The 1,148,492-nt window shown below is 41.3% G+C and overlaps 11 protein-coding genes, 5 long non-coding RNA genes and 5 pseudogenes across 59 annotated transcripts; 11 read left to right on the top strand and 10 right to left on the bottom strand.

Annotated features, from left to right (window-relative positions):
• The first annotated feature begins 45,062 nt into the window (after positions 1–45,062).
• Positions 45,063–111,515, top strand: LRIG2 (leucine rich repeats and immunoglobulin like domains 2). Of its 12 annotated transcripts, XM_027536125.1 has the most exons (21): positions 45,454–45,543; positions 49,100–49,278; positions 52,843–53,087; positions 53,221–54,138; positions 84,857–84,922; positions 86,295–86,369; positions 86,524–86,658; positions 87,200–87,343; positions 87,467–87,610; positions 88,075–88,218; positions 88,425–88,568; positions 90,780–90,860; positions 91,590–91,661; positions 91,800–91,868; positions 96,357–96,520; positions 98,086–98,406; positions 99,361–99,642; positions 100,754–101,203; positions 101,805–101,954; positions 104,850–105,170; positions 106,421–111,515. In XM_027536125.1, the coding sequence occupies exons 6-21, from the start codon at positions 86,299–86,301 to the stop codon at positions 106,645–106,647; spliced, it is 2,919 nt and encodes a 972-aa protein (XP_027391926.1). In that variant the 5' UTR covers positions 45,454–45,543; positions 49,100–49,278; positions 52,843–53,087; positions 53,221–54,138; positions 84,857–84,922; positions 86,295–86,298; the 3' UTR covers positions 106,648–111,515. The 12 variants fall into 12 exon arrangements, with proteins under 12 accessions (XP_027391925.1, XP_027391924.1, XP_027391927.1 ...); XM_027536126.1 differs by lacking the exon at positions 52,843–53,087 and having other exon boundaries at positions 45,064–45,543; XM_027536130.1 differs by lacking the exon at positions 52,843–53,087 and having other exon boundaries at positions 49,100–49,228.
• A 37,633-nt stretch (positions 111,516–149,148) lies between these two features.
• LOC113890473 lies at positions 149,149–149,706 on the bottom strand (annotated as a pseudogene).
• A 191,258-nt stretch (positions 149,707–340,964) lies between these two features.
• Positions 340,965–348,786, bottom strand: LOC113889444. The gene is made up of 3 exons (XR_003510262.1): positions 348,521–348,786; positions 347,999–348,316; positions 340,965–343,036 (listed from the first exon to the last, which is right to left on the bottom strand). It is a non-coding gene; the product is annotated as an uncharacterized LOC113889444 (long non-coding RNA).
• A 113-nt stretch (positions 348,787–348,899) lies between these two features.
• Positions 348,900–608,107, top strand: MAGI3 (membrane associated guanylate kinase, WW and PDZ domain containing 3). Of its 6 annotated transcripts, none has more exons than XM_027536106.1 (22): positions 348,900–349,779; positions 495,952–496,068; positions 512,712–512,831; positions 522,132–522,341; positions 527,738–527,912; positions 531,365–531,444; positions 547,713–547,770; positions 551,789–551,883; positions 555,538–555,726; positions 558,375–558,980; positions 560,201–560,232; positions 562,524–562,680; positions 564,192–564,283; positions 575,205–575,397; positions 577,813–578,001; positions 583,369–583,554; positions 594,676–594,778; positions 595,519–595,645; positions 596,587–596,730; positions 603,538–603,676; positions 604,480–604,570; positions 605,186–605,271. In XM_027536106.1, exons 1-21 carry the CDS (start codon positions 349,464–349,466, stop codon positions 604,527–604,529), a joined length of 3,378 nt encoding a protein of 1,125 aa, XP_027391907.1. In that variant the 5' UTR covers positions 348,900–349,463; the 3' UTR covers positions 604,530–604,570; positions 605,186–605,271. The 6 variants fall into 6 exon arrangements, with proteins under 6 accessions (XP_027391907.1, XP_027391906.1, XP_027391902.1 ...); XM_027536105.1 differs by having other exon boundaries at positions 527,735–527,912; XM_027536101.1 differs by lacking the exon at positions 604,480–604,570 and having other exon boundaries at positions 348,902–349,779; positions 605,186–608,107.
• Positions 603,859–687,022, bottom strand: PHTF1 (putative homeodomain transcription factor 1). Of its 9 annotated transcripts, none has more exons than XM_027536110.1 (24): positions 686,495–687,022; positions 686,105–686,179; positions 685,446–685,502; positions 658,076–658,145; positions 657,499–657,657; positions 644,141–644,297; positions 642,801–642,935; positions 641,406–641,565; positions 637,287–637,460; positions 637,098–637,187; positions 635,291–635,512; positions 632,121–632,249; positions 631,330–631,602; positions 630,212–630,343; positions 629,624–629,710; positions 617,745–617,900; positions 616,582–616,677; positions 615,754–615,879; positions 609,159–609,900; positions 608,879–608,936; positions 606,173–606,283; positions 605,450–605,553; positions 605,255–605,362; positions 603,859–604,515 (listed from the first exon to the last, which is right to left on the bottom strand). In XM_027536110.1, the coding sequence occupies exons 2-19, from the start codon at positions 686,147–686,149 to the stop codon at positions 609,868–609,870; spliced, it is 2,301 nt and encodes a 766-aa protein (XP_027391911.1). In that variant the 5' UTR covers positions 686,150–686,179; positions 686,495–687,022; the 3' UTR covers positions 603,859–604,515; positions 605,255–605,362; positions 605,450–605,553; positions 606,173–606,283; positions 608,879–608,936; positions 609,159–609,867. The 9 variants fall into 9 exon arrangements, with proteins under 9 accessions (XP_027391911.1, XP_027391912.1, XP_027391915.1 ...); XM_027536111.1 differs by lacking the exon at positions 608,879–608,936 and having other exon boundaries at positions 609,159–609,333; positions 609,788–609,900; XM_027536114.1 differs by lacking the exon at positions 608,879–608,936 and having other exon boundaries at positions 609,159–609,333; positions 609,800–609,900.
• LOC113889440 lies at positions 678,269–680,400 on the bottom strand (annotated as a pseudogene).
• A 43-nt stretch (positions 687,023–687,065) lies between the features above and the next one.
• Positions 687,066–691,287, top strand: LOC113889445. Its single transcript, XR_003510263.1, has 2 exons — positions 687,066–687,213; positions 691,105–691,287. It is a non-coding gene; the product is annotated as an uncharacterized LOC113889445 (long non-coding RNA).
• On the bottom strand, positions 689,079–732,317 carry RSBN1 (round spermatid basic protein 1). The gene is given in 8 exon segments (XM_027536107.1): positions 689,079–693,740; positions 694,358–694,466; positions 695,816–695,983; positions 703,539–703,681; positions 704,236–704,373; positions 721,095–721,768; positions 731,611–732,214; positions 732,216–732,317. Coding segments are annotated over 8 exon segments (2,412 nt in total). The 3' UTR covers positions 689,079–693,266.
• On the top strand, positions 695,833–702,590 carry LOC113889446. The gene is made up of 2 exons (XR_003510264.1): positions 695,833–695,948; positions 700,789–702,590. It is a non-coding gene; the product is annotated as an uncharacterized LOC113889446 (long non-coding RNA).
• A 3,022-nt stretch (positions 732,318–735,339) lies between the features above and the next one.
• Positions 735,340–792,407, bottom strand: PTPN22 (protein tyrosine phosphatase, non-receptor type 22). Its single transcript, XM_027536108.1, has 21 exons — positions 791,402–792,407; positions 774,868–774,976; positions 774,530–774,606; positions 774,304–774,399; positions 773,833–773,871; positions 772,654–772,725; positions 772,478–772,537; positions 771,766–771,908; positions 771,206–771,272; positions 766,919–766,996; positions 763,561–763,647; positions 752,828–752,904; positions 751,877–752,694; positions 749,019–749,102; positions 748,753–748,862; positions 747,312–747,339; positions 743,805–743,888; positions 743,446–743,561; positions 741,869–741,899; positions 737,839–737,916; positions 735,340–735,587 (listed from the first exon to the last, which is right to left on the bottom strand). Exons 1-21 carry the CDS (start codon positions 791,486–791,488, stop codon positions 735,523–735,525), a joined length of 2,406 nt encoding a protein of 801 aa, XP_027391909.1. The 5' UTR covers positions 791,489–792,407; the 3' UTR covers positions 735,340–735,522.
• A 15,198-nt stretch (positions 792,408–807,605) lies between these two features.
• Positions 807,606–808,198, top strand: LOC113889442 (annotated as a pseudogene).
• A 312-nt stretch (positions 808,199–808,510) lies between these two features.
• BCL2L15 (BCL2 like 15) lies at positions 808,511–814,088 on the bottom strand. The gene is made up of 4 exons (XM_027536119.1): positions 813,029–814,088; positions 812,597–812,718; positions 809,554–809,778; positions 808,511–808,655 (listed from the first exon to the last, which is right to left on the bottom strand). The coding sequence occupies exons 1-4, from the start codon at positions 813,150–813,152 to the stop codon at positions 808,638–808,640; spliced, it is 489 nt and encodes a 162-aa protein (XP_027391920.1). The 5' UTR covers positions 813,153–814,088; the 3' UTR covers positions 808,511–808,637.
• A 2,586-nt stretch (positions 814,089–816,674) lies between these two features.
• LOC113890472 lies at positions 816,675–818,141 on the top strand (annotated as a pseudogene).
• A 1,489-nt stretch (positions 818,142–819,630) lies between these two features.
• AP4B1 (adaptor related protein complex 4 subunit beta 1) lies at positions 819,631–832,077 on the bottom strand. 5 transcript variants are annotated; one of them, XM_027536097.1, is made up of 11 exons: positions 831,851–831,953; positions 831,358–831,545; positions 829,482–829,706; positions 828,908–829,038; positions 828,233–828,380; positions 827,177–827,673; positions 825,749–825,832; positions 824,186–824,289; positions 823,219–823,426; positions 822,515–822,796; positions 819,631–822,269 (listed from the first exon to the last, which is right to left on the bottom strand). In XM_027536097.1, exons 2-11 carry the CDS (start codon positions 831,468–831,470, stop codon positions 821,842–821,844), a joined length of 2,220 nt encoding a protein of 739 aa, XP_027391898.1. In that variant the 5' UTR covers positions 831,471–831,545; positions 831,851–831,953; the 3' UTR covers positions 819,631–821,841. The 5 variants fall into 5 exon arrangements, with proteins under 5 accessions (XP_027391898.1, XP_027391899.1, XP_027391885.1 ...); XM_027536098.1 differs by lacking the exon at positions 831,851–831,953 and adding an exon at positions 831,993–832,077 and having other exon boundaries at positions 821,460–822,269; XM_027536084.1 differs by lacking the exon at positions 831,851–831,953 and adding an exon at positions 831,749–831,850 and having other exon boundaries at positions 821,460–822,269.
• On the top strand, positions 832,072–839,285 carry DCLRE1B (DNA cross-link repair 1B). Its single transcript, XM_027536099.1, has 4 exons — positions 832,072–832,556; positions 833,367–833,532; positions 834,013–834,195; positions 837,163–839,285. Exons 1-4 carry the CDS (start codon positions 832,368–832,370, stop codon positions 838,251–838,253), a joined length of 1,629 nt encoding a protein of 542 aa, XP_027391900.1. The 5' UTR covers positions 832,072–832,367; the 3' UTR covers positions 838,254–839,285.
• Positions 839,286–848,208: 8,923 nt separating this feature from the next.
• Positions 848,209–861,293, bottom strand: LOC113889407. 3 transcript variants are annotated; one of them, XR_003510255.1, is made up of 3 exons: positions 861,023–861,293; positions 850,546–850,684; positions 848,209–850,333 (listed from the first exon to the last, which is right to left on the bottom strand). It is a non-coding gene; the product is annotated as an uncharacterized LOC113889407 (long non-coding RNA). The 3 variants fall into 3 exon arrangements; XR_003510258.1 differs by lacking the exon at positions 861,023–861,293 and adding an exon at positions 851,625–851,664; XR_003510254.1 differs by lacking the exon at positions 861,023–861,293 and having other exon boundaries at positions 850,546–851,131.
• A 265-nt stretch (positions 861,294–861,558) lies between these two features.
• On the top strand, positions 861,559–915,405 carry HIPK1 (homeodomain interacting protein kinase 1). Of its 4 annotated transcripts, XM_027536069.1 has the most exons (17): positions 868,808–868,830; positions 872,380–873,457; positions 882,889–883,012; positions 892,122–892,241; positions 893,017–893,103; positions 894,043–894,227; positions 894,593–894,755; positions 895,547–895,772; positions 900,353–900,474; positions 901,419–901,553; positions 904,145–904,287; positions 904,687–904,869; positions 905,346–905,552; positions 907,187–907,428; positions 909,442–909,572; positions 910,280–910,384; positions 910,670–910,761. In XM_027536069.1, exons 2-16 carry the CDS (start codon positions 872,382–872,384, stop codon positions 910,370–910,372), a joined length of 3,237 nt encoding a protein of 1,078 aa, XP_027391870.1. In that variant the 5' UTR covers positions 868,808–868,830; positions 872,380–872,381; the 3' UTR covers positions 910,373–910,384; positions 910,670–910,761. The 4 variants fall into 4 exon arrangements, with proteins under 4 accessions (XP_027391861.1, XP_027391870.1, XP_027391854.1 ...); XM_027536060.1 differs by lacking the exons at positions 868,808–868,830; positions 910,280–910,384 and adding an exon at positions 861,559–861,700 and having other exon boundaries at positions 910,670–915,405; XM_027536053.1 differs by lacking the exon at positions 910,280–910,384 and having other exon boundaries at positions 868,809–868,830; positions 904,148–904,287; positions 910,670–915,405.
• A 1,548-nt stretch (positions 915,406–916,953) lies between these two features.
• OLFML3 (olfactomedin like 3) lies at positions 916,954–920,005 on the top strand. Its single transcript, XM_027536076.1, has 3 exons — positions 916,954–917,188; positions 918,120–918,405; positions 918,714–920,005. The coding sequence occupies exons 1-3, from the start codon at positions 917,075–917,077 to the stop codon at positions 919,532–919,534; spliced, it is 1,221 nt and encodes a 406-aa protein (XP_027391877.1). The 5' UTR covers positions 916,954–917,074; the 3' UTR covers positions 919,535–920,005.
• Positions 920,006–926,570: 6,565 nt separating this feature from the next.
• LOC113890302 lies at positions 926,571–927,098 on the top strand (annotated as a pseudogene).
• Positions 927,099–1,013,955: 86,857 nt separating this feature from the next.
• Positions 1,013,956–1,084,643, bottom strand: SYT6 (synaptotagmin 6). Of its 7 annotated transcripts, none has more exons than XR_003510226.1 (8): positions 1,080,089–1,084,643; positions 1,067,323–1,067,671; positions 1,065,368–1,065,923; positions 1,027,513–1,027,633; positions 1,022,650–1,022,821; positions 1,021,336–1,021,465; positions 1,017,473–1,017,541; positions 1,013,956–1,015,505 (listed from the first exon to the last, which is right to left on the bottom strand). XR_003510226.1 is itself a non-coding variant. In XM_027536012.1 (7 exons), exons 1-7 carry the CDS (start codon positions 1,080,249–1,080,251, stop codon positions 1,015,434–1,015,436), a joined length of 1,584 nt encoding a protein of 527 aa, XP_027391813.1. In that variant the 5' UTR covers positions 1,080,252–1,084,643; the 3' UTR covers positions 1,013,956–1,015,433. The 7 variants fall into 7 exon arrangements, 5 of the variants coding, with proteins under 5 accessions (XP_027391813.1, XP_027391817.1, XP_027391824.1 ...); XR_003510225.1 differs by having other exon boundaries at positions 1,021,315–1,021,465; positions 1,080,089–1,084,642; XM_027536012.1 differs by lacking the exon at positions 1,017,473–1,017,541 and having other exon boundaries at positions 1,021,315–1,021,465.
• Positions 1,073,197–1,144,651, top strand: LOC113889347. Of its 5 annotated transcripts, XR_003510234.1 has the most exons (6): positions 1,073,197–1,073,290; positions 1,109,255–1,109,356; positions 1,122,201–1,122,377; positions 1,132,491–1,132,560; positions 1,142,927–1,143,091; positions 1,144,337–1,144,651. It is a non-coding gene; the product is annotated as an uncharacterized LOC113889347 (long non-coding RNA). The 5 variants fall into 5 exon arrangements; XR_003510232.1 differs by lacking the exon at positions 1,132,491–1,132,560; XR_003510241.1 differs by lacking the exons at positions 1,109,255–1,109,356; positions 1,122,201–1,122,377.
• The last annotated feature ends 3,841 nt before the right edge of the window (positions 1,144,652–1,148,492 follow it).

Genomic DNA, 1,148,492 nt, shown 5'->3' with positions numbered 1-1,148,492 from the left:
CACTTTCAATCGCAGACCTATCACAGACCAGAGTTCTCTGTGCTATATAGTAGGACATAGTTTCTCCATCATATATATTAATATAATAGTTTGAATCTGCTAATCCCAATTCCTGCTCCATCCCCCCACACACTTGGCCACCACAAGTCTGTTCTCTATGTCTATGAGTCTCTTTATGTTTCATAGATAAGTTCATTTGTGCTATCTTTTAGATTCCACATGATATCATATGGTATTTGTTTTCCTTACTTCACTTACTATGATAACGTCTAGGTCCATCCATGTTACTGCAAATGGCATTATTTCCTTCTTTTTTGTGGCTGAGTAATGTTCCATTTTGTATATGTACCCCATCTTTTTATCCACTCATCTGTCAATGACATTTAGGTTCTTCCATGTTTTGACTGTTGTGAATAGTGCTGCTATGAACATAGTGGTTCGTGTTCATAGTGGTTCATTTTTAATTATAGTTTTGTCCAGATATATGCCCAGGAGTGAGATTACTGGATCATATGGGAACTCTATTTTTAGCTTTTAAGGAACCTCCATACTGTTCTCTGTAGTGGTGGCACCAACTTACATTCTGACCAACAGTGTAAGAGAGTTCACTTTTTTCCACACCTTCTCCAGCATGTGTTATTTCAACAATCTTTTCTAAAGTACATATTAAGTGCTGGCAGAGAATACCATCCAGAGTAAAACATTGCACCTACCCTTAAGGAGTTAACAATCTAAAAAATGGAAAAAAAAAATTATAAAGAACCTTAACCTCAGGCAGCAAATGATAAATTTCAAATGAGGGAATGTGGAGGAAATAGGACAGGATTACAGGAAGTCCCTCATGCTCAGTTGGTAAAGAATCTGCCTGCAATGCAGGAGACCCTGGTTCAATTCCTGGGTTGGGAAGATCTGCTGGAGAAGGGATAGGCTACCCACTCCACAGCCTTGTCTAACTCAATGAAACTAAGCCATGCCGTGTGGGGCCACCCAAGATGGGCGGGTCATGGTGGAGAGGTCTGACAGAATGTGGTCCACTGGAGAAGGGAATGGCAAACCACTTCAGTATTCTTGCCTTGAGAACCTCATGAACAGTATGAAAAGGCAAAATGATAGGATACTGAAAGAGGAACTCCCCAGGTCAGTAGGTGCCTAATATGCTACTGGAGATCAGTGGAGAAATAACTCCAGAAAGAATGAAGGGACGGAGCCAAAGCAAAAACAATACCCAGTGTAGATGTGACTGGTGATAGAAGCAAGGTCCGATGCTGTAAAGAGCAATATTGCATAGGGACCTGGAATGTCAGGTCCATGAATCAAGGCAAATTGGAAATAGTCAAACAGGAGATGGCAAGAGTGAACGTCGACATTCTAGGAGTCAGTGACCTAAAATGGACTGGAATGGGTGAATTTAACTCAGATGACCATTACATCTACTACTGTGGGCAGGAATCCCTCAGAAGAAATGGAGTAGCCATCATGGTCAACAAGAGTCCTAAATGCAGTACTTGGATGCAATCTCAAAAATGACAGAATGATCTCTGTTCGTTTCCAAGGCAAACCATTTAATATCACAGTAATCCAAGTCTATGCCCCAACCAGTAACGCTGAAGAAGCTGAAATTGAACGGTTCTATGAAGACCTACAAGACCTTTTAGAACTAACACCCAAAAAAGATGTCCTTTTCATTATAAGGGACTGGAATGCAAAAGTAGAAAGTCAAGAAACACCTGGAATAACAGGCAAATTTGGCCTTGGAATATGGAATGAAGCAGGGCAAAAGCTAATAGAGTTTTGCCAAGAGAACGCACTGGTCATAGCAAACACCCTCTTCCAACAACACAAGAGAAGACTCTACACATGGACACCACTGAAATCAGATTGATTATATTCTTTGCAGCCAAAGATGGAGAAGCTCTATACAGTCAGTGAAAACAAGACTGGGGCTGACTATGGCTCAGATCATGAACACCTTATTGCCAAATTCAGACTTAAATTGAAGAAAGTGGGGAAAACCACTAGACCATGCAGGTATGACCTAAATCAAATCCCTTATGATTATACAGTGGAAGTGAGAAATAGATTTAAGGGGCTAGATCTGATAGATAGAGTGCCTGATGAACTATGGAATGAGGTTCGTGACATTGTACAGGAGACAGGGATCAAGACCATCCCCATGAACACACACACAGAACACAGAAGTCGCTCAGTCGTATCTGACTCTTTGTGACCCCATGGATTGTAGCCCACCAGGCTTCTTGGTCCATGGGATTTTCCAGGTGTGAATACTGGAGTGGGTTGCCGTTTCCTTCTCCAGGGGATCTTCCTGACCCAGGGTTCGAACCTGGGTCTCCCGCATTGTAGGCAGACGCTTTACCGTCTGAGCTACCAGGGAAGTCCATCAAAAAAAAGACTAGTAGTAAGTTTCAAAAGGATGACATCCCCATGGAAAAGAAATGCAAAAAAGCAAAATGGCTGTCTGGGGAGGCCTTACAAATAGCTGTGAGAAGAAGAGAAGTGAAAAGAAAGGAGAAAAGGAAAGGTATTCCCCGCCGCCAAAAAAAAGATATTCCCATTTGAATGCAGAGCTCCAAAGAATAGCAAGGACAGATAAGAAAGCCTTCCTCAGTGATCAATGCAAAGAAATAGAGGAAAACAACAGAATGGGAAAGACTAGAGATCTCTTCAAGAAAATAAGAGATACCAAGGGAACATTTCATGTAAAGATGGGCTAGATAAAGGACAGAAATGGTATGAACCTCACAGAAGCAGAAGATATTAAGAAGAGGTGGCAAGAATACAAAGAAGAACTGTAAAAAAAAGATCTTCACAACCCAGATAATCATGATGGTATGATCACTCACCTAGAGCCAGACATCCTGGAATGTGAAGTCAAGTGGGTCTTAGGAAGCATCACTACAAACAAAGCTAGTGGAGGTGATGGAATTCCAGTTGAGCTCTTTCAAATCCTGAAAGATGATGCTGTGAAAGTGCTGCACTCAATATGCCAGCAAATTTGGAAAACTCAGCAGTGGCCATAGGACTGGAAAAGGTCAGTTTTCATTCCAATCCCAAAGAAAGGCAATGCCAAAGAATGCTCAAACTACCGCAAATTGCACTCATCTCACACGCTAGTAAAGTAATGCTCAAAATTCTCCAAGCCAGGCTTTAGCAATATGTTCAAGCTGGTTTTAGAAAAGGCAGAGGAATGAGAAATCAAATTGCCAACATCTGCTGGATCATGGAAAAAGCAAGAGAGTTCCAGAAAAACATCTGTTTCTGCTTTATTGATTATGCCAAAGCCTTTGACCATGTGGATCACAATAAAGTGTGGAAAGTTCTGAAAGAGATGGGAATACCAGACCACCTGACCTGCCTCTTGAGAAACTTGTATGCAGGACAGGAAGCAACAGTTAGAACTGGACATGGAACAACAGACTGGTTCCAAATAGAAAAAGGAGTACGTCAAGGCTGTATATTGTCACCCTGCTTATTTAACTTCTATGCAGAGTACATCATGAGAAACGCTGGCCTGAAAGAAGCACAAGCTGGAATCAAGATTGCCAGGAGAAATATCAATAACCTCAGATATGCAGATGACACCACCCTATGGCAGAAAGTGAAGAGGAACTAAAAAGCCCCTTGATGAGAGTGAAAGAGGAGAGTGAAAAAGTTGGCTTAAAGCTCAACATTCAGAAAACGAAGATCATGGCATCTGGTCCCATCACTTCATGGGAAATAGATGGGGAAACAGTGGAAACAGTGTCAGACTTCATATTTTGGCGTTCCAAAATCACTGCAGATGGTGATTGCACCCATGAAATTAAAAGACGCTTACTCCTTGGAAGGAAAGTTATGACCAACTTAGACAGCATATTAAAAAGCAGAGACATTACTTTGTCCTCAAAGGTCCGTCTAGTCAAGGCTATGGTTTTTCCAGTGGTCATGTATGGATGTGAGAGTTGGACTATGAAGAAAGCTGAGCACCGAAGAATTGATGCTTTTGAACTGTGGTGTTGGAGAAGACTCTTGAGAGTCCCTTGGACTGCAAGGAGATCCAACCAGTCCATTCTAAAGGAGATCAGTCCTGGGTGTTCACTGGAAGGACTGATGTTGAAGCTGAAACTCCAATACTTTGGCCACCTCATGCAAAGTGTTGACTCGTTGGAAAAGACTCTGATGCTGGAGGGATTGGGGGCAGGAGGAGAAGGGGACGACAGAGGATGAGATGGCTGGATGGCATCACTGACTCGATGGACAAGAGTTTGAGTGATCTCTGGGAGTTGGTGATGGACAGGGAGGCCTGGCGTGCTGCAATTCATGGGGTCTCAAAGAGTTGGACACGACTGAGTGACTGAACTGATTGACTGACCCACTCCAGTATTCTTGGGCTTCCCTTGTGGCTCAGCTGGTAAAGAATCCACCTGCAATGCAGGAGACCTGGGTTCGATCCCTGGGTTGTGAAGATCCCCTGGAGAAGGGAACAGCTACCTACTCCAGTACTCTGGCCTGGTGAATTCCAGGGACTGATAGTCCATGGGGTTGCAAAGGGTCGGGCATGACTGAGCGACTTTCACTTCACTTTAGGGGAAGTTTCAAAGGGAGAAGCAGCCCTGAGATAGGAAATAACAAGAGGACATTCTTGAGTAAAGAAGAAAGAATAAAGAAAGATGCAGAGGAAGCAGAGCTCAGAATAAGTTCAGAGGACAAGGAGTCAGCAATCTGGTACGTGTCAGGGAGCCATGGTGGTAAGTTGGATTAATATTGGAGATTCGAAGTCTATATTAAAAAAAAAAAAGGAAGAAGTCTATACTTAATCCTGTAGGTGTCACAGATGTTTAGTTGAGGAGAGACGAAAATAAAGTAGTGCTTTAGGGCAATTACTGTGGTGGCTAGGGTGGGGAGGGATAGCATGGGGGTAAAAGGAACAGGTGAGGGTGATGGCAGAGCATCACAAAAATCTTCCCTGACCCACAACGAATCTCTGCATCACACGCAGTAAAGAAAGAACTTCCCTTCTAGCACTTACATATTCAGCATTTTCTCTTAGCCCAATTCGGTTTTGGTGAGCCTCTCTTTTCCAAGCATGACTCCTGGCTCCTCATCTGGCCTGGAGAATTCCATGGACTGTATAGTCCATGGGGTCACAAGGAGTCGGACACGACACAGCGACTTTAACTACACTTTGCTGAGAACAGGGCCTTTATTTGTTCCTTTCCTCTTCCTCCTCTCTGTGCCAGCAGCCCAAATGCCCTCTCTGCTATGGCCAGCCATAGTCCTCACTCAGGGTGGAAAGACTGGAACTTTCTGCTTTTGTTTAAGCACTTTTCAACATCAATCTAGGACATCCACTTAATTCAGAGGGTTAAAAAAAAAAAGGAAAGAATTGATAAGCAGATGAGGGAGGAGGAGATGTACCTGTGTCATAATGAAAAGCCAAGCTTCAATTATGATCCTTTAAAGAAAAATGCAAGACAGCATTCGTTGAACATTATTATATATCTTGTATTTCACATGTGTTATCTCATTGCGTTCAGTTGGCAATCCTATGAGATAGTTACTGTTATTTACAGGTGAGAAAACCACACAGAAAAGTTCAATAATTTGGTCAATAGTCCATAACAAGTGACAGAGTCAGAATTTGAATGACGTCTCTCTGCCCATAATGTTAACCTTGTGGACCTAGATGTTGTTGTTTAGTCGGTAAGTCCTTTCCAACTCTTTGCGACCTCATGGACTGTAGCCCACCAGGCTCCTCTGTCCATGGGATTTTAATTCCTCAACCTGAACCCTTCTGCAACACAAAGCCACTGTTGCTTAAATGTCTACTGAAGGAGTTGATCCCATCAGGGTAAGACTTTGTTCAGTTCAGTTCAGTCACTCAGTCGTGTCCGACTCTTTGTGACCCCATGGACTGCAGCATGCCAGGCTTCCCTGTCCATCACCAACTCCCAGAGCTTACTCAAACTTATGTCCAGCGAGTCGGTGATGCCATCCAACCATCTCATCTGTCATCCCCTTCTCCTTCCGCCTTCAATCTTTTCCAGCATCAGGGTCTTTTCAAATGAGTCAGTTCTTCTTCACATCAGGTGGCCAAAGTATTAGAGTTTCAGCTTTAGCATCAGTCCTTCCAATGAATATTCAGGACTGATTTCCTTTAGGATGGATTGGTTGGATCTCCTTGCAGTCCAAAGGACTCTCGATAGTCTTCTCCAACACCACAGTTCAAAAGCATCAATCTTTTGGTGCTAAGCTTTCTTTATAGTCCAACTGTCACATCCACACATGACTATTGGAAAAACCATAGCTTTGACTGGATAGATCTTTGTGGGTAAAATACGTTGGTCATAACTTTTCTTCCAAGGAGCAAGTGTCTTTTAATTTCATGGCTTCAGTCACCATCTGCAGTGATTTGGAGCGCCCCCCCCCCCCAAAAAAAAAAAGTCTGTCACTGTTTCCATTATTTCCCTTTCTATTTGTCATGAAGTGATGGGGCTGGATGCCACGATCTTAGTTTTCTGGATGTTGAGTTTTAAGCCAACTTTTTTGCTCTCCTCTTTTACTTTCATCAAGAAGCTCTTCAGTTCTTCTTCACTTTCTGCCATAAGGGTGGTGTCATCTGCATATCTGAGGTTATTGATATTTCTTCTAGAAATCTTGATTCCAGCTTGTGCTTCATCCAGTCCAGCATTTCTCATGATGTACTCTGCATAAATAAGCAAGGTGACAATATATAGCCTTGACGTACTCCTTTCCCAGTTTGGAACCAGTCGGTTGTACCATGTACAGTTCTAACAGTTGCTTCTTGACCTGCATACAGATTTCTCAGGAGGCAGGTCAAATGGTCTGGTATTCCCATCTCTTTCAGAATTTCCCACAGTTTGTTGTGATCCACACAGTCAAAGGCTTTGGTGTAGTCAATAAAGCAGAAGTTGTTGTTTTTCTGGAACTCTCTTGCCTTTTCAGTGATCCAACAGATGCTGGCAATTTGATCTCTGGTTCCTCTGCCTTTTCTCAATCCAGCTTGAACAGCTGGAAGTTAAGCATTCTTTGGCATTGCCTTTCTTTGGGATTGGAATGAAAACTGACCTTTTCCAGTCCTGTGGCTGAGTTTTCCAAATTTGCTGGTATATTGAGTGCAGCACTTTCACAGCATCATCTTAGGATTTGAAATAGCTCAACTGGAATTCCATCACCTCCACTAGCTTTGTGGTGATGCTTCCTAAGGCACAATTGACTTTGCTTTGTTACTGGGGATTAAATTGTAAAGCCCTAATATTTTCAATGCTAAATAGCTCTCAGGTGGAAAGATTTTAGCCTGACAGACAAATTTCATTTTTAATTAATTCCATATCATAGAAGACAACCAGACCTCCTACATTGAGTTGATGGGACTTCAGACAAAAACAAAGAAATGTGAGTGACCTAAAAAAAAATTGACAATTTCTATTAGGCTTATTTGAAATAGAGAGGGGAATTCTCAGGTCTCCTTGGAGCCTCAGTGTAGTGCCCTGAAGAGTAGTAAAAATTCTGTTGCTTGAGTGTCTGGCATTGTCTAAGATTTGATAGGAAGGGAGCTAAGAAAGGGAAGAGAGTGGGGCGTCTGAAGTATGAGGGAGGAAGGGATGCTGAAAGGGAGGGAAGGAGAAATTAAGGGGAAGAGAGATTTTCTGGGTATTCTGCCTTGAGAATGATGCTTTTAGCTTTTGGTGAATTAATTAAGTTAGAGTCTCCTTTGGTTCAGTTGAGAAGGCAGTATGATAGGATGGAAAGATCGTGGATTCTTAAGGGAGGCATGTTTGGATTTCAAGTCCTGGTTTTCCCACTGCCTGCATAACTTCTGAGTCTCCTGAAATAGCTAATTTTTTTAGGATTGTTTTATAAATATATGAGAGGGTGAGAAATGGAATATTTCCTGCCATATCAGTAAACAAAGGATTTCACAGTCATCAGAGATTGCAACCCACCAAACTGAGCCCCTGAGTCTAAGGAAACTCAGAAAAGAAAATACCCGCCACCTATCAGCCATCAGTCTGCAGCCACTCCCTGCAGTCACTCCCTAGGGTAAGTGTGATGTCAAAATATAAGATACTGACCCCAGATAGCATATCAAAAGAATAATTTCAGTGAGCCCAGATTCTTACATCTTTCCATACAAAGAAAAGCACTAAATTCCTTAACTTGGATTGTCTGGTTTTCTTTACTTAACAATCATTTTTTGATATTCTGACTACCTGCTCTTCATTCCAAGACTTCTATAGAGCCCCTGGCTCCTCCTCTTGGCTCCTCAGAGCTGGTTTCTCAGGATTACTTGAGATGCTGCCTCCGGGCTTAAGTCCTAAAAATTCCCACTGAGTGAAACCTAATTCTCCACTTTTCAGTTCAGTTCAGTTCAGTCTTTCAGTCGTGTCCGACTCTTTGTGACCCCATGAATTGCAGCATACCAGGCCTCCCTGTCCATCATCAACTCCTGGCATTCACTCAAACTCAGGTCCATCGAGTCAGTGATGCCATCCAGCCATCTCATCCTCTGTCGACCCCTTATCCTCCTGCCCCCAATTCCTCCCAGCATCAGAGTCTTTTCCAATGAGTCAACACTTCGCATGATGTAGCTAAAGTATTGGAGTTTCAGCTTCAACATCAGTCCTTCCAGTGAACACCCAGGACTGATCTCCTTTAGAATGGACTGGTTGGATCTCCTTGCAGTCCAAGGGACTCTCAAGAGTCTTCTCCAACACCACAGTTCAAAAGCATCAATTCTTCGGTGCTCAGCTTTCTTCAAAGTCCAACTCTCACATCCATACATGACCACTGGAAAAACCATAGCCTTGACTGGACATACCTTTGTGGACAAAGTAATGTCTCTGCTTTTTAATATGCTATCTAGGTTGGTCATAACTTTCCTTCCAAGGAGTAAGCGTCTTTTAATTTCATGGGTGCAATCACCATCTGCAGTGATTTTGGAACCCCAAAAAATAAAGTCAGCCACTGTTTCCACTGTTTCCCCATCTATTTCCCATGAAGTGATGGGACCAGATGCCATGATCTTCGTTTTCTGAATGTTGAGCTTTAAGCCAACTTTTTCACTCTCCTCTTTCACTTTCCTCAAGAGTCTTTTTAGTTCCTCTTCACTTTCTGCCATAAGGGTGGTGTCATCTGCATATCTGAGGTTATTGATATTTCTCCTGGCAATCTTGATTCCAGCTTGTGCTTCTTCCAGCCCAGTGTTTCTCATGATGTACTCTGCATATAAGTTATATAAGCAGGGTGACAATATACAGCCTTGATGTACTCCTTTCCTATTTGGAACCAGTCTGTTGTTCCATGTCCAGTTCTAACTGTTGCTTCCTGTCCTGCATATAGGTTTCTCAAGAGGCAGGTCAGGTGGTCTGGTATTCCCATCTCTTTCAGAACTTTCCACACTTTATTGTGATCCACACAGTCAAAGGCTTTGGCATAGTCAATAAAGCAGAAATAGATGTTTTTCTGGAACTCTCTAGCTTTTTCCAGGATCCAGTGGATGTTGGCAATTTGATCTCTCATTCCTCTGTCTTTTCTAAAACCAGCTTGAACATCTGGAAGTTCATGGTTCACATATTCCTGAAGCCTGGCTTGGAGAATTTTGAGCATTACTTTACTAGCTTGTGAGATGAGTGCAATTGTGCGGTAGTTTGAGCATTCTTTGGCATTGCCTTTCTTTGGGATTGGAATGAAAACTGACTTTTTCCAGTCCTGTGGCCACTGCTGAGTTTTCCAAATTTGCTGGCATATTGAGTGCAGCACTTTCATAGCATCATCTTTCAGGATTTGAAATAGTTCAACTGGAATTCCATCACCTCCACTAGCTTTGTTCATAGTGATGCTTTCTAAGGCCCACTTGACTTCCCATTCAGGATGTCTGGCTCTAGGTGAGTGATCACACCATCATGATTATCTTGGTTGTGAAGATCTTTTTTAAACAGTTCTTCTGTGTATTCTTGCCACCTCTTCTTAATATCTTCTGCTTCTGTGAGGTTCATACCATTTCTGTCCTTTATCGAGCCCATCTTTGCCTGAAATGTTCCTTTGGTATCTCTAATTTTCTTGAAGAGATCGCTAGTCTTTCCCATTCTGTTGTTTTCCTCTATTTCTTTGCATTGATCACTGAGGAAGGCTTTCTTATCTCTCCTTGCTATTCTTTGGAACTCTGCATTCAGATGCTTATATCTTTCCTTTTCTCCTTTGCTTTTCTCCACTTTTAGGTTGTGAATATTTTTTAAGTCCACAAGAATATAAGTTTTTAAAATTCTTGGTGATAGTACGCATTAAATGAAGGCCCATTTATTCAAAGTCTTGAAAACTGCCATCTTGTAGTAATTTAAGAGGCCTCAGAATTAAACAATTTGCATAATTCACACCTTCTTTTGGAATATCAAATCTGTTATTGCTAAGAAATAATGGTTGAATTAAACTAGAATGACCTCAGATAATTTTAGTAGATGATAGTGGCCATCTGAAACAGGAACAACCTTAATGAATTTGCTGATCCATTGGGAAGAGAGAATGTTGGTGAAGTCACCAAATTGTCAGGATTTTTCATTTAGCTTTTCTAACATCATCTCGATCAGTTTTAGAGCAAAATATAATTATTTCCAACATAAGAATCACCAAGAATGTGCTAAGTTGCTTAGTTTCAAATTCGATCTTGAGCCAAGATGTGTTTGTGGGTGTGTGTTGCTGTGCAGGGTGGTTTACAGGATCGTGGTACCCCAACCCAGGGTTGAACCTGGGCCCTCAGCAGTAAGAGTGTCGAGTCCTAACTACTGTACTGCCAGGGAATTCCCCCCAATTTTGTTTATTTCTGTTTTTAAGAGTTCTCTTTCCAGGATCTGCTGGGTTGGAAGCTTGATACTTCAAGGGTCTAGTCTTAGCTTCGAAGCTTTTCCCTGACTTTCCTGTTTTGTTTTCTTGCCTGAGGCCAGATGCTGAGCTCTAGTGCCAGGGTCTTATCCAAACAAATGACCCTATCTCTCCGATCTCTGTGGGAGATGTTGTGGGGCGCGGGGTAGGAATGGGGTGGGTGTGGAGGGCTGGCTCTCCAACACTACTGTAAGTGCCTCTTAAGCAAGGCTATTGTGTTGGGGGGGGGGGTGTTTTTGTTTTTATAAATTATCCCCAAGTAATGACAACAGTTGTATATTCAATAGATATTCTTGCTGGATTTCTGAGTTCCTTAATTTCAGAAAGTGTAAAAACAATGTGCTTCCATTGTAACCAATTTCAAAATTCAGGGAATGAGCAAGATAGGTGTGCATGCTGTATCTTTTCCCTGCCCAACACAGAACTGGTTTGTGGGGGAGGGGTGCGGAATAGAGTAGGGAGGAGGGGGTAGATATCTTTCTCTCTTCAGTTCCAAGTATTATCCAGAGATGGAAGTTGAATATCAATGCAATTTGTCAGATTTCCCTGAAATTAGGAATCCGATGTGTTAATGCAAGAAAACAGCAAGACTGTCACAGGCTCTGGCAGGATTTCTGCCTGAGGCTGCCTCCCTCACTTTTTCATTTGGTTAGAGTCAGCTCAGCCACCACTCCTCAGGGAAATCTTTCCAAATTTTCCAAAAAAAAAACACCTCTCCAAATACTATAGGTTAGGGGCTCAAACTTCCTTTTTACACTGTCTTCACCTCTGTGTAACACTCTCAGTCATTGATTACAAGTTGATTGCCTTGCCAGAGCATTTGTTTCTCAATAGATTTTTTTTCACTCCATTTGTACAAAGTAGTGGAAGATCTGGTATATGATAGGCATTTGAGAACACTTCGCTCATGAAAGGAAGGAAGGGGGGAAGGGAGAGAAAGGGGGGGAGGGAGAGAGGGGAAGAGGAAATTCCATTCATCTTTGTCCTCATTCTCCACCTCACTTCTCTCCCTACCCCTACCCTCTACCCTGCTCTGCTTGATGAGGTAACAGTTTCTACCTCAGTTACCAGCAGAGATCCGCAGTAGAGGTTCTGTGCATTAACAGGAAAGGAAGGAAGGAAAAAAGAAACAAAATTCATTTTGCATTCCCAATTAATCAAAGTTTCTCCTTTTACTAGGTCTCTTCAATCTGGCACTGAATAATTGAGAATGGCAGAAAGCCCACACAAAAACGGACAAGACTTTCATGCACCAAAATAGCAAACTTTAAGAATTCTCCCATTCCAATCAAACCTTTTGTTCATAGTCACATCTAGCTAGCTTCCTGCAAGAAAAGAGTTGTGAGTTCTAACTTTGGTTGTGATGGGAGTGGTGATTTGGGTTTTCCTTTTGTTTCGGTTTGTTCATCTGTAAAATGAGTCTGTATTTCAAAATGTGAGTTGTAATTCATTAGTAAATTATTTTATCAATTTGGTGGGTAGTGACTGGCAATAAAATTGAAACCAGAGTGTAATGATTTGGGTAAAATAAGGATTGTTTCATAAAACATGGTTTTGGTTATATTGTATATATACTAGAGGGTTCCTGGGTGGCTCAGACAGTAAAGAATCTGCCTGCAATGCAGGAGACCTGGGTTCGCTCCCTGGTCAGGAAGATCCCCTGGAGGAGGGCATGGCAACCCACTCCAGTATTCTTGTCTGGAGAATCCCATGGACAGAGGAACCTGGTGGGCTACTCTCCACAGGGTTGGAAAGAGTCAGATACGACTGAGCGACTGACACTATAATTGTGTATACTAGAGGTACTAGATCATGGCGTAAAATGTACTTCTTAACTGTGTCATCAAAGTCAAAATTTAAAAAAACTGGATTGTATGATAAATGAAGCCCCTCTAATCTTAATCTGTGTGAATTTGGCAGGGCTGCAGTGTAATTACTCTAACAGAGGGGAAAGAGGGACTGGCAAGAATTAAAGAGAGATCAGGACAGTTTAGAACAGTAAACAGACTATAAGAACAGGAGGAACCGACAAAAGAGCACCATAAAGTTTCAAAATAGAAATCCTTTACAAAATTGTGCAATTGGGCCCTTCCCACCTTCTGAGTCTTAAATCTCTGACCTGTCTGTTACTTTTATTTAATGAGTTGGGAAGAACAGTGGTATTTTCATAAATTGTTCCTTCTGGCCCCACCCCTACTGTTCTCCTCTGCTTATATATAACTCATCGTTCTTCCCTCTTGGCAACCCCCCCTCCATCCCATCGCCATGCTCCCACATACATGTGCTCACACCTCTTTCAATTCATGTTTGTTGGTCAGTTGCATGTACCCCACATGGAGCCAAGAAGTGTGTGTCAGTGTCAGAATGTGGGGTCTAGACACATGTCGGGTGGGTAAAGAGGTGGAATGATTCCCTGCAGCATCCTGAATCTTCCCAAGGACACAGATCAGTATAAATTCAAAACACATATGTAAATCCCAAACACTGTTTCAATTCACATTAAAGGACTATATCAGTATTTATTATTATTAATTTTTAATCAAGAAGCATTATGAGCTTTAAAAGTTTGAGAATCACTGGTCAATAGAGTCAAAAGTGCTCCCCTCTCATTACCCAGTAACTCCAATCACCTGTCTTTGTTTCAGGGTATTAAGGCCAGCCAGCATCAAGGAGATCCAACTAGAGAGAGATGGAAGTGGGTCTTTGAAACCCTAGTGCAGAATGACTGGTGGGAAGGGTTTGGGCCACAAAGCAAGGACTGTCTGATTTCTAAAGTCCCTCCTAGTTATTAGACTCTTAAAATCTAAGATTTCCAGCATTTAATGGACAAATGAGAAGTGATAGGAGGTTTTAGCAAGTACCTACGTCTGTTTTGTGATTAGGGGGTCGAGCCGTAGGACAAGGAGACAAGAGAACTTTGTGTATAAGCTTTGGCTCCCTATTGTGGCTATGGATGCTTCTGGACAATGCTTAGCCGAAACCTGTGAAAGAATGGATTGTTCTCAATGTTTGTGTCAGGAAAAGGTGTTAGGAACCTTTGCTCCAGGTTCTCTAGTAAGCTCTGAGTCACTGCTGGAAATTAGAGGTGGGTGGGCCATATCCTGGCTTCCCAGGGTTTCAGTTCTTTGTAGCTGACCAATCAGATGACCTTTGACATCTGGCTTGACCTCTGTTTCTCATTCCTTTTTTTTCCCTGTTAAATGAGTACGTTTAAAAGTAGTGGTAGTAGTAGAAAAAGTAGTAGAAATGGAAGAAGCAGTAAATATTTTTCTCATTTTACAAATTAGAAGAGAGCTGATGCACAGAAAAGTTAAATACCTTGCCCAAGGGTACCTGGGTATTCATGTACGTGACTGAGTCTGCAAACGCCTGAGTCTGTGTGACTTCAAAGTGAGTCATTGGTATTGGTTGCTGGGAGCTGGGGTGAAAGGGTCTGAGGAGAAAGCTGAAGATTGGTCTGGCCCCGCCCAATGAGTCTTGGAATGGTGCTGAGTCACAGCCCTTCTAGGTTACCACTCTGAAAATGTCTATAGCCTAGAGCCAAAATCCTCAAATGTTTTTGCTCCTGTATCTTTCTGAAGGAGGTTTGAAAAACCGTATCTCTTAATATATTTTTTTCTTTTTCAGTCTCTTAGTCGTGCCTGCATTTTGTGACTCAACTGCCTGTAGCCCGCCAGTCTCCTCTGTCCATGGGATTTTCCAGGCAAGAATACTGGAGTGGGTTGCCATTTCCTTTTCCAGGGCGTCTTCCCACCCCAGGAACGAACCTGAGTCTCCTGTTTGGCAGGCAGATTCTTTACTACTGAGCCACCAGGGAAGCCCTCTCTATATACATTTTAAACTTGACATCTAACATTTATCATTGTAAGCTTAAAGAGTTGTGACTTAAGGGCTTAGTTGCAATGTGGCATGTGGAATCTTCCCCAACCAGGGATCAAACCTGTGTGGGAGGCAGAGTCCTATCCACTGCACCATCAGAGAAGTCCTGAAATCATATTTTGATCCCTCTTTTTTTTTTTTCCTTAAAAAAAATATGATTATTTATGCCCACATAGCAATGAAGACCAAGCACAAAAATAAATGAAATTAATTTTTAAATGTATTATTTATTTATGTAGTTGCACCAGGTCTTAGTAGCAGACTGTGGATCTTTTAGTTGTCAAACTTGGGCCCCTGCATCACTGGACCACCAGGGAAGTCCCAACCTTGTCTTAATATAATTTGGTAACAAAGTATTTTATTGATGCTCTGTTATACATACTTTTCTGTCAGAAAAAAAATACATGAATTGACATTCATTTTATTTTGTTTTATTTTTCATTTTAAAATATTTCCAATGACAGAAGGTTCTAATTGTTTAAAAAGTAGTGCTGTTACTAGTAGTAGCATTTATCAAAACAACAGATATTACAACTCTTTATAATTAGTCAGCATTATTTCACTTCTTAAGAAGTGAAATTAGCATTATTTCACTTCTTAAGAAGTGAAATTTTATTGGGAATTTGTCTCTTCGGGAGATGAAAAAAATGGGGAGGTGTTTATGGCTCCTTGGATTAAAATAATTGTGGGATTGTCCCTTTGAAGTCCCAGAGGATTTTATACACTGGAGCAATGAATGCATCATTTAACAGGATTAGGGAAAAGGGAGAGGTAAAATTTTTTTTCCTGTAAAATGGCAAGAGGGCAGTTTCGAAAGAGATAGGAAAAGAAAACCAGGGTTGCAGATGCCCTCTGAGGCACGCCAATTTTATGGAAGAACACGAATGAAAAGAGTGGAAATTGAGTCCTTCAAAACAATCTGTGGTCCTATACCCTTCTTAAAGGATTACCATGCTGGAACCCCTAGCAGCCCTGCCGGTCTCCATGTTAATTGGATCCCCTCATGAGCCCAGGTGAAGAAACTGGGTCATGGTAGCAGTAACCAAACAGGGCTCTTTGTTCCCTACTCCAGGGAAATGGCACCTCACTCCAGGGTTCTTGCCTGGAGAACCCCAGGGACAGAGGAGCCTGGTGGGCTGCTGTCTGTGGAGTCACACAGAGTCGGACACGACCGATGCGACTCAGCAGTAGCAGCAGCCAGGGTCTTTAAACAACCTAACCTCTCCTTCGTGATCCTCCTGAGTCATTCTGGAGTCGCTGGGAGTGGCTTTCTTGTGCTCACAAAGCGATCTTCTGGGCTCTTTTGTAGTTTCTGCGCGTTTGCTAATCTGCTATAGCCTGGCACAGCCAGCTGCTAGCCCTTTAGCTGCCAGAGCCAAGTAAAGGGTCACGCAAGGAAGCTGAGCATCAGTCCTCTAGACCCATCGATCTCCTCTGGCTCACACAGTGGCCCCACCCCAGCCCAGTGTCTTCCCGGGGAGCCAGAAGGTCTCAGCAGGGAAAGTTCCTCCAGCTGACAGTTATTAACAGGAGTTTGTGAAATCTAATCTTCCCATTTGGTCTCCCTTTTGGTTCTGGAGTGGTGATAAATGCCCAAAGTGGGCTGCAATACCAGGTGCTCTGAAAGAGGACCCTCATCCCAGCCTGCCTTTTATATTTCAGCATTTCCCATCCCAAGCAGATGGCTCTTGCCCTTGACTTTTTGTCTCCTTGGTGAACTCATACTGACCCTTCCCATCTCAGTGCAATCTCTCTTATTTCAGGATGACTTCCCTTTCCTCTGATGGCTTCAAGGTTTGTTTGTTTGTTTTTTGCTATCTCTCTGCTCATTTTGGTACATTTGCTCTCACATATTACACTTCTTTCTCTCCTATGGACCTATGGGCTCCTTAAGGACTAGGACTGGGTTTGCTAGACTTTTCTCTGTCTTGTTATCTTTTGGTGCAGAAACAGAAGCCAGTGGCTCTCCTTAAGACACTCTAAGTGTCTTTGAGTGCTCAGCTATCTGGAGAATAACCGGCTTATTCCACAAACCTCTGAGACTATACAGAAGTTTGAAGGATGCTGAAGGTAGGGGTCAGAGGCCTCTGGGCCACAAGCTGTTGAACACAGCCGTGGTAGAGACAGCATGCAGACAGAATCTCCATTCCCTGCCTACTGTGAAGCACGGCCTATGGGATCTCCTGCTTTTGGGGATGAGATAAACAGTTAACGGAGAACCAGCCTATTATTTGAACTCATCCCCCTCCAAACAATGCTCTGCTTGATAAAGTCTCTGATCCTTTTCCAAGGGGAGGCAAGGGCAGGAGGCTGAGCGATAAGATCTTCTGGCCTGGATTTGGAAGGATCTGGACTGTTCTAGGGGAATTCACCTTATCAGGATTTTATTCAAAAAAGCCCCTGACTCAGATCTGTAGAGTCTATTCACTGCATTTGGTGTACAACAGTGCTACTCAAGATGTGATCTACCACTAGCAGTGTGAAAATATCTTGGGAGTATGAAGAGTGTAACTGTTGGGCCCCTCTCCAGACTTACAAATCAGAATTCCTGGGTGAGGCCCAGGAAGCCGCGTTTTAACAAGCTCTCCAGATGATTTTTCTGTATACTGAAATTTAGCAAGTACTTGTATTGGATACACACACACATTCCTTCTCTGGCTCTCTCTCTCACACAGACACAGACACACAGACACAGACATAGACACACACACACACACACACACACAGAGCTGCCTATAGCTGCTAATGCCACTTGGTCATTTCCCTGTGGTTTCCCTCATCAGGGCCCTGGGATTTGTTTTTCTCCACTGTGGACCTTGTTCATTTCCTGCAGCTTCCCAGAGGTTGGGAGAGGAAAGCGAGACAGCCTGAAGGCAGGAGGAAGGGGGAAGGGGTTAGCTGAGGCAGTGAGCTTTCTCGAATGAAAAGGAAAATGCTTAGTGACAATGTTCCTTTGTGAAGAGGTAGCTTTATGTTGATGGAGCTGCAAGTCATTAGCGATCTGGGTGCATGCGAGAGGTGGGAGCTGACCCGGTCATTCTCCAGGGACAGATCGCCCTCTGCTGCCGACGGATAAATAATACTCTGGGACTCTAGGGCAGCCAAGGAAAAGAGAAAGAGTCCCTGGGGCTGGGGTGGGAGAGAGGACGTGACTAAGGCCAAGAGGTCACAAAGTCAGCACTTCAGGCAGTAGATGAATCTTGTTCCAATCTTGTTTGCAGGAAGGACGAAGAAGCCAATTCAGTGCGCGTTTCCAGGACCCATTCAACAAATAGCCGAGTTCTGCCAAGATCGCTGCTGGCTCCCATGATTCCAAGCTCTCAGCTTGACTTGGCTCAGTGGACACTCATTCCCCATTACCTCACCTTGAAAGGAAAAGAAGGGGTGTTTAAAATAGGAAGAGGGATTACAAAAAGAAGAAGTTTTTGTTTTTTTTTCCCGGTGAGGGCATCTAGGGGGAGTCATTCAAGCCTCAGACTTTTTTCTAAAAATCTCATTTTCTCAGAATCTCTCATTTCCTTTTGTCTCCACGAAAGCATTATGTCTCTCCATCTTTCTTCTCTTAGGAGGGAACACTTACCCCGCAAATGTGGAATCAGCCCTTCTTTATTGCTCCATTTTATTGCTGTTGAGAATTATGGGTCATGTGGGTCACTGGTGAAGAGAGCAAAGATTTGTTCCCAGAATAAAAGCTCAGGCACAGCAGTTGCTCCTGCCAAGCACGGGCAGTGACCCATTTCTTCCAGGTTCTTGTTTTTGCCATTTCCCAGCTGTGACTGGAGCTGGGCACCAGTAGACCATCAGCCCTGTATCCCCAAGTCTTGGAACTTCTATAGACTATAGGACTCCTGCTGGGGAGATACCATGAGGGTCTGGTCTAGAAAGTTACTTAAACTGCCCTAAAGGGGTTAAGGTGGAGTGGAGGAAGGGAGGAGAAGGAAAGGGTGGGAGACTGGGGAGATGAAGGGTGGAGGTGAAATGAGAACAGCAAAATTTTCAGAATGTTCTGGTATCATGAAACATTCTGGCTTTTCCTCAAAACATCTATGTGTAGAGTAAGTCTGTGTAGTTCCAAATCCCTCAACCAAACCATGTCTTAGGTAAACTTGGTTGTTTGCTTGGTTTTTGGTCTGTGCTGTGCTTAGTTGCTCAGTACTGTCCAACTCTTTGTGACCCCATGGAATGTAGCCCATCGGGCTCCTCTGTCCGTGGGGATTCTCCAGGCAAGAACACTGGAGTGGATTGCCATGCCCTCCTCAGTTTTTGGTCTGCTTGGGACCAAATATCTTTTGTAAGTCGCTCGACCCTATGGACTGCCAGGCTCCTCTGTCCATGGGATTCTCCAGGCACAAATACTGGAGTGGGTTACCATTCCCTTCTTCAGGGGATCTTCCCAACCCAGGATGAAATATGCGTCTCTTATGTCTCCTGCATTGGCAGGGATGTTCTAACGCCACCTGGGAAGCCCCGTCTGGATCTTTAGATAACCACATTTGGATGATCTGATCTGTATGACCCCCAGATATACGCTGGTTATCTATTCATATTAAAATCAGAGCACCTTATACACTGCCTTGTGGTTATGGTACTTGGCGGACGGACATAAGTGACCTACTTTGTTGTGGGTAAGGTTGGATCTCTGGAACAGTTTTGTGCCTGGAGTTGGACCAGAACTCCAGGTACAAGGGGCATAATCATAGACACTTTGGGTGGTGAGAGTGATCTGGTCTCTGCAAACATAGGCAGGTCGGGAGTTTGGGAGAGTAATGGTTTATAGAGGGCGTGATTGTAACAACGTATGGTGGTGAATTGTAACCAGAATTATTGTGGAGATCTTTTCACAATATGTACAAATAGTGAATCATTATATTGTATACCTAAAATAAATATACTGTTATATATATGCCACTTATATCTCAATTAAAAAGTAGAGAGTGTAAGTAGCTACATAATTTGCAAGACTCAAGGCAAAATGAAAATTCAGGGCCTCTGGTTCAAAACTGTATTAAGAATTTCAAGATGGAAACAATAAACATAACATTGTAAAGCTCCAACATTGTAATACTCCAACACAAATTACTTAAAAAACCAAAACAAACAAACAAACAAAGAAGGCAACAGCAGAACATTAAATGTGGGGCCCTGGTAAGCATGGGGGTCTGTGTGATTGCACAAGCTGAAGGCCATGGAGCCAGCTCTGATAGAGGCTCCCCCTGTGAGTGTGTGGACTCACAAACTCAGAAAGCTGTGATATGTCCTTTCCAGTTTAGGAGTCTCTCCATTTCAGTGTCATGACTCCCATGAGACTCAAATCTTCTGTCAGACATTTTTTGGACACTCACATGCTGGTCTTCTCTGTGCTTTGGGGAGGGAAGGATGAAGCCTATGTCCATGTTGGGGAGACACGCCTTGGGGAGAGCAGCAGCAGTATCCAGCGTCAGGGAGGAGACAGTCCAGTCCTGGGATGGCATCTCGTGGTCTGGGAGATGTGGAGCAGCGGCAAAAGTGGCAAGTGTACCTGGGGAGGAAATTGCAAATGTCAGGATCATGTTGGGTTTCTTCTGTGATTCCTGCTACCAACAAACAAGAAAGAAAACTAAGATCCAGTGGGAATCAGCTACTCACATTCTAGAGAAGATGACTTCGAGTCATGGTTCGGTTCAGTTCAGTCACTCAGTTGTGTCCAACTCTTTGCGACCCCATGAACCGCAGCACGCCAGGCCTCCCTGTCCATCAGCAACTCCCAGAGTCTACCCAAACCTATGTCCATTGAGTCGGTGATGCCATCCAACCATCTCATCCTCTGTCGTCTCCTTCTCCTTCTGCCCTCAATCTTTCCCAGCATCAGGGTCTTTTCCAATGTAGTCAGCTCTTTGCATCAGGTGGCCAAAGTATTGGAGTTTCAGCTTCAACATCAGTACTTCCAAAGAACACCCAGGACTGATCTCCTTTAGGGTGGACTGGTTGGATCTCCTTGCAGTCCTGGAGTCATGGTAACATGTATATTAAAGAGGTGTGACTTTATAGTTTTGGGCTAATGAAATCTTGGGACACTTTGGGTTGCGTAATCAGACATAACTGGTCTGACATGCCTTGTAGCTTAGTCTCATCTTTTTTTTTTTTTTTAGTCTCATCTTTTAATTTTCTACTTATTGAGAGAGTCAATTCCTAGGCAGGTTGAAAGAAGTCCGGGGTCCCCAAGGAGGAGAAAGGGGTCTGGGGCTCTCCAAGCAGAGATAGGGGGCTGGAATTCTCAAGGAGGAGGAAAGGCAAACATCTTTTTTTTCTCTACATTCCTTAGTCACATAAAACGTTTTTTTCTTTAAGTCCAGAACTGATGATTACACAACAAACAACTCAGTTTAAACTAAGGATTATATAACAACATGGAGAAGGCAATGGCAACCCACTCCAGTGTTCTTGCCTGGAGAATCCCAGGGACGGGGGAGCCTCGTGGGCTGATGTCTATGGGGTCACACAGAGTCAGACACGACTGAAGTGACTAAGCAGCAGCATATAACAACAATGTATCCTGCTTGAGGACAGTTTCTCCTTCCTGAAAACCTTCTGGCTAATCCTGTTATTTTAAAATGCAAATTATGGGAGTGAGTCTAGTAAGATCTTTACTGCATTCTTTTGATGTATTGTAATAACTAATTTAAAAAGTATCTCTCTTGCTAACACTAGTGAGGGGGGCACTCTCTGTCCCCCTTCTGATGTCTATGTCAGAAGCTTTCTCTGTCCTTTTTCTTACTTTAATGACACTCTGCTTCACAAAAGCTCTTGAGTGATCAAGCCTGGTCCAGAGATCATGAATCAATGACTTCGTTCACTGTAAGCTATCATTACCACCTAGCCCCCAACTGCCTTTAGTGGTGGGAAGTCCAGTATCTCCTTGGAGACCTTCCCATCTCCCTTTGGAATTGTTTAGGAATAGGGGGCTCCTGCAGGTCTGGCCAGGTCCTTGCTTGGAGGGAGAAATAGCAACTGGGAGAACTTGAGAGAGTGGAGGAGGAGATGCCTGGTCATTCACTGAAACCAAGGAAGCAGCACCCCTCAAGTTCTACTTGTGATTTCCTTCCCCTCTTAGGCAGAATCGGGGCTGTATCTGTGGGTGAACGAGCCAGTTACATCCTTCTTCACTTTTTCTCCTCAGAATTAGGATACCCAGATGAGTTTTCAAAACCTCACTTTTCAGTGACATCAGACTAATTAAAATATCAAGACCTAAGCAACACACTGATGACATTTCATATTAAGGAAGTTAATAGAATATATTAAAATATGTTTAAAATGTGTGTTTTGAAAATGAAAGTGTTAATCTCTCAGTCGTGTCCCACTCTTTGCAAACCCATGGACCGTAGCCTGTAGCCTGCCAGGCTCCTCTGTCCATGGGATTTCCCAGGCAAGAATACTGGAGTGAGTTACCATTCCCTCCTCCAGGGGACCTTCCCAACCCAGGGGTCAAAACTGTGCCTCCTGTGTCTCTTGCATTGCAGGGAGATCCTTTACTGTCAGAGCCACAAGCATAAGGAAGTTAATAGAATATTAACATATTAAAATATGTTCAAAATGTGTATTTTAAAATGTGTTTAAAATATGTATTTAAAATGGTTATAAGTCTCAGTAATTAAAATTGCAGTTTGGACTGATAATTGATTGTTACAGATTCTTTCTTTTAAGGAAGGTAACAAAATGCGTATTGATAGGGAAATGAACCTCTACCTTGATTCCTGATTTTCCCAGGGGCTCTTGGGGAATACGAAGAGAAAAGAGCTCTCTAAGTGTCCCTGAAAGGTTGGCTCTGGGGAGAATGCTCACTGGTTAGCAGAGCACAGTCAGGAGTCTGTCTTTGTAGAGAAGGGTTAGGGTTGAGTTAGCCGGTGAAGAGGTCAGCTGTTTTGCATAACAGAGATAGGGGAACAGCGTTTCTGAGAGGTCAAAGGAAGGGGAATGGGGTTTGAAAACTGGATAAGCAAGGAGGCTTTGGGGAAGAAATGATGATCAAGTTCAGTTTGTTTTTCTATAATGGCTCCTCAAGTGTTCAGTAATGTCTACTACACACATGCATGCCTTGGGCTAACAATGAAACAACAGATAATACTTGCTGTGTATCACATACTATTCTGAGTACTTGACATATACAAACTTATTTAATCCTCACAATAATTGTATGAAGCCAGTACTGTTATCCCATTTTTATGGATGAAAAAACTGAAGCACAGAGAGGGTAAACAAATAGCCTAAAATCATTCATGGTTATTTTGAAATTTCACTAGAAATTAATATGCTTTTATTTATTTAAATGCAAGTAATTCAAAAGGTTCAAAAATTATACATCAAAATACCTGATGAATGAATTTTAAGTTATCAAGTTTAAAATTAATGGAGAGATGTAATAAGGATGAGTGTGGGCCAGGACTGACTTTTGTTGATTTGGCTGTTTTCTGTTTTTCTTTCTCACACTAAAGAGGCACTGAGACCACAACTCTAGACACACAGACACTGTAAGGTAAAAGGAGCTAGTGTAGCAAGGATAAAGACATGAACAATGCTGTGAAGAAACTGAAGTCAGAGCAAGTAAGGAGATGGTAAATGAGCTTTTAAAAAATGTTCCTCCCAAATTTCTTTTAAAGAATGCCCCCCAAATTTCTGGGCCCAGAGAATTATATTCCAGTAGTAAAATAATTTGTTGATGGTATCACGGATCTACCAGCAATTTTTTATCTTTGAGCATAAAGTTATAAATATTTAACTTTAAAAGAACCCTTGAGAAGTTGTGGCAAAATGAAAGGGTGTCAGAAGGCAGGAAACATGAAAACATCAATTCCATAAATGAGAAAGGGGCAGATTTCAGAACCTCAGTAGCAGGATATTGATCACAGGAAAAAATAAATCTCAGAATAGTGTATTCAATCGTTATATTGACACTTCATAAAGAAAGATGTTATCACTTGGAATGAGTTTTCTAGGAATATTTCCTATCAAATTGTCTATTTTATTTTATGATTAAGTTACTAGATGTGTGAATTCGGGTGATGCAATAGTTTTGCTCTATCTTGATTTTAGCAAGACATTTACAGAGTTCATTGATATTATCATGGAAATGATGAAAAATGTGACAAGATTCTAATATGGTGTGCTAGGTTGTATGGGTTAAACAGCTCATGTCAATGTGAACTGATTCAGGGTCGTTGGTCCTGTCCTCCTTGGTATTTTCATCAAGGGCTTAAGAAAGTGTTTTTATTAAATTGGTAGATAACAAATTTGGGAACAGTATCTAATGAATTAGCTAACAGGGCCAAGATTCAAAAAGATGTTGTTATTTTGGAATAATTACCCCAAATCAATGAGAATATTGCATCCTGTAATTAAGTCTAGAAACAGATTGAACAGGTATGAGACTTTGAATGAATGATTCTAAAGAAAATCCTGTGGAAAACCCTGAGGGGAGGGGATCTTCATTATTTTTAGTATGACTACTAAAAACAGACGAAAAACAAAAGAATTATTCCTGGAGTGGCCATATCTGGAGCCTTGCATGTGGTTTGGTGGATGTTCGTTTAGGCAAATCTTTAAAGAACTGGAGGATATTCCATGTTAATAACACTGTGCAAGAGGCTTTAGTATATTTTCTTGTTTAATCCTTGCAACAGTCTTATTTGATAGCTCTTACTATCTTCATTTCACAAATGAAGAAACTGGGACATAATAAGAGTAAACATTTGTGCCATATCACACAGCTATAATTAGGATTGAACACCGATCTGGCAGGTTATCCCACACATACACTTAGCCACTATGCATGCTGATTTTCAGAATGACCAGGTCAGTGTGGTCTTAAGTTAAACTGTGACTTAACACAAATGGTTAGTGAGTCTAGGTCTGTATTTTCAAATATTTTTTCGTTTCATGTGGAAAACTTGGCTCCAGAGGGCATAATTAAGACAAAAAGTGTAGTCAATATCTGCTATGCATAAGGAAAGACTTTATAATCATTAGAACTGTCCAAAAATGAAATGAGCTACTTAGAAAAAAATATTTTGTTTGTGTGTGTGTGAGAGAGAGAGAGAGAGAGAGAGAGAAAGAGAGTCCAGGCTCTAGGTGCTGGAATATGGCAATGATCAAAATTCCTACCCTGAAGGAGTTTCTTGTCAGTGTTTCATTCCTTGCACAGTGTATTCAGGATGACTGGTGCCTGTCCAAATTCTTCCCAGAAGTGATGGTGTTTGAGTTGGGTCTGTACAAGGTGGGAACTTGGGAACATGGACTGGTGAAATCAAAGTTTGCAGTCAACTCAATGATTCTTATCTGTAAATGTTTAGATAATTTGATGCTTAGGATTTTATGCAAATATTAGCTAAACATACTAAAAAGAAACAGTATTTTGAAAAATATTTGAAAATGCAGACTCAGACTCTTTAACCATTTATGTTAAGGCACAGTTTAACTTAGGACCGCACTGACCTGGTCATTCTTCTGAAAGATAGCATGCATGCTGGCCAAGCATATGTGTGGGATAGCCTGTCAGATGTGTGTTCAATCCACATGTCACCACGATCACTCACGGTTGTTGCTGTTGTTGTTTTAACAGTTGTTCAAATCAGACTGGCTTTTATGTCTACACAGACTTGTACACAAACGTTCAGAGGAGTTTTATTTGTAATAGAAAAAAACAGGAAATATCTCAAATATCCATCAATAATGGATGGATAAATATATTGAGATACATCTATAGCATGGAATATTACTCAGCAATAAAAAGGAACAAAATATTGATGTATACAATAACCTGTGGGATCTCAAAATAATTATATTGCATGGAGTAAGCCAGATTCGCACCCCCCCAAAAAAAAAACAGAGTACTTTTTGTCCTATTTAATTACTCTAGAATATGTAAGCTAATCTATAGTGATAGAAGGCAGATCTGTGGTTTCCTGTAGACAGGGCTGGGGAGTAGGGGAGTGAGGGATGGATTACTAAGGAACAGAAGGAAATTTAGGGAAAGCCATGGACAGTACATTATCTTGATCATGGTTATGGCTTCACAGGTATATATGTGTGTTAAAACTCACCAAGTAGTAATCTTTAACTAAAGGCAGTTTATGATTTGTCAGTTACACCTCAGTTAAAGCTGAAACTAAAAAAAAAAAAAAGTGTGAAAGGAAATACAGGAAGCAATAAGCAATAATTACCTCTTAAGTTAGGACTAGGGAGGTGATAATTTATTTTCTCCTTTTTGTGCTGTTTAAGTTGTTATATTAAAAAAAAGGAACTTAAAATGTTTGAAAAATAGGACCACACAAGCCAAAAAAAAAAAAAATCAGGCTGTTTAGAGCCCAGAAATTAATGGATTTGGGGAGACCTCAAAATGGTTACATGCAGAACAAAACGGGCCACTGTAAGAAGCTGTTCAGAGGTGGCCTAATTACTAGAACTGCAAAGGCTGAGCCATATAAGCTCCCTCAGGGGCCTCACATTCCTCTTCCCTTGGGGTCAAAGTCTTTGGGATTCAGCAGTAATCAGAGAATAGCATTCTGCCTCTCTGGGATTAAATTAAAGGTCTTTAAGAAATCTGACTATTGTTCACTTTTTGGGAAAAAAAAGTTATTTATCTGGCTGTGTTGGGTCTTAGTTGTGAACTCGGGACCTTCACTGCATCCTTTGGGATTTTTCTTTGCTGCGCACAGACTCTTTAGTTGTGGTGCATGGGCTTAGTTGTCCCAAGGCATGTGGGATCCTAGTTCCTAGACCAGGAATCCAACCCAAATCCCCTGCATTGCAAGGTGGATTCTTAACCATTGGACCACCAGGGAAGTCCCTATTGTTTACTTTCAAGACTGTGCTTAGAACATGCAAGGGACTGGATGGTACTAATTGTCTTTGCTGTTAGTTGTAACCATTGTCATAGCTAACCTGTGCAAAGCCCTCTGCCAGAGGACTTTGTTTAATTTTAACAGTCATCTATGATATGGATATTATTTTTAAATCCCCATTTTACAATGAAGAAATTGAGGCAGAGACTCTTTTGTCCAAGGTAATATAGCTAATAAGAGGAGGAGCTGGGATTTTAAAGTAGGCAATGTCCCTCTAAAACCAGTTTACTGAACCACCAGTTTATACTGCCTCTTTAGGGATATTGAGATGAAAAAGACAGAAGCCCTGCTCTTGAGGTGCCACGGCCTCGTGGGGAAGACTGGCACAGAAACACTGGACCGTAGCATGTGAGAAGCACTATGATGAAGGTGTGTACAATGGAGTGCCGCAAAAAGACCAAGGAAAGCCTCCCTGCCCTGCCTGAAAATGGGGGCAGTGGCCCTTGACTTGCACCTTGAAGGTGGATTTGCCATGTAGAGGAGGGAGAAAAATATGGCAGGCAAGGGGAACTGCTTGTGTATAAGGTACTGGCGAATGGAGCATGAAAGCACTTTGGGTTTGCATGTGTGCTCATCGTGTCTGACTCTTTGCACCCCATGGACTGTAGCCCACCAGGCTTCGCTGTCCATGGAATTTTCCAGGCAAGAATACTGGAGTGGGTTGCCATTTCCTACTCCAGGGGATCTTCCCCATCCAAGGACTGAACCCATGTCTCTTGTACTTCCTGCATCAGCAAGCAGATTCTTTACCACTGCACCACCTGGGAAACCCCATATTGGATTTGGAGAATAGCAAATAGTCTGACGAGAGAATAGGGTAGTGCAGAGGGAGATGAGGATAGAGGCGAGGCGGCTTGTTAAGGGTCCTTAACGGGTGTTCAGGAGCCATGGAAAGTGTATGAGCAGTGTACTGGGGTCCGAACTGTGGTGGTGATGCTGGTGTAACTGCCCCTCAACAGCTTAACAAGGAGAACCTAAGACTTTTGCCATGGGTTCAAGAGACCTGAGTTCAAATTGGTTATGACTTTGAAAGAAGAGTTTTTGCTCTGTTTGTTTATTGTTTATTTGCTTTTGCTTAGAGAAGCCTACCTTGGGCTATGCGTTCTAGAAAGAGAAGGAAGAGGCTCTAGCAAAATACTTGTTATTTTCTTGTGAAATAGGAAGAAACACTAGACATTCCTTGTCCATTGTTATTGCTACCTATATAAGAAATACTTTTCTGGAATGCTTTCAAACAGAAAAAATAGGCTTGAATAAGGAATTTATCAAGAAAAGACCCTGATGCTGGGAAAGATTGAAGGCAGGAGGAGAAGGGAACAACAGAGGATGAGATGGTTGGATGGCATCACCAACTCAAAGGACATGAGTTTGAGCAAGCTCTGGGAGATGGTGAAGGACAGGGAAGCCTGGTGCGCCACAGTCCATGGTGTCGCAAAATTCGGACACGACTGAGCCAGTGAACGACAGCAACAGAAGAATTTATCAGTTCATGGTGTTAGAAAGTTCAGAGGCAACTTGTTTTAATTATTATTTTTTATTTTTAAAATTTTGGGGTATACCATGCAGCATGTGGGATCTCAGTCCCCTGACCAAGGATTGAACCGACATCCCCTGCACTGGAAGGCGGATTCTTAACCACTGGACCTCCAGCTGCTGCTGCTGCTGCTAAGTCGCTTCATTCGTGTCCGACTCTGTGTGACCCCATAGACAGCAGCCCACCAGGCTCCTCGGTCCCTGGGATTCTCCAGGCAAGAACACTGGAGTGGGTTGCCATTTCCTTCTCCAGTGCATGAAAGTGAAAAGTGAAAGTGAAGTTGCTCAGTCGTGTCCAACTCTTCTCGACCCCACAGACTGCAGCCTACCAGGCTCCTCCGTCCATGGGATTTTCCAGGCAAGAGTACTGGAGTGGGGGTACCATCGCCTTCTGGGACGTCCCTAAATCCTTGATTTTCATATAACCTCATTCATGGATTTTAGTAGCCTCCAAACCGTCACACTCATGGCAGCCTCTGTTTAAGGTGTGATTCTTAACACCTTCAGAGTTTCTGATTTCATTGGCCTAGACATCAGTAGTTTATTTTCAGCTTACCAGATGATGATTCTAGTGAGCAGCCAGGGCAGCAATGGAGCATCATTATACTAATCTTCGTTATTGCCACTTCTTCCGTCATAGGCTTTAGTTCTTTGTGCAGCTGAACTATGTTGAATATAATAAGAAGAATATAGGCAAACATACAAGAATTAATAATAACTACTCTTACTGAGACTTATATGTTCCTTATAAGACTTATAAGATATTTCATAGTATTATCTGATTTCATCCTCTCAATAGCAATCCTATGAGATAGAGACTTTTATCTCTTTATCACAGATTAAGAACCTGAGGCCCAGAGAACTGAACTTGGAGTCCAAGGTCATGCATCTAGCATGTGGTTAAGTTAGGACTTGAATCCAGATGATCTGATTCCAAAATTCCATTCACTTAACCCCTGTTACACATCGTTTGTTCCAGAACTGTGACTGTAAGCAATCTTATTTAGAGTTCCTTTCCCAACTCTTTTTAGTCTCTGACATACTTTTTTTTCTCCCAGTTTTATTGAGATATAATTGACATATAGCCCTGTATAAGTTTAAGGTTATAGCATAAGGATTTTATTTATATATATCATGAAGTGATTATCACAAGAAGTTTAATGAACATTCTTTATCTCATATAGGTACGAAATTAAAGAAATAGGAAAAACATTTTTGTTGTAATGAGAGCTCTTAGGCTTTATTCTCGTAACAACTGACACATGTAACACACAGCAGTGTTATTTTGTCATGTTGTAGTCCCTGACATATTTTTGTCAGGAATTTGTCAGGGCTTGCCAGGCGACATTTAGGTGGGGTTTTATTTTTAAACCACCTCTTAGTGTCTCCTGAACACAATATATATAAAATCTATTACATTTTATAAACGTTGTATCAGTATTATACACATAGAGATTATACCTAGTATATGTCTGTTGGTATAAAACAGGGTGTGATCTAAATATGTGCTCACAAATTACACATTGTGCACATATTGTTCATACACACACACACTTATATTTTATTTACACAAATATAAAAATCGTGGATGTGGCGTAAGAGGGAGAATACTGATTTAGAGTTCCACTTTTGACTAGCACTGTGACCTTAGGCACATCGCCCAAATTTGTTAGTCTCCTTTTTATCAGCTCTAAAATAGGGAGATAACACTTGCTTTTTTAAACTGCATGATTATCTGATGATTGAATGAGATCCCAAACGTAGCAAGAAGTCTTGAACATACTTTTTTTTTTTTTGGTCGGTCAAAAAGCTGTACATTTGAACTCTAGTATAGGTGATGGGTTGACATAACGTTTTACAGAGGATTGCATCTCTGTGTATGCCAGTTGATGAGCCATAAAATCCCCCTCCCTTTGTTTTTTCATTGGCTGACAAACCTTTGAAATTCTGTAATGTGCATGGGTCAGAGGTTGTGAATTTAATGGAAAGTAGGTGAAAGGACAGGTTTCCCAGATGGTGCTAGTGGTAAAGAACCTGTCTGCTAATGCAGGAGACATAAGAGAGGCTGGCTCGGGTCAATCCCTGGGTTGGGAAGATCCCCTGGAGGAGGGCATGGCAACTCACTCCTAGACAGAGGAGCCTAGTGGGTCTGTGGGTCGCAAAGAGTCGGACACGACTGAAGAGACTTACTATAGCACAGCACAGATGAAAGGACAGAAGGAAAGGAAAAAAGTGGGAGAGGTTTTTTTGGTTTTGTTTTTACTTTTGGCTGCACCATGCAGCATGTGGGATCTTAGTTCCCTGACCAGGGATAGAACCCAAGTTCTCTGCAGTGGAAGCTTGAAGTCTTAACCTCTGGACCTCCAGGGAAGTCCCAGGAGAGATATTTTTACTGTTTACATACTAGCACTTTTTTTCACTACAAAATAAGTCACTGTTGGCTAGGATGGGAGGAAATGTACTCATTTATACACTCTTGGTAGGAGGGTAAATTGGTATTGAATTTTGGAAAGCCTGTTATCAAGTTGAAAGTCAACATATCCCTCCCATTTTATATTAGATAATAAAAAATTTAAAGTGTAAGCTCATAGTTATGCCAAGATTTGGCTGAAAAAGATATGAAAAGATAGACAGCAAATAGCAGTCGTGAGTGGGAGATCTGGGAAGAGGAGTTTCAATTTATACTTCAGTTTATACTTTATATTCTCCCATATGATTTGAACTTGCCTTGTAAGCATTTATTTTTTGCAAAAAAAAAAAAAAAAAAAAAAGCCCAGAGCAGAAGATTAGCTAGACATGCACACATCAGCTGTGCTCCTGTGTCTCTATTCCTTGGCTCCTATCAGCAAGACAAGGCCCTCAGTCCCGGGAGGGCACTGACCCCTGCCTGCCAGGCCCTCCTCATGTTGTTTTTGCAGTCCATTACCAGCTGCTTAAGCAGCAGGTTCCCAGTGGCTGGTCAGCTGGAACTGCTTCAGAAGGACAAACAGGAAGGACACAGCTACCAGTGCAGATTATCCTGTTAGCCTTGTGGACAGCAAAACATTTTTTTTTTTTTAGATCTTAAAATGTTGAGGAAAACTTCATGCTGTTAGCAACTCCCTCAAACCTCTGCCTGGAGAGGGCAGTGAGCCGGATTTAGCTTGTCCTGAAGGAACCCTTGCAGTTGCATCCAAATAAGCTTCTAGCTCCAGGTCCTGGCGATTTATCCCCTAGGCTTGCTTGGTTAGGCTTCAGCTCCACAGGCTAAAGCTCAGGGCTATCCTTATCTTCTATGTCAAACTGTAGTTTCCACTAGAGAATAATGACGTCTCACCATTTCTGCAGCTAGCCTTCTTTTAGGTAAGATGCCTGCAGGAGCTTGGAGCAAAGAGAGATTAAGGGAGGCAATGAAAACTGTTCTCCCCCTACCTGAGATGTGTGCTCAGTCACTCAATCGTGTCCGACTTTTTGCAACTCCACGGACTGCAGCCCGCCAGGCTCCTCTGTCCATGGAATTTTCCAGGTAAGAATACTGGAGTGGGTTGCCATTTCTTCCTCCAGGGGAAAAATGAATGCAAGGAATTCCCATCTCATATGGCTCTTGTGAAGATTAACTGAAATAATGTTCCTAAAACAATCAAGTAGGGACTTCTCTGGTGGTCCAGTGGCTAAGACCCCGTGTTCCCAGTGCAGGCGACTCAAGTCCAATTTTCTAGACAGAGAACTACATCCCACCCACCACAACTAAGAGTTCACATGCTGCAACTAAAGATCCCATATGCCACAAGGAAGATGGAAGATCCCATGTACAGCAACTGAGACTCGACACAGCCACATAAATATTAATAACAAACAAGCCAACGATAAAGTGCCCAGAGCACAGGCTTTTAGGACATGGGATGGTACAACTTGCTGATGAAAATGATCATGTTCCCTATAAAAAGTGTGAGGCTTGTAAAGCCACTCTTCAAGTCCCTGCCTGCCCACTCCCTAGATACACAGAAAGTGAGTTGCTGGTTCCAGTTTGAAATCTTGTCCTGAACTCCTGTGCTGTAGATGTTCCTGTCTTTATCACCTTCCTTCTTACTCTTCCAGCTTCTCTTTCTCTCCCTGCCTAAGCCTCTCATTAGTCCAGTTAATAAACTGTTGTTGTCATTGTCCTGTCAGTTCAACACCCCCCCCGCCCCCCCCCCCCCCCCGCCCGAGGAGCAGGGTCCTCTAGGGATGTGCATCAAGCTGGGGAAGGGAGGTGGAAGGGGAGCTGCAGGGACATCCTCATTTCCATGGGGGAGTCGAACAAGGAATCGGAGTTGGCAGCAGATGGATCATCCTGGGCCCTAGTCTTTTGGTACATCATCAGGATAATCAGGGAGCACTTCATTATACAGAGAGAGTCTGGTTGTTTGGAAGAGTCCCATTAAGGGACTGAAAGGTTCTGGCCTGGAGATAATGACTACCCGGAAGCCTTTAGCTTTCTTCTGTGCACTGGCCTTCGGCTGCCCCTCGGCACGTGCACACGCACGCGCACTTTCTCATACACACACACACAGAGTTCCCTGGGCTTTTAGTCAGCTGAAGAGTTTGTGGGTGCATTCCAGGCCTGGAAGGCTGGTGAGCAGAGTCAAGCTGGAGGGGCCAGATACGCACGACTGCTCTTGCTGATTGCTGAGAATATGCAAACCCCCAGGTTCCCAAGGACCCATTAAACCGTCACTAATGCCTCACCCAGGCTTCCCAGGTGGCGCTAGTGCTAAAGAACCCGCCTGCCAATACAGGAGAGGTAAGAGACTCGGGTTCAATCTTTGGATCTAGACGATCCTCTGGTCCCCTGGAGGAGAGCATGGCAACCCGCTCCAATATTCTTGCCTGGAGAATCACCACGTAGGAGCCTGGCGGGCTACAGTCCGCCAGGGGTCGCAAAGAGTCAGACACAACTGAGTGACTTAGCAGGCACATGCAGTGCCTCATCCAGAGTGGGAGTGGGCTCCCTCCCGACCTGGGAAGGATAAAGGAGCAGACCTGGGGAGTGGCCCCGCCAGGTGAAAACAAGAAAATGGACTAACAGCTTACCTCAGAAGTTCCAGCAGCCCAGGGACAGTTGGTTCGTTGGGTACACACAACGGAGTCAGCATTTTCAACTCCCTCCCTCCTACCATCAGGGTGTGAAACTAGAGTTTATTCTGAGGATGGGGAAGTGGGGACAGTGCGGGTGGGGGGTAGGGGCTCATGGGGAGGGGGCATGGTTTGATGGGAAGTCAGTCAAGTTACTTTCTCAACCAGTTACATCATACCTACCTGTTCGGGCATATATTTAGGGAAAAGGGAATTCAAGTCAAGCTCATTCCCCTGACGCTTGGCTCCTACTGCTGCCCTGTCAGCACTACTGTTCTCCACCTAGAATTATGAGCTTCCATGCTGGCCTCCGCCCAAGGTGAAGGTGGAGAGCGCCGCACTTTCTTTCACTGCTTTGTCTCCTAATTCCCCACAACCACAAAAACACATGTACGGTGTAAGACACACTTTACTGTAGGTCTCAAAGTGTGGCCCACGGACCAGTTACTTCAGCATCACCCAGGAACTTGTTAGAAAAGGAACTTCTCAAGTGTCAACCCACACCTACTGAATCAGAAACTCTGGGATTTGAGTGTTAACAAGCCCTTCAGGTGGTGCTGATACTTGCTGAAATGCAAGAACTGAAGCTATATGTTTGTGTATAACTTGAAAAAAAAATTACAATGTAGAAAGGTGACTAAATTAAAACAGAAATGTAAGTAGGACTGTTTGCAAGACTATGGGATTATATAAAGGGTCTTTCATGAAGTTTCACTTCCCTCTCAGGTGGCCCGAATGTAGAAGTTAAAATGTTGCCAAAATCTTTTTGTCGTGTCTTTTGTAAATTCAAATTTACTATAATGTATTAAAATTTACTGTTCTTGTATTTATGACTTTTTTTTTCATTTTAAGATATAATTTTGTACTCAAGTGAAAAAGATAGTCTTTACTATTCTCTTCTAAAAGAGTCTTGATTTTGCTTTTCATTTTTAGGTCTTGAATTGATTTTTGTATTGGGTTAGCCAGAAATTTTGTTCAGGTTTTTCCATGGCATCTTACCTCTTAATCCCCTATCTCTACTTTGTCCCTCTCCCCTTCACTCTCCCTACTGGTAACCACTAATTCGTTTTCTATATCTGTGAGTCTGTTTCTTTTTGTTGTATTCACTAATATGTTTTACTTGTTAGATTCCACATGTAAGTGATATTATCCAGAATTTGTCTTTCTCTGACTTACTTCACCTGGCATAATGCCCTCCAAGTCCATCCACATTGTTTCAAATGGCAAAGTTTCACTCCCTTTTTATGGCTGAGGACTATTGCATTGTATACACACACCACATCTTCTTTATCCATTCATCTGTTGATGGACACTTAGATTACTTCTGTATCTTAAATGTTGTAAATTGTGCTTCTATGAATATTGAGGTGCATGTATCGATTTGAATTAACTCTACACTTTTTTTTTGGTCTTGCTGTGAGGCATGCTGGATCTTAGTTCTCCAAACAGGGATCAAACTCATGCCCACTGCAGTGGAAGTGTGGAGTCCTAACCACTGAACCACCAGGGAATTCCCCCCAATACTACACTTTTTAATCACTACTACTTTAAAACCTATTTTGAAATTTGGTAAAGCAAGTACATATATACAAGACTTTTTTCATTATTATTTTCCCCTTGCAATACCATGTACATTTGGGAATTTTGAGGAGATTGTATTAAATCTACAAACTGATCTGAGGGAATTGACATCTTTATAATAACCATTCTTTCAGTGTAAATGCATAATGAAAAACTCTCCATCTGCTTAGGTCTTTTAAAAATGGTTTTCAATATGTTTTATAATATTTGGTACATATGTATTCTCTTGCACTTCTTTGTGTGATCTAGTTATCTCTCAGCTTATCCTAAGAATCTTTTCATTTTTATTGCTATTACAAATGCTATCTTTTGAAAATTGTATTTTATTATTGCTGACTTATTAGAACAATATTTGTTTTAGTATTTTGATCTTGTAGGCACAACTTTGTTGGAATTTTTTGCTGATTCCAACAGATTACCTGAAGATTTTTTGGATTTTTTTTCTTCAGACATTCTTATCCTCTGTGAGTAAGGGTAATTTGTTTCTTCTTTTAAAATCCTTATTTCTTTATACTGGCACAAGAAAAGGGATGCATAGATCAAAGGAACAGAATAGAGAGCCAGAAATAAACCCATGCCCTTACGGTCAATTAATCTATGACAAAGGAGGCAAGCATATACAATGGAGAAAAGACAGTCTCTTCAATAAGTGGTGCTGGGAAAACTGGACAGTTGCTTGTAAAAGAATGTGATTAGAAAATTTCCTTATGCCATATACAAAAATAAACTCAGAAATAAAAGGATTCATGACCTAATGTAAGCTTTTGGACAGCAAAGTAAACCATTAACAAAATGAAAAGAAAACCTACTGAATTGGAGGAAATATTTGCAAATGATGTGACTACCGGGGGTTAATATCCAAAATATATAAAGAGCTAATACATCTCAATACCAAAAAACCACAAACAATCCAATAAAAAAATGGGCTGAAGATCAGAGTAGACATTTGCCCAAAGAAGGCATGCAGATGGCCAACAGGCACATGGAAAGATGCTCAACATTGACAGTCATCAGAGATATGCAGATTAAACCCATAATGAGACCACTTCACACCTGTCAGAATGGCCATTATCAAAAAGACCACAAATAGCAAATGTTGGCAAGGATGTGGAGAAAAGGGAATGAAAACTGTTGGTGAGAATGCAAATTAGTGCAAGCACTATGGAAAACAGTATGGAGGTTCCTCAAAAAAATAAAAGTAGAGCTACCATATGACCCAGCAATTCTACTCCTGGGTATCTATCCAAAAAAAAAAACCAAAAAACAACCCACAAAACACTTAATTTGAAAAGGTACCTGCACTGCAATATTCATTGCAGCATTATTTATAATTACTAAGATATGGAGGTTACTGAAGTGCCAACCAACAGATGAATAGATACAGAAGTGGTATATACAAACCACTGAAGTCGTTCAGTTGTGCCTGACTCTTTGCGACCCCCTGGATAGTAGCCTGCACCAAGCTCCTCCATCCATAGGATTTTCAAGGCAAGAGTACTAGAGTGGGTTGCCATTTCCTTCTCCAGGGAATCTTCCCAACCCAGGGATCGAACCCAGGTCTCTCACATTGTAGACAGACACTTTTACCATCTGAGCCACCAGGGAAGTCCATATCCATACAATGGGATATTATTTAGACCTAAAAAAGAATGAAATTCTGCCATTTGCAACAAGGCGGATGGAACTAGAGAGTATTATGGTTAGTGAAATAAGTCAGATAGAGAAAGACAAATATTCTGTTATCACTTGTGTGTAGAATCTAAAACATTAACCAACTAGAGAATATAACAGAAAAGAAACAAACGTGCAGATATAGAGAACAAACTAGTTGTTACCATTGGGAGGCGGGAAGTGAGAGGGACAAGATAGGCATATGGGATTTGTTGCTGTTGTTTAGTCCCTAAGTCACGTCCAACTCTTGCGACCCCATGGACTGTGGCCTGCCAGGCTTTTCTGTCCACGGGATTCTCCAGGCAAGAATACTAGAGTGGGTTGCCATTTCCTTCTCCAAGGGATCTTCCCAACCCAGGAACTGAACCTGGGTCTCCTGCATTGCAGGCAGATTCTTTACCGATTGAGCTATGAGGGAAGCCCTGTGTAAAATAGATAAGCAGCAAGGACATGTTGTACAACACAGGAAAATATAACCATTATTTTGTAATAACTTTAAACAATTATTCATGTGTTTTTGGCTGTGCTGGGCCTTTATTGCTGTGTGTGGGCTTTGGGCTTCGGTAGTTGCTGCACGCCTACTCGGTAGTTGTGGCATACAGGCTTAGTCGCCAGTGGTGTGTGGGCTCTTCCCAAGGATTGAATCTATGTCCCCTGCCAGTGGTGTGTGGGCTCTTCCCAAGGATTGAATCTATGTCCCCCGCATTGGCAGGTGGATTCCCAACCACTGGACCACCAGGGAAGTTCCTGTCATAACTTTAAATAATCTATAAAAATATGGAATCACTATGTTGAACACCTGAAACTAATACATATTATTGTAAATCAGCTGTAGTTCAATTTAAAAATCCTTGTACCTTTAATATTTTTGCTTGTATCTGTTAGGACCTCTTTCTGTACTTGTTACAACCTCTAGTACACTGTTGTATAGCAACAGTGATAGGCATCCTTATCTTGATCCTAATGTAAAATAAATATTTTTTAATATTTCACTGTTAAGTATGAAGTTTGTTGTTGCTTTTTGGTAAAGGCCTTTTATCACTTTAGGGAGGTTCACATATTCCAAGCTGGTGAAGAGTTTTATAATGAATATGTCTGGAACATTACGCTTTATACACATATGTGATACACCTCAGGCTCCCCAGGTGGCACTAGTGGTAAAGAACCTGCCTGCCAATAGAGGAGACGCAAGAGACACAGGTTTAATCCTTGGGTGGGGAAGATCCCCTGGAAGAGGGCATGGCAACCCATTCCAGTATTTTTGCCTAGAGAAACCTATGGACAGAGGAGCCTAGTGAGCTACAGCCCATAGCATCACAAAAAGGTGGACATGACTGATGTAAGTGACTTAGCTCACACATAGATGATATACCTCATATAGTAGATGTTTACAAGTATCTTAGATGGTATATGTGACTTATATCATATATCATATACTAGGATGTGTGTGTGTCAAAATTTCAGTACATATATCTCTGTACTGAAATAGAGACAATGGGAGATGTAATGGGAGATAGATATGGAAGATGGGGCAGCTAAATTTTAACAAGGTGGTGTTATACAAAGGTCTGGAACAAGGTAGCCAAAGTAAGCAGTTTTATTTTTCTTTTTTAAAATATTTATTTATTTGGCTGTGCTAGGTCTTAGTTGCAGCAAATGGGATCTTTAGTCATGGCATGTGGGATCTAGTTTCCTGACCAGGGGTTAAACGGGGGCCTCTTGCATTGGAAGCTCAGAGTCTTAGCCACTGGACTACCAAAAAATCCCAACCTGTTTTATTTAGGAGTCTGGAACTGAGTTATCTCTGCTTGTAGATCACACTGAACTCTAAAGGTACTATGGCACCCAAGGATTAATTAGATAATTCTAGAGCAATGAATACAAAACTCTTTATTCCATTTTTAATGAGAAGTGAATCACTAAACTCTTTATTAAAAACATGCATTTGCTAAATCTACTTGGTTGCATGGGGGGTTATACTGTGATTCTCTTTATTTGGAGTTTTTTCACACTAAAATAGTTTCAAAAGGAAAATTTTCTTTTATTTTTTAAAGGTTTATTTATTTAATTTATTTACGGTTGTGCTGGGTCTTTGCTGCTGTGCTCAGGCCTTCTCCAGTTGTGGTGAGCTGGGCTTACTCTCTAGCTGTGGCGCACAGGCTGCTCACTGCAGTGATTTCTCTCGTGGAGTGTGGGCTCTAGGCATGCATGCTTCAGTAGGCACTGGGCTTAGTTGTCTCGCATCAGAGATCGAACCCATGTCCTCAGCCTTGGCAGGTGGATTCTTTACTTGAGCCCCAGAAAAATGTTTAGATGACTTTATTAAGTAGAGTGTAATCTCATCATCTAGTCATTTATCAAACATTTATTGAATGTTTATTATGTGGCAGTATCTGTGCTAGTCCGTATGGGAGTATAAAGATATATAAGGTACATATAAGTGCTATCAAAATGGAAAAAATAATGTGCAGAAGAAATTAAGAGCTGGGAGGGACACCTTGCGGGTGTGACCTGCACCACTTATTGGAAAAGACACTGGCTAGAGAGCCCTTTAGTACGTCTAAAGGGCCCATGGGGAGCTTTGAAACTATAATGCACAGTGGTACTAAGATGCCTCATTGTTTTTTTCTTTTTTTTTGTGGGGCTCTTTTCTAGGCCCAGTTTCTTAGTTGAGGTTGTTAAGCATTCTCAACAGCAGGGAAGTGAGGCTAAGAGCAAGTTTCACTCTGCTCTCTTGGATTTTTAAGTTTAGTTTGCATTGGAGCATTGGATATGTCCTTGAGTCCAAGAAATATTTCAATATTAAGAAACAGAAAAAGGTCCTTAAAACCATAATTGTGACTCCAAACCTGCCATGGGAAGATTGATTTTTATTACTTTCTAGGACAACTCTATGACCTAGGCATTATCATTCACTTTAACCTGCTCAGGTTTTTAATTTACAAGTCAGAAAACCCACAGTAATGCCAGCTTGCCTCTGTTTCTGGCTAAGTTAGTTTAACCTCTCTGGGCTTGTTTCCTCAACAGTAGTAACTGTCTTGCCAACTTCATAGTAGTTGAGAGATCAGACCATGTAACTGATGTAAATGCTCCCTGAAGAGCATAAAAGCACTATATGTAAGTGGACTATCACTATTATTCTTAACGTCTATTCATAATCTTGGGTATAACATATGACTGAATGAATATAAGGCTGTAATCAAGCAGGACCCTATGGGGCCTTCCCTCATATCTTCTGCTTTAGCTCCTGTCTGAAGTACCTAGATAACAGTATTTGATGCACATTTCCTGAGTTGTTTTACATATGTGAAAGTTCAGTTCAGTTCAGTTCAGTCACTCAGTCATGTCCAACTCTTTGCAACCCCATGGACTGCAGCACGCCAGGCTTCCCTGTCCGTCACCAACTCCTGGAGTTTACTCAAACTCATGTCCATCGAGTCAGTGATGCCATCCAACCATCTCATCCTCTGTCATCCCCTTCTCTTCCCACCTTCTATCTTTCCGAGCATCAGGGTCTTTTCGAATGAGTCAGTTCTTCGCATCAGTTGGCCAAAGTATTGGAGTTTCAGCGTCAGCATCAGTCATTCCAATGAATATTGAAGACTGATTTCTTTTAGGATGGACTGGTTGGATCTCCTGGTTAGACTCTTCTTTCGAGTCTAAGGGACTCTCAAGAGTCTTCAAAAAAATCAATTCTTCGGCACTCAGCTTTCTTTATAGTCCAACTTTCACATCCATTCATGACTACTGGAAAAACCATAGCTTTGACTAGATGGATCTTTGTTGGCAAAGTAATGTCTTTGCTTTTTAATATGCTATCTAGGTTGGTCATAACTTTCCTTCCAAGGAGAAAGTGTCTTTTAATTTCATGGCTGCAGTCACCATCTGCAGTGATTTTGGAGCCCCCCCAAAATAAAGTCTCTCACTGTTTCCACTCTTTCCCCATCTATTTGCCATGAAGTGATGAGACCGGATGCCATGATCTTAGTTTTCTGAATGCTGAGTTTTAAGCCAACTTTTTCACTCTCCTCTTTCACTTTCATCAAGAGGCTCTTTAGTTCATCTTTGCTTTCTGCCATAAGGGTGGTGTCATCTACAAATCTGAGGTTATTGATATTTCTCCCGGCAGTCTTGATTCCAGGTTGTGCTTCATCCAGTCCAGCATTTCTCATGGTGTACTCCACATATAAGTTAAATAAGCAGGGTGACAATATACAGCCTTGATGTACTCCTTTCCCGATTTGGAACCAGTCAGTTGTTCCATGTCCATTTCTAACTGTTGCTACTTGACCTGCATATGGATTACTTAGGAGGCAGGTTAGATGGCCTAGTATTCCCCTCTCTTTAAGAATTTTCCAGTTTGTTGTGATCCACACAGTGAAAGGCTTTGGCATAGTCAATAAAGCAGAAGTAGTTGTTTTTCTGGAACTGTCTTGCTTTTTTCATGATCCAATGGGTGTTGCCAATTTGATTTCTGGTTCCTCTGCCTATTCTTTTTTTTTTTTTTTCCTCTGCCTATTCTAAATCCAGCTTTAACATCTGGAAGTTCATGGTTCATGTACTATTGAAGCCTGGCTTGGAGAATTTTGAGCATTACTTTGCTAGCATGTGAAATGAGTGCAGTTATGCAGTAGTTTGAACGTTCTTTGGCATTGCCTTTCTTTGGGATTGGAATGAAAACTGACATTTTCTAGTCGTGTGGCCACTGCTGAGTTTTCCAAATTTTCTGGCATACTGAGTGCAGCACTTTCACAGCATCATCTTTTAGGATTTGAAATAGCTCAACTGAAATTCCATCACCTCCACTAGCTTTGTACATAGTGATGCTTCCTAAGGCCCACTTGACTTCACATTCCAGAATGTCTGGCTCTAGGTGAGTGATCACACCATCATGATTATCTGGGTCATGAAGATCTTTTTTGTATAGTTCTTCTGTGTATTCTTACCACCTCTTCTTAATATCTTCTGCTTCTGTTAGGTCCATATCATTTCTGTACTTTATTGTGCTCATCTTTGCATGAAAACTTCCCTTGGTATCTCTACTTTTCTTGAAGAGATCTCTAGTCTTTCCCATTCTATTGTTTTCCTCTATTTCTTTGCATTGATCACTGAGGAAACCTTTCTTATCTCTCCTTGCTATTCTTTGGAACTCTGCATTCATATATGGGTATATCTTTTTCTCCTTTGCCTTTTGCTTCTTTTCTTTTCTCAGCTATGTGTAAGGCCTCCTCAGAGAACCATTTTGCCTTTTGCATTTCTTTTTCTTGGGGATGATCTTGATCCCTGTCTCCTGTACAGTGTCACAAACCTCTGTCCATAGTTCTTTAGGCACTCTGTCTATCAGATCTAATCCCTTGAATCTGTTTGTCACTTCCATCGTAAGGGATTTGATTTAGGTCATACCTGAATGGTCTAGTGGATTTCCCTACTTTTTTCAATTAAGTCTGAATTTGGAAATAAGGAGTTCATGATCTGAGCCACAGTCAGCTCCCAGTCTTGTTTTTGCTGACTGTATAGAGCTTCTCCATCTTTGGCTGCAAAGAATATAATCAATCTGATTTCAGTGTTGACCATCTGGTGATGCCCATGGGCAGAGTCTTCTCTTGTGTTGTTGGAAGAGGGTGTTTGCTATGACCAGTGCGTTCCCTTGACAAAAGTCTATTAGCCTTTGCTCTGTTTCATTGTGTACTCCAAGGCCAAATTTGCCCATTACTCCAGGTATTTCTTGACTTCTGCATTCCAGTCCCCTATAATGAAAAGGACATCTTTTTTGGGTGTTAGTTCTAGAAGGTCTTGTAGGTCTTCACAGAACCGTTTAGCTTCTTCAGCATTACTGGTCGGGGCATAGGTTTGGATTATTGTGATATTGAATGGTTTGCCTTGGAAACGAACATTGATCATTCTGTCATTTTTAAGATTGCAACCATACTGCATTTTGGACTTTTATTGTCTATGATGGCTATTCCATTTCTTCTAAGGGATTCTTGCCCACAGTAGTAGATATAATGGTCCTCTGAGTTAAATTCACCCATTCCAGTCCCTTTTGGTTCTCTGATTCCTAAAATGCCGATATTCATTCTTGCCATCTCCTGTTTGACCACTTCCAATTTGCTTTGATTAATGGACCTAACATTCCAGGTTCCTATGCAATATTGTTCTTCATAGCATCGGACTTTACTTCCATCACCAGTCACATCCACAATTGGGTGTTGTTTTTTTTTTGGCTCAGTCTCTTCATTCTTTCTGGAGTTATTTCTCCACTGATCTCCCATAGCATATTGGGCATCTATCAACCTGGGGAATTCATCTTTCATGGTCTTTTCTTTTTGCCTTTTCATGCTGTTGATGGGGTTCTCAAGGCAAGAATACTGAAATGGTTTGCCATTCCCTTCTCCAGTGGACTGCGTTTTGTCAGAACTCTCCACTATGTCCTGTCCATCTTGGGTGGCCCTATATGGCATGGCTCATAGTTTCATTGAGTTAGACAAGGTTGTGGTCCATGTGAACAGATTGGTTAGTTTTCTGTGATTGTGGTTTTCATTCTGTCTGCCCTCTGATGGATAAGGATAAGAGGCTTATGGAAGCTTCCTGATGGGAGAGACTGATTGAGGGGGAAACTGGGTCTTATTCTGATGGGCAGGGCTGTGCTCAGTAAATCTTTAATCCAATTTTCTGTTCGTGGGGCTATGTTCCCTCCCTGTTATTTGACCTGAGGCCAAACTATGGTGGAGATGAAGTTAATGGCAACCTCTTTCAAAAGGTCCCATGCAGCACTGCTACACTCAGTGCTCCCGACCCTGCAGCAGGCCACCATGAACCCACGCCTCTGCTGAAGACTCCTGGACACTCATGGGCAAGTTTGGGTCAGTCTCTTGTGGGGTCACTGCTCCTTTCTCCTGGGCTCTAGTGCACACAAGGTTCTGTTTGTGCCCTCCAAAGTGCCCAGTGCCCAGTCCTGTATAAGCTCTGGTTGCTCTATGGTGGGGTTAATGGAGACCTCCTCCAAGAGGGCTTATGCCATGCCCAGATCTGCTGCACCCAGAGTTCCTGCCCCTGCATCAGGCCACTGCTGACTGGTACCTTTGTAGGAGACACTCAAACACACAGTTCTGGCTCAGTCTCTGTGGGTTCTCTGGGTCCTGGTATACCCAAGGTTTGTTTGAGCCCTCTGAGTGTCTCTGGTGGGTATGGAGTTTGATTCTGAATGCGATTTCGTCCCTCCTACCATCTTGCTGGGCTTCCCGGGTGGCTCAGAGGTTAAAGCGTCTGCCTGCAATGAAGGAGACCTGGGTTCGATCCCTGGAGAAGGAAATGGCAACCCACTCCAGTATTCTTGCCTGGAGAATCCCATGGATGGAGGAGCCTGGTGGGCTCCTCCAGGTTAACCCGGTGACACCACCCTGTTACCTCACTGTCAGTCAGAGAACTGTGCCTGAGTTGATCACACACTCTGTGACCCCTTCCCTCACTTGGCCTTTTTGTAGCTCAGCCGGTAAAGAATCTGCCTGCAGTATAGGAGACCCACTCCAGTATCCTTGCCTGGAAAATCTCATGGACGGAGGAGCCTGGTGGGTTGCAGTCCATGGGGTCGCAAAGAGCTGGGCACAACTGAGCGACTAACACTTATTTACTAAAACCTTTTTTGTGTGCCTGAGCCACCAGTCTCTCTGCATGACCCTCAATAAACCTTTCTCTTCTCCAAACTCTTACATTTCAGGTTGTTTGGCCTTACTGTGCCTTGGTCATATGAATTCACACTAACAAAGTGGCCAGACTTCACTGTTCTTGTTACATTTTCCACAGGCTCTGCTTTAGAATAAAAAAAATTCCTCACACCCAAGCCTTTTCTTTGTTGACAGTTCAACAGTCTCTGTCTATATGTCCTGCTTGCTTCTGTGAGAGTGAGTGTAAATACACCACAGCATTCTCCGAATCAGAGGAAAGAGGAGTATTTTCCTTAAACACATGCCTTGCAAGTGTGGCCCCATCAACATTTACTGAACTCCAAGACAGAACAGAAGCTGGAGGTACACAGATGAATAAATAGGTTGTCTGCTCTGATAAGAGTAAGAGTCCACCAACGGATGGGGCTTCCTTTTAGGAGACTGGGAGTTGCCTTGCATTTGCAGGAGCCATAGACGAGCAGGATTTGCAGAGGAGGCCCAAGCTTGGCTCTGGAGTCCAATGGGCTGATGAAAGCTCCCGCACCCCCTTAGTGTTTGCCACTCGGAGGCACCTCTTCTGCCATTCCCCTTACTTGATGCCCAGAGACGATTAAAGATCCTTTTCTAGTACCATAGCGGATACATTGCAAATCAGGACTTCGGACTTCAGCGCTTCTGCCCTCACTCCCTCCTAAGGAGCCACTGCGCCCTCCAGCGGAGAAATGGCAGTGGAACTCCAGGGGCCGCCCCCAAGCTCTGGACACCTTAAAGTCCTCCTTAAGGAGCTCGCTGTCTCCGACACCTCCCCTCGTGGAGTCCCGCCCCTACGCGCCTCGTCCTGTGGCACCGATTGGTTGGCTCCTGTGCGTGAAGACGTTGCGTCGTGGGGCGGGGCGAAGCAGCGTTGACCACAGGGCCTGTGTTCTGTGTCCTCGGCCGCCGCCCCCGCTGCCGCGCTGTATCCGCCCCTCGCCTTCCTTTAGAGGGTACAGGCGACCGCCGTTTCTCTGGGTGGTCGCGCAGCCACCAGACGTCTCCGCCGAGCTGCTTTTTCTAGCTGGCTGCTGTTCTCTGCTGGGTCCAGGTCTGGGGGGTGGGGAGTAGGGAAAAATGGCGCCGGCGCCCCAAGGCGTTCGGGAGGAGCCGCTGCTGGAGTGTGGGTCAAGATTGCTTTCCCGACTGCTCTTCCTCGCTCAGGCAGTGGTGCTCCTGCTGCCAGCCGCCCGTGCAGGCCTCTGCCCCGTGCCCTGTTCCTGCCGCATCCCGCTGCTGGACTGCAGTCGCAGGAAACTACCAGCGCCCAGCTGGAGGGCGCTGTCGACCTCGCTGCCCCCCGATGCCGTCAGCCTGTGAGTAGAGTTGCTGGGCGGGGACCAAAGGAAAGCAGGGGAGAGTGGGTGGGTGCTCCCCCTCCCAGAGGGGCAGGAGAGAGATGCTTGGCCGGAGGGTGCGGCCGGGAGCCCAAGTTCTGAAGGGAAATGCCATTGCGATGTTGTGAACTTTTCGGGAGGATGGTGGGAGCCTGAAATCCTGGTGTTAAGGTTCTGGAGACTTGTATGAAGACCACAGTTAAAATTCTCGGGATCAGGGAATATGTGAGTCCTGGGCTGGGAGGAGTTGGGGCGGGATGCTGTTAAGGGCTCGCTGGTTCTGGGCACCGGCATTGGCTCTGAATGGTTGGGGCTCCTCGGCCACTTTGGGCTGCATCATCCAGTGCATCAGCTTGAATGATCCCCAGGTATGTGGTTTTATATCCTTTTCATGAAGATTTGTCTACTCTTTTTTTGGCTGCCGTTCACGTTTTGGCAGGTTTTGTGCTGTTTTTGATATTTAACTGGGTTAAAACTTCGTGTGTTACTACATCCAGTACTACCTCGAACAAGCATTTTTATAAATAGAATTTTTGTTCTACTTTAAGAGTCATTGTCTGCCATCTATGGGGTCGCACAGAGTCGGACACGACTGAAGCGACTTTGCAGCAAGAGTCATTGTAAAGAAGAAGACTTATCCTTGACAGAATTAAGTGATGTGCATTTCCTTGTGGCAAATAACCTAAGAATCAGTACTCTTTGTTTATGTATAAGAAGCAAGTACAGTGGTTGGATGAATTCTTCTGGGGACTCCATTGCTGAGTCCTCGTCTTGACAGGCCTGTGTTAAGACAGTGGCACCTGGAGAGTTCATTAGTCTGAGTCAGCCTGATGGCATTAGGAACAACAGTAGGTATTAAATGCTGCAATTATGGAGCTTCTTAACCACTAACATACAGTTATTTTCCTGCCACTAACTGAACAATGTATTTATTAATTGACAGACTTCTAATAGAGTCGTCTCTGAAAAAAGTCCTGTCACACACATGAAAAATAGCTGGAGGTGTGACTAAAAATAGCTCGAGGGGCTGTTGGATGTTTGACAGAAAACAACAAAATTCTGTAAACAATTATCTTTTAATTAAAAAATTAAAAAAGAAATGGAATACAAATAGAATGTCTCTGTTTGCAGTGGTTAAAGCATTTATACATTTGTAAATAGGTTATGTTAGGAAAGAAAGCTACCTTGTAAATTCCTTGAGGAAATTCATATTAACAACCAAGTGTTGTCATAGCATAGATCTGCAGTGTAATAATATGGTGTTTTCTGTTGTTTTATGATAGTGACACCTTTAACTAATTCTGATTCTGTTGACACAGATAAAAGGTAAAAATTTATATCAATGTGCAGCATAGTCTGAATTAAACCTAGCATGCTGCTGCTGCTGCTGCTGTAATGCAACAAGTACCTTTTCCTAAGAAATTCTTGAAACAGCTATCTGATTATGACAAACTAAATCTGGTGCAGGTTTAAAAACAACACAACTTCATTTAGCTGTAATTGAAATAAATGTGGCCTACTTTTCAAGCTCATCCATTGGTAGATACACAATAATTAGCAGTGGTTTCATGTCGGGTACATTTATTTTGTGTTGAGGTTTGATTTTTGTGTAATGAAGACAAATTGCCCAAAGCCAAATAAAATTCAAAAATTTTGTGTCCTCTAGTGAAATTGACATTTTCAGTTGAAGTGAGATGCCTTGGAGAGCAGTTCTCTTGAAGAAATGTAACTGGAGGGAAGTCTTACATTAGCAAAAGAACTCTTAGGATATTAAAAGATGGGATTGTGCTATTTTAAACTGAGAAGTGTAACATTAAAAAAAAAAATCAGTTGCTTTCAGCTATGAAACCACCAGTGTACATGGGTTTATGTATTTTTGAATCTTTAAAACACATGCAGTGCTTTAAATTATTAATGATTCAAACTCAAATGCTCTAACTTGTAGTCATCAGAAAGTTGGCAGACAAAATTCATTAATCCTGGGTTCTAAAATATGTATCTGTCCCCAGTTACAGGCTTCCCAGGTGGCTTACTGGTAGAGAATCCACCTGCCAATGCAGGGGATGCAGGTTTGATCCCTGGGTTGGGAAGGACCACTCCAGTATTTTTGCTGCGAAAATCCCATGGACAGAGGACCTGGCGGGCTACAGTTCATAGATTCACAAAGAGTTGGACATGATTTACTGACTTAATATAAATGCCCCAGTTACTGACACAGAGCCCCTGAAACCCTTGTAATTTCCAAAGTGATAGGAGAACTAGGAGCGCCTTTCATTTTTGTGTTTGGCCTTTGACCCTGATTCCTGACATAGAACTCATACATCTCTTAGAATTTTCTGGATGATAGGAATGTCTTTTGACCAAATGAAGTGACTTTTAGTTGGCTCCAGGATGGCTTCAGGATGGGGGCTGGTCACCAGAAAGACTAAGCTGTGATTAGAAGCTTGGAACTTTCAGCCCCATCTCCCCTCCCCATCCTCCTGAAAGAGGAGAGGGGCTAGAGATTGAGGTAGTATTTGATCATGCCTGTGTGATGAAGCCTTCATAGAAGTCCTAAAGTATGGAGTTCAGAGAGCTACTAAGTCGGTGAACACATCCACAGGGCGTTATGCTGTGAGGGTGGTGCCTCCCAACTCCATGGAGACAGAAGCTCCTGCACTGGACCCTTCTGGATCTCACCCTCTGTATGTCTCATCTGGCTCTTCATGTGTGTCCTTTATTGTATTTTTTATTATATAGTAAACCGGTAAATGTAAGTGTTTGCCTGAGTTCTGTGAGCTGCTTTAGCAGGTGGTTGAATCTAAGGAGGTGGGTCTTGGGAACCTCCAATTTATACCAGGTTGACGGAAGTTGCAGGCAACGTGGGGACTTGTGATTGGTGTCTGAAGTGGGAGGCCGTCTTGTGGGACTGAGCCCTTAAGCAGTGAGGTCTGTAGTAATGCCAGTTAGTGTCAGAATTGAATTGAATTGCAGAATATCCAGCTGGTGAAGGAGAATTGGTTGGTGTTGGGGGGAAAAAGCGCACATCTGGTGTCAGAAGTACTGTATGTGTGAGTAAAGGAAAAAACCATTGACAAAAATTTTTTGCTTGACCAAACTTCAGTCAGGTTCCTGAACCTTATCCCAGACCATTTCTGCACATTCTTGTAAAATGTAGTTTTAGCAGTATCTCTACTGAGTCAGTGTAGTGGGAATCCCCCATCCTCAGTGTCTGATCAGATTCCTCCACCTATACCACCCCCCAGGTGATATTTGATTACCCTGGCCTGTCTTCAGCAAGAATCCTGTTGGATCTGTTTAGTTAAAAACCCCCTTACCTTGATGTTTACTCTTAGTAATTTTCCATTCACCAACCCTACTTTGCTCCTTAGCTGTGAGTTTCCTCTTATTCATGGAGTATTCAGAGTTAAGCCCACTCTCTTTTCCCCAACTTCAAAACTTCTTTGCAGTGGTTCCTATATGGAGAAAGCATCCCCAAAAGTCTTCCTTATCATGCTTTAACAAGTATCATTGAATATTTCTTTCCTTTTAACAGTTTGTGGTGCCACAACTCGGGATAGGATCAGATTCATCATTGGACCCCCGGACCTCTCACCCAGGACCCTAAGTGCATACCTTTGAAGTCTTTATCTTCACTCCTGACTGATTGATCGGGGATCCATTGGTGAGTCCGACTCCTGAACCATTGCACCGGACAAACATCTGTGGAAGCTGGTAAGGACAGATTTAGATTTTTAAGAGTCTGAGTACAGTTGACCTTGAACAACATGGATTTGAACTGTAAATAAATACTCCAGTACTACACAGTCCATGGTTGGTTGAATCCACAGATGCAGAACCTTGAATACAGAGAAACCTCATGTTTGGAAGGCAATTACAAGTTACCTGTGGATTTTTAACTTTGCAGATGGTCGGTACCCCTAACCTTCATCTTGTTCAGAGGTCAACTGTATGCTCCAGAAAATGGGATAGAGTCCTAAATAAACACAGGCTGGGTTAGAGTCCCAGATTCTGTGTTTGTAAGAAAGCTCAGTTAGAGTCCTAGGCTTCTTTGAACCGTACTTACTGGCCTGGAAATCTCTTCTTCCTAGCTCTGTTTTTCCTGAGTGGGGATTATTCCTTGACTCCTTACACTGGAAATCTTTCTTCCTGGCTGTCTGTGAGGCCTCTCTCTCTCTTGGGTCCTACTTCTTCCATGAGAACTCATCAGATGGCCCGAACCCCCTTCTTGAATCCCTGCTGACTCTGTCTGCGTCCATTCTTGTTGTCATGCTTTTATTGAGGATAATGTGGAATTTCACTGACTTCTTTGGGAAACTGGAGATCTTTCTACACTGACTCCTCTAAGCCCTCTCCTTTCTCTTTGCTTCTACTCCTCCTCTGCCCTCTCACCGCCTTCAGTCTTTCTTCCAATTCCCTTGAATCCTATGATACATGTGTGCGTGCTAAGTCACTTCAGTTGTGTCCGACTTTTTGCAACCCCAGAGACTGTAGCCTGCCAGGCTCCTCTGTCCTTGGGGTTCTCCAGACAAGAATACTAGAGTGGATTGCCATTTCCTTCTCCAGAGGCTCTTCCTCACCCAGAGATTGAACCCATTTCATGTATCTTACATCTCCTGCATTGGCAGGCAGGGTCTTTACCAGTAGCACCACCTGGGATATGTCTCCCTCAAAATCCCTTCATCCTTCATCCGTATGTCCACCCTGCTAAACCTTTTTCCACCTCCATCTTTATAGTCACTTGAACTTTGGACCTCCTGCTGTCCACTGGAGACTATAAAGAAACTTAGGGACCCCCAAAAACAACTGAAAAAGAAAAAGGCTAATTGGAAATACTCTGGATGTTTTCACCAGTTGAATGGGCTTTGGAGACATCCATATAAGTCTCTTGATATCTCCTCAGTCAACACCTAAAAAATTTGGTCCATAGTCTCCATATGATTACGTATTAGGGCAAGGGAAGGTGGTCTGTACAAAATCGGTAAACAGATAACCTTAACTTGTCCCATTTGCCATAAACACAACTCACATAAAAATACAGTGAAAATGCAAGAGGTTATTATTTTATGTAAACCAGTAAGTTTATATTTCTGTGTTTACTAACTTATGACTAAAATTTTCCATTGAAAACTGAGATCTCTTAGAATCTGTATGTTTATATAGGTCTGTAGATATGTTGTAGATACGTGAATTTTTCTATTTCTAGATGATATTACCAAATTAATTTATAAAATCCAGGTCTGTTCAAATTGGCTTAGAGATAAATGAGCGATTACATAAGTATTCCTGATGCAAAACTAGAATCCCAAAGTTTTATTGGATTATTGATCCGCTCCTTTTAAGATCTGCTCAGTAGTTGTGGTACGTGGGCTTAGTTGCCCAGTGGCATGGGGGATCTTCCTGGACCAGGGATAGAATGCTAGTCCCCTGCAAGTGGATTCCTAACCATTGGCGCACCAGGGCGGTCCTTCCTGTGCCTTTGCCTTCTAAGTAATCTTTCTAGGAAACAAAGATTTTGTATCTTATCAAAATAATTTCCTGTATTTCATGTTGTCTTTTTCAGATCTTTGATTACTTTAAAAAATTGAGTTGTCTCTTATTAGAAGAGCTATTTTTTTTTTAAGGAACTGTGAGCCTTTGAAATCTTTTTCCACTTTGTTTAAATGGATAACTACGTATTATTTCACAATGACCTGTGATCTTAGTCAGATTTTTAAAACTTTTTGATATTTTTAACATCACAAAATCAAATTCTGAATGGAATCTGTTTGATTTCATACTAACTTTGAGACTTTCCAGAGGGTCCCTGGAAAATCTCAAAGGATATGTCTCTGACCTTGTAAAAGGATCAGATCAGATCAGTCGCTCAGTCGTGTCCGACTCTTTGCGACCCCATGAATCGCAGCACGCCAGGCCTCCCTGTCCATCACCAACTCCCGGAGTTCACTTAGACTCACGTCCATCGAGTCGGTGATGTAAAAGGATACGTTAAACTAATTAGGTTTATTTGATATTTTAAATTGCATGAGAAGCATAGTAAATAAATGAGGACAAACCTTAGGTTATACATGTATGGATATAAGTTACTAATATAGGTGTTTCAGAAAAGTTACGAAGTTCATAGAGATATGAAATAGCCTTGTTGTCTGGTTGTTAGGTTGAAGTATTGTATGCCACAGAGGTAGATAATTTTCTTTATCAGATGCACTCTCATCAGAACTTTAATCATAGCCATTTTAAGTCTTTTTTCATTCACGAACAAGTTGTTGTTTTACTCTCCTTCTCTGAAAGTACAAACAGTCAGCCACAGGCAAGACTGCTCCATGATGGCATCAGGAAGGCCATGCCACAAGACTGAGGATTTCCGGAAGTAGTGAGGCTGATGGATGGGTAAAACTGTTAACCCGAGATCAAGTAGAATAAGAATTAATTACATCAGACTGATAAGCTGATGAGAATGGTTATAATTTTTTATCACTCTTTATTTGAAGCAGTGCTGGTTCTTTAATGTTTTTTCATTCAAATTTAAATAACCTTTTTCTTTTCTGTTGTGTTATGTATAGCTTACAACAGTAATACCTTTGTGAACAAAGAAGAAACAGTTACTTTTTCTCCCTACCTGGTTCCTCCAGAATTCAGAAACTTTTAGCTAGTACTCTTATTTTCATGACAATGTAGTAATTTGAATAAGTTCAGTAATATGCTCTTGTAACAGGATTGAACTTGGAAATGATTGATATATTACCATGGCTTTGGTTGAAATGTTATATTGAAGAGTGAACTGTGTATGGAATCTGGTTTAAGCTACCAAGGTTGAGGTCATGGACCAGTGTTCTTGGGAAAACTGGCCTGGTATCTGGGTGATAAGGTTCCCAACCCCATAAATGAGTAAAGAAAGTTGCTTCTGGGCTGGCTCAGGACCCGTAGGATATCTTGGGGACCCCAAGAAAAGCGAAATTCTCCTGAATCTTTAGGAGTGGGAGATAAAGTCTGGTGGCTGCTTCCTGAGCTGTCTTCCTAGCCTCGAGAGGCTTTTAAAAGCCTAATCTGAGTTTTCTTTCAGCAAGTTTCTTATATGGCCTACTTATATGGTCAGTCACTATTCCTGCTGCACTTATGTAAATAATCAGGACAAATCTAATGAGATCGGAATTTGTAAGCAAGAGTTAAAAGGTTGACTGTAGAGAGAAAGTTTTTTGTTTCAGTATAAAACTGTAATGCAGTCTTGTGAATTCTGTCTTGCTCATTGGCCAGTCCTTACCACATTTTCAATTCTAGTTTCCTCTGATATCTGGCTATGACGCTCCAAACTGATGTTTGCAGTTTTTCTCCCACCCTCCTGACGCGGCATCCCTGAGAACTAAAATTGCTGTTTTCCTGAAATTGTGCAAGATGAAGCTGGATGACTTGGTATAAACTTGAAAAAAAAGACCACGACACCTTGCATATGGGCAGCCTCTGGGCCTGCTGAATACTTAGTGCCATCACCACAGACATTCAAACTGCAAACCAGGAAACTTCAGGTGACCACTGCCATCCTCACTCTACCATTAAAAGATGCTTCAAGCTCAAAATCTAAGAATCCCAACTGGCTGCGTCTGGGTTGAGAAACTGGGTCTCTAGCTATTAATTTTGGTTTCTCTTTTATTTTCATAGAAACTGCCATTATTAAATGCTTGACTGCTGGCACCATTGAGCAAATATCCACTAAAACCAAGTCTCCACAGAAGGTTTACCCTGGTCCTTCATGAGCAAAAGACCACTGAATGAGAAAACAGACTTATGTTTCTCCTTTCTTTGAACAGAAAGGGGCCTGACAAAGATTCTTTGACTACATTTTAATTGGACTCCTGAACCACTTTCTATTAGGCTCATCTGTATACTTCCTTGTAAGATGCAGTTTTAGCAAGAATCCTGCTAAGTCAGTTTAGCAATAAACCCCTGATATCTGATCACCCTTGACCTATGATCTGGTTTCTCATCTTCTGCCACCTCTTAGGTGATGTCTGATCACCATGGATCATCTTCAGCAAGAATCCACTTAGGTCTATTTAGCCAGAACCCCCCTTACCCTTGTTGTTTCCAGTTTTCCATCCATTGACCTTGTCTGTCCACCCTGATTCATGGCTATGAATTTGTATTAGCCCATGCAGTATTTGGAGTTGAGCTCAATTTCTTCCCCCACTGCAGAATTTCATCATTTTAGTCCCTGTACTCATAAAGATAACCTGCATCACCTTGAATAAAGTCTTTCTTACCAGGTTTTAACAAGTGTCATTGATTATTTTTTCTTTTAGCACAGGGAGTTTTTCCTGGACATTTGGTATCACAGGAGTGAGACTTGCTAGAATGGACCTGGCTCATGGAAACATGGTTTGGGAAGAGAAAGGATAAAAGGCAGGGGATACAGAACCTTTGATTCCTGGGAGAGCATGTGGTCACCCATGGTATGGAGCAGCAGCTTTGCTGCTCTCAGTTACTAAAGGTGAAAGTTACCAATGGAATTTAGAGATGAATCCAATTCCCAGCATGTTGGTCCACTGGATGCATAAGGACATGGAAACTAATAAGAAGGTGAAATGTTTAATCTCTTGGTTGTTGTGATAACCAAATTATAATAGTTGACATTGAAATAATGTAATATAATGCTTCTGCTGCTGCTAAGTCACTTCAGTTGTGTCCGACTCTGTGCGACCCCATAGACAGCAGCCTACCAGGCTCCTCCGTCCATGGGATTTTCCAGGCAAGAGTACTGGAGTGGGTCGCCATTGCCTTCTCCAATGCAGGAAAGTGAAGTCATTCAATCGTGTCCGACTCTTCGAGACCCCATGGACTGCAGCCTACCAGGCTCCTCCGTCCATGGGATTTTCCAGGCAAGAGTACTGGAGTGGGTCGCCATTGCCTTCTCCTTGTAATATTATGAGTAAGAGCTAAAATTGAAATTAAAAGCGAGTCCTGAGTCAGACCTTGATATTGGACCAAGGTCAGATTTCACTAAGTCAGAGCTTTGGTCATTGGCCCAAAGCTGCCCAGCAAGGAAAAAATTATGCAAGGACAGCAGAAAGCCCTCTTAGACCTCTGGTCACCAAGAATGTAGCCAGGGTGGGAGGAGAGGAAAACCAAGAAACTACTGAAATCAGGCAGTATAGTGTGAAGAAGACATTTGCTTTTGTAGATCAGTAATACCAGCTTACTGAAGACCAAGGCATACCCTGAAGAACCTTTATTAAAATGGATTGTGGAGTAATTAGGAACAGTATCTGGTTTTAGATGCTACAGTGGAGAAAAGCATGTTTGAGTTGATGAAGGACCCACAGCTTAGCGTGAAACAACCACTGATGGCCATATGTGATTCAGACACAAAGCAGCTTATTCCTGAGGGAACAGCCAGCCTAATGGATTGGACAGAAGCCACTGTAACATCTCTTTATGCCTGAAAAAGAGGACTGCCCACCTCCTCCAATAAATATTAAGTGAAAACAAACAGTGTGTTTCGTATATAAGCCATGTGGGTTTATCTTTCCGATAATTGAGATGGTCAGCTGCTGAATAGTTACCCAGTCCATGGTAAATGCTGTGGTTGAGGGGGAACTCTTATATGGACACCCCATATAACCTTGCTGATGCAAAGCCAAGGGACAGATGGGGAAGCCTTTTGCATTTGCTGCTTCAGCTTGTCCTTTGGATCTTATATAAGTAAGTAAGTGTTAGTTGCCCAGTCATGCCTGACTCTTTGCAACTCCATGGACTGCAGCCCACCAGGCTCCTCTGTCCATGAGATTTTCCAGGCAATGATACTTGAGTGGGTTGCCATTTCCTTCTTCAGGGGATCTTCCCAACCCAGGGATTGAACCCAGGTCTCCTGCACTGCAGGCAGATTCTTTACCGACTGAGCTACAAGGGATCTTACATAGATGCCAATAGAAACATTAGGTTAGTAATAATGAGGAAAGGCAAAGGAGAGAGTCAAGGAACTGATCTTAGCAAGGTGAACATTTTTAAACAGGTTTTAGAAACGTGGGGAATAAAGCAAATATTTTTAGCAAAACGAAACCGGGAACAATCATGGGATCCAACCTATGGAAAGCAGAATAGAGAATGGAAGGCTTTAAGATGACTTTTAAGAAATGGGATGAATAAAACGGACTTTAATGGGGTTGAAACAAAGGCTTTAATACTGCACTATCCAAGGCTAGGCAGGCTGAAGGGACCTCTTCCTGATCCCCGGAGAGTAAAGGGCCTTGAATCTGCTCTGTTTAATAGTTTGAAGAAGTCTAAAAGTCCAAAGACTGAGAGTGCAGTGAAGAACATGACCAGCAAATGCTTGAGTCATTGGTTAGGCAGATTAAATGGGATAAAAACTGACCCAAAGGGGGACTTCTCAGGCAGTCCAGTGGTTGGGATGCCACACTTCCCACTTCTACTGCAGGGAGTGTAGGTTTGAACCCTGGTCGGGGAACTAGTATCCCGCATGCCTTGTGGCATGGATGAAAAAAAAATTGACAAAGAGGACCAGGGTCCCTTGGCTCAGCCTATGGTGGGAGTACCGTGAAACCTTTTGCAGTAGAGTGGATAATGGTTAGAAGGCAGAGAATTTGCCAGGATTTTTTGATAGGAGAGCATCTTGCCCTCTGGTACCAAAACCATTTGTGAAATCTGACGCAGCTGAGAACATAAAAATATGAGTTGATAAGTAGGAATGTTTAAACAGGCTTTATGTAAAAAAGCTGTATCTTCTTTATCTGAATATTTTATGGGAATGGGTGTTACATCTGGGGATTGCTTCTCTTACTTAGTATTGTAAAATGAAAACCTGTTAATATCAGCCCTAGTGGAGACTACAGTTAAGAATGTAAGGTTAAAGTTTGTAGGAGAATGATATGTTTGATCAGACTTTTTACCTGATTATATAATGAGGACAGACATTGTATCTGATCAGGGAATGTTTCCTCTACCACATAGTATCATAAAACAGAAGGCATGTAAATCTACCCTTCGAGCAATATTAATTGGACCTGCTAAGTGGGAGCCAATCAGATGGACCAGGCCCACACATCATAGGGTAGAAGCTGGAGTGTTGGTATGAACAAATTCTCTGTGTGATATCCCTGTGTGTACCTGAATGCCTCCCAGCAACAACTACTAGGACTTCAGACTGCAGAATTCCCAGTTGAAGGGTAGCTGTTGGCTTGCTACCACACATTCATTGAAACTGCCACTATGACTAAAACTCATAAAGTAATCTTGAAATATGAAATAGTCATGATGTGTTGCATAATGTCTGATAAACACTCCAGGGGAGGGCAGTGCCCAGAAGAGTAATAAAGTGGAAATGGTTTACACAGGATCATACTGCCTGGGGAATGTGAGGAGGAGATCCTGAAGAGTAGGGAGCCTCTTTTCCCCTAGGACTGGCTCTGAAACTGTGTGAAGAGCTGCTGGGTTCTCTTGTCACCTAGCAGTGTCCTATAACTGACCAGCAAAGAGTTGCTTAGTTTTTGAATGACAGTTGCAAGGTGAATGGACAGCATTCTATTTGGAAGGTCACCACTGATTGAAGAAGGTAAGGACATGAGCTAATTGGGTTGAATTGCATGCTATTTTCCTAGAGTTCTCTTCTTTCCTAGAGTAGGAATTGAACAGTGGTAAAAGCCCTGTGTTTGAGTTTGACTCATGGGCAGTGGCCAGGCCATATGGTCAGGCAGAAGAGCAGTGAAAACCTGGCCTGTGTAAGGAATGCCCTTAAGGGGCAGAACCCTGTGGGAATTACTGTGGGAATTTGAAGGGTGTATTAAAGTGGGACTTTCTTGATGCCCACCAGGAGAAGCCCCTTCTAGGTTCAGAAGGTGAATAGGATCAATAAGCCAATACGCCTGTGTACTTTCTTGAGGTGGCCACCTGGGTCCCTGAATGAGTAGATACGGGGACACTGCAGGAATGCAGAGATAGTCTGAATCTGTAGACATAGTTGTCTTGTACCCCTGAGGCACGAAATGATGGTAATCATTGACAGAATAATGTTCTGTCTTCAAGTGAAAGAGACGAAGACAGCAGGTGGTTGTGTCAGATTGCTCTGGTGGAAAGGCTTGAACATAGCTGGTAAATGAGCCTGGTGCTGGTAGGCCTTAGGGGCTACAAATGAGTCCTGATAGAGTAGATACTGACATTGGACCAGGCTTTGTTTACTTGATGGTAGATGCCAATGTTCAAGGGTGCTTTAAAAGAACCAGAAAGTGAAAATTAAGTCGCTCAGTCGTGTCCGACTCTGCAACCCCATGGACTGTAGCCCACCAGGCTCCTCTGTCCATGGGATTCTCCAGGCAAGAATACTGGAGTGGGTTGCCATTAACCAGAAGAGAAGATAATTGTACCAATTTAGATGGTTGACCGCCATCTCTTCACATCGAAGTATATACCTTATAGCCCATAATGTCCCAACAGTGCGCAGAGAGAGATCCTCCTCAGGGTACTAGTTTGATGGAGAACTGGAATGGGCAGTTAAAACATTGGTTATTTAAGATGGGGGAGATAAAGACATGAAGGGCTGGCTTATTATATACCATCAAAGTGTACTCACAACATGGGGTGTGGTTAAAGGAGTGGCCGTACTCTATAGGTGAGTCTGGGGAAGAGGGTATGGAATGACTGTGCACTTCTTACCAAGGGAGAAGAATGCTGGTGTAATAACTATACTTTTTTCTTTCTTCCCCATATCATATCAGCTTTTTTCACCTGCTTGATGCAGTGGTTACCAGGACCAGGGCTGCAAATATAAGTGCTGGAAATGGATGATTTTTTAAGCAAGAAACTAACTCTAATTTAAAATTTGGGGTCAAGGTTCCTAAGTGTCTAGTTGGGTATGTTGTGCTTTCATTCCATCTCGCAAAATTGAGGTCAACAGTGAATGTCTCTATATTGCCTGGTGGTAGAAATAGCCCAGTAGTTCTGTACCTGTGTAACCTTACCCTAAATGAATGAGTGGATTGAAGGGGAGGAACTTGCTAAACTAGTATTGTTGTTTGTTATCTAGATCAGCACAGTGGCTGAACCTGATGTTCCTTCTAAAGTTGGAAGAGTTTGGGTTGGAAGAGCTGAAGATAAAGAAATAAATGGGTGGTTATAGTGAGGGAAATCCAATATTAACACCTCAGAAGGGCTCAGAGTAGTAGATGATATCATATCTTAGTTCAACCAGACAACTAAAAGAATGAAATCGTATGTTTGCCTAGACCATACCTGCATTTGGAACCTGACAAGATTAACTGGAAGCGTGCAAACCCAAGTGGCCTTGCCTGGAAATTTATTTTTCATATCATATGATGACGGATGGTCCAGTTATTAATGACTGAATGGGATTCTAACAATATGCCAGTGTCTTTTTTGAGTTGTGTGTCATTTTGCTGTAAAGGGGGTTGGCCAGAGACCAAGAGTGTGAAGTAACAAAATATGTGAATTGATCTCTGCCCCTGGTTCCTGGCACAAAGCTGAAACCCTTGTGATTTCCAAAGTGAAAAGAGTATTTGGAATGCGTACTGGTCTAATATTTGTTTTTAGACCTTTGATTCCTGACAAAGAGCTCCTACATCTCTTGGGATTTCCTGGGTGATAGGAGTGTCTTTTGACCTAATAAGGTGACTGTTAGTAGGTTCCAGATAGCTTCAGGACGGGGGCTGGTCACCAGAAAGACCAAGCTGTGGTTAGAAGCTTGGAACTTTTCAGCTGCATTCCCCTGCCCCCTCCATCCTCCTGAAGAAGGAGAGTGGGTAGAGATTGAGGTAGTACTTGATCATGCCTGTGTGATGAATCCTCCATAAAAATCCTGAAAGTATGGAGTTGAGAGAGCTCCTGAGTTGATGAATACACCTGCTGGTAGGTATGCTGTGAGGGGGGTTCATCCCAACTCCATGGAGACTGAAGCTCCTGCTCTGGACCCTGCTGGATCTCCCCCTGTGTGTGTCTTCGTCTGGCTGTTTATCTGAGTCCTTTATCATATTTTCTTATTTTATAGTAAACTAGTAAACATATGTGATTTCTTGAGTTCTATGAACTGTTCTAGCAGGTGTTTGAATCCAAGGAGGGGGTCATGGAAACCTCCAGTTTGTAGCCAAGTCAGACAGAAGTGGGTAACATGGGGACCTTCTATTTGTGATTGGTGTCTGAAGTGGGGATGGGGGCAGTCTTGTGGGACTAAACCCTTAACTTATGGGGTCTGCACTGACTCTAGTTAGTGTCAGAATTGAATCGCAGGATATCCAGTGGGTTTTGGAGAATTGGTTCGTGTGGGGGGGAAACCCCAAAATATCTGGTGTTAGGAGCATTGTGTGTGTGAGTAAAGATAAAATTTTTTTTCCTGGACAGAAACTTTATTTATTTTTAGGTACTGTCTGTAAAAATTTTTTATATTGACTTACAGTGTTGTGTTAGTTTCAAGTGCACAGCAAAAGGATTCATTATATATATATATATATATATTCATGTATCTATTCTTTTTTAGGTTCTTTTAGCATATAGATTATTACAGAATATTGAGTAGAGTTCTCTGTGCTGTACAGTAGGTCCTTGTTGATTATTTTATATATAGTGTATATTTTGCTAATCCCAAATTCCTAATTTATCCTTCCCTCCCATGTTTCCCCTTTGGTAACCATAAGTTTGTTTTCAAAGTCTGTGATTCTTTCTGTTTGTAAATAAGTTCATTTGTACTTTTTTTCCTTTTTTAGATTCCATATGTAAGCAGTATGTGATATTTGCCTTTCTCTATCTGATTTAGTATGATAAATACTTCACTTAGTATGACCATCTCTAGGTCCATCTATGTTGCTGAAAATGGCATTATTTAATTCCTTTTTATGGCCGAATAATATTCCACTGTGTATATGTACTACATGGTCTTTATCCATGCTTCTGTCAGTGGACATTTAAGTTGCTTTTGTGTCTTGGTTGTTGTAAATGGTGCTGCAGTGAACATTGGGATGCATGTATCTTTTCAAACTGTGGTTTTCTCTGGATATATGCCCAGGAGTGGGATTGCCGGATCATATGATAGTTCTAGTTTCAGTTTTTTAAGGAATCTCCATACTTTTCTCCATAGTGGTTGAACCAGTTATAGGTTCTGGGTTTTTTTTGGTCATGTTACTTGGTTTGCAGGATCTTAGTTCCCTGACCAGGGATAGAAGCCAGGACCCTCAGTGAAAGCATCGAGTCCTAATCACTGGACTGCCAGGGAATTCCCTAGATACTGTCTTTGCATGTCAGAAACTTCTAAATTTTATTCGGTTATTTAAAAACTGACTGGATTCTTCATGAGTGGTGAGGGCTGTATCACACTGTTCTGATTTTACACCTCTACCACCCCCTATACACAGAGAATTGAAGGACCAGGTGTATTAGTTAATTTTTTGTTTGTTTCAAGTAAGGGCATTAGAACCCCTCTTCTCCAACATTTGTTTTTATGGTCATGATTACTGTGATACTGAATGGTTTGCCTTGGAAATGAACAGAGATCATTCTGTCATTTTTGAGATTGCATCCAAGTATTGCATTTTGGACTCTGTTTACTATGATGATTACTCCATTTCTTCTAAGGAATTCTTGCCCACAGTAGTAGATATAATGGTCATCTGAGTTAAATCCACCCATGCCAGTCCATTTTAGTTCACTGATTCCTAAATGTCGATATTCACTCTTGTCATCTCCTGTTTGACCACTTCCAACTTGCCTTGATTAACGGACCTAACATTCCAGGTTCCTATGTAATATTGCTCTTTACAGCATTGGACTTTACATCCATCACCAGTCACATCCACAATTGGGTGTTGTTTTTGCTTTGGCTCAGACTCTTCATTCTTTCTGGAGTTATTTCTCCACTGATCTGCAGTAGCATTTTGGGCACCTACTGACATGGGGAGTTCATCTTTTAGGGTCCTTTTTGCCTATTCATGCTGTTCACAGGGTTCTCAAGGCAAGAATACTGAAGTGGTTTGCCATTCCCTTCTCCAGTGGACACATTTTGTCAGAACTCTCCACCATATCCCATCCGTCTTGGGTGGCCCTACATGGCATGGCTCATAGTTTCATTGAATTAGACAGGGCTGTGGTCCATGTGATCAGTTTGATTAGTTTTCTGTGATTATGGTTTTCATCCTGTCTGCCCTCTGATGGGTAAGGTTAAGAGGCTTATGGAAGCTTCCTGATGGGAGAGAGTGACTGAGAGCAAAACTGGGTCTTGTTTTGATGGGCAGGGATATGCTCAGTAAATGTTTAATCCAATTTTCTTTTGAAGGGCGGGGCTATGTTCCCTCTGTGTTGTTTGACCTGAGTCCAAACTATGGTGGAGGTAATGAAGATAATGGTGACCTCCTTCAAAAGGTCCCATGCATGCACTGCAGCACTCAGTGCCCCTGACCCCACAGCAGGCCGCTGTCAACCCACACCTCTGCAGGAGACTCCTGGACACTCACGGGCAAGTCTGGGTCAGTCTCTTATGGGATCACTGCTCCTTTCTCCTGGGTCCTGGCACACCCAAGGTTCTGTTTATGCCCTCCAAGAGCCTGTTTCCCCAGTCCTATGTAAGTTCTGGCAGCTTTATGATGGGGTTAATGGTGACCTCCTCCAAGAGGGCTTATGCCATACCCAGGTCTGCTGCACCCAGAGCTCCTGCCCCTGTGGCAGGCTGCTGCCGCCCCATACCTTTGCAGGAGACACTCAAGCACAGTGCTAGCTCAGTCTCTGTGGGGTCTCTGGGTCCTGGTGTGCCCAGGGTTTGTTTGAGCCCTCTGAGTATCTCTGGAGGGTATGGGGTTTGATTCTAAACGTGATTTCACCCCTCCTACCGTCTTGCTGGGGCTTCTCCTTTGAAGGGGCTTCTCCTTGAAGACTGGAGATCCAGCATTCTCCAGTTGATGGTTGTTTAGTAGCGAATTGTAGTTTTGGAGTTCTTACAGAAAATGAACACAGATCCTTCTACTCTGCCATCTTATGCCACAAAATGGTATAGACCTAAAGAAGCAGAAGAGGTGGCAAGAATACACAGAAGAACTATACAAAAAAGATCTTCATACCTCAGATAACCACGATGGTGTGATCACTCACCTAGAGCCAGACATCCTGGAATGCAGAGTCAAGTGGGCCTTAAGAAGCGTCACTGCAAACAAAGCTAGTGGAGGTGATGGAATTCCAGTTATGCTATTTCAAACTCTAAAAGATGATGCTGTGAAAGTGCTGCACTCAATATGCCAGAAAATTTGAAAGATGCAGCAGTGGCCACAGGACTGGAAAAGGTCAGTTTTCGTTCCAATCCCAAAGAAAGGCAATGGCAAAGAGCGTTCAAACTACTGCACAGTTGCACTTACTTCACATGCTAGCAAAGTCATACTCAAAATTATGCAAGCCAGGCTTCAACAGTAGGTGAACCATGAACTTGCAGATGTCAAGCTGGATTGAGAAAAGGCAGAGGAACCAGAGATCAAATTGCCAACATCCATTGGATCATCGAAGAAGCAAGAGAGTTCCAGAAAAACATCTGCCTTTCACTGTGTAGGTCACAACAACTGTGGAAAATTCTTAAAGAGATGGGAATACCAGATCACCTGACCTGCCTCCTGAGAAATCTGTATACAGGTCAAGCAGCAACAGTTAGAACTGTACATGGAATAACAGACTGGTTCTAAATCGGGAAAGCAGTACATCAAGACTATATATTGTCACCCTGCTTATTTAACTTATATGCAGAGTACATAATGTGAAATGCCAGGCTGGATGAATCTTGGAAACAAGATTGCTGGGAGAAATATCAATATCAATAACCTCAGATATGCAGATGACACCACCCTTATGGCAGAAAGTGAAGAAGAACTAAAGAGCCTTTTGATGAAAGTGAAAGAGGAGAGTGAAAAAGTTGGCTTAAAACTCAACATTCAGAAAACTAAGATCATGGCATCTGGTCCCATCACATCATGGCAAATAGATGGGGAAACAGTGGAAACAGTGTCAGACTTTATTTTTCTGGGCTCCAAAATCACTGCAGATGGTGATTGCAGCCATGAAATTAAAAGACGCTTACTCCTTGGAAGGAAAGTCATGACCAACCTAGACAGCATATTAAAAAGCAGAGACATTACTTTGCCAACAAAGATCCATCTAGTCAAAGCTATGGTTTTTCTAGTAGTCATATATGGATATGAGAGTTGGACTATAAAGCTGAGCACTGAAGAATTGATGCTTTTGAACTGTGTGTGGTGTTGGGAGAAGATGCTTGAGAGTCTCCCTCAGCAAGGAGATCAAACCAGTCAATCCTAAAGGAAATCAGTCCTGAATATTAATTGGAAGGACTGATGCTGAAGCTGAAATTCCAATACTTTGGCCACCTGATGCGAAGAACTGACTCATTTGAAAAGACCCTGATGCTGGGAAAGATTGAAGGCAGGAGAACAAGGGGACAACAGACGATGATAATGTTGGATGGCATCACCGACTTGATGGACATGAGTTTGAGTAAGCTCCAGGAGTTGGTGATGAACAGGGAGGCCTGGTGTGCTGCAGTTCATGGGGTCGAAGAGTTGGAAATGACTACCAACTGAACTGAACTGATGGTCATGATAACATCAAAAGATTAGGAAATACATGTTTTTAGAGTTAAGGGCAATTTTGTAGATTAAGTATATTTAGCTTCATGGAAAACTTGTAACCTTGACTTTATTTTCATTTCTTGTTGACTGGTGGAAACTTCATCATGTAGTTGGGAACCACTGCTGGACTAGATTAATTGGATTTCATATACATTCTTTCGTTCAGTCACTCAGTCGTGTCAGACTCTGTGACCCCAGGGAATGCAGCACTCTAGGCTACCCTTTTCTTCACTATCTCCCAAAGTTTGCTCAAACTCCTGTCCATCGAGTCGATGATGCCATTCAATCATCTCATTCTTTGTTGTTCCCTTCTTTTGCCGTCAATCTTTCCCAGCACAAGGGTCTTTTCAAGTGAGTTAGCTCTTTGCATCAGGTGGTCAGAGTATTGGAGCTTCAGCTTCAGCATCAATCCTTATTTATTTATTTATTTTTTTAGCATCAATCCTTCTAATGACTATTCAGAGTTGATTTCCTTTAGGATTGACTGGTATGATGTCCTTGCTGTCCAAGGGACTCTCTAGAGTCTTTTCTAGCACTGCAGTTCGAAAGTGTCAATTCTTTAGCATTCAGCCTTCATTATGGTCCAACTCTCACATCCATACATGACTACTGAAAAAACCATAGCTTTGACTATATGGACCTTTGTTGGCAAAGTGATGTTTCTGCTTTTTAATATGCTTTCTTGGTTGGTCATAGCTTTTTTTCCAAGGAGCAAGTGTCTCAATTTCATGGTTGCAGTCACTATCCACAGTGATTTCAGAGCCTAAGAAAGTACAGTCTGTCACTATTTCCATTTTTTCCCCATTTATTTGCCATGAGGTGGTGGGACCAGATGCCATGATTTTAGATTTTTGAATGTTGAGTTTTAAGCCAGCTTTTTCACTCTCCTTTTCATCTTCCTCAAGAGGCCCTTTTTACTTTCTGCCATTAGGGTGGTGTCATCTGCATGTCTGAGGTTATTGGTATTTCTCCCGGCAATCTTGAGTCCATCTTGTTCTTCATCCAGCCTGGCATTTCACATGATGTACTCTGCATATAAGTTAAATAAGGAGGGTGACAATATACAGCCTTGATGCACTCCTTTCCCAACTTTGAACCAGTTCATTGTTCCATGTCCAGTTCTTACTGTTGTTTCTTGTCCTGCATACAGATTTCTCAGGAGGCAGGTAAGGGGGTCTGGTATTCCCATCCCTTTAAGAATTTTCCACAGTTGTTGTGATCCACACAGTGAAAGGCTTTGGTGTGGTCAATAAAGCAGAAGTAGACGTTTTTTTTTAATTCCCTTGCTTTTTCTATGATCCACAGAATGGTGGCAATTTGATCTCTGGTTCCTCTGCTTTTTCTAAACCTAGCTTCTACATCTGGAAGTTCTTGATTCACATATTGAAGCCTAACTTGAAGGATTTTGAACTTTACCTTGGTTGCATGTGAAATGAGCATACTTGTAGAGTAGTTTGAACATTCTTTGACATTACTTTTCTTTGGAATTGGAATGATAACAGACCTTTTCCAGCCCTATGGCCACTGCTTAGTTTTGCAAATTTGCTGGCATATTGAGTGCAGCACTTTAACAGCATCATCTTTTAGGATTTTAAATAGCTCATCTGGAATTCCAACACCTCCACAAGCTTTGTTTGTGGTAATGCTTCCTAAGGTCCATTTGACTTTGCGTTCCAGGATGTCTGGCTCTAGGTGAGTGAACACATTATCTGGGTCATTAAGACCTTTGTATAGTTCTTTTGTGTGTTGTTGCCACCTCTTAATCTCTTTAGCTTCTGTTAGGTCCTTGCCATTTCTGTCCTTTATTGTGCCTGTGTTTGCATGAAATGTTCTCTTGGTATCTCCAGTTTTCTTGAAGAGATCTTTAGTAGATCTCTCTAATTGTTTTCTTCTATTTCTTTGTATTGTTTACTTAAGAAGGATATCTCCAGGGAGATTTCCTCTCCCTCCTTGCTGTTTTGATTTACCATCTAAACTTGTTTTGACACTGAGAGTGCCTTTCTTATTACACTTTCCCTGGCATTGATTATCATCATCTAAATTATTTTTTGTTAATTTGGTAGGGGAAAATCATATTGGTTTAATTGCTTTTCTTTATATAATTTGATTCTCTTAATATTAACTTTGCTTCCACTGCTTCCTTTGTCCTGAATGGCACTTAATTTTAGGTGTTAGAACCACTTGGAAAGAGGAGAGTAGTGTGCTCAGTATCAGTTAAGTTCAGTCGCTTAGTCGTGTCCGACTCTTTGCGACCCCATGAATCGCAGCACGCCAGGCCTCCCTGTCCATCACCAACTCCCGGAGTCCACTCAGACTCATGTCCATCGAGTCAGTGATGCCATCCAGCCATCTCATCCTCTGTTGTCCCCTTCTCCTCCTGCCCCCAATCCCTCCCAGCATCAGAGTCTTTTCCAATGAGTCAACTCTTCGCATGAGGTGGCCAAAGTACTGGAGTTTCAGCTTCAGCATCATTCCCTCCAAAGAAATCCCAGGGCTGATCTCCTTCAGAATGGACTGGTTGGATCTCCTTGCAGTCCAAGGGACTCTCAAGAGTCTTCTCCAACACCACAGTTCAAAAGCATCAATTCTTTGGCGCTCAGCCTTCATTAGGGAGATGCAAATAAAATCCACAATTAGATACTACTACTTATCCACTGGCATAACTAAAATTTAAAAAGGTCACATCAGATCAGATCAGTCGCTCAGTCGTGTCTGACTCTGCGACCCCATGAATCGCAGCACGCCAGGCCTCCCTGTCCATCACCAACTCCCGCAGTTCACTGAGACTCACGTCCATCGAGTCAGTGATGCCATCCAGCCATCTCATCCTCTGTCCCCTTTGGTCTTTTTGACAAGCTCTTGCTGGGCAAGGGAACAGTAGTTAAGAGATGAAGACAGACAGACAAGGCTACTGCTGAACAGTGGTAAGGAAACCTAGAGTCATTTTACCTTGCTAGACTCCCCCGCGGGCAAAGTCGCTTTGGTTGTGTCCAACTTGTTGCAACCCTATGAACTGTAGCGCACCAAACTCCTCTGTTCATGGAATTCTCCAGGCAAGAATACTGGAGTGCGTTGCTACACCCTCCTCTAGGGGATCTTCCCAACCCAGGGATCGAACCCACCTCTTATGGCTCCTGCATTGTCAGACAGGTTCTTTACCACTACCACTACCTGGGAATCCCATTGACTCCCCTACCTAAACCTATTTCCTGACTCTGTTCTCCAGTGAGATATCCAAGGAGCTATCCAAGAATCTACTAGTATGTCTTGCTGTGTTTATCTAAGACCTCACTTTTAAAATCTAATTTTAGAAAACATGCATAAAGTATAAAAGGGTATATGTTCTTATTAAAAGAAATAAGCAAAACAGAGGTGAATTAATTAGAAAAGCATCCATCCCTTCTTCTACCCCTTCTATCCTAACTTCCTGTGGTACAAATAGGGATTTATAGGAATTTCATCTTGATAATGAATACTGTTTAGTGACATTTTGGTGTCAGTGAGACTTTATATTAAAATGATCCTGTAAACTCCAAGAGGGATTGTATAACTCCTTTAATGCCTATTTTATTCTGTGCTACTTAGTGCAGTGCCTGGCATATGGTTCAGTTCAGTTCAGTCACTCAGTCATGTCCGACTCTTCGCGACCCCATGAATCGCAGCACGCCAGGCCTCCCTGTCCATCACCAACTCAAATATTTGTTGACAGGTTTATTGCAGAGCATCCTTTTGGGTATTAGATTTCTGGAGAAGCGCAGTGGCTCTCAGCCCTGGCTGCAGGTTAGACTACTTGGAGAACCTTAGCACAATACCAGTGGTTGGGGCGCACACCCCAGTGATTGTGCTTTGATTGGTCTGAAGGAGACCCCTGCATCAGTGTTTTAGATATTCCCTGGTAATGCTGATGTATAGTGGTGGTGAAGAACTGCTGAACCATAAATGGTTGTTGCTTACTGAATGTTAATTGAAAGATCTGTGCTTTACTTAATTCTTTAAAAGTCCTTTATGCTTTGGAAGACACTTTTATTTTTATAGAGATTGTTGTCCTAATTATGTTTCATTATATTAAAAGTATTTTGCGTTTGCTTATATACAACATATATAATCAGCATGTGAATGAATAATCAAAGAATTACTTGTACATTAAGATAATCATTTGGCTTCCCAATGCTAGAAAATACATTTCCCTCATCTTAGGTTCATGACATTTTATGTAGTATACTTTCTTTATTAAGGACTCTTTAATCATAATGGAGGACTGGCATTTAAGCAGTAGAGAAAACAAATCATATTAAGAGATTAGCAAAAATGTTTAAAAAAAATGCATTTGTATGTTGTATTTTCTTTTTTATGCCAAACTAAATGACACAGCTTGTTTTTTCTGTATTATTCAAGTCATCAAAAATGTTAAGATGTTCTGGTAGTACAAATAAAAAACAAAAGCAATTTAAGTAATTAGATTCCATCCAAATTATTCATTTCATATTTGGAATAAAAACCAGAATACAGCATTTAATGCAAGCTTTTTTTACTTTGCTGTAAACCTTTTTTTAAGTGTGTGTCTTCTTTTCCTCTGCTTCTCTTGTTGTTCCCTAACTTTTCCCCAAAAAAGAGACCATAACTATGTTGTTTGTAATAAACTTAAATAACTATCAGAATTACTAGTAGTGAAGAATAGTTTAGACGTTAAACCATAAAAAGTGCAACATTAATGAAGTGTGGTGTAAATAAATTTGTTGCTAAATGCTTCTTAACTTTGGATTTCTCTTATATGTTTTTATTTTTTGTATTTCCTTTTCAAAATCACTCTGACATCCTGCTTATATAATAAAAATCTTGGCAGGTTGTAGCCTGAAAACCATAGCCAACCCTGAGCATAATTAGGCATATTTGAGGAGATACTAGACTTGGTGCCAGGTTAAGCTACATGAGTATTAAGGAATGATGGATTATGTTAATAATGAGAAACCAGCTGATGCTTGGCTTTGATTAGACCTGCCTTCTCTGCCAATATTGTGACAAGATAACTTATATTAAACTTATTACATATCTATTCACTTCCCAAAATCTTTACAGTAACTTAATAATTTTTAGGTTGGTGCAAAAGTAATCCCAGTTTTTCATTATTGAGCTTTGCCATTTGATACTGGAATACATTCTTAAATAAATGTGGTTATGTTATACATAATTTTAATACACATTTCTCCCTTTTTCTTTTTTCAACTGCTGCTAAGTTGCTCAGTTGTGTCTGACTCTGTGCTATCCCAGAGACGGCAGCCCACCAGGCTCTGCCGTCCCTGGGATTCTCCAGGCAAGAACACTGGAGTGGGTTGCCATTTCCTTCTCCAGTGCATGAAAGTGAAAAGTGAAAGGGAAATCGCTCAGTTGTGTCCGACTCTTAGCGACCCCATGGACTGCAGCCTACCAGACTTCTCCATCCATGGGATTTTCCAGGCAAGAGTACTGGAGTGGGGTGCCATTGCCTTCTCCATTTTTTTTTTTTTCTACTAATGGCTTGTATTTGCTGTTTATATTTATTTTAGACTAGGAAAATGATGTTAGACAAAAGCAAATTTGAGCGATATTCTTATTTGACTTCAAAATGGGTCGTAAAGCAGTGGAGACACTTGCAACATCAACAACGCATGTGGCTCAGGAACTCCTAACAAACATAAGTTGCAGTGGTGGTTCAAGAAGTTTTGCAAAGGAGATGAGAGCCTTGAAGATGAGGAGCATAGTGGCCGACCATCTGAAGTTGACAGTGACCAATTGAGAGGATCATTGAAGCTGACCCTCTTAAAACTACATGAGAAGCTGTTGAAGAACTCAGCATCAGCCATTCTACAGCCATGCGGCATTTGAAGCAAATTGGAAAGGTGAAAAAGCTCAGTAAGTGGGTGCCTCATGAGCTGACTGCAAATTGAAGAAGTTGTCATTTTGAAGTGTCATCTTATTCTACACAACAAAAATGCACCATTTCTTGATTGGATTGTGGCATGAGAAGATCGGATTGTGACTGAGAAGAAACTCCAAAGCACTTAGCCAGACTTGTACCAGAAAAAGGTCATTGTCACTGGTGCTCTGCTGCCAGTCTGATCCCCTACAGCTTTCTGAATTCCAGCAGAATCTTTACATCTGAGAAGTATGCTCAGCAGGTCGATGAGATGCACTGAAAACTGCAGCACCTGGAACTGGCACTGGTCAACAGAAAAGGCCCAGTTCTCCGTGACAACACCCACTGCACGTTGCACAGCTGGTGCTTCAAAAGTTGAATGAGTTGGGCTATGAAGTTTTGCCTCATCCATCATACTCACATGACCTCTCACCAACCGACTACCACTTCTTATAGTATCTTGACAGCCTTTTGCTTCTACAACTAGCAGGATGTTTTCAAGAGTGTGTCGAATTGCAAAGCACACATTTTTATGCTACAGGAATAAACAAACTTAGTTCTTGTTGGCAAAGATATGTTGAAGATCATGGTTCCTATTTTAATTAATAAAGATGTTGTTTGAGCCTAGTTATACTCATGTAAAATTCATCGTCTGAAACCACAAAGTTATGTTTGCACCAACCTAATATAGGAGGAAAGTTATGACCAACCTAGATAGCATATTGAAAAGCAGAGATATTACTTTGCCAACAAAGGTCCCTCTAGTCAAGGCTATGGTTTTTCCAGTGGTCATGTATGGATGTGAGAGTTGGACTGTGAAGAAAGCTGAGTGCTGAAGAATTGATGCTTTTGAACTGAGAAGACTCTTGAGAGTGCCTTGGACTGCAAGGAGATCCATCCAGTCCATTCTGAAGGAGATCAGTCCTGGATGGGTGTTCATTGGAAAGACTGATGCTGAAGCTGAAACTCCAATACTTTGGCCACCTCATGCGAAGAGTTGACTCACTGGAAAAGACCCTGTTGCTGGGAGGGATTGGGGGCAGGAGGAGAAGGGGACGACAGAGGATGAGGTGGCTGGATGGCATCACCGACTCGATGGACATGAGTTTGAGTGAACTCCGGGAGTTGGTGATGGACAGGGAGGCCTGGCATGCTGAGTTTCATGGGGTCGCAAAGAGTTGGACATGACTGAGAGACTGAACTGAACTGAATATAATAAAATATAGTCTGTCCAAATATAAATATAAAATAGTCCGATACACAGATGTGAACCCATTTGATACCCAGAAACTGATGATGGAATGTATCTTACCTTTTTGTATATTTTCATATATAAGCAACAGCCTTTGTCCTGCTGTTGCTGAATTATTTTTTATTTTATTGAGTAAATGGAAAAAAAAATTGAAAACATGGGATTACTCTGCAATGACCTAGATGGGTGGGGTGAGGGGAGGTGGGAGGGAGGTCCAAGAGGGAGGGGACGTATGCATACATATAGCTGGTTCACTTTGTTGTACAGCAGAAACACAATATTGCAAAGCAGTTAATATCCAATAAAAATAAAAGCATGGGATTAGTATGCCATGGTTTTGTACTGCTTACTAAAAATTCAGCTGTTCATTGGCTTAAAATTTGAGGGCCAGACACTGGGATATAAGGTGCAATGCACTGTTTCATAAGTCAGTCCAAAAACTAAGTCTAGTATATATGTATTTACCACTCTCTTTCTGAGGTATATTACTAATTAGGAATACAAAAAACATCTGATTATTATTTTTTCCTTTGTCCAGTGTCATAATTAACCTTATTGGGTCAATTTAGGGCATTATTCTGAAGGAGATTCCTAATCTCTTTGAAAAAAAAACAGAATTAAAATCTTCTTTCCCAGTCATATCTTGGGCTAAAGATAGGTTTTATGTGTGAGTTTATTTTTAAATAATATTTTCCTCTGGTAAACTATTAAAAAAGTACAGGAGCATAAAAAATAGAAAAGTGAAAAGTTCTTTTGTTCCATCTAAGGAAGGCTCACTGTTAACTGTTTCTTGGGTGTACTTCCACAAAGCTTTACATATATGGCTTTTCCTTTTTTTTTGGTCACAAATCACAGGGATTCTTTTATTTTTGTGGCTGAATAATATTTGTATATGTATGTTTATAATACAGATATATACATATATAATTATAAATTATATATTATATATAAATATATAAATACAGATATATGTGTGTATATATATATTCACACACATATACATATATTCTTATATTTCCTTTTTCTATCCATTCATCAGTGAGCACTTAGTTTCCACATCTTGGCTATTTTAGATAATGCCACATTGAACACAAGGGGCCAGTATCTCTTTAATGATTTCATGGGACGTTACTTCAAGGTGGCGGAGTAGGAGGATGTGCACTCATCTCCTCCTGCTAGTGTTGGAAGGTCTCCCTTGGAGGCACGGGTTAGCAGTGGCCTGCCTTAGGGATAGAGGCATTGGCAGCAGCAGTCTTAGGAGGTGCCCCCTGGTGGAACCTTCCTGGAGGTCCTCCCGTTTCTTTAAGCAACCCTCCCCAATGCTGTTCTATGTACTATGTATAAACATCTCTTATTCTTTTGTTTTTTAAATTGAAATATATAGTTGATATACAGTAGATACACAGTATTATGTTCATTTCAGGTGTGCTACATAATGATTTGACACTTGGATACATTGTGAAGTGACCACCATGATAAGTCTGGTGTCATGATAACCATCTGTCTCCATATAAAGTTATTACAATATCATTGACTATATTCCTGATGCTGTTCTTTTTACTGGCTGCAGAGATTGCCACTGTATGGAACTTTCATGAGTTATTTAATTGATCATGTTTTAATGGACATTTAGGTTTCTTTTTATTTTATGGTTTTGCTATTATAGTAACTTCCTGGTTCAGTTCAGTTCAGTTGCTCAGTCATGTCCGACTCTTTGTGACGCCATGAACTGCAGCACGCCAACCCTTCCTGCCATCACCAACTCCCGGAATTCACCCAAACTCATGTCCACTGAGTCGGTGATGCCATCTGACCATCTAATCCTCTGTCGTCCCCTTGTTCTCCTGCCCTCACTCTTTCCCAGCATCAGAGTCTTATTCAAATGAGTTAGCTCTTTGCATCAGGTGGCCAAAGTTTCAGCTTCAACATCAGTCCTAAAGTGAACACCCAGGACTGATCTCCTTTAGGATGGACAGGTTGGATCTCCTTGCAGTCCAAGGAACTCTCAAAAGTCTTCTCCAACACCACAGTTCAAAAGCATCAATTCTTCTGTGCTCAGCTTTCTTTATAGTCCAACTCTCACATCCATACATGACCACTGGAAAAACCATAGCCTTGACTAGACACACCTTTGTGGACAAAGTAATGTCTCTGCTTTTGAATATGCTATCTAGGTTGGTCATAACTTTCCTTCCAAGGAGTAAGCGTCTTTTAATTTCATGGCTGTAATCACCATCTGCAGTGATTTTGGAGCCCCCAAAAATAAAAGTCAGCCACTGTTTCCCCATTTATTTGCCATGAAGTGATGGGACTGGGTGCCATGATCTTAGTTTTCTGAATGTTGAGCTTTAAGCCAACTTTTTCACTCTCTTCTTTCACTTCGATCAAGAGGCTCTTTAGTTCTTCTTCACTTTCTGCCATAAGGGTGGTGTCATCTGCATATCTGAGGTTATTGATATTTCTCCCAGCAATCTTGATTCCAGCTTGTGCTTCCTCCAGCCCAGCGTTTCTCATGATGTATTCTGCATATAAGTTAAATAAGCAGGGTGACAATATACAGCCTTGACATACTCCTTTTCCTATTTCGAACCAGTCTGTGTTCCATGTCCAGTTCTAACTGTTGCTTCCTGACCTGCATACAGGTTTCTCAAGAGGCAGGTCAGGTGGTCTGGTATTCCCATCTCTTTCAGAATTTTCCACAGTTTATTGTGATCCACACAGTCAAAGGCTTTGGCATAGTCAATAAAGCAGAAATAGATGTTTTCTGGAACTCTCTTGCTTTTTCAATGATCCAGTGGATGTTGGCAATTTGATCTCTGGTTCTTCTGCCTTTTCTAAAACCAGCTTGAACTTCTGGAAGTTCACGGTTCACGTACTATTGAAGCCTGGCTTATTTTACTAGTGTGTGAGATGAGTGCAATTGTGTGGTAGTTTGAGCATTCTTTGGCATTGCCTTTCTTTGGGATTGGAATGAAAATTGATCTTTTCCAGTCCTGTGGCCACTGCTGCATTTTGCAAATTTGCTGGCATATTGAGTGCAGCACTTTCACAGCATCATCTTCCAGGATTTGAAATAATAGCTCAACTGGTATTCCCTCACCTCCACTAGCTTTGTTCGTAGTGATGCTTTCTAAGGCCCACTTGACTTCACATTCCAGGATGTCTGGCTCTACGTGAGTGATCATACCATCGTGATTATCTGGGTCGTGAAGATCTTTTTTGTACAGTTGTTCTGTGTATTCTTGCCACCTCATCTTAATATCTTCTACTTCTGTTAGGTCCATACTATTTCTGTTTTATCGAGCCCATCTTTGCATGAAATGTTCCCTTGGTATCTCTGATTTTCTTGAAGAGATCTCTAGTCTTTCCCATTCTATTGTTTTCCTTTATGTCTTTGCACTGATTGATGAAGAAGGCTTTCTTATCTCTCCTTGCTATTCTTTGGAACTCTGCATTCAAATGAATATTTCTTTCCTTTTCTCTTTCGCTTTTTGCTTCTCTTGTTTTCACAGCTATTTGTTAGGCCTCCCCAGACAGCCATTTTGCTTTTTTGCATTTCTTTTTCTTGGAGATGGTTATGATTCCTGTTTCCTATACAGTGTCACCAACTTCCATCCATAGTTTATCAGGCACTTTATCTATCACATCTAGTCCCTTAAATCTATTTCTCTGTTCCACTGTATGGTCATAAGGGATTTAATTTAGGTCATACCTGCCTGATCTAGTGTGTTTTCCCCAAACTCTTCAATTTCAGTCTGGATTTGGCAATAAGGAGTTCATGATCTGAGCCACATTCAGCTCCTGGTCTTGGTTTTGCTGAGTGTATAGAGCTTCTCCATCTTTGGCTGCAAAGAATATAATCAGTCTGATTTCAGTGTCAACCATCGGATAATGTCCATGTGTAGAGTCTTCTCTTGTGTTGTTGGAAGAGGGTGTTTGCTATGACCAGTGCATTCTCTTGGCAGAACTCTATTAGCCTTTGCCCTGCTTCATTCCATACTCCAAGGCCAAATTTGCCTGTTACTCCACGTGTTTCTTGACTTCCTACTTCTGCATTCCAGTCCCCTATAATGAAAAGGACATCTTTTTTGGGTGTTAGTTCTAGAAGGTCTTGTAGGTCTTCATATAACTGTTCAACCTCAGCGTTACTGATCAGATCAGATCAGTCGCTCAGTCGTGTCCGACTCTTTGCGACCCCATGAATTGCAGCACGCGAAGCCTCCCTGTCCATCACCAACTCCCGGAGTTCACTCAGACTCTCGTCCATCGAGTCAGTGATGCCATCCAGCCATCTCATCCTCTGTCGTCCCCTTCTCCTCCTGCCCCCAATCCCTCCCAGCATCAAAGTCTTTTCCAGTGAGTCAACTCTGCACATGAGGTGGCCAGAGTACTGGAGTTTCAGCTTTAGCATCATTCCTTCCAAAGAAATCCCAGGGCTGATCTCCTTCAGAATGGACTGGTTGGATCTCCTTGCAGTCCAAGGGATTCTCAAGAGTCTTCTCCAACGCCACAGTTCAAAAGCATCAATTCTTCGGTGCTCAGCCTTCTTCACAGTCCAACTCTCACATCCATACGTAACCACAGTAAAAACCATAGCCTTGACTAGACGAACCTTTGTTGGCAAAGTAATGTCTCTGCTTTTGAATATGCTGTCTAGGTTGGTGATAACTTTCCTTCCAAGGAGTAAGCGTCTTTTAATTTCATGGCTGCAGTCACCATCTGTAGTGATTTTGGAGCCCAGAAAAATAAAGTCTGACACTGTTTCCACTGTTTCCCTATCTATTTCCCATGAAGTGGTGGGACCGGATGCCACAATCTTCGTTTTCTGAATGTTGAGCTTTAAGCCAACTTTTTCACTCTCCACTTTTACCTTCATCAAGAGGCTTTTGAGTTCCTCTTCACTTTGTGCCATGAGAGGGGTGTCATCTGTATATCTGAGGTTATTGATATTTCTCCCGGGAATCTTGATTCCAGCTTGTATTTCTTCCAGTCCAGCGTTTCTCATGATGTATTCTGCATATAAGTTAAATAAGCAGGGTGACAATATACAGCCTTGACATACTCCTTTTCCTATTTGGAACCAGTCTGTTGTTCCATGTCCAGTTCTAACTGTTGCTTCCTGACCTGCATACAGGTTTCTCAAGAGGCAGGTCAGGTGGTCTGGTATTCACATCTCTTTTAGAATTTTCCATAGTTTATTGTGATCCACACAGTCAAAGGCTTTGGCATAGTCAATAAAGCAGAAATAGATGTTTTCTGGAACTCTCTCGCTTTTTCCATGATCCAGTGGATGTTGGCAGTTTGATCTGTCGTTCCTCTGCCTTTTCTAAAACCAGCTTGAACATCAGGAAATTCACTGTTCACATATTGCTAAAGCCTGGCTTGGAGAATTTTGAGCATTACTTTACTAGTGTAGAGAAAACCACTAGACCGTTCAGGTATGACCTAAATCAAATCCCTTATGATTATACAGTGGAAGTGAGAAATAGATTTAAGGGCCTAGATCTGATAGATAGAGTGCCTGATGAACTATGGAATGAGGTTCGTGACATTGTACAGGAGACGGGGATCAAGACCATTCCCATAGAAAAGAAATGCAATAAAGCAAAATGGCTGTCTGGTGAGGCTTTACAAATAGCTGTGAAAAGAAGAGAAGCAAAAAGCAAAGGAGAAAAGGAAAGATATAAACATTTGAATGCAGAGTTCCAAAGAATAGCAAGAAGAGATAAGAAAGCCTTCTTCAGCGATCAATGCAAAGAAATAGAGGAAAATAACAGAATGGGAAAGACTAGGGATCTCTTCAAGAAAATCAGAGATACCAAAGGAACATTTCAGGCAAAGATGAGCTCGATAAAGGACAGAAATGGTATGGACCTAACAGAAGCAGAAGATGTTAAGAAGAGATGGCAAGAATACACAGAAGAACTGTTTAAAAAAGATCTTCATGACCCAGATCATCACGATGGTGTGAACGCTCACCTAGAGCCAGACATCCTGGAATGTGAAGTCAAGTGGGCCTTAGAAAGCATCACTACGAACAAAGCTAGTGAAGGTGATGGAATTCCAGTTGAGCTATTCCAAATCCTGAAAGATGATGCTGTGAAAGTGCTGCATTCCATATGCCAGCAAATTTGGAAAACTCAGCAGTGGCCACAGTACTGGAAAAGGTCAGTTTTCATTCCAATCTCAAAGAAAGGCAATGCCAAAGAATGCTCCAGCTACCGCACAATTGCACTCATCTCACATGCTAGTAAAGCGTTTGTTACTGGTAGGTATCTCTTAATAATTATATGGCTGTATATGTAGAATGGTTTCTTAGAAGTATTACTGGGTTATTCTAAAACATCTTGTGATATAGGTTTCTTGCTCAGGCGTGTCTGACTCTCTGAGATCCCATGGACTTCTATAGCCTATCAGGCTCCTCTGTCTATGGAATTTTTCAGGCAAGAATACTGGAATGGGTTGCCATTTCCTCCTCCAGGAATCTTCCCGACACAAGGCTCAAACCCTTGCATTGGCAGGTGGATTCTTTACCACTGAGCCACCCGGAGAGCCCTTGTGATGTAGGTTTATACCTCAATAATTTGACCAAATCTTTGATGGACTGCCTTATTACTTACATTTTTCTCATGAAATTGGAATTCAGAAGCAATATATAGTTTATTAACTGTAATAAACTAATTTAAGGGAGTAGTTCCAGTTAATTAAAATTTTGCCTGGACTTCCTTGGTGATCTAATGGTTAAGACTCTGTGCTTCCAATGCAGAGGGTTCTATCCCTGGGATGGGAAATAAGATCCCACATTCTGTGGCATGACCAAAAAAAAAAAAAAAGATTTTACTTTGGGGAATGGATTATGCCTTTGTATACAAAAAAATAAATACTTAGAAGAGGTGATAGTGTTGAGCCACCATTCTATTTCAAATCTAGTTTTCTTGGGCTCCAAAATCACTGCAGATTGTGACTGCAGCTATAAAATTAAAAGACGCTTTCTCCTTGAAATAAAAGCTATGACAAACCTAGACAGCATGTTAAAAAGCAGAGACATTACTTTGCCTACAAAGATCCATACAGTCAAAGCTGTGGTGGTTCCAGTAGTCATGTATGGATGTGAGCGTTGGACCATAATGAAGGCTGAGTGCTGAAGAATTGATACTTTTGAACTGTAGTGCTGGAGAAAACTCTTGGGAGTCTTTTGGACAGATAGGAAGTCATACCAGCCAATCCTAAAGGAAATCAACCCTGAATAGTTATTAGAAGGATTGATGCTGAAGTTGAAGCTCCAGTACTTTGGCCACCTGATGCAAAAAGCTAACTCACTTGAAAAGACCCTTGTGCTGGGAAAGACTGAAGGCGGGAGGAGAAGGGGACGACAGAAGTCGAGATGGTTGGATGGCATTATCAACTCAATGGACATGAGTTTGAGCAAGCTCCAGGAGATGGTGACGGACAGGGAAGCCTGGCATGCTGCAGTTCATGGGGTCACAAAGAGTCGGACACAACTGAGTGACTGAACAACAATTATGTGATTACCTACAGTTTACACACTGACCTGTATTCTAAACATTTTATCTGTATTCTTTTAATCATCTGAGCCATCCACTGAGGTTGTTACTATTAATAGTATCCTTATTTAATGGTAGATAAGACTCAAGTTTAGAGAAGTTAAATGAGTTGCCCCAGGTACAAAGACTGGGTATGCAGAAACTCTATTCTTAAATGTAATTATAGAATTTGTATTTTTTGTTTTGTTGTTTGGTCCCCACAATGAAGCAATATTTTCAGTCATTAAGATCTCTGAGAAAGATAATGGAAGAAAATAAGATATGCCTCTTATTCTTAAAGTTAATGCTCCCATTTTCCTACCACCTTCATCTTTTTATATTCATGGAGAAGGCAGTAGCACCCCACTCCAGTACTCTTGCCTGGAAAATCCCATGTACAGAGGAGCCTGGTAGGCTGCAGTCCATGGGGTCGCTAAGAGTCGGACACGACTGAGTGACTTCCCTTTCGCTTTTCACTTTCACGCATTGGAGAAGGAAATGGCAACCCACTCCAGTGTTCTTGCCTGGAGAATCCCAGGGACAGCAGAGCCTGGTGGGCTGCCGTCTATGGGGTCGCACAGAGTCGGACACGACTGAAGCGACTTAGCAGCAGCAACAGCAGCAAAAAGTGTTACACAATGTATTGCAAATAAGTAATGCAAATGATGGATAGAAACTTTAATTTGGAGTAGCATTATGTTTCATGCCATAATACAGTCTTATTTATACTAAAAGATATTTGCCCAATATCTCCAGCCTTGCCTTTTGTTGTCCAGTTGCTAAGTTGTGTCCGTCTCTTTGCTACCCCATGGACTGCAGCACCCTAGACCTCCCTGTCCCTCACCATCTCCCAGAGTTCACCAGAGTTCATATCCATTGAATCAGTGATGATGCCATTCAACTATCTCATCTTCTGTCATCCCTTTCTCCTGTCTTCAGTCTTTCCCAGCATCAGGGTCTTTTCGAATGAGTTGCTCTTCACATCAGGTGGCCAAAGTATTGGAGCTTCAGCATCAATCCTTCCGTCGAATATTCAAGGTTGATTTCATTTAGGATTGACAGTTCAACCAAAAAAGCAAAAGTGCTTCCAGGAAGCACTTATTTGTAAAGGAGCTTCTATAGTCTCACACACATCTATCTCATTTACTCCTGTTTCAGACAGTTCTAAGACGCACTGGGTTTTCTAGCCTGTGATAGTTGATAAGAATCAACAAATTAGAAAAAAATGCAAGTAGTACTGTTAGAGACAGGAAGACTGACAATTCCAGGAAAGGATAGCTTTGTATACAGCCGTTAGTGGTAAACGAAAAGTAAACCTAAAAGCAGACAGCATTTCGAGTTGTTTTGGAATCTTTGTCTTTAGTGTACTCCAAGAGCCCTTAAGGCTGATTGAACATCAGCCTGTTAAATCATAGTGCTACAATTTACCAAAATGATAATCCTGAGTTTTATTTTTAAAAATAAATTATCCTGGATACACTCTAATTAGCAAAACAGGGATTTCCATTTACAGAAAAAAAAAGTGAATTATACTGAATAAATACATAAAGCATTGGCATACCCAAACTATTGGACTTAATATATATTGTTACTATCTTATAACTTTTGCAAAGAGCCCCTTTATCAGAAATTTTATTATTGTTGAAGTTCACAGTTCAGAACTATTAGTGCTACATATTCTGAAAAACAAAAAATACTGATGATGGCTCAAAAATGTACATATATGACTGGACAGAAGAAAACTCCAGTGTCTCCAGTGCTACAGGACTTCTTTGCAATTAGTTTGCAGAACTTGATTCTCCTCAGACTGTTGTGATTGCTCTGCACATCCTATAAATTATTTACACCCTGATGATGCTAAATGGCTGCATTAATGGCACCTCTGGCTCCACATGATATCAAGAACTTAAATAATTCATCTTTTATTACAGCTGCATCCCAGTAGATTAGCATGAGTGAGAGCTGAGTATAACACTGAGCTAAGGCCTTTGCTCAGGTCTTTATTCTCCAAATATCATATCAGTAAATATTCAGATATTAGTGCTGTTAAAAAATAAAGATTATTGACTGTTAGAAAGCTAGACTCTTTAGGTTATGTTTATGAGGCATTAAATTGCTTCACCTATTTAAGTGCATTTTAAGGATACTTCAAGAGGAAAATCTTCGAAAGACAGTTCTCCATTTTAGGACTTTCACTTAAAAAACAAACTAGCATTAGTTTTACTGAATTAAATGAAATTAATGACTGGCTATTGGCAACAATAGTGAGAGAGACCTTAATTTTGAAAACTATTCAAATTGTTAAGGGTTTTTATATCTGATATTTGAAGTCTTCAAATTTGTCTTCTGTGGGCTTTATGGAGTACTTAAAAAAAAAAGAAGGAAGGCATGCTTATGGAGAGCAAGTGTGTGTGTGTATATGTATGTGTGCATGCATGCACACACACCTCCATATGCCTGTGGGTGTGCTAAGTTGCTTCACTCGTGTCCGACCCTTTGCAATCCCATAGACTATATAGCCCATCAGGCTCCTTTGTCCATGGGATTCTCCAGGCTGGAGAATGGTTACCATGTTCTGCTCCAGGGGATCTTCCCAACTCAGGGATCAAACCTGCATCTACTTATGTCTCTTGCATTGGCAGGTGGGCATTTGCCACTATGACCACCTGGGAAGCCCCTTCACATGCCCATGTAACATTAAATGCCAGAGTGAAATTAAGATATAAAAAAGCTAATTTACACCTTTTCCATGAAGGCTAGTAGCTGAGTTGATGTTGGATTCATGTTTACTCTTTTGAAGTGACTCCACAGAGTACTATACATGCTGCTTTTGAAAAAGACAAAAAGATTACTAAAGTTGACAGTGGTTGTAACCTTAGCACTTGCACAGTACCTGGCATATGGTTCAGTAAACGCTTATTGCATAAATATCTGATGATCAGATCAGTCCGTATAATTGTAGTTACAAACCTGGTATTTTGATAGAGCAGCTATATGATTTATATGATTTATGGCACCCCACTCCAGTACTCTTGCCTGGAGAATCCCATGGATGGAGGAGCCTGGTAGGCTATAGTCCATGGGGTTGCTAAGAGTCAGACACGACTGAGCGATTTCACTTTCACTTTTCCCTCTCATGCATTGGAGAGGGAAATGGCAACCCACTCCAGTGTTCTTACCTGGAGACTCCCAGGGACAGAAGAGCCTGTTGGGCTGCCGTCTGTGGGGTTGCACAGAGTCGGACACGACTGACGCGACTTAGCAGCAGCAGTATATAATTTATACTAGTTGCTTTATATGATAGTACTACTTCGGGGAGTGAATTTCAGTTTGCTGTATTTTTTAATCTGTACTATGTGGATTTGTGGCAGAAAAGTCCAGAGAGCCTCATTATATGGGGTTCTATGAGCCGTATATTCTTAAGACAGCATTAGTCTGTAGAGAGGCTCCAGAGTTTTTCAGGTATCTTTTGCGTTCCACTGAAAATCCTTAGAAGTTCTTCAAACATACAGAGAAAATTATTCTTTACTCCAGTCAAGACACTGGACAGTTTTCGCTGATACTGAATACATAGTGGTTTATACTATATATAAGTTGAGTTTCATTTGATTGCTTTAGATTTCTTTAATAATGGTTTTCTTTAAAACTGATTGTCTGATCATCATTGACATCCATGAGAGAACTGTAGGGGATAGTACAGCCAAAAGTTATAATGTCAAGGAGATTAGGGTTTGGAAAGGCATTAGAGGCACTGATTAAAATGAAAGCCCTTAATCTGTAAAAGGAAAAAAACCTAATTTCCAGAAAGCATGAAATATAAAATTAAATCATACTGTGGTAGCCTACTATACAGATGATGTTAGCTCTCTGTTTGCCAGACCAGCCACCTTGAAGCAGAATATGGAGTATCTAACTTAAATTAGAACAGTTGAATTTCTCCTTCAGTTGAAGCACCACAATAAATAAATATCTTTTCGCTTGTATTAATATGAAATTCTGTGTTTATTGTTCAGTAACAAGTGTGAATTGGATGAAAGTGTCTGCATAAGGGCAGCAAGAGACACACAGATGTAAACAACAGACTCTGTGGGAGAAGGCTAGGATGGGATGATTTGAGACAATAGCACTGAAACATGTATATTACCATATATAAAATAGATGACCAGTGCAAGTTTGATGTGTGAAGCAGGGAACCCAAAGCCAATGCTCTAGGACAACCCAGAGGGAGAGGGTGAGGAGACAGGCGGAAGAGGGGTTCAGGATGGGGGAACACATGAATACCCATGGCTGATTCATGTCGATGTATGGCAAAAACCATCACAATATTGTGAAGTAATTATTCTCCAATTAAAATTAAATAAAAGAAAGTGCATATAAGATTTTTATGTGGAGTGAATTCATATTTTTATTTCTTAACATTTTCTAGCACATCCCTCCATTCATGAGTGTCTTTGAGCTGATATCTGGTGCCACGTATCTTAGAATATAGATTTTAGAACTGTATGAAAAAGGCTTTAAAACTATGTGAAAAAGTGATGGTTGGATCTAGCCTTAATTACATTATGGTGTAAATTAGGCTCTTACATGAAAGTGGCTAGGTTTTACAGATGCACAGACAGGAATCTAGCTGAGAACAAATTGTTCTGCTGTGATAGAGACATCGTTCAAACTGCATGCATCTGTCAGCTGCCCATGGTGGCACAGTGAGATAAAGTGATCTGTAATGTGTCTCTAGTGTGTCCCATTGCTAGCCATATTGTAATGTATAATACATCTCTTGGGCAGACAGCTTGTGTGGGCTGGATTCCATCTCAGCCTTGAAAAGATGCCAGAAAGCATCAAGGTGAATTTTTAAGCCTATTTAAATATTTAGACTCATGACTAAATATCAGTGAAATCTCTGCTGTATCTGATTGAAGTGAGATGGAATTTCAAGAATACAAGAAGTGAGATGGAATTTCAAGATTACAACTTCCTCACTTATTAGCTGTGTGACCTTGGATTGCCAAATTATTCATTTCTCCATCTGTTTCTGTGTTGGGAAAGTGAGGATTGTAAAAGTATTTGCCTCATAAGGTTGTTGTATGGATTTAGACAGTTAATATGTATAAAGTGCATAGAAGAGTGCATGGCAGTTTAATAAATGTTAGCTGTTGCTGCCACTACTATCATCATCATTAAGGTAACTTGGAGTGAGATGAATTCCCCTTCTCTGAAGCTAGATTCCCCCCCCCCCCCTTTTTTTTTTAAGGAAGACTGCATCTCTATCAGGGATGTGGTCAACCTCAATTCTAAAATAGAAACTCACTGTCTTGACTTGTGAAATCCAGTCCATCTGCAAGTTTATCTATAATTAAAGTGTAATACATATGTGAAGTTTATATTACTTTAGAAGTATGTATTTTTATTCTTTAAAATGTGTATTTCTTTCAGAAGTATATAGAATAAGAATATAGTTCATTATAATAAAAAAGTATAATCACTAGAAGGGATGAAGAAACCATATCACTGAAATGATCTACAAGATGTATTGTTAAGTGAAAAAGGCAAGAGGCAAAATAATGTGTAAATTATTCTACCATTTGTATAAAATTTTTCTGGTATATCTGACAGGCTATAAAAAAATGGTATTAATATATTTTTCACTTGATGTTGGGGAGGAAGGTTGAATGACTGGAGAAGAGTGTGGGAGACTTGTTACTGTGCATCCTTTTATAACTTCTTGATTGTTGAACCACTTGAATGTATTTCCTAGTGAGTAAAAACAAAAATTAAAAAGCCCTCAATAAAACTGAAAAAGCTGTTTTGAAATCTAGATGAATTTTTATTCATCCTTTGTAAACACTTTTTTATCTGTGCTACTCAGATTCATGTTTGGTAGTGCTTTTAGATTCCTATTTTAGTTTCATTGTTTTTTCTTTCCTTTAAGTGTGATTCCCAACATTAACCTAAGAATGGTCTTTTGTCCTCCATTTAGGGATTTGAGTCATAATCGGTTGTCTAACTGGAACATCAGCTTGGAGTCTCAAACATTACAAGAAGTGTAAGTTATTTTTATTTACTTAAATTTACATTAAATTCTTTGAGGTGATTTGTTGAATTAGGAATTACAGAATATTCAGTCCAAAAATGTCACCAAAAGAAATTTGAAGGAAAGAAAACCTTAGATTAAAATATGTTTAAAAACCTAAACTTATGTTTAGCTTTGTTACTATCACAAACTCTTTGGGTATTATGCCATTGAGTTGATGATTTCAAGTTGTAAACTACATAGCAATACTGTTCTACTTCCAAGGGCCCTAAAGTAAGATTTCTCCCCTCTTTAGAGTGATGAGTGTGTGTGTATATATATATATATTTTGCTAGAGTTTTAGCCTTAAAACTCTCTGTTGTGTAAATTTATTTATCTTTTACCCTTTGACTTGTCTGAGGTGGAAGTGTCATGTCTGAAGTAAATTTATATGAAATACAATATTTTTGGTATCATGTGAAGTATGTTGTTTAATGTAATTCAATATTCTACTTCACTGACATTTTTCCTTTAGTACTGAAATGTATTATTACTTAGTTTTTGGAGAGGATTTTCTAAAATATTATTAATGTAGTTATTGCATTGTGATATTCTCAGAGGCACAACTGTTTACCTCTATACTAAACACCCCCCAGAATCTCAGATGAGTTTTTCTTTTGAATATTTTTGTGACAGAGGGTACTTTGAGCTCTCATTGTCTCTGCATTCTCTTCTTCCTTGCCTCAAATTGACCACCTCTAATCTGCTGTAGACTGAATGAACAATTAACAAGTTTATTAGCTGCAAGAGTAGGCCCTGAGGAAAGGAAAATGCTCAGTGGGAAGTGCATGAGCTTTATTATATATTGCATGGACTTCGTTACTTCATTTGGTTGATTGGAGGCATTTTACTCCTGGCTTCTTTTCTGTATTCTAGATTGTTGAGGTTGCTGTATTCTAGATTGAAAACCAGGTTGGTGAAATGTGATTGCATTAGATTTGCTACTAAAACAACTGAGATAATCTGTTAGGTCTGTGGTCTCAAACAGCTTTCCCTAACTTGGAGTAACTTAAAAAAAATTGGTGTGTGTATATTTTAAAACTGTATTTAATAACTTACATAACTATTGAAAGAACCTTGCTGGGAATTAAAAATACATACTGTTGCAAAATATTTCCCAACCTTTCAAATGTTGGTATCAAATTATAGTTCTATACTAGGAAAACTTGTTAATTAAAATTTCTAATTTCTCAGTAGAATACATTTAGTCTGACTCATTCTCGGTCATAGGCTTTTTTTCCAAATGTGGTGTCTATTCTAAAGAATATGTATTAGCTAGAAACTAGAACTCGAGAGGTAACATTTCCCTCACTAAATTTTTAAATCTATTTTTCCTCCTATCCAGGAAAATGAATTATAATGAACTAACAGAAATCCCGTATTTTGGAGAACCAACTTCTAATATTACTCTCCTCTCATTGTAAGTAAATAAGATGTCAGGTCTTCTACTTAAATTGTGAATAGTACACGGTTTTTTAATTTTTGTTTTAGGGATCCTTGTTGTTAACCGTAGTTATTTTTGTGCTCTAGGGTGGATCCCTGGCAATAGCTTCAATGTAATCTTTGTTTTGTAGAGTTCATAATATAATCCCAGAAATAAATGCAGAAGTGTTCCAGTTTTACCCTGCTCTCGAGACTTTAGATCTCAGCTCAAATCAAATATCAGAAATCAAGACATCTTCATTTCCTCGCATGCAACTTAAGTATCTGTAAGTAAAATAAGAGTTTCAACTAGATTTACTTTGAAGTGCATGTTTATTATTCATTGGTACCCAGATATGTCTGTTGTTTATTGTGATTTTGCTTGTATGAAACAAACTTAGGTTAGATTTTTTTGTTTTTTTCCGTGCCCTTGAAGAAAGAGTACCCTATTTACAGAAAATATTAAGTATCCAGGGCAGGTTTTGAGATTTAATTGTGGATTGTGTTTTACTAACAGTTTTGTAAAAGATAAATGGTAGTGGTCTGTTAAATAGGCGCTTACTCTGTGTGATGATGATGATAATTAGTATGTATGCTGGTGTTTTACAGTTTACAAAACATGTTCACACTGTTTCAGCCCAAATGAAGTAGGTATTACCCTTGTTTTGTGTTGAAGAAGCACAAAAGCAGTTACATGATTTGTAAAGTTGTTTACAGTTGCTAAGTGGTAGAACTGGGACTCAGTCATAGACTTGGGGCGGCTTTCTGGTGGTAGAATGTTTATTTAGTTTCATTAAATTTTTTTTGTCGTTACCTTGTTCATTTTAGGAATTTGAGTAATAATAGGATAACCGTCTTGGAGGCTGGTTGCTTTGACAATTTGTCAAGTTCCTTATTAGTGGTGAAGTTAAACAGGAACAGAATTAGCATGATTCCACCCAAGATCTTCAAGCTACCTCACCTCCAGTTCTTGTGAGTAACTGAATAGATCGATTATAAGAAGATCGTTTTTTTCTTACAGTGTCTGTTTGTATTTATTATTATTAGGGCAAATCAGCAAACCGGTTTTCTGACTGTAAAACAATTTTTTTAAAGGGAACTTAAAAGAAACAGGATTAAAGTTGTGGAGGGCCTCACATTCCAAGGGCTTGACTCCTTAAGATCTTTGAAAATGCAACGGAATGGAATTAGCAAACTTAAGGATGGAGCTTTTTTTGGCTTGGATAACATGGAAGAATTGTAAGTACTGTGAACTAGAATAGGAGATTGTTAGGAAAGGAGTCTTGGACTTTTCAGTGCTAAACAGCTAGGATAGTAACTTTAATTATAACAAAGTATTTTAGCTTTTACGTGAAATAAGTTAAACTTTAAGCTTTGTTATCTAACCAGTATTTTTGTTATCATTTTTCCAAACATTTCATCTAAAATGTGTATATTCCCTTAATGTTTGGTAGGTGAAAATTATCAGAATTTATCTAGAACCAGGTATACTATATCTTTTGGTGAGTTTGTTTTATAGATACATTTTAGACAGTCTCACCACTTTCTTGCACTAAATCTAAAGTAACATTTATGAAAAGAATTTGTTCACTTGGGTTGAGCAAAAGTGTATGGCTCTCTGTTCAAGCATTAATGAAGATTTTGGAATCTCCCATTGCAGTGCCTTGTTTAAAACATATTTCCTCCTTTCTCAAATTCTGCAGAGAACTAGAGCATAATAACCTTACAGAAGTGAACAAGGGGTGGTTGTACGGCTTGCGAATGTTACAGCAGCTCTATGTGAGCCAGAATGCTGTTGAAAGAATCAGCCCTGATGCGTGGGAGTTCTGCCAAAGACTGTCTGAACTGTGAGTGTGGGATGGGATTTCAGTGGGGGCTGTGAGACTAGAGCAGATTGAGTAAGTCATTCCCATGGCTAGTAATGAGATCTAATATCCCTTTTTATTAGAAGTTTGAAAGCCCTAAATCTATCATGTAAGTAGAGTAAGAATATGAAAGTTGAACTGAAAGAGAGTGAATTCTTTACCTTGTTTACCATGTTTCCTGTGTTTAGTGATTTGTCCTATAACCAGTTGACCCGTCTGGATGAATCTGCCTTTGTGGGTCTGAGCTTACTGGAGAGATTGAATTTAGGGGACAACAGAGTCACTCACATTGCTGATGGTGTATTTAGGTTTCTTTCCAATCTACAAACACTGTAAGTACATCTGTCCTTTTGGGGTTTTTTTTGCTGACTTTTTTTTTAAAGCAGTGAAGCAAAATAACTAATGAATCTACAAATTTATGTATGTTAATATTTGCAGTTCTTCTCTCCTATGTCGTGGGGCAAGAGAGTCTTGCTTATCTCTATCCCTGTACATAAATTTTACTTATCTCTAGTGATTTCAGCTTGTACTTGAATTCTGAGTTAACTAAACAACAGAGCATCTCTTACTGTGGAATAATACACAGTTGCTAGTGTCAAGAACGCACATTTTCTTACTCTTCTGACCTTCTGCTAATAGTAGTATTCCAGAACTACCGCTTCCCATTCAGAAGAATGCAGGATATGTTATGGGAACATTTCTGGCAGGAGACCTGCTACTGTTAACAATTTGCTGCATGATTTTGGACAGAAAAAACTAACATTTATTAATGATCTGATATGGGTTAAGGGCTTTCAGAGTATTAGGATATTACTGGTCTTTTCCATATTGGGGGACTGAAGTTCAGAGAGATTAAAATGATTTATTTAAAGTCATATCCCTTGTAAATGTTTGGGCCAGGATTAGAACCCAGGTCTTTTTTATACTAAAGCTCGTGTGATTTTTTTACTTTACTGCCAGACAAATGGAATCACTTAACCTTTCCTGGGTGTTATTTTTTTCTTTATCTTTTTGTTCAGTGAAGGATGGCCATAGGATTAGATAGTTGGAAAAGGCAATTTCAACTCTGTGGTTCTGTAAGTTGAATGTTTTATCTTTATCATGGAATATAATTGAATGAAGAGATATTTTAATGAGATACAGTAATCTCAAACATAGAGCATAATAAAGTAAGAGTAATTAGTAGAATTTGTAGATTGTTAAGGTTCTTCAAGAACCTTAGGGGACTCTCTGGTCATCAGGTTTAGTTGATAAATGGACTTAAAAAAGAGGCAAGTTCCAAACCTGGGGACCTAACCATCAGTGACAAAGCATGATGATTTTGTGAAGGCGTCTGTGGGTGCACAAGTATGTGTTTGATTTTTTTTTTAACTTAATGAAATAGTCCTCCTTTAGATTTGACCTTGAAAAATTAAAAATGCTTATTTTTTCTACATTATCAGAGGTTAAATTAGATCAGTGCAATCTCAGGAATTTATTTCTTTAGGAATTTATATTAGAAGCAGCTGTAGCCTTTTGGCAGTGCATGGGATGGCAGACAGGTTCTTTTAGTACAGCACTGATTATTACTTTTAGTATTAAAGCTTAGGAAAGTAATTGCAGCAGTAATAACTAATGCTACAAAGATAGTTAAGGCAGAATTAGGAACAGATCTGAAATATTCTGGCTTTGGATCAATGCTCTTGTCAGAGTAGATATACTTGTTACTCACTTTGGTGAGTGAGTTCTGCGGAGGAATGCAGAGTGCTGCAGAGTTGAGCCATCAGTTGTTTATTCTTTGGTAAAATAAGAAGATCTTTTGTAGCTTTCACTTCAAGTAAAGACATAGCTAAATGGGAAGAGTGATCTATCTCTTTACTGTTATTCACATAACTTTACATATGTCTTACAAAGCAAAAAGCTTTGTGCTTTGTTCTGAGATGACTTAAGGAACAAAAGTGACTAAATATCTTTGACTGGATTTCTTCCATGAGGACAAGGTGCAGTGCAGTTGTACCTTCTGAGAATGGAAGAATGAATTTTTAAAAGACTCATATTTTTTCTTTTAAAGAAAGCAGAGTGATCACTCTAGCACATGGGTATATCATTGTTACTTCCCAGGGGTCGTGTTTAATTGCTTTTGAGCTGTGAAGCTCTCTATTGACATTAGTTTTTGTCAGGTTTGAGGTTTCAGGGGAAGGTGTGGGTCACCCCAAATCCCATCAGTCTGAAATCAGATTGGTAAGCCATACACCTTGCATCTTGAATTCCTCCTGCTTTTTGTAGGTCCTTGATTAATTTCTAATAAACTAACACAGTTACAGGCTATTAACTAGGAAGATTAATACTCTTAGGGGGTTGCTTAATGTATTTATCAAGGTTGGCTTAATTCTTAGCTTATGAGAATTAGCGCTTACATGCTTATCTCAGTATTTTTCAAAAAGAGGAATGTTTATCATAAATAACCTTTAATATAAGGGTCAAAATTAGCATTCAGGATGATGCCTGATGGTGTGATGGTCATGCTGACTAAAATAATCTGTTTATCCTTGACATTTTTGCAGAAACTTAAGAAACAATGAAATTTCATGGGCCATAGAAGATGCTAGTGAAGCCTTTGCTGGACTCACAAGTCTCACTAAATTGTATGTATTTTTCACATTTATGTATGTTTACAAAGGTCAAGAATCAGTTGTAAATGTGATTGGATTGTATCTATTTGCTATGGCTAGAAAGTCAGCCTTCTGACTCATCCACTAAAGGAAGAAGCTTTGTTGTTTATTAAGGTTTTGTGTTTTGGTTTGTTTTTCTTTCTTTCTCTCGTGTGTGTGTGTGTGTGTGGTGGGGCACTTTCTTCTCTGAAAGAGCATTGCTAAGGTCACTTAAAGAGAAGTTATTTGTGGAACTAAAATTTCAATTTAAGTAAAAGAAATGCACTGAAACCACAATTGAACCAGTGATCTTTTTAATCATGTGAGATTTATGAGTAATTTAACCAACAAAAGAGAATTCTCTCAAGTGAGATTTTAGATCTCCCATTAACAGTGTCTCCAAGGCTTCACACTTGCCTGAATTTCTTTGACTGAATGATCTTTTGCTGAGAAGGGAGAAACTGGGAATATGATCCAGTTTATTATTGAAAACCACAAGTGTTATCTGTGGTCAGGATAGTTGTTTACAGGTACCTCACTGAGTACCAACATATTAATAGATGCCTTTATTCTATGCTTTGCATTAGTTGATAATAAAGATTCACAACTTTCTTAAAAATGCATGTTAAGTTTATTTTCACTTTTTATAGGTAAATGTTTATTTTAATGAACTTAATTTTGTTTAGTGGAGAGCTTTATTAGAAAGGTTTGTTTGTATTTCAGAATCTTACAAGGAAATCAGATTAAGTCAGTTACAAAGAAAGCATTCATTGGTCTTGAGTCCCTTGAGCATCTGTGAGTATTTATCATTCATTTTGATTAGTATATAAATAATCTTTGCTATTAGCAGAGGTTTTCATGACCATTTAAAGTGTTTATATAACTTAATTATAGAAGTGGTGACTGGGAATGTTTCATTTCTCTTCATTTCAGAGATTTGAACAACAATGCTATAATGTCTATCCAAGAAAATGCTTTTTCCCAGACTCGCTTGAAAGAATTGTAAGTAACTTAAGTCTTTTTTTGTCACTAATTAGATAGTTATCCATGCTTGTTGTGTATGTGTGATGAATGTGACCCAGATATTTCCCAAAGCACACAGTTCAGGCAGGAAAAAAGAAAGTGGTAACATTCAGTTATTTTGGTGGTTGGATGTAATTTAAAAATAACTCAACATTGAAAAGCCCAGTGTGTGTGGCTCCAAGACCTTCTGTTTCTTTTCCTATGCTGCTGATGCTTATAGTTAAAAGAGACCTTAGCGCTACTCCTTATGCTTTCTGTTTATCCTTCTGTTCCTTTTTTATTCCTTTCTTCCTTTTTGGACTGTTGGAGACATGTGTTCCCTTGGGGTGGGTTACAGTTAAGATATTACATAATTTTTTGGAGGTGATCTGAAGGCAATGGCAACCCACTCCAGTACTCTTGCCTGGAAAATCCCATGGGTGGAGGAGCCTGGTGGGCTGCAGTCCATGGGATCGCTAAGAGTCAGACACAACTGAGCGATTTCACTTTCACGCATTGGAGAAAGAAATGGCAACCCACTCCAGTGTTCTTGCCTGGAGAATCCCAGGGACGGGGGATCCTGGTGGGCTGCAGTCTCTGGGGTCGCACAGAGTCGGACATGACTGAAGTGACTTAGCAGCAGCAGCAGCATAGCACTTTCATTTTAACGGTCAGAGAGGATGTCTGTAATCTATTCAAACTACTAAAATGTTCCAAAACTATTGAATAGTTATGATAGAAAAATACATATCATTTTAACCATTTTTTATTCATGATTTTTAAACAATTATTCTTATTTCCTAGGGGGGTATTTCCCAGGGGAAGGGTGGTTAGTCGGGAACTGCTATTAATTTTAAGCTCTGGTGATTTGAATATTTAGCCACTGGTGAGAATCAATGGGGTATATCAACTTATCTACCTCAAAGGGAAGTCTGTGGATTCAGAATGGATTCATGACGAGATAAGGACAGAAATTCAGAACACACGGTTTTAGAAACTTTAAGAACAATTTGACATTACTATGATACTTTTGTTGAATTTTATAAAAGTATTGATCAAAACAGATTGAGAATTTAAAAAACTGGTCCTTCTCCACATATAGTTTGCAATACACTGGAAGTATGTGAGTTCAAGCTGTCTAGGTTTGGATTCTTGTTCCGTTCTTTATTACTATGTATTTAGTCTGAGACTCAATTTCCCTTCTCAGAATGGGAATAGCACTGTCCTCAGGGTTGTGTGAGGATAAAATGAGATAATTTGTTTGTTTGAGAAATATTTATTGTCATTTGGTATGTAGGATACTGTTCTAAATGCTAAAAATGCAGTAGTGAACAAGACAAAGCCTCTGTCCTCACAGCATGTTGCAGTGAATTCTAAAGGGAAATAAATTGTGAACAAGTAGGCATATGATGTCTCATCAGGTAATGTTCTGAAGAAAAAACTGGGTCAAAGGTGGTACAGAGTGACAGGGGTTGTTATTTGAAATAGTAAGGGAAGGCTTTTCTGAAGATAACAGCCTTAGAGCCAGGCCCTTAGTGAGATGACATGGCAAGCCATTTTATACTGGGTGAGGGGCTGTCTAGGCACAGGGAAGAGCAGGTGAAAAGATCCAGAGGTAGAAACTTGCTTTTTGTGCTTGAAAAATGGCAGACACACTGGTGTGGCTGGAAGACAAGAGCGAGGGGAAACGTGGTAGGAAATGAGGCAAAGAGTTAAGCTGACCTGACCATGTAGGGCCTAATAGGCCGTGAATAGTTAGGATTCCCCCCACAAATGCTTTAGAAAGCTTTTGAGAAGATGTTTGACGCAGAGCTTGGCACACAGAGATGAATAAGATAACAGCAAAAGTTAAAATATGGAGATCATTTTTTGTTACTTTCTGCCAGATTTTTAAAGTGGCTTTTTTTTTTTGTTTTTGGTCTCTTGACATATTTTGAGTTATTTCTCTTAAGGCTTACTTGAAAAGGCACAACTTACTGCATAACAGTATATCAGTATTACCAGTTTTTGGTTGTGATAATCTGAGGGCCAGCAAGAAAGTTTTAATTCTAAAGAGAACTCTGTTTTAAATATAATTTATATAGTAGGTGAAAGCAAATACTGTAGTTTCATTCTTAAGAGAGTAATTTGGTAATTTTGTGAGTTGGTTTGAATAGGCTGCTAATGCAGGAATTCTAATACTGATTTTTTTTACTGAGAAGTTTTAGTTGCTCTTAAATTTAAGTCATGATTATAATACTGAGTTCGACATCACCATTTGTTAAAATATCTCTTGATACTTTTTTGTATCCTTCACAGTGCTTTGCGAAAATTTTGAGGGGAGATGGGAGAGTCAAATATAAATTAAAAATTGTTTTGCATTAAAGTTACATAATCATGGTAGAAAATTTGATAATTAAACCAAGGGAGAGAAAGACCCTGAATCCTCAGTACTCCAAAGACAACCACTGTTAGTATTTGACGTATATCTCTCCATATACTTGTGGAGAGAACACAGGGTGTACTCCGTTGGTGAGACAGGGTTCATTAGCTTGTGAAGAGTGGAAAGATGCAAAAGAAGTAGAAGTGAAGTGAACTACTGTGGATTCTGTAGTATCTGTGGCCAGGCACTGTGCTAAATGCTTTATTCAAAACAATCTTTGAGGTAGGCACTGTCAATCCCATTTTTCAGAAAAAGAAACTGAGATTTTGGAGGCATTCAGTATCTTGCCTAAGATAAGTAGTGAAATTAGGATATGAGTCCAGGTTTCATGCGCCAACTTACATTATACCTAAGAAAGCATAAATCAGACTGTATTATTCCTTTGTTCTTTACTTTCCAGCGTATTCCAGCACATGTAGGAAAAGAACAACTTAGCTTCTTTCCTAAGTTTATAAAGCACTTGTATGGCCTGGTCCTTCTTGCCCAGCTCTTGGAGCTCATTCCCATCCTTGTCCCTCACTTTCTGTGCTCTGCCGTCAGCGACCCCCTTTCTTTTCCTGGAGCTTTTCCTGGTAGATGCTTTTCCAAAGCATTGGCCTCAAAGTGTTGTGCAGTTTCCTCCATTTGTGACACACTTACCCCAGATCACGTGATTTGCTTTCTTTCTCTGACTGCTTTATCTAAACTCATAGCTGCTGTCTCTAAAGTGGTAGCTGCTTTCCTTCTGTCTCTGCCCAGCTTTGTTTCTCCTTGATAGGACTTAACTTTGTAACTCTACTTTGCATTTGTTTGTTTATTACTTGAGTCTAAATATGCAAGCTTTGTGAGGGCGATAGTGCCACAGCCTAGGACAGTGCCTGGCATATAGTAGTCTCAAATATTTCTCTGTGAATGAATGCATATAGCATAAGAATTCTTAAATGCAGAAGGTAGTCTTTGGCCTGCTTACTTAAAATTGCCCTTAATAAACTGTGGCTTTTGGGGTACCCTTAAAGACTGTTTGAAACTTCTTTGGAATCAGATCTTAGGTATTTTTATACCGAACTGTAAAACTACTTGAGGATTTTAGAGATGCACACAAAGCAGGTTATAATATTGTCAAAATCACTTGCTTTCCCTAGTTCCAAGGGGATGGGACATTTAAGGGTGATTAAAAGAAAACACTGACTTTTCAAATGTATTTTATAGGCCTATTATGACCACAAACCATTTTTCAGTGGTTCTTAGTTTAAATTGTAGTACATGTTGCCACAGGGCTGAAATGTTTTTAATCTTGATGAAATAATTTGAGAATAATTATGCCCTCTCCACAACAAAGTTGTCTCTTTGTTCTAATATATATAGTAAGCTCTTCCCCAAATTTCTTTGGGAAAATTTTTAAACCTCAAAAATTTAAAGGAAGGCACAGTGAACATCGATATTCTGTTTACCTGGATTCATCAATTCAGAACTATTTGCTAAGTCTGTTACATATTTTTCTCTCTCCCTCCTTCCTTCCTTTTCCCTCCCTTTCTCTCTGTCCCTCTCCTTCTTTCCGCACACACTCATATACATATATATATTATTACTTTGTTTAACCAGTTGAAAGTAAGCTACAGACATATGACATTTTACTCCTAAAATATCTTAGCATGTATTTCCTATGTAAGGTTATTTTCTTGCATAACCACAATACTATTATCACACCTAATGAAATTAACTTTGATAAAATAATATCTAATATGCAGTCGATGCTTAGATTTCCCCAGTGTCCAAAAAAATGTCCTTTGTAGATATATTTTCTGAATGAAGTTTCTCACTCTACATTTGATTGTAATGACTCTTTAGTTTCCTTTAGACTAAAAATAGATCCCTTACCCTTATTCCCCAACACCTTTTGTTAGCGTCTTTCATCACGCTGTCATATTTCAGGAAACAGTTGACCGCTTGAATTTGTTTTCTTATGGTTAGAGTCAGGTTAGGCATTTTTTTGGCAAGAAAAGTGAATAGATATGTAGTAAGCTTAAATGCTGGAGAAACTTGGAATGAAAAATAAAGAGCATTTATTTTCCTCTTTATTTCTACAGGATTCTGAACACAAATAGTTTGCTTTGTGACTGCCATTTGAAGTGGTTGCTTCAGTGGCTGGTTGATAATAACTTTCAACATTCTGTGAATGTAAGCTGTGCACACCCTGAATGGCTTGCAGGGCAAAGCATCCTGAATGTGGATCTGAAAGATTTTGTCTGTGGTTTGTATTTTTGTTTTAAATTTTGTATCTTATTCCTTACTGTCTTAACAACAGAATTAAAAAAATTTAAAGTAGAATACTTTCCCACTAGCCTGTTTCCATTTCTTTACTTTTTTCACTAATATTGTAATTGTAGCTTAAATTTTGTGTTCTTTGACTTAATATAACTTAGGAAGTCTTTTTTCCTCTGTGTATTCTTAAACAATCATTTAAAATAATGTCAGTATAATAGCGTCTTTGTGAATGTAAGCCTTTTCTTTTTAGGGGATTGTTAGCCGTAGAATAAATATCTAGTAAGATTCCTGCATCAAAAAGTATGAGTTTGTTTGTCTATGAATTCATTCAGAAGTATGATTTTATATTTAGTAGATCTTGAAAAAGCACTCCCAGGCGTTTGCAAACAGAGAGCACTGGTTTATGTGGTCACTAGCAATGTATGATGTACCAGTTTCATTTGTTTTCTACTTTTAATACATTTTCTTAAGACAAAGGCAGCAAGGTTTGGCAGTTTTTTGGAGGACCAGAGGGAACATAGACAAGTTGTGGTAGACAAGTCGTCTTAATTCTAACGCTTAATCGTCATTTCAAGTATACATCTGTATTCTCATTTTGGAGATTTTTCTTTTACACTTACATTTCCTTTAAAGTAGTTAGTTCTTAACTTTTACACGATGGAACTGTTAGGTCAGTGTATCTGTGTTGCTAGTGGCATTTAGATCCCTGTATATTGCCAGAGCACTTAAAAATGCTTAGGACATTTGGAAGTTCAGGTGCATAAAATACTTAACATGTTTTTACAAATTTAAAATTTGTAAAACAAATTTTAAGGAAGAAAGCAAAGAACCTAGTTATATTACCGTGAATGCCCTTCTCACTTTACTTAGTTTTAAATGTGTAAATATACCCTATATATGACACAGTGAAATGTTACTGAGTAAAGACATTTCGTTAAAAATTCATTTACCTGCTTCTCTGAATCAATTCAATAATATATTATTATTTATGAATCTATATTTATTAGCCAGTCCTAAGCCAGTCTTCAGTTGGACTTCGGACATATTTTAAATTTTTCACTATTTTAGTTGAAAGTTATGCACAAAGTACTATCAGATAGTATGTTTTATTAATAGAGTATCTATTTTTATATATGTTATATATACACATACACATACATACAAAGGGTAATAGAATTAAAGCTTGTTTTAAAATTCTAATTTAAGTTTTTGCTTTTGCCAGTAACTGGTAATACTTAAGATAGTGCATTCTAAGCATAAGTGACAGTAAGGGAGGGTGGAAAGAATACTAACCCCTGAAGTTTGAAAACCCGGGTTCCATTCCAGGCTGAGCTGCTGATTTACATATCTTAGAGCAAGTCATTGACCCTCTGGGCATCATTTTCCTCATGTTGAAATAAGGGAATTGGGTTCTAGTTCTGTAGGCCCTTTCAACCTTATGACATTTTGTCAACAGAACATGCAGTTTTATATTATTTGTTTTAAAATTGAATCTGTAGAAGCAAAAATAAATAAGTGACTTGGCTCCTGCCCTGTATTTTTTCCTCTTAGATGATTTGCTCAAGCCACAGATAAGAACTCATCCTGAAACCACAGTTGCTCTGAGAGGCGTGAATGTGACTCTGAGATGCACTGCGGTGAGCAGCAGTGATTCACCCATGTCTGCTCTGTGGCGCAAAGACAGTGAAGTCTTGTATGATGCTGATATTGAGAATTTTGTTCGTTATCAGCAACAGGCTGGAGAAGCTCTGGAATATACTAGTGTCCTACATCTTTTCAATGTGAATTTCACAGATGAAGGAAAATATCAGTGTATTATTACTAATCACTTTGGTTCTAACTATTCTCATAAAGCCAAACTGACTGTGAATGGTAAGAAATTATGCTCCCTGATGGTCTTATAGTTAGAAGGATTTTTCATGTTTAATTTTTGAACTTTTGACCAAGAAGATTACATTAAACCTGACACTGGGTGAGGGTCCTTACTGTTTCTGTCTTTAGGGTTATAATAGTATACAGGCTGGATTGTTAATTTACCCACTTGCTGTCCCTAATTAGTGTTTGACTGAGGGGTAAAGGTGAATTCCATGGTTTCAGGAGATGAACTACTCTCTTTTGTGTTTTTGAAAAAAAAAATTATTTTTAATTCTCCATTTTCTTTCTAGAACTGTAATTCTGCTCTAAAAACTATAAAATTTATTCCTGACACTGTTCCCAGGGCCGTCCAGTAACTGGGAGTATTAACATTTCTGGGACCATTGATCATTATCATTGTCTAAAGGTAGTCAATGAAACCATTTTTGAAAATAATGCTCTTTTTCTTTGTGTCTGTTGAAAAAATATACAACAGCTCGATTGGTCTGTTGCCTATTAGATTGAATAACTACAGCACTTCAGGCTTTGTGCAACGAAAGATGTACATGTGTCTTGCTTCCGGGCTGTTTTATGAGCTGTTTGAAGGCATAAAATTTTTTTTTATCATGCATCTCTTAAGTAAGGAATAGTAAATATTAAATGCTAAAATATAGGTTCAGAAAAGTTTACGGCCTCAGCTTTTTCTTTCCCTGTCAAGGAGATCAGATAGATTTGTCATGCATTCTGGAAGAGTTAGTCATCACTGTACTCCACGCTCTGAGATTCTTAGAGAAAAGATGGCCTCTGCAGTTGTATTTACTGTCAATGCAGAGAGCATGTCTTCTCAAAAAAATGGAGCAGCACAACAGTTGGTATTTTGCCTAGTAGATTCTCCCTTGTGTGTGTGTGTGTGTGTCTATGTATATATATTTTTCCCCACCCACTATCTTTTGGTGATCTTTTTTGGAACAGAGATGCCATCTTTTCTGAAAACTCCAATGGATCTAACTATTCGCACTGGTGCCATGGCCAGATTAGAATGTGCTGCGGAGGGGCACCCTGCACCTCAGATTTCCTGGCAGAAAGATGGTGGTACTGACTTTCCTGCGGCTCGAGAGAGACGCATGCATGTCATGCCTGAGGATGATGTTTTCTTCATTGCAAATGTGAAAATAGAAGACATGGGGATCTATAGCTGCATGGCACAGAATATAGCAGGCGGTCTCTCAGCAAATGCCTCGCTCATCGTGTTAGGTATGTTTACTGCTTTGTGGATCCATACTTTTGTGGGAGTCCTTTTATTGTGGATCAACTCTTGGTCTTAATGGCAAGAAAAATCTCAAGTTAGATTTCAGTTGGGATCATTGTTCTGCCAATTTATACAGGTATGTGTCAAGCTTGGATATTAGTGGAACAGTTAACTGGAATCTGGAGAAATTTTGAGGGCAGAATTGGAGATTTTTATCCCATGAATTGAAAATTCAAATCCCTTTACCCTGTTCTGTTCATCTCTGTCAGTTTTCTGCTTCATGTATATGTTTCTTCTACGATTCAGTGAATTTTCATCATACTGCTTCAGAGAACTTGAGACAATTTAACTTTTCCCCCTTCATTAAAAAAAAAATTTGTAAAAGATGAAAAGATCTGTCTTCTGGTTAGATTTCCTATTTTCCTTCCAGTGTGCTCCTATTAATCCTGTGCTCTGGTAAAATGTCTTTTCCCTGTAGATTTCCCCTGATAAGCCAGTTTTTTTTTTCTTATTAGAACATTTGTCTTTATGGAACTCAAATCAAGGCAAATTCTTTTTGCCTCCAGATGTTAGGGTTTTTAAAAATGTTGGTTTGTTTAACTACTTGTGTAACCAGGAAAATAAATTTATTGTTTAAAAATTTTAAGATATGCAGAAAATTTGAAAAAAGGAAGGTCACTCAAACCCTGTTTAGATTTTGACATATTCTGGACTTTTTAAAATTACTCATCTTCATGTGGTTATGTATACCTACTTTTTTCCACTTAATATTGTATCACAGGGTTACATTGTCATTAAGTCTTCATGAAATATGTGACTGTACTGTTAAATTACTCATTTTTCTGCTAGATTTTTTCATCTTTAAAAATTACAATTAATTTTGTAATAAACATTTTTTGTATATGAATCTTGACTTCTTCACCTAGGATCGCTTGCTCTAGGTAGAATTCCTAAGAGGAAATTTAGATTTTTTGAGGCTTTTGCTTTTCTGAAAAACTTCTGATCTTCCCATGAGCTTATGAAAATGCTTATTTCATCATAACCTCGTTAGTCTAATTCAGTAGAATTTTAAGGATAAAATTGCCTGATATTTTTTTTAATGCATCTTTCTGTTAGAGACACCCTCATTTATTAGACCCCTGGAGGACAAGACAGTAACTCGAGGTGAAACTGCAGTATTACAATGCATAGCTGGAGGGAGCCCCGCCCCTCGCCTCAACTGGACCAAAGATGATGGACCTTTGCTGGTGACAGAACGGCACTTCTTTGCTGCAGCCAACCAGCTTCTCATCATCGTAGATGCTGGGCTAGATGATGCTGGGAAATATACCTGCATTATGTCAAACACCCTTGGGACAGAACGTGGTCACATTTACCTAAATGTGATTTCATCCCCCAATTGTGACTCTTCCCAGAGTAGCATTGGACATGAAGATGATGGGTGGACCACAGTTGGCATTGTGATCATTGTTGTGGTCTGCTGTGTAGTGGGAACCTCTTTGATCTGGGTCATTGTTATTTACCACATGAGAAGGAAAAACGAAGACTATAGTATCACGAACACAGGTAAGTGGTATCCGGTTGACCACTGTGGCTTGTGTCTGAGTCAGAATGTAGTGAAGAGTTTTGATACTTTATGTGTGATAGAGGGAGAGTTTTTCTGTTAAAATGTCCTACTTCCTTGATGTGATAGAACCTCTCTAGTGAATAATTTTAAGAATTTCTAGACAGTCCCCCCAGACTTTGCTCTTATAAACAGTTGCAGTGCACCTTCTTTCTTTAATTCCTAAGGCTCATTTCTCTTGTAATTTTCCTGTGGGAAAGAATGGAATCCTTATGACAGAGGTTAGTCTTTGACACTTCTCACTCACCCTGAAGTCCTGTGAGAGAAGAGATACAATACAGCCAGATAGATTGTGAAAGTGCGTCTGTGGATTTCAGACTTTAGGTTTTGTTTCTTTTGCTAATACTTTTAAAATGAAGCTTGGGGGAGAATTCTAATAAGAAATAATTTTAAGAGAAAATTCTAAGAGCTCTTGAGTTCCTGGGTACATAACATTTTTTTGGTCATTAGTAGAGAAGTAGAATACATTTGCAAAATAGTCTTCTGAGTTAGGTAAATAAATTACCTAACTTTATTTGAGAGTTACAGATGTCTCTTTTACAGAGGAACTCAACCTGCCTGCAGACATTCCCAGCTACTTGTCTTCCCAAGGAACGCTGTCTGAGCCACAAGAAGGCTACAGCAACTCGGAGGCAGGCAGTCATCAGCAACTTATGCCTCCTGCCAATGGATATTTACACAAAGGCACTGATGGTAATGACTCTTCATTGTCTGTGCTTACCGTTTCAGCCTACCCGGTTGGGTTTAGTTTTCAGTGGATAGTCTTCCCCACTAACTTGAAGCAGTATTTTAAAATAAGATACACAATGAAAACATTTGGATCCATGCAAAATAGGATGAAAATTGACTAGAGTCCTAACAGAGGAGAAAATCATTTGACAGAAAGGAGGAACACTTTCTTCTTATTTTTTTTTTCAAAAAGAAAAATAGTTAACATTTATTGAATGATGTTTACTATGTATCAGAAACCATTTAAATATTTTTACATGTGCACACTCAGTCCCCATGACAGTCTATGTATTCAGTACCAGTATAATCACTAGTGCACTGATTAAAAGACTGAGGTACAGAGAAATTAAGACATTTATACAAGACTACACTTAGTGATCATTTAGAGGGAGAAAAAATTCAAACCTAGGTGATCTATTTCTACAGCCCATATCATTAGCTAATCTACTACATGACAAATATATTATAAATTATAAGCAGATAAAGAGAAAATGACACATATACAGTAATTATTTCCTTGTGTATGTGCTAAGTCATGTCCAACTCTTTTTGACCCAATGGACTGCAGCCCCCCAGGCTCCTCTGTCCATGGGATTGTCCAGGCAAGAATACTGGAGTGGGTTGCCATTTCCTATTCCAGAGGAACATATTCTTAAACAAGGGATTGGCGAACACAGCAAAGGCTTCCAAACCAAAGTATTGTTATGGGAGAGAGATGTTCTAGAAACTTCTTTCAGGTGTCTTTTATCCTTTTCAGGCATGAGCACCCTTCAGACCATGTCCAGGAAGTTTGGTCTGTCTGCTGACAGGTAGACATTCACTCAAGTTTAAAGGGCATTGATGATTCTCAGTATATATTGGAGAGTATCAGAGAGAGAGAAAATAGTTAAGATATAAAATAATAATTAAGAGATATAAAATAATTAAGTTCTAAATAATTAAGAACCTAACTTCTCAACAGTACTTTTCTCCACTCCACCCTTCCCATGGGGAGTTACAGAGCACAAGGAGGAGAATTAAGGGATTGAATTGGGTTTGACTCAGTTCTTCTTTCCAGCCATGTGGCCATGAACACGTTATTTAAAATCTGAGCTTTAATTTCTTCATTTTAAAAATAAAGCAACAATATTTTATAAAGCATTTCTCTCAAGATTCTTTTTTTTTTTCCTAATTTTATTTTATTTTTAAACTTTACATAATTGTATTAGTTTTGCCAAATATCAAAATGAATCCGCCACAGGTATACATGTGTTCCCCATCCTGAACCCTCCTCCCTCCTCCCTCCCCATACCATCCCTCTGGGTCGTCCCAGTGCACTAGCCCCAAGCATCCAATATTGTGCATCGAACCTGGACTGGCAACTCGTTTCTTACATGATATTTTACATGTTTCAATGCCATTCTCCCAAATCTTCCCACCCTCTCCCTCTCCCACAGAGTCCATAAGACTGTTCTATACATCAGTGTCTCTTTTGCTGTCTCGTACACCGGGTTATTGTTACCATCTTTCTAAATTCCATATATATGCGTTAGTATACTGTATTTATGTTTTTCCTTCTGGCTTACTTCACTCTGTATAACAGGCTCCAGTTTCATCCACCTCATTAGAACTGATTCAAATGTATTCTTTTTAATGGCTGAGTAATACTCCATTGTGTATATGTACCACAGCTTTCTTATCCATTCATCTGCTGATGGACACTGAGGAAACCAGAAGGGAAAGAGACACGTGTACCCCAATGTTCTCTCAAGATTCTTAAAGATTCTTTGAATGAATCTGTGTAGTACTTCAAGTACTAATCAAATGGAAGGTCTGTTTCATTTCTACAGAGATTTTTTTTAGACTGGATGTTACTAGAACTTCTGTGTAAATCAACAAATTGGATTTTCTTTTGGCTTTCCATGAAAAGGAAGGTATTTCTAGCCTTTTTTTGGCTGCACTCAGCAGTTTGTAGGATCTTAGTTCCCTGACCAGGGATTGAACTGGGGGCCATGGCAGTGAAAACATCAAATTCTAACCACTGCACTGACAGGGAAGTCCTGGCTGTTTAAAGAATACTTAAAAGCCTCTACTCTTTGCAATTTGTAGGAAATAATACTACTTTCTGGGTTAAACTTAATTACTTCAGTTCTTTTCCGAGTCTAACAATTCTGTTGCTTGATCATGAATAAGTAACTCACTCTCTAGTTCTCACTTTCCTCTCTTTTATCATTCAGTTTTCAAACACTTAATGGTCCAGGGAGCTCATTAAACTTCTACTTCTACCACACACACACTTGTCAGGCAGGACCCTTGACCGTCAGAAACTTTCTCTAGGAATCCTTTTAGCAATTAGTGTTGCTTAACCTCTTGACTTGTGAAAGTCATAGGGGCTTTTGTGAAGTGAAGTCATCCTAGCTGCTGCTTCTCTGCTTTAGTTTGCTTAAGCCAAACGTGTCTTGTAGCACAGTGCCAACCTTATCTTGGCTCTCTTGATTTTAACATGACTTTATTTAGGCTGGACAAGGATGATTTAATGTACTATTCAAGAGCGTGCGTGCTGAAGTCAGAGGACCAGAGTTTAAGTTTCAGCTTTCCGCTGGGCAGTATGTCTTCGGGCAAGTTACCCAGCCTCTCTGTGTTGTAATTATTCCGTGTGTAATATAGCAATAATAATTAGTACTTACCTCATAAGCATATTATAAGGATTAAATAAGTTAATTCACAGAAAGACCTTGAAACTTCATCACGTTTATAATGTAAGTTTTGAACAAATGCCAGCTGTGATGACAATGATGACAGCTGTTAGAGAAAACTAACGATAGGCAAAACTGAGTCCTTAACTGAAGGATGTTTGGTTTCTTTCCTGGGTTGTATTAGGTGGCGCTGGCACCAGAGTTATCTGCTCAGATTGTTATGACAATGCTAACATCTACTCCCGGACCCGAGAATACTGTCCATACACCTATATTACTGAAGAGGATGTTCTGGATCAGACACTGTCCAGCCTCATGGTCCAGATGCCCAAAGAGACTTACTTGGCACATCCTCCCCAAGATGCCACTACCCTGGAGAGCCTGGTGTCGTCAGCAGAGAGAGAGAGATGTGCCTTTCCCACCAACCATGAGAGGATGAATGAGAAGAAGCCTTCCTCCACGCGGATGAGCAGTGGTAAAGGGCACGGCGTTGTTTGTTGTTTTGGTTTGTTTTCACTTTCACCTACTTGATTTTTCCTTCGATCATGTCCGTGGCACTCTCATTTGACAGAAACAAACAAATTGGTATACTGTAATAATTAGCTACTGTTAACTTCTATAAACTAGAGCCAGAGATTTTTATGGAAAGAAGTCTGAAGTTGTAGGATGAAAACAGTTTTTGTGGGAGTAGCAAGATCTTATTTCTAAAGATTTAGGAAAAGTTACAGAAAAAGTTCCTATAAAAAAAGTTTCACATAGGCAGTACTTTTTTCTTCCATATTTATTTAAATAATGGAGACCTGAAATACCAAGGATACAATAATTTGGGCATAATTTGGTGAATATTTTCACTTCTGTGATTTAAAAACATTTTATTTGGTTGCTGTTCTATCAGGTAAATGTTGAATGTCAGTATGACTTGGCAGGTGTTTGCTTTCAGTTGTGTTGTGCAGATGAGGAAGAGGAACACAGGTTGTATTGTGAAGATGGGGCATTTGAAACAACCCAGTAAAGCAAATCAAAACAAAGCCAAATGAAACTTTCTAGACCATGAAGATGTCTTCTTCTCCATCCAGGCTCTTCATCAGCTCTCACCCTCTTGTCAGCCTGGAATGGGAGAGCACTGGAAGTAGGGTGGGGCTGACCACTGCAGGTCTCCAGTGGAAGACGTTGTGTAGTGGTGATTCCAGGGATGGTTCTGGCTGGAATAAATGGAATAGCATGGACTTTTGCTACGTGCTCTGTTGTTCTGTTAACTGATTACTGGCATGTTAGAAGCTGAAGAGGAATGGTTGCTTATTTTTAAAATGATTTTTTAAAGATATTTGTTATTTAATGATATAATGACTGCTTAGTCCATGTTTTTTTCTGTGTATTACGCAACTTTCATTACTATTTGGATACTAATTGTCTTTTAGTCTGTTCCCATGTGTGTAAAGAGTTTAAGCTTTCATTTTTATAGTAGCAGAAACACCAATAATAGGTGAAAGTAGACGACATGTAGCATGATTTCAGTAATTAATTGGTGAGGTTGTTGGTTAGAAGGGTTTGAAAGACCATAGTTCCAGTTTTTGTTTTCTTTTCTTTTTTTGGTTGTTGCAAGAAAAGTGGCAAGTATACATTTGATCTTAACGTCCTTATTTAGGAATATTGGGCATCTTAATTTCTTTGAAGACTTGGGTAGAAGAAAATTAAGTCTTAGAAAATGTAAACTTGCGTTCACCACTGGTAATTATTCCTGTGTTTCATTCTCAGAAACCTTGCAGCGGCCTCTGTGGAACGTAAGCAGAGAACCAGGTATGCCTCATCCTCCTTTTCCCCAGCAGTCAGTCCTTGAGTCATCACAACTCCATCAAAACGAGGGCCTGGCAGAGAGTGATCCAGACTGTTCCACTAGCCCCACGCCCTGTCACAGGTTACACGACCACACTTTTGATTTTAGTAGGACTCGGAACGTTCACAATGGCAGTGAGGGCACATGAAACTCACTCTAGGATGCAGTTTCAGCAGACTCAGATTAATTGATTTTGTATTTACTACCTCAGTGTTCAGAAGAAACCCCAAAGTCAGCATTTGCTTTACTTACATCTACAGTTTTATCTGACCACACCAAGGTAGGCCAGGCATTCGTTTGGCTTATACTTGATGAAGAAAGGGTAACGGCTGACAGAAATGGGTACATCTAATAAAAAATGTGCAACCCGGGCAGAGGAAGATACAGGACAGAGTGCTTTGTGATGGTTCTACCGGGATGTGCCCAGGTGTGCATAGCCTCTTAGGAAGACTCTCCTTGCTGCTTAACACCTTGGATTGTCTCAACCTGCAGAATGACCCTGAATAAACAACGCCATTTTGTTTTGCCTTCCAAGGACAAGAAATAACTTTGGAGGCCCCTGAGAAGTGTGCCTGGGATTCTGCAGTGATTTTAAACGTATAGTTGAGAGTGGGGCTTTGATATTCAAGGTCGTCGACAGGAATCCCAGACTTGACCAACTATGACCAGGTCAAGAGTTTTGTATTCTTGTGAATCTCTCTCTCTTTTTGGTCCCTGTCATCCAGGGGTCTCATTGTAAACATATGTGCATTTATAAATAACTTTTGTATTCATTGATCATATGTGTTGCAATGTAAATATTTTTGATATGCTAAAATTGTATATATAATATCCACGTATAATATTGACAACAGCTTCTCAGACCACAGATTTTGTACAGCTTGGTTTAGTGAATCCAAAGATTTCGTTTCAAGTTTTGAATACATACTTGTTAAGAAGTATAATAAGTACAGAAGCACGGTACCTAGTGATTGCGTACACACAAACACAGTCTTGGTGTAATTAACCACTTTCTTGGTACCTAAAGATTCATGCATCTAATCATTTGTCATCTGTTTACAAGTGCCAGGTAATATAATCTTTCTAGCATAAAAAGACTTTCAAAAGACTAGTAGTCTTGTTATTGCCATATACACACAGATAAAGGAAAACTTGCTTTGGGAATATCTACTGTGAGCAAAGTACTTTGTTGATGAGGAAACCAAAGAATGCTTTTTTTCTCTGTGTGTGTTTGTTTTAAACAGTTTAATATGTCTTCTACTAATGCACAGTATATCTTAAGGGGATATTGCTTTGGGGAAGAACATGCAGAAACTCATAAAACTTCAGCATGGTCCTTGTTTTGTACAAGTGATTATTTAAGCCAAAACGTTTTCTTGAATTTCTGATAGGAAAAAGCTTTATGTTAACAAAAGACTTAGTGCTGTAATAAAGTGTAATGAACTAAAGCTCTTCTTTCTTTCTGCTTTCAGAAAGAAAGACTGTTGGATTCTGTCCTCTGAATTTAGTGAGGAGTAATTATGTACTAGATGAATCCAGTCACTTAAATGAAAATATCAGTTTTTAAGTTATTGTACATTTCAAGAGTTTTAAACTTTATGTAATTTCTCAGCTCTTTGCCAGGAAGTTTGGCTGAATTTCATACTAGTTTTCAATCCTAAGTTTTTGTCTCATAGGCAGCAGCACTTTTTTAGCTGTTTTATACCACCATGTCTGTCTTTTTTTTTTTTTCTTTTAAAATAGCCTCATTCATTTTCATTTTGAACTTCTTAAGTACCACTATTTTCCTCTCCTTTCAATTTTGGATCCCTCTTCCTACTTACTAGGTTGAATTAATAGTGTAGCTTGTACTGGGCTGACTTAGAATCAAGAAACCTGATTTAGTTTTAGCTCTGCTGCTTAAAAGTTGTATAGTCAAAGGCAAGTCTCTCTACTTCTCAGCCTGACTTTTTCATTTATGAAACAACGTTTTACTAGATGCTCTAAAGCCCTTTCCAGCTGTAACGTTCTATGAATCTGTGGTCCCTCCAGGAATCAAGGAGGATTATCTACTCTAATAAAAAGCTGCTTTCATGAAATATTTGTTAGAGTAGAACAGGAATGATGCTGCTTACTCTGACTTGAGCCAGATTTATTTCCTCTATAGCAAGAGTAATGCTATAAGAACCTTTCACGAGGAGAAAAAACCTTCAGCTTCTAAAACAGTATCAGTAAACGTGAAGAATCTTGATTAGATTGAGAACTACCCTTGGTGTGTTACAGCACACCAGAGTATCCGAATCTGTTGAGAGGTATGCCACTGCTAATGTGTGACCAGTTTATGACTCACCTTTCTAATGTATTCAAGGTCATTCTTCTAATTATAGTACTCTGACTCACATTCTGAGGGACTTTCTTCAGTGAAAAAGGTGGAGTTAGAGCAAGGCTGCAAAGAGCATCAGCTGTTACATGGGAGAGGACAAAACCAGTGCTCTAGAAAACTTCAAATCTACCATCGCTGCCTCTCCTTCAGCAGTGGTCCCTCTGCTGCCACTGGTGTCAGGCTGCTAATCTACAGCCAGGTTCTCTGTCGTGTCAGCTGGTTGAGATGTCCTCCCAGATATTGCTAGCTTTCCTAAATAAAAACACTTGCCTGAAAAACTAGTCAGGAATTTGATTAAATGGGGATAGTCTACCCCTGGTCTTAAAAATAGTAAATGTAATAAATTCTAATCTTAGGAGGTGGAATTCCTGAAATTTTTCATTATTGCATGTTTTTGACCAAGCAGATGCTCTGCTGTAAACAGGATTAGTGGCTCATCATTGTTTCTTCTCAGCAGTGTAATGTCTGCCTGCCACCAGTTTAATCAGAAATGTTGTAAGAGCAAGGCAAACAAATGCCGAGAGAAATCCTCTGTCTCCCACCCAATTACCACTTCATATCAGTAGGGATGCATAAATTCTCTTCATTTGTTTGTGTCCCTCTGAGACTGATTCTGTAAGTCTACCTTGAAGAAGAAATAATGTTTTCCTTGTACTTCAAGCTTCCCTGCCACAGAATCGACAAGTGGACCCCATGAGCTTTCTGTCGTTCAGCCTCTGATGTGCTTTCCCTAGATGCAAGGGAATCTTTAGAACAGGAGGTACCAGAAACCCAGCCCAATGTGCTGTCCCCCTAATGTGCCATCTTACAATGCTCTAAATGTGTATTTTTCTGTAAAGTAAATGTTGTGTTTAAAAACAGTTGCCTTCATGTTGCCCATTGGGAGGTTTTGTAAAAGAAACATTAAGATGTTAAGCAACTTAAGAATCTTACCCATTTTCCTAAGAAGAGGGAGAGAAAGTCTTTAGTTATGTAGAGGGTTGTCATAGGAAACAAGGATTAGATGCACTCGTCTTCCATTGGACGGGTCATATCAGTGGGACAGAAGTTACAGGGAAATAGAGTATATATACCTGCCAATAATTCTATGTACCCTAACACTCTAAAAATTAGATTTATCTGACAATAGGAATCATCAGCCTTTCATGGGAGAAGTATGCACAGAAGCTAAGTAATCATCTATTAAGAGCATTGGAGAAATTTCTGTACTGAAATGGAATATGGACAAGATGACCTAAACCCTGTTTCAGTTTTATCATTGGAATTCTCCAGAAGCAGTCAGACAATCTAAAATCTTCACCCTATAGAATCCTTTGTATACAGTAAGTTTACTGTATAATTTAAAAATTTATTTTTAACTAAAAGATTATGTTCTTTGGTTGACAAAAGGAGCCTGTTCTGTGTTAATAATGGCAAACATGAAACTGGGCTTATTCTTTTGAGAAAATCCATAATGTTCCTAACCCAAATGGCATTACCATAATAAAAAATGTTATAGCGTATAACCCTTTTACTCTTTAATTTTTATTCCTGTTTCTTTTTTTTTTTTATTCCCCACCCACCACCATTTCTTTTTTTGTCAGTGGGATTCCATGGGAATGGGAATGGGATTGTGCTGTTCAGTTTTGTAGCCAGTGTTTTACCCAAGTGTGTTGTGGCCTCTTCTAATCATGTTAATAGCCCCAGAAATGCCAAAAGAGTGGCGAAGTAACAGAGGTAAATTGGCTGTCATTTTATGCTATGTCTTCCATTTCTTACTTTGCTTCTGATGCAAATTATAGAAGTAATTGTGAAGCAATTGGACCTCAGAAAGTTGAGTTAAGATTACTAGGCAACCTGTTAGTAACGTTTCATTTTTCCATTACGTGGTCTCTTTCCTAGTTCAGTGTGGCAGATGCTTTTCCCTCTTGCTTCTAACCTAAAAATTTTGTTTGGAGTACAGTCTAAGTCAACATCAGTTAAGCTTAATTTTCTTCCTTCTTCCTCTCTCTTTCCTTTCTCCTTCCCTTCCTTCCTTCCTTTCCTCAGTTCCTTTTACAGCTGCTTGGTTTGTTGACAAAAGTAACATGTTCTGAATTGAGATATGTTACAAACTTCTCTTAACAACACCTGAAAGCCCGTGAATCACCTGGAGATTTTGTGGGTAGTGAGGGACGTGTGTGTGTGTGTTTGTGTGCATGTGTGAGGAGTGATACTTGGACCTGCTCTCTCAAGGTTGTATGTTGAGTGTTTCCTAGCAGTTCTGATAATCTCTACCAACAGGTGGGGTGAAGGTAAAGAAACAGCTTGATTTGAACCTGTTTCCAAATGTAAGGAGTAAAGTGATCTTTGTCAGCTCTAATTGATCAGCAGGTGGTCAAGTGCTCTTTGGATATCTCTTGGCTACCTAAAGTGGCCTCTTGATCCACTGAGACACTACTTCTCCCCTCTCCTTTCCCCTTCTCCCTTTTTACCCGTCAGAGGATGTCAGTCCGAGCAGCCATGGTACTCGATGTATGTAAAGAGAATTATAAGCCAAGTTGTCGTTCAGTGTGGCCCTTCCCTAGTATCTATTTATATTTTCTCACACATGAGAATGTATATTTTATAAAGCATGTGTTTGTCTACTTGTTTGTCTACTGTAATGTCTTCAATAAAGCTAAAATACATGATGATGTTCTGGTCTTTTCTTGCCTAAAGGACAGGAATGAAATGGTGCATTTTAAAGTTTGTGGTCCTTTCGAGAGGGACTCCAAGTAGCTGTACATGTTAAAATGGGGAAAAGCCACTCTCCTGTAGTCCTGCCATGTTTAGCAGTCACACACAGCCTCCAGCCTGCCTCGGGTGCAGCCTGCACTGTGAGTTGCCCCAGGCGGGCACTGCTGGTTCTCCTCTTCCTCCTTACGCTACCCACTGTGGTGCTGTATGCCTGGTGGATGGAAAGAAGCACATCTGACAGTTTGTTAGAAAATAAGCGTGCTGGACTTCCCTGGAGGTTCAGTGGTAAAAAGTCTGCCTGCCAATGCGGGAGACTTTAGTTGGCTTCCTAATCCAGGGAGATCCCACATGGTGCAGAGCAATTAAGCTCATGTATCACAACTTCTGAGCCCGAGCTCCAGAGCCTGAGAGCCGCAACTCCTGAGCCCATGTGCCTAGAGGCTGTGCTCCACAACAAGAGGAGCCATGGCAATGAGAAGCCTGCACATTGCAACTAGAGAGTAGCCCCTGCTCTCTCCAACTAGAGAAAGCTGGTGTACAGCAATGAAGATCCAGGGCAACTAAAATAAGAGTGCTTTCTGCATCAAGAATTTGAAGACTTTTCTAATCTGGTAAATCTTTAATAAGATATTTGAAGAATGTCGGTATTCTGGTCAGCCTCCTTGCTGTACGGTTTTAGGGGCTATTTCCTCTGAGTTTGTCAACTGTTTGAAGGCCGAGCTCATAATACTGATCCCATTATCACCTCTGTTGCTGTTTATTCTTTGAGGCATGTTCCGCAAACATTATTTTGTTTGACTCACACAGTACTCCTAAGATGTAGATTGGGCAGAGGATTTTAATCTCTCCTTTTTTGTAGTTACCAAAAATGGCTCATTGAGATCATCAAACAGTGTTAAGAAGTTTTTAGGCAGTAGAGCCAGGATTTGAATTCAGAACTTCTGATTCATGTTCAGGATTTTTCCCACTGTGATATTTTCCAGTTCTGAAGAGTGCTTACAGTCTTCACAAACATTGGATAAAAACCTTCTGGGCATTGATCACTTTCAATATGGTCAAAGTCTAGACTGGAAATGTACAGTGGCAGCTGATTTTTACTTTATTCCTGATAGGAAAACACACTGTCATTGTCTTCTCTTATTAGGTGGAATGAAGAAAAATGCCATGATTTTTTCATTTTTTTGTCTTGAAGTGTGATGTACTAGGGCCCAAGTAATAGTCCTGCTGAGTTATGAAAGGTATTTGTTTGTACTCAGCTATTTGGAAGCTTGTAACCCAGTGCTGAAGCTGTCTGTGTTGCAGGGCCAGTTGCTATGACCTACATGTTTGTAAAATACACTAAGCCTTGTGTAATCAAGGCTCTATAGGGAATGTTCCATCTGCCACCTCTGCTGCTTTTTTCAGCCAATCAAGAAATCTTGAACTTTCTAAGGCCAAGTTTGGTCACTTTGTTTATTTAGGTCATAGGCCAACATCAAAGCCAGTTTCCAAAGCTCTTGACAAAAAGAGACAAGTAAAAAGCACAGTTGTTCAGTCTCTAACTCATGTCTGACTCCTCATGACCCCATGGACTGCAGCTCACCAGGCTTTCTTGGTCCTTCGCTATCCCCTGGAGTTTACTCAGACTCATGATCATTGAGTCAGTGATACTATCTAACCATCTCATCTTCTGCCACCCCCTTCTCCTTTTGCCTTCAGTCTTTTTCAGCATCAGGGTCTTTTCCAATGAGTCAGCTCTTGGCATCAGGTGGCCAAAGTATTGGAGCTTCAGCATCAGTCCTTCCAATGAATATTCAGCGTTGATTTCCTTTAGGATTGACTGCTTTGATCTTCTTGCTAAGGGACTCCCAAGAGTCTTCTCCAGCACCACAATTCAAAAGCATCAATTCTTATAGCACTCAGCCTTCTTTATGGTTCAACTCACATCTGTACATGACTACTGGAAAAACAATAGCTTTGACTATACGGACCTTTGTTAGCAAAGTGATATCTCTGCTTTTTAATATGCTGTCTAGGTTTGTTACAGCTTTCCTTCCAAGGAGCAAAAGTGCCTTTTCATGACTGCAGTCACCATCCACAGGTATTTTGGAGCCCAATAAAATAAAATCGGTCACTGCTTCCATTTTTTCCCCTTCTATTTGCCATGAAGTGATGGGACAGGATGCTATGATCTTAGTTTTTTGAATGTTTGCATTTTAAGCCAGCATTTTCACTCTTCTCTTTCACCCTCATCAAGAGGCTCTTTAGTTCATCTTTGCATTCTGCCATTAGAGTGGTATCATCTGCATATCTGAGGTTGTTGCTTTTTTTCTTGGCAGTCTTGATTCCAGCTTGTGATTCATCCATGTGACACTTCATATGATGAACTCTGTGTGTAAGTTAAACAGGGTAACAGTATACAGCCTTGTCTTACTCCTTTCCCAATTTTGAACCCATCAGTTGTTCCATGTAAGGTTCTAACTCTTGCTTCTTGACCTGCATACAGGTTTCTAAGGAGACAAGGAAGGTGCTCTGGTAGCATTAATCAGTTACTGCTAGGAACAAATAATGCAGTTTTAGCAAACATATTCTGCCACCCCTTTCAGGTATCATTAAGTGCTTTACATACTCAGCACTTCATCTTCACAACAGTGGTTTGAGGAGGGTTTTTTAAAATTTTATTTACTTTCGGCTGTGCTGGGTGTTCATTGCTGCTTTTTTTTTAGTTGGGGTGAGTAGGGAGTACTCTCTAGTTGTGGTGTGCAGGCTTCTCACTGTGGTGGCTTCTCTTGCTCTAGGCACGCAGGCTTCAGTAGTTGTGTTTCACGGGCTCCAGAGCACAGACTCCTTAGTTATGGCATATGGGGCTCAGCTGCCCCACAGCAGAAGGGATCTTTCTGGACCCTTGCATTACAAGGCAGATTCTTAACCACTGGACCACCAGGGAAGCCCTGCAGGAGGTTTTCACAGATGTTGAAACAAGAAACTTAGCCAAATTCACATAATTAACATGCAATAGAAGCAGGAGTTAAAATGAGCTTCATGATTTCAAAGCACAGGTTCTTACCCCATGCCTAGAAAGGAAAAAATAAACTTTTTATCAAGGCCTTACTTTGTCATTTAGTCTTTGTTATGGGCTGAATTCTGTGCCCCACCTCCCTAACCCCCAGATTCACATGTTGAAGCCCTAATCTCCAGTACCCCAGAATGTGACTGTGTAAGATCTTCAAGAGTAATTATATTAAAGTGAAGTCCTTAGCGTAGGCCCTAATCCAATGTAACTGGTGTCTAACAAGAAGAAATCTGGGCACCAGACTTGCAAGTGCACAAAGAAAAACCACGTGCAAGAAGGATGCAGCGAGAAAGCAGGCCAACGAGAGGCCTCAAAAGAAACCAGACCCGCTGACATACTGACCTTGGACTTCCAGACTGCAAAATTGTGAAAAAATAAGCTGTCATTTAAGCCACCCACTCAGTGGTCTTTGGTTATAGTAGCCCCAGCAAACTAATTCAGGCTTTCAGTAACCCAGCCAGGTTGGTAGACTTACCTTACACCTCAGGCTAAGTGAATTGTGCAGTCACGTGATCCGAAGCCCATGGTCTTCTACTGAGCTGCTGCTGCTTCTCTGCTTTATCTACTGAAATGTAGAGAGACTGGAAATGAAACCGGTGAACACTGGCTGGCATGCTTGGAGTTCTGAAGTATCGCACATCGCCAACCTCACAGCGGTTGCAACAGTTACTACGGTGCTGAACGATGCTTTGCCAGAACACAAAAAAGTGACACGTGTTTACGGCATAAATGATTGTATGTTGAGTGCCTCTGGAACCAAAAGCAAGGTATTTGAAGCATTTAGAAGTGAGTGCTTTTAAGCTTCTGTTTTATTCTTCTTTCCAAAGGAGAGGCCAGGTTTTTAAATCAATAAGTAGAATCCCATATGTGGAATGACTGGCTGCTTTTGAGTCATATGCCAGATCAAGTAGTTTAATTTTTGTCTTTTTTAAATGTGCCATCAAAGGCTGTGTGAATTCCTCTCTTTCAAAAACAGTAGGCATGTGGTTAAGGTCGGCAGTGCTAGAGGCTAGCTTGAATTATTTATTCTTCTGGGCAAGCTCCAGAGACAAGTGCATGAGTATATGTTCCATGCTAGGAACAATTAGTGCAGAGAAGAAATACAATTATCATCAAACTGAATTACTGCTTCCAGGGCCCTGTTTTCATATGAGTAATCTGGAGGTGGCATGGGGACCACACAGATGAGCTCTTACTGAAAAGGAACTTCAGGTTACGACTCAAGTGTGTAATGTTGAGGACTTTGGACTTTTGGAGAAGCGCAGAATAAATCACAATGAGTTGCAGGTTTGGGGAAAAAGCAATGCATCCTGTCGGCTGGAGTTTTACCTCCCGGGCCTCACTCCTCCACAAGCACCAGTTTTGTCTGGCCCCTTAGTCAGCTGTCTTACCTGTGAATATGTACCATTTTTGGAAGGTCCTTTGAGGTGGAAAGACTTTAATACTCAAGGAGGGAAGAAGTTTGAAAACTACCTCCTTGTCTTCCTCTGTTGAAAGTCTCAATGTTTCTTCCTTTCAGCCTTAATTTAGAGAAGCCCTTAAGAACTGGCTGGGTATATTACTTTCTTTACTCCAGGAAAGGAGTCTATAAAGGCTCCCTTTGTTTACTCCCTCTGTAAACTTCCAGTTTACAGAGATGACTGGTTGATTTTCCCCAGAAGTCTTTCCTTGTGTCTAATTCAAATTCTAGCAGATGCAGGATTTGTTAGTGAAATGGCTACTGAGGGTAGTGACAGAATTTAAGAATGGCATAGGTAGGGGGGGGCAGGGGAGGGCTTGAAAAATAATAATAGAAAGAATGGCACAGAATTTCTTTTGTAGCTCTTGAAGGCGGAGTGGGCTTTTAGAATACCTTTGGCTTGGGAAGATCCCCTGGAGGAGGGCATGAAAACTCACTCCAGTATTCTTGCCTGGAGAATCCCATGGACAGAAGAGCCTGGAGGGCTACAGTCCGTAGGTTCACAAAGAATTGGACACAACTGAAGTGACTTAGCAAGCACACCTTGGCTTAGAAAGCAAACCTGTTTCCTTTCTGTCTCCACTAAACCTCCAGTCCTGAATGTTCCCTTCCGTATTGCACATCGCACTCTTCTCTCATGCGCCAGTAAGAGAGTTTGGGCAGAAGAAGCAAAAAAAACTAAATTTGTAAGTACCCCATTTGCCATCCTTGGTGGAAGTACCCTCTTTCAGGCTCAGTAGAGCTGTGCTTTTCTCCAGGGACAACTGACTGGTATGTGAGGATTTCTTATGACCAACAAAATTTTAAGTTTCCCTGGGCCCTGAATTAACCATACAGTTTTAAAGTCAGTGATTTGAAGCACGTCTTTAATGTAGAACAGAGCTGTTCCAGTCCTGCCTTCACCTCTTACACATTGTGAAAGCTCAAGTCTTGTGCCTTGTTCTCATTTTCTGTAAAGTAGAAAGGATCATGCCTACCATATCTGGTTGTTGTGAGGAGGTAATGCATTTAAAGTACTAAGCACAGTTCCCAACAAACTGTGGGGGAAACTTCAGCTATTAGCTATTGTTATGGGCACCCAAGAACACTCCCCGCCCCTCCCCTCCTCTCCTGTCCCTGCTCTCCCCATCCCATCTCCATCCCATCTGAAACAGCTCAAGATAAGGAATGTCAGGTTTCCCTCAAGAGTCATTTCAAGGGTATCCCTAGAGATTTGGGTTCCTAGTTGGATTTTATTTAGAAACAAGATACAATCTCCTGAATCTATGGTTAAATGAAAAAGTGGCTTTAGCTAGAAATCAAATGGACTGACATTCTGATCAGCTGTGCCACACGCTGACCTTGTGATCTTGGAAAGTAGCTTAACTGCTGGGTCTTGATATCATCTGCCAAGAGAGCATTTGGAATGCCATCAGATGCTCTCAGAGGCCCCATTCCAGCTCTGAAACACTGGTTTTTCTGGGCACAGAGACCCATCCTCACCACTGTCCCTATTGTGTCTTCATTTCTTCCAGTTACTGTTCAGTGGTTCTTCATTCTTGGCTAGGGCTGCAAGGTTTGGGCCTGGCCTGCTGAGATAGCAAGCTAAAGGCTTCAGGTTTTGTCCCCTTGCATCCAGCTGGCCCCACCCAGTCTCCCAGCCCCAGGAGGGAACTCACTTTATCAGAGAATAATAATTACAACACTTGCATGGGATTTTATAGGGGGCAAAGAACCTGTCTAGCTTAAATGAAAGGAATGAAGTGGGAACCAACATCTAAAGAAGTCTTTTTGTTGGAGAAATATTGATCCTCCCAGAAAGTGTGTTGTATGAACTGACCTCCAGTGACCCTGAATGAGGGTCTACAAATTCCACTTACTGTGTAGTACTAATGACTGTAAGAATTCTTGCAACAATCTATGGCAGACTGAATTGTTTTTCATAACATTCTTTTCAGTACTTAATACGTTGACTTCATGCCAAGAGAGATGCTGACCTTGGGACAACTGGAAGCAGAACACTTGAGTTCGAATCTTGGCTACTTCACTTATAGGAAAATTATGCAGTTTCTTTTAGCCTCCGTTTCTTTCTCTGAAAGACAGCAATGATAATGATACTACTCATCTCAAGATCTCACGTCAAGATTGCTGTGAGCACTGAGTGAATTGTTGCTACCAGGAGAAGCAAACTGGACTTACTAGATATAGCGTGTGTGTGTGTTCAGTTGCCCAGTCATGTCCAACTCTTTATGACCCTGTGACTGTAGCTCACCAAGATCCTCTGTCCATGGAATTGTCCAGGCAAGAATACTGGAGTGGGTTGCCATTACCTCCTCCAGGGGATCTTCCTGACCCAGAGGATTGAACCCAAGTCTTTTGCATCTCCTGCACTGGTAGGCAGATTTTTAACCACTGTACCACCTGGGAATTTAGTTCATCCACCTTAGTTGAGAGTATAGGTGAAGGGAAATGGCAACTTCACTTCCTCTGGCCCCTTTGGCCAGTCAGTGGACTGCACTTTATCCATGACAAACAGCTATAGCTTTTTAAAAATAGATTCGAAACATCATTCTAGTTTACCTAAGGCTCTTCAGGGTTTACCCCATGTTTGAATTGTCCTTGGTGTGAAGAACAACCAGAAGCTGCCTGCAGGCAAAGATGTATTGTCTCTGTGGGCATCCATGGATACTGCACATAGTGCTATCTCCAAGCAGCTTGAACTAGGACACTTTGATGGATAATGGGAGCTTGGATATTTTATGTATCTTGTTTTCCAATTATGCTTGAGTTCAAAAAGCTTAGTAGTAGGAAACTAAATTGCAGGTCTGGCAAAAGATTGAAGAGAAAAACCTAAAGTAAGAGTGTTTAAAAAAGGGATCCTTGCTCAGTTTGGGAGCTTTGGCTTACTTTTCTTGATACTCTACTACCATCTGGCTTGGATTTTCTTCAGGGAAAAAAAAAAAAAAAACTCTGCTGATTTTGAAGTATTGGCTTATCTTTGATGCCTCTGTAGATTCATCCAGCTACTTCTGAATAAATGGCCCACGATAAATGTGTGTTCATGCTCTGCATAGGGTAGCTGATCCCAGAAATATAAGCAGCATCAGCAAACTCTCCCTAAGAGGAGGGCTATTCCGCTGAAAAACTATTTTCCCAAGCTCGACAGAGAGTCTAAACTTTGGGGTAGGAGAGGAGGAGCAGATGGACTGGGGTCTAGGCTGCAGGGCAAACTGGAGGGTTTTCTTGGCCTGTTTGCTCTTCGGATCTAGAGTTTACAGTATGTGAGATACAGTGACATTCTCACACTGGTCCCTAGTCATAGAGGAAACCCTGTCCATTGAGAAGCTGAGACATTTCAGCCCTTGACTATCTCATCAGCAAGTGACAGGGGGCCTGGTGGAGGAATGATGGGGTCCTCTTACCTGTCACCTGCCGTTTTCTTGCCTTTTAGTCCTTTGAACATTTCTTTTCCACGTTTTCTGGGCCGAGGCAAATGGTGAGACGAACCCACACAATCGTTTGAGCTAGCGCTGACCTCTAGGTGGCGCATTAGCACAGAGAATGGTAGTAACTGGCATTGCCTAGGGCCTATGTTTCTTGGGGATATTCATTATATAAGGGGATTCGTGGGAATTGGGCTTCATGGGCTGCACAATAGAGGGGTGACCTGGCCTTTGTCACGTTCAAGCTACGACCCAGAAGACATCGTGGGTGGCGCAGTGCCACAAAATCACCTAGTCCCTGGCAACATCATACAGGTTTAGGTTCCTGCCTGGCAGAGCCCAGAGAAGCTTGGCCAGGTTGCAGGGTTTGGGCTCAGCCTGCTGGGACAGAGACTCAAGGGCTTCAGGTTTGGTCCCCTTGCATCCAGGAGGCCTCACTCAGGTCCGCAGCCCCAGACTGAGCACTCTTGGTCAGCTGCCTGCCCACGGTCTCCAGACACTGCAGACAGTTCCTGGGTTACATCCCTTCCCTCCTCCCTGCGCACCTCATTCTCCCACTCTGTTGTTTACCAAGCGCTTTCCGCGGTGTGATCTCATTTGCTGCTCACTGACTCCCAGGGAGGAGGGGCAGGGTGCGGCCCTCCAGAGTGGGGCCTTCCCTAAGACCCCTTTCCCTGTCTGTCTCTGCCAGTAAATAGACCTTTGGGGGCCAACTACTGAATCCAACTTGGTGATTTCAGAGTTTAGCATGTGGTACTTGGCACAGAGAGGTGCTCAAAATTGTTTACTGAATGAATAAATGTTTACAGTTGAAGAAACCAAATCAAGGGACAGTAGGTAGTGTAGAGTCCAGTGCAGAGAGCAGGGTTTCAGGCTTCTAGGACCAGCAACATTGCTGCACTACTAATTACATCACATGTTTTTCTAGTAAAAAATATAGGTTGCTTTTACAGGGACCCATGCAGATCTGTCTCCATGTCTGGCGTTAAAGAACATGAACACTATAATCTGGCTCAGGCCCTGGAGCCCCAGTCGACCATCTGTCAAGGGCACACCAGCAGATCTGAGTGAGTCTAGGGGAGTGACTGGCCCTCGTGTGTCCTTCCTTAGGAGCGTGAGGGCATGCTAGGCACTCTGAGCTTCCCATCTATCAAAACCCTTCTATCAGGAATTCCCTGGCAGTCCAATGGTTAGAACTCCACTCTCTTACTTTGGAGGGCCGAGATTCATTCCTTGGCTGGGGAACTAAGATTCTGTAAGTTGCACAGCACAGCCAAAACAAACAAACAACAACAAAACAAAACAAAAACACCTATTTTTGGCTGTGTCAGGTCTTAGTTGAGGCACATGGGGTCTTTGTTCTGTCATGACAGATCTTTCATTGCGGCACACGGGCTCTCTAGTTGTGGCCAATGTGTGGGCTTAGTTGCTCCATAGTATGTGGAATTTTAGTTCCCAGACCAGGGATCAAACCGGTGTCCCCTGTATCGCAGGACGAATTCTTTACTGGGAAACCAGGGAAGTCCCCAAAACTTCTATCTCTGACTGACAGAATATCTTGGGGTCAAAAACCCCATCCAGTTATTATCCACCCTATCCCACTCCAATCCATGAATTAACACTTTCTTTGTTGTTTAAATGTCCATATTTCAGGTAGTTTAGGAGTCTACAATGAGAGCTACATAAGTTCAAGTCCCGACTCCACCACCTTCTTCCTAGTTGCTGACCTTGGGCAAGTCATTTAACCTCTTGTGCCTCTGTTTCTCATCTTTGGAGTGATGATAATGAGCTATTTAATTCAGAGCATTATTGTGGGGATTTAGAGAGTTAATATGTATAGAACAATTTAACAGTCCCAGGTAATAATTAAAGGCTAGAAAGTATTCTGCTGACCTCTCTCAGTTGTATTCTGGATTTGAGACTGTTTTGTATTCACCCTATGTTCACCTCTTCATGATTTTGTGGAATCCCTGGAATTCCTGCGTTCTAGCTGCCAGGCTCTCAATTTGCTCCCACTCAGTTACAGCTCCTTTGAGATCTAAAGAAGAGAGAACGTAACTTGAAATGCACTTTTCTGCTGATCTGCGCAATGCTATTATCTTTGTCTCGACAGAGCCTCCCCTGGTGACTCCTGTTTGCAGTTCAAATGCTTTCCATAGCGGGGCTCACCCGATAGCACATAGTAGTAGTTTAATCAGCACTTTTGGCAGGAGGACAGGCAGGAAGAAACCATACAGAGGATAGCATTAGTACCCAGTAGTTTATATGGACAAGGTCCCTATGGAATTGACACTTGTCCCCTAAGACCTACTGACTAAGCATGAAAATCACCAAGGAAATGTGATCAGCTTGGAGGAGAAGGAGGGGGTGGAGGAGAGAGAAGAAACTGGAGCAGCCTGCTATCTGACCAAAGATATCGGTGTTTCCAATGATGATTTTTCCATTGGTTCAGGCCAAATTGAAAACCTTGCCACTGCTCAGGGACATCAAAGGCATCTCCAATTGTTCTCTGCCCCAGAGATTCATCTTTCTAGAGGTAGTTTATTATTTGTTTCATAGCCTCTCAGGTGCTACTTTTAATCACAAGAGACCAGCCAGCTCACCAGACATTTCTGTGGGTCTTGGCAGGAGGAGAGGGGAAGTAGACAATGCCCCAAGACAGTTCTTAGTTGAAGCCCTTCTGACCTTGGCAATCTTATTTCAATTCTTATGCCAAATGAGACTTCTAATAGAGCCTCCCCCACAGCCCAGATCCTCCAGCCTCAAAGATTGGAGTAGATAGAATGTAACTAGAGACTACTCTAGTTTAAGTTTCCATAAGAGAGTTGAAACTGAAACTCATCAGAGCTTTTCTAGTAAACACATTAGCCATTTAATCAACTAGGTCATTGATGGTAAGTAGGACTGTCTCAACTGGCAAGCCAACTTTGGTTGATGGATAATACCTGCTTGGGGAAGAGTGTTGAAAAGTCTGAATCTACATCATCACATGTGGGGCTTGGGAGCAAGTTCTGTGATCAGTCAACAGCATCCATTGTAGATGTGGGAAAGGGGAGTAACCCCAAGAGAGGTAGGTATGTACCTGCTAAAATTTTTCATTAGAAGAGGAGGCTGTTTATTAGGAAGTTGGAAAAACAAAAATGGTGGAATGGTCACCTATGCTCATGTAAGTAAATCAAGATGGACCTTGAGAAATTCAACTCTGGGGGGAAATGTAGTACCAGCTCAAGAAGGAAGGCATAGGAGGATTAAGTATGGGGACAGAATAATGTTCTGGCTTCATGTCTTTGTAGAATCTTGATGGTATTCAAAAGCAGCCAGATGGACAGAAACCTGTCATGTCAGATGGCGTGACAACCTTAGCAGTTGTTCTGAGTTGGAGTTCAAGACCTGGGCAGACCCCAGAGTCAAGCTATTGATAAGCAGGTGGAAGCGCATAGGGAGTGTTTCCCAAATTGAGTTCCATGAATCACTTGGTATCTATGAGCTGTTATCAGTATTTTGCCACAAAAAACAGGCAGTAGTGGGGAAATAGAGTTCCACAGTATTCAAGTCTGGGGAACTTTCTGTCAAAAATAGTCAAGATAGTCAATGGTAGCCCAAGAGGACTCTTGGCCAGAGGGGTGTTATGGAAGAGAAATGCAATTAGCTACAAATGCAAAAATGTGGCTTGGTTTTGAATCGGAAAGGCCTTGAATGATTGGCTGAATTAAGGTTTGATTGGTAGGCATTGAGGAGAGTGGGTGGGGCATGTAATGCAATCAAAATTGGGGTTAGGAAAATAACTTCTGGTGCCATGAAGGAGAGATTGAAGACTGGGGAGACTGAAGGGCAGAAGATTAGCTGAGAAGCTGTTATATGGTCCAAACAAAAAGAATTAACAGCCTACAAACTAGGACATCAAGAACAGAGAGAAAGGGCCCGAATCAAGATCCATCTCCCCAGTGGTATTGTTAGGACCAGGCTAACTTCAAGCAGCACTCAAGGTCGTGCAGGGTGTGGTGAAGAGCACCAACTAGCCCTGCTCTGCAACTGTGGGAACAAAACCTGCAGGGTGGGAGGCAGATTGCCAAGACAGAATGTTTGATTAGACAGAAAGTATAACTTCTCACCTCTGGGGATGGTTAAACCCTGGGAGAGCACCAAGGGCACTAGCCTTATTCTTCTGGAACTCTCTCACAGGCAAGTGGCCACTCGCTCCGGGCCCCTAAGGTGTATGATCACTCCAATCTCCATTTGCTCCAGGAGTCTGTCGTTTTAATTTAGCACATGAATATTGGAAAGGGCCTTCGAGGTTATCTAGTCAATAGCTTTCCAACATGTCTTAACAGCAGATTCTCCAAGGAGCTTATTAAAATGCAGATTCTCCGTCTCCCTTTCCAGACTCCCAAGTCTGGGAAAGTCCTTTCCCAAACTTGCTGTAGCCTGGGAATCTGCATTTTATGATGTCCTGAAGAGAAGCAAAAAGCAAAGGAGAAAAGGAAAGATATACCCATTTGAATGCAGAGTTCCAAAGAATAGCAAGGAGAGATAAGAAAGCCTTCCTCAGTGATCAATGCAAACAAATAGAGGAAAACAATAGCATGGGAAAGACTAGGGATCTCTTCAAGAAAATTAGAGATACCAAGGGAACATTTCATGCAAAGATGGGCTCAATAAAGGACAGAAATGGTATGAACCTAACAGAAGCAGAAGATATTAAGAAGAGATGGCAAGAATACACAGAAGAACTGTACAAAAAGGATCTTCACAACCTAGATAATCACAATGGTGTGATCACTCACCTAGAGCCAGACATCCTGGAATGTGAAGTCAAGTGGGCCTTAGGAAGCATCACTATGTATAAAGCTAGTGGAGGTGATGGAATTCCAGTTGAGCTATTTCGAATCCTAAAAGATGATGCTGTGAAAGTGCTGCACTCAATATGCCAGCAAATTTGGAAAACTCAGCAGTGGCCACAGGAAAAGGTCAGTTTTTATTCCAATTCCAAAGAAAGGCAATGCCAAAGAATGCTCAAACTACCACACCATTGCACTCATCTCACACGCTAGTAAGGTAATGCTCAAAATTCTTCAAGCCAGGCTTCAGCAATACATGAACTGCGAACTTCCAGATGTTCAAGCTGGATTTAGAAAAGGCAGAGGAACCAGAGATCAAATTGCCAAGATCTGCTGGATCATTGAAAAAGCAAGAGAGTTCCAGAAAAACATTTACTTCTGCTTTATTGACCGTGCCAAAGCCTTTGACTGTGTGGATCACAATAAACTGTGGAAAATTCTGAAAGAGATGGGAACCAGACCACCTGACCTGCCTCTTGAGAAACCTATATGCAGGTCATGAAGCAACAGTTAGAACTGGACAAGGAACAACAGACTGGTTCCAAATAGGAAAAGGAGTACATCAAGGCTGTATACTCTCACCCTGCTTATTTAACTTCTATGCAGAGTACATCATGAGAAACGCTGGGCTAGAAGAAGCACAAGCTGGAATCAAGATTGCTGGGAGAAATATCAATAACCTCAGATATGCAGACGACACCACCCTTATGGCAGAAAGTGAAGAACTAAAGAGCCTCTTGATGAAAGTGAAAGAGGAGAGTGAAAAAGTTGGCTTAAAGCTCAATGGTCAGAAAACTAAGATGGCATCCGGTCCCATCACTTCATGGGAAATAGATGGGGAAACAGTGGAAACAGTGGCCGACTTTATTTTTTGGGCTCCAAAATCACTGCAGATGGTGACTGCAGCCATGAAATTAAAAGACACTTACTCCTTGGAAGGAAAGTTATGACCAACCTATACAGCATATTAAAAAGCAGAGACATTACTTTGCCAACAAAGGTCCGTCTAGTCAAGGCTATGGTGTTTCCAGTAGTCATGTATGGATGTGAAAGTTGGACTATAAAAAAAGCTGAGTGCAGAAGAATTGATGCTTTTGAACTGTGGTGTAGGAGATGACTCTTGAGAGTCCCTTGGACTGCAAGGAGATCCAACTAGTCCATCCTAAAGGAAATCAGTCCTGAATATTCATTGGAAGGACTGATGCTGAAGCTGAAACTCCAATACTTTGGCCACCTGATGCGAAGAGCTTACTCATTTGAAAAGACCCTGATGCTGGGAAAGATTGAGGGCGGGAGGAGAAGGGGACAACAGAGGATGAGATGGTTGGATGGCATCACCGACTCAATGGACATGAGTTTGGGTAAACTCTGGGAGTTGATGATGGACAGGGAGGCCTGGCGTGCTGAGGTTCATGGGGTTGCAAAGAGTCGGACATGAGTGAGCAACTGAACTGAACTGAAATGATGTGGATGCATGGTCAAAGTCAGGAATTACTGAGTCCCTTCTCTTCATTTTGCAGGTGAGTAACTGAGGCCCAGACTAGAGCAAGGATGTGCCCAAGGCCCTAGGCCCTGGCACCAGGGCACTAGTTAAGTGGCAGGTCTGGACTAGTGCTCCATGCTTAGGGCTCCTCCAGTGTATCATGAACTAGTACTTGGTCCCATAGCTTGTCTCCAGGCTGAGGGCTACACAATGATTCAAAGGTTCAGAAATCTTTTCGTGTCACCTCCCTGCACTGTGAGCCCCGCCAGGAGATATATTGCTTGAATCTAGGCTATACACAGAAGAGTGCTGAGGGCAAAAATAAAAATAATAGTAATAGTAGTGAACATTTACTGTATGTCAGGCACTGTATCTCTAAGAACTTCATGTGTAGAACTCTTAATCGTCACAATAACCCCAGGAGTCAATATTATGCCCATTTTACAGAAGAGGAAACTGAGGCACAGCAAGGTTAAGAGGGGATGGAGCTGCTTTCACCGCTTCCTGTTCAGGTGACTGTGTTCCTTTGCCTTGGGGGCACTCCTAGCCTCTACTTCTTTTATTCCACACACACAGCTGGGTCCTTCCCCTGCTTCCTTGTCCCCAGGGAGTCACTCAGAATAGCACTGGGGGAGTTTGGCTATAGTGCTGCCCCCAGTGCCAGGCTGCTGTGGGCCTCCCTTCACTGAGGGGCTACAGTCAGAGAGCCAAGCCATCGACATGGTTTCAGCAGCTGGCAGCATGTCCTAGCCATCAGTCCTGTAGTCAGCCTGGAAGGGGGCCTGCAGGTCAGCTGAGTAGGCAGTGGAGAGAGCCTGCTTCTCCTGCCAGCCCCAACTTGTGCTTAGAGGGGCAAGCAAATGCAGGGAAGGCATTCGAGGTAAAGAGGGGCGGGAGCAGAGGCATAGAGTTGCATGTAGTGTCTGAGATGAGTTTTTGTTCTAGCTGAGGCACATGTTATATGGCCTCAGAACTCCTGTTGAAACGTTGTCTAACTCTGTTACTCAAGGCCCTTGTGTTAAGACTCACTTGGTAAAAGCTCCTCTTGGGTTTCGTGAACAAAGTTTATCTCATTTGGAAGTTGGGAAAAGAAAGATGGTTGGATGGTGAACTATGCTCACTTAAGTAAATCTAGATGGATCTTGGAAGTCCTGGTAGTGAGTTCTCTTGGCTATGTTTTTATTTTTGCAGTGGCTGCTAGGAAGCTCGGGTTTCTATTTGTTGCTTAAGAGAATACTCTACCCAGTTTTGAGTTCTTGATGAAATTAACTTCCCCCTGTCTAGTTGTCCCTCCAATTTTAAAGTGTATTAATCTCTGAATCAATTTTTTTTTAGGTCATGCCATGCGGCATGCAGGATCTTAGTCCCCAGCTAGGGATCCAACCCATGCCCCCTGCATTGGGAGCATGGAGTCTTAACCATTGGACCACCAGGAAAGTTTCATCTCTGAATCAATTTTAATTTGTCATGCTTCTAACTACAATATATGAGACTATCACTTTCATCGCCTCCTCTATTAATCTGACATTTTTAATAAGTTGTTTTTTGGTTGGTATTTAAATTGGTTTATCTTTATTGAGCACTTTTTCATGTTATTTTCTCCTATAAATTTTTGTGCTTTATGTCCTGTCCTCATCAATCTAAGTGGTATTAGTGCTTACTTATTGATCTGTATGATTTCTTTAAATATAAAAATTACCCTTGTGTTGTAAAAAAATTTTTTTAATTGCCCAATAGAGTGTGTGCTTTTATTTTAAGCTGCTTCAAATAGTTTTCCAGAAATAAGCAGGGCAGAAAATGAATGAACTAATTAAATTTCTTATTTTGTACTACAGTAAGTGTTCATGGAGCAGTCTTTTTTGATATTCTACTTTATCTGCTTTTGGTTTCTGGTGATAAGAGCAATAGCATTTATTGAGTGGTTATTACGTGCTAGACACTATTCCTTACACATATTATTTCATAACAATATTCTGAGATAGATATTACTATTATCCCATTTTACAGATAAGAAAACTAAGGCCTGGATTAAACAAACTGCAGTGCTCACGCAGCAGCCAATGATAGAGCCAAGATTCAAGCCTGAAGCCTTGAAGCCTATACAGCAGTGGTTCCTAATCAAGGACCAGTCTTACCCACCAGGGTACATAGGAAATGGTTTGAAACATTTTTGGTTGTCACAACTGGGGAATTGCTCACTACCACATAGTGAGTAGAGGCTACAGAAGCTGCTGAACATTCTACACAACACAAGGCAAAGAATGATATGATTCAGATGTCAGTAGTGCCAAGGTTGAGAAATCCCATGTAGATCAACCATTCCACATCATCTCTTTAGGACTCCCTGAAAACTCTTACCTGGTTCTTTGATCTGCTTGTGCAGCTGAAATGCCTCCCAAGAGGGTGGGCCACTATATTCATCCTGGAGGGCACACCTGGCTCTCTGGGAGCCTGAAGGGCAGAAACCTCCTGGGGAAAGAATGCTGAGTGCCAGAAGCAGAAAACAAAGAGCATTTAGGTCCATAGTCATTGCTGGTCCCAAAGGGCAGAGGCTGCGGAAGGAGTTCGTGGGCTTGTTACCGTAGGAAGGAGTGCCCCCGTCCCCTGACAGGAACCAACCAAAAAGTCCCAGGTCACTGAAGCCCCCGAACACAGCATGTCACAGGCCCTGCATACCTGCACCCAGCCACCCCGCCCCGGTACTAACCCTGTATCTTACCTCATCCAGACCTCGGAGAGCAGGTCCTTCTTACCCTCTCCATCTCATCTAGATACTGACCCAGCCACCACTGGAAGGATCCTGGGATAGGACGAGTCCTGTTCACCCAGGAATGCTCTCACCGGCTCACTGCAGAACCCTTGTACAGAAGTCCCAGGTTCATCTTTCCAGAGGATACAGAAGGGAAGAATGCTCCTAATCCTGGCAGCTTAGACATCCTCTTTGGAAGGCAGTGCTGCTGTGGAAAGAATACCACGCAAGGAATTGCCAGACTTAGGCTGGTGGATCTGTGTACCCAGGAGCCTGGCATGGGACTCAGCGCAAGCCTGAGTTGCATTTGTCTCCTCCACAGTACCTGGCACAGGACTTTGCATGGGGTTGACTGTCAACAATTACTTGTTGGGTAGAATAAATGCATCACTGCTCAGCTCTGTTCTCTGATCTGGACAGATCAAAGCCATTTCCACAGATGGACCCAGGTGGCTGCAGCCGTCTGCTCCATGGCAGAGGATGTGGGATCCATGTCGATCCACGTATGGTACACGACTGAAGGCCGTACCAACCTCCTCCTGCCTGCTGTGCAGGCGCTGGGACACAGCGGTGAGTCCTGCTCTTGCCTGTGGGCTTGTCTCGGCCCACCTCATTCCCCGTCCCAAACATACGCACCTAGGCTAGAGGACCTTTGAGGTGAGGGACTATTAGTGAATTGAACTTATAATTGAGACTTATTAGGGGCCTGTGTGTGTTTAGTTGCTAAGTTGTATCCAACCCTTTGTGACCTCATGCACTGTAGCCCACCAGGTTCTTCTCTCCATGGGATTTCCAAGGTAAGAATACTAGAGTGGGTTGCCGTTTCCTTCTCCAGGGGATCTTCCCAACCCAGGGATCGAACCAACATCTCCCGCATTGACAGGAGCCGGGCCTACTCTGTGCCAAATGCTGGGTCTAGTGTTCAGAAGCAGCAATGAATAAGAAAGACATGGTCCTTGACTAGTGGGGAACAGGGATTTTGAACAAGGAAATATTAGTGGGATGTACATAATGAAGGAAGTACAGCAGAGTTTGTTACTGTTTATTACTATTATAGAAAAATGATAGAAATTTGATGGATATAGTTTTCATCCCAGAAGCCACATTAGTGTCCCATTCCTTCTGTGCTGTTCCAGCCCTTAGGCAAAGGTGATGGTTATGTCTAGGGCATGATTTAATGGCAACTGAGAGTTACATCCACCCCAAATTATCTGACCCAATAGTCTTTTATGATATAAAGAATACAGGAATTTTGAAACGATCTGGATTTGAATCCTGTCTCTTCTGAGACAGTCTCCCCACTCTGTAAGATTAGATTAACAATAACCATCTCCAGCATCTCAGGAAGTATCCCTTGAGTGGCCTTGGGACAGCCTTCATCCTCTCTGACTGGAAGTTCCCACAACCAGAGCGAGGGATGGCCACAGGACTAGGCCACGTCCTAAGAGGCAATAATTAAAAACCCATGTAAGCTGAGAGAGGAACAAAGGCAAGGCCTGGTCCTCTACCCAGTGGGCTGGTTTGTTAGACGAGCCTTGAAGACCCCAGTCCAGGATCCCCAAATGGTAGGAATCAGACGGTGACGTGGGGAGTGAACACTTCTAAATTTACCACCTGATGTTGATTGCAGTGTGTTTTGGGAAAATGCAACCAGCACAGCAAATGCATGATTTTATCAATATTTTTGTCTAGGCTGATGCTAGGTTTTAAAGAATGCATTTATTTAAAGAACCAGGTAAATAATCCTTCAGCTGACATAATAATAATCGTGAAGATGGCTCACGAATGACTCAAGTATGGGAAACACTGATCTTATAAGCCCCCTCTTGTTACCGCTGAAAACACAGAGGTCCAAAAAAGTGAAGTTTTAGGTTGTCAAGAAGCAGAACTGGGTTGAGAAGTGAACCCTCCAGAACCCAGGGTGGTGGTCTTCTTAGGAGCCCAGGCCACCTTCCCACCTTGAGCTCCTTGCACCAGAAGGCATTTTTTTTTCTTTTTTTTAACCAGAAGCTATTTTGATTAGAGCTCTTTTTTTTTTTTTTCAAATAATTTTATTTATTTATTTTTGGCCATGCTGGGTTGTGCACAGGCTTTTCTCTAGTTGCAGTGAGCGAGGGCTGCTCTCTAATCGCACGCAGTGCATGGGCTCCTCATTGCGTGGTTTCTCTTGTTGTGGAGCACAGGCTCTAGGGAGCACAGACTTCAGTAGATCCTGCGCCCTGGGTCCAGAGCATAGGCTCAAGTAGTTGTGGCACATGGGCTTAGTTCCACGTGGAATCTTCCTGGACCAGGGATTGAACTCATGTCTCCTGCATTGGCTGGTGGATTCTTTACCACTGAACCAAGAAATCCTCAGGGCTCTTTTGTTTTTAAATAATGCTTTATTGTAATATGACTCACATACCATAAAATTCACCCTTTTGAAGTGTGTCATTCTATGGGGTTTAACCAACAGCATGGTCAATATTAGGACATTTATCACTATCAATATCAGTACATGAGTGTGTGGTCAATCAGTCGTGTCTAACTCTTTACGACCTCATGGACTGTATAGCCCACCAGGCTCCTCTGTCCAAAAAGTTTTCCAGGCAAAATACTAGGTGGGTTGCAATATCATATCCATTGGTAATCACCTTCCCCCTCAAGCCCTGTCAACAACTAATCCACCTTCTGTCTCTATAGGTTTGCCTGTTCTGGGGCTTTTACATAAATGGAATCACATAGTATGTGGTCTTTTGTGTCAACTTCTTTCACTTAGTGTATGTTTTCAAAGTTCATTCGTGTTGCAGCATCTGTCAGCACCTCATTTCTTTCATGGCTGAGTAGTATTCCATTGTGTGGATATACTACATTTCAGTTACTCATTTATCAGTTAACGGACTTTTGAGTCATTTCCACTTTTGGCTGTCATGATGAATGCTGCTAAGAACACTGGTGTACAAGTTTTTGCATGGATATATGTTATTTCCCAAAGGGCAGCAATATGAAGTTAAAGTTGAAGGGAATGATGGATACCCCCTAAAAGACAAACATCTACTACAACATGGCCAGATTTTGAGAGGGAAAGTCCAGGACTCCTGGAGTAGCAGAACCGGTCAAACCTAGGGCAGGAAGAGGAGGCTGAATGAAATGCAGAGATAGGAGGAGGCGAGGAGAGCAGGTGAGAGAGGCTCAGCCATAGGATGGCCCAGGTTGGGGCCCAGACTAATCTGCCCCTCTATTCCTGCCATCTTAACTTTTCTTCCTTTCTCCTGTCTGGCTCAGGAGTTGTGGTGCACAGGCTTAGTTGCTCTGTGGCATGTGGTATTGAACTGTGTCCCCTGCATTAGGAGGCAGATTCTTAACCACTGAACCACCAGGGAAGTTTGAGACTCAAAATTTTAACCTTGTCCAAATAAAGGATGAGTGTTCCAAAGAGACAGAGTGACTACACATATGACAGACTCTGCCACAAGATTGGCTCCAGTTTGAGAAAATGAGGCCCAACAGCATTGTTGGTTGGAATCTCTTAGGAAGAATCTTCCTCATTTATAAGACAGACACAATAAGAGACTTTCTTTTCCTCTGGACATTGTGATGTGTTGGTTGGAGGGCAATAAATAATTTTTGGCATGGGAGAAGCCAGCCTGAAAATGAAGCCAGTGCACAGATGAGGAAAGAAACAAGAGAGGGGCAGAGTGGACAGAGTCACAGTCCTTGGCTCCTACCAAAGACATCCAACCTCTGCGTTTCCAGTTATATGAGCAAGTGTTGCTTGGCTTTTTGGTTGCTTGCAGCCAAATGGATCCTAACCAATACAGTAGTGATAATACATAAAAAACTACTAGAGAAACCAAAAGGCAAGGGCATCAGTGAAGACCTGGGTCCTGTCCCATTTCTGCCTCGCGCCTCTTAGCCAAAGCATTTAATACCTGAGTCGCAGTTTGCCTCTTTCACAGAGCTGCTGCAGAGTGAAACCAAGGGTGGGAGATCCCTGTATAGACTAGCCTAAGCCGACGGATTTTCATTTTTCCCACAGACTCTTGTAATCAAATGAGACAGGGGCAAGAGTATGGTGATAAATGAACAAACAAACAGCTGTTTTCTCAAAGGCTTTAACATCCCAGGTTCCCACTTGGCCTAAGTTTTCATGAATTCTCTATGCTTGGCAGCTGGGTGGGAGGCAGTGGGAGGTAGGAAAGAGAAGGAAAGGCTTTGAAGTAGAATTAGGTCAAAGCGGATCACTAAACTGCATGTAGATGTGTTCTTAAAGATGCATTGAGAAAGCTATGGGCTCTTGTTCAGGAGGGAGGGAGGAAGGCTGTCTGATGTGCCAAATGTTTTATTTTCTTATCCTCCTAGCAGCCCTTGGAGGTAGGGATATTTGCTTCTGTTTTTAGGTGTGGAAATGCCTTAGCGAGGTCAAGTCACCAGTGCTCGGCATGAACTTGAACTTAGTCCTATCAGATTCCAGACCGCATGCTCTGTTCTGTATCCCTCACCAGCTCCTAGGAAAACATAAAAGCATACTCCATTGTATCTGAGCTCCAGAAGTTTAAAACTGAAGCTTAGAGAGGGCTGAGGGGAGGCACTGTTTCTTCCGGTTAACTTCAAACATTCTTTTTCCCTGAAGGCTACACCCTCAGGGAAATATGTGTAAATACCTAGGGTATCTCTGAAGGACACTCAGGAACTGGTCAGAGTGGGTAATGGTCAGAGTGGGTAATATGAGGCTGGCAGGGAAGGGAACTGGGGGGTGGTGAAGAGAGAGGCTTTAACTCTTCACTGCTGACCTTTTCCTTGGTAAACACTGTCCTATGTGTATGTTACCTACTGAGAAAGTAAATTACATGATTTTTGGCGTTAGGTCTTAGATCTGCTGCTTTTCACCAGCAACCTGGTTTAGTAACTCTTTAATATTTTCTCATTTGTAAAATAGGGATTAAAACGTCTACTATTCAGGCCTCCTCAGAAGATTAGATCATAAAATGCACAGGGAAGGGTTTGGCACTGAGTAAACTGGCAACCCACTCCAGTATTCTTATCGGGAGAATCCCAGGGACGAGGGAGCCTGGTGGGCTGCTGTCTCTGGGGTCGCACAGAGTCAGACACGACTGAAGCAACTTAGCAGCAGCAGCAAACACTCAGTAAATGAAGGCTGCGTCTCAAAACTGCAAAGGTCTAGCCACATGAAAATTGTAATTAATAAGTCATTATTGCTTGTTGTTCAGGGCATTTATACAAATAGTTTTGAAATATTTAAAGTTTCAGCCTGAACTGCTTCTTGGGCTTTAAATAGTTTGGCAAGTTGACGATGAGAATAAGCTGTATATTACAGGAGAGAACATAGGTGTGGAGTCAGACAGATCTGACTTCAGAACCTGAGGCTGTGTAACCCTGGGTGAGGCACTCAAGCTCTTTGAACTTCAGCTCCCTTTTCGCACTGGGACAGCTGAATCCTCATGGATGGTCTTTGTTCCTCATCAGATTCCTACTGCCCAACCAGATCCAACTCAATAACATATTAGCCAGAAATCTTTTGCGGGGGGACATAGGGAAGAAGACACAGATCACATACTGGAGTGGGTTGCCATTTCCTTCTCCAGGGGATCTTCCTAACCCAGGGATTGAACCAGCATTGCAGGTGAATTCTTTCCCTGAGCTCCCAGGGAAGCCCACACACATACTACATAATAGATACTAAATCAAATTCTCCATCAGACACCTTTTTAAAAAAAATTTTAATTGAAGGATAGTTGATTTACAATGTTGTGCCAATCTCTGCTATACAGCCAAGTGACTCAGTTATATACATATTTATATATTCTTTTTAATACTCTTTTCCGTTATGGTTTATCACAGGATTATTCCATATAGTGCCCTATGCTGTACGGTAGGACTTTGTTGTTTATTCATTCTAAACGTAATGGCTTGCATATGCAACCCCAAACTCTCAGTGCATCCCTCTCCCTCCCCCTCCCCCTTGGCAACCACAAGCCTGTTCTCTTTGAGTCTGTTTCTGTTTTGCAGATAGGCTCATTTGTGCCATATTTTAGATTCCACATGTAAACGATATCATATGATGTTTAGCTTTCCCTTTCTGACTTACTTCATTTAGTGTGATAATCTCTAGTTTTATCCATGTTGCTGTGAGTGGCATTATTTCATTCTTTTTTATGACTGAGTAGTATCCCATTGTATATATGTACTACATCTTCTTTATCCATTCATCTGTTGATGGACAGTTAGGTTATTTCCATGTCAGGGGTGCATATATCTTTTTTAATTATAGCTTTGTTTGGGTATATTCTCAGGAGTGGGTTGCTAGATCATATGGTAATTCTATTTTTAGTTTTCTGAAGAACTTCCACACTGTTTTCCATAGTGGCTGTACCAGTTGACATTCCTACCAACAATGTATGAGGATTCCCTTTTCTCTACACCTTCTCCAGCAATTGTTAATTGTAGACTTTTTAATGATGGCCAGACTGACTGGTATGAGGTGGTACCTCATTATAGTTTTGATTTTCAGTTCTCTAATAATTAGTGATGTTGAGCATCTTTTCACGTGCCTACTGGCCATCTGTATGTCCTCTTTGGAGAAATGTCTGTTAAGGTCCTCTGCCCATTGTTGATTGGGTTATTTATTTAATTTTTGTTGAATTGTATGGGTGTTTGGATGTTTGGAGCTTAAGCACTTGCATCACACATTTCTTTCCCACCTACCCTCCCAAATTCCTCTTCCCTGTCAATCATTTTCCTGCTCTCTCCTTTTCACCTTTATATCTTCTTAAAACTCTCCCTGTTGTTGGGAGTAGTTCACCTCTGCCTTCAGTGGGTGTGCCCCACTCAGCAAAACAAAGACCAAGAAGAAGCTATCCTTCTAGTTCTCGAGTGTATCTCTTTGGAGAAGGGCTGGGGCAGCCTCAGTCCATCCTGCCATGCATAACTGGGGGATAATTATACTTATCTTGCAAGGCCGTTGTAAGGATGAGCGGAGCTAGAATTCAAGTCCAGGTTTTCTGACCTCAAGTTCAATATCCCTCCCCCCAGCTACAACAGAATAATATAGAATCTTGTTTGCTGGAAACTCACCTAACGATAGGTTGGTTACCAGAAACTCACTAGCTCTCTATCTAACTGCACTTTGTTGTTGTTATACACTCAAATTTTAGAAGAGACAAAGAGCTAGTCAGGAATGTGAAAATAAAAATTCAATTTCCAGAATAAGTGCTGAGGTCAGTATAATTTTATGCCAATATTTTATTTTCTCTCTATCTGTGATGCCAACCAGGGAGACTTGAATTTAGAGTGAGACCCTTGAGGCAGAGCAACATCCTCTCTTGTCAATGAACCATCTTACTGTGTTCACTGACCTCCAGTTAGGCAAGAAGGCAGACTACGATGTTTCAAAAGTCATCCACAAGACTTGAGATATGATGAGGTTTTCTTCTTAGGCTGACTTCCCACTTTGTAAACCTACTAGCCAGTTGGGATTTCACTGTATTGACCTCTCAGAAAGGGAAGGGAACCAGGGTGACCAAGCCTATAAGATGTCCAGCAGAGAGGCAATCTGGCTGAGGCAGGCACCAGTGGGGCCTGGAGTAGAGTGTGTATAAGTTTCTTTGGGCAGCTGTAACAAAGTATTGCAAACTCAGTGACTTAAACCAACAGAAATTTATCCTCTCTGGAGTTCTGGAGACTGGAAGCCCAGAATCAAGGCGTCAGTAGGGCTGCTCTCTCTGAAGGCTGTACGAGAGTGTCCTTCTTTGCTTCTTCCTACCTTCTGGCATTGCTGGCAATCCTTGGCACAGCTTAGCTGGTAGATGTATCAATGCAATCTGTGCCTCTCACTTCACATGGTGGTCTCCCTGTGTGGCTCTGTGATCTATTCTTATTTTCTTTCTTCTTTTTTTTTATTGAAGTGCAATTGATGTATAATGTTGGGTTAGTTTCAGTACAGTAGGTCCTTGTGATCTCTTCTTATAAGTACACCAGTCACTGGATCAGGCCTGCCCAATCCAGTATGGCCTTATCTTGACTATTTTCAAGACCCTATTTTCAAATAAGGTCACATTCACAGGTCCTGGGGGTTAAGATTTCCCAGAAGATTTCTCATCTTCTACTCATATAGAACACTTCAACTCATATAGAACACTTCAACTCACAGTGTTCAACACTGCTGACAGTGCTCAACAGAGCACTGTTCTTATCTTCCAAGTCTGTCAGCCACGGTACCTGCTGAAATGATTCAAAAGCTAGGACACAACTAACAGTGACTGAAGGGAGGAGGCTGGTGAGAAGGTGAACTTGTGAGCATTTCCAAAAATGGGGCAGCAGAGGCCTTGAGTGCCCACTCAGTTCTTAATCTCTTCCCCCAGCCCTGGTGGAGGCACAGTTTCATAACATCTGAAGTGTAGGATACTCTTCTAGCCTTAATCTAACCCATAACTTCAAAATTAATGCTGACAAATTGACTCCGTCATCATTTATAAGACAGAGTTTCACATGATGGTTAACATCCCCTTTCAAGATAGATGTGCATGTAATTCATTCCAGTTTTTAAGAGACATCTCCCAGAATTTTGCTCAGATTTATTGTCAAATAACCATTCCAAATAATTGCATCTGATGCTGACTCAGGCCTGGTGGGGACAGTTGCCACCAGCACTGAGCTCTGGCATCGATTTGTGACTTCCCAGCAGGAGAACCCCAGGGGTCGAAGCCCACAGGCCTGATTGCCCTCTTCGATTAATATTTAATAGAATGGCTGCCCCCACCCAGCCTGCCAGCCTGGATCGGTGCCACAAGTCAGTGTTTGGCCTTGCCACGCACAAGGGCGGTGAGGAAGACTTGGCAAAATTTTAATTAACTGAGATAAATAAACATACAGAGGAAGCGTGAGTCCATTAGCTGGCACCACCACCCAGGGAGGAAAGGCCTCACTAATCACACACCACAGCAGGTGAAAAGACCTGCAGACCAGCAGCATCCATTTACTTTCAAATTAAAAACCATTTTTTCAAAACGAATATGCGTGGGGATCTCTGTCATATTGTTTCTCCTGAAAAGCAGGAAAGCTGGGATATTAATGAGCAACTGTTTTCAATATTTCAGCCCAGGAAAGCTGAAAACATGAGTGCAGCAAAACAGGCTGGAAGGCCCTTCCCTTGGAGGGGAGAGAAAGGGGAGTTGTTCCAGAAGCCAAGCGGAGGCAATCAGAAATTGAGGATCCCACTCCGAGGGAAAACACAAGCAACACAGTCAGACCAGACTGGATCTGCTGAATTCAGATGTGGCAGAAAATCAGGTGCGGCAGAGGTATGTTGTTTGCTCAGAGTCGAGGAGTCAGCAAGGTTAGATTTTGGGTAGGCCTGCAATTCACCAACCTTGGTTTGGATTGCAAGATGAACAAGAGACAGGGCTGGAGCTTCAGTTTACAACACTCTAGAAGGATGATTTTATATAATTTTAGAACCATGTCAGAAAGAGGTACTTCATTTACTCATTATATGCTCATATATTTATCACTTGGTGTGTAAAAGTCAGAGAAGGCAATGGCACCCCACTCCAGTACTCTTGCCTGGAAAACCGCATGGACGGAGGAGCCTGGTGGGCTGCAGTCCATGGGGTCACCAAGAGTCAGGCACGACTAAGTGACTTCACTTTCACTTTTCACTTTCATGCATTGGAGAAGGAAATGGCAACCCACTCCAGCGTTCTTGCCTGGAGAATCCCAGGGACGGGGGAGCCTGGTGGGCTGCCGTCTGTGGGGTCGCACAGAGTCGGACACGACTGAAGCGACTTAGCAGCAGCAGCAGCAGTGTAACAAGTGCTCTCTGGGTCTGGAGGTTAACGAAGTCTCTGTTCTTATGAAGCTTACGTTCCAGTTGGAGGAATTGAATGACAAAACCAGAAAAGATCATGTGGCAACTAAATGAAGAGACCTGAATGGCAAGAAAGAGTTGGCTGTGGCAAGATCTGGAGAGCATTCCAGGGAACAGAAGTGGAAGGTCCCCAGGGAGATGGGAGCTTGGTGTGTGGGAGGAAGGGCTAGTGTTGTCGAATGTTCGAAACTCAGTGAGAAAGGAGATGAGCAGTAGAGGAAAAGAATAGGCAGGGCAAGGTAAGGAGATTGGATTTTGTTCCAAGTGCAATTATTTATACTTATTTACATGACCACCTGATGCGAAAAACTGGCTCATTGGGAAAGACCCTGATGCTGGGAAAGACTGAAGGGCAGGAGGAGAAGGGGACGACACAGGATGAGATGGTTGGATGGCATTACCAACGTGATGGACATGAGTTTGAGCAAGCTCCAGGAGTTGGTGATGGACAGGGAAGCCTGGTGTGCTGCAGTCCATGGGCTCACAAAGAGTCAGACATGACTGAGCAACTGAGCCGAATTGACATGAAAACAGTCATTCCCACTGGATTACAAACTTCAAGAGAGCAGAGACTGTATCTTTCCTATATGCTTACTCCATACCTCATTTGCATTCTAGGGCATGTACTGCTTGCCTTTTCTTCCTTCCTTTGTTGTTCTCTTTATTCCTTCCTTCCTTCCTTTCTCTTCCTCCTCCTTCCCCTTCCCCTTCCCCTTCTGCTGCTGCTTTTCTCCTCCTTCTCCTCCTCCTCCTTCCTCTCCTCCTCCTCCTTCTTCCTCCTACTATTACAAGTATGTAAGATTTCTCTCCCCCATCTCCTACCAACTAAGTTGCAAACTACTTGATGGCTTGAGTCTGGTCCTCCTCTTCTGACGCTCCTATAGTGTGGTGGGCCAGCATCCAAGGTGACCTCCAATGATCCTTGCCTCCCTTCATGGTCCTCTTTCACACTGAGGCAGGGCTGTCCCTGTGTGATGCCAGGGTATGACATTCAAGGCTAGGCTAGGGCATAAAAGTCATTGCAGCATCTGACTTGGACTCTTGGTTTCTTGCCTGGGGGAGACCAGCTGCCACGCCACGAGGGCACTCAAGCAGCAACATGGAGAGGCCCAGATGGAGAGGAACTGGGTCCCCCTGACAAGAGCCAGCAGCAATTCAGTAGTCAGGTGAGTGAGCCTCCTTGGAAGTGGATCCTCCTGCCCCAGCCAAGCCTTCAGATGATCGCAGCTCCAGCTGATGTATGACTGCAATCACGTGAGAGATCCTGGGCCGGAACTGCCCTACTGAGTCCTTCTCAAGTTCCTGACCAACAGAAACTGTGAGAGAGAATAAATGATGTGTTTTTTTTTGTTTGTTTGTTTGTTTTTAAGCCATTAAGCTTTGGGCAACTTGCCAGGCAGTGTTAGAGAACCAGGGGGCAGAGCGTAAAGTCATGCATGAAGTAGTGGGGTGAAAACACAGCTATGAGGAAGTCCCTTTTTCTGTGGGACAGAGGGTCAGGGAGCACTTGAAACAAGCGGAGAGCTAATGCTGTGCCTAAGGGCATCTAAGAGTCAGGTCTGAAAGAAGACCACTGATGAGACCACTCAAGAATAAATGTGGAAGGCAGAATCTGTCAGTTAATATCTCCTGCAAAAAAGACAAAAGCCAGGAGAGCCAACCAAAATACACCTGCAAGAATCTAGAACCTGTGGAACCTCCCGAAGTTTGTTGTTTTTGCCACTCTGGTCTAGTTTTACAGAGTGGAAAGCTCTTGAATGTTTGTTTAGGGCAGCACGTCACAAAGAGTCGGGGAGTGGGGAGAGACAGTGCCCCACCCAAAGCTACTTGGAGGCAGCTACCAGGAAGAGAGGCAAGTGAGTGAGGCCCTGGGACCTGCTGAGGGAATCAAGTTAGGACAGAGCCCTGCTGAGCCTGAGTCAGGTCCCCGGGGCTTAATAGTTGAAAGTCCCCTGAACATGCATATTGCACGGAGTGAGGATGTTTCATTAACCTCATGGGGCACAGGCACGGCTGTTTCCAAATCTGCCCTCTTCCTAAGACCCTTCTCCTTGGTCAGAGCTGGCACCTCACAGGTGAAAATGTGGAGTCATCAGTTAGCTGTGTGAGGCATGTGCCCAGCAAATTATTTCTCCTCCAACAACCCCCTCCTGACGCATTTGTCTGGCTGCTTATTTGTGTAATTAATTTGCATCGTGCAGTTGAAGTCTGTTGAATTATTTAAAAATAAATTTGATCTGGAATTCCCATGTATGAAGCCATTGAAAGCAGTGCTGTTGCGGTTAGGGTGGGGATGGGAGGGGGTGCTGGGGCCTGCCTCCCCCCAGTGTCCCCTTGCTTCCCAGGAGCCCTAGTGTTCTCAAGATAGTAACCTGAAAGCCGCGGATCAAGGGTATTCTAGAGTCTGCCACATAGTCTTATAATGATCTGCCATTTGTGATTATTTATGCTGCTCTTTTCTTCCAGGACTGAAAATAAATAGATTAATCTTCCTCAGATACCATCTCATCACATACTTCCCATGCTTCACACCTCTGGTGGGATGTTGCTTCTCAGAAGTTAAAGTGTAGATCGTTTGCTTGGTTTTTGCCTCGGCTTCTGGTAACTGAGCTCCTTCTCCAGTCACACTCCCTCTTCACAGTCCTGTGTGTCCCCTCCTCCAGGCCCCCTGTTTGCAACTCCTCCCCCATCCGCACGGGCACTGCTTAGACCCCATTGCCTGGAGATTTTCCCTCCCCGACTCCCCTCCATCTAGAGATTTCCTTCGTCAGCATTCTGTTAGCAAGCACTATCTGGACCAGCTGTTGACCCTTAAATTACTACAGGTCAAGAGTCACAGAAACATGAGGGTGGTCAGGAGCCTGAGGGCTGGTCTAGTTCAAGCCCTTATTTCACAGATAAAGAGAATAAAGCCCAAGAGTTGAAGTAAGTTGCTCAAGGTCACATAGCTAATTAGTGCCAAAATCACACACAGTCCAGTTCTCCAGGCTAGGCTCAATTCTGCAGGAGCCTCTTGAAGGCCGAGACTTGTGTTTTCTATTTCTTTGAATTCCCTACATGTAATAATGAATGTGTGTGTTCAATTACATCTGACTCTGTGACTCCATGGACTACAGCCCACCAGGCTCCTCTGTCCATGGGATTCTCCAGGCAAGAATACTGGAGTGGGTTGCCATTTCCTCCTCCAGGGGATCTTCCTGACCCAAGGATCAAACCCAAGTCTCCTGTGTCTCCTGTGTTGGCAGGCAGATTCTTTACCACTGAGCCACCTGGGAAGTAGCAGGTGTTTAGCTAGTCTTGGTGACACTATTGATTGGTGGTCAAGGACGCCTCTTCACCTTCCCAGTTAACCAGAAGCCAGCACTGAGGATGGAGGTTTAGTGGTCGTGAGTGCAGAAGAGTGTTTGTTACCCAAACTATAAGTGCCTTCATCTGGAGGGCACACATAAAAGAAGGGCAAAGAAGTGTCCCTGACCCTGAAACTGTATTTCTCTGAATGCTAACCTCCTGGTCTGTCAAATCAGGATAGGATAAGGAAAAATTTATGTAAAGCACTTGGCGAACCTCGGGCATCAGTAAATGTTTGGTATTTTTAACGAATCACACTATTCTTATTTCTCCCATTTTATTGTGACATTTTTCATACACATAGCAAAGTGGAAAGAATTTTACAGGGAACAGCTGTCTACTAGCCACCTAAACTCTACCATTAACATCTTACTAAAATTGCTTTCTCACGTATTTATCCATTTCTGTATCCATCCATGAACCCGTTTTATTTTAGTGGCGCTTTTCACTGTAATTTGTAGACGGCAGAACACTTTTCCCTAAATACTTCAGCATGCATATCATTACTAAAGCTTGGTCTTTGTTTAGATTTTTCATTTGATGTAAAATTTAGATACAATGGCATGCCCAGATCTTAAGGGTACTTTTGCTGAGTTTTGACAAATGTGAGTGCCTGTGTAATCCGAACTCCCATCAAGATGCAGAGAGCATTTCCATCATTATAGAAAGTTCCCTCGCATCCCTTCCCATCTTTCCCCAACCCCCAGAGGCAAGCGTTGTCTGGACTTTTTCCCACCACAGACCACCTGTTAGAGAGCATAATACTAATGGAACCTGTAGTGTGCACTCTTTCATATAAGGCTTCTTTCACTCAGCATAATGTTTCTGAAACCCATCCCTGATGACGTGTGATTAGTGGCCCATCTTTTTTGCTGTCGAATAGTGTTCCATTGTATGAATATACTACTGTTTATTTATCCACTATCCTGCTATGAGGTTTTAATAAATGCTAGCAAGCTCCATTCTTTCCTTACAGTGGCTCATTTTCAATGAAATCAACCACCATAAAACTCAGCTTGAAGAGAATCGGCATTTCTAAGATAGAAAAGGCCCTGGGATAGTGGGAAAAGACACTTCTCACAATGAGTCTTCAGCTAATTCTTTCCTGGCGTAAATCAGCACATAGATTGAGCATCATTTTGGTTGAAGAGTCTATTTTAATTTCCTCCCAGGAGATCTCTCATCCTGTCTTATTCTTATTCAGTGCATTTTTCCTAGCTTCCTCCACCATGAAATGAGTTGGAGCCAATTAAGAGCCTTCTGCTTCCTCATCAGTGATATTTATGACTATGGAAATATTTATGATGCATGGAGACGGTTTGGGTCAGAGAGGAGATCAAGATTTTGCTGTCCTTACAAATGGGATTTGTCTCCTGCCTACTTTTGTCAGGGTTGTAAAAAGGAAGAGTGGGAATCATATAGTTTAGGGTTGCCTTTTTTCCCCCCCGCTTCTAACCTTTGCATTCAGGCTGTGGATTAAATGCTTTTTTATTACTGACCTCCGTGCTTGGAATGAAAGAGACATTTTGGTTTTCTGGGCTCATTGGTAGTGTTGTTTAGTGTTATCTCCTTTTTCTGAGCCTGCCCTCAAATGCCCTGTCTAGGCTAGAGCTATAATGTTCTAGGGTAGACATTTAAAATCTAATGACAGAAATCCTGCATTCTATAAGAGGCTCAAGAGCTTCTGACATCCATCAAAATGACTCTGCATAAATAAAGAGTCAGAGTTATTTCATGTTTTTGGCAAACTTGCTAGGGAAGCCATCCCTTCACTGCAAAATATACATTTTTTCCCACCCTCCCTGCATGCCATCATTCCTGTCTTCCAGGAATGTTTGTTTCTTGACCAAGTCCAAGAGCCCCCACCTGGAGCTCATGTTCTCCTATCCAGACCTGGCTTGCCTGCATCTTCAAACACTCCACTGCAAACAGTTCTTCCACCTCTGCCAACAAACTGTTTCTGTCTCCCCTATATATTCATATATATTTATAAAAATAAATATACATATTGATTACACATTTTTATAAATAGATATATTTAAGGAATGCCTCCTTTGTGCCAAGCTGCCCTTTCATGGGACTGCCCTCTCTTTCCTTCACTTCTGAAATTCTTGGAAACTGCACTTGCTGCCTTACTTTGCTGACTTGCTGGCTTCTTGCAGCATGGCCCACCCTCAGCCCTGTACCACGAGGACCCATAAAGGCACCTTCAACTCCTCAGCTGACCTGTGGAGCAGCCCCTCTTCACTCCCGCGTGCTCTGGTCCTGGTGACCTGTCCCCTCCCTGCCGACTTCTGTGAGTCAGCAACATTCCCATGAACTCCCCCAAGCCTGTCACCCTGTCTTTTCCTCAGTTGGGCATTATATTTCCTCCCACATCCTGATGGTGGTCATTTTTTCAGACAATGTCATAGCTTCTCCCACCAGTGTCAGCTCTCCTGTGGGTAGCTGCATCCCAAATCTGTGTCAGGCTCCAAACTCCTCTCTCCTCCTCAGACCCACATTCCACGTTGATCTCCAGATGCCTCTTCCTGAGTCACCTTACACCTAAATTTCACCTTGTTGTGGTTCTGTCGCCCAGTTGTGTCCAACTCTTTGTGATCCCATGGACTGCAGCGCACCATGCCTCCCTTCACAGATCACCGCCTTGTCATGGCAAAGGGGCTTGTGTAACCCAGTGAAGCTATGAGCCATGCCGTGTAGGGCTACCCAAGACAGATAGGTTATAGTGGAGAGCTCTGACAAAACCTGATCCACTGGAGGAGGGAATGGCAAACCACCCTAGTATACTTGTCAGGAGAACCTCCTGAACTGTATACAAGGACAAACTTCACCTTCAGTTCAGTCAGTTCAGTCGCTCAGTCGTGTCCGACTCTGTGCGACCCCACAGACGGCAGCCCACCAGGCTCCCCCGTCCCTGGGATTCTCCAGGCAAGAACACTGGAGTGGGTTGCCATTTCCTTCTCCAATGCGTGAAAGTGAAGTTGCTCAGTCATATCTGACTCTTAGCGACCCCATGGACTGCAGCCTACCAGGCTCCTCCATCCATGGGATTCTCCAGGCAAGAGTACTGGAGTGGGGTGCCATTGCCTTCTCCATAAAGAGGTATAAAACATGGGTTCTGCCCTCTGGGAGCTTATGATTTACTCAGAGACACACAGCAGGTTTGGAAATGTTCTAGAACAAACCCTCAGAGTTAATATGAAAAGTGATGCTATAACAAGAGTCACACCACATGACAAAATACTACATGAGCCATTGTTGCTCAGAGTGGGGAGAGGCTGAGGGCATAGTGACCTGCTGACCTTGGCTCAGCACGTCCAGGAGGGAGGGACAGAGAGGATGTAAAGAGCTGGGCTAGGACCATTCAGGACATTCTTTCCACCTGCATTCAACCACACAGGTCACAGTGCTTCTTAACCTGAGGTGGTACAGCTTACCCTGAAGTAGTACTGCGCCTTAGGAAGATTTTGGAGTTTTTTTTTTTAATTGTCACAATGACTGAAAGGTGCTATTAGCCTTTAGTACCTGGAAATCAGAAATGATAAATGTCCTGCTATGAGTAGGTTAGTCTCATGCAAAGATTTGTCCCTCAGTAGTGCCAAGGTTGAAAAACACATGCAATGCAATGGGGAATTGACTCCTCCTCACTCCTCCTTGCCCCCTCCATCTTTCCAAGATGACAAAAGAGGGGGAGGTTTACCCTACCCCGCCCCCACCTTGGCTTGACTTTGTCAAGTCAAACTAGTAAAATCCACATAGAGTGAATGGAATTATTCTGCATCATGGAAACCATCGCCCAACAGAGGAAATACATGCCTGGGATCCTACTAAACTGAGAAACAGGAAGAAACATAAGTACAGCTGTAATGAGTTTATTCATATTTTTGCAGGCAAAAAATCTAGAAGAAAGTTGCTTTTAAAATTTTTAGCAATTGTTAGATCAAAAAATAAAATGTTATTTTTATTTTCATGTGAAGTCAGTCCTTGTGTACTTAGCAGTGCTTAGGGCCAATGAAGACATTAATTGGGCCCAAGGAGTGTTGCACATGAATATTATACATATATGACTGAGGAGTTGTCATATATGAATGGGAAATAATTGTGATGCTGATGAGATGCTTCTCCAAGAGGTAAGACTAAATCTGTAGCCTAATCATTGGTGCTCTATCTTGTCTAGCGGAAAACGACAGTCCAATTGGTTGGTCCGTTGGTCGACAAAAAGCTACCCAGTAACCACTAGGTCCCAGGCACCGGGGTAGGTGCTGGAATAAAGCAAGAACGGGGCAACATCCTTGCCCCCCGGGGGTGGGGAGGGAGGAACAGACAAATACCAGAGACTGAGACACATGCCAACTGAGCTATCAAAAGACGCGTGCTCCTTGGAAGAAAAGCTCTGACCAGCCTAGACAGCATATTAAAAAGCAGAGACATTACTTTGTCAACAAAGGTCCATCTAGTCAAAGCTACAGTTTTTCCGGTAGTCATTTATGGATATGAGCTGGACTAGAAAGAAAGCTGAGCACCAAAGAATTGATGCTTTTGAACTGTGGTGTTGGAGAAGACTCTTGAGAGTCCCTTGGACTGCAGAGAGATCCAACCAGTCAATCCTAAGGGAGATCAGTCCTGAATATTCATTGGAAAGACTGATGCTGAAGCTGAAACTCCAATACTTTGGCCACCTGATGCAAAGAACCAGGTCATTGGAAAAGACCCTGATGAGAAAGGAGATGAGAAGTAGAGGAAAAGAATAGGCAGGGGAAAGGTAAGAAGATTGGATTCTGTTCCAAGTACAATTATTTATACTTATTTACATGACCACCTGATGCAAAAACTGACTCATTGGAAAAGACCCTGATGCTGGGAAAGATTGAAGGGCAGGAGGAGAAGGGGACGCCAGAGGAAGAGATGGTTGGATGGCATCACCGATTCAATGGACATGTGTTTAAGCAAGCTCCAGGAGCTGGTGATGGACAGGGAAACCTGGCGTGCTGCAGTCCATGGGGTCGCAAAAAGTCAGACATGACTAAGCGACTGACCTTGACACATACACCTTGATAGACATGAAGGTTACAGGTCAGCAGGGAGCCTAGAGGATGGTGAGTCTGAGAACAGCAATTGGGCAGGTGTAGTCTGACCTCTCAGGGAGGCAGGAAGGGGCCTTGGCCACTAGTCATTTGATGACTGACTCCCCAGGTCTCCTCAGTGATGGAGGAAAGCCCCAGGGACTGAACAGGGCAGGGACGGGCAGTGCTAGGGAAGTCCTGAGAGTCAGAGCCATGAATCAGAGATGAATTTCACACTGCGGGAGGAAACTGGACTTGACATGGGACAAAGTGCACAGGAAGATGATGGTTGGTCACCAGGAAAAGAGTTGAAGGTATGATCTTGGCCTTATTGGCTGCCGGGCTTATGGGGATGTGGTCTGATTCAAAAGCTCTTACCAAGGTGTGGATGAGACATGCGGAAACCAAGAGATGTTGGGGTGATTGTGCCATGGGTCAGTGGAGCTGTAACCTCCCTAAGTCCTAATTGAAGGGGAGGGAAGTGAATACTGAAACCAGGGAGGGGGAAAGTAGAGATGAGAAGGCTGTCCCGAGAGAGACTGAAGGGCATAACTAGCCTGGGTCCTTCTCTCAGGGAGGCCACAGGGATTAAATACTGTGACCTTTTCCCCCCCGACCTCCAGTCTTCTGTTAGCTCCCATTGGCTGAACCCAACGAGAAGTCAGAGAAAAAAGAGCAGGATCCGAGGAGTGAATGAAGATATGGAACCCAGTGTGACCAGTAGGACACAGGCAGCCCTGATACTGGAAAGAAACCTTCCACCAAAAACAAGAGACTGGCTAGCTTCCTGAAGGAAGAGGAACTAGGAACAAGCATGGCTCCAGCCCCTGTTGTGATTCTTCTTCCTTGCTGATCTAACTGCATCAGGTACCATAACCTTCCTCTAGGGATCTCTCTATGTCTCCCATCCCCACTGTCACTGCCTCTGGCCACCACCTTCCCTTGCATTTCTCCAAGTTTCCTGCTTGGTCTTCCTGCCTTAGCCCCTATCCAGTCCCCTCTTCACCTGGCAACCAAATCTTTCTAATGTACTGATCTGAGCATGCCATTTCCTTTGCTAAAACCACCTCACCAACATAAAGTCCGAACATCTTACCATGACTTATGAGGCTCTATCATGATCTGGCTCTGGTTTACATGTCTAACCTCATTTCTTGCCGGTTCTACTTTTCCATCTTCCCTCAGCCAAACTTTCCTTCCTAAATCTAGCACGCTATCTGTCCAGCCATACAGAACTGCTTTCTAATCTCTAATCCCAGGGCCTTTGCACATGCTGTTTCTTCTCCTGAAAGCCAGGAAGTCAATTTTAACCCAACTTTTGCTTATTCCTCATTACTTCATTCCAGCTGCCCTTGGCAAGGGTTCAGCGCCTCTCCTGTGTGCTCCTATAGCACTATGGCCCTGCACAAATTGTAGCATTTATTTTAAAAGTTAATTCAAGAGATATTTACTGAATACCTGTCATACATCAAACCCTTACCATCCCAGAATGATGAGTAAAGACTCATGCTGTTCTTTCTGCTTGCCATGTTCTTTTTTAAAAATTCTTCGTTTGACCAACTCTTTTTTAAAAGTTATTTATTTATTTTATTTTTGGTCGCTCTGAGTCTGTTGCTGTGCATGGGGTCTCTCTAATTGCAGTGAGCAGGGGCTGGTCTTCGTTGCGGTGTGTGGGCTTCTCATTGTGGAGGCTTCTCTCGTTGCGGAGCACAGGCTTCAGGCACATGGTCTTCGGTAGTTGCAGCCCGCGGGCTCCAGGAGCTGTGGTACACTGGCTTAGTTGCTCCACAGCGTGTGGAATCTTCCTGGACCAGGGGTTGAACCTATGTTTCCTGCCTGGCAGGCAGATTCCTGTCTACTGTCCCACCAGGGAAGTCCATCTGAACCACTCCTAACCTTTGGGTCTCAGCTAAAATATTTCCTATGAAAACTTTGCTTCCTTATTGTCTCTCACAGCATGCTGTGTGATTTAGCTTCCTTGACAGTGCTGTCTCCCTCTCCACACCCAGGAAGATGCCGTATCTGCTCCATCGCCCACCGTGCGCCTGCCCAGCCCTAGCTCTGAACCGGGTACTCAGTGGGCATTGGTCACACACATGTGGAGCAAGGGAAGGCAACTGTGCTCTCTCATCAGACTATGAAAGGGAGTAAACCATGACTGGATGCTCCAGGGATGTCTGTGGGACCCGAAACTTAAGACAATTTGAAGGACCCTCTTTAAGAAAAATAAAAAATTACAAATCCAAAATTGGGTGTGAAAGTGGATATTTGCTTAGATTGAGAAAAATGACAACAAACTGTAGGACTCTTTTTTTTTTTTTTGGTTGTCAAATGATCCTTTATTTTTCTTTTTCCTTTGCAGTTCTTAACTAGCGGGGCACTCCACTGTGCCACTGTTGATATCATCTATGATGTCGTGAGGGTGGTGGCCTACGGACTGGGTGGTCCCCAGGATCTCTTTAATGGTTCCAGAAAGTTCTCTAGCTAGAGACCGATGCCACATCTGCCGGGCAGTGTTGATGATCTCATCAAAAGTGATGTTTCCACTGTGCTTAATGTTTTTCTGCTTCTTTCTGTCCCTTGGTGGTTCCTTGAGGGCTTTGATGATCAGGGCAGAAGCAGAAGGTACCACCTGAATCTGGGCTTGTCTGTTCTGAATGGTCAGTTTCACTGTAATCCTCAGACCCTTCCAATCACCAGTTGCCTTGGCGATGTCATCACCGACTTTTTTTGGAGACAGACCCAGAGGGCCGATCTTGGGGGCCAGGGCAGACGTGGCACCGACTTCCCCACCGGTGCACCTCAGGTACACGACATTGATCTCGTTGGGGTCGAATTTAGGCGGCATGGTGGAGGCAGCTGGTGTCGGATGAACCTGGATTTGGGACGACCGAAGAAAGTTGCACCTTTGCCTCCTCCCAGCTGAAAGCTGAAAGCTGTAGGACTCTTGAAGTTGAAATATTTCACAAATATCACAAGATACGGAAAAGTAATACAATGTTTTTATTAATTGCCTAGCACACTGCTGCAATACTTTTCTTCCTCTGCAGTTTTTGTTTGAATACTCTTTTCTCACCTCTTTATATAACAACAGTTTTGTCATCTTTTCTATATAGAAAAAGGAAAGTGAATTAAGTCTTTCCTCCAGCATAATAAAAATAAGATTTATTGTTGATGATTGGGATGCATAAAACATGTGACTTCACAACCAGACATACTGGCTGTTTGTAGGGCTGCTACAGTTTACAAACATATTCTGATAAGTCCTATTTGGCATAATTGTCACCAAAAAAGAAAAAAGGTATAGGATAGAATTGCATCACTGTATTATTACTGAATATTCCTAGTATATATGACTTGGTGTCTGTGAGAACTGAATCCTGCATTTAGAATTTTACACATAGAAGATTTTCCCATAGACTAGCTTTTGGCTCTGTACAATTCAAATCTTGTTTCTCCTCCACTACCCACATACTTCCACTGCCAGTTTCTGTAGGATGTATTCAAATCTGATACGAACTCTGGCCCTGCTCCTTAGTGCCACATGCCAGAGGAGAAGATACCATGGGCAATAGGAGGGTTCCTGGCAGCTACTTCCACACTGAGATGGCTACAGAAGTTTATTTAAAAAGTGACTGCAGGACTTCCCTGGTGGTCCAGTGGTAAAGAGTCTGCCTGCCAGTGCTAGAGACACGGGTATGATTCCTGATCTGGGAAGATCCCACATGTCGAGGAACAACTAAGCACCTGCGCCCCAACGACAGAGCCCACGCTCCACAGCAAGAGAAGCCACTGCAACGAGAAGCTCACGCGCTAGAACGAGAGAGCAGCCCCAGCTCCCCGCAGCTGGAGAGAGCCCACGAGCAGCATGAAGACCCAGTGCAGCCAAAAAAATCATAGCAAAGAAATAACGTTTTTAAAAAGTGACTGCAAACCACCTAATACACCCCCGCAGAATGCAAACCTAATCGTATCCCCTACTTACTTGCCCTTGGCCAGATTCCGTCAATGCCACTTCGTTGATGCTCTACCCTGGGGGAAGTGTGACAGAGTCTAAGCAGAAAGAGACCGCATTCCTAACTGAGTGTGGTTAAACTAACTTACTTTTTCAAAGTTGACCAAAACATGAACAGCATTGCTAGCATCCCTTTCAGGACTTGTGCTGATGGGACGCCCTAAAGCTTAAGCTTCCTTCATGTCATGGTAAGTTTGTATCTTGGTTGTTATTGCATGTTGCCCCGGCACCTCTCCTGGCCCAGAGTACAGTGGTCCCCCTAATCTTTTTGTTTTCTACAGTTTCAGTTACCCTGTAGTCAGCCATGTCAGAAAACATCAAATGGGAAATTTCAGAAATAACAATTCATAAGTTTAAAATTACATGCTATTCTTAGTAGCCGAAGAATTGATGCTTTTGAACTGTGGTGTTGGAGAAGAGTCTTGAGAGTCCCTTGGTCTGCAAGGAGATCCAACCAGTCCATCCTAAAGGAAATCAAACTTGAACATCCATTGGAAGGACTGATGCTGAAGCTGAAGCTTCAATACTCTGGCCACCTGATGCGAAGAAATGATTCATTAGAAAAGACCCTGATGCTGGGAAAGACTGAAGGCAGAAGGATAAGGGGATGACAGAGGATGAGATGGTTGGGTGGCATCACCAACTCGATGGACATGAGTTTGAGCAAGCTCCAGGAGTTGATGATGGGCAGGGAAGCCTAGTGTGCTGCAGTCCATGGGGTCGCAAAGTCGGACATGACTGAGTGACCCAACTGAACTGAATAGTGTGATGAAATCTGAGTGTCCTGCTTCATCCCACCTCCTCCCACTGAGACGTGAATCATCCTTTCATTCAGGATCTCTCTCCCATTAGCATTTAGTGGCCATCTCAGTTACTAGCACGACCATCATAATATTGTGGTACTTGTGTTTGAGTCACCTTTGTTTTACTTAATAATGGCCCCAAAGTGCAAGAGTTGTGATGCTGGCAATTCGGACACGCCAAAGAGAAGTCACAAAACACTTTCTTTCAGTGAAAAGGTGAAAGTTCTACATTTAATAAGGAAAGAAAAAAATCCTATGCTGAGGTTGCTAAGATCTATGGTAAGAATGAAACTTCTGTCTGTGAAATTGTGAAGAGGAAGAGAAATTCATGCTAATTTTTTTTTGTTTATTTTGTATTGGGGTATCTCCAATTAACAATGCTGTGATAGTTTCAGATGAAGAGTGAAGGGATTCAGCATATACATGTACCTAATCTCCCCTAAATTCCCCTTCCATCCAGACTGCCACACAACACTGAGAAGTTTGTGCTAGCTTTGTCGAAGCTCAGACTGCAAAAGTTAATGCCACAGTGTGTGATAAGTGCTTAGTTCAAATGGAAAAGGCATTAAATTTGTGCCATAAGATATTTTGAGAGTGAGAGAGAGGGAGGGAACATGTTTATATAACTTTTATTCTAATATATTGTTATAATTGTTCCATCTCTTACTGTGCTAATTCATAAATTAAGCTCTTTCACAGGTATGCATGTATAAGGAAAAACAGTGTATATAGGAGACTACAGTCTCAGTCATCCACTGGGTGTCCTGCAACATATCCCCTTGGGTAAGGGGGACTGTGGTAGTTTGCTTAATAAATACAGGCTGAGTGAGAAAAAGTGTTGCTTGGCCTCATTATCCAGGAGATATTCTTTTCCCCAGTAGATCTCATTGCCTTGATTTAAAGCTGGTGCTCAAGAAATAGTTCAGTAGAGTTGTTGGAGGCCATGGGAGGGGGGAAGAGGGGACCGCTAGGCAGGGTGAGTTTCCCATCCCCTCCTCACTGGGCAAAGAAGCCAATGCCAACACATCATTTGCCCTCATTAGCGGCCACGCTGCCCTGGCTGCCCTCTCTGGGTAATTCTAATTGGCTCCAATCAAGGAGAGCCGAGTCCAGGCTTTATTAACACTGACAGCAGCTCCTCTGTTAGAATCGCAGGTAGAAAGGTCACATTGGAAACACCATTTCCGAACGCAGAGTAATTACGGACAGAACTCATTCTGGCTTTCACAGCTATGCTGAAGAATCTTTATTTATCCAGCCCTGCTGCTGGGGGCCTTCTGTGTCCTGCTTCTATTTTCTTCCTTGTTGTGAGGAAGGTTGGCCTTACGAGTCACACCTAAGTTTTTTCTTCATGGCTGAAGGTCCAGCAAACAAAACCAGTCTGGATCCCCAAGGGGCTCCACGGGGTTCCACTGCTGAAGAATTCGAGTCTAAAATTCCAGGGAAAGGAGAATGGGCCGCACTTCTAGACAAAAGATGGCAGGTCCTTGGTGCTTGTGTGCTAAGCAGCTTCAGTCGCGTCTGACTCTCTGTGATCTTGTGGACTGTAGCCTGCCAGGCTCCTCTGTCCATGGGGTTCTCCAGGCAAGAATACTGGAGTGGGTTCCCATGCCCTCCCCCAGGGGATCTTCCTGACTCCGGGATTGAAGCTGCATCTCTTGTTTCTCCTGCACTGGCAGGAGGATTCTTTACCACCAGCGCCACCTTTACATGTATTGGTGTATGAGAACCAAGGACACTTCACACTTTCTTGCAGCTGCTTAGTATGTGCAGCTCATCTGCGACACTTAGGTGAAATCTTCCCTGATCCTCAGGCAGTGAGTCGCTCCTCTCTTTGTGCCCCCACAGCATCTGGCTCATGTCTCGATTACAGGACTCGTCCCACTGTATTTTATTTATTTGCTTAGCCATCTGTCTTTCAAGATGGACTGCCAACTCCTTGAGGGCACTGACAAAATCATTCGTATTTATATTCTTGGTTTATTCCCTAGCTCAGGCCCTGGCACTTGGTAAATATTTATTGTATGATTCTCCAAATGAAGGGAGTGGAAGACTGATAATATTGTGAACCAGTGTGGGCATAGAGTTGTACAGTAGAAACAGCATGTCAGAGTGGTTAATTTGGGCCTTTGGTGTCAAACTGGTTTAGATTCCAGCTCCACCACTATGTTAATTAGGATTAGGTTTGGCTGTAAATGACAGAAAACCCAAAATAATGGTGGTTTAATCAAGCTGGGTGTTTATTTCTCTTTCATGTAAAAGTTGAGACGTGGTTACCTCAAGATGGCTGAGTGGACTTGGCTCCATGGAGTCCGTGGAAACCCAGGCTCCTTCTACCTCGTGGCTCTGCTATTTGTGGCCTTGGTCATGTCACGGCTCAAGCTGGCACCCTTCCAGCTCCAGCTCTCAGGTCAGCATTCCACCAGCAGGAAGGAGGAAAGAAGACTGACGTTTCCAGGAAGTTGCACATAGCATCTTTTAAACTTTTTATTTTGTACTGGGGTATAGTCGATTAACAAACAATATTGTGACAGTTTCAGGTGAACAGCAAAGGGACCTAGCCATACATGCACATGTATCCATTCTCTCCCAGACTCCCCTCCCATCCAGGCCACCATACAACACTGAGGAGAGTTCCCTATGCTGTACAGTAGGTCCTTGTGTACAAAGCATTTTTGCTTACATCTTGTTATCCATGATTTAGTCACATGGACTTGAATAGCTTCAACAAAATCTAGCAAATAAATATAGTCTTGATTCTAGAAGGCCACATATTCAGCTAATAATGGGAATCTATTATTCTACAAGGAGAAAATGGATTTTAGAGGATGTGGTTGTTTAGTCGCTAAGTTCGTGTCTGACTCTTTGCAGCTCCATAGACTATAGCCTGCAGGCTCCTCTGTCCATGGGATTTTCCAGGCTAGAATACTGGAGTGGTTTGCCATTCCCTTCTCCAGGGGATCTTCCAGACCCAGGGAGCAAACTTGCGTCTCCTGTGTCTCCTGCGTTGGCAGGCAGATTCTTTACCATTGAGCCACCAGGGAAGACCTTAGAAGAAAATAGTCCCTGTCATACTTGCTTACTAATCATGTGACTTTGGGGAAGTGAATTAACCTCGCTGATTCTCTGTTTCCTCATTCAAGAGTTTGAGGAATGCAAGCAGATGCCTTAGCAAAGCACCTGGGACTTAAATGGTTCAGTTTAATGATTATTATTACCGTGGTGCGGCTAGGCTGGCAAAAAGAGGCGTCCCTAGTGGGGAGCTTGTGCACTCCAGTCAGACTGTCTGAATCTGGTCTTAACTAATACCACTTACCTGCTATATGACTTGGGGTTAGTTACTTGACCTTTCTGAGCCTTTTCTCATCTATAGAATTTCTCATCCATAGAATGGGGGTAATAATACTCCTTTCTTCATAAAGTTATGTGGATCATTTGAGATATTTATGTAAAGCATTTTGCTTAGTACCTAGCAGTAAATACTCTTCATAGTTGGCTTCTTCTATTGTCAGTCAGGGCAAACCCTGAATGACCTTTGGATGGGCCATGAAGAGGATGATGGAGAAAATTCCATAGGATTCTGCCCAGCCACCAGACTCCAAACTCAATTCATTCTAAGGGGGAGGGACCATTGCTGTAACCACGAGGCAATACATTAACTTGGTCAACAGCGACTGCACGAGTACGCTTGCATTTTGAATTGCCTCCAAATGGAGCTGACTTTCAATGCAATGAGAACGTCCTCTATCTTCCTGCTTGTTTCTATTTCCCAAGGCTGTCAGTAGTTCTCACCAACTGGGGGCTTTTCCCAAAGGGGTCAGGTAAGAAGCTCTGGGAGGAGAAGTGTGGAGAGCCAGAAGGGATTTCTGGCTGGAGCAGGACTGAGGGGGGTTGTGCATTTGGGTTGGGACTTCTGTCCCTTCAGGCAGAAGTTGCAGGAAAGCAGAAAATATGCCAGGATCAGGTTAGACAGAATGCAACTTGATGAAATGAGCAAAATCCACCATATCACTTCTGCTCAGCCTCCTGGGATTAGTGGTTAGGTCCTCCAAGTTGCCTGAGTATTTATTATCAGGAGACCCAGTGCTCTGCAGCCTGGGAAGAGCCAAAGGCACAGAACCTTCTTAGGTAGCTTGTTGTTGGTTTGGTTTTTTACGGCAGCCAAAATGGGACCCTCTGTCATTTACCCCCTGTGTTCACAGGCTGCTTCCTACCTCAGTGCTAGCTGAGTAGCTGCCAGGGGTCCCTGAGAGGCAGGAAAGTCGGTGGGAAAATGCATGATCCCGCCTGACTCTAGCTCGCTGGCTCCCAGCCCTTCCTCCCCACCCAGCCTTCCCTCTGTGCTGACCTCTCCATCAGTCACCACAGCCTCAGGGTGATTCCTGGGCACCCACCTGTAAACGGAACCACTGTTTGATACCAGAAAACTCCCAGGTAAATCAAGAATCAGCCGCTTTTCTGCAGTCTGCTAAAGAATGGGTCATTTGAAGTGAAAACTTGGAAACAACCTAATGACTAAGGAAAGGAGGATTGTGCAAATGAGGGCTCCATCACTTCAAGTGATCTTATGCGCCATTAAAAAGATTATTGTGATGATTATGTGGCAATGTGAGAAAATGTTTCTATTATGTTAAATGAAAATATAAAATCTCATCTTTGCATAACTGTAAAAATTACATGCATATCTGGACAAAGAAACAAAGGAACACCAAAAGAAAAAATTGAGGTGATAGGGTTATAGGTATCAATTTGTCTTTCTTTTATGTATTCTGATATCAATTCTTGCTATTTGCACCTATCACATACTTCTGCCCCACCCCCAAAAAGGAAAAAGAATTCAGACCACTGGAATTTGCTAGTCTGGCTCCTTTGCTTATTTTGATATCAACTTTTCAATGTTCTCAGGAAAAGACACGACTATTTTAAGTTGAAAGCAAACTCCAGATGAAGCCTCTTCAATTCTCCTCCCAGTAGGTGGTAAACGATGAAAGCAGATCCTTAAGGGCCAAATCAATCCCGCCCTTGCACTGAGGGCTGTTAACAACGGGGTGGGGGGTCGGGACCTCAGGTGCTGAGCATCTGAATTCCAGGATTGCCTTCAGCAGGCTCACCTGAAGTAGGAGTGAGAGGCAGGGCCAGTTACTGTTTGGATCTGGGAACAAAACCACCCACCCCAAAGCTCCTGACTCTTTGAGTTTGGCTGAGTGAATAGGAGAAATAAGAAATCATCACTTAACAATGACCCAGAATTTCAGGAGCTGCTTTAATACCATTCCTGCCACCAACTTATTGTGTAAACTGGAGAGAATTGCTCAGCCACTCTCCAGATTAAGGGGCCAATTGTAACCTGTCTCTAAATGGCTGATGGTCAGAAAAACAAATGACAACAACGGCACCAAGCACTCTGAGAACAAAGCAAGTCTATTGGAAAGAACATGGGGTCTGGAATCAGAAACTCTGGATTCAAGCCAAGGCTCTGTTACTCTTGAGCAGTATGACTTTAGGCTAATAGCTTCTTAGGCTCAGTGTTTCATCAATAAAATGAGGATAATACTCTCCACTCAGTTGGATTGTTGTGAAAATTAAGTGAGCTCAGGTATGAGAAAACAGCTTTATAAATTGTAAAGCACACGTATTAGTTTGCTAGGGCTGCTATAACTAGATACCATGGACTGGGTGGTTCAAACAACAGAAATGTCATTTCTCACAATTCTGGAGTCAAGTCTGAGATTAGGTGTCAGATGAAGCAGTCATTTCTTCCTGAGGCCTCTCTCCTTGCTTTATTGAGATGGCCATCTCTCTCTATCTTCATCTTGTCTTTCCTCTTGTGTTGTCTCTGTCCTGATCGCCTCTTCTTATGAGGACAGCAGTCATATTGGATTTGGGCCCACTCTAATGACCTCAGTTCAACTTAATTACCTCTTTAAAGACCCTGTCTCCAGATATAGTCACATTTTGAGGCATGGGGGGTTAGGACGTCAACATGTCAATTTTAGGCAGATTCAGCCTGTAACAGTACTATATAAATAATTTTCTGGACCTACCCAGGACTGCCCATGATGGGCCTTTAGAACATAGTGGAAAAGAGCCTTGCTGGTCATTTTCTATTATGGCATCAAGGCAAGAGGCAGTCAGAGACACCTGCCAAAACTCTGAGTGAGCTTCTCTCGCTGCAGGGCCAAAACCTTCTCAAGCTCTGCTGCCACCAGTCTTGTTCAGCAAATAAACAAGCCGTCTTCCCTTTGGGTTCAGGATGCTTTTTTGTAGGAAAGGAGTTATTAGTACTTAATAGCTTCTAACTCACGGGGAAACAGGTTTGTGTGGGCTGTGGGTGTTCGTCTCTTTTTACTTGGATGGGTGTCTTAGAGAACAGCCCATCCAGGTCTTTTAAGGAGCTCTCATCTGCTGATGGATAAACCACAAATAGGGAGCCCACGTCATTTTTCAAAAGTACTTACTCTGACCTGCTGGGAAAAGGCCTCAGCAAACATTTATCAGGTGCCTCGTTGGTGCCTGGGGCCAACTGAGGAGTGGGGGGTAGTTTGGCTCACTTAGCAAACACTCTGCTTGACCCACGAGGAAGAGAGGAGACCTGTCGCAGTGTCAGGAGCTGGGACTGCACTTCTGTGGACACTACAAGCTGAAGGTAAAGCGAAGCAGAGGAGGGTCCGGTCAGGAAGTCCGGCTGTCTGGGCTGTTAGGTTATTTTGGTCTTTTAGGGAGATCAGGAAGAGACATGTCTGGCTTACCCACGAGCCCTCCCTGAGTGGCACAGAAGCTGGTCCCGCCAATTTTACAGTCACTCTGGGTCCCTGGGTTTCCAACATGGTGTGGGGAGGAGAGGGCTCAGTACTCTTCATGAGAACCTGATTCCAATTTAAGGCCAATTGACTTGCTCTCCTTCCAAATATCTAGAATTTAGTCTAGCGGATAGAGGCTCTAGCTATATCAATTTGGACCTTGGCCCACAAATGGTTCTATCCTATTGACCAGAAGTCGAGGACTTGTGTTGTTTTTGCCTGCCCAGCTTACCCTCCTTCTAGAAATAAAGCCACTCTTTTCTCCATCACACGTGGTTCAGGTGCCACTGCCCTCACCTCCCCCAACACAGGGAGGTACCTGTCCTCAGTCTGGCCAATGAGAATAGACCTCTCACCCTTGACACCAATGATTGGCACAGGGTCGGGCACATGATTGAAACACAGGTAATCAGCATCTGTTTTAGTCATTGTTAGGAAAGCCAGAGGAGAGAGGCTCTGCCTTCCTTTTGGATAATAAGCCTTGTTCTGAAGCTCCACTCAGCCATCTCCACCAGTGTTGAGGGGTATAGGAAACCACACCATCTGGAGGAAATAAAGCCAATGAGCAAAGAGAAACACAGCTGAGAGATGTAAAGGTAAAGGGAACCTTAAAGTCACAGTTTGAGCCCCTGAATCCACCTCTTCCCAGGAGCCAGTAAATCTCCTATTCTGCTTATCCTCCTTTGAAGTGGGTTTCTGCTACTTGCCATGGAAAGAAAATCCTGATTGTTGTAACAGGGTTATACCAAGGCTTGTACCAGGCCTCCATGGAAGTAGTCCGATTTTCTCATGCTCAGCCTATCATGTTCCCCTCTGGCTGGAGCCCTGATTATTATAAAGCTAATTATGGGCAGAGTATGGGGGCCAAAATCACTCAGGGATTGTCTCACCAGTGATGGTAACAGTTTACATTTGGGTTTGGTTTGGGGCGGGGGCTTTTGTTTAGGCTTGCAAAATGCAAGCCCATTCTGACTCCAAGGCCTCACTGAAGCCTTTCTGACTCAATTTTCAGGTGTCACCCTCTGAACATTTGCTCTGCATTAACCTCTGTTTCCTTCTGCACAAAGTACTTGAATTGTCTCTCCTCTCAAACGTAAGCCTGACAGCTTGGGTTTCTTTCCCTGTTGTGTGACGGTGTGGGGGTTTGGACAGGAGTCTGATGGTGATTCTTTTTTGTTGTTTTTGTTGCTGTCAAGTTATACCTTCTTAAAGGTCGCCTCTTGTCCTTTGAAGCAGATTTTTTTTTTTTAAAAGTGGCTATGTGTCTTATGCCCTACATGTATAAAGAGCCTTTTATTATTGATGAAGATATATTATTCCAGGAGACTCTCAGCTTATCCAAGTCAAGAGCTGGGCACCTTTCTCCAGACCGTGTTCAGCCTCTAGTCCCACAGTGATTTGAATACAAAGCAGTCTTCACTGCAAGTGTTCAGCACACAGGCCTAAACTCAGGCACAGTGTATGGCATGCAAAAAGAGGCCCGCTCTCTGGAATGGATGCATGAACATGTATGGCTCAGTCCCTTTGCATTCACCTGAAATTATAACAACACTGTTAACCAGCTATACCCCAATAGAAAATAAAAAGTTTTTTTTATTTTTAAAGAAGAGGTCCACTTTCTGCTTTAGCTTCTGGGATGCTAGTTAACTCAGAGAAGGAAGACCAGGGAGAGAAGTAGTACCCCTACATTCTATCCCTTTATTTCTCTGAAGATTGATGATGATTATAATTTGTTGAGGATCTGCTAATGTGCCAGATACTTTAAGTAAGTGCTTGGCATGTTATCTCAAAAAAAAAAAAAAAAGAAAAACAACTCAAAAGAATTGTTGTATGGGGTAGAGTATTATTCTCATTTTATAAGTTAACAAACTCAGAGATGTTAAGAGACTACCTGAAAGAAATGGAAGGGCTATTCTGAAGCTAGAGGCGGCCCTGGAGTCTTGAGGGCTGGCAGGTGGCCAGCACACAGGTGGGAGCTGCCGGGTGGTCTGTAGGCCCCCAGAAGATACAAGACGGAGATCCTGGACAGGCTCCAGGACGGTGGGCCCTGTGTAACCCCCCAACCCCCAGCTCCCACCCACAAAGCCAGACACATCCCCCAGTGGGGTGGCAGGTGAGTGGCTGTATCATCTTCCTGAAACACTTGCTGACTCAATGTTATATTTTGTCATTTTGTTGATTACATTTGTTAATATAATCTTGTGAGTGGGTCTTATAAGATGTGGACCTGAGGTAAACCATCATTTGGTTTATTGTACCAGTTTTCCCCATGCATTTCACATACTAAGCAAAGCAAAGTGTTTATAAAATTCTTAATCTGAGACCCTCGGGCCAGTAAGCAGAGGTTATAGTTCTTTCTTGGTCCTACTGGTGAGTTAAATTCCTGAGTAGCTCTGAGTTATCTGTGTCAGTAAAACGTGGGTCAGGCAGAGTGAGAAACATGTTGCAGTATGGACTCTCAGATGCTAAAGCCAAAGCCCTTTTAAATTGTTTTGCCAAGGGTAGCAAAGCCAGTAAGTAGGATCAGGCATGGGAGGGCCAGGGATCGCCACTGATCTTTATTTTTCAGATTTGAGAGTCTTGTGGCCTTTACAGAATCCATTCCCCATTCTCTCTACCCACAGAATTCATATCAGAATTGTGCAAACGGAAATGTCCAAGAAAACAACTATAGTCCCAGGTTACCTGGTTGGTAGCTGGTACAGTGGGGCCAGAGCCCACGCACAAGCATTTCCCAGGTAAGTGTATTCTTGTGAACTGGTGATGCTGATTCTTCAATGTGGGAGAAGGCGAGGCTGCTGCCTTCCCCTTCACAAGCATCTGCCTTACCTGATTAGACTCTGATGTGTCTAGAAATGAGGCCAGTGAAACAACCAGAGTGCAAGGCAGCGTGACACATGTTCTTCAAAATCCTTCTTGTCTTTCCCCGTGGAGCAGCAGTGGTTACCCTTTCTCTTCGTTTTAGCCCCTGGATGTTTTTGGCTCTCTTTTTCGTAAGGGACACACTTGGGCAAGGATTTGAACAGATGTCTGCCGCTGGGGGCTTTCATAGCTTTTCTGGCTGTCCTTTGTCTTCAGCCTTATTTCTCGCTTTCATCTTTCATTGTACTTTTAATTCTCACTGGCACGTGGAAGACTATGCACATTAGAGGAAGAAGCCATCTCTGGGCAGGTGTAGCCTGAGCTGGGCTGCATGGCTTGGGTGAGATGGACTGGATTTTAGCCCCCAACTTCCTCTTCAGTGGGTGTTTTTGTGCAGTGAACACCCTGCACAACTGGATGTGGTGGCTCTACTGAATCTTGCTGTGTTCTTACATCTTTGTTAGCTTCAGAGCAAGGCCAGGTGTAACATGAATGGATGAATGAGACATACATGAGTAGGCTGGTTCCCCACTGCTAGGTTGAGAGGAGCAGGTGCTCATAGAAGAGTGTTGTGTACATCTGGTGGAGAGAAGAATGAGCAGTGATGGAGGAGGCTGCTTGAAAAATGCGGATTCTCTGAGCAGAGTTGGCGCCCGGAGTGAGCGTGAGCCTGGCCTAGACAGGCATTCAGACTGGAATTTGAGAAACCTAGATGTGATGATTTTGGAGCAGGGGCAGTGATGTGATTTGATGCCAAACAGCAGCTGAAATATACAGCAAGAGTTGTCATTACCTGAGCCGAGCCAGTGCCTTAGGAAAGGCAGGAGGGAGAGGAGAGGCTAGGAGGATGATAATCATGGACTATTTCCCAAGGTCTGGGGGGATGTATTCTACCTGTGCTGACTATATTACAATTGCTTCCCTCCTCTGTTGGATAAACATTTGCTGAGTTTCTCCTATGTGCCAGGCATTTTGATATAGAGCTCATAATGGAGAATACACACATGTAAAGCAACAATGGCTATTGGTCTAATATAACAGGTGCTATTAGCCAATAATGAGTTAATAACAGGGAAAGGAGAGGGATGACTCTGTTCAAGTAATTATGTGCATAAGAGTGTTCTTTGCTAAGATATGGAACCCAGGCACCACAAACTGAGAGGAACAATACAAAAGAAGCAAGTTTGCTGAATGTGAGAATAGTTCAGTAGGTTGCACTTGAGGTGGGACCTCAAGAAATAGGCCATAGACAGATATGTTCCAGGAGGACAGGGCTTTCTGCCTACTTTGCCCAACTCTGCAGCCCTCTGGCACATGTCAGGTGCTCCATGGATATCTGTGGAAGGGCGTACAAGTCAGACAGGGGTATCCCTAGGGAAGACATTCCCATTGCCCTACTCGCATCTTTATTTATTTATTTATGTCTGCACTGGGGCTTCCCTTACGGCTCAGTTGGTAAAGAATCCATCTGCAGTGGAGGAGACCTGGGTTTGATCCCTGGGTTGGGAAGATTCCCCTGGAGGAGGGCATGGCAACCCACTCCAGTATTCTTGCCTGGAGAATTCCCCTGGACGGAGGAGCCTGGCGGGCTACAGTCCATGGGGTCACAAAGAGTCAGACGCGACTCAGCACAGTACAGCACATGTCTGCTCTGGGTCTTCATTGCTGCATGGGCTTTCTCTAGTTGTGGCAGCAGAGGCTGCTCTTTGTCGTGGTGCGCAGGCTTCTGACTTCGGTGGCTTCTCTTGTTGCGGCTCACGGGCTCTAGGGTGCAGGCTTCAGTGCTTGCAGCTCACGGGCTTAGCTGCTCCACAGCGTGTGGGATCTTCCTAAACTGGGGATCGAACCCATGTCCCCTGTGTTAGCAAGCAGATTCTTAATCACTGGACCACCAGGGAAGTGCCCCTATACCCATCATGATGCTGCCCTCACTCTGCGACTCTCACCCTCAGAGCCCACTTCACAGTGTATTAACTGACTGTCACATAGGAGGTGCTCAATAAGTATTTCTTAATGATCAGTAGATATGATAATGCATTATTAATATATCCATTAATCTAACAGATACTGTATTCATAAAAAATAGACATTATATATAGATTAACAGATAATATGCCAAAGATTTCAAGGGGAATTAGGCTATAATAATGACATTGTCCACCAGACAGCAGAAACATAGTTTCTTCATTCCTGCTTCCTCTTTCCCTTCCCTCATGAGCTCTCTAAACTCTCCCATTAACTGAGGTGTTCCTCTTTGGCTCCCAGCTGGCACCCCTCAGCGAGCATAACAAAAGCCTGGTCGTCACCCAGCAGAAGTCTTCAGGGCTTCTCTCTGTGGACCAGTTCAACCTGCCACAGATGGAGCTGGGGCTCAGACGAGTCTGGGCAGGAAATATAGACTCAGAGCCAAGGGGAGAGGGAGGTGGATGCAGAGACAGAGGGAGAGAAGGAGCTGAGTCGAGACCTTGTGAAACCCTGAAGGTGTGGAGGGAGAAAGAGGAGCCTTATGTGTACCTGGGTTCCATCAGCTCACCTTCCCAGCTTCATGCACAGTGTGTGTTGGGCCCATCACTGCAGCGTTAGATAGCAGCATAGTATCAGGAACAAAATAAGCAATAAATAGTTTTTGAATGAGGAAAATTCCTGCACTTCCCATCAAAATGGACCCCTTGCTCTAGTAATTCTGAAGTAAGTTCAGTTTCCAGAACATGTCATGTTCTTTTTTTATCTGTTTTCATCCATTCGTCCATCCACTTATTTATTCACTCAACAGGTCCAATGCCAAAGCCATTCCCACATTTAAGGGTTTTGTTATGGCAGCAGTCCACTTCCAGGTACCAGAAATATGTGGGTATACTTTAAATTTCCTGCATATCCCACCAGACTGAAAGCCCCTTGAGCACAGTGAACTGAGTTCGCCTCTGCCTTGCCCTGAAGGCCCCGCCCTGACCGGACCCTGGCCCTGTCTGAGACACAACAGTTACAGGCCTGCATCAGCTCTTCAGGCATCGCCTTTTATCCTGGTATCATGATGCAGTTCAGACAGCTTAACAGCCAAATGGGCAGCTAAAGAAGAAGTACTCCTCCAAAGAGGTGACCATCAGAAACCAAGGGGGAAACAATGGCTGTCTGTAAACCCTCTTGGGAATTTAAAAGGCTACTTGAAATTGGTCCAGTGATCGACTACAGAACCAACTTCAGGATTCTCATCTGGACGGAGAATTTTTTAAATATTAATTTTTTGTTGAAATATAGCTGCTATATAATATATAAATTACAGGTGTATACTATAGTTAGTGATTCACAATTTTAAAGGTTATACACCATTTATAGTTATAAAATATTGCCTATATTCCCCATGTTGTACAATATATCCATGTAGCTTATTTTATACCTGATAGTTTGTACTTCTTAATCCCTCTTCCCTATATTGGCTCCCTCCCACTGATAACCACGTGAGTCTGCTTTTTTTTTTAATTCTGTTCATTAGTTTTTGTATTTTTTGGATTACACATGTAAGTGATACCATACAGTATTTGTCTTTGTCTGTCTGACTTTTGCACTTGGTATAACGCCCTCAAAGTCCATCCATGTTGTTTCAAATGGCAACATTTCATTCTCTTTATAGACTACTACCTGGAAGTGGACTGCTGCCATAACAAAACCCTTAAATGCGGGAATGGCTTTGGCATTGGACCTGTTGAGTGAATAAACAGGTGGATGGATGAATGGATGAAAACAGATTAAAAAAGAACATGATATGTTCTGGAAACTGAACTTACTTATATAGCTGAGTAGTGGTATTCCATTGTACATATACACCACATTCTCTTTATCTGTTCATCTGTTGGTGGACACTAGGTTGCCTCCATTTCTTGGCTACTGTAAATAATGCTGTAATGAACACTGGGGCACATGTATCTTTTCGAATTAGTATTTTCATTTCTTTTAGATATATACCCAGGAATGGAATTGATGGGTCCATACTCTTGCCTGGAAAATCCCATGGATGGAGGAGCCTGGTAGGCTGCAGTCGATGGGATCTCGAAGAGTTGGACACGACTGACCAACTTCACTTTCATTTTTTCACTTTCATGCATTGGAGAAGGAAATGGCAACCCACTCCAGTGTTCTTGCCTGGAGAATCCCAGGGACGGGGGAGCCTGGTGGGCTGCCGTCTATGGGGTCGCACAGAGTCAGACACGACTGAAGCGACTTAGCAGCAGCAGCAGCAGCAGTTGGTAGGTCTATTTTTAGTTTTTTGATAAACCTCTGTAATGTTCTTCACAGTGGCCATACCAATTTACATTCCCACCAACTGTGTAGGAGGGTTCCCTTTATAATTCAGGGGCTCCACTGGGAAGACATTCCTCTGTCTCTCTGTTCTCATACTTTCTCTCCGCTTACCTCACCCATCTCCTCCAAAGACATCACAGTTATAAAGTCATTCCTGACCTGTAAGATTTTTTGGCTCTTGAAAATATAAATATCTCTGGGAGCAGTATATACTAGGCCCTATCAGAGTCAGAGGGAATTCACCTACCAAGTCCTTTGCTAGGGCAGGTTTACAGAAGATGAGGAAGCCATTGTGAGGATGTTCAGAGCAAGAGTAGGAAAGATGCTAGTTGGAAGGGACAACAGGGGAGTCCCTTCCAGGAATTTGGGAAAAAACAGCCAGGAATTTGGGGATTTCAGAAAAGCCAATATTCTGTTTTTGTGAATATGGCAGAGGCTGGCTGAGTGCTGCCACCTGCTCTGGGGCTTCTTGGCAATAACTTTGCCTGTTGCTCAGTTTACGGTCAGCAAAAATGTGGCTGCTTCACCCATCCAGCAAGGACTGTGGCTAGGTCAGGCAGCACCAGGGGCCATGGACACTCGGACAGACCTAGATGAAAGGACCAAACATCTGTCACTCCAGAGATCCAGGTCGAGCTCGAAGCTGCCCTCGCCCTAGGCCACTTGACCAGTTTGGGAAGTGCACAGGCTTTGTGGTGGGACAAAGCTGAGACAAACGCAGACCGGCTCCTCGCTAGCCCTGTGGAGCTAGTGCTTATTGCCCTAGTGCTGTGTGATCTTGCACATGCTTACTGCCCTCTCCGAACCCTGGCTTTCCCCCTTTGCAAAGTGAGGATCAGCATAATTAATACAGAAGGTTGGTATGAGAATAAGTGAAAAGAAGTTTGTAACCTGCCTGAAATAGGGTCTGGGATGCAGTAGATGCTCCAAGACAGCTGTGCTCCTCCCCCTCCCCAATCAACTCTGTCTTCTTGCATTTCATTAGTCTGATCCCTGTTGTTTTCTTAGACCATCTCTGACTGTGAAGCAATCATGACTGAAAACCCAGAAGGAGGGGTCAAATGTGTAATGAGGAATTTCTAGGGACATAAAAGTGATATCATTTCTGTATGCTCATGTAACTATCAATCAGCTTTAGTGACAACCGGGCTTGCATAGCTGAGTGGACACCACCAGCTTTCTGCTGCTTCTCCAGACTGAATTTTATTTTTATTAAGAGCAGAACAATGAGTCTGATTTTTCTGCTTGGGTACTAAAGAAGACAAATTAGCCAAAGGGAAATTCTGCTGAAACTGTATTTCATACTTGAGATCCTGGGTCCTCAGTTGGAGCCGTCAGTGTGACCTTGAGAAGCTGTGGACACGCTCACAGCTGGATCTGTCTTATGTTGTCACAGCTGGGTCAGCAGTGGGGGAGCCTCAAGGCCGTGCTGGAGCCTGGTCAGCAGGGCAGCCAAGCAGCACATGTAAAATGAGAGTGACCCTGCTCCTTGGTAAGACACAGATCTGCTTGAGCTGCTTGGGGACGCACTGCCACAACATGTTGTGAGAACTGTCACCCACACTGGCCCAGTTCAAATCAACAAGCAGGCGCTGAGAGCCTGCTGTGTGCTGGGCATTGTTGGATGTGGAGGGCATGGGCTACACAGTCTAGACCAGGGCTGCTTCACTTTCTGGTGCCTTAGGTAATCAGTGAAGGTACGGACCTCTTCTTAGAATAATGTTTTTAAAATGTGTACAACGGGGACTTCCCTGGTGGTCCAGTGGCTAAGACTCCCTGCTCTCAATGCCGGGGCCCGGATTTGATCCCTAGTCAGGGAACTGGATTCCATGTGCCCCAATTAAGACCTAGCACAGCCAAGTAAATTAATTAAAAAAAAAAAAAAGGGGAAGACACTAAAAATGTGTTAAATGAAATAAGATAAATCAATTTGATCAAAACATAGGCAGTCTCAGGCACACACAGAGGAATGTACTGTTGCTAATATAGATGGGTGAGCTGATCATAATGGTGGTGGGTGTCTGGAAACTTGTAGAGGGGATGTTACAGACTTCCGAGGACAGAGATGGGGAAGAGCATTCCGTGGGGGTGGGAATGGCATGAGCAAAGGCTTGGTAACAAACGTATGCAGGCGGTTGAAAGTGAAAAGTGAAAGTGAAAGTTGCTCAATGGTGTGTGACTCTCTGTGACTCCGTGGACTATACAGTCCATGGAATTCTCCAAGCCAGAATACTGGAGTAGGTAGCTGTTCCCTTCTCCAGGGGATCTTCCCAACCCAGGATTGAACCCAGGCCTCCCACATTGCAGACGGATTACTTTACCAGCTGAGCTACGAGGGAAGCTCATGCGGGCGTGTTAAGGAAACAAAATTATCAAGTGGGTAGGGGAGCGCTGATGGGAAGCACTGACCCCTTGTAACTGAGTCTTCTCTCTGAGCCTTAGCCAGTAACAGTGGTGGGCTAGGTTTACAGTGAATTACCCATCCTTCTCTTGGGCCATTAATAATGCGGAAGTGAGCCCTTGGCATCTATCCTGTAGCAACAATCTGCTAAGGAAGTTCAGAAAATCAGACAGAGGTGAGGGAGGCAAGGAAGATCTGGGAAGAGAGCGCTAGGCAGCAACTCCATTTTGCCCCAGAAGGACCGCGTGCAGGATTAGAGATGGACCTCTGCAGCAGCTGAAGTTCCCCCAGATGACGCTCATTCACAAGCTAGCCACTGTCATTCTGTTGAAACAAGTTTCTGGCAGAACTGTCAGAAGGAAAAGGTTCAAGTCAACATTGATTCCATGAGCATATCAGCCCTATGTTATTTTAGGTTCTAGGGGAGACTGGAGTCTGTCCACAGATGAGGCTTGTGTCTAAATTGGAGACTTCCTAGAATCCAGGCGAGCCCAGAATGACCACAGCCCTGCTGAGAGGGAGGGCCAGCCAGGGCTTATGCAGCTGCCTCGGGGAAAGTATTTCCCAAATGCAGGGCTGAGGACACAAGTGTGGTTTAGACCCAAAGGCCTGGCCAACAAGGGAGGGTGATTTTGAGTTCTGCCATTAGATGGGCCTCAGAGACCAGACTGAGGGGCTGTAGCAGCTCATGTTGTGTAACACTTGGGCAGCACCAGGCATGGGTTTCCATTGTTAAAGCCAAACCACCACCAGGTATGCAAGAAAGATCTCCCTTTTCAGGTAAGGAAACAGGCTTAGAGAATCAGGTCACTTGCCCAGGGGAACACAGCTGCAAACTGGTAGAGCCAGGCAGGGCCTGGGGCTTCTCTGCCAGGCTCTTCCTCTGGGCATGAGTACTGGCAAGTAGAACAGAAGAAACCAGAACACACAACAGTGTCACTGAGGCCAGCTGCTGCTAGTGGGCAGTTTGTGCAGTGAGGCAAGCCAGACTCCAGTGGGCTCGGCTGCGTCCACGGACCAGAGGACTGGAAAAAAGGGGAAGGATAGGAAGGGTTAAGGAGAGGAAAGAGAGGGCAGGGGAGAGAGGTCAATAAAGTCTCTTGTTCCTTACCTGGTTGGGGCACTCTGGCCAGTTGTCTGCATCGGGAGGAGACCAGGGACAAAAGGGTCCCAGCTGCGGCTGCTGGGTCTGGTCCATTGGCAGGCAAGCTGGCCCCTGAGTACCCTGAGTGGTTGGGGTATCAAGAGTCCCCGCCAGAGTCGCCATTTTTTGCAGGAAGGGGGACCCTTTCCAGGTCCTGAAATCCGGCTCTTGTCCAACACTTGGAAATGAATTGTCCGAGGAGACACATGTGCTGACAAAGCAAGAGATTTTATTGGGAAAGGGCAGCCGGGCGGAGAGCAGCAGGGAATCCAGGAGAACATGTCACATGGCTTGCAGTCTCAGTTTTATGATGATGGGATTAGTTTCTGGGTTGTCTTTAGCCAATCATTCTGACTCAAGAGTCCTTCCTGGTGGTACACGCCTTGTTCAGCCAAAAAGAATGCCAGAGAGAAGGATTCTGGGAGGTGGGCAGACATGTGGTGTCTCATTTTGACCTTTCCCGAACTCTTCCAGTTGGTGGAGGCTTATTAGTTCCGTGTTCCTCACCAGGACCTCCTGTCATAAAACAACTCATGCAAATAGTTACTGTCGTGCCTGGCCAGGGTAGGCGGTTTCAATCAGTGTGCTTCCCCTAACACCCACCCTGGGCTCTGAGCCTGGGCACCAGTGAATGGATGCTCCCCACGGTGAGCATGGGGAGCCCATGTGGATGCCTCAGTGCTGCTGAGGGGGAAGCATCTCTAGTTTTCAGATCATTCCAGACACCAGCAAAAGACTTCAGGACCACGTAGGGAACTAATGCTATACAAGTAATCTTATATCATAGAAGATGGGTTACATCATAGAAGAAGAAGTTCATGGGTACAGGTGAAAGATCATGCATAGGTGCTTGAATCAGGTGGGTGTGATATCCAGTAAATCATTTAACTGCAAAGAGCCTGTTCTCTCATCTATGAAATGAGGATGGTAATTCTAACTTCCCTTCTTGGCTCTGAGGATTAAGTGAGATGATGTTCATAAAGAAGCTCAAGAGAGTTCTTGACAAACTCCATGTGCTCAATATACATTTTTCTCCCTTTTCTCTTTCAGAAGAAGTTTCGGAGACTGTGTAGATTTTTACAGCTTTATGTAAATTTATGTGAGGTGACATTCAGTGAAATCGCTCATCTGTATGATCCCTTTAATTCTACCTGCAGCTTCAGTAAAATTGAAATTTAAATCATACATTTAACTTAATGGTACAACTTAGATGTCAGGGGAAAGAAAAACCACTCTGTTTAAGAAGAAAAGACCTTAGCGCTAAAAATAACTATTGAGGGACGAAAGAGCTTTTGTTCAATGGACTCTTATCTGTAAAAAAGAAAAGGCCAAATTTTAATCCAAAGATTTAGATTCAAGTCAGGTTTTGAAAGAACAAATGGCCTCAGTGTGGGGGTCTGCCATTTCATATTAAAATTCCTTTGTCTTATGATTTTTCCCTCAGTTTCTCATGTATCTTATTTTTCTCAGTTGCTCTTATTTTACTACATGTATATATTAAAGGCCAAGTGTAATGATTAATATTACAAAGCAGAACCGTTGGGCCATTCTGAAAAAATTATTTCGGGCTTTTAAGTATTAAGAGAAATGATGTCCATCTATATCTTTTAAACTATTTTTTCCCCAAACTAACTGATTTAATGGATTAAAATACTTACTGTAAAAAAAAAATTAGTAGTACAGAAGACTATATAGAAGAAAGTAGAAAGTATCCCTAATCTCACTATCTTGATAGTAGGATTGAGAAGCAAGTTTTATTGATTTAAAAAAGCATTTTGTACTTTGAGGATATTAACCTTATGTGGGAAATAATGTAATTTCATAATTTGTTCTTTATCACTCAACCTTTTATTTTTTCAATTAATAAATTTTATTTACTCAGTAAAACTTGAAACACAGTATAAAATTATATCCAAGATACAATAAACAGATGAATATCAGAAAAAATAAAAATATTTCAATATAGTACTGATGGTGGCAGTAGTTCAGTCGCTAAGTCATGTCTAACTCTTGTGACCTCATGGACTGTAACTCACTAGGTTTCTCTGTCAATGGGATTTCCCAGGCAAGAATATTGAAATAGGTTGCCATTTCCTTCACCACACTCAACCTTTTAAATGTACATTTCTTTTTGGTGGCAGATGTATAGAACAGTCTTTTGGACTCTGTGGGAGAGGGAGAGAGTGGGATGATTTGGGAGAATGGCATTGAAACATGTATAATATCATATAAGAAATGAATCGCCAGTCCAGGTTCGATGCATGATACAGGATGCTTGGGGCTGGTGCACTGGGATGACCCAGAGGGATGGTACGGGGAGGGAGGTGGGAGGGGGTTCAGGATGGGGAACACGTGTACACCCGTGGCAGATTCATGTTGATGTATGGCAAAACCAATAAAATATTGTAAAGTAATTAGCCTCCAATTAAAATAAATATATTTAAATTTAAAAAAAAAGAAAAAAACAATTGCCAAGGCAAAAAATCACTTGCCAAAAAAAAAAAAAGACTTAAATTTTATATTGAAAGTCTACCAGTACTTCCTATTCTGAATTTTTTAGTGTTATAAAAGTCTCATTTCTTCTGTAAGGCAATTATCCTTCAATAAAAAATGAATTTAAAAAAGTCTCTTCATCTCCAAATTATGAAAAATTTATTTTCTATTATAATTTTATAATAATAAAACCATTATTATTTTATGGTTTATTTTCAATATGAACTTTTGATGATATTTCTGGATTTTATTTTTATATAAAAAATGAGATTTTGATCCATGCATACTTTTTCCAGATGGCTAGCCAGTGTTTTTTACCACCATTTATTGAATAATCCATCTTCTATTGATTTGAAAAGTATTACTTTTATAATAAACTTATTCCCATATATATTTGGAACTGTATGCCAGTTTTATAGTCTTTATGTCCATGATCAAGTCCATCTAATCTTATTGCTTTAACAACTGGAACTTTAAAAATACCTGGTTAAGTCAGTTTTGTGTATTCTCTCTCTCTCTCTCTATATATATATATATATATATGATATCTATATGTATATATATGTGTATATATAGGCTTCCCTGATGGCTCAGATGGTAAAGCGTCTGCCTGCAATTAGGGAGACCTGGGTTCGATCCCTGGGTCTGGAAGATACCCTGGAGAAGGAAATGGCAACCCATTCCAGTACTCTTGCTTGTAAAATCCCATGGACAGAGAAGCCTGGTAGGTTACAGTCCATGGGATTGCAAAGAGTCAGACATGACTGAGCTACTTCATATGGTCATGTGTGTGTGTGTGTGTATATATATATATAAAATAAATGTCTTTTTTATAAACAAAGAACTTTACAAAACAATGCTTTAAAAAAAATAAAAACTGCTGCCTATAGGAGGGAAGAAAGGAAGATCAGGAGGGAGGGAAGGAAGAAGAGGAAGGGAAGGTAGAAAGAGGAAGGGAGGAGAGAGAGAAGAAAAAGAGTAAGAAAGGGAAGGATTCTTTTTCTGTGATTAAGGCAATGAGTGTGGAAAGCACTGCTTTTAGCTGGTCTATATCAGAAGTACTAACTAAAACTGACTTAAAGCAAAATGAAAACAAGGGAAGGAAGACAAATGTCCTTTAAGTTGCAATATAATGTTGAGGAATTGGCACAGTTCTTCCCTGAAGAAAATTGTCCCTTCTGAAAATAAAGGAGCTAAAGTTTTATGTAAGAGTGTAGAAGGAAAAAAAGGATTATACCACAAAAGAGAGTCATTTGGGAGGTCAGGCCTCTTCCCAGGAGCCAGATGCTCTGGACCAGTGGCAATTCCATTACTTATTGACCAGCCCTGAAGTGTTTGGATGGAAATGTCATTCTGCAGACAAGTGTGGGGCACACATCTAGATTCTCACCTCCAGTGAATGCCATGGAGACCCAAGCTTGCCCGAGCTCCTGGAGGCTCATTGTGTGCAGCCAGGGGCCCAGGATTGTGGGAACAAGCCAAGAGTGGAGAGGGGCCCACAGTTCTGTTAGCACAGCCAAACAGAACTGAACTCCACGTTTGAATAATTTGCTCAGCAAGCAACCTCACAACTCATTCCCTGAACACTGTTTTATCTTCTGAAATGATGAAGGGTAATCTTTCCTCTCTGGCTTATTTACTTCTAACTCAAAAATGTCAAAACTGAATGCATTTAATAAGCAACAAGTCCCTACTGTGTAGCACAGGGAACTATATTCAAAATCCTATGATAATTCATAATGGAAAAGAATATATATATATAAAAATCTCTTTCTGGTAAAGCAGAAATTAACACAACATTGTAAACCAACTACATTTCAAAAAAACAACCCCTCCAAACAATGCATTTCCCCTCTGTGTGAAATGGAGACTTCTTGGGGTGAGTTGGACATAGTGAAGACTTTGATTAGTAACATGGTCATGATTCTCTGACAGTTAGTTATTAAGGGGAAGATATACTTAGAAGGAAAGTCCTTTTGATGTGGGATCAGAAGATCTGGGTTGAGATTCAGCTCTACTACTTAATAGTTGTGACTGTGGACAAGTCATGAATTGAGTCTGTTTCCTCATCAATAAAAAGGCATTACAGAGCCTGCTTTGCCTGCTTCCCATGCCCAGAGTGAAAGCATTCACTTAGCAAATTTATGTTGAGTGCCAACTGTGTGCCAGGTACAGTGGTTAGACACTGGGGCTACCACAGCTAAATGGGACAGACAGGGTGTAGGTCCTTATGGAGCTTATAGTCTGGAGGAAGTCATATTAAACAGGTGCTGTGATGTGCTCAGTCACATCCTACGTTTTTCGACCCCATGGGCTGTAGCCCACCAGGCTCTGTCCATGGAAATGTTCAGGCAAGAATACTGGAGTGGGTTGCCGTTTCTTACTCCAGGGGATCTTCCTGACCCACGTCTCTTGAGTCTTCTGCATTGGCAGGTGGATTATTCCCAGACACCACCTGGGAACTCCCATGTTAAATGGGTAGCCAGAGGTAAAAGAGGAGAGTAATTACTATGGGGAGCACAGAGTACGTTAAAGCATGGAGTTTCACAAAACTGAAGAAATGTGAATGGTGAAAAATTCTGTTAACAGTTTTCCGTGAGTTAGGATAAGAAAGGACTTTAACTTTCTAAGTTATGTATTTATATATTATTTAAGTATTTTACTTTTGTAAATTACTTTTTTACTTACAAAAATAGACATTAAAATTAAAATTGGAAAAAAGAACAGTATTTAAATGTTCTCAAGAGTATGAAAATACTTGGTTTTGGGTGTGAGTTTTCATGTTGCGATTTATTTTTTGCTCCATGACTTGAGGAAAATAAAGGATGAAGTATTTCAACAGAAATCAGGACTGCTGCTGCTGCTGCTAAGTCGCTTCAGTTGTATCCGACTCTCTGCGATGCCATAGACGGCAGCCCACCAGGCTCCCCCATCCCTGGGATTCTCCAGGCAAGAGTACTGGAGTGGGTTGCCATTTCCTTCTCCAATTCATGAAAGTGAAAAGTGAAAGTGAAGTCTGGCAGCAAGGGTACCCCCATGGACTGAAGGAAGTGTTTTCTGAAGACCTCACAGCATCCTTCCATAATAGTCCTACATCAAGACTGGCAAGGTCTGACACAACAGGAGTGACAGTGAGTGAAATGAAATCAGCAAAAGGGATGGCAAAGATGATAGGGGCTGCTGCTGCTAAGTTGCTTCAGTCATGTCCCACTCTGTTCGACCCCATATATGGCAGCCCACCAGGCTCCCCCATCCCTGGGATTCTCCAGGCAAGAACACTGGAGTGGGTTGCCATTTCCTTCTCCAATGCATGAAAGTGAAAAGTGAAAGTGAAGTCGCTCAGTCGTGTCCAACTCTTTGTGACCCCATGGATTGCAGCCCACCAGGCTCCTCAGTCCATGGGATTTTCCAGGCAAGGGTACTGGAGTGGGGTGCCATTGCCTTCTCCGGATGATTGGGGCAGCAGACCACAAATCCAATGGCCATTTTTCATAGAGAACTGGTGGGAACTCTGAGGGCTGGACTTGGGGCCTTCTTCCCTGTTCATTAAGTGTCTTCTTCATTAGTAGAAAAGTTCCGCAAGGTCAGCGTGCACAATGCAGAACTCCTCACGCCCTGTATTCCTGGTCGGCGCACGCTGCTCTGTGGTCAGCCTTTGTCAGAGGCATAGAGCTCACAAGCCACAGCTCTTTGTTTTAAAATGAGAAAGCCAGGGCTTTCCCCCTCCTTTATTTTCTTTTTCTGGCTCTGAATAGGTCTGTGCGTACACAGCAGATGGCTTTCTGACGAGGCTCAAATTCATCCCATCTTTGGGGAAAAAAAACTACAGCAAGAAGGACTGCTATTCCAATCTGATAAGGTTTTCTATTTTCAGCTAGAAAAATGAGTGTCTGTAAGTAGAAAAGGAAAAAAATTAATAGGAGAGTGAAAGGAACAAAAGCAGTCAGTACTTAACCCGAGACATGGATTTAGGGAGTTTTCAGTTGTGGAGCTCTTTTCCGCCTCCACACATGGTTCTCACCGGTAGCTTCGAAGCCACTTGGAAGATAGTTCCAAATAGGAAATATATACCCGAAGGTGGGTATGCATCAGCTTCAGGACAGTGGTTACATCTGAGGAAGGCTGGAAGGGACCGGAACCAGAAAGAGTTAAAAAAGGAACGTCTACTTTCTATAAGTTTTTTCCCTTTAAGACATTTTTTCCTTCAAAAAATAAATGTGTCCTTTCCTCACTCCTTCTCCCCACTAGTAACCACTAGTTCTCTTTATCTCTGATTCTGCTTCTTTTTTGTTATAACCACTAGTTTGTTGTATTTTTTAGATTTCAGATATAAGTGATATTATACAGTACTTGTTTTTGTCTGATTTAATGCCCTCCAAACAAAAAAAAAAGATGTCCTTTTCATTATAGGGGACTGGAATGCAAAAGTAGGAAGTCAAGAAACACCTGGAGTAACAGGCAAATTTGGCCTTGGAATATGGAATGAAGCAGGGCAAAGACTAATAGAGTTTTGCCAAGAAAATGCACTGGTCATAGCAAACACCCTCTTCCAACAACACAGGAGAAGACTCTACACGTGGACATCACCAGATGGTCAACACCATCACACAGATTGATTATATTCTTTGCAGCCAAAGATGGAGAAGCTCTATACAGTCAGTAAAAACAAGACCAGGAGCTGACTGTGGCTCAGACCATGAGCTCCTTATTGCCAAATTCAGACTTAAATTGAAGAAAGTGGGGAAAACCACTAGACCATTCAGGTATGACCTAAATCAAATCCCTTATGATTATACAGTGGAAGTGAGAAATAGATTTAAGGGCCTAGATCTGATAGATAGAGTGCCTGACGGACTATGGAATGAGGTTCGTGACATTGTACAGGAGACAGGGATCAAGACCATTCCCATAGAAAAGAAATGCAAAAAAGCAAAATGGCTGTCTGGGGAGGCCTTACAAATAGCTGTGAAAAGAAGAGAAGTGAAAAGCAAAGGAGAAAAGGAAAGATATAAACATCTGAATGCAGAGTTCCAAAGAATAGCAAGAAGAGATAAGAAGGCCTTCTTCAGCGATCAATGCAAAAAAATAGAGGAAAACAACAGAATGGGAAAGACTAGGGATCTCTTCAAGAAAATCAGAGATACCAAAGGAACATTTCATGCAAAGATGGGCTCGATAAAGGACAGAAATGGTATGGACCTAACAGAAGCAGAAGATATTAAGAAGAGATGGCAAGAATACACAGAAGAACTGTACAAAAAAAATCTTCACAACCCATATAATCAAGATGGTGTGATCACTGACCTAGAGTCAGACATCCTGGAATGTAAAGTCAAGTGGGCCTTAGAAAGCATCACTACGAACAAAGCTAGTGGAGGTGATGGAATTCCAGTTGAGCTATTCCACATCCTGAAAGATGATGCTGTGAAAGTGCTGCACTCAATATGCCAGCAAATTTGGAAAACTCGGCAGTGGCCACAGTACTGGAAAAGGTCAGTTTTCATTCCAATCCCAAAGAAAGGCAATGCCAAAGAATGCTCAAACTACCGCACAATTGCACTCATCTCACACGCTAGTAAAGTAATGCTCAAAATTCTCCAAGCTAGGCTTCAGCAATATGTGAACCGTGAACTTCCTGATGTTCAAGCTGGTTTTAGAAAAGGCAGAGGAACCAGAGATCAAATTGCCAACATCCGCTGGATCATGGAAAAAGCAAGAGAGTTCTAGAAAAGCATCTATTTCTGCTTTATTGACTATGCCAAAGCCTTTGACTGTGTGGATCACAATAAACTGGAAAATTCTGAAAGACATGGGAATACCAGACCACCTGATCTGCCTCTTGAGAAACCTGTAGGCAGTCAGGAAGCAACAGTTAGAACTGGACATGGAACAACAGACTGGTTCCAAATAGGAAAAGGAGTTCATCAAGGCTGTATATTGTCACCCTGTTTATTTAACTTATATGCAGAGTACATCATGAGAAATGCTGGAGGAAGAAACACAAGCTGGAATTAAGATTGCCGGGAGAAATATCAGTAACCTCTGATATGCAGACGACACCACCCTTATGGCAGAAAGTGAAGAGGAACTCAAAAGCCTCTTGATAAAAGTGAAAGTGGAGAGTGAAAAAGTTGGCTTAAAGCTCAACATTCAGAAAACGAAGATCATGGCATCCGGTCCCACCACTTCATGGGAAATAGATGGGGAAACAGTGGAAACAGTGTCAGACTTTATTTTTCTGGGCTCCAAAATCACTGCAGATGGTGACTGCAGCCATGAAATTAAAAGACCCTTACTCCTTGGAAGGAAAGTTATGACCAACCTAGATAGCATATTCAAAAGCAGAGACATTACTTTGCCAACAAAGGTTTGTCTGGTCAAGGCTGTGGTTTTTCCTGTGGTCATGTATGGATGTGAGAGTTGGACTGTGAAGAAGGCTGAGTGCCGAAGAATTGATGCTTTTGAACTGTGGTGTTGGAGAAGACTCTTGAGAGTCCCTTGGACTGCAAGGAGATCCAACCAGTCCATTCTGAAGGAGATCAGGCCTGGGATTTCTTTGGAAGGAATGATGCTAAAGCTGAAACAGCAGTACTTTGGCCACCTCATGCAAAGAGTTGACTCATTGGAAAAGACTCTGATGCTGGGAGGGATTGGGGGCAAGAGGAGAAGGGGACGACAGAGGATAAGATGGCTGGATGGCATCACTGACTCGATGGACTTGAGTCTGAGTGAACTCTGGGAGTTGGTGATGGACAGGGAGGCCTGGCGTGCTGCGATTCATGGGGTTGCAAAGAGTCGGACACGACTGAGCGACTGATCTGATCTGATCTGATCTGAAGTCCATGTATGTTGCTGCAAATGGCAAAATTTTGTTCTTTTAATGGGTAAGTAGTATTACAGTATGTGTGTGTGTATCACATATATATACTACCTATATATGTATAAATACCACATAAATAGATATATAGATAGATAGATACCATATTTCGTCTATCTGTTTATCTGTTGATGGACACTTAGGTTGCTTCCGTATCTTGGCTGTTGTAAGGGAACTTGTAGTGCTGCTGTGAACGTTGAGGTGCGGGCATCTTTTTGAATTGGTGCTTTTGGTTTTTTTTGGATATATAACCAGATTGGGATTGCAGGGTCATGTGGTAGTTCTGTTTTGGGATTTTTGAGAAGTCTCCATACTGTTTTCCTCAGTGACTGCACCAATTTACATCCCCACTTGCCAGAATTTGTTATTTGTGTTCCTTTTGATGATAGCCATTCTGACTGGGCTTCCCAGGTAGAGCTAGTGGTAAAGAACCCACCTGTCAATGCAGGAGACATAAGAGCCACAGGTTCAATCCCTGGGTCAGGCAGATCCCCTGAGGGAGGGCATGGCAGCCCGCTCCAGTATTCTTGCCTGGAAAATCCCCATGGACAGAGAAGTCTGGTGGGCTACAGTCCATAGGGTCTCAAAGAGCTGGGCACAACTGAAGCGACTTAGCGTGCACACACTCTTACGGGTGTGAGGTAATATCCCTTTGTGGTTTTAATTTGTATTTTTCTGATGATTAACAACGTTGAGCAGCTTTTCATGTGCATGTTGGCTATCTGTATGTTTTCTTTGGAAAAATGTCTACTCTAGTTTTCTGCCCTGCCCTTCCCTGCCCTAAAAGATAGGAGTAGGGGATTAAGAGGCGTAACGTATTATATATAAAATAAATAAGCTACAAGGATACATTGTACAACATAGGGAATATAGCCAATATATTGTAAAAACTATAAATTGAGTATAACCTTTAAAAATTGTGAATCACTCTGTTGTATACCTGAAGCTTATATAATATTGTACATCAACTATACCTCAATGAAACAAAACAAAAACATACCCAAAAAAGTGATGTTCACTCTAAAAAAAGAATAAAAATAAATGTGGATACTGGGTACCTGAGCATCATTCGTTGTTAAGAACAAGGTTTATGGAGCTTTCCTGGTGGCTCAGTAGTAAAGAATCTGCCTGCCAATGTAGGAGACACAAGTTAGACCCCTGGTCCAGGATGATCCCACATGCCTAGGAACAACTAAGCCCCATGCCACACTCCTGAGCCTATGCTCTAGAGCCCAGGAACCACAACTGTTGTGCTCACATGCAGCAGTTACTGACACTCATACACCTAGAGGCTGTGCTCTGCAGCAAGAGAGGCCACTGCAACGAGAGGCCCATGCACCATGACCAGAGAGTAGCCCCCATTTGGCACAACTAGAGAAAAGCCCATGCAGCAACTAAGACCCGTCACAGCCAAAAATAGATAAAATTATATATATATATATGTATACAGAACAAGATCTATGGAACCTGCTGGGGTTAGGATACCAGCTCTTCCACTTAAAAGTTGTGTAAACTTAGCAAGTTACCTAACTGCTCTGTGCCTCAGTTTCCTCTTTAAAATGGGAACAGTGATAGCAAATATCTTATGGGGTTGTGGTGAAGATTAAATGAGTTCATTTCCTCATTCAGCAAGTATTTATTGAGGCCCCACTACCTCCCAAGTAGTGTTCTAGGTGCTGAGATACGTAGCAATGATCAAAGCCCACAGAAACCAGTGTCCTCAGGGAGCATATATTCTGGAGAGAGAGAGAAGTGAGAAGCTAGATAAAGAAAAATATAGGATATTAGGTAGGGATGAATACTAAGCAGGAGAGACTTAGAAAAGTCAGGGGGTTTTCCTCTTAGAAAAAGTGGCCAGAGAAGGCCTCGCTGAAAGGGACATTTGAACAAAGTTCAAACAAGCTGATTACTATAAAATCCCTAGAGGAGTACCTGATAATGTTAATAAATGTAAGCTTTTTAAAAAATCTGTATTTGAAATATACCCTATTTTTATGTTAATAATAAGACTTTTTAAATGGCCAAGAATAAGGATATGTGGCCATATTGAAATGACTGGAATAAATAGCAGAACCTTCATAACATTTAAGAAACGTTGATCAAGGAATGCTTAGTTGTATCTAGAAGCCTTGTCACTAGGTGATACTGACCCACAAAGGGAAAAAAGACAGCCAAGAAACAAAGGAGTCAAAAGTAATTTATGTTTTAAAGAGAAAGACATTAATAAGACTTCAGTCATCTTCTTTGAAAATTGAGAACAGAAAACTACTGAATGTATAGAACTGGAAATGGACAACTATTCAGTATTACAGAGGAAAAATGTAGATGCTAGAAAAATTCGATTTTAACCTGTTAAAGAGGGAAAGAAGGGTAGAAAAAACTAATGGGAAAGAAAAAATCAGGAGAATGAAATTGGTACATAGAGTGAACGATAGAAATGGACAAGCTGACACCTACCCAAAAATAGAGAAGGGAAATATGAAATGGCAGAAACACCATCAAAAAGAGCAGGAAAAAGGCAGAGAATTTCATGGAGCCTAATCCCCATCTTGGATGTTACCATTAAGAACTAAAATTAGTGCTGTATTTGTGTGACTTCAGATGTTAAATGGTGCCCACTATTGGTGGTACTTTCTTTACTGGAAGAATAAATGGAATTAAGAACACAGGGGGCCCCCACCCATGAGAAAGCAATCAGGCTTGTTCAGAATTAGGCTTTAAATGTGGTAGAATATTCTTAGATTCCACCTGTGTCTGGAACTAGAGAGGGTGAGCCCAGGTACCCGAAGACCTCTTTCCTTCCTCCCCCAAACTACTCAAAACTAGTCTATTTTCACTCAAATAGACAGTGAAAAATGTAGCAGCCTGAGCATTTTCCTCTGCAAATTTTTGGTAGACAGATTATATTTATATACAGAACTCATCGAGTTTTTAAGCAAGCTCTCTTTTAACTGAGAGTACACCAACAAAATCATAGGCAGATTTAGTCATGCAATTGCCTAAGAGATTCTGAGACAGACTAATAAGACTAAGGCACAGATATTCATCCACCAGCAAGTAGATGAACAGAAAGAATATCACAGCATAAGCTGTAGAGGTAACAAGGCTGAGAAGCAAAGGACCAGAATCCTGATGAAGCTTCCTATACAGAAGAGCCAAAATGGAAATTCAGGCTAAATGCAAAATGCAAAACGTTATTGGAAGGGAGCCCTGTAATAGTGTTTCAGAAGTACATTCTGATCCTGGTTGCATGAGCTCAGAGCAAGAAGCTGATTCCCCGAGGCCCAGAGGAGCTATGTGTGGGGAACAGCAGCCAAATAGAAGGAAAATCAAACAGAACTGAGGACCACTCTTCAAGGAGAAGCGATGTAAGAGAAAGTGGAGCATCCAGAGAGAGGGTGGCTCACGGTGACAGAGAAGAGAGCACTTCCATGAACCTCTGCCAGAATGTAAATCACGTGCGAGGAAGTCCATGCAAAGCTTCTTCACATTGTTCATGTTCCTAGGTCCAGCAGGTCTTCAGGTAGTGTTTCATTTTAAGGAAATGAATAATATAGGCAAAAATGTGCCTGTAAAAAAAAAAATGTGCCTGTAAGGTAAGGTTAAGTAAATTATGGTATACCTACATACAAGAGTTATTATGCAACCATTACAAATACTTATTTTTTAAAGTATTTTAAACAGAATATGGGCACTCCTAGTTAAAGGTGACAGACTGAACATCTACACCCTTGGAAAACCCTATAAAGTTCCATTAAAAGTCTCAACAAGACAAAAGCCCAGAAAGGTGAGGAATAGGAGGAGACAACAGCACATTGGAGATATTGGCAAAATTTTTGAAGCTTGAAAGCAAACAGAAGAGCAGTGACTGACTTGATGCACCAAAAAGATGACCACTAGGTGCCCAGGGGTCACGGGGCCATGGCAGCACAAGAGGCAAGCCAGTCTCTTCCTTAGAAATGAGGCAGGTGGCAGCAGGTACCAATGAAGCTGAAAGTGTGGGATGATGGAAAGATAAAAGCTCTCTAGACCCTAAGTTACCTTTTCCCAGCCATGGGTATATCCCTTCTCTTTATTTCCACACCAAGCAAGCCCCGAGGGTCCCTCCTGGGAGGTGCTGAGTGTGCCCACCATAAATGATGGCTCACCAGGCACAGGCAAGGATGGGAGAGGCTTTGAGATTTTGCTTTTCACTTTTGCCTACTTTGTGGCTTCCCAGGTGACACAGTAGTAAAGAATCCACCTGCTAATGCAGGACACGCAAGAGACGCAGGTTCAATCCCTGGGTTGGAAAATCCCCTGGAGGAGGGCATGGCACCCCACTCCAGTATTCTTGCCTGGAGAATCCCATGGACAGAGGAGCCTGGTGGGCTAGAGTCCATGGGGTCACAAAGAGTTAGACACAACTGAGCAATTGAGCATATACACACACATTTCTCTATTTTACAAATTATCTACAATAAATATTCACTACTTGTAATCAGAAAATATATTTTAAAATTATAAAAGTAATATGAAAATGTTAGTCATCTCCAACTCTTTGCAACCTCATGGACTGTAGCTCTCCAGGATCCTCTGTCCATGGGATTTTCCAGGCAAGAATACTGGAATGGGTAGCCATTCCCTTCTCCAGGGGATCTTCTTGACTCAGGGATTGAACCTGGGTCTCCTGCTTTGCAGGCAGATTCTTTTACCATCTGAGACACCAGGGAAGCTTAAAGGTAATATGTTCCTATGGTAAAACAGAATTTTAAGAGTGCTGAAGGGAGCAAAGTTAAAAGTCCCCTCTTGCCCATGCTGTGTAGGGCCACCCAAGATGAACATATCATGGTGAAGAGTTCTGACAAAATGTGGTCCACTGGAGAAAGGAATGGCAAACCACTCTAATATTGTTGCCTTGAGAACCCCATGAGTGGTATGAAAAGGAACAAAGATAGGACACTGAAAGATGAACTCCCTAGGTTAGGAGTCCAATATGCTACTGGAGAGCAATGGAGAAATAACTCCAGAAAGAATGAAGAGATGGAACCAAAGCAAAAACAACACCCAGTTGTGGATGTGACTGGTGATGGAAGTAAAGTCCATTGCTATGAAGAACAATATTGCATAGGAACCTGGAATGTTAGGTCCATGAATCAAGGCAAATTGGAAGTGGTCAAACAGGAGATGGCAAGAGTGAACATTGACATTTTAGGAATCAGAGTACTAAAATGGTCTGGAATGGGTGAATTTAACTCAGAGGACCATTGTATCTACTACTGTGGGCAAGAATCCCTTAGAAGAAATGGAGTAGCCCTCATAGTCAGTGAAAGAGTCTGAAATGCAATACTTGGATGCAATCTCGAAAACAACAGAATGATCTCTGTTCATTTCCTAGGCAAACCATTCAATATCACAGTAATCCAAGTCTATGCCTCAACCAGTAATGCTGAAGAAGCTGAAGTTGAATGGTTCTACGAAGCCTTACAAGACCTTTTAGAAGTAACACCAAAAAAGATGTCCTTTTCAGCATAGGGGACTCGAATACAAAAATACAAAGTCAAGAGCTACCTGGAGTAATAGGCAAATTTGGCCTTGGAGTACAGAATGAAGAAGGGCAAAGACTAGAAGAGTTTTGCCAAGAGAACGCACTGGTCATAGCAAACACCCTTTTCCAACAACACAAGAGAAGACTCTCTACATGGACATCACCAGATGGTCAATACCGAAATCAGATTGGTTATATTCTTTGCAGCCAAAGATGGAGAAGCTCTATAAAGTCAGCAAAAACAAGACCAGGAGCTGACTGTGGCTCAGATCATGAACTCCTTATTGCCAAATTCAGACTTAAATTGAAGAAAGTAGGGAAATCCACTAGACTATTCAGGTATGACCTAAAGCAAATCCCTTACAATTATACAGAGGAAGCGACAAATAGTTTCAACAGATTAGGTCTGATAAACAGAGTGCCTGAAGAACTATGGGTGGAGGTTCTTGACATTGTACAGGAGGCAGTGATCAAGACCATCCCAAAGAAAAAGAAATGCAAAAAGGCAAAATGGCTGTCTGAAGAGGCCTTACAAATAGCTGAGAAAAAAAGAGAAGTGAAAGGCAAAGGAGAAAAAGAAAAATATACCCATTTGAATGCAGAGTTCCAAAGAATAGCAAGGAGAGATAAAAAAGCTTTCCTCAGTGATCAATGCAAAGACATGGAGGAAAATAATAAAATGGGAAAGACTAGAGATCTCTTCAAGAAAATTAGTGATACCAAGGGAACATTTCATGAAAGATGGGCTCAATAAAGGACAAAAACTGTATGGACCTAACAGAAGCAGAAGATATTAAGAAGAGGTGGTAAGAATACACAGAAGAACTATACAAAAAAGATCTTCATGGCCCAGATAACCACGATGGTGTGATCACTCACCTAGAGCTAGACATCCTGGAATGTGAAGTCAAGTGGGCCTTAGGAAGCATCACTATGTATAAAGCTAGTGGAGGTGATGGAATTCCAGTTGAGCTATTTCAAATCCTAAAAGATGATGCTGTGAAAGTGCTGCACTGCATATGCCAGAAAATTTGGAAAACTCAGCAGTGGCCACAGGACTGAAAAATGTCAGTTTTCATTCCAATCCCAAAGAAAGGCAATACCAAAAATGCTCAAACTACTGCACAATTGCACTCATCTCACTTGCTAAAAAAGTAATGCTCAAAATTCTCCAAGCCAGGCTTCAACAGTACATATACCATGAACTTCCAGATGTTCAAGGTGGATTGGGAAAAGGCAGAAGAACCAGAGATCAAATTGCCAACATTTGTTGGATCATCAAAAAAGCAAGAGAGTTCCAGAAAAACATCTATTTCTGCTTTATCGACTTTGCCAAAGCCTTTGACTGTGTGGATTACAACAAACTGTGGAAAATTCTTCAAGAGATGGGAATACCAGGCCACCTGACCTGCCTCCTGAGAAATCTGTATGCAGGTCAAGAAGTAACAGTTAGAACTGGACATGGAACAACAGACTGGTTCCAAATCGGGAAAGGAGTACATCAAGGCTGTATACTCTCACCCTGCTTATTTAACATGTATGCAGAGTACATCATGGAAAATGCTGAGCTGGATGAAGCACAAGCTGGAATCTTGATTGCTGGGAATATTGCTGGGAGAAATATCAATAACCTCAGATACGCAGATGACACCATCCTTATGGCAGAAAGTGAAGAAGAACTAAAGATCCTCTTGATGAAAGTGAAAGAGGAGAGTGAAAAAGTTGGCTTAAAGCTCAACATTCAGAAAACTAAGATCATGGCATCCGGTCCCATCACTTCATGGCAAATAGATGGGGAAACAGTGGAAACAGTGGCTGACTTTAGTTTTCTGGGCTCCATAATTACTGCAGATGGTAATTGCAGTCATGAAATTAAAAGACGCTTTCTCCTTAGAAGGAAAGTTATGACTAACCTAGACAGCATATTAAAAAGCAGAGACATTATTTTGTCAACAAAGGTCCATCTAGTCAAGGCTATGGTTTTTCCAGTAGTCATGTATGGATGTGAGAGTTAGGCTATAAAGAAAGCTGAGCGCCGAAGAATTGATGCTTTTGAACTGTGGTGTTGGAGAAGACTCTTGAGAGTCCTTGGACTGCAAGGAGATCCAACCAGTCGATCCTAAAGGAAATCAGTCCTGATAATTCATTGGAAGGACTGATGCTGAAACTGAAACTCCAATACTGTGGCCACCTGATGAGAAGAACTGACTCATTAGAAAAGACTCTGATGCTGGGAAAGATTGAAGGGGTTGAAAGAGGATGAGATGGTTGGATGGCATCACCGACTCAATGGACATGAGTTTGAGCAGGCTCTGGGAGTTGGTAATGGATAGGAAAGCCTGGTATGCTGGAGTCCATGGGGTCACAAAGAGTCGGACATGACTGAGCGACTGAACTGAACTGCCCATGCCTTCTTCCACAGAGATAACCTCATTTTATAGCTCCTTTGTATATACGCACAGACAAAAAAGTTTTAAAAAAATTAAATGGAAGCAAGGCAGAAAACAAGATGGGATGAAACCAGCAGATTTCTGTTTTGTAAAACTCAGAAAAGAGACAGAGATTAAGACTTCTTAGAGATTCTAAGAAGAGGCTCCATAGCAAGGAAGGGGTATGGGTGTGGGGGGTGGGGAGGGGAAGGAGACAGGAAATGAATTCTGTCTTGTCTTCAAAGATGTTGGTGGAGGTAAGGGGGCCCTCATTTTTCCATCATTAAAGAAACAACCGTTGGTACAAAAATAAAATTACAGAAATGATGAATTGCTCATCTCTTCCCTGTGGTCCATACATTTGCCCATAAGATTCTGACTTCCTTGGGTTTTTAATGAAAACTTTCTGCAGAACCATTTTTGTTGCTGTTAACAATTTATCTACACAAGTGGCTAAATGTCATAGCAAAAGAGAGAGGGAGAGAGAAAAATAGGAGAGAAGATCCTAAAACAGAGACTGTTTACAAACTGTATTGTGTGGTGAAAAGATTGCTCGCTGGCTCTACTTCTAGTAATTAGATTTGGGGATTGCACCCAGCCCTTGTTCTGCCGCCAGAGTAAAATCACAGTTCTTCTTGCCTTATGCAAATACACAGATTTGGTTTCATCTGTCACTGCTGGCTATCTTGCCAAGGTGAATAATCTAGATTAAACTAAGAATTCCCCAGGTCTTTGTACACTTAAGGAAATACACCACCTATGAAGAGGAGGTGTGAAATGCCTTCTATATGGGCTAGCCAGGCTATTTCTTAAATCGAATTAGCAAGTTCAAAATGCTTTAATATGCCAAGCGGTTTCCCTGGGACTTCGGTACTTGAATCATGATATTTGTTAAAAGGAATGATGGAATGGACATAGAAAAAATTCTTATTATACATGGAGCTGTACTTTAGATCATTTTTCTTATAATGTTCCTAAGAAATGTTTTTAATATACTCAAGAGCCTTGAGAGATTATAGAAGATAGGGAATGCAAGGTTAACCTGAAATATCACAGATGGCTTTGCTCTTGAATGTAAATCAAAGCCAGGGGAATTTGGGGGCCTGTTAAGCATATTTGTGTTTTACCAGAAGGCAGCAAATCCACTCAGACAATCCACTGCAGATCATCACTAGATTGCTCCATGGTTTGTTTGGAGGGCTTTGCCTTAGAATTTCTGAGACGCATAGGCTTATTTCCACCAGACACATTGAATGTTAAAGCTCTTTTCTTTAGAATTTGTTGCACATTCTCTTGCTTATTGAGATTCCACAGGCTCCCACATGAACGTGTAGGGAGTGAGCTAGAGTGTTTCGTCAGGAACTTGCAGGGTGCGGTAGGCACAGCCCTTCACTTGTTTCTCAGGGCCTGAAGAGTACTCCGCAGCTCGCACTTTATTTTGAGAGGAAGGTTGCATTGCCCAGTTCACCCCTCTGTGTCTGTGACTTGCTTCCTCTCTTCTACCTCAAGCTTTTTTGCTTCCTTTTACTGAAGTCTGGTGAATTTCCTCTCTGCCTCTCTTGGCGATACCTAAGAGAATGTCGCTTTTTGTAAAATAATCCAAATCTAGAACAAACTAAAAGACTCTTTGGTCTAATAAGATGTGAGGGAATCAGAATGAGGTTAAATTTAGTAATGAAATAGGTCTGCTGGTCTTTTAAACACTCCATTCTGAGGCCAGACCGCTGCAAGGGTCTCTACCCTTCTTTCTTTCAGTTTCATGATCCGAAGCTCTTTACTTTCTTCCTCCCGCTTCCGGTCACAGGATTAAAATGTACTGAAGTGACCAGTAACTGGGGTAGAGCCTGGGTGGGGACTGGAGACAAAGGGACTGAAAATGGCTAAGGGAGTTGGAGAAGGGAACTGAGAGAGGGGAGGGACATGAGAGTGTTGTCAAGGAATGAGGGGCTGGTTATGGCTGAGGGATGATGACCTTGTGGTACCTGCCAGGAATCTGGGAGTAGAGCCCCACCCTCATGCACCAAGAAAGAAGGGTCAAGATCTTAAGATAGAGATGAGCCACTATGAGTGCCCCAGCGACCACAGTGTGAGGACTGTATCTGTTGGAGAGGAGTACAAGCCTGACTGAATACCCCCCAGGATTCCATGTGTGTGCTCACAAAGCTAAAATTACACCTTTTGTTTATTTGGTTTTTTAGACTGTATGCCCTCTTCCTTCCTTCTGTGATAAAGGGTATAAAGATGGTGTAACACAAGTACTATAAGTTATTAGCAGCAAAATCAGAAAATACAGGTACGTGGGGAAAAAATTGTAACATATTCTGAAATCTCAGCATCCTGTCAAGTCCACAATTTAAGACTCTGGTATAGAGACAACGGGGCTTCACTGGTAGCTCAGAGATAAAGAATCTGCCTGTAATGTAGGAGATGTAGATTCAATCCCTGTCAGATCCTCTGGAGAAGGAAATGGCAACCTACTCTAGTATTCTTGCCTCGGAAATCCAATGGATAGAGGAGCCTGGTGGGCTATAGTCCATGGGGTCGCAAGAGTCAGACATGACTTAGCAACTAAACCACCACCATAGCAACGACTAGATATTTTCCCATGAAAATGGGTACAAAATTAGCTAAGAGCACAGCAGATTCATACTAGAGCTGGCAGAGAGTTCCAGGAGGGATGTCACCTGGGAAAAAAATTGAGCTGAAGTTTCCTAGTGTGTTTGACCACATTGAGGGGGATTTCACAGTTTTGACAGAATCTAGGAAGAACTGGTACTAGGTAAAAAGCAAATCAAAGCAAATAAAATATGAGGCAACTTTTAAATCTAGAGGAAAAACGTGTCACACAGAAAGAGCTGTAGTCATAGTATACTATGTGTTTCAGCTATGAGCTGTATTTAGACTTTATAATATAAATACCATGTATTATTGTTTCTTTAAGATTTATTTTATTTTTGGCTGTGGTGGGTCTTTACTGCAATCCATGGGCTTCTCGTCATGGTGGCTTCTCTTGTTGCAGAGCACGGGCTCCATGCATGAGGCTCAGTAGTTTTGGCTCACAGGCTCTAGAGCTTGGGCTCAGTAGTTGTGAGAAACAGGCTTCGATGCTCCCCGGAATGTGGGATCATCCCAGACCAGGGATTGAATCGATGTCCCTTGCATTGCAAGGTAGATTCTTAACCACTGGACCACAAGGGAAGCCCTATGTATTATTTTTTAAGTGTCTATTTTATAATGATTATAGATACACAAGAAGCTACAAAGACAGTGCAGAGTTACCACTGATCTTTCAGCTGGTTTTCCCAAATGGTTATATATATATAACTATAATCCAATATCAAACAGGAAATTGACATTGGTGCAATGTGTCTGTATTAATTGCATGCCATTTTATCACATGTAGATTCATGTGATCACCCCTGCAATCAAGATATAGAACCATTCCATCATCCCAAATTTCCCTTATGTTGCTCCTTTATAGTCTACTGCATACCCCACTCCCTCCATCCCTAACATTACCCTGGCAACCAGGAAGCTATTCTATCTCTGTAATTTTATCATTTGAATAATATTATATAAACAGAATTACACAATATATAACTCTGTAAGATTTGCTTTTTTCATTCATCATAATACCCATCTAGTTGTTGCATGTATCAAGCTGCTGCTGCTGCTAAGTCATTTCAGTTGTGTCCGACGCTATGGACAGCAGCCCTCCAGGCTCCTCTGTCCACAGGATTCTCCAGGCAAGAATACTGGAGTGGGTTGCCATTTCCTTCTTTGCATGTATCAAGAGTTTGTTGCTTTTTATTGTTGAGTAATATTCCAACTAAATATATTTTTGATAATGAATTTTCTTTTTTAACTTTTTGTTTTATATTGGGGTATAGCTGATTAACAATTGTGATAGTTTCCAGTGAACAGTGAAGGGACTCAGCCATCTACATACAGGTATACATTCTCCCCCAAACTCCCCTTCCATCCTGGCTGCCATATAACGTTGAGGGAGTTCCATGTGCCATATAGTAGGTCTTTGTCGGTTACCCGTTTTAAGTATAGCAGCACATACATGTCCATTTCAAACTTCCAAACTATCCCTTTGCCCTAGCGACCATAAATTCATTCTTAAGTCTGTTTCTTTCTGTTTTGTAAGTTCATCTGTGTCATTTCTTCTTAGATTCCACATATTAGGGTTGTCATACGATATTTCTCATTCTCTGACTTACTTCACTCAGTATGACAGTCTCTAGGTTCATCCATTCCAACGAAATATTATTTTAAACAAAAATTGTAATGTAATACCTGGCCATCCAGGACCAGTAATGATAACACCTAGCAATTATTGAGTCCTTAAAATTTGCCAGACACTGCTCAGTGCTTCATCTGCATTATCTCATTTAATCCCTACAATAGCAACAACAGCAATGACTTTTAGTATCTTATCTTACAGACAGGAAACTGAGGCTCAGAGAGGTCAGGTAGCTTTCTCAGGGCTAAACCGCTAATAAGCTTAGTCTGGCCCAGAGTTCAAGCTCTTCTCATGAACATATACTGAGGAAAGAGTACAGCATTTTATTCCTAGGCCTCAAAAGGCGAAAAGCCAAAGGCTGTAACTGCCGTATTATCTCCCTGCAGGAGACGTGCTAGCTGGCCCAGCCCTCCTCTAAGTAAAGGCTGGACAGCACAGACTCTCAAAGCTTAGAAACTCAACTTCCGGTATTAAGCCACTAAAATTAGATTTATCTTTACAACAGAAGTAGACCAACTTATAGATGGCCTCTTAGCTTTATAACTTCACCAAAGACTCCAGGATCCTTCACTAAATGGAGGCCATTAAGAGGGTGTAAGTGGCAATATGAAGATTTAATATGTACATAAATATAAAAATCAAACTCAGAGCCAATTTTGAGACAAATGCCTTTAGGCCCTAAATAAGCCTGAGTGGTTTTTTACAAAACCTTATAAAATGCTTATCATGATAAATGAGCAACCAAATGTTCTGACTATAGGGTTAAATTACAATAATTTACTAACTTGCCAAAACCAGAGGAAGAATAAACATGTTTCTAATAGAAGTTCCCAAAGAAAAGGCATCTTAGACTAGAGATGAGCTGAAGGGGCACCATTTAACCCTCTCTGCCTCCTAGAACTCTTCCTGGGAGAAGCATGACTGCTCAGGTCCCCAGATGACCTGGGCACTTGCTTTGCTGATTCAAGCACCAGCTCCTGCGGTCTCCCACCAGCCCTTTCTGCAGACAGATTGACGATGATGGACATAAGCATCGGCAAGAAGCGCTAGGCAGAAGGATGGGTCTCCTTCTTGGGAACAACTCTGTTGATGGCTGCAGTAAGCCCGAGGTAATGACAAAATCTTCTCAGCATCCTTGTCCTGTGTCCTCAGGGTGCTGGTGATGAAAACCTTGCTCTAACAATGAAAATAAGGATAACGGCTCACATCCCTGAAATGCTGGCATATTTATGTGTGTCATTTCCTTTAGACTTTACGAAAATTCTGAGTTAGGTAATACGATCATTCTCCAACTTCGTTGGAGACATGAGATGACCATGGTCGCTCAGCTGACCTCAGTGATGCTGAGGTGAACCAAACAAGCTGATTTTCTTATATGAACCTCGGGGTCACCAAATAGCTGACGGTGACCCTCGGTGTTTTCTGACATTGTTAAAAACTCAGTCAAACATTACATACTGTTAACGCCACCTATGAAAGGTTGCCAAAGAAGGAGAGCTTGAATCTGATTAAGCCTCTAGGTGTAATGACCAATTTGTATGAAATAAAAAGAATAGAGGAACATGTTAAAGAAATGAGGGGATGTAATCAGCAAAATATAGTTTGTGGGAAACTCCATAGGATAAAAAAATCTAATTTCTCCAACAGAAAAATTGTAAGAAAAAGAAAAAAGACTTGGAGAGCAATTCTATAAATTACAAGATACTTAGGAGACATATTAAACAGTAGGAATATATGAACCTCATTTAGATATCCATTCCAACAAATAAGCCAGTAAACCAGAAGACTGTTTATCGGCCAGTTGGGGAAATGTGAGAACTGACTGGGCGTATGACACTCTTAAGGAGTTGTTAATTTTGTGGGGAGTGTGATTGATGGAATGGAGATTATTTTAAGAAAGAAGTCTACAGAGGCACACCTCGTAATTGATGTGATGACTAGGATTCACTTCACAATAATCTATGAAACTAATTCATTTTATAACTGTAAGTTTGTACTTGTTAATCCTCTTCACCTATTTTGCCCATCCTCCCACTTCTATCCCCCGTGGCAACCACCAGTTTATCTGTGAGTCCTTTTCTGTTTTGTTGTGTTTGTTCTTTTGTTTTTCTCTTCCTACATATAAGTAAAATCATAAGGTATTTGCCTTCCTCCGTCTGACTTCTTTCACTTATGTATCACTTAGCATAACACCCTGTAGGGCTGGTCTTGTTGTCATCAGTTCAGTTCAGTTCAGTCGCTCAGTCATGTCCGACTCTTTGCGGCCCCATGAACCACAGCACGCCAGCCCTCCCTGTCCATCACCAACTGCTGGAGTCCACCCAAACCCATGTCCATCGAATCGGTGATGCCATCCGATCATCTCATCCTCTGTCGTCCCCTTCTCCTCCTTCCCTCAATCTTTCCCAGCATCAGGGTCTTTTCAAATGATAAGATTTCTTTTTTTTTTTTTTAATAGCTGAGTAATATTCTCTTCTATGGATGAGTAATACCACATCTTTATCCAGGCATTGATGGACACTTGGTTTGCTTCCATATCCTGGCTATTGTAAATAATGCTGCAATGAACATTGGGGTGCATAAATCTTTTCAAACTAATAAGTGTTTTCATTTTCTTTGGATAAATACCCAAAGTGGAATTTCTGGGTTGTATGATAGTTCTATTTTTAATTTTTTGAGGAAATTCTATACTGTTTTCCATAGTGGCTATACCAGTTTACATTCCCACCAACCGTGCACAAGCTGACAGATGTGAAATGTAATGTATGTGAAATATAAAGTAATGAAATGTAATTCTGTATTGACTACAAAATGTAGTCAATAATATTGTAATAACTTTGTATGGTGACAGATGGTAACTAGACTCATAGGGGTGATCATTTTGTAATGTATAAAAATATCAAATCACTATGTTGAACATCTGGAACTATTATATTGTAAGTCAACTATACTTCAATAAAAATAAATAAATAAGAGCAATATATGTATCACTTTATAAGAAAACCCACACCCCCTCCCCCAAATAATCTTGAGAGCCAAAGACTGGGAGTCTAGGACAAACAAGAGGCTATGAGTTAATCGCTGTTGAAGCTTGGTGATGGACACATGGGGCTTTGTTGCACTATTTTCTCTCCTTGTATACATGATTGAAGTTTTTTCATAACAAAAGTTAAAAAATAAAAGAACTCTCGGAGTAGCCATAAATGAAGGAAGAAGGAAAAACAGGGAAAGTGTAATATCCTAGGATCCAAGAGATGCTTCAGGAAGGAGAGAGTGTTGGGTGGGGCAGCTGCAACTGATGGTCATGTAGCTGAGCACTGAGGGTGACGCCAGGCCTTCTCTCGCATCAGAGTGAGTTCCATGCTACCCAGGACAGTGTTATGGGGCAGGGGTTTCCTTAGTCTCCTCCCTTGCTGACCTCATCCCTATTTACCCAGAACACTTAGAGATCCTCCTGCAAGTACTCCTCCTGCAGGACTCCTTAGAGTCCTATTTACCCAGAACACTTAGAGTCCTCCTGCAAGGACTCTCAGAGTCCTTGAGGCAGCTGTGCAGGTGACACCGTCCACCTCGCCAGTGGATGCCATGCCAGGGCTCTTTTTTTTTGTTTGCTTGTTTTGTTTCTCTTTCCTTAAAATTATACTTTTCTTCCACTCCAACTCTCAGTAGATGATTGTTTTACTAAATAAAGGAGATTATTTAAGCAACTATCTCTTCACTCTTAGCAGTGTATTTCTTTTCTAATTTCTTTTGGCCATACCATGCCACATGCAGGACTTCAGTTCCCTAGCCAGGGATCAAATCTGCATCTCCTGCATTGTAAGCACAGACTTTCAAACACTGGACTGCCAGGGAAGTTTCCCAGGGGTCAGTTTTAAAAGATCTGTTGATAGGATGGTCAAGGGGGACTTAGTGAAGCCACCATGAGCATGCAAATTTAGTTTCCAGAGTTAAGACCAAAGGTTCTGCTAAGTCACTTCAGTCGTGTCCAACTCTGTGCGACCCCATAGACAGCAGCCCACCAGGCTCCCCCGTCCCTGGGATTCTCCAGGCAAGAACATTGGAGTGGGTTGCCATTTCCTTCTCCAATGCATGAAAATGAAAAGTGAAAGTGAAGTCGCTCAGTTGTGTCCGACTCCTCGCAACCCCATGGACTGCAGCCCACCAGGCTCCTCTATCCATGGGATTTTCCAGGCAAGAGTACTGGAGTGGGGTGCCATCGCCTTCTCCAACTGACTTGTTAATTATAATCTCATAAAGAAGCTCTTATTTGTTTCAAGATTACCTCAATCATGTTTTAGGTTTTGGTAGTGGTCTTATTCTTAGAAGGAAGAAAATTTGCAGGAGAAGATATTAACTGCTTGGGCCACATTTTCCCAATTCTGTTAAATAGCCTACCTCTCTCTGGCCATCTTTGTTGCCCCACCCCACATCCCTCTTTCTCCCTTTCTGTTAACTGTCTACTGTAGGCAGTGAATGTGGTGTCTGGAAGTTTCTGGCTTATAGCCCCCCTGGTTCCTTTTTAAAAAATTTTATGTTAGAGTATAGTTGATTAATTTCATGTGTGCAGCAAAGTGATTATTACACATATACATATATTCAATTCTTTTTCAGATTTTTTCTCCATATAGGTTATTATAGAATATTGAGTAGACTTTCTTGTGCTATACAATAGGTCCTTGTTGATTATCTTTTTTATCTTTGTTTTGTTGTTCACTCGCTCAGTTGTGTCCAATCCTCTGTGACTCCATGGATGGCAGCATGCTAGGCTTCCCCGTCCTTCACCATTTCATTTAGCTCAAACTCATGTCCATTGAGTTGATGATGCCATCCAACCATCTTATTCTCTGTCACCCCCTTCTTCTCCTACGCTCCATCTTTCCCAGCATCAGGGTCTTTTCTAGTGAGTCAGCTCTTCACAGCAGGTGGCTAAAGTATTGGAGCTTCAGTAGTAGTGTATATCTGTTAATCCCAAGCTCCTAATTTATCTGTTCCTCCACCTTTCCCCTTTGGTAGCCATGAATTTGTTTTTGAAGTCTGAGAGTCTGTTTATGTTTTGTAAATAATTTCATTTGTATCACTTGCAAAGATTCTACATCAAAGTGATATCATATGATATTTGTCTTTGCCTGTCTGTCTGTCTTCACTTAGTATACTAATCTCTGCTGCTGCTGCTAAGTCACTTCAGTCATGTCTGACTCTGTGTGACCCCAGAGACGGCAGCCCACCAGGCTCCCCCGTCCCTGGGATTCTCCAGGCAAGAACACTAGAGTGGATTGCCATTTCCTAATCTCTAGGTCCATCCAAGTTGCTTCAAATGGCATTATTTCATTCTTTTTTTATGGCTGAGATAAGAAAGCCTTCCTCAGTGATCAGTGCAAATAAATAAAGGAAAACAATAGAATGGGAAAGACTAGAGATCTCTTCAAGAAAATTAGAGATACCAAGGGAACATTTCATGCAAAGATGGGCTCAATAAAGGACAGAAATGGTAGGGCTATCAGAAGCAGGTGATATTAAGAAGAAGTGGCAAGAATACACAGAAGAACTGTATAAAAAAGATCTTCATGACCCAGATAATCATGATGGTGTGATCACTCACCTAGAGCCAGATATCCTGGAGTGTGAAGTCAAGTGGGCCTTAGGAAGCATCACTACAAACAAAATTACTGGAGGTGATGGAATTCCAGTTGAGCTATTTCAAATCCTGAAAGATGATGCTGTGAAAGTGCTGCACTAAGTATGCCAGCAAATTTGGAAAATTCAGCAGTGGCCACAGGAAAAGGTCAGTTTTCATTCCAAACCCAAAGAAAGGCAATGCCAAAGAACGTTCAAACTACCGCACAATTGCACTCATCTCACGCACTAGTAAAGTAATGCTTAAAATTCTCCAAGCAAGGCTTCCGCAATGCGTGAACTGTGAACTTCCAGATGTTCAAGCTGGTTTTAGAAAAGGCAGAGGAACCAGAGATCAAATTGCCAACATCTGCTGGATCATCAAAAAAGCAAGAGAGTTCTAGAAAAACATATATTTCTGCTTTATTGACTATGCCAAAGCCTTTGACTGTGTGGATCACAATAAACTGTGGAAACTTCTGAAAGAGATGGGAATACCAGACCACCTGATCTGCCTCTTGAGAAACCTGTATGCAGGTCAGGAAGCAACAGTTAGAACTGGACATGGAACAACAGACTGGTTCCAAATAGGAAAAGGAGTACATCAAGGCTGTATACTGTCACCCTGCTTACTTAACTTATATGCAGAGTACATCATGAGAAATGTACTGAAGGAAGCTGGGCTTCGCTGGGCTGAAGGAAGCACAAGCTGGAATCAAGATTGCTGGGAGAAATATCAATAACCTCAGATATGCAGATGACACCACCCTTATGGCAGAAAGTGAAGAAGAACTAAAGAGCCTCTTGATGAAAGTGAAAGAGGCGAGTGAAAAAGTTGGCTTAAAGCTCAACGTTCAGAAAACTAAGATCATGGCATCTGGTTCCATCATTTCATGGCAAATAGATAAGGAAACAGTGGAAACAGTGGCTGACTTTATTTTTCTGGGCTCAAAAATCACTGCAGATCATGATTGCAGCCACGAAATTAAGACACTTGCTCCTTGGAAGGAAAGTTATGACCAACCTAGACAGCATATTCAAAAGCAGAGACATTACTTTGTCAACAAAGGTCCATCTAGTCAAGGCTGTGGTGTTTCCAGTGGTCATTTATGGATGTGAGAGTTGGACTATAAAGAAAGCTGAGCGCCAAAGAACAGATGCTTTTGAACTGTGGTGTTGGAGAAGACTCTTGAGAGTCCCTTGGACTGCAAGGAGATCCAACCTGTCTATCCTAAAGGAGATCAGTCCTGGGTGTTCATTGGAAGGACTGATGTTGAAGCTGAAACTCCAGTACTTTGGCCACCTGATGCGAAGAGCTGACTCATTTGAAAAGACCTTGATGCTGGGAAAGATTGAGGGCAGGAGGAGAAGGGGATGACAGAGGATGAGATGGTTGGATGTCATCACCGACTCAATGGACATGGGTTTGGGTGGACTCTTGGGAGTTGGTGATGGACAGGGAGGCCTGGGGTGCTGTGGTTCATGGGGTCGCAAAGAGTCAGACATGACTGAGCAACTGAACTGAATATTCCATTGTACATATGTACTACATCTTTATTCATTCCTTTGTCAGTGGACACTTAGGTTGCTTCCATGTCTTAGCTATTGTAAATAATGCTGCAATGAACATTAGAGTAGATGTATCTCTTTGAATTATGGTTTTCATGGGGTATATGTCCAGTAGTGGGATTACTGGGTCATATGTTAGTTTTGGGTATTTCCCTCATAGCTCAGCTGGTAAAGAATCCACCTGCAATGCAGGAGACCCTGGTTCAATTCCTGAGTCAGGAAGATCCACTGGAGAAGGGATAGGCTACCCACTCCAGTATTCTTGGGCTTCTCTGGTGACTCAACTGGTAAAGAATCCACCTGCAATGTGGGAAACCTGGGTTCAATCTCCTGGGAAGATTCCCCAGGAGAAGGGAATGGCTACCCTCTCCACTATTCTGGCCTGGAGAATTTCATGGATTGTATAGTCCATGGGATCACAAAGAGTCAGACACGACTGAGTGACTTTCACTTTCATGGTAGTTTTATTTCTAATTTCTTAAGGAAACTCCATGTAGTTCTTCAGAGTGGATGTACCAGTTTGTAGTCCCACCAACCATGCAGAAGGGTTCCCTTTTCTCCACACCCTTGCCAGCATTTATTTTTGGTAAACTTTCTGACGATGGCCATTCTGACTGGTATGAGATGATACCTCATTGTAGTTTTGATTTTCATTTCTCTAACAATTAGTGAGGTAGAGAATCTTTTCATGTGCTTTTTAGCCATCTGTATGTCTTCTTTGGAGAAATGTCTATTTTTGATTGGGCTACTTGGCTTTTTTGATATTGAGCTGCATGAGATGTTTGTATATTTTGGAGATTAAACCCTCATTGGTCACATTATAGCAAATATTGTCTCCCATTCTGCCAGTTGTCTTTTTGTTTATGGTTTCCTTTGCTGTGCAAAAGATTTTAAGTTTACTTAAGTCCTGTTTGTTTATTTTTGTTTTTATTTCATTACTCTAGGAGGTGAATTGAAAAAGATATTGCTTCAGTGTAAGAGTGTTCTGCCCATATTTTCCTGTAATAGTTTTATAGTATCTGGTATTTACATTTAGGCCTTTAATCCATATTGAGTTTATTTTTGTGTATGGTATTAGAAAATGTTCTATTATATATTTTTTTTTACATGTAGCTGTCCAGTTTTCTCAGCACCACTTATTGAAGAGACTGTCTTTTCTTCATTTTATATTCTTGCCTCCTTTGTTGTAGATTAATTGACCATTAATTAATAGTTTTGGGCTTCCCAGGTGGCTCAGTGGTAAAGAATCTGCCTGCCAATGGAAAAGATATGGGTTCAATCCCTGGGTTGGGAAGATCCCCTGAAGAAGGAAATGGCAACCCACTCCAGTATTCTTGCCTGGAGAAGCCCATAGAAAAAGGAGCCTGGCAGGCTACAGTCCATGGGGTTGCAAAGGGTCAGACATGACTGAATGGCTAACACTGCCCCTTGTTAGAGCCCGGTTTTCTGGGTTTCCTGGCCATTCTGTGATCTCTCTCCCTGATCCCTTCAGTCATGGCCTGTTTTTGAGATGAAGACCTGATTAATTTATCCCTGGATACCTAGCACTTGGATGTGTTGTTCTCACCTTGTTGTAGCCACATGTTCTAGGAAACAAACTCACTCAGAAGGACAATGCAGATAGTGGAGTGCAGTTTATTACACCAGCGGGCCCAAGGCAGAGTCTCCTCTTAGCCAAGGACCCCAACCAGCATTTGTGAAAATCTTTTATACGCCATATGTATGTGTCTGAACCCACCACTCCAAATTCCTTGAGACTTACATGCTGCTGCTGCTGCTGCTAAGTCGCTTCAGTCGTGTCCGACTCTGTGCGACCCCATAGACGGCAGCCCACTAGGCTCCCCCGTCCCTGGGATATTCCAGGCAAGAACACTGGAATGGGTTGCCATTTCCTTAAACCAAGGAAAATAAAATCCCAATAACCCCATCATTCACATGCTATGTGCTCATGTGCTCAAACAGTCAAACAATTAGCCAATAATCAATAAACCCGAGGTTACACTCCGATAGATACAGAAAAATTTATGGCCTGTCTGGAGGAAGGGGTGACTAGTGTATGTTTTCTCTTAGGCAATGAGTAACCTAGATACGATCTTCAAGGTTCCCTTGTCTGGAGGGGGTCTTATCCTTCTGTTGTTGTTTTCATAGGCACTAAACACAGAGTTCAGAGTCAATTGGAAAGGTGGCCGAGCATGATCAGCATGAACAGGCCTAAGATGGAGTCCAGGCCCTATGAATTCCTTCTTCAACCTACCTTAGTCATTCATCTTGCTGCTTAGTTTTGCTTATCATCTTTCCCAGTCCTTCTGATTTGATCCATTCCTTTGCATTCCTTGCGGCAACCCTGGCTCCCTTTAAGGCTGGCCTCTGCTTCTCTATTCCTGCAGAACACTCCGGGAACAGTGGCATCACTTGGCTGGATGGCGGCCCCACCTGCCTCTCCTCTGTCTGTTGTGTGAGTCCACAATAATGTTTGCAGAATCCCTGGAGGCCAGCTTTGAGTCATGTGTGATGCACAGAGAAGATGTGTATCTACTGTTTTCAGACCTTACATTGACCGCCTTGTGGTATAAGATGAATTGAGAGGACCTCCATCATGCCTTGCTAACCTCTGTGGAGATAATAAAGGATCAACTGAGTCACATGCTCTACAGTCACCAAGAATAGGTGAGCTGCATCTTGGCCTCAGGTTTGGCTCGTTTCTGTAACCATCTGCTGCTAATCGCTTTCCTCCCTGCGGGGCTCCCATGGGAGCAACTGTCCAGCTGTGCCTCTTTACAAAGACTATTGTCTCCTGGGAATGATCACACCCCTGCCCTCCCCCATATGGTGCTCCCCTTACACACCCACATACACAAACCCACATAACCAGGACTTGTATGTAGGTTGTAATCACTTAATTAAAAAAAGAAACTTAGCAGGACTCAAGAGCTTTCTTCTGATTGTTTTACATTTTCATCTTGTAAGCTTCGTTTCTGTGTTGATGGGTTGACTATTCAAGCTATATTAGGATGCTGGTCCTGTATTTTCCATAATTATCTTTTCTTCATACACACTTGTCTTTTGTGTTAATTCTGACTTTAAGTGTCTCCATTTCCAATGCTGTTATTTCTCTTGTGTGATTACATTGTTTGTGTTTTTCTGTTTGTGCAGAATCTAAAATATATAGGAAGTTACACCAACAACTCAGCTCTCAAGAAATTGATTTTTGTAGTTAGCTTCTTTCAAGTGGAAGACACAGAGACTCACTCAAGTTGCCTCGAGAAAACTGGTGTTGGGAGTTAAGATCCACATAGAATAGGACATTCTGTCTCTATCTCCTACAGAGCACCTCTGCCTCACTCCATGCATTTACTTCTGTTTCCTCCTCCTTCTAACCAGCTTTCCTAGAGATTCTGCTGCCTCATCATTTCAGATGGCTCATGATGCATCACAGCCTCATGCACTGCAGCTCAACCTCATGAGCTTTTTGTTTCAGATAGCACCTCTCATTTACTTGCCTCAATATGGTTTTCAGGATTGGATGGGTATATCTTTTTTTTAAGTTGACAGTTATGGTGACCATGAAGGGACCCAGAGTGGACTTCCTTACTTCGATTGGACTCCACAAGGAGCCAGAGCTTTGGTACCAGCAGTGGCCCCTTGCACCCATCCACCTCCTCCGGGAGTGCAGACAAATTTGGCTCATACCCAGTGAGATTGAAGGGAAATTGACTCTTGAATTAAATCCCACTTCCAAAGGCCCCTAAGCTGGACTGGTCTATAGAGAGGTCTGCTGACCTCAAGCTCACCTTAAAACAATGCTCAAACAGAGGAAACTACACTACACTAGGACGAAAAGACAACATCAGAAGTAGACAGCTTGCCCAAGATGCTGATCTGACTTGTATTATCATTTATAACATTTTCTTGATTCCTTGGACCTATGCCTATCAATCAAATGTTTTCTATCATGGACATGATTCTATGCTAGTTTAAAACTCAATCCAATTGTTGCATTGTGGCCAATTACCTGTCTCTAGTACTTCTGGGTTACTTTGGTGGATTTCTGTTCTCTAGGGCTCTGATTTGATACCCCCCAGGAAATTTATTTAGAGAAGGCAAAGGCACCCCACTCCAGTACTCTTGCCTGGAAAATCCCATGGATGGAGGAGCCACATGGGCTACAGTCCATGGGGTCGCTAAGAATCGGACACGACTGAGTGACTTCACTTTCACTTTCATGCATTGGAGAAGGAAATAGCAACCCACTCCAGTGTTCTTGCCTGGACAATCCCAGGGATGGGGGAGCTTGGTGGGCTGCCGTCTCTGGGGTCACACAGAGTTGGACATGACTGAAACGACTTAGCAGTAGCAGCAAACTCAGCTTATCTTTTTATCATGGTTGTTGGCCAATCTGTGGTCTGGTTGCCCTTGGGTCTGGTGCTCTGCCTATCAGTATCATGCAGTGCGTGTGGCTGGGGAGAGACCATGATCAAACGGGCAAAGCATAACCCCCAAAGAAGCCATAGGCTGTGGCTGATGACAGTTTCCTTTAAAGGAGGTTGTTGGGGAGGTGTACCAATGAATATGTCTAGGATATTGCTTAACTAACAATCTCTTCAATTATTGACCCAGAGAATCAGAAAGTTAAAATAGATATTTTAAGTTCTATTCATGAAAATTCATGTTTCCTACGCACTAGAAATCCTCTCAGTCATTAAGTGAGTATTTACTTTTTTTCCCCAAACAAAACAGGCCTAAATATCTTGGTTTCATATCCGCCACAGATAACTAGTAGGAAATCTAATAGGGTAAAGAAAGACTAATGCAGACAGATACTAATAGCACCGAGAGTCAGTAACCAAGAGGCTGACCGCATGGCAGGAAATCTATGAAAAGCAGACACAAGAACTCAAATAGTGTGGCAGTCTGGGACCACTTGAAATGTAGGTTAAAAACAGCCATATGTACTTCAACAGTCCCGAGGGCATAGCTGTCTTAGAGCCTCGCTAACTGCAGCTAATGTTCACATTGTTGAACCTAGAATATATAAGGAAAGGCTAAAGGCTAAATTATGTTTAGAATATCTAGCTTAAGAAGGCAAAACATTATATAACACACTTAAGAAAATTTTCCATGCACATTTAAAAATCGGTGTTTAAATTAGTAAGCCCTCAGCTATTGGAAGCAAGCCATTTCCTAAGTGTTGTCGCATACCCACAGTTGCAAACATGTGCCCTTTTAATACTGGCTCTCAGGAATAAGGATGGTAAAGTGCCCTTATTTCTTCAAGCTGCCCAGAAAAGACTATCCTATTATCTCTCAAAACCAAGATATATAACAGGAGGCAGTGAGGTATGGGAGTTAAGAGCACGTGCTTTGTAGTTCACTTAGTCTGGGTTTGAATTCTGGGAGCTCGACACAATCTCTTGACAGGCCTGAGCCTCCATTTCCACATCAGGAAAAATGGACACAATAATACATCTCTCAAAGAATCGTGAGAGTTTAATGTTTAATGTCCATAGACATTTTTACCTTCTTTGGAATTTTTATGTAGTCTTCTTAATAGATAAAACAATGAAATTCATTTGCTTTTAATTTATTTGGTTCTCAATTATTTTTTCCCTATAGGATAGTGGCTCTTAATAGAAAGAGACTACAGTAAACCTCAGCTCAAATCTGTTTATAAGATTAGATGAGGAATCACATAGTTTTTCTAGGGGTTAGGACAGAGATGGGAAGCTCTAAAACAGGGGAGGGAAAAGTCGGCTTCAGTGTCTAAGTGGAAGCATGAAGACACAGAGTTTGTTAGTTTGTTTGGAAAACGGAAGGAAGGAAAGCTGGGGGGGGGGTGGTTTGAAGGTGAGAAGGGACACAGGAGAGCAGCTGAGAGATGGAGAAGATGGTTCTTAAAGATCTCAGAAATATTCCTAGGGTTACTGCCTTGGCTAAATTATGATTTTTTAAATGGTCTCAAATAATATGAGAATTTTAGTCAATATAACTTTTCCTTTTTGTCCCTACTCCTGTCCTCTTTAGTAGGTGACTTGATTCAGAGTTCAAAAACTCACCATGAAAGATTAAGTTGACTGTGATGTCTTCAGAATCTTTACAGTCTTGAGTTAGAAAGTGCCTCTGACACATGGTTTGCCTGCCTGCCCAGGAATTCAATCACCTTGGTCAATTTTCTTCAAATAACCATTATTACATTCCTTTTTAAAAATAAACAACTTTTGGCTTCTCAGAATCCCTGATAGATGAGAGAGAGAAATTTAACTGTCAGTTGCAAGGTGAAGACATCAAATTCATAAACAGAAAATTGAAAAAGAGAGGGCATATTAACCTCATGCTCTTCCCTAGACCTGGTATAACAATGTGCATTGAACAGACTTCAAAACAATACATGTACCAACGTCCCCTTTCACCATCTACTTGACTCATCCAACTAAAATTAAGGATTCCACCTCTGAATCATCCTATAAAATTGACAATCTTCAATCACAGACTGGACATACGGGTCCATCTCATCATAGTAGTCTTCTTTCTTTTTTAGGGATTCTTCCACTGTTTTCTTTAAGGCAGTTTAACATTTTTCTGATGTTACTGGAGATTTGGGTTTGCTTGTTTTTGATAAAAATGTCTTTTGGCACCAGTAGATTGCTATTGTTGTTTTATAGCCAAATTCTCAAAAGTCATGATAAAAAGATCCCAACCATATTCATCTACAGAGCTAATAGAACAGAATTTTTGCAAATAGGTACTGTGTGCACCTGATTAAACAGTAGATGAGACCTTCTGTCTGGAAATTATCCAGTGAAAACCAGCCTCTCTCATAAATAAAAAGACTGACGATGGTGAAGAGGTTTCAAATGGTGTGCCAAGCCAAATCAGGTAATTGTCAATGCATTTTGCTGAGTGCTTTGTTGAGAAGGGTTTTAAGGCTGGATCCCTGCTCATCAAGAAAGAGTTCTGTGATGAATTAGTGATGTCTGCCTTAGGTACAGGTTAGGAAGGTGATTGCATGTTCACCACTTATTTACCACTTTGGTAAATCTTTGACATTAGAAATTTAGAAATTGTCATTTTGGCCATTTAGCAGCTTTCCTGAAGAATCTATGATGTATAGTAGTTTGCAGGTTTTATTGGAGGATAAAGTTTATATATATTTGAGCAAAAATTCTATTCCACTTATATTTTAACTACATAGCAATTATTCCAAAAGCTTGTGGCTTAAAATAGCAATTTTATTATGCTTATGTGTTCTGTGGGTCAGAAATTTGGAAAGGGCACAAGAACACCTTGTCTCTGTCATACAAAGTCTGTCTCCTTATTTGAAAGGACTGGAAGACTGAAGGCAACTCAATGGCTGAAAACAGAAACCACCTCACTCACATGTCTGGTGGTTAATACTGCCTTTCAACTGAGATCTCAGTTCCTCAACTGGGCTGTTGGCCAGAATATTTACATATGTGGCTGCTTGTGCTTCCTCACAGCATGGTGAATAGGTTTCAAGAGAACCAGGAGGAAGCTATATTCCTTTTATGACCTAACCTCAGGAGTCACATAATTTAATTTGTGCCATGGCCATAAACTCTCCCAGATTCAACTAGAGGGAGCATAGACCCCACCTTTCAATGGAAGGAGTGCCAAAGTCACATTATAAGAGGAGCATATTGGATAGAGTATGTAGGATGCAGTCATTTACAGAGAATACAATCTGCTGTAGTCACCAGTTTGGTAAATAAGCTGGCCATTTTATCTCAACATGCTTTGCAGTTTTTCTTCTCTTCTCTCAATAAGTTACTTGTTTTGAGTAATAAAAACATTATTTATTTGTGGAACATGGTTAACAGCAAGAGATCAAACATTAAGGACAGTTTTAAAAATTGTAAATCACGGTATAAAAACCTGTGCATTGAGCCAATGATAAGGAAATAAAATTTAGAAGAAAGTCATTTGCCTTGATATATATTGTAATCTTTGCAAATACTAGGTTTGTTAATGGTCTTTGGATGTTACCCTAGATAATATCCTAATGTTGACAGACCACAGATATCTATCTAATTCAGGATTCTCATTCTTAGCACTCCTGACATTTTAGGCTGGATCACTCCTTGTGTGTGCATGTGGAGGGGTGCTGTCCTGAGCACTGCAGGATGTTTAGCAGCATCTCTGGCCTCTACCCTCTCCCTTCCAGTTATCAAAACCTAAAATGTCTCCAAAAATTGCAACATGTTTCCTGGGAGGCAAAATTGTCCTCAGCTGAGAACCACTGATCTAACTAACTTCACTATATGGAGTTGCAAAAAATATTCTTCAGAATCCGTTTCCTAGGCTACTCTTCACAGGTTTGCATGGGCTTAGGCCGTAGAAAGCACTACAGTTGACAATCATTTTGCATGTTTCTTTCATTCAAGATATTTAGATGTATGTTCAATAAAATGAATCTTTTCCCCATTAATAGTATTCATTCTGAAAAGCAGAAATCCCTCCTGTACCGCTAAGACTGAAGAGTTGAATCAGGCTGGAAAATTTCAGTGAAAGGAAGAGGCTTGCCATGTCCTGGCTCCCCCTACTGGAGAATGAGTGGGCGCGCCATGGGGTGGGGGCTGTGAGCACAGCTGCACATTCTCTTCCCTGTCACCCACCTTTAACAACCTACCCCTCCCACATTCCAGGGAGATGTGAGTGGGAAACAACTCTCCTAAGAAGTGGTGTGGTGACTACTCTGTTTCTTGCATTGACAATGTGCTGGGGGCTGACAGTGTGTGCTGAGAGGAAGGTGTGACATTGAGGAGCAGTTTCCGCCCTGAGGTGTTACAGCACCGAGCTACAAGGCGCAGGGTGGAGTGCAAAAATCACTGCGTTACCACAGGTGGAGGGAGGTGGTGGAATCAGTGAACCTGAACTCTTTCCCATATACCCACCAATATATGGACATGCTGGGATGAGGGGCTGGCTGACCATAGGGGCGATATGTACAGGCAGGCAGTTCTCAGCTTATGAATAATTCTTAAGTAAATTAGTTAAAATTTGTGATATATATCCCATAGGAAAACAGTGTTATATATGCTAGTTATGCCCACAGATTGGTTGGCAAAAGCCTACTTAACTCCTTCAGGGCCACATCATGGTATCAAGCACATAATCACCATGATATGACAGCACTTCTAGGAAAAGTTGCATTCAGATTGCCAACGTGGGCAGTCAGAAACAAATCTTCCCTCACTGCAGACCAGTCACCTGGCTCTCCCTCCAACTCCTCTTCAGTTTAGCAAGGTTTCACTGAGCATCTTATGTGCCAGGCAGGATGTAGGTGCTGGGGGTTCAAAGGAAAACAAGTCTCTGCTTTGAAGGAGTTTAATTCCCAGCCCATGCCATTCATAGTTCCTGTACACACCTTGTAAGGAGGGAGAGCAAGGACTCCCTTTCTGACCTGGAGGTGACCTCTATGGTGGCTGGGGTTGAGGCTCCCGCAGGAGGAGGTAAGGAGGGGGATGGATCTGGGAACTCAGCTTGTATTTTCTGTTTTGGATCAGAGTCCCTGACTAGTGTTCCTATTCTTCCTAATAACCAGCTACTACAGAACAGATACAGCATGTGCACTTAGTCATGTCCAACTCTTTGTGATCCCATGGACTGTAGCTCACGAGGCTCCTCTGTCCATAGAATGGACAGAAGGTAACTTCACAGTTTCTCCCCAGACATCCAGTCCTTGAAAAACACAGTCAAATATTTTTGGAAAGTTTTATAAGTAGAAGAATAAAACTCAACCCAGTGATGGGGTGGAGCATTTTAATCCCCATTACTCCTGTTCCCATGCCCACTGCCCATAGAGAATAAGAAAAGATGTGGTCTAAAGTATAGAAAAATGTCATTGCAAAGCTGACGCTAGATGTTTGGACATTGCAGTGTGAGAAATTGCCTTATGCAATGGTACCCTCCAAGTCCAATAACTGATAAGCTATCTCAGGTCAAGGAAGAAAAGGCGCATATATCCGATGAAGATACTCCAATAATACAGTTTATTGAATCCATTTAAAACATAAGCAGGGGAAACAAGGCAGGTTAGCACACTTGTGGCAGGGTGCAAGTGGAGTGGAAGGGCCACTCTGTCTGGCTCCTGCTTGTGCAATGCTCACAGTTCTGTCTCTTTCTCAGCTGCATCAGCCTTGCCCAGTGATGGTGAAGTTACAAGAACCAAAGCTGAAGTTTGTGATAGTTAATTGTATGGGTCGACTTGGCTAGGCTACAGTATTTAGATATTTGGTCAAACACTGTTGAAGATATTTTTGTGAAGGTATGTTTTGGGGGAGACTGGAAAATCCCATGGATGGAGGAGCCTGGTAGGCTGTAGTCCATGGGGTCGCTAAGAGTCGGACATGACTGAGCGACTTGACTTTCACTTTTCACTTTCATGCATTGGAGAAGGAAATGGCAACCCACTCCAGTGTTCTTGCCTAGACAGTCCCAGGGATGGGGGAGCCTGGTGGGCTGCCGTCCATGGGGTCGCACAGAGTCAGACATGACTGAAGCGACTTAGCAGCAGCAGCAACATTAACATCAGTAGACTTTGAGGAAAGCAGATTGTACTCCATAATGTGGGTAAGCCTCATCCAGTTGTTGAAAGCCTTAACAAAAAGACTCACCTTCCCAGAAAGAGAGGGAATTCTGCCAGAAGACTGTCTTCAGACTCAAAGTGCAACTTCTTCTGGATGTCCAGACTATTAGCCTACTCTGAAGATTTTGGACTTGCCAGCCTCTGTAGTCACATGAGCCAATTCTTTAAAATACGTCTCTCCTTCTACCCACATGGTGGTTTAGTCGCTAAGTTGTGTATGACTCTTGTGACACCATGGACTGTAGCCTGCCAGGCTCCTCTGTTCATGGGATTCTCCAGGCAAGGATACTGGAGTGAGTTGCCATTTCCTTCTCCAGGAGATCTTCCTGACCCAGGGATCGAACCTGGGTCTCCGGCATTGCAGGCAGATTCTTTACTGACTGAGCTGTTAGTGCTACACGTATATACACATCTATATATCTACTGTATATAAAATGCATATATATACACACACATTTTATTGGGTTTGTTTCTCTGGAGAACCCTGACTAATTCGAAGTTCAACACGGGGCCTCAGCCTGGAGCCGACTCACACCAGGTGTCACAGGTCCAAGGACACCTGGCCAGTAGATACAGCTCACTGATCAGCCTGCTCTGTGGCCAAGGCTTTTGTCTTCATTTCTAGGGCAGAGCACACAAGAGGCTGAAGTGGGACCAACACAGGAGTCTTCAGATTGGCCAGTTTGGAGATGATTTAGCTATCAGCCTGGCATGCTTTGCGCCATATGACCTGGTCTCTCCATTCCTTTCTATCTACAAGGAACACTCTTCTTTAGTCTATGTTTATGGATTCCTTACTGTTTTTAACACATCGCATGCATTTTGCTCACAGTTCAAAAGCGATTTGCTTTTTATCTCTACTTAAGACTTCTTATGAGTAGTAACCATCCTGTTTGTTTCTTATCTTCTAGAGCAGAATTGAATATTATCACATAGTACCTCAAAGTGTATTTTGATTTCTGTCAGCCCAGAGGCACTGCCTGGACGCCAGGCTCAGGGTGGGGGAGCTGCACCAGAGAGGAACACTGCTCTGTTTACTAATTGCTGGATCCATCCATTGTGGGCAGGGATCTATGCAGATTACGCGACACTTACAGCAATGATTGCCTCCCTTGATGTGGATCTAGATGGTACCGTTTCTGAGAATTAAAGCTTTTCTTTAGGAGATGTATTTGTATTTGAATGACAGTTACCCTACCAATAGAAGGAAGAGCCCCTCTTTTGAACACGGGCTCTCAGATTCAGCTGATGGGGTCACCTGTTATTCCTTCCTACAGCCCTACCCGCTTCCCAGTTCTAGGATTAACATAGGGGGGACCAAGCACATCAGTTCAGTTCAGTCACTCAGTTGTGTCCAACTCTTTGTGACCCCATGGACTGCAGCATGCCAGGCCTCCCTGTCCATCACCAACTCCCGGAGTTCACTCAAACTCATGTCCATTGAGTCGGTGATGCCATCCAACCATCTCATCCTCTGTTGTCCCCTTCTCCTCCTGCCTTCAATCTTTCCCACCATCAGGGTCTTTTCAAATGAGTCATCTCTTCGCATCAGGTGGCCAAAGTATTGGAGTTTCAGCATCAACATCAGTCCTTCCAATGAATATTGAGGACTGATTTCCTTTAGGATGAACTGGTTGGATCTCCTTGCAGTCCAAGGGACTCTCAAGAGTCTTCTCCAACACCACAGTTCAAAAGCATCAATTCTTTGGCGCTCAGCTTTCTTTATAGTCCAACTCTCACATCCATACTTGACTACTGGAAAAACCATAGCTTTGACTAGATGAACCTTTGTTGGCAAAGTAATGTCTCTCCTTTTTAATATGCTATCTAGGTTGGTCATAACTTTCCTTCCAAGGAGTAAGCATCTTTTAATTTCATGGCTGCAGTCACCATCTGCAGTGATTTTGGAGCCCCCCAAAAATAAAGTCTGCCACTGTTTTCACTGTTTCCCCATCTATTTGCCAACCAGGCACATCAGACTTTGGCAAAAGACCATAAGGAATTACCATGTCCATCTAGAGAGAGGAAGAGGACACATTCTAGGGTGAAACCAACTGTGTGGGTCAGAAAGCAGACTTCCTAAAGAGGAGAGGGCTTCCCTGGTGGCTCAGAGGTAAAGCCTCTGCCTGCAATGTGGGAGACCCGGGTGTGATCCCTGGGTCAGGAATTCCCCTGGAGAAGGAAATGGCAACCCACTCTGGTACTCTTGCCTGGAAAATTCCATGGGCTAAAAATCCATGGGGTCACAAAAGAGTTGGACATGACTGAGTGACTTCACTTTCACTAAAGAGGAGAGTGGATATTTGCCCTGTGGCCTGAAAGAGGGGAGAGCTGAGGGTAGCAGAGTAAAACGAGAAATTCGAGAGTCCCAGTGAGGCTTCCTTATGCAAGGTTGGACTTCTGTGATGCTTTACTCTTGGATCAGGAGCAGAATCATATGAAATGGACAAACTTTCCCCTCTGCTGTAATAATTCTCTCTGTTTATCCTCAGCCATTCAGCTAAGTCTGACACATCAAGGAGCGCTGGCGCAGTCATGTTATGGGGAGTGAGGTGGAGCATCAAGCAACAGGATGCAAAAGGGAAGGGCAGTCTGCCTCACCATCATCCCACGGGACTGCCCTGGGGAGGACAGATGTTCTATCAAGGGATTGCTGCCTGGGAGACCCAGGCACAGATGTCAGCAGAAATGTGAGTGGAAGAAAAGGCAGCTGCCAGCTGGACATCCCTGGGACAAAGGGAGACAAATGTCCTCATTCTTGAAAGCAATGAACTTGACTGCAACACATTTTGAGTTTCTCCTCAGGCCAACTCCTTTATCCCTGTGCCTCCCAGAACCTATAAAGAAAAGGAGAAAACAAAACAAAACATGCAAAAGCCAATTGCCTTTGGTCTAGATTATACAGAGGGCTGAAGTGGGATTCCTCTGTATATCTGAGGAATGTCAAGCTCACTGGGATTGCTAGGCATTTTGGCATACAAAGAAGATGAGGCCTCATGTTGGTGGCCTTCCCCTCTGCCCTGCTGTCATCAGTCCTTCCACAGATGGCCCAGGCCTGCTTGTTCTCCTCCCCTCATCCTGGAGTAGAAACACACATTCATTCCCTTCATCTTAGACTGCAATTACCTGATTCCCATCCATCTCCCCGACTGCCTTGTGGTTTACTTGAGGTCAAGGAGCAAGACTTCCTCACCACTCGGTGCAATGCTTAGCACATGGTCAGCACTCAAAAAAGATTTGTTGAATGAAACAAATAAATGACCCAGCAGTGGACCCGCCAGGCCTGTGGCTGGGATCTCCAGGCAGAGTTAAAGTCAGCGGTGGGGTAAGGAGCAAAGGAAAGAATCTCCCTGCTTTCCTTTTCTTTATAGAATCTTCTTTTCTTTAAAGAATCTCCCAGCAAGGCCTCTGCAAATGTAACAGGCATGTAGATCACGTTGGAGGCTACCTCTATCAGAAAATAAAAATTCTAACACTTATGTGAAGAGGCAGGCAAACTTATTAAGCAACCAAATGTCAGATCTCAAATATTTACACACGGTCTTGCCATGAAACATGTTTTTCCACCAGGGAACCTAGGGAAACTCTGTTCTCCCAAGCACACCGTTGCCAGAGAGATAGTCCTGAAGCCTGCTCAGAAGCCCCAAACACAGAGTTTGTTTACTGTTTGTGGTCACAACATTTTTGAGGATCTGATGAAAGCTATGGGTTTTTTTCCTAGAAAAACATACCAAAGTTTGTATGCAATTTTGCAAAAATTTGCAATTATAGAGGTGGTGGTTGTAGCCCACCTCCCCCTCTGGTGGTCTCCCATGGCCTTGGATAAGACCTATCCCCTGAGCTGGGCTTCCAAGACACGGCCCCCACCCCACCCCACCCTGGCCCCTCTGCCTCTGCCTTCCCTGCTTGCTCACTGCTCTGGCCACTCTCTGTTCTCATTCCCACACCCTAAACACAGCTTGTACTTTCCCACCTTTGAACTTGGAGTCAGAGGTCCTGAGGTTCCTAAGGCGCCAGGGGGACAGGAGCTGGGCCCCCACTCCCCCACAAAGCCCAGGCCATCAAAGGCGGAGGAGCCGCCACAGCCTGCTCTGCGGCACCCTCCCGCCCCACCCACCTGCTCTCACTTGGTGTGGTCTCTCGGGCTCTCTGACTCACCTCTGTCCTTGGACTAGCATTTCCTGCTCTCCCCAACCCCTCATGGCTCAGATTCCTGGAAATTCCTGCCGTCAGAGCAAATAGGATTTGACCCTTCAGCCTTTCCTCCTCGACCTAGTTATTTAATGAAGAATGAGTCAGGCGTGGCTGGGAGTCCCTGTGCTCCAGGGAGGCAGGAATGCAGCCGAGAGGTAGACCTGGGTCCTGCCTCGGAGCTCAGTCTTGGAGTGGTGGCAGGCACCCACACCCCAGGAGTCACGCCAGAGACCCAACCACCTGGTGCTGGGCGGGAAGGAGGTGACTTCTAAGATGAGGCCTGAAGGACAAGGCCCAGAGGATGTCCTGAAGAGAAGAAAGTCAGTGGGAAACATCTGAGGCCAGAAGAGAGAGGGCAGCGTGAAGGTGTGGGAAGGAATCCAGGACATCCGGCTTCCAGAGGACTGGGGGTGGGGGTAGGGGTGGGGGAGGTGGGGAGTAGAGATTGTGATTCTGGAGAAGATTGAGGGTGGGATGAAGGGCTCTGTTCCCACTCTACCCTGAGGGCAGGAGGAGCCACAGAAGCAGAGGTGTGAGGTGGATCAGAGGCCTCCACTCAGGCCAGCCGCTCTCGCTGCAGGTGCTGGGGTCTTGTTAACAGCCCCCCACGCCTCCCAGTCTGTCCCTTTAGCTTCGGGCCCTGCAGCACCAGTTACAGGCCCTCCCATCTCCTTGCTGCTCCCGCAGACAAACACAGAAGTCTGCATTGTTTAAGAGCCTGATGTGTTTTTTTTTTTAAACTGCTAATCCCTAAACAGAGTCAGAAAAGGATAAAATAATAACCTGTGGGGTGGGTGGGGCCCGTGGTGGAGTGACAGATTCCAGCACCTTCCACACCCAGGCCCTACCCCTTGTCTGGATTCTCTTGGTCATAAAAACTCTCCCTTCTCTTTTGTTCCTTGCCTGTTGTCATTTCAGTCCTGCCAGATGCCTTGCGACGCTATGGACTGTACCCCACCAGACTCCTCTGTCCATGGGATTCTCTAGGCAAGAATACTGGAGTGTGTTGCCATTTCCTTCTCCAGGGGCTATTCCTGGCCCAGGGATGGCACACACATCTCTTATGTCTCCTGCATTGACAGGCAGGTTCTTTACCACTAGGACCACCTGGGAAGCCCTGGCTGGGGGGTAGGGGGGTGCTTAATAACTACCCCCCCAAACCTCATTCTCTCACACACTACAGAGAAGTGGCTCAAAAAGTTTTTGACTTCTGACCCTTGAAAGATATTTTATAGCATGACCCAGTAGACGGATATACACACACGCACACACATACACACTTAAGCAAAATAAATTTCCTGGAACAGCATTATGCTTTCTAAAGATGATGCCTTCTGATCTATTCTAGTTCAGTTTATTTCTTTTGAGGGGGGAGAGAGGGTCGGTCATGACCTGCTCAATTAATTTCGATATCCACTAAGTAGGCGCAGCCTGCAGTTTGAAAAGCATTGCCTACCAAAGGACATGCTGAGACCTTCCCTAAGAGACCCTCTCTCTAGCCGAGGCAATACAGATGCAGCCCCAAATGCCCCCTGGCTTCAACAGTTATTTTGAGTTTTGAGCTGCTTCCTGAGCCTCTGCTAGCTGAGGAGTGTTCCTCTTTGGTCATTGCCTCGAATGGTACAGATCCTATAAAAGTGTTAATTCTGGTTCCACCCATGGTCTGCTGGTAGGGGATGGTACAGGGGAAAAGGAGCAGGCTGTGTTGTTCCTGCCTGCTAGCAACAACAACAGCAGTGGCAACAGCAATAATAGTAACAACAACATCTGCTGAGGTTGACCAGATACTGACTGTGCTGGGCTTTGTCTCACTCAGTCCTCACCACAACCTCTAAGTTCAGGTCAGTTCAGTTCAATCGCTCAGTTGTGTCCAACTCTTTGTGACCCCATGAATCGCAGCACGCCAGGCCTCCCTGTCCATGACCAACTCCCGGAGTTCACTCAGACTCACGTCCATCGAGTCAGTGATGCCATCCAGCCATCTCATCCTCTGTCGTCCCCTTCTACTCCTGCCCCCAATCCCTCCCAGCATCAGGGTCTTTTCCAATGAGTCAACTCTTCCCATGAGGTGGCCAAAGTACTGGCGTTTCAGCTTTAGCATTATTCCTTCCAAAGAAATCCCAGGGCTGATCTCCTTCAGAATGGCCTGGTTGGATCTCCTTGCAGTCCAAGGGACTCTCAAGAGTCTTCTCCAACACCACAGTTCAAAAGCATCAATTCTTCAGTGCTCAGCCTTCTTCACAGTCCAACTCTCACATCCATACATGGCCACTGGAAAAACCATAGCCTTGGCTACACGGACCTTAGTTGGCAAAGTAATGTCTCTGCTTTTCAATATGCTATCTAGGTTGGTCATAACTTTTCTTCCAAGGAGTAAGCGTCTTTTAATTTCATGGCTGCAGTCACCATCTGTAGTGATTTTGGAGCCCCCAAAAATAAAGTCTGACACTGTTTCCACTGTTTCCCCATCTATTTCCCATGAAGTGATGGGACCAGATGCCATGATCTTCATTTTCTGAATGTTGAGTTTTAAGCCAACTTTTTCACTCTCCTCTTTCACTTTCATCAAGAGGCTTTTTAGTTCCTCTTCACTTTCTGCCATAAGGGTGGTGTCATCTGCATATCTGAGGTTATTGATATTTCTCCCGGCAATATTGATTCCAGTTTGTGCTTCTTCCAGTCCAGCGTTTCTCATGATGTACTCTGCATATAAGTTAAATAAGCAGGGTGACAATATACAGCCTTGACAAACTCCTTTTCCTATTTGGAACCAGTCTGTTGTTCCATGTCCAGTTCTAACTGTTGCTTCCTGACCTGCATACAAATTTCTCCAAACCTCTAAGTTGGATATTATCTCCATTTTACAGGATGTGAAGGGGCACACAGAGGACCCAGCAAGGTGATAGCACTAGTGGGAGGATTAGCCTAGATCCATTGGACACTGGAGCCCGGGATTTGACAAACCTGAGAATTCTACAGCACCCACTCATCTTAAGGTATGGGGGAGACCTGTCACCTCTAATTTCATTTAGAATGTTGTGTTAGTCTGTTAAAGCTGAAGTGACAAAGCAGCATAGACCAAGTGTTTATAAAAAGCAGAAGTTTGTTTCTCACAGTTCTGGAGGGGTGAGATCAGGTGCCACCATGGTTGGGTTCTGGAGAGGGCTTTGGGCTTTCTTCTGGGTTGCAGGCTGACCCTTGTTGTCTTCTCACATGGCAGAAAAAGGGCCTGAGAGCTCTCTGGGGTCTCCTATACAAGGGTACTAATCCCATTTGTGAGGGCTCCACCCTTATGACCTGATCACCTCCCAAAAACCCCACCTCCAAATGCTATCATATGGCAGGGAAGGGGACCAGGGGGCAGGGGGTAGTGGGGAAGTGTTAGAACTTCTACATATGAGTTTTAGGAAGACAAAACATTTGATCCATAGTTAAGTGTATATGTTTCATATGTTGCCCTGTCTTGGGGATTCCGAATGTTTCATTCTCAGAGGGTTTGTGGGCCCTTGAGATCATGGAACAAGACCTTATGTGTGTGTTTTTCTGGCTAAGTTCTCAAAGTGGTCCTTGACCCACTGACCTGTCTTGCTGAACTGAAGGATCTGAGTGAAAATACATTTGCTCAGCAATGATAGATTCAAGTGTGTGTATGGCAGGGAAGGGTTTCACTGGTGGCTCAGACAGTAAAGAATATTCCTACCATGCAGGAGACTCAGATTCAGTCCCTGGGTGAGGAAGATCCCCTGGAGAAGGGAATACCTACCCACTCCAGTATTCTTGCCTGGAAAATTCCATGGACAAATGGGCCTGGCAGGCTACAGTCCATGGGGTCCCAAAGAGTTGGGCATGGCTGAGTGACCAACACAATCACTTGAGGAGAAGATCAGAACAATAAGAGATTGTGTGTAGATCCCTGTGGGATAGGAAATTCACATGGGAAGGTGATGTACGCAACTGCAGTGAGTGGGTGAACAGGGAAGACCCTGCCCAGAGAGGGGTTGGGGGGCTGGGCAGAGCTGCTTCCTGGTCTATAAATGAGGGATTGTTCTCGACTGGACTTCCTGCAGAGTTTCCTGAGGCTCTTCAGGCTCTTACCAGCAGGTGCTCGCTCCTTGTGCTTTGGGGGAAAGGAGATAGCTTTTACTACTACAAAAACGTTGGTGGGGAGGAAGGAAAACATTAGACCAGTCTAAACTGAAGGACATTCTACAAAATACATGACCAGCACTCCTCAAAATCGTCAACCTCAGCCATAACAAGGAAAGTCTGAGAAATTGTCACTGTCAGGAGGGCACTAAGGGAGCGTGTTGACTCAATGTGATGGGAGATCCTGGCTAGGATCCTGGAACAGGAAAAGGACAGTGGGTAAAATCTAGGGAAATCTGGATAAAGTGTGGGTTTTAGTTAGTAATAATGTATTGGCTTTGGTTAATTAATTGTTCATGAGTGGCACCACCTTTCTCCAGTCACCTGTGCCAGACAGTCATCCCAAAGCCTTCCCCTTCTTCACCTCCCACACACAATCAATCATAGCATCCTGAGGATCGCTCGCCCTGTATCGCTGGCACCCACCTGCCCTGTCGATCTTGCCTCTCCAACTGCACTCTTGTAGTAATAACCAGTAGTGTCCAGTTGCCGAGTCTTCTAATCCAATCTTTACAAAATATTGTGATGTAGATTCACAGGCATAGAAAAAGACTTATGGTTGCCAAAAGCAGAAAAGGGTGGGAGGGAAAATTTGGGAATTTTGGATTAACAGATAACACACTGCTGCTGCTGCTGCTGTCGCTTTAGTCGTGTCCGACTCTGTGCGACCCCATAGACGGCAGCCCACCAGGCTCCCCCGTCCCTGGGATTCTCCAGGCAAGAACACTGGAGTGGGTTGCCATTTCCTTCTCCAATGCATGAAACTGAAAAGTGAAAGTGAAGTCACTCAGTCGTGTCTGACTCTTAGCAACCCCATGGACTGCAGCCTACCAGGCTCCTCTGTCCATGGGATTTTCCAGGCAAGAGTACTGGAGTGGGGTGCCACACACTACTATATATAAAACAGATAAACAATAAGGACCTACTGTATAGCACAGGGAACTATATCCAATACCATGTAATAACCTATAATGGAAGATCAGAAAAAGTATGTGTGTATATATATATAACTGAATCACTTTGCTATACATGTGAAACATTGTAAATCAACTACATTTCAATAAATTTTTAAAAAAGAAATTCATGCTAACAAATATGGGATGTTAAAAATAAAACAATTAAGAAAACAATTATGATTAAATATATCAGGCAAACCAAAAAGTACAGATAATAATGTGACAAACCCACTTCCTAGCACAAGACACAAAACCTTACTGATAAAATAAAGCTCTCTGTGTACCCAAGTCTGACTCACTCCCCACCCTCCAACTTCTGGCTTTCATATTCTCATATCTCTTAGCTTTTTCTTTCTCAACATGGCCTTCTCTGACCACCTGACCTAATATTGCAATCCATAACCCTTCTTCCCAGTATCCTTGACCTCCTTTAATTCCGCTCTTTTTGTTTCATAGCGTTTTGTCACTTTCTAATATACAATGCTGCTGCTAAGTCACTTCAGTCGCGTCCGACTCTGTGTGACCCCATAGACAGCAGCCCACCAGGCTCCCCCGTCCCTGGGATTCTCCAGGCAAGAACACTGGAGTGGGTTGCCATTTCCTTCTCCAATGCATGAAAGTGAAAAGTGAAAGTGAAGTTGCTTAGTTGTGTCCGACTCTAGTGACCCCGTGGACTGCAGCCTACCAGGCTCCTCCGTCCATGGGATTTTCTAGGCAAAAGTACTGGAGTCGGGTGCCATCGCCTTCTCCGATACAATTAATTTATTTATTGTACCTATATAAGCCTGTAGGGACTGCCACAACAAAATACCATAGACTGGGTGTCCTAAACATCAGAAGTTTGTTTTTTCACAGTTCTGTAGGCCGAGATAGTCTAAGATCAAGGTGTCAGCAGGTTTGGTGTCTCCTGAGGCCTCTGTCCTTGACTTACGGGTAGTGCCTCTCTGTGTCCTCTTGTGATTTTCCCTTTGTGCCCATCTACTCCTGGTGGCTCTCTCTTTTTTTGGGGGGGTGGGGCAGGGGGAGGTGTTGCACTGTTTGCCTTGCAGAACTTCCCTGCACAGAGATCAACTTGTGCCCCCAGCAATGGAAGCACGGATACTTAACCACAGGAAAGTCCTCTGTGTCTCTTGTGTGTCCAGATTTCCTTTTCTGGTAATGACACCAGTCAGTTTGGATTAGGAGCCCCCTAACCCTCATATAAGAGTTGGACCATAAAGAAGGCTGAGCACTGAAAAACTGATGCTTTCAAATTGTGGTGCTGGAGAGGACTCCTGAGAGTCCCTTGGACGGCAATGAGATCAAACCTGTCAATTCTAAAGGAAATCAACCCTGAATACTCATTGGAAGGACTGATGCTAAAACTAATGCTTCAATACTCTGGTTACATATTGTAAAGAACTGACTCATTGGAAAAGATGCTGAAGGCAAAAGGAGAAGGAGTGTGGCAGAGAGATGGTTAGATAGCATCACTGACTCAATGGACATGAATTTGAGCAAACTCTGGGAGACAGCGGAGGACAGAGGAGCCTGGTGTGCTGCAGTCCATGGAGGCACATAGAGTGGATATGACTTAGTGACCGAACAACAACAAAACCCCCATTTTAACATAATTACCTCTTTAAAGATCTTATTGCCAAATATAGTCATACTCTAAAGTACTGAGGGTTAGGGCTTCAACATATGCATTTGGAGAGGAACATAATTCAGCCCATAATAATATCTATTGTTTATTTTCTGCCTTTCATTACTACAGCATATACCCAGTGTTGTCTCATCTGTTTTATTCATTGGTGAAGTTTGAGAGCCTAGAACTGCTCCAGGCACATAGTAGGCACTTGATAAATTTTTGTTGAACAGAATTTTCACCTTGACTCTGACTTTCAAAACAAGGCTAACTTGAAACAATTATATTAATAGAATTTACCTTTATTTTCTTTCTGACTCCAGTGGAAATGGTTTTAGAGTTTGACCATTAAGTATGATTATGTTTGCTTCAGGCTTCCCTGGTAGCTCTGATGGTAAAGAATTTGCCTGCAATGCAGGAGTCCTGGATTTGATCCCTGGGTTGGGAAGATTCCCTGGAGGAGGGAATGGCTATCCACTCCAGTATTCTTGCCTGGAGAGTCCTATGGACAGAGGAGCCTGGTGTGCTGCAATCCATGGGGGTTACAAACAGTTGGACATGACTGAGCGACTTTCACTATGTTTGCTTCAGTATTTCAATAGCTGTACCTTTTATCAGATTAAGGAAGTTCACTTCTATTTCTAGTTTGCCGAGAGTTTTAATTTGAATTTTATTGAATGCTTTCTCTGCGTCAGCTGAGATGGTCTTGTAGTTTTTTCCCCCCCTTTAATCTGTTAATATGGTGTTTTACAGAACCAGATATCCTTGCATTCCTGGGATAACATTGCAGGGTTTTAATCAGGCGATTAACATGATCTGATTTACATTTTGCAAAGTTCACTCTGGCTGCTGTGTGGAGCAGGCGTTGTAGGGAGTGAGAGTGAAAGCAGGAAGATCAGCCAGAAGGCTATTAGAGTAATCTGGGCCAGAGAGGATGGTGAAAGTGGAAATGGAGATACGGGGGAGGATTAGGAATGTATTTTAGAGGTAAACCCAGCAGAACTCAGTGATTAGAGGGAAGGAGGGAAAAGGGAAAAGGATCGAGGATGACTGCTAGGTTTTGCTGTGTGTCACTAAGTGGTCCCGTTTTACTTAGTGGAGAACATAGTGAGGGTAGGAATCAAGGATTCAGATTCCTATTGGACACCCCTTTGTGGATATTGAGCAGATGGTTGAATGTGCAGCTCAGAGGCAAGTCTGAGCTGAAGATAGAGATGGAGGAGGGATCACATAGACGTGGCCCTGTAAGCCATGGCCACAGATGCCTGTCACCAAGGGGGAGGGTGGCGGAGAAAACGACCAAGCTCAGGGCTCTCCTAGCCAGTCAGGCAGTGAGCCAAGGGCCAGCAGGGGAGCCTGAAAAAGAAGACGACTGTAAGGTGGGAGGAGAAGCCCAGAGAGAACAAGGGCTAAGACAGGACTGGCCCGCTCTGCGAGTGCTATTGCGAGGTGGTAGACAGTAGGGGCAGACGAGGGTCCAGCAGCCACCAGTGGATTTTATTACATGTTGTTATTTTGTGTACTCAGCTATGTGAAGGAAAAACCAAAGGCTATTTGCACAAGGTACTGAATAAGCCACACGTGTCCTCAGCCTCAGAGAAGGAAATGGCAACCCACTCCAGTATTCTTGCCTGTAGAATCCCATGGACAGAGGAGCCTGGCAGGCCATGGTCCATAGGGTCGCAGAGAGTCGGACACGGCTGAAGCGACTACGCACGCATGCACGCACGCACATCCTCAGCCTCAGGAAGGGTGGTTTTTCTACGTTCCTCCTCCTGGAAAGAGCATCTCTGGGTTCATTCCAGGTCAGCGGTTCTCAGCGCTTCTGTCGCTGTGACACAGTGCGTCGAGTTTGATTTTGCTTGACTCACAGAGCTGTGAGTGCAAGTTTCTACACACACTGGACTCATCCTCTCAGTCAAGCACCCTGCAGGGCAGTGGAGTTCACAGAAGGGAGCACCACCTCACCTCTGCCCTGAAGGTTTGTTTTAAAAATTTCAACCAAATTTAAATCACCTTCATAGAGGCAGTTTCATGACACACCCTTTGAGATAACATTTACAAATAACATTGGGAATCCTTGTTGGAAGATGCCAAAACAATCTCTGTCACGGGTCCCCTGAAGGCACACAGGTTGCAGAGTCCAGAAAGACAGGATGTTAATGCCTTAACTGGGTGCCATTGGAGCTTCACATTTCTGCCTTTGAGATTCATGTTTGGCCTCCTCTCAGTCACTCTCATTTTGTTTGCAAAAAGCCCTTCCTCCCAATTGCAACAAGCCCTCCCTTTCTTAAATAACCAAGATGATTCTCAACAAAGGTAATTTTCTGCTTCTCTGGTTCAATTCAATTTATCTTTTTTAAATCAATTAATATCCCTTTAGAATTCTTTTATGCCTGACTAATCGTGCCTTAGTTCATGAGTTAAAGCTTCTCTCTATTCTTTTAGGCAACTACAGTAGTATCTAATTAAAGTCCAGACCAGACAAAAATGCATGTTTTGGATAACATACTATCCTTAGCTTTTTAAGTATTTAAATTTCCCCCAGTTGGGGAGTGGGGAATCTTTATTTTAAGGCATTCTTGAGAAGGGTGTATTTCCATTAACTGAATATCAGAATAATTGGAAGCTAGCACAGCTAGAGAACTTAAAGTAAGCCTTAGGAAGCATTACCAAGAACAGAGCTAGTGGAGATGATGGAATTCCAGCTGAGCTATTTCAAATCTTGAAAGATGATGCTGTGAAAGTGCTGCGCTCAACATACCAGCAAATTTGGAAAACTCAGCAGTGGCCATGGGACTGGTAAAGGTCAGGTTTCATTCCAATCCCAAAGAAAGGCAATGCCAAAGAATGCTCAAACTACCACACAATTGTGCTCATTTCACATGCTAGCCGAGTAATGCTCAAAATCCTTCAAGCCAGGCTTCAACAGTACGTGAACCGTGAACTTCCAGATGTTCAAGCTGGATTTAGAAAAGGCAGAGGAGCCAGAGATCAAATTGTCAACATCCGCTGGATCACAGAAAAAGCAAGAGAATTCCAGAAAAACATCTGCTTCATTGACTATGCTAAAGCCCTTTGACCAGGTGGATAGCAACAAACTGTGGAAAATTCTTCAAGAGATGGGAACACCAGACTACCCTACCTGTCTCCTGAGAAACCTGTATACAGGTCAAGAGGCAACAGTTTGAACTGGACATGGAACAATGGACTGATTCCAGATTGGGAAAGGAGTACGTCAAGGCTGTATATTGTCACCTTGCTTATTTAACTTCTCTGCAGAGCAAATCATGCAAAATTCCAGGCTGGATGAATCACAAGCTGGAATCAGGATTGCTGGGAGAAATAGCAACAACCTCAGATGTGCAGATAATACCACGTTAATGGCAGAAAGCGAAGAGGAACCAAAGAGCCTCTTGATGAGGGTGAAAGAAGAGAGTGAAAATCTGGCTTAAAATTCAACATTCAGAAAACTAAGATCATGGCATGTGGTCCCATCACTTCATGGCAAATAGATGGAGAAAAAGTGGAAACAGGGACATTTTATTTTCTTGGGCTCCAAAATCACTGCAGATAACAATTGCAGCCATGAAATTAAAAGATGCTTGCTCCTTGGAAGAAAAGCTATGACAAACCTAGAAAACGTATTACAAGGTAGAGACATCACTTTGCTGACAAAGGTCTGTATAGTCAAAGCTTTGTTTTTTCCACCAGTCATGTATGGATGTGAGAGTTGGATCATAAAGAAGGCTGAGCTACAACCAAGAACTGATGCCTTTGAATGTGTGCTGTAGACCACTCTTGAGAGTCCTTTTGAGAGCAGGAGATCAAGCCAGTCAATGTTAAAGGAGATCAACCCCGAATATTCATTGGAAGGACTGATACTGAAGCTGAAGCTCCAATCCTTTGGCCTCCTGATATAAAGAGCTGACTCACTGAAAAAGACCCTGATGCTGGGAAAGATTGAAGAGAAAAAGAGAAGGGGGCGACAGAGGATGAGACTGTTGAATGGCATCACCAATTCAATGTACATGAATTTGAGCAAGCTCCAGGAGATAGTGAAGGACAGGGAACCTGGTGTGCTGCAGTCTGTCACTCACAGAGAGACAGACACGACTTAGCAACGGAACAACAAGAGAACTTAAATATGCATTAAGAAAAATTCCACTACTCATTGGAAACTAGTTGGTAGGCCCCAAGGTATTAGAAACACCAGGTAGCTTGTATTTTTCCTTTGTAAACCACACTACTTATTTACCTAAGCCTTGTAAGGCAATCTGGACTCACCAACACACTGACCCTATTACACCAGCCTTTTGACACTGTAGACAGCTTTAGAGATGTTCCAGGGGTTGTGGAAAAACAGCTGGTCCTTGGACACTTTGTTTCCAGAAGAGAGACCAGTTGAAAGAGAATTATAGAATAGAATAATCTTTACAGCTCAAATAATCTTAGGACAAAGTCACCTGTATAATTTTATAGGCCAACAAATTCATTAGTGGCAAAGGCAGGATTTGAAGTTATTATTTGGGGCCTTCCCTGGTGGTCCAGTGGCTAAGACTCTGTTCTCCTAGTGCAAGGGGCCTGGGTTCGATCCCTGGTCAGAGAACTAGATCCCACATATCACAACTGAAAGACCCTGACGCTGGGAAGGATTGAGGGCAGGAGGAGAAGGGGGTGACAGAGGATGAGATGGGTGGATAGCATCACCAACTCAATGGACACGAGTTTGAGCAAGCTCTGGGAGATAGTGAAGAACGGGGAAGCCTGGTATGCTGCAGTCCATGGGGTCACAAAGAGCTGGACAGGACTGAGCGACCAAAAAGCAACAGCTGCAACTAAAAGATCCCATGTGCCACAACTAAGACCTGGCACAGACTAGTACATAAATAAATATAAACATTTTTTTTGAAAGTTGATCATTTTATTCCCAGCCCATTGGTCTTCTCTCTAGAGTGGTGGTTCCGAACCCTGCAGCGCTTTGGAGTCACCTGGGGAGTTAAAGCAAAAACAAAAACAAAACCTTCCCCAGAGATAGAGATTTAATTGGTCCAGGGAGCAGTCTGGGCACTGGGATTTTTAAATATTCCTTTCCCCCACCCTGGGTAGTAAAGAGAAGAAGAAAAAAGCTACTGAGTAGCAGGGCACTTACTGTACATATTTGCACAGTATCTGCTGTGATCCAGTTGACCTCACGTATCACTGGGATGAATTCCCGAGTCAAAAGAGGCTCTTACTTAAATTCAACCCACAGACTTCCTTTTCAATTTACAACATATAGCAGTCTTTCCTTCTTTAAGTTAGAGAGGGCCTGGAACAGATTTCTCCTTGGCTCCTGGGCTGGAGTGTTCATTTGGTAAACAGAGAATGGTTTGCAGAAATCTAGAGGTTGTGGGAGCCAAAAGAATCATCTCATCTCCTAGGATCCAATTAGGATTCCAGTATGGCAAAACTCCCATTTAAAAAAAAAAAAATTCACAAAACACTGTGAAGAGGCACACTCAGAATTACTCTGGAACTTTCCACCGTAGAGGTGAGGGCAAGAGGCTCTGGGCCAGTTTAGCAGAGAGTTGGGCAGCAGCCTAGCACTCAGTGATGAGAAGAGATGGGGTGACCACCAAAATCCAATCCCATGACATAACCCATGGCAGCGGAGGCACAAACAAACACAATGGATTGATTTTGGCAGTGGTTCCCCATTATTCCTTTTATGTCAGAAGCCACTTGAAAAACTATTGGCTGCCCAGGTCTCAAGTTGAACTGATACCTGGTGGGCACCCCCTAGACCTCTCTCTCAATTCTGTCGCCTTGCCTCTGTTGGGGGATCCAGTCTCTTGACAAAAGGATGAAGAGCCATGGAAGCTAAGCCCCAGCTTCTAAGCTTTCCCAACAGTTCCAGGTAAACCATTCACCTGATGAAGTTGAAAGTTTCCTCTGTGAGAAAGAAAAAGAAACTCAACCTGCCCAACTGGTTCTGAGACCTGCAACTCGTCCAGCGCCTTTATGTAATGCATAACCCAGGATGCCAGTCCCAGCTCCACTCCACTCCCTGTTCACAGCAACAGCCCACAACACACAGCTTCTCCCCAGAGAGACGTGCCTCTCTTTAACAAACCCTAAAGATGTTAGTGTTGCTCATTTTTCTTCAGGATCCATAGGAAAGCAAGCAATTTTCAAAGAAGCGTTTTGTAGTAACAAAGAACAGGGAAGTGTGCCTAAGTGAATGACAATCATAGAAACAGCCAATTAACTGGTAAATCCCTGTAGTCTGTGAGCTGAACCAGGAATGAGTGCAGGAGGAGGAAAAGCAGCTGCAGCCCAATTACTCAGTAGCTCAGGTGCCTCGGGAGGATTCTCGAGTCTGGTTTACCTAAACAGATCTGCTTTCTTAGATCTTGGGGGACCTCTGTACAGCAGCACGGGCTCTGATGATTTCCTTCTTTATTGCTGTTGGTATGTGAACTAAACTATGCATCTGAGAAAAATGGAGGATGGAAGGGTTACCAGCCTCAAAAAGCATGCTTTTCTTGGCATCTGGGAAGGAGAGAAAGGGAGACCACTGAACCCTGCAACTCACCACACTGAAGAAACTGTACCTATGCACAGCCCAACAGCTGGGGGAAAGAGAATTGCAGAATTGGCACCCACTGAGGAAATCTTTGGACTCCAACTGATCCTTCAGTTAATGAGTTTGGAGCTTCCAGAATGGCCTGTGATAAAATGGGCTCCTACAGAAATGATGACAGTATGAAACCCTAGGAGGTGGGCATCTGGTCAGGTCCGAGAAATACTTCATTTTGCAAGTTCTTCTCACATTTGATCTTTCCCATGTTTTTTTCCATATGGAAAGAATTTTCCAGCTTCAATTCCTGATCAAAAGCAGTCTATCAATAAATATCCACTGAGGGTTTGTTTACTACCTGGAGTAGTGTAATACTAAAGCAGATTCTTTCAATGTGGTCCTAGACTCTCTGGGTCAGAACCAGCTGGGCTGCTTGTTTAAAAGACCTCCAGGCTAGAATCAAAATCTCCTTGGTGCCCCCAAACCTGCACCATTTTTTAATTAAAAAAGATTTTTAAAACTGTTTCTCACGAACAGTTAAACATACACAGCATTATAGAGAACAGTATAACACCTCATATACCCAGCTATCACTCATCTTCAATAACAATATTTTGTTTTTCTTGCTTCAATTCAATTTACTTTTTGGAGGAGGTGGGGCAGCAAATTTAAAATGAATCCCAGACATCTTATCCATTACCAGTGTGCTCCTCTAACAGACACAGATTTTTGATTTTTAAAAAAAAAATTATTTACTTATTTTTGGCTGTGCTGTGTCTGTTGCTGTGGGGACTTGTCTCTAGTGGGGCAAGCAGGGCTGCTCTCTAGTTGCAGTGCGTTGGCTTCTTGCTGTGGTGGCTTCTCCTGTTTCAGAGCATGGGCTCTGGGATGCGTGGGCTCAGCAGTTGCAGCTCCCAGGCTCTAGAGCTCAGGCTCAGAGGTTGTGGCGCACATGCTTCTTTGCTCCGCGGCATGTGGGATCTTCCCAGATCAGAGATAGAACCCATGTCTTCTGCCTTGGCAAGCTGATTCTTAACTAGTGGACCATCAGGGAAGCCTGGGACTTTCAATTTTTAAAAAACATAACCACAATGCTATAATCACACTAAACATTAACTATAATTTTTTAACATGACCAAATTTCAGGTCCTTGTTCAGTTTTCCATAGTAGTCTCAAAAATGTCTTTTTTTCTATATTTGGTTTGTTCAAATCAGAATCCAAAAAGATTTACATGTTGTGTTTGGTTGGTATGTCTTTTTAAATCTGTAGCAGGCCTTCTCCATTATGTTAATGCTATTTATTTGTTGAGGAAATTGTATTATTTGTTCTATAGATTTTGCCACATTCTGGGTTTGAGTGAGTGTATCCTTCTGGAGCTATTTTAAAAAAATATTTATTTTTAATTGATTGATTGCTTTACAATATTGGTTTGATTTCTGTCATACATCAACATGAATTAACCATAGTTACACATGTATCTCCTCCCTCTTGAATCTCCCTCCCACCTTCCACCCATCCCACCCCTCTAGGTTATTACAGAGCCCCAGTTTGAGTTCCCTGAGTCATATAGCAAATTCCCACTGGCTATCTATTTTACGTATGGTAGTGTGTATTTTTGACACATTCCCCCATCTCTCTTATTTTCTATAAGTGGATAGTCAGAAGCTTGATTAGATTCAATATTTTGGTAAAAATATTCCACAAGTGAAAAAATTATAGTTGGCTGTTTCACTTTTAGTTAAGATGCTCAACAGGTTTAAGTGTTTTCAGTCTGATCCATCTATTTTGAAGTTCTGCATCAACATTTTATTTAATGGTTTTAGCAATAAATTTGATCATTGCCTGATTCTACTGTTTCATTAGAGGTTACAAAATGGTGATTTTTTTTTTTTCAGTTCTTTCCTCCTGCATTTATTAGCTATGATTCTTTCATATAAGAGGAAATTTCCTTCACAAACTATTTGGCTATCAAGAAATATAATCTATACAGAGCAGGCAAGATAAAAACCTTATTCTTTCCCTTTATTTATCATTTTTATATTTATCAGAATGATTGATACTCTAGTATTCCCAAAAAGATGACAAATGAAGTTTTCTTTCTTGTTTGGAGTTAGGAGGGGAAGGGAAATTATGGGCTCATAGATTTTTATATATAGGATGTGTCTTATTTATTTATTTTTACTTTACTTATTTAAATTGAGGTATAGTTGCTGTATAATATTGTAAAGTTACAGGTGTACAATATAGTGATTCACAATTTTCAAACGGTATGCTAAATTTATAGTTATTATAAAATATTGGCTATGTTCCCCATGTTGTACAATATAATATTTGATATATTTTAATCCATTGACGTTATTATTCTTTTTCAAATTCCAATTGTCCTAGCATTGGCCAATGGGAACCACTTCAAGTTGGGTCCTATATTGCTGGGTTTTTTTATTGTGACCCCATAGTCTGCATAATTTTCTTTCTTTCAAGTATAGCAAGATGCTCCAGGCTTATCTACCTCAGAATCGTAGTTAGCTGTTTCTCTAAGGAGTCCTGATTCCTTTTATTGGGAAAAGGTATGTAGAGATTACAATCTAGGGTCCAGGGTACTAGTTGCTCATTAATCCTGGGCAAGGAGTTCCCATATATCCAACATCCAGTTTCCCCTATTATTAACATCCTGTGTTAACGTGGTACGTTTCATCACAATGAATGAACCCATATTGGTACCTTATTCAAGTTCATGCTTTATTCAGACTTCTTTAGTTTTTACCTAATGTCCTTTTTCTGTTTTAGGATCCCACTCAGGACTTCCCATTACATTTGTTCACCATGTCTCCTTAGGCTTTTCTTGGCTGTGACAGTTTCTTGGACTTTCCTTGTTTTTGATGACCTTGTTGGCAGTTTTGAGAAGTACTGGTCAGGTTTTTGTAGAAAGTTCCTCAACTGGAATTTGTCTGATATTTTTCTCATGATGAGATTAAATGATATGTTTTGAGGAGGAAAACCCACAGAGGTAAAGTGCCATTTTCACTGTGCCATGTCAAGGATATCTACTAACCACATGATTTATCACTGTTGATGTCAACCTTGATCACCTGGCTGAGGTGGTGTTTGTCAGATTTCTCTGCTATAAAGCTACTCTTTTTTTTTCCCCTTTCCACACTGGACTCCTTGGAAAGTGGTCACTACTCAAACCTTTGCTTAAGGAATGGGGAGTTATGTATGCTCCATCTTCTTGAGGTTGAGTATCTACCTCAAATTATTTGGCATTCTTTTACATGGGAGATTTGTCTCCTCTGTTTGTTTTTATATTTAATTAACCTCACATTATATTTATTCATTTTATACTTTACCCTGTAATCCAGTTCTGCTTCACTAATTTTGTTGCTCATATTGGTTCCATTTTGGCCACTGGGAGATCGTCAGTTGGCTTTTGTGTCTTTCTAACATACTTCTATAAATTTTTATGCCCTTTCCTTACTTTCTGGCACTACTGGATGCTCCAGGATTAGTTTCTATCCTTCTCACCCTAGTCCTAGAATTGGCCATTTCCCCAGGGAGCCTTGGTTCCTTCTGTTAGAGAATAGTATTAGGAACCAAGATCTGGGTGTTAGGTCTGCTTGTTGCTATTGGGGTGTCATTGCTTCAAAGTAATTGACAAGCCAAGGAAATACAATGCATGTGTACTAATGTGTGTATATACACAGATCTATAAATACTTCTACTTATAACGAGTTGTATCTATATTGAGCTAAATATGAGTTTACACTGATGTCTCCAACTCTAATTTATTACCACAAGGATAATTCTGGCTTCCTCCTCTTGCTTATTTGCAATCTTCCATTCAAACAGTGAGAAACCAATTGTTCCATTCCTGTAAATAAAAATATAAATAAGTAAATATATATGTGTGTGTTTGTGTAGGTAAAGTAAGTAAGTGTTAGTTACTCAGTCATGTCTAACTCTTTGCAACCCTGTGGATTGTAGCCCATCAGACTGCTCTGTACATGAAATTCGCCTGGCAAGAATACTGGAGTGGGAAATTATTCCCTTCTCCAGGGTATCTTCCTGGTGCAGGGATCAAGTCTGGGTCTCCTGTACTGCAGGCAGATTCTTTACTGTCTGAGCCACTAGGGAAGCCCATACATGTGTGTATACACACACACACACACACACACACACACACACACACACACATTTCAGTTTGCTTCTAATATTTTCTTTTGGCTTACTCTTGTTTTGGAATCATGTAAAATACTTGGTTTCAGGGTTAAAACTATAAAGCAAGGTGCATTTAGGGAGATCTACCTTCATTCCAGTGTCTTCTCTATTGATTTCTCCCCATGAGAGATAACTATTTTTTTTAGTGCTTAATTTATTCTTCCATTGTTTCCTTTTGAAAAAATAAGCAAATATATAAATAGTCATACTCTTACCTTTCTTACAAAAACAGTAGTGTATTGTACATATTTTTATTCACTTTGCTTTGTTCACTTAACAATAGATTCTGGAGATCATCCAAAGCACCCTTATCCATTCCTCCTCATTCCTACACAGTACTCTTTTTATATGAATGTACCAGAGTTATTCAACCAGGCCTCTGTTGATTGACATTGGTTTTTCTCCAGTCGTTAACTTTTACAGATATTACTGCAAAGTATAGCTTGGAACATACTGCATTTCAGATTTTTGCCAGTGTATCTTTAGGATGAATTCACAGAAGTGGGATTACTGGGTCAAAAGGGATGCACATGTAATACTGCTTGGCTGCCAAATTTCCTTCCATGAGTGTTGTGTCATTTTGCACTCCCATTAGCAATGTATGAGAGGTCCTATTTTCCTACAGCCTTGGCATCAGAATATGTTGTCACACTTTTGGATTGCTGTCTCTCTGACAGGTGATAAATAGTAACTCGGTGAAACTTTGTAAGTTATTTATTATAACGAGGTCCAGCATCTTTTTGCACATTTAAGTGTCATTTGCATATCTTACTCTGTAAGCTGTTCTTTGCTATCTTTCTGTACTAAAGTTGCAGAAACTGCCCTGGTGAGTACAAGAATAGGCCTTTTACTTTTTGTCTGTACCTCAAGGCACAGTTCACTGACCAGGGATCGAACCTGCAGCCCCTGAATTGGAAGTGTAGAATCTTAACCACTGAATTGCCAGGAAGTCCCAACAGGCCTTATCCTTGAAGGAACTTGCTTATCCAAATGATACGCCCAAAATCATTATAGGGAAGCAAACAGCATGAGTTCAAGTTTTAAAGTCCTTGACATGGAGTAAATGTTTTGAGAGCTTGGATAGTGGAGATAACTGAAATAATTAGAGAAGGCTTCACAGCAGAGGAAGAATTTGAGCTGGAATTTCTGGCATAAGCCGAGGAGAGGTGGGTAGGGGGATATGCCAAAAGTATATTGAAAACAAAGAGTATATGTATCTAGAGAGAAAGCAGTATGTTTAGCTGTCAGGATTTTGAGCTCTGGAGTTAGGCTGCCTGGATTCCAATTACAGCCTTACCATGTATTACTTTTTTCAAATCCTTCATCTGTAAAATGGGGATAATAACATTATTATTATTAATGATAATAATGCTTATTTCAAAAGATTGTTTTTAGGGTTAAATGGTATAATGCTTAGCATAGTGAATGTCCAATGAGTATTAACTGGTATTACAAAACACAGAACACCAGACTCAAGTCAAGTGTTCTATTTGGAATTGTGGGAGGTTTAGTTAAAAAATACATGTGAGCTCAAGTCATAGAGGACATCAAACTCTATTCTTAGGAGTTTGAATTTAATCTAAAAGGCAAAGACATTGAAGGATGTTCTTAAAGCAAGAGAATGTCAAAGTGAAAGCTTCTTTCATCTGTGCGCAACCGGAATGTTGAACTTGAAATGTAATCAGAAAGAAACTTTGTTTTGAACTCCCACTGTGTCTTAAAAATGGGGCAAGTTCTGCTAAACCTTAGAGTCTCTTAAAATCATAATCACACTTCTGGCTCAGTAATTAATAGTGTGCAGGTCATGTAATAATCAGGCTTCCCAAGTGGCACAGTAGTAAAGAGTCCTCCCACCAACTCAGGAGACACAAGAGACGTGGGTTTAATCTCTGGGTTGGGAAGATCCCCTGGAGGAGGAAATAGCAACCCACTCCAGTATTCTTGCCTGGAGAATCCCATGGGCAGAGGAGCCTGGTGGGCTACAGTCCATGGGGTCACAAAGCATTGGACACATCTGAGCACCTGATCATGCTAGCATGTAATAATCAGAATTTCAGAGTTGAGCCTCCTCCTATTTCCCAGCTGACCCTTCTGCGGAAAGGAGATGGAGGGGTCTACTGTCTCTTTTGTCACCTCCTGCTCGCACCTTTCCTCACCCTTGTAGCTAAGTGTAATTTCCGGCCTCTGTGAGGTTGAAAGTGAGTAGGGGATAACAGCTAAAGGAAGCAGTGAGGTTCCTACTTGACTAGTACTACTCCAACATGGTTTCACTGTTTGGGGACCTATTTTATTTTGTTTTTGTTTATTGTGTGTTTATTTGACTGCGTCAGGTGTTGCGGTGCATGGGATCTTCATTGCATCATGCAGGATCCTTCCTTGTGGTGCGTGGATTCTCTAGTCTGGGAGCATGTGCTCCATAGTTGGCAGCATGCAGGCTTAGCTGCCCTGTGGCACGTGGGATCTTAGTTTTCCCATCAGGGATGAGACCTGCGCCCCATGCATTGCAAGGTGGATTCGTAACCACTGGACCACCAGGGAAGTCACAGGCAAGACCTATTTTAAAGCTGACTCTCTTCTGGGCCTTTTAAGAGGTTCTTGGGAGGCTTCATTGGGAAGATGCAACAGCATTGCCTGTGACACAGATGATGCAATTTCCTCTGAATGACACCCTCCCCAGCCCCAGTTTCCCAGCAGCCCTTGCTGCACAGACCTCTGGGTGGTTTTATTGGGCAGAATTCAAAATGGCTCCAAGCTAGCCCTCATCCCTACATGATCCAATTCCATGAGAAATAGCCTTGCATTCTTGGCCCCTACACTCCCTGCTTGGGCAGGCTGCCAATGCAGTCACTGCTGCTCTACCTTGGCCATCAGAACAACTAGCCAGCCCATCTTTACCTTTTAGATTTTCCAGGCAGGAGTCAGTCACCAGACTATGATGCCCCCTAACCTTGCTGCTTATGCATCAAACTTGCTAAATGATTCCCTGAAGCCCTTTACTCCTGATCTTACATGAAAGGCAAGAACCTTCTCCCTTTCCTTGGTAGGAACAGGATTCACAGCCAGGTCACACATTGTCCTTTGCACAAAATCTCTCAATCTCCACCTTCAACTCATGTTTTAAAGACATGGACAAATATGTTTAAGGATTTTCTAAGCTGCTAACTATGAAAATTCTGCATGATAGTATTTTAAAGGTATAGCACCTCTTGTCTTCTTGCCTTGACAAACCTGAAATAGAAAAATCCAATTTTAGCACCTATTACATATCATTTCCCAGGACAATGCCTAGCCCTAGGTGGTTAATAGCTGGTATAGTAGGAGGATAGATCGAGCTGAATTTTGCATGATAGACTGGTGTGGGGTTGAAGGAAGACTAGCTTGAATCTGCAGTGATCCAGGAATAAGAAAAAAAATTAAGTCAGGGATCTTTAGCCTAAAGAAGAGAAAACCTAGAGGTATATAATAATTCTCTTCAACATAAGTAAAGGAAAGGCCTGTCATGTAGAAAAGAGGAAAGAATTTATTTTGTTGAAGGAGAAGAACTAGGATGAAAGTAAATTTGCAGGGAAACATTTGACTCAATATAAGACTCTTCTATAATCAGTGGCATGAGACCCTGTCTATGCAGTGATTGTCCCATTATTAGGAATGTGCAAGCCACACACTAATCAATCCCACCCCAGACTTCCCCACTCCATGAAATAACATCACTGTCCATCCATTGCTTGTGCCCAAACCTAAGGGTTATGCTTGCTGCAGCTGCTGCTGCTAAGTCGCTTCAGTCGTGTCCGACTCTGTGCGACCCCATAGACGGCAGCCCACCAGGCTCCCCCATCCCTGGGATTCTCCAGGCAAGAACACTGGAGTGGGTTGCCATTGCCTTCTCCGTTGTGTGAAAGTGAAAAGTGAAAGTGAAGTCGCTCAGTCACATCCAACTCGTAGTGACCCCATGGACTGCAGCCTACCAGGCTCCTCCATCCATGGGATTTTCCAGGCAAGAGTACTGGAGTGGGTTAGTTCTTCTCATTCCTTTATCCCACACCCAGCCTATCAATGCATCCCATAATTTCCGTCTCCATGATACTTTGAACATGTCTTTGTCCAGTTGCCTCCACCTACACTGCTCTCACATAGTCAGACCACCATTGTCTGTCAGCTGGCCTCCTGCAAATGCCTCCTGATTGTTCTCCCTCTCATCAGTAGCCCTCTTCTAAAATGAAAACAATTCACATCACCGCCTTAACCGTCCTATGGCTTCACAATGAACCCAGAATAAAGTTCCAACTTCTCAACCTAACCTAAAAAGCCAAGATCTGGCCTCAGCTGCCTCTCCAACCTCATCTTTTATGGTTCTTCTCTTAACTCAATGCAGTTGAGCCATATCAGCCATTTTTTCCCTCCCCCTAAACGAGCCGGATTCATGCCCAAGGGCCTTCACACCAGATGTACCCAGCCTATTTACCCCTGGTGCTCAGCAAGACTATCTCCTTTTCATCACCTGGGTCTGAACTGAAATGTCACTTTCTCAGAGAGGACTTCTGACCATTGAATCTAAAAAATTCCATGCTACCTCCTCCAACCTCCCTTTCTCCTACATTAGAGTGTGTTTTGTTTTTCTCTACCAGACTTCAGTATCTGAAATGATTTCATTTATCCACTCATTTGTAATCTATCTGCCTGACTATAATATACACTGTATGAGAGCAGGAACATTACCTTCTCTGTCCGGTGCTCTGTTCCTGTATGCATAATAGATTCTCAATAAATAACTGTTGAATGAATGAACGATTGAATCATCTTCGCCAAGAGGATTAGAGAGACTTCCTCCTCCTCATAGGAGGAAGGGGAAACTAGACCTCTGACATCACTTCAAAGTCTGTATCTTGGGTGGATGAAACAATAGGAATGATGAAGAAGGAATGTATCTGTGACGTGCTTGAAAGATGAAACAGATGAGACACATCATGTGTGGAGGATAAAGGTAGGACACCATGAACGTTAGCTCCATGATTGGTAGCATGGTGAACTCGAGAATAATAAAATCCAAGTTTGGAAACTGGAAAGGGGTTTTTTTTTAACTATGGAAAAATACTCATGCCATTAAATTTTTCCAATTTGACTAGTGTAAAGTGTAGAGCTCAGCAGATTAAGTACATTCACTGTGTAACCGTCCTTCCACGGAACTCTTTCACCTTGCAAAACTGAAACTCTGCATCCATTAAACATTAACTCCTATTCTCTCATCCTCCACCCCCCTGGAAACCACCATTCTGCTTGTCTCTATGAATTTGACTACTCTAGGCACCTAATTTAAGTGGAATCATTACATTTGTCCTTTCACGACTTGCTCACTTAGCGTAATGTCCTCAAGTTGTGTGTATGTTGCATGCGTGTCTGTACTCAGTTGTGTCCGACTCTTTGCAACCCCATGAACTGTATGAACTGTAGCCTGCCAGGCTCCTCTGTCTGTGGAATTTTCCAGGCAAGAATGCTAGAGTGGGTTGCCATTTCCTCCTCCAGGGGATCTTCCCAACCCAGGGATCAAATGCATGTCTCCGGAGTCTCCTGCATTGGCAGGTGGATTCTTTACCAGTGAGCCCCCTGGGAAGCCAGCATCCATGTTGTAGAATGTGCCGTAATTTCCTTCCTTTTTAAGGCTAAATAATATTCCATTATAATGTATATACCACATTTTATTTATCCATTCATCCATCAGTGGGAAGCAACTTGGACTGCTTATATTAATACCTTTTGGCTGTTGTAAATAAGCTGCTATGAACAGGGATGTACAAATACTTCTTTGACTCCCTGCTTTGTTATTTTGGAAATATACTCAGAAGTAGGATTACTGGATTATATGTTAACTCTATTTTTAATTTTTTGAGGAACCTAAAAGTATTTTTGCAGGAAAAATTTTGAGCACATTTTTGAATATGATGATTTTGGAAATATGACAACAGAATCTGGGAGAGAGAAGTTTGGACTAAAATATATTTGGGAAATCTTATACCAAGTGTTGGTCATTAAGCTGGGAGGCAGTGTTCACTGAGATAATTAATGACAGAAAGATAGTTAAGTCTCCTAAGGCTTAGGCCAAGAAATGATCTGGAACTGTTTGTCGGTGCCCACAATGAGAGACCAGGAGCTACAAGGAAGGTAAATGTCACTGTGATCAGAGAGGTAGGAAGACAGTCATAGCAGATCAACACCCAGCAAGTTAAGAATGAGAGGTTTTAGTTTTGTTTTGTTTTTTAAATTTATTTAGTTGTGTCAGGTCTTAGTTTTGGCATGCGGGCTTTCTAATTGTGGCTTACGTGCTTAGTTGCTCTGTGACACATGGGATTTTAGTTCCCAGGCCAGCGATTGAACCTACATCCCCTGCATTGCAAGACAGATTCTTAACCACTGGGCCACCAGGGAAATCCCAAGAACAAGAGTTTTAAATGAGAGGCGGAGGCAAAAAATCAAGAAGCCTTTACATATACATACAATCTAAGACAAGCATAGGATGAAAATTGTAGGTGATCTTTAAGAGAAATTTCCATAATATGATGGAGTAAAATCAAATGGCAAGAGATAAAGGAATGAGTAGAGGGAATATAGAAAAGCAGATGGAGAAAGTGCCAGGTGTTTAAAGATACAGATGGAACATAAGACAGGAAAATGACTGAAACAGGGCTGTCATAAGGCATTTTGTGGTTTAAAAATTGGAAAGCTGTTGGGAATTCCCTGGTGGCATAGTGGTTAGGACTTGGTACTTTCACTGCGGGGTCCCAGGTTCAATCCCTGGTCAGGGAACTAAGATCCCACAACCCAGGTGGTATGGCCAAAAGAAAAAAAATTTTTTTTAATCTGTGCATATTTAAGGAGAGTAGGATTCAGTGTGGGAGATCCTTCAGCAACGGTAAAGAGTGGGGTCCAGAACATAGGTAAGGAAGTTACTTTCAGAACGAAGAGGGGTTTCTCACCAGAGATGGGCTCTCTGTGCTGCCAGCTCCTCTCCTCTTGTCCTAAGGTGACTTTCCCATACTTCTCTCAAAAGATGTTCCATACCTTCTCTTCTCGCCTCAGGTGCCCTTCCCCACCCACCCTCTGTCCTCACACATGACTTGGATTCTCACTTCATGGAAGAGAATGAAGGCCTTGGACTCTCCCCCTCAACTCACTCCGTCCTGCTTCCACTCACACCTGCTTCCCCTAGGATCTGAGGGATGCGGCTCACGTCACTCCGTCTCATCTCTTTCACAGCACTGGTATCCATGTCTCTATCACTGTCTTCATTCAAGGTCACCCAACTCCTTCAATGACAAGATGGGATGAGTTAACTCATTAATAAATTAAGAATAAGATCAATCTCACCATCTTAAAAAAAAAAAAAAAAAACAGCCTTAAAAAATACAAATCAGACCTTTTAGTTTTCCTGCCTAAAATGCTCCCCCAGCTTCCATCTAGACTGGAAATCAGCCTCCTTATCATGACCTAGAAAGTCCCACATCCTTGGCCCCTGGCTATGTCTCCACTCATCCCCCCAACCCTCCCCCTTGCTGGCGACACTCCAGTCACACCAACCCTCCCACTGTTCTTCCAACCCGTCAAGCTTGTTCCAGCCTGAGGGCCTCTGCAGTGAAAGCTTCCTGCTTGCTGTGCTGACACCCACACCTTCCCTCTTTCAGCCCCTGCTCAAATGTCCTTCCTCAGGAAGGCAGGGCTACATAATTTGCAGGGCCCAGTGCACCGTAAAAATGTGGAGCAGAGCCCCTGTTCAAAAAGCAGGATGACAATCTCTTCCCTTCCATGGTCTTTCTTGACCTGTTGTGGTGTTTTGCTTGCCAATTGATGCCATGCTCCTTTGGGCACAAGGATACTCGTGGGTTAAGTACAGGCCTTCATAAGTACCCTACCTATGCCGCCCTCACTCTTGCTGTTCTCGCAGCTGGGCTCCCACTGAGTCAGAGGGTGTCTCCAGCTGCTTGGAGCCGGGAGAGCAGGCAGCCAAGGACCCAAGGGAGGTGGCAGGAGGAATGACCCTGAAGGAACTGAAGCTCCAAGCCCAGGGCACATGCTCCGTTGTGAGCATGAGTCTCACAAGTCCCGTGAGACTTCACCTGCAAATCATGAACTCAAAAATAATGTTATTTAAATTTTTAAGATGTCAACTGCAGAGGATGAAACCCCAGGCACAGTGGCTGAATGTGGTAGTTTGTGCAGTTGCACTGATAAACATACTCATGAAGCTGCCCTGCAGAGGGATGTTCTTGACTCGTGTATCCCAGTAGGTTCTCTTTATCTTCATTCCCATCTTTCTCTGTTACCTGGATCTGCTTTGTTTTCTCATAGCACTTACAACTGCCTAAACCTGTATCTGTTTCTGATCTTTCCTACTAGAGCGCAGGCTCCGTGAGGACAAGTACCTTGTCTGCCAGGCTTGTAGCCGATGCTCATTAAATAGCTGTTGGATGAATTGAATGAAAAGTTTGCAGAATCAATTCACGTGTTTCATCTGCTTTCAGTCACATGTTACATCACCTCATAGAACCACCATGAACTTTAAAAAAATAATAGTAATACCATATTTGGCATATTTTGCTGCACTGGAGCTAAAAGAGGAAACTTTTTAATGTTTCAGATCTAGAATATGTTGCATCTTTGCTAAGTCCTCACTTTTATCTTTCAAAAGAGATTAAAAACTGAAGTTTTATCTCATTGAGGAAATAAGGACAAGGACAGTCCATATTTCCTGTTTATCAAGCAGTAACAGGACATCAGCAGACAAGCCAAGGAGAATAATTCCCTCTCTTGTTCTTGTCCATGGGGTTACCATGTTCACTTTTGCTCTGTCCTACATTGCAGCCCAGTGTTCAGGATGAGACTCAGGAAGGCTCACGCTGCAGGAATCCATGCACAGGCCCACAGCACATCACCCATAGAGCACTGCACAGTCATAGGGTCAGAACCACTCATTCACATTCCTGTCTTCCAGCTCCACTGGAAGCTTTTGAAGAAAGAGATCCTACTACCTCCCACACCCCAATATACCCCCATCCACACTTTGTTAACTCCTTTGGTTCTCAGCTTAAGCATCACTTGCTGAGGGAAGCCTTTCTCAAGGGCTCAGACCAGCCAGACCCTCATCATACTTTCTCACAGCATCTGTGTATCTCCATCGATTTCTCCAATTTCAATGAGTTACTCAACTGTGTGATTATTTGTTTAATGGCTGTCTTCCTTGCCAAGCCATAAGCTCTATGAGAGAAAGTGCTGTAGACTGAATGTTTGTGTCCCCTTAAAATTACATTTGTTGAAATCCTAACCCTCAGTGTGAATGGTGAAGGAAGGGGGTCTTTGGAAAGTGATTGGGTCATGAAGGTGGAACCCTCATCAGCAGGATTAGTGCCCTTATAAAAGGGACTCCGGAGCGCTCCCTCATCCCTTCCGTCGCGTGAGCATATGTGAAAACAGACATCTACAAACCAGAAGTTGGCTCTTAGCAGATACTGAATCTTCTGGAGCCTTTATCTTAGACTTCTAGCCTCTAGAGCTATGAGAAATAAATTTCTGTTGTTTATAAGTCCCTACCATCCCAATCTATATTTTCATTATGGCAGCCTGAACAGACTAAGATAGAGGGATTATCTTGTTCATCACCGTGTCCCCAGTACGTAGTTGTCTGATAAAGAGCAGGCACTCCGTAAATATTGATGCCTGGACGTGGATCTCCTAGTGCCTAGTCATGGTATTTGATAGAAACCTATAGGCATTTATGGAATTATGTTGGGAAAATATTTTTTATCTCACCAATTACGACTTGCTTAGAATGGGTTGTTTTCCCTTATTTTCAAAATAAAAGACAGCTGGAATAATTAAGCCGTTTCCACCCCCCCCCCCCCCCAACACACACACCAAAAACAAAAAAAGGTTTTTCTTAACAGGAAGACTAGGCTGTTAAACCACGTGGAGATAATAAGTGAGCAACTCTTGGGAAAGGTGCAAAGCTCTAGAGTGGACCCAAGTGAGAGCATTTTCCTTCTCTTATTCGTAGCATCGCAGACTCACCTTTCTCTGCTCCCAGGCACAGCCGGTTGTGTACTATATTCAGATTATCAGAGGCCAGGCTTTGCATCTCTCAAAATCATTCTGTTCCAGCTTTTAGAATCATTTGAAACTGAAAGCAATTATAGGCAGGCTTCTGAGACAAAAGCCTAATTCCTTTATGGTTTCTCTTATCAAAATAAAGACTCTGAAGGTAAGGATTCAAATGAGACTGAAAGTTGCAAATTGTATTGTGAAGGAGGATAAATCATTCTTTGTCACGGCTGTGGGGGCTTGTCCTCTCTCACAGGCAGAATCAATAGTGACAAATGGCGAAGCCAGAAACAAATGCTTTGCTCTAGTGACCGGGCCTTGTGGTAAGTCCCAGTAGATTTACCTTTTTTTGGCGATTGTGATTTCTGCAGGTCTTTTATGTTTTAATCTATCGATTCTCTATTTAGTAATAATGCAACACGGCACTGATAAATAATGCATGTCAACAACAATATCCAGGACTGAGATTAATGCTTTTCTGCAGGGCTGGGTAGTTTGGTTTTCTAAGCTAGGCAGGTGTCATCCCCTGGCGTGAAGTCTGCGAGCACTGGCCCCTCAGGCCAAGTGCCGAAGGGGTTGCTGCCTCTGCTTTCCCCTTGTCTCATTTGCTCCCACCCCTCCTTTTCTGTTCACCTTCATCACACCTTCCCTGGTGTGACATTAATCACAGTGTGCCTTGCCAAGTGGCTTTGTGCAGAAACCACTCTATGAAACTTAATTTATGGCCTTAATCCTGTTAACCATGTGGCATTCTTTGCGCTCTTACAACTGATTAGGCAGCAGCCATAATGTGATTTGAGAGAGAGAGAAGGATGGGGGTGTGGGGGGAGAGGGAGGGAAAGAGAATGAATGAATGAGACAACTTATTCTCACTTGCCTTTCCATTTTATCAAGGTGAAATGAATCATTCTCCTCATCAAATGCCAAAAAAAAAAAAAAAAAAGTGCCCCACCCCCCGCCTCCACGACCAAGATATATTTAAGCAAGTTTCCCTCTTTTGAAAGGCTCATTTAACAGTTTTCCTCTGATTCAATATCTAGATAATGGAGCCACAGATGAAAGGTTCAAGGACCTTGGAGGTGGCAGTTTGTGATGAGAGAGATTGAATCTGAGCTCAAATCATCTTGTTATGAGAACTGAAAGACTTCAGTAAACATCATTAGCCTTGTTTTGGCTACTCCCTGAAGGTGACAGCAGAGTCAGTTGACAATAAGGATGTAATATAATTTGGGCTGGAAGGGGCTCTGAAATGAAAAGCATTGATGTGAGAACAGGTGATGCTGAGTCCTACTTAGGAATCGAATCCGGGTTTAAAGAACTCTTCTCTCCACTGTAATAGACTCGGGCTATAGCATTGTCCTTCACAATTCTGCCCAGAGACCGTTTCACTGGTGCAAAAACCAGGCAGTTCCTTCACTATGTACAATTCTTATTAGCACATACCATCTAGAAATGTGCTTGTTTGTTTTTATAATCTCTCTGCTCCTACTAGCTTTTGAGCTCTGGGAAGGAGCAGCCTCTTTATGGCCTTATCCTGCTAGTCAAGGTGCTCAGATGGAAGCCACATGTTTACTGATAAGCAGATAGGTACCATGGAAGGGTTTCCTTGAAGAGTTGGCCTTTTAAGTTTTTGTCTCTATTTAAGAAATGTTTTATTATGAAGAATTCTGCAAATACACAAAAAGTTTCTGTTATACTATACATTGGGCTTCCCTGGTGTCTTAGACTGTAAAGAATCTGCCTGCAATGCAGGTAACCTGGATTCGATCCCTGGGTCAGGAAGATTCCCTGGAGAAGGAAAAGGCAATCCACTCCAGTATTCTTGCCTGGAGAATTCCGTGGACAGAGGAGCCTGGCAAGCTATAGTCCATGGGGATCACAAAGAATCGGACATGATTGAGTGACTAACATTTTCTTTCACTTTCATACCGTCCATCAATTTCATACCTACCTGTGGCTAAGCTTAACTTGTTTAGTCACTAAGCCATGTCCGACTCTTTTGTAACCCCATGAACTGTAGCCTGCCAGGCTCCTTTGTCCATGGGATTCTCCAGGCAAGAATACTGGAGTGGGTTGCCATTTCCTTCTCCAGGGCATCTTCCCCAACCAGCGGTCGAACCTGCATCTTCTGCATTGGCAGGAAGATTCTTTACCACTGAGCCACCTGGGAAGCCCAAGGTTAACTAATCACCACCTTATCCTCTTTTCCCCTCTGTGTATATGTTTCCATGCTACTCTCTCCATTTGTTCCACCCTTTCCTTCCCACCCACCCCATGTCCATTAATCTGTTCTTTATGTCTGTGAATCTATTGCTGCCTGCAAATAGGTCCCTTAGTACCGTCTTTCTAGATTCCATATATGTTTGTTAAAATACAAACATATTTGTATTTGTTTTTCTCTTTCTGACTTACTTCACTCTGTATAATAGGCTCTAGTTTCATCCATCATTAGCACCTACTCATATGCATTCCTTTTTATGGCTGAGTAAAACTGCTTTATTGACTATGCCAAAGCCTTTGACTGTGTAGATCACAATAAACTGGAAAATTCTGAAAGAGATGGGCATACCAGACCACCTGACATGCCTCTTGAGAAACCTGTATGCAGGTCAGGAAGCAACAGTTAGAACTGGACATGGAACAACAGACTGGTTCCAAATAGGAAAAGGAGTACGTCAAGGCTGTTTATTGTCACCCTGCTTATTTAACTTCTATGCAGAGTACATTATTAGAAATGCTGGGCTGGAGGAAGCACAAACTGGAATCAAGATTGCTGGGAGAAATATCAATAACCTCAGATATGCAGATGACACCACCCTTATGGCAGAAAGTGAAGAAGAACTAAAGAGCCTCTTGATGAAAGTGAAAAAGGAGAGTGAAAAAGTTGGCTTAAAGCTCAACATTCAGAAAACTAAGATCATGGCATCTGGTCCCATCACTTCATGGCATATAGATGGGGAAACGGTGGAAACAGTGGCTGACTTCATTTTTCTGGGCTCCAAAATCACTGCAGATGGTGATTGCAGCCATGAAATTAAAAGACACTTATTCCTTGGAAGGAAAGTTATGACCAACCTAGACAGCATATTCAAAAGCAGAGACATTACTTTGCCAACAAAGGTCTGTCTAGTCAAGACTATGTTTTTTCCAGTGGTCTTGTATGGATGTGAGAGTTGGACTATAAAGAAAGCTGAGCACAGAAGAATTGATGCTTTTGAACTGTGGTGTTGAAGAAGACTCTTGAGAGTCCATTGGACTGCAAGGAGATGCAACCAGTCCATCCTAAAGGAGATCAGTCCTGGGTGTTCATTGGAAGGACTGATGTTGAAGCTGAAACTCCAATACTTTGGCCACCTGATGCAAAGAGCTGACTTACTGGAAAAGACCCTGATGGAAAGATTGAGGGCAGGAGAAGGGGACGACAGAGGATGAGATGGTTGGATGGCATCATCGACTCGATGGACATGGGTTTGGGTGGACTCTGGGAGTTGGTGATGGACAGGGAGGCCTGGCATGCTGCGGTTCATGGGGTTGCAAAGAGTCGGACACAACTGAGCGACTGAACTGAACTGAATATTCAATTGTATATATGTATCACAGCTTCTTTATCTATTTTTCTGTCAATGGACATCTAGGTTGCTTCCATGTCCTAGCTATTGTAAATAATGCTGCAATGAACATTGGGGAAAGTGTGTCTTTTTTAGTTATGGTTTTCTCAAGATATATGCCCAGTAGTAGGATTGTTGGGCCATATGGTAATGTTATTGCTAGTTTTTAAAGGAATTTTCATACTATCTTCCATAGTGGTTGTATCAATTTACATTCCCACCAACAGTTCAAGAGGGTTCTCTTTTCTCCACAACCTCTCCAGCATTGTTTGTAGATTTTTTGATGATGGCCAAGTTACATGTTCTTATAGTTTGAATCAGGATCCAAATAAAAAACACGCATTGCAATTGATTGATGTGTCTCTTAAATCTTGTTTATGTGGGAGGCCCAGGTTTGATCCTGGGTTGGGGAACTGTATTCCACATGCCACAACTAAGACCCCGTGCAGAAAAAAAAATTTTTTTAAAGCGTGTGAGAGAGAATGCCATATAAATCATACAGTAGGTAAACTTTTGAGATTGGCTTTTTCCCCCACTCAGTGTAATGCCCTTGGATACATCTAAGCTGTCATGTATATCTGTAGTTTAGTTTTTCCTTTTTATTGCCAAGTAATGTTCCATGGAATGCAGGTACCAGAATTTGTTTTACTGTTCACTCAATGAATGACATCTGGATTATTTCCAGCTTTTGTCATTTACAAATAAAGCTTCTATGAGCACCTGTGTACACATTTTTGTATGAAGTTATTATTTCTCTAGAATGAATGCCCAAAACTTCAGTTGCTGATCTATTTGGTAAGCACATGCTTTATAAGAAAGTGTCATACATTTTTCCAAATGGGTGTACTATTTTACATTCCCACCATGTAATATGAGTGACCCAGTTTTTCTGCATCCTCATTAGCATTTGGTGTTATTGTTATTTTTAAGACATTTTGATAGTTGGGCAGTAATATATTTCCTTTCAAAAATGTTAATATTAGCATATGTATATTAGCTCTTTTTTCCCCTAGTATAAAATCTTATTACAAAAACCATAGAAAACTAGACAATTATAAAAAGGAAAATAAAAATCACTCATATTCTCTCTACCCAGACATATATAGATCACATTGGTATGTATCTTCTGGGAGTTTTTTCTTCTAAATATCAATATTTATCTGTCCAGCAATCTATATTTTATAAAACCAAAAACATAGGACAGATACAGTTTTGCATCTCACTCTTTTTCATAATGGTATATGAGAAAGTTTCCTATGAAATACTTTTTGAAAACATATTTTTAATGGCTATTAAATGGCATCACATGGAGTTAATTTTTAATCCATTTTAGATTTTTGAACACTTACTTTCAAGTTTTTGATATTATAAACACTGTGTTATCCACGTATATATATATATATATATATATATACACACTACATACACACACTACATTTCTACTTATTTCTTTATAATAGATGCCTAGAACTGGCAATACTAGGACAAAGCATATAAAACACGTTTAAGACTTTTGATACCTGCATACAGTATATACAAAGTGCTTTCCAGAAATATTATATTTCATACTCACCCGGAAATCAATCTTACTAGACCCTCAACAACACTGAACATTATGTATATTTTTATCTTTGCCAAGTTGATAGAGGAAAAATATGTTCTCATTGTTTTAATTTACATCTCTTTGATAATAAATGAAGTTGAAATGTATTCATAGGTTTTCTTTGCTATTTGTATTTCTTCTTTAATTGTCAATGTTTGTTCTTTGCCTGTTTTCCATTGTTATTTCATATTTTTCTTATTATTTGAAAAATATATTTATAGATTATGGGGAATAATCATTTCTTGTATTTGTTGAAAATAGGTTCCCCTGTCAGTTACCTTATTTTTGACTGTGGGTTTTTTAATCCATTTGTTCATTCTGTAGACATTTATTATGTGTGTGTGTATGTATATGTATATACATATTATACATATTATATGTGTATGTAGCCAGACTGTATAACATGAGAGGTCTTCAGTTCAGTTCAGTCACTCAGTCGTGTCCGACTCTTTGCGACCCCATTAATCGCAGCACACCAGGCCTCCCTGTCCATCACCAGCTCCCAGAGTTCACTCAGACTCACGTTCATCGAGTCAGTGATGCCATCCAGCCATCCCATCCTCTGTTGTCCCCTTCTCCTCCTGCCCTCAATCCCTCCCAGCATCAGAGTGTTTTCCAATGAGTCAACTCTTTGCATGAGGTGGCCAAAGTACTGGAGTTTCAGCTTTAGCATCATTCCTTCCAAAGAACACCCAGGGCTCATCTCCTTCAGAATGGACTGGTTGGATCTCCTTGCAGTCCAAGGGACTCTCAAGAGTCTTCTCCAACACCACAGTTCAAAAGCATCAATTCTTCGGCACTCAGCCTTCTTCACAGTCCAACTCTCACATCCATACATGACCACTGGAAAAACCATAGCCTTGACTAGACAGACCTTTGTTGGCAAAGTAATGTCTCTGCTTTTCTTGGTTCACTGAATTTGATTAGGTATCAAATTCATGTTCCCTGCAGTGGAAGCACAGAGCCTTAACCACTGGACCTCCAGGCAAGTCACTAGATATATTTTATATAGCAAAGAGCATACTAATCATAGAATGTTTTTTAAAAATTGAATATCAGATTTTATGTCCTCAAGGAAATTGGAGTTTGTGAGAAACATAAACATGTAAATAAATGTTTGCACTATGCCATTTGATAAAGTAATAGCAGAGAAAAATACATGGCCCTCTGACTTCTTCCAAGAGGTGATGTTTGAGTTGGACCTGAAAGGATGACTAGGAACACGGTGCAGAGCTGGGAGCCCCACAGGAATGCCTGCCTGGGCTCCTTCCCTTCAAACAAGAGGGCCTCGGTCATTTTGACAGTAGACAGTCTTAAAAGCACATACCTGGCAGTCCTGGGTCTTCCCTCTTTACAGTGAGTTATGTTTTCAGAGCGGAGAAGGCAATGGCACCGCAGTCCAGTACTCTTGCCTGGAGAATCCCAGGGACGGGGGAGCCTGGTAGGCTACCGTCTATGGGGTCACACAGAGTCGGACACGACTGAAGTGACTTAGCATAGCATGTTTTCAGAGAGCTTTCATTCTCAGGAATTTAATATCAGGATGTCAGTTGTAAGTCAGTGGAATAGAAAGTAGAATAGAAAGACAGCTGCACTGAGATCAGGGATTTAAAAAATAATCTAGGGTCTTCAAAAAATTTTTTTTGACTTGAGTTTCCTCTTGAAATAAACTTGGCTGAAAACAGAGTCTCCTCTCCTGGAATGCTGTTTCATGGTGGAAATGAGCACTCAGGATTCTTTCACGAAAATATAGATAGTAAGTAGAACACCACCACCAGCTCTGAAGTGAACATAGTAATCCACCATGTTGGTATTTCAGAAACTACTGAGAAAGACAATCTGGGCTGAAAAAAGGAAGAGAAATAGGATGAAAGTCATTGTAAAAAGTCAGAGAGCAACTATATGCCAGGTACTGAATACCAGTGATTTCAATTCCTCCTACGGCATGCCAGGAGGAATCAATGATCCCATTTTACAGAGGAAGAAGTTAAGGTTCTAAGAAATAAAATAACTTGCTCAGTTTCACACAGCTAGAAGTGTTGAGGCAAACCTGGGCTCACTTTGAGTTCATGACCAGTTTCTCCTGCAGGTGAGGAGTCAAGGAGAGTGGAGACTTAGTACAAACACTTGTATCCATTTCTATTTCTTTTTTATCTGGTTGCAAAATACATTTTTATTTTGTAGTAGAGATGAAGTGAAATTTTAACAGAAATAAGATTTTCAGAGCCAGAAGCCACCTTTTGTTCTACGTGTAGCAATAGCAAATTCAAAATCCATTTTAATTTTTAAAATTTATCTTTTTATTTCCCTATTTCAATGATGAAGACAAGCTATTTCCTCTTCCTCTTCTCAACAAAATTCTGAAAAGCCCAAGAAGAAGGTCCTATTATCCCACCCCCATCCCCCCAACTACAATTTCTGAATAATGTCAGGGAAAGTTACCTGTCAATGCTAAACCACCTTCATTTGCCCTAAGCTCCTTGGGAACAATATGATTTGTATATGTCAACCCTACATATTTTAAAAGAGGACTTAACCCTGGATAGTTATAATCTTCATTTTATCTTCAAAGCACTTTACAGTATTAACTAATTAAACCTCAGCAACACCCTTGATTAACTCCTTTTTATAGATGTGGGAAAAGAGGGAAAGAAATAATTTTTAAAATGCCCTTGGTCATGATGGAATCAGCATTCCAAGGTAGGATGTAGGATTAGAATTTGAAATTTCCTGTCTCTACCTTTCATAAAACCAACAGACCAGCCTCCTACCTGGATGCTGTGATGAAAGAATGTGATTTGGCCATCCCAAGCCTCATATTGTTTTAATAAGAGAACTTTCTCAAAAGTGCCTATCATTTCTCCAGGGCTCTTCACTGTTTATTCTGTAAGGCATTATGCCATGACTTTATTCACTTCTTAAATCAAAAGAGTTATTGGAAAAAGTGAACAAAATGCCCAATTCTTATGGTTCCACTCTGCTCTCTTGCATCTCCCCATGGAGTCTATTCTTAGACATACCATCCGTTCAGGAATCCAAGGTAAGCCAGTTTTATCTGGCAACATCCCCAAAGAATTCTTCTTTCCATATGTTCAGACAGAAAGCTAAGCAGTAATTCAAAGACAAAGAGGTCAGCCATAACCATTTTCACAGCTATCAGGCAGAAACTCATTGTCAATTTCATCTTCAACACAATTTCTCAATCTTTTTAACGGTGGAGGAATTACCTGAAATGTGAGATTTATAGGTGGCTGTTCCAGCCAGGTGAAAATCTTGCTGACAGGTATCAGACTGTTATTAGCATTCTATGTTCTAAATGAAAGGAGAAGACTTATTTCTGAATGTATACCCTAGCCTTGGAAGGTTGATGGGAGTAAGATGGTCATTGGAATACCCAAGTCAAACAAACACTTGGCAGAGACTAAATAACCTTTAAGAACCCGCTTCTCTAAGAATTTATTATTCACTGAACTTGATAGCTTTGGTATACTTCAAGTGGGATCATCATTGTGGCAATAAGACTCTTACATCAAAGCCCAGTCCAGTATATCCATGGCTGATTCATGTCAATGTATGGTAAAACCCACCACAATATTGTGAAGTAATTAGCCTCCAATTAAAATAAATAAATTAACAACAACAACAACAACAAAAAACTCAGCCCAGTCCTAAAATTTGGTGCTTGGAGATTGTATGACTGGCCCCCTTTTCTCCCCACTCCGACCCTACCCTCTATCTAAATCAGAGTCAGCAAGTTCAGTAGAAACTTGGACATAGAAAACCTCAGTATGAGTTTGGACTCTGCTACCTACTAGTTAAAGAAGGCTGAGTGCTGAAAAATTGATGCTTTTGAATTACGGTGGTGGAGTAGACTCTTGAGAGTCCCTTGGTCTGCAAGGAGATCAAACTAGTCAATCCTAAAGGAAAACAACCCTGAATATTCATTGGAAGGACTGATGCTGAAGCTGAAGCTTCAATACTTTGGCCACCTGATGCAAAGAGTTGATGACTCATTGGATAACAGGGCAGGAGGAAAAGGGGGCAGTGGAGGAGGAGATGGTTGGATGGCATCACCAACTCAATGGACATGAGATTGAGCAAACTCAGGGAAATAGTGAAGGATAGGGAAGCCTGGTGTGCTGCAGACCGTGGGGTCACAATGAGTCAGACATGACTTAGTGACTGAACAGCCATAATGCTACTAGTTACGTTAATCTTGCTGAGCTATGGTTTCCTCACTCCAAGATGGGAAAATAATAATAATAATCCTTACCTTACATAGTTTTTAGGAAAATAGAATAAAAATATTTTCTGCACTCTAAAGAAATTTTATCAATTTTAGTTATCAGTGATAATGGCCAATATTTACTGAGCCCTTACCACATGCCAGACATAGTGTGTGAGGGGTGCTTTTATGTACATTGTCTTATTTATCCTCCCAACAGCCCTGTGAGATAAGTACTGCACTTATATCCCTTTTCAGATGAGGAAACTGAGACTAAAACCACCCATCTAGTAACTGGAGCAGCCACGATGCAAACCCAGCTGGCCAGACCACTGCGTGTGACCACCACATGATATTGTTTTTACTCTCCTGTTACCTGCTGGACATCTCTTTTCATATACTGTGCAGTTCTCTCAAATGTAACCAGTGTCAAAGTTCACTATCTTCTCTCAAGCTACAGTATTTCATTAACTTTTTTTGTCAGAGTTACCATTTTGCCCTCCCTGACTTAAAATCTCTGGGTCATCTGTGTCCTCCTTTCTACCCGAGGAAGAAACTGCCATTCAGTTTCATCCTCAAGGTAGTTCCCTACCCTTTCTTTCCAATTCCCTTTGTCACTCCCATGGATGAGGGCTCATCCCCTCAGACCTCGGCTGTGTAATAGCCTCCTCACTTGTCTAATCTGAGCCTGTCCTGCGGATTATTCCTAAAATGTCATCTTCAACAGTTACTCCCTTAGTCAAAACGTTCAGCTGCCTGGGCGGGGAAGTCCATGCTCTGGAGCCTGACACGGCCTTTCATGTTCACAGCCTGGCCCTGCGAACTCTCACCCCTTCAGGCCCCGAATGCCCTGTGTTTTCTTGCCTTTGCACCTTAGCTCACCATCTTCCTCTTCTCCTTTATGTCCTTATTCTTCCTCCTCTCTACTGAGTGAAGGACGACTCTCCAAGATCTAAGTCAAATTCTTCCTTGACTCTCACCTCTCTTCTCCCAAATCCATGCAAGTATCCATACGGGCCTCTGATTATTACCACACGTCACTCATTAATTTTTCACAAATAATGTGTGTATCTGATTGTACTTTTTTCTTTTTAAAATTTATTTTTGGCTGTGCTGGGTTTTTGTTGCTTTGCACGGGCTTTCTCTAGTTGAGGCGAGCAGGGCTGCTCTCTAGTTGCGATGTGGGGGCTTCTCACTGTGTGGTGGCTTCGCTTGCTGCGGAGCACGGGCTCTAAGTGCTCGGGCTTCAGGAGTTGCAGCGCACAGGCTCGTTAGTCACAACACACAGGCCTAGTTGCTTGGCAGCACGTGGAATCCTCCCAGACCAGGGATCGAACCCGTGTCCCCTGCACTGGTGTGCATGCGAAGCCGCTTCAGTTGTGTCCAACTCTTTGCAACCCAATGGACTGTGTGGATTCTTATCTACTGTGCCACCAGGGAAGTCCTTACTGCACCTTTCTGATAGGAGGATAGCAGGGATATGAAACATGCTTTGTATTTCTCTGCCTCCCACACAGCACCAAATGGGCACCTACTGCATGCCAAGCGCTGTACTGCTTACTGGGAAAACTGAGAGGAAAAGACACATTGGGAGCTCACAAGCTGATAGTACAGACATGTAAACACACCATCGTGGCTGGTATGAAACGAGCTGGAGTGAAGGATTTGGGGAGAGCAGAGAAGGGCACTAACAACTAGCAACTCCCTGGAGAAACCAGGGGTGGCCTCCCAAGGTGACCCCAAGTTGACCCTTGAAGGATGAGTAGAAAAGGGGAGCTCTCTAAGCCGAGAAGCAGAGAAAGCCTTCTGAGGAGCAGAGACCACCACATTCACAGCACCTCAGACAGCTACTGTAGGTGCGAGGCCTGGTGCGGTGGGAGAGCAGAGCCCAAGGGAAAGGGCCCGGGACGAGGCTGCAGAAGAAGTGAGCGGCGCCCAGATCAGAAGGCCTTGGTCGTGGAGGGAAGATGGGCGTGTATCCTACAGGCAGGGAGGGGGCCATGGAGGTTTGCAAGCAAGAAAACGACTCGGTCAGATTTGAATTTGAGAACATTAGCGCTGGCAGTGGCATGTGAATAAACTGCAGCAGGAGAGTCTGAAGGATCTCCAGGAAAGATTTTGAGGGCCTGAGCCTAGGCCAGATTCATGGGGATGGTAAGGTTTGTTAATCTGAGGTATGTGAAGGAGGAGGATGAATGGTGGGACTTGATAGATGATTGGTTGTGGCAAGAAAGTCAGGAAGACTCATGGCAGAGGTTTTTCCCTCCAGGGACTAGGGCAGGTGGAGAATTGAGAGGTAAGTCCTTCTGGCTGTTGTGTGCTGTTATCGTTCCTTTTGTTCAGGTGGGGCGGGAATGAGATAATGGTGGGTGTTTTAAGTTAAAGGTGAGGTTGAGCAGCAGGTAAATATTTCTAGTGCCTCTCAGTGCCTGGTGCCCAGGGAGTGCTTAACACATGTTTGTGGAGAAATGAAGTGAGGACCGTACAACGTAGGCATGAAGCCACCATGAGTGGATTGAATATCCGTGTGAGACGGTGCCCTTATTCTCAGCAACAAAGAAGGCAATATGTACCAGTGCTTCTGGTGATGTGAGATGGCCCCAAAGACATGCTGAGGGTCCTCAAGTAGGTCAGTGCGTGGCCTGGTTGGCACCGCTGCCCGGCCTTCCCTGACAGACCGTCACCCTCAGGACAGCAGGAACCGGGGGGCCTCAGACAGCCATGCTCAGACGTGACATTGATGTACGGCCGCATGAATGTCGCACAGGGCCTGTGAGGTCTGCCTCAAAGACACTGAAAACTGTGGATTTCAAGGACGATAAATGTAGATCTCACATGAATATTTAAAATGAGACATGGGTATTTAGTACATTTGGGGTATTTTTTTCCCCTAAGAAATATGAAATATATCCTGACAAATTATAACCTGTTCCATATGTATAAACCTTTTTTGATCTCTTATGAGTAACATTCTCAATTAATCCCAGGAAACTGGGAGTAAGGTAGGGGAGAAAGATGGAGGGACTGAGAAAGGAAGGGAAAGAGAGAGAAAAAAAAACACGCCCAACAGCGAGAGACTTGAGAAACGGCCTGATCCACCTCAGAGATCCAGGACTTTCAGCTTAAGTCAGCAGAGATGAGTGATGTCCTGGGATGTGGGATTTTAAATATCAGTGGACATGTTTCAGTAGTACAGCACAAAGCCATTCATTTCCTTGGCATTTTCAGTATTTTATTGCTGCTAAGCATTCCCAGTATGTTAAAGTTAATAGAAAATTTGCAAGACAAGAATATTTTATGGTTGCTGAGCTCTAGTTAAAACACACAGTACTGGGCAATATTTATAAAGGTATCGGCTACATTCACACAGGTTCAACAAAAGCTATTTAAAAGGTGATAATGCACTTTCTCACTTTAATTGCTTTTTTCCTACTAGATTCAAATCACTGTACCAATATCATCATGCTCAAGGGCACATTTTGACCCATGATGTAAATGGCATTCAAGGTGATTATACACATTTACTATCCACAGTGATGCGGAAAGGAAGAGATAATATGTACTTATAGTGGGCACTCAATACATTTTATTGAGTTGATTGTAAGCATGGAAAGCAGTTTATCTGGAAAGACCTGTTTTGCTTCAGAATATTAGAAGGCTTCTACTCCCCCATTATTCTCTTAAAATCAGAATTATAGGCCACAGATAGATATTATGTTCTAGCAGACTCCCCCATCCTGTAGATGAAAAATCTGATTAGGGATGTGTCATTAGTACTCTCTTGGTGGCAAGTGACAGAAAATCTAACCCAAATGGACTTAAGCAAAAATGGGATATATTGGCTTCTATAAAAGAAACATCCTGAGGGGTAAGCATAGGTTTGGAGGTGGCTGGATTCACATCTCAAGCAATGGTCCATATGATATAGCCATCTTCCTCCTCTGCACAGGATAGGAAGCAGCAGCTGCAACCGTCAGCTTCCTTCAAAACAGAGCACATGTCTCAAGCCCAGGCATCTCGTTGGCTCTGGTGGGGTCATGTGTTCATCCTTGGTGACTAGAATGTGCCTGTGGCTTAACCTAGGTCACATTTCCAACCTGGGAGCCATTGTGGGAACAGCGTTTTACTCAAGGATATGGGCTGTGGGAAGTGGGGGGCGGGGGTTGGGGGCAGAGGGAGAGAGTGGGGAGGTGGCTGCCTCAATGCAGAGCTGAGGTAGGATGACATAAAAGGCTAGTGAGCCGGGATTGCTGCTGCTGCTGCTGCTGCTAAGTCGCTTCAGTCATGTCCGACTCTGTGCGACCCCACAGATGGCAGCCCACCAGGCTCCCCCGTCCCTAGGATTCTCCAGGCAAGAACCCTGGAGTGGGCCAGGATTGGGGCACAATAAATGGCCCTGATACCCTTGTATTCTTAAAATTAAATTTTAAAAATAACCTTTAAATCCCTCCAGGTAAAAATCTTCCCTTCCTTCAAGGAGGTGTCCCAATAGAAAAAAAAAATTGATAATTATAGATAGTGATTGTTTGAAGAAAGCTAAATGAAGCTGAAGTGTTTTCCCCATTTGTGTCTCTACTCTACCCTTCCATTCCCCTCTGTTACCACCACCATCAACTCAGTTCCCCTTGATGCCTTCTTCAGAACAAAATATTTAACAAATATTTCATTCTGTTCCCTATGGGGATGTTATGGAGTCTTGGCTTCCTTACTGAATCCTAAACATTTTATTTATGTTGCCACCTCCCCCACCCATAGTCTTGACAATTTTGGTGTCACCTTAATCTAAGAATACAACTCCCTTCCCATTTTGCCTGCTTTTCTGTTTGGGAAAGTTGCTGAGTATTAACGTTGTTTACTTTTTGACCTGTTGAGCTAGAACCACATGGAAGGCCGAGACTTTTGTGGGCTCTCTCTGCTCAGAAAACATCCATTTCTTTTGTTTCTCATCATTATTTTGAGTCCTTTAGACTCTTTTAGAGTAAATTCTCCCTTCACTAGTCATAAGTAGAGGTGATGCAGCCATAGGCCTCAGCTGTGTCCCCCAGATTCTCCTCAACCACTTGGTTACATTCCTTTGCCAGGTGAAAGTCCATGTTCTCCAGAAAGTGCTGAAAATGCCTGTATGATCATATGTATTAACCGTCAGGGGCAATGTGTCCTGTGCACTCACAGCATGATGTCAGGGAGCTATTCCCAGGAGCCTGGCGTGTCCTTGCTACCAGAAAACCTCTCTCTGTTTCTCTCTCTCTCTCTCTGCCACTCAGAAATTCTCACTCTGCTCAGGTGCAGGTTTCATCATCACACTTCGAAAATCACAGACTCCACTTCTATTCTTATTTATCTAGCATCAACTAAAATGAATAAATGGGCTTTCTGGACTTGCCCCAGTGAATCTCATTCTTTTATCAAGCAGTAAAATGCTGTGTTTATTCTTGCCTTGCTTTGCTAGAAATACATTAAAGAGGCTGAAAATGTCTGCCACTGTATTTATAAATTTTAATTTCAGTTATATCAGTTATCCATTGCTTTGACAAACCTACCCAGCACCTAGAGGCTTAAAACAACCACTATTTTATTTCCTTACTATTCAGTAGGCCAACGATTAGGGCTGAACTCAGCTGGTTTCTTCTGGGCTCTGTTTTGCCCAGGGCTGTGCACAGGGCTGTGGTTATCTGACAACTCAGGTGGGACCTGATGACAATCTAAGATGGCCTCACTCTTAGGTGTGGAGGTTGGCGCTGGCCTTCAGCTAAATCTTTAACTACAGTAGGCTAGCTTGAATTTCTTCACATGGTGCCGAAAGAGTCCCAGGAATAAGAGAGAGTCAGGGACTTCCTCAGTGGTCCATCAGTTAAGACTCTGTGCTTCCACTGCAGGGGACATGAGTTCAATCCCTGGTTAGGGAACTAAGATCCCACATGCTACAGGTGTGCCCCCCACCCCCCAAATAAAAAATTTTTTAAAACACAAAAGCCAAGTCCAGCCTGCTTCAATCATCAGCTTGGATCAGATTTGCTAATTTCCTATAGCCAAAGCAAGTCATACGCTGTGGGCAGGCACCTCACCCAAAGGTGTGAGTCTGGGGAGGTGAGAGCCACTGAGGCCATTACTGTAAAGGTCTTTCACACAGGTAAACATCATTTCTTTAACTGAAAAATGAGATTTACCTGGGAAGGTGTCAAGTCAAACCCATTACCAGGAAGAAAGTCTGTCAGAGATTTATAGCTACAGAGCAGTAATATAAACCTCTTACAGATCAATTAGCCCTGGAAAAGCATGGCCAGTGTACTGAAGCATTATCCCAAAGGTAAAACCAAGCATACTTCAAAAATGAGCCTAGGCCTGCATGTGGGGCCTGTCAGCCGCGTTTAGGGCCCTTCCAAAGGACTCCTGCTAGAGGGGAAGGTGAGGCCTTTATTGGGTTAAATAAATCGGGTTGGTCTTTCCAGTCCTGACAAGTAGGAGACACTAAGGCAGCTCTGACAGTCTTCAGAGTAGCTAGCATTGCCTGAGTGCTTGTTCTCAGCCACTGGGTATGGGCTTCTTTTCTCTAAGCCTTGAAAAACTGTGAGTTGGGTAGTAGTCTTGTCTCCACTTTACAAAAAGAGGGAACTGAGGTTCAGAAAGCTTACCTTACCCACGCTCACACAGCTAAAAGAGAAGGGGCTTGAGCCCTGTCTGTCTCTGGAGCCTCAGCAATACACAAGGTGATGTTCCTTGCTCCATCACATGGGCCAGATAAATGGAGTCCATGAAACGATCTCTCTCCCAGGCCCATCGATCCAGATGTAAAGTCCTGTTGTTGTCTGCTGTCCTTTTGGGAACGAGTTCCTTGCCCTGGACTTCAAAGCCATCCACAGGGAATTGGGAGAGTGCGTGGGAGGGAGGTGGCTTCCTTAGTCCTCACAGCATAAGATTTGTTGATGATGGGATTGATTGCTTCCTAATTAAGCTCTGGGACCCTTTCCCAGTTAAATTATTCCTGCAGAGAGCACTTTCAGATTGCTGCAACTGAATTCTGCTTGAGAGAAGTCAAACCCATTTCTCACTTGACCCAGTTCTATGGTGTTATCCCTTATGTTTCTCAGTGAAGTAGCTGCAAGCCTAGCATACCTGGGTTTAAGGTATAAACAATCCTCTGTTTATGCCAGTTCCTTCCCATCAAATAGCATAGTTGAAGCCTGGAGATTTAGAGTGACTGCCCTCCAATACATCCTAGTAATGGAGTTATTCTAATAATATGATTATTATTAGATGATTGTGAAGAGATAAGGGGGTGAGGAGTGCTATTCTGGAATTAAGTCAATTTCCCTATACACATTAAAAAAACGTCACAGCAATATAAGTAAATTTAGTCCTTCTCCTTCTGTGCTCTCTTCCCAAGTCCCCACCTCCAGCCCCAGGCAACTTGGCCTCTATTGTTTAATCTTTCCTCCAACATACCTTGAGCTTCATCCAGATGTTAAATTGGATTTTTGCAAAATGAGGCCCCGGATTTTTTGCCATCGTCCAGTCGTATATTTTTTTGGCAAAGAGGAGGAAAGAAGCAATAGCACGTGTCAGACAAGAGCTCTTACATCTGCCTTTGCAGGGGGATTGATGTAATGGAAGGGAAGGCAGTGTTTAACTAATTTTGAAGAAGAATAAATGTATTAGATGGTATTCAGTGGAGCATGATTTGCATAGCATGTAAATTGTATAGAATTATAATGCAGAAAACTCAGAGCTTTCTGATGGTGAATGGGTCTAATTTATAGCTATTTCTAGAGACCAAACATTCTGTAACAATAACTGAAAGATTTACTTTCCATTTGATCATTTGTAGAAAACACAACATAGGTTGCTGCTAAGCTGCTAAATCGCTTCAGTCGTGTCCGACTCTGTGCGACCCCATAGACGGCAGCCCACCAGGCTCCCCCGTCCCTGGGACTCCCCAGGCAAAAGTACTGGAGTGGGGTGCCATTGCCTTCTCCAATGCATGAAAGTGAAAAGTGAAAGTGAAGTAGGGTCTTCTTTTTTCAAAGCTATCCTCTTGACTAATAAACTGCAATTTAAAAAACAAAATGCACTAGTTTTTCTTCTAGTTCCACACTGAAGATGTATATATATCATCTGCCTCAATTTTCCAGATCTTGGTTTATATTTGTGTACTTACAAAGTTTGCTGTTTCTCCAAAGTAGAAGACATCCTAGAAAAATTAATTATTTAATGAGTTCCAATATTCAGATTTATGGTTGTTTGCTAAGAAACAGACTATGAATTTGGAGACACATTTAAATTTTAACCACAGCTCAATGCAAATTAATACCCACATGGGCAATGCAGTCAGATAAAAAAGGATGAAAAGGATGTCTTCAAAGATTGTAGGACAGAGAGTCTTTTTCACCATAAAGCCTGCCGTTTAGACTCAGTGACAAAATGAAGGTACGAGGCAAGAAGGTCTAGATTCTGATGCCAAATCCAGACTTTAAGGTGCTGTTCTGAAGAAGAAGTGGGGAAGAGGGCATCTGGAATGCCATTTAACGAGAATTTACAGGACGTGGAATACAGGATACTCTCAGAATATGTAGACGAAATAGACACAGTCTTGGGCCTCAAGAAATGAACTCTCCGATGTGGTAGATAAACATCTACCAAATATGAGGCAAAATGTACTGTATGTTTGTAACTTGATAGAGTTGATGGTTGTGCTGCTTTGCAGATGTCATATTAATACATATCACTGGATTGTACACTTAAAATTTTATTTATTTATTTTTGGCTGTGCTGAGTCTTTGTTGCCTTGTGTGGACTTTCTCTACTTGTGGCAAGTGGGGGCTATTCTCCAGTTATAGCACGAATGTTTCTCCTTGTGGTGGCTTCCTTGTTGTGGGGCACAGGCTCTAGGGCACGCAGGCTTCATCAGTTGCAGCTCATGGACTTTAACTGCTCCGTGGCATATGGAATCTTCCTGGGTCGGGGATGGAACCCACGCCCCCTGCAGTGAAAGCAGAGTCTTAACCATTGGACCACCAGGAAAGTCCCTAAAATGGTAAATTTTTATGTTATGTGAATTTCATATCAGTTTTTTTAAAATGTGCTGTAAAGAGGCACACAGCAAGAAAGGAGGAACCCTATGTTCTTGGGAATCTTTGTTCATCATTCCTGAAGAAAAGGCTAATGCTTGGAAAGGAAGGGGCATCTGGGGGCTGAAATTAGCCATGAGAGTAACTCAGCCCTCTTGTTTTATTAGCAGACATTTGGTAGTTTGAAAATTCTGCCATTCTCTGGCTGTTCTGGGTTAGGACACAAGTCCAGCGAAGAGCAGTTTCACTGGAAAGGTATTCGGTAACAGCTGGGAACCCCACGGGCTCTTCTGACCAGAACACCAGTATATGAACGAAGGAGCATTAGATTTAAAAACCAGCTCTGCCCCCACTCACAGGGTAGCCTTGGGACAGTTCAGGTATTTAACCTCTCTGAAATTCTGTTTTCTCACTAGCAAATTGAGAATCGTTAAAAACTACCTCACATGGTTTTGGAACAGATTATTACCACACGCACTGTGTCTTACACAGAAGAGACACGAGTAAATGCTAATGCACTGTCTTCCTTCCCCATTTCCCGGCCCCCTCACCCTCGCCCTCTGACTTGACTTGAACTTATCATAGAAGTCATTTCCTACGAGGTAGCAGCAACACTGGCCTAAGAAACAACTCTCATTCGGTTGTGGTCACACTGGTACATAATCTTGGACGGAGGGCATTAGAAAGTGAAGTGAAGGCTGCTAGGAATCAGAATGCGGCCAGGAATCAAGGAATAAAGACCTTCCTTTTCTAGACCCAGAGAATGTCAGGAACATTGTCATAGACCAAAAAATGTTAGACTTGGCTCTTAAAGACCACTTAACCTTACCTTTTCATTTTATGGATGCGAAGCTCAGGTTCCTAAAAGAACGGAATAGTCCCACTTCCCTTCTCTTCTTAGCATCTCTCTGGTTGGTTCCTGTTAGGGGATGGGCTGGAAGTTGTCCAGTTTTCCTAGATCCAGTCTCTACCCTACCACACCTCCTGCTCCACCTGGGAGGCTCACCTGTCCAGACATCAGTGGGCTCTTTTGCCCTCTGGTTTCTAGTTATGTTTGGCTAACAGGAAGCACCAAGTGTGGATCAAAAGACAAAGTGTGTGAAGTCAGAATACTGATATGTGTCCTGGGTTGCCTCACTGCCAGGTCACCACAGCTTCTACGTGACCCTCTACTGAAAGGCCATGCTTCTGTGGGGCAGGCTTCTCCAGGATAGTTCTTCTCTCTGGATCTAAGAGAGACTCCTTTCCTTGCCAAATCAGGCCTCAGGTGGGAAAAAAGTTCAGTTCAGTTCAGTTCAGTTCAGTCACTCAGTCATGTCCGACTCTTTGTGACCCCGTGAATCGCAGCACACCAGGCTTCCCTGTCCATCACCAGCTCCCGGAGTTCACCCAGACTCACGTCCACTGAGTCAGTGATGCCATCCAGCCATCTCATCCTCTGTCGTCCCCTTCTCCTCTTGCCCCCAATCCCTCCCAGCATCAGAGTCTTTTCCAATGAGTCAACTCTTCGCATGAGGTGGCCAAAGTACTGGAGTTTCAGCTTTAGCATCATTCCCTCCAAAGAAATCCCAGGGCTGATCTCCTTCAGAATGGACTGGTTGGATCTCCTTACAGTCCAAGGGACTCTCAGGGGTCTTCTCCAACACCACAGTTCAAAAGCATCAATTCTTCGGTGCTCAGCCTTCTTCACAGTCCAACTCTCACATCCATACATGACCACAGACATTCCCAATGTCGTCATCCCCAGGGTACTACATTGTCTCTTGTTAGTTTCCCTGAACTCTGCCCATACCTTGGTAAGAATCCCATTTTTAAGTTTTCCCCAGGTGCAGAGTTTGAATATATCACCTGCAGAGACCCTGATTCACACAAGGAGGAACTCATCTCCTAACTTCATATTTTCTTGTGGAAGGACTTCCACTTGGCAAGTCCTTGCAGACCAAATCCAGCCCACTGCCTGTTTTTGTATAGCTGTGAGCTAAGAATGGTTCTTAGTGTTTTTTAAATAGTGAAGCATAAATCAAAAGAATGTTTTGTTACACTTGGAAATTCAAATTTCAGTGTCTATAAATAAAGTTTTATTGGAACACAGCCATATTCATTCATTTATGTATCGCCCATGGCTGCTTTCACACTACCACGGCAGAATTGAGTAGTCGCAACAGAGACAAAATAGCTTGCAAAGTGTAAACTATTTACTCTCTGGTCCTTTTACAGGAAAATCTGTGACCCCTGTCCTAGACACCATTCCTGGCCTTTTCCTTTACTCTTTACTCATTCTTAGTTGGCAGCTGAATCTCTTGATTGAGTAGATCCAGTCTATTAAAGACTGAAAGATTTCATCCTCTTTTCTGTTTCTTCTTTCCTTAGACCACTGAGTCAGTCAGTCAGTTCAGTCGCTCAGTCGTGTCTGACTCTTTGCCAGGCCTCCCTGTCCATCACCAACTCCCGGAGTTCACTCAAACTCATGTGCATCGAGTCGGTGATACCATCCTGCCATCTCATCTTCTGTCGTCCCCTTCTCCTCCTGCCCCCAATCCCTCCAAGCATCAGAGTCTTTTCCAATGAGTCAACTCTTCACATGAGGTGGCCAAAGCACTGGAGTTTCAGCTTCAGCATCAGTCCTTCCAATGAACCTATATCTATATCTACTCTTCAGACCCTGACTTGCCCTGGGAGGGGTTATCCCATGGTCTAGCCTGGGGGAGGAGGATAGCAGGGCCCAGGGGATTTGAGGAAGCTCTTCTGGCAGCAGATGTAAAGCCGTATTCTCTGATGGGCTGTCTCTGTTCGACCCGTGTGTCCATTTCTTAATTGGTTCTGAACTTAAGAGGGAAGAGGGTATGATTCACTGACTCCCTAGAACTCCAGGATTCCGTTTCTCCACAGCCTAGCCCCTTAATTTGAACCCTTATCATCTCTCATCTGGATCACTAAAACATCCTCCCACCTAGCCTCCCTGCCTCCAGCCTCACCTCCCTCCAACCCCAAATGGCCAGTCTTTCTGAAACACAAATCTGTCCTATTTCTTCTCTGCTGTGAAGATGGATTACATTAACGACCCAATCTTTCAGGCCTCTCTTTGCCCAGTCCCTTCCCATACTGATCTAGACTTAGGCACATGACGTGCTTTTGCCAAGGGGATAATGACAAACTTGCCACAGCAGAGACTTCAAAAAGCACTGGTATATTTCCTTCTTCCTGGACCTCTGTTAGTGTCATAAAAAACATGCCCATACTAGCTTGCTGAGGGAGGTGAAAGACATGTGGAGAAAGACAAGTTGTTTTGATCAAGGCCATCCTAGATGAGCCAGGCCCCAGCCTACCTGCCAGCTGCCTATATACATAGCAAGCCCAGCCCAGGGCAGCATAGTAGACTTGTGGGGAAAAAGAGTTTTAAATCTCTAAGCTTTGGAATGTTTTGTTACTCAGCAACAGCTATCTCATGAACCTACTTAAAAGTCTTCAGTGCCTCTAATTGCCTCCACAATGAAGCCAAAACCCCTTAACTTATGCATAAGGTCTTTCATCATCTTCCTGAGCTCCATACATCTAGACTAACCAGCCCACTCGCATGATGCGCAGCTATCATGGTAAAAACTGCTTCCTGACACCCTTGTCTGGTTCACCATTGATCCCCTAAGATTTGTACCTTGTTTCTTTCCTGATAATTTCCTGGTTTCCTTTGCTCTTGTTGCCCCTCTGAATGACCATACTTCCATCTTTGACCGTAATTTAAACTCACCTTTTATTTAGACCAGTGGTTTTCCAAATTTTGAATAACAACTTATTGGGTCATGAGATAAGCTTAGAGAGCCATGACTAGCATTTTTTTTAAGCTGAAATAGAAAAAAAAAGAACAGAATGAAGTAGAAAATATCAGAGTGAATTGTGTGTGAGAATAAATTTTTAATGTGTATATATTGATTTGCCATGTCAAATATTTTTACACACATTTCACATTTCATTATTCATAATTTCATTATTACACACACTTCATTATTTCACATTTTTCTGTGAAACACAGTCAAGAGTTAGAAAACATACCGCTTCAGAATATATCTTCTTCCGGCTCCTCTGAGTATATACTTCCCCAGGTCCACCCGGGTCCTCACGCCCTACCCCAGGCTGAGCACTCATTGGCAGCTCTGCCCTAGGGCTTGCCCTCCGCCCTGACCTCATCAGTCTCTCCACCCACATGGCCCTCTACTCCCCAACACACCACCATGACCCTAAAGCACCAGCTCTGCTTTTGCAATTGTTTTTTCCTCTATTAAGAACAACCTTTCTTTCCTCATTTATCTGGAAAATTCCTGTTTGTTACAAGTGCTGTAAGTGCTGCTCCATTATTTAATCTTTTTAATGAAAAAAAAAATGTATTTAGGCTGTGCCGTGTCTCCGTTGTTGCTCAGGCCTTTCTCTAGTGGTGAGGAGCTGGGGCTACTCCCTGGTTGTGGTGTGTGGGCTTCTCCTTGCCGTGGTTTCTCTTGTTGCAGAGCACAGGCTCTAGGCGGGCAGGCTTCAGTAGTTGTGGCACATGTTCTCAGTCGTTGCGACTCGCAGGCTTTAGAGTACAGACTCAATGGTGGTGGCACCCAGGACTAGTTGCTCTGCTTCATGTGAGATCTTCCTAGATCAGGAATGGAACCTGTGTCTCCTGCATTGGCAGGCGGACTCTTTACCACTGAACTTCCAGGTAAGCCTCATTATGTAATCTCAGTGTGTGAAAGAGCCAACATGCTCAAATAGCATATTCTCTGGGAGACCACTCCTTCTCTTCCCGCTGCTTCCGATTTCATCCTCACTTTTACACCAAAGTGTGGAATGCATCAAAGCTAAGGAGCTTGCTTTTTAAACTTTCATTTCCCATGTTTCCATTGGAAAATCATCCATGTTCCTACATGCTCCCATAGCCCCATGCATGCAGCTGTCATGACCCTTCATGATTGCTGAATTCTGATTGTTGAGTGTGTGTGTGTTTCTTACACACCAGGTTGGGAGCTCCTTGAGATTAAGGCCTGAGTCTGTTTATCTTTGTATCGCCAGCACCTAGAGCAGGGCTAGGCACCCATGTGAGCTGAAACTGTCCCCTTGTATATTTGGGACAGCACAAGGGACCTTGGGTGTGAGATGCAGAACCACTAGGTCTCAGTGGGAGGATGATGGACAAGGAACAGGAGGGCAGACTCTAGGCTGGGGCACCTGTGGAGGGAACGTGTGAGCCAGCAACCAGGTCCACATAGCCGCCTTACAAATTTGACCAGCCCTGTTCTCCAACACTTGAAACAAATCGGGATCAGAAAGCCCAAACCTACATGGTGTTAAGCAGGAAAACACCGCACAGCCTTGTCTGATGAACTTTGTGTGTTGCAATGCAGGAGATTAATAAGATAGCACACAAAGTAACCAGAGATAAGGAAAAACCCATGAAAGACACAAAACCTCAGTGCTGGGCAAGGATGGGGCTGCTCATGACTGTGAAGAGGGAGAGATAAGAGCGGAAGTTGAGAAGGACACGGAGATGGGTGTGCAAGGAGCCCCGACAAATCAGGAGAAAAACATTTCTCTCGGATTATATAAAGGAACAGAAATGAGCAGGGAAGTAAAGAGAGCTTCAGAGAGACCAGGGGGAATAATCTGGTTACGTAAAAAGTACACCCTGTAGAAAACTTAAATGAATTCTTTACTCTGCACTGCATCTGCACAGGTACTATTGTGGGTTTTTTCCAGGTACCTCTTGCCCTAGATACCAAGTTTCCAATAAATGGCTCTGTGGTGGCCATTGTTAATTAATTACAGCTCCAATGAATGGTTGCTGGGCGCCAAATGGAAAAAGTTAGTGCTGGAAGCATTGACAATTTCACCCTAAATTATACAAATCAGAAAAAGGGAAATTAATTTATATTCAGGGGTTATAAACAAGTCTGTACCTAGTACAGTGGCTGGCACATCTGAAGGAGGGAACAGCTGAAGAGGAGCCAATGAATCATTTTATAGTTCTTTTACTTCTTCTAAAGCATCCAAACCATTTTGGTTTGTAAGAATAGCATTTCCAGAAATAGCCAGGATATCTTTAGAAGGCTGTGTTAACCTGGCAATGAGGGGCAGAGAGGAGAAAGTGAGGAGGGGGGGGGGGAGGGTGAAGGGAGAGGAGGAGAAAAAGTTCAATTCTCTTTCAGGCCACATCAGCCAATTTCAAGGAGAAATTTTTCTATATGAATGTATAACACAGCCAACTCAGTCAGATTCAAAGGGAAATAAAGAAGGCAGGTGAAACCCAGAGCCAGGAAGAGTGGAAGTGATTTTGGACTCAGAATTTGCAAATAGGTAAGTCCAAGAGAACATGAAATCCCTGTCAGTTTCTTGTAGCAGAGCCAGCTTCCTGCTTTTTTAATGGCTTGTATCGTCGACTTGGGACATACAGGAATTTGAACCAGATGATGGATCAATTACCCCAATGAGATAAAATGCCCAAACTCCACGAAGGCATCAGGAAACAGAAACAACAGAAAGACGCAGTCAGGTGACTTACGAGAAGCAGGTTGAGCAAATGCCCTGATATTCATCTCATGGACCAAGCTTGGGGTTCACAAACTCTTCCTATGCACCCAGCTCCCAGCAGTGCCACATTGCAGGCTGTTGCTTAGGCCAAGACAACAAGCCACTGCCCCTAAGTAAATAGAGGGTACTAATAAAAATAAGAAAAGAGATAGTGGGAGCAACATAGAAGGGAAAAGGGATCACTCAGGTAACCAGGGGTTAGACAAGGTAACCTAGGACCAAAGAAGGAAGGAAAGAGTAAAACTAGTAAGAAGACATTTGAGTGTGGAGAACTGGGGCTTCCACTACATGGGCTGCTGTAAGAAAAAGTTCATTTTATATCAGACATCTGTTGACTACTGCCTTTAAAGGGGGTTCCTAAGAACCCCAGGCAAGTCCCAGGACAAAAAGCTCTCAAGTAACTCAGGGAACTGAAAAAAGAACAGGAATACTACAGGACAATAATTTTAGAATAAGAGAGCACCTACAGAGAGAGAAGGGATGCTTAGATTGAGTCACAGTGTTTATACCTTTAACACAGTTTGATATGTAAAATTCTATGTGAGTTGTAAGCTATCAGTTCAGTTCAGTCGGTCGTGTCCGACTCTTTGAGACCCCATGAGTCGCAGCACGCCAAGCCTCCCTGTCCATCACCAACTCCCAGAGTTCACTGAGACTCACGTCCATTGAGTCAGTGATGCCATCCAGCCATCTCATCCTCTGTTGTTCCCTTCTCCTCCTGCCCCCAATCCCTCCCAGCATCAGGGTCTTTTCCAATGAGTCAACTCTTCGCATGAGGTGGCCAAAGTACTGGAGTTTCACCTTCAGCATCATTCCTTCCAAAGAAATCCCAGGGCTGATCTCCTTCAGAATGGACTGGTTGGATCTCCTTGCAGTCTAAGGGACTCTCAAGAGTCTTCTCCAACACCACAGTTCAAAAGCACCAATTCTTCGGTGCTCAGCTTTCTTCACAGTCCAACTCTCACATCCATACATGACCACAGGAAAAACCATAGCCTTGACCAGACAAACCTTTGTTGGCAAAGTAATGTCTCTGCTTTTGAATATGCTATCTAGGTTGGTGATAACTTTCCTTCCAAGGAGTAAGCGTCTTTTAATTTCATGGCTGCAGTCACCATCTGCAGTGATCTTGGAGCCCAAAAAAATAAAGTCTGACACTGTTTCCACTGTTTCCCCATCTATTTCCTATGAAGTGATGGGACCAGATGCCATGATCTTCGTTTTCTGAATGTTGAGCTTTAAGCCAACTTTTTTACCCTCCACTTTCACTTTCATCAAGAGACTTTTCAGTTCCTCTTCACTTTCTGCCATAAGGGTGGTGTCATCTGCATATCTGAGGTGATTGATATTTCTCCTGGCAATCTTGATTCCAGCTTGTGTTTCTTCCAGCCCAGCGTTTCTCATGATGTACTCTGCATAGAAGTTAAATAAGCAGGGTAACACTATACAGCCTTGACGAACTCCTTTTCCTATTTGGAACCAGTCTGTTGTTCCATGTCCAGTTTTAACTGTTGCTTCCTGACCTCCATACAGATTTCTCAAGAGGCAGGTCAGGTGGTCTGGTATTCCCATCTCTTTTAGAATTTTCCACAGTTTCTTGTGATCCACACAGTCAAAGGCTTTGGCATAGTCAATAAAGCAGAAATATATGTTTTTCTGGAACTCTTTTGCTTTTTCCATGATCCAGCGGATGTTGGCAATTTGAGCTCTCATTCGTCTGCCTTTTCTAAAACCAGCTTGAACATCAGGAAGTTCACAGTTCACATATTGCTGAAGCCTGGCTTAGAGAATTTTGAGCATTACTTTACTAGCATGTGAGATGAGTGCAATTGTGTGGTAGTTTGAGCATTCTTTGGCATTGTCTTTCTTTGGGATTGGAATGAAAACTGACCTTTTCCAGTCCTGTGGCCACTGCTGAGTTTTCCAAATTTGCTGGCATATTGAGTGCCGCACTTTCACAGCATCATCTTTCAGGATTTGAAATAGCTCAACTGGAATGCCATCACCTCCACTAGCTTTGTTCATAGTGATGCTTTCTAAGGCCCACTTGACTTCACATTCCAGGATGTCTGGCTCTAGGTCAGTGATCACACCATCGTGATTATCTGGGTCGTGAAGATCTTTTTTGTACAGTTCTTCTGTGTATTCTTGCCACCTCTTCTTAATATCTTCTGCTTCTGTTAGGTCCATACCATTTCTGTCCTTTATCGAGCCCATCTTTAGATGAAATGTTCCCTTGGTATCTCTAATTTTCTTGAAGAGATCTCTAGTCTTTCCCATTCTGTTGTTTTCCTCTATTTCTTTGCATTGATCGCTGAGGAAGGCTTTCTTATCTCTTCTTACTATTCTTTGGAACTCTGCATTCAGATGCTTATATCTTTCCTTTTCTCCTTTGCTTTTCGCTTCTCTTCTTTTCACAGCTATCTGTAAGGCCTCCTCAGACAGCCATTTTGCTTTTTCGCATTTCTTTTCCACAGGGATGGTCTTGATCCCTGTCTCCTGTACAATGTCACGAACCTCAATCCATAGTTCATTAGGCACTCTATCTATCAGATCTAGGCCCTTAAATCTATTTCTCACTTCCACTGTATAATCATAAGGGATTTGATTTAGGTCATACCTGAATGGTCTAGTGGTTTTCCCTACTTTCTTCAATTTAAGTCTGAATTTGGCAATAAGGAGTTCATGATCTGAGCCACACTCAGCTCCTGGTCTTGTTTTTTTGACTGTATAGAGCTTTTCCATCTTTGGCTGCAAAGAATATAATCAATCTGATTTCGGTGTTGACCATCTGGTGATGTCCATGTATAGAGTCTTCTCTTGTGTAAGCTATATATATATGTTATATTTCTATATTAAGTGTATATATACACATGTCCTGGTGTATACATGCCACTCTGCAAGCTGTGCCTGGCTCCTAACTCTGCTACTGGTCACAATCTGGATAGCTAATCATTTAGATCCCTACTGAAGCTTAGCCCTTGCTCTCATAAGTGTGACCAGCTCTGACCTCAGACAACAGGGATTTCTGGAGCTACAACCCAGCCTCCCGGAATGAACCATCAGATCATCCAACCACAAGCATAGCCCTGGCCCTGTGCCCACATTTGGATAACTAGGCTTTTTGTATTACTTAAAACACCCCTATCAGCTCCTTGTACTAAAGGGTACAGGGATTGCTAATGGGTTTCTACCTCAGGAACAGTCTGCGTGAGATCTTGTCCAGATAACCTGAACCAATTTTTCTAAAATTGGACTCTAACAAGCCCCACTCACCCCCATTCTGTCCCAACTCCACACAGGCATGGAATGCAAGGCTTTTAGGTGTTCAGCAACAAATGCATGCATGAAGTAGCTTCAGTCATGTCTGACTCTTTGCAGCCCCGTGGGCTGTAGCCCGCCAGGCTCCTCTGTCCATGGGATTCTCCAGGCAACAATACTGGAGTGGGTTGCCATGCCCTCCTCCAGGGGATCTTCCTAAGCCAGGGACTGAATCTGCAACTCTGACATCTCCAGTATTGGCAGGCGAGTTCTTTACCACTGGTGCCACCTGGGAAGCGACGAAGGACAGAACCAAAAGGGAGGAGAGCCCGGCAGCAGCTGCCAGCCCCCAGCAGGGGAGCAGGGACCTGGACACAGGAAGCCAGGGCCGAGTGTGAGGAGGGAAGCTGGGTGGCCCAGTCAGCATCTTAGGCCTTGTTTCAGAGGTCCCAGTGAGTGCAGGGACAGAGCGACATAGGGGCATTTGTAGGGAGGTGATCCAGTCTTCACTCACAAGCACCGGTGCTGCAGACAGTAGGCTTGGACCCTAGAAACAAGACTGGATCCCAGAAAATGGGTCTGGCAAGAGTTCTGCAAAGCATCAATCAAAGGGGTTCTCATCCTAGAAAGAAGAACTAAAATCCCAGGCAACATAATTGAGCACCAAGGGGATGTGTCGATCAAGATATACCTCATGGAGAAGAAGGATACCAGACAGACCAGCAAGCTAAGTCACGTGCTCGTGTCTCAGGCTTTTCCCTGCCTCCAATCTGGCCATTTTCAGTCGGCCCTACCTCTTACATTCAGACTGGATTTTCTAAAACCCAGCTTCAGCGGGTCATTCCCTGTTCAGGCTCTCGGTCAGATGCTTGCTCATGAGCAGGTATTTGTGTCTTCAGCTGTCCAGCCCATCAACTGTCATGAATCCTGCAGAACAGGACGGTTTGGTGGCATCAAAGCCATGGTCAGAAGTGTGCTATAGAGAGGTTTACGAGCCGAAAATTGAAAATAGACAGGTGTATTTGGTGCCTGGAAGGCTGTTGGAGACTTTTAAGTGAAGCATTTTTATTGCAGTTTTGAGAATGGATGACAAATTATGAGGCACTGCTGGAAAAAAAAAGAGAATAGGAACTGGGTTTTGATCAGCTGAAGAGAAAAAGACTAATAATGCTTGGTGTTTGGTGAAGTTATATGTGGTCCATAAGTTTTTTTTACACTGTGCTTTATCTGCCTAATATTTATTCATTTATCTCACACATATTTGTTGAGTACCTTCTCTGTGCAGGTGCTGTAGTAGAGAAGACACAGTGGTAAATAAGATATACATAGTTCTTGGGCATATACCCTGCGAAAACCAGAATTCAAAAAGACACATGTACCCCAACGTTCATTGAGCGGTATTTACAACCAGGATATGAAAGCAACCTAGATGTCCATTGACAGATGAATGGACAGAAGTTGTGGCACTTATATACAATGGAATATTACTCAGCCATAAAAGGAGTGAATTTGAGTCAGTTTTAGTGAGGTAGATGAACCTGGAGCTTGTTATACAGAGTGAAGTAAGTCAGAAAGAGAAAAACATCATGTATTAATACATATATATGGAATCTAGAAAAATGATACTGATGAACTTATTTGCAGGGCAGGACTAGAGATGCAGGCAGAGAGAACAGACCTGTGTACACGGCAGGGGAAGGGGAGGGTGGGATGAATTGAGAGAGTAGCATTGAAACACAGACATTACCATACGTAAAATAGATAGCCAGTGGAAAGCTGCTGTATAACACAGGGAGCTCAACCCCATGCTCCGTGACGATTTAGAGGGGTGGGAGGGAGGGTCCAGAGGGAGGGGTCATATACTTATGGCTGATTCACACTGTTGTATGGCAGAGGCCAACACAGTGTTGTAAGGCAATTATCCTCCAATTAAAAAAAGATATACACAGTTCTTCCTGCAGATCATTACAAAGAAATGACTAGTGTGACCAAAGAAGAGGAACAGTGTGTTACAGGAGCACACACAGAGGGCATGTAACCCTGACTTTGGGATCCCTTGGGTCTGAACTGCTATTGTTCCCACTAGCCAGATTGTTTCCACCCATTTCCATGCACACGTCCTACATATTCCTGATGTCAGGTCTGGGCTTATACTTTCACCCAGCCTACTCAGGCCTATAAATTCTTTCTGGCCTATCCTGTGTCTCAAATTCCCCCTGAAGAGGTTTCTAGTGAAGATGGTATGCAAGCTTACACTTTTAGGTCCACACCCTGTCCCTGGGCTCCCAACACAAAACAAAGCAGATACAAATATTTTCAAAGACACCTAAACACAAATGGCCACGTTGAGAAACATAATAAGTCTTTTTATGGACCAAAGACAAAAGAAAAACGCAAAATCATAAACAAGGCTGAAGTCATAGGCAGACAGGTGTGAAGGCAAGCACAGGCTGTGAAATGTCAGTATCTGTGTGGTAATAGGGACCAGACGTGTGCTATGAGAGGTGGGGAAGAGAGCCAGTTTCTTTGAATGAAACTGTCCTTCTCTGGACTCCTCCGCCCGTAAAAGAAGATGAAAAATATGCAGTGGACTCTTGCCTAGAGCAGTGGAGCATATGAAGCTGAAAGGTGGGAATTAATGGTTCTCACCTTGAAGCAAGAAGATGGGTTCAACAGCTCACTGGGTTGGTAACTAGATTGTTTTAAAATTTTAGTGAGACAGAAGCTTCTGAACTGGAAGGAAAGCAGGAAGGAAAAAAGGGAGGGGAGGGAGAAAAGGGAGAGAAAGAGGAAAGGAGAGAAGGAGGAAAAGAGGAAGGAAGAAGAAAGACTGAGAACTACACTGAGACTTGAGGGGCCAGGATAAAGCAACCACAAAATTATCAGACCTTGGGAAAACAGAGAAAAACAATAAAACCTCCTACCTGTGATGTACCTTCAAATTCAAATTCCAAAACACATGGAGAAAAGTGAAACAAAAGATATAAATAACTAGGAGATATATTTACTCCAGGTGAGATAAAAATAAGAGATTAATATGAAAATGTCTGAAACAGGAATGTTTAAGATCATTACCAGAGATAAAGGAGAGAATCAGATCAGATCAGATCAGTCGCTCAGTCATGTCCGACTCTTTGCGACCCCATGAATCGCAGCACGCCAGGCCTCCCTGTCCATCACCAACTCCTGGAGTTTACTCAGACTCATGTCCATCGAGTCAGTGATGCCATCCAGCCATCTCATCCTCTGTCGTCCCCTTCTCCTCCTGCCCCCAACCCCTCCCAGCATCAGAGTCTTTTCCAATGAGTCAACTCTTCGCATGAGGTGGCCAAAGTACTGGAGTTTCAGCTTTAGCATCATTCCTTCCAAAGAAATCCCAGGGCTGATCTCCTTCAGAATGGACTGGTTGGATCTCCTTGCAGTCCAAGGGACTCTCAAGATTCTTCTCCAACACCACAGTTCAAAAGCACCAATTCTTCGATGCTCAGCCTTCTTCACAGTCCAACTCTCACATCCATACATGACCACAGGAAAAACCATAATCTTGACTAGATGAACCTTTGTTGGCAAAATAATGGTTCCAAATAGGAAAAGGAGTATGTCAAGGCTGTATATTGTCACCCTGCTTATTTAACTTATATGCAGAGTACATCATGAGAAACGCTGGACTGGAAGAAGCACAAGCTGGAATCAAGATTGCCGGGAGAAATATCAATAACCTCAGATATGCAGATGATATCACCCTTATGGCAGAAAGTGAAGAGGAACTAAAAAGCCTCTTGATGAAAGTGAAAGTGGAGAGTGAAAAAGTTGGCTTAAAGCTAAACATTCAGAAAACGAAGATCATGGCATCCGGTCCCATCACTTCATGGGAAATAGATGGGGAAACAGTGGAAACAGTGTAAGACTTTATTTTTCTGGGCTCCAAAATCACTGCAGATGGTGACTGCAGCCATGAAATTAAAAGACACTTGCTCCTTGGAAGGAAAAGTTATGACCAACCTAGAAAGCATGTTCAAAGGCAGAGACATTACTTTGCCAACAAAGGAGAGAATAGTACTCCTAAAAAACAAGAACAAAAATTTCTGAAACAAAACAGTCAGATGAAACAAGAACAAGTGGATATAAAAAATAATAATAACTAATTGGAAACCCTACGAGTAAAAAGTGCAATCATTGAAATAAAAATCAAAAGAAATAGGATTAACTCTAGACTGAACATATTGGAACAAATAAAGAATTGGAAAATAGTGTTGAAAACCCACCCAGAAGGCAGTATTGAATGGTAAGAGATTAAAACTAAGAAGTGTCAGCTAGAAAACAGAAAATAGGTGGGACAGCTCCAACTTAATAGGAGTTCCTGAAAAAGAGAAGGAGCGGGGGCAGATGAGACGTGTTTGCAGAGACAATGACTGATGGTTTTCTGGGCTTGAAGACAGATAAAAGTGTGCGGCCAGTGCTGAGTGGGATACCTTTGTTTGTAGTGCCTTCCATGCCCTGGCTCCTTCCAGCTCCATGACTAGTCTTCCATTGTTTCTTCCTCACTTACTTTGCTTTAGTCATACTGGCCTCCTTGCTCATTCTTGGACAAAACAAACCCCTTTTACCTTAGAGCCTCTGGCTCTTGCTCTTTCTGTTTAAATGCTTTTCCCCAAGATGGTCTGCATGGCTTGTTCCCTCATTTTCTATTTATCTTCAAATGTCATCTTATTAGTGAGACCTTGCCTGATACAAGCAAATGGATGAAAGAATGAATAGGTGGGTGGATGAATACTGTCCTTTCTCTACCTCACCATCTTACCCACTCACTCACAGCAATGTTAGGTACATGGATACAATCCAAATAACATTTGGTTTTGATAAATTCTATGCAAAGCCCTGTCTATATCCTAAAAACTGACATCTTTATGTGTGCATGTGAATTAATATTTAGAGGCAGATATGATCAATCTATTTTCCCTAAAGTTTATCCCTGTAATAGGAAAATTAAATCATGGAATTATAAAGTTTATGAGAGCTTTGAGCTCATTAATTTCTTTTTTTTTAAATTTTATTTTATTTTTAAACTGTACATAATTGTATTAGTTTTGCCAAATATCAAAATGAATCCATCACAGGTATACATGTGTTCCCCATCCTGAACCCTCCTCCCTCCCCATTCATTAATTTCTTTTTTATTGAAATATAGTTGATTTACAATACTGTGTTAGTTTTGTTTAGTCATTAAACCATGTCCAACTCTTTGCGACCCTGTGGACTGTAGCTCCTCTGTCCATGGAATTTCCCAGGCCAGAATACTGGAGTGGGTTGCCGTTTCCTTCTCCAGGTGTTAGTTTTAGGTGTACAAAAGAGTGATTCAGTTATGCATATACATATATATATTCTTTTTAAAAAATCATATTTATTTTTATTTATCTATTTATGTGGCTGCACCGGGTCTTAGTCGTGGCACACAGGATCTTTGATCTTTCTTGCAGCATGTGGGATCTAGTTCCCCAAGCAGGGATTGAACCCAGGACCCCTGCATGGGGAGGGCAGAGTCTTAGCCACTGGACCATCAGGGTAGTCCCTATATATACGTATTCTCTTTGAGAGTTCTTTCATTACAGATTATTACAAGATGTTGAATACAGTTTCCTGTGCTATACAGCAGGCCCTTGTTGTTTATCTGTTTTATATACAGTGGTGTGTATCTGTTAATCCCAAACTCCTAATTTATCACTCCCCTTTCCACTGTGGTCCATAAGTTTGTTTTCTATGTTTGTGAGTTTATTTCTGTTTTGTAAATAAGTTCATTTATATCATTCTTCAGATTCCATATATACATATTCCATATATACATACGTATGTACATATAAGTATGATAAGTATGATATGTTTGAATAACTGACTTCACTTAGCATAATTATCCATGTTGCTGCAAATGGCATTATTTCATTTTTATGGCTGAGCAATATTCCATTGTATATATGTACCACATCCTCTTTTATCCATGCCTCTGTTGATGGACATTTAGGTTGCTTCCATGTCCTATTGTAAACAGTGCTGCTATGAATATTGAAAAGCTCATTAATTTCAACTTCTGCATTTTACTTGTGAAAAACTGGGACCAAAAGAGGTGAGATAGTCACACAGACAAGCAGTTTACCAGGGCCATGGCTAAAAATCAGCCCTTGACTGAGTCCAGTGTCTTTTTATCCCACTATACGTCTTGTTCGTTCTACTTACATTCAGAGAAATTGGGGCATAAATAATCCTGTTCCCTCAACGAACATCTTAACCTCTCTGTATATGTGGTTTGTTTCTATGTAACAATAGATTATCCCTACTTGCTTTGGAGAAGTTGGGACTTCCAGGTGCCACTTCATTAAAAATGAAATTTTAACATGTTTTTATTTCTACAGCTTCTTGTCATTAAGAGCCTATAATTAAAATAATTAGAAGAAGAATCTTGCCTGTTAATCAGTCTACATTTCAATAAAACATTTAAAACATCACAGTCCAAAGCTGTTACCTTATTATTTAAGCATGAATTCTATTATATAAATTGTCACCACAGCCCTGCCAACCAGTTATTTATAGAAAAAAATCTGTTAGCTTTTCCTTGGTATACCAATGTCGCTCTATGCTGAAGTTATTGAAGAAATTACAGGAGACGGACGATGGGTGGGTTTTCATCCCCCCATTGTAACTGGGCTCTGGAAGACTTCCAAAGCCTCTTTTGGATACAGTGTACGTCAAGATGCTGGAGAAGGAGCAGTTTTGCAGCAGCAGTGAGAATTCATAGTGCTAAATTTTGAGTGTCATGCATACATATATATATACACAGAGACATATGCAAGTGGTAATATGAGGGAAAGATTTTTTAAGCTGCTATAATTCAAGCAGGCTACATTCCAATGGTACAGTGGGGTTTGAGACACTAAAAAGCAATGAATTATAACTTGTAGAACCAATTTCTCATTGTAAGTATTATGTTCTCTGTTTACTGTAAGCCTGCACCTTTAGGTATCCAGAAGCCTTGTGCTAGAGCCGTTCTGTAGGGCTTCTCTGCTCGCATTTCCCATAGAGTAATTCTCTGCTTGGGTCTGGATAGAAGGCTGGACTGGAAGGCTACTAGAACTGGAAGGCTGGACTAGAAGGCTACTAGAACTGGAAGGCTGGACTAGAAGGCTACTAGAACTCATACACAGAGTTTAGAACTAAGGCCATATATTTGTTTCTGACCCTGCTAATCCCACTAAATAGACACTTCCCTGGGGTGCTACAGGTAATGACTTTATCTCCAGAAACAAGATGGTAATGCAACTAATAAGAATTAAGGCCCAAGTATTAAGAAATAATACTCTTTTTTTTAAACATCTGGCAAGAGATAAACATCTCAGTTGGGATTAAAAATTTTTTTTTACTCATAAGGCTTTTTCTTTTTTAGTCATTTTATTTACTTATTTTTGGCTGTGCTGGGTCTTGGTTCCTGTGTGGGCTGTCTCTAGTTTTGGTGAGGGGGGCTACTCTCCAGCTGTGGTACATCGTATTCATACTGCAGTGGCTTCCATGTTGAAGAGCACAGGCTGTAGGGCACATTGGCTTCAGTCGTTGTGGTTCAGGGCTCTAGAGCACAGGCTCGATAGTTGTGGCACACGGGCTTAGTTGCTTCACAGTGTGTGGGGTCCTCCCAGACCAGGGGTTGAAGCAGTGTCTCCTGCATTGGCAGGCAGATTCTTTACCACCAAGCCACCAGGAAAGCCCTATAAGCCTTTTTCTGACCTTGGACAAGCAGCTTTATGACAAGTTGATGGAGCTGGTAGAAATACAAAGGAAAACACAGAACATTTGACATAACTTCCTATAGCTAATACTAAGAGGTACCTACCACCTTTTATCATTCACATCCTGTGTAATCCTATCCCCTGGAATATGAGAAAGGTCTGTGACTTGCTTCTAAGCAACAGAATTTGGCAAAGGTAGAAAGGTCACCATCATGATTATGTTGCCCATGATCATAACTTCCATCTCACCAGCAGACTCCCTGTTGACTCTCTCCATTCATGGCTTCAATCAAGTCAGCTGCCACAAGGAAAGGACCCACATAGCAAGAAACTAAGGGCAGCCTCTGGTTGACAGAGCTGGTCAGGAATTGAGCCACTCAGTCCAGCAACCCTCCAGGACCTGAGTGCTGCCAGCAAACATGTGAGCTCTGAAGCAAATCCCTCCCCAGACAAGCCTTTGATGAGATGCCACTCCTGACTGACACCTTGATTGCAATCTTGTGAGAGACTTTAAAGTGGAGGAACCAGATAAGTCATGCCCAGCTAACGTGTGTGTTGCTTTAAACCACTATGTGGTAATGTGTTATATAGCAATAGATAACTATTAAACTCCTCAATGATAAATATGAGGAGGGCGTCACGCATTCCAAAGAAAGAAGAAGATGTAGGAAGTTGCAAAGAGCATGGACTTAGATAACAGATAGCCCTGGGTTTGAGTCCTGGCTCTACCATTTAGTGTCTGTGTGACCTGGGGTTGGTTCCATGTCTTCACTAAACCTCAGTTTGCATATCTCTGTGCTGTGTGCTAAGTCACTTCAGTCTTGTCCAACTCTTTGCAACCCCATGGACTATAGCCTACCAGGTTCCTCTGTCCATGGGATTCTCCGAGCATGAATACTGGAGTGGGTTGCCACGCCCTCCTTCAGGGGATCTTCCCAACCCAGGGATCAAACCCACATCTCTTAGGTCTCCTGCATTGGCAGGTGGGTTCTTTACCACTAGCACCACCTGGGAAGCTTGTCCACATCTCTAACGTGAAGACAATATTTTCTATTTTATGGTGCTGCTTGTAGGAGTAAACAAGATATAGTATTTGGTAGAGCTAGCTAACCACATAAACAATGTATGTGGCAGGTAGGAAATGTTTCATAAGTGCTATCCGTTGCCATGGACCTCACCTAAGGGAATAATTACACCTTTCACTCTGCGGCCTTTTAGAAGGGTAAAGAAAGCCAGTTGGTTTTGCTAACTTTTTTGTTCCCGCCAGTTAGGACGTTATGTTTCATGGAGACTGCATGACCTTCCATTCAGACCTGAAAAGGTTTTACTCTCATGAGTATTATAAATATTCTCTTCTCTGTATGTGACTTGATTATCTAATTTATTTTTGTCTGAAACAAAACTAGGGAGATATGAGAGTGATGAGGTATTAAGAATACTTCTTCAAATAAGGAGCCAGATGACATCTCCTCAGTGATAGGAATACTTGACCTGAGCCTTGGTACATGAGGCAGCTGTGCGTGAGAGAGAGACTTCATTAGCTGGCTGAGAGCACCGGGCTGTCAGTCATAAATTTCCAGCAACCTTTTGCTTTCTTCATTGGCATTAATGTATTAGAAATTGTGAAATGTTTATCTTCCACTTAAATGGCATGAGTAAATGCAATAATAAAACAGTTCATAACGTAGAGGTTTCTTAGATTCTGACTACACGTATCAGTTAAAGACAAACTATAATTTGGTTTGAGCACCCTGCCCTTGTGATTCAAACCAGTGATGCTTTGTATTTAAAAGTAGTTGGTTTTGGAAACCCAGGAAAAAGGGGATCTGTTCTGCAATCATGCAAAGGATGTCTGCATGACAGGAGGGCTGTGTTGATCCTTTCTCAAGGAGAACCCATCCTTTCCTTCATCGAGAATTATGTGAAGGTGCTCTTTTCCATCCTCCTCTTCCCTAACCCCAAACTTGCCTTTCCATATCTTACAAAGACAATATGAAAACATATTCTTGTCACCACTTTGTGTATACATTGATGGAGTCAAAGAACTGGGTTCAAATCTTGACTCTGCCGCTTAGTCATTTGTGCTCTTGGGCAAACCATTTCATCTCTCAAGTTCTTGGTTTTCTTATATTTATAGTAAAATGAGGAGAACAATAACAAATAACCGTCTCAAAGGGTGGGTATAAAGATGCAATGAGATGAGATATGTGAAAAGGCCAAACTCGATCATTTTCTTCTCCGTATAGATATTAGGGTACAGAAACAGTTCCAGGGAAAAAAAGTTTTAATGCTTCTCTTTTTCTGTATATGCTAAATTTACAATGTTCAGAGATGTCTACTCTGTCCTAAGACACATTGTACATCAAAAGGTTTGCTTATGATTCCTTTTAATGGAGATAACAATACATAATATTTAATCAAGCACTGGCTCTTGGCTAGTGCTTCACATGTATTAACTCACTCAATCCACAGGAAGGCCATGAAGAAACTGAAGCCCAGAGAGGTTAAATAGCTTGCTAAGGGCCATGCAACTTGATGGGATTAGGGATGAACCAGTTATTGGAATTTGGAGTTCACATCACAGTGCCCACAGAGCACTGCCATGTGCCTCATGCAAATGTTCATTTTTTGAGCACGAATTCTCTAAGCCAGCAGAACTGAGGAAACGGCAGAGTGTAAGTGGCACCTGGGGACAGTGGTCCAGCCACATGTTCACCTTGCTTCTCAGAGACCTGATTTCTGACTTTAGGGGAAAGACTCCCATTTATTAGTCCTGGGTTGGCACATACAACAGGCCTGTGGCTCAGGGGTGAGAAATCTACCTGCCATTGAGGGGGACTCAGAAGATGTGGGTTCAATCCCTGGATCGGGAAAATCCCCTGGAGAAGGAAATGACAACCCGCTCCAGTATTCCTGCCTGGAAAATCTCATGGACAGAGGAGCCTTGTGGGCTATAGTCCATGGGGTCGCAAAGAATTGGACACAACTTAGCCGCTGAGTCTGCAAGTGGCACATATAGTGAGAAAGGACTTGTGGTAAACCTGATGCTCTGTTCTTTGATCTTGCAGCCTAACTGAAACCTTCAAGGATGAGTGGGTTCTTAGTAGAAAGTGATAACCATAACGCCCACTTGTTATACATATACTCTTATGAGAAATATATTACCAATTATAGAAGAAACCATTTAAATGGCATGGCCGCTGAATAGCTTTACCTCCGCCTGCTTCTGAAAAATTGCGTAACCCATTTGAGCAGCATTATAAATAAGCAGCTTTATATAGTTTTATTTTCTTATTTTCCTTCAGAATCACTGTGATCCATGAGTCTTCCAAAGCCTATCCTATCCAAAGCATCCGTAATAAATCATAAATATTTATAGCATTTAATCATGAGGCAGCTAAAGAACTAAAGCAGTATTATATTATTCAGCAACTCATTAAGCACCCAGCATGCTTATAATCCAGCGGTGGGTCTGTGAGTGGCTTCTTCTGTCGCCAGTCGTCCTCCTCCTCTATGGGAAAAAGTCACTAATGCTCGCATAGGCCTAAGTTGTAGCAGGTGTGGACCAAAGTCAATTAGACAACACCACCCCTGATGTCCTAGAAATGTATAATTTAACAGAACAACAAAATGTATCCTCTTGCCATGCCATTACCGAGGAAAGAAGGGAAAGACAGGAGGTGGGCTGGGGGTGGAAGGGAGGAAGATAAACAATTACCAGACCCTCCTGTGAGCTCGGCAATAATAGTTGGAACATCACATTTACATTATTAATGACTCTTTCATTTGCATTCCTGTATTCCCTTTGTTTTATTATTTCTGAAGGGAAAATATCAGATACGTTACTCAGTACACAGGAAGAACTAATAATAGGATCCATTCAAATGTGGACTGGGCGGGTTCCCTCAAGAGATAGGAGTCTTATCTTGAATTGTGTTCCAACAGAGGTGAGATGCCCCCATTCAAATGTGGAGTGGGGGGGGCTTCCCCCAAGAGATAGGAGTCTCATCTTGAATTGTGTTCCAGCAGAGGTGAGATGCTCCTTTGTCAGGGGTTTTGAAGAGGGGATTTCCTATCAGAAAAAAAAAAAAGTGACCTGGATCACTTCTTTAACAGAGATGCAAACCTCTCTTGCTTCTCTACAATAGAAGTTTGAAGGTTAGATCTCCCACTTTCCCAGACTCAGTTGAAGATAGGAGTAGCCACATGACCCCGTTCTGGCCAATGACATGTTTGTAGAAGTCTCTGGGGTGGGGGATGGGGTGAGAGAGGCTTTTGAGAAAGATTTTAAAAGAGACAGATTCATTGAACCTCTTGTACTCTGCTGGTAAGATTGTGAAATGATGTGACGACTTTGGAAAACAGTTTGGCAGCTTCTCGAAAAGCTAGAACATTGAGTTACCGTATGTTCACATAAAAGCTTCTATGTAAATATTCATAGCAGCATTATTCATAGTAGCCCAAAGTAGAAACAACTCTATATACCAATGTGTTAGATCCATACCATGGAATATTATTTGATCATAAAAAGAAATGAAGTACCGATACTTCCATTCAGTGGGTGAGCCTTGAGAATATTATGCTGAATGAACAAAGCCAGACCCAAAGGGATCCAGACACAAAAGACCACACATTGTATAGTTTCATTTATGCAAAATGTCCAGAACAAGCACAGAAATGGAGAGTAGGTAGTGGTTGCTAGTAGCTACAGAAAGGGAGTGGAGGGGAATGGGGACTGGCTGCTAACAAGTGTGGCTTTCCTTTTGGAATGATGGAAATGTTCTGGAATTGGATAGCAGTATACTAAAAACCATTGAATTATACACTTTAAAGGGGTGAATTTAATGGTATGTGAATTATGTCTCAATTAGAAAGGAAAACAGGGAGACTCAGCTGGCTTACCAGTAAGGCCTCTTTCCTGATGTCCTTCGCCCACTCCTCTTCTGATCTGATGTGCAGAGGAGAGGCCCAGGTATGGGGCCCCATTATGATAATGAAGACAAAGGCCATTTGCTAAAGAGGATGAATGGAAGTCTTCAGGGCCCAATAAACCTCTTACTTTTTTAAGCTACTGTTTGTCAAGTTTTTTGCTGCTGGTAGCTGAAAGCAATCCTCTAAATGAATATACCTCCCAACTTTAAGATTTTATGCAAAGCCAAGCGCTGTTAAAATTGAAAAGAATCGAGTTATGAAATGCAGTACCTAGAGAGCAATGGGAGAATAGTTCTTCATAAGGTGCCATTTAAAGAGAATCTCCCATTTTATTGAGCTATTTAGTACTTGTGCATAACACAAAGTGGTTTCATGTTTAAGTTTATGATGCTGCATTATGACACAGAGTAATGAAATGTAAAATATGCATTCAAAGCATCTTTAAGGAAAAGACAATAAATATGAATAATTACCAGTATAACTATTCCATTAAGACATGCTATGCAGTCAAAGATAAAGAGTCTATTTTTGTATCGTTTCCAAAATGCCTGAAAGGAAAGCTCATATAGTGGGTCCTTGTTGTATCTAGATAAGGCTAGCCTTATCTAGATAAGGCTGAAGACATTTAAACACTACAATTTGTTAAGTAATAAACAGCCATAGTTTGAGGACAGGGGAGATATTATGAGTAAAGGCAATATAAAATATGCTTCCATTTACAATCTTCTTTTAAGATATTAGCATGTTCCCATGCCATTCTAAACCAACTTTCTGAAATCTATACTCATAAATTTTTGTCTACTCTCACATGTTGTCATTGAGTGAGCAAATATCCCTCTATTACTGATTTTCTACCCTGTCCCAGTATTAAAAAATTCTGAGATTCTGAACTTAAAAATCATTGACCAAATGAATATTTTGTGCTTAGATTTATTTAAGCTGAAATGAAATTTGATTCCTGTGTATTGCTCTCTCAGAAGTCATTCATGTAAAAAGATGAGTGGCCCCAATATCTTTCAGTCACCAGACATTTTAAACTATCAAAGATTTTGTTCAAAGACTGAAAAATCAAATTAACCACCTAGTTGCCTGAACAAATAAATAGCATGACAATTATAGCATGAATTCAAACAATGCAGATGAATCCAGCAACAACATGCATTAAAACAAGACAAGCCAAGACAGTTGTTTCCTCAATTAAAATTTGGGATGAACTAGAAATAGAAAGAATATGACAGTCTGGTTAATATTTCCCCAAATCTCTTCTCCATTTTGCTCCTGAAGACTGAGTCTTAATATTTGTCTTTATGGTAATGTAGACATCTCACCGTTTGGAAAACTGGACTATTTTTCCCAGGTCATGTCTTGAGAGAAATATGCTTTTCATCTATGCTTGTGTGGTTTCAAATTCAGATCCACAAAGAGCAAACAAGAACATGTGAAATCCCTTTGAAAAGTCTAAGGCATTATAGGAATTTAAGGAGTTATGATGAAGGAAATCAGTCCTGGGTGTTCATTGGAAGGACTGATGCTAAAGCTGAAACTCCAATACTTTGGCCACCTCATGCGAAGAGTTGACTCATTGGAAAAGACTCTGATGCCGGGAGGGATTGGGGGCAGGAGGAGAAGGAGATGACAGAGGATGAGATGGCTGGATGGCATCACCAACTCGATGCTCTTGAGTCTGGGTGACCTCCGGGAGTTGGTGATGGACAGGGAGGCCTGGCGTGCTGTGATTCATGGGGTCACAAAGAGTCGGACACAACTGAGCGACTGAACTGAACTGAACTGATGATGGTGGTGTTATAAGTGATCTTTTATAGCTAATTATTCTGTTAATCTTTCATTCTTCCCACCACGTGGGTGAGTCAGCTCTAAAACCACATCCTCTTCTGCAGGTTTTCCTTTGGGAAAATGCTCAGTAAAGAAGCCATATTTAATATAAACCTGTAAAACTGTAGAGAGTATTTTTAGGGGCTAAAAATGATTTTTAAAAATCTATAATATCTATATTTACTACTTCCTTCTGTTGCAGTATCAGTTCATTATGGTCACCTGTAGCTTATTGGCTATAGATTGTGAGCCCAGGAGTTCCCCCAAAGGTCAGATGAGGATTTTTATCAACTCTGGTGCTAACTGTTTTCATTCAGCTCCATCTGGCTTTCTAGAACAGATACAGAGAAGAGAGAACTACTGTTTCACAGACAGCAGAGCAGTGGGAAGAAAGGTAGTTCGCCTTTTGTGGAAAAAATACGAGAGCACATTTCCTAAGTATAGGTAGAAAACATATGGAATTTCTCCAAGGCTTGAAATGCTTTTGAGGGAGGTAAAGAGAAAAAGAGAAAATGAATGTGTTTAACTCTAAAGGAGACTTTGCTGATGAAAATAATCACAATAATTAGTCATTGCATCAAAATGTATTGTGGAGAGTTGCTCTACTGGAACAATTACTAATCTCCATCCCACTGACCTTTTAAGGAGCTTCATCTTGTAGTTAAATTTCATGTTCATCTCCCACGTCGTAACCTCAGCCACTTTCAAGGGATCAGTGGTGACGCATGTTTCTGTGCTGAGACAAGTTTATAAATATACACAGATGTGATAACAGGAGAGTCATTAGATTCACATCAAATGCTACAGCTACTTTAAATAGCAATGCATTTCTATTACATACTCTTTCATGAGTGGGATGCATGATTTGTTTTTAGTTTTACTTTTGCGTGATTTGCTTTTAGCTTTTCTAAGGAGCCCTGATGTAAAGAAGGCTCCTCCAGGAACTTGGTATGTGTTCCTTATCCATGCCTGGAAATGCTGGTAACTTCCAGCTTGGGGCAGGGATCAGGATCTGATCCCAGAGGGTCTTGTGGACAGAACACTGTCCCTCACCTTTGTGTCCCCCAGGCCTCTCACAGCTTAATCCCCAAATCAACCTGAGTGATCCTAAAAGGAATAGGAGACTCATTCTCCTACTGAGGACTTCAGGGCTCTCAGACTGAGAAGCCAGTAAAGTAACATTAACAAAATCAAGGATGATGATGACGATGGCTGCTTTAATGATAGTCACATTGACTATTTTAAAGAAATTACCCCAATACTAAGGCTATTAAGATGTAGGGTCCTATCAAGGAAACAGAAGTGGTATGAACTTTCTGAAAGGAACTGAATCTTTAGGAGAAAAAGATCACCTTTGGCAAAATCATCTGACTGACTTGTTCTATTTTTCATTCATTGTGGGATATTTTTATTTTTATGTTTGTTATGATAAAAGATTTTTTTCTCCCCCTTATTAAATCCTAAAGAATGAGTCAACTCTTCTTCCATCACAGAGCTTTTAACCTCTAAACATCTAAATTTTTTTTCGAATTTTTACGTTATGTTGGAGTACAGCCGATTAACAATACTGTGATAATTTCAGGTGGACAGCAAAGGAACTCAGCCATACATATACATGTCTCCATTCTCCCCCACCTCCCATCCAGGCTGCCACATAATATTAAACAGAATTCCTTGTGCTGAATAGTAGGTCCTTGTTGGCTATCCATTTTTAATATGCAGTAGGAAACATCCGCAGTTTATGGTGGTATGATTTGCAAAGTGATTTTCTAATATGCCAAACTTCAAAGGAACTTTGAAATCTCAGAATGTGGGATCCAGCCCAGTGTTAATCCACCAAAGCACCATTTAGCAGCCTGATCAGGTTTTTGTTTTGATGGGTCTTTAATAAGCAGTCAAGCGCTGAAGGTAGCATTCTGAAAAACATATACCTCTTCACTCTCTCACCTCTCTCTCTATGAAGTTGTCATGTTTTATAACACCAAGAGCCCAGGGAGCCTACGGTTTTCATCTACATCTGCCATCACCTCCCTGTCCCCTTAGGATCACAGCATGGAGATTCAGATCTTTCCTTCAGGCTGAGAGTGACTCTAGCCACACACCTTGCTGGGTGGAAGAGAGAATGTGAGCAACTTTTCTCCCCTCCGTTTTATTCTTTCTTACTCCTCTGTGGGAGAAAGAATGGCAGAACAGGCAACAAAAATGAAACAGCTGCTACAAATCCCACCTTCAGTGCGTAGGCTGCTGGGACAGGATGAATGGTCTGCCAGCTTCAAAGGGAGTATACCTCTTATCACCTCCCTGAAAAGCCGTGAATAATGACGTTAATTGTGGTTTCTCTATGGCCCTGCCCCACCTGGGCTACATGCCCTTTGCAGGCACGTGTGCCTGGACTAGAATGTGTTTGGATGGGGGCCCAGTAAGTAGGGGATGAGACGGAGAGAAAGATTCTACCTTTTCTAGCCTGCATGAAAGAGCATTTCTCTAACAGCTCCGCTCTCATGTGTATATAAAATCTCCTAAATGGAAAAAATATCCATTAAATTGTTCAAGGTTCTTTATGCAAAAACCTCTGTGACAAATTATTTTCAGACTGAGTGTCAAAAAAAGGTTTGTCTCTCCTGAATAATTGGCCTGTTGGCTTCTACTAGAAAAAAAAGAAGTTATATAACTCATCATATTTTCCTCTTTGCCTTGGTTACTAGGAAGCTAAATTTTGCATGCAAACACTATCCCTTTCTTCTTCCATGTTTTTGCTAAAATATAATTTTCATCTCTCTTTCCCCTCCCTGCCTTTACTCCTACTAAATCAGACAGATCCAAATGCTATTTAAAATTTGCAAAGTTTAAATAACTAAGAATAACAGTAGTCATTCATGTGAAATGTTCTATAATATTTGATCTGTATAGTTTTCAGACTTCTTACCTTTTTTTATATAGTTACAGACTTCTTACCTTTTTAATAATAATTCCTGCCCTATTCCTCCCCACCTCTTAACCCAGACCTCTTTTATTAAGCAAAGACAAATCAGAAAGGGGGGCCAATGCCTTTACTGGGTCACAAGATTCAAAAGGAAATTCTGAGATCATCACTTGATGATAAAGGGGTGTTTTCTATTGTATCTTTTTCTCTTCATTTTAATTTACTAGATTAAATAATAGATAATAGATAGAAAATACTTTTGCTTCATTAAAGCTGGTATTAGCCAAGTTGCAGATGCACTTTCTGCACTTAAAGTTGAACTCTGCTTATAAAAACTGGCCATTTGTGGGTTATCTGTGTCCCTAAGTCCTTGATCATCAGGGACTTTCTAGATTTCAAATATTCTGATTCTTTCCCATGAAAAAAAAAAGTCCCAGAAATTCCAGTAATTTGGTGTCCACAATATAGCTCACAAGGGACTTCCCTGGTGGCCCAGTGGATAAGAATCCGCCTTCCAATGCAGGGGACTCAGTTTGATCTCTGGTTGGGGAACTAAGATCTCACATGTCCGCGGGGCAGCTAAGCCTGAATGCCTCAAATAGAGATGCCGTCGCGCCACACTGAAGACCCAGTGCAATCAAAAACATATATATATATATATATATATCTCACAAAAATGTCTATTTGTTAAACTTGAAATATAATTTACTTACAATGTTGTATTAGTTTCCAGTGAATAGCAAAGTGATTGATTCAGTTGTGCACATGTGTGTACAGATTCTTTTCCATTATAGGTTATTACAAGATATTGAAGATAGTTCCCTGTGCTATATAGTAGGTCCCATAAAATATCTCTTATACTTGGTCACAGCACAAAAGTCCCAGGTCAAACTACATATCCTAGTTTAGAATTTAGAGAATGTGGCCATTAGAGATCCAATTTTTTTTTTTTAATTTTTTTTAAGGCATAGTTAGAGGAATTTGGGGAAGCAAACTGCTGTAAGAAATGGCTAGACCTGCCACAGGGTCTCCTGTATTGGTGATGAAGCCTCAGTGTTCATAGTCATCCACTCATAGGACAGCTGGGCCTCTGTATCCTCAGGTTTTGCATCAAAGGATTCAGTGAACCGAGGATAGAAATTTTGACCCTCAGTTGACTGCAGTTGGTTGAATCCATGGATGTGAAACCCATGGATAGAGAGTGAACTGTGTATTTATTGGGGAAAAAAAAATCCAGGTATAAGTGGACCCATGCAATTCAAACATGGATGGTTCAAGGATCATCTGTATTTTCTTATTAAGACCAGTACTAATTGAGAATGTATTCTTCCCCATAGAATCATTCCAAGGAAATCTGGGGTCCAGTATAAGACAAAGTATTTTATAATGATGATAATGCTTTCTGTGCTATCCGTTCATAATTAGTCCATTCACAATTATGATGTTAAAATTGTTTGTTCTGGTAACATATCTCTATAGACTACTATTCGCATTGTATAGACAAACAGAAGCTCAGAGGTATCCAGTGGCCTGTGCCAGGTTGATTGTTGGTTTTATATCTCCTTCACCAGTGCTCTGCCTCTCCTCTGTAAAAAAGAATAAGGTGGCTTTTGTTTTGTCACTCACCATGTAGCCTGTAAAGGTCAGCTAGACTAATCTGCCTTAAGTGATACACAAGCAATGGGTGTGTATATGGGTGTGTATATACAAATGAACAGTCACATACCAAATAGTCATTAGCCTAGGTATACTTGAAAAAGAGTGCTCTAGGAGGATTTTGTAAAGTTAGGGTCCAGAAGCAAAGGCTTTATGCAACAGTCCTATTAAAAATCTACAAAATTATTTCAACTGATTATGTCACTATAACATATTGCTGAAAATACAGAGGAAGCTAATAATTTTGCAGTGATTGCTACTGCCCACGGAAAGCAATTGCTGAGGCAAACAGTGAACATTGTTTTAGGCTTTCTGAATAATCATTAATAGATCTATGCAAAGAATACAAAAAGCAGATTTGGGATTTTTTTTTTTTTTTGGTTTGAATTGTCCAACTAATTATCTCTAATTTCATTTTTTCGTATGCAGAAAAGCTGGATGAAGAATTGAAGATGATTTTAAAAATTTCAGTTAAAAAAAATTCTGTTTCTCATTATTGGTCTTAATGAGAGCATTTTTCAAAGTAGAAGTCCAGCTGATGTTTTTGTTAATGAAGGCAAAGCAGGAGAGGGAAACCTGCTCTCTGGAAGCCAGCAGCAGGGGCGCTGGCTCATCACTCAATGAAACATTCTGCCCCCTTCTTGGCCCCTGTTCTCTCTCATAATTTTCAGGATCTTGAGCCTATTGTTGAGTAAGAAACCCTTCCTTTTCTTCCAAAGCTTCCTTTAAAGAACTGGTGCTTTTGCTCAGTCTTGTTCTTCCCATGCTCTGTTTTTCATGTGAGAAAACAAGGATTGTTTGCATTTCAAATTCCAAGGGTTTGTGTGGTAGAGATGAAGCTCTTGCTGCTTTTTTTTTTCTTTCAATAATAAGAAGACTGGTTTGTATCTTGTGCAGATGTCCTTCTTATTCATTAAAAGATATGTAATTGACTGTTCAGAAACAAGAGTCCTCAGTCCTTCAAACGTGTGACCTGTTTGGATCTTCAGACGCCTGAGAGCTGGACCAGCCTCTCTTGGCTGATGAGTTACTTATTTCCATTACTCTTGGCCTAGGTGTATTCCCAGGAGCAAGCGCTTCATCTTTAGATTTCAAACATTTCGTCCTTGATCCCACATATTATTTCTTTAAAAATTCAAGATGACTTTATTAAGCGGCTACTGAGCTGCTGTTACTGAATACAAGTTCGTGTGCCTGACACACAGTGAGGCCAAAGAAACTGAAACTTCAGAGTCTGGAGCAGAGAAATGTTTGTTGCAGGGCCAAGCAAGGAGGATAGGTAGCTTGTGCTCAGAATGCCCCAAACTTCCTGAAGGGTTTCAACAAAACATTTAATAAATAATTTTTTATTGAAGGATAATTGCTTTACAATTATCCTTCATGTTGGTGGGTCATGTTGGTTTCTGCCATATAACAACATGAACCAGCCATAAGTATATATATGTCCCCTCCCTCTTGAACCTCCCTCCCACCCCCCATTCCATCCCAGCCCTGTAGGTAGTTACAGAGCACTGGGCTGAGCTCCCTATATTATATAGCCTTTTCCCACTAGCTATTTATTTTATGTGTGGTAATATATATGTTTCAGTGCTACTCTCTCAGTTCATCCCACCCACTCCTCCCCCTGCTGTGTCCAGAAGTCTGTTCTCTGTATCTGCATCTCTATTCCTGCCCTGCAAGTATGTTCATCAGTACCTTTTTTCCAGATTCCGTAGATATCAGCAGAGCATTTTTAAAAGCCAGGAGTAGGGGGTCTCAGGGTATGAGATCAGCTTGTGGTTGATGTTGAAGTAGTAGGGCAGCGGTGTAGTGGGGTTTAATATTGTCAGTCCTTAGGCACAATAGGTCTCATGCTCATCAAGTATCAATAGTTAATTTCTTCCATTTAGTGATGATTTTAGCATCTATAAACCAATTCAGGAAATGTGCATCAGATACTATTATCTAGGTACTTCACAGAGGAGCTAAAGCAGAGGTAATAGGGAAGGGTCTGTCCTGGGAAGGCCCCATAGGGTCCCGCTAAGTTACACTATCTTGTGGATATTGCCAGTGGGCTAGACTTTCTTTCTAGAATGAAATAGTAGTGCTACTCTTGGTGCCTTGGGACAATTCCTTTTCCTTCATAATGTTAGGGTGGCCTCGCTACTTGATCTCCCTAACAAGAGTATATTTTAAGGAAACTGCTGACTGTTTATATTTAGGTAATAGGAAGAGATGTTTGAGAGGGAGAAAACAAGCTTCACACCCATGAGGAGTTTATTAACTAGATGTAACAAAGACAACATAAATGTGTCAAGTGAACAATTATATATGGAATCATAGCAACTGGAAGGATTTATGTGGCTTGTTCACTATTATATCCCCAATGTTTAGACCAGTGACTGGTATATATCAGTCACTTACTGAATATTTGTTGAATACATGATGAATGTCACTTTGCCTTCTGCAGTTTCCAAAAATACATATGACCCACATATACTCACTCTCCACATGGCAACTCTTCAACACATGAAGGCAGGCGCTACATCGCCTCTAAATCTCCCAGGGTCCAGAGCTATGTAGCTTTCACATCGGTGACATTTTGCATTATTCCCTTAGGCCAATGACTGATCATCCTCATAAGGTGGAGCCAGGACTGGTACCCAGGTGTTCTCACTCCTCATGAATGCTCTCTTTTCTTTCAATCTTGCTTCTTGAACTGTTGAGATTAGAGAGGTTAACATGGAGAGACTGAAGAGTTAGTAGGGAGGAAGAGGATGTACCCAATGGAGAATCTTGGGAACTAGTCTCAGAATTTATTTTCTCCAGTTAACCGGCTTTATTGAGAACCTATTCTGTTCCAGATTTGGTGCAAGTCACTTAAATTGCTTTGCATGGTGGTTAAGAGGCAGATTTGATACCTGGTTTGAATCCCAGGTCTGCTACATCCTCCAGTCCTCAAAATGTTCACATTTTACATATGAAACAACAGAGACCAGTGTAGGTTAAGTTGCACAAGGCCACATAACTAGCAAATGGCAGAGATAGCTCAAGCCTATGCCTCTCTGATGCTCTTTCTACTATACAGAAGAGCCTCGTGGTTAAGAGAAGGGATTTGGCTTTGAGGTCCACACCTTCTGGCGATACGATCTTCAGTGAGTTGCTTAACTTTCTCCGTAGTTGTTTCTATTTCTCAAAATTATAGAACTCACCTCCTAACTCTATGGTGCACACAAAGCAGCACAATGCCTGGTACGTATGAAGTAACCACACATGTCAGTTGTGTTTATTATGTCCCTGAGTTGCTGAGATGTAATGGAAAAATGTTTGTGAAAACTCTTCTCGACAGCTGTACAGAAGAACTGCGGTAAAGGTAGGGAAGAGGCTATTGCAACAACCTAGGCTTGAAAGGGTGAGAACTTGGCCTAGGATGCTGGCTTTGGCAGGAGCGCAGGCAAAGAAAGAAAACAATGAGCTCCCAGCAGCATGAGTAGAAATAGTGAATGTGGCTGCTAGAAGCTTTAGAATTACACAGTTCTATGTCTTTTAGTCTACTCTATAAATTATGTGTGTTTTTAGAGTAATTGTATATTTCATCAAGCATTTTAAGATTTATTTTTAAGTGCTACTCAATAAATCTTGGTAAGAACAACAGTTCTTACTTTATTTCATGACCCAGGCCTTGAACTTTTAGTCTACTGATGAAATTAATATGAATTATGGACATTTTTTAACCTGATGGTTTTGGAGCTTAAGTCTACTAATTCAGTTAAGACTTTAAAACTCAACTACCATTATAACTAGGCTTCCCTGATAGCTCAGTTGGTAAAGAATTTGCCTGCAATGCAACCATCAACCAGAATTATAACTATCAATCATAACAACCATTGGCCAGAAATCCATGCCTATCAAGTAGAATCATGATGCAACAAAAACTCCGTCAGACACAATAGTCCTAGTCTACAGAGTTTAAGCAGGGAAGAATGATGCCCAGTTATTTGTTAAGAATTGATGGCTAGCTTTTGGCTTTCGCCTAGGAGGAGACCAAGGTGCAGCTTTTTCCATCATTCCAAACCCAGGTTCATCTGACACCAGACACCAGACACCCCCACCATGCCTCCTGTTTGACCCCAAGGAGATCTACATCTTATACGTGAGGTGCACTGGTAGGGAAGCTGGGCCACATCTGCCCTGGCCCCGAAGGTCAGCCCCCTTAGTCTGTCTCCAAAATAGTTTGGTGGTGACACCTCCAAGGCAATTGATGACTGCAGTTTATACATCTGAGGGAACAATGAAAGACACATATTGTTTTCCCTGAAGCAGAACAAAAGAATTATGAAAGGCTTGGTTTAATCAGGTTGTTTTCTTCTCCTAATACATTAACTCTAGGAATTAATTGGCTAATATTGCCTCTTTAGTAAGACTATGACATAAGCAATACATTATCTGGTACAAGTATGAAAAATAATTGCCACCTGGACTAGGAGAAGAAAACACATTATATAGGGATCATTTGAAATAGGGAGTCTATTCTAACCAGACCAAAAGGCCGTTATTAAGGGGTGTCTTGTGAGAGACTGAATACAAAAATAGAGAATGGCCAGACCATGTGAAAAAAGAACTCTAACCCACAACCTGCAGCCAACCTGCCCAGGAAGCCAACCACTTATCCATAACAGACAGCCCAGGAAAGCAACTCTATCAGAAGTCAGACCTGTATGAAGTCAGATGACTATCTCTGTTACCATCCAGGAAGCTAAATAATGACCTCTGTAACAGTCAGCCCCAAATAGTCAGGACATAATTAATCACTGAGAGCCTCCCTAACTTTTGTCTCTACTTCCAGCTTGGGACCAACCAGAGAAAACCAAATAGGGCCCCCTAACCAATCGCATAGGATGCCCCCCTTCTCGTTGGCTTGCCTACAGCTTCCCCAGGCCAGCAGCCTCCCAACAAGGCACATCTGAAGCCTTCCTTTTCCCACTATAGAGCTTTCCTACTCCTCTGCCTGTCTTTGAGTCTCTGCCAAAATGCTAGTGATGGTAGCTGACTCCCTTGCTTAGAATAAATAGCCTTTGCTTTTCTCATCTGGTTGTTCTTGTATTTATGTCCACAATTGAGAACAAAGAAATAATGGTAAGACTCTCAGTTTTAATAGTATCAATATAAGATCCTTTACCTTTAATATCAGTTGCAGTTGTGGATTGTATAAACAAGGTTAGAGACTATGTCCAAATGAGTATTAGCAAACAGCAGAGCAGATGCAGGGAGGGTATAAACAAAGAATATAGAACTTGGATAAAAAGAAGCTACATGGGAAGAGGTGGCAAATAATATGATTCTCTTTCCAGCCATAGTTCTCTTTTTCCCTTGAGAACAGGTTGCTTCTGCTTCACTATTAGTAACGAGAAAGTGCGTTACATTGACTGTTTCATTTGTTCCCTCCTCCCTCTATTTCTTTTGGTTCCTGGGATTGCCTTCTTCAGCCAACTTGATAGGAGCCTTTTGCTTAGAGCAAAAGGAGCTGCTTTTTCATCAGGTACTTCAGTAGTCTGCAAGACCAGCTACATAATTTGTAGGCCCTAGTGAAACATGAGAACATGAGGTGCCTGGTTCAAAAAGTATCAAGAATTTCTAGACAGTGATGGGGTAGAGCATTAAACCAAGTATGAGACCCTTCTGAATGCAGGGCACTGCACGACCACTCAGTCACATGGCCGCCCAGGAAGCCAGCCCTGCTAGGCCCAACGATAAATACATGTTAGGAAACCTTTTTCCCCTTTCTGTTTTGTTTTCTCTTCGCTTTGCTAAGGGAATAATCTCTGAAAAATGCCATCCTTTTTATAACAATTAAACAGAAAGCAGATGAGCAGAATTCTTCCCTTGACCTTTCTATCCCATTAACCCTGGTTTGTATTTTGGAGGGACTCTACTCCTGGGGATAAAAGTCTATTTCCACGTTCCCTCTGGTCTACACTTGCTGCACTCTGCTCACTCTTGAGATTTGAGATCCTAAAACTTAAGCACCTGGGACCTTCAAATGGACTTCCAAGAGGCTGAAAGGCTACATAAAGGCAAGGCTGATGCCTTCTTTTTCAGAATAAGCAGAAATCTGTCAGCGATAGATTAAAAATTAGATACTGGACATTTGTAAACTGGGTTAAATGAATCATTAGACAGCTTGCTATTTGCCAAATATAATAAAAACACACACTGAATAGCAAGTGGCCATGAATATTTAACCACCACATTCCTTTTTTAGTGTACAGTATATTATAGCTATTATGATGTCCAGCAAAGAAGGAATAGTGAAAAAGCACTGCAGACAAAAAAGGGGATTCTTTTCTTTTTACTGTCAAGAGTCAGCTATTTTTTTAATTAGAAAAAAAATGAACCTATGTTGTCTCATGGTTTTAGAATACCAGCCTTCAGCAACTGAGACCAACCAGATGATGCGTGTAAGTATTGTTATCAAACAAAAAAATCCATTATTCGTCCTCCTCCAGAAAATTTACTGGCATGAGGTTTAGTGTAGATAATTTCAGAGAAGACCTGAAAACTTTTCAGAACAGGGTTTACCTAGGACTATAGTCTATAAAACTAAATTAAAATGTGATGTTAAATTATATAATATGTAAAACTCAAGCACCTTTGAACTTCAGCCTGACTTTTTTTTATCATCACAGACCTCGAGATTCATGAGATTTGTGATCTAACAAAATTAGTGCATTTTGGACTTATTTTATCTTTGTTTAGGATCTCGGGCCATTGGAGGCTAATGCACTCCCAGGACAAGACACCATGGTTTGGTTATGCCTTCCTCAGTTCCATGTTCACACATTCATCCAAAATCAAGTTCAAGTCCTTTTGCAAAACCTTTAAAGGAACTAGTATAGTGAACAGACCAAGGGTATGCTGACAGCCTTGAGTGTGAATCCTGTTACTGTCAGCTGCCAGTCTTAGGACCTTGAAAACAATCATATAATCTGTCTGAGCCTCAGTTTTCTCATCTATGAAGCTGGGAAGTAATAGAGTTTTTGGAAGAATTCAGTAAGATAAATAAAGGGCCTGGCATAGAGTGGGTGTCGATGAGTCAGTTGCCTTCTCTGATCCTCCGTATCCCAAATCTCATTGCACCTCGCTTTTCCATGGCATGACCCTCCACTTCAGTTTATCCATCACTCACTCACCAGCCCCTGGACACTGTCATCTCACAGTTCCCCTTTTCTTAAATGTTCTCCTCAGACCAGGGTGCCCTTCCCAGCTCTCCTCCCCTAGCTAAATCCTACTCATTCTTAAGATCCAGCCCAAGCCCCATTGCTTCTCTACAGCCCTCCCAGGACCACTCCCCCATGCTTTCCTGAAGCACTGTTATCTGTGTCATAGAGTTAGCAGTCCACTCTGTTATTAAACCTTTCATGCTTGTTTTACTTCCTCAAAGGTGCTGTAAGCTGCTTGGGGGCAAGGATGGACCCTTCTTTCCCTTGTATGATTACAGTGTGACATCCATGACAAGTGCTCATAATAATTACACGCTAAGTATACAAATGAGTACTGTAGCCTATTGCATTTTGTTAAATTATATGTGGATGCCTGGCAGGTTGAAATGTGAGAAAATGACACTGCTGTTTCTTCTCCTTCTGATGCATATTGCTTTTTAAAGTATTATCTGTCCAAGTTTTTTTTTTTAACTTACAGTATTTCTTCTCCAATATTTCAATACACCACTTAAAATTTGGCCTGAAAGAAAGTATTAAAGTGTGTGTGTTTCAAATGGAAGAAAAAAGCACCAGCTATGACTAATGTCTTCAATTTATAGTGTATCCAATTTGGAGAAGACCATGCTTTTTCATAAGGTTGCGTAACTACTAACAAAAACATTCTCAGCCACAGGATGTGTTTTGGAAGAATTTAGCCCTTTGTTAAACTGGGAAAAATGTAAAAAATCAAGGGCACAGCTTTCTTTGACATACATCTTACCCTACATAGAAAAGACACTCAAATATTTGTCAGATTGAGTAGTGTGTCCTCATAGACTTTTTGATAGTGGACAGAAAGTAGATTAGGACATTCTCTATAAAAATGGCTCATTCTAATTCTAGATACTGTGTTCTTATTAACTATGTAGGTGTTGCCAACGATTGAGTATTAGCATCAAGAATTGTTAAAGGGAATGAGTGAAAGATGACGTGTATTTCTACTTCCATCATTCTGGATTAAACAATCAAAACAAAGAGGCCTGCATATTACTCATCTTATAACACTTCGGAGGTATAGTAATGGTGAATAGTTAATCCACTGAATCATGAGTTCTAGAACGCCGGTTAACTTGCTGACTGCAGACATGCTGGAAGTGAGGCCCAGAGGTGGATAATAGGTGGCACTGTGATTATCTCTAGTTTACACTATACTTTGGCAGTCTTTTATTTATTTATTTTAATTGGAGGATAATTACTTTACAATATTGTGTTGTTCTCTGCCATACATCAACGAGAATTAGTCATAGGTATACATATGTCCCCTCCCTCTTGAACCTCGCTCCCCTCTCCCATTCCATCCCACCCTTCTAGGTTGTCACAGAGAGCAGAGTTTGAGCTCCCTGAGCCATACAGCAAATTCCCCACTGGCTGTTACATATGGTAATGTAATGTGTATGTTTCCATATAATGTGCATGTTTCCATGTAAGGTGTATGTTTCCATGCTGCTCTCTGGATTCGTCCCACCCTCTCCTTCCTCCTCTGTGTCCACAGTCTGTTCTCTATGTCCGTGTCTCCATTGCTTTGGCAGTCTTTTCTACTTTCACATGTGAGAATATAAAATCTGGGCCAGACCAAGATGTTGTATGAGTCTAACTTAAGAAGGAACTGAACACATTCTCTTTAAAATGCACAAAAACAACACTCTAGAATTTAATAATTCTAATGTATCAATAGTCCGATAGAAAAGTATAAACTTCTGGTTGCACAATTCTTTATTTTTCAGTGTGTAAAAAAAATATCAAAAAGTAACAGTATCTGACCCTGTTGTCTATGTCAACCTAATAAGAACAAATTTTAAATTCTAAACTCTTTCTTTCTTATCTTGAGGATTCAGTTTGCAACTGAAATAGATGTGAGAATTAAGATTTATAAAACTGAATTTTGAATCAATCATCAGAAGCAAAAAAAAAAAAATGTTCTTAAGGACAGGAATGAATTTTGACATTTTAAATACAAGCTCTGTGTAAAGTTTGGTGATAGAATGTGAGCTCTGAAAAATTGTTATTATGTTGTCATTATGAATTAATGACTATAAAAGAAATCAGTTTTGAGTGGTAATGGCAAATTACAGAGAAAAACTTATGGAATTGCTTTCTATCTCCTGATGTACCTGGAGTATTCATCATAATTCGCTTGATTAAAAAAATCCAAACAGTGGAAAAATACAGAGGCATAGATTTTTTTTTTAATGGATTATATAAATATAAGGCAGCTTTTCTTAGCAACTCGGAATGTTCACCAAAATAGCATTTGTAATGTTAAAAAGCTAAGTGCTTAACAATATGTGAATGAGTAAGTAAATACAATAAATTTAATTAGTGGTTTATGCAATTATTAAAAATTATAAAGACAAAGATTATATCAAAATTTAAAATATAAATGATGTAAGATTTTAAATTTTATGTATGCAAACATTTATGTACAGTATGACTATAAACATGTAAAATATGTACAAGAGGAAATAATGGGAGGGAATGTATAGAAATAATCACAGAATTTATATTTATGTGGTGAAATTACAGATTTTTCCAAATATCACATAATGTTTTAAATTCTATTTAAAGTTTTAAAAAATTAATTTCTATTTGTAAAGCCCTACAATATGTTGGGATATATATACTGTATGAAATTGCTAATTTTCCATCATTTCTGACTTAATAATAATTGCAATATTTGGTTAAACCTGGAGAAGGCAATGGCAACCCACTCCAATACTCTTGCCTGGGAAATCCTGTGGACAGAGGAGCCTGGTAGGCTGCAGTCCCTGCAGTCGTGAAGAGTCGGACACGACTGAGCGACTTCCCTTTCACTTTTCACTTTCATGCATTGGAGGAGGAAATGGCAACCCACTCCAGTGTTCTTGCCTGGAGAATCCCAGGGACGGAGGAGCCTGGTGGGCTGCCGTCTATGGGGTCGCACAGAGTTGGACACGACTGAAGCGACTTAGCAACAGCAGCAGCAATACTGTATTATCATTGTCTAGCTAACAAACTGAATCCTTTTTTGGAATAAAAGTTGCTAATTTCTATTTTAAATGTTCATTAAGCTTCTAAATAAAGTCTAACTTTTTGAAAAATTTTAGTGAGATAAATTACTTGAAAATCACATTTGCAACTACAACTTGAAAATACAAAAGTTTTTGACATTTTTAAGAAAAGTTCAAACTGTTCTGAATTGATGCAGAGCCATTGCCATTGCATCTATTTTTTCATCTTTGAAATTGTGTCATGTGTATTTTTTAATTATTCAATGACCAGTAAAAGTAAAACAGTCATAATTTAATGGGTAAATTTGCTTCTAACCTGTGCTGAAATGACATTTAAATTGCTTCATACTCTGTAATTACTAGGGATAATTAGTCCTCTAAATATTACTGTAATGAAAACCGTGGGCTTAATGAACTGTACAAACTCAAACCAAATAGAATCTTTACTTCTTTGCTGAATATTTAAGTTCAGCATAAAAATTGTTTAACGATTGGTTAAAATTTTTTAAAAATAGTTTATGGCAAGCCGGGCCATAAAAGTATGAAGCAAAATTAAAGGTATTCATAGGAATTTGTCATAGCAATCATAGAAAAAGGTCAGTCAACCTGGATTTGAGGGGAAGGCAGACTTCACCTTTGCTATACAACTGCTATTTTAGTATTTAATATTAAGGATCATTGTTTCTGAAATTTCAGAGAAGCATTTTATAGTCTCTTATGATGTATTTGTTAATAACTGCAGAAATATGGACTACTTGAAGAAAGAGACAATAGAGTCTGTGTGTGTGTGTGTGTGTGAGTGGGTAATGTTTATAATTGTATCAACACCAAGCACAATGCCTGGCACATGGTAGATAATCGATAAAAGTTTAATAAATAAATACCTGAGTTGGTTGAACAAGTATATTAGAAACAAAAGTACAGAGAAAGTGCTTGTAGAGAGGTCATTTGTAGACCTTCACCTTGGTTGCTAAGTCTTATTTTCAGTAACTTGGATAGAATTATATGAAATGTATTAAACAGATGCTTTAGATCATACAAATTTGGTGGGACTCATCAATGACATAAAGAGGCTATGTTATCTCAAACTTGGAATGATGCGTTAAAGGCTGAATGATGAAATTTCAAAGCAATAAATGCAAAGTCCTCTATTTAAGATTAAAAATAAAACACCAGTCTCACAGATACAGGTTGACAGTGACTGGACTTGATAGTAAGTTATGTGTTAGGAACTGGAGAATTCATGTGACCACGCACTTAACCTGACCCAACAGTGCTTTCTAAAAACTTGTAGTTAGGAACTGCCCTGGTGGTCTAGAGTCTAAGACTGTGCCCCCAATGCAGGGGACCAGGTTTGATCCCTAGTCAGGAATCTAGATCCAACATGCTCCAACTAAGATTTAAGATTCCTCATGCTCCAATTAAGACCTGGTACAGCCAAATACGTTAAATAAATAAAGAAAGAAATATTTTTTAAAAAACTTGTGGTTAAAAAACAAAATTTACCATCTTAACTTTTTCTAAGTATATAGCATGGTAGTGTTACTATATGCACAGTTGTGCAGTAGATCCCCAGAATTTTCCATCTTGCAAAACCGAAACTCTACACCCATTGAAAAACACCACCCACTTCCCGCTCCACCTCCAGCCTGTGGTGACCACAATTATGTTTTCTGTTTGTAAAAGTTTGACTCCTTTGGACACTTCATGTTAGAGGAATCATATAGTTGTCTTTTTGTGACTGGTGTATTTAACTTAGCAGAATGTCCTCAAGGTTCGTCCATGTTATAGCATGTGACAGAATTTCCTTCTTTTTTAATGTTGGATTAAATTCCATTGTAAATATATACCATATTTTGTTTATTTGTACATCAGTGGACATTTGAGTTGCTTCCATCTCTTGGCTATTGTGAATAGTGCTGCAATAAATATGGGTGTATACATATCTCTTCCAGATTCTATTTTTAATTCTTCTGTATATTTACCCAGAAGTAGAATTGCTGTATCATATGGTAATCCTATGCTTCATCTTTTGAGGAACCTCCATATTGTTTTCCATAGTGGATATACCATTTTACATTTTCTTTTTTTTTTCTCATTATTTTCTCTTTATTAGAAAGTATTTTTTTATGGCTTCCCCTGAAAAAAAATGCAAACAGGTTTTAACCCTAAAAGTTAAGGGTAACATAGGCATCCTTATCTAGGAGTGATATGCTTATTTAAAGAAAGAAGTATACTTAAATCTATTCATCCACAATCACTCTAACCATTTTACATTTTCACCACCAATCCATAGAAGTTCCAAGTTCTCCACATCCTTGCCAACACCTGTTATTTTCTGTTTTGTTTTTTTTTAATAATGGTCATTCTAACATAAATGAGGTGGTATCTGGTCATGGTTTTGCTTTGCGTTACCCAGATGGTTAGTGATAAATAGCATCTTTTCATCTATTTTTTGGCCATTTATATATCTTCTTTGGAGAATTATCTATTCAAGTTCTTTGTCATTTTAAACCAGATTGGTTTTTTTGTTGTTGTTAAGTTTTATAAGTTATTTATTTATTCTGCATATTAATCCCTTATCAGATATATGATTTATAAATATTTTCTTTCATTCCATAGATTGCCTTTTTTCTCTGTTGATTGTTTCTTTTGATGTGCAGAAGTTTTTAAGTTCAATTTGGTTTCATTTGTCTATTTTTGCTTTAACTGCCTGTACTTTTGTTGTCATATCCAAGAAATCATTGCCAAATCCAATTTTGTGTAGATTTTCCCTCGTGTTTCCCTTTAAAAGTATGACAGTCTCAGTTGTTACTTTAGGTCTTCATTCCATCTTGAGTTAATTTTTATATATGTAAGGTTAGGGTCCTAAGACTGATTTTTAATTTTGAAAATTTTTAGATTTTTTTACAGCGTTAACAATATTATCATTCAAATAGAAATAAGTCAACTTAAACTCATTTGGACTTTAAAACAAAAGTAACAAAAGAACATATAGTTGATTTGTTATGGTAAGGATGTCAGGAGTTTTAGTGCATGTTTGTTACAAAAATGGGCATTGCAATCAGACCAGCCTGAGTTTGAATCCCAAGGCACTACCTTTTGTGGGCATTTTAGGCAAGTTCTTGATCATGACTTTTTGTGAGGGAGAAAATGGAGTTTCTCCCATAAAGGGATCCAGTGCAGCCTCACCAGTTCTTGACAGGTTTAAATGATATAATGTGCTCATAGTGTCTGAAATATAAAAAAGCATGTTTTTAACAGTAAGTTGGCTTTTATTATTACTATCATCACATGTTGATTTATTTAAGAATTTTAGTTCCTTCTGACTACCTCAAGATTTAGAATTTATTTAAGAAAAAAACTGTTGAACTTTGAGAACGTCAAATTAGAAGGTCTAATTTTGCTTGATTCTGGATATGTGATGGGAAGGATTTTACAGAAAATGCTCCCAGAAATTCTCTGTTTAAATGTTACTTGCTCTGAAAATGTAACTCTCTACAAATTGGTTAGGACTATGCTTTCATAATACTCTGGCTTGATGGCTCATCTATTTAACACTTTCATGGGGATGTCTGTAACTTGTATCCACCCTTATTCTGGAAATTCATTTTTTCCTGGGGAATTGTCTCTCCCTGCCACATGCAATCTTGATGGGATTATTAGTGAAGCTACCTGGTACTCCCTGGCCAAGTAATGGGGATGTGATCAATCCTGACCAATCAGATTCTTCTGGAATTTGCACTGCGAGTGATTGACACAATGTTGGGAAATGATGGGACAGATTTATTCCAACTGTGATGCCTTGAAGAGGCTCTCTATTCTTTCTCTTCTCTGGATCCTTGGAGTTATTCAAGTTTCTTTTTCTTTTGAGGTCCTGCTTCCTCACCTTTTCCTTAAGTTTTAAGAGCTGCCTCATACACACACACACACACACACACACACACAATTTCCCCTAAGACAGCAGATTATCCTATGTTACTTACACCCTAAGAGCCTGAATGGATTCAGCACTTATCCTCCCCTAGCATCATGTTTCTTGGTATGGGAACTGTGAAAATTACAACAATGCATTGCCAATGCAGAGACCCAAAAGTTGTTTAATTAGGAGAAACCATTCACAGTCTTATATTTTATTAATAATCAGTTCAGTTCAGTTCAGTCGCTCAGTCGTGTCTGACTCTTTGCGACCCCATGAATCGCAGCACACCAGGCCTCCCTGTCCATCACCAACTCCTGGAGTTTACCCAAACTCATGTCCATTGAGTTGGTGATGCCATCCAACCATCTTATCCTCTGTAATCCCCTTCTCCTGCCTTCACTCTTTCCCAGCATCAGGGTCTTTTCAAATGAGTCAGTTCTTCTCATCAGGTGGCCAAAGTATTGGAGTTTCAGCTTCAGCATCAGTCCTTCCAATGAACACTCAGGACTGATCTCCTTTAGGATGGACTGGTTGGATCTCCTTGCAGTCCAAGGGACTCTCAAAAGTCTTCTCCAACACCACAGTTCAAAAGCATCAATTTTTCGGCGCTTAGCTTTCTTTATAGTCCAATTCTCACATCCATACGTGACTACTGGAAAAACCATAGCCTTAATTAGATGGAACTTTGCTGGCAAAGTAACATCTCTGCTTTTTAATATGCTGCCTAGGTTGGTTATAACTTTCCTTCCAAGGAGTAGGATGTTCTATATTTGGCTAATTTTTTGGTCAGCTTCGTGATACTTCAAATTGAAACAATTAAAAAACATTTAAAACTGTGTGACTCTTGCCGATCCCTGGATTCTCCCCTTCCCCCCTATACATGTCTCCCCCTTTACCAGAAAGATAACAAGAGTAACCAGTTGAGCAGTTAGAGCCTATGAAGTTCTTACATCAGCTGTCCCGGTCTACAGCTTTTTACAAGCTTTTGTTCTCTTAGGGGAGGGCTCTCCAGAAGTTCTCTTCTTCTTTCCATATAGTTAGCCAAAGCCAAGAGGGTCTTTTCCTTTGATGTTGCCCCTCCTGTCAATCCAAAGAAGCTATTTATTCTTATTATAAAATCCAGTGAAATACTCAGCCTTGCCTTGCAGAGGGTAGTGTGTATCTCTGAAGACCTCTGTGCATGGTGTAACCCAGTTTTGCCATCAGAAGATTTCCCTGGAGCATGACTGCACAGTGACTATTGTAAATAAACTATATGACCTATTCTGGTTCATCAGTTTATTCATGTATTCACTCACTTAAGAAATATTATTATTATTGAGAGTCCACCTTGCTCCTGCACTCTGTACTAGGCATTCAGGATAGAATGGTGAGCAAAAATGGAAAAGGATCATTTCTCATGGAGCTGACTGTCCTCTCAGAGAAAAAGGACAATGACAGGCTGTATTAAAGGACATACAGGAAATATTCTCAGTGCTGTGACATCGTAATAGGTGACCCCTCCTAGTTTCAGCAGTCTAGGAATGTATATCCAGGAAAGAGGATTGGTAAATATGCTAACTTCCAAATACCTGGGTTCTGTATCATACTAGGATAATAGTTGCTCTTATGACCTTAGGCACCTCACTGAGCCTGACTTGACCTCATTTACTTCATCTATAAAATGAGAAGTTTTAGACTGGGTGATCTCTAGGTCCTTTCTATTTCTAACATAGCTTTTTAAAAATGTTATTCTTATTAGTAGCTTTGTTGAGGTATACTTTATCCATTGTATATACTTTATATATATTTCACAAAACTCATTCATTTTCAGTGTATGATTAAATGACTTTTAGCATATTTACAAAGCTGTGCAGCCATCATCACAGTCTGATTTTAGAATATTTTCATCACCAGAAAAAGAAATCTCATGTCCATTTAGTCACTTTCCATTCCCACCCCCAGTCCTAGGGGAACCACTAAAGTATTTTCTGCCTCTACAGATTTGCTGTTTTAGATATTCAGCATAAATGGAATCCTGTAATATGTGTTCTTTTGTGCCTGACTTCTTTGAACAAGATGTTTTTGAAATTCATCCATGTTGTAAGGATCATCCGTGTTGAAATGTATCAGTACTTTGATTTTTTTTATTGGTAAATGATATTTCATTGTTCCATTTTTTTAATCCAGTCACCATTGATGGACATATGTGTGATTTCCACTTTTTGACTATTGTGAATAATATTGCTATGAGCATTTACACATGAGTCCTTGTGAGGACATTTGTTTTCTTCTTCTTGGCGGATACCTAGGAATAGAATTTCAGGGTCATGTAGTAACTTTATATTTACATTTCAAGAAACTACCAGTTTTCCAAATGGTTGTACCACTTATGTTACTATCAGCAATGTATGAAGGGCATAATTACTCCATATTCTCACCAACACTGGTTATTGTCTGTCTGATTGATTACAGTCATTCTGGGGAGTGTGATGTAGTATCTCATTGTGATTTTGATGTGCATTTCCCTAATGGTTAATAATTGGAGAAGGCGATGGCACTCTACTCCAGTACTCTTGCCTGGAAAATCCCATGGACGGAGGAGACTGGTAGGCTGCAGTCCATGGGGTCATGAAGAGTCAGACAGGACTGAGTGACTTCACTTTCACTTTTCACTTTCATTCATTGGAGAAGAAATGGCAACCCACTCCAGTGTTCTTGCCTGGAGAATCCCAGGGATAGGGGAGCCTGGTGGGCTGCCGTCTATGGGGTTGCACAGAGTTGGACACGACTGAAGTGACTTAGCAGCAGCAGCAGCAGCAATGATTAATAATATTGATCATTTTTTCATATATTTAGTGGTTATTTATATATTTTCTTTAGAGAAATGTCTATTCAAATTCTTTGCTCATTTTTAGATTTAGTTGTATTTTTATTACTGAGTTGTAAGACCTTTAATATATTCTAGATATATGTCTGTCCCTCATTGGCTATATAATTTGCAAATATTTTATCTAATTCTGTAGGTTGTCTTTTATAATTTTCCTGATAGTGTATTGTTTTATTAAATCTAATTTATCAATTTTTCTTTTGTTGCTTTCCTAATCCAAGGTCATAAAGATATTCTCCTATGTTTTTAAAAGTTTTAATTTTATCTCTTACATTTAGATTTTGATCCATTTCAAGCTAATTTTTGTATATGGTATGAGGAAAGGGTTCAAATTTATTTTTTTGCTTGTGCATATCCAACTGTCTCAGCACAATTTGTTGAGAAGACTATTCTTTTTCTACTGGTTTTTCTTGTTACTTTTGTCAAAAGTCAATTGACCATAGATGTATATATGGGGGCGCTTAATTCTATCCCAATGATCTTTACACCAGAATCACATTGTCTTGATTACTGTAGATTTGTAGTAAGTTTTAAAGCTGGAAAGTGTGAATTCTCCAATCTTTTTCTTCTTTTTCAGGATTGTTTTGGCTATTCTGGGCCCTTGTAATTCCATATGAATTTTAAGGCCAGGTTGTCAATTTCTGCCCCCTCAAAATGTAGGCATTTTAGAGACAGAAAGTTATAATGGTGGTTTCCAGGGCCTGGGGGAGGATAAATGGGGAGTTATTGTTCAATAGGTATAGAATTCAAGTTTTATAAGATGATAAGCATACTGGAGATGAGTGTGGTAATGGTAGAATAAAATTATGAATATATTTAATACCACTGCCCTAAACATTTAAAAATGGTTAATTTTATGTTATGTGTACTTTACCACAATTTTTTTAAACTGAGGAAAAAATCCAGAAAGTATCAATAGAATAGTGGTTTCCAGGGCTGGGAGTGTGGGGATAGAAGCAGGAAATTGTTCAATGGATATAAAATTTCAACTTTGCAAGTTGAAAAAAATCCTAGAGATCTGTTACACAACAGTGTATATACAGTTAACTCTCAGTTCAGTTCAGTTCAGTCGCTCAGTTGTGTCCGACTCTTCGCGACCCCATGAATCGCAGCGGGCCAGGCCTCCCTGTCCATACAAACTCCCAGAGTTCACCCAGACTCACGTCCATTGAGTCAGTGATGCCCTCCAGCCATCTCATCCTCTGTCGTCCCCTTCTCCTCCTGCCCCCAATCCCTCCCAGCATCAGAGTCTTTTCCAATGAGTCAACTCTTCACATGAGGTGGCCAAAGTACTGGAGTTTCAGTTTTAGCATCATTCCCTCCAAAGAAATCCCAGGGCTGATCTCCTTCAGAATGGACTGGTTAGATCTCCTTGCAGTCCAAGGGACTCCCAAGAGTCTTCTCCAACACCACAGTTCAAAAGCATCAATTCTTTGGCGCTCAGCCTTCTTCACAGTCCAACTCTCACATCCGTACATGACCACTGGAAAAACCATAGCCTTGACTAGACGGACCTTTGTTGGCAAAGTAATGTCTCTGCTTTTGAATATGCTATCTAGGTTGGTCATAACTTTCCTTCCAAGGAGTAAGCATCTTTTAATTTCATGGCTGCAGTCACCATCTGCAGTGATTTTGGAGCCCCCCAAAATAAAGTCTGCCACTGTTTCCACTGTTTCCCCGTCTATTTCCCATGAAGTGATGGGACCAGATGCATGATCTTCATTTTCTGAATGTTGAGCTTTAAGCCAACTTTTTCACTCTCCACTTTCACTTTCATCAAGAGACTTTTTAGTTTCTCTTCACTTTCTGCCATAAGGGTGGTGTCATCTGCATATCTGAGGTTATTGATATTTCTCCCAGCAACCTTGATTCCAGCTTGTGTTTCTTCCAGTCCAGTGTTTCTCATGATGTACTCTGCATATAAGTTAAATAAGCAGGGTGACAATATACAGCCTTGACGTATTCCTTTTCCTGTTTGGAACCAGTCTGTTGTTCCATGTCCAGTTCTAACTGTTGCTTCCTGACCTGCATACAGATTTCTCAAGAGGCAGGTCAGGTGGTCTGCTATTCCCATCTCCAACTGGAGACTTTAAAATGGTTAAGATGGAACAAAATTTATTAGGCAATTCATTATCACTGAATCACTCTGCTATACACCAGAAACTAGCCCAGCACTGTAAATCAACTATCTTCAATAAAATATATTTTAAAAAAGATTAGACAATTCATGTTTCCAAGAAAGAGACATCTTCAAATGTTGTTATCAAAGAAACTGATGCATCCTCGCAGATTACTCCCTTGGTATTATCTCCATGTGAAAAGAATAACAGAAATAAAATTCATATGATGTGTGAAACTTAAGGCTCTGTGGAGACTCAGGCACCAGGCCCGGAGAAGAGAATGGCAACCCACTCCTGCACTCTTGCCTGGAGAATCCCTTGGACAGAGGAGCCTGGTGGGCTACAGTCCATGGGGTCACGGAGAGTTGGACATAATTGAGGTGACTTAGCATGCATGCAGGCACTAGATCTGAAGTGACCTAATCAGGAGTAGGTGTTATATGTTGTTGTTCAGCCGCTAAGTCATGTCCAACTCTTTTCATCCCAGAACTGTTATATGTTGTCAGTGCCATATTAATGAAGAGAATGAACAAATTCAAAATGGTAAAATATCATGACTTTGTCTACATGTATCTAAATACAAAATAGCAATTTGCTTTCCTTTTTAGGTACTGGTGTATTAAAAACTGTTGAATGAGCAGCCTCTTTCATCTCAACCAGGAGTTTTACATATTTTCTTTTTCTGTAGGAATGGCTTCTTAGGTAGTAAGGTTTGCATTTTTTAAAAGAGGTTTAAAACTTCACCTAGTTTGAAAGAGGAACTCCTTCAATATTTAGAAACTACATTTCAGCATTTGAATCATTTGCAGCTTTCGTTACCTCCTCAATTTAATTGCAAACACCTTCAACAGAGTGATAGCAAACTAATTAGCAATTCCTTTTCCTTAAAAAAAAAATACTCCTAATCAAGGTAGATAATCATTTTTGATTAAACAACAGCCAGAGTTATCAAATGTAAATTTGCAATTGATTACAGAAAAAATATAGAATGTGCTTTTCCTCTTAATAACGGTAAAGCATTATTTCTTCTCCACTCAGTTATATTTAGTTTCTAAGATTAATTTAGGCTGATCCATCTCTTTGGATGGTGTACTCACTAGGAATGTCTATATTATTTCCCAGAAGAATTATCCCTATGCAAATAAAATATCCAGATGTAAAATATGCATGTGATAAGAAATCTGGCAGTTGCCCAAATATTTTAATAATCTGGATGCTGCTAACCTACTATATTTCAGTCTTTCAAATCCTTTAGGGAATAATAAGGTCATAGAGAATATCTAGACCTAAAAGCCTCAAAGCTGACTGTCTCATCTAGAAAAGAATTCAGTTTTTCATCCATTTATTCATTCATCCAGTAAAAATGTAATAAGAACCTACCATGTTCTGAATACCAACCAAGGCCCTGGACTCAAAGAGTGGACAAGACACAGTTCCTGCCCGTAGGGAAGTTCACCTGCTGATAGGGAAGACAGGCAAACTAACAGGCAATTGCAAATAAACAGGACATGTGCTCCCAGTGGGAAATTAGCAAAGTAAGTCAGATTATTATGACATTGGTGGAGTTAGGAAGCCCAGAAAGAAGTGCAGTGTTAGTTTAGCCCTGAAGGACAGTAAGAGAAACAAAGATCAACATATGCAGAGTTTCAGAGGTGAGAAAAAGGATATCTTTGAGAAGACCTGAAGTTCAGCATGTCTGGAATACAAACGAGAAGAAAAAATGGTGAGAGAAGATTTGAAATGGTAAAGAAAGGACAATTTTATGAAGAACAGAATGCACCTTCTGAAGAAATTTGTGTGCCATTCTGAATGCTTCCCTGGTGGCTCAGATGGTAAAGAACCCACCTGTGGAAGACCTGAGTTCCTTCCCTGGGTTGGGAAGACCCCTAGAAAAGGGAACAATTACCCACTGCAGTATTCTTGCCTGAAGAATTACATGGAAGAGGAGTCCATGGAAGAGGGCGACAGTCCATTGGGTCACAAAGATTTGAACATGACTGAGCGACTTTCACTCTCACCGAGAGCAACAAAGACCTACTATACGATCCCTTTTAGTAAATTTCTTATTATTCACACAAATTAAACTTGTCTTTTGGGTCCCATATGTACTATACTGGGTTGCAAACTAGATCTGTCTCTGGTTCAAAAAATGCTGGTTAAAGACAGAATATGGGGACAGTTAAATGTTGCTCTCAAAGGTGCACTTAATGTCAGTTTATATGAATAGAAGATACAGGAATGAAGAAAGCAGGGTAACCCCCAGACTTGAAATTGTCTTCTGAAATGTAATAGGAAAAATGACAAGTAATAAGATTAACTGTATTAATCCATAACAGGGATAGAATTTGAAACAGTTTTTAAAAGAGATTCTCCTTGGACAAATGGTAAGACATTTCCCCTATGTTAAAATCAAAACAAAAAATTCAACAGGAAACCCCCATCTTAAATTACCAACGGGCAGCTACATTGCTTTGGGAAAACACAAATTCTAATCCCAGTGGCAAGATGTATTGTCAAAATAGCGAGACTGTACTCGTAGGCAACACAAGTGCACCGAGTTTTAAATCCTGATTCTGCCACTTTCTGTCACTTTCGCCTCTCATTCCTCACGTCTGGTTTTTCCCCAGTGCTGTTGTGCGAAAAACAAGCTGTCTTCACATCAGATTCTAGAAGTGGGACTTTAAAAAAAGCAGCTGATGACATAGATCCTTTGATTATACGTAGGGAGATAAGTAAACAGCTTATTATTTTAGTTGAGCAAAAAATTTTAGTATAGAGCATGTTCTTTTCCACACAAATGACAACAGTGAAAATGGGTTTCAGGATGTCATCGTGGCTACAATATCCTGAGAACGATGGACTAGGAAAGCATTCTGTCAGATTTACTGTAAAAATAGCCCAGTGTCTAGATGGATGATTGATGACAGACAGATGGATATTGACTCAGTGCAATAACCATGTAATAAATGCCTACTATGCTCAGAGGGAATACAAAAGGCAATAAGAAGCATGTGGTATGTAACCCTCAGTGGGGCGGCAACCATATCCTATTATCAATTTGGCTTTGAAAAGATTAAGTAAAGTATCTATAGAACTGAATGCTAAGGCAGAAATTTTCTGGTACAGGAGAGGTTCAATCTAAGCATTGTGAAGGGTGTAGGATCACTTTTCGTCAGAGGGTTCAAAATGGTTTTATGGAGGAAGATGCATTTGAGATGGTTTTTGAAAGATGGGAAGAATTTTTATCAGAGGGGTACATGCATTTCAAATAAAGGAAGAGCTTGGGTTTTGGAAACAGATGAATGGGTTCATATTGAGATCTGTCACTTAATAGCTATGTGATTTAGGAATGCCTATAACTCCCTATAACAATATTTTTGTCTGTTAAAATTGGGTAATAGTTCTTACCTCATTCTGTTGTTCAACTGATGAAGCGTGAAGTGCTTAATGCAGTGCCTGGATGTAGTGCCCTATACATTGTAGCTATTACTGCGATTACTAAAAGCAGAAAATCTCACAAAAGGGGGAAAGTATATAGTCTGTACTAGTTGAAGGGGAGAACACTAAAGACTGGAGTTAAATGTTCTGATCATGTTATAGGCAATTTTGGATGTCAGGCTGAGGAGTCTGAGCTCACACCAGTAAGCAAACAAATCTTTGATTTTGCCTTCTTCCCCTCCTTCTCCTTATTCTTCTCTTCCCCTCTCCCTTTCCTTCCCTCCCCCTTCATTTTATTTCTTCTTCTTTTTTCTTCTTTTTCTTTCTAGATCAAAATTGACTTTTACATTAAATAAGCCATATGTGGAGTAAAAAATGGGTTCAGAGTAGGAGAATGAGAGACTTGCATCAAGATGACTAGTTGGTATGCATAAAAATAATTTGGAGAAAGAAATGAGTTCCTAAGTGTGGTGCAGTAGGAAAGGATATGAAAGATAGGGAGTTGCTCTTAGGCCTTTGAAATACTGAGCATAGTAGGGTCATTGTGGAGACATGGAGACACAAGTTGGAGGAACAATGGCTTAGGAAAGAAAATGGGGAGCAGACCCTGCCCCCAGCCCACTGAGTCAACAGGAGGTAGGGAAAGGAACAGGGTCCAGAAAGAATTGCAAGGGAGGCCCTGGAATCTTAAGACTGAATACATTTTCCCACAGTATGTTGGTTGGAAACAAAAGTCAGAGGTGTTGGGGGTGAGGGAGAAAGGGCAAGTGAAGGGAATCTAGACTGAGACAAGGCTGAGCTACTAATGGGTGATTTGGTGGAAAGAGATAAGGATGGGGAGGCGTGTGCCCACATTAGTGAAACAGCAGTGTCAAAGCTACCGAGATTGTTTAAAGGATGTGTTAGAACCGGGAAGGGGGTCCTGTCAATGCAGTAGAATTTAGTCAACAGAGAAGTTTGCAACTCACTTGCCATAGGGTTCCAACTACTTTATTTGTATCCACTAAATTCCTTCCTCTAGAGATAGATGGTGGACATGATTAGATGGCTGATTCACAGTTTCGGCTGGTCTGGGTCCCACCTTTGTTGAATCCCTTCACTGGAGTTATGATGTCATTCACCAGTCTGCTTTCAACTCTCTAGAGACTGCTTTAGGTTTTCTAAGTTGTTCCACTTCTCTTGCAAATGAGGTCAGAAATAGAAGCCACTAAACACCTCAACAACATGAGAAGATAGAAAAGGAGTGGCCCCTAGAGAAATAGGTCAGTAGATAACAGACACCAAGAGGTAATAGATATTTGCTGTAGAATCAGGTCATTTGTGAGAACCCACGTTGAACCAACAGGAAAGACACTTAGTAAATTTGCTCACAACTCCTCAGAACCTATTAGTGATGTAGAACCCTGGACATCACAGAATTCTCCAATGTATGAACTCTGAATTCTGGTGCATACTGTAGTGACAGACATCTGTAGAAAGAAAGGGATAAGAAAATGACTTTCTGTATATTTTAATTAATAGGAATGAAATAGATTTTATGTATCAAGCACTGTGTTAGATTCTGGAGATACGAAATATTTGTAAGTAAGAAATTGTCTCCATTCTTTGTAGCTTCCATTCTGCTGGGCTTCCTTGCCAAATGCAGAGAGAGAGAGCAGAAACAAAATCACCACCAATATAAGCAAAGTTACCTTTAAAGAAAGAAAAACATGGAACCCATGAAGAACCAGGCCCTGCATCAAATACAGATCAAGGAGTACTAGGTTTACAGTGAAGCAGAACTGCTCTCTTAGAAGCAGGAATGTTTTGCATGTAAGGAAATATATCCACATGGAGAGCTGCTTTTTAAGGTGACACAAATGAGTCTTAATGTAAGGAAAATCAGGCACATCTTGTTGGAGATAGCAGCTATTTGGCATTTCAACAACTGAACAGAAGTTCTGAAGTTCTTCTTGCCTGCAAGGTAAATACTGCCATTCTCTGCACCGGGCACAGCAGGCGTTGTCCTAGAGCCCATCCTAAAGAGCAGAGCCAGCAACACCAGTGAGTTCAAGTCTTTGAGGCCAACTTTCTGGTGGAGGCTTGCCCTATTGCCCAGGTGACAGGGGAGGGAGGGAGGGAGGAAAACGAAGGAAGGATGGTGAGCTTTTTCCCCCTTGTCCTCAGAAGTCTTTTCTCCCTCCCATTATGCTTGAGCACAGGGAGCATCAGATAGGAAGAAAGCTTTTGGAAAACAAACAGCCTGTCTTTCAGTATCCTACCCTCTTTGGGGGGTCAGGCTCTAAGGAATCCTGATGTCCTGACATTCTGTACTTTTGATTGTCACTGTTTGTCCTGGTCCAAAGAGACGTTGCTCCTTCACTGTATCTCTACTGAGAATCAGGTAACATTTGTTACTTGAATCCACAGCAAAATAAGGCTTGTTATTGCAACACTTTACCTAGTGGCAAACTCAATGAGTTTGTGATTTTCAGGAGGTATCTGTAATCCTCTCAGCACAGTGATGAATGAATCTTTCAATAATGGATGTGATATGAAAGCATTCTTCTTGATACATATGCAGAAAACACAGTAGTTCTTGAAATTTTTCCTTGAAAAAAAAAATATAGGTTAACCCATGATATTAGTGTTTGCAAATGTATGACAAGGATTAAAATCCATTAAGAGTAGTGGTAAAAGGTAAACTGGTAATAAGGAGCAAAATTCACTTATAGGACTATTAAAATTAATCAAGAAGAAATTTTACAATAAGAATGTAAACTAGCCTCCCAAAGGCAGTAATAAAATTATATTCTTGTAAACATTCAAGAATAGTTAGTCATGGTATCGTGAATATTCAGCAAGGACAATCCATCACCGAGGAAACAAGGATGGGATGGAGAATGCTATGACCTAGTCTTCTGATCTTCAGTTTTAGGATTGTATCAGCTTTTAAAATGGCATCTCCTTTGCTCACATTTAAAAGAAGTCAGCAGCCAAATTCTACTCAAAACCAAAGCAAAACAAAAAACTTGAAACGCTCAGATATTCTTTCAGAGGGTACATGTAGGCTGCAACCTTGTTATCACTATCCAACAAAGCATAGCTCTCCCCAGAGGGTAACAGTAGTTTAGGACTTTACACTGATAAGAGGATATAACTTTTCCTGAGAAAAGCATAAACACAGAAATTACTTGTATTTAAATGGAATCACAATACAGTGCAATGAATTTGTATTATCTTGGCACTGTTTCCAAAGCTTTCGATTTTCTTCAAGATTTCTGTCTCCTGTCTTAAAATTGCTTTTTCCTATACACGTTCTCGTCCATTTCACCAAACAGCATTGTTAACCAGTGCTCCTGGATAGAATGCAGCACAAGACAGCAATGGCAGAGAGTGTCTGTCTGCTGTGTGTCAGTGGCAGAAGAACTGAGATTTTAAAAAATAAACTCTTTATTTTGCAAATCTAATATTTACAGAAAAGTTTCAGAGATACTACAAAGTTGTCATACCCTTCACCGGGCTTCCCTTATTGTTAACACCTTCCATTTCCACAGTGCATTTGTTAAATCTAAGAAACCAATGTTAGCACATTACTATTAGCTGAACTAATGGCAGCCCACTCCAGTACTCTTGCCTGGAAAATCCCATGGATGGAGGAGCCTGGGGGGCTGCTGTCTATGGGGTCGCACAGAGTCAAACACGACTAAAGTGACTTAGCAGAGCAGAGAGACTTTGTTTGGATTACACCAGTTTTCTGTCCATGTCCTCTTTCTGATTGAGGATCCAATCCAGGGAATGACATTGCACTTAGCTTTCATGTATGCACTGTCTCTTTTCATTGTGACAGTTTCTCAATCTTTTCTTGTTTTCTAACCTTGATGGCTTGGGGAGTTTTGGCCAGGCATTCTGTAGAGTTCCCCTTGGTTTGGCTTCATCTGACTTTTTTAAATGATTAAACCGGAGATACAGGTTTTGGAAAAGAGTCCCACAGAGGTGAAGTGTTCTTCAGTGATCCTTACAACATCTCTGAAGCTGTTAATCTTCATCACTTGGTTAGGATGATGTTTGCTGAGTTGCTCCACTGTAACGTTACTATTTTCCCCTTTCCATACTCTATTCTTTGAAAGCAAGTCATTAAATCTAGCCCACATTCACGGGGAGAAGGGGGTTTGTTTTGCAAATACATTCTTTATATGAAAAATTTGAATGTAATATAGCTCCTATCTTTCATTCAAATTCAATTCAATAAACTTTTAGGATACCACAAAGAGAAATATTTCAGAGATTTATATAGCAACAATTGTAATGCCTAGAAGTAGCGGTGGGTATTACCATCTTATGGAAAGACACAAACCTTAATCCTTGTAATGATTATAGATACTAAGAGATTGTTATCTTTACCTTACCTGAGTTGTTATTAAAACAATTGCTTATTTTTCTAAGCTCTTTTTAACATCTGATGAAATCCTCATATGAATTTTCTTCTGAGATTGAACATGCTACAATGCAAATTGTACACAAGCTCAAAATTCATCTTCATAAAATCGTACTCTGGGGTCACACAACATGCAAATGCACAAGCCAAGAAAGCTGTTTGTCTGCATAAATGAATTACTCTCTTTCAGTGGTCAAGTATTAATAAATTTTCTCAGAGGCATCCAGCTTACTAAATAGCTTGCTACCTTACGTGTAAAGGCTTTCTGGTTTATCATTTTCATTAGGATCTCTGGCTTCAAGCTATCTTTCAAAGTGTTTTTATTTTCAATTACTGGTTGTTGTTTTTTTCCATTCTACTGCCTTTCCTTAACTTTTGAGTAATATTTGAGTTGGCACAACTTACATAGCAGGCAACAAGATGAAAATGTGTTCTGTTTAATTTAAAGGAATTATGTGACCATCTTGCAGATCTGTAATTAAGGTCTTAGATTAGTTGCATTTTCCTAATTTGGTATTTTTATCTATCTTTTCCTCATCAAATTATGTCATTATAAAGATATAGTTATAGCAATTAGAAATGCAAATAAACAAGATAAATTTTTTTACTCAGGTTTTATTTACTCTTTTTTGCCCCAACATTTACTGATATCTTAAGACAATATGCTAGATGTTGGGGGAGGAGAAATGATGAAAGTTTACTATCTAGTAAAGAAGCTCAAATGTGTATAAAATTTATTATAAGAAAGAAAACATTACAGAGAAGAGGTACAAATAAAAAAGTATCAAAAACAGAAAGCAGTGAGAAGCCATGGGAGGTTTTTAATAAGCAAACGGCAAAACCAGAGATGTATTAATGCTTTAGAAAAATTAATTCAGTAGCATTGTATTGGATGAGTTATAGTGGTAGGAATAAACAGAAGGAGGGTGGAGAGGGGAGAGGCTGGGGCAAAGAGATGAATAGGAAACTATTAATTTTAAAGAGATCACATGAACTAGGGTTGGCAGTAGAAATAAAGAAAAGATGTGGATCCAAGAAATACTGCAAAGGCAAAACTAAGTCATGGCTACCAACTGAATATGGGGAATGAGGGATGGGAAAGATTCAAATGAAATTTTGATTCTTCAAGAAAGGAAATGTGGGGCCAGCAATAAAAACATAGAAGGAGCATTTTCTACTTTTTATTTGTATTCCTTTGCAACATTTTTTTTCACAACGTATTCTATATGCATTGAAAGCTAGCCTACTACATTAGAAGATTTTCTTGTCTTTATGTTTCTCTTATGATTCACTCATTATAGCAGCCTCTACTTCTTTCTAGAATAAGTTGCAATATAAATAAATGAATATGCATTCATTATACTTGATTATATAATTGTGCTTCCCTCTCAGCAAATGTCTCAAGGTAGTAATGTAATGGCTTCTCATCATAACTAGAATCTAGGCTTTTTTTTTTGAAGGAATTTTTTTTGTTATTCTTTTTTATTAATTTTTTTATTGAAGGATAATTGCTTTACAGAATTTTGTTTTTTTCTGTCAAACCTCAACATGAATCAGTCATAGATACACATATATCCCCTCGCTTTTGAAGCTGAAGGAATATTTTTTAGTTATATTGTGTTTATTATACATTTTATAACATTTAATGATTTCTTAGAGTTAAGAAGTAGCTTTAGGGAATTCCCTGGTGGTCCAGTGGTCAGGCCTCTTCCATGGAAGGGGGCACAGGTTTAATCTCTGGTCAGAGAACTAAGATCCCACATGACATACAGAATAGCCATAAATAAATAAACAAATAAAGATTTTTTTTTAAAGTGGCTTCCGACAGAAAGGAATTTTCTCATTTTAATTTGGAGTCAGACTAATAAGTATCCTATTTTCTTTTAAACAAGTATTAGTGACATTTTTCAGGAACCAAGCCATGATTGATACTTATCCCTTTTAAATCAAATTGCTTCTCATTTCTGTGCTAACATGGTATGAAATTTTTAATATCAGTGATAACAACACAAGCACCACTAACACTTACTGAGCATTCATTATGTTCAGGGCATTGTTCCAAGTGTCTTTAACTCCTCAGAGTACCCCTTTGTGGTAGGTGCTTTTAGAATCTCATTTTACAGACAAGATACAAAGAATTAAAGTAACCTATACAAGTTTACATGATAAGTAACTATAGGAACCAGAATTTGAACTCACGCAGTCTGCTTGACAGCTCTGTCCTCCCCACGTTGCCTGTGTGTAAAAGTCAAGTTAGCCCAGCCTTACACGTCTCTTAAATTTTCCTGAAGTTGGGTCTATTTCAGTAGGGAAAAGAAAAAAGCCTCTAATGGCCACTGGCATTCTCAGAAACCTTAATCATCAAGAGTCTGCAAAAACATAATTCCCTACCCACCAAGACATTTGATTCAATAATTTTAAAATACTTACTTCCTGTGGATAGCTATAGGAAAGAAGAGTTCTTTATGTGTATTTAATCTGAAAGTAATAGAAAGGGAAAATAAATGAGGATGAGTTGATTTTCAAGCAATAAAGCTATTTGAGCGTTAGAAAGGTAAATCAGATGTCTGAGTTTCATTACCACAGCAAAGTGGAATTCTGGGTGATGTGAGTCCATTGTTTTGGAATGAGGAATGGGAGGGTCAAATCGATGTTTGTGGAAACATCGATCTTAGTAAAGGTTTTCCAGGATGGAATGTTGACAGCTCTCCTCATGGATACCTGGAAGGAACATAAATCATTCTCTAAATTCAAAAATATGAAAGCATGGAATTATTTCTGAAGATACTGAAGTCTGGAAGTATATTTCATCAGAAACTCATTTACCAAATGCCTTTATGGAAAATCTCTTCATAGATCACATATGCTGAAAAGATTACCTAACATATCAAAAATTCATCAAGTAAATGGGCCCTGAATCATGGGATCTTCATCTTTTATGCTTTTTTGCTTATTTTGTGCAGTTTACTGAGTTTAGACCATGAACCCAAGCAAAGTTAACACACTCATACTTGTGTACACACTCACACACACACAAACACACATGAATTATGTTTCTGAATTTTGGACAACATTAGGTAACTTAAGATGATTTTCCCAGTGGAACAAGATTAAATCTTTATTTCTAGTTTTTATTTTAATTTAAAATATACCCCTTTATTAAATCGGATATGTCTGACACTTTTTTCCTCCAAGGTTCCTAAAAGCTAAACAACTTTAAATGAAAATTATATTTTATTGAATATATACACAAACACAGAACAGGTTTAAAAATGGAAGTATTGCTCTATTATTTATCTGGAATCAGTCCTACTTAGAGATATCTAATTCTTTTGGCATTTTGCACATGGGTCAAAGGTCATATTACTTTGAAAGTAGGAACTTCTCCATCTAAAGCTGCCAAAGGATTTCATCCCAAGATAAATTTTATCCAAATTCCCAACTTTGCTATTTTCTGCAGTTCTCAAGAGGAGAGTGTTGAGGGATGGCAGAGTGGAACCTTGTGTATTTTGGAAATTGCTTTAAAAGTGATGGACTCACGAATTAAATAAAACCAGTGAAGTGTCTTGCAGAGTCTTGTTCTAGGACAGTTAGTGGAGTACAAAAGCTGGTCTCTGCATCACCAAAGAACTTGCTAGAAATGAAAAATCTCAGGCTGCACCAGATCTTCTGAATCAGAAATTCTAGGAGTGGAGTCTGGCAATCTGGTATTTATTAACTCGTTCAGGTGATTCTGCTTAATGCAAAAGTTTTGGGGCCACCAGACTAGAATCATCTATATCAGAATCACCTGGGGTGCTTTTTGTAGGAAAAAAAAAAAAAAGCCTGCAGGTTAAAGCTTTCTACCCCACACTAGAATCTCTAATGGTGAAACCTGGGAATCCATGAGTTCAACAAGTTTTCCAGGTGACTCTTATGCATGCTCACATCTGTGGATCATTGAACCAGTAGATAAATCACTTGACGAGTTTGTGGGTGTAATCTCAAGCAGCTTTCTCTAGAGGCATCCTCATGCGCTGGGAAGAGCACTAGCTTTAGCGCTGTGCAAACTTGACTTTGATTTCCAGGTACGCCTTCTACTGCTTATGTGATTTTTGACCAGTTATGCAAACTTTCTGTTTCCTCTGCCTTATCTATAAAATGGGAATAATTATACCTAGCTTGTTCTGTTTTTGAGAGGGTTATGTAAGATGGGGTATATACTCTGCATAGTGTCTCTTACACTTTAACAGAGATGAATCTCTTTCTTTTCTATACATCCTTCTGTTAAAGATGTTCTAGCTCATTCCTGGAGAAGGCAATGGCACCCCACTCTAGTACTCTTGCCTGGAAAATCCCATGGACGGAGGAGCCTGGTAGGCTGCAACCCATGGGGTCGCTGAGGGTCAGACACAACTGAGCGACTTCACTTTCACTTTTCACTTTCATGCATTCAGTTCAGTTCAGTTCAGTCGCTCAGTCGTGTCCGACTCTTTGTGACCCCATGAATTGCAGCACGCCAGGCCTCCCTGTCCATCACTGACTCCCGGAGTTCACCCAGACTCAAATGTCCATTGAGTCAGTGATGCCATCCAGCCATCTCATCCTCTGTCGTCCCCTTCTCTTCCTGCCCCCAATCCCTCCCAGCGTCAGGGTCTTTTCCAATGAGTCAACTCTGCATGAGGTGGCCAAAGTACTGGAGTTTCAGCTTTAGCATCATTGCCTCCAAAGAAATCCCAGGGCTGATGTTCAGAATGGACTGGTTGGATCTCCTTGCAGTCCAAGGGACTCTCAAGAGTCGTCTCCAACACCACAGTTCAAAAGCATCAATTCTTCGGCACTCAGCTTTCTTCACAGTCCAACTCTCACGTCCATACATGACCACTGGAAAAACCATAGCCTTGACTAGATGGACCTTTGTTGGCAAAGTAATGTCTCTGTTTTTCAATATGCTATCTAGGTTGGTCATAACTTTCCTTCCAAGGAGTAAGCGTTTTTTAATTTCATGGCTGCAGTCACCATCTGCAGTGATTTTGGAGCCCAGAAAAATAAAGTCTGACACTGTTTCCACTGTTTCCCCATCTATTTGCCATGAAGTGATGGGACCAGATGCCATGATCTTCGTTCTCTGAATGTTGAGCTTTAAGCCACCTTTTTCACTCTCCTCTTTCACTTTCATCAAGAGGCTTTTTAGTTCCTCTTCACTTTCTGCCATAAGGGTGGTGTCATCTGCATATCTGAGGTTATTGATATTTCTCCCGGCAATTTTGATTCCAGCTTGTGCTTCTTCCAGCCCAGCATTTCATGCATTGGAGAAGGAAATGGCAACCCACTCCAGTGTTCTTGCCTGGAGAATCCCAGGGACAGGGGAGCGTGGTGGGCTGCTGTCTATGGGGTCGCACAGAGTCGGATACGACTGAAGTGATTAGCAGCAGCTCATTCCTGTTATGGTGCCTGGTAGTTTGCTCAGTAATGTTTGCCAAATAGACGCAAGGCCCAGTGCAAAATTTGGGAATTAGAGTCTTATCTCCACCACTTATTAGCTATGAGATCATGAGCGAGTTATCTGACCACTCTGTGCTTCAGTTTCAGTATCTTTAAAATGGGGATAAAAATAGGGTTTACCTTCTAGGCTTCCAGTGAGGATTAACTGAGTTAATACATGTAAAGCACTTAGAAGCTGTGTCTGGAACTCTGCAATTCTCAATTATTATTAAAAGAGAAAAATTCCTTACAAATGTACTTCTAAGCTTCGAAGGGTTTTACTCTCAGAGAAATAATGCGATATATTCAATGATTTTCCCCCAAGCATTTAGACATAATGTCGCAGGCTCTGTGTGAGGCCTTGGGGACACATAGACTCTGTTCTCATGGAGCACGGAGACTGGAGGGAACGTCAGACATTAATCACATAATCATGTAAATGAGTATGTAATGACAAAAATGAGAAACGGGTGCGGGTGCATAGGGAAGAACAGCTTGTGTGGCTGGGGCTCAGGGAGGCAAGGGGAAGAAGATGGAGCAAGGTGAGCCGTGGGTGAGAGGAGAGGGGAGGCCAGATCAAGCAGGCCCATCACCCAGTGTGGTGCATTTCCAGAACAGAAAGTCTTGCAAAGATTAAGCCAGAAGGTGACGTTAACAGGTATGTATTTCAGAAGATTGTTGTGGTGAATTCATGGAGATGAGATTGGAGGAGGCCCAGAAGGGTGCAGGGAAGAACAATTAGGAAGTTTTAACAATAGACAAGATACGAGGCTGAGGTGGAATGGAAGCAGCAGAAATGGAGCTTTTTCTTTTTTTGTTGAATTATGTGTTTTATTTGGCTGTGCTGGGTCTTGGTCACTATACATGGGCTTTTCTCTAGTTGCGGTGAGACAGAGCTATTCTCTAGCTGTGGTGCACAGGCTTCTCACTGTGGTGGCTTCTCTTCTTGCTGAGCATGGGCTCAGAGCACTTGGGCTCAGTATTTGTAGCGCCTGGGCTTAGTTGCTCTGACAAAGATTGTGTGGAATCTTCCTGGACCAGGGATCGAGCCCATATTCCCTGCACTGGCGAGCAGATTCTTAACTAATGGACCACCAAGGAAGTCTGGAAATGGAGCTATTTAGAATTTGAGAGCTTTGTTCGAGAGGAAGTGGACAGGATTCAAAGATGATGCAAAATGGGAGGCGAGGCAGCAGGAGGAATCTAGGATGACTACTCTGTGCTGTGAAAGGACTGGATTGGAGGGAGACGACTGTGAGTGTGGCGCGGGATATATTTAGTTTGCCATCCTTGAGAGCTATCCAGATGGAGGAATTGAGTAGCTGCACATACTGTTTTGGGGCTCAGTCAGAGGTCTGGGCCACAGAAACAAATTAGGGAGTCATAGGCTTATGGATTGGAGAAGGCAATGGCAACCCACTCCAGTACTCTTGCCTGGAGAATTCCAGGGATGGCGGAGCCTGGTGGGCTGCCGTCTATGGGGTCGCACAGAGTTGGACATGACTGAAGTGACTTAGCAGCAGCAGCAGGCTGATGGATGGAAACTCTGCCAGGGAACGAATGAAACTGGGAGCGACCATGGAGTGAGGCCTTGGGCCCAGCCCTGCAGGACTCCTGCTCTGGAGGACCAGGGGATAGAGGAAGACAAGCCTGCAAATGAGGCTGATGTGGCAGGATTGTCTGGAAATATTAATTTTTGTTTTCACTCATATTTTCCCCTTTCCTCCCATTTTAAACTGATTGCCTGGTTTATTATTCCTGGTTTCAGGGACCTTGGCAGGGCCTAAGGTAAAAGGATCCTAAAGTTAAAGCATCTTGCAGTTTTTGGTAAAGGTCCAGAAGACAAAGAGAAACCATGAGGCAAGGGGAGAGAGGCCTGAAGGGTCTTGAATTGAAGTCTTCAGCACCCAACCTTAGCAAAAGTCCCAGGACCTTTCAGAGACCTGAGATGCAGCAGAACCTGTGGTCCTGAAGACCCTGGTGGACCTGGGCAAGCATGTTTTGGAGGTAATGAGAATTGATGGCCAGTGAGCAGAAGGCCCTCTCCTGTACACTAGGGATATAAATAAATGCTTCCAGATCTTTGGCCAGTTCTCTGATGGGAAACTCCAAAAATAAAAAGTTTAAATTTTTCACCAGGCTGGTGGGATAGGGGGCAAAAGTCTGAACTTGGGTTTAAAAGGAGAATAAAATGCGATTATTTCTTGAGCGTTCCCTGATGTGTCCTATTGGAATCTGAGACAAGGGGAAACATGATGTGCCCTTTGCTGATGCAAGTTTTTAATGTTCAAAATTCAATCAATATGACTCATTATATTTATAGAATAAACAATAAAAATTATGCAATCATTTCAAGAGATGTAGAAAGATCATTTGGTAACATTCAACAAACATGGCAGACAGGCCCTGAACCCAGGCACAGCAGGGCTCTGAGTACTACTTTGTGAATTTTTTTCTATTTTTTTTGTCTAGTTTTTTAATTGGAAGATAATTGCTGTACAATACTGTGTTGGTTTCTGCCATGCATCAACATGAATCAGCCTTGTGTATACATATGTCACCCACCTCCCATTACTCTCCCCACCCCTCAAGGTTGTCACAGAACACTGGGCTGAGCTCACTGTGTCACACAGCGAATTCCCACTGGCTATCTAGTTTACATATGGTAATATGTTTCCATGCTATTCTTGCAATTGGTCCCACCCTCTCCTTCCCCCATTATGCCCACAAGTCTATTCTCAGTCTCTGCATCTCCATTGCTGCCCTGCAAATAGATTCATCAATACTATCTTTCTAGATTCCATGTATGGAATCTAGAGTATGCAATATCTGTGTTTCTCTTTCTGACTTACTTCACTGGCTCTATACTGGCTCTAGGTTCATCCACCTCATTAGGACTGACTCAAATGTGTTCTATTTTATAGCTGAATAATATTCCATTGTGTATATGTATCACAATTTCTGTATCCATTCATCTGTGGACAGACATCTAGGTTGCTTCCACATTCTAGCTATTGTAAAAATGTTGCAATGAACATTGGGGTACATGCGTCTCTTTCAATTGTGGTTTTCTTAGGGTATGTGCTTAGTAGGGGATTGCTGGGTCATGTGGGGTAGGTTTATTCCTAGTTACTTAAGGAATCTCCATACTGTTCTCCACAGTGACTTTGTCAATTTGCATTCCCATCAACAGTGCAAGAGGGTTCCCTTTTCTCCACATCCTCTCCAGCATTTGTTTGTAGATTTTTTAATGATGGCCATTCTGACCAGTGTGAGATAATACTTCATTGTAGTTTTGGTTTTCATTTCTCTAATAGTGAGCTATGTTGAGTATGTTTTCATGTGTTTGTTGACCATCTGTCTGTCGTCTTTGGAGAAAGTCTGTTTATGTCTTCTGCCGATTTTTGCATTGGGTTGTTTGTTTTTCTGGTGTTGAGCTGCATGAGCTGGTTGTTGGTTTTAAAGATTAATCCTTTGTCAGTTGTTTCATTTGCCATTATTTTCTCCCATTCTGAGGGTTGTCTTTTAATGTTGTTTATGGTTTCCTTTGCTATGCAAAAGCGCCCTTAGCTTTAAAGGAAGCAAACTTGCCAATAATATTTTTGAACTCTACTACTTTGATTATCTTACTTTTCAAATGAGATAACAGAATTGCCATGTTAAAATTTCTTTTGACCAGTTGACAATCTTAAATGAGTTTTAATTAACTTGAAGTCAAATCATAATCAATTCTTTTGAGGGGGAATATTTGCATTTTTTTTTCTTTGCTTTTTTCCTTTATTTTTAATAGAAGGATAATTGTTGTATTTCTGCCATACATCAATTTGGATCAGCCATAGATGTACATATGTCCCCTCCCTCTTGAGCTACCCTCCCACCTCCCACCCTATCCCACTCTCTAGGTTGTCACAGAGCATTGTGACAGAGTTCTCAGTAAATCCCCACTGGCTCTCTGTTTTACATTTGTTAGTGTATATGTTTCCATGCTACTCTTTCCATTCGTTCAACTCTCTCCTCCCCACCCACCCTGTGTCCATGAGTCTGTTCACCATGTCTGCGTCTCCACTGCTGCCCTGTATATAGGTTCCTCAGTATCATCTTTCTAGAGTGCATTAATATGACATTTGTATATGATATTTGTTTTTCTGGCTGACTTCACTCTGTATTCATCCACATAATCATTTCTTTTTTGGTATGAATATATTTAAACTTAAAATATGTTACTACATTTACTTTTCAAATTTTCAATACTTTCCCAACATTCTAATGTTCAGGAAACAAACTGTTACAAAATACATAATAGCCTGTTGATAGAGGCATGCATTTTTTCCTTTGCCTCAGGCTCCAACCTGAATCGGCATAGCACTGGCCTTAGTTAAAATTTTTTTATTTTGCTCAATGTGGATTTTTTGGCATTAATTGAATTTTTTAAAATCTTGCATTAAATGTTATTTCTTATTTATGGAGTTATTTGTCACCCCTTTAAATTTTGCACCTGAGTGAGTGAGTCTGGATGTCTCGCTTACCTCATCCTGCTTGGGCCCTATTTCTTGAACACCTAACTATGGACTCAGAATCATTCCTCCCACATAGAAAAGAAGTAATCATGTAAGAAGAGATCCAGAAAGTGTAGTGCCATTAAAAAGGAGTATTTCCAAAAGGGAGAGGATCAGAGAGGAGTTTCAAAAGCCTGAAACATTTGTTGAGTGGCCTGAGGGTGGTTGCAGCTTAGTGTAAGCCTAGGTGGTTTGATGGGGGTGGAATTGGGCTGAGACCATTGAGGAATGAGTAACAAGCAGGGAAATTGCAACTTTGACTGTGGACAGATCTTCCAGGAAGTTTGGTTCAAGAAGAACAGAATGATAGGCAGTAACTGGAGGGGGGAGGGGGGTGGACGGAGGTGGTTGTATTGTGAGGGAGAAGGTTAAAATATGAGAGGAACTATGGTCAGTAGTCGGAGAAGGCTGTGAGAAAACTGAAAGGAGATAGACGGGATCCTTATCACAGATGAAAGACTTGGCATTAAACAGGAAGTGAAAAGTCTCTCCTGTTGCAGCATGAAGGGAGAAGGTGCACAGTGTAGATGTAGGTGGGTTTTAAAATTTGATAACAGGAATTATCTGCTGGAGATAGTGAAGGACAGGGAAGCCTGGTGTGCTGCAGTCCATGGGGTCACAAAGAGTTGGACACGACAGTGACTGAACAACAGGAAATTGAGGAGGCTCCTTCTGAAGGCCTCGATTTTCTCTACTGAGAGGGAGACAAAGTCCTGAAGAGAAGCCAGTGGTAGGACACTGGACATTGTGGGGAAGAGGAAGGTTTCAGAGCCGTATCGAGGGACTTAACTCGTGGCTGGAAGGCAGGACTCATCAAAGCTCCCCTGCATCCCAGTAGGTAAATGATGCTGCTTCTACGCTATGGAATTTTATGCAGTTATAAAAAACATGAAGAAATACTCCAGAGGGGAGCTTATCGATGTCCTATATCTCTAGGATATACTAATTAAAAAGAAAAAAGATATAGTGCATCTAGTATAATACCTTTTGTATAGGACAGAAGAAATATAGGAATATAGTATATAGTTAGCTTAGCTTATATTTACATTAAGAAACAGAAAGAAGAGATAAATAACTAATAAAAAGTGACCTGGAGAAAGCAGGGGCTGGCTTCCCAGGTGGTGCTAGTGGTAAGGAACCCACTGGCCAATGCAGGAGACTTAAGAGATGCGGATTCAATCCCTGGAGAAGGAAGATCCCCTGGAGAAGGAAATGGCAACCCACTCCAGTATTCTTGTCTGGAGAATCCCATGGACAGAGGAGCCTGGTGGGCTACAGTCCAAGGGTCACAAAGAGTCGGACATGACTGAAGTAACTTAACACGCACTCATGAGAAACAAGGTGAAGGGGGATGGATGGCAAAGAGGCTCAATATTGAACCTTCTTTATTTTTGAATCATGCAAATATCTTACCTATTAAAAAAAAATAATGTGAAAAGTGAAGTTCCTATACAAATAAGTATTCATACTGAACTCAGAATCTTTTTGCAAGTTCAAGCTATCAGGCATCCTAATGTTTTAAAATGGTTATTCTGTCAATAGGCTTATTGCATTTCTACATCCTTCTGGAAAGGTGTTGTTAAGGATCATCAGGGTCATAAGAAAAGGGAGTTATTATTGCTTTCACACTTGAAGCTGGTTAGTTCTTTCTCCCACTGTCTGGAGTACATGGAGGTCACCCCAGGTTCTTCCTCTAATGCTCCTTACCTCATCTACTCCCTCTCAGTCAGTGATCTTGTTCCCTCCCCCAGCTCCAACTTAGAAACATCTCTTCCGAATTCTAGACCTGAAATCACATAGCCAGATCAACATGGTATACCACTTAGGGTCTCAACAGGAAACAGATGGCATATGCAAATTGGGATAATTCCAGGAGGGATTATTTACCAAGAGACTATTTACAAAGGTTTGGGGGCAGAGGAACTGTAGGGGGCTAGTGAGAGCTGGGCTTTCACTGGCTCTAAATCCCTAGGGGTGAGGAGATGGAGCAGTTTCTAAAACCTAGAGTGGTGGAGAGCAGACTGCCTTGAGAGAATAGTAATTGGGTTTCCTGATAGTTAAAATGGTAAAGAATCTGTCTACAATGCAAGAGACCTGGGTTTGATTCCTGGGTCAAGCAGATCCCTGGAGAAGGGAATGGCAACCCACTCTAGTATTCTTGGCTGGAGAATTCCATGGACAGAGGAGTGTGGGAGGCTACAGTCCATGGGGTCACAAAGAACTGGACACAGAACTGAGCAACTAACACTTTCACCCAGGGATGCAAGCAGCTCAAAGTGGTCTTATTGGTTAAAAACAAACAAACTAGAGAAGTAAATACCCAGACCTTACTCTCCTCCTTCCTTCCTACCTCCTGCTCAATTCCACATTGGCCAAACTCAAAAGCTAGAGGAAATGGCAGGCTGTGGATATTGTTCTTCAGATCTGTATCCCTGGAGCCCAGGGCAGAGTAGGGGAAGATGAAACGCAGATCTGGAGGGGGAATTCCCCAGCGGTCCAGTGGTTAGGACTCCGTGCCGCCTCTGCAGGGGGCACAGGTTCGATCCCTGGTCAGAGAACTGGGATCCCATATGCTGAGTGGTGCAGCCAAAAAAAAAAAAAAAAAAACTGATCTGGAGGGGCAAACCAAAACATGGTTTGGTTGATGTCAAACTCAATATTTTCCAAAGCAACCACATAGACTTTCATTTGTTAGCATGACCTGACTTTTCCTCTGGATTCCTTAGTTACTTTGTCATTCCCGACTCCACCGCTTTTGCCCTGTGGGTGCACATATAGGAACACACACAGTCTTTCTTTTCTACTAGATTGTGAACTCCTGGAGGCAGGGCCCTTGAACCTGGACTCCACAAATGCTGCATGAAGAGGAACAACATCTAGCATTTACTGGGCACTTTCCATATTAAGATGACTTCATTTGGATTGTCTCAAATAATCCCTCAAAGCCTCCATAAGGTGGATCCTATTATTATTCCCACTTTATAGATTAATAAATTGGGGCTGAGAGAGGTTAAGTAACGAATGCAAGGTCACATTTTTAAAAAGAGGACACAGGACTCAGGAATTACCCTGAAGCACTACAACCTTCCCTCTGCCTTTCCCGTTTGAGGTTGAATCAACCACCCACAAGGACAGCAGTGCTTTGCCTGAGGGCAAAAGGAGGCCAGTGTTGGCCAAACAGCAGACTTCAGAGACAGAAAGGGTTGGAGGTAGGTCTTGAACTTGCTGAATTTTGATGGCAGAAGGGAAAAGGATGTGCCAGGCAAGAGGGCCAAGGAACTGCTGGGAGAGATGTCTGTGGGCTTGTGTAGAGAAGAACTTGACCAGATCAAAGAAATAGAATATTCAGAACCAAAGAAGTAAGATTGAGAAGGATGGAGGGGAATCTGGATTTGAAGTGATGGAGCTGCTGAACCTCCCCTAGAGGAGGATAATGAAAGTGGTATTTTGGGAAGAGTCCACTTACAAAGTATGTAGGATGAATTGGAAATGGAGGATCATGTGCTGATGGAGGGACCAGCTGGAAAGCTGTTCTAATGGTCTGTGGATGAATCAGAGAAGGCTGGACAAGAATGAGGCAATGGAAATGAGAAATAAACTTCAGATACAATAAATATTTCAAAGCAAAAAACCCACCCACAGCACTTGTTGATGCATTGCTATGCATATGAAAGACTTGTTTTTGTTTTAGTTGCTAAGTCCTATCTGACTCTTTGAGACCCTATGGACTGTAGCTCCCAGGCTCCTCTGTTCATGGGATTTCTCAGGCAAGAATATTGGAATGGGTTGCCATTTCCTGCTCCAGGGGATCTTCCCAACCCAGGAATCAAACTTCTATCTCCTGCACTGGCAGGCACATTCTTTACCACTAAGCCACTTGGGAAGCCCTGAAAAAGGCCTGGACTTCAGTTAAAATGACTTTAATGTTTAGCCTTTCCAGTGATCTCACCATTGATCAAGAAGCTGGCGTTGGGTGAGAGAGAAAGGAGAAAATGAGTTCAATTTTAGACATACTGAGTTTGCTGTGAGGTACTGACTGACCTGTTAGTCACTCCCAATTTTGCCCATTTAAAGGTGTAGGTCTTCCTGTCCTAAAAGGGACAAGAGTGGTGGGTCATACATCAATTTTTTTAATTCCTATTGTTCCGATTTTCCCGATTTTTACCTTCTAAGAAACTTGTTTCTTAACTTTTCACCTTTTCAATTTTGCTCTCTATTAATTTTCAGTACACATCTAGCCTCTGAACACATCTAGTCCTGCTGTGATATGTGTGCTGGGGCGGGAAGTAGGGTATAGCTTTGGGTATCATAACACACCAGGGTACTGAAGCCCTGTGATTCAGGACTAACATGCTGGGGCTCTAATTGATAATATTTTCTGCTTCACAGTAGCTGGGCTGAATTGCACAGACTTGGAGGGGTAAATGAAAACAAGTGTTTTATGGAACAACAGGCAAACCATTTTAATCTATAACTACTATGATTATGTTTCCGGCTTCCTTGTCTACAACAGAACGTAAATGGTGTCTATGAGCCATATACCAACATTTCCTTTTATGTTTGCAAATAACACTGCAAATGATATTATATCCTTGCTCTAGCTCACAGGAGACTTAAAGGGCTGAGTTGACAAAGCAGGAAAGCTAAATCATTTATGGGAATATAGACAACCAGCTTTTCACCACCACTGCTGGAATATGAAAAAGTTCGTAGAAACCATAAATACTGATTTTTCTGGTCACAAAGACTGAAAGATGAATACCTTAAAAAAAAAAAAAAGGAAGAATAAAGACTTCTCTGAATTGCCCATCAAGTTTTTCCATCCCTAACATATATGGGTGAACTTATTGTTTAACCTTAAAAATAAGAATTATATATAAATGCTCCTAGAGTTTGATTATGAACATATCCATTGAATTTACAGTTTATTTTAAAACTTCAACTGAGAACAAAGACTAAGTGTATTAGCAGATATCTGCAGATACTTATGTTGTTTGGAATAGAACAGCAGCATAAATAAAGGACTTAAAAAGATGACAGGACAAGTTTCCACTAATGGGTCATAAAAACAGGTAAAGAGGAAAGAACTACAGTTCTGCCTGACAGATTTATGCTACAAAATAGCCTTTTTTCTTCTAAAGTATAGTACACTAACTTCATAAATTACCCTGTCCTGGGACTCTGTTTATTTGATTAGTTATGCTGGGTTATGCAGCAAAACTGCTCAAATAAGAAGGCTTTGGTGGTGGTGGTGTTGTTTTAGTATAATTAATGCTAGAACCCTCTTTCACTTTCAGAAGTGTCTGGATTTAGACAAAATACAGTTACCTATACATAGGTATCATGGGTGTAATACGCATTTAAGACAAAAAGCCAGAGCTCTTAACTTTAATTCAAAAATTATATATTTCTTTCCTATGTGCCAGGAATGATGTTTGAGCTACAAAGATGAAGATAATTGTCCTTGCCTAAATGGAGCTTGTGTAATACAATCAGAAAACTGCCCTTAGTAAAAGTATAATAAATACAGGTTTGGTTCTTTCCTGGGTAACAACTGTGTGTGTGTGTGTGTGTATGCTCAGCTGTGTCAGACTCTTTGTGATCCCATAGCCTGCAGCCTGCCAGGCTCCTCTGTCCATGGGATTTCCCAGGAAGGAATACTGGAGAGCGGGTTGCCATTTCCTTCTTCAGAGGATATTCCCAACCCAGGGATCGCAGCCGAATCTCTTGCACTGGCAGGTGGTTTCTTTACCACTGTGCCACCTGGGTGACAGCAATACAGTGGCCAACTGAACATGATGTTGTTGGGTCAGCCAGAACAGTATAATGGTAAGAGTGGGCACCTTGTTTTCTTGCTTATAAAGTGAGGGGCTCTAGTACCTCACTTTTTTTTTTAAAACTATGATGGGTCTTTGTTGTTGCACAAAGATTTTCTCTGGTTGTGGAGAGTGGGGGCTAGTTTCCAGTTGTAGTGTGAGGGCTTCTCATTGTGGTGGCTTTTCTTGTTGTGGAGCATGGGCTCTAGGGCATGTGGGCTTTAGTAGTTGCGGTCCCCAAGCTTTAGAGCAGAGGCCCAACAGTTCTGGCTCATGGGCTTAGCTGTCCCTCAAGGCATATGGGATTGTCCCGGTTCAGGGATTAAACCCGTGTCTCCTGGACTTCCCTGGTGTCTCAGACGGTAAAGTGTCTGTCTACAATGTGGGAGACCTGGGTTCGATCCCTGGGTCAGGAAGATCCCCTGGAGAAGGAAATGGCTATCCACTCCAGTGCTATTGCCTGGAAAATCCCATGGACCGAGGAGCCTGGTAGGCTACAGTCCATGGGGTCGCAAAGAGTCGGACACAACTGAACGACTTCACTTTCACTTCACTACTGCATTGGCAGGCAGACTCTTTACCACTTAGCCACCAGGGAAGCCCTGGTACTTCACTCTGAAACAGTAATTTCTTTCCAGTGGTGGTTTTGAAGTTTGGGAATTTTCTATTTGTTTAGGGAGGTGGCGGGGGAGGCAGGGAACCTAAGTGAGTTTGTTACTAGATTGCCTGAGTTCAAATTCTGGCTCCATCACATGATGGCTGAATGGTCTTGGGATCCTTACTTATTCCCCTTTACTCTTTGGTGTCTCTATCTATAAAAATGAGTAAATCGACTATAGTAGTAGAGTAGTAGAAACTATCTCATTTGTGTCCAACTCTTTGTGACTCCATAGACTGTAGCCTGCCAGACTCCTCTGTCCATGGAATTTTCTAGGCAGGAATACTGGAGTGGGTTACCATTCCTACTCCACGGGATCTCCCCAACCCAGAGATCCAATCCACATCTCTTATGTCTCCTACATTGGCAGGCGAATTCTTTACCTCTAGTGCCCCTTGGGAAAACTTTAAAAACCTACTTCATAGAGTTGTTGCCAGAATTGAAGAGTTAATGCGTGTAAGGACTGAGAACAGTGCTGGTGTACACTTCTTATGGTTTAGGTATTATTTAAACACACACATGTTCAGTATTTCTCACGTGTGGTGGGGAGAAAAAAATTAAGAATCACTGCTTTAAAGGTTAGAAAAATCTTGGCTCCCATGGTGTTAAGGGAATAGTGCTACTTTGTTAAGGCTTAGACTACAGGACAAAAATGTCCCTCAAGCAGAAAGGAGGTGTTATTTATTACTTAACATCTTGCTAAGATGTATGAAAATGAAATGAAGGTGCCATTGTAGAATATGCTAAGTTCTATCCAGTAAGAACTGGCTGGAAATTTTTACTTAAAACATTCACAAAGAACCTGAATATCTCCTAAAATGAAGGATCCTCAGGAGAAGGGTTACCTACTGGGTGGTGGTGGTTCAGTCGCGTCCTACTCTTTGAGACCGCACGGACTGCAGCACACCAGGCTTCCCTATCCTTCACCGGAGCTTGTTCAAACTCATGTCCATTGAGTCGGTGATGCCATCCAACCATCTCATCTCTGTTGTCCCCTTCTTCTCCTGCCTTCAATCCTTCCCAGCATCAGGGTCTTTTCCAACGAGTCAGCTCTTTGCATCAGGTAGTCAAAGTATTGGAGTTTCAGCTTCAGCATCAGTCCTTCCAATGAATATTCAGGACTGACTTCCTTTAGGATGGACTGGTTGGATCTCCTTGCAGTCCAAGGGACTCTCAAGACTCTTCTCCAACACCACAGCTTGAAAGCATCAATTCTTCAGCACTCAGCTTTCATTATAGTCCAACTCTCACATCCATACATGACTACTGGAAAAACCATAGCTTTGACTAGATGGACCTTTGTTAGTAAACTAATGTCTCTGCTTTTTAATACACTGTCTAGGTTTGTCATAGCTTTTCTTCCAAGAAGCAAGCATCTTTTAATTTCATGGCTGCAGTCACCATCTGCAGTGATTTTGGAGCCCAAGAAAGTGAAAGTCTGTCACTGTTTCCCCATCTATTTGCCTACTACGGCAAGATTTTAACACTGACAGATCTGTTTTGTTTTAAAAAGCAGATTCATTTTTAGACCGCTTACATATTTTCGTTTACTTAATGTGTTTTTAATATCTTCTCCACAAGTCTCAAGATGGTAGCCCCCACAGTAGTCCAGGAATTGCTTCTATATAAAATTGGCTGTTAGCTTAACCTTTATTTCTTAAAATAATTGTTCACCCATTGAAAGGAAACAGAGCACCTTGAAAGATAGGCTGATTTCAGACCTGTGGCAGGAAATTAAGAGGAGTCTGGACATCTTGCTGTGCTGGAAAGCAAGGAAGCTATCAGGAACTAAAGGGTCAGGTCAGAAAGACACAGGAACCAGCCAGGTTAGGATATTGAAACGGGAATAAAAGGAAAGAAAGAGAGAGAGCAAATATGACAACCTTGATCATTGTTTAATTTGGGTAACTGTGGGATTCATCTTACTATTCTTTCTTCTATTTGTTTGAATTTTTTCAGTATAATCACATAATTTAGGCCTTGTTTTATGCAAAGCAACACATATGTATTATTAATAAAATTAAGTAACAGATAAAATAAAAAGCATTGATAATTCCATCACATAATTACTGAATTACTGTTAATTTGTTGTGATGCCTTCTCAATAATCTTTACTACATATGTGAGTTAAAAAAAAAATTTCTTCAATTTCTCATTTCTTCGGTGGCCTAAAAGCATCATTTTGGTTATACTATTGCTCTGCTTTCTAATCCATTAGGACTTTCCACAGTTACCAGGGACAGTCAAGCCTCTTTGACATTCAAGGTCTTCCAATATTCTTCCCAGAATTCTTTCTACTACCTTGTCGTCATAGACCCTTCCATCCCTCAATACTCCAGCCCCTCGGGATCCCCTATGTTTGATTTCAGATTGGTTTGTGTATAAATGTCATAATGTATCATCGGAATGAATGCTCAAGAACTTTAAAATAATTTATTTGGGGATTTCAAAGTTTAAGACTCTTGATACGACTAGCAACTTGTCCTGGCACAGAGCTTAATTTTTGTGAAAAGGCCAAGCTATGACATAAGCATTGTGCTGAGAGTCATGCAAAGAAATCAAGAGCATGCATCTCAGCCTGTAAGCCATCGTTGGAAAACTAATTTAAGGTGAGTCTGTGCCTCTAAGAGTCACAGCACTTCTGCGATATTTGTTTCTTGTCTCAAGTGGTGTTGGAAGAAGCAATAGTCGACCTCTTGCTGAGTACAGGAGTGTGAGGCTCCCCAAAGGACCAGGGTGTCACACACTTCCAGAACTGGGAATTCGGATTCTAGGAGTAAGCTTGTCCTTGGTTCAGCTAATGCTGAATTCACTGCATTTTGCAACTTGGAGAGGTTATAGTTTTGGTCAGAAAAAATATAATTCCAATGTTTCTAAACTTCAACAGTTCTTGTATGTCAATTATTTTGAGTAGATTTTTTTTTAACAGCTGGAAAGACTCATTCATGATAGATGAATATTGTCCTTTTTTTCTTTATACCAAGTTTCTAAAAGTCATCTTTTTTTTTCTTTTTTGAGTTTGATTTGTTTTCAGCTAACACAACTTTGGATGAACAGGACTAGGACCCAAGTAAAAACCTAGTAACTATGTTTCTTCCACTTTCTACTGCACAGGTTTGCTAATACTTCAAAGCAAGACATATGATATCCCTCAAAGATTACTTTGAAAAATAGAATATTTGTCCCTTCATCTGAGTTATAGGATGGAGAAAAGGAGGGGTTGTTTAAGCTTCTGTGTTCCCCAATATCTAAGCAAGCCCATCATGGTAAAATTCTCTTGTAGAGCCTTAGTCACTAGAGGAATTGGAAGACCCTTGTTCTTATATATTTAATTTTTCAGTTACTTAATGATTAGTCTAAAATATATATTTCACTTTATGTTGTTGAAAATGGCACAAGTCCATCTCCCTGCATTAGTAGGCAGTAAGTGATTTTTAACTCCTCCAGGTGCACAAATCTGTGAGCTTATGTATTGTTCTCTCAGATAACTGGCTTTCTGTTGTCTTGTGGTCACCACTCAGAACAACTGTTCTCAGTGTAGTGCATCACTGATGCAGAGAGTAAGGGACTGGTTAAATTTCTTAGACTTGGAATATTCCAACTGATTAGTTGGATTTTTTTAGAATACTCAGTGCCTAGTGTCTACTTTTTTTGAGACAATTGTGGCAAGTATGTGGGACAAGCTGACACAGACAGTACATTGTGAGTTTCTGGGTTGGTTTGTTAAATCTTCAAAAAAAAAATAAGTCATATATATATATATATATATATATATATATATAGATGTACACACACACATAATTAACCCAGTTTTCTCTCTTACTCTGGTGAATTTTACATGATCATTTTTAAATCAGCAAAGGCTGTAAAACTGTTTTGGTTGTGACAAAAAGATCTAAGCAAAAAGATCATTAAAATTTTTTTTCTAGTTTTATCGTGATAATTGACATACGACATTGTATTAGTTTGTGTACAACATAATGATTTGATATACGCATATATTGTGAAATAATCACCACAGTGATTAACATCTGTCACCCCACATAGTTATGAATTTTTTGTGTGTGATTAAAAACTTGATCTACTCTCCTAGCAACTTTCAAATATGTAATATTACTGTTAACCATACTATAACTATTATATCCCCATAACTTAGTTATCTTCTATCTGGAAGTTTATACCTTTGACCACCTTCATTCATTTCTCTGACCCCTCACTCACCTCTGGTAACCACCAATCTGCTCTGTTTGTATGAGGTCAAGTTTTTTTTTTTTTTTTTTAAGATTCCACATATAAATGAGATTATACAGTACGTCTCTCTCTCTCTGTCTGACCTATTTCAGTAATAGCAGCCAATCTGACACTAAATACATTAAAAAGTAAATTCCTGAGACTTTTCCAAGTTTTACTACCTCTTTTCATTGGCTATTGCTCTATTGTGTGGGTGTGTGTTAGTTGCTTAGTCGTGTCCAACTCTTTGCAACCCCATAGCCTGCAGCCCACCAGGCCTCTCTGTCCATGGGATTCTCCAGGCAAGAACACCAGAGTGGGTTGCCATTTCCTTCTCCAACAGGAACTATAGAAAGAAAGAAAAGGTGAAGTTGCTCAGTCGTGTTCAACTCTTTGCGACCCTATGGACTGAAGCCCACCAGGCTCCTCCATCCATAGAATTTTCCAGGCAAGAGTACTGGAGTGGGTTGCCATTTCCTTCTCCGATTGCTCTATTAATATTCTGTAAAAACTTTGCTAAAATTCACATGAAAATGGCTTCCTTTTGGTATAGATTAACCCCCTAGATCAAGAAAAACACGGCAAGAATGCTCTCTACAAGCCATCCCCAATATGGAAATCAGTTGAGCCTTGAATCTCTTCCAAAACTAATACTGATGACATTTTTGCCAGGTCGTCTTCTCCTAGTAACCTCTTTTTTTCAATTCCAGCTTTTAATTAAAATGTAATTAAACAGAAAGTAAAGCTATTCATTTAAAACATTTTTTTAAATTGCTGCTGCTAAGTCACTTCAGTCGTGTCCGACTCTGTGCGACCCCATAGACGGCAGCCCACCAGGCTCCCCCGTCCCTGGGATTCTCCAGGCAAGAACACTGGAGTGGGTTGCCATTTCCTTCTCCAATGCATGAAAGTGAAAAGTGAAAGTGAAGTCGCTCAGTCCTGTCGGACTCTTGGCGACCCCATGGACTGCAGCCTATTTTTAATTGCTAGAAGCACCAAAATTGGCACATATAGAGTTGTTGAATTGTCTTAGTGACTTCTAACATGTCTATCTCTAGTTCAGATTTGTAATGTGCTGCTTTGGGATAATAGTGTTTTTCCACCAATGTTGATTTGCCCTGATCTCATCTAGAGTCAGTAAGTACTTGGTAAAGTTTAATTTCTTACTAGAATAGACTATCTCTAAGAACCAGAAAATTCCCTGGCTCAATTATCTCTTGGCCTGAGTTGTCTGGTTTTAAAAGGTTAATCTGAGCTTGGATGAGATTCAGGATTGGTAGAGTAGATTCAGGAGTTTTATTTACTCAGCATCCTCTGTGTCAGACATTGGGCTATGCCACATGGGGCAGGCAGAAATGCAGGTCTTGATAATTTTTCTTTGTCCTCAATTACTTCCTTTCCCTCCCCTCCTCCCTCTTTTTCACTTCACTTCCTTCTCTCCTTTAAACATAGTACTTCTATTTTTCTTCTTTTTTTTTTAAAGTAATACATAGACTTTGTAAAAGTAATAATTTATAGGGCAAAAGGATATTTAGTGAAAAGTGTTTCTCCCTTTCACCCTCCCAGTCTTACTGCCCACAGACAACTACAGCCATTAATTTAACTCTGTGTCCTCCAGAGGATATAGGCCTATAGGAGTGTGTGCAAGTATCTATTATACTCCTCCCCCTTTTTAATCCAAATAGGAAGTACATCTGTATCTTTAAAAATATATATCTTAAGGAGCTTTCCAAAACAGTAGATAAAGTTATAACTTATTCTGCACAATATTCGATTGAATGTATATTTCACATTTCATTTAACCAGCCTCTGTTGTAGACATTTTAACAGCATACAGTGCTGCAATATACTTATTAGTACATAAGTCTTTGAAAATTCCTAGTAATGGAAGTGTACTGAAATTTAAAAAATTCAGATGGTAGCATATTACCCACCAAAATATTCTAATTTATAGAATTTCAGCAAGATCATATTACCAAACCTTTGTTCTTTGCCTAATAGGAGAAAAATGGAATTTTATTGTTGTTTAAAAATTGACACCTTTTCATATAAAGTCAGTTTATTATCTTTCTATAATCTAATTTAGCCTGTCTTTCCAATGGACTACTTATTTTTTTTGCCTAGCTTGCTTATTAATTTATAAGAACTTCCTTTATAAGAAGGAAATCTGCCTTTGTCAATAAATAGTGTAAATATTTGTGCCAGCACTGTATTTTTAAAGTTTGTTTATGGTAATTGTTTTGCCATGCATACTTAAAATTTTTTGTAGTCAAAATTTTTTAATGAAGTATAGTTGATTTACACTGTGTTAGTTTCTGGTGTACAGAGAAGTAATTCAATTGTACGTATGTATACATAGATTCTTTTCCATTGTAGTTTATTACAAGATATTAAATAGAGTTCCCCATGCTATTCAGTAGGACCTTGTTTATTTTATACATCATTTATACCTGCCAATCCCAATCCTAATTTATCCCTCTCTCTCCCTTTCCCCTTTGGTAAGCATACATTTGTTTTCTGTGATGGTGAGCCTGTTTCTGTTTTGTAAATAAGTTCCTTATATTATTTTTTAGATTCCACATAGAAGTGATATATTTATCTTTCTTTGTCTGACAATCTCTAGTCCAACCATATTCTTCCAAATGGCATTATTTCATTCTTTTTTATGAGTAATATTCCACTGTATATATCTACTACAACTTTTAGTTGGACATTTAGGTTGCTTTGATGTCTTGGCTGTTGTGAATTGTGCTGCTACAAATTTTGGAGTGCATGTATCTTTTTGAATTAGAGTTTTCTCCAGGTATATGCCCAGGAGTTCGGGATTGCAGGATCATATGGTAACTCTAATTTTAGTTTTTTAAGGAACCTCCATAGTGGCTGCACCAACCTACATTCCCATCAACAGGGCAGAATGGTTCCCTTTTCTCCACACCCTCTTCAGCATTTGTTATTTGTAGACTTCCTAATAATGACCATTCTGACCAGTATGAGGTGGTACCTCATTATAGTTTTGATTTGCATTTCTTTAATAATTAGCAATATTGAGTAACTTCTCATGTGCCTGTTGACCATCTATATGTCTTCTTTGGACAAATACCTATTTTGCTCTTCTGCCATTGTTTTTGGTTGGCTTGTTTGTTTTTTTGTGTTGCATAAGCTGTATATCTTGGAAATTAAGCCCTTGTTGGTCACATGGTTTGCAATAAAGTGTATAGTCTTCAGTGTACAGCTAGATTAATTCATGCGTATATTTACATCCTTTAAAGGGCTTCCCTGGTGGCTCAGACAATAAAGATTCGCCTGCAATGCAGGAGACCTGGGTTTGATCCCTGGGTTGGGAAGATGATCCCCTGGAGGAGGGCATGGCAACCCACTCCAGTATTCTTGCCTGAAGAATCCCCATGTACTGAGGAACCTGGTGGGGTCACACGGGGGTCCATGGGGTTGCAAAGAGTTGGACACGACTGAGCAACTAAGCACACATACCCTTCAAACATACCCTTTTAAAACACTACCCAGATCTAGATAGAGGACATTACCAAGACCCTAGGAAGTCCTTTTGGCCTCTTCAGGCTAATATTCCCTCAAAGGTAATCATTATTCTGAACTTAATCATCATATATTAGTTGTGCCTGTTCTTGAAATTCATATCAGTGGAATCATATAGTGTGTACTATTGTGTATGTTTGCTTTTGCTTAAAATTATGCTTGTGACATTCATCCATTTGTTGTGTTGTACTTTTTTCTCCCATTGCTGTATGGTACTCTAAGAATGTACCAGGATTTATGTGGCCATTCTAATCTTAATGGACATTTGGGTTGCTTCCAGTTTAGGGCTATTATGAATAATTTTTGTATAGATCTTTTGGAGAACATACATACGTGTTTCTGTTGGGTATACACCCAAGAGTAGAATTGATGGATCCTAGGGTATACATTTGCTAACTTTATTAGAACCTACCAGTTTACCAAAGTGGTTGAACCAATTTACATTCTCATTAGCAGTGTGTAAGTGTTCTCAGGTGTCTGTTTTTGTCAGCAATTAATAAGATCAGTTTTTTTTTTTCCATTTTAACCATTCTGATGCAGTTGCACTAGAGACCACTATTTTTAAATTTGAGTATTTTAACATATTGTTCCACAGGAAAATTTCTTAGAATGATCACCACAGTATAGGAAAAAGAGTATAGATGTGGAGAGAATATCTGTTTGACTGATGTGTAATGTTGAAAAATGTGTGGATGACTATCGTAAACTTTCTGACCCACTACTGAATAGGAATATGCATGGCAACTACTGCACAGGATTATTTTTAAAGACTGCATTATTTAAAATTATTGTGAAGATTAAATTACCAAGCATAGTTAATATATCTGAAAGAACTCTGAAGGGAAAGCACTTGAGCAAACAAGTATTATTTGAGTCCAAACTATTAAGCTAGGTGCTATTCTAGGCACTTTGAATAAATCAGTGAACAAAACAAAGACCCCTGCCCTCATGAAACTTATATCTTAGGGCTGCTGCTGCTGCTAAGTCACTTCAGTCTTGTCCGACCCTGTGCGACCCCACAGATGGCAGCCCACCAGGCTCCGCCGTACCTGGGATTCTCCAGGCAAGAACACTGGAGTGGGTTGCCATTTCCTTCTCCAGTGCATGAAAGTGAAAAGTGAAAGGGAAGTCGCTCAGTCGCGTCTGACTCGTAGTGACCCCATGAACTGCAGCGTACCAGGCTCCTCCGTCCATGGGATTTTCCAGGCAAGAGTACTGGAGTGGGTTGCCATTGCCTTCTCCTATCTTAGGGCAGAGGCAGACAAAAATAAGAGACATAATAAGTGAATCATATAGTATATCGGAAAGTTGTAAATGCTGTAGACTAAGGTAAGAAAAGAGAGAGGAGGGCATGAAGGTTTAGTAGTTGAGGGAATGTCACATTTTTAAATAGTAAGGTCAAGTGGAGTCCATGCCTAAGTGGCACTTGAGCCAATGTCAAGAGGAGGCGAAGGAATGAGTCAAAACACCCCTGTAGGAAAAAGCATTTTAGGCAGAGGGAGATCTAAGGCAGGAGCATTTTTGGCATGTTGAAGGAATTGCAAGAAGGCTAGTGTAGCTGGAGTAGAGTCAAGTGGGAGGGAAATCTCTCTTCTCAAGAGGCCACCAATCCTATTGAATTAGAGCCCCACCCTTATGACTTCACATAACCATAATTACCTCCTTAAAGGTCCAGTTACCAAATACTGTCAAATTTGGGGTTAAGGCTTCATATGAATTGGGGTGAGGGGGACACTGTTCAGTCTATAACACCTTGCAAAGGTGAAATTTTCAACCTATTAACATTCTCTAACACAACAAGACTGAAGTGGTAACCTTGAACATTAACCAAGTATTTTTTGTATTAGTGCTTCTGAAAGCTTGTTATTGATATAACCAGTTGCTCTTTGTCCTTTGTGCCCACCAAACTGTGAACGGACAGTTGTTTATTGTATAATTGACATATAGCATTATATAAGTTTCAAGTGTAGAGCATAATTTAATATATATATGCATATGTTGCAAAATGAGCACCACGATAAGTCTAATTAACACCCATCACCACACAGTTACAATTTTTTTTCTCTTGTGACGAGAACTTTTCAGATATACTCTCTTAACAGACAGCTATTACACATTTAAATGTGCCAAGATTAACTTTAGGTTCTCTGCACAGAAACACTTCATCAGAACCCATACTATCGAGCATGTTGCCCCTGCTGCTGAACTGACACTCAGTCTTTCCCTCCCTCCCTCACCCCAAATCCAATGAGGTTACTCTCCCTTTCTGAATAAAGGGGAATAGAGATTTTATTTTTATATTTTTGTTAAGTATAAGAAAGGCCACAGTACCCGGTTTTTGAATGTAATGTGTTTATTTTAAGCTCATGTGGTGTGTTTCCAATCATTTTTACTGTGAAATTTGGGAGTGTGCATTTGGAAACGCTTCACCTAATCTCAGCCAAGTAAATGAGAGTTTTCCTTCTGTTGAAGACAGGGAACTTCACATAGTGTGTTGTATTGGAATCCACCAAAGGCACTGTTTGTTAGCTTTCAGACTGCAATGAGAAAATAAGACTCAAGGGCCTGAAGTTCTAACTAGTCAAAGAACCTAGACTTTGTATGATGGGAAAGCTCTTTTGAAACCCAAGTTTGTGAGCTCCTTTTTAAGCTAAGAAACAAATGTCACTTCTTATAACAACACACCCAATAGATGGAAAAAAAACAATATATGTTGTTTCATAAGCATCATATGCTTTGAGTGGATGCTACCTTCCTAAAATGAAACAAAAACCTTGAAATTAATATTCCATCTCTCTGGATGCTCTTCTCAATAAACATAATAAAAGAACCTGTATAAATTTAAACTTAATTAAGAATTTCTCCCACTTTGTTTTCTAACTTCCTCCTTATCTTACTGTGAAGGGACATTTCAACAAAGCAATTACATTCCACAAAGCTGCTTATTAAATACAATTGTAACATATTTCTTTAACTGTGATCAGTCTAGGAAATTAAAACTATAATTTCTGATTTCCACAGCGCATTCAACACGTTTTCATCTTCATTGTTTCTACGCTGCATGCCACGGTCATCTATCATGGGGCATCTATACCCGGTTTCTCTCTGACTTCCCTGCTTCTACTGTCACCTCCGTCCTTCTTTCTGTAGCGATCAGAGCCATCAGTCTACTTCTTTCCTTAACACTCATTGTGCTCTGAATAAAATTTAAAGTCCTTGCCTTGGCTGAAAGGCCGTATGTGATCTTGCCTCTAGCATTCCTCTCTGAATTCTTTTTCTACCACTCTCTCCTGGGTAACCAGGCTCCAGCCACCTTAGCACTCCTCTGTTCTTCAATTTCAGACCCAAGGTCTGAAATTGGCCTGGAATTCTTGGATCTCAGGTCCTCAGTTAATTTCCCCTTGCTTGTCATTCAGGTCTTGGCAAACTGTAGCCTTCTTAGCCAGACGTTCTCTGTGACCTCTGTCTAACATAGCCTCTGTCCTTTCCTGATCACCCATCACTTATATTTCATCTTTTAGTTATAGTACTATTAATAATGAGAGGCAGGGGTGCCCCAGGAGGCGCTAGTGGTAAAGAATCTGGCTGCCACTGCAGGAAACAAGGAGACACGGTTTGATCCCTGAATTTGCCTGCCACTGCAGGAGACACGGGTTTGATCCCTAAGTCAGGAAGATCCCCTGGAGAAGGGAATGGCAACCCACTCCAGTATTTTTGGGAAATCCCATGGATGGAGCAGCCTGGCGGGCTACAGTCCATGAAGTTGCAAAAAGTCAGACACAACTGATTGACTAAGCACCACCATCACTACTACTACGGGAAACTCACTTGATCATTTACTTGTTTTGGGTTTGCTGTTGATGGGATTCAGGAAATGATACCCCAAAATATGGCCATTTGGCACACTGAATATTTTAAGCTGAAGGAATCTGAAGAAACTGGCAGAAGTGGAAGTTCTCTCTGTCCTCCAGTCCTTCATCCCCGAAGCCACTTGTGGCCCTCAGGTGAGAGGAATTCTCCCTTTGCCTGCAGGAAAGAAAGAAACATCCTCATATCCAAGATGGACAGATAGTGGGGAAAAATCTGAGCAAACAGGCCTTGCTAAATTCCCTCAGTTTACTACACTTAGCTCATCCTCTTTATCATATCTTTCCATGTCTTTCCACTCTTTGTCAGTAGCATAAAAACACTCAGGGTTACCATTTCTTCTGGTCTTCATTTCTTTATGAAGGCTCTCATGTCACATACAACTTATATTACATAAATTTCTATACTTTCCCCTGTTAATCTGTCTTTGCCAGTCTAATCTTTGGACCCAGCTAGGGATCCCAAGTGGCTTGGGGAAAACTTTTTCCTCCCCTACACTGTCGTCTTCCCAACGAAAGGAGGGACCTTGTAAGTCTGTTCACTGCTGTAAACCAGCACCTAAAACCGGAGAAGGAAATGGCAACCCAGTCCAGTATTCTTGCCTGGAGAATCCCATGGACAGAAGAGCCTGGAGGGCTATAGTCCATGGGGTTGCAAAGAGTTGAACACAACTGAAGCGACTTAGCACACAGCACAGCACCTAAAACAATGCCTGCTCATCACAGGTACTTCCTGTTATTTGAACAAGGGAATGCTCCCTAAAGACAAAGCGCTCAACTGGATGGAGGATACACCACTCAATCAAAAAGGGACCATGTTCTCAAGGACCTTGAGGTCTACTGGAAAAGTGAGACAACATGCTATTGGTTTTGGAGAAGGATGAGACGACATCCTGCTGTGGGAAAGCAAAGCTGGTCTTGAGTAGGAGGTTATAGTTAAGCTAAAAGATAAAAGATGGGTATTTTGGTATTTTCGCTTTTATTCAGTGTTCTCTGTCCTACTTCGTCTGGAAAACCTGACATCTGACTGCTTAACTAACCTCTTTGAAAGCATGTTGGCACTGCACTTGGTTCTGAATGTTCCTACTGTTCTGTGAATTTGGGCTTGATGCGTTTGGTCATTTGCAGGCAAGTGCACCTACGGGCAAAAATGCACATTTATGTATAAACAGTGATACAGATTTTGACAATAAATTAGTTTGTCTAACTGAAATAAAATTTTCCATGTAATTGCTTTTATAAGTGAGCATATTTTAGCATTAGCATACAAATGAGCCCACAGGCCTAGGCAAATAAAAATGCTAATAAAATGTAAAGATAAAATAGAATATTAATCCTGAGTTCAGTTAGGTTATTAATGTTAGGCTGAATTACATATATCATTTCCACAATACAGGTAAGCATGAACATTTTCTAAGGCAGTGAAAGATTTTGTGGATCAGAATTTTTAAAATCCAAGATGATTTCATTATCATCTGTGGAAATAAAAGCAGGATAAATGTTCCTGTATTCTGCATAGAAGGCAAATATTTGTTTTTATTTTTCCACTCCATTTCTCCCCCATGCTCTGCCACTTTAATACTTGAGAATGACTTCATCATGAATATGATGATTTGATTTACTGTTACTAGAAATTCAGGTTTCCATGAAAGGAATAGTGAGAATGTAAAAATAAATAAAAAAGTTCTCCCTACACTTGCTTTGCTTTGGCATAGAGCCATGCACTCTCCAGGGGAACTATTCAGGGGAGAGATGCCCCTAGAGTTGTTGGCACACAAACCTCAATATGATGCATCTCTGTACAATGGAGTAAGCAAGCCTGGGTCACTTGAGAGAATTTGGGAATTTACACTTGCCCTTCTGAAGTTTTCCGCTTTAGTGAAAGTATTAGTCAGCGAATACTTAACTTTCATTAGGAACACTCAGTATTATACAACAGAATAAACTTTCCACCTTGTCAGAAAACATGTATGTGAGTGTGTGTAGTATACTATGTGTGTGTGCTCAGTCTTATCTGACTCTTTGCGACCCCATGAACTGTAGCCCTCCAGGCTCCTCTGTCCATAGAATTCTCCAGGCAAGAACACTGGAGTGGGTAGCCATTCCTTTCTCCAGTGGATCTTCCTGACCCAGGGATGGTACCCAGGTCTCCTGCATTGTCGGGCAGATTCTTTACCGTCTGAGCCACTAGGGAAACCCATATGTAATATGTATGAGGAGCAAATCAAGCAATCTCTCCTCTTCAGATTTGCTAAGAGACCCCTTCCCTGCCTAACTATGTTCAGATATTATGCAGCCATGCAGTTTACAAAACACTGGATTCCTCTCTGAGCACTAGAAGGGGAAACTGGATAAAAGTATTTCACTACCCTTCGCCTCTTTGATTCAGGAAAGGGCATCTGGGCAAGTCCAACCAATGAGACAGAGGAAAACCGTTGCTGGGGCCTTTGGGGAAAAGTTTCCTTGATCAGGAAAGGAGACACACTTCCTTCCTGTCATTGGATGTTGTTATTTGGAGCCACTGCAGCCATTGTGGGGCCCAATACATGAGTTCTGCATATTGACACACATCTATGTTTGTTTCCATAGATTAGATGGATAGAGGTAGCCCCAAGAAACCTTGGAGATAATCATATTCAACTATATCATTTGTTTTTGTTAAGCCAGATTCCATATTGTTTCGCTTCTAATATTCCCCAATGGAAATCACAGCTATTAAGCCAACCATTAGGTTTGGGAAATAATGATCAATATGGATATGATCTGATTATTTGGTTAGGTGCCATTTTAGAGAGAGACATTTGCAATGTGACTTCTTTAATTATGCAGTAACTTCCAGACTAGTGTCCTACCAGAATTAATTCACTGGGGTTTGCAGTTTATTTCTAGACTATTTTAAAACTGAACCTAAACTTTTTAAGAGGGGTGAATCAAATAGAGAGTTATAAATGTGATTTAGCAATGCTTTTGGCCTTGTCATAGATATTATTATTTAGCCAAATTAAAATAACTTGAGTGTTTGTTTATAAGACCATATGTTAAGTGCTTGCTTGACTCAAATAGCTTCATTCAGTTCTGACAACTCAGGTAGGTGAGTATTGTTATTATACCTATTTTGTGGATGAGGAAACCAAAGTTAGACAAAAGTTTACTCAAGATCTCAGACCTAATAAGTAGAAAAGCTGCGATTTCCAGTCTGACTCCAGAACTCAAGTTCCTAATTACTACAGTTTTCTGTTAAGGGTCAATATAACTTATCTGTGGTTGAGGCATGTGGCAGATACTGTTGGGCATGTACTGAACAATCATTCTCCCTTTCTCCTCAAGAAGCAGAACCCCAATTTTGCTCAGAGTGACTCATGAAGTCACTGAACCATGGCAATTCCATTTTCTTATCAGTGACTGGTCTGCAGTGGGCATGTGACCATTTTCAGGCTAATAAGGGAGATTCTATGGCAGGTGTGAGGGCAGTCTGGGAAAGATTTTTCTCCTTCAGAAAAATGGTAGCAGCAGGGCCTTTCCTTCCGTTCCTGCTTGTACAACCTTCCCTTCCTGCTTGACCTCTGAGGATGTGATGTCTGGAGCTATGGCAGCCACATTGCAATCTAGAGGTGAAAAGCCCAGAGATAAAACCCAACATGAATATGATTTTAGAGGGCAGGCACAAAAAGAGCTTGGGTCCTCAATGATGTGATTGTACTGCTGAACTAAGCCCAAGACTACTTTCATTTGAACATCATGTTAAAGATGTAATAAATAACTCCACGCTTTAAGTCACTGTTAGATACTCCATTCGTTGTGGCTAAAGATATCCTGATAGATACAATCTGGGCAAGAAAAGATGTCTTCCCAGAATTGCTGCAAAAATAAATCAAGTGGAGATTATTAAGACTTCATCCAGGAATCTGTTAGTGTAGGTAGTAGTTCAGACAAAAATACTCCAGCTATGTCTCAGATCTGTGTAAATCTGACCAATCCACATGATCTCTCTGCGGGTTATTTTCCCTTTTTCTCTCTGGATGTGCTGCTTCCTCTTCTCTGTCTGATTGACTGATAGGGACTTTCAAAAGGCTCTCCTGCTCTCTGGCTCCTGGTTGGATCTGTCTATTGGGATGCACAAGCAGGAGGATGGAGGAGAGAGGTGAGAGAGAGAGAAATCCTCTGGCTTTGTCCTTGGGTGATTACTTAGGCTGACTGCCTCTCTGTTTGAAGGTCATAGGCTCCTGTCAGGCTGCCCTTTCTGTGATGAGTTTTGGTTCTGTTCCTTTCCCCTTGCTTTTTACAGATGGAGCAGCTTGTAGCCTCAGGGTTCCATTTTCCCTTGTGGTTTCCCACACCTTGCCCATATCTTTGTAAAGTACCATTTGTTTCCTGCGGAGGCCCTGACTGATATAATGGTGTGAACAAAATTACTGCAGCTGTTGAAGCTTGGGCCAGTCTATCTGAGACGTGGTGAGATTGTGGAGTTATTCATAGTTTAAATAAGGGTTTTCCCCAACCATTAAAGGAAGACAGGAGACTATATAAATGTCTTACTGCAAAAGTGAGAGTATCCTAGCTCAGAGGAAACACTTTCCACCTGAGGACAAGGTGACCTGGAAGAGATGGCATTTGGGCTGAGGATGGATAGGATTGTTTTAAATAAAAAGACAGGGGAGAGTGTGAGCCAAATCAGGGAGAAGAGAAAGCTTAAGAGGTTGTGAAAAATTAGTGCTGGATGGGCCTAACATGTCCTTTATTCACTGTAAGTTCTCTCTCCACCTCCTTTACAGGTGAGTGAACTTGAAATTGAGATTTGGTCAAGGTCAGATAGCAAGTAAGTAGCATGCCAGGATGCCAGCCCAGGTTTGCTAGCTGGTTCCTAATCCAATTATAGCCCATCTTCCTCCCCCACCCCCGCCCTGCCCCCATCCCCTCCGCCTCCCCCCGCTCCCCCGCAGCAGTCTTGTCAGTCTCTCCTACTAGACTGTGATCTCCTTGAGAACTGCACTTCCGTTTTCCTCACTCTTGAACCCCAGTATTCTAGCACAGTGTCTGACATAAAGTCGTCCTCCTCTTCATCAGCAATTAAATGGTAAGAAGTACCTACTCCCTGCCAGGCACTATACTATTTTATAGGTACCTCATGTAATCTTTACAACAACTTCCGTTCAGTCGCTCAGTCGTGTCCCACACTTTGCGACCCCATGGACTGCAGCACGCCAGGCTTCCCTGTCCATCACCAACTCCTGGAGCTTGCTCAAACTCATGTACAACAACTTGGGAGGATATAATTATCTCCACTTATCAGCCGAAGATGCTGTGGCTTAGAGAGGTTGTCCAATTTGAGGTCACACAGCGGTATGGAGGACTCTGTTTTACGTTCCATCAACCAGACTCCGGAGTCTCTGCCTCAAAGGATAATAACTTTTGCTGAAGAAATGAACGAGAAACGTTGACTCTGAAGAAATGAACGAAGAAGAAGAAACGCTGACTCACTTTAAGTGGTAGGCTGTAACTGTCTACCCCGAGGCTCTGCCACCTCTGTCCACGGACTTAGCACGACGCCTGCCCTCCAAAGTACCCCAGCTAGTCTCAGTGCCCCGAGAAGACAGGCGCCCAGGCTCCGCCCCTACTCCACCCAGCCCGCTAGCCATGCCTCCACCTCGGGGAGTTCGGCAGCTCTTCTATCCGAGTTTTCTCCTTGCTCCGGCCGCCGCACCGAGGGCCTCTCTCGGCCCTGCGTTCTGGAGCCGGTCCCACTCCCCTTGCCCCTCCTTCTCGCTCTCCCTGACTCTTCAAACTTTCTTCCACCCTCTTTAAACTTCAGTCATCCTAGTGCCCGCCTCCTTCACTTCCATAAGCCAATCGGTCGTTAGCGTTCTCGTCGGGGATCCGCCCCCTTTCCTCCGAGGGCCAATCTCCAGCTAGAGTGTCGAGTGCTTGGGCTCTTTCCCAAGCGCCTGGCCCGTGACGGCAGCGCGCCGGGCGCCGCGCGGCGGGAGGGGGCGGGGCTCTGGATGAGGGATGGGCGAGGGCGGGGGGAAGGGAAGAGGGAGGAGGAGGAGGTTGCGGCGGGTTTGAAAGCGGCAGTTTCCTGGCAGCTTGGGCAGGCGTTGGTCTCCGCGATCCAGCTCCGCAGCGGCCACGATCGATCCTGCGACGGGTCTACGCGCGCTTCTGCGCGCCCCCGACGGATTTTTCCCGGTTCCGGCTCTCCAGCTTCACCTCCCCGCCCCCCTGCTTCTGCCTTTCCCGCCGCTCCCGCGCGGAGCCTGGGGGCCAGCCGTCGGCTGTGACCCCGCCCGAAACCCCTCTGGAGCCGCCCGGGGACAATCCCCTTTTCCTTTCTTCAGCCTAACCCGGGTGGCCCTCGCGGAACCCGGTCAGACCCGGAGATCGCCGCCGGGAGAGGTGTCCGAGGGGCGTCTCGGGGTTCGGAGCGGCCCGGCCCCCAGCGGGCTGTGGTCGGCGAGGGGGACGCCGGAGCGGCGAGGCCCCCCTCGCCGGGCTGCGCGGGCCGCCCGGGGCCCCCAGGCTGAGAGGGGGCCAGAGCGGCGCCCCCGCCGCCCGCGCGGGGTCTCCCCCATGGTGCAGCGGGGTTCGTGATGTCGAAGACGTTGAAGAAGAAGAAGCACTGGCTCAGCAAGGTGCAGGAGTGCGCGGTGTCCTGGGCCGGGGCCCCGGGCGACTTGGGCGCCGAGATCCGGGGAGGTGCGGAGCGCGGCGAGTTCCCCTACCTGGGGCGGCTCCGCGAGGACCCCGGCGGGGGCACCTGCTGCGTCGTCTCGGGCAAGGCGCCCAGCCCCGGGGATGTGCTGCTGGAGGTGAACGGGACGCCTGTCAGCGGGCTCACCAACCGGGACACCCTGGCTGTCATCCGCCACTTCCGCGAGCCCATCCGTCTCAAGACTGTGAAGCCAGGTACGCCGGCCCTGTCTTTCTGTCGCGGAGTGGGGCGAGTCCGGGGTGGGCGTCTGAGGAGCGGCAGCCCCACCCCACCGCTTATCATCCAGGGTAATCCTGAACCTCTAGGGTGTGCCGGACTCCCTGTCAACGGGGAGGGGTGGCGGTGCTGATTCCCATTTTTCGGGTAGGAAAACTGAGCTCTGGCTTGGGCGGGCTGCTCTGCTAGCTGTCACAGAATTGCCACCAGAAGCTGGGTTTCCTTAGTTCGTAGCTCCATCTCCCGCCGCAGTTTTTGACTAGAGGAAAACCCAGCGTTTTTCTGTTCTCCTTTGTGGACGAGGTTCTCAGGATTGTAGCATATTCTTTGGAACAGTCTTAATGCATTTTCTTATAGAGGAAAAGATCTTTATTACTAAGGCACTTGGTGCCAAGGTTACCACCTAGTGTACCTGAGAGCTTAGCTGCTTCAGTGTTTCTTGTACACTAGCAACACCTCGGAGCTGACAGCCTAACTCGTCAGCTCAGGTGGTTCAGGTGTCTGTGTACCGATGGTGTACAATATGCGATTGTGGCAGAATGGTGTATTTTTTCAGGGAGCTGTTGAGTAGTCTGGGTTTCGAAGGAAGGTCTAGGTGCCTCCCGGAGTAAAATCTTTTGTAAATCTTTGATTTTACGGAATTTTGTTGAAGGGGTGGGTTGCAAAGGCCCCCGTTGCCCTGGTATCTTTTATGCTACTAAAATCTGCTGCAAAGCTCGTTACGTTTATGGCATACTTGGCCAGTTTCTAAGCATTGATCAGACTGCGTACAGCGTACAGTGAAATCTGATAGGAAGTAATAGCCCTCATTGTATTTGTTGTCGATAACATCGCTGGTCATTTCAGCATTGGTGGAATGTGGTTTTGTTTCCTCAGATATTTGAAGGGGAGAGAATTATGACTATAACGTTACTAGAAATTAAACTGTTTTTTTTCTGAGTGTGTTCTACTGAATATACAGTGAATCAAATTATAATGGTCTGCTTAATAATGACTTGGGATGGAAAAAATCAGTCCATCCCTACACTGCAAAATGCTGGAAAATTCTGGAGAAAAATTTAACATGTCTCCCTCACTTTTTTCCCAGCAGCTCACTTTGGGAATATCTTTTTAGTATTCTTTAGGCTTAATGGAAACTGATGGTTTGTGGTGCAGTATCCATATGTGTATGTATTGTGGATGTATACACACACTCACATGTGGGTGTGTGTATACATGCGGTCTTAATTAAGATTTTCTTCATATGGTCTGTTCCATTACGTTCATTTTAAACTTATGGGTTTATGTGAGATTTTCTTTTTATTGTTAATTAAAAAACTTTGGCAGACTTTAAACATCTTACAGCTTTTTGAGTTAAAAAAAATTCTTGATTCAAACTTCTAGAGCCATTGGTGAAAGGTAGAGGAAAGGCTTTGGAGACAGTAATTCAGCCAGTCAGGCACTCTCTGTAATATGCAAGATACTATATATACAGTATTATTGGTCTAAGTGCCATTTAGTTCATATCCATGAATCGGGGAATATTGAGAACATTTGCATCATTGCTTTGTGTTTTGTTTTGATTAATTAGGGGTATATATAAAAGTGTTACTTATTTTCTGAAATAGTTAAAAAAATGATTGAAGAGGAAGTTGTTATAAACTCAAGTTATTGTGATTCTTTTAGAAGACTGGGAAATTGTGTCTTTCATTGCTATTAGTCTAGTCCACATGTTATTAATTTCTCAGCCTTTATATAAAATTTATGAAAATAATTCAAAAGTTTAGAGTGTATTCAGTGATGTTAATTAACTTTAAAAAAAAAATCACATACCCCAGAATGTAGTTGACATTTTTGTAGTAATAAAAATTTTCCCTCTTGCGTACTGTCTTAAATGTTTAGCAAAAATAAGGTGTACTGGGTATAACACATTTTGTAATCACTAATGATAAAGTTCCGAACACTGTATTTATTTTTTAGAGATACACTCTACTTCATTAATTTCTAAAGGATACCACTATATGTCATCTGAGATTAATATTCTTCTTTCTAAGCAAGTTGTTGATTTCTTTTAAAAAAGAGTGGGTTTTTAAAATTTCCTTAATAGCCTTTGTTGTTGTTTAGCTGCTAAGTCACGTCCGACTCTTCGCAACCCCATGGATTCTAGCCCATCAGGCTCCTCTGTCCATGGGATTCTCCAGGCAAGAATACTAAGAGTTGGTTGACATTTCCTCCTCCAGGGGATCTTCCTAACCCAGGATCTAACCGAGTCTCCTGTGTCTCCTGCATTGGTATATGGATTTTTTTTACCACTGAGCCATCTGGGGAGCCCTAGCCTTATGTTAGGCATTGTATTAAATTGCTTTCTTAAATGGCTTTACATAAACAACATTTACTATAAAATAGCAAGCTTTTTGTAGTTTAAGCACATGACTTTAAATGTTAGATAGAAACTAAGAACTTGAAGAGGTTATTTGTAAAACTTTGAGTGTGATTAAAGCAGCATATATATTATCTCCAGAGGAGACAAAGATCCTTTCCCGTTAGGATTAAACTTGAGATATGAAAATACAGAGTAAGGGAATTTTTAAAAAATTTGCTATTCACATTGGGATCTTTTCCCCCTCCTTTTAATCTAAACTTTGTGAGAAATGCATTTTTCAATGTAATAAGGTATTTTAAAATGTATCTTGTCTCTTCTCTTGATTTAACTTTATTAAATCTTATTACATTGTTTACTATTAATCTTATTTGTTAACCTGAACTTTATTAAACCGTGTTTCTAACATGCCATTTAGAAACTAGCACAATGCAAGAGTGGATTCAGCCATTTCTGTAAGATGTATTATTAGTAGGGAGTGACCTCATATTGTCTTCTGACAAAGTCCATGGTGGGAGAATGAGCCGGACTGTAGGCTATGACTGACCTAGTGCTGTTTCTTTCTTGATTTCTCCTTTCATCTGGTAGGTGTTAAAGGGAGCTCAGCCAAAGCCAGTACCATCACCCAGATGACTTAACAACAGTTTTATGGCACTGTCTGTCTTTAGCTTTGTCTTGGGTTTTATATATTTTTTTCTGTTCTAATCTTTAATGGAGATTTGAAAGTAATTCTTTTAAAATATGGCTCCTAATCTGAGAGTTTTGTAAGAGAAATAGGAAATTTCTTACTGAATTTTTACTATTGATGTGGTATTTAGCATTCAGGACTGTCCTGCTCCACCTGATTCTTGGGCCAAATCGACACCTGTTTCTTAACTACGACCTTGTCATTTATTTTTCTGCAAAGAGATAACTTTTCATTTGAATTTGAACTTTGTATTTTCCTGGTAGTAAAGGAAGTTGAACTTTGAACCTCCAGTGGAATTGTTTCATGGTATTGTCCTGTGACCAGGATTAGTTTCTTTGATTTTACTTCAAAGTATATTTTTAAACAACTGCTATTCTGATTAATGATAGAAGTAGTTAATTTTATTCTAAAAAATTTCCATTTCCTAGTCTATTATTGTACAGAGTTTTATGGTATGTCTGCTTCATGTACCTTAGACACATATCCCAGCAGTTGTAAATTATGTGGACTTTATTCTAGAAATTATATATTGACAGATACAATAAGTACATGAAATCCTTGTCTACTGCATTATCATGCACACAGTGCCTTACAGCTACCTTGTCAGTTACTATATCTGGAAATGAAAATCATGAGGAACAGTGTTTTGGTTTGTTTGAAAAGAAGCTAATTTGAAACAGATCTTATTTAATGCTAATCAAATGTAGGTAAAAGTCTTTACCACTGACTCTTGAGACATCCAGTTTATAAGAGAATTTTGTTAAAATGAGCACATTCCTAGAAATACTTTTCTCATCGGTGAAGAAACATTACTAAATGCTTTTAAGTAAGGATGTTTATGTTATGCCAGTAGTGAATAACTCTGCCCCTTTAGTCTCTTTACTTTTGAATCTTTGTTAGTCTTTTTGGCTTAGTGGGTAATTTGGGACATACTGTGAATTTTGTTTAGGTGGTTGTAACATTTAAAGAAGGGAAATGTGAGAGAAACATTGCTAGCCTTGCTAGCCTTTCAAGTTTGCAAAACAAAAAATTTCTTGTTTCTTTTTCTAAAATAATAGAAACAAAAGACTGGGCTGGGCAGCCCCTATTTTAGGGAAAATAGCATCAAATTTTGATAAACTTTAAATTAGAAACTTTGCTGCTTTCTGAAAGTTTGGTAACAATTTTGTGGGTCTCAAGTTGGTTTTAATAACACAAGATTTGGGTTCTGAACTGTATTCATTGGTACCTTCAATTCATATTGGGCTTATACCACCGTGGTAGAACAAACTCGTTAACATTTGGCTTTCACTTTTCACATGGTTTTTACTTTATTCAGTTTAGTGCTAAAACTGATTTTTATGCAAGGGAATTGTGTTTTATGCAACATAACTCTGTGTTTTTCTTCTGAGATCCTGGAATTCTCTTCATAAAACCTCTTGTAAGAGACAGATTTCAGTGATTTTTTTTTTCCTCCTCCTGGTCTATAATTTATAAATATATGTATGTATACACACACACACACACGCATATATATATATATACATATATGGTGTGTAGATATATATGATAAAACAAATCTCCATCATGTATGTATACACACACACACACACACACACACACACATATCTATACACATATGGTATATAGATATATATGGTAAAACAAATCTCCATTCGTTCAAGTATCTGACTTATGAAGTCAGTGCATAATCTTCCTGGGTGAATAGTTTCATATAATGTCTTTACTATATAACCCTAAAGTGCTCTGTAAATTTTGTGGGCACTTAGTGTTTGGGGAGTGCATTATAAGAGAATTTCATTTTTATGACGCACTTCAGTGTTACCTGCCAATTTAAAACTTTGCCAGTTTCAAACTCTACCAATTGCCAAGTCAGTTTCTGGTTGGTTGTGATTTGACAGAGGACAGCTGTTCGGGTATTAAAGACTAGAGCTATGTCTCCTTTAATTAGTTAATTATTTTTGTTTCTCTTCTAAAATTTTTAGATATAATCTTCTGGCAATACTACATTTCGGTAGAGAGAATGAATGCCCTTAATCTAAAACTGTTCCCAAGGGTAAGATTTTCAGTAGCTCAGAGGGTGGTGTTGTGAGAGACTAGGTTGTACGAAAGGAGGCAAGTTGATTGCTCTTCTTCTCCTTGAACAAGTATTATTCAGAATGCTTTCTCCTAAAGTGCTTATTCTTTATAAAGAGAAAAAGGAAGAGTTCTATTACTGGCACACATTCAATGCTCCTCAAGCATTTAGTGGTGAACCTACCTTGTGAGCTAGCACTAATGATAGAAAAACATAAAATGTAAAAATGAGTCAAAAATGGTCTCTGTCTTTAGGAACCTCACAAGTTATTGGCAGCGTCCTGATTCATTGGTAAGCAGTACCTGTAGTAAGGATTTTACCTTTTCTACTTTTCTCCCAATACTTAAAACTCTTTAGGTAAGTTTTAGTATGAATTTTGGTGGAAACTGGGGTCATTAATTGGCTATCCAGAATGCTGTTCTAAAAAGTGTGGAGTTGCATCTTAGAAAGAGTGTTTAAGTCATGACAAAAAGAGGGAAATCAAATATAAAGTTATCTTTTGCAAAGTCCTCAAATGTAAATTACCCTTAAAAGACATTGCATTTATATTCTGTTTACAATGCATTTTATACTACAGTTTGTAGTTTATGTTACAGTGTATTTTATACCTTGTGTGTGTATTATACCCATTTTCAGGAGGAGTCTTACATGCCACTTTTCCAGCCGTGCTAGAGTCAGTTCCTTTATTTTGGTTGAATAACAGATGAGGTAGTTTGCTTGAATTAAAGAGGTATGTTTTACAAAAAAATACCTATCTTTTAATTCAGAAAAATCCTTACCTGGGTGTGCATAGTGAATTATAAAAGTTAAACGTATATATATGAGGTGGAAGGATGGTTTCATTCTTTTTTAATGTCTTATTAGAGTCCTTACCACCAGCTCTTATTTTCTGACTTGGATGGTTGGGGAGGGAGTTAGGAAGAATTTTGAACTCAGCCTGGCTTTGAAAGATGGATATGGTTTGGTTGAGTGGAATTGAGATGGTCTCAGTATCAGGTAAGAAGCAGAAGAGGAGCAAAACACAGGACAACAGTGTTCAATACAGAAAGGTCTACAGTATAGTCCATATCAGTAGTTTTTGTGTGTGTTGTGTGTAGTTTTTAAAGGAACCTCCATACTGTTCCCCATAGTGGCTATATCAATTTATATTCTCACCGAAGTGCAAGATGCCCACTCCCAGTTTCAGACATCCTGGCATGGCCAGGGGAGCACCGACTACATTTCGAGGACCATAATTTGACTTGTGACATCTCTAAATAACAGAGAAAGGAGAGACTATGCTCATAAATTGTGCATTGTTTTATTAACATGGTAAAGAATCTGCCTGAAGTATGGGAGACCCGGGTTTGATCCCTGTGCCGGGAAGATCCCCTGGAGAAGGAAATGGCTATGCACTCCAGTATTCTTGCCTGGAGAATCCCATGAACAGAGGAGCCTGGTGGGCTACAGTCTATGGGGTCGCAAAGAGTTGGAGGCAACTGAACAACTAACACACACACATACTGGACATATCGTTTGAGAGACTCAGTAAGAATTATAGAGAGTTAAACTTTTCTGTTATAATTTATTTGGGCTTTAGGTTTTTAATATTATGGAATGGGAAATGGAAAGATTTTTCTTCAGAGTTAATAATTAGGATCCATTCTTTTTAGAGTCTTCTCTTCTTGTCTTGGGTATGAAATATGAACAGTAACTGATCTATTTAATTAAAATTTTCTGGCATCTTAGGCCCTTTGCTCTATTTTTTTTTTTTTGCAGAGAATTTTAAACACATAATTATTTTCCTTGCTTCAGGGAAGTTTGTGAGAGGTTACTCTGTATTTCGTTCTGATTGGGAATTACGTGTGACTGTGAAAAATGGGATTTTACTATACATGATGACATTTAACAAGTAGTTTTATGAAATAAAAATACTCTAAAAGGGAGGAAAAATAAGCATTTATTAATAAATGCTCTATTTCTGAACTTAAATAGAACTATGTTAAACTGTCTTAGAGGAAAAAACAAAGAAAATAACTTCTAAAAAATCCACTGTAATACTGAGAGAGTATGGAGAAAAGGGAATCCTCTTACACTTTGGTGAGAATGTAAATTGATCTAGCCACTATGGGGAACAGTATGGAGGCTCCTTAAAAAACTAAAAATAGAACTGCCATATGATCCAGCAACCCCACTCCTGGGCATATACCCAGAGAAAAAAGATACATGCACCCCAGTGTTCATTGCAGCACTGTTTACATTAGCCAGGACATGGAAGCAACCTAAATGTCCATCAGCAGAGGAATGGATAAAGAAGATGTGGTGCATATATGCAGTGGAATATTGCTTAGCCATAAAAGGGAAAGAAATTATGCCCTTTGCAGAGACATGGATGGGCCTAGAGACTATCATACAGAGTGAAGTAAATGAGAAAGAGAAAAACAGATATTGTATATTAATGCATGTATGTGGAATCTAGAAAAATGGTATAGATCTTATTTGCAAAGCAGAAAGAGGTGCAGACATAGAGAACAAATTTATGGATATCATGGAGGGAATGGAGGTGGTGGGATGGATTGGGAGACTGAGATTGACGCAAATACACTATAGACAACTAAGGAGAACCTCCTGTATAGCACAGGGAACTCTATTCAGTGCACTTTGGTGACCTAAATGGGAAGGAAATCCAAAAAAGAGGGGCTATATATGTATACATCTTGCTGATTCACTTTGCTGTGGAAACAGCAAAAACTAACACACATTGTAAAATAACTATATTCCGATTAAAAAAAAAACCCACTGTAATGAAGTAGTCCTCACATTACTCTTTGGCTATGGTTATCAGTTTGCAACAGATATCTTGTGGTATGTAGCTTAGATTTCCACAGAAAAGGGAAAAAGAAATTCGAATTTACGTCAGTTTCTGTATTAGTAAGGAGTTTGTACTGAGAATCTTGACAGAAACACTACTGAGATTAATTTCGGCTAAGAAGAAATGTCTTGGCTTATGTGCATGAAAACCCAGGCACTGGACAGTAAGAGTTTAACTCACGTTCTCAAGGGCCATTACCTGACTCTCCTCCAGGTTGGCTTCTTTCTGAGCTCGGCTCTGGGTGGGAAAGGTGGCTCTCACTCAACTCCCCAAGTCAAACAGAGCCCTTAACGCTTGTCATCTTTATTTTCTGGACTCCAGTAATAAATCAGATCTCATGCTCAGACTTTGATTGGCTTTGTGCCCATCACAGACTACTTGTGGGGACAGGGCTATGGGGTAACATGATTGGTCAGGCCTGAGTGACATGTCCACTTTTGCAGTTGGGTATAGAAAGCACAGTGTGATTAATAACTAGACAGAACCCCAAGAGATAAGGGAGGGGTCGTTCCTCAAAAAGATGGATGCTATGGGGACAGCACTGCAGGAAATGGCCTCTCTTAAAACATTCAATTTCTCCTATTTTGAAGCCAACAGCAGTACACAGTTGTCATAAAACTCTCATTTTTAAAGACCAGATATTGGCTGTAGACCATAACTGAAGCATTGATTTTACTCAAATATTTTCCTTAAATATATCAATTTTGATGTTTTTATCTAAAAGCTGCTTTATGTAAATGCTGGCTCTTTTAAAAATTACAATGCTGATACCTTAAACGTGCACAATTTAAAAGTGCTGCTTGTGTTTTTCTTACATTTTCTTTGAATTTTTTTTATACCAAATAAAATTTTCTAAATCAGTGCTGCTTGTTAGGTAGCTAGAATACTTCGGAGGATCATTTCATTATGTTTGACATTGAGAAAATGATTATTAGTCCAGTTAATGCAGTTTTTAAAGCTTAATGTACAATTTTGAAAATGAAATTCTAAACCAATTGCTTTCTAAGATGTTTCGCTTTTAAAATAATGGTCTTTTTAAGCATAAATTTAGATAACTGTTATTGTGTTATTTCCAAGGGCTCCCTAATAATACTTTGTAACCATGATCTTATAGAAGTCATACATAAAGAAGCTACTTCACTGACTCTTAAGTTTGAAACACTACTTAAAGAGTGAAATGTGAATCTGTTTAATCACCAGAAAGGTTACTAGCATTTGTAGGATCAAGTCTGACAATCTTTGTTTTTTCCTGCCTTTACAGTGGTACTTAGAGGTGGAGGGTTGAAAGAGAGGGGCAGGTACTCTGAATATCTTTTCATGCTATTTTTATATTCTAATTACTGTAGTAATATCTTCTACGTTGCCATAAAAAAATCATCCTCTTTATGATGACACACACAGTAGGAGTTTGCAGTTTTGCCACGTGTTTGGTAGTTGAACCTTAGGGAATGTTAAGTGTTAGGAGGTTATTGGTGAATATGCTCACTGCACAGAAACAAACATTCATGGAATTGGGTGTGATTTGTCAATGAGAATCATCGCAGGGGCTTTGATTTTTAGATTAGCTTATGTCCCTCTTGGAGTATCTTTAGACTACTTGGAAAATTACTGCTCCTACTCCAGAAGCCTGTCACAATCAGAGTTCTCCAATATTAATTCCATATATTGATTAAGTCATGGAATCTGTTAAAATAATGTAACCTTCCTCACAAAGCTATCTCTTAACCTACTTCTGAAGCTTTTGGCAAAACACTCTGTAATGTATTAATTTTAGCAGTGAATGCTATTCACTAATGTCAGTGTTTAAGTTAGAGTGTACATGCTAATGACGGATTCGGTTCCCTTTAAACAGAGTTAGATTTGCTAAGAGCTTGGCTGGTGGTCCACTGGCTAAGAATCCCCACTTTCACTGCAGGGGGCGTGCTTTCGATCCCAGTTGCCACATGTTGTGGTGCAGCCAGCTAGAGTTACCTCAGTGTAATGTTGATGAGTGAAGTGACACCTCAGCTTCCCTTTGGTGGCGACTCAAGGTTGTCTCAGTTGGCAACCTGGCTCTAAGTCTAGTAGGAATATTCTAACCTGGGGACTTTTCATGATAACACTAACTGCCATTTACTGAGTAACTGTCTGATGTCAGGACATTGTCTCATTTGGTTTATAAGAATGTGTATGTTGGCAGACGTATATTCCGGTAAAAAGTTCATATATTGTTATTCTTCATGAGCCAGGGGTTATCTTCTCCCTTTTACACATGAGGAAACCGAGGTTTGGAAAGATTAGCACGCAGAAGGTCACCCAGACTCAAAGGAGGACTATGAACTGACACAGTTTTGAATCTTCCTTCTTTCCATTCCAGATAGAATAGTATTTCATTATATCTGAAAAAATCTCTCTTCCCCATTCTCTCTTAAAAGGAAAAACCCCACAATTCTGAATTGTTTGAGTGGGTGTTAAATGCGGTAAAACTCTGGCCAAGTCCTTAAAATAAAAGCTTCATTGCTTGGTTCTGTTTCTAAACAAAGTTGTGGCAGTGCAGATTAATCTTTACAGTTCAAGTTGTTCCCAAGAATTCCTAATCAAACAGAAGGTCAGCCTTAATTCTGGCTACCTTTGTCAGAGAATATTTTCAGCAAGTGTGAGTAAAAGCCCAGATATTTTAGGATAAAATATACTTGTGAAAATCGTATACTTGATATTGGAAATGTTATCTTGTTCTTGTGTTTGCTTTTCACTCACTCTGAAATTCCCTCTCTGGGAAGGTGTGTGGTAGCACCCTTATCTGGAGACAGGTTGCCTAGAAAATGGTCTGAGGAATGCAAGAGTGCATTTTGGAATTAGGAATTTTTAATAAATATGCAGACTCTTAGCCAAGCTAGGCAGAATTACTCATGGTGTTGAAGTCAGCCTCTCTTCTTCCAGCCTTCAAGTACCGCACAGTAAGGAGGTTCCTTTGAAGAGGCAGTTAAAGCTGGCTGTGGAGTGCGGGCACCTTTTATTCTTCAAGTGTTTGTTCTGTTGTTTTCTTTTTGGGCTCAAAATCACTCAACTGAAAGGAACCAGAGTGATCCAACCTATACCCTTTGATGACAAATAAGTTGAGGCTTAGAAATGGCAGGTGACTGTGCTGAGCAGGTGGAGAAGGCAATGGCACCCCACTCCAGTACTCTTGCCTGGAAAATCCCACGGACGGAGAAGCCTGGTAGGCTGCAGTCCATGGGGTCGCTGGGAGTCGGACACGACTGAGCGACTTCACTTTCACTTTTCACTTTCATGCACTGGAGAAGGAAATGGCAACCCACTCCAGTGTTCTTGCCTGGAGAATCCCAGGGACGGGGGAGCCTGGTGGGCTGCGGTCTATGGGGTCGCACAGAGTTGGACACAACTGAAGCGACTTAGCAGCAGCAGCAGCAGCAGTGCTGAGCAGGAAGCTGGCAGAGTGGATACTTGAACTCAGGTTCCTCTTGTTTTGGATTCTGGCAGAATTTCTGTAAGAAACTTGTGAAAAAAGAATTAGCCTTGTTGACATATTCTGTCTCTTTATGAAATCTGCATTCTTTTGGAATTAAGTATAGCATGCTGACTCAGTTTGTTAGGCCATCAGCATGCATGAGTGTTGTTAGAGGCTGCGGTAATTCGAAAGCTGGAGCATAATAAAGAATTGCAATCATTATATGCTTCAGGTCTTTAGGGCAATTTTAGCCTTCCATAATGCTGTGGTTGGAGAAGGAAATGGCAGCCCACTCCAGTATTCTTGCCTGGAGAATCCCATGGACAAAGGAGCTTGAGTCCATGAGGTCGCAAGAGTCCAACATGACTTGGTGACTAACGGGTTTAGTTGCTAAGTCGTGTCCGACTCTTGCAACCTCATGGACCATAGCCTCCATGGGATTCTGCAGACAAGAATACTGGAGTGGGTAGCCACTCTCTTCTCCAGGGGATCTTCCTGACTCAGGAATTGAACCCCGGTTGCCTGCATTGCAGGCAGATTCTTTACCAATTGAGCTACGAGGGAAGCCCACAGCTTGTGGTTAAGATTTAAATAGTCAGAACATTCTTAGCTGGTGTAACCACTGAATACTTAAGTATTTTTTTGCCCTTAGTTGTTTTGGTTTTGAAAAATTTCTTTTTCTTACCAAAAAGATTCTTCACAGTGCTTTCAGGAGAGTCCTTCTGAATGGGAGCTTCTGTGTGGTAGACTGCTGCTGCTGGCCTCTCCTTGCCCCTACCTGGAGGGGTGATGAATTCCTCTGATTTAGAGCCAGCTATACTTTGATTTCTTGTTTTCCTCTGACTAGGGGGAGCAGTGGAGGAAGATGAGTTTGGGGGCCAGAGGTGTGGTGGATGAACCAGTGGGGCACTTTGGATTTAGGGTCCTTGAGCTCGTCTGGTTTTAATGAGAGTTGACATGACTGCCACGGCTGAGGGACTGTGTGCTCCCGCTGGGTTCAGGGCAAGCAGATGTCTCAGGTCATGGAGAGCTGGCCACGGCAGAGGCGAAGGTATCATCCGTATGAGGCAACACTGAAGAAAGGGGCTTGAGGTGGCCATTCTGGGGAGACTGATGGGAATGGTGTCATCTCCCTTGAGCCCTTTGTGTGAGTCTGTGGAAAAACAGCATGAGTGCAGACATAAACAAAACCTTTCTAACAAAGTCATTCCCCATGTACTCCTTTGCAGTATTAGCCAGAGTTCAGTGCAGGAAATGGAGGGGATATAATACAGGGAATACATTGCTTGGGGAATCTTTGGAAGAGCTGGAGGGCTGGGCTCCAGGCCAGGCCTCTGAGAATGTGACTTCCAGGACACCTTGGAACAGGTCGCCACAGGAGCTGCCATCTCTGCCAGTGTCAGGAAAGTGGCAATCAGGAGGCTGCCCATTGAAACCACAGCAAGAAAATACCTTTGTCGCTGTGATCACGGGGAATCACAGCAGCCACGGCTGTTGCCATCATAACTGCTTGAAGTTTGAAATTTAGTGTTTGGCCACTGCTGTGACAACTTCTCCTTGATGCCTGTGAACTAGTGACGACTAGAAGCAGGAATGCTCAGTCTGGCACTACTGCTTCTGCCACTGTCCCTCAACACCCTCGGAGTTGGAGCCTGGACACTGACGTGTGTGTGTGGCCTTCCTTGCTAGCTGAAAGCGGCTACAGGCTCTCGGCTGATCCGGCTCTGCCTCACTGCTGCCGTCTGCATCGTGTGTCATGCCTCTTAGGGGCAGACTCAAATTCTCATCCTGATTACTCGCTGTCAAGGAGCCTGGAGAATGTAGTTTTTGATTTCCCAACCTCTGCGTTTCAGGAAGGCGTTCTGGAAGGACGTGGATGCTGAATGCATCTTATTAGATGTAGTATGTTAAGTACAATATAACCCTTCCTTGATAACTCACTGTCGTTTCCGTGAGCGTTTCTTTCTGAAGTGGCCCGTAGGTGGAATGATCTAGGGCCGATGAATTTTTAACATCTGTAGTGATCTCCTGTACGAGGTTAGCTTGTGTCTGTCCTACCTGCCGTCTCTGCTGCTGTGACATCTGTGTTTTCTATCACTTGATCTCAACCTCCTCTGCAAGCCGCAGGCATTCAGGCCAGGGAAGGCCCTCAACTGAAGCAACTAATTCAGAGGCTGGTCAGCAGCATATGATTTCTGTGGCTTAAAAAGATGAATGGGGCCAGTAAGAATCTTTCCTGGGGATATGAACTAAGACAGAAAGGAAAGAATTTTCAGTTGGGATTGAAGCCTCAGCTGAGAGGTTTTGCAGTGATTCTCTGAGTTGGCTGTATTCTTTTTGTAAGATTAGTTGTTAAATTTTCAGGAATTTTTAAAGTTGGTTGTCCACCACAGCCGTTAAAAAAGGTAAGTTGTATAAAACGATTAACTAAATTATATTTAAAACAGGTACTATTCAAAATTAATCATTTTCATATGATGTTTCAGCTTCAGTCAGGTATGATTCACAAATTTAAGGTGAACAGTTGTGATGATTTGATATGTGTGTATAATGTGAAAGGATTCTCACAACTGAGTTAATGAACATGTCCATCACTCTACATATTTACCTTTTTTGGGGGTTGAGAATATTTAAATTCTGCTTTCTTAGCAAATTTCAGTTATACAATATAGTATTAATCAGCTTTGGTCACCATGTTATACATTAAGTCCTCAGACCTCATTGATCTTACAACTGAAACTTTGTACCTTCTTACCAATCTCTGCCTACTTCCCTACTTCTCCCAGACCCAGGCAGCTACCATTCTACTGTTAAGAGTTCAACTATTTTTTTTTTTTTAAGATTCCATGCCATTTCCTAATTATTTCACTATGTTTTACTCCTATCTGTGCTCTCCAGGTCCTTTACATTCATGCTATCTGTATGGCAGAAATACTATATAATGGTGTGTGTGTGTGTGTGTATATAGTGGCATTTACTTTCCCAGCTGTTTGCACTGTTGACACCGCTGTGGTGGGAAGTGTTCGCATTTACCAAACACACTCCTGATTGTGGGGGTGGAGAGGGAGAGTCAAGGTTGGAAAGGCCACGCTGAACCGTATACAAACTGAAATTATGGGAGAAGAAACTATGAGTAATCAGAAAAAACTGACGCATGATGTAACGCTGACTGGTGTTAATAGCAGAGCACTGGAGGGGAAGGGCTCCACACTCCTCTTCACAAGGCCCAGAATTATTCTGCAATCATTGTACAGCTCCAGTCTCCTAGAGATCCAGCCCTATTTTACTGCCCCTTCTTGGAATTATGCAAAATTGTGAGTTTCTGTATTAGCAACCTTAATAGAACACACTGAAATTTTATTTTATTGCATTTATATGCCTTTTTCTCAGGAGGAGGAGACAGCAGTGTTAAAATTTTGGGTTCAGGTTTCCTGGGATAGGGATGGAGGTAAGGAGAGAGGTATGTGAATGTATAAGCATTTCCTGGGTAGGGGGCGGTGGGTTGGTCCATACCCTTTCCCCCAATACGTTTTACATTAGAACAAGGTTGAAAACTCCATTAAGGGATGACTATTATAAATATATATATTCATATAAATATATTAAAATATAGTCTGTGGTATTTTTCATGTGTAAACAACGTGCAGACTATTGTAGTTGTTGTTCATAGAGCGGCTTGTTATTGTTTAAGTGCCCTAAGCCTCAGGGCTTCCCTGGTGGCTTCGTGGTAAAGAATCCACCTACCGGTGCAGGAGACACAAGAGACTCGGATTCTGTCCCTTGGTCAGGAAGATCCCCTGGAGAAGGAAATGGCAGCCCATGCCACTATTCTTGCCTGGAGAATCCCATGGACAGAGGAGCCTGGTGGGCTATAGTCCTTGGGGTGGCAAGAGTTGGTCACAATTTATGGATTGAGCATGCATGCCTAAGCCTCAGGACCATGCCTAAGGCATAGGCGGTGTCGTTCTCTATTCAGGTAGCTCCTGCCTGTGCCTTCAGTAACTGCTAAGATGCCCACTCTAGATCTGAATTGTCTGTGTCTGTAGCTCACCGCTTCAGTCTCAGCTCAGCTGCCTTTGATCGGCTGCTCTCTGCTCATTGTTCCAGTTTTGTTTTCTCTTCACTCTGGTTGCTTCTCCCATGCTTCTCTGCTTTCCAAAGAAAGAACCCAACCTTGTATAGATCCTGCCAGCCAATTGCAGTGCCCCTTAACTTCTTGGTGGATTATCCAATCGCACAGGGTCAGGTGTAAACCTAGGGTGGTATTCCTTTATCTTCTGTTGTTTGTCCTTGCTGCTCTTTACACGAAGAACATATGTGTATATGATTGTTTTGATTTTTTCCCAATTTCTGGATTTGGACATATTCCAGAAGCCTGGCCTCTAGACAGATATTATTTTACTGTTTATTTGATAGCCTTGTTTTAGAGGTTCAAACTGAACTGCTTTTACGTAAACCAAACTATCTTTTTAAAAGTCATTTAAAAAGTAGTGGTTGGAAATAGATCTTTGAAAGGCCAATAGTTAAGCTCTTGGGATAATTAAAAAATTGTGTTGTTCTTGTTCAGTTGCTCAGTCGTGTCTGACGCTTTGCGACGCCATGGACTGCAGCGCTGGACTGAAGCCAGGCTTCCCTGTCCTTCACCATCTCCCAGAGCTTGCTCAAACAAATGTCCATTGAGTTGGTGATGCCATCCAACCATCTTGTCCTCTGTTGTCCCCTTCTCCTGCCCTCAATCTTTCCCAGCATCAGGGTCTTTTCTAATGAGTTGGCTCTTCGCATCAGGTGGCCATAGTATTGTGTAATTGTAGCATATTAATCCACTATCACAGTGTTGCAATGCATATGGGAATTTCATCAGTACCTTTAATTTATTAAGGACCCTCTATTGTAAGTAAATATTTCGTTTTGGAAATACTAAGTGGGAATATGTAATTTTTCTTCTTGCAGATTGCAAACTTTTTACCTCTTGAGATAGTTTTTCTCCATCATGGTCACAGGTAGTGATTGAAGAAGAAGCATCTGTGCAAATTATATTAGAAGCTCATAGCTCTTCTGTGAGCCTTTTCTAACTCTGAGGGCCTGACTAGATGAGGGGACATGATCAGAATTTCTTCTTTGTGTTTATGTGGATCCCCCTCTCTTTAAGCAGTAATGTAGACTCAGCAGTAAAAAGAATCTGCCTGGGTGGGGAAGATCCCCTGGAGAAGGAAGTGGCAACCCACACCAGTATTCTTGCCTGGAGAATCCCATAGATAGAGGAGCCTGGCGGACTACAGTCCACGGGATAGCAAGAGTCAGGCACGACTTGGTGACTAAACCACCACCACCACCACAGCCTCACTGAGGTATTCGTTTATTGCTCAGAATGGTTTTCCTGAAAGAACAATTGTGCTAGAGTGTAGTCTGTGGGTCCCACTTAGTTCCCTTCTTGCCCAGGGTTTTTACATCAAGTTATTATAGAAATCTTTTCACCAGGGGGAACAAGAGTACCTGTGTGTTGTTGCTGCTGCTTATTTGTTTTTAAAAAATAATTAAATAAATAAATACAGGATCTGATACATGTGCATTTACTTTATGCATCACAGTTTAGGACTGATTATTATATTAATAGAGATAATAGGAGAGGAGAAATTATAATCTCCAGACCATCTTTTGGCCAAATAAATCCAACTGGATTTTTAGTGAAGTTTAATGGAATTTCATTATTATTTTATTCATGATTATTTGTTTAGCCTATAACAGGTTTAGAGTATTTATGCTTTGAGATCACTGACCTAATTATATTTCTCATACTTAGAAAGCTGTTAATTCACCTGTATAGATAACACAGTCCTGGAGAACTGAAACCGGAAAGAATATGGCCCTTCTTTTATTTATTTATTTTTAAATTTATTATTTAATTGAAGGATAATTGCTTTACAGAATTTTGTTGTTTTCTGTCAAACCTCAACATGAATCAGCCAAAGGTATACATATATCCCCTCCTTTCTTTTTTCTTTTTTTAATTATTTTTTAATTGAAGGTTAATTGCTTTACAGGATTTTGTTGTTTTCTGTCAAACCTCAACATGATTCAGCCATAGGTTACCTATATCCCCTCCCTTTTGAATCTCCTTCCCATCTCCCTCCCCATCCCACTTCTCTAGGTTGCTACAGAGCCCCTGTTTGAGTTTCCTGAGACATACAGCAAATTCCCATTGGCTATTGGCCCGTCTTATTAAGCATCAGACTTCAGAAATATACTTGTGTCTATCTTAAGGATAAATAATATCATGACAAGTTGAAAGTTTGTAACTTTAGGTAATAATGTGGTATACACCTAGGTGTATGTTATATGTTAATTATGTGCCCCCCAAAGTATGAAGTCCTAACAGCCAGCACACTACAGTTGGGAAGTAGGGTCTTTGTGGACATAATTAGTGAAGATGAAATCCTCCTGAGTAAGGCAGGCCCTGGAGAACAGAAGAGACACAGGAACACGAGGGGAGAATACCTTATGACTATGGAGGCAAATTGAAGGGCTTCAGCTATAAGATGAGTGCCTGGGATGGATGGCCACCAGCAGATACTAGGAATAGGCAAAGAAGGATTGTACCTGGAGACTCAGAGCATGCCCTGCTCATACTTTGATTTTGGACTTCTGGCCTCCAGAACTATGAGAGAATAAATTTCTGTTGTTTTCGTCACCTAGTTTGTGGTGGTACTTTGAAATTAATATATGCATTTTTCTACATATTGTAATGATGAATATATCCATGTTGTTATTTAAGAAACATCTCAGTTCATTAACATTATCATCTTTTTAGCGTATTAAATTGTGGATTCATGTTCTTTGGGTAGCCAAATAATTTTTATTCTTTCAACAATTAGTATGATAGATAACAAAAGCTTATTATAGTATAAATTCCCTGAGGCTCAAGGGCTACAGTATTATAGAGAAGGTGATGTCCTTTCTTAGAACAGTTTTCCTGCTCGCTCCCTCTACTCAGCACCATCACTCCAGTTTAACTTGCCTTTCCATGTACTTCTAAGAAGGGTGATATGTATATATTGTACTTTTGTTATGAAAATGAACAAGTGAGAGCATTTTTCAACCTATCTTTTAATGCTTTAGCTAACATAGGAAAGAAAAGGAAACTGGCTCATTTTCTCTTTAAACAGCTTAATTTTTTTTTTTAAATGAGAGGAAGTTTTAAATCATAAATTGAGGAATTTTTAAATCACAAATTAAGAAATTAATGGAATCTCTAATATTCCATGTTTATCTTGCTTTTTATCTTCATTTCTTCCAAATAACTTCTGGAACTTAAGCAAAAGAAAAACTACATTGTAAGTAGGTTTTTACTGAGGTGCCAATGAAGTAATACTATGATCAAATGTAAGAATCTAGTAACTTTTTAGCAAATGTTTAAAAGTTACTTGAGCATCTGCTAAGTGCTTGATAGTGTTCTAGACATTGGAGATATAATAAACAAGGCAAATAAGATCTCTTATGGGGTTAACATTTCATTGGGGGTATAGATGTGTGCTCAGTTGCTTCATTGTTTCCAACTCTTTGCCACCGAATGGTCTGTAGCTCACCAGGCTCCTCTGTCCATGGGATTCTCCAGGCAAGAATACTGGAGTGGGTTGCCATTTCCTTCTCCAGGGATCGAACCCACGTCTCTTGTCTCCTGCATTGGCAGACAGGTTCTTTACTGCTGGCACCACCTGGGAAGTCCCATGAAATATAGATAATAAACAAAAATATAAAAAATGCCATAGCAAAAACTTCACTAGCTCTTATTATGTGCCAGTGACCCTATTTCCTTTTTTACAGATGATCAAACCAAGGCACAGAACAGCTAAGTCACAAAATTAGTAGACAGTTAAGAACTAAAGAGCTGGACTCTGAATCCAGGCAGTGTGACTGCAGATTCAGTACCTCATAAGTGAGGTACTCTGCTGCTCTAAAACAAATATATCAGGATGATGAGATAGTGTCTTGTCTAGACTGGGTGGTCAGGAAGAGCCTCCCTGAGGAGGCAAGCTGAGTGACTAGAAGGAAGGAGTCTGCCATTTGAAAAATTTGAGGAAAAAAGTCCCAAAGAGATTTGTAAAGTACAGGAGCTTAATGTAAGAACTTAGTGTGCCATTGGAATAGAAAGGCCTCTGTGACTGGCACCTAGTAAAGGGATGGGTGATAGGGATAGGGATGAGAACAGAGAGGTAGATAGGCCCCAGCAAGGGTCTGTAAGCCATGGTTAGGGGCTTGGGTTTATTTATTCTTAGTGCCACTGGAAAGGGTAAACCTAGAGAATGATTGGTGTACATTTCAAAAAGTCATCATTTATGATTTGGGAGGGGACAGGAGTGGAAGAAAGGAGACCTTTTAGTTCAGATGATAGACGATGATGACTTGGACTGCTAGAGTAGTGACAGGGAAATAGAAATGCATGGACTTGACATGTTTTGAAGGAGGAAGTAATAGGACTTGCTGATTGACTATAGGTGAGGGATGAAGAGGCATTCAGGATAACTTCTAAATTTTTGCTTTGATCAACTGGTACCGTCTCCAGGTATCAGAAGAATGGGAGTTTGGGAGGATTGATCACGTTTTTTTTCTGTAGAGTAGATATATCTACCACCTAGATTATCTTTTTAACTTTTCTACTTGCTTAATTATATATTTATCTACCTATTACTTATTGTAATTTTTTAATTTGTTTCAAAGGAAATTACAGTCATCAATATATTTCTTCAAAGAAAACTTTTAAATGCCTGTTCCTCATTTTATAGATGAGAATAGTGAGGCTTGGACAAACATGGTATGTTCAAGATCCTGATGGATCTAGGCTAGCATGCAGGTTATCATTAGTCTAGGGTTATGATTTGATTGTATATTTTAACGTATAAATAAGAAAAGTAAATTTTTGAAATGAGATAAGTTTTGCTGCCAACTGGTTTATGTGCTAAAAAAAAATACTTGGATCCAAATTTCAAAGACCAAATACAGAGGATGTTTGTACTACCATTGCATTTGATTGGATTACAGACCTAGTACAATATGATGTTGTAGAACTGCGAACATTTTCAAATATTTGGTCCAGGAATGTAGCTTGGGAGTCTTTCAAGCATTAATCCTCTAGTTGGCAAGCCTTTGCATTTAATTAGCAAATGTTCCTCACATGCCTACTATGCACTAAACCCCATGCCAGACTGAGATATGGGAGGGAACGATTCAGTTCCTTTCTTTCAAGGAATTTAGCCTTTGACTTCTGGTTCAGTTTCCTAAAATCTCCATCTTTTGCTGTATGTTTGTGTAAAAATGTAATAAAAGCTGAAGTTTGAAAAGGTAAAGAAGCTGATTCAATCTAGGAAAAATTTTTAGGCTCTGTGGTAAAAGTTATATGCATATAGACATAGGCTGAAGATTTTTCATTTGCTTTGTATGGGCACCTTATTTTCTAAGGAGTGAGAATATACCTTAGAATATTTTCTAAGGAGTGAGTTTTAGTTTTTGTCTGATGGTGTTAACTAGCTTGGTTACCCATTAAGTCGGCATCAAAGCTGGAAGTAAATAATATTTGAAATTGGTACTGAAATAGGTGTGTTTGTCCTTAAAAGTCAAACTAATTATATTTTATATTGATGTTGTTTTTCTGCTTTCTTGTCAAATAAACAAATTCACTATTTATTGACTTCCGGTCATTTGGATTTTAAGGAAGTTAACCCAAGAGAGCATTGTGTTCTTTCCTTGCTGTGGTTTGTCTCTGTTCTGGCATTTAATATCCTCCAACTCTCTTTCTCTCTACTCTATGCAAATTCTTTCCTAACTTATTTTGTTAATACCCTCTGTGGATACTCCATTATAGCCAAACTGAAGTATTTGCCATACTTGTTCTAAATCAAGTGCTAAGATTATTTCCTTCAGAGATTTTTCTAGGATTAATCTATGGCCATTTTATTTCTATGTTTTACAAAACCCCAGGATACTTAAGTATTTCTGTACTCTGCCATTATACATTATTAATTTTAACAGCTCTTTAGTCCAGTAATTTAGACTCCACCCAGCAGGCTATGATGATAGAATTGGTCTATTACCAATGTTGAGAAAATGTTCAGAAAATGTTCAAATTCACATTAATCAATGAAGCACTTTCTAGCCTGGAAGGAAACTCTGTACCTTTGACGAGGTTCATCTTGATGGAAAGGTTCCAGAGGAGTACATAGTTCACTCTCTCGGATTTGACGTGGAAAAAGAGAATGAGTGGAATTTAACTCTTTGTTAGTATAAATTAGGAAAGTATAGGGGGAAAAAGAAGCCAGAATTGATAGCAGTTTGAACTTATTTGGGATACATGTTTAAGCTTGGAATTGACTTTCTAAAACCTTTCCTCTTAAAAAAAGCATGCTATGCTAGGTCACTTCAGTCGTGTCCGACTCTGTGCGACCCCATAGATGGCAGCCCACCAGGCTTCCCTGTCCCTGGGACTCTCCAGGCAAGAACACTGGAGTGGGTTGCCATTTCCTTCTCCAATGCATGAAAGTGAAAAGTGAAAGTGAAGTCGCTCAATCGTGTCCAACCCTCAGCAACCCCATGGACTGCAGCCCTCCAGGCTCCTCCATCCGTGGGATCCTCCAGGCAAGAGTACTGGAGTGGGGTGCCATTGCCCTCTCCGAGCATGGCATGAACATAAAATGAGTTTACTCTGTTGAATTAAGCAAGTAATGTGTCCTTTTTTTTGTTTTTCCACTTAAGCTTTGGAAACAAAGTACAGTAAGAGAAAGATGTAACATTGCTTTCTATATAGTTCTCCATAAACACTATAGACATGGTTGTATAAAGTATGAAATTATCATATGAATTTTTTCTTTGATATCTCTAATTTATTCCCAGTGAAACATTTATGAATTCTTTATATGTAACACAGGAAGGCTGGATAATTTGATCATGATTAGTACCAGTTTCATCAAACTCAAGTAGGATGTCTGGGATAAGACTTCATTAACAGCATCATTTGTATTAGGGAGAGGTAGGGCTTAGGGCTAGACATAGGTAGGATTATAAAGTCAAATTAACATTTGGTAACCCCCTATCCCTCCCTTTTTCTTCTCTTATCCCATCCTCATTTTTACACTCTTAGTGTTATTTTCAGTGTTACTTCCAGTGTTTGTACCCTGTCTCCTGACTGTCTGGTCTCAGCATCCTCTCCTTGGTTGGCACTCCCCACTGCTTGGCATTCTTCCATTATATAACAGGTGTCAGGAAAGTTATTTGATTAACCTGTTCTATACTCACTTTTACTAAACTGATGTGATTGCTGAACCCACTCAGGGATATTCCCCCCTTAACCTCCTACATGACTCAGAATAAGAAAATTTCAAATGATGCTGTAAGAACTTTTACTCGAATTACCCTATTAAACTTATTCTGGGATTCCCTGGTGGCTCAGTGGTAAAGAATCCACCTGCCAATGCAGAAGACTCAGGTTTGATCCCTGGGTCAGGAAGATCCCCTGGAGAAGGGAATGGCAACCCACTCCAGTATTCTTGGCTGGGCAATCCTATGGACAGAGGACCCTTGGTGTCCATGGGGTCACAGAGTCAGACACGACTTTGTGACTGAACAACAAAACTTATTCTGCCGAATTTAACTGAATCCAGAAAGTGGAAGGGAGGTATCTGTGGTTCCTAGCTCTATTTTATCACCACATTTCTCAGACAGTTCTACCTCTCTTGTCTAAGGGTTATCTTCCTGGTCTGTCTGCTTGCCAGATTGCTTTTGGTAACAGTATTTTGTTGTTCCAAGTAAGTTAGCTGAGGGAGTTCCCTGTATTTTTCCAGAGTCTTTGTAAGAATTGAAATGTAAGTCAGCTTCATCTTTCTCGAGTAACAGTCCTTTGGTGGGGTTGACAAAGAGGTCTAGTGCATGGGTTTTTTTTGTTACTAGATCTAAATTTGAATCCCAGCCCTACCACAATTCTATATTCAGAAGTTCCATAGAGCATAAAGAATCAGGACAAAAAACAACTGCTAATCACTTACCACCCAGAAGCAATCACAGTAATTACTTTTTCTTTCACTATTTTAAACTTTGGCTATGACATTCTTAGGCATGGGATTACTTGGAGGTCAAAAAATGTGAACAGTTTTTGGGGATCATGGTAACAGGTTGTATCTTTCTGGTTCTGGGACTGATATTTTCTTAGAATACTATATTATTTCAATATCTTTGGAGTTTTATTTTCTGTTTTAGACAAATGTCAGATCTTTTTGGTATAAAGAGATTCTTTCCTGTTTTGGTTCCAAAGGTCTTCCATTATTTTGGATTATTTGCTAAATTATTAACTGTACAGGAAAACTCCAGCCTTACCTCACAGGATTATCTGTCATACTTGATAAACAATCAGGATGTACCAGGATATTAGCCCTTCCTAGGTAGTTAAATGGCCCAGTAAGGATGCTAGTACTTATTAGTCATTGATTATATTCTGTCTTCTACACCTGAAGTTTTGCCACAGGTAACTGCTTGGACCAACTCAAAGTACGGTCCATTTTTCCATATGTAAACATCTCTAATTTGCATCTCTGGAATTCAAACCCTCCCTTAGATAGCCAGATGGATCTTGTGTAAAAGCAGAAGTAACCCTGGCTATACAACCATTAAAAAAATTGAATCGGTCTTAAATTTCAAGTCAGTAAGTAAATTAAAAACCAAAGCCAAACCTGGGGTAAACTGCCAATAAATTGCCAAAATATTTCAATATACAAACCTGACAAATATAAAATCATCATATATATAACTGATATATTATAACTCTCAAAAACTTAATCTCCTCTTTGATGCGTGGTAATGTTTCAATATTAAAGCTGAGCTCTTTGGATACATTGACCTTAATCTACCACTGAAAAAAGTAGGCTTTTAAATTGACACATACACAGCCTTCATCTTGGTATTCACAAAATGCCTTATTTTTAAATTGTTGTTTTTAAACCTCAATTTTCACTTGCTACTTACGATAGCATGAAGTATTTAGGCATGTCTGTTGTATCTTTTGTCAGAAGGCTAATTTATGCAGAAGGCTGGTTTCCATGTGTATCCTTGTACATGGGTGAATTACTGCCTCTGATAACTTTTCCATAATCTATTCTGACCTCAAGTAAATATCTAAAAGTGATGTTTTAAGTCACGATGATTCTTGAAAAACTGAGTTAAATGAGTTATACATTTTGTTGGGAATTAAACAAAACTGACTTTTTGAAGGGAATTGATTATTCATTGCTTTCCTCTCTGAAACTTCAGCAAAAAATAATTTTTAAAGAAGTTGAATTTTCTATTTAATATCTACATAAAAATAAAAATATACATGTAGTTCTACAAAGTAACTTGTTTCAATCCAAGTTAACATATATTACTGAAACATTCAAATAATGACTCTACTAGTTGCTATAATTAAGACTTGAGTTTCTTCCCTATTTCTAACACTAATTTCGATTGTTGTGTGAAACTTGATGTATCGTTTTCTTAATGAGATAACATTATTATTATGATTACAGGTTTTCTAATATTTAAGTAAAGGTGTTACTAGGCCAAATAATGAAAATCTGAAGCAAACCTTTGGTATTTTCAAAAAATAGGGCAAGTTTTAATCCTAGATTCTATTCCCTATTATGTTTTTAGGTAGCTTTCTTCTAAATGCTTAGTTAGTAGGTTTTTTAGGAACAGAAATAATACTAATAGCCAAAATAAGCAATTATAATTCAAGTAATTTTCTGCCAAAAGGAGAAAGGAATTTTGGGTGTTTCTATCTAGGTTGTTGCTTTCCAGATTGGTTAAAATTAACAGAAGTTATTCAAATATTGTGTGGCTGAATTTTTAGAAACCACGCTCCCCACCCCCACACAGATACCTGGCGGGACACATAACACTGTCTGACGGGTCCTTTTGGGAAGTTTGTATATACCAGGAATAGCTGATAATGAGTAGTGTCTCCTTGCTCCCTAACTTTTGTTCTCCTATTCAGTTTCATTTCACTTTATGCTGAGACTGTTTACAATGGCTGTGATCCTACTTTTCCTCTGCTTTCTATTTCGTACCTTCACCATCACATCCTGTATTCTGCTGCTGCTGCTGCTAGGTCGCTTCAGTCATGTCCGACTCTATGTGACCCCACAGACAGTAGCCCACCAGGCTCTGCCGTCCCTGGGATTCTCCAGGCAAGAACACTGGAGTGGGTTGCCATTTCCTTCTCCAATACATGAAAGTGAAAAGTGAAAGTGAAGTAGCTCGGTCGTGTCCGACTCCTAGCGACCCCATGGACTGCAGCCCACCAGGCCCCTCCATCTAAGGGATTTTCCAGGCAAGAGTACTGGAGTGGGGTGCCGTTGCCTTCTCCATCCTATATTCTAGCATCCATAAATAGAAGTGTTAAAAGCCTTTGTGTTTGTAAAGTAAATCATGCTATAGGTACAATGTTCAGTGCATTTGTCAAACATGTTATTATTTTGCTAGAAGTTAATCTTGACAGATAAAAACTATTATGTGTGTGTGTGTCCTCAGTTCCTCAGTCATGTCTGACTCTTTGCAACCCCATGCCTTCCAGGCTCCTCTGTCCATGGGATTTTCCAGGTAGGAATACTGGAGTTAGTAGCAAATTCCTTCTCCAGGGGATCTTCCCGAACCAGGAATCAAACCCACGTCTCTTGTGTCTCCTGCATTGGCAGGAGGATTTTTTTTTTTACCATTGTGCCACCTGGGAAGCCCCAAAGCTATTATATAACCATTTAAATATTTTGTAAAACATTTGGCTACACTAATACTGTACTTTTGTTTAACTACTTTTTATCATAAATTATACAATTTGTGCTTCCCAGGTGGTGCTAGCAGTAAAGAACCCACCTGCCAATGCATGAGACATAAGAGACGAGGGTTTAATCCCTGGGTTAAGAAGATCCAGTGGAGGAGGGCATGGCAACCCTCTCCAGTATTCTTGCCCAGAGAATTCTATGGACAGAGGAGCCTGGCAAGCTATAGTTCATGAGGTTGCAAACAGTCGGACACGACTGAAGCAATTTAGCAGCAGCATACAATTTGTATGATAATTAAACATAAATGTAGAGGTTAGGAGGCACAGTATTAGGAAATATTAGTCATATACATAATATAGGGAGCTTTTACTTTTTAATTTCTGCAGTGGTTTTACTAACAAGGAGTTATATGACTAGATGTTTCAATTGAGAAGTCATCTATATAATCTCTTAAAATCCTAATACATGGGGAAGAATTTGTGACTTCTCCAGGAGAATGAGGAGGAGGAATAAGGCCTTTTAATCTTCTAGATTATCAGACCTGTTGGGAATTCTGAATGATTGTTTACTTTCAACTTATTATTTATTGGAGCAATTGCCCTTGAAATGAGCTTGGTAAAAGCAAGTGGACCAAGAGGATGTGGCTTTAGACATCATTGCTGGAGAGAAAGTTGAGAGCTATTTTGGGCCAGGAGAATAGGGTATATGGATACGTCAAAGGAAACATGAGATTTTTGACAGAAGAGAGATTGGGAATGTCTTGAGGTGAGACTTGAAACTGTTATTTGAAGAGTGGTTAAAGAAATCTTTTAGTTTGGAAAGAGAATGAGTCTCCCTTAGTTTCCTTCTGTTGCTATAACAAATTATTACAAATTCAGTGGCATAAAGACACAGATTTATACTCTTAACAGTTCTAATGGTCATAAGTCTAAATGTGCATGCATGGCTGCACTCCTTCTGGAGGCTGTATGGAAGAATCTATTTTCTTGCCTTTTTTAGCTTCCAGAGTTTGCCTGCATTCCTAGGTCCATGGCCCCTTTCTCCATCTTTAAAGTGCATCACTTCAGTTTCTGCTTCCTCAGATCTACTTCTTTCTCTCTGATCCTCCTTCTTGCCTCTTATAGGGACCCTTGTGGTTACACTGGATTCACCAGGATAATTCAAGATAATCTCTCCTTCAAGATCTTTAATCACATCTTCAGAGTCTCTTCTCTGGTAGGTTTTGGGCTTCCAGGTGGTTCAGTGGTAAAGAATATACCTGCCAGTGCAAGAGATGCAGGAAGATCCTTTAGAAGAGGCAATGGTAATCCACTCCAGTATTCTTGCCTGAAAAATCCCATGGACAGAGGAGTCTGCTGGGCTACAGTCCATGGGGTCACAAAGACAGGGCTGAGCACGAGCTGGAGCTGATAGGTTTTGGAGATTAGGACACCAGCGTCTTTGGGGGAACCCGTATTCAGCCTCCCACAACAGTCACGGGAGACTTGATAACTGTATTCAGATCTTTGAGGGGCTGACAATGTGGAAGCTGGAAGAAGGATTAGGCTTCTTCTGTGTGGTCCCAGGGGATAGAATTAGAACTTGTGGGTGGAAATTACAGAGAGACAGATTTGTACCCAACTGTAAGAGAACTTCATAACAGAGCTGTGAGGATGGAGTGGGCAGTCTCAGAAAGCAACATGTCCCAGGCACTGGCAGTGTTGAACAGAAGATGAACCATCTCATACAGGAATTGTTACAGGTAGAATCTAAGCTTTGGCTGGATCTAGACAAGACTTAGACCTTTGGTAGCCCTGAGATTGAGTGCCTCTCTTTACATAGTCCAGTGCTGTCAGCATTTGGGTGTGAATGGGCTCTATCTTAGCAATTGGACTTTGAGTCCATTAGTTGCTTTATTGCTTTGTCGTCACTCTTTCAACACTGTGGCAAGGCCTAAAAGATTGAAAACAAGGGCTACAGATTTAGGAACTCACTGCTGAGACAGTGACCCAACTCTATTTGGTAAAAATTCTTATGGATTAAATATGTTTTCACATATTTTAATAATGCCAGTTATTAAAAAATCATCCTAATCAGGTAAAAAAAGTCATCCTAAAAAAAAAAATAACCCAGAATAGATGGCATTCCTAAAGTTATATTGAAAGGAGTTTGAATTTTTAATTCTGCAGTTTTCCTAACAGGAGATAAAATTTTTTTAGAAATCATTGGTCTCGTGTGAAGACTCAAGGTGAGGCATATAGTAAGATAGAGGCAGTTTATCCATGCTAAATATTTTATGGTTTCAATTGCAGGATCTAGTAGTTCACTTTCAGATACACCCAAAGGCTATAATGCAGCTCAGCGAATCTAAGATAAAGGTGTGTATACTGGGGAGTAGCTTTTTGCTGCTGTCAGTGAAGATTGCATTGGGAGACCTGAAAAAGTTTGTGTGCTTTTGTACTTTTAGACATCTCATGAATGTTTTATACCAAATTTCCTTCATACGTTTTTAATAAGTGTTATAGATTAGAACTTTTGGGGTGGGGTGGCGGGGGGTAGGGGCTGCTGCATTTGCTTTGAGGAGTGTTTTTGCTGAAATTGAGCTAAATTGAGCCTAGTTTCTAACCAGTCCAGCATAGTGCAGCATCATGACATTTACCTTTTTTCCTGAAGCAGCTGTGCCTCCTATTATCCAGTGATCTTGTGACTGTATTAAGGATCCACAAAAGATTTCCATAGTTTCACTAGCTTCCTCCTTATATATCAGACCTCAGTTTGTTGTTTTTAGTCGCTAAGTCCTGTCTGACTTTCTTCTGATCCCTTGAACTGTAGCCCACCAGGCTCCTCTGTCCATGGGACTTCCCAGGCTAGAACACTGAAGTGGGTTGCTGTTTCCTTCTCTAGGGGATCTTCCCAACCCAAGGATTGAACCTGCGTTTCCTGCACTGGCACGTGGTTCTTTACCTCTGAGCCACCAGGGAAGCTCATTTCAGACCTGTCCTGGATAGTAAATATGCTTAAGTATCCTGTTAGGTAAACCAAATGCTCAGTTAAAAATTCTGTGCCATTACATATGATATGGAAAGGGAGGTAATCCCGTCCGAGGCTGTGACTGGGGTATAAATCAGTAAATTATAGCATTGGAAAGGACCCTGAGAAATTCTTATCTTACCATCTAAAGAAACAAATGACCTAAATTGCTAGAGTAGGTTTCTCAAGATGCATAATCTAAAGCTAGGTTTTGTAAATTCTGGATTTTAGGGCCTTCAAGAACCCTCTGAAGCTGCAAAATTTCTGTAAATGTGTCTTTTTAATGGCACAAGGGTCCATGGAAAGTGAAAGTGAAAGTCGCTCAGTCGTGTCTGACTCTTTGTGACCCCATGGACTGTACAGTCCAAGGAATTCTCCAGGCTAGAATCCTGGAACAGGTAGCCTTTCCTTTCTCTAGGGAATCTTTCCAATCCAGGGATCGAACCAGGTCTCCCGCATTGCAGGCGGATTCTTTGCCAGCTGAGCCACCAGGAAAGCCCACAAGGGTCCATCAGTTCAGCTCAGTCGCTCAGTCGTGTCCGACTCTTTGTGACCTCATGAATCACAGCACGCCAGGCCTTCCTGTCCATCACCAACTCCCGGAGTTCACCCAAACTCATGTGCATCAAGTCGGTGATGCCATCCAGCCATCTCATCCTCTGTCATCCCCTTCTCCTCCTGCCCCCAATCCCTCCCAGCATCAGAGTCTTTTCCAATGAGTCAGCTCTTTGCATGAGGTGGCCAAAGTACTGGAGTTTCAGCTTCAGCATCAGTCCTTCCAATGAACACCCAGGACTGATCTCCTTTAAGATGGACTGGTTGGATCTCCTTGCAGTCCAAGGGACTCTCAAGAGTCTTCTCCAACACCACAGGTCAAAAACATCAATTCTTCGGCACTCAGCTTTCTTCACAGTCCAACTCTCACATCCGTACATGACCACTGGAAAAACCATAGCCTTGACTAGACGGACCTTTGTTGGCAAAGTAATGTCTCTGCTTTTCAATATGCTGTCTAGGTTGGTCATAACTTTCCTTCCAAGGAGTAAGTGTCTTTTAATTTCATGGCTGCAATCACCATCTGCAGTGATTTTGGAGCCCCCAAAAATAAAGTCTGACACTGTTTCCCATCTATTTGCCATGAAGTGATGGGACCAGATACCATGATCTTAGTTTTCTGAGTGTTTTGCTTTAAGCTAACTTTTTCACTCTCTTCTTTCACTTTCATCAAAAGGCTTTTGAGTTCCTCTTCACTTTCTGCCATAAGGGTGGTGTCATCTGCATATCTGAGGTGATTGATATTTCTCCCGGCAAAATTGATTCCAGCTTGTGCTTCTTCCAGCCCGGCGTTTCTCATGATGTACTCTGCATATAAGTTAAATAAGCAGGGTGACAATATATAGCCTTGAAGTACTCCTTTTCTTATTTGGAACTAGTCTGTTGTTCCATGTCCAGTTCTAACTCTTGCTTCCTGACCTACATATAGGTTTCTCAAGAGGCAGGTCAGGTGGTCTGGTATTCCCATCTCTTTCAGAATTTTCCACAGTTTATTGTGATCCACACAGCCAAAGGCTTTGGCATAGTCAATAAAGCAGAAATAGATGTTTTTCTGGAACTCGCTTGCTTTTTCGATCCAGCGGATGTTGGCAATTTGATCTCTGGTTCCTCTGCCTTTTCTAAAACCAGCTTGAACATCAGGAAGTTCACAGTTCACATACTGCTGAAGTCTGGCTTGGAGAATTTTGAGCATTACTTTACTAGCATGTGAGATGAGTGCAATTGTGTTGTAGTTTGAGCATTCTTTGGCATTGCCTTTCTTTGGGGATTGGAATGAAAACTGACCTTTTCCAGTCCTGTGGCCACTGCTGAGTTTTCCAAATGTGCTGGCATATTGAGTGCAGCACTTTCACAGCATCATCTCTCAGGATTTGAAATAGCTCAACTGGAATTCCATCACCCTCACTAGCTTTGTTCATAGTGATGCTTTCTAAGCCCACTTGACTTCACATTCCAGGATGTCTGGCTCTAGGTGAGTGATCACACCATCATGATTATCTGGGTCGTGAAGATCTTTTTTGTACAGTTCTTCTGTGTATTCTTGCCACCTTTTCTTAATATCTTTTGCTTCTGTTAGGTCCATACCATTTCTGTCAAGGGTCCATAGACTTTTATTAATTCATTCATGAATTAGTCCCTCTCTCCTTTCTCTTCTATAGTAAGTATTATGTGTTAAGTTTGTACTAGGCATTGGACTTTGCTTTTAATATAACTACTAACACTCTTGGCTTTTTGATTTATATACAGACTATAGGAAGTGACCAGGTCTTCCCTGGTGACTCAGATGGTAAATACGCTGTGTGCAATTCAGGAAACCTGAGTTTGATCCCTGAATTGGGAAGATCCCCTGGAGAAGGAAATGACAGTCCACTCCACTATTCTTGCCTGAAAAATCCCATGGACAGCAGAGCCTGGCGGGCTACAGTTAGTGAGGTCGCAAAGAGTCAGACACTACTGATCGATTAACACTTTTCACTTTCTTTTATAGGAAGTAACCAACCTTAAAACAGGAAACTGTAGTGTACTATAATAATGGATGCCAATACTTGTAGTTAAATAGATCTCACAGGCTGTTCTGATTATTTTAGGAAAAATCTCAGAAGTGGACAGTATCTGTGGGCAGTAAGCCAGATATAAAGGACTGTTGACTTTGTAATTACTCCTGGTCCTTTGCTTTGTGATGTGTGTCTGGTCTGCACCTGTCTTGATTTCTTGTTATACTCTAGTGCCTGTAACTACCTTGGCTATTTATATTTGGCCTTGCTTGGTGATTGTCTGGTATAGGGTTTGGTGACCTGGTTACCAGACTGTGTGCTTCCTAGGAAGTTCTTGTTTTGGAATTTCCCTCCTACCATAAGTGTGAACTGATTTTATAGCTGCAGATGAAACATGACCTGTCCGACTCTCTCTACCCTTTTATTGTCAGTAAGGGAGTGAACTTAGCAATTACTGTTTTTTGATGAATTGAAAATTTTTGTTGAGGGAATTGTAAATTTGCATGTAGTTGTGGGAAATAATAGAGAGATCCCATGTGCCTCTTCGCCAGCTTTCTCCAGCGGAGCAGCTTGTACAGCTATAGTGCAGTATCACAGTTGGGAAGGATCTCAGTGTTGACCCAGTCCATCAGTCTCATCAAATGTCCCCAGTTTTACTTGTATCACTAGGCTCCCTCCAGTTGCCCTTTTGTAAACACACTCAACTCCTCTGGCCCCTCCCTCTTCCTAACCCCATAACCATGACTATTTTCCATTTCTATAATTTTGACAGTTTAAAATGTTATATAAATGCAGTCATGAAGTTTGAAACTTTTGGGGATTGACTTTTTTCATTCAGCATAATTTCCTGGACATTCATCTAAGTTGTTGTATGTATTGATAGTTCATTCCTTTTTATTGCCGAGTAGTAGTCCCTGGTTTGTACGTGCCGCAGTTTAACCATTTGCCTGTTGAAGAACATCTGGACTGATTCCAGTTTTGGCTGTCATAAAGCTTGTATGAACATTCATGTATATGATTTATTTTGAACATAAATGAAAAGGTAATACTGACCTCATAAAATGAGATGGGAAATGTTTCTTCCTTTTCCATTTTTTAGAATACAATTCCTGATATTAGAATTAATTACTATTAGAATTAAATTACAAATTATTAATATCAGGAATTAAATAGAGGGTAACACTACAGATACTATAGCCATTAAAAGGATACAAGAACTATTATGAAAAATTTTATACTCATAAATTCAAGACTTTAGAAGAAATGAATTATTCTCTTTATTAGTCTTTGCAGGTGGAGGTTCAGTTCAATTTCAAAGATTTTTTTTTTTCCCCCTGAAGAATTAACTTTTTATTTTCTCAGTTGGCTGTTTCCAATGTCATTGATTTTTGCTTTTATCTTTATTTCCTTCCTTCTGCTTGCTTGCTTTGGGTTTATTTTTATTTTTTCTAGTTTCTTAAGGTGGTAACTAAGATTATTGATTTGAGACCTCTTGTTGTTTTTAATGTAAATATTTAGTACTACACATTTTCCTGTCAGTACTGCATTAGCTGCTTCCCATGTATTTTGGGATGTTGTATTTTCATTTTCATTTAGCTTTATATATTTTTAAAAGTTCCATTGAGATTTCATCTTTAACACATAGATTATTTAGATTATTTCAAATGTATTGCTTGATTTTTCACATGTTTAGATATTATCCTTTTGTCTTTCTGTTATTGATTTGAATTTAATTCTGGTATGATCAGAAAACACACTGTATATGATTTTAATTTTTAAAAATTTGTCAGAATGTATAGCCTCTATGTGAATGTTCCATGCATTGAAAAAAAATGTGTATTCTGCTGTTGGATGAAGTGCTCTATTTACTTAAGTCAGTTAGATCCTGGTTAATTTTGATTGTTCAGATCTTCTATATCCTTTCTGATTTTCCTTCTGGTGGCTGTCAGTTGCTGAGGTAGGGTATTCAAGTTTCCAGTTATAATTGTGGATTTTTTCTGTTTCTCTTTTCAGATGTCAGGTTTTGCTTCCTAATTTTGAAGCTCTGTGGTTTTTTGTGTGTGTGTGTGTGCATGCACATTTAGGCTCATTATGTTTTCCTGGTAGATTGATATTTTTATCTTTATTTAATATCCCTTTTGATATTTTTGTTGCTCTGAAGTTCTCTTCATCAGATATGATATAATCATTATTGCTTTTTAAAAAATTAATGTTTGTGTAGTATAACTTTTCTTATCCTTTTACTTTCAATCTGCTTTCATTCTAAGACATCTCTTGGGCTTGCAGGCAGCTGCCATGTTGCTGTTTGCTCTTATGACCTCTTTGTGTGTGGATAGAAAGAGGGTGGAACACTCTATGGTGTTTCTTCTTATAATAAGGACACTGATCCTATTGGATCAGGGCCCCACCTCCCCACCCCCAGCCCCCTTTTTTTTTTAACCTCATTTAAGCTTAGTTGGGCTGTGAAGAAGGCTGAGCGCTGCAGAATTGATGCTTTTGAACTGTGGTGTTGGAGAAGACTCTTGAGAGTCCCTTGGACTGCAAGGAGATCCAACCAATCCATTCTGAAGGAGATCAGCCCTGGGATTTCTTTGGAAGGAATGATGCTAAAACTGAAACTCCAGTACTTTGGCCACTTCATGCGAAGAGTTGACTCATTGGAAAAGACTCTGATGCTGGGAGGGATTGGGGGCAGGAGGAGAAGGGGACGACAGAGGATGAGATGGCTGGATGGCATCACTGACTCAATGGACGTGAGTCTGGGTGAACTCCGGGAGTTGGTGATGGACAGGGAGGCCTGGCGTGCTGCGATTAATGGGGTCGCAAAGAGTCGGACAGGACTGAGCGACTGAACTGACTGAACTGAAGCTTAGTTGGAGAAGGAAATGGTAACCCACTTCAGTATTCTTGCCTGGAGAATCCCATGGATGGATGAGCCTGATGGGCTACAGTTCATGGGGTCGCAAAGAGTCGAACACGACTGAGCGACTTAACTAACTAACTAAGCTTAGTTACTTGCTGAAGGCCCTATCCCCAAATAGGGCTCCATTCATATGAATTTAGGGGTTGGGGGCGTGTGTGTGTGCGTGCATGCACGCACGCTAAGTTGCTTCAATTGTGGCTGACTCTTTGTTACCCTTTGGACCATAGCCCACTAGGCTCCTCTGTCCATGGGATTCTCCAGGCAAGAATACTGGAGTGGGTTGCCATTTGAGGGGAACACAATTCAGTCCATAGTAGTAATTGTCAAATTGTTAGAACCAAAGTCTGCCATTTTATTATTTGTATTCTGTTTGTATCCTCTGGTTCTCATCCTGTTTCTCTTGTCATGTGGGTGGAACATAATATATAGCTTTTGTAGTGGTTGCTCTGGATACACATATACATATATGTATTCAGTCTCCTGGTATCAACATTTTACCACTCTGAGTAAAGTATGAGTAACATAATAACATGTTACACTTTTGACTTCCATTTAGGTTCCTCACTTTTAAGTATTAGACACCAGATGGCATTATAATTTTGTTTCAGTCCTCAAATATGATATGTAAAACTCATAAGGATAGTCTATTGTATGTACCCAAGTTTATACTCTTTCTGTTACTCTTTTTCTTCTTGATGCTCCAAGATTCCTTTATTTCTTTTTTATCATTTCCTTTCTGTTTTGAGAACTTCTTTTCAGTTCAGTTCAGTCACGTCTGACTCTTTGCGACCCCATGAATTGCAGCACGCCAGGCCTCCCTGTCCATCACCAACTCCTGGAGTTCACTCAGACTCACGTCCATTGAGTCGGTGATGCCTTTTAGGGTATACCTGTTAGTGGCAAAGTCTTTTAGAAAAACTTTTTGATTGACAGTATCTTTTTCCCCTTTCATTCCTGAAGGATAGTTTCTCTGGATATAGAATTTGTGGTTGCCAGTTCTCTTCCTGCAGTTCTTGGCAAATTATGTGTATTCCTTCCTTTTGGTCTCCATGTTTTAGATGAGAAATACACTGTCATTCAAACTGGTGTTCCTTTTTAGATAATGCATTGTTTTCTCTGGCTGTTTTCCAAGTGTTTTCTTTGTCTTTAGCTTGCAGAAGGTCAATTATCATTTGTTTTGCCATGGATTTCCTTTGGTTTATCCTGTTTAGTGTTTACTCAGTTTCTTGCCTCTGCACATTTAGTTTTTTGTCAGTTTTGGCCTTTCTTTCCTTGAATACTCTTTCATTTCTGTTGTCTTTATATTCCTCTCCTTCTGGGACTCTGCTGTTAGTTCTTTTATTAGAGTCTCATAGGTTCCTGAGGGTTTGTTCAGTTGTTTTTAGTCTGTTTTCACTGTTCTTAGGTTGGTTAAATTTTACTGTTCTTTTTTCAAGTTTAGTGATTCTATCCACTGTCATTTCCACTGTGCTATTGAACCCATCCAGAGAGTGTTTATTTCTGTCACTGTGTTTTTTGGTTCCATGATTTCCATTTAGTTTTCTTTTTATAACTTCTACTTTCTCATAATTTTAAAAAATTGAGGTATCATTGACATAAAATGGTTTATTAATTTCAGGTGTACAATGCAATGATTCTATATGTGTGTACACTGAGAAATGATCATCAAAATATCTAGTTAATATCAGACATCTTACACATCTTTTAACCAATGTTAAAAAAATTATTTTTTCTTGTATAAGAACTTTTTAGATCTATTCTTTTCTAACAACTTTTTCAAATACGCAGTACAGAATTATTAACTGTTGTCCCCATGCTATACATTGCGTCCCTGTGACTTATTTATCTTTATACTGGAAGTTTGTACCTTTTGACCCCTTCACCCATTTCTCTGACCACCCCCAACCTTTCAGCTCCTGGCAAGCACTGCGTTGTTTCTAGGATCTTGGTGTTTTTGTTTTTAGTTTCCACCTGTAAGTGAGATCATCCATTTTTTGTCTTTCTCTCTCTGACTTAATTCAATTATTATAATGCTCTTGAGGTTCATCCATGTTATCACAAATGGCAAGATTTCATACTTTTTTATGACTAAATAATATTCCACTGTATACGTACACCACATTTTTTTAATCCATTCATCATTAATGGATATTTAAGTTGTTCCCACATCTTGGCTGTTGTGAATAATGCTGCAATGAATGTAGGGGTATATATATCTTTTTGAGTTAGTTGTTTTGTTTCCTCCAGATAAATACCCAGAAATGGAATTGCTTGAATGTGTGGTTCATGGGGTTCTCAAGGCAAGAATACTGAAGTGGTTTGCCATTCCCTTCTCCAGTTCAAAAGAATTGATATTTTTGAACGGTGGTGTTGGAGAAGACTCTTGAGAGTCCCTTGGACTGCAAGGAGATCAAACCAGTCCATCCTAAAGGAAATCAGTCCTGGAAGGACTGATGCTGAAGCTGAAGCTCCAATACTTTAGCCATCTGATGCAAAGAACTAGCTTGTTAGAAAAGACCCTGATGCTGGGAAAGATTGAAGGCAGGAGGAGAAGGGGACGACGGAGGATGAGATGATTGGATGGCATCACTGACTCAATGGACGTGAGTTTGAGCAAGCTCTGGGAGTTTGGTGATGGACAGGGAAGCCTGGTGTGCTGCAGTCCATTGGGTCACAAAGAGTGGGACACTACTGAGCGACTGAACTGAGAGTGTATGATAGTTCTGTTTATTATATATAATGTGAACAAATGAATATAATCCCAATGTCTGATTCACCTTTGTATAGATGGCACCTTATTGTCTTTTCTCATGTGAATTGTGATGTTTCTGTTTTTGCAATGACAGGTGATTATTTTTATTGCATTCTCACCTTTTTGTATTTGGGTATTTTGAGTCCTATTTAAATATTTTGTTTTAATGGATAGTTATCCTGTCAACGTTTAGCATGGCATTTTGCTTTCTCTTCTGGTCCTTGATTCTAGTGACGGTTAGAGTCTTTGTGGTGTTTTTTGTTCTGCTTATCTGGTACCAGTGGGGTTCCCACTGGTCCCTGCTGGTTCTGCTAGAGGAGGTGGGAGGACTTTCCCCGTACTAGGCAAACTCGTGTCTCTGTATAGAAGAGGGAAGTTTCAGGCCCATGGGGCCAAAGATACTCTCCATGTTGGTCACTTGTGGTGAAATTTGTCTTGCCAGTGCCCTTTGGACATCTTGTTATCTCTCAGTAGAGCAGAGAAGTCTCAGATTTTGAGAAGGAAACTGCTTCCCCTGCTTGCTGCCTCTTAGTGGGACTCTCAGTAATAGCCCCGTTGCTTTTGATGGTGGCTTACCTGGTACTGTTGGAGAGATTCTTACTGAATCCTGGAGAGGAGTGAGCCTGCCTGACCGCCTTCTATGCTGGGTTGGGGATTAGGATGTGCCAGGACTGGGTTATAGTCTTCTGTTGAGTGAGAGGCACCTGGCATCTAAGATGACCTTTCTGTTGTCTTGGGGTCCCAAAACAATATGCCTTCTTTTTACTACCTTCCAGAGTATCTTTTGATTGTCTTCTTATTTTTAGGTTTTACAGTTGCACTTAGAAGCAGGGAGAAACTGGTCTAAGCCATCTTATCTGGACTGAAGGTCCCAACTATGTTAGTTTTTTTTTTTTTTGAGGATGTGTATACTTATATATTGACTCTAGCAATGATCTTATGTGATAATGTAAATGTTGATTTTATGTACATTACTTTTACTTTGAATACATATAAGTGTTTCTTAAGTGAATCAACATTGGCTAAACAGAATTTTTTGAATGGGTAAACTTAAGTTGAAACAGGAAAACAATGGTCAAATATTGAGATATTAGGGTATATACAATGGATATGTTCTCTGTGTGTGTGTGTGTGGCACAATCATCTCTCTTGCATGTATTAGCCCTGCTCTAATGCTTTTTTCCAACTCTCGCTTGTCTTTTCATTATCTTAGTGCTCATTATCTTAGGACTCATTTCTTTCGATGCGAAGAAGTTCTTAATTTTTGTTTAGCCCAATTTGTCATTTTTTAAAAGCGATTAATCTATTTCATATCCTTAGAAATCCTTGCCTAGCCCAGGTTGATAATCTTTGTTTTTTTCTTCTAACAGCTTTATAGTTTTGACTTTCACATTTAGATGTACAGTCCAGCTGGAATTGATATTTGTTTATTATGCAAAGGCTCAAGATTCCTTTTTTTCTTTGTATGGATATTCAGTTCACTCAACTCTATTCAAAAGACCATCTTTTCCCTGCCACGCTTGCAATATAATTTTTCTTATAAATCTGGTATCTTGGGACTTCACTGGTGTCCAGTAGCTAAGACTCCACTCTCCCAGTACAGTGGGCCCAGGTTCAATCCCTGGTCAGGGAACTAGATCCCACATGCCACGACTAAGACCCAATGCAGCCAAATAAATAAATGTTTAAAAAAAAAATCAGGTATCTATAAGTGAGTCTTTTTCTGGACACATTATACCAGAGCTAATAATAGATGCATAATTTAAGTCACAAATGTGAGCCATATGTGTAACTATAAATTGTCTAATAGCCACATTAAAAAGGCAAAAAGAAACTAATGAGATTTATTTTTACAATATATTTTATTTAATCAAATATACAAAAATATTGAGAAGTAATAAATATTAAATTATTGAGGTATCTTACATTTTTTGGTACTATGTCTTTGATATCTGAGATAGTTTTTACAGCAGATCTCTTTCAGGCACAAAGTTGGTCTTTGTTTAGGTTTCAGAAAATTTGCAGTCGAAAAAGTAGCTTCACATACCTCAGTTGGTCCAAGCCGTGCTTAAAAGTTTTCCAGTAACTGAGTCAGTTGTTAGTTCTTGAGTTTAAATTCATTCAGATAAGAGAAATTCAAAATTTAATTCCTGAATTGCACCACCCACATTACAGGTGCTCAGTAGTCATGTGTGTCTGGTGGCTACCTGTATTGGACTGTGTCTGTTCTGTTGTTCGTCCTTGCTCCAGTTATGTATTGTCTTAATTACTCTAACTGTGTGATAAGTCTTGATGTGCTGTGCTGTGCTTAGTCACTTAGTCGTGTCCAACTCTTGCGACCCCATAGACTATAGCCTGCCAGGCTCCTCTGTCCATGGGATTCTCCAGGCAAGAATACTGGAGTGGGTTGCTGTTTCCTCCTCCAGTCCAACTCTTTAGGACTCCATAGACTGTAGCCCTCCAGACTGCTCTGTCCGTGGAATTTTCTAGGCAAGAATATTGGAGTGGGTTGCCATTCCCTTCTCCAAATAAGTCTTGATATCTGGTGGTACAAAGTCTTCCAGCTTTATTCTTGGCTATTATTAATCCTTTAAATTGGCATATACATTTTAGAATCACCTCGTCAACTTCCATTAGCATTCTTTCCCCACAGTTACTGCTGTTCTAAATGTCATCTGTATATGTGATAACAAGAGAAACAGAGCATATTAAGATGTGGAGGTTGGCAGGTTAGTTGCTCTGGTCTTTCCTAGCTAAAGCAACTAGTTCTGAAGCATCAGCATTGCTGTTCCTGCCAATTCATTATCTGCACTTCTGCAAAATTATAAAGTATATGAGGTGATGTGGGCTTTTCAAGATCATTGTGAATATCAGTTATTCAAGCCACGAATCAGATATAATTTTAAAATATGCTGCTGCTGCTGCTGCTAAGTTGCTTCAGTCGTGTGCGACTCTGTGCAACCCCACAGATGACAGCCCACCAGGCTCCTCTGTCCCTGGGGTTCTCCAGGCAAGAATACTGGTGTGGGTTGCCATTTCCTTCTCCAATGCATACATGCTAAGTTGTGTCAGTCATGTCCAACTCTGTGCGACCCTATGGACAGCAGCCCACCAGGCTTCTCTGTCCACAGGATTCTCTAGGCAAGAGTACTGAAGTGGGTTGCCATTTCCTTCTCCTAAAATATACTGAATACGAAAATAATTAACTATTTCCTATTTCCTCTTATTTTATTAGAGAGTGGAGCCTAAGAAAGTGTAAGGACCAAAGAAGAGGTGAGAGTAGTTTGCTGGTATTGGAAATTGCACACTTCTGTATACTATTTCTAGTGCTAAGTACAGTTGGGCATTCAAATATTTGAATAAATACATGGAGAAAATATACTTCAAACTCTTCGATCAGATGTGGAACCATTGTATTTGTTCATAAGCTAGGCCTTCTGCTACTGCAAACTGACTTTTTGTTGTTGTTGTTAAAATGGCAAAGTAATATTATATAAAGTAATATATGGCATTTAGGCTTTGTGGCATTTCTTTAAAATGTGAAAAGAGGTGTTTGGGGACATAATTATAACAGAATTACTGTGTAATTTGGTGTAACTCATGATGCATGATGTATGACTAGAAAGTGAATTGCCCTGATTTGAATAGAACACTATTAAAGTAAATCATCTCATGTTTTTTTAAATAGTTCCCAAATTGTAGTCACAGAAGACCAGTTATGTGGGTAATTGTTCTAATCCAAACATTGCCACATTTAAATCTTTGATTTCATCACCACTCTTGTGAACTAACTTACTAAATTCTTATTCCAAAGAAATTTTTTCCATTGGAATGTATTCTAAAGTAATGTCCACACAGTTCTTTTAAGTTAGAAAATGTTCTAAAACTCAAGATGGCTGTGGTATTAGGTTGAGCAGTCAAGAAAACATCTATTGGATTTCAGGTTGAGCAGTCAAGAAAGCATTCGCTGAATTTCTTTTTCTGACAATATGACTGCCTGAATCTTTAAGTCATAAAACATGCTTGATTTTTTTTTTTTTTTAAAGCATGACAACAGAAAGTCATTTTAAATGAATGGATGACTTTGCCAACAAAGGTCCATATAATCAAATCTTTGGTTTCCCCAGTAGTCATGTCCAGATGAGAGAGTTGGACCATAAGGAAGCCTGAGCACCAAAGAATTGATATTTTTGAGTTGTGGTGCTGGAGAAGATTCTTTAGAGTCCCTTGGACTGCAAGGAGATCAAACCAGTCAATCCTAAAGGAAATCAATCCTGAATATTCATTAGAAGGACTGATGCTGAAGCTCGAATATTTTGGCCACCTGATGCGAAAAACTGACTCATTGGAAAAGACACTGATGCTGGAAAGATTGAAGGCAAAAGGAGAAGAGGGCAGCAGAGGATGAGATGCTTGGATAGCATCACTGACTCAATGGACATGAAATTGAGTAGACTCCAGGAGACAGTGGAGGACAGGGGAGCCTGGCTCTTTGTGACCCTGTGCTGCAATCCACAGGGTCACAAAGAGTTGGACAGGACTTAGTGAACAACAATAACAACAAAGAAAAAAGAAACAGAAAATGTGAGAAACAGAGCACAAAATAAAATGGTAGAAATAAATCCAGATTATCAGTAATCAACTTAAGTATTAATGGATTCAATTCTTAAGTTAGAAGACACAGGTCAAACTGAAAAGGAAAATAGAATATAGCTATTAATACATGCTGTTGATAAGAGAACACCTAAAGAAGGATAGAAAAATGTTAATGGTAAACAATGGAAAAAATAGGCAAATACTAACCAATATATTTCATGTACATTGATGATATTGTTAGGCTGAATAGATTTTGTGGCAAAAAAACTTGTAGATGATAGCATTGTCTACATAGAAAATTCCAGGGAGTCTGAAGAAAAATTATTTACGTTTCTAGATGTAAAGTGAAAGTAAAGTCGCTCAGTCGTGTCGGACTCTTTGTGATCCCATGGACACCAGGCTCCTCTGTCCATGGGGTTTTCCAGGCAAGAGTACTGAAGTGGTTTGCCTTTTCCTTCTCCAGGGAACTTCCCGACCCAGGGATCGAACCCAGGTCTCCTGCATTGTAGACAGACGCTTTACCGTCTGAGCCACCAGGGAAGTCTTCTAGATGTAAAGGAATGACTAAAGTGAATAGCATTTAAATAAGCCAGAAAAAAAATTTTTGAAGACAGCATTTATAATTCCACAAAAAGACATGTAGGTATAAGTTAAACAGAAATACAACCTTTACAGAGACTGTTAGACTTCATTGAATGAAAATAAAAAGTTATAAATAGATCATGTTTATGGATAGGGAGGCTGAATAACAAAATTTAGTTTCTCACATTGACTTGAAAATTCATATTGCTTTGTTCAAAATTCCGAAAGCTTTTAATATGAAGTTTGAAAACTTATGTTAAAATTTATAAGGACGAGTTATCCTAGAAACATGAAGAATAAGTTGGAACAGGGCTTGGTCTACGCTGCATAATTTAATAATTAGTGTCAATAATTTGTAATTTGATAGTACAGTGGCAGCACAGAGATAGATAAATAGACCAATGAAGCAGAAGAGAGGAATGGAAATAGACCTTTATGGGAACTTAATATATGTCAGAGTGACATTGCACATTACGGGGGAAAGGATGAAATATTCACTATATATTGCTGGAATAATTGGTTATCTATATGGGAAAAAATGAAATGAGATCTCTTCCTCATTCTTTATACATATCAAGTTCAGGCAGTTTAAAGGCTTAATAAAAACAGCTAGTACTTATGTAGTGCTTAGGATACACTTGACCTTTTTCTAGCACTTTACATACATTGACTTCTTTGATCACTACATTTATCTTTAATAGTAGGTGCTATTTTTATCTCGTTCTTTTTTACATGAGCAAACGGGTGAGCACAGAGAAATCAAGGAATTTGGCCAGAGTCACAGTTAGCAGAGCCATGTTTGAACCCAGGTAGTCTGGCCCTGCTGTCTCTGTTTTTAAACACTATGCTATACTGTTCCCTTCACTTAAATGTGCAGTACAGAACTCTGAATTTTTCAGTATAGAGGCATGTCTTTATGACCTCAGGATATGGAAGGATTTTTTTCAGGAATAGTTTTATGTTTATCATAAAGGAACAAAATCAATAAATTTGGTTACCTTACAATTAAGAACTCCTGTTTGTCAGAAGATACCATAAAGAAAGTGAAAAGCCAAGTGGAAGAAGATATTTGTAATACGTCTAACAAGAAAGGATTGTATAACCATAAGTATAAAGAATTCCTGTTGTGTCTAATGTTTAAGAGTTTTGTTGCTCTGTCTTTTCTTCCGTGATTGGAATGTCTTGTGATCATAATGGTCATAAAATGGTATATTAGTGGTTTTAATTTGCAATCTTTGATTTTTAGGATAAGCGCTAATTCCCATGTTAATGGTCATTTGTGTGTGTGTGTGTGTGTGTGTTTTATTTTAATGAAGAGCCAGTAGGAGATGAGACATGGAGCTGACCAGTTGATACTTTGGGGAGTATGTTCTACCTCCAGGCACTTCTCAGTCTATAAATTGTATCAGAGAGGCACCCGTGATCGGATCTGCTTATCTGGCTGATGTTTTTATTTATCTTTATTTCAGACTATACTCTTAAATCATTTGCTAGAATGCTGAGTTTGTTGGTATAGTTTATAACATTTGAAAGGATTAACATTTGATTTATTCTCTCTAAATCCACAGCTATTAGGAAATAACCTAAAACTTCAGGATTTACTTTGCAGAAATTATTTCTTTCTAATGTATGCTCTTTCAAAGGAATTCAGAATCCTGTTACATAAGAGGCTATACAGCTTTAATCCCATCCATTGATATTTAGTGACCAGTTATACTTCAAAAAAAGTTAAAAATTTCCCTAATTTTCCAAGTAATACATACTCATGAAAAACACTGGGGGAAATACAAACATGTAGATGGTAGTAACCTACAATTTAGACAACTGTGACCAAACAATTGTGGCGTATTTCTTTATAGTCTTTGGTTTTTATACCTTTATGTATAGTTAAGAACAATAGTCTCAATTTAAAAGAAGAGCTTTAACTTCTTATGCTAAAAAAAGTAGTAATCATGATTGTTTAGAAATTTAATTACATAGAAGTTGAGGCAAAATTTGTGGTACAATTTTGATTACTGTATATCTTCCTATTTTATCTTTGGTTTTCCTGGGAAGTGATTTTTTATTTCTTTAAAGTTATGAGAAACAAACTGTGAAAACATGTGCCAGTTGTCAAATCCACCTTCATCGCACTGGTTTGTAATCCTGGAACTGAACCCTGAAACATTTCTTCTTTGCCAGCTGGCATATTACTGAGTTTTGTCAGTCGAGGTTGCTAGAGTGAACACTGCAGGACGAAGGGATTTTTCTTCCCGGTTTGCTGATACTTTCCTCCTCCTCGCTTTTTGGCCCTCAGCCTACATGGGATGGGGGTTGGGGGGGAGCAGCAGCAGAGAGCTCACCTCCTTGAGAGTCTCAGCATCATCCCACAGGTGGTCCTGTGCCCTAGTGGGTGATTTTGGCTTGCCATTGACTGACCATGGCACTTCTGTCATATAGAGGACTAAAGCTGCACAGTCTCCAAAGAGCTTTGAATTTCTGCCAGTGGGCGGGAGAACTGCAGGGGAGGAGTTAGAGGATCGTTCTGTGCGTTATGAAATGTATAACATTGTGCCTGGTGTCCCCCTTCTAGGGGCTAGTAGCACACCCTAACTCCTGAGTCATGACTCTCTCTTCATGGACTGCAGCCTGCCAGGCTCCTCTGTCCATGAAGTATCCCAGGTAAGAATACTGGAGTGGGTTCCATTCTGTTCTCTGGGGAATCTTCCCAACCCCGAGATCAAACTCGAATCTTCTGCGTTGCTGGTAGATTCTTTACTGACTGATTCACCAGGGAAGACAGAAATGTCTGCAGGTATTGCCAAATGTCCTTCTGGGGACAAAACCACCCTGGTTTAGAACCTGAGGTATAAAAGAACACTGTTCCTTCTAGATCATGTTTTCTTCTCTTGATCTTGGCATATCACTTCTCTTGGTTTTCTGTCTTTATACTTAGTGCTCCTCGTCACTCTGCTTTGCTGGTTCCTCTCTTCCTGGCTTCTTAATGTCCACACTGCTCCCCTGAGCTCCACACTCATCTATCTACATGATTGTTAAACATCTTCATTAGATCTCTAGTCGATGTCTCAAACTTAGTATGTCTACAAATGAACTCTTGATCTCTGTCATCCTCTCACCATTTCCATCTGCAGTCATCTTCATTTCATTTGATGGCAGTCCCTGTTAGCAAGGCCAAAATCTTACAATCTTGTGACTTGCTTGTTTCTCTCAGACCTCAAATGGAATCATTGGGAAGTCCTATTGGCTCTTCCTTTCCAATTTATTCAGAATCTAACCTTTTCTTTCTCTCTCCCCTGCTGTCATCATCATCTCTTGCTCAGTTTACTGTGGGAGCCTCCTAACTGGTCTCCCAACTTTTGCCCTTCTGTCCTTAATCTTCTCATCACAGCGCCCGAGTGACCTTTTAAAATGTTAAATTATATCATCACTCTCTTCAGATCTCTGCAGTGGCTCCTGCCTTTTGTTCAGAATAAAAGCCAGAGTACCTGGCGCATAATAGGTACTCCAAAAATATTTGTTGAATGAATGAAGTGCTAAATCAAATCCATCCAAATGCATTTTTTTCCTCCTTCTCTCCCTGATGCTTTATACTTTTGACTACTCCTCCCTGTTTCTTGAACTCTCTCTTCCTTCAGATGTAGGTATTTCCTCTTGGCTCTGGTTAATTCTGTCTTCTTCATGGCTCCACTTCTATATGTACAGTCATGTAAATCCCTATTAAAATCCTTGGTCCTCTTTTTCCTTTCTGTACTCATTCTTTCTTGTTGATTTTAGTCACACTAGTGGCTAAACTGGAAAAGGTCAGTTTTCATTCCAATCCCAAAGAAAGGCAATGCTAAAGAATGTTCAAACTACCACATGATTGCACTCATCTCACAGGCTAGCAAAGTAATGCTCAAAATTCTCTAAGCTGGGCTTCAACAGTATCTGAACCGTGAACTTCCAGATGTTCAAGCTGGATTCAGAAAAGGCAGAGGAACTAGAGATCAAACTGCCACCATCTGTTGGATCATAGAAAAAGCAAGAGAGTTCCAGCAAAACATCTACTTTTGCTTTATTGACTACCAAAGCCTTTGACTGTGTGGATCATAACAATGTGGAAAATTCTTAAAGAGATGGGAATTCCAGACCACCTGACCTGCCTCCTGAGAAATCTATATGCAAAACAAGAAGCAACAGTTAGAACTGGACGTGGAATAACAGACTGGTTCCAAATCGGGAAAGGAGTATGTCAAGGCTGTATATTGTGAATCTGCTTATTTAACTTATATGCAGAGTACATCATGTGAAATGCCAGGCTGGATGAAGCACAAGCTGGAATCAAGGTTGCCAGGAGAAATATCAATAACCCCAGGTACACAGATGACACCACCCTTATGGCAGAAAGCGAAGAGGAACTAAAGAACCTCTTGTTGAAAGTGAAAGAGGAGACTGAAAAACTTGGCTTAAAACTCAGCATTCAGAAAACTAAGATTATGGCATCCAGTCCCATCACTTCATGGCAAATAGATGGGGAAACAGTGAAAACAGTGAGAGACTTTGTTTTGGGGGGCTCTAAAATCATTGCAGATGGTGACTGTAGCCATGAAATTAAAAGACATTTGCTGCTTAGAAGAAAAGCTATGACCAACCTAGGCAGCATATTAAAAAAGCAGAGACATTACTTTGCCAACAAAGGTCCATCTAGTCAAAGCTGTGGTTTTTCCAGTACTCATGTATGGGTGTGAGAGTTGGACTATAAAGAAAGCTGAGTGCCAAAGAATTGATGCTTTTGAGCTGTGGTGTTGGAGAAGACTCTTTGAGAGTCCCTTGGATTGCAAGGTGATCAAACCAGTCATCCTAAAGGAAATCATATTTGGTCCTCAATATTCATTGTAAGGACTGATGCTGAAGCTGAAACTCTAATACTTTGGCCACCTGAAGTGAAGAACTCATTGGAAAAGACCCTGATGCTGGAAAAGATTGAAGGCAGGAGGAGAAGGGGATGGACAAAGAATGAGATGGTTGGGTGGCATCACCAACTCAGTGGACATGAGTTGGAGCAAGCTCCGAGAGTTGGTGATGGACAGGGAAGCCTGGCGTGCTGCAGTCCATGGGATTGCAAAGAGTCAGACACGGCTGAGCAACTGAACTGAACTGAGTGGCTAAACTGGCACTTCTATGTTGATTCTTCTCAATTGTATAATAATGTAACTAAGAAGTCTTCTCCTTTAAAAAATTTTTATCCACTGAATATGAGCTTCATGAAACCAGGGCCTGGATCTTTCTGGTCAGCTACTTTATTTCCAGGTTCAAATATGATGCTGTTGCAGGAAGGGGACACCTTCCATGGCCTGAGAGTGGGCTCTTGTCTAACACTCGGAAGTGAATTGTCTGAGGAGACACACGTGCTGACAGAGCAAGAGAGTTTATTGGGAAGGAGCATCTGGGTGGAGAGCAGGAGGGTAAGGGAACCCAGGAGGACTACTCTGCCGCGTGGCTTGAAGTCTCAGGTTTTATGGTGATGGGATTAGTTTCTGGGTTGTTTTTGGCCAGTTATTCTGACTCAGGGTCCTTCTGGTGGTGTGTGCATTGCTTAGCCAAGATGGATGCCAGCAAAGAGGATTCTAGGAGGCCGGTAGGATACATAGCGTGTTTTTCTGACGTTTCCTGAATTCTTCCGGTTGGTGGTGACTTATTAGTTCCATGTTCCTTATCAGGACCTCCTGTCATAAAGTAACTCACACAGATGGTTACTATGGTGGTTGGCCAAGGTGGGCGGTTTCAGTCAGAGTTTTTTCTAACAGTTCTGGTACATTTAGTATATGTTTGTTGAATGAATGAACTTTAAATCTGGTTTTCATGGTGCTTTTTATAGGACATCTTTGACTGGATGTCTTTATACCAATACATAATATTTAGTATGCCCCCAAACCAAACTCTATTTTCCCCACAATAAACCTACTCCCTCTCTTTTCGCTTTGCTTTTCAGTACCATCCACACCATTGTTAAAAATTTAGGTTGTTTTTTTTTTTTTTAGATTTCTCCCACTTTCTTTTTTTGTTTGTTTTTTTTAGGACAGCTAATCAGTTGCCAAACCTTGCTGATTCTGTTTTAAAAAACAGCTTTATCAAAACCAAATACTAGGTAAGAAACCTGTAGGGGAAGTGAGAAAACATGTGCGACATAATTGGAGATGTCAATGCCTGCGTCTTTTGTTACATGATTTTGGCTTTGAAAACATAAATGTAGTATGTAATTTAAAAATTAAAAGGAAAAAAAATCCGTAAAATAAAAAACTTCAGGTGGAAAAAAAATAAAAGCAGCTTTATCAAGGTATGACTTATTTTTATGTCATAAAATACACCTGTTTAAGGGTACATTTCAGTCAATTATAGTGTATTTATAGAATTATACAGCCATCACTACATTCTAATTATAAAATTAGTTTATAAAATCTAATTATAAAAACAGTTTCAACATCTTGAAAAGAAAAAAACCTACCCATTTATAGTCACTCCCCATTCCCACTCCTACCCCCTTCCTATGCAACCATTAATCTACTTTTTGTCTCTATATTTGCCTGTTTTTGTTGTTGTTTTTAAAGTATTTCATGTAAATGGAATAAAACAATATATTTTTTTCTGTCTGGCTTTTTTCACTCAGCATATTGTTTTTTGAGATTCATTTTTTGAACTTCATGTTGTAGTTTGTATCAGTACTTTATTTTTTATCGCCGGGTAGCATTTCATGGTATGGATATGTGAGGTGTTTCTAACACAGTCACCAGCTGATTGGTATTTGGGATGTTTCTAGTTTTGGGCTGTTGTGAGTAATTCTGCTGCGAACACCTATGTGTGGGTCTTTGTGTAGACATATATTTTCATTTCTCTTAGATACCTAAGAGTAGAATTGCTGGGTCATATGGGAAATCTGTGTTTAACTTTTTAAAGAAAGAACCAAACTGATTTCCAAGGTGGCTGTTCCATTTGATATTCTCACCAGCTGTGTACACAGGTTCCAGTTTTTCTGTAGTCTTGCTGATACTTGATATTGTCTTTTTGATTATAGTGGAGGGTGAAAAATGATATTTCATTTGGTTTTTATTTGTATCAATATTTGACATGTCTTGTATTTGATATGTGTTTGATATGACTAATTATGTTGAACATCTTTTTGTGTGCTTATTCGCCATTTATATATCTTCCTTTGCCCATCTTAGAGTTGAGTTGTCTTTTTGAGTTATAAGTATTCTGTATATTCTAGATGCAAGTCTCTTACCAGATATGATTTGCAAATATTTTCTCCCAATCTGTGGGTGGTTTTTTCACTTTTTTCTTTTCAAAAACTTGGGATGTAATTCGCATCTTTCACCTCTTCGATGTATGCAATTCAGTGGTTTTTAATATATTTCCAGGGTTGTGCAATCATTACCACTATGTAATTTCAGAATATTTTCTTCACCTCAGAAATAAACTTAATATCCATTAGCAGTCACTCCCCGTTTCTCACTCCATCTAGACCCTGGCAGCCACTTACCTTCATTTTATCTCATGGATTTGCCTGCTCTGCCTTTTACTTTCTTGAATGCTGTCTTTTGATGCACAAAAGTTTTAAGAGTTTGATTAAGGTCAGTTTATCAGTTTTTTTCATCTTGTGCTTTTGGTGTCATACTTAAGCAATCCTCGCCAAACTTACGATCATAGGGATTTACTCATATATTTTCCTGTACAGTTTTTATAATTTAGTTCTTACATTTAGGTTTGTGGTCCATTTTGAGTTAATTTTTGTGTGTGGTGTGAGACAGAGATCCAGATTCGTCTTTTTGCATACATATAGACATCCAATTCTGTAGGCATTACTTATTGAAAAGTATGTATTTTGGGATCTACAGTGTGTCATTTGCAGACAGCATTATGGTTAAAGTGTTAATTTTTTTTTCTTTCTTTTTTTAGCTTTTTATTTTATATTGGAGTATAGTCAATTACCAATGCTTTGTTAAAAGTCTTGATTTTTATCCAAATGAGTCTTTGCCTAAAATCGATTCTTCCTCAGAAGTCCTTGACTTTTCTCCTTGTTTTCTTTTTATTTTCCCACTGCCTTTGTCCTTGTCTAGAATGTCAGAGGCCTTTCAGATGTTTTCTTACTTTCCTGGGGTATTCCCTTCCACCATTTTCACATCTCTTTTTATACTGATTGCTTCACTCAGTTAATCTGTTGGCCTGGCCTTGTGGACCTTTGAGTTTTTAAATCCTGGCATAAACTTGTCATGTTCTGATACCTATAACTCTTCTATGCATTATTTTATTCACTAAGTTTTTAATGTCTACTAAGTCACATACACTGTTTTAGGTACTAAAGAAAGAGTGTATGTGCACACACGCTCAGTCGCTCATTCATGTCTGACTCTTGAGGCCCTGTGGACTGTAGCCTACCAAGCTCTTCTGACCATGGAATTTTCCAGGCAAGAATACTAGAGCAGGTTGCCATTTCCTACTCCAGGTGATCTTCCTGACCCAGAGATCAAACCTGCATCTCTTGCATCTCCTGTATTGACAGGTGGGTTCTTTACCACTAGTGCCACTTGAGTATATCTGTAAGCTTTTGATGATTAACTCACTCTTAAATTGTAGTAGCAAAAAACATCCAACGTTCATTTAGCTCTTGACTGTGTGGGTTGACAGTTGTACTGAGTTCAGTGTGTAGTTCTTTCTGTCTTGGCTGGACTCAGTCATGCATTTGCCATTAGGTAGACAGCTTTGCCTCTGGGGATTGGTTGACCTTCATCTAAGGCAGGTACCTGTTAGATATTTATGACCCCAATTTCTGTATAGACCCTCAGCTAAGAATGGTGTTTATAGTTTTGAACAGTTTTAAAATAAAAAAAGAAAAATATGTGGTGGAAATGGTATACTGTTCTCAAAACCTAAAGTTTTTACTATCTGTCCCTTTATAGAAAAAGTTTGTTGATCCCGGGTCTAAGATGATAGGTGTTGAGTGGGCTATGTGTCTTCATCATCAAATAGGCTAGCCTGGGCTTTTCACATGATAGAAATAGGGTTCCCAAAGAGGGTCGAAGAATAAAAACTTTCAAGGCTTAAATTTGGAACTAGCATAATTCGCCTCTGCTATATTCTGTTGGCAGAAGCAAGTCACAAAGCCATCTGAAATTCAACAGATGGAATAAAGACTCCATTTTTTATTGAGAGAAACGTAGACTCACATTTCAGGAGATGTAGATAAAAGGAGGAGACAAATTATGGCTGTTTTTGCTGTTTGCCACAAGGAGTGGACAAACAGACAAAAAGCTTCCTGCCATTGTGGAGTGTGCCTTTTGTCAATAGCAATAAACTCTCATGTTTTACCATACCCCCCAAAGATAGCCCTTTATTCAGCCATACTGCCTTGGTTGTATGTCCCTGAATGCTAATTGATTTTTCCCTCCCTCTACTTTCAGCCATGCTTTTATAAATGTTATGAAATGAAAGAATAGTGTGACTTCCCTCAGTTGCTTAACTCCATTTCCCTTCACGCCCGCTCACCTCTTCCAGGTGTTTCCTATCATTGTGCTCTTTCTCTGTGTTCACTACCATACCGTGGTACAGCACTGCTTCCTGATGAATTGGATTAGTAATTTTGTAACTCCTTACTTAATAAGATTCTTGAGGAAATGATTGGTATCTTTGGTATTTTGTTGATATATTTCCATTCAACAAATGTTTATTGTATTTCTACTGTGTCGAGCACTGTGCTGAGTGCTAGAAGCAAGCAGAATAGACAAAGAAAATTCTTGCGTTCATGTTGTATGTAGGTAGGGCTTCCCAGGTGGCTCAGTGGTAAAAGAATCTGCCTGCCAATGCAGAAGCAGCAGGAGACGAGGGTTAGATCCTTCAGGAAGATGCCCTCATGGAGGAAATGGCAGTTCACTCCAGTACTCTTGCCTGGAAAATCCCATGGACAGAGGAGCCTGGTGGGCTATAGTTCATAAGGTCTCAAGGAGTCAGACACATCAGAACACACACACACGGATAACACAGTACAGGTAGTATTTTTACTGCTTTTTAACAGGATTAGTGTATATATATATTTTTTTTTAAATTATGTCTCCAAACTATGTTTAATCCATAGATCTTCTCATATGTATTTATTTATTCTTGTGAAATTTAACCTTTAAGGCATTTAGTATATACTTTTGATTTTTACAGTTGCATCTTTAGTTGTTATGCAATGTGTGTTATGAAAACTAAGTGTGCTAAAGTCTTTATGTTGAAATTCAAATACTATTCTGATTAGTAGTTCACTTTCTTCTTGGTTATTCAGTTTTTTTTTTTTTTTCTTGATATTCAGTCTCCAGGGACAGTATGTCTTACACATTTTAGAATATAGGTTTGAGGTTCTAAATTATTTTTCCTTGAAGAAAATTAGATTTTAGAGTTTAGTGGCAAATACATAAGGGACATTTGTTCATGGTAATAGCCTCTTTGGTTTTCTGTTTCATTGAATTTTACCCAAGATAATTATTCTTGACTGACTTTTAAATGGCTAAATAAATTCTTGACCTTCAGTATCATAATTATAATAATAGCTTTTTTCCATTATGAATCACAATGGTACCCACTTTTTCTCTTCTCTCCTTATTTGACTCTTAAAAATATTAGTGTGTAAATTTGGAAATGTCTCTATTTCACAGTAGCTAACCTATTAGAAACATTTTGAAAATATGCATACAATTTTATAAATTAATACCTCCAGAAATGAAATTAAGGCCAATTTAGAGAAGGGATTCATTACCTTAGAAGGATTAATAGTATAATTCATCTTAAGAGGTTATTGGATAGTCATTTATTCTTTCATTCTTGGTTCAGTCATTCATCCACCTTAAACATTTTTTGAGTGCTTACTATATATACATTTCACTGTGCAAGATGCAAAGATATAAAGAAGGATTAAACACAGATGATAATGTGGAGGAAGGTCTTTATATTTAAATCTAATATTTGGAATATTATAGGAGGCTAGAATATAAACATCTGGTTGAAAAGGGAAAGAAGAACTTCATGGAATTTTAGCCTATCGACTATCTTGTAAGATGTAGCAAAAGATATTCTGATAATTGGATTGAAAGCAAAAGACTATAGATCTTTTATAAACGAAGAATTTTTGGAAATGTTAATTTCATCTAGTTATTAGTCTAAATCTTTAAGTGTCTTATAGTTGTTGCAGTGAGTTTGTGTGGATTCAGTTAAATGTTTGCAAATGATTGTTGAAAATGTGCATATAAATATATCACCTTATGAAAATTGATGTTTTGAGCTTTCTGAGCTATTTGAAATGATGCATAATTGTTAGAATTATTATAGAGTAATATAAGTTGTTTTGATTGCATATTTAAAGAAGTTATAAATCATTTTCCTTTTATTAACCTCTGTAATCCCAGTGTGCTGTATAAGGCAAATACTGTAAGTGAAATCACATTATTGCTTTCAGTATTATATTTTGTAAAACCTGTAGAAGGCCAAATCAAGATATGAAGACATTAGAGAGATAAAAGCAGATTTCTCTAAAGGTCATTTGGTTTATAAGGATGGGGAATAGGCTACACAGCAGCACATACATTTACAAGCCTAAGTGATTTTTATTCTGTTTTTATTTACATATGACTAATAAATTAATCCGTGGTCTATGGATCAGCATGAAGATTTAAAATATTCAAAAATTGAAAGTGGGGTTATTTTGGAGGGTTAATTTTTTCCATTTAGTTAAAGTGGAAAGGATATTATCTAACCATTGATTTGGGTAATATTAATAGTTCACAGGGAATGTGAAATACTTTTTCCGCTTTGGTACTCCTTTAGTAAACAAATACCACTTTTTTGTGTGTTGCTTAAAATCTTTGGGAATGAAATGGTAGTTGTACCTGTTATATTAAAGCAAGGTCATTCTTAAAATTCTGGTATTTTGGAAAATTTTATTGAAAAGCTGTCTAAACAAAGTCATTTGAAGATTCGTTTCTATTTTTCATGATAAGAGTTTCTATACTCAAAAGTATTCCTTAGAAAAGGGGGAAAATAGTCACTTTACAGTGGAAAAACCTGGCAGACGCTACCTTAACCAAGTGATCAAGGTTAACATCACTGGTGACGTCAGGTTAATATCTTCTACCCCTAACAGGATGTGATAGGAGGCCCTTTACCTCTTCAGGGTTCTTCCTAAAAACTCATTACCCCGCTCTAATCACGAGAAAAAGACCAGAAAAACCCTTCCTCTGGATGGTTTGTAGATTGGGTGACATTCTACAAAATACCTTATAAATATTCCTCAAAATCATCAAGGTCATGATAGACAAGGGAAAACAGAAACTATCACAGACTAAAGATTGCTAAGGAGACATGGTGACTGAGTCAAGGCAGTGTCCTGGAAGGGCTGGATCCTGGAACTAAAAACAGCTGGAATCCAAATAGAATCTAGAGCTTAGTTAATAATATACCAGTGTTGTTTTCTTAGTTTTAACAAAGCATCATGGTAATGTAGATGCTAACATTAGGGGAAACGGGTATGGATATGTAGGAACTCTGTATTTTATAACTTGTCTATGAATTCTAAAATTATTTCAAAATAAAAATCTGTTACTAAAAAAGTATTCCTTGGAAAGGCAATGATGATGTATTATCCTTTTTACTTTGACCAGATGAGTTAGATACTAGGTCTTATTTAATCTCTACTTCTGTATATCTGTCCACATATTCAGTTCAGTCTCTCAGTGAAGTGAAGTCACTCAGTTGTGTCCGACTCTTTGCGACCCCGTGGACTGTAGCCCACCAGGCTCCTCCGCCCATGGGATTACCCCAGCAAGAATACTGGAGTGGTTTGCCATTTCCTTCTCCACGGGATCTTCCCGACCCAAGGATCGAACCCAGGTCTTCTGCACTGCAGGCAGACGCTTTAACCTCTGGGCCACCAGGGAAGCCAGTGTGCAACTGTATGAGACCCCATGGACTGCAGCACACCAGGCTTCCCTGTCCATCACCAGCTCCCAGAGCTTGCTCAAACTCGTGTCCATCAAGACAGCGATGCCCTCCAACCATCTTATCCTCTGTTGTCCCCTTCTCCTCCTGCCTTCAGTCTTTCCCAGCATCAGGGTCTTTTCTAATGAGTCAGTTCTTCACATCAGGTGGCCAAGTACTGGAGTTTCAGCTTTAGCATCAGTCCTTCCAGTGAATATTCAGGACTGATTTCCTTTAGGATGACTGGTTGGATCTCCTTGCAGTCCAGGGGACTCTCAAGAGCCTTCTCCAACACCACAGTTCAAAAGCATCAATTCTTTGGTGCTTAGCTTTCTTTGTGGTCCAGCTCTCACATCCATACGTGACTACTGGAAAAACCATAGCTTTGACTAGATGGACCTTTGTCAGCAAAGTAATGTCTCTGCTTTTTAATATGCTATCTAGGTTGATCATAGCTTTTCTTCCAAGGAGCAAGCGTCTTTTAATTTCATGACTGCAGTCACCATCTGCAGTGATTTTGGAGTCCAAGAAAATAAAGTCTGTCACTGTTTGCATTGTTTCCCCATCTATTTGCTATGAAACTACGGGCTGGGATGCCATGATCTATTCCCATATGTCTGTCCACATATTACACTGTGTATATAAAGCACATGTATGCCTGTCTGTCTGTATTATAATGTATATAAAAAGAAGTGCATAGGTACTTCTCCCCATAAGACATTCCAACTTTTATGAAGAGGTATATGCATCTATAGAGTTATTTGGACATGACATTAGTAGGATGTCAAGTAAGAACATCAGTATCGTACCAGTATTTGTAAGGTTGTCTTAAAATGAATTTGTTAGAAGTAACAATCTCAGAAATCTTATTTCTTTGATTTTCTTCCCCAGTCCCTTGCTTAGCCTAGTTTTTATGTAACTGTTTTATGCTAATATTGTATAAATTTTAATATTTGTTTTTTAGTCTTTTCTTTTCTCCCTTCCCACTTCTGTTTGGAATTGAACTACTCCTTAACTATTAATATTTAATAAGAATAGTAAAGTTGTAATTAGAGCAAATGTGTAGTATCTTTTAAATTGATTATTACTTCCTTCATTCATAATTAATTGTGTATCTTGATTTTTCTAGATCCTTGCTTTCTTCTTTTCTGTCTCTTGCTGTCTTGTAATTAATTAGTGTTTCTCCCCTGCCCAGTAACAGAAAGGAAATGAAGGTAAAACTTAAGGATTACTTGATTTTCATTCACTTATTTATTTAACTATGTTTGCCACTGGCAGGACTATTTCTCTACTGCCTTTGTCTGTGTTGAATAATACATTAAACTACATGTATTCAGTTACTCTTTCCCCAAAGATATAGAATTAATCATTTTTCTGCTTGTATTTAGAGCACTATCGTTTATAGTTTAGAAGCTCAGAGCCTTGTTGCCTTATATTTTCTAATTGTATACTACTATTTTTGATTTTTTGAACAATTCTTCTCCAGTATCCAATATCCTCAACCCGTGTTGCAGTCATTGTTTTTTGTTTGTCCCTTCCTTAACTCTAGCCCCTTCTCTTGGCACTTCCTAATTATTGGCCCCAACTGTGCTGAATTATGTTCAGTTCCTGACATACAGCTTTTCTTTTCCACTCCCACTCCCCCGCCCCGTCCCTTTGCGTGTACTATTCCCTCTACTTGGAGTGGTTTCCTTCTGTTGCCCCCCGCCCCTTTCTTGTCACCTGGCAGTCTGCTTTCAGCATGTTCACAGATCATTTCCTGGAGTCAGTTCATGACGTTTCCTGCCGTCTGTGCTTCCGTAGCATCCTATGTAAGCCTCCAAGGTTACTGCACTCTATTGCTTGTCACCTCTCTTGGCTATGAGCTCTATGAGAGCAGAGTCTCCTTCTTCTCTCTTTCTTTATGCTTTGCACAGAACTGAATGAATTCAGTTGCCACAGTGATTTCTGTAGAATTTTGTTAGTACTTCCATTTTATAGTTCAGAAAGCTTGAAGTCAGTTTGCCCAGTGATAACGGTTAATAAGTGGTGGAGCCAGGATTTGATCCAGGCCTGTTTGACTCCACAGTCTCTGGTTATTTCATTTTACCATGCTGCTTCCTCAACCATACAAATGTAATAATTGATGATGGACAGTAGTACAACTGTAGTGTAAAAAAACATGGATTTGGACATAGGTAGATATTGGTTTAAATTCTAGCTTGTCATTTAGCCAGCTGTTGGCAAATTTCATAATCTCTATGAATCTGTTTTCCCTTTTGTAAAATTTGGTTAATAGCATTACCTGGAGGATTGCTGTGAGAATTAAATGAAATAATATATGAAGATGCTTTTGTGTAATGCTTAGCTTATGATCGACTTTATAGGCTATGATAGTTTTAGATAAGATATATAGCTATGAGCAAAAGGAGGATTTATTAGCAAAGGCTTAAACCAACAACAAAAAATTAAATGGCTTGACATAATGTACAGTCTGGAGGTAGTCTTCAGTGACTTAAATTTCCTGTCTTTCTCATAGTTGCAGGATGTCTGTGAAGTCTCAGCTATCATGTCAAAAGCTGGACAAAGTGAGAAGGCATGAACTCCAATAATAGCTTAGCTGCTCTCCTAATCATAGTGTTGCCATTATCCAAGTTCTAGGACAGACTGGGAAAGTCAAGAATGGGTAACTGTGCTTTGACCCGCAATCATTCTTGAACTAGGGGTGAGAATATTGTAAGTATCTTCCACAGTGGTTGTGCCTCTGCTGCTGCTGCTTCTGTGTGATGACATAGCCCTGAACACTGTCACAGGGTATGCTTATCACTTAAATAGCCTGGCGCACCTAATAGGTAATCATTGGGCTTTGTTGTAATACATGTCAAGTTAAAGGTAAGAGTAGTGGATTAGCTGTGTCCTTATTATCTTATTATTTAGGGGCTGATATTTTGCAAAACTAACTCTTTAGCCATTTTCTTATCTCATTTGTTTAAGAATGCTTGCAAAAAATTTTTACCACTCTGTCCACTTACCCTGCAGCCAGCATGTGAACCACCACCAGACAGACAACAGCAAAGCCTCATAACATCACTGGAGTCCCTCTGATAGTTTGATGGCTACTGCCTTTTTTTGAGAGAGACCCAGAGTTTTAGCTTCAGCTGCCCAAAGGTCATGGCATTCTTAAAGCCACTACTTATCCCCTAGTATCTCCTTTTTGGGATTTCCCCTGCCACCCTCATCAGGTTCAGTGAGAACAGTGGGATCTCCTGTACTTCTGCCTCCTACCACCCAACTTCCTGTTGTTGGAATCTTTCACAGTTATAAGGCCTCCTTTCACCTGCTCTCTCTGTTGATTTTTGGCTGATTGGGAGAGAAAAGGAAAGCAGTTCTGTGTAGCTCTTGCTACTTTGCCAGTGATTGGGAGGATATGTTACTCAAATGCTCATTTGGATTCTAGAATGAATTTTGCTGTAGAAATAGTGGTGTGAAGGATGTTAGGATTGTATTCTATTTATTGTAAATTCTCTAGTTTAGTTACATTTTGGTTTCTGAGGAATGAGATCTCCCTGCCATTATCCATAATTCCAATAGGGAAATATTTTATGACTTCCAACCAGTTTAAAAACAAACATTTGGAACAGAATATGTATCATGAGTTGAATGGCCTATGCTTGGGTTTACTGTCTTGGTAGCATGCAGAACTAACACTCATCCCAAGTGAAAAAGCAGGAGGAGAAGCTAAGGGAAATAGGTAATTCATATGCTGGTTAATTGTTCCTTCTATAATAAAAAGTAAAGTATATAGAAAATCTGAATCTTTGTTGCAGAAGGCAGTATGTTCTTTCCTGTGGGTACGTCTTACATTTTTTTCATTTTAATATTTATATTTTGAAGCTTCATTTATTTTTCCATTAAGTCTTCACTCAGAGAGCTTAGTGATATGTATATAAAGAATAATATCTGATTGTTGCGTGACTCCTACTGAGTTTCATTCTTAGGCTCAACTGTGTTGTTTTACTAATTGATGTTAATGCCAGATTTTCTGGAACTTAGATTCACTGTACAATTTTCAGTTATTCAGAAGCTACTGATAATTTAGTACAACGGTAAACATAATGATGATTATCAAATCCCAAACATTGAGAGGCATATATGTTTTACCGTAACAGCTTTTAGAAAAGGTTTTGAAGTAGATGAAGCAAAGCAGAAGATATGTTGAGAAGCAGATGTTGTATGACTAAAGTACCCAGCTGTATGCTAACAAAATGAATCTCATGCCGATTAGTTAACAATTCTTTGGCAGTCAGAGACATATGTAAAGCGGTAAACACAGCGTGGGGAAATACAAAAAATTAAAAACATTTTCTAAGCTTAAAACATTGGCAGTGTCTAGTCTACCATCTGTATTGCTGAGAAGTTGGTTTTGTTATGGGTAAGTCATACCAAGGTCACTTACAAAAAAAAAAGATTAACCCATTACTGTCTTCATTCTCAGCTATTAACATTACATATCTTAGCACTTGAATTACTGAAAAAATCTTATTTCAGTAAAATAAATTCCATTTGGTGTATATAAATCTGAACACTTAGTGTTTTTGTCTGTCATGAAACAGATTTTTTTCAGTTCTTGTTTGAATTCTTTCCTGTCTAAACTATTAATTAAAATTTTTCTGTTGAAATGCTTCTTTGCCCAGTTAGGTATATGACCATTTAACTACAGAGTAGAGTATTATTGACCTTTACCCTCATGATTTTCTTTAAGAAGAGGTAGAGCTTTCTCATCCTACAGACCTTTCCTCTTTGATTGAGTAGGTGGTAAACGCTTTATAGAGTGGCCTATTTAGGCTAAAAGTACACTCTTCGGTACTTAAAATAATATTCCATTCTATTTTCCCTTATAGGACCCCAAATTTAGAATTCATATTATTAATTTCAATAAATTGAAAACACTTCTACTTTGATTTTAAAACTTAAGTGAAGATAGAAGTTCTTATAATACTATGGATCAGAAAAGAGATTCTTTAATTAGAGTGGTCAAGTTTCTTTATATGTAACTTATTTTTAAGCTGAGGATCTGTGGGTCTTGGCATCCCACATAATTTATAACATTGTTCTGGTTATGGTGTCTTCATTCTTTGGCTGGTCTTACCTTTGCCTATATAGCTCTGCTTTTGATTAGAGTTAAAAATATTTTATGCATGTAATGTAACTTCTGCCTCATTTAGTGCTGAAAATCTTTTGGTTAAGCACCAATCTGGCAGTACCATATGAAACGTAGGGAATGGACAGAGAGGGAGAGCCACATGCAGTGAAAAGAGTGAATGATAAAAAGGAAAAGGAAAGAGTTTGAGGGAAAAATAATAGTCATTATTGGCATTTAGAGACTTACTGCACAGCCCTCTAGATACTCCATTAATTCATGCAGTGTCTTTGTGATCTGGGGTCTTACTGAGGACTCTAGAAAGGAAGCTTCTTGTAATAGTTATTGTCTCTGTAGTTATGTTTCCCAAAATAAAGGAATCAGATGTTAATTGATTTCTGTAACAAATTTTAGGAATTATATTTACTTGATTAAAAACATATTTTAAAAATTATTAAAGATTAATTTACATACTTTAAATCTATCATGTCATCAGTAAAAGAGGCAGCCCTCACACATGGAAGGCATTTGAGTTTTCATAAAATTCTGTAGTTATTTTTTTTTAAGCAAGAGGTTTAATAATATTTGTTGAAAACCTTCATTATAACCATCACTACTAGATTATATTAAATCTTTTCAGTTCTTATCTCGGTCATTTCAAATTTTCCACTGTCTTAAGGATGGAGGTTTTGTGTAAGCACTCAGAGTTTTGTTAAGAAATTGAAGACTATGCATAGCACTTAACGTATTAGTGAGCTCATACTGTGTATGTCAGTGGTTGGTGTGAGATTTGGGATGTTCCTTCATCCTGTGGGTCTTAGTTTCCTTATCTAGAAAGTAAAAGGCATGGTATAATAGATGAGCTCTGCTGCTGCTAAGTTGCTTCAGTCGTGTCTGACTCTGTGCGACCCCATAGATGGCAGCCCACCAGGCTCCCCCATCCCTGGGATTCTCCATGCAAGAACACTGGAGTGAGTTGCCATTTCCTTCTCCAGTGCATGAAAGTGAAAGGTGAAAGTGAAGTCGCTCAGTCGTGTCCGACTCTTAGCGACCCCATGGACTGCAGCCTACCAGGCTCCTCTGCCCATGAGATTTTCCAGGCAAGAGTACTAGAGTGGGTTGCCATTGCCTTCTCCAGATGAGCTCTAAACTCTGTATTTAAGAGACAGTAAATTCATTTAATTCAAATCCTATAGTATGGTATTCAAGGCTTTCATAGATAGAAATGTTTAGTTTTATTTAATTTACTTTCACAAATCATTTCACCGTTCTCTAGGATTATAAATCCTATCTGTTGGCCCCTAGTTAATCTCTACCCTTCTCCCCATTTACAGTTCTTCCTGTAGTTTCCTTTTTAAAATTTTTATTTTATTTTATTTTAAAGGTGTTTTTATTTATTTTTGGCTGTGCTGGGTCTTTCTTGCTGCGTGGGCTTTTCTATAGTTGCAGTGAGCAGGGCTACTCTAGTGCAGTGCACAGGTTTCTCCTTGTAATGGCTTCTCTTGTTGCAGAGCATGAATGGGCTCTAGGGAGCATGGGCTTCGGTACTTGCGGCTCCCTGGCTCTAGAGCATGGGGTTAGTTGCTCCGTAGCATGTGGGATCTTCCCGGATCAGGGATTGAACCTGTGTCTCCTACATTGGCAGGTGGATTCTTTACCACTGAGCCACCAGCAAAGCCCTTTTCCTGTATTTTCTGTTGTGGTCAGTGGGATCAGAGTTTACCTTGTCCTATGTAATGGGCACTGTGCTAAGTGCTTTACATGCGTTCTTTTCTAATTTAGTCCTCATGATAGTAATATGATATGTAGGTACTCTTGCCATCTCCATTTTACAGAGGAGATGGAAACCTATGGTGATGAAGTCATTGTCTAACATACACAGTTTGGAAGGAGTCAGAGGCAAATCTCTAACCCAGGGTTTTTGAAGCCTATACAAGCCTTATCTTCTAGATAGTATTGCTTCCTGTATATGGAGTCACTCAAGTTCCGCTGATTTTTACCTCCTGAATATGACTTGAGACTCTTTATTCAGCTGTCCTTCTTCTGCCATTACTTTAATTTAGATTTTTCATCATCCTTATCTAGTGCTGACTAAAAAAGATGTACAATGTGAGAGCTGCAAATTAGTTTTACCTGGGGCAAAATGAGGACTATAGCCTGAGAGACAGCACCTCAGATACTTCTGAGAAACCACTCTAAAGAAGCAGGGGGCCGGGGGGTGCGGGTAGGTCATACCTATGTGATTTTGGTGAAGGGGGGAGTACATGCAATCAAGCAAATATTTCCTTTGCAGAAGGTTTCTGCTAGTCATGAGGAGCAGGCATCACCATGAAGGATTTTAGTGCTTTTCTAGATAAGAGAACAGCTTGGTACTCTGTGATGACCTTGAGAGGTGAGGTGGGAGGGAGGCTTAACAGGGAGGGGGTGTATATATACTTATGGCTGATTCACATTGTCAAATGGCAGAAACCAACACAACATTGTAAGGCAATTATCCTCCAATTTAAAGAATATTGTAAACAAAATAACTGCTCAGCCAATAGTTGTTGACTTAATGAATGAAGTAGCCTCAGCAGGTTCTTGGCTTGGCAATTAAGTATACTTTTCTAGAATTAAAATGAATTAATCTGTGCAACAGGAATAATAAGATTATTTTAGTATATTAACAGTTCACACTTTTTTTTATTATAATAATAAGTCATACAGTCCTCCAGTAATATTAATTTGAATTAATATGATTTTAAGCTACTACATGCAGTTCTGCATTCCTGTAGAATTGTCTTTTATTTTTTTTTTAGAGGGGAATTAGCAGACTTGAGACACAGCAAGAGAGAAATTCTAGGTTTGGGACATTAATTGTGGTACAAAATAAAAACAAACAGTCGTTGTCTCCTTGTTAGAAATTTGACTCCTCGTCAAAGATTTATAAATTTTACCTGGTGTAAATAAGTCTGTAATCATAATCATTTATGATGCTCAGAATATACCAGTGATTCATATGAGCCACTCTGAGGGAATCATGTAACTGGTATAAATCCATACTTGACTTTATTTTAATTTGCAACTTCTGTTTCTAAGTCTTTTTGATGGGCACACTGAAGCATGGTAAAAGGTTTTGACAGTGTGACATGATTTTTAACAAAAATGTTTACATTGTAAAAGCAAGTTTCTTAGAGTTATTAGATGGATTAGATTTCATAATAGATGAAATATTTAAAATATGCTTCATTTAATATCTAAGTAAGTTTCACTAAATACAGATTTTGTGTTCATTCTTTTTTAAAATTGAGGTATAGTTCACATACAATAAAATTTAAACTGTTTTGTAGTGTACAACTCAGTGGCTTTTCATGTATTTACAAAGTTGCCCAACTATCACCAATCTATAATTACAGAACATTTTTATTGCCCCCAAAGAAATCTATGCTTGTTTGCAGTCACTTCCTTTTCCTCTCTGCCTAGCCCCTGGAAACCACTAATCTTCTTTCTGTCTCAATGGATTTGTCTATTCTAGAGATTTCATATATTTTTATACAACATGTGGCCTTTTGTGTCTGGGCTTCTTTCATTTAGTATGTTTTTAAAGATCATACCCGTTGTAGCACATATCATTTTCACTGCTTTTTATAAAGGAATAATAATTTCATTGTATGAATATACCACATGGTATTCATTCATCAGTTGATAGACATTTGAGCCGTTTCCACTTTTTTACTGTTTTGAATAATGCTGTTATGAACATTTGTATACAGATTTTTATGTTGATATATGTTTCCTGTCTCTTGGGTATATACTTAGGAGCAGAATTGTTTAAATAGTATGTAACTCCATGTTTAATCATTTGAGAAACTGCCAGACTGTTTTCCAACATGACATCATCTTACATACCCACCAGCAATATATGAGGAGTCAAATTTCCCCACATTTTCACCAACACTTGTTATTATTTGTCTTTTTGTGGGTGAGAAATGAGCTCTACAATAGTGAGTTTCCTTGTAACATAGTGTAAAGTAATATGAAGGTAATAATTATTTTCCAGTTTACTGAAAAAAAGTACTTACTCTTTCCTTCTATAGCTGTTATTAAATAATTGAAGTGAAAGAAAATGAAAGTTGCTCAGTCATGTCTGACTCTCTGCGACCCCATGGACTATACAGTCCATGGAATTCTTCAGGCCAGAATGCTGGAGTGGGTAGCCTTTCACATCTCCAGAAGATCTTGCCAACCCAGAGATCGAGCCCAGGTCTCCCTCATTGCTGGTGGATTCTTTACCAGCTGAACCACAGGGGAAGGCCATTTCAGTTCAGTTCAGTTCAGTCGCTCAGTGGTGTCCGACTCTTTGCGACCCCATGAATTGTAGCACGCCAGGCCTCCCTGTCCATCACCAACTCCCGGAGTTCACTCAGACTCACGTCCATCGAGTCGGTGATGCCATCCAGCCATCTCATCCTCTGTCATCCCCTTTTCCTCCTGCCCCCAATCCCTCCCAGCATCAGAGTCTTTTCCAGTGAGTCATCTCTTTGCATGAGGTGGCCAAAGTACTGGAGTTTCAGCTTTAGCATCATTCCTTCCAAAGAAATCCCAGGGCTGATCTCCTTCAGAATGGACTGGTTGGATCTCCTTGCAGTCCAAGGGACTCTCAAGAGTCTTCTCCAACACCACAGTTCAAAAGCATCAATTCTTCAGTGCTCAGCTTTCTTCACAGTCCAACTCTCACATCCATATATGACCACTGGAAAAACCTTAGCCTTAAATAGACAGACCTTTGTTGGCAAAGTAATGTCTCTGCTTTTGAATATGCTGTCTAGGTTGGTCATAACTTTTCTTCCAAGGAGTAAGCGTCTTTTAATTTCATGGCTGCAATCACCATCGGCAGTGATTTTGGAGGCCCCCAAAATAAAGTCTGACACTGTTTCCACTGTCCCCATCTATTTGCCATGAAGTGATGGGACCAGATGCCATGATCTTCGTTTTCTGAATGTTGAGCTTTAAGCCAACCTTTTCACTCCCCTCTTTCACTTTGATCAAGAGGCTTTTTAGTTCCTCTTCACTTTCTGCCATAAGGGTGGTGTTATCTGCATATCTGAGGTTATTGATATTTCTCCCGGAAATCTTGATTCCAGCTTGTGCTTCTTCCAGCCCAGCATTTCTCATGATGTACTCTGCATAGAAGTTAAATAAGCAGGGTGACAGTATACAGCCTTGACGTACTACTTTTCCTATTTGGAACCACTCTGTTGTTCCATGTCCAGTTCTAACCGTTGCTTCTTGACCTGCATATAGGTTTCTCAAGAGGCAGGTCAGGTAGTCTATTTAACCTACGATTAATTACTTATGCTGGCTCTAGATACACAAAATTATGTACTTTTAAAAAATTACACATGTAAATGTTTCATATGTGTTTCTGGTACTCAGTCACCTAAGTGAATTTGAGATACTGCTTTTATATATTTAAGGCATAAGTACTTACGTTCATAGAATGTTGTATTTTCTTTTATTGTGCATGCCAATTATGAAAGAACGATTGATGTACAGTCTAGTCAGTATATTCACATTGATTCTAATAGAAGTGTATTTTAAATAATATTTTAAGCCTTCCCTTTCAAGTATGTGCAAATGGTTCATTTTAGTAGGATTACACAAATGGGGAGTAGAAGTTTAAATGACAAAAAATGAGAACAAGCTATAATATGAAAATATGTTTTGTGCTAGTTTTAGTAGAGTTCACTCTATTTTAAGTAGATAACTTGTGAAGAAGGAGCAAAGAACGGTTTGAATTATTTTCTTCAATTGGGCTTGCTTATAGTCAAGAAGTTTCTTTAAAGGCAATATTGTATGGAGAAGGCTATTAGAGTGCCTTAAATAGTTTTCCATGGTGAAAGTCATACCTGGGGTTTTTTTTTTTTTCCTATATGAGCATATATACCTTATTTGACCAATTTTTCAAATATTTCTTGTGGATGTATATAAGGATAAGGATAAAGTTTTAGTATTAGAATAGGGTTTCATCCCTGGGTCAGGAAGATCCCCTGGAGAAGGGAATTGCTACCAACTCCAGTATCTTGTCTGGAGAATTCCATGGACAGAGGAGCCTGGTAGGCTACAGTCCATGGGGTTGCATAAGAGTTGGACACAACTGAGCAGCTAACATACTCACATACTTACATACATACATAAGGCCTTCCTTTGTAGGTAGAGTAACATGATTGCTCTACTAACTATCTTTTCTTTATCCAAGCTATTGCTTGTGGGTTGGAGTAACCCAACAAGAGATCGCAGTCTGTTTTCCTTTTACATTACTTATCATCAGTATTCCTGAGGCTATAAGAGCTGAATTGCTAGATGTTCTTTTATATAATGAGTAGGAAAAGTTGTGTTTATTGATAATCTGTTTATGGTAGTATATCTGTATTCTTTCCTCATCTGTTGATGGGGATGATGTCTTACAAACTAATATCCTAGCTCTTTGGTGCCTGTGACATGCCTGCTCAAAAATAATAGTAATGTTTCTTCTTATAGGTAACCATACTTTTTTATAAAGTAGTAATTTATGATATTATGACCCAAATGCCTTTTTAATAATTAACTTCAAAGAAAAAGAACATTTCTCAGTATCAGGTGGCAATTATGTGATATACTGGATGGTAAAGGATCAGCACCAATGACAAGGATGCCGAGGCTGAACAAAAATGGATAAGAGAGGTGATCATAACTGATAATGAGACTGACATCACAGTGGCAACTTGAGTAGTGCAAGAGTCCTGAATTCCCTTATTCAGTTTTATGTCAGGGCAGGGAACAAATCCTTTTTAAATGTTGTGTTACATTTGGGGTGTGTGTGTTTGAATCCTGAAGTCATATAATGTTAAGAAAAAATAAGATAATTTATCTATCAAATTTTGTGGGCTGTATCTTTATTTTTCATCATTGTAACATTTTTGGATTATAATTTCTAAATAATTGGAAAGGCTATTCATCCAGAATAACCTGGATATTCTGAGTAAATTATCTGCAAATAAATTTCTTTTCAGTCAATTAAGTTAATATCTACATACAACTTGCTGAATTTTGAAAATAAATCTAAATTATTTAGCATTTTTATTCTTTCCTAAACAATGTAAATAGTTTAATATACTTTATTCATTATGTACCCTATGTACAAATCTTATTGTTATTAGAATATTAATTTTTTCAGAAAAACACTAACAATAAAACAGACTGTAGTTTTATAATTTATCAACCTCTATATTTACTATTATTTCCCTGTGGGTTCACTTTCCTTCTTGCTGGATTGTATCTTTAGTATTTTGTTCAGTGAAGATCTACCGATGCCTTTTATCTTTGTATGTCTGTAATATCTTTATTTTGCTATGACTCTTGAAGGATAGATTATCTGGGTATTAAACTGCACATTAACAGTTTTCCTTTGAAAATTCTTTTTCTCATCTGTTTTTATTGATGAAAAGTCTGTGATCAACCCACTTGTCATCCTTTTGTAAAAATCTGTATTTTTTTCCTAGGAACTTCCTTCTCCTTATATTCTGGAATTTTTACTGAAAAATATCTAGAGACTAGTTTTTTTTTATTCATGCTGCTCGGTACTCATAGTGTCTTTTCAATCTCAGAGCTCACCTTTCCTCACTGAATTTTTTTTTAAGAAAAGTACATCTGCATAAGCATTTTTGTTAGTGGCAGCAATTTTTATTAAGTTTTGTTATCAAAGTTCTATCACTCTGTAGAGTGAGCTGATAAACTTCCTGTAAGGATTATGTGTTATTTTAGGCTTTAACTTCTAGAAATCATCTTATCCTAAATGACTCTTAGGCTATATGGATAATTGACTATTTTTTTTCCAATCTCTTGGACTTCCCTGATAGCTCAGTTGGTAAAGAATCTGCCTGCAATGCAGAACAGGAGACCCTGGTTTGATTCCTGGGTAGGGAAGATCCCCTGGAGAAGGGATAGGCTACTCACTCCAGTATTCTGGCCTGGAGAATTCATGAACTGTACAGTCCATGGACTGTATATGTCCACAAAGAGTCAGATACAACCAGATGACTTTCACTTAACTTCACTTCACTTTCCAATCTCTGCCTTGGGCCTCTTCAGATATTCTTCATATTCTTGAATGATTTTTGGTAATTTATATTTTCTAGAAAATAGTCACATCATTGTAGGTTTTTAAAATTTTATACAGTGTTACATATTAAAACTTTTTTCCACATATGCAGTCATGTTACTCTTTTATGATGCTCCATAGGTTCATTTTTTGATACCAAGTATTCCTAAATGTGTTATAATGAATATCACTGCAAGAGCAATTTTATACTTCATATTTTTGTCTCTCATAAAGAAATAGACATCAGTTAAGGAGGGCTTTTTTGAGGTGGAGTTAGGCAGCACAGTCAGGCATTCCTTGGGGAATGGAGCATGAACTGAAGAAATAAGCCAAAATATTAATAGTTTATTCTCTATGAAAGGATCGTGAATGGTTTTTATTCTCTAACATTTTCTTCTTAATTTTTGTACATTTTCTACAGAGAAAGTAAACATGCAGTAGAAATAAACTATGGCACCGTGCCATGTATGTACACATTTATTTTTTAAACGCAGTGGCACTGTGTCAGTATGTACACGTTAATTTTTCCTTCTACCCATCTATCTGCCATTGCCAATTCCCCAGCCAGTTAAGAAAACATGAGCATGGATGGATAATGTGTTTCTTGATGATCACTTCCTTAGCGCTTAACAGCGATTATGAAGTATTCCATTTCACAGAAATAGGCGATTACAAACATACTGAAATGACCACCTTTTGCTTTAGAGGGATAGTCTTTGCTTATAGAGAGAAGAGTGAGAGCACAATGTCTTTCTTTCCTGAGCAGTAGACATGTGACTTGTTGATCCTTCTTTTTCCTGCAAAAGGAGGATCTTGCTTACTTTTTCTAACATCCTCTACCAGGAAGATGAAAGAATGAGAGAAAGGTGAATGGAGCATAGTTAGCATTAACTGCAGTAACATTGCTATCCTCGAAATCTAGTATAATTTTTAGGACAATATTCCATTTGTATTCTATATTCAATTAAAGTGCAGTGAAGTCATTTAACACTAACTCATTTTTGGAGTTTTGAGGCAGTTGGCTGCCTTGTTGCAGAATTTTATTCTGAAATCTGTTGTGAAGATTGATGACCTCTCTAAAAGATCTCTCTGTAACTATTCCATTAGGACATCAGATTTAGCCAAGTATTGATGTGTTAATTCTGTTGGATGAGTTTCTATGCATACACATAGCACTACACACTGAAATCTTACATTTCCATAAACATTTTATTTTAAATTATTTAACCTTTCTCTATACTATAATGGAAATCATGGAAATGTAATACTGTGTGTTTGCATGGACAACAAAGATATTCTCATTTTTCTTCAATCTTTAAGAGTATGTCAAAACCTTTTGTGATGACTTATGATTCAGAACAGTCTCTTATATGCAACTGCTTTAATATTTTATAGCGACAAAAGGAGAGTCACAAACACAGTAGCTGTGTTCTGTAGTTTTTTCCTCTGTGATTTGAGTAAGATTGAATCACCTCTGCTGCTGCTGCTAAGTCACTTCAGTCATGTCCGACTCTGTGCGACCCCATAGACGGTAGCCACCAGGCTCCCCCGTCCCTGGGATTCTCCAGGCAAGAACACTGGAGTGGGTTGCCATTTCCTTCTCCAATGCAAGAAAGTGAGAAGTGAAAGTGAAGTCGCTCAATCATGTCCGACTCTAGCGACCCCATGGACTGCAGCCCACCAGGCTCCTCCATCCATGGGATTTTCCAGGCAAGAGTTCTGGAGTGGGGTGCCATTGCCTTCTCCGGAACCACCTCTAGGGTGAATCAACTATTTAGCACACAGTAAGGTTAAAGTAAGATGAGGGAGAAACAAGGAAAATACAACAAAAAAAACCCCTCAAGATTGGAAAGATTTGATGAAAAAATTTTACTCAAAGTCATGAAAGGGTTTTCTTCCTCACCAAACCCAAAGAATATAGCTGAAATTCTTACTTTTATTCATTATCAAGCAAGTGAAAGTGGAATCGATAGATGGTTGGCAAACTGATAAATTCTGCCTTGCAGGTACAATCAGGACCTTATAAGTAGGCAATTGCATGTTATAAATTATAAGTGTGTAAGCATAAATATTGGTATACATTATAGATTTCTTAAGAGAAGGCAGCCCGGTATTGCTTGAATATTACCTGGTGCTCTTCTGTATGTCTAGGATATGAGTGGAGCCAGCAGTTGATTGATGAATTGAAAATGCTAGTTAGAGAATTACAAATTGATATATACATTCTATAAACATTTTGTTTTTAAATTAAAGCATATATTATACATTAGTTTCAAATCTTTTGAAGTAAAGTTCAGCTTTGTTTCATTGAGTATGGGTCTAATGATTGGAGACTGCTGTAATCTTTCTTCCATAAATAACCTACAATATCTATCTATTATAATAATTCCAATTCCAAGTTCCTTGAGGTAGAACAGGAACTTACACATGTGCATATCAAACTGGTATGGAATCCTACTTGATTTTTTATTTTTAAAATAATTTCTCTTTTCTAATTTTTAGAGGCTTTCCAAAGATTTCAGCGTTTTCCCAAAACATTTATCTTAGTTTTCATAGAAACACTCTTTTTTGTATTCACATCACAATATTTAAATGTTATGTAATCACAAAGTGTCATAAAAGGGATGAGAATTTTAACTTGGGGAGATAGAATGTGACAGTATATTGCTAATGGAATACTGTATTTGAGTCAAGCATTTAGTTTGCTGCAAACAGAAGTGTGTTTTAAAGAAGACATGTAAAGCTGGCAGATAAATACTGTGGTGACCAGCCCACTTGGCAAGTGCCTGCTGTGTTTGACTTAGTTGATGCCTATATTCTTCTGTAGGTACAGTTAGCTGTGATAGGTCCTTATGGTTAAGACCTTTAACAATGATCTTTGGTGCAGAGAGCTGCTAAAGAGCTATATATACACGTTAATAAGAGAGCAGCAGGCAACATGATTTTGGAGCTCACTGTGCACTCACAGCGTCCCCTTTGTGGGAGGTATTAGCATATTCTATGTCCAGGATACTTCAACTAGATAAGAAAGAAATGATGCAAAGAAAATAGTATAATAATTTTGACTTATTCTCCATATTAAATGAACTGAAAAACACTTTACCATCTTTTCAAGTATCTCTGGAAGAATTACTGAAACTGATCTTCTGTCAGGATAGTGGTTTATTACTGAACAGACATTATGCAAACCATTTATGCAGACAAAATCCAAATAGAAATATGAAATAACACTTTAAAAAGCCCACTTGGTTGATGATTGTTATTTAGGAGGGATATTTTGCTTGTTTTAGATTGCGTGTCAAAGTCGTCTTTCTTGTGGGGGTGGTTTAGCCCAGCCTTTGGCCTGTTCAGTTCCTGAAGAGAAGGAAGTATCCTACCTTCTACCCAGAGGCAATAGCTTAGGCTCTGAAGTCAGTCTAACATGTTATGTTCAGCCCACGCATTTTTATTTTACTTAGGAGCTGTGAGAGACTATGGGCAAGTTGCCTAGCTTTCTTGTCTCGTTGACATCATTATAAAATAGGAATTAGTATCTGTCACACAGTTTCTATAAAGATTAAATGAATGAATTCATGTAAAACTCTTTGAACAGTGCCTGGTATATAGAAGTGCTCAATAAATGACAGCTACCATTATCCTTATCATCTTTGGAAAACGAGAGGTTGTTGAAAATGTGCCCAGAGAGATGACCTTCAGATATGCAATACTGGCAATTAAGTACAGAAATAAACAAGAAGTAGGAGAACCAGGGAAGGCATACATGAAGAAGTAGCATGTTGTCTACATTTGCCGTCATAGGTTGGGGCTCTACTTCTTGTTCATTAAAAGATAAATGCTGTATCAAGCTAGAAATGAAACATAAACTGAAAAAAACGAAATACTAAAAACAAGGGAAATTTATAGGTTACAGAATAGGAATGTAGTGGGATAAATATGAGAAAGACCATTAAACATGTTTTCCTGGCTTTATTGAGGTATAATTGACAAAAATTATATATATATTAATGGTGTACAATGTGATGTTTTGATATATGTATAGTGAAATGATTACTACAGTCAAGCTAATTAACATATCCATTGCCTCACATGATTATAATTGTGTGTGTGTGGTGAAAAACATTTGAGATTTACTCTCTCGGCAAATTTCAAATACATGATACAGTATTATTAACTTCCTACTTCTCCCCACCCCTTGCCCTTACTCTCTTAGCTCATGGACTCTAGACATATTGATCTTTCTGTTTATCTGCTAAACACTGCCTTCCTTCACACAGGACGTTTCCACATCTTCTTGGTTTTTCCTGGAATGCTGTTACACTTGTTTTGAACAGTTAATTTCTATTTTTCTTTAGGTTTCAACTCAAAATTTCACATCGATGGGGAAACTGTTCCATAATCTTCAGACTGTGTTTGGATTCCCAAACCATCTGTTCTTCTAGATTCTTATTTTTCTTAATACTTAGCACTGTTAGCCATGATTTCTGAGTATTTGTGTCTCTTTTCCCTCAACTAGAACATACTCTTTTTCAGGGTAGCTTTGAAGGCTATTTTGCACACAATGTAATTCCAATGCCTAGTATGTAGATAGGTACTCAATAGATCATTGCTGAATAAATAAATAACTATAGTCAAATAACTTTTCCATTTCTTCTTTACTTATGAAAATTATAAACCCATTCTCTCAAATGAAAACATATCCAAAATCTGAAAGGTTTTATTGACACATTCTTTCAAGCTTTCTAGAAAATAATTTTCTATATTAAATGGTTTCATAGTGTACATATACAAAGATATCTAGTTCATTTTGTCCCAATATCAAACTTGATAGACTACCAAAAGGTACTATTATAGATTTGGTGCAGTCATGGGAACAGCCAATATAAACTTTCAGCAAATCAGACTCAACAGAATATTAAAAGACAGTATGTCATAATCAGATTGAATTTATCCATTGAATAAGAAATCTTGAGTGAATATGCGGTCAACTATGAAAAATTACATGGTTGCCTTGACCACTGCCAGAAAAGAGCTTGATAAAATTCAATATTCCTTCTTTATTAAGACTTTAATAGGATGAAGTCTAGTTTAATTGGGGAAAAGAAAGAATTTCTATTTAAATCAATAGCCAATACCATGCTATATGATGAAACGCTAGAGACATTTCTGTGAAAATAGAATAAGACAAATGCTCACTGATCCCACCACTAGCTTTTTGTACCAAAACATTTTTTTGTTGTTGCCAAGTTCTGGACAATGCAATAAAACATAACAGAAGTAAAAATGGGACTTAGGGGTAAGGCTCTCATTATAGGCATACCTCATTTTATTGTGCTTCACAGATATTGCAGTTTTTTACAAATTAAAGGTTTGTGGCAACTTTGTGTTGTCAGATGATGGCTAGTATTTTTAGCAATAAGGTATTTTTTGATTTACCAATCCCTGGGTTGGGAAGATCCCCTGGAGAAGGGAATGGCAACTCCAGTATTCTTTCCTGGAGAATCCTATGGACAGAGGAGCCTGGCAAGCTATAGTCCAGGGGTTTGCAAAGAGTGGGAAACGACTGAGCAACTAACATACAAACACATTTTAAAATTACGGTATATGTACATTGTTTTTTGTACATGAAGCTTTTGTACTTTATATTGTTAATAGACTACTGTATACTGTAAACATACTTTCATATGCATTAGGAAAAAAAATGCTTGACTCACTTTTATTGAGTTCAGTTCAATCTCTCAGTTGTGTCTGACTCTTTGTGACCCCATGGACTGCAGCACGCCAGGCCTCCCTGTCCATCACCAACTCCCAGAGCTTGCTCAGACTCATGTCCATCGAGTTGGTGATGCCATCCAACCATCTCATCCTCTGTCGTCCCCTCTCCTCCTGCCTTCAATCTTTTCCAGCCTCAGGGTCTTTTCCAATGAGTCAGTTCTTCACATCAGGTGGCCAAAGTATTGGAGTTTCAGCTTCAGCATCAGTCCTTCCAATGAATATTGAGGACTGAATATGATTTCCTTTAGGATGACTGGTTTGATCTCCTTGCAGTCCAAGGGACTCGCAATTGCCTTCTCCAGCACCACAGTTCAAAAGCATCAATTTCTCGGCACTCAGTTTTTCTCTATAGTCCAACTCTCACATCCGTATATGACTACTGGAAAAACCATAGCTTTGACTAGATGGACCAAAGATGTGAGTGCTTTCAAAATTGGTTGATATTTGTTGGGCTAAATTCTCAAAATATTTCTTTTGAAATTTGACCCGAAAATTTATGCTTTCTTGGAAGAATAGGCAAATGATAAAGATAAAATTTTCAATGACTAGTAATTAGGAGTAAATAGCATTAGCAATACTTATGTTTTGTAAAACATATTAAACAGCATGATACTAAAGAATAGACAAAAACAACTGAATAAGCCCAGAAACAGATTTCATTGTATGTAAGAAATTAATACATACTTTAAAAAAGAAACTTAAATAAAAAGAAACTTAAAAACCAAGCCCTTATCTTCATAAAATAAAATATATAGGAAGGCCAGTAAGCATATGAAAGGGTGATCAATGTCATTAATCATCAGGCAAATGCAAATTAAAATTACAGTTAGATACTACCTCCATATACTCATTAAGAATGGCTAATCAAAAGCCTGTTAATACCAAGTGTAGACAAGGATGTAGAACTTTTCATAAATTATTGTTTGAAATGTAAAATGTTACAGTTGCTTTGGAAAACTGTTCAGCGTTTCTTGGTCCAGCATATACCTAACCATATAATCCATCCATTTCATTCTTGTATACCCAAGAGAAATGAAAACATATGTTTACTCAAAAACTGGTCCACAGTTACTCATATCAGCTTTACCCAATTAGCTCCTACTACTAAGATATGTCATTTTTGATACCAAATGTGGATTTTCCACATCAAGCAATTTTGTAATTCTCTGGGGACACCAGATGAATATCCTACAATTTAATTTGATTCTGACACTACCTACCTAAAGTTAGTGCAAACCCCAGGTTAAGGGTTCAGTCTCATAAGACCACCCCCTACTTCAGATGCCAAATGTAGTGGATCCCCAGATTAACCACACTTCTGTCCAACTTGGCTACAATTCGGGGTTTCTTGACCGCCTCCTTAGGTTGTGTAATTTGCTCTATAATGGCTCACATAGTTCAGGGAAACACTATGGTTTATTATAAGGAATACAAATGAATAGCCAGATGAAGAGATACATATAGCATGATCTAGAAATGACCCAAATGTAGGAGCTTCTGACCCCAAGGAGTTTGGGTTCTTCACCAACCCAGAAGCTCTCCACACTTGTCTTTTAGGGATTTTGTGAAGGTTTCATTTTGTAAGCATGACGGATTCAATCATTGACTCTTGGTGATTGCACTCAATCTCTAGGCCCTTAGGTAAGGGCTGAGGCTGAAAGTTCCAGTTCTCTGGTCAAATGGTTGTTTGCTCTGAAAATCAGCCCCTGTCCTGTAGCCCATGACAGTCATCTTATTAACATAAACTCAAGTTATGGTTGAAAGGGGTTTATTATGACTAACAAAAGATGGTCGTCTTACCCTTGTTGCTCAGGAAATTCCAAGGTTTTAGGAGCTCTCTGCTGGAACTGGGAGGTACACACACACATGTTCATATTTGTTTTAAAATTGAGATATAATCGACAGTTAACATTGTATTAGTTTCAGGTGTACAGTATAATGATTTGATGTTTGTTACATATTGTAAAATGATCACAGTAAGTCTAATTAATATCTATCACCACACATAGTTACAGTGTTTTTTTTTTCCTTGTGATGAGAACTTTTAAAATTCTTTTAGCAAGTTTCAAATATACCATACAGTATTTTATAACTAAAAGTTTTCACTTTGACCCCTTTCCCTCATTTTGCCCACCACTAGTCCCTCCTCTGGTAATCACCAGTCTGTTCTCAGTATCAGTGAGCTCAGTGTTTTGTTTTTATATTCCACATATAAGTGAGATCATACAGTATTTGTCTTTCTCTGACTTATATTACTTGGCATAATGCCCTCAAGGTCCAGTCCTATTGTTACACTGTCAAAGGTTCCTTTTATGGATGAATAATATTCCAGTGTATAGCATCCCTTGATGGACACTTAGGTTGCTTCCATGTCTTGAAAATATATTTTTTATATCAAAATATCACAACCCCAAACTGAAAACAACTCAAATGTCCATCAACAAGGAAACACATTACAAAAAGTGTTATGTCTGTATAGGGGATATACTACTACTCAGTAATAAAAAGGAATGATCCACTGGTATATGCAGCAGTGTAAATAAATCTCAAAATCATTATGTTCAATGAAAGATGGCAGACACTAAAGAAAGCCTTTATACTATAATATTCCATTTATGTAAAATTCGAAGAACTGCAAACTGATCTGTAGTGAAAGAGAGTAGATCAGTGTTTGGGGACGGAGAAGGAGTGTGAGAATTGGAGGTGAAGGAAATGATCTGTATAACTGATTGTGGCAGTAGTTTCATAGGTATATACATCTGTCAAAACTCTTTGAATTGTGCACTTTAAATGGATGTAGTTTATTATATATCTATGTTTGTGTTGTACATATGTATTATACATTTGTCTGTATTTCTCTCATCTACTAGATTCCACTTTTCAGCACATTCTGTTGGCTATACTTTCAGAAAGTATCCAGAACTCAACGCCTTTTTGTTATTCCTGCTGCCACCATACTAGTCTAAGCTTCCATGATCTTGGGAGAAGGCAATGGCAACCCACTCCAGTACTCTTGCCTGGACAATATCATGGATGGTGCAGCCTGGTGGGCTGCAGTCCATGGGGTGGCTACGAGTCAGGCACGACTGAGTGACTTCACTTCCACTTTTCACTTTGCTGCATTGGAGAAGGAAAGGGCAACCCACTCCAGTGTTCTTGCCTGGAGAATCCCAGGGACGGAGGAGCCTGGTGGGCTGCCATCTATGGGGTCGCAAAGAGTCGGACACAACTGAAGTGACTTAGCAGCAGCAGCAGTCATGATCTTTTGTTTGGATAATTGTTCTAGAGTTTAACTAGTCCCACAGTGCCATACCCGGCTTCAGATTAACGGGGTTCTAGAGTTATCCTGTTTAATCAGAGGTCATATCACATCACTCTTCTGCTTAATACCTTGTGTGATATACATACATCCTGTTTAGAGTAAGTCCATCTTACTCTGTTATCTTTACAATGGCTTATAAGAACTTATACACCTGGCTTCCTGATACCTCTCTGACTCCGCCTCACACATTCCAGCTGCATTATCTTCCTTGCCTTTCCTTGAGTGAGCAATCTAGGCAGGCCCTTACTTCAGAGCCTTTGGCCTTGCTATTGGCTTCCCTGTGGTATTTCCCCTAAAGACAGCTACATGACTTATTCCCTTATCTTCTTCACATCTTTACTTACATATCCCATCCCAGGGATCCTTCCCTGGCTACTGTTTTTAAGTCGCTGCCAGCTTTGAACCTACTCCACATCTCCCTTTCCTGCCTTGTTTTCTCCACAGCACTTGCTACCAGTTAACATACTATGTTTTACTGTTTCTTTTCTTTCCTTTCTCTGTCGCCTGTCTGGTCGGTAAGTTCAATGAGGGCAAAGAATCTGGTACATCTTCCCAGCCCAGCTATTTTGCCATGGTTGGTGCTCAGCATATATTTGTGGAATGAATGAAATCCTTTCACTTGTACTCCATGTAGATCAAACTCAAAATCAAACTCAACTGGGATAAGCTTCTGAAACAGGTTACTGTAATATTTCTGTTCCTTAGATTGTCCAGTAAATATTCTTCATCTAAAATATGGAATTTAAAGGATTTGCTATAAGGGAATTAGCTTAATATGTAGTACTTTGAGTTTCCTTGTTTGTAAAAGGAGGTAGATAGATAGATAGACTGACTAATTCCTAGAGTGCCTTTTTCTTTTCAAAGTCTGTGACCCTTTTAACCGAAACCCTTTTGGTTTGGGAATGTTGAGAAACTCCGTTTGATCTCTTTATAGACAGAGATATGAGTGTTTTTATTTACTTCAGTCCCTGTTCCTTTTAAAAATCCTAGGAGCTCTGGAACCCAGAGTTTGGCAAGGAAGAGGTTAATACAAGAAACAGGGTAATAATTCATGGGACCAGAGTTCATCTTAGCAGCTGGTTTGGGAGGGGGTAAAAAACAGCTTCAAATGACTAAGAATGGCCAGAATGTAATCTTAAGTAAGAATCTGGACATACATTTCTTTTGTGCCCTAATTGAGGAATTTAATGGAGGTTATGCCCCCAGAAATTGATTTCAAATTCTGGTCGTAAGTCAGGAGAGAAAGTAGAGTTTGGTATATTACATTCTGTAGATAGCAATAGCTTTGTCCTATAAACAGGTGGATTAAAAATTTTTATATTATGGCTGAATCTCTTTGCTGTCCACCTGAAACTATCATAGCATTGTCAGTCGGCTATACGTCAATATAAAATTTAAACATTTAATGGCATTTTTAAAAAGATGCAGAAGCTGCCACTCTTTTTCCTTTGGACCTATCTAAAAAAGAAAATTGTGCTTAAGAGAAAGAGTTCTTTTATGGAAAAGTGTGGAGTAAAACAAAAACTATGATAAAATGTTTTCATTATCTAAAAGTTCTTTTTATGGTTTTAAATTTCAATGTAGTACTGACATTTCATTTATAGCTGTTATAAGTTTTACCTCTGCTTGCTTTTAAGGATGTAATAACTAATTTCTTACATTTATCAGTTCTTGCTTCAATAATTTAGGGAAGCATGCGATGCTGGTGTTGATGATGGGTTTTAATTAATGAATCAGTTTTTATGAATAGGCTTCATAGGATTTATACTGCTCTCCCATCAAGGGTTCAGAAGAATAACTGGATATTTTAGCATACTATTCCAATACTTTGGCCACTTCATGCGAAGAGTTGACTCATTGTAAAAGACCCTGATGCTGGGAGGGATTGGGGGCAGGGGGAGAAGGGAACGACAGAGGATGAGATGGCTGGATGGCATCACTGACTCGATGGACTGAGTCTAAGTGAACTCCAGGAGTTGGTGATGGACAGGGAGGCCTGGTGTGCTGCGATTCATGGGGTCACAAAGAGTCATACACGACTGAGCAACTGAACTGAATATGGTTTTGTTGAAATACCTAGGTATTTGTAACTGCTACTGTTTTAAAATTAAAACCATAGTAATGACAATACCACTTATTCACAGTCAGCAGAGCACATGCTGTAAGTTGTTTTTTCTGGTAATGCAGATGGTTTGGAGCTGATATTTTGAAAGACTTTCCAAGCCCTCTTGTACTTCCTGGATTTTGTTTGCTGAAAGTTGGCTCAGAGGGGAGGAGAAGGAGCCTGACCAGCCCCTACAATATTCTGAGTCATATTTCTTTTCGATGGAACTAAACCAACATGAATGCTGAGAGAGATCAAAATTTGGCAGCTTTTCATTTGCTTGATATTTGTAAACAGGCTTTTCTTTATGGAAAGGAGTTTGGAGGAGGGCAGAGATGTCATTCTTTTTTTAAAATATATACTTGTGTAATTTCCTACTTGACCCATACACATGAAGCATATTAATACTGATAGACTATTTGAATTCGAGACTATAGATAATGCTGGATTGATTTACAGACATTTCTGTTCCTTATTTAGTAAGGAATATGGCATCGCATTCCAGTACTCTTGCCTGGAGAATCCCATGGACGGAGGAGCCTGGTAGGCTGCAGTCCATGGAGTCGCTAAGAGTCGGACACAATTGAGCGACTTCACTTTCACTTTTCACTTTCACGCATTGGAGAAGGAAATGGCAACCCACTCCAGTGTTCTTGCCTGGAGAATCCCCGGGACAGGGGAGCCTGTGGGGCTGCCGTCTATGGGGTCGCACAGAGTCGGACACGACTGAAGCGACTTAGCAGCAGCAGCAGCAGCAGGGGAGTGGAATTGACCTGTACACCTCTCATTTTGTCTTCAGCAAGGAGTATATGGCTACTTCATGGATTCCCTTTTGTTACATGACTGATGTTTATTAGTGCTTATTAAGTGTCTGGACCCTGTTCTTGGTGATAGAAATGCAGTGGTGAACTGGAGAGTAGTTTCTACTCGTAAGAAGATTGTAGAGGTGGATAGATAGATAATAAACCTGCACATAAGTAATTCAGTAAGATAAACTCGATAAACATGGAGAAGATAGATCAGGTATTAGTCTATTGTGAAGGCGTGGAGTATGGTGAGAGCTGTTTAGTCAGAGAAGCCTTCACTAAAGGGGTGATATCTGGATTGAGACCTGAAGGAAGAGAAGAAGAAACCATGGGGTGACTTGCTCTAAGATCATTCCCTCAGAAAGAACCACACAGTGACAGTAAATCTGGTATGTTCAGAGACAGAAAGGAGACCACTGAGGCTGAAGAACAGTGAGCCAAGCAGGGAAGAGCAATCAGACATAAGGTTGGAGCCGGAGGCCAGGTCACGTAGACACTGGTAGGTCACAGGAAGGAGTTTGGATTTTTTTCAAACATGAGGTTTTTCAAAGTGAGGTATTTATAATTTATGTTGAAGACAGACAAGAGGAATGGAAATGGAAGCAGGAAGACTAGGTAGGATGCTGTTGCTGTAGTTTCGTGGGAAGATGGTGGAAGCTTTGATCAAGGTGGTGGTAGTGGGATTCAGGGTATATTTTGTTGATTTTAAAGCTAGTAAAACTTGATAGATAGATTGGAATGGTATAAAAGAGTCAAAAATGATCTTAACTTTTTTTTGGTCTCAGTAATTAAGTGCATAGTGATGCTATTTGCTGAATTGAGCAAGTCTTGAAGTTGAATGTGAAGGTTTGGAGTGGTGAGAACACTTTCTCTGCTTGGGTCATATTGACCCTCAGTATACCAAGGAAAACAGTCATCATTATTTGCCATTTTAATCCATTGCATCCTTTTTACTTTAAATTTTTTACATTTTCAGTTATTTTACAAATAATTTATAGAAATAAGTGTATAGGAATAATGAAAACTCTACTAGAAATTTTAATAAGAATTTAAATATAGCAAATGCAAACTCAATTTTTTTTAAATACTTCTTTTTAAGAGCAGTTTTTGGTTCACAGTAAGATCGAGAGGATGGTATAGAGTTCACACACACACCCCTGGTCCCACACGTGCACGGCCTCCTCTGTGAAACCATTTCCCACTGCGTTGGTACATTTGTAACAACAGATTTATAAACTTCAACTAGAATGATCAGTCCAGTGAGTTTTTTCATTTCTTCATCATCTATTTCCTTCCATACACCTTTGTATAAGTACCTGCCTTCAGCATTTATCCACCTTTGAACTTTATTAACTAAAATTTGCTGCACAATCATAAAAGATGAAAGGATACGGTCACACATCTCTTTAGGTAAGTGGGATAGTCCAGATTCTTTATTTTATTGATTTACAATGTTGTGTTAATTTCTACTATAGCACTAGTTAATTTCTACTATAGCAAAGTGCTCACATATGTACCTCTTTTTTATATTCTTTGTATGTTTATAATCTTTGTTCTTTGGGAGACCTGTAAAAAAAAAAAGTCATAAAATATCAATCCTTACAAACGGAACTGTTCAGAAAAGACATTTAAAAATAAAACTTGGATCTAGTAGATCCTGATGATATTAATTAACAAGGGTTAAGTTTGAAATGCTTATTAGACATCCTAATGGAGATGTGTGGTAGTGGTTGTCTCTGTGAATCTGGAACTCTGGCAAGAGATCCAGGCTGGAGATTTCAGTCGGAGAGTCATCAACACATATATGGTATTTAAAGCATTGGGTCTAGACAGGATTGCTTGGGAAGGGAGTATAAACTGAAAACAGTAAAGAGCCTGGAATAGGCTTCTGTGGAACTCCAGGTTTTAGAAGTCTGGTGAAGGAAAAAGCTACAGAGAGAATGCAAACAGTGAGACAGGAACCTAAGCTCTCATTTAAAGAAGAGTGTTTTATGTTTTAAGTAATCAATCGGATCAAAGGCTGCTAAGAGCTTTTTGTTTTTGTTTTCCAGAGAGGTCAGAGAGGTTTGGCCATTGGCTTTTTCAAAAATAGGGATCATTGATGACCTTGAGAAGAGCTTTTTCATTGAAGTGATAGAACCAAAAGCCTATTTGTAATGGATGGAATTGAGAAAGAAGAAATAAAAAGTAGAAGCAGCTCATTTAGTAGATTTTGCTGTAAAGTCAGAAAAATGGTAGTTGGTAGGGGTTTTTTTTAATACACTTTAGGGGACTGAGAGGAGTTGGTTGAGTACCTAGAATTGGGGTTGTGAGCCAGGGAGCTATTAGTACCTTAAATCAACATATTAAGGCTCTATATTAGTATTTTCAGATTAATACTCTCCAGGAAGAAGCAGAACAGCTCTTGGTCAGGTTCTCCCCCCTCGCGCCCCGTCTTATTCAAGCTAAAAATTTTTGCTGGGATTTTTACTTACCTTTGCCAGTTAGAAACAAAAACACTCACTGAATATTGGCTTGACTGTGTGAGTTTACAATGCAAATCAAAAGAAAAAAATGAAATCTTTGTTAATTAAATCCCAGTTTTTTGGTATACATTTAAGTGACATTTATCTGCCAGCTAGATCCCCATGTCTTTTAGGACGTGTTGAATTGTAGCAATTGCTATCTAAATGATAAGACAAAATGAAATAGCATTTTATTTAGAATAGTGTAGAATTCACATTTAGCTTTTTTTTTTTTTGGCCTGAATGTTGCTTGCAATTATGAAGAACAAAGGTTCTGAAATATATTTTATGTTTTGAGATAGAAATAATTAAAATGGAGGCCAAGTGTTGTAAACCTTTACTGTAGAGACTGATTAAATGAATATCTATTGAATGGACCAGTTTGGAGCACTTAGAACTTATGCTTAAAATACTAGTTGAGTATTATTCAGTTTCATTAAAAAAATTAATGTTTCTCTAGAGAATGTTAGGGTTGTATCTAGTGATGCTGACTCTGAATTTGACTAATTACACAACTTTTCTCTCTATCTGCTTTACATTTAGAATACGGTTTTTGCAAAATGATTATTTTAGATATGCATTTGTGCCACCTTCATTATTTTCTTTTTTAAGGAAATCAAAATGTCTTCTTTGCAACTTTTCATTTTAATTTTGCTTATTATGTGTTAAAATGTTAATCCTCTGTGTTATATGTGATAGCTCAATATTGTACAAATAAGACTTTCTGGAACAATTCCAGGTGATATTCCGGGAACTCAGTGGCAGTTAAATAGTACAGATATCTTTTGGCTCTTGGTATTTTCATGATTGGCTTCTACCATATGAGGTTGTTGGATGCAGAAATTATTTAGCATCATTGTCAAGAGTCCCTTCAGACCAGTTTCGAAACTTAGTTTCTAAAACTTTCCAAAGAAGCAAGATCTCAAAATTTCTTAATATTGACAATTTGAAAATTCTTTGGTGTTAATGATAAAATGCTGAGTTAAACTTACTTGAGGTAATATTTGCCAAACAGTTATTTTACATGTTTATGCTCATAAATTTTGTATTTTAACATTTACAATTTACAGCCTCTTAGACTGAAGATACAGCTTGTTTGGTTCTCCCCCTTTTCCTTCTCATAATACTGATTTCTTTCTTCCTTAATTTCACCATAAGTTTAGGGAGGAAAGGCTTCCTCCAACACATCTCCAGTATCCTGCCTTGTTATATCATGGGGTGTAAAGCGCTTTAGGATTTGGTCCTTGCCCAAGACCTGGCCTGTTTCAGGTCCTCAGTGATCTTGTGCTATTTACAGGCAGCGGTAAAGAACCCGTATGCCAATGTAGGAGATGCAGGTTTGATCCCTGAGTCAAGATGATTCCCTAGAGGAGGAAGTGGCAACCAACTCCAGTATTCTTGCCTGGAGAATTCCATGGACAGAGGAGCCTGATGGGCTACAGTCCATAGGTTCAAAAAGAGTCAGACAAAACTGAGCAACTAAGCAACAACAACAATAAATGCTCTGAAGCTTCTAGGCCATTTCTCATGGTTATGTTCCTTTTACCTGTAATATTGCCTCCTACCTTGTCTGTCTAGCAATTTCTATTTATTCTTTACGTCTCAGCTGATAGTTCACCTCCGCTGTTATGTGTTTCCCTTGGGCCGACTTTGGTGCTACATTTTATGTAAAATTTTTTTTTTATTATTTATTTTATTTTATGCCATGCCACATGGGCTTGTGGGATCTTAGTTTCCCAACTAGGGATTGAACCCATGCCCCCTGCAGTGGAGGTGCAGAGTCCCAATCACTGGACTGCCACAGAATTCCTGGTGATGCCATTTAAATGTTCCTGCTATACGGCAATGGCACCCCACTCCAGTACTCTTGCCTGGAAAACCCCATGGACGGAGGAGCCTGGTGGGCTGCAGTCCATGGGATGGCTAAGAGTTGGACACGACTGAGCGACTTCACTTTCACTTTTCACTTCCGTGCATTGGAGAAGGAAATGGCAACCCACTCCAGTGTTCTTGCCTGGAGAATCCCAGGGACAGGGGAGCCTGGTGGGCTGCCGTCTATGGGGTTGCACAGAGTCGGACACGACTGAAGTGACTTAGCAGCAGCAGCAGCATGCTTTGCCAGTGCTTCCTCTCTAGAAATCATGGGTGTAGCTGTTGCGCACTAGTCATCTCTCTAGACCTTCACTAGCCACTAGCCTCAAGTGCTACTGAGCACTTAAAATGTGGCTCCTACAACTGAGGAACTGAATTTTCTTTTTTTCTTTACTTTAAAAAATTTATTTTATTCAAGTATAGCTGATTTACAATGTTAATTTCTGCTGTACAGCATAGTGATTCAGTTGTACATATATATACATTCTTTTTGTATTTTTTTAATGGTTTGTCACAGGATATTGAATATATGTCCCTGTGCTATACAGTAGGACTTTGTTGTTTATCAGGAACTGAGTTTTAAATATTATTTAATATATGTGTGTGCATGCATGCGCAGTTAGTCTTGTCCATCTCTTTGCAATGCCTTGTACTGTAACTCAACAGACTCCTCTGTCTATGGAATTTTCCAGGCGAAAATACTGGAGTGGATTGCTATTTCCTACTCCAGGGTATCTTTCTGACCCAGGGATTGAACCTAAGTCTCTTGCATCTCCTGCATTGGCAGGCAGGTTCTTTACCAGCTGAGCCACAAAGCCAGTTTAATATAAATCAAATATAAATAGCCACATGTGGCTAGTGGCTACTCTGTTGGACAACATGGTTTACAGCTTTTGTAGTGTGCCAGTAGAATGAATAAAGAAAGACATGGGTAAAAATCCGTGTTTCCAAGGAAATTTTAGCATCTGAATTAAGAGGTGCTATAAGGATAAAATATACACTGAGTTCTGAAGACATAGTACCAAAAAGAAAAAAAAAATTGTAAATTTGTCACTAATAATTTTTTCATATTGATTATCTATTGAAATATAGCTTGAATATAGTGGGTTAAATTAAATATATTATTTAAAGCAATTTCACCTATTTCATTTTAGTTTGTTTTTTAAGTGGCCACCAGAAAGTTTACAATTTTACACATATCACCTTTGTGGCTCAAATTATATTTCTTGGGACAGTGCTATTCTGAGAAAGGACTCTGTGTAGGAAGGAACTTATCTTTTCATTGTTATCACAACTATTACCATGTTTTCTACATAGCAAGTGCTTAATATCTAGTTGTTGAATTAATGAAATAAGTAGTCTCTCGAAACTAGTACCCGTGAGCCTTTTGAGGAATTGAAGCTTTAGGTTAAGGCAACTGATTTTGCAGGTCTATAGGTGTATGTCTGTTTCACAGTATATTTCAATATATGATTGATAAATAATAAAAAAACACCTGCACATAAAAGTAAAAAGTTTAAGAGACCTAGGAAGACAACAGTAATAACACTTGTTCGGAGTACTTAATCTAATTGAATCATTAAGCCCTCATAACAGCATCTGTGAGCCAGGTTCTATTTATAGTCCCCATTTCAGGAAACTGAGGCAGAGAAATTAACTAAGACACAAAAATATTAACTGGTGAGTCCATGCTGTGAATTCTGGCAATCTGGTTTCATAGTTTGTACCTGTCACCACTATGCTAAGGACATGTAAAGTAATATAGTAATATAATTATAGTCACCCATGATTATTTAATTACTCTTGTCAACTTAAAAAATGTACAACATGAAAGTTGTGAGTGAAATTTTATTTTTGGCAAAATGAGGGCTGCAGCCTAGGAGACAGCATTTCAGAAAGTTCTGAAAAACTGATTCAGAGAGGTAGGAGGCAAGGTCAGTATATATGTGATTTTGATCAGGGCTGAGTACATGTAATCAAGCACATATTTTTTGCAGATTTCTGCTAGTCATGAGAACAGTCATAACCATGAAGGATTTTAGTGCTTTTCTAGATATGAGGAGATACAAGAATTGAGCTCATAAATGAAATCAAGCTCCTGAAAATATCTAACTATCTGAAGACCTGTCCTTCCAGTCGTCCCCACTCCCTACCCTCTTGAGCACAGATTGCCTCATTTTTGCTCTCCACCCTGAACTCTTTTCAGAGGGTGTTGAAAATCTGCAGCTCCAGCAGCACCTGATTTAATCCTTGTAGGGATATTAATATAATGGCAAGTGCTAATTTGTAGTTGACACTCTCAAGGTATGAAAGAATTTATGTGAATGAGTCCTGGATAGCATTGGGCTTGGGGAACTTTGCTCTCCTGAAATGAGGAAAATTTGTTTAGGAATTTCAGTCTAATTGCTTTAAGATTTATTAAAGCTCAGCAATTACAGTTTTTGTTTTAGTTCATTTGGTATGAACTCATACTGTTTTTTAGTGACTTTTTTTTTTTTTCAACTCAGAGAAGAGCATAAAACTTGTCACTGGTCGGGCATAAGTGAAAATTATCATTTGGCTTCTGGGAAAACAAAACAAGATGGTTACTTATTTTGGGGTCCCAGGAATCAACTGCCCAATGACAGACATAAGGTATTTTGGGAGGAAGCAAAAAAGCAAGAATGTGTTTATTTTTCCTCAGCTTTCTATTAACATTTCCCGCTGAAAATTTTATTTCATATCTAATTGAAAATTCAGTATGCCATTATTCTGAATAAATCTTACCAAATGAATAGTCATGAAGCAGCGGGGTAAAATGTCCAAGGGAAAAAATTATATACATATATTTCATTTTTAATATGTTGCCACAAATTCCCATATATACTAAGTTTTTTTTTTTTCTTGTTCACATGATTCTTTTCAGTAGTAACATACCTTTTGAGAATTCATACATTTGTAAGGGTATTCTGGAAAACTTCCCTCGTGCCTCAGATGGTAGAGAATCCGTGTGCAATGCAGGAGACCTGAATTCGATTCTTGGGTTGGTAAGATTCCCCTGGAGAAGGGAATGGCAACCCACTTAAGTATTATTGCTTGGAGAATTCCGTGGACGGAGGACCCTTGAGGTCTTCAGTCCATGGTGTCGCAAAGAGTCAGACACAATTGAGGAACTTAACACTTTAACTTTCTGGAAAACTTAGCTTGAAAAATATGCTGTCAAAAGATTCAGGTGTATTCTAGGTAATACAATGAATATACTTGTAGGCATTATCATTTTGCACGCAGAAAATAGGTTTATTTCTCTTGCTTACATGAGTATGGGTTGGCAGGCAGTTGAGTTGGCAGTTCTGAGTTGGGCAGCTCTGTTCCACACTGTCACCCAGGGATCTCATTCTTTTTATCTTGTTCCACCACCCCTAAGGAAGGTACTGCTCTTATCTACAAAGATAAAGCTGAATCACTACCCCCCACATTGGCATTCTGGTCTGTAGGACAAAGGAGAAAACAAGTGGAAGGCAAGTAGCTTTTTGAAAAATACAGTATGTGAGGTAGAAGTTATATTCAGCATTTCATGTCCATATCCCATTGGCCAGAACTTAGTCACATGGACACATCTGTCTGCACATGAGACCAGGAAATGTAGAGGCTATGTTTTCAAAAGAAAGAGGAATGCCCATTGGAAGATGATCTGCCATATGAATAATTCCCATTTGTTCATCACCTACTGTATGCTAGACATTGTGCAAGGTGCTTTATCTGTTATCTCATTCAGTGTTCATGACTGAGATGCAGAGGGGCTAGATCTCTCAAGCTGGGTCATCCAGAAAGTAAATAGAAGACCTGGAATTTGAAGTCAAGGTCTGTCAGACTTCAAAGACCATATGGTTTCTATCACAAATGCCTGAGAGATTCAGTTCAGTTCAGTTGCTCAGTCGTGTCTGACTCTTTGCGACCCCATGAATTGCAGCATGCCAGGCCTCCCTGTCCATCACCGACTCCCAGAGTTCACTCAAACTCATGTCCATCGAGTCGGTGATGCCATCCAGCCATCTCATCCTCTGTCGTCCCCTTTTACTCCTGCCCCCAATCCCTCCCAGCATCAGTCTTTTCCAATGAGTCAACTCTTTGCATGAGGTGGCCAAAGTACTGGAGTTTCAGCTTCAGCATCATTCCCTCCAAAGAAATCCCAGGGCTGATCTCCTTCAGAACGGACTGGTTGGATCTCCTTGCAGTCCAAGGGACTCTCAAGAGTCTTCTCCAACACCACAGTTCAAAAGCATCAATTCTTCGGCACTTAGCTTTCTTCACAGTCCAACTCTCCCATCCATACTTGACTAGTGGAAAAACCATAGCCTTGACTAGACAGACCTTTGTTGGCAAAGTAATGTCTCTGCTTTTGAATATGCTATCTAGGTTAGTCATAACTTCCCTTCCAAGGAGCAAGCGTCTTTTAATTTCACTCTCCTCTTTCACTTTCATCAAGAGGCTTTTAGTTCCTCTTCACTTTCTGCCATAAGGGTGGTGTCATCTGCATATCTGAGGTTATTGATATTTCTCCCGGCAGTCTTGATTCCAGCTTGTGCTTCTTCCAGCCCAGCGTTTCTCATGATGTACTCTGCATATAAGTTAAATAAGCAGGGTGACCATATACAGCCTTGACGTACTCCTTTTCCTATTTGGAACCAGTCTGTTGTTCCATGTCCAGTTCTAACTGTTGCTTCCTGACCTGCATATAGGTTTCTCAAGAGGCAGGTCAGGTGGTCTGGTATTTCCATCTCTTTGAGAATTTTCCACAGTTTATTGTGATCCACACAGTCAAAGGCTTTGGCATAGTCAGTAAGGCAGAAATAGATGTTTTTCTGGAACTCTCTTGCTTTTTCTTTCTTTTTTTAAAAATTTTTTGTTTATTTTTGGCTGCACTACATGGCATGTGGGATCTTAGTTTCCCAACCAGGGATCGAACTCTCACCCCCTACAGTGGAAGCACAGTCTTAACCACTGGACCACCAGGGGATTCCCTCTCTTGCTTTTTCGATGATCCAGTGGATGTTGGCAATTTGGTCTCTGGTTCCTCTGCCTTTTCTAAAACCAGCTTGAACATCTGAGAGATTAATTAGATTAACTAGAAGAAGGGATCGAGATTTTTGACCCAAGCAACTGGGGAGATGGTGCTGTCATTAACAAAGACAACAAAATCAAACAATTTTGTGTGGGGGATGATCAAGAATTTACCTCAAGGTATTTTGAATTTAAGATACATGTTAATATGCAAGTGAAGATGGAAAGTAGATAATTGTATATGTGAGCCTTGAATCCAGGGTAAATGGTTTGGCTGAAGACATTAATTTGGTAGCTGCCAGTTAACAAATGATAGTTAAAGCAATTAAGGGAAAGGGCTCCAAGACTGAACCCTGGGCCATTTCTTCCTTAAAAGATCTGGAAGATGAAGAATTAGAAAATATTGCTCTCATACATGAATTCTTATTCCTCTCATTAACATTCTCAGGGGGTCTTCCTCTCTGTTGTTTGCACACAAAAGCAGGATGTTGCACTCTCTACTTGTTAATGTAACTTTTGAATCCACCCTAGCAGACCTTTTACCATTCTAGGAATCATGAATATATTTAGCCATTGTCTTTGAGATTGGTGGCATCACTGGAACTACCTGGCCCAAGAAAGTCAGGAAAAAGTGGTTCCATTCTCAATATGCTATTATTTCATAAAATTAGAATCTGAAAGTGAGCTCTTAACCTGTTTTTGTATTGTCACTCCCTTCATCCATATTAAGTAATATACATCTTGTTTCCTCTTTCCTTTTCTGGCATTGTTCTTTCTGGTTTCTTGCTTGTTTTGTTGCAGGAAGGGGGACCCCTTCCAGGGCCCGAAACTGGGCTCTTGTCTAACACTCGGAAATGAATTGTCTGAGGAGACACGTGCTGACAAAGCAAGAGATTTTATTGGGAAGGGCACCTGGGTGGAGAGCAGTAGGGTAAGGGAACCCAGGAGAACAGCTCTGCAGCGTGGCTTGTAGTCTCGGGTTTTATGGTGATGGGATTAGTGGTCTTTAGCCAATCACTAATTCAGAGTCTTTCCTGGTGGCACAGGTATGGCTCAGCCAAGATGGATGCTAGCAAGAGGGATTCTGGGAAATGGACGGACACACGGTGTCTCCTTTCAACCTTTCCGGAACTCTTCCGGTTGGGGGTGGCTTTTTAGTTCCCTGTTCCTGATCAGGATCTCCTGTCATAAAACAGCTCATGCAAATAGTTACTATGGTGCCTGGCCAGGGTGGGTGGTTTCAATCAGTGTGCTTCCCCTAAAAGGTTTTTGTTTTGTCTTTAATTTTCCTAGTTTCCTTCAGTATTTTTCTAGAAAGTAATGCATATTACTTTCTAGAAGTGTGCATCTCAGCAAAGAATACACAAGGGTTCAGAGATACTTTTTAGAGAATCTCTACTTAGTTTATCTCTCAAAGCTTGTAAACTTATAAGCCTACTTAGGCCTGTCTTTGTAGTTTACTGTTTAAGTCTGTTTCTATATATCTTGATAACATAATGAACACCACACACTGAAACAAATGAGTTTCACAACAGATACATTCAATTATGTAAGCAATTTAAGTCACTTTATAAAACTTGGAATTTTGAACTAATGAGGACTGTAAGTTTTTGAAAAAGGGAAGCAAACTTCTGTCTTGCTCTTTGAGTCTTTCATTTAATGTGTGTGAAGTTGGTGGCATGCACTTTGTCATCGTTATTTGGCAAATTCCTCAATTTTATGATATATATAACCCAAATATCTCATTCCTATTTTTTTCTAGATTAAACCTGGTGTTTTCCATAGAATCCCATTAATTGCTACCCTGGTGGCTCAGTGATAAAGAATCTGCCTGCAGTGCAGGAGCCACAGGAGCTGCAGGTTTGATCCCTGAGTTGGGAAGACCTCCTGGAAGAGGGTGTGGCAACCCACTCCAGTATTCTTGCCTGGAGAATCTCTTGGACAGAGGAGTATGGCAGCCTACAGTCCACAGGGTTGCAAAGAGTTGGACATGCCTGAAGTGACTTAACATGCACAGTAAAGCTAATTCTTTATTTTAGTTTTAAGTTGCTGCTGTAACAAATTATCACAAATTTAGTGGCTTAATTTATTATCTTTCAGTTTTGTAGCTTGGAAGTCCAACACAGGTCTCACCGGAGTAAAATCAAGGTGTCACAAGGCTACCTTCCTTTCTAAAGACTCTAGGAGAAAACCCACTTCCAGGTTGTTTAGGTGTTGGCACAATTCAGCCCCTTGGCACCCCACTCCAGTACTCTTGCCTGGAAAATCCCATGGGCGGAGGAGCCTGGTAGGCTGCAGTCCATGGGGTCGCTAAGAGTCGGACATGACTGAGCAACTTCACTTTCACTTTTCACTTTCATGCACTGAAGAAGGAAATGGCAGCCCACTCCAGTGTTCTTGCCTGGAGAATCCCAGGGACGGGGGAGCCTGATGGGCTGCCGTCTATGGGGTTGCACGGAGTCGGACACGACTGAAGCAACTTAGCAGGAGCAGAGGTTGTGGGACGGAGATCCCATCTTCTTGCTAGATGTCAGATGAGAGCTATTCCCAGCTTCTGTAGACTGCCCACATTCCTTGGCTCATGGCCACCTTCGTTCATTTTCAAAGCCAGCAACCGAAGGTTGAGTAGCTCTCAGGCTTTGAAATTCTTCTCAAGTTTTATTTCTTTCTCCCCTAGCATGGTAAAGTTCTCTGCTTTTACAGACTCATGCAATTAATGTGGGCCCATAGGATAATCCAGGGCAGTCTCAACATCTCAAGGTTCATAATCACATCTACAAAATCCCTCTTGTCATGTAAAGTAGCATATTCCCAGGTTGATGGAGGAGGAGAAGGAGTTAGGGTATAACATCTTGGCTGGGGGACATTATTCTGCCTATTATACTATTTCTAATATTTATATATGTCTAAATAGAAAAGAAAATATGATTTGGCTTTCAGCAATTACAAATAATTTTGACAAACTCTCATTTCTCTATATAGCCCCTCAATTCCTTTAATGTGATTTGAAATTTAGTTTAGGATTTGGAAAGAGATTAATCTATGTAACAGGAGACTAAGTCTCATTATAATAATTTTATATAAGTCATAATATTTCCAATTCTCTATTTATTTATTTAACTGTGATACTCAGGAGACAGGAGAGAAAGGTTTTAATGTTGGCAGTGACGGTGATGGTGATTATGATGCCGAACCTTTGAGGGTCTCAGTTTCCTTTTAATACTTATGAAAGCTCTCTTGTAGTCTTTTGAAAATTATCTTAATTGCTTAGATGTATGAGAGTTTGGTTTTTAGTTTAGATTATTCTATCCTTTCTGTAACCATATTCTCTAACTTTTGCAATTTATATGGGAAAGAATTATTTATTTGTGAATTAACAGCATGGCTATAAGCATGAAGTCTTTTCTGAATTGCTTTGTCAGTGTCAGAAACAAGAATGTCTAGGAGCCTTTTCTCATACTTTCCTTACCCTTTTAAAGATAATTGGAATAAAGTTTAAGTGGGTTTCATATTTTAGTATATGCAAATTCCATTTTGATATGAAAGCAAGCTGATACTGACACTTTCATATGAGAACTGTCCATAGTAACTGACTTCTGATGTTATGTCTTTTTAGGGAAGTTTAGGTAAATTCTATTCTGCTGCTAAATAAAAGTGTCAGCTCCAAAAAGCTAAGTGTTTTTAAAGAGTATCCAGAAGATCTGAAGGCATGAAGTGAATGTTGTTGGTGTTGGGATGGGCTTTGAATATATTCATTTATTTTTCTCCAACTTATTATTTTGGAAAAAATCAAGCCTCACCTCAGTTGTACCTGTATTCATTGATAATTAATATTTTGCTGCATTTGTGCACATGCTCTTTTTCTTTTTTACATATATGTGTGTGTATATAAGTATATATAGATAGATAAATACAGATTCTTCTCATTTTGAATTATTTCATAGTTGTTTGCAGACATTTTACTTTCAAATAAGTCAGCATGCATCTCAGGAAATTTAACATTGATGCAATACTATTATATATTATATAGTACATATTTCCCCAGTTTTCAGATTCTGAAATAGCCAATGATTTTAAAAGGGCATGTGTTACTTTGCAAATTTGAAAATCACTTTGAAAAACAGTTTTAAAGATTTATCATGTGGAAAGCATAGCCAATTCTAAAAGAATGTGCTGCAGTACCGTTCTAAGCCAGAGAGAATTCAAGTTGTGAATTTTCGATAGAGTTTTGGACATCAAAAATATTCATAAATGATGTGAGGTCCTAAGCTCTTTGTACTGTTGATGTTTTCTAATAGTTCACATACTTTCTTGAGAAGATTAAAAGCAGGAGGTCTCTGAAGTCTTGAGACTTGGAGAAGGTTTCCTGTTAAGTTCTGTTCTAAGAACTATCAATAATTTAAAATAGATATTAACCGTCTATTAAACATGTAACATTGTGCTGAGCGTTCTAGGAAATGTGAGGGTAACCCTTTATCTCAGAATTCAAGGAAAAATAAATTGTACACAAAGAAATGAATGAAAGTAAACTGTATGTGAAGAACACTAAGATATTAACAAAATGCAATGAAAATTGAAAAACTGAAGAAACTGAGCTGGACGGATGGAAGAGAACAGATTGGGTTGTTCAGTTCAGTTCAGTCGCTCAGTCGTGTCAGACTCTTTGCGACCCCATGAATCGTAGCACGCCAGGCCTCCCTGTCCATCACCCACTCCCAGAGTTCACTCAAACTCATGTCCAACGAGTCCGTGATGCCATCCAGCCATCTCATCCTCTGTCGTCCCCTTCTCCTCCTGCCCCCAATCCCTCCCAGCATCAGAGTCTTTTCCAATGAGTCAACTCTTCGCATGAGGTGGCCAAAGTACTGGAGTTTCAGCTTTAGCATCATTCCTTCCAAAGAAATCCCAGGGCTGATCTCCTTCAGAATGGACTGGTTGGATCTCCTTGCAGTTTAAGGGACTTTCAAGAGTCTTCTCCAACACCACAGTTCAAAAGCATCAATTCTTCAGCTCTCAGCTTTCTTCACAGTCCAACTCTCACATCCATACATGACCACTGGAAAAACCATAGCCTTGACTAGACGGACCTTTGTTGGCAAAGTAATGTCTCTGCTTTTGAATATGCTATCTAGGTTGGTCATAACTTTTCTTCCAAGGAGTAAGCGTCTTTTAATTTCATGGCTGCAATCACCATCGGCAGTGATTTTGGAGCCCCAAAATTTGGGTTGTTAATATTTGTTAATAGAAATTCAGGTTTTCTACTGTAGTTTCCCATTTATAATAAAAATTTTACTGAATTAATAGCATTAATAAGCACAAGGCAATGTGTAACTCAGACTAACTGAACGAAATAGGGGACAACTCACATGATATATTGTAAATAAAAATTATCATAATTTTTAATGAAAAGAATATATTATAATTAGTTTAAGTATAGAAAGATAGAAATTAAAAAATATCATCTAAGCCACCTCATTCAAAGATAATCCTACTGACATTTCAGTCTGTTTTCCTTCTGTAATTTTTCTCTGTTATATATTTACATTTGATCTTGCCAAATATAAATTGTAGTAGTCTGCCTCAAATGATAAAATAATCTTTTTAACTGGCTACATAATATTACATTGAGTAGTTGTGGCATTTATTTAATAAAACATTACCCTATTGTTGAGCAAAAGAATTCATTCCATGTAAGAGTAAACAACTGCAGAAATAGTAAAGTTATGATAAAGAGACAAACTTTTCCTTGAAAGGATCTACCTAAATTTTTTATCCTGATAAATTCATCACATCAAATATTTTATTTATTATTTCTCTTGCTATTTTGTGGCTATGTTAACTGATCACTGTTAAATTATTTTAACTTTTCATTAGATCTAGTCTAAAAAGTTCAGTGCTTCATGGTCTACTGGGATGAATTATTCTATACATAATTTCATTTTTATAAAATATTGATATGGAAAAAGGCATAAGAAACAAATGAAAAGTGGTTGACACATTGGGAAAATTAGAATTTTATTACACCTACTAAAAATCTAGAAAAATTTAAATTTTGTTTATTTAATTGGTAGTTCATACATATGGTGCTGGACAGAAAAATGTCTTTTACCCTCATCACTTCCCAATTCTCTTTCTAGTAGGTAGCTATTGTTACTGGATTCTTGTGTTTTTTTATAGAATATTTGGTGAAGATACAAAGCACATGTTCAGACACAGTCACATGTGAAAATATTATTAAAATTAATGTAGTAGCTGCCTCACACCTATTAGGATAGCTACTGTTAAAAAGAAAATGCAGAACATAACAAATGTTGGTGAGGATGTGGAGAAATTGCGAACCTTTGTTTACTGTTGGTAAGAATGTAAGATGATATAGCACCTGTGGGAAGGTTATGGCAGTTCCTTAAAATATTAAACATAGAAATACCATAAGGTATAGCAATCCCATATATATTCAAAATAATTGACGGTAAGATCTTGAGGTATTCTCACACCTGTATTCAGATTAGCATTATTCATAATAGCCAAGAGGTGGAAACAACACAAATGTCCATCATTGGATGAATGGATTAGCAAAATGTGGTATATGCATACAATGGGATATTATTCAGCCTTAAAAAGAAAGGAAATTATGACACATGCTGCATCATGGATGAACTTTGAGGACATTATGCTAAGTGGTCTAAGCCAGGCACAATAAGAGAAATGCAGTATGAGTCCACTTACATGATTTGAAGGAAATGGCAACCCACTCCAGTGTTCTTGCCTGGAGAATCCCAGGGATGGCGGAGCCTGGCGGGCTGCCGTCTCTGGGGTCGCATAGAGTCGGACACGACTGAAGCGACTTAGCAGCAGCAGCAGCAGCAGTCAAATTCATAGAAACATGCTAGAATGGTGGTTGCAGGGACTGGGGGAGGGGGAAATGGGGAGTTTTTTTTAACGGGTATAGAGTTACACTTTTGTAAGATGAACTGTTCTGGAGATCTGTTTCACAACAATGAAAAATCTAACACTACTAAACTGTACACTGAAAAATGGACAAGATAGTAAATTTTACATCATATATTTTTTATTATGATGTGTAAAAGATGTAAAAAAAATAATACTTGGGAGCATCTCCAAATTTATCTCTCTGAATTCAGCCTTCTTAAACTCCTTACTTGCCATCTCTACCTGATTGTTTTCCAGGCGTCTCGCTCATCACATGCTAAAACAGGACTCTTGATTACATCTTTCTACCCAACTTATTCCTTCCCAAGTGTTTTCCCTCTATTGTACACAGCAGCTCCATTTGCTGAGTTATTCAGGCCAAAAATTAGACTTGTCTTTGACTTCTTTCTTTCTCTCACACTCCACATCTAATCTGTCAGCAAATTCTGTGGGTCTAATTTCAGAATATCTGGTGTCTGACACCTTTTCACCACCTTACCGACCCTAGTCAGAACTTACTTTTCTCCTAGAGTTAGACTTAGTCCATTGTAGTGGCTTCCTGATGATCTCCCCTGTGTCTGCTCTTATCTCTTTAAAGTCTCTTCTCCACAGAGACTTTACAACTCTTTTAACAGCATTAACAGGTTGTCTCACTTCCCTGCTCAGAACTCTCCAATACCTTCTCATAACACTTTGGATAAAATATGAAGTTTATATGCTATGTAGTTTTCTGACTTCTACTTTCTGATGACAGAAACTAAATTGCTCTTTTGAAGGCAATGCTGCTGCTGCTGCTGCTAAGTCGCTTCAGTCGTGTCTGACTCTGTGCGACCACATAGACGGCAGCCCACCAGGCTCCCCCGACCCTGGGATTCTCCAGGCAAGAACACTGGAGTGGGTTGCCATTTCCTTCTCCAATGCACGAAACTGAAAAGTGAAAGTGAAGTCGCTCAGTCATGTTCAACTCTTCACGACTCCATGGACTGCAGCCTACCAGGCTCCTCCATTCATGGGATTTTCCAGGCAAGAGTACTGGAGTGGGGTGCCATTGCCTTCTCCGTTTGAAGGCAATACTTTACTGCTTTTAAGTTTCTCCACCTCTTTTTAGCAGTTTTTACTCTGCTGTGCCTAAGTGTGGTTTCTTTTGTATTGTTAGTTATTCTTGATGTCCATATTGCTTCTTGAATCTATAGCTTGATGTCTAAGGCTAGTTTGGGGAAATTCTCAGCTGTTGTATCTTAATATATTGCTTCTTCTAGAATTTCTCTTCTGGGACTAGAGTTACAACCCCTAGACCTTTTCACCCTGTCACATAATGCTCATACACTCATTGCCCTATTTTCTAACCTTTTTCAATCTGAGCTTTAGTTTGTGTACTTTTTTCTGAATTCTCTTCCTGTACAGTGATTTTTTTTCTCCTGTTGAATCTGCTTGTGGATCCAATCCACTAAGTTCTTAATTTTAGTCACTATCTTTTTCACATCTAGAATTTTCATGTAAGTATTCTTTTCAAGTTTTTATTGTGAAAAATTTTCAAAATTTAAATAAGAAAACAATCATTACTTGTATACTCTCTATCTGAATTTATCAGTTGAATACATTTTGCCATATTTGTTGTATCACTATATAAATTCTTCTTGCCCCTTGATCATTTGAGAATAAATTGTGACTTTTTCCTCCTTTTACCACGTAAACACAATGTAGTTATCAAACTCTAGAATTTAATATGGATATAACATTTATATAATATAAAGTCCATATTTCAGGTTTTCAAATGTCCCAATAAAATTGTTTATGGATGACCCACCCCTGGTCAAGGATCACACATTATTTTGTTGTCATGTCTACTTGCTTTCCTTTAAATTAGAATAGTTTCTGAGCTTTTTTTTTTGATGAGGGGAAGTAAAGGTGGTCTTCCTTGGCATTGACATCTTTAGGTTCTAGACTAGTTGTTTTGCAGAATGTTCCTCACTTTGGATTCATCTAATTCTTTCCTCATGATTAGTTTTGTATTAAACATTTTTGGCAAGAATACATCAAGAAGTCAGGAAGTGAGTTTGTCTCATTGGTAATGTTATGCTTGATCATTTGGTTAAGGTGAAAATGTATAAAAATTACAGTCTCTAAATTAGTAATAGTTCATACATGTTAAATGATATATCAAAGTATCTCTGAAATATCTGGCAGACAACTCAAATAATTTTCTAGTACTAGAGTATTTCAAAGGGAAGGATTTATAAGAACTGTTAACATTTTTATGTCTGAGTCACTGACGACTCACTTAACATGTCCACAAACTCAATTTTAGTTATGGGGTCTTTTCTCTTTTGAATTTTGATTGGTCACTTAAAGGCTCTTTAGTGAGAGCCAATGTGAATGCCTTCTTACACTCGATACAGATTAATTGGTTTGTTAATAGTGATTTAAACTAGCTAGATTTTGTTTACTTGTTTTTGTTATTTTTAAGAATAACTGATTTTAGTCTGCTGTTCTAGCTTAGCTTAGATATATCCTCAAAGTAAGGCTGTGCATTAAAACAACAAAACCACAACAAGACATGTGTGTTGGAAAGAATCGTCATAGTTTTTTTTGTTGTTGTTAGTACTTTAAGTTTTCCATGTTTTCATAGGGCTTAATTCTTATAAAGTATCTCTTGGACTATATTATCTGTAGGCAGTGCTCCGTTTACTTAAAGAGGTGCAAAGCAATTGGAGCCAATATAACTGCTAAGTGGATAGGCACAATAATAAAGCTAAAGATTAAGAAAATCATTGAGGATCTAAATATTTTTAGAACCTATTTGCCAGGCTGTCATATAAATATAACTTAATAGGGCAAGCCCCACATGCTTTTTTAATATTCATGATTTCAAGATATTTAGCTTGTAGACTTACAAAGAATATGCCATTTTATTTTGGTATAGGATTTAAAGATATTGCACTTTTAATGCTAGCTTAAAATGCATATTTGAATTCATAACTTCCTAAGTCTATGAAGGTAAGATATACATTATTAGGAAGTATACTGAGGGCTAAAGTTTATGATTGTATTTAGTTCAGTCACTCAGTCATGTCTGACTCTTTGGAACCCCATGGACTGCAGCCTGCCAGGCTTCCCTGTCCATCACCAACTCCTGGAGCTTGCTCAAACTCATGTCCATTGAGTTGGTGATGCCATCCAACCATCTTATCCTCTGTTGTCCCCTTCTCCTCCTGCCCTCAATCTTTCCCAGCATCAGGGTCTTTTCAAATGAGTCAGTTAAGAGACAGAGGTGTAGACAAACACTTCCAATGAAGTGTATATAATAATGAATCATAGCAAATACAGAAACACACAGAAAACTCAGCTAACTACCATATTAAAGTGGAGCTGTATTCTGACTACATAAATCAAAACATCTGACACCATTAGACTGCTGTGGTTATAGTCTGTCTTTGGCAAATAGTTGTGCTATCCTACAACATGCCTAGATTTTCTTGAATATGCTCGATAAACCTGACTCATGGTTTTGAAGCTTTTAGTGGCTAAAGTCTTTTTATCAAATTTATTTATCTTAGCCTCATAAACTGATAAAGAAATTCTGCTTTAATTTGCTGTTTTTTTGCCTGTTGTTAATGCTTTTATGATTTTCAAGTATTTTACCTTTAATATTGAACAACAAACATGTTTTCATGTAGACATTATACTTTGATTACTATTCCAATTTAAAATTTGCAGAAATTTGTCTTTGCCAAGGGTGAGGTTTCTGGTCAATATAAACTGAACTATTTTGTGTATTTGTTCCAGAAAGGTCTCATGTTTTTGAATGTGAGGTTTGACTTAGGAATTGGTTGTGTCAATTGATGGATGGATAGATGGATAAATGCTTGCAGTAGCTTACTGCCTATAAAGTCCACATGCATTTGTTAAGTGTGACTGTACACACTGAGTAAATCAGTAAGCAAACTACTCTCCAACCCCAAGTAAGGGTTTGCAAAGTCTCAGAATGTCATAGAAGTCAATCCCTGCCTAGATGGAATAAATATTGGTAAACAGTTTTTTGTGTGTTTTTCTAGCTTTCTGTTTAGTTTATGTTTAGTACATCTTCATTTCTTAGTATTAGCATGATTCCATTTTATTGGAGATTTTTTTTAAATCTTGGTTTTTTTAATCACATTAAACCAATGTCCAATTGTTGAAATTTTCAAGATGTTTATGAAAAGATGCTCAACATCACTCATTATTCAGTTCAGTCAGTTGTGTCCAACTCTTTGCAACCCCCATGGACTGCAGCACACCAGGTTATCCTGTCCATCACCAATCAAAACCACAATGAGGTGTCATCTCATACTGGTCAGAATGGCTGCAATCAAAAAGTTTACAAAATATAAATGCTAGAGAAGGTGTGGAGAAAAGGGAACCCTCTTACACTATTGGTAGGAATGCAAACTGGTACAGCCACTATGGAGAACAGTGTGGGGATTCCTTAAAAATCTAGAAATAGAACTGGCATATGACCCAGCAATTCCTCTGCTGGGCATACACACTGAGGAAACCAGAATTGAAAGAGACACATGTACGCCAGTGTTCACTGCAGCACTGTTTATAATAGCTAGGATGTGGAAGCAACCTAGATGTCCATCAGCAGATTAATGGGAAGTTGTGGTACACAATGGAATATTACTCAGCTATAAAAAAGAATGCATTTGAGTCAGTTCTAATGAGGTGGATGAAACTGGAGCCTATTATACAGAGTGAAGTAAGTGAGAAAGAGAAACATCAATATAGTATATTAACACATAGTATATAGAATTTAGAAAGACGGTAATGATGATCCTGTATGCAAGGCAGCAAAAGACTCTGTTCTTTACACAGATGTAAAGAATGGACTTTTGGACTATGTGGGAGAAAGCGAGGGTGGGATGATATGAGAGAATAACATTGAAACGTGTATTACCGTATAGAAAGTAGATGACCAGTGCAAGTTCAATGAATGAAGCAGGACACTCAAAGCTGGTGGCCCTGAGATGATGCAGAAGGATGGGGTGGGAAGGGAAGTGGGAGGGACGTTCAGGATAGGGGAACTCATGTGTACCCATGGCTGATTCATGTCGATGTATGGCAGAAACCACCACCATATTGTAAAGTAATTATCCTCCAGTTAAAGTTAATTAATTAATTAAAATTTTTTTCAAAATGTTGAAATATTTGTGTTTTTCAAAGTTTTACTTAATCTTGGGATAGTACTGATTACCAAAGAAAACCTGAACCATAATGAGCAAATGAATTTGCAAGCTGCATGCTTTTTTAAAAATTAATTTTTATCTAGGCCAGATTATTTTTCAAGATATGTGATCTGTTGCCTGGAGCTTCTTAGATCTCTTATAAAATACGTTATATTGCCTGACATGAATATTATCTAGCTAAGACAATATAATTAGAGCTTAATTGATTGAACCAGTTTCAAGAAAACAGTGCTAAATTTTAATTTTCTCTGTACTGTAAATATCTTTTTTCAATCTTCAGCTTGGTTAACTCCTTTAATATGCAGTTATCCCAGTTATCCAGTTATTACCAAATATATGCACTAGAATTCCTTAAAATAGATCTTGAATAGCATTTTCACTATATAGTAGTTTTTTTCCCTAGGCATAATTCATTTATATATTTACAATATGCATATATAGGTATAATATATATTGCTACTCTTCCATGACCTTAAGGTCAGAAGCTATATTTATCTTTGTATTTCTAATAGTTGACATAAAGAAGGGGAAATGGAAAAGGCAGTGAATAATCTTCAGGTGCTAAGAATGTCACAGTTAAATTACCAAGACTGATTTTCATTCTCATATATTTGCTTAGTTTGGTTATTTCAATAGGAATATGAAAAATGTAGATGACTCAGGATGAAATGAATAGAAACTCCTGGGAAGTGAAATGGTAAGGTCTAGAGAAGTAATAAGTATTTCATCATTGGAAATGAGCAACAGAGGTTATGGTTTGACAGAGCTGTTGCAGAGGAGAGTCCCTGTAATAGACAGAAAATTCATAATTATAGTGTCAACAGTTTGTAATATAGTAACTAGAGAGTCAAAAGAACAAGATGCAGAAAAAAAGTGGGAGTGGTTCTTAAAGTATAACTTAAAGAGGATTTTTCATATTTTATGTGAAGAAAAATTTCTCATGTTTTATTCTTTGGTATTTAAGTAGGAATCATTCTCTGGAAGCATTTTTTATTAAACAGGACATCTAGGAGCTGGACAAGGTGGAAAAAAAGAATTTTGCCTATATAAAAGTTTAAATTTATTTGGCAAAACAGAACATGATCAAAATTAATAGTCCACAGCAAATTTGAAAACTAAAATATTTGCAACAGAGGTGTCAGATGAAAGGGTTTGTATCTGTAATATTCAGGAAGCTCTTAAATTTTGATAAGAAGGCAAACAACCAAATAGAAAAATGGGCAAAGGATATGAATAGGGGATTTCAGGGGAGCAAATTCAGATGGTCAATAATATTTCAAAGGATGGTCAGACTTACAGTCAATGAAATACGAACTATCACTTTACATCCGTGAGACTGGCAAAAATGAAAATGATTAAAAACACATGTTACTTGGGATGAGGATGTGAGAAGTTATTTGAATACTGCTGATGGAAATATGAGTTGTTATTGCCTTTTTTGGAAGGTAATCTGGCAATAACTATTAAAATTGAAAATAGACATATTATGCCCTAATGATTTCACTTAAGGGAATCTGCTCCTAATAATTAAAGCAGTGGTATGCACAAGGATGTATATTTCAGCACTGTTTATAATATCAAAACTTAAAAACAAAATCGTTTTTATTAATAGTGGAATGAGTAAATAAGTTATAGTATATCGCAATATGGAACATTGTGTTGCCATCAAAAACAGCATTATATGAGCCAACTTGGCAGGACTTTCACTGATGTAGTATTGAATGAGGAAAGAAATATATACAGAAGTATATGTTAATATATCCTATTCTTTTGTGGAACAATGACCAGAACACCTTTATGTGGGTTTATGTAAGAGTATGTGTACCTACATATGTATATATTCATATGATATACTATTAGCTTTTAACAACATAGAAGAATGCATACTAAAGGGTTAACATGTTTCGGGGCAGTGATAATAAGGCAATAAGGAATAAAAAGAAGAAAGTGGGGTGCATTACCAGGCAATTAGATGTGAGACTAGAACTCAAGGAAGGAATCAAGATTCAAGATCTAAATTTGAGAGTCCACTGTGCTGCTGCTGCTAAGTCACTTCAGTCGTGTCCGACTCTGTGCAACCCCATAGACGGCAGCCCACCAGGCTCTGTTGTCCCTGGGATTCTCCAGGCAAGAACACTGGAGTGGGTTGCCATTTCCTTCTCCAATGCATGAAAGTGAAAAGTGAAAGAGAAGTCGCTCAGTTGTGGCTGACTCTTCCGACTCCATGGACTGCAGCCTACCAGGCTCCTCCATCCATGGGATTTTCCAGGCAAGAGTACTGGAGTGGGTTGCCATTTCCTTCTCCTGAGACTCCACTATAGAGGTAATATTAGATGCCAGCAGAGACCATGGCTAACCTCTTAGCATTTATCTATTTTTTAAAATGTATTTTATTAGTATCTGCTTCACCTTAGCAAGACAGGAGTTCAGCAGTAGATTTTATATTGTCTGCTTCAGTCAGCTTATATAGCGGGTATTAATTGATGTTTGTAAGAAGTTTTTATTTATTCAACAAATATATATTGAGCACCTGTTTTGTATCAGACAATGTTATAGGGCCTACAGTGATAAGGCATACGAGGCCCCTGTTAAAATAAACACATATATAGTTCAGGTCACATAACTACAATGGAGAAAAGGGATAAAAAGACATCAGGGAAGGTGAAGGAAGGAGAGGTGACTATATAAGATGAGATAGTCAGGAAAGGTTTTTCTCTGAGGAGGTGAATTTGACAAAAGATCTAAGTGAAATCAAGAAACTGGCCAGGTGGGAATATGAAAAAGGCCATTTCAGCCAGACAAAAGTCAGAAGGCCCTGAGGCCAGATTGGTTTGGCCTGTTCTAGGACCCGGAAGACCACAGTGGCTGTAGTATAGCGAAGGGAGAAGGAAGCTGGGAATAGATGACCTGGACATAGTTACTCATGTAAAGACCCTGGATCTTAGTCTGGTCGTGATGGAAAGTGATTGGAGGGTTGTGAGCGTTGGAGGCTGTACTCGTTTGGATGTGGGAAAACTCAGTCTGCCTGCTGTTGTGGAACACTGACTTTAGGAGATAAGAGCAAGAAAGACTACTGCACTCCTGAGGGAATCAGGAGATGGTGGTGTCTCATTTAGCGAGATAGTAATAGAAGTAGTGAGCAAGGGGTCAGATTTCAGATATGTTTTGAAGGTAGAGGGAATGGAACTAGAAAATCATGAAAGACCTGATATACTTTGAGTCCACTTTGAATCACACGGAACAAATACTTTAGAATTTGAATATACTTTAGTATCCTTAACCTTTATAAAGCAGAAGTGTTTAGGGTATTAGAAAAGCAAAGAGGTGCATTGAAAGGGGGGAAGTGATTAAAAGCTTTATTTTTTTCATTTAAATCTCAAAGACTTCATAGTCTTTTGTGATAATGGATGAAGATTGCTTTCCAGTGTTTGCTATTGAATTCTTTCAGAAAATGCTTGGACCCTCAATTTTGTTATTTTGTTGTAATGGCAGTAAGCCTTAGGGCTACAAAACTGCTTATTATTTATAATATGCAAGCTATTCAAGTGTTTTTCATATATTCTTTCTTTTTCAAATAACCCTTGAGGTAGCTACTATTATTGTTCCTGTTGTACATATAGGGAAGCAAGCAGCATATGGGTATTTAGTTGGTATCAGATAAACTCAGTATCTAAGCATTTCCATCATATTTTATGGTATCCCCAGTCCTACTTGTGAGGGGATAGCATTTTTATTTTCTTACTTCAGTTCAGTTCAGTTGCTCAGTCGTGTCTGACTCTTTGTGACCCCATGAACTGAAGCACACCAGGCTTCCCTATCCCTCACCAACTCCTGGAGCTTGCTCAAACTCACGTCCATTATCTCATCTTCTGTTGTCCCCTTCTCCTCCTGCCTACAGTCTTTCCCAGCACCAAGGTCTTTTCCAGTGAGACAGTTCTTCGCATCAGGTGGCCAAAGTATTAGAGTTTCAGCTTCAGCATCAGTCCTTCCAATGAATATTGAGGACTGATTTCCTTTAAGATTGAGTGGTTTGATCTCCTTGCAGTCCAGGGGACTTTCAAGAGTCTTCTCCAACACCACAGTTTAAAAGCATCAATTCTTCAGCACTCAGCTTTCTTTGTAGTCCAACTCTCATATCCATACCTGACTACTGGAAAAACCATAGCCTTGACTAGACGAATATTTGTCGGCAAAGTAATGTCTCTGCTTTTTAATATGCTGTCTAGGTTGGTCATAGCTTTTCTTCCCAGAAGCAAGCGTCTTTTAATTTCATGGCTGCAGTCACTATCTGCAGTGATTTTGGAACCCAAAGAAATAAAGTCTGTCACTTTTTCCATTGTTTCCCCATCTGTTTGCCATGAAGTGATGGAACCAGATGCCATGATCTTAGTTTTTTGAATGTTGAGTTCTAAGCCAGCTTTTTCACTCTCGTCTTTGACTTTCATCAAGAGGCTCTTTAGCCATAAGGGTGGTGTCATCTGCGTATCTGAAGTTATTGATATTTCTTCTGGCAGTCTTGATTCCAGCTTGTGCTTCTTCCAGCCCAACATTTCACATGATGTACTCTGCATATAAGTTAAATAAGCAGGCTGGCAGTATACAACCTTGATGTACTCCTTTCGCAATTAGAAACCAGTTTGTTGTTCCATTTCTGGTTTTAACTGTTGCTTCTTGACCTGTATACAGATTTCTCAGGAGGCAGGTCAGGTGGTCTGATATTCCCATCTCTTTCAGAATTTTCCACAGTTTATTGTGATCCACACTGTCAAAGGCTTTGGCATAGTCAATAAAGCAGAAATAGATGTTTTTCTGGAACTCTCTCGCTTTTTCGATGATCCAGTGGATGTTGGCAATTTGATCTCTGGTTCTTCTGCCTTTTCTAAAACCAGCTTGAACATCTGGAAGTTCATGGTTCACGTATTGCTGGAGCCTGGCTTGGAGAATTTTGAGCATTACCTTGCTAGCATGTGAGATGAGTGCAATTGTGCAGTAGTTTGAGCATTGTTTGGCATTGCCTTTCTTTGGGACTGGAATGAAAACTGACCTTTTCCAGTCCTGTGGCCACTGCTGAGTTTTCCAAATTTGTTGGCATATTGAGTACAGCACTTTTACAGCAGCATCTTTTAGGATTCGAAATAGCTCAACTGGAATTCCATCACCTCTACTAACTTTGTTTGTAGTGATGCCTTAGGGCATCACTTCCTTACTTCACTAGTCTTTTTTTATTCTTATATTTTGCACGGTGTTGAAAAACTGTAACTTGAACATGTAAGGGCCAGTTGATACATTTGAATTACAGCAAATGTGAATTTTACCTTCTTCTATTATACTTCCAACTTTGGATATCTTAGTGATTGTTTTTTCCTCTTTAACTATCCAAATGTCTTAGAAGTTAGCATGTTTTTGAATTTAAAAAATCTGTCTCTAAGATTACATCTCACATCCAGAAGTTACATAAAAATCTTTCAACAGATAATGTCTTGATTTTTGATTCACAAGATACAGTCACCATACTGCTTAGTTTTTCTGTCTCCAGTGCCCAGCACAACACTTAGCACACAGCAGCTTTTAGTAAATGTTAAGTGAATGACTGAATGAAGAGACCCAGTTTCTCTTTGTAATGTGATATCATTTTTATCTGCTATAGATAGGTTTGTTGTACGAGAGAGGGAAAATATGACTACTGAGTTCCCCTGTTTGACACCCCAGAGGACAGAGAGATTTCCTGTCTTCTCATAGTTATTTACATTCAGGCTTATTGGAGGAACCTGACCCTTTTGGACTTGGTTAATACTCCCAAAAGACGACTGGCCAAGCCTAGGCCAAGGAGGCTGATTCCATTCCTAGAAGGGAAAGTATAGGGAGCTTGAGCAAACCAAAATGGTAATTTTCACTGTCCACCACAAAGAGTAACTAGAATTTAAGTTTCCAAACAGGTCTCCAGTCTTTAAACCCTCCTAATTTATGAAAAAATACAAATTGAAAAAAGAAACATGGTGTGTAAACATAGGGAATGTACGTCTCAGTATTTTTTGTTAAGGGGAAAAAGAGATTCTGTGAAGTGATTGCAAGGAGTAAATCTTAAAAGCAAACACCCCACTTTCCAAGCGAGGGTCATAATCTCTTGGTCAGAGGATTAGAATCCATACTGTTTTTGGAGGCCTGGCTCATTTTCCTCACATATACCCAAAGGTCCATTAAAATAGTAAATAAATGCACCTTGACGTGATCACAACTCACCTTGTTTAGCTGTTCTTGCTTAGGGCAGTTATCACAGTTCCTAGTCTGCCAAGCTGGTTCTAATAGCTATGGGGGAGGTGTGAGAAGAGCTGGACCTCCCCCTGTGTCCATAGGTCCACTCTCTATGTCTGTTTTTCCATTGCTGCCCTGAAAATAAATTCACCAGTGCCATCTTTCTAGATTCCATATATATTTGTCAGTATACGATATTTATATTTTTGCCGCCTTGTTAATTCTTTCGGCTGAAGTCACAATAAAGTTTCAGTCATCACTAATGCATGGTATTCAGTTATCTTCATGCAAATTATGTCATTGTTGCACATGTGCACTTTCTGTGTGTGGGAATGAGCAAAAGTGATTCTTAAGAAAATAATTATTCAAAGGTTGCCTATGAATTGTATTTTTTATATCATTGTTTATCAATTATGGTCCCTGTTTTGTCTCAGTGAAAGTGAAGTCGCTCAGTCGTGTCTGACTCTTTGCGACCCCATGGACTAGATTTTAAAAATGCAATTAAGTTTTTTTAAAACCAGATATCTGTAAACCATAGCCTCCTGTGTATTGTTAGTATTGTAACTGCTACTTAGGTAATAGAAACTCAATAAGTACTTGATAAAGAGCAATAAACTGCTAAGATAAACAGAGCTATAAAATAAACTTAATCCTGAGCCTTAATTAACATGTTTGTTTTTACGTTTGGGTGGGATGATATCATCTACCCTCATAGCATTTCAAGTGTGTAAACGTGCCCATGATTCAAATCACAAATATGTGTTTTGTGTTTTCAGTATAATTCTTGAGTCTATCCCTTCTGCTAATAACTTTCTTTCACTAAGACTAAAAAGAAACTTTAATTAGTTAATTTTTTAATGTTTTATTAAATAGTTTGTTTAATATTTTTATAGTTTATTTTAATAGTATTTAATATTTTATTTATTGTTTATTTATTTAATAAATAAATAAACTTTAATGGTTTATTTAATATCTTCCTGAAGTGCTTCTTTGTTTCTCTTCTATGCTGTTGACAGATTACCTTCCTAAACAGAGTCATGGTCACATCACACTCCTGCTTCAATGTCTGTAATGTCTCTCTGCTGAGGAAAAATTCTAGGCCCTACCCTGAGCCTGGGCTTCCCAGGTGGCGCTAGTGGTAAAGAACCCAGCGCAGGTTTGTTCCCTGGGTCGGGAAGATCCCCGGGAGGAGGACATGGCAACCGACTCCAGTATTCTTGCCTGGAGAATCCCATGGACAGAGGAGCCTGGCGGGCTACAGTCCTTAGGGTCACAAAGAGTCAGACACGACTGAACTGACTCAGCACGAGCATGACATATAAATCCCTCAATGTTCTGGCCTCAGCCTAATTTACTGGTTTCATACTCTTCACTATGATCCTCCCCCAGTCATCAAACTGTATCGAATTGCTTGCCGTTTCCAAACTTGCCTTCCTGATTCCATCTTCACTTAACGTTGTTTGCCCTGAGTGTCATTCTCTTATTATTTTGCTTTTCAAGCGTCTTTTGATTTCTCTAGGACTCTGCATCGTAGTAAAAGGTGTTTAGATCTCTGTTATTAACGTTTCGTTACAGTTGTTTATGTCTTTCGCACTAGATTCAGTTCAGTTCAGTTCAGTAGCTCAGTCGTGTCCGACTCTTTGCGACCCCATGAATCGCAGCACGCCAGGCCTCCTTGTCTATCACCAACTCCCGGAGTTCACTCAGACTCACATCCATCGAGTCCGTGATGCCATCCAACCATCTCATTTTCTGTCGTCCCCTTCTCCTCCTGCCCCCAATCCCTCCCAGCATCAAAGTCCTTTCCAATGAGTCAACTCTTTGCATGAGGTGGCCAAAGTACTGGAGTTTCAGCTTTAGCATCATTCCTTCCAAAGAAATCCCAGGGCTGATCTCCTTCAGAATGGACTGGTTGGATCTCCTTGCAGTCCAAGGGACTCTCAAGAGTCTTCTCCAACACCACAGTTCAAAAGCATCGATTCTTCGGTGCTCAGCCTTTTTCACAGTTCAACTCTCACATCCATACATGACCACTGGAAAAACCATAGCCTTGACTAGATAGACCTTTGTTGGCAAAGTAATGAAAAAAAAAAAAGCTTTTCAATATGCTATCTAGGTTGGTGATAACTTCCTTCCAAGGAGTAAGCGTCTTTTAATTTCATGGCTGCAGTCACCATCTGCAGTGATTTTGGAGCCGAAAAAAGGACTTTCAAAGTGTAGACTAGTCATTATTTTTGTAATCCTCCTTTTTGTGCCCATGTGGTGCTATCCTGTAGGGATGTTTCCTGTGCCTTTGGATGTTGAACTAGGTACAATTATAGGGCTTAAGCTGGGGCTTCCCTGGTGGCTCAGTGGTAAAGAATCTGCCTGCAATGCAAAAAAGCAGGGTTTGATCCCTGGGTTGGGAAGATCCCCTGTAGGAGGGCCTGGCAGCGCACTCTAGTGCTCTTGCCTAGAGAACCCCATGGACAGAGGATCCTAGCAGGCTACAGTCCAAAGGGTTGCACAGAGTCAGACACAACTGAAGTGACTAAACAGCTTTTCTCTCTGAAAGAATTTTTTCATTTGTAAAAAGATCTGAGGAATACAATATCTCTTTTCCATCCCATTCTTTCATAGTAGGACCCATTCAGAATATTCTGGTAATTTATTTGTAGGTAGGGGGAGGTATCTTTAAAGTATGATCTATAAACCTTAAAATTTGCCTGGTAATGAATATTCAAAACTGAGTTAACAAATATTACAGGAGAGTGATCATATACAAATACAAGTTGGGAAAGAATGCAGGAGTAGTCATTTTTTAATTGTGCAAACTCTCAAATTATGTCTAACTTTGTGCTTGTCCAGGTTATTGTGTATTTTGTTTTTGCTTGAATAGATAATAGTGGTCAGATCAGAGTACCACATGTTGGTTACTTGGAAGCTGGTCAGTTGAGGCAGCTGGAATTTTCCCTTCTAAGCATGTGCATGCTTAGAGGGAGGAAAAAAAAACATTTTTGTTTTATATCATCTGGTTTGTTGTTTCCCTTCTTTCAGTCAGCAAAAAGTCAGTTTTACATTTTAAGTGTGACTGAACTTTGTATTTGCTATGCAAATCTTATAGGTGTGTAACTTCATTTTTATGTCTCTAGGTGATTAGTTTAGATTTTGATTCATGAAATGGCAGGTGTCTTCCCTGCCTCCACAAGGTAACTATTTACAGATTTATTACATTTTTATGTTCTTCTGTCTGCATATTTGCCTATCACTGCATAAAAATTTGGTATATAACTACATTGAATAATTGCATTTGTCAGGCAAATGTTTATCCTAATAGTAACCCCCACTCCCAGAAAAAGACTGAAACATCTTCAGTAAAATCAAGTTAAATTGAATGTGACAAATAATATTGAAGGAAAAAAGGAAATGACTCCCAGCATGAAATATATATTGAAGAGCTCCAAGAGTAGCTTTATTCTGTTGCTATGGACATGAGAACTAGTTGTCTTCACCTCCTGTCACAGGGCCTGGCATAGACTGGGCACTCAATACATGTTTAAATAAATGGATGTCTGAAAGCTGAGATTATTTTAGTAGCAGAAATCCTGTTCCCACTTACCATCTCCCTAGTTTTTGCTAAAGTCTAGGGGTATTCTCTGATCTGAAGTCAAGTTAGAATAGTTTTGTTTTTGTTGTAGTTGCTTTGCTCTAAATACTTGTAGGCTTCTAAACCCTGTTGTTAGAATTTATAATTGTACTAAGTAGTAACAGGAAGTGAAGTGAAAATAATACATAAGAAAGTCATGTATATATATACTTTCTAGGCAGACTTACCAGTCCTTCATCTTCCCTGTGCCTCAGTTTCTTTATAGATTTAAAGAACTGAATCAGAAATCTAATTCTTTTTTTTTTTTTTTTTTTTTACTGTAAGTGGCTAGACAGTAGCTTTATGAAAATTAGTAAGAAAGGATATTTAATGAAGCTGATATTGGGCTATAACTTAAATGGTTTTGACCCAATTGAAGTTGAAATAGTTGAGGAAAAAGGCACCTTTCAGGAATATTGCTCTCAGTTCAGTTCATATCAGGTGCTGAGTCGTGTCCGACTCTGCGACCCCATGAATCGCAGCACGTCAGGCCTCCCTGTCCATCACCAACTGCCGGAGTTCACTCAAACTCACGTCCATCGAGTCAGTGATGCCATCCAGCCATCTCATCCTCTGTCATCCCCTTCTCCTGCCCCCAAACGCTCTCAGCATCAGAGTCTTTTCCAATGAGTCAACTCTTCACATGAGGTGGCCAAAGTACTGGAGTTTCAGCTTTAGCATCAGTCCTTCCAAAGAACACCCAGGACTGACCTCCTTTAGAATGGACTGCTTGGGTCTCCTTGCAGTCCAAGGGACTCTCAAGAGTCTTCTCCAACACCACAGTTCAAAAGCATCAATTCTTCGGTACTCAGCTTTCTTCACAGTCCAACTCTTACATCCATACATGACCACTGGAAAAACCATAGCCTTGACTAGACGGACCTTTGTTGGCAAAGTAATGTCTCTGCTTTTGAATGTGCTATCTAGGTTGGTCATAACTGTCCTTCCAAGGTGTAAGCATCTTTTAATTTCATGGCTGCAGTCACCATCTGCAGTGATTTTGGAGCCCAAATAAGTAAAAGTCTGACACTGTTTCCACTATTTCCCCATCTATTTCCCATGAAGTGATGGGACCAGATGCCATGATCTTCGTTTTCTGAATGTTGAATTTTAAGCCAACTTTTTCACTCTCCTCTTTCACTTTCATCAAGAGGCTTTTTAGTTCCTCTTCACTTTCTGCCATAAGGGTAGTGTCATCTGCATATCTGAGGTTATTGATATTTCTCCTGGCAATCTTGATTCCAGCATGTGCTTCTTCCAGCCCAGCGTTTCTCATGATGTACTCTGCATATAAGTTAAATAAGCAGGGTGACCATATACAGCCTTGACGTACTCCTTTTCCTATTTGGAACCAGTCTGTTGTTCCATGCCCAGTTCTAACTGTTGCTTCCTGACCTGCATATAGATTTCTCAAGAGGCAGGTCAGGTGGTCTGGTATTCCCATCTCTTTGAGAATTTTCCACAGTTTATTGTGATCCACACTGTCAAAGGCTTTGGCATAGTCAATAAAGCAGAAATAGGTGTTTTTCTGGAACTCTCTTGCTTTTTTGATGATCCAGCAGATGTTGGCAATTTGATCTATGGTTCCTCTGCCTTTTCTAAAACCAGCTTGAACATCTGGAAGTTCACAGTTCACGTATTGCTGAAGCCTGGCTTGGAGAATTTTGAGCATTACCTTGCTAGCGTGTGAGATGAGTGCAATTGTGCGGTAGTTTGAGCATTGTTTGGCATTGCCTTTCTTTGGGACTGGAATGAAAACTGACCTTTTCCAGTCCTGTGGCCACTGCTGAGTTTTCCAAATTTGCTGACATATTGAGTGCAGCACTTTCACAGCATCATCTTTCAGGATGGCAGCAAATTGGAGCTATAAAAGTAGCATGATTACAGTGATGTGTAAACTACTGTTTTACATGTTATCTGTAATTAATGAAGTATAAGTATGGAAGAAGATTTCATTATTTGAAATGTATTGGAGTTCAAGTTACTATCTCCATTACACCCTCCCCCAACCCCCTCACCTAACTGTAGTAGGGGTTGAAATTCCTAGCTTTGTTTTATATGGGCGATAAATTTTAAAAATAAAAAAGTTTCTCCTTTAGTAGTCTTTATTTCTCTTTAAATTTGATGATCATTTAGTTCTTTAAGGGGGAAAAGACAGTAACTTTAATTTGAAAATACTAAATGGAAAAAAGAATGACATATTTAAAAATCAGTAAAATCAATCTTGTAGCTCAGTTGGTAAAGAACCTGCCTGCAGTGCAGGAGACCCAGGTTTCATTCCTTGATTGGGAAGATCCTCTGGATAAGGAAATGGCAATGCACTCCAGTATTCCTGCCTGGAGAATCCCATGGACAGAGGAGCCTGGCAGGCTACAGACCTTGAGGTTGCAAGATTCAGACAAGACTTAGCGACTTAAGCACCACCACCAAGAAAGAGTGGGCCAAAATGCTTCATATATATTTTTGGGACTAAGGGAATCATAAAGAAAAAAACATTTTCTTGTATGTCAGGCGTTAGATTTCTAAATCAGAGTTACGCTGTGTCTTGTAGATGTTTAAGCATTTTAATCTTCCATTCTGAAAACTGAAAGACTTAAAAATGAAATGTTAAGATCCCTATTTGGCTTTAATTGTAAATTGCAGGCCCTGAAGAGAGCATAATTAACTCTATTACTGCAGCAAGCACTTAAAGATCTAAATACTTTGAATGTTCAATTTGAAGATGACGGAGAAAACTGCTACTAAGCAATCCATAGCTCTATGTTCTTTTTATTCTGTCTGCTTAGAAAATTATATTTGTTACTTTTGTAAGAAAGAAGAATAAAAAATATTCACCTCAAAATATGTAAGGTGTTTATACCCTGTTCTTTTTATTCTGTTCTCTTCAGAGTAGTCTGCTTAATGATGCAAAACATTTGTACTCTTGTAGGCGTCTTAAGCCACAGATCCAAATCTCAAACATAAAATTTACCTCCAGGATATGAAAGATGGCAAAGAATAATGCTAAAATGTAAAATTTGAAGAACAAATAACAGAAATTTTCATACTGTAATACATTTTTGACATCTAGTAGTTCTGGGTCAGTGCCCTGACTGCCAACCTTTGCCAGATAGTTCAAAGCAGATATTATGTATCTTTATAAGTAAATCTGATGTGGATACTATGGAGCTTTTCAGATAGGTGTTGATTTAGGGTCTCCTTTGAGTTTGTGAGCTCTTTTCCTTATAGCCCTGAAGGGTCACTGTATTCTAATGAATGCATGGCATGATACAACTAATCTGAGCTTCTTATAAATAAAGTTTGTATTAGCTGTTTATATAAAGTTTCTCGTTAGTTGAACTTCACAGTGGCAAAATAAAAGTATGAAAAGAGAATTTTTTTTTTTTTTCCAGTAAAAATGGCAAAGAAAATTGTGAAGTCTTTGCACCAGACTCTCAAGGCCACTGCTTTGACAAAATATCATTTTGTTGTGATATTTGACTGATATGAGTAATGATTGGGACTATTTGATTTTTGTGAAATGACACTTACTGAAATGGGATTTGTAAAGTGGTAGCATGGCTGGATGTAGAGTTTCGATTAATAAGAATGAGAGAATGAAAACTAAAAAGTAAATTTTACTATCTCCTCTTAAATGTCTAAAATTAGTCAAGAACTTCATCCCATGAAGAAACAAATTTTGCAACCTAACATTGTTTTGTATTTATATATGACCTCCAAATGTGACTTGACTCTGAATGTATACTTTGTGCTAGTGTGTGAAACCTTTTACGTGATTATCTCACTATCTCATTTAATCCTTAAAACAACCCTATGGAGTAGGTAATATCTTCATTTATAGATAAGGGAGTGAGGGACCAAGGTAGCTTACAGAACTGTAAATAAACAATGGAGGCAAGATTCAAAGTCAGGTTTTGTCTCATTCCTCCCATTGTTTCTCTGCTTTACAAGACAAATGTAAAACAGAAATTTCATCTTTCCAATGCCCTTTCTTGTAACCCTTTAATGGTTCCTCATTGCCTGCCAGGAAGATTTCCTTCTCCTATCATATCCTTTAGTACCTCTAAAACGGACTACTTCGTCTTTTGTGACCCCAAATCGATCTTAGTGGCTTCTGTAATAACACCTGTAGCGCACCTCCAGTATTGCTGGTGGAGTGCAAAGACAACATTTTTCTGTCCCCAGTGAGAGTTCTTTCATGTTGATTGAATAAGTGAATGAATGAAGTTTTAGATTTATTGCTGCTGTTTTTATTTACTGTGTTCAACTTGGCTTGTTCCCTGTGCTTTGATGTCTTACAGTATGGCTTTATAAATTCAATAGTAGTAATTTTTAAATTTATGTAAGCAGTGGCTTTCCAATGAACAATATGGTTGGCCTTATACTTAATTTCAGGATAGTAGTTGGGAAAAGGAGAGTAGTTAAAATCATATCTCTAGAAAGAAACTTTGCTGTGCCTTTTCTTACATGTCTGCACATTTGTTGTTCAGTCGCTCAGTCTGTCTGACTCTTTGTGACCCCATGAACTACAGGAGTCATAAGAGTTCTCAAGAGTCTTCTCCAGCACCACAATTTGAAATCATCACTTCTTCAGAACTTAGCTTTCTTTTATGGTCCAGCTCTCACATCCATACGTAACTGCTGGAAAACCGTAGCTTTGGCTATAGGGACCTTTATTGGCAAAGTGACGTCTCTGCTTTTTAATGTGCTGTTTGTCAAAGCTTTTCTTCCAAGGAGCAAACGTCTTTTAATTTATGCCTATATTTGTTATTGTTGCTCAGTCGCTCAGTCATGTCTGACTCAATGACCCCATGGACTGCAGGACGCCAGGCTCCCATGACCTTCACCATCTCCCTGAGTTTGCTCGAACTCATGTCCGTTGAGTCAATGATGCCATCCAACCATCTTATCCTCTGTCATCCCCTTCTCCTCCTGCCCACAATCTTTCCCAGCATCAAGGACTTTTCCAGAATCGTCTTTTCACATTAGGTGGCCAAAGTATTGGGGCTTCAGCATCAGTCCTTCTAATGCTTATTCAGGACTGACTTCCTTTAGGATTGACTGGCTTGATCTCCTTGCAGTCCAAGGGACTCTCAAGAGTCTTCTCAGCACCACAGCTCAAAAGCATCAATTCTTTGGCATTCAGCCTTCTTTATGGTCCAGCTCTCACATCTGTACTTGACTACTGGAAAAATGATGGTTTTGACTAGACAGACCTTTGTCGGCAAAGTAATGTCTCTGCTTTTCAATATGCTGTCTAGGTTTGTCATAGCTTTTCTTCCAAGGAGCAAGCGTCTTTTAATTTCAAGCCTGCAGTCACCATCTGCGGTAATGTTGGAGCCCAAGAAAACGAAGCCTGTCACTGTTTCCATTGTTTTCCCATCAATTTGCCATGAAGTGATGGGACCGGAAGCCATGATCTTTGTTTTCTGAATGTTGAATTTTAGCAGAATTATGTCAAAGTGAAATTACCATGGAACTTGTTATGTCAAATACATTTTCCTGTGATAAGTAAAAGTGAGTATTGTGTATTGTCTCTAAAGACCTTAATCTAACCATTTTAATTTAAAAAGTAATTTATTTAGTATGTTATCTTATGTATTATATAAAATATGCCTATTCTAAGGGAATGAAGATCTAAGAATTCTTGTAAATGCTTATATGTAAATGGAAATATACAGTGCAGGAAGCAGCTAAATAATTTTTGAATATATACTATCTCCAAATTTTATTTTTTCAGAGGAATGAATAATAGTTTGTTTTCTCCATTATTATTGTGAGCACCACATCATTGTAGGAGAAAAAAGGGAGAAGTGTTGATACTTTCTGACTTAACCCTAATCCTATTTATGTAAACAGAAGCAAAAGCATCAGGAATTTTTCTTTTAAAATGTAGTCTTTGAGTGCCAGAAAGTTGTTCTAGAGGTATGTCTTTTGGGCTTTTCTATGAACTTTGGGAGGGTAGGGAGAGATGGAAATGAGATTTTTTAAGAATAATGCCATTACTTTGGAGGCTTGAGATCTGGTTCATAACTTAAAGTACAATTGACTTTCTCATAATTAATAATCTTTTGCTTCCTTATCCCACGAGGGAAGCCTGTATTAACCATGGGATATAAGTACTTATTGGAAGACACAGTCCAAAGTAAAAATCTTGATGATTTCTCTTAAATTTCTTTTCTCATTGCTTTTTATGGAAATGTGTTAAATCTTTAATAATGTTCCTTATCCCAAAATAATGAGGCTACTATCTGACGTAGCATGTTTGTGTCAGGGTCTTCAAGAGCACTTGCAGGTTTGGTGATTTGTTGGGAGGACTCTCAAGACCGAGTATAGAGTCCAACTCAGAGCTATAAATTTCCTCCTGCAAAAATGGAAGGGCACATGGTTCAGAGACTGAGGAATCCTGGTTCAAGCTCCTGGTGGAATCACACTGGATGCCCTTAATTTCTCTGGCACTGAGTTGTGACAACATGTGTGAACTATTGTATACCAGGGAAGCTCTTTAGATTTTCTTTCTTTCTTTTTTTTTTTTTAATTTAAATTATTTATTTGGCTGCACTGGGTCTTAGTTGCAGCATGTGGTATCTAGTTCCCTGACCAGGGATCGAACCTGTGCCTCCCTATTGGCAGCACAGAGTCTTAGCCACTGGACCACCAGGGAAGTCCCAGCTCTTTAGATTTTCAATGCCTGGTTTTTATGGGAGCTGGTCACATAGGCATCCTCTGCAAAACACCTCCCAGAATTCTAGACTCCAAGAGGAAAAGCAGTAATTCACTGTGCACCACATTTTTTTTTTTTAAACAGTTTAGGCACAGTGAGGCATTCTTATCAGGGAATTGTGGGTACTCTCTTGACATCCAAGTTCCCAAAAGAACTTGGGAACAGTCTTCTAAGGATAGCAGTCTCAGATCTGCTATATTATTAACTCTTTTCTGCACACATGCAATGTAACTTGAGTGGTTGTAGGTAAATTTTGTCTATCGTAATCATTATTGCTTTGAAAGATGATAGTAAATTCATGCCTGTTTTATGATAGCTAATATCTATGGTTTGAAACATGGTCAGTTCAGACTTCAAGCCATTCAACTTTTGGATCTGATGTTGTATTTTTAATACATAAAAATGATACGTTACAAAATGATCACAATATGAATCAACATATTGAGACTTTATTATTCCTAGTTCTTCATGCATAAGGTCCATGCACATGTGTAAGTTCCACAAACATATGAATGCCTGTTGTGTACCTATTTTAGGTATTTGGGCTATAGAAATGAACCATCAGGCATGGTTCCTACCCTGAAGAAGTCCATGTTCTAGCAAAGGTGATAGAAATGTAAACAAATAAACATAGGTAATGTTATTTTATTGAATTATATTTCATAAGATATTTTAAAATGTTTCCTTATGCTACTATTTATATGTCTGTGTATTCTTGTAGACACTACTGTGTAGTCTTAAGATTGTTATTTTAAAAAAAAATTTTAGTGTCCTGTTCTGAGTTTGGATTTTTGTGCTAGAGAAGGAGGGACTATATTTAATTATATAGTTTTAGGGAGTGATAAACCACTGTACTGGAACCTATTTATGTTCTACCTGCTTACTAACATTTTAGTAACTAATAATTTTAGTAATTTTAGCTTAACATTTTTGCATCTAGGGCTAACCAGGGATCGAACCTGTATCTCTTGCGCCTCTTGCATTGGCCAGCAGATTCTTTACCACTGAGCCACTTGTGAAGCAATATTCAATACTAGTCATAATTAAAATTTGATTTTATACAAACTTTTATTTGAAAAGAAGTCAGTTATCATTGTTTTCTGTTTCAGCCTGTTATTCCACCTCCATGTCATCAGCCTTTTATTCCACCTCTACTCCTGCACTGACAGTGAAAGTCACTCAGTCTTGTCCGGCTCTTTGGTTCCATGGACCGTAGCCCACCAGGCTCCTCCGTCCATGGGATTTTCCAGGCAAGAATACTGGAGTGGGTTGCCATTTCCTTCTCCAGGACGTGTTCCTGACCCAGGGGTTGAACCGGGTCTCCTGCCTTGCAGGCAGACTCTTTAACATTTGAGCCACTAGGGAAGCCCTAGTTTTCATCAGTTTTGCTTTCTCTCCTATCATTTCTCTTTTCGGTTTCACCACCTTAATATAATAGAATTTGTCTCCAGTCTGTGCTTCTCTTTAAAAAATGGTTGTTCCAGTCTGTTTTCTAACTGGATGTCAGAGTCTTTTATTATGTCTGTAGCTGCACAAAAGTACACAAGATGGAAAACCAGGAAGCATGGACTCTGGATTTGAACTTTATTGACTCTTTTTTTTCCCTTTAAATTCCTGCAGTGCCATATGTGCATCTCTTGGTTTATTGTATATTTCTTTATAGTTACTTGTGTGCATATCTTCACCTTCTGTCCTCTTAAGAGCCTGTTTTGTGTGTTTATTTTTTATTTTTTGGCCACATAGATACAGCTAGTTTTAACTTTGGGTAAATTACTTAAATGTCTTAATGCCTTAGGCTACTCATCTATAAAATAGGGATGATACTAGTAAGTCCTATAGTCTTAACTGTCATCACAGGACCTGTGATGATTAAGGGAGTTAATAATGTAAATATTTTAGAATGGTGTCCAGCCCATATTAATTACTCAGTAAATGTTATTTATTCCCAACTTTTTTTAAGTTGAAACCTAAAAAATGGAAAAAGAAGAGTCAGTGAGTATTTGCTTTTCACTTAGATTAATTTTTAACCTATCCCAAATTTGCATTTTCTTTCTTCTGTGTGTATATGTATTTTTTTAGGTAAATTACTTGAAAGCAAGTGGCATGCATCATTGATACTCATGATATTTCACCATATACCTCCTAAGAATAAGTACATCTGCATAATCACAATACCATTTTTATAGTCAAGAAATGTAAGAATGAGAAAAGTGCTTAATATATAGGCTGTGTTCAGATTTCCCCAGTTGCTCCAAAAATGTCCTTTTTAGCGTTTTTCTTTTCCTTTTCTTTCTTTCTGGAAATCTAGAGTCCAGGCAGGAATCATTTGCTTTACTTGTTCTGACTCTTCAGACCGTTAATTTGAAGCAGGCTTACTGCTCTTTCTTGCATTTCTTTTTCTTTTCATTCTTTCTCTCTCATTTTTTGTTCCTTTTCATGACACTGACATTTTTGAAAAGTCTAGTAGGGTCATTGCCTTGTAAAACGTTCTTTTGAAAACTGCATATAGAGATTAAAAGATAGCACGATTTTGTAAAGCTGTATTTTAGCTTTATAATTTTAACTATTATAGTCCCAAGTTTCAAGAAGAAAAATGAACAATGGAGATAATGTGAGTAATGTGGATGGTTATTAACAATAAATGTTTTGAGTAGAATATTCCAGATGATAAGATTTATTAGATTTATAAAGAAAAATACAATTAGATCAAGAAGGTTATTTTATTTGACAAAGGCTTTAAGTTGTTCTGTTGCATTTTATTAATTCTTCAGTATTTTTTGAGCTTTTGTTTTTGGTACCTTGTCCCTGTTCTCCTAAATGCTCTCAGTCTAGGAGTGAGACAGACAAGTAATAGACTGTTATAATTCAGTGTGAAACATATGGGTGTATATATTTGATAAAAAATGTTATGGCGCCCTAAGGAGTCAAATACTGCCTAACTACTAAGGCAAGTAGCTTAAGAGTTGGGAGATCAGGAAAGCTCTAAAAAAAATGACATCCATGTCCATGAATGTAGATATAAAGATTAAGAAATAGACAGATCAGAGGTTGGAGGAAGAGTATTTCAGCTAGACAAACTAACATTTGAGGAATGTAAGAATTACAGTGGTAACAGAGTATGGAGAGGAAACTACAAAGGAATTGAGGGTGGAAAGAAGGCTGAAGAGGAAAGCTGGAGGCTCTGTTAATCACATTAATGGATTTGAATGCTATTCGGAGTTCAGTTAGAAACCGTTAAGTTTCTCTGTGAAAGCAGAGGTGTGATGTAATCAGCTTTGTACTTCAGGAAAACCATCCTGGCTGCTACATTGGAGACCAGGGATGGTAGCAGGAATCCAGGTAAGAACTATTGGTTTCATCAGACAAAAGATGGTGGTGACCTGCATTAGAACAGTGGTTGTTAAAGTGGAGAGAATTGAATGAGTTTGAGAAATATTCCGAAGATGAAATCAAATACTATTTGGTGATTGAGGGGGAGGTATAGTGTATTAGTTAAAGAAAACAGACTCTAGAGCCCAAACACCCAGGTTCAGATCCTAACTCTACCACTTGCTGCTGCTGCTGCTGCTAAGTCGCTTCAGTCGTGTCCCCGACTCTGTGCGACCCCATAGACAGCAGCCCACCAGGCTCCCCCGTCCCTGGGATTCTCCAGGCAAGAACACTGGAGTGGGTTGCCATTCTTTGTAAAGTTTGGCAGATTGCAGAACTTCTCTGAATCTCATTTACTCATTGTAAAATGAAAAGAAACACAATACTTATCTCATAGTATTGTGTGAGGATTAAATTAATTAATGTACAGAGTGTAGAACTGTGGCAAGTACATGGTTAGTACTATGTAGCTGTTAAGTACTGTAATAATTATCTTTGCAATTTTTTTAGCATTATTATTATTAATTTGATATCTCATTGAGGTGTGAGAAGAACCAGGATTGATGCCTAGGTTTCTAATTTGGCTTCTGAGACAAATTGTGGTAGATTTTTTAATAGGGGAGGAGGATGATGACTTCTCATTTAGGCTTGCTGTTTCAGAGGAACTTTGGGAACACCTTGGTGAAAACATTCAGTAGGCAGAAAAGTATGGAAGTAGGGAGAAAAGATATGAGTTCGAATATCCTTTGGGGAATTGTGAGAATATAGGTGAGCAACAGCAGCAGCAGGTGATCCTTACAAAAGTTGTAAGAGTAGATGAGACCAGTGAAGAGCATGCAGAGTAGGGAGGGAGGGGCCTAAAAGGCTGTGCTGTCTTTAAGAATGTATGATTTAGGTCATAAGCCAGGGTATAATACTAGGTGCCAAGTGGAGGGTTTAGAAGATTTTCAGCATTCAGTATAACTTCATTCACATTAACTTGGGCTTCAGAGGACTTTGAGCTAAGATGAAGTGGCAGTCAGGTAGAAGAAAATTCTTCCTCTGTTGAGAAAATCTAAAATTGTAAAGAAGTCAATTTACTAAGGTAAGGAAGATGTTTCTGACTGCTGTTTTGCTTCTGTAAAAGATATAAGATTGTTTCCTGATTGGCAGAATGGCAGAGAACATAGAATGAGTTCTTATGTCTTTTTGTGAATAATGTGCCCTATTGAAGTACATATTGCTTGGATTAGTTAATAAATACTGTGTTGACAAGAATTCTGTTTTTTTCAATTTCTGGTTATGAAAATTTTCAAACCTACACCAAACTTAAAAGGAATTGGCCAGTGAATACCTAGGTAATGTTACCATTACCATACTTCCGTACTCACCTTTGAGTATATGTGTTTAGTCAAATCATTTCAAAGTAAATTACAAACTTTATGATACTTCATTCCTAAGCTATTTAGCATGTATTTCCTATTATACCTTATTATACCTTTCAATACCATTATCACATGCAAGAAAATTAGCAATAATTTGTTAGTATCACTTACTATTCAGGCCATATTGACATTTGCTGATGATCTTAATGTTTTATAGATTTTTTTTTTTTGCCTTCCTTAAAAAGAATCCAATCAAGGTTCATGTGTTGCCTTTGGGTGTTATGCCTCTTTAGTCTCTTTTATTCCAGAGCTTTTTTTTTTTTTTTTTTTGGAGAGGAACATTTACTTTTTAAGAAACAGAGTGTTCTAAACTCTGTATTTGTCTGATTGTTTCCTCAGAGCATCATTTATCTTGTTCCTCTATCCTTTGTAATTCCTGTAAACAGGAAACTCAGTTTAAAGGCTTGGTGTAATTAGATGAAAAATTTGGGCAAGGATATGTCATAGGTGATATATATTTCATATTGTGTTACCTCAGGAGGATGTCAGATCATCACACTGTTAATACTAAGTTTGATCTTCTGTGTAATAATATAATTTTCCCCTTTGAAATTAGGAAGTAATCTGGAAGGTAATTATTTCATTGATAGTTATATCATTCCTTCTACATCTGTTAGCTGGCGTTCTAAGGTAAAAAACTTTTCCTCTTCCATTGGGGATGAACAGCAGTTCTTTCCCCAAAAGGCAGAATAAACGCTTGTTTACTTTTAATGAGAAGTTTTGAGAACAGGAAGTTTGGTGCTGTAGTCCCCTCTGCTGATTACAGATGAAATGCTTTTTTTCTCTTTTTTTAGAGTATTATTATGGACTCATGGATTTTTATTTGTTCAATTTGTTGTCAGTTATAACTGTTATTCTTTTTAAGACTTAAATTCTCTCAGATGTCTGGCGAGAGCCTCTCAGAGTTGGCTCTAGTGCCCTTTTGACTGCCCTTCATTAGTTTTTCCCTTTCTAGAAAAACATAATGACCTAGTAGACTCACTTATATTATCCCTACCTCAGATCTAGAACCAGTCATTTCTCCAGGAAGCTCTGGTTCCTTTTAATGGAGAAGAGTATTTAGAAAGCACAGTATGAACATTAGAGATATTCATTACTTGTATCTTTTGTCTTTCATGGAACATTTTTGTCTGAAATAATATTTACATAATTACCTATATTTTTTATCTGATAGTGCAAATAAAATAGGTTCAAAATTATAAAAACTAATATTAATATTGTAACCATTATGTAAGAAGTGTGAGATTTCTTTGCAGTTTTTAATATTTTTAGAATATACCCCAGTAAGGATGCAAGTCAGAGTACTATGTTCAAAAGTGACTTGAAATATTATTTTTGTCTTCATATGGTTATATTACCAATTTGATATGCAATTAAGTTCATTTATTTCCATTTGTTTTCAGTGTAAGGTTTGCTAACTTAGGTTTTTAAATTTAGTTTTATTCTCTTGAATGTATAAAGCATTTGTCTAGTTCAGAAGTCAAGCTATACTAACAAGTATACTTTTGTTTCAATTTTCTACATCTTCCCCTTGCCTCAGTCCTTTCACTTCCTCCATCAAAAGTAACTATTTTTTAATTTCTTATTTAGCCTCCTGCTGTTTATGTTTGTTATTATATAGCTGTAACTCTAACTGTCCCCATTTTTTCTTCTATGCTGGTTGTATCATTTTATACCCTACAGGGACATATTTAGTGTATTTGAGCATAGAGCAGGTAGTTATTTAATATTTCTCTCTTCTATATTATAAAGTTATTTTCAGAAATGACCATGAAATAAAATACCGTATATATATAAATATTTATATTTACTGTATATATATATACAGTAAATATTTCCTTTTATTGAACATTTGAGTAGACAATCACACTAGTAAAAGTAAATTTTAAAATAGAGTACATTATAGAAAATGTTTGCTAACATATCTCCACCAGAAAATTCATCTTGAATTTTTATTGCATTTAGTTAAAAGAAAAAAAAAAAAACAAACTCCTGAAGTTTTTCAACAAAATCAAGAGAAGATGGTGGAATGATAGTGAACATGGACACTGTTTGATCCACTAATTAATAACCAGACATTCAAATAAGCATTGCCCTTTTGGTTTCTTCTAGTAATCTAAGAGCAACATCTTTTGGTGTCTCTCCTAGCATCCTTCAAAATTTGATTCTTTTTCTAAGTGTCCATTTCCTGTGTTTTATTGTTGTATAGTTAATGACCTTAACCACCGTTTCCATGCACTATTCTTTAACTAACTGTTTTTAAAGCTTTGTGCTTTACTAGTCATTGTTCAAGGCTAATTCCAGCTGTCTGCAAGTATTTTTGTGTCTGATTAACTCAACTAAAACCTCCCACCAGGGAAAAAGATAACCTAGAAAAGAGAAATAGCTTACAGCAGTCATTGTTTATTTGGAATCTATTGTTTTAAATGCAGGAGTAGGTAATATAACACAGGGGCTAGAGAAGGAAATGGCAAGCCACTCCAGTGTTCTTGCCTGGAGAGTCCCAGGGACGGGGGAGCCTGGTGGGCTGCCGTCTATGGGGTCGCACAGAGTCGGACACGACTGAATCGACTTAGCAGCAGCAGCAGCAGCAGAGACAAACTGTGCTCGAATGGAGTTTGGACCATTTGAGAACATTACAGATTTAACTTCCGAAATGAATGTGTAGAACTGAATCCATGTATATCAGAGGCCCAACTGGGAGTTCTTCAAATTAACTTCATGTGTAGTTCAGTGTTTGAAAAATAAGTAATAAAATGTTGAATTTGAAACTTACATACATGTTATTAAAGCTCAACAACAACCACAACAATTATTTAAAATTTGGAAAAACTAAAAATTTTTTTCAGAGAGCATTTTATTGTTGACATTTAGAAAAATTGCCGTCACCTGATGGTAAGGAGCAGATCGAGTTTTGGTTTATAAATTCTCTGTGGACAGTATACCTCCTTATTCTGGCACCGGACACAGTCTGTGTCCATCACCCCCTCTTGGTGTGCCACTGCACCCGTCAACGCTTTATGCTAGTGCTTTTTCTCCACAGCCTCGCCAAGGCTGTTCATTTGTTTTATCAGTTGATGGGTGAGACGTGGTATCTGTGTTGTTTTGATTAGTATTTATCATATTAGTGAAGTTGAGGTTATCATGAGTGAAGTTAAATATCTTTTTCTGTGTTTACAAGTCATTGCATTTCTTTGAATTGTCTAGTCATTAATTTTTGCCTTTTTCTTTTCTAGTGGTTTTTCCTCCTCTCTTTTCATTATATAAAAAATTAAGTACATTTTAACAAATGTGTATTGGAAGAAAAAAAGAAAGCAGGGCACTATCACTGACTAAACTGACTATACTTTTGGGAAGCCTTATAATACATAACATGGTATTAACAGAAATCTCTGTTTCCCCCTTTAAGGTGACTGATGAGGATTGCAGCTATATTGAGGTACTAAAACAACCTCCTGCATATTAACCTGGTAAACCTCTGACTGGTGAAGCAATGTTTTTCAAACTGGACTCAGCAGTCTTATCTGTTTTTGTACATTTAAATTCCTCATAAAATTTCTTTGAAGGTACAATTCTGTTCTTATAAGCATTTTTTTTAAAACCTCTGCTATAAAGTAAGAGTTGTTATTGTTCAATGACAGACACATAATTATAACTCAGACAATTAGTAATCATTAATTTAACAAATGAAATCAGTTAAATTGGTTCTTCACTGAATCGACTAGGTAATTTGATTAAAATTATTATCACATAAATGTAGCCTTACTGCTTAAAGATTTTCGTACTTTGTAAGAAAAATTATGTATTTCATTTTTGTAGAGTCAACTGTGAATCTTTTTATATGTCAGTTTTTCATAAAATTTTTGTATTATAAATGTACATAGCTGCCCAGAAATAGAAATGAACATTAAACTTTATTTCCATGTCTGCAAATTCCCTTTCATCAGTATTAATGTGTATATCTTTGTCTTTATAGTTATAAGTAAAATATACCTATGTTTTGTGTTGAGAGTTATCTAGTTTTGTTTTATTTTGAGTTGTAAAAATTGTAACAACATTTAAGACAAAATTTAAGCCAAGGCATAGTAACCCATGATCTTATCACTAGCAAATATTTAATTTTTTGCCAATTCATCTTATTTTTTTAAGATCTTATCTAAAATCCTTACATCTGACTCTTCAAAAACCCTTGATAACTAAGAGTACTTTTTAATGGTACTTTTTGTCATCTACTAGTCCTTCTTTTAAATAGAATAGTTTTCTTCAATAGTAGCAAAAGTGCTCTGTGGTTTTGAATTTTATTTTTAAAATTTAATAAAGAATTATGTGAAGTTTACTGAGGTTAAGGTACAAATGAATCATGTTATGTCTTGAGAGTTTAATTCTGTGTATTTTAGAAGTGCCTCATAATGTGAGTAGGTGATACAATCATATAATATATGAAGGTGTATGTTTTTGAGGAGCTTCAAAGAATTGATGTTAGTCTTGAACTTACCACAAACTTTTTCCAACCTAATTGTGATTAATTTATATTTCTCTGTGAAGCATTCGTTTCTGACTTTCCACCATAAAAAACAGGGTAGCTTAGATTGTGCTTGCTTCCCGTGTCTGCTGGTCTTGTTACCTTGCCTGTGTATCATTTCTCTCTCATGTGTCATCTGTTTATTTTTATCACAGTAACAGTATTATATAGTATTTGCATATAGCAGCTTTAAAGTATAGTACTTTTTTAAGCTTCAGTCATAGAGCTCTGGATCATTCATTGCTTGCTGAAGAAAAGGTAGTTAAATGGAAGAAAAACCCACTTTTTTCTTTTTTTTAAACCGCCACTGCCACCACAAGTCTGAAAGACTTTTTGTTGCCAAGCAAATGGAGCATGGGTATTATATCATGTTTTTTTACCATGGAGTTATCATCTTAAACTCTCTTGATTTTGACTCTTTAAATAATATCTGGTCTTATTCTGAGAAACTTAAGGAAATACCTAAAGAATTTAAATTTGTATTTTTATGTTGCTCTTGTTTTTCTTTCTTTTTCTTCTTTTTGAGACATGGTAAACTTTTCAATTTCTAACTTCTCTCCTTTAAAATTTTTCACTTTCCTTCAGCTGCGCTATTTGTTTATTTATTATTTATTTCATTCTCCTTTTCCTTCAAGGATTCCTGTCATTTAAGTTTAAATTAGAGCACTCTGCAAATCTGTGAGCATTCACTTCTTTGATTAAATTATTATTTTCAGTTTATGTTTCTTGAGTTGCCTCCTATTTCACCAACCCAATTTTCTGCTGTGTTGATTCTTCTAATACTGCTTCTACTGCCAGTATTAATGGGTTCGTGGCTAAATTTATTCTGTGCTGGTCTTGGTGCCCTCCAGTTGTTCTCCTTGTCTCCATAGGCCACAGTGTTGCCAGAATTATCCATCTGAAACACAAGTCTGGCTGTGTCAAGTGAAAGGTGCTCAGTCGTGTCCCACTCTTTGCAACCCCGTGGACTATAGAGTCCATGGAATTCTCCAGGCCAGAATACTGGAGTGGGTAGCTGTTCCCTTCTCCAGGGGATCTTCCCAACTCAGGAATCAAACCCGTGTCTCCCACATTGCAGGTGGGTTCTTTACCAGCTGAGCCACCAGGGAAGCCCAAGAACACTGGAGTGGTAGCCTGTCCCTTCTCCAGTGTATCTTCCTGACCCAGGAATCAAACTGGGATCTCCTGATGCAGACAGATCCCTTACTAGCTGAGCTGCCAGAGAAGCTTGGCTGTGTCATTCTCCTGGTAATAAAAATCTTAGTAACTTCTTCACTACAGAGTTATGTTCTAACCATTTAGTGACATAAGTAAAGCCTTCTGTTACCTGAGCTCCTGCATCTCTCTAGTCTTATAATCTACCACCGCCCCGCCACTGTGCTCTTCCCCTTACCTGAAATGCCCGTGGTAGTCCCAATCCTGTCCTCCCATCCATACTTCCAGCCTAGATTAACTGGTTTTCCCCTCTAAACATAGTTATTTATTATCTTTTTAGCTACATGCTCTCATGTACCTTGTACATGCTTTTTCACTGGTTTTAGCAGTTGTTTATACTTGTTTGTGACACCCCAACACCAGGGCAGGTACTATATTATGATTTTTATAGCTTCAACACTAGCATAGTGCCTGGCGTTTTGTTTTATTACCCTCCTGTCTTTTGGTTTTGTTTACTTTAAGGGAGAGGCTGAGCTCTATCATATAATCTCTCTCTCCTTTTTTTCTTTCTCATGGGAAAATATTTTCAGTGGAGTCAAGCTATCAAAAATTATTTTTCTCCAGTCAGTGTTTTCATATACATAACTTACTAATCCTGAAGATGTGGCCTTACAGTTGTTCAGTCTTTCAGTTGCGTCTGACTCTTTTCGACCCTACAAACTGCAGCTCATCAGGCTTCCTTGTCCTTCAGTATCTCCCAGAGTTTGCTCAAACTCATGTCCATTGAGTCAGTGATGTTATCTAACCATCTCATCCTCTGCTGTCCCCTTCTTCCGCCTTCAATCTTTTCCAGCATCAGGGTCTTTTCCAGTGAGTCGGCTCCTCACATCAGGTGGCCAAAGTATTGGAGCTTCAGCTTCAACATCAGTCCTTCCAATGAATATTCAAGGTTGATTTCCTTTAGGATTAACTGTTTTGATCTCCTTGCAGTCCAGGGGACTCTCAAGAGTCTTCTCCAGCTCTACAGTTTGAAAATATCAGTTCTTTGGTGCTCAGCCTTCTTTATGGTCCAGCTCTCATATCTATACATGACTACTTGAAAAACTGTAGCTTTGACTAGATGGTCATTTGTTGGCAAAGTGATGTCTCTACTTTTTAATACGTTGTCTAAGTTTGTCATAGCTTTTCTTTCAAGGAGCAAATGTCTTTTAATTTTGTCTTACAGTAACTTGTCCTAAATCACATTATAGTACTTGCTCCCTGGATCAGGGTTTAGCAACTAGTTTTGGGAGTGACCTGTTAAACACCGAGTCACTACTGATTTCAGTAATCAAATTACAGGCTTAAGGTCAAGCAGGACTGACTTCTCTAGCCTAATTGTTTGGTTTCAGGCCTGGGGTAGTGGTCCAGTTCAGCCAGGGTGGTCTTCTTTTCCTGTTTTTATTATTTACCTCCAAGGTTATATTGTGCTCCAACTCTTAATGAAAAAAAGAGAAAAATGCTTTATGGATTGCTAAAATATGGTATGCTGTTGTTGTCATCTTAAATCTCTCAAACAATATAGAATATTACAAAGTTGAGGGTAAAATTCTTCAACATCTTGTCACTCAGAGATGAGCATATTTAGAATATATTCTTGCATAAATACATATAGGAAAAGTGTACCAATTTCATAAATGACATCTTGCACTGAAAGTTCCCTTCTGTATCTCCCTCTGGATTTTCCAGGCAAGAATACTGGAGTGCATTGCCGTTTCCTTCTCTAGGGGATCTTCCCCACCCAGAGATTGAACCTGGGTCTCCTGTATAGCAGGCGGATTCTTTACCAACTAAGCCACCAGGGAAACCCTTTTTTTATTCAACAACATGTTAAAACATACCTCAGTAATTGAAGATGTATTTTATCATTGATAATTTACTCACCAGTTATAGTTGGACATTTAAATTCCTTATAAATAATGCTGTGGTAAACATCCATCTATTATGTTTTGTTTTGTTTTTTACATTTTTGTGTGACTGTAACTTCAGTAGAACTCTTCTGTCAGAAGACATGCAAGTGTGTGTTAATAGATATTGCCATAATGCCTTCCAGAAAAGTTGTTCCAACTTATATCGCCCCACATCTCTACCAAGGCCAGATTTTTATTGTGAGTTAAAGACTCCCAATTTACAGCTCTAAATTCAGATCCATTAATATTTTCATATGGTATCTGTCTCACTGCCACCTCAAATAACATGAGATGTTATCATACTGATTTCCTGCCTCAATTCTCAAAATCTGTTTCTTCCCCTTTCTATTTCTTTTCTTTAAATGGAACTTAAATTTCCTGGTTTTTCAAGTTAGAAGTCTGATGTGATCTTTACTGTTGTCTCTTTCCCCCTGAATCTTCTTATCAAATATATTGCTAAGGCTAATAGATTCTATTTATAATATCATGAATATCCAGATAGGAGAAGGTCCTGTAGTTAAGTTTATGCTGTCCCACAGTTTTTTTAAAAAGATACTTAAAAAAACACATACTGTTTTGATTAGGCAGTCTGAATGTAAGCTTTTAGGGATATAATCAGATTTCTACCTCTAAAATTTAATTAACGTATATTTAAAATGAAATTTAGAAATACTGTTTTCCCACTATTTCATGTAAAAATTTTGTTCAAATTCTTCAACTTACATCTTTAGTATTTTGTCAACACTGGAATGAGTCACCTAACAACTTCCCAGTTCACTTCCTCCTCCTCTCTTCCATCTAAGCTGCTTGAGACATTGTAGTTTTAAAATCTGTATGTAATGCTGTCCCTGCCACAAGTACAATTCAAGCAAAATGTTGGCGTATGTTCGTGATCTCATAACCTAAGTATGGACTGAATTGCTTTTTTCAAAAAGTGATCACCAGGGAGCTCCCTCGTGGTCCAGTGGTTAAGTCTCCGCACTTTCACTGTCAAAGGCACAGGTTCAATCCCTCGTGGGGAAACTAGAGCCTACAAGCTGTGTGGCTTGACCAGAAAAAGGCACCCCACTCCAGTACTCTTGCCTGGAAAATCCCATGGACGGAGGAGCCTGGTGGGCTGCAGTCCATGGGGTCGCTAGGAGTCAGACACGACTGAGCGACTTCACTTTGACTTTTCACTTTCATGCATTGGAGTAGGAAATGGCAACCCACTCCAGTGTTCTTGCCTGGAGAATCCCAGGGACAGAGGAGCCTGGTGGGCTGCTGTCTATGGGGTCGCACAGAGTCGGACATGACTGAAGCGACTTAGCAGCAGCACTACCTTTAAAACAAACGAGTAAAACCTGGTCATTGAAAGATTGCTTAACAATGACATTGTCACATGCAGTTGTGAAGTAATCTCCCAAGAAAAAACACTGAATCTTCTCACTTTATTTGTTCCCCCCTACCCCCACCCCTAACCTCCAGCAATTGTGTTAGATTATCTCTTAAACTGTTTTGTTGGTTCAGGCTAACATGTTTTCTTCAGATAGTACCTTGTATTTTTCAAAATAAAATAACATAGATCATTCTGTAATCTGAGACTTTGTAAGGCTCAAATATCAGATGACAACCTATTCTAGAAGGATAGTGTTTGGTATTGAAAAATTTTACATATATATGTGCATGTACTGCTGCTGCTGCTGCTAAGTCGCTTCAGTCGTGTCCGACTCTGTGCGACCCCATAGACAGTAGCCCACCAGGGTCCCCCATCCCTGGGATTCTCCAGGCAGAAACACTGAAGTGGGTTGCCATTTCCTTCTCCAATGCATGAAAGTGAAAAGTGAAAGTGAAGTCACTCAGTTGTGTCCGACTCTTCGTGACCCCATGGGCATGCACAGTGAATCTCAAATCCATCTACTTTTCCACTACGAATACTGACCTGGACAATGGCCCTCACATTTTAACTGCATGCCTCATAGCTATTCTTGGCTCCCTCCTCTGTTTATTCTATACACAGAGAAGTTACCTTTTCACAATGTCAGTCTATTAATGCTTTTTATTGACTATTGTTCCTGTTTACCTGGATAACCCTTACTGTTCCCATTAGCATATGAACTCTCCAGCTTGACGTGGAAACATTTACCCTCTATTAATACTTAGTAATTCTGATATCCTGGGGGTAGGGAGTTAGTGCCAGGGACAGCTACATTTTGGAAGTTTTGTCTCTATTTCTCTCTGAATGCTTGTATCTCCTGCTTCTAGGGATTGGGAACAGCAGTTCATATACCCTTATTTTGTAGATAAATATATACATTCAATGTATCAACATTTTGTACTGAAAAGAGTCTGCAAAATGTGCTGAGTTTAAAAGCTAGGGTGTTATGTGTCAGCTTCTGGCATTTTTTCAGTGTGATCCAAAATGTTTTATAGTCTTTGGAGTTGGTATTTCAGTGGACAAAGAGTAATTTTTTTTTCTTCTATTTTTTATTATTTCTCTTTGTTTTGTTCTGTATTAGAGAGCCTTTTATAAAAATGATTTATGTTGTCACATTGTCCAGACAACTCCCTTTCAATTCTTAGACCTAAATTCAGGACTATCAATCTGATCAGGCCATTTAATACCTTTGATTGTGGTTTTTATTATGTAGTTTCATAGTATTCAATAATTGATATTGTAATTTATAGAAATTCCCATTGCCTTTTGAAACATTGTTTTCTTGCTGTTGGTTTAGTTTAGGGGTACGAATACCCTCCTTCCCTTACTTCCTCCCTTCCTATCCTTCCTCCTTCACCTCCCCACCCTACCCCCCCCCCCTTTTTTTTTTTCGTGTTCTTTTATTTGTTCAGTTTAGTCACTCAGTCGTATCTGACTCTTTGCAACCTCGTGGACTGCAGCACACCAGGCTTCCCTGTCCGTCACCAACTCCTGGAGCTTACTCAGACTCAGGTCCATTGAGTTGGTGATGCCATCCAACCATCTCATCCTCTGTCGTCCCCTTCTCCTCCTGCCTTCAATCTTGCCCAGCATCAGGGTCTTTTCCAGTGAGTCAGCTGTTCACATCAGGTGACCAAAGTATTGGAGTTTCAGCTTTCTCCTTCCAATGAATATTCAGGATTGATTTCCTTTAGGATTTTTTTTTAAGACCCTTTAAAAGGGAAATGGGAGACTAGAGATCTTCTGACAGTATCATTTATATTGACATTTTCTGAAAGGTCCTCAATCTTTCAGCCTTATAGTTGAAGTGAGTTGGAGGGAGTGGAGGAATTTGGGGAAGGGGCTATGCATAGAAATGGTTATTTATTTCTAAAATTGAAGTTCTGACATTTTTTGAAAGGATAATTTAAAAAGTCCTTTTAAGTATGTTCCTGATTTAAACATAAAGATTAGAAATGAAAATGGGAAATAGATTATTTTGTAATGAATGTTGACTCCAGAGATTCAGATCACTTTTGATGTTTAATATAGTTTTTAGGACCTTTAAATTATCTACTTTAGAAAATTTCTAAGGATTAGTATAAATCTATGTTTTTAAAAGCTGTCAGACAAATAGAAGCTATTAAATTCCTTCTTTAATAGTGGTTAATTCTATCAGCCTACTGCCTGAACCTGGAGGTTGAGATTGTTGTTTACATAATGATGCATCTTAAAATACAATCTGAGTTCTCTAATAGTCATTTTTTTTTCCCAGTTAGACTTCTAATCAAGCACATCTGTATTCCTTTTCAGCTGTCTTTTTATTAGCTGTTATAATGAACATCAGTAACAAATCTTCTACCTCAAGTCCTGGACGTTCTGCTGAAGTATATAACTTTGATTTGCAAAGACCACTGAACCCAGTTATTTCTGTTTTCAGGAAAATGACAGGGCACAATAGATGGCTTTGTACCCTCTTGTCAAAAGGATGAAGCATTAATACTATGATTCAGATATTGGTGTGCCATCCAGGCACTGGTTATCTGGCATTATGACAGGTTTGCTAATGATTCCTGATGTGAGTGCCAGAAAGAAAAAAATTGTGAATCGCCTCAGGATAGCACTTGAGAAATACTGTTTTTCTTCAAGTACTAAATCTACATGATCCCATCAAATAAAAGCTTTGAAAAGAAAAAGACCCTCTTTTGATAATTTCTTATTTTTTCTACTCCTTTTTGCTAGAAAGGTTCACCTTACTGTGCTCTTCCTGATACATGACTTTTAAAGGGACAATTTGGTAATTTTGTTGTGTTTTTTCCAGAATGTGATTTTCATTTTATTTTTAAAATAGAGATTTTAGTATTCTATAGCTTATCAGTTGAGCATTTTAGTTAAAAATAAATGGTTGGAATTTAACCTTACTATGGGGAAAATACTATCAATACTTATTAAAAATAAAGAACTAAAGGAAAACCTACACAAGTAGTATCAGCTTTTACATAGAACTTTTCAAGTTTTTTGTCATACTGCTCTGCTAGGTCAGGCTTTTTTTTTTCCACAAATGACCTTTGAAGGGCACAGATTTTTGAAAGTATGGTTTCTAGTTTTTAAAAGTTTTTCTCATCGTAGTAGTAGATTTTCATTGTAGAAAATTTGAAAATTCAGAACCATGAAGATAAAAGTTTTAAAAAATCACCCAATAAATTAAAAAATCACCTGCAATAATATTTAAGTGTTGCTAACTATTTAATAAGTATGAGTTTATATATGACGCTTACCTTTTAAAAAATTGCATATTCTCAGATATGTTACAATTTGGGGGGGGTCACACTGAATGTTCTGTTTTGTGCCCTGCTTTTCATTTAAGATACGTTATGAGCACTTGACCACATTGTTATAATCAAGACATTACTTTTAATAGTGCTGCTTAATGAAAGGATTTTTGTGAGGATTACAGTAGAAATGTTTTTCTCAGATGAATTCCATTTAAAACTCGTATCAGTATAGCAATCACATTATCAAGTGTCTTTTTGGTTGGCTAACCAACAGGGTCCTACTATATAGGACAGGGAACTCTGCTCAATGTTATGTGGCAGCCTGGATGGGAGGGGAGTTTAGGGGGAGAATGGATACATGTGTATGTATGGCTGAGTCCCTCAGCTGTCTACCTGAAACTATCACAGCATTGTTAATTGGCCATACTCCCAATACAAAATGAAAGGTTTAATTTTCAAAAAGTATCATTTTGGAGTGTTTAAAGAATGTTTACTCAGTGCTGTGCTAGGTGTCTTGGAGGACAGATACATAAATGAACAAAGCATAGTTCCTGGCTTCACACAAGCTTAAGATCCAGCGAGGGAGGCCACCATGTACCCCAGTGTTTGTAGCAAGAACCAGCAGGGAGGAGAGGTGAAACAAGAGCTCCTTAATGTGGACCTCAGGGTTCTGAGTGTTGGCTTCAAAGAGTAGGTGAACAGATGGTCATCGCGCAGGCCTTTTGCTCTAACCGTATTTATATGTCCACAACTCTGTGGGGCTCCAGGTGGAGTAGATACAAAACTGAAACCAGTAGGGGAAAGAGTTGGGTGTGGAGGTTAGAAGGGTAGGACAAGATGCCTCAGAAGTAAGGAGAAATACAGACACAACAGAATTTTCTTCTGGGCCATCAACTTTTTATTTATAACTCAGATCCCTGGCCACGCATCAGAATTTTTTTAGAGAAATGATTGTTATTTGGAAATACATTCTACACAGAAAGACTTGGTTTACTTTAGCAAAAAATTTAAGCAAAAACACTAAAAAAAAAAATCTTTTTTCAGAAAAGTATGCTGCTGCTAAGTCGCTTCAGTTGTGTCCAACTCTGTGCGACCCCATAGACGGCAGCCTACCAGGCTCCCCCATCCCTGGGATTCTCCAGGCAAGAACACTGGAGTGGGTTGCCATTTCCTTCTCCAATGCATGAAAGTGAAAAGTGAAAGTGAAGTCGCTCAGTCATGTCCGACTCTTCGCGACCCCATGGACTGCAGCCTAGCAGGCTCCTCCATCCATGGGATTTTCTAGGCAAAAGTACTGGAGTGGGGTGCCATTGTCTTACAGCATTAGAATTGGTTTTATTTATACATAATGTGAATACAATGAAGCAATTTCAATGCTGTATAATGTTGAATTCTACGTGTAGTAAATAGTGTTTGACTTTTGGGCTTCCCTGGTGGCTCAGGTGGTGAAGTATCCACCTGCAATGCAGGAGACCTGGATTCGATCCCTGGGTTGGGAAGATCCCCTGGAGGAGGGCATGGCAGCCCATGCGGGTATTCTTGCCTGGAGAATCCCCATGGACAGAGGAGCTAGGGATGCGTATATTTAGTTTGGTGTAGTTCAGGGATTTTTCAGATATATAGACCACCTAAACCAAAGAGTTCTTTCTTTAGCTGTGCTCCCAGTTCTTCTGATGATAAATGCATTAAAAATAATAATCAAGGAAGGGAGGGAAGGAAGGAAAGAAAGGAAGGGAGAAAAGAAAACTTTTCTCGGGTGTGCTGGGCAAGGACCAAGGGTGCAGCGGCAAACTTGACGTTAAACTGGCAGTGATGTAGGACCCAGGGCAGTAGATGAACTCTGACCGATGTGTTTATGAGGACTGCTTCCGGGAACCAGTGGAGAATGGACATTCCCATTTTAATGTGTACTCCTGCCCTAGCTTGTAATACAGACAAAGAATGTGACCTCCAGCAGGCAAAGACAAAACTGTATCTTCTCATTTACATGTAGAATGTAATAGCGATAGAAACAGAAACTCATATTCTCATAGAAATAAAGAGCAGAATGGTGGTTTTCAGGGGCTGGATATAGGGAAAATGGGGAGATGTTGGTGAAAGGGTACAAACATACGGCCCTAAGATGGCTAAGTTCTGGGGTTTTAACGTACAACGTGATGACTGTAATACCAGATTACATGTGTCAAAGTTGTTATCTTAAATATTATCACTGTACATTCATTAAATGGTAAGTATGTGAAAAAGTGGGGTTGCAAACTAACCTTGTTATGGTACTTGTCTAGCAATATGTACATGCATCAGGTTTCCCAGCTGGTGCTGGTGGTAAAGAGCCTGCCTGCCAATGCAGATGTAAGAGACGTGGGTTCTATCCCTGGGTTGGAAAGATCCCCTGGAGGAGGTCATGGCAACCCACTCCAGTATTCTCACCTGGAGAATCCCATGGACAGAGGAGTCTGGCGAGCTACGGTCCATAGGGTTGAAAAGAGTCAGACATGACTGAAGCGACTTAGTGCCCATATACAAGTATCAGATGGTCACATGTATACCTTAAACTTACATATATGTCAGTAATATTTTAAAAGGCTGAGGAAAAAAAGAATGTGCCTTCTGTGAGTGGGAGACTTTCCCTAACTACTGAGGTGGAATCTCAGTAGTTCATCTCTTCGGTCTGTGATTTTTCATACTGTAACTCAAAAGGGTACTGAAAACTGCCCAGTTTTAAACACTTAAGTGGCTCAGGAGACTCCAGAAGATATAGTGCTTTTCAAATTTGGGACAGAATAAGAATTTAGTTATACAAATTATTTAAAAAATGCATTAGGTTCCACTTGCCTGTAATGAGAGTGGCATACTTAAACAGTTATATTGGTAAGGATCATCCAGGTTTATAACTTTGAATATGCTTTTACAGATAAAAGAATAGAAATAACAAGGTGGCATTTGGACACAAGTATGAAATATAGATGTGGCCAGGAAGAATATATCTGCAAGTTGTTCGCTGATAACAATTATGAAGGGCCTAGGCGTCATACCTGAGTTAGTTGAAGTTCTTTTAAGTTGTTGTTACAAGGTTCTGCTCAACCCGCTGGCCCTTGGAACCCTTGTCTCAGCTTGTGTGAACGCTCCCTCGCTTTCTAAGAACCAGCTATACTGGATTTCTCTCAGTTTCTGTCAGCACAGTGTTCTTTCCCGTCTCAAGTAAACGCCTTCACATGTACCACTCACTCTACCAACACCCCCCTCCTCCTTTTAAATTTGGTTGTCTCCTATTTATCCTTCAGTTTTCAGCTCCAGTGCAGTTCCTCAGTGGTGTCTTTGGAGATTCCCTAGACTTAGGATCTAGGCTGTAGATTCCCACAGTGGCTCAGTCATAATGCTCTCATGTCTGAATTTCTTTCTCCGTGTTCATCATCCCTGTGAGACTTTTAGTTCCTTTGGGTGCACTCTCTTTCACTGCCTTACCCCTAAGAGCTTCAGGAAATCTCAGGGCTCATTAAATCTTTTTTTTTTTTTTTTTTTTACACAATAAATGTGACTGTTTTAGGAAAAGTGAGCTCTTATTAAAGATGGTCTTCTAAGCTTGTATTCTTATACCTTTATACAAGAGAAAAAATTCAGCAAAAGATAGGAAGGTAGGTGGATGAATGGAAAAAAGGGGAGAGAGAGAGGTATTCTAGCACAGTGCTTATTGTTCAGATTCTAGAGCCAGTTTAACTGGGTTCAGATCCCAGGTCTGCTACTTCCAGTGATATAACCTTGGCCAAGTCACTTCTCTATACCTCAGCTCCCTACCTATTAAATAGTAGTAATAATAATATATACCTTAAAATTTTCATGAGGTGTAAGTGAAAACATAAAGCATATATGTGAAAGTGAAAGTCGCTCAGTCATATCCAGTTCTTTGTGACCCATGCATGGTCTATACAGTCCATGGAATTCTCCAGGCCAGAATCCTGAAGTGGATGGCCTTCTCCAGGGGATCTTCCCAACCCAGGGATTGAACCCAGGTCTCCTGCATTGCAGGTGGATTCTTTACCAGCTGAGCCACCAGGGAAGCATATATGTACAATATAGTAATTATCATTATAAAATAGCAGTCCTAGTCATCATTGTTCTCTATTTCTTTTTCTTTTCATTCTTATATTTTACATTCAGAAAAAGGGTTTGGGTTTTTTCCCCTACCTCTAGACTTGCTATCCCTGGTGGAGCTAGAAGACAGTAGACTTTTTAAAATTTAGCCTCATTTTGTATTTCAGGAGAGCTAGATAGCATTTTATGAACACATTTAAACACATTAACAAAGAAAATAATTTGAGGAATTGGCATTAAAAACTATCATTAAAACTTACTTTTAAAGACATGGAGCTTGCTGTATCAATGAAGAATTTACTTTAGCATTTTGAGAGAGTCCAAATAAAGTTAATTTCATTATTTAAGAAGCACAGTTTGAAATAAAGTTTTGTATAGACTATTGAATACTCTGTCAGTTGAGTATTCTAAAATTTCACGTATTCGATGATGGAGAGCATGAAATAAACAATAAAAAATACAAAATTAAGCTGATTCACACATTCTATGTGCTTGATCCTGGGATTAAATCTATAAAACCACGGCTTTGCCCCTAAGATAGTAGACAAACTTCTATGTTTAATAACCATACAAGATATTTTAAAATAACTTTTGTGCTATAGAAGGTGTTTTATTATGAAATGTATAGATACTGATTGCCTAGAGAAGATTACAGTTTCACAAACAAATGGACTGCAGTTTGGCTTATTTTGTCTTAGAAAATGCCTGACTTTAACCAAGGAGCCAGTTTGGAATTAAGCTTATATGTATCTTTTTCATTGATTTCATAGAGCTTAGGAGGTAGAGGAAGCAGTGAAATGCTTTGCTCTTGAGTCTGGGTCTAATGGGAAATGACTAGTGAGTAACATCATTTGTGTTGAGCTAGTTAGATTGAACTGTTTGGAGAATTTCACCAGGCTATCTTACAGTCATCATAGTTAAGAAGAAGAGTGGGACATGGTTATGCCTGTACTTTGCCTCTGAGGAAAACAGATTTTTTTTTTTTAAGTTTATGGTATCTATAGGTGTGATTCTAAGACTAGAAATTTCTAAAAGATAAGTTATGTGATGAAATTCTTATAGGTACAAAGAATGTTCTGAGCAGCTCAAGATTTTTAAAAGATGTATATGATTAATAATTGGATGGAACACATAATCACATTTGTAAAGTGCTAAGTAGACCAAGAAACATTGAAGAATTTCCTGAATTGCCAAAGCTCAAAAGGAGTTTAGATACTTTGGAGAGCTCAAAGAGCTTTTAAGTTTGTGTTTGGAGCAAGAGCGATGAGAAGGAACAGGTAGGCTTACTGTGAGAAGGGGTTATTGGTAGTTCTTTATAGGCAGAAATCAGTTCTATGTCATTCTACTTTGTGTCTGTAATCTTGAACTGGAAGAATTACTTTTCCAACAGTAAAAGATAAACAACTTCAAGTGAGGAAAACTAAATTTTAAAAAGATGAAGAGATCATGAGCATATCATTCACTTTACATGAAACTAAATTTTCAAGACATAGTTGAGTTGCCCTCCCAGGAGTTAAAGGGACTCTCAGATGTGATCTCAGGGTGACTGTCAGTATTCTTTATGAAACCATGAATGTGGGAAGTACCAAGAGACTGAGGCGAGACAAATGTTCCAGTTTCCAAAAAGGCATAGATTGTGAAAATGCAAGTCCACTTTCCTGACTTTAAGCTGCGACAACGTTTGAAGAGATTGTAAACAATACAATTAATAAAATATTGGAAGTGTTTAGAAAAGAATGGGATGATCTCCATGAATCAACGCAAATGTATAAGAAAAAGACATGCCAAATTGACCTCATTTTTTTCTTCTTTTCAATTGCATAATTACTACTGGATTAGACAATACTAAAGACTTCTCATATCTTGACTTTGGCAAGTGATTGACAAAGTCTCCTAGACAATCTTTATGGAAAAGACAGTAAGATGTTGGCAGTTGAATTGGTTTACAGCTGCTTGCATGGCCCATGCCAGCATGCAGCAGTGTTTACCTAAATAATAACCAGTGACTCTCTACACTGATTCCTTAAAGAGTGAAGAAAGTGAAAGTGAAAGTCACTCAGTTGTGTCTGGACTGTTTGTGAGCCCATGGACTGATACAGTCCATGGAATTCTCCAGGCCAAAATACTGGAGTGGGTAGCCTTTCCCTTCTCCAGGTGATCTTCCCAACCCAGGGAACAAACCCAGATCTCCTGCATTGTGGGCATATTCTTAACTAGCTGAGCCACAAGGGAAGAAGCCCAAGAATACTGGAGTGAGTAGCCTATCCCTTCTCCAGTGGATCTTCCCAACCCAGGAATTGAACCGGGGTCTCCTGCATTGCAGGCAGATTCTTTACCAACTGAGCTATCAGGGAAGCCCCCTTAAAGAGTAATGGTAGTGAATATTAATTGGCATAGATTCAGAAAGTATGAATTTGAGTCATGAGTTCTTTTGATTATTGATTTATTCATGTGATTGAGAGTTGAGTTATAGACTTTTCCTCTCCTAAGCTGTATTTTTAAGATTTATAGATCTGTTTTTAAGTTTCATATAAATCAATTTGACTTATAAGTCACTTAAAAGTCAAAGAATAGTCTTAGCGCTTTGAAGCAAAGGCTGAGTAAAAATGCAATTATGAACAGTCTTTTTTTCTCATTTGTTTAACGGCTGCATTAATCCCAAATAGATGTTTTTCATACTCTTGAAATGTCAAGTTTCTGTGAAACTTTCTTAAAAGGCAGAAGTTCATATATAATTCAGTAATATAGATAATCTCTCCATTGTCTCTGTGAGCTAATGTTTCTGTTGGCCTTCTGGTAATTCCATAGCCACCTGCCTATTTAGGATATTTGTACTTTAAAAAAAAAAAAACAAAACAAATTTCCTGAAACTACATCAAAGAGGGAAGCGTAATATTCCATCCCCTTAACGAAAGTTTTTTTGGTTTCTTGAAATAAGGACATTCATGATGACTGCTATATCCAATATATTTTATTATTATTATTTTAAAGAATGCCAATCTATATAATTTGTTAATCTTTTATCATTGACATTTTGTGATGTTTGTAATATTTTTTCCCAACATCAGAGAAATGTGATGACATCTTTGAATACTTTTCATACTTTAAATAAAATATCCCATTTATGAAATTGTACTTCACCCTTTTCTTTGCAGCTGTTCATCTCAGTGTTGTATCCAGAGTCCCTGTAGAAGTTGAGGGTGAAGATTAGGAAGCAGTTTCTACTCTGATAAATCTAGGTGTCATTCCTTAACTCTTTCTGCTTTACCGATTCTCTCAGTCTTAAGATCTTGTGGGCCCTTGAAACAGAAATTGAATTCATTTCCCCTGTTGAGAGCCCCTCATGCTGTAATTTGTGATCCATGATTTTTATTATGGCTTTGTCTTTAATTACATCTAATTCAATGGCTGTTGTTTTTATAGATTGGTAGATTAAAACTCAATGTGAGTTTTTAGCATTTTATAGTTATCTCTCTGAGTCATGCCATATTTTATAGTAAAGCTTCAAAAACTTTTTTAAACCTTGAATTTAAAAAGTGTTTACTCAGATTGTGTTTTTTAATAAAACAGGCATTATCCTTTATCTAGATTATATCTATTTTTGAAAATATGTTGGATAGCAGGTTTTGAAGTCTATATAATTTATTTTAGGTTGAAAAAACTGATTCGTTCTCTGTCTAGTCAAAACCCTAGCCGAACCTCCACAAACATCACTAAACACTTTCAAGCACTTATGTAACAATCCACCAAGGCTTTTGTATAGTTATTATTACAATGCGATCAAAACACTTTTTACCTAGTTTTCAAAATATTTAATAAACTTGTAATTGGGTATGGTTTTGTTCAATAAGCAATGTGACTGTACAGTACTGATTATGAATTGGGTTTTTCTTCTACCCAACAATGAATAAGTACTGTAATAAAAAAAATGAAATAATATGAATCCATCTAAATTGGACTTTGGTTGGTGGGGCCACTAAATGTCCTGACAAAAGCAGCCTCAGCCACAGATTGTTCAGTGTTATCCTTGTAAATATCCTTCAGGTTTTCTTCTTTGATCACAAGGTTTCCCTCTTCCTCAGTGTCTATTTTTGACAATGCAAAACAGGGACTTCTTGGTTTGTGTTTATTAGTTTAGAACATGAATGTTATCTCCAAACTTTAGAAGCACTCTGATTTCCTGCTTATTTTAGTACTCTCTCATACAGGTTATGCTTATGTATTTATGTGAGAAAAGAGAGGATTCGAAATGCTATGTTATGAAATAACAGTTGAAAGAATGAACCAATCTGTAGTAACCTTTTAAATTATTTAATTTGGCCGTAACTATATTGTTTGAAGTAAAGCGTATATTTTAATCAACCAGTCATTTCTTATTCAGTAACATAATCTGTTTTGTTTTAGCATTGCTCTTTTTGAGTTACTGAAATCTTATCTAATGAAAGTGTTTGTATTGCTTGGATAATCATTTTAAGTTCAACCATTATTACAAATTCACTGCTACCAGATTTCTGTAGCTCCCTATTTTTCTGCTTATATTTTTTTGATACCCCTAATATTCCTCTTTTTAATCTCCCGTTTTCGCCACAAATAAGGAAGAAACCTTTCATTCTTACTCATTTACGTGGCATCTAGGAGTCAAACAGATGGACAGAGAATGCCTGTTCCATCTAGTGATAGGCAGAAGGTTCTGAATAGGACCCATTTGGCCTATTAGAGATGAGAAAGATGGACTTGTGGGCAGAACATAGTTTGAGAGGGGGAAGGGTGGGTGAGTTTGGGTCCGAGATGGTCAGAGCTGGAATATGTAGGGCTTGCTAGGCCCTGTTTAGAAGTCTGAATTATATTCTAAGAGTAGCAAGAAGTCATTAGGTGGTTCTAAACAGAGTATCGATTATCTGACTTATGTTTTAAAATCTCATTCTGGCTTCTTTGGGAATGGTGGAAGCAGGAAGGAACCAAAAATGGGTGCAGGGGAATGAATTAGAAGGCTTTTGCAGAATTCCAGGTGAGAAATCATGGTGGATTAGTTTAGGGTGGTAGCAATGGAAATAGAAGTAGGCAGTTATGCGATATGTGTTGAAGGGAGAACTGACAAAAATTGCTAATTAATTGCATTGAGGGATAGAAGTAAAAAGAAGAAATTGAGGCTGACTTCTAGGTTTGGGGCTTGTTCTGTTGGGTTGTTGTTCTTCTTCAGTGGACTGCAGCACGCCAGGCTTCCCTGTCCCTCACCATCTCCCAGCGTTTGCCCTAGTTCATGTCCATTGAATCAGTGATGCCATCCAGCCATCTCATCCTCTGTCGCCCTCCCCTCCTTTTTTTTTTTTTTTCCTCCTCCTGCCTTCAATCTTTCCCAGCGTCACAGTCTTTTCCAGTTAGTCAGCTGTTTGCTTGAGGTGGCCAAGGTATTGGAGCTTCAGCTTCAGCAGCATTGTGGTAATTTTCTAAAACAGAGGACATGATTTTCTAAGATTAGAGGAGAGAAATGTAATGGAACAGGATAGAATTAAGAGTTCTGTTTTGGTCATCTGAAATTTATTTATCTGCAATATAGATGAAGGAGTTTGATGCATTTGGAGTCTGGTGGAGTCAGGTCAGGAATAGAGACGTGATAAGAATTTGAAACTTACCTGTTTATCGATTGTACTTAAAGTCATGGGATTGAATGAAATAACTTTGGATATTTGTCGTACTCTCTGACCCATACCTCCTCCCTCTCTTGCCATGTAAAATTGTACCCACATTGTATATTACAGGTGTGTATTTTAATTATAGTACCTATAATAGTTTGGTATAGTTATGTTATTTTGAATAAAATACTCTGATTTCTTTTATCCTATTTATGGCTAAATGGTTTAAGGGTAATCATTAACTAGCATTGATATTTAACTGGAAACCTAACAATTATTTATTTTGTCTTATTTTTTTTTTGTTGTTGTTGTAGGCAAAGTCATTAATAAAGATTTGCGACATTATCTGAGTCTTCAGTTTCAGAAAGGATCAATTGACCATAAACTGCAGCAAGTGATCAGAGATAATCTCTACTTGAGAACCATTCCATGTAAGTATAAGATAGAATCAAAGAAATGTGGCCAAGATATCTTTATTTAATCAAATATCTAGAAATAATTCTCTTGAGAATCTCATATGAAACTGTGAAGATTAAGCTGGGGCACTGGAATGAAACAAAAATTGGATAAAGAGAAAATTTTTCAGAGGACTTTCAAGGGTTTGGTTTTTAAAAATAGAAGAACTAGCAGATTCTATATTGTGACTTTTAAAAAAATTCATTAGACTTTAAGAATTTAATGATATAAATATACATGTTGCTAACTAGATTTTTTCCCTATAAATCAATTTCTAAAACCTATACAGTTAAGACTTTTTGCTCTCCATGCTTGTATGCTGAGAACAAACATTTTATATTAATTATTAGGATATTACTGATTTTAAAATCTGGCCTTTCCCCAAAGGAAAACAGGAGGAAGCGTGCAGTGCCTGCCGCCTTTGAATTTTCACCTAGATGTTGGTGTATTGATTCCAGTTTTAATAGTTTTCATAGGAGCTGATTGTTGTTGTAATTGTGTTTTTGGCTTTTTTTTTTTTTAAGCACATAATAAATCATAAACTTGGTTTAATTACTGTAGGTCTGGGGAAGAAGAAAAGCAGTAAATAAAAGGGCCTATAAGGACATCTGATTTGTTTTACTTCTCAGTATATTTGTAACTCCTTGTGGATACTAGCTTTTACACCATCTCTGGAATTCTTTATATCTTTATCTTGTTATTTAATCTTACACAATGTCCAGTTCATCACCAAGCCTTCCTAATTATGCTTCTGAAATACCTCTCTCTCTGCACTATCATAGACCCTCCCTCTTTCTTACTTAGACTTTAAACAACAACAACAAAAATTTGCCATTATGTAGTTGCAAAGAACTAAGTAAAACTGACTTAAAAATCTTGATTCTAGCATTATACTAGTTGGTTCACTTGGGCAGATTATTTAAACTTCCTAAGGTTTCAGAATCTCCATGTATAAAATATGAAATCATAAGGCTCGCTTCATATAGCTACTAGAATTAAAGCGAGAGTATAATTGTAAACCACTTGATCTGAAGTAGGTACTCAGCAGTGTTTGTCCCCTTGCCCCATTCTAACTGTATCCCCTGCCTCCCGTGTCCCCTCAGTCTAGTCCATCTTTAAAGTATACATCTGATTTTTTTTGTTTTTTAAGCTTTAATTTCAAACTTTAATCATTTTTCTGGTTAAAGTTAACAACACTATTATGAGGTTTATAAGATATACAGAAGTATATAAAATGAAACTATCTGCAGACACAAGTAACAGAGAAACAAACTGAAAGGGCACATCTGATTCTTGCATATCTGTAGTTTATCCTTCAGAGGGTCCTATTGACTACATGTTAGTCTAGACATGTTAAAAATGGTATAAAACTTTTTGTTTTAAAATATGACCCCTTATCTATGCTATCCTCCTATAAATCTACCTTATCAGATTTCAGAATTGCAAGTCCTGCCTTTTTTGCATTTGCCTGATAAATCTTTTTATTCTTTTATCTTTCTGAATCTCACTCTGCTTCCCTGGTGGCTCAGATGGTAAAGAATCTGCCAAAAAGAATAAATCTTCCTATTCTTTCATCTTTCTGAATCTGTGTTTTATAAATAGTGTTGAACTTTGTACCCAGTGTGAAACTTTATATTTATTGACTTGATCAATGCCTTTCATCTCAGCTTTGTCATGTTTTTGTATTTTGTAGCCAGTGTGAAACTTTATGTTTATTGATGTGATGCCTTTAGCCCCAGTTTTGTCATGTTTTTCCATTTTACCTATATGCATGGGTGCGTGCTACGTCACTTTAGTTGTGTCCGACTCTTTGTGACCCCATTGAGTGTAGACTGCCAGGCTCCTCTGTCCATGGGATTCTCCAGGCGTGAATACTGGTGTGGGTTGCCATGCCGTCTTTTAGGGGAGCTTCCTGATCCAGGGGTCTCTTGCTTGGCAGGCAGGTTCTTTACCACTAGCATCACCTCGAGATCCCCATTTTACTTATATACAAGTCGTATACAAAAAAGCCTTTCAGTGTGTAATCTATTTTATTTGATTTCTCTTTTTAGGAAGAGTTATATCTTTATTCTAATGGCTACCTTTATATAGTGCTCTGTTCCTCCTCCCTTTTATTTGGTCCTACTATGAGTAATACTAAAATTATATAGTCATTTCTTCTTCATCCTTCTTTCTCCCTCTCCCATCATCTGACCTGAGGGAATCTTTTATTCCCACAAATATAAGGTAATCAGCAAGTTTACTGTCCTTTGCATATTCTTTCTGCGTCCTCCCTGTTTTTTGATCCTGGATGTATATCTGTATTGGTAATTCAAGCAACCATTATGTACTGCACTCTCCCCTTTATAATCATTTATTCTCCATTCTATGCTTGCTGCTGCTGCTGCTAAGTCACTTCAGTCATGCCCGACTCTCTGCGACCCCATAGATACATATTTAACCAAACTACCAACCCTGTGTTGCCTTTTCTTCAATAATTCTGGTTGTCTGAAGCTTGTTCTCTGCCAGATTTCCATGAAGGGTTCACAGAATCATTATATCAATTGTCTATGATCTTTATACTTTGAAAGTTTGTGTGGATGGATATGAGATTTTTGGCTCATAACTTCTAGCCCTGTCTTAATTCTCTAATTGTCTTTTGGCATAAAGCATTGCTCTTAAATAAAAAATATCTGAACACAATCTGAGCTTTATTCCCTTATAAGTAACTGGGTATTTTGCCCACATGGAGTTTCTCAGGGCAGCGTTTTTAGTTTCGTAGTTCTAGAGCTTCCTCTTTCCTTGTTAAAGCAAGTTAATAAAAATATGTACTTGTACTTTCTGCTGCCCTCTGCCACTTTTACTTGAATCTTCTTTTTAACTTACATTTATTGTCCTAGTTTTGCAGTTTCTCCCCAGCGTGAGGTTTTGCCCTAGAAAGGAGCTCTAGTTTATTTGTTTTAATTCATAAGTTCCAAACGGCTATAGTCATTTCAGATCCTAATAGGAACTTCTGACTTACAAATTGAACTGTATAAAACCCTTCCAAGAACCTAGAAGCCCTTATGCATCAGTAGCAGTTAGCAAATTGAATGGTCACATCTGGTCTTTAAATGTGATTCTTTACTGTAAGATACCAGATCTTTCTGGAGAAAATTCTGATTCCTAGCCTAGAGTAAGGAAAGTGCAAGGTGAGGTTGGAGTGTCCAGTTGTACTGGAAAGTATGTTTAAAAAATTTGGGGAACATATCAGAGGAACATTTAGGAGAAAAGCCACCTAGTAGGGGTGCCCACTGACAAAACCTGAGACAATTTAAACAATGAAATTAATGAGAGAGACTTCTACGGTTGTCAGACATTCCACAGAGCACAACTGTGATCCCTAAGAGAACAGGATGGAGATTGCACACAAAAGAATCCTGTAATTTCATCAGCTTTCTGCCTGGAGGCACTTTTGAGGCTATAACACGTGGAGGAAGAGCCTAGGATGAGTTTAGCAAACTCTGAGTTGACGGTACAGAAATATGTGTTCAAGAATTCTGAAATATTAGAAATTTGCAGAGCTCAGTATCAGAGAGGAAGAGATATGAAGAAAGCTGAGGCAAACTGGATAGGTGCCTTCTTGGATTTATTGCTGAATACCAAGCTGAGAACGTGACTTCACAGAGCAGGCAAAGAGCTCTCTGTGAGCTGTAAGGTTAGCAATTCCCAGAGTTTACACAGGGCCAAGAGTAGTTTGAGTTCTAACCAACCTGAGTGGAGAGACCCCATAAGGGTCATGGCTTACTAGTAGTGTTAAAGAGCCCATAAATTTAGACCCACTTTAACAAAGTTTAATTTAAAAAGTCCCAAAAGGATCAAGTGAATATGCATGTAACTTATCTAGTTAGCAAAAATAAAGGAAGAGAGGGAGGAAAAATGGGAAAAATAAGAACTCTTTGAAGGAAGACAAAAAAATCTAGACACTGAAAAGCATCATATTCATAATGTCTAGTGTCTAACAAAAAATTACTAGGCATAAAAACAAAAAAAAAATGTGACTCATAATTAAAAGTGAGCTGATTAAAGAAAAAAAAAGCACAGAAATGACACAGATAATGACCATACCAAACATTTTAAAGTTATCTCATAAATATGCTCAAGGATTTAAAGGACAAAATGAACAGAATGAAGAGAAAACAAGATACATATTTTAAAAAGGAACTATATGGAACTTCAAAAACTTACTGGATGAGTTTAACATATTAGATTAGAAACTGCAACTGAAAAGATTGCTGAACTGGAAGACCTAATATAAATTAATCAAACAGAAACATGGAGACGAAACAGAATACAAAAGTGAACTTTTAAAAAGCAATCAGTCAGTCAGAGAGAGAGGGACAGTTCTACTTTTGCCACAAAGCACTTCCTCATACTGGGTTTACCCTCTTATTGTAAATAATTGGGCAAGATATCTATAACATCTGTTTTCAGACCTTGGATTACAGACAGAACATGACTGTGATCTCTTCATATTGACCTATGGCACACTATCAAGCCAAAGTGCGGGAAGCAGAACAAATATTTGAAAAAATAGTGGCTGAAATGTTTCCAGGTTCAATGAAAACTATAAACCAGTAGATCTAAGAGTATCAACAAACCTCAAGCAGTAGAAACATTAAAAAAAAAAAAAGTCAATGTACATCGTAATCTAATTGCTGAAAACCAGTAATAAAGAGAAAATGTGAAAGGCAGACAGAAAAAGAGATCATACAAGGAATATAAATTAACTATAGACTTATCAACAGAAACAGTACAAGCTGGAAGCCAATCAAATGTTATCTTCAAAATGCTGGAAGGAAAAAGATGCCAACCTAGATTTGTATACAGTAAAAATATTCTTAAAAATAAAAAGAAATAAAATTTTGAGAGAAAAAGGATGAGGGAATTTTTCTCCAGTAGATTTGTACTATAAAAAATAGTAAAGAAAATTCTTCAGATGGAATGGAAATGATATGAGAATGAGAACTAAAAGGAAAATAGAAAACTTCATAATTACATTCAAGATGTCAATACCAGCTTTAGAGAAAGTAAGCAAAAAATCAACAAGATTATAACATGAATAACACTTTCAGCCAGCTTGACCTAACTGTTACTTGTTAGAGCATGCCATCTAACAACACAGGAATATACATTCTTTAGTGCACATGGGCAGAGAAGGCAATGGCACCCCACTCCAGTACTCTTGCCTGGAAAATCCCATGGACGGAGGAGCCTGGAAGGCTGAAGTCCATGGGGTCACTGAGGGTCGGACACGACTGAGCGACTTCACTTTCACGCATTGGAGAAGGAAATGGCAACCCACTCCAGTGTTCTTGCCTGGAGAATCCCAGGGACGGCAGAGCCTGGTGGGCTGTCGTCTGTGGGGTCACACAGAGTCGGACACAACTGAAGCGACTTAGCAGCAGCAGTGCACATGGGACATATACAAATATAGATCATATTCTGGACCATGAAACAAGATTCTGTACATTTAAGAGGATTTCAATCATGTAAATACATTCTCTGATCCTAATGGAATTAAATTAGAAATCATTTACAGAAAGATATATAGAAAATCTCCAAATATTTGGAAATTAAGTTGCTACACTTCTGACTTGTGAGTTAAAGAATAAGCCACAAGAAAAATTAAAAGTATCACACATTTCACTACAGTATATCAATTTGTGGGGTGTTGCTAGAGCAGTATTTAGAGGGAAATTTATAGTAATGAATACTTACTTTAGAAAATAATAAAGATCTCTATCGATGATCTAAATTTCTAGCTTAAGAGCAAAGTAAACCCAAATTAAGTAGCAGAAAGGAAATAATAAAAAGCAGAAATCAATAAACTAGAAAATAGAGAAACAATAGAGAGAAATCTGTGAAATTCAGAGCTGCTTCTGGAAGATTAATAGAAGTGATAAACATTAATGGGAAGGAGAGATAGTATCACTGAAAATCCTACAGAGGTTAAGTGGATAATAAGGAATTTTCTAAACTGCTTATGCCAGTAAACTCAACAACTCGTATGAAATGTATAAACCCCTTGGAAGACAAAAACTACCAATGCTCACTTAGGAAGAAATAGAAGAACTGAACAGCCTTGTATCTATTAAAGAAATTAAATTTGTAGTTTTTAATTTTCCCGTAGAGAAAACTTCAGGCCCAGATGGTACTAGTAAATTGTTCCAAATATTTAAAGAAGAAATAATGCCAATTCTATACAGCTTCTTCTGAAAATTAGAACATTTCCCAATCTCACTCCATGATCTGAGCATTATCCTGATTCTAAAGCCAGATGAAAACATTAAGAGTATTAGACCAAAATTTTTCATGAACATAGGCTCAAAATCCTTTATTTTAGCAAATCAGTACATAGCAATATAGAAAAAGGATAACACATTTTGACCAAGTGAGATTTGTCCCAGGAATGCAAGGTTGGTATAACATGTGAAGATTAATATAGTAACCAACTAGAAAAGCCATATGATCTTCTCCATAGGTGCTGAAAAAACATTTGACAAAAATTCAACTTGAGTTCATGATGTAATCTCTCAGAAAACTAGTCTGCCAGTTTATTACTCACAGCCTCTTGGCTTCAAATCTACTCTTTTTGCCTACTTATGATATTGTCACATTTTCTCCTTACCATCTGGCACAATGTTGAGCTTTGTCAGTAGAAGGTGTAGGAAGGATACTGGAGAAAAAAAGAGTCTTCTTTTCCTGGCTTCAGTGTGCCTTTTTCTTTTTGCTTCTGCCTGCAAAAAGATACTCAGTTTCAGCAGCGCTCTAGCAGTCAGCTACCCAAGGGCAAGTTCAGTGGTACACATGGGTAGGGTAGGGAGGGGAGTGAGGGGTAGGAGTGGGGGGAGTCCCAGCAATGAGTTCTGGAACAGGCTCACATAGGTGGCTTCATAAATTCCACCAGTGTGCCAGCTGAGTTCTTCACAGTTTCCTGATGAGTTCTGTGGGGAACCCAGCAGGCTCCCCAGATTTCAGCAAAATCTCTTGCAAATGTTTTTCCAGTGGGTTTCCAGCAAACCCAGGCAGTTTCCCAGCTGATTTTCTAGTAAGTCCAAAACACCCCACTACATGTCTCTTCCACTCAAAGCAGTTTGCTGGTGAATTTTATTGGTACTCCAGCAGACCCTGCTCACTGATAGTGAACCAGCTCTGTCCCAAGGCCGCCCAGCAAACTTTTCTACCATCCAGTGGGCTGCTATGCACCTTCTCCAAAAAGGTCTGAATCTCAGACTTTGAGAGCATCTCTTTCTTCCAAGTTTTTTCCTTACTTGAGTATTCTTGTTCAACTCTAGGATGATACTCTTTAGAATTCTCTTTTATTTCGCCTTAGTTAATTCTTTATAAATATTTAATAATTCTTTACAAAAAAAAAAAAATAATTCTTTACATAACGTTGTCCTTGTTCAAGTTACCATATAGTTTCTTCCTCCTGCTTGGACCCTGGCTGTTAAAGGATTGGTACTGGTAGCAGTCCCAGGAGACAGATGCTCCAAGAAGGGATTTTAAGATTGCTTTTGGATGTATACTTGGGCTTGAGCACAGAGCCAAATTCCTTCCAGCGGGAAGTAGGTTGCTGATAATTTGTGTAAGTGATATTGTCATTTAATCTTAATATAATCTGTGGCTGATTGTGACGAAGTACCAGTTGAGCCAAATACCTTGCGAACCCTAATGACTGCTACACTTGACCATTAGAGCAGTAATAATGGCTCTGAACACTGAGGTGTGGGATGGTTTCTCCTGAGTGCACCAAGTGCTTAAAGAGAGAAAATGACAGCATAAAATCAAATGGTTTAATAATATTAAAAATTAATATAACAAGATTTTGATAACATTTTTAAATGGTCTCAGCCTGATACAGGCATTTGCTAACAAAGTCTTAAAAGAATGAACACTAACACAAAATAAATGCCAAATAAAAATCATCTAAAAGTTTGAAAGATAATACTTCACATATTTAATATTTGAGTTTTGCACTCCTGAAATGAAAATTTGAAGCACGTAAAGTATCAGTTGCATTATCTGATCACCTTGATCTTTGGTAACAAATATTCAGACATAGGAAAAAATATTTCATTTTGCACTGATCATTCATATAAGCTTGTTTCCTTTTTTAATGCTGAAAGTACTTGTTTTCTTGCCCTGATTGTTTGTGCCATTGAAGTCTATGTTGCTTTTACTTCAGATTGTAGACTAGTTTCTGATTTCAGGCTGAAGTGTTCTACAACAGCATTCACTTCTTGCACTTCTCTTATTTACAAAGCTCTGCAACTTGTAGCAAATATCAAATGGAGGAAAATATCAGAGAACATTGTTGAATAGTGTTCAGGTAACATTCAGATGCCCTGACCAGTGTTAAAAACATTACACAGAATCATGTTGAAGCTGCCAACTTAGGGTCTTATCTGGCCTTCAGTATGATATTTGTAAGAACAACCCACTGTTATCATCAGAGCCCTGACCAGGCACTTCCAGCATGGGAACAGCTGCAGGTAAGGCTGATGGATAGATTGTGACTGCTGCTCTCCGCTATGCTTTTGTCCTAGTCCCTGGAAATGTCAGCGTTAACATTTCATTCTGCTTTCAGTGTTTCCTGCTCTTGCTTTCAATGGATATCAATAGATTCTTTCAAACCAGTAGCATCTCTATGTTAAATTATTAAGCTTTAATTCTCACAGTAGAACTATATATTTTTTCCTCTTCATTTTCCCTTTCAACTCATTTTTCTTGGGATTTAGAAAAAGTAAATCTGTCAGGAAGCTCCAGAAAGGAATTCCTACATGGAAACAATAATGTAAAACAGCTATAGCTCTTATATATTGTTTGTGGGAATGCAAAATAGTATGTCTACTTTGGACTTTTTCTTATAAAGTTAAGCATACACTTATCATGACCCAGCAACTCTACTCTTAGGCATTAACCCAACATAAATTTAAATATAAATCTACCCAAAGACTTGTAAATGTACAACAGTTTTTTATATAGTATCTAAAACCTGGAAACAGTCTGAATGTCCACCAGCAGTGAATGCAAAATCAAATTTTGGCGTATCCATACAGTGGAATTGGAATACCCCTCAGTAATAAAAGGATATTGAACAAAAAACTGGATGAATCTCAAAAGCATCATGCAAAGTGAAAGAAGCCAGACACAAACCACTACTGAAATCAAATTAATGTGTGATTTCATTTATGTGAGCGCCTATTAAAGGAGAACTATAGTGTCAACAGGCCAGTGGCTGCCATGGGTGGGAGACTGCAGAAGGGCACGAGGAGACTTTTGGGGGTGACAGTTCCCCAAATTCATAGGACTCTATCACGAGAATTAGTGAACTGCATTATGGGCAAATTATACCATTAGAATTAGTCAATTTTATTATAGATAAGTTATGTAAAGTGACCAAATCAGCTCCCATAATTCTATTCCTTCATACTATCAACAATTAAAAAATAAAAATTTGTAGAAAAATACCATGTATAGCATAAAAATAGCATAAAAACCGTTGAAATACCTACTTCATCTCTGAATATAAAGGGTAAAGATCTCTATAAGGTAAAATTAATGGACATTAATCTAAATATTTTGACAGAGATTTATTGTTCATGGAGTAAAGACTCAATATGGTAAAGATTTCAGTTCTCCTCAAATTGATTAATAGATTCAATCTAATTCAATAAAAATTTCAGCATTTTTAGCCTGATTCTAGAATTTATATAGAAAGGCTATGAATAGAAAGAAAACAAGAACTTTTTCTGCTATATCTCAAGATTTATCACAGCACTGTAATAATTACAACACTGACAAAGGTGCAGGAAGGGCCAGTAGGTAAATGGGATGTAGACAGTCAGTCTCATATGGGCATTTCTGTATAGGATTCCTGTGACAGGAGTGCCATGGCCGATTAGAGGAGAAAATACTGATTTTTTTCAATAAATCTTATTGAATAAGCATTTGGGGAAAAAAAGGAAATTGGGCTACTACTTCCCATCAAACCAAAAAAAAAAAAAAAAGCTTTAGTACATTAAAGGTACTAGGTGTGAAAGGCAAAGCTGTAATGCTTTTTTAAAAAGAATGTAGAATACCTCCATGGCCTTGGAAAGGATTTCTAAAGCAGAACACAAAACCATTAGCTCTAAAGGAAAGAATTGATAAATTTGACTACATTAAAATGAAAAACTTCTATCATCAAAGGACTGTTTATTTAAAAAAAAAAAAAAGGTGAAAGGAAATCACAGTGAGAGAAGATTCTGTTTTGCAACGTTTCAATAATGCAGGTAAGTAGGTAGGAGAAAGATGTCAACTGAACTGAGAAGTACCATTGGTTCCTATTGCATTTTCTCTGGCCAATCTTGTGTATCATCAAGTAGCAGCAAGTAAACACAGAATATGCAAACACAGCTGAGTGTTGCTTTTGTTTCACTGTGTATGATGCCTGTTCATCTCAGTTTGGCCTCTCTCCTCAATTTGAACTTGTACTTTATCTTAAAGTTATTGATTTTACCTTTTGCCTTGTCTTTATTATTCAGTGTCCTCAACCCTCTGTACCTTTCTGTCAAGCTACCTTTTCATAGAAAATTTTAAAAACAAAGTATTTTATTTACTTTAGTGTTTTTTATTAGGAACATAAAATCTACTAAATTGTATTAATATTTTTCATTGCGATTGTTATTGGCTTTACCAGTGCTCTGTTTACTGAGTTGCAGTAGAGTTTAAGAGATCAACCCTATCCTATTTTCTCCGTAAGCTTTTCTTATTTTTGGTGTCTGATTTTGCAGAAAGCACTATTTGAAGAAAGCATATTTCAAAGCATATTTCTGTAGCAGAAACACCCCATTTGCAACCACATATATCTGGCAAAAGACTGCAGTGCTGAGACACAATTATTTCACATTTTAGCCTCTCCAATTGGAATGCATCTTGCAATATGTGAAATATTTCAATTATAATTGCCAGGGTTTTTTTTCTTTTTTAGGGTAAAATAATGGTATATTTTAGAAGCTGTTGATTGCTTAGATTTGATGAAGTAATGTAGTATCTAGAATGTAAAGAACTATGATTGTAAAAAGACAGGCAGCCCAACAGAGAAGCGGCAGACTTGAACAGCCACTTTACAACAGAAGAAATCTCTGTGGCTAGTAAATATATGAAAAAGAATGTTTACTCTTTTAAAGTAGTTGCACATTAAATACAACGTGAGATACCTTTATATACTTAACATGTTGGCAGAAGTTTAAAAACATGGTAAGTATTGATGTGGACACAAAAGGATGCATGTGGTATGATTCCAATCCCATCAAGTTGCAAAGCAGGCAAAACTAAGCTATGTTGGTCAGACATGCATTACTTAGTTGCTAAAAACATTTTTTTTAAAAGAAATCATTATCACAAATGTAAAGATGATGGTCACGTTGCGGGCGGAGGGAGGGGGAGATTTGTAGCCGTACGAGGGGGCTTTTGGCATTGTAGTGGTGTTCTATTTTTTCATCTGGATGAGTTTGCTTTGTTATTGCTTATTACTACTAAACTTTATTTAAACTTATAAATGGCTGTGAAAAGAGAAGCAAAAAGCAAAGGAGGAAAGGAAAGATATAAGCATCTGAATGCAGAGTTCCAAAGAACAGCAAGGAGAGATAAAAAAGCCTTCCTCAGCGATCAATGCAAAGAAATAGAGGAAAACACCAGAATGGGAAAGACTAGCGATCTCTTCAAGAAAATTAGAGATACCAAGGGAACATTTCATGCAAAGATGGGCTCGATAAAGGACAGAAATGGTAGGGACCTAACAGAAGCAGAAGATATTAAGAAGAGGTGGCAAGAATACACAGAAGAACTGTACAAAAAGAGATGTTCACAACCAAGATAATCATGATGGTGTGATCACTCACCTAGAGCCAGACGTCCTGGAATGTGAAATCAAGTGGGCCTTAGAAAGCATCACCACGAACAAAGCTAGTGGAGGTGATGGAATTCCAGTTGAGCTATTTCAAATCCTGAAAGATGATGCTGTGAAAGTGCTGCACTCAATATACCAGCAAATTGGAAAACCCAGCAGTGGCCACAGGACTGGAAAAGGTCAGTTTTCATTCCAATCCCAAAGAAAGGCAATGCCAAAGAATGCTCAAACTACCGCACAGTTGCACTCATCTCACATGCTTGTAAAGTCATGCTCAGAATTCTCCAAGCCAGGCTTCAATAGTACGTGATCTTTAAGCTGGTTTTAGAAAAGGCAGAGGAACCAGAGACCAAATTGCCAACATCCTCTGGATCATGGGAAAAGCAAGAGAGTTCCAGAAAAGCATCTATTTCTGCTTTATTGACTATGCCAAAGCCTTTGACTATGTGGATCACAATAAACTGTGGAAAATTCTGAAAGAGATGGGAATACCAGACCACCTGACCTGCCTCTTGAGAAACCTATATGCAGGTCAGGAAGCAACAGTTAGAACTGGACATGGAACAACAGACTGGTTCCAAATAGGAAAAGGAGTACGTCAAGGCTGTATATTGTCACCCTGCTTATTTAACTTCTATGCAGAGTACATCATGAGAAATGCTGGGCTGAAGGAAGCACCAACTGGAATCAAGATTGCCGGGAGAAATATCAATAACCTCAGATATGCAGATGACACCACCCTTATGGCAGAAAGTGAAGAGGAACTGAAAAACCTCTTGATGAAAGTGAAAGAGGAGTGAAAAAGTTGGCTTAAAGCTCAACATTCAGAAAACTAAGATCGGGCATCTGGTCCCATCACTTCATGGGAAATAGATGGGGAAACAGTAGAAATAGTGTCAGACTTTTATTTATTTGGGCTGCAAAATCACTGCAGATGATGACTACAGCCATGAAATTAAAAGACACTTATTCCTTGGAAGGAAAGTTATGACCAACCTAGATAGCATATTCAAAAGCAGAGACATTAGTTTGCCAACAAAGGTCCATCTAGTCAAGGCTATAGTGTTTCCAGTGGTCATGTATGGATGTGAGAGTTGGACTGTGAAGAAAGCTGAGCACTGAAGAATTGATGCTTTTGAACTGTGGTGTTGGAGAAGACTCTTGAGAGTCCCTTGGACTGCAAGGAGATCCAACCAGTCCATTCTAAAGGAGTTCAGTCCTAGGTGTTCATTGGAAGGACTGATGCTAATGCTGAAACTCCAATACTTTGGCCACGTCATGGGAAGAGTTGACTCATTGGAAAAGACTGATGTTGGGAGGGATTGGGGGCAGGAGGAGAGGGGGATGCCAGAGGATGAGATGGCTGGATGGGATCACCGACTCAATGGACTTGAGTTTGGGTTATCTCTGGGAGTTGGTGATGGACAGGGAGGCCTGGGGTGCTGCATTTCATGGGGTCGTAAAGAGTTGGACATGACTGAGCAACTGAACTGAACTAAACTTTACATATATGTTTTCTGTACATTTCAGAATAAAACAGAAAAAGGAGGGAGTGATCAGTTATGTCAAAGGTTGTTGATTTGCCAGGTTATGGACTGAACCTTCACCAGTGGGTTAAGCAAAGTGAGAGTTCTGATGCACAGATTGTCTCAGTGGGGCCGGTTGGGGCAGTTATCTGATTGGAATGGGCTTGAGAAAATGAGAGGAGAGGAATTGGACACTGAGGAAGAAGAACTTGGAGGAATTTTTATGTAAAAAGGAGCAATATAATGTTGATTGGAGGGGATGTACAAAGCTTTACATTAAGTGTTAGAGAGTATCAAGAGTAGAAAGGTAAATTTTCTGGAGTGCTGAGGGCAGTGAAGTTGGATAGGGGAAGGTAGAAAACTTTTTATGTGTATGAGAGTACATTATTTGAAGGGAAAAGTGAAAATTTATAATACATTTGTAAAGAGAATTTACATTCAAGTTACTTTGTAAGTCTTGGAAATATATATGCTAGAATCACACATTTTATGTTTATTAATGGAAAGAATCATGATCACCATCTTGCTCAGTGACACTTTGCAGAAAGAGAACCAAGCCCAGGGGGATTTAAGTGCTTGCTCAAAATTTTACCACTAATGATTATCCTAGACTAAAATGCAGAGTTGCTCCTGCCTCTTGGGTCAGTGCCTTTTTTTTTTTTTTTTAAATAAAATAGTATTATCTTTAGTATGATTTGCTTTTAAATTGGATTTTATATAGTCATTATGTTTATAGTAGAGTTTATTTAGATAATGTTTCAATTAGCCTTTGCCACATAACAGACTACCCTAGAACTTAATGGCTTAAAATAACTATCATGTATGATTTCTCATGATTTCATGAGTTTGCTGAGCTCATCTGGACCCACTCATGTGGCTGGTCATTGACAGGTAAGCTGGCGTTAGAGGGGCTAAACTGGCCTCTTTCATATCTGGGCCTTGGTGGTGTTTATTGAATGGGATTCTCCCTCATCATTCAGTAGTCTTGTCTGGACATCCGTACATGTTGGTGAGACCATTCCAAGGAGGCAAAGACAGAGGTCTAGACTCCTGAACTTGTACAACATCACACTAAGTTATTCAAAGCAAGCCTTAAGTCCAGTTCAGATTCAAGAGGTGAGGCAACAGGCTCCATCTCTTGATAGGAGGAGGTGTAAAATACATGGTCATGTCTTCCATCTATCACAGCTGCTAATCATAAATTTACTTTCTAAGATTAACTTTTACCTAATGTGGAACTGAAAGCTGTTAATTTGGGAACTCTAACAATGTAATTTTAATCAGTATATGAGAAACAAAAATTTGATATGAAAAAAAAAGTTAAAAAGGGAAGTTATGTTTTAGAGATTTTATATCCTCTGTGATATAAAACAGATAAGAAATGCAACAGTCTTTGTTACTTAGAATGTTTCCTTAATCATTATTTTCTGAGATTATTACCATTAATCATCATTGTGGGTTTTTTTCACATTACAAGATATAAAAGCAATTAATAGCTTCCCATGAATTAATTTATAATATGATAGCGTATTTCCAGGGCCTGTGATGATTACATTTGTATAAAATTTTACTTAATTTATCTGACAACTATCTCATGAGTGCCTGCTATGGGATTTACACTGTGCAGAGACTTGGGGTATTGCTCTGAACCAAACAGATGAGGTTCCTGCATATTCCCATACCTATATGGGAAAGTTCTCTAAAGAAGCTTTCTCAGTCAGAAGCTGAAGGATGAGTAGGAGTTAACTGGGGTAAGAGGGAAAGGGTATAGGAAGTCTTCCAAGGAGAAGAATGGCTTGGCAAAGGCCTTGGAGATAAGCAAGTATGAGGAACATTAAAAGAATTGGAAAAAAAAATTGATTATGGCTAAAGCCTAGAATGTGAAAGGGGTGAGGAAAGAAAGAAGCTGGAGAGGTAGAACCTGAATTTTGTATCAAGGATCATGGGAACCATTTAGAGGGTTTTTTGCTCAGATGGTTTTAGAAAAGTCACTGATTGCAGTTTGGTTAAGGTCTGTAGCTAGGATGAAGACAGGGTTGAGCTCAGGAGACCAACAATATAGCCCATTGATACTGATATGGATTAAGTGGATGTAAGAATGAAGACAAGTATATAAATCCTATAGGTGTTTAGGAGATGGAATCAACCAGATTTGGTGACTAGGTGTAGAGTAGAAGGAAGAGCCCAAGGTTACTTCTCGGGTTTCTGCCTTGGAGTGCTGTTAACAAATAGGTAGCATAAATAGAGAAATGGGCTTGGGAAGGCATCCTTGGCAGGACAATATCCTAACTGTTTCCAGGCTAACTACCTGGATATCTTGTTTGTATTTTCTGGTATTTGAAGTGACATTTCCAATTTCAGTTAAAAAACTATTGATTCTTGTCCGTGAAATTCAGTAAAGTACAGCACTGCTGCCATAGCTTGAATTTATATCCTGGATCTGAAGATTTTACTTTGGCGTTGAGTCCTTACTAGATAGAAATTTAGTGCTCAGTTGCTGTAGTGAATTTCATTAAGCAATTTGCTTGTGGCTTAATGTTTTGAAATTACTTGAAGAGAATAATGACTAAGCAGCAATATGTATAAAATTACATTTTGTGAATTCATACCTTAAGCCCTGAGCCCTTTATTAAGGAGTCTAAAAATAATTGCGTGGTTAATATTTGTTCAGGTTTTTTCAGTGGGGTTTATTAATAAAACAATTTTGAAAAGTTGTTTCTCTTTTTTATTGTCTTACAACTCTAGTAAGTAGAATATTAGTTTACATTTCTGCCAAGGAAAAAAAAATATGTACAGTAGCTACATGAACCTGAAGCCTTTCCTTGGTGGATTTACCTCTCCTTTAAATGTTAAGCATGAGAATTAAGGTTTAAAAGAATTAACTGTTGAGTCTTGGAAAGTTAAGCTTTCTTGGACACTAACATTTTAATCTTTGTAATTTTGAATTTCATAGCTATCTATAGATTTTATTAAAATATATTTACTCATCCTGTAGTATTATCCTACTTTGACCTAGGAATGTTAATTTGCCTCAATGTCTCTTATCACTCTGGATACAATATATTCAATAGTGTTTCCCATGTGTTCTCTATAAACTGAATTTTCGATTATTTTCAATATTTTGTAAGTTTAAAAGCACTGTACAACCTATTTTTTTCTTTTTTTCTCTCCTTAGGTACTACAAGGGCCCCCAGGGATGGGGAAGTACCAGGGGTGGACTATAATTTCATTTCTGTTGAACAGTTCAAAGCACTGGAAGAGAGTGGAACATTGTTAGAAAGTGGAACGTATGATGGTATGTCCCCAGATATTGACAACAGCAGCCCAGAAAACTGTCTGATTGATCGGAATTATTTCAAATGGAATTTGATCAGTAAAATACCACTTTTTTAAAAAGTTTTTTCTATTAGTCTTTGAGAGGTTTTTCTTTTGATTAGGCTATTTGTAATTTACTAATTAAGATGGGAATAAATGCATTCTGTGTTATTCTAAAGTTGATTGTAGACAGTGTACTAAAATCATTAAAGGTAGCTAGTTTGCAGTATTTCATAATAATTCACGTTCATTGTATTCACTCAAGCATTTGTGAGTTCTGTTTGTGGTTGGAAATAAAAATACTGTACCCTTTAAAAAATCTATTTACACTTTGGCTCTCTTGGAGAAACAGAGTATAGATTTGAAGAGGAAAATAATAAAAAGAGAAAAAATGGTTTTCTTTTCATAACTGTTTTCTCTACTCGATTCTAGGGAGTACTAATTTAAGATCAATTTCAACTTTTGAATGATTCTTTGTTAAATCTTTTTTATTTTCTGTATCTAACAGTTCTTCACTGGCAAACTTGTGCACTCCAATAGCACCCTGTACTTCTCCATCATTGCTTTATCATGCTATTATAATTGCCTTTTTCACAAGCTCTGTGAAAGCAGATGTCATGTCTTTCTTAATGTTATCTTCAGTTCCTAGAGATAGCGTTCAATAAATATCTGGTTGTGAATTCATCATATCCAAATATGCATTTGTGCTATCGAAAAGAGTAAGTCTTCATAATTTCTCTTTTTAGCTTTAGCAAGAGCTCAGGACAGGGAAGTCTTCATTTACTTCCTTCTTTTTCTCAGCAGTTTCATCTAGTCTGTTACCAATTGAATCTTTTCTTCCTTTGTAGCATCTTTCACACTGCCTTTCTTTATGCTTTCATCACCTCATTGTAGGCTCCCTGCACTGACTCATGCTGGCTCTGAGAGTTGATCTCATGTGTTCCAGTTTCTTCCCTCCCGCCAGTCCACCCTGCTCGTTGCTACCATACTAGTCTTCCTTGTCAAGTGCGGTTCTGGTCATTTCTCTTTCCTTCAGAATCTTTAATGATTTCCTCTTGCCTGCTAAGTTTGACCTAGCCACTCTTCCTGAGATTAGCATCCATGACTCATTCATTCATGTGTTATTTATTTGACCTTCTTTTATACTTTGTGCCAAGCACTACGAGAGGGACTAGAGATGCTGTGCTGAGCAACACTGAAATGATACTGACTTCATAAATCCTGTATCTTAGTGGGCAAGGCAGTCAGAACACAAACAAGATAACTAAATTGAGATGTTATGAAGGAAACAAAAGCAAGGGATTTTTAAAGAAAATAATAGGAATGTCTAATTTAGATAAGATAGCCAGTGGAGACTTCCCAGAGAAAATGACAGCTGTTTATTTTTTATTTTTGTGCAAATAGCCTTCTCTCATTCACTTCCCTCTTATAGGCAACCATTCTGATGTGTTTAATGTATATGTTTTGGTTTATATGTGATCTTGCAACATATGTATTGTGTCTTGTGTACATGTTTTTATTATTTACATCTGGACCATGTTCTGTATCTTACTAGTTTTAAACTGCTTTCACTTATTACTGTTTTTTAGATTCATCTGCATTGCACACATATGTAAATACATGTAATTCACTGTTTGGTAACCATTGCACGGCACTCCATGTTGTGAATCCATTACCTAACGTTTCTCCTATTGACGGACTTCCAGTTTGCCTCCAACTCCTCATCACCACAGATCAATCTGCAGCATCCTCATACCTGTCTTCTTACAAACCTATGTGAGAATGTCTGTGGCATATATATCCAAGAGCAGATTGTTGGGTTATAAGGTAAACATATAGTTAATATGATGAAGTTGTTTTGGGTAGCTCTGCAGTCTCTTTTCCCCAAGCAGGGCCATGGGGAGTTGTAGTGGCTTTAGTAATGATTCCACATCCTTACCAACACTTGGCACCATCCAGCTGTGTAATTTTGCCAGTCTGACAGTTATACAAGTGGTGTCTCATTTTAATTTTAGTTTCTCTGGTAGTCAGAGAGTTTGAGCATCTTTTCATATGCTTGTTTTTTGAACTTCTGCAAATTGTCTATTCATTTGCTTTGTCCATTTTATTTTTAAACTGGGATCTCAATAACATTTCTGTTTGTAAATATTTATATTAGATACTAATTTCTTATTGGATATTGATATTTTCTCCCATTGTGTAACCTAATAACCTTGTTCTGTGTTTCTTCATTAAACCAAAATCCTTAACTTTTGTCAATCAGAGTTACCACTGTTTTCCTTATGATTGGTGTTTTGAAATTTCATTTAAGAAGTCATTGTCTTTAATGACTTAAATTGAAAAGATATTCTATGTTTTCTTCTGTTAAGAACATGGTATATGACAAAGTGGTATTTTCCATATTATTAATTACTACCTGGTCAATTAAGAGGAAAAGCAAATTGAAATAACAGTTACCCACCATTCCACATCCATCAGATTGATAGAAATTTTAAAGTCTGATAATTGTGGTAAATGGAAATCCACATATACAACTGGCGAGGGTATAAAATGATGTAACAATCCCTTAGGAAAGCATCTTGGCAATACCTAGTAAATTTAAAGATGCACCTAATTCCGACCAAGCAGTTCCCTCTGTGGTTGCCTACTCTAGAAAAACCCCGTCGATGTGGATATGCAGACAAGTACCTGAACAGTCATTATCAATTCAGTTCAGTCACTCAGTCGTGTCTGACTCTTTGCAACCCCAAGGACTGCAGCATGCCAGGTTTCCCTGTCCATAAACAACTCCCAGAGCTTGTTCAAACTCATGTCCGCTGAGTCAGACATGCCATCCAACCATCTCATCCTCCATCACTCCCTTCTTCTCCTGCCTTCAGTATTTCTCAGCATCAGGGTCTTTTCCAATGAGTCAGCTCTTCGTAGCAGGTGGCCACTGTACTGGAGTTTCAGCTTCAGCATCAGTCCTCCCAATGAGTATTCAGGACTGATTTCCTTTAGGATTGACTGGTTGGATCTCCTTGCAGTTCAAGGGACTCTCAAGAGTCTTATCCAACACCACAGTTCAAAAGCATCAGTTCTTCTGCGCTCAGCTTTCTTTATAGTCCAACTCTCACATCCATACATGACTACTGGAAAAACCGTAGCTTTGACTAGACAAACCTTTGTTGGCAAAGTAATGTCTCTGCTTTTCAATATGCTGTCTAGGTTGGTCATAGCTTTTCTTCCAAGGAGCAAGCGTCTTTTTATTTCATGACTGTAGTCACCATCTGCAGTGATCTTGGAGCCCCCGAAAATAAAGTCTGTCACTGTTTCCATTGTTTCCCCATCTAATTGCCACGAAGTGATGGGACAGGATGCCATGATCTTAGTTTTTTGAATGTTGAGTTTTAAGCCAACTTTTTCACTTTCATCAAGAAGCACTTTGGTTCCTCATCGCTTTCTGCCATAAGGGTGGTGTCATCTGTGTATCTGAGGTTATTGATATTTCTCCCGGCAGTCTTGATTCCAGCTTGTGCTTCATCCAGCATGGCATTTTGTATAAGGTACTGTGCATAAAAAGTTGGCTTAAAGCTCAACATTCAGAAAACTAAGATCATGGCATCCAGTCCCATCACTTCATGGCAGATAGATGGGGAAACTATGGAAACAGTGGCTGGCTTTATTTTTCTGGGCTTGAAAATCACTGCAGATGGTAACTGCAGCCATGAAATTAAAAGACGCTTACTCCTTGGAAGGAAAGTTATGACCAACCTAGACAGCATAATAAAAAGCAGAGACATTACTTTGCCAACAAAGGTCCGTCTAATCAAAGCTGTGGTTTTTCCAATGGTCATGTATGGATGTGAGAGTTGGACTATAAAGAAAGCTGAGCACAGAAGAATTGATGCTTTTGAACTGTGGTGTTGGAGAAGACTCTTGAGAGTCCCTTGGACTGCAAGGAGATTCAACCAGTCCATTCTGAAGGAGATCAGTCCTGCGTGTTCATTGGAAGGACTGATGTTGAAGCTGAAACTCCAATACTTTGGCCACCTGATGAGAAGAGCTGACTCATTGGAAAAGACCCTGATGCTGAGAAAGATTGAGGGCAGGAGGAGAAGGGGACAACAGAGGATTAGATGGTTGGATGGCATCACCAACTCAACGGACATGGGTTTGGGTGGACTCTGGGAGTTGGTGATGGACAGGGAGGCCTGGCGTGCTGTGGTTCATGGGGTTGCAAAGAGTCAGACATGACTGAGTGACTGAACTGAACTCTGCATATAAGTTAAATAAGCAGAGTGACAATGTACATCCTTGACATACTCCTTTACCAATTTGGAACCAGTCCATTGTTCCATGTCCAGTTCTAACTGTTGCTTCTTGACCTGCATACAGATTTCTCAGGAGGCAGGTCAAGTGGTCTGATATTCCCATCTATTGACAAATTTTCCACAGTTTGTTGGGATCCACAGTCAAAAGCTTTAGCATAGTCAATAAGGCAGACATTATTGTTTTTCTGGAACTCTCTTGCTTTTTCTATGATGTAACGATGTTGGCAATTTGATCTGTAGTTCCTCTGCCTTTTCTGAATCCAGCTTGAATATCTGGAAGTTCTTGGCCCATGTACTGCTGAAGCCTCACTTGGAGAATTTTGAGCATTACCTTGCTAGTGTGTGAGATGAGTGCAATTGTGCGGTAGTTTGAGCATTGTTTGGCATTGCCTTTCTTTGGGACTGGAATGAAAACTGACCTTTTCCAGTCCTGAGGCCACTGCTGAGTTTTCCAAATTTGCTCTCATATTGAGTGCAGCACTTTCACATCATCATCTTTTAGTATTTGAAATAGCTCAGCTAGAATTCTATCACCTCCACTAGCTTTGTTCATAGTGATGCTTCCAAAGGCCCACTTGACTTCATACTTCAGGATGTCTGTCTCTAGGTGAATGATCACACCCTCATGGTTATCTGGGTCATGAAGATCTTTTTTGTATAGTTCTGTGTATTTTTGCCACCTCTTCTTAATATCTTCTGCTTCTTAGGTCCGTAATATCTTCTGCTTCTTAGGTCCGTACCGTTTCGGTCCTTTATTGTGTCCATCTTTGCATGAAATGTTCCCTTTGTATCTCTGATTTTCTTGAAGACATCTCTAGTCTTTCTCAGTCTATTGTTTTCCTCTACTTCTTTGCATTGATCACTGAGGAAAGCTTTCTTATCTCTCCTTGCTATTCTTTGAAACTCTGCATTCAGATGGGTTTATCTTTCCTTTTCTCCTTTGCCTTTAGCTTCTCTTCTTTTCTCAGCTATTTATAAGGCTTCCTCAGACAACCATTTTGCCTTTTTGCATTTCTTTTTCTTAGGGATGATCTCGATCACTCCCTCTTGTACAGTGTCACAAACCACTGTCCATAGTTCTTCAGGCAGTCTGTCTGTCAGATCTAATCCTTTGAATCTATTTGTCACTTCCACTGAATAATCGTAAGGGTTTTGATTTAGGTCATACCTGAATAATCTAGTGGTTTTCCCTGCTTTCTTCAATTTAAGTCTGATTTTTGCAATAAGCAGTTCATGATCTGAGCCACAGTCAGCTCCTAGTCTTGTTTTTACTGACTGTATAGAGCTTCTCCATCTTCAGCTGCAAAGAATATAATCAATCTGATTTCAGTATTGACCATCTGGTGATGTCCATGTACAGAGTCTTCTCTTGTGTTGGAAGAGGGTGTTTGCTATGACTAGTGCATTCTCTTGGCTAAACTCTGTTAGCTTTTACCCTGCTTCATTTTGTACTCCAAGGGCAAATTTGCCTGTTACTCCAGGTATCTCTTGATTTCCTACTTTTGCATTCCAGTCCCCTGTGTTGAAAAGGACATCTTTTTTGTGTGTTCTAGAAGTTCTTGTAAGTCTTCATAGAATAGTCATTATAGCATTATTTGAAACAATAAGGGAACGAAAGTGTCTTTTATTAGGGGAATTAATAAAATTTATTTTAATTTGTTTATAAAAATGGACTGTTATAGATGATTAGAATCTACATGTATCTATAGGAATAAGTCTTAGAAATACAGTTGTACAAAAAGAATGTTACAAAAGGATATGGACAGCATACTGTTGAGAAAAAAAGATATGAAATGTTATAAACACTCCATGAAGCTTTTATTAAAACAGTAGTATTTATATGTTATGCTTCCCTTGTGGCTCAGATGATAAAAAGTCCACCCACAATGCAGGAGCCCTGGATTCTATCCCTGTTTTAGGAAGATCCCCAGGAGGAGGGCGTGGCAACCCACTCCACTATTCTTGCCTGGAGAATCCCATTGACATAGGAACCTGGCAGTCTACAGTCCATGGTGTCACAAAGAGTTGGACACAACTGAACGATTAAGCACATTTATATGTTATATATGCATATACATATGTCCTAGATGTATATAACATGCCAGGAAATGACATATACCAACATTAGGGTAACTCAAGGAGAGAATGGGAAGGACAGACAGGAAATTAGGACTTGAATTATATATATGAGTGAATATGTATGTCATTAAGGAGGGGGAAAGGGAAGACCTGAAAGGAATCTGGCACCAAGTTAGTATCTGGGTATGTGTAAATAAATTTCTAACTAGTCTAACATTGTTGTCCTTGATTTTATATGGGTTTAAAATATTTAATGGTCTATCGTAAAAATGAAAACACTTCAGAAAAGAAGAAAGAGAAAAAAGAAAAAACTCCAGAGTAGCTTCAAAAAGATGAAGAGCTTTTTTGTGAATAACTGTCGTTGGGGTTCACAAACTTTGTAATTCTATACCTTTCAGTATCTGAAATCTTGTATTTACCAACAACTCAAGAAAAATAGATCTAATTTACTTATAAGCAATGTTAGCTTTCTTTTTTTTCACCTAAGCCAGTAATTTTTTAAAATAAGGCAACTTCCAGAATTTATTATGAAGTTCTAAATTCTTGTCAGTGATTATGGATATAGCAGTCATATCCTGAATTTTTTTATAGTTTTCATTCTAGAAAAAAAGTTAAACCTAGAATTAGATAAGAGTTACTAACAGTATGTAATATGCAGTAAAAATGTGTTTTTAGTATTTCCTGTAAAACTACCATCCTTAGAAAAGTGGGGGGAAAAAAAGGACTTTCAACTTTCTCATAGTACATCCGGATTCCTTGGTAGTGTGACTGTTGGACATAATGAAGGGAAAAATGAGATCCTAGGGCATCCTATTCCCCAACCAAACCTCTTTTTGAAGAATTTCTGTGCCTTCTGTCCCAGAGAAGTGTGAACTGGATTTTTCATTGTCCCTTGCTTTACTTATGGGCCAAAAGTTTACAGAGATCCTTAGTCTGTTTTACTATTACTCTTTGCATACATTTGCATGATAGGATTAACTCCATTTCAAACCTAGATTTGGAAGCCAAGTTCAGTTCAGTTCAGTCACTCAGTCGTGTCCGACTCTTTGCGACCCCATGAATCACAGCATGCCAGGCCTCCCTGTCCATCACCAACTCCCGGAGTTCACCCAGACTCACGTCCATTGAGTCAGTGATGTCATCCAGCCATCTCATCCTCTCTTGTCCCCTTGTCCTCCTGCCCCCAATCCCTCCCAGCATCAGAGTCTTTTCCAATGAGTCAACTCTTGGCATGAGGTGGCCAAAATACTGGAGTTTCAGCTTTAGTATCATTCCTTCCAAAGAAGCCAAGGAGTAGTTGAATTGAGAGAGGGAAGATGTGGTTGAAAAGTATTTTTAGTTTGATTTCATTGTTTTGTCTTGAGCATTTTAATGACAATTCACACACAAAGTCAGATTTCCAAAGAAGTTATCTTAATACTTTCCCCCTCAAAGCATGCACGGCAAGGTAAACTTTGTAGATTTGCCTCCCGTGGTTCCCTGGTAGCTCAGTTGGTAAAGAATCTGCTTGCAATGCAGGAGACCCTGGTTTGTTCCTGGGTTGGGAACATCTGCTGGAGAAGTGATAGGGTACCCACTCCAGTATTCTTAGACTTCCCTTGTGGCGGGAGACCTGGGATAGGCTACCCAGTCCAGTATTCTTAGGCTTCGCTTGTGGCTCAGCTGGTAAAGAATCTGTGGGATCTGCCTGCAGTGCAGGAGACCTGGGTTCGATCCCTGGGTTGGGAAGATCCCTGGAGAAGGGAAAGGCTACCCACTCCAGTACTTTGGCCTGGAGAATTCCTTGGACTGTATAGTCATGGGGTCACAAAGAGTCAGACACGACTGAGCAACTTGCACTTTGCCTCCATGATATGGTGAATAACTTTTTATGCTTTTGCTTCATCTCAGAAAAGTAATCCATTTTATACCCTGTTAATTTACCTTATATGAGTAATCATCTCCTTAGGAGCCAAGGAATTTGGAGATTTTTTTTTTTTTAAATAAAAGAAGAGCATGAATATTTTACTCCCTGTCCTTGTTTATCTTTCTGTTACATCAGCAGAGTGGTTGATATAAGGTCAGAGCTAGCAGGAGCCACAAACTGCTAACATAGCTAGACTCACTGAATGATTTCCATCGTGTGTGGCTGCCTATTGGGGACTACATGGTAAACTGAGAAGGTATTCAGTTGTTCTCAATCTATTCTAGAATGTTCATTGTTACTGTAAAAATTACTGATTTTTAAGACAACATATTAAAGTATTTCTTGCTTTCCTGAGAGTAAGCAAATATTGAATTATGCTAATAACGTTTCTATTTGTTCAATAAGTTTTCAGATAAAACAATATAATTAAAATGCTTAGAAAAAATTTTTAAAATTATGTTTGCATAAGCAGCCTACATTTCAGAACAGACTGGTAGGTGCTTAGTTTTATCCTTTGCCTGCATATTTCCTTATTTTACTGAAATAACTCATTATGTTACATATCAGAACAAAATTATTTGAGTTAGTTTTCTCCTCCTTTACTCCCACTTTTTATGCCAATTAGTCTTACACGAGAGCATTGATGCATTTAAATTCACAAATTAGGCCCTAATATAAAACCCATGCAAAGCAAGCCCTGTAGGAATAAATAACCTACATATGTAAAGTCAACTTCCTGGCCTTAGTACAAATAGTCTTAGAGTGTTAGATAAGGTTAGGTAATATATGGTGACGAGCACTTGAGAAATTAGTTCTTTCTGGTCTATCTCCTCCGCTTCCAAGAAAAAGTGCTTTCAGCTCCTTTTGGCCAATGGTGGGTGTTCAGAAACTTCAGTATAACAGGGCAGAGACACAGTAAGCCATATTGTTCTAACTCTCAATTCAACATTCAGTGCTTTCAGCTGCTGTTATTTGTCCTCAGGAAACTTCTATGGAACTCCCAAGCCTCCAGCAGAGCCCAGCCCTTTCCAGGCAGATCCAGTTGATCAGGTCCTCTTTGATAATGAATTTGACACAGAGTCCCAGAGAAAACGGACTACATCTGTCAGCAAGATGGAAAGAATGGACAGCTCTCTTCCTGAAGAGGAAGAAGATGAAGACAAGGAAGCTGTTAACGGCAGTGGAAATGCAGGTTTGTAAACAGATGAACAACTTCTGGCTGTTTCTCCTGGTTGACTTTAATATGACACTGAATTGGAAGTAGTAAAATTTTTCCCACAGCATAGGAACAGCAAGTGATGGGATTCTGAGTTCCTTTTAAAGTTTTGTGTGAAATTGTGTATCTCTGTTGACCATTTTGTAAGCTGAAGTTAGTTGTCCCAAGTGGCGGTTTTGGTAAATCAGTTATAAACTATTAGTACTAATATATGCCATTACCCCGCTGCTTAAAAGATTTGAGATTCATTTCTGATGCTTGAATGAATCTTGTTGACCTAAGTCCTACTTTACAGAATTGGAGCAAAATATAGACGTTTTAAGATCTAGCCTTCAACGAAAACAAAGATTTAGAAATATGCTGTTAAAAGTTATCTGAAAGGTTTTTAGCAATATTTTGAGTTTAAATTCTGAGTCACTCAAAGAAAATTTCCAAATTTGACTGTTACATTTTTCATTAAATGCCAAACCAATATAAATTTAATGACAGAGAATCTTCTGCCTTTGAGTGTCCCTAAATAACATAGTGATTCCTTAGAAGATTTTTATACTTCTCATTAATCACAGCAGAACTCATTTCAGTGCTATTTATTGTAATAATTTCATTCAAAACTCTAGAATATAAGCTTCATAAGGATTGAAGTTTTACTTCTTTTGTTCATTGTTGTACTCCTTAAGCCATAAACCATGCTTGGCATGTAGTAGAACCTTAAAAAAATATAATGGTGGCTCAGATGGTAAAGAGTCCACTTGCAGTGTCGGAAACGCGGGTTCAATCTTTTGGTCGAGAAGATCCCCTGGAGAAGGAAATGGCAACCCACTCCAGTATTCTTGCCTGGAGATTTCCATGGGCAGAGGAGCCTGGCAGGCTACAGCAAAGAGTCAGATACAACTAAGTGAGTTTCACAATCACCAATAAATCAAAGCATTTGATTATAACTCCAAATTTGCAGAATCTATTACCATATCATTTTCCCCAAGCATTCTGATTTTTTCCTTTATCAGTTATTAAAATTTACTATTATCTGTCCTTGTATTACATTCATTGCTGTGTCCCCCTTCAGAGGGCGAGTTCTATTTTATGGTCGTATCATCTTACATTGTTATGTCACATATATGCTCAATGAATTACAGCAATATATTTTGCTGAAAGCAGGTCTAAAAAGGTTTAGGTGAATTTACATCTAAGTCTTTAGGGGTTGTTAAGGAAAATCATCATATCCTAGAGTCTTATGATGTTGATGTCAACTGTGCTCTCCCACAAATTTACATCTGTTGACGTTTTTCAATGTTTAAGACATGGAATTAGAAACCATGACTCTGTCCCCAAATGGGAGTTATATGTTCTTAATTTGAAGGAAAAGAAAATGCCTTTTTTTTTTTTTGAACTTCCTAATGCAAAGCCTCTCTGTGAGCCCTGCAGTTCCCTTAGAGGTACACCTATCTGTGAGTTCCGTAGTTTATGCTTGTCATGTAAGACGGTTGTTAGACTAGAGGTTGCAGTCTCTTTGATATTAATATTTAAAGGAAATGTATCCAAGAGGGTGTGGGAGGAAGTTTGTATTCCATCTCTTGTGTGTAGGTACCATAAGACTCTTCCACATATATTTCTTTATAACAGAAACTATTCAGACTGTTTTAAGGAAAAGTAAATACAAGACATGGCTGAAAGCCCTTGGTCTTTTCTGAGTAAGTACTAACCACAGTTGTTAACTTTATTTAAACTTGCTTTTTGTATTGCTTTGGGGGACTGGAATTCCTGTCTTGAAAGATCAGAAAATTGTTGGGGATGGAAGCAGTAGATGGAGGTTTATTTTTATATACAAGTATGTATATTATTTTATATCTTGTTGAGAATTAACACAAGAATGCTACTATACCCCAATAGGATGACATATGTTATATAATAATGATAAAATTTTTTCAAAGAGTTAGTGTTATATGAAACAACATTTTCAAATTATTGGCTGTTAAGTGAACTTCTTTATGCAGTCTTTTGAAATTGTATTCAGAAAAGTATTATTGCTCATATAGTTGTTTCCACTTTTCTCTAGTATATACATCCCAAGAATGTAATTCCCTCCCAGATTGATTTATACATGGGGTACCTTTTAATTTCTGTCACTTTCTCTACATAGGGAATAAATCATATGTTTTATTGAAATTATTCATTCAACAAATATCTGTTGAGCACCTGGTAGACTACTAAGTGCTAGGCATTGTTCCAAAAGCTGGAAATAAAGCAGTGAGCAAAACAGACAAATCCCCTGGCTTCATGAACCTTACCTTCTGGTGGGAGAGGCAGAATTATCCAACATAAATGAATAACATGTAGTTAAGTTAGATAGTGCTAAAGAGAAAAAGCCAAGGAGGGGAAGGATAAAAAGTAGCGATGGTCAAAGTTGCAGTTTTAGATAGAGTATCAGAGAAGACATCACCAAGAAGGGGATGTTGAAAGAAGTGTGAGAGTGAGCTCAAAATATCCTGAGGAAGAACGTTCCAGCCAGAGGGAATTAATTATACTGTACAAATGCCCTGAGGTGGGAGCATCCCTGGATTATTCAGACAAGAGCAAGGAAACTAACGTGGTTGGATACAATGTAGACAATACATTATATGTGGTTGGGGCAGACAGAGTGCTGAAAGAGAATAGACTATAATAGTAACAATGAGGTCAGTTGTTGACCTAAATAATGGTGGCTGTGGGAGTGGTGGAAATGTGTATTATATAGGATCTTATAGGTCACTGGAAGAATTTTGCTTTTTATTCTGAGATGAGAAACCATCATGGTATTAAGTAGAAGAGTACCATGATAAAACAGGTTTTAACTTAACAGGCTCATTCTGGCTGCTGTGTGGAGAAAAGGGAGTAGGAAGGCATGGGCATATACAAGGGTATTAGTTAGCAGGATATTACAGTAACTTAAGTGAAAAATGACGACTTATACTCAACTTACACTCAGGGCTTCCCTGGTAGCTCTGCTGGTAAAAGAATCTGCCTGCAATGCAGGAAACCTGGGTTTGATCCCTGGGTTGGAAAGATCCCCTGGAGAAGGGAACAGCTACCCACTCCAGTATTCTGGCTCAGAGAATTCCATGGACTATACAGTTAATCGGGTTGCAAAGAGTCAGACACGACTGAGTGACTTTCACTATACTCAATGAAAGCATGAGAGGTAAGAAGTGAATCGCTGCTGCTGCTGCTAAGTCACCTCAGTCGTGTTCCACTCTGTGCAACCCCGTAGACAGCAGCCCACCAGGCTCCCCCGTCCCTGGGATTCTCAAGGCAAGAACACTGGAGTGGGTTGCCATTTCCTTTTCCAATGCATGAAAGTGAAAAGTGAACATGAAGTCACTCAGTCATGTCCGACTCTTAGTGACCCCATGGACTGCAGCCTACCAGACTCCTCCGTCCATGGGATTTTCCAGGCAAGAGTACTGGAGTGAAATGCCATCACCTTCTCCAAGAAGTGGATTGAGTCAGTAACATTTGCCAACAGACTGGATATCAGGTATGAGAGAGTAGTCAAAGTAATCTCGGAGGGAGAGCAGTGAGTGGTCCTGAAGAGAGATCTTAGTTCCCTGCCCAGGAATTAAACCTGGGTAAAAAGCCTCTTGATGAAAGTGAAAGAGGAGAGTGAAAAAGTTGGCTTAAAGCTCAACATTCAGAAAACGAAGTTCATGGTATCTGGTCCCATCACTTCATGGGAAACGGATGGGGAAACAGTGGAAACAGTGTCAGACTTTATTTTTCGGGGCTCCAAAATCACTGCAGATGGTGACTGCAGCCATGAAATTAAAAGGCGCTTACTCCTTGGAAGGAAAATTGTGACCAACCTAGATAGCATATTCAAAAGCAGAGGCATTACTTTGCCAACAAGGGTTCGTCTAGTCAAGACTATGGTTTTTCCTGTGGTCATGTATGGATGTGAGAGTTGGACTGTGAAGAAGGCTGAGCGCCGAAGAATTGATGCTTTTGAACTGTGGTTTTGGAGAAGACTCTTGAGAGTCCCTTGGACTGCAAGGAGATCCAACCAGTCCATTCTGAAGGAGATCAGCCCTGGGATTTCTTTGGAGGGAATGATGCTAAAGCTGAAACTCCAGTACTTGGGCCACCTCATGCAAAGAGTTGACTCATTGGAAAAGACTCTGATGCTGGGAGGGATTGGGGGCAGGAGGAGAAGGGGACGACAGAGGATGAGAGGGCTGGATGGCATCACTGACTCAATGGATGTGAGTCTGGGTGAACTCCAGGAGTTGGTGATGGACAGGGAGGCCTGGCATGCTGCGATTCATGGGGTCGCAAAGAGTCGGACACGACTGAGCGACTGAACTGAACTGAACTGAAGTAGGGCAAGGATGGGGCTGAGAAACAGGGAAAGGTAGTAAGTAGTAAGATTAAAGCTTTATAGAACTTGGTTGAATAAAGGATGATTGGAGTGGAAGTACTATAAGGATGACACATAATTATATCTAGGGCCTCTTCTAAGGATCTCTGATTCTGAGGCATTGCCTGCAGTGTGGAATTATTACAGATATATTATCTTTTAAGTTCTAGAAACAATCTTTAAGTATGTAAATTGTGAACTCCCTAGAGAGTAACCAAATTTTAGTATTCTTACCTACATTGTGAACTTTGGGATTCTCAAAGGATTTTAATATCATCAAGAGACAATTAAATTCAACAACAGGAAGTCTATTGAGTTTAATTTTTAAAAGCCAGTATTATTTTAAAGGCCTGTGTTAAATGTGCACAAGGCAGCTTGATACATACAGCAGTTAAGGCTGTGGGCCATTTAAATTCAAATCCTGGCTTTGCTGTTATTATCTGTGTAACCTAAATGAACTTAACTTTACTGGGCCTTAGTTTCTTCATCTTGAAATGGCAGTAGTGATAATATATATGCACAGGTTTACTATGAGGATTGTGAGTTAATATATATAAAGCAGTTAAAATAGAGCCTGACCATGAACTGTAAAGGTGCTGCTGTGGCTATTATTGTTAGTGTAATGGTTTTCTTTTTAGTGTTTTTTTAGTTTTGTTATTTTTTTTTTGTTAGTATAATATTTATTGATACATTTATTTATGTATTATATTGACATAATATTTATATATTTAGTGTATACAGAATTGATTCTAGTGTTGATTTTTTGCTTCTTTCCCAGACTAGCTTCAGAGGTGCTGAACAGAGTTAATGTCAGCAGCAAATGAAAAAAAATCAGTATATTTGTTTTTTCAACAGTTATAGCAGAATATGGACATAGCAGACAAGGAAATTTGCAGTATATATTTGGGCATTTTGTTAGAAATAGGACTGTTTGAAGAGAGTGTAACTTCTATCTCCTTTTCACACTCTTCTGTTTGAATAGCAGAAAATAGAGAGAGGCATTCTGAGCCGTCTGATTGGATAAAGACCGTCCCAAGTTACAACCAAACAAACAGTTCAATGGACTTTAGAAATTATATGATGCGAGATGAAAATCTGGAACCACTGCCCAAAAACTGGGAGATGGCCTACACTGATACAGGGATGATCTACTTCATTGAGTAAGCGAATGTTTGTGTCTTTTCCAATGTGCCCTGTCACTGCGCGGCTTGCCTTTACATTTTTGTAACCTAATTTTACAAGACTTCCATTTCTTTTTTCTTTCTTTAAAAATATTTTTCATACAAATTACAGTTGATTCTTAATCTGTTTCCCTGGATGGTATTTCATTTTATTTGATATGGATAAAGAAATAATATGTTTGATGTCTAGTTTTATAAAGGTAGAATTAAAAACATTTATCACTAATAATGAAAAATGCAAGGAATAAAGGGTATTTTGCTTTGCCTTTTGTTTTTGAAACCTTTTGGATGAATTGTCCACCTTAATGAGCATTTCACAAATTATCATCGTTTGGAAGGAGGCCGTGTTTATTATCTCAGCTAAATATTTTCAGACCTAGATTTTGAGGTTGATGTATTCAGGTGATATAGTTAAATAATATAGGAGGAAAATATCACTGATCCTCAGAGCAATTGGTACAATATAAATTCACAAAAAATAAAACTATTGTATGAAAAAGCATTATTAGTATAAGTACATTTTTTGGTTTGTAAGATACCATATGTATTTGATCAATCTAAGATTTTATATTTGTACCTGAGAACAAATATTATAAATAATTATGCAAATATATAACATGAAGTATTTTTATGTTGCTATGCAGATATAATTCTCTTTAAAGTTCTTTGCCCAGAGGTAGAATATGAATGTAGTAAGGTAATAGACTATAACAGTTAAATAACAATTAAAATACTGCAGCTGAATTACACTCAAAAAATATGTATTTACTCAGAAAGGAATTAGAGGTGGGAGACTGAAACCAGTTGACTCAATATGTTCCAAATTCCACAGCTTTCCCATACAGTGAGCACTGTACTATACCAAGTGAGATTGTATTGTTTAAAAGATGTATATTTTATGTACAGTGTTCTTTTTTTTTTTTTACCATATGTGGTACTTTATTGATTACATTATACATTTATATAGGCATTAATGACCAGGATTATACAAAAATGGACAAAATCAGGTACGCTCTTCTCTGTGGACAATTTAAGGGTTTTTTTTTAAGGGTAATTTAGATTTTTGTCTTTCATATTAACTTTAAAATTAAACCCCCAAATACAATGTAGAGTCACTGAAAGAGGCTAGGATGTCTTTAGAAGCACATTATGAGATAGAATCTGACAGTATTTCATCCTGCAAACAGAGGTAAGTTAGTACTTTCTGGGGGCAGAGGGGAGAATTTATAAAAGAAATGTTTTTGTCAGTAATCATTATTAAAATGTATTAAAGGCCTCAATGTAAGATCTGAAGCAATAGAAGACATAGGGGAAAAGCTCCATGACATTGAATTTGGCAAGGCCTTCTTGGACATGATACCAGAGCACAGGCAACAAAAGCAAAAATAGACACGTGGAACTATTTCAAACTTTTAAACTTGTGTGCAGCAAAGGGAAGCAATCAACAGAGTGAAAAAGCCACCTATGAGATAGAAAATATTTGCATACCATATATCTGATAAAGGGTTAATATCTAGAATATATTGAATATTATGTGCTGCTAGATAAAGCTCTTGTTTGCTGTAGCTAATGTGATTGGTCTGTGTTACTGCTGCTGTTAAATCATGAATTTGCAAAAAGAGACTATTAATATAGGTCTATAGTCTTTAGCTATTTTGTTTTGCGTATAATAGACCCCATGAGTGTTTCTTTACTTTGGGGAATAATGAGTAAAGTCCTAGCAGGTCACCTCCATCTACTGATTTAGCAATACAAAGGTTGGGTCTTTGGAACCAAAGTTAAGCTTTTCTCAAGTAGCCATTTTGAAATGGGTTTAGCTAGATATGTCCATGATTTTTTTTTCCTCTAACAATCTACATGCTCATAGGCAACTTTAGAATCCTGATCATTTTCATTTTGCTTAAACTGATTTTACTGGTTTAGCTTTGGGGAAGTTGTCTCTTTGACAGAATGGGTAACACAGACAATCTTGATTTCTCTTACTTAGATTATCTATTATTCAGCATACAAAAAAAGTATTCCACTGTCTACCAACTAGTATCTGACCTGGCAATGTGTAGGAAGTGACTGCATAGCTAGCTCTGTAAGTAGCTCAGGAGTTAGGAAAAGCATAGGAGGTGTGATTAATTTCTTGAAACCACTGGCTTCATTTCCTAAAAGTGGTCAACATAGAGATTAGTGAGCTAATCTCTCCTTTGATCACATTGTTCTTCTTCCTCTGCTTTGATGAGCTTTAATTTGTATTTTATTGCCTTCCTAAATATTTTCTTCCAGGATTTTTCTTTCTTTAATATCCTCATATTTCAGATACTTAAACTATAACTCTGTCTACTCAGCAGTATTATAGCTTTGTTTTAGCATTAGTATTTACTGCATGGCGACCTGGGTCTGAAGCTAACTGATTGTGGCCTATAATGAAATGAAACAGACGTCGCTCTTTGAAAGCATCTGTGCCCTACTTCAAAAGGGACGAGGAGGATCTTTTTGTTCTTTTTTTTTTTCCTGTTAAATATGTGGTCCAGACTGTTGAGAGGGCTTCCCTGATAGCTCAGTTGGTAAAGAATCCGCCTACAATACAAGAGACCCGGTTCAATTCCTGGGTTGGGAAGATCCGCTGGAGAAGGGACAGATTACCCGCTCCTGTATTCTTGGGCTTCCCTGGTGGCTCAGCTGGTAAAGAATCCCCCTGCTATGTGGGAGACCTGGGTTTGATCCCTGGGTTGGGAAGATCCCCTGGAGAAGGGAAAGGCTACCCGACTCCAGTATTCTGGCCTGGAGAATTCCATGGACTGTGTAGTTCATGGGGTCACAAAGAGTCGGACATGACTCAGCGACTTTCACTTTCACTGTTGAAAATTAGTTTTGTAGAGTTGAGTTTTACGATACCCGTGATTTTTACTTGCATGTTACAGAAACAGATACTTTAAAACTTTTTACATTATTTCACCTTTTTATTTTTAGTGAGTCCTGGTGAAGGAAGAGGCTCTATCTGATTGTTCATCTCTTTATTCCCAATCCCCACACATCACAGGCACCTAAGAAATAGTGTTTTTTGGAAAGAGGAAGGAATTCAGCCGGCAAGAAAGCAGGCCTTTCAAGGGCAGCTTTTTAGCACAGTATGGGGCCATGTGCCCACCCTTTGAAACATTTTTGATTGCTTAGATAAACATCTGTTATTATGCACTTGGCATTTTATCCCTTCTTTAGAGCCTTCATTCTCAGTTAGTGCCTCTAGCATCACCTTTCCTTTATGACTTTTGAAGTAATTGTCTGAGAACAACAAGACTATTGAATCAGAAGTATACAAATGAAGCCTAGAGGAGATAAGTGTTCAAACATCATATACCTTTTATTCACTTTTTATCTTTGCTTTTGAAATACTTTTCTCCCTCTTTACTTTACTGTTTCTAATTGAAATCTTTGTTCTACAGCCACAATACCAAGACAACCACCTGGTTGGATCCTCGTCTTTGTAAGAAAGCCAAAGCCCCTGAAGACTGTGAAGATGGAGGTAGAGATTTAGAAACCTTTTATGCCATATTATTCTCTTTATCCCTTCTTCCTCCTCCTGCTTAGATAATGAATTTTCCAAAACCCTAAACAAACCACAATGTGCATATGCCCATAAGCAGTGGGGAGATATCAATCATTCTCAGCTGATTCTAGTCATTTTGTTATTGCATCTATTTTTATAAGTCTTTGATTTTTGAGAAATATACAATTAAATCCTTTAAAGAAAATCTTGATTAAAAATAAATTTGCCATTTTTTAGACATTTGTTTTTAAAACAAACTTTAAAAATTCTAAATAAAATTTTTAGTAAGTTAGGTACATTCTGAATCACAGAGTAACCTCATAATGCCTGGTACTCCCTCAAAAATATATTTAATGAAGTATCACTAAGATAGATATGCCAGTATCTATAATCCTTAGCCATTTAGAGCAGCAATAGAAACTCAATGAGAGTTTCTAATATACCCTCCACCCCGCACACAAGAAAAATTATTTCTCTGAGAATCTTTATAATAATAATGCTTATATCTTATATATATATAAGATATAAGATATATAATAATATCATATATAAGATATAATATATATCTTATATATAATCATGCTTGTATCTTATATATTATAGGTTCTGTTTAATGGTATGGTCTTACAAATAAGTATAGAATTTACCCCAACCAAAATGTTTGCTATGCCTTCTTGAATATAAAGTTTATTCATTTATGAATAAAATTTGCATTCCTTTTGTATGACTCTCAGAAATTTTATACCTTAGTTTAAAAAAAAAATGGGTGGATTAGGATGAGATTCAGATAGTCCTCCTAAAGATTAAATTTTGATCTGTGAAAAAAAATTTAAGCAGAATTTATACATATTTTTTCAGCATGAGAGAGTTTTTCTAGGAATAAGTAGAAAATGAAATGTTTAAAATGTATTTGTAATTATATAAAAAAAGGATACCTTAGAGTAAATCTATTGAAGGATGTGCAGTCCTCTACACTAAAAGCTATAAAACATCACTGAAATAAATCAGTGAAGACCTAAAATAATTTATGCAATATATTGTGTTTATTGATATACAATATAGATAGGATGACACACATTATTAATAATGATGTTCATTCTCCTTAAATTGATATCTAGGTTCTGTACAATCCCAATCAAAATTCTAAAAGTCTGTTTTTAAGAAACTGACAAACTGATTCTAAAATATATATGAAAAGGCTTCTCTGGCTTAGTGGTAAAGAATCTCCCTGCAAATGCAGGAGATACAGGTTCAATCCCTAATCCTGGAAGATGCCACAGAGCAGCTAAGCCCATGCATCACAACTATTGAGCCTGTGCTCTAGAGACCAGGAGCTGCAACTACCGAAGCCCTCACGTCCTGGAGACTGTGCTCTTCAAAAGGAGCCACCACAGTGAGAAGCCTGCACATCGCACCTAGAGAGTGGCTCACTGTCCACAACTAGAGAAAAGCCTGTGCAGCAGCAAAGACCCAGCTCAGCCAAAAATAAATTTAAAAAATTAAGTTACTTTAAAATATATATATATACATGGAAATAGTGTACAAAGGCTTTAGTTAGCCAAACAGTCTTGAAAAAGGACAAAGATAGAGGACTTAGGCTACCAGGTTTGAAGGCTTACTATAAAGCTACAGTAATCAAGAGTGTTATCTATCCATAGGATAGACAAATGGATCAGTGGAACAGGGTAAGAGAATCCAGAAATAGATGCACACATATGTGATCACTTAATTTGCAGCCTAAGTGCCAAGTCAGTTCAACAAGGGGAGGAAAATCTCTAACAAATGGTGCTGAAACAGCTGGCTCCTCAGAAGGAGAAATGAACTTCAACTATACCTTTACTCCATATACAAAAATTAATTTCAGATGGCTCAGTGATCTAGTCACAATAACTAGAAGCCTAAAGCTTCTAGAATAAAATACAGGAGGGTATCTTCAGGACTTTAAGATTAGCAAAGATGGAGGAAAAACTATAACTGTTGCATATTGCTGGGCAGAATGTAAAATAGTACAACTGCTTTGAAGAACAGTTTGGCAGCTTCTTGAAGGGTTGAATATAAATTTGCTATATCACCTAACATTTCCACTCCTAGATATCTATCCAAAAGGAATGAAAACGTATGTCCACATAAGCACTTGAATGTAAATTTTTATAGTGGCACTATTCCTGATAGCTAAAAAGTGGAAACAACTCAGTTGTCCATCAAACAATGAATGGAATATTATTCAGCAAGAAAAAGAAATTAAATACCATGTATACTATGACATGAATGAACCTCAAAAAATGTTATGCCAAGTGAAAGAAACTAGACACAAAAGATTAGCTATTGCATGACTTCATTCATATGAAATGTCTATAATAGGCAAATCTATAGAGCCGAAGCAGATTAGTGGTTGTCCAGGGCTAAGAAAGGGGATAGAGATTAATCGTAAATAGCACAAGGGATCGGCTTCCCAGATGGTGCAGTGGTAAAGAATCTGCCGACCAGTGCAGGAAACTCAAGAGACTCAGGTTCTATACCTGTGTCAGGAAGATCCCTTGGAGTAAGAAATGGCAACTCACTCCAAAATGCTTGCCTGAAACATTTCATGGACTCAGGAGCCTGGTGGGCTACAGTCCATGGGATCGCAAAGAGTTGGATATGACTGAACGACTGAGCACGCACCACAAGGAACCATATTGGGGTCATGAGAATTTTCCAAAACTGGATTATGGTAGATAGCTGCAAAACTCAGTAAATTATTAAAGTCAATGAATGGTACATTTTTTAAAACAGAAGAGTTTTATATGATGTGTAAATTATACCTCAATTAAGTTTCTTTTTAAAATGACCAAAGAATTTGAACAGATGGTTTACAAAAGACAGAGAATAGCCAATAAGAGCATGAAAAGGTATGTACATCAACTATACCTCAATTTTTTTTTTTAAAAAAGCATTAAAAATGTGCTTATCATTAATCATCTCTGTGATTTATTCACACACCCTAGAAGGGCTAAAGTCAAATACACTGACAATACCAAACTTTGGTGAGATTGTAGAGTATATGGATTTGTACATGTTGGTAGGAATGTAAAATTATGTAAACACTGGAGAAATTTTGGCAGTTTCCTATGAGGTGTTATATCAAGAAAAATGAAAATAATATTCCCCCAAAGACTTCACCTGAATGATCATGACAGCCTTATTCGTAATAGTTCCAACCTCAAAACATCCCAAATATTCAACAGGATAATGGATAAACAGTTTGTGGTTTATTCATGCAATGAACTACTACTCATCAATACAAAGAAAAAGCTGTCGATAACATTCAAAAACATGGATGAACCTCAGAAACATGTTGAATGAAAGAAGCCAGATCCAAAAGAATGGGTACTCAATTATCCATTATTTAAAGTCCAAGAACATGAAAATTAATCTATACTGATAGAAGTCAGGAAATGATGGGGAAGGAGGGGAGAATGGTGAATTGAAATAAATATTCTCTGTAATGATGGACATCCTTTCCATCTTGTTTGGGGTGATGGTTATATAGGCAGCTGCAGTTGCCGAAGTTCATTCTTTGTACTTGAACAAGCACGTAAATTGATATTTTAATCATTGCATGAGCACTTAAGGTCTGTGAATTGTGGTGAATACAAATTATACCTCAAATAATTTTTAAAATAACTTTTTATAACATACTTCCCTTGTCCCTCCCTAAGGCTTTTCACAGTAAGTTTCTTAAGGTGAAATTAGTCATTGTGAAGGTAATCTAGAATATGTAATATTATAGAATTGGACTTTTTAAAGATTATGAATGTGGTATTAGTCTTTTCAGGATGTCTCTTTTGCCAGGCTCTGTTCCTTTTCTTTTTCTAGGGCTTCCCTGGTGGCTTAGATGATAAAGAAATCTGCCTGCAAGGCAGGAGATCCAGGTTTGATTCCTGGGTCAGAAAGATCCCCTGGAGAAGGGAACGGCAACCCACTCCAGTATCCTTGCCTGGAGAATTCCATGGACGGAAGAACCTGCTGGCTACAGTCCATTGGGTTGCAAAGAGTCGGACATGACTGAGTGACTAACCCTTTCGCCCTTTTGTTCATTTTCCTACCAGCTGATGGTTTCAGTTCAGTTCTCTGCCTTTTCCTATTTTCCCTTGTAGAATGTATTTATTTTCATAGCCTTAACTACCAACTTACTGTAGCTAGTCTCCTTGTCTAAATCTCTAGTGTTGTCCTCTGTTCTGAATCCTGTTTCTGTATTTCCTACTACTTTTGAGACTTTCTTTTTGATTGCCCTACTGGCACTTCAGATAAACATATTTAAAACTGAATTTAGCATCTTTCTCCCACAGTCCCCACATTTTGCTTTCTCTCTTAGGTACCATCCTTATAATCATCTGGGCCAAATCCTTTGAGTCCTATTTGCTGCTGCTTCTCCTCTTGCTCTGTCCCCTATATAGTTTCCAATCCCTGCTGCTCTTTCCTTTTTCTATATTTTGGCAATATATTATTATGAAAAATTTCCAACATATAGAAAAACTGAGTTTTCCAGTGAATACATATATTATAATGATCATTTTGCCATGTTTGCTTTTTCATATAGCTCCCTATGCTCCCTATTCTCTGTTCATGCTTTTTTTTTTCTTTTTAATATCATCCTCTCCTTTCCTCTAACTACCACACATTTGGATTATTCTGGTCTCTTTTTTTCCTACAGTTCTCCTCCAATGTATCTTTTATGCCAGTGGTCTGTAAAATAAATGATGGCGTTCCAACTATTTGGGTACAGGAAGAAAATGTCAGTATCATGCTCTACTATTGTACATACAGATTGGCAGTGGTATTCTACTTCATTCTCTTTGTCAGATTATCATATACCCTCCTCAGTCTTAAAGGAAGAATGAAGCCGACTCCTTTGCTTTTGTCAGGAGCCCTGTAAAGTTTTTCAGTTTACTTGTGTACACTTAAGTGGATTTATAGACCATAGTACATAGTTTTTAATTTACACAAAATTAAAATGTGACTTAAAAGGATTTCTATAAAGACACTGGTGATTAAAGGTAATACAGATATGCAAGCCCAAGGTAACAGTGAGAAAATGGTGGAGCTGACACTTCTCATATACCTCATAAGAGCTCTTTTCAACCGCATGGAGGTGAAATTGGGATAATTGTTTATTTAGTCTTTATCTCCTTTTTAAATGTCTATTTTGTATATGCTTTATTATGTATATGTTAGTAGATTAGTATATCTATGTCTATGAATATATAAGTCTCTTGGAAGTACATGGTCAGATTTTTTTATTGATAAGACTACATGATCAAAAAAGTTTAGCTACATTATCCATTAATCTTTCTAAAATATAACTGCCTTCATAGCTCTCCCTTGCTCAGGTTAATGGCCATTTTAGTTAATGGCTCCCTACTATCAACAGAATAAAGTCTAGACTCCTTGGGAAAGTATTAAAGATTTTTTGTAAATGAACTGTATTCTTTATTTCTTTCTCAAAATGTTTTCATACCATAAATATGACATATTTTTATCTTTGCCACAGGCCCATTTCTTTTTTTTTTTTTTTTGACACTTTTAGTTCTTTTATTTAGCAGTAGCGGCTGTAGATTGATCAGGAAGCTGGTAAGAGTCTTTCATACATACACACACACACATACACACAAGTATGCACTTGGTTGGAACCAAGATGCCCTCATGAATTCTGTATCTCCAGTGGCCTTTGATTCCTGGCGTTGTTAAATCTGCATGTCTTCATCTTCCTTTTCTTTGTTCTTTCTTTTTGTTTTTCTTCCCACTCAATTACTGCTTGGTCAGCCTTCCTCCGTTTTAAATCGGAATGTTTGAGGCATAGATTTGGTTAAGTCCTCCTCGGCAATAACAGAAATTCACTCCAATACGAGTGTCCTGTGCTTCCAACAGCAGTTCTGTCTCAAGGACCTTAACCGGAGGTCTTCTGGAATCTGAGACTGGGCCGCGTGAGCTTTCTGCTGAGTTTGTTTTTCGCTGTCCCAGTTTTCAGCACAATGGGCCTTCCCCTGCACTGGGTTTCTTCGCCTTCCGCTTCTAGCGCGGGAGCTTCGCTGAGTTGGGCTCCTGTTGTGCTTGGCCTCTTCCACGTAGAGGTTGTTTCAGCCAGGTTAAACCCGAGTCATGGCACCATGGCACCAACCTTGTTCCCTGTGTCCACTTGGCTTATATCTGCTTATCCTTTTAAGCTCAAACGTATAATTTTTGTAGCCTCCTCTGTTTTTCTCTTCCAGGTCAGGATTAGGTGTTCTTGCCTCTGTGCACAGCATGTTTCTATTGTAGCACCTATGGCATTGCATTGTTACTAGATACCTATACTCTGTAAGAGCAGTAATTTTGTCTTATCTATTTATCCCTTCAGTTGAGACTTAAATGTTTGGAAGGAAAGGAGGAGGTAAAGAAAGGAAGGAAAAGAAGGAAAGAAGCCACTCTATCCTTCGGGCATCCTTCTTGAAAATAATATTTAATCTCCTTAGGGTTCTGGGGGAAGCAAAAAATAATAATTCTACCTCAGGACTTCCCTGGTGGTCCAGTGGTTAAGACTCCACACTTCCAATGCAGAGGGCAACCATTCAATCCCTGGTGTGGCAGGTGGGGATCCCACATGGCTCATGGCCAGAAAAAGAAAAGAAAAAAATCTATCTTCATTCATTAGTGAGGAGTCAATAGAGAAATAAGACATAGGAAACAAAGATGAGATTAGAATACCATCTGATGAGTGAACATGGCTTTAGCGCCACACCTATATTGGGCTTACTGATATTGCACCCCTACCAGAGGGAGACTTAAGCACTCACTCTCCAGCCTCTGTATTCAGTTGTTTGGCTCCTCCCACAAGGCAGATATGGCAAAAGATCAGATAGCACCCTCTCTGCAGTCAGGCTAGCATCAGAAGCCGCAAGAGGACCCAGAAGGCCCCAAGCCCAACACACTGAATTCATTCTCTAAAGGTCAGCTGTCAAGTAAGACATTCTTTCTTCCTTGGAGAACAAAGTAGAGGGGCTCAGGAAATTGAAAATGATTCTCTGCACAAGTGTGTTGTTCCCCTAAAGCTCTTTGCATTATGGGTGACTGTATGCCTTGGTTCAGAGAAGGCAATGGCACCCCACTCCAGTACTCTTGCCTGGAAAATCCCATGGACGGAGGAGCCTGGTAGGCTGCAGTCCATGGGGTCGCTAAGAGTCAGACACGACTGAGCGACTTCACTTTCACTTTTCACTTTCATGCATTGGAGAAGGAAATGGCAACCCACTCCAGTGTTCTTGCCTGGAGAATCCCAGGGACGGGGGAGCCTGATGGGCTGCTGTCTGTGGGGTCACACAGAGTCGGACACGACTGAAGCGACTTAGCAGCATGCCTTGGGTGGTGAGGGACTAATCCTTCTTATTCCTACTGTCCCAGTATAATTAATAATAGGGTCTCCTTTTACTCTTAAAAGTGGAGAATACATTACATGGTGATCTTAATTGTATCATTCTTAAGATCAGTTGAGTTCAGTTCACTCGCTCAGTCGTGTCCAACTCTTTGAGACCCCGGAACCACAGCACACCAGGCCTCCCTGTCCATCACCAACTCCCGGAGTTTACCCAAACTCATGTCCGTTGAGTCGGTAATGCCATCTAACCATCTCATCCTCTGTCATCCCCTTCTCCTCCTGCCCTCAATCTTTCCCAACATCAGAGTCTTTTCAAATGAGTCAGCTCTTCGCATCCGGTGGTGAAAATATTGGGAGTTTCAGCTTCAACATTAGTCCTTCCAATGAACACCCAGAACTGATTTCCTTTAGGATGAACTGGTTGAATCTCCTTGCAGTCCAAGGAACTCTCAAGAGTCTTCTCCAATACCACAGTTCAAAAGCATCAATTCTTCTGCACTCACAATCATAGACAACTAGCCAATCTGATCACACGGACCACAGCTTGTCTAACTCAGTGAAACTAAGCCATGCTGTGTGGGGCCACCCAAGACGGATGGGTCATGATGGAGAGGTCTGACAGAATGTGGTCCACTGAAGAAGGGAATGGCAAACCACTTCAGTTCTTAAGATAGAGCAACCAAAATTGCACTCAGGGATGTACAAAGTGTTTTAATCCAAGAGGTACTCCCCAACCCCTATTACTGGAGATGCCTTTGCAACATTACCTGTATTTCTCTATGGTGGTGGTTTAGTCATGAAGTTGTGTCTGACTCTTGTGATCCCATGGACTGTAGCTTGCCAAGCTCCTTTGTCCATGGAATTCTCCAGGCAAGAATACTGGAATGGGTTGCCATTTCCTTCTCCAGGGGATCTTCTGGTCCCAGGAATCAAACCTGGGTCTCCTGCATTGCAGTCAGATTCTTTACCAACTGAGCTACATAGTAACCTGTATTTCCCTTTCAGTTCAGTTCAGTCACTCCATTGTGTCCAACTCTTTGCGACCCCATGAATTGCAGCACGCCAGGCCTCCCTGTCCATCACCAACTCCCGGAGTTCACCCAAACTCATGGCCATTGAGTCGGTGATGCCATCCAGCCATCTCATCCTCTGTTGTCCCCTTCTCCTCTGGCCCCCAATCCCTCCCAGCATCAGGGTCTTTTCCAATGAGTCAACTCTTCCCATGAGGTGGCCAAAGTATTGGAGTTTCAGCTTTAGCATCATTCCTTCCAATGAACACCCAGGACTGAACTCCTTCAGAATGGACTGGTTGGATCTCCTTGCAGTCCAAGGGACTCTCAAGAGTCTTCTCCAACACCACAGTTCAAAAGCATCAATTCTTCAGCGCTCAGCTTTCTTCACAGTCCAACTCTCACATCCATACATGACCACTGGAAAAACCATAGCCTTGACTAGATGGACCTTTGTTGGCAAAGTAATGTCTCTGCTTTTGAATATGCTATCTGGGCTGGTCATAACTTTCCTTCCAAGGAGTAAGCGTCTTTAAATTTCATGGCTGCAGTCACCATCTGCAGTGATTTTGGAGCCCCAAAAAACAAAGTCTGCCACTGTTTCCACTATTTCCCCATCTATTTGCCATGAAGTGATGGGACGAGATGCCATGATCTTTGTTTTCTGAATGTTGAGCTTTAAGCCAACTTTTTCACTCTCCTCTTTCACTTTCATCAAGAGGCTTTTTAGTTCCTCTCACTTTCTGCCATAAGGGTGGTGTCATGTGCGTATCTGAGGTTATTGATATTTCTCCCGGCAATCTTGATTCCAGCTTGTGCTTCTTCCAGCCCAGCGTTTCTCATGATGTACTCTGCACAGAAGTTAAATAAGCAGGGTGACAATATACAGCCTTGACGTACTCCTTTTCCTATTTGGAACCAGTCTGTTGTTCCATGTCCAGTTCTAACTGTTGCGTCCTGACCTGCATATAGGTTTCTCAAGAGGCAGGTCAGGTGGTCTGGCATTCCCATCTCTTTCAGAATTTTCCACAGTTTATTGTGATCCACACTGTCAAAGGCTTTGGCATAGTCAATAAAGCAGAAATAGATGTTTTTCTGGAACTCTCTTGCTTTTTCGATGATCCTGCGGATATTGGCAATTTGATCTCTGGTTCCTCTGCCTTTTCTAAAACCAGCTTGAACATCTGGAAGTTCACGGTTCACGTATTGCTGAAGCCTGGCTTGGAGAATTTTGAGCATTACTTTACTAGCGTGTGAGATGAGTGCAATTGTGTGGTAGTTTGAGCATTCTTTGGCATTGCCTTTCTTTGGGATTGGAATGAAAACTGACCTTTTCCAGTCCTCTGGCCACTGCCGAGTTTTCCAAATTTGCTGGCATATTGAGTGCAGCACTTTCACAGCATCATCTTCCAGGATTTGAAATAGCTCAACTGGAATTCCATCACCTCCACTAGCTTTGTTCGTAGTGATGCTTTCTAAGGCCCATTTGACTTCACATTCCAGGATGTCTGGCTCTAGGTGAGTGATCACACTGTCGTGATTATCTTCGTGATGAAGATCTTTTTTATACAGTTCTTCTGTGTATTCTTGCCACCTCTTAATATCTTCTGCTTCTGTGAGATCCATACCATTTCTGTCCTTTATCGAGCCTATCTTTGCATGAAATGTTCCCTTGGTATCGCTGATTTTCTTGAAGAGATCTCTAGTCTTTCCCATTCTGTTGTTTTCCTCTATTTCTTTGCATTGATCACTGAGGAAGGCTTTCTTATCTCTCTTTGCTATTCTTTGGAACTCTGCATTCAGATGCTTATATCTTTCCTTTTCTCCTTTACTTTTCACTTCTCTTCTTTCACAGCTATTTGTAAGGCCTCCCCAGACAGCCATTTTGCATTTTTGCATTTCTGTTTCCCTTTGGGGACCCCAAAATTTGGAACCTGGAGCCTGTTTGTTTTATGCCCAGCTGGTTGTTACCACATTTGCCATATACTTGGTCTCTTCTCTGAACAGGGGAGAAATAGCCCCACAATCGGCTATTTGCAGAATAGACTATATCTAACTTACATTGTAGTCTCCATAGTACCTTGCACAGAGTAGATGCTAGTAAAGGGGATAGTAATAACAGTATGTTAAATGTAAGTTTTTATAGTTTAAGATATTGTTTACCTTCTGCTGAACATTTAAGATCTAGAAAAACTTTATAGTTCCTAAAACTTGCCCTTTTCCCCCCAGTCTTCTGCTATTCATAACCTGTGTTTTTACACCATATCTGATGCTTTAATGAGTGTACATGTTTGTCTTCCACTCAAAATAATTAATGTGTTAATTAAATGGTCATCTTAAAAATTCAACATCAGGAATCCATTTTACTTTCAACTCACTCTACTTTTCTCTTATGATGAAAGAAAGATTAAATTTTTTACTAAAGACATTTTTATAAAATGTGTTCATGTTGATACCTTTATAGAGAATGGTAAAAGAAAATTATCAGTTGAATAGAGCTCCACAATGAGAAAACAATTATAATTTATATATTTAAATAAGAAAATTGCTATTTAGAGAAGAGGAATGATAAGTTCATGGGCCTTAGAACTAATCAGTGGCTTTATATGCCAGAAATAGTTTTGCTTTTTGAGTCAACTTTTGGCACGGGGAAGGTGCTTTAGCTTTTAAAATAGGAAAATATGGTTAGGTCTTTCCTATTTTCTCTTCCAGAGTTCTCAAACTGCTTTTTTTTTTTTTTTTTTTACAACTGAGTTTCCAAAACAAGAAGGCTATTTCTCAAGGACTCCACAATTTACTCTTTAATACCCCAGTATGCTGAACTTTGTCCTCTACCTTTCTCGTGAAACTGCTTTTCGTAATGTTACCCATAACCACCGGCCTGATTGCCAGATTTAGTGGACTCTTTTTAGCCCCTATCTCCAGTCCTGACAGCTTTATAAAGCATTTGCTCGTGTTGACCACGCTGTCCTCGTCTGTCTTCTTTGACTCCATTCCCCCTATTCTTACTTACTCCGCTCCTTAAATTGTTAATGCTCCTAAGCTTCTATTCTTCATCTTTTCTATTCACAACTTACCTCAGTAATTTTGTCTACTGCCGTAGCTTTAATTGCAGTGCCTCCCAGATCTTTTATCTTCCTCTGTTTCTCTTCTGAGGACAGGACCAGGTTCATATTTCCAAGAAATTATTAGGTATCTCTACAAGGATGTTGCATAGTCCCTCAAATGCAACACCTTCCAAACTGAGTTAAATCTTTTGTATACCTGCACTTCCTGCTGTCACCAACTGACCTTACATCCTCCCAGTTCTGTGAGCCTGAAACTGGTTATCGTCCTCAACTTTTCCTCACCCTATCTTCATTGCAGCAAGTATCAAGTCCTATCAATTCTGACTTTAAAAAAAACTGCCATCTCTTAAGTGTCCAGTGCTGCTCATCATTTTTTTTTTTTCTTATCTGTCTCCTGTGCTGTCTCAGTCACTTCAGTCGTGTCCAACTCTTTGCCAACCCATGGACTGTAGCCTGACAGGCTCCTCTCTCCATGCGATTCTCCAGGCAAGAATACTGGAGTGGGTTGCCATTTCCTCCTCCAGATATCTGTCTCCTAAGTGCCTCTAAATCCAAATTAACACTTCTTTCCTCTTCTCACAGCTGTTTCCATAGGTATCCAATAAATATTTTATAATGTATCATATTTATGCTTAAACAGCCATTAACCTGGATATCATCTTGACCTCCTCCCCTCCCACAATCTTCGTGTTAGTCATTAATTTCTGTTGCTTCAACTTGTTTGTCTCTATTATCCATTCTATTTATCTCTATATCCATTCTTTCTATATTTCTATATTCCCACTACCAGTGCCTTAGCACCAGCCTTCATAATTTCTTATCTAGGCTATTAATGATTTTCTTATTTGCCTGCCTTTATTTTCACTCCACTCCATCTATTTCATCCTTTATTACTGTTACCCATAACTTCCCCAAATGTAATTTAATCATGTCACAGTCCAATTTAATCAGTTTCATCATCATCATCAAAATAAAGGCCAAACTCCTTAACCCAGCATTCCAGAAATGTGTTTTGGTTCCTATTATAAGACAAGCCCCCTGGCATATGTACCTCACTCTAGTCCTATCAAATTTTTGTAATTACTGAAAATGCCAGCCATTTTTAATCCCTCAGTGCTCCTTCATCAGTGAAATGGCCTCCCTCTCACCAATCCCAACTCATTCTTTAAGACTGCTCAAATACACCGTCTTCTAGAATACTTTTCTGATACTTGTTTTACCAAGCAATTGGTGGTGGTTCTCAGCTCTCCCTCAAAAGCATGTTTGTTTCATTATTATGCTTCCCTGATAGCTCAGACATTAAGAGTCTGCTTGCAATGCAGGAGACCCAGGTTCGATTCCTAGGTTGGGAAGATCCCCTGGAGAAGGAAATGGAAACCCAGTCCAGTATTCTTGCCTGGAAAATCCCATGGATGGGGAAGCCTGGCAGGCTGTAGTCCATGGAGTTGCAGAGTTGGACACAACTGAGCCACTAATGCCGTCACACTTTATATTTCGCTATATCGTTTCTCTCTTCTGTCTTCACTTTTCGACTGTGAACTCCTTGATGTCAAGAACTGTGTTTCTAATTTTTATTTTTGCATAAGGAAGGAGAGGGGAGGAAGAGGAGGAAGAAAGGGAAAAAAAGGAAAGAAAAGGGGGAGAAATTCAGTAAATGAATTGACTCACTGGATAGTGTATAAAATTGCTAGGTATTTTAGTCTAGGTTTTATTACCTTTAGTTTAATAGGGCAAGTAATAATCACTTCTTTAACTGCATGAATCTACCCTGCAAAAACCTGTCTGATGTTATCACATGTGAGGGTTTAAAGTGATTCCTAAGAGTAATCCAGAAGATAAATTACCGATTTGTTTACTCGCCTAAAGAAAAGACTGTACTTTATCTGTTAGTTGCTTCTTTAAGTGCTAACTAAAATGCTGACTCAACTTCCACATTAACACTGCAATATATTTGTTGATCTTTTTTCTTATTAGGCATTAATACATCCTTCTTAGTGAATTTTTTAGGGAGCAAATGGAATATTTCAACTATCTCTATAGTTGCTTGATTCAGTTCAGTTCAGTCCCTCAGTCGTGTCCGACTCTGCGACCCCATGGACTGCAGCACACCAGGCTTTCCTGTCCATCACCAACTCCCGGAGCTTACTCAAACTCATGTCCATTGAGTCCGTGTTGCCATCCAACCATCTCATCCTCTGTCGTCCCCTTCTGCCTTCAATCTTTCCCAGCATCAGTCTTTTCAAATGAGTCAGTTCTTTGCATCAGGTGGCCAAAGTGTTGGAGTTTCAGCTTCAGCATCAGTCCTTCCAATGAATATTCAGGACTGATTTCCTTAGGATGGACTGGTTGGATCTTATTGCCGTCCAAAGGACTCTCAAGAGTCTTCTCCAACACCACAGTTCAAAAGCATCAGTTCTTCAGCACTCAGCTTTCTTTATAGTCCAACTCTCACATCCATACATGACAACTGGAAAAACCATAGCTTTGACTAGACAGACCTTTGTTGGCAAAGTAATGTCTCTGCTATTTAATGCTAATCCCTTGAATTTATAGTTGCTTAAATTCTCCAAAATTCTCACAGAGCATAAATCCAGATGTGGTACCATTGTAGAATTCATCCTTATATAGCACAATTGAGTTCTCATGCTATTTCAAGAAAATTTCTATTAAAGAAAATTCTTTCTCTCTCATAGGAAATTCTCCATGATATTGCTTTGGTAATATTATTATATAGAGCATTTTTCACAGTTTCATTGTTCATACAATCCAATAAATACTTTTATTCATGTAGCAGTTGCTTGGTGTTGACTTGAAGAAAAACACACAACATGAAGGAGAGTTGTGAGCTTTGTTATTTAGGGTCTAACTAAGGACCATGCCCCAGGAAACAGGCACTCAGTAACTCCGAGGATCTGTTCCAAGAGCTAGGAGAGGAGCCAGGATGTATATGAATATTTTGGTTAGGAAATCTATGTAGTCAAGCATACATTTTAGTAAAAGATTACTGCTAATCACAAAGAACAGATAGATATCTCAAGTTAATGGTCTTAGTATTTTCCTGTGTATGGGAAGAAAAGTCACTGGGGTCATTGAAATTCTTCCTTCAATAATCTAATTATCGAAGACCCGTTTATCCAAAGCACAGAGCACCTCATCCTGTTTTATTTTTTCATCCCGAATTGCTTTCAGGATGCACTGGGTTGCAACTTAACCCTTGTAGAACTGGGTGATGAGTGATGCTCTTTGTTCTTTTTTCTGTTCACATGAGTCATAAAATATTGTACTTATTGATGATTGTTTGCCTTGTAGCTGTGGAGGATCAAAGTGAACTGAAGTATATCCCAGTTCTCAGTTGTTTTGATCTGTTTTCACATAGTAGTTACTTTTCAGCTATTCTCATCTTTTCCATCTCAGACATTTCAACCAGATTTTTTCAAAGGAAAACCGCAAAAGCTCACCAGACTTCAAAACTACCAGTTAATATTATATACATAGGCAGAGCACTATGTATATAGGAGAAAAAGGGGTGGAGATGATTCAGAGCTTTTCATTAAGAAGCTGGTCATCTATTCTCTTCTTTTTTCCTGAATGTGGAATAATACTTTTTATTAGAGCGTAACGGTTTGTACTTTTTATCAGGTTCAATGGGATTTTTTCTTACAAAGTGGATACATTGTACTGCAGCTTAATGATATGAAATTAATAAGTTCTTTGATATTTTCTAAGCCTGTTTGCTGCCTAGCCTGTGTCATTTGTATATGTATGTATATGTGTCTGTGTTTCAGTATAGCAGAAACACAGTCTACAAGAAATGGAAAATCAAAGAGTGGTCATCATGGAGTACAACTGTAGATTTTTAAAAAAAACTTCCTTCTTGCTGAGCACCTGTGTATAATTGATAGCAATAAAAACCACCTGCTAGGAACACTCCTGCCAACTTAAACCATGTCTGACTAATAAAAAGATTCCTCAGCAGCCTTACCTTGGAAAACAGACAGAGTGGGAGGGAAAGAGGATTGATTCTAAGGGTCAATTTATGTTAAAAAGACCAGAATTTTTTTCTTTTTTAGCTATCAGAAATTCAACTACCTTTAATTTTTCTGATTATATTTTATTGGTCACTTTACTTGCAATAGTACATAATAATTATATGTAAGATATTTCCTTGTGACCATTCACAAATAGAGATTCTACACAAGGCACTGCGTAGTTTTCCTTCAGACACTTAGATCTTGTTATTTCAAGAGAAAGTAGGTATTTTCTTAGATTTGAAGCAAATCTAAATTACCCACTTGAAATGGTTTAAATCCAAGACTGGACTTTCCTGTGGAGAGAAGTAGGTTAGAATGTGATAACAGAAATAATCGACAATTCCTTTGCATCATAGTGAAAAAATTAACAAGCAGCTGCTGCTTGTTACTGACTTGCAGGCTGTGTCTCACATCAGTGCTATAAAGCTATTTAAATGAAATAACTATACCAGGTGATTTTTTAAATACCTAGCATTTTTATGACTCATGATTCAAATAACACCTTCGAGTTTAATGTTGTCTTTTGTTCTCTGTTTCTGATTACTTGCTGAGACATTTACTAGTTATTGAAGAAGCCACTCGAGTCAAACTGTGTTTGTATTTTGAAAGTGAGTTCTTACCTTATCGTCTCCCAGATATCAGTGTAATGAAATAAACGACAGGAATTCACTTGGTAAATTCTTTTCTTGTTGGTTTTGAAACTGGCATTTCACTCAATTCTTTTTTTTTTTTTAATTTGCAGAACTTCCTTACGGCTGGGAGAAAATAGAGGACCCTCAATATGGGACATACTATGTTGAGTAAGTTTGTATCTCAGTTTATGCTTTCCCAAAATGTTTCCCTTTCATTGCACAATTTTAGGGAGTGAATGAAGTACCTTACACTTCTGCAATCCCGCTTCCAGGTTTTGCCACCAGGGGAATGAGAAGGTAGGGACAGTGGGCATTTACTTCACTGATTCTGTGCTCCCTAGAAGTTGGCTTTGAAGTAAATATAGAGAGCCAAGGGTAAGTTGCTCAGATGACTAATAGCTGGAGATGTCATCAGTACTACTGAGGCCTCTAGAAAGAGAAGGAGTGGATAGAAAGCGAAAGGTGAACTAGTAAGGTCGCTTTCAACACCACACCTGCATGATTCTGAAGGCAGTGAAAGCACTTGAAGGGCATTGTATCATAGCGATCCAAAGTTTTGAAGTACATGATTACAACTGTTCTCTTTTTTAAGGAGTTAATCAAGGAAAACTTAGTTTTCTTTTTAGAGGTGAAAGTTGCTTCTGACACAGCTGTTATAGTTAAATTTAAACATAAATCTGTGTTGGAATAGAGGATCAAACACCTGCCTATGTTAGCCAGAGAAATTAGGATAACATCAACTTCTGATTTTTCTTTCCCTTTTCTTCATTTATCTAATTGCTACATTGTTATGATCATTGAGATTGCTTTCTTTCCAGATGATATAGATAGAATTTTGATCTCAGTCATCTACTACCAGGCAAATAATTACATCAGAGAGGTTACTGTTAACTTGGGAACTAGGAGTCTGCACTATCTGCCAAGGTAGTGAAGGCAAAATATTATTACCTGGAAAAATGGTGAACATGAACATCTTCTATTTTTATGATTGCTAATTAGTTTTTCATCATTTTCTGGCATAAATGAATGCCACTTCCCTAAAGTGAGTAACTGAATCCTGTTATAATGCTAGTTCTTATACTAGTGTGTAGGATGTTACTTGAGTCACTGTACTTAGAGAGATTTTTGGAATGATTTCTTAAAGTCTAACTTATACTCTAAGAAAAATAACTCAGTTTGACCCTTAGATCTGTAACTTAACAGCTCCACTGAAAGGTTATGTTAATTTTATTTCATATCTTTCCAATACTATGATGTGAGAAGTATATAGCAGCTCTTTTGTTACTTTTTTCTAAAGTATATTTAGTTAAAAGAAAAAAAATAACCATTTTTCAAATCAAAGGAATATTTGAAGGCTAGCTGAAAAGAATTTGTGGTAAATTTCCCCCTAATAGTTAGTCTGTTCAAATTGGGCTTCCATCAACTATTATTTGCCATTAACACTGCTGAACATTTCTGAGATAATGATTCTCATTCTCTTAGTATCCATTCCAACAAATGTGAATGCATGGTCAAGAGGTGAAATTCATTTGCCTGTTATAAAATCTTGCGCTAAATGATCTGGTTCTCATTAAACAAGGATGTACTAATATTGAAGCAACTTCAGGGCAGTCCTGAAGTGACCTGCTCCCAGCTGTCATGGAGGCATGTGAAACAGCCTGATTAGAAGCAGCAGCAATGGCACCGATGTGATTTTGTATGATAGTTCCCAGACGAGCTCATTCTACTGGAGGGTAATTTATTAGATTAAGAAAGAGCAGGCTGTACTCAAGATGCACATTAGTATGGAATCAGCCGAGTTCTGAAGTGTGGCTTGATTCCCAGATTAGTTAGGCTTTGAATCTCAACTATAGTAATCTGCAGTGAGTTTACTGATGGAGATAAAAAGCTGTTACTTGAATGGCTACTCTCTGGCTCTCTCAGTTTGTCAAACCAGATGGCGCAATGATTGCTCTTGGCAAGAGCCTTATAGTAGTAACACCAACTGCAATGGCAGGTTTTTGGGGTTTTTTTTTATTTTAGAAAATGAGATTCTGAAATGGATTAATTTATTTTTGGAAATAAAATTGTTCCCAAAATTTAATGGCAGGCCTTCCATAAGAATGCACATATCTTTAGAAATGTTGTCTTAATGTATTCTTTAATTGCCTTCCTACAGTTTGGTGACACAGTGAAAATATACATCTGCTTTTCATATCTTAACTTTTCATGAAGGATAATGATTTTGTTTGTGGAAATGAATTCTTAAAATTCATACATTTACACAAAATTTTAATAGAGATGAAATTTCAAATTATAAATTATCTGTTTAAATCAGGCTTGTTTGCTACTCTTGTTTACTTTTTCTGATAATCTATTATGTTCTCTTCTCTTCCCATAACTAGTTTTACAGAAAACAAAATTTGTTACATGTTAATAATACTATGGGTATAAGTAACTAAAGGAAAAGGAGAGTGTTTTTACTATTTTGTTTTTTGGTTGGCATTTTAATCTAGGTCGTCTAAGGTGACAGATGCAATTACTCTTTTTTCTAAAATCTTACACTCTTTTGTCAAAGACTTTTCAGGAAAGGGATTACTCATTTGCATTCTTCTACTCTCTTCTCCCACACATTACAAAGAGTATAAATATAAATTACTCCTTTTTATGTATTAATGCCTGGGCGGCAAAGTGAGTCATTCTAACTGATGACGTTCAAGTAAGCCAAGGTTCTTTCTAAACAGGTTTATTCTTTTCGAAATGTCAGTTTCTAGTTTTGTTTTTTCAAGAATATGTAAATTATCAGTATATAATAAATAACTTTAAAAACGGTACCTAACTTAACACCGAAGATTTTCATTCTCATGGAAGGTTAAACAGTTAACTCAGTTGATAAGGTCCTTTCTCATAGTAAGAAGCAGAAGCATACTTGAATTTTAGTGAAATCAGAACCCAAAGAATGTCACGTAGAGCTTGCCATATTTGGAGCTCTGAAACTGAATACCTTCATCTGTTGCAGGGTTGCTAATGCACTAGAAGCCTGAAAGGCATAGAGAGGCATACTCGGAAGCGAGGGTACCTTGCTGTAAGGGTTTTTTTTTCTCCCTGTTGACCCCTCCTCCATCCCCATTAATGGTCACAAGTGGCAAAGAAAATATCCAAGTTGTATGACTATTTGTGTATAGATTTTGTAATATTCAGCTTATCTAAAGACAGTCTTAATCTGAAATTCTCATGATTTAATGTTTAATTATTGATATTTAGTAATGTCACTTCTTGTTAAAATGGTTTCTGCTGGAAAATGAATTTCAATTGGCTGAAATGTGTTTGTAGTGTAGAAGTATTAGATATAATTCCCCCTTGTTTCTGTGTTAGACCCATTTGCAGTCTTAAACATCTTTCGTATAGTAGTTGCATTCTTAATCCACCACAGTTAACTGGCTTGCCAGGATAACCAATGCTCAGTTCTTCTGTGAAACACGCTTTCACCGTAGTGTATTGAATACCATCATCTAATGGCCTGCCTCTCGTCTCCCCATACTTTCCTGATTTCTACCACAGGCTTGTATGCTTTCAAAGAGTTAGTTATGATTGTTCCTAAATTGTCAAAAAGAGTTGAACGTATAATTATGTAATTAGTTATTATATAATTTTGAAGCTTAACTGTAAAAGAGTTGGTCTGTGATAACAGTTTGATAAAAGCAAGTCACTTTGCTTTTTTTTGATGTAAATTGATGTGGGTGAGTCAGTTGGAAAAATAATAGTAAAATTCTAGAAGACATCTGTACTCAGATTTCTTCAAAAGTGTCTTCACAGCTGCTTCACTTCAGAGAAACTTAAAACCTTCCTACTATTAACTGCCTTTAAAAAAAAAAAACTTAACTGATTAATTGCCAATAGTTCTAGCTATATCATATATGAGGGCTTCATTTATAGTTTTGAAAACTGTTGTTAGCAATATTAGAAACGATTATAGAGAAGCTGTATGAAACATTTCAGCAACTTTGACTTCTAGGCGTCTTCTGTGGGTCATTCTTTAGCTGTTGAAAAGCTCTTCCTCCATGACTTGTCAGCATCTCTGGGTTCCATAGCGTAAGGATACATGTTTGTCCCTTAACGTGTGATGATGGAATGATACGAGAGTCTATTTTAAAATATGTAACTCTTTCACATTAAACTGAAATGCATATTTGTCTACATTTTACAGTCACCTTAACCAGAAAACCCAGTTTGAAAATCCAGTGGAGGAAGCCAAAAGGAAAAAGCAGTTAGGACAGGCTGATACTGGGTCTTCAAAACCAGGTAGAACTTTTACCTCTATCTTCTAAGAATAACTTGTGACATTTATATGCTGAAATAATAAAAGTGAGTTTGAACTTTGAAAATCAACAGAGACTGTCTAATTTTTGTCACTGTAAAGATATGAATAATCTTAATAAAACATCTGGCCATTTTGAAAATGTTGAGGTTTTTTTTCTCTTGCTGCTTATATAGAAAGTGTGAAATTGTTGGGAGAAGGGATTGAATAACTTTGTTATGGGTGCAAGGTTTTAATTTGTAAATTGGATTGTTTTCTAGTGTTTAAGGCCAAGTCAGTATTAGATCTTTGATTTATTATGAGCTTCTCCCAAGTTGATTGCTTAGATTTAATAACATCAGTGACCATTCAGGATTCTTTATTAACTGATATGAACAAATACTAAGCAAATCCACTATTATTGTTTGCCTATATCATTGATTCTCAACTGGGATAGTAGGGTATTAGTAATATCATTTGATATTTGAGGAACATTTTTAAAATGCATAGGTCCTGAGATTTTGATGAGCCTAGCCATGTGTATTTTGTAAAAGATGTCCAGGATGTTCCATCCTACTCATCCCTCATTGCCTCCCCCTTCTCTGTCATTAATAAGATGTTTATCATCATAATCTAGTAGATTCTTCCCTCAGTTGCTGATGAAACAGTTTTTTTTTTTTTATAGCCCCTCTTCAAAAACATAGTCCCTTCCCTTAAGTTTTACATTTGATTTAGCAAATATTTTTAGATTAATAAATATTTTGGAGCACCTTCTGTATGTGTAGTGCTTTCCTTGGTACCTGGTATTAAAAAATGATTAAGAGTAAGACAGGTCTTACCCTCAAAGTTTACAGTCTAAAACAGGAAACTAATGGTTATAATATATGCTGGTAGATGCCATCCTGTGTTAGTAGTTAAATGTACAGGGAGACAGAGCAAGTTTGAATCCCAGCTGTGTAACCTTGGGTGAGTTTTTTAAATGTTTGTTTTCTCGTCTGTTAATACAAAATATGAATGGTAGTAGTACCTACCTCTTAAGGTGGTTCTGAGTATGCAAGTTAATACATGTAAAGTGCTTACAAATACATGTCTGGCACATGGTGGCCAGAAAATGATAGTTTTCATTGTTATTAATAAAGACGTACAAGTTTCAGTGGTGGTGTAAAAGAGGGAGTGCTCACCTTTGCTTTAAAGGAGGAAGTTGAGGGGCAGGGGGACTTTCAAACAGAGGACATATATTTGAACTGGGTCTTCAAGTGTCAGTAAAAGCTAAATCAGGCAGATTAAAAATTCAGAGGAGCAAGATGGCATACTGAGTAGATGGAACAGGATATATAAAATCATAGCAGCATGAAGTGGTGGTTCAGGGGTCAGAGAACAGATACGAATGACCAGAGCATAGTAGAAATAAGAAATGACGTTGCAAGGATAGGCAGCCATGAGAAGAAGCCCGAAATAGCTGACTTTTTTTTTTAATGTCAAGTGCTTGTATTTATAAGAGATCAGTAAATCTGAGAAGAACATAGCAAAGAAAGTAGACCTACTCCTACCCCAAACCTGCCTTTGTCAGTATTTCCAGAATAGCCCTACTGCTTGCAGTAGCCGTGTGCACACTGCACAAGCCATGCAGCCATACAGAGCAGCCCCCAGGACTGCTCTTTTCTAAGACCCGGTAAGCTTTAATGCATGCTAAAAGGGGCAGCAGCAGATACACAGAGATAACTCTGGGCTTGATAGTAGTGTGGTCTCAATATGAAACAAGTCAGCCTTGTGAATTTGAGTCATTAGGGAAATGAGCATCAAAACCACAGTGAGAGACCGCTCTATGCCTACTAGGATGGCTGTAACCAAAAAAAAGCAGACAGTGACAAGTGCTGGCAAGGATGTGAAGCAGTCAGAACCCTCAAACCTTGATGGTGCAGTGTAAAATGGTGCAGCCACTTTGGAAAAGTTTGGCAATCCTTCAGAACATTAAATAGTTATAATATTAATACATTCATGGTAACTGCTGCATTTCCATTCCCAATATGTACCTAAAAGGAATGAACGTATTTGCCTACACAAAATCTTGTACATGAGTGTTCACAGCAACATTACTCATAATATCCAAGAAGTATAAACAACCCAACAAATCAGTGAACAAATAAAATGTGATATATCTGTATAATGGAATATTATTTAGTAATAAAAAATGAATAAAGTACATGCTACAACACAGATGAACCTCAAAAAATTATGCTAAGTGAAATAAACCATTCAACAGACCACATATTATATAATTCCATTTATATTAAATGTCCAGATTGGGCATGTCTATAGAAAGAAAGTGGCTTAGTCATTGAGGTTAGGATGTGAGGGCAGGTTGGGGAGAAATGAGAAGTGACTGCTAATGTGCACCAAGATTTCTTTGGTGTGTGCTTGGGGAGACAGAAACTGTGCTAAAGTTAGATTGTGGTGATGGTTACCACGTCATTGACTTGTATAATTCTGTCATATGTGGATTATGTCTCAATAAAGCTGTTAAAAAAGAGATTTGTCAGAAAAATTTAAACCGTATTTTGAAAAGCTAACTTAAACAGTGTTTTTTAAGTTATAAATCTGTACAGTTTGATCCCCACAGTTTTCCTAAGTGCCCTAATGGCAGCCAGGTGGAGCGAACTTTCTGGAAAAGAGAAGACAGGTATTGCTTGCAAATGTGGATCACTTTTAGTGCTAGGATCATCTGAGGAAACCTCTAAAAATAGGCTTTTCGGTGAAACTGCTTTTTGTCTTCCTGAAGTTTCCACTAAGCACAGGTATAAGGGAAAGAAGCACGAAGCCCTTTGCTAGTAGTGCAGGGGCTCACGCCACTCATCAAATGGAAGTTAGAGGCTGCAGAAAGCCTGAGTCATGGGTTATACAAAGTTCTCAATGTAGTCTCTCTTATAAGTTTGTGACAGTTGCCTTCATCTTCCTAGAATAGTGTTTTCTACGTAGAGCTCCAGTAGCTGCTTATTCAAATGAAATATACATCCGAATGAGTGCCCAAGGCTTTCCTTCAGGTGTGTCATTCTGACTTCTATCTAAAGGACTCTTTGCGATTAGAAAAAGTAAGTACAGACAAGGCAATGAGAAGGAGATGAAATAGATGTTTTTTTACCTTCCAAAGGAGAAGGCAATGGCACCCCATTCCAGTACTCTTGCCTGAAAAATCCCATGGGCGGAGGAGCCTGGTAGGCTGCAGTCCATGGGGTCGCTAAGAGTCGGACATGACTGAGCGACTTCCCTTTCACTTTTCGCTTTCCTACATTGGAGAAGCAAATGGCAACCCACTCCAGTGTTCTTGCCTGGAGAATCCCAGGGACGGGGGAGCCTGGTGGGCTGCCGTCTCTGGGGTCGCACAGAGTCGGACACGACTGAAGCGACTTAGCAGCAGCAGCAGCAGCATACCTTCCAAATGACGTAGAAGAGTCCTGTAAAAGAATGAGAAATGATTCATTAGCTAAGTTTTTTTTCAGTGATTTAATATATGAATTTAAAATCCAACTGTTGTATAACATTGGATTCTGTCTTATTTTCCTTCTGTTATGGTTTGTTGTATTTAAATTATATAGACTATCTTGGAAATTAGCTTTGAGAAGTATATTCATTGTAATTATTCTGTTTCTCATTTTTTGCAGATACAGAAAAATCGCACTTCACTCGAGATCCATCCCAGCTTAAAGGCATCCTTGTTCGAGCATCATTGAAAAAAAGCACAATGGGATTTGGTTTTACCATTATTGGTGGGGATAGGCCTGATGAGTTCCTACAAGTGAAAAATGTGCTGAAAGATGGTCCTGCAGCTCAGGATGGGAAAATTGCACCAGGTAACAGGTTTTTCAGAAATACTTAAAAGGGGTCTTCCCTGGCGGTCCAGTGTTTAAGACTCTGCTTCCACTGCAGGGGGCATGAGTTCCATCGCTGGTTGGGGAACTAAGATCCCACACGTGTCACATGGCGTGGCAAAAAATATTTAAAAAAAGAAAAGTACTTAAAGAGTTGTGATCCTATAACAAAGATTATAGTGAAAATGTTTTATATATATATATACACCAAATATATAATAGCTATATAAGTATATATCATATATGTATTTTGTGTGTTTATATGTGTGTCTGTGTGTGGAGAGAGAGAGAGAGAAAGAAATTACACAACCAGGAGGTAGATTCCTGTATTAAAATAGTTTATCTTCTAAATTAAGTACATGGTAGTTTTGAGGGAGGGTCATTTATTAATATTTTGAATAGTTTGTATAGTTTGAGATAACCCTTTGGCTATACTAAGCTAAGGATTTATTAACCATCTCAGAAAATTATTTGACTGTCTGATTTTCTCTGATTACGTAGGGTACTTTTGGAGTTATTTAACATTTACCTGTAGTCTTTTTGGAAAAGTGATTCATTGTGATGTTTACAGTAATACTGAACAAATTGGTATACCCCACATTTTTTCACCAGGTTGGACCCTTTCCTTTGTTTTTTGCTTTCTTAGTGGCTATTAGTAAAGTTAAGCCACTATGTTAAGAATTATAGACAATAAAGCTAAAAAGAGGAAAAAAGAATACAAAAAAAAATGAAAAGAATGGGGAAAAAAGAATTATAGACAATAAGGTTGTTATTTTTACAGAGCTGTATGAATTTGTCTTTTATGTAGTTTTCTCAACATCTTTACTTGGTGATTGTTACATATTTTTATGTGAGCGACTGTTTATGGCTATAGGTTAGAGGAAGTTTAAGACTAGTTACTGATTATGAGAAAGGTTTAAATGCTTTTTTTCCAGAAAGATTTTAATAATCCACTGAGGTTGCTTCTTACACTATTTGCTAGGCTTTTCTAATCCTCTGTTATTTCACATACTATGTGTAAATACATTCTCCATTTGGATGATTCAATTGTCATATTACTTTTGATGGCTGCTATCAACTTATTTTCAATTAGAATATGGGATCTCTCATATTATACTTCCCGAATTAGGTGATAGAAATTTAAACTAGAAAACTTAAAATAATTAAAAGTTATATATTTATAAACAAAATTATTTTTCTAATTTATTAATTTATAAAATCAGCAAACTCTGGAGATTAAAATTAAGGTTTTGTCCTAAGTCCTCAATTTTTACTTTTTAAATATTGTTGTCCCTGAAACACATCTCAAAACTATTATATATGCTGTCAGGATTTTATGATGTAGATTTAGATTTGTCTAAAGGTGTTATTAATTTGTAAAGCAATAGGATACTTCCATAAAAATTCAGAGAACTTTGACTAGGGGAGGAAAAGTCAAAGCTTTGTTTCTAATTAGTTTAATTTCTTTATCTTCTTGAATTTTGAAATGAATTTCCACAGGCTAACATTTGTTTTTAAATAACGTTCATGTTGATTTTTTAAAGCCTACATGCAATCAGAACAAATTGAAGCACCTTTATTTGGCAATAACCTTTTAAATAATCATATTCAAATAAAAGCAGCAAATGCATGAGACATCAGAGGACAAATTTTAAAAATCAAAACTGCATTTAAAAAACACACAACTGATGAGTGGCAAAGACCCTACAACCAGAGTGGGTCGTAATGATGTAAAATCAAGAAAGTAAAACCAGCTTTTATAAGGATTAATTCAGCTGAATTTTCAGCATCTTAAGTAATATATTCTTTACTTGTATTGAATTTTTTTGTTGCTCATTTCTCTTTTTGATAACTAAATTACACTAAATTGAAAGTCTCTCTAAAAAGAGAAAGATATGAAAAGAAAATACACTCATAAGCTATTATTCTAATCTTTAACCTTACATTGTTCAAACTAGAATGAATTTTGTAATCAATGGCTACTTAAAAATCATGAAATAAGATGTATTTAAAGAATGTCTGTTTTGTCAGTTTGTATAAGTAGCCAGTGGAGTTGTGCACCGCTTGTCTATGTACTGAACACCTACAACAATGTACCTAGCTTTGTGTACCCACTTAGGTGTCACTCAAAGGATATACTAACAAGGATAATAGGAATTTTTTTTAAGATTCGCTTGAGGTCGTAACTGTTTGCCACTAAGCATACATTTATATGGCTTCCCAGGTGGCTCAAGTGGTAAAGAATCCACCTGCCAATGCAGGAGACGTGGGTTCAGTCACTGGGTTGGAAAGACCCCTGAAGTAGGAAATGGCAACCCATTCCAGTATTCTTGCCTGGAGAATTCCATGGACAGAGAATCCTGACAGGCAGTCCACGGGATCGCAAAGAGTCATACACACACACACACACACACACACACACATGTTTATATATTCTTTTTAGGGAGGAGTCACCGAAGGGAGAATGACATGTCTGTGTTCAAAATCTATTTTTTCAGTAGTTAATGAATAGTAAGAGGTTTCCAGAATTGAAATTTAGATGCTAAATTTCAGTTATTTTTATCTCCCCCAATAAAAGATCAATTTATTTGATGGCTTTAACATTTTTAATGTGATTTATGTTTTACCAGGTGATGTTATTGTAGACATCAATGGCAACTGTGTCCTTGGTCACACCCATGCAGATGTTGTCCAGATGTTTCAATTGGTACCTGTCAATCAGTATGTAAACCTCACTCTATGTCGTGGGTATCCGCTTCCTGATGACAATGAAGATCCTGTTGTGGACATTGTTGCTGCTACTCCTGTCATTAATGGACAGTCGTTAACTAAGGGAGAGACTTGCATGAACACTCAGGATTTTAAGTCAGGAGCAGTGGTGCTGGACCAGAATGGAAAATCGGGACACAGCTTGATCAGTGATCGTTTTAATGGAGCATCAGATCTGAGTGAACAGAGAGCGTCTATGGCATCGTCAGGCAGCTCCCAGCCAGAACTAGTGACTATCCCTCTGATCAAGGGCCCTAAAGGCTTTGGGTTTGCAATTGCTGACAGCCCAACTGGGCAGAAGGTGAAAATGATATTGGATAGTCAGTGGTGTCAAGGCCTACAGAAAGGGGATATAATTAAGGAGATTTACCATCAAAATGTGCAGAATTTAACACATCTCCAAGTGGTAGAGGTGCTAAAGCAGTTTCCAGTAGGTGCAGATGTACCATTACTTATCTTAAGAGGAGGTGAGTAAAAGCACAAGGAAAAGTCGTCATTGTTCATGCATTTATATCTGTGAATTGCCCTTCCTTCCAGGTCAGAATATCTCTTTGCCAGAAGACTTAACTGGTAATTAGTGTGCATTTTCCTTAAGTTCTCTCTGACTGCTTCCATAAGCAGTATCTTTTGTAGTGGTTGTTTTTTTGTTTTTTGTTTTTTTAGTTATTAGTGGTTTCATTTGTGTCCATTATGGATTTCTTTCCCTCTATGTTCTTTTTAAAATCTGATTTATGACTTTAATGATTAGATAGAGTCATAGCATTGTCCTACTTAGGATGAAATATATCCTCTTAATTTCATTTTCTCTGTTGATGGCAATAATAGAAATGGACTCTTTCAAGCAGTGGTACTTCATCTGGACCTCTGTAATGTACCAAGGATGTTTTGAAAGAGCTAGCATCTCTGTGAATAAGTAAAAATGTTGGATGGTGTGTTAATCTGTTCTGTAAAAGCAGTCATGGTAGCTTGTGCTCGTAAAACTTTTATCTTAAGCTTTAATATCTGTCAGTAAATGTTAACTAAACCCCACAATGCTCATTTGAGAGAAATATAATTTTATTTTCCAAGGTCATCAACTGACTTGAACTGCTCCCAGACATAAATGCAGTTCCAAGGACTAATCAAAAAGTTATATTTTAATGGGCTTTCTTAAATCCATACCAATGAATGACTAGTATTTTAAAGAATAAAATTTAGCCCTTCACATGTATCTCACTGGCTGTTAGTTTTCATTTTTGAGGCAAATGAACAATTTAACTTCGATTCTCATTTCTTTGAACTGTTTTTGTTTTTTCTCTGGGTGATAATCTGCTCAGAGTAAGTGCAGATCTCTTTGTGGGGGCTGGAGAGTCATCCAGAGTTCCAACAGATGTGAGTGTCTAGGGTTCTGTGTCAAACAGGTTGGGTGTCAGTTTCCTGCCTAGTTGCTGGTTGATTCCACAGTACAGGAAAGTAATATTAATCTATTTGAGTCTTGCTTTACTTTATCTATAAAATGGCAGTAACATGTATGCCTTAGGATTGTCATAAAAAATGAAATGTGTGTATAAGGCCTGGCATGTAGAACATGTTGGATATAATTTACTAGCCTACTAAAAGTCGAAGCTAATTTTATCATAAACATTAGCAGTATTTGTAGTCTGGGAATCCTTCCTCTGTTTTTAAAATGTGGCTCATTTTTTTTAAGGTCCTCCTTCACCAACTAAAACTGCCAAATTGGTGAGTATGCAGTTGTCCTCAAATTCTTCTTTCCAACACACAGAGAGAGATGCCGCGTTTCCCTCCATGAGGGCTGCTCATGGGGTGGGTGTTTACAGACCGGGAGGAGTCAGAAGACAGATTGCCCTGGGCTTGGAACAGAAACTCAGGGAAATGTGCAAGTTAGAAAAAGCCATCTATAGAGGAAGTGTGCTCTGCTGGTTAAGTATTTCTGTTGAAGAAATGTTAGGGACCTGTAGTAGTCTGATCTTCTACATAGTAAAACATGGACCCATTGAGGTGCCTACTGATGGGTCCTTTGGCTTCAGAGGAGCAGGGGTAAGGAGTAGCAAGCCATTTGCGCAGATGTCTTGCTACAATTAGAAGATGCAGTGGATTCCCACGAGTACATGGGGACTGTCATTACCCACATTTAGCCAACCTTCTGACGTTTAGGGCTAGAGCAGTTGCGGCCTCTCGGCTCAGTTTGCTCGTTATCAGACCAAGAGGCTGTCAGACTTGGAACAGTTTTTTTTGTGGTGTTCTTCTGAGTAACTGACTAGCCTATTTTAGGACCTGTGTAAAGACTAAGACCTAAACAAAGGACGTACCAGATAATGGTATGAAAGAAACTGTGCTAGGTACGTGTGTAGCTCCTTAAATATTTAAGTTTACAATTATATGGATATGAAGGCAATTAGGTATATAATCCTATTAGCTCTAGTTTGCTTGATTTGGAGTGTATCATCTTATAGTTAAAAGATGGTCTTCCATAACCATAAACCATAGGCTGCTAAACAAAAGATCATCAGATACAAAACAGATTAATTCTTTATAGCCCACTGAAAGTGATCTGCAAATTTGCCATTTTATGGGTCAGAAGGAAAGAAACCCCCAGCATTTTTATAGACTGTACCACTTAGGTTCAGTGTGAACAGAAATTCTTTTTACTTGTTCAGTTAAAATTATGCTGCATTTTTCTTCATTCCTCTGGTCCCTCTAGTAATTGTTTTTAACTTCTATACTACCCTGTGTTTCATAATAGATGCCAGTGCAACCACGGGGGCCCTGATGCTTTATAATTGACAGGAGTTTCTGATGACCTCTCACTGCTTCTGACAGAATCCTAGACAAGGGGGAGAAAGAGGAAAAGGCTACTCTTATCTCCTAGGCATCTGACTGGGTCTTGGTCAGTGAAGGGTCCCTTCCGGCACAACAATTTATGGCCACTGTCCCCTGAGTCCTCCCTGACAAGCTCCTGCTCCTACATCATAGTCACTTTAATTATTTTATCACAAATGTCTATAATCTCCCTCTCCTAACCATAATTCAGGGTAGCAAGCTGTTCTCTAAACCATAATATTTATTTTCTGAAGCTATTTATTGGATTTCATTTTTAAATTTTATTAAAGAAGCCATTTTGCTGAGCTATTTTTCTGGGCAAGTTCATTCTGAATGGGAGCAGATGAGTATACCCCTTATCTGATTCCTAGGCGGAGCATTTTCATGATCTATTTGAATTAACCATGCCAGTTTTCACAGTGTCATCATTACAACCTAAATTAGAGTTAACACTTTGTATTTCATTTTCTTAGAAAGAATATTCCTTAAACATCTTTACTGGAAATTAATTCAGTGAGTGGGGAGGTGAGGTTATCAAGAATTAAATGGAGGTACTCTCTGAGTCTTCCTCCTGCTTTGCTTAGAAGTGCTGTCTTGTATCGGAGAAGGCAATGCCACCCCACTCCAGTACTCCTGCCTGGAAAAACCCATGGACGGAGGAGCCTGGTAGGCTGCAGTCCATGGGGTCGCTGAGGGTCAGACACGACTGAGCGACTTTACTTTCACTTTTCACTTGCATGCATTGGAGAAGGAAATGGCAACCCACTCCAGTGTTCTTGCCTGGAGAATCCCAGGGACGGGGGAGCCTGGTGGGCTGCTGTCTGTGGGGTCCCACACAGTCAGACACGACTGAAGTGACAGCAGCAGCAGCAGCAGCTGTCTTGTATGTCTTCTCAGAGTCAGTTTGTGTCTTGGTGGTGGAGAAAAGGGCAAAATTCCTTAACATAGGACTACTTAAGGCCCTTTGATTGATATCATTATAAACATGTTCTAATTTAAGTGAAATATGTTTTAATCAAATACACATGACTGTGAAAGTGAACTCCTCTAAGACTGCAAACATGCTGTGGCTTTGACCCTGCTGCTTACGCAACTGTAATCAGTTGACATACTGGTTCAGACAACAGTTTTTTGCACTAATCAACCATCTGGCTTTTTGAGATACTAAGTAAGGCCCTTTTCTATTTCAGAAAACAGATAAAAAGGAAACTTCAGAAAGTTTGGAGGCCATAAATGAGCCTGTTCCCCAGCCTATGCCTTTTCCACCCAGCATCATCAGGTCAGGATCCCCGAAACTGGATCCTTCTGAGGTCTACCTGAAATCTAAGACTTTATATGAAGATAAACGTAAGTAGCTGTGGGATATTTCAGGAAAGCATGCAACAACATTAATTTGAATTTTCTTAAAAACTTGATTTTTCTATCTCTAAAAGCCAACATGTTGAAGTTATTCATTCCCATTTTAATGTAGCTCTGGGCTTCTTCCATTTATACTCAACATTCATTCATTTGTTTTCTTCAAAACCATGTTTTGAACTCTGGTTTTGAAATGTGCCTCTGTCTACCCAACATCATAGTAGGTAATGGGAATACAGAGGTAATAGGTTACATAGACGCTGCATCCAAAGAGATGGTTAAACCTAAATGGAAAAGACAAAGAAGTAGTCAAGTACATATACAAATAAGTCCCTAACAGGTACAGTAATAGAAGGATAGGCTGGATCAGTTGGGATCCAAAGTAGAAAACGGTCGGTTTTACTGCTGTTGGTAGTAGGAAGTATCATATACTGCTTCATATAGGAAGTTAAGCTGTAAGACAAAGAAGTAGTTGCTTATAAGATAGATAAAAGGGAAAGAAGGATAGCATTCGCACTGCGTGGCCTTAATTGTGCAATTAGTTTCAGTTTAGCTGGGTGTGGTCGGCAGTGGATACCAGAGGGGAGGGCAGGAGCAGCTGGTGTAGAGCGGATTATGCCAGTCTGAGGAAGCTGGAGACAATGACATACATGATAAAGAGCCACAGAATGGTCTTAACTATAGGGATGAAGTTATTGGGCTTGTGTTTTTAAAAGATTTTTTTTGGCAGGAATACAAAGGATGATGAATCAGAAGGGTATGTAATCTGAGGAGGAAACCAGAGAGTGGAGTAGACTCCTTAGAGGAGTCCAGTGGACATATGATGAGAAGAGAGTGTGCATAAGGCAAAAATTCATTTTCATACTAATTTACCAACTAATGGTAGTTTTTTTCTGAAGCACAATTGTAGATTTAAGTGGTTTAACTTTTGAAATGTATTTATTTTTAGAAATAGATCTAAGCATCTTCCCTGGTGGCTCAGAGGGTAAAGTGTCTGCCTACAATGTGGGAGCCCTGGGCTCGATCCCTGGGTTAGGAAGATCCCCTGGAGAAGGAAATGGCAACCCACTCCAGTACTCTTGCCAGGAAAATCCCATGGATGGAGGAGCCTGGTGGGCTACAGTCCACGGGGTCGCAAAGAGTCAAGACACGACTGAGCGACTTCACTACCTTAGAAAAGATGCACAACAAGTAGAAATATATATATAATTGATTTCATACTTATTTAACCAGTCACAGTTTATCTTGATAGTCCCAGGCCCAGACTTGATAGTCCCATTTCGGAAGATGAAACATTGATTTGAAAGCATCAAGAATTAATGGCAGTATAATACTGATTGTATGGAAATGGGAATAAATATTCCTAACCAATCTTGATTCAGTTTGAATTAAAGCACAAAACAAAGATTTATGATTGAGTTTTTCTATAGTGTTAAACTTTTTAAAATAAAGTGTATATTGTGTACGTTTGTTTGTATTTATTATTTTCTGATTTTTCTTAGCACCAAACACCAAAGATTTGGATGTTTTTCTTCGGAAACAGGAATCAGGGTTTGGCTTCAGAGTACTGGGAGGAGATGGACCTGACCAATCTGTAAGTTTAAATATGTTGTCATTTGGCTATTCCTGTTAAAACTTTTAATAGAGATTTGGTAGAATATGGCGCTTTTGTTTTGCGTTCTACTTTGTTGGTTTTTTAAAAGATTTCATTTTCTCTAACAGTTTGATTAATATGACGAAGAATTGCCGTGCTAGTGGTGTCATAATACCTCAGTTACCTTGATATGTGAAAGTGAAAGGGTTAGTTGCTCAGTTGTATCCGACTCTTTGTGACCCCATGGACTGACTGTAGCCCTCCAGGCTCCTCTGTCCATGGGATTTCCCAGGTAAGAATACTGGAGTGGGTTGCCATTTCCTCCTCCAGGGGATCTTCCTGACCCAAGGATTGAACCCAGGTCTCTGGTATTGAGGATAGATTCTTTACCATCTGAGCCACCAGGGAAGCCCTAACTTGGAATAGCTGAGGCTAAAACTGTAGGTAAAAGCTGAATAAGTCAGCCATAAATTAGAGCATAATAACGGGTTATATTTGCAAGGCATTTCAATCTAGAAATTTATTTATGTAGGATTCTCACTCATACTTAGAGAACAAATATAGTGGGTTTATTTTTGTTTTGCCCTTAGTTTGACAAAGAAGTGATGTGCTTCTTAGAGTTTAAGAACATATTTAAAGCTTTTTTGTATAATATGAATGACTACATTATCATGTTTGGAAGTTAGGTGAATAATAATATTCTTTTAAAATTATAGGCTTCTTTCTATTCTGACTAGAACATTTGATTTATAGAGTATAAATGTGTTCTAATTAGCCATATTGGTTACAGTTAAAATAATTATCAGAGACAAATAAAGCTTAAGGTAGGTTGCCCTATGTAGGGCAAATATGAAGTCCCTTGACTGTTTCTTTTCCTTTTGAATTGAGCTATGATTGATGTATAACATTATATTTGTTTCAGATGTGCAGCGTAATGATTCAATGTTAGTATACACTGCAAAATGATCGTGACAACAAGCTTAGTTACCATCCGTCATCATACAAAGTGACAGTTTTTTTCTGTGATAAGAACCTCTAAGAGTTACTCCCTTGGCAACTTTCAATTGTGCACTCCAGTATTATTGGTTATAGTCCCCATGCTGCAGCATTACATCCCCATGACTTATTTATTTTATAACCGAAGTTTGTACCTACCTCCTCCCAATCCCCTTCCCGCTGTCAACCATCATTCTGTTCTTTCTGAGTCTTGTTTTGTTTGTTTACTTTGTTTTTTAGATTTCAGATATAAGTGAGATTATACAGCATTTGTCTTGGTCTGTCTGACTCTTTGACTTAGCATAATGTCCTCAAGGCATTTTGTTGCCTTGGAAAGATTTGTTCTTTCTAATGTAGTTTAATCTTTGTGATTAAAATTACATTGTGATTTTCCCAATTTTCTTCTTGTAATGGATTTCTAGTTTTATACCATTATGGTTGGAAATGTGTGATATAATTTCAGTTTTCTTAAATTTATTGAGGCTTGATTTGTGGCTTAACGTGATCTGGCTGAGTAATATTCCATTGTATGTGTAAGTGGGTGTGTAGGTGTGTGTATGTATAAAGAAGATGTGATATGTTTGTTTCCTTGTTTATTTTCCTTAATTGCTATGGCTTAGACTTCCAGTACTCTACTGAGTAAAAGTGGTGGAAGTGGGCATCCTTGCCTGTCTCTGATCTTAGAAGGAAAGCTTTCAGCATTTCACCTTTGAGTATGATGTTAGCTGTGAGCTTGTCATTGTTGTTGGTTGTCGTTTAGTGTCTAAGTCGTGTCCAACTCCTTACAACCCTGTGGACTGTAGCCCACCAGGCTCCTCTGTCTGTGGGATTTTCCAGGCAAGAATATGGAAGTGGGTTGCCATTTCCTCCTCCAGGGGATCTTCCTGACCCAGAGATTGAACACACATCTCCTACATTGACAGGGAGATTCTTTAGTACTGAGCCGCCTGGGAAGCCTGGGCTTGTATGGCCTTTATTATGTTGAGGCTTGTTTCCTCTACTCCCTTTGTTGAGAATGATTATAAATGGATGCTGAATTTTGTTATGGATGGATATTATAAATGGATGCTGAATCTTTCTGTATCTGTTGAGATGATCATATTTTTATTCTTCATTTTGTTAATTTGGTGTATCACATTGACTGATTTGTGGATGTTGAAATATTCTTGCATCCCTGGAGTAAATTCCACTTGATCATGGTGTATGGGTCCTCTTAATGTATTTTTAAATTTAATTTGCTAATGTTTTGTTGCAGATTTTTGCATCTGTATTCATCAGTGACATTGACCTGTAATTTTCTCTTTTTGTGTTATCCTTGTCAGTTTTGGTATCAGGGTAATGCTGCCCTAATAGGATGAGTTTGGAAGTGTTTCTTCCTCCTCAGTTTCCTGGAAGAGTTTGAAAAGGATAGATATTAATCTTCTTTAAATGTTTGCTAGAACTCACCAGTGAAGCCATCAGGTCCTGGACTTTGATGTACTGGGATATTTTTAATTACTGATTCAACCTCCTTACTAGTAATTGGTCTATTCAGATTTTCTACTTTTCATGATTTACTCTTGAAAAATTGCATGTTTCTAGGAATTTATCAGTTTTTTTCTACGTTGTCCAGTTTTTTGGCATATAATTGATCATAGTAGTTTCTTATGATTCTTTGTATTTCTGTGGTATCAAAGGTAACTTCTCTTTCATTTCTGATTTTATTTTTGAGCCCTCTTTTCTTCTGGTGAATCTAGCTAAAAGTTGTCAGTTTTGTTTATTTTTTCAAATAGCCTGCTCTTAGTTTCATTGATCCTTTCTATTGTCTTGTTAATCTCTATCTCATTTATTTCTGCTCTGATCTTTGTTATTTCCTTCCTTCTACTAACTTTGGACTTCTTTCATTCTTTTTCTAATTCCTTTAGATGTAAAGCTGTTTGTTTGAGATTTTTCTTATTTTGAGGTAGACCTATGTTACTAGGAACTTCCCTCTTAGAACTACTTTTTCTGCATCCCAGAGATTTTGCAAGTTGTATATCCATTTTCATTTGTCTCAAGGTATTTTTAAATTTTTCTCTTGATTTCTTCATTGACCCATTGGTTGTTTATTAAGATGTAGTTTAATCTTCACATTTTGTGATTTTCGCAATTTTCTTCTTCTGATTCCTAGTTTTATGTACTTGTGGTTGGAAAAGATGTTTTATATGATTTCGGTCTTCTTAAATTTATTGAGACTTGTTTTATGGCTTAACATGTGATCTGTCCTGAAGAGTGTTCCATGTACACTTGAGAAGAATGTATTTAATATGCTACTTTGCATAGAATGTTGTGAATATATATAGAATATATATAGAATGTTCCAAATATATAATCTGTCATCTATCTATATATAACGGTTATTCATTCTAATGTGTCATTTAAGACCCATGTTTCCTGATTGGTTTTATGTCTGCATGATTTTTCCATTGATGTAAATAGGGTTGTTAAAATTCCTTACTATTATTGTATTGCTGTAAATTTCTCCCTGTAGGTCTGTTAATATTTGCTTTACATATTTAAGTGCTTCTATGTTGGGTGCATAAACATTTACAAATGTTATATTTAGTTGACTCCTTTATCATTATATGATGCCCTTTTTGTCTTTTATTGCAGTTTTTGTTTTAGAGTCTATTTTGTCTGATGTAGGTATAACTGCTTTAGCGTTCTTTTGGTTTCTGTTTGCACGGAACAGCTTTTTCCATGCCTCTACTTTCAGCTTTATGGCTCCTTACATCTGAAGTTAGTCTCTTACAGGCAGCATATAGATGGGTCTTGTTTGTACATTTGGCCACTCTAAGTATTTTCATTGGAGAATTTAGTCTTTTACATTTAAAGTAATTATTGACCGGTATGTCCTTACTGTCATTTTGTTCTTTGTTCTCTGGCTGTTTTGTAGTTCTTCTCTGTTCTTCTTCTCTTGCTTTCTTCCCTTGCAGTTTGATGACTTTCTTTAATATTATACTTAGATTCTATTTTTATTATATTTTGTGTATCTACAATAGGTTTTTGTTTGAGGTTACCCTGAGACCAACATATAACAGTTTATATACATATATCTATCAGTCTAATTTAAGTTGATAGCAACTTAAGTTTGAATGCATTCTAAAGCTACATTTTTACTTCTTCCACCACATTTTATATTTTTGATATCACATTTCACATCTTTTTATTTTCTGTATCCCTTCACTGAGTATTCTAGTTGTAGTTATTTTTACTACTTTTGTTTTTTAACCTTTTTATACTAGTTTGGTAAATGATTATATTTATCTTGCCGTGAGATTTATACTTTCATATGTTTTCTTATTACCACTCAGAGCCTTTTCTTTTCAACTAAAGACGTCCCTTGCACATTTCTCATAAGGCCAGTGATGAACTTCTTTGATGTTGCTTGTCTGGAAAACTCTCATCTCCTTCAGTTCTGAATGATAATTTTGTTGTGGTATAGAGTATTCTTGGTTGGACATATTTTTCCTTTCAGCACTTTGAATATATCATTCCACTCCTTTCTGGCCTGCAAAGTTTCTGCTGAAGAATCTGCTCATAGTCTTGTAGGAGTTCCTGCTATATAACAAAGGCTTCCCTGGTGGCTCAGACAGTAAAGAATCTGCCTGCAATGCGGGAGACCTGGGTTTGATCCCGGGGTTAGGAAGATCCCCTGGGAGGAGGGAATGGCAACCCACTTCAGTGTTCTTGCCTGAAGAATCCCCATGGACAGAGGAGCCTGGTGGGCTACAGTCTATGGGGCCACAAAGAGTCGGACATGACTGAGCAACTAAGAACAGCACACAGTGTGCATTTAATGATATTATTTCTAATGTGCTGGAATTTTTGGCTTCCCTGATACCTCAACTGGTAAAGAATCCACCTGCAATGCAGGAGACCACAATTCGATTCCTGATTCAGGACGATCTGATGGAGAAGGGATAGGCTACCTACTCCAGTATTCTGGCCTGTATAGTCCATGGGGTTGCAAAGAATCAGACAGGACTGAGCGAAACTTTTACTTTCTTTTGTATGTAATAAGTTGTTTTTCTGTTGCTGTTTTTAAAATTCTCTCTTTAACTTTTGACATTTTAATTACAATGTGTCTCTGTATGGATCTTTTGGGAATTCTTTGGGCTTCTAGAATCTGCAATTCTGTCTCTTTTCCCACGTTAAGGAAGTTTTCGGCCACTATTTCTTCAAGTTAAATTTTCTGCTCCTTTTTTCTCCTTCTGGTACTCCTATAATATGAATGTTATTCTGCTTGAAGTCATTCCATAGGTACCTTGGGCTATCTTTGCTTTTTTCTTCTTCTTTTTTTTTTTTACTTTTTGCTGCTCTTATTGAGTCAATTCCATCCATATTGTTTAAAGTGGCAAAAATTCATTCTTTATATGCCAGTGTGGTATTCTATTGTATGTATATGTGTGTGTATGCCACTTTTTAGTTTTTTGAGAAACCTCCATACTGTTCTTAACAGTGGCTGCACCAATTTACATTCTCACCAACAGTGTACAAGAGATCCCTTTCCTCCACATCCTTACCAATATTTGTTATTTGTAGATTTTTTGATGATAACATTTCTGACAGGTATGAGGTTATACTTAGTTATGGTTTTGATTTCCCTGGTGATTAGTGATGTTGAGCAACATTTCATGTGACTGTTGGCCGTCTGCATGTTCCCTTTGGAAAAATGTCTGTTCACATCTGCCCATTTTTTAATTGGGTCGTTTGTTTTTTTTTGGATATTAAGCTGTGTGAGCCTTTTTATATTATCATTGTGATTTCTGAGATATTTACCTGTTTGGTCTTTCTTTTGTTATTTTAAAAAATCTTTTGATTGAAGTATAGTTGATTTTCAATGTTGTGTTATTTTCAAGTGTACAGCAAAGTGAATCAGTTTTATATATGCACATGCACACTCACACACACACCACAGGTCTCAGTTCAGTTCAGTTCAGTCGCTCAGTCGCGTCCGACTCTTTGCGACCCCACGAATCGCAGCACGCCAGGCCTCCCTGTCCATCACCAACTCCTGGAGTTCACTCAGACTCACGTCCATCGAGTCAGTGATGCCATCCAGCCATCCCATTCTCTGTTGTCCCCTTCTCCTCCTGCCCCCAATCCCTCCCAGCATCAGAGTCTTTTCCAATGAGTAAGCTCTTCGCATGAGGTGGCCAAAGTATTGGAGTTTCAGCTTTAGCATCATTCCTTCCAAAGAACACCCAGGACTGATGTCCTTTAGAATGGACTGGTTGGATCTCCTTGCAGTCCAAGGGACTCTCAAGAGTCTTCTCCAACACCATAGTTCAAAAGCATCAATTCTTCGGCACTCAGCTTTCTTCACAGTCCAACTCTCACATCCATACATGACCACTGGAAAAACCATAGCCTTGACTAGACGGACCTTTGTTGGCAAAGTAATGTCTCTGCTCTTGAATATGCTATCTAGGTTGGTCATAACTTTCCTTCCAAGGAGTAAGTGTCTTTTAATTTCATGGCTGCAGTCACCATCTGCAGTGATTTTGGAGCCCTAAAACATAAAGTCTGCCACTGTTTCCACTGTTTCCCCATCTATTTCCCATGAAATGATGGGACCAGATGCTATGATCTTCGTTTTCTGAATGTGAGCTTTAAGCCAACCTTTTCACTCTCCTCTTTCACTTTCATCAAGAGGCTTTTTATTTCCTCTTCACTTTCTGCCATAAGGGTGGTGTCGTCTGCATATCTGAGGTTATTGATATTTCTCCCGGCAATCTTGATTCCAGCTTGTGCTTCTTCCAGCCCAGCATTTCTTATGATGTACTCTGCATAGAAGTTAAATAAACAGGGTGACACTATACAGCCTTGATGTACTGCTTTATCTATTTGGAACCAGTCTGTTGTTCCATGTCCGGTTCTAACTGTTGCTTCCTGACCTGCATATATGTTTCTCAAGAGGCAGGTCAGGTGGTCTGGTATTCCCATCTCTTTCAGAATTTTCCAGTTTATTGTGATCTACACAGTCAAAGGCTTTGGCATAGTCAATAAAGCAGAAATAGATGTTTTTCTGGAATTCTGTTCCTTTTTCCATGATCCAGCAGATGTTGGCAATTTGATCTCTGGTTCCTCTGCCTTTTCTAAAACCTACTCTTTTTTAAATTCTTTTACCATATGGGTCATTACAGAGTGTTGAGTAGAGTTCCCTATAGTATGTATATGTCAATCCCAATTTCTCAATTTATCCTCTTCCCCTTTCCCCCAGTAATAATATGTTTATTTTCTTTTTTTTTTTTGTAGTTTTATTTATTTATTTATTTATTTTTGGCTTTTTATTTTATTTTTTAATTTTTTTTCCAACTACAATTTTATTTTTTTTTTAAACTTTACAAAATTGTATTCGTTTTGCCAAATATCAAAATGAATCTGCCACAGGTATACATGTGTTCCCCATCCTGAACCCTCTTCCCTCCTCCCTCCCCATACCATCCCTCTGGGTCGTCCCAGTGCACTAGCCCCAAGCATCCAGTATCGTGCATTGAACCTGGACTGGCAACTCGTTTCATACATGATATTTTACATGTTTCAGTGCCATTCTCCCAAATCTTCCCACCCTCTCCCTCTCCCACAGAGTCCATAAGACTGTTCTATATATCAGTGTCTCTTTTGCTGTTTCGTACACAGGGTTATTGTTACCATCTTTCTAAATTCCATATATATGCATTAATATACTGTATTGGTGTTTTTCTTTCTGGCTTACTTCACTCTGTATAATAGGCTCCAGTTTCATCCACCTCATTAGAACTGATTCCAATGTATTCTTTTTAATGGCTGAGTAATACTCCATTGTGTATATGTACCACAGCTTTCTTATCCATTCATCTGCTGATGGACATCTAGGTTGCTTCCATGTCCTGGCTATTATAAACAGTGCTGTGATGAACATTGGGGTACACGTGTGTCTTTCCCTTCTGGTTTCCTCAGTGTGTATGCCCAGCAGTGGGGTTGCTGGATCATAAGGCAGTTCTATTTCCAGTTTTTTAAGGAATCTCCACACTGTTCTCCATAGTGGCTGTACTAGTTTGCATTCCCACCAACAGTGTAGGAGGGTTCCCTTTTCTGCATACCCTCTTGTTTATTTTCTATATCTGTGGCTCTATTTCTGTTTTGTGGGCTTCCCTTATGGCTCGGCAGTAAAGAATCCGCTTGCAGTGCAGGAGACAGAGGTTCAATTCTTGGGTTGGGAAGATCCTCTGGAGGAGGGCATGGCAACCTACTCCAGTATTCTTACCAGGAAAATCCCATAGACAGAGGAGCCTGGTGGGCTATGGTCTATGGGGTTTCAAAGAGTCAGATACAACTCAAAGGACTGAACACACATGCATACATTTCTGTCTTGTCAGTAAGTTCATTTGTACTATTGTTTTTCCATTCCACACATAAGCAATATCATATGGTATTAGTCCTTCTCTGTCTGACTTACTTCATTCAGTATGACAGTCTTTAGGTCCATTCATGTTGCTGCAAATGGCATTGTTTCGTTTTTTATGGCTGAGTAATATTCCAGTGTATATATTTACCACATCTTCTTTATGCATTTGTGTGTTGACAGACATTTAGTTTGCTTCCATATCCTGGCTATTGTAAATAGTGATACAGTATTCACTGGGGTGCATGTGTCTTTTTGAGTTGTGGGTTGTTTTTTTTTTTTTTTCCAGGTTTATGCCCAGGAGTGGGATTGCTGGATCATATGAAAGCTCTGTTTTTAATTTTTTAAGGAACTTCCATACTGTTCTCCATAGTGGCTGTACCAATCTGCAATTCCACCAACAGTCGGTGGGGGTGGGGGGGGTCCCTTTCTCCCCATCCTCTTCAGCATTTATTGTTTGTAGATTTTTTGATAATGACCATTTGGACCAGTGTGAGGTGATACCTCATTGTAGTTTTGATTTGCATTTCTCTAATAATAAGTGATGTTGAGCATCTTTTCATATGCCTCTTGGCCATCTGTATGTCTTCTTTGGAGAAATGTCTATTTAGATCTTCCATCCATTTTTTGATATATACATATTTTTTTAATTAAGCTGCATGAGGTGTTTATATATTTTTGAGATTAAACCCTTTTCAGTCGCTTTGTTTCCAAGCATTTTCTCCCATTCTGAGAGTTGTCTTTATTTTGTTTATGGTTAATTTGCCATGAAAAAGCTTTTAAATTTATCTCTCATTTATTTTTGTCTTTATTGTCATTACTCTAGGAGACAGATCTAAAAAGATGTTGCTACAATTCATGTCAAAGAGTGTTTGTTCTACCTATGTTTTCCTCTAGAAAGTTTTATAGTATCTGGTCCTACAATTAGGTCTTTAATCCATTTTGAATTTATTTTTGTATATGGTGTTAGAGAATGTTCTAACCTTCGTTCTTTTTATGTAACTATCCAGTTGTCCCAGCACCACTTATTGAAGAGGCTGTCTTTTCTCCATTGTATGTTCTTGTCTCCTGTGTTGTAGATTAATTGACCGTAAGTGTGTGGGTTTATTTCTGTGCTCTCTATTCTATTGCATTGATTTATATATTCCTTTTTGTACCAGTACCATATTGTTTTGATTACCGTAGCTATGTGTTATAGTCTGAAGTCAAGGAAAGCGATTCCTCCAGGTCTCTTCTTCTTTCTCAAGGTTGTTTTGGCTATTTGTGTTTTTTTCTGTTTCCATACAAATTTTACATTTTTTTTGTTCTAGTTCTGTGAAAAATCCCTTGACATTTTGATAGGGATTGCATTGAATCTGTAGATTGCCTTGGGTAACATGGTCATTTTACCAATGTTAATTCTTCTAGTCCAATAACATGATATATCTTTCCAGCTGATTGTGTAATCTTTAATTTCTTTCATTAGTGACTTATAATTTTCCAAGTACAGGTCTTTTACCTTGTTAAGTAGGTTTGTTTCTAGGTATTTTATTCTTTTTGATGCAGTGGTAAATAGGATTATTTCCTTAATTTAATGTATAGAAATACAACACATTTCCGTAGATTTTTTTGTATCCTGCAACTTGAGCAAAATCATTGATGAACTCTAGGAATTTTCTGGTGATGTCTTTAGGATTTTCCACATATAGTCACATCATCTGCAAACAGTGAGTTTTACTTCTTTCTTACCAATTTGTCTTCCTTTTCTTTCTTTTTCTCATCTGATTGCTATAGCTAGGACTTCCAAAAATATGTTGAATAAAAGTATTGAGAGTGGGCGTTTTTGTCTTGCTCCTGATCTTAGAGGAAATGTTTACACTTTATCTTCTCTTAAATGTCAGGTTATAACAGCTCTGGAACTAGTCAAAATACTTAGGATTACCAATTATAGGATTCTAATTGCAGCAAAGGAAATGAGCAAGATCTATTCACCTAGTTGGAAGTGAATCTTAGGTCACTCTGTTCCCTTAAAATATATACTGCTTTAGAATTTAGGAACAAGAGATGTTCCTCTTTTGTATATACTAAACTTGAACTGATAGCCTTATGTAATGGGAGTATTGTAAGAATTATCCCAGTTGCTATGAACAGTATACAAAAAAAAAAAAAAACTTTCACCATGGCATTCAATGGACTTTACTTTTAGTAGCTACTCCATAGAATTGCATTTTCTGAGTTTAATATTTTTGTTCTGTTGTAGTGACGGAAATGATAGTGGTACTTTCGAAGTTAGTGAATTACTTTGTATTTCCTGTCTTCCTTGTGCCCAACCCAAAGAATCCAGAAGAGATTACATGGTGTGGTTATGTGAAGTGCCATTTTGGAGACAGGTCAATTTCATTGACTGTTTTCAGGTTGAACTGCAAAAATTTGTTGGTATGCATAGTTTTGAGTCAGAAAGTCCTTGACTTAGTAGTTAAGAAACTTAGTAAGTCTTAGTAGACTGTATAGAGCAACCCACACTTTATATCTTATCAGATATACATTGGAGCCATCATTCCTCTGGGCGCAGCTGAGAAAGATGGTCGGCTCCGTGCAGCTGATGAGCTGATGTGCATTGATGGAATTCCTGTTAAAGGGAAATCACACAAACAAGTCCTAGACCTAATGACAACCGCTGCTCGAAATGGCCACGTGTTACTAACTGTCAGAAGAAAGATCTTCTACGGTGGTACGTGAACCTGTTTTTGCTCTGATAAGTTAAAAAAGAAAAATGAGATTTAGTCCACTTTTTTTTTTCAGATTATTTTATTATGTTTAATAGCGTATGAGAGGCTATGCTAGCCCTCTGCAATGGCCCACACTGTGTCTGTGAAATGTTTCTTTGACTAAATCCACTTCTTACCTAAAACAATGACAACAAAAATAGTGTATGAGATAACTTATTTGGTGTGATCCTTGCATGTGGAAGGCCAGTAAGTTGAAAGGATTCATAAATACTGCTACTACTATCAAAAAAGAGAAATAAATTTTGGGTCTCTACATTAAGATTATATTAGTATATCAATGAATTTTGCCAGTGTGATATTATAGTCAGAATATCAGGTTAAATCTGTTTTCTGAAGAACAAATACAAAGTTGTTTAGTCATACTAAGAGATCCCATTAACTGAATATCAAACAATTTTGGATCCTGATGAAATTCTAAATATTCAGAGGACAAAATGTTTCTACTTCAGAAGTTTTAGTATGACATTTATTGAGTCTCAGACATGGATTCTTTTACTTACTCTTTACAGAACCATGATGGTAAACACTGTTATTATTCTAGTTACTCACAGAAAGGTTGAGAAACACATAGCTGGTAGGTAGTAGGACCAGGATTGAAACAGATAATTTAATTACAAAGCCTGAGGTCTAAACCATTACATTAAGAGATGATAATATCCTGTATTTTTATGTTAGTAGCTCTGTGAATGTTATGTAGAACTTTTTTAAAGTGAATTCTTGTCACTTAAAAATGTTTTAAAGACAACCCTGTAGCACCACAAGAATGTAAACTTCATGAAGGATGGAGTTTTCATCCATTTAATTCTATGCTGTGTACCCAGTACCTAGAAGAATGACCACATGGCACAGAGTGGGCATTCAAAAAATGTGTGACTTGATGAATATTTACATCACTCTTAAAAATGAGGCCCTGTGTTTTTGATTGTAGCATCCAAAGTAAAAGCCCACCTCCCTTCATAAATATGAGGCATCTGAGATGCATGGGGATTCTAATGCTGTGTTGCTTCCATTTGGTTTGGTGTCAGAACATAACTATGTAGAGTAAACAATGGGATGCTGTACAAATAGAGATTAGCTCCCTCCTGAAAAGCATCATAAAGATGTTTCATAGTAGTTTGATATTACTGGAGACATTTTAGCTAATTCATTCTAACCATGCATTATATCAAAAAGAGCCTTTTTTTTGTTGGTAATTATTGGAAGTTGTTGACACTTTTGTTGAGGTTTAAAAACACATCCTCAGAGTCCCATAGATTTTGATACAGAGAGACCTTATAAATGCCTGTTCATCAATAACAGCGTGTTGTGGTGGTTGTTTATGATGTTTTGTGTCAAATTATGGCACAAAATTTGCCCTTTTTTAAAAATCAGTTATGACTAACTTTTGTCATTCTTTCTCAAATTCTGATGTTATTCTTAAATAGAAGAAAAGGGTGTAGGTTAACTGCCCATTTGCTAGGAATTCCATGTGACCTGATCTGTGGCTAGGAGAGTTTGCCATTCATGTGGACAGCTTGTATTACCCATCAGAAAACTGCAGTTGTAAAACACATTGTAAAATATGAATCTGTGTAGGTGGCAAACTGTTCTCAAGCTGTAATGGGAGGTATCTCTGTCCTGATGCAGTGACCTCCCAGACGTCATGAGTGTCCGTCACTGCACCAAATTATGTATTTCTATTGATGTTTATTTATTTAGCTGCTCTGAATCTTAGCTGTGGCATGTAGGATCTAGTCACGTGACCAGGGAGTGAACCCAGGTCCCCTGCACTGGGAGTGTGGAGTCTTAACCACTGGACCTCGAGGATTCAGTGTGTGTGTTTTGGCGGGGCAGGGGGGTGATGCTCAGTTGTGTCCAGCTCTTTGTGACCCCATGGACTGTAGCCAGCCAGGCTCCTCTGTCCAGGGAATTTTCCGGGCAAGAATACTGGAGGAGTGCCAGGGAAGTCCCACTAAATTGTATTTAAAGGTGATTTTAAGAGGAAGTTTACTATGTTGTTATTCACTATTAACTTTAAAAAAAATTGCTTGTCCAGGTTCAAAACCTTGTTGGAATTAAAATAATTTCAAGAAGAATTTTTTTTATCATCAAATTTCACAGAAGCTTTGAAAAACTTCCCTTAGAAGTGAGATAACATCTTGTCGTTTTCCAACTATGTACTTAATGAGCATTCAAGAAGTCCACTGGATGGGCTGCAGCTACCTCTGCACTCAGATGGTGTCCAGAGCACTTGGGCAGAGACACTGCTTTTCTTTATATTAGAAACTCAGTGTTCTTGTGAAGAGCTTAGCACAAAACACTTTAGTTATCAAGTTACGATGTTCCAGAAATATCAAAATTGCTCTTGTTTATTACAGAGAAACAACCTGAGGATGACAGCTCCCAAGCCTTCCCTTCAACACAGAATGGATCTCCCCGCTTGAACCGAGCAGAGGTCCTGGCCAGGCCTGCTCCCCAGGAGCCCTATGATGTTGTCTTGCAACGAAAAGAAAATGAAGGATTTGGATTTGTCATTCTCACTTCCAAGAGCAAGCCACCTCCAGGAGGTAAGGGCCCCTGTGTCCTGGTGTCCCTCCCTCTTAATTCCAGTTTTCTGAGTCACCCACTGGGGTTTGTGAAAGTAGCTAGGAATCATGTATAAATTGCCATTTTTAAAAAAATGCTGAATATTTTATTTGTTTTCAAAATTAGGTAGTTTGAATCAGTCTTCCAGGCTTTGGGTTTTTTTATCTATCTCAGAGTCTATAAAATAAATCTTAGTATCTCAGTTTGCATCCACCTTATATTGTGTCAGTATTATCAGGGATGTGACCTAATTGATGTAGTGAAAGGACAATGCTGAATTTTTTTTTCAATTATGGGGGCTTAGGATTTTTTTTCCCCCAGATTAGAAGAAATCATATATACAGAAATAAATGAAATTCTAGAAGCAGTTAAGAAGCAAAATAGAAAAACCTTGACCCAGATGTGTCTTAAATAGTCCTTTTGTGTTATTTAATCATAATTGCCTTATTGCAGCTATAAATTGACCTTAAAAGATAAGAGGCACTCCTACCTTATATGCTTCATCAAAAGGTAAAAATTCTGTCAAGACCTTGAAATATCCTGAACCCAGTTTAGTAGAATGTCATCTGAGAAGGATTAATATGTATATTAATTTAATATGTATATTAATTTCTTCAACAAAGGAGGAATCACATCTTCTATGTCTAGGGCTGTTATGAATCAGCAAATTAAATATTTGCTGTATCTTTATGTTTCTAAGTAATAATCATCTTTAAATATAAAATACAAATGAATATAAGATGAGAACCAGCAAACTAATATTTATGTGTCATGCTTGTCTGGTAGCTTTATTTTTCCAAGTCAAGTGATAAAAATCTTTGACCACACGAAAATGCACTCTTAGCTTTGCCAGAGGATTTTACTTTATCTTGAGTAGCGAGATCCTTTTAGACTAAATGGTCACTAAAACCTTAGTGAAAAATGAAAACACTTTCAGGAAAGTGTTGTGAGCCAAACCAATTTGCAAAAATCGTGCTAAAATCAATGCAAGTGTGTAAAGGAAGAAGATTCTATGACATGGATGAATTATTACTATGGTCTCAGGTCACTGCTCACTGATACTAGTTTCCATTTTCCAAAAGCCGTTGCTATGGTAATGCTTGGAACTGGAACTGTTACTGATGCTGTAAGGATGATTATGTGGCCTGTGTCAGAAAAATGAGAGAAAGCAGCTGTTAGGTGGATTTTATGTTATATCATTGGAAATCAGTATCTAGAAAAACAAATGACCATTTTAGATAATCATATTCTGATTCGAATACCATGCAATAATCCTGGGCATTCAGATTAACAAAAATAGTGAAAGATTATTACTCAGCGTGATAGATGCTAACCACTTGCCATATTGAGCGTATTTCTCCTCTAGCACTACAAAAATTAGAGTCTAGTGTTCACCATAAACTAGGAGATACAGAGGAATTCAGCAAAATATATTACTTAAATAGTTTAACCTATTTTTATATTTGAAATTTATGTTATACTTTAATACATTATCTGTTTTAAATATATCATCTTATTTGTGTAATTATATTTATTAATTTATTTATATTTAAAATTAAAATCTTTTTATACTTCTTTGTTTAAATATCTTTAGGATCTTGATGGTTTTACATACCATAGGTGCTGGGTCTCTGTGTAAGACAGTGTCATTAAGTGCTGGGCTTTGTAATCAGACAGACATGGCTTCTAGACCCGCTGATGTCTTTTAATAGCTGTCTGATCTTGGGCACATTACTTACCCTCCGAGTGCTCCAGCTTGCCCTGTGAAATGAGGATGTTGACACTTCTGTCTCGTATGTTTGCGAGGATTAAAGGAGATAATGCATGTGAAGCCCTCTGCCTGGACCTTCAGTAAATGTTGGCTGCTGTCACTTGCTGTGGTTTCTGCCATTGTCATTGCAGCTGTCACTGCATATTGACCTTTTTTTCCCTCTAAAGAAACGTTAAAAAGTTTATCAATATTTGAGTAATGAGATGGGAAAGAAAACCCAATTAAAATGTAAGATTGAGGTAACAGCTAATGCGTGGCAGGAAATGAGTGTTTGCAGCTCATTAATTATCAGCCTGAATGGTAAATTAGGCTTAGGTTGTCAAATGAATTTTATATAAAGTACTTGAGATTTTCAGTCATGATGCAAAACCAGAATTCGTAATTTCGCTGACGTGCTAGTTAATAATCTCACAAAATTCTCAGCCCTGCAAACATTTCTTCTTGGAACTCCATTTATCTCATAGCTAGAAGGATCCTGGGGTGAGATTACATGAGGAGCTTTCCCTCACAGAGACCAAGCAGTTGCAGTGTGCAGTTCACTGCGTAACAGTGAAAGATTGGTTTTAAAAAAGGAATTAGCACAGGTGAGAAGGCCAGAAACCTGTCTGTCAGAATAGATCCTTCTTTATGGGTCGTGCCTTGGTACAGGTTGGTATTCTGCACAGTGCAGGTTGTTGGTTGGTTTTCTTTTCTGCTGCTGCTGCTGCTGAAATATATTTTCTGCTGACATTTGTCACAGGAAGAGTTCCCACTAGCATCTCTAATACCAGCTATAAAATTCTGTACCACTGACTTCTTCAAAGGTCAGGGATCCAGGCCCAGCATCCTCGTTGTCCTGGACCAGTTTGTGTAGGGCTGCATGAGTGGAGTACTCAGCAAACACCTCTGTTAAGAATGGAAAGGACCTGACTGGTTTTTGCATGGCCAGCACTTCAGAGGTTTTAGCATTCCACTTTTCATACTTTTCAGTTCTGGTTGCAAAGGATTTCTTTTAGAAGGGGACATATTCAGCTATTGTCCTTTCTTTTCCTAAAAAATAATATTTTAAGAGCACCAAAGTCATCTCAGCATCTGGACAAGCCAGCCTGTGAGACAGATTTAGGCCAAAGATGAATGAAGATGGAGAAATTGACTTCATGCAAATACCTATAGACTTTGTATACCAACAGTAAGGCAGGACTTCAGATTTTTCCTTAGCCGTGTGTACTCTAAGCATGTGTGCATACTAAGTTGCTTCAGTCGTGTCTGACTCTTTACAACCCTATGGACTGTAGCCCAGCAGACTTCTCTGTCCATGGGATTCTCCAGGCAGGATTACTGGAGGGGGTTGCCATTTCCTTCTCCAGGGGATCTTCCTGACCCAGAGATTGAACCCGCATCTCTTATGTCTCCTGCACTGGTAGGCAACGTACTCTAAGCAGTTACGTTGAAAACTTCCCAATCTATTCAAAGAATGTTCAGAAGTTATCTTTCTACTGGTCTGTTTATCTTTAACTGTTTTGGTGGTGCTGCTATAAGTGCCAAGACAATAACAATCTGACTACTTTTATCTCTCCTCACCTCTATGACTAACCCTTCAGGAAGTTCTGTACCAAGATTTGCCAATTTCCTTTTGACCGCATTACTCACGTGATGAGAAAGGAACAACTGAGGCATCAGAGGTTTTTCTTGTTTGACGCTTTCCCAAGTCGGAACAAACCCCTTTCAGTGTGCCAGGGAGCTGAATGATTTTCTTCTTAGGGGATCTGGAATGAACATTGTTTACAAGTAAAATCTCTTCTAAGAAGGAGAGTTACTGAGATGTTAATTTAGAAGGTTACCCATGGGCCCCTGTGTGATCCTCCATGTATTTCTGATGTGCTGCCTGTTGTCCTAGCTGGGCGTCAGCTCACGTCGCCTGGCACAGGACACAGCCCATGCTGCTTGTGCTGTGCTTAGTCGCTTAGGCATGTCCGACTCTTTGCGACCCCATGGACTGTAGCCCTCCAGGCTCCTCTGTCCATTGGATTCTCCAGGCAAGACTACTAGAGTGGGTTGCCATGCCCTCCTCCAGGGGATCTTCCCAACCCAGGGATCAACCCAAGTCTGTGGTGCTAGCGGTAAAGAATCTGCCTGCCAATGCAGGAGATGCAAGAGATGCAGTTTCGATCCCTGGGTCGGGAAGATACCCTGAAGGAGGAAAATGGCTGTCCACTCCAGTGTCCTTGCATGAAAACTTCCACGGATAAGAAGAGCCTGGAGGGCTACAGTCCATGGGGTCAGAAGAGTTGGACATGACTGAGCGACTGAGCACAACAACAGTGAGGAAAATGGTGTGAGTGCTTGATATAATTCAGAGCTAAAGGGCACTTGCTTCCACATTGACTTCCTCTTTTTTAAGATAAAATCTCCTAATCTCTCACTGCATAATCCTAGAACAGCCAAGGAATGGCACTTACTGTCCATGGGACATAAATCATGGCCAAGAATAACTTCCAGTCCAAATGAAATTCTATTAAAATGGCCTTAACTTACACCTAGATATAATTCAAAAATACTAGTAAGGAGCCCATTTTACTATAGAAATTAAACATAATCACAGTGCCATTTAAAAATAGTAAGTTATCCTTATTGATGATAATCCACATTCAGCAGGAGCCCAAGTGCCAGATAAATGTAGGCAAAAAAATTCTAGAGAGCATAGAAGGAACACTTGTTTCTTAATATGAATGCCCCTTATTAAATGGTGAAAGATATTTTCACAAGATTTCCTGAATGTCTGAGAACTCATTTTAAGGCATAATAACAGTGAAGAATCTTAATAGTTACTCTCGGAAAGCCTTCAGCATTAAACTAGAGATATAATAGAACTGCACAGAGTGTCTTTCCAAATGTCTTAGAGCAGCTTTGTGCTTTCAGGGTAGGATTTTAACCATAAGCCAAATAATCTTAATGTTAAACGCTTAATGTTCTAATCCCACTCAGCTTTTCTAATTTAAAAAAAAATCTAGAGGCACAAATAAGAGGAATAAATTTTGTTCTAGAAGTAAGTATGATTCATTTTAATGATCAGTCTTTTCACTGTAACTGGATTTCTGACCATTCTCATTCCTGAACTTGATTTTGAACTGCATTTATTTACAAGATTTCTTGTGGGGGTAAATGCCCCTTCAGCTGAACCAAAGATGATCTCATTGTAGCAGTTTCTAAAATACCCAAAAGCATGTTGCAACCTAAACAACCAATGACAAACAAGAAACATGAGATATTTTCACAAATATCACTGAGGTCAGTAGCCTTTAAATGGGATTGTTAGGATGACCATATAAAAATTGGAAAAGGTTTCTGGTAAGTGGAGAAAAGCAAAGAGGTTTATATGCCATGATCGCAGCTGTGTAAAGAGTATCTGCATGTCAACAAAGAACAGAAGATAATATGAAGATAGTTGCATTTGGATAGGATGATCACTCGTGGTTTTTCTGATATATCTTGGAAGGATTTTCTTTGTTATTAGGTTGAATTTTTGATGCTGATGATAAATCCAATACTAAGAGATATGTTAAATAATTGAAAAACCTGGGAACTTTTTTCTTCATAGTTATTCCTCATAAAATTGGCCGAGTCATAGAAGGAAGTCCAGCTGATCGCTGTGGGAAGCTGAAAGTTGGAGATCACATCTCTGCAGTGAATGGGCAGTCCATTGTTGAGTTGTCCCATGATAACATTGTTCAGCTGATCAAGGACGCTGGTGTCACTGTCACACTAACGGTCATTGCTGAAGAAGGTAAGGAACTGTTACACCCGCCTTCCCCAAACTGATCCGAGGGACATAGAGCCTGCAGCAGTACCAGAGCCCCTGCAGTGATAGAACCATTTATACGTGCTGGAGTCTCTTTTTTGCCTTTTCCATTTAATGAATTTAAAAGACAGTTTATTATAAAGTTGTCAGTAGCTCAAGAAAAATAATCCAGCTAGCGAGTGGTGGCCATTTATTTACATGCTGGAGGAGCAAGCACCCGGAGTGAAAGACATGGCTAATACTTTTCAGATCTTATTTTCTTAAAATAATGTCTTAAGTCTCTATTTGAGTGAGAGAAAATCCTCTAAAGAGTTCAAAGAAAGTCACTGTTGATATCAAACCTTTCATGTCAGGCCCATGTCATAGGGTGCCTCGCCTTGCAGGCAGGGTTTCATTCTGGAAACTGCTTTATAAATGCAGGAGCAGGAATATGTAGGAATGGCCAGTAAATAGGGCATAAGACGCACTTAGTGTCTTGCCTTGCTATAAGGCTGCCCTTGATCATTAAGAATTTGTAATTAGGAACCATTTTGAATGGCAACCAGATCATGTTCTTTGCTTATGAATTACAAGGTAACCATTATATAATGCTTACCTTCTATTATTTTTCCTAAAAACTAACAAGAGGCCAAAAGCAGCAAATTTATGAAGTCAGTCTTTCTTGTTAAAATTCTGTATACTGTAATGTGTGTTCATGTCCCACTCCATCCTCTTGCCAGCAGTGACCCTCTAAGCTATCAGTTTTCAGGTTTTTAAATTCTTGCTCCTTCTTTCTTTTCCCTTCCTCCAGCACCACTAACATACATTTGTCTCTAAGGTGTTACATAAATCTCCCTTCTGTCCGAGACTCTGTAGGGGATTTCTCTGTGGACGAGTTTGCCTGGCTGCTCTGAAGTCCTCCTCAGTGGACGCTCCAGTGGTTCCCTACTCTCTGCAAAAAAAGCATTTTTTGATTCTGTTCCCAGCCTGCCTTTTAAATTTTCCTCCCAGTTCTTCCCAAATCCTCTCTTTTTTCTAAATCCTCTTTTCTTTTTGCTGAACTGTGTGGCTGGCATGTGGGATCTTAATTCCCTGGCCAGGGATCAGACCTACACCCCTTGCAGTGGAAGTGCAGTCTTAACCACTGGACTGTCGGGGGAAGTCCCCAGATCCTCTTTTGAACTGGGCCTCATTGGTCTCTGTGCACATGGGCTTCCGATCCCCTATTGCATTCCTTATCTCTGCAATTCGTTGAGTGCTGTTCTTACATCACTATATCCCAAATAAAAGGGTCTGCTCTTTGAAGACAAAGAAAATATTACCAATGGACTATGATACTCGCCGTCTCCCTCATTGCAGGTGAATTTTTTACCAGCTGAGCCACCAGGGAAGCACTGATACTTGCTAGGCACTCAGTAAATTTTTTTTTTTTTTGAAAGAAGTAATGAGTAAATGGATGAATGAGCAAAATTAAGGATATTTTCAGTTCTATGCCAATACCTAGTAGAAGCGATATACACCCAATAGAAGAAGTAAGGCTTTTGACTGACAGAGTTCACTGACACCTATTAGCTAGTTGGCAGGCCTTAAACATGTCACTTAACATTTCTAACCTTCAGTTTTTTTTTTTTTTTCTCAATGCAATGGGAATAATGATATCTATTTCAAGATCACTGTGAAGATTAAAGGTGAAAGTATACATAATCTGTATAAATACCTTAAGGTGCTCATCTAATTGTAGCTGTCATTATTTTACCATATCTTTGCATGGACTCCTTCCTCATTCTAGTCTCCCCTAAGTCTCACTGCCTGCGGAAATAATAATGTTTAGGAAACACTTACTCTGTACCAGGTATTGTCCTGAATACTTCACGTCTGCTGACTCTTAATCCTCACACTAATGCTGCTGCTGCTGCTGCTGCTGCTGCTAAGTCACTTCAGTTGTGTCCGACTCTGTGCGATCCCATAGACAGCAGCCCACCAGGCTTCCCATCCCTGGGATTCTCCAGGCAAGAACACTGGAGTGGGTTGCCATTTCCTTCTCCAATGCATGAAAGTGAAAAGTGAAAGTGAAGTCGCTCAGTCATGTCTGACTCTAGCAACCCCATGGACTGCAGCCTACCAGGCTCCTCCGTCCATGGGATTTTCCAGGCAAGAGTACTAGAGTGGGGTGCCATTGCCTTCTCTGCACACTAATGCTAGGTCGGCACTATTAATTTCCTATTCTATGGATGAGGGAGCGAGCCACAGAGCCGTTAAGAGAACTTGTCCATGGTCATAAAACTAGTGACGGAACAAGTATTTGTATCAGGCACTCTCTCCAGAATCTGTGTGCTCGTAACTGCTGTGCTTTCCCCTTGTAATCTCCTTGTCTGCCCCAGTCTTCCTCTCTTCCCTTTCTCAGCTTTACTTTTCTTCATTGTACTTATCTCTACCTGAGGTTATTGAACTGCAAGTTTATTTCTTTATTGTCATCTCCCCTACTAGAATGTAAAGTCATAAGATTTGTGAGAGATTCTGTTGTGGTGGTGGTGGTTTAGTCGCTAAGTCTTACAAAACAGAGAGAGACTCACAGACAATACAGACTTATGGCCGTCATGTCCAATTCTTTGCGATGCTATGGACTGTAGCCCCACAGGTTTCACTGTCTATGGGATTTTTTCAGGCAAGAATACTGGAATGGGCTGCCATTCCCCTCTCCAGGGGATCTTCCCAACCCAGGGATTGAAACTGGGCATATTCTTTTACCACTGGGCCACCAGGGAAGACCCAGAGATTTTATCATAGTTGGTGCTAAATCCCAAGAGCCAGAACTGTGTTAGCCACATAGTTTGTGCTCAATAAAAATTTTTGAATGAAGCTTATTGTTAATATGAGTTTGGTAAGATTTATCTTAGTGTCTTTACCATGATCTCTATAGCCTGCTTTTTAGCCTTAAATTTGTTCTGTCACCTACAAAGAAAAGCAGGCCTGAGTGCCACAGGAAATGACATTTCAGAGTTCTGAGAAAGATGTATGTGGTGCATTTATATCACCATGCTTGGCATGCAGTAGTGATAGAAACTGCTGGAAGTAGTGGAACCAGCAGTAATATTGATCAGTATTTCTCAAAGCACATATAGAAGCATCAGTGGTTTTTTCCCAGTTCATCATAGACCGGCATTTTTGTAAACTATAATAAAAAGTAAATAATTAAAATGAGAAAATTGTTCTGTCAATTTGTTACAAATTTTTTAAAATTTTTACTCTCAGTATCAGTACACATCTTATTGCTGACTAAGACCACACTTCAAGTAGCCTTGAGATAGAGAAAAAAGTGGTCTTTCTACTGGTGAATAATATTAGTATTTTTTTTTTTTCAAAATTACCCTTAATTGTCGATGGTGTTTTCTCTAAAAGGTTGTCCAAAATTACTCATTTTTCTTTCTTTTAAAAATTAGTTTTGGAATTCCCTGGCAGTGCATTGGTTAGGACTCTGTACTTTCAGTGCTGTGGGCGTACGTTCCATGCCTGGTTAGGAACTAAGATCTCCCACAAGCCTCAAGATGTGGCAAAAAAAAAAAAAAATTAACTTTGACATTCTGGTCCAGATACTTCTAAACCTGTGTACTGGGAAATCTTAAGACTTCTTATGTAACGCCAGTCAAAATTTAGGAAAATTAGAAGGGTGGAGATCCATGCTTTAAGGTGTGTTTCAAATGTAGGTGTAGCCTCTTAAAATATACAATCATGTTTGACATGTAAAATCACATTTCAGTGATTATACCTTATTCCATTATTCTCTGTAAGTTTTACTAAACTATGGGAACATTCAGAATCTCTTACTTTTTTAGGTAAAAAAATAGAAAGTGTCCCTTCTGTCCATAAAATCCCATTCATGGAGTTTGTAAGCAGTCCAAGTTTCTCTTTGTATTCCATATAAAGTCTATTAACTGCACTAAAGAGTCAGATGCATATTTATAGCTCGCCAGCTGTTCTTAGAAATCCCACATTCAGATCAATACCTCAGAGCTTCGTTCCTTCCCGTGTGTTACTGCTCCCCGACTCTCCATAGCCATTCGCTGTCTGGAAAAATGGAACTTGTTTCCTTCATCTTCTTTTCCCCCTTTTGCTAGATACAGTTCAGTATTCGTGCTTATTTTGCCAAGTTCCCAAGTCAAATGTCATGTATGGTGCAAAACCCTCAAACACACTCAGGACCCCCTCTGGCTCATGGCACTCCCATGACACCGCCAGCTCCTCACTACAGCGGCTCCTTCTCAAGTCTGGATCATAAACGGACTAGACCTGCTTGTTGTTGCTTGACGAAATCTTTAAAATGTGTTCTTTTTCAAAGTTGATTTCTGATGTTGTGTCAGTTCTTGTTCATTTTTAATGGTGAACCAAGGTACCAGAGGTTACAAGGACTATGTTGGAATGGTTCTGGCAGTCACCTTCTGTTTTCTTTTCCATTTATTTATGTTTGTTCTCACTTGTCTTCATTTTCCTCTCTCATTTCTCTCACCTTTTCCACTGCCAGTGTTTTATGTGCTTCTTTTTATGTCTTTTAAAATACATGTTTGTGTGTGTGCATTTATTTTTGATTTGTATAAATGATATTGTATTATAGATTTTATGCATTTTTTTTTCTTTCTTTCCCCTCAAAACCATTGCTTTCTTCTTTTTATGTCACTTAATTGTTACAGGATCCAATGCAGGATCTTACATGGCATTTAGTTGTATCTTTTCTCTTTTTAAATGAAACGTAATTCATATACTATAAAATTCATTATTTTAAACTATACAAGTCAGTGGTTTTTAGTATTTTCATAAGGTTGTGCAAACATCACCACCAATTCCAGAACATTTTCTCACCCTTTTAAGAAACCACTGCTTCTTTAAGGATTTGCGAGACATTTCATGTAAATGGAATTATATACTATGTGACCTTTCGTGTCTGGCTTCTTTCACTTAGCAGAATGTTTTCATGGTTCATCTGTGTTGTAGCATGTCCGTTTTGGGCTTCCCTGTGGTTCAGACAGTAAAGAATCTGCCTGCAGTGGAGGAGACACGGGTTCAGTCCCTGGATCAGAAAGATCCCCTGGAGAGGGAAATGGCTACCCACTCCAGTATTCTTGCCTGGAGAATTCCATGGAAAGAGTAGCCTGGCAGGCTAGAGTCCATGGGGTTGCAAAGAGTTGGACATGACTGAGTGACTAACATACACACGCATATCCTTTTTATGACTAAAGAATAACATCCCATTATGTGTATATACATTTTGCTTATTTATTCATTATTTGATAGACACTTGGGTTTTTTCCTATTGTGGAAAATGCTGCTATGAACAATGGTGTACAGATTTTTGTACAAATATATGTTTTCATTTTTCTTGGGTATATATCTAGGTGTAGAATTGTTAGGTCATATAGTAACTCATTTTTATCTTTTTGAGGAACTGCCAAACTGTTTTCCCCAACACCTGCATTGTTTTGTAATCCCACCAGTAATGTATGAAGCTTCCAATTTCTCCACATCCTCACCATTTTATTTTGTGTGTGTAAGCCATTCTAGTGAGTGTGAAGCGGCAGTTTTGTGTGTGCAAGCCATTCTAGTGAGTGTGAAGCGGCAGTTTTGTGTGTGTAAGCCCTCCTAGTGAGTGTGAAGCGGCAGTTTTGTGTGTATAAGCCCTCCTAGTGAGTGTGAGGCAGCAGTTTTGTGTGTGTAAGCCCTCCTAGTGAGTGTGAAGCGGCAGTTTTGTGTGTAAGCCATTCTAGTGAGTGTGAAGCGGCAGTTTTGTGTGTGTAAGCCCTCCTAGTGAGTGTGAGGCAGCAGTTTTGTGTGTGTAAGCCCTCCTAGTGAGTGTGAAGTGGCAGTTTTGTGTGTGTGAGCCCTCCTAGTGAGTGTGAAGCAGCAGTTTTGTGTGTAAGCCATTCTAGTGAGTGTGAAGCGGCAGTTTTGTGTGTGTAAGCCCTCCTAGTGAGTGTGAGGCGGCAGTTTTGTGTGTGTGAGCCATTCTAGTGAGTGTGAAGCGGCAGTTTTGTGTGTGTGAGCCATTCTAGTGAGTGTGAAGCGGCAGTTTTGTGTGTGTGAGCCATTCTAGTGAGTGTGAGGCAGCAGTTTTGTGTGTGTGGGCCATTCTAGTGAGTGTGAAGCGGCAGTTTTGTGTGTGTAAGCCCTCCTAGTGAGTGTGAGGCAGCAGTTTTGTGTGTGTGAGCCATTCTAGTGAGTGTGAAGCGGCAGTTTTGTGTGTGTGAGCCATTCTAGTGAGTGTGAAGCGGCAGTTTTGTGTGTGTGAGCCATTCTAGTGAGTGTGAAGCGGCAGTTTTGTGTGTGTAAGCCCTCCTAGTGAGTGTGAAGCGGCAGTTTTGTGTGTGCAAGCCCTTCTAGTGAGTGTGAAGTGGCAGTTTTGTGTGTGTAAGCCCTCCTAGTGAGTGTGAGGCAGCAGTTTTGTGTGTGTGAGCCATTCTAGTGAGTGTGAAGCGGCAGTTTTGTGTGTGCAAGCCCTTCTAGTGAGTGTGAAGCGGCAGTTTTGTGTGTGTGAGCCCTTGTAGTGAGTGTGAGGCGGCAGTTTGGTTTGTACCCCCTGGTGACTACTGAGATTGTCTTTTCATATGCTGTTGGTCACTTACATATCTTTCTTAGGAGAAATGTCTATTCAGATCCTTTGCTCACTTTTAATTGGGTTGTTTCTTTTATTGTTGAATTATAAGGTTTATATTCTGATTTTAGATCCTTATCAGATAAGTGGTTTGCAAGTCTTTTCTCCCATTTTGTGGCTTATCTTTTCACTTTCTTGATATTGTCTCCTGATGCACAGAAGTTTAACGTTGATATAGTCTAAATTCATTGATCTTTTCTTTGGTTGCTTGTTCTTTTGTTATCAGAGCATTATGTGCCTTCAGGATTTATCCAAGTTGCTGGGTAAACGTATTGATTGCTTTTAACTGCTTGACCATTCTCCGTACTGTATATTTACCACTCGTTACTTGTCTGCTCCCCAATAGACAGCCAAATCCACATTGTCTCCCACTCCACATTATCACAAACTATCCTCATACACTTTCGTATATGTATTTTATAAAACTGTGTGAGAATTTATTGGAGTGAATTGATCAAAGAAATTGCTTACTTTGACCAGGTACTGTACTATCAGATTTTCTTCTGTAATTGCGGCATCTACGTTTCCACCAGCAGAACACTGAGGGTTCCTTATCTTCACATCCCTTCCCCCAATACCTGGCCTTATCCAGCTTTCAAGTTGGCTAGGGTACAGTATGGAGAGTGTTACTTCATTGGTAGGTAATTTGCATTTCTCTGCTTACCCATGAATTTGAGCATCTGTTTTTCTTGTGGATTGCCTCTTCAGAATCTTTACTCATTTTTCTTGTGGAGTTGCTGTCTTTTTCTTGTTGGCATTTAGAGATTCCTTATGAATTAGATAGGCATTAGCCAAATTTAGTTTTAGAAAGTACAAATACCTTTTCCCGTCGTCTGTATGTTAACTTTAACTATGGCTCCCTTTATTATACAGATCCTTAATTTAGATGTCACCAAATCAGTCCATTTTTACTTCATGGCTTATACTTTTGAAGTTTTGCTTAAAATAAGGTATTGCTCCCCACCCCATATCACAGAGACTTTCTCTTACATTATCATCTATTAGATTCCTAATTTTGCATTTAGGTCTTTAATCCATTTGGAACCTAACTTTATTTATAGTTCTAGTTTTTATTCTTAGAGCGAGCCAGCTTTTCTAGTGCCAGCTATTAGATAGTAGTACTTCCTCATTGATTTGTGGAGCCATCTCTTCTGTATGTTAACTTCCTCTTTAATCATGCTCTCTATCCTATTCTGCTGGTTTATTATTATCTATATGTATATTATATATATATAATTTTAATATCTAATTTTTAAGAATTTGTGTGTATATATACACACATACATATAAGAACCTCTCATAAGGTTCTTCTATACACACACACACATATATATATACACATAAGAACCTTCTCTCATAAGGTTCTTATTTATTCTTGGTAAAATGGTTGCCAATATATTATGTTTGTTGCTATAGTTTTAACTGTGGAATTTTGTGTTTATCCATCTGAGAAGCCCTCTGAATACACTTCTTCTTAAGTAGGTACATGTAGAAACTCTAGGAAAAGTTTCTCATTGAGGTAAAGATGTACTTAACCCATTGCTTTACTATTTGAAGAGTTTTCAGATAAAATTCAGAGAAAACATAGGCCTGTTTGATACCGTGGAATAAATATTTAACTTTGAGAAGTAGAATGTCTTTTACACATAAATTGGAGATGTTATATAGGATGGTTTGAAGGACTAAAAATTAAAAGAAATACTAATGAAAGTTTATTTAACCTTGGAGGGGGTAGCAAAAAACAACATGTAACTGTAAGAATAAGCATCAATTTGTGGTGCTTTTTGCCTAGCAGTGACGTCTCTTATCCTCAGGAGAAGGTAGAGGAAAATTTGAAATTGATCAGCTTATTTATACTGTCCTGCTCTGAAGTTACCTACCCATTCCTCTAGCCAAGATAGTGAAGCCAAAAAATTATCTAAGTTGGACTAATTAATACAAAGGTACAGTTATCTTTCAGTCATCTCGTTGACAGATGTAATATTTCCCAGCAGATTCTATTGCCTCGATAGTAGCCATGAAGTTACAATGACAGAATTCAACTCTATAATGACTACTCAAGTTTAGAGACAGGTAACTAGAAATTGACATACCCAGTAAGCAAAGGGTGAAAGGACTTCTGGACTTTATAATGGACACAGGAATGTGAATGAGGGGTGATTCCTGCAGTCAAGGAGTCCACAGTCTCGCAGAGGAGACAGGTATTTAACCCAACTCTGACATAATGAGGTAACCGCTATGAAAACTGGGCATAGGGAGCCAGGTAAGATTTCACAGAGGACATGACATTTTTGAACAGGTGATGCCAGGAGTGCCAGGTGACAAATTTGGATAGTACCTCAGGAGCAATAAAAAGTTGCCCTAGGTTCCTAAGCAAGGCCGTGGCGTGTTTCAGTGTCTGTGCCGGGCCTGGAGTCCAGGAGGCAGAATAAAGATGAGACTGGGGGTTAAGGAGGCCAGTGTAAGTAATTTGTTAAGGTAATTAGGGAAATTAAATTCATGATAGTGAATAAACGCACAACAGACAAGTTTCCAGGTCACACCCCTGCCAAAATTTAAAATTAAAAGAATTCATGCTCCACTCTCCCTTCCTGGATCATTTCACTTTAAAGAGGAAAGACAGAACTCTGGATGATTTCTGCAAAGTTGGGCCTCCACCTGTACATCTGGTACATGGTGTTGAAACCCACATAGACACACAAGCCCAGCAGGCAGAGTCGGAGCATCAGAAAGCCTCCGGGGCTGCCACAGCTTAGCCAGATACCATCACTGTCCTCCCACCACTGTTTATACTCTGGCCTGTGTTTTCAGAATGCTTTCAGTTACAAGAAGTTCTTAAATAAGAATAAATTATTTATCTGTGTTTTCAGTCCCAAGAACTTTGACGAGAAACAACTTAATCCAGGCCATAAAAGAGCAGTGCACTTAGTGACCCTGAAGCCCGTTTTCTCCATAGAAACTGCTTCCTAACCATTCAGATTCCGTGTCTTTCACGTCAGCCTTTCTGCCTTCATTATATTCTGAGATTCAGATTTTATCAGTTTCTACATACTCTAACCTGAAAATGGCCCCTACATGGGACATTTTTGCTCAAGTTAGGTCAGTATTTCAGAGTGTACATCTTGAGAGAAATATAGCCCACATCATTTTGATAATTATGATGATAGCCATAATGATCATTTTAATAGAAGCATTTTTTATAGTAATATACCAGGCACTGTTCTAGCATATAGTAACTTAATAACCGTATGAGGTAGCTGTAATTCCTTTTTATAGATGAGATGATTAGAAGCACAGAGAAGTTATGTGTTCAGAAACACACAGCTAGCAAATGATGGGATCTGGCTTAAACCCCCTCAGTCTTGCTCTGAAGTTCATGGTCTTAATCATTAATCTGTGTTCTCCCTCTTTTAAAAATGTGTCACTTTTGACTGCACTGAGTCTTCATTGTGTTGTATGGGCCTTCTCTAGTTGCTGCAAGCAGGGGCTACTCTCTCGTTGCGGTGCCTGGGCTTCTCATTGCTCTTCTCTTGTTGAAGAGCACAGGCTCCTGGGTGCACAGGCTTCAGTAGTAGTGGTACAAGGGGCTCAGCTGCCCCGCGGCATCTCAGACCAGGGATCAAACCCTTGTCCCCTGCATTGGGAGGTGGATTCTTACCCACTGTGCCACCAGGGAAATCTTTTTCTCTCTCTTTGATACTTTAAATAGTTCATGAATTGAAATTTTGGTGTGATAAAACATTAGAAAGTTTCAGCTTTAAAAATGCAAGTTGAACAACCTGAGGAGTGTCTTTTAACTGTCATCTCCCATGAATTGGCATCTAATTCTAGATGCAAGCAGCTACTTAACTTAGTTATGAAATCTGTCAAAGAACAACAGGAATTCTGGAGCTGTTGAGGATGATACAGAAACAAATGTTTCTTTTTTTCGTTTGTGCTGAGAAAACAGAATTAGTAAAATCTTTATAAACATTTGTCAACACTCAGGATGATTGTCTAAGTCTGTGTCTGACACTAGAGTCAGGTGAAATGACTACTGCCATATCGAAGGTGCAGGTTAAGGATATGTGTGTGGTTTCCAGACTGGCCTCTGTGTTCCCGCATTCTTAAACCTGTCTTTGTCACCTAGGGCAGTTTACCAGTTATGAGCAGTGTGCCTGGGAAACCCATAAATTGGTTTACAAGACAAGTTCCTAGAGCTCCATCCTCTCAATAATGATGGACTTTGTTCACTTCTGTTTCCATGTTGGGTGGAAAGGCGACCAAAACAATGGTGCAAGAGGGAGAGTGGGTGCAGTAAGAATGATTCCTGTTTTCTCCAAACATAAACATCCATCAGAAGCCACAGGGGAAAAGACATAACATTTCAGTTGCAGACAACAGTCCCTACCGTTGGGGACTTGTTATTGGCTCACTTTCATAGATCTTCTCAGCCTCCACATTTTTATGTACAAATTCTTATTTTTTTCATTTTTGCCTTTGAACAGAGCATCTTGGTCCACCATCAGGAACAAACTCCGCCAGGCAAAGCCCAGCCCTGCAGCACAGGCCTATGGGACAGTCACAGGCCAACCACATACCTGGGGACAGGTAGGGCTGCTCTTCTCAGGTTTTGGTTTTTTTCTCTCCTTGTCTCCCCACTTTTCATTACCTGCCCACCCACCCCCATCTCCACACAGTTATACAGAGGCCAGCCAGTAAGGTCCAGACGAGACCTCCATCCTCCGATCCCTCTGTCCCTTCCTCCCTCTTCCCAGCCTTGGCCCAGGGTGCAGGGTGACCATCCATTCTGCTGACAGGTGGGGATTAGCCCCTACTCTGCTGCCCTTGGTCCTTCCAGTTTTGGAAGAGAAGCCTAGACCCACATGGATTACTGTCTTCTCAGACTTACCTGAGCAGAAGTTGTGCATAATTTTTTTCTTTTGTTGAATATATTATCCATGAAACAAAAACTAAATTTCCAGAAATTCAGCATCTTCACGGGCATTGGTGCTGCAGGAGAGCCATTTTCACTGTGACAGGGTCAGCTTATCTGCCCTCCAGTTCAGTGACTTGAGTGCAGTTTTCCTTGATGTAAAATGTGCTAAGACACTCTTACAACAAACAAAAAAACCCAGCATGGAGGTGTTGGTAGACTTTAAGCCATGCTACAGTTAATGGCCAGTTTTTGCCTGGCATCTCTGCTTCAGACAGTCTGCCTTTATAGCAGTTTGTCAGAGGGAGAATGGTAAGGTTCAGCTCTTAAAGGAAAGGAAATTGATCTACCTTTACATTTAGGCTGTTTTTCTTTTTCTCAGTTCTTAAAATGACTTGATTTCTCTCTCCTGTAGAAGTGCCACAGAAGGTGAAATTGGAAAAGATGTCTCCATTTCCTACAGACACTCGTGGTCTGACCACAAGCACCTTGCACAGCCTGACACCGCGACAATTTCGGTCGTCGGCGGTCGGCACAATCAGGTACCAGAGATTTCCCCCCAGATGCAGATTGGTCTCTTCTGTGGCTGAGTCACTGACACTGATGAATTTTAATTGAAGATCAGTTCAGATGAATTTGTTCCCAGATTTGATCATTCCTAAGGACTTACTTTGTGTTTGGCATTCTGTTAGTGTCCACGAGAGAAAGCAAAGAGAGAAAGAGAAGTTTACTTTCTATTGGAGAAATTTGAACCCTTGGTTAAGTACCGAGAAATAGCAGTGTTTTAGCTATCAAAGTAGGATTGGGGGTTTTTTTGTGTTGTTTTCTTTTTTCAGGGAAATTAGTCAAAAGATACTTAAAGGAAACACTTTCCAAAATTCTGTTTTCTGTTCTGTTGTATATTGACCAACTAGTCGAGAAAACATGTAACCTTCAAATTTATGTAGGCTGTATTTATAGAAATCAAGTAGCCCTTCAACCAATTTACATCCCTTCTTTATAATACAAAAATGCATATTGATATCATATGGGATCACTTATATGTGGAATCAAAAAAGATACAAATGAACTTATTTTCAAAGCAAAAATAGACCCAGAAACATAGAAAACAGACATAGAAAATAGCGGGGCAGAGAGTGGGGGATAAATTTGGAGTTTAAGGTAACATATACATGCTATTACATGTAAAATAGGTAAACGGGGACCTACTGTGTAGCACAGGGAACTACACTCAATGTGATAACCTGCAATGGAAAGGAACCTGAAAAAGAAGAGTTTTACATATGTGTGTGTATGCATAACTGAATTGCTTTACTGTGCACTTGAAACTAACAACATCATACATTAACTATACTTCAATTTTTTTAAATAAAAATGCATATTCAGAGGATAAATCATTTCTTCCAGCCATAAAAGTAGTCCTTCTTCAAACTGTAAATAAAGCAGTCCATGCAACTTGTTTTTCTTACGCTTCTCTCTCTAGGGCCTCGGTTGTTACCCAGTGGAGCTGGAGCGGGGCCCCCGGGGCTTTGGATTCAGCCTCAGGGGTGGGAAGGAGTACAACATGGGGCTGTTCATCCTTCGTCTTGCTGAGGACGGTCCTGCCATCAAAGACGGCAGAATTCACGTGAGTAGGCTTCTGTCTGCAATCCTTTTCCGGTCTGGAAACTGCAACCCAGTTTCCACACTGGAAACTTTTGAAAATAGTTGATTAAAAGGAATGCAGAAACCTCTTGAGTCTATGAAGCAAGTCTTTCCATCATTAAAACCTGAAAGGCAGATGCTTGTCATGATTTCATTTCCTCTTTGCAGGGTGCTCTTCTCTACTGCAGTTAGGCTGGTTGCACCAGCTTGACTTTGGTAAGAAAAAATAAATTTTACTTACATAGTCAACATTCATGGGCAAAGGGATTAATAAATAAAGTATACTTTCATCCTGGGAAATCCAGGATGAAAAGAATCATCTACTTCTTCCAAGAAACAAGAGTCCCAGGATTTTTCTTTCTCTCTTAGCTACTTCTAGATGTAGCCAAAAATTGATGGGCATGACTCTCCTGACCTTGTCATCATTTGTAGGACTCTCTGAAACACTGTACCTTTTTGTTCATGACATTTCAGGATGGATTGTTTAATGGATCTGCAAAAAGATACTTCCTTCCCTCTCCGGTTGTTACTTAGAGGAATCTTACGTTGAAGCTATTTGCTGGCCTCAATTTTTAAAGAAACAGTTAATTCACTGGTATTCAGATAGGTTATAAGTAAAAATGTTTAAAATCTGGACAACCTTCCCCCTACCTATTGCCTCATCCATCTTTATACACCCAGAGACTGATTTTATCAGTGTATTGCTCTTGAGGGGAACTCTTGTGTTAAAAGCCTTCTGTGACTTCAAGAGAGCTTTGGACTTCCTCCTCCTACTACTGGTAGGCATCAGGAAAAGAGGAATTTTTATTTTCCTTTTTCTTTTTAAACTAAGTAAGCTAACTAGAAAGGCAAATGACCCTCCCTTGCAGATTATTAGATGGTATATTCTAATAACAATCAGAAAAGTCTTCTGGGTGGTTGGAGTGTTCATTATCCATATCACTGCTCCACTCCCAGGACTCATTTTATAAACATGTATTAAGTGTCTGCTTTACCCAAGAATTTATATATGCTACTCAGTGAGTTAGGAGGAAGAGTAATCCCCCCAAACAAGATACCATCCTTTCTCTAAAGGACTAGACTTTTGTTAGTTCAAAGAAAGGTGAGTACAAGTAGAGAAAATTTCATACAATAGGTGGCATTGGACAGTTTGAGAGGATTTTAATAGGGAGAGAGTAAGAAAACATTCCAGGCTGAAGAAATTAGCAAAAGGAAGGAAGTACACGTCGTATACAGGGGACTGCAAGTGGTCAAGTTTACAGAGAGGCTATTTAGAATATACACAGGGCAGTAGAAGAAAATGGGAATATGAAGTAGATTAGTCACCAATATGTAGGCCCAAGACACTGGAAAGTCACAGGTTTTTAACACCAGAGTTCCTTTCAGAGCAATACACTGATAAAATCGGTCTCTGGGAGTGTCGGAAGGACGAGGGGATAGCTTAGCTACGTTTAGGCGTCCAGTCCTGGTGGTGGGCATGTAGCTTGGATGGTAATACTGCGTTGGCCAGAATGTTCTGGTTTTTCCGTAACATCTCACAGCAAAACACAAGCAAACTTTTTGGCTGACCCAATACTTTGGATAGAAGTTAAATGATGCTTGTGGGATCAACTGTTAATGAAGAAAAGCCCAGTTCAGATGACAGACAAGTATTACACGAGTGAAGGATGAAGGAAAAGAAAGAGTCAAGGATGGCTTAGAGGCTTCATCCTGTCTGCACTGTAAGAAAACCATCAGGGAGGCCAGTGGGAGAAAGACTGATAATGTACTAAGCTGTAGTCATGTTGAAGGACCAGCCGGTTATGCAGGTGTAAATATTTACCTGGCAATTAGGACAAGAGGTAAAGTTCCAGGTTGTCGTTTCCCAGACAGAAGTGATGACTGACACCTTTTCCATGGGTGAGTTCACTATAGGAGAGGATTTGGAGAGTTGTGGGCTGGGGCAGGACTCTGTATAAGGCCTATCATTAGTGAACTAGAGAAGGTAGAAAAGACTAGGAGAGTGAGAATGCAGAGCAGCAGAAGCAGAGCTTGGAGGGTGTTGATGGCAATGAGAGGGCTGATTGCCAGAGTCTTAGTGTGGCCAAAGCTGAGCTGCTGGCTCAACGCAGTTCACTTTCTTCTGTGTGTTAGTCACTCAGTTGTGTCTGACTCTTTGCAACTCTGTGGACTAATAGCCCACCAGGCCCTTCTGTCCATGGAATTCTCCAGGCAAGAATACTGGAGTGGGTTGCCATTTCCTTCTTCAGGGGAGCTTTCCGACCCAGGAATCAAAACTGGGTCACCTGCATTGCAAGCAGATGCTTTACCATCTTAGCTACTGGGGAAGCCCTAGCATCTCACTTTCCTATAGAGACAGTTTAATAAAGTGGGGAGAACATGGTTTGGAAATCAGACAGGACAAGGATCAAACTCTAGTTCTGCCACCTTACAGCTGTGCATAGTTGGGTAACATCTCTGAACCTCAGTTTCCTAACCTGCAAAATGTAGATCTACATGTGAAATACGTGGCCCAAGCAAACTTCTTTCAAGTTTTAGTAACAGCAGATTGAGGCACTGTTTATGGGGATGGCATGTTTGTTTCTGGTTTTCTTCATCATTTTTCTCAACTCCCTGCCTTTTTAAAAATAAGCATTTAGTTGTTTAAATTATTATATATTTGTTATTAAATTGTATATTATATATACATTGTATATTATATCACAATTCAATTAAGCCAAAAACTAGGATATAATTGAAATATTGGTTTCAACTCAGATACACCAATCTCACTAAATAAAAGGCAAGCAAGGAGGCCTTCAAGGATTCAAAGTCTACTTCTAAAACATGTTATTCTTTATAATGAACAGAAGCTTTAGAATTCTGCGATTAAGTCAGCTTTAATATAAAAAGCTCTGAAATTTGAAAACAAAAGAAAACAAGCTATTACTGCTATGCCTGGGTTTATTCTGACCTCTAATAGGTCAGCTTTGCAGAGAATTATTTTTCTGGCTACTAAATTATCAAAATCTTGACTTGGTGTAAGGATGACAGGAGCTTTGTTGTAAAGGACAGCTTACTTGGGTGACCAATTCCCCAAAGGATGTGCGTTTACCTCCAGCTGACACTGGCGCGTGGAGCCACCTGGGCATCCTGCCTGCCTTCCGCTCTGGCCTCTCACCTCTTCCCCTGCATCGTTTCTGTTAGGCTGACACTGTGCTTTGTATCCTGTACCTATTATTCCAGTATCTTCAGCACCTGAGGCAGTGCCTTAAACACTGATAGTAGACGCGCCAGACATCTTTACTGAAAGCATAGAATGCAGAGTTTATATTTCTAGATAATGAGAGAATTTCTTTACTATTTAACTCCCAGGACCTTTCACTGGGTAGATAGGCCTTACACTGTTTGCTTGTTCCTTCATAAAGTTTAATAGTGTAATTCCCTAAAGCAAGAAACTGTTAACTCTTGATACAGATGGAAAGATGTTGAGAGGATCTGTAAATTTTGTGAGTCTTCAGCTGGTCCTTAAACCTTATTAAGATTTAGAGAGAATAAAAAAGGTTCTGGGCTAAGGGAATGAGAAATAACCGAATGGGAAAAGTTCATATTAGGGAATAGATGGAAATATTTAACGTAGAACAGAAACAGATTTAGATACTGTTATCTTCCAGACCACATGTTTTCACTTGTATTAGTTTTAGTCTCACAGAAACTGTGAGGTAGGTGGCATTACCCCCACTTGCAGAGATTAAAACTGAGGCTCAGGGAGACTAAGTCACAGCCACAGGGGACCCAGGCCTGCTGTCACTCAGCCAGGTCTGTGGGCCTTCGTGTCAGGCCACGGCTCATGTCGCTGGACTCAATTTCTTTGGGAGGCATACAGTTTCTTAATGGGTTGCAAGATAAGGTAAGCAATCTGTTAAAAATATTTTGTCATTTTAATACATTTTAGTGGATGTTTTAAAAATTGCAAGACTGTCTTAAAGTGGCTTTTTAAAGAATACTTTTTTTTCCTATCCTAATTTTTTCCTCTCTTCATTTCTCTCTTCTCCTCTCCTGTATCCCCCACAGTTCTATTTTTCAATAGGACAAAAACCTGACCTTGAATTTTTTTATCAACAGGTGTATTCCTCACTTTTTATATTCTTATCATGTTAAAAATTTTTTTAAATTTTATTTTTAAACTTTACATAATTGTATTAGTTTTGCCAAATATCAAAATGAATCCGCCACAGGTATACCTGTGTTCCCCATCCTGAACCCTCCTCCCTCCTCCCTTCCCATACCATCTCTCTGGGTCGTCCCAGTGCACTAGCCCCAAGCATCCAGTATCGTGCATCGAACCTGGACTGGCATCTCGTTTCATACATGATATTTTACATGTTTCAATGCCATTCTCCTAAATCTTCCCACCCTCTCCCTCTCCCACAGAGTCCATAAGACTGTTCTATACATCAGTGTCTCTTTTGCTGTCTCGTACACAGGGTTATTGTTACCATCTTTCAAATTCCATATATATGTGTTAGTATACTGTATTGGTGTTTTTCCTTCTGGCTTACTTCACTCTTAAGTAACAAAATTATAAGAATGGTTACATTTCCCTCCCAAAGATGTGATTTTTCTATCCTTAGCTTTGTATAGTCCAGTTTAGAACTTTCCCCCTTGTGAGGGCCTCCTCTCCGTTACCCTAATTTAAACACAGATGACATCTGGTGGCAAAGTTGTTCAATTACAAGTTTTATAGCAGTTTACTTATGCTGAAACAATAAGGAATATGCAGGTTTGGACAGAGAATTTAACCCAAAGACTATAATTGAAACTAATTATAACCTCAATCATGTTTTTACAAGATGTACCCAAAGCATGCGCCAAATAGTATCTACTTTTAATTTTCATTTCCCTAATTATCAGAGGAATTATTTCCCTAATTATCTGGTGCTAATTCATCATCTGTGTTTCCTCATGAAAATGACTTTTCTCTAATCACTTATTAAAGGAAATCTGGGCACTGACTTTTTCACTTATATACCTATTCTGGATATAAGAATTTTATGAATTATGTTTATTACTTTTCTTCATCCTATTATGCTTATTATCATCTTTCTTTGGCTGGCTTTTTTTTTGGATTTTTTTTCTACTTTGTATGTTAAATCCATCTGTCTTGTGAGATCTTCCATTTATCACTTTTTTTTTTATAAATTGCAATAAAACTATTCTATAGTCTTATTTGAAAATTTTTTGCATTGTATAGAATGGGCTGCAATCTACAGTTAAATCTTTCTCATCCTAATACACTTTAAATCTTTTTTTTTTTTTACCAAAAAATAGATCACTTGAAAATTAACATTTGTGCTTGTTGTATAACCATGCTTTTATCTCATTAAATCCTCCCCATAACCCCAGGAGGGAGGGAGGTACAAATGTTATCTCCACCTAACAGGAACATGAGACCACTCTGCTAGGACGAGGTGGAGCCAGAAGTGAACCACAGACATTATAATGCCTCCAAAACCCAGCTTCTAAGCCACTGTGCTCTGCCCCAGCTGTGGATACAGAGCTGTCCTACCCACCTTTGTTATTTAATCACTGCCTCCTCTTCTGTTATTTCTGCATTGTTTTAGTCAGCTCTTGCAAATATTTGAATTGCCTTTTGGAATTTCAGTAATTGTCCATTGTTCAAATTTTCTGTTTTGAGACCAGTACCTTCAGTTGCTTGTCACCTTGAAATAAGTTTAAAATCGACTGTATTTTAAAATCATTACCATCATTGTCTTTAAGCTGGTCCTTTGAAAAAGTTAGACTTCAGTCATTTGTACTTTTCCTTTTCAAATAACTACAGACATTTCTAGTAAATAGCAATGGTACTGGAGGCATTTTATGTTGATCTGAGCTTTTGTTTTCTAGGGAAATCATTGTACACAGAAGGCATTTAGTGTAAGCCAGCAATTGGTTTTAAACAAGTATTCATAGTAGGATGAATTTCTCCAAGCTGAATTTTCTTAGTTTTAATATCTAGAAACGTGTCATTTATGTAATGCCTCATACGTGTACAGAGTGTAGTGGCAACACAAAGGAAGGAGTGGACAGTTCTCCCTGGAGGCCGGGAGAGGCTTCCAAGATGAGAAGCCACCTTCCTAGGTTTTAGGATCTTCAGCTAAAGTTGGACCTTCACAGGCAGATTAATCAGAGGTAGCTCTGTGGGACCATGTGGGTCAGATCTTCACCTCTCCCACCACTTAAGCTTTGGTTGAAAACTTGGAATTTGATTCTTGGTTTCAAGATGCCCAGATCCTGCTTACTAGGCATATAAACTTTCATTTTGTAAATAAAACCAGACATTGTCTCTTCCTGTTGCTACCACCTGTCCAACTCCTCAACTCTAGCATTACAGCACCATGCACAAGTTAAATATTTCACAAATGAGAGCTCTTCAGCAGAGTTGGGTGGCTCTAGGGATGACAGATGGAGAAGGCGATGGCACCCCACTCCAGTACTCTTGCCTGGAACATCCCATGGACGGAGGAGCCTGGTGGGCTGCAGTCCATGGGGTCGCTAAGAGTTGGAGATGACTGAGCGACTTGACTTTCACTTTTCACTTTCATGCGTTGGAGAAGGAAATGGCAACCCACTCCAGTGTTCTTGCCTGGAGAATCCCAGGGACGGGGGAGCCTGGTGGGCTGCCATCTATGCGGTCGCACGGGGTCGGACACGACTGAAGCGACTTAGCAGCAGCAGCAGGGATGACAGAACAGGAGTGAAGAAGGATGTATCATTTCATTTGTTGTTTCTGTGAATATTTCCTGCCTAGGTTGGTGACCAGATTGTTGAAATCAATGGGGAACCCACACAAGGCATCACGCATACTAGAGCAATTGAGCTCATTCAGGCTGGTGGAAATAAAGTTCTTCTTCTGTTGAGGCCAGGAACTGGCTTGATACCTGACCATGGTAAGTAAAGTAGCTTGCCTGTATATGAGAGGGTGTCAGGGAGGGGGCAGCAGAAGGAAAAAAAAACTATTTGGAAGGGACAGATATTTTACTATTAATAGCTAATTCAGAGGTAACCACAAGAACCATCTAAAGTTAGTTACACAGCATAGTTACTATAAATTATAATATTACAAAATAAGTGACTTCATACAGGACTTTTATTACAACAGGATATATGTTAAGCTGCTTTCAACAGAAAATATAGTTGCTTTTGCAGAGAAATGTGCCTGGAGAAAATAAGAATGAGAGGCAAAGGATTTTAATGTCATGAAAAACATTTAAAATCTCTTCAAATGTTACTTTTTTCCTTATAGCAAGATGAGTTTCTTTCTTAAGGAACAGAGTAAGAACCTTAGGCTTTTCTGGTCATTTGTCAAAAATAAGTTACCTATAGCGGTACCTGGAGACAAAGATTTGGACCTGGGACCATTTCTGTAGTCCTGTGCTGATATTAAACTTCCCTGGGTTCACTGTGTGTTTCTGAAGTCTCACAGTATTAGAAGCCACCCTTTTCCAGCTGAGCGCACTGGCGTACAGTACCACCCACTGGTCCTCGGCCCCTCCAGCGTCCTTCCTCCCCGGAGAGCTTGTGGGTTGAGTGCAGACATCATCTCCTGTAGTCCCCTTCCAGGCTGTAATTCTCTGACTGTATCACCTTCCATCATCTGCTTGTAAATCATACGTCCCCGGTGACATCTTTGCTAACTGCGCTGTGATGTATTTTTTTACACAGTCCTAGGCTTTTTCTCTTCCTTCTTCAGGTTTGGCTCCTTCCGGTCTGTGCTCCTACGTGAAACCTGAGCAACATTAAGGCTTTCAGGGCTTTTCTTGGTCTTTCCTTAAAAAGATTTGGTAAATTTGCATGTCTTGTAAATCACTTCCTTCTTTTTTTTTTTTTTAATTAAAAATGATGCTATTAAATACATCTACTTCTATCTTCTGCACTTTTCAGTTTCCTTTTGACATTAAATTTAACAGCTTAATGCAAGAGAATTATTTACAAATGCCCATGAACTCCATTCTGGTTACCATAGTTTGGTTTCCTTTATTAGTGGATTTTGGCAAATCTTTAAGCTATATCCATCAATAATAGCTAAATTAGTAAGCTGCTTGGACCAGATAATTTGGTCCAATTTTATTAGTTATTTCTTTTAAGCTTTTTATTGGGCTTTTACTACTTATAAAGAATTTACACATCATATATTATTGTACTTATGAAAAGTAATTAGAAAAACGAATGCTCTTACTTTATATATATATATAAAAGAAACAGCCTACCTTTCATGTACAAGTACAGTTGTCTGTATACATCTGCCATTTATATAGAGAGATATACATGAACTTTATAAAATACTCAGTCTGTTTAAGCAGTCAGTAAAATTCAAATGGATATCAAAGTTCAAAACTTAATTGTTCCTATTATAGTTCTAAAATTTAATAATGTCCTTCTCAAAATCACTTTTTTAGGTGACTGGGACACTAATAGCCCTCCATCTCCCAATGTGATTTATGATGAACAGTCACCATGTCACCCACCTTCGCACTCTGCTTCCATATTTGAAGAGTCTCATGTGCCAGTAACTGAAGAATCATTGATGAGAGTTCAGATATGTGAAAAGGCAGAAGAATTAAAGGACACTGTGCCTGAAAAGAAAAGCACTTTAAATGAAAATCAGTCTGATATAAAACATAAGTCTCTTCTTCATAAAAATGTGAATAAAAGGGACCCACCTAACAGTCATGGGCATGGTGATAAGAAAAATCTCTTGAAAGCAGAAAACGGGATCACACCAAGAGGCAGGTCTGCTAGTCCCAAGAAGTCAGCCAGTCAACATCTGGAAGAACATGCAGGAAAGATTCCCAGTCCTCTGAAAAATGACCCCAAAAGAAGACCCAGAGATCGCTCGCTCAGCCCCAGGAAAGGCGAGAATAAAAGCAGTCAGCTCGGCGTTGGGACAGCTTCTGGACAGGATCATTGTGGAAAAAGCAGGGGACGGTCTTCAAGCCCAAAGAAGCAGCAAAAAACCGAAGGCAGCAAAGACCAGTCAAATGCGAGTCGAAGAGCAGGGGGCCATGCTAGCGACAGTGCTGAGCAGATCTCAGACGCAAAAGAAAGATCAGGTGTTTTCGGGAGAGACACAAATCTGAGTCAGCCTGGAAAAAACAGAACCAGGTCTCCAGAGAAAAAAAGCAAGCGAGTGGATGAAAGGTCTCTTCCATCCAAAAAGACTAACAACGTTACTAGTAGGGCAATACCAGAAAATGAAAGAGGCAAGAAAGCCACCTCCGGACAGATGAGTTCTAGTAAAGATAAAACAGGAGAAAATGTCAGAATATCAGAGAAGAAGCTAAAGCAGGAACCTGACGAAAGAATGGCTTTAAGCAAAACGGAAGATCACAAAAGAAAAGAACTTGAGGTGGCTGACAAAAACAAAGAGGGCGGAGGGTTCAAACCTGAAAGTGGTTCTCCCGCTAAGAAAACACCAATAACTCCAGGGCCCTGGAAGGTACCAAGTGCAAGCCGAGCCGCAGGCGCCACTGGGGTGGCTGAGAAGCGGCTGTGACCTTTAGTGTAAAACAAAGAAAAACAAGTTGCAATCTTTTCTTAGAAAAAAGCAGCATTTCCCCCCACCCCCACCAAAATCTTTTTTTCCGAAAATTCTGAAGCACATATAAGGACATTTTAATTTGAGCATCAGGTTACCTAGGCTGCATGAAGGGCCTGTAGGATTGCTAAGAGCCCACTGTCCCCCTTTGCGCTCAGGAGGAGCTGAATCCCAGTGCTCATCGGACACGCCCTGCTCAGGACACCCAGCTCGTCCTCATGAGTGTCTGAACAAATGACATGTTGACATTCATAACGTGGTTACAACTCATTTTATATTTGTGCCAAGTTATCTACTGTATCATGTCTACTTTATCCTTCTCACTCAGCTATTTCCACAGTAATGAAAAAAGTAGGCTTGGCTTGGAAGTTGATATTCTCAATAGCATGTTGCATGTTTACAGACAGAAATATTTGAGCCCTTGCAGAAGAGATTGTTAACTCATTATTAAAGATGGCAGTTACCTTTCCTAACAGCTACTGATGATGTCCCCGTTTAAAAATAAAACTCCCAAATATCACTACTGGAAAGAAAAAAAAAATGTAGTCAAATACTGACTTTCTTACGATTTTGTTTATTATAATTCGGCTGGGTAGGGCATTTAAATAACTGTTAAAGATGTTACAGATGAACTGTGTCATCCAACCCTAATTGATCAACCATCTCAGTTCACCCTTCTATTTGTTACTTTATTATGACACCACCAAGGGGCATGTGGAAATATCACTTATTGCTATTTGAAATTTCTGAAATCTAAATTTGTGTTTCTGGATATTTTGATTGAACTATTAATGCTAAGTCATTTAGTCATTAATACATACTATATATTTGAAGAGAGACTTAAATCACAAAACCAGTTTCACAGTCTGTTGCCAGATGAAGGACCATCTGGCAGCAGGTGTGTAGAAGCAGAACTTACCTGAGACTAGCTCAGCAACTGAGGACAGACGTGGTGGTAGACATTACGAGATCTTATTTAATTTCTAGCTATATTAACTTATTTAAAAACAGGACAGTAAACATCTGCTTAGCTTGTACAAATTTTCAGAATTCTTTTTTAAGGTCTAACTAAAGATGCTTACTGGAAGGTGGTTAACAGTTTTTAGCTCCATAAAACAGATCCGGGTTTTTCAGCCCCCAAAACTAGCATTCGGTAGCATCTATAAATAAAGGAACATTCTCAGAATAAAACCATTTTCTGGAGTATTTGAACGCTGTTGTTCTGTCACCCTCGGTTCATCTTGTTATTGTGAAACACATCATGTTCAGGTCCTTCCCTCTCAGAATCTGACTGTGAAATTCTTTAATATAACAACCGAAGCCCCTGTAGATAAGACATTCTTCCCAGAGTGAGATTTTTTTGAAACCCCCTTTTCATCCAGAACTATATTTACCTACCTATTGTAATTACTTGAATAGAGACAAATTAGAAGGCTTGATAATGCTAAGAATTTAGTACCACAGAAATGATTTATTTTCCCTATAGTCCACAATTAGTGATAAAAATCCTATTTTTATTGTTAACTGTGACATAACTTTGACGTCATCTGTTGTCAGTTTGATGTGGCTCTTTCCTCTCTAAGTAACCGGTCACTGTACTGATTCTGTACTGACTTAGCAATGTGGCCTTGGAATGCTAAGCAAAATATGGATGTACTGGTTGTAAATGTTTATATATTGTACAGTACCTTTATATATACACTTGAGGTTCTGATTAGAGAAAGAGATCTGTAAATCGCTCGTTATTTTTTATATAGATATTAAAAAAACAAAAATCAGTTCACGACTTGCATTTCTTTTTACTGTTTTTCTGCTTGTGGCGCTAATTCTCATCATGGTCTGAGTCCTCAGATTTTTATCCTTGTGAGTAACAAACATTCAAAGTCCTACAATCAGGCAGACTCTTAGAGTGATGACTTTACCTGTATAGTTATACTTTTAAACTTTAAATGTATTTAGAGATAAAATTAGTTTGACTTGAATATCATTATACCTCCTTCATACCTTTCATTGTAGTTTTGTGTAAATAATTTGTTAGCCTGCCCCCAATCCTTTCTTACACTGTCAGGGAGAGAAAAGTACTTATGTTACTAGAAATTATTAGACATTTCTAATGGATATAGCAATGTAAGTCCAGTTCCCACAAATGCTGTTTCATCAGGTTGTGTGGCATTTCACAGTATTTTTTAAATCATTTTGTTTACTACAGGTTGTACTTACTTATACAGTGAAGTGTTTTGACTTGACTTCACTGAAATTCTTGATATGAATAATGCCTGAAACCTAGTTTAAGACCATGGTTAACTGAATACTCTTGAGAAAAATAATTCCTGAACCCACCATTACATCAACTCATATTGAAAATAAACCCTAAACCTCTGGCTTCCAAGCTCCATCATGGAGATGTGTGTCTTAACGAAGCCCACAGAGTGGCACCAAAATCATTTTGTTGTTTTAGTGAACTGACCACAACAGCAAAAATGTTCTGGGATGCATCACATTGTCTTCCAGAGAAATCAGTAACAGCCTGTAATATTGTTGTCTTCTAACTCACATCAAATTTTTGGGACCAAGTAGCCTCTGCACAGAGTCAACTCCTGTGTCCAAGACTTCTGAAATAGAAAAGCATGTGATTTTTCTTATTTCTACATGAGCACATCTTGATCATTTCCTTTTTAAATAGTCAGATGTTTTCATGTAGAAAAAGTCAAATGCTTTTCAACATGGACTAATGAAGAGTTTCATGATTACTACATCCAACATTCAAAGAGAATGGGGTTTTAAGAAAGCAAGGAATACCCAAATTAAACTGTGTGACAGTCTTAACTACTGACCTCTACAGAGATGTGCTTAGGCTGAAGTCTGGTCCAGAGTGAGCGCCAAGAACTAGGAACGCTGGTGTGAACAGACTTCAGTCACAAAACGTGACGATTCAGTCTGGCATGAAGGATTCATCAGAGCAACTTCTCACATCATCCTGGCATGCTCCAATGCTAAGAACTGCTTGTACTTTTAAACAATAACAGATTTACTTATTTAGGCAGCTCTTTATTTTTCATGCTATTAAGGTTTATCAGCAATACAATGACTGGTTTAAAGCACAGCATAATTATGACATCAACTCTATAATCTTTGCTTCAGTTAATTGAATTAGTTTTAAGATATTCACTAACTTGGATATGTTTTCAATGTTTCTGTGCAAGCAGAACCTTAAGTGTAAGAGAGGAGTATGAAGGCTTATGAAGAGTAGAATTTATCTGCTAAAGAACTCAACCTTTCTCATATATACATTAAAACACAAAAACATAGCCAAGTGCTTTAATTTAGCCTGAACCTATATTTTTCCAAAGAATCTTGTGGGTATTTGTCTATTATACAATGTTTGTATTAAAGCCAAGCGAACTATTAGTGAAAACACAAGTCGAGGCTTATTTTGTCCTTAATATAAAACAGTAATTGTTACCTTGAGTAATACCTTATTACAGCTTATAGGCTCAGGATGTACTGCAGGAAAGGTATGGAATTATTGCACATTTGTGAAATTCAAACTTCATTATTCAAGATGCACAGCAATAACTGCAAGAAGCAAAGGATTACTTTAAATGACCAAACTAGTCAATACCTGTATAGACGAGATTAAGTTTAACGAATTTTGTTGTTCAGTCGTGTCTGACTCTGACCCTGTGGACTGCAGCACGCCAAGCCTCCCTGCCCCTCACCATCTCCTGGAGTTTACTTCTTAATAATGAATTTACTTCCTGATAATCCCAAGTCATACACTGTATTTGGAGAGTTAGACCAATTTGCCCCATTATAGAGTGTGTACATCTAAAACATTTCTAAAATGAATTTTATTAATTTGAAAGAGAGTTGTTTGTAGAGTGCACAGGTTCGCTGACCTCTAGACGCATGCTTAGTCATTTTAGTTGTGACCAACCTTTTGTGACCCTACAGACTGTAGTCCACCAAGCTCCTCTGTCCATGGAATTTTCCAGACAAGAAGACTGGAGTGGGTTTCTATGCCCTCCTCCAGGGGATTTTCCTGACCCAGGGATCAAACCAACATCTCTTATGTCTCCTGCATTGGCAGGTGGGTTCTTTGCCAGTAGCACCACCTGTAAGCCCTACCTATAGATACAATGAACCAAAAACAGACCTGCCCATAACCTTTACTTTGTAGGACATTCTGGTACTTAGAATTTTTCTACTTGTCTCTGAAAATCAAGAAAACCATACCCCAATTAAGAAAGTAGTTGGTTATTCAACTTTTCAAAGTGGTTTTATTATACATGAAGCATAATGTACATATTTAGGAAGTTTGAAGTTATACCTCCATGGCAATTTTAAGAGACAGACTCTTTCCCAAAACAACAAATTATAAAAGTAAGTGAACAGGTATTTTTCTTATCCATCTATGGTTATGACTGTTTCAATCAAATGTATGAATGGCATAATCTAGTTCTGTTTTTACAGCTCGGTTTAATTTCTCAGTAACAGATAAATCCTAAAGTATTACTCCTTTTGGTGGATCAAAAGTCCAAGTTTCTAGAAATTACCATACAGGAATAAATGAAGCACAAAGAGTACAACTCTTCCATCCTAACAGAAAAAAACCAAAAACTGCATAAATGGTAAATTACTTGAAGTCTATTCATTCTACACATTTACATTATATACCTATTATGGAATCAGGTACTCTCCTGCATTCTGGGGATGGCTGCAGTCCATGGGGTCGCTGAGGGTCAGACACAACTGAGCGACTTCACTTTCACTTTTCACGTTCACGCATTGGAGAAGGAAATGGCAACCCACTCCAGTGTTCTTGCCTGGAGAACCCCAGGGACGGGGGAGCCTGGTGGGCTTCCGTGTATGGGGTCGCACAGAGTCGGACACGACTGAAGCGACTTAGCAGCAGCAGAACAGCTAGAATTAGCAGGCAGAGTACCAGAGAAAAGACAGCTGCATAGAGAGGAGAGAGCTCAAAAAAATGTGCTGCGAGTTCAAGTGTTCAGGTGAGTATGCATCAGCACAAGGACATACTCAACAGGGAAGGACCACCAAAAAGAATCAGGCCAAAAATTCTTGAGCTGGGAATAGTTCATGTTCCTACAGTCAAACTGAGAAAACCCCATCATGAAGAGGGCATCATGTAGAGTGCTCAGAAAAATATTGCATCAGTTGTGGAAAAAAGTAGCACCAGGTTTAAGGCTGCTCTGGCCTTCCTAACAAAAGCTTAAAAGCAAGCCTTAAAATGATCAAACTATTTGAATAATTTAACTATATTCTAAAACAAAGCTCAAGAATAAAGGAGGCACACACACAAAACCCCAACACCCAACAATGTAAAATTCACATCCAATAAGAAATTACTAAGGCATGTAAAGAAGCAGGAAAATGACCCAAAATGAGAAGAAAAATAAATCAATTTTAAAAAACCACAGAATGACATAGATGATAGCTGTTTTAATGTTCTTATTTACTATTTCTATTATAAACGTTATGAAAGCAATGTAGAGAAAAGAAAGAGCATGTTAAAGACAGACATAAAAGATATAAAAACAAAAGAGCAGTATCAGACTTCTGCAGACAAAATACACCATGTAGGATTAACAGCAAAATGAGATTATTGAAGGCATAGCAACAGAAACTATCCAAAATTGAAGACAGGAAACTGGGACATTGTATAGAGCATCAGTAAGCTGCAGGACAACCTCAAGCTGCCTGACACATCTGTGAGGTGGAATCTCAGAAGCAGGTGGGAGAATGGGGTGCAGAAACATTTTAATAACACAGCAACCCAGCCTGGTGTTCTGTGATGACCTGGAGGGGTAGGGGGAGAAAAGGGAGGCTCAGGAGGGAAGGGATATACATATATGACTGATTCACACTGTTATATAGCAGAAACCAACATAAAATTGTAAAGCAATTTTCCACCAATTAAAAAGTAAATTTTTCTAAAACAACAGCTAAACATTTCCCAAATTTCATGAAAACTATAAATCAAGAGGCCCAGTAAGTGCAACAAATCCCAAGCACACGCACACACCCAAACTACAGCAATACACATTATAACAGCACAAATTCAATGAAAAAGATAAAAACCTTAAAAGTAGCCAGAGTTTATAAAAAAGAGACATTATACACAGAGGAACAAAGATGAGAATGACAACAGACTTCTTGTCAGAAGCAATGCAACTCAGGAGGCAGTAGAATAACAACAGTCCTAAAACTCGAATTTTATGCCCAGCAAAAGTCTTTCAAACATAAAGATTCAAAAATATTTCTCAACAAGGAAGGCCTATCTACCTTGCTAAAAAGATTTCAGATTTTTACCTTCAAAGAAATACTAAGCCATTGGTAAATTCTAAATGATGAGACTAGCGTTTCAAAAAATACACATGAGTTTTTGAGATGAATAGGTGGGTATGGGAAAGAGGGATGCCATGTATATTTAAGAGCAGAAAAGCAGAATCCTGTTCAAAAACAGAAGATATTAACTTAGATGGGGGTGGTAAAAATGGGGATGGAAAAGAATGGACTGATTAGAAAAACATCTAAAAGATAATTATTCAAAGACTTGGTGACTGGAGGTGAGGTATGAGAAAGGCGAGAATCAAAAATGATTCCCAGGACTTCCCTGGTGGTCCAGTGGTTGAGAATCCACCTTCCAATGTACGGGATGTGGTTTTGATCCCTGGTCAGGGAACTAAGATCCCAACTGCCATGGGGCAACTAAGCCCTCGCACTGAAACTACTGAACCCACGTGCTCTAGAGACCACGTGCCACAGCGAGACAGCCTGCAAGCGGCAACTGGGGAAAACCACACACCGCAACCAGAGGAAGCCGGAGCACTGCAGTGAAGAGCCTGCGTGCCACCATGAGGGCCCAGTGCAGATAAAAAAGTGATTTTCAAGGTTCTGACATGAGCAAGTACACATACAGAAAAAATTACCCACCTGAAAAATCACTTAAACCAATTACAAACCATCAAAACCATAAATGAAACAACTCACTGGAGTAAACAATTTTAAATACTGCATTTAAGCTAAAGAATTCAATGTGTAAAAAATTCAAATAAAAATAGAACAGTGTTTTTGTAGGAGAAAAAAGATAAAGGCATCTACTTTCTTCACCTGAAATCTGCATGGAGCTGCTCAATCCTGGCTTCGAGATAATTGTTCTTACTCATGATTTCTATGAGTCACCTGTCAAAACACTGAAGTGCCTTTACAGATCAGTTCCTTCCAAAGGTAAATCACTATAAAGGGGTTTTACTTATAGAAAAAAAAAAAAAATTTGTAACTCTCACGCAGTATTTAGAATGGCTGCAAAATTTTGGCAATCACTTCTAGTTCAGTTATCTTGCCCTCTATGTTTCTATCTTCACAGTTAGGAAATCTGTCAGCAAAAGATTTTTAAAGGGTTTTAAACAGTAATTACAAATGTTTATTGTGGATTTACCAAGGGTTAAGTACTTTATGCTAAGTACCTTACATGATAACCTCGTTTGACCTTAACAACCCTATTAGGTAGCTATTATCCCCATTACACAGGTGAGGAAATTGAGGTGCAAAAATGTTAAGTAACTTGCCTTGGACTATGAAGCTAATATGTAGCAGAGCCAAGGATATAAATCCAGAAAGGTCTGAACTCAATCCCTGGACTCGAGAAATTCATCTTTAAACCTCAAAAATCTTCCTGCCATAAAAGGGTATGTATAAATGATACACTGATTTTGCATGTACATACTTCACATGTAATAATAAAGTTTCTTAATTATTCCCATTCAAACATTCACAAAATCTTATCATTAAGATCTGTGTGCTTTCTATTTGCCTCAAGAGATTCTTCAAAGTGGGTAACTTAATGAGCAGGAATTACATGGAGATTATTCGTTTTCATTAACATATGTATGTGTATGTAAGTGTGACAGGGGATGCGGATAAGAGAACCCAAATCATCGATGGCACAGCTTGGCTCAGTATAGACACTGAAGACCAGAGACTGTACTGAGGGTACAGTAATGTAATGAATTAAATACATTCATTGAGTTGGACAACAAACCGAACACTTCACTTAGTACTGTGATGGGAAACATAGCTCAGATGATTCCAAATGGAAGACACACTGTCTGGTGAACACGGTCACGTGTGCACAGAAAAATGTCTTATGCTGAATTACATGCTATATTATACGCATGACTGTTTCACCAACAACTATACAGTTATTAGGGTTAACTTCAAAATTATAAACCAATTGAAAATTTCTCCATAGTTTCACAGAAAAATCACAGTTTAAAGGTTATTTTTTCTTTCAACAACAAAAAAGCCTAGAAACTGAAATTCTCCAATAAAGTTCTTTTATTCAGGTTCAACCTAAAATAGTTAAAATTTAAACTTGATCTCTCTTTGCTAGAGAAATGAAATATCCAATTCTATAGACTGTAATAGAAAAGTACTGAATTTGTGTATTTCCAATATAGGATTTTGCTTCATGCTTTGGGCATCTACCCAAAAGAGTATTTCCAGTAAATATAAGTGTCACAGCATTGAAATGCCCAGAATAAATTTCCTAACTTAAAAAGTTGTCCTTAAGTTACTATAACACAACAGTCTTCAGTCTCCTGACTATTCATACTATTTGAAAACCATGAAAATACAGGTTTTTGGCATGCACGCCCAGTTGGAAAAGGCTCTGTTCCTCTGAAAACACGATTCATTAGATTAGGAGAGCTGAGGGCACCTCTGCGTATGAACAAGCAGGTGCGTGTCTCATGGTTTTGCAGTCATCTCTTTCCTTAATGGGGTAAGCACTGATGCCAGCAAGGGGAGAGAGTCCAGGCACATAACTCAGCTTATGACTTAATTTTCCACAGCTAAGAAAAGAAAATCACCAAAATCAGTTAGTTGGGGTTGATAGGTGGGTTGATAGGTACACTTACATGTAAACCAAGAACCATTTACATAATAAAAAAGTATCAACTCTGGCAATAGCAACCATAGAACATCGTAGAGAAAAAAACATTAAAAATTTCCAGGATCAAAACTGATATACTGCAGCTCACGGGGGTTTCTGATTTTCCTTCATTCTGCCTCTGTACATTTCCCTAGCTCAGAGGCCACCCCAGCCCATGCTATTAGACTGACATGAGATTCAAACTTGACTTTTTGTTCCATTCAAGAGCACAGTCTATTGTGCTTGTATAAAATGAGAAACTCTAAGCTGAATGTCTATTTCAAATGCTCATTTCTCTACCTGAAGAATCATTTCCATGCCAGCCACTCTCTCCCTCCATCCCACCTTCCCCCACTAGCTCTCCCTTTCTCTCTCTCACGCACATGCACACTGGGAAGGTTAAAGATTATTATACATACTAGCAAGTTTTAAGACTAATAAGGCAGATGCTACAGAGTGGTAATCTCACTTACTCTTATATTAAATCCTAGAAGATCACTTATAACACCCGAGACTGCAGAAAGGATAACAACTCGTGTGATATTGTAGATTAAGGGGTTCATCGTCAGTCCATAGAGTCTAAATGGTGTGTCCAGCTCCTAAAAAACATGAAAGAACTGAGATGAAATACATGGTTTCACAATAGCTATCAGTGATTATCAGACTGGTTTTTGAGTCTTGGGTGAGGATGACTGCTTAAGACCTCTTTCCTGATGTTCAATAACTACCTTCAAAAAACCTGTAATGAGGGGGAGGAGGGGGAGGATAAATTTGGAATCAACAGACACAGAGGACTGCATATAAAATGGATAAACAATAAGGACCTGCTGTATAGCACTGGGAACTATATTCAATATCTTGCAATAACCTATAACAGAGAAGAATCAGAAAAAGAACATATGTGTGTATATAACTGAATCACTTTGCTGTACATGTGAAACACTGTAAATCAGCTATACATCAATTTAAAATAATAATTTAAAAATTTAAAAATAATGTAAATAAATAAACGCCTGGAATGGGCTCTCACCTAGTGTTCCACTAGCTATGTTTTTAAAGGTGGATTCAAGCAAGATGCAATTTGTGATTTTCTAATGTAATTTTCAAATGTGACAGACAACAGCAATGATTAGAACTTGGGTAATAAGCTGGGAAACTTTTCTCATAGAGTCATTAACCCCAACTATCAAGTCTGTATTTTGAATCTACACAGCATTTATCTGTTACGAAGGTCCTCTCCAAGAAGTGCAGCGTTGATTTAATTAAATGGTAATAAAAATGCATCACAGGGCATTACTTACTTTTAACAACTTGGTGGAGAGCTTTAACACATTGTTTACTAGGGTAAGCTGTTCTTTCTTATTCGGCTTTTTTTCCATTTTAAGATATAAATTAATCTAAGGGAAGGAATAGAGATTAGGGCAAATGTCATGTAAAAGATATGTATATGTATGTGTGTATATATACATATATATTGCATTCAATATGGCAGATTTGGAAGGCAATATTTTCAACTAAAATAAAATTTGAAATTCTAGTAGCTATTTTTACAGAGCGCATATGTCACATATCCAACCCCCATCCCTAATCAGTCACATGTGGGGGAAAAAAAAGGCTATTTAGTGAAGAAAAAATAATGATGAAGTAATTTATCGAAACAATGAAAATTTTGTATTAATTTTAACAAGATGTAAACTCCTTGAGTTCAAAAACTATATCTTATTCATCTTGGTATCCCCCCAAAAATCTAACATCCTTATCATTCAGGGAATGGAAGAAGACTTTTAACTTACTAATTCCTTGTTTCTTCCCTTACAGTAAGAATTTTTCACTATAATTCTAAGTTCCACCCAACCACCCCCCCCAAAAAAAAACTAATGATATCAGATATTTTAAAACTTATGGATAAACATGAAATTAAAAACAAAAAACCAACTCTATACTACTTTATATTCATAAGAAACATTTCTCAATTGTCGTATCTACTCACATACTAAAGAGCAAGTATTTTTCAAACACTGAATGTATTCTATGACTGACAGAAAAGAAAGTGAAGAAGCTTACTAAACATACTTAAATGACGGGTACGCCAAAGAGCTAATACTTGACACAGAACATGAGATTAAAAGCATGCTCCATTACCACCACCAAAAATAATCTTTATACTACGAAGTAGCATGGAGAATCCCCATGGACAGAAGAGCCTGGCAGGCTACAGTCCATGGAGTCGTAGAGTCAGACACAATTGAGTTTCGAAGCACAGCACCCAATCCTGGGAGCAGGTGGGGAAGATATTATCCTCACTTTATATACAAAACAACTATATGGTTGCAGAGTGACTTGTAAGGGATAAGGTTACACAGCTAGAAAGTGACAGAATCTAGACTCAACCCTGAATCTTCTGCATAAATCTTATTACACCATTTCTAACCACTGAATCAAACTATCCAGGACCAGTCAATACCTGTTCAGTAAGTAATATTGAGACATTGCTGTATTTCTTATTGGTTTCAGACCCCAATGAGGCTAAGCGCAGTAAGAAAAGTAGTAAAGCTGATTCCCAGATCAAAAACTCCCAATTATAAGCATCATTTAGGAAAGTTTTATGTCCACGGAGTACCTATGAAAAGGACCAGAAAAAAGTTAAGTTTTTCACTTGTATTAATTACTGTAATTACTCCTTTGCCGATTTAAAAACATTTACAAGATACCACCATTTTAATACTCAGAGCAGAAGTTTTAATACTCATAAAGTATTATATATTTCTCTAAGCTTCCCTACATTTTCTTCTTTGCATAAGGGACAGCAAGCATCTGGAAATAACCAAGGAAGAAAACATAAGTGAAATAAGACAAATGCATTTCCAAGCTCTTTAACCACAAGTGTGCCCACTCACAATTATATGGTGGTCATTTTTCAAAGTATTAAATTTGCATTTGACTAGCAGAGGCCCTCAAACCTGCTGCCCACTCCACTTACATGACTAGAAAATCCTGAGGATCAGTTCTTCACCCCACTTTAGGATCTGAATAACAGCAGCAGCCACCAGTATGCCCATTATGTGTCAAGTTTTCAGGTAAAAGTTTTTTTTTTTTCTTCAAAACAAGGAGGACTGGAGATAACGTGATAGAGTAAAAGAAACTTGAGTTCATCTCCTCTCACAAGCACACCCAAATCACAACTAACTGCTGAACAACCATCAGTAAAAAGACTGGAACCTATCAAAATAGACATGCCACATTCAAAGACATAAAGAAGAAACCACAGTAAGATGACAGAAGGGGCACGCTCACGATCATAATCATAATCAAATTCCATATCCCTTGGGTGCTGCTGCTGCTGCTAAGTCGCTTCAGTCGTGTCCGACCCCGTGCGACCCCATAGACGGCAGCCCACCAGACTCCCCCGTCCCTGGGATTCTCCAGGCAAGAACACAGGAGTGGGTTGCCATTTCCTTCTCCAATGCATGAAAGTGAAAAGTGAAAGTGAAGTCGCTCAGTCGTGTCTGACTCTTAGCGACCCCATGGACTGCAGCCCACCAGGCTCCTCCATCCATGGGATTTTCCAGGCAACAGTACTGGAGCGGGGTGCCTTTGCCTTCTCCTCCCTTGGGTGAGTGACCCACAAACTGGAGAATAATTATATCACAGAAGTTCTCCCAAAAGAGTGAGAGTTCTGAGCCCACCACAGGCTCCCCAGCCTAGGCGTCTGGCATTGCAAGAAGGAATCCGCAGAACATTTGGCTTTGAAGGCCAGTGGGGCTTGACTGCAGGAGCTCCTCAGGACTGCGGGAAACAGAAACTCCACCCATGGAGGGGGCACACAAGGGGACTGAGGGCAAAAGCAGTGACTTTGTAGGAGTGTGGGCCAGACCTCCCAGCTGCCGCTGGAGGGTCTCCTGGGGAAGCAGGGAGTAGTGTGGCTCTCCCTGGGGTCATAAAAGCTGGCAGCTGACACATCAGGGAGTATTCACAGAGATGTGAACTCTGACTGGCGGTAAACATCTTGCTTGGGATCTTGGCACCAACACCTGGCCCCACCCAACAGCCTATAAGCTCCAGTGTTGAGACATCTCAGGGCAAACAACCAAGAGGGTGGAACAGTCCCACTCATCAAAAATAGGCTGCCTAACCACTTCCTGAGCCCATAACCACCTCGAGACACGCCCCGTGACACAGCCTGACCCACCGGAGGGCCAGCAACCACTCTACCCACCAGTGGGCAGGCACTGGTTCCTCCCACAGGAAGCCTGCACAAGCCTGGAGACCAGTCTCAACAACCAGGGGGATAGCAGAAGCAAGAAACCACAATCCCACAGCCTCTGGAACTAACTCTGCAAGCATAGGTCAGAAACCACCCTGACAGCGGCTGGTCCCTGGCCCTTGGGTAACAAGATAAGTGGGAGAGGACTGTTGGGACACACAGGACATCCTCCACAGAGGGTCTCTTTGCCAAGGTCAAGAAATGTAACTAATCTACTACATACATTAAAAAAAACAATGACTTCCCTGATGGTCCAGTGGTTGAGAATCCACCTGCCAATACAGGGGACGTAGGTTCGACCCCTCGTCTGCAAAGAGTCCACATGCTCAGAACAACTAGGTTCGTGCACCACCACTACTGAAGCTTGTATGCTCTAGAGCCCATGAGCCTCAACCACTGAACCACGTGTTGCAAGTGCTAGGGCCCACGTGCTGAGAGCCTGTGCTCCGCGAGAAAAGCCACCGCAATGAGAAACCCACACACCACGACTAAAGAGTACCTCCCACTCCCTGCAATTAGGGAAAGCCCACGAGCAGCCATGAGGACACAGCACAGCCCAAAATTTAAAGTTTCTAAAATAAAAAAATAAACAGCAAATTGTCGTTTAAAACTAAACAAACAAAAATAAAAATTTAAACAAAATGACACGGCAAAGGAATATGTTCCAGATGAAGGCACAAGGTAAAACTCCAGAGGAACGACTAAGTGAACTGGAGACAGCCAATCTACTGATAAAGAGCTCAAAGTAAAGATCGTAAAGATGATCCAAGAACTCAAAAAGAATGGATCAAAGAGCAGTAAGTTTTTAGCAAAGAGCCAGAAAATATAAAGAACAACCAAACAGAATTGAAGAATACGATAAATGAAATGCAAAATACATTAGAAGGAATCAATAGAAGAATAAATGAGGCAGAAGAATGAATCAATGAGCTGGAAGATAGAATGGTAGAAATCATGGATATAGAACAGAATAAAGACAAAAGAATGAAAAGAAATCAGACAGTTTAAGAAACCTCTGGGACAATGGCAAATGCACCAACATTCGCATCACAGGGGTCCCAGAAGGAGATGAGGGAGAGAAAGCCCTGAGAAAATATTTGAACACTTTCCTATCATGGGAAAGGAAACAGTCACCCAAGTCCAGGAAGCATAGACAATCCCATATAGGATTAACATGCTGAAACATACAGTCATCAAACTTAGAAAAATTAAAGACAGAGAAAATATGAAAATCAACAAGGGAAAAACAACAAATAACATACAAGGGAATGTCCATAAGATTATAAGCGGATTTTTCAGGAGAAACTCTGTAGGCCAGAAGGGAGTGGCCTTATAATATAAATATAAATGATATATTTAAAGTGATAAAAGGGAAAAGCCTACAACCAAGACTACCAAGCAAGGCTCTATATTGTGTTTGATGGAAAAATCAAAACCTTTACAGACAAGCAAAAGCTAAAAGAATTCAGCACCACCAAACCAGCTTTAAAACAAATGCTAAAGCAATTTCTCTGAACAAAAAAGGCCACAATTAGAACAAAAAAATTATGAAATGAAAAGCTCATCAGTAAAGGCACAAAACCATCCACACACAAATATAACATTAAAGCCAGAAATTGTGTGGGGAGGAGAGTACAAATGCAGGCTATTTAAAATGCATTTGAAATTAAGAGATCAACAACTTAAAACAATGTTGTATATATATAGGCTGCTACACCAAAACCTCATGGTAACCACAAACCAAAAATCCTAAATAGATGTACACACAAAAAAGAAAAAGGAATTCAAAGACAACACTAAAGATAGTTAACAAATCACAAGAGAACAAGAGGAGAGGAGGAAAAAAAATATCTCCAAAAACACATTCAAAACAACTTAAAAATGGCAATAAGAACATAGACAGTGATAATTAAATGTAAACAGATTAAATGTACCAATTAAAAAAGACTGGCTGAATGGATACAAAAATAAGACCAATATATATGCTGTCTTCAAGAGACCCACTTCACATCTAGAAACATATTCAGACTGAAAGTGAGAGGATGGAAAAAGGTAATCCATGCAAGTCATGGAAAAGGTCAGTTTTCATTCCAATCCCAAAGAAGGGCAATGCTAAAGAATGTTCAAACTACTGCACAACTGCACTCATCTCACAGGCTAGCAAAGTAATGCTCAAAATTCTCCAAGCCAGGCTTCAACAGTATGTTTGAACCACGAACTTCCAGATGTTCAAGCTGGATTTAGAAAAGGCAGAGAAACCAGAGATCAAATTGCCAACATCTGTTGAATCATCAATAAAGCAAGAGAGTTCCAGAAAAACATCTACTTCTACTTTATGGACTACACCAAAGTCTTTAACTGTGTGGATTACAACAAACTGTGGAAAATTCTTAAAGAGATGGGAATACCAGACTACCTTACCTGCCTCCTAAGAAATCTGTATGCAGGTCAAGGAGCAACATTTAGAACTGGACATGGAACAACAGACTGGTTCCAAATCGGGAAAGGAGTATGTCAAGGCTGTATATTGCCACCCTGCTCATTTAACTTATATGCAGAGTACATCATGCAAAGACTGCCAGGAGAAATATCAATAACCTCAGATACACAGATGACACCACCCTTATGGCAGAAAGCAAAGAACTAAAGAGCCTCTTGATGAAAGTGAAAAAGGAGAGTGAAAAAGTTGGCTTAAAACTAAACATCCAGAAAACTAAGATCACAGCATCCGGTCCCATCACTTCATAGCAAATAGATGGGGAAACAGTGGAAATAGTAGCTGATTTTATTTTTCTGAGCTCCAGAATCACTGCAGATGGTGACTGCAGCCATGAAATTAAAAGACGCTTGCTCCTTGGCAGAAAAGCTATGACCAACCTAGACAGCATAGTAAAAAGCAGAGACATTATTTTGCCAACAAAGGTCCATCTAGTCAAGGTATGGTTTTTCCAGTAGTCATGTATGGATGTGAGAGTTGGACTATAAAGAAAGCTGAGCATTGAAGAATTGATGCTTTTGAACTGTGGTGTTGGTGAAGATTCTTGAGAGTCCCTTGGACTGCAAGGAGATCCAACCAGTCAATCCTAAAGGAAATCAGTCCTGAATATTCATTGGAAGGACTGATGCTGAAGCTGAAACTCCAATACTTTGGCCACCTGATGAGAAGAACTGACTCACTGGAAAAGAACCTGATGCTGGGAAAGATTGAAGGTGGGAGGAAAAGGGTACGGCAGAGGATGAGATGGTTGGATTGCATCACTAACTCGATGGACATGAGTTTGAGCAAGCTCCAATGGTCTGATGGACAGGGAAGGTAGTGTGCTGCAGGTCCCCGGGGTGACAAAGAGTCTGACACGACTGAGCAACTGAACTGAACTGATGCAAGTGGAAATCAAGAAGCTGGAGTAGTAATATTATGTCAGACAAAATAGACTCTAAAATAAAGACTGGTACAAGAGACAAAGAAGGACACTACATCATGATCAAGGGGTCAATCAAAGAAGGTGTAACAACTGTATATTCATATGTACCCAACACAGGAGTACCTCAATATTTAAGGCAAATGTTAACAGACATTAAAAAAGAGAAACTGACAGTAACACAACAATAATAGGGGATTTTAATGTCCCACTTACATCATTAAACAGATCATCCAGAAAGATCAGTAAGAAAACATAGTCCTTAAATGACACATTACACCAGATAGACTTAACTGACACTTCTTTAAACTTTTTGTCCTGTACTGAGGTATAGCCAATTAATAACATGGTGACAGTTTCAGGTGGACAGTGAATGGATTCAGCCATACATATACATGTATTCACTCTCCCCAAACTGTCCATCCATCCAGGCTGCCACATAACACCGAACACAATTCTATGTACTACACAGTAGGTCTTTGTAGGTTATCTGTTTTAAATACAGCAGTGTGAACATGTCTCAGATGGACTTAACTGATATTTATAAAGCATTCCATCTGAAAGCAGCAGAATGCACATTGTTTTCAAATGAACATGGAACACTCTCCCAGACAAATCACATGCTGGCCCATGAGGCAGGCCTTGGCAAATCTGAGAAAACTGAAATTATATCAAGTATCTTTTCTAACCACAACATTATAAGATTAGAAATCAACTACATGGAAAAAAAAATCACATGGAGGCTATACAACATGCTACTAAACAACCAATGTGGAATGTATGTAGACACAGCTGATTCACACTGTTGTACAGCAGAAATTAACACAACACTGTAAAGCAAGTATACTACAACTCTAAAAAAAATTAAACAAACAAAAAAAACACTATGACAAATTGAGAGAGGGACCACAGAAGAAAAGTGAAAGCTTTATATTTTGGTATCATTAACAGCACTTTTTTCCTACTTTTTCAAACAGGGCCCCCACCTTTTCAATTTGAACAGGCTAGAATCCATTCCTCAATCTTGATTGTAACTAGGTATAGCTATGTGACTGAGTTCTCACCAATATAAAAACCACCACCACCACCACCACCAATGGATTACTGAAGAAATCAAAGGGAAAAAAATTTTAAATACCTAGAGACGAAAGAAAATGAAAACACGATTATCCAAAACCTATCAGACACAGAAAATCAGTTCTTTAGAGGGATACAAGCTTACCTTTGGAAAGAAGAAAAATCTCAAACAACCTAACCTTATGCATAAAGCAACTAGAGAAAGAACAAACGAAACCCAAAGGTAGTAGAAGAAAATAAATCAAAAAGATCAGAGCAGAGATAAATGAAATAGAGACTAAGAAAACAACAGAAAAGATCAATAAAACTTAAAGTTTGTTCTTTGAAAAGATAAACAAAACTGATAAATATTTAACCAGACTTATCAGGAAAAAAAGGGAGAGGGACCAAATCAATTAATTAGAAATGAGAAATCACTACAAGCAATTATATATCAATAAAACAGACAATGTAGAAGAAATGGACAAATTCTTAGAGAGGTACAGTCTAGAAAATATGAAGATCATCCACAAATACTGAAACTGAATCTATGATTTTAAAACTCCCAGACCAGAGAGATTCACAGGCAAATTCCACCAAACATTTAGAAAAGAGATAACACCTATCCTTCTGAAATTATTCCCAAAAAAGAAGAGGAATGAACAATTCCAAACTCACTATATGAGGCCACCATCACTCTGATACCAAGACCAAAGAAATCACACAAAAAAAGAAAATTGTAAACCTGTAACACTGATGAACATAGATGCAAAAATCCTCAACAAAATAATAGCAAACTGAATCCAACAAAACCGTAAAAGGATCATACACCGTGATCAAGTGGGATTTATCTCAGAGATGCAAGGATTTTTCAATATTCACAAATCAATCAGTGTGATACATTACACATTAACAAACTGAAGAATAAAAACTGTATGATTATCTCAATGGATGCAGAAAAAACTTCTGACAACATTTAACATCCATTGTGAAGGAGATCAGCCCTGGGATTTCTTTGGAGGGAATGATGCTGAAGCTGAAACTCCAGTACTTTGGCCACCTTATGCGAAGAGTTGACTCACTGGAAAAGACTCTGATGCTGGGAGGGATTGCGGGCAGGAGGAGAAGGGGACGACAGAGGATGAGATGGCTGGATGGCATCACTGACTCGATGGACGTGAGTCTGAGTGAACTCCGGGAGTTTGTGATGGACAGGGAGGCCTGGCGTGCTGTGATTCATGGGGTCGCAAAGAGTCGGACACAACTGAGCGACTAAACTGAACTGAACTGAATGATTAAAAACTCCCATCAAACTGGACATACAGGGAACATATCTCAATGTGCTAAAGGCCACATATCACAAACCCACAGCTACCATTATACTCAACATTGAAAAGTTGAAAGCATTTCCTCTAAGATCAAGAACAAGACAAGGATGCCCAACTTCACTTCTTTCATTCAACAGAGTTTTGGAAGTCCTAGCTACAGCCTTCAGAGAAGAAAAAGAAATAAAAGGAATCCAAATTGGAAAGGAAGAAGTAAAACTGTCATGGTTTGCAGACAATATGATACTATAAATAGAAAATCCTAAAGATGCCATCAGAAAACAATTGAAGCTCATCAGTGAATTTGGTAAAGTTGCAGAATACAAAATTAATACACAGAAATCTGTTGCATTTCTATACACTAACAACAAAAGATAAGAAATAGAAACCAAGGAAATAATCCTATTCACCATTATATCAAAAAGAATAAAATACCTAGGAATAAACCTACTTAAGAAGGCTAAATACTTGTACTCCAAAAACTATAAGACACTGATGAAAGACATTGAAGATGACACAGCAGATGGAAAGATATATACATATATATACTGGTTTCTTGGACTGGAAGGATTAACATTATTAACATAACCATATGACTCAAGACAATCTACAGATTCAATGCAATCTCTATCAAATTACCAATGAAATTTTTCAAAGAACTAAAACAAAAAAAAAGGTTTTTAATTTGTATAGAAACACAAAATATGTCAATAGCCAAAGCAATCTGGGGAAAGAAAAACAAAGCTGGAGGAAACAGGCTCCCTGACTTCTGACTACAATACAAAATTACAGTAATCAAAACAGTATGGTACTGGCACAAAAACAGAAATAAGATCAATGGAACAGGATAGAAAGCCCAGAAATAAACCCACAGACCTACAGTCGATTAATCTATGACAAAGGAGGCAAGAACATACAATGGAGAAAAAACAGTCTCTTCGATAAATGGTGTGGGGAAAATGGACAGCTAAGTGTAAAAGGACGAAATTATAAAATTTCTCTAACACCATATACAAAAATAAAATGGATTAAAGACCCAAATGTAAAACTGGATACTACGATATAAAGTTCCTACAGGAAAACACAGGCAGAACACTCTTTTACATAAATCACAGTAATATCTTTTTGGATCCATCTCCTAGAGTAATGGAAATAAAAGCAAAAATAAACAAATGGGACAAAATTAAACTTAAAAGCTTTTGCACAACAAAGGATACCACAAATGAAACAAAAAGACAAATTACAGAATGGGAGAAAATGTTTATAAACGATAAGGCCAACAGGGCTTTATTCCCAAAATACACAAACAGCTCATACAACTCAATAACAAAAACACCCAAGTTAGCCCAATTAAAAAATGGACAGAAGATCTAAATAGACAGTTCTCCAAAAAAGGACATGCAGATGACCAAAAGGCACGTGAAAAGATGCTCAACACTGCTAATTATTAGAGAAATGCAAAACAAATCTACAATAAAGTATCACCTCACTTCAGTCAGAATGACCATCATCAAAAAGTCTACAAATAATAAATGTTGAAGAGGGTGTAAAGAAAAAGGAACCCTCCTACACTGTTGGTGGGAATGTAAATTGTTACTATTACCAGGGAGAATACGAAGGTTCCTTAAGAAACTAAAAACAGAGTTACAACATATGACCCTCCAATCCTACTCCTGGGCATATATCCAGACAAAACTATAATTGAAAAAAAAAAATATGCATCCCAATGTTCATTGCAGCACTATTTACAACAGTCAAGACATAGAAGCAAAATAAATGTTCATCAACAGACAAATGGATAAAGACGTGGTATATATATCACAAGGAATTATACTCAATATTTATAACCTATGTGCTTAGTCGCTCAGTCATGTCCAACTCTTTGCAACCCCACAGATTGTAGCCCACCAGGCTCCTCTGTCCATGGGGATTCTCCAGGCAAGAATACTGGAGTGGGTTGCCATGCCCTCCTCCAGGGGATCTTCCCAGCCCAGAGATTGAACCCAGGTCTCCCACATTGCAGGTGGATTTTTTACCATCTGACCTACCAAGGAAGCCCATATAAGGGAAAAGAATCTGCAAAGAAAATACATAGTTACATATAAACATGTATAAATATGTATAACTGAATCACTTTGCTGTATACCTTAAACTAACATAACATTGTAAATCAACTATACTTCAATTTTAATAAAAAAGAAAGAGAGAGCTCAGAAATAGAAAATATTTTGTAGCAAACTCAGATTTGTTACCAAAATAAATGAAATAAATGTTCAACATTGGAAAAGCAGAGGTATTACTTTGCCAACAAAGGTCCGTCTAGTCGAGACTATGGTTTTTCCAGTGGTCATGTATGGATGTGAGAGTTGGACTGAGAAGAAAGCTGAGTGCTGAAGAATTGATGCTTTTGAACTGTGGTGTTGGAGAAGACTCTTGAGAGTCCCTTGGACTGCAAGGAGATGTAACCAGTCCATTCTAAAGGAGATCAGCCCTGGGTGTTCTTTGGAAGGAATGATGCTAAAGCTGAAACTCCAGTACTTTGGCCACCTCATGCGAAGAGTTGACTCATTGGAAAAGACCCTGATGCTGGGAGGGATTGGGGGCAGGAGGAGAAGGGGACGACAGAGGATGAGATGGCTGGATGGCATCACCAACTCGATGGACGCGAGTTTGAGTAAATTCCGGGAGTTGGTGATAGACAGGGAGGCCTGGCATTCTGTGATTCATGGGGTCGCAAAGAGTCAGACACGACTGAGCGACTGAACTGAACTGAAAGATATTAAAGCACTTTGATAGATTAACAGCAAAAAAAGAAGAAACAAGCAATCAATATGCTGACTATAGAAGGCAACTAAAATATAAAGAAAAAATAAATGAAAAGGGGTAGAAAAAAAGATACAGCATACAAAAACTAATCAAAAGACAGTATGGTTAAATTAAAATCAAATAGAGTAGATTTTAAGATACATTAGAAACAAAGACATTTTATCAGTTCATGAAGACAAACAAAGCTTGACACTGTTCAGGATTAAGGGAGATTAAAGAGCTAAATGACAGATGAGAGATGACAGCTAAATGAATATGTGATCCTGGATTGAGAAAAAAAAAAGACTATAAATTACATAAAAGTCAATCCACCAAGGAGATGGATATCAATTCTAAGTCTGCATGCACCCAATTATACTGCTTAAAAACATATAAAGCAAAAATTGACAGAAACAAAAGGAGAAAAAGATAAATCCACCATTAGAGCAGACATGACCACACTTCTCTCAATGGTTTATAAAATAAGCAAACCAAAAAGATGAGTAAGAATATGGGAAATTTCAACCATACAACTAATAAACTTGGGCTAATTTATAGAGGGAAAACTGCTCTCCAAAACAATGGAACACAAATTCTTTCAAAGAGCTGATGGAAGATTTAGTGAAACTGACCATGTACTGGATAATAAAACAGGTCTACATAGTTCAAAGGACTGAAAACATTCAGAGCATGTTCTCTGACTGTCGCAGAATTAAAACTCAGTAAGTGGAAAAGTATAGAATAAAGCTGTCAATTCTTATAAGAAAGAAACCACAGAAATAGAAACAAAAAATATATAGGGACCTCTCCAAAGAACATAGGAATGCACTTTAAGGGTCTCCCACTGGCCAAATCTAGGACAATTATGCATCAAAACAATATAGTAAGAGTTTATAATCCACTGGATAAAAATAAGAACATAGGAATCCATAACATAATAAATGAATGATTAAATGGAGAAAAGTCTACTTTAGAGTGATAATAAAATTAGAAGAAATGATGAAGTTAGAAAAATCACTATTTTGTATCCATCACGATATATAGCTTTATTACCAATCAAAACTTCCAATTAAGTTACCATGATCGTAGAGTCTTAAAGGACTAAAACTTACTCTTACTCTCATTTCAAAAGTCATAAAAATTAACAAGTATTCAAAATAGCAAAAGAAATTTAGACACAGTAAATACACACACACACAGGGTTGGCCAAAAAGTTAGTATGGTTTTTCTGTACCATCTTACAGAAAAATCCTAACAAATTTTTTGGCCCAACCCAATACTTCAGCATAACCATTCTGGTACCTTCACCTTGGACTCTCCGGTTCCCAGAGCTGTCAGAAACAAACATCTGTTGCGTGTGTGTGTGTGTGTGCGCATGTGTGTGAGTGTGTTCACTTAAATACAGTGAACTAGTTTAAAACAGAAAGTGAGTTCTATTTTCTACTTTCCACTGAAATAGATCTGAAACTCTTACCTGGGCACAACAAATGAAAGCAATGGAAAGCGTCAGTAGGAAAACGGAAGACACCACCACGTCCACCGATCGCTGTGGGCCCCGTCTCTAGAGAGTGAGACACAGGTTAGCGTTCTAGGTCCCCGCCGGAGACAGATTAGGGGACCCGATCTTACTATGCTGGTGTGAAAACGAACGTTTATAAGAAGTTTCTGACACAGGATTTTAATATATTTTGGACATCTTCAACTTTAATTAAGCTCTGAGATTCATGCCATTCAAGTTAAGGGTGTGATTGATTCACTAACACATTTTCAGCTGGAATGTTTCCGCAGAAGTCAGAGAACGATGCAACATCCAACTTATCACTCTGCCCTAAGAGTTTAAAATTTCTTTTCCCTTTCCAAGCCCTTATTTAATTAGCTCTACCAGCTCTGCAGATAGATCACTCCCAATCTGGTGTCAAACAGGTGAGCTAGATGTCAGTCACTGACATAATCTGTCCAGAACATAGGACTACCCAGCCTAGTGAATATCTGCCACCAGAAATTTCAATGAGCATGTTTTCTGTGTATTATTGCAGATATTCCATGGTTAGTTAAAACTCACCTTTAGAAAGGAACGCAGTGATAACCATATCTTAATGTTCTCCACCTTTTTAAGTCTGAAATGAGGTATTTCATATTTCCTAGCTTTCCTGGCAGAAGTAATATGGCTGAAGAGTTTTGCAAATAAAAATCTCTAGAGGAGGTTAAAAAAAAATCACAAAGTGAAATATACGTATGTGTCACTGTGTGTATACTTATATAATTGTAAAATATTCCCAGCACATAAAAAATATTAAAAGAATCAAGTTCTGATCATTATGTATAATGTGCTTTCTGTAGCAACAGATTAATGAGCTATTAACAATGCTTTTTCACTTCCTGTCTTAGTGACTTCTTCATGGGGGCTTTCCCAAAGGCTCAGTAGGTAAGGAATCCACCTGCAATGCAGGAGACACAGAAAATGCGGGTTCAATCCCTGGGTCAGGAAGATGCCGTGGAGTAGAGCATGGCAACCCACTCCAGTATTCTTGCCTAAATTATCGCATGGACAGAGGAGCTTGTAGCTTGGGCTACAGTCCAAAGGGTCACAAAGAATTGGACACAACTGAACACGCGTGTACACATTCTTCTGATATACTACACTCTGGACATTTTCAAGGAATACACCTTGGAGACCATTGTGAATCCCAACCTTCACAAATTCAAATATTTATACAAAATTCTAGCTTACTCCCAAATTACATTTCCATTCAAAAACTGTATTTTTTTTGCACATACCACCAATATAATAAGCCCTCAATACCAAACTCTTATCCAATTTCAATAAATTTATTTGTTTATTGGATATTGGCCATTTTTCAGAAACATTTTCACTTTGGAATTACTACACACTCGACATATATAAAACACATCAAGGCACATCAAGGAGCAGGTGCAAGCAATCAGTTAGGCTCAGCCACTCCTACATATAGGCTCAGTAAAATTTCAGATTACAGCATGTCATTTGTAAATAATCAATATCAGAAGTGTTAAACCCACAAATACCAAAAGTCCACTTATCAAGCCTCCACTGCCCATGTTAGCTTCTGGAGAGAGAACAAATCAAGACAACAAAAGCAACTCAACATACTATCAAATACAAAAAACGAGGTGAGAAATTTTACTCAATTTTCTACTGACCTGTTTATATGTTCTCTCTGCCACACACATCATGAAAAAAAACATCCAGGTAAGACACAGTCGCTCAAAAAAGTTAATTATAGACAGAATAATAATAGGTGTAACAGGTGGTGCCCCACAAAAGAGAGTCAAGATCTCCTCAGCTGAGATGGACTTTAGCTGGTCAAGGTTCTTCTCACGGAACAGTCGGTGTAAAAAAGGGAAAAATGCTAATCCAATGGTGACGATATTTCCCAGCATCTGATAACCTACTCCTTGCTGATATGCATTAACCTGGAAATTAATTTAAAACAGCTATCATTATTGCACAGCTTTATGGAGTTGTGAAGCAGTATTTGTCAAATACTACTTAGATTATTATAAACTAAATCTGTTCTAAAAGAAATACAAATAAAAATGACGTACAGATTTATGACTTTTAGGATTAAATAAGAAATATTTGTAAAGTCTACCTGAATAATTGATCAGGCTCACAGAGACCTTTGTAACAAATTTAAAAACACACTACCAAGTGAAAACTGGCTACAAAATTTAAGGTACACATACTTGTGTCTTAAAAACAGAGTCAATGTTTTGATCATTAAATACAATCTGAAATAGCTGTGTGTGCCTGTGTGTTCAGTTGTGCCCGACTCTTTGTGATCCCACGGACTGTAGTCCACCAGGATCCTCTGTCCATGGGATTTCCCAGGCAAGAATACTGGAGTGGGTTGCCATTTCCTTCTGCAATGAAACAGCTGCTGATTATAAAACAGATCTTTTGAAAACTCTGAAAACTTATTAAACCTTACCCTGCTCATGATGATGCCACTTATTTCCAACACAGACATATCCATCTTTTTGCACTCATTCCCTTCCCAGATTATTGCACTAACTCGATCCGAGGCAGGACTTGAGTTCTGAAGCCAGAATAAATGGTTCTGAGAAGAAAAAATAAATATTTCCATCCACTCATTCTTTCCTCCTTTGGAATTTTTTCCCTTTGTCCAGTTCCCAGGCCACATTCACCAGTGCTCTGCCTTGTCATTCTGTTCTCTCCCTCACAAAGCCCATCACTCCAATTACCACCTCCACGATGCTGGCTCCTGGTCCTTTCTCTTCACTAAGCCAATTTCTTACCCGAAGAGAGGTTGTATGTCTTCTATGATAATGGGAGGTAGGATTCCATGATCTCCGAAGTTGCTTCCCCCTCTAAGCATATGGAAGTGAGGATAAGCTTGGCGTATTCATGGGATATTAAGGAGGAAAGTATTTCCATAGCACCATGACTAGACCAGGGGTAGGAGGAAGTTAGGTAGGAGAGGCGCTAACAGGCCTTAGATATCACAGGAATGGTAAGGAGGTCAGCCTTTCTCTGGTCTAATCAGGACATGGAAAAGCACAGAAGGTCACTATGAAAACAGCCCAGCACTTTCCTCTGTCATGTCATGCCTTGTTCTTCAAGTCCCAACTCAAGTCCATTTTCTCAACATGTGCTCTCTGAAGGCCACAAGTCTCTCTCATATTGCCCTTCTCTGAATCGATCAAAAGCCTGTACAGTCTATCGCAGATAAATTTGCATCTAATTATATGCTGCTGCTTTTATAGTGCCCTCTACTTGTTTTCCATAAAATCATCTTGTCTCCAAACTAATACATAAGTTATTTTTTTTTAAAAATATCATATGGCATATTTCTTCTCCTACAACAATGCTTAGCATAATGCTGAATAGCACTTATGGATCTATTAACCGATTTAGCCAAAAAATATTTATTAAGCAGCTACTATTAACAGGAACTATGGATATAATGGAGAACAAGATACAAGGTTCTTGACATCAAGGAGTTTACAGACTTATAAAGAAGACATGATTAAATAAAGCTACTGCATAGTGTGATAAGGGAAGAGAAGAATGCTTTAGGAGCATATTAAAAAGACTTCCTAAGGAAGTATCAACTGAGTCAAGATCTGAAAGACAAAAGGGGGTGACCCAAAGGAATGAGTGCTGGAGAAAAGTGTGTTTCAGGCAAATAAATCAGTTTGTGGAAAGACCCAGAAGTACATGAGGAAACTGGAAGAAGTTCAATTGAGTTGCGAGACTCGACTCAACCATGTGAGACTATATCAGAGCAAATAAACAGAAGCAAATAATCCAAAAGGAAAAAGAAAGCAATTAAAGCATTGTAGGGGGAGTGGCATCAGATCTTTACTTTTAAAAAACAATTTTAGTATTTTATTTTTTTAATTCTATTTAATTATTTGGCTGAGGTGGGTCACAGTTGCAGTGCGCGGGCTCCGTAGTTGTGTGTGGGCTCCAGAGCCTGTGGTGCACAAGCTTAGCTGCCCCAAGGCACAGGGGATCTTAGTTCCCTGACCAGGGATTGAACCCATGTTCTTTGCATTGTAAGGCAGATTCTTAACCACTGGACCACCAGGAAGTCCCAGATTTGTATTTTAGAAGCATCATTCCAGCTGTAGTGTGGAAAATGAAGCAAAAGGGAACAAGACGAGAGAAGCTGTTGTAAGGATCCAGATGAGAGCCATCCACTAAGCAGGGTGGACACAGATGAGCAGATGCAGATATTATACAGCAGAATCAAGAAAATGTGACCATAGATTAGATACAGGGAATGGCAGAGGTGGGGGCGCTGAGGGGGGGCAGTGGTGACATCAAGAATGGCCCCAAGAATTCTGACTTGGGTGGTTAGTGGTGGCATTTAGAAATATGGGGACTAAAAGAAGAACATGTTAGGTGGGAGAACTGGGGAATGATGCACTCTACTTAACATGGTGAGTTTCATCTTAACCTAGTTATTCTTATATATGCCTTAAAATTATACCATAAATCCCAAAAGTACAAAGGTGGAAATCATCATGATGCTATGCATAACTACCAAACGCTAATGTAATTTAGATGCATCTTCAGACTGAATGAAAAGAATATTTAGATTCAAATTTTGATAGAAAAATTGGAGGGAAAAGTTTAAAACTTTAGTGATAAAGTATATGTTGTTTCCAGGTAGTTTATGAAAATTGTATACATTTAATGAAGCAGAATGTTTTTCATTATAATGTATAACCTAAATCTAAGGTATCTCAGAATCAAGAAAATTCAATAACTAAACAAATGAATATCCAACATCCACTATTTATTAAGTCATTGTGGAAAAAAGAAAAGAAAAATAAAAGTAAGAAGAGTCATGATCATTGGCATTAAACACAGGAAGGGCTGATATGAAAACCATTTTTTAATCATTCAGTCCAGCCAGCAGAGGGACAAGCTCATGAAATAATCATTGCAGCTCTACAAGTATTTAAGTAGAGAGTAACCAATCGTCTGACAAAAATAGTACTAACCAAGCTAACATGTACTGGCTGCTTACTCTTTGCCAAGATTGTGCTAAGCACTTTAAATTATCTCATTAGATATATCACAATATTTCTAAGAAGTAGGAACTACTGTTACTACATGACAGAAAGTAAAAACATTTCTGAAGAATGAATTCCTAGATTGATTGGAAGGTTGAAATAAACTAAGAATCCCCATTTCCAGGCTATCTGATTTTATGATACTAAAAGAGAACCTGAAATTAAAAGCATCACTTGCTTTATACATTATTAGAGAAGAAAGCAATGCCATCTCCTAGTAATTCACATAAAATGCTGTGATATATCTGAAAATACAATATGAGGTTACTGCAACCCTGCTCATATAAAATGAATATTAAGGATCATTCTAAGGAAAATAAGAAAAGGTATTAGGAACAAACAGTTAGGTTAGGGGAATTAGAGAGTGCTTTCTTCTGAGTACCGAGCCCAACATCTTCAATTACAAATTACGCTCAATTTCTTCATCTCTAAATTAGGGAAAATAAGGGTCCACCTTATAGGGTTACTATAGAATTAAAAGAGATAATACGGTGCCTGGCACATGGTAAGTACACAGTAAATATTAGTTATTATTATCGTCACCTTTACAGACCTGCTGGAAAACATCCTCTTTGGGGTCCCGTTTGGTCCCTGAGTGAAGGGAGCTCACATGTGCCCCCTCACTGTCGCTGGTGACAGATGACCGGCACTCAGGGCCATGAAGCAGGTCATCCCATAACATGTCCTCTGTCTCCGAGTCATGGCGGGTGCTCTCCGAGTCTCTTCTCAACATGTTGAGGCTTCGAGAGCCACCACTCATGCCAGACCTAGAGCCCTTTAAGGGAAAAAGAAAAACCAAAAAAAATTATTTCATTCATTTTTAAAAACAACTATATCTGAAATAAAATGAAAACAAGGCACCTACGGTGATGACTGGCATGCTCTCATAAACTGATGGCCATGCCTTTGTTGACAAGACTTCACATAACAATAATACACTTTCATATTTAAACGTGAACTCTGATGACTCTTAACAGACTATAAAAGAGGACTCTTTCTGAGAAGTATTGCCAAGTCATGGGATTGTTCAGTTGAGGTGCCCTGGGGTGGGAGTGACTCCTGCAAACACATCCTGAGGGCCGACTCTGGGAGTAGGTGTGGCTGAGCCTACTTGCACACCCAAAGTGTCTTCTACTCTAAATATTGTGAGCTTGACCACAGACACAATCACATCTGGGAACCCAGCCAAACAGGGAAAAGGGTAATCAAGCAGAGGAAAGGATGGACATTGCAGCTCTCCTGCAGTATAAACATAAATATGAAAGTTTTTCCACAACCCAACAACCTTGCCGATCAAAACAAAAGCTACCACCATCTCCTCCCCTGATCTCTGAATTATAATGTTCCAAATGTACACTGGGCTTCCCTGGTGGCTCAGATGGTAAAGAATCCACCTGCAACGTGGGAGACCTGGGTTCAATCCCTGGGTTGGGAAGATCCCCTGGAGGAGGGCATGGCAACTCACTCCAGTATTCTTGCATGGAGAAATCCCACGGAGCCAGTATAGTCCATGGGGTTCCAAAGAGTCAGACAAGACTGAACGACTAAGCACAACACAGAAAATGTACAATATGTCCATTAGCTTTCATGATAAGCAGATTTACTGCTCCCATTTCTCATTTCTCAAATATCTGTCCTCAGCATCAATGCCATTTACACAGAAACAATGCTTAAGAATAAACTCCATATTCCAAGTGAATATTATTAAGTGGGTTTCCCTGGTGGCTCAGACAGTAAAGAATCTGTGTGCAATGCAGGAGACCTGGGTTTAATCTCTGGGTTGGGAAGACCCGTGGAGAAGGAAACGGTTACCCACTCCAGTATTCTGGCTCTCATCATCTAGGGATTCAGGAATCTCTTTCTGGGCATCATCTATGATACTTTTATGATCAGATCAAAGACAAAGAGCTCATTCTTTTTCTTGGGTGACTAGTCATATAAAAGCTGATAGATTAAAAAAAAAAAAGCTGCTAAATAGGTAGACAGTTGGAGGCAGAGGAAAAAGTGAAAGTGTTAGTCAGTCATTTCTGACTCTCTGCGACCCTATGGACAGTAGCCCACCAAGCAGCTCTGTCCACAGAATTCTCCAGGCAAGAATACTGGAATGCGTGAGTCGCCATTCCCTTCTCCAGGGGATTTTCCCGACCCAGGGATCAAATCCAGGTCTCCTGCACTGCAGGCAAATTCTTTACCATCTGAGACACCAGGGAAGTCCTTTACCCATTCCTGTTTTTTTTTTTCAATTGGTTGTCCTAAAGTTATGTGTATGTTTGCTAGCCCCTCCTCTGCATCCAAAAAAAAAAAAAGGAATGGATAAACTTATTACATTCAAGAATAAGCCTTGAAAAAGGATACATTACCTGACTGAAGGCTGCTGATTCAAACTCTGATTCAGCCAGGCTATCTGAATCCCGCACAACAGAGCACCACTTGGAAGTGGTCTTTTTTACCTGCAAAAAATCAAGACCACAAATGACAGGAAAATATGTTAAATACTTTGTTACTTGGGAATTAATGCCTATACTTTAATAAACTAAAATAAAAATTACCTGAGTGTTTAGGTGTCTTGAAAGTATTGATTTTCTACTCTTAATTTCACAACCGTTGTCACTTGAGGCCCCTTCCACACTCCTCCGCAGTATCATCATCTGTGTCTGGGCTTCACCGTCATCGTCACTTGACAGATCATCTGAAATCCCATTACCCAAACGCCTAAAAGACTCCTACAAAGAGAGCAGCAATGTCCTCACAGGGGACCGCCCAGAAGACTCCAGTAAGCTGTGTGCATAAAAACTAAGAAGCAGTAAAAGTAAACTAAGTCAAAGCTGAACAAACCTACATATTCGTTGGTCTTAATAAAGAAAAATATTAAGCTTTCTTGAAACTAAATAATTTAAATAATGTAGAGGTTAGAAGCACAGGCTTGAGTCAAAGTCAAGTCTGAATCACAGCTCTTCTATTTATTAGCTATGTAACTTTCAGTTCAGTTCAGTTCAGTTCAGTCACTCAGTCGTGTCCGACTCTTTGAAACCCCATGAACTGCAGCACGCCAGGCCTCCCTGTCCATCACCAACTCCCGGAGTTCACTCAAACTCAAGTCCATTGAGTCAGTGATGCCATCCAACCATTTCATTCTCTGTCATCCCCCTTTCCTCCTGTCCCCAATCCCTCCCAGCATCAGAGTCTTTTCCAATGAGTCAACTCTTCACATGAGGTGGCCAAAGTACTGGAGTTTCAGCTTCAGCATCAGTCCTTCCAAAGAACACCCAGGACTGATCTCCTTTAGAATGGACCAGTTGGATCTCCTTGCAGTCCAAGGGACTCTCAAGAGTCTTCTCCAACACCACAGTTCAAAAGCATCAATTTCAGCACTCAGCTTTCTTCACAGTCCAACTCTCACATCCATACATGACCACTGGAAAAACCGTAGCCTTGACTAGATGGACCTTTGAAGGCAAAGTAATGTCTCCGCTTTTCAATATGCTACCTAGATTGGTCATAACTTTCTTTCCAAGGAATAAGCGTCTTTTAATTTCATGGCTGCAATCACCATCTGCAGTGATTTTGGAGCCCCAAAAAATAAAGTCTGACACTGTTTCTACTGTTTCTCCATCTATTTCCCATGAAGCGATAGGACCAGATGCCATGATCTTAGTTTTCTGAATGTTGAACTTTAAGCCAACGTTTTCACTCTCCTCTTTCACATTCATCAATGTAACTTTAGGTAAGTAATTCAATCTCTCTGGGCCTCAAGTTCCTCATTGGAATGGTGATGACAATAAATAAATAAATCCCTCTAAGGTCAGGAACAAGACAAGGATGTCCACTCTCACCACTATTATTCAACATAGTTTTAGAAGTCCTAGCTACAGCAATTATAGAAGAAAAAGAAAGAAAAGGAATCCAGATCAGTAAATATCAGTCTGCAGATGACATGATATTATACATAGAAAACCCAAAAGAAACTATAAGAAAATTATTAGAGCTAATCAGTGAATTCAGCAAAGTCGCAGGGTACAAAGTCAATACACAGAAATCACTTGCATTCCTATACACTAACAATGAAAAATAAAAAGAGAAATTAAGGAATCAATACCATTTACCACTGTAACAAAAAGAATAAAATATCTAGGAATAAACCTATCTAAAGAGACAAAAGACCTGTATACAGAAAACTATAAGACACTAATTAAAGAAATCAAAGACGACATAAACAGATGAAGAGATATTCCTCATTCCTGGGTAGGAAGAATCAATATTGTGAAAATGACTATACTACCAAATGCAATCTACAGATTCAATGTGACCCCTATCAAAATTACTAATGGCATTTTTCACAGAACTAGAACAAAAAATTTCACAATTCATATGGAAACACAAAAGACCCTGAGTAGCCAAAGCCTTGAGAAAGAAGAATGGAGCTGGAGGAATCAACCGTCCTGACTTCAGACTATACTACAAACCTACAGTCATCAAGACAGTATGGTAGTGACACAGAAACAGAAATATAGACCAATGGAACAAGACAGAGAACCCAGAGATAAACCCACACATCTACAGGTACCTTATTTTTGACAAAGGAGGCAAGAATATACAACGGGGCAAAGACAGTCTCTTCAATAAGTGAGACATCTGAACATCTATGTGCAAAAGAATGAAATTAGAACACTACCTAAAGCCATACACAAAGATAAACTCAAAATGGATTCAAGACCTAAATGTAAGACCAGAGACTATTAAACTCTTAGAGGAAAACATAGGCAGAACACTCGATGACATAAATCAAAGCAAGATCTTCTATAACCCACCTCCTAGATTAATGGAAATAAAAACAAGAATAAACAAGGGGGACCTAATTAAACTTTAAAGATTTTGCACAGCAAAGGAAACTACAAACAAGGTAAAAAGACAACCCTCAGAATGGGAGAAAATAATAGCAAAGAAAACAACTGACAAAGAATTCCCAAAATATACAAGCAGCTTATATACAGCTCAATACTAGAAAAGCAAAGAACCCAATCAGAAAGTGGGAAAGGCATCTGAAGAGACATTTCTCCAAAGAAGATATACAGATGGCTAACAAGCACATGAGAAGATGCTCAGCATCACTCATCACTACTGCTGCTGCTAAGTCGCTTCAGTCGTGTCTGACTCTGTGCAACCCCATAGACAGCAGCCCACCAGGCTCCCCCATCCCTGGGATTCTCCAGGCAAGAACACTAGAGAAATGCAAACCAAAACCACAATGAGATACCACCAGTCAGGATGGCCATCATCAAAAAGTCTATAAACAACAAATGCTGGAGAGGGTGTGGGGAAAAAGGAACACTCTTGTATTGCTGGTGGGAATGTAAACTTATACAGCCACTATGGCAGGCAGTATGGAGATTCCTTAAAAAGCTAGGAATAAAACCACCATATGACCCAGCAATCCCACTTCTAGGCATATACCCTGAGGAAATCAAAATTGGAAAAAGACACGTGTACCCCAATGTTCACTGCAGCACTATTTACAATAGCTAGAACATGCAAGCAACCTAGATGTCCATCAACAGATGCGTGGATAAAGAAGCTGTGGTACATATACACAATGGAATACTACTCAGCCTTCCTGAGGAGTTCCTTCCACAAAAAGGAATGCATTTGAATCCGTTCTAATGAGGTGGACGAACCTAGACCCTATTAAACAGAGTGAAGTAAGTCAAGAAGAGAAATATAAATATCGTATTCTGACACACATATATGGAATCTAAAGAGATGGCACTGGTGATTTATTTTCAGGGCAGGAATGGAGAAACAGACATAGAGAACAGAGCTATGGACATGGGGGAAGGAAAGGAGGGAGAAGGGGAGATATATGGAGAGAGTAACACAGAAATTTACAATACCATATGTAAAATAGATAGCCAATGGGAATTTGCTGTATGACTCGGGGAACTCAAACAAGGGCTCTGTGACAATCTGTAGGGGTGGGAGGGGGAGGGAGAGAGGAGGGAGGTCTGGGAGGGAGGGGACATGCATGTACCTATAGCTGATTCTTGTTGATATATGACAGAAAAACCATAAAATTCTGTAAAGCAATTATCCTTCAGTTAAAACATTAAAAAAAAAAAGTAAAAGCATCTATCTCACAGAGCTGTTGAAAGAATTAAGTGAGTTATTACATGTAAATCACTTAGAATAGTGCCTGATTGCAGTAATGGCTCAAAAAAATTTAGCTTTTTATAACTCATAAATGCCACAGTCTAACAAATAGAAAATATTTCATGACTATAACACAAAAGTATAGTTATTTTTAGACATAAAGCAGAATAATAGCTCTATCTAAACATAAAAATATTTTCCCAAACCTTAACACACACTATTCCTGCCTCTCTGGAAGATGACATGGAAGCCTCTACACCAATCTGTTCATTGAATCTACCAGCCTCCTCCTAAGTCTGGACCAGGGGCAGATATAACAATAAGCTCTGGCCCTAGAAATTGGAAGAATAAGGTAAAATCTTCATATTATTCTTCATGGTGTTCTCCTTTTCATGTCCTTTGGTTTTACATTTCAAATGCCACAAATCTATTAGAATCTATTGTGTGCTTTTAGCAGAGTCTAAGAATAGAAAATTTTACACAAGAAAAGGACCAGGTAATACTTTTACTCATCTAAATCTTACCCTACGGCCCTTTTCTCCATCGGAAAATTTTGCTTTCTCTCTTGTTTGCCACATTCTGATCTCTGGTCGACACTGTCTCTTCTTGATGATAGGATGCAGACAACCTGAATCATAGTCAGTTTCCGTCCCTCTGTTACATATTAATTTAACTCTTTTCATCCTATTTTTTTAAAGGAAAAAAAATGATTAATAATTAGTTTTCTGAAAGTAGTATCTTTCATGAAACCACTTTTCTTCTGAGGAGTAGAATATGTTAATCTGGAAATCAAGAAGATTCAGAAATCGTGTTTCTCAGGCTCTCCAGCTTTCCTAAGGGTGTAGGAAGCCAGAATATAGTTCTCTCTCTAGTCTCCAAAGACTTGGGTCAGTTGATTGAGAGGAATCCTGTTCTTTTTGGTTTTGCAAGGAAGTAGGTTCACAGTCTTCCTCTCAAACACAAAGCCAACCCCTCCCTCACACTGCCTGTTTGTTACACTTCACAGGATGTCTTTCCCTCTTCAGTCCTTCAAAGTCAGCTCCTCCGTGACTCCTGCCGACTGTGTCACCCCAGAATAGTCATTCCATCTGCTGAACTGCATGGCCTTTAGTCAGCATGATACCATTTACGGTATTTTTACATTGTTGTGACTGCCTCATACCTGCTAGTTTTACTTTCCTAATAAGACGGTAAATCACTGAGAAGAGGAAAGTGCAGTGCCCAGCACAATGTTCAGCTAAAGAACTCAAATGCTTCAACTTATCTTTAGAAAAATAGGTGGACACAATTTGTCTTCAAAAATGAAGCTGCAGAACACTTTACTTTTGAGTCACAAACATTAATATATGACAAAAATAAGTATTTCTTCGAGTCACAGTACTGCTGTCATGACCTACAAAATCATGCAGGAGGTTGAAGTTGTCTTAGACTCATCTCCCTTTCTGTCCTACAGCCCACTGACAGCAGCCTCCTGCCCTGCATCCCACATCTAAAGAGGAATCAGCTCTCACACTGAAAAATACGTCATCTCTTAAAAGTTCTTCTTTCTCTCAAGACATTTGCCAATATGGCTTAAAATATTTAATCTTTGAGAGTATTTATATTTCTGTAATCTTGTGGTCTAAAAAGCCACTAAAGATCAAACAGAAGGGCACTTTTATGGTAGGTAACTGGACTCATGGGTAATACGGCAGACACTGGTGACACTGTGAGTAAGAAAACCACTCTAGAACTTTTAAAATCACACCACTATGATAATATGCTCACACTGCATAGTCCTAAAACCTAATCAGGTTATGTACTATGCAAACACTAAAGTGAACACAAAAACACGTAAAACTTCCATTTTATTGGAAGTGTTAATAAGTATTAATTTGGTGAAAATGTGAAAATTGGGAAGTATTAATAAGACTTCCCACCTGTTGCCAAAGAGAGTCCTCCAAAAACTACCATTAAGGGGTGCAGATTCCAAAGTTTCCACTCCTCTGGCTTTATCAGAGGAGTTATTTCCATTCTCTCGGCTCCCATCACCATTCACAGTTTTTCGTAATTTTCTACAAAAAAATATTTCAACAGCTTCAGATTATTCAAGACCTTTTCTATTTCTGCTTAGAATATCCCTACCATTTACCACCTGAAATTAAGTATAATGAACTTCTCATAATGAGGATACATTATGCATGAACATTTCTGATTTAAGGGCAAAAACAGATTCCAAAGATACCAAAGGGTATCATTTTGTTCATTCATTAAAGAAATAGAACTGCTATTCAAAAATATTACTAGCAGGAACATTTTCTTCTATATGACCAATAGTCTGCAGGAAACACTAAAAAAAAAAAAGAACAATTTCTTTAAATATGGATGTCAGAAATCTACCCATTTGGCACATTTAATCAGGGAAACATGAAATAATAGCAAGCAATCATTTTTTTTTGTTTGTTTGTTTGGCTATCCTATGCAGTGAAAAGATATATCCTGTAAAAACCAATGAGACACAGCAAAATATTTAATTTCTTTAGAAAACATTAAATAAATTAAACTGAATTTTCAAGGAGTATTCTTTTCTGGGGAGAAAAAAAAAAACATGTTTAGAAAGTAACATTCAAAAATAAGTATAAATATGTTGAAATTCTTTGCACCAAATGAAAAAATCTTAAACTCCTTGGGGGAACAAAAACCTATCAATACTCTGAGGAAAGATGACTTGTGGAAGATAATACCATATATACTTTAAAAACGTTTAACAGTTCCAAAACCCATACACAGCACATGATCAGTAAAGACATGACATGAATCCAATGTGTAGAAAAGTTAAATCTTTATTAAAAGTTTAGAACATGTAGAAATCAATTCTTTTTATTTACTATTGAAAAAAGGTAAGAACATTAATACCATTAATCAGACATACTAAGATCCTTGTGTATAGTGAATTTTCACCAAATTTTAAGACTGAATTGTGAAGAATGCTTTACAAAAATCATCATTTAAGGAAAATTTTAGTAAGGAATAATACAGTATAGAAATTATCCTTTTAAACAACTGTACTCAATGACCCCCTCCCGGTTAAAAGTTTATGACAAAGTTTCTTAGCATCAGGGAGAAAAGTAAAAGTAAAGCACTCAATTTCTTCTAGCCAAAAAAAATAATGAAAAATATATGCAAAAGAGGAAGGCTTTTTATTATTTTACTTCAAGATTCTGTTCTACAATGCCTCTCCTAGAAAATACACAACCACAAGTGTAACTTCTCATCTCACCTTCTTCTCCGATTTCCATTGTTCCCTGATGGCCTTGTGATCTGAGTAGACACAATCTGACAGTGGACAGTCCCCATGAGTAACATAAGGCACAAGGGTCCGAGGACTTCACTTACATTCACGATAGGCATCATAAAATATAACACGAGTGCTATCACTGAAAGGAAAAGGTTTCAAAATGGAAACCATTAGGGCTCGTCTTTAAAATCAATTCTAATAACCATACAGATTATTTCTCCAAAAATCTATCATGTAAAAAGGATACAGGTGAAAGCACATAATTTCCTTCAATACAATCCACCTGCACATTAGCTGGGTGAAAACCTGAAGCCCTACATCACAGAGCAAGTGAAAAATGATGTGTCCAGAGGATATGCCTTTCTGGCAAGACGATAGTCTAGGTATTTCTAGATATTTCCACCACAAAACAACTAGCTGTCATATAATCCTTTGTACTGTTTCTCTGCTCAGAGGAATAGTATTTTCCAAGGCCCAGAGTTATATGTAGCGATTAGTAGATTTAAGATTTGAACCCAGGCAGCTAGGCTCCAGAGTCTTTTTTGAGAGGTGGGGGCGGGGTGGGGGTTGCACAGTGTGACATGTGAGATCTTAGTTTCCAGACCAGTGATAGAACCCAGGCCCCTGCAGTGGAAGCATGGAGCCCTAACCACTAGACCGACAGGGAATTCCTAGAGTCCTTACTGTTAACTGCTATGCTACATTGCCTCTCTGCATGTGCAAAATGTCCAAAGATATAAAAAATGAAAGAAACAGAAAAATATTACAAATTATCTCCCAAAACTTCCAGATACAAGTTTACAGATTAGTTCTTTCAGACTTGCTCATAAAGATGATTCTTGTGCTATACGAACTTTTCTATGTGGAGAAAAATTAATTTCATTCCCTAATACCCTGAAGCAGAGAAGGCGATGGCACCCCACTCCAGTACTCTTGCCTGGAAAATCCCATGGACGGAGGAGCCTGGTAGGCTGCAGTCCATGGGGTCGCTGAGGGTCGGACACGACTGAGCGACTTCACTTTCACTTTTCACTTTCCTGCATTGGAGAAGGAAATGGCAACCCACTCCAGTGTTCTTGCCTGGAGAATCCCAAGGATAGTGGAGCCTGGTGGGCTGCCGTCTAAGGGGTTGCACAGAGTCAGACACAACTGAAGTGACTTAGCAGCAGCAGCAGCAGCAATACCCTGAAGAGCATTCTTGCCTTGAAAACCCCATCAACAGTATGAAAAGGCAAAAATATATGATACTGAAAGATGAACCTCCCAGGTCAGTAGGTGTCCAATATGCCAATGGAAAAGAAGAGAGAAATAGCTCCACAAGGAATGAAGAGGCTGAGCCAGAGCGGAAATGACGCCCAGTGGTGGAAGTGTCAGGTGGTGAAAGTAAAGATGGATGCTGTAAAGACCAGTATTGCATAGGAACCTAGAATGTTATGTCCCTAAATCAAGGTAAATTGGAAATAGTCAAACGGGAGATGGCAAGAGTGAACATCGAAGGAGTAAGGGGCTGAAGACACTGAGACACTGCAGCAGTGCTGGAAAATAACAACAGCAATACATGTACCACCCTCCACTCTCTGCCCAGACAAAATAACCTTTAAGCAACAGTAAAACAAAAATATTTCAGATTAAAAAACTAAGGATTTCTCACCAAAGGCCTGCATTACTTCTAATCCTTAAAATGTGGATCCTCAAGAAGGAATGAAGAGTATTGCAAATGGTAAATACCTTGGTAAAATTAAACACAATTTGTCATTTTACTCTATTTAAAATGTATTGGCTGATTTAAAACAAAAATTGTTATCTTGTGGGGTTTATAATATATGAACTTATAATGCATATGGCAACTGTATTGCAAAGGGTTCAGTTCAGTTCAGTTTAGTCACTCAGTCGTGTCTGACTCTCTGCAACCCCATGAATTGCAGCACGCCAGGCCTCCCTGTCCATCAACAACTCCCGGAGTTCACACAAACTCATGTCCATCAAGTCAGTGATGCCATCCAGCCATCTCATCCTCTGTCGTCCCCTTCTCCTCCTGCCCCCAATCCCTCCCAGCATCAGAGTCTTTTCCAATGAGTCAACTCTTCGCATGTAGTGCATGCGAAAACTTCGCAAAGTATTGCAGTTTCAGCTTTAGCATCAGTCCTTCCAAAGAACTCCCAGGGCTGATGTCCTTTAGAATGGACTGGTTAGATCTCCTTGCAGTCCAAGGGACTCTCACGAGTCTTCTCCAACACCACAGTTCAAAAGCATCAATTCTTCGGCATTCAGCCTTCTTCACAGTCCAACTCTCACATCCATACATGAACACTGGAAAAACCTTAGCCTTGACTAGACGGACCTTTGTTGGCAAAGTAATGTCTCTGCTTTTGAATATGCTGTCTAGGTTGATCATAACTTTTCTTCCAAGGAGTAAGTGTCTTTTAATTTCATGGCTGCAGTCACCATCTGCAGTGATTTTGGAGCCCCCCAAAAATAAAGTCTGACACTGTGTCCACTGTTTCCCCATCTATTTGTAATGGGTAGGGGAATTAAATGAACCTAGAAAACTGCAAGGTTTTTATACAACAGGCAAAGTGCCCAGGGTCATTACTTGGGAGTAAGGAAAGACATGGAATGTTGGGAGTGCCTTTAGATCAGGTCATTACTCTCTTAGGTATTAGCCAAGAGAAATGAAAGCGTATGTGCACACAAACATTTGTATCTGAATATTCATAGCAGTTATATTTGTAATAGTCCCATATTGAAAAAAATTCAAATATCCATCAACAGGTGAAAATATAAACAATGTCCCATTCATAAAATGGAATGCTACCCAGCAACGGGAATCAAGTACTGATGCATACAACAACAAGAGTGAATTTCAAAATAATTTTCCTACTAAGTCAATCAAAAAAAGAGCACAAATTCTACTCTACTTACATAAAATTCTAGAAAGCGCAAACTAATCTGTATTAGTAGAAAGCTGGTAAGTGATTTCTAAGAGAGAACAAAGGAGACAGAGGAGAGGGATGAATTATAAACGGGCAAATGAAAACTTTGGGGAAGGGTGGATTTGCTCATTACCTTGATTTATTATATACCTTGATTATATTTTCACAGATATATATATATATATGTCAGTTGCATTGCATTGTACACTTTAAATAAATTCTAATTATAATACATTCAAAAAACAGTGTGAAAATCGACATTTTAGGAATCAGTGAACTAAAATGGACAGGAATGGGCAAATTTAATTCCAATGACCATTATATCTACTATTGTGGGCAAGAAATCCTTAGAGGAATAGAGTGGCCTTATAGTCAACAAAAGAGTTCAAAATGCAGTACTTGGATACTATCTCACAAATGACAGAATCACCTTGGTTCATTTTCAAGGCAAACCATTCAACATCACAGTAATCTAAGTCTATGCCCCAATCACTAATGCCGAAGAAGAATGGTTCCACGAAGATCTACAAGAGCTTCTAGAACTAACAGCAAAAAAAGATGTCCTTTTCATCATAAGGGATTGGAATGCAAATAAGTAGGAAGTCAAGAGATACCTGGAGTAACAGGCAAGTCTGGCCTTGGAGTACAAACTGAAACAGGGCAGAGGCTAATAGTTTTGCCAAGAGAATGCACTGGTCACAGCAAACACCCTCTTCCAACAACACAAGAGAAGATTCTACACATGGACATCACCAGATGGTCAGTAGCAAAATCAGATTGATTATATTATTTGCAGTTGAAAATTGAGAAGCTATATACAGTCAGTAAAAAGAAGACCTAGAGCTGACTGTGGCTCAGATCATGAGCTCTTTATTGCCAAATTCAGACTTAAATTGAAGAAAGTAGGGAAAAACCACTAGACCATTCAGGTATGACCTAAATAAAATCCTTTCTGATTATAGAATGGAAGTGACAAACAGATTCAAAGGATAGGATCTGATAAAGTCCGTGAAGAACTATGGATGGAGGTTCACAACATTGTACAGGAGGCGGTGACCAAAACATCCCCAAGAAAAAGAAATGCAAAAAGGCAAAACGGTTGTCAGAGGAGGCCTTACAAATAGCTTAGAAAAGAAGAGAAGCTAAAGGTAAAGGAGAAAAGGAAAGATACACCCATCTGAATGTAGAGTTGCAAAGAATATCAACAAAAGATAAGAAAGCCTTCTTAAGTGAACAGTGCAAAGAAATAGAGGAAAACAATAGAATGGGAAATACTAGATATCTCAAGAAAATTAGAGATAACAAGGGAACATTTCATGCAAAGATGGGCACAATAAAGGATAGAAACAGTATGGATCTAACAGAAGCATGAGATATTAAAAAAGAGGTGGCAAGAATACATAGAAAAACTGTACAAAAAAGGTCTTAATGACCCAGATAACTATGATGGTATGTTACTTACCTAGAGCCAGACATCCTGGAGTGTGAGTCAAGGGGGCCTTAGGCAGCATTACTATAAACAAAACTAGTGGAGGTGATGGAATTCCAGCTGAGCTATTTCAAATCCTAAAAGATGATGCTGTGAAAGTGCTGTACTCAATATGCCAGCAAATTTGAAAAACTCAGCAGTGGCCACAGGACTGGAAGAGGTCACTTTTCATTCCAATCCCAAAGAAGGGCAATGCCAAAGAATATTCAAACTATCACACAATTGCACTCATTTCACATGCTAGCAAGGAAATGCTCAAAATCCTTCAAGTCAGGCTTCAATAGTACGTGAATCGGCAATTTTCAGATGTACAAACTGGATTAAGAAAAAGTGGAGGAACCAGAGATTAAATTGCCAACATCCACTAGATCATAGTTAAAGCAAGAGAATTCCAGAAAAACTTTTTGCTTCACTGACATTAAAGCCTTTGACTGTGTGGATCACAACAAACTGTGGAAAATTCTTCAAGAGCTGGGAATACCAGACCACCTGATCTGCCTCCTGAGAAACGTGTATGTAGATCAAGAAGCAACCATTAGAACCAAACATGGAACAACAAAACTGGTCCAAAATTGGGAAAGGAGTACATCAAGGCTGCAAATTGTCACCCTGATTATTTAACTTATATGCAGAGTACATCATGTGAAATGCCAGGCTGGATGAAACACAAGCTGGAATCAAGATTGCTGGAAGAAATATCAATAACCTCAGATATGCAGATGACACCACCCTAATGGCAGAAAGCGAAGAGGAATTAAAGAACCTCTTGATGAAGGTAAAAGAGAAGACTGAAAAAGCTGGCTTAAAACTTAACATTCAAAAAATTAAGATCATGGCATCTGGTCCCATCACTTCACAGCAAATAGATGGGGAAAAGATGGAAACAGTGACAGACTATTTTCTTGGGCCCCAAAATCATTGTGATGGTGACTGCTGCCACGAAATTAAAAGATACTTGCTCCTTGGAAGAAAAGCTATGACAAACCTAGATAGTGTATTAAAAAGCAGAGACATCACTCACTTTGCAGACAAAGGTCCATCTAGTCAAAGATCTGTTTTTTCCAGTATTCATGTAAGATGTGAGAGTTGGACCATAAAGAAGGCTGAGCGCTGAAGAACTGATGCTTTTGAACTGTGATGTTGGAGAAGACTCTTGAGAGTCCCGTGGACAGTAAGGAGATCAAAGCAGTCACCCTAAAGGAAATCAGTCCTGAATATTCATTAGAAGGACTGATGCTGAAGCTGAAGCTCCAATATTTTGGCCATATGATGTGAAGAGACTATTTGCTGCTGAAGACCCTGATGCTAGGAAAGACTCAAACAGAAAGGGGAGGCAGACGAGGAGATGGTTGAATGGCATTATTGACTCAGTGATGTGAGTTTGAGCAAATTCTAGGAGACAGTCAAGGACAGGGAAGCCTGGTATGCTGCAGTCCATGGGGTTGCAAAGAGTCAGACATGACTGAGGAACTGAACAACAATACCCTGATACCCAACAAACACAACAGCAGCAAGAAAACAATAAACTACAGACCTTGCAGACTTGTGAAAATGGATACAAATTTACCTCTAAAATGTTAAGTACCATGAAGGCAAGGATATTTGTCTATTTTGTTCACTGCCATACCGAGATAGTATCTGGTGCAGAGTATACACGCAATTATTTGTTGAATGAATGATTAAAATACTTCAATGTAAATTTGATAATATAGCAAGAGAATAATTCACCAAGACCACATAGGGTTTATGCTAGAAGGAGAGTAGGAAATCTTTCTCAGAGCCTAAAAGAGTACTTGGCACAGACATGTTAGACACTTAAGGAATTGCTGACTGAGACAGAATCTATGAAATTTAATATTTTAATAGGATGTAGTTTTGATCATGTGCATACATGTCATCTCAATTACCAATTGTGTAAAAGGCCTTTGTCCCTAATTCCTGGGAGGTAACTCTTGGAATTTCCCAAGTGTTGGAAAGTATCTTTGTTTTCATGGTGGGTCCCTCGGACCACACCAGGTAATATATGCCAATAAAATGACTAAGAATAGGAGTAGCCATACCAGAAATACCAACTATGTAATTAGAGGGCTGGGGCTCTGAACTACATTATATTACCCTGATCTCTGGGGAGGGAACAGGAGCTAAAGACTGAGTTTAACTCCATGGCCAGTGACTCAATCAACCAGGCCTACATAATAAACCCTCAATGAAAACTCTGAATTCCAAAGCTTGGGTGAGTTTCTCTGGTTGGTCATACCTTGTGCATATTGCTATCCATCGGAGATAGAAGGGAACACATCCCTAAAGATGACAAAAACTTCCTGATTGGAGCCCGCCCAGACTTTGCCCTGTACGTCTCTCCTAATTTGTATCCTTCTGCTATAATAAAACTGTAAATACAGCACTTTCCTGAATGCTTTGAGTTATTCTGGTGAATTATCAAACCTGAGGGAATGAGTGGGGGACCCTGAAAGGCTGATCAGAGTAAGGATAGCCCTGCTGCTGCTAAGTCACATCAGTCGTGTCCGACTCTGTGTGACCCCATAGACGGCGGCCCACCAGGCTCCCCCGTCCCTGGGATTCTCCAGGCAAGAACACTGGAGTGGGTTGCCACTGCCTTCTCCAATGTATGAAAGGGAAAAGTGAAAGTAAAGTCGCTCTGTCGTGTCCGACTCTTTGCGACCCCATGGTCTACAGCCTACCAGGCTCCTCCGTCCATGGGATTTTCCAGGCAAGAGTACTGGAGTGGGGTGCCATTGCCTTCTCCAAGGATAGCCCTAGGGATCCCCAAAGTAAGGCTGGTATCTTGGGAAGGACTGTGCCTTTAACATGTGAAGTCTGGTCCAATTCTAGAACTGAAAACACATTCCATAAAATTAAACATCTGTTCCTGATTTGTATTAATCTTAAATGTCAATCTTTACTAAAATACTAGGAATGTAAAAAATATGTTAACATGCAACCAACAAAAAAAAAAAAAAAGAATATATAAGTAGTACTCACTTTGACAGCACATATACTAAAGAACATATAAGCAAAATCAACATGCATCATATTAATGAAGACATTTTGAACAGAAACAAAACAGGGTGACCACTCTTCCTGTTAACACTGCTCTAAATATGTAAACTAATTCTATGAAATCAAATGTATGGTAAAAGACCAACTTTTCATTACACTAACAATTCGGCTGTATAATTAGAAAATCCTAGAGAAGCACTGAAAAACTGTTAGAAAAAATGAGAGTTTAGAAAACGGCTGGTTATAACAATTTTAATACAAACTAAAATCTTGCAAATATAACAGCAAATACTAGTAAAAATACATAAGCAAATAAAAAGCCTCATACCTAAAGCAGCAACAACAAAAATAAAGGCAAACTATTTTCCTTTAATATGGAACTTCCCTGATAGCTCAGTTGGTAAAGAATCTGCCTGCAATGCAGGAGACCCTGGTTCGATTCCTGGGTCAGGAAGATCCCCTGGAGAAGGGATAGGCTACCCATTCCAGTAGTTTTGGGCTTCCCTTGTAGCTCAGCTGGTAAAGAATCCGCCTGCAATGCAGGAGACCTGGGTTCGATCCCTGGGTTGGGAAGTTCCCCTGGAGAAGGGAAAGGCTATCCACTCCAGAATTCCATGGACTGTATAGTTCATGGGGTTGCAAAGAGTTGGACACGACTGAGCAACTTTTACTTTCAAGCATCCTCTGATGGATGACATACATAAACAAAGTGTGGTCTATACACACAGTCAGTTTCTATTCACCCTCAGAAAGGAAAGAAATATTGGCACAGGCTACAAATGGATAAATCCTGAAGACATTATGCTCAGTGATATACAGTATGATTCTATTTATGTGAGATAGCTAGAGGAGTCAAATTCATACAGTCAGAAAGCAGAATGGTAGTTGTCTGGCGCTGGGGATAGGAGGAAGTGGAGAGTTATTAATTTAAGGGTACAGAGTTTCAATTTGGAAAAATGAAAAAAGCTCTAGAGATGGATGGTGGTAATAGCACACTAGTAACGTGAATAGACTTAGTATCACTGAACTGTATACTTAAAAATGTTAGATGGTAAATTTTATGTGTATTCTACCATACGGAAAAAAAAAATGAGCTTAACAAGATCTAAGCAAGCTTTGTAAGAAAAAAATAAATTCCTACAAAGCTTTACAAAAAGATATAATAGAAGACTTGACTAAAAGGAGAAAAATACCAATTTTCTCTCTATTCCCTCCAAATATATATCTATATTTTGGAGTGGGGTATGGGGAGTTCCAGTCCAAATTTCAATTTTTTTTTGGTCTTTGATCATGATAAAATATTCTAAATTATTTTGCAAAAAGTAAGCAAGTAAGAATACCTAAGAGAAAATGTTGGAAAAAACAGAATAATCGAGGAATACTTGTCCTGCTCAATGTTACTACATATTAAATAGCTACATTAATTAAAGAAATATGGCACTGATATGAAAATAACCAGGCACATTGATGGTACAGAATATATGGTCCAGAAATGGACCACAGCATATGTGAAAATTTAATATATATAATTTATCTCAACAAGAAAGGAAATTCTTTAATAACAAACATGTGGAAAAATATTTAACTTCATCCTTATAAGTAACCAAAGAAATGCAAATTAAACAAGCAAAATACTAACTTTTGTATATCAAATTAGGTAACATTTTTTAAATTATGATAATGCTGATAAGATTGTGGTAAAACACAATCTACTACTTTCCAAAAGAACTGTCACCAGCAGTTTCACTATATGCACTAAAAACCTTAATATCCTTAAGGTCTTTGATCTGTTAATTTTATTTCAGAGAATAAACTCCAAATATATAATATATGAAAAATTTTGTTCATGATGGCATTAATTAATAGGGAAATCCTAAAAACAACCTAAATGTTCACTAAATCAGAAAGCTCATGTGAATTATGGTACTTTTATATAATGGAATATTAAATAGTTATAAAAAGTGTTTATGGTAAATCCTTATGATAGACTCATACAGACTTTAAAATATTGGGTTGGCCAAAAAGTTTGTTAAAGTTTTCCATAACATCTTAACAGAAAACCCAAGAAAGCTTTTTGGTCAACTTAATAGTATGAAATGATGGTGTGTCCACATGATGGAACATTATGCAGCAATTAAATTATATTTTTGAAGACAATTTTAAAAAACTGATGCATATAAAAGAAAATAAAAATCACCCCAAATTCTATCACCCTAACCCAACCTTCCCCTTTCACCTACTCTTTCTTCTAATTCACATCTATCTGCTCAGGAATCACTATATCTACATTGCCCTCTTTCAGGAAGTGTTTCTGGTAAGCAACAGAGTACAGTGAAGAGCATACATTGCGTCCCTATACATAGTGAGAAGAGAGAAAACATCAGGTAGTGATGTGTGACACACAGTCCCCCCCTGTGACAGTGACTGAGGGGTGGCAGGACTATTTAGAAAGTACAGATACGGCAAGTTTATGAAAGCTACATCTGAGTGCAGATCTTAAAGATGAGAGAAAAGACAGTCATGTGAAAAACCTTACAATTATTTCAATCAGAAAGAAAAGCCCTGGGTGAGGAAAAGAAAAAGGCCTCTGCCTGCAGTGAGCAAGGAAGAAAGTGCTAAGACATGGCATCCGAGAGTTCAGCCGAGGAGCAACCACGTAGGGCACTGGAGGCCCTGGTGAGGAGGTTTGGGCTTCTATTCTAAGAGCAATAAGAAGTCACTAAAGGGTTTTAAGCAGGGAAATGTGATATAGGTTCCATTTCAAAAGATTTCTAAATAGACATTTCTCCATAGAAGACATACAAATGGCTAACAAACACATGAAAAGATGTTCAACATCACTCATTATCAGAGAAATGCAAATCAAAACCACAATGAGGTACCATTTCACGCCAGTCAGTATGTCTGCGATCCAAAAGTCTCCAAGCAATAAATGCTGGAGAGGGTGTGGAGAAAAGGGAACCCTCTTACACTGTTGGTGGGAATGCAAACTAGTACAGCCACTATGGAGAACAGTGTGGAGATTCCTTAAAAAACTGGAAATAGAACTGCCTTATGATCCAGCAATCCCACTGCTGGGCATACACACTGAGGAAACCAGAAGGGAAAGAGACACGTGTACCCCAATGTTCATCGCAGCACTGTTTATAATAGCCAGGACATGGAAGCAACCTAGATGTCCATCAGCAGATGAATGGATAAGAAAGCTGTGGTACATATACACAATGGAGTATTACCCAGCCATTAAAAAGAATACATTTGAATCAGTTCTAATGAGGTGGATGAAACTGGAGCCTATTATACAGAATGAAGTAAGCCAGAAAGAAAAACACCAATACAGTATACCAACACATATATATGGAATTTAGAAAGATGGTAATGACAACCATGTATGTGAGACAGCAAAAGAGACACAGATGTATAGTACAGTCTTTTGGACTCTGTGGGAGAGGGAGGGGGGGATGATTTGGGAGAATGGCATTAAAACATGTATAATATCATATAAGAAACGAATCACCAGTCCAGGTTCGATGCAGGATACAGGAAGCTTGGGGCTGGTGCACTGGGATGACCCAGAGGGATGGCATGGGGAGGGAGGCAGGGGGGTGGTTCAGGATGAGGAACACGTGTACACCCATGGCGGATGCATGTTGATGTATGGCAAAACCAATACAATATTGTAAAGTAAAAAATAATAATAATAATAAAAAATTTAAAAAAAAAAAAAAAGAGATTTCACATAAAAAAAAAAGATTTCTCTAACTGTTGTGAAAAGAATGATGGGTAGAAAGAAAACTCAGAATAGACATTGTTCCAGTGATCAAGGCAAAGGGATGCTGGGGCTGTGGCCTATGATGGTGGCAGCAGAGACTGGGTTAGGTGCTCAAGGCATATTCCGGAGGTCAGACTTACAGACATGGTTACAGATGGGATGTAAGAGTTGACGACAGAGTAGAAGGGAGTGAAAGTATTAGTTGCTCAGTTGCATCTGACTCTTTGCAACTCCATGATTGCAGCCCACCAGGCTCCTCTGTCCATGGAATTCTTCAGGCAAGAATACTAGAGTGGGTAGCCATTCCCTTCTCCAGGGGATCTTCCCAACCCAGAGATAAAACCCAGGTCTCCTGCACTAAAGGTAGATTCTTTACCCTCTGAGCCATTAGGGTAATAGGAAGACTTAATTTTTCACTTGAAAATTGGGTGGTTGATGGAATCATGTAATGAAATGGGGGGAGATCTGAAGAAGAATCAGTTTAGTTCAGTCGCTCAGTCTGACTCTTTGTGACCCCATGAACCGCAGTACGCCAGGCCTCCCTGTCCATCACTAACTCTCAGAGTCTACCCAAACCCATGTCCATTGAGTTGGTGATGCAATCCAGCCATCTCATCCTCTGTCATCCCCTTCTCCTCCTGCCCTCAACCTTTCCCAGCATCAGGGTCTTTTCAAATGAGTCAGCTCTTCACATCAGGTGGCCAAAGTACTGGAGTTTCAGCTTCAACATCAGTCCTTCCAAGGAATACCCAGGACTGATCTCCTTTAGGATGGATTGGTTGGATCTCCTTGCAGTCCAAGGGACTCTCAAAAGTCTTCTCCAACACCACAGTTCAAAAGCATCAATTCTTCGGTGCTCAGCTTTCTTTATAGTCCAACTCTCACATCCATACATGACTACTGGAAAAACCATAGCTTTGACTAGATGGACCTTTGTTGGCAAAGTAATGTCTCTGCTTTTCAATATGCTGTCTAGGTTGGTCATAACTTTCCTTTCAAGGAGTAACTGTCTTTTAATTTCATGGCTGCAATCACCATCTGCAGTGATTTTGGAGCCCCCAAAAATAAAGTCAGCCACTGTTTCCCATGAAGTGATGGGACCAGATGCCATGATCTTAGTTTTCTGAATGTTGAACTTTAAGCCAACTTTTTCACTCTCCTCTTTCACTTTCATCAAAAGGCTCTTTAGTTCTTTACTTTCTGCCATAAGGGTGGTGTCATCTGCATATCTGAGGTTATTGATATTTCTCCCAGCAATCTCGATATCTGCCTGTGCTTCCTCCAGCCCAGCGTTTCTCATGATGTACTCTGCACATAAGTTAAATAAGCAGGGTGACAATATACAGCCTTGACGTACTCCTTTTCCTATTTGCAACCAGTCTGTTGTTCCATGTCCAGTTTAGCGTGTACAAAAGAAGATTGTAAAAAAATTAAAATTCAATTATATCCAAATATAACTTAAGTTCAAGATACCTATTAAATCTTCATATGGAAATGTCAAATAGGCAGTTGGCTTTACAAGCCTATGTTTTCCCTGCTGGCTCAGACGGTAAAGCGTCTGCCTATTATGCAGAAGACCTGGGTTTGATCCCTGGGTTGGGAAGATCCCCTGGAGAAGGAAATGGCAAACCATTCCAGTACTCTTGCCTGGAAAATCCCACGGACAGAGGAGCCTGGTAGGCTATAGTCCATGGGGTCGCAAAGAGTTGGACATGACTAAGCGACTTTACTTTCACTTTACAAGCCTGAAGTTCAGCAGAGGTCAGTTTGAAGATATTATTTTGAGAATCACCTTGTTAAAGGAACAAGGTTTGATAAGAGTACCTAGAGAAAAGAATCTGGGATCTAACCTTGAGGATTCAAGGCTCAGTCAGAAGAAAAGTTTACAAAGGTCTGGTCAATGAGACAGGTGGAAAGAAATTGAAGAGAGAAGAGTTAGACAATCATATCTGCTCTCTCTAAACAAATAAATTTAAGATGATCTCGAAATAGTGAATGTCCCTTCATTTTTTTGTACATGAAACCATCAAATGAAAGGGTAAATATAAGAACAGGAAGGTCTGCATGATGTAATAGCATAAGCAGCAAAAAGAAACTCATAGTTTATCCAAACTTCTCCAATTACCTTGCATGAGGTAAAGCAGTAGCAGCCAAACAAAGATTCTTAAAGAGGTAACTTGAATCCACCAACTGCTGAAAAGTGGAAAAAACACAACTCGAACAAGCCCCTTCCGAGTCAGAGATGTCCATGGAATTTCAGGTTTGGCTTTGGCAAATGTTGAGCCTTTAAATATACATAAAACAAAATGTCAAACATTTTCATACACGAACGCCCACTTGTAACACTACACTAAAAACAAGTGCGAGCAAAAATTAGCACATAACTTGTTCAGTTAAAAAGAATCCACTTAGATGTTCCAAACATATACTAACCTCAGTCAGCCTCCTTTGAATGATATACAATACATTTTTCTTCATTTCACAGCAGTAGGTCTCCAAATTCATCTCTCTTTCACCCTCACGGAAACCTTGCAATTTACATAGCCACATTAAGCAAAGGGGAAAGAAGGCTAAAGCCTGGATGATGAGGGAAGAACACTACTTTGGGGAATTTAGAGACGATATCTAAGAAGAATCTTTAGCACTCCAAGGAAATAACATGATGATATACCTAAAAGAAACAAGTCAACTTTAGAACTCACCTCTGATTAAGTCAACATCAATCAAGTCTGCCTTTATGTGACCCATCTTTTTTGGTTTGTTTTTGAAGCCCTAGAATAAAACAAAACAAAAAAACAGAAATAAAGTTTTGAGAATCCCCTTTAAAACAAAAGATAAACTTACATCTTTTTTCTCTATTCCTGACTCCCATTTACTGGTACATTTAATCCTAATGCCCTTAAAGGAATCTGTCGTTAGTATTTGTTTAAGTTTTATCAAGTAACACGTGCATATACTTTTATTATCTTTAAAAATAATCAAACAGTACCAAAAGGTCAGTAAGTGAAAAATAGGTAGTCCCTAACCCACCTTACCCACTTCTCCCAATTTTATTCATTAAAAACAAATAGCTTTCATCTTTTTTAGCCCTTTTTCTTGTTGTTTACTTACATAGGTCTAAATAATATGTTTATACTGCTATTTTTCAACTTATTGATTTAAAAAATCATCTATGCACTCCAAATATATGAGAATTAAGCTCTCTTACACAGCACTAACTCCTACAACCTAACTTCCACCCAAAAACATTTATCTTCACAATACATTCAATTAATTTCTGGCAAATCAGTAATTAGTTGTTTATGAATGATTCCTTGTGTGCTGTATTTTTCCATTTATTCTATGATGTCAGTGAAAATAATTTATCAGTTTCCAAATACTCAAATGCCAGAAAATTAATCTAAGTCTTTTTTTTCCCTAAAGGAAAAAAAAAAAAAATCCTGGAAACCCCCTTTCCAGGACCCAGCAAGATAGAATCTTGCTGCTACAGTTGGACGAGCTGCTGTCTGGGCCTGCTGCATGTCTGTCACCCCAGAACTTCTCGCTCCCTGATAATCCCCTTCCCCATCTCTGCAGTGAGTCACTGCTCTATCCACGTTCCTGGGGCACATTCCTTTAGCAGCTTCCTGAGAAAACGGGTCACAGAAGATCACGTTCTCAATCCTTGTATGTCTGAAAAATTTACTCTGCCCTTATACTTGATTAAAAGCTACACTCGAGGATTCCCCTGGTGGTCCAGTAGTTAGGAATCTGCCTGCCAATGCAGGGGGCATGGGTTTGACCCCTGGTCCAGAGAGATTCCACATGACATGGGGCAATTTAAGCCCTTGTGTCACAACTATGAGTCCACACACCCTAGAGCCTGTGCTCTGCAACAAGAGAAGCCACAGCAATGAGAAGCCTGCACACAACAATGAAGGCCCAGTGCAGCCAAAACCAATACAAATAAAGCTGCATTAGATGCAGAATTCTGAGTTGTTAATCATCTTCCCTCAGGAATTAAGACACCGTTTCATGGTTTTCTAGCTTCCAATGTTGCTGTTGCAAACTCCAATGCCATTCTGATTCCTGATCCTTTGAATGTAAATTCTTTCCTCTTAATCCTCACTTTATCCATGGTGTTCAGAATGATGTCTTTTTTTTTTTTGACAGAAGTAACATTCATGATAAATCATGTACTTTATCACATAATGATATGCCTTGATATACGAGTCTTTTATCATTTACTGTGCTGAGAATCCCTTCCATATAGAAATACATGTCTTTCAGTTTTAGGGACATTTTCTCATAATTTATATTTAAATTTCTTCTAAGACTTTTAACTTTTCTATTTTCTACCTCTTTTGTCTTTTTGTTCTGCTTTCTAGAAATTTCTTCAAATACTTCTATTGAATTTTTCATTTTGGAGCAGAGACTGCCACCCTGTCCTGCCTGCCATGCCATCCACCGCACATGCTGGGCTGTCACTCCAGGACTTGTTTCAGACAGGCAAGCTCCCCCATCCATTAAGCCAGTCTCTGTCACGGACTCCAAGCTCTTTCTTTGGTCTGGAAGCTGCACGGAGCACAGACCTTGGAGGCCTGTGGGGTGCAGCCCAACAGAGGAGTGTGAACTCTAAGGCAAAACTATCCTTCACTAGAGTCCTAATGAAGTCCAGACAGGACACAGTGGTGAGTAAGTGTGAACTGATTCCAGGGCTGGTTTGTTGTTGCTTTTGAAGCTAGACTTTGCCATATTTCACCACGGATTAAGTGGAGGGGAGGGTTGAGGAGAAGGTAGAAGCAAGCGTTTCTATTTTAGACGCTAGAAACATTTATTAAAGTGGGGAAACCAAGTGTCCCACTTCTCACACCGTTCACTGAACTCAGGGTGGGCAAGGTGTGAGTGAAGAAGCTGGAAGGAAACTTGAGGAGCCATAGGAACTGCAGACACATTTATTCTCTCTGGGCTCGCAAGGCAGCTGTAACACAGCCATGCTGTATTCTCTGATGGCTGACCCAGCAGACACAGCCAAAATGCAGCTGCAAGGGCTTTTCAGGTGAGCTTATACAGGCACACAGAACAAAAGTGGCCCCGTGGCCAAGCGAGTATATCCTGATGCACAGGCACAGTGCTATAAATGATCTCAGCTATTACATAACCGTGTGACGTCACGGTTTACAGGATGTGGGGTGAGAGGCCGTAGGGCAAGAGCACCCGGCCACCGCCATCTTGGCTAACTGCTCCTTCCTACATTCCATCCCTGCAGGGTCTTTTGCCTCATAATACATGCACCGTCCATCTTCCATGATAGTCCCTTGGTGAGTTGATGCTGACCCTTGGATCCACATCCCATAACAGCAGTACAGGATACAACAAAGAGCACTCATCACCCAAGATGCAACCTGGAACTCATGTTACCTGCAAAAGCCCCCACAGGCATCAGGCCCACCCCTTCAAGGAGGGGATTTTGTGCTGTTCACAGCACATGATTACATTTTTTTAAATGTAAGGACACACAAAGGACACCGCTTTCACAAGACATAGCCTTTACAGTAAACACAACATCAACATAACAATTTCACTGATGCTGGATGCTTCCATTTGACCCAGTCTTCTGTAACCAGCCTGTGGCATATAGTTGGGCTATGCAGGTACCCTTGGGGAAGGACCTGGAACGTCTACTGGCATCTCTCCCAAGTGAATGCAAAGTGACACTGGCTCCCAGCTGTTATAGCTATAGAGAAAAAAGCATTAGCTGAGTCCACTACACGGTGGTAAGTGTCAACGGGCATGCATAGGTGGCACCGCCTCACTTAGTTCTCTGTGATCCACGGTCATCCCCCATGAGCATCAGGCTTCCCAACAGGCCACACGGGGGAGTTAAATGGACTGGACTCTAGGCGGGTTGTACAATGTCCACTTTTGCCAGCTCGGCAATGGTGGCGCCCGTTTCTTCATAGCCACCTGGTAGGTGATACTGTCTCTCAGCTGTCACCCTCCAATGCGCTGGCAGTAACTGTGGGGGATGCTTTGTATAGCCCCTCACAACAGCCTTCACCACAGGCATTCAGAGATGAAAGTCCCCCATGGAGGTCTGTAACATTAAGACTTGCAGAACATCTATCCCCAAAATATATTCTAGGATCAGGGACACATACACAGTATACACCTGCACAGGGAGTCACCCAATTTCTAAAGGTAAGGACACAGCTTTTACCTTAACCATTTGGCCGCCACAGCCATCAGTGTGTGCCCTATGATCGGAAACTCTTCTGGCTCGCCATAAATAAGCCTGCATTTGGCACCGGTGTCAACCAGGGCCATTACTCTGTATATTAGCCAGTGACCAGTGAATAGCAAGTTCCACGTGGGGCCTCCCGTCCCCTCTTGGGCACTGTGGGCAGGCATGTTGGCCTGAGCCCTATTCAAGGTGGAAAAGGCCATCTGAAGGAGCACCCTTGGGCACCATAAAATATTTTAACTGAACTGCCGTATCTCTTGCTGTGTATGCGTCTCCCATTTGGTAAACTTCTGCTCAGTTCTCAGTCGCTTCCATAACTCTAGAAGTACGTGCTAAGTCAATTCAGTCATGTCCGATTCTTTGCAACCCTATGGACTGTAGCCCACCAGGCTCCTCTGTCCATGGGATTCTCCAGGCAAGAATACTGGAGTGGGTTGCCATGCTCTCCTCCAGGTGGTCTTCCTGACTCAGGGATCGGACCTGTGTCTCTTATGTCTCCTGCATTGGCAGGCAGGTTCTTTACCACTAGCACCACCTGGGAAGCCCCTCTAGGAATACAGCATTGGGCTGTTTATCAATTTTATTTCTGTCCATTCCCACTGCCAGTAAATCGGCCCACATCTGCATTTACATCACCTGGACAGGGTCTTTACCAGATTGGTCCCCCTTCTGGATCTTCACACTCCTAAAACCTTTGGCCTGCCACCACCCTCTATTTCTCCCAAGGTAGCCACCATCAAGGTGGCCTCATAGATGGGGCGCCCCACATAGGGTGCAGAATACAGATATCCAAAAGAGGTGAGCGGGGCATTGCTCAAAATAGCATCTCACGTGCTACCTATGAAATGCTTGTCATCTGAGCCTCAGGTATTTAGGTTAAACATCAGCTGCTTCATGCCCAGTTCTCTTATCACTTGAGTCAGTATCTGGGAGCTCTCCCATGTTCGCCCACATGGTATGGATGGCAGTGTTAATCCATTCTATCAGGGTGTGTTTGGTTAGATGCATAAGCACTCTGCAATCTTTGTTTCAACAAGGGGTGAGTAGTTATAGATGCTAACTGCTCTGTCTCATCCCCGGAACAAATGATACCATCCACCCCTGCATCCTAGAGTTGCAAAAGCCACGCTGCCAAGGGTTCCCCTTCTTTTGCTGAAACTGCTTACCCAAGTTGACCAACTCCGTCTGAGTATATGGTCAATATGTTGTGAATTCAGTCACACTGGGGGCCCCTTGAGGATGTCCCTCCACCCCGGGCCACAGGTTGCTCATTCTTGACTTTCTATTGTACAACAGGCCTTGCTGACAAGTGGAGACCTGTGGTCTCAATGTTCATCATCGTTCAAGCTCCTTCACCAGGAACTCCTTCACCAGAACCCGGCATCTCAGCATCAAGCCCCCATAGCTTTGAACTGTGTCTGTGAGCATCTGTGCTGTATCTCAGTGTATTTTATGCATCTGATGGCAGGATATGTCCTAAGATAATTACTTCATCACTTTATGCTACTTTGGCTTACAAAAAGTTTCATAGGAATGCTCTACTTTTGGATAATGGGGGAAACCTGTATATTCATATTTACTGAACATGTTTTGTTTTATTAACACATAAAAAATGGTTTTGCAGGAAAGACTCAGGATCTGAAAGTCATGATAACTTTGCTGTATATGATGACTCACAAGCAAATTTGTAAATTATCTTTTGTGTTTCAAAATCCTGGTTTGCCTAACAGTTTTATTTCATTAGTATTAATAAGGAAAATTGTTTCAGAGGACTGGATAAAGAAGATGTGGTACATATACAGAATGGAATATTACTCAACCATTAAAAAGAAGGGAATAATGCCATGTGAAGCAATGTGGATGAACCTAGACAGTGCCATACTGAGGGAAATAAGTCAGACAGAGGAGGAGAAATATTATGGAATCTAAAAAGAAATGATACAAATGAACTTACAAAACAGAAGGAGACTCACAGACTTAGAGAATGAACTTATGGTTGCAGAGGGGCAGGGGCAAAGGATGGGAAGAAGGGCTAGTTAGGGAGTTTGGGATGGACATATACACGCTGCTATATTTAACATAGGTAACCAACAAGGACCTACTGTACAGCACTTGGAACTCTGCTCAATGTTATTTGGCCACCTGGATGGGAGGGGAGTTTAGGGGAGAAGAGATACATGCATATGTATGGCTGAGTCCTTCTGCTGTTCACTTGAAACTGTCACAACATTGTTTGTGAACTGGCTATACCCCAATACAAAATAAAAATTTTTTTAAAATAAGTAAAACTATTTTTAAAAGATTAATTTTAATTTTATGCTCAATCAACACTCATATATGCTAGTTCCTGATTAAACTTTTTAGATATTTAACCATTAAAATTATTATAAAAATAAAAGGTTAGAATAATTTGATGTTTCTCTATTTTAGATACTGAGTCAATATTGATCTTTAGTTCTGTTTAACTGAATAGATGCAGCCAAACAATTTCTTTAAGTAAATCCTATATTTCTATCCAATTAACTACAAACTGTATATTTTACCAAAAAATAAAAAAGGTTTAAAACTCTAAATGCAACAAAGTGAAATCTAAGAAGGAATCAAATTTTGAAAATTAGACATTTCATGGGCAAAAATAGCCCTCTAGAAAAAACATGTGCACTAATTTTTGAAATATGCATAATATTCATGGGAATAACAATGATCTTGTGCTACATTTGAACTCAGAAATAAAAATTTTAAAAGTAAAAATATTGTATTGTATTCTACCAGACATAGGTCTTGTGGATATCTGCATCAGTACTATTCTAACTAAAGATGCTTAAAGTGCCTTAACTTTAGAGCCAAATTAATTTTTCTATTTTATTGCTTTCTAGACTTTCACCTACAATGTTATAGAATCAGAATTAGCATTAACTAGAGGTAAATATCAAATTATGAAAACCTTACTTAACAATGCAAACACATTCATTCATTCTCTTAGTCAGCAAACACACGACACACTTCTTCTCTATGCCAGACACTCTACTTGAGCTCAGCATAGAGCAATAAAGAGGTCAAAGCACGGCTCCATCTTCAGAGTGTGCACAGCGCAGAAGAGAAAACAGATAATAAAGCTGAATCTTTGAGTGTTCCTCAGGAAAATGTTCCCTGAACCTCCCACACCACTTTTTCTTTCCTAGGAGGACAAATTAGATTTGGATTAAAGATTTACTGAGCATGGCCCTGCCCACCAGAGCAAGACTCAGTTTTCCCCACAGCCAGTTCCTCCCATCAGGAAGCTTACACAAGCCTCTTATCCTCATCCATCAGAGAAAAGATAGAAGAAGCAAGACTATAATCCTACAGTCTCCAGAATGAAAACCACAATCACAGAAAGCTAACCAAAATGATCATATGGATCATAGCCATGTGGAACTCAATGAGTCTATGAGCCATGCCATGCAGGACTCAAGACAGATGGGTCATGATGGAGAGCTCTGACAAAACATGGTCCACTGGAGAAAAGAAAGGCAAAACACTTTAGTATTCTTACCTCGAGAATCCCATGAACAGTATGAAAAGACAGAAATATATGACACTGGAAGATGAGCTGCCCAGGTCAGAAGGTGTCCAAAATGCTACTGGGGAAGAATGGAGAAATAGCTCCAGAAAGAATGAAGAGGCTGGGCCAAAGTGGAAATGACACTCAGTTGTGGATGTGTCTGGTGTTGAGAGGAAAGTCCAATGCTATAAAGAATGATACTGCATAGGAAGCTGGAAAGTCAGGTCCACAAATCAAGGTAAATTGGACATGGTCAAGCAAGAGATAGTGAACATTGATACCTTAGGAATCAGTGCACTAAAATGGATGGGAAGGATAAACTTAATTCAGATAACCACTGTATCCACTACTGTGGGCAAGAATCCTTTAGAAGAAATGGAATAGCCTTCACAGTCAACAAGAGAAATGCAGTACTTGGGTTCAATTTCAAAAATGACAGAGTGATCTCGGTTTGTTTCCAAGGCAACCATTCAACATCACAGTAATCCAAGTCTATGCCCCAACCACTGACGCCAAAGCAGCTGAAGTTGAATGGTCCCATGAAGAACTACAAGACCTTCTAGAACCAACACCAAAAAAAGATGTCCTTTTCATTACAAGGGATTGGAACGCAAAAGCAGAAAGTCAAGAGATACTTGAAGTAACAGGTAAGTTCAGCTTTGGAGTACAAAATGAAGCAGGTCAAAGACTAACAGAGTTTTGCCAAGAGAATACACTGGACAAAACAAGATCTGGAGCTGACTGTACCTCAGATCATGGGCTCCTTATTGCCAAATTCAGGCTTAAATTGAAGAAAGTAGGGAAAACCACAAGGCCATGCAGGTATGACCTAAATCAAATCCCTTATGGTTATACAGTGGAAATGACAAATCGATTTAAGGGATGAGAGCTGGAGATAGTTCTCCTCCTGGAGAACTATGGATAGAGGTTCATAACACTGTACAGGAGTTGGTGATCAAAAACATCCCCAAGAAAGAAGAAACGCAACAAGGCAAAGTGGCTGTCTGAGGAGGCCTTACAAATAGCTGAAAAAGAAGAGAATTGAAAGGCAAAGAGAAAGGGAAAAATCTACTGAAATGAATGCAGAGTTTCAGAGAATAGTAAGGAGAGATAAGAAAGCCTTAAGTGACCAATGCAAAGAAACAGAAGAAAATAATAGAATGGGAAAGACTAGAGATCTCTTCAAGAAAATTAGAGATACCAAGGGAACATTTCATGCAAAGATGGGCACAATAAAGGACAGAAATGGCAAGGACCTAACAGAAACAGAAGAGATTAAGAAGAGGTGGCAAGAATACACAGAAGAACTATACAAAAAAGGTCATAATGACCTAGATAACCATGATGGTGTGGTCCCTCACCTACACCACAATGCTGGATTGTGAAGTCAAGTAGGCCTTAGGGAGCATTACTACAAACAAAGCTAGTGGAGGTGATGGAATTCCAGCTGAACTATTTCAAATCCTAAAATATGATGCTGTGAAAGTGCTGCATTTAATGTGCCTGCAAATTTGAAAAATTCAGCATTAGCCACAGGACTGGAAAAAGTCAGTTTTCATTCCAATCCCAAAGAAGGGATATGACAAAGAATGTTCAAACTACTGCACAGTTCATTTCACATGCTAGGAAGGTTATGCTCAAAATTCTTCAACCTAGGCTTCAACAGTAAACCAAGAACTTGCAGATGTACAAGCTGGATTTATATGGCAGAGGAACCAGAGGTCAAATTGCCAGCATCTGCTAGATCACAGAGAAAGCAAGCAACTTGCAGAAAAACATCTACGTCTGCTTCATTAACTACACAAAAGCCTGTGACTATGTGGATCACACAAACTGGAAAGTTCTTAAAGAGATGGGAATACCAGACCACCTTGCCTGTCTCCTGAGAAACTGTACGCAGGTCAAGAAGCAACAGTTAGAACTGGCATGGAACAACAAACTGGCTCAAAATTGGGAAAGGAGTACAACAAGGCTGCATACTGTCACCCTGCTCATTTAACTTCTATGCAGAGTACACCACGCAAAATGCCAGGCTGGATAATTCACAAGCTGGAAGCAAGACTGACAGGAGAAATATCAACAATCTCAGATATGCAGTTGATACCACTCTAATGGCAGAAAGCAAAGAGGAACTAAAGAGCCTCTTGATGAAAGTCAAAGGGGAGAGTGAAAAGGCTGGCTTAAAACTCAACATTCAAAAAACTAAGATCATGGCATCTGGTCCTATCACTTCATGGCAAACAGATGGGGAAAAAGTGGGAACAGTGTCAGATTTTATCTTCTTGGCTCCAAAATCACTGCGGACAGTGACTGCAGCCATAAAATAAAAGATGCTTGAAAGAAAAGCTGTAACAAACCTAGACAGCATATTAAAAAGCAGAGACATCACTTTGCAGACAAAGGCCCATATAGTCAAAGCTATGGTTTTTCCAGTAGCCTTGTATGGGTGTGAGAGTTGGACCATATAGAAGGCTAAGCACCAAAGGATTGATGTTTTCAAATTGTGGTGCTGGAAAAGACTCTTGCAAGTCCCTTGGACTGCAAGATCAAACTAGTCAATCCAAAAGAAAATCAACCCTGAGTATTCATTGGAAGGACTGATGCTGAAGCTGAAACTCCAATATTTTGGCCACCTGAGGTAAAAAGCTGACACAATGGAAAAGACCCTGAAGCTAGAAGAGATTTGAGGGCAAGAGCGGAAGGGGGTGTCAGAGGATGAGATGGTTGGATGGCATCATCAACTCAATGACATGAGTTTGAGCAAACTCTGGGAAAAGGTGAAGGACAGGGAAGTCTAGCATGCTGCAATCCACGGGGTGCAAAGAGTCAGACACAACTCAGTGACTGAACAACAAAAAGAAGAGGACAAAAGTCATTAAGAAATTGATGACCAGGACTTCCTTGGTGGTCTAGTGGTTTAGACTTCGCTTCCAGTGCAGGGGATGTGGGTTCGATTCCTGGTTGGGAAGCTAAGATCCCACATGCTTCATTGTTGATATTCAGTCGCTCAGTCATATCCAACTCTTTGCAACTCCATGGACTGCAGCACCCTGGGAGAAATATCAATAACCTCAGATATGCAGATGACATTACCCCAATGCCAGAAAGCGAAGAAAACTAAAGAGCCTCTTGATGAGGGTGAAAGAGGAGAGTGAAAAAGCTGGCTTAAAACTCAACATTCAAAGAACTAAGATAATGGCATCCGATACCATCACTTCATGGCAAACAGATGGGGAAAAATAGAAACAGTGACAGACTATTTTCTTGGGCTCCAAAACTGCATGTTTCATGGTCCAAAAAAAATTAATTGATGCCCACTGTTCTTGAGTCAGATTAGAAAGTCACTACTTTCATATGTGATTGTGCTGAGGAAGAATACAAAACACTTATGCCATGCTTTTGCTTCAGGATCTGTCAGCCTGATCCTACACATTCTATAGTATGTATATGAAGAAGCGACATTTGCCAGGCACTATTCTAAGCACTTTACATAAACTTCAAAACCATATCTCTTATGTCTCCTGTATTGGCAGGTGGGTTCTTTACCACTAGCGCCCCTTGGGAAGCCCCTATTACATAAACTTATATTAATTTAATTCACTTAGTCCTCACAACTGTCCTGTGAGACAGGGGCTTTATTATCTTCACTATAGATGAGGAAAAGCGAGGCACTGAGACTAACACGTTCATTCTCCCTAATAACCACTACACATCCTGCCCCTCATGATACAGTACAAAATGTATTCCTAATCAATGTAGGAAGAGATCCGCAAGCCTCTGAAAGGTTCAATGGGACTAAACCTTGGGAGCTGTGAGTGAATGTCCCTCTCGGCCACAACCCAGGACCACAACCTCAGAGCCCAGGAAACAATCATAGGAGGAAACTAGATGCCTTGCACTAGCTTCTACAGCAGTGGTCTGGAAATTTTCTGCAGAACCGAGGTACAGCTGTATTTAGCCCACTGAATTGTTTGTACCCCAAAGAGCAGTGTACCGTCATCAAAGCTCAGAACCACCTGACCAATGTAGTTCCTACTTCTAGACAGAGGAACTAAAGTACTCAAATACTGATGAACTACAGCTGGACTCCATATTTAACAAGGAATAAAAGACAAGTAAACCCTGCTACACAACTCTCTCAGTGTGCTGAAACGTTAGCTTTATTGCCACAGATTCTATACTACTGTATAGTAGTCAGGCACAAAGAGGTAAGTCATCTGGTTTACAATAGATGATGAACAACAAAACAACAATTACTAGGCAAGTACAGCATAATAGGAATATGTGTAAAGGACACCTAACTCAGATTTAAGAAGGCAAAGAAAGATTTCTAAAAGAAGATAATACCCAACCCAAGACTTGGAAGGGTGTATAAACATTTGCAAAGAAAGGACATGAGCTGTAGCAAAAGGGGAAATTAAGTATATGAAGGCTTCCCTGGTGGCTCAGTGGTAAAGAAGCCACCTGCCAATGCAGGAGACCAGGGTTTGATTCCTGGTCTGGGAAGACCCCACATGCCGCCAGGCAACTTAGCCTGTGCATCACAACTATTAAGCCTGTGCTCTAGAGCCCAGGAGCCACAACTACTGAGCCCATGTGCCCTCCTAGAGCCCGTGCTCCACAAGAGAAGCCATCGTAACAAGAAGCCTGCACGTCACCACTACAGAGTAGCCCCTGCTCACTGCAACTTAGGAGAAAAGCCCCTGCAGCAACAAAGAACCAGCACAGTCAAAAATAAATAAATAAAATTACTTAACAAGATAGCATGACAAAAACTAAATAAAAGAGATGGAAAGAGTGAACATCAACATTTTAGGAATCAGTGAACTAAAATGGACAGGAATGGGCAAATTTAATTCAGATGACCATTATATCTACTACTGTGAGCAAGAATCCCATAGAATGAATGGAATAGCCCTCACTGTACAAAATGCGGTACTTAGGTGCAATCTCCAAAACAATAGAATGATCTTGGTGTGTTTCCAAGGCAAACTGTTCAACATCACACAGACAATAAGTCTATACCCCAAGCACTTATGCCGAAGATACGAAGTTAAATGGTTCTATGAAGACATACAATAAAAAGATGTCCTTTTTATCATAGGGGATTGGAATGCCAAAGTAGGAAGTCAAGAGATACTTAGGGGAGTAACAAGGCAAGTTTGGCCTTGAAGTACAAAACGAACCAGTGCCAAGGCTAATGGAGTTTTGCCAACAGAATACACTGGTCATAGCAAACACCCTTTTCCAACAACACAAGAGACGACTCTACACATAAACATCACCAGAGAGTCAATATCAAAATCAGACTGATCATATTCTTTGCAGTCAAACATGAAGAAGCTCTAAATACTCAGCAAAAACAAGACCTGGAGCTGACTGTAGGATAATCATGAGCTCCTTATTGCCAAATTCAGACTTAAATTGAAGAAACTAGGGAAAATCACCAGGCCATTCAGATATGACCTAAATCAAATCCCATATGATTATACAGTGGAAGTGACAAATCAATTCAAGCAATTAGATCTGATAGATAGACTGCGTGAAGAACTATGGGTGAAGGTTCGTAACACTGTACAGGAGGTGGTGATCAAAAACATCCCAAGAAAAAGAAATGCAACAAGGCAAAGTGGTTGTTTAAGGAGGCCTTTCAAATAGCTGAGAAAAGAAGAGAAGCAAAAAGGCAAACAAGAAAGGGAAAGATACACCCAACTGAATGCAGAGTTCCAAAGAATAGCAAGGAGAGATAAGAAAACCTTCTTAAGTGAACAATGCAAAGAAATAGAGGGAAACAATATAATGGGAAAGACTAGAGATCTCTTCAGGAAAATTGGAGATACCAAGGGAACATTTCATGCAAAGACGGGCACAATAAAGGACAGAAATGGCAAGGACCTAATAGAAACAGAAGATATTAAGAAGAGATGGCAAGAATACACAGAAGAACTATACAAAAAAGGTCATAATGACCCAGATAACCATGATGGTGTGGTCACTCACCTAGAGTCTGACATCCTGGAATGTGAAGCCAAGTGGGCCTCAGGAAACATTACTACAAACAAAGCTAGTGGAGGTGATGGAATTCCAGCTGAGCTATTTCCAATCCTAAAAGATGATGCTATTAAAGGCTGTACTCAATATGCCAGCAAATTTGGAAAACTCAGCAGTGGCCAAGTGCTGGAAAAGGTCATTTGCATTCCAATCCCAAAGAAGGGCAGTGCCAAAGAACATACAAAGTACTGTACAACTGCGCTCATCTCACATGCTAGCACGGTTATGCTCAAAATCATCCAGCCTAGGCTACACCAGTATATGGACCAAGAATTCACAGATGTACAAGCTGCATTTAGAAAAGGCAGAGGAACCAGAGTTCAAATTGCCAACATTTATTGGATCATAGAGAAATCAGGGAATTCCAGAAAAACATCTACTTCTGCTTCATTGACTACACAAAAGCCTTTCACTGTGTGGATCACAATGAACTGTGGAAAATTCTTAAAGAGATGAGAATAACAAACCACATTATCTGTCTCCTGAAAAACCTGTATGCAGGTCAAGAAGCAACAGTTAGAACTGGACATGGAACAATGGACTGGTTTAAAATTGGGAAAGGAGTATATCAGGCCGTATATTGTCACCTTGCTTATTTAACTTATATGCAAAGTATATCATGCAAAATGCTGGGCTGGAAGAATCACAAGCTGGAATCAAGATTGCCAGGATAAATATCAATAACCTCAGATACAAAGATTATACTACTACCATGCTAATGTCATGTCAACTAGATGAAGCCTCCATAAAAACCTCAATAGTCTCTATAGAGTTCAGAGAGCTTCCAGGTTAGCGAACATACACACCAGTAGGGTAACATACCCCAAACTCCACAGGGACAGAAGCTCCTATGCTCAGGACTCTCCCAGACCTCACCCTAAGTATCCCTTCATCTAGCTATTCATCTGTACCCTTTATCATATTATTTAATAAACTGATAGTTGTTTGAGGAAGTGTTTCCCTGAGTTGTGTGAACCACCCTAGGAAATTTATCAAACCAGAAGAGAAGGTTACGGGAACCCCTGACTTGTAGCCAAACTGGACAGAAGTTGGGGGTAACCTAGGACCTACTTCTTGCAGTTGGCATCCCAAGTGGGACAGGAGCCATCCTGTGGGACCAGGACCTTTACCTGTAGGAGCTGACACTATTTCCAGGCACACAGTGTCACAACTGGGTTGAACTGCAGGACACCCAGCTGGTGTCACAGAGAATTGCCTGGTGTGGGGAAAAAACTTCCATACATTTGGTGACCAGAAGTGGCGTTTTGCGTGAATAAGGGAGCCTCATAAGAGAAACACAGGAAGCAGACTGAATTGAATTTCTCTAAATTTAGTTCTGAAATTTCATAATAATGCTGATTACTCAAAAGATCCTTTTGACCTATAAATGTGTTTATTTCAGTCCTGGGAAGTTTTTAAAATATTATTTGATAATTACTTCTCCTCTTTGTATTTCTTTCTCCTGGAACACATACTAGTTGGATGTTAGGCTTCCTGCATGAACTGTACTCATTTTTTAATATTCTTTTTCCCTATTCTTTCTTACTATTTTTCTGGGAAATGGCCTCAAGTTTATCTTCCAACTTTTCTTCTGAATTTATTTTTGTTACTTTTATTTTCTGGTGCTCTTTTTCATTTACAGACTTTAAAAAAAAATAGTATCCAGTACTTTAAATATATTAATTGTATCTTTAAAAATAGTATTCTTAAAATTCCTGATCACTTTTTAAAATCTCTTTCCATCTTTTTTTAGGTCTCAGATATTTGAGCATTTTCAATTATCCATTCACACTTAAGAGCAAGGCACTATCATGCTGAATACCCATTCAGTGCGTAGTGGAGGGGGGGCAAGGGAGGCTCTTGTTGAACAGTGGCCTCACTGTAGAGGGTAGCCAGACATTTCACTTCCAATATCTTTAAGCCTTTTCAGTCAGCTTGTGCAAAAAGAAATTCCAGTCTTCTGTGTAGAGATTATAAACCTGGCCACCAGCCTTTTACTTGATCTCCTTTACTAGTCCATTATTTCACCTCATTTTCATTTGTGTATGGTATTCTGGAATCTGGAACTTCTCTGGTTCAGTCTCTCCATAAAGCAAACTTCAATCTTCTGTCAATGGAAGATAAGGGTGGCTATGAGGTTGTGGAGAATGAGGAGGATCTGAGGATAGGTCTACTGCTCCTAATACATATGCTCAAGCAATTCTACTTTCAGTTCTATAATACCTTACACCTGCAGATAGACCTGGTGCATCCAATTCCTGAGTCTTTCAGAAATTAAATACAGGGACTTTCTTCCCTTAACTTTTAAACTGAACAATAGTTGATGTATAATATTATATAAGTTACAGATATACAATATAATGATTCACAATTTTTAAAGGCTATACTCCATTTATAGTTATTTTAAAATATTTGCTATATTCTTCGAGTTGTACAATATATTCTTGCAGCTTATTTTATAGATAATTGTTTGCACCTCTTAATTCCCTACTACCATATTGTGCCTCTCTTCTTCCCTCTCCCCACTAGTAATCACTAAACACGGGTGTTCTAAAACAGGAAGTTTAAACTTAGATTTCTTTCAGTTCTTGAGGGCTGATTTTTTTATTTATTATAATTTTAGAGGAGTTTCAGAAGAAACCAGATAGAGATTAATGTACATAGTCAACTGTCATCTTTAATGAGGAGTCTTATCTGTCATGTATCCACCATTCCCACTCAAGAAATAAAATGTTACAAATACAGCTGAAATCACCTCTGTGTTTATGATTAGCCATTTAAAATTTTCTAGGTGTAAAATCATATTTTCAAATACTGATTTTTTTTATATTCCAAAATTAATTAGAAAAATGAAGGAAAAATTTAAAATATTTTAAAAGCAAACATAATAGTAATTAGAATGCTTTGCTAATCTTAACAAATATCTCAGACAGTATGTTAAGTAGTAATAGAGACCATTCTTGTTTTATTCTTTTGGTGGGGGAGGGGGACCAAGTTGAGCTTCATCACTGAAAATAATCTTAGATTTAATACATTCTCTTAATTAAAATTTTTAGAAGACAAATTTCATTGGAAATATATATGAATTTATTGTGTACTACATTATGATCTCTCCTGTGTTTTTTCTATTAGTGTGATTTAAGAAAATAGCCATACTGAGGTATAATTAATACTGTGCAAAACTTATTCATCTTTAGGTGTAGTTTTAGTAATAACCTGGTAGATTTCTGGTAAATTTAGAGAGTTGTGCAACCATTATCACGTTCAAATTTTAGAACATTTCCATCACCTGAAAATAAGAATGGCAATAAATCTGTATTCCTATCCCCAGCAACAGGCAAACACATACCTGCTTTATACTTCTACAGATTTGCCTTTTCAGAAATTTCATGTAAACTGAATCACAGAATACAGTCTTTTGTGTCTGGCCCCTCTTACGTACATAACATTTTTGAGGTTCATCATGTTGCAGCATATATCAACAATTTTTATCCCTGAGTCATATTCCATTGTATGGATATAATACATTTATTTATCTACTCACAAGTTGATAGACATTTGGACTTTTTTTTAGTTTTTCAGTAATTAGGAATAGTATTGCTATGAATATTTGAATACGTTCCTATGTTTTTATTTCTCTCGCATAGGTACTATATGGAAATGTTGGGTCATATGAGAAGTATGAATTTAAATTTTTAAGAAACCATCAAACTAATTTCCACTTTCCATTCCCACCAGCAGTGTATGATAATTCTAGTTCCTCCATGTCCTGGCCAACATCTGGTAAGGTTAGTCTTTTTAATTTTAGTCATTGTAACAGGTGAAGTGAACAATGCAAAGAAATAGAGGAACACAATAGAATGGAAAAGACTAGAGGTCCCTTCAAGAAAATGATCGAGTCCAAGGGAACATTTCATGCAAAGATGGACACAACAAAGGACAGAAACGGTATGGACCTAATAGAAGCAGAAGGTATTAAGAGCTGGCAAGAATACACAGAAGAACTGTACAGAAAAGGTTTTAATGACCCAGATAACCAGGATGGTGTTATCAGTCACCTAGAGCCAGACATCCAACTGGGCCTTAGTAAGCATTACTATGAACAAAGCTACTGGAGGTGATGGGATTCCAGGTGAGCTACTTCAAATCCTAAAAGATGATGCTGTTAAAGTGCTGCATTCAACATGCCAGCGAATTTGCAAAACTCAGCCTTGGCCACAAGACCGGAAAAGGTCAATTTTCGTTCCAATTCCAAAGAAGGGCAATGGCAAAGAATGTTCAAAATACCACACAATTGCACTCATTACACATGCTAGCAAAGTATGTTCAAAATTCATCAAGCTAGGCTTTGACAGTACCTGAACCAAGAACTTCCAGATGTACAAGCTGGATTTAGAAAAGGCAGAGGAATCAGAGATCAAATCGCCAAGAACCATCAGATCACAGAAAAAGAAAGGAACTCCAGAAAAACATCTACTTCTGCTTCACTGGCTATCCTAAAGCCCTTGACTGTGTGAATCACGACAAACTGTGGAAAATTCTTAAAGAGGTGGGAATACCAGACCACCTTACCTGACTCCTGAGAAACCTGTATGCAGGTCAGGAAGCAACAGTTAGAACCAGACGTGGAACAATGAACTGATTCAATATTGGGAAAGGAGTACATCAAGGCTGTATATTGTCACCCTGCTTATTTAACTTACACGCAGAGTACATCATGTGAAATGTGCGGTTGGATGAAGCACAAGCTGGAATCAAGATTGCCAGAAGTATCAATAACCTCAGATATACAGATGACACCAACCTAATGGCAGAAAGTGAAGAGGAACTAAAGAGCCCCTTGATGAAGGTGAAAGAGGAGGGTGAAAAAGTTGGCTTTAAAATCAACATTCAAAAAGTAAGATCATGGCATCCAGTCCCATCACTTCACGGCAAATAGATGGGGAAACAGTGACAGGCTTTATTTTCTTGGGCTCCAAAATCACTGTGGATGGTGACTGAAGCCATGAAATTAAGACATTTGCTCCTTGGAAGAAAAGTTATGGCAAACCTAAACAGCATATTAAAAAGCAAAGATACCACTTTGCCAACAAAGGTCAATAGTCAAAGCTATGGTTTTCCCAATAGTCATGTATGGATGTGAGAGGTGGACCATAAAGAAGGCTGAATGACAAAGAATTGAGAGTCCCTGGGATAGTAAGGAGATCAAACCAGCCAATCCTAAAGGAATTCAGTCCTGAATGTTCATTGGAAGGACTGATGTTAAAGCTCTATCCTTTGGCCACCTGATGCGAAGAGCCGACTTGTCGAAAAAGACCCTGAGGCTAGGAAAGATTGAGGGTAAGAAGAGAAGGGGGCGACAGAGGATGAGCTGGTTGGATGGCATCATTGACTCAATGGACATGACTTTGAGCAAACTCTGGATGATCGTGAAGGACAGGGAAGCCTGGCATGCTGCAATCCATAGGGTTGCAAAGAGTCGGACATAACTGAGCGATTGAACACAGCAAACAGGTGTATAATAGTATCTCGCTGTGGTTTTAATTCATACTTTGCTAGTAACATTGAGCACCTTTGGACAGGCCCAATCATTTCAGCTATTGTCTTTAGTGATATATGTATTCAAATCTTCTGCCCAAGTTAAACTGGGTTTTCTGTCTTCTGAGTTGTAGGAGTTATGTATCACAGATACAAATGCTCCACATATTAGTAAGTGTACGATTTGAAAATATTTTCTCACAGTCCATGGCTTGCTTTTTCTTTTTTTAAAATGGGATTTTGAAGAAAGGTTTTAATTTTCGATGAAGCCAAATTTATCAAATTTTTTTCTTTCATAGCCGTTTTTCTAAGAAATCTTTGCCTATCTTAAGGTAAGAACAATCTTCTATGTTTTCTTTTACAAAACCTCAGACTTTCCATTCTTACCCTTAAGCCCACGATCCTTTTTAATTAATTTTTGTATACAATGTGAGGTAAGAATTAAAAGTTTATTTTTATATTTGTGGATATCCAATTGTACCAGCACCATTTGTTGACAAGACTATCGTTTCTCGTTGAATTGTTTTGGCATCTTTGTCAAACTCAATTTATCAAAGCTGTAAGGATTTATTTCTAGATTTTCTATTCTGTTCCACTGATCTATTACTCATGTCAATACTATACTATCTGAATTACTTACAGCTTTACAGTAAATCTTGGATCCAGTGAAGTGAAAGTTGCTCAGTCATGTCCAACTCTTTGCGACCCCATGGACTAGAGAGTCCATGGAATTCTCCAGGCCAGAATACTGAAGTGAGCAGCCTTTCCCTTCTCCAGGGGATCTTCCCAACCCAGGGATCAAACCCAGGTCTCCAGCATTGCAGGCAGATTCTTTACCAGCTGAACCACAAGAGAAGCCCTTGGGATGCAGTCAGCCTTCAAATTCTGTTCTTCTTAAAGTTATCCTGAATGTTGTAGGTCTTTTGCCTTCCTGATCAACCTTAGAATTAGCTTATCAATTTTTACCAAAAGAAAAAGAAGACTGCTGGAATTTTAAAGGGATTATAATGAATCTATAGATATTAATATATTTAGAGGATTGCCATCTTAACAATGTTAGGCCTTTCAGATCCCAAACATGAAATATTACTCCATTTCTTCAGATCTTTAATTTTTCTTAGCAATGTTCTGTAGTTTTCAGTGTACAGGTCTTATATATGCTATGTTAAACTTACTCTTAAGTATTTTACTATTTTTGATACTACTGTGAATAAACTGTTTTTTTTTTTTTTTTTACAAGTGTCAATTTTTATTCATTCCAAAGGAGTTAAGAGGTGCTTACAGCATTTCCGAGAGCTCCATCATGAGGTTATAGTGTTTTGTTCAGTATTACATGGCCAGTTAGTGTGACAAGGGAGACCTACTTTGGTACCCAAGGAATGGCTGGTTGTGATAATGGGCAAAAGTCAAGGTGCTGACAGGGCTGCTTCAGCATTTACAGGTTAAATGAAGGTGGGGAAGGCAACAACACCACTGCCAACTTTAAGGAACTCCACCAATCTCACTCCAAAGCAGTACAAAATATAAAAAGTTACAAATCTTAACATACTCCCATTGTCTGGGAAATCCTGTGTCATCTGGTAAGAGGGAGGAATCTCAGTCCTATTCCCTCAGGTCCTTGTCACGTTAGCTTCTTGATAGCTTCAATCCACTCTGAACGCTCAGCCTTGCTGCTGGCCTGAATATAATAGTGGATGTCATCCTTAGTAATCACTTTGAAGAGATTTCCCTGGACATTCCCTTTAACCCCAGTGGGAACGCCATTATCCTCCAGAGCTGACACCAGGGAGCCACGAAGAGAAAACCCACCCACTGGCCGGTTCTCTTCCTGCTTGGCCAGATAGCCTTGCTTCACCACAGTGCCACTTAACTCCATGATGCTGAGACTGACTTCTTCCTTGGGACTTATCTTCTTCTTGCAGCTCTCAGCAAATGTGTACAGGGCTGTGGAGTCATCCAGGAACTGCTCAGACAGATCCCCCGAGCGAATGGCTCCCACGCTTCAGGTGCCTACTGGCCGAAGGAAGGTCTCCTCCGTGAGCACCGAGGCCAGCGTCACAGCCTCCAGATGGCTGGCTGCAAAGCTGTCGGACAGGAGCCAGTCCACCAGGGAGGAGCCTATGAAGGTCTTTTTGTACGTGCTTCCCTGCTCCATGTTGGGGCTTGGCTGGATTCCGCAGCTACTGTCGTGCATCTTGTCCACGATGCGATGCAAGCTGATGTGAGGGGGCAGCTTGAAGGAGTTCTTCAGCAGTTGAAGCTGTTGGACCTTCCCCGGCTGCCCCGCGTGGATGGCTCCTGTTATCTCGAAAGCCCAGGCGTCCCTCTCCTCTCGAGAACAGGCCTCCAGGAAGTACTCTGTGGATGTTTGAGTTTTCAGCTTAATGAGGAGCGGTCGGTTTTCATACTCCAGCAGGGGCAGGTGATGGTGCAGCCATCCAGAAGGATGCGGCCCTTGGGAGGGGTCACTTTCCGACCCCCCTCGAACTTGTAGTATAGCAGGGTGTTCTGCCGAAGAATGAACCACCGTGCTTTCCAGTTGTGGACAATGTGACCCCTTCCGTCTCTGCCCATCTGCCACCACTCCCAGCCTTAACCAGGTGCCTGCCTGGCACCCAGTACATTGCTCTCGACTAATACTTAGGAAATCAAGCTGATTGGAAAGGATTTCAAGAATCTGGAGTCACCCCTGAGCTCTATAGAAATAGGGGTAAACTGTTCTCTTAATTTCATTTTTGGAATACTCATTGCTAATATACAGAGATACAAATAATTTTTGTATATTGATTTTAAATCTAGAGGCCTTGCTAAACTCATTTATTGTTAGTAATGTCAGGATTTTCTAAATAGGGGATCAAGTCATCATGAATAAAGGCAATTTTCATTTTCTTTTGCATCTCAATGCCTTTCACTTCTTTTCCTTGCTTTACTGCACAGGCTAGAATCCCTAGTACAATGTTAAATCAATGTTAAGAGCAGACATCTTGCTTTGTTCCTGATTTGAGAGACAACGCACTCCCTAACTATAGTGGGTTTTTTATAGACATCCTTTGACAGACTGAAAAAATTACTTACTATTTCATCAGTAATGGGCACTGAATTTTGTCAAATGTTTTTAGTCTCTACTAAAAAGATCATGTGGTTTTATCCTTTATTCCATTAATATGGTATATTATATCATCTTATAATTTTAAACTAATGACACATTCTCAGATATCCCACTTGGTCACAGTAGATAATCCATTTTTTATGTTACTGAATTTGGTTTGCTGATATTTTATTAAAGATTTTTACATTTTTGGGCCAATGTATATGTTTAGGACAAATTTTCTTTTTTTTTTAAAATAAATCAGTATGATAGTTATTAAAAACTCCATATTATGTCTCAGGTAGGACTTTTTTCTTTCAGTTTTATTGAGATATAATTGACATACAACACCATATTAAGTTTACAGTACAGAGCATAATGATATGACTTATATACATCATGAAATGATTACCACAATAAATTTAGTGAACATCTACCATCTCATAGATACAAAATTAAAAAAACAGAAAAAAAATTTTTTTCCTTGTGATGCAAACTCTTAGGATTAACTCTGTTAACAACTTTCATATATAACATATAGAAGCATTATTTATGGTTTATCATGTTGTACATTACATTCCTAGTACTAATTTATCTTACAATTGGAAGTTTGTATCTTCTGACTGCCTTCATCCAATACCCCTCCCCCAGCTCCCCACCCCTGGTAATCACATACCTGATCTCTTTTTCTCTGAGTTTGTTTTCGAAATACAATTAACCTAAAACAGTATGTTATACAACATAGTAATTTCATACCTTTATACAGTTCAGGATGTACTGAACTTAAGTCTAATTATCATCTGTCCATGCAAAGATATTACATAATTACTGACTATATTCCCCACACTACATTTCATACAAGTGACTCATTCATTCTGCAACTGGAAGTTTGTACTTCTTAATCTCCCTTACCTATTTCTTTCCCTTTGTAACCCCTCTCTGGCAACACCTGTTTACTCTATCTACATCTATAGCCTTTTTTCTGTTTTATGTTTGTTCATCTATTTTTTAGATCCCACATATTAAGAGAAATCATAGAGTTTTTGTCTTTCTCTGACTATTTCACTCAGAATCACAGCCTCTCAGCCATTCATGTTGTCACAAATAGCAAGATTTCATTCTTATATGACTGAATAATATTCCATTGTATATAGATACCACATCTTTATCCATCCCTCTGTTGTGAGCACTTATGTTGCTTCCGTATCTTGGCTATTGTAAACAAAGCTACTATGAACATAGGAGTGCATGTATCTTTTCTAATTAAGTGTTTTTGTTTCCTTCAGATAAACAGCCAAGAGCAGAACTGCTAGACCACATGGCTGTTCTATTTTTAAGGAATCTTCACACTGTTTTCCATAGTGGCTGCACTAATTTACATTTCCACCAACAGTGCAAAAGGTTCCCTTTTCTCCACATCTTCACCAACAACTGTAATTTACTGTCTTTTTGATAATAGCCCTTCTGCCATGTGAGGTGATACTTCTCTGTGGTTTAGATTTGCATTTCCCTTATGGTTAATATGCTGAACATCTTTTCATGTGTCTCTTGATCATCTGTATGTCTTCTTTGGAAAATGTCTATTCAGATCCCCTGTCCATTTTATAATAGGTTGTTTCTTTTTTTGATGTTGACTGGTATGAATTTTTTGTATATTTGGATAAACCATTTGTAAATATCTTCTCCTATTCAATAGGTGGTCTTTTCGTTTTATTGATAGTTTCCTTTACTGTGCAGAAGTCTTTTAGTTTGTTGTAGCCCTGTTTATTTTTGGTTTATTTCCCTTGACTGAAAATATATATCCAAAAAAATATTACTACGACCAATGTCAAAGACTGTACAGCCTATGATTTCTTCTGGAAGTTTTATAGTTTCAGGTATTACATTTAAGTTTTAAATCTCTTTTGAATTCATTTTTGTGCATCATGTGAGAGAGCAATCCAGCTTAAGTCTTTACATGTAGTTTTTCAGCTTTCCCAATACCATTTATTGAAGAGACTGTCCTTCCCTCATTGTATATTCTTGCCTTCTCTGTTGTAGATTAACTGCCCATATAAGTGTAGGTTCGTTTCTGGATGTTCTATTTTATTCCACTGATCTATGTGTCTATGTTTATGCCAATACCATACTGTTTGGATTACTGTAGCTTTGTAGTATAGTTACAACAAATTCTCTGGTGCTGTCTTTGTAATCAGGGTAATACTGGTCTCCTAAAATGAGTTGGGAAGCACACTTTCTCCTCGGCTTTATGAAAGAATTTGTGTAGGATTCGTGTATTTGTTCTTGACCTAATTAACTGTTATTTATCCTTCAGATCTCATTTGACACATCAATTCTTCAGGGAAGGCTTCTCTGACTTCCTTGACTAGGTCCATTTCCCTGTTATAACAGCTTGAAAATAATAGCTTTCTTTCTTAGCATTTATCACAAAGCAATTTTTATTCATTACTAGGATTAATCTTACTATTGTTTTGTCTCCCACATTACCATAAGCTCCATGTAAAAAAAAAATCAAACGTTTCTGTTCATCATTATACAGACACATTGCCTAGCCTATTGCCTACACATAATAGGTAGCTGCTAACAAATATTGGTTAAATGAAGAATACATAAACATTTGTTTTACTTTTATTTTTTATATTTCTTCCACTTTATTTTGACTTATTTCTGATTATTTTCATATTAGCTTGAATCATTGTGACTCTTCCTTCCTAATCAATCTAGACATTTTTTTGTTGTTGTTAATATAGACATTTAGAGTGATATAATTTCATCAAGCATTGCTTTGGAAGCCCTCTACAAATTTTGTTATAACTACATTTTTATTTCTATCCTCCAAAAAAACAGATATGATATGCCTCCTCTACTCAAAACCATACCATTTTTTTCATTTTCTATAATATAGTGTCTGAAGTTCTTATAACAGTGAACTCAGCCCCAAACTGACTTACAATCTATCATCTCATTTACATATTTTATACTCCAACCAGATTGGGCTACTTATTCTTCCCTTATACAACTGTTATACTTCTGTTTGTAAATACTTTTTCTCCTCATAATCAGCACCTAGCAAAATGCTTTAAAGACAGTAGCTCAATAAATGTTTATAGTACAGTGCCTACCACTTTGCATGATCCAAGTTGATTTTTTAAATTTGTTTTTATAACTTTGAATTATATTTTTATTATATAATTTCTAATTATATTGTCATCTGATGTTATTTTTTGTTTTCAAATTTTTTCCTTTTTGTTTTCAAAAATCATTACATTTGTGTAATCTGTTTTAAATTGCATTAAATACTTCTTTGTAACCTACACTTTTGTCAGTTTTCATCTAAGACTTAAACATACTTAAAAACTTGGCTTTTCTCCCACCACCATTAGATTGAAATTCATGAAGGCAAGAGCCATGTGTGTCTTGACTGTATTGTTAGCACCTGGGAAGCCTTGGTACCTTAACAGTAAATTTTAGAGTTCTCTTTAATTTTATTCTTTCCACTGCTAAACTAAGGAGGTGTTAAGATTACCTTATGAGAAAACAATGATTAAAAATATATATAATAGGTTGGCTTTAATCAAACACAGAAATACCAAGTTCCTAATATGAATCAAGATGTTCTAAAAAAATGGGATACAAATGCAATTCCTGTCCTTGAGGTCCATGAAAACACACAGGTTAACAAATAACACAGGATACAGTGTACCAAAAGGAGGGTATGTATAAAATGGCATGGAAGTAAGAGTTGTGGAAATATTTAAATCAGATAGAGGAAAGCAGTAGGTAAAGAAATTGTATGTTAGGAAGCAAAATCTTTTAAAACATAAATAAACCAAAACCAGTCAAACTACAGGGCTTTTTCAAGATCACAAAACTAGAGACAGCTCACAAAAGGAAATCCAACCCCTAGTACTGGGTGCTTTCCATTATACCAGACTTACTACCAGACTTACTTACTTCTTGGAGCTCACAAAAGAACAACAGGACAGGATTTGAGAACTACAATATAAAACTGGGGGATTTATTCATCCTAACCCCATCTCCTATTACTATAAAACATTAGAGACTATACAAAATTATGAAAAGTTAACCAAGTACCATGTATTTCTAATAACTTATTAGTTGATTGGCTTATAAAAAGAACATGCCCTAAAAGTACTTCAGCTGGGATTTAAATGTTCCAGCCCAACCAATCTGACTTGGAGATAAACAGAACCAACTATTAAGTTGTACTGGGCTTCCCGGGTGGTGCTAATGGTAAAGAACCTGCCTGTCAATGCAGGAGACCTAAGAGGTGTGGGTTTGATCCCTGGGTTGGGAAGATCCCCTGGAGTAGGGCATGGCAACCCACTCCAGTATTCTTGCCTAGAGAATCCCATGGACAGAGGAGCCTGGTGGGCTACAGTCCATAGGGTCGCAAAGAGTCGGACACGACTGAAGCAACATAACACCGAGACATAAATATTTTTTTAATGTTTTCTTTTTTTAAAAAAAGAAAGGTCCAAAAACAAGAATCTGCCAGCCATTATTCAGTACTTTCCAAGGAGGTAAGACCCTAAATCTGTAGATCTAAATATTAAGGTCAATAGATATTCTTTAAGGGCAGGATGGTCTTTAGGCTGTTCACATCTCTCAAGACTATGCAATTACATATGGCTACCAAGCAACAATTCCATGACTAATTTGCAACACCCCCCACCCCAACTCCTGCAACACATATTGATCCCACAGCCCTGGTTTGGGAACATTAGATTATTTAACCCTTCCTTCCCCTATTCCCTGGTGGCTCAGATGGTAAAGCGTCCGTCTACAATGTGGGAGACCTGGGTTCAATCCCTGGGTTGGGAAGTTCCCTGGAGAAATGGCAACCCACTCCAGTACTCTTGCCTAGAAAATCCCATGGATGGAGGAGCCTGATGTCCATGGGGTCGCAAAGAGTCAGACACGACTGAGCGACTTCACTTCACTTCACTTCCCCTATTATAAATTAATAAACTGCATCTGAATTACACATCAATTTTGGTTTCTTGGTTAGCATGAAATAACTCCAAGAAACTGCTCAGATCCAAAAGTAGTGTAAAAAACATTTAAGAATCTGAAATACTCAAGATGATACTCTAAACCAGTAATTGAAAAAATGATTCAGGTAACAAACGGATTTTATTTGACTTGCAGAGGAAGAAAAAGAGGAAGAGGGAGTGGGAGGGGTGGGGGACGAAAGGCAAGGGTGGAGGAGAGAGGCAAGGAGGAGGAGATGCTCTAAAAAACCTGGGCAGTTCATTTTCACAACTTCACCTAAAAACCTTGAAGGTCTAGCAAATTGGCCTTGTATTACCACAACTAACTCTTAATTACCACCAGTTAAAGAGCCATAGTTTCATTTATACTGGATATTTGATTTCAAATTAATCACAGACCAACTACCCCTTTCTGTTTCTCTCATATGGAGGCCAAATGTTAATTGTCATTTATCATCCCACTGGTACTGTTGTTTTCCTTATAAACTTCAAAGAACAAAGAATACCTTAGTGGATAAGTGCAGATTTTTTTTTTTAAGTAAGTACAATCCAGTACTTACAACACATTAATGCAGTAAAACAAAGTGGAAAAAAATCAAAGAAATCAATTTACCTTAATCTGAGTCTGTTCGATTGACTTTTCCCATATCTGCTGATCATATGCTCCAATCTGAAATAAGAAGCAGGCTACTTAAATGATGGAAAGGAAATCCTTTTATTTAGGCCAAGTCTCACAAGTCATGACACTATTTAAAGTGTCTACATGATATCTGGGAAATGTCTGTGATTTTCTGAGGCTAGGATAAATTATTATTTCCAAAGACTATTTCCTTCAAAATTCAAACAAGCTGGAAACAATGTCCAAAATATTTCAAATTAAATATAAACCTTAAAAGATAATTTCCACTTAAGAAAAAATATCAGTAGAAAACTAAATAGAAATAAAAGGCTATGGGCAGCTCATTAAGATTGCTGACACTGTGCAGATAAAAGTTTTATGTCTAAAAAAACAGCAATTTGATGAGAAGCAAACTCTCATAGCACTGCTGTGACACTGTGAATGAAGTCTGGAGACAGGAGGTTGAAAATCTTATGCGGGGACCTGGAACTGAATTCAAAAGACCTAGTGACCTTGTACTAGGTTTTCTATTTGAGATACCATGTAAGAATACACTGCACTACCAAACTCATTAAAAACTAACATGATAGGTATTCTTTGTGGGAGCTTTCTGCAGGGAGCATGCTTTACAAATAAAAATACACTGATATTACCTTCTTTTGGTACCACGATATAGCATCTCTCTCATTTGAGGCCATCTGTGTCTCCAGCCAGAGAACGGGATTTCACTGAAAACGAAGGAAAACCAGTCGGTGAGTCCAGTAGTTTAAAGGTACTTTCCCAGTTTGGACAGAAGTCAAAAAACGCTTCTCTCAGCCTCTCCATAAGCTGCTGGCCGTCTCGTTCTCCGGCTGACCGCCAGGAAAAAAACCAAAAACAAAAGCATACAAAACAAAACAACCCTCTGGCGCAGCGGAGACCGGAGCCTCTAGGAGAGATTTTGTGCGGGTGTGTTTAGGGATGCAGGAAAGCAGGAGAGGAGGGAAGGTCGCTGGAGTTGACCCGCACCCTACCTCCGCCTCTCTCCAAGGTCCTGCACTCACCTGGTGACCAATGCCCCGCCGTCCGGCGGCCGGGACCTTCCTTCTCAGTGGCCCCGGCCCGCCCGTGAGGCCGGGGGCGAGGCGGCGGACCCGGCAGGCCGCATCTTCCCCCCGAGGCAGAGACGCCGGCCGGGCCGTTACCATGGAGACCGCGGAGGCCGCCCCAGCCTCGGAGGCAGCCGGCTGCCCAGCGCCCAGACGAGGGCAGTCTGCCGCCAGAGAGCCGGCGCCCTCCAAGCCCGACCTATAGGGTCATCGGACTGACCCTAAAATAACCAAACAATGAACTGAGAAAGGAGGGCGATAAAAAGTGAAGGGGGTATTCGCTAGACTGCCAGCCGCTACGGTAACGGCCGAAGGTTTTGTGCCCGGCCGGAAAAGTCAAGTGCAGAGGTCCCAAGGTCCGGTGGCAGCTGCTTCGGGGCGGCGGACACGCGTCCTCGCTAGGCCGGGCCGGGCCGTGACTCAGCCGACCCAGACCTGGGAAGCAGCAGCTTCGCAGACCACGGTGCAGCCGGGCTGCAGCTTCCGCTTTCCGGGGTTTGCAGTGAAGTTGGCTCCGCCCCCGGCCCGGGTCCTTCCCGCCGAGCCTCCGCCAGGCTTCGGGACCCAGGAGCTGGGGAGCTACACCGCGGCGGTATAGGCCCTGAGCAGCTCCCTCAGATCACCCTTCAGGCCACTTCTTCAGAAATGACTTCCCAGCCATCCATCTAAAGGAGGTCGGTCCAGATATTTCAATAGTTCCCTGTTCGTTTCTTTGCCAACACTCGTCTTTCCTTGTGTTTTATATTTCTTTGTGCTTCATTATTTACTGTCGGCCTTCCTCAGTAGGCTGGGGGCTCCATGAGGTCAGAAACTAGGGTCTGGCACGAGCCTGGCCTAAAGTTTCTCAACCTTTGCTGAAGGAACAAATGTTTTCGTGAATTTACGCTGTTCTGGAACGAAAGACCTGACAAGCTGCGGCTTATTAAATCTCTCCCGCCTCTCAACTGCTCTAGGACTTCATCTTTCTGGGTGCTCAAGGGTAAATAAAGAGAGGGGCCAAGGCTTAGGACAGTTCCAAGGCACTTTCCCAATTAGGACGGGGGCAGGTAGCGAGGGGAAGAACTGTTTGTAGGTTAAGAGTTCAAGCAGGCTGACAGAGGTCAGGAGAAAGGAATGGTTGCCACCTCAAATGAATATGTAAGAATGGGTTAAGGTTTTAAGTAAGCTGCTTTCCTTTTTTTTTTTTGGCCATTAATGGAACACTGACCTCTAACGGTGATTCTAACCTCAGTTGAAGCAGTGTCCTTGCTTGGCCAGCAATGGTAGCATTTGGGTCCATTTAAAGCTAATGAGATAATAATTAGACCAGTCTAGAAAGCCTTAGATGGGCAGTTGTAAATGTTTGCTAGCTAATTTCAGATTAGCTAGCAAATCGACATAAATGGAAGTTACTATCCCTGTTTCACCGGTGAGGAAAATCGACCAGGATAAAAGTAACTCCCACAGAATAAAATCATTTTACCCAGTCTTATTTCTATATTCCACACATTGGCAGTGGTTTCCTTTCTGCTTTTGCTTCGTGACAGCTTTTCCCGTCCTTACAGCTAAAAGTTCTGTTGGGTTTCAAGAATGTCTGATTAAAGAAAAGCACGGTAAGAATGACTAATCAAAAAGTCATTTTTTTGTATATATTTGCTTTAAGAGGTAAGTTACAGTAAACTAATTAAGCATTTTACTTTATTAGCACACAAAGAGGCTTTAGGGGGAGTTCCTTCAAGAACTGCAGTCAGGGAAAACTAGTAAGTAGCAAATTGTCCTTCAGGAGCCCCATCTACAAAGTTACAATGCTCCCTAAGGCTCTTACTGAGCAAAGCATGGGCTTTGAGCCCACAACTGCATTCAAATGCCTGCTCCCACTATTTAACTTCAGGTAATTTATTCGGTCTAACAGCCTGTTTTCTCACCTGTATTATGGAGACTGTATTGTTACCTTCCTACTCAAGGCTGTGAGGATTAAATGTTCAGTTAAGTCGCTCAGTCGTGTCCGACTCTTTGCGACCCCATGAACCACAGCACGCCAGGCCTCCCTGTCCATCACCAACTCCTGGAGTCCACCCAAACCCATGTCCATTGAGTCGGTGTCGCCATCCAACCATCTCATCCTCTGTCGTCCCCTTCTCAATAGTTACTCAAAAAACATCAGTTCCTTTCCTTTTCCTTTCCTAATCATAAGCAAGGGCTATCAGTGCTTAGGAAAGGTACCTTAATTAATGAGAAGTTCACACAAATAAGAACTGATGAGGAAAAAAACCACTGAGTTATGTCACTTAATACAGCAATGACATCTGAAACGTCTAACACTGCATGCACTTTCAAAAATATCAACATCCCCAGATCAAAAATTTAAGATTGTTCTCTCAGATATGAAACAATTTTTGCGGTAAGAGGGTTAACTGCCACAATGCCAAGCATAGTTTTCCTTCTTCCCCACAAACTAACTGCCTCTTGATATGGATGAAATTTTACCCTGGCATCTATAACCTTTTCCTTAAAAAGTCAAGATTTTCTAAAATAGTACAAAATAACAGAAAACAGAGGAGAGAGGGATAAATACTTTAAAAACAGGTTCCAGGTAGCTAGAATTCATATGTGCTATTCATTTTGTCATCAAACATCAGTAAAGGACAAATCAGACTTTGTTTATTAAAAAAATACTTTACAGGAAAAAAAAAAACTATGCATTCCATTGTCCTATTTTACAAAGAAATAGCTTAACAATTTAACACACTTAGACAGCTACAAAAAAGCACTGTGTTAAAAGGATTATTATTCACACAAATTTAGATTTAAGACTATTCATTAAAAACCTTTTTAAAACACTCATTAATGTCAATAAACAAACTAAGGCCACAAAACGCAAATAGTCCGCCAGGCAAATTATACATTTCATCTATATGCAAAGACCTCTTAGATAAATTAAAGCCACAGGAAAAAAAAGTCTTAGCTGCCAATCAAAATGGAGTTTAGTCACAGAAAACACTATTACATGAAAATTTACAACATGTGATAGTAGTACATAAGTTTTTTAGAGAGAATTGAAAAGTGCTATATTAAGAGACATTGGTCTCAACTACATGCACAAGTGAATCCTAAAAGATGTATGAAGAAAATGGAAGGCCATAATATTTATGGAGAGATACTTGCTTTTAAAGCAACAAACTTTCAGGATGAGGATAGGTCCATGTGCTAAAGAAAAACATCTGTCTTGTACATTTCCTCTACTTACTGCATGACCAATAAATACAGCGACAATCTGTTTTTAAAAAAATAATACTTAGCAGAAATATGAACCTCTGGCATGTACTAGTGAAAGGTTCTTTTTATAAAACTTGTAGCAATGATAAAACAGAAAGACACAAACTCAATTATTCTAAAGATATAAAGGCAAATAAATTTTAATGGCAAATACAGATGAAAATAAATGATCTAATAATGAGCTAATAATAATTAAAAATATATGCACTAAGGGTTTTTTGAATGTTAGTCTTGTTCCTAAATTAGCTTTCATTCTAGATAGTATTTATAGAGGGAAAAGCTATAAGCAAAAATCTCTCCAGTCACTAAGCATGAACTTTTTGCCTATTAAGACTGATGCAAAACATCTTTTCCTAAGGTTTAGTTTAGTAAATAATTTTATTTGATAAGCTCCTTTTTCCCCCTACAAGAGCTTTTAATATTAGTCGTTATTCCAGCTGTCTCTAAGGGGAAAGGGGACCTTCCAAATGTCTTTAATTTGAAGTATTAATAATAAAGTACCAGTGAAACAAATCCTAAGTATTAAATTAGCAAATTAAAAGTACAATTAAGCCGAGGAATTTATTTGTAAAGTTAAAACTTTGGAGGGGAAAGCAGATCTGTAGTTTTTATTATTATTGCTTTATGAATTTGGGCTACTTCTTTGAATCATAATCCTGCTCTGAGTATATCCTGGTAATTACAGTATGACTTCTGGGGCAAGGGGAAGACTTTTCTCCTGATTAGTGAATACCATAAAATCATTCTAATTACTAAGTTAAGAATACTTATTTACTGGATCCTTTTCCATAAGAACATTTAAAAAATATCCCTCTGCTCCACAAAATACTAAAACTTATAGCCACATTCTGCAAGTAATCTCTAAAGAGTTGGCACAACGGATAATATACCAAAAAGGAAGATCAGCTTAAACTTCAGTTACAACTTCACTGCCATCACTACTTTACAAATCAGAAGACGCCAGATTGTTCCATGCCTCACTCCACCAAACCAAATAATTTAATTTTAGAAAAGTTGCTATCATTTGTATCGCTAAACTAGGATACAGCTTTAAAGCAGTAACAAACTCAAAACTTGCGCTTGTATATTCATCAGTCTTTAAAGCATGCTATTAAAATCTAATACTCACATAGGACATTCAGTTTCCAGATACATTACTAGCTAAATGTTTCTCTCTCGGTTCTATTGCAGTTCTAACATACAATGAATTTATTAGTACATGATTTTAAACATCTTTATACTGTTTTCATATTGGAGTTGAGGGTAGAATGTTTTATAAAAAGAAAATGGGGATTTGTTTTTGATTGTAGGTCTTTGCAGATCCGCTGGTTCCTGAGTGATTATACACAGTGCTGGCTGTCAGGAGACAGTCTCCTTGTTTATTAGCAATGACCAGCTTAGATGACAGATGGCATCTGCTGGATGGCAAGTGGGAGATGGGGAAATCGGATCTTGGAAGACAAGAAAAAAATAAAAAGTTTTCACTTTAACAACCTTGTTCTTCATGATTATTTTGAAAAGCAAATGTTGCCTGAGAAGAATTTTACTTTGCACAGCCTGGTAAAGCTCTATGAAATTCTTCTGGACAGTAAAACAAAAACAAGAAATAACCCAAACCCACATACTCAGTGATTCACCCCCTCCCCCTAAAATAACAAAAAACACCCTCAAAGGCAGGTCCCTTAAAAACTAGTCTTGATAAACTAGAATTCACCCTAAAATTTATACCCAGGATTTCGAAATACCCCTGCAATAATCACATTACTCTTCATACCATTCTAATTACCTTATTTACAAAGATAACTAAAACCAACATCACTTCCAATTCATAAATGGTTTACACTGAAATGTTTCTCTATTTGTCTTCATCCTTTGTAACAGAGAATACATACATATACATATATATAAGGAATAATACAGATTCTAACTAATCACTGCAGTATTTGCTGATGGTTACTTTTCTATCGGTTTACACAGTGACCCCTATACTTTGCTAATATGCGTTTAACTACACAACAATATTGCACAAAGTAATATTTATATAAGATTTAACCTATTTCAGAATATTTTAGAGAAAATTCATATTTGTATTTCAAAAGATGCAGCTATGTTTTCATGGTGACAGACATAATGAAGCAGCATCTTTTTTTGCCTATGTTAATGTAAATATTCCAAATCTCACTCTCCAGGAAAAAAAAACCTCCAAATTGCACTATAACCAGGTAGATACAAGAATCTGGTCTTAGGTGTGGGGAGTACTCTTCCTTTAATAAGCAAAAGGCCTATCATATTATTAACTAAGAGAAAGTGAAATGTGTATCACATTAACATTCTAAAATAACAGAAAGTTAAGACTACTAGCTATATGAACTGTGCCTGTTCAGAAAAAAAACTGTTAAATACTCAGGCACTAATAAGGATTAGGCTACCTGAAACTCTAGGATGAAGTCTAGTGCCATATTCTTTATTAGACAGTAGCAACACAGAGCAATAATAAATAAACCCAGGTGTCAATAGATCTTTATCATGAAGAGGTTGATGCTAGGTGACAAAAATAGTTTTTCCTAAGTTTCATGCACAAAATATGGCAGCCTCATCTGAAAGATAGATATCATTCTATAAGTTTGATACTCATGATCAGTTTAGGAAGCAAAAGTGTCCACACAGAATGTGAGGATGCTAGGAAGCAGAACAATATAGAGTATCATGTCAACATTATCTCTTTTACCCAAAATATCTTCCATAGTTACCAAGTATTCTAGAAGAGATTAATGAACCATGGAGAATGAATGACCAAGGACTATTCATCTTTAGATATTTTTAATTGAAATATCCACTGGGCTTTAAATAACAGATACCAAAAAAAAAAAAAAAAACAGTTTGGATCAGAAAGTGCTGTGCTTTCTCTTTTGTTAAGAAATCAGAGAGCCACTGAATTCCTTAGAAACTACCTGCTCTTTATGGTTGAAACTAAATAAATGACTTGCCCATGTACAAGATGCAGGACCTCTTTCCTGCAACCTATGCCATTTTTACTGTAGAAATTGGATCTGTGCCATAAAAGCACAGTACTAAATCATAAATCTGATCTTCTATCATAAAAACAGCAAAAATGGCAAGAGACAAGTCAAGATAAAATTAAAGGAAGTGAATTAATTTACCAAATAAGAATCTGTTATTCCAGAGAATTCTCATTTTGATTTGAAGAAGAGATTGAATTGTTACCTCACACCTTAAAACAGAAAGTAGCAGCAGACCCACTATTACATACTGTACTAACGGGATAAGATACAACTCTTAACTTTGCATAATCTGTGTAAAAAAGATATGCTTGACATTTGTGGAATGTCATTTCTCTTTATAGAATTATAGGCAAGATTTCTCCAATAAAACTTAACTTAAGCCAGTTATAAAACTATAACTTCACATCAAAATTTAAAAAAGTTAAAAAATGTGTTTGAATATGTACATATCACACAGGAGTGCTTGAATGTTCCTGTAGACTGTGTTGCTGGTCAGAGTCCAGTCTACTTTCCACCTTTAAAACTGGAATAGACTGAGTCATCTGATCTTGCTGTAGATTAAGTTCAGATGAAGGTGGGAAGGACGATGAAGCAGTTGTCAAAAGCTGCGTCTCTGTGCATGTTTCCTCAGATTCAGTTTTTATCCTCACACACTGGGAGTCAACTTCTAATTCTTGCTTTCCAGTTAAATCACAGTCCACATTAGAACTGCCTTCTGTGTTTTGAGAGGCATCCACAACAGGGTGGTACTGTTTAAGCCTTATATGCCAGGCTAAGCTGCACACTGCTGACACTGTTTTGAACTGATGAATGACATTTCTAGGGATGAAGTAGATATCATTGTCACACAGCTGAATTCGAGCATAACGAATGCCTTCCCGCCTCATTTGGTTTAGTTTTGCTTCATCCACCCACTGCACACACTGAAAAAGGGAAAAAAGTTTCATGAGATTTTAAAGTAAAATATGCAAAGATTAAGTCAAATAAAATAATCAGCACAGGAAAACAGTAGGTTCAAATTAAAGCCAAACAATACTATACAATATACAATTTACTACAATTCCTAAGATACATTTTTCCTCATATGTTATTACTTTTCTAGTAATAAAGTACAGGTTAAAATTAGGACTGGCCTACAGAATCATTAAATAATTCAAAATGCAACTAAATATCAATATTCTTTGCCCCATGCCAGAGCAACATTTATCTGTTTCTTTCACTGTCTTCCAGCCTTTTGTAGGTGAGGGCACACAGTGCAATCTGGTTAACAGCTGAGACTGCTCATGGCCCAAACTGAGCATCCTGGGTCCTCTCCTCAGTCCCACCTGGCATCCCAATGACTGAAGGGAGACCCTAAGCATTTTTCTTGGGAAGCTCCATTTTAATGATTTTCAACATCCTCCACAAACAGCTTTTAAAATGAAATTAAATTCACTATACCATGTATCCAAGTAAAAGGTAAAATGCACAATTAAATAAGTACAGATACTTAATTTCTAAGATCTCACTCAAAGAGCAAAGAAAAAGCAAAAGTTCTTACCTGGGAAACTGGAGGTTCATGAAGGTCTAACTGAAGTCTCTGTACAACATCAGTAAAATCCTCAGCATGAAAACAAATCACATCTTTGGTTATGCGAGGTTGGTCACTCCTAAGATTGACAAAATTAAGTTTTAGAAACAAGCATCTCATAATGGAAAATGATGACAATTTCAATCTTCCTGTGCCTGGAACTGCTACACTAGCAAAGAAATAGATGCATAAGACCTAAGGACAAAGTATACATTTGTTTCTTTCATCAACTTAAAAAAATAAAACATCAATAAAGTGATTTTTAAAAAATTAAAATTAGTTGTTATAAAACTTAAACTTTAATGACTAAATCATCTAACCACTTTGCCCCACCATCTCCATGCCACCGGACATCATCATCTTGACAGAAAGAAATGGACAGAATACATCTCAGACACAAATACCACACATTCCAGAATACATCTCAGACATAAATACCACACATTCCAGTTTTCAAAGCATAGAGTAGGAAAAAAAATAATCTTTAACTTAAAATATTACTGTCAACCTGTGATTGAACTCTAATTCTAAAGATCAAACCAAACTCTACAACAATATTGAAGACCCTAAAGGCATAAATATGAAAAACAAAGTAAAATACAGCTTTTAAATATGTTCTGAGCCTTGTTAAAACCAGGCCGTGAGTGTAAAAGGCTGCAACCTGTAAGAAAGCCAGTATAGCAGTTGCTCCCAAAATTAAAAATAGAATTACTATGCTGCCAAGTCGCTTCAGTCGTGTCCGACTCTGTGCGACCCCATAGACGGCAGCCCACCAGGCTCCCCCGTCCCTGGGATTCTCCAGGCAAGAACACTGAAGTGGGTTACTATATGACCTAGCAATTCCACTTCTGGGTATATACCCAAAAGAATGAAAGCACGGCCACGAAAAGATGTTTGTTTATAACAGCCAAAAGGTGGATGCGACCCAAGTGTCCACTGACAGACAAATGGACAAACAAAACATAGCATATACATATAATGAAGTACTATTCAGCCTTTAAAAGGAAGGAAATTATGACACGCGGTACCATATGGATGAACCTTGAGGATACAATGCTAACTGAAATCAGTCAATCACAAAAAGACAATAACTGTTTGATTCCATTTATATGACGTATTTAAAGTGGTCAAATTCATAGAGTGATGTTCGCCAGGAACTGGGGGAGAGGAGAAAGAGGAGTTATTGAATAAAAGGTATAGAGTTACAGTTCTGCAAGATGAAAAAGTTCTACTAGAGATTTGTTTTACAACAATGTGAATATACTTAATATTACTACAAACATTAAAATTAAAAATTGTTAGGATTTTCATTTTCATTTTGTTATGTGTATTTTACCACAATTAAAACTGTTCGCGACTTTTCAAATTGGTTAATGCTGCCTTAAGAAAATGTGGACTCAATCTTGCAATTGAGTTCCATTAACTTACCATTCACCAAACTGTACAGCTTTCAAAACCCCAACAGCAGCCGTACTCTGCCAGTCAAACCCCTGACCTACATGATCAGCATGAGCTCTTGTCCTATCTTCAAAGAGGACTTCCCGGGGTTCACTGGTCCGAGGTAGGTACTGGAGATTTTTAATTTCATTCATTGATCTGTAGTCAATTTGGTTTCAAAATAATGAGGGAGAAGAAAGCAGCAACATAAAAAATTAACAGCAGTAAGACAAATAAATCTACTAAAATACCAAATCTTAAATGAGGGCTGAGAAGGTTCAGCAATTTCGATCATCAGCATCTGACATGCCATAATGTAATGCTGAATGGGGTGACCTCCTTTTCTCAGTCATGATGTCATGATAATATGACAGCTGTTATCCTGACCTGGCACAAATGCGGTGTTTGAATATACAAACACTGTAAATAGACAAATATATATAGCTCTGTAGCATGTATATACTGCTCTATTTAAAATGGATAATCAATGAGGACCTACAATATATAGCACAGGGAACTCTGCTCAATGTTTTGGGGCAAGCTGGATGAAAGAGGAGTTTAGGGGAGAATGGACCCATGTGTATGTATAGCTGAGTCACTTTGCTGTCCACCTGAAACAATCACAACATTTTTAATTGGCTATACTCCAATATGAAATAAGAAATTACCAAAAGATTAGTTGCCTAGTAACAGAAAATTTGATTCACAATTCAAGGCTGTATGTTTCTTGTACCTGGAGTCATTTTTAAGTCTCAAAGCATTCTACTAGACTTAACTGAAGAAGGCAACCTGAGCATCTACATCTGCTTCCACATGAAAATGGAAGTAAAAGACTTCAAGCTAATGTAGTAAGGGTGGGGAAGAGAAGTGGAGGAATGGATGGGATTATAGATGAAACAGAACTGGCTATGAATTGGTAACTGTTGCTATTCAATACATGAGAGTTTATTATATTATCTTCTCCTTTTTTGTGCGCTCAAAACCTTCTAAGTATAATAATCTAAAGGTGACAGTAAAGGAATGAATGCGAAGCAACAAAGAAAATAAATCAGTAAATGAACACCATCAACACATTTCTGGAAGATGAAAAATGATTAAAACTTTTTGGACTAATGAAACTGAGCTGAGAAAGCCACAAGCCTAGACTAAACAAGAAGTGAATGGCAGCTAAAAAGGCTAGTAAAATAAGGATAATGGACAGAAAGGAAGTACAGTTGAAAAAAGAGCAAATAAAGTGAAATTCTGCAAATTAAACCTGTCAGCTGTCACTCCTGTGGCAGAAATTTGGTCAGGTATTTAAACTCATACAGAAGGCAATGTAGGTGACCCACCAGCATTTATCTCTCACCTTAATTTCTTTGAAAGAACTCTTAATTTTTATAAGGTCTCTCTGTCCCTACCCTCATTCACAAGTTCCAGAGATGGATCCTGATGAACTCTGGCAAACTATGTTAAGTTCATTCCCCTTGCCAGTGATTGATACAGGAATAAGCACAAACCGATTCTGGCTAGCAATATGACAGGAAATCTGCTAAGACTTTTGGGAAGCTCCCTGGCTCCTAAGAAAGTAGTAAAGAAAACACTCTTTTCTTTTTTTTAGATATAACCAGATCCAGATGTATACCTAGAACTGCTATCACCATTCAGCAACAACCATAATGGAAGCCACTGTAAATACAAAGCCTAGGTAGAGAGAATGACAGAGGAGGAAAAAGGAAAAGACCTTGTTTCTTGATGACAACACTGAACCACTGACTATATGGGCCTAGAGTCAACCTCTCTGAACTTCCTAAAATACAAGACAACATTTTACTTTATGAACCAGTTTGAATCAATTTTGTTGCTTGTAACCAAAACCATTCTGATAAACTTTCAGCCAAAAATACCTGCATGTTCTTCTCTAAACACATTGAACTTACTATATACACTCACATAATCCTCTGGCATTTGGACATATCCTTTAATGTCCACTTCTATGCCTGTTAACTCTAAAGTGAAACCTACCTATTGACAAACCTTACTGAAATACAAAAAGAATGCCCAGTAAGCCCAATGCTTTATTTCTAAATAGAAACAAGTAAACCAAGAATCACCAGATATGTGAAGACAGTCTACAGCAGCCTGAAAAACAACAAAATAAACAACACTGAAATTTAAGAATTTTGTCAGAAGACAAATGTCAATGTCCCAAAATCGAAAGCAGAAAGATAATAAGAAATATGAAGCTAATCAAACTGGGAGATCTATTCAACCAACAGCAGTTTCCAAAACCATTGGTTTTGGTTACAAGCAACAACAGAAAGAAATAATAGAGAAATGAAAAGATTACTGAAGCAACTAAGCAAGAAAAATTTCCAGAAATCAAAAAAGACATGAATTTTTAAGTTTAAGGAACCCACCAAACAACAAAAAGGATTAAAGTGTAAGAATAGGAATTAAAAACCCAAGCAAAGATGTGTCATTGTGAAATTAAGCTCCCAGGAGAGGAAAAGAAAACAGGTTACTTACAAAGGAACAATAATGACACTGGAATTAAGACTTCTCATAAACAATATTAGATACCAGAAGACATTGGGGCAATGTTAAAAAATCCTAAGGAAAATACATCTTCTAGACTCCAGCTAAACTACAGATCATATTTAACAACAGAAAAAGAAATTTTCAGACATTATGATCACTCAATACCTTCCTTTTCTTAGAATATAATGAGTATGTCATCAAGCAGAAAAAGAAATAAACCCAGAAAGAAGACAACCATAAGTTTAGGTAGAAAAACATTAAATGGGAACTACTAGGTAGGTAACTGTGAAATAAGCTTTTCACACTGAGGTTAAAAAAACCACAGAGCTCCAAAAGATTTCCAGGTAAAAAGTGATGTGTTAGACCAGACAGTATGGTTGAAATTCTGGATTCTTGAAGGTATGATAAAAGCAAAGAATGCAATTAACTAACAACATTCTCCCTCAAAGAAGCTATATTTAAAAAAAAAAAAAAAAAAAGGCCAAAAAGCAGCAGTAGCCAAAGCCATGTAGAAAGTTAGTGTGATTTTAGAAAAAAGTCTTTGTAACCCCATTGGACTGTAGTCCCACCAGGCTCCGCTGTTCATGAAATTCTCCAGGCAAGAATACTGGAGTGGGCTGCCATTCCCTTCTCTAGGGGATCTTCCCAATCCAGGGATTATAGGTCTCCTGCTTTGCAAGCAGATTCTTTACTGTCTGAGCTACCTGGGAAGCCAAATCTTAAACAACAGAAAGAATAGAAGATATTAGAAATATGGTCAAAAGTGTACAGTAGTATCCCCTCAAAAAAGGCCATCAGAAACAAGAAAAACCGAACAATTCAAAAATAACCAGCAAGATCCAAATATGAACCAAACTAAAATGTGGCATGATTTTCAGTATCTAGGTGAAATATAGAAAAGAAAGATCCTTTTGTTTATTATTCCTTTGAGTGACAACAAACCACTCGAACCTTAGAATACGAATTTTAGCCTCCAGTAAACTTACTACCCATATTATTTTAAATGCCATTTACTGACTTTCAAATTTTAGAATACTGCTCTTGACAAAGCATATAGAGCCTAATTACAGTTTTAAAACAGAATATGAATTAAGCTCAACAATGTATAAGCACAGTTGACAAAAAGTACAAGGGGGAGGAAAAGGCTAGAGTAAGAGTCATTTAACTATCTGGAAAATCCCAAAAGGAAGGAATCCCTACCCAGTATACCATGAAATTGACAAATTTCCTGTCAAAGCCTTAAAACAAAAAGGGCATTAAAAACAGAAAACATTTTTGCCTCTGGTGAAAAAAAGGTGTTTTCATCTGGAGGAAAAGGTAGCCAGGATTTTGTTTTAATTATAACCGCCCCCCCATACTGTTTGATGTTTTAAAACCCTGTGCATATATTTCTTTAACTCTAGAGTTCATAAATTTAAAGATCATCTTCATTTGCAGTGCCCTTGATAACTAAACAGCTTCCGCATTGATTTCATCATTTTCAGCAACAGGACATTGTCAGTAACACATAAAGATGACATTACTGTTTAAGTTCTGATTTATTCACTCTAATTCAAACTGCTTTTGATGGCTCTCTTAAGAATATTTAATCCCGATAGAAATTAAATTTGATAGTACCTCAGATTAGTGGAGAAATAATAAATTGTTAAATAAACAATGTGGGTACAACTGTCTAATTACTTGGAAAGAATGTTAAACAATCTCTCCCTCTATACTGAAATCAACACCAGGTTAAATACATAATACTGAAATCACATATGTAACTAGGAGAAAATGTGAGTATTTTGTAACACTAAATGAGAGAAGGCCTTTCTAAATTTGCCACTAAGAAAGAAATCTCAGAGGAAAAGATGTATCTGACAACATATGAATAAAACTTTCTGTGACTAAAGAGAAAAGAAACAACATCCCAATGGAAATATAAGTAAAGAAAATTAAAAGGGAATCACAGAAGAAGAAATTCAAATCCCTCAAAAAGGCAAATTAAAATAACATTTTTGTCCAATCAGATGAAAAAAGAGAATGTTAGTGGAGGGCACAGGGGAAAGGGTATTATCTTACTATTGGGTAGAAATATAAATTGGTACATTTCTGGAAGTCATTTAGAAATGTGTATATACTTTGAGCCTTTAGCAATTTCTACCAAGAAAATAAACATGCATATACACAAAAAATATCTACCTACCTACCTACCTATCAACCAACCAGCCAGCCACAATGATGTACCATAAATGTTCAGTAATTGGCTTTAGTGGGGGAGATGGCTGATTTGCATTAGGTTGGTGCAAAAGTAATTGCAGTTTTCATTGTTGAAACCTGCCATTTAATACTGGAATACATTCTTAAATAAATGTGATTATGTTATATATCATTTTAATGTGCATTTCTTGCTTAATGTTTTGCTAATGACTTATTGCTTACTGTTTGCTTTATATTTATTTTAGACTATAGAAATGATGTTAGACAAAAAGCACATTTGAGCAATTTTCTTATTCGAGTTCAAAATGAGTCGTAAAGCAGCAGAGACAACTCGCAACATCAACAACACATGTGGCCCAGGAACTAGAAACGTACACACAGTGCAGTGGTGGTTCAAGGGGTTTTTGCAAAGAAGATGAGAGCCTAGAAGATGAGAAGCACTGTGGCTGGCCATTTGAAGGTGACAGCAACCAACTGAAAGAATCATCAGAGCTGATCCTCACACAAGAAGTTGCCGAAGAACTCAACCTCAACCATTCTATGGTTGTTTGGCATTTGAAGCAAGTTGGAAAGATGAAAAAGCCCACTAAGTGGATGCCTCATGAGTTAACTGCAAATCAAAAAAAGCGTCCCTTTGAAGTGTCATCTTCTCTTATTCTACACAACCATGAACCATTTCTCGACTGGACTGTGATGTGTGATGAAAAGTGGATTTTATACAACTGGTGACAACCAGCTCACTGTTGGACTGCGAAGAAGCTCCAAAGCACTTCCCAAAGCCAAACTTGCACCAAAAAAAGGTGATGGTCACTGGTGGTCTGTTGTCAGTCTGATGCACTACAGCTTTTTGAATCCTAGCAAAATCATTACTTCTGAAAAGTATGCTCAGCAAATTGATGAGATGCACAGAAAACTGCAATGCAGGCAGCTGGCACTGGTCAACAGAAAGGGCCCAATTCTTCTCTACGACAATGCCTGACCGCCCGTCTCACAACCAACACTTCAAAAATTGAATGAATTAGGCTATCGAAGTTTTGCCTCATCTGCCATATTTACCTGACCTCTTGCCAACCAACTACCACTTCTTCAGGCATCCTGACAACTTTTTGCAGGGAAAATGCTTCCACAACCAGCATGAGGCAGAAAATGCTTTCCAAGTGTTTGCTGATCCCAAAGCATGGATTTTTATGCTACAGAAATAAACAAACTTATTTCTCGTTGGTTATTGTACATTGTAGGTGGTTGTACAGCTGTTGCTGACTGTAATGGTTCCTATTTTGACTAACAAAGAGTGTTTGAGCCTAGTTAAAATGATTTAAAACTCACAGTCCGAAACTGCAGTTACTTTCGTACCAACCTACTAGCTGATTTGCTGATTTCTGTGGTACAAATACTCCCAACATGGCCAATTTCAAGCTATTCACGTGACCTCACTCAGCGTGGAATTGTGAGGCTAACAATGGCCCTATGAGCTGGTATAAACTGGTTCCAGCACACCACTGTCATGTTTATCAAAATACCATTTATCAATATACTAAAAAACAGAAACAATTTACATTAATAAAGAATTGGTAAAATAAATCTTGATACAACCATACAGTCAAAACTACACAGTTATTTAGAAATGATGATATGGCTGCATCTTAATAAGACACATTTTAAAGTAATCATCATGTAAAGAAGGAATTCATCGGGGTACAAAGAAAATTTATGAGTGAATATAGACCAAAATTTAAAGGTTAACATGCCTAAATGAGTGGGATTATAGATATTTTTTGCCTTTTTACTTTTTTTCTGTTATCTGATGTTTGTTTTTTAAGTTTCTACCAATCAGGAAACCAATCATTTCCTTTGGGGAAAGATTATAGAATAAATCTTTCTAAAATAAATAAATATATAATACTTTAGAATTTAGAATATCAAAATTCATCATTATGAGGTACAAAAACTGTGGTTTAGCAATGTGCAGAAGTTTTGGTTTATTGCCATGTTCTATCATGCTACCACCTCACATTTATAGTTTTTATAAACTATTTTCATAATTATCGCCAAGTACTAAGGTTATCCATACTTAAATCTAGTGTTGCTTTTCTTTTAGTTTTAAGGTAAGGTCTAAAGCTAATCTGTTAAAACTCATTTTGGGGACCTTAATTTTGAGTTCCTATTTCCATAATCTAAGCAAATATATGCCATGTTCAGTCTCATTAAATGAGATTTGTTCTCATAGTTCTAAAGTAAGTTAATCTACGTTTGTTTTAAACAAATTTTGCTTCAAACAAAAAATATGTTAGGCCAATATGAATTACTATACATCACTGGTTTTACTCAGCGAACACTGATCACTTGTTACGTGCTATGAAGAATTAGACTGTCCTTAAAAAGGTTAAAATTTATAGTAAAAACCAAAAAATTTGTGAACAGATCATTAACGAACAGAATGATGTGTGAGCACAGAAAAGGGAATGACCAATTGTTTAAGGGAACAAAGAAAAGCTTCACAAAGGAAGTGACATCCAAGTTGAGTTTTGAAAATTCATTAAGAGTATATCAGGTAGAAAGGAAGATGATGAAGGGATGCTACTCCAAGTAAAAAGAGCAAGGCAAAAGCACACAGATGTGAAAGACCATGGTTTAGAAACTGAATTCAGTGTGACCGGACCAGATTAAAAGCAGATACACCTAGAAGAAATACTGTCAGAGCCAGATGATAACAGAACCTTATCAACCACACAAAGGAGTTTGGACATTTATCTCGCAGGCAATTAGGACCCAGGTTTTAAGAATAGAAGGATTTTTTTTTATTTTTAAAAGGATGCCTCACTCTGGTATCTGTGTAATGAGTGAACTGGACTAAGGAACTGACAAGAGATTTACTTAAGATAGCTCTTTAAATAAGTCAGAAAAAATGGTTTTCAAGCTGCTCAACTCTCAATTATTTCTATAAGCAATCAACTAAAAAAGGGCTTTTGCTTATCTGAGAAAAACCAGTGTTTACCGTCGTCTTTTGAAGGGTGACTTTGGCATGTCTGCTGTAGGGATCATCTGCTCTCCTGGCCTGACCCACATGATGGGCCCATCATCACTCTGGGACCTACACTGGAGTCGGAGGCTGGAAAGTGTACCCCAGGGCAAAGTCATCTGGAAGTCAGAAGAATAAGTCACGTTAAAGGAAATTTTTTAGACTACTTACAAGTTAACCCCTCACACCCAAAAGAAAGCTTTAGGAAGCTTATTTTGTGTGTATAAGAAGAAAAAAAATGATTTATTATTAGATAGTAATTTATATGTAAAAAAGAATAAGTGAAGTATTTTACTTAAATAATTTTCTGAACCGTTCTCTTCAAAATATGGGACAAAACTGAATTTTAATAGATAAGATCAGCTTGTGTATGCACGTGCTCAGTCACTCTGTCGTGTCTGACTCTTTGTGGCCCCAGTGACTGTAGCCGGCCAGTCTGTCCTCTGTTCACAGAATTTTTCTGGCGAAAATACTGAAGCAGGTTGCCGTTTCCTCCTCCAGAGGAAATTCCTGAACCAGGGATTGAACCTGCCTTTCTTGTGCCTCCTGCATTGTAGGCAGATTCTTTACCACTGTGCCACCTGGGAAGCCCCTACGATTAGCTTAAGATTTTTTAATGCAAAGTATCCATTTAAATAGTGATCAGAACTTTAATAATCTGAAAAACACTCACTTTCAGAAATGGTGATTCTTCTAACATATCAAGGAACTCTGGGAAATAATCACCAACTTCTTCATCTACTGCTCCAACGAGACTTATCTGCCGCATAGGACCTGCTCGGTAGGTGCCACAGCAGTATGTCCTGTTGACCTGAGATGAAACGAAAGGGGGGCGGAAAGGAGTGAAGTATACTATAAGAATCAGGACAGCGTATTTCCAATGTTCCTATTTCTTTTACATACTAAGAATTCAATGGTCAGTACCTTGGATAAAATCAACAGTTACAGAAAGGCACCCTAGCACACTGACAAATATATTGACATATGAAACACAAACAGAAATTCCAAAATGCAAGTCAGTCCATGGTCCCAAGGAAATCTCAAGGAAATACTGAAAACATTAAGATATAAATTTCTCTGGGAATGATGATTTTTAACTCTTTAAACACTTGTGATCTTTATTAGGGAAAAAAAATCAGTAAATAAACAGTTAAATTGACAGGATAGGGAAAAAAAAACTATTAATTTGACAAAAAAGTCAAATTAATCTTCCATATTCATTTTGTAGTCCCTAGGCTGAAAGCTTTCACATCAAGCCAGATACAAGGACAACTACTATCAAAACCAATCTCCCATCACTTCCATATTAAGATTCTCCACCCAGGTAGGCTGATCATTTTTTCTAACCAATTTAGCCAAACTTGTATCTACCTGCAGTGATTTTTCTCTTGAGTCTACCTTCTTGGAATGTCTTCTTTTCTGTCAACCTAAATCTTAACTTTCAGATATCAGTTCTAGACTTTTCCTCTGGAAGCCTTCCTGATTACTCTTATAATAATCTAATGTTACCTGCAAGCACATAGACATTTTGTATCAACTCTCTAGTAAGCTTAAGGCATGTTCTAAGCAGCCCTAAGAAATATGAAGCCCAGAGAATCCTAACCTTCACACAGAATCTACCAACAATACAAGCTGATATTAATTCTAGCCATATCATGTATGTTCTTAATACTCCAACCTCCAATTCAGAATGAACTGTTTCTCAAATGGAGAGACAGATCCTGTACATACAGATGACTTAAACACTAGATTCTAACCAGCATTTCACCTTGGTTCAGTAACCTAGCATTTTCTACCTTATGTAAGATGCAGATTAAGTTGAGAAGCCTAATATATAATTATACTTTTAAAAGGTAGGTCTCTATTGAACAGTCAAAATTTTTTTTTAAAGACAATTGTTACTGTTTCAAAAACCACCTATTTTGCTTAACAGAAAGAATAAAGGACCTTCTAGTATTTCTTACAGTTCTTTACTGCTAGTTTTTTAGCAGTGTTTTCAGAATCATCCCACTGCTTTTTTTTTCTATAGACAATTTAATGTCATTCCACACACACACACACACACACACAAGGTCTGAGATCTTGTTATTAAATAGCAGTCATTTCTTAATTCCTTATGAATCTTTCCCCCCAGATCTCCTTAGGTGATCCCAGACCAGAATTACCTTGCATATATTTGTATGAATTACATTCCATTTGTCTGTATGATCATCATGCTATTAAAAGTCACGGGAGGCAGTCTGGGGAAAAGGATATATTATGTGATATAGAGGTAAAGAAGTTTTTCTAAGCAAGCATTATTCTAACCTTTCTAAGCCAAGCACCCTAAACAACTAAAGCAGATTTAACTTTGGTATTGATACCAGCTCTAGGAACCATATGCTTTCAGGGTTAATAAAAGAATTATCAGTCTCTTCCAAATACCTCCTCCAGCTATTCCCAATTATCAGAAATTCCTTCCAGCAACGGCTTTCAAACTACATGGTAAGTCTCCCAAAGATGAATCACCATTTAAATCTCACATAACTTAACCTTGAAGAAGTACACAGCCATGTGGTAGTTTTCATCAACTTCTGTGGCCTGCTGGCTTTGAGATTATACAACTTTTAATGCATTAAAAATCTGAAATCACATTGCTTTAAATTTTACACACAAAGTGAAACTGAATTAACATTTTTATACAGTACTCCATGATTACCTAATTTAAGTACCACTAAATTCAACAGCACTGAGCTTGAAGACAACGTAAAAAGGCAAACACCTAGAATAATTAATATGTGACATGTAGTAATATAAAACATCCTCTCCTATTCTGGAAAGAGAAGAAAGTAAACCTGAAGAGGAGAAATTGTTGAATTTATGCTTACTGAGTCTAGAAATAATCAGCCATTAAACTCTGGCCCCCCCAAAAGGTGGTAGTAGTAGAGCTGTTTAACAGTATCTACTGTTTATATATAATAATTTAACAAATGCTAATGTTTATAATGTATTTTAAAAATTAACAGCACAAGTTAGAAGACTGACAATATTTATGGCCACAAATTCAACATGTACTAACTGTGACCTAATGCCAAACAAGCAAATTACTAATTATCGCCCAGTAACTATTCTTTTTTTTTTCTTACAAAACTTCTTGGGCATAGAGCTGCTTGGCAGCTAAGTGTGACTAAATTCTGGCCAAAATGTTAGCATAAGTTACATACGCAATTTCCAGACCATATATAAGCTGCCTGCTTTCCACTTCCTCTTTTTTCTTTTGAGGGCCAAGTTCAACCATGCACATGACAAAGTCAGAGGAAATGGAAAAACCAAAGATAGAACAAAAGTAGAATCCAAGATGACATCAGATGGGACAGAGCTGCTTTACCTCTGGACTTGTTATTTAAGAGAGAAATTTATTTTGTTCTAGCTACTATATGTGCGATCTCTTTGTTATGGTGGTTTAGCCTATACCATATGTACACTTTGTACTAAAGGAGGTAATACTTCATATTGCACAGATGACATCTGGAGTATTATCTCCTGCTCTGGGCTAAAAAAAAAAAAAAAGGCTATTACAAAAGCACACTCAAAAGAGAACAACTAAGATGATTAGTGACTTGGAAATCAGAAAATTGGAAGAATGATGAAATTAAAAATATTTCAGAAGTATATGACTTGAAATTATGAAAGTGGGGACACAGTAATCTTCAAAAACTTGGAATCTTCTCACAAGTAGCCTTACATAACCTTAAATAAAGCACAAGGATTACAGGAAGGCCAGTATCATTCATTTAATCAAAGTTTACCATATATTATACACAGAAACTGTCCTAAATACAGATACAGCAAACCAGACCTTTAACTAGTCCCTGTAAACTTACAGTCTAGTAGAAAGAGGCAGACACTAAACAAATATTTAACTATAAAGTGTGACAAGTCTTCAGGCACTTTTAGGACACTATGAAGGAGAACATGGGATCCTGATCTAGGGAATAAACTGTTCCTCAAAAATAACAATGAATTAAACTCTATAGAACAAGTTTAAGAGCTTCCCGGGTACTTCAGCCGTAAAGATCTGCCTGCAACAAAGGACACCATGGTTCAATTCCTGGGTTGGGAAGTTCCCCTGGAGAAGGGATAGCCTACCCACTCTAGTATTCTTGGGCTTCCTTGGTGGCTCAGAGGGTAAAGACCTGCCTGCAATGTGGGAGAGCTGGGTTTGATCCCTGGGTTGGGAAGATCCCCTGGAAGAGGGCATGGCAACCCACTCCAGTATTCTTGCCTAGAGAATCCCCATGAACAGAGGAGCCTGGCAGGCTACAGTCCATAGGGTTTCAAAGAGTCGGACACAGCTGAGCGACTAAACACACATAACAAGTTTAAAGGAAACAAAATCCTTAAGCATCACTCTTTCTAGGGTCTAAAAGAAAGCTAATGGTGCTAAATAGAAAACAAAAGAGAAAAATAAAGATGAGACTGGAGAAATGAACTGTAGTTGGATTATAGAAATCCTTGAAGGCCACATTTAGAATTTGGGAAGTCACTAAAGTAAAAGGAAAAGAAAGTTATCAGGTTTGCCTTTTTTTAGCAGGGTAGGGGGCTTGGGGTTTGGTTTGGTTTTGTCAAAGGGACAGTGAAAGAGAAGAGACTAATTAGGAGGTTTCTGGAATAGTCCAAACAAGAAACAACAGACTAAGCTTTCAGCAGTGGAGTTGATGTTTTAAAAACTTGAAAAATAATGATAAAACTGTGAGGTCTTGGGGAAAGATCAGATATAATAGAGAAGAGAAAGGACTGTCAAGAATGTCTTACAGGTTCTGCCCCTGGCAACCAGAGAAACCACTCTTTCTACCAGAGGAGAGGACCAGGTTTGGGTGGGGAGGTGATACCTTCAGCTGGGGACAAGATGAGCTGAAGAACAACTCTTCTAAAGACTCTCAAGGTCTTAATCCCTAGAACCTGTGACTGTTATCTTACATGGCAAAAGGACTTGGCAGCTGTGAATGAATTAAGACTTTGGAGATGGGGAGATAGTCTGGGTTATCCAGGTGAGCCCTAACTGTAATCATGGGTGTCAAAAGAAGGAATCAGAGGGGATCTGACAAAGAGAAGGTGATGTGATGATAGACGCTGAGACTGGACTGATGTACTCTGAAGATGGAGGAAGGGACTCACAAGCCAGGAAATACACATGGCCACTAAGCGAAAAAAATAAAAGGCAAACAAAAAACAAGCAGATTTTAAGAAAAAGATTCTTCAGACCCTTCAGAACTGTAAGAGACTAAATTTATATTGTCTTAGTGAAATGGAGCAGGACCATATGGTCCTTGCCACCCACCATGTCCTATGCCTGCCTTTTGCCTTGGAAAACTTCAGTCAAGAATAAGTTTAATCAGAGAAGTGAGAAATGTGGGAACAAAGGAAAACAGTCAGAGGAGACTAAATAATAATAATGTAGTCATTAACCACAATCAAGGACTTTTAGCTGTTTCTCAAGGGCTATAGATAATATTCTGAGCCATATCCTGTGAGCTGTCTTGTAGATACTAAAACCTCCGGATGGAAAAGTTAACTACATGATGACCAGACTGAAACAAGAACCTGAGCTGCCACAATTCCAAGAATTGACTGCAAAGAAATAAGTCCACCCTGAACTGAAGATTAACTGTACCTAAAACCATCATGATGATGCTAGTCAGACCACTGATGACCAATTTGAAGATGACTGTTAGAGATGACTGTGCTATTTCTGCATGGAGACCGCACCCCCCGCCCCCCTACACCGTCTATAAATGCTCTCAACTCCCTGCTTGTCAGGGTTGGGGAAGTCAGCCTTTGGACAGATGTCTGTACTCTCACCACACCCCACCCCACCCCCACAACCCCAGTTGCTGTCACCTGAAATAATGGAAACTTTCCTTTCCACCTGCCCACAATGTGGGAAAACCAGGTTCAATCCCTGGGCTGGGAAGATCCCTTGGAGAAGGAAATGGCAATCCACTCCAGTATTCTTGCCTGGAGAATTCCATGGACCAAACAGCCTAGTGGGCTACAGTCCATGGGGTTGCAAAGAGTCGCACATGACTGAGAGACTCCACTTTCACTTTTCCTTTCCAGCAACCTGGCCTGCTTATTGGCTTTTGAGCAGTGAGTAGCAGGACACTGCCCCTCCACCCCCCACACAAACTCCTTTCAGTAACACTTAGGCACTATGTTTTGTGGTAACTTGTTAACTTAGTTTTAAAAGAGACCTGACTAGAGAAAATAAGAGTTCAAAGAGCAAGCATCTTAGAAAGCTCCAAATTAAAAAACACAAAGGGGAAAGAAAAGTCGGCAAAAAAACAACTTACAGGAGTTGTCAAGTGGTCAGAGAGGTGTGAAAAAAACCGAGAGAGCACAGTATTATGAAAATCAAAGTAAGAAAATACCTCAAGGAATTTGATCAAAATGCTGCTGAGACTTCTAGGAAGATGAAGATGAAAAATGCTGACTGGTGACCTTAGCAAGAGATGTTTCAGGGAAATTAATTATGAGGCCAGAAACCAAACTGATGTGGAGATATAAGGAAATGGAGACAGCAAATGCAGACAATTCTTTCAAGAAGTTTGACTGTGAAAATAAGAATGGTTTGTGGTTAGAGAAGGACACAGGATCAGGGAGAAATAGGATGGGAAGACTAAGCAACCCTCAATAGGGTGTATAAGCTTTCAGCAGCTATATAAGAAAGTACAAGTTGCCCCACTACTCCATTAAGAGGATATTAAAAAACTTCTGGATTTTCACTAATAAGTTAAAACTGGCATTTTAGTAGTTTTAATTTCATTTTCTTAGGAATGAAGTTGCATGCCTTTTCAGATAACAGGATTAAAGGGCCATTTGTATTTCTTTTTCTGTTAAGTGTCCATTTGGAATGCTTATTTTTATACTGTGTTGCTAGTATTTCTCTTATCTGGTAGTATTTCTAGAGCTCTTTATAGTTTAGAAAGGTTAATCTTCTGTCGGTGATACAAATTTGTCTTTTGACCTTGTTTATGTGATGTTTGGTTTTGTTTTGGTCATAGTTAAAAAGACCTTTGCCACTCCAAAGTTATGAAAGAACTGGCACACAGTTCTTTCATGGTACACAGTGATACCAATACTAATATACACTCTAGACACCCTGCTGTCCCAGCACTACCATCTCTGTCACCAATGACTTCAGATGCTACCATTTTTATATATCACATGTCTATACGTATTTGGGTCTATTTCTGGACTTTTCTGTTTCACTGAACAATGTTCACAAACTAGTCTATGCTTATTTAATAATTAAATCTTTAAAACATATTGGTATCTGATAAGGCACTCCTCCATCACTGCTTTTCTTTTTCAAAGTTCCTATCTATTTTTTCACATAAATTTCCAAGTCAAAATTGTCCCAGAAAAAAACAATTACTGGGGTTCTTATTGGGATTATGTTTGATTTACAATTTAGGGGAATCATCATTTGATGTTGATTCTTCTCAATCCAAGAATGTGATATATCTTTCCATTTACGTCTTCTTTTGTGTGATGCTTTAATACTAATGCAGAGTAGTGAAAAGGTAAAGAAGGCTGCTAGTTAAGGTAGACTGAACATATGATTTATTTTTATTCCTTATCAAAACCCCACTCAATTGAGAGTAAAACAGAAAGGCTATAAATTCCAGAAGCTCAAACAGAAGTGAAAATGATAGATACAAGCTATCAAAACATATTCTGAAGGTAAAAAATGTATAGAATCAGCAAACTGAGAACTTTGAACACTGAGTACAGAAGATACCTCAAAAGCAAGTTTGTGCTACAAACTCATGGAAAGGCTAAATACCACAGAAGATGGGAAACAAAGCACAGAACTAAAACAATGAAGATGGGTTTAAAATCTGTTTACAAGTCATTCAGACCCCTCCACGTACTTACCTTCCACCTCCCACATCTAATCCTTTTCCTTATTCTATCTATATTTGTGGAGAAAATGGACAAGAGGCTATAGAAACAAAACTACCAGGTACAACTGTGAAAGTGTGAAAGAAACCCTGTATACTGAAAAGACAGAATTAAAATTCCATATAGTTTAACAATGAATCACCTACCTATTTCCATAGTTCAGTTCCAAGAATTCTAGCAGATAGGGGTACAAGTTACTCTACTCCTCTAGCAAAAATGTGGTAGATTCTTAGCTGTAAAAATTAAAAGCCCCAAAGAAAAGATCTCGAAATGCTAATATCTGGAGTTTTCTGATAATGACATGGCCAGAGTCCTTACCCAGTCATCATCAAATGCTAAGTCCCATCTACAAGTTGATGAGTTTCTTATCAGTTTTGTACTGATTCATATTTAAATATAAACAGATGACCAGACCTTTGAAGAAAATATCTAACATTAACAGAAAATTAAGACAAACAAAAAGAAACTTGATGAAACAGACAACTTAGAGATAAAAGAAATTTCAAAACAAGTATAATTAATACCATCAGAGAGATGAAAGATGATACTGCATTCATGAAAGTTATTTTTTTAAAGGAAAGTTATTTTTTTAAAAGAAGAAAAAAAGCAAAAAACAAGAACAAGCTCTTAAATACAAAGTAGTACAGCTGAAATAAACCAACAGGAGAAAAAGAAGATAGTTAAATCTCCCCAAAAAGTAGAATAAAAAGACAAAGAAAAATAAAAGGATCGATAAGAAAATTGGAGGTTCAATCCAACTCATAAAAGTTTCAGAAGGACAGGAAAACTGAGGTAAGGAAATTAACAAAGAAGTAACAGAAGAACAGAAGGATCATTCCCACACTGAAAAAACCTAAATGTTCATCAGAGTGAACAACAACAAAAGACTCATACCAGTGAGACCTGAGAAAAACCATAGGGGTTGGAGGTGGCCTTCAACTACAAAGTGGTGAGAATACATGTGCTTATTATTCTTTATACCTGTTTATCATTTATTTCATAAATTAAACATTTTAAAAAGCAAAAAGAGACCCATCTCAAGGCACATTATTCTCAGTGTTTTGAAATTTTTTAGGAAGGAGGTTTTGAAAGCTTCCAGAGAAAAAACAGGACACCTTGACTTTGGATTTCTCAGTAGCAACACTCAAAGCTTAAAGATACTGGAGCAACATCTTTATAAATCTGCAGATAAATGATCTCCAACCTAGAATTTCACATCTACCTGAACTACCAATCAAATGTAATGGTAGAAGAAAGACTTTTCAGATATCTGAGTCACTGAATTAAGGCAACAAAATAGTCACAGACTCCCAGAAGAGAAGAAAAAGGCAAACAGAAATCCCACTATATACGTGTACAGGATACGTGGGATGTATACAAGATATATACACCTCAGGATAAATCTCCAAATATATTCTTAATCCAACACAATAGTATTACAAAACTGCAAACATGCTAAATGCTCAAAAACAAGAAAATAAATTGATAGAGTCACACATACACACACACAGTGGTTAAAATAAATGAATCTGAATTACATGTATCAATGTAATTCTAAAAAGCAATGTTGAAATTTAAAAAAAGCAATGTTGAACCAAAGCAATGTGTAGAATGATACATGCCATTTATGACTTAGTGTTAAATCACACAAAATTGTTACATAACATTGTTTATATGTGCATACATGCATAGCAAAACATTAGACGATAAATACTGAAATAAATCTCATAAAGACTGACTTCTTGGGAGAATAAAAATATTCCTTTAATTAAAATGAAGGAACCATATAAAGCAGGAATTCACTTAAAATAATGTGCAATTTTCTTTACAGAGCAATGGAAGGGGGAAAGGTGGGATGGAAATGAGTAAAGATCCTAGGGAAGTAGGTATAGAGTTTCTGTTTGGAATTATGAAGTTGTTTAGTGTTTCTTACACTTGCCTGATCACAAGAATCAAATCACTTGAGTATTTATCTCAGGTCTCACTCTAGACAGAATGAATCAGAAATTCCAGGAGTGGAACATGAGATTCTAAATATGTGTCTGGAACTAGCAAGCCCAGATTATTCTTAGGATCTGGCATGTTTGAGAAACTCTGGCCTGGAAATGGTACTTGAGAGCAAAGAACAAATTGAGTTCTACCACTTCCCAAAGTATGTGATGGGAAGGAAGAAGCAAGTATAATGAGAACTGGAGGGAGGTATGTAGAGAACAAAGAACAGGAAAAAATAAGGCTGCTACGGAAGCAAGAGACATAATGCCAAACAGGGAAAACTCACCCTCTAGTAAAATCAGAAGGCAAAGCAAGTAGGGGAGGATAGTCTGTACATAGGAGGGTAATGCCCATGAGAAAATGGTAGTTAGCTTTGGATGCATTAAATTTTTAAATGTATTTATACTACCTATAAAAGTTGAAACAATTATATTTGAATATATTTTGCAATATATATTGCCTATGTCAATACATATGTAGTCCTTTAGATCATAAACTTTATAAAGTTACCCTGTATCAACTGAGTGTTAAATAACCTTCAGCTGTGCTCCCCAATAATACACCTTGTAATAAGGATAGCCATAGATCAGTTAAAAATTAGAAGACAGTAGCTTTACTCATAAGAGCCAAAACCTGGAAGTAACCAACAAGTCCTTTAATAAATGAATGGATAAATAAACTGTAATACATCCAGGCAATGAAATATTATTAATATTTAGTCCTAAAAAAAAGGAAAGTACATCATGTGAAATGCCGGGCTGGATGAAGCACAAGCTGGAATCAAAATTGCAGGGGGAAATACCAATAACCTCAGATATGCATACGACACCATCCTTATGGCAGAAAGCAAAGAGGAACTGAAGAGCCTCTTGATGAAAGTGAAAGAGGACAGTGAAAAAGCTGGCTTAAAACTCAACATTCAAAAAACTAAAATCGTGGCATCCGGTCCCATCACTTCATGGCAAAGAGATGGGGAAACAACAGAAACAGTGATAGACTTTATTTGGGCTCCAAAATCACTGCAGATGGTGATTGCAGCCATGAAATTAAAAGACGCTTGCTCCTTGCAAGAAAAGCTATGACCAACCTAGACAGCATATTAAAAAGCAGAGACATTACTTTGCCGACGAAGGTCTGACAAGTCAAAGCTATAGTTTCCAGTAGTCATGTATGGTTGTAAGACTTGGACCATATAGAAAGCTGAGCGCCAAAGAATTTATGTTTTTGAACTGTGGTGTTGGAGAAGACTCTTGAGAGTTCCTTGGACTACAAGGAGATCAAACCAGTCAATTGTAAAGGAAATCAACCTTGAATATCCATTGGAAGGACTGATGCTGAAGCTGAAGCTCCAATACTTTGGCCACCTGATGGGAAGAACTGACTTATTGGAAAAGACCCTAATGCTGGGAAAGACTGAAAGCAGGAGAAGGAGATGACAGAGGATGAGATGGTTGGATGGCATCACTGACTCGATGGACATGAGTTTGAGCAAAGCTCCAGAAGTTGATGATGGACAGGGAAGCCTGGTGAGCTGCAGTCCATGGGGTTGCAAAGAGTTAGACATGAATAAGCAACTGAACTGATCAAATCATGATGAGCTATCACACTGGCTATCAATGAGCTATCAAGCAGGCTTCCCTGGTGGCTCAGATGGTAAAGAATGTGCCCTCAACGTGGGAGACCTGGGTTCAATCCCTGGGTTGGGAAGATCTCCTGGAAAAGGGCATAGCAACCCACTCCAGTATTCTTGCCTGGAGAATCCCCATGGACAGAGGAGCCTGGTGGGCTACAGTCCATGGGGTTGCAAAGAGTCAGACACAACTGAGCGACTAAGCACACATATTAACCCATGAAAAGCCACAGAAGAAGCGTAAATGTATATTTTACTAAGTGGAAGAAGCCAATCTGAAAAGGCTACACATTATATGATTCTAACTATATGACATTCTTTTAAAGTTGAAACCATGGAAACACTAAAAAAGATCAGTGGTTGGCAGCGGTTAGAAGGGGAGAAAGGGAAGAATCAGGCACAGCACAGACGATTTTTCGGGCAGTTTGAAAATTCTCTGTATGTTACCCTAATGATGAACATATATCATTATATGTTAGCCCAAACCCAGAGACTGTACAATACCAGGAGTGAAGTGTAATATAAACTATGAACCTTGGACGATTACGATGTTATCAGTGTAGATTCAGCAATTAAATTTATCACTCTGGCAGGGAGAACAGGGGGCTGGGGGCGAGGCGGTGGGGAGGTGGGCTATGCTGATAATGGGAGGAACTAATGCATATGTGGGGACTGGGAGTATATAGGAAATTTCCATACCTTCCTCTCAATTTTGCTGTCAAAACTGCTCTAGAAGAATAAAACAAAACAACTTCTTTTTAAAAAAGAAAAACCTAGTAGAACACCAAGCTAGAAATACACAATATGGAAAAACCCCGAGGGGAGGAGAAGTGGGGGGGAGGTGGTGAGGGGTGGTAGGATAATAATTACTGCATAGAACTCATCTTTCAGGAAGAAGCCTTTTCGAGCTGATTGTTTAAAAAAAACAGAAAGGAAAAAGCTAGCCAGCAATCTTCCTAACCTTGTGACCTGTGAATAGAAAGGCACTCCCACTTTAAAACATACAGTAAAAAAGCAGCATGAGTCAAAACGAGTCTATTGTAAGCTGTACTTAGAATGAGAGAAAAAAAAAACAAGTCTACCATTTTTATGCTGTTTTATAAAGTCAGTTAACTAAAATATTTCTTCTTTTATGTAACACACTGTAGTTCTTTAAGAGTTTCTCAGTTATTTACCAAGCTACAAAGCACTCTTCTAGTTCTATGCTCTCTTTTTTAAAATATTTATTTATTTATGTGGCTGCCTTGGGTCTTAGCTGTGGCATGCAGGCTCTTTGTGCTGCTCAGTCTTCTCTAGTTGCAGCTCTCAGAATCAGTTGCCCTGTGGCAAGTGGGATCCTGGTTCCCATACTTATTGCAGAACTATCACACTTCAAAGTCGAAACCATAAAAAAAAAGTTTCCAAGTAGCTAATAATTATAAGAAATAACATCCAATCAAAAAATCATAAATTATATATATTCCATAGTTTTTTAAGAAGAAAATACATTTCCAAGTGAACACTAATTTTTCTCCATTAACTGACCAAAAGATTTCACAAACACAAACTTTTGGTCAAAACTGTTATTTAGCCAATGATTATTTAAAACTTAATTTGACCTGAATAATCCACAGAATTATAAAAATACCGTATTATCAATATATGTGTAGTATTTTAGATTGGAAACTCAACTTTACAAAATTATCCTGTTATCAACTTCTAACAGATAAGTAATCAAATTTGAGAATCAGCTTCAACTGATATTTATCATGAACTTACCTCCTTCGGGGTTAAAACATTTGACTTTTTTTTGAACCGTAAAGGAAACAAGCACTTCCATGTGCATCCTAGCTTGCCTACCACACTAATTTAAATACATGAAAGTAACAGAAGCTATAATTTTTCTTGCACATAATAAAACCTACATTTGAATTTTACTTTCTCCAGCCAGAGCCAGTAAGTTCTAAAGTAGTACTTCTCAAACCTTAATATGTATATGAATAACCTGAGGATCTTGTTAAAATGCAGATTCTGACTCAAGACCTGGGTAGGGACCTGAGAGTCTACATTTCTAGCAAGCTCCCTGGTGGTGCCAAATTTATTCACAGAGCAAGTACCAAGCTTCTTTAAAAAAAAAGCATAATTTACACTATTTAAATGGCCATTGTTTGCAAAGCATTGGTCTAAATAATATTTCCAATTAAATTCCTAATTAAGCAACCTAACACTTTTCTGTCCTTATCTTACTTGACTCCTAATATGGATGATATTTAAGCCCTTCATCAATTCTTAAAACCTATAAAAGTTGTACTGTAACCTTCCTTCTACCTCTCTTTCTTTTTGAATTCTTCCCGTGTTCCTAATACATGTTGGTGCATCAAAGAATTCCATTCACAGCTTCATCTCTTCCATTTCTAATGCTGTCCCTGGATCATCTATATATGCTAATGGTCCAACTTCTGTATCTTAGGTCTAGATATGTCTCCCCGTCTAAGATCCATATATCTTACTATCTAACAGAGAGAAATTTCTTTTTGTCCTCACAAGCACCTCAACATAAAATATCTCAAATTAAACTCAACACCTAGAAACCAACTTTTTCAATCCTGTATTGACTTTGTCACCACAGTCCGCTCATTTGTCCAAACCGCATTTTAATACTCCATTCTCCTCCCTCACCAAGTGCAATTAATCCCATCTTCTAATTATTTCTCAAATTTCATTTCTTCCTCTCTAATGTCAGTATCAGTTTGGACATGGATCATTTCCACTCTAGTTACCACAGTAATCTAACCAGTCTTCTCGCTTTCACTCTCATTTTCCTCTATTTCACCCTTCACAATACAGTGCAATCTTTGCAAACATAACTTGATAGCACTCTGCTATTAAAACTCACCAATGATTCCCCATTTCCTTCGGAAAAAAGTACTTTTTTTAAGCACATCATACGAAGCTCTTCACAACTGATTTCTGTCTCTCTCTCCAGTGTTAACTGCCCTTAACAGTCAGCATGTACTCTTACTATGCATGTCAAGTTATTTGCAGCTTCCTGAAAGCGCCCCATTCTCTAATCCCTCCATGTTTGCACAGGCTATTATTCATTATTCACTATGCTTAAGATGACCTTATTACGCTAAGTAATCTTCTTTCAAGACTCTATTCAAGCATATGCTTTAAAATGCCTTTTCTAATCACTTTAAGTCTGAGTCAGGTAACACCACAAACTGTGCTCCCTCTATTACAGGGTTTTGCCTATGCATTACGTCTCTTCTAATACTTAAAACTGTATTATAATTGCTAGTTTATTCATCTCTTCCACTAGGATTGAGCTCATCACTTAGTCCTTTTAAGAACAGACTGTGCAGTACATGGTAAGTTCTCAACAACTGTTTGCTGAATAAACTGTCTTGAAATATAGTCATGAATAATTATCATGGCTACATATTTAAACTATAAATAACTTCCATTAACTGTATCTCTAAGGTAATAAAAAATTTACTTCGCTTTATTTTTAACAGAAATTCATAAGGCTTAACAAAACACAGAATTTTGAAAAACATTACAATAGTTTTCTGAACACTGTATTAAAGTGAGATATTTTAATTTCACTAACCACAATATTTAGACAAATAAAAGCACTAGTTTCATCAGTGAGGGAAGGAGAATTGGTAAAACAATGCATCTGTCATTCCCGTGGCATAGGTTTGCACACTGTTTCTTTCTGGAGGGGAGAGGGAGGCATGTTGCATGGCTTATGGGATCTTCGTTCCCTAGCCAGAGATTGAACATGGGCCCTCAGCAGTGAAAGCACCAAGTCCTAACCACTTGGCCACCAGGGAATCCCCTGACCAGTATTTCTACTTAACTAGCTACATGACCTTGTTACAACAATGAACATCTCCAAGCCTCAGTTTCTTCCATGAAAAAGATAAAACTGCTTACCTACCCCACGACAGATTATTTCAAATAGTAAGATATGAACATGAAAGCACTGCTATAAACCCCAAAATGCTAAACAAATCTGAACTACTATGTGAGGTTCCATCCCAACTGCCAAAAATTTTAGCTGCAAATTCATAGTTTGACGGGCTATGATAATCTCCCATACCCACACCTCATGTCTCTCCAATGACTGAAATTCATAAATAAAATTAAGTGCCAGGATCACTGGAACACAAGACTTACTTAACAGCCCTCAATATCCTTAGGTGATTGAAATGACGAATAATATTTGTTATGTTCTTAAAAAGTGGCTACTTTATAAATCTCAAAGCAAATCTCAAGGTAAGTTGTTGGTACAGTCATTTAAATTTCAGCTCCATTAAAAAAAAATTAGTTGGAGGACAAAAATCAGCAGGGAATATTTAGAGATATTTTATTCTATTAATTATTTAGACTGGGTACTGTCTATTGACATATAAGCTTGATCCACTAGAGACTAGCTAATATGAAAGTTAAAAAAATCACCATTAGAAAACCAAGATATTCCCCCCACCCCCAAGTTTCTGGCTTATTTCTCAGATATGTCTGCTGGTCTGTCAACTACAATAGAAAATTTGCTGCATTTTTCTAAATGAAAAAATTGATAGAGAACAATAATTCTGCTCTCAGCAATATCCTTCTTTGTTAAATAGGGACTTAGGAGGATTAAGAACTATATTTAAGAGAATTATTTTCAGTCCCTTTTCCAATATTTATAAAAATAGGATTCCTTAACCTTCAAAGGGCAAAACTCCTTTTAAAAAAAAATAAAAAGAAAAAAGAAAATCTACTACAAAAGTCAGCACTTCGGTACCTGATTGTGGTAATAAGGCCAAAATCCAAGACGAAGCCCTTTATTGCACATCGTGTTCCAACATCTTGGGCAGCCCCATCTTGCGACCTCTCCAGATTGGCTGCTCCTGCTCTCTCTACTGTAGAGAGAACTTCAATTAGAGAAATTCTGAAGCTCATAAATCTAAACTGGATACTCCCCTCATTGGAGGCAAGGATGGTAAGAATCACTAAAAAGATTCAAGTCAGAGAAGGTTTCATATAAATCTAAGTGGCTTGAAACCACTATAATGCAGGTGGCTGAGAGTCTTGTGATGCAAATCTATTTACTTAAAAAAAACCTTAAGGAAAAGAATGGCAGCAAATTATTAGATAACCTGAAAAAACAGGTTATATAATCATAAATCTCTAAAAAGTGAAAGTCTCCACTAAACTAGTGTAGAATTTATATAATACAAATTATAGCTGACCATTCATGTTTAGAATCCTTATGAAAAAAGCAAGCAAGAACAAAACTAGGACACATTATCAACTTCTTTTTATGCCCTAAAATAACTTCACTGAAAAAATGTTTGGTTAAAAACCACTGGTTAGGAAGGAGAGGTTTCCCTGCTGACTTAAGCCTAGCTGCCCAAGCAAGGCTTCAGAAAATGTCTTTACCTACTATAATGCATAGGCAGAAGGAGCAGAGGCTATGGCGGTCTTCCTAGTGACACTTCCAAGTCACATAAATGGGGTATGTTTCTGGGATAGACTGCCAACAAGTTACTGAAAGAAGAGAAACAAAAACAGCAAAAACCTGACAAGTAGGCCAAGGCCTTCACGTGTTTTATCATGACATAAAAGGTAAGTCTTAACTAGTCACTCTGAGGCTACCAGATCTAAATCACATCATCCACACTAATATTACCCAATTTACAAAAAACTGGGTTGGTTTTCAAGCTGGTTTCCCATAAAAATTTGTTCCACAAAAAATGACGTAAAACAGGTATAAAGCATTTCTTAGACCAAGCAAGTAACAAGCCACACCCCAAAGCATTTCAGCAGTTAAGATTTTTTAACTAGAGTTATAAACAATCTGAACCACCTCTACCACCGTGAATTGTAATCAAAAGTGTGCCGTTATGTGCTATAAAACAGAATGAAGTTAATACTTCTGAGGTACTGTAACCTGTATCTACTAAATAATTTAACAATGATTTTTACCTTACCTGAGTGTGAAAATTTGAAATGGTGGTTGTTTCAATATCTTTCTTGCCCAGAATTTCCATTTTCACTGGAGTGTTGGGGAAATTAAAAGCAAAGTAGTCCAAGAAGTCTGGGAGATAAGCAGCCGCTCCATGCACTATTGCTAAAGCATAGTAAGCAGCATTTTTCTCGTTTTCACTGAATGTCAAAGCAAGAAACTCCTCAGAAAATCTCTCCATCTCCATTGGAGACAAAAATGAGAGTTCATCCATGTAAGCGTGAAGGACAAGAGCACCACCATTGGACTGGTGTTCCTCATGAATAAAGTTGCTAAATTTAGTACCTGTTTTTAAGAAATTTCTACGAATAGAATGTTCCTGGTGAGTCATAAAAGGTGTTTGTACTCCTTGGGGTACCCGATATTCTTGCATGCCCAAATTTAATCGACACAGCTGTTCATCTTTCAGATACCTGAAGGACTCCTTATTAACTCCTGAAGTGCTATTTATTTGTCCTTGGGTGAGGATTTCCTTACTGATGCGGGTCAGGCCAGCACAGATGGTTTGTACTTCCTTATTGTACATTTTAAGGCGTCTTCCTCGCATATCTTCTCGGTGTTTCTTTTTCTTTTTCTTCTTTATTTTCTTCAAGACAAAATCATCAGCTCTCTGGGTTTTACCATTTTCATCTGGTGTTTCTGGCCACAATAATTAAAAAGAAGTTAGTTACTAGGCCTAGTGTCAACATACAAGCTTCTTAAGGTATGCAATCTGAAATTAAATAGTCTGTTTTCAGTTTCTCCCGAATTTGTCATTATAATTTACATGTTTATAAAATGAGACAAAGATCTTAAAATATAAAAATATTCTGGATTGAAGACTTTGCTAAATAATGCAAAGGTAAGCATATAACCTAATATGATTTATAATCAAAACGAAAGATAACTAAAGATAAATATCTGAATAATTTCACATATACCATACTGTATGGAGTATCTACTCAGAAACTGTAAAATCTAAATTAAAGCTTGCCATAATTTGCTGTTTGTCTATAAAACTAGTACGATACATACAGGCGAAGCAAACAAGAACAAATTAAGCTGTAACATCATCATTTTGCCTAACAAATTGGCAAGTTTGGGGGGTGGCAGTCTTATATATTGTTACTAGAAATATAAATTGGTACAACTCTCATGGAGGGCAATTCAGTATCCCCAAAATGAATATGTACAAAGCCCTGAAAATATTTATAATTCTTGGTCTCATAAACTCCACCCCAAGTAAAAATTACTCAAGAAAATAAGAAAACAATAACTAAGAAAAGACATGTAAGATATGGATGACAGTGTTATTTAGGGAATCCCCTAAATGACTAACAACAGGATATGGATTAAACTCTGGTACTTACATACAAACTCTGGTATTTAAACTCTGGTATTTACATTAAACTCTGGATAAAATACTACCCAACCATTATAAATTATATTATAGATGAAAAGAACTGACAAATTACAAGGTTATGAAATGCTTACATTGTCACACTTCCAGAAAGCCTTCTCTAACAACTCGTCCCCACCCAATCTGGACACCTTCTACTACATGCTGCCTTAATACTGCACTTCCTCTATTATATAGAACTTACCATATTAATTGTCCACCTTTCCTCTAGACTGTAAGCAATACACATCTTACCTTTCTTTCCAGAGCATCTAACGTATGTATAATCTGATCTTATTTTTATAAATATTCATTCAAACATTTATTAAGTACCCACTATATGCCAGAAACCCTTCTAAGCACTAGAGTTACAGAGTTGGCTGAAACAGATCTTATCCCTCCCTACTCTCCTAGACCTTATATAGTTGGACTAGAAAATTAACAGTATGCTACTCTAGATGCTATGGAAGCTCTCTTTGGAAGGTGACATTTAGGCTGAGCCCTAAGTAATAAGACAAGCTAGGCATATTTTCTAAGGAAAAATATTCTAGAGAGAAGCAAAAGACCTAAAGAGAAAAAAGTATGACCAATCTATATATATTCTGTATATGTACAACACAAAACAATATCTGAGAAATAAACACCAAGGTAATAATGGCAGTTATCTAGGCTGGTAGGATTATAAATGTTTATCTTTCTTCTTTTTGGCTTATCTTTATTTTCTAATTTCTACAATAAATGTACATTACTTTTATAATTTGAAAAAGTACTTTTAATTTTTAAAGGATTATCACAGGTTGATAAAACCCAAAATAAAACAGCATCTGTATGTACTAGTTGGCAAATAATACTGAAAGAAATATTGAGTCAATTAGTCAATCAGTCCTGAAAGAAATATTCAGGACTAAATAACAGGTATAGTCCTGACCATCTTTTCAAGCTTGGAGTGGTATTTATTGTATAGAATTTATCCATCCAAAAACTGTATTTCTGACATGATACAGTAATTCAATGTTAAGACTGATACTCCAATTAATCCTACTACTAGATCTAGGACGAACAAGTTCAATAGCTTTTACAGTAAAGAATTTACTTGTTATAATATGTAAATGTATGACAAATCACAGTACTTAATACAAAATCATTCCAAATCATCAGATATTACAATAGTTATAAAAACTTTCTAAAGAAAATATTTAAATGTACAAGTCAGACTTTGAAGTATACAGATACCAAATGACTTTCTGTTTAACAGAAATAAAAATTAAAATAAAAATTTAACAAAAATAAAACCTTTCATTTGCAACTATCACTTACGAGTAAACTGAAATCATATATCAAAATATAATGTAATTAGATTGTTTAAAGTTGCAAAAGGAAAGGCCATCTTTAATATATAACTAAATCTTGGAGAATTCTTATAATACTTAGTAATTTATATTTTTTACCAAATAAAATTAATACTTTTCTCATATATCAAATCAGTAATTTGGGCAATCCTCCCAAGCAACCAAATGTTAATGCCATTAAATATAAAGGTTAGACCAATTTTAAAATAGTCATCTAATTATCCTCTGCTAAATGTTTTGGCAATTTCACAGGAAAAAAATAAAAAGAAAAAATACCTCTGAATAGGTCTTGTTATTTTAAGCTTCAGAGGAGGCATTTGGTATGCAGAAGATGAATTGTGACCTAGATCTGCCACTGAAATTAACACCAAGAAGAAGCTGCCTTGATTGTAACACATTTTCTATACCACCAGCTTACCAATGGTATTTCTATGATGGTCAAGTCTCTACTCATTTATATCAGAACCATTCAATTAGTCCAACACAGTCCATCTCAAAAAAAACCACTGCACAAGGAGATGAAAAGGGCCTTAAATTGATTGCAATCTCATATTTCAAACATATAAGTTTAAAATATGAAATAAATGTCAATCTCCTCACTAATCCTATTTTTCAAATTTTGATTCTTATCTAAGGCTCATATAAAGAAAGCCTGCATTTATAGAAAAATTTGAGACTACCTGTATCATACTATGAATTTTCACGAATAAAATTTATTTTTGTATTATTGTGACAGCAACTAATTAAGAATAGCATACATACACAAAATTGTTAAAAGTTATTGCAGGAAGTTAGTCACTGTTGCTTTTAGAGAATGATACCAAAGTTATCTTGCCTTGCATTAAAAATGTTATTTAAAAGTCAATGTCTTTGCAATAAATATATCAAATCAATGCTGTATACCTTAAACTTACACAATGTTATATATCGATTACATATCAGTTTTTTAAAAAGGGCAATGTCTAAAGTCTTCACAATCCTTCTATTTCTAGTAGAGAGTTTTTAGTTTTCCAGAGAACGTATTCAAGTGTATTTCCCTACAGTGGAAAAGTTATTATTTATTGTCATCAGATTAAAGAGAAGTATGTAATGCTACAGAGGAAGATATACATTTGAGAGATAAATTGCTGGCTGTCTTTTAAAGAAGGGCATTATAACTATAGATTAATACATGACACTATCCATAAAATCCTTATGTATGCTAATACCATTAATATATTATCAACTATTAAATAGTACCATTTATTTAACATCACTATTGAAAGCCTTCATTAATGCAAAAAAAATTACCTTGTTTCACATTACAAAATTTAAATTCATCAACACCGTTCTTATGCTTGAATTATAGCTTAGAACTGAAAAATAGGTAATATCCTCAATTTCTAAAAATGATGGTGGATAAGCAAAAGCAAAACAATTATAATTTTTTAAGGTGTGCTGCGATTCATGGGGTCACAAAGAGTTGGACACGACTGAGCGACTCAACTGAACTGAACTGAACTGAATCATAATAAATAAAGGCTAACTTTCTCAAATAAATACTCTTTGGTCTTATTAAAAGTTCTTCCAGCTCCATATAAAAACCTGACTCAAAAGGAAAAACAAAAAACTGCAGATTTGGAAGGCCATCATGTTAGTAATCACTGTACACTTAATAACACTGCCTTGTTTTACCCACAACCCCTCTAATTATGGTGTTTAAAAGTGATTGGCTAGATTTGAATCCCTGTCCCAACACTTCCTAGCAGTATTACCTTTGCAAGTTAATGTCTTTGTATTAATACCCTGTTTCTCACTGGTAAAATAGGAGGAAATACAGTATCTCCTCATAAAATCAGTGTGCAGAGTAAATGAAACAAAGCATATAAAGTATTTAGAACAGTTCCAAAACATGACAAATACTCGATATATAACACCTCTGGGAAAGCTCATAAATTTCCTTAAACTTTCATTTTACCACATAAAACATTGTTAATACTAGTATCTATTTCAGAGTTATGTAAGAATTAAATGAGACAATGAATATAAAGCCCTCATTACAGTATCTGACACACAGTAAGTCCTCTCAACACCTTTATCACTTTCATAATAATATTTTATAACATTCTTTGAAATAACCGGTAATAATTCTGGGATATCAAAACTAGAGCTAGTGGTGGGCCACAGACAATCACATAAAAGGGGGAGATATCTCTGAAAGAGGGAAAAAAACTATTATTAAGTGTCTGCTAGGGATCATGTGTGTTTATTTCAATCTCCAAACCAGTGAAGGAGATATATAAATTCTTTTTACAGAGAAGAAAACAGAACTTGAAACAAGATACGTTACTTCTGCATGTGTGTATGCTCAGTCGTGTTTGACTCTGTGACCCCATGGACTGTAGCCGCCAGGCTCCTCTGTGCATGGAATTTTCCAGGCCAGAATACTGAAGTGGGTTGCTATTTTCTTCTTCAGGGATCTTCCCCACCCGGGGATCAAACCTACCTCTCCTGCGTTTCCTGTGCCACCTGGGAAGCCCATGTTACTTAAGTCACAAAGGGAACAGGTGACAAAATAAATTTAAACTCTTACCTGTCTGACCCCAAAATTCCTCTTTCTGCCTTCTCTCTCCCTATTCTCCCTAGATCTATTCTCCCTAGATGATAAAATTAAAATTATCTAACTACAATCAACAGACCTGAGATGGCCTGGAAGAACCTCCAATAAATGGAGCATCACACAGTCAAACAATATTTTACTGAGTGCCCACTACATGATAATTCTGCATAATCACAAAAATAACATTATTAAGGTTATATAAATATGTCCTTAAAGGCTTCTTCTTCTCTCTCTAGGTAAGTAAAGAAATATATCAGTCCCTGAAGGTATTGCTCTGATAAATGAGATTATCTATTTATCTCAGTTCTCTGTATGTGCTATGCTGGGCTGTACTTAGTCTTTCAGTCGTGTCTGACTCTTTGTGACCCCATGGACTGTAGCCCGCCCAGGCTCCTCTGTCCATGGGGATTCTGCAGGCAAGAATACTGGAGTGGGTTGCCATTTCTTTCTTCAAGGGATCTTCCCAACCTAAGGATTGAACCTTGTGCCTCCTGCATTACAAAGATTCTTTACACTAGGGCCGCCTGGGAAGCCTGAGCAACTACAAATGTCTGAGTCAAAATTCATAATTAACTCATACACGAATTTGGATTGAGTACTGTTTGGCTGGTATGTAGAAACGTGTCTCTTAGCTGAATGGCCTTCTTCAGAGATCAGCAAACTTGTACAAAGAGCCAGAAAGTAAGTCTGCAGGTCATACTGTCTGTCCCAACTATTGCCTATACTACTACAGTGCAAAAACTCTGAATGTATACAATACATCTGAATGAGAAGAGTGGTGTTCCAATAAGATTTTATTTCTAGACACTGAACTTGAATTTCATATGATTTTCACATGTCATATATTTTTTCAAGCCAATTAATATGTAAAAACATTCTCAGCTCATAGGTTGTACAAAAATAAGCAGTGGAATTGATTTTTGACAAAGGTACAGAAGTAATTCAATGAAGGAAGCACAGTCTTTTCACCAAAAGGTGATGGAGCAATTAGATATCATAGGCCAAAAAAAAATGAACCTCAACCTAAACCACACATATTATACAAAATTTACACAAATGGATCAGAGATTCAAATGTAAAAGTTGACATTTAAAAAATACTTTTGGAAAAACAGCAGAAGAAAATCTTTGGGACTGACATCTTGGGACCTTAGACGTGACACCAAAAGCATAATCCATAAAAGAAAATCAATACATTTATTGAAATAAAATTAAAAATATTTGCTCTCTGAAAGACACTGTTAAGAGGATGCAAAGACAAATAACAGAGTGGGAGAAAATATCTGCAAACCATTATTCTGATAAAGTATATACAAATCTGTAATACATGAATTCTCAAAACTCAATAAAAAAGCCAAAAAATAATAATAAATTAGAAAATGGGAAGAAGACATAAAGACACATTTTACTGATGAGACTATATGGACAGCAAATGATGGCATGGAAAGATGTTAAATATCACCAGCCATTGGAGAGATTCAATTTCAGTCCATGATGAGGTATCATTACACATACTAAAACAGTAAAATAAAAATAGTAACAATACCATATACTGGCAAGGATGTAGAGAAAATAGATCTCTCATACATTGCTGGTGGAAATGTAAAACGGTACAGATATTTCAGGAAATAGTTTGGCCATATCTTCAAAAAACAAAACCTAAACATACATTTGCCAGCAACTACATTCACAAAGAAATGAAAATTCACGTTTACACAAAAACCTGAACATGAAGTTCACAGAAGCCTTGTTCAAAATGACCAAACTGGAAACAACCAAAATGTTCTTCAACAAGTCACTAGTTAAGCTGTGGATATCCGTAACATAGAACACTACTCAGCAATGAAAATAAGTGAGCTATTGATACATACCACTTGAATAGATCTCAAGGACATGCTGGATGGAAAAAAATCTCAAAAGACTGCACACTATATATTCCATTTATGTAACATTCTCAGAATGATAAAAGTATAGACACGGAGAACAAATTAGTGGTTTCCAGGGATTGGGGAAGGTGAGGAGACACAGTAAGTTCTAATATTACAAAGACAGAGCACAAGGGAGATTTTTGTGGTGACGGAATAGTCCTGTACCTTGACTGCAGTGGTGGTAAACTAATCTACAACTGTTAAAACAGCACAAAATTATAGGCACACCACTGTAACAATGTTAATTTTTCTGGTGTTGATATTATATAATAGTTATGTAAGATGTAACCTCTGGAGGAAACTAGTGTAGGGTAAAGACCTCCCTGTATTATTTTTGCCATTTCCTGTGAATATATAATTATCTCAAAGTAAGTTAAAAGAGTTCCCGAAAATCTGAGGATAAGGGAAGATATAGTTCTATAAATAACAAGGGTCGAGCAACTCTCCTTATTAACCTTAGAGTTGTTTCAAGGACCAAGCATAACAAAATAACAAAAAGCAGCTTTTACAGTATCTAATAACAGCCAAACATTGTTTTAAACGCTTTCCACATAGTGTCTCACTTAAGCTACAAACAATCTTACAAAAGAAATATGCTATGCTAAGTCGCTTCAGTCCTGTCGGACTCTGTGCGACCCCATAGACGGCAGCCCACCAGGCTCCCCCGGCCCTGGGATTCTCCAGGCAAGAACACTGGAGTGGGTTACAAAAGAAATACCTCAACCTTATTTTACAGATAAGAAAACTGAAACTGAGGTAGCTTAAGATAATTTGTCCATAGTCACACAGTAAGTGGTGGAGCCATGATTTACACTCAGATTGATTCCAGAGGCATGCCTCCAGCATATCACAATACCAAGTATAAAGATATTCAGTGGGAAAACAAAAGGTATCCATCAAAGTGTTGTGCAAAAGCCTGGATTAAGCAAAGGTTAAACCAGTTTATTTTCTGCAAGATTCTCAGAACTTTTAAAATGTCAGTGTGTGTCATGTATCTAGAAGGCTATTATATTGTTTTTTCCCTCAATGTATCTGACCAGGGAACCTTTCCCTCCAGAATACATAACCAAGTCTCATTCAAAAGTCAAATTGTTTAAACTACAGTTATTGTGGTGATCATTTTGCAATGTACACAAATACTGAATCATTACTTTGTATACTTAAAGATAATATAATGTTACATATCAGTTATATCTCAATTTTTAAAAAAGTTAAAATGTTTAAATGACCTCACTATAACCCACTTTTCCTTCAACACACTGGCAAACCACAAATGCTTGGAGCTGTACTGTACAATGTGGTAGCCACTAGCTGAAAGGAACAATTTAATTAAAAAATAATTAGAATGAAATAAAATTAAAAATTCAGTTCCTCAGTCACACGAGCCAAGGCTTCAAGATTTGTCTGAAAGGCCACATACTAATGGCTACCACACTGGGCAACACATTTATGGAAAACATTTTTATCACGGGAAAAAAGTTCTGGGAGGCAGCACTGGGTTAAAGGTTTGTTTTTGTTTGTTTTTTAGACACGGCCTCTGCAATTTTCAGAGACACACACTGTGAATTATACATGCATTTGCTGCTTCCCCCCATAAAAGGAGGCGAAGTCAGAAATTCTAAATGGAACTGGCTACTGCCACTCTGATGCCAAAGAACAGGGAAAAGGTAAGCAAAGAACTGGAAAAAATGAATAGCAATATGAAAAAGCAACACCATGCAGCTGAACTAGGATGAAGCTTGAACTAGGATTCAGGAGATCTGGGTTCTACTCCCTATTATGCCAATGATTTTTTTTTTAATTTTTGGTACTTGTTACTAATTAACTGTGACTAGATTAGAAAAGTCTCTTCACTACTTTAGGCCTGGGTTTTCACTCTTCTACAATACAAATTTGATTTGGATGATCTCTAAGATTTCCTCTGGCTCTGTACAATTAAAACCCACAAAAATACATACACACATGAAATAAGAAAGTGAAAAATAAAGGTAAAAATACAACAGAGCAAAATTATTGCATACTGGTGGTGGAAACTGGCACTCCTGTCCATCTGGCACAAGTTCTATTCCTCAGGATAAGACTTAGATACCAACAAAGGAAGAAAAATTTAATTCAATTCAATAAAAACTTACTGAGCAATAATTTCCAACAAACTGCACCATCACAAAACGAAACGATTAGCCCTAGGTTAAGACCAAATATGTGTAAGAAATCCAAAACTCACCCAACCTGAGACTAAAAGACTAGTTCAACTGCCCCAGTACTAAGAACACAGAAGTATTTTAAACTCTTCAGAAGATAATGCTAAGAAATTACATAAAATCACCTACAAAGTACAAATACATGGCATAGTCAAAATTCTTATCCGCCCCCCTCTCCCCACACCAAAGAGAATGAAAATAAATGCTACAGGTACTTTCGAATAGGGTAACAGCAATTTTTGTGAATCTAATTTCTCTAGAACCCACACTCACTTAGTAGAGTCCTACATTTTCTGGATTATATTCTTGACTTTAGTAAGTTTACTGGAAATAAATGCATTCTCAATCTGTTGTGCCAGGTAAATTAAAATGCAACTGGAATTCTTGTCTCTACTATCGCCTACTGAACATTTCCACTTTTCAGAGGCTCGGCTGGTCCTATTTTCCAGGATCGAAGAGGAGAGAAAGCCCTTTCCTGAAAATTAAAAATGATTTTTACCTCTACATAAAAAAAAAAAAGATAAACTGTGTTTGATATCTCATCTTTCAGAAGCTAAGGCAACCTGTGAGTCCAGCTAATTAATCTCGGTAAAAATTCAAACTCCTTAATAGCCCCAAACCATACTCGTTAATATTGTGGAGCTTTCCATCAAGGAAAACGGGGCGGGGGGACATTTTAGCGACAAGCCTTTACTTCAGACAGTTTTTAATACCCCACATACTATCCCATGCCAAGGATCTCGAGGCGCGGAAACCCTGGCGATTTTGAAAACAAACGTAAAGGCTCCGGGAGGGGGGAATGGTAAGGGGGTTAGAAACTGACAGCTCGGCCTCGAAGCAAGAAGCTTCAAGTAGGTCAGACGGTGTCGACGGATGGAAATCCAGGGTCCACCCCAGTGGGCTTAGGGGAAGAGAGCAGCAGGAGGTAAGCGGAGGGCAGGCGTCTTTCAGGATTAAAGGGGCGGGATATCGAAACAGAGAGAGACCCAGATAGAGCCCGAGCTCGGGGCAGTTCGGCTGCTCTCACCTCTCTTGGGGGCCTTGAGGAGAGGCACCCCTCCTGTCCTCTCGCCGTTTTCCTGCTTGTCCTTGTGCTTGAGCTCTCCCGGAGCGCAGGGGCCGGGGTCACCATCAGAGCCGCGGTGGTGATGGTGCTTGTGCCGCTCCTTGTGGCCCTTATGCTTGGGCCCGGCTGCGCTCACCGTCAGGGGCGAGAAGGTGAAGAGGGCCGAGGTGCCCGGGGCCGGGAGCGGGGCAGCGACAGCGGGCCCGGCGGGTGCCAGCGAAGGTGGTGGCGGAGGCGGCAGGAGGAGAGGCTCAACAGGGCCTGGGACGGTTGGGGCTGCATTCGTTGGCGGCAGCGGCCCGGGATGTTGGCGGCTGCGACGCCGCCGGTGAGGGGGAGCGAGAGGGGGGTCTTGGCTCGGCCGCCCTCGCTTCTCCTGAGACCCCCCGCTGCTCGCTCGGCGCTGCCGCTTCACTCCCCGCGGCGAGACCCCAGCGTGGGGTTTCTCCTTCCCGTCTTTGTCCGCCTCCTCCTGCGCCGCCACCGCCCGTACTACGCGCACCGCTCCGACCTGCGCAGCCATTTCACCCACAAACACACATTTAAATGGCCCGACCGCCCCCCCCGTCCGCGTATCGCGCAAGCGCCGCCCGCGCACGGCCCGCTGGGCATTGGAGTCTCTCCCCCACCCTCCACTTCTCGGCCATTCTTCGTCCAGAGCTGAACATGCCGGAAGCGGCACTTCCCGGTGTTTCTCCGCTGGCCCCTCCGACCGAGCTCTATTGTAAAGTACCCAAGGCCGCGCAGAGCCTCACGGGAGCAGTAGTTCCCCGCGCCCCCGCCGCGTCGCTGGCTCGTCGAGCCGAGGAGCAGAAAGAGAGCGTGCGCCGAGTCACGCTTCGGGCTGCGACGCAACCGCCGCTGGGCGGAGAGTTGCCGCCAACCGCCTTAACGGCCGAAACAATGTTAATAGCTTTCGAAGTCTGTAGGCGCGTTCCCATTATCATCTCTGTGTGCCCCTTCGTCATTTTACACGGAGTAGGTGGTCTCCATAGTTACTTTTCAGTTTGCTATTCCTCTCTTAACCTTTGTGAGGTAAAAGAATCTCCGGCCTTTTACAACCCTGGACAAGCGATGAGATGCAGAGGAAAAGGGAACATAGTAACATAGCAAATGAGGGCGATTTTGCTTTAAGATAGAATGGAGCTGCAAATCAGACATTTCTGAACCTCTTCCTGGGCAGTAATTGCTATGGTTACAAGCACAGGCGCTACAAGGCAGGTGCAAGAATTGCCTGGGAGCCCGCTGAGCGCCGCCCACCTCTCCATCGAGTCACAGCCCCTCTAGTGCCTGGAAAGGTAGAGTCTGTCTATTATTTAAATCCGTTCCTGCAGTTGCGGAAAAATTCTAGATGGAAACGTATGTTTTGAAATTTCTTAAGATTTTTGCAAATCGTAAATATACGGCTGCATAAATTTGAGAAGTGTGTTTACCATAACACACTCCAGAAATCATCACTACTCACCAAGTTTTCTGCCTGGAAATTTATTTACAATTTGATCGGAAATTTATTTACAATTTGATCGTCACGTTACAATTTTACCGCCTTGATAAAGATATTTGGAAGTAATTGATTACAATAAACTACTCAAGATAAAATCACTGTGGTTTGATACCACTAGTATCATGAAGTATTCAGCTCAGTGAACACTATAAAGTTAGTTTAAAAACCAGAAAGTTTATTGAGCACCTCTTGTATACAGTACACTATACAATAAAAAGGTAACATTTCATCTAATGTGTGTCTTTATTGGGATTCCTAATGAACAATGTTGAAGAACAAATGTCTATTTCATTTTCATAAAGTTATAAACTTTTAAAGTGAAATCATTATTAGTCAAGGGGAATCCTTTGTAATAATCACCCACTAACTTGGTTGTTATATACAATTAGATTTGAAAGATCAACTTTCTTAAGGCAAATATATATAGAAAATATATAGAAAAAAATTTAATAGTACCTCTGGTTAGTTGGATATAAGTTGTACATGTTTTACAGGACCTTTGAAATGAAAAAATGCTACTGTATAAACAAAGCATGTTTATACAGCTACTTTGTTGTTTTGTTTTGTCTTTATTTATTTTTGATTGAAGGATAATTGCTTTACAATATTGTGTTTGTTTCTTCCCTGCATCAACATGAATCAGCCATAGGTAAGCATGGTCACTTCCCTCTTGAACCTCCTTCCCGCTTCCCACCCTACTATTTTGTTGATTATTTTTCTAGATTTGGTAATTGAACAACTGGCTAAAGCTTTTCAGGAATTGAACATCTTGTTATTTGGTATATCCAAACAAAAGGCTGATTACTGTCATTAAGTATATATTTTATTCTCTTTAGGTGTAACTTCTTTTCTCATTACTTTGTTTCCCACAGCACTTGGAAAAGGATGTGTACTCCATTTAGGCAGAAATAACTCCCAAGAATCAATCATTTTCACAAGCAGTAATTTTGTACTGCAACCACAAGGTAAGATTTTTCAAAACACTTTTTATAGTAACATCTGAGAATGTAGACATTTAATTGAGGTCAAATTTTTACAAATCTTTTAACTTTATATTTAGGTAGAAAGGTAAAGGAGAATAAAAATAACTTCTAAAAAGGAAAAATAAGTCCATTCTAAAACTTTCTCATACAGCATTCTCTGTACATAAGTTTAAATGACAAACTCCTATTTGTGCTTTCCAACCCAATGTAAATGAGATGAAATGTAAAACTTCTGACACTTATTTGCATATTGGTCTTCTTTTAAAGCTAGCATCATTCCTTCCAAAGAAATCCCAGGGCTGATCTCCTTCAGAATGGACTGGTTGGATCTCCTTGCAGTCCAAGGGACTTTCAAGAGTCTTCTCCAACACCACAGTTCAAAAGCATCAATTCTTTGGTGCTCAGCTTTCTTTACAGTCCAACTCTCACATCCATACATGACCACAGGAAAAACCATAACCTTGACTAGACGAACTTTTGTTGGCAAAGTAATGTCTCTGCTTTTGAATATGCTATCTAGGTTGGTCATAACTTTCCTTCCAAGGAGTAAGCGTCTTTTAATTTCATGGCTGCAGTCACCATCTGTAGTGATTTTGGAGCCCAGAAAAACAAAGTCTGACACTGTTTCCACTGTTTCCCCATCTATTTCCCATGAAGTGGTGGGACTGGATGCCATTATCTTCGTTTTCTGAATGTTGAGCTTTAAGCCAACTTTTTCACTGTCCACTTTCACTTTCATCAAGAGGCTTTTGAGTTCCTCTTCACTTTCTGCCATAAGGGTGGTGTCATCTGCATATCTGAGGTTATTGATATTTCTCCCGGCAATCTTGATTCCAGTTTGTGTTTCTTCCAGTCCAGCGTTTCTCATGATGTACTCTGCATATAAGTTAAATAAACAGGGTGACAATATACAGCCTTGACGAACTCCTTTTCCTATTTGGAACCAGTCTGTTGTTCCATGTCCAGTCCTAACTGTTGCTTCCTGACCTGCATACAAATTTCTCAAGAGGCAGATCAGGTGGTCTGGAACTCCAGTACTTTGGCCACCTCATGCGAAGAGTTGACTCATTGGAAAAGACTCTGATGCTGGGAGGGATTGGGGGCAGGAGGAGAAGGGGACGACAGAGGATGAGATGGCTGGATGGCATCACTGACTCGATGGACGTGAGTCTGGGTGAACTCCGGGAGTTGGTGATGGACAGGGAGGCCTGGCGTGCTGCGATTCATGGGGTCGCAAAGAGTCGGACACGACTGAGTGACTGATCTGATCTGAACATTATTACCATATCTTCATGGTTGATATTATGAATATACACTTATTTTAGCTAGCAGTATTCTATTAGTTTTATTTACAGATTCACTTGCAGGCAATATTCCAAAGCTGTTTTAAATTTTCCAAGTTGATGGTGGGTTCCTTGGTCCTTTGGGTTTTGAAAAACGATTTGCAAAACCTGGGAACAAAAATAAAACTGAATGAAAAAAGATCTCTTATATAGAAATGAACGCTTTTTCTTTTGAGTATATTGTAATATGTGGAAGTATATGGATTTTTTTTTCCTAAAAGGTTAGCATCTTTGATCAATTTAGTAATAGATTATAAAAGCATTCTAGTAATTACATTAGTGCTTAAATGATGACAATAAAATTCTAATAACACCTTAAATTTGTGGAACACTTACAAATTTAATAATGGTAATGATTAGATGGTTATAATAGCCTTTAGTAATTCAATATTTTTTTCTCCAGTATTGAGATAATATTGACATATGTATGTTTACATGTGACATATGTATGTTTAAGGTATATGAATATGATTTGATACACATAAATACTGTGAAATGATTAGCACATTAAGGTTAACACCTCCATCGCCTCACATCATCTCCATCTTGTTTGTTTGATGAGTTTTTAAGATTTTTCTCTTTGATTTAAGATTTTTCTTTTAACAGCTTTCAAATATATAATACAGCACTGCCTGCAATGCAGGAGATCCGTGTTTGATCCCTGGGTCAGGAAGATTCCCCTGGAGAAAGGAATGGCATCATCTCTAGATTACTTATAATACCTTATATAATGTAAATGCTGTATAAACAGTTGCTGGTGTATGGCAATAAGACAGTTGATGGAGGGCTTCCCTGGTGGCTCAGTGGTAAGGAATCTGCCTGCCAATGCAGGAGATACGGGTTCGATCCCTGATCCGGGAAGATCCCACATGCCACAGAGCAACTCAACCCATTGTTGCTTTCAGTAGCTAATTCATATCTGACTCTTTGCTACCCCGTGGACTGCAGCAAGCCAGGCTTCCCTGTCCTTCACTATCTCTTGGAGCTTGCTCAAACTGATGTCCTTTGAATTGGTGATGCCATCCAACCATCTCATGCTCTGTCACCCCCTTCTCCTCCTACCCTCAATCTTTCCTAGCATCAGGGTCTTTTCCAATGAGTCAGCTCTTCACTAAGCCCTTGTTGTAAAGTTAGACAGGCCATGAGCTATTGAAGTGGTGTGTCTGATTGAGAGAAAAGAAGAAAGCAAGGAACATTTATGTTTCAGGCAAAGTTTGGTGCTTTTTCCATAGGTTATAAAATATCCTATATGAACTTTTTAACTAAATGATTTAATAAGAATAATAACTGTTTTCTAAATATAACGTATTAAACCTTAGAGTTAATGTAATCCAAGTAAAAATTTTAAAACACAAGAAACAGATCCAGAGATTCTAGTTAAATACTTTGCCTTGGTGAGATAGGGACCATAACCCCAGTTGTGGCAGAGATTGCTACCTGTCCACCCAAATTTTTCTTTGTTTCTTCTTCAGGAATAGAATAGTATATGGGAAACTTATCTGCCCAGCATTATTGCATTTTCTGGGTGTCTTTTATAGTTTGGATGTAGCACATGCATAGCATAATGTTGCCTCTTCCAGGTTAGTGCTTTAAGTCCTAAAGAGGAGGCCACACGTCTTCAACATTTTTCTCTCTTCTTGCCACCTACAGGATGAATGCGGCTGCAACAGTTTTGATCATTCAGATAAGGACAATACCATGGAGCAACAGTTCCCCAGGGTGTGGTCCCTGGGACTACTGGAGGTCCCCCAGACCTTTTCAGGGGGTCTGCTTTTTGGTTTTTAGTAGTAATATCCTATACCATTTACTATACATCTTACAAAAAAACTATATAATATTACCTTAAATAGTATGAATTTGTGTTATATAAATAGTAGAATGCTTAATATAAAATTATTTTAAATTTATAATTTATATTAAAGAGCAACTGGGCAAACAGTTCCTTTAAACTGTCAGAATTGTGCTTCACCTTCTGCTGTCGAATGAGTTTAATAAGATTAAATAGTAGCATCATCTGCTGTTTTCATCACACTTGCATATTTCTTATAACTTTGCTTAGATATGAATTAGAGTATTAATAGTATTTCAGAATTTCTGCCTGTGGCTTTCACATTCATTTATTACATGCCAACATGATCATTTGGTACCTAGTTTTATTTTCCACATATGCTAGGCAATTCAGGCCTATGTAACATGTAAGAGGAAGCTGAAAATAAAAAGATAAATGGCATGAAAAAGAATATAAACATAAGGACTTATACATGTAACCTTAAATCATATTAATGTTGTATCTCTTATACTACAAATGAATAATTAAGGTAAACGTTTTTTTAACTCTACTGGAAAGTAACACACATACCAAAATTCAAAAAGGAGCTGGAGTTTTTTGACCGAGCAGTCTCTGCAGGCTTGTTTGGTGGGGAAGAATTACAGATACCTAGAATCAAAAGAAAAAATTGTAAGGGAAGAATGAATATAGACTCAGACAACATAATTGTTGAGATTAAATGTTTCCTCCAAATTAATTAATACTTCTAGATAAACATCACATGTAACAAAATATAAATGCTTACAAATGAGTTCATACTACAATTTTCTCATTCTTGTGTGCATTTTTTTTTAAGTTTTCTTCACAAACATTGTATGGTAAACCCAATACTAAAGAGAATCACCAAAATATTCAAGAATATGATCTATTTTATTGTGAATGTACTTTCTATGGGGTTTACATTTTGGTTTTCAACTGCATCTTACTTTGCTTTCTGATCACTCTTAAGTACATTTTTAAATAATTTGTTTTCCACATTAGCTCATCTATGGCAAGTCTGTAGTTTTTCTTCCACCATCTTCTACTCTGGAATATCTTTATTCACTTTCCAACCAACATTTTTCCTATTTTGGATGTTTCTAGTTAGGTCTAGAATATTCCAAAAAGCACTGTTATGTTGCTTTGTTTTGCTATTTTAGCTCCATATAGGTAGACTTAGAAATACATTTCTCTTCCTATCACATTAATATATTCATATATCAATATCTACCCAATTCTGAAAACAATCCAATGAAAACATGGTCCGTATTTTGCACAAGTACTGTCTTATCACCAAAAAAAGATAATTCCAGGCTTGTATGAACTTTCTAGGAAACAGTACATAATTGGGGAGAAATCACTAAATATACACCTTTATTTGTTCTCATCATTTTCAGAATATAGTGTGAGGACTGCATATATGTTTGTACACACAAAAAATTCTAGAAAGCCCTCACACTTCCTGGAGCTACATCAGTATGAATCACTAGCTGCTGCTGCTGCTGCTGCTAAGTCACTTCAGTCGTGTCCAACTCTGTGCGACCCCATAGACGGCAGCCCACTAGGCTCCCCCGTCCCTGGGATTCTCCAGGCAAGAAAACTGGAGTGGGTTGCCATTTTCTTCTCCAATGCATGAAAGTGAAAAGTGAAAGTGAAGTCACTCAGTCGTGTCTGACTTGTAGCAACCCCATGGACTGCGGCCTACCAGGCTTCTCCATCCATGGGATTTTCCAGGCAAGAGTACTGGAGTGGGGTGCCATTGCCTTCTCCGATGAATCACTAGAGTATATCATGAATTTCAGTCAGATTCAAGTAAAATACTTATTGAATACCTACTAGTGCTAAGAATTAGACTAGCCACTGATGATAGAGACATGGATAACAAGTGGGTGAAGGTGAGAAAGTTCAGGAGATAGCTATCATCCCTATATTGCACATGAGCTGAGAGTTGTAGACATCCTTCAGAAAGAAAACAATTGTCCCAAAAGGGAAAATTGGCGTTTTATAACTGGAGACAAAAATTTTGCATATATATAGTGAACTACTATTTTGCTTATAGCTTGTCATGGATACTTTTATGCTTCCTGCCCAGCATTAATTCCTTCTTCTGATAATTGAATTTTACTTTAAGAAATCACCCCTTTCCAATGTTCACCTCCCATATCTCTTGTGGAACTAATCTACCCATAGATCAGAGAGCTGATTTATGACCAGGGCTATCAGTTGGTACTTTGCCATGGTCACCAGTTGTTTAGATCTGACCTCATTCTCTATTGGTCAGTGTCTATGTGTAACAATTGTTAAATATAAGGCATGACACTATCCTCTTAATCCAAGCATTAAATATACTGGCGATAATTGGTTTAGGTTTGACCAAGACAAGCAGGCCTAACAACACTAGTCGTCTATCAAGCTGTGGTTTGAGCAACCAGGAAGGAGCTCAGTTTTTTTATCATAAGCCTGAAATCACATGGTAAAAGCCTGCCTGAGTATTCTAACAGACAGAAACAAAGTTGGGAGATATGGAATAAGAGATTAGGCCCTAATTATATCATTTGAACTCTTGGTCATAAGTCAATAAATTCCTCTTTTCTGCTTAAACTAGCTTAAGTTGGGTTTTCTGTCACTTGCAAGTAAAGGATTTCTCAGCAACTAAAGTTTCCCTCCAAAAGTAGCATTGGATATCATAGCTGACATCTTCAACTCTTGTCACCAGCAGCCATAAAGTGAAAGTGAAGTCGCTCAGTCGTGTCCGACTCTTTGCGACCCCATGGACTGTAGCCTACCAGGCTCCTCCCTCCATGGGATTCTCCAGGCAAGAGTACTGGAGTGGGTTGCCATTCTTTTTCAAAAAACAGATTTTGTAACATATCTGTCTAAAACTCTTCTGTGACTTCCTATTGGGTCATTAACATGACCTATAAGGGTTTATTTTCTGCTTTTTTTAAGAGAAAGAAAATGATGTTTCGTGAAAGTGAAGTCGCTCAGTCGTGTCCAACTCTCTGCGACCCCATGGATTGTAGCCTACCAGGCTTCCCTGTCCATGGGATTTTCCGGGCAAGAGTACTGGAGTGGGTTGCCATTTCCTTCTCCAGGGGATCTTCCTGACCCAGAGATCGAACCCAGGTCTCTCACATTGAAGAAAACGATGTTTCGTAAGCTAAGCTAATCAAATCAATCTTTGGCTAACTGTTCAATTTACGCATGTTTTTGCTTTTTGCCATTTTATTTCTTATGCTTTCTATTATAATTTGCTCTTGAAATGTTTTAATTCTCTTTTGACTGACTTCAGAAGAAAAACTATATTTTCTAATCATGCTTTCCTGAATTTGCCTGCAATCAGGAGATCCAGGTTTGATCCCTGGGGCAGGAAGCTTCGCTGGAGAAGGGAACCCACTCTTGCCTGGAGAATTCATAGACAGAGGAGCCTGGAAGGCTACATACAGTCCATGAGATTGAAAAGAGTTGGACATGACTAAGCAACTAACACTTTCATACTATGATTTCCTCTTGAAATGTTTAAATTCTCTTTTGACTGACTTTAGAGGAAAGAGTATATTTTCCAATCATGCTTTATTATAGGTAGGAAATTAGTTCACTTCAGAGATCAAGTGTGGTAGCAATAAAAGCAGACTAGCACAAGCTTATGGACAGGGAGATAAGAGTGAAAACTCAGAAGAGTAATATTCAGCTATAAACCTTCTTACTTAGCTAACACCTTACATCCAAGTTTTCTCAGTGCTCTTTGTCCCTCCCCACAATACCAGTATAGCTGTTTAATCCTTGATGATTAACCCGATGGATCAAGTTTGTAAAAAATATACCACCATATACTTTGTAGTTATAAATAGGATTTTGAAGATAACCAGTTTCCCATAGTTTCAGGAGTCAGGGTTTTGTTTTTATTACAATATAGGAAAAACAGTAAGCAACAGACTTTTATTGCTAATAATATTTGGTAAAAATGGAAATGTGTCAATACTTTGCTTATTTCATTAAATCAACACATTTGTTTCACAATATGCTTTGCTGTGACTACTTTCAAAGAAAATACATCTGAGGTTAGACTGCTGGGAGGTTTAAATAACACAGTAATGACAGCATTTTAGGGTGTATAGAAAGTGCCAAACATCATACTTTCTATTATTTTATTATTATTCCTATGAATCACACAGAGACTTTTCCCTCCCCTTACTCCCTACCCAGTATTTTAGCATTGTGGAGCCTAACAACAGTGCAAGGCCTGGAGGTGACTATTCTGATATATAGGCCCTTAGCAAGGTTCTGTTTAAGAATAGTACTGTTAATTATTTTTCCCAGTGGTTGTATAAGGAAAAATTACATATACTGAAAGTGGTATGTGAAGTGAAAGAAAGTGAAGTCGCTCAGTCATGTCCGACTCTTTGCGACCCTGATGGACTGTAGCCCACCAGTCTCCTCAGTCCATGGAATTTTCCAGGCAAGAATGCTGAAGTAGGTTGCCATTTCCTTCTCCAGGGGATCTTCCCCACCCAGGGATTGAACCCGGGTCTCCCGCATTGCAGAAAGTGGTATATATATATTCTAAAAATAAGTAACTTACTCTTTTTCACGTTTCGTAAAATTTTCAAACTCTACAAAAATGAAGAAAAGGAAAACGTTAGTTTTTTCCCTGTGAAATCCAAACACTTTAATCAACTAGAAATATAGACTTCAGTCAAGAGGATTAATTTCTTTAAAAATGGATATCAGAATACACAAAGTTATTTTTCTATCATGCCATTTTTAACTCAATGCCAAGTCTCTACTTATCTTGCTGTTTAGAAATAATACTATTATTCTGTCATGAAAAAATATGGAGTTTCTACTTTTCTTCTTTATTTTTTAAACTATTTTATGTACTGATTTATTAATTTATGTGGCTGCACTGGATCTTCATTTGCTGCGTGACAGCTATCTCTAGTTGTGGTGCATGGGCTCCACAACTGCAGTGGCTTCTCTTGTTTGGAAGCATGGGCTGTAGGCACACAGACTCAGGAGTTGCAGCTCGTGGGCTCTAGAGTGCGGGCGCAGTAGTTGTGGTACACAGGCTTAATTGCCCCTCAGCATATGGAATCTTCCCAGACCAGGGAAGGAACCCGTGTCCCCTGCAGGTCTTAACCTCCATGTCTTAACCACTGGACCACCTGGGAAGTCCCCTACTTCTCTTCTTTATTAAGTGACCGTTCCAGGACCCACAGTGGCTTCTGAAGATAGCTGTGATACATTCCCAGTCCCATTCTAGTCAAAAAATTTGCCAGTCATATTCTGTACTCGATTTACTGAGATTCTCTTCATACAATTAACCATGCTACTTCCTTCTCCGTCCTTTAAGCAAACCCATATCTTCTGCCTCCTTGATGGTGGAATCTCTAACTTATCTCTTCTAAAATTCTACCCAGATCTCTTCTTTTCTTCACATTTCCTCAGGGTGTATGTTTTTCCACTCTGTTCCACAGTATATTATTTTTTTGATAATTTTCATTTTATTTCTCATATAGGTATTATATTCTAATAATTAACTATACTCTTTTCAAGGACATTTAGATGTCCTTTATGACATTTCTATTTTTCTAACACTTAACAGAGATGTAATCTATATAATAGATATTTTAAAATTTCTTTTTGAAAAATTTTATTTAGATTTTTAAATACAGATTATTTGTAATTCAAAATATCCTAGTGAAAATGCTCTCATCTTTGTTCTCCATCTTTTTCTTCTGCTTTGTTGGTGTATGTTTCTTTTCATAAACCAATATCATGCCATTTTAATTATTCGGGCTTTATAATATTTTAATACCTGATAAGACTACCCTTCTTTCACTGCTTTTATTTATTTATTTATTTTGCTGTTTCCTGACTATTCTGGCTCTTTCCCCGCACATATAAACTTTGGAATCAGTTTGTCTAGTTTCAGGGGGAAAGAAGTTGATAGTTTTGGGGGGCATGCTCTAAGGTGCTTTTTTGTTTTGTTTTTTTTTTAATTTTTGGCTTCCCTCTATTAATTTTGATTGCTGTGAGACTAACAATCAATATTAGTGAAGATATTTAGTCTAATTTTTTCATCTTAATGCTGGAGGGTTGGAGTGATAAGGGTTAGGACACCTCTGGTATATTCCCATAAACTCCTATCTTTTTTACCTTACTCCTTGTAAAATTCTTTCCAGGAGGTTTCAGTGTCTGTTTTGAAGATGTTGAATTTTCCATGGTGTTAGGACAGCTCGTAGAACAAGTCTCTACAGGTTGAGCCTGTGTACCTAAAAAACAAAATGTTTTGTTGCATAGCTTCTTAAGACTTCAGATTACATACAGGTATATATTCAGTAATTCTTAGCTTGATTTTTCTGTACATTATTTTTGCAATAGATTATGCATTTTTAAAATTTATTGTCTTTATCTTATTTAATCATTCTTTGTACCTTTTCCATTTAGGTCCTATTTTATGGTCTCATTTTATGGTCTCATTTTTCTATAAATTTTGAGAGAGTACTGTCACTTACAATCTTCATCAGCAAGAAGGAAGGACTCTAAGGTTCTCTCTGGCAGTGGAGGTGGTGGGGAAGAAGAACGATCTTGTTGTAGATCTATGAAAAAAAATATACAAAAAAAAAAAAAAACTATCAATTGAAAGTCCTAAGTTAAGCTCGTATTTTGAGACAAATGTATGATATTGCTTATTTGTGGAATAAAAAAAATGGTACAAATGAACTTATTCACAAAACAGAAATGGAGTCACAGATGTAGAAAACAAATTTATGGTCACTAAAGGGGAAGGGGAGAGGGATAAATTGGGAGATTTGGATTTATATATACACACTGATATAAAATAGATAACTAATAAGAACCTACTTTATAGCACAAGGAAATCTACCCAATACTCTGTAACGGCCAATATGGGAAAAGGATCTAAAAAAGAGTGGATCTATGTATATGTATAACTGATTCGCTTTGCTGTACACCTGAAACTAACAACACTGTAAATCAACTAAGCTCCAATAAAAAGTATTAAAAAAATCCCTTTTTGGTTTTATATTATTTTTCCAATTTTTCAATATTAACCTGTAACAGCCAAATATAAAATTATCTGAACAATGACTGGAGCCTCAAAATTTTTGTTATTGTAGCTCTTTAGTCAGTGAACCTATGCTTTATCACAAATTTAATAGCTGATTTATAAAAGTACTCTTCCAAAGAATTTGAACCTGACTTTAATCAAGCTTCTAGTCTTACTATAATTTTGCAGGGAATCCTAGAGATAGAGGAACATGTTAAATAAAACCATGAGGATACAAACAGCCAAATTTGGAATATTAACAGTCTTAAGGACATGCCCTTCAACAAGTAAATGGCAAGAGAGAACATAAAAAAAGAACTGTTACAAACTTTAAAAGGCTTAACACACATATAAAACAAATGCAAGATGTAGACTTTGTTTGAATCCAGCTTCGGATAAATCAACTGTAAAACATTGTTTGAAAAAAAAAAACACATGCTTGAGACAATTCAGGAAAATGAACAAAGTCTGGATATTAGATAATATTAAGCAATTATTAATTTTATTAGTGTGATTAATGCTATTATCGTAGGTTTAAATGTATGTTTGAATATTTCTGTGATTTGATTGTTGTTGTTTAGTTGCTAAGTTGTGTCCGATTCTTTGGGACCCCATGGACTGTAGCCCACCAGGCTCCTCTGTGGAATTTCCCAAGCAAGAGTACTGAAGTGAGTTGCCGTTTCCTTCTCTAGAGGATCTTCCTGACCCAGGGATTAAACCTGTGACTCCTGCATTACAGACAGATTCTTTACCACTCAGCCACCTGAAAGCCCATTTCCGTGATAAAGAATTTTAAATAATGGAGCTATTTTCCCACAACATAAGTCCTAAAGATACAAATGGTGTTCTATTGATGTATGCTCCTCATTGTACAGCACTAAGTATAATTGTATACTCTATTAATGTCTTTTGAAAATGAATACATGGTTAAGTGCTAAAGTTTTATCTGTCTTTGTTCATTGGGTTTTTTAGGTCTCAAGACTTATCTATAAAGCAAGTTCTCTTGTTTATTGCTTGTTTCCTGGGTAATATGCAAAAATTAAATATCAATGCAGTACTTCCATCACCGAATACAGTCACTGGCAAATAGTAGGCATTTAATAAATATTTGATAACTACTCTAAAGTAGCTTATCACTTTCCAGTTTGATTTTAGGAAGTATTATGAGAACTATAACTTTCAGATAACAATATCCTGCCAAATACCTTCCCAAAATACCATTTTCACCTTAATGCTCCCCTGATAAAGAACCTACAGTGCTTATTACTTATTAAATCTAAATTCTTCTGCCAAATTTTATGTGTGATAAAATACACATAACAATGTTTGCCGTTAATGACATTTAGTACATTCATATTGATGTGCAAATATCACTGCAGTCTGGTTACAAAATTTTAATCTTCTGAAAAGAAACTACACGCCCATTTGGTAATCACTTCCCATTACCCCCAGATCAGATGGGCAACCACAAATCTGCTTTCTCTCTATATAGATGTGTTTGTTCTGGATATTTCATCTGCATATCCTTTAAGTCCTTCAGAACTTTCCCACATTATCTATCCAGATTTATTTTTCTTATTTCCCTAAAATAGAACCTCTGTTGCAATTAAATTAACCTACTTACAGTTTCCTTACAGTTTATGATCTGTACCCATCATGCTTATTTTTACCTTTGAGTCACTGTTACTCTGATCTCTGCTCCTGGAATTCACTCTTTTTTCTTCTATCAATAATTTTCGATTTCTTTTCTCTACTCAATGAAACCTTCCCTAACCACTCCAATGATGCCTTTTTTTTCCCCCAGACTCCTGGTGATTAGAATCAATGCCATATAGATAACTTAATAGTTGCAATGAGTATTAATTCTGTCTACCCAGTTTGAGTACATATATAATCATTAAGCAACCCACTCCAGTCTTCTTGCCTGAAGAATCCCATGGACAGAGGAGCCTGGTGGGTTACAGTCCATGGGATCACAAGAGTCGGACACGACTGAGTGACTAACACTGTAATCATTGAGCAAGTGCTCTTTCTTATATATCCTGCCTATTCTAACATTGGATAAGGCACACCGAACTTTAAATGTTCATTTAATAATTACCTAATGAAAATTATAATAGGTAACATTTAATGAGGGGCTTCCCTGAAAACATTTAATGAGAACTTATTTGATAACCACTGTGCTAAAAGCTTTATACTTCTTTTATCTCACTAAATCCTCACAAAAATCCTCTTAGAAGGGAAGTTCTATTATCCTCATTTTGTCAATGAGAAAAATCACAGTCCATGGAGTCGCAAAGAGTTGGACATGACTTAGCAACTGAACAACAGCAATATATAACTTAAACAAGGTCATAGATTTTGATAACTGTTGGTAGGCCGGGGATTTGAATGAAAGTCTACCTGACTCCAAAGCCCATGCTTTTTAACGTCTATGTTATACTACTTATTTATATATTTGAATAATATGTTAATATGAATAAATATATTAAGGGTAACTACTACCTGTCATAATACATGTAAAATACCTATCAGTGTTCAATAACTGTTGGCTGTTGGTGGTATTATTCATTGTGTAAAACAAGTAAGAAAGTACTGGAGAGGCAACAGCAAGTTAAAAACCTAAGTGGTCAGAAATAGTTTTTCAGAATGACAGTGTTAACAATGATAAAACCAGTAAAATGGAACTGCTGCAAAGTTTTAAGAAGTTGTATCTGAAATAGTTGGGTTGTATATCAAGGAGGAGAATTCTAAAATCCTGTTTTCCTCTTACCCTTCACAAAACAAAACTACTAGGCTAGGAAAACCAGAAGTAAATCAATGAGTAGTGGAAGCTATTATGGAAACCATGCCATCTCCTGAGGTGAATTACTCTAAACTTAATGAGCCATTCTTGTAGTACAAATTGTTACGGCTAAATGTCACCTAAAGCCAAAGAAAATAAATGTTTTACCTGATTTTGGACTCCGGGGTTTTACACTCTGGAAGAAAAAAAAAAAGTGAAAGAACAACATGTACACAAATCTATAAACTCTAGGCAATAAATAGCATTTAAAAAAATTATATTTCTATACCGAGTTATGAAATGTTTCCCTATTTTTCCTAATTTATAAATATGCTGAATGAGTTGTGAAGAATCAACTACTCTTACAGTGATTTTTTTTTATATGTCATGACTTTTGGTTCTAAATTGATCCCTTCTGTACTTATTTCCTCCTACTCAGAACATTTCCCTGAAAATTTAATTTAAGTTTAGGTTGTTGCAATTGAAATTACTTCATGATGCTGGAATAGAGGGATTGTTCTTTTTTACCCTAGGACTTGTTAAGATAAAGACCACTAGCAGTAACAGTAACAGTTACTAGTACATTAAAAGTGTAATTTAAAAGGTAGAGAATATTTTTACCACCACTGCAACCGTAGGTATGTTTAAATGTTTTAGATAATTACTCTTCTGATCTCTGAAAGGTTAAGATAGTTGGTTCATCATAGAATTGTACACAAATGCATAACAGATTGTTGAAAGTGTAGGTTTTTCTTCTAGAACCAGATAACACAATTCCAGAAGGTTTATATTAAATAATATAGACATCTGTTATTTTTTAAAAACTGCTCTCTATAATATGGTATCACAGCTAACAAGAAACTGCCTACCAGATGACTACTATGAACAAGCAATCTATTTATGAAACAATATTTTTGCCTTGATTGTGCTTTATGAATAAGGTCAAATGTTTACTCTTTCACTAAATCTTCCTTGATCACTTCCAACCTGAAGGGATCTCTCACTCTTTCAAACCTTAAGAGCTTTCATATGGCGTTGATTATATTTGTCTTGTTATAATAAATCCAGACAAAAATAGACTTTGTATACACATGCTATATCTCTACTGCTAAACTTCAAATTTCTTAAGGACAATAACTGTATATTACACATATCTTTTTATTCCCCACATTCTCTACCATTGTTTTATAAAAAGTATCCGCTCAATATTTACTAACTGATAGATGTTAAAAATATATAAAGACAAGACCACAGTCTGTTGAATCTTAGTGAGTAGAGTCAGAAAAAATAGTTATTGAACTTGCTTGGTCTGCTGCTGCTGCTGCTGCTAAGTCGCTTCAGTCGTGTCCGACTCTGTGCGACCCCATAGACGGCAGCCCACCAGGCTCCTCTGTCCCTGGGATTCTCCAGGCAAGAACACTGGAGTGGGTTGCCGTTTCCTTCTCCAATGCAGGAAAGTGAAAAGTGAAAGTGAAGACGCTCAGTCGTGTCCGACTCTTAGCGACCCCATGGACTGTACCCGCCAGGCTCCTCCATCCATGGGATTTTCCAGGCAAGAGTACTAGAGTGGGGTGCCATTGCCTTCTCCATTACTTGGTCTAAGTCTTACCAAATCATCAGATTTCTTTGATTCAGATGTTCCACTGCATTCTAGTGATGTTCCAATTTTTACCTTCACAGGTGAAGATGAAGATGTGGGAACACCCTGTGGGAGTTCTCCTGTAATATAAATAAATAAATATGATTCAATTCTTAGGAGTATTGTAATTTTAAAGGGCAAATGTTACTCAGCATTGGCACACAGAATTCTGAAAGGACCTGAGGAATAATCTAGTTAATCCACACTTTACTTTACACTCACTGAACTGTACTCACCGGCTTCCTCTACTACAATAAAAGATTCAGGTGTCCGTTCAGGAAGTGGAGGAGGGATTTCATCATCTATCCTTGGAGAAGTTGCTATCAAAAATATAATCACAATTTTTAATTAGAAAAATTCAAAGATTTTTTAAAAGATACTTAAGCTGGTATCTGTTCACTCAACAATCCACAGAAAATTCTTATATTCTAATCTTGATACAAATTATGTCAAACATCACTAAGATGTATAAGCTGGTATCTGTTCACTCATGGAAAAAGCAACATAAATTCTCTCATCCTAAGTTGTAAACCCAGGTTTTTTTTATTATTCTTCAAAATTTACTTCTTTTAAAAGCCCAAGGATATTTTAATTAAGTTGCTGAGTATCAGTTAACATAATTAAAATTTTATATTAATTTAGGAAGCTTTGAATTGTTTTCTGCATAACTTTTGCCCTTTGTTTTACATAGAACATACAATACAGCATCATGAAGCACCTTAACATGCCAGATTCAATTACAGAGGAGGTAAAATCATAAAGATTTTAGTATTTCTTCTTCATTCTTATAGAATTAAGAATATTGACATTTTCCTTTTTACAAAACAATGGTATAACAAGGTTTTCTGTTAATGTATTTCTATAGATGTGTTCAGAATTTTTATAGAATTTGCTGTTATGAGAAATTGCCACCAGATGGCACACATGTCAATGTTGCTACAATCCTTGAAAAAGATTTGGTTTCCAAAGTTGGCACTCAGACAAGTTTAAGGTATTGTGGGTATCTAGAAAAATAAAATTTCTTTAAATCATAAAACAAGATCAAAGTATATAACCTTTCCTTCTAATCAAAGAAGGAACTAGATACAAATGAAATATTTTTATAACAAAGCTATGCATCTGTGTATCTTTTGAGGAACTCTGTACAGTGAATGTCATGGGTGGGTGCTCTGTCACTCAGTCATGTCCTACTCTTTGTGACCCCAGGGACTGTGGCCTGCCAGGCTCCTCTATCCATGGGATTTTTCAAGCAAGAATACTGGAGCGAGTTGCTATTTCCTCCTCCAGGTGATCTTCCTGACCCAGGATTGAACCCGCATCTCCTGCATTAGCCGAAGGATTCTTTACAAATGATGTCATAGAGAAAAAGCTTTCTCTGTTTCCTACTTAGGTGGAATGTTTCTTCTTCCACATCAAACTATTACAATTGGTGACTGCAGTCATGAAATTAAAAGACGCTTACTCCTTGGAAGAAAAGTTATGACCAACCTAGATAGCATGTTCAAAAGCAGAGACATTACTTTGCCAACAAAGGTTCATCTAGTCAAGGCTATGGTTTTTCCTGTGGTCATGTATGGATGTGAGAGTTGGACTGTGAAGAGGGCTGAGCGCCAAAGAATTGATGCTTTTGAACTGTGGTGTTGGAGAAGACTCTTGAGAGTCCCTTGGACTGCAAGGAGATCCAACCAGACCATTGTGAAGGAGATCAGCCCTGGGATTTCTTTGGAAGGAATGGTGCTGAAGCTGAAACTCCAGTACTTTGGCCACCTCATGCGAAGAGTTGACTCATTGGAAAAGACTCTGATGCTGGGAGGGATTGGGGGCAGGAGGAGAAGGGGACGACAGAGGATGAGATGGCTGGATGGCATCACTGACCCGATGGACGTGAGTCTGAGTGAACTCCAGGAGTTGGTGATGGACAGGGAGGCCTGGTATGCTGCGATTCATGGGGTCGCAAAGAGTCGGACACGACTGAGCAACTGATCTGATCTGATCTGATCTGAATAGAGTATTTACTTCTACTTTCAAACCACTCGGTAATATGAAACATTGTTTTTGCCTAAGAGCTTTCCAGGTGGCGATAGTGATAAAGAACCCACCTGCCAATGCAGGAGACATAAGAGAAACAGGTTCAATCCCTGGGTTGGGAAGATCCTCTGGAGGAGGGCGTGGCAACCCACTCTAGTTAGTATTCTTTCCTGGAAAATCCCATGGACAAAGAAGTCCGGAGGGCTACAGTCCATAGAGTTGCAAAGAGTCAGATATGACTAAGCAACTTAGCACAGTGATTTTTGCATAATATGCAAAAATACAAAATTGTAAAAGAGATAAAAGTATGAAATTAAAGATTTATAAAAGATTAAAATCTCACACAGACTACTGAACACATATCCTCATCTATAAAGTTATTATAAAAAGACAGAAAGTGAAAGTGTTAGTCACTCAGTCATGTCTGACTCTTTGCAACCCCATGGACTGTAGCCTGCCAGACTCCTCTGTTCATGGAATTCTCCAGGCAAGAATACTGGAGTGAGTAGCCATTCTCTTCTCCAGGGGATCTTCCTGACCGAGGGACTGAACCGAGTTCTCCTGCATTGCAGGTAGATTCTTTACTGTCTGAACCACCAAGGAAGCCCCTATAAAAGGACAAGAGGAAATCAAATCCTCCTCTTCCTACTCCTGCAGGAAAAGAATTCAATTCTTAGCAATCTGTTCAATTTAGTATAGCCACATGGTTCTCCAACAAAAATTCTGAGTGACCATGTGGTACTGTTGATCGAATCTTTTCTGATGTTCTTTTGGAAGTTGTTTCTGCATGCTAAGGATAAACTGTGGACTTTTGATAGACACACTGAGGAACGAGGATTACTGCCTTTAGAAGCACGCCTGCTGGCATAGGTCCTGTACTAGATCTGATTGCCTCTACTGTTGCTTGTTTCATGGAATTTTTCTTTTCTTTTCTTTTCTTTTTTTTTTTGAGGAGGAGGAGGGAAAAGAGGCAAGCAGGGAAGGAAAAGGGGGAAGGTGAGATGAAACCAAATCTTATAGAAACAAAGTATCTAAAATGCCATACTAACTTTTAAAAATAACTTACCTACTGCTGCTGTCTCTTGGTTCAGTGGTGGGGGAAAGTTGGTCAGAGTACTCAGTGTTAAAGAATCATGTGAATTGTAATAAGGAAAGAGGGTTGTAGAGGATTTTGACAGTGAAGAACAAGGTAAAACACTTCCATCTTGCTTCTGAGGTAAATTAAAAGACGTCTTAGAATGAGCACTACTTGGAGACAATGATGAAAAATAAGGATCTTCTACTAAAGACATATAAGAATGCTCATTTAAAGCACCAGAGTCATGCTGCTTTGCATTAGCAGCATTGCATGTTTGATGCTTAGAGTCATGTAATGGTGAAAAATTCAGTTCTGCTGTAGAAACATGCATCACTTTTTGAGCCTGATCAACACAAGAATTGTGTGGTTGAGATTCCAAATAAAAATTTCCCTTTATGTCCAACTCTTTGCTGTCTCTCTCTTGCATCAATTCAAAGGGAGTTGATTTGGTCCGCAGTATTGGCTTCTTTAAATTAGAATATCTTCCTGCTGCATTTACAGGTTTAGATTTAGGATATGCTCCAAACAAAATGGAACTCAAGTCCAAACTTTGATGCTTCTGAAGAGGCTCCCCAGCTATTGGGAATACCTTTGTCTCCCATTTCATGGTTGTGTCAGCATTTTTGTTACAACCACAGTTCAGTTCCAAAAACTCTAAAGAACTGCTCTGTTTAGCAGAGTGCATGACTAACCCTTCCTTTTCATTTATTTCGGAAGTCCTGAGGTCAAAGGAAGAAGCTTCTGCACTTTTCACCCTTATCCTTCCTTTGCTCTGTTGGTTCATCACTGTTGCTTCTTTTATGTTACTGAAACAGAAAGAAAGTGATGATGATACCATATTCCAAAGAGGCCTCTTCCCATATCCTCTTCTCAGCATCACGATGAGATATTCCTCCCAGACACAATTAGACAACATTGTATGTGTAAAACTATACTCACCTTTTTGGTAAACTAGGAGAATAAGATTTTGCTTCTATGTTGGGATTTTGCTCAAAAACTGAATCCTTTGCTTGAATCTTCAAGAGAAGTGAGAGATTGATTTTTAGTGAAGCGATGGTCATGATAGATTTTAACATTCATAAGATGGAAAACTTATTTCTCAAAAAATATAAAGATTTAAAATAATTCATGAAAGAATCATATGAGTTTCCAAAATATTGAATGTAGCAAGAACTTGTTCACATACTGAGATCAAAAGGATCAAAATAAAAGATTAGTGTTATGGAGATTAAGAAGGACTTGCTTATAGCATCATCTTTCATATGTAAAAGTTTTAAAATGTTGTTTACTTAAAATACAACTTTATGCTCAAAAACATTGTACTTTCAGAAATTTCATCATCTCAGCTTTTTATGTTACATCCTCATGCCTGCTCCATCTTTTTCTTCCTTACTGTGCTCCAACTATACCAGTTTTCTTGCCATTCCTTAAGTATACCAAATTCATTTCCAATTCAAAGCTTTTACTATTCTTTCTGATTGAAATACCCTTGTTCAATACATTTTGCATGGTTGGTTCTTTCTAAAGTGATTATCCTCTACTTAAATGTCACCTATGTAAGGAAACCTTCCCTGACCACTCAACCTAAAATCACATTCCCACCCACCTGCACAAACGCTCTCAATCTTTATTTTCTTCATAGCAATTATCACATTACGAAATTTGTTATTGTGACTCATGGAATCCAAGCTACCAGCAATTGTAAAAAATATCCTGCCTTTGGAGCTGTTTAAATTTGTTTTCTAAAAAGTCAGCAGTGATAAGATTCCACTTGTAATGGGTTTAATTGTGACTCTCAAAAAGATATGTTGAAATCTAATCCCTGAAATCTGTGAATGTGATTTTATTTGGAAATAGGATTTTTGCAGATGTAATTTAAGATGAGATCATATTGGATTATAGTGGGCCCTAATACAATGACTTGTGTCCTTATAAGAAGAGAAAGCACAGGGAGAATATGGTGTGATGATGGAGACAGAGACTGGAGCAATGTATCTGCAAGCCAAAGAACACCAAGGATTTCTGGAAACACCAAAAAATAGGAATAGGCAAGGAAAATTCTTCCCCTAGAGCTCTGAGACCATGGCCTTGATGACACCTTGGTTTTAGACTTTGTGACTCCAGAATTGTGAATTTTAAGCCCTTCTTGGTTTACAGTACTTGTTACAGTAAGCCTAGTAAACTGATACAGAAAATTTAATACTCCACTTTTAATAATGAATAGAACAATCAGAAGATCAACAAAGAAATAGAGGACAGACATGGATAATCAAATTTTGGTTTTGTTGGTTTTCTCCATTGTTTTTTTATTGTAAACTGAAAAGAACTAACAAACGCTTATAGAACACTCTACCCAGCAACACAGACATTCTTCTCAAACATTTATGGAATGTTCTCTAGGACAGACCATATATTAGGCCACAAAACAAGCTTTAATAAATTTTTAAAAATAGAAGTCATACAAAGTATCTTTTTCAATTAGAATGGATTGAGACTAGAAATGAATAACAGGAAAATCTGGAAAATTCACACAGATGTATAAATTAAACTGTGTTAAACAACTAGCGGGTCAAAGGAGAAATCACAATAGAAATGAGAGAATACTTAGAAATAAATGAAAATACATCATACCAAAATATACGGGATACAGTGAAAGCAGTTCTCAGAGGTAAATTTACAACTGTAAATGTGTAAAAGAAAGATTTCAAATTAATTATTTAACTGTACATCTTAAGGAACTAGCATAAGAACAAGCTAAACCCAAAGCCAGCTGAAGTAAGGAAATATTAAAAGATTATAGCAGAGATAAATGAAATAGAGACTAAGAAAACAATGGAGAAAACCAACAAAACCAAAATTTGATCCTTTGAAAAGATCAGTAAAGATTCACAAACCTTTAACTAGATGGACAAAGGAAAAAAGAGAAGACTAAAATTGCTAAAATCTCAAATTACAGAAATAAAAGTGGGGACATTATGCCCAATTTCATAGAAATAAAAAATATACATAATAATAGGAACAATTGTATGCCAACAAATTGTATAACCTGGATTAAATGGACAAATTCCTGAAATACTTGATCAACCAACACTGACTCAGAAAGAAATGCAAAATCTGAATAGACCTACAACTGGTGAGTAGACTGAATCAGTAATCAAATATTTTCCCAACAAAGAAAAGTCCAGGATCAGACAGCTTCACTGGTGAATTCTACCAAGCGTTTAAGGAAGAATAAACACCTGCACAAACTCTTCCTAAGAACTGACTGACAGTGCCAAGTCGATCACCTATGAGAACAGTAAATCCCTGTTACCAAAAGTGGACAAAGATGCTACAAGCAAAAGACGAATATTCTTCATGAATATTGATGCAAAGTCCTCAATAAAATACTAGCAAACTGAATTCAGTGTAGGAAAAGAATTACACCCTTTGACCAACTGGGATTTATTTCCAGAGGGCAAGGAATCTTGTGCAACAATCTTCAACATAAGAAATCAATGTAACATATCATATTAAGAGAATTAAAGGGAAGAAATCCACATGATCATATCAATTGATGCAGAAAAATTTGACAAATTCTTGATAAAAATATTCTAATAACCTAGGAATTTAAGGGAACTTCCTCGATATGATAAAGGTTATATATGAAAAACCTACAGCTAATATCATACTCAATTGGTGAAAGATTACAAGCTTTCTCCCAAGATCAGGCATATGACAAGGATGCCAATTTTTACCACTTTTAGTCAACATAATACTGGAGGGTCTAGCCAGAGCAATTAGGCACAAAAAAAACAAAGGTATCAAAATGGAAAAGAAGTAAGTAAAGTTATCTTCATTCGCAGATGACATGATTTTATATGTGGAAGGATTCCACATACATACACACACACACACAATTGCAAGACCTAATAAACCAATTCAGCAAAGTTGCAGAATATGTAGTCAACACACAAAAACCAGTTGCATTACTATAAAATAACAATAAACAATCTGAAAAGAAAATTAGAAAAGCAATTAGCATCAAAAATATACATACTAAAGAATAAATTTAACCAAAGAAATGAAAGACTTATATGCTGAAAACTACAAAGCATTGCTGACAAAAAAAAGGGGAGACGTTCTATGTTCATGAAGTGGATGATATTATTGTTACAATATCATTACCCAAAGTAATCTACAGATTCAGTGCAATCCCTATCAAAACGATGCCTTTGCAGAAATAGAAAACCTCATCTTAAAATTCATGCAGAATCTCAAGGGACTCTGGCTAGCTAAAACAATCTTGAAAAAGAAGAGCAAAGGTGAAGGACTTAAACTTCCTGATATCAAGAGGACTACAAACAGTAATACAATAAAGTTGTAATAAAACTATGTAATAAGTTTTACAATATGTAAAACTTACCAATAAAACAATATGGTACTGACATTGAACAGCCATACAGATTAATGGAATAAAACAGAGAGCCTAACAGTAAACTCACAGAAAGAGCAACTGATTGTTTAAAATATTTATTTGGCTATGTCAGGTCTTATTTGTGGCATGCAGGATCTTTGACGTTTGTTGAAGTATGTGGGATCTAGTTCCCTGACCAGGGATTGAACCTGGGTTCCCTGCATCAAGAATGTGGAGTCTTAGCCACTGGACCACCAGGGAAATCAACGAGCAATTGATTTTTGATGAGGTTGCCTAGAGCATTCAATGGAGAAGAGACAGCCTTTTCAACAAATGATGCTGGGAAACTGGGCATCTACCTGCGAAAAAAATGTTGGATTCTTGCAGTATATACAAAGATTAACTCAGAATGGATCAAATACCTAAACATAAGAGCTAAAACTAAACCTCTTAGAAGAAAACAGAAAGCTTCACGGCGTTGGGTCTGGCAATGATTTCATATATATGACACCAAAGGCACTATCAACAAAACAAAAAAAGAGACAAATTGGATTTTATGAAAATTAAAAACTTATATGCATCAAAGTGCAAAATCAACAGAGTGAAAGGGCAACACACATATATCTGATAAAGATTAACATCCAGAATATTTAGAGAACTTCTAAGACTCAAAAACAACCAACTCAAAAATGGAAAAAAGACACAAAAACAGACATATGGACAATGGAAAAGAATAGAGAGTCCAGAAGTAAACCCACACACCTACAGTCAATTAATTTTCAACAGAAGAGGCAAGAATATACAATGGAGAAAAACAGTCTCTTCAGCAAGCTGTGGTGGAGAAGTTGGACAGCTGAATGTAAAACAATGAAATTAGACCACACCCTCATATCATACACAAAAATTAACTCAAAATGGCTTGAAGACTTAAATATAAGATATGACACCATAAAAATCCTAGAAGAGAATTCTCTAACATAAATTGTACCAATGTTTTCTTAGGTCAATCTCCCAAGGCAACAGAATAAAAGCTAATATAAACAAACGGAACCCAATCAAACTAACAAGCTTTTGCACAGCAAAGGAAACCATAAACAAACAAAAAGACAACCTAGGAACTAGGAAAAATATTTGCAAATAATATAACCAACAAGAGATTAATTTCCAGAATACACAGCTCATACAACTCAATGACAAAAAAACAAACAATCCAATCGAAAAAAGGGCAGAAGACCTAAATAGACATTTCTCCAAAGATACACAGGTGGCCAAAACACATATGAAAATATGCTCATCATTGCTAATTATTAGAGAAATGCAAATCAAAACTATGAGGTACTACCTCACACCAGTCTGAATGACCATCATTAATTCTACAATTACTGGATAGGGTAGGGAGAAAAGGGAGCCCTCTTACACTGTTGATGGGAATGTAAATTGGTACAGTCACAATGGAAAACAGTATGGAGGATCCTCAAAAAACTGAAGTCATAAAATCCAGCAATCCCACTCCTGGGCATATATCCAGACAAAACTATAATTAAAAAACATTATTTTTTTAAAAAAGAAACTTGTTTTCAACAAAGAAGGAAGAAAAGATGCATGCACCCTTATGTTCATAGCAGCACAATTTATAATAGCTAAGATATGGAAGCTATTTAAATGTCCATCAACAGATGAATAAACAAGATGTGATATATATATATACATATATTTTATATTTTAATACGTGTGTGTGTATATATATATGTTAGTTGTTTAGTCATTAAGTTGTGTTCAACTCTTTGCAACCCCATAGACTAGAGTCTGCCAGGCTCCTCTGTCGCGATCCCTGGGTCAGGAAGATCCCCTGGAGAAGGAAATGGAAACCCACTCCAGTATTCTTGCCTGGGAAATCCCATGGACATAGGAGCCTGGCGGGCTACAGTCCATGGGGTCACCAAAGAACTGGACACAACTTAGTGACTAAACAACAACAATAACAATTTTTTATTGTATGCATTTAGGTGCTATAAACTTTGCTCTGGAGCTGTGTGTGACAAATCTCAATATGTGGTATTTTTGTATTTTTATTCAGTTCAATGTGGTTTTCAGAAATTTCTCTTTAAACTTCCTTTTTTGAGTCAGTGGATTTTTTCGAAGAGTCTTATGTGGTTTCCAAGTACTTGGTTCTTGTTATTTTTCTGTTATCAACTTTGATTTTCATTCCATAGAACTCAGAGAATACATTCTATATGATATCAATTCTTTATATTTTTGAGATTGTTTAACGGCCCAGGATGTGATCCACCTTGGTATATGTTCAATCAGGACTTGAAAAGAATGTATATTCTTGTGTTATTAGGTGGAGACTCCTATAAATATCAATTTGGTCCTGTTGGTGGTGGTGGTGTTAAGTTTTCACATATTCTTGCACAGTTCCTGCTGAGTTCTATAAATTTTGAGAGAGGGGTATTGAAGTCTCCAAATATAACTGTGGATTTTTCTATTGCTCCTTTTAATCCTATCAGTTTTTGCTTCACCTATCTTGCAGGTCTGGTCCATACACACTTAGGATTGTTAAATACATCTTACTGGTGGATTGACCCTTTTATCATTATACAATATCCCTCCCTTTCTGTGGGAGAATAACTCTTTATTCTGAGGTCTCTCTGTTATTAATATGGTTACTCCTGCTTTCCCTTTATTCATGTTTACACAATATATTTTTTTCTAATCCTTTATTTTAAACCAACTTAAATATTTGAAACGTATTTCTTACAAACAGCATATAGTTGGGTCATGTTTTCAATACATGCTGCCAATCTGTCTATTAATTGGTATATTTGTACTACTTACTTTCAGTGTAATTATTAATGTGGTAGAGCTAAAGTCTCCAACTTTACCTGTTGTTTTCTGTTTGTTCTTCATTTCTCATTTCTTTTTCCTGCCTTTTTCTCTTTCCTGCATATTTAGAATTTCATTTTGATTTACCTATAATGTTTTTTAAAATATATCTTTGTACAGTTTTTGTAGGAGTGGCTCTAGTAATTACACCATATCAAAGTCTGTAAGTGTTCAGTTCAGTCAGTTCAGTTCAGTCGCTCAGTCGTGTCCAACTCTTTGCGACCCCATGAATCACAGCACACCAGGCCTCCCTGTCCATCACCAACTCCCGGAGTTCACCCAGACTCACGTCCATCGAGTCAGTGATGCCTTCCAGCCATCTCATCCTCTGCCGTCCCCTTCTCCTCTTGCCCCCAATCCCTCCCAGCATCAGAGTCTTTTCCAATTAGTCAACTCTTTGCATGAGGTGGCCAAAGTACTGGCGTTTCAGCTTTAGCATCATTCCTTCCAAAGAAATCCCAGGGCTGATCTTCAGAATGGACTGGTTGGATCTCCTTGCAGTCCAAGGGACTCTCAAGAGTCTTCTCCAACACCACAGTTCAAAAGCATCAAGTATTACTGTTTTACTAATTCAATACAGAAGCCTTACCTCCCTTTACGTGTATAACCCTTCCTTTTTCATAATGCAGTTGCCTTACATATTTCTTCTAATACATTTAGAACCATATCAATGTTATAATTTTCACTTCAATCATTAAATAATTTAGAAAAATCAAGAGAAAAAGGAAAACCTATTATATTTACCCATGTTGCTTACCATATTATTTTTTCCTTTCCTTTCTATTTAGAAAAATTGCTTTGCCATTTTCTTAGGGTAGGTCTATCTATTGGCAACAAATCCCCTTAGTTTTTCTTCACCTGAGAGTGTCTTGATTTCGCCTTCATTCTTGAAGGATATTTCTTACTGGATGTAGAAATCTGTTGACAAGCTTTTTTCCTTCAGCACTTGTAAAATACTGTGCCACTTCCTTCTGGCCCCCATGTTTTCTGATGACATATTAATTTTCATTCTAATTATTTCGGCCCTTCAGTTAATATCATTTTTCTTTGGCTGCTTCCTAGAATTTTTTTATTTAGTTTTCTGAAGTTTACTTATGATGAGAATTTCAGTACTTTTTTAGACTTGCCTTTTTTCTCCTTTCCTCCTTGGACATCAATGACATTAATGCTAGGGGTTTTGTTATTGTCACTTAGTTTCCTAAAGCTCTATATTTTATTTTTATTTTATTTTTTAGTCTATTTTATTTCTATTGCTTAAATTGGGCAGTTTCTGTTGTTTTGTCTTTCAATTCATTAATTCTTTCCTTGTGTCCTGTACTCTGCTCTTAAATCCATTCTACTGAGCTGTTTTGTTTCCATTACCGTTATTTTTCAAATGTAAAATTCCTTTTCGGTTCTTCTTTATATCTTCTCTTTCTTTGCAAGGTCTTTATATTACTTTGCTGAGACTTTTTATTTTTTCATTTGTTTTAACATGCCTGTGATTGCTCACTGAAGCATTTTAATCATGGCTGCTTTAGAATCTTTGTCAGATAATCCTTACATCTCTGTCATCTTAGTGTTGTCATCTGTTGATTGTCTTTTACTCATTTGGTTTGAGATCCTCCTGGTGCTTGGTATGACAAATGATTTTTCACATGAAATCTAGATGTTTTTGTATTGTTATATTATTCTCTTTTAACTGGGGTAGCTTTTAAAAACCCATTCTGACAGGGGAAAGAAGAAGGGTGGGGGTGCTACCTCATTACTGCCTTGCCATTGCCAAGTGGATTCAGTCCCCACCAGTTTTCTCACAGTCTCTGTTAACACCTGAAGGGAGACACCATGGGAGAGGCTCTCCAGGTGGTCTCTATTGACACCATGGTCTGGGTGGTCTCATTACTGCTGGATAATGTTGAAAGTCCTGACTCTCCACTAGGCCTCTTCTGACACTCCATCAGTGGAGAGACGCTGGGGTACCAGGTTACTGCCAGGTAGAAACTCAGGCTCCCCACCTGGTTTCCATTGACACTGCAGGGAAACCTCATTTCAGGCCAGTGGAAATAAAACTCCTAGCTCTTTACTTGACTTTTTCTTGTTTTAAATGATTGTATATTTTTCTTTATTAGATTGATCACAAGAATGACACATAACACTGTCCTTCTGATAGAGTATTTATAGCTGACCTGTTGTCCTTCTCTGTATTACCATTTTTGTGAGGATGGAAATCTAGGCTCTCCACTTCTTTGTTGGCATAGGTGGGGTTGGGGGCCATTTTTTTCTTTGGTGTTGACTGAAGTAAAATACTTAGTATCTTAAAGTTTTCTGGTTTGCTGGACTTCCCCTTTCCTGGTTCTTTGACTGGAGAGGGCAGGATTTTGTTGGTTTATTGTTGTCTGTCCAATTTGTTGGTTTCTTCAGTTCCAAATCTGTGATATATGAAGAAAAAGAAAACTCAAGGAACTCACCTTCATGTCATTCCTTGGGTCCCAGTGTTCCTAGATGGTCTGTCTTCTCTCCATCTTTCAGAGTCTTCTTATATTTATTTTATATGTATGTTGTCCAGGGTTTCTAGTTGTATTTAGTGGAAAGAATAGGGGAAAGTATATCTACTTGATATTCCCAGAAACAGAAGTCCTCCTTGGCTGAGGTTAATCAGTTCCTTCTGTGGGAGGTTGAACCATGTTCCTATGTTCCTATGTTCCTATTTATTGACTAAGGGCACACTCCAAACAACTCAACTCTGGAGCCATGGGCTATATCTAAGTACTGACATTTCCTAGAACCTAAAGTATTAAACCACATACTCCACCAGCATGTTAGGAGAATATTCTTTGTTCAAGAAGGTTTTATTTGAAAAGCAAGGATATGACTGTATCATCATGTCAAAGGAGAAAATCCATGTGATCATTCTATAAATGCAAAGATATGCAGTTGATAGACTTCAACGTTCTTTCTGAAAAATTCTTAATAAAATAGAAGTCAATTAATACTTCCTTTAAACAATTAAAAGATATATCTCAGACTTCCCTGGTGGTCCAGAAGAATTTGCCTGCCAGTGCAGGAAACACAGGTTCAATCCCTGGTCTGGAAAAATCTCACATGCCATGGGGCAACTGAGCCCTTGCACCACAGCTACTGAGCCCATACTCTAAACCCCGCAAGCTGCAACTATGAAGCCCATGCACCTAGAGCCCATGCTCTGCAACAAGAGAAGCCACCACAATGAGGAGCTTGCACACGGCAACGGAGAGTAGCCCCCACTTGCCACAGCTAGAGAAAGCCCTCCCACAGCAGTGAAGACCCAGCACAGCCAAAAAAGATAATAAAATAAACAAATAAAATAACTCCAATCAAATCAACATCACAGTTAGTAGTAAAACATGAGAATCTCTTCCACTAAAATTAGGTCATGCAATCACTTCTGTTATTTAAACTTGTTTTGGGACTACGAGCCAACGAAGTAGGCATGAACAGGATGTAAGTAACAATGTCTGGCAACTATATTCTTGTTTTCATCTCCTTCTCCTACACTTTTTCTTCAGAGCTGACATTCACTATAGGATTGCATAGTTCATTCTCTAGCCTCAAGAGTTTTTTTTTATTTTTTCTTTTTCACTCCAAATGCTTCATCATTCAAGTGATAGGAGTTGTGAGAGTCACATCTTATATACTTTGTATTCTTAATACTGTGAAAACAGTAGGTACTCAGTGAATATTTTCAGATGCATAATACAAAATGTGGTGTCAAAATTTTAATTAATTTGTATATATTACATACACCCTGGAAGGTCAGTCAATAATTTAGTCTTATTAAGGTTTGTTCAGAATCTAATACTTTGTGATTCCAAATATTTGACATCAATTTTTGTGATGAGCTCAAAATAACATATTTAGAATGCTCAATATTTTTCAATTAGAATTTGGTGAAATCATAATTGTTTTCATACCCAACATTTTCAGCTAAGAATCCTTTGGATATTCTAAAATATTTTCAAAATTTGATGATACATATGCCATCAAAACGAAGCTTGAGTAACCTGAAAAATCATGTAAAGTATTCAACTACAATTTCACTTTATAATTGTCACTCTAACTTCTAACTTGCTGCATGACTGTCTAAAACATGAAAACAGAATATATGCTTGCCCTTTCACCCACTCCTATGGTTTCTAAATTGAGCTTAAAATGGTATGCAAAAGGTTAACCAAGACATTAATTTTCTAAGTTAAAATACTTCAATTAAATTGTCCTTCTTCACAGGAGATTTATAGTGCAGCCGCATGCACATCTGACACTCCAGTTTAGTTGTGATGATAAATTATAAGTCGCCCTGCAACTAATCTGAGATCCTTTGACCAAAATCAACACGAAAACATTTTTTTTACAAAACATAAAATTTAAAATGTACCTCTGTTCCAGAGTGTTTATCCCCGATAATATCCATCTGTCTCGTAAATAGTTCTAATACAGCGTTGTAGACCAGTTCATACTGTTGCTGAAGAGCATCGCAAACCGGAACAAATGAAAATAAACAAATCTTGGTGAACTAACAGAATCTCAGGAGTATGAACACCAATCAAATCCTAGTATAGCAACCTGAAACATTAGTTTAATGATAGTGCCTTATGTCTGTGCAGCCCATGTCAGGTTTCAAAACATTTTTAGGATGCTAGAAACAGCTAAATATTTGATCTACCTCTAGCTAATATACAAGGACCTTGCAGCATGCTTTTTATATTCTAACCCCACTTTCTTATTTCTCTTTCCTTCCACCATCCTCTCTCACAAAAGTTTGCTCACACTTTAAAATTTTCATTCCAGGGACTTCCCTGGAGGTCCAGTGTTTAAGACTCTGCTCTTCCATTGCAAGGGGCACAGGTTTGATCCCTGGTGGGGAAACTAAAATTCTGCATGCCACATGGCCAAAAAAAATTGTTTTTTATTTCATTCCAGATGCATTTTTTCGGGGGTAATTCATCTCTTCTGGGAAAAGGTAGATTAATGTTGTTGATGGCTAACAGATAGCTTCAATATGACTCTCACAGTTGATCTGTAAAGTAGCTAGGTTGTTAACCCTGTTAATGATTTGTCTGAGATCATTCAGAAGTAATTTCAATGTCTTGGGTTAGTACCTGAACCTTTGACTCTTAGTTTAGTGCATTTGGATCAAGCTGCTGAAATTCTGTCTTAGCAAAGGATACCAAAGAAAAGAAGACCACTAAATAGAGTTTGGAAATTTGTGGTTATAAAGGAATTCCACTGCAGAGAAATGAGACTGCTATAATTACAGGTTTATGGGTTTTTACTACCTTGTTTTTGCCTCTGTACCTGCTCAAGCACTTGATTTTTGGATCTATTTTTCATCTAAATAGGCCTATTCAGGTTTTTCAATGACACTTCACACAATCGTATACAAACAAAATATAACTTTTGCCAAAAATAATTGTAGCAGGAGAATAGTGCAGAGTCTGTATCATCCAACATAGCCATTGTCCCACTCTTCAATTTTTTCTAAAGAAGACAGGAAAATCAGACAGGAAGCACTCATCTGGTTACAGTGCTGTTTCCTGGTTAGAGCAGTATCAGAAAAAGCAGCTACAGCAGATAAGTTATTTGTCCAAATAGTTGTTGATAATGCCAAAATGTGAAAGCTCACTTAAAACTATGTTAGCTGTCTTCCAACTCTTACATGGACTTTTTCTGAAATGATGTATGGCTTTATTTATTGATTCAGTAATACAGTTTAATGTTATACAATTAGGTTGCATACTTCCTGGAATCTTTATACATCTACATGGATTGGCCTTAAGTCTGACAGCCTTAACCAGCCAATGCTTTCATTTCACATAAACATTTCATTTCACATAAAATAAAGGTTGAATATAGAAAACACCTACAGTCATACACATGAAAAAGAATTCTCTTTTTCCACTAACTATTAGTGGAAAACCTGTGTGGGCCAAACAGAAGGTTTATATTATAATAGCTCTTAATTTTTTCCCTTTGATTTAGAACTTTTACATAAAAACATCTAAAGTGCCATTGTCATTGTTTTACTTCTAAACCTGTGTTCAAGTTCATTTGTAAGTGCTTTAAACACTGCTGCTGCTGCTAAGTTGCTTCAGTCGTGTCCGACTCTGTGCGACCCCATAGACGGCAGCCCACCAGGCTCCCCCGTCCCTGGGATTCTCCAGGCAAGAACACTGGAGTGGGTTGCCATTTCCTTCTCCAATGCACAAAAGTGAAAAGTGAAAGTGAAGTCACTCAGTCGTGTCCGACTCTTTTCGACCCCATGGACTGCAGCCTACCAGGCTCCTCCATCCATGGGATTTTCCAGGCAAGAGTACTGGAGTGGGTTGCCATTGCCTTCTCCAGCTTTAAACACTAGGGTCTTACTATTTTAGCAATAAGAAATAGTTCTAACAAGCTATGCAAAATGTGCTGTGTGCTTAGGTTCTACAGTCGTGTCCAACTCTTTGTGACCCTGTGGACTGTAGACCACCAGGCTCCTCTGTCCATGGGATTTTCCCGGCAAGTATACTGGAGTGGTTTGCCACTCTCTCCTCCAGGGGATCTTCCCAACCCAGGGATGGAATCTATGTCTCCTGCGTCTCTCGCTTTGTACACAGATTGTTTATCCCTGAGTCATCAGAGATACCCGTGAAAAAGGTCTCTTTCCTAAAAAAAAACAATGACTGTTTGATGAAAGAATGGATGGGTGAATGCTTAACTCTATCTTAAAGATGGAGGCCATTTAGAAATATAGGTAAAATTATTAGTGTTGAAATATGGATACAATATGGGTGTTGGGCTTCCCTGGTGGCTAAGATGGTAAAGAAGCTGCCTACAATACAGAAGACCCAGGTTCAATCCTTGGGTTGGGAAGATCCTCTGGAGAAGGGAATGGCCACCCATTCCATTATTCTTGCCTGGAGAATTCCATGGATAGAGAAGCCTGTCAGGAGAATTCCATTGTTAGAGAAGTCCATGGGGTCGCAAAGAGTCAGACACATGTGGGTGCTGAAATATTATAGAATGTGAGAGATTTGGGCTGGGAATGTTTCACCTAAGAGGTAGAATGTGAGCTGGAGAAGAGAGAACAGGTGGAAAGCATTTCTAATGGAATGAATAGGTATGAGCACTCTGGGGTAGGTTAATCATATACTATGATACACATATAATCATATATATATATATATATAAGATTGTTGTAATTGTGGAGTTTTAAATTTTTTTTAAATATGCATACAATAAGGACCAGGAAAAAACTATAGAAAAATAGTAACAGTGACTCTCTCTAGGTGACAGGATTATGGATGATTTTTAAACTTTTTATTATTTTCTAAAATGAAGAAAATAATATAATTCTCCAGATTCTGTTACCATCTCCTGAAGAAGAAATTACAAATCTCTAATTTTGTATGGTTTCAGAAATGAATTACCACCACAAAATTTCAGGTTAACCTGACCCAGCTATTTCTTTCCAATAGGTCAAATAGTTTGTAGATTTTTTTAAAATATCCTTTGTAAGAAATATTGCTTTCTTAATATTTTCTGAACAGACAATAAAATATAAGGAATGAAAGGAATTTGGTCCAGGGCAAGGGATACAGGAAAAATATTGGGATATTTAGAGTTAGAGGAAGTGGAAATGGACCAAAACCCTCGATAGTAAAGCAGTCAGCTATTTTTGGATGCCTTGCTGTTACCAAATAAAGAGATGGAACCAGACTCAGACATGTTATATTATTCACCATAGTCCATACCTGAGTTTGAACTAATGAAGGCCTCTGTGTTCGCATTTCCTGGATCAAACTAAAAACACTGAAGTTCTCAGGAATTATCTATCAAATAAAAGGAAAAAATATCTTACTCTTTTGTTCCTATCTAGAAAAAAAGAATGCACTTTTAAAACTAACGAGGTTTTTCATCACTTGCACCATTACTTAGAGCCTATGAAATACTGAAGAAACTCTTCAGAATGATATCACATTGGGTGATCAAATGTCTGAAGTTAAAAATATAATGAGGGAACACCCCACTCACACCAATGGACAGATCATTAAAACAGAAAATTAATAAGGAAACACAAGTTTTAAATGATACATTAGATGAGATGAATCTCATTGATATCTTCAGGACATTCCATCCAAATGTAGAAGAATACACCTTCTCAAGTGCACATGGAACATTCTCCAGGATAGACCACATCTTGGGTCACAAATCAAACCTCAGTAAATTAAAGAAAATTGAAATCATATCAGTCATCTTCTCTGACCACAACACTACGAGCGAAGATATCAATTACAAGGAAAAAAAAACTGTAAGAAACACAAACACGTGGAGATTAAACAACACATTTCTAAATAAAGAGGTTACTGAAGAAATCAAAAAGAAAATAAAAAAGTTTCTAGAAACAAATGACAATGAAAACATGACAACTTAAAACCTACAGGATACAGTGAAAGCAGTTCTAAGAGGGAAGTTTATAGCAATACAATCCTCCCTCAAGAAACAAGAAAAACATCGAATAGACAACCTAACTTTACACCTAAAACAACTGGAAAAAGAAGAACAAAAAACCCCCGAAAATTAGGAGAAGAAGGAAATCATAAAGATCTGAGCAGAAATAAATTAAAAAGAAATGAAAGAAACAATAGTAAAGGTTAATAAAACTAAAAGCTGGTTCTTTGAGAAGATAAACAAAATTGACCAGCCTTTAGCCAGACTCATCAACAAAATTAGAAATGAAAAAGGAGAAGTTACAACAGACAATGCAGAACTACAAAGATTATAAGAGACTATTATGAACAACTATGTGGCAATAAAATGGATAACTTGGAAGAAATGGACAGATTCTCAGAAAAGTTCAATCTTACAAGACTGAACCAGGAAGAAATAGAAATTATTAACAACCCAATTACAAGCACTGAAATCGAAGCTGTGATCAAAAATCTCCCAAAAAACAAAAGCCCAGGACCAGATGACTTCATGGGAGAATTCTATCAAATATTTAGAGAAGAGCTAATGCCTATCCTTCTAAAACTCTTTAAAAAATTGCCAAGGAAGGGACACTTCCAAACTCATTCTATGAGGCCACTATCACCCTGATACCAAAACCAGACAAAGACAGCACAAAAAAAGAAAACTGTAGGCCAATATCACTGATGAACATAGATCCAAAATCCTCAACAAAATTTTAGCAAATAGAATTCAGCAACAGATCTAAAAGCTCATACACCATGATCAAGTTGGGTTTATTCCAGGAATGCAAGGATTCTTCAATATACACAAATCAATCAATGTGATAAACTATATTAACAAATTGAAAGATAAAAACCATATTATAATCTCAATAGATACAGAAAAAGCCTTTGACAAAATTCAGCACCCATTTATGATTAAAACTCTTCAAAAAATGGGTATAAAAGGAAACTACCTCAACATAGTAAAGGCCATATATGATAAGCCTACAGCAAACATTGTTTTCAATGGTGAAAAACTGAAAGCATTCCCCCTAAGATCAGGAACAAGACAAGGGTGTCCACTTTCTCCACTATTATTCAACATATTTCTGGAAGTCCTAGCTAGAGCAATCAGAGAAGAAAAAGAAATAAAAGAAATCCAGATCAGAAAAGAAGAAGTAAAGCTCTCCCTGTTTTCAGATGACATGATACTGTACATAGAAAACCCTAAAGATAATATCAGAAAATTCCTAGAGCTAATCGGTGAATTTAGCAAAGTTGCAGGATATAAAATCAATACACAGAAATCACTTGCATTTCTATATACTAAAAATGAAAAATCAGAAAGAGAAATTAAGGAATCAATCCCATTCACCACTGCAACAAAAAGAATTAAATATCTAGGAATAAACTTACCTAAGGAGACAAAAGAACTGTACACAGAAAATTGTAAGACACTAATGAGAGAAATCAAAGATGACATAAACAGATGAAGAGGTATTCCATGTTCCTGGGTAGGAAGAATCAATATTGTGAAAATGACTATACTACCAAATGCAATCTACAGATTCAATGTGACCCCTATCAAATTACCAATGGCTTTTTTCACAGAATTAGAACAAAACCTTTCACAATTCATATGGAAACACAAAAGACCCCGAATAGCCAAAGCAGTCTTGAGAAGGAAAAATGGAGCCAGAAGAATCAACCTTCCTGCCTTCAGATTATACTACAAAGCTACGGTCATCAACACACTATGGTACTGGCACAAAAACAGAAATATAGACCAATGGAACAAGATAGAAAGCCCAGAAATAAACCCATGCACCTATGGGTACCTTATTTTTGACAAAGGAGGCAAGAATATACAATGGGGCAAAGACAGCCTCTTCAATAAATGGTGCTGGGAAAACTGGACAGCTACATGTAAAAGAATGAAACTTCCTAACACCATACACAAAGATAAACTCAAAATGGATTACAAACCTCAATGTAAGACCAGAAACTATAAAACTCTTAGAGAAAAACATAGGCAGAACACTCGATGACATAAATCAAAGCAAGATCCTCTATGACCCACCTCCTAAGGTAACGGAAATAAAAACAAAAGTAAACAAGTGGGACCTGATTAAACTGAAAAGCTTTTGCACAGCAAAGAAAACTATAAGCAAGGTGAAAAGACAAGCCACAGAATGGGAGAAAATAATAGCAAATGAAACAACTGACAAAGGATTAATTTCCAAAATAGACAAGCAGCTCATACAACTCAATACAAGAAAAACAACCCAATCAAAAAGTGGAGAAAAGACCTAAGCAGACAGTTCTCCAAAGGAGACATATAGATGGCTAATAAACACATGAAAAGGTGCTCAACATCACTCATTATTAGAGAAATGCAAATCAAAACTACTATGAGATACCACCTCACACCGGTCAGAATGGCCATCGTCAAAAAGTCTACAAACAATCAATGCTGGAGAGGGTGTGGAGAAAAGGGAACGCTCTTGCACTGTTGTTGGGAATGTAAATTGATACAGCCACTATGGAAGACGGTATGGAGATTCCTTAAAAAACTAGGAATAAAACCACCATATGACACAGCAATCCCACTCCTACGCATATACCCTGAGGAAACCAAAATTGAAAGAGATACATGTATCCCATTGTTCATTGCAGCACTATTTACAATAGCTAGAACATGCAAGCAACCTAGATGTCCATCAACAGATGAATGGATAAAGAAGTTGTGGTACATATACACAATGGAATATTACTCAGCCATAAAAAGGAATGCCTCTGAGTCAGCTCTGATGAGCTGGATGAACCTAGAACCTATTATACAGTGAAGTGAGTCAGAAAGAGAAAGATAAATATCATATTCTAATGCACATATATGAAATCTAGAAAAATGGTACTGAAGAATTTATTTACAGGCCAACAATGGAGAAACAGACATAGAGAATAGACTTATGGACATGGGGAGAGGGGAGGAGAGGGTGAGATGTATGGAAAGAGTGACATGGAAACTTACATTACCATATGTAAAATAGATAGCCAATAGGAATTTGCTATATGGCTCAGGAAACTCAAACAGGGGCTCTGTATCAATCTAGAGGGGTGGGGTGGGGTGGGAGATGGGAGAGAGGTTCAAAAGGGAGGGGATAAATGTATACCTATGGCTGATTCATATTAAGGTTTGACAGAAAGCAGCAAAATTGTTAATGCAAGTTACCTGGCTAAAGGAAGGGTAACTATGATTTAGGACAGTGGTTATCAAAACTACTCTCCAGAAGCACCTGGAGAACTTGCCGGCCCCACCCCCTCCAGAGTTTCTGCTTCAGTTCATCTGAGGTGGGGCCCAAAAGTTTGCATTTCTAATGAGTTCCCCGGGTGATACTGATGCTTCTTGTCTGGGGACCACATTTTGAGAACCACCAATTTAGGAACTAAGTTAATTGTCTGAAAAAGCCAATCTACAAGTGAATATTCTAGAATCCTAAAGATAGATGTTTTGAAGAACCAGACAATTTCTAAGTCTGAAAGTAACAAGGTTAAGAAAATAGCAAGTGCCTATTGAGAAAAACTCACCCCATCTTTTAGCAACATCCACGTGTAATCAATAGCACAGAGAACACCAGTCCTTCCACAACCAGCACTGAAATGAAAGATCACAGTAGCATGTATAGTTGCAGAGAGTGGATTGTAGCTAAAAAATTTCACCAGCAGATTTGAGGAAGAAGAAATCTAGAGACCATGAAACTGTCTAAACCCTACCATTTCCCAGAACACGTTTTTCAGTTGCCACAGACTACACCAAGCCTCAGGACAGGTCTTAGGCAAGTTCTCACAGCAAAACATCTCTAGAGCTGTGCTGTTCACAAGTAATTTACCAGAAAAAAAAATCATTAACTCTCAGGTTGAATTTATCAGAGTTTCTTCTATTGACCTTTCTCTTTCAATCATTCTCATTTTTAAACTTGATTCCTTTCTGACTGACTGGAAAACATGAGCCTCAAATTAGAAACCTACATCTACATAGGGTTTAAGTTCCAACAAAGTCAGTCTTCCTTTGGTTAAAAGCAGAAGTCCTGGCCTGAGTGTGACATTTGGTTTATTCTGGGGAGAAGGTTCACACAACAGCATCATACCTGCAGTGAATGCATATGGGAACACTGTTATCGTCTTGGTAACAACGCACATCCCAAATGAGCTCAAGAATAGGGTCTATAGATGAAGGCACATCATGGTCTGGCCAATTCTTATAATGGAACTGATAGATGGTTCGAGTTTCCTATAGAAATAACCAGGATAAAAGGAGAGTTCAAGATTAGCATGTCACCTCATTCTATCACAAGATGACTCTGTCTTACTAAGTAGCATCTTATCTTTTTTGCAATTTATGTAAACTTCTTCCCTACAGACCAGATGCCCTGTAAGAACAATTATAAGTAATTTCAGGTCACTCACTATTGGCCTGTTCCTATCTACTCACAAGAGAAGGTAGATGTGAAAATGGTCCAAACCAGAGCTTCCCAACTGGTATCCTTTAAATGAGTCACAGGCAGGCTGAGGTACTAAATCCCTTTGCCTTAGAGAAACAGAGGAGTCTGAGCTTTCAAGTTGGTTCCCAGCCTCTATTCACCCTAGAAATAATATCATTTTATATGTGGGCCATTGGTGTGAAATAGGGTGGGGAACACAGATTACACCAAAGGTCTCTTTTGGATATTATGGGCTATCCAGAACATCAAAGGCCCTTCCATCCCCTATTATGATATGTCCAGACTGCATCATATACATGTACATTTACTTGCCTGGTCTCTGTGGGCTTTGAGTTTACATTTAGTGTTCTATACTTACACTATTGAACTTGGCTTTTAGAGTCCTGATTGTATAATCAGATTTTCTATTTTCAGCTTCCTAAGAAGTAAATCAAAATATTAGTTATTTCAAAGACTAATATTCAAAAACTACTCTCTATAAAGTAGGTTCTGGAGCATCTGCTCAGCCAAAGCGGAAATAGACATCATACTTACACAGGATATGGAGAAAGGACCAAGTTGCAGTTGCGTGTCTCCTGGTTCAGCCCAGTAGCGCTCACATTTTTTCTGTTGCACAAAGCAAAAGGTGGTGATTTCCTTCCATATATTCTAGTCTTTCCTGGACAATGAAACCCTATCCCCCATTCAGAAGCAAATTCAGCTGTGTTCTTTACCCTAGGTTAGGAATTTCTAATGCCCTTGGACTTCAACACAAATCTGAATTTTCCAAAGATGGGAAAACAAACCTTAAAGGATATACAAATTTAAGACTTCCTGGAAGTCTCAAAAAGTAGAAATAGGGATCTGACATTTTCAGTATTTCAAAAGGATTAAAACAAAGCTACACCAGCTAACTGAAACCCCAAGTTCCCTTGGTTTTCATTGGAATTGTATCGATTCAGAATGGCAACAGTAGTTTCAAAGAGTGTTGTTCAATAGAAATATAATATGAGCTACATATATAATTAAGACTTTTCTAATAGCCACATTCAAAAATGAAAAAAAATAGTAGGGTTAATTGTTATAATATATCTTAGCCCAATAAATTAAAAAAAATTTCAAGTTGTAATCAAACTAAAATGGTTATTAGATATTTGACATTTTTAAACTGTCTTCAAAATGTAGTATATATTTTATATTTAAAGCATGTTTCAGTTGCTATGCTAAATTTTCATTGGAAATATTTTATATCCATTTAGATTTCATAAAATCTATGGTTGAAAAAGATTCACATACCCAAGTTCCAAATTAGATTTTCCAATAACTGAATTAAATATCATTCTTTAAATTTAAATGCATTAAGATAAGCTGAGTTCCTCAGCCACACCAGCCATATTTCAAGTGCTCACCAGCCATACATGGTTAGTGAAGGCCTTGCCAAGTGGCACAAAAGGAGCTCTGACTGGCAGTCTAAAATGTCTGATTAATAACAACGGGAAAATGAATTGTTATTTTAAAAAGTATACTTTATTTTTATTTTAAAACACAGGGGAAATGGGCAAAAGAGGTTCTCACGGGTTTAAAAAAAAGCCTTGAGAATCATTTGGCATTCCCAAACTGAAGACTAGGAAGATGAGCATAAATGTCTACCGAGTCACAGTTAAGGAAAATTCTGCTACCAAGTTTCCCCCTTCGTTTTCTTTTTTCCTTTAGGTTTACTAAACAGCAACTCACCTTTCCCATTTCAAACTCCATGCACGCCATAACAATGATCTAGGGTGATAAAATAGAGACTTAAACACTGATACAGTTAGAAAAGCAGTTAATACATGAGTCCCAGAGTCCAAAAGTGTCATACTTTTTTTTTGTTTTTTTTTTTTATAACTGAAAAAGAAATCCTAATAAATTATAAAATGTTGCTCCTACTCTTCTTTCTTTGTCCTCACTTCCCTTTTCTCTGTTCAAATCAATAAATTCTTGTTAACAAATGAGACTGTTAGAACGAGAACTTTTGTTTCCCTGAACAATAGTGACTGTGATTTTGACTAAAGTTGCCTGAACACCAAAATTCTAGCAACTGACCCCAAAAAGCAATGATTCTGATACATAGGAAACCTCAGTCCCTTACCCCGCCACCCTATCCCCCACATCTCTAAGAACTAGAGAATATAGTAACAAAAAAAAAAAAAGCAACTCTGCACTTACCAGGATGCTGTATTCCCAAATCATCCTCCAGAAGTCCAGGACAGTTGTAGGCAAAGGTCCCTGGGTGGCAATATAAGTCTTGGGTCCATAAACTCCCTAAAGGGAAAGAGAAATTACATGGGGTAACTACAAAAAACATGCTCTTCTTCTTGTCTAGTATTCCTCCACCCCCCACCCCACCCCCAGTTTTTTAAGTACCTAGAGAAATACAGAATATTCAATGTACCTTAATGAAGTTGGCATTGATGTAGCTGGAATCCTCATCAGAGGTTATCATGCACAGTTCTACTAGGCTATGGTCATCTATAATACAAAAGAAAGACTAATTAAGAGGGTTTGGTCAGAGGGCTTCTGTAAGTCTGAAACTAGCACTGTGAATAGTGGATGCTCATAAGTGATTAAAGAGTGAATGAATGAGTGAATGTTCTTTTGTAGTCATATACAGTACAAACTAATTTGTCAAAGCCATGATCCAGGATTAGGAATAGCAACCAATGGGTAAAAAGAGATAAGATGACTGAATTAGGGAAAAGGTACAAGTTTAAAGGGAGAAATGAAACTTACAGGGCAAAATATCCTTATATCTGTTTTTCTTGATATTCTTGGGCCTCTCAGCCACAGTTGTAGGATAGGTTTTATCTGCCTTATACTTGGAGGATAATCTTTTCAGCGTCTGTAATAAAATCACAATAATTCAATCATCCTAGGGAAAAGAGGCAAGAAGCTATCTCTAGAGAGATTTCCTTCCCCTCTGCCCAAATATTCCACTTTAGCTGTTTTAGCTTCCCTGGTGGCTCAGACTGTAAAGAATCTGCCTGCAGTGCAGGAGACCCAGGTTTGATCTCTGGGTCAGGAAGATCCCCTGGAGAAGGGAATGGCTACCTACTCCAGTATTCTTGCCTGGAGAATCCCATGGACAGAGGAGTCTGGCAGGTTACAGTCCATGGGGTTGTAAAGAGACAGACACAACTGAACAACTAACACACACTCACACATAGTATCCTCTAGGGCTGGTTCCATTCACAAGGGAGCCCAGAGCATAAGGACAACAGGGTTCAGTGACATTTGGAGAAGTGAAAAGATCACACTTAAGGCAACTGAGCTACAAATAGAAAAAACTTAGAGGTGAAACTAGTGAATATTTTTTAAAAAGTAACATCTTCTGAGCACAAATTCTGTGTTCCATCCAAAGAGACAGATAGTAAACGTTTGACTGACTTTCTTTACAGCTATTACAGGACTATTTTAAGTAGAAATGGAGCTTAAGATGAATACCATCTCTCTAGTTAGCAAAATTTCCAAGATTTCAGTCCCCAAAGCAGTCATTCTTTTATATAACCTAAACTTCAAGCCCACCCCTCAACCAAACATGAATCTTTAAATAGTATCACATTTCATTTGTAGACTATGATCTGGGTCAGTCAGAGGGTAGCATAATATGGTTGAAAAAGGCAGTGAAGTGTCTCCTTAAAAGTATCTCCTTATTCTCTGTTTTAAAGATGAGGAAACTGAGGCACAGAGAAATAAGTGCCCCAAGATCACAAAACTACCAAACACAATGTTCAGAATTCTAAACTGAGGTAGCCTAGAACTGGAGTCAGCGCTTAACCTATGTTGTGACCTGTATCCCATGACTAACGGCAGTCACTGGAGATGTGTGGGCATCTGTATTGTTAACCAGCTTTGTGGTTGATTCCAGTGTATATATCCGAGATGGGCACAGTACTGGCTGAATGAAGTTGGGCAAGTTATTTAATCTTTCAGTGTCTCAGTTGCTTTTTAAGTAAAGTGGGAGGATATTTGTCTTAGAGTTGTGAGTGAATTAAATGAGTTATCATATGTGCAGTACTGGTACAGAGTACCTGTTTAATAAAGAAAAGGTGTTGTTACTAAAACAATAAATAAATAAAATTATTCTCACTTGCCAATATTATAGTACAGAGTGAAATTTTGGGTCAGAAGAAATGATAGTTCCTCTTTAGCTCCATCTGATGAATCAACTTCACTCCATCTAATGAATCATCTTCATCCCAGATCCCATTATGACTCAAAGAAACTTCATGTAGTAGATCTGAAAACTGTATTGACTATTACTCAGTTTGAGAAAGACAAGGGAAAAACATCCGTGGTAGCTAATAAATATTTATTGACTTGAACTGCAGAAAATAATTTTCATTATTTACCCACTATTTAATGATGACTTGGTCACGTGAAGATTATTATTTACTTCCTATGGGTCAGATCCCTCAGCATCTTCTCAGTCTTCATTCTCTTTAACTTAACTTCCTTCTTGAAATTTCCTCCTCCTTTTGCCCTTATTAGTCTATATCATTTTGGTTCTCCTCTTTCTTTTCTGACTTCTCTTTCCCTCTTCACATTCTTTCTTAATGCCTGTATGTCTGCTTCTGTCTCTAATTGTTAATTATCCAACATTCCAAAGTTAGGTCCTCAACTCTCTGCTCTTCTCACTAAGTACATTTGCTCAGAAACATCATCATAGAAGACGTACCAATGTTTTTAAAAATGTATCTAAGTGATTCGCATTGAATTATAATTCCAACCCCTATTGGATAACTTTCAATTTTTTTTCAATGAGATTTGATTACTAATTTCCAGTCCTGAATTTCCAACCACGTTCTAGACATCTCCACTTAGATGTCTCAAACTGAGCACATCCCAAACTAAAATCATCACTGTCCTTACTGTGGAAAAGGCAATGGCACCCCACTCCACTTGCCTGGAAAATCCCATGGATGGAGGAGCCTGGTAGGCTGCAGTCCATGGGGTCTCTGAGAGTCGGACATGACTGAGCGACTTCACTTTCACTTTTCACTTTCATGCATTGGAGAAGGAAATGGCAACCCACTCCAGTATTCTTGCCTGGAGAATCCCAGGGATGGGGGAGCCTGGTGGGCTGCCGTCTATGGGGTCACACAGAGTCGGACACGACTGAAGTGACTTAGCAGCAGCAGCAGCAGCAATCGTACTAAACTATTGCTTTCCTTATCTCTCTCATGCTAAAAACTACTTCAGCTAATCTCTCTTGCTACTAGAAAAAAAGAAAAACTCCTTAGCCGGGTTTTTCTGATTCTCCTCAGTTGGATCCCAAGTTAATTTTCCCATATTCCCTACTGTCCTACAGTTATGAGTCTCCCAAAGATTCATTTCTAGCTTCTTTCAAGATTGTACAAACTGATGTCACTGACAATTATATGTAACATCACTCCTTTAAAACTATGGGTTTCCTTTCCTTTCTCATAAAAATTTATATACCCAGTACTGCTTCTGCTTTTCTCACCCATGATTATGGACTATTTTTTTCCACAGGATAAACAATAGATAGCAATAAGGAAATAGAAAAAGAAAATTTCTCATGTGACTGGCAATAAGGGAAAAAAAAACTTAAAAAGAAGGAAATCACTATTTTACTTAATTGTTTATATTTCATGTAGAGTTTTCACATAATTAGGATGTATATCTATCTGTAGGAGTTTACTTAAGGACACTAATAACTAAGTCATTTTTTAAAAATGGGTGAGAAAGGGAGAATCTAAAATAAAGGAATGATGACACAGAGAGACGGAGATAAGAAAGGTAGGTGAAAATAAAAATTTGTTCCAACAAATCATCCAAATTCATCATTAGATTTCAAAATTAGCTCAGGGTAACTTAATAGCTGAGTCTGCAAGGAGAGGGAAAAAGTTGGGGTCATGAGAGATTTGTTAGCTGGGACTTCATTATACAACAAATTATCAAATATCTTGAATCTAATTAAACTGATTCCAAATAATAAATAGATCATTAATCATTATAACAACTCAAAGTATAGAAGAGAATGCTTTTTCCAAATAACAATGACAAATGGAACAGACAACTGTCTGCTTATCTGCTGGACCACAAATGCCAGCATGTATTGTTTTAATGACCATTTTTTTCTGTTTCTAGAGTTAAATCAGACACAGGCAACCTATATAAAAGCAGATATATAGTCACTTGTTAAATCCTAGTTTCTTACCATGGTTTGAATTCTTGTGGGTTTTCAGAATTGAATTTAGGAAGAGAGATGCTGAAATTATCTTTATGTAGCATATTTTTACACCAAAATGGATGAAAGCGGACTAGTTTCAGAATTTAAGGATGGAACACAAATACATGAAAGACCATAAAATATTTCCAACTTATGCCAATATCCAAGTTATACCAATTTTCAGCTCTCTCTGATCTTGTGCACCTTTATAATGATAATTTTCAACTAGCCATTGATTCTAGGGCTGCTGAAAAGATGTCAAATCCCAGAGAAGCTCATTCTAAAACTCTCCAGAACAGTTTATACTGTTATACTGTTTTGTTTGTCTTGCTTTGCTTACTTGTGGAATGCTTTCCAGGGAGAATGCCATAGCCAAAGTTCTTTTTGAAAGGTATGCCTGAATTAATTTGGCAAAATTTCACAGATAAAAGTTTTATATGTGTGTAATGTATTATTGTTTAGCTGTCTTGACTGCCACCTTCAACAATGGGAGAGAATGGATTTTTTTAATTAATTAATTTTTTATTGAAGGATAATTGCTTTACAGAATTTTGCTGTTTTCTGTCAAACCTCAGCATGAATCAGCCATAGGTGTACATATATCCTCTCCCTTTTGAACCTCCCTCCCATCTCCTACCCCATCCCACCCTTCTAGATTGATACAAAGCCCCTGTTTGAGTTTCCTGAGTTTCCATACAGCAAATTCCTATTGGCTATCTATTTTACATATGGTAATATAAGTTTCCATGTCACTCTTTCCATACATCTCACCCTCTCCTCCCCTCTCCCCATGTCCATAAGTCTGTTCTCTGTCTGTTTCTCTATTGTTGGCCTGTAGATAAATTCTTCAGTACCATTTTTCTAGATTTCATATATATGATTAGAATGCATTAGAATATGATATTTATCTTTCCCTTTCTGACTCACTTCACTCTGTATAATAGGTTCTAGGTTCATCCAGCTCATCAGAGCTGACTCAGAGGCATTCCTTTTCATGGCTGAGTAATATTCCATTGTGTATATGTACCACAACTTCTTTATCCATTCATCTGTTGATGGACATCTAGGTTGCTTGCATGTTCTAGCTATTGTAAATAGTGCTGCAATGAACAATGGGATACATGTGTCTCTTTCAATTTTGGTTTCCTCAGGGTATATGCGTAGGAGTGGGATTGCTGTGTCATATGGTGGTTTTATTCCTAGTTTTTTAAGGAATCTCCATACCGTCTTCCATAGTGGCTGTATCAATTTACATTCCCAACAACAGTGCAAGAGCGTTCCCTTTTCTCCTCACCCTCTCCAGCATTTATTGTTTGTAGACTTTTTGATGATGCCATTCTGACTGGTGTAAGGTGACATCTCATAGTAGTTTTGATTTCTATTTCTCTAATAATGAGTGATGTTGAGCACCTTTTCATGTGTTTATTAGCCATCCATATGTCTCCTTTGGAGAACTGTCTGTTTAGGTCTTTTTCCCACTTTTTGATTGGGTTGTTTGTCTGACGATGAGTTATATGAGCTGCTTGTCTATTTTGGAAATTAATCCTTTGTCAGTTGTTTCATTTGCTATTATTTTCTTCCATTTTGAGGGCTGTCTTTTCACTTTGCTTATAGTTTCCTTTGCTGTGCAAAAGCTTTTAAGTTTAATCAGGTCCTACTTGTTTACTTTTGTTTTTATTTCCATTACTCTAGGAGGTGGGTCATAGAGGATCTTGCTTTGATTTATGTCGTCGAGTGTTCTGCCTATGTTTTCCTTTAAGAGAATGGATTTTTATTTCCTACTCTGTTCCTTCTCCCAGAGTTATCTGGCTGGATGACAAATGCAGACATTCTTTTAGCAAAACATCACATAGGAAATGCCTGTAGAACTGTTAATTTGGAAAGTGTGAAAGATTTTTTTTTTTTCAGATGTCTTACCTAAAGGTCAGATTACTGTGAAGGTCTTTTTCTCACTCCCCTTCTCTCTCTGCTAGACCCTCAGGGCTCCAACACCCAACCAGGGAATAAAGCAGAGCCAACTCAGGACAGAGAACTAGTAAACCTCAAAAGAATAAGAGAAAATCTGAAGGTTGGAAGGAAAAGAGTATAAAAGAGAAAGCAGAGCCATGAGGGTGGGTTGGGTTGGGGGAGAAAAGAGAGGTTGAAGGGAGAAAGTATTTCTCTACCAACTGCAAAGTGGATATGAGTTCCCTAAAGGCAACACCAATGAGAGAAATCAGGGAATGAAGAAAAGCTGCTGAGAGAATAGAGAAAAGGGGCCTCCTGAGTCCTGATCATTTGTAATGTATGAGAAACAATTCTGTGCATATGCTTGATAAGCTAAAAGTATGCTGATTTGGTTTGTGGACTATACCCCTTTTCTTTCTTTTTTTTTTTTTTCGGAATAATTTTTTAATATTTATTTTTATTTATTTATTTGGCTGTGCTGGGTCTTAGTTGCCACATGCAGGATTTTCCATCTTCGTTGCACTATGCAGGATCTTTAGTTGGGGCATTTGAACTCTCAGTTGTGGCATGTGGGATCTAGTTCCCCGACCAGGGATAGAACCTGGACCCTCTGCATTGGGAGCACGGAGTCTTAGCCTCCGGACCACCAGGAAAGCACCCCCATTTCAAGACAGGAAAACAGAACTGAGGCTCTGGCTATGAAATTGTGGAAATCAGGACTGAATCTATTGCATGCTCTTTTTCACTGACTAGAAAAGCAATTGCTAGTAAATGAATCAACATCACTCTCAAAAGAGAACAGGAAGAAAGAAGAAAGCACAAGACTGCATTTGGTGTTCGCACTCTCTGCCTTGGAGGACTACACTATTGTATAGAAAACAGAGCATGAGTTACATCTGGGTGTGGGGAAAAATCAGCCTTGGCCCTCCTGAGCTAGGCAGAAGAGGGGACTCAAAGTTGAAGTGTCTTAAGGTAGTTCTTCATCGCCTTACAATATTACAGTATTGTAATATTACAGTTTTATCTATTCCAAGTCTCCAACAGGATAGAGACAGCATGAATGCAAAGGAATGGAATTAGGAGTTCAGGCCTTTATGTCCAGCAAACAAGGCTACCACTAGCAGGAATGGGGAACAAGACTGAACTGGCCCTGAGTGTGCACGCAATCATCTTCAACTAGACAGGCAAGCTTACAGGGATCGTGTTGCCACACATTGGTCAGGTAAGTGAGCAAGTGGGAAAGCAGTAGCTAAACTTGGGTGAGTAAACAAAGAGTTTCAAATTTAGATCAATAAATGTAAGGATATGGCAAAAAGAAATGGATTTAAATGTATTTTAAATGTCCAGTGAATAACTTTAAACATGGGACTGGATGGTCCTACATGGGACTGGAGGCTGAAGATGGAACTGGAATAAACGAGCTTTACGGATAATATGATATATTTATTCTAGTGGAAGCACTAAAAAAATCTGCACCTTAATGGGTACAATGGAGTAGGAAATGGCAACTGACTCCATGATTCTTGCCTGGAAAATTCCACGGAGAGAGGAGCCTGGCGGGCTAAAGTCCATAGTGTTGCAGACAGTCAGACACAACTGAGGGACTGAGCATAATGGGTACAAAAGTCAGGAAATGCTGATAAGTTTGTTCAAGTGATAGGCCAATTCCCATAAATGAGTCATTTCAACCCAACAGATGTTTGTGCACTTGCTATGCAGGAGGTACTGTGTTCATAACTGCTTGGCTAGTATTGTTATAAATAAATACAGAACTAGGATGTATCTATATCTTCTCTATAGAGCTAAGATGTATCCAGGTCTTCTCTGGTCTGTCTATGTTAAAGTCTTCACAAGTTGCTACAACACCAACCTGACTTCTAGTGCATTATAAACCGACATTAGCGCTTGACCTTCAGGACTGGATATCTTCTTTCTATTAGGGTTCATTGAATGCTTCATATTTAATAAATGTCTTTGTATTAATAAATTCCGTATTTACCTTTTCTACAAAAGCACCTCATATCCAGGAAGCATAAAATTCTTTTTTTTGCTTTTTATTGTTTAAATGGAACCCAACAACACTAAAAGAAAAATTTTAATATAGATTTTTTAAAGTAAAAAGTAACACATATGAATTGCAGAAATTTTTAGAATATACAGAACCCATAAAAAGATGATTAAAAATCACCTTATCTATAACCCTCAGAGTTAATTATTCTTAATATTTTGAAATATTACATTCCAGCCTTTTATTCACGTGTGTAATGAAGATGGGCTCATACTGCACATAGGGTTTTATAACTTGCTCTCTTTACTTAACAGTTTGCATTCTTCTACATTATCTGTGGGCCTCCCTGGTGGCTTAAACATTACAGAATCCACTTGCAGACCCTTCTATTGTATGAGATGCAACATAAGTTACTTAACCCATTCCTTTATACTCTTGGACATTTAAGTTGCTTTCAATCTTCCTAAACAATCCAACAATATTACAATAGGTGGCCAGAATCAATATAAATATCTTTCATTATTTCCTTCACATGAATTCTTAGGAGTGTTCAACGAATTTGCCTGTTTTGAAGGCTTTTTATCCATATTACAAAATATACATCAGAACCAGTATACAAATTTTGCCTCCAGAAAGTTATAACAGCGATGTTTGAGATCAATATACCAGCCATGTAGAAGCCTGCATAATTCTAAATGCTGACCAACATAAAGATTATGATGTTTTAAGTATAGATGCATTTGGTAGGTAAAGTGTTATTAGTTGTATTTTATGTTATTTGAATTTCCCTTTACAGTTTCCTCTCTCCGAAACAGTTTTTAGAAGGAAGAAAATACGCTGTAATCGCATCACCCTACCTGTATGAAACTGTGTTCCTGTTTCTGTATTCACATCCAGTCTTTGAACAAATACGTATAGGCATCCAACAAACTCATATATGCATATTTAGCACACTTGCCATTCTCTAAACTCACTTCTTCCACATGATCATACTTTTTTTTTAACACGTGCTTTTTAAATCAAGATGCCTTGACTACCTCCAATGTAGAAAAGAAAAAAGCATCTAAGGAGTTTTAACCATAAAGGAATGCATCAAACTGACCAGCATGAAACATATAACCAAGCCTTAACCCATATTTAACACAATGGCTGAAAAGCACATGTAATAAAACCACAGTTGGTTGTAGTAGTTGACCAAAGTGAATACCTATTCCCCTGTAAATTATCATTGATTGGATTTAAAAAATGCATTAAAGGAAGAGGATAATCTTCATTAAGTTTAGAAGAAGGAAAATAAAGTCATTAGTGTCCAGAAAAAAGTGGTGAACACTATCCTGACGGCTCAAACAAAGAGATGAAGACATTGTATACCATCACAGTTGAGGTCACTAAAATCACCATGCTTATCAAGCAGCTTTCTTACTATCGTTGGCTTCTCATGTAAGTTTCTCTCCAAATTCAGAGACTGTGGTGGCCAGTCAATGCAAACTTCTATTCTGACAATAATTTTTCTCCACCCAAAATTACTAAATTGGCATTCTTATTTTTGGTGAATTTCATATGTATTTGCCTGATTCTGATCATCTCTCAGTGTACTGACAAAATTGATTTTTTAGACCAACAAAGCTAAAGTCAAGACACTGAATTATGGTGACTCAAAATAGTTAATACTACCCTAAGTGACTATTTGGTCTCTCTCAGTGCACTCTCGGAGAAGGCAATGGCAACCCACTCCAGTACTCTTGCCTGGAAAATCCCATGGACGGAGGAGCCTGGTAGGCTGCAGTCCATGGGGTCGAGTAAGAGTCAGGCACAACTGAGCAACTTCACTTTCACTTTTCACTTTCATGCATTGGAGAAGGAAATGGCAACCCACTCCAGTATTCTAGCCTGGAGAATCCCAGGGACAGAAGAGCCTAGTGGGCTGCCGTCTATGGGGTCGCACAGAGTTCAGACACGACTGAAGTGACTTAGCAGCAGCAGCTAAGATCACTCTGTGATCACAGCAGTAATTGCATATATTAAACCTTGGCAGAATTCATAAAAATGGGACTTCAGTGGTCTAGTGGTTAAGACTGTGCTTCTACTGCAGGGGGCATGGGTTTGATCCCTTGTCAGGGAAGCTCTGCCTGCCACACAGTATGGTGTAAAAAAATGCTTTTAAAAAGAATTCATAAAAATGATTAGAAAAAACTAAGACCCAGCTACATGCAACTAAATGAATTTTAGAAATACAATGTAGAATGAAAAAGGAAAATATTTAAAATGTATACATGACATTTTATTTACATAGAATTCAAAAACAGGTAAAATTAATCTCTATTGCTTAGTGATATATGGCCTTGAAGCTATGTAAAACAAAGGAAAAAATAATATTGTGATAGTGTTTACCTCTAGTCAGGTGGAAGTTGAGAGGAGCTATGATCTGGAAGGACACCTGAAGGATTTCTGGGGTGTGGCAATGTTCTATTTCTTGATCTGAGTGGTACTTATATAGATACCTGCTTTATTACTAATTGTTAAATTGTATTTGTGTGTTTAAAGCACTTTCCTGTGTGTATGTTATATTCTACAGTTCTCTTAAGAAGTTGAGTGTTGTGCCATGCTAAGTCGCTTCAGTCATGTCCAACCCACCAGGCTCCTCTGTCCGTGGGATTCTCTAGGCAAGAATACTGGAGTAGGTTGCCATGCCCTCCTCCAGGGGATCTTCCTGACCCAGGGATCGAACCTGCGTCTCTTGTGTCTCCTGCTTTGGCAGGCAGGTTCTTTACCACTAGCTCCACCTGGGAAGATGGATGGATAAACAGGAGTGGGGAGATGTGGTGGAGACCAAGAGCACAAACTCAAAAGTTAAATAGTTTTATTTCAAATCTGAGTTCTACAACTTATGATCTCCATGACATTAGGTAAGTTGTTTGATTTCTCTGACCCTCAGTGTCTACCACGTAGCAAATACTATTCTAGTTATTGAGGATATCAATATAAGCAGAAGTAAATCTGAGCCTTGCCTTTGTGGAGCTTCAGTCTGATGGGAAAGCAGACATTAATCAAATAACAACACAAATGAATGTATAATTGGAACTGTGATAAATGCTATGAACACTTTACTAAAGCTGGGGACTGGGGAGAAACTTTTAAAAAATGACAGATGGTGCTGAGGGCTTATTTGATTTATTTAGGGAGGTCAAAGAAGGCTTCTCTGAGAAAGTGACCACCAAATTGATATCTGAAGAATTATGAAGTGTTAAGTAGGTAAAAGAGGAGAGTGAAGGAATATTCAAAGCAGAGGTAACAGCATGTGTACAAAGTTCTGTGGCAGAGGAGACATAACAAGGACAAGAAACTGAGCATGCTGTAAAAAGCTGGAGAACTCGGCAGTGGGTCCCTGTGGGACTTTATTAGCGTTCATTACAAATGGCTCTTTGGGAATTAAATAAGGCTCTGTTCTTGAAGCACTCAAGCAGAGAATCTGGAACATGATTCAGTGGGTTAGCTCTTATGGAAAATACACAAACAGTAAGTTTATATGAGGAAATGCAGATTGAAAATAGTGATGAAAAGTTTTCAGGCTTGGAAATCAAATTAAAGTAACATAACAAAGTACTGTTTTATACTAATTACATTTAAAAACTAAAACATGATTTTACTTGATGTAGTTTAAGTATAGAGGCTAAGAGGACTTGGAATCAAACATATCAGAGTTCCAAATCCTGGTTTTACTATTTCAAGGATAAGATGAAGATAATTATTTCCTCTTGGGGTTGTTGTAGTGATTAAGATCATATATGGTAAACCACTTTGATAGCCTAGCATATGATAAGCAGTCAAAAAATTTATCTATTACTGTCTTTTTCAGATATTAACTGAGACTAGTTCATGAGTCGCTAAGTCATGTCTGACTCTTCCCAACCTCGTGGACTGTAGCCCACCAGGCTTCTGTGTCCATGGGAATTCCCAGGCAAGAATCCTGGAATGGGTTGCCATTTCCTTCTCTAGGGAATCTTCCTGACCCAGGGATCAAACCCTGGGCTCCTGTATTGCATGCAGTTTCCTGCATTGCAGGCTGATTCTTTACCTACTGAGCTACCCGGGAAGTGCTGGTGCTAGAGAATATGATCAATTCAGATACTGTAAGTTAAAAAAAACTCTCTTGGAAATACATTTGGCAAAACTTTACCAATTAAATGCTAATATTCTTTGGTCCAGTAATAACACTTTTGGGCATCTAGCTCCAGGATATAATCCAAACAAAGGGAAAACCACAAGGACACCTATTGCAGTGTTATCAATAATCATGAAAAATGAGAAATAACCTCACTTCCAACCACAGAAAAATAAATTATTTGGGTGCCTACTCATGTCAGGCATTTTATATATTTATTCTTTTCACATAAATTTTTCACAGTGAATATTATTTTTGTTACCACTTCTTTTTTTTTTTTGGCAGGGAGGCCGTGTCTGTTCTTAGTTGCAGCATGTGTGATCTCTCCGTTGAGGTATGTGGGCTTATGGAGGAGGAAATGGCAACCCATTCCAATATTCTTCCCTGGAAAATCCCATGGACAGAGAACCCTGGTGGGCTACAGTCCATGGGGTCACAAAGAGTCAGATACGACTTAGTGTCTGATCATACATACAGGCTTAGTTGCCACGAAGTATGTGGGATCTTAGTTCCCCAATCAGGGATGGAACCTCTGTCCGCTGGATTGGAAGGCAGATTCTTAATCACTGGACCACCAGGGAAGTCTAGTTACCACTTAGGTTCTTTGTTCAAGGTCACATAACTAATAATAGGCAGAATGCAAACTTAAACCCAGACTTATATGACTCCAAAGTTGTTACAAGAACAGCAAGACTGCCTTAACTCAAAAGTAAATTCCACCACTTACTAGCTATGTGACCCGGAGCAAGTCAGATAACCTCTCTGGGTCTCGGTTTCCTCATCCATAAAATGAAAATAATAACAGTGCCTTCCTCAATAGATTTAAATGAGTTGACATATAAAAGTGTTTAGAACAGTTTCCGTAAGAGGTATAAAAGTATTAGCTATTACTTTATTATATTTTCAATATATTATCCTGCATCAAAAGTCATTAATATAGATTTTAACCAATATGATAATTTTGTTGCAGTAAGTGAAAATATGAGAATATAAAATAATAGCTATGCTTATAATTACAATGATATGAAAAGCATCCTATGAATGGACAAAAACTAGAATTTTTATACCCCCTAAAATTTTATTTGTTGGGATGTGGGTACTATGGTGATTTTCTTTTAACTTGTAATAGCATTGTTTTATAAAAATGACAATAAAAGTTTTATTCTTTTTAAGTATCTTTAAGATTTTCAATAGTATGATTACATACTGCTATTTCTGCCATATAGAAACTATGCCAACTAGGGACTTACCTTTAGTCTAGGTTCTATGAGGGACTCGGTTATTGGCTGAAGCAAGATATTATTGCATAAGGATTAATTTCACAGACTCTGATATGACAGATCCAGGTTAAATTTCATGTCTATGGTTGAGCAGCTGAGTGAACTTAAGCCAATTATTTAACTTCTTAGAGCCGCATTCTCCTTACCAGTAAGTCAGAGATCAGAACTACCTCATAGGTTTTTTTTTAATGAGTAATAAATAAGATAATGGATGTGATGTTTCCTTGACATCCCACCAAGACCAGCACAATTATAATTAAATATTTAATAGAGTAATTAGTTGTTTAATATCTGCCTCTCTAAGACATCTCTAATGTCTTAAAAAGATAAGCTCCACTAAAGCATGAAGTATCACAGAACCAGTATCCAGCACAATGCTTTGCACGTAGTAAGCACTCAATAAATATTTGAATGAAGGCATGAGAACCTTATAGGAGTGGTTAGTGATAGTTTCAACTACAGAATTATTATTAAGAGACTTCCCTGATGGTCCAGAGGTTAAGAATGCCAGTGCAGGGGACACAGGTTTAATCCCTGGTCTGGGAAGATTCCACATGCCATGGGGCAACCAAGCCCATGTGCTACAACTATTGAAGCTCACATGCTCTAGAGCCCTCGAGCCACAACCACTGAGCCCACATGCTGCAACTACTGAAGCTGTGTGCCCTAGAGTCCATGCTCCACAACAGGAGAAGCCGCCTCGATGAGAAGCCAGAGCGCTGCAGCTAGAGTAGCCCCCGCTTGCTGCAACTAGAGAAAGCCTGAGTGCATCAGTGAAGACCCAGTGCAGCCAAAAATAATAATAAATAAAAGATAAATAAAAATTTTAGACAACAACAAAATAGGAGGATTATTGAGTTTAGCCTTAGCTTGGGAAAAAGACCTTGGCACGAGAAAAAGACCAAAGCAGCCCAGTACCGGCTCTAGCTGTCATAGCAGGGCTTTGTGCGCTGCACAAAGATACTTGACCAAGGGGGAAGTGGGGACTGATAGCTAAGCCATGAACCCAGTGGGGGCAGGGTGTACAGAGTATCTACCTGGAAGTAGAGATATCTTTCGATAATTCCTGCAGAAGTGAAGTGAAGTCGTTAAGTCGTGTCCAACTCTGCGACCCCATGAACTGTAGCCTACCAGACTCCTCCGTCCATGGGATTTTCCATGCAAGAGTACTGGAGTGGGTTGCTATTTACTTCTCCAGGGGATCTTCCCAACCCAGGGATTGAACCCGGGTCTCCCTCATTGTAGGCAGACGCTCTACCGTCTGAGCCACCAGGGAAGTTAATTCCCACAGAGACACTCCTATTTAGGCCAGCAGTGGCCATGTGTCACAGAATCAGCCCTCAAATTTCAGAAACATCAAATCCTGGGAGAATATATTCAGAGCTGAAGATGGAATGGGGACATGACCAGGTGGAAAGCCTTCCTATTGAAGAGCAGTATTTACCTTGTCCCAGCCAGCATCCTGGCCCCATTCACCACCCCCCACCTCCCCCCAAGCTACTCTTTCTGGTATCTCAGCTGAACATTTAGGTGGGGCTGAAGGAAAAACTCTGTTTTTCCACTGGAGGACATGAGTCAGTGAACAGTGAGGTTCCACTTAATCACCACCCAAAAACAAGGTTCTTAAAATTAGGAGCTAGAAAAGCAAGGAAGTGATTAATATAAAAGTCAGGAGAGTGATTATTCCTTGGGCAGGGCAGGGTAGGGTGGGTGTGGGGGCGAGGGTGGGGGCGAGGGACCTGATGAGGAAGGGACACACAGGGGCTGACAATGTTCTGTTCTTTGACCTGGTGGTAGTTACTTTACAATTATACTTGGGTTTTATGTAGTTTTCTAAATGTGTATTATCACAATTTTAAACAGCTGGAAAAAACACAAACTATAAAAGGTTTTTAAGCAGGGAAAAAAAAATAACCAGATCACTTGGTGGTATTAAAAGATCACTTGAGTGTCAAACGGAAAATTGATTGAAGGGAGGGCAAGGCTAGAGCAGAGAAAACAGGAGGTGAGGTAGCTGCTATAATTTGGTGAGAGGTTATAATGACTGAGCTAAGAAGAGGTAAAATGTCAGAGAGGTAGTCTATATTACTTTCTAAAACATAACCAAAATAAAACAGAGGCTGCCCCTGCCCCTTCAGCTCGCTTCTTACCTCTCTGTATTGGAGATATTTGGCTCAGGAGTTCTAGCCCAGGGCCAGGTACATGTTTAAGACACATGGGCCAGGCTTTCTACCTCCCCTCCCTCCCTGCTAATTCTACTAGAGGGACTCAGACTCTTTGGCCAGTGGGAACTAGAGTGTCATTTTTTATGACACCACGGTATTATCGAAGTTGAGCTGACACAAGGGTTTCTATCATAATATGAGATCACATCGTAATATCTAATCACTCGAGAATCTGCAGAGTGTTTTCACATCTTACTATCTGGTCGGGAAGATCCCTTGGAGGAGAGCATGGCAACCCACTCCAGTATTCTTGGCTGGAGAATCCCACGGTCAGAGAAACCTGGTGGGTTATAGTACATAGGGTCACACAGAGTCGGACACGACTGAAACAACTTAGCACAAACACATCAGAATGTTAGCTCCGTGAGGGCAAAGGTTTTCTGTTCACTGCTATCTCCTCGGTGCCTGGAACTAAACTTGATACATAGCATGTGCTCAATAAATTTACTGAATGAATAGTCACATTTAAGTATTAGTATTGATCTTTAGTCATCACAATAATCTTGTGCAGAGAGGTAGGACATAAATTATTATCTCCGTTTCAGAACTCAGAAAACAGAGACTCAGTGAGATTAAGGAACATGCCAAGTAGTAAAAAATTCTCTTATTTTTTCAATATCCTCACAACTGCAAAGGTAAGGTTTGAAGTTCTTACAGAGCCGAAACATCAGCTGGAGCTATTCCAAAACACATAATAAGTACTCTCAGACATCCTATGTCATCTGAAGTGCTGGGTTATAAGATGAATGAGGCTGACCCAGTTGCCACTGCATCAGTAAGCACCGTTCTGCTAGAGGAAATACAGTGTCCCTCTAGGTAACCAAACCTTAGGCTACCTTGTGCCTACGTTTCTCTCCATCTCCCTCACCTTTCTTTACTCTCCATCCTGGCCATTCCACCCCTCCAAGCAAAAGAAGATTAAGGAAAACCCCGTTACTGTAAAAGCACATGTTCTTATATTTTTTCTTCATTAAAAAAAGCAAAAATGAATATGGCAGAAAGTAGGGTGCTCTTCAAGAGTTTTTGTCATCCAAATGGAACCCACTGAAGGGCTCCATAAAAGCATAATGCTCCATGAAAAGTTAGTCTTGGTTTCTTTCCTCTTGACATTAATTAAAATTAGCTCTTTGAAGCATAAACCCAACTCAGATACCTGGGAACTCCAGATGTTCAATTAATATCATATTTATGCAACTGGAATTATGTATGTCATCTATAGGAGTCCTAGTCAAAGTCTAAGAACTAGCAAGGAAAATTTTTAAAACTGTATTTTGGAGAAAATAACTAGAATACACACAAACCACTTAGAGAAATCAAACTTTTAGGTTGCCTTCTTCCCCTGAAAGTTCTGAAATTCACTTTATCCGAAGAACAACTTGATCTATGAGAGTTGAACCACTATCAAACAGTCTATGTAACTGGTCTGAGAGTGTCACACATAGAACTTACCAGAAATTCATTAGCAAACTCCTCTTTGTTACTCTTCCTGTGTTGTGCCTCATCCAAGAACTTCTGCAGAATTTCTCTTTGGTCCATGCTGCAGGGAGAGAGAGACAGTCTACGAGTGGGTTAAGGGAGGGCATGTCAGATGTGTGTCATGGCCGAGACAGCACTGAGAAGCCACTGAAGCCGCTTGAGCAGAGCATGTTGAAGGCTGTGGTTTACTGACTTCATCACAAGCCCTAGAGGAAATTAGTATGTAACCAGCCTCTGTGGTCACACAACAAAGCCAGCACCCTCACTCCTGGGCCCTAGCGCCTCCCTTCTCAAGAAAGCAACCTGGTTGCAGTTCAAGTTTTTAACAAAGAAGAGGGTAGCTAGAACACAACGTATGTGTGGTATGCTTATCTCTGAGACTACTCCATTCCATTGCCTGTGAGCAAACTTCATCATTTTTCTTGCTTCCTAGAGAAAAGGCAGAATTACAGGTTTCCTGGATGGTTTCTGCCACCTCTCATTTCCCCAGTGAGCACAAAAACCCTGTTGACACCTTCTATTTCCTCCTGTCCCAAAAGAACTCCGTAAAAGTTCTTGTGGGCCCAGAAGAGGAGACAGTTTGGAGACACTGTTCGGAGTTAAGACACCTTCTAAAGCTTTCTTGTCAGTGTGATCAGTGGCAATGTCTGTCCATCAGAGAAGGCATTTTTGTTGAATTTTTGCTTCTGCCATATAGAGCTAACTCCCTTTCAGATGAAGCAAAGTCAGCTGCTTCTGAGAGTCTGTGTCTCTCCCAGGGCTGGGGAAGTGCTCACCTCCAGTAAGGGAAGTGCAGCTGATTTCAGGACCCCCACCCCCACCTTCCAGCACTTTCTGAGCTTCATTTGGTTTCTAGATATAAAGACTAAGAGCCCTGGTCTACATGGGATCCACGAGCACAGTGGCCCTGTAAAGAGGACCTGACCAGGAAGTTGGCACAAAATCCCCTGTATTAATGCTAGTAAAATATGAGGGAGCAGAAAGAGAGTAACCAGGCTAGAATACTGGAGAGGGTTGCCACATCCTCCTCCAGCAGATCTTCCTGACCCAGGGATCAAACCCAGGTCTCCTACATCTCCTTCAGTGGCAGGTGGGTTCTTTACCACTAGTGCCACTTGGGAAGTCCCAGTAAAATATGAAGGAACAGAAAAAGAGTCAAATCAACCACTTTGCTGACAACAATACACCTTTTAGGGCAGAAAGCCTGAAGAACTATTTCTAGAGAAGATATTTATACTCTGCAACCAAAGCCTGGAGAAAAGCCATTGTTTCTGGAAGCCACACTGTTCATGTAGGGTTTGGGCCCTGATAGGTAGGCTGTTCTAGAAAAAGCTCCCATGTATCAGCTTACATGAGTTCTCTCCTCAATGGGTACAAGCCTACCCAAGCATGTCTCATTTGGTGTGATAATGAACCAAAAATCAGTATAACATCTCTATTTGAGGACAGAAGATCAGTAAATAAGATGTTAACAAAATGAGTCTGAAATAATCATGAAGAAAATTTGGAAATGTGCTGTTAAAACTTCCTCTATTTGCTATTAGCAATCCTTTCTGTTTTGCAACATTATTCAAACTTTCTTTAGGAAATGATTCTGAACACTATTCGGCTGCATCTACTTTGCTGCTGCTGAGTCACTTCAGTCGTGTCCGACTCTGTGCGACCCCATAGACGGCAGCCCACCAGGCTCCCCCGTCCCTGGGATTCTCCAGGCAAGAACACTGGAGTGGGTTGCCATTTCCTTCTCCAGTGCATGAAAGTGAAAGTGAAGTTGCTCAGTCGTGTCTGACCCTCAGCGACCCCATGGACTTCAGCCCACCAGGCTCCTCCGTCCATGGGATTTTCCAGGCAACCGTACTGGAGTGGGGTGCCATTGCCTTCTCCAGCATCTACTTTATTGAACCTTTTAACAGGGAAGGAAAGGTCACTGAGGTATCTTGCTTACAGGCAGTGTGAAGTCAATGAAGAATTTCAATTTAGATCCACCTAATAAAATGAACCATATTTTCAACACTTGTTGAGAGCAGAATGTCGGGAGAGTGTGTAATTTCCTCAGTTCTGTCTCACCGCAACAAAGATTTCAAACAGTGGACCAGTGTTACAGCTCTACAGCTCAGTTTTATTTATTCCATAAACAAAGGATAGTACAGCCTCAAGGCCTCAATCCCTCTTGGCTTCCTCTTTTTATATGTTTTGTCTCCTCCCTGCTGAGCCTGCCCTATGCAAATTAGGGCTAGCCAGGAAGGAGGCATTTTTGTTTCACCTGAGGTTCTCAGTCCAGTCCATGGATTTTCTTTTGTTCCGTTTCTGCGAGCTTTTTCCTTTTTTTGTTGTTTAGCCATCACCATTTTAGACTCCTCTTTCCTATTCTAACTATGGAGCAGGAGTTCGGTTCAGTTCAGTCGCTCAGTCGTGTCCGACTCTTTGCGACCCCATGAATCGCAGCACACCAGCCCTCCCTGTCCATCACCGACTCCCGGAGTTTACTCAAACTCATGTCCATTGAGTTGGTGATGCCATCCTCTGTCGTCCCCTTTTCTTCCTGCCCCTAATCCTTCCCAGCATCAGAGTCTTTCCAATGAGTCAACTCTTCGCATCCAAGAGTAATAGTTCTCAAATTATTCCCCTCTAGCATTAAATTTAGAATTTCTTGCTGCTCTAGATAATACAATTTAATTTGGCTTTTTAAAAACAAAAATATGGGGAAATTTATTTTTTTATTGGTTGCACTAGGTCTTCATTGCTACTCGCAGGCTTTGTCTCATAGCAGCAAGTGGGGTTTAGTCTTCCTTGTGGGGCACAGGCTTCTCATGGCAGTGGCTTCTCTTCCTGCAGAGCCCAGGCTCTAGGTGCACAGGCTCTAGTAGTTGCAGCACTTGGACTCAGTAGTTGTAGCACACAGGCTTAACTGCTCCGGGGCATGCAGAATCTTCCCAGGCCAGGGATAGAACCCATGCCCCCTGCATTGACAGGCAGATTCTTATCCACTATACCGATAGGGAAGTCTGGGGAACTCTTAAAGACAAAATTTCAAGTTCACCGTGACTACAACCATGTGAAAGTACACGCATGGCTAAATGAAGACTAAAAGATGAAAAAAGAATCAAGTGATTAAGTGTTGGGATTAAGGATGGTTTTCGAAGTTCTTTTAAAACTATCATACCATTTTTTAAATTAGAAAAAAGCCCTGCAAAAATCCATTAATCTGTTCAAAAAATTTATTGAGTTTCCACTGAATGCTAAGTATTGGACTATATTAAGGGCTGCATATGGAGAAGGCAGTGGCACCCCACTCCAGTACTCTTGCTTGGATAATCCCATGGATGGAGGAGCCTGGTAGGCTGCAGTCCATGGGGTCGCTTAGGGTAGGACACGACTGAGCAACTTCACTTTCACTTTTCAGTTTCATGCATTGGAGAAGGAAATGGCAACCCACTCCAGTGTTCTTGCCTGGAGAATCCCAGGGACGGGGGAATGTGGTGGGCTGCCCTCTGTGGGGTCACACAGAGTCAGACACGACTGAAGCGACTTAGCAGCAGCAGCAGCAAGGGCTGCATATACAATAGTGAGCGAGCCAGAACATGATGAAAAACACTCTTAACCAGTTCATAAAGCATCTCAGAACTAAAGATATAGATTTAATTACTGATAAAAATTATAATATTCCAAATGAATTTGCTTATTTGAAAAGTAGCAAAGAATAACCCTGAAGGAAAGTGATTTTCTATACTTGGACAGCTGAGAGACCTACAGTTAAATAAACTCTGTGACCTTAGAATGTCTTCACTTCCATCAAAACCAGAACTTTACTGGTAAAGTAACAAACAGACAGCTCATAAAATAAAATTTACATCTACTTTCCTTGAGCCCATATTTCAGAATAATCCCTTTCTAACTTTATTCTCTTTTTAGGGAGGGATAAGATAGAGATAAGAAAGAAAATAAGACAGTCAATAAGAAAGAAAAACTTGCTGAGATCCAACGTATGAGGATCTGAAAACAGCGTCTTAGCAGAACTGCAGATCTTCTTTAAAAGCAAGCAGCAATGCTCAGGATTCTGTTCCACTCTCAAACCAAAGATACAGAAGTATCGTGAAATAACTAAACCTCAAAAACCCACTTAGCCAAAGGCCATTTCCTGAGCAGACCACTCAAGCAAGCAAAAAACAAACTGAAGGTGAAAACAAAGCACCTGTTTTATGTTTAATAAATCTAAGTTACTACTTAATTGTTCACACTTCTTTTTACAGATACTGGAGGACAATAGGAGCCTAATTCTTTTTGATGACGATTCTGTTGACTCATTTGTATCTTGTGGGTAGATCAAGAGCTGGTGAAGGAAAACAGGTCATTCAGCAAAGATTAGCAAAAAACTTAAAGAATCGAAGAGTTTTTACAATGAACCATTTAAACTAGTCCAGCATAAACCCTAAGTGAACACAACAGTTCCATGCAGTAAAAGAGTCATAAACACTTTATCAGAACCATCAAAGGCGGGCTCAAGTGGAAAGTAAAACTGTAGCGCCTGAAAAGGAGTCAGGAAGGAACATCTCACTGCTGCCTCACCTGCCGCTGGCATTTCTTCAGAAGAAAGATGACAACAGGGAGGGGCGTCAATCACTCTGTCACCTGTTCCGACCAGAGGGGAATGTGCCAGTTTAAGGGGAAACATCAGTGTCATGGGGATTGGGAGTTAGAGGACAAAAAATCTTTAACCAAAGAGAATATCAGTGGATCATTAGGACAAGATAAACTAGACAAGAAAGACATTCCATTTTCTCAGAACATCCTTCTTTCTGAGGAGGCACGTTTTACCTTGAAAAGCCACTTATTAGTCTCGTCTTTAACTTCACTACTCCTGCCTTCCCTTATATCCCAGGACCGTTGATCTTATACGGCCTTTGTGTATTATCTGTGAAGCACTCAGTGCTTCATAAGCATCCTCTTGATTACCATGTCTTTCAACTTCAACTTGTCTTCTCTGTTCCCATGTATACCACCATCCCCATTTCACATTTGGATTCCTGCAGTGGTAAGCTCTTAGTCATCTTCCTATCTGTATCTTCCCAATCTAGTATCTCTTGGTAACTAAGGCTGGATAAAAATTAAGACTCAGGATTTCCCTGGTGGTCCAGTGGCTGGGACTCCATGCTCCCAATGTGGGAGGCCCAGGTTCGATTCCTAACAGGGAACTAGATCCCACATGCGATAACTAAGATCCCACACACCACAACGAAGATCAAAGAGCGTCCGTGCCCTAACTGGGACCTGGCACAGACAAATAAGTAAATTTTTTAAAAAGTGAAGACTTCTCTTTAATGCAGAACAACAGAAGTCCTTACTGATAGTCAATGGGAACCAGTACAGCTTCCTCAGCTTGTCACCAAGCCCTTCCTCATCAAATATCCCCAACCAACCTACCCAACCACATCACGCTAAGATTTTGTTCATTCTACAGCCATATCTTTGGTTGCTGCTGCTGCTGCTGCTAAGTCACTTCAGTCGTGTCCAACTCTGTGCGACCCCATGGACGGCAGCCCACCAGGCTCCCCCGTCCCTGAGATTCTCCCGGCAAGAACACTGGAATGGGTTGCCATTGCCTTCTCCAATATCTTTGGTTACTTCTCATCATTTCCCCTGGTTTTTGCCAAGATGAAAATAAAGCCTAGTTAGTTACTCCTTGCTTCAAAGATCCTGCCCCATCTCCATGTCACTATGAACTTCGCTAAATCTGAATCTCTTCAGTATAAGTCTTTATGTTCGGCTATGGAAGCTTAGTTTCTCCACGTGTTCTTTGTCTCCCATAAGTTTATTTAAAAGAGGAAATTATTCAAAGGAAAACATATAAAATGCCTCCTATAGTTTTAAGCTTATCAAAGGCAATGATACATTTGTGTGACCCACAGGACTTCACAAGGGGCAATGATAGCGTCTTCTGTACATTTGTGTGACCCACAGGACTTCACAAGGTTTTGAGCATACCTAAAATAGCTCTACTGTGATAACTAACTATTGTGGTTAGGCCTGGGTGAGACATCCACTCTGACTTGGTTACTCACTCCATCAGTTACTCTAAGTCTCTTGCCTGGCACAGTCTCTGCTTGTCTTCGCCTGGGCACCTTCACTATGCCAGGAGCAGATGGGCTTTTCCTACAGGGAGGACCAGGAACCTGGCAAACAGTACTTCCCTGAATGCTGATGACCAAGCAGCAGGGCTAGTGTTATAAAAGAAATGGTGCTATTACTGAGGCAGAGTCCACGCCAAAGGGCTGCAGTGGCCCAGAAAGAAATGACCTTCTTTATCTCCAGAATCAACTACTTCTCTTTTTAGAAATGAACACTGAGGAGGCTTATAAAACACCTCTTTTTTCCCACACCATCTCTAGCAATTATTATTTGTAGATTATTTTTTTTTTTTTGGTGGTGGCCATTCTAACCAGTGTGTCATGATACCTCATTATAGTTTTGATTTGCACTTTTCTAGTAATTAGTAATATTGTATAAAAGAGACAGCTAGTGGGAAGCTGCTGTAGAGTACAGAGAGCTCAGCTTGGTGCTTCGTGATGACCTGGGAGGTGGGAGGGAGGTTCAAGAGGGAGGGGATAAATGTATGCTTATAGCTGAGTCAAGCTGTTATACAGCAGAAGCTAACACATCACTGCAAAGCAATTTACTCCAATAATAATAATCAAAACACCTCTAACGCAGCTAATTTGCTCTGCTCGTTTTCACATCATCCACAGCTGGAAAGTCCCCTACCCACCGTCCAATCGGCTTCTAGTCACTGCAGCATTCTGGGATCTCATCGTGTTTTTCAGTCCACCAGTCATGAGCTTCACAGTCAACTTCCCGTGTGCTATACAAGGAATCACACTCTGCCTTTGGTTTAAGAAACAAGAGGCAAAGGTCAACTGATAACTTTCAATTGAAGAAATTTACCTTTTTTTTTTAATAGAGCTCTTAGTGTGGCTTGGTGTCTTGTTCAAAATAGAATCAAACCTGAAGTCTCAGCTTTATTTGATTGGTTATTCATTTTTCCTTCATTTGTCCATTTAATGAATATTTATGAAATCCCTACACATGCAAGAGAATGGGGAAGAGGGAAGCTTCAGAAGTGAACAACAAATTGTCCTCATTCAAGGACCCTTTATTCTAGTAGGGAAGGTGCATGTGCATACACGTTCAGTTGCTCAGTTGCGTCCGATTCTTTGTGACCCCACGGACTGTAGCCCGCCAGGCTCCTCTGTCCATGGGATTTCCAAGGCAAGAATACTGGAGTGGGTTGCCATTTCCTCCTCCAGGGGATCTTCCCAACCCAGGGATTAAACCCATGTCTCCTGCATCTCCTGCATTGGCAGGTGGATTCTTTACCACTGAGCCACCTGGGCAAAGTGATAGGCAAGAAGTAGATTTATTAATATCCTTTATAAAGAGATTGCAAGAAAATGAGGCATGAGAGGATGATCATGTTCTAGGTCTTGGGTGAGCCTCTGGGATAGATACCAAGTGAGGGTCCTTTTCTAAGGCAGAAAAGAATTCAAGAGTGAGCCATAGTGAAGTGAAAGCAGAGATACATATTCTATAGACAGAATGTGGTCTGTCTCAGGAGGCAAGAGCACCCTGGGTGTGGCGGTGGGTAGTTTTTATGGGTTGGGTAATTTCATAGGCCAATGAGTGGCAAAATTATTCCAGCTACTTTGGGGAAGGGGTGGGGATTTCAAGGAATTGGGCTACCACCCAATTTTGGCCTTTTATGGTCAGTCATAAATGTCCTGCTGCCTGTGGTGTGTGTGACCTAATGTATTACAATGAGTGAATAATAATGATCAAGGTCCACTGGAAGTCAAATCTTCTGCTATCTTGGGCCTAGTAGGTTCTAACCAGTTTCTGTTGTGTCCTCAATGGCTGTCACTCTTTTAGTGGTTGTGCCCTGCCCTCTTTCCTCCTGTCTTAGGCACATCCCAGCAGAGGAAGCATGCAACCATTTGCAGAATGAAGGAGCTGATGCTGCCAAAAGTCTTGGGGTTCTGTGCCCACTGAAGCTGAATAAAAAAAATACAGAGACAGTTTGGAGGAAATAGAAAGGTGGCATTAATCCTTAGATTAATGTTAGATTAATCCTTAGATCAACTCTGTTGAGGGCAGACACAACAGGCTCATGCCCAAGAACTGTGCCCCCAACTTCCACGAGGAGTCTAAAGGCTTATATATGATGAGGGCTCCCAGTTGGGGTAGGTGATGAGGAACAAAAGTATAAAGATCTTGTATTCTTCCTCTTGCATTGTTTCAAAAATAGTCACAGGCTGATGTCAGGTAGCCCAATAATTGTCCAGTGTCTTTCGTGTAGTGCGCTCCTGGGCCTTCTTTCTATAATACAAGGAGAAAAACTACTAGGCGGGGTCTGCAGAGAGAGTGCTGTAAAGGTGAGCACCAGACATAGGATATAATTAGCATAGAGCCAAAGGATAATAGGTACAAAAGGTAGCTAATGCAGAGTTAGAGGGCAGAAAAGCAAACTTATTTACAGACTACATTAGGAACAAACTAGAAACAGTTATTTAAAGTAAACCTAAGAGTGATCAAGGGGCTTCCCAGGTGGCGCTAGTGGTAAATAACTCACCTGCCAATGCAGGAGACATAGAGACACAGGTTTGATCCCTGGGTCAGGAAGGTCCCCTAGAGGAGCGAATGGCAACCCACTCCAGTGTACTTGCCTGGAGAATCCCATGGACAGAGGAGCCTGGTGGGCCCCAGTCCATGGGGTTGCAAAGAGCTTGACATGACTAACGTGACTTAGCACAGGAGTGTTAAGGTTTGCTCACTGTTATCTTCTTTGTTCTCAGGAAAGACAGGAAAAACTCATTCTTCTTTTTTCCTTTTCACTGCAACAGAATGATCGGTGAATTGCTCAGGAGTTTTTTGAGCCTCTGCCTGACCCTGTGCCAACTGCATTACCATAGACTGACACACTCCTCACTACAATCCTGTGAGGTAGGGATTATCATCCAGGCCATCGTACAAATAAAAACATGGAGCCTCTCAGAAGCTGAGCAACCTTCCCACTTGGAGCTGTGGGCAGGGAGGGTACAACCCAAGTTTCAGTCAGTCAGTCAGTTCAGTTCAGTCGCTCAGTTGTGTCTGACTCTTTGCGACCCCATGAATCTCAGCACACTAGGCCTCCCTGTCCATCACCAACTCCCGGAGTTCACTCAAACTCATGTCCATCGAGTCAGTGATGCGATCCAGCCATCTCATCCTCTGTCATCCCCTTTTCCTCCTGCCCCCAATCCTTCCCAGCGTCAGGGTCTTTTCCAGTGAGTCAACTCTTCACATCAGGTGGCCAAAGTATTGGAGTTTCAGCTTTAGCATCAGTCCTTCCAATGAACACCCAGGACTGATCTCCTTTAGAATGGACTGGTTGGATCTCCTTGCAGTCCAAGGGACTCTCAAGAGTCTTCTCCAACACCACAGTTCAAAAGCATCAATTCTTCAGTGCTCAGCTTTCTTCACAGTCCAACTCTCACATCCATACACTTGACCTCAAAGTCTCAGGAGCTGAGGAGAACTTATTTAATGTGTCAAGACTGCACTTCTTTAGAACAGAAAAGGAGGATGAAGGTCCAGCTGAACAGAGGGAATGGGCAGGAACAGATCATCAGAGTCAGCCCAGGAGTGCTCAGTACATCCAAAGTGAAAGTCAAGTCACTCAGTCATGTCCAACTCTTTGCGACCCCATGGACTGTAGCCCTCCAGGCTCCTCTATCCATAGAATTCTCCAGATAAGAATAATGGAGTGGATAGCCATTCCCTCCTCCAGGGGATCTTCCCAGGGATCCCAGCCTAGGGATCAAACCCAGGTCTCCTGCATTGCAGGCAGATTCTTTACCATCTGAGCCACCAGGGAAGCCCCATCCAAGAACCAACCAAAGCCCGAGCTCTGGATAAAGCAGTGTGTCTGTGTGATCTTGAACTGAGTCACTGGAAATGAGTGGGTGAGGGATATGAGGAGAAAGGGGCATCCAGTCCAAGAAAATGGTGTTAATAAATATTAATCTTGAAAATGAAAGCAACTTAGGTGAATTGGTAGGACTGAAACAATGAGGGTAATGAGGCTAGGAAAGCAAGAAATAAGGTTAGAAAGGCAGATAAGGGGCCTGATCATGAATGACCTTGTGTGGCTTCTAAATGGGTTTGCATTTTCTCCTGATACAAGCAACAGAGACCCACTCTCCAGTTTTAAACCTCTGAGCAACATGATCAGTTTTGCATGTTTGTAATATTACTCTGAAATGAGTTTGGAGTAATTCAAACCTAAAGGCAGGTCTATGAGACTATTTCAATAATCCCTGTGATGGCGGCCTTAACTGTTGACTTCTTGGCAGGGAAAGGAAAGGAATGGCTTTACCTAGAAATGGGTTGGAAGAGGAAAAAAAGTAGTCCTGTTTTAAACACAATGAGTTTGATATGATCATGGGATATCTAAATTGCTACCCACACACACATTTGAGAGGTCCACATCTATGATCTTATCACAGATGGTCTTAAGTTATAGTTATTTTTGTGATCTAGGTTAAAGTTTAACTGTTTTCCTCACTTCAGGACTTTTCAGTGCCTCCACTATGCTATATCACGAATGCAGAGGGAGGATATAAGATGCAGTGTTTACCACACTCAATCAAATAAGAGTATTTCCCCCAGCTTATTTACATGTCTCAGGACAACGGGGTTACCTGCTGTTCTAGAAGTTTTCAACTATATTAAGATTAAAAAACAATGAAGAGTTTTTTGAACTAGTTCAAAAGCAATTAGAAAGCAGACCAAAAAAAGAAGCTTGAATAATCAGCAAGGTGCCTGTCTTAGCTCATGTTCTTAACAAGTGGTAAGAATGGGGAGATCTGCCTAGTGTTAAAGACCCTGTGAAATGTACTACCAAAGTGAAACAGATGTAGAGGTTGCTTAAAAAGCCAACTATGTCCAAAAAAGGTAAGCACACAAATAACTATAATTTAAGACCGTTTGTGATAAGACCATAGATGTGGTGCAAACAAAATTATGAGAAGACAGTCAGAGTCAGAGCCAGGAAAAAAAAATTATCATGAGAAGGTAAAGATCACTTCTTACTTGGATTATCTAGATAGCCTTTAAACCAATTATTTATTTATTTGGCTGCCCCAGGTTTTAATTGCTGCACTTGGATTTTAAGAGAATGGTAATGCTTTGGGAAAATGATTCTTAGTTTTTAAACAGTAAGGGCTCCCATCTGATACATTTCTAAAGCAACTTTTAGTTTTTAATTCTTTGTTTTTGGTGTGCTGGGTCTTCGTTGCTACACAGGCTTTCTAGCTGCGGTAAGTGAGGGCTACTCCCTAGTTGTGGTACACACGCTTCTCGCTGCAGTGGCTTCTCTTGTGGAGCACATGCTCTGGAATGTGGGCTCGGGAGTTGTGGCACATGGGCTTAGTTGCCCTGCAGAGTGTGGAGTCTTCCTGGACCAGAGATGGAATCCATGTCTTCTGCACTGGCAGGCAGATTCTTAACCACTGGACCACCAGGGAAGTCCTGATACATTTTATTAAAGTTTCAAAATTTCGTTTAGTGGCATGTAAAATTTCAAAATGAATTATACCATATCCAAAAAGGGACCAAAAAAAAGTCACAGCTTTGGCCAACTTGGTGGTAATATATGGGACAGACTGGAATGGGTCAAGCTTGCAATAGGATGATCAATTGAAAGCATAACTAGGAGGTTTTATCAATAGTCCCAGCAGGTGGTAATAAATTCTTGTAGGAAGAATCAGGACAAAAAGGAAGGAATAGTGAGAAAGACTAATCGGGGGCATAGAACTGGAGAGAGGGAGAAGGGAAAAATGACTAAGACTTTGAGTTAGTTGGATGGCAATCTGGGAAAGTGTGGGGATAAGAAAGGTCGATAGAAATAAAGAGTTAGAGTTTGTGGGTATGGATTTAGGAAGAAAGAAAATAAGTCAGATTTAGGAATCACATCGGAGAAGGCAGTGGCACCCCGCTCCAGGACTCTTGCCTGGAAAATCCCATGGACGGAGGAGCCTGGTGGGCCGTAGTCCATGGGGTCGCTAAGAGTAGGACATGACTGAGCGATTTCACTTTCACTTTTCACTTTCATGCATTGGAGAAGGAAATGGCAACCCATTCCAGTGTTCTTGCCTGGAGAATCCCAGGGATGGGGGAGCCTGGTGGGCTGCCACCTATAGGGTCGCACAGAGTCAGACACGACTGAAGCGACTTAGCAGCAGCAGCAGCAGCAGGAATCACATTGAGGTGAAATGTAAAATAAGGCTGGTTTGCCTTTGTGGGAGGCAGAATTAATGAAGAGAAAAAAGTCAAGCTAGAACTTTATGAATTTCAAACCACAGGGTCTCTGAATTGTTTAAGCAGTGCTTAACATATTCCAGGCATTAGGCTAAACCCTTCACAAAGTATATTGTATCATTTATCCCTCACAATAATCCTATCGTGGGAACATAGGCACAAAGGAGTTGGATTACTTGCCCAGTGTCACATGATTTGTCTATGGTGAAATCAAGGTGTTAAAATCAGACAGTCTAAATGCATTCATGATCTCTGGGCTACAGTGTTTCTTTCACGCAGCCCAAATCACTTCAGCTCTCCTAGGACAGAGGGTGGCCTAGCAACAAACACAACACCCAGGCCAGAGCTGCCTTATCTATTTGCCTAGCACCATATCCTCTGTCTCAAGGTATTACAGAGCAGGGGAACTCCTTGGTGGTCCAGTGGTTAGGACACTACGCTTTCACTGGTATGGCCTGGTTGGGGAACTAAGGCCCTACAAGCTGTGTGGCATGGCCCCCCAAAAAGATACTACAGTATACTTGGAGCTAGATTCACATTCTGATGTTCTGTGGGCCACATAGGACAAAAAAAGGGAGCTGGCATGGCTAAGAGGGGGAAGAATAAAAAGAGGGCACTGCTGACCTCTAATACTTATCATTCAATTTATTTTTTTCAAGTTTTATTGAGATATAACATTGTGTAAATTTAAGGCATACAATGCAATTATTTGATATATGTGTTTGCAAAATGATCACCATAATAAAGTTAGTTAACAAACCTATCACCTCACATAGCTACAATTTGTGTGTGCGTTGAGAATTTAACACAAGCTGGAATCAAGATTGCCGGGAGAAATATCAATAACCTCAGTTATGCAGATGACACCACCCTTATGGCAGAAAGTGAGGAGGAACTAAAAAGCCTCTTGATGAAAGTGAAAGTGGAGAGTGAGGCAGAGGAGACCCCTGCCTCGAGGAGGCCCTCTGCCCAAACCCACGCCGGCCACGGGGCTGCTGGGAGGGGCTGGGCTTAAAGTTCAACATTCAGAAAATGAAGATCATGGCATCCAGTCCCATCACTTCATGGGAAATAGATGGGGAAACAGTGGAAACAGTGTCAGACTTTATTTTTCGGGGCTCCAAAATCACTGCAGATGGTGACTGCAGCCATGAAATTAAAAGACGCTTACTCCTTGGAAGGAAAGTTATGACCAACCTAGATAGCATATTCAAAAGCAGAAACATTACTTTGCCAACAAAGGTCCGTCTAGTCAAGGCTATGGTTTTTCCAGTGGTCGTGTATGGATGTGAGAGTTGGACTGTGAAGAAGGCTGAGCGCCGAAGAATTGATGCTTTTGAACTGTGGTGTTGGAGAAGACTCTTGAGAGTCCTTTGGGCTGCAAGGAGATCCAACCAGTCCATTCTGAAGAAGATCAGCCCTGGGATTTCTTTGGAAGGAATGATGCTAAAGCTGAAACTCCAATACTTTGGCCACCTCATGCAAAGAGTTGACTCATTGGAAAAGAATCTGATGCTGATTGGGGGCAAGAGAAGAAGGGGACGTCAGAGGATGAGATGGCTGGATGGCATCACTGACTCCATGGACATGAGTCTCAGTGAACTCCGGGAGTTGGTGATGGACAGGGAGGCCTGGCGTGCTGCGATTCATGGCGTCGCAAAGAGTCAGACACGACTGAGCGACTGATCTGATCTGAGAATTTTAAAAATCTACTCCATTAGATTCAAATATATATTATAGTATTGTTAACCATGCGCTTCCCTGGTGACTCAGCAGTAAAGAATCCATCTTCAATGCAGGAAACATGAGTTCAATCTCTGGATCAGGAAGATCCCCTGGAGGAGAAAATGGCAACCTATTCTGGTATTCTTGCCTGGGAAATCCTACGGACAGAGAAGCCTACAGTCCATGTGGTTGCAAAAGAGTTGGACACGACTGGGGACTAAACAAGATTGTTAACTATAGTCAACATGCTATACATTTCATCCCCAGAACTTTTCATCTCATAGGAAGTTTGTACCCTTTGACCACCTTCACCTATTTTCTCTACCCCGATCCTCAGTCTCTGCTCTTGGCAACCAGCAATCTGCTTCCTGTTGCTATATCATTCAATTTAGATTCCACTTGCTGAGAATTAGATCAAACGCACAGAGAGAATTTTATTTCATGAACAGAACAGCGTTAGTCAAAGTGAAAATAATGATTTCACCTAAGAGGTCAAATACCACAAAACTCACCATGTTGGGTTTACAGTAATGTAACGGACAAAGGAATATATCAAGTGTCTGAAGTTGGTAGCAAGAAAAGCTAATTTCTACTAAAGAGAAACATGAAATCTCATTTCTGGATTACCAACCTAATTTATTGAAGAATAGAGCAAATAGCATAACTTGAAAAAGTCAAAATATATTAGCAGCACTATATTTTTATGTCTGTACATCTAGACGAGCCAGATAGCTGGCCGGTTGAAGGGAGGGGATGTGGTTAGCTTTGTTAAACTTAAGCCAAAGCCATTAACGCCTCGCTTAAACAGTAGTGCTTTTCTTCTTGATGTTTAGGTAGGTCATCTAGTTTCTGGAGCTTAGAGATGAAGAAGTCTCTACTTGATGACCGTCTATTAATCTATGAGATTATTAAGAACTGTTATGTGATACACAGACCATAGAAACCATATGTTTTACTTCCAATAACTTCCAATCGTTTGTGGCAGGACCAAGGAAATACACACCTCTATCGAATACTCAGGAGTCCTGGAGTTCACTGATTTGCCAAAGGTTTTAGAGAAAGTGTGGATTATGCAAGAACTAACAAACACTCAAACTAAATTCTGATTAAGAGTCATCCTATCTATGGTTTCTTTTGGAATTATCAGGATTGCAACAGAGTTTAAATTACTCAAGGAGAAATGGTCATGGAGCTCTGGAGCAGAGATCTGAAAACTTAAAGGGCCAGAGAGTAGACATTTTAAGTTTTACAGGACAGGCTATATGGTGTCCGCCATAACTCAACTCTGCGGTTGCATTCCAATAAAACTTTCTTAAAAAAAAAAAAAGCTATGGGCTGATTTGGTCTGTGGGTTGTAATTCCCCAACCCTTGCTTGAATGTGATGGTTCTCAAAATTTGTGTGCACATCAGAATCACCAGTGGGACCAATTAAAAAGGTAGGATCCTAGGCCCCAGCCTACCCTTACCAAAACAGAATCTCTAGGGATGCAGCCTGGAAATCAGCAACGTATAAGGTCCACAAGTGGCAAGTGAGCTGCACTTCGAGAAACACTGTGGCATGTACACAGCGGCTTCATCTAAGCTAGGATGGCCCTGCAGTCCCACAAGGGGGCCAGCACTTCCTGTTTTCTGTAGTCATAGAAATGCAGTGAGTGCTCTGTTGCTCTTTGGCCTTTCTAATAGAATAGCAGATGAACAGACTGCTATTTTCTTGCTTCCAGCCTTGACAATATATAAAATAATTTGGCTCCAGTGAAATTTACATGAGATTCAGGTTATGAATTTAAAAGAAAATCCTCAACTTAAAATAACAAGATTTTCTAAACCAAAGATCTCCCTGAAATGCTTTAGACTGCAAAATTAGTAGACCAGATGCCTTATCGGAGGATGGAGCTAAATCTGATGGAATGGTTCACTGTGGGCTCCCTTTTCCCTACACTATCTCCAGCAACCTGCCCTGTTGCCTGGAACTCCACTTCTAAAGTCATTACTTTGTGCCTGGAGGTCTTTGTTGCACTAAAAAATCTCATTAAAACTACTGTGTCACTGTGGAAGACCCCTCATGTAAAAACAGAAAGTATAAAAATCTCTGTAGAGTGCCCGTGGGATTTGTGGCCGGTGAGCCGAACCTGGTAGTGGTCTGCGGGGATCGGGGCGGCGTGGGCGGCGGCCTCGGTGCGCAGCGCGGCTCTCCTGCCCTCACGTTTAGGAACTCACATCCGGGACAATGGTGTGCATTCCCTGCATCGTCATTCCAGTTCTGCTCTGGGTCTACAAAAAGTTCCTGGAGCCATATATATACCCTCTGATCTCCCCCTTTGTTAGCCGTATGTGGCCTCGGAAAGCTATACGAGACACCAATGATAAAAACAAAGGCAAAGTAGACTATGAGGGTGCAGACATAAATGGATTACCAACAAGAGGACCAACAGAAATGTCTGATAAAAAGAAAGACTAAACTGATTGTCCCGAAGGATCTCATTGCTTTAAAAATGGACCTGATACTATGAAGCACCTTCTTTGTAATTGTCTCTGATCTTTTTCCAAGACCAGAATTTGGGTTGATATTAATAGTTTAGACATTTACCTATGCTAATCAGGGAATACCTGGTATTTGTATTTAAAATGTAGCTAGTTATATTTAACAACCTCATTTCTGATTTCCTTTTTCATTAAAGTAGTTTTCATTTCTTTTATTTCAGTTTTAAAAATATGAATAAATATATAAGGTTTGTGCCAGTAGACACTGTTACTAAGTCAGTACCTGGAAATTCTTGGGGGCTCTAGCTTTTTTTATTCAGGCTCTTCAAATTTGAGGAGTGTAATTTTACTGTGAAACATTGCAGTGAGACTGTGCAGTCAAATGAAAGGTAGTTTTTGGAGATGATAATGACTTGAAATAAAGATGTAATTACTGTCCAAAAAAAAAAAAAAAATCTCTGTAGACCTCTGGGAGATGCTCCTAACTTTAACAATCAGTAGAAAAGAGATTATTCAGCTAAATTCAGTGCTGTTTAAGAGAAAGAGGGTTTTTATTTGGTTGTTTTTAATTTGGTTGATTTTAATCACCAGAGATCAATCATCTGATCAGTCAAAGAAGTTCTGTTCAGGCTGGGAAACAGCTCCATCTCTTCTTCAGCCCTCCAGATTTTCCTAGGAAAGACAATGAATATCCTACAGTCAAAGGGATGGTCTTCAGGAACTCCCTTAAGAAACCAGAAAGACCTGCAGACACCTTAAGGGAAGGTAGCTCCTATTAAGGCTTTTGCTCATCCTGAAAATGAAGACATACTCCACGGAGCAGATGCTCTAAGGCATAGGCTTAGAACGCCGCCTATCGTTACCACTACAGCAGATATCATTGTTCTTGGTTAGACAATAGTAAGATGATTCTGAACTTCCTCAACACACACCCAAAACATGTTAGGGGAAGGAGACCCAGAAACTTACCAAGGGGTAGAGCAAAGTCAGACTGATGTTACAACCTCACCATAAATAGAATCACAGATGATTATGTGAAGGAAGTAGAAATTAGTTTGACAAAGTTAGCAGTCAATATTTTAGGCAACCTGCCTCTGGGGTGCAGGGCTTCCCTGGTAGCTTAACGGTAAAGAATCTGCCTGCAATGCAGGAGACAATGCAAGAGATGCAGCTTCGATTTCTGGGTCAGGAAGATCCTCTGGAGGAGGGCATGGCAACCCACTTCAGTTTTTTTGTCTGGAGAAACCCATGGACAGAGAAGCCTGGTAGGCTACAGTCCACAGGGTCGCAAAGAGTTGGCCATGACTGAAGCAATTTAGCATGCATGCATGCATGAACACTCTGGGGTCCAAGACCTGCCGGCTGAGCTTCTGACTGCTTCCCTTTTCCATGGCAAGAAAAACCCCGAATAATCCTGTCATTTTCAGCAAAGTTGGAAGTCCTGTTTACCTGCATGGTTTCCAACTGACAGAAAGAACCATGAACTGGAGTCTCAGTATTAATATAAATATATATATTAATATAAAAACAATGCCAATGGCCAGCAAAGCCAGGGGTCCAAAATACTTACCCATCCTCCCTGGCCCTGGATGTACTCTCGGATGGCAGTGTTGCCATTGATCATATTCGTTATGGGCCTCACCACCTGTCTTGCCACCTCAGGAGCCATGCGGGCCACATGTTCAAGAAGTTTCACTGACACTGCCAGAAAGGCTCTCTCATAAGCCAAGCTGGAATCTTGGGCACACCAGGCATTGCTGAGAGATTTTACTGTGTTCTGAAGTACAATTCCTGCCTGGGGAAAGACAGAAGATATATCAGTGGAGTATCACTAAAAAGGTACAGGAGGCTGCAGTTGCAGGAATCCAGTAAAGCAAGTGTTTCTCAAAGAACGGCAAGGACATATTGGTTGTATCTAAGGTAATCTTTTTTTTTTCCAATTAAGTAAATTTATTTTGAGATAATATTTTTTCAAACTTTTTATTTTGTATTGGGATATAGCTGATTAACAATGTTGTGAGTTTCAGGTGAACAGTGAAGGGACTCAACCGTATATATACATGTATCCATTCTTCCCCCAACTCCCCTCCCATCCATAAGGTAATCTTAAAGAATAAATGGATAAACTTTTCTTATTTTAATATTTTTTAATTTATTGCAATGGGTATTAGGAAAAAAAAACATAAGTAGCCCATCAAACCCACAATTTGCTCAGGATGAACAAAATTATTAAAGAAAAAAAATGATTTGAAAGAAAAATCCTAAGTACATGATAGTAGAGCTGGTCAAATCCTGAATGTCTGGCTTAAATGACTGAAGTCTTAGAAACTCTAAAGTAAAAAATAGATTAAGCTTTTCCTCTTCCTTTACCCTTCCCCAAAAGTTTGATCCAAAAGCCATTATTTGGGGCCAGTGAAAGTGAAAGTTGCTCAGTCATGTCTGACTCTTTGCGATCCCATGGACTACACAGTCCATGGAATTCTCCTGACAGGTCAGAATACTGGAGTGGGTAGCCTTTCCCTTCTCCAGGGGCTCTTCCCAACCCAGGGATCAAATCTAGGTCTCCCACATTGCAGGTGGATTCTTTACCAGCTGAGCCACAAGGGAAGCCCTAGGTGGGGCCAACAAAGATTTCTGTGGTGTGGCATAGAGGGCCCATGGTAGCCAGAGCAGGGTGTTAGAACCCAAAGAAGATGAGAAGGGCATCCACAGTGAGAGTGCCTATATCCTGGTTTCCAAATTATGTTCTCTGTAAAAAGAAATCAGAGTTCCCTGGAAAATGGCTAATTTCAGGTTGTAGCTTGGAAAATACAAGATCTTCTGTAAAAAAAATTAAAGTAGTACTCAAAGAATGATAGGGACATGCCAAAATCACAGTCCAGATTGAAAGGAGTCCTACTGGTAGAATCTGGGGCAATTTGGGCATACAAATAAATAATGATAGCAACAGATTATAACCCATTGAATAAAGTAGGAATTCATGAGTCCACATTGAAATGAAAAATAAGGTCAAAATATGAAAAGGCAGTCAATTTTATGGTAATGGAGAGAAACCAGACATTTGGTGGCAAGCATGCTGTGGTGTATACAGAAATGGAATTATGTGGTACACATGAAACTTGGGCTTCCCTAGGGGCTCACAGAGTAAAGAATCTGCCTGCAATGCCTGAGACCTGGGTTTGATCCCTGGATGGATCCCCTGGAGAAGGGAATGGCAACCCACTCCAGTACTCTTGCCTGGAGAATCCCCATGGACAGAGGAACCTGGAGGGTTACAGTCCATGAGGTCAGAAAGGGTCAGACACGACTGAGCAACTAAGCGCACACACACAGTTTCCTTACCTGCTTAAATGGATGTTAAGTCAGAAAACTGAGGACCGATCAGCAGTTCCTCCTGACTTTTTTGGCACCAGGGGCCAGTTTCGTGGAAGACTATTTTTCCACAGACTAGGGGTGGGGGGATGGTTTCAAGATGATTTAAGCTCATTACATTTATTGTGTACTTTATTTCTATTATTATTACATCAGCTCTACCTCAGGTCATCAGGGATTAGATCTTACAGGTTGGGGTCACCTGGCCTATAGGTTCTACAGTCTAAGTTGTGTGAATACAGCAAGTGGACAAAATTGGGTTAGATGTTTGCTCTCACAGTGTTATACATACATGGGGAAAAGCTGCACTACAATTGCTTCTATGATGCCTCATAGAGTAGTGTAAGGATTAAATGAGATAATAAGTGTAAAACATGTAGAATATTGTCTGACACATGGTAAGTAATGCGTTAATACTAGCTGTCATTATTGATATTAATTAGCAACCTCTTCTAAAACATGGTCTATGGTATTTATATCCAATACAGAATCCAAGAATCAGGACTCTGATGAAAAGCCAGATACACCTAAGTGGGCTGCTGTAAGTACTTATTCCCCATTGCATCAGACTTGTCAAATGCCTATCCTTCCTGTATATAGTTTTATTGCTGGATCTCAAGGGGAAAAAAGATGCCCATTACCAACAAAATAAATGCTTCCCTTGTGACTGAGCTGGTAAAAAGTCCGTCTGCAATGCGGGAGACCTGGGTTCGATCCCTGGGTTAGGAAGATCCTCCTGGAGAAGGGAAAGGTTACCCATTCCAGTATTCTGACCTGGAGAATTCCATGGACTGTTTAGTCCATGGGTTCGCAAAGAGTTGGGACATGACTGAGGGACTTTCACTTTCACCAGCAAAATATTTTAAAAGGTGCTAAAAGAATAGAATGTTTTACCAAGAATAAAAAACATTTTACCAATGTTTTACCAAAAGTGTGTGTGTATATATATATATATATATATATACACATGTTCTATGCCATAAAGCACAGCTCTGATGAAAAACAATCAGAAGGCTGATGAGCCTGTGCCAAAAGCTTTTTACCTCAATACCACCTTGTCTTTGATTAACTGCTAAAAACTTGGAATTGAAGAATTCCTGCTGTATCTCCCTGGATGCAGTAAGCCCCCAAATCTTTCATAGAACATTTTTAGTCACAGTTGTATAAGCATAGTAAGAGAACAGTGTCTGAAATAGAATAAACCAGAAACAAAAAATAGAAAGAAGTAGTGGAAACTTGACCTGTCCTCGAATGGTTTCTGCAATGACATTTTTGGCAGAAGCTTCCAATTCTCCATTGAATTTGTCACCCAGCATCCGAAGGCGACCCGCAATGATGGCCACATCAAAAGAGGAAACCTCCCCTAAAAAGGAGCACAGTCGCATTTATCACAATGCCTGAAGTGATGGCAAGCCCCAGGGACCTGGGCATTGAAGCAAGTTCTCTAGATTTCTAAACAATCCAGTCCTCATCCTCCCAAGAAAATCTTTAATATAGTGTCAACACCAATAGACAAAAAATTCTCCCTTCACTGAGAATCTCTTTCCCTGCTATGAGGACTCCAGATATTGCTGAAAACTTAGTTTGCCTTTTGAGACTTCAGAGGAAATAAGTTAGCAGATTCAGATTTTCTTACTGACTTGCAATTACCACCTCAGGCCCAGAAGCCTTACCTGAATCTGATTCATCTTCACATTGTAGGGTCCGGTTACCAACCTCCCAAGCGGGGCCTAAGAAGTCGGTGAGGAGAGCGTTCACTATGCATTCTGTTTGTTCCTCAAAAGTTCGGGGGCTCATTTTAGATGTATGTTTGCAGTCAAGTTTTGCTTTCCTACAGAACAAGCAATTCAGTTCAGCAGGAAGTCAGAAACCCTGGTAAACCAGATGTGTCCTCATGCAAAGTTACTTAATGGGACATGGGGTCCTGGAGTCTTTCCGTCCACCTGTCTTCAAAGCAGCTGCCCAGAAAGGGCGAGACTGTTCTGCAGAGCTCACCCGCACACAGCTGGGGAGGCTTATTGAAGACTTTCAGTTCCCTGAGAGCCACACCCAAGCCAGGGTTAATGGATAACTTAGACTAGTGACATAGCCAATCTAAAACTGAAATAGAGACAAGGAAGAGCCTCTTGGGTAATAATCACTAAGAAACTTCCTGTTGGGTTCTGGGTATGGTGTAATTTAAAGAAAGAAGTTTTTGAAGTTACATTACACAAACATTCAACTCCTGATGGCATTCATGTGCCACAATGGCACATTGATTATTTACTGAGTACCTGTGTGTAAGGAACTGCACATACTTGGCATATAAATAATCCAGAAAAATGACACAGATACAGGTCCTATCCTCATGGGGCTCACACCTGGACATAAATGACAGATATTAAATAACTAATCACATAATTTCTTGTGCTTATTGAAATATAGTGTGTAATAAGGAAACAAACCAAAATAAAGAAGGTTTCCTTTAAGTTGAAACATCTGAGAGGAGCTCTGAAGGACAAGTAAGGACTCATTAGGCAAAGAGTAGGAGTAAAACCATTCCAGATAGAAGGAACATGACATATAAAAGCTGAGGAGATGAATAAAAATTGGGGCATTTGAGGAATTGTAAATGGGAATAATATAAAGTATTTCACAGGGAAATAATGAGGATTAAATAAGATAATGTTATGTGGAAGGATCAAGCAGTATCTGAAATATGTGTGTGTGTTAGTTGCTCAGTCACATCCAACTCTTTGCGATGCTATGGACTGTAGTCATCCAGGCTCCTCTGTCCATGGGATTCTCCACGCAAGAATTCTGGAGTGGGTTGCCATTCCCTTCTCCAGGGGATATCCTTGACCCAGGGAAACCTGGGTCTCCTGCTTTGCAGGTAATTCTTCACTGTCTGAGCCATCAGGGAAACCCACCTGAAATACAGCAAGAGTTAAATGTCTTCCTTTTAGCCCAAGGTCTAATCACCAAGATGAAAGGAATCTGGGATCTATTCTCTAATAGAATTAACTGGGTTCTTCCAACAGGGCTGGACTCCATCAGTGTTTTACAGGTTCTCAGGACTGGACACTTATTTTTAGTGGTTGCCTTCTTAATGGAGCTATACCTAGATTCTGGGTTTGTGTCTCAGAAGCAGCACTCAAACCTATCAACTTTTCCAGGGTATTCTGACCTGGTGAACTAGTAGGTCGACATTCAAGCATAAACAGTAAGTTAATTGTTCAAAGTGGAATTTCTAGCTTGCAAAATATTCAGAGCCAATCTTCTGCTTTCTATTCCATTCTAAAAAAAAAAAAAGATCATACGTTCTTTTGGGACTAGGAATAGGAATTATATAGCTAAAGGGTCATTTTTATTTGTCATTATCACTAAGGCTAAAAACAGTGTCTAAGTAGCTTTCAGACCTCTAATGTCAGAAGATTCTGCAAAGATAATTCTAGGCCAAAGTCCTTTCACACTAAAGCTAGCCACTGACAAGTTAAGGATTCCAACAAGTACATTTATAACATACTCCCAAAATAATACACAAAAACAAAAAAAAAATTGTAAGATACAATCCAGCTGGTGTTAAATAGCCTCCCCAAGGTAAGTGGCATCAGTAAGCAGTAGAACAGAAATTTAAAACCAAGTATGTCTTACTATTGATAGTAATAGTAAGACTATTACTATTGTAATGGTTTTAAGAAGCCTACCATACCAGGCTTCTTACTATTGATAGTAAGACATACTTGGTTTTAAATTTCTGTTTAAAGGTTTACTATCAATAGTAAACCTTTCCCCATAATAATAAACCACCTTCCTTATTTCACTACTGGTATACATATGGGCAAATGAAATTTTGGGAATCTAATCTTTGCATAATCTTATATATCCTTTGCATTATTTCATACAGTCAATGGTGTAAGGCTAGAGAACCAGAGTATATCTTTCATGAGCAATGTGGGGTAAAATTTCCTCCTTTATTTACTTCTCTCTGGGCATTCAATGGAGAAGGCAATGGCACCCCACTCCAGTACTTTGCCTGGAAAATCCCATGGATGGAGGAGCCTGGTAGGCAAGTCCATGGGGTCGCCAAGAGTCAGACATGACTGAGCGACTTCACTTTCACTTTTCACTTTCATGCATTGGAGAAGGAAATGGCAACCCACTTCAGTGTTCTTGTCTGGAGAATCCCAGGGACAGGGGAGCCTGGTGGCTGCCGTCTGTGGGATCACACAGAGTCGAACACGACTGAAGTGACTTAGCAGCAGCAGCAGGGCCTTCAATGGAATACCCGTCCAACCATTCCTTCCCCTCCCTGCCCCCAGCCCATATACTCTTCACTCGTGTAGTCCAAATATTGTACTCTTAATTATTACTGAAAAATGAGGCCGGAATTTTTTCACTTTCACTTGCTTCTTGCTGCTCTGGTCATAATTTATATATTTTTCCTAAAGCCTCATCTCATTATATCATTAGCTCAAAATCCAGGATCTTGTCATCTGTACCAGGCCTGCATGTGAATGAGGATCCTGGGGTACAGCTCCTATCAATGTGATGACCTGTAACTAAGAAAAAAAGTTCTTTGTCTCCTCACCCCTAAACACTCAACCTATGAAAAAGTGATAGAATAATTGTAACATAACTCCAATTCAAAAAGGAGGAGGGAATGGAGGCATCTAACATTTGCTGGTCCATAGCTGTAAAATGATCATCAAAGTGAAGTCGCTCAATCGTGTCCGAGTCTTTGCGACCCCATGGGCTGTAGCCTACCATACCAGGCTTCTTAGTCATGGGATTTTCCAGGCAAGAGTACTGGAGTGGGTTGCCATTTCCTTCTCCAGGGGATCTTCCCGACCCAGGGATCGAACCCGGATCTCCCACATTTTAGGCAGATGCTTTACCCTCTGAGCCACCAGGGAAGCCCAAAAATGATCATCAGGAATTATGTAAATGATTGCTTCTGTAATGTTCCAAAGCACCACAGTCATTGGTGGGCCCTCATTATATGTGTTACCAAGACATTAGGACATTTTTCTAAAAGCACAGTATCAACCACCTTCATAGATTTTAAAGATAAGCATCTGCCTATATCATCAAACCAATATATCTGCAGAGACTAGAGAGTGCTCCTAGGGAGGAGGAATATTAAATAATTAACTTCATTTTATGAAAGTAAAAGTGTTAGTCGCTCAGTCACGTCCAACTCTTTGGGACCCCATGGACTATAGCCCACCAGGCTCCTCTGTTCGTGGAATTCTCCAGGCAAGAATACTGGAGTGGGTTGCCATTCCCTTCTCCAGGGGAGTCTTCCTGACCAGGATTCGAACCCGGGTCTCCTGCACAGCAGGCAGATTCTTTACCATCTGAGCCACCAGGGAAACCTTAATCATTTTGCTTGTATAAATGAGTAAAACCAGGTGATAGTTAAGAAAAGTCAGTTCTTCATTGAGATGATTTTTAAATTGTTGCTGCTGTTGTTCAGTCGCTCGGTCATGTCCGATTCTTTGCAACCCCATGGACTGCAGCATTCCAGGCTTCCTGTCCATCACCAACTCCCAGAGCTTGCTCAAATTCATGTCCAGAGAGGTGGCGGGTGTGGTGCATACTGGGTCGGTGGAGAGCTCGAGCTAAAGGGTGATCTGCTAGAGAGTGATCTCTAGGCGAAAATCAGAAAGAGGAAATTTACTAGAATCAAGTATGATGGATCCATGTTCAGTTGGAGTCCAGCTTTGGACCACAAATGAGTGCCATAAAACCCATTATACTCGTCATAAGGTTTCAAGACTTTGCAAGAATTGTCATCAAATGGCATGCTTCTACTTCAACTGAGAACTGGAATGACACTTTCTGGGAACAATACAATTTGCTTCCATCATGCAAAAGTTTACATGGACAGATTTGATGATTTGCAGAAGTCATGTTGTGACCCATTTAACATACACAAAAAACTAGCCAAAAAAAATTTACATGTAATTGATTTAGATGATGCCACTTTTCTGAGTGCAAAATTTGGAAGACAGCTTGTACCTGGTTAGAAACTTTGTCCAAAATGTACACAGATAATCAATGGAAGTGTGGATGTTGATTCTGAAGACCGGCAGAAAAGAAAACCTGACTCAGATGGAAGAACTGCTAAAGCTTTGAGGTCATTACAATTTGCAAACCCAGGAAAACAAACTGAATTTGCTCCAGAAACTGGTAAAAGAGAAAAAAGAAGGCTTACCAAAAATGCAACAGCTGGTTCAGACAGACAAGTGATCCTGGCAAAGAGTAAGATCTACAATAGCCAGGGTCTCCGGATTTTCAGCGGAATGGACCTCTGTCACTGCCTCGATGAAGACTGCTTAGGCTGTTTCTATGCTTGTCCTGCCTGCGGTTCTACCAAATGTGGTACCGAATGCTGCTGTGATCGAAAGTGGCTGTATGAGCAAACTGAAATCGAAGGAGGAGAAATAATTCATAACAAACATGCTGGATAATTTGTGGTGTCCGATTGTGACCCTTTCTGTATTTCTAAAGTTCTGTAATTCTAAGATACATGTTAAAGTTGGTTTTGCCAAATGACACATATGTACTCAGTGTGCACTAACACTGCCTTTTGGGTACCTTAAGATAAATTATTTGATGTAAATTTAGATGGACTGTTTTATTACTCAGCAGTCATCTCTTCAAGCCTTTCTGGGTCAATGTAAAAAAGTAATGTATAGGCAGTCCTCTGTTTGTACAACTCCCATGTCTATAAATTTCCATGGCACTGATACAGTTAAATAAACCAGTTCCTTAACAGCAAGAACAAACAAACAAACAAACAACTCATGTCCATTGAGTCAGTGATGCCATCCAACCATCTCATCCTCTGTCATCCCCTTCTCCTCCCACCTTCAATCTTTCCCAGCATCAGGGTCTTTTCCAATGAGTCAGCTCTTCCCATAAGATGGCCAAAGTATTGGAGCTTCAGCTTCAGCATCAGTCCTTCCAATGAATATTCAGGATTGATTTCCTTTAGGATTGACCAGTTTTATCTCCTTGCTGTCCAAGGGACTCTCAAAAGTCTTCTCCAACACCACAGTTCAAAAGCATCAGTCCTTTGGTGCTGGCCTTCTTTATGGTCCAACTCTCACATCTGTACGTGACTATTGGAAAAACGATAACTTTGACTAATCGGGCCTTTGTCAACAAAGTGGTGTCTGCTTTCTAGGTTGTCATAGCTCTTCTCCCAGTGGGCAAGCATCTTTTAATTTCATGGCTGCAGTCACTGTCTACAGTGATTTTGGAGCCCAAGAAAATAAAGTCTGTCACTATTTCCATTGTTTCTCCATCTATTTGCCCTGAAGTGATGGGCCAGATGCCATGATCTTAGTTTTCTGAATATTGACTTTTAAGCCAGTTTCTTCACTCTCCTCTTTCATCTTTATCAAAAGTTTAAGTTCCTCTTTGCATTCTGCCAACAGGGTGGTGTTTTCAAAAGCAACGGTTTCGTATTCTGCTACACTTCTCACTTTACAGGAAAGCAACCAAGTAGGGCTTAATATTCTAAAAGCTCCTATAGTTAGGATCAGTGTAGTTAACTTTCAGTTCTGAGCTGTACCTAATTTTCTTTGGTTCAACATTTCAGTGATAACTCTTAATTTTTTAAGAAGTCAATCAATTTACTCAATTTCTACCACTTACATCCTGTTTCCTTCCAACACTTAAAACTGGCAGCACTTAACACTTCGACTTTGTTTTAGTACCTAATTAAACATTCAGTTTAACTGAACAAGTGAAAATATGGAAAGTGATTCTGAAGCTGTTGTGATCCTCCTCCTTCCAGTCCCTGGGGATCCAGGATCCAGATCTGTCTTTTTCAACTGTGGGTGATTTTTCACTTCCATGGTAACCTGGCAACATCTGAAAATATTTTTAGTTGCCACAACGGGGGTTTGGGGGCATCTAATGGTATAGATCAGAGATTCTGATGATTATCCTACAGTGCACAGATAAATTGGAGAAAGAAATGGCAACCCACTCCAGTGTTCTTGCCTGGAGAATCCCAGGGACGGGGGAGCCTGGTGGGCTGCCATCTATGGGGTCACACAGAGTCGGACACGACTGAAGCGACTTAGCAGCAGCACAGATAAACCTCCTACAGCAAAGAATTATATGGCCCCAAATGTCAGTAGCACCACTTCTGAGAAACCCTAGCCGAGATGGAATTCCATCTATTATCTTCTATATGGTCGACGCAATATAACAAAACACACTTCAAACACAAGTCTACAAATACCATCAGAATCTAATTATTCAAAACTCACAGCCATTCATTCAATACTATTTATTGAGTAACCACTATCTCATAGGCACTGTAGACAGAAGGAAAGAAAGATAATCACTGTCCTTAAAAACTGTCTGGCAGAGACAGACAACTGACTAAATCCAGGTCCTTGCTAGAAAATTCAGCACTATCTGTTTTCTACTCCTATTAAAAGCTTAGCTGAGAGAAATCATAGGCAAAGCATTATTTGAAGGATATGCAGTCCAACTATGGATCCAGGTAGAAGTCCTTGAGTTAAGCTGGATGATATTTGGGTCATAGTATCTTTAGTCCTTGAAGAATGCCCTCACTAAGCTTCATACTAAAATTATGCTCTCTGTTCAGATTGATGAACACCATAGGAAAGTCATGTGAAACACTTTACTAACTTGTCACACAAGTATTCTACATACCATTCAGTGCCATCCGTGTAAAACTACATGTAAATTTCTTTTAGAAATTAGAATTGAAATATTTATTTCTCTCTGGTGACAACTACACAAGCATTCCTCTTTATTCTGGCTGCTTCCGGGTGGCGCTAGTGGTAAAGAACCCACCTGCCAATGTAGGAGACGCAAGAGACGAAGGTTCGACCCCTGAGTCGGGAAGATCCCCTGGAGAAGGGCTTGGCAACCCACTCCAGTATTCATTCTTGGAGAATCCCCACAGACAGAGGAGCCTGGTGGGCTACAGTCCACGAGGTCACAAAGAGTCAGACATGACTGAAGCTACTTAGCATGCAAATCACTTACAAAGCTAAATACAACCTCAACTGTATCAACTATGTAGGCCCTTTCAGCCTGGACATTTGTATACTTTCCCATCCCTAATCCAGCTGGTCTTAACAGGTATTTTTATTTTTCCTATGCTGGGTTCTCTGGTTATTTTTACTTTACCATCAGTTTATTACATCTGTTTTGGCCATAAGTTGTCTCCATGTATAAAATGTGGTCAGTTATGAAGAAAATTAAACATGAGAAAGAGTGGCAAGAAAACAATTACAATAGTACTGCTGTGCTGTGCTAAGTCACTTCAGTCTGGCTCTTTGTGACCCTATGGACTATAGTTTACCAGGCTCCTCTGTCCATGGGATTCTCCAGGCAAGAATACTGGAATGGGTTTTCTTCCAGGGGATCTTCACAAACCAGGGTTCGAACCCACGCCTCTTACATCTCCTGCACTGGGAGGTGGGTCCTTTAGCGCCACCTCAATAGTACTGCGAGACATATGCACTGACTGCTTTCACAGCTTGAATGAAACCCCTAAGGAAGGCAGCGAGGGTCACAGAAAACATCCTAAAAGAGCTCATACCTGAACTGAACACCAAAAGATAGACTAAGTGTTACTTAAAAAGATATGAGGGTGAGGAAATAATCTAGGCAAGAAATAAAAGCACAGAGATAAGAGAGAGCTGAGTATATTCAGGGAACTGCAAGTGCTTTGCTTTTGCCAGAACACGGGGTATTTTGGTGAGCATTGAGACATGGCACAGAGGAGGAACTTTGGAGACCATGCTAGGGCTTTGAACTCTGGCCTAAAAAGCATGATTAGAAATATTATGGAGAAGGCAATGGCACCCCACTCAAGTACTCTTGCCTGGAAAATCCCATGGACGGAGGAGCCTGGTAGGCTGCAGTCCATGGGGTCGCTAAGAGTCGGACAGGACTGAGCTTTTCACTTTTCACTTTCATGCACTGGAGAAGGAAATGGCAAGCCACTCCAGTGTTCTTGCCTGGAGAATCCCAGGGACTGGGGAGCCTGGTGGGCTGCCATCTCTGGGGTCACACAGAGTTGGACACGACTGAAGCTACTTAGCAGCAGCAGCAGCAGAAATATAACAGTAAGGAATTTACTGTAGTAATCCAGGGAAGAAAGATGACCTTTACAAGCTCACGTCCCTGTCAGTTTCCAGACACATCAGACATCTTTAATTAGTAAAATAATCCCTTAAACTAATTAGAAGAGAATACAAATTCTACCCTCACCCTCTCCCCAACAACATTAACCTTTACAACATCACTTGGAAACGTTGGATCATTAACCAATAGGTATGAGAGAAACATGTCAATGTTCTTTGGACAAAAATGGAAGAATCCTCACTCCCAGATTCCCCTTCTCCTTTGCATTTGATATTATCTGGACTTACAAGCAGTGATAATAAGAAAAACTAAGGAACTCTGACAGCTATTCATCTCACTCAGGACAGACAAGAAGCCGTTATGATTTTATGTCTCCAATCGTTCCGATCACAGTTTCTAAAACAGAAATAAAACTCTTCAGTGTCTCTGTCCTTGCCTCGCTTTGTTTCACTGAGATCTGCATTTGCAAATTCGCAGGCTCCAGCAGCAGTTCTGTTAGGAACAGACAGCCAGTGTCGTCCTGAGCACTGAGGTAGGCTTTCCATGGCTGAGTCCCAGCCCGGCTCATCGCGATGGTCTGGATGTTCACGACTTGCAGCGCCATCTGCAGGGTGTCAGGATGGACTGCTCCCTGCCACGGGAACACCTGCTGATGAGCAACTTTGAGGCTCAGCCAAGTTTTCTCAAAACACTCAGCAGTAAGCTGGTGATTGGGGATGAGCATAAGGGCTCCGGAATCAGGGAGTTCCTGAACGCTCTCCTTGTTCTCTTCGGGAATCAGGGGTCCTACAAGAGTCAGAAAGCTTATTTAAGAGATGCTCTCAGTCTGCTGAAACTACATTTTTAAATCTAGATTTCCAAAAGTACACAATGTGATTTTTATCTTTGGAGAAATGGCTTAAATAACCAATGGCAAATTTTCTTGTTCACAAAGACAAAATTCAAGCAACAATCTGAAGTTTAGCTGGGTTACTTTACTCTCTACTATAAAGATTTTTCATGACAAGATAGAAAATAAGAATGATTTTTACCTGATGTGGGAAAGGCTGCAGTGTTAGGAAGCTCTGGGCCATGATGTTCTACTCCCTGGCATTTAGATAGGGTTGCCCAGCGGGCTTTGCCGTATACTGGCACCAGAGTGTTGAAGTCCAAGGCCCAGCTGTTCACAGGTCTTTCTGCCTGATCCTCCAAAAGTCTGAGGGAAGGGTCAGATTTAGGGCTACACAGGATCTGCTTTGCTTCACTGATGCCAGCTAAGAGGAGGCGATAATAGAAGAGACCTCGATCTCGTACTGCCATATCCTTTTCTTCCTCTGAGGTAAGATAACAGATTGAGTTAATTAAAAACAAAAACATTCTTTCTATCCCTGTGCCCACCAGAATAGGAGGGAGGAAACCCTAGAAAATGTTGACATTTTCTCCTTGGGTCCCAGACACGGCTCATCGAACAATGAAAGCTGTGAGAACCTCTACGACCGACCATGAAAGTGTTAGTCGTTCAGCTGTGTCTGACTCTTGGTGATCACATGGACTGTAGTCTACGAGGCTCCTCTGTCCATGGGATTCTCCAGGCAAGAATACTGGAGTGAGTTGCCATTCCCTTCTCTGGGGGATCTTTCCAACCCAGGGATCAATCCCGGGTCTCCTGCATTGCAGGCAGGTTCTTTATCATCTGAGCCACCAGGAGGTATACACAGCTGGCCACAGCAAGTACCATTCCCTCTGAAGAGCCTACCTATGCAGTAGTGTAACAAGCGGCCTAGCATGTCCTGGCATTCAGCCGGGCGAGAGAAGAAGAGGCGCAGCACAGCTGTGAGCAGCTCCATTTTGACAGCTGGGAACGTCTCTGACTTCACATTCTCTATGAAGTCTTCTAACACATAAGGAGCATTGGGGATTCTCTTCCCATGGACACCGAGTAACCAGATAAGTGCCTGCTTCCCCTAGGGAATTAGGGAGTAAGAACAGATGCTTAACATTTGGCTGTCCAAAACCCAGGCGAGAGCAGACGGCAGACAGCAGCAGGTTTTGCTTTTCCCTTAGAGTTAGCAGAAAAAGTATATTTTATTTGCTTCAACTTGCATTTATTGATCTACCCCCTACTAAACTCTCTACAACAAACAGGAATGAAATTATACCACAAAAAAGGAGACTTATGACTCTCATGCCTATGTTGTTTAAGCAGTAAAGATTCCTCAGTTTTGGGGCTTTGGCCCCAATTTGGGGTTTCATGCTTCAGTGGAAGTTACTGGAAGATTTCCCTAAGTTACTCCATTAAAGTGGTGATTAACCTAGAGTGCACATCAGAATCGCCTGCAAGGCTCCTTGAAACTATGTGTCCAGGGTTCCTACTTCTGAATATCTGAGTAGATCTGGGATGAAGCCTAAACATATGTAGAAAGTCCACAAATGACTCTGCTTTTCATGCCAGCTGAAAACCCTATGGTCTAAATCTCTCGTTCAAAATAATGAATATGTTACATGAGAATAATGGTATCAAAATATTTGTAAGGAAACCATAGTTAAATCCTAATGTTTTCATAATTTATATCCCGCCTACACCCAAAACAGAATCTGAGGTGGCAATCGATTCTAAGAATTCCCACTTCAGACACTGGATAGAAAGAATAATTAGATTCCATTTCACAGCAGGTCCCAAGCACTTCCCCTTTATCCGGAAGTAAAGGAGAATCGTAGTCTACCTCACTGTCTTGAATGTTCTCCTCACAGCCGGGCAGGGCCTGACACACAGCTTCCGTACACTGAGGACACAACCATGCCAGGTCTCGGAAAGTCTGCACCACCACTGCAGCACAGCTCAGAACACAAGAGCACAGGGTTAGAGCCTCCGTGTGGGAAGGAATCTTAAGAAAAGTCACACAGTCAGGCTGCGGGAATGTCTGCAAAATGGGTGTTGAAGGGGGTGGTCAGTGATCACCTGAGAAATGTCTGGCATGGGCAACAATTTCTTAAATGAATGTTGCTCTTCTCTGATTGCCATGAGGATACAAGAATTAATGTATGTAAAGGCACTTGGTAAACTGGAAAGCCATATACAAATGTGGGGAAGTGCTGCTGTTGAATGATGCTCTGAAGTATAAATGGAGACACTTGGGCTGGGACTATGGTGAAGCGAGCAAGGTGCCGGGTTGTAAAACACAAGAGGACACAGAGGTAGCCCCTGCATGAACCTGAGACTGAGTGACTCTCTATATACATTACATATACACATATATATATATTCTCTTCTCGTAAGGCTTTTTGTTTTAGCTGTGCTGGGTCTTCGTTGCTGTGCAGGCTTTTTTCTAGTTGTGGTAAGTGGGGGCTACTCTCCCGTTGCTGTGCATGGGCTTCTCATTGCTGTGGCTTTTCTTGTCGCAGGGCATAGGCTCTAGGCGCACGGGCTTCAGTAGCTGTGACTCGCTGGCTTAGCTGCCCTGCTGCATGTGGAATCTCCTCACACCAGGGACTAAACCCGTGTCCCCTGCATTGGCAGGTGAGTTCTTAAACACTAGGCCGCCAGGGAAGGCCTCCGTTCTGGCTCATCACAGGACGCTGCATACAGACCCCTGTGCTGTACAGCAGGACCTTGTTGTTTATCCATGGTCTATATAATAGTGAGCCCCTCTTTAAATGTCTGTATCCTTGGCACCTTGTTTGCGTCATTCTAGTCCCAGGCCTGGCAGCCACTGCTTACAGTTGCTGTTGTAAAGCAAAAAGAGGGACAAAGGTGGGGAAATGACAAGCAAGGTCATCCTGCTGCTGCTGCTAAGTCACTTCAGTCGTGTCCGACTCTGTGCGACCCCATAGACGGCAGCCCATTAGGCTCCTCTGTCCCTGGGATTCTCCAGGCAAGAACACTGGAGTGGGTTGCCATTTCCTTCTCCAAGCATGAAAGTGAAAAGTGAAAGTAAAGTCGCTCAGTCATGCCCGACCCTTAGCGACCCCATGGACTGCAGCCTACCAGGCTCCTCCATCCATGGGATTTTCCAGGCAAGAGTACTGGAGTACGTTGCCATTGCCTTCTCCGAAGGTCATCCTAGCACCCTTCATTAGCTATACAACAGCCTTGAAGACTCACGGCAACCTGAAGACTCCCTGCCCTGTTAGGTCTATATGCTCCTCTGATGGCAACAGATGATGACGTAAAGAAAAACTTAAATCTCTCATATTCAGCAACAAACATGTTCTGAGAAACCATCACAGGCCAGGAAATTGGTTCCCCTCCGAAACACACAAAAAAATCCTAGAATGGTAGCTATTACCCGTGGTAATGTGCTCTTGTCGAAGCCCCAGCAACTCTGTTAGAATCTGCATACACTGATCTGTGTAGGTCCTGGCGATGCCACCTACAGAGGAAGGAAAGCAGAAAAAGTGTTAAATCAAATATTACCACCTCATTCTAAAACAATTTCCTATCAACCAAAAACAAAGAGCACAGGAAACACCTAAAAAAAAATATCACACCTTGCTTGATGAAATAAGAGTTTAAGAGAACTTAGGTAAAAATGAATTCCCCATTGAACAAGGTTGAAAACTTTCAGGGTATTTATGTGGCAGCCAGTTTGTTGCAGCACACATACACAGGAGTATTCCTGCTGGGACACTTGACCGCAGCCTCCGGATGGCAGGATTTCTACTTCCCTCTTTGTTTCCTTTTCTCTGACCCTAAAAATAGCCATACTTTATTCTACATAGGAGAGTTCCTTCTCCTCCTTCCCTTGAAGTCCTCCGAAACTGAGCTCCCCAGCTGCTTTCATGCTGTGGCTCACTCTAGCTCTTTAAATTCCCGACACGGTAGTGTGAAAAGGTCTGTAGGCCTTAGGTTTTACTCCATGTTGGTCTACTCAGCATAATACGGAGTAGCCCAGAGTAGAAGCTCAATAAATGATTGTTGAATTGACACAGGACTTTGAGTCAGGAAAGCTGGGTTTCAGTCCCAGTTCAGGAACTATATAAACTTTGGGCAGTTTAAGAACCTCTTTGTGCCCGAGTTGCTTCATCTTGAAAACCAAGTTAATAACCACTTGTCCACTTTTCTTGACTGTCTCACAAGACTGTGGGAAGATGATACACAGAAACGCATTTTCGGTAAGGTACAACAAAAGGCAATATAAATTGTGTTGGACTTCCCGGATGGTCCAGCAGCGGATGGGAATCTGCCTGCCGATGCAGGGGGACACGGGTTCGATCCCCGCTCCAGGAAGATCCCACTTGCCGTGGGGCAGCTAAGCCCAGGAGCCTCAACTACCCAGCCAGCGCACCAGAGCCCAAGAGCTACAGCTAGGGAAGTCGGTGCACCTAGAGTCCATGCTCCACAAAAAGAGAAGCCACACAATGAGAAGCCCGTGTACCACGACAAAGAGTAGTCCCCGCTCTCCTCAACTAGAGAAAGCCTCAGAACAGCAGCTAAGACCCAGTGCAACCCAAAATAAATAAATGTTTTTTAAAATCAGTGAATTAATCATGTGATAGTTTGAATCACCTGTAGTCTGTATCCTAGAAAGACATGGCAACACTGGTGTTGACCAAAAGAGCCTTCCTCCTCCACTTATTCGTAGTCACTGACCCAAGTTTTTGGTGCTAGATACTTTCCCTTGAAGCAAGACTCATTCCCTTTTGCTCGCTGTGGTTCCCCAGCTCTCTAGCTGTTTGGTGTAGGCTCTCACGAAGGAAAAGCAGCAGACACCTACCAATGGCGAGGATGGCGGCCTGCGCGAAGTCGGCAGACACGTCGGTGCAGTACCCTCGAAGCTCCTCCAGCACCTGCTGCACATTCTCGTCGTTCACCAGCTCACACAGCACCTCCACCTTCTGGAGCTTGATGTAGTGAGGCTCCGAATAGGAGCAGAAAAACTTCTTGTAGTGGCTGCTAAAGTGACCTGGCAAGCTGTGCAGGATCTGGCGCACATGGCAGAGGGCAGCAAAGCAGAGCTCTCGGCTCTCTGAAGAACAGGCAGCCAGCAGAGGGCCCTTGACTTGCATGAGCACATCGGTCTGCACGTGGGGGAATTTTTTGGCCAAGATCAGAAAGAGTTTGGTGGCTCCCATCACCACGCCTGGGCTGCTGCTCTTGAGAAAACTGTCCAACAGATTGAGAATGTCAAACAGCTCCTCCTCACTTCGGGGTTGGTAGCGGAGCAGAAAGTTCAAGACTTCAGCCTGGCCCCACTGGTCCAGTTTTGACATTCTATCCAAAAAAGAAAACAAATGGGCTATGTTAGCAACAAAATTAGGACCACCTCCATGCGACTGCTCTGTCACTAGTCATCTGCTCATCACAATAAGGGGGGAATTCTTAAAAATAGGTTGTACCATAATCGAATTATTCTTTTTACATATTACTTAAAGTTTATACAAAGTCTTTAAATAACAAGATGAGTTCACAGTACAAATGCATACTCATCTAGGGCCAAAGACATGATTGCTATACCCTAGACCCAGACTCTCTATACTGTAAGATAGTATGTGTGAATGGCTTAGTTTGGGGGACATAATGACTGCAGGGACAGAACCTATCCCCGAAGGATCTTTCTGCCATCTCTCTATATTATCAAAAGAAACTAAGACCAAAAAACACAAAACTTACAATGAAACATGAGGTGGTTAATGGTTACAGTTAACTTTTTTTTACTGCTCTACAGAAATTGTTCAAGAACCTCTCCTTCATTCAATACATCAACAAGATCCCACTATGATGCAGAGATGCAGATCTGATCATGATAAAAAGAGAACAGAGGCATCCAAACCGATTTAAGAGATGGTGGGCGATGGGCTTATTGATCACAACACCTCCTTCCTGTTTCAGAATTTCCTCTAGAGACCTCAGGCAGTTCACAACCACAATTGGATCCTGGTCGCGCAGCAAACTATATAATTCATTTACCAGGGCACCATCTACAAAAGAACAAAGATTTCATATAAACAGAAGCTTCAGAGTCATGGGGATAGAGCCAGAATAATAGTTCCAGGCAGACAAAACTGAACTTCTCTGCTATTACACAAAAGTAACAAAGGCAGTAACAACATACAAGGCTAAAAATTGCCATGTCCAGACTATCCTAAGTAGTTAATGCAAAGAATTTCACCTGAACCCCAAAGAAAGGACTTCTTTAATCTCGGAAAATACCAAGCCTTGCATCCTACTTAAAAGAGACACCTAGGCTGGAAGGGAAGTTCAAGAGGGAGAGGATATATGTATATTTCTGGATGATTCATGTTGTTCTATGGCAGAAACCAACACAACATGTAAAGCAATTATCCTCCAAATAAAAATAAATTTAAAAAATAAAATGAAATTTTAAAAAAGGGACATCCGGTAGAACCACATTATTATTTTCTACCAAAACGACATAATGTTTTACAAAGTCATATAATGGAAGCACAAATAAATACTGAGGATGATAGATTACATTGAAACTTACCCACTTCAGAGTCTCCATGAAGATTATGCATCTTGGCACAGCCAAGGACTGCTACCCTCCTGACATATGAAGCCTTATCCCGCAGACCATTGAGGATTGGCTGTTGGATATATTCCTGCACACCAGGCATCCTAAGCAACACATTCTGGAGTCAGCCAGATCCTAAAGTACTAGTGTTGACATAATTTAGCCCCTATTCACTTAACAGAGGGTTTAGTAGATGTTTGAATATGCATTGGTCAGACTCTTCTCAACAAACTCAAGAAAGCTGCTGCCAAACTTAAAAAGCATCACTTGACTTTTCATGTGGAATAATGCTGCAAAGGCAAGTTAAAATACACACACATTTAGAAATCTTTAACCATCTCACTGAGAGTAAGGTAGAAAAAATCCCTTAATAAAATCATCTATGTAGTTTTTTAAACCAAAGTAATGGCTGACAACCTGAGTTCCGGTTACAACCATGTTTTCCCCAGTATTAAGAAGCTCAAATAAATTGTCATCATTAAAAATCTGCCTGTGACCACATGAACTCTTCAGCCACTGGGATGCAGGAAGGGAAGAGTGTGCTCACCTGAGGCTACACATGCTCCGTAATGCCAGCCCTCGTACCATTGGGTTGGGGTCCGAACAGTCTTTGCACAGTGTATTGATGGCCAGGAGAGCCAGATCTGGTTTCAGAGGAGCGTAGGTACACATGTAGAGATAAACTAACTTCTTCTGAACAATATCTACAGTGGCACTAGCTTTCACCATTTCCATGAAAACACCAGACATGTCCACCCCTTGAGTCATGTGCCTGAAACCAACACACAGCAGGGAAAAGTAAAATTTATAATCCCCAACCCCCCACCACCAACCTACAGAAAGCCTTTTACTTATACATGTCCTGGATAGCTAACTAGGTTGTGACCTTTTAGAGGGAAGCAACCAGGTCTACCTTTTCTATCATATCACATAAAAACTTAACACGGCCTGCAATAAACGTTCTTCTATTCATTCAACAAACACTTACAGAATTCCTAGTACTGATACATTGCAATGGCATTCAGCTTTTACATTCCAGGGATGTGTTCTGGGGACATAATCTGAGGAAGGCATGTTCTCGGATCTGAAGGAACTCAAATCTACCAAGCAGGCAGACAAGGACACCTCTAATTACAGAATGACTGATAAGTATTACAACAGAAATAACAGATAAGGTGCAGTGGGTATCTAACACTGCCAAGAAGTAATACTTGAGCCAAATTAGCAGGAGCTCCAGACAAGTGTAGTAGATAGGTAATGACACACACTGTGGACATGAGCAAGAATGGTATATTCTTTTGACAGTCTGAAGGTAGTTAACAGGGTGTTCCTTGGATGTTATGGTAAGAAATTTGGACTTTATTCTATAGGAATTTGAGGGGATGTCTGTTCAAAATGCAGATTCCTGGGTTCCATCCCACCTACTGAAATCAGAATTACTGGATTGAATGAAATCTTTACATTTTCTTAAAAAGCATTAAAATTTTAAAAAGCATTCTTAAAAACTTCTGTGCATGCTAAAGTTTGTGATACAAAGTTTGCTACAGGCAAGAGATATATTGTCAAATTCATATATTGGAAAATCATTCTAACTGAAATGGGAGCAAGATGACCTAATACTCTGCTGTTGTTTTAGTCACTCAAGATGACCTGATACTTTGTTGTAGTTTAGTTGCTAACACACATCCGACTCTTTTTGCAACCCCATGGACTGTGGCCTGCCAGGCTCCTCTGTCCATGGGATTTCCCAGGAAAGGATCCTGGAGTCGGTTGCCATTCCCTTCTCCAGGGGATCTTCCTGACCCAGGTATGGAACTGGAGTCTCTTGCGTTGGCAGTGGATTCTTTACCACTGAGTCAGCAGGGAAGCCCTGACCTACTCTTAAACTACTGCAATTCCTTTTTATAAAGAAACCAGAACAGCAGTGCCAATTTTTAAAAAAGAGGATGGATATTTAGAACCATAAATCCATACCACCTGACTTCAGCAGTGAAGATCAGGTGTCATCAAGACTGACTCCCACACTTGGTCAGCTGGGTGGTGACATTTATCAACACAATACAAGCTGAAGAGCAGGTCTGGGAAGCTGGAGGGAAGAATGCAGGTGCTATTTTGCGTGTCTTTGAAGACATCTCCAGGCAGAAATGCCAAGCAAGCAATAGGATGTGTGAGTCTGAGGATAAAAAAGGACGTCTGTACTAGATATAGATCAGCAGTACAAGTTCAAGATATGGATGAAACCACCCAGCTGAGTAAAAGAAGAAAAATATGCCCCACAAGGGAGACTTAGATGTCATTCCAGAGCAGCAGAAAGGCCAAACCGTACAACTGCCATGTATGAAAGTTCATTAACTCTTTCTGCGCAGCCATGGGGAGAGAGGCCTGCTGGGGATGGCAATGGGGGATAGGGCTTTAGGTGATACCTAATCACTCGCTGGATGACACTCCGATAGCGCAGCCTATCAGCCTGAATGTGAGGATTACACAGAGCCTTCTTCAGCTCCTTCACCACGTCCTCGGAGCCAAGATACGGCATCTTCTCCAACAGTCACGGGGCAGTTTCCACAGATCCCTAGGGAACTCGGGCTCCTTCTAGCCCTGATGTGGGGACCTGGGTAAAGGAAATGTCAGTCAGTGAAGGGACAACAACAGGCGCGATCTCTGCCCCAGCCTTGTCTTCCCCAAGGCTCGCAACCAGGACCTAGCATACTCAACTTCAACCCTCTCGCTTCCGGGAGAGGCCCACCCGAGGCTCTGCGATTCTATCCCGGGACCTGCAGGCTGGTTCGCCCCGCCCACAGAGCTCTCCCCAACCTCTAGGTCCTCGGCTTGATTTCCAGCCCGGCAGCCAACTGTCCGTGAACCCCTCCCTCTCCAGTTCCAGCCTTTCTTGCGCCTCCACGCGGTTGCCGTCACCTTGAGGCCCAATCAAGCTCTCTGCGGAAGTCCCGCCTCCTCTAGAGGGACCGCGTAGAGCAGCTGCCAATCACCCTCTCCCAGTGACCGCCGAGAGCAGCCTGGATCCCGACCTTTGGGTGCCCTTCCCCCAACCTCTCACCTCCCGGCGCTGCCGCGCGGCTCCCTCTGGTGGAGCTGCTGCGGGCAATCGGAAGTTGGCTACTTCGGCCTGTCTCCGCCCAGCAGCGCGCGCTTTGAGTGCCCGGCTTCAGTCCCTGGTCCTGCGCGTTCGGGGGAGTGGCGCTTGGTTGGGCGCCTTCTGCGGTTTGAGATTCCACCCAAACTCCTACCAGCAAGGTCACTTCCTTCTTTCTGCCCAATCTGGCCATTCATTCCCTCACTGGGCTGGCTTTTCCTTACGGTCTCTAGCCCTGTTCATGCCCGAGCATGTTTTTTTTCAGGGCGGCATAGTAGGAGCCTCACACAGGAACTCTGTTCCCATGAAGAACCCACTGGTGACTCGAACCCCGCCACCATGAACGGGGTCTTGATCCCTCATACGCCCATCGCTGTGGATTTTTGGAGCCTGCGCCGGGCTGGCTCCGCCCGACTCTTCTTCTTGACCCACATGCACTCGGACCACACGGTGGGTCTGACTAGCACCTGGACCCGGCCCCTCTACTGCTCCCCAATCACGGCTTACCTCTTGCACCGTCACCTACAGGTATGGGGGGCTGGAGTCGGCCTCTGGGTGGGGCCTTCCGATCTGTCAGTCTTGGAGTCATAGAGTTGTGGCCAGGAGAACTGATTTTTACAAAAGCGACAGTTTTGGGGAACCCAGAAATGCATATATTAAACCCAGAACAAGAGTGGTTTCCAACTGGCTGGCTTGGGATGTTTCAGCGATAAAACTGGGGAGGACTTCTAGGCCTTTCAAGGAAACTGTTCCTACTTCTTCACGTAAGCTAGGCCAGTGTTTTCCAAACTTGGCTCCTAAGAATTCATCTAATGTTCTGAGTAAATAGATTGTCCAGTGCCTCCCTCCTCCCGCATTTGAATCAGTAGACACAGCTGGTGCAGGTCCTGGAAATCTGGCTGGAATTTTTTTCACAGGTACCCCCTAAGGGCTTCCCTGGTGGCTCAGACGGTAAAGAATCCGCCTGCAATTCGGGAGACCTGGGTCCGATCCCGGGGTCGGGAAAATCCCGTGGAGAAGGGCGTGGTAACACCCTCCAGTATTCTTGCCTGGAGAATTCCATGGACAGAGGAATCTAGTGGGCTGTAGTCCATGGGGTGGCAAAGAGTTGGCCACGACTGAGTGATTAAGCACAGCACTCCAAGGGATTATTATTTGGAAAGTTGAGGAATGGTTGAATAGACTTGCTTTCTGGACTATTAATTTAGCCTTGTAGGAAGGATGGGGTAGAGAGAGGGAGAAGGAAAAGAGGACTGTGATCCCTATCACAGCTTCTGATCCAGGGAGGTACCAGGGAGAGGCGTCTGTGTTTCCTGAGATGACCTGCTGTTTCTTTAGGTATCTAAGCAGTGGATCCGAGCCCTGGAGGTTGGTGAGAGCCATGTCCTGCCTCTAGATGAAGTTGGGCGAGAGACCATGACCGTCACCCTCTTGGATGCCAACCACTGCCCCGGCTCTGTCATGTTTCTCTTTGAAGGATACTTTGGAACCATCCTCTACACAGGTCGGCTTCCAGAGGGGTCCTTCCCACTTTCCCAGCCTAGACACTCTTTTTTTTTTTGACCAAGCCCCATGGTTTTCAAGATTATAGTTCCCCAACCTGGGATTGAACCAGTCCTGCCAGCAATGAAAGCACTGAATCCGAACAACTGGACTGCCAGGAAATTCCCAACATTGCTTTTCTTGAGTAGCCTTGATTCATAGTAGAAGCCTGGAGGCCTCCTAGCTTCATGTCACATGAGCGCAATGACCCTTTCTCAATTGATTTTTCATTCTTTAAGGGTACAGACTTTGCAAAGAGTAATGAAAATGCAGGAGCACGATGGAGACATTTCCACAAAGAAACTGTGCTACATTAGATCACTGCTAGACTCTAGTTTTTTCCAAGATGCCAATAGGCAAATGCCCATCTGCTGTTGGAATTGGGAGAGGCTTGTCTTCTATGCTTTTGTCTCTGACTATGCCTCCCATATTTTTTTCCCAGGTGATTTTCGGTATACACCATCCATGCTGAAGGAGCCAGCCCTGAGACTGGGGAAACAGATTCATACCTTATACCTAGACAATACCAATTGCAACCCAGACCTAGTTCTTCCTTCCCAAGAAGAAGCTGCCCGCCAGATTGTTGAGCTCATTCGAAAGCACCCACAACATAACATAAAAATTGGTGAGGGTTTTCCTTTTTCTCTCACTATGGAACTAGTGAATCTAGGTTCTTTGGGGGTTCTTACATCTTTCATGTCTTTGTGCAGATCTCCTTTTCTCCATGAAATCTACCCTGACCTTATTATTTAAAAGTACATCTCTGCTCCCACATTCCCAACCCCAGATCCCCTAAGCCAATTCAACTTTTTCATTTTTTCATGGCACTCAACTTCCCACAGACTTCATGTTTTCCTGTACTGTTGCTTATTGTTGATTGCCTATCCCCACTTCTGCCACACACACATTTATTCCTTGAGAGCATGGTTGGAGGTGGGAAGAAGTCTTACGTGTTTGTGGAACAGAGAAGAAGCCATGTGACAGGTGCATAGTGGTTGAGGAGGCTGGAAAGGCAGGAGGGGCTGAAGTGCCTGTAAGCCATTTTGAACTTGATCCTAAATGCAACCATTGCTCTTAGGTCAAAAAGCTATTGAAGGGTTTTAAGTAGGAGAGGGACACTATTGCAGTAATCACTTTATAATGTATTCCAGAGTTTATGTATTTATTGTATTTAGTTCTTATTATCTGTCTCCCCCTGCTAGAATGGAAATTTCACAATAAACAGGCTCTTTGTTTCACTTAGGGATATATGCCAGATGCCTAGATTAATGCCTGATAGAGGAATTTGATAAATATTTATTAGAAAGTGAATGCAGATTATCAGAATGTAGATGCTCAAGTGAGTGTTAAGCTTTTAATTAGATACATTGAAATTGCAGCTGAAATTGCCTTTTGGGATAGTTTATGAAAATCAGTTTTTATTTTTTAAAATGTAATAGATTTAATTCCAAATACCTTTTTTAAAAATTTTAATTTATCTAGCTGTGATGGGTCTTGGCTGTGGCATGTGGGATCTAGTTCCCTGACTAGGGATTGAACCCAGGCCCCCTGCATTGGGAGCGTGGAGTCTTAGGCACTGGACCACCAGGGAAGCCAAATGACTTTTTTGATTGTTTCCAAAATTGTAATAAATCCACAAAAGGAAGATTTGCCACCATAATGAATATTTTAAAAGGATATGCCCCAACTCTGAAAGGAGTTTCAAAATAGGCTTAAACAGAGGCATTGAAAACAAATTGTATACCTTCCAGAGTGACACCAGATTGATGGAGAGATATTCTCTTTCAGGATTGCTTGACTTCATGAAGAAATACCAGTCCTAAGTCTTATTGGAGTTTTTAACACAGAATTTTCCTAGAGGAGCATAGCTAGCTAGGAGGGTACTACAGAAGGGCTTGATTAATTTTTCAGATATACAATAAGCCCATACTATGTGTCAAATATTCTGATAGGCAGTGGGAATAGAAAAATGAATAAAATATGAGGGTTTAAAGTCTAGTAGTAAAGGGCCTAGAATAGGTTTTTTTTTTAAAGGGTGGGGGGGATAGGGAGAGAGAAATCAGCTACATTTGTGCCCAAAGAGTGAGATTTTGAACCATGATGAGGAATAAAGTAGATATAAAGGAAATACAGGTTCTTTAAAGGAGGTCACAATCTGACTGTTGACTTGAAATACACCTTCAGAAAAGGTCTGTGAACAAGTGTTTAAATAGCATCTCCTGTATCTGTTACCATAAGCATTATCCAAATTCAGGCCTCCATTTCTTTCTCTCTAAGTACCGTTTGGACCTTCTAACTGGTACTTCTGCTTTCAATATAGTCTTGTCCAGGCCTTCAAATAACATTGCTGCCACTTTTTTTTTTTCTAAAACCCTGCTCTGATCCTGTGATTTGAATTAGCCATTTTCCTGCTTCCAACTCCTCCGTGACTCACCTTCACTTAACAGAATCAAATCCATGCTCCCTAGCAGTACATGCAAAGCCCCCTGTTATATGGCCCTCGCTCACCTCTTTAGTGTCCTTTCTTACCCATTTCTTTCTACCTTAGAAACACCGAAATGACCTCACTTAAAATGTTCTCTGCCATCCCCTTCCCTTGTCAGATTAACTTGGACCCATCATTTAGGACTCAGCTAAGTGTTTTCAGGAAGTTTTCCCTAACTCCATCAACTGGTAGATACTTCTCTGTGCCCCATAATACTGTGTGCATGTCTCTAACATGCATTTTTTCTGGATCCTCATGTGGATGACACTCCCTGAGGGCTGAGATTGTTGTTTTCACACTGCTAAACACTTGGTGGGTGCGCTCTTTTGCTGAACTGAATGAATGAGTGGATTCTGTGTTAACTTTCTCCCTACCCCATCCTCCATCTGTGCTCAGTCCCATCCCACCCTCTGTGACTCCATGGACTGTAGCCCGCCAGGCTCCTCTGTCTATGGGATTCTCCAGGCAGGAATAGTGGAGTGGACTGCCATTTCCCCCTCCAGGGGATTGTCCCAACTGCCTGCATCTCCTAGATTGGCAGGTGGACTCTTTACCACTGAGCCACCTGGGGAGCCCCATCCTCCATAAACCTAGCTCACATGCACCTCCTTCCTGATACACAAACAGGGGATAGTCCCATTAACTTTGGGTATTTTTATTAAACACTTGGTTTATTAGGATTCCCCCATAGCTTCATTAAGGAGGGCATGGCAACCCACACTCCAGTATTCTTGCCTGGAGAATCCTCCACGGACAGAGGAGCCTGGTGGACTACAGTCCTCTGGGTCGCAAAGAGTCCGACACGACTGAGTGACTAAGCACAAAGCTTCATTGTGGCTTCTCTGGTGGCTCAGTGGTAAAGAATCCACCTGCCAGTGCAGGAGACGTGGCTTCAGTCCCTGTGTCAGGAAGATCCCCTGGAGGAAGAAATGGCTACCCACTCCAGGATTCTTGCTTGGGAAATCCCACGGACAGAGGAACCTGGCGGGCTACAGTCCATAAGGTGTCACAAAAGAGTTGGACATGATTTAGCAACTGAACAACTACAGTAACATAGCTTCATTGTCTTCCTTTGTTAGTTTCCCCAATCTCTTTAACATTATTCAGGACTGTACAGCCTGGGAAAAGAGTCACTGCTGGAGCGGCTGGCCCTGGAGTTTCAGACCTGGGTGGTACTGAGTCCTCGGCGCCTGGAGTTGGTACAGCTGCTGGGCCTGGCAGATGTGTTCACAGTGGAGGAGAAGGCTGGCCGCATCCATGCTGTGGACCACATGGAGATCTGCCATTCTGCCATGCTGCGTTGGAACCAGACCCACCCTACCATTGCCATCCTCCCCACCAGCCGGAAGATCTACCGCTCCCACCCGAATATCCATGTCATCCCTTACTCTGACCATTCCTCCTACTCGGAGCTCCGTGTCTTTGTTGCGGCACTAAAACCTTGCCAGGTGGTGCCCATTGTCCGGCGACAACCCTGTAGGGACTACTTTCAGGACAGCTTGAGCCCCAGGCTCTCTGTGCCCCTGATTCCAGACTCTGTACAGCAATACATGAGTTCCTCCTCCAGAAATCCAAGTTTTCTCTGGCTGTTTTTAGAAAGGAAGCTCAAGAGACTGAGAACCCAGGGTGTCGTGTTTGAATCCCTTGAGGAAGATGCTGATCACTCTCAAGCTGACAGGGACTCAAAGAAGACCAAGAATGAGAACCTGGCTGGGGAGCTTGAGAAGCAGCCCTCCCACCATCCTTTGCAAGTCAAGAAGCAGTCGTTCCCAGATGTCTGCTGCCGAGAAGGGGAGGGGGCAGTCCCTTCCTCTGAGTCCCAGAAGATGGTGACTGTAGTAACTACCCCTTCGGGTTTTCCGGTGCACTTAAGGTCTACAAATGAGAAATTCCTTTCTCTGGAAACTGGGGAGGAAATTGGTGTAGGGCCCTACTTGGTACGCATGGGAGACAGTGTGGCCTCGGCAGCCACAGAGAACCAGAGAGCCTGGATAGGCCAGGATTCTCGCCTGTCTCCCAGCAGTGAGGCTGCCCCTCTTCTGGCTCCTGAGTTCAGGGGCCTGGCACTCAAATACCTTCTGACTCCAGTGGACTTTATCCAGACGGGATTTTCTTCCAGGGTCTTCGACCAGCAAGTGGAAAAATACCATAAACTCCTGAGTACAGACGGGAGAATACAAAATGACAACCTTGTTTGATCCAACTCTGCACTTTTTTTTTTAATGCATCAAGAGTTGTTTATTTTCAAAGTTAGCATTCTTTGTATTTCCACCGCTAACAAACGGCAGTGCCACAGCCCTACTGTACTTTTGAAGATAGTGCAGATGGCCTATTTGGGGCCTTTTCTGTGTTACAGGCCCACCCTGTAACACACTTCCAGTGTGTTCATTGGGCTCCTGGTGCTTAGGGAATCCTTAGTTCTCTAACTGACTGGGGTTTAAGAAACCCTTTTCATTATAATACCTTTACAGTATTTGTGAGCATTTAAAGGTTCTGAGAAGTCCTATAGGAACTTTTAAACTTTGTTTAACCCAGTATTTCTGTAACCTTTTTGAACATGTAGTCCCCTTTTGTGACTGCAGAGAGAGATGAAGGGTCTTTTCAGAAAGGACCAGTTTATTCCCCCTGTTTTGCATGTCATGTGTCATTCCCCATGTCCCCTTCTGTCTCTTCCTAGATAAAAGCCCCTAGGTAGTTCTGTTCTTTAATTCAGGAACTGTGGTATGACCCAGGCAGCATGCTCCAGTCCTGAATGTCACTGACCCCATCTAAGTCACTTCCTGTCTCTGCCTCAGGGAGGGAATAGGAAGTGATGAACATCCTTAGAAAAGTAGAGAAAAATTCCATCTCTCCTCCATGAGAGTTTGCAGTTAGTGTCCCTGGGGACCTACCTGGAAGAGAGCCGGGGGGACTGGACGCCCCTCACCAAGGCAGTACCTGGAACTCAGCCGACAATTAGGCTGAGGGTTAGAATGGGCCTCCCAGCCGCCTGGAGTCCCGACTGTTTGGCAAAATAAGGTTACAGAAGATCAAATATGCTGCCAGGTAGTCCTGATTGGTCACATAGCTGGGATATTTGCTGTCCCCCTCCTCAGGTTGAGAGCCAGAGGACACAGCCTGTTGGTTTTAGTATCCAGGGCAGAGACCAAGAAGCCAGCTGGTGGAAGGGGTAGGGGTGTGACGTTCTGCCCTGTCCTTCTGCTCACAGCCTGATAATGCCAAACCAATAAGCAAGACAGCAGATACCATGGTCTCAGAGGGCGCAGGCATGTGGAGCTGGACAAATGGATAAAAACTGTTTCTCAGTGGAGCTCAAACCTTCCCAGTGAAGAGGCCTGTGTTTCTTTTCCAGGGGGGAGGAAATTGTCTACTGGAGGAAGATATGAAGAGTTTAGAATGCAAAATAAGGCCTTTCTCTAGGGCAAACTATACACAGTTCTGTTTGGTCCGTGACCTTCACTGCAACCCTCCTGTGGGCCTACTAGGAACCATACTGGTGAGGCATGTGGGGCAGCAGGGGACATGGGCACTGTCCTGGGCATGAGTCCAAGGCACCTGGGCAAATAGAGATTCCAGGCTTCCATAACGGAGCCTCAGTTTCTCATCTGTAAACCAGGCATTGAGATGCTTGTGTGTGTGTGCTCAGTCGTGTCTGACTCTTTGCAACCCCATAGACTGCAGCACCTGTCCATGGGATTTCCGAGACAAGAATACTGGAGTGTGTTGCCATTTCCGTCTCCAGGGGAAATTCCTGACCCAGGGATCGAACCCACATCTCTTCGTGTCCCCTGCACTGACAGGCGGGTTCTTGACCACTGGGCTACCTGACCTCTCCTGACTGCTGGAGCTTAGATAATCGGTCAGATTCCTAGGTCAGTGCCTTCCACATGATGGGTATTTCAAATATTGGTTCTCTTAGCCTCTGGTTCTTAAAAAAAAAAAAATTATTCTCTGATAAAATAAACTTTGGAAGTCATAAACTATAGAGAAGAAAAAACTCAAACTTCTTCCATGTGGATCAACTGTCTTCTAGTCTTTTTCTGTGTGTGCAAATATATTAAATGTATAATTTTTTCCAAATTGGGGTAATACCATATATAGTTTTATATCCTGCATTTCAGTTTATTAATATCTTAAGCACTTTCTCATACAAAATGTCATTTTAATAGTTTTATAATACCCTATTATGGGTATATCTTAATTAAACTATTTGTTTTATTTATCATTTTGTGTGCTCTTTTTTTCACAATTATACATATTGCAACGAATATCCTTATGCCTATATCATGGCATTTGTGTTTATTTTCTTGGAGTAAATTGCTGGAAGTGGGATAACAGTTTTAAGGTTTTTTAATTTAGTTTATTGAAGTGTAGTTGATTTCCAATGCTGTGTTAACTTCTGCTGTACAGCAGTGATTCAGTTATACATATATACACATATATATACATACAATGGAAAATTACACATATACATTCTTTTTCATATTCTTTTCCATTATGGCTTATTACAGGATATTGAGTGTAGTTCCCAGTGCTGTACAGTAGGACCTGTTGTTTATCCATTCTCTATGTAGTAGTTTGCATCTGCTAATCCCAACAGTTTTAAGTTCTTGATAAAAATGGTGCCTAGTTGCCCTCCAGAAAGTTTCCTTACTACCTTTTCTGCAGACGAGGATAGCAGTAAAATACTATGAAAGGGCTTCCCTGGTGGCTCAGTGGTAAAGAATCCACCTGCCAATGCAGGAGATAAGGGTTTGATCCCTCTGCAGGAAGATCCCACACGCCACAGAGCAACTGAGCAACTATACAGCCTGTGCTCTAGAGCCCAGGAGCCCCAACAGCAGCCTGTGTGCTGCAACTGTCGAAGCCTGTGGACCCTTGAGCCCGTGCTCCATAACAAGAGAAGCCACTGCAGTGAGAAGCCTGCACACAGCTAGAGAGTAGCCCCGGCTCTGCAACTAGAGAAAAGCCCACAGGCAGCAATGAAGACCCAGCACAGCCAAAAATAAATAAAATTTAAAAATACCACGAAGACTCATTAAGTTCAAATGATGTTATTAGAATGGTAGATGTCAACACGTGGAAAATCATCTTGCATACTTAATATTTACTAAGCTATGTGGGCAACGTTTAGACTTCATCTGGGAGCCTCTAGCTGTCTCACTTCTGTGCTATGCAAAGGTGGCTGGGAGAGATAAGGTAGTCTTCAGTGCAGGGGCCCCCAGATGGGAGTTATCTTCTAGCAACAAGGACACTTGTCCACTTTTGGCACATGCTGTGTCACACGTATTCCTCGAAGCGGGATCTATACGAATTCAGATGGTAGGGGGAGGGTGAGAAGCGAAGGGCTTTGAGAAATGTAGTTGTCGGTGGCATGTCTGTGTATTAACAATGGTAAGATTCCATACTATTCTAAATCAAATTTTCTGGCTTATAATAGAGATTGGCAGTTGTATTACTTGATTTCTCAACACTCTCATACAAAAATGCTGCAATACATGTATCTTTAAGAAGCCAATTTATTTTTAGAATCTAAGGATGACCCCATTGATCTGTGAAGATCTTGCAATTAAGCTTCAAGTTACTGGGAGAAAGACAGTTCCCTAGAGATCAATTAGTTATTTGCTTCATGATCTGTGGGGAAACTTGTACTTTTCCACAAGGAGACTGACAGTGATTTAAGTCCCCTTAGGGAAGAAAATCTGCCTGACTGGCCTCGGGCAACCATCTCTTACACGTGACCCAGACTGCCCTTTGTGGTAGGAAATAGAAGATAAGTGAGTCTGGTTGTTCAAGAAAAGGGATTTAGATCTGGGTTCTCTTATCTCAAGTCCACTCCTAAGGGGACAGTTCCCTCTGCATTCTTAGAGTGGTTCATAAATAGGAGAAATTCCATCTGGAGGTCCATGTAGACATTTTAAAAAATTGTTTTATTGAAGTATAGTTGATTTATAATGTATTAATTTCTACTGTACAGCAAAGTGATTCAGTTATACATACATACTTTTTCATATTCTTTTCCATTGTGGTTTATCAAAGGATATTGAATATAGTTCCCTGTATGTGCATGAATTTTCAGTGCCATCACTGGTGAGTAGCCCTTGGTCTGTTACCTGCTTCCCACCTCTCACCTTCCCTGAGCACCACCACCACAAGCTGTTTTGTCTTGAGTCCTTGGCACTTTCCCCTTTCTCTTCTGTAGGATATCCCATCTACATCACTAGAAAATGATTCTGCTTGCCCTTATAGAATATTTGTGTCTACAGCTGCCGATGGGGGATTCTCATCCTCAGAGTGTTGTCTTTTTCTTTTTTTCAGATGATTGATTTATTTTGGCTGTGCTAGGTCTTCGTTGCTGGGCTTTCTGAGAGTGGGCTTTCTCTGGTTGTAGTGAACAGGGGAATCTTTGTCGTGGTGCATGGGCCTCTCATTGCAGTGGCTTCTGTTGTTGAGTACAAGCTCTGGGGCATGTGGGCTTCAGTAGTTGTGGCGCATAGGCTTAGTTGCCCAGAGGCACATGGTATCTTCCCAGACCAGGGATCGAATCCATGTTCCCTGCATTGGCAGGCAGATTCTCAACCTCTAGACCACCAGTGAAGCCCCAAACTTCTCTTTATTTTGGTCACAGTGCTTTTATTTAGATATACCCTTCCACCTTGACTATATCATTCCTAGGTAACTTTCTCTTTGAACACCTCCTCGACCACCAGATCACAGAAAGTTCCCAGAATCTTGGGCTTGGTTCTTTTCCTAAACAGAAAGCTTACTGAATCACCTTTCAATCACACAAAACTTCTGGCTCACCTTGGGTTAGTTTTTCCCTTGCGATATTTACATAATCAAAATACTATTGGGACTTCCCTAGTAGTCCAGTGATTAGGAATCCACCTGCCAATGCCAGGGACACAGGTTCAGTTCCTAGTCTGGGAAGATTCCACACAACGGGGGGTTGGCCGGGGGGAACTAAGCCCCCGCACCACAACTACTGAGACCGCATGCTGCAACTACCAAAGCCCCCATTTAGAGCCACCTAGAGCCTGGAGAAGCCACCGCAATGAGAAGCCCAAGCACCGCAACTAGAGAGTAGCCCTCGCACAGCAATGAAGACCCAGCACGGTGAAAATTTTTAAAAAACAAGCAAACTTTGTCTTTGGCATCCATTCTAGGTTGTACACTCAAGAGTCATCTTATAACCGGAGACTGTCAGGTGGCCCCTACTCCAACTCCAGCTGATGTATGAAAGGATCAAGAAAAGAATGGAAGCAAACTATTGGGTGGATGATTGGTAGCCTTTTTTTTTTTTTTTTTTTAAAGAAATCACCATTTATTAGCGTAATCTTTCTCCACTAATTGACTGCCATTCTCACAGTAATATCTGAGCCACCCTGTAAAATGTTCCTCTGATTTCAAGGCATTTTAAGCTTTTGCTTATCATGTTTACATCCTCTGTTCAACTAAGACACTGTTCTGAGAGCTACTTTTTCCAAGTGTATTGTTGCCTAAATTTCCTTTATTTCTTCTTCATCCTTTCTCTTCTTCCTATATTCTGGGAATGAAAGGAACTTAAAGGAAAAAAGTTGATTTTTTTTTCCCACCTCCCCCCCACAACCACTGATCCATAGGCTTCATTATTTTACTTTATAATAAATCTATGACTCTTTAGAACAACAGAAATGGAAAAAGTGAATTAAGATAATGAACAAAACCTTTCACCCACTTAAACATTTTCCAGTTGTGAGATTCCTCTTCTTGTGTGTGGTCTCTTCCCCTTGTTACCCCTCTTCCCCTGACTATAGTCAATTTGGTCTTTAGGCTCATACCAGTCTCCCCGAGACATTCTGCAGTCATTATCACCTTTTTGGGTGGATTTTATTTTATTTTGTTTTTTTTAAATAACTTTTTAACATTGATGCATATTTGCTTGGGATAGAGCTTGTGTAATTTACCAATCGTATTGATACTATGTGACTGTGCCCTGCAGAGGTATATTTAACAAGACAAAAATAATGTAGGTTAATAAAGGAGCCCATGATATTTGAGTCAGGTTATAAATGACCATGAAATCATTTACAGTTTGAATAGTGAAAATTTATGTCTGCTGTTCTTAAATTAGTGCTAGACAGAATATCATTTTTAAAAGTCTTTGTGCATTTGTTATTTTCCCCTTACCTTAGCTCCCTGTTCTTTCTCGACTGCCTCACCCACCTGTTAAGAATTAAAAATATTGAGCCTTAAAGGGACAGCTCATTTTTAAATTGCTAAAGTTTGTGAAATTTTACTTTTTCCAAGTTTTTCCAACTTTTCTTTAAAAAGTGAAGACAGATAATGAATTGAAATTTCACAAGCTGTGAAATTAGCATCTGGCAAGCTGTGAAATCTTATTATTTGAAGACATTATCTGCTGGAAGTTCTTTGGGAATAGGAAAGAAGAACCCTGTTTTTGAAGTAGACCATTTTTCTCTCTTTAAAAATCTGTTTATATGTTCAATTTTTAAATGGCCTTTTAAAAAGTGAGGTGAGGAAAAGTAGTAATAGAAAGATGTTTAGGACAGCTAAAGGCTGGGTCTGAGTAAGTATATAGTCTACTTGTTGCAGAGTTTTGAGAGGATGAGGCCATCTTGTTCAACCTGTGTGCCTGCTGTTTATATCAAAGTTGCCACTTTTGTTAAAATGGCGTTATTTTCTTTATTATCTTGGAAACTGACTCAGCCTCATGTTGCTCCAAATTAGTGTTTAAGGCTCCCACAAGTTGCAGATAAAAGGATTATTTTAACAAGTAGAACAAGGTGATTTGCCTTTTGGTTTGTAAATATATGAAAGTGTCTACAAGGTCTTTATCTGCTTTCTGTCAGTATTTATATTAAATGATAAATTAATGAGGAAAAAAAAAAAAACAACAAGCAAACTATTGCATTAGGGCTGCATTAAACTATTGCTAACCAGTCCTGACTCCTCTCATCAATTTTTAGTAACTTTGGGGAGTGGAGGATGAAGTTCATCCCCAGTGCTACAGGCCCATCCTTAATGTGCTCTCTGAAAGGTGTGCTTTTGAGAAGCGAAGATTGGGTCAAGCCCACTCCCCCTACTAACCAGACTCTGTAGAAACAAAGCATGAGGGTGGAACCAGACTCCTGGTGCTTAGGGAGTCAGGAATATAAAGTTTGGAGAAAACCTGCTAAAAGGTCTGAGCATCCAGTTCCTAAACTGGAACCAGGGGTTTCCCAGCCAACCAGCAATGCTAACACCAGCTGGGTGTCCTACAATTCGACTCAGGTCTGAGACTACTTGGAGATAGCATCAGATCTCACAGATTAAGGCTTCAGTGTCACAAGACTGTCCCCTCACCACCTGAGATGCCCATTGCAAGTCCAGGTCATCATCTGTGTTTCTGAGTGACCACAATAGATTGGAGGTTTCAATGATCCCCTCTTTGGATTTGACTGGTTTGCTAGAGCAACGCACAGAACTCAGAGAAATACCTTACTCACTAGATCATCAGTTTATTATAAAAGGATTTAACTCAGGAACAGCCAGGTGGAAGCAACGCACAGGGCAAGGTATGTGGGAAGGGGTGGGAGCTTCCATGCTTTCTGAGTGCTACTCTCCCAACACCTCCACCTGTTCTGTTCCTCCTTCAGGATGCTGTCTCCACCCTGGATGATATCAACGTTCTGGTGTCTCAGTCTCTGACCTCATCATTTCCAAAGACCTCATTTCCCTCTACCTTACCACCCTGTCATTACCAGAAGTTATACTACTTTTGAAATCGCAAATGTAAGCCCTCTTTTCTCCAGCTGACTTGCTCAAGTATCTTCATTGCCAATGTTTCACTGTTCATGAGCCCTCTCTGAGCTTCACTCCCTTCCTTGACTGAACTGTATCCTACAATCCATCTTTATAATATCACTCCCTTTCTCTCTCTCTCTCAACCTTGCCTTGAAAAACTCCAGTTTTTCATAAACCATAATATTCATTTACTCTTTGCCTGCACTGGAGCAGCTAGATGTTCCTGGAGAAATCATTCAAACAGACTGTCTGGTTTCATTTTGAAATCATGATTTCAAACGTCAGAATGGCCTTCCATGTAATAGGACTGCTAAGCAATCCTATTACATGTCCCTAATAAGCTTGGTTTCATATTCTCCCTTTCTCATTGCTTTCCCCTCCCACCCGCGTCTTAGCAAATCCTGTTGACTCTACCTTGAAACATATCCTGAATCTTCCTTTCACCATCTTAACCTCTACTACCCTTGCCCAAGCAACCTTTGTCCCTTGTGCAAGTTCTTCAATAGCCTCCTAAATGTTCTCTCTGCTTCCAACACTGTCCCCCTTTTCTCCAAATACACAGAGTCCCCATGATAGCCATAAGTCATAGCATGTTATTTCTCTGCTCAAATCCTCCAGTGGCTTTCCAGCTCACTCAGAATAAAAACCTAAGTTCTCCTGGTGGTCTGCATGGCCCCTATGATTTCCAGATCACCTCACCTCCTACTCCTCTCCCACCCTTCACTTACTCTGCTCCAGGCATGCTGACCTCCTTGCAGCTACTCCTATCTACCCTGTAAACAATCACCTCATTTCTTCCCTCTCCCCATCACCTTCTCCACCCACATGGCTCCCTCACCTACTTCAAGGTTTTGCTTAATGAGGCTATTCTTGACCATCTTATTTAAAATTGCAACTGCCTTGCCCACCACTCCCTTTCCCTGCCTTGCATTTTCTCCACAGAGCACCTTCCATATGATATCATTTATCTATTGAGGTTAGTGTGTGCCTCATGGACTAGAATGTAAACACTAGGATTCTTTTTGTCTTTTTTCTTTTTGATTGCTTTGTTCAGTTTTATCCCTGCTGTCTAGAACACATACTGGGTTCTTAACGATAAACATCAGGTGAATGAATAAATGAATTAACCCGGAGGAATGCATGGATGGCACATCCTTTAGGGAATCCTCCTTCAATAAACACTATTTCTCTCCAAGAGGGAATAAAGCAGAGTTCAAAGTCCCCAAGGAGCTGACCAATACTGAATGCTTAAGTTTAGCAGATACAGTATAAATATTATCTCTATATTAACTTGCAACTATCCCAGTGAGAAAACTAGTGTCCATAAATCTCTTCATTCATTTGTTCATTAAACAAATATTTAATGAATGCCTATGTGCCAGGCATCTTTTCTAGACACTGGGGATATGAAATAGTGACCAAAATAGAAAAAGTCCTACCCACATGGAAATTCAACATTCTAAAGGAGAGAGGCAGTATACATAAATAAATATCAAATGGTGATATGCATTAAGAAGAAAATAAGACTGGAACTTCCCTGGTGGTCCAGTGGCTAAGACTCCATGCTCCCGATGCAGGGGGCCTGGATTTGATCCCTGGTCAGGGAACTAGATCTCATGTGTTGCCAACTAAAAGTCTGCATGCTACAACTAAAATCCCACATGCCACAACTAAGACTGGTGCAGCCAAATAAATTAATAAACAATAAAAAGAAAATAAATACAATTTTTTTAAAAAGAGGAAGAAGAAGATATTAATACTAGTTTAATGGGGGTGGGGAGCAGTTCAGATAAAGGTCAAGGAAGTATCCTGGTGGGAATGACACTTCAAGACCTGAGAGATGAAATGGAGCCAGCCAGGTGAAGATCTGGGGGCAGCATCAGCACCAAAACCATGTGATGGCCATGAGCTCTATGCCCAAGGAACATGAGCAAGAGCTGTGCAAGTGGAAGAGAAAAGGAGATGGGATCAGAGGCAGAGGTAGGAGTCGGATCAGATGTGACCTACAGAGCGAGAAGTTTGGGTTTTAGCCTAAGTGTTATGGAAAGTGCTTTAGTGTACTGGGGTGGTATGATCTGATACATATTTTTGAAAGCAACAGATGGAGAATGGGGCAAGAATGAAGCAAGAATACCAGTCAGGAAGCTCTTCCAGCAGTGAGAGATACTGGTGTTTTTGCATTGTGTTTGGATAAAAATCAGAGTTACCTCTTTAGCACAAGCAGCTGAAGGGAGAAAGACATCCCTTTTCTTCTACCAGAGCTTTCACAAGGGAAAAGTACATCTATATACCCAAAGATATTACATAGATAAACATATTTGGAGGAAATGAAGAAAGGAAGAAGAAAAAAACTGATTTATCTACAAGTAAATAATTGAAATGTTTTATGAATCAACATTATTTCCTATAATAGACATGTTTTAGAACTATGTACTTAAGAGGAAAAAACATGTTTTACTTGCTTTGGAGTCAACACAAGCCTTGGGGTTAGAGGTTACACTTCCTGAGAGACTAGGACTTTTCAGTAAACAAAAATGAATTTATCAGAGAATACTTATTTTTTAATTATTTAATTATGAAATTTTATAGCAAATAACATTAGTCCTGACCTTTGAATAGCTGCATCCTCTAGGAGAGATCTATAAGATACAGTAGAAGACACAGCATTACCATATTTAGTTTGATTTAATCCTTTCTGTTTAATTCACCAAGTAGTGATACTTTATGTCCTTACGGAAAAGCACCTGAATGAGCAGGCAATTTTGGTTCACAAAAGAGCAGTCTCTTGCTGCAAGGCTCTTAGTCAGTACATACATAATTAAAACCTGCACTTTTAAATCAAGATAGGACTGACAAATCCATATTTGTTATTATTCTATATTCTACTTCTCAGAGACTTTCTGATTTTGTAGACAGTTATCAGTGGAGATGAATGGTAGTGGATTTCAGGATATTTTTTGAAAGTAACATTGAAGAAATTTTCCAATGGACAGAATGAGGGAGGTACAGAAAAGGTATTATTACCATCTCCATTTTAAGGATGAGATAAGTGAGGCTCATGAGCAGACCCACTATCATACCCTCGTAACCAGAAGAGTTAGGATTCCTAGTGACATTAAGCTCCAAAGCCCATGCTTTTTGTTTATACTGGACATTCTCGGAGCACTGAGGTTGATCAGGCAGAAGCCCTATTTCACATCAGAAAATTTACCCTCTATGGTTTGTTTTGATAGGGCAGCTCCCCTACCCCCACCAGAGAGAACCACTTGCTAATCACTTGATGACAACTTACAGATTTTATACAAATGAGTTTCCAAAAGCAATAATAGAAAAAAAATCAGTTAAATGCATGGCCAAAAAGGTAAAGACTGCTATTTTGAAATTTCTTAAACTCTATTCTATAGTTTACTGAATTCTGATGCTTTGAGTACTATGAATAAACACTCAGTAATTTACTCAGCAAAATAGCTATTATTACCGACCACATATCAGGAATTGTGTTAGGCAAGGGATATTTCATTAAGGTCTTTTTGATTTCAGAGTTTGTAGGAACTGCAAAATGACACAGCATAAGTAATAATCAGTTATTAAAATTTGAGGTCCTGTCCTGATTTATTGCCCTCTCCCTTGTGGGTCTTTGTGTGCATTCTTCCAGCATTTGTTTTGGCTTTTGCTTAGAACTGATGATAGGGAATGACATATGGAATGAAAGTGATAAAAGCTCATGCATGTAACAGTTGGTCAAAGAAAAGGTGAAAAGCTAGGAAATGATGGAGGCATGATAATGAGGAATGATGCTGATCCAGGTAAAAGGAGAGAAAAGCACTATCCCTTGGTTTTGCTGAATAAAGATCTAGTATATGAAGAAAATGAGAGACAGGACGATGGTTATGTGTGGATAAGGGAGGAAACAGAAATGAAACCTCAAACCCTCCTTCCCTCATAATTGTTGTGTAAGTGGTTAAGGCATTTGCTCTTCTCCCAGAAGAGTCTCTGGGTTGACTCTCGAAAATCAGAAAAATTAGGGGTGAAGTCTTTTACCCATTATTTCTAAATCCTGCAAACTTTCATCCTCCTTTAAAAAAAAAAACTGAGGTGAAATTCGCATAACAAACAACTATTTTTAAGTGTACAATTCAGTGGCATTTAATGCATTCACAGTGTTGTGCACCACCACCTCGCTCTGGAGTCACTTTCCCGTTCTTGGTTGCAGTACACAGGCTTCTCACTGTGGTGGCTTCTCTTGTTGGAGAGCACAGGCTCTAGGCACACAGGCTTCAGTAGTTGTGGTGCACAGGCTTTAGTTGCCTACAGGATTTTTCCGAACCAGGGATCGAACCAATTTCCCCTGCATCGGCAGGTGAATTCCTATCTGCTGTGCCACCAGGGAAGTCCTTGACTCTTTCTCTTTAACCCCACAGGCATAGTCTTCACCCAAGCTCATGTTCGGCCAAAGCCATCACTTCTGCTGGAACCCAATCCTCAAAATGACCTATTGTGATCCAAGAAGAAAACAAGATGTAGACTTGAGAGCAAGCAAGTCAGATTCCTGCCTGCAATCAGGCAGTAACCAACCCAGTAACCAACCTAACTTTAATGGGGAGATGCTGGGGAAGGAGAGTAATGTGGATGCAGTGAGGTGACACAGCCTTCTCACAATATATAGAAGGGACCTTCATGATGATATGGAGAGTCCTTGCTCACCTGATTATCCTGGGCAGCTTCCAAATGTGCATGGGTGATTCCGTTTTCAATTTTGTATATCATGCTCTTCTCTGCGGCCTTGTACGGATGATAACCACTTCTTCCCAAGAGTGTACCTGTCATACTTGAGCTAATATCCCTTATATATGATAACATAATGGCATATTTATTCCTCTGTTCACATTTTACATGAAAAATGTACTTAAGATAGTTACTAAAAACAAAGACTGATGCCCCATTTGAGCACAAGACAGCCATGGTAGCTCCAGACCTTGGGTATTCATCCTTTTGTCTTAGCCAAAAGACAGAGAAAGGAGCAAAAGAAAATTTTCTCTTTATGCAAAAATAAAAAATTTCCTAAGAGCCTCCCAGAAGACTTCCTTTCATATTTCATTAACCAGAACTGTGTCTTGTACCCACTCCTAGACCAATCATTGGCAAGGAGAAATGGTATCACCAGATTGATTTAGACGTATTGTGATTTATCCCCTGATTTGGGGGTGGGAAAGGGCTTCTTGGTGGCTCAGATGATAAAGAATCTGCCTGAAATGCAGGAAACCCAAGTTCAATCCCTCAGTCGGGAAGATCCCCTGGGGAAAGGAATGGCTGCCTACCCCAGTATTCTTGCCTGGAGAATTCCAAGAACAGAGGAGCCTGGCAGGCTACAGTCTATGGGGTCGCAAACAGTCGGACATGACTGAGTGGCTAACACTTCCATTTTTTCACTTAACGGAGAGGAACTTAGCTTCCTTGAAATCAAAGGATCTTCCTTCTACCTGAATGAAACTGGGATTCTATTAATAGGGAAGAACGAATCTAGGGGATGGAGTTTAGATAAGTGTGACAGTGTTAGTCTCTTAGTTGTGTCCAACTCTGTGTGACCCTATGGACTGTAGCCCGCCAGTCTCCTCTGTCCATGGAATTCTCCAGGCAAAAATACTGGAGTCGATAACTACGCCCTTCAGTCAGTTCAGTTCAGTTCAGTCGCTCAGTCGTGTCCAACTCTTTGCGACCCCATGAATTGCAGCACGCCAGGCCTCCCTGTCCCTCACCAACTCCCGGAGTTCACTCAGACTCACGTCCATTGAGTCGGTGATGCCATCCAGCCATCTCATCCTCTGTCGTCCCCTTCTCCTCCTGCCCCCAATCCCTCCCAGCATCAGGGTCTTTTCCAATGAGTCAACTCTTCGCATGAGGTGGCCAAAGTATTGGAGTTTCAGCCTCTATCATTATATGTAGAATCTAAAAAATAATACAAATGAATCTAAATACGGAACAGAAACAGATTCACAGATCTAGAAAATAAATTTATGTTTACCAAAGGGGAACTAAGGGGGAGGGATAAATTAGGAGTATGGGATTAACAGATATAAACTTCATGCATTGTGCTCAATTGTGTCTGACTCTTTGTGAACCCATGGACTATGGCCCACCAGGCTCCTCTGTCCATGGAATCTTCCAGGCAAGAATAGTGGAGTGGGCTGCCATTTCCTCCTCCAGGGGATCTTCCTGACCCAGGGATTGAACCCCAGTCTCCTGCATTTCCTGGATTGGCAGATGGTTTCTTTACCACTGTGCCACTTGGGAACTCACAACAGATATAAACTACTATACATAAAATAGATAAGCATCAAGGATTTACTGTGTATCACAGGGAACTATATTCAATATCTTATAATAATCTATAATGGAAAATCTGAAAAACATATGTATGTAATTGAATCACTTCACTGCACACCTGAAACTAACATAATATTGTAAATCAAGTACACTTCAATAAAAGAAAAAAAATTATTACCCAGTGAGGAACAGGGACATCATCTAACTTTGGGTGTGATATTCTGAGAAGCACACAATATCATTATTCTGCAAGAGATGTGGGTTTGATCCCTGGGTCAGAAAGATCCCCTGGTGGAGGAAATGGCAATCCACTTCAGTATTCTTGCCCAAAAAATCCTATAGACAGAGGAGCCTGGAAGGTTATAGGCCAAAGAGCCAGACACAACTGAGCAACTAAGCATGTAAATGTTAAAGCAAGAGGGTCAAAAGGTTAATTAGTAAATCTGAGTAAAGGGTTATATTATTATTATTGCAACTTTTCTATGAGTTTGAAATTATTTGAAAATTAAAAGTTTTCTGGAGTCTAGATTTTAAAAAATCAGCGAAGGGGACATTCCTGGTGTTCCAGTGGTTAGGAATACATTTGTCAATGCAGGAGACCTGGGTTTGATCCCTGATCTGGGAAGATTCCACATGCTGCAGAGCCACTAAGCCCATATGCCAGAACAAATGAGCCCACACTCTAGAGCTCATGCTACACAACAAGAGAAGCCATGGAAAGGAGAAGCCTATGCACCGCAACTAGAGAGCAGCCTTCTTTCACTGCAACTAGAGAATGCCAACATGCAGCTATGGAGACCCAGCACAGACAAAGATAAATAAATCAACATAAAAAGTCTTGAAAGAAATCAAAGATGACACAAATAAATGGAGAGATATACCATGTTCTAGGATTGGAAGAATCAATATTTTGAAAATGATTATACTACCCAAAATAACCTACAGAGTCAATTCAGTCCCTATGAAACTACCAATGGTATTTTTCACAGAACTAGAACAAAAATTTTCACAATTTGTATGGAAACATGAAAGACCCCATCAGCCAAAGTAATCTTGAGAAAGAAAAACTGAGCTAGAGGAATCAATCGTCCTGACTTCAGACTATACTACAAAGCTACAGTCATCAGGAGAGCATGGTACCAGAACAGAAACAGGAATATAGACCAATGGAACAAGATAGAAAGCCCAGAGATAAATCCACACACCTCTGAGCACCTTAGCTTTGACCAAGGAGGCAAGAATATACAATGGAGAAAAGAGCCTATACAATAAGTGGTGCTGGGAAAACTGGAGAGCTGCATGTAAAAGAATGTATCCAGAACACTTCCTAACACTATATACAAAAATAAACTCAAAATGGATTAAAGTCTTAAATGTAAGGCCAGAAACTATAAAGCTCTTAGAAGAAAACACAGGCAGTACACCTTTGATACACATCCCAGCAAGATCTTTGACCCGCCTCCTAGAATAATGGATTAAAAACAAAAATAAACAGATGAGATTTAATTAAATTTAAAAGCTTCTGCACTGCAAAGGAAACAATAAACAAGATTAAAAGACAACCCTAAGAATGGGAGAAAATAATTGCAAACTAAAACAACTGACAAAGTATTAATCTCCGGAAAATATAAACAGTTCATACAGCTTATACAGTGAACTAAAATGGACCAGAATAGGCTAATTAATTCAGATGACCATTATATCTACTACTGTGGGCAAGAATCCCTTAGAAGAAATGGAATAGTCATCATAGTCAACAAAAGAGTCCGAAATGCAGTACTTGGGTGCAGTCTCAAAAACGACAGAATGATCTGTTTCCAAGGTAAACCATTCAATATCACAGTAATCCAAGCCTAAGCCCCGACCAGAAATGCTGAAGAAGCTGAAGTTGAACGGTTCTATGAAGACCTACAAGACTTTCTAGAACTGACACCAAAAAAAGATGTCCTTTTCATTATAGGGGACTAGAATGCAAAAGTAGGAAGTCAACAGATATCTGGAGTAACAGGAAAATTTGGCCTTGGAGTACAAGATGAAGCAGGGCAAAGGCTAACAGAATTTTGCCAAGAGAATGAACTGGTCATAGCAAACACCCTTTTCCAATAACACAATAGATGATTCTACACATGGACATCACCAGATGGTCAATACCAAAATCAGACTGATTATATTCTTTGCAGTCGAAGATGGAGAAGCTGTATACAGTCAGCAGAAACAAGACCAGGAGCTAACTGTGGCTCAGATCATGAACTCCTTATTGCCAAATTCAGACTTAAATTGAAGAAAGTAGGGAAAACCACTAGGCCATTCAGGTATGACCTAAATCAAATCCCTTATGCTTATACAGTAGAAGTGACAAACAGATTCAAGGGATTAGATCTGATAGACAGAGTGCCTAAAGAACTATGGATGGAGGATTGTAATGCTGTACAGGAGACAGGGATCGAGACTATCCCCAAGAAAAAAAAATGCAAAAAGGCAAAATGACTGTTTGAGGAGGCTTTACAAATAGCTGAGAAAAGAAGAGAAGCGAAAGGCAAAGAAGAAAAGGAAAGATATACCCATCTGAATGCAGAGTTCCAAAGAATAGCAGGGAGAGCTAAGAAAGTCTCCCAAAATGATCAATGCAAATGAATAGAGGAAAACAATAGAATGGGAAAGACTAGAGATCTCTTCAAGAAAATTAGAGATACCAAGGGAACATTTGATGCAAAGATGGGTACAATAAAGGGCAGAAACAGTACGGACCTAACAGAATCAGAAGATATTAAGAAGAGGTAGCAGGAATACACAGAAGAACTATACCAAAAAGATTTTAATGACCCAGATAACCACGATGGTGTGATCATTCACCTAAAGCCAGACATCCTGGAATGTGAAGTCAAGTGTGCCTTAGAAAGCATCACTACGAACAAAGCTAGTGGAGGTGATGGAATTCCAGCTGAGCTATTTCAAATCCTAAAAGATGATGCTGTGAATGTGCTACACTCAATATGAGAGCATTTGGAAACCTCAGCAGTGGCCACAGGACTGGAAAAGGTCAGTTTTCATTCCAATCCTAAAGAAAGGCAATGCCAAAGAATGTTCAAACTACCACACAACTGCACTCATTTCACAAGCTACCAAAGTAATACTCAAAATTCTCTAAGCTAGGCTTCAACAATATGTGAACTGAGAACTTCCAGATATTCAAGCTGAATTTAGAAAAGGCAGAGGAACCAGAGATCAAATTGCCAACATCAGTTGGATCATAGAAAAAGCAAGAGAATTCCCGTAAAACATCTACTTCTGCTTCATTGACTACGCTAAAGCCTTTGTGCTGATCACAACAAACTGGGAAATTCTTAAAAGAGATGTGAATACCAGACCGCTTTACCTGCCTCCTGAGTAATCTGTATGCAGGTCAAGAAGAAACAGTTAGAACCAGACATGGAACAATGAACTGGTTCACAATTAGGAAAGGAGTACATCAAGGCTGTATATTGTCACCTTGCTTATTTAACTTATATGCAGAGTGCATCATGCAAAATTCCGGGCTGGATAAAACACAATCTGGAATCAAGATTACCAGGAGAAATATCAATAACCTCAGATATGCATATGACACCATCCTTTGGCAAAAAGCAAAGAGGAACTAAAGAGCCTCTTCATGAAAGTGAAAGAGGAGAGTGAAAAAGTTGGCTTAAAGCTCAACTTTCAGAAAATGAAGATCATGGCATCTGGTCCCATCATTTCATGGCAAATAGATGGGGAAACAATGGAAACAGTGACAGACTTTATTTTCTTGGGCTCTAAAATCACTGCAAATGGTGACTGCAGCCATAAAATTAAGACGCTTGCTCCTTGGAAGAAAAGCTATGACAAACCTAGACAGGTTTGGAGAAAAGGGAACCCTGCAGCACTGTTGGTGGGAATGCACATTGATATAGCCAGTATGGAGAACAGTATGGAGATTCATTTAAAAACTAGGAATAAAATTACCATGTGACCCAGCAATCCCACTACTGAGCATACACCCTGATGAAATCATAATTGAAAAAGACACATGTACCCCAATGTTCACTGCAGTGCTATTTACGATAGCTAGGGCAGGAAAGCTGCTGAGATGTCCATTGACATATGGATAAAGAAGCTGTGGTACATATATACAGTGGAATATAACTCAGCCATAAAAAAGAATTTGAGTCAGTTCTAATGAGGTGGATGAACCTAGAGCCTATTATACAGAGTGAAGTAAGTCAGAAAGAGAAAAACAAGTATCAGATGTTAACACATACATATGGGATCTAGAAAGATGGTACTGATGAACCTGCAGTTCATAGTGCAGGACGCACACATAGTGAAGAGACTCATGGACACAGTGGGGGAAGGAGAGGGTGGGACAAACTGGGAGAGCAGCATTGAAACATATACATTACCATATGGACAACAGAGAGTAGTCATTTGCTCTATGAAAAGGGAGCTCAAAGGGGTGGGACTGGGCAGGAGATGGGAGGGAGGTTTAAGAGGGAGTAGACATACATATACTTATGGCTGATTCATGTTGATATAGGGCAGAAACCAACAAAATTGTAAAGCAATTATCCTCCGGTTAAAAATAAATAAATTTTAAAAATCAGTGAGGATTCTCTCTTGTTCTTTCAAAAAATTTCCCACGTTTTGCCCTCTATTCTTCACTTCAGCCTTTCACTCTCATCTGGTTTTTCCAGTTTTGCAACTGTTGGTTTCTACTTGAAATCTTTTTTCTTCTTGGTCCCTCATATTTACTACTTGTGTAGGAAGTTTGCCTTAGTTTCTCTCAAGACAGCCTTTTGGTCAGCTTCTACTTGGCCTTATGCGCTGCAGCTCCTGTGGAAGAGACTTCTGGCCTACAATACTGAATCCGGGCTCCAAGCCCTAGAGGGGTATCATACCCTAGATGAGACATCAGTGCTTCCAACTGGCAACAGCTCCATCTCCCTCTCCAGCTGCCCTGAATTTGGGAGGAAATAGTTCACACGCGTGCCTGCTAAGTCATTTCAGCCATGTCTGACTCTTTGTGATCCTGTGGACTGCAGCCTGCCAGGCTCCTCTGTCCATGGGAATCTCCAGGCAACAGTACTGGAGTGGGTTGCTATGTCCTCCTCCAGGGGGTCTTCTCAACCCAGGGATCAGACCCACGTCTCTTCTCCTGTACTAGCTGGTGGGTCTTTAGCACTAGTGCCACCTGGGAAGCCCAACAGTTCACATATCTGCCCCCTTCTCTCCATGTTTTCTGCTTCATCAAACCCTCATCATAGTTTTCTAAGTATGCACAGTTTCTCCAGTCTTTTCGCACTCCAGCCTGCCATCCTCCTCACTGCTACCAGTTCTCTCTTTAAAGCACACATTCCTTCATATTACTTGTCTGATTAAATTCTACTAGCTCTGCGTTGCCTTTCAAAATCTGACTCAGCCCATTTTAGTTTCCAAATCCTGACATTCCTCTGCTGAACTGGGAGCTCCTTCAGAGCACAGACCACACCTTTTCTTCTTCGTATCTTTAATTCTAACACAGTGCCTGGCACACAGAAGATACTCAATAGATTTCTGCTGAATGAACAAATCAACTTTAGTTAAACTCTGAAACTTCTTTGAGCAGACCATGTTTAAATATCACCTTCTCTGATGGTGAATGACAGTCTTGACACTGTCCTTCAAAACTTCTTCAGGTAAATATATTTCTTCATGGAAATACATCACCCATGCATCCCCTTCCCACCACTACATTGTCAAATTTTCTGAGGGAAAAGACCATGTCTTATTCATCTCGCATCTGACTGAGGGTCTAGGAGAGTAACCTGCCATTGAGCAGGCAGACTTTGTTGGATGGATATAGATATTAGAGAGGGGAAAATACCAGATTTTAAAAGGTCTCCATTTGGTGAAACTGACTGAGGAAATGACCAAAGAACAATGAAAATGATATCAACAAGTATAAATAAAGAGTGTACAAGAAGTGAAGTAGTCAAATGATGATGCATGACTGAATAACTAGAATTAAGTGGGAGTTAATCAGAAAAGACATCCTCAGGGCAAATTTTGAGATGTGTTTGACAAGCAGAAAGGGACATAATGTTCTGTTCTCCTAACAGGAGCTTAGAGGCCTGTCATGCAGTTGGGTTGAACCAAAGCACAGTAAGCAATTAGTGTATTGGAAGCCTGCTTTTCAAGTGAGATCTGCTCTTCTCTGGAGCTCAAGCCCTGCCTTTCTCCTGGCTCCCCAAGCAGCCCTGTTGGCCCACTCTCCGTGTCTCGATGTTCCCCAGGTCAGCCCAGTGTAGCACTTCATGTCCTCCAAGTTTCTGTTAAAATAAGTAACCAAAATTCCCCTGTGGAATTAACATTCTTGCTAACCCTGGTTCTCTAGGGTAATAAACTTTCCTCTTCCCAATAGAACTGTTCTAGCATTGTTAAGGCAAGAGAGAAATCCAAAGGCTGCATAACCACTTGAGTACATCTTCACAAAAATGATCTCTTTGATCCAAAGAGGTTTAACAAGGGACTTCCCTGTTGGTCCAGTTGCTAACACTCCACACTCCCAATGCATGGGACCTGGGTTTGATCCCTGATCAGTGAACTAGATCCTGCATGTCGCAACTAAAATATCCCACATGCCCCAACTAAGGTCTGGTGCAGCCAACTAAATAAATAAATATTAACAACATCCACTTTTGCTTCATTGACTATGCTAAAGCCTTGTGCGGATCACAATAATCTGTGGAAAATTCTTAAAGAGATGGGAATATCAGACCACCTTACCTGTCTTCTGAGAAGCCTGTATGCACGTCAAGAAGAAACAGTTAGAACCAGATACGGAACTGACGGGTTCAAAATTAGGAAAAGAGTACAACAAGGCTGTATATTGTCACCCTGCTTATTTAACTTATATGTAGAGTACATCATTCAAAATGCTAGGCTGGATGAATCCCAGGCTGGAATCAAGATTGCTGGGAGAAATATCAACAACCTCAAATAGACAGGTGATACAACTCTAATGGCAGAAAGTGAAGAGGAACTAAAGAGCCTCTTGATGAGGGTGAAAGAGGAGAGTGAAAAAGCGGGCTTGAAACTCAACATTCAAAAAACTAAGATCATGGCAACCAGTACCTTCACTTCATGGCAAATAGAAGGGGAAAAAGTGTAAACAGTGACACATTTTCTTTTCCTGAGCATCAAAATCACTACAAAAGGTGACTGCAGCCATGAAATTAAAAGGCTTGCTCCTTGGAAGGAAAGCTATAACAAACCTAGATTGTATATTAAAAAAGCAGAGACATCACTTTGCTGACCAAGGACTGTATAGTCAAAGTTATGGTTTTACCAGTAAGCACGTAAGGATGTGAGAGTTGGACCATAAAGAACGCTAAGCACTGAAGAATTGATGCTTTGGAATTGTGGTGCTGGAGAAGACTCTTGAGAGCCCCCTGGACTGCAAGAAGATCAAACCAGCCAATTCTAAAGGAAATAAACCCTGAATATTCATGAGAAGGACTAATGCTAAAGCTGAAGCTCAAATACTCTGGCCACCTGATGCAAAGAGCCAACTCACTGGAAAACACTGATGCTGGGAAAGACTGAAGGCAAAAGGAGAAAGAGGCAGCAGAGGATAAGATGGTTAGATAGCATCACCAACTCAATGAACATGAATTTGAGCAAACTCTGGGAAATAGTGGAGGACAGAGGAGCCTGGGGTGTTGCAGTCTATGGGGTCACATCAGACATGACTTCAGTTCAGTTCAGTTCGGTCGCTCAGTCGTGTCCGACTCTTTGCGACCCCATGAATTGCAGCATGCCAGGCCTCCCTGTCCATCACCAACTCCCGGAGTTCAAACTCACATCCATCGAGTTGGTGATGCCATCCAGCCATCTCATCCTCTGTTGTCCCCTTTTCCTCCTGCCCCCAATCCCTCCCAGCATCAGAGTCTTTTCCAATGAGTCAACTCTTCACATGACTTAGGGACTGAATAATAACAACAAAACCCAAAGAGGTCAAATGACTGGGACCTGAGGACTGTAACCTGATAGTACAATCTTATTTTAGCTACATCTGCCCTCTCCTTAAAGAGTACCAGCATTCTAAGTCACTTCAGTCATGTCCAGCTCTTTACCACCCTATGGATGGTAGCCCACCAAGCTCCTCTCTCCTCCAGTATTCTCCAGGCAAGTACAATGGAATGGGTTGCCATGCCTTCCTCCAGGGATCTTCCTGACCCAGGGATGGAAGCCACATCTCTTAAATCTCCTGCATTAACAAGTGGATTCTTTACCACCAGCGCCATCTGGGAAGCCCCCTTAAAGAGTATATGCAAGTAAATACCATAATTCTGTACAGTCACTTTCTAGGGCTCAGATCCTTGCTGCCTCCAGAACTTGTGGGAAGGAAAAAAATAAACTGTCTGCCTAAAAATGTCCCACACTTTAGGAATCAGAGCATTTTACACACCAAGAGGTATATCTGAAGACTTTCAGAATCTCTTGGCCAAGGGAGATGGCAACTGTCTTTCTTTTAGGATAACCTAGTTTTCAGGCAGTGTTTATTTTTTCCAGAACGTTGCATTCCTTTTCCTGAACACCCGGTTTTACTATCTCCCGGTAGAGGAGAGAAAATTATGGTAGTATGAGCTCACTGGAGCGCTTGAGGGGTAGGGTTCAGAGTACAACTATTCTTTCTCACCTCCTGTTGCAAACCCAGCTTCCCAAGGAGGGAATGAAAGAGCCCCCTCAGGGAGTCCTAATGGGGGTGGAGGCTCACAGATCCCATACACATCTGCCAAGTAGCTAGAACGTCTCTAGATAGCAAGGAAACATTAAAGCCTAAACTTGGGTCATTCCTCACCAGCTGCCTCCCCGCGCGCTGCTCAGTCTCTGGAGGTGTCACACTAGGCGGTGGTGATGTCACACTGGCGGGGATGACATTTTAAACCTGGACCTCACACCGACACTAGGCACCTTAAGTCACCTCGGTGTTGGCCGTGCGGAGGGGACGGGGAGATGACCCCAGCACTCTATCCACGCTGGCTCCCCACGGAGGTCCACCCACTCCCACTTCCACTCCCACCCGTAATATGAGGTCGTCGTAATCCTCCCGCTCTCCCGGACTTCCGCCTCAGTAGGTGTCATGGCGCGGGACCCGGGACTAGTTCCCGTGAGGCGGGGCGGGCCGGATGAGGGCGGACGCTCGGCGCTCAGCTTGTCGGGTCTGGCGACAACCGCGGCTGCGGAGCTAGGGGCCCGGCGGTGGCCCCGGACAGCAGCGGGAGGCCGAGGAGGGAGCGCGCGGGTCTGAGGCGGCGGCGGCGGCGGAGGGGGGCCGGGCGGTGGAGCGGGCGGGAGGCTGAGAAGGCTCCCCTCGCGGGACGGGCGCGGGGACGGCTCCGGGGGGCGGGGGCCGGGGCCCGGGCCGGCTCGCGCAGGGGGTATGATGACCCGGCGGCGGGGCCCCGGATCTCGTCTCCTCCGCCGCCTCCTCACGGCAGCCCCAGCTCGCGGCTGAGAACCAGAAGACACACCGGCGGTGAGTCGAGGCGGGAGAGCGGGCGGGCAGGGGCCTTGGCGGGGAGCGATCTCTTATCGGGTCTCCGAGGCGGGGCCGGGCTGGCCACGGGCTCTCCGGGGCGCCCGGCCTTGCGGGGGGCGCCTCCCTCGGCAGCCCCCACCCGGGACCCGGCGCCAAGCCCTGTGGCCCGGCCGCTCCCGGCCGCGGAGGGGATGGCGTTCCCAAGAAAGTGGGGAGGCTGTGGGCTTGTTTTCGGGGCAACTCCTGTGTCCTGCCACTTCTCTCCTGGGCGTGTTGTTGTCCTCAGATGACAGGGGGCCTCCTGGCGTCTCCTCACCCGGCCGGTTTTTCCTCGGGTGTCGTGGCCGGTTCCCAGTGTATGGCTTGCGCGCGTGAATTTCACAGCTCTGCTTAGCGCCTTGGTTTGGGGCTATCTGTGCTGTTGGGGACAAGGAAGCGGTGTCTGGAACGGACGGCGCGGCGGGGTGGGTGTGGAAGCCCTCCTATCCTCTCCGCTTGTGTTCTTTAATCGTTAGCTTGATAAATCGTGATGGTGGTGGAGACTACGTGGGACCGGCCAACCTAAATGTATATCTGTGTTAGGTAGATCTAGAAGTCTGGCTCAAAGGGAAACTTTTGCTGTTTGTCGCCACTTTACCAAAGCTTTCGTTAAAAAAAAAAAAAAAAAGTCTGGGGGGTGGGGTGGGAGGAAACCACCAAAACTCTTGGGTGAGCCTCCGCGCCCCAGCCCCCCACCCCCACCGCCGTCCCGGTGTTCACAGGTCTGTGGGAAAGAGGCCGTTTTTGTGCCTAGCAACCGAGACCAGGGACTCAGTCTCCAAGAGCACTGGTCTAACCTCCAGTTTGTTGTGGTGACAAACCGTAAGGTTTGGCCTGTGTTTACGCTGGGCGCGCTTTCTTTCCTGTTTAGGTGGGGGAAGGGAGGAGGGGCTAGAGAAGGGGGGGAAAAAAACAGCCCCAAGCTCGAGTGTGTCTTTTTTCCAATTAAACCATTGATTATGTTGCAGATTCTCTTTTTGAGGCAGCTCTAGGTGCTTTTTTCCTTTGGGAATTTTCAGTCACTGTATCAAATTGTTAATTTCAGCTATAGACTCTTCTGCCCAATCCTTCCTTTATCTTATTTGTTTCCTAGTAACTGATGAAAACAGCAGCATGGCTTCCTGCTCCTGGTGAAATGGGGTTAAATTAAGTGGCTGATGCCCTCAGCAAAACCTACAATTTTGTTCTTGTTTGTGTAAAGCTATTTTTGATTCCTGGTCTGTAGTGTAGTTTTTTTTTTTAAGATTATAGAGAATGCAAATCATTACCAGCTCTTTTTCATATGTAGGTCTAAAGCTTTCTGTAAAACATCTAAAAAATATACTAACAGGTCATTTTATATAGTTGTTAATGCAGCTGGTGATTCTGGAGATACATGTAATAATCTCCGGGTTCTGTGTTGTAGAACTGGTATGATGGTGTGAAGAAGGATATCATTGACTTTAAGACACTGTTCCCTGGCTTGAAGAATATTTTGGTAATGTACTTGTGGTTGCAACTGGAGGCAGGCAGGCCAGTAAAGCATCTTACCAGTAAAATGGTGAATGCGATCTTGTAAATATACTGACTCTGGTTAGTAATAAGACTTTAGCTGGTGATATCTTTATCCTATCTGGACATTGTAGTTTTATGGATTGCAGAGCAAGTTGATTGGTAACTTGAGATTGAAAACCAAACCAGAACTTTCTACTAACAGGGAAAAAAAAAAAAGATAATCTCAGCATCCACAATTGTCTGGAAAATAGAATTCTTTTTTTCTGTGGTTTGGTTTTCATAAGCACAGCTTAGTCATTGGTTCTGTTGGTAGAAATCAGTGAGCCAAACCTGCCTTATGAACTTCTTACACTTGGAACTTGTGCAACTTGTTAGTTATATATTGTAACTGGTTCTTTTGTAATTTGAGGTAATTTTGCAAACATGAACTTCCTGATCGGCCCTTTTATTTTCATGACTGTATAAAGCAATCCATAATTTTTAAAGTTACAGTTATTAATTCCTCCCCACTATGGGGTCGCACAGAGTTGGACACGACTGATGTGACTTAGCAGCAGCAGCAGTTTCTTCCCTTAAATTTAATGCCATTCTGAACAGAAGTCATCAAAATAATTTTTCTTTCAAGTACCACTTCAACAGTAATTGATTTGCTTTTCGGTTCCTTTTTTGTTTTTATTTTTTGTTTCCAATCTCCCAACTCCCTAAATACCTTATGTATCTTTGTAGAGCATAATTTGACACTTAAAAAAATTTTACATCCTGTTTTTATATTTTTCTTTTTATGTGTCACATCAGCTAAGCAACATTTTAAGTTCTTTGAAAATAGGGAAACTTAGGTGCATTTCTTTTGGCTTCTTTGGCACCCTTCTTTAAGGGTGCCTGGGACAATGCTTTCCCACCGTGCTTAATGAAAAAGAATCAGAAAACCTGAATTTTTTGACAGCATTACTGCTCATTAGCTCTGGGTAAAACTTGTGTGGCTTTCTTGGGTCTACTTTTTCTCATCTTGGAATTAGGGTGTTTTAGAAAGGGTCTTTAAAGGTCTATTTTAGCTGTAAGAATCCCTGTACTTTTTTTTGCCAGTGTCTTCTCCACTCAAATACTCTAAACAGTTTTTCATTTTTCCGTATCCCCTGGAATACTTGCTCAAGTTAGCTCTCATCTGTAAGACCTTCATCTGCTTTCCATCTGTCAGACTGTTGTGACCTTACTTGAGTCCTATTTCCTTAGGCCCTTTCTGGCTAAAGGTCCTCTCTTAGTGTTCGTGTTTCATATTGGCCTATGCTTTGTTAACCTGTCATTTTTCTTATGATAGAAACTGAGGTATAGCTTTCTTTATTGTAAGCTTTATAGATCTTATAGACTGTCCTATGCACATACTAGGTACCATTTTACCAAACACCAGAAAAACCTACTTTTCTTTTGTTCTGTTGCTTTAGGTTCGTCATTCCAGATAAATCGAAGAGAGCTATTGAAATTTAGGAAAAAAATTTCTTCCCTAGAAGGAAAGCACCTCAGCCAGTTTACCAAAATATTCCAAAATTGGTCTAAATGGCTGGCAATTACATAGAATTGTAGAGTTACTACTTTGTCAGCTAACACCACTATTCCACAGCCTGTTTTTGCATACTGGTTGGGGAACTGGCTCCTTTCACATGGTTCCATATGAAGGAAGTGCTACAGGAAAGGGGGTGGGGAACTTTGATTCAAATAGTGTCCTCAGGGCTTCAAGGTTATTTTTTTCTTCTGTATTACTATACTTAGAAAAGTATTCTCTTGTAGACAAGAGGCTGTAATTTTTATCATGTGTATTTCTCTAATTTAGTGAGAATGACTTCTGAGATCCCTTTATATATGGAGAAATAACATGGTCTCTTTATAGTCATTCATTCTATCAAACATTTGACACATGCTGTATTCCATCCATTGTGATTGATGCTGGTGATACAAAGGAAGATGATACTCTGCTATTGACAATTGCCCTCTTAGAACTTGCAGTTCAGAAGGGAAGTCAACTTTTTTTTTTTTTAGAAGTTAACTTTTAAATAAATAATTTCAAATAGTCATACCTAAAATAAAAATCCAGAGTGGCCCACAAGTCAGTATGTGTTCTGGCCCTTGTTTTCCTTTTTGGGTCTTTCTTCTGCTCCTTTTTGATGGGCAGGGGACTCTGCTCTATATAATCATTCAGGTACCCGTGTTCTTTCCATCTTGCTGCTCTGCCCTCCCTCGAGTGTTGTCTCATGGCAGAAACTGGGTCTTCCTGGGTTCCTCTTGGTGGAAAAGGAAGAGAACGCTATAAAGGCTCATGTATCACTTTGTATTGGAGAGAGGGACTGGTAAATGGAGTCTGGCTTTGTGCATGGGGTGGAGGAGAGACTAAACTATAATCCAGACCAACAGTCTTGTGCCACACAGAAAACATGAGCTTTAAGTAGAGGCTGAAAGGATAAGTGGTAGTTAAAAGAAGGCTAACCGAGAGGGTAGAATGAAATTTAGAGAGACAATGGTATGTGTGAAGGAACTGAGGCAGAAGTCAAGTTTAGACCAGAGATATTTAGAACTACTGGAAAAGGGAGTGCTGCGGGAAAGAGTCTAGTGAAATGAGGCTACAAAATAGTCAGGGTCCAGAGCTTACAAAGCCTGACAATCTAAATTAGAGATTTTGGACTTTATTCTAAAATTTTAAATGGGACATAGATATGCATTTGTAAAAGCTTTGATTGTAAGGTGAAGAATGAATTGGAGAAGGGAGCTTAAAAAGAAGGCCAAAGAGTACCATTAGGGGAGACAGGTTAGGCAGTTGAAGCAAGCAGTGCAGGGTATACAGTAGGGGTGGAGTGAGAGATATTTGGTGTTCCAGTGGAAGAGTTTTCTTCCCAGTCTTACCTTTTTTTACAGAATTTGTATTCTTATTTACCCACTGAATACTCTTTCTGTATCAGTGTACTGGAGAATATGTACATCTGTGTACATGGCAGCTGAGGACAAGTTCTAGAGGGAGAAATCAGTATGTAGTACTGATTTTACAGTTATTTAGTTAACCAGTTGTTAAATTGTATCAAAAAGACAAAGGTGACATCAAGTAAAAGAGTTGGGAATTTATTGGTGTCTCAGGGAGAAGAAGGAAGTTACTGAAGACTAGGCAAAACATTGACCAATGGTTACTTTGATTGTCATACCCAGCAGTTTCATTCATAATTATAATATCTGAATTCTTTATGGTAAGATTATCTACCTGTGGGCTTTCCTGGTGGCTCAATGGGTAAAGAATCTGCCAGCAATGCAGGAGACTGGGGTTCGATCCCTGGGTCAGGAAGATCCCCTGGAGAAGGAAATGGCAACCCACTTGAGAAACCTTGCTTGGAGAATTCCATGGACAGAGGAGCCTGGCAGGCTACAGAAGATGGAGTCACAAAGTCTGACACAACTGAGCAACTAACAGTTTCACTTTTCACTTATCGACCTGTAGTGCCCATAGGATGGTAGTGGTTGTTGCTTAGTTGCTAAGTCATGTCCAGCACTTCTTCGACTCTGTGCATGGTCTTTAGCCCGCCAGGCTCTTCTGTCCGTGGGATTTTCCAGGCAAGAATACTGGAGTGGGTTGCCATTTACTTCTGCAGGGGATCTTCCCCACCCAGGGAATGAACCTGTGTCTCCTGCACTGGCAGGCGATTCTGTACACTGAGCCACCAGGGAATCCTGCCCCTGAGGTCGGGCACCCCATTAATATTGTCAAATAGATGTGCCCATGGGAGGGAGGGGGGAAGCTGTTAATTTGACTGTTTTTGATAGCCTTGGATCCTGCTGCTAAGTCGCTTCAGTCATGTCCGACTCTGTGCGACCCCATAGACGGCAGCCTACCAGGCTCCTCCGTCCCTGGGATTCTCCAGGCCAGAATACTGGAGTGGGTTACCATTTCCTTCTCCACTGCGGAAAAGTGAAAAGTGAAAATGAAGTCGCTCAGTCGTGTCCGACTCGTAGTGACCCCATGGACTGCAGCCTACCAGGCTCCTCCGTCCATGGGATTTTCCAGGCAAGAGTACTGGACTGGGGTGCCATTGTCTTTTCCGGCTTGGATCCTAGCAAGACTCAATTCTCTTTTTAGTAATACATACAAGTACCAGTAGCCTTTTGGCTACCAGTTCTGGTTTGGGATTAATTCAGTGGGCAAGTTTGTCATTATATTTAGATAGTTAAATCCTTGGAAAATCAGGTTTGAAATGCAAAGACTAGTTTACTGCTAGAGTCAAGAGGTGCAGCATTTTCAGGAAGTTAGCTTTTAATTTATTGGGAGCAGTTCTCATGTGAATTGAAAATATGTATAATATGCTCAACAGAGTGTGATACATGGTAAATTTTCCACAGATGTTAATCCTGTTGCATAGTTTTGTTTGGGAAGTCTCAGCCTAGGAAGAAAAGTGTCTCCCCATTTGCAAAGCAAATTTTGTGGGACATAGTTTTTTGTGTCTAGAGCTGGCTGTTTTTAGCTGAGTTTCAAATGGTAAGTAAGAGTGTAGATTTTTCTAGGCAGTTTTGATTCTGTTTTTTTTTTCCCCCACAGTGCTAGTTGAGGTCAGGATGAATGTCACCCACACTATAAGAGTTCTGGTGGCAGACTGTTGACTGCAGTGTCACAGACCCTTGCCAGGGGTGGGGGAGGGGGGAGGCCACTGAAATTGTGGGTTGTTGTTTCCCTATGGGTGGACTTAAATTTGTCTTACTGGATGAGAATTATATTCATTTATATACTTGAACTTTCAGAACAGTTTCTTAGAACTTGTACTTTTTGCAATGCTCAGTGTGAATTTGAAGCCATCAGTATCTGTTATTTAGTTCATTGGGTGACAAGTTGTCATTACATTGCTCTGGTAAATAGAATATTTTTACAAAGTGTCTAGTTATGACCATACTTTAAAAATTTGTTGTTATATTTCATGAATTCTTTTCAGTGTTATTACTTTAAACCTCCATATTCCTAACATAGCTACAAACTGCAAATTTTGAATTCAGGTAGTTTTACAATACTCTTAGGTACAAGAAGTTTCCCTGGTGGCTCAGTTGGTAAAGCATCTGCCTGCAATGCGGGAGACCCGAGTTCAATCCCTGGAAGATCCCCTGGAGAAGGAAATGGCAACCCACTCCAGTACTCTTGCCTGGAAAATCCCATGGACAGAGCCTGATAGGCTACAGTCCATGGGGTTGCCAAGAGTCAGACACGACTGAGTGACTTCACTTTCACTTTTTCACTTTCAGGTATAAGAAGGTTGTGCTAAAAGATTTAGCAAATATATGATGGAACTGCTGCTGCTACTGCTAAGTCACTTCAGTCGTGTCCGACTCTGTGTGACCCCATAGACGGCAGCCCACCTGGCTCCGCTGTCCCCGGGACTCTCCAGGCAAGAACGCTGGAGTGGGTTGCCATTTCCTTCTCCAACCATGAAAGCGAAAAGTGAAAGTGAAGTCGCTCAGTCGTGTCCGACTCTTAGCGACCCCATGGACCGCAGCCCACCAGGCTCCTCTGTCCATGGGATTTTCCAGGCCAATTTCAAAAATGTTTGATTTTATGATGTTATTTTTTCATATATTAATAGGTAAGTTTTGTAAAGGCACTACTTGATTTTAGTTTTTGTTTTATTATAGTTTGGTATTATGCCAGTGATATAGGTGGAACAAGATGATTTGTGAATTTGTAACCTAGGAGTTAAATTGCAATAATGTTGTTTTAATTTACACTTTTTTTTCTCTTCAAGGTTCTTATAAATTATGGAAACTCTTGTTGAAAGTAAATCCAGACAGCATTTTAGAAATTAAAGGTTGAGGGTTCTTCCTTTCAGCTCTTTGGTCCAGTACAGATGGTTTTTAGCTACATTCAGGCACACAGAAACACACACTTTGCTTTTTTATGTTCTGTAACATCCCTTTGCCATGTTTCCTTCCTTTCCATGTATGTGTGTTTATTCTCTTATGACTAATAAAGCTACAGTCTATACTAGAGGGGAGACTTCCCCCATTATCGCAAGGACAGCACAGCTAAAAGAGAGGGATGTCAAAAAGCCAAAACAGAACAAGCATTTGAGTATCCTGGAGTTTAGCACAAGCAGTAGGGAGTGGAAATGAGGTTGGCTGGCAGTGGTCAAATCAAGCAGCAGATACTGAGTGTCTGTATATCGCCAGAGTGTGTGGCACATTCTGGTGACATAAGCTAAAGAGCAAGACAGGTACCGTCCCTGCGCTCATGGAACTTTTACAGTACCTGGGAATATAACTTATAAATAAGTAAATAATTTAATGTCATAAGGTAGGAACAGCATGCTGTGGGAATGCAGTGGTGACGGAGTTTGTGAGAGAGAAGAAACAGTTTTCCTAACAAAGTCTCCCAACATACTAGAAGGCCTCCCCAAAAATGCAAAAAGGGCAGCATGGCTGGAGTGGTAGAGCAATTGAAGTGAGGAGATTTTGTAAGACAGCAGCCAGATTTGGGAGGAGCTTTTTAAGACAGGTTGAGGATTTTTTACTTTATCTAAAGCAATGAAAGACCCTGGAGGCGGAAGGAAGGAGATAGTTAAGAAAGAGTAATCTTCCAGTCTACATGGTTTAAAAACAAAGATTCCCTGAGTGCATTCAAGATGAGTTTGGAGTCTCCTGGCAGTTTGCACTACAAAGGTTCCAATAAGGGTAGAGAAAAATGGCTGATTTGAAATATGCTTAGGAGGTGGAGTCCTGGTGGCTTCCCTGGGAAGCCACCCTCAGAGGGTAAAGCGTCTACCTGCAATGCGGGAAACCTGGGTTCGATCCCTGGGTCGGGAAGATCCCCTGGAGAAGGAAATGGCAACCCACTCCAGTACTCTTGCCTGGAAAACTCCATGGACAGAGGAGCCTTGTAGGCTACAGTTTATGGGGTCGTAAAGAGTCGGACGGGACTGACTTCACTTCACTTCACTTAGGAGATGGAGTGATAAGATTTGGTTATAGATTAGACATGGGGATTAAGAGAGGGTAGAAAGGGAGGGGAATGAGTCAGGATAATAATATTAAATGAGTTCTAGACACTAAGCCTGTCCTCTGTATTAAATCATTTAATTTTCAGAAGAGCCCCATAATATAGGTATTGCTGTCACCATTTTGTAGATTAGGAAACAGAGACTCCTTGCCACCTTGATTTCTGCTTGAGATATTGGATGTGTGGTAGTGTCTCTCAGTCGAGGTAAAAAAACTGGCTGTGGACGTCTTAGAAAGTAGCATTTGGGGCATGTTGAGTTGAGATGTCTCTAAGGGATCCAGATCGAAGTGTGAAATAAGGATTTGGAGCTGAAGAGGGGAGTCTGGGTTAGAGAACATTTACAAATAGAGAAACAGATAAATAATGCTGGAAAGTAGTAAAAAGAGGGAAACAAAAGAAGGAGGATTAGTATGAGCTCTGAGGGTTATATAATTGAGAAGGGAGAAGATAAATATGAAATGGTTTGTATGCTCAGTCAACTGGACATTTGTGCTCGGTTGTGTCTGACTCTTTGCAGCCTTATGGACTGTAGTCTGCCAGGCTCTTCTGTCCATGGAATTTTCCAGGCAAGAACACTAGAATGGGTTGCCATGCCCTTCTCCAGGGGATCTTCTCGACCCAGGGATGGAACCCACATCTCATGTCTCCTGCATTAGCAGGCAGATTCTTTACCACAGTGCCACGTTTGGACTTTAGTCAAAAGTCCAAATTAGTCCAAATTTGTAATTAGTCTTTGGGCTTATTGAGCTAGAGGTGTCTGTATATAAGTGGGCAATTCTTGTTACCTTTCCCCATATTTTTCTAAGGATGATTTCCCCAAGGTTCTTCAGAAGATCCTCTCTAGGTTTCACCTCATCCTGATTACTTTCTTCTGGTCGGTTTATCAGTGGTCCTTTTACAGTGCAGTGGACAGAGCTATTGTCTGCCACATTCTGGACACTACTTTTTCTGTGAATATAGTTTAAGATTGAATTCGCTTTTGAGGAGAGAGGAACATTATTACATGGGATTTCTCTTGCTAACAAAAGTGTGTTTTTCATATATGCTCCTGCTTAACCTTGTATCTCTTATTCTTGTGTTTTGTGCTAGCCAGATTTCAGACCTAAGTAGGAAGTCTGTATTTGTGTTAAATGTCATCAGCTAGGTTTACTTTATGGTTTCTGTTCTTGGTGATCCTTTTGGACCTGTTACTTAGCAATATTGAGTATCCTGCCCAAATTTGATTCATCTATGAATTTTATAGTTATTATATACCATCTATGTCTAAATTTAAATAATTGATTAAAAAGCTAATTAGGACAGGAATGAAGACAGCTGCTGGTGGTGCTGCTAAGTCGCTTCAGTTGTGTCCGACTCTGTGCGACCCCATAGACGGCAGCCCACCAGTCTTCCCTGTCCCTGGGATTCTCCAGGCAAGGACACTGGAGTGGGTTGCCAGTGGGAAACCACTGGAGTGGTTTCCTTCTCCAATACATGAAGGTGAAAAGTGAAAGTGAAGTCGCTCAGTCCTGTCTGACTGTTAGCGGCCCCATGGACTGCAGCCCACCAGGCTCCTCCATCCATGGGATTTTCCAGGCAAGAGTACTGGAGTGGGGTGCCATTGCCTTCTCCAATGAAGACAGAGCTGTGGAATAAACTCTGAGGCCAAAGAGCTTGGTTTTGAATTCTAGTCCTGCACTTAAGAGCTGTCTTATTTGGGGCAAATTACTGTAACCACTCTCTGCCTTAGTTTCCTCATCTGTAGAGTGGAAGTAAGGATAGTATCCTTTTCCAAAGGTTGTGGTGAGAATTAATGTGTTTGAAGTGCTTAGACTACCTCTTGGTGCATAGTAGATGATCAGTCATCTAAGGCATTATTATTGATGTTGTTTTTATTTTATAAACCATCATAGATGTTCATACTCTTTAACAATCTGTCCCTATTATTGCTGAGTCTCAAAGAGTGATTCAGGATGTGTAATTAGACCAAAAAGTTTATCCTTCTTTAATGGGCAACAGGTTTTGGAAAATGTATAAAATAAAACGTCAGCCAGATACACATTTACTTGTGGGTTTTTCTGAACTGAAAATTTTCTACTGTACTAAGTGAGGAGTTGTATAAAATTAAGGGCTTAATTCCTCTTCCTCTTTCTCAATGTAGGTATGGCATCACAGCTGCAGGTGTTTTCCCCCCCATCAGTGTCGTCGAGTGCCTTCTGCAGTGCGAAGAAGCTGAAAATAGAGCCCTCTGGCTGGGATGTTTCTGGACAGAGCAGCAACGACAAATATTATACCCACAGCAAAACCCTCCCAGCCACACAAGGGCAAGCCAACTCCTCTCACCAGGTAGCAAATTTCAACATCCCTGCTTACGACCAGGGCCTGCTCCTCCCAGCTCCTGCAGTGGAGCACATTGTTGTAACAGCTGCTGATAGCTCGGCCAGTGCTGCTACATCAACCTTCCAAAGCAGCCAGACCCTGACTCACAGAAGCAACGTTTCTTTGCTTGAGCCATATCAAAAATGTGGATTGAAAAGAAAAAGTGAGGAAGTTGACAGCAACGGTAGCGTGCAAATCATAGAAGAACATCCCCCTCTCATGCTGCAAAACAGGACTGTGGTGGGTGCTGCTGCCACGACCACCACTGTCACCACAAAGAGTAGCAGCTCCAGCGGAGAAGGGGATTACCAGCTGGTCCAGCATGAGATCCTTTGCTCTATGACAAACAGCTATGAAGTCTTGGAGTTCCTAGGCCGGGGAACATTTGGACAGGTGGCTAAGTGCTGGAAGCGGAGCACCAAGGAAATTGTGGCTATTAAAATCTTGAAGAACCACCCCTCCTATGCCAGACAGGGACAGATTGAAGTGAGCATCCTTTCCCGCCTAAGCAGTGAAAATGCTGATGAGTATAATTTTGTCCGTTCTTATGAGTGCTTTCAGCATAAGAATCATACCTGCCTTGTGTTCGAGATGCTGGAACAGAACTTATATGATTTTCTAAAGCAGAACAAGTTTAGTCCACTGCCACTCAAGTACATCAGGCCAATCTTGCAGCAGGTGGCCACTGCCCTGATGAAGCTCAAGAGCCTTGGTCTAATTCATGCTGACCTTAAGCCTGAAAACATAATGCTGGTTGATCCAGTGCGCCAGCCCTACCGAGTGAAGGTCATTGACTTTGGTTCTGCTAGTCACGTTTCCAAAGCTGTGTGCTCAACCTACTTACAGTCGCGTTACTACAGGCAAGTGGCAGATGCTAAACAATATGTCTTAAACTAGAGATCTGTCTTTATATTTAGCATGTACTACAAAGGGCTACATATAACAATGAACTATTTACAGATTTCAGCACAGAATAGGGTAATATATTTCACTTTATTCCCTGTACGTAACATTATTTTATTTCTGAAATTTTAGCTCTAGAAAATTAATTCAGTCTGATTCTGAAATTTGTTCCTGGTTGAATTATTCTAGCATCTGGTTCCTTCTTGCTACCTTTATACATAATCTTCCCATTTTAAAGTATCTTTAAATATATAAGATATTTACTTAATTGTGATGAATTTGGGCCATATGCTGCTATTTTTTCCAGGTTCCAGTCTTGGCAGGTGAGATGCCTTGGAATAATTCCAAGTTTTAACTGTAGCATCCTTTTATTATTTTACGTTTTCTCTCTTGCATAATAGAATTGGATTAGATGATTGCTAAGATCTCTTCTTGTTTTAATATTCTCCATAGGTCTTTGAATTTATTTGCATATGAACTCATTTGGTTATCCTAAAATGGCCTTGACCCAAGCACTTTATACTTCAGTGATTTATATTTCCATATTGATACTTCTAATAAAGCTACCTTTTCAATACATAGTAATTATTGGAACAGAACTTAAATGCTAGTATATAGAATTTTGTCTGTACTATAATCAAGGAGCATTACTGAAAGGAGAAAATCTTTATATGAATTTTTATTTCTCAGTACCTCATTTATCTGTCTAGTTATTAATTAATTTTAGGGAATCTGATATTTATTTTAATGGTCATGCATTAAACAGATTGTACACACACCCAGTCAAGAAGTGAAACAGTAATAAAGATAACCCCCAAAATAAGTTTTGTCAAGTTTTATGTTTGGCTAATAAATTTTGAGGGAATAGAAATTCTGAACTAAGAATTTTATATTACATGTGAAAAAAATACAAGGATATTTTAACCTGTGCAGGGATTCAGAAAATACGCCGTCTATATATTTTTTGTTTTTCTGATTGTGGTAAAACCTACCCAAAAGGAAGTTTAGCTCTTTAACACGTACCGTTCAGTGTTATGCAGTGCCTACACAGTGCCCTGTAGCCTTCCCCGCTGTCCGCTTCTGAATTTTGTTTTCTGGCTCTGCTGGATCTTCATTGTGGCAGGCGGGCTCTTCATAGTTGCTTGGGCTTTTCTCCAGTTGCAGTGTGTGGGTTCATTAGTTGTGGCACCTGGGCTTAGGTGCCCCGAGGTGCATGTGATCTGCACTGTACTCAGACCGTAAAGAATCTGCCTGCAATGCAGGAGGCCTGGGTTTGATCCCTAGGTTGGGAAGATCCCCTGGAGAAGGGAATGGCAACCCACTTTAGTATTCTTGCCTGGAGAATTCCATGGACAGAGGAGCCTGGCGGGCTACAGTCAGTGGGGTCACAAAGAGTCAGACATGACTGAGCAACTAAGCTTGCACTCGCACACACACAAACACACATGGAATCTTAGTTCCCCCACCAGGGATGGAACCCATGTCCCCTGCATTGGCAGGCAGGTTCTTAATGGCTGGACCACCAGGGAAGTCCCTCCAAATTTTTTTTATCGCTCAAAACAGAAACTCTGTAACCATTAAGCAGTAACTACTCTATCCTCCTACACCTGCCACCCCAGTTACCTCTGTCTGATTTTCTGTCTCTGTGAATTTGTCTGTTCTAGATATTGCAGATAAGTGGAATCAAACAGTATTTGTCCTTTGGGTCTGACTTACTTCACTTAGCATAATGTCTTCAAGGTTAATCTCTGAAATTCTGTAGCATGTATTAGAATTTCATTCCTTTTCAGGACTGAGTATTTCATTGCATGTATATACCACATTTGACTTATCTTTCATCTGTTGATGAACACTTGGATTGTTTCTACATTTTTGGCTATTGTGAATAATGGTGTAATGAACATTCATATTCAAGTGTTTGAGTCCGTGTTTTCACTTTTTTGGGGGTATAAAACTACAATTAGAGTTGCTGGTTCATATGGTAATTACTTAAGCTGAGGAACCACTAAACTTTTCCTCAGCCACTGCATGATTTTTTATTCCCACCAGCCGTGCATGGGGATTCCAATTTCTCCACATACTAACAGTTGTTATTTTCTTTCTCTCTCCCTCTTTTTTTTGGATAATAGCCATCCTTATGTATGTGAAATGATATCTCAGATAGTTTTGATTTGTATTTCCCTAATAATTAGTGATGATTAATATCATTTCATGTGCTTTTGGGCCATCTTCTTTGGACAAGTCCTTTGTCCATTTTTGAATTGGATTGTTTTTCTTTTGTTGTTGTTGTTGAGTTGTAAGTGTTCTTTATATACTCTGGGTATTAATGCCTGGTCAGATACATGATTTGCAGACATTTTCTCCCATTCAGTGGGGTTTCCTTTTCACCTTTTTGATAGTGTCATTTGCACAAAAGGTTTAAATTTTGATGAATTTTGTCTTTTTTGTTGCTGTTGCTTTGTACTTTTGGTATCATATCCAAGAAATCATTGCCAAGCCAATGTCATGAAGCTTTTCCCCTGTGTTTTCTTTGAATAGCTTTAGCTCTTATAGTTAGGGTTGTGATCGTTTTTCGGCTAATTTTTGTATGGTATGAAGTATGGGTCCAGTTTTATTCTTCTGCATGTGATTATTCAGTTTTTCCAGCACCATTTGCTGAAAAGACTGTCCTTTCTCCATTGAATGGTCTTGACACTCTTGTCAGAATCCTCTGACCATAAATATGAGGGTTTATTTATGGGCTGTCTATTCTGTTCCATTGTTCTAAATGTCTGTCTTTATGCCAGTACCATGCTTTTTTGACTACTTGTAGCTTTGTAATAAGTTTTGAAATCAGAAAGTGTGAGACCTCTGGTTTTATTTTCTTTCAGAATTGTTTTGGCTATTTGGAGTCTCCTGAAATGCTATATGAATTTTAGGATGGATTTTTCTGTTTCTGAAAAAAACTCCTTGGTGTTTGATAGGGATCACACTGAATCTGCAAATCATCTTGTATAGGACCGATATCTCAACAGTATTGTCTTCCAGTCCACCTTGTCTATTTTTATCTTTTCTTTTTATAGTTTTATAAAGCTATATCACAGTAATACTTGATGATGGGCCTAAGGCAAGGGGAATAGCAGCTCAGGGATTCCTTTTTTATCATTAATTTTATCCACAGTGGTCCTCTTCATGTTGCATTGTTGCTTTATTAGAGTCCATTAAATCCTTACCCTGTTGTCTTTTCAGAAAAATTCTCTGTAATCCTTTTGACTAGTGGAGCATTCTGGCTCCAGAGCCAGCCTTCCCCTGGCCCCGCTTTTAGTTCACATTGCTTCACCTTGCTGATAACATGCCAGAATACTATCAGTTGACATAAGTTTTTGCCACTGTGCTTTTTTTGTTGGCCATAGGTGTGGCTGGATGAAAATACTTTATTTCCTAACCTACTGTAAGTATAAATATAGATTAATTCCAAGAAAAGTTGCTGTCTTTGGGGCTTGGGTTTTAGACACAAAGGTTTGCCATACTTACAGCTCAGTGCTTTTCCATTTTGAACAGGCCAGCTGGCCTTTATTTAGAGCTGAGATCACTTTATTATGTATGGAAGGACAAGGTCTAGATAAGGAAAGCATATTTTCAGTTTGAGTTCAGTTCAGCTCAGTCGTGTCTGACTCTTTGCGACCCCATAGACTGCAGCACGCCAGGCCTCCCTGTCCATCACCAACTTCAGAGTTTACTCAAACTCATGCCCATTGAGTCAGTGATGCCATCCAGCCATTTCATCCTCTGTCATCCCCTTCTCCTCCCACCTTCAGTCTTTCCCAGCATCAGGGTCTTTTCAAATGAGTCAGCTCTTTGCATCAGGTGGCCAAAGTATTGGCGTTTCAGCTTCAGCATCAGTCCTTCCAATGTATATTCAGGACTGATTTCCTTTAGGATGGACTGGTTGGATCTCCTTGCAGTCCAAGGGGCTCTCAAGAGTCTTCTCCAACATCACAGTTCAAAAGCATCAATTCTTTGGCGCTCAGCTTTCTTTATAGTCCAACTCTCACATCCATACATGACCACTGGAAACACCATAGCCTTGACTAGACGGACATTTGTTGGCAAAGTAATGTCTCTGCTTTTTAATATGCTGTCTAGGTTGGTCATAACTTTCCTTCCAAGGAGTAAGCTTCTTTTAATTTCATGGCTGCAGTCACCATTTGCAGTGATTTTGGAGCTCCCCAAAATAAAGTTTATCACTGTTTCCACTGTTTCTCCATCTATTTGCCATGAAGTGATGGGACCGGATGCCATTATCTTTGTTTTTTGAATGTTGAGCTTTAAGCCAACTTTTTCACTCTCCTCTTTCACTTTCATCAAGAGGCTCTTTAGTTTTTCTTCACTTTCTGCCATAAGGGTGGTGTCATCTGCATATCTGAGGTTATTGATGTTTTTTCTGGCAATATTGATTCCAGCTTGTGCTTCTTCCAGCCCAGCGTTTCTCAACGATGTACTCTGCATATAAGTTAAATAAGCAGGGTGACAATATACAGCCTTGACGTACTCCTTTTCTTATTTGGAACCAGTCTGTTGTTCCATGTCCAGTTCTAACTGTTGCTTCCTGACCTGCATACAGGTTTTTCAAGAGGCAGGTCAGGTGGTCTGGTATTCCCATCTCTTTCAGAATTTCCCACAGTTTATTGCTATCCACATAGTCAAAGGCTTTGGCATAGTCAATAAAGCAGAAATAGATGTTTTTCTGGAACTCTTTTGCGTTTTTGATGATCCAGCGGATGTTGGCAATTTGATTTCTGGTTCCTCTGCCTTTTCTAAAACCAGCTTGAACATCTGAAAGTTCATGGTTCACATGTTGCTGAAGCCTGGCTTGGAGAATTTTGAGCATTACTTTACTAGCGTGTGAGATGAGTGCAATTGAGCATTCTTTGGCATTGCCTTTCTTTGGGATTGGATTGAAAACTGACCTTTTCCAGTCCCATGGCCACTGCTGAGTTTTCTAAATTTGCTCTCATATTGAGTGCAGCACATTCACAGCATCATTTAGGATTTGAAATAGCTCAGCTGGAATTCCTCCACTAGCTTTGTTCGTAGTGAGGCTTCCTAAGGCCCACTTCACATTCCAGGATGTCTGGCTCTAGGTGGGTGATCACATCATCGTGATTATCTGGTTCGTGAAGATTTTTTCTGTACAGCTCTTCTGTGTATTCTTGCCACGTCTTCTTAATATCTTCTGTTTCTGTTAGGTCCATACCATTTCTGTCCTTTATTGAGCCCATCTTTACATGAAATGTTCCCTTGGTATCTCTAAATTCTTGAAGAGATCTCTAGTCTTTCCCATTTTATTGTTTTCCTCTATTTTTTTGCATTGATCACTGAGGAAGGCTTTCTTATCTCTCCTTGCTATTCTTTGGAACTCTGTATTCAAATGGGAATATCTTTCCTTTTCTCCTTTGCTTTTTGCTTCTCTTCTTTTCACAGCTATTTGTAAGGCCTCCTCAGACAACTATTTTGCTTTTTTGTATTTCTTTTTTTGGGGGATGGGTTGCTCCCTGTCTCCTATACAATGTCACGAAATTCCATCCATAGTTCATCAGGCACTCTGTCTATCAGATATAGTCTCTTAAATCTGTTTCTCACTTCCAGTGTATAATCGTTAGTTTATCCTAGACAGAAAGCAGTACAATTTCGTTTGACACTGAAACCACAGTTACACCTAAGCTACAGATGCAGGAAGTTCGATTTTATATAACATCTCTTATTTGGTTTGATGCCTCTCAGATGGGTGGGATGAAACAAGAGTGTTCATGAAAATGAGCAGAGAATGATTTGTGCTCTTAAGTTATCCCAACTTCAGCTTGCTCTGGGTTGTAGTGAAACAGAGCTTTATGATTTAAGTGGAATTTTTCAATTTATAGGAGTTTGAAGTTGGGAAATCAGAAGACGAAGATTGCTATTTCTACCACCTGGTTATAGCAGTTAGACCCTGTTTAGTATTTGTTCTTTAAGGACAAAATGTATCTTCAAAGAAGAGAGTCACTATGTCCAAAGTACAATTAATGCCATTTTTCTACTCAAGGCTGCTAGTTTGTTTTTCTTTTTTCTGTGTGTAATCTTTTCTACTGCCTAGTTGTTAGAATGTCAGAGCTGATAAGAACCTAGAAGAGTGAGTAACTTATTATATAGATGAGGTAGAACCAGACTTTCAGTGTCTAGTTTATATTGAAGGGTTGAGAAATAATAGATGCCAAGGGGAGAGATGTTATCATAATGAGAATCTTACAAAGAATTTTGATCTGAATTCAAAGTTTAAAACATTCTGTCTTTAGAGGTGAACCTGCTGTAAATGATTAAAAAAATATATATATATATAGCTTCAGTCTTTTTGCTTCCTAGAGTTTACATAAGTCTAACATGTTGAGCCTCTAATGATAGTGAAAAGTCCTCAGTAGACTGAGCAGCCTTATTTTATTTTTACTGCTTTCATAGTTTTTCTTTTGATACTTACCATTTTGTATAGTAGAAGTGGCAGAGTTAATGGTTTTGAGTGAGCTTTAGCTCAAAATACTTAGCTGCTTTTGTTATCCTAGAAGCAGAGGAAGACCAAATGGAAAAACTGATTCCAGCCAATCTTCAGGGGTTTTTTGTTTTATGGCATTTGGGGGATGGGATTGGCATTTTTCTTAATTTCCCTGAAATTTTAAGCCTTTGAAGCCTAACAGTTATCACATGTTATGGCTATCTTTTTAAAAAAGTAAGTTATTGGGTAGCCTGGCCCCTCCCTATGACCTACCTCTCAGATTTTGAAATGTCTTCCTGGTATAGTGGGAATGGCAAAATCAATCTGCTGCTCTTCAATTGATGTTTAGGAATGTTCTAAGCCTAGTTTTTATTTTGGCACAAAGCCATTTGCATTCTCCCTGCCAGCTATTTTTGGCACTGTCATGAACTTAGAAATTAATGAGTCTGCTCAGTGAAAGTAAAAATTTTTTTCTTTTTCATTTTAGAAAGGCTTTTATGTTTCTAACCCTCTAGTTTATTAATGCTCTCAAATATGACACATGCTTGTATTTAATTGAACTCGGAAATTCCATCAGTAATGTGGGTCTCTAGCCACCTGCAGCAGGAATGTCACTTTTGAAAGTTGTTTTCTTTGGCTAAAAAAGACACAGTGCACATCAAATGGAACAAAACCTGATGGTATTAGTGGTTCTGCCCTTTCTGGTCCAATAGTGTAAGTCCCAGCAGGCCGGGATCTTACGCTATTGGAGCCCTCTAATTTACCCTGTTTTCTAGGGGCTGTTTAGAAAATTACTCTGGGAAAGTAATATTCTTATTAAAAGAAATATCTTTATACCCTCCCCACTCAATATTTGTCCCCTTCCCTCTTCCTCTGCATACACACAGTGCAACAATAAACACGTACTGCTTGAAAGGGAAAATTTGGGACACTTGCTAGGAGACAGCTATGAGATGGGTCCTGATGGAGAGATCTGCTTTTCCATTTAGCTCCTGTTAAATGAGGGATCTGGATCTGGAGTGTCCTTACAGATTCAAATTCTGGGACTTACTAGAAGGAAAGGAAATTATTTGGAGATAATAAAGTGTTTTAAGAGCTCAGTTCTTGGACCCAGACTGACTGGTGGCCAGCCTTGAGCACCTTAACCTATCAGCGTCCAGTTTCTTTATCTTTAAAATAGAAATGATACTTTTAATGTAGAAGCAAGGCACCATTGATTATAAGATGAAATATTATTTATGTACTAATAAAGTAAAAACATTGCTATTAAACTAAAATATACTGTCATTTGCAAGAGTCTCAATTTCAGAGATGTTAAAATGTGAAAAATGTGCATCATGTAATTGAGGGCTCAACAGTGATAATACTTTCATAAGATTGTTGTAAACAGGATTAAGTAAACCCCATATTTATAAAGAACCTGGAGCAGTGCATGGTGCACACTTGGCCCTACATACGTGTCGTTTATTATTATTATCCCCCTTTTGAATCCATTTATCTCTTTGTCACAGTTTGGAAAACACCATGTATACCACAATGCCAAATAGATGTATATAGATGGGTATGTATTTGTTGTTATTGCTTAGTCGCTAAGTCATATCTGACTCTCTGTGACCCCAAGGACCGCAGCATGCCAGGCTTCCCTGTCATTCACTGTCTCCCGGAGTTTTCTCAAATTCATGTCCACTGAGTTGGTGATGATACCTAACCATCTCATCCTTTGCCTCCGTCTTCCCCTTTTGCCTTCAATATTTCCCGGCATCAGGGTCTTTTTCAGTGAGTTGGCTTTTCATGTCAGGGTATGTATTTAACTTTGCTTACTTAGAGATAGTAATAGTACAGTTTACTCAACTTCAGAGCTAGACTGCTAGAATTCAAATTCTAGCTCTGCCATTTATTAATTATATGATTTGGGGTAAATTTCTTAATCTATTTGCATCTGTTTCCTTCTCTGCAAGTGGGACTTTGCCTTGGATGTATTCATATATATATATAAAGCTCTTAGTGTATGATATTACTGCAGTCTTCTCTTTAAGGTTCCCTGGGGTTGGGTTTCTCACTGGAGTATTAATCAAAAAATATTTCTGAAAGCACACAGAGAGTTCAAAGTTTTTAAAAAATGATGATGTAATAATAATAGTCATTGTTTTATCTAACAGTTTCATAGTGCTTACTGTGTGCTAGACACTGATCAAGAGCTTTAATATTTGAGCAACAACATCGTCATCATTATCATCTTTTTTTTTTACTTATTTAAACCTTGCCACAGCCCTGTGTAGTAGGTACTCATCTCCATTTTATGAATGAGGAACATGAGATACAGAGAAATTAATTGCCTGCAGCTTTTAAATAATGGAACTAGGGTATGAACCACTATTATTTCTATAGAAGGCATATCTGTCACAAAGAGGTATTTATTGGTCAGGACACTTCATTGATTTTTCTGTAATTAAAAAGGTGCTAAGGATAAAAAGTGCTAAATTTTCAAAATTCAGAAAGCTTTCAAAACTAAATCTTCTTCTAAGTTTGGTGTAAGCTATTATTAGCAAGACCTGACTTGAATCAATGTAAGGCTGTTAAAGGTATTTGTCTGGCTTAGTGTGATTGCTCATATGTTTTGTTGCAGAAATATTAATGTATTTGATTATGTGATGCTTCCTGAACTCTATAGGGATTATTATGCAGTTTGTAGTTTATACATGGGTAGTACCTTTCTGAAATTCAAGAAACATATCTAGGGCTAAGAGTTTCAAATTACAGATTTTATACCCAAGATTGTATTTAGTTCATTAAATCAGTATACCTTTACTGATACTAGAATAGTAGCAACACAATTTCCCCAAATAGTGTATATCTTTTTTAATCTGCTATTTTTGTTTTTGCTAGAGCCCCTGAAATTATTCTTGGCTTACCATTTTGTGAAGCTATTGATATGTGGTCATTGGGCTGTGTGATAGCAGAGCTGTTCCTGGGATGGCCTCTTTATCCTGGTGCTTCAGAATATGATCAGGTAAGAGTGTTTATTTGGATAGCGATAGGAAGCAAGTAGTTAACTGGTGAAAGATACTAGAGGAATAGAACTTACTAGTGAAGTATTTAGATTGCAGGGAAAGAATAATCCAATTAGAAATAATGAAATTTTAAAGAATGAAATTTTGTCTACCTGCTTTTTAGTCTGGAAGTTATATTTGCAATTCTGTACTTTTAAGAAGGATTTTATTCGTATTACTTTAGATTGCTACTTTTCCAGACCTGTAGTGAGATTTAACTTTAGTTAGCTAATGTGTCTTGTGAGTTAAGATACAAAAGTAGTGTAAGGATGTGAGGTTGGAATTCTAAGAGCGAACTTTGGCTCATTCAGTGCTGTTATTTCCTTTTACATGTGACACACACTAAAGTAATTACTCTCTGCATCTGAAACACACTGGACCCCGGAAGCTGCAGTGTGTGTTAGGTCTCTGTAACATAGGATTTAGGAGGGAAGTCGTTAAGAGTTGAAAGTTACTTTAATAAATGATCTGTGTTTCAGAATAGACAAGCTTTAGAAGATATGCTGCAGCTTCCTAAGAAACTGGTCCTAAAGGGAGAAGTTTTGCCATGGAATAAAATTGTGAATTCTCATTTCTTGTTCTTTCAAAAAGCCAGTTCTAACTACTATGCTGTGAGCTCTTTGAGGGCAGAGATTGCTTGATTCTATCAGTGTATCCTCAACTGTTAACATTGTATCTGGGACACAGTAGATACACGAGGTTTTGTTTTGTTGTTTTCTGGATTTTTTTTTTTTTTTTAAGAAATGAATGGTTATTTTGAATTTCTAATAGGAAAAAGAGTAAAATAGTGTTTTCCCTTATTCAACCTAGATCCATTTTAGAGTAGATGTAGCATTTACCAATTTCTAAAAATTTGGCCCTCTGGACTTGTCTCTCTTGCTGTTTGTTTTTTTCCATCACTGAGTCCTGTCCGACACTTTGCAGCCCCGTGGACTGTCGCCCGCCAGTTTCCTCTGTCCTCTACTGTCCCCTCCACTGTTTGCTCAGAGGCACGTCCATTGAGTCGGTGATGCTGTCTAACCATCTTATCCTCTGCCGCCTCCTTCTCTTTTGGCCTTCAGTCTTTCCTGTTATCAGAGTCTGACATAAACAATGAGTTGCTCATTTGATAAGTAACCAGTTGAGTTTTGTAATTTTTAATTTTTCAGTCTTTCATCCACCATTGGTTAGTTGAACCAATTCAGTAATTCTCTCCTTTAGGTTTTAAACTCTTTAGAGAATCTGGTGTGAATCTTCTCAGGAAAATATGTGCACAGTGTCTTATATACAAAGTTAGGGAATTCATGGACCCCCTGATTAAGAAACCTTGCTCCAAGCAATTATAGCCTCCAAAGTGCCATTCCTAGGCCAGCTGTTTTGTGGCATCTCTTCAAACTTAGTAAACAGATTATATTGTAATGTTCCTAGGAAGTGGAACCAAGTAAAATTAGATTTAGAAGCTAAGGTACAGTGGGGGCTTATCATGTAAAGAAATGATCTGGTGGTTTTGAGAATTTTTGCCTGGTGTATAGATTGAAACTATGGGTAGTAGGAGAAAGTTGTTTTTCCCATGCTGAATAATGGATAAATCGGATGTTGTTGTTGTAGAGCAGGATTGGGGATAGTTTATCTTGAGGTATCTTTGCTTATACAAAGATTCATGAGGCAGGATCTTTATTCCTACAGCTGAGGTTTTTTTAAACAACTTTATTGGGATATAATTCACATACCATATAATTGAGCCATTTAAAGTGTACAGCTCAGTGGTTTTCAGTGTGTTCACAGGGTTGTGAACCATCACCACAATCAGTTTGGAACATTTTCAGGACTGTAAAATGAAACCCAGTACTTATTAGCAGTCAGTACCCATTGTCTGCTAACTGCCCCACCACTACCACCTAGGGACTCCTTTCAGTCTCTTTAGAGTTGCCCCTTCTAGTATATTTTGTTCATTATATACAATATGTGGTCTTTTGTGATGGGCTTCTTTTACTTAGCATGATGTTTTTCATTCATGCTGTTGCATGTATCAGAACTTGATTTTATGGCTGGTTAGTGTTTCATTGTGTGTGTGTATGTGTCTGTGTATAAATATATTAATATATATATACCACATTTTAATGTGTTCATCTGTTGATGGACACTTGGGTTGTTACCACCTTTTGGCTGTCATGAATAATGGTGCTATGTATCAGTTCAGTTCAGTTGCTCAGTTGTGTCGGATTCTTTGTGACACCATGGACCCTATGCCAGGCTTCCCTGTCTATCATCAACTCTCAGGCTTGCTCAAACTCATGTCCATCAAGTTGGTGATGCCATCCAACCAACCATCTTATCCTCTGTCATCCCCTTCTCTTCCTGCCTTAAACAAATGTTTAAGTCCCTGTTTTCAATTCCTTTGGGTATTAAAGGGGTTCCCTGGTGGCTCAGCAATAAAGAATCTGTCTATAATGCAGAAGACCCAGGTTCAATCCCTGGAGAAGGGAATGGCAACACACTCCAGTACTCTTGCCTGAAGAATTCCATGGACAGAGGAGCCTGGTGGGCTGCAGTCCATGGGGTTGCAAAGAGTTGGACACAACTGAGTGACTAACACTTTGACTTTTTCTGGGTGTAAAGCTAAAAGTATTGAGTTGGCTAACAAGTTCATTCAAGTTTTTCTGTAACATCTTACAGAACTTTTTGGCCAACCCAGTAGAATTGCTGGATCATATGGTAATTCTGTGTTTAAGTTTTTGAGGAACCAACAAACTTCTTTCCACAGTGGTTACACCATTTTACATTCCTACCAGCAATGTTCCAGTTTCCCCATCCTTCATCATTGTCAAGGCTGGTTATTTTCTTTCTTTTTTTAAAAAAATAATAGCCATTCTTATGGATATGTTGTGATATCTCTTTGGGGTTTTGATTTGTATTTCTCTAAATGATTAGTGGTGATGAGCATTGTTTTATGTGCTTATTGGGCATCTGTATATCTTCTTTGGAGAAGCCTGTTCAAATCCACTGCCCATTTTTGGATTTTTGTTGTTATTGAGCTACAGGAGTTCTTTCTGTATTCTTATTATTAATCCCTTATCAAATAAATGATTTCTAAATACTCTACTATTCCATGTGGTTGTCTTTTCACTCAGTTGATAGTGTTTACCCAAAAGTTTTAAATTTTGATGTAGTTTTCCTTTTATTGCTTATACTTGTGGTATCATATCTAATAAATCATTGGCAAATCAAATTAAGCTTTTTTCCTATGTTTTCTTCAAATAGTTTTATGGTTTTAGCTCGTACATTTAGGTTTTCGAGTCATTTCAAGTTTTGAATATTGGGCGAGGAAAGTATCCAGTTTCAGTTATTTGCATGTGGGTTTTCTGTTATCTCAATACTGTTTTCTTTCTTTCTTTTTTTTTTTTTTAATACTGTTTTCTAAAAGATGTCTTTCCCCAAGAATTGTCTGGGCATTCTTGTCAAAAATCAGTTGACCATAAATAAATGTAATGATTTATTTCTGAATTGTTGGTTCTTTTCCATTGACCTATATCCTGTATCTGTCCTTATGCCAGTACCATACCATTTTGATTACTATAGTTTGGTAGTCAGCTTTCTTTTTTTTTTAAATTGAAGTATAGTTGATTTACAATGTTGTGTTAGTTTCAAGTGTACAGCAGAGTAATTCCTGTGTGTGTGTGTACTTTTTTTTCCACACTCTTTTCTATTATAGGTTATTGCAAGATAATAGATATAGTTCCCTGTACGGGATATCTGTTAATCCCAAACTCCTAATTCATCCCTCTCATCCCTTTTCCCCCTTTGGTAGCCATAAGTTTGTTTTCTATGTCACTGAGTCTATTTCTGCTTTGTAAATAAGCTCATATGTGTCATATTTTAGATTCCGCGTGTAAGTGACATCATTTGTATTTGTCTTTCTCTGTCTTGTGGCAGTCAGTTTTTAAAACAGTAATTGTGAGTCCTCAGGTGGTGGTGATTTAGTCGCTAAGTGGTGTCCAACTCTTGAGATCCCGTAGTCTGTAGCCTGCCAGGCTCCTCTGTCCATGGGATTTTCCAGGCAAGAATACCGGAGTGGGTTGCCATTTCCTTTTCCAGGGGATCTTCACAACCCAGGAATTGAACCCGGGTATCCTACATTGCAGGCAGATTCTTTACTGACTGAGCTATGAGTGAATCCTCTAACTATTCTTTTTAAGATTGGTCTGGCTATTCAGGGTCCCTTGAAATTCAATATGAATTTTAGAGTGGGTTTTTCTGTTTTGTCCCAAGAAAGTTATTTATTTATTTTTTTTAGGGATCGCTTGAATCGGAAAATGACTTTTGGAAGTATCACCATCTTAACAATACTGGCTTCTGATCCATAAACATGATCAGGTTTATTTAGGTTTTCTTTAGCAGTGTTCTGTAATTTTCAGAGTTCAAGTTTTTTTACTTCTTTTGTTAAATTTATTTCTAAGTATTCTTTTTTTGATGCTATGGTGAATAGAATTATTAATTTTATTTTCAGTTGTTCAGTGGTTGTGTATAGAAATGCAGTGAATTTTGTACTCTTGTATTCTGCACCCTTCTTGAACTCTTTTTCTAATGACTCTAATTCTGATAGTTTTTGTGATGAATTCCTTACAATTTTCTAACTAGAAGATCGTGTCATCTACAAATAAATTTTCCATTTTCCTTTCCAATCTGGATTCCTTTCTTCCCCTTGCCTGGCTGCTTTGCACTGAACCACACTAGTACAGTGTTGAATAGAAATAGCAAGAGTCGGTTTTCTTGTCTTGTTCCTGATTTTAAGGGGAAAGCAGTCTTTCATTGTTAAGTATGATATCAGCTGTGGCGTTTTTGGAAATGCTAAAGTTGAGATTTTACAGCAAATGTTTGTGAGTCTTAAAGTCAAATGTGTGTACCCTTTCCAGATATTAGTTAATAGCATCAACTTTGTTGGAAACATTTCAGTTGTTTAAAATAACAAATGACAGTAACACTTTCTGTTTACATAAAGGTGGGGCTCTTGTTGCTTTATTTTAAGCTATGTGAAAAGCAGTATCTGTATGATAGTTCCCATTCTACTTTAACAGGTATTAAAATTTTTTAATTTTGTAAGTGCATCATTGTAGAAAAATTAGAAAAGATGCAGTGAGCCAAGAGACAAAAATTTCATGCTTTAGTAGTTCTACCCCTCCAAGGTAACCTGTTACATTTTGGTATATTTTATATTTATTTACACATTTAATTGTTAATTTTCTTTATACATTTATTGAGTACCTACTTTGTATCACAGGTGCTCTGATTAGGTGGGGCACAGCACTGAATAAAACATTATCCTTGCCCTCGTGGAGCCTATATATTGGTGATGGGAAATAGACGTTGATAATTATACAAATAATTAAATAGGACAGTTGAGATAAATTCTATGAAGGAAAGCGTAGTTTCGCAGTGTATGTGTGCATGTGCACACACATGCATCGCCTGACCATCTGTGTCCTAATGCCTCTTGAGTATAGTCAGGTTTTTCCTTCTGCTATTACCCTAGTCCAGTCTGTCTCCATCACGTACATGGGCTACTAGACAACCTCCCTTTATCTCCTCTGGCCTCCCTCCAGTCTTTTGTCCAGAGTGATTTTTTTCAGAACACCAATTTGATGATCCCACTCCTCTGCTCTTTTAGTGGTTTCCTGTCACTTAGAATAAAGGACTAAATTCTTAATATGGCCTCTGAGCCCCTCCGTGGGTTGTTCCTCCCCTTCTTCTTTCCCTTTCTGGATTTGCTCTCACACCACTTCTTGCTTTTCTTGCTCTAGACCCACTGCAATTATTTCAGCACTGGTTAAGAGTGTTTCCTTCTAGCACAGGCCCTCATGCATACTGTTCTCTTAGTTAGGAAAGCTTCTCCACCACTCATTTATTTCATTTAGTCAGTCCCTGCTCATTTATTAGCTAAAGTGTCACTTCCTCAAGGACCTTATCCTCACCAAGCCTCCATCTTGGGCAGGTTCCTTTTGTAGAAGCCTATTTATTTTCTTCAAGATACCTGTTCAGTTTGAATTATACATCAGTGTCTGTTTCCTTCACTTGACTGCAGGGTCTATGAGGGCAGAAGCCATGTTTATTTTGAAAATCATTGTCTGGCTCAGTAAGTACTTACTGAAAGAATGAATGAGGGAATATGCACTGCATATAGTTATGTTTCAAATATAAACGGATATAGGGGCACATACACACTGTGTTTATCAAATCTAAGACACCATTGGTTGAGAGACGCACTACTTTGCTGTACCTCTAAGAAAGGATGCTTTCAATTAAACCATGATTTATCATGGCTATCAGTTGTTAACACATATCCTAATTGCAAAGATGTTACTGTGAAAAAACATGCCTCTTAGAATCAGGGAAGTGTAATTTAAGTGAGGTTATATTTAATTTGTAATCTGCTTTTTCATTTAGGATGTTATGAAATATCTTTCTTACAATGTCAATAAATATACTTCTGTCATTCAAAATGTCTGCATAGTATTTAATTGTACAGATTTTACCCTGGATGTTACATAATATTTCACCCTTTGTGTATGCAAAAGAAGTTAACATTTAAAGTGTTCCTATTCACAATTAAAAATTTTTTTTTCTATTTTGCTAATGCTTTATTTCGGCTTCCAGTTAGGTATGTCCCACAGACTCAGGGTAATATCCTCCTGTCTAAAATTGTCTTGTGATAGCTAGCAGGCCAGGTTTGCCCTGTAGATTGACCTCTGCTTTATACTCTTAAAAAATTGTTGAGGACCCCCAAACAGCTCCGTTTATATAGCTTATGTCTATAAATATACATTGCATTAATAATTAAAACTGAAGTTTTTGGGGAGGAGAGATGAGAAGAAGTAAGATATCCTTGCTTACAAGTTTCTAATTTTATCATTAAATATAGCCATTCTCATATGGAGTATGTGTGCTCAGTCACTCAGTTGTCTCTTTTCTGCCCTATGGACTGTATCCCACCAGGCTCCTGTGTCCTTGAGATTATCCAGGGAAGAAGAATGGAGTGGGTTGCCATTTTCATACTTCAGGGAATCTTCTTGACCCAGGATCGAACCCTTGTTTCTTGTGTCTCCTGTATTGGCAGATGGATTCTTTACCTGTAGCACCAAACGGGAAGCTCTTGGAGGTGTTCTGTTCAGTTCAGTTCAGTCACTCAGTTGTGTCCAACTCTTTGCAACCCCATGAACTGCAGCACGCCGGGCCTCCCTGTCCATCACCAACTACCAGAGTCCACCCAAACCCGTGTCCATTGAGTTGGTGATGCCATCCAACCATCTCATCCTCTGTCTTCTCCTGCCCTCAATCTTTCCCAGCATCAGGGTCTTTTCCAATGAGTCAGCTCTTCGCCTCAGGTGGCCAAAGTATTGGAGTTTCAGCTTCAACATCAGTCCTTCCAATGAACACCCAGGACTGATCTCCTTTAGGATGGACTGGTAGGAACTCCTCGCAGTCCAAGGGACTCTCAAGAGTCTTCTCCAACACCACAGTTCAAAAGCATCAATTCTTCTGTGCTCAGCTTTCTTTATAGTCCAACTCTCACATCCATACATGACTACTGGAAAAACCATAGCCTTGACTAGATCGATCTTTGTTGGCAAAGTAATGTCTCTGCTTTTTAATGTGCTGTCTAGGTTGGTCATAACTTTCCTTCCAAGAAGTAAGCATCTTAATTTCATGGCTGCAGTCACCATCTGCAGTGATTTTGGAGCCCAGAAAAATAAAGTCTTCCGCTGTTTCCACTGTTTCTCCATCTATTTGCCATGAAGTGATGGGACTGGATGCCATCTTAGTTTTCTGAATATTGAGCTTTAAGCCAACTTTTTCACTCTCCTCTTTGACTTTCATCAAAAGGCTCTTTAGTTCTTCTTCACTTTCTGCCGTAAGGGTGGTGTCATCTGCATATCTGAGGGGTGGGGGGAATGTAAAAAAAAAAAACCTATTATTTTCCTTTCATTTGGTTAAGTGAAAGTCACTCAGTCATGTCCGACTCTTTGTAACCCCATGGACTATATATAGTTCGTGGAGTTCTCCAGGTCAGAATACTGGAGTGGGTAGCCTTTCCCTTCTCCAGGGGATCCTCCCAACCTAGGGATCGAACCCAGATCTCCCACATTGCAGGTAGATTCTTTACCAGCTGAGCCGCATGGGAAAGGAGCAAATTGCCTTGTGGGATAGAGAGAATTGTGAAAGTAAAGACAGGTGTGGACAATAAAACTGGGAAACTTTTAAAGCACAAGAATATACAAGCACATGTCTCATTAGCCATTGGAGCAATGACATCATCACACATCACTTCTGGAACTCTCTACTGTATACCCGTGAGAAAGAAATGAAAAAGACAAATAACTTCTTAGTACTATTATGAAAATAGTTTCTATTTCATAGACTCCTAAATAGATATTGGGGACCCCTCAGTGTTCCCCAGACCACACTTTGAGAACTGCTAGCCTAGTTCAAAGTAGTTGTTCAATAAATAGTGAATGAATGAGCATAGTACCTGCCCTTTATTGATGTGGGAATAGAGAAACTGAATTAAGTGCTTAGTTTTGTGGTATGAGAGAGAAACTCTGTGGCGGTGTAGGGACATTTGACTAGGGACTATTGACTGGAGCTAGAGTTAGAGCTAGAGGTAGCTAAGGAAGAAAGAGGCTTATAGAAATTTTTTCCTGATCTTTTGAATCTGATAATGTATCAACAAACATAGCCTTGGTAATCCATGAAATAGTTTGTTGAAAACTTTCTGTTCTGTCCTAGAAATATCTTTTTTTGAGCTCTGTATCAGAAGTCTACAGGAAACCAAAAAGGGTCACACAGAAAATTTTCAAAACTGAGTTTTCCTTGTAAATAACAGGTGTAGTGGCAAGAAAGTTACTGAATAAATACTTGGGAATAATACATGTATTTACAGATAAATTTCCTTTGTATTGATCAAATAGTTAATTTCTTTGTGATACCTATCTTTTTTTTTTTTTTTGACTAGAGCTAATAATATTTTAGTGTGAAAGTTTTTAATAATTTCCCTTTTCACTCCAAATCAATGTTTTGATGATTTTGACATTTCAGATTCGTTACATCTCACAAACACAAGGCCTGCCAGCTGAATATCTTCTCAGTGCCGGGACAAAAACTACTAGGTTTTTCAACAGAGATCCTAATCTGGGGTACCCGCTATGGAGACTTAAGGTCTGACTTTTATTGTTCTATACTACTCATTCCTGTACTCCTTAATCTCAATTTGAATTCAAAGTTTAGTTATTAAATTGAGGTGAAGGAGGGTGGGCAGTGAGAATGTATATTTGCAGGAGGAAATACTTCAAGAAATTATTTCATTGTATCCATATGCCTTATCCTCAGTTTAAAAAAAAAACGTTAAATTCCAGTACAGTTGGCTGAGATTATTTTATATATTTGAATCAGCAGCTAAGAAGAGGGTATGGAGAGTAGTGCTTACTTATCATTGAGTGATAGGAAGAACTAGAGTAATTTAGTAGTGGGGTTTTTTTTTTAGTGAATTCTCAATAAATATGATACAACAGCATAATTTTATAACTGCCCATATTAAGACCTTACCTATTTTCTTGAAAACATTGAAATGTGAGTAATTTAATTAATCCAGTAGTACTCTGTGTCTCTGAATCTTTTAAATAGTTAGCATTTGAAATATTGTTTCATTTGAAAGTAATGTTTAGAAAAAAATGGCTGTGTCTGTTCTTAACCGACATTCTTCAGGAACTGTGCTACATCATTGGTTGCACATTTATTTTATCACTGTTGAAAGGGAGGCCAGGTATCAAGGTCCCATCTCTACTGGAAGACTTCCTGGTTGTAAATTACTTTCATGTTTGTGACCTCTGGTTGGGAAGATGATGATACTTGTTTCTTTGTAATCTGGCTTTAATTTAGAATAAAGTGTGGAAATATCATACGGATGGAATTTTTTAAAAACTGTATTTTGTAGACACCTGAAGAACATGAATTGGAAACTGGGATCAAGTCAAAAGAAGCTCGAAAGTACATTTTTAATTGTTTAGATGATATGGCTCAGGTGAGTATGGAATGTTTCAGAAAGTCAGACATTTGTGTATCTCCTTAGTCAGAGATACACTTCCATTAGTTATATTAAAGATAGATTCAGTTTATCATCATCTAGTGGGTTTTTTTTTCATTTTTAACATAAACACATTAATATTCTGCCATATATTAAAAGAATGATTGAATCCTAGCAAAGGATATTTTTAGAATTATTTCTCCTTTGCTTTTGCTTAACTAGTCTTGATTCATGTCAGTATTTTGAAATATTATTTATGAAGGTTTCTTTCTTGTCCATTTTCTCTACTGAATAAATAGCTCCTGCATAAAAACTGCATTTATTTAGGGCTTTTATTCCAAACTCTGTTTAATCACATACTGTCTCATTTTATCTTTTCAGCAATAGAAACTTGTATTTAAGTAATAACAGTCATTTTTGTTTAATCTCTTTTATACAGATTTTGAATGAAAAGAGCTTATTCATCTTTGTTCTACCAATGAACTGTACCAAATTGAATGTTTTAGTATAAGAGCTTCCATTGTGAAAAAATTTCATCAGGTGTTTCTCTTAAGGTCTATCTATCTATCTATATACATATATTTGTATTTATATATAAAGCATACATTGGTAAAGAATCTGCCTGCCATGCAGGAAACCAGGGTTTGATTCCCAGAAGTTCCTCTGGAGAAGGGAATGGCAATCCACTCCAGTATTCTTGCCTGGAGAATTCCATGGACAGAGAAGCCTGGTGGGCTATAGTCCGTGGGGTCACAAAGAGTCAGACACGACTGAGCGACTCACACACACACACACACACACACACACACACACACACACACAAAGCATACATATTAATATTATATATGTATAAATATATATACACAACACAGATGTTAAATGTCAGCGTTAAAGGTTAAGTGATGAACTGTAGTATTTCTAAATTTTCCTTGGAAGGTGAACATGTCTACAGACTTAGAGGGAACAGATATGTTGGCAGAGAAGGCGGATCGAAGAGAATACATTGATCTGTTAAAAAAAATGCTAACAATTGATGCAGATAAGAGAATTACTCCTCTGAAAACTCTTAACCACCAGTTTGTGACAATGACTCACCTTCTGGATTTTCCACATAGCAATCAGTGAGTATAGTGTGGTCTGGGGCATTTTGTCATGATGTAGTTCTCTGTTGATTTACACTCAACAGGTTCTCTGTTTATCTTACAGCTAAATGGAAGTGTCACATGAGCAGTGGCTTTGGTACTTGCATATTTGGCTCAATGATGGTTTTTCTTCTCATTGAAAAGTCATGAGATTAAAAATTAGATGTGTGTTTTTCCTCTTTATGGTTATAAAAATGCTTGATTCATTTTCTCTGAAAGATCCTTGGTTCATTTTCTCTGAAAGTACTCAGGAGGGAAAAACATTGATCGTATTTATCTTGAGTTATTTGCTGCCTTCTTAAATCAGAGATTTTATTTCATTGACTTTTTAATCTCTTTTTCAGTGTTAAGTCTTGTTTCCAGAACATGGAGATCTGCAAACGGAGGGTCCACATGTATGATACAGTGAGTCAGATCAAGAGTCCCTTCACCACACATGTTGCCCCAAATACAAGCACAAATCTAACTATGAGCTTCAGCAACCAACTCAATACAGTGCACAATCAGGTATTCAGTAAATGATTTTGGAAACTCAGAACCTAAGTGGGATAAAACCTAGTAAGAGTACAGGGTGAGGTAAAGAAACCAGTCTTTGCTTTGATGGTTGCTTCATAAGAAGTTTCAGACTGATAGTACCTACTGGTCATGTGCTAACAGTCTTAGCATAGTCAAATAAGTGGAACCTGGCTTCTTTAGTTATTATTGCTGTTCATGTACTGACTTCAGCCAAATGACTCTCTCTTTGTTAGATAGTTCTCATTACATGTATAAAAAGATGTTTTCAGTAATTTTTTTTTTAATGCTGTATATTAGGTCCTCAGAATTTACTTATCTGATAAACTGGAATCTTGTCCTGCCCACCAACCACTGATCTCTTTGTTTCTGTGAATTCCATTAATTAAGAGTGGTTTTGCATTTGTTTGCCAAACAGTGATATTTACAATTAAGTTTGTTTCTAAAGACATTAGGTTTCCTAATTTCTTAGCTAGTTCTGCCTTTTAAATGGAAGAGCATATGAAATTCTGTGGGATCTCATATCCAGTAGCTTTTTACAAAGAAGGAAAAGGTAGGGGTTTATTTATATAGCTTCAACTAGAGCAGAACTGTTTTTTATTCTTGGTTTTTTTATTTTCCAACTTTATAATTGACCTTAAGTTTAGAGATAGGAAGAATTTCTTAAGCAGAGAGAGTTATTTCAAAGACATTAGCATTACATTTTAAAACTTTGTTCCTAATTTTCTGGATAGATTCTGTGTATGTGAAAATGTTTATACGGGTTGTAATCCTTTTATTTTTAGGCCAGTGTTCTAGCTTCCAGTTCTACTGCAGCAGCTGCTACTCTTTCTCTGGCTAATTCCGACGTCTCCCTGCTAAACTACCAGTCAGCTTTGTACCCATCATCTGCAGCACCCGTTCCTGGTGTCGCCCAGCAAGGTGTTTCCTTGCAGCCTGGAACTACCCAGATTTGCACTCAGACAGATCCATTCCAGCAAACATTTATAGTATGTCCACCTGCTTTTCAAAGTAAGTGGGGAAACTCTTGTATTATCTGTATCAGACCTACCTGCTTTAGGCAGCTCCTCATTAGGTATCTCTTTGCTTAGTTTTGATCTTTGATAGATTTAAACTCAGTCTCTGATACGAAGATAACTGAAGAAGGCTGACCTTTTTTACACTGGTTACTTGTCTAATTATGATACTCTCTGACACGTAGGAGTTCAATTACTGTTTACTTATTTGAATTGCATAGAAGGCAATGGCACCCCACTCCAGTACTCTTGCCTGGAAAATCCCATGGACAGAGGAGCCTAGTAGGCTGCAGTCCATGGGGTCGCTAAGAGTCGGACACGACTGAGCGACTTCACTTTCACTTTTCACTTTCATGCATTGGAGAAGGAAATGGCAACCCACTCCAGTGTTCTTGCCTGGAGAATCCCAGGGACAGTGGAGCCTGGTGGGCTGTTGTCTATGGGGTCACACAGAGTCGGACACGACTGAAGTGACTTAGCATAGCATAGCATATTTGAATTGCCCAATACTAGTTTTCTTGTACATTGAGACCTTGTACCAATGTCCTGTATCTGGCATAAACATGTATTTCTCAATGTGCAGAGTATATACATCTTGAAAAAAGTTGTTTGAAACAGAACTGCTGTATACTGAATCATATTTCCTCTATCATTCCATTATAAAATAAAATTAGTATTCCAAATGAAAAAGTAATTTCATTCAAAAATGTAAAACTCATGTTTAAAAATATAGGAATCTCTTAAGTTATATTCAGAAATAAAGATCATTATTGAACTGAAAAATTCTACAAGCTGAGGTATTTGTGTGAGGAAGGCATTATTAAGATTATCTGCTTCAGCTTATAAATTATGTTGTTCCTACAAACGCCTATCAACAGGAACAGAGTAGCTGAAGAAGGGAGCTCTCACCGATGTGTTACAATAAGATTTTGATTTTCACATTTCCATCCTTGCTCATTTTCTCATTGTTGTTCAGTGTTCATTGATCTCATGAACCATTTAAAAAATAATTTAAAAAGTTAAATTATTTTAAGGATATATTCTGACAACATCTTGACTTTCCCATTAGAAAGTCAGTGTCAGTGTCCTCTGGGAATAAACCTGGATTCAGGCTACTCATAGAAATTCACATAGAAGCAGTTAGCATTTTTATCTTTTTACTTCAGTTACTTATTGACTGTGACTCTCTTGTTTGTTTGGTTTCTGACAGAGTCGGAGCAAGCAGAAGGCAAAGAGGGGCTAGGGGAGACTGAGAGATTACCGGGAGGACAGGAGAGCGATAGCGATGTAAACCAGGGAGAAACCACAGGGAGAGCGGAGGAGCAGATTCAAAATCCGTAAATGCAAATTTAGCCTAATTTACCTAATTATTTTTTGCGTGTGCTTCATAGTAAATTCTGTACTTTGGGTTATCATATGTTGAGTGATTCTTCTAATTAGCAAATAGCCATCTCCTTCCCCATCACCTTTTCCAAAGTGAGTTTCATTGTAACAATTTTCAGATGTGGGACTCTGAAGTTTTCTGCTGCTTCTCAGATGATTTAAGAGATGAGGCAGAAGAACTTTTAGTTCTTTTAACAAAGAAAAATGTAAACAGAAGAGGTAGAAGGGAAAAGTGGTTTAACTGGTTTTGGTATAATTAGGTAAGTATAGCTTTAGAAAATTTTTTCGTATATCAGATCAGATCAGTAGCTCAGTCGTGTCCGACTCTTTGCGACCCCATGAATCACAGCACGCCAGGCCTCCCTGTCCATCACCAACTCCCAGAGTTCACTGAGACTCAGCGTCCATTGAGTCGGTGATGCCATCCAGCCATCTCATCCTCTGTCGTCCCCTTCTCCTCTTGCCCCCAATCCCTCCCAGCATCAGAGTCTTTTCTAATGAGTCAACTCTTCGCATGAGGTAGCCAAAGTACTGGAGTTTCCGTATATAGGAAGCCTAAATAACCTGAGGAGCTAGATAGAGCAAATTTTAAAATTTCCAGAGGAAAGGGAGTTTTAGAATAAAGTGATGACAGTGTTGAAAACTGATATGTATTACTCAGATAATGTTCTAAGTGCTTTTACATGTATTAATTCATCCTCACAACCAACCTTTGGAAGTGGGTAATGTCATTATCCCCAGTTTGTAGATGAAAAAATTGATCATGATTCCCTCATCTGCCCAGTTTTTTTATGACTGGTTAGTGGTAGAACCACAGTTTGAACCCAGGCAGTGAGGCCCATAGTTTATATATGGTGTTATTCTTTACTGCCTTTCAGTATTTAAACTCAAATAGTGGTAAAGAGTTGTCAGTTGATTTGCCAGCCGTAGCCATATGCTGGTTTCTGCCCAACAGTCTTCTAGGACAGGTTTGCCGTCTTCTGTTTCACCATCGTCTGTTTTATAAGATGCCTATACTTAGAGGAGAGTAGACCCTCATCATTAGATAGTTTTTCTCTTCTTTCCATACTTTCATGGTTTTTGTTTTAATTTAAAGGGCTGTGTTCAAAAACAAAAATAAAACTTTAATACTTTTAGTTCAGGGCCCAGGGAGAGCCTTCCCAAAGTGCTGCCTTTGGTTAATTCTTTGTTTCCACTTGGGGCTTCCCTGGAAAAGCTAGTTTTAAACTATCTTGACTGCTGTGGCTTAGCCTAAATTACTGTAGCAATCTAATACTTAGAGTCACATTTGTGGGTCGGTATATAAATACTGCTTTCTGTTTGACCAAAATAGATATACATTTTGCTCAGTGGCAACTATTATTCTGTAATTTGTCCTCTTTTATTTCATCATCCTAGGAGACAAAGATAAGCTTCTATAGTGAACATTTCTTTCTAAATTTTGTCTCCTCAGTTCCTAACAATTTGTAGGCTATTATAATAATATAATAATGTAGCTAAGCCATGGGGATATAGACAAGAATTTTGATGTTACCTAGCTTTCTAATTCGGAGAAGGCAATGGCACCCCACTCCAGTTCTCTTGCCTGGAAAATCCCATGGACGGAGGAGCCTGGTAGGCTACAGTCCATGGGGCCGCTAAGAGTCGGGCACGACTGAGCAACTTCACTTTCACTTCTCACTTTCATGCACTGGAGAAGGAAATGGGAACCCACTCCAGTGTTTTTGCCTGGAGAATCCCAGGGACAGAGGAGCCTGGTGGGCTTCTGTCTATGGGATCGCACAGAGTCGGACACGACTGATGTGACTTAGCAGCAGCAGCTTTCTAATTAAATAGCATTGCCTTAGGAAGAATGACTGGTATTTTTTTAAATCTGGATACCTGGATTTGTTCCCTTTTATTTTTATGTAAGTAGCACTTTTTTAAAAGTTATTATTAGAGTATTCTATAATTCTTATTTTACTAGTCTCTTTTACTTTGTACATTTCTGGATTATGTTTTCCTGTATGACAGTTAGTTACTAAGTTACTTGAACTACGAAATGGAAAATTGCCAGAAGCAACATATTAGAGTGTATGAGTTGTGCTCATTTGATACCTCCATAGTAAGTTTCAGAGAAACTAGTTGGTGATAGCCCAGAAAGTGTCACTGACAGAGTATTCTAATTAAAATGGCTATATCCTCTCTTTTAACAAAAATGCAAGCTTTAGTGAATTAGAGACATAACAGAAACTTAAATTCTCTACATAGAAAGCTTTGACAGGATAGGTTTAAAAGAAAGCTTTGAAGGTTCTTTTCTCAAGTCTTAGCAAAAGGTGGAACGATCTTGAGCCTCCTTTTTCCCCAGAATGAGATACTCCTGATTTGTAGAAAACATTTCTTCAGCATGTGTGCCCAGAGGATAATGAGTAAAACAGTAATGAGATACGGTCATTGTTTTAAAGGCAACAAAAAGTTCTTAATTTTCTTAGCTTTCCATTAACTACGAAAGAGTCTTAGAAAGCTGTTAGTGATGAGAGCAGATTTCTAAAATAAGTGGTGAAAAGTATTTCTGTAAACCACAATGTCTACTTTTAAAATACTTTTATCCTAGGTATAATTCCTTCAGTTCACATACTGGTTAAGGATAAAATATATGACTAATTTGTGACCTAGGTAATATATTTTTGAGGAGTTGAGTAAAAACATCCCCTTAAAATATTCTAAACAAAAAGATGACTGAGATAATAAATTATTGAGCTTTTTATAATGTTCCTTATCTAACCAAAAGTTATGAAGTCTTTGCTTTTAATAGATTATATTTTTTTAAATGCTCAAGTGTTTTTCTGTCTTTAATGGATTAAAAGGTGAATGTAACTTACTAAGCAGAGTTGTTTATTTTTGCCTCTACTGTTAATGGGAGTGGAATGAGTGTAATGTTTTAAGCTTTGTTGGATAAAAAAAAATTTTAGAATTTCCTGAAAGTAGCCCTCCCCCTATCAAGCATCTTTCTATTGATCTAACCTGAAGGGAACCAAGTCACCCTTTACTTAACTTCTCAGACTTTGGTGAAACTCCTTTGTTTGAAGTGTCTAGAACGAAAACCTGGGTGGTGATTATTTGAACTGAAAAGCTAAAAACCAAAAAGCCCCCAAACAGGTAGTACCCCCCACACCTAGCAAAGCAATATAACTGTGATGTTGCTTTTTACAGCTGGACTACAAGCAACAACAAAACACTCTGGATTCCCTGTGAGGATGGATAATGCAGTGCCAATTGTCCCCCAGGCACCAGCTGCTCAGCCACTGCAGATACAGTCAGGGGTCCTCACGCAGGTAAGGGCCAGAGCAGCTTGGACACTCAGTAGTGCTGAAGTTCTCTGAAGCACTGTTGAGAATCAGATATTTGGTCCTAGAAAATGAAATCTGCTTTGACCATAAGATCTTTCTTGGTCATATTCAGTGGACTTAAAATGGAACATCTATAATGGAATGATATACTCATTCCTAATGCTATTGCAGCTCTGCCATTGTCTTCCTTAGACTTGGAGACTTAAATAGCCAGACTTTGAAAAATTGTCCCCTGAGTAAATTTAATTTTGTAGGATGAAGTTAATCTTTTATCTAGATGCTCTTAAAGTACAACATGTAACAACACTTGAATTCTAAAAGTAAAAAGTTTCCCTTTTGCTCTGTGTCCCCTTTACTCTTTGAGAATTTCATCATAGTTGAGAGGTTGGATCATATCAGGATATCTCTTCAAGTAATACATCCCTTCATTCCTTGTGTTTAACTAGGCTGTAGAAAGTTTTAAAACTTTATACCTGCCATGCAAAATGCAACTAAGGTGATCAAGAAACTCATGAAATATTCCTATAAACAACAGATACTGTATTTTAAATTCTGTATGTAAATGTTTGTGGTCCACGACATATAGCAAATCCTGAAATCCAAAACCCTCATTTTGTGAGCAGGAGGAAGAGAAAGTCTTAATACATGCTGTTAACTGAGTTTTTTAGTAACTCAGTTTCCTGATCCTCTGAATCTGGTCCAAGAAGGATTCCTATATATTTTTTTTGCTTTAGGCCATTGACATTTGACCTAGTTGGCCAATGCTGTGCGAAGTTGGAGGGGAAAGTTGTGTTTGGTACATGAATTTTAAGTGATGTGAAACTACTGCATTTTGTTGGTAGTAACTTGGGGGGGGATTGAAAACCCTTCTGAATCCAGATAACCTGCCTCGGTGTTTGTTTCACTCACCTGCCTAATCTACATTTCAGGGAAGCTGTACACCACTAATGGTAGCAACTCTTCACCCTCAAGTAGCCACCATCACACCGCAGTATGCGGTGCCCTTTACTCTGAGCTGCGCAGCCGGCCGGCCGGCGCTGGTTGAACAGACTGCCGCTGTACTGGTAATTCCCCTCACTTGATTGTGTTACTAACGGAGTTTCTTTGGTTTCTTTCTTATTTTTAATTTTTTCCTGTTTGTTTTTGTTCTGTTTTTTTTCTGGTTTTCTCATTTTTCAAAAAAGATTTTTTTAACTTAGTCTTTGCAGAGGGCATGGAAGCATGTGCCATCTTGTGGCTGTGTTCTTGCTACATCTTTAATGTCTCATTGTTTTCCTCCCTGACATTTGCTGAAGCACTCACTGTTTGACTCTGGTGTTCAGTGTGACTCTGAAAGAGTCAGATCCTTTGGTTCTTCTTTGCCAGCCTAATGTGATGAAAGCTCTTGGTGTAGCCTCAGAAGAGCTTCAGCACTGCCATCTGTTCTCTGCCCTATCTTTTATCTTCTGAACCTTAAGAATGAAGGAGGTGGCCTTTAGTTTGGCTCTGCTACAGGTACCTGGATGGCCAAAATTTGAACTCTTTGGCAAGTTAGCTTCCTTCCTTTACCTACTGTTTCAAGCTTCTAAACGTTTTGTGCATGTAGAAATGTTTAAGATTCTCTTAATTTATTCACCAGTTGGTATTAACTTTCCCTCCATGAACCTATGAAGATAACTCTTTGCCACTCATGATCATTGGCAGCTTATAGCTTTCATTTAAACATGTTCCCTTTAGAGCCTTTTTAGATCATATTTCATTTGTTGGTTGAAATCAAAAGTGAACTCATTTATAGGTAAATAAATGATTTTACGAATAGGTCTTTATACAAGGTGAAAATATGATTGAAAAACTTTAAGAATAATATCTTTGTTATCAAAAGTCATGGAGAAAAATTATTAAATACAGCATCAAATGTAGTAGTATGGGTCTTAGAAATTAGAAAACAAACAGAACTTTGAGGTATATTTCAACATTTGGAACACTAACAGTGATTTTTGGATGTGTTTTGGTTTTGGGGGGTGGTTAGAATTATTTATTTGACGTCCAGCATTTGTTATTTAAAAATTAAAATCAGATAAGCATTTGAAAACCTATTTGATACTGTTGAATCCTGATACTTCCCCATCTTTCAAAGTGGCTTTAAATTTCTTTTGTTGTTTCTCAAGGACTCATGTGAGTGAAAACACTTTTAGAATACATATTTTGGTTGCTGGGGTTTGTTTGGTTTCCAGTTTAAAAGTCTGTCACCGCCAAAATAATTCCATCATAAACATAAATGCTGAGTATAAGGGAGTCAGATAAATTTCCAGCTTGGAGTGATCCAAGCCACTGGTTTTAACTTGCACACCTATAGTTTTGAGGTTGGGAATGGTAGTTGACATTTCTCCTTTGCTGCTTCTCTTAAGTTTGCACTAGTCATTTGCTAAGCTTTGCATATTTTTGCTCTTCTTCTGTCAAAACAGTTCGTCGCTTGGAACGCCAGATTTCTGCCTCACGTTGAAATGTTACTTCTTGCTCTGTATTAAACTACATGCTTTGTCTTGTGCAGGTGTTGGCTTATGGAAAGACGCATGGTGTGACTTAACATACTTCTCTTATTTTCTGTTTTGTTTTGTTTTGAATTCTGCTTATGGTAGCAGACATGTTTGCAGTTTCTCTAATTTGAAGGCTTCTTGTTTGGAACCGGTATTTGTAACAAGTGGATCTGTTACTTGCAGAAATATTTTTAAAACAAGTGTGTTGATGGCCTTGCAGTTTGAAATTCAAGAAACAGAACAATATGTACTCAGACATTGTAGGTGATTGTACTGTAGAATTCAGGTTTAAAAAGCAGACTTTAAATCTGTTCCCTTTTTTTAAAGGAAATGCCACAGTTTTCATAAGAAGTACAGAAAACATATTTGTTGATATCTATTGCAAGTGGCATGGCTTGTTAAAAACTACAAATAATGTATTTTGTTTCAGTGATTAGTTTTTATGTCAAGTTATGTTCTTACAAATTACGCATATTTTAGGAAACTACTAAAAACAAAATATGGTACACTCCATCTATTTCTTAAATATTTTTTTATTGCCTTTAAAAAATTCTATCACATGACTATAAATAATGTTAGTTTTCTCTTGCTGGCATAAGCTTGTTTGCCAAAGGATTTTGGCCTTTGGTCATCCACATCTGGCTCCATTTTCCAAGTACTACACTTTTAAAAAGGAACAATTCTTCTCTTTGTTTTATGGGTCGAATTGACCTGATGTCTTTTATCTGATTGGCACTCACATTTTTAAATTCTTATTTTTAATCTCAAGGGAGTTGTCTTAATTCTTTCTAGGGACATTTTTAGACCCTTTGCAAAAATATTACTTCAGCATTTAACAGGAGCTTACCTCTTTACTCTGCAGTGCAGTAGAAACTCTTAACCACAGGGATCTGCCTTTCTTTAATACCCTGGTGGTCAGGTTATGGAGGTGGCTAAGAGAAAGCAATGCATTCTTTTTCCCTGTGTATGAGACTTGTAACCTTGAGCCCCTCTGACCTTCCTTTTTTAATCTCTGCAAGTTAACAATCTACAAGGAACTTCTTTTAAGATATGAATTTTTCTTTCATCTAAAAAAAAAACAAAAATAAAAAGCCAAGAATGAGTCAAGTCTGGATCTTTTTGTGTGTGTTTCCTTACAGCAGGCTTGGCCTGGAGGAACCCAACAAATTCTCCTGCCTTCCACTTGGCAACAGTTGCCTGGGGTAGCTCTACACAACTCTGTCCAGCCCACTGCAGTGATCCCAGAGGCCATGGGCAGCGGCCAGCAGCTCACAGACTGGAGGCAAGTGCCCTGTGTTCCTCTCTGGGAGATTTACAAGGGCAGATCCCTTAGGGAAGGGGCTCTTGAAGATTTGGTGAGACAGGAAGAAAATAAGGGAAAGATTTATCTCTGTGAAATCCTTGAAGAAAAGAATCCATATCAGGCTAGGAGATGGAGTTACAAGAAAACTTCGAATACAGGGAAACAATAGGTTCTAAGTTCAGGAATTGATTTCTTCAGATTTAAAGGAAGTCTTCTACAATTAGAAACCATACAGTGAAAGCCCCCAAAGCTTTATAATCCAGATGCCCAGCCTTAAATAAAAAATATTTATTTGGTTGTTTTCATTGCTTTTTGTACCTATGTGGTCCTAATTTCTGAGCGTTTTCGGCATTCACGCTTCTCTTTCTGTTGATACAGGAATGCCCACTCTCATGGCAACCAGTACAGCACTATCATGCAGCAGCCATCCTTGCTGACGAACCACGTGACATTGGCCACTGCTCAGCCCCTTAATGTTGGCGTTGCCCATGTTGTCAGACAACAACAATCCAGTTCCCTTCCTTCAAAGAAGAATAAACAGTCTGCTCCAGTCTCTTCTAAGTAAGTCTCTGTTAGGGCTGATAGTTAAACTGCCAGTTTGAGAGAGATGTTGCCTGGCATTTAGAGTGTGGAGTATAGACACTTTTGGTATGAAGCAGCAAGAAGCTGCCAAATTGAAAAGAGCTAACCTTTGGGCATGCACACAGAACAGAGGTGTCCTGGTTACACTAATCATTTCTTTCTGCTGCTACTTTGAATCCAGCCTGATTTTGGCTGATGTTTTATTTTTTTGCCCACTTTACACAGTGAAATTTAACCACAGGGTAAAAAGGCATACAAAAATAAAATCTGTATTCTAATTTTGGTGTTCTTGCCCCTGGAAACTCTGGCTAGAGCAGTTAGTTTATAACTTTTATAGTTAAATATATTGGCTTAATGATTTGGTAAAAAGAAATCAAAGAGTTCTGGGGGTAAGTTATCTATTATAGTTTGGGGGACCAAGCCTGAATGAGCTTTCTTATGACTTGTTGTTGCAGGTCCTCTCTGGATGTTCTGCCGTCTCAAGTCTACTCTCTGGTTGGGAGCAGCCCCCTCCGTACTACATCTTCTTATAATTCCCTAGTTCCTGTTCAGGATCAGCATCAGCCAATCATCATTCCAGATACTCCCAGCCCTGCTGTGAGTGTCATCACCATCCGCAGCGACACTGATGAGGAAGAGGACAACAAATACAAACCCAATAGGTAAGACAGGTGAAAGTTTCCCTGGCTCTGTGGCTCCTACTCTTGGTCTTAGTCTATTGGCTTCAGAATAGTGGCTGTGAAAGGAATGACTGAAAAGGGCTATTTTGGAAGCATGGCCTTTTGTGAGTGGGCCAGAACACTGAAGTTTCCATCACTGAACATTGTCAGGTTTTCTTTAATATTACTTACGTTCATCAGTTAAGTCATTCGTTCAGATACATTTGATGGTTACTCAGGCTACTCTGGCTTAGAATGCACATTATATACTATAGACATGATCCCCTGCTTTTAAGGAACTTCAGAGTCTGAAAACAGATACTGTAACAGAAGCATATAAACAACAGTTGATTGGAACAAGTTGGAAGATATGAGATTATTTGAAATTCATGTAGTTTTTTATGTAAACAGACCTCGTTGGAAGAGGTAGAGTTTAAGTAGGGCTGCCTTCTTTCCCCCTACTGCTACATGATCATTCAGCTTAAGAATTTAAGTACCAGATTGTTTCCTTTTATCCCAACACCTTAATCCAAGTTTAATTGAGCAGTGAACTAAGAGAGAGTGGATACATTCAAGGACTGTGATACACACCTCTCTTGGTCTGAGCATAAAGTTGCCTTGATTGTTCTGTGTTCTTTTTCATTGGGTTTTTGGTGTTTGGCATATAGAAGAGGTGATAACTAAGTTTTGAGAGTGGTCATTGAACTGATTTGGGGAAGAAAAAAGTAAATTTTCCACTGAGGAACATAGTAATGACAAAAATTATATAACCAGCAGGATTGCTTTGACTGGAACAAAGCCTATTTAAAATTAAGGAAAAAGTAAAAGTAGTAAGGTAGGGATCAGTTTGTGAAGAAACTTTTTTAAAAAACACCTATAATGAAAAGTTTAGTTAGATACAGTAAGGAACTGCTTATAGTCTAGCTGTTGCTGCTGCTGCTAAGTTGCTTCAGTCGTGTCTGACTCTGTGACCCCATAGACAGCAGCCCACCAGGCTCCCCCGTCCCTGGAATTCTCCAGGCAAGAACACTGGAGTGGGTTGCCATTCCTTCTCCAGTGCATGAAAGTGCAGTCACTCAGTCGTGTCCGACTCTTAGCGATCCCATGGACTGGAGCCTACCATGCGCCTCCGTCCATGGATTTTCCAGGCAAGGGTATCGGAGTGGGGTGCCACTGCCTTCTCTGTATAGTCTAGCAGGGTGATATGAAAAAAGGTGGTGTTTGAAAGAATACTGTTGAAATTACTGTGAATAGGAATGGCTACGAGGCAACATAGAATAGTTGTTAAAAGTGTGTACTTTGGAGTCATTCTGTCCTGAGTCTGAATCCTGTCTTCACCACGTACCACTTGCATGACTGCAGTCAAGTTTCTTAATCTCCCTCTGCCTCAGTTTCCTTCTCTGCAAAACGCGGATCGAGTACCTGCTTCATGGAAGTGTTGTGAGGATTCAATGAAATACATGTAGAGTGTAAGAATAGTGCTTGACGCATAAAAAGTATTCAGAAATTTGTTGCCACTACTGTTAATTATTACTATCACAATGATTATCATCATTGCTGTTACAAGAGGACTAGAGACTAGCAAAGAAACATTGCTGTAAGAAGGTTGAATTTTCATGTATTTTTCTTCTCCTCAGCTCTGGCCTGAAGGCAAGGTCTAATGTCATCAGTTACGTCACTGTCAATGATTCTCCAGACTCTGACTCTTCCTTGAGCAGTCCGTACTCCACTGAGACCCTGAGTGCTCTCCGGGGCAATAGTGGGTCCCTTCCAGAGGGGCCTGGCAGAGTCGTGGGAGATGGCCCTGGCACCCGCACCATCATTGTACCTCCACTGAAAACTCAGCTTGGTGACTGCACTGTAGCAACCCAGGCCTCAGGTGAGTATTGTCATAGCTGGAACTGAATTCTCCTTTAATGTGTGTTCCTTAGTACACACATCCCTGTTCGGTCCCTGGGTCAGGAAGATCCCCTGGAGAGGCAAATGGCAACCCACTCCAGTATTCTGCCTGGGAAATCCCAGGGACAGAAGTCCATAGGGTTGCAAAGAGACGGACACGACTGAGCAACTAAACAACAGCAGCAGCTTGTGCCAGTGGTACAGACTAGCGGTACAGAGTTTCCTAAAACTTACCTAATTCAGGAATCAGTTCCTTGTAATGGGAGATTATTTTTTGCCATCAGTTTTTATCTCCTTGTGTTCATTTTGCTTGGATTAATATAAAAATGAGCTTGGAGTCTCAGAAATGTACTCACCGTTGATGGAAGAAGGTAGATAAGACATATGTTATGGGAGGCATGGAGAATTCGCAGGCAGGTTTTTTTTTTTTGCCACAGGTGATTCAAATTTGACAGTCCACAAATAGGGTAATATTGAATACTGATAATATTAAAAATGATTACAAAAGCTGTTTTGGAAAGCAGTAGGTATTTTAGATCTTTTCTTACCCAATGGCATAGCAGTGATGCTTTTATGGGTTGTATTATCAACCGAATTACCTCCATCTTTTTTTGTTCTGTGAGATGCTGGGGTTAGGCTTCCTGGTTTAGTTATTGGGTAATGAAATGCAAACTGTAATAATAAACCCCAGTTTTCCTGGCTTAACATGATAGAAATTTTCTCCTTACTCACATGAGTTCCCAGTGCTCCTGGTTGGTAGGCCTGCAGTAAGTTAGGGATCAGAGCCTTGGAATCCTCAGTATCCAGTCAGAAGGAAGTATGGAGCGGGCACACACAGTTGTAACTTCTTTAGCCCCAGAAATAGTGAAAACTCATCACATGGCCCCACCTAGAAGCGAGGGGGCCCAGAAAATATAGTCCTTGTCGACGCAGCTCTTTTTCAGTGGCAACTTTATAATCTCTTTATAGAGAGGCCTGTGAATTTTTGGCATCAATATAGCCATCCCTTCCATACTTCTATAACTTAGTATTTTACTGTGAATTATAATACTACCAGAGACATAAGCAGGGTTCTAGTTTGAGGGTGACATGTGGCTCTTCTCCTCAGAAGTAGCTGTCCACTGCAGACAAGGCAAACCTTTCTGATGCCAAGCTGTGTTAAGTTGCTTCAGTCATGTCTGACTCTGCAACCCTATGGGCTATAGCCCACGAGGCTCCTCTGTCCTTGGAATTCTCCAGGCAAGAAGACTGGAGTGGGTTGCCATTCCCTCTTCCAAGGGATCTTTCCGATCCAGGGATCGAACCCAGGACTCCTGCATTGGCAGGCGTATTCTTTACCACTAAGCCACTGGAAAATCCCTGAGCAGCATTACTAGGAGCTCTGTCCTGTACTGGGTCCAAAGTAAATAGGATGCTCCGCCAGTCACTGAATATATGCTCCAGTTTTCCTCATGAGGCCACAGAAGGAAGCAAAATTTTGAAAACTGATCATGCTTATATTCAGCTGTAGTTTCTTCGAATTTCAAGAGACAGTGAATGCCCAACAAGATACAATCTTGTCTTCCTTTAAACCCCTTTGACACCTTAATGTTCCGAAGTATTACCAGTATCTTACTCAGTTTCACATTGTCATTTCTCTTCTTGTTTAATTCCTTCATACATAAAACCCTAGGCTTCTTGGGAGCAGGGTCTGTTCTTACTTGCGTTTATATTTCTAATAGTACCTTAACACTTTACTGGGGATCAGATACCATTTACTGAAGTGACCCTTCTGAAGACCCTCTTGGAGCTCTGTAGGAGGACAAAAAGAGATAATATAGTTTTTGTTCCTCTGGTGTAAATATAATTGAGGAGATAAGATACACATGCAACCTTAACTCTTGCAAACTTCATATAGACATGGACTGATTAATGTGGTGCCATGTGAGGTTTAGCTCAGTGATACTGAGCCCATGTCCGCTCATAACTAAGGCCTAGCTGACCCTTTTTTTAGGTCTCCTGAGCAGTAAGACCAAGCCAGTGGCTTCAGTGAGTGGGCAGTCATCTGGATGCTGTATCACCCCCACAGGGTACCGAGCTCAACGCGGGGGGACCAGTGCAGCGCAGCCACTCAACCTTAGCCAGGTAAGCTAGGGGCTTACCCTTAGCAGCTAGGGGCTGCTGCTTTCTGTTTGGGATCCCCCCTATTGTTGCTTTCTGGAGAAACCTGCTTCTGGCTGGATTGCTGAATAAAGCCAAATGAAGCACCTTTTGTGTTAAACAGCTTGGTGTTCCATGGCCCGCATCGTATCTGCATGTGCTGTGTCTCTTTATTCCCTCCATGAGTGTGTTCAGAGTATACGATCCAGGTTTTCCATCAGACCTTCCGAGTCTGTCCTGGGTAATTAGAGAAATGTCTGGAATTTAGAAAGCACCAAGGATGCTTTAGTCCATGCCTAGTTCCGCACTACCACCAGCGTTGAGACCAGATTCTCTTCTTTTATCTCCTGGGTCATAAATAACTTGAGCCTCATACTGTTTACTTGAAGCAAGGGACAGTGAAAAGCTGTCTGTACACTTAATCTACTGGTTCTAGTCTTACATGTTGCTTGAGTCTGGATTTCGGGCTCTTCTCCCCGCATCTGATCTTCTGATGGGTGGGGAGGGTCCCTACTCTATTTGTGTTCACTTTTTCCTCAGCTAAAATTATGGTGCTTGTATGGAAGCTATTAGCAGTGAGAAAGTGTAACTGTGAGGGTGTAACTGTGGGTTTGTGTACACGTGTGTGTGTGTGTGAGAGAGAGAGCACATACAAGTGCAGATGTGCGTTCGAGTTAGTGCATGTGTTTTAGGCACCACAATTCAAGAGGGATGCGAAGAACTTAGAGGAGAACAAAAGAAACAATGGCAAGGAAGAGAGGGTAGGGAAGATTCAAAGTCACTGACGCCAGAATAGGGTGAGTTGAGTCGACAGTTGCTCACTCGTAGGAGTGGGTAACCCCTGTGAACTCTTGATTTCCCCCTTTTCTCTGTCATACTGGAGAACAAACTGCTGCTGTTTGGGCTGGGTTAGGATCTGTTCTGCCAGGAGGCAGAGGGATGGATGGCCGCCTTCTGACAGCATTGCCAGTCTGGGAGATCTGTGCCCTGGCAGCCCAGAAGCAGTTTACTTTAGAACCTCAACTCTCAAAATTGGCCATTAGTGACCTCAAGATTCCTCACTCCCTTCTTCCTCCTTCCAGAACCAGCAGTCATCATCAGCTCCAACCTCGCAGGAGAGAAGCAGCAACCCTGCCCCCCGCAGGCAGCAGGCATTTGTGGCCCCGCTCTCCCAAGCCCCCTACGCCTTCCAGCATGGCAGCCCACTACACTCGACGGGGCACCCCCACCTGGCCCCAGCCCCTGCTCACCTGCCGAGCCAGCCTCATCTGTATACGTATGCTGCCCCCACCTCTGCGGCTGCATTGGGCTCCACCACCTCCATTGCTCATCTCTTCTCCCCCCAGGGCTCCTCAAGGCACGCTGCAGCCTATGCCACCCATCCGAGCACTCTGGTGCACCAGGTCCCTGTCAGTGTTGGGCCCAGTCTCCTCACTTCTGCCAGCGTGGCCCCTGCTCAGTACCAACACCAGTTTGCCACCCAGTCTTACATTGGGTCTTCCCGAGGCTCGACCATTTACACTGGATACCCACTGAGTCCTACCAAGATCAGCCAGTATTCTTACTTGTAGTTGGTGAGCATAAGGGAGGGGAGGGGGCAGAGTTCTTAATGGGCTGTCATGAGCCCCTCCCTTACCCTCTCCTGAAACTCCTTAGCCAGCAATTTGCTCCACAGGGGCCCACTGAAGCAGAAGGCTTTTCTCTGGGGAACCTGTCTCAGTATTGACTGCATTGTTGTAGTCTCCCAAAGTCTGCCCTGTTTTTTAATTCTTTATTTTTGTGACAGCATTTTTGGTATTTGGAAGAGTTCAGATGCCCATCGTCTGCAGTTACCAAGGAAGAGAGATCATTCTGAAGTTACCTTTGAAAAATATTTTCCCTCTCTGACTTGATTTCTATAAATGCTTTTAAAAACAAGTGAAGTATCTTTTTATTTAACTTTATTTTATTGTAATTCCTGGTCAGAGGAAAAACGGTGATAGGAGGACTTGGTAACAAGTAAGGAAAGGAAAACCATTACTTTCTGCTTGTTTAAAAACCAAGACTTAATTGCTTCTCTTAAGAGCAGCTTGCACAAGTCTGTATTTTACTGTCTCGCATTTCTCAGAATTTTACCTTTGCTAATGGGACATTTAAGCTTACGGTGTTTTAGTTTTGTTTCATGTCATGTTATATTTAGTGGGAAATTTTTATTTTTGCAAAACTGGTTACATACTACTCTGTGTTACTATTGGGATTCTCTCAGTTGCTCCTGTGTTTATTATAAAGTAGTGTTAAAAAGGCAGCTCACCATTTGCTGGTAACTTAGTGTGAGAGAATCCATACCTACCATGAAAGCACCGGGTGTTCTTTTTAAATGAAGCCCTGTGCATTCTTTTTAAATTATTTAAAAAAAAGTCTTTCTCTGATTCAGCTTCAATTTTATTCTTGGAAAAGCCATTAAGGTGGTTATTATTGTATGGTGGTGGTGGTTTTATTATATGCAAGCTCTCTTTGTATTATGTGATACTGGCATTGATGAGCTTTGCCTGAAGATTAGTATGAATTTTCAATAATACACCTCTTTCTCTCTTTGCCTCATCTCTCCCTTTGTTCTATGTGATTTATTTGGGGAGAAAGCTAAAGGATCTGAAATCAGATAAGAACGTTGTGTATAGCTTTTATACTTAAAAGTAGCTTTCTTTGTATGCCAGCAGCAAATTGAATGCTCTCTTACTAAGACTTATATAATAAGTGCATGTAGGAATTGCAAAAAATATTTTAAAAATTTATTACTGAATTTAAAAATATTTTAGAAGTTTTGTAATGGTGGTGTTTTAATATTTTGCATAATTAAATATGTACATACTGATTAGAAGACTATAACAAGCAATTTTTCCTGCTAACCCAAAATGTTATTTGTAATCAAATGTGTAGTGATTACACTTGAATTGTGTATTTAGTGTGTATCTGATCCTCCAGTGTTACCCCGGAGATAAAATTGATGTCTCCATTGTATTTAAACCAAATGAACTGATACTTGTTGGAATGTATGTGAACTAATTGCGATTATAATAGAGCATATTACTGTAGTGCTGAGTGAGCAGGGGCATTGCCTGCAAGGAGAGGAGACCCTTGGAATTGTTTTGCACAGGTGTGTCTGGTGAGGAGTTGTTCAGTGTGTGTCTCTTCCTTCCCTTTCTCCTCCTTCCCTTATTGTAGTGCCTTATATGATAATGTAGTGGTTCATAGAGTTTACAGTGAGCTTGCCTTAGGACGGACCAGCAAGCCCCCGTGGACCCAAAGCTGTTCACCGGGATTTATCAGAACAGGATTAGTAGCTGTGTTGTGTATATGCATTATTCTCAGTTTCCCTGCCGACATTGGACAACAAAAACAGTAGCTTCTCTCTTTTACCACCACCTCTACCCCTTTCTGTTTTGGATTCTCAGCTGTGTTCTCACAGAAGCATTTTCCCTATGTGGCTCTCTCACTGTGCATTGCTACCTTGCTTCTGTGAGAATTTAGGAAGCAGGTGAGAGGAGTCAAGTCAATATTAAATATGCATCCCCCCCCCCCATTTTTTTAAGTATGTGCAATCACTTTTAGATGATTGATTTTTTCCTTTTCCCATGTGGCAGTCCTTCCTGCGAATAGTCAACATTCCTAGTAAAATATTTGCTTGTTGAAAAAAACATGTAACAGATGTGTTTATACCAAAGAGCCTGTTGTATTGCTTACCATGTCCCCAATACTATGAGGAGGAGTTTTGTGATGCCGCTGGTGACAGGGAACTCACAGAAAGGCTTCTTAACCGGTGAAGAATATAAAGAAGGAACCAAAGCCTGTTGAGTCATTGGACTTCTGAGGTTTCTTTTTAACAACTTCTGTATTCTTGGGGCCCTTCAAACTGTGAAATTGTCCTTGTACTCTCAGCTCCTGCACGGATCTGGGTCAAGAAGAGGGTACTGGGGATGGCAAAGTTCCTGCCCGTAAAGATTTGAGGGAAGAAGGTTAACCCTAAGACGTGGATGTGTTCCATCTGAACTGAAGGTTATAGATTTGAGGGATATGTCTAGGACTGGTTCTTTGTAGAGATGGTGTCAAGGAGGTGCAGGATGGAGATGGGAGACTTCATGGGACCTGGTCAGCAAGCTCTGTACCAGGTTGAACACCGAGGAGCTGTCAAGGTATTTGGAATTTCTTCATTGGAAGGAGGAAGGGCTTTCAGGATGGGGCAGATAGTCAGAACAGCCTACCAGGAACATGATGTTTTTCTACTTTCTTTTCATCATTATATTGAGTTCTGTTCTCAGCACTGTATTGGTCAAGATACCCAAGCAGTTTGTACAGTTTCTGTCACTAGTATTATACAGTTTTTTGTGTCAGCGTGGGTGATCTTTGTGTAAAACTCTTTTTGCCAAACATTCTCATTTTCTTTCTCAAAGGCAGATCTATGGAAACTTTTTTTGTTCCTTATCTTTCCTCTACAAGGGATAAGATTTGTTGTTTTTGTAAGAAATGAGATGCAGGGGGGCGGGGGGACACAAAACACGCCACTCCCGTGCCCCCCCCGCCCCGACCCCCCCGCCTTCAGTCTGGTAAATGGATACCACTTAAGATAGGAGTCTTCATGGGGAGAAGACAATAATACCCAGAGCTTATATTGTTACCATAGTCACCTTACTAGCAGTGTGTGGCTTTAAGAATTTTAGAGATCTTCAGTTTTAATTTTGCAAATTGGCGTTTCAGATTTACCAAGATGGAAATTCATCTGTGTCTGCTGAATGCGTATGTGCTCAATGTGGCTTAGATTCTGTCTCTGGGGCTTAACATTGCTAGCCCTGACAGGGTGAGGGAAGCCCCGTGAATAAAGTGAGCAGCTGGCCCAGGTCACAGAGGCCTGACCTCAGACCGGCTTAAGGCTTTAAGTCCTCTCAGAGCTTGTATTTCCAGCTTCCCCACTTCAGGGGTGAGGGAGAAAGTGGGAAGGTGCAGCCACTCTGGGCTCATCAGGACACTTGATCGCTCCAGAGTTGGTCAGTGCTCAGCTAAAACCTCAGCCCCAGGAAGGAGAACGCCATTTAAACCGTTCTGGCCATCCATCGCCCTCCACTGGAGGGGCTAGCTCGACTGCCCTTAGCCAGGCAAGTGCAGTAATGTGTGTTCTATTCAGCATTATTACGCAGAAACCCACTGGTTAGGATGGTTTGTTTTAGGATAGGAAATGAAATTGCCTCTCAGTGACAGGAATGACCCAAGCCTGCTTCCTATTTCGATTCTGTTTTAAACTGATGGATGGTGCAGCATGTCTACATGGTTGTTTGTTGCTAAACTTTATATAATGTGTGGTTTTGATTCAGCTTGAAAAATAATCTCACTACATGTAGCAGTACATTTTATGTACATTATATGTAACGTTAGTATTTCTGCTTTGAATCCTTGATATTGCAATGGAATTCCAACTTTATTAAATGTATTTGATATGCTAGTTATTGTGTGTGATTTAAACTTTTTTTGCTTTCTCCCTTTTCTGGTTGTGCGCTTTCTTTTACAACAAGCCTTTAGAAACAGTTTCTGAGAATTACTGAGCTATGTTTGTAACGCAGATGTACTTAGGGAGTATGTAAAATAATCATTTTAACAAAAAAAATAGATATTTAAAATTTAATACTAACTACGGGAAAAGGGTCCATTGTGTAAAACATAGTTTATCTTTGGATTCAATGTTTGTCTTTGGTTTTACAAAGTAGCTTGTATTTTCAGTATTTTCTACATAATATGGTAAAATGTAGAGCAATTGCAATGCATCAATAAAATGGGTAAATTTTCTGATTCATGTGACTGGTTTTGACTTGTGTTACAAGGGTGCAAAGAGGATCGACAATGGCCTCTTTGGAGTGGCTGAATACGTTGCATCTGAAGACTGGTAGAATGTTAGAGACAAGTTCCTTCTTCATACAAATCTTCATACAAATCCACAGGAGAAATGGCTAGGGCCTGATAGGGGACACTTCCCCAGAATGGAGTGTCCAGGGCCCTAACTTAAGAGCATCTGGATCTAGCCCTTTGGAAAAGGCAGAAACTTCTGACATTCATTAATGAAACTGCTTCCTAGCATGTTCCACCAAACATTTAAAGTACCAAAATGAAAATAAGAATAACCACAAGATGATGCTATTTTCCCCTCCTTTCAAGCTGTACGGTTAGAAGACTAGTTTTTGTTTGTCTGTTTTTTAGAGGAGAATTTCTGATCAGATTTCTCATGATTAAAATCCTGATTTGTCTAGAGTCATCACCATGGGTCTCTGAATACATGCTATGTTCATTTGACTTCTTTTGACGTATGTGTTTCAAGACAAGTCTATCTTACAGTGGCCATTAATTCATTTGGGGCTCCTGCAGTCATAGTTGGAAAACAGAAATGAAAAAACAGAAATGCCCTTTGGAGCCGTAACCAAGAGAAATTATCAATAGTCTGTTCTCTCCCATTACTAGGGAAGTCAGAATACATTTAATTTAGACCACAAACATACATTTTTCAGATTTTTTCCCCCTAAATGAGTGTAAAATTAGTGTGCACTGAACACTCCCTAGTTTTGGTAAGATAATATTCTAGGAGCTTTCAGGCAAAGGAAGACTATATAGAATGACTCTGCTGTCAGGCTCTCTTCCAGATAATCAAGAATTAATTTACTAATTTCTCAGTGACCTGTTTTGGGTTTTTTTGTTTCTTTAGTTCTGATCTCGGTTACATTGTCTTTCTTAGGCTAAATCAAGGAGAGGCTCCTTAAGTAATTGGATAGTCCGTGGGGAAAGGTGCATTTTAATCATGAAAACCCTTGTAAATTCGGTCTACTTGGCTTGCCTTGTGGAAAATTTTCCACTGGAGGTGAAGTCTAAGCCTTGGTTTTCCTGTTAATTCTGAGATGATACCGGGTGCTTAGCACAAGGTGGCGCCAGTGAGCTGTAGAGGAAGGTACTACAGACGTGAGCACTCTGGCCTTTTTTCCCACCTCTTCCCCTCAGACCTCATCTCCCCTGCTTCCAGCTTCCACCAAAGGCAGAAAACAATCCATGGTATTATTGCTGGGAAAGGAAAGGATAAATGAAGAATGTTTCTGAAGTCAGCGTCGGAAGCATTCTAAAGCAGAAATAACAGTTTGCTGAGTTTTCTCTGGGGTTTCTGCCTCCCCCTGCTAGCTCCTTTTCCTGGATGACTGCCCAGAAGGCCTTTGCCCTAGGGTTTCCAGTCCCCTTCTGCAGCCTAGGCAGGAAGTGGTTAAAGCTTCTGGCTGCTCTGCAATGGGGCCATCTGTGTTTGATCAGTCCAGGCGGAAAGGAGGGGGCTGGGGCCTTAAAGAGACTGAAAGCATTCCAGAGTAGTGAGAGAGACCAGAGATGGAGAAGGAGAGAAGGCACCGCCCCCAGCCCGCCTCCAAAGCTAACCCGCCGGCTTGAGTGCAAGAGGCCGACCGCACACACTCTGGCCCTACTATTCCACTGCCATGGGGCCCCGCACTCCGCTCCTCATCCTGCTCCTTTTGTCATGGTTGGGACCCCTTCAAGGACAGCAGCACCACCTTGTGGAATACATGGAACGCCGATTAGCTGCCTTAGAGGTAAGTGACTCTTCTGGCCCAGCCCGGAAGGATTCCATATCTTCTAAGTTGATTCACCCAGTTTGTCAGGGACCTGGGGATGGATGACAAATTAGGCTCTGTAAGTACCTACAGAAACCTCCATCTTTTAATAAGGATTCTCAGAATTGCAAGTCTTCCTCTTTCCCCACATCCATAGAGTGCAGTGCATGTGTGCTCAGACTTGTCCGACTCTTGAAACCCCATGAACTGTAGCCCACCAGGCTCCTCTGTCCATGGGATTCTTAAGGTAAGAATACTGGAATGGGTTGCCATTTCCTCCTCTAGGGGGTCTTCCGGACCCAGGGATTGAACCCAAGTCTTCTGCATCTCCTGCATTGCAGCCGAATTCTTTACCACTGAGCCACCAGGGAAGCCGACATTCATAGTGCAGTTCTAAAGCAAATAGACCTCTGTGTTTCACCCCTGGGATTAAATGGGATAAGGGAACAGAGTGGAAATGAGAGCTAGAATTGCAAGGATTTATCCATCTCAAGAGGAGCTGATGGTTCTACTAAAAGTTGGAAGTTCTCAGAGAATCTGCAACTTGCTATTTAATGGCTTGGAGCCTGTAGCATCCTAATTCCTAAGAGGGGGATAGCATAATGGAGCAGAGATCCCTTCTCACCCTCATGCACTTAGACTGCCCTAGAGGCTCAGATGATTCGGTGGCACTGCTCACAGAGAGCAGGCCAGAGGATGCAAAGTCAGGATAGGGGCCTGCGTGGGTCTTAGCCCAGCTCTTTGCACATTTAGCGTCTTGAACATTTTGTTTCCTTTCTGTGGGGATTGCGGGGAATGCTGATGACTGCCTGAGTTTGTGCCTTTTCCATTCCCGACTCCCTGCTCGGGCCTCTTCCTGCCTGGGAGTTGTGACCCTGCAGCCCTCCTTCCTGCTGCCCCATCCCTTCAGGAACGGCTGGCCCAGTGCCAGGACCAGAGTAGTCGGCATGCTGCTGAGCTGCGGGACTTCAAGAACAAGATGCTGCCGCTGTTGGAGGTGGCCGAGAAGGAACGGGAGGCGCTCAGAACTGAAGCTGACACCATCTCCGGGAGAGTAGACCGTCTGGAGCGGGAGGTGGACTATCTAGAGACCCAGAATCCGGCCCTGCCATGTGTAGAGGTTGATGAGAAGGTGACCGGAGGCCCTGGGACCAAAGGCAAGGGCAGAAGAAATGAGAAGTACGATATGATAACAGGTAAGCTAATCTGAGACAGACCCCTGTGTTCTTCCTTGAGTTTTTCCCTTTTTCTCCTTATCCCAGTCTATTTGGCTGTATCTTCTGGAGTCTCTTTTAGGGAAATCTCTGTAATACCAGGTTCATTAAGGAGAGTTTCTGGGGACCCAGGCCTCTGGTGCCCTTTCTCCCAGTCTTCCATAGAGTAGAGGTATTCACTGGGCAAATGCCCGCTCTTGTCCAAACTGCCCACCCAGGGAGGTTCCTACAGTGAGCATCTAACTCTTGCCTGTATTTCCTTGTCCTGTGTTTTTCTCCTTTCCCACGAGACTGTGGCTACACAATCTCTCAGGTGAGATCAATGAAGATCCTGAAGCGGTTTGGTGGCCCAGCCGGTCTATGGACAAAGGATCCACTGGGCCCAGCAGAGAAGATCTACGTGTTAGATGGGACCCAGAACGACACAGCCTTTGTCTTCCCAAGACTGCGTGACTTCACCCTTGCCATGGCCGCCCGGAAGGCTTCCCGGGTCCGGGTGCCCTTCCCCTGGGTAGGCACGGGCCAGCTGGTGTATGGTGGCTTTCTGTATTATGCCCGGAGGCCCCCTGGAGGGCCTGGAGGGGGCGGTGAGTTGCAGAACACTTTGCAGCTCATTAAGTTCCACCTGGCAAACCGGACAGTGGTGGACAGTTCAGTGTTCCCAGCGGAGGGCTTGATCCCCCCATATGGGCTGACGGCAGACACATACATAGACCTGGCGGCTGACGAGGAGGGCCTTTGGGCTGTCTATGCCACCCGGGAGGATGACAGGCACTTGTGTCTGGCCAAGTTAGACCCACAGACACTGGACACAGAGCAGCAGTGGGATACCCCGTGTCCCCGCGAGAATGCCGAGGCCGCCTTTGTCATCTGTGGGACCCTCTACGTCGTCTATAATACCCGCCCCGCCAGCCGTGCCCGCATCCAGTGCTCCTTTGATGCCAGCGGCACCCTGACCCCTGAAAGGGCAGCACTCCCTTATTTCCCCCGCCGATATGGTGCCCATGCCAGCCTGCGCTATAACCCCCGTGAGCGCCAGCTCTACGCCTGGGATGATGGCTACCAGATTGTCTATAAGCTGGAGATGAGGAAGAAAGAGGAAGAAGTTTGAGGGAGCTGGTCTTATTTTTTTGAATTTCTTTCACCTCCATACATTTATATCCTAAGTTTCCTGCTCTTCATTCTCCAGATGTGGGCAAGTTGTGATTCAAATCTCGTGTTTTTAATCCATGGAAGCTAAATTCTCCCGGCCCCATGCATTTCACATGGGACTCCAGATCTTAAGGAATCCTTTCTGAGCTAAAAGAAAGCAAGCCCCAAATGTTCACTCCTCTGCTGCCCCATGTAAACAAATTACAAGCCAGTGAAAGACGACCCAGTTCCAGAGCTCTGACCCTTAAATATATGGGGGCAACCACAATGATCAGGCAACAGAATATTTCTGGCCTTAGTGGGAGTCAGGGGAGAGAGGGTGAGGAGGAGACTTTTAGCTCTGCCCTCTCTCCCTTTCCCTTCAGTGCCCTAGAGAATGGGACTCATTCTGTACTGCAGACTTTTGCATTAAAAGGAAAATCCACTGCTCCTCGGCTGTGTGTGTTTGGGGTAGCCCTTGGATCAGATTTCTCCCCATGATCGTCCATTTTCTCCTCTGCCACATAGCCACTCCTTAAGCCACATTAGGGCCTTGGATAGGCTCCCAGGCCAAGGCAGAGGGGCTACTCTAGTTACAGACTTCATCAGGAGGCGCCTGGGGAGGCGGGGTATCCGCCACTTAGGGAGGTTGGGCGAAAGGCTTCCCTCCACACCCACCGTTGTCCACACCAGCCTTCCCAGAACCCCAGATGGCAACGCGCCTGTAGCCACGGGACTGGGGCCCAGGGGCAGAGCTTCCAATTCCAATTCTCTGAGGTTTTGAAGCAGAAAATGGATTTTAGTCACACTGCAGTCGAACGTGGGAACTAGAGCCCTGAATATACATGTGTGTTCAGTAAGAACTGTCTCACTTCTGACGTGGGCTCTGTGCCGCCCCCTACGCGGAAGCCCGCTCCCATCTCTAGCATGGGGCTCAACCCCAGGGCCATGTTGCTCAATTGCGCTCTTGGTCTGCAGGGCTCTGATTTTCCGAATGCCACGGCGTCTGCGGTTTGGGTGAGGAGGAGGGGCAGTGACCACGTCCTTACCAGTTTCCCAACACATCTTCTCTCCACCCACCTCGCCCCCACCTACCTACCTCAGTCCCGGACCTCGGGGAAGTCTGTCCAGAAGTCCTGGAAACTTAACCCTTTGCTGCCTAGCACCCTGGCCTCTGGTCGAGACGTACAGAAGGCCAGTGCGGGAAGGCAGAAGGGACAGATGGAAACCTAGGTTTTGGAGTCCATTCTCTAGGCATCTGCTGAGCTCTGTACCAGGCCCCATTCTAGCCTCATCCTCATGTCCAACATTCAGGAGCACGGCCCTCTGATGGACAAGATCCACTGCTTTGACAGTGAAATTGACCTCGGAGCAGCCCTGCGGGGAGGGGGGGGGGGTGTCCTGGTTATTAACCTCTTGGCAGGAGGGGAAAGGGACCCCGAGGATATCTCTCCCTCGCCCAGCCCCGGCCCAGGGTAAGGTTGATCAGTCAGGGCCCTGCCATCCTCCTTTTGTTTTCTTGTCTCTCCGGGCAGAGCTGCTCCTGACGTAGGTTGGGGAGGCAGGGGAAAAAAAGCTCTGAAGCACCTCACAAAGGCCCTATTGTGGGGAGCCCGGGACGGGGCGGTGGGGGGAGGTCTCGCTCCCATTCAGTTCTCCGTAATGTGAGGCTGGCAGCAGTAATCACCACCTGTCAGCCCACAGAGGCGTCTGCCCACGGAACATCTGGTTCCGCAGCGCACGGTGCACGAGAGGCTGTGGAGGAGGAGGAGTTCCCGCAGGCCTGGAAACAAGGGTCCCGGGCTCCGAGGAGGGGGCGTGTACACGGGGCGGGGCAGGGGAGGGGAGGAGCTCGGCTCCTTAATGTGACACTCGGGTAAGGGCCTGACCCTAAGCTGCTGGATAGAGGACGGGGCCCTGTCTGTAGAGGTATCTTGATACAGCACCAAACGGCAGAAGTGGCTTTTTGAAGACCCTGAGGAGGGAATAGCTCTGGGACTGTGTAAATGACATCCGTGTGAGGCTGCTGCTGCTGCTGCTAAACCGCTTCAGTCGAGTCCGACTCTGTGCGGCCCCATAGACGGCAGCCCACCAGGCTCCCCCGTCCCTGGGATTCTCCAGGCAAGAACACTGGAGTGGCTTGCATTTCCTTCTCCAGTCCATTAAAGTGAAAAGTGAAAGTGAAGTCTCTCAGTCGTGTCCAACTCTTAGTGACCCCATGGACTGCAGCCCACCAGGCAAGAGTACTGGAGTGGGGAGTGGGGTGCCATTGCCTTCTCCGTCAGTGTGAGGAGTGAGGACGAAAAACTGGTCCTTCAACCTCACCATGTGTGTGCCTATCTTTATGTCATCTTTCTTTCCCGGGTTCCTCAATGAGGAAAAAAGCAGCTTTTTTATTTACTTTTTTTTTTTTTGCTTAAATTTTTTTTGGAAAAGTTCACTCCGACTTTTCTGAAAGGGCAGAAATCTCTGAGGTCTTGTCACTTCTTACTTTCTGCTTTTCTTTTTTTCTTTTTTTTTTCCTTTTTGGCTCCTGTACAATAGCTAGTGCTATTTTGGAAGCCGTTTTAGAAGGTGAGTGGAACTGTGTGGGCCGATCCAGTGAACTGTCCAAATTCATTAACGGAAATTAACTGCCGCTTAGAGAGAGCACCTTGGTGGCTGAATCCTATCATCAGAAAACAGCTTCACAGCCCCTTCTCAGACCCTCCATTACATGTCACTTGACAGAAGCAGGTTATGACCTCTGGTTTGGGTTGAACAAAAGACAGTGGGAAGCAGTGGCCCTAATGGGGGAGAGAGGGGCTAAGAGTCCATGGAGAAGTTCCACATCTGCCTCCAACCCCCAGCCTGAAGACAATAACCACCAGGGATGGGGATGCAGGAATGGAGTCAAGAAGCAGGCGATGCTGCTGCTGTGGGGACAGCTGTCTGCCAGATGTTTGGTCCAGGCGTGTGTCTGCATCACAAGCAGGGTCGAAGAGGTCCCCTTTACCCCTACTCTGCCCTCAAGAGTTCCCCACCCTCACTTCCCAGCTCTCCTCTTTGTTCTCAATATCCTTTCCTCCCCAGCGCTGGCCTTTGTGTCTGCCCACGAGAGAAACCAACGTGTTCATATTGTCACTTTTTCATGGAGGAACCTGAGCCAGTGTTGTCTTGAGTCCCAGATGGTGGGGAGGGAGAGGGCAGACTTATAAGGAATGAAGTTGTTGATTCAGCTGTCAGTGCTTCCTCTGGGATCGGGCTCTGAGCTAAACAGGAACCAGAGTCCTTTCCCTTTTCCTCCTCCAGTCGCAGACTTTCTGGATTCCTTCTCCTAGCATAGGGACCCTTCCCCAAGTTTCCTGGAAGCATCCCCTTCCACCGACCCTTATTTCTCTACCTGCTTTAGGTCAGAACATGCTCACTATGAGAGCTGTGGAGATGGTACTGGTGTGTCTCCCAGCCTGCAGGATAGGACTTTTAGCCTCAGCAGTACTGTCTCTGCTCTAGGAGGGCTCTTCTAGGCTTCAGCCAGAGGGCAGGAGCCATCCTTCCACCCTTAGCCCCTCTCTGCAGCTGCAGCCTCTCCTGTTCCTCTGCCCCAGCAGCCAGGATGCAACCTTCTCTGCTGCCCCGGCCACCAGGGCTGGTAAGCGCTCCTCTGCCTGCTCTTTAACTTCTGCTCTCACAATGCAGAGCTTCAAAGATTAAATCTTTATTTATGGATTTAATTATGCCACAGAAGAATTATAAATGTGGAAGCCAGTGTATTACTTTGCAGAGCAGAATGAGAAAGTAAAAACGAAGGCCTCTTGGCAGCCTCTCTCCAGAACATGGGTTCTGACAATATCTGGAGTTGGACACATCTCCAGAACACTCTGACATGACCTCTGGGTCATGACCTCCAGCCTTCCCAACTCAGCCTTCTCTGAGAATGGACACCATACTTCCTCATCCACAACTGTGTGGCCCAAGGGGAACAAATCAGATTGCCTCTCCTGGGGATTTAGAATTGCGATCAGAGACGTTAGGTCTGAGAGAGTGTCTGGAAGCATCTTTTCCCTGCCGTGGAGAGACAGTAAGAGCCAGACCACAGAGGGCAAAGGATGAGGAGACAGCAGACAGAAGCAGAGGCAGGGGGAGGGGGCAGCTGATGCGGGCTGTGAGCAGTGATCTCAGCCAGCCCTCCCATGGTCACAATACCTCACTAGCCCTTGGGTTCTACCAAATGCCTGAATCCTTAAATACTCCCTTTTCCTGTTTGCTTTTCTTAATTTATTATTTTGCTCAAGTCATATGAGTAGTTTTCCTACAACCCAAATCTGACTCCTCATCTTACCTCACCTTCCCACCAAAAAAATCACCCCATCCCCTGAATTGTTGGGCACATGGCCTTGAGGCCTTGACTCTTTACAGTAGTGACCCCTGACCTTTTGGCACCAGGGACCAGTTTTGTGGAAGACAATTTCTCCATGCACTGGTGTGGGGAAGATGGTTTCGAGATGGTTCTCATAAGGAGCATGCAACCTAGATCCCTCACATGAACAATTACAGTAGGATTTGCGCTCCTATGAGAATCTAATGCCTCCGCTGATCTGACAGGAGGCGGAGGTCAGGCAGTAAAGGGAGTAATGGGGAGGAGCTGTAAATACAGATGAAACTTCCCTTGCTCAAATGTTGTGTGGCCTGATTCCTAACAGGCGCAGGACCTGCTAGAGGGGTTGAGGACCCCTGCTTTAGAGTGTTCCTCCCCGCCTAGGACCTAGAGGACTCACTAGAATAATGAAGAATCTGTGCAGGCCTGTCCTGAATCATTGTACCACGGCTGGCTCACACCATTTGTCCTTCTTGACACCTCAGAGATGGCGGCTCGGTTACCCTCCCCTGTACCAGCCCCTCCTGGTGTGTTGCTTCTTTCTCCATCGTAGCTTATAACACTGTATTCTCTGCAGTAGCCTGGTGCTACTTTAGGGTCTGGCAAGCTTGGAATCAGAACGCTCCTTGGGTCGGCATCTGGCTCTGCTCCGATGCTTTGAGCAAGTTACTTAATACCTTATCTATGAGATAATATCTGTCCAAGAGGATTGTTGCAATGAGGGTTAGAGACGATATATGCCAACTCTTTATCAATGTAGCTCTCAAGCCCCGCTTCCACTGGGAGGCCTTCCTGGCTGTTTCCAGTCTCCCTTGGGCCCCCACCCTCCGGCAGGCTCAGGGTCTAACCCTCTGGGCCCCGATTTACCCTGTGCGCATCCCAGGTGGAGCCAGGACCATCACGTGTGGTGTCTTGCTATTCTTTGTGTCCCCAGGGCCTCACCCAGACCCTGGCTCAGAGACGAGGCTCAATAAATACTGTGTTCGTGGTCCCCCGGGGAGACTGTGAACCCTTGGAACTCTGGGCAGATTTGTCCCCTAACTCAGTTCGGCAAGAAGTAGACGTTTTTCGTGGCATTTTTCAATTCAGTTGGACAAAGACGAGCAAAAACAGAATGCAGTCTCTTTTCAACTGTGGGACATGCTGGCCTTCTCACAGTGACAATTTCTAGCTCCTACATCTAAGAACGCCTCAAAGCCGACTAAGCCCTGTGGCCACAGGGGAGGAAGGCAATAAAGCTACAGAAGGCAGTGGGGAGACCTTTGTTGTTCAGCATCTGGTTCACAGCAGGGATCATGGAGTAGTTAAGCCCATTCCCTCCCCAGCCCTGCCATTTCCTATCATTTCTCTTTGAGCCCAGGTTTCCTATTAACTTCTCTTTACTATTTTCCTATTTCCTATTACTTCTCTTCGAGCCTGGGTTTCTTCATCTATAGAATGCAGATAATACCAATTCCACGTATTGCTGTGAGAACGAAGTGAGGTAATCCTTGTAAAGCAGCAAACCAGTGCCTGGCACATAATAGGTGCTCAGTAAGCATTGTTATCATTATCGACATCATCTTGATTGCAGGAGTCTTCTCAGATTAAGAAAGGCTCGTGCTTTTTATCTCCTCGGACTTTACAACAATTCCATAAGACAGGCAGTTCTCAGGAGCCTGAGGAATATAAGAGATTTAATGATTGGTCCAAGATTGCATCATGGTAAGTGTCGTGGGGCCAGAACACAGTCTTAGAGGCTATGAGGAGGAGCTGGAAGAGCTGGAGCTCTGAACGCAAGCTGAGTTCAAATCCTTGCTCAGGTGCAGCGCTCCCCCACGGTCCCATGGATCTGTCTCGTGCTTGGATGAAAAAGACCCAGGGAGGCTCCTTGCTCCAGCCTCTGACCACCCTCCAACTTTTTTTCCAGTCGCAGCCTTTGGAATCAGCCACTCAGTTGTCCTCCATCAGCCAACACCATTTTGGGATTTTTTTTTTTCTTTTTTTTTAAAAAATTTGCTTTTACAATATTGTAAAGCAATATTGTAATTGCTTTACAATATTGTATTGGTTTCTGCCATACATCAACATGAATCAGCCATAGGTGTACCTATGTCCCCTCCCTCTTAAACCTTCCTTCCACCTTCCACCCCCTCCCCTAGGTTGCCACAGAGCACCGGTTCTGACTCCCTGCATCACACAGCAAATTCCCACTGGCTATCTCTTTCACATGTGGTCATGTGTATGTTTCCATGCAACTCCCTCAATCCGTCCCACCCTCTTCTTCCCCTGCTGTGCCCACAAGTCTGTTCTCTGTGTCTGCGCCTCCACTGCTGCCCTGCAAATAGGCTCATCAGTACCCTCTTTCTAGATTCCATGTCTATGTGTTAATATACGATATTTAGCCAACATCATTTTTTGAGCTTAACTCCTTATTACTGATCAACCATGAACTGATGTGAAGAACTGACTCATCGGAAAAGACCCTAATGCTAGGAAAGATTGAAGGCAGGAGAAGGGGAAAACAGAGGATGAGATGGTTGGATGGCATCACCAACTCTATGGACGTGAGTTTGAGCAAGCTCCGGGAGATGGTGAAGGACAGGGAAGCTTGGCGTGCTGCAGTCCGTGGGGTTGCAAAGAGTCAGACACAGCTGAGTGAGTGAACTAAACTGAACTGATGAACTCCCAGATTTGTCAGAATTATTCCACTGAGGTGGAGCCCGCCATCAACCACCTGGTCAGCATGTCTGCTGGCCTCCTACGCCTACCTCTCTCTGGGCTTCTATTCCCACTGAGATAATGTAGCTCTGGAGGGCCTGGGCCACTTTTTTTTACAAATTGGCTGAGGAGAAGCGTGAGGGTGCCAAAGGCCTCTTGAAAATGCAAAACCAGTCGGGTGGCACCATGCCCTCCTCCAGGATGTGCAGAAGCCATCTCAAGATGAGTGGTGTAAAACCTGGGACACTATGGAAGCCACCCTTCTCGTACAGAAGAACCCAAACCTGGCCATATTGGATCTGCATGGCCTGGGTTCTGCCCACGCAGACCCCCACCTCTGTGACTTCCTGGAGAGCCAGTTCCTAGATGAGGAGGTGAAACTCTTCGGAAGATGGGTGACCACCTGACCAACCTCTGCAGGCTGGCTGGTCCCCATGCTGTGCTGGGTGAATATCTCTTCCAAAGGCTCACCCTTAAGCACGGCTAGGAGCCTCAGGAGCCCAGCGACCTTTGAGGAGCCCCCTAAAAGGGCTTCTGTCTGAAGCCCCTCTCTGCAACCACTAGGCAGCTTTTAAACCACCTTGGAGCCCTCTCCCAATCCTTGGACTAAATAGAAACAATAAAGCTTTTTGCCACCAAGGGAAAAAAAACATCCTTGCTCAGCCACTCACTGGCTGTATGATCCTGGGCAAATCAATTCTCTGAGTGTCAGTGAGTGTTACCCACTCACAGACGTGTTGTGAGTGGTAGATGGACTACTGTGTATAAAATATCTAGCAGAACATCCAGGAAAATAAAGGTGCTCACTGCATGCTTGTCCCCAGGGCTGTGACTTGCAGTCCCATATCAGACAGTATGCAGCTGGCGTCCCTGCGTGGTGATCAGCCGTCTGTCTCAATCTACTGGTTCTCTGGCTGCCATCGATCTCCACTTGTACATTGTCTATGGGAAGAGAGAGCATGTGTTTCCCACCATAATCGGTACATGATCAACAACAGCAGGGTTGACAGGTGTCCTGTGCCAGCGGTGAGGGAAGAAGGCAGGCTGTGTGGAAGCACCTCCACCCTTTCTCTGCACCTAAACCAACTCCACCAGCAATGATGTGTGTGTAGGTCTTAGTTTTCTTTTTAAAAAAATACAGTGCTCCCAAGCTGCCTTTTCCCTTCTACCACATGTTCTCCCTTCGAGATATTTCAGTTGTTCAGCATGTGTCCCTAGAAGCCATCACTATTGACTTTTTGGATTTACTTGCTGTTGGTTTTGACAGATCCTTCGATGCACTTTGGTTGCACTCGGTCTTACAGATACTTATTACTGTCCAATTGCACATGATTTTTGTTTTGTGGCTGCTGAATATTATATTCGAGACCTGTAAATCCAGGCAGCTGTGAAATGCATGAGCTGTTTTCCATCTATTCTGCCTGTCCTTTTGGAGGAAGGAAGACAGTGTGGAGAGAGCACAGGGAAGGGAGAAAGACCTTTCCATCTCAGTGTGATGGGTTCGTGTGGCTGAGTGTCCAGGCTTTGCTCCTCATCCACTCTGTGACCTTGAGTCAGATGCTAACCTCCTTGAGTCTCAGTGCTCATTTGCAAAGTAGGATTATGTTATCTGGATTACCATCTCATAGGACTGTTGAGGATCAAGTCCTAATGCCTAAAGCTTTTAGGACTTTCAGGAAGGAATCTTAGGAATCAATGAGTTTAGCTCCCTCATTTTACACTCGAAGAAATTAAAGTCCAGAGAGCCTTTTGAGGGCAGGGACCATGTCATATTCATCTTGCTATGCTGGGGATCCAGGCAGAGTCAGGCGCCCATGGGGTGTCTGATAAATACTTTGTAAATGAGTTGAGTGATCAGCTCGCAGTGACATATCTATGTTTTAACCTCTTGGTGACTCAGGGTTATCAACATCAATTACTGCATGGTGTCGCTTTGCCCTGATGCCTTCAGAACCAATTATGCATGTACAGTGTGGCTATGATGCTTTTCTTCGTCGTGTTTCTCCTCTCTGCTCCTTCACCGTTACCTGTCAGTTCTCCCTGTAGCCTTTGGGGCCACTCTGAGAAATCTCCATCACTGTTTCTAATTGGCTGTCCACTTAGGCTTGGACGGAACAAGAGTTAAAAGGCTTTAAAAGATTTCAAGTTGGCAATCACGCCAGGTACTTTTATTGGCGTCACAAGGAATGTGGCAGAGTATTCTACAGACCGGAAGTATAGCCTATTTTAATCTGGAAGAGGCTTAATGTCATCTAGTTTAGGACCCTCAAGTCATGCGAGTATTTTCTAACTCACCATGCCCTTCCAGGGCCTTCCAGCATGATGTGATCAGTTTACTCACTGATTTGTGAAGCAGGTGTATGGTTTATGCTGGCAGTGACTGAGGATTCAATGTTCTACCCCTGGAATATCTGCCTGATGACCTGGATTCTTAAGCATTTTTCCCTCCCAGCAGAGGGGAAGTAAACACACACAGCTGTGGATTTCTCCTCTCATTCCTGACTATGACCTACAAATTCCCTTCTCTTTCTCTCTCTGTCCTTTCCAACCCTTAGTCCAGATTGAGGTGAAATATTTTTTTACTGCTGTATATTGTTTAGATATCTAAGGGAAGTTTTAATGATGTAAGCTAGAAACATTAGCTTAATAAGTAGGTAAGGGAAACGTTAGTTTTATCAGTGGGTTTTTTTGTTCGTTTGTTTGTTTTGGTTTTTGGCTGTCGCTTGTGGCTTACAGACTTAATTCCCCAACCAGGGATTGAACTTGGATTCACAGCAGTGAAGGAGCAGAGTCCTAACCACTGGATGGCCAGGGAAGTCTTTATCACTGGATTTTAAATTGAGGTAGAAGTAATCTCATTTAAACCGGGCTTTAGTATTCATTTGAAAGCCTGTAAATTGCAGACAAATTATCAGCCGCAAATTGGGATTTATGTTCTGTGGGTTTTTAATGAGGACAAGGAGGCAGCTCAACACTCTTACTGATTTATGGTCTGGAAAAGATCAGCATGGCTTACCATTTCCCTGAGGATGCGACAGTGGCAGGGCCCAGAGCAGACATCTGAAATTCGGATTGTAGTTCAGCCCTATTCTGCCTGCATAATCTCAGTTTCCTCATCTGTAAGGTAACAGCAATATTCGTGTCTCCCTCACAGGGGCAGTGTGATGACTAAAATGAGATAACACACGTGAAAGTGTTTTGTAAATCACAGAGCCACACACAGGTCTGCTGCTCTGAGCAGGTTTATTGTAGAGTGTCTCGTGACTGTGCTGGGAATGGGACAGGCCGAGGAACCTGTCTGGCAAGAAGGATAAAGGGGATGTTGTACAAATAAAAGACATCATTAGGAGAGTTGGTTATTACAAACAAAAGGAACTTATAATAAGTAGCTCAGACTCTCAAAGGGGATATGATTTCTACGGAACTTGGACCCTGTTATGAGATTGAACTGCTATGAGTGGTCATCAGAAGGCAGAAAACGCAGTCATAGACGGTATTCAGGCTGCAAGGTCAGAACACCACGCCGTGTAGAGTGAAGCCCAGTGCCTGGTACAGTGCGTGCATGCTCAGTCGCATCCGACTTTGCAACCCATAGACTGTGGCCTCCCCTCTGTCCATGGGATTTCCCACACAAGAATACTGGAGAGGGTTGCCATTTTCTCCTCCAAGGGATCTTCCCAACCCATACATCTCCTGTGGCTTCCACATTGGCAGGTGGATTCTTTACTACTGAGCCACCTGGGAAGCCCGCCTAGTTACAGAGCAGGAAGCAAATCTGGAGGTGAGACACACATCTGAGTTAGGGAAGGTCACTGAAAGATGCTGAAGTCTGAATGGAGCTTGTGTGAAAAGCAGCACCTGTGGGAACACTGCAATGTCAAAGCCAGCTTGGACAGGCAATTGATTAATGAAAAATGTAATGGATAATGGTGAAGTATATACTATGTGCTTCCTCACAATTGGACTTTCCTGGTGGCTCAGATGGTAAAGCGTCTGTCTACAATGCGGGAGGCCCGGGTTCAAGCCCTGGCTTGGGAAGATCCCCTGGAGAAGGAAATGGCAACCTACCCCAGTACTACTGCCTGGAAAATCCCACGGACAGAGGAGCCTGGTAGGCTACAGTCTATGGGGTCACAAAGAGTCGGACACGACTGAGCGACTTCATTTCCTCACAATAGTCAGTGTCCACAGACATGGACATGTCTTCACAGTTTGTGGACTGGTGGTTTAAAGACATGAATGAATAGAAACCACATTGCAGTATGGTCAGGCTTGTGCAACAAGAGGACTTTGTTTGTGGTGGGGGGGGGTGTCAATTTCTGGAGGGTCCTCAGCCTGACTGGAGGGAGGAGCCCTCTGCACACCACTCTCGTCGTCACTCAGCTGGGCCACTGCAGGAGTCCCCCAACCGACGTCCTGCCCCAGAGTCTCTCCTGGCTCCAGCAGCTGTGTCGTTGTGTCTTGCTGTATGTCACAGCTTGTTAATGGACCCATCTTCCCAGACTAGACTGGCTTCCTCTTTATAGCGGTGGTAGCTACTCCTCAGGCTTAATGGATGTTTGAGAAGAACAGCGAGACCGAAAGGCACAAAGGGAGGAAGGAGGGTCTTCACTGTCCAGGGCTGTCCTCTCCTTCCAAACTTGTTCACCGTGAGCTTGAAGGCAAGTGCTCCGGACTAGGAGTTTGCACAGGTGTAAGTGCTCCTGCGGGCTTTCCAGATGGCTCAGTGGTAAAGAATCCACTTGCCAGTGAAGGAGATGCAAGAGACGTGGGTTGATCCCTGGGTTGGGAAGATCCCCGGAGTAGGAAGTGGTAACCCACTCCAGTGTTCTTGCCTGAAGAACCAACCGCATGGACAGAGGAGCATGGCGGGCTACCGTCCACATGATTGCAAAGAGTCAGACGCGACTGAGCACACACCAGCACACAAGCTCTCCTGAAGGAGCAGCTTCCCTCATGAGACAGCCAGCAGCCAGAACCCTAGCCAGTCCTTTTTTTGCACAGTTTTCCTTACAAGTCTCCTAGGAACAGGGCCTCGTTGCCAGTTGTGCATCCCCTGGAGCAAGTCTCACTGGATGCCCCCTGTGAATTCATCTTCACCTTGGGCTGCAGCCTCTGTAGAGCACTTACCTCCAGGCCTGCCACCCACAGAAATAATAAACAGCGGCACTGTTTACGGAGCCTTTGGCACCCATGCTACACAGCACAAATGCAGTGGTTTCAAGCCTCAAAACAGTGATTCCCAACACGTTTAATGAGAGCCAGACTTTGTGCTGGGGGCTCAGAAGATGTGATGACTTCCAGGCCTCAGAAACTGACTACTCAGTTGGGATGGGGGAATGGGGAGGCGGCCAAGCATAGACTGATAAGACAGGCATGGATTTTCCTCTGCCTGTGGCTGGATAGTTTAGGATAAGTGGTGTCAGAGAGCAGTGCTTCATGAGAATTCCAAGGAGGGAGTGGTTATACTCCAGGAGGGGGATTTGAAGAGGTGCCATCAAATGGTAGTATTTGAGGTGGCCTCAGAGGAAGGGCTGGACTGAAAGGGTGTTCCAGGAGAGTATACTGGCAGAAGCCCAGGTGTGGAGATTGTCGGGTGCAAGTGTAGTCAGGAAAGAGCTACTAGGTGAGTTTTATGAGAATATAAATTGCCTCTAAGGGTGTACAGTGAAATAAAAGCCCCAAACTCCCAATCAGGCCATATTGCTAAGGGAGTTCTTTTTGAGTTGAGCTAACCAACAAAGGTCCACCTAGTCGAAGCTATGGTTTTTCCAGTAGTCATGTATGGATGTGAGAGTTGGACTATAATGAAGGCTGAGTGCTGAAGAATTGATGCTTTTGAACTATGGTGTTGGAGAAGACTCTTGAGAGTCCCTTGGACTGCAAGGAGATCCAACCAGTCCATCCTAAAGGAGATCAGTCCTGGGTGTTCATTGGAAGGACTGATGCTGAAGCTGAAACTCCAATACTTTGGCCACTTGATGTGAAGAACTGACTCATTGGAAAAGACCCTGATGCTGGGAAAGATTGAAGGTGGGAGGAGAATGGGACAACAGAGGATGAGATAGTTGGATGGCATCACCAACGTGATGGACATGAGTTTGAGTAGGCTCCAGGAGTTGGTGAGGGACAGGGAAGCCTGGTGTGCTGCAGTCAATGACATTGCAAAGAGTCGGACACAACTGATCAACTGAACTAACGAACTAAGCGTGTTGAAGGAATTAGCAGATGGCGCCAATGGTAAAGAACCCACCTGCCAACACAGGAAATATGAGACACCGGCTCAATCCCTGGGTGGGGAAGATCCCCCGTAGGAGGAAATGGTGCCCCACTCCAGTGTTCTTGCCTGGAGAATTCCATGGACAGAGGAGCCTGGCGGGCTATGGTCCATAGGTTTATAAAGAGTTGGACACAACTGAAGCGGCTTAGCATGCGTGGGAGAATGAAGAGGAGCCAGTGGAGGAAAAGAGACTGAGTAGAACTAGGGAAAGTCCTCATTTCTAAATCTGAGAGGAGGAAGGATCAAGAAGGAGGAGGCAGCCAGGACCCTCAAACATTCGGAGAGGTCAGAAAGGTGAGGGAAACGGCTGGAGGGCGTTTGCTGTGGAGTGCCAGTTGGGGAGGGGAGGGGAGGCCCTGAAACAAGGCTGCTCACAGAAGAAACTGGGTGTTCGACAGGCAGGTGTGGCAGCCAGGAGGCGGACAGAGAGAAAAGCACTGTTGAGGGAAGTTTTGTTTAAGTATTTTAAATTATGAAATATTGATATTTTAAATGTACAGAAAATAATATAATTGGCAACCATGAATCACCACTCAGACTTAAAATGTTAACATTTCTGATGCTTGCTGTAGATCTTTCTTTCTTAAAAAAAAAAAAAGACATATAAACGTACAGATTCAGTTAACCATCTTCCCCACCCTCATGTCACCTCTCTCCTCACAGGTCATTTAAATCAGTATCATCCCCTTGTGTTTAAAATAATGTGTTTATTGCACATATCTGTACCAAGTCAGCTTGTAGAATTATCTTGTATGTTTTAAAATTCACATAAAAAGTATCTTCTATAAATGTTATTGCCGATCCATTGCTCAGTCATGTTCGACTCTGGGACCCCACGCACTGTAGCCCACCAGGCGGCTCTGTCCATGGGATTTCCCAGGCAAGAATACTGGAGTGGGTTTCCATTTCCTCCTCCAGAGGGGATCTTCCCCACCAAGGGATTGAAGCCAGGTCTCCTGCATTGGCAGGTAGATTCTTTACTGCTGAGCCACCAGGGAAGTGCCTTCTATTAAGTACATGTATGCAATCTTTTTAAGCTCCAGCATTATTTTGGAGGTTGCCCAGGATGGTCACAGAGCTCCGGCTCCTTCATTTTAACTCCCGCTATATTCCTGTGCCCGTCTCTCCCCTCCTTCCGGCAGTTTCCACTTCTCGCTGTTACACATAGTGTAGAGCATCCTGGTTCAGGCATCCAGGTGTCCATGTGGGAGGCCCCAGAAGTGGGGGAAGCCATGCATCATGGTGCATCTGTCTGGGGTTTCACAGGGCACTGGGACTTCCCAAAGTGGGGGTGCTGCTCCATTCCTGTTTCTCTTCAGTGTTTGTTTCCAGAAGGGGAAAGGTTGGCATCTGGGCAGAGGTTGGTGGTCACTGTGATGGAGAGAGAGAACCAGCCCACACAGGATGAGAACAGGCAAGTGGGTAGGAGGCTTCTTGGAGAAGAGCAAAGGAATGAGATACCTAGTGAAATGGAGAAAGCTGGCGTTAGGAGGAATCAGCTCTTGGGAAGGTGAGGGTGAGGGGCTGGGAATCAGCTCTGAGTCTGAGAAGGAAAATTAGGGGAACAGCCAACACCAAAAGGAATTTGGCACAAAGGCAGCAAGAGATGGCGGAGATGTGGCTGAGAAGTGAGGGCCAGGGGAACTTGCCAGGGGTCCACAGCAACTCGCCTCGTGGCCAGCCTCCCCTCCCCCTCCTGGAGAGTATTTGTCAACTGGTAACGGCTAACAGCTCCTCACCTTTTTTGAGCCTTTACAATGTGCCCTTGATAGGCACCTTCCCATTTCACAATCAACTTCGGTAGCATGACAGGCTACAAACAAAAAGACTTCAGGCTTTTAGTTGCTATACGGTTTATGTTAGTAGGTGCTGTGTGTTGTGTGACTGCCCCCGAATATGAGACATCTCAGGCCAAATGAGAAGCACGGCATTAATGGGGCGGTGGCGGGTAGTGGGGTGCGGGAATCAGTCTGGTCACTCTGTTGAGTCAGGTCTGAGAAGGAATGTTCTTTTCTGCCCTAGGTGAAGTGGCTATTTAGATCTGCTACTATTTATTAGGCACCTACTGGGTGCTAGACTCCTGTGAGATGCTTTGCATGCCTTCTTTTTAATCCCAACAAAAATCCTGAAAAGTTGATGTTATTATCTCTATTCTACAAGCAAGAAAATTGTGCCTCCAAGAGGCTGTCACAAGGCAAGGTCACTGGGATCTGGTATTGTTAATATCCACCGGATAGAAGACCTGTGGGAAGTAAGAGCCCTGTCTTCAAATATGAGAAAGGTCATCATAACAGTTGTTTCATCTGGCCCGTAAGTGTAAAGCAAGGCTCTCAGTAGGGATAAGTTACGCAAAGAGAGGGAGTTCCATTTAACAAAAGGAAGAATGGTCAGCCCTGTGCTAGAATGTTTTGTTATCATTGGTGATAGTGAGCTCCCCGTTCCTGGAGGTATTCAAGCAAAGGCTGGGTGAAAATTGGGTGGGGCTTCACAGAGGAAGGCAAGTGTTAGAGGAGTGGAATAGATGCCCCTCACAATATTTTCCAACATTCAAGTTTTGTTAAAGTTTTTAGCAAGATAAAAAAGAGGAAAGTCAAGAGAGAGGAGTTCAAAGGCCTTGGAATGGCTGGCCATGGGGCAAAGCTCCACATGCTACACCTTAGAAAATGAGCGATGCTCTTCTGGCTACTAGGGCGAGGGGTAGAACTTGGGTCCTGTCCCACCCACCCCTGACTCGGCCTCAGGTGAAGTCACCTGGAGAAGTTGCAGGAAGAAGTTTGGTGTGTACATTTCTGCCTCAGTGATTCCCAATTCATTTTTCACAAGCTCTGGTTTAGGCAGATGTCTGGCTGTGGTTTGACTCCAACTTGTTTGCATTTCTGCAGCAGGCGGCCTCTGTGACTGGCTGCAGAGGGAGAGATTTGCTTTGCACATAATTTAATCCAAGGGTTAGTTACTGAGTTTGCTCCTCCCCAGACAAGGGGAATCGACACACTTTCCTCCAACCTTTCCTTCATTTGGTCATTAGCAGGGATGCTGCTCTGTGAGCCTCGTTAGATTCATAGGATCACAACTCAAAGGTGATTTACTGTAACTCCTGATATTAAAAACCTCCGAATGAGACATGTGGAATGAATAATGCTCTGTAGTGAATTCGTTAATGAATTTCCTCTCTGCTTGCAAAATAAAGGGACTGGCAAAAAAAACGGAGTGGGGACTGGGAGCAGAAAAAGACCATAAAACTGTGCCAATTGGGTTCTTGATGATTCTGGAGAGAAAACAATCAGAAATTGCTTAAAAAAAATCCACATTCTGTTCTCAATAGGGACAGTCATTAATTTCAGGGTAGAAGATGGCTTGGCATCTTTCTGTTATCCTTAGAATAAATAAGCAGTTACCTTAAAAAAAAAAAAGGTGGGGAAAGTTATGATCCAGGGTTTAAGTCATCTTGGCTGGTTTCTGATTTGCACGTAGATGAGGAAGTTTGCCTTTGTTTCAGAGGTTGATTGCCAGGAAGGGGAATTCAGGAAGAATGAAAACCTGTTCAGCAACAGGCGAGGAGGCAGTGGGATTTCTGAGCAGTTCCTCCGAGCTCGTTGCTGGTCGCGCACCCTCACCTGCTCTGCTCGAGGCCAGTGAACAGAACCAGATTCCTGGGCGTGTGATGCCTGCACAGGGGTCGCAAAGGACCCCACGCTTAGAAGGGTCCCACACTCGGTTTAATGCTCTGCTCTTGCTGCCTTGAGGTTCATAATTTTTGAAAGAGGAGCCCCTTTGCTTCCATTGTGACCTGGGTCCTGAAGTCACGTAGCTAGACCTCCCCGCCAGGGATTCTTTCACTGACCTATCACTTGTTTCGTCATCTGCCCTTTCCAACTCCGGCTTTTCTCAGAAGACCAACCAGTAAGATGTTTGCTCCACAAATACGTATATTGGGTAAAAGTATGTGTCTGTGTTTTAAAAAGATGGACAATTAATTGCTTTTTACACTCTGACTGAAATATAAGACATGTTAACTGTGGAAAAAATGATGAGTACAAAGAAACCATCCATATACCACCACACGACAACATAACTTTCTAGTCCTCTTTTGTACATATTTTTGCTTTCCTCTATCCTTATGTCATTGGCAATATGCAGAAATAATGTACTGGAAAATGCTTCTAAACAATTCCCAATGTAGCCTAGGCTTTCCCCTATATTTTTTCCCTCACATTTTATGATACTCTAGTGTATAAGGATCGGAGAAGGCAATGGTACCCCACTCCAGTACTCTTGCCTGGAAAATCCCATGGACGGGGGAGCCTGGTGGGCTGCCGTCTATGGGGTCGCACGGAGTCGGACACGACTGAGCGCCTTCACTTTCACTTTTCACTTTCATGCATTGGAGAAGGAAATGGCAACCCACTCCAGTGTTCTTGCTTGGAGAATCCCAGGGACAGCGGAGCCCTGTAGGCTGCCGTCTATGGGGTCGCGCAGAGTCGGACACAACTGAGGCGATGCAGCAGCAGCAGCAGCAGTGTATAAGGATACCATTGTCTACTCAGTCCCTTACTGTTGGGTCATTTTACATTTATTATAAATAACACTCCAAAGAGAACACTCATGGATATAAACAAAACATTATTTTCTTGGGATAGTTCCTAGAAATCAGACTTAGTAAGACCTTTGGCGCACGTCGTTGCCAAATAGGCCTCTGGAAAAGGGTTCCAACTTCCAGTGGGGAAGGGAAGAGGGAGGGGGTTTAAGAAGGGCTAAGACAGTGATGGAAGACAAGGGAGCTCTGCTGGGGCCTTTGGGCTCTGGGTCAGCAGTTGAGTTTCTTTTCCAAGTTCAGATCCTAGTCTACACTACAGGGATCTGGAACAGAGCTGGTTTCCCTCTCATCTACAGCTCTTCCAGGAGGCGGCTAAGGATCTGACAGCCGGGGAAAGAGGGCTCCCAGGAGCTGTGTCACATTCGATGGCTCACTGTCTGCCCCTGCAGGGCTGCTATGCTGTGCTAAGTTGCTTCAGTCACGTCTAGCTCTTTGCGACCCCATGGCCTGTAGCCCACCAGGCTCCTCTGTCCGTGGGATTCTCCAGGCAAGAATACTGGAGTGGGTTGCCATGCCCTCCTCCAGGGGAACTTTCCAACCCAGGGATCAAACCTGTGTCTCTTACATCTCCCACACTGGCAGGCAGGCTCTTTACCACTACCACCACCTGGGAAGCCCGCAGAGATGCCCCTGGGAATGTTTAAGGGTGCTCAGCTCAGCTGCACATCTGCACTCCTTCTGAAGTCTCCTGAGTGGAGGAAAATAACATCCCCAGCTTGATAGCCTCTTCCAATGTGAAAAGAGCATGGAGAGGCCGCTGCCCTCTGCAGATTCATTCTGAATGTAAATGATCTCTGTTTGCAGTTGCTGAAGGAGTCGGCCTGTGGCTGTCTGGATCATTTAAATGTTTATTTAGGTCTTGGGGAGGGGGAATAATACGTGATTGGTCTATTTACTGTGGAGGCCAAGGCCTGTCTGACTGTGGGAGAAGCTGCCATACGATGCTAGGGTCAGGGGAGGGGGCTCTAGCGATCTCTGAGAATCTCTAGATGTTTCCACTCTGGGTCTGTGGCCAGGGTCAGAGCCAGAAACTGACTTCTGCCAGGTGAGAGGAGAGGGGAGGCATGTGTTCTAGGAGGCCTGGGGTTGAGAAGTGGTCTTTATAGACCAGCAATGAAGCAGACCCCAAAGGCGCCTTGGCTCCGGCAGGGTATAGGGCCAGGAAGAAGCAGGGGTCTGGCTTCATGTTATTTGCCCTGGTTCTTCTTTGCTTGGATGACCCTCTGTTGGCTTGGTGATTTTTCCCATCTGCTGCAGATAAAAATTTCTGTGTTACATCGTTTTCCCAGAACTTCTTTCTGCCTCTGCCCAGTTGATCTCCCCTTAGCCTTGTACAAGGCGCTGCTGGTTCCAGGGCTCTGGTGGGAGGTTCCTCACTCCCACCAGCTGGCTGTACACCAGGCTAGAGTCTCCAGGGACAAACCGCTGGCTTTTTGACTCCTCCTCCCTAGTGTCCCCCTCCCCATCATGGGAAGAACAAAGGACTCCCAACCGCCCCTCCCCACACCCCCTCCCTCGCCCACTGCCTCCCCCAGGCACCCCTCTGCATTTGGGCCTTTGGTTCTGTCCCAAGTCCACTTAGTAAACAAAAAGGTCTGTGGACACAAGCCCGAGCTTCCACAAGTTCTTTAACAATTGCTTGAATTTTGACTTTTCAGTCTTATGGTTAAGTTTTACAAAATTACTGACACCTTTTATAAAGACACAATTTATAGATATTTTTAAGTCACAGTCTTTGCACTTGTGTTCTAAGGGAGCCTAGGAAAAATGTCCCCTTTGAAAGGGGCTGAAAGGGTGGGGGAAAGGACGAGGGGCTTCCCTGGTGGTCCAGAGGTTAAGACTCTGCCCTTCCACTGTAGAGGGCTGGGGTTCGATCCCTGGTTGGGGAACTTAAATCCCACATACCTCACAGCACAGCCAAGGGAAAAAGGAACAGAAGGGGCTGAGTAGGACTTTCCTGGTGGTCCAGTGGCGAAGACTCAATGCAGGGGCCCTGAGTTTGATCCCTGAGCAGGGAACTAGATCCCATATGCCACAACTAAAGATCCTGCGTGTCACTACTGAGACCCAGCACAGCCAAATAAATGATTAAATAAATATTTTTTTAAAGGTGGGGTGGGGATGAGGGCTGAACTTCACACGAATTTGAGAAATTCTGCACAGGGCCTCTAATGATCACAGCTGCCTTTGTTGAGCCCTTGATGAGCAGACAAGCCCTGTGCTCATTTTTGCTGAAACAGGCATCACCATCCTCATCCTCATTTTCCAAAAAATGATGGACAAAGTGTGGCTGGACAAGGCCTCACAGACCTGGAAGCTGAGAATCAAATGTCAGTTCAATCCCAAAGCCCATGCTCTTAATTTTATTAGAATCTCCCTGTGAGAGGCATCACTCTAGGTAGTGAGGGGATGAGAATGGAACGTGGTTACCAAAATTAATTCCAATGTTCCTGGACAGTTAGTTTATAATCCAGGAGGGGCTATAACACACAAAACTAATGAAGGTTGGACTGTGATAACTGCTAAAAATCAAATGCAAGAGGGTGCTTAAGAGCAGAGGAGAGATTAATCCTAGCTTAATGAGTTGGGATTGAAGAGGGAAGGAAAGAGATTATTCATTTTAAAACTAAAATTTAATTGAGCGGCTACTAGGTGCAAGGAATTGCACTGAGCACTAGAGATACTGAGTTGAAAAAGACACTAGTCTTCAAAGCACTCTCTAGCTCAGTCAGATGAATGAGCCGTGAGAAAACAAGGAGACAGGGCTGTGGTAGAGGCACACACAGGATGGGCGCCTCCTGGCCCTTCCCCACCTCCAGGCTGGTTAGGGAAGCACTTGGGTGGTCAGGAAAGATGGAAGGGAAAGGCTTGAACACTGTAAGCAGAGGAACAGCTGAAACAAATACAGGATGAGCGGTGGGGCCCCACACAGGAATTTGAATGAGTTTCAGCGGGTTGAGGGCAGGGCATGCTCCTTGGACGGCACTGTAGGAAGATGAGAGAGGTGTATCTAAACCTGAACCACAAAGTTTAAAACATTCAACAAGGAGACTGATATTTTCCGGCAACAGCGGGGGCCTGTTGAAGGTGTTAAGAATGGGAGTGATGAGCCTTCACTGGCAGCACTGACCAGTGAAGACTGGAGTCAGAGAGGCCAGCAGAAGGCCATTGCAGTGAGGCAGATGAAAAATGAGTTTCAGTTAAGGTTTCCCATTGCACTCTGACTAAAGACCAAAACCATTACAAATGAAGCATCAGGCCCCCAGACTGACCCATTATCCCTGTGACCTGATCTCCCACTCAGTCTCCCCTGTCTCAGCCACACTGACTACTGGCTGATCCTTGAGCATGCCTGTCACACTGACCTCAGGGCCTTTGCACCTTCTCTTTCCTCTCTCTGGAATGATCTTTCTCTAGATGTTCACAAGGTTCTCTCCCTTACCTGCTTCAAGCCTTTGCTTAAGGTCTCCTTTCTAATGAAGCATTGTTGTTGTTCAGTTGCTAAGTCACGTCTGAGTCTTTGCAACCCCGTGGACTTTACTTAGTTTCATGTCCATTGAGTCAGTGATGCTATCTAACCATTTTATCCCCCCTGCCACCCCTTTCTCCTTTTGCCTTCAATCTTTCCCAGCATCAGTGTCTTTTCCAATGAGTTGGCCCTTCGCATTAGGTAGCCAAAGCTTCAGCTTCAGCAACAGTCCTTCCAATGAACATTCAGGGTTGATTTCCTTTAGGATTGATTGGTTTGATCTCCTTGCAGTACAGGGGATTCTCAAGAGTCTTCTCCAGCACCACAATTCAAAAGAATCAATTCTTTGGCTCTCAGCCTTCTTTATGGTCCAAGTCTCACATCTGAGAATTGGACATGATTACTGGAAAAATAGCACTGCCTGGTGGCTCAGATGGTAAAGTGTCTGCCTGCAATGTAGGAGACCCAGGTTCAATTCCTAGGTGGGGAAGATCCCTTGGAGAAGGAAATGGCAATCCACTCCATCACTCTTGCCTGGAAAATCCCATGGACAGAGGAGCCTGATAGGCTACAGTTCATGGGGTCGCAAAGAGTCAGACACAACTGAGCGACTTCACTACTACTGGAAAAATCATAGCTTTGACTGAATGATATTGACCATCTGGTGGAGTCCATATGTAGAGTCATCTCTTGGGTTGTTGGAAAAGGGTGTTTGCTATGACCGGCATGTTCTCTTGACAAAACTCTATTAACCTATGCTCTGCTTCATTTTGCACCCTAGGGCCAAACTTGCCTGTTATTCTGGGTATCTCTCAACTTCATAATTTTGTATTCCAATTCCCTGTAATGAAAAGGACATCTTTTTTGGTGTTAGTTCTAGAAGGTGTTATAGATTTTCATAGAAACAGTCAATTTCAGCTTCTTCAGAATCAGTGGTTGGAGCATAGACTTGGATTACTGTGATTTGAATGGTTTGCCTTGGAAATGAACTGAGATCCTTCTGTCGTTTTTGAGGTTGCACCCAAGTACTGTATTTCAGACTCTTTTGTTGACTATAAGGACGACTCCATCTCTTCTATGGGATTCTTGTTCACAATAGTGGGTCCAATCATCATGCAAATTGAATGAAGAGCCTTAGTTGACTTGAAACAGTCCTTTACTCCCTATCCCACTTCCATGTTTGTTTCTTTGTTTCCAGCTACCACACCGCATCTTTTACTTATCTGTTTATGTTCTGTCTTCTTCCAGGAGAATGAAACTTCCTTGAAGGCAGGGATGTGCTTGTTTTGATCACTGCTATATCCACAGTATTTATTTATTTTTGACCTAGCATATAGTAGGTATCCGTATTTGCTAAATGAGTGAATTATTGAATTCATGACAGGGGTAGTAGAAAAGGTGAGAGATTGAGAGATGGGGAGAAATTTAGGACGGATTGATTGCCAACAGAATGTGGCATTGCTGAAGAGTAGGGAAGAGAGAGGAATCTATGGTAACTTTCAGGCGTCTAACTCTAGCACCAGGTTGGTGGAGGACATTGAAATAGCAGAGAGAGAGGAAAAAAAAAAAAAAATATATATATATATATATATATATATTTAAGGGTTTTTTCCTTTAAGTACTTTTTTTTTTTTAAATTAAAGTAGTTTATTTGGCTTTCCAGGTGGTGCTAGTGGTAAATAACCCACTTGCCCATGCAGGAGACATAAGAGATGCTGTTTCGATCCCTGGGTTGGGAAGATCTCCTAGAGGAAGGCATGGCAACACACTCCAGTACTCTTGCCTGCAGAATACTAGAGGACAGAGGAGCCTGGTGGGCTACAGTCCATGGGAGTCACAAAGAGTTGAACATGACTGAGTGACTAACACACACAACTGGCCATAGGTGTGTGGGTTTAATTCTGGGCTTTCTCTTCTGTTCCATTGATCCAAATTTCTGTTTTTGTGCCAGTACCACACTGTTTTGATCACTGTAGCTTTGTAGTATTGTCTGAAGAAAAAAAAAAAAAAAGTGGTTTTGAACTAAGTTTGGAGGACTCCTGAGTTAAACTCGCCCATTTCAGTCCATTTTAGTTCACTGATTGCTACAATGTCAATGTCCACTCTTGGCATCTCCTGTTTGACCACTTCCAATTTACCTTGATTCACGAACCTAACATTCCAGGTTCCTATGCAATATAGTTCTTTACAGCATCAGACTTTCATCACCAGTCACGTCCACAGCTGGGTGTTGTTTTTGCTTCATTCTTTCTGGAGTTATTTCTCCACTGTTCTCCAGTAGCATATTGGGTACCTACCAACCTGAAGAACTCATCTTTCAGTGTCCTATCTTTTTGCCTTTTCATGCTGTTCATAGGGTTCTCAAGGCAAGAATACTGAAGTGGTTTGCCATTCCCTTCTCCAGTGGACCACATTTTGTCAGAACTTTCCACCATGACCCATCTGTCTTGGGTGGCCCTACATAGCATGGCTCATAGTTTCATTGAGTTAGACAAGGCTGTGGTCCATGTGATCAGTTTGATTAGTTTTCTGTGATTGTGGTTTTCATTCTGTCTGCCCTTGGGCAGATAAGGATAATAAGCTTATGGAAGCTTCCTGATGGGAGAGACTGAGGGGGATACTGGGTCTTGTTCTGATGGGTGGGGCCATGCTCAGTAAATCTTTAGTCCAATTTTCTGTTGTGGACAGGGCTGTGCTCCCTCCCTATTGTTTGACCTGAGGACCAAACTATGGTTTAGGTAATGAAGATAATGGTGACCTCCTTTAAAAGGTCCCATGCATGCACTGCAGCTCTCAGTGCCTCTGACCCTGCAGCAGGCCACCGCTGAGCCACGCCTCTGTCGGAGACTGCTGGACACTTACGGGCAAGTCTGGGTCAGTCTCTTGTGGGGTCACTGCTCCTTTCTCCTGGGTCCTAGTGTGCACAGGTTTTGTCTGTGCCCTCCTGGGTCCTGGTCTGTTTCCCCAGTCCTGCGTAACTTCTGGTGGCTCTATGGTGGGGTTAAAGGCAACCTCCTCCAAGAGGGCTTATGCCATACCCAGGTCTGCTGCACCCAGAGCCCCTGCCCCTGTGGCAGGTCACTGCTGACCTGTACGTCTGCAGGACATTCAAACACTCAAAGGAAGGTCTGGCTCAGGCTCTGCTGGGTCTCCTGGTGTGCACAAAGTTTTGTTTGAGCCCTCTGAGTGTCTCTGGAGGATATGGGTTTTGATTCTAAATGTGATTTCGCCCCTCCTATCATCTTTCTGGGGCTTCTCATTTGCTCTTAGACATGGGGTATCTTTTTTTGGTAGGATCAAGCATCCTCCTGTCTACAGTTCTTCAGCAGTGAGTTGTAATTTTGGAGTTGTCTCAGGAGATGAGCGTACATCCTTCTAGTCCACCTTTAACAGTTGCCATAAAGACTTAACTGTCTTTAACAGTTGCCATTCGATATCACAGTAATCCAAGTCTATGCCCCAACCAGTAATGCTGAAGAAGCTGAAGTTGAAGTGCTCTATGAAGACCTACAAGACCTTCTAGAGCTAACACCCAAAAAAGCCATCCTTTTCATTATTGGGGACTGGAATGCAAAAGTAGGAAGTCAAGAGATACCTGGAGTAACAGGAAAATTTGGCCTTGGAGTACAAAATGAAGCATGGCATAGGCTAACAGAGTTTTGCCAAGAGAACACACTGGTCATAGCAAACACCATCTTCCAACAACACAAGAGAAGACTCTACACATGGACATCATCAGATGGTCAATACCAAAATCAGATTGATTATATTCTTTGCAGCCAAAGATGGAGAAGCTCCATACAGTCAGCAAAAACAAAACTGGGAGTTGACTGTGGCTCAGATCATGAACTCCTTATTGCAAACTTCAAACTTAAATTGAAGAAAGTAGGGAAAACCACTAGACCATTCAGGTATGACTTAAATCAAATCCCTTACAATTATACAGTAGAAGTGACAAATAGATTCAAGGGATTAAATCTGATAGACACAGTACCTGAAGAAGTATGGACAGAGGTTCATGACACTGTACAGGAGGCAGTGATCAAAACCATCCCCAAGAAAAAGAAATGCAAAAAGGCAAAATGGTTGTTTGAGGAGGTCTTACAAATAGCTGAGAAAAGAAGAGTAGCTAAAGGCAAAGGAGAAAGGAAAGATATTCCCATTTGAATGCATAGTTCCAAAGTATAGCAATGAGAGAGAAGAAAGCCTTCCTTAATGATCAATGCAAAGAAATAGAGGAAAATAATAGAATGGGAAAGACTAGAGATCTCTTCAAGAAAATTAGAGATACCAAGGTTACATTTGATGCAAAGACAGGCACAATAAAGGACAGAAATGGTATGGACCTAACAGAAGCAGAAGATATTAAGAAGAGGTGGCAAAATACACAGAAGAACTATAAAAAAAGATCTTCATGACCCAGATAATCATGATGGCGTGATCACTCATCTAGAGTCAGACATCCTGGAATGTGAAGTCAAGTGGGCCTTAGGAAGCATCACTACAAACAAAGCAACTGGAAGTGATGGAATTCCAGTGGAGTTATTTCAAACCCTAAAAGATGATGCTGTTAAAGTGCTGCACTCAATATGAGAGCAAATTTGGAAAACTCAGCAGTGCACAAGACTGGAAAAGGTCAGTTTTCATTCCAACCCCAAAGAAAGGCAATGCCAAAGAATGCTCAAACTACCATACGATTGCACTCATCTCACATGCTAGTAAAGTAATGCTCAAAATTCTCCAAGACAGGCTTCAATAGTACATGAACTGTGAACTTCCAGATGTTCAAGCTGGTTTTAGAAAAGGCAGGGGAGCCAGAGATCAAATTGCCAACATCCGGTGGATCATAGAAAAAGCGAGAGAATTTCCATTAAATATCTACTTCTGCTTCATTGACTATGCTAAAGCCTTTGACTATGTTGAGCACAACAAACTGGGAAATTCTTAAAGAGATGGGAATACCAGACCACTTTACCTGCCTCCTGAGAAATCTGTATGCAGGTCAAGAAGCAACAGTTAGAACCAGACATGGAACAATGGACTGGCTCAAAATTAGGAAAGGAGTACATCAAGGCTGTATATTGTCACCTTGCTTATTTAACTTATATGCAGTACATCAAGTGAAATGCCGGGCTGGATGAAGCATAAGCTGGAATCAAGATAGCTGGAAGATATATCAATAGCCTTAGATATGCAGATGACTTTCAGGTCATCAGACGACTGAGCGACTTCACTTTCACTTTTCACTTTCATGCATTGGAGAAGGAAAGGGCAACCCACTCCAGTGTTCTTGCCTGGAGAATCCCAGGGACGGGGGAGCCTGGTGGGCTGCTGTCTCTGGGGTCGCACAGAGTTGGACACGACTGAAGCGACTTAGCAGTAGCAGCATGCAGATGACACCACACTTATGGCAGAAAGTGAAGAAGAACTAAAGAACCTCTTGATGAAAGTGAAAGAGAGTGAAAAAGTTGGCTTAAATCTCAACATTCAGAAAACTAAGATCATGGCATCTGGCCCCATCACTTCATGGCAAATAGATGAGGATACAATGGAAACAGTGACAGACTTTATTTTTGGGGGCTCCAAAACCACTGCAGATGGTGACTGCAGCCATGAAATTAAGACGCTTGCTCCTTGGAAGAAAGCCATGACCAACCTAGACAGCATATTAAAAAGCAGCAAAGGTCCATCTAGTCAAAGCTATGGTTTTTCCAGTAGTCATGTATGGATGTGAGAGTTGGGCTATAAAGAAAACTGAGTGCCAAAGAATTGATGCTTTTAAACTGTGGTGTTGGAGAAGACTCTTGAGAGTCACTTGGACTGCAAGGAGATCCAACCAGTTCATCCTAAAGGAAATCAGTCCTGAATATTCATTGGAAGGACTGATGTTGAAGCTGAAACTCCAATACTTTGACCACTGATTCAATAGAATACACCAGATACACCAGATTGGTGTATTCAATAGAGTACACCAATGAGTCAGTTCTTCTGACTCATTGGAAAAGACTCTGATGCTGGGAAATATTGAAGGCAGGAGGAGAAGGGGATGACAGAAGATGAGACTGTTGGATGGCATCACCAATGTGATGGACATGAGTTTGAGCAAGCTCTGGGAGTTGGTGATGGACAGGGAAGCCCGACGTGCCGCAGTCCATGGGGTTGTAAAGAGTCAGACACGACTGAGGGGCTGAACTGAACTGGAGGACCCCTGGGAGTGAATGCCTGGGGGTTTCCTGGGACCATTTCAGAGGCCATTGAAAGGAGGAAGAGGAGTGCTCCAACCAAAGAACATCTGCCATTGTCTATTTTGTTATTGGTTTTCTTACTTTTGTTTGGTTTAACTTTTAGTAATGAGATCAGAAATTATATCGATAATAGATTACAATTACTGAGTTCTTACTGTGTCCTGAATATTAAGTAAGCATTAAAAAATGGATTATCTGGTGTATTCTAAACATCTCATGTGACACTAGTCTTCTGCTCTTTCTATAGACCAGGAAACTGAGGCAGAAGAGAGATTAAGTGATTTGCCTACGGTCACAGTGTAGAGCACTGTGATTCCTGGATATACAGTCTAAAGAGAAAATACACAACTGTGTAGACCAATGGAGAACAAAGTATCACCTTCACTACCTATTACAGCTCTCATATGTAGGACTTCTCCAGTGGTCCAGTGGTTAAAAGTCCGCCTTGCAATGCAGGGGACACCGGTTCTATCCCTGCTCTGAGAGGATCTTACATGCTGCAGAGCTGCTAAGCCTCTGTGCCACAGCTACCGAGCCCCAGTTCTACAGCCTTCGAGCCACAACTGAGCCCATGTCCCAGAGCCCATGCTCTGAAACAAGAAAAGCCACTGCAATGAGAAGCGAGCATGCCACAACAAAGAACCAGGTGCACAGCTAAAACAATAACTAACTAAATAAATAAAATCATTTTTCTAAAAAGCTCTCATATCTAGTAAAATGAGGTTGTTAATGTCCTTTCCTTGTACACATGTCCACAAGGCCTGAAGAAACTGAGGCACACTCACTTGATGGGTTGGGTGGCTTGGGGCGGGAGGAGAGGGAGGGAGGGAGGGAGGAAGGGAGGGAGGAAGGGAGGAAGGACACTGCCAGCTTTCTCTGCTCACCCGCCAATCAGGAACGGGGGGCGAAGTCAGGCAGGAGTGTCAGCTCTGATAGGTCCCTTTCCGGCAAGGAGATGTCAGCAATGGGAAGAAGAGCCTGCCTAAGGGTGAGCTCCCCTGTGAGATGAGGCTCTGGGGTGCAGAGAGTTCCTAAAATGGCCAGCAGTGGCCTGAAACCAGTAAAACCGACTGCTGGGAGAGAAACAGTCACCAGTTTTTGAAGATCTACAACAAAGAATCTAAACCAGGGTCAAGAAGGCAGAATCATCAAAAAGAAATTGGTCTGGTGGGGACTGTGGGGAGCCTGTGTCCCATCTGAAGAGCAGCTCTGCTCCGAACTAGCCAATTCTTGCCACCAGGGAATGTGGACTCAGGGTTGCCTCCTTTTCCATTTTTGGGGGTCTGTTTTTTATTTGTATAGCTAGAAATCTTTATTTTTGTGTAAAATCCTCTGACTTTTAAATATTGTTCCCTTCCTCCTCCAAACACTCTGTGGTCCAAACCAATAACCTTGCATGCCCTCTGATTTGTGTCCTCTGACAAGGATTCTTAACTTCTTTGGACCATGAGATTTTGATGAAAACTGTTTTTTTCTTAGGGGGAAGAAATGTCTGAACAAACATAAAATCATGGCCGTTCTTTGTGGGCATCCCTGTACCCCTGGAATCATCCAGTTCTGAAGGCACAGTTTGTAGATGCAAAAGTGCCAGGGGTTCTTGTGAACAGACCCGAGGCCTAGGAAGGTACAAGCCTCGATGAGGTGTGTCCTGTACCTGAAAGAGACGGTGGAGTTGTTGGGGTCACTACGTCCACCCTGTTAACCATACCTTGTATAGGGAGCGGTCTGAGAGGCCTGAGCGCTCGCTGGGAGAAGGTAGAATAGCAGGTATGGAGGGAGTGAAGAAGCCTTGATGGATTGGGTGCTTTGAACTGGACTTTGAGGGTTGGTAGAACTTTAAAAGAGATGGGGCTTCCCTGGTGACTCGGTGGTAAAGAATCCCCCTGCCAATGCAGGAGACACGAGTTCGATCCCTGATCTGGGAAGATCCCACGTGCCACAGAGCAATTAAGCCCATGAGCCACAACTGCTGAGCCTGTGCTCTAGAGCCTGGGAGCTGCAACTAGAGAAGCCACCACAATAAGAAGCCCACTCAATGCAACTAGAGAAAAGCCCGGGCAGCAAAGAAGACCCAGGATAGCCAAAATAAATATAATTTTATTTAATAAATAAATTTTTTAAAAACAGAACTTTAAAAGAGGAAATGAATCCTTTTTCTGCTCTTGGGCATAAAGGAAGGGTATGGATTTAAAGCTGGGATGTCCTAAATGCCAAGGATATCTGCACGGAGGACAGATTTTACATCCAAGAGGCTGTCCTTCTAACCACTCGTGTGTCCCAGCCAGGCTCCTGAACTTTCCCAGGTGGATGACAGCCCATCTCCAGCTCAGCCTATTAAAGACTGTGGATCTGCTCTTAATTGGTAGCAGGGAGGAGCTGAACTCCATGTACTTGTCAAATAGCATAACATTGAGCTTCCTGCAGCTCAACATTAACCAAATGCTCGGTTGCAAAAAATAGCATCAGTGGAGGCAAAAGACATGCATTCCCTCTGGATTCCGTGTCTTATCTACAGATAAGTCAGACCTACAGAGACCTTCAGAGAGCTGGGTGCTGGCACCTATCATTTTGGCCTTTGGTTGGCTAGCTTTTTAGAACAGGACTTCTCTGCTATGCCACTGGCCTAACGATGTCCTTATCATAAGAATGTTAAGAATGTGGTTTACTTTATTAGCAAGTTTCTATAATACTTTTTGGATACTTGTGTAGCAGCCTTCAATAATCCTTGTGTGTGTGTGTGCTCAGTCGCTCAGTCATGTCCAACTCTTTTGCAACCCTATGGACTGTAGCCCAACATGCTCCTCTGTCCACGGGATTCTCCAGGCAAGAATACTAGAGTGTGGTTGCCATTTCCTCCTTCAGGGGATCTTCCTCCTTCAGGGGATCTTCCCAACCCAGGGATTGAACCTGCATCTCCCACAGTGGCAGGTGGATTATTTACCACGGGGCCACATGGTAATTCATGTCTCTCACTAGTCACTGCCCCCACTGAGTAGCGTCATCCTGTGTGACCAGTAGGAGTCATCTGAAATGACGGACTGTGACTTCTGAAGCTAGATCATCATCAGGTACTGCGCCTTCCACCCCATCCTGCCCACTCTGGGGGAATTTGGCTGCTTGTTACGAGGACACTCCATCAGCCCTAAGGAGAGGTCTGTGTGGTAAGGGAACAAGGCCTCCATTCTCCATCTTCCAACAAGAACCTGCCAGTCTTGGAAGTGGATCTCCAGCCCCTCATTTTGTAAGCTATTTTTTTTTGTTGTTGTTGTTACAAACTTTCATATCTCTAAATAACAAGCTTAAACTTCTACTTCCTGATTTTTTTCTTGTTTGAAGTGTTATCAATTTCCTACTTTTTCATTTTTATAGTGAGAAATACAATTACACCCAAACTAGCAGATTAAAGCAATAAACATTATTATCTCTCACAATGACTTTCTTCTCCTCTCATTATGGCATAGATGTGATCAACATTATATTGATATTTCATGGTTACATAATTAGGACCACAGAAATGCTATTTGTAGCAGTGCTATTAGTCTTTCTTTCTTACACTGTTTTGTTTGTTTATGCCGGGGATAATTATTACCATGTCTTTATGCTTAATTTCTAAGTGTTTATCATTATTTCATGCCAAACATTCCTTTAGTTGTCTAAACTCTTTAATACTTTCAAACATATCAGGTAGTCCATCAGTTTCCTCTGATGGAGAAGACAGCTCCTACAACATTCTCGTTCTCTCTGATGGGTAGTACCCTGGAACTGTCCTAACTTTCATCTTGGAGACTCCCTTTGCCCCTCTTTTGTTTCGGATTCCCTTTTTCTTGATTTTAATACATTTGTATTTAAAAGCACAGTAAATTGCATACCTTCTCCTGTTGCCTTATATTGGCTGTTAGGAGGCCAATCTATGATCATTTTTATTTTTTTTGTTTAGGCTGCATTTGGTCATCATTACTGCACACAGGCTTTCCCTAGTTGCAGAGAATGGGGTCCACTCTGTAGCTGAGATGCACGAGCTTCTTGTTGCGGTGGCTTCTCTTGTTGCAAAGCCTGGGCTCTAGAGCGTGGGCTCAGTAGTTATGATGCATGGGCTTAGTTGCCCCGCAGCATGTGGAATCTTAGTTCCTCAACCAGGGATTGAACCCATGTCCTCTGCAATGGCAGGCGGATTCTTAACCACTGGACCACCAGGGAAGTCCTCAATTTATGATCATTTATAGTAAAAGAAACTTATGGAATGTATTTTGGGCATTTTCACCTTACCTTGAATTTATTCTATTCTAATTTTGCTTTTTCTTTTGATTCATGATCTAAGTATTTTAAAAATCTTGTTATATTCAATATATTTTTGTTAATATATCCCTTTGCCCAAGATAGACAAAAGCCCTCTGAAGTGTCAAAGTATTGAATACAAGGCAAAACGCTGGAGGCGGAGCAAAGCATCAGGAACCAGCAATGAAAGAACAGGGGGGAAGTTAAACACTGAGAGGTGGATCTGGAGTTGGGAGGAGGGGGAAATAAGAACAGGTTTAAACAGTGGGGAAGCCAGAACAGTTTCTCTGTGCCTGCCTGGTTCAGTGGAGGCATTAAATTGGGGATTAGAAGGAATGTTGACACCTCTCTATGTCCCATTATGGGCTGCTTCCCTTTCCCATTCCCAACTCTACTGGCTCCTGGCCCTTCTTCCTGCTTCTCAGGCACCCACCTCAGCATTCTTGCCATTTTTGGAGGAAGTTGGGGAAAGAGAAAATGGGGAAGTCATCAAAATTTAGAGTAATCTCGTTAACAGATACCAGTCTTATTTTACAGGGAGCAGAAAGCTGTGTACACATTACTATTTCAGGAAAGATGGAAAATTCATTGCATCCAGGGGTAAAGGTGTCCCTTCTTCAATCCATATGGGTCCTTTCAGCTGTGCCGTTGCTCTGCCCTCATCACCTTCTCAGGGATCCCCTATCGTCAGTTTTCCCATCTTTCTTGCATCTTCCAGTAGTCATGTACAGATGTGAGAGCTGGACTATAAAGAAAGCTGAGCGCCAAAGAATTGATGCTTTTGAACTGTGGTGTTGGAGAAAACTCTTGAGAGTCCCTTGGACTGCAAGGAGATCCAACCAGTCCATCCTAAAGGAAATCAGTCCTGAATATGCATTAGAAGGACTGATCTGAAGCTGAAGCTCCAATACTTTGGCCACCTGATGCGAAGAACTGACATTGGAAAAGACTCTGATGCTGGGAAGGATGGAAGGCGGGAGGAGAAGGGGATGACAGAGGATGAGATGGTTGGATAGCAACACTGACTCAATGGATATGAGTTTGAGCAAGCTCCAGGAGTTGCTGATGAACAGGGAAGCCTGATGTGCTGCAGTCCATGGAGTTGCAAAGAGTCAGACATGACTGAGCGACTGAACTGAACTTGAATCTTCAATCTCTTCCTCTCTCCCCAAACCTTTCCTCTAAAGATACTCAAGTTGTTCTCATTCTTCAAAAATTCTTAAAAAAATTTTAAAGTTTTATGTAAGTATAGGTAATTTACAATGTTTCAGGTATATAGCAAAGTGGTTCATATATATATATATATATATATATATACATATACATATATATACCTTTTCAGATTCTTTTCCATTATAGTTTATTATAAGATATTGAATGGTTCCATGTGCTGTATGTTCTCATTCTTTTAAAATTCCTTCCTTGATTCCCTCTAGTCCCAGTTCCATCTCCCTCTTTCTCTTCTTAGCCAGATCTCTTGAAAAAGTTTTCTGTACCTGCTGCTTTTATTTTCTCTGTTGTGACCACAGGCCTTTTGGTTGCTGTACTCATCTCAGTCTTGATGTTATTTGACCTGTTTGCATTATCTGATGAATCTGACTTCCTCCTCCTTTTCATGACTCATTAAAAATTTCTTTGTTTATTTTATTTTTGACTGTGTCGGGTCTTCGTCGCTGTGCAGGCTTTTCTCTAGTTGTGGCGAGCGGGGCCACTCTCTAGTTGTGGAGTACAGGCTCCCCTTGTGGTGGCTTCTCTTGTTGCGGAGCATGGACTCTAGGGTACTCAGGCGTTAGTAGTTGCAGCTCCCAGGCTCTGAAGCACAGAGAGCCTCAATAGCTGTATCGCATGGGCTTAGTTGCTCTGCATTATGTGGGATCTTCCTGGATCAGGGATCAAACCCATGTCTCCTGCATTGGCAGGCGGAATTTTTTTAGCACTGAGCCCCACCACTCACTTTTAATCTCATCTCCTCTGGTCTCTCTTCTTTCCTTTATTCACAGTTTCTATTCCCCGACTCATCCCTTAAACGAATGGTCCGTTCTTGGCCCTCTTCTTTCAGCTCTAAGTTCTCCCTGATGTATCATCTCCTCCAGGGGCTCCACATTTCAGTGCTGCCAAATGTGGATATTTCCAACTCAGGGCCTCTCCTGACTTGCATTCCTGTGTGTACAACCTACTGAAAGTTAAACTCAGTCTCTCCAAAACTGAATTCATTGTCTTGCCCAAGCCTGCCTCCTCATGGGTTTCCTGTTCCGGAGAAGGACATGGTCACCTGAACTTGGGGTCCGAAAAGAAGCTTGGAACTAAAGAGGTGGCCGTGGGGAATGGGAAGGGAGACCAAGGACGTGCGATAGGAGGAGGGAGGGAGAATCCAGAATCACATGGCTTGGTGTCCAGCCGGATGTCAGACAGAGAATTGGTCAGATGTGGTCAGAGGAGACTGGCTTCTTCTCTCCATCCCATGGCTGCTGCTTTAGATCAGGCTTCCAATGTTTCCACAACCCCTTAAGTGGTCTCCTCACCTTCAAGCTTCCCTCATAGAAAATTTCTGTGTCCAGAGAGGTTATTAAAATGCATCTCTGGGTGTGATATTCTCCTGTGTAAAGCCACACTGGCACCCATGAGTTTAGGGAAAACCTAGACTCCCCATCTTGTTCTGAGAGGCTCTTCAGAGCAGTGTCTAGCCTGTGTCTCCAACCTCAGCTCTGTGGGGCCCTTGTTCGCACTCTTTTAAGCCTCAATGCCATTGAGCTTGCCATTTCCTATACCTGAAGCCTCTGTTCCCACCTTCTATCCTTCCAGTACAGCCCAAGCCCCCCTCTTCTGGCCTTCGTGGCCCTAGCCCCTCGGCCCAAGCTAGGTGCAGGCCCTCTCTCCGGGTCCCCTCATCCTCGTCTCTGTCAGACACCATCACTCATACTGCAATCATTTGTTTCCTTTTCTGTAAACTGCAGATGTGAGGATGGGACCTACTTTTTTAAAGCTCTACAATTCTAGCACCTGGCACAGTTTGGCCTGCTGTAGATGTTTAGCTGAATGAATGACCACATCACAGAAGAAAATATTGTCGATACTCCTCTCTTACTTCACAGTTTACACATTAATAATAACAATTTTTGTGTGTGTGTGAATTTTAGGTACATGGGATCGGATTAATCTACTCCTCAGCTCGTGGAATACTACCACATTGGTCCACGAAAACCCTTGCCATTCATTCATTCATTTCATCCCCATTCCTTAGTCCTATTACTGTTCTAATTTGTTTAGGGCTGAATTTTTGAAGACTGTGAATGACTGTTTTGTGAGCATATATTTTATTATTTTTTTTGAGTATATGCTTTAAATTTATGTGACTGGCATTGTGTTAGAGAGCATTATACTTCTTGCATTTTCTATTCAGGGCCAGGTATTTAAGATCCAGCCATGTTGCCAGGTGTTCACCTAGCCTATTGCTTTTTTGTTTTCTTTTCTTTTTTTTTTTAATTTAATTTTATTTTTAAACTTTACAAATTGTATTAGTTTTGCCAAATATCAAAATGAATCCGCCACAGGTATACATGTGTTCCCCATCCTGAACCCTCCTCCCTCCTCCCTCCCCATACCATCCCTCTGGGTCGTCCCAGTGCACCAGCCCCAAGCATCCAGTATCGTGCATCGAACCTGGACTGGCAACTTGTTTCATACATGATATTATACATGTTTCAATGCCATTCTCCCAAATCTTCCCACCCTCTCCCTCTGCAACGGAGTCCATAAGACGGTTCTATACATCAGTGTCTCTTTTGCTGTCTCGTACACAGGGTTATTGTTACCATCTTTCTAAATTCTATATATATGCGTTAGTATACTGTATTGGTGTTTTTCTTTCTGGCTTACTTCACTCTGTATAATAGGCTCCAGTTTCATCCACCTCATTAGAACTGATTCAAATGTATTATTTTTAATGGCTGAATAATACTCCACTGTGTATATGTACCACAGCTTTCTTATCCATTCATCTGCTGATGGACATCTAGGTTGGAAGCCTATTGCTTTTAACTGCTTTATTGTTATCCTAAAAATAAACATTTAGGACTTCCCTGGTGGTCCAGTGGTTAAGAATTTGCCTGCCAATGCCAGGGACGTGGGTGCCATCCCTGGTCCAGGAAGATTCCACATGCTGCAGGCCAGCTAAGCCTGTGTGCCACAACGACTGCAGCCCGAGCCCTACAGCCTGTGCTTTGTAGCAAGAGAAGGCACTTAAATGAGAAGCCCATGCACTGCAACAGAGAGTAGCCCCCACTCACTGCAACCAGAGAAAGCCCAAGGGCAGCGACGAAGGCCCAATGCAGTTCTAAGTGAACAAATAAATAAAATGTTTAAAAAATAATAAAAATAAACATTTAAACAGACTTTTTTGTTCCCATGATCTCTTTGTTTTGTTTTTTAATTTGATCCTCATATCAACAACATGAGGCAGTCAGAACAAATGTTAACATCTCCATTTGCCTGAGAATATAGCTCAGAGATTAAGTGAACTGCTGAAGTCACAGCACTTTTGTGGCAGAACTCGAATGATTCCCTGTTCTCTAACGCCAAGCTTCAAGGATCACACTCGTTTCTCCATGGGGGTGTGGCCATTGCTCTAAGGATGTGATAGAGCCGAGCTTGCTCTGACAATGAGGGGATGCAGGGTCCTGGGGCAAACCTCACAAGATGTCTTCCTCCTCCACCATCCCTGCCTCCTCAAAGTCAGGCTAGAAGGAGCATCTGGGCAGTTAGGGATGGAGGTAGGAAGGGCAATAGCTTTGCGGGTGTTGGAGTCCACGGGGCCAGAGCTGTGCGGTGATTGCTAACTGTGTGTAAGGGACATTTGCCTCTCCCTTCTTCATTTACTTTCCTGAGTCATTATTGCTCTTCCTGTAGGAAACGGCCCATCCCCCCAAAGCCCAGTCCCCTGGAAGTTACCCCATCTGCCCACGCTCACCACTGCCTTCGTCTCAGGAGCAGGTGTCCAAGCTGCAAGTTCTAAGAGACACCTGTGCTTGTTTTTCTAATAATAAAAATAAAAGACTATAAATGCCAGGTGAACCCTATGTAGACTCTAGCCATGAGGGAGAGTTTGAGGACACTGCCTTTCACCTATCCTCTCCTCATTGCTGGAAAAATACATAATTATAATCACAACTAAGTTGTGATTAATCATAAGACCACTGTTTACAAAGTATCTATTACTTCATTTAATATACACATCTCCAACACAACGTTGTTACCACTGGCCTCTTTTTAGAGATGAGAAAATTGAGGCTCAGAGAGATTAAATGACTCCCCAAGGTCACACAGCAAAGAGTAGCACAGTTGGGACTCAGATCTCAATCTTCTGGTCACAGATGCTATGCCTTATCCGTTATACCCTATCAAGGGCAGATGTCCAATTTCCTCTAAGAGAATTCCAAGTTTGTGCCTGAGACTCAGCACGGAGATGATATAAAAGGAAGTTGCTCATCTCTCTCCAGTGAGTGCCCTAACTGGAACAACAGTATCATCTGTCATGTAGCAACTCTGCCCTCAGCCACTGCTGGGTGTGCAACTCGTTCTCAGGTTTCCGTCTGTCTTCAGGGTGACAAAGCCATGTCTCAGTGAATCACAGGTGACTGATTAAAACACATGCTCTCCTGGGCTCCCTGGTTAATGCTTTCCCCAAGTAGGCAGGAGTGCAAAGGGTGTTGAAGTTGTTGCAGGATCAAAAGACAGCAGAGGAAGAACTAAAGAGGGACAAAGGAATGGAAGGGGAGAAAGAGAAAAGGAGAGAAGGAAGGAAGGATTGCCCATATTTTCCAAGGAAAATAGGTAAACTTTGTGAGTCTGTTAACAAATTTACATTTTCTAGTATTTAAAAAGTGCTTCCAGGTTTGTGCCTGAGACTCAGCACGAAGATGATATTATAAAAGGAAGTTGCTCATCTCTCTCCAGTGAGTGCCCTAACTGGAACAACAGTATCATCCGTCATGTAGCAACTCTGCCCTGAGCCACTGCTGGGTGTGCAACACAGGTGTGTGACCCTGTGACTCTCAGCAAGATATTGTGTTTTAAGTACAAATATTATTATCCAACTTTACCAATGAGGAAGCTGAGATTCTTGGAGATTAGAGATCTTGGAGACAGCCTAGAAGAACAGGAAAGATTGTAAGTTTTGATGCCTGACAGACCTGGATTCAGATCCAGACTAGCTGTGAATTACCAACATGGTCTTTTTTTTTTTTTTTTTTTTTTTTTAGCATCTCTCAACTTTTGTTTTCTCTTCTGGAAAACTCAGGACAATGACAACACCAATTTGTTGCTGTTGTTGTTGTTTAGTCACTAAGTCGTGTCTGACTCTTTGTGACTTCATGGACTGTCAGTCACCAGGCTTCTCTGTCCTTCACTATCTTCTGGAGTTTGCTCAAACTCATGTCCACCGAGTTTGTGATGCCATCCAACCATCTCGTCCTCTGTCGTCCCCTTTTCCTCCTGCCTTCAATCTTTCCCAGCATCAGGGTCTTTTCCAATGAGTCAGCTCTTCACATCAGGTGGCCAAAGTAGAGCTTCAGTTACAGCACCAACCCCTCAGGGTTATTCTGAGGATTAAATATGATATTACATGGCACAAGAGCTCAATAGATGCTAGCTATCTTGTTTCTATTGTTTCTGTATTATTGTCATTACTTATTGTTACTAAAGTATCAGGCAGTATTAATACTTGCAATGTATTGCAACAAATGTTTACCCCTACAGGACCCCACATCCTCACTTCCCAGAAGTATCACAGCTAGTTGTTGGAGGCAGGCTGACCATGACTTTGATTTTAGTACTGGGATTCTTCCACAGTAACTTGTTGCCCACTTCTCTATTTAGCAACTTAAAAATGCAGCTAGACCATACTATATATCTCCATGACACTAATATTCTTTCCATTTCCAAAGGGATATCCAGATATTCTAAGATCAATTTTTCAAAATATCCAATTATCCTCTGTTGCTTGGGAAGGGCCCGTATGTGTGCTGTCTATATCACAGCCTAGTATCATAATTTCCTCTAATTATTTTTAAGTTGGAGTAGACAATCAATTTTGTACAAACAATAAACTAGGAAGCCTGAAAATAATGGGGAGAGTTTAATGTTGAGATTAATCTTAAAGTAAAGTTAATCAACACATAATCATCTTTGTGATACTTGGTGATTAGGTATAAATGAAAGCTATTTGTGTAAATGAAAATAGTCAGTAATATTTTGTGTAATTAAGCCAAGCACCCACAGGGGTGAAGAGGGAGAGCAGTGGTCCTGAACGTGGGTGGATAATACAGTTAGAGCTCCCTGTGTCTCTAACTTGCTTGAGGAAAGGATTGGTCACTGGGTCCCTAAGATGTTTATTACAATGCCTGGCAATCATAAGTATTCAATATACATTCACTCCTCCTCTTCCACATCTATTTCTTATCCTTTACTTTCCACTTCCCATTATGATTATTGTTACTATTATTCCTTAGCCTTAACTAACTTAATGGTCCCAGGACTGCTACCTTAGTTTCTAGTGTTTGAATGACTGATGATGAGCTAGGGGTTTGAAAACCCTTGTTCAGACATTCAAAAAGAAGGGGGAAAAATCTACTTTGGAAAAAATAATTTTAGGATTCATTAGAAAAGTCTAATAACCAATGATCCTTTCTTAGATAAAAAAGCAATAAACGAAGAGTCAGATTATAGTCATTTTTGAATACTCCAAGGTTGCTGGAGTTAAAGGCACAGAACGGCAACAAAGAAAAAGTGGCTTTCTGTAGTGAAGGGTAATCATACACTCTAGGTATTTGGGGATTTCTGCCTAGCCCTCTGTGGCCCCACTGTCGCATGGGATGACTTCCCAATATGAGTTAGTATATGTCCACAACTAAGATTCTGGCATCCGGTCCCATCACTTCATGGCAAATAGATGGGGAAAAAATGGAAACAGTAACAGACTTTATTTTCTTGGGCTCCAAAATCACTGCAGATGGTGACTGCAGCCATGAAATTAAAAGGTACTTGCTCCTTAGAAAAAAATCTATGACAAACCTAGACAGCATATTGAAAAGCAGAGACATCACTTTGCCTACAAAGATCCATATAGTCAAGGCTATGGTTTTTCCAGTAGTCATGTATGGATGTGACAGGTGGACCATAAAGAAGGTTGAGTGGTGAAGAATCGATGCTTTTGAACTGTGGTGCTGGAGAGAACTCTTGAGAGTCCCTTGGACTGCAAGGAGATCAAACCAGTCAGTCCTAAAGGAAATCAACCCTGAATATTCATTGGAAGGGCCGATGCTGAAGCTCCAACACTTTGGCCACCTGATGGAAAGAGTTGTCTTATTGGAAAATATCCTGATGTTGGGGAAGATTGAGGGCAGGAAGAGAAGGGGGCAACAGAGGATGAGATGGTTGGATGGCATCATCAACTCAATGGACATGAGTCTGATCTAATTCCAGGAGATAGTGAAGGACAGGGAAGCCTGTGGGTGTGCTGCAGTCCATGGGGTCACAAAGAATTGGACACGACTGAGTGACTGAACAACAACAACATATGTCCACCTGGCTGAAATTGGATTGGATCAGCTGTTGGTACTTGACTCAGCTGAGCCAATCAGATTCTTCCTCCTGAGAACCTGTGATTCATGAGCAGTGGGTTCCTGTGTATGGCTTGAACTGAGGAAGTATGAACTTGAGAGCTGAATAATGGTCTCATGTAGAGAGAAGCAGAAACAAACAGAAACAAAAAGTCTATGGCAGAAGAGAGAAGAATCAAAGAGAGGTACAGAGAGAAACAGATATGAGTGTCTACGTGATTCTAAAGAAAAAGAAAAGTAGAAAATGGTCCGTTACTTTCCCATGGCTCCTAGTTTAGATCTGTCCCGAGACCCGTATCCTCTCCCTGATTCTTGGTTCTGTGAGATATTCTTGTATCCATATGATCCATTTTCCTATTTTGTTGAAGTTAGCCCAAGTGGGTATTTATTATTTGCAACCAAAAAAGGCCTTAAGCAAACACATTGCTTAGTCAGCTTGGTTTCCCAGCACCTTTTACCAAAGGAAGAGGAGTTTGGATAATTTTGTTGAGAAATGGTATTGCCCAAAATAGACACGGCTGCTTCCTTCTTCGAGGCTAATGCCAAGCCTACTTAACTTACTTTAAATCACTTTCCTCCTCCTCCTTCCTGGCCTGGAGTAATCAGGCCAGAATGGGAATGGATGAATATCATGATGAGGAGTGGGGGTGGGCAGACAGGGACAGGACACAAACAGCTGTACTGGAGACTTCCTGTCCTGTGTGATCACGTATTCTCAGAAGAGCAGCAACTGCCCAGGACTCAACATCTAAAGCTCAGAGTTTTCCTCGTCAGACTCTGCCTCCTGCAGACTTTTCAAGAGGTTCAAGGAACCTGCTGCCACAGTTCTAGCTGCCGGACCTGGCCACCCCCACCACTCCCTGTAGTGGATCTGGAGTTCAGAACAGGTTTCCGAGGGACTGCAAAGTCAGCGGGCCAGCAAATACAGAGTACTAAGGGGAATGGAGAAACCAGTTTCCAAGAACACGAGCCCACTTCCATTTATTACACATGGATACAAGGCATCTGAGAAGAGCACTAAATATGGACTTAATTAAAAAAAAAAAAATCCTTCATTTTCTTCTATGTCCCCTGTGGCAGAAAAACTCATTTTCCCAAGCAGTTTGAAATGGTGAGAGATGCAGAATGACTGGCAAGGGCCTCCAAATGTATTCTCTGCGTTGGAAGTAATTAAAAATCCGGAAAATGTTTACATATGTGAGTTTGGTTAGAACAGCAATGTCCCAAGTTTGGGGTAGGTCAGGCCTATCTGTGTGTGGAGGATAACTATGTCTCACTGAGCAGAGACTTCCTCTAGGGAAAAACTGAGGAGGACTCTCTGAGTTTCATTCAAGAACACTGTGTGATGGATTTCTGAATGTGAAGTCCTAATACCATCCAGAAATTCTAGGAGAAAATTTTCTCTGATCATGCAACCAGCATGCGTTTGATGGACACCTGCTTGGGCCACAATGCTGACCTGGGAGCAGCAAAAGACACTAGTAATTCACCCAAAGCAAGGATCCCACTTTGAGGACCTTAGTGTTTCATTCATGCATTCATGAAGCACCTGTCATGTGCCAGATACTTTCTAGTCATCAGAATAGTGAACCCCAGTAGATGAGGCCCCTGCTCCCATAGTTTAAATTCCTTTTTAATTTAAAAAAAATTTATTTTTGTTTATTATTTTTTGGCTGGGCTGGGCCTTTGTTGTGGCATGTGGGCTTCTCTTGTTTCGGAGTATGGGCTCTAGAGCTCATGGGCTCAGTAGCTGTAGCACAGGCTTAGTTGCCCGACCTGGGATTGAATCCATGTCCCTTACATGAGAAGGCAGGTTCTCAGCCACTGGACCACTAGGGAAGTCCCCTCCACAGTTGAAATTCTAACGGAGAGAGACAAAATAAAGCAAGAGAGTTAATGAAAAATAAATGTATATGCTCATTTTCAGAGACTAAAGGAAATAAAACAGGGTAATGGGATGAAGTGGGGTTGGGCAAAGAGACAATTTTAAATATGGTCAAGGAAGGTCTTTGGGGTCTAAATCATGAGAAGGAAGCAAAGAGCCCATGGAAGTCCGAGGAGAACCTTGTAGGTGAAGAAAACAACAAAGCCAAGGAATATTGGAGGACTACAAAAACAAGCAGCACAGCCAGAGAGTGATAACTGATGGGGCTACAGAGGGGCCAGATGCCGGATTATCTGAGCCTTGCAGACCATGGAAAGAGTTGGATTTTATTCTAGGTGGAAAGAGATGCCTTTGGAGGGCTTTAATCAGGAGAGAAATATGATCTGATTTGTTTTAAATTGTGAAAGGGCATTTTGTGGAGAGAGGACTCCAGGAGAGCAGGAGTGGAAGCTACTCCTAGGGAGATTAGACAGGCCACAGCATTGAGCCCAGAAGCAGGATATCCGTGATTGGGACTAGGGTGGTGGCAGTGTGGCAGTGAGACCACACTGGCTTTAATACATAGCCTGAGGGCACAGCACAACACCTGCTGGAGGTTCCTGTGTTGGGGATGAGTGGACGAACTGAGGTTGACTCAGGATTTTGGTCTGAGCACAGAGCCATCACCAAGACTGGGGAAGAGTGGGAAGGAGATGTTTTAGTGGGAAATTGAAGAAGTTTGGGGGCTTTCCAGGTGGCACTAGTGGTAAAGAATTGGCCTGCCAGTGAAGGAGATGCCAGAGATTGCCCAATCCCTGGGTCAGAAAGATCCCCTGGAGAAGAAAATAGCAACCCACTCCAGAATTGTTGCCTGGATAATCCCGGGGACAGAAGAGTCTGGCAGGCTACAGTCCATGGGGTCACAAAGAGTCTGACACTGAGTGCACACACACACAGAGGAAGTTTGGAGGGGAAAATAAACACCATTTTGGACATGTTAAATTTGAGGTGCTTTATCATACTGCTTGGCTGGATGAACATACACAGGCAAAACAACTCAAGTAGTGAAGAAGTTTAGTATTCACAAGAGGCCTTGAATATATTAAATCCCTTAACACTTAAGAGTCTACAAGAAAGGATCCTCAAAGCTCCAAGCTCACTATTTGCCTAATGATTGTAGTTATGTACTTAACTTCTAAAATCATTATATTCCCCACCTGTAAAACATGGATAAAAATAGTATCAACTTCACACGGTTGTAGAAAAGATTAAAAGAAATTCTGCATGTACTTAGCACAGCTCTTGGTACCTGGTAAGCATTCAATAAGTATTAGCTCTTGGTAATTGTATTTAGTTTCCTAGTCTGTCAAAACAATGTACTACCAACTGGGCAGCTTCAAACATCAGAAATTTATTGTCTCACAGCTCTGGAGGCTAGAAGTCTGAAATCAAGGTATCATCGGGGCTGTGCTGCCTCTAATAACCTGTAGGGGAGAATCCTTCCTTGCTTCTTTGCTCCTGGTATTTGCCCGCGACCCTTGGCCTCCCTTGGTTAGTAGGTGCATCACCCCAGTGGCTGCCTCTGCCGTCACTGTCTGTTTTCTTCCTGTGTCTGTGTCTTCATATGGTGCTCCTTTTCTGTGTGCACATCTCTCCTTATAAGGACACCAATCACTGGACTAAGGGCTCACCCTTCTTCAGTACAATCTCATCTTAACTAATTCCATCTGCAAGGACCTTACTTTCAAGGAAGGTGCTGTTCTGAGGTGCTCCAGGTTGGGAAGAGGGACCCATTTCAGCCCATAACACTAGTCTTCATAATATCACTGATAAATTCTTTCCTTATCTTGCGTGTGTGCATGCTAAGTCACTTCAGTCATGTCTGACTCTTTATGACCCTGTGTACTGTAGAACGCCTGACTCCTTGGTCCTTGGGATTCTCTAGGCAAGAATACTGGAATGGGTTGCCATGCCTCCCTCCAGGGGATCTTCTCTACCTAGGGATCTAACCTGCATCTCACATCTCCTGCACTGGTAGGCATGGGTTCCCAGTGGCACCTGAGAAGCCCATCCTTATCTTGGTAGAGTGTTAAAGTGTTAGTGGCTCAGTTGTGCCTGACGCTTCACAACTCTACAGACTAGCCCGCCAGGCTCCCCTGTCCATGGAATTCTCCAGGCGAGAATACTGGAATGGGTTGCCATTCCCTTCTCCAGGGGAATCTTCCCAACCCAGGAATTGAACCTGGGTTTCCTGCACTGCAGGCAGGTTCTTTATTGTCTGAGCCACCAGGGAAGCCCTATCTTGGTAGAGGGCCCTGCCAAACAGAAACACTTAATAACCAGTTCTTTCAATTCACGGGATCGTCTTTGCCTCTAATAAAGAACTTGGTGGTACGTGGTTGACATTTTAGCCGAAAGTCGAGAAAATCTACCTATACTTAGAATCATGGCATTTTGTGAGCTTGAAGTGACCAGGAATAACTTAGTCCAACTCCTTCACTTTGTGATTAAGAGAACCAAAGCTTAGAAGTGTGATGTGATTTGGCAGAGGGCACGTATCTGGACAACAGCCAAGCTAACTCTAGGAAGCTTGTTTTCTCCCTTCTAAGATAATGTTTCTCCCATTACACTTATTTGATCCTGCAGTCAAGTAACAATTGAATTTCACTGCCTTCACCCCTTCCTACTCAAATCTCCCTCTCCAACCATCTACCTACCTAAAGTCCAAACCTCTCTCTGAGAGGAAATATCATATAAGAAGATCCAGGAATCAGAAGAGGAAAAAGATACCTTCCTCCTTTTCCAGCTGGATTCAAAACACTTATTTTTCACTCCCTTTTGACTCGGGAGGGTAAGTAGCAAGTGAGAGATTATAAAATATAAAACTCTAAACAAATGTAATAACTTCTTATAACTTCATCTACAGTTCCTGCAACTTGGGAATGATGGTATTTCAAGTAACTCATTCTTTAAAAAAAACAATTCTAGTGTAACAAAACAATTTCAGTTTAGAATTTTTACCTTTGGAGTAAGGCAAAGGCTTAAATGTCATGTGAGTTAGACGCTTTCAGCTGTAAGTAATGTGCTAGCTGAATAGTAGTGGGTGAAGCAGTAAAGGATTTATCTCATGTAATGAGAACATCAGAGCAAGGCAATTCAGGGTTGCTTAGTTCAGAAGTTCAACAAGGTCCAGGGGCTTGAAGGGGCTTCTCTCAAGTCCTGCTGATTTTCCTGTCTGTCCCAAGATGGCTGCCACAGCCTCAAGTCTAATGGTATTAATCACACTCTTCCACTTTCTGTATTTTGTTTGTTTATTTTTGGCTGCACTGGGTCTTAATGCTTTGTGTGAGTTTCCTCTAGTTGTGGCAAGCAGGGGCCACTCATTAGAGCTTCTCCTTGTGGGTCCTCCTCTTGTTGCAGAGCACAGGCCCTAGAGCGAGCATTCTCTGGGAATTGTGGTGTACAGGCTTAGTTGCTAAGGGACATGTGGAATCTTCCTGCACCAGGGATCAAAACCATGTTTCTTGCATTGGCAGGCGGATTCTTATCCACTGTGCCACCAGCGAAGTTCCATTTTCTGTATTTTTGATGGATTGATCTCTTGGTCAATCTGACTGACCTCTGGCTGACCCTAGAGAAACGGCCCCTCTCAGCACTGGCTCATTTCCCAGAGAAGAGTAATCTGCTAGCCTGCAAATAGGCTTTTTGTTTGCAAACCAACTAGTTTGGATCTCATAGCCCAAGCACCCCCTTCATCAGGCTCTCCCAGGGTGCCCATCCTCTGGGCCACCTTCCTAATCCTCCCAGGGGCTAGGTATCAGGCAAGTAGGAACATCCCCAGAGCCAGAAATTATTCACCTAGCCAATCCTAAGCCTGCTTGCCCTACCTCACCTGTACTGCCTGCAGGAACTGCAATAAAGCTCTTGCCCACTTTCCCCTGCTCCCTCTGCCTCCAGATCTGCCCCAGGGCTTCCCTATGTGTTCCCACCCCCACCCCCACCCCCGCCCCAGTGTAAGCATGTTCCCTCCTCTTAGAAGCTGCAACTATCTTTTCAACGGTCATCAGCTCCTGATCAGTTGGCCTCACCATATCTGAAAAACAATAAAACCCACATTTTAAAAACAATAACATCCTCACACAGGGAGTTCAAAACATGAAGGGACCCTTCCTTAAGCACCCGAGGAGGGTGAGTGTCAGAGCCAAATCTGAGTTCTGATGAAAGGCAGTGGGGAACCTTGGCTGTCAGGTAGGTAATCCAGACATGCTTCATGAGCCCTACAAGAATACAAGTGACAGAAAAGATCAGAATTGGGTGGAACTAATCAAGGAAGGCTTTCTGAGTGCAAGAGTTTCCACTGAGAACTGAGAGTCTGAGAGCAGGGGTCCCCAACCTCTGCACTGAGAACTGGTAGCTCCTGTCAGATCAGCAGTGGCATTAGATTAGAAATAAAGTGCATGATAAATGCAATGTGCTTGAATCATCCCCAAACCATTCCCCCCGCCCCCGGTCTGTGGAAAAATTGTCTTCTAAGAAATCAATCCCTGGTGCCGAAAAGGTCAGGGACCGCTGTCCTAGAGGACTTGGGTGTGGTATGTGGAAGTGAGTAGGCGGTGGAGGTGAAGGAGAGACAGAGCAGATGAGTCACAGCTGGCCGTGAGGGCAAACAGGTGCGCTTGATGTGAGGCGAGCGGGAGCCTTGGCCATGGATGTCTGCTTGAAGATCTTGGTTCTTCTTGACTGTAAATCACTTGCTTTGGCATGGGAGAGGACAGACAGCTCCTCAAATGCGCCAACCTGGCTTCAAAGAACAGCCAAATCCAACCCCACTCAGGAGTCCTGGTTAAAGATGCTCCATGCATCTGTGACAAGGAACAGCGGGTCATAAGATCTATTTCTGCCTCCTGCCTCTGACTCATGGGATGACTCAAGGTGAATCTCTGTCTACCCTTCTCCAAGGCCCCGGCCCCCAACCATGAGCAACAGAAGACCTTAACCATGCTTCCCTTCCGGCAAGGTTGGCTGTCTCCTCAGGGGCCTGCAAAGACTTCCAGACTGTCCCCTCTGCCCGCCGCTGACTCTTTTCAGTTTTTCCAGCTCTTTCTTTCCCTCCTACCTCCTCACTTGATTTTTCCTTTTCCTCTTTCCTAAATAGCACTGCTCCAAAGCACCCAGGCCCACCGGCTGCCCCCTGAGCTGGGACCTGGCTGTGCTATTGCTGCTTCCCATTAGCAACTCCGTTTGCAGGATAAATAAAGTGATCCTGAGGGTGGGCTCCCGTGGGCTGGGGCAGATTTCCATTTTGCAGTGGGTCAGCTTCCATTCCACCAGGGGGCTTTTGAACGTTAATAGACATTTCTCTCCAGGTGCCCTTCTCCATTCTTTACAGAGCACCAGTCGGGGCGGGACCTTCCACTGGAATCCTATGGAGAGACTTTTCATTGTTTTCCTTATAAATTAGCTTCTGGATTTAATGGCTCTGGTTGCTGTGCAATCTTAGAAAGTTGGGGCAGAGGGAGTGCCCATTATGGGCGCCTGGTTATTGGCGGCCCCTGGAAGTGTATGGGGCTTGGGATTCAGGTGGAATTAACTCTTGGAGACCTGGGGGCTAGGGGCGGGGCTTCCCTTCCCCTGGAAGGAATATTTGTTGTTATAATATGTTTAGAAATTTAGAGATGGTAGCCCTCGAATACAATAGATGGAGAGCGAGGATAAGGATCTCAGCTGGCTGGTGGGGAGGGGTATATTGCTCAGCTGTGGAAGGATTTGGGATTAGACTCAGAACTGGGAATTGAGCATTACCTCAAGACTGTCTGGTGAATGCAACAGGCATAAAGGAAAAAAACTCCAGGGATGCTAGGGATGTGGGAACAATTACCCACAGGGTGGGTAGACAGGGATAAAGTTGAGCATCACAATTCTAAGGGACGGTGCTGGGATTGGGTGGGAACCTTCAGGGTCCCAGGCTCTGTGAGAAAGCTGGCTGGAGCTGGTAACCTGAGTAAGTCAGCGTTGGGTTTAGGATGCATTACTTTTCTCTGCAGTGAGCTAGGCTCAAGAGATGCCCTTCAGGATGACAACTGCAGCTGAGTGGGAGTTCCCACAGGGGGCTGATGCTTTGATTTAGGAAGGTGGAAGGGGACGGTGGGATAAGCAGAAAGCAAAACAGCCATTAATAAAAAAGGAAACAGGGCTCAGAGAAATTACAGGGAGGAAAGGGTGTAGGCAAAAGCCTGTTCCGTTAACAGGAGATTCTTGTGATAAAAACCATGCTAAGAATTGGGTGAATGATCTTTTAGCATAATAAGGCTTGGATAATTACTTCCCAAAGAATAGGGTCAAAGCTGTGTTAATGGGAAGAATATGCATTCCTTACATATCCTAGACTGTAGTCTTTAGAAGACAACTAACCATTGCTGTAGCAAGGAGTGTTTGCTTTTAGCTCATTCAGGGAAAAGCAGACTGCAGCATTGCTCATGGACAGAAGCTGACACAGGGTCGTAATACCCATAATCTGCTCCTCTACCCTCCTCTGTGGTTCTCAGAGGACTAGCAGAGCCCCAGAAGACAAGACCTTGTTGATGTTCTCCTGAAAGAATGGAAGGCCAGGAAGAAAATGGGCTGGGTCCATCATCTTGTGGGAAGGGAAGAATACCTCCCCCAGAGGAAAGGCTTAAAGGGAGGATGGAAAGTGAGAGGGAAGAAATAGACAAGGAAGAGAGGGAATGAGAAATGTTCCACAGGGTCTCACCTCCCTTACGGGCAGATAATTGTTGGTTCTCATCTAGGTGAAGACCGAGGCTGTTCTGGCTTCCCAGGTGACTCGGTGGTAAAGCATCCACCTGCCAATGCCAGAGATGTGGGTTCAATCCCTAGGTAGGGAAAATCCCCTGGAGGAGGAAATGGCAACCCACTCCAATATTCTTGCCTGGAGAATCCCATGGACAGAGGAGCCTGGCAGGCTACAGTCCTGGGTTGCAAAGAGTCAGAAACAACTTAGTGACTGAGCACAGGCGCATACAATAGGCTGTTGTAAGCCTTTATTGATAGGCTTGTGGGATTGCTCTGTGGTCTCACTTAACCCACAGAGCAATCCCACAAGAAGGCACTATGGGGAGATCAAAGGATGAAGAAGCTCGTGAGACTTGCTCAGGGTCTTCTACTAGCAAGTGGTGAAAGCAGGATCCATCTCAGGCTGTGTGAATCTGGACCTCAACTCTCAAACCCCATACTGAACCAGTACAAAGAGACAGAAGCAAAGTGGTTGCAACTCCAACGCTCAGGGTCTTGCCAGCTCTGGATCCCTTTGGTAAAGATAAAGAACTGCTTCAACTGCCATCAGAAACATGACTCTACAGCCTGGCAAAGGCTGGTCAGGAGAGGGAGAGTCCACACTCCAGTGGTCATCTGACACCCTGGGTGACAGCTTTGATTACCCAAGCAGAGAGGATGACCAGACGGCAAGTAATTCCCCTGCCACTTGGAGGTTTGGAGGGAACTCTTGCATGGATTATAGGGCTGGACCCAAGCTGGTGATGGCGATGCCAGTCTGACACATCACAAGGCAGCTAACAGGACAGCTGTGACAATGCCCAGGACAGCAGAGACCACAAGAGAGCTGAGCTCACCTCAGCACCCATCTGTGTACTAAGTCAACACTCAGCAGCTGCATGTGGCGGAAACAGGCCAGGGCGGAGGAGGCAGGCCTTCCAGAGATGAGAGCCACAGACCCCTGGAGAAGAGAGGTGAAGGGCCTTTGTTCACTCATCCATTGGGCATTGAGCAAGTACTATGAGCCAGGCACTGTGGTGGATGGTGAAGATTCAGGACCGGTTTCTGCCTTCAAGGTTTTAACAGTACAGATAGACAAACAAACAAAATTCAATTGAGTATGACAAGTGGGAGCAAGTGTACTAGCTTGGTGTGGGGAGAGGTCAGTCTTCTGGTTTCGGAAAAAGTGGTGTTCAAGCTAACATCTGAAAGTGGGCAGGGGTGAGGCTGGCATAGGCTGGGGGTGGGGGTGGGCGGGCTGGGCATAGAGGCAGGAAGGTGAACTTTCCAGGTGGAACAAATAGCATGTATCAAGGTCCATGGGTGAAACTGAACTTGGGCAACCTAATAATTTCTGGTTGAAAGCTGATGTCAGGAGAGGTGAGCCAAAGCAATATCATGTAGACTTTGTCAGAGTGGGGACTTGAACTTGAAGCCATGAAGAGGCTGCTAAGAGTCTCTAGAAAGGAGCAGGAAGATCAGAACTGTACTTAACAGGGTCACTCTGGCTAAGGTGTAGAGGGTGGTCTGGATGGAGACCAGTTAGGGAACTTGAGAAGTTTTCCAAGCAAGAGATGATGTAGCTGCAACCCTGTGTAGGACACCCCAAAGTCAGGGGAGAAATGTCTGTAGGTGGTTTGACCTTCCTTTCCCAGTGTCCAGAGACCAAGTCACGATCCACAGATGCCGACATGGGTGGCTGCAGAGTTTACAAGCAGAACAGCTCAAGGTACCCACAGTGACTGAGGCAATGTGGAATAAGCTTCTGGAAGAGACCAAAAATGTCATCACATGTAGAAGAGGTATCAAAACAGATACTCTTGGGCTAAAGCTAAGTAGCTTAGTCTGCTGTCCAAGCAGACGGGAAGGGCAGGCGGATCTCCAGGATGAGAACAGACTCCCCTGTGGGACCATCTCTAAGGGTAGGAGGGGTCAGACAGCCATGGAACTGAGGGTGTGGTGGTTTCAGGGAATCCCAGGGCTGATAACCTCTGTCTTCTCTATGTGAGGATCTGTAAGCCTGGCAGAGAGAGCGCATTAGGAACTGAAGCAGATGGTACCTTGATCTTGGACTTCTAGCTTCAAGAACTATGAGAAATAAATTTCTATTTTTCAAGCCACCCATTCTATGGTACTTTCTTATAAGAGCCAGTTGACTGAGACAGGATGGGTATCTGTCCTTGGTCCAATCAGCCATGGTGCAGGGAGGCAGGCAGAGCTGTGAGGTGCAAAAGAGCCATCAGAGTCCAACAGCAGGAAAGCCCCCTTTGGAGGGGCTGTGAGCTATGGAGGACAGATGCCAGGGCAAAGCCTCTCTGTCTTTATTTTGGCCATGCTGTACAGCACTTGTGAGCTTAGTTCTCTGACCAGGAATCAAACCTCCATCCCCTTCATTGGGAGCATGGAGTCTTAACCACTGGACCTCCAGGGAAGTCCCTAGTTTTGGATCTTGTAGCAGACAGCTGTGGTGTCTTGAATCACATCCCTTGGACCACCTCTGATTTCAGTTGCTGTGGGGGTTGGCGGTTCTGAAACCATACTCCTTTCCGGATGGGACTCAAACCCATCCAAAACTCAGATTGGAACTCGAACCTACGGGCTGGGACTTGAACCCATAATCCCTGACTTAGGAGGGGACTTGCACAGTGTCTTTTAATTGAAACTGCTCATCTGGTATCAGGACATACTGAAGCTCAGGTCCTTTTGTCTCAGTGCAGAAAGAATTCAGCAACAGGCAAAGCAGCAGAGGAAGAGTTTATTAACATAGGATATTTGTGAGAGAGACAGCCAGGCTGGCAATGGAGTGTAGCAGCCCGGAGAACAAAGAGGGCTACATTTTTGAAATCAAAGAAAAAGTGGGAGGGAGAAGATCACCTGCTTTCTCATCATTGGACAGATGTCAAGGCTTACGTCATTAGTTCCTCCTTTGGCCCTGTGTGACTTAACTGGGACTGTCATGGTGCTATTTAAATCATGTATATTAGCAAAAGGGTGGTAACATACTAAAATAGGGTAATTCATCTCAGGTTTCGGTACAATATCCCCTTTCACCTCGTTTCTTTCCCCTTCCACCCATATTTCTGTCTTGGCTACATGCAGAAATGCTATTAACTTCCTGACTTCATGTAATAAGATTCGGACCCCATACCTACTGCGTTGTGTTTTAACACGCAGTGTTTGTGGCTTGAGTGTGTCTGGCATTGGATACACCTAGTCTTCCTTCAAGGTAGTGTAGGTTGTTGCTAGGTTACTGGATTCTTTTCTTGAGTGGTCATTAACCTGCAACAGTCGCCCAAACTCCCTTCAAATTTCCTTTCTGTCCTTAATCCCCTAGTCGGATTTCTAAGCTGACTTTAATTATCCCCTATCCATATCAGTTCTGTGCAAGCTCAGGCTCACAGCTCAATGACTGGTTCCACACAGACCCACTCCACCTGCTGCCTCTGAGTATCTCTGAGGCCATAGGAGCTGCTCCAGTTGAGGAGGGGTGGGTGGTAGATACACTTTAGGACAACCTCATGCAAGGGAGGGGGCTGGAGCCCAGGTAGGTAAGTGTTTTATCCTCCTGTCTTTTAGGTGGACAATTCTGGGACTGACCCAGTAAGCATCTCAGGGGTCTCTGCAGAACTGAGCCCCATTACCTTTGGCAGATGTGTCCTATGGCACACACATTGGTTGGCTCCCTTTATCTCTTTGTTCCTGCTCCCTCACTCCTACTCTCTACAGTTTTACATACTATCTGCACCCAAGTCTCAATCTTCAACTCAGTTCTCCCCCCACTGACATTTATTCTGAAGACAATAGGGAGCCCTTGATGTGTGTTTTTTTTTTCTTTCTGATAGTAATCCTGTAATGAATTCTGGGCACTCTGCTGGGCAGGGAGAATACGAATATAATACATCATAGTCCTTGTACATGAGGGGCTCTTGACCACCCCTTCCTCCTATAAACTTTTCAGTGTTTTTATTTCCATGGTCTCACTTGGCTCTCTCAGCAAACGTCTAGGAAAATAGCGCCGGCATTATTATTCCCACCTTATAGAAAAAGCAAAAGGAGACATAGGAAGGTTAAAGCAGTTTACAAGGTCACACAGTGAGCAGGTGGCCTTTGAAACAGTTAAAATCTGTGGCTGGGTATATAGATGATCACAGTTACTCTGAGAAAGTAACATTAAAAGTGACGCATTTGCTATAATTTAATTATTTGCTTGCCTTCATTATATTTTCTTCACGTTCCCCGTTTCTCTTCCACTTTCCAAATATTGTACTGGCTTTTAATTAGTGCTATATAATTTCTCCTGTGAAACTAGGTCAATGTACAATGTGTTAACATAGCTTTCCTTTTACAGTTTAAACAACATTTTAGTAAAATTGAAACTTAAAAGAAGAAGGGAAAGAAAACCCTTTGACTGCCATTGCATAATTTTAAGCAGGTCGACAAGATTGGATTTGCATTTTAGAAAGACAAATGTGAGGGCAAGATGGAGGAGAGAGTGGAAGGGCAAGATTCTATTGTACTTTCCCGCCCCTGGTGGTTTTATCCCTTCCCATGGCTTTAAATAACATCTTTATGCTGATGACTCATACATTTATTTCTCCAGCCCCTACTTCTCTTCCGAGTTTCAGATTGACATACCCAGCCCCCTAGCCGACATCTCTACTGAAATGTCTTACAGGGGCTCATACATAACATGTCCAGGATGAAACCCTTAGATTTCCATTCTTCCCTGAAACTGTCCCTTTTACAGCATTTCATATCTTGGTTAGCGGCTCCAGAAACACTGTTCAAGCCAGAAACCTGAAAATCATCCCAGTTCTCTTCTCTCTCAGCCTCTGGATCTAGTCAATTAGCAACTCTGGCAATTTATGTATTTTCTGAATATGTCTCAGATCCATCTACTTCTCCCCATCCTGGCCACCATCATCTCTTGCCTAGACTATGGTTGTAGCCTCCAGACACTTACCTCTCGTTCCACTCTCTTCCTATTGAGACAGGGTGAGGGAGTAGGGGCAGTTTTCCTTATCACTGGCTTCATGTTTCCATGTGGTGGCACCTTCATTAGAAGAACAGCCCTGGTTTCCTTCCGTGATCTGAGAGGTGAGTGTTTTTCTGCACGTGCATGGTTTAGCTCCCTTGCAGCCTCAGGGAGGCTGTATTGGTTTTCTAATGCTGTGTAGCAAATTACCACAAATTGAGCAGCTTAAAATAACACATAGCTGTATTATGGCTGCTCCAATGAATTTCCTTTCCACTTAAAATATTTGGGGTTTTCTTTCACTTACAACATTGACACAAGCAGTTTCAGGATCCATCTTGGTGGAAGTGTTAGGTGTCAGCTGGGTACCTTATTTTTGTTAGAAACTCAGGGCAATCTGAGCTAGAGACAAAGACTTGGGGGACAACAGGAGTTGAAGCCAGTGGAGCGCACATGCACCCAGGAAGGAGGTGCGCCCAGGAAGAAGTACACGCTGACAGGAGACAAAAGCGACAGAATGAACCTGAGGAACAGCACGACTTGCGAGCTGGGTGAGTAAGAAGAACCTGTGGAGGAGAAAGCTCAGCCAGAGAGGTAGGCGGAAAACCAGTGGTAGGTGAGGGAATGGAAGGATTAGGGAGGTCAAGTGAGGAGAAAGTCTCCGGAGAGACTATAGCCTCAGATGCTGGAGACGTAAGATGCTCCAGGTAAGAATGGAATATAATCCACATACTTAGCAACTAGGAGGCCGCAAGAAAATCTGGACAAAGATAACTACAGAGGGCAGAGAGTAAAGGGGAGGAAGGCAGTGGAGGCAGTAAAGGTAGACTTATTTCACCAAAAGTTTGGTCTGAAGTGAAGGAGGGAGCTGGTAAGAGGCTTGCAGGAGTTGTTTCTAAGCCTTTGGAGTCCAACCTTCCAGTAGTCCCGAGATAGCATGGCTTCCCAGGTGGTACTAGTGATAAAGAACTTGCCTGCCAATATAAGAGACACAGGTTCGATCCCCGGGTCAGGAAGATCCCCTGGAGGAGGGCATGGCAACCCATTCCAGTATTCTTGCCTGGAGAATCCCATGGACAGAGGAGCCTGGCAGGCTATGGTCCATAGGGTTGCAAAGAGTTACTCAAGATAGTATAAATTACCTAATCATATGTGATTTTTTTTTTTTTTTTTTGCTATTTAACTACTAGGGTGGGTTCTTCTACCTAGAATTAATAATCCTGATGAAACAGCGAGCTTGAGAAAATTGATGAAGATCTGAAATAGTAATCATGGAGGAAGGGAGAGGGCTTTGAAACAATACAACAGTGAAGATATGTAAGTGTGGTTTGTTGTTGAAGGAACAGAACCAATAGAGAGAAAGAAAGTGAAGTCACTCAGTCGTGTCCAACTCTTTGCGACCCCATGGACAGTAGCCTGCACCAGGCTCCTCCATCCATAGGATTTTGTAGGCAACAGTACTGGAGTGGGCTGCCATTTCCTTCTCCAGGGAATCTTCTCGACCCAGGGATTGAACCCTGGTCTCCCGCATTGTAGACAGAGGGTTGAAGATAAAAGGACTGGCTAATGGAATGATGCTGTTGAGAGGAGGAAGGAGAAGTGGGATCTAAGGTGGAAGTGGCAGGGTTTGCCTAGGACAGGGGGAGGGATTCACTATCACGGACTCACAGCGAAGGCAGTGGAGGTGGATATGAAGCAAGGTAAGTTGCACGGCTGTTGTGAGGTAGAAGACGTCAATCCCAACTCTGCTGAGGAGGAAGTAAGGCTGCTGCTCAATCATGAGAGAATAATGTGACGTAGGATGTGGAGTATGCATTTGTTATGTTATGGCTCCCTGGTTCCTTTTTTAAATTTTCTCTCTTTTTTGAAACAATTTCACACTGACAGGAGTTGCAAGTACAGTCTGAAGAACTTGTTTTTCTGATTTATTTGAGAGGAAGTTGCCGACATGGTACCGCATCACCTTCACATTCTTTATTATTTTCTACAAAAAGAATATTCTCTCATATAACTACAACATAACCTTCAAAACAGAAGAACTCAGGTAGATACGTTATTACCATTAATTCTCAGACCCTGTTCAAGTTTCATTGATTGCTCCAATAGTGTTCATTAGAGCAGAAGGATTCAACTGAGGGTCATAGTTTGTGTTGTTTGTCATGCCTTTCATGCCTTTTAATCCGGAAGACTTTCCTCAGTTTTTCCTTGGCTTTCATGACCTTAGCACTTTTGAAGATTACAGGCCAGTTGTTTTGTAGACATTTCTTCGGCTGGGTTTATCTGCTGTTGCTTCATTATTGCATTAGGTTTGAAACGTTGGTCCTCATATCATAGAAGTGATACTATGAGACTCTCGTTGCACCTTACCAGGTGGCACAAGATTTCTATTTGTTCCTCTGTTGTTGGTATTAACTTTGATCACTGAATTAAGGTGCTGTCTACCAGCCCTCTCCACTATAAAATTATTCTTTATGACTTTTGTAATTAATATTTTGCGAGGCGGTACTTAGAGACTATGTAATTATCTCCTTCCTTATCAAACTTTCAATTTATTCTTATTTTTCATATCAATGGTGACTCATTATTTTCTATTTTAATTAAAGGGTTATAATGTGTTACTATGATATTATTTTCCCCCAGTTTCTGTCATTGTGATCCCCTTTAAACTGACTTCTGTGACTTTTTTTGGACACATCTCCATCATTCTTTGAACATTTCCTTTCTTTTTGGAAAAACAGAATGTTCTAGGCTCAACTTATAGTTCCCCTGTCCCAGTTATGTGCTATGCACTGAACTGTATCCCCAAAATTCATATGTTGAAGCCTTAACCCTGAAAGTGACTATATTTGGACATAGGGTCTATGAGGAAGTAATTAAGGTTAAATGAGATCATCAAATGAAAGAGGAGAGTGAAAAAGTTGGCTTAAAGCTGAACATTCAGAAAACAAAGATCATGGCATCTGGACCCATCACTTCATGGCAAATAGATGGAGAAACAGTGGAAACAGTGAGAGACTTTATTTTGGGGGGCTCCAAAATCACTGCAGATGGTGACTGCAGCCATGAAATTAAAAGATGCTTACTCCTTGGGAGAAAAGTTATGACCAACCTAGACAGCATATTAAAAAGCAGAGATGTTAAATTGGCCAACAAAGGTCCATCTAGTCAAGGCTCTGGTTTTCCCAGTAGTTATGTATGGATGTGAGAAATGGACTATAAAGAAAGCTGAGCACCGAAGAATCGATGCTTTTGAACTATGGTGTTAGAGAAGACTCTTGAGAGTCCCCTGGACTGCAAGGAGATCCAACCAGTCCATTCTAAAGGAAATCAGTTCTGAATATTCATTGGAGGGACTGATGTTGAAGCTGAAACTCCAATACTTTGGCCACCTGATGCGAAGAGCTGACTCATTGGAAAAGACCCTGATGCTGGGAAAGATTGAAAGTGGGAGAAGGGGAGGACAGAGAATGAGATGGTTGGATGGCATCACTGACTCAATGGACATGAGTTTGAGTAAGCTCCGGGAGTTGGTGATGGACAGGGAGGCCTGGCGCGCTGCAGTCCATGGGGTCACAAAGAGTCGGACACGACTGAGTGACTGAACTGAACTGAGATCATCAATGTGGGGTCTTGATCTGATATGATAAGTGTTCTTATCATATTAAGTAGGGACACCGAGAGCTTCCTTTCTTTCTCTCTGCCATGTGAGGACACAGTGAGAAGGCAGCCTTCTGCAAATCAAGAAGAAAGACTTTATAGGAACTGAAACAGTCACCTTGATCTTGGACTTCTTCTAGCCTCCAGGACTAGAAGAAAATAAACTTTTGTTGTTTAAGCCACCCAGTCTCTCATATTTTGTTATGGCAGCCCAGGCAGACTACCATATTGTAGAATTAGCTGTTTCTCTAAGAAGGTCTAGCTTTTCCCCTTGAGAATGGTATTTAGAAGTCGCTATCTGGTTGCTGCAGGTGCTAATTACACTGGAGGTGTCACTATTCTCTCAGGACACTGGGCTCGAGGATTCATATATGTGCTCACATGCACATGTGTGTGTACACATATTTACATATATAGTTTCTCTATTTATATTGAAAACAATGAATTCACACCAGTCCTTCCATTTCAAGTCTCAAACCACAGTGTTGATTCTAGTTTTCCCACTTTTCATGTTTGTAACTCCCACCTGCAACAGTGAGAAACCTAGCTCCATTCTGCTTAATATTAATTAGCTTATTCGGTCAATTTCCCTCTATGTAGCCAGTCTCCTGCTGCTGCTCCCTCCACAGCAAGGATCCCTTTCTCACCCGTTCTAGGCTCTGGTACCCAGTGCTGAATCACTGCAACTGCCCCGTGTGGATGCCCTCTTCAGCCTGCCTGGGCTCCAAAACTGTGTACTGGGCCACCCCCCCTATATCCAAACCCTCTTCATTCCTGTCAAGCTCAAATACTCATGCTGGCATGTCCCCACCCCTGTGTGAATATCCTTCTCATTTCTCTCAGGCTCTAAGGCCTCTGCCCCAGATCAACTTCTTATGCAAAAGCCCCCTCTTTAACAAGTTTCAACACCCTGTACTGGGTTGTACCCGTACATGCTTGCCATCCTCAACCTCGGACTCTGACACTCTCTCCTGCATGGACACCTCCTTCCTTAAACTGCTCAGTCTCCATTATTCTGCATCACCCACCTCCCCTTGCTGATGTTCTCCTCACCCGACTCAGGCCCTTACACTCTGCACTGGACCCCCCCCCCCCGCCCCCACCATTTCCTCCCTGGTATAGACAACTTCACCTGAGTTGCGCTCTGACATCCCACTCAGACACCACAGCTACTTCCCCTCCTCTAGTGCAGATGCCAAATTTGTTTGGCCCATCTGTTGGCCTTTTGATTGAATTGTTCTGGAAGGGAGAGGAGTGGAAAGAGAAAAAAGAACTCCTCATCAATGGATGTGATTGTATATCTGTGGGAATAAACTAACAGATGGCCTATAATATGGATATGAAGAATTTGGGAACACCCCAAAGTCCACTCAAGGTGTTATGGGAGGAATCCCAGGGAGGTAGGACAAAATATGATTGTAATTTAGTGGATAGTAATCTAGTAACGAGATTCTAATCATTGTACCCATCTTAAGACAAATCTGTATACACTGAAGGGGATTGGTTGGGTTCAAACCTGGCTGCTTTGGGTATTCTCTGAACACAGCAAAACTTCCTAAAAATCCTTGTATCGCCCCACTCATTATGGCAGCTGTTCTTCACAAATCTCTTCTCACTCTCCTTCCAGAATCTTCCAGCCCATCTGGCACCTCCTTTATTCTCTATTCCTCCTTCCTCTTGTCTTCTTCCTCTTTGCCTCTGAGTCTCTCTCTCTTTTTTTTTTACTGGTGCCTCTTATAAATCTGATTAGTTTTTACCTTCTCCATTCCACTCATCCCTTAAAAAAAAGTAGAGGAATTTTCCTTAGAACATAGAGGCAGGAATGATTGTGAATTCACTAATATTTATATCTCTATGTAAATGTGATGACTTTAAGGACTTCCCTGGTGGTGTAGTGGCTAAGACTCCATGCTCCCAAAGCCGGGGACCTGGGTTCCATCCTTGGTCAGGAAACTAGACTCCACATGCTGCAACTAAGGATCCCATGTGCCACAATGAAGACATGGAGCAGCCATATAAATAAATGAATAAATATTTTTAAAAATAAAATACAATGACTTTATTAGTTAAGGTTTTTTGGATACAAGTATCCAAAACCAATTCAAGCCAGTTAGGTTAAAAGGAGAACTTATTACATACATTCATGGAATCAAAAGAAAGTTGACTAATGGAGTTCCTAAAAAGATAAGAAAAAGGGTAGCTCTAGAGTCTTCACATCATATATTTGTGATTCTTCCTCCACTGTGACCCACTGAAGAGGACCAAAAATCCTGAAACCTTTCAATGATTCCCAGTTTCTAGAGAATAAAGGTATTACATGAATTATCACTGCATTAATAAAATTGCAAGGGGGAATATGCATGCATATGCATATATAGAGGCATGATAATATTAACTGAATTATGTATAGGCCTAAGTATTGAAAGATGATAGGCTTAAAAGATCACTACACACAACAATCGCAATTTTTTTTATAATTAGCTGGCGATTATAAAGCTAAACAATCAAGAAGCCAAAATTTACAGTAATTTATAATTAATGCTCAAAATAATTAAGCTATCAAAACCCACAGTCAATTCAAAACAACACTGACGAAGCACTAACAATAAAGTGCCATTACTCCAAATAATTCCAACTCTCTGTGCGCCTGCTCCGTGAGAGCATCTCCTCATTGCCAACTTGGCCCAGCAGACTGCTTTCTCAGTGGAACATCAAATTAGAGTTCTATTTTATAACAGTCACTTTAGCTTGCGGGCCCTACATTTTAGTGATCCACAGTGACCCATTCAGTAGATTATTAGAGAAGAGTCCCTCATTATATACAGAATTTATGGCACTGTATAGAAATGTCATTTGCACATAAGAATAGAAGCAAGGCTTTGCATTCTGGGAAGATTTGCAGCTCACCCATAGTACTTTGGGAGTTACTGCTCTGGAAACATATCATGATTTCCAGCAACTAACAGCACACTCATCTTCCTTGGATCAAAATCTCCAGATCTCAAGGCACAGCCTTGAGCTCTGGCCCAGATCTCAGCTGGCCCAGCTTGAGCCAGCTTGAGCCCAGCCTCCAACTCCTGGGGTGGGATGGCGGGGAGGAAGGAAGAGGGAGCAGGACCTCTTCATGGGAACATGTTTTGTTTTTCTGCCCTGTGAATGTGGAGGGCAGTTCCCATAAAAGAGGAGCTCTGCAGATGATAGCACCCACTAAATCACAGTGCTGACAGTGAATACTGGATGAGACTTACACCATACAAATGCAGAGGCAATTGGAGTCTTTACTTTGTCTCCAGCTTCTGTGTAGCTGGAAGAAAAACCTTGATTCAGTTCAATCCAGGCCACAATGTAAACAATACCTCCAGGAAATAATCTCTCTGTGTGAAAATGCTCAGTTTCTCCCAGTTTCTGGAAACTTTCATCTCCCCACCCAACCGCCCCCTTAAAATCACGTGGTGGTGTCCGTGGTTCCTGAGTCTCCAGGGCTGACTCTTTGTCTGTGGTCCTGGTCGCCGCCTGCTCTAAAACCAGCAGCTGGACGGTTTGTGATGCGGCCCCTTTCAGGCTGGGCAGGGCCCTAAGTTACTCCCTGGCTAACTCAGCCTTCCCTTAGTGTTCCTGGCCTGGTAGAGGTCCCTCTGAGTTTCTATCATGTCCCTTACCTGGCTCCCCAGCCCTGATGGTCTGTTCATAGCCTTCTCTAGCCCATTCTGCCTGACACGGCTGCTTGGTCCTCATTGTCTATGCTTTGCCTCATAAAGTCTTTATGTCCTTAATGCTTTTCATTTTCTGGATGTTTGAGGAGGTCAGTCCCAACAGTTGTTGTGTGTGTGTGTGTTTTGTGGGGTATATGAGTGTAGGATGTGTGTGTGATGAGAGGGGGAAGTTATCTCCTTTCTCTATCTCTCACTTCCTCTTCCCATAATCCCTCAGGACTGAAAGGAAAGCCTTCTCTCACTTTCTCCGTGTCATGTCCCTCATCTACCACAGAGAGAATTTTGCAGCTTCCCTGACACTCTAAGAACTGGTTCTTGATTCACTGAAGAGGAAGATAAGAGAACTTTGAAAGTGATAGCCTATGTTTATTGAATACTCATTATGCTCCAGACACTTCCTAACTACTTCCATGTATTACAGAGCTTGTTATCTAAAAGGAATACAAGGGACTTCCCTGGTGGTCCCGTGGCTAAGACTCGGCACTCCAATGCAGGGGACCTTGATTCGATCCTTGGTCAGAGAACTAGATCCCACATGCCACAATTAACAGTTTGCATGCCACTATTAAAGATCCCATATGCTGCCATGAAGATCGAAGATCCTGCATGACCCAACTAAGACCTGGCCTAGCCAAATGAAATAAATAAAAAAATATTTCACACAGTATACTAACGCATATATATGGAATTTAGAAAGATGGTAACAATAACCCTGTGTACGAGACAGCAAAAGAGACACTGATGTATAGAACCATCTTATGGACTCTGTTGGAGAGGGAGAGGGTGGGAAGATTTGGGAGAATGGCGTTGAAACATGTATAATATCATGTATGAAACAAGTTGCCAGTCCAGGTTCGATGCACGATACTGGATGCTTGGAGCTGGTGCACTGGGACGACCCAGAGGGATGGTATGGGGAGGGAGGAGGGAGGAGGGTTCAGGATAGGGAACACATGTATACCTGTGGCGGATTCATTTCGATATTTGGCAAAACTAATACAATATTGTAAAGTTTAAAAATAAAATAAAATTAAAAAAATATTTCACAGATAAAAAACGAATTCAATTTGTTGAATATGTGCTTTATGTGTATTAGCTTAAATTCTTATAACAATCTTCTGAGGAAGATACCAAGTCATAGAGAAATTCAGTAACTTTCTTAAGGTCACACAACTAGTAAATGGTAGAACCTGGATTTGAATCCAGATGTTATGCCTCTGAATCTGTCATTTTAGCTAACTGGCAATTCTAACTTTTAAGATAATAGCCTGGATCTAAAGATTAGTGTCTTGCTGAGAAATCTCATTTTAAATGTCCATCACAGAGTATTAATTCTTAATTTCTTTTTACATTCTTCTGCAACAATTTACTCTTGCCCCAAGAGTAAAAACTTACTTGGGGCTAAGTAAAGGGAAGATCATATCCTCTGAGAGGCGAAAGAGAAAACCACATTAATGATTTTACAAAGCATTGACTTCTTACCATCATCACCATCATTATAACAATACTAATAATATGAAGTGTAGAAATAAGGAAGTAACAGAGGCAAATATGGATGGTACCCATCTGAACACTGTGTAGGGAAAGGAGCTCTTGACCAAGTAGACTTTACTGCTAAGATCTTCTTGACAAAGCTACTTCTTTCTTTTTTAATCTCTGAAGTTATTATATTACTTGCAGTTAGAACAGACAAGGCCATCAAACAATGTTTGTGTGAAATCACCTTCCAAGCCCTGTCAAGGAAAATCCACACTTTTCCCTCTCGATCCCCATTCTTCCCATTTGAGCTTCTTAGGACCAGTGGATGAAACTTGCCATGAAACAGTTGACAAAGATATTTCTGATGCCTTGAGGGGTCCTCAAGCTATTAATACTTAGCTGAGAGATATGCCCCAAGGTTATGAGACCTTCTAGAATGGCTAGGGGGTCTAGCTAGCCAAGGGATTTCCTGGGCATGTGGCCTCTCAAGTTTCTCATCTGCAGAGAGAAGAGGCACCAGTTAGGTACACTCAGGTCTCTGGCCTGCTTGACAGTTGTATTTTGTACGGTAACTAAACAGATGGGTACTCTATCCTTGGTTCACATAAGCTTCCCCTGGGAGAGATCCTCTCTTTGGTGGAAAAATCAAATTTTTGAACCAGGAAGGTTGAGGACAAGACATGGAGATTGGTATTAACCAAGACTAGTGCCCTCTTATGGAGAAGACAATGGCACCCCACTCCAGTACTCTTGCCTGGAAAATCCCATGGATGGAGGAGCCTGGTAGGCTGCAGTCCATGGGGTCGCTAAGAGTCGGACATGACTGAGCGACTTCACTTTCACTTTTCACTTTCATGCACTGGAGAAGGAAATGGCAACCCACTCCAGTGTTCTTGCCTGGAGAATCCCAGGGATGGGGGAGCCTGGTGGGCTGTCATCTCTGGGGTCGCACAGAGTCGGACACGACTGAAATGACTTAGCAGCAGCAGTGCCCTCTTATGGGACTAACCTGGGCAGCCAGGCATTCCTCGGGGTCACCTTTCCTGTCTCTGTCTGAGTCTGGGTTCTGTGGAAAGAAGAGCCTGAGACAAAGGCTTCAATGTGAGATTCTATTGGCAAGTGGAAACCAGGGAGTGTAAGTGAGGATCAGAGGGTGTGAAGGAGGGATGGAGAGAGCTATTTCAAAGGCCTACGTCAGAAAGTGGGCTCCTTCCTGGTTGCCTAATTGTGTGGGACTGTCTGAGAATTCTATCTGGAGGAAAGAAAGAAAAAGCATTTCCCCATCGGTTCCCATCCCTCTCTGGTCTGAGAGGTTCGTCCCTCCACCCAATTAGCCAAGTGTTGATTCTCCAGCTAATTCAAGATCCCCTCTTTGTAGGTGAGAGGTCCTGGCTGGGGTCAGGCAGTGCTAACAGCCTGAAGGTGGTCCAGCCCACTGAGGCCTGACTCCTGCCTGCAGAGAGCTCAGTAAGGCCAAGAGGATCTGAAGAGATGTGTCTGCACTGCCTACTCCTTCAAACAGCCACAACCAGCAGCACAATCTCAGGAGGGTCATTTCAGCCCGTCTGGCTTTAGTTTCTTCATCTATAAGGTGGGAGGGAAGGGAGGTGGGGCAGTAAACTCAGTCATTCAGGCCCCTTTTGATTTCAACATTCTGCATAGAACAAAACTTCCAAGTGGGACCTGAGAAGAAAGGATGAGCCAGATACGAGACTAGCCGGAAGGAGCACGCTTCCCAAGGAAGGCGTGACCTGGGGGCTAAGAGAAGGAGGTGCGGCTGAAGTAGAAGACATGGAGAGGCTTCCATGATGTGGGGACCAGGAACACTAGGTTTGTGTAGAACAGCTGGTCATTTGGGGATGGCATGGAGACAAGGTATTGAAAGCATGTGGTGTGATGGCAAGAGCGGGAGAGAATCCGAGGTCTGATTCCAGCTCTGCTTCTAACCAGCTGTGACCTTGGGCAAGTCAAGCACCAGGTCCCAGTTCGTCATCTGTAAAGTGAAGAAGGTATTTCAAGGCTGTCAGGGGCTTGGGTAAATGTGAGTGGAGGGGCCTCAGAAGGTTAAAGCTAGCGCTTGGCAGCTAACCCAGGTATAGGATGAATGTGCCCATTCTAGCCCCACAGAACAAGAAGTGAAAACCTCTACTGATGGAGCAGTCAGACATTGAATTCTGAGACCCCTAATGGAATAATAGCTGCTGCTGCTGCTACTAAGTCACTTCAGTCACGTCCGACTCTGTGCGACCCCATAGACGGCAGCCCACCAGGCTCCCCCGTCCCTGGGATTCTCCAGGCAAGAACACTGGAGTGGGTTGCCATTTCCTTCTCCAGTGCATGAAAGTGAAAAGTGAAAGTGAAGTCGCTCAGTCCTGTCTGACTCTTTAGCGACCCCATGGACTGCAGCCCACCAGGCTCCTCTGTCCATGGGGTTTTCCAGGCAAGAGTACTGGAGTGGGGTGCCATCACCTTCTCCAGGAATAATAGCAGGATTTCTAAATAGTAAAGACCTTGAGGGGAGGCTGGACTAACTAACAGCTGGCACGAGGGAGGTGAGTCTGGGATTAGTTGGGCCCAGATATCTGGCTGGGGTCATCATCTGGGCACCACTCTGCTGGCAAGAGAACTTATTTATGCAAGCAAGATGGGCTTTCATCAGTCCTTCGGGTGGTTACTGAGACAGCGATGGTAGGTCGCTGCTGAGAACCGAAGGTTCAAGCTCCTCCCATGATGTAGACATATTGTTAGGGTGCAGCTATCTAACCAGACACCCTAGTTATCTGTACCAAGGCCCATGGCATGAGCTCTGGCCCAAAGAACACAAGTAGAAATGAAATGTGTCAGTTCTCAGCAGCAGAGATTGATTATCAGCTGTGCCTTTTCTCCTCTCTTCCCTTCCACAGCAGCCTTGGAGGCTGCATGGCACAGATGGCAGCATTACGACAGGGAAGGGCTTGGATACCCGAGTCACTGCCTGGAGGAGAGGTGCTCAGCAACGTCCTCATCGACTTTTCACTGGCAAGAAATAAACTTGCCTTATGTGTGTCCTGTCACATTTGAGGGTTGTTGTCGTGGCAGCTATCCTGTCCTATCTAGTACAACCATCCTAGAAACTTCCAATGAGCTCCAAAGCAGACATTCAGTTATCTGTGTATCTACAACTTGGGAAACCTAAGGATGAGCCCATTGATAAGTCTTGGATGATATTTATTTTAAAATACCTAGGGCATGCTTGCTACATGCCAGATCTCTTTCTGCATTTGGGGATACAATGTCAGGATGACGAAGTTCACAGTCTTTTGAGGCTTACGTGTGGAAGGAAAGTTATGACCAATCTAGACAGCATATTCAAAAGCAGAGACATTACTTTGCCAACAAAGGTCCATCTAGTCAAGGCTATGGTTTTTCCAGTGGTCATGTATGGATGTGAGAGTTGGACTATAAAGTAGGCTGAGCGCCGAAGAATTGATGCTTTTGAACTGTGGTGTTGCAGAAGACTCTTGAGAGTCCCTTGGACTGCAAGGAGATCCAACCAGTCCATTCTAAAGGAGATCAGTCCTGGGGGTTCATTGGAGGGACTGATGTTGAAGCTGAAACCCCAATACTTTGGCCACCTGATGCGAAGAGCTGACTCATTTGAAAAGACCATGATGCTGGGGAAGATTGAGGTGGGAGAAGAAGGGGACGACAGAGGATGAGATGGTTGGATGGCATCACTGACTCAACGGACGTGGGTTTGGGCGGACTCCGAGAGTTGGTGATGGACAGGGAGGCCTGGCGAGCTGAGGTTCATGGGGTCACAAAGAGTCAGACACCACTGAGCAACTGAACTGAACTGAACTGTCAGCAGAGGGAGATAGATATCAAGAGGATGTGATAAATGCATGACTATAGGAGCAAGGGGGCTTCCCTGATAGCTCAGTTGGTAAAGAATCTGCCTGCAATACAGGAGACCCTGATTCGATTCCTGGGTTGGGAAGATCCCCTGGAGAAGGGATAGGCTACACATTCTAGTATTCTTGGGCTTCCCTTGTGGCTCAGCTGGTAAAGAATTCACCTGCAATGCAGGAGACCTGGGTTTGATCCCTGGAGTGAGAAGATCCCTTGGAGAAGGGAAAGACAACCCACTCTAGTATTCTGGCCTGGAGAATTCCATGGATCGTATAGCCCATGGGGTCGCAAAGAGTCGGACACAACTGAGCGACTATTACACTTTTATAGGAGCAAAGTAAATTCAGTGGTGGTGATCTTTCCTGCAGAGGAAATGTGGGCATCTCCTAGGACTGTTCTGCTTATTCCTAAGTTATAGACAATCCTCTGGTCACTTTATGCTGTAAAAACAGCCTCAATTTTTAAAAATTTATTTTTAATTGGAGGATAATTGCTTTACAATGTTGTGTTGATTTCTGCTATACAATGCAAATCAGCCATAAGTATATATGTGACTCCTCCCTCTTGAACCTCCCTCCCCATTCCAGCCCTCTAGGTTGTCACAGAGACCCGGGTTGAGCTCCCTGCGTTATACAGCAGCTTCCCACTAGCTGTCTATTTTGCATATGGTAATATATGTTTCCATGCTACCCTCTCAATGCATCCCACCCTCTCTTTCCCCGCTGTGTTCTGTCCTCCATGTCTGTGTCTCTAGCCCTGCCCTGCAAATAGGTTCATCAGCACCATTTTTCTAGATTCCATATATGTGCATTAATATACAATATTTGTTTTTCTTTTTCTGACTTACTTCACTTTTTATCACAGGCTTGAAAACTGGGATATCTGGTGCAAGATAATGGTTGAAGTAAAGTGAAATGAAAGTTGTTCAGCTGTGTCCAACTCTTTGGGACCTCATGGAATTCTCCAGGACAGAATACTGGAGTGGGTAGCTGTTCCCTTCTCCAGTGGATATCCCTAACCCAGGGATCGAACCCAGGTCTCCTTCACTGCAGGCGAATTCTTTACCAGCTTAGCCACAGGGAAGCCCATTGGAGTAGGTGGCCTATCCCTGCTCCAGCAGATCTTCCTGACCCAGGGATAGAACTAGGGTCTCCTGCATTGCAGCAGATTCTTTACCAACTGAGCTATTAGGGTTAAATGCTCCAATTTCATCCAAAGGTTGAATTAAATACCCTGAGTTTTGGCCTGTTTCTGGCTTCCCATTCTAGGGAAAAGGAGGGATGTAGCCAGCTTCTGCTTTCTCTTAATACATTTTCTTCCCCATCTCACCTTCTCACCTCTTCCTGGCTAATATTTTGCTCCTTTCAGTGGGGTGAGGGGGAAAGGGGGCACGTGGTAAGGGGTTGGGCCAGTTCTTACTAGACTGGGAGATTCTGTGTTCTTTAGGCCGGATAGATACTTAAAATTGACTATTTCTTTGGAGATTCCAAGCACTGGAATCCTTTGGCCCAGGTAAATGTATCTCAGTTGTGAAGTTAATTGGTTTTTCTCTCTTGATCCCTAGAAACCTGGCCTTCTCTTCCAGCTTCTTGCTGCTGGAATCACTAAATCCTCTGGGGGTCCCCAATGGGCAGGAGAACCCAAGACAACACTTCTCTGATTTTTCTCACCTGGTTCACATTGGTCCCTAAGAAATACTCAACCATCTCATATGCCAGCAGGTTCCGGAAGCGTAGATTGAAGCCAGTTCAGCACCCTCCACCCTGTTTCCCCAGGCTGAGCACTTGGGTTTTCTTGGATGAGAGTCAGGCACAAGTGCAATACCTAACACTCCTCCTCCTCTCTTGCCAACCTGAGAGAACACAAAGTAAGCCCTCTAAGTGGTCCTCTAAGGCCCTCTCTCCAGGCTTGAAGGAGGTAGCACTCCCCATCTGATCCCTTCCACTTGGGTGGAAGGAGTTGCTTCTCTCATGAAATCGACAATTCCTTCCAAAGAAATCCTCTATAAATCCCTCCTTCTTCATTTTCTTACCTCTTTTCTATTTTCGTGATCTGGCTGAGAGGACCAACAATCATGGAAATGTCCTCGGCCATTTCCTTTGTAGATTTTTTAGAAATTTATTTTGTTTATTGATTTATTTTTGGTCGTGCTGAGTCTGTTGCTGTGTGCGGGCTCTAGTTGCAGCGAGCAGGGGCCACTGTAGTTGCAGTGCGCAGGCTTCTCTCTTTGTGCTGGCTTCTCTGGTTGTGGATCACGGGCTCTAAGCATGCAGGCTTCAGCAGTGGCTCACAGACTTAGTTGTCTTGGATTAGGGATCAAACCCACGTCCCCTGCATTGGCAGGTGGATTCTTCACCAGGGAAGCCCTCCTTTATAGATTTTGCCTATTGTTATCTAGCTTTGAAATTTCACATCTGTTCTTCCTTGGTCTTTTGGTAGAAATTTCTATTTTAATGTCTTGTTACACAGGTGAACACACAAATTAAAGAGAAGATAGTTTCAGATTGTAATAAGCTGCATGAAGAAATGAAAATGGGGTGATGTGACAGAGGGTGGCCTGGGGGAAGAAGAACTCATTTAGAATGTGTGATCCAGGAAGGCAGCTATTTGTGAGGACGTGGCAAGCTGAGCTGTGACCTAAAGGACAAGCAGCCAGTTCTGCCAAGATGTGGGGATGGGGGGAGTGAGGGAGGGTAAAGGGTTTCAGGCAGTGGGAATAGCCGGCACAGAACCCAAGATGGGAACAGGTTTGGTGTGTTCAAGGAAGGCTGGGATTGAATGGAGCAAGTGACGGAGAGGACATTGGAGAAGTGAGCAGGCCAGATCGTGCAGGACCGTGGGCTTGATGAGGCTCTTGGGTTTGTTTTAACTGTGCAGGGAAGTTGTTGTAGGGTTTTAGGCAGGAAATGACCTGATCTGATCTATATTTTAAACATCAATCAATGATATGGAAGGAAGGAAGGGGAGGGAAATATTATAGAAAAAAACAACCTTACAGGCCTAATGAGACTCAATGTACAGACCTGCTTTGAATCCTGTTCAAATAAATTGTGAAAAGAGAACTTTGAGATAACCCATGAAATCTGAATTCAGATGGTGTCAAATGATACTAAGTAATTACAGTTGGTTTGGCTAAGTGGGATAATAGCATGATTCTTAAAAGAAATTCTGTGTTCATTTGAGATGCACAGTGCACAGGTGTTTATGGGTGATGTGCTGTGCTATCTGAGATTTACTGAGTCATATTCCACACACACACATACAAACAGAACAAAAAAGCCCAGGGCTTCATTATACTATGTTCTCTACTTAGGTATCTTTTAAAAAATGCATATGATACCACTCTTCTGTGGAATCTAAAAAATGACAGAAAGGAACTAATTTACAAACAGAAACAGACTCATAGACATAGAAAACAAACATGGTTACCAAAGGGGAAAGTAGTGGGGATATAGTAGGGATCTGGGATTAACAGATACATACTATATATTTTTTATTTATTTATTTATAAAATACACAAACAACAAGAGTTCACTGTATAGCACAGGGAACTAAATTCAATACCTTGTAATAGCCTATAATGGAAAAAGAATCTGAAAAAGAATACACATATACCATATATATATGTATGATTGAATCACTTTGCTGTATACCTGAAACCTTATAAATCAACCATACTTCAAAAGCACTGGGGAGAGGGACTTCTCTGGTGGTACAGTGGATAAATCTGCCTACCAATGCAGGGAACATACATTCAATCCATGGTCTGGGAAGATCCCACGTGCTGCAGAGCAATGAAACCCATGTGCCACAACTACTGAGCCTGCAGGCCGCAACTACTGAAGCCTGAGTGCCTAGAGCCTGTGCTCTGCAACAAGAGAAGCTACCAAGGTGAGAAGCCCACGCACCACAACAAAGCATAGCTTGCCACAACTAGATGAAGCCCATACAGCAGCAAAGACCCAGTGCAACCAAAAATACATGCATAAAATCTAAGAAAAAAAAGGTCACTGGAAGAAATTACTTTCCCTTAGGAGTTGCAGTTCTACCCTTTAGGTAAAACCCTTGGTTTATCCTCTCCTAGAAGAAATTATTTTTTCCACATTAGGCCATTCCATAGTGCATTTCTGCAGTGAAACCCAGAAACACAGACCTTACATTTACTCTTGGTGAGATCAAGGGTGCAAACATCTGTTTAGCCACTCAAACCACTATGTCAGCATTTAGGGAGCTTGAGATGGCTGGATGGCATCACTGACTCGATGGACGTGAGTCTGGGTGAACTCCAGGAGTTGGTGATGGACAGGGAGGCCTGGCGTGCTGCGATTCATGGGGTCGCAAAGAGTTGGACACGACGGAGCGACTGAACTGAACTGAACTGAACTGAATGCAGCCACAAGTACTGGTCCCAGCAAAGGAACTCCTGACTGCCCGTGATCTGCCCAGAGGCAAAGCTATTTGTGGGTGGCTCTTTGTTTTGGTATTGTCTTTTTCTTTTTCCTTTCTGTACAACTGGTAAGACAAACGGAGATGCACGTCTGTCACTATGGATCCATCAATGGCTTGGATTTTCTGGATGTAATCTTGTTTAATGGAGCCAGGGCTTTTATTGCCTAAGATTTTTCTTCCCTATGTGTAGAGCATTGTTGTTGTTGCTAATATGCTCTGATGTCCTGGCACTAAAATGTACAAAATACACACACATTCTCTCTCTCTCTCTCACACACACACACACACAGAGTGCTTTTATTGCTCATCAAGAGTGGAGGCTCTGCCTAGCATGGTGTTCTGTAATGACCTAGATGGGTGGGATGGGGGTGGGGCTCAAGGGGAGGGGCTATATATACATATAATTATGACTGATTCACATTATTGTATGAAAGAGACCAGCACAGCACTGTAAAGATATTATCCTCCAATAAAAAAGATGTCATACCATGAAAAAAAAGAAGCATGGAGGCTCTGAATGATGCTTGGAATGCAATTGGGGTGGTGTCGTGTGAGATAGGCAGACCTCATCCCTCATAGGCAGCAGCTGCTTAGCCTGTTTTGTAGTCTACCATGCTCCCTGATCCTTGATTTCCTCCCTCTGCTTGGCCTACCCTGTCATGTTGTTCTCTAGAAAAATCAGGTCACCCTGTACCTAACTTTCCCCGCCAATGATTTTTAGCTGCTTACTGAGCCTGTTGTGTTGCATCTGATCCTTGCTCAGCCCAGCCCTGTGTGCTACCATTAGAGAACACTATAAATCACCACTTGAGGACTATAATATCCACTCTAATGGTTAGAACACAAGGTCGCGCTCTCCCTTGTGTCCAAGTAGCAGTCGTAAGCTCCTGGAATAGATCCCTCATTGCCTCCTGAACAACTTCAGTGTCTCCCAAGTTGGGGTCTTAAATCTCACTCCTCATCACATAGTTTTCCTTAGGACAGGCTCATTTGTGTGCTTTTTCTGCTACCAGAGTTTGGCATCTCCTCCCCGGCTGTCACTTGTGGGATTTCCCCAGTGGGAGTGATCCCTAACCACCTGCCATCAGGCAAGTCACTTATATTTGAATCATATTTCCTTCTTATGCAAATAAGAGTAACATTCCTTTCTTCCTTCTTCTTTTAAATAAATTTTTTTAGTTTATTCATTTTGGGTTGCGCTGGGTCTTCGTTGCTTCGAGGGAGCCTCCTCTGGTTGTGGCAGGTGGGGGCTGCTCTTTGTTTTGGGCACGGGCTTCTCATTGCGATGGATGCTCTGGTTGTTGGCATGGGCTGTAGGCCTGTGGGCTTCAGTAGTTGCAGCTCATGGGCTCAGTAGTTGTGGCACTCAGGCTTAGTTGCTCCGTGGCATGTGAAATCCTCCCAGAACAGGGATTGAGCCCATGTCCCCTGCATTGGATGGCAAATTCTTTTATACTGTACTGCCAGGGAGTCTTCTTCCTTCTTTCATGGCGTTGTGCCAGGGCTAGGGGCATTTGCTGGGGTGATCTGAGACGGGACTTGTGGCTATTCTTTACAAAATATAAGACCCTGCACTAAAACTAGCAATCACTGTAGTAACCAAGAAGCCTCTCTAAGAGGTGGGAAGTGTATATACAGCAATAGCTATGCACGTCTTTTTAATTCAACAAAGCCTATATTGAGTATGTGCCAAGCACAATGATCAGTAAGACACAGTCCCTGCTTAAGGAACTTAAAATCTTATGTCATATACAAGCAAGAAAACAGGTGCTCACAATTCAGAGTGATAAGAGCTATGGTAATACTAACTCCTTTACACAAGTGCACAGAAAACACATCTAACCTAGACTAAGAGACCTCAGAGAAGACCTCCTGGAAGAGGTGTGGGGGACATGCACGCTGAGCCAAAAGAGAGCCTGGAAGTCAGTTGCTCAGTGTGGCTCTGAGAGTGAAGGCCAGTGGTAAGGCTGGAGAGGCAGGCAGAACTAGATCATGGGGGGGTTGGAACATTAGGGTGCTACTGAAAGGTTTTAAGAGAGATGTGACCAGATTTGTCTAAAAGCCATCTGAAGAATATTTTGGAAAAAGAGAAGACTGAATGAGAAAGATCAGTTAATAGGCTACAAGGATAAGCTAGCTAAGAGATTATAACAGCACTATCGAAGATAATGCTGGAAGGTTGAAAAGAAGTAGGTGGATTCAAGAGATCTTTGGGAGGTAAAAGTCCATAAAATTTGACATTGAATTAGATTCGAGGGTTAGAATAGAAGAGATGGTAAAGGGTAGCACCTTTATTTCTAGCTTGAAGAACTGTATGGGTGGTGGTACCATTCACTCAGGTCAAGATCATAGAAGGAGGATGGCCATATAGAAAAATCATAATTTCAGTTTGGGCTGTGACTCACTTTCAGGGTCTTTGGAGTCCATGTAGAGACAGACATAGTATCTGCATGTTCTGATATGAGGCTTGGCTGCTTCTAACTCCAGGAAAGGACAGAATTACAGAGTACATGGTACTTAAACGACTGCTGATGCTGGCTCGACACAGGATTTAGCAGATACTTACACTAGCTGATCCCCGGGAGGAGGAAATCCATTCCAGTATTCTGGCCTGGAAAATCCTATGGACAGAAAAGTCTGGCAGGCTACAGCCCATGGGGTCTCAAAGAGTCAGACATGACTGAGCGACTGAGCAGGCATGCATGCACTCTGGCTGACCAGCAACTCTGTGTGTGTGGTCTGGCTCAAGATTTTGTCTCTGGAGAGTTTCAACCAAGCCACTGAGCACAGAAGGTCATGAATGGACATTGGTGTTCGAAGGTCTTATGGAATCAGGGGCTGTGGTAGCAGCCATGTAAGTTGCTAAGAGGGAAGTGAATTAGCCTCCCATTGTCTTCCTGAAAGGCCTGAAAAAGAGGAGGATAGAACAGACATAGATTGATGAAAACTGATGAAAACCTGGGTGTCATGTCACCACCCCTGGGATAGAAATATAGAGACAGATGTGAAACAGAAGGTGCCTAGGTTATTTTCTAATTTTTACTGCCAGTGTCCTTGAGCCTGGCTGTCCTTGCACTTTCGCTCCTTTAGTTTCTCTCTTTCTCTGTACACACACACACACAAACATGTATGTGTACACACATATATGCACACACATATACATATATATGATTGTGTTAAATAAACATATCATGTCCATTGAGTTGGTGATGCTATCTAATCATATCATCCTCTGTATCCCCCTTCTCCTGCCCTAAACCTTTTCTAGCATCAGAGTCTTTTCCAGCGAGTTGACTCTTTGCATCAGGTGGCTAAAGTATTGGAACTTCAGCTTCAGCATCAGTCCTTCCAAGGAATATTCAGATATCATTTAGGGTTGACTGGTTCGGTATCCTTGAAGTCCAAGGGACTCTTTAAGAGTCTTCTCCAGCACCACAATTCTAAAGTATCACTTCTTTGGTGCTCAGCCTTCTTTATGGTCCAATTCTCACATCCATACATGACTACTGGAAAAACCATAGCTGTGTTTATATGGACGCTTGTCAGCAAAGTGATGTCTCTGCTTTTTCATATGCTGTCTAGGTTTGTCATAGCTTTCCTTCCAAGGAGCAAGTGTTTTTTAATTTCATAGTAAAGGACAGAGAAGCCTGGTGTGCTTCTGTCCATGGGGTCACAAAAAGTTGGACATGACTTAGTGACTGAACAACAAACAACAAAACATATTTAAAATTTTTACTTTAGTTCTTTTAAAAGTGCACAACCAAAAAAGTTGTAATTAGAATGGAAATTGGTACCAGGAATGGCATTTCAAAGTGCTAGAACCTTAAAGCTTGAGGTTTGAAACCAGCTATGGTATCACTGGAATGAGATATAATACAAATTTTTTTTTCATTCATGATAGGAAGTTTGCAGTCTGTGATTAGCTGGAAAAACAGCTAATTAATTTGTCACCTACTATCGCTTGAGACCCAGACCACAGGGACACCAAAGGTGAAGCTTTGGGAGGCTTGATGCCTGAATGTAAGGATAATGAAGCGGATCGTGTACTGTATGTCACCTTAGGTAAGGGCCAGCAGCAAAGAGGTTTATGTCCAGAATGTCTGTCTATGAGCAAATAAAAAAAGCAAGGTGATTATGTAATGCTGGTGCAGGAAGCCCATTTTGCCTGTAGCTGGAGCTGTCTGATTACTTAGAGTCAAGTCCAGAAACTAATGGGCCCTGCCCGACTTTGGTCTGGTCCTAATTTTCTGTCTCATTGAGTTTCTAGTGCCAAAGTTAAAAGCTCTGATTGACAAAGATGGATGTTCACTGGGGAAGAATTATTTGGGAGGAGAAGGAGTTGCTGGGGAAGATGACACCCCAACAAGCTCCCCCTAGGCATTTCCCTCTCTGCCTTCCCCAAGAAGAACCCTCCCACCAAGAGGCCAGTCTCACAGCCAGAGTTGGAATTTAGCTTAGAAAAGACGTATCTTGTGTTTTTCAGCTACATCCCTTCTGTACCATGTGACGTCAGCCATTAAGAGAAGGATGGTAAGATTGAAGAACTAACAAACCTGGGTTCTGAAGAATAGAAGATATGTATGAGCCTGGTCCTCAGGATTCATTTGGGATGTTAAGCATAGGCAGCGTCTCGAGGACATTGGCCTTACTGTGCCAGCTACGGGTCCCTGTTGCTTTGGGATCTGATAGGATTTAATATATGCTTGGGTATCCCAGGTGACTCAGTGGGTGAAGAATCTGTCTGCAGTGCAGAAGATTCAGGAGACACATGTTCAATCCCAGGGTCGGAAAGATCCCCTGGAAGACAGCATGGCAATCCGCTCCAGTATTCTTGCCTGGAGAATCCCATGGACAGAGGAGCCCTGTGGGCTACAGTCAACAGGGTCGCAAAGATTCAGACATGGCTGAGCAAATGAGAGCTCACACACACAGGCACATATGCTTAGGCCAGGGGTCACAGTGTGATTCTTGTCCTAAAGATTGCTTTCCTCCTCTGTTTTGCTCAGTGAATAATTTCTTCCCCCTGCTGTCATCCTGTGTTTGCTCCTTTGTTGGTTATTAGGGAAATGGCAGAGGTTACATGTACCATTTAGTTCATAGACTGTGAGAAAGTGAGCAGTCTTATTTGGACATGATCTCACAGAAAAAGAAGAGGAACAGACAGAAGCTGAACATTATAGATTCTGGGGTAAGCAAGCAGTCTTTGAGACAGCCTACTGGTACTCACTGACTCTGGATGAGGAGCAGAGAGTGACTTCATGTTGTTTCTGTTGAGGAGCTGTATGATTTGTAGCTGTAAATGTGATCAAGTTAGATGACGGCAGCTTTGAAAATGTTTGAATAGGGGAAAGATTCTGTGTGCCAGGCAGGCAAGCACGAGGATGAAATTGACAGGCCTTTGTTATCTGTCCTGTCCAGTGATGCTGGAAGGGACAGCTCTATCTGTCCCCTGATCTCCTCTCTCTATAGTGTCACAGCTCCTGGCCCTGTGATGGACACCTAACCTCGGGCAGCCAGTCCTGACTCTGGATTGAGTGGATATGCTCATTCAAGCAGACTCTCTCTCCCAACACTTGAACAAGGATTCATGGACTCTGTTGCCCTCCAGCATAGGCTCTGGAGCTGGGTCCTGCACTCTTGGGGGTTAACGAGTGGGCAGAGAAAGGTGAGGGGCTATCAGATGATAACAGAATAGATGCTGGAGAGCAGGAGGCAGAATTGCAGCTTCTGTTCCTAATGGGTTCCTCCTGACTTCAATTGCAGATCTTCACATTTCTGACAATGTTTTATTTTCTGTCATTGGAATTCACTGGATTTCTGCTTCCTTAAAGTAAATTCCAAACTGTAACAGGAATCTAGAGTTTTGGGAGACAGATCTGGATGGAGATGTGATTTGGGGGCCCTCCACATTTCTATGGAGACTTGGTGACAGATGAAACCACCTAAGAAAGGTATAGAGGGAAACAGAAAATGTTGCTATTTTGCTCATTTTAAATACTTGCTGTTAAAGACACTAGCACAGAGGTAAAGAATCTGCCTGCCAGTGCAGGAAACGTAAGAGACTCAGGTTCGGACCCTGGGTTGGGAAGATTCCCTGGAGAAGGGCATGGCAACCCAGTCCAGTATTTTTGCCTGGAGAATCCCATGGACAGAGGAGCCTGGCGGGCCACAGTCCATGGAGCCGCAAAGAGATGGACACGACTTCGAGACTGAGCAGGTACACACGCACGTGCTTGTGTATATTGCTTTACTTTCCCTCCTAAACAATTCTGTGAGATAGCTATTAGTATTAACGTAGTTTCTCAAACGAGGAAAGGTGCTAATAAGGGTTGAATCACTTTGCCCAGGTTACACAGCCTATAGCAATGGCAGTGGTGGGCCCTGTCTTCTGACTGATCCGATTTTAATCCCCCATTAGGAACAGATAGGGATCCACAGAGCCAAGCTATTTGGTCTGGGCTGGAATCCGGGGGAATCATTCTCCCCTGAGGTGGGTACCACTGTTCACCTGCTCCTTGCAGAGAAGCTGCTAAGACAGTAAATGAAATAAGGGACGTTTGTTGCCGGAGCCCCTCATTTCCCTTTGTAGGTTTCCTCCTCCCTGGTCCCCATGAGCAGTCTGCTGCTCTCTAGAGCCTTAGAGGAAGACCACTGATGCCCCATCATAGGAGGAGGGAGGGGCCTGTGCTCCAAAGTTATCCCTCCCTGGGACCAAACCCGAGTCTCTAGCATCTTCTGCACTGGCAGGCAGATTCTTGACCTCTGCGCTAGTGTCTTTAACAGCAAGTAAACTATTTAAAATGATCAAAATAGCAACATTTTCTGTTTCCCTCTATACCTTTCTTAGGTGTTTAGGACTCCACCCTTTCACTTCAGGGGGTGCAGGTTGGATCCCCGGTTAGGGAACTAAAATCCCACATGCCCCACAGCCAAAAAAAACAAAAACAAGAACCCAACAAACTTATTCTTCCCAAGGTCAATTTCCAGTCTCTCAGAGGTGTTGTTTAATGCCCTCACATTTTACTAGTTGGAGGTAGGTAGTGGGGAGAGGTGGAAAACGGTGTTTTGTTTTTTTTTTTTGACAAAGGATTAGTTTGGGAAATCATGAGTTAAATAGACACATGGAGATTTCTTAACCACACTTCTTCTCAGAGTGTCAAATGTGTTAATGTGCATCTCCCCAAGGGACATATTACAGGAAGAATTTCCTAAACCTACTTGACCGCAGAACACTTCCGAATGCGGTTGTTGTCTAGTTGGGGAGGAGAGAAAGATATTGTGGAGGAATGTGTGTGCATGTGCTCAGTCGATTAGTCATATCCGACTCTTTGCGACCCCACAGACTGCAGCAGGCCAGGCTCCTCTGTCCATGGGATTCTCCAGGCAAGGATCCTGGAGTGGATTGCCATTTCCTCTTCCAGGGGATCTTCCTAACCCGGGGATAGAACCTAAGTCTCCTGCACTGGAAGGCAGATTCTTTGCCACTGAGCCATGTGGAGGTGGGACACCTCAAATTCTCCTCCAAGGTAAACAACCACCTCTCTCTATTTGCAAACTACTGGCCTTGACCAGCAATCTCCCGACTGCAGTGTGTATTTGTGTCTATACACTCATGCAGGCAGACAGAATTCCTGATTATCAGCTCAAAGGCAGGAACCAGATTGATTTTTATTGCTTAGCACTTAAGGTCTTCCATCCCCTAATATTTGCTTGGGTCCCCTTGAGGACTCGGTGTGGACTCGCTATTAAATAAGGCAAAGCCTGCCTCACAGGGTGTGGGTGTGAGCGGTTCTGGCTGGTTGGAGTGGAGCAGGGCGGGGCAGAAGATCTTTTCTATCTAAGGCCTGGAAGGAGACCAGGCAAGGTAAGAGGACACCTGGACCCTTGCTGCTGGCCCTGACCCCATGGGGGTCCTTTCTTCTGTCTGCCCTACCTACTGAGGATGAGTGGGAGGAGCCTTGCAGGAAACTGCTCTCGAACTGACACCCTCTGTTTATTTTTGCACCCCTAATTACCCTTTCAACTTGCTCTGGTTTATTTTTAGAGGTTTCCCATCCACCTCATTAACAGTTGGTAAAAGCTCCTGTCTCATATTTCTACCGTTTATACCCTTAATTAAACACCATGGCCTTTGTTATCTCTGAATACCGGGCCTTGTTAGAATTTAAATAGGATGACTCCTAGCTATGGCCTTACTGATTTTAAGCATTCCCTCCCCTTCCTACAACCCTTTTGTGTGCCCCCTGGGGTTGTCTAGAGGCCTGTCTCCCCAGGGTTCTCTCTGTTCCCTTTGGTTATTCTTTTTCATAATCAAGCACTGAACTTGTAAAAGCAGAAGGCTTGAGATTCTGGCTGCTCTGTTTTGTGTTTTCCTTTTGTTAATTTTTTTGTGGGAGCATAGGCTCCTTCTTCCACCCTCATCTAAATTATGAGGAAAGAGGTTGGTTGGGATTTTTTCAAGCTTTGCCGTCCAATGTGTAAACAAAACAGCCGATGCTTAATTAAATGCACACCAGGACTCAGATCCCTGATCTTACACCTGCTGGTCCTCTCATCTCATCAGAAAAGTGCTGCCTAATTACCTTCTCCTGCTGGCCTAGTTTACATTCAAACCTTCTTAGTGGGACTGGCCAAAGTATTAAACACATCTATCATCAGAGGCAGGGGCTCCCAGGTGGCGCTAGTGGTTAAGCATCCACCTGCAGGAGACTTAAGAGATTTGGGTTCAATCCCTGGGTGGGGAAGATCCCCTGGAGAAAGAAATGGCGATCCACTGCAGTAATCTTGCCTGGAGAATTCCATGGAAAGAGGGAGCCTGGCAGACTACAGCCCATGGGGTCACAAAGAGTTGGACACAACTGAAGTGACTTAGCACACACACACATCATAAGAGGAATCAATCCCAGAGATCACTTTGCAGAGGAAAGAAGGCTGGTGTGGGGCAGAAGGAGCACATTCAATCTGGTGGTGGCACGGGTCCAGGTTTCTAGGGAGGAAAGGAAGATGCTTCCTGGGAGGTGTTTGGGGGCCTGTCGAGGAGCTGCACTTGGGCAGGGCAAGCAGTCAGTAGTCCGTCTTTCGTGGCTTACGCCCAGTTTGCCTTGTGGGCCGCACAGCCTCCCCAGCAAGAGATAGACCCATCATCTGTGTTGAAGGCTCAGGGGTATAGGCTGTGGTGGCCCCCTACTCACTAGAAGCAGGAGAGAATTGTTAGGGTCAGACTTTTCCAGGTTTTATTTTTATTTTTCTGTTTTTTTGGCGGTGCCGTGTGACATGCAGGATCTGAATTCCTTGACCAGGGTTCAAACCAGTGCCCCCTGCTGTGGAAGTGCAGCATCCTAATCGCTGGACCACCAGAGAAGTCCCTTTTCCAGGTTTTATTCTGTTACCCTTGGCCTTGGGCAAGTGACTTTACTTCTCATTTCCTAATCTGTATAGAGAGGTAATACTAATAATACCTACCTCATCAGATTGATATCAGATTTAATCAGGTAATGCATGTAAAGTAACTGTCAGGATGACTCATCCATCATAATCAATTAACAGGTAATAGCTGCCAGTGTTTGGCCATATGGTCCTAATTGGCCACTCTGGACCATAGGGGTAGTAGGAACACCTAGAGAACCTTCCAAAGATATATTCTCTTTAGCCTATTTCTCCCAGAGAAGACCCTGTGTTCTGTTGATGTTGTAGAATAATTCTGGGTCATGTTGATGATGTTGATTTCAGTCTGAGGAGACGTCATCTACTCGTTCACTCACATCCCAACTTATCCAAGAGACACTTATCAAGCATCTACTATGCAAAGCACAGTGAAGACATCAGCTTTCAAGCAGCCTCTACTCTGATGGGAAGACCCTAACTATGACGTACATCAGAATGAAATGTGATCTAGGAAGGAGATATACTGACCTTAGAGGAACAGGAAAAAGGAACTGTTCATTTTGATCTGGGAGGTACAGAACTCAGGGAATATGGGGGAGAGACATTTGAACAGAAACATAAGGGACAAGAAAGGTTTCAAGACAAAGGAAGAATGGAAGAAGACTCCAGGATGAGGGAATTGTATTAACAAAGTCACGGAGAAGTGGAGATCCATAGTGTGCATGGAGAGAGGGGTACACGGTGCTAGACTTGAATGCCCAGGAAGGGAGTCTGAAGGATGAGGGTGGGGGTGTGCAGACAAAGAGAAGTGACTATGACAATGTGACATTTATTTCAGAGAGATGGCTAGCTGGGTCTGTGTGACGATAGCTCAGGTCCCAGTATTTCACCACCAGGAAACCCCTTTCATTAATTTACCTCCGTATATCTCACAGTTTGATTTCGGCTACTTACCAAATTATATTTATTAATAGTTCATGAGGCTGTGTTGAGATAAGTGTGCAGTTTCTAGTAGTTCCTTTAAACACTGAAGACCCAGAGATAATCTGGAAGTGCCAGGTTGGGAATGAAGGGCATCAAGAGAGTTCAGAGAACAGAGATCTGCAGACCCCCTGGTAAAGGCCTGCAGTCTCCTGGGCCAATGTCAGGGGGACCTGAGCTAAGGCAGGGCTGCATAAAGATGGCACAGGTGGGAGGCAGTCTGTGGGTACAGTGAACAGGGCATGTGAGTAATTGGGGCCGAGGGGAGGGAGGAATAGAAATGCAGAGATTCAGAGGCCTGGGCATGAGACTATCAGTGGTGTATTAATCAAGGGAGTGGGCCCAGGAGCCCTAGAGGCTGGGAGGGAGGAGAGTCAGTGGGGAGAGGGAAGCAGACCATAGGTTCCTAAGTCATCCACATGGAGTTCTCCAGCAGGAAGTTGGGAGCTTGGGCGGTATTGCAAGACTTTTTCTCTTGGGCAGAAAAACTGGGGCCCTATTGCCCTCTCATCCTCAGGCTCAATGCACAGTACTAGGGGGTGGGACTAGCGCCCTCCTGGACAGACCTCCACTTCATCTCTTACCATCTACTCCAATCAGTCCCTGATCACAGAGTCTACTCCCCCAAATTCTCCTGCATCATCCTTGGCACCTGGACCATGCTGTTGACTCTGTGAGTTCACGCTAAGTTGCTTCAGTCATGTTCAACTCTTTGCGACCCCATGGACTGTAGCCCTCCAGGCTCCTCTATCCATGGGATTCTCCAGGCAAGAATACTAGAGTAGGTTGCCACGGCCTCCTCCAGGGGATCTTCCTGATCCAGGGATCGAACCTGCATTTCATGTTGTTGACAATCAGAAGGCCAAGACTGGGTTAGGAAGCGAGGTGGATGGAGGAGCTCTGGACAGCACTCTGCCACCACCTCCTGTGTCCATGCCCAGCTTGCAGTTAGCCTAGTTTAGAGCAGATGTTCTGTCCTGTCCAGCCTCTGCTTTTACTCTGTGGTGACAGAGCAAGGGTGTGAAATGGGAAGAAGATGGTTTGCCCTCAGTAGTTATGCCTGAGCTGCAAGATTGTTGGTGGCGGGGGTGGGGGGATGTGACCTTCAGGGCACAGGGCAGAGTTTCCAGAGTGGGTGACTTTGCTGCTAATACCCGCTCCTGGTCAGGTGACAGTGTGCTGCCCATGGAACTGCTAGATAGATCCTGGGTTGGGGGGCATAATCTCACCCCAAGACTGTCCATGAACTCAGGCCTCTGTGCCTGCCTGCCATGTGGAATCCAGGAATTCAGAGCACAGTCACCCTATAAGCTGGGTCTGGGTCAGGGTTTCCTTGATTAGGAACAGCTGTCCTACTCCAGGTAAAGCCAATCTCTAATTCTGGGACCAAATGGTCCTCCATGCATGGGCCTTGACTTCACTGGCATCAGACCCATCTGCTGGCTTGTTGAAAAACAGATTCCTAGGCTCCACCCCAGGTCTAGTGCCTCAGAATCCCTGTGGTAGTGATTTACATTTTAAACAAAGTTTCCAGGTGGCTTGAGTGCACAGTAAAATTTGAGGGTCATTGCTGGAGACCATCCTCATTACCATGACTCGATTTTCCATAGACCTTTCCTGAAGCACAGGCTTGTGTTCTGACATGGGTACCTGACTCTAGTCTTGGCTCATAGGTCCCCTCACTATGGCAGTAGGTATCTCCTCTCTGGCAGGCCTGCCACGATGGGGCACCGGGACATGCAGAGGAGCAGGGGAAGCTGTAGTGACCACCCTGGTCACCGATGGAGGGAGAGTTGGGAGCCAGGGATTAAACCAATGGGCCAATGCTAAAGTTCACGGAAAGCCAAGGGAGAAGTTTGCTTTGGGAAATACTGGGTTTAGGCTGCAGCTGGACATCAAAGGCCTTGTCTGAGGCATGGGGGTAGTTTGGGCCTGGTGGGTCTTGGCAGCTGAGACTACCACCAATATCTGCACAGAGACAGTAGGTGGTGTGAAGGAGGTGGCGGGTGAAATCGTCCAGGCAGAGGGCAGAGAGCTGGAGAGAGGCCAAGCGCTGGGCCTGGGGGCCTTCTTAGTTCTAGGGGTAGAGGTATAAGAGTTGGGATGAATGCAAAACAGCATCCCGTGAAGGAGACCAGAGTCAGGTAAGGAGAGAACCTCTGGAAGGGAGGGTTGATTACGCAGGAAACACTCCATCCGGGAGCCACAGAGATGGAGTGGGAACATTTACTTTAAAAGCCATTGGCTTTGCGTCCTGGCGAGGAGACAGTGGAGGCGAGTGTTCGTGAGCTTTGGCTCTGCTCTGGATGGGGGTACGCCTGGGCGGTGGAGCACCTGTGCGTTTGGCTCTCCTTAGGGGCTGGCATGGACTCTCCCACTGCCCGGCTGCAAACCGGGCGGTAGCCCCTCCTCTGGCATGTCACCGTGTTCTCCTGTGCAGCTGGGCTTGGCCAAGCCTGAGCTATTGCCCCATGATCATCCTGTGCTGGCTCCCCCTGCCCTGCCCCACAGGCAGCCTAGAACAGCCTGGCCCTCCTCTGCTCTTCCAGCCAGAAGCTGCACTCTGCTAAATGAGCTGGAGTTGCTGGAACTTTGCAGGACTGCCTAGGCCACTTAAACTTCCAGGTCGGTTGAAGACCAGCCAGTTTTCCACTTGGATTTGAGTTGCCCCTCCTCCTCGCACCTAGGTGCCTGGGGAGGCTGAAGAGACTGGCCGCTCAGCTGTGGCTGAAAGCAAGGAGGCTCACTCCAGGGGGCAGGCGTGGAGCTGGGGAGGAAAACCGATGGGTGCTGCTTGGTTTCACGTTTTTTCTCCCCAAAGTGAAAATCCAGCTGGCTCATTCCCCTCCGTTTGCCTCTGAAGCTGTATCTGGTATTTATAGAGGACTGAACCAAGGGCCAATCAGCTCGGAATGGAAATTCCTGAGCCTGGAGTTCTCTGGAGCAACCGGGCTTTTGGCTTTCTCTCTTCCTGGAGTTCAGCTAAGGTTTTCTCTTGAAAACTTTGAAGTTCTGAGAAGTTTGAGGAGGTACGGATGGGGGGTGAAAACACATCCCAGAAAACACACACTGACTGTCTTTCTCTGGGTGTGGACACCTGGTGTGTTTTTTTTTTTGGAGTTGATGGCCCGAAGGTGGGTGAAGGGCCAGGGGAACAGAGAGTGGATCACTGGGGGCCCCCAGGGAAGCAGCTGTGGTGCCTGGCTCTCTGGGGGGTGATGGGCATTGTCTTCTGTTCCAGCCTCTTGAACCCCCCACTTCTGACATTACCTGCCCCTGCAGACCTACAACTGGGCATCAACTAGAATTGGTTGTTGTTAGCATGAGCCTTCTAGCAGCAAGAAAAAAAAAAAAAAACTGTGAGAGATTTGACATTTAAAAAGACAGCTGGAATGAGTGAGATATTGACTGACACATCATTAAATGTCACCACTTTTGTTTCCTTTCAACATTCAGTGCTTAAAGTATTCTAAATTAATTACATAGCCACTTGATTTATTCCTTCCCTCCCCCCTCCCTGCTCCCTCCGACCCTCTCCAGGCTGAAGAGCCACACAGAGGCTTAGGCCCTTTGTTCTCAAGTCACCCAGTTGTGAAAGAAACAGGCCTTCATTGCAATAAGCTATACTGCAATAAGCTCTTAGGGTGCAGATCTGAGGCAGAGCCTGACCACTGCCATCAAAGCAACTATGCCCTGTTTTATAAATGAGGGAAATGAGGCTCAGAGAGGTTCTGTGATCCACTCAGGGTTGACTGGGGACGCTTGAGAAGCTTAATACAGGACAATGCGGATCTTTTGCTTCTAGGCTCTTGGGTTTTCCAGATGTATTGGAGTCATAGATGAATCCACTCTCACTTGGCAAATCTGGCAGGAAATAGGTAGCTTCTGGGATTAAGGGACTGGAGAATGTAGTTCTACCCCCACCCCTATTTCATTGCTGGGGAGAGAGCCCCTGGGAGCATCAGGGCAGCTCCAGGTTTGAGACCAGAGGTTACAGGAAGAACTTCTCTGCATAGTAAGTCACTCATATTTGGATCATCTGGGAAAGAAAGTTTCTGGTAACTGAAGGAAGGCAGTGTCTGAAGCTCGCCTGGCTTTTTGATTTCACGATCCATTTTAACTGCAGTGTGTCACTGTCAGTAATTTCTCCATGGAGATGAAAGACCATGGTATAAAGGGCCATAGCCCTTTCAACCATGATTAGCAAGTCCTCTGTCATCTCAGGGACTCACATTTCTAAAAACACTTAGAATTTCTAGCCACGGGTTTTCATCCCTTATTGCTCCACAGCTGAAAGTGTCCCCACAAACCTGACTCAGGCACAGACTGCAAGGTAAAGTCACAGAGAAAAGAATTGCTGCATGTCTCAGGATGCCTGAGGCTCCTGCCCACACTGGCGTGCTGTGTCTCTCTGGATAATCCCTGATGTGTCACCAAACCTCCCCAATCTGTGCAGAAAAAAAGAGGCACCTCAGGGGAAAGAGTCACATAGCTCCCCACTCCTCCTTCCCCAGTACTAATTTACCGCAATCTAGTCACCCTCAGCTGAGATCCCTACAGGAGGAGGCTCCCTGCTCTGGTTCTGAAAGGAAAGAGATGCAAGAAGACATCTCTCATGCCTGAGTCTGCAGGCTTCCTCTGAATTCTTCTGTCTGTCTTCCATGGCAGTTCATCATCAGTTTCCCTTTTCATCATTTAATGGTGCAGGCTTTGTTGGGAGTGGCACATCATAGAGTGATGAGCCCTTTGCAGCAGAGCTGCTGAAGTACAGCCTTCACTCTTCCTTGCATTGTCCAACATGGAATATGTTTATGGGCTAACTGGCTGGAGCTGGGTATGATGGGCAGACTCTCCAGGTCTTTGGCTGTCTCTGGAGGAGTAACTGATATAGGGAATCAGATTAGTATGTGTGACTGAGGGTGCATGAAGAGGCTGTTGTAGGGCTCTCTCCAGAAAGGATGAGGCTGAAGTCTCAAAGGGTACATTTTGGGGTGCATCATGAAGGGGATATGCACAAATGGCTGGGCTAGGCAATCCTTCTCTGTCGCTGTTCAGTCACTAAGTTGTGTTTGATTCTTCATGACCCCATGGACTGCAGCACACCAGGCTTCCCTGTCCCTCACCATCTCTGGTTTATCTCTAGCATTGTCTTGACCGAATTGTAATTTTCTATTTATCTGTGTCCTCCTTTGAATTGTGAGCTCCTTGAAGAACTATGTTAGAAGGCAGCTTGGCATCATGTTTAAGCATGTGAACTCTGGAATTTAGATATCTTGGTTCAGTTGTGTGACCTTGGGCTAGTTTCTTTTTTTTTAATTAATTTATTTTTTTGTTGAAGGATAATTGCTTTACAGAATTTTGTTGTTTTCTGTCAAACCTCAACATGAATCAGCTATAGATATACATATATCTCCTCCCTTTTGAACCTCCCTCCCATCTCAAGTCTCTTAATCTCTTAGAGCTAGAGGAAAAATTAAGTGATATAATGGATATAAAGCCCTTAGAACAGTGTCTGGCATATAGGAAATGCTTCGTGCTTGTTAATTATTATTAATTTGTGTGCCTTCAGCCTTAGTGTGTTACCTGATACATTCTATGTATTCAACATGTGTTCATTGAGTGGATACCTATGTTCACACAGAAACAGATGAGTCTTCATTTATGGGAATGAGTCCAGCTGAAGTTCTTGTGTCTTCTGGGACTGAAAAGGGCAGGAAGGAGAAATTGGGCTATAGGGCTGAGCTGGGTTGGCAGGTTGAGAGTTGGGTCAGGACACTGAGAGTTATGGGAGATGACTTTACAGAAACTTGTCAAGAATTGAGTTTAGTGTAAAAGGTCTAGTTAGCTGATTTGACTTCCGTAACTTGGTCCAGCACCAAGTAGTACAACAGTACCGCTTATCACAACTACTGCTTATCAGTTGAAACCCCAGATGTAAAAGGATAGATTTGTGGACAGATTGTCAGCAAATGGCACTTGTGGGTGATTATCGTGTCCTCAAGAGTTGGATCCATACCAATACTACTCGAAGCACTCTACAGAGTCAATCAATTTGTAACCCCCATCAAGGTCCCAATGATTTTTTTTTTTTCAGAAATAGAGTCATCGTAAAATTCACATAGAATCACAAAGGACCCCAAAGAGCTAACAGAATATTGAAAAAGAACAAACTTTTATACTTCCTGACTTCAAAACTTAGTACTTTAAGCTATAGTAATCAAAACAATATGGTACCGGCTAAAAGACAGAAATAGAGGTGATGCAGAACAGAGAGCCCTGAAATAAACCATTACGCATGCAGCAAATGGTCAAGGTTGCCAAGATCATTCAATAGCGAGAAGACAGTCTTGGCAAATGATGTAGGAAAAACAGGCTATTCACATGATAAAAGAATAAAGTTGGACCCTTACCTCTCAGCCTACACAAAATTTAACTGAAAATGGATCAAAGACCTAAGAACTAAAACTATAAGACTCTTAGAAGAAAACACTGGAGGAAATCATAGTGGTATTAGATTTGGCAATGATTTCTTGAATATGACACCAGAAGCACAGGTAACAGAAGAAAAAATAGACAAGTTGGACATCAAAATTAAAAACTTTTGTTCATCAAAAGGACATGATCAACAGAGTAAAAAGACAGCCCACAGAATGGGAGACAATATTTGCAAATCATAAATCTGATAAGGGATTAATATACTGAATACATAAAGAACTCTTAAAACTTAACAATAACAACAGCAAAAATTCAAAAGTAACCAAAGGACTTGAATTGACATTTTTCCAGTGAGGAAATACAGCCAGCCAATAAGCACTTGAAAAGATGCTCAACATCACTAATCATTAGGAAAATGCAAATCAAAACCACAAGATATCGCATCATATCTATCAGGATGCCTAACATCAAAAAAACAAAAAGGTAACAAGTACTGTTGATGATATAGAGAAATTGGAATCTTTGTGCACTGCTTGTATAAGATGATGCAGTTGCTATGGAAAATATTATGACGGTTCCTCAAAATATTAAAAATAGAATTTATCAAGGTTCAGCAATTCCACTTCTGGGTATATGCCTCCTCAAAATTGAAATCATGAAGAGATACTTGTGTACCTGTACTCACAGCAGCATTATTCCAAGAGCAAATGGTGAAATGTCCACGATGGATGAAGGGAAAACAAAATGTGGTACATACACACAACGGACTATTAGCCTTAAAAAGGAAGGAAATTCTGACACGTAACATGGATGAACCTTCAAGACATTATGCTAAGGGGAATAATCCAGGCACAAAAGAATAAACATCATATGATTCCACTCTTATGAGGTGCCTAGAGTAGTCAAATTTACAAACAGAAATCAGAATTATGATTGCCAGGGGCTGGAGAGAGGAGGAAATGGGGGCTGCTGGATAACAGGTAAAGAGTTTCAGTTTTGCAAGACGAAAAAGCTCTATGGTTGGATGCTAGTGATAGTTGCACAAAAATGTGAATTTCTTTAAAGCCACTGAGATGTACACTTAAATATAGTTAAAATGGTAAATTTTATGATATGTATATTTTCAGTTCAGTTCAGTTCAGTCGCTCAATCGTGTCCGACTCTTTGCGACCCCATGAATTGCAGCACGCCAGGCCTCCCTGTCCATCACCAACTCCCGGAGTTCACTCAGATTCATGTTCATTGAGTCAGTGATGCCATCCAGCCATCTCATCCTCTGTCATCCCCTTCTCCTCTTGCCCCCAATCCTTCCCAGCATCAGAGTCTTTTCCAGTGAGTCAACTCTTCGCATAAGGTGGCCAAAGTATTGGAGTTTCAGCCTCAGCATCAGTCCTTCCAATGAATACCCAGGACTGACTTCACTACAATTTTTAAAAAAAGGCAAGAGCATAGCTGAGGTGGGGGAAAAGGATAGGGTGAAATAGATGGGTGTCAAGTTACATTAAAGCATTTTGGATAAATTTGTTGTGAAGAATCACTTTATGAAGCCCTTGACTGATGTTTTTGTTCATTAACATTTTCATCGATCAGCTTCGCTTAGGCACACCTCCATTATTATTCACATCGCTTCCATTCTCCTTGATCTCTAAACGTTAATGGGTCCTGAAGAACGTCTCTCTGAGACTCTCCTTTGCTGCTTGTATCTGCATGGCAGCGTCAGCCTTCTGTTTTCTCATCTCATTTTTGTGTGTGAGCTTTCTATAAATTAACATCTCATGCCTGACCTCTCTGCCAAGCTACATGTTGACTGCAGCTGTCTGCTAGACAGTCCTCCAGCATCTCAAACTCAGGTGGGCTCAAACTGGACTCATCAGTTTGTCCCTTGTTCTGCTGAGTTTCTGGTTTCCATGGAAGGCGCCATCATTTTTCTGGTGCCTCAAGTGTAAGACCAACAACTTTGAGTCCCGTGTCCCTCTCCCTTCTTTCAGATCTGCTCAGCTATCAGCACCATGGTGTTTTCTATCTGTGAGCATCACATCCCGCACAGGTGCCCTTTTTCCCCTGTGCACTGTCTATGCTAGCCCAGCCCTAGGTCCACTCGTGAGTCTCTCCCTGTGGGCCTGCCACATCCGTGCTGGGGGTGCAGCTGTGACCTAGCCAGAGGAAAGCCAGTCCTGTTCCCTCTAGTAGAAGATCAGACACTTGGATAGGGTTTACTCCAAAGAGGAGCAGAGCAGGACACAGGACAAATTGTGAAGTCCCAAGTGGCTTGTTGGAGAAGGAAATGGCAACTCACTCCAGTATTCTTGCCTAGGAAATCCCATGGACAGAAGAGCCTGGTGGGCTATAGTCAGGGGTCGCAAAGAGTTGGACATGACTGAGCGACTAAACAGAGTGGCTTGTGGCTGAGTAATAACCTTAGGAGGTGAGGCTGTGGATGAGGTGTGACAGTTGGACCAAGTCTCAGATTCAGGCGAGTCTTGAAGTTCCAGGTGATCAGCCCTTTGGGGAGCAGAAGTCAAGCCTGAAATGGAGAGGGGAGGGGCAGCAGGTCCATTTCCCAAGGGAGGTGGCTGGCAAGAACTAGGCAAGGGCCAGGGCAGGGGAAAGAAATACTCCTTGGGAGAGCAGTCCAGCATCCTGCCTGGGCAGACAACGCAAGCAAGGCGGGCATTGTGTTCAGGGGCTCCTTGTCTCCCCTAGATGCAGGCTGCGTGGCAGCCCTGGGACTTCCGCTGCTCTGGCTCTTTACCTGTGTAGACTCCTCAGTCTGGAATCTGCCTCCTCCTCACAACTTCCACATCTGCCAGTCCTACCCATCCTAGATCAAGGGCGCCTCATTCCTTGAGCTGCCACTCAATCTGCAGAGCTATGTTATTCTTTTTTGTACTTCCGTAGTCTTTTATTTCACCTCCCTCCCTGTACTGACCACTTTCTACCTTGGACTAAGAGTTACTTATGTTATCAACTTACTAGACTAGAAAGTTTTTGTGGGCAAGATTGAAGTCTGAGGCTAGCACAGTTGTGTGGCCCAACATACATCTGCAAGACTCGAGGTACAGTTCTTGATTTCATGCAAAAATGAATAGACTACAGTTTCCCTTTATTAGTGTCTCTGAATCAATCCTTCAGTGGCTGTCACCTTTCATGGGTCTGCGAAGTTCACTGTGGTCTTCCCACATGCTGATGATCAAATATTTCTACTTCCTCTTCCTCTGGTTGCTTGAACCCCTTATGTTTTGGAGGCCACACGAATAGTTCTGGGCAATGAACTGTGAAGGAAAGTGATGTGTTCCTTTTAAGCCAGAGCACTGAACCCAGGATGAGACCCTTCCGCGTGCTCTTTACCCTAAGGCATGGCAACTGGAACTGTCTAAGGCATTGGCCTCTTTGTTACCCTGAGTTCCCCTGAATCAATCCCATGAACAGGACCTCTGTGATGAACATTAAGCTTGAGTGAGAAATAAGCCTTTGTTGTTTGCAGTCGCTGAAATATGAAGGCTGTTACTATTGCATAACCCAGCCCAGCCAGTCCAACCCATTTACCCTGATGGTTGATCTGCTCTAGATGTGACTAGCACATCATCAGATGCCGGTGGCTGGCGGGTGATCTGATGGGAAGGCAGAAGCAAGTGGAAGCTGCCGCTTTGGGCAGCAGAGTGCTTCTCTCAGCAGTTCAGCTCCCTTGGTGGCATCTCATTGTGGAGTGCCAGTAATTTAGATGCAGATGTGCAGGAAGGGAGAGAACTTTCCACTCTATGGGCTGCTTTCTAAATTAATTAAAAGCTGGGGGTGAGCAGAGAGGCTATTCCATTAAGTTTTGTTTTTTTTTTTTTTTAAATTTTGAGTCTGCAACAGGATTTTCTCATCAAGTATTGCAAAGCAGATGAAAGCACCACACTTTCCCCACATGAGTGTGTGATCCGCTTCCCTGGAGAAGCTTCAGCATCTGGAGGGGCTGCTTGTTGAGCCAAAGAGCTGAGGAAACAGCAGAGCTCCATGTACCAAATGCTATGTGAGCTACAAGTCTGACAAAACTCCAGGTGGATTCCAGCCTTCCAGGGCATGCAGGTATTCCTCAGGCAGAATGAAAAACAAAAAAGTCCTTTGCTGTACCTTGATTGAAGGGAAGTGGGTTACCTATGTGAAACAGAGATTAGAAGTAAAAGCTTTGCAGTATCCTGTATGTGTGCTGACTGCTAAGCCTCAGGAATGTACAATGACAAGAGAAATGGGCAAGAGAGAGAGATTTAATTGAATAAAAACTCCAGGCTGTGACAGGGGTGGGAAGACACAAAGCAGTAATTAACAATAATTTTTTAAATGACAATGCAATTAATTAACATCCTGAGGATAAGGGGAGAGGAGGGGAGAGGCATTCTTCAGCCTGGAAATACTGCTCAATAAAAGGAACTTAGCATTTAAAGGGCTTCCCTGATAGCTCAATTGGTAAAGAATCTGCCTGCAATGCAGGAGACCCCAGTTCAATTCCTGGGTCAGGAAGATCCCCTGGAGAAGGGATACGCTATCCACTCCAGTATTCTTGGGCTTCCTTTGTGGCTCAGCTGGTAAAGAATTCACTTGCAACTCGGGAGACCTGGATTTGATCCCTGGGTTGGGAAGATCTCCTGGAGAAGAGAAAGATTACCCACTCCAGTATTCTGGCCTGGAGAATTCCATGGACTATATAGTTCATGGGGTAGAGTCAGACATGACTGACTTTCACTTTCACATTAAAAAAAAAAAAAACTGATCTGCAAAAGGCCCTGGTTATCGTGACTTTGGGGCTTCCCAGGTAGCACTAGTGGTAAAGAACTGCCTGCCAATGCAGGAGACACAGGAGATGCGGGTTCAATCCCTGGGTTGGGAAGATTCCTGGAGGAGGGCATGACAACCTACGCCAGTATTCTTGCCTGATTGACACTGACCACACTCCCTTCTCCAAGAAGGAACTGCTCTAAGGCAGCATCCTCATCTGCCTCCAGGTTTAAAGGTGATGGACAGTTGCATGTGCATTTTGAGCTCACTTCTAGAAGGACCCCCTCACATAAACTTCTGGGCTCCTGACCCAGGAAGCCCACTGCCCCCTTCATAGTTGCAGGACTTGCAGCATCTGCCTAATGATTGAAATGGCCATCTTGATGGGATCATTCTAGAGTCAAGAATGACCCCATGGACAGAGGAGCCTGGTGGGCTACAGTCCATGGGGTTGCAAGAGTTGGACATGACTGAAGTGGCTGAGCATGCATGCACGCACGCATCGTGACTTCAGCAAAGCTCACATCACCAACCCAAGAAAGACATTTCTCCTAGCAGAGGAAGCTGACAAATGAATCAACCTTGTATTTCATGTCATTCTGCAACTTGTAATCATTGTATTCTCATCTGTGAGGGAGAAAGATCAGGGTAGACAGTGAAATTGGCATAAATTCACGCTTTGGGTTGAGTACTGGTCTCCCTTGAGGATGCTGGGGATGGGGTTCCAGAGCTGAGAGCCTCCCTGGGGTGGGCTTCCCAGCCTACAGACATTTACCAAGACTGCTGGAGCAGGAGTGGTAGCAATTGGTCAGGGTGGTGTGGAGGCTGACCGTAAGCTACTCAGGGAGCAGCTCCAAAGGCACTTCCAAAGGCACTGGGAGGCTCACTCATGTGAGACAGTTGCTTAGACATAAAAGGAACATCTAAGAGCAGTAACTCTTCCCTGATTCGCACTGATCACACTCCCTTCTCCAAGAAAGAACCACTCTAAGGCAGCATTCTCATCTGCTTCCAGGTTTGAAGATGATGGATATTTGCATGTGCATTTCGAGTTCACTTCTAGAAGGACCCCTTCACATTAATTTCTGGGCTCCTGACTCAGGAAGCCCACTGCCCCCTTCATAGTTGCAGGACTTGCAGCATCTGCCTAATGATTGAAATGGCCATCTTGATGGGATCATTCTAGAGTCAGGAATGAAGCTCATGGCCTGTTGGAAGTCTTTTCATGACCTTGAGTTTTTGCTTACTCTCAAGAGAATCCAGCCTCAAGATGACTTGACTGAGAAGGCCTATCAATCACAAGACATTTGGGGAGAAAACTTGTCTTTATATCAGTGCCACATTAGCCCCAGGCTAAAGCTCAGTACTGGGTGAATTCTGGGTTTATCTACATTTTGTAAAGCTGAAAACCTCTTTTGCCACAATATCTTGTTACCTCCTGCCCAATTTGGTCATCTTGAGGATTAGAAGACACTACTCAAAGTTATATCAACACAGAAATCTGATAACTTGACTTAAAACAAGGGTAGCTTTATTGAGTTGCTGCTCCTAAAGCATGTGTCACATATAAAGAGTAAGACACAAGGTATGTGAACAGTTTTTACATTCCTGACCTTCCATTGTTGAAAGAAGCACTTCTTCAGCAGACCTGCCTCTTGCAAGTTACACACATAGCTCTAGAAACTGGCATTTCTCAGCTATACACAGAAGTGAAGACCCACCCACACATTTATCACACTGATGGAGCAAATCAACCTAGTTCTAGGGGGTTGGTGGGAAGGCCACTAATTAACTCAACAGAAATGTACGATTACAATACAGAATAGTTCAAACATACTTTTTTCCTAAACTGAATTTGACCTAGAGATTTAAAGAAAAAAAAAAATCCTTCACTACCACTGAAACAAACAAACACTGAAATACTTAATAATTTATAGAACTAAAGTTTAAGATGAACATTGTCCCAGAGTCAAGGCGGCTGAAACAGACTTAAGCTGACTTGGTTTCAATCAAGAAGGTACTCTTCATAGAAAGATACACTCCACCTATTACTTGGATTTCAAAACTCCCCATTCAGAAAAGAACATTTTATGTAGGTTTTTCTTTGATCTGTTTAGGCATTTTAAACAGCTGCTTGATACTTCATGGAATTAGAAAGCTATGTATAACGCAGAAATCATTCCAGAACATATGAGCTTCCTTTTTTTTTTAACAACGAAGGTTATTTTTGAGAACAAAGATTCTGTTTTCAAACAAATATGGTCATTAACTGTGGTGCGCCAGAAAACATATGGCATGTTTTGTTTCCACAGAACCGTTCCTAACGAAAGCGACTCAGCTCCCATGAGGGATCAAGTCATGTTCAATTCAGGAGGAAAGTTCACAATGACGGGGAGCCAGGAGCCCTGCACGACCAACCAGTCGAAGGCTCACAGACGGCTCTGAGTGCTCGTGATTTCAACCTGGGACCAGGAGTCTGCACCTTGGTTTATGTCATATTGGCAAAGAGCTTCTAAGAGTCATAAGTCACTTTTGTAAAGGCTCTTGGCCAGGTCTGCAGCTTCCTGCGGGCCACTGATCAAAGCAGCCATTGCTCATCCTTCTCCTCCAGGGTTATGGAGCTCGGTGGAGACACAAAATTTCAGAAATTCAGACCACCTTCCCACCAAAGACGACTATTTTACATTGTATTTAATAGAACCAACATCTGGGCTCTCCCCTCTTTGTTTTTTTCTTCTTGACAGCAGATCCATAAAAAGTGAAAAAACCATGAAAACATCACCTTGGGAGACAGAAAAGACTAAGACAGCTCGGACCACACGACAAGTGTCTCGGCCTTGACTGACACAGGGGCAGCTAAGACTCTGGAGTGAGAGGCGTGCTGCCCCCGCTGCCGCTGCGGCTCAACACTGTGTTTAGACGGTTGAACAAGTGCAAAAAGAACGCTGCTGAGTCTCGTTTGTGTAGCCTGGCCGCCGCGGTGCAGCTCATGGTGTCGGAGGTGGTTTCGGAGACGGGCACGAACTCTCGCTGTCGAAGCTGGCGGCTCGGCCTTGCCACTGTGAAGAGGGGGAAAAAGCACTTAGCCAATGCCAAGGGAATGTGTATCTCAACTTGCCAAACTCATCTGGCCCATGCACTGAATCCACTTTTCTCCAGCTTTTTGTAAGCTTTTGTGAATTTTGCTGTTAGCCATGCAAAAACAAGGAAAACAGCTTTAGGGCAGGGAGATGAATTGGGAGATTGGGATTGACATATACACACTATTGATATTATGTATAAAATATACAAATAACGAGAACCTATTGTAGAGCTCAGAGAACTCTACTCAGTGTTCTGTGGTGACCTAAATGGGAAGGAAATCCAAAAAAGAGGAGATTGTGTATACGTATAGCTGATTCACTTTTCTGCACAGCAGAAACTAATACAACAATGTAAAGCTACTATACCTCGATAAAAATTTAAAAAAGAAAGAAAGAAAACAGCCTGGAAGCCCTGATTTTTAAAAAAGACTTGCTGTAGAGATAATGAAAGCTTTCTTTAGCGTGTGGAGTGTGTGTGTGTGTTAATGAGGTGCTATGACTGGACCATTTCTGAATGCTTCAGCCATTTTTCACACTGAAAATCAGATTTTGTTAGCAGCAGAAGAGGCCTTCTGCAGAGTGTGCCCTTACTGCCAAGAAGCCACAATCATGAATTATTAGCAATTTGTCTGGGAGCTGTTAGTACAGCTAAAACTCTGATCTTGCTTCAGCGCCGGCCTCTACTCCTCAGTCTCTGTGCTTCCTGGGGGGCTTTACACTCGACTTGTGAAGAGGTAGGAGGCAGGAGGGGATGGCGGCTCCCACCCCTTTCGGGTACCCCTACTTTTTCCCCTCTTACTGTCCTGTCTCACAGGCTGCCACCCCTCAGCCCAATTCTCACCCCTGTGAAGATGGTGATATAATGAGGCGTAATGGAGGGAAGACAGGACTGAGAGTGGATGACCCACACTTGGTCACTGAACCCTTCTTTACACTTCAAAGCCAGGCAGAGCTGGAGCAATGCTTTCTGGGTGAGGATCTGACCCTGTGAATATTCTAGACCTGCTGCATAACTTCAAAGTGAGTCAATGTCCACTGTATACTCCATCCTGTCTGGGAGCAGAGGAAACACAGGACAAGACTCCAGGGAGAGAAGTTAGGCAGGTGGGTGAGATGGCGTTTCTGTCTTTCCAGCTGTACCATGTGGCATGCAAGATCTTAGTTCCCCGACTGGGGATCGAACCCGTGGCCCCTGCAGTGGGAGATCAGAGTCTTGAGCACTGGACCACCAGGGAAGTCCTGACATGGTCTTTCTGAACCTGAAGCTCAGCCCCTTCTGCTTCTCTCGGGCTTTCTGGGTCTCCACGCGGAGTAACAGGGCTGAGGAGAAGTGGACTATGCCTTTGTGCAGTGTGTAGGGGTGGAATGGAGAAGGACAAGGTCCCGCCTCCAACCCCCACCTCACAACACAGCCTTTCTAGACAGAGTTGAGCCACTTAAGAATCAGACCATCCCAGCCAGCATCTCCCGTGGGAGCCCACAACACGGAGTTGAGACCCAGGCCTACTGATCACCTTCATGTTTCCAGATTGAAGGAAATCCTCTCTTTCAGTCCCCAGGCTCAGTTCTTCATGGTCCCTTTGTAACCCTGGACAGGCCAACCTGCAGATCTTTACAACTAACCAAAAAAGGTTGGTCTGGAGGTACTGAAGACCACCATTATGTGACCTGAGCCTGAGCTATCTTAGCATGCGGGACCCAGAGACCGGCTGGGAGATCGCCCTGGCTCTTTTGTTCTTGCAGATAAGAAAACAAAGATGCAGAGGAAGCCAACAGAGCCAGTCAGGAGCAGAACTAGGATCTGAAATCAGGTCTACTAACTCCACACTCAGTGTTCCCTCCACTCCATCCTGCAGCCGCCTTCCCACCTGGACACACCAGGAGAAGGAGACACATGATGGAAAAAGAAACCTAACGTCTTTGGGTCCACACCAGGTACTTACTCCTAACTCCAGGTGGCAGTCTCTCTGCTTGCAGCATCCACGTGAATGAAATCACAACCGAGGGTTTCCCTGGTGAAATATTTTAGATAAATAAATGCCTGGTTGTTGAGCCCACTGCGACTTCTGACTCAAGAGTTCTTAACCAGAAGGTGCCAAAAGACGGTTACCAATGCTTTCATTGAATAGACCTTCATTTTAGAAGTTCTACTTTTTTCTGTTACAACCTTTAACGTCACTTTTAACGTCAGTGCAAGGTACACTGCAATTACTGGCTTCTCCCCGAGTAAGCATGCCACTTAAACAACCTGATGGATAGGCCAGTCCACAGGAGAAAAAACGAAATGGCCACATGGAGTATTTCTTTCTCCCTTTACATAATAGCTCAAAGAGAAGTCACACAGAGCATAATTGTTTATCCAGAACAAATGAAGGAGGCACGCTGGCTCCCCTGCCAGCCTCTGATTTTTCCTATGAAGATAAACAGGGAGGAGATGGGGTTCATGGACAATAGAAAGGTGAATGATTCCTGGCAGGCTGATTGTGGCGGCTCTGAAATAGCAGAGAACTGGTCCCCAGCACACCAAGGAAGGTGATTAGTCCAGGGTGGCTGTGGTCCAGTGAGATCTTTTATTGTTCTGAAATGGGTCAGGTTCCAACAGACAGGTCCCATCCCTGGCAGGCGGTTTGGGTTTGTCCCTTCACAGTAAAATGCCTTGGAGAAGGTGGCTGGCCAACCTGGGCTCTGTATGTGGTGACAGTGATGACACGCAGCATTGGGCAGGAGTGCTGAGAGGCGAGCGGCCACAGTCGCTGCAGGGGAAAGGTTGTTCTCTGTGGCTTAATCAATTTTTATTCATGAAAAAGAATCCCAGCAGGGAAAAATACCTTTTCAGTTAATTTGTTCCCTCAACCTGATTTTAAAAACCCCAAACAAGTAAGTATGGTGCCCTCTGTTCTCGTTAATAAAAAAGTAATGATCACAGAGCTTGAAACCCCTCTAAGAATGGTGTAATATAAACACAGTGCTTTCTAGATATGATGCCATTCATCTTCCTGTGGGTGGGAGAAGAAGGTTTTGGGTTTTTTTTCAATGTATTACACAAACGGGAGAAACAAGTTCCAGGAGCCAGGTTCTTGCTCAATGTCCAGAACACAACCAAAAAGGAGACAGGATGTAAACTCTAAGGATGATTGAGATGATAAATATTCAAGTACAACGCATCACATGAACACAAAAAAGGCTTACTTTATATTATCCTGGTGGGTTTTTAATGCATCTTTATAAAGGGACTTCAACTGTGGGGGCTAGAAGCATAGGCACGCATTTTCATAAATGTGTCCTGAAGAAATCCTAAGTTGCCAAGATGAATGCCGCTCTCAGCTTCTTCATACAGAGACATGATCAGCTGAGCAGAAAACGGAAGGCTGGGGAGCTGGGGATGGGCAGTCTCGGGAACCTGGTGTGTGAGGTCAATGGAAAGTAAACCCAAAGGATATGAATCAATTTATTCTCTTTTCGTTTTCCATATACTGTTGCTTTCCCTTTGCTGTCTCATCAAATATTTATTTTCAAGGGCTTGGTTCTACTTTATCTTTCTTTTGTAGTCTGGACCAGGGAGCCAGAGTTCTCAAAGAAACAGGACTTGGAATCAATTATTTGGCTTAATTAGGTTGTATTCATTATGGAAAACGATTCTGGGGCTGAGTCCCAGCTCCACTGTACTCCCCTGCACCCCCCTTCCAACTCCAGCCACCACTGACTGCTTACTCCAGTTCATGTGGACAGACGAACCCAGTAACAGCAATGGGTTGTTGCATCTTCAAGGTTAGAAAGGGGATACAAGATGTGGGTTCACTCTTCGCCCAGTCATTTTAGGTCAGAGTTTCTTAGAAAAGCTGAGATGGGAAAAGCTCACCCCTTATTTTACCAACCAGGAAACTGAAGACCAGGTGGGGCAGTGAGGTGCCTGAGACCCCTCAGCTCCCACTCCTTACCCCTGCCTCCATGCCTTCCCGAGCATTCTAGTGTGCCTATTCTATCATGAAATGTCTCCAAAGGATTTTAAAGGGGGAGGACAGTTGCCACACCCCCTCCCTAGATTGACTAAACACTGCGGTCAGTGAGCTGCTGGCTTCCCACTGGAGGCTCATGTGTAGGTGGAGGCTGATTGTGGGTACCTTACCCCCACTTTGCAGAGAGGGCCTTCTGGGAAAGCAGGAGGGCCCAAGAGCTGGCCTCCCTCAATAAAGCTCCAGAGCTGTGGTAAAATCCAGGCAACCAGGAGACGGAAATGTGAGGTTTCATGCTGCTGGAGCACCGAAGAATTGATGCTTTTGAATTGTGGTGCTGGAGAAGACTCTTGAGAGTCCCTTGGACACCAATGAGATCAAATCAGTCAATCCTAAAGGAAATCAACCCTGAATATTCATTGGAAGGACTGATGCTGAAGCTCTAATACTTTGGCCACCTGATGCAAAGAGCTGACTCATTGGAAAAGACCCTGATGCTGGGAAAGATTGAGGGCAGGAGCAGAAGGGGTGACAGAGGATGAGATGGTTGGATGGCATCACCGACTCAATGGACGTGAACTTAGGCAAACTCCGAGAGATGGTGAGGGACAGGTAGGCCTGCAGCCCACGGAGTCGAAAAGAGCTGGACATGACTTGACGACTGAACAACAGTGCTGCTGGAAACAGGCTTGGCCACCCTGAGCAGGAAAGGGAGCTGTAGCTTCTCTGGGTTTTATGCCCATACCTTTTCTGTGTCACAGAACATGGGGAAGGAGATATTTTGTTTTTAAGGAGATTCTGCTTTTAAGCTGAGGGGCCATGTGGTTTCTTTTTTTATTAGTAGATTTTCCAATTTTTATACAACTCTTGAGACTTCCTGGCTTGAAACCTATTGCTAATAAAATGAGTGAATGATCATCTCGCTTTCTAGGTTATGGACTCGAGTCTGAAAGACTCAAAATGAGGTTTAAAACTTTTCTCAAAGTTTTAAACTCCTGCCCATAGGCTTTGGCCACCCCAACCCATGTTCCAACCCATTTAAGAAAAAAAAAAAAAAAAGGCCAAGGGACCATTGAGGTGATAAATGGCAGGATCTTAAACTGGTGGAGTTTGGTGGAGGTGGGGCAGATTGTAGGTGTCACTGGAAGGAACATTTTCTTTGCAGTCGAGAAAGAAATAACTAGCTCAGGATTATGTAGCAAGTGGAGAAGGGCCAGGCCTGGAGCCCGTTTCGGGACTTCCAGGCAGTGCTGTGTCCATTACATCTGTTAGGACCTGGCTGGAAAGTGGGTCCTTGAAGCCACACTCTCTTCTCCAGCAGTGGGGAGAACCCACATTCATGAGAGCGGCATCCTCTCTCTGGCCAGCTCCATCCACACAGTGAAAACCGCTGCAGGACGGCCTGGCTAGAGCCTCAGGGAACTTACTGCTTGGACAGGGGTGGGATTTTCTGCCAGGTTCTGAGCTCACCCTCTTGGGGCTCTCTCTGAAAGGGCTAACTTGGCTCAGGGGCTCTGTGAAAGCATTCCTGGCCTGGCATGGTGAGCAGCTGCCCAGGCTTCCTCCAAGTTTTTATTTTCCATTTAGGACTCAGGGTCGCTTTCGATATACTCCACATCAAAGCCTTCTTGTCAAGCAGGTTCCCACTGTCTTCCTCCATTTCCTTCCTGCCTGTTACACTCTGGGTGAAAAGCGTGTGCCTCCCCGCACCCAGCCACCTCCACCCCCACCAAGGACCCACAAAGGCGAGGTCTCGCAGCAGCCGACTGCCATTCTCTAGCCCGCGCTGCCATGCAGCAAACATGCCAAGGGCCAAGCGCGACCTCACCCACCTCTTTGAAGGATTTCTTTACCTCCACCAAGGAGTGCCAGTGTGCGATGGGCTTCCGTGGGTACGCCAGCATCTCATTCCAGTGGTCCCTTCCCAGGCCTTCAGCGTTGATCCCCACACGACAGACTCCAATGATCTCGTTGTGACCCACTCTAAGGGAGAAACAGAGGGCCTGGCATCAGTGACCAGACATGCTCTCAGAAAGGGAGGTCCTGCAGTCTGGGCCTCAACCCTGCTGGTCTAATTCAGAGTACTGAGCTCTTTAAACAGATGCTTGGCAGGGCCTCAGGGTGCCAGCTGCAGTGAGACATTCCCCGGCCTCCTTGGATGGACTTTGGACACAGACAGATGAGCAAAAAGTTCTAACCTTGTTTGGAATCTCAGGAATGGTGGGCAGATGGCTTGACTTTGGGGAGTGGGAGTTTAAGTCTCTTCCTTTATTTGACTCAGCGAGTGCTTGAGACATCAGCGCTATTTGCAAATAAATCAACCTGCTCTGAGTACCATGTCTCCACACCCAGCGGCTATGATTTGATTTATTCACTCAGCAAGAGCATCAATCATCACTCACATTTGTTCACCAAGCACTTACTATGCCTTGAGAGCTTGTGCTAAATATCCTGGATTGAGGCTTTACTGCATGTTTTTTTTGTTTTTTGTTTTCCCTCCTTCAAGCAAAGTGACAACTGGAGAGAAGGAGGCACAGTGGCTGGAATAGTTGGAGAATCTGTTTGAGCCAGCCTTGACAGGAGAGCAGGATTTGAAAAGTGGAAGAGAAAAAACTCATACAAGGTGAGTGAAGTCAAGTTGGATGGATACCCTGGGTCCAGATCTGGAAGGTCTTGAGAGTTCCGGGGAAGAACTTGGACAACAGGAGCCATTGATGGTTCTTGAGAAGGGCAGGCCCCAGAACAAAGTGATCTTTTAGGAAGGTGTGGCTGGGTTGAGGCAGGGAGTGATGACGGCAGGGGTCAGTTCGGAGGCTGCATAGACATCCCCAAGCGGGAGTGGAAGTAGCAGTGGGAGTGGAGAGGAGAGGGAGGGGTTCTCAAGAACAGATGCCAGAAGGAGGAACGGGAAGAGTCAGGAGTGAATTCAGGGAAATTGATGGGTGGGGAAGCCCCTCATGGCAATGAGCCCACTGGGAAGTGAAGCTTGAGCTTCTTTGGAAACCCATGCTCTTCCTCAAACTCTTGTACCTCTCTGGGTGGAGCCAGATTTGAGGCCATTGAGTGCCTGAGCCACACGAAGCACAAGGTCCGAGGTCAAGGAGCCCTGTGCTGTCCTGGGGTGGGAGTGAGGGGCAGGGAATCACGGCCCCCGGGCCCTTACCTACCGATCATAATCCATAACAGAGATGAGCAGGCTGACTTGGTCCATGTTCTCCGGGGGAATGTCAAAGATGATGGCCTCATTGTAGACAGGGTTGAGGGTGTTCTTCTTTATGGTGGTTTTCTTTTTCTTCAGTCTCCGCCCGTCACAGAGTAGGGACACTTTGACATATGGATCTGTGCCCATGGGGGCAGCGGGAAGGGAAGGGAGCGTGTTAAGCAGATGTCCTCGAGCACCATGTGTGGCAGAGGATCTGGGAGCCCAGACCTACTGTTGTTCTCAGATGGTATCAGTGGGATGTTAAAATAATTAAACCACCTCGTATTTATGTCGCACACCTGTCTCTGTGGACACTCTGTGCTTCATAAACACAGAGTCTTTAGCGACCTCAGGCTTTCTAGGAGAGTGTTTAATGGACTTTTGCTAATGGGGAAGCTGGCCCCAAATCAGACAGGAAACCTGCCCATGGGTACGCAGTTCACGACCCTAAATCTCAGCTCCATGGTGGCTGGCTGGCTCCAAAGGGTGCTGAAGCTGAACAAAGGCACTCTCCTCCTTTTACCTACTTGCAGGCTTTTCTCTAAGGGGTTCTTGTCAGAATTAGTAACCAGAGGATAAAGTGGGTAAAAATAGAATTGATGATGCCCAAGGAGTAGCCACAAGACAGAATAAATGAACAGCGACAGTCACGATGCTTGTGGGGTCCTCCCAACCTGACAACAGGCTTAAGGGTCTCATTGCTCCTTCAAGCTCATTTCTACCCGGCATCAGGGAGGGGAGGAGTGGCCCTGCTCTTGGCCCCCCTGGAAACTGGTTCCTGCCCACTCTTGGTAGTGGAGGAGGGGGGGCCATGGCCGGGGGACTGAGTGCCTCCGCCTTCTGGGACTCGGGGTGGCCGGCTGCCATTTCCTTTCTCAGTGTGATCTTGAAATCTCTTCAGCCCTCAAAGAGCTGTCTTTTTACTGACCTCCCATGCACCTCCCATCCTTGTCTCTTCTTTAGTTTTCTGAATGGGTATTTCATGGTCAGCTTCCTACCCTGAAATTTTCTACTCATCCAAGTGAAGCGACACCTATTGTATCTCACCGTGCAGGTGTCTCGGTCACCATCATAATTGTTATTTATGCTGCACAGCTCAAGACACAGGAGGGCAACTCACAGGTAATAACAGCTTTTGAGACACTGATGTGCTGAGACAACTTCTTGCCCAGAAGCCAGGGCTCATGCGGCTCTGTCAGGAGGCGCAGGCCCAGCAGCCTGCTCCCTGGCTCCTCATTCACAGGCATGTAACTCTAACTCCTGGGCACCCAAGTACCCACGAGGACCTTACGCTCCCTGGGGAATTGTTCAGGTGGTGGAAGAGGTACACAGCTTTGGGGAAGCTACAGAGAACCTCGACACCTGATCAGAAACTCAAGCCTTAAAGGCAGTTCCACAGGCGCCCAGGTGCGCCGCTGACTAACCAACATGACGACAGCAGCTGTGCCTTAGCCGCGGGGGTGCTTGGGTTTATGGGGGACCTGGGGAGACCACCAGGTGTTTAACCACCCTGCTGTGTCTGACAACCCATTGGCAAGGTTTCTCTCAGGAGGATGTTCAGTAAAAAGGAAGGAGGGGTTCCTAGAACTGCCGTGAGACAGCTTTCTCGTGTCCTCAGGCTCTGTTCTCTATGGATATGCCCTGGACAGTGTTCAGGTACAAGCAGACAAGTGGGAAAGTTACTTCCAAGACCTGTTGTTGACATGGCAACCTCTATGCTCAAGTGTGAACGTTGTCTTGGAGAGTGTCTTCAGGCTTGAGGCTGCCAAGGACTGCTCATCCCCTCCCATGCCTATGTCCACACACTCCCACAGCAGAGCAAATGCCCACGTGGCTGGACTTAGAAATGTTTGACAAAGCCACCTGCCCCTGGTACTGCCAAGTCACTTCAGTTGTGTCCTACTCTTGCGACCCCTATGGACTGTAGCCCACCAGGCTCCTCTGTCCATGGGATTCTCCAGGCAAGAATACTGGAGCGGGTTGCCATTTCCTTCTCCAGGGGATCTTCCCGACCCAGAGATTGAATCCTGTTCCCTGGGCCACTAAGCAAATGCCTGATGACTAACTGGGAGATTCTCAGCTTCCTTCCCCACCTCTATTCACTCCTGTGAGGCATATCTAATTTATAAAATTCCGTGGGTATTTCCCTTGAAGGAACACATAATCTCACTATCGCCTAAGAGGCTAAACAGAGACAGGGCTGTTCCCTGGGTGGTTTGCGCTGGGGCAGAAGCTTGAGCTTCTAGTGGAATGCTGGCTCCAAATGACCTTGAGGTCCTGTCCTCTCCAGTAGCCTAAGATGCAGCTAAGGGAGGGGCACAAAGGCCAGCAGTGTGTTTCAGCCTCCTTGTCACGAGGGCCATCATAATTCGGCATTTAGTATATGCCAGGCATTGTGCTGAGAGATTTATGTATATCATGTCATTTAAAATGTCAGTCCTATAAAACATTTACGATTATCCCCCTTTGACAGATAGAGAATTTGAGATTTGAGAGATTAAGAAACTTGCCTAAGATTTTAATTTATGTCTGACTCCAAAGTTTACATTTGTAACCACTAGATTCAAAGTAGTGCAGACTAGATGTGGCAGAGATGGGTGGGTGTACTAACCCACCATCCTTTTGGGGGATACTGATCCTTATGATTATTCTGTACTGTTTTTTATGGTTATGGTTCCACTGGATAGGCTTAGGGAATTGATTCATGACTAGTTTAGATCAAGGAGAACAGAAAGATCCTTGGTTTTAGAGGTCAATGTCATATAAATCAAGAACAGGCAAATGCACCCCTGAGTTCAGTCCAACAGCAAAGCAATCTGGGTTGAAGGCAAACTCAAACTTATCCTCCAAAACAGGAGATCGAGTTTGAGAGACCCCTGGGGTGAGTGTCCCAGGTACATCACCCTTTGACAAAGTTACCCATTCATTCATCATTCAATACATACTTATTTAATGCTTATGATGTTTCACGAACTGTCCCAGACACTTGCTTACATCAGTGAACAAGATGGAAATTCCTAGCGAAAAGAGGACCCCTGAATCTTCAGAATCAAGCTGAGATGTAATACCAGATTCCAAATGAAAACAAACAAAATACCCAATTCCAAACCCAGGTAGAAAAGAGAGGCAATCGTGAGAGAGAGGTGGGAACTTGGCATGAGAAAAATCTCTCACCCCCAACCCTCTGATGTGCAACAACCCACACAATTATCTTGGTGGCTTCGCCATAAGCACTCTCTCTCTAGCACATCAATTTAATTACACCAGAGAAGACAGAGTGGGACTTGGGCAGCAAAATCCTATTTCCTTCAGCAGTTTTGAGAGGCCTTGGTGAATTTCTGTCCCTGCACACACTTATTTTGTTATTAAAATGAAATCTACAATCGGTTGCAGTTTTGGAGGAAGCCAGCTTGCTGATGTCTAAAAGCCTTGTACATGCTGGAAAAGGTTCTTCAAGCTCCCCACCATGTTCTGATGTGTGGTGGTAGCTTCTGTGGAAGGAAAAACATCAGGGCAGGCACTTTCAGGGGCAGCTTTCAGCCTGGAAGGCGTGAGTTATGCACAGAGACGTGGAGGCGGCAGTAGGGGGGAGCTCTGGGAGCAGAGGCATTCAAAGCCACCACAAATACACCTGACTTCAGCGTTTCTTGACCACCGTTCCCTGAAACCTCATTTTCCAAAGCCTAATATCTCATCTTCCAACTGCACCAGGTTGGGTCTGGGCCCAGATGTGTTCATCTGGATCATCACTTCTTTGCAGCAACTGTGATTATACTAAGGAAATAAAGAATGAAAGGGAAAATCTTCCACATACTCCCAGCCAAGTTCAGAGGCACCTCTGGAGTGGATTTATGTTTGTAATCAGAATCTGGAGAAGAGCCTCTTAGGAGGGAGTTTTAGGGAAACAAACCAAGCATTTGCATCTGAGTGCAGCCCAGGCTATTCTACGTGCCTGCTCCTTGGAACGCTCCACCCTCTTCTACTTCTTGGGCTAATTTGAGTCAACTCGGGGCAGAAGGTTCCTGAGACTCTGCTGTTATATTACAACCCAAAACCCTGCACAATGAAAACTTGCATAATCGTGGGAAAGGATCAAACCTCTGACACTGTGTCCAGCCTGCAAGCTCTGAGGCTGCCTCCAAACAAGTGTCTCCTCAGTTGCTAGAACAGCACTTGTCTCTCCTGTGGTACCTAGCGGCTCTCCTGGTGCTGAGACAGAGGCCCAGAGCCCTGCAGGAAAACCTCAAATACAAATGCACTTTGCTTTTCAGTGACTCTGTTCCTCTGACTCACTACAGGGCTGCTGCAGGGCTTCATGGATCAACAAACACTTAAGACACTCAAACTTGACATAACCCTTAGAAGTCCTGAGGCCTCACACCAACCAGAAAGATATTTCCTTCTTATTTTTTCCTCCCATTTATTTGCTTCTTATCCTCTCCATCCTCCAAGAGAAAGAATGATTGTAATAGCTAATATCTCCTGACTGCTCAGTCGCAGAGTTGGACACGACTGAGCGACTGAGCAACAACTGACTGCTTATTAGGTGTCTGGCTCATTTCTAAGCATTTACATGAATTAACTTGTTTATTCTTAAAGCAACCTGTGTACTTTTTTTTTTTTTTTTCTGTTCAGATCATGAAACCAAAACATTACACAGCAAGGAAATGGCAGAACTGGTATTCAAAGCCAGGCCATATGCCCGCAGGTCTGTGCTCCAATCGAAGAATACCGGCAATTCCTCCCCCTTCTCTCTCAAAATCTCTCCACATCCTAAAGTCGGGACTATGGGGAGGCCACATGGCAAGCACCTGGGTAGGAGAGGTACCTGAGTAGCCTGTGATGTCCATTGCCTTGAGGTTCCGGCATTTGATCACGGTGAGGGTGAGCCTGCCTGCTGTGGGCAGGTAGCAGAGGGAGAACATGATCTCGCCCAAATCCACACTTTCCTGCAAAGAAGCAGACAGGAGGGCAGGTGAGGGCCACACAGCTCCTGTGCAGCCGCGGGGCCACTCCGGAGCCCCGGAGAAGCTCTCTGAGGCAGAGTGCTGTAAGGCTGGATGGTCTGGCCTCTGTCCTGGGAGTAACTGAGTATAAAAGGCAGTGATAACGACATTGGCTCTTCAGCAGACACTGTCCTCTTCAACTTTCCTTCTCAGCTCTGATCAGACTCTGGTCCTGGTCTTCTCCCTCCTGCTTTGACCTCACCTGCCCTACCTGTGCCCTTTGGCTGCAGCCCCTCAAGCCACCAAGCCCTTGGGGGCCCAACCCTATTTTCCAGTTTACCTTTCTTGGTCACGTGAGCCCTTGACTCCCCACCCTGCTGGCCTGTGGTCCCGATAGTATCCTGTACAAAACCCACTCTGGCCAGCAGGGGTCCCCTCTCCCAGCATATCCGATTCTAGCTCTCAGCTCAGTCAATCTTCACAAGGCCCTCTGCCTTGGAAGCTTCTTTGTGTGCTTCAGTTGTGTCGCTTCAGTTGTGTCTGGCTCTTTGTGACCCCACGGACTATAGCCCTCCAGGCTCCTCTGTCCATGGAATGCTCCAGGCAAGAATACTGGGGTGGGTTGCCATGCCCTCCTGCAGGGGATCTTCCCGACCCAGGGAATGAACCCTCCTCTCTTGAGTCTCCTGCACTGGCAGGCAGGTTCTTTACTGCTAGCGCCACCTGGGAAGCTCTGGCAGCTTCCTTGCCTCTCCTGAAACACACCTAGCACTCCAACTTCCAGGCTTGCGCGTGGAAGCACAAGGAATCAGGACCTGCTCAGGACATGGCACTGACCAAGAAGATACACACTTGCCATTCCATGTTCGTGCCAGGTCTTGGATCCACTCTGTCCTTATGTGTGGTCATGCTTCAGCTATGAACCCAGCCTGGAGCATATACCCTCCTGCCTCTTCTGACCCCAGAAGCATCATGACCAGGGATCCCGGGAAGTTTCTGAGCAACAGGGAATAGGAAAACTTCAAAGACAGTAAGCATGTCTGACTGTTGAATTAAACAGCACTCTGCTGGACTGCTCCTCTTCCTGTTCCCCAGCTGACAGAGGAGAGTGCTATCACTGCAAAATCTCCCAGGCTCTGAGGCTGATGTGGGGCTCCAGGACGTAGAGATGTTTCCTCCCTTAAAGCCCCCAGATCCAGGGTGGAAGAGGAAGAGGTCAAGGTTTGGGGTGGCTCTGATTTCAGGCTGGCTGTGGAGGCCTCCTGGAGGAGGTGACTTCAGAGAAAGAGAGCAGTCAAGGATCGCACTAAGGTTTTTGTCTCTTCTTCTCTCAAAGAACCACCCTCTACTGGAGACTCCTAAAGACTCCTGACACTTGGCCCCTCCTGCAGAATAATTCCCCCACCCCTTCCAGCGTATGTGGTCCCAATGCTCTCCTCTAGGTGGCACTATACCCACCCTTTCCCTAGCCCAAGATTTGTCCTTTTTCAACCCACTCCCAAACCAAATCCCAGGAGTAACAGCTCCTGGACAAGAAGCGGGTGGGGGTACTGTGGGCAGGGGTGAGAGGTGGAAGGGTGGTGTCTGGCTGGGGCAGAGCTGGACACACTGTAGAGAGAGCTCCCCCCTCCTCTGCACTCCCCCACAGATCCTAGTACATGGAGCCCAGACCAAAACCCATGAACTGTGCCCTGTGACGCTCTTCTGTGATGGGCATTTCCACCTTTGAGGCTCACAGTGACTGTGCAAGGCAGTGGGTATTGTCATTATTCCCTCCATCTCACAGACAAGAACTCAGTGGTTAAACTCAGGTGTAATGTCCTGACCAGGCTTGTGCAGCTGGTGTGAGGCACAGCTGGACTCTGACCCTCAGGATAGCAGCCCACCTAGGGAACATCTCAAGGTAACCCAGGCTCCTCCAGACCTTAGACTGCACTTCACTTGTTCTTTCCACTTGGATTTACTGAGATCCTGTTAAAGGCTCCATGTTTGGTGGAGAGTGTGCTGTCCCCCTCAACAGGCATGCAGCCTAGAGGGGTGTAAAAGAAGGCGCCGAGAGGATTTCCTTGGTGGTCCAGTGGCTAAGACTCTGTGCTCCCAATGCAGGGGACCTGGGTTTGATCCCTGGTTGGGAAACTAGATCCCACATGCTGCCACTAAAGATCCCAAATGGCCGAACTAAGACCTGGTGCAGAGGAAGGAAAGGAGGGAGGGAGAGGGAAAAGGAGGAGGGAGGGAGGGAGAGGGAAAAGGAGGAGGGAGGGAGGGAGGGAGGGAGGGGGAAAAGGAGGAGGGAGGGAGGGAGAGGGAAAAGGAGGAGGGAGGGAGGGAGGGAGGGGGAAAAGGAGGAGGGAGGGAGGGAGGGAGAGGGAAAAGGAGGAGGGAGGGAGGGAGGGAGGGGGAAAAGGAGGAGGGAGGGAGGGAGGGAGAGGGAAAAGGAGGAGGGAGGTAGGGAGGGGAGAGGGAAAAGGAGGAGGGAGGGAGAGGGAAAAGGAGGAGGGAGGGAAGGAGGAGGGGAGGGAGGGAGGGAGAGGGAAAAGGGAGGAGGGAGGGAGGGAGGAGAGGGAAAAGGAGGAGGGAGGAGGGAGGGAGAGGAAAAAGGAGGAGGAGGGAGGGAGAGGGAAAAAGGAGGAGGGAGGGGAGGGAGGGAGAGGGAAAAGGAGGAGGAGGAGGGAGGAGAGGGAAAAGGAGGAGGAGGGAGGGAGGAAAGAAGGAGCCAGGATCTCCATCTCGCTCAGGTGCATGTCCTGTCTCCCTCCGGAGCCCCCTAGTCCAGGGAGAGAGAAACAGGAAGTGGCCCACGGCAAGTGGCACAGGGGAGCGTGACTGTCCCCTCAGGCAGCAGGGTCAGGTCAGCAGTGCACCTGGCTGAATGTTCCATCTCTAGAGGAGGCACCGAGCTACAAGGAGGCCCCCAACTCCCTTGATTTCCTTATAACCCTCCAAGGTGCAATCCTGCCCAGTGTTCAAGAAACCCATCCAGCCTCAATAACAGCAAGAAGAACCAAGGTTATTGCATGCGTACCATGTGCCAAGTCCTTTGCTAAATTGCCTCCGTGAGTCTCACCACAGCCCCTGTGGGATGGGTGATCTTAGTACCCCCACCGCATGCAGGAGGAAATGACTGGTGAAGTTAAGCGACTTGCTGAGGTCAAATGAGTGCTCTGGGGCCAGACTTTTATAGGCCAGGGCTGCTGCCCAAATGCTCTCGGTAGCGCCCCCTGCGCGGCTTCCAGAATCAAGACCCATCCTCCTAGCTTACATTCCGGACGCTTAACGATTAGTCCCGTCCTACCACCTCCCCTGATTATTTTTCTGTATCCCTCCTTGCCAACCCTCTGCTCCAACTGGCCGGTGTATCTTTGGTTCTTTTGGCCAACATGCTTCCTCCTCTTGTCTTTGTTTGGATGATAATCCCATGCATCTTGGAGGGCCCAGGGCCATGCCCCTCACAGGGACCCTTGCCCAGGGTGCAGCCCTTACTAAGCACGTCTCCCCACATACCTGCTACACTTTCTTCCCCTGAGGTGCTCACAGGGGTGCACGAGTCCCTGCTTTGCTACAGCCAAGCCCTCCTATAGCATCCAGGGACTAGAGGCCCCTTTGGGGCAGGGCCTTCACTTTACCTGTACTGTGCTTCAGAGATGCTTGAGAGCCCAAGAGGAGCTACACAGACGGTTACACTTTAGGCAGAAGAACCCTTGAAAGGAATGGTTCTCCATATCAACGTTTCCATCAGGTTAGGGCCCTGGTAAGCAATCTAGAAGTTCCCAGGGTCCTTGTGAGCGTGTGCTTAGTCGCTCAGTCATGTGTGACTCTTACCTGTGAAAGGAGTGAGCACAAGGCTGCTGTCACCTTTTCCCACTCAGCCACCTGACAGATGCAGAGTGAAGCCTTCAAAGGCAGTCTTTTCGCAGGAGTCTAAGTTAGTTTGTTTGTGAGCTTGGGAGACTTGCCTGGGGCTGTGGGAGAGCCCTCAGGGTGAGCGGAATCGCCTGGGGCTCTGTAGGCCGCCCTCAGAGATGGCTCCCCCCAGGGACAGCACAGAGTCAGCAGGGCCCTCCTTCCTCGGTAGAGCCGCCCCTGGGGGCACCCAAGGTGCTGAGTCCGCAGCCGGATTTAGAACTCCCCACCCCGCTCCTGGTTCCTGCACCCAGCAGTGAGCTCCACCCTCCATCACTGGGCCCCAAGAGGCAAAAGGAGTGGGTCAAGAGTCCACTATGACTTGGGGGCAGAGAGGAAACTGGGGCCAAGTGGCCCAAAGTCTGATCTTGGACCTTCTGCTGGGGGTGATTGGGCCTGATGGCAGAACAGCTACTCTTGGCTCAGTGGGTTAAGGCAAGTATTAATTCCCCTGCATATGTACACAGCAGTGTGTGATCAGTCGCTTCAGTCATGTCCGACTCTTGTGACTCCATGGACTGTAGCCTGCCAGGCTCCTCTGTCCATGGGGATTCTCCAGGCATGAATACTGGAGTGGGTTGCCATGCCCTTCTCCAGGGGATCTCCTCTACCCAGGGATCGAACATCTCTTATGTCTCTTGCATTGGCAGGGGGGTTCTTTACCACTAGAGCCACCTGGGAAGCCCTTGTAAACAGTAGAGGACCAGGTTACTTGATAAAGGAAAATAAATAGTTTACTTTTGAGTACATAGATGGGGCTAAGCAGTCAGAAAGTCAGCATCTCCTGGAGGCATCTCCCTCTCTGGAAAGCCAGGCCCAGCTTGGCCCCATGGGCAGCCTTGCCGAGTCATCTCAGCACCACCTGCTTTCTCAGGAGGTTTCAGCCCCAGATCCTGCACACTTGCCAGCCTTTTATCCTCACTGAGGATGTTTGTGGCTTTGGCTTTAATATAACCAGGGGTGACCAGGGGCTGCAGAACAGCCAGCACATTATTCCTTTCATCTTCACCTTCTGTCAAGAGAGACCACCATAGGGCCCCTGACTGGCAATGAGCTTCCTGGTGCAGAAGAGGTCACTGCTGTCCAGAAAGCAGCAGACTCCAACTTAGGCCTCTGGACTGCTGACCCAAGGGGCTGATAGGGTGGGTCTGAGCCCAGCAGTAGCTGGTGAAAGTCTTGGCTATTGCTTGGAGAGGGGCAGGCCTGCATCCAGGATATTGGCGCTTGGAGAATCCTGTCCTTAATTGCATGAAGCCTGTCCACCTACATCATTGTGCATCCTAGTAGCATCTCCCCTGGCTGCTGCGCCCAGACGTCTGGGCAGTAAGATTTGTAAAGGCCCATCCACTGCACCACATTGCCCTTGCTGGTTCCCCAGGAGTCCATCTGCAACAGCTCATTAAAGCACTTTTCTCTCCTTGATGCACTCACACAGCCCTAAGTATAGAAAAAAAAAAAAAAATTTCCTACCTGTGGACTGCCCAGGAAAGGGAGGGACTTTATTTAGTCCCTCCACCACTAAGTACTCAGGCTTGTCATTTCACATCTCTGGGCTTTGGTCTATAAAATGAGAGCATCACCCCAGATGCTGTAGCCTTAAGGTCCCTGCCAGCCATAAAAACCAAGCATTCAAACTGGAAAAATTCATCATCAGCCATCACCAATTAAGATGGTCCAAGGATGCCTAAGGGTTTCCCTGGTGGCTCAGAGGGTAAAGAATCTGCCTGCAATCAGAAGACTGGGGTTCGATCCCTGGGTAGGGAAGATACCTGGAGAAGGGAATGGCAATCCACTCCAGTATTCTTTCCTGGAGAATTCCATGGACAGAGGAGCCTGGTGGGCTACAGTCCATGGGGTTGGTTGCAAAGAGTCGGACACGGCTGAGAGATTAGCACTTTCACACTTTCAAGGATGCTTAACTGCTATCTGTCTGTTTACCCACCTCAAGGTATCCAGGAACTTTGTTTTGAATTTCATATGCTCTCATTCCTTCAGTTCCCACTGCCCCCCACCTGTTTTGTTCTTCTCCAGGGCTGGGCTTCTTCCTCTTAAATAGGCAATGAGTGGCGTCAATGCCTCTGCGTCCGTCTGGGGAATCCAGGCTGAGCGAAGCAAGAACGATGCTTCCCCATCTCTTAGAGAACACTTCTAGTCTCTTAATCATTAAGTGGCTTGTCTGAATCGCTCAGCATCAGCAGAGAAGTATCTGCTACACTTTCAGAAAAGTCACAAGAGAATAAAAAGATCTTTGAAGCACTGGGCAGGAAGTGCTGTTACCCTGAGGCTGGGGGGCTGGAAGCGAGATGGGGTGGAAGCCAATTTGGCTTCAACAGGTAAAGAAAGAGCCAGTGAGCAATCCCTCTATGTAGACCTGGGGCTTGGAACTGGGGGTAGAGATGAGTCACATGTGGAGGCTGGATGCCGGGACTGGTATCCACCCCCACAGCCCCCCAGACCTCTTCAGAGCCCACGCCACAACCATAGCTTCTATTTGACTGTGGGGATTTTATGATGAATGCAGTGTTCTCATTAGATGGGGGGCTCTGTGGGAGCAGGGATATGGACTGGTTTTACTCATCAATCCCCCATATCTAGCCCAGGGCCCAATTCACAGTAAGAGCTCAGGAAATACTGGCTGATGAAAGAATGGTTGAGCCTGTGGACTTGAGGTCAGGCAACTCTGGGTCCAGGGTCCAGCTCCATTTATGAGGAGTGTAACTTACTTTAATCCTTTTCTAGTCTTGGTTTTCTAATCTGTGAAATGGGGCTAATAACAGTACCTACTTCCTAAGGTTGATAAATAAAGATTAAATGAGGTAATTTGTGCCAAGTGCTTAGCATAGTGCCTGGCACACAGTAAGCACTCAGAAAGCATTAGCCGCTATTATAATTTGTTAAGACTATCACAACTACCATTATCGAGAGCTCCCGGGCTTGGGATAAGGCCAGAGAGAGAAAGGCACACAGGTAAGCAGCAGCGTCTGGCTCGATTAGTGCTGTAAGAGAGCTGTGGACAAGATGTGGGCCCTAGAGGAGGAAAGAAGCTCTGCCAGGAATTTTAGGGTAGGCTTCCCAGAGAGGGTGCTACTCGGTAGGATCTAGCAAGGTGAGTGAAAAGAGCTTACAGGAGAAGAAACAAGCAAGCAGTGCCCAGGCAGGTGTCATTGGGTGCATAAAGACACAGAGCAGAGGCCTGGAGGTCCAGCGAGGCTCGAGGGCAGTGTGGACCACAGGGCAGGCTGAGAGCAGCCCAGACCAGGCTGGCGTGTCTGCCTCAGGGCCCACACCGGCGGGTGACCGAGACCTCTCTACACCTGCTCTTCCATCCCTATATCCCTCTCAGTCCACAGCATTACCTTCCGCCTAGACACCCACACCAGAGACCATCTTCACCTGTGTCATTCATTCGCTACTGCCTACAAAATGTTTCCAAATACAGGGAGACAGTAGTAATGAGACAGAGTCCCAGCCCTCCAGGAGCTTCTGTTCTGGGGGAGGGAGACAAAACTCAAGTAAGCAAGAGAGTATTGTAGGGTGCTGAGGGAACGTGGGCAGGGGCAGAGAGTAAAGAGTCGGGGGCAGGGTGGAGGCTGTTTAGACAGAGCGGTCAGGAGGCCAGTCAGACCTGAGAGAGGCGGGAGGTGGACTGCCCCAAGGGGATAGCAAGTGATGCCAGGGGAGCAGCATGCGGGGAGGGGAGCAGTGGGGAAGGGAGGCAGGGCCAGGTCTCTGAGGCCCTGAGGGGTGTTTGGATTTTCTCCTCCGTGGAAAGCAGGACTTCAGCAGAATTGCAGGGAAAATGGGTGGCTGAGGAAGAGTGGATCCCCGGGTTGTGAAGATCCCTTGGAGAAAGAACTGGAAACCCACTCTAGTCCTCTGGCTGGGAAATCTCATGGACAGTGGAGCCTGGCGGGCTACAGTCCATACGGTCACAAAGAGTCGGACATGACTAAAGTGACTTAGCGCACATGCACGGGGAAGAGAAGTCGATAGGATCCCAGCTTCCTAGCCCTCCTGTGGTCTCCATACTCAGTTTCCCAGCCAGGCTTTTCTGCCCTGTAAGAGTCCGCAGACTCTGAGGCCTGCTCCTCCCCTCCTCTCCACACTACCTTAGCTCTAACCCATACCAGGACTTCCCAGTTTTCTGACTCCCTACTCCAATCCCCTGGTGGCTCACATGGTAAAGACTCCGCCTGCAATGAGGGAGAGCTGGGTTCGATCCCTGGGTTGGGAAGTTCCCCTGGAGGAGGAAATAGCAACCCACTCCAGTATTCTTGCCTGGAGAAGCCCCATGGACAGAGGAGCCTGGCAGGCTACAGTCCACAGGGTTGCAAAATGTCAGACACGACTGAGTGACTAAGCATAAGCATAGCCCCCAACCCCTCGGATCTATCCTCCTCGCTGTAATCAGAGGGTTCTCCTGCTCCAAATCGTTCAGTGGCCCCCCATTCCAAACTAGTTTTGTAGCTGGAAAACTCTTCTTCAAATGAAATATACACAATGGATGAAAAGTGGCTTAGAAATGAGGCAACCCTCAATATTCGTTGGAAGGACCAATGTGAAGCTCCAATATTTTGACCACCTGATATGGAGCCGACTCATTGGAAAAGATCCTGATGCTAGGAAAGATTGAGGGCAGGAGGAGAAGGGGACAATACAGAATGAGACCAATTCAGTTCAGTTGCTCAGTTGTGTTCGACTCTTTGTGACCCCATGGACTGCAGCATGCCAGGCTTCCCTGTCTATCACCAACTCCCGGAGCTTAGTCAAACTCATGTCCATCGAGTTGGTGATGCCATCCAACCATCTCATCCTCTGTTATCTCCTTCTCCTGCCTTCAATCTTTCCCAGCATCAGGGTCTTTTCCAGTGAGTCAATTCTTTGCATCAGGTGGCCAAAGTATTAGAGCTTCAGCTTCAGCATCAGTCCTTCCAATCAACATTCAGGACTGATTTCCTTTAGGATTGACTGGCTCGATCTCCTTGCAGTCCAAGGGATTCTCAAGAGTCTTCTCCAACACCACAGTTCAAAAGCATCAATTTTTCAGCACTCAGCTTTCTTTATAGCAACTCTATCCATACAAGACTACTGGAAAAACCATAGCTTTGACTAGACAGACTTTTGTGGCAAAGTAATGTCTCTGCTTTTTAATATACTGTCTAGGTTGGTCATAGTTTTTCTTCCATGGAGCAAGTGTCTTTTAATTTCATTGCAGTGATTTTGAAGCCAAAAAAATAAAGTCTGTCACTGTTTCCATTGTTTTCCCATCTATTTGCCATGAAGTGATGGCAAATTGGATGCCATGATCTTAGTTTTCTGAATGTTGAGTTTTAAGCCAACTTTTTCACTCTCCTCTTTCACTTTCATCAAGAGGCTCTTTAGTTCCTCTTCACTTTCTGCCATAAGGATGGTGTCATAAGGGTGAAGTTATTGATATTTCTCCTGGCAACCTTGATTCCAACTTGTGCTTCATCCAGCCCGGCATTTAGCATGATGTACGCTGCATGTAAGTTTAAGCAGGGTGATGATATACAGCCTTGACAAACTCCTTTCTCTATTTGGACCCAGTCTGTTGTTCCATGTCCAGTTCTAACTGTTGCTTCTTGACCTGCATACAGACTTCTCAGGAGGCAGGTCAGGTGGTCTGGTGTTCCCATCTCTTTAAGAATTTTCCACAGTTTGTTTTGATCTACAGTTTGTTGTGATCTCTCTGTGTCGAGGATGAGATGGTTGGATGAAATCACTGACTCGATGGACATGAGTTTGAGCAAACTCTGGGAGATAGTGGAGGACAGGTAAGCCTGGCATGCTGCAGTTCATGCGGTCGCAGAGTGGGGCAAGACTTAACATCTGAACAACAACACCCAGAGTTAACTGTCACCAAGAGTCAGACACGACTACACCACCACCACCACCCAGAATTCCTACCTTCAACCCCTCAGCCTACTTCCTTGGAGCGTCTAGGAGTCAGGGTGAAAATCACTCACCCTCAGCATCCAGGGCACTCAGGCTTCTTCGTGATTTGGCCCTTGCCTTTCTTGCCAATCATTCCAGTCCAGGTGCCCTATTATGGGCCATTCTGTCCTAAGTGCTCATACATGCCGAGTCATATAAATTTCACAGAAGCCTCATGAGATAGATGCTATGATTATCTGCATTTTCTTCACGGGGACCCTGACGTACCTCAAGGCTGTTCCTCCACCCCAGCACATAGCTACTCCATGGCAGAGCTGGGATGTGACCCCAGGCAGCCAGGTTCGAGAGCCCACCATTTTGGCTACTGCAACATCCTGTCTCTCTACAGCTCCCCCTCCCAAACCCCAGGTTCTTCTGTACCTTCACACCTTGGCCCTGCTCATTCCACTGCCTGAAATAACCTCTCCTTCTTCCTGACTGTCCTAGACAACACTCGTCTTGCCAGTCCAGCTGTCCTGATCTCTCCTCTTGGGTCCCTTCTCCTCACTCCTCTGGTCAGGCTTGGGGTGTCTCTCATGGCCTGGGGACAGGAGTTACAAAGGCCTTGAAGCAAGGCAAGGCACATCTGAGACTCAATCAGCAGGATCTGGGACCCACTAGATGAGTGGGCTGCAGTGGAGGAGGGCAGAAACCAACATTCCATCCACCCCATACATCCCCCAAGGCTGGATCAACTCTCTGCTGGCGGAGAGGAGCCAAGAGGGTGGGTGCTTCTCCTGGGGTGCCACAAGGGGGGATCCTGCTGTGAGCACCAGGCTGGCTGACGTGGGCTGTTCCCTGCTCCTCTGGGGGCCTGGGCTTGCAGGGCTGAGGAGAACGCCACAGGCTGGGGGTGGCCCGGGTGGAAGGGCGGGCTGTGTCTGTTGTGTTGCTCGGGCTCCCTGCTGGGAGCCGGGGCCGCTTCTGTTTGTTCTGACTTCCATGCCTGCTTTTTCTCTCAAGTGCTCTCTGCCCCAAGGGCTTTGCAGCATTATGAATAAATGATCTAGCAAAATGGAGGCGCCTTAAACGAACTCCATACGCTCTGGCTGCAGCCCATGCTGTGGACACAGAGAGCCTGGGACCCGCTGATGGAGAAGAGAGAGACCCTCAGGCTCAGAGGGCGGGCAGGGGACAGAGGAAGTGGGTGAGATCCTCGAGGTGGGCTCGGTCCCAGGGACACCTCCAGACACGACAGCACATCAGTGGGTGGCAAGTGCTTCTCTATCTGAGCATCTTCAGGGAAACAGCTGGTTTTATTTAGGAAACTTTTCCACAGCCTCTCCTTCAGGAACCTGCCCTTGAAAAGAGGTTTAGTGTTTGGCATGCACCATTACTTTTGGGCAAATATCCATGAGTCAGAATCACACTGGGAGGTACAGATCCCTTCCTAATGACTTTTTAAAAGGTGGGCGGAGAGGGAGAGGGGCTATGAGGGGGCAGAAGGAGTTTGAGGAGAGCAGAGTTTGGGGAAGTTCCAGAAGAGATGGAGGCCATGCCTGGTCAAGCTGGAGAGTCTGCACCACTCGGGCCTGTCTGGAGAGGCCAGGGCCAAGGACCTCACCTCCGCTCTGGTCCATCCACAGGCATCTTCACTAATGACAGAGAGGAGTAAATGGCACATAAATGAACTTAATGATGAGCATCTGTCTTCATTTCTTGCCTCAAATGGTCCTGCTGCGTGGCTGTCAAACAGCTGTCAGTTTCCTCCAGAGGGGGCGGGTGGCTCAGCGGTGAGTTAGCTGCTCTTTGCCTGGGCAGGGCTGCACCAGCAGGGCTCTCAGAGGAGGGAAGACAGATGCCTTGGTCCCGGCGGGATGGTCTCCTGGAGCAACGGAGAAATGCTTCTGCAAACAGGTGTCCTGGGGATGCCAACAGCCAGGGGTTCCAGACAAGGGCTCCAGCTTGAACCATGAGTGATGGGGCTCTAGCTTCTCCGTCTCTTTGGTGACCTGAAGGTTTAGGTTTTTACCTGTCTCCTGTTCCAGACACTTTGACCTCTGGGCCTTGCCGCAATGAGGCTGCTCTCTGAAGACCCTCTTTGCAGCCTTGCGTGGAGTTGCCTAGGCTGTTCTGGAAGCATTCTCTTCCTTCAGTTATTCTCCCACCTCTGCAGCTATTCCTTCCAATTTCTGCTGGACCATCCTCCCGTCCCTGCCTCTAAGCAGTGGATTCTAAACAGTCATTTTCTCCTCACTCACCCATAATGTCAACACCCACCGCCATGCTCATGACCCCCGAATTTATGGTGCTTTCACAGTCTGCCTCTAGACTCCACACTCATATGTTTCAACACGACATCCCAACCTGGACATCTCACAGAAACTTGAGAAACTCAAACTTGGGATTCTCGGGGAGAACTCCGAGCTTCTGCTTACATGTTCCTCTTGTTTTCTTCAACTCGGGAAACGGCCCCTCCATCCACCCAGTTTCTCCTAGTTGATGCCTGCCTTCCTCTCTCCTCTGCATTCAGTTCATCACGAAACCCTGTCAGTTCTCATCACTGAGTCCTGTTAACTCTATCTTCAAATCTGATCTCGAGTCTACCCACCTGTCTCTACCTCCAGTGCCACAGAGAGGACAACATCACCTTCCACCCGCCCGTGCCACACCTCCCAACGGGTCCCTTGCTTCCCTTTGCTTTCCTGCTCCACCTTCCACACAGCAGGCAGAAAGGGCTTCCAAAACTGTAAGATGGACCATGTCACTCCTCTATTTAAAACCCTTCAGTGACTTCCTCCTGTGGTAGAATGAAAGCCAAAGCCCTTACCAAGACCTGCGGGGCCCTACTCGATCAGGGCCCATCCCTCCCTCCACTTGCCCAGGCCTCACCACCTTGCGTTAGCCTCTCAGGTGCTGTCAGCCCTTCAAATGTGCCCCACCCTCACCCTGCACATTGTGTCCCCTCTGCTTGATCATCCTTACCCCAACTCTTCACACATAGCAGGTGTCCTCTCATTGTTCGGGCACTTCCTCCAAAGCCACACCTCCTGCTCTAGACTGCGTGTTCCCAAAGGACAGGGCTGAGCAAACCAAGGGCCCAGGGTACAAAGGCAAAGTTGGTGGAGGCCCTCACTCAGCTTCACTCATAAGTGCCTCCAGCATGAATGCCTCCTTGAATCCTGCCCCCTTGGTGCCTTGCTTAACCTGTTCTCACTGCCATCCAGTAGTTTACTCACCATTGTATTCCCAGGCCTGAGCACAGTGCCTGGGCTATAACACAGGCTCACCAACATTCGGGGGCTTCCCAGGTGGCGCTAGTGGGAAAGGACCCACCTGCCAATGCAGGTAGATGTAAGAGACGTGGGTTTGATACCTGGCTTGGGAAGATCCCCTGGAGGAGGGCCTGGCAACCCATTCCAGTATTCTTGCCTGGAGTATCCCACAGACAGAAGAGCCTGGTGGGCTACGGTCCATAGGGTCACAAAGAGTCAGCCACGACTGAAGCGACTTAGCATGCATGCATGCACCAATATTTGTTGAATTAATGAGCAGCTTGGCTTTGTGGGGTACACCTAGTTAGAAGGTGATGAAAAGGACGGGTGTGGGTCCCTGCTTAACCTCAGCCTCAGGTCTGTCCAGCCTTGTCTCTGTGGCTAACAAGACGTGGCTAATAGCTCAGGGTGGTGCCTCACAAGGTACTGCCCAGGAAGTGGTCTGGAGCGCTCCTGTTCTGGATTCCCTTGGGAGGTGGGAACTTGACTCCTGAGTTGTAGCCCAGGTCTGTGGAATCAGGATCTCTGAGGCTGGGGCCTGCATGAGTGAAGGATTGACAGGCTTCCCCAGAGACTCTTATGTATCCTTGGTTTGCAACATAACGCAAACAAGAGATTCCGAGGCTGCCCTGGACAAGACCCTTAGTAGAGGCTCTGTGACCACGAGCAAAGTGATTCAGTATCAGTGCTGCCGAGCAAAAGTTAGCATCACAGAAGGGCCTCTTCTCCTTTCATAGGTGCAAACAAGGTTGCAATGGATCAAAGCCATGTCAATTCCCCTAGATGGCTTGCTCACTCTTGCCTTCCACCTTTTCCCTTTGTACCTCAGGCACACTGCTTAGCTGAATTTTAGTAAGAAGGTGCCTCACCCAAATTTAGATGGTTTAAGAAAACTGGATAGTGCTTGAAAAATGCATGACACCATTTTGTAAATATTCCTTATTGTGGTAGTTCTCCAAATGTGGTTCCCTGACTATCACCAGCAGCAGCACTTAGAGCTTGCCAGAAATGCGAATTATTGGGCCCACCCTCAACAGGTGCGGGGCCCAGCACTCTGCGTTTTAACAAGTGCTCTAGCGAAGTCTCTTCCTGAAGAATCTCATGGATAGAAGAGCCTGGCAGGCTCCAGTCCGTAGGGTCGTAAAGAGTCAGACACAACTGAAGTGACTTAGCACGCACTCAGGGAAGGTCTCAGGGGCTGAGAACTTTTGCCACGTGGAGTTAGAAGAAGCAACTGAGCACACATACTCTGATCAGGATTCTGACGTTTCTTCCACGTCATCTACTTATTTTGGTGATCAAAGCCAAAGTCAAGAGAGAAGGGGACTGAGAGACACGCAGCCAAAGCTTGTGTGTAGAGACCATGCAACACACTGGACTTCATTCATTATGTTCACATGGCATTCCTGGGAGGATCCATGATTATTGCCATACTGAGGATCACAGAGGTTAAGTAATTGCCTAGGGTCTCAGAGTGATCCACCAAGTCTGGATGTGGACTCCCAACTGCTGACTCTGAGGCCTTGCTCTTCTCCTCTGTGCCACCCAGCCTCCTCCGGAATTGTGCTCCGTGCCACAAATCCACAGTAACCTTTGGCCCCTGGTTAATGAGGCTCAGGTGAGCTAAGGACCCGTGTGGGTTTTGAAAGCGACATTTCTTGGTGTTCCAAAAGCAAGAAGCACTAAAGAGGAAGCCCCTGAGATTTAAAGTTGTGGCTTCCCTCTGCCTGCCCCTGTCTGCTTCCTCTTGAAGGGGAACAAGTACGATATGTAGGGCTCCATCTCCTGTTCACTTCAACCAGCCAATGCCCACATCTTGGCCTCAGTCAGCTGTTCCTCATGAAATACACCTGTGTGTGATCATCTCACCCAGTGCTAAGTTGCTCCAGTGGACACTGTCTTGTGCAAGAAGATGGGTGAGGAGGAAGCTGGGCCAGCATGGAAGAACCCTGGGCTGTCTCTGCATGATCTTCCCCACTGAGCTTCCCTGGGGTGCAGACACCATGTCTGGGAGGAGGAAACCCTTCACGAAGATGTTTCAGGCATATAAAGTTTCCCTCTGTCTCCTGCAGAGAGTTATTTTCTTCATTTTTGTCTTCTTGCTTCTTTAGGTCTTGAGGTGGGGCAAGGGGACAGTCTGCAGTCCTTGTGGACCTCCTAGGAGAGCTGCAAGTGGATTCACTCCTTTGGTGTGTGGTTTTTGTGGATCGGAGCAAGACAGCCCCAATCACATGTCACTAGGCAGCAAGAGACCATGAGTGGTTGGTCAACTCATCCAGTCCTAGCTCCCAAGCAGGACCACATTAAATTCAAGAACTGTGGTCTCTTAAAAAAAAAAAAAAAATCTCACTACCACCTTTTCCAGTGTTGCATCCTCCTGGAACTCAAAACTCTCCCTGATGTCCAACCCAGTGCCTCCCAGGTCACTTACGCCCTCCCCTCCCAGTCCACGCTTGCTATTTCATCGTAACACAGCCATTATGCCTTCAGAGTCTTGAAGACAGTGTCGGTTTTGACGGCCATCCCTCTCTAATACTGAGAAATCCAGGGTCCTTGGCCTTCTAAAGTGTCCAGGTATTTCAGCGGCCTTCTTCTAGACCCACAACAGTCATCAACAAAGAACTCTTGATTGAGTTGAGATCTTGGCTCTTCATCCAACTAGAGGGCAGGGAAATTCTGGTACCAGGGAATGAGTACCAACAACCCCGTGGAGGATTCATGGGGTTTGGGGCAGGGTTCAAATCCCTGCTCTACTGCGTTCCAGCTGCATAACTGTGGATGTCATTGAACTTGCTTAACCCTTTCTGACAATGAGCATCAGAGGTGGTTTCCTATGCGGCAGTTGCTCTAAGCCCCTGATCTGGAGGCACATAAGGAAACCACAAGGAAGACTTTGCCAGCTGCTAGTAGAAAAAAATCAAGATTTACGTGCAGTAAGCTCACAAGGGTTGTAAATCTCTCATTCTCCTGCCATACTGGGGCAGGCAATGGCCCCGCACCTGGTGGGCTTAGGGGCCAGGTGCGCTCCGTGGATGTCTGAGTCAACAAGAGGAGGAGGGGCAGTTGCCTTGGGTGCATCCCTGGGTGGAGGGTGGGAACAGGGACATCTTCTAGTTTGGATTTCAAAGGCCACAGCTCCTGGCTTCAAGGCCCATGAGAAGCTGTGCTGGCTGGCAGGCTGCCTCTTTTTTCCTCCTATCCCAGGGTTTCCCCACCCAGCAGCATCTTTAATAAGTGGGGCACTTATTAAAGGGCATCTGTGGGTGACTTCTTAGACTCTAGGCTCCAGCTCAGGTGTCCCCAGCAACAGGATAAACTTAGGGGTGATGCGAAGCACTGACTCATTGGAAAAGACCCCAATACTGCAAAAGACAGGGCAGGAGGAGAAGAGGGCAACAGAGGATAAGATGGTTGGATGGCATCACTGACTCAATAGACAGGAGTTTGAGCAAGCTTCAGGAGATAGTGAAGGACAGGGAAGCCTGGCATGGCACAGTCCATGTGGTCACAAAGAGTTGGATACAACTGAGCAACTGAACAACAAACACTGAACTTGGAGCCAAGAGGCCTAGGTTCAAATGCCAGCTTTGATAGCCTACATATTGTTACTGGGCCTCCCTGAGCTGCAGTTTTCTCAGCTGTAAAATGAAAGCATCATACCAGATGACCTCACCTTCTCGTCTATAAAATGGGCTTAACCATGCAGATGAACAGATGTGTGCACTTAAACCCCCTGGATGGTGTCTAGTGCAGAGCAGACTCTTTACACGTGGCTGCTTGCTCAGTTGCTTCAGTCGTGTCAGACTCTGCATGACCCTATGGACTGTAGCCTGCCAGGCTCCTCTGTCCATGGGATTCTCCAGGCAAGAATGCATCCTGGAGTGGGCTGCCACGCCCTTCTCCAGGAGATCTTCCTGACCCAGGGATTGAACCCAGGGTCTCCTGCATTGCAGGCGGATTCTTTACCATCCGAGCCACCAGGGAAGCCCCAGGCTCTTCATACACCTCCTCCAACTCTCAGCCCCCTTCCTGCTCTGTCCTGCTGTAGACTTGCGTCTGGCTGGGGTTTGCCTCGGTGGTCTCCAAGCTGCATTCTGACAATCCACCTCTGGAAGGAGAAGCTACTGGTGGGAAAGGAGGGCAAGGGAGGAGGGAGCCTGGCTCCAGGACCCCTAAAGATACCCAAGGAAGCACAGAGCCCTGTGCTGGGAGGTGATGGTGAGGCCCCGGGCCTCCCCTCCCCCGCTGCTCACCCAGGAACATAATGATGAAACACCAAATTAGCTCCATTATTGTAACTCCTCCAAAAATTACAGGCCACATGCTCTGCCAGAGAAGCTAATGTCTCCCACTGGTGAGCAGGTGACACTAATGGTTATTTCCTCTTTTCCAGGCACTGAGTACCCAGTGGCAGAAACAAAGAGCAAGGCTCAGGCGGGGAGGCAGCCCCGGGGGTGGGGAGGAGGGGATCATGGAGCCGGGGCTCTTGCCTACCCCCATTCTGGAGCTACCACTGGCGGGGCCTGAGCTCCACAGGGGAAGTTCTTTCAAGTCCTTCCTTCCCTCTCCCAGAGGGACTGCCTCTCGGCACTGAATGAGCCTAAACAGCCCCCAGACTCAGGAAGAGGCCAGCCTGGCATCAAGGCAAGGCCATACTCCGCCAAGCCTCAGGGCATCCCCAGGCCGGGCATCTCCAGGGTTCTTGCTTCTCCTGATGTGGCTGCTACTGCTGACAAGGGGGCCTGCTGCTCCCTGGACACACTCCCCCTCCGCCACCCCAACTCTCAGGCTCCTTATCCAAGTCACTGCCCAGCTTTCCCTGCTTCCCACAGAGCAGAGCCATCCTCTCACCTCCTCCTCCCACCCCACCCTCATTGGCTTCCCCCTCCTACCAGACAGCTCCATCTCCTGTCTGTGTCAGAGAGGCCACTTTTCCTCGAAGTGGTAGGACATGCCCAGGCGAGCCCAGGCCCCTGCCCTCCAGGCCAGGCCATGGGAAATCACTGATTCTGGGACCTCCGTTCACTGCCATCCACGTGCCCCATGGCTCTGCAGAGCACCCATGACTTGGTTCTAGCCCACCCCTTTCTTAGAGATTAGGGTGGGAACTGGGTCTCTTATGGAATTCCTAGCCAAGCACCTCCTGCAACTACTGCAATTATCAGTTTGAGAGTAAAGACCTCTCTGTGATTTAATCAATATAAGAGCTCAAGGGGCCTTGGATGTTATAAAGATCCCTTCTCACTTTACAGGTCAGAAAATGGAGGCTTTGAAAGGCTGGGTGGCCAGCTGGTGCCAGCTGGAGTTCTTCAATGCCCCTGTCTCTCACTTTCCAATTTCATTGCACATGGATAAATAAGCACCTGCAGGATGAAGGCCATGGTTAAGAGCTACAGCATGTACACTTATTGCATACTCAGTCATGTTTGACTCCGCAGCACTACGGACTGTAGCCCGCCAAGCTCCTCTATCCATGGAATTTTTCAATCAAGAATACTGGAGTGGATTGCCATTTCCTACTCCAGGGGATCTTCCAGACCCAGGAATCAAACCCGGGTCTCCTGCATTAGCAGGTGGATTCTTTACCACTGAGCCACCTGGGAAGCCCTAAGGACTACAGGGATGTACAAATAAACAAGACTGAATGGTGGCAGTGGAAAGTCGAGAACCCTGGATTTCAGAGACTGCAGACCTCTACCACAGTAAGGATGATGACAAAGAGCCTTCAAGATACCACTCAGAGCTCACATTCATCAAGCACTAGCTGCGTGCTGGGTATTTGGCTAAGAACTCTGGGCATATAGATCAGAGGTTAGTCTTACCCACATTTTACTGATGACGAAGCAAGCAGAGAGATACTCACAAAGATATTAACCAGCTCACTTTGCTAAAGAGAAATGTGGTTCAAACCCACACAGCCAGACCCCAGGGCCCCCCTTCTCATCCACTGTGCCAAACCCTGCTGGTTTGCCAAAAGATTGTCCTCAGGAATCATACAGTTCCACTCATTACCCAGTGTTCTGGTTTCCTCTAATGCTTCTGGAACCCTGGTTAAGCAGTGCGTGACAGTACGTTACATCTGTTTTCTTAATTACTTGTTTTTATAAATCTTTTAAAAAGAACCTCATTTAGTGCCCCACAAATTCATGAACTAGGTCTTATGGTTACCCCCACTTTACAGATGAAGAAACTTAAGCCCAGAGGTATTCATAACATTTTTGAATTTGGAGACCATGCTCTGAACTGTCCCTGTGATGTTGTTCATTATTCTCTTCTGTTCTAGGAGCAGGGGTAGCTCTGTTTTCCTCAAGCATCTGGTTTATATTTATTTCACAGACACAGAACTCTGTGACCAGGCTTCCTTTCTCATGTAGCTTCTAGAATGCTTCAGGCCCGGTGTGAGTTGGCTCTGGGCAGCGTTCGGATGGTGGGGCATGGGTGCTGGGTAGTGGCCTCCTAGGACTCCATTTGACTTTCTTTCTTTTTTTTTTGCCACATTTGAATGATATCTTAAGTTTAATTTGAATCATGTCATATGTCTTGTGAGCTAGCTAAATCCTTTTAGAGCAATACAAAAGGACAGACACAAATAAAGGAAAGTTTATAGTACTCGTTGTGCGACCTTTAGACAATTAGTCTGTCTCAGCTTGATTTTCTTTATCGGCAGAATTAGGATAATGTCCCTACAAAAACTTGCTGAGGACTGAATGAGACAATGTGTGCAAAAAGGTTCTGTAAATTCAATCGTGCTATGTCAGGGCCAGGCGGACTTATTGGTAATATTGTTCTTAATATGGTAACAAGATGGGATCCCGGCCCCCGGGGCACCTGACCCGGAGGCTGGTGAGGGGCCCTGGCTGGCTGGGACCCAGTCCTGCGTGTTGAAAAGACACTCAGAGCTGCGGATGGGTTTCTCAGAGGGGCCCCAGGCTGCCGTGGTGGGGTTAGAGCTGTGCCCTTACCTGGAGGCTGTCCCCGGGTCTCTGGTCACTAGGAAGCCAGCTGACCGAATGATATCGCCAGGGCCACCCCCAGTCCCCAGAAGGTCAAGTGTTCACTGTGAGGTTGTCAGTCTCCCTCTGAGGGTCTTCCAGGATGTTCCAGTCTCACCAGCTAGGAGGAGGAAACCACTCCGCACCAGGGAGCTCCCGGACTCACTGATAAAGATGAGGAGTAGCCATGGGCCACAGTGAGAAGGCAGGTCTGGAGGTGTGGAAGGGGCACCAGATTCCTGAGTCTGTCCTCACCCTCTACTCCTCGTCCCTGCTCACATAACTGTCTCCTCCTTCTGTTCTCCACACCACATCCTTCCCTTCAGGCCAGCATTCTTCCAGAATCTTCATCTGGGAAACTTCCAGGCCTAAACCAGACAATGCATCAACCCTCTCTCAGCCTCCACAGCGTTCCTGCCCCTCATCGCATTCGTGTGATTTTTCTAAGTAATAGGAAGATTTTGGATTTCATCAAAATGTTAATGGCGGTTATCTCAGGATAATGGGCTTATGGTGAATTGGATTTTTCTTTTTGTGGCTTTCTGTATTTTCCAGAATATCTGAAACAAGAATATAATGCTTTGCCTTGAGGCAAGGAAGGGTAAAATATATTACAGTCGTGCAGCTTTTAAAGCAAACGATCTCAGTTTTGGTTCTCTGTTCTATCACTTTCAAACTGACTCCAGGGAATCTCCTCAGTGTGCTTCATCTGTAAAACCGAAATGCTGATTTCTTACTGCGTTGAGAGGATTAAATGGGATCTATACCTGGAACATGCTTTATAAACATGTTAGACATGGGAACAATAAACTGTGGCAAGAACCTCTGGTGGCCCTTTCTCATGGATAGTTGACTTCAACCTTGGGAAATACAAGCCTATATTTCCCACGTTTTACTAATGAGGAATCAGAGAGGTGATGTGATTTGTTTAAGGCCACATGGCCTTCTGGTTTCCTGACTCCAAGTCCTGCTGACCTGCAGGTTCTTACAGGCTGGCACCGTGTTTGCCAGATGCCTTGCAGAAGCCTCTTGGAGCCTGACTGACAGAACAGAGCTGACCAAGCGGCCTTGAACAGTCCTGCACCTTCATCCATGCCTCGGCTTCCCCAGAAGTGAAGAAATAATCCTTATCCCCGCTTCTCAACAAGTGGGGGACAGCCTAAAGTGGAAGCAGTTGTGGGTTTATTACAGTTATCCATATGGGCATGTCGCAAGTTGAATGATCTTTAGGACACAAGGTCTTCCTGAAATTTTTCTTTTCCAAATGCAGTTTCTCAGGGCGACCAAAAGATGTCCCTCTCTGGGGCCCTGGAGTCCTCAGAGGGGAGGTGACAAAAGAGCCAGTCAAGCAAGGTTGAATGGGTAGGAGCCCCCTGTCGGGTCCCTAGTGTCTGAGGGACCCAGTGTGCCTGTGTGCGACTGTGTGTGTGCGTGTGCGGGGCTGCCCGAGGTCTGGCCCAGGCAATATCAGGCCAGCTCCAGCTGGCCAGACCCAAGGTGGTCAGGGGACTGTGTTGAGAGGCTCACTTCTTCTCTCATGCAAGAGAAAACAAGTTGCTCGGCCAGAGTTTCTCTGGTAAACACTGCCCAAATTGGATTGGGGGAATATTTTTCCTTAGGAAACTCTCACTCTAGAAAGAGAGCTGGGTGTCTGCCCAGCCTTGGATAGGATTTACTAATACAAAAATTAAAAAAAAAAAAAAAAAGCCCTGTCAGCAGGAATTGGAATTACAAAGGCAGTCGCTGTCTGTCTTTTTCTCTGGCCTCTTTTTCTTCCTCTGCCTACCAAAATGGCCCGGAAGCAAGAAGAAAGTTTGTTTCCCTGTTTTTCCTCTTAAAAGTCACCTCAGAGGGCTAACCCCCACTTTCAAAATGCCTGTGCAGGGTCTGCCTCCTAGGACAGCACGCAGGCTGCAGAATTCTTGCTAATTACACTGCTCTTCCCCACTGCCCTCCAGGTGCTCAAAACTTAGCCATTCTGCGTGTTTTCCTCCTGCTTTTTCACTTGCTGGCTAACTCTCAGTCTGATGTGTCGGTCTTGGGGAGCCAAGGCTTGGGGGGAGGACCCTGGACTGTCACTCTAGCAGGACCCTTGAGGAGTGACTCAGCTGGAGACGGTTTCTGACAGTGTGGGGGAGGCATTTTCAAGCAGGTGCCTCCAGTCACACAGCCAGCCTGTCCCCAACTTCTCGTGTTTTCATGACACACCACCAGAGCTGTTTTTCTCTCTCTGAAATTTGGACTGATCTGACCACATGATCCAATGTGTCACTCCAGGGATGTGAGTCAACCAAAGGCTCTTGGAGAAGGTGGACTCACTGGGCCCATGAAGGAAAGAGCCCCAGGCCAGTGCTGTTACAGGGCTGGGCTGGGGGAACTCCGCTCCCCATTCCTCCCACAAGGACTCTGGAGAGGGCAAGCCTGAAGCAGTACTGCCCTTATTCCCCATCCCAAGCTACCCCGTCTTCCTCTTTGGGTTTTCTCTTTGGGACTAGCTGCCCCGTCATGGAGAATAAGTCAATAATTCAGAGTAGAGAATGAGAATCAATTCAGTCCTAAGAGGAAAACATGGCTATAGGGGACGACTGATGAGGATGAATGAGGGCCAGATAGGCACAGAGTTGGCCAGGGGTTGGCACAGGGGTTGGCTGTGGAGTAGGGGGAGGCCTGGTGGAGAGGCCACATTTATTATCTACATTGTTGCTAATATACAAACACCATAAAAACATGCTAACACTCGGACATGGTTGACCCAGACTCTACAGCTAGCTCTGTCTCCTCCCTCGTCCCAGGAAAAAACACGTATGTGTAGGGAGAGGCTTGGAGGTTGGGGGTTAGTTGGCTTGGGGTCCAAGGCACTCTGATCTACAGCTTCTGTTTCCTCTTGGTTTTCCTGCTGACGTTGCTTGTTGCTTTGCCCATTTCCACTCCCAGTAGAGACTGGGAGTCTCCTGTGGGGAAGAGACTAACTGTGGCAGAGAGAGTGTCGTCTTTGGTCTGCGCCCTTTTCTCACTCTCTTTAAAGCTCCAGCCCAAGTGTAGCCCCAAACCTGGTCTACTCCTGGTTCCCACCGCATCCCTGAGATAGCTTGGCAATGTGACAAAGAACTTCTCCAAATGCTAACGGTGAACAAAAGAAATAACCACAGAGGACAGAACGGCACACTAATAGGGTGTTTTGGAATCTTTCACCACCGAGCTCCAGGCTCAAAGGGCTGGGACGACTTCTCAGGCCCTTCCCTGGCAGCTCTCTGCCCATTTCTGGTGCGCAGCACCCTCTCTTTTCTGGATACTCGTCCGTGTACTCCTAAGAGCCTGTATCCTTCTCGACTGAAACCTCATCCCATTCTCCTACCACCTGCGGCCTCCCTCTTAGGCCTCACTTTGGTGGGCAGAGTTGTTTCATTCTCAGCCTACTGCAGAACTAGGAGGGCTGAGATGGAGACTGAGTCCCGCTTCCTATCTCAGGTAGCAATTTCATCTGTGCCTCCCCAAAGAATGGCCTCTCCTGCATTTACAGGGATGGAACTAGATGCCCCTTTATGAGCTCGCAGAAGGCCGATGGCCATAGTCATTCTTAGGTAACAAGAGGCAACAAACGCTACTTAAAACCACAATTGCCTTCTATGGAGGGTGGAGCCTTCCACACTGCAAAGACAATATACCAATCAGGTCCCACCACTCATGAGGAAGGTGGTCCATGATTTATTTGAACATCTTCTTGGTTCTGAATGTTTGAAAACAGGGCTGGAACTGAGTCTGGGCTTAGAGGCTAGCGAGAACTAAATTCCCCGGGGCAGTTTAAAGAGGGGCATGGTTTGATTGTGACTGAGGCAGGGAAGTTGGGGAAGGTGGAGAAGAGCCAGCCAGCAGATGGACGCAGGCATTCTATGGGAGGCGTGGCCAGAAAAACCTTGGGGAGCAAGTGCCCCCTGAAGCCTCCCCAGGTGGCCATGGATCAGGCAATGGGACAGAGATATACAATTCCCAAGAGAATAAACCTCCAATCAGAGGGCTGCTACTCACTTTGTATAACTTGGGGTGGGGTGGAGCCAGGCTTGCATCCCATGACCAGGTCAATGAAAGAAGAGGCCAAGAGGGGGACCCTTCAGAAGAGCCAGGAAATTAGAGCCAGAGGGGACTAGGAGAACAACTGCTGTCCCCATCCCAGGAAGAGGCAGGCTCTCAGGGAGAGAACCCCCAACGCCCCCCCACCCCACCCCCACCCAGAGCCAGCCTTGAGGCAGCAAAGAGGGGAGTTAGCAACGCGTTCAGTGGAGCCAATGCACCTGGTTTGCCTCCTGGCTCAGCCTCCCACTGGCTTTGTGACCTTGAGCAGGTTGCCTGAGTTCTCCTGTCTGGAAACCAGATAATAACTGTACCCGCCCTGCAGGTTGGTGGTGAGGATTAAATGTAAGCACATAGCGCCTGGCATGTGGAGGCAGAGAGGTCCCAGCTGATGCCCCGCTTCCACCTGCAATCGGAATTCTGCGTGCAGACGGTGATCTTGTGAGTCTAGTTCTCTCATCAGGCCCATCTCACCGCGACTCCCTCCCACTGGGCACATGCTCAGACTTACGATTTCTGATCACAGTAGGAAACAGCTCCTGGAGAAACAAGGTTCATTGTTAAGGATGTTGGTGCCCTCCCTGAGCACCAAGCTGCTCTAAGTCCAGAGCATCGGCAGGAAGACAGGGAGTTTTCTGAAGCAGTCGCTGGTGCTTCTCAGGCCATCAAGATTGGGTGACTCCAGCCATGCTGGCCAGAGGGACACTGCAGAGAGGGGTGTGCTTTTAAACACCCTGCTCAGTCCCTCCCATCCCAGGTGCTGTCTTTCTTACTCTAATTCCCAAGGCCAAGTGGACTCCATGGAAAACACTCTGTCCCAAGTTTTGCCGCAGCCCTAGAGAGACTGTCTTTAGAGATCACCGATGCAATGGAAGTGAACTTGGGCAAACTCCAGGAAATGGTGAGGGACAGGGAAGCCTGGCGTGCTGCAGTCGATGGGGTCGCAAAGAGTTAGACATGACTTGGCGACTGAACAAGAACAACAGAGACACCCTCAAGGTCTTGGAGACTTTGTCCAGAAAGGAAGGCATTAAACATTCATGGAGAATGAGTAGGTGTCAATTCAGACCTGAGAGGAAAACACGGCTACAGGGGTGGATTGATGAAGATGAATGAGGGCCAGATGGGCACGGGGTTGGTGGGGGTGGGGGGGGGGGGCGGGGATTGTAGTGGGTGGCTGCCTCCTGGAGAGACCACAGTTATCTACATTGCTGCTGACACAGAAACACCATGAAAATATGCTAACACTTGGGCAAGGTTGACCTAGACTCTCCAGCTAGCTCTGTTTCCTTTCTCCTCCTAGGAAGAAATATGTATGTACAGTGGGAGACTTGGTGGTCAGGGGTTAGTTGGCTTAGGGTCTGAGGCTCTTTGATCTATAGCTTCTCTTTCCTCCTTGGTTTTCTTGCTGATATTTCTTGTTGGTTTGCCTATTTCCACTCCCAGTAGAGACTGGGAGTCTCCTGCGTGGAACAGACTAACTGTGGCAGAGAGAGTGTCATCTTTGTGCCTTTTGAACTTCATGCCTTGGGCTCCAAGTCTTGGCCCTTTCCCTTACAGGACAGAGAGGCTCACAGGCATAGAATAAAGATAGGAAGTGGGCAGAGGCCTGGGAGGGAAGGAGAGAGGGAATGAGTGAAATAGCCAGGGGAAGAGAATTCCTAGAGACAAGGAAGCCAGTGAGAAGAGCATGAGGTTGGGTCTCATGAGACCGAGGTTGGGGTCCCGAGCTGCACAGATTCACGGAGCCACCCCAGACAAGCTCTGTGATTTCTCTGGTCTCATCTTGCTCATCTGTGACAGGCAGACACGGGGCCAGATTATCACGGAGGCCCTTTCCAGCTCTGACTTTCCCTAAGTCCTCGAGAAAATGGAGTCATAACACCAGGGACCAAAGAAATTAGACACCCCTCCGGGATGGCCCCAGTTCTTCCCAGTTGGTTGCCATCCTAGTCATGGCTACACCCAGTGATCTGAGTCTTTTGGATTGTAGGGGACTCGCTGTAATCTCTTCCTCTGGAATGAATCCTGTGGTCTGAATGTCCTTGACAGTGTCCAGAGGGGATGTTTGCCTGTTGCTTGGTTGTGTCTGACTCTTTGTGACCCCATGGGTTGTAGCCCACCAGGCTCCTCTGTCCATGGGATTTTCCAGGCAAGAACACTGGAGCGGGTTGCTATTTTCTTCTCCAGAGGATCTCCCCAATCCAGGGACTGAACCCGAGTATCTTGCATCTCCTGCCCTAGCAGGTGGATTCTTCACCACTGTGCTACCTGGGAAGCTGGTGACCAAATAATATCTCTCCATGAGAAAATGTCACCGTGGGTTATCAGGTGGTAGAAGCCAAAAGACAAGTGTGTGCTCTGCACAGCGAGGTCGGGGGAAGCATATCAAATGCACCAGTGTTGGAGGAATAAATTTTGGTTGATGCATGAGCTTGTTGCCTAATGATTTCCCATTCATTCTGTTGTAAGGGGAAGATTAGATATTTATACCATTGAAATGCACAGCATACTAATGAGCAGCACATGGGGCCAGGGCAGAGCAGGGTCGGCTGGCCCAGCCGGCACGGAGCTATCTCAAGGTGCCAGCAGAGGAGGGAGGCAGAACAGGGCTGTGGTCTGGTTGCCCGTGGAAGCTGGGTTCTGCGGGCAGCTGACTAGGGTGGGCAGTGGGGCTGTCTGGATGCTAGGAATTTATCAAGGGTGAGGAGGGAACTGTCCCCACGGTTCTGAGCTTCTGGCAGCGTCTTAAGGCCATTTCATCTGAAGCTACAGAGATGGACCTATTGTGAAAGGCTGAGTTTAGAAATGACTTGAAAGAGAACACCCAAGGCCAATGGAGCGGTTACTGAGCAACGCTGCTTATAGCCGGGTCAGAGGCCTGTCTGGACCAATTAGCTTTGTTTTCCATCCCGCTGGGAAACCTTTAACCCCCTGTACCCAAGAAAGGCTATTGGTCCCAGGGGGCCCAAGTGAGAGGTTGTGGAAGGCCAGTGCAGCCATCACCTCTGCTGAAGAGACAACTCGCTGGTCTGGAGCTCTTGCTTGCAGTGCAGGAACCCTGCGGCAATTCTGGGATTCTGTCCCCTCCCTCTCTCCCCCAAAAAGACTTGTTGCCTGTGGGTTGGAGCTCAGACCCACACCCTGCCTCTCCCTCTTGCTGGGCTCTTGATGGATTTTCAGCAACCCTTGGGTAGAGGAGCCTTGGGCCTTTGAGTAGTTCCCAGAAGAATCAAGGTCACATTGGCTGCAGAATCTGGGGCCTGGTGGGGAGGGTCATATTCTCAGGACCTGAGCTTTGAGCGTGGTGAGACCCCTGGTGCACCCCCTTCCTGCTTCCTCCCAAAGTAGAACAAGAGCTCGGAAGGCAGGGCTGCAGGTCTTATTTCTGGAGTAGGGAAAGCACTCCCAACTTCGACATCCCCATCATCACTTGGCATCCTTGAGGGAGGCAAGCAACCAGGCCCTTCCTCTCCTGCCCTCTCAGAGGAGAAATGCTGGCCGGCTGCATTCTGCATTGGCAGGGGCTGAAGGAATCAGCTGTGTGGGGTCTGGTCTGGACATTTTTGCCCTTATCCCAGCCGAAGAATTGATGCTTTTGAACTGTGGTGCTGGAGAAGACTCTTAAGAGTCTCTTGGACAGTAAGGAGATCAAACCAGCCAATCCTAAAGGAAATCAACTCTAAATATTCATTGAAAGGACTGATGCTGAAGCGCCAATACTTTGGCCACCTGACGCAAAGAGCTGACTCATTGGAAAAGACCCTGATGCTAGGAAAGATTGAAGGCAGAAGAAGAGGGTGACAGAGGATGAGATGGTTGGATGGCATCACTGATTCGATGGACATGGGCTTGGGCAAACTCTGGGAGATGATGAGAGACAGGAAGGCCTGGCATGCTACAGTCCATGGGGTCACAAAGAGTAGAACACGGATACTGAACAACAACAAACTACGGCCTGAGGGTGGAGGTGCAGGAGAGCTCAGCATTCCTGAGAATAATGAGGATAACGAGGCCAGGCCCCAGGGAGTGTGGGGGTAAGTGAACATTAGCAGAGACAAGCAGCTCCAGCTGAGCAGCAAGTAAACAAGTGAGGCCTGCAGCCCCGAGCCACGCGGGGGCTTCTGACTCAGGCTGGCATCAGGCTGCCAGAAGGGCACAACCAGGGCTCACAGGGGCCGGGCCACCGAAACAGTGGGCAGGGCTGACTGGCTTCATACATTATTCAGAGCAGCTCTGACTGGAGGGCCTGGGGAGCAGTCTTCATGGGTTTGGGCGGGCAGCCCGGGCCCAGGCCCAGCCTTGCTCCTTTCACACCTCCTGGAGCCTCCATGTGACCCTGATCTGCCCTGTGTACCTCTCTTGGAAGGTTCTCTCTCTTGGCTTCTCTCCAGGCTTGGTCCTGCTTGCAAGAGTAGAGTCCAGAATTCAAGGCAGAATTCCAGGGATACCTAGCCTTGCTGCAAATTCCTGATGCAATGTGCTGTCTTGGCCTGATTTGCTCTGAGTGGACTGGGGCCACTCACCCACTCCCCCCAGCTCCATCCCACTTCTCCCCAAGTGTGGCAGATACATACATGCACACTGCAAAACCAGCCTGCCAAGTCACTGAGAGCTCACTTCCCTAAATGACACATAAATGAAAAATAAGAGTTCCCCTAAAATGATACATACAACCATGTCCCAGTCTTCCAACAATGACCTCATCTCCAATGGGGCTCCAACTGCTCTTGGCAAGGCTGATGCTGGCAAAATGGTCACGTCTCAGTCTGCATCTAACTTGATCCATTGCAGGGTCTATGATGTTCATCCTCCCCTCTCTCATTCTGGACACACAGTCTTGGTTTCCCAGGTAATTGTACTTTTCTGGTTTTTTCCTCCTAATTAACTGGTTGCTGGTTATCAGCTTCATTTGCTGACTTTTCCTCATGGTCCCCACGGTCTAAACAGTAGAGTGTCCCATGGTTCAGTCTTGGGTCTTTCCTCTTCTCTAAATTCGGGATCTCAACTAACCTCATGGATTTTAACACCATCTACATGCTGATATCCCCTATACTGAGTTGTTCAGCCAAGGCTTCTCTTCTGGTGCATTCTTTATCCAAGTTACTATCCAACACCTCCACTTGAATATCCCAAAAGTATCTCAACTACCACATATTCAAATCTGAGTTCTTGATCTTCATCCTCATATGGGTTCTCCCTCCAGAATTCCCCAACTCAGCTGATGGAGATGCCCTCCTGAGTTGCTCAGGCTGACAACCTTGATTCTTCTCTTTCTCTACACCTTAGACCCTGCACCCAATCTGTCAGCAAATACTGCTAATTCTGCTTTCAAAATACATCAAGAATCAAGAACAGCTTACATCTCTACCCCCATCCCTGTCCAAGCCACTGTCTCTCTTTCATGGCAACAGCTTCCCGATGGATATTCCTGTCTTTGCCCTGGTTGTATAGTCTATTTCCAACCTGTCAGCCCTAGTGATGCTTTTAAACTTTTGACTGTGGAACTCCATGAACCTTTCCTGCCCCTTCCCCCTTCTCACTTCATCTTTTATTTTCTCTCCTCTCCAGCCCCATTTCTGCTTCAGCCACATTGAACCCTTACTTCTTTGAACAAGCCGGGTGTTCTCCCACCTCAGGATCTCTGCATTTGGCATTTTCCCTGTCTGGACCTCGGCATGGCTCTCTCCCTCTTCTCTCTCAGGCCTACTCTTGGGGATATCTCCCCTCACTAACCTGTTTTACCCTGTGATAGAGCTTCCCAGGTGGTGCCAGTTGTAAAGAACCCACCTGGCAATGCAGAAGACACAAGAGACATGGATTTGATCTTTGGGTTGGGAAGATCCTCTGAGGAGGAAATGGCAACCCACTCCAGTATTCTTGCCTGGAGAATTCCATGGACAGAGGAGCCTGGCGGATTACAGTCCCTGGGGTCACAAAGAGTTGGACACGATTGAGCAGCTGAGCACGCAAGCATAGGACCTCTCCTCCAGCCATCCTCCCAACTCAACACACCCCACCACACTTCCAGGCTTTATTTTCTCCAGGCCACTCATCACTCTCAAACATACTATCTATCTCACTTACTCATTTGTCTCCCCACACCAGGGTGTAGGCTCCCTGAGATCAGGGGCTTCATTTACCATGCATCCGCAGTGTTGTTTTTTTTTTTAACTGTTCATGGGGTTCTTGCAGGCAAGAATACCTGAGTGGTTTGCCAGCTGAAGCTCCAATACTTTGGCCACCTGATGTGAACAGCTGACTCATTGGCAAAGACCCTGACGCTGGAAAAGATTGAGGGCAGGAGGAGAAGGGGACAACAGAGGATGAGATGTTTGGATGGCATCACCGACTCAAAGGACATGAACTCAAATGGACAAACTCCAGGAGATAGTGAGAGACACGGAAGCCTGGCGCGCGACTGAATTGCAACAACCATCCACAGTGTCCAGGACTGTGCTTGGTACCCTGCAGATGCCTGAAGAAATCACCGCTGGATGAACAATTCCTGAACCATCCCTTCTTGGCTGTCCTCAGTTCTCTTTTCGCTGTGCTCTTCCCCTGCTTGGTATCCTTTGCTGGTTCCTCTCCTCTTTCTTCTTGACTGTGACTGTTCTCCAAACTCAAATCTTATTCTTGAATTCTCTTTCACCATCTGCATCCCCCATTCCACTCCCTCACTCTTCCAGCTTATCACCTCTGTCTTCCCCCATTCCCTTTTCACGCCTAGTTAAATAGTGTTCTTTTGGTTACATTTTTACTTGCTCTGAAACCTCCACCCTCCACCCGACTGTCAGCTCCTTGAAAATAAGGACTATGTTTGTCCTTCAATACCAAGTGTTCTTGGACCCAAATAAGTTCTTAAGAGGTTACTGAAGACATGTGGGTGAAATTTCATTATGCTTCCCTCTTGCTCCTGCCCTCCCTCCTGGCCAGGGTAGAACTGGGAACCTGAGATCCAAGGTGGGCACTTTGAAGGTGTTGATCAAACTGCCGGTCAATGAGTATCTGGGAGGCTTTGTCCCAGGGTGATTGAATGAGTCACAGTGACTCAATTTTGCAGATTCTTCGACTCCAACTGAAAAGGCCTTTTGTAAGCCTTTGGATCCTGTTGCACTGGAGCACATAGGTGTGAGAAAAGGATGCAACTAACTCTTTTCTGGCAAGGAAAGCAATTTCATTCCAGGAGGCCAGTTTTCCACCAACACACTGGGACCTGCATGTCCCCCTGGGACAAGAGAACTGCCTTCCTACCTCCCCCATCAGATTGTGAAGCTGTGAGAACTGGACAGAGTTGAAGTTTTCGTATCCCCCGGGCTAGCCTGGTGTCTGGTACACGGTAATTACGCCACAAGTAGTTATGCACAGAGAGAAGAAACCCACCATATGCAAGAGAGGTTCTTTCTAGATCTTTCCCCCAATCCAAAGAAAATAGAGAAACACACTCCCTTCCCTCTGACTCTCTCTCAATACTCTCTTCCTTCACTGCCATCAAAGCCTAGCCTAACATATTCTTTTTCTAGAAACTTCCCAAACCAATCTCGTCTGACTCTGATTTTTTTTCTCCATCTCTCCTCAACATCTCTACTTATGGCTGCAGTACAGCTGCTTGGGTAATTTTGTTTGTGAACATCTGAATTGGTCTGCCCCTAGGTGTGTGCCCTCTGCATGAGAGGGTTGGGGGGTTGGGGGGGGAGTCACTGGACACAATTCCCATTAGCCTAAGCTGTAGGAGCCGGGCTCTTTCTTTGTCATCCTTTCCACAGCCCAGCCAGGCTTCTATCCACAACATGTGCTCAGTGATCAAACTGACAGCACACGGTTGACACTCAGTACGTGTCTGTTGACTGAAAGAGGAATGAATGTCACACTCAGTGCCCACAGGAAGAACACTGGGGAGATGGTAACAGAATCCAAGTGTCAGCACAAAAGTCCCCTGGAACAAGAGGAATGAACCAGGTCACGAAGAAAAATCCAAACCAAACGCTCTTCTGGATTTCCTGATGAGCTGCACCATTTCAGGGTCTGTCTTCTGCCCAAGGAGCAACATAATCACACTTACTCCCCTCTAGCCGTGCCAGGACGTGGGCTCTGCTGAAGGCTCTCTACCACTACCTATCTGGGTGGCAGTGGGTATCACTGAGCTTGCAACCTTCATTTATTTACTTACATATAGGGCACAGTAATAAGGCTTCTGGTGAGGATGAAATGGGGTAAAGTTGCTTGTGCTCTTGGCTCCTGGTAGGAACTCAAGTAATAACCTCCATATTAATAACTGGCAGACAGGGGCCTGAGAGGCAGGGAGGGCGCTGAGCCCAGGTGCAGGGCTGTGTCTCAGAGGAAAAGGGGGAAGGCCGTTGCTGACGGGGCCTCGCTTGTGGCAGCAACTCCCTGGAGGACATTTCCTACGGGCTTGAAGAGAGGACACTGAGGGAAGGGAATTCTGCCCAGGGGCCTATCAACCCAGGTTTTAGGCCTCTACTAGGGAGACCACATTCCCGCGCACTGGGTTTTTCTGCTATGAAATCGCTTCTTTACAGGAGAAGCTGAGAATCTCAGAATCTCATAACTTTGAAACTGGTTTCTGAGGCACATGCAGCCCAGAGAGGGCAAGTCACTTTTCCAAGGTCACACAGAGAACACAGGGCAGGACTATACATAAAAGAGAGAAATAAATAAAATAGGAATGAATAATAGCCAACCACCTGTCAGAATAGATGGTCCAGACCAAAGTTGGGGCTCAGACCCAGGGGTGGTATAAATAGTGCCCTGGAGGCTGAGTTAGAAGAGAGGCACTGTAAGCATGGAGCTCAGCAGGCTGCCCTGTGACAGTGCTGCCCTAGGCATCTTTGCATTTTATTTAAGTGACTACATATAATACAAGCTAGGTACTATTATTACCTCTCACTTTCCTGATGAGGAAACTGAGGCACGGTTTAGACAATGTCCCTAGGGTCTCAAAGCTAGAAAGTGCAAAAGCTAGAATACAACACAAGTTTGTCTGGTACCAAAGCCTGAGCTCTTTGTACCCAGCTCTCCTCATTCCCAGGCTAGAGAATAGATTGTTCCACCATTCAAGGCCTCCCTTCCCCCCTGCAGACTGAGTCCAGGCTCCCTGGTAGTCTATGGAGTACTGACTGCATTGGCACCAAAACACACACATACATGCACTCGCACACACACACACGCACATGACCACACACACTCACTCTGACCCATGGGGAACCTGGTAAGGTAGAAAGATGGCCAAGTCCATTAACGCCACCAAGCATGGCACATATTTATGGCCCCAATTACAGCCTCCATGAAGGAGCAGGAATGGGGACAGGAACAGTTGTGTGCGCTGGGGTCTGAGGCCTCTGTAGCAATAACTACAAGATTACAGAGACGTTAGCAAACCTTGGTGACGGCAGCTCTATTATAATGATAAATCTACAGCTTTATATAGAAATAATGAGACTGGGGGCTGAAGGGGGGGAAGGGAAGAGCAGAATGATCTCAGCCAATGGATGTTCTGGGTGGAGAGAAAAATGGCAAACCACAGGGAACTCCCAGGAGACCTCCAGGGGACCTGAGTCAAGCCAGCGAGAGGGGGAAGTCTCAGTGGCAGCCTGAGCATCTGGATTCTGGGGAACAATAGAGGGCTCCGATGGCCCCAACACGTCTGCTGTGCCTGCTTCTCACCCTCCAGTTGAGGGGGAGGAGTAGCTCTGTTACAGCCTAAACTTTGCCCAGAACAACCTGGGGGTGCTGAGGCCAGTGTTCCTTGGGCCTTAAGGGTTTGCAATTTAAAAAGCTCGCCTAATTGGATGCATACCTTCCCTTCACTAGCTTTGAAGCTCCGAGTTCAGTGCTTGTGCTCGCTCGTAAGGAAAAAACACAAATGCTCCAGGCTTTGCTACTCTAAACCACCTTAAGCACCGGGGCAGGGACCAAGATAAGGAACCTGTCTGGTTCCACCTGCCAGGGCTGCACCTGATCCTCCTGTCCGCGTTCGAGGAGCAACAAGCAGATAGCATTTATAGACTGGTGTGGCCTCAGAGCAGCCTCCCCAGCCCGCTTCTCACAGGGCCTCTCCTTCTACCAGACTGTGAGTCACTGACCCTCCACTTCAGTCCAGACCACCTGATCCGACTGGTTCATTTCTTTGCTACTCCGGACATCAGCCACCTACCTGAACCATCACTCTGAAGGAATGCAGAGCCATGCCTAGCTCAGCTCATTTTCCAAATACACTTGACTTTCTCCTCCAGGAAGGCTTCCCAGGTTAACTCTCTGCTTCTTTAATAATCCTTTCCCTGTGCACCAATATGTAGTTTTATTTGAATTAACTAAGCCATCGGTCATTCAGCAAGAAGGTGCTGAGTTCTTATGTTTGCCTAAAATGACACTCTGAGCCCTGAGGGAAAATAAAAAGTCAAATGTGGGACACAAACCATTCCTAAGCCACTGGAAGGACTTTGCAAGACAGAATATGATTTGGTGTATAACTGAGGGACCCAGAGAATAAATCCAGGAGTGACTTCTCTGAGAGTGGAAGGACTTTGGGGGAAGCTTTCAAAGGTGGGTTGATTTGGGTCAGAGAGGTGGGGGAAAGGCCTGGCTGCCAGAGGGAACCTTGGGAGTAAAGGCAAGAGGCAGAAATGCCGGGCATGTTCAGGGACCAGCCTGCAGGTTTGAGGAGCTGGAGGCCAAAATGCAACTCTAGGATCAGAATCCAGCAGGAATCTGGCACGCAGGAGAGATGGCAGCCGACTGGGCTCATCCACATCAGCCCCCATGGCTCTGGCTGCAGGATTTCACATACATGGAGTACTCAATCATTCCCCGTCACTGCGACTTGGGCCTCTCTGGCCTCAACGTAATTACAATTTTAGAGTTAGCTCAAGCAAAAGCACCAGCCCTTCATTTCCTTTTCCCTTCCTTTGCCTGAATCCTCATCCCCCCAGGATAAAGAGACCGCCCCTGAGAGCCAGCCTGCTGAGAAGCTGCAGAGAGGAGGGCCCTGGTGGCCTCACCAGACAGAACATTCATCCCACAGACTGTGAGCAAGATGGGTGTATGAGCAAGTCACCCCCCTCTTCAGCTTCAGAAACTCCTGGTCTCAGACTCCTGTCCTTGGCTAGAATGCTTCCCTTCCTCTTTGCATATCAAGTTATGTATACCAAGCCCTCCCACACAGCTAAATTCTCTTTCACCCAAGAAACTGTCCCTGACTGTCCTAATTCTCAGATCTTACAACCTCACGCATTATTTGCTACTTTGCATCACTAGCTACTGCATGAACATTTCTTGTCTCTATAATTCAAGTTCTGCATTGGGTCAAAGAGGCTGTCTTCTATCCAAGACCCCCCTTGGTCCCCAGTGCTTTGCACAGGGTCCTGCTTAAGAGAAGATAGAGGAGGACTATAATGGTACTGACTGAGGGTGATGAGGATGGTGAGGGTCTGTCCTTTTTCTCAAGCTGGGCTGGGGAAGAGGTGTGGGACATGGTAGGGACAGCCATGGAATTCTAGGAAGTTAGCATTCATGTGAGGGGCGTCCCTGAGCGCAGACTGCCTGCTCCACAATGAGGGCGTCCATCGTGCCTGGAGCTAAAGTCACAGGAAAGGGAGGTCTCTGGGGAGGAGAAGGGAAGCTCCTCAGAGGGCTGAGTTGAGTCCTGCTCCTCACAGCCCCTGGCCCCCACCCCCCTCTCTCTGAGCCCCGGGGCCTCAGCCTCAGTATGGGGAGGACTAAGCCACTCTTCGCTACCTGTACGGTCACCATAATGAAGCTGCTGCCATTCGAGACCACAGGGAAGAGCTGTACCAGATGTAAACTTCACAGTGATTGATAGAGCAGAGCTCCTGAGCTTGGGGCCGGTGCACAGCTGCTGTTCCAGCCGGCCCCGTCTGCCCGCCCCATCTGCAAGCCCCCCTGCCTGTGCTGTTTTCTGTTCTTGGGGATGACATTTCAGGAAAGCAAAAGTAGGGGAGGTGCTGGGACACCAAACTGGACCAAAGTTAGCATCAGCTAGGAGAATGGGCTATCCCAGAGACCTTCCCGGAGCAGAAACAGAACCCACCAAGCTTTCTCCCCTTGAACAAATCAATTCCTTTTCCCACCAGAGTGGGGTTGATTTTCCCAGCCTCTCTCCTTACAAATTCAATATATAGATATTGAGCATTGATTGTCCACAGGGAGAGTCTGCACCCAGAGAAACAGTGAAAGAAATATCCCAGGGGACACTCAACCACTTGGCGTTCAAGACACCAGACACAACGCCATTGGCATTTGGTGGCAACACCCCTTCAGGGCTCTCAGCTGCCTAGCTGGACTTAGAGAAAGGCACATCCCACACCTCCATCTGTGGGATGCAATTACACAGCTTCTTCAACAGCCACCCAGGGCCCTGGAGAACACTGTCTACACTGGACCCAAGGGTTTTGGAGATGCTCTCTTAATTCTCTGTGCCAAACCTGCCCGCCTCTTAAAAAGCCAACTCAAGCCCTACTCATTTTCAAAATAATGCTTGACTTTCTCCTCCAAGAAGTCTTCCTGGGTTAACCATATCCAATTCCCATTGCTTCTTTAATAATCCTTTCCTTGTATGCCAATACATAACCCTTTCCTTGTGCGCCTTGAAACCTTCCTGGTTAATTCTAATTGATTATGAAGAGCCCAGCATCTGGCTCTGTAGTGTGTGAATTAGCCAGGTCTCCTTCCAGGCTGGCCTCCTCCCCTACCACCTTCCAGATGGCGTAGGCAGGCAGGGCCTGAGAGCAGGGGCTCTGCTGCATGACAGTTTCTAGTTCTGGTTGTTAAGTACTTCCAGTCCCCCTTCTGGACATGTGGTAGGATTGCTTTGCCCTGTCCCCTTAATATTAGGAGTCACATGTGTCTTGCTTTGGCTAATGAAATGTGAGTGGAAGTGACATGTGTCATTTCAGCATGGAAGCTTTAAGAAATAGTGCACGATTTGCCACATCCCCTCCTTCCTGAGGTGGTAACTAGGAGCACAGGGTCAAAACGGAGCCTCTGTAAACTTGGTGACAAGGTAGAATGGAACCCTGGTCAAGCTGCAAAGCACACGTAACATGAACGAGAACTAAATCTTGGCTGCTTTAAGCTACCAAATCCTAGGATTATTCGTTGCTGTGGCATAACCTGGTTTATCCTGATTAATATAGCCTGTCCTTGATCGCCTGTGCCAGGCTTCTAGTACACATCAAAGCCCTTGGCACATGTTGCTGTCTGAGTCAGTCTATAAGCCTGGCCCCATCCTCGCCCATGATTAAAGACATACATTATAGGTGGCAGTCCTGAGGCCTAGAAGGTAGAGGCAACCACTACAGAAGATACATCAGAAGCAATAGATACAAATTCCCTTTCCTTCCCTTCCCAACCACTTGGGAGCTCCGCTGTCACCATCCCTCCCCACCCACCTGGGGCCCAGTGCAAGGATTTCTCCCGGGGTGGGCTGGGCTATGAGGTGGGGTCCCCTTTCACATCCTGAAGGGCAGAGGCCCATTTGTCTCTAGGGGTTTCGGGGTTCAGGAACACATCCACTCAAATCCAGAACTATAAATCCTGAAAAGGCCCCCGGGGCCGGCGGTACTCACACTCGTGGCGTACTGGATGTCCTTCCAGATGGAGGTTTCCCGGGACAGGTCGGAGGCCTCAAAGAGGTTGTCCAGGATCACCTCCCCGATCATGTCGTGGCGGGAGAAGCGATCAAAGTCGAAGACGCTGAGATGCAGCTTGCGGTCAGCCAGCTCCTCGTAGGGCACCGGGAAGTGGAAGTTCTCGTCGAAGGTGGGGTTCAGGGTTTTGCGGTGCACCCGCGTCTGCAGCTTGCACTTGCGATCGGGCAGGAGGTAGATCTTGACGTAAGGGTCGGAGCTGCCGCAAAAGTCCTTGGCTGGGAGGTCAAAGGCCTTCAGGATGCGCACAATCAGGGTCTCGTTCTCGTAGTCGTAGCGCAGGCTGAAGTTGATCTTCCCGCAGCTCTTGGCCTCGGATTTGGCATCGTCCCCATCCACCGACTTCTGCTTATAGAGTTCGGGCTTGATGCGGCCGATGCTGGTGGGCTGCTCCGCTGCTGGGGGCAGCTCGTTGCCGTAGTCCACGCTGGACACGTGCATCTGCCGCGGCAGGTGGCGCTTGAACGACGTGTGCCTGGAGGAGGGGGGGAAGGGTGAGAGAGTGAGGTCGGGGGACGGAGAGCGGGGTGCAGACCGACATGGCTCGGGGCCCGGCTCATCCTACCCCGTGTGAGGCCCCCTTTACTTCCTGCTAGCTGACCCCCTTTACCTCTGCCGCACTTTGTGCGCATGTCTTAATCCACGTAAAGTAGTTGGAATGGGGCCTGGTACATAACAAGCTGTAGTAAAGGTTAGCCATTGTGATCATTATCTTTTCCCTTGCTTTTCTGCTTCTGGCTTTCTAGGTTTCTTTCCTGGAAGACGTTGACTCAGGTTCACCTATTTAAAAAGCTCCCCTATTTAGAAGGACCATCCTTTCCCACCCTCCATACAGCATTCCTTCATCACCACCAGGATCATTACCCCCTTTCCCTCTGCCACTTTGTAGCTACATGACCTGGGACACATTATTTAATCTTTCTGTACTGTAAGATATGAAAAACTAAAAGTAGCAATTGCATAGGATTGCTGTGGGGTGAAAGGAATACACACAAAGTGCTTAGAACAGAGCCAGGTATATAATAAGCTCTTATTATTGCATGGATTCTTACACTGGCTCCTCACAGCAACCTTATGAGCGTCATTAGCCCTATTTTACAGTTGGGAAAACTGAGGCTTAGGAAAATGAGCAATTTGCCTGATGTCAAAAAACAAACTCCGTAAATGTGACCCAGCACTTGTACCATTTCTGGCTTTCAATCTGAAGACCAGGCCTGCTTCCCTTTGGCTGGACCGCTGGGATCCTGGACCCAGGAATCCATAAGAGCCCCAAATTTTTAATAAATACAACGCCTTATGCATGCACGTTCCACATCTTTTAAAAGTTTCTGAATTAAAAAAATAAATAAATAAAAGTTTCTGAATTTAGAGTAGGTTTTTGTCATTACATGGTGGTTGTTTTTTTGTCATTTTGTTTGTTCAGATAAAGAATGTCATGTATCCAATTTCTGTAAGGCAGGGAACTCTGGCAAAGGCTATTCTCCTTCTCAAAATGTTAGGAATCTCTTGCTTCTCTCCCACACACTGCAGACTCCATCTCAGAGGCGGTGCGGACATAGACACATCATTAACTTTTATGTCTCTGCACCTTTGCATATTCCTTTCCCTCTGGACAAGCCAACACCTCCCACCCACACACATCTCAGGGTTGACCACCTGCACAGCACCCCACCTCCAAGGTTCCCCTCTCCTGAAGTCACCCCTGGTGCCCACCTCCGAGCCAATCACCCACCATGGAAGACATCATCTGACATATTCTCCAACCAGAATACGCATATGATTATTTCCAGTCTCTGATCCTCACAGGCTGGAATCTCATTCATGTATTGGATTCAGGAATGTGGAGTTAAGGAAGGGAGGGGTCCACCCCTCACCTGGTGGACGATGCTGGCTCTGTGGTCTGTCGCTGCAGCCGTGTGTGACGCTTGATGTGCTCTTTGACGGACATCTGCACCTCAGCTGGGATATCTGGGGACGTGTGGCTGATCTTCACAGCCGCCTCTAGGAAGCCCAGGGTGTGGGGGTCCTTGAGCTTGTCCGCCATGTTGCCTCTGGAGCTGGGGCTCTGGAGGGCCTCCGGGGAGGGATTAGCTGAGGAGGGGCTGGAGGCCTCCTTGTTCCTCCAGGGCATCCAGCACAGCTTCCAAAAGAGAAAGAGAAAAACTGCCACCAGGGCCACGCCACACACAATAACTACCACTGCGAGGAGGCTGACAGAGGTGCCTGCCCTCAGCCAGGCAGGGAGGCACAGAGACAGACAGAGGTGGGGAGAAGCCGGGAAGGGTTTTCAAAGAGGGGCCACACACAAGGGACAGAGACGGAAGAAGAGAAAAGAGTGGTCATGAGAAGGCTGCCCAGGCAGAGGAGGGATGGTTGTAGGGTCAGTGCTCCACATCCAACTTGTGAAATATCTGCAGCCTCGTGTTCACCTCAGGCTGATTTCTCCAGCTTCGCCCCTCCCCCCACCGCCAGCTTGGGGAGCACCTGGGCTGTCTCCCCGACTCCCTGTTGGCATGTGCCCAGGGAAGGGAAGGTAATTTAAATAGCAGCCTAAGCAAATGTGCAAATTCGTGAAGCGTTCACATTTGGATGCTGTTTGAATTTCTATTAGAACTGTTACTATGGCCAGACTTAAAGCAGAGTAGTTTTTTGCAGACAGTTCTCTTCCTCCACAGGTTGTGAGGCATTGGGGGCCCCAGGCTGAGAAACTTCATTCTCTTCACTCACCCCAAGCCCGCCAAGCCCACAGCAGGAGCTAATATATAGTGAATAGGTTGACTTGAAGAGAACGAGATCAGGCATAATCTCCTTGAGGGTGGGGATTAGGTCTAATGCTTCTCCCGTATTCTCAGAAGTGTGCACACAGTAGGCTCAACAAATACTTGTATGAAGTTGGAATCTCCCTGGAGAAGGAAATGGCAACCCTTTCCAGTATTCTTGCTTGGAAAATCCCATGGACAGAGGAGCCTGAAGGGCAAAAGTCCATAGGGTTGCACAGAGTTGGACATGACTGACCCCACACACACCACACCAAGTTGGAATCTGATCCACACAGTTTACTTCAGAGCTAAATACAAACAATTCCGATAGCTGTCCTTTGCCCCCATTCCTGTGGTTCTGCTGTAACACTGGTATTTTTGAAAGTCATGATTGATTCAGAGGCAGGCACTCACTGTCCCACCCTGTGCCCCAAGTAGGATGTCCATTACCCTAGGAGAGTTGTGAAGGATGCCTTTCTCTGGGAGAAGCTACTAAGCACGCCCCTTACCCGCACCCCACCTTTAGGAATGAACCTTTGAGCTCAAGGCCTCTTCTTACTCTGAGACATCAGGAAGCCTTGAACCAATGGGTTTGCACAAAGGTCACTTGTAGACAAGCCAGAAGAGGCTTGTTTGGCTTGCGTATGACTGAAAAATCAAGCAGTTCCATCATCACCATCGTCATCATCACACCAGATTCCTGGCTTCTCTGGAAATGGCCTGAGGTCTTGGTAACTGGACCTGTGCTCCCACATACTGAGAACTGGCGATGCCCTTCGGAAGGCTGTATGCTCACTAGCTCCTGTCCCTGTTACTTGCCTGCCACTGCAGGCCTATGAATTATCCTGTCCCAAGCCTTAAGAATCTTGGGATTTAAGGTGAGGAATGACCCTACAAGTACTGAGGTCAGGCTGTGCTTCTGCAGGTGGGAGCAGTGTTCCAGATGAGGGACTTGCCTGTGGTCAGAGATCACAGAGCCTAGACCAGGGTCCAGATGTCCACTGCCCACCCAGCCTAGGGCTCATTCCACTGTCCCAGACTGTTTGTCCTGGATTAAACTGTAGGTTACTGTAACCCTGTGTTATTTTTCATTTGTCTGACTCACGGCTCAGCATAGAAATTGACACATGAGAATGAATGAATGAATGAATCAGTCGATCAATGTCAAATAAAACAGCTGTCATTATCGCTCAACCAATATTTACTGAGCACTTGCCTTGTTCCTGGTACTAAACTAGGCTGGGAGATGCTTGGTCCCTCTTTGGGGGATCAAGAGAACTCTCACAGCACAGGCCCCAGGGAAAGCTCTCCTCCTTCCAGAGGGACCTGAGGAAGAGGCCAAAACATCAGTCATCTCTGGGGAGCGAGCACTGCCTCCCGACTCCCTGGCTGCAGGGTATTGGCCTTGATCAGCTACCGCCTTCAGGACTAAGGAATAAGAACATAGGACCCTCATGCCTTTTGCCACCTTCTCCAGGCCCCAGGCCCCTGCACAGAGACCTGGGAGCCTTTCCCCAGCATAGGAGCTGAGGTTAGTCCACCAGAGACTGCTAGGGACCAGACAAACTGATTCTAAGTGAACTTCTAGACTAAAGGTCTCCAATTACAGTGTGCATGCATCCTGGGAGTGTAAGAGAAAAAAATATTAGATTTCTTGAATATTTATTCATTATCTGAAAAATAAAAAAATACGAATTATAATATACAAATTGATAGTAATGAATTTTGTTATTGAATTTAGTCAAGTTATGAACATTACAATGTCCAAGGCGCAAAGTGCTTTTTATGTATTCACTCATTTAAGACTCTCCAGTGAAATAGGTGAAGATTATTATCCTCATTTTGCAGATGAGGAAACTAAGGCACAGAAGGTTAAATAGATTGCCCAGGGTCACACAACTGCTAAGTGTTTGGAGAGTCAGCTTTACAATACCCCTTTTGTACATGTGTATAGAACATGGGAGCAAATAAACACATATTGGAAGTATTAAATAAAAATAAATTTTGCTGTTACGATTTCATGATCTAAATAGTTTGAAGACTGTTTCCTTAAGCCCTGATACCCTTGGGGTTCACAGGAATGCTACCACAGATATAGCTAAGTATATACCACAGATATATATGTGTGTGTGTGTGTGTGTATTTAAAAGTATCTGGCCATCTCTGAGCCCTCCACATCTGTTCTTTGTTACAGCGGTTCCGGGTGCATTCTCTGCAATATGAGTCACCTTAAAACAAAAGGTATTTCTAGGGTTTTGCTTTCCTTTGATCATACATCTTTCTTCTTCTGGTAATAATTAGAATTTTAATGAGAAAGGGGGAGAAATGGGGGGAATCTAGAGAGCAGAGAGTGCATTTAAATGTTCAGTCTGACAAAAAAAAAAAAAAACAACTGAATTCATAAATGAAAAGAGAGGTGGAGGAATCAATTTTTCCTCAGCATGGTTGCTATTTGGAATGTGTCTCCACATGACCCCTGGCTGTTGTCCCCTCAGCACTGTGAGATTATTGGGAATTGGCACCCGGTGCTCAATACTGGTTATGTAAGGCCAGGAGGCCCTTCCTCTGCCTGGAGACTCTTCTTCCAGGATACCTCACAGGCGGGCCATGCAAATAGAATTAGGTCCCAATGCTGAGTGGGTTCACACCACAGGGGAACGAGGTGGTGAGCAAGGCTGGTAAGACCAGAATTAGGCCACGGTGTGTATGATTGCAGAGGATTTAGCTCCTTTAAAATCACTGCGTGTGACCTGGAATTCAGCCTGCCCTCAGAGCCTGGCTGAAAACGTGTCACAAAGGGCTGTCCAAAGGCCCAGGTGACCTAAGACACTTGCCTTCCTACCCCGGGCCTGCTGGGACCAACCCACCAGGATGCATTGCCTCTAGTAAACTGCAGGTGCATACACAGCCTTCACAGCCTTTTCCCCACTCAAGTCTTGTTTGAACCTCAACCCTCTGAGGCAGATAGCATTTTGATGGCAGTTTAGCCACCTTTTAAGTTCTGACCCAGTGCTCTTCATGTTATACCATACACTAGCTTCATGGTAAGAGAGAATAAGGACACCGTGGGGGAAGGAGAGGGTAGGACAAATTGAGAAAGTAGCACTGACATAGGAGAAGGCAATGGCACCCCACTCCAGTACTCTTGCCTGGAAAATCCCATGGATGGAGGAGCCTGGTGGGCTGCAGTCCATGGGGTCTCGAAGAGTCGGACATGACGGAGCAACTTCACTTTCACTTTTCACTTTCATGCATTGGAGAAGGAAATGGCAACCCACTCCAGTGTTCTTGCCTGGAGAATCTCAGGGATGGGGGAGCCTGGTGGGCTGCCGTCTATGCGGTCGCACAGAGTCAGACATGACTGGGGTGACTTAGCAGCAGCAGCAGCAGCAGCAGCATTGACATATACACACTATCATGCGTAACAGAGATAACTAGCGGGAAGCTGCGGTGCAACACAGGGAGCCCGGCCTGGCGCCCTGTGACGACCTGGGGAGGCGGCAAGGGCTTGGGGAGGGAGGCTGAAGAAGGACGGAATGTATATATGTAATTATGACCGAGTCGTGTTGACATATGGCAGAGACCACCACAGCATTGTAAAGCAATTATCCTCCAATAAAAGAAAGAGAGGTAAGCCTCTGGTAAGGGAGAAAGTCCTACACATTGAAAAAGAGGACGAACTTCCTAAGTGTTTGTATTTCTATTCTTCCTTCCTCTCCTTTTCCTTCTTTACTTCCCCTTCATCCTGGAGAGAAAGAAGCATTGTTTTGGAGTCAGACTGGGCTCATTCAATGTCCATCTCTACTGGTTATCAACTGTGACTCTTAATCTCTCTCAGACTCTGTTTCATCATCTGTAAAATGGGTAGAGTAATATATCTACCTGATAGGGTCATTGTGAGATTTAAATGAGATCAAGTGTATCAAAAGTGCAAAGGACAGTGCCTAGAATGTAGTAAGCCATATAATAAATATTTGCTATTTTTATTAGAATTGTCTAGTTCTGCCCAGTCTGATTTTGAACATCTTTTAATTTTAAAATTTGTTTAGTGGGCAGAACACATGCAAACCATGAACACTAATAAGAGAGATAGCTTTAACTTTATCATTACAAACTAGGAACAATCTTACCAGTAAAAATAATATAATTATTCTATTATATAATATATATATTAATATAATACAATTATTCTATTATGTCTCTATATAATATGTATTATAATACATATATATTATAGCTAGATCTCCCTGTATCTCAAGATGTAATACATACTATGTGAAAGATCTCACATCTCCAAGTTTTTCTGTCAGTACTCACTGTTCAGTTGTTTTGCCATTACTGTCACCAACCAGCTGGTGAACAAGCTCCAAAGGAATAAGAAGAAATTCATGGAAGAAAAATGTACAATGCAGAACGTACTATGCTTTTGCAAAGTTTGCTTGGAAACTGGGGAAAAGAAGTCCATTACTCAGTATTAGGTATTAGAGGAGACCAGTATTTTACGGGCACCTGGTTTGGGGAACCATATTGACCAGTTACCCAGCAGCCTTTGGGAGAGCAGATAGTGATGGGACTTGGCTTCAGAAACACACCCAGTGATCTGGTGCTGTGCAGGGCATGTGGGTTCTAGCCTGGACTGGGGAAGTGCTCAGGGACACGAGGCAGACATCTCCACTGAGCACCAGTGCCAGAATGACCACAGAGCACGCTTATCAACTGTGTGACCTTGAACAAGTTACTTAACTTCTCCAAACATTAGTCTCCTCTTTTACTTCAAAGAATCACTGTAAATATTAGATGAAGTAAGGCCTTGAGCACAATGCTGGATACATGGTGTGTGTGTGCTTAGTTGCTCAGTCGTGTCCGACTATTTGCAATCCTTTGGACTGTAGGCTCCCACCAGGCTCCTCTGTCCACAGGATTTTTCAGGCCAAGAATACTGGAGTGGGTTGCATTTCCTCCTCCAGGGGATCTTCCCAACTCAGGGATTGAACCGTGCCTCCTGTGTTTCCTGCATTGCCAGGTGGATTCTTTACCCACTGAGCCATCGGGGAAGCCCAATATATGGTGAAAGTTCCCAAAGGTAAGTTGCTGTTATTTCTTCCTGGTTTTTGTTTTTGTGGTGGGTAACAGTTCACTGGGTACAGAATGGACCCAAAGCTTGGCCATTGAGGCAGGGAAGGGGGACATGGAACCAGGGGGCAAACATGTGAGAGACTTTAAGACCCTTCTTTTCTGGTGATGATGATAAGGCCCCTTCTTTCCTGATGATTCCCTGAAGGCCATCAGGGCAGGACCTGCCTGTCACCTTAAGTGAGATTGTCTGACAGGGGGGATGGCTCATGGCCTCCCTCTCTCTCTCTGGAAAATGGTAGGCTATTAATTAGCAACCCAGGCATTTCTTATCTCCCCACTGACACTTTTTTCTCTGGAGACAGAGCCCTGATACTCCAGTGCTCCCTCCTCTTCTCTCCACCCATAGTGTTAGGATTTATCAGCCTTTCTCATCGCTTGCTATTGTTCCCATTTTTCTAATGGGCTTCCGTGTCAGGAAGACATTCTTGCTAACAGACTGTAATTGAAAAGATAAACTGGAGAGAGGAAGTGAAAAGAAAGGACCATTTCCTCTGCTCCCCTCAAAGCTGGAGAAAGCTGGCTGCAGGGTCTGGGGTCACTGATGGACCCTCAGAAATGGGCAATGTCAGGCACTGCAGAGTGAAAGCTGCCTCAGTGAAGGAGCTCCTGGGCAGACACAGCTGGAGGCACAGACTCGCACAACTCAGGGAGCAGCCAGCAAGAAACTCAGAGGCCCCAAACCCTGGAAGGTGCAGTGTCTAATCTAGGAAGGGAAAAGACTCTGGTCAGAACCATTAATATGAAGACTAGTAATGAAAGTATTAGTTGCTCAGACGCGTCCGACTCTTTGTGACTCCATGGACTACTGTAGCCCACTAGGCTTCTCTGTCCATGGGATTCTCTAGGCAAGAATACTGGAGTGGGTTGCCATGCTCTTCTCCAGGGCATCTTCCCAACCCAGGGTCAAACCCATGTCTCTTACATTTCCTGCATTGTGGGCAGGTTCTTAACTATCTGAGCCACCAAGGAAGCCCTAGTAACAGTATTTGTTATTTATTTCTATATAGTAAGTGCTGTGCCCCTTACAAGATCTCTTAATCTTTACATCCTCCCTAAGAAATTAGTATTCATCTCTAAAAGAAGGGCTTCCCTGGTGGCTCAGAGGGTAAAGCATCTGCCTGCAATGCGGGAGACCCGGGTTCGATCCCTGGGTCGGGAAGATCCCCTGGAGAAGGAAATGGCAACCCACTCCAGTATTCTTGCCTGGAGAATCCCATGGACAGAGGAGCCTGGTGGGCTACAGTCCATGGGGTCACAAAGAGTTGGACACAACGAAGCGACTTCACTTTCACTTTCTCAAAGATAAAGTAACTACGTTGAGAGATGTTAAGGTAGTAACTTGTACAAAGTGTACCTAAGCGGAAGAGTTGAGATTTGAACTGGGGACTTTCTGATGTTGAAGCCCAGGGTCTTGAGCAGTTCCCTGAGGGGTCTGGAGGCAGAGCTGATGTGTTCCAGAGGCAAAGTCTGGGCAAAGAAGCTGGGGAGGCATTTCTTCACTATAATTAGGAGAGGGTGGGGAGCATCTTCAGGTTTTTAGCCTGACCCTCTGAACCTGGGCAGAATTCTGGGGACCAGCCTCCTCATCCCCCATCTCTTTCTCCTTCCCTGGAAGATGCAGAAACTATAGCCATCAGGCAAATAATCAATGGCCCCTGGAAAAGTCCCATCTGGAAATGTACCTGAGAAATCCCTGAGAGAGAGAGAGAGAGTGTGTGTGTGTGTGTTGGGACAATGAAGGCTATTTTGTTCTGAGGCTCACATACATCTTCCATTAATAATAAGCTCTGCTTGTAAATTTATTAGGAGAACCTGGTATAATTAAAATTCAGGGTTAGGGGGAGGGGAAGCAGGAAGCCTTTGCTTCCTTTCCTTCTTTCAGAGATCCAGGCTGAACTACTGATGGGGATAATTAGTGGAGTCCAAACAGAGAAGGAATTAATGCTCTTGGAAAAGCTGTGATGAGGAGAGACAATGCTGGACTAATTACAGCCGCACCAAGCTTTATGACTGGGTGCCTGTTTCCACCATCATTAGAGGATTCAGGGATAAATCGGAGACTAATATGGAGTGTCATAGCTAACAGAGCATTGGCATTAATTTAGGGATTATTTTAGTATTATTATTTTGGTGGATGGTAACTGTACCTTTCTGCCTGGTGGTCAGGATATGTGGCCCTTCTGAATGGAGCAGTCAAGGCTGGGATGATGGGGAGAGGGGCAGACAGAAAGTTGGATTCTTTTTCCTCCACCTCCATCTCCCAGTTTATACTTGCAACCAGTGAGAAAAGAGGTTTGCCTGGACCTCATGGAGCAAGAAAAACAGTTCAGTCCCCACACAGAGAGAAGGGAGGGATAAGGTAGTATCATATACCTGGAGAATCCAGAGCTGGATGTACTGCTCACCTCCACTTTTCAGTCCCTCTGCTTTCAGTTCCTAACTGTGGCTGTGTCCTTCTGTTTTTATGTTTAAAAATTTCCCCCTTTTTTCTCCACCTTCTGTTTTTAGGCATCTTTTCCTAAGTTGGACTAGCAGGGGTGCCACTTAGCTGTGTCAGGACTTTTCTCTTACTCTATGTTCCCCCTACCCCCCACCCTACTCCAGACAGTTCTGTGGGAAAGTGAAAGTGTTACTCAGTCGTGTTTGACTCTTTGCAACCCCATGGACTGTAGCCCACCAGGCTCCACTGTCCTTGGAATTCTCCAGGCAAGAATACTGGAGTGGCTTACCATTTCCCTCTCCAGGGGATCTTTCTGACCCAGGGCTTGAACCTGGGTCTCCTGCATTGCTGGCAGATTTTTTACCATCTGAGTCACCAGGGAAGCCCTGCTGCTGCTGCTGCCGCTGCTGCCGCTAAGTCGCTTCAGTCGTGTCTGACTCTTCACGACCCCGTGGACTGCAGCCTACCAGGCTCCTCCGTCCATGGGATTTTCCAGGCAAGAGTACTGGAGTGGGGTGCCATCACCTTCTCCAAGGGAAGCCTTATACAGATCTTAAAAAAACCTGGCCTGATCCACATGCTTCAATCTTAGTCCTCATTATTTTCAGTCACACATCATACTCCAACTCTGTGGACAGGGAGGACACAGTCATGCTAGAACAATTAGAAAAGAACATATCTTTTGTGCAGAGCTTGGGAGGATGGAACATTCTGTATCTACCATCCCCACTCTTGAAGTTCCCACACAGAGAGAAGGTAACTTCTAGAACTGTAAATCCAAGGGCTCTACAACTCCTAGATCCTTGATCCTGGTTCTGGAATCTTAAAGCCCAAGACACACCATAGTCTGAATATCATCACCATGGGTTCTAAAGGATTATGTATTGCACATTTCCCCAGAGAGGGCAAAATCTGCAGAATTCCTTCCTTCCATCAAGGAGTGAGGGACTGACTCAGTTACAGAAACAGAACTTTTTTTGTGTGCTTGGATGAAATGCTGTGCATTTAATTTGGCATCACAAGCAGGAGAAATACTATCTGTGCTGCAAAAGGCCAACTTCAAAGCCAGGTGGCTGAATCACAGAACATCTCCAGAGTCATTGGAAAAGTGAACAAACATCACATACATCTCATGGCCATAAGTGCACCAAAAAATAATCATTCCTGCCTGCCAGCCTGGGAGGGGAAGGGCTGCTCAGGCTCTCTCAACAGATCCTTGCATTTTCTGGAACAACTCTGTACTTCTTACTACCTTGAGAATGCTATCAGAACCCAAGCTACCCACACCTAACACTCTGCAACTTGGCTTATGAAAAAAAAGTTTATTCGCCTCCAAAAGGCAAAGGACACAAAGAAAGGTGAAGAACTGCCTGCTAGTATCCCTGGGGTGGGGGTGGGGGTGGGGCGTGAGCGCAGGTGGATAGTAAGAAGGAAAGCAGACCCTTTACCTTTAGAGTTTTTAAAGAAAAGATAGGACTTGCTTTTAGCTCAGATAGCTGTGTACAGATGTTTCCAATTCAGGGTCTGATTGAGATTTCTTGTGTAATTCATATCACAGACCTTGGCATGTAAGAGGGTCCCCGAAAATGATAGTAGAGTCAGAATCTCAGTTGTTGAATCTCAGAATGTTACTTAAAATTACATGAGCTAGAGACTTACAGGAGTAGAAAGGCAGAGGAAAACATTCAATGGCAAAGGGATCTGGGAATACTCTCATCACTTGCATTTTTCATGAAACTGCAAATGAAAAGATGCAGCATTTCTCTGAATGGAGAATCTGGACCCAGACAGTTGTTCTGGAATGCAGTTGTTCTGGGATGCCTGGGTGTGGGATACCTCAGGGCCTGATCCCAAATTCCACAGCATCACCCCAGACTCCATGCACACCTAAGCCTCCAAGATCCCAAAGCCACACTTAACCATTTTTCTTTTTCCTGCTCTGATCAAGGGTCTTCTGCCTCTCCCATCCCTTTCAGACCCCTCCCCCCACAGCTTGGCCCCAGGGCTTGTGACTCAGCAGCCAAAGTTAAAGTTCCCCAGGGCTGACAATTCAACCTTGCTCTCTGAAGCAGCCTGCAGGGAAGGCATACTGATTCATCTGGGCCTGCTGGCTCTTACTCCTCAGCCTTCCCTCATCCCCAGCCTGGCCATCCAGGTACCTGTCATTGCAGACTATGCGGTGTCCCTCTGAAGTCAGAACACCAATGCCTTCCTGTATCAGGATGTGTACACATGTATGCCAGCTGCCCCCCCACCCTTAGCATTTCTGCTCTAAACAGACAGGAGGAAGAGTCTCCATCCAGAACTCGACAGGTGTGTTCTCAGCTTGAATTTAGGGTCTGAGGGGGTCAGAGCAAGCATTAAGAGACCCACTGGAGAAGGATCATTGGAGCAAAGAAGGGAAGGGAGCTGGGGAGGCAGGCAGGAAGAGACTCCCTGACTTGGGGAAAATTGTGTGTCTGACAGGCATACGGAGTTGGGTAGTGCAGGAGGTGATGGCACCTGAGAACCAAAATCTGATAATACTTACTGGGCCTAATTTGTTCAGAGATTCTTCAAGAAGAATCAACCTCCACCACCGTACAACCTTCTAAAAGTTCTTCTGCATATCTAACCTCAGTCCTTTCTGCTGCAGTAATCAGCTCATTGATTAAACACTGCCAGGACCAGAGTTGGGGGGGAGCAGCGCCCCCTACAACCCACACAGAGCCGAGGTGGGCTCCACCCGCCCCACGGTTGGACACAGTCCCCTCACGCACACAAGCCTCCCCGGGGCCACTACCCTCCTCCCTCTCCCCTATTCCCCAGCGGCCCTGTTCCTAAACTAGGACCTAGCTACATCTCCGACCTTTAACCTCAAGTGAAAACAGGGCCCTGGAACCTACGGCCTCTGGAGAGCTTACTCCACCTGTACCTCCTCCCAGAACCGCGGCTCCAGTCCCCGTTTCTGGTCCCAGGAGAAGCGCGTGGAGATAAAATTCCCGCCTCTCGGGGCCCCCTCCTCGCTCTCCCGCGCGGATGATGCGCCGCCGCGGGGCGACCCCAGCGTACCTCTAGGCCCAGCGCCACGGGGGTCAGGGTTGGGGTACAAGGAGGGGTGGAGTCTGTGAAGCCAAAGGAACCCCGGAGCCCGGGTCCCTGCAGGACCTCCCCACCCCCACTCCGTATTCTCTCTCGAGGCTTCACACTGCCCCCAGCCTCTCCCCATCGCGCGTTACTCCCTCCCGCCCAGGACCCTCCAGACATCGGGATCCGGACAAAGAAGCCCGGCTGCCGGGGGTGAGCGCGGCCGCGCGGCGCGGGTGAGGCAGGTAAATACCCGCGGCGGGCCAACCGCCACGCCGCCCACCCTCCCGCGGTTCCCGCCGCCAGGGCGCGACACGCCATTCCCGCTGTCGCGACTCCCGGGAGACGCCGCAGTCGCGCGCCAGGCCCGGGCCCCGCGGGGCTCGCGCTCCCGACTCACCGGCTCCGGCGAGCTCGACCCGGCTCGGGCTCCCTCCTGGGCTCGGCAGCCGCCTGGGACTGCGTCCGGCGCAGGGTCCGCGCCGTTCGGGCAGGAGGCGCCCGCTTGGCGAAGTCGGCAAGAGACACCGGCTCCGTCGCTCATCGGCCCCGAGTCCGAGTGAGTCACAGAGAGACCGAGGGAGCGAGTTATAGGGGTGGGGAGTGGGGGGTGCGGCGGGGAGGATGCCGAGACACCCTCCCCCACCCCGCCCCCCGCCCCCCAGCGGAGACGCAGAAAGCCACTAGCAGTCGGAGACACCCGGACACAAAGACCTCGTGCCAGGCGCAGACCCAAGTTTCTCCCTGAGAGACCCAGGGGACTGGGGCCGCCTTCCCCGAGAGATCAGATAAACTGACGGGACAGACCGACAGACGCACCCAGGGACCTTGACACCCTCCGAAAAGACGAGTTACTTCCTCAGCCGGGATGTTCCTGGTCTCCTGCTTGCTCCACGGACCCCCTCCGCGGGAAGATCGCCCGCGGGGCAAGCAGAGAGAGCAAGAGGGAAACTGAGGCCCCTCGGGGAGCCGCGTCCTGGCAGCCCGGCTTTCCGCGGGGGCACCGCAGAGTCACACAGGTTTAAGCAGGGGTATTCTCTCCCTCCCGGATCCCCTTCGCGTCTCTATGCTTGTTCTGCGAGCGATGGCCAGTGCACTAGCCGGGGCTGGATCCGAATCCAGAATCCTGAGCTAGAGTTCTCCACACAGGCTCCGGGGTTCCCGAGGCTGGGGCTTTGGGGAGCAGGGACACCCAGGGCGAGACTCCAGGAAGGGAAGGGGCCTCTGCTTTCCTGTTACCTGAGTCGGCAGCGCTCGGACTCCGCTCTGGGGGCTCTAGCTCGAAGCTCCGACAAGTCTCCACGTCCAGCCCGAGAGGGGGCGGCCGGGCCCGGCACAGAGAGGCCAGGACCGCGAGCGCCGCCTGGCACCGAGGCTCCCCGGTCCCCCGCACCCCACTCATGCCCCGGACACCGCAGCCCTCCAAGCAGCCGCCGGAACCCGCGCCGCGGCCGGACTGGGGCGGGGCAAGGCGGCCCCAAGAAGACCCTCCCCGCAGCGGCCCCCTCCGGCTCCGTTCGGCTTTTAATCACTTCCCCGCAGGGTCTCCGCCCCTCACGTGGCATCCCGCGGCAGCTGGCAAGTCTGGCGCCTCACGGCCGCCCCCTCTACACTCAGCGACCGGTCTGAGTCCGGGCGGTTCAAGGCGGAGGGACCCAGTTGTCCCGCATCCTGGAGGGTTCAAGACCTGGGAAAGAGCCTAGGATCCGGCTCCGCATTCACGGCCTGGTGTGACCTTGGGCCTCCCTGAACCTCAATTTTTCCTCTCTGTGAAAAGGGTACAAATGAAAATGAGTGCTTCACGGGCTGCGGGGAGATGTAAAGACAGTGGTTGTGAAAACACTGGGTAAATTGCCACATGCCACACAAGTGGCAACGAAATGGAGAAACCTATTCTAGAAAGATGGATGACCCTGCTGGGAGTGGGAGGACCTTGGCCAAGGTTCCTAATCGGGGAAGTTAGTCAGACTTGCCCCCTGTGCCAGCTTCGAAGGCAGAAGACCCCAAGACTGTGGGGCGATGCGAACTGCAAAAAGACTTTCTGAGCCCCTCATTCCTGCTGTCCGCGGTACCCGCACGTTGCTATGGCGACGGGAGGCAGCGGCCGTCTCTCTCCATGGCAACCGGAGGGGAAAGTTTCTGGCGAATAAGAACGGGGGGCGTTTCAAGAGGGCCCTCAGTTCCCGCCAGACCCATGTCCCCGCATCGGTGTAACACTACCGACGTTACGCTTGCTGATAAGCATAACAAGAGCCAAAAGGACCGAAATTTAAACGGAAGGATTGAGGCTAGACTGGGCAGAACTCCCCTTTCGGAACTGTGGCGTCAGGTCCAGAAGCAGGTTGACTGAGGGGGCTGTTAGGTGCCCCTTTCAACCTGGAGGTCTGTGGACAGCCGCCAGGCCCCTGCGGGGCCTGTCACAAAAATCTTGCATTCTCGGCTGGTCGGCGGGTGGGCCTCTTCCTCTGTGGGGTTCACCCGAAACTCCAGGTTCAAGTCCCTTTGCCTTCCCGGAGCTGAGAAGGAAACTTTAGCTGCAGTCTCTGAAAGCCAGGAGGCTGGTGTGTATCTGGGTGGCGGTGGAGGAGGAGGGTCTTTCCTCCTAATTAACACGCTAATTGGAAGTGGCTCCGGCGGTGACTCACTTCCCGGAGAGAGGAGATTCGGAGCCCCAGCTCCTGGCTGTCTCCATCGTGGGCCATCTGCGCTAGCCGGCCCTTGACAGCCCTGGGCAGCTAGTGCCCCGGGTACGGAGGGTCAAGACGACGCTTAAGAGGACCCTGGCAAACCGCCTGCGCTTCCTAGCTCTGTCCATGGTGCTGAAGGCTCCGTTGATGCAACTGGTGGCATGGGCACCCCATTAGGAGAGGGAGGTAGGCCGGGCAATTGCGGCGGGTTCGAAGCTTCCACTCTGACTTCAGGAGCTTGCGATAGGGGAGGACTTGGAACTCAGGCGGGAGTGACTGAGAAGACATGATCCCGGCCACACAATGCAATCCAGGCCACCTTCCTGTGAGAGGTGCTCAGTTGCAGTGTCAAGAAAGAGTGAGGCTTTAAGAACCTACCTGAAGAGCCCAGAGGTCCCATCAGTTTTCCCTCCACCACCTGGAGAGACTGGAGCTCAGAGGCCCCTTGTCACACACTCATTAGCAATTTCTGAGGGGGTAGGTTTGTGTTTATATAAAATAACAAATGGAGACTAACTGGTCTTTGCCCCTGTTTATGGCAGCTCTGTTACTCAGCAGCAGCAAGTTCTCCCTCCCCTTCTCCAGTTCCTGGGGAAATTTGCAGAACAAAGCGCCTTGTTTTGCCTTTGCAGAGAATGAAAAAAACACTGGTCCGTTCCAAGGGCCCAGGCCTGTGATGCAGGGAAATCAATATTTTGCTTTACAACGAGTGGGGGAATTTGCATCTAAACTGAAGGCAAAGGATCCTGTTCGGAGCAGAGCAGGTGGCAGGAACCGAGAATTAACAGATAATTTCTCATTGTTCCCGGATTCTGCCTCCACACTCGGCAGGCAGCTCTGCAGCGTCTCTGGCGCCCCGGCAGCAGCTCCGGACCTGGCATTTCTCAACCACACGGGGAGAAAAAGGTTCGCTCTGACAGGGCTGTGGGCAGGGGGCTCAGGCTCCCCGTTCAGTCAATAACTATTGAATTTGGACTGTGTAAGTGATCGTGTGTGTGTATGAGAGTGATGAGAGAGACAGAGATAAGAGAAAGAGAGACACATGGAGAGGCAGAGGATGAGAGGGACGTGTACTGAGACAAATATAAGAGAGAGATGCAGAGAACAGAGAGACACAGAACTGGCATGTTTATAAAGGGGCCCATAAAGAAACACTGATTCACAAAGAGAGATAAAAGAGAAACGTAATTATTTAATGATTCTTACATTAAGAGAAAAGCTCTGCCCTAGTTGTCATCTTCCTGCCCTCTCCCCACAGTTAATTGCTGATACATTTGGTCACATAACCAGCCACAAAGCAGAAAGAAAAAATCCTCATGTAAAGATGGGACTCTTTCCTCTTTAGAATCCCTTTAGACTGCAAGCCCACTCCCAAAACACATCTAGGTTTCTTTCCATATGAAAAGACTAAATTCAGACTCCAGAGTCCTATTCAGACCCGGGTAGGGGAGGAGAGAAAGAAGTGAAATTGTTACCCCTCAACTCTTATCTCTCAGAAGAAGATTCTTCTTTGTCCTCTCTTTGGCTTGCAGGATCTTCTTTCCCTGACCAGGGATCCAACCCACACCCCCTGCAGTGGAAGTTAAGAGTCTTAACCACTGGACTGCCAGGGAAGTCCCAGGAAAACATTCTAAGTTTTGGGGTTAAAGATGGGAAAGTGTAGGAGGCACAGAGCCAGCAAGGCATAGGCAAACAAGGACACAGAGCTGTGCCCCAGGGGGCTGGGTCCCAGGGCTGGTACACCAAACCAGCCCCGGGACAGTCATGCTCCCGTAAGAGTCTTGGTTCTTTATTGACAAGATAACTAAGTGGGATGAGAAGCTCTTGGAGGCTTCTTCCAGCAACCACACTCTAGGATTTTACAGGAGAGGAAAGGAGAAAGCTGAGCAGGGAAAAGAAGGAGAGAGTGAGGTTTTTCTGGCTCTGAAGAAAAGGGTGAGTTTAAAATGTCCAGACTCTCTTTGGGCTTCTCCTCCCCTGTTACTCTCATTCCTGTACAGTCCTGGCTGGAGCTTTGTAAACCGGATTCCCCCCACTCCCCAGGCCAGACTGCTCAGAAGCAGGAGAAGGGGGTGGAGGTGAGGCAAAAGGCAAAGTGAGAGGAGGTTTGAGGCAAAAGCCAGCAGCCTCCCACTCCTATGCTCTCCTCTGATCAGAAATGACTGAAGTACACTTCCCCTGCCCCCCACCCCAAGTCTCTTAGGCAGTGGCCTGACTGCCCTTGGAAACTTCCCACCCTACTCTGAGCTGCAATGTCCTGTTGAGTTATGCTACAAATAAAATAAATTAAAACAATAATAATTTCTAAAAAATTAAACCTCAGTAGGAAATTGCTAATGCTGTAGGCGGGAAGAATGAGCTCCTTTGACATGAGCCGATGTGTCATATTGTCTTTCCATCTCAATGCAATTTCTAAATAGGGAACCCTTTCCCCATTCCCTCCTCCCCTCCATACCCCCAGCAGAGATGTAAAGGGAGCAGTCTGACATTCATAGATACAGAGAAATAGACACAAGCAGACCCACTGCTTTGCTAAGCAGATTGGAGCCGAGAGGACTCTGACCCAACCTTGAAGACCACTGGTCTCCTCTCTCCACCTCTCCAATCTCCTGCTTACTGAAGCATCTGGCCACTTTTGTGAAGGTTTTCAATTTTCTCTAAGACAACAGACATCAGCTCAACCTGTTCTGCTGGTGAAGAATTAAGTTGATGTCCTGAATTGGGGAGTGGGAGTAACTTTATACCATTATTTGGAACACACTCTTCCATGGAATCCCAATGCAGTTTCTGCCAAAACAGCTTTATCAGTATTTCCAGCAGATGTCACCCTGTCCCCCTCACCCCCACACCAACATAGCAACTCTAGGCAAAGCTCCATGACTTCTGCAAATCTTACCCCTCCATGCCATTATAAGAGTTTCCAGGAATTCCCCCTTCCCTGAAAGATAGAGAAGACATTGTAGAGCTCTAAGTCAATGCCCAGGTGTTTTTGAGAGTCCAGTCTTGCTTTTGTTTTAAGAAAGGTCCTCAACAGTTCAAGCTATCTAAAGTGAAAGTGAAAGTCACTCAGTTGTGTCCGACTTTTTGTGACTCCATGGACTATACAGTCCACGGAATTCTCTAGGCCAGAATACTGGAGTGGGTGGCCTTTCCCTTCTCCAGGGGATCTTCCCAACCCAGAGATCAAACCCAGGTCTCCCACATTGCAGATGGATTCTTTACTAGCTGAGCCACAAGGGAAACCCAAGCATACTGGAGTGGGTAGCCTATCCCTTCTCCAGTAGCTCTTCCCAACCCAGGAATCAAACCAGGGTCTCCTGCATTGCAGGCAGATTCATTTCCAACTGAGCTATGAGGGAAGCCACCTCAAACCACCTAAGCCAAGGGTATATTTGCCCTTCCTAGGTGGCGCTAATGGTAAAGAACCTGCCTGCCAATGCAGGAGACAGAGACATGAGTTCAATCCCTGGGTTGGGACGATCCCCTAAAGAAGGGTATGGCAACACACTCCAGTATTCTTGCCTGGAGAATCCCATGGACAGAGGAACCTGGCAGGCTATATAGTCCATAGGGTCACACAGAGTCAGACACGATTGAGCAACTAACGCTTGTAGGCCAAAGCAGTCTGGGAACCAGGAAAGCAGATACAGGTTCAAGGTCAGAAATCATCACCTGTAATCCAGACCACCTGACCTGCCTCTTGAGAAATCTGTATGCAGGTCAGGAAGCAACAGTTAGAACTGGACATGGAACAACAGACTGGGTCCAAATAGGAAAAGGAGTACATCAAGCCTGTATGTTGTCACCCTGCTTATTTAACTTATATGCAGAATACACCATGAGAAACGCTGGGCTGGAAGAAGCACAAACTGGAATCAAGATTTCCGGAAGAAATATCAATAACCTCAGATATGCAGATGACACCACCCTTATGGCAGAAAGTGAAGAAGAACTAAAGAGCCTCTTGATGAAAGTAAAAGAGGAGAGTGAAAAAGTTGGCTTAAAGCTCAACATTCAGAAAACTAAGATCATGGCATCTGGTCCCATCACTTCATGGGAAATAGATGGAGAAACAGTGGAAACAGTGGCTGACTTTATTTTGGGGGGCTCCAGAATCACTGGAGATGGTGATTGCAGCCATGAAATTTAAAGACGCTTGCTCCTTGGAAAGAAAGCATATTAAAAAGCAGAGACATTACTTTGCCAACAAAGGTCCATTTAGTCAAGACTATAGTTTTTCCAGTAGTCATGTATGGATGTGAGAGTTGGACTACAAAGAAAGCTGAGCACAGAAGAATTGATGCTTTTGAACTGTGGTGTTGGAAAAGACTCTTGAGAGTCCCTTGGACTGTAAGGAGATCCACCCAGTCCATCCTAAAGGAGGTTAGTCCTGGGTGTTCATTGGAAGGACTGATGTTGAAGCTGAAACTCCAATACTTTGGCCACCTGATGTGAAGAGCTGACTCCTTTGAAAAGACCTTGATGCTGGGAATGATTGAGGGCAGGAGGAGAAGGGGACGACAGAGGATGAGATGGTTGGATGGCATCACTGACTCAATGGACATGAGTTTGGGTAGGCTCTGGCAGTTGGTGATGGACAGGGAGACCTGGCGTGCTGCAGTTCATGGGGTCGCAAAGAGTCAGACACAACTGAGCGACTGAACTGAACTGAAAGCAGTTTTAGAGCTGGACCTAACCATCGTGAGCCTAGGGCGCTCTCTGCATTACCTGAGAAGTGAGAATGATATTGGAGCGGAAGAGCTAGAAAAGAAGCCAAGCGTGCTCCTCTTCACACTGACTTTGTGTAGAAGAAAGAGCATGGGTTTTAGAGCCAGACAGACCTGTGTTCAGCTTTTGGCTCTGTCACTTACCAACTGTATCACTTGAGGCACTGTATCTTAGCTCTCTGAATCTCAACTTTTTCATCTGTAGATTGGGACATATGAGGTCTGCTTTATAGTATACAAGGATTAAATGCCTGGAGTTAAATGCTTGTTTTTTTATGGCTGATTCATGGCAGGTGTTCAAACAAACAACAGTTCCTACCCCTTCTTCTTTCTGTCAGACCATACAGGGAAAGCCAGCAGGCGCATTGGCTAAAGATTAACCCATAAACTGAAGATTGCCAAGAGAAAATTTCTCTCATTTAATTTTTTTGGGGGCTGTGCCGGATCTTCACTGTGGTGTTCAGGATATTTTCCCCGACCAGGGATTTAACCCAGGCCCTCTGCATCGGGAACACAGACTCTTAACCACTGAACCACCAGGGAAGTCCCTTCTCTCATTTAATTTTATAACAACCCTAAGGCTAGAATGTAAGGGTGCTAGTAGTCCATTTGGTGAATGAGGAAATTAAGTAACTGGTCCCTGGTCACACAAGCTAAGAAGTAGCAGATAACTGGAATCTGGGCCTTCTGGTCCCTGGTGAGGGTATGAATAATTTTTTTGTTTTACAAAAAAGGTTATAATATTTTAAAATTGACTTCATAATAAAGAAAAAGTACTTGGAAAGAAATTACAGAGCAGTGAAAGATTCACCCCTATATCTTTGCAAAGGTCTTGGCCCTCTGACCTTAGTCATCCAATTACCCCTTGGACCCAGTTGCTGGTCTAGAGAAAACAGTATCATTGATGAAACACAGGGCTGGGGCCAGACAGCTTCATGGCTCGGGACATGCTTGGCTGCTCCACTCTTGACAGAGACAAGACTCCTCCGAGGGCAGCTTAGGGAGTCTCTGCGGCAGCTGGCTTGTGTCCTGTGGTCATAGCACAGCTTCCAGGAAGGGCCAAGTCAAGGTTCTGGTAAAACCAGGACCCCAAAGACTGGAATTATCCCCCAGGAGCCTGGAGGGGGTTTGTAATCTCAGGACTCTGGCTGTTCCACTAATGAAAAGAAACCAGATAAAATGCCAAAACTAATTAAAGTGACAAATCCACAAAAGGTCCTGTCAAAACTAGAAAGTCTTAAATCCTTGATTTCAACAGAACCCAAGCAGGAGGACTCAACAGAGTGAGTTTTGGGTCAAGGGCCTTCCACTCCCTGTGCAATGGAAGGGTTATACCCCCTGGAGAGAACAAATCTGCTTCCTAAATTGTAGCCTCCATCCATTCAGTAAAATAAGAATCCTTTTTTATCCCTGCTCCCAAGCCTCATCTATGTGTCTCTGTTTGCTAGAAGTGCCATGAATGACTTTACTGACTCAGCCCCCACCTTCATGCCTACTCCTGTACATTTGTAAAGTGGTACAGTTTACACAACACGTTCTTATATGATGTCTCACTTCATACCTGCAACAGCCCTAAAAAGTGGATATTATTATCTTTCTTTTACAAGGTGAGGTCTCAAGAGAGGCTAAAAATAACTGTCTCAGGATCAACTAGCAAGTGGCAGAGCCAGAACTTGAGCCTGTGTTTTCACATCATTCATTGATTCAGCATTTATTGAGATCCTACTAAGATCCAGTTCTGTACCAGGCACGTGAGATACAGTCCTATGTTGTTTCCCGTAAGCACACACAGCGTGCAGAGCCCTCAGCCCATGAAGGGCTCTATCCTGGGAGAATGCTCATAATCACTTGTGGAGAGAGGTCACACGTGAAATTGGTTTAAAATGAGTTCTTTGACCTCTTTGCTGCAGAGGTGCCCAGGCCCACATTGACTGTGAAATTCTCTTCGGTGGCATGATTCCCTCTGGATCGCCTTCCTCTCTTGATTCTCTCACTCTCTCTTGTCTGCCTCCTCCCAACCCTTCCTTTTTCTCCAGGATTCAACTCTCATCCCTTCTTCTGTCCCTGCATATTCTCTTGAGAGATCTCATCTACTCTGAGGGCTTTAAATACTAAATAATACTAACAGTATCAAACACTAAGATTTATTGTGTTTCAAAATCTATGTTGCTTGCTTAATATGTGCTGTGCTGTGCTTAGTCGCTCAGTTGTATCCAACTCTTTGTGACCCCATGGACTGTAGTCCGCCAGGCTCCTCTGTCCATGGGGATTTTCCAGGCAAGAATACTGGAGTGGGCTGCCCTGCTCCTCCAGGGGATCTTACCAACCCAGAGATTGAACCCAGGTCTCCCGCATTGCAGGCAGATTCTTTACTGTCTGAGCCACCAGGGAAGCTGCTTAATATGGATTGCATCATTTAATTCTTACAACAACCCTATTATTACCTGCAGTTTATAGGTATCAAGTGATAGAGCCAGAATTTGAACCCAGGAAGTCTCACTCCTGAGCCCATACTGCTCAGTTCAGTTCAGTTCAGTCGCTCAGTCTCATCCGACTCTTTGCAACCCATGAATCGCAGCATGCCAGGCCTCCCTGTCCCTCACCAACTCCCAGAGTTCACTCAGACTCATGTCCATCGAGTCAGGGATGCCATCCAGCCATCTCATCCTCTGTCGTCCCCTTCTCCTCCTGCCCCCAATCCCTCCCAGAATCAGAGTCTTTTCCAATGAGTCAACTCTTCGCATGAGGTGGCCAAAGTACTGAAGTTTCAGCTTTAGCATCATTCTTTCCAAAGAAAACCCAGGACTGATCTCCTTCAGAATGGACCGATTGGATCTCCTTGCAGTCCAAGGGACTCTCAAGAGTCTTCTCCAACACCACAGTTCAAAAGCATCAATTTTTCGGCACTCAGCCTTTTTCACAGTCCAACTCTCACATCCATACATGAGCACAGGAAAAACCATGACTAGAAAAAGCCTTGACTAGACAGATCTTGTTGGCAAAGTAATGTCTCTGCTTTTGAATATGCTATCTAGGTTGGTCATAACTTTCCTTCCAAGGAGTAAGCGTCTTTTAATTTCATGGCTGCAGTCACCATTTGCAGTGATTTTGGAGCCCCCCAAAATAAACTCTGACACTGTTTCCACTGTTTCCCCATCTATTTCCCATAAAGTGATGGGACCAGATGCCATGATCTTAGTTTTCTGAATGTTGAGCTTTAAGCCAACTTTTTCACTCTCTTCTTTCACTTCCATCAAGAGGCTCTTTAGTTCCTCTTCACTTTCTGCCATAAGGGCGGTGTCATCTGCATATCTGAGGTTATTGATATTTCTCCCAGAAATCTTGATTCCAGTTTGTGCTTCTTCCAGTCCAGCGTTTCTCATGATGTACTCTGCATAGAAGTTAAATACGCAGAGTGACAATATACAGGCTTGACGTACTCCTTTTCCTATTTGGACCCAGTCTGTTGTTCCATGTCCAGTTCTAACTGTTGCTTCCTGACCTGCACACAGATTTCTCAAGAGGCAGGTCAGGTGGTCTGGTATTCCCATCTCTTGAAGAATTTTCCACAATTTATTGTGATCCACACAGTCAAAGGCTTTGGCACAGTCAATAAAGCAGAAATAGACGTTTTTCTGGAACTCTCTTGCTTTTTTGCTGATCCAGTGGATGTTGGCAATTTGATCTCTGGTTCCTCTGCCTTTTCTAAAAACCAGCTTGAACATCAGGAAGTTCACAGTTCACGTATTGCTGAAGCCTGGCTTGGAGAATTTTGAGCATTACTTTATTAGCATGTGAGATGAGTACAATTGTGCAGTAGTTTGAGCATTCTTTGGCATTGCCTTTCTTTGGGATTGGAATGAAAACTGACCTTTTCCAGTCCTGTGGCCACTGCTGAGCTTTCCAAATTTGCTGACATATTGAGTGCAGCACTTTCACAGCATCATCTTTCTGGATTTGAAATAGCTCAACTGGAATTCCATCACCTCCACTAGCTTTGTTCCCAGTGATGCTTTCTAAGGCCCACTTGACTTCACATTCCAGGATGTCTAGCTCTAGGTCAGTGATCACACCATCGTGATTTTCTGGGTCATAAAGATCTTTTTTGTACAGTTCTTCTGTGTATTCTTGCCACCTCTTCTTAATATCTTCTGCCTCTGTTAGGTCCATACCATTTCTGTCCTTTATCGAGCCCATCTTCGCATGAAATATTCCCTTGGTATCTCTAATTTTCTTGAAGAGATCTCTAGTCTTTCCCATTCTGTTGTTTTCCTCTATTTCTTTGCACTGATCACTGAGGAAAGCTTTCTTATCTCTTCTTGCTATTCTTTGGAACTCTGCATTCAGATGCTTATATCTTTCCTTTTCTCCTTTGCGTTTTGCTTCTCTTCTTTGCACAGCTATTTGTAAGCCCTCTGCAGACAGCCATTTTGCTTTTTTGCATTTCTTTTCCATGGGGATGGTCTTGATCCCTGTCTCCTGTACAATGTCACAAACCTCATTCCATAGTTCATCAGGCACTCTATCTATCAGATCTAGTCCCTTAAATCTATTTCTCACTTCCACTGTATAATCATAAGGGATTTGATTTAGGTCATACCTGAATGGTCTAGTGGTTTTCCCTACTTTCTTCAATTTAAGTCTGAATTTGGCAATAAGGAGTTCATGATCTGAGCCACAGTCAGCTCCTGGTCTTGTTTTTGTTGACTGTATAGAGCTTCTCCATCTTTGGCTGCAAAGAATAGAATCAATCTGATTTCAGTGTTGACCATCTGGTGATGTCCATGTATAGAGTCTTCTCTTGTGTTGTTGGAAGAGGGTGTTTGCTATGACCAGTGCATTTTCTTGGCAAAACTCTATTAGTCTTTGCCCTGCTTCATTCTGTACTCCAAGGCCAAATTTGCCTGTTACTCCAGGTGTTTCTTGATTTCCTACTTTTGCATTCCAGTCCCCTGTAAGGAAAAGGCCATCTTTTGGGGGTGTTAGTTCTAAAAGGTCTTGTAGGTCTTCATAGAACCGTTCAACTTCAGCTTCTTCAGCATTACTGGTTGGGGCATAGACTTGGATTACTGTGATATTGAATGGTTTGCCTTGGAAACAAACAAAGATCATTCTGTCGTTTTTGAGATTGCATCCAAGTACTGCATTTAGGACTCTTTTGTTGACCATGATGGCTACTCCATTTCTTCTGAGGGATTCCTGCCCACAGCAGTAGATATAATGGTCATCTGAGTTAAATTCACCCATTCCAGTCCATTTTAGTTCGCTGATTCCTAGAATGTCGACATTCACTCTTGCCATCTCTTGTTTGACCACTTCCAATTTGCCTTGATTCATGGACCTGACATTCCAGGTTCCTATGCAATATTGCTCTTTACAGCATTGGACCTTGCTTCCATCACCAGTCACATCCACAACTGGGTATTGTTTTTGCTTTGGCTCCATCCCTTCATTCTTTCTGGAGTTATTTCTCCACTGATCTCCAGTAGCATATTGGGCACCTACTGACCTGGGGAGTTCCTCTTTCAGTATCCTATCATTTTGCCTTTTCGTATTGTTCATGGGGTTCTCAAGGCAAGAATACTGAAGTGGTTTGCCATTCCCTTCTCCAGTAGACCACATTCTGTCAGATCTCTCCACCATGACCCGCTGGTCTTGGGTTGCCCTACGGACATGGCTTAGTTTCATTGAGTTAGACAAGGCTGTGGTCCTAGTGTGATTAGATTGACTAGTTTTCTGTGAGTATGGTTTCAGTGTGTCTGCCCTCTGATGCCCTCTTGCAACACCTACAGTCTTACTTGGATTTCTCTTACCTTGGGTGTAGGGTATCTCTTCACGGCTGCTCCAGCAAAGCGCAGCCATTGCTCCTTACCTTGGAGGAGCGGTATCTCCTGGAGCGGTATCTCCTCACCGCCGCCCTTCCTGACCTTCAACGTGGGATAGCTCCTCTAGGCCCTCCTGCGCCCCGGCAGCCACCGCTCCTTGGACGTGGGGTAGCTCCTCTCAGCCGTTCCTGCACCGTCGCAGCCTGGCACTCTCGGCCGCTGCCCCTGACCTCTTGGAGTAATTCCTCTTGGCCGCAGTCCTTCGGGCATGGGGTCCTCCCGGCGTCTGCCCCTAACCTCGGACGTAGGGTAGCTCCTCTCACCTGCGCTTACTGCGCCAGTCGCAGCCGTGTAGGGTCTCCCAATTCTGAATCTGACTCCTCACTTTCTCCTTGGTTCTAGGCTTGCATTCCTAAATTCTTCTTGTGAACACTTTTACCCAAGGCCTCCTGAATCAAACCCGTTCAAGATAGAATTCATATTTTTCTTCACGAACCTGCTCTGCTCCCTTAAAGAAGGACATAACTAAACCAAATTAGACCCTAAATCTCAGGGCCCTCCTTGACTCTTGCCTCTTCCATATCCACCCACATTCAGTCTCTCACCATATCATCTTGTTTTAATCTTTAAAATGATGAGCCCCTGTCCTCCTCACCACTGTCACTGCCCCAGCATAGACACTCAACATTCCTCTTCTGGATCATGGAAGTCACGTTATGAGAAATTCTAATTATGTCACCCTCTCACTTAAAACCCTTTACTGACTTCCCAGGGCCTTCAGGATGAGGCTGACACTCTCTAGTACAGTGCTCAAGTCCCTTCCAGACCTGGCCTCGGTCCACTTATTTAGCCTCCTCTCCCAGAGACCCCTTATACCTCTACAGGCTGCTTGTCCAAGGGTCACAGAGTGATAATTCCTGTTCTCATCCTCACATCCCACCCAACCTTTGTGCTTTTGCTGATGGTTCCTGCAGATCCTCTCTTCTCTACCACAGCCCTCTTTAGATTCTGGAACTTTGCAATTGCTTGTCCCTCTGCCCTGAACAACTTTCCTCTTTTCCTTATCATTCAGCTGGTTCCTAGAGGACATAGTAGGGCATGGAGGTTAAGACTGTGGGTTAGGGAGCCAGGCTGTGTGGGTTTGAATCTTAGATCTGCCATGTAGTAGCTGTGTGACCTTGAGCAAATTACTAAACCTCTCTGTGTTTCAGCTTTCCTCTCCTTAAAATGGAGATGATAATAGTAGTATCAGAGTACACTCTCTTATCAGTATAACAATGTACCAAGAGGTTTAAATGAATTGAAATACATGAAGCACTCAAAACAGCCCCTCCCCTGAGTTCCAAAGCTGCCTCAGATGTTCCCTTTCTCATCAGCCCAATGCTCACTTTTTTTCACAGAGTTTAGCAACAGTACATCATTGACTTGTCAGTAGGTTGTGAGCTCATTGAGCTGGGGTCTCTGTCTCATTTATCTTCATCTCCTCAGTACCTTAAAACCTAATTCACACTCAGTGAGTGACTACTGCTCTGAAGGCAGGTATATATGTGAATATAATACAGTGTAAAGCAAGGGTGTGAGTGCTGAAGGAATTCCAAAGTAGAATTAAACTAGCAAAATCAGGGAAGGCTTCCTGGAGGAGGAGAGTTTTGAGTTTTTTAGGCAGGTGAGACTGGAAGGAATAGGGGAATGGGAACGCCTTCCAGGTACACCCTGGGACAAGGCTTTCAGGCAAAAATAAGCACTCCAAGTGAAAAGGGAGTAAGCAGCTTTCCTCAGCTGGAGCATAGTTGAAGACAGGCGGGAGAGAGGACCATCAGCCCTCATGTATCCCCACATTCATGGCTGGAAGCTCAGTCTCACTTGCCTGGATGTTTACCAAGAGCCCAGGTTGTTCTGCCAGTCAGGAGGCCAGCCAAGGAAGACCAGAATCTGGCCCTCAGAAGGAATATGATGAAACTACAGGAAGTTGGGAAGGAGAAGATCCAAGCCCCTCTGTGAACACACCATAGTCTAGGTCCTGAAAAATTTCTTTGTGAGAGGAAACTGCTCATTTTTCCAAGTATCAAGGCATCACTGGAAAGCAAGTATGTGTTCTGGGGCAGTTAACTGTTTTCCAGGATGTTTTTTATGATAACACCAATTACTGTCCAATTAGTGCTGCTAATGGGGACTGCTGCTAATGGGGACTGCTAATGGAGAATGAGAAGTCAAGTGGGCCTAAGGAAGCATCACTACGAACAAAGCTAGTGGAGGTGATGGAATTCCAGTTGAGGTATTTCAAATCCTAAAAGATGATGCTGTTAGAATGCTGCACTCAATATGCCAGGAAATTTGGAAAACTTAGCAGTGGCCACAGGACTGGAAAAGGTCAGTTTTCTTTCCAATCCCAAAGAAAGGCAATGCCAAAGAACGCTCAAACTACCACACAATTGCACTCATCTCACACGCTGGTAAAGTAATGCTCAAAATTCTCCAAGCGAGGCTTCAACAGTATGTAAACCATGAGCTTCCAGATGTTGAAGCTGGATTTAGAAAAGGCAGAGGAACCAGAGATCAAATTGCCAACATCCGCTGGATCAGCAAAAAAGCAAGAGAGTTCCAGAAAAACATCTATTTCTGCTTTACTGACTGTGCCAAAGCCTTTGACTGTGTGGACCACAACAAACTCTGGAAAATTCTTCAAGAGATGGGAATACCAGACCACCTGACCTGCCTCTTGAGAAATCTGTGTGCAGGTCAGGAAGCAACAGTTAGAACTGGACATGGAACAACAGACTGGGTCCAAATAGGAAAAGGAGTACGTCAAGCCTGTATATTGTCACCCTGCTTATTTAACTTCTATGCAGAGTACATCATGAGAAACACTAGGCTGGATGAAGCACAAGCTGGAATCAAGATTTCTGGGAGAAATATCAATAACCTCAGATATGAAGATGGCACCACCCTTACGGCAGAAAGCAAAGAAGAACTAAAGAGCCTCTTGATGAAAGTGAAAGAGGAGAGTGAGAAAGTTGGCTTAAAACTCAACATTCAGAACACTAAGATCATGGCATCTGGTCCCATCACTTTATGGCAAATAAATGGGGAAACAATGAGAACAGTGGCTGATTTTATTTTGGGGGGGCTCCAAAATCACTGCAGATGGTGACCACAGCCATGAAATTAAAAGATGCTTGCTCCTTGAAAGAAAAGCTCTGACCAACCTAGATAGTATATTCAAAAGCAGAGACATTACTTTGTCAAAAAAAGGTCCATCTAGTCAAGGCTATGGTTTTTCCAGTAGTCATGTATGGATGTGAGAGTTGGACTGTAACGAGAGATGAGTGCTGAAGAATTGATGCTTTTGAATTGTGGTGTTGGAGAAGACTCTTGAGAGTCCCTTGGACTGCAAGGAGATCCACCTAGTCCAGCCTAAAGGAAATCAGTCCTGAATGTTGATTGGAAAGACTGACATGGAAGCTGAAACTTTGGCCACCTGATGTGAAGAACTGACTCATTGGAAAAGACCCTGACACTGGGAATTATTGAAGGCAGGAGGAGAAGGGGAGGACAGAGGATGAGATGGTTGGATGGCATCACTGACTCAACGGGCATGAGTTTGAGTGATCTCCGGGAGTTGGTGATGGACAGGGAGCCCTGGCGTGCTGCAGTCCATGGGGTTGCAAAGAGTCAGACACGGCTGAGTGACTGAACTGAACTGAACTGAACTGAATGGGGACTGTGGAGTCCACTCCCCTACTACCCACACACCTCCTGTGGCCTCCCTCCCTTTCTACTTCGTACACTCTTTCTCACTCCTGCACATGTATTCTCTTTCCATCTCTCCCTCCAACCGCTGAGCTGGCTGTGGGAGAAGAGAGGGCCAAGGATGGGGCTCTCAGGCCTCCCAAATTAGAAAAGTGCTCCAGAGCTGGGAAGAGGGCAGAGAACAAAGGGCGGAGGATGGGGAGGGTGGTAGAGGTTGGCCTCAGGGAGAACATCTGCAAAGTTCATAAGGGACTGGCCGTAGCCTGTGAAGGCAACCTGCCCCTCAGGGTATGTGATGACTATTTGCCACCCCCACCCAAGGAACCTGTTGTGCCAGAGCCCTGGTACTAAAGGGGTTCGCCCCAGCAGTGTGGAGATGGCCTAGTGCTGAAACCAGGTGATGCATTGTCTAGGCTGCTGGTAGGAACATCAGCTAAGCTTGATAGGAACATGTTTTGTTTCATTCTGAGTAATTCTTTCACACACACGCACACGCGCAGTCTACCACACAGACATACACACAGAGGCCACATTCAGACACATGTACTCAGGGGGATTTTTCAGCCCTGGTCCTGAAAGCCCTGACAGTTTCTCTGACTTGCTATCCCTCTGGAAGGCTTTGAGCTTTTAGGAAACCCCAGCGGGTTTTGTAGAATGGATGAAGTGGGAAGTTTTCAAAGTGCTGAGAAAATCATGGAGGAGTGGCCCAGAGCCCACTGAAGTCTTGGTTCCTGAGTGGGCTTCTTCATGGGGGTTTGGGGGGAGGTGGAGAACCACCCGCTGACCCACCCCAGTGAGCAGAAACCAACAGTGGCTGATGGAGCACAACACTGGAGCCCCAGGGAGAGACAAAGCAGGAGGAGGAAATGTTAAACCTAGGGCTTAAGAAGGAGGAACCAGGAACAGGAGGTTGCTGAAGTGCAGCCTGGATGCAGAGGAAACTTCCAGATGGAGAAGACATGGGGGTGGCAGCGGGGCCACAGTTCTGCAACCCCAGGGGAAAAGCACAGACTGAGAGTGCCTGGGGCCCCGGCAGGAGGGGCGCGCAGCCTGGCTTATCTCATCGCTTTCAATTCTCTATGATTCTTGCACGTGAAAATTGCCAAATACCAATTGCTTTCCTCACAGCTGTGGTCACCTGGGGTGGAAGGTGGCTGAGAGGGGGTGGGTGGGAGTCAGAGGGCTTTCGGTTATTCACTGGACTAATTGTTAGAGCAGCCAAATGACCCAACAAAGGGAAGTCAGTTCCTCTCCCTGAAAGCCATCCTGATCGTCCTGGAGGCTGCCTTGGGGTTTGTGGCCAGAATGCGGGTTCCGCTTTCCTCAGTCCCCTCTGGCTACCCCCATGCCCCTCTCTCCCCGACCCTCCCCACAAGGCCCTTGAGTCTTTCCTCATTTTGAGTTTCTGCATTAGGAGAAGGGTCCCATCTTCCTGTCTTGGTTAGACTCCTGAGAGCCCTTTATAGACCCTATATTTCTGCTGCCTTAACTGCCCTCAGACTTCACAGGAATGATTTACTTAATGATCCATCTCCTAGACCAGAGAGGGACCAGACCATCTGTGATGTGAAGGCAAGGCATGCATCTGTTTTGTTCACTTCTGTTTTCCCAGACCTTGCTTAGTATCTGTTGCATAGTAGGTGCTCAATCAATTTTAATCAGGTGGATTAACTGATATAAGAGTTTCAAAATTGGTGGTAGTGATAGGGGGAGTTGTTTTTAATTTGATCAATTCCTCCTTTCCAGGAAAGGAAGGAATAGCCATGAAGTGTCTAAAGGCAAACGATAAGTTTGTGGACCACAGGATGGGAGAAGGGTGTGTCCACAACCTGAAATTCCTAAAATAGGCTGCACAGTGAGAGCAACTGCTTTGAAGATCTAACAACTAAAGCTTTGAACTTTTCTCAGAAGCTCTTAGACCAGAGCCAGGGGCAATCCTCCTAGGAGGAGTTTGCCTCCCTCCCCTGATTTCACTGGCTCTGATGCTAGGTGCCTCCAGAGATGTAACTCAGGGCAGGTACTGCCTGACTGGCTCCACACTCAGCCCTTACTCAGTCATATCTGATATCTTTGCAACTCCATGGACTGTAGCCTGCCAGGCTCCTTGGTCCATGGGTATTCTCCAGGCAAGATCACTAGAGTGGGTTGCCATGCTTCCTCCAGGGGATCTTCCCAACCCAAGGATTGAACCCAGGTCTCCCACACTGCAGGCAGATTCTTTACCATCTGAGCTACCAGGGAACCCTGGCTCCACATTCTGGAAATACTATTCTTGGACCAGGAGCCTCATCTCTTCTGCTCAGTTTCTCCTGGGAGAAGTTGCAGATTCCTACTGCCACTCTATGTTGTGCTTCTAAAAGGAGTGTCTCCATCCCTTAATGGTCCTACCCAAATGAAGACAGAATTTTATTTCTTGAGTATTCTCAAGGTGCAATGACAGTCCAGCAGTTTGAAAAAGAGCCTCCAGAACAACTAAAGGAAGGAATTTTAGATTATATAAAAAGTTTTGTGTAGTTAGATTCCCAAAGCAGAGCCTCTGATCAGAGTTACCACACTTAAGCCAGAAAGAGCACATGCATGTCATTGGCACTCACAGAGGTCCTGGGCTTGTGGGGTTGGGCCAGTAGGCCTGGGGTCTCAGGGGTCATCAGCAAAATGGCAGGAATGAGTCCTTCCCATACAGTGAATGGTTCCTGACATTCACTGTAGGCTCTGCAGTGGCAGCTCATGGGTTGCTTGTGCAGTAACCAACCAGAGAGTCCAAAGCTAAAGGCCACCAGGACCAGAGCAGGAGCCAACGCCCCCACTGTAGACCCAGAATGCCAGAGGCCACCAGGCGTAGGGCCAACACATAGCAGGGCCCCAGGCAAGTGCCACAGACACTTGCAAATGTTCCAACTCGCCTTTACAGGGAGGGGGTGTTGAGCTATGTGGTTGAGTGGTTTAAGCAAGATGAGAGTTTAGGGCTGAGCAGAAAGCTTCCTTTCCTTCCAGCCACTGCCCATCTTTGGTTGAACTGATCAGGCTACACTGAGCTCTCTAATCAAAACATGAAATAAATAGGACCACAGTAAACTTTCACCTGCTTCCCAAGTGGCTCAGTGGTAAAGAATCCACCAGCAACGCAGGAGATGCAGGAGACATGGGTTCACTTCCTGGGTCAGGAAGATCCCCAGAAGAAGGAAATGGCAACCCACTCCAGTGCTCTCACCTGGAGAATTCCATGGACAGAGGAGCCTAGAAGTCTATTAGTGACTAAACAACAACAAACTGTCACCCAGAGAATTGGATGACCTCCATTTCAGCCCAAGACAGTTGTCATTGGGCAAGACCCAGCAGAAGTTAAGAGCAGGGCCTTGGAGTTAGTCAGAGATGGTTATAAATTCTGGGGATCTGGTTAATTCAATGTACATAAACCACCTCACCCCCCATTTAACCTCCTTTTCCTCTTCTGTAAGAGGGGATAATATGGCCACTTGCTAGAACTATCAGGAGGACTGAATGTGGTTAATATCTGGGAAAGACTTAGCATACAGTAAGCGGTTATTAAATGGTAGCTCTGTGAAGATTATTCAGACTTGGTAAGTGATTACTGAGTGAGCTCAAATACAAGGGGATGGCCTTGATAAAGTGCCCTATTCCAGATGCCCAACTGGACGCATTAACCACGAGGAACAGTCATGCACACTCCTGCCCCTGGCCCCAGATTGTCCTCAGATCCAGCAGGAGTACTCTGCCCCCAGGTAATGCAGGCAGATGTCTTTGCAGGCCTGGAAATCTTCAGATGGTTCCTTTCCCTCAACATTGAGATAGGCACTAGTGGAGGAGGGGGCTACTGGTTAAATCAAGCCATTTGACATGAATTATGAATCGGTGACCTTTCCCAGCTTAATTACTCCCTCTGCTGGGTGGTCCAGGGCTCCAGTGCTACGGCCACGGGGGGCAAATTTTGCTCACAGTCAGCAAAGCCCAGAGCATAGAGCTTCTGCTTTCATCCACTCTGGTTTGTGCAGCTATTTCTGTGGGAGGAAAGTTCTCTCACTGTGATGAAGGTCATGCCCTAGGTCAGTAGCTGGCCCCCTTTGGGCTCTCCTAATCCCTTGACCTTTGCAGAATCAGCTTATCATTCTTTTAAGCTTGATATCATTGCCAGTTCATTTTTAAAAAGTTGAACCTGAAGGTTATTAATGAAGCTGAGATACTAATAGATCTGTGGGTTCTTAAACTGCTGCATAGAAACAAGCACCTTCAGACAAAAAATTCACAGGGCACTCCATGGCCCTCTGGGACCTGAGGGGGATTCTGTTAGTTTGCAGCTTTGAGAGGAAAGAACCAAGATGTTGAATTTTTTTTTAACTAGAAAAGTTCAAATATATGTGAGAGTAAAACGAAATTCCATGCACCTTTCCCCTAGCCTCAAAGATTATCAGCATCTTCCCGATCTTGTTTCATCTCTTCCCCCAACTCTTTACTTTCCTAAAGCATTTTGAAGCAAATTACAGATATTATGTCATTTCACCTGTTAACCAATTCTTCTGCATGTGCTTCTAATAAAACCATATATATTAAGCATACATAATGAAACTAACAAAATAATAATTTTTAGTATTACTCAGGCCATATTCAAATTACCCTGTGGTCTGAAAAATAATGTCTTTTTATAGTTGCCTTGTTTCGATTAGGATCCAAAGTGGTTGGTTTTCAATGACTTTCTCTGTTTAAATTTGGTGATCTGATAGAATGACCTAGAGAAAAGTCCGGTAGTCATTAATATAGGGTAGGGCTGGAGACATGGGGGAAAATTTGCATTTTTCAAAGACAAGTCTTGAGCCCCAGAAAATTGTTTTATGCTTGGGCTGTTGGGGAGTGTGCCCTGGAGCCTTGGGAGCAGAGATACTCATTTGACATAGTATCAGTTTAATAGCCATCTTCTTGGGTAAGTATCATATGATTACTGCAAACTGGGCTGGGGGCTTTGTCAGAGCCTTTGTGCTGCTCCTGTCTCACAAGTTGCATCTGTGTCATCCATTCATGGATTTAAGGGATGGTTATGGGCATGTGTTCTGAGCTGAGAGCTGAGGGAACAGACAAGGAACAGACACAGACTGGGTGCTACAGGAGCTCACCACAAGAAATGTCTTAAGCCCTTTGGCAAGTGTATGCAAAGAGCAGAGGGAGTCACTGTGTCTGCTGAGAGTCAGAAGATTTCCAGAAGGGCCACACTGTGAACTGATTCTGGAGGTTTTGAAGTTTCTAAGAGGATCAATAAGTCAAATCTCCAGATTTTAAATCAGAAACGGACTTGGAAATCAGAAAGAGATCAAATATCTCCTTTATTACAGGTGAAGCTGAATTGGGGTTCTCAATAAAGAAAGCTGAGCATCGAAGAATTAATGATTTTGAATTGCAGTGCTAGAGAAAACTCTTGAGAGTCCCTTGGACTGCAAGGAGATCAAACCTGTTGATCCTAAAGGAAATCAACCCTGAATATTCATTGGAAGGACTGATGCTGAAGCTTAAACTCCAATACTTTGGCCACCTGATGCGAAGAGCCATCTCATTGGAAAAGACCCTGATGTTGGGAAAGACTGAGGGCAGGAGGAGAAGAGGTAACAGAGGATGAGATGGCTGAATGGCATCATCAACTCAGTGGACATGAGTTTGAGCAAACTCCAGGAGATAGTGAAGGATAGGGAAGCCTGGTATGCTGCCGTCTATGGGGCTGCAAAGAGTCAAACACGACTTAGTGACTGAACAAGAACAATAAACTGAATTAGAGAAAACAGCTTAAATCCAAGTCCTGAAGGGCTACCTGCTCCTTATCCTGAGTGATTTTAGGCTAAATGCAATAGGTAAGTGTTGAGGATGTAGAGAACAGAATGCAACATTAAAGAAATAACAGGCAGTTTGTAAAATGCTATGGTAAACAGGTCAGAGCTTCATTAGAGTGGACCCTGGAGAGTGACGTTGGGAAGTTTATCTTAGCATGGGCCAGGAGCAGCTTTGGATCCTCAGTTCAGGGAGGTCTCACACGTGAAGAGAGAGGAAGACTTCCAGTCCAGCCTGTGGCCTCAGTGTCCTTGCTCAAGGTCCTGGCTTAGGGACCCTGCCTAAAACCTTCCAACCATGTCCTGCCCCTCACACACTCTTCTTTAGGAAAGCTTCTCTTGCATCTCTTTTTACTCTCCATGTTAATCTGTGCAGAACCTCCCACCTACACTGCACTCAATGATTGCAGTGGAGGGCCCAGCACTTCCCACAGGATCTTCCACATTATACAAGTACTTGTTGCCAATGATGTTATCTCCCACAGACTTCTGGATGTAAGTGATTAGGTTAAGATGAGGTCATGGGAGTGGGGCCCCTGAGATGGGATTAGTGCCCTTATAAGAAGAAGAAAGCACCAGAGCATGCTCGCTCTCCCTCTACAATATGAGGATACAGCAGGAAAGCCATTGCCTATAAGCCAGGAATAAAGCCTTTACCAGGAACTGAGTCACCCAGCACCTCAATTGTGGACATTGTAGCTTCTAGACCTTTGAGAAATGAATGTTTTCTTTTAAGTTGCCCAGCCTCTGGCATTTTTTAAAGTAGCAGCCTGAGCTGAGACAAGTGGGGAGCTTGACAATGACTCCATGGGTGGAGTGGTTGGAAGAAAACATGATTGGGGGCATATAAGAGTGAGTAGTTGTGGGGTTGTGGAAATTACAAGTATGGTCATGTTTTTCAAGGAGTTTTGCTATAGAGGGGCACAGAGAAAGGAGGCAGCTGCTGGAGAAGATTGTGGTATCAAGGGATACCTTTATTTTAAGATGAGAGATATTCCAGCATGTTTGTATGCTGATAAGGATGAGCCAGGAGGGAGGGGAAAGTGATGATGCAGCAGAAAGAGGAGTCTGTGCAGGAATGATGACCTTGAGCAGGAGTGGAAGAGATCCAGTGCTGAGGGAGAGGCCTTGGCCTTTGATGGCAGCATGGCCACTCCATATCTGGTAACAGGAAGGAGATAGGAGGGAGATGGACTCCATGCATTCACTGTGAAGGCTGGTAGATGGGCATAGCCATGGGAATTTCTATTCTTTAATGATGCCAAGTGATTAACTGAGAGTGAGGATGAGGTCATGGGAAAAGCGGGGTTTGAGGAGGTGGAGAAAGTATGAAAAAGTCCTCCTGAAGCATATAAGCAAACTAGGTGAATGTAGGAGCACTTCCCAGAGGCACTGAGGGCCCACTTGATGTTTATGGTCATGAATTTAAAATGAGACAAATCAATACGGGTTGTGGGGGCGGGGCGGGGGAGGTTTAGCCATGATTGCAGGGAGGAGTAGGCAGAGTTGGATTTAATCAGGACTGGACTTTTGCCAGCCAAATACTAAGAAAGAGATAGGGGCAAGAGAGTTTATTACAAGGATGCAAGGTGATACTTCCATGGATGGACCCGAGAATCTAAGCCGGGTAAGGCACGAGGCAGGCACAAGCTGGGGAATGGAGAGTGAGGAGTGATAGTCACATTATAGGTAAAGATGAATGGGAGCAGGTGGTTAAGCAGGAAGATGGGACTGGGGCAGTAAACAAGCTGATGAGCTGAAAGGCCAGAGACTTTGATATGGCTGTGGAAGTCACCAGGAATCATGACAGGTAGAGAGGACAAGTAAGCCAGATGATAACATAGTCAGTGAACAGGAGAGGTCTTTAGGAGGGACTGTGCATTCCTGCTTAGACGCTTCAGTCGTGTCCAACTCTGCCACCCCATGGAGTGGCATTCCCTCCTCCAGGGGATCTTTCTGACCCAGGGATCGAACCTGTGTCTCCTGCATTGCGGGTGGATCCTTTACCCACTGAGCTACCTGGGAGGCCCAGCAGGGACAGTGACAGTTGCAAAAAGGGAGGATACTGAGTAGAATCGTCTGACGACCTGTGCTGCAAAGCAGCTGAGAATTCTGAGAAGGAAAGAGGGAAAACCATCTGAAAGTGGCAAAAGGAGTGAGGGCACTGACCCAAGGTCTGGGTCAAGGGAGGGCACATGGTGTTGGGCACGTGCTGTGAACCTGACAGGCACGGATTTTTATGGAGATTAAATTTCAACCGAGGAAGACAGATAATACATAAGTACATAAATAAATATACAAGATAGTGTAAGAAAATGAGATGTGTTTTGATATAAATGAAAAGGGTGTTGTTATTGATGGTGTCTGGCCCTTGGGAGCTGAGGGAGCTGGCTTCTAGTTAGAGTGGTCTCAGTGAATTGGCCGTAGGGATCAGATGTCCCAGGAAGAGGAAAAAGCAAATGCAAAGACAAGTTCAAAAGCATCGTATGCTTGAAGCAAGATCAGAAAAGATCAGGATCCTTCAGAATTAAGGGGCTAAGCTCTAAGTCTGAAAGAGAAACTTAGCCAAACAGAGCCCCCAAGAAGCAAGGATCTGAGCTGGAGTTGTATGCCCACAATGCTTCAGGATATATTACATTCTAGATGAATTTCTGTGTGGCTCTGAAAAGTTACAGTATTCCCTATCCCTGCTTTTTATAAAGCTCCACATTTTTTTTTTTTTTTTTGCCCTTAACCAAATTCTTCTCTCTTTGTCTAAAATTGAAGAACATTTTTATTCTCTGTGCATTGTTGGCTGAACATTGTGTCATTGGTCTTCTCTCTCACGTGTTCTCATTTTTTATTTTATTGGTATTCAGTGCAAAACAAAAAGCTGTGATCATGAAAAGGCAATAGAGGGATGGCTGGAGGAAGCTTGTCAAAATAACCTCCTGGCTAGTAGTTTTGCTTCTGCTCATCCCTATGACTTTCATATGCATAGAAAAGCCAAAAAATTTTCACAAATGGTGGAAAATTGCATTCTATTAATTTCAGAGACTGGCTTTGACAGCTCACTCTTCAAAAGTCGGTGCTTTTAGGGTGTTCAAGAAAACAGCACATCGAAATAAAAGCTATTTTGCTTATCTGTTTCATAGTTTAGAAAAATATATTTCAGTACATTTTCCAGAGAGATTTTGCTCAGAATCTTATCAGTTTATTTGGAGTCAGCTAGCCTGCACAAGCCCTTGACTTCAACTTGAAGGCAAAAGCTTAGAAACTGTGGGTGAGGCTGGTGAAAGAGAATCTCTTACAGAGACCAAATTAAGAAAAATGAAATGCTTTTCAAAATGAATAGAATTACTTGAGAAGCAAAGACTGAAGAGAAAACTCAGAGCCTTAGAATTAAAACCCCTTCCCACTGTATTCCTGGTATTTGATCATTCAGCCTCTGCTTGAATTTCTCTGACAAGGAACTCACTACCTGAGAAGATAGACCATTCTGTTTTTAAGCAGTTTTAACTAGGAGAAGGTTCTTCTTCTGTAAAGACAGAAATGAACTTTCTGCCACATTCACCTCTGGAGCCCAGTTTTATCCTCCAGAGCCTTCCCCACACAGCAGTTCTTCATGGATCACGAGGCAATTTTTCCATCTCCCTTGGATCCAGCATTTCTGATTACTTCTCTTTGCCATTTTCTAAGGTCTCTTCTGCTGCCCATGGCCTTCTAAAATCCAAAATGGTCAAACTCCAAGATTGCAACTCCATCTTAGACCTGTGTTGCTCTCATTGTTTTAAGGAAGAAGACACACCGGGCAGAGTGACACATGGTCTGCAGAGGATAAGGGCCTGAGAGTGACTGTCTACCACTCAGTATCTCCCGCAGATGGCTGGTGCTGCCCTGCAAAACCAGAGCTCATTCCCATCCTTCCTCCTCCACAAAGGTCAAGGCCAAAGATTACATAAGCACATGAATTTCTTATGCTTTTTTTGTGGTCATGAATCATTTCGAAAAGCTGATAAAAAGCTCTGAGCACCTTCTCTAAAAAAAAAAAAAATGAGCATGTACATAAAATATTGTATTCAACTTCATCAAGTTTATCTACTTCATCCTGAATCCCATGCAGGAACCACACCCCCTCCCTTGGGGTACCAAGAGCCCTGCTCTAAACAAAGCCCACACAGCTCAGCATTAGGTCCTCCATGGCATTTCAAAAGAGTTTTCAACTGAGGGCTTGAAATGAGTCATCCCATCTACCCATCCTTTCAATCAAATACATCACCTGAGTGCCATGTGTCACACCCCAGGGGATAGCACTGAATAGGATGCAATCTCCCTTCTCGGGAGTTTATAGTCCAGTGGGCAGAGAACAAGTAAGCAATCATGCTTACACAATTATGCTATTATAACAACAGCACTATAATAGGTATAAGGATGTAGCACACACAGCAACAAGGCTTATAACCTTGTCTGGGTATTTCCAGGAGGATTTTTTTTTAATTGAAGTATAGTTGATTTACAATGCTGTGTTTAATTTCTGCTGTGTAGCAAAGTGACTCAATTATACATACACACATACACACTTACATATGTATTCTTTTCCACTATGGTTTATCACAGGATATTGAATGTAATTCTCGGTGCTGCACAGTAGGATCTTGTTTATCCATCCTGTATACAGCAGTTTGCATCTACTAATCCCAAACTCCCAATCCCTCCCTCCCCCACCACCTCCCCTTGGCAACCACAAGTCTGTTCTTATGTCTATGAATCTGTTTTTGTTTTGTTGATATGTCCATTTGTTCTATATTCCACATATGAGTGATATTGTATGGTACTTGTTTTTCTCTTTCTGACTTACTTTGCTTAATATGATAATTTATAGGTCCATCCATGTTGCTACAAATGGTATTACTTCATTCTTTTTAATGGCTGAGTAATATTCTATTGTATCTATCTAACACATCTTCAGAGAAGGCAATGGCAAAGAGTACTCCAGTACTCTTGCCTGGAAAATCCCATGGATGGAGGAGCCTGGTGGGCTGCAGTCCATGGGGTCGCTAGGAGTCGGATACGACTGAGCGACTTCACTTTCACTTTTCACTTTCATGCATTGGAGAAGGAAATGGCAACCCACTCCAGTGTTCTTGCCTGGAGAATCCCAGGGACGGGGGAGCCTGGTGGGCTGCCGTCTCTGGGGTCGCACAGAGTCGGACACGACTGAAGCGACTTAGCAACAGCAGCAGCAACACATCTTCTTGATCTATTCATCTATCAATAGACATTTAGGTTGTTTACGTGTGTGTGTGTGTGTGTGTGTGTGTGTGTTAGCAGCTCAGTCCAACTCTTTGCGACTCCATGGACTGTAGTCCATCAGGCTCCTCTGTCCATGGATTCTCCAGGCAAGAATGCTGGAGTGGGTTGCCATTCCCTTCTCCAGGGGATCTTCCCAACTCAGGGATCAAGCTCCGGTCTCCTGCATTACAGGCAGATTCTTAAGCATCGGAGCCACCAGAGAAGTCCATTTACATGTACTGGCTATTGCAAATAGTGGTACTATGAACATAGGGATGCATATATCTTTTGAATTACAGTATCATGGTGGGGATATGCCCTGGAGTGGGGTTTCAGGATCATATGGCAACTCTGGTTTTTAGTGTTTTGTGGAACCTCCATACTGTTTTCCGCAGTGGCTGCACCAACTTACATTCCCTTTCCTCTACACTCTTTTCAGCATTTACTATTTGCAGACTTTTTCATGATGGCCATTCTGACTGTTGTGAGGTGGTACCTCATTGCTGTTTCAATTTGCATTTCTCTAATAGTTAGTGATGTTGAGCATCTTTTCATGTGCCTACTGACCATCTGTATGTCTTCTTTGGAGAAATTTCTTTTTAGGTCTTCTGCCTTTTCTATTGGGTTGTTTATTTTTCTGTTATTGAATTGTAGGAGCTATTTGTATATTTTGGAAATTAAGCCCTTGTTGGTCACATCATTTGCAAATATTTTCTCCCAATCCATAGATTGTCTTTTTGTTTTGTTTATGGCTTCCTTTGCTTTATAAAAGCTTATAAATCTGATTAGGTCCCAGTTGTTTATTTTAGCCTTCATTTCTATTGCCTGGGAGATGACCTAAGAAAACACTGGTACAATTTATGTCAGAGAGTGTTCTGCTCATATTCTCTTCTAGGAGTTTTATGGTGTCATGTCTTATATTTAAGTCTTCAAGCGATTTTGAGTATATTTTTGTGTATAGTGTGAGGGTATGTTCTAGCTTTATTGATTTATGTGTGGCTGTGCCAGTTTCCCAGCATCACTTGCTGAAGAGGCTGTCTTTTCCCCATTGTATATTCTTGCCACTTTTGTCAAAGATTAATTGTCCGTAGGTGTGTGGGTTTATTTCTGGGCTTTCTATTCTGTTCCATTGATCTGTATGTCTGCTTTTGTGCCAGTGCCACACTGGTTTGACTACTGTAGCTTTGGTGGTTTTGTCTGAAGTTTGGAAAGATGCCTCCTGTTTTGTTCTTTTTGTGCAGGACTTCTTTGGCAATTCTGGGTCTCTCATGGTTCTATATAAATTTTAGAGTTACTTGTTCTAGTTCTGTGAAAATGTCATGGGTATCAGAAGGACTTTTAAGAAGAGACTGCTAAGTCCTCCAAAAGTTTCATATTTAGATAAATGTCTTTATCTTTTTTAACTTTTTATTTTGTATTGGGGTATAGACGATTAACAATGTTGTGTTAGTTTCAAGTAGATTGCAAAGGGACTCAGCCATACCTATGCAGGCATGCATTCTTCCCCAAACTCTGTTCTCATCCAGACTGCCACATGACACTGAGTAGAGTTTCTTGTGTTATACAGCAGATCCTTATTGATTATCCATTTTAAATATAGCACTGTGTACATGTCCATCTCAAACTCCTTAACTATCCCTTCCCCCATCATCCCTCCCCCAGGCAACCATAAGTTCGTTCTCTAAGTCTGTGAGTCCCTTTCTGCTTTGTAAATATAAATAAATGTCTTTAAATCCCAGCTTTGGTACTAATTCAATAGGCCAAACTGGTCACACTCTTGGCCCAACACAACTCCTCAAAGCAAAGACTCGCTTATTCATCTGCTCACGAGGTTGCCAGCCCCCAGCATTACTGTAAATCCTGCAAGAGCTGCTATTCCTTGCCCATCATGCTGTCTCCTCCCTGAGGAGTGGCTGCTGCTTCTTCCAAACATCACTGGCCCCCAGGCAGGTAAAACTGGGACACGACTCCGGTTGCTAATGAAGAGATGATGTTCCTCTAATGAACACAATGGCGCTGAGATCCCACTGTGGATGAATAATTACCTCCTAATTAAACATCGCCATTTGTTTCCCCCTCATTTATTCAGTATTAAATGTGAATGAAGTTTGCTTCCTATAAGACTCAGCTCTGACACCTTCCAATGGTATCACCAAGAAGTTTTTTTTCCTGCCATGCTTATCATAGCACCTGGTGCTCTTAAAAATCAGAATGTATATGTAATCTTTGTAGGTGGAAAACTTTCCCTTGTAACTCTGGATTCTCTTTGGACAAATGATCTGCACTGGGATTTTTTTTTTTTTTTCCTTGCCTCCAGGTTCTGCTTGACATGATCCTCTTCACTGATTAAATCCATTCTTCAGTGTGATATTGACCAAGTCTGTTTACTCTTCATGCCACTGGAGCCAGGAAGGGAAGGGTAAGGAAAGATCTCTTTTTAGCTCAGGTTTTGGTGTAGGCTAAGAGGAATGCAGTCATTTTCCGGCACAGAACAGTGCTGACTTGGGAGACAGGCAAGTTTTGAAGGCCCTGTAGGTTGTCTTCATGATTTGACTGTATCATCTGTTCAGAAACTTTGCAATTTCTCCAAACATTAGACATCTTCATACTCAAATACCTTTAGAAGGCCAGGCAGGATTTTTTTCTGAGCTATACAGGTTTGTCTGGGGAGCTTTCTCTGGCAGAGAGCATCCAGATTTGTCTGTATTTTGCAATGATTGTGACCTCAAACGCGCAGGAGACAGCACAACGGGAGAAGACTGAGGAATCAGGAGCCAGGGCAGTTAGTGGTCCCATCTGCCAGGATGGCATTTCCAGCTCTCCTTGTGTTTGGGCTCACATGGTGGTTTGGGCCAATGAGTTGGAAACCAAAGAAACATGTAACACTTTCACACCAGGGCAATTAATTGCTGGTGTGAGAGCCTCCAGAGCTCTGAGCTGGTGGCAGCTCCATCAGTAAGGGTCCTTGGGCTCTTGCAATGAGCAGACCCGCTCTTCCTAGTGTGAATTACGCACACGCATCACCGTAACCAACGAACACTCCAAGTTCCCAGGGGTGGGATTCATCCCTAATAAAACTGAATGTGAACCCACATTTCAGAGTGTTCCTGATCATTTCTTCCTTTTTTCTTCTTTTGGTTTTTGGCAATGTCTTGTCAGACCTGATTAGATCATCAGTGTTTTAGCGGAATGTGGCAGATGCAGAATGCATATCAGGAGCAGAAATGTCAGTTCTGCTTTCTTATTGCTCATTCAGGCTTCTATTATTGGTGTTAACTTCTAACCACAGGAATCCTTTTAAACCATTTGTCTGTTTTACGAGGGCTCTTTTGGCTAAAACTAGATATCATAATCTCTAACTCAATAAAAACTAAATATTATGGGGGAAACAAAAAAGTATGTTGACAGGTGAGGATACCACTTCTGTGGGGACCCTCTGGGTGTGGGGCTCCCACTTTTGCTTCTGAGTCTTTCTGGACCATTCAAGATTCAGAACTGTCCAACATGTAGGCCATGTAAGGGCTCTGGTGTCATTAAAATATTAAATAATGCTAAGTGTAATACCTTATTTTTTAACAATAAAATACAAACAGTGCATTTAATTGATTCAAAGATGATTTTTTTTTGTATTTTAATATATCTGAAATTAGGATGTATCCTACAACTGATAGCATGTAATGGTTTGAATGGTATAGCTTTAACAATGTTCTTCCCACTGTACACAAAATAATGGCTTCTTTGGTAAATAAAATATAAGAAATAGAAATTTTAGAATCATCTTCTCTAGATCCAAATGGAATGTTTTGTGATCACTTTTGGAGACCACTTTTCAGGAATCTTGCTACTCAAAGTATGTTTATGTTTTAGGACCAGCATTATGGACACTACCTAGGAGTTTGTTAGAAAAGCAGAATCTCAGGCTCCATCCCAGACCTCCTAAGTCAGGTCTAACAAGATCCCCAGGTAATTTGTGTGCATGTTAAAGTTTGAGAATCCCTACTCTAGAGGCATGGAAATTTGTGATTTGTCCAGTGGAAGCTTATACTATATTTGATGACAGCAGATATACTTCAAAGGCAAGTGCTTTATCTACCTTGATGGTTGATGTCTACTTTTTTAAGACTCTGGGGCACCTCCTCAGTGGCATGCTGTTAAATGTTTAACAACTGGATCTCTGGAAAAGAAATTTGTAGTATTTGCCAGTGGGGCTTCCCTGGTAGCTCAGATGGTAAAGAATCTGCCTGCAATGCAGAAGACCTGAGTTCAATCTCTGGGTTGGGAAGATCCCCTGGAGAAGGGCATGGCTACCCACTCCAGTATTCTTGCCTGGAGAATTCCATGCACAGAGGAGCCTGACGGGCTGTAGTCCGTCGGGTCACAAAGAGTCAGACACAACTAAATGGCTAACACTTTCATGATGTAAATATTCTTCTGTGACTGGTTTCAAGCTACCAAGGGTTGTTTTGGGTACCACTTCTGGAAATTTAACAATCAGCTCTCAAGATCCAGCCTGAGTCAACTGCAGTACTTTCCTTCAGAAAGTCTTACCGACTCCTCCTCCTCCTCTTCTTCCTTTTCCAAGATTGAGTAAGAACCACCTGACCAGTGTACACCTCCTTCAAGGCAGAACCAGACTGTGCTACTTTACCTCATTCAGTGTGTGTGGTAGACGAATAATGGCTCCCTCAAAGGCATCCATGTCCTAATCCCCAGAATTTGTTAATAAATTATGCTGTATTACTAATAGCTGGCCTTGAGATGGGATTATTATCCTGGATTATCTGTGTGTATTGAGTAGAATCCCAAGAGTCCTTATAAATTAGAGAGAAAGGCAGGCGAGTCAGAGTGATACAAGGTGAGAGAGACTCCATCAGAGCTGATTGAAGGAACCTCAAGCCAAGGAATGTGCCAGCCTGCACAAGCTAGAAAAGGCCAGAAAACAGGTTCTCCCTGAAAGTTTCTAGAAAGCAATACTTACCAACACTTCATTTTAGTGAGACCCATTTTAAATTTGATTCCCAAAACTGTAAGATAATAAATTTGTGTTGCTTTAAATAACTAAGCTTGTGGCAGTTTGTTACAGCAGATATAGGAAGCCAATAGTCTGTCTTCCCCTATAGATCAGTGGTTTAAGAACCACTTAGCTACACATTAAAATCATTAAGAATATTTAAAAATTACAGATGTTGATTTAATGATGGCCTACATATTATTTATTTATTTGGCTGTGCCAGGTCTTAATTGCAGCACGTGGGATCTAGTTCCCCTACTAGAGATCGAACCCAGGCCTCCTTCATTGGGAGTGCAGTCTTAGCCACTGGCCCACCATGGAGGTCCCACATTAGGATTTGTAAAAGCATTCCAGAGTGTGACTGCCAATGCAGAGGACACAGGTCTGATCCCTGGTTTAGGAAGATCCCATTGAATCCATGTGCCACAACTACTGAAGCCTGTGCACCTAGAGCCTGTCCTCCTTTACAAGAGAAGAAGACAACGCCGTGAGAAGCCCGTGCACTGCAGCTAGAGAGTAGCCCCTGCTCTCTGCAACTAGGGCAAGCCTACAGGTAGCAACAAAGATCGGAGAAGGCAATGGCACCCCACTCCAGTACTCTTGCCTGGAAAATCCCATGGACAGAGGAGCCTGGTGGGCAGCAGTCCATGGGGTCGCTAAGAGTCGGGCACGACTGAGCAACTTCACTTTCACTTTTCACTTTCATGCATTGGAGAAGGCAATGGCAACCCACTCCAGTGTTCTTGCCTGGAGAATCCCAGGGACGGGGGAGCCTGGTGGGCTGCCGTCTCTGGGGTCACACAGAGTTGAAAACGACTGAAGTGACTTAGCAGCAGCAGCAGCAACAAAGACTCAGCACAACCAAAAGTAAGTAAATAAATAAAGCAGTGTGCACATATAAAAAAAAAAAAAAAGAAGAAGAAAAAGAATGTTAAAAGCATCCCAGAGGGCAAGAAGGAGCACTGGGTTCCTGATTCCATCATCTGAGAACTGGTTGCTGCTGCTAAGTCGCTTCAGTAGTGTCCAACTCTGTGTGAACCCATGGACTGCAGCCTACCAGGCTTCTCCGTCCATGGGATTCTCCAGATAAGAACACTGGAGTGGGTTACCATTTCCTTCTCCAATGCATGAAAGTGGAAAGTGAAAGTGAAGTCGCTCAGTCGTGTCTGACTCTTAGCAACCCCATGGACTGCAGCCTACCAGGCTCCTCCATCCATGGGATTTTCCGGGCAACAGTACTGGAGTGGGGTGCCATTGCCTTCTCCGAGAACTGGTTAGAAAGGCAGAATTTCAGGCCCTAACTCAGATCAACAGAATCAAAATCTGCATTTTAAAAGATCCCCAGGTGGTTTGTGTGAATATTAAACTTGAGGAGCTCATGGGGGCTTTCCAGATGGTGCTAGTGGAAGAGAACTTGCCTGCCAATGCAGGAGACATAGGGTTGGGAAGATCCTCTGGAGGAGGGCATGGCAACCCACTCCAGTATTCTTGCCTGGAGAATCCCATGGACAGAGGAGCCTGGCAGGCTCTAGCTCATAGAGTCACAAAGAGTCAGACATGACCGAAGTAACTCAGCACGCAAACATGTATGTACTCTAGCTCACCAGCATTTTGAGGACTGAGACTCTTTCCTCAGCTGGCTTCCAAGCAGCCAGCACAGCCCCTGGCACAGAGTAGGCACTAACTACATATAAAGAAATGGTTAACTGAGTTCTGAGTAAATGGAAAGCTTGAATGCTAGAACAACAGGCAGAAATAAGCTGATGGCTTCAGAAAGATCTAAGATAATGGTCTGCAAACTTTTTTCATAGGTAGAGGGTTTTTTCTTTTAACTGAAGTCATAAGTAAAACTTGAATATATAAGACAGATGAAAGTGGCGCCAGTCGATTTCCCACTCAGCCTCTCCCCTGGTCTCTGCCCCACCATCCCCACCCTGGGATGGTGCCCTGAAGGTCAGTGAACACAGCAAGAAACTCTGGCTGAAGGAGAGGCCAGGGAGGGCCTGAACAGGATGCTGGGTAAGAACATGTCCAGAGCAAGAACAAGCCAGGTGGCAGTGTGACCCACAGCAAATGTACAGATAGGATGCTGTTGTTTGTTGTTTAGCTGATAAGTCGTGTCCGACTCTCTTGCAACCCCATGGACTGTAGCCCATCAGGCTTCTCTGTTCATGGGATTTCCCAGGCAAGAATACTGGAGCGGCTTGCCATTTCCTTCTCCAGGGGATCTTCTCAAACCAGGGATTGAACCCATGTCTGCTGCATTGGCAGGCGGATTCTTTACCCCTGAGCCACCAGGGAAGTCCACAGATAGGATAGTTGTATAGTAGTGCAAGCTCACTGGAGCCCAAGGTGTCAGGCCTAGCCAGACCAAATAGACTCAAGTGCAAAATAAGCCAAGGTCAAGGTGCAGAGGTGACGACTGGGCATGGGGAGGAAGGCAGATGCAGAGCGCAAACATCCAGATGGGGCTGAGACAAGGCAAGAGGGAACAGGCAGGCCTGCACTCCACTGGTGCTTCCATTCATGTGCTACTCTATTCCAAATTCAAAGTCCGGGAAAATAGAGTGCAGCTGGCCTAACTTGGGGTCCATGCCCTCCCTGGCTGGAGGAGGACAGGTCACCTCCTTTTACAATCCTGCCAATCTGTTACCCAGCAGGAAACAGGTAATTTCCCCAAAGGAAATCAATGTGCTGATAGGAAAGAGCTGTTAAAACCAACAAAATTCCTTTTGGGCAGGAAGTGTTGTCTCTGTTTTTGGAGCCCCCTTCTTGGCACCAGGAGAAAATTACTGGCTGATATATACTCCTGCTTGACTCTAGGCAGGACTGTTCGTACACTGGGCATGTTATTCCCTAAAGTTTTTGGAGCATCTACTGTGTATCTGGTGGTGAATTCCAGTTCCAATTGAACTCACAGGCTGGTGAGGGAGAAAAGATCTGTAAAGAGACTATTCTACAAGGCATTTGATGGCATGGTACACACAGTTTAACAGAGTGGTTCAGAGCCCAGATTCTGCAACCAGATTGCATTTGAACTCTGACCCTGCCATTTACATGCTGTGTGAGCTTCAGCAAATTGTTCAGTCTTTCTGTGTCTTTTTTTTTTTTTTCCTCCCTGATCTATAAAAGAGGCATCATATTTGTAACTACATTCTTGGTTGTTATGAAAATTCAATGAGTTTGTGCGTGCTAAGTAATTTCTGTTGTGTCTAACTCTGTGCCCCTGTGGACTGTAGCCCACCAGGCTCCTCTGTCCAAAGGGTTCTCCAGGCAAGAATACTGGAGTGGGTTGCCATGTCCTCCTCCAGGGGATCTTCCCAACCCAGGGATCAAGCCAACATCTTTTTAAGTCTTCTGCATTGGCAGGCTCGTTCTTTACCACGAGAGCCACCTGGGATGCCCCCATTCAATGAATTCTGTTCAGTTCAGTCACTCAGTCATGTCCAACTTTTTGTGACCCCATAGATTGCAGCATGCCAGGCTTCCCTGCCCATCGCCAACTCCCAGAGTTTTTTCAAATTCATGTCCATTGAGTCGGTGATGCCATCCAACCATCTCATCCTCTGTCTTCCCCTTCTCCTCCTGCCTTCAATCTTCAATGAGTAAATCATCAATCATTCAATGAGTAAATATTCCTAAAAGTGCTTTGCAAGTACTTTGTATTTGTAAAACGAAGCCATTAAAAGTGAGCCTGGAGTGGCAGGGAAGCACAGAGGAGAGATACCTAACCCTAACCCAGAAGTTTGAGGGACAGTCGGAATGCTTCCTGGAGTCAGGCAGCTGGGACTTGATGGAGGCTGCTGAGGACAAAGAGCCCGAGTTCTCTAGGGGGCATCTGTGAGCTGTCATTATGAGAGGTAGCAGTGATGAGGTGGGGGCTTTGGCTCCCCTGCAATGTGCCCCCCTTTCTCCAGGCACCATGGGGGAGGCTGAGCCAACTCAGCCACAGTGGGTTCTTGGAAAGGAAAATGTCAACAGAAAAAACCTATCCCAGCCTGAGCCCTTGTGAAGCCTCCGTACTGCCTGGAAGGAGGAGGGGCTGTCTGCTGTTAACGCACGGATCAACTGCAAGATTTTAATCCAAGTCCAGCTCTCTGTGGTTACCAAGTGTATCTTTGGGTTGCCTCTATTAGGTGTCTGTGCATCTGAGGGATTAAATAATTAACAAGCTAAGAATGCTTACAGGACTTCTCTGGTGGCCCAGAGGTTGAGAATCTGCCTTCCAATGCAGAGGATGCAGGTTCCAGTCTTGGTTGCAGAAACAAGATCTCACATGCTATGGGGCAACTAAACCCACTACCTCAACTAGACAGCCTGTGTGCCACAAACTACAGAGCCCACACACTGAAGCCCACATGCCACAACTAGAAAGAAGCCCATACACCTTAGCAAAGATCCTGCGTGCCACAACTAAGACCCAATGCAGCCAAAAATAAATAAATAAACACTTTTTAAAAAATGCTGCTGCTGCTAAGTCGCTTCAGTCGTGTCCAACTCCGTGCGATCCTGTAGACGGCAGCCCACCAGGCTCCCCTGTCCCTGGGATTCTCCAGGCAAGAACACTGGAGTGGTTTGCCATTTCCTTCTCCAGTGCATGAAAGTGAAAAGTGAAAGTGAAGCCGCTCAGTCGTGCCTGTCTCTTAGCGACCCCATGGACTGCAGCCTACCAGGCTCCTCCATCCATGGGATTTTCCAGGCAAGTGTACTGGGGTGGGGTGCCACTGCCTTCTCCGAAAAAATGCTTAGAAACCCAACTTTTCTTTAACGCCATCCCAACGTGATTCCCACCACCTACATTACTCTAATCATCTCACAGGGCTTCCACAGCTATTCAGTCCTGTCCTGATAAACTGCAGTTGAAAAAATTGTCCGTGCCCCGAGGACCCTGCCTCTGAGGACGTGGATAATCAAAGCAATCTGATTCTTACAAACTTTGACGAGAGCCACCTTTGACATGAGCTCGCAAGCCCTAATGAGCTTCTTGGCTGACAGGTGGAGAGAGGGTCACGGACATGGAGTCAGAGCGCTGTCTGCAAGGTGGAGAGAGGGTCACGGACATGGAGTCAGAGCGCTGTCTGCAAGGTGGGGAGGGGGGAAGCAGATGCTGCTGATAAATGCCTCTTTGGGGTCAGCCCTCAGAGATGGAAGCTGGGGCTCTCATCTGACCAGGCCACTCCTGAGTCTCTTGATCCAAGCAGAGCCATGGGTCACCTCTCTCTTCACAAGTGCTCTGAGGAATAACGATCCGGTATGGAGATGTCTCATTATATCTGTTTCTCAGCTTGTTTAGAATGTGTTTCTTCGTTGTGCAGTGAGTGAAATTGGGGAGCACGTCAGTAGGGGTGGGGGCCCCCATGGGACCTCCACCATGATTACGAGAAGGTGACACACTGAGAAAAAGGCTATTTGCTCTGGAGATGTCACAGGTACTGCAGGCCTCAAGGAGGCTGATGTGTAGTGAGGAAGAGAATTTGTTTCTTGCTGCTTGACATTATTGGTGAACACTCGTCCATCAGTATACTGAAACTACAAGAGAGCAGTCCTTTAAGCAGCTCAGATCAGGGGTAAGCGCTCTCTGGAGTAAGGTGGGGGCAGAGGGAGGGGTGGTGGGGGAGAGTCTGAGTAGGAATCAGATTTGCCCGCCCACTGGAATCCCCACACGTGCCGCTCCATGCTGTCTCCTTGCCAGACAGGAGCTGGCGATGGACCAGAGTACGAAGTAGAATTGCATTAAAGCAAAGATGTAAGACATGATTGGGCTTAGCATTCCTTCTCTCCTTTGCTGGGAGCTTCTCAAGAGTCAGAGGTGTGTCTTTTATTTCTTCCAAAGCCAGCCTCCCACCAGATGCTCTGCCCACCTCTGTTCTCACCAAAGCAGACTCAGGGCTGGACAGACATTTCCATGATGGAAGAGGAGAAGGGAGAGGACCCCAGCTTCAGTCACAGGAGCGATGGAGGGAAGGCGAGAAGGGGAGAGATGGCCGTGGCCCGGCTAATATTATCTCTTCCATTTGTTAAGTCTTACTCAATACAAGCACAGCCCCCTGCAAGCGCCGTTCTTCAAGAATTCCAGTCACAAGGCTTTCTCCTCTGAATGGGGAAGGTCGACAAGCCAGGTGGCAATGCCAGAGGCCCTGCTGCAGGCTGCAGGGATCCATGCGCCCTCCCGCCCTCCCCCACCCCGTGCCTTCATTTTATCCACACACGTACATTAGGATGTTTTTGTTTAATCTTCACAGCCACTCTCGGGGGTAGGAGCTACTATTCCTAGTTTGCACGGGAGGAAACTGACTAAGGTCAAGGGGTTTTATGGATGGCTGGGAAACGGTACAACGTGGATTCAAATCCAGCTCCGTCTCTCTCCAAAGCTGGTACACTCATCTCTCCCCACAGATACACATTGAGGGGAAGCCCAAACACAGTTAGAGGGTCTGGTCACGCAGTGTGGAAAAATGCAGGCTCAGGGCACGTGCCTGCCACAATGGAGTAGCCGGAGCAGCACCGCTGTTGACTTTCTCTGCTGGTCAAGGAAGCTAATTATTATTGCAAGTGTATGAGAGCTGTGCTATTGTATCTGTTCTTCTCAGAAAGAAAATAATGCCCCCAAATTGAGAACTTTAAGTATTATTAGTAACAAATTATTTGCAACACCCTCCACAATTGATTGTAACACATGCCTTCAGTTGTTCTCAAAGGAAGTGGTGCATCAGAAGCAGATTCCTGGTCCCCACCCCACGGATTTGGATCCAGTGGGTCCAGGATGGGCCTCAGAAAGCTGCAGTTTCCGCAAGTTTCCCCAGGGCCTTTCTGAAGCTGATTGGTCCTTAGGCCCTACTCAGAGGAACTTAGAGTATACTGGGTTTTCATGCCCAAGTTGTAGGTCAGGAGGGAAGGGCGCTGAGGCTGGGGTCAAGAGGCCTCAGTTCTGACCTCAGCCAGCTGCTCCCATGTGGTGTGGCCTTAGTCTGGTCCCTCTGGCCAGTTTCTTCCTGGGGCACTGATTGGATGAACTCCGAGGGTCCCTCCAGTTCTAAGAGGAAAGCTTTTAAGGCAGGGCCCAATCCAGCCCATCAGGAGTGGAACTGTGTGCTTTCTTTTTATATTACTTTTTTATTGAAATGTAGTTGATTTACAGTGTTTCAGGTATACAGCAAAGTGACTCAGTTATATACATGTGTGTGTGTGTATGTATATATTCTTTTGAATATAGGTTACTATAGAATATTGAGCAGAGTTCCCTGTGCTATGCAGTAGGTCCTTATTGATTATCTGTTTTATATATAGTAGTGTGTATCTGTTAATCTCAAACTCCCTCCCCCAACTCTTTCTCCTTTGGTGACATAAATTTGTTTTCTATGTCTGTGAGTCTATTTCTGTTTTGTAAATAAGTTAATTTGTAGCATTTTTTTTATATCCCACATATAAGTGACATCATGTGATATTTGTCTTTGTTTGATGAAAGTGAAAGAGGAGAGTGAAAAAATTGGCTTAAAACTCAACATTCAGAAAACTAAGATCATGGCATCTGGTCCCATCACTTTATGGCAAATAGATGGGGAAACAGTGGCTGACTATTTTTCTGGGCTTCAAAATCACTGCAGATGGTGATTGCAGCCATGAAATTAAAAGATGCTTACTCCTTGGAAGGAAAGTTATGACCAACCTATACAGCATACTAGGAAGCAGAGACATTACTTTGTCAACAAAGGTCCATCTAGTCAAGGCTATGGTTTTTCCAATGGTCATGTATGAATGTGAAAGTTGGACTATAAAGAAGGCTGAGCGCCAAAGAATTGATGCTTTTGAAGTGTGGTGTTGGTGAAGACTCTTGAGAGTCTCTTGGACTACACGGAGATCCACCCAGTCCATCCTAAAGGAGATTAGTCCTGGGTGTTCATTGGAAGGACTGATGTTGAAGCTGAAACTCTAATACTTTGGCCACCTGATGGGAAGAGCTGACTCATTTGAAAAGACCCTGATGCTGGGAAAGATTGAGGGCAGGAGGAGAAGGGGATGACAGAGGATAAGATGGTTGGAAGGCATCACCGACTCAGTGGACATGGGTTTGGGTGGACTCTGGGAATTAGTGATGGACAGGGAGGCCTGGAGTTCTGCGGTTCATGGGGTCGGAAAGAGTCAGACATGACTGAGCAACTGAACTGAACTGAACTTTTCTCGCTTAGTATGATCATCTCTGGGTCCATACATGTTGCGGCAAATGGCATTATTTCATACTTTTTTATGGCTGAGTAATATTCCATTTTATATATGTACCACGTCTTTTTTATCCTCTGTTGATAGACATTTAGGTTGGTTCTTTGTCTTGGCTGTTATAAATAGTGCTGCCATGAACATTGAAATGCATGTGTCTTTTTGAATTAAGAGGTTTTTTTTTTTTTTTTTTACCATCTATTTACCATTTGATTTATTAGTTATAATTTCTATCCTTTGCCCATTTGAATTAGGAGTTATTTGTCTTTTCTGGATATATGCCCAGGAGTGGGATTGCTGGATTATAGGATAATCCTATTTTTTAGTTTTTAAAGGAATGTCCACTTTATTCTCCATAGTGTGTGGTTTCTCCAAGGCAGATAGGATAGGAGCTGGAGGAGCAGGTGAGGAAGGAGGAGGTTTAGTGGACTGATATGGTCCTGCCATTCAGTGAGTGGGGCCCCATGGACAGGACTGTCCTAAGATGCTTCAGAGTAGCTGAGTCGCCTGTACCTGGATTCCTGAATGCTCAGGACTGCCCAGCCCTAGACAAAGCTGACCTACCGAAGTCTGGTCCTGTCTGCAGACACATTTCAGGGAAAAGGATTCTAGACTGTACAGGTCTTTGGAAAGGATTCTGTGCAAGTGGAAGAAGCCCTGGGTTCTCCTTGCTCTGGCATAAACCCTGTGTCCTTTCCCAATTTCCTTTACCTCTTTGGCCTTCAGGGTCAGTCACGTCATAAAACAAGGCTTGGGGATTAGATCTTATCAGAAGCCCCTTCTCCATCTCTGATCTGATGATTCTGAGGCATCTTTTCCACCCCGCAGAGCCCTGTATCTCACAGATTCTGTCACGGGCTCCAAGCTATTGAGGACAGCCCTGCACTGCTCCACAAACCAAAGTGAATGAAGACTGACAGTGGGTGGAAGCTGTCACAGCCTTAATTCTATACGAATAAAACATCTACGCTCAGAAGTGCCACTTGTACCTCTCTGTACACGCTCAGAATTAATGTGCTGTTAATGCTCGACAGCCTGTTCCTAACATTGCAGCTGAAACACTTTGCTCCTGAAGCCACATTGGGAGGGGCCGAGCACAGCACCAGCTGTGCCTATGAAAATGGCTGTGTCTTGGGAGCAAGAGTGCCTTCAAACTGACAACTGTTAATCTCAGCTGCAAAGAAATCAAAGGGACAGAGACCCTGCAAGGAGTGAGGTGGGTGGTGGCGGGCAGGGAGGAGGGCAGAAGCAGCCCACACACCTTGCTCAGTGTTCTCCTTGCCCAGGCTCCTTATCCAGCTGTGCAGGGAGTGGAGGGGACAGTGGAAGCTGTGTCTTGCAGCAGCCCATGTCTTGTCCAGTGGGACAAGCCTCGCAGCCCTGGGGACAAGAGCCACGAGGAAGCAGGAGATGCTTCTTTCCCTGCAATACCATCTCAGTGAGGAGCTACAGAAGGACCACACCCTATGCTAAGTATAAAGGATCCAAAATGAATCAGGCACCCATTCCTCTGAACATCAGCCTTGAGCCACACCTCAATCCAGTTCCTGCCACCAGGAGCTGCCCTTGAGGTCCGGCTGGGGGAAACCAGGCCCATGGGACCCCCGCCCCCTTCGGAGTAGGCAGTCAGGGTAGTTTGATGGGGAGGCTCATTCCATGTGATCAGGGGTAGCCTTCTTGCTCCCCCACTTCTGACACTGCCCGAATTCGGGTCCTTTTACATCCTCATCTAGAGAGCCAATGGCCTCCATGCAATGGTGGAGCTGTGTTCTAACAGCTAGATAGAGACCTGGGGCTTGTGCTGTTAGTTGATGGATCAGTGTTTCAGAGTCTTGCATGCACTCCAGAAGTCGCTACTGTTTTTGCTATTGTTTTTATCGCAGTCTTAAGAGTAGCCTTGTTTTGTTTTTCTGTTTTCTAGTTTTAATTGGAGGACAATTGCTTTACACTGTTGTGTTAGTGTCTGCTGTACATCAGTGTGAATCAGCTATCAGTATACATATCCCTTCCCTCTTAAGCCTTACTCTTACCCCTCTAGGTCACTGCAGAGCAAAGAGCAGCCTTGTGAACAACATTTCTTCCAATTGTGGAAGAGGCTCCAGCCTGAGGACCTGTGCTGTGAGGGATGACAGTCCCCCTGCTCCCTCATTCTTCCTCCAGCTGCTCCCCCAACTTCCAGACCCTGCTCCCCATTGGTGCTCCTCAGCTCTGCCAGGTAAACCTCTCCCAAGCCCACTAGGATGGGCTACTCTGCTGCCCACAGACCTCTCAGATTCAGACAGACTCATGACAGTGCTTACCAGGACATCACTCCCTCTACTGACTTTCAGCTACATTCCAGAAGCTGGGATGCTTCTTGTGCGTGAATTCATGTGATCTTCACCCCTTCCTATTACATCAGTATTATTACTAATCCCATTTTACAGATGGGAAAACTGAGCTTCAGAGACAGTGTGCAAGTGGCAGAGCCAGGATGAGAACCCTCAGCCCATGCCTTGCCCCTACACTTATGTGTGTCTCTGTCCTTCCGTGTGTCCACAGGATAATGTCATAAACTGGTCCATGCTGGCAGGAACCGCAGATGGCTAATGCCTAATACAGAATTACCCCAGGTGTGTTCTGTGGACTATTTCTTGAAATGTTAGAGGAGTCCCAGGTCAAATGCACATAGAAGAGGCTGTCCATCTGCCTCCTGAGACATTCCTGAGGAGGGACCGGTCTCTCTGCATGACGGGGCAATTTATCAAGATGCATGTGCACGCAGGCTCAGTTGCTTCAGTCGTGTCTGACTCTTTGCAGCCCCATGGACTGTAGCCTGCCAGGTTCTCTGCCCATGGGATTATCCAGGCAAGAATACTGCAGTGGGTTGCCATGCCCTTCTCCAGGGGATCTTTCTGATCTAGGGATTGAACCCATGTCTCCTACATTGCAAGCTGATAGATTCTTTACCTCCTGAGCCATGCAGGAAACCATTTACCAAGATAATATTTTGCATTTTGTTCTCACTCTGTTTTTCCTTCTCCAACCCCCTCTCCCTGAGAAAGTAACCAGCCTTTTGTTCCTGTCAACAGAGGGGAGGTTGGTGCTGTACGATTTCAGTAGCCACTTGTTGACTCACCCTTTTCTGCTCTTGGAGGAAATTCTGCTAGATTCTACAGTTTTGTTTAATTGCTAAGTTGTGTCCAACTCTTTGACACCATGGACTATAGGCTGCCAGGCCTCTCTGTCCATGGGATTTCCCAGGCAAAGATTACTGGAGTGGATTGCCATTTCCTTCTCCAGGGGATCTTCCCGACCCAAGGATCAAACCCATGTGTTTTGCATTGGCAGGCGAGCTCTTTACCACTGAGCCACCAGGAAGTTGGATTCTCCCAGAGTGGAATACCAGGGCTAATGTTATTTTTTTTAATCTATTTTATTGCAGTATAGTTGATTTACAGTGTGTGTTAATCTCTGCTCTATAGCAAAGTGAGTCCGTTATACGAATATATATATTCCTTTTCATATTCTTTTCTATTATGGTTTATCACAGGATATTGAATATGGTATAGTTTCCTGTGCTTTATAGTAGGACCTGGTTGTTTATCCAAAGTGAAAGTGGAAAGTTGCTCAGTCATGTCTGACTCTTTGCGACCCCATGAACTGTAGCCTGCCAGGCTCCTCTGCCCATGGGATTCTCCAGGCAAGAATACTAGAGTGAGTGGCCATTCGCTTCTCCAGGGGATCTTCCCAACCCAGGTATCGAAGCCAGGTCTCCCACATTGCAGGTGGATTCTTTACTGCCTGAGCTACCAGTTTATCCCAAGGCAAGTGCTTTTGCCTGGTGGAGAGTAGGGTGGGGAAGCAAAAGTAGAGAGAGATGCTAGAAATTCTTTAAGATGAAAAGGATCAGAGGCTGGGGGCTCCTGGGAGGAGCTGGCATCGGGGCCCAATAGGAGCAGTCAGGACATGATGGGGGTCTGTGGGGATGCCGGGCTCTGCGCCCCGAGGCTCCACCATGCCTAGTGCTGGCACAGGCACAGCAGGGCCACCCCATCACGTGGCCATGGGGCTTGCACCAAGAGCCCTTTGATGATGCCACTCCACCCAAGGGTCCTGCCTTGTGTCAAACCCCAGGACATTGTCCTAACCCTGGAGGGGGCAGGTGGGATCAGGGGGTGAATTTTCCATTAGCCTGGAGGGTTGGAGACTCAGGTTGCATCAAAGCTGATTTTAAGAAAATGAGATCCTATGGCAGTTCTTACACAGCCAAGTTTGAATTTAATTCTTAAATGTGATAACTCTTCATTTGTCCACAGAAATCTTTGGAAACACATAAAAGTCTATATTAACAGCTGTTGAAATTATTGGTCATTGGATCATTTGGGGGGAAATTCTGACTTTAGAACATAGCTGCCATACCTGGGACTTAACCTCCCAGGAATAACAGGCCAACCAAGACCAGACAAGAAAACAGAGGTGGGTAGAGAGAAGGTAGGGAGTGTGGGAGAGGGAGAAGGAAAGAGGGAGTGAGCAGGGGAGTCAAGGGTAGGTAGCAAGGGCTTGATCTAGAGAACTATGGGGAGCAAAAGACAAAGAGGAGGTGGGCTGGGGACTGGATGGGGCGAGGTCGGGGAGGGAGAGTCTGTTGCAAGCAGGTGGGGACTCGGCCCTGCTGCTTAGGACACCTGGGCTGGGGTGTTACCCACCTTACCTGTGAGTCAAGCAGACCCTAGGGGGTTGTAACACCAGATGGGTGCTCTGCGAGAAGGAAGACTGGCTGAATGTGTTTGGAGGGCAGAATCCTTTGAGGGAACTGAGGATCAGCGGACTAGATGTAGGCCTGCTTTGGCCAGGTGGCTAAAGGAAGGGGCTGACCATGGACCCAATGCTTCCCCTTCTGTCCACAGGGTGTGTTCAATCCAGACATTTCTCCCGTAGGGTACCTCCCAGCTATAACATTCTGGAAGTTCCATAAATGGCATTTAATGTAAAAATCAAGTAAAACTTACAACCAAATCAACCCCATACAGGTATAGGATGGCCACTGTGGATACTGAGCTACAGAAAACAAATGGTCAGCAGTTCATTCAAAGAGTTATACTTGGTGGTACTTCTGCCCCCAGAACAACTCTTTCTGGGGTCATGTGCATAGTGATGGAGCAAAGCAAAGGGAAGGGAGTCTAGGCTCTGCCCTGCCATACACACGCAGAAGGAGGAGCTCTCTTGGCTTCTACCTGCCTGAAGGCTGATGACGGAGGCCCAGCCTTGTCCTGGGGAGGAAGGTGTGATACCATGACCCTGCTTTAAATCCCTTTATTGACGTTATCCTGCAATACCCTTCAAATCGTATACTGGTCAAGACTTCTGGTGATGGACATCATAAACCCAGCTCAGACTAGTTTAAACACAGAAGGGAATTTACTGACTCAGAGACTTAGGAACCTTAGAGGAGCTTTCAGACATAGCTGGACCCCAAAATTAAATTCTTTCATTAGGGTTCTCTCTTTTTTAACCTCTACTATTTCTACTTGGTTACATTCTTTGGACAGCCTATTCCCCACAGAGTAGGAGAATTTGCCTACTGCACCCCATACTTCATCCTCCCACTTAGCAGCTCCAGTAGGAAAAAAAATCTCACTAACCCCAGCAGAAAAATCTGGTTGACCAGCTTGAGTCACGTGCTACTCCCGGAATTAAACTCTGCAGCCAAGGGATGAAGTTCTGTGAGTGGGCAGACCTGGGTCACATGGCTCCCTGTGACTAGAAGGATCAAGTGGGTGAGGGTCATCCCAACGTGAACCCCAGGGCACGTATTACCTACAGCAAAGAAGTGTGTAAAGAAGAGATTCTAGACAGATGAAGGGGCCAGATTTCCTCAGAGAGACTTTAAAAAAAACCCATTTTGCAGGTGAGAAAACTGAGGCTCAGACTGGTTAAATAATTCCCCTAAGGTTGCAAAACTGGGAAGTTGCAGAACTTGGACTTGAAGCCACATTTGTCTGCCTCCAAAATGTATGCTTGAATCATGAACCTCTACTATCTCAACTGTCCCAGTATTCCCAGGAGTTAAATGACTTCACTTCCAAATACTCGGGGCTTGTCATTCAGGGCTCCCAAAATAACCAAAGTTGCAGGAAACCTGACAGTAAGTTTGAGACTCCTGGACCCTCAAGGAATATGCTGTTCTGCTCTGTTCCTCTTCCTCTGCCTTTTCCCAGTTGGAAGGAAAGAAGTAGGGAACCACAAGCACACCCTTCATCATCTCTTTCAAGGCTGAATGCACAATATGCAGAATAAGTCAAGCATCATCATTTAAGGCAGAAGTTCTCAACCACAATGTGTCCACACCAGTGTGGTGACTCACTCATAAGGTGCGTTGCAAATGTTCTATTTTATTAATAGTTAAAACACTGGAGTTTACAAATGATTTGCTCTTAAGAAAATAAACCAGAGAAAATTCAAGGCTACTCATATAACAACAGCCATTGCATTCACTTGTATTTTATGCTTTCTTGAGTGAGACAGAGGTGATGTTAAAGCCAGCAGGCATGACCTCGTCATCACCCTGGCATTGGTTAGAGAGGATTTTCTTGCTTGGGTGCCCTACTGGAGAAAGGGTTGGGAATTATGGATTTAAGGAAAGATTTCTGCCCACAAATACCTTCTCCACACCTACTTTCTATTCCACTAAGTAAAGGTATATTGGTTTTAAAAGCTAAAATTGAATAAAAACAAAAATAAACACATGGAACCTAATTAAATGTAAAAATTTTTGCACAGCAAAGGAAACCTAAACAAGATGAAAAGACAACTCACAGAATCGCAGAAAATACGTGCAAACAAAGCAGTTGATAAAGGATTAATCTTCAAAGGATACAAGCAGCTCATGTGGCTCAATATAAAAAGAAAAAAAAAAAACAGTCAAAAAATGAGTGGAAGACTAAATAGACATTTTTCCAAAGAAGACATACAGATGGCCAACAAACACATGAAAATATGCTCAACATCACTAATTATTAGAGAAAGGCAAATCAAAACTACAATGATATATCACCACACACCAGTCAAAATGGCCATCATTAAAAAAATCCACAAACAATAAATGCTGGAGAGGGTATGAAAAAAAAAGAACCCTCTTTCACTGTTAGTGGGAATGTACAATGTTACAGCCACTATGGAGAATAGTACGACATTTCCTTAAGAAACTAAAAATAAAACAACCATATGACCCAGCAATCCTATTACCGGGCATATACCCAGAGAAAATCAAAATTCAAAAAGACACACGCACCGCAATGTTCATTGCAGCATTGTTTACAACAATCAGGACGTGCAAGCAGGCTAAATGTCCGTTAACGGAGGAACGGATGAAAAAGATGTGGTTCATACACAGAACAGAATGTTCCTCAGCCATAAAAAGGAACAAATTTGGGTCATTTGTAGAGTCATGGATGGACGTAGAGACTGTCACACAGAGTGAAGTAAGTCAGGAAGAGAAAAACAAATATTATATATATTAATGTATATATGCGGAATCTAGGAAAATGGTATAGGTGATCTTGTTTGCAAAGCAGAAGTAGAGACACAGACCTGGAGAACAATGCACGGATGTCAAGGGGGAAGAGAGTGGGAGGAATTGGGAGATTGGGGTTGATATATATATGTGTGTGTGTATATATATACATATATATACTATATATATAATAAGTAACTAATAAGAAGCAACTGTATAGCACAGGGAACTCTTCTCAATGCTCTATGATGACCTAAATGGGAAAGAAATCCAAAAAAGGGTGTGTGTGTGTGTGTATGTAAAATATATACAAATATATATATATATATATATATATAGCTGATTCACTTTGCTGTGCAGCAGAAACTAATACAACATTGTAAAGCAATTAATGCCAATAAAAATTAATAAAAGTAAGTAAACAAAAGCTAAAACTGGGTTGACCAGTTTTGACCATTCAACATTCACTGGCATATCACTGTGAATTATTGGACACCCTTGTTCTAGAATAAGGTATTCTAGAGCTCCCAGATGAATGGAGACAATTCTGAGTACTTTCAGATAATAAAACCTTCCGAAGGGCTAAAAAAAAGAGTCAAACTTTAAAGTGGAGCTTTAAATAGAATTGAAAGCTTTGAGTTAATAATTTTATGCAAAATAACTTTCACACTGGAAACAACTTCCAGAGTGACTGACAAAGTAGGCAGCAGACTTTTTTTTTTTTTTTTTTGCCATTGTATTAAGGTGGAGCTTTATTCTTTCAGTTCTTTTTTGCTTTCTGGATATTTTTAATGTACTTATAGTATAAAAGAGAACCAGATCACTCACCCCTGTTCAGTGCAACGTTATTCATAAGAGCTAAGAGGTAGAAACAACCCCACAGTCCAGTAATAGATGAATGGATATAGAAAAGTTGTGTGTATGTACAGTGGAATATTATTCAGCCTTAAAAAGGAAGGATATTCTGACACATTACAACCATGTTGTAATGTCCATGTAATGTTACATTATACTGTAATATCCTCAAGTGTAATGTCCTTGAAGACATGATACCAAGTGAAAGTGTGAGTATTTCATCACAGAAAGACAAATACTGTATGATTCCACTTGTTGCTTAGTTGCTAAGTCATGTCCGACTCTTTTGTGAACCCATGGACTATAACTTGCCAGGCTTCTCTGTCCATGGGATTCATCAGGCAAGAATACTGGAGTGGGTTGCCATTTCCTTCTCCAGGGAATCTTCCTGGTCCAGGGATTGAACCCTCGTCGCCTGCTTTGCAGGCAGATTCTTTACCACTGAGCCACCTGGGAAGCCCATGATTCCACTCGCGTGTGCGTGCTGTGTCACTTCAGTCGTGTCCAACTCTTCATCAGGCTCCTCTGTCCCTGGGGATTCTCCAGACAAGAATACTGGAGTGGGTTGTCATGCCCTTCTCCAGGGGATCTTCCCAACCCAGGGATCGAACCTGTCTCTTATGTCTCCTGTATTGGCAGGCAGGTTCCTTACCACTAGCGCCACCTGGCAAGCGCCTTGATTCCACTTCAAAAGTGAAGTGAAAGTTCCTCAGATGTGTCCAACTCTTTGCAACCCCATGGACCATTGCGTCCATGGAATTCTCCAGGCCAGAATACTGAAGTCAGTAGCCGTTCCTTTCTCCAGGGAATCTTCCCAACCCACTTACATGAGGTCAAGCTCATAGAAACAGAAAGTGGAATGAGAGCTGCAGGGATCGGAGCAAGGGGAACAGGGAATGAAACATAGAGTTTTGATGCTATAAGATGGAAAAGTTACCAGAACACAACCTGAATATAGTTGACGGTAGTGAACTGTGTATTTAAAAATGGTTAAGACGGTAAATTTTATCTTTCTACGCCATTTTTAAAGCTTTTTTAAAAAAGAAAGAGACAAAACTAGGGCTGAGTAGTTCAGTCATTTGAAACAAACAAACAAAAAAAGCAAGGATGAGGAGGCAGTAATTGGTCCCAGAATGAAGTCCCAGTAACCTTTGGAAGTCAAAAGTGACAGTGATCCCTTCTTGGGCAGAATAAATGTCAAAAGAAAAATCTACATGGAGAAATTAATTTCAAAAACAGAACATTCAGAAGTAGGAAGAAGAGGGGAGAGGAAGGGAAGGACTGGTGAGAGCCAAGCTGCAGTTGTCGTCTACAAAAGGATTATTTTCAATAATACACAAAAACACCCAAAACAATGCAGCTGTGTCATATCCAGCATTGTACAAAGTATTAAAGTGTTGCCACAGCTGTCACAAAAGCCCTTCATGCTGCTGGCAGGGAAAGAGTGCCTATGACTAATTAAAATAAAACCTCTCCAATCAGTGGTGTGTGTTTTAGAGTTAATCAGATTGCTTTCCCCACATCTAGCGAAAGAAAATGGAACGGAGATAAAGAATAGTTTGAAAGCATAGAACCCGATGATGGTAACTAGGCCAAGGCCTTGAGTTCTGAGTTGTCAAAAGGTAGTTTGTGGCAATGAAGGGGAACACTATTGACTAACTGGAGGAGGCAGGGGCAAGGCATTGAAAGAAGGGCGAGAAGACAGACAAATCTTACCAGTAAAACTGCGGCATGTACGTCGGTTCGGCCTTAAGCTTGTTCTATTTACTCTTTTTTTTTTTCTCCAATTGAAGTGTGGTAGATTTAGTGTTGTGTTAGTCTCTGTGTACAGCAAAGTGATTCAGTTGTACACGTATTTACATATTCTTCTTCGCAGTCTTCTCCATCATGGTTTATTATAGGATATTGTATGTGGTTCCCTGTGCTCTACAGTAGGACCTTGCTGTTTATCTGTTTTACATATAGCAGTTTGTATCTGCTAATCCCAGCTCCACCCCCTTTCCCCTTTGGTAACAACAAGTTTGTTTTCTAGGTCTGTGAGTCTGTCTCTGTTTTGAAAATAAGTTCAGTTGTGTTGTATTTTAGCTTCCACATATAAGTGATATCATACAGTATTTGTCTTTCTCTTTTGGACATTTCACTTACTATAATAATCTCTAGATCCATCCCTGTTACTACCACTGGCATTATTTCATTCTTGAAACAAATTAGTTCTTACCTAAATTTTATTAATCCCTGCCCTCTTCCAACCCTAACCCCCACAGCTCCCAGAGGGTCGAGACGGGCAAAGACAGGCCTGCCACGCGGAGCTGGCTCATAGCAACACTGGAGCTCCCGGGGATCCCTCCAGGCTAGCCACCAGGCTTGTGCAGGAATGTGCTGGGTTATCGATATCGTGAGGTGATGTGCACAGAGGCAGCTCAATGGAAACTTTGTCACACAGATGGCTACATGAAAGCCAGCCTGGCCAGCAGCCATGCATCATGTCACTTCAATGTGCAGCCCTTCCTGACCGGGCGAGGGCTGACTCAAGCGGTGTCCCCCGAAGGGGCCTGTGTCCCCTGCCCTGCCTGCTCAGGATACCAGGATCCTGCCAGCAGTGGTTAGCGGGGGCTCTTCTCCCAGATGGATTCCATCTAGGAAAATACTTGGAGGTGTTCTTTAATTTAGACTTCAATAAAGATTAAACCAAGGATAATTGAGAATGGCTGAGTCTCACATTCTGTAGTAAGAGCTACCTAAAATTTAGTGTACTGTTAACTTGGGGAAAACTGCAATGGGGTTCTGACTTTTGCTCCTACCAAAGTAAGGAATTGGTGAGTCCACTGATGTTATGGAATCTAGGTCTAGCTGATCTGCTTCTTCTATTCCACTTGATTCTTGATCCATAATGGCCCAGGTTCACGGAACTGTTTCTTACATCAAAGCTCTTGTTATTAATTGGAGAGAATTCTCAATATTCGTATCTATAACCTCTCAAAGCTCAGATTTTAAATAACAAAGGCCATATCAATTGATATCCAGGGAGAGTGCCTTTTCCAATCTATTCTGCCAAATGCCTACTTTCGCTTATTTGTAACCCAAAAATGACTCCTTTCTCCACTTGCAATGTGCCCTTTGACTCCATCATCATGTTCGGCTTGTCTCTGCTCAGCTTCTTCTATGGTGGGCCGGGCTGGGAACTGGAATTCTTGGTATCAAGGATTACTTCTGGCCTGGTTCTGACTGATTCTCCCCATTGGGAAAGAAACAGAGATTCTAGGTCACTTCTTGAACAATCGTATTCATCATCCTCCCTTGGCTTCAGATGGTTTAGAGTTTACTCATTAAGCATTTCACATTTATAGATGAGGGCAGGGAAGAACTTAAGACTGAGCCACTGAAAATGGATATGAGCTTATACACTGTGCCAAGGTGCCCAGCCAAGGAGGCAAGGAGGGCTGAATTCCAGTCCTGCAGGAAGGGATGTCTTTGCACAAAAGGGGCATCTTTCTACTAAGCCAAATGCTGGTGGAGTATGTCCACACAGAAGGGTTATCCATTTAGAATTTACATACTTTATAGGCTGGCAACAGCCCATCCTGAGGCAGATGCTGTGGGATGGGGAAAGAAGGTTTCAAAGGAGCCTAAAGAAAAGTTTACCAGAATTGTGAATGTTGGAAATTCTGTATGATCCTCCCTGCAAATGTAATGGTGCTCAGTCTATAGATCAAAGATCAAGGGTCTGAAACTCTGTGTCCTAGCTTCACCACGGGGACATGCATTACATCTAACTCCTTTCCCTTCTCTCCTAACACTGCTTCAGAAAAGTAAGAGCTGTTTTTTTCTTATGCAAAACTGGGAGAAGAGAGCTTACATAATGTACAAATACCACAGAGCATGGTAGACAGTTCAGAGCTGCATTAGATGCTACAACCCGATATACACACTCACTCAGCCAGCAGAGTAACTCTTGGGTCTGATTACATTCATCTGCAGGGGACGTGGCGTGGGGGCCCGAGGTGCCAGGACAGCTTGCAACAAAGGGGAGCTTTGTTCAGTGTGGTGGGTGAGTTCTGCCCTCAAATCTTGCTTCTCTAGACTTCCCTTTCATTCCTCATCTTTCACACATCCTCTCTCGCTGTGCATGTTCTGTGTTCTGGAATTCTCACTGCCTTCCAGACACCGTGTTTGCTTTGATTGATTCTCTTTGTTCTTCGTGTAAGCAGAGTTCTGCTGAACAGAATACTAGAGTCTCCAGCCAACTCGAGTCATTCCTTTCATGCCTACCTTCCCTGCTCAGGCACAGCAGTAAATGTGCAAACAGGGATTTTTGGAGCACCTACTATGCTCCAGGCATGATATGTGCTTTTAGTCTCTGGGAATACAGTGGTGATTCAAATAGCTGAAAATTCCTGCTTGTGTGGAACCTACACTTTAGAGCTGGTGGGGTATGGGAGAGACAGGTAATAAAATAAGCAAATGAAATGTATACTGTGTCAGATGGTGACAAGAGAGCAGAGGACTGTGGAGGTGGGGGTGCCGTTTTCTAAAGGTGCTTGAGAAGACCCTCAATGAGAAGACGACATTTGACTGAAGATATGAGTGAGCTGTGACTTAGTTGAGAGGAGAACTCATCGAGGGACTTCCTGGTGGTCCAGTGGTTAGGAATCCATCTTCCAGTGCAGGGGATGTGGGTTCAATCCTGGCTGGGGAGCTAAGATCCCATATGCCACGCAGCAACTGAATCTGCCTGCCACAACTAAAGGGAAGCCCGCACCTCCCCCAAGGGAGAGCTCACGTACCTCAGCAAAGATCCTGCATGCTGCAACTAAGACCCAACATGGTCAACAAATAAATAAATAAATAATTTAAATAAATAAAATAATAATAATGGGAGAATTCATCATGATTCTTTTGCAACTCTCACACTTTTGATTAGCTATATGTGGGCGTGCGTGCTCAGTCTCATCCGACTCTTTTTGACCTCATGGACTTCTGCCCGTTAGGCTCTTCTGCCCATAGGATTTCCCAGGCAAGAATAGTGGAGTGAGTTGCCATTTCCTCCTCCAGGGACTCTCCCCGAGCCAGGCATCAAACCCAAATCTCCTGTGTCTCCTGCAGTGGCAGGTGAATACTTTAACACTGAACCACCTGGGAAGCCCAGGAGCCGTGAAAGCAGGGACTTTTGTCTATTTTGTTCATTACTATATTCCCAGTGCCTTGGATTTAAGGGATTCTCAGTAAATGGTGCCAGAATAAATGAATGAATGCTATTTAAATGTGTGAAGGTGAAATAGTTTCTGACACAGTAATAGTAATATTTTCCATTTTGGAGTTATTATATTCTTGAAAATTTACAAACATAATTTTATTTAATCTGCATATCATCATTACCCTCGTTTTACAGAGGAGGAAATTTACCAGCAGCTACACAGTAAAAAGAAGAGCTGAGATCTGAACCTAGGGCTATTTGATTCCACAGTCCACACTCACTACTGAGGTGTACTCTCTCCCCAGCAACCGGGCAGCAGCTGCCAAGGTACCTGCAGGACCACTCACTGGAAAAGAGCCTGATGCTGGGAAAGATTGAAGGCAGGAGGAGAAGGGCATGACAGAAGATGAGATGTTCAGATGGCATCACCAATTCAGTGGAGTTTGAGCAAAGTCCAGGCCCTGTATTAATAGGACCGCAATCACTATGAGACTGTTTCTAAAGCTTCTCCCTGGGAAATCCTGGTGAACAGCCTGGGATAAGAACCTGTGCTAAAGCACCCTATCTTATACGGCAAGATCCAGTGAAAAACATTAATGCAGTGCCTACCCCTTTCTATACTTTAATAGAACATTTATTTACTCTCAAGCCAGTTTGGAACAAAACTGTGACATTTAGCTTGGAGCAACTCAGAGTCCCGGCTGAGACTTGTGCGGCTCAGGGTCTCTGCCCTCCTCACCCACATTTACCCTCTTTCCTCATGGCTCTGTGCTGTCCACTAGGGACAGGGTGAGGATAAGTCAGGACTGTCCCCCAGTGCAGAGTGCTCAAGCTGCACTGCTGCTGCTGGCCACAGCCTTATGAACAAACAAGGCTCCCGCCCCTCCGTTTCCACCCCACTTCTCGAGTACCTGCCTCCCATCATTTCCTGGTCCTACCACACGGAGTTCCTTTCAGTCCCTGAGCTTGTCATGTCTCACCTACTGGCTCAAGTCAGGCTTGTGCCTCTATCTAGACCAATCTTACCCTCTTATTGCCTGATTAATGCCCATTCATGCTTCTGGTCTCAGTGCAAATGCCACTTCTTCCAGGAGGGCTTCTTTAACCACCTCACGCCCTGCCTAGATATCTCTCTGCTCTACTGGCAACCGAGATTTCCTCTACAGTAGGGAACTACCACCTTGGGTTCACAATTACCTGGTATTTCTGCAGAGGCTCACTGAGATCAATGACCATACCTCTTGGGAATCTCTTTGCAGCCTACCATTTATTCACTCTCCTCCAAGAAACAGTTTATCAAATTTTCTTTGGGATATGTCCTTCCTCCCCATTTCAGCCATGTGCTTCATGTGAGATTGACACCAATGCCCAGCTCCAGTTGTGGAGCTTAAATTAACCAGCCTCCTCTATCTCCATTCTCCCTATCACAGTGATTGACTTGGGTGACATGTGATTTAGGTCCAGTCAGGTTGAACCTCAGAGCTTCCCCTGGAAATGATGTACCTGTCCTTTCTCCCCTACTGCACATGTAGACTCCTCAGATACTGGAAGTCACCCAGGACTGGGGGTGAGGCTTAGGGTGGACGAGTATGGCCGACAATGGAGCAAAGCAGAGCTAGGAAATGGAGAGAAAAAGACAAAGTCCTGGTCATGTTATTTGAGCCCGTGGATCAAGCATTGCCTGAACCTAGAGTTACTTTCATGCATTGGAGAAGGACATGGCAACCCCCTCCAGTATGCTTGCCTGGAGAATCCCAGGGACGGAGGAGCCTAGTGGGCTGCCATCTATGGGGTTGCACAGAGTCGGACACGACTGAAGCGACTTAGCAGCAGCAGCAGCAGAGTTACTTTGAGACTTGTCAGTTACACAGACCAATAAATTCCCTTTGTATTTAAACTAGCTCAAAAGTGCAAATGAAAATGTCAGTCGTGTCCGACTCTTTGCGACCCCATGGACTGTAGTCTGCCTTCTCTGTCTATGGGATTCTCCAGGCAAGAACATTGGAGTGGGTTGCCATTTCCTTCTCCAGGGAATCTTCCTGACCCAGGGATCGAAGCTGGGTCTCCTGCATTTCAGGCAGGTTCTTTACTGTCTGAGCCACAGAGAAGCCTAAACTAGCTGAGGGTTGTTTACTTGTTGCTACTTGCAACTAAGGAACATGCTAATTTCAAATTCTGCCTTATGACCACCATCTCACATCCAGTCTTCTGATCAAAGTTTGATCTGGGTAAGTAATCAGAGGACTGGCAGTTCTGTGCCCCCAGCCTGGTACAGGCAGGCCCTGGAAGCACTCAACCCTCTGTACTCTGGTAGCTGGAAAGGTTGGATCTACCTCTTTCTCCCCTATTCCTACTCGAGGGCTGGTCAGACATCTCTCCCTCAGCCTCCCAGGCCCTGCAGACGCAGCAGTGTTCTGTCTGACTGAGATACAATCCCCAACTCCTGGTCCCACTTACAGAATCATCCCTGATTAGCTTCATTCAAGCCCCCAACTTGGCTTAGCAGGTCTAATACCTCAGAGCTGGTTAGGGACCATGGGCCACTCAAAGCACAGATTTATGGTACAGTCTACTTGCCTTGAATAAAAAAAAAAAAAATCCAGGCTGTGATCGGTTCCTCTACTCACACTCCAAATGAATTCTGTGCCCTGTCAGTGTAAGCAGTCTATTTCTACTCCTGTTGTTGGAATCACAGAATTTGAGAAAGAAACATAGGTCATTTATTTCAACCCCCTCCCAGGGTAGGGGTCTAGCATGCCTTGGCTTGAACACATCAGGGACCGGCTGCTCCATCCTTTGCAAAGCAGGCATGTTGTCAGACAGCTCAGATTGTTAGAAAGTTCTTCCTGAAATTGAGCTGGAATCTGTTTTCTTGTCATTCCACCTAGTCCTGGATCTGCCATCTGGAGTCGCTGGCATCAGCCTGTTCCCTTCCACACATGGCAGCCACTGGGATATATGAGGACAGCTCGCATGTCCCTGCAGTCTGCTTGACTCCAGGCACAGCATCCCTTGTGCCCTCACCCAGTCCTCCTGTGATTTAGCCTCCTGATACTGTACTAGCACATCACCTTCTGAATGTGCTCCAATGTGTGGTTGGCTCTGCAAAAATACAGCTCCTTGAAGAGATCTCAACACTCTAGATATGGCCTGTCCAGCACCAAGTACAATAGAACCATCCTGTAACTTCTTCTTGGCTTCCCACGTGGCACTAGTGGTAAAGAGCCCACCTGCCAATGCACGAGACATAAGACACTTGGGTTTGATCCCTGGGTTGGGAAGATACCCTGGAGGAGAGCATAGCAACCCACTCCAGCAGTCTTGCCTGGAGAATCCCATGGACAGAAAAGCCTGGCAGGCTACAGTCCTTAGGGTTTCAAAGAGCTGGACATGACTTAAGTAACTTAGCATACACACACACACCTTCTTCTGGACTCACCACATTTATTAATAATGACATCAAGTTTCCAGTGTCATTTTGACAGCCTCATCGTACTATTGGTTCAATATTATATTATCAGGAAAAAAATCAATGAATTTTCCATATTTGAAGGTTTGATATATGGAACTCTATATTGATTTCTCCTTAGTCTTATCTTGTCAGTTTCAGACTGGGCAGAATCACAAATGTGACCATATAAATCATCATCCACATCAAGAAATTTTGAGAGCAAAGGGGGTGCTATTATTGCTATTAATAACCATATTAAAGCACAGGGAGCTCAGCTCCATGCTCTGTGATGACCTAGGTGAGTGGGACTGGGTGGGGGGAGGTGGAAGGAAGGTCCAAAAAGGAGGAAATATACAAACAACCGATTCACTTCATTGTACAGCAGAAACTAACAAAACAGCGTAAAGCGATTACACTCCAATAAAAAAAAATAAACAGGGCTTCCCTGGTGGCTCAGTAGAGAGTCTGTCTGCTAATTCGGGAGACCTGGGTTTGATCCCTGGTCTGGGAGGATCCCACATGCCACACAGTGCCTAGGCCTGTGCTGCACAACTATTGAGCCTGTACTCTAGGCCTGAGTGCTGCAACTGCTGCAGCCTGCGTGCCCTGGAGTTTGTGTTCTGCAAAAAGAAAAGCCATTGCAATGAGAAGCCCACACTCTGCAACTAGAGAAAAACCTTCACAGCAATGAAGACCCAGCACACCCAAAAATAAATAAATAAATGTTAACAATAAATAAATACAATAAAAATAAATAAAATTACACTACATATGTGTGTGTAAAAATAATCATATTGAGATGGCAGGCATAACCAGGACTGTCCCAGTCAATCCTGGACACAGGCCACCTTCAGCATAGAGGTTAGGACCACAGAGTACAGGTTCAAAACCCAGTGCTCTTATTACCAGCTCTGTACTTCATATCTCAAAGTTTCTGTGTTCCCATCTTGAAAAGGGAGATAAAAGTCCTACATCATAGGGTTATCATAAGCATCAAACAAGATCATTTATGGAAAGCATTTAACCCAGAGCCTGGCTTGCACTAAGTGCTTAGAAAATATCACCTGTTATTTTTAGCTTCTTGAGCTCTTTCTGAATTTGAGCAGCTATCCCTCTCCATATTGTGTCATCTTTAAATCTGATAAGTATGACTTCCACTGCTTTGTCTGAATTATTGCTTAAAATAACCTGTGACAGCATCTAAGACAGAATCCTGTGGCCTGTCTCTGGCGTTCTCTTTCCAAGTTCATGTTGATGCGTTGGTCTCTCTTCTTTGGATGTGGTTGTCAAACCAGCTAATGCGGTGCACTAGGGGAAAGTGAGTCCAGTATTAAGAGTTCCTGCAACAATTCAGAGGCGCAACGGCCATTCAAGTTTCTTTTTCTCTCACATAACCATCGGTGGAGATCCCACTTGGGCAGAAAGCCATCCTCCCACTGTCACTTAAGGACCCAGGCTGAGGGCAGTTCCTCCATCTTTAACACGTGGTTTCAGTTGCTCTGCTGGTCACCAATCCAGCCAACAGGAAGGGGAAGAATTTGAAGGAAGGAGAGAGATTATGGGGGCCAGGCCCAGAAGTGGCAAACGTCACTTCTGCTCATGTGCCAGTGGGGAGAACACAGACACAGTGGGCACCTGCCTGCACGTGCATGTGTGCGTGCTCAGTCATGTCTGACGCTTTGCAACCCCAAGGACTGTAGCCCACAAGGCTCCTCTGTCCATGGAATTTTGCAGGCAAGAAGACTGGAGGGTTGCCATTTCCTTCTCCAGAGGATGTTTCCAACCCAAGGATCAGATCGAACCCGTGTCTCCTGCATTAGCAGGCAGATTCTTTACCACTAGCACCACCTGGGAGCCAACTTGCCTGCATGGAAGGTGGGAAACGCCATACAACTGAGCAGATGGGGCCCCCTCCACTCCTCTTACTACAAAGAGGGGAGATGGGAACTTGGCGGACAGCCAGGCATTTTTACCTCAACCATGTCCCTAATGCATTATCATTCAGCCCACATTTTCTATTTTGTCCTTGGGGAGATAAAGTCAGACTCTCTCAAAGGCCTTAAGAAATCAAAGGCCTCCAGCATTCTTCTTTGCCACTGGCCTGGTAAGCTATCAAAAGAGGAAATCATTTACAGGGCCTTATAATAAGATAGCATACAGGTGGCCTATATAGTATCTGAAAAATGGTTTCACATTTTAGGCAAGGAAATTTATCTAATTTTTCCATTAATCTGTGTGAGGAAGAAACAATAAAGGAGAATGCAGGAACACAGTGGAGTTCAAAAAAGTCAAATGAAATTCTGAGACTAAGAATTTTATGGAACAGTCAAGCAAAAAAGGAATTCTACATAAAAGTTAAAGTAATGGAATAGATTGTTCAACATTTCTCTCTTAGCAGTTCTGCGCTCCTTGAAATAGATTGCAGAAACCAGATTTCTGAAGCAAGTAACATAAACATTATGTTCAGCTCTGAAACTCCAGCCTGGAGCTATTAAAGTCAAGCACTGTGGATAAGTAACCTCCTCCGAGATAACTCAGTTGTTCATTCAACAAACATGCTTACAGAAGCCACTTGGTTCTAGGTACTATGCTGAGAATAAAGAAATAAACAAGCAGTAGTCTCTGCTCTTCAACATTTTTTAAGACTAAAAGGTCAAAATTCCTAGTTGCAAAACATCAGGAACCAACTCTGACTACTTTAAGCAGAAAATGAATTTACTTACTGAAGAATATCAGTTAGATCACAAAATCTCTGGGGATCTACATTCCAGAACAGTTTGTGGAACTGCCTAGAGGAGATACCACTGGTCCCCCCTGTTGGCTGAACTGGGGACATTGCTGGTGCACGACCTCAGACGCTCTCTCTCCAGGATCTTCAGCCACTCCCTCTGAGACTGCATTGCATACAGGCTACCTTTGTCAAAACGTATCCCGTCTGGTGCTTGATGCTTCACAGCACTAGCTTCTGATTCGAGGTCCTGGATGGGCACTCGCGCTTGGTGGTCAGGTCACATGCTGCGCCATAGCTGCAAGGGAGGCTGACAAAGTGAGTATGTGCCTTCACGACGGGATGTGGGGATTCATAAAACAGTGAATTCCTCAAACAAAGGAAAAGTGTGAAACGTCTTGGGTGGAAAAAAAAAAATTCATGTTGATGTTTGGCAGAAACCAACATGATTCTGTAAAGCAATTATTCTTCAGTTTTAAAAAAAGTTTTTTTTTAATAAAAAGATTGATAAATGTCCATGATGAGGTGAAAAAGATACACATAAATGCATACATTAAAGTGGAGTGTTTTAATGGATGGACCTACAGATTGTCATACCGACTGAAGTAAGTCAGACAGAGAAAGGCAAATATCATATGATGTCACTTATATATGGAATCCAAAACCATGGTACAAATGAATTTATTTACAAAACAGAAATATAGTCACAGATATAGAGAACAAACTTTTGGTTACCAAGAGGGAAAGAGTGGAGGAAGGTTAAACTGGGAGATGGTAATTGACATATACACTTTACTACATATAAAAAAGATTACTAATAAGGACCTACTGTACAGTATGGGGAACTCTTCTCGGTGCTCTATAATGGCCTATATGGGAAAAGAATCTAAAAAAGAGTGGACAGGACTTCCCTGGTGGTGCAGTGGACAAGAATCTGCCTGCCAATACAAGGGACATGGGTCTGATCCCTGGTCCAGGAATATCCCACATGGTGTGGGAACAACTGAGCTCTTGCTCCGAAACAAGAGAAGCTAGCACAACGAGAAGCCCGCACACTCTGATGAAGAAAGCAGCTCTCACCTGCTGCAACTAGAGAAAGCCTGGGCAACAGAGACCCAGTGTAGCCAAATATAAACAGGTAAATAAAATAATTATTTTTTTTTAAGGGTGGATATATGTGTATGTATAACTGAATCACTTTGCTGCACACCAAAACTAACACAGCACTGTAAATCAACTATATGCCAGTAAAAACTTTTTTTAAATGGAGTGTCTTATAAACTTTATGAACAAAGAGTTGCAGAACCACAGAGGACAGAAAAGTCAAATCTTTCCCAGCCAGGTCAGCAAAATCTTCACCAAGGCAATCTCCAGCTCTCCCATCCATCTGACACATTATCATTCTGCTCACATCTTCTGTCTTATCCTCTGGGTTGTAAAGGATGAGTAAGAGCTTTCTGGGAAAAGATTCTGAGGGGAGCCAGGGGAGGCACCTAGAGAAAAGGTGTGTAAAAAGGCATGGAGGTAGAAGGCTTGGTATGTCTGCTGAGAGTTCCTTGTAGGGAGGTGAAGGCTGTGTATCAGCGGCAAGGGGTAGGTGGGCTAAGAGATTAGGATCGGGACCATGAAAAGCCTTGTTGGCAGGTAGGGAATATGAACTTTATTTTTAAGAAAAAGGACTCATTGAGTGTCATGTAAGGATGGGAGTTGATAAAACCTGCTTGTTTTTAAGAAGTAAACTGGTGCAACATAGAGGGTAGATAGGGTAGGACTGAAAAATGAGGATGAAGAAAGAGAGCATATCTTTTGCTGATCTCTGCAAAAGCTAAGTGAAAATGATGCAGAATCAAGGCAGTGGCCTCAGGAATGGGGGGAAAGCTGGAAAATGCTTCCAATGTTGATATGTTCAATGGGAAACCAGACTGTGGGTCTGGAGATTCCAGTGAGGGATTCCTATTAGCATTTACATGGCTGTTGATATAATAAGAGAGGGTACGGCGGGTGCAGGGGTGGGGTTGTTGAACAGAAGGTGACTGGAAACATTGTTTAATCATTAGAATCCTCAAGCCAGGTTTCCCAATCCTAGCACCAAGCTGCAGGCAGAGTATGCCCAGGGCATAAGGTGCCACACGGGGTGTTGGTAACAAGAGGAGATCTTGAGCTCCGCTTCCCCGAGGTCATGGTCTAGTAGAAATGCCTAGAGGGCACTTAGGGTTTTGGCTACCCAGGATCAGTCTCCTCCTCTAATTGCAATGGTGCCTGATTTCTTTGGGGGAATTATCTCACCCGTCGTGTATAGTTTTGTGTCAATTAAGGTGCCCTGTCCAACCCTGGGCTAAAAGGTAGGCAATGGCCCCAAGGACAATCAGACACTCTTCAAGGACTTTGTACGTTGAGCTAAGTGAAGCAAGGCTGGAAAGAAAAGTTTGGAGCTGGTTCAACCAGGCAACTTCTCCCTCGGGCGACATGTCCATCAGTCCCTGCTCCATGGAATCCTGAGCTGTACTTGCTTGGTCCTCTGCAAGCCTGCCTTTCCAGCTTTCCTTTCAATCCTGTGAACTCAGTGAGACTCTTCAGCTGAATTTCTCTTCTGTTTAGAAGTTGAAATCTGTGGCTTGCAATCAAAGAACCGCAACCAACTCAGAGTGCAAACACTCATGGGAACTCTAGGTAGGAATTCTTACAAACCAATCTCTGAACAGAGGCAAAGTGATTATAAAAAAGGAACAGGGCTCTCATGTGACCAGGGCTGGGACTAGGAGGCTTAGATTCTAGCTCATTGCATCTTCACTTGTCAGAAGACCTTGGATAGATCCTTTTGCCTTTCTGAGCTTAATGCTTTCATCTGCAAATCGCAGTAGTGGGCTGGATGATAACTCAGTCTCTGGTGGCATGTAAACTGATCCTCAAGAGAGGGGGGCTTGATTCAGAGTGTTTGATGATTTCTATGGTATAAATACTCCCCTCATGGGTGATTTCAAACTCCCAATGTTTTAACAACCAGCTTACAAATATCCTGAAAATGTTGCTCTTGCCATCAGGTACAGGCTGGCTCTGGCACAACACTGTTGGTGTCAGCCTTCTAGAGGCGGCTTCTGGTCTGTGCCCCTCTAAACTGGGAAGCTAGAAGAATAAGCGTTTGGCTCTTGTTGGAAATGAAGAGTATGGAGCAACATTTAAGAATCACACAAGAAACTTATTACAATGTAAGTGACACTCTGAATTATCTTGGGGAGGCTCTCAGAAACCTGCACATGCTCCCTAGTGATTTTTATGCCAGAGGTATGCGAGACACAGGCTTGGAAAGTGGAAGGGAATATGAAGAAGGAACAGGGTACCAGTGGTGGTAGGAAATGGAGAGGCAAGGGGAGAGAGGAAGATTGCAGAGGAAATGGGTAACCCAGACTACAAGCACCACTGAGGGAGGAAAAGAGGGGAAGGAGGTAGGAAATATTCTTCACTAAACATCTAGACGTGGAATGCCCTGCAGAACGCCAGATATCAGAGGACTTGGACTAAGATTTGATGGTGATGGTGATGGTGATGAGACTGCTGCTGGTGGTGATGGAGGGCAGTAGGCTTTGTTCACCAGCCTTACAGCGCTGGTAGGAAGCAGAGCCATCTGGTGCATATTCGGCACATTACAGAATCTATTTTGCTTTCACTAGTGCTGCTCAGCCAAATTTATATCTGTCTCTGGCTGCAAAACTTGCCTGGTATTGGACTAAGCCCTGAGCTCTGAGCAGGAAGAATCCTGTGCCAGGGACGTGATCAGGTTTCTCCCGAGCCCAGGGCAAGTCTACATCTCTGAGCCTTCCTAGAATTTGAGTCCTTGTTCCAGAGGGTGGGAACCCAGGAATGTCTCTAAATAAATGATTGAAAGCTCTGAAGGAATCTGTGCTCGCAGAGCCAACCCTCTGTCTCCTCCCACAGGAGAGGGCAGCTTTGGCCCCAACCTCACTGCTTTTTTCACACGCTTGGTCCTGCTAGTCTATGGCTTCTGGGGGCAGGGACGGGGCTTTTGTTCATCTTTTCAGGCCACAGCCTGTTCCGTGACTGTATCTGCTGGTGCATGGAAGGAAGATGCAGGCAGGTGATGGCTACATACCACTAGGGCAGATACAGACAGAACAAAAGTCATAGAACAATGGCAGTGGGTGGCTGAAGACTTGGGGTCTGAACACTCTGAAATTCACCCTTCTAGAGGAGGAAAATGAGTCTGTTAGTGAATTAACAATACACTTTTAAAAAACTGACTTATGCTCCTGTCATGATCACCCGCAAGAAACCAAACAGAGGAAAACAAGACAACCTGTGGGACAGTAGGGGGCGGGGAGGTTTGGACTGATAGGCAAGGCTCGGGGACCCATGGAGCATTTGTCTCTGTAGTCTTTCAACTTATTCCTCCCCTGGCTGTACCAAGGCACACACGTGGTAATTTCTCTTCCCAGGACTGAAACACAGGACATCGCTAAGCCTCCTCTGGACCCTGAAATAATGCTTCGAGTTTGACACATCTCACTTTCCCCACTTACAATTCCTCATCAGAAATTCTTCGTTCCACCCTGACATCTGAGACACCACGCTGAGCCCTTCAGCCCTGCTTGCTTTGCGTTCCCACAGCTCAGCTCAGACAGATGAAACGCTGGATAAAACCTCTCGGTGCATGGGGCAGGGACCTTGTCTTTGTGTCTCATAAAATGCCGTGTACACCTGCAGTGCTTTGTAAATAATAAATGGCCGTAATAAAGAAGCTGCCTCTTTGGGGTCAGAGACACATGTTTGCAGAAAAACAGCCCCCTCCTGTTTGCCAGCTCTGGCTGGTGTGGCTGTCGCCTGAGCCTGAAAACACACGTCACGGAGCTTTCCAAAGAACCATGTAACCCGAAAACTTAGGGTTCTAAATAGAATAAAATGCACAATGCCAGATTTCTTGGCCAAGGGAGGTCAGGGAGCAGCTTGCTGACATACTATGCACTTGAAAAATAAATGCACCATGGAAATGCAAGATGTCATTATTATTATTTTAAGTTTTATTATGGCCTTTACAAATTACAATGGCACAGGCCTTTTTAGCCAAGTACATAATAGTAATACTTTACTATTGAAAGAGAGAATGATTGGTAAACATCAGGTATTATTTTTATAATAATAACTTACCAATTCAGTATACAGCAGAAGGGAAGCCTCTTGCCAAATGGGTGAACAAGCTAAAATGGACAAAGAGGGTCTCTTTAGGGGAATTATGGGAAGGACAGCAACACAATTCCCATATGGTCACTCACTATGATGACCTAATGCCACAGACACTGGGAACAGGTAGAGGGAAACACGGATAGATCCATGGGTCTCTCATTACAACTAAGAAATGACAGTTCATCTTTTTGAAAATGTGCAGCTAAAATCTCCCCACCTTGTTCCCTGTTCCAGGGCATCACCAGGGCAAGAAAAGCTCTCCCATAATGTGCTCATTTATTAGCTATTTTGGCTGCAGAAACTTAGAGCGCTTCATAATAATAGCAGCCATTATTTTCTGCACACGTGCTCTGAGCCAGGCACTGTGTACTTCCTTATTTAATCCTTTCTCCTTACCCGATGGTCCCAACATGTCATGGTAAATAGAAGGGGGAAAAGTGGAAGCAGTGACGTTTTATTTTCCTGGGCTCCAAAATCACTGCAGTCAGTGACTGCAGCCATGAAATTCAAAGACACTTGCTCCTTGGAAGGAAAGCTATGACAAGCCTAGACAGTGTATTAAAAAACAGAAACATCATTTTGCCGACAAAGGTCTGTATAGTCAAAGCTAAGGGTTTTCCAGTAGTCACATACAGATGTGAGAGTTGGACCATAAGGAAGACTGAGTGCTAAAGAATTGGTACTTTAGAATTGTGGTGCTGACAAAGACTCTTGAGAGTCCCTTGGACTGCAAGGAGATCAAACCAGTCAATCCTAAAGGAAATCAACTCTAAATATTCATTGGAGGGCTGCTGCTGAAGCTGAAACTCTAGTACTTTGGCCACCTGATGCGAAGAACTGACTCATTGGAGAAGACCCTGATGCTGGGAAAAACTGAAGGCAAAGGAGAAGGGGGCAGCAGAGAATGAGATGGTTAGAAAGCATTGCCAACTCAATGTACATGATTTGAGCAAACTCGGGGAGATAGTGGAGGACAAAGGAGCCTGGCATGCTACAATCCATGGGGTCACAGAGTCAGGTATGACTAAGAGCACTAAACAACCTACCCTATGAAGTAAATCCTGTTTTTCTCCATTTTACAGGATAAATAATCCTGTCATTATTACAGGGTAATAATCCTGTTATTATCCTTAAGGCTCAGGGTCTAGGCCCCAGTAGAGTTAGGATTCAAATAGTCTTAAATGTGAACCCAGAGCTCAAGATCTCACCCACTATGACCTACCACCTCCACTGCCATTTGGAAAATTTTTAATGGTTGAAATAATTTACTCAACATAAGTGGCTCAACCTTGACACCTCTAGTTGAGAGGGAATACTTCTCAGTCATCCAAACTAATGGGAAGGATAGAGCAGGGCGTGGGTAATCCCAATGCACAGATCCTCAGGAAATCATTTAGTCTGGGCTCCAGACTGCCCAGCTGGGATAGTTCACAGCAGATGGCTCTCTGAATGATATTTTTCCAAGGCAGATATTAAAAGTAGCCCGTGGTTTCTGAGATACTCTGGCTAAGTGGGAGAGGGGAGTAACTCTGAAGAAAGGATGGGGATGGAGGGACTGCTGAGGCATGAAAATGTGACTAGTTAATCCATAAGGCTGATCATCAAAGTTGATTAGATTTGCTCTTTCCATTAATTAGCAGAGCTATACAGTTATGGCTCCTTTATACCCCTGAGACTTTAAAAAATGTTTTATCTTGAAATGAGGGAAGTGGAGGGAAATTAAAAAGGTGGATGCTTCAAGGTTCTTATCATCTCAGTGTGACCATCTGTCCTAGACTCAATTTATTCCAGATTGCGAGTCCATGAGCCATATTAACGAGAAAGTAGGGAGACGGCCTCCATGCAAGGCTTGCTCTGGACTAAAGTTATTGCCTCACAAACAACTCACTAATTTCCAATTAATCCTCTGATCCATCCCAGAGCCCTGGCTGGAACATGCTGTGCCCCTTTCCCACCCTCCTCGCAAGAAGGGAGCAAGATGAAACACAGACTGGGCAGTGCACATGACTTGCACTCCATGGATGTCACAGAACCACATTTGCCTTTAAAATCTCGAAGACGGAGGGCTGGCTGGGAGGACTTATGGCGGGAGAAGGGGTGTGTGCATGTGTGCAAGGGCGGGTGGCGGTGGTGGGGTGTGTGTATGTGCACGTGCGCTGCAGTGCGAGTGTAATGTCATGTGTGCTGTGTCAGTCAAGGGCGTGGTGTGGTGGGTGTGACATCGTATGCGCATTGAGGGGGACAGATACAGTGGTAGTGATGGTGGTACGTGCATACAAATGTGCGTGCATAAAGACAGAGTGACGCCATCTGCAACAAAATAAACTGCTTGCAAAGGGAGTTTTTCCATTCCCTAGAAATTTGCCAAGATAACTTCTTTTTTGGCCAAAACATCTGTTCAGAGGGTCTCTGGTGCTCAGAATAAAAAAGGACAAGCTGGATTCCAACCAAATAAAAAGTGCTAAAGATATTTTGGGGAGAAGCATTTTTTAAAAAAAGAAAACCCAGTGCTAACAATACGGTGGTTTCAGTTTCCTTCCACTGGGTGACAAAAAATATTTAATTTTAAAACAAGTCGAGTCTCCGTCACTACGCTCCGTCACTACGAAGGGAAATGAGACAAGCTCGCCCCCCTCTTTGTAGATTCATCTCTGCTCCTGTGACGGCTCCTGTTTGCCAGGTCACGGATGGGATGAAATTTTCTCTTTGTGGAATATTAAAAAGCACTCTGGGTCTCCTAGGATTTGGAATGAATCTTGCAGAAACCCAAAGTCACTCTGATAGGGAGGTGCCATCTAGGGGCAGGAAGGGGCTAGAGGACTGTGTCCTGCATGTTAACTCCTAGAGTTGGGGCACTCTTTCAGGGATCAGCCCAAATCACTCCAGCACCTTCAAAAGTATTTCCACTGAGGCTTTTCATCAAGCCGAACTCCCCTGCAGAAAGGCATTCCAGAGTAATGCAAATGAAGTAAACAGGAAAAAGCGGTTGGCTTCATATCCATCAAGGAAATGCAAATTAAAACAATAAATCAATACAGACTTAGCAAAGGTTTTAAAAATGATCACGCCAGGGCACTTTCCTATGTTGTTGGAAGAAATGTAAATTAGTGTAACCTTTCTGGAAGTTTGTCAATACATATCAAGAGCCTTAAAATGTTCCTATCCTTTGATGCAATCATTCCATTGCTAAGAGTCTAAAGAACTCAACAGAGCATAAAGATTTTTCTGTAAAGATGTCCATTGCAGTGTTAGTTTTAAGTGTGAAAAATTGGTGTTAACTTTAATGTCCATAATAAGGAGGTTTTAAGATAAATGGTGGAACAAGCACATAATGGTATGCTGCATATACATTAAATATCATATTTTTTGGACACTACTTAATGACATAAGAAAATAGTGAAATAAAATATG

This window comes from Bos indicus x Bos taurus, chromosome 3 (assembly GCF_003369695.1).
Source record: "Bos indicus x Bos taurus breed Angus x Brahman F1 hybrid chromosome 3, Bos_hybrid_MaternalHap_v2.0, whole genome shotgun sequence".
Taxonomy (NCBI): Eukaryota; Metazoa; Chordata; class Mammalia; order Artiodactyla; family Bovidae; genus Bos; species Bos indicus x Bos taurus.
This window is presented reverse-complemented; position numbering and strand designations above follow the sequence as displayed.

Excerpts from the sequence above, each read along its gene's own strand:
- LRIG2 (XM_027536121.1), top strand. The coding sequence starts at position 45,305 with ATGGCGCCGGCGCCCCAAGGCGTTCGGGAGGAGCCGCTGCTGGAGTGT. Across the intron at positions 84,923-86,294 it reads TCTCAAACATTACAAGAAGT|GAAAATGAATTATAATGAAC; the intron begins GTAAGTTATTTT and ends CCTCCTATCCAG. Across the intron at positions 96,521-98,085 it reads TCTGAAAGATTTTGTCTGTG|ATGATTTGCTCAAGCCACAG; the intron begins GTTTGTATTTTT and ends TTTTCCTCTTAG.
- MAGI3 (XM_027536100.1), top strand. The coding sequence starts at position 349,464 with ATGTCGAAGACGTTGAAGAAGAAGAAGCACTGGCTCAGCAAGGTGCAG. Across the intron at positions 349,780-495,951 it reads TCTCAAGACTGTGAAGCCAG|GCAAAGTCATTAATAAAGAT; the intron begins GTACGCCGGCCC and ends TTGTTGTTGTAG. Across the intron at positions 551,884-555,537 it reads TACTGGGTCTTCAAAACCAG|ATACAGAAAAATCGCACTTC; the intron begins GTAGAACTTTTA and ends CATTTTTTGCAG.
- PHTF1 (XM_027536110.1), bottom strand. The coding sequence starts at position 686,149 with ATGGCCTCAAATGAGAGAGATGCTATATCGTGGTACCAAAAGAAG. Across the intron at positions 635,513-637,097 it reads AATCAGCAGCCTTCAGTCAG|GGCTCTAGGTCTGGCATGAG; the intron begins GTAATGTATCCT and ends TTTCCCTTAAAG. Across the intron at positions 631,603-632,120 it reads GTGGCATCATCATGAGCAGG|GTTAATGCATATCAGCAAGG; the intron begins GTAAGGTTTAAT and ends ATTAATTTCCAG.
- PTPN22 (XM_027536108.1), bottom strand. The coding sequence starts at position 791,488 with ATGGACCAAAGAGAAATTCTGCAGAAGTTCTTGGATGAGGCACAACAC. Across the intron at positions 773,872-774,303 it reads TTTGGGAATACAGCATCCTG|ATCATTGTTATGGCGTGCAT; the intron begins GTAAGTGCAGAG and ends TTATCACCCTAG. Across the intron at positions 748,863-749,018 it reads TATTGTAGTAGAGGAAGCCG|GAGAACTCCCACAGGGTGTT; the intron begins GTGAGTACAGTT and ends TTTATATTACAG.
- BCL2L15 (XM_027536119.1), bottom strand. The coding sequence starts at position 813,152 with ATGAGCCCCCGAACTTTTGAGGAACAAACAGAATGCATAGTGAACGCT. Across the intron at positions 812,719-813,028 it reads TGAAGATGAATCAGATTCAG|GGGAGGTTTCCTCTTTTGAT; the intron begins GTAAGGCTTCTG and ends GCTCCTTTTTAG. Across the intron at positions 809,779-812,596 it reads CAGAAACCATTCGAGGACAG|GCAGGAATTGTACTTCAGAA; the intron begins GTCAAGTTTCCA and ends GTCTTTCCCCAG.
- AP4B1 (XM_027536098.1), bottom strand. The coding sequence starts at position 831,470 with ATGCCGTATCTTGGCTCCGAGGACGTGGTGAAGGAGCTGAAGAAGGCT. Across the intron at positions 829,039-829,481 it reads CGGAGCATGTGTAGCCTCAG|GATGCCTGGTGTGCAGGAAT; the intron begins GTGAGCACACTC and ends TGTGTTGCTTAG. Across the intron at positions 824,290-825,748 it reads ACAAGAGCACATTACCACGG|TGGTGGTGCAGACTTTCCGA; the intron begins GTAATAGCTACC and ends GCTGTGCTGCAG.
- DCLRE1B (XM_027536099.1), top strand. The coding sequence starts at position 832,368 with ATGAACGGGGTCTTGATCCCTCATACGCCCATCGCTGTGGATTTTTGG. Across the intron at positions 833,533-834,012 it reads TGGAACCATCCTCTACACAG|GTGATTTTCGGTATACACCA; the intron begins GTCGGCTTCCAG and ends TTTTTTTCCCAG. Across the intron at positions 834,196-837,162 it reads ACAACATAACATAAAAATTG|GACTGTACAGCCTGGGAAAA; the intron begins GTGAGGGTTTTC and ends AACATTATTCAG.
- HIPK1 (XM_027536060.1), top strand. The coding sequence starts at position 872,382 with ATGGCATCACAGCTGCAGGTGTTTTCCCCCCCATCAGTGTCGTCGAGT. Across the intron at positions 901,554-904,144 it reads AACAGACTGCCGCTGTACTG|CAGGCTTGGCCTGGAGGAAC; the intron begins GTAATTCCCCTC and ends GTTTCCTTACAG. Across the intron at positions 905,553-907,186 it reads AACAAATACAAACCCAATAG|CTCTGGCCTGAAGGCAAGGT; the intron begins GTAAGACAGGTG and ends TCTTCTCCTCAG.
- OLFML3 (XM_027536076.1), top strand. The coding sequence starts at position 917,075 with ATGGGGCCCCGCACTCCGCTCCTCATCCTGCTCCTTTTGTCATGGTTG. Across the intron at positions 917,189-918,119 it reads GCCGATTAGCTGCCTTAGAG|GAACGGCTGGCCCAGTGCCA; the intron begins GTAAGTGACTCT and ends CCATCCCTTCAG. Across the intron at positions 918,406-918,713 it reads GAAGTACGATATGATAACAG|ACTGTGGCTACACAATCTCT; the intron begins GTAAGCTAATCT and ends CTTTCCCACGAG.
- SYT6 (XM_027536012.1), bottom strand. The coding sequence starts at position 1,080,251 with ATGAGTGGGGTGCGGGGGACCGGGGAGCCTCGGTGCCAGGCGGCGCTC. Across the intron at positions 1,067,672-1,080,088 it reads TCCGAGCGCTGCCGACTCAG|GCACCTCTGTCAGCCTCCTC; the intron begins GTAACAGGAAAG and ends GGCTGAGGGCAG. Across the intron at positions 1,021,466-1,022,649 it reads TCTGTTATGGATTATGATCG|AGTGGGTCACAACGAGATCA; the intron begins GTAGGTAAGGGC and ends TTTCTCCCTTAG.